This window comes from Chiloscyllium plagiosum, unplaced genomic scaffold (assembly GCF_037043375.1).
Source record: "Chiloscyllium plagiosum isolate Xiang-an unplaced genomic scaffold, Cpla_swu_hap1 HiC_scaffold_30, whole genome shotgun sequence".
NCBI classification, from domain to species: Eukaryota; Metazoa; Chordata; class Chondrichthyes; order Orectolobiformes; family Hemiscylliidae; genus Chiloscyllium; species Chiloscyllium plagiosum.
In genome coordinates, this window is record NW_028270168.1 from 8,343,931 (window position 1) to 9,368,319 (window position 1,024,389).

Consider the following 1,024,389-nt stretch of genomic DNA (forward strand, 5'->3'; position numbering starts at 1 on the left):
CCAGCAAAGTGGCTCATTTAAAACATGAGCATTCTCAAGGGTGAAACCCTCATCACTGATGCATTTCAGTTGGTGAAGACTCTTGGCTTTAGGAAAGATACCTCATTTTTCAAGTTCCACTGCAGAAATTCAGCACAACAAAGTTGGCTGGTGCTCCAGTGCTGTACTGTGGGAATGCTACTCTGCTGGAGATACTATCTTTCAGATGAGATGTCAATTCAGATCCATGGTCAGGTTAAAGCATCAAATGCTGTTTTGTCTGTCATGTAGAGATATGACTAGACTCTTCTACAACAAGCATTATTTGCTTCATTTGACCATTTATGTTCTGTTAACACTCTTTAAGTTAAGAGACAGGTTAGTGTGATGGTCTAACCATCACACTTGATAAGTTAAGAGACAGGTTTCCCATAAATTGCTAATCAGCATTGTGTTCCAATTATGCTGAAGGGCCAAAGGAATGCATTGATGTATTGGAAATTGCTGACATAACTGAACATTATTTTAACAGCAAGACACCACCTTCAAAAAAAGTGGGATCCAATAGAAATGGATAAGTTCTTTGCTTCCTTGAGCGAGCTTGTCTCCAGGAGGCAGATGCTTGTTTACTTGGTTCAATGAGTGGACAAACATTTTCTCTGCTGAAAGACAAGAAATCTTGCTACACTTCCTTGTTAACTGACCAGTGTGACAACTCCGGATTATGGGTTTTGCCCAACAAATATGAAAACAAACTCCTACTCCTGTTCGTATGTCCTATATTCCAAAATGTTAATGCTACAGTAAAGAAACTGCATTGTTCTTGTAGTAATTGTAACAAGATCAGCCCTGTGGTTCTCATTGACTATGAGTTCCCTGATTGGGGCTGTTAATCTGGTGCAATCAGGGAGTACTGGTTGACAGATAAAAGCAGGAGTGTGAGAGGTTCTGTTCACTCTGAGAGCTGGCTCTGCGGGAGCTGGGTCAGTGTCAAGGACTCTCCCCTTGTCAACAAAAGGGTGACTTGGTGACAGGATATCTGTCTCTGTGGAGCTATTTTGATTCTCACTCACCCTGCATGGTATAACACAAGGGATAAGTTTGGTTTGATTATTATTATGGATTGTTATGATAATAGCATTATCAGAACAGTAAAGGTTTTACATTACTTGCACCAAAGTTTCTTTTTTTTTTTTGCAACTGTCCAATGCTTGAGCATTAATAACCCCGATACAATTTTCACACCCAAATGTGACTTCTCACCTGAACACCTGTCTAGTTCTAGCATAAAAGATCAGAAGTAGTCACTGATTGGAGTGCCTGTCCACAACTCTCAGGGTATCTATGCAAGACCATCACACTAACCGTCTTCCAAATTGGATTCTGTGACATCAGCCTATTTGCAGAGGCAGATCTTTATGTATTCAGGAAATGCTGACAAAAATATAAGCAGAAAACTTCTGCGTTCAAATTAAACTTCTATCAAGGAAAGTCCCTGCTCTGGAAAGTTATTCACTCTACCTGTGCATTCAATTGTCCATAATCTTCAGTGACATAGACCAAGTATGATGTTATTTATAACCAGCAAGCACCATACCCTAAGCATAGGTGAATACTTTGCTGAGTGCAATTTTACAAGAACTTTTATTTAAAATGGAAGGAATTGCATTTATGTAGCAACTGTCATGAACACCTGACATTTGAAAGCATGTAACAGCTGATGAAATGATGAGTGATCATTGATGCAACCCTGAAAATGTAGCTTCCAATTTAAACTCCAACATACACAGCAGTGTGATAGTGACCAGATCACCTGGTCCATTGTGGCGCTGAATGAGGGATAAATATCAGCAGGACACCAGGATAACTCCCTACTATTTTCTGAAATCTTGGGACCTTTTACATGCAGCCAGGAAGTCAATTGGGAATTGGCTTAAAATCTCATTCAGAGACAGCTTTTGCAGTTTAGTCAAGGAGCAAGTTTTACACCTAGAACTTCATGATTTTGCAATGACCATGCTGCTAACTGAACCACAACTGGCTCTCAAAGGAATACCAGACAAACATATGCTGAGAGAGTTATGTGGTCAGGGTGAGGTGAAGAGAAGTGGAAGGGCGTTCATGCAGAATGTAAACACAGGCAGGAATCAGTTGGGTCAAATGGCCTGCTTCTTTAGATGATTAGATTCCCGACAGTGTGGAAACAGGCCCTTCAGTCCAACAAGTCCACACCAACTCTCCGAAGAGCAACCCAACCAGACCCATTTCCCTCTCACTAACGCACCGAACACTATGGGCAATTTAGCATGGCCAATCCACCCGATCTGCACATCTTTTTTGGATTGTGGGAGGAAACAGAGCATCCGGAGGAAACTCATACAGACACAGGGAGAATATGCAAACTCCACACAGACAGTCACCCGATGCTGGAATCGAACCTGAGTCCCTGACACTGTGAGGCAGCAGTGCTAACCACTGAGCCACCATGCCACCCCCTTTTTTAATTCTGTACTGTAATTCTCTGTAAGTACTAACTTTTATAATCTCACTTTAAAATTTCATATCTGAGCTAAGTTATGGGACCTTGTGGGAATTATGTTGGTGGGACATGATGGCATGACAGCATTGTCACTGGGCCAGTGATACATTGGAGTTTGTCTCCCACTACAATAGATGGCAGCATTTGATTTCTTTTAAAAATCTGGAATTAAAAGTCTAATAATAACCATGAAACCATTGTCTAATATCCTTAAAAAAACATCGAGTTCACTAATGCTCTTGAGGAAAGGAAACTCAGAATGTAGATTGTCCGACCAGAGGGGAGGCCATATTGGATTTGGCACTTGGTAACGAACCGGGACAAGTGATGGGCTTGTTAGTGGGTGAGCATTTTGGTGATGGTGACCACAATTCTGTGACTTTCACCTTGGTTATGGAGAGAGATAGGTGCATGCAACAGGGCAGGTTTTACAATTGGGGGAAGGGTAAATACAATGCTGCAAGACAGGATCTGATGAGCATAAATGGGAGCATAGGCTGTCAGGGAAGGATGTCGTTGAAATGTGGAACTTTTTCAAGGAACACATACGACGTGTCCTTGACATGTATGTACCTGTCAGGCAGGAAAGAGATTGTTGTGTGAGGGAATCTTGGTTGACAAGGGAGGTCGAATGTCTTTTAAAGAGGAAGAAGGAGGCTTACATAAGGTTGAGGAAACAAGGTTCAGACAGAGCATTGGAGGGATACAGGATAACCAGGAGGGAGCTGAAGAAAGGGATTAGGAGAGCTAAGAGAGGGCATGAAAAATCTTTGGCGGGTAGGATCAAGGATAACCCCAAGGCCTTTTATGCATATGTGAGAAACATGAGAATGACAAGAACGAGGGTAGGTCCGATCAAGGACAGTAGTGGGAGACTGTGTATTGAGTTGGAAGAGATAGGAGAGGTCTTGAATGAGTACTCTTCTTCAGTATTTACAAATGAGATGGACCGTATTGTTGAAGAGGAGAGTATGAAACAGAGCTAGAGGAAATACTTGTTAGGAAGGAAGATGTGTTGGGCATTTTGAAAAACTTGAGGATAGACAAATCCCACGGGCCTGACAGGATATATCCTAGGATTATGTGGGAAGCAAGAGAGGAAATTGCAGAACTGTTGGCAATGATCTTTTCATCTTCACTGTCAACGGGGGTGGTACCAGGGGACTGGAGAGTGGTGAATGTTGTGCCCCTGTTCAAAAAAGGGAATAGGGATAACCCCGGGAATTACAGGCCAGTTAGTCTTACTTCGGTGGTAGGTAAAGTAATGGAAAGGGTACAGAGGGATAGGATTTATGAGTATCTGGAAAGACACTGCTTGATTAGGGACAGCCAGCACGGATTTGTGAGGGGTAGGTCTTGCCTTACAAGTCTTATTGAATTCTTTGAGGAGGTGACCAAGCATGTGGATGAGGGTAGAGCAGTGGATGTAGTGTACATGGATTTTAGTAAGGCATTTGATAAGGTTCCCCATGGTAGGCTTATGCGGAAAGTCAGGAGGCATGGGATAGTGGGAAATTTGGCCAGTTGGATAGAGAACTGGCTAACCGGTCGAAGTCAGAGAGTGGTGGTAGATGGTAAATATTCAGCCTGAAGCCCAGTTACAAGTGGAGTTCCGCAGGGATCAGTTCTGGGTCCTCTGCGTTTGTAATTTTTATTAATGACTTGGATGAGGGAGTCGAAGGGTGGGTCAGTAAATTTGCAGATGATACGGAGATTGGTGGAGTTGTGGATAGTGAGGAGGGCTGTTGTCGGCTGCAAAGGGACTTAGATATGATGCAGAGCTGGGCTGAGGAGTGGCAGATGGAATTCAACCCTGTCAAGTGTGAGGTTGTCCATTTTGGAAGGACAAATAAGAATGCGGAATACAGGGTTAATGGTAGGGTTCTTAGTCAGGTGGAGGAGCAGAGGGATCTTGGGGTCTATGTTCATAGCTCTTTGAAAGTTGCCACTCAGGTGGATAAAGCTTGTAAGAAGGCCTATGGTGTATTAGCGTTCATTAGCAGAGGGATTGAATTCAAGAGTCGTGAGGTGATGTTGCAGCTGTACAGGACCTTGGTAAGGCCACATTTGGAGTACTGTGTGCAGTTCTGGTCGCCTCATTTTAGGAAAGATGTGGAAGCTTTGGAGAGGGTGCAGAGAAGATTTACCAGGATGTTGCCTGGAATGGAGAATAGGTCGTACGAGGATAGGTTGAGAGTGCTAGGTCTTTTCTCATTGGAACGGCGAAGGATGAGGGGAGACTTGATAGAGGTTTATAAGATGATCAGGGGAATAGATAGAGTAGACAGTCAGAGACTTTTCCCCCGGGTACAACAGAGTGCGACAAGGGGACATAAATTTAAGGTGAAGGGTGGAAGATATAGGGGGGATGTCAGGGGTAGGTTCTTTACCCAGAGAGTGGTGGGGGCATGGAATGCGCTGCCTGTAGGAGTGGCAGAATCAGAATCATTGGTGGCCTTTAAGTGGCAATTGGATAGGACATGGGGGGATAGGTGCTTAAGCTAGGACAAATGTTCGGCATAACATCGTGGGCCGAAGGGCCTGTTCTGAGCTGTATTGTTCTATGTTCTATGTTCTATCTATGAAATCTGTCTTCCTTACCTGGCTGTGGAAGTGCTGGTGTTGGATTGGGGTGCACAAGGTCAGAAGTCTGGGCCGGGTGCTGGCAGGTGGGACTAGGTTGTGTTGGGATATCTGATCAGCATGGACAAGTTGGACCGAAGGGTTTGTTTCTGTGCTGTACATCTCTGTGACTCTATGACTCGAAGTCAGGCGGCACCAGGCTATAGTTCAACAGCTTTATTTGAAATCACAAGCTTTCAGAGCGTTGCTCCTTCGTCAGGTGAACCGACTGGTAGGATAGGCCCAGCAGACTTAGTGGCACAATGGCATATAGGAGAAAGAGTGTTGCCCTAGGAATCCTCATCATGTCATTCGATTAAACATGGGCAGAGAAATCTCCAACTGATTACCATGTCATGGAGTCCATTGTCTGATTAGTACTTCTCTAATGTTGAATTACATTTAGAGGAAGCACTGTGGGTGACAAGGGTGCAGAATATATTCTGGTTACAGAACTTCAAAGTTTGTCCCCAAGAACGTCTCTACAGCACCACTCCTGATCAAGTTGTTTGGAGCCTAAAGGACACAGCTGTTGGTCTGTGTCTGCAGCAGGTGATGAGGGAACAAACAAGAGGGAAAAACACACTTTCCCTCATCCTCATAAATCTGCCCACTGTAGATGTATCTGCCCATGGCAGCATTGGTAAAAGTGCCCTTGTGGAGACAATGTCCTTCTTAGCAGAGTCCCATTCCTTCTCTGACTTCTTGTCTTTGCTTCAAAACAGTCCAGTTAAGATTTACCAGCAGTTGATTAAAAAGATGAAAGCACAACGTATCTACCATGAAATGACTGACTGCGATGTCGAACATCTTTGCTTTACAGCTTCCTGTGAGATAGGTTATTGTCCATGTCACCAGAATATTGCAAACTTTCAGTTTTGTGGTAAGTGTCTTATTCATGTACCTCTGCCTCCTCTCGGAGCCTCTGGAAGGGTGAGTCCCATCTTGTTTGGATTTGATCAGTTTGAAGTTGCCTGTATCACACTTCAGCTATCAAGACCAATCAGACTCACGTCTGGAATGTTATCTACATCTCAAAAGCATTTTGCTGATCACAAGAAATATGTTAAGTTTCAAATTTTGTATGTTAAACTTTGTGTATTCCACATACTGTATGTCAATACTCTTGGTGAAACATAACAGTTCTAATATCCAGCTCCTGGGCAAACCTATTAAAAGCACAGACAATAACTGGAGGAAAACATATTTGCAACAACCAAATTATTTTTGCCAGTTTGAAACAATGTGTAGTGTCCAGCCCATTAGATCTGCAAACGAGTGTGCATTTGCTATTACTTCTCATCATGAATATCACAAGCAAAGTGAATTGCAAGTCTATCAGAGCTTCCACAATCCAGTACACAAATGGCTACTTGTCAGAATTACATGCCATTTAGTTACTGTATGTGTGTAAATATACAGAAGCAAATGACAAAGATGTTCCTGATCTGACATTAACCCAATCTATTAATGATTCAGTATGAAAATGACAATAAAGAAACAGACAGGCAAGAAATTACCAGCTGTACAAGAAGTGGGCCCAGAAGCAGGAGGGGATTGCTGATTAAATAATGGTAGAAGATATCAGGAGTTCAATATGATCGTTTCTTCTTACTAAGGTAAGTTACTAATGATGAGAACCTCAGTGGGATGGCTACCCATTGCACAGCCAATAATGCCAATTAACTGCTTCATCAATTAAGAGCAACTCTGACAACTTCAAGAATTTGCTATCATTGGGTTGGGGTATTAGGGCACTGTCATCACATGGAAGGCGTCTGGGCAAATGCTGGTTGCCGACTGGTAGATTTCTGGAGGAGAGTCTTGCCAATGGACACTTTAAGGTGGCACTGCTCGCCCCTAACCTGGTTGATAACTCAAGGCAATGGCACCGCCACTGGAAATCATCTTTGAGGGCACCTCAATAAGGGGGTGTTCTTTTTTTCCTTCTTGCAACCTCAGGAATGTTCAGCTGTAATAGTGGCATTGCCAATACCGCAGTATCACTGGCCTTCAACTGAGCAGGGAACTCTGGGAGGAGAGATACCATCCCCAATTGGCCAGTGGTCCTGGTGGTGGCTTTGTTATGGGAGAGCCACTGGTAAGATGCCATCCTGCAGCCTTTGTGAGGAAATTCTGACCATGGAATGTATAGCATTTATAGCACAGAATGGAGACCTGTGACCAGTGGAGTGCCACAAGGTTCAGTGCTGGGTCCACTACTTTTTGTCATTTACATAAATGATTTGGATGTGAGCATAAGAGGTACAGTTAGTAAGTTTGCAGATGACACCAAAATTGGAGGTGTAGTGGACAGCGAAGAAGGTTGCCTCAGATTCCAACAGGATCTGGACCAGATGGGCCAATGAACTGAGAAGTGGCAGATGGAGTTTAATTCAGATAAATGCGAGGTGCTGCATTTTGGGAAAGCAAATCTTAGCAGGACTTATACACTTAATGGTAACGTCCTAGGGAGTGTTGCTGAACAAAGAGACCTTGGAGTGCAGGTTCATAGCTCCTTGAAAGTGGAGTCGCAGGTAGATAGGATAGTGAAGAAGGCGTTTGGTATGCTTTACTTTATTGGTCAGAGTATTGAGTACAGGAGTTGGGAGGTCATGTTGCGGCTGTACATAACATTGGTTAGGCCACTGTTGGAATATTACGTGCAGTTCTGGTCTCCTTCCTATCGGATAGATGTTGTGAAACTTGAAAGGGTTCAGAAAAGATGTACAAGGATGTTGCCAGGGTTGGAGGATCTGAGCTATAGGGAGAGGCTGAACAGGCTGGGGCTGTTTTCCCTGGAGCATCGGAGGTTGAGGGGTGACCTTACAGAGGTTTACAAAATCATAAGGGTCATGGATAGGACAAATAGACAAAGTCTTTTCCCTGGGGTTGGGGAACCCATATCTAGAGGGCATAGGTTTAGGGTGAGATGGGAAAGATATGAAAGAGACCTAAGGGGCAACCTTTTAATGCAGAAGGTGGTGCGTGTATGGAATGAGCTGCCAGAGGAAGTGGTGGAAGCTGGTACAATTGTAACATTTAAAAGGCATTTGGATGGGTATATGAATAGGAAAGGTTTGGAGGGATATGGGATGGGTGCTGGCAGGTGGGAGTAGATTGGGTTGGGATATCTGGTCGGCATTGACGTGTTGGACCGAAGGGTCTGTTTCCATTCTGTACATCTCTATGATTCTATGACTCGAATTCATCTTCCACTTGCTGTGGTAGTATCAACGAGGTAAAAACAACGACTGCAGATGCTGGAAACCAGATTCTGGATCAGTGGTGCTGGAAGAGCACAGCAATTCAGGCAGCATCCGAGGAGCTTCGAAATCGACGTTTCGGGCAAAAGCCCTTCATCAGGATATTCCTGATGAAGGGCTTTTGCCCGAAACGTCGATTTTGAAGCTCCTCGGATGCTGCCTGAATTGCTGTGCTCTTCCAGCACCACTGATCCAGAATCTGGTTTCCAGTATCTGCTGTCATTGTTTTTACCTCGTTGATTTTAACCCTACTGCGAATCCTCTTGCAAGGATGCCTGCCTTGAAGAAGTTTTCCTCCTCTCTCTACAAGAATCTCAGCGAGTCTCTCTCCCACTGCAACTCCCAGGTCATTTCCTCTGCCCTGAAGCTCTTCAACCATGTCCTGAAACAAACCCGCTACTACAGCCACATCTGCTTCCTCAGTGCCTGCCTCCGTAACCAACTCATCCCACACGGACTCCGGACCACCTTTAAACCAGCAGAGTTCGGACCCGAACAGGACAAACAGTACAGACTACAGATTCAAAAACACCAGCAACAGTTCTCCTTCAAGATCCTCCGCTCCACACTCGCAGCAATGCGCCGGCACCTAACCTCTCTACAGTCAGCCCTGCCTCAGCTGAGGGCCACACTCTCTCAGAATTGCAAAGGACCCACTCTGTACTACATCCTGAGGAGAATCCATACTCTCAACAAACAGTATTGCAATTCCATCTCAAACATCAAAAACTGTAAGTACAACAAACTTTTATCTACCCACCTCCATAACCAGCGCTCCTCGAACATTCCAGAAGATTCCCCTGGCCTCGGAAACACCATTAGCCATGCGGCTGATGCAGCTACCACCCCCACGCTGATTGATGATGTCACTTCTGCCCCCATCATGGCCACTCCCACAGCCACTTCCGCCCCTCACATCATCGCCGATGCCACACGCTCAGTGACGTCCGCCACCCCTACTGCCGTGTCTGCCACCACTTCCGCCCCCACCAGCACCACTCACCTGCATTCTGCTGACACGCCCTCCACAGACCCCACTGTCACTATCCCCACCCCCCAGAACCCCGAGGGGAACACTACCCCTGCTCATGACTCTACCCCCATTCACCCCACCATCACACCCACTCCAGGTACTGGCTCTGACCCCACTCCCAGCTCTACACCCACACCAGCTCCCAGCTCCCAGCCCTGCCGAGTTTTCACCATCCCTCCAGACCTCCCCCTCACTGAGGACGAACGATCAGTCCTCAGCAAAGGACTCACCTTCATCCCCCTCCGTCCAGCATCAATGAATTTAATACACGCCGTGACATCGAACAATTCTTCCGTTGCCTCCGCCTCCGAGCTTACTTTCACAATCAGGATACCCGCCCATCTTCCGAGGACCCCTTCGCCCACCTCCAACACACTGCATCCACCTGGACACCCCGCGCTGGCCTATTATCTGCCCTCGACCTCTTCATTTCCAACTGCCGCCAGGACATTAACTGCCTCAACCTGTCGACCCCCCTCCCCCACTCCAACCTCTCACCCTCACAACGCGCAGCCCTCCAATCCCTCTGCTCCAATCCTGACCTCACCATCAAGCCAGCAGACAAAGGGGGTGCAGTGGTAGTCTGGCGCACTGACCTCTACATCGCTGAAGCCAAACGCCAACTCGAGGACACCTCTTCCTACCGCCCCCTTGACCATGACCCCACCCCCCATCACCAAACCATCATCTCCCAGACCATATAGAACCTCATCACCTCAGGAGATCTCCCACCCACAGCTTCCAACCTCATAGTCCGGGAACCCCGCACTGCCCGGTTCTACCTCCTTCCCAAGATCCACAAGCCTGACCACTCTGGCCGACCCATTGTCTCAGCATGCTCCTGCCCCACTGAACTCATCTCTACCTACCTCGACACTGTCCTATCCCCCCAAGTCCAGGAACTCCCCACATAAGTTCGAGACACCACCCACGCCCTCCACCTCCTCCAAGACTTCCGTTTCCCCGGCCCCCAACGCCTCATCTAAAGAAAGCTTTTTATTCCTGATGAAGGGCTTTTGCCCGAAACGTCGATTTTGAAGCTCCTCGAATGCTGCCTGAATTGCTGTGCTCTTCCAGCACCACTGATCCAGAATGTGGTAGTATCAAGTAAAGTTCAAACTGTCTGTATTGGGCCAAAACAAAATGGTGTTCTCGTGAACTACCTGTGTCCAGAAATATCAAAGTAATTGGTAATAATATTCTTTTCTAAATAGAAAATCTTCCAAAATAACCCATTGTGTTATTCCGTTATATACTGACATTAAGTATTTAGATCATTAAGGATTTCAATTACATTGTTTACAAAAACACTTTCCAGTCAAACTAAAATCCCACCCTGTCTTTGCTTGATGTCTGTTTTTGCATTTGCCAGAGACTGCCTACAATAGTGCCTATCCTTCACTATTCAATCTTAATTAAGATAATTGTGAGTAGGAAATTAAATAGACTGATCTTTAGGAATATGCACTAGGAGCATTTGGCCCCCTCAAACCTGCTCTATGATTCAATAAAATTGTTGCTAATATAATTTTAACCTGAAATCCACATTCCCATCTACCTCCATGGCTTCACCTTTCCTATCTCTGTAGCCTGCAACTGCCGACAACCCTCTAAAATATCTCATGTTGGTGTCTTGAGCATCCCTAGTTATAACTTCTTGCCTCTTGACCTCACATTCCCCCTTTAAGATGCTCCTTGAAGCCTATGGTCTTCGACCTGACTTTCTGTCATTTGCTCTAATGTCACTTTATATGCCTTAGTGTCAAATTTTGTTTTACGACAGTCATTTGGTGCACATTAAAATTTTTGCTGATATTGAAAAGTTTTTGTATGATTCTGTTATGACCAAGAGCAAACCCTCTCACAATATATTATGAGATAGCCTAGACCCGAACCTTTTCTTATTTTAATGGCATGTGCCAGGCATTGTGTTCCGGATAAAATTCAATTGGTCAAACTACCAGTCTTGAAGCAAAACATATTTTATTCATACCCTATAGTTAAAATACAATTGAAAAAAGAAATTGGAACAACAGGTGTATTGGAAAATTGAACAGAATAATAGATTAATTAACTATTAAACAGTAACTGTTCCAATACAATAACATCCTATAAACTCACCCTTGGCCAATGCTAATTCAGTAAAACAGATTGTCACACGTGCAATTCTAGCAGCAGGAAGAGAACCCTCAGCTTTTATCATAGAATTCCTTCAGTGTGGAAACAGACCATTCAAAGTTGAAACTTTATTGCTGGAACAGCACAGCAGGTCAGGCAGCATCCAGGGAACAGGAGATTCGACGTTTCGGGCACAGGCCCTTCTTCAGGAATCTGTGCCCGAAACGTCGAATCTCCTGTTCCCTGGATGCTGCCTGACCTGCTGTGCTGTTCCAGCAATAAAGTTTCAACTTTGATCTCCAGCATCTGCAGACCTCACTTTCTCCTCCAAACAGACCATTCAGCCCAACAAGTCCACACCAACCTTCTGAAAGGCAACCTACCCAGACCCATTCCCCCTACCTATTATTCTATATTTAGCCTGGACTAATGCACCTAACCTACATCCCTGAATACTATGGGGAATTTAGCATGGCCAGTTCACCTAACCTGCATATCTTTGGACTGTGTGAGGATACTGGAGCACCCAGAGGAAACCCACATAGACATGGGGAAAATGTGCAAACTCCACACAGACAGTTGCCTGAGGCTGGAATCAAACCTAGGTCCTTGGTGCTTGGAGACAGCAGTGGTAACCACTGAGACGCCATGGAGAAAGTGAAGACTGCAGATGCTGGAAATCAGAGCTGAAAAATGTGTTGGTGGAAGAGCGCTTTTCCAGCAATACATTTTTCAGCACTGAGACGCCATGCCATAACAGAGAGATGAAAAACATCTTCCATGTCCAACTTTAAGACCCTAGCAGCAACTTCTACTGAAAAATTAAAACTAAAAGTCCTGGCTCTGACCCCACCCATTCAGGCTGCTTCTATTATTCCAACTTAAAAAAAACCGAAGGTCTCACAAGCTGTCTATTTTATTGGATTCAAATTGACAGATTGGTACCTCTGTCTTAAAACCTGCCTTCAAAAAAAACCAGGACGAAATACACCCCTTAAAGCCATAGTTTAATGACATTGCAAACCATTAGATTAGATTAGATTACTTACCGTATGGAAACAGGCCCTTCAGCCCAATAAGTCCACACCAACCCGCCGAAGCGCAACCTACCCAGACCCCATTCCTCTACATTTACCCCTTCACCTAACACTACGGGCGATTTAGCATGGCCAATTCACCTAACCTGCACATTTTTGGACTGTGAATTCTGATAAAAATCTAATTTGGAAGTGTTATATCATTTGTCCCAAATTCTAAGATTTAAAAATAATTCTGAAAGCCATATGATGAGAATTTGCGACATAACAGCAGTTACAGATTGGGGCTATTGAGATTATTCACCAGAAATGTTGCCATACGCTGCTAATAAATGACACATCATATTCCCTTAGAATTGATTCTGTGTATTTATTGTCCTTTAAACATACCAGCTCCCATGTGTATGACTTGACTAGAATGTATGCATTTATAGAACTTTTATGGATCATCCTGTCTGTGAATATTAAGACTATTTTTAAAGGTAAATTGGGGTTAATTAGCATTAATAGTCAGGTGATAAACTCTAATTTAGCACATTTTAGCATGCTGCCAGATTTCAATTAAACTGGAACATTTGATGGGACTGTGTAATTAAAGAACTTAACAACTGGGAGTGAATCACATGAGCTTTGGTTGTAATCCAGACTTATTTTCTGCAGGCAGTAAACAAAGTCAAATTGACAATGAAATCTCACAAAACCAAGTATTCCGCCTTAGTAAATCTGACTATAAATTTTAGCAAGACGGGAAATCATGTAGTTAATTGTTCTTTTAAACTTCATCTTATAAACTAACTGGTTAGTCCAGTTCTAACTGGTTCTGTCTAACAGAGACAGTTACCATTTTTTAAATAACTGTATTCAATGCTTATACAATAAACATTGCTCTAACGTACTGAAACCTCTTGGCTACAGCTGCACTAATAAATGAAAGCTCCTCTGCCTGCACTCCTAATATCAGCATCACATTCTCCTAACATGTCCTCAGGCTCTCCACTCCTAAGATTGACACCTTTGAATAGTGGTGGGATTTGATATAGATAGCACTATCTAGAATGCTATCTGCAGCAAAACTGAATGCACATGTATGGCAAGATGTAGTGAGTTGCGTTGGCGTATATGTGGACAGATAACATGATTGAAAAGCGCAGCAGGTCAGGCAGCATCCAAGGAGCAGAAGAATCGACATTTCGGGCATGAGCCCTTCTTCAGGGTTCATGCAGGGCTTCTTCTCCTCCATACCCTTCCTGAAGAAGGGCTCATGCCCAAAACGTCGATTCTCCTGCTCCTTGGATGCTGCCTGACCTGCTGCGCTTTTCCAGCAACACATTTTCAGCTCTGACCTCCAGCATCTGCAGTCCTCACTTTCTCCTAGATAACATGACTGGGCTGTACAAAGTTAAAAATCACACAACACCAGGTTACAGTCCAACAGGTTTAATTGGAAGCACACTAGCTTTCGGAGCGACGCTCCTTCATCAGGTATCACCTTATGAAGGAGTGTCGCTCCGAAAGCTAGTGTGCTTCCAATTAAACCTGTTGGACTATAACCTGGTGTTGTGTGATTTTTAACTTTGTACACCCCAGTCCAACACCGGCATCTCCGAATCATGATTGGGCTGGCTTGCAACCAGAGATACTGAGACTGTGTCAGTGGTATTCAGACTGACTCTTCAGTGCAGTACTGAGAGAGTGCTGTACTGCGTTTTCTCATGAGATATTCTCAAGGTGGAATACTTGGAAACCTTATCTTCCCATTGAGGTAGCTGCACAACATCACGCAGTGCAAATTTAAAGAAACACTGGAAGGTTCCGCCCTTGGACTTGTCCAAAGTTTATCCCTCAAAGAAACCAATAACATATTGGATATTGCTCATTGCTGTTTGTGGTAGCTTTCTGTGCATAAATTTTTCCATTTAACAATATACTTCAAAGGAATTTAATTGGATGCAAAGTGTTTTGGTGCATTCTGAGGTCACGGTAGGTGCCACATAAATGGCAAATCCTTTTCTTCCAAAACCATAGTTACAGTTTTTAGATTACATAGGAAATAGGAGCATGAGTTGGACTGCTGTATCATTCAACATAATCACAGCTGATCATCCAACTCAGTCCCCTGTTCCTGCTTTCTCCTCCATACCCTTTGATCCCTTTAGCCCAAGGAACTATATCTAACTCTTTCTTGAAAACATTCAAAGCTTTGGCCTCAACCACCTTCTGAGGCAGAGAATTTCAAAAGCCCACCCCTCTCTGGGTGAAGGTATTTCTCCTCATCTCAGTCCTAAATGGACTACCCCATATCCTGAAACTGTGACCCAAGTTCTAGTTTATTTTACCTTCATATTCTTTGTTTGGCTTTCTCTGTACCTATCCTGCCAAATCTCTTAATTTTTTCAACTTAATCCCACCTCTAAATAATGTACATTTAATGAAACACAAATCAATTTTTAAAAACAGTTTGCTAACCCAAATAAAGACAGAGGGACACCAAACAAAGGACACTAAAAGAAAAAAAGGATTATTCACTTTATACCATTTTTCCCAAAATTATACAGATTTTACAGCAAGCAGAGAGCCATTAGACTTAACTGGTCTTTATCAGTGTTTAGAATCTTCCCACTTTAATCTCTTGCCCCCCTCCCCCCACCTCCAGCACCTGAAACCTCGTTTGTTTCTTCTATCCTGATGTATTTGTCAAGTCTCCGCTCAAACATAAAATACTGCCTCTTTGCATCAACCTTGCCATTTTTTAAAAAATCATTCGTGGGATATGGGTATTGCTAACTAAATATTACCCATCCCTAGTTGCACTTGAGAAGGTGGTGGTGAGCTGCCTTCTTGGACTGCCACAGTCCCCGTGCTGTAGGTTGACCCACAATGCCCTTCGGGGGGAGTTCCAGGATTTGGCATTCTCTGTGATACAGAGTTCCATGTTCTCACCAAAATTGGGGTAAGTGTAATTCTGACTTTGCAAGTAGTATTTTAAAGTTCGAAAGATAAAGAAAATGAAAAATCTTCCATTTACCTCACACACACACACACACATCTCTTTAATGCCTCAGTTAAGCCTGTCTCCTCTACACTTACAGTACATTGCATAATCTAACTAATCACTGAGTGAAAAAGCTTTTATCTCATATTTCCTTTGCTTCTTTTGAAAATCATTTTAAATCCATGCCTTCTCATTCTTGTTTCTTTTACAAGTAGAAAATGTTTCTCCAAATCCACTCTATCTGTCTCATTCATGATTTTGAAATCATCTATCAGATCTCCTCTTTGCCTTAAGCACAGAAGAAACACAGCAAGTCTGGCAGAACTGTTGAGAGAGAAACAGAGTGAATGTTTCAAGTCTAATTTGACCCTTCTTCAGAACCCTTTTGCCTTCCTCTTTACAAGGGAAAGAGTCCCAACTACTTCAATCTAGCCTCATACCTGAGGCTTATCATCACTAAAACCAATCTTGTATATCACTTCTGGACTCTCTCCAATGGGTTCATGTCCTTCCAATACTTTGGCACCCAGAACAGTACACAATAATTCAGCTGAGATCTAACAGTTGCCTTATATAAGTTCTACATCACCTCATTGTCACTCACTCACACGCACACATGCACACACTTATGCACAAATGCTCCCGTTGATTTTGCATTGTTTTATAACAAGTTCATCAGTGCTAGACCTCTTGTTACTTAAGTAAATCCAAACTGTCCAACACTTCAATACTTTTTCTTCATCTTCTCATGACTGAAGGCTCTAGTGCAAGATCATGCATGGACTTCCACAGAATTGGAAGGTCACATTGCCGTTATTTGTAATCGGGAGAAATTCTACAGCTGCACCATCTCTGTCCTTGCTCTGGCCACACTGGATGTTGCGAGTCTGTTATTGATGGCCCTTGATGTGTGCTGAATTTTGGCACTCACATCCATGTGGCCTAGTCAGCTGCAGTCGCTTTCACAGGCAAAGTGGTCTGGAATGAAGAAGGTTGCAATACTCTTTTTACAGATTGTCCTTGTAATGTTTGTATGAACCCTCTCTGCCCTGAGAGAGTTCCCCATCTGTTTCTGGATTCTGTAGCCATCCACATGGATGACAGGGCCTCCCATATTAAGTGCATCATACCATTAAAGTCTCACTTTTATTCTAGTGCTGAAGTGCTGACATGTTTAAAATGGTCAGTTCATTAAAGGTCACAACTGGTTAATTTACAGGTCTAAAGACATTATTATGAAATAGTAACTGACACTGACATTTTGGTAGATCTTATAGATTTCAAGCCGCAGAATGAAATAACTGTCTTTCTAAGATCAATATGACTGAATTTGAAATGGGTGATCTAAAATGTGACAAAACTCCTATTTTGAGTGCTCATTTTAGCATAGACCCTTTAGGCAAAGGGTTAAGTTGAAATAAAACATTCATTTGGCTTTTGCGGTTGTTTTTGGTCTTAAGCAAATCAAATGGAACAACTCCAGCCATTTGTTAAGATAAAGTCCCATTCTTTAGGTTTTTTTTGTGTTTCTTTACTCCCGCGATGGATAGATTTGGCCTTTAATAACAAAACCTAATGGCTACTGGCCAGGATTTTATTTCAATTCAGTCAGGAGTCTATTTGTCTGAAGAAGGTTTTGTTACATTTTAAAAGATCTTTCCAGCACACCATGACTACAACTGGGCACAGATAAGACCAAGATGAAACCAAGTCTTATCTGACCACAACTTGCTCACAGCTACAAGATGAAAATAAACTCCATGCAAACAAAGGGTCTAACATTCCACCTTCTTTTCATGTATACTTAGCTCTACCGTAAGCAATGTCAACGATCATGAGCAAATAGGTTGGAACGTGGTCAGAAAATGCAAACACAACAATGAAATTATTTATCTCATTAAATGGTAAGATTTGTAATTCCACTCCAATGGGTTAGCAGGAAGGTAATAGAATTTGTGGGATCCATTAGCAACCATCAATACATTTCAATTCAAAGATCAAAGTTTCCCTCATTGCACTCTGAACAACATCTGATATAAACTGTTTGAAGTTCTACTGTTAATCCTATGCCATGTGTATCTACATCAGTATGAGTTTCCTTATCTGTCAGAGGTTAGACACTTGTAAACACAGACTGTTTAGTACAGGTAGTCAGCAGTCAAAATATAAGAGAACTACATTGCATGCAATGTTCTGCTGTCACTGATGATGGATGATGCATTTCCTTTCAATGGTATTTTCTGCTTTGATTGTTTAACGAGTGAATATTTTTATTTTCTGTTCACTACTTTTATCAAAATGCCATTCAAGCCAAATTATGGCAAGCTTTATTCTTGTAAATTAATCAAGGGAACAATCAAAAGGTCATTATGAAGTAAAGGGAAACTTTGGTAAATCATTATTTTAAAACCAGTAAAGGACTTAAATGATGAACAGCAATTAGGATCATTATAAACATCTGAACATTGGAAAGAAATGTTTGAAATTTTATTTTAGTTAAACCTGATAACATTACCTTCATCCATATTTCTGCAAGCTTAATTTTTGTAAGTTTGAAAAAAGTAATAGCATGTGAATTAGGCTACCCTCAACTGGACAACAGGTATATTTACTGCCTTCTTTGTTTACAGTGATAAGGGGCAGAATTGTGAGCTCAAATTCAATTGGGACAAGTTGTGAAATTAAATTTAAAAAAATACTTTTTTTTGGTCTGGCACTAGGGAAGAAATAATATGAGAATGTTTTTATTCTTGTAAAAACTCAACTGCTTCAATACATTAATAGAGTCATGGATGTAAAACACAGAAACAGATCCTTTGATCCAACTCATACATGCCAAACAGATATCATACTGTCATAGTGTCGTACAGCACGGAAACAGACTCTTCGGTCCAACCAGTCGGTGTCAAACTAGTCCCACCTGCCTGCTTCTGGCCCATATCCTTTCAAATCTTTCCTATTCATATATGTATGCAGATGCCTTTTAAATGTTGTAGTTGTACCAGCCTCCACCACTTCCTCTGGCAGTTCATTCCATACACGCATCAACCTCTGCATGAAAATGTTGGCCCTCATGTCTTCTTTAAATCTTTTCCCTCTCACCTTAAACCTATGCTCTATGGACTCCCCTATCGGGGAAAAAGACCTTGACTATTCACTTTATCTATGCTCCCCATGATTTTATAAACCTCTTTAAAGTCACCCTTCAGCCTCCGACACTCCAGGCAAAATAGCCCCAGCCTATTCATCCTCTTCCTAATCCTCAAACACGCAACTTTGGCAACAGCCTTGTAAATCTTTTATGAACCCTTTCAAGTTTCACCACATCCTCACTATGGCAAGGAGACCAGAATTGCACACAATATTCCAAAAATGGCATAACCAATGCAGTGTACAACTGCAACATGACCTCCCAACTCCTATACTCAATGTACAGACCAATAAAGGAAAGCATACCAAACGCCTTCCTTACTATCCTGTCTACCTGCAACTCAACTTTCAAGGAACTATGAAATTTACTTGCTGCAACAGAATTAGCCAACTTTATAGAGTCTAGATTGCATTTGATGCTAGTCTTACCAATGTGTTACTCTTCTTAAATTACAATAGTGCCCACATTTCAAAGTACTTTATTGGTTTTGAGAGGGATTGGGGCAGCTTAAGGCTATGAAAGATCTATATAAATTCAATTCATTCAATCTAAATATAGCTAAATCCTAGCATCTATGAAGTGAATTAGCTGACCAATCAATTGTAAAACAATAGTTGTGAGGCAAGAATCAACTGAACATAATAACTAGGAATGGACAACATTGGTGGCCTTGCCAGTGATACATATATTCTGAAAGTGAGTACAAAAATACAGTTCTAAAGCAAAATGAACAAACACAGTGTCTCCTCCATGATGGACAAATGATCCAACAGATGTTCTACCTCTCTCTCTCACTCTATCTCACATGCACACACACATACACAAAGTAACAGAACTTGAATTAAGATGTAGTTGGTGTATGTACACATACTGTAAATACAGTTAGTCTCAAATTAGTGTTAATGCCAAAAAAAGGGTTCAGCTCCTGAGTGTGGGGTTCAGTCACTCTTAGTTCCTGCAGCAGGTCCTGCTGCACCACATAGCTTCATTACTAGCTCTGTCACGTTTTTGCTTTGGTTGACCCGGGGCTTTCTCATGTCCTCCTGCAGGAGGCCGGGATCCCATGTATCTCCATCCCTGCTCCAAATGGAGTCGTGGCATTGAAAGATGAAGCAAGACCCTGTAGGTGGACTCAGAGACAGGACCCCATCAGTCGATGTCCAGTGTCAGCGGAGGCTGTGGGACCCGTGCAGCATGACTGACTCCAGCTCGGAGCTAGTGGATGCGAAAGCAGGGGCACCAATGGTGGAAGAAAAGGAACAGATTGTCAGGACCCTGAGGACAATGTCGAATAGTGAGGGAGCAGAGAGGGTGAAGGCCACAGAGAGGGAATGTTGAACTTTTGAAGTTGCTTCAGTTTCAGTAACATCAATTTAATATCAACTTATTCGGTATTTTACTATTTATACAATTCATTCAGTGATTTATTCTGCAATCCAAGATGGTGCCAGAATGTGGCAAAGTTATCCAGTTTTCACTGTACAAGTGACAATATCAAATAAATCTTATTAAATCTAAAACTGCAAAAAACATTACTCAGATAGAGTTTATGTGGCAAGCTCTCAATCAACTGATTGTTGTTTATGGACTAGGAGAAAGTGATGACTGCAGATGCTGGAGATCTGAGTCAAAAGTGTGGCGTTAGAAAAGCACAGCCAGTCAGCTGCTGGGCATAAGCTCCTCATTGGGAATTCCTGATGAAGGGCTTATGCCCAAAACGTCGACTCTCCTACTTCTCAGATGCTGCCTGACTGGCTGTGCTTTTCCAGTGCCACACTTTTGACTCTAATTGTTGTATACACCTACATCATTCTAATTCTAATAAAATACAACTTCAATGTCTCTGTAAAGAATCATTAGATGCTTATGCCTATATGTTAAATATAAACTTCATTATTGTACAGGAGTCAGCCTTCAATCACAAATTGTTACAGAGGCATTTCATTTTGATGATATGTGGCGTGATTATTTCATAATCTTGTAATTGTGTAAGTGAAAGGGTTAAGATCCAGAAGGTATAAATTTAAGTGAATTGGCAGATGAAACAATGAGGCAGGAGAATATCACACAGCAGGATTGCTGGGACTTGGAATGTGCCACCTCTGAGCAGGGCGAGGCAAATTCAATTGTAGCATTTGAGTGGGGAGGAAAAGGAAGAACGTGCAAGTAGTGAAGAGGGCTGGAGAGCGGCAGCAAGTAAATATCTCCATCAGAGAGCCAGTTCAGATATGTAGGGTTGAATGGCCTCCCTCTGTGCTATAACCATTCTGTGATTTAAAAAAAAGTTAGTATCTTCCCCTCATAAAAGCAACTTTACCATCTTCTCTTTGTCTTATCTATCTTTTTAATAGTATTTATTTATTTATTATCATACATAATCTCCACTGCAGGCCTACCACAGCCGGGAGACCCCATTCTAGGCACCACCTCTGCTAGAGCCAATAACTTGCTGAACATCTCTCTGTCTAATGTAAGCTGATTTGGAGATGCCAGTGTTGGACTGGGTGTACAAAGTTAAAAATCACACAACACCAGGTTATAGTCCAACAGGTTTAATTGGAAGCACACTAGCTTTTGGAACACCGCTCCTTCATCAGGTGGTTGTGAATATAAGCTGAACGGCCTAATTCCAGTATTGTCTGCCCTGCCTCAATATGCATGCATCAAAATCAGAAGGCCCCAGTCTTCATGACATTTTGAACAGATTAACACTTTCGCATCTACAAATGCAGGACTCATTCATGGCTCAGTCGACATTGGGGTTTATGGATTTACAGTACTGTCCTCAATGGTTAATTAAACTGTATTGGTACTTATCACTCTTACATAAGTTTTAAGATTGTCCTCTTTTATTTGTTCCTGCATTAATGTTGTGCTCAGTTAAGGTGAAATGGTGGCTTGGTTCAATAAGAAGCCTATAGGTCTGCCAAAGATTTTTGATTATTAATGCACCCAGACCCCCGGTCAAGTGATAAAGGCTCCAGCACTCAAAAAAGAGCTTTCCACTTGTGAAAGCTCACCATCTAAGGTAAATCCTAATCAAAGTAATGGACAAGAATGGTGTCTGACCTCACTTTTCTAAGAATACATGAATGATATTATTGCAGCTGCCATGTCATCACTATCTTAAGAAGGAACTATTTTTCCACAATGAAGAATATAATCATTGGCTATGTGTTGTGTATCTATAAACTGCCCACAATAGCATCAATGATTCTAAAATTCACATGATTTAACGGACAGTGTACATTAGAATAACATTTCATGGCATCAAATACAGCTCAGCAAGATGAATGGAAGTTGTGCATATGGTGATTTTGAAAGATCACTTATGAATGTATGAGGTTACAGTGAACATGAATTATTTGGTTCAAGAATAGCTCATTACATAATAAGGCAGCAAAACCAGAGTATTTGAAAAAGTTAATAAGCCTTAATTAGCAAATTAGCCCATTCGATTTGGAAATCCACAATCTATAATACAAGATCCATCTCAAAGCAGATAAAACTAAAAAAGAACAGGATTTGAGATAAGTTGAAGGAAAATGATGGGTGTAAGAACTTAGGAATAGTTGTGAAAGGAAAGATTTTGAAAGGTGTTATACAACAGTTTCTTCTACATAAATGTCTCAACATTACAATATAATGATATCTCATCTGGAGTTTTGTGTACAGTTCTGGTTACCACGTTGCAGAAAGGATGTGAATGCACTGGTGAGGGTACAGAAGCTGTTTACAAGAATGGTTCTAGTTAATGAGACACGTTAATTATGAAGAAAAACTGGAGAGGTTGGGACTGTTTCCCTTGGAGAGGAGGAGATTTGATACAAGTTTTTAAAATCATGAGGGAACTGGATAGAGTAGATAGGGAAAAACTGGGTCTACTAATTAAAGAATTGAATATAAGATTTAAAGCAACTTGGAAAAAGAAGCATATGTGATTTTTTTTTCTCACGCAGCGAGTAATTAGGCTCTGGAATGCACTGTATGAAAGCATGGTGGGGGCAGATTCAATGAATCATTCAAGAGGAGCATTGGGTGATTGTCTGAATGGAAACAATGTTCAGGAAGATGGGAAAAGGTGGGAGATCGCTTTAATGTTTTAGGGAACATGATAGGCCAAATGGCCTCTTTCCACACCATAACAATTCTATGATTCTTTAAAATCCTGTTTAAGATAGTTTAGCTTATTGTACATGTTCTTAGCAAATTCTAAATCACAGTGACTTTTTTTCATTTCAAGAAGAAAGATGGAACCTGATGACAAAGGAAAATATCTTCTAGCCTATCATGCTGATTTTCTCCAATGTAACCCTGCATATAATTTGCCTTGCTTTGGCCTCTCAACTTCTTAAAACTACCTGAAAGAGACGATTAAGCATTGGTACATCATCCAAAATCTTACAGTCTATATGTTTTACCAAGTTGAAAGGCAAAGATGTTACATGGTTAATTAAAAATAATAAGTGCAAAATCAATAGTAATAAAATGCCTTCAGGTATAAGCTAGACACACAAAACTCACATTCTTTCTAATCACATTATACAAAGGTAAAATAAAAGGTTTAATTTGCATTATAAGGGATACACCTTTTTGCTTGACTTCCACAAGAGCACAAAACATTAACACTTAAATAACAATAAAAAATGGATGACAAGAATACTTACATATAGTTAAATTCATTTTCATGTTGTTGTGTTTACAATAATACATCGAATTTGGATGTAGATATTCTTTATCACACTGCAGATTAAACAGGTTATTGTATTCATACTACATGTTCTCTCACATTAATAAGGTCTCTTTATGTACAGCCTAATTTGCCTCTTAATTAAAATTGCTTTTATTCAAATCAAACCAGTGTAAATGACATGAAACACTTTAGTTATGTATGTCTCAAGGCTTACATTCCTTTCCCGTATTATGAGGTGTTGTAGTACTTAGTAAAAACACTTCATTGCTGAGCACTGTGGCATTTCTATTTTGTATTTTGGATAGTCCTGTTGTGCAAAAATAGCAACCAGTTATACTGACAGTTCTTCACTCATGTGAAATGGTTTTAACTTTGTAATGGCATTAAACCAGTAGCATTAATCAGAGTGAACTAGTCAAGCAAATAGTGTTTAAATATTCTGACTAGCTTTTCTTCACTTCAAACTGTAAAGTTTTCATTTTGCATTCTATTGGAGACCATGAGACAATTGTTAAATTTGCTCTTGAGTGATATTAGAAATTTGACTCCAATTTAGACATTGTTGAGAACAAATATATTACATTCTGTAGATCTTAACTTTCACTGGCCAGAAATTGAGGCAGATCCAGCAGTATAACTTGGATCTGGTGGATCCTATTGTTCAAAATCCACATGGCTCTCAAACCAGTGTCCATAATGCCACCAGTACATCTAAGGTCAGTTTTGTGTTTACTTATGTCCTCTGAACAAGACTGACACCATTAATTACTACCCACCCTTTGAGAAAGCTTCATGATATCTTTACAGGGACCTCATGTATTTTTTTGCAAAAGCAACAAACTCTTCAAAAAATGTTCTGTTCAGAGGATTAAATTTTGTAGTCTAATTCCCCAAGAATTTCCCAAAATCTTCCTTGACAATGCCTGTAGAAGTGGTTTGAAATCATATGAAATCAGGCTTCCAAAAAGGGAGAGGCACGTTTTCAGTAAACGTATGAGTAATTAATTAGTACTTGTGTTTAATTAAATGTAATACGTGTTTCTAAACACTATACAACCTCTTGTGGCACTGAGTATGGAAGCAGTTTAATAGATAATGTATGTGTCCCTATTAATAGAAAAGCTACATGCAGGGAGAAAGAGTGTACAGTGTTCAGTATTCAGCTACAACAGACCTGTTCCTGGGAAGAGAGGGAAGTAGACTCGGCTGGGGAGGAAAAATGCAGCTAAAATCCTTAGTTCGCAGAACATATTCACTGCAGAAGAATGTGTTTGCTTGAATAACCATTCATGATTGTACTGACAGTCTTCATGACCTCAAACTGTATCAATCAAGATTAGACATGAATCTACATTGAACCATTTAGACAGGCCATGTTGGATAACAACAGCAAAAAAATTGCGCCTTCAAATTTCATACAACACCAGTCACATCTAAGACAAAGATTCACCAAATACCATAAACATAATGCTTCAAATAATTAAGGCTATGTCAAATCAGCAGGAGCTTGCAGAAGTCATTAAAATATTTGTACCTAAGTTAGTTGCCCAAGATTATTCTACTATCAGTCTCAGTAATATATGAACTGTAATATCAACCAGATTTCAACGTTTGATGAGTATTGTGCAATGAAACAATTTCTTCATTTTGATTGTAGTTTCACTTTCAAGCAACAAGCTCATCACAACATCCCTGTGCAGTAGACACAAACCAATGGGAAGATTGAAACAACTAATTCAACTTAAGGAAAGTAAAGGAAAATATTTGGATTTGTATAGTACTTTTTTACAATGTCAGTTTGTCACAGAAATGTTCTTTTGGCTAATGCGTGCAGCTGACCATTCAATTATTTTTAATAAAGATGATAATTACTGACTTGGAGACAAGGACAATCTCCACCTCTCTTCTTTGAGTAGTGCTATGGGATTTTCCAGACCCACACAAGGAAGAAGGTGATGCTTCATCTGAAGAATGACACTAGATCTGAAAGATCATCATCAGTGTCATCCTCTTTCAGTTTTGGAGTGAAGTCTTAATCTGAATTATGCATTCATGTTTCTAGAGTGGGGATTGAATTAATTAACTTTTGACTCAAAAGTGGGTGCATCACCCATTGAACCAATCTATCCTATACTACACCCTGTTGCAAAAGGGTTCTTATGATGCAACGGTAGTGTGCCTATCTCTAAGCTGGAAGGTCTGTGTTCAAATCCTCCTTGTTCTGGTGGTGTATCATAGCATGTCTAACATATCTTGTAGTGCAGTGCTGGTGTCCCAGTTTCTAGTCCAAGAGGGTCTATGTTCAAGTCCCATCTACTCCAAATGTGTTCTGAACAAATTGATTAAAAATATTGAGCTCAATTGCAAGGCAGAAGATCTTTTGGTTCAACTATCAATGCTTCACTGAGAATGGATCCATGTCATTTTCTAAAACTGAAAGCACTTCCAAGCTACATACTACAAGCCAGAGGGAGTTTGGACTGAGCCAACCCTAGAAGATATCAGTTCCTGAAATAGGGAGGAGGCACAGCAGAGTCTCTTGGCTTAATTGAAAAGAACCGGTGCAGAAACAGCGATGCTTGATTGAACATTTTTTTAACTGATTTGCAAGATGTTAAATTACAGAGAAAAATGGGTTAGAAAAAAGGGCTTTCCTGCTTTACAAAAAGGTTCCATGACATGGAACCCAATCGTGTTGAGACAGATACTGTAGCAAAGGCACAAGGCATACAATGAGAGCTCCAGGATTACCTGCAGCAGCCTGAGTTAAACGTACTAGCCTAACCGAGTACATGACAGATTCACCATCCTCAGTCCATGAGGTAACTCAATCAATTTGTCACAAACAAAAACAGAAATTGCTGGAAAAGCTCAGCAGGTCTGGCAGCATCTGTGGAAAGAAATCAAAGTTAACTTTTCAGGTTGAGTGGCCTTTCCTCAGAACTCAATCAATTTATCATCCAGGTTTCCCATCAGCATCTTCATAAAATGAGATTATCAACTCATCTCCGCTACTTGCTGTAATACTTGAGTAAGAAAATAAAAAGGATAAATGTTTCTCTCGTAAGTGTTGTTTTTTCATCAATAGATCCATTTTGGAAGATGAAATAAAAATTGGATAATCTTTTCTCTTTCCACAGTACCATTTGAACCACTCTTGGTGATGTGTGGTAATTCCAACTCACAGGTGTGAAGTGATCCTTCTTAACAAATTGCTGGAAAAACAGAACCCAAAGAACACACATTTCCATGATGAGGCGTGTTTGATGTTTTTTAATCCTTTAATCACTGCGAAATTCTTCACATCAAAAAAAAACACAAAGAGAGGGGGAAAGATAACTGAACCACTTTATGATAAAAACTGTGATTATCATTTCTTTTCAGTCCTGCTTTCCAGTTTCAGTCACATGAGAGCTGACGGAATCCTCCTTTGCGATAATCTCACTGAATGCTTTTTCCTACAACATTTTTGCATGTGTTCTCCCACTTATAATGAGAGGGAGGTTAGTCCCCAAATCCGTTGTTGACAGGGAATATGTACAAATAGGTGTGCCTATGTCTGTGTGTGTGGAAGTTTTCTCTAAGTCATCCCCAAAGTCTTGCAGAAATCAGCTGAAGAGGAGTCCTCCAGGAAGACAGCAGGGTTGAGCTGTAACCGAGATCACAGTACATAATTACAGCCAGTACACTTAACCCCGGTGGCCACACATGTCTAAAACCAGAACACATCCTTAGCTCTGTCGTGGTTCTGAAGACCTGACAAGAAAGAGAGATGGAGGGAAAAGAAAGGTTGAAAGGAAACCAGGTAAAGAAATGAACTGCACCACCAAAGGAAGCTAACAGCCCAGGAATCCCAATTATCAAAGAACAATACAGCACAAGAACAGACCCTTAGACCTACCAAGCTGCATGGACACACAACGCCTTTCTAAACTGAACACTTTCTTTCACTATGCTATTGGTATCTCTCTATTCCCTGTCTGTTCATGTCCTTGTCAAGATGCCTCTTAAACGTTACTATTGTATCTGTGTCTACCACCTCCTCTAGCAGCACATTCCAGGCTCAATGTAAAAGACTTGTCACTCACATCTCCTTTAAATTTTCCCCCTCTCACCTTAAACTTACATCTGTTATTAATTGACATTTGTACCCTGGGAAAAGAGTCTCACTATCCATTCTTCTCATAAATTTGTAAATCTCTATCAGGTCACCCCTCAGCTGCCAATGTCCAAGTGAAAACAAACCAAGTTTGTCCAATCTCTGATCATAACTAATACCCTCCAAACCAGACAACATCCTGATAACCATTTCTGTTCCCTCATCAAAGCCGCCTTATCCTTCTGGTAGTGTGGCGCTCAGAACTGAATGCAATATTCCAAATATGGTCTAACTATAGTTCTGCACAGATGCAACATAACTTGCCAATTTTTATACTCTATGCTCTGACTGATGAAGCCAAGCCATTGTACTAATGAATGGCTTCACCAAATAATGTATACCCTGTAGCTGCTCACTGTAAAGAACTCTAACTCTGTTCAGAGGCTCTGCTCTCTCTCTTGAAGATGGACGCTCACATACAATCAATCAAACCTTTACGAAACAATTTATGAAACACAATCAAAAGTAGACACCAGGGGAGAGGGTGACACAACTGATCAGAAATTAAAAGTCATAAAGTTGCCAAATTTGGATGTGGAATGTGGAACAACAGTGTCAAAAATTGCCTCCCAAAATACTTTAAAACTGAAACCACATGTTAATCGAAAAGTGAAAGTGAAGTGTTTAGTTTTGAAATGTGAGCCACAGTAAAGGTTAATTAATGTTAAGAACATGGATCAGAGCAGACAAGAAGTGGTGAATTGATTTTTTATATCTATTTTTAATAAACAAGTATTTCAAGTACAATCTACAAGAGATCTTCATCCAACAAGGGATTGAAAGTTGGAGTAAATGGCACAACACTGCAGGATGCAATTATTGGGTTGTGATCTTAGATATTTTTAATTAACTTCTTCAGATGGGTTATGATATACCTCTGAAACAGGTGGGATTTGAATCAAGGCATTCAGTCTCGAAGGCAGGGACACTGCGCTGAGAGTGCAGTTATTGCCCTGGTTCACTCATATTTCCACATTGACAGAGTGGGCACCCCTCTCCGTTTAACATTGGACAAGAGGCTTACCTGCTTCCACGTTTAAGTTTAAAGTTTGTGTCACTTCGGCGGTGGGGAAGACCCCTGTCCATGGGGAGCTTGTCTCTTGGCCGGAAATGGCTGGCTGCAGTCGGCTAGAGCGTAGTGTTGGCACCAGCAGGGAGCTGTAGCGGGGGTCCAGGTTGGGGTTGACTGGGTAGAGTTCACGGATAGTCCTGGGGTGATGGTACGCTGCACCCTGTGGGCTGAGGGAGGCACCCAGCGGGTAGTGCCAATGCTCCGGTGGCTGGGCTAGGTGAGGGTGTAGGGGACCCGGGTAAGGCTCTGTGGGACTGAAATGGAGCTCAGCGGGGGGTGAGTCAATGCTGCTGCTGCTGCTGCTGCTACTCGCTGCTGGGGCTGGACAAGGGGCTGGCACCTGGTAATTACTGTCCCAAAAAGATGCCGGGAAATTGCGCTGAGTCAGAGAAGTGCCCTCTGGAAAAAGATAAAAAGAAAGCAAGGCTCAAGTTACTGACTGATACACAACTGAAAGCTTCCATTCTGAAGAAGGATCATTGGACTTGAAACCTTAACTCTGCTTTCTCTCCATAGATGCTGCTAAACCTGCTGAATTTCTCTAACAATTTTTGATTTTGTTTTAGAACCTTCACACCCTTTTTAGACCAAAACCTCTGGATATTTTTTCCCAATCAATCTGTTCAGCGATGTCATTATACACCTCAGGAACAGGTGATTCTTGAACCAGGACACCTGGATCAGAGGGAGGGACATTACCATTATGCCACAACACCCCCCATTACAGCTGTATTAAAATAGGGGAACTGGTCTTCACGTTGACACAAAATTACTGCAATTGGTTTACAAAACAAACAACTCGTTTGTAAAGCACGTGTAGCAAGTTGTTCACTACTCATTACCATTCCCCAGATTGCTGGACAGCAATAGATTGTTAGCATTGTAAACATAGATAGAATACCCCTTCCCATGGCTCACAACTCCCCTCGACCTGTCTGAAAGACCGTGCCAAGATAGAAAGTGCTGCAAAAATTTAGCAGGTCTGGCAGCATCTGTGGAAAGAAAAACAGAGTTAACTTTTTGAGTAACTCAACACCCAATTCTGAAGAAGGGTCTCTTGACTCAAAGTGTTAACTCAGTTTTCTCTCCAATCGTCAAGATTAGAGTGGTGCTGAAAAAGCACAGCAGGTCAGACAGGAGCTCTTTACCATGAATCTCCACAGATGCTGCCAAATTTGTTGAGTTTCTCCAGCAATTTCTGATGCTGTTTCAGATGTCCAGCATCCAGAGTTTATGAGAACTTAGAATCCCTACAGTGTGGAATCAGGAGTTCTTGGTTTTATTAAAGAAGGTGCAGTTGTCATAGAGTCTTGCAGCATGGAATCAGGCCCTTTGGCCAAACTTGTCCATGATGGGCAGGTTTCCCAAACTGACCTAGTCTCATTTTCCTGCATTTGGCTCATGCCATAGAGTCATAGAGATGTACAGTATGGAAACAGACCCTTCAGTCCAACTCGCCCATGCGACCAGATATCCCAACACAATATTTTCCCATTTGCTAGCACCTGGCCTATATCCCTCCAAACCCTTCCTATTCATATACCCATCCAGGTGCTTTTTAAATGTTGTAATTGTACCAGCCTCCACCACTTCCTTTGGCAGCTCATTCCATACACGCACCATCTTTTGCATGAAAAAGAACAGGTCTGGCAGCATTTACAGAGGCATACAGCATGGAAACAGACCCTTCAATCCAAGTAGTCCATGCCGACCATGTTCCCAAACTAAACTAGTCCCACCTGCCTGCTTTTGGCCCATGTCCCCCCCAAACCTTTTTTATTCATGTACTAATCCAAATGTCTTTGAAATTTTTTTACTTCCTCTGAAAGTTCATTCTACACACAAACCACTCTTTCTGTAAAAACGTTGCCCCTCATGTCTTTTATAAATATTTCCCCTCTCACCTTAAAAGTATGCCCTCTGATCTTGAAATCCCTCACCTTATCTATGCCTCTCATGATTTTATAAATCTCTATAAGGTCACCCCTCAACCTCCTATGATCCAGTGAAAAAAGCCTATCCAGCCTCTCCTCATAACTCAACCCCTTCTTTCCTGGCAACATCCTGGTAAATCTTTTATGCAATTTAATAATATCCTTCCTATAGCAAGACAACCAGAACTGCACACAATACTCCAGGAAGCCTCACATGACATCCTAACTCTATACTCAAAGGTCTGCGAATGAAGGCAAGTGTGCTAAATGCCTTTTGTCTGTATGTGATGCAAATTTCAAAAAATTATGTACCAGATGCCCTAGGTCTCTCTGTTCTACACACTACCCAGGTCCCCACCATGAACTGTATAAGTCTTGTCTTTGAAGAGAAAAAGCAAATTTTCGAGTCCAGTCACCCTTAGTGTTGAAAATACCTGAGAAAGTGTGACCTTTATGTAATGATGGGATGGGGGTGTTGAATGAATAGAGTACATAGAGAATGTTCAAAGAGGGAGAGAGAAAAGGAACAGATCATTGAGTATATTTAAAACGGAGATAGATAGGTTCTTGAGTATCAAGGAGATCAAGGATTATGGGGAGAAAGTGGGAGAATGGGATTGAGAAACCTATCATTGAATGGCGGAGCTGACTTGATGGGCTATGGCCTGATTTCTGCTCCTTTGTTTTATGGTCTTATGGTCTAAACCTTTCCTTTCCATATACCCATCCAGATGCCTTTTAAATGTTGTAATCGGAGACAGAAATATTGGCCAGGGAACATGGTGCTGGGTTGAAGGGGCATGCAACTGGGAGCACAGGTTCATTTTTATGGATGGAGTGTGTGTGTTCCACAGAGAGGTTGCCAGTCTGTCTTTCATCCCCCCACTGTCATATAATCACTACAATGTGGAAGCAGGCCATTTGGTCCATCAAGTCCATAATGACCTTCCAATGAACATCCCACTCTGACCCACCCCCCTAACCTGCATCTTTGGACTGTTGGAGAGGAAACCATCATCACCCACACAGACAGGGGGAGAATGTGCACCTTCCACACAGGCAATTGTCTGAAGACTGGGATTGAACCCAGGTCCCTGGCACTTGTGAAGTAGCAATGCTGACCACTGGTCCACTATGCTGCCCAGGGAGATCACATTGTGAGCAGTGAATACAGTAGAATAGATTGAGTGAAGTGCAGGTAAATCACTGTTTTACCTGGAAGGTGTGCCTGGGGCCTTGGATAGTGAAGAAGGCGGAAATAAAGGGGCAAGTTTTTCATGCTTTGTGATTGCATGGGAAGATGCCATAAGGTGTGGGAGAGGTGTTTGGAATGGGGGAGGAGAGGACCAGGGGTCCCTATCAAATGCTGGGGCAAATTACTGCAGATACTAAAAACAACAAATGCTGGAGATCACAGTGGGTCAGGCAGCATCCATGGAGAGAGAGCAAGCTAACGTTTCCAGTCAAAGTTAAAAATCACACAACACCAGGTTATAATGCAACCTGGTTTGTTTTTGAAAGTACTAGCTTTCGGGAGCACTGATCCTTCATCAGGTAGCTGATTTCAGCTCTAGAAGACTTGGCTGTTTTCGATCCCTGTCGAATGCTGTCTACTATTAATGAAAGCGAGAATGGTTTTTTTTCCGTATTGACGCTGGTATTTTGTCAGGACGTGGGGAAAATTGGGCAGCGGTCAGGAGTGAAACGCGGGTGAAAAACAAAACACACAAAAGAAACGTTCGGCCCATCGCGTGTGTTCTGACTCCTTGAGAAGACCGTGTTCAGCGATTTGAGGGAAGGCTGTGCCGTGTTTAGCAGCAGCCCGGAGGGGGGTGGGGGGAGAGGGCGTGTTAGATCAGTAGAAGCTTCTCTGGACTACAATACTGTAATTACGCGCGGCGCTGTGCGGGTGATGAGCCGCGAGTTTTGTGGCCACTGTTGGAATTTGAAATGTAAAATAAGAGCATTGACCAGTGCACCGTTTAAAATAGGTCCTGTCCACGACCATCCTATTCTTAGTCAGAATTCAGAAGCCATCACAAGGTCAAATCTCAGTCTATTAACATTAAAGCATTTTTGGAAACTCATGTTCTATTTTGAGGGCTGTACGTTGGAGATGTGTAACCCATTAAAGAGACTGATCTATAGACTCTGCTATCTGCTGACATTAATTACAGTCCGCTCCCTATTAACGACACACCAGGAAATGCAATAACGTGAGGAGAGGCAGAAGGGGAAGGAGAGAGTGTGCTGTGTAGTTTTCACTATAACTTCATCATGATTTCCCCCTAACCCCAACGCAGTCATTGATTCGAAAATTTGACCCCATTCCCGTTTCTGTGTCACATTTTACTCATTTTGGATCGGTTAGGGTGACGGCTGTTAATGAGGGAGGATGCCACACTCTCCTGTAAAATATTTATATCTGAAATACTTTTCTGAAGTTTAGTTCGAAACCCGTTGGACCATTCAGCGTGAGCCGGACTTTCCTGGCGCTATTCTGGAAGAATTTGTGAGAGATCCATTTTTAGCACTGGGAATCTGCGTGAATTCGCCCATTTTGGGATATTTTATTGGAGGAACTCAGCAGGTTTTTAAATAAAAGCAAATTACTTGGATGCTGGAATCTGAAACCAGGTTTTTAGATTAGATTAGATTCCCTACAGTGTGGAAACAGGCCCTTCAGCCCAAACAGCCCTCCGAAGAATAACCCACCCAGACCCATTCCCCTCTGAATGATGTACCTAACACTATGGACAATTTAGCACGGCCAATTCATCTGACCTGCACATCTTTGGACTGCAGACACATGGGAGACACAGAGAGAATGTGCAAACTCCGCACAAACAGCCACCCGAGGCTGGAATTGAACCTGGGTCCCAGGTGCTGTGAGGTAGCAGTGCTAAGCACCGAGCCACCGTGAAGATGACCTTCTGAAGAAGGTTTAGATGCATACCAGGGTTGGAGGATTTGAGCAACAGGGAGTTACTGTATAGGCTGGGGCTGTTTTCTCTAGAAGGTTGGAGGCTGAGGGATGATCTTATAGAGGTTTATAAAATCATGAGAGGCGTGGATAGGATAAATGGGGGTCTTTTCCCTGGGGTGGGGGAGTCCAGAACTAGAGGGCATAGGTTTAGGGCGAGAGGGGAAATAGTTAAAAGGGACTTAAGGGGCAACTTTTTCAAGCAGAGGGTGGTGCCTGTATGGAATGAGTTGCTGGAGGAAGTGGTGGAGGCTGTTACGATTACAACGTTTAAAAGGCACCTGGATAGATATATGAATAGGAAGGGGTTGGAGGGATATGGGCTAAATGCTGGCAAATGGGACTAGATTAATTTAGAATATCTGGTCCATGGACAAGTTGGACGGAAGGGTCGAGAGTGTGGTGCTGGAAAAGCACAGCAGGCCAGGCAGCATCGGAGCAGCAGGAGAATCGACGTTTTGGAAAATTCCTGATGAAGGGCTTTTGCCCAAAACGTCGATTTTCCTGCGGATGCTGCCAGACCTGCTGTGCTTTTCCAGCACCACTCTAATCTGGACTCTGACCTCCAGCATCTGCAGTCCTCACTTTCGCCGAGTTGGACTAAAGGATCTGTTTCCGTGCTGTATATCTCTATGGCTCTCCGACTGGAAACATTAACTCTTGTTTCTCTCTCCACAGATGCTGCCTGACCTGCTGGGTTTCTCCAGCACTTTCTGTTTTTGTTTTAGATTGCCACATCTACAGTTTTTGTTTTGCCTGTTACATTCATAATCAGTTAACGTTTTGTGTTGTGTTGGGCTGTTCGGGAAAGGAGTACAGTACCCAGTCAGCCTCACCCTTGCACAGTCTAACCGGCAACATGGTTTTATGGCGGGCATTTCCGGTTATCAGATGTAGGTCAAGACATATCTTCACTTTGCCCCATTTATTGCTCAGGTAGTCGAAAGTGAGGACTGCAGATGCTGGAGATCAGAGTCGGGAGTCTGGTGCTGGGAAAGCACAGCTGGTCAGGCAGCATCCGAGGAGCAAGAGAATCGATGTTTCGAGTATAAACCGTTCATCAGGAATGAGGCAGAGCTTAAGCCTGAAACGTGGATTCCCCTGCTCCTCGGATGCTGCCTGACCTGCTGTGCTTTTCCAGCGCCACACTCCCGACTCCTGATGAAGGGCTTTTGCCCGAATCGTCGATTTTACTGCTCCTCAGATGCCGCCCGAATAGCTGTGCTCGTCCAGCACCACTCTAATCCAGAATCATTTATTACTCAACCAACATCTTTCAAGGCGTTGTTTATCATGCTACTGTCTGTGGGATCTTACTGTGTACCCTGTGACTGCAGCCGTTTCCTGCATCACAATAGTTCCTACACCTTTAAAACTGTTTCTGGTACGAGCAAAGAAGCTGGAGATCTGATTTTTTTAAAAACAAGACCCAGAAATTGCTGGAGAAACTCAGCAGAACAGGCAACATCTGAGAAGCAGTTCACGTTTAGAGTGCGGGAGCTCTTCTCAGGAACTTGGAAGGGGGCATGAGTGGATTTGAAACGTTAACTGTGTGTTCTCTCTCCGCTGCTGCCGCCTAACCTGATGAGCTTCTCCAGCACTCTCGGTTTTTAATGTTTAAAAATATTTCTTTGGTTGCGAAGTGCTTTGTGGAGGTCCTGAGGCGCTATATAAAGGTAAGTCCCTTTCTTTAAAACTCCTTTAGCACGTTCTGTGGTTTGATTTTGTTCCTATTCGTTTGAGATAATAATTTAGCTTCTTATTAGGGGCTGAGTTATACATATAACCATCAGGCGTGAATTGGCAGGTGGGTGTAACAAGTTCCTGGTAAACATTTATCATGTTCATTAAACCAAGAAACAGGAATTTGTTTTTTTCCCAATATGGGTCGATGGGCTGTCTGCAATCCCTATTCCTGGAGAGAAAGAGAAAGTAGTGAGGGAGTGTTGGGCGGCGAGGGAGTGGGAGAGGCGGGTGATGACTGTGCTGTGTTTTTAAAAAATAATTAGCCAAGCATTTTTTTTTAATCCAACCTCTTTTCCAAGCAACCTGTTCAGAGATGTTATTACACACCTTTGGAACAGGTGGGCCTTGAACGCGGGCCTCCCGGTCCAAAGGTAAGGACACTAGGTGGCCATGTTCCCAACCCCAATGCAGTCGTTGATTCGAAAATGTGACCCCCCTCCCCATTTCTGACATATTTCACTCATTTCGATTTGGTTGGGGTGACGGCTGTTAATGACGGAGAATTCTACAGTCTCCTGTAAAATATTTATATCTGAAGTACTTTTCTGAAGTTTTGGTTGAGTCCTGTTCTGAGGGCCCTGAGCAGAACATTGCTGGGACCAGGGACCTGAAAGAGAGAACTCCGTAGGTTGGGAACCTGAAACTGTGAAAGCGCGGGAGAAATTCAGAAGGTTTCACAGATTTCTCTGGACTGGGCGAGAACTGCAAACTGGACCCTCAAGAAACAGCTGATCACACAGAGAGCAAATTCCCGACAGCATCAGACAGTTCCTTGAAAGTGGAGTCGCTGGTGGACTGGGTAGACATTTGGTACGCTTGTCTTTATTGGTCAGAGCATTGAGTTGGTTTGTCATGTTGCAACTGTACAGGACATTGGTGAGGCCACTTTTGGGATACTGCTTTCAATTCTGGTCTCCCTGCTATAGGAAAGATAGTGTTTGAGGCTGAGGGATGACCTTATAGAAGTTTATAAAATCATGAGGAATATGATAGAGGAAATAGTCAGGGTATTTTCCCCAGGGTAGGGGAGACCACACAGTTTTAAGGTGAGAGCGGAAAGATTTAAAAGGGATCTGAGGGTCAACTTTTTTCACACAGAGGGTAGTATATGTATGGAATGAGCTGCCAGAGGAAGTGGTGGAGGCTGGTGGAAATGCAACATTTAAAAGGCATCTGGATGGGTATATGATTGGAAGGGTTTATGGGCGAAATGCTGGCAAATGGGACTAGGTTAATTCAGGACACCTGGCGAGTCGTATGAGTCTATACACAAACTGTATAATAGCACAGTTCAAAAAGATTGTTTTAAAAACAATATTTGATGCATTTGGAAAAAAAACACAAGGGAAGGAGGAGGCACGCGCCTCAGAAATGCTGTGTTCACTGTGCTCGATTACCTGATGACCCTGCAGTGCTTTTCCTGGGTTTGTAACTCCTGCTCTCAGGGCTGTAGTTGCTCAGTGCTCTGGTAAAGTGCTCATCCACCGTGCTGCTGATATCCCCGTTAAAATAGGTGAAGAGAACACATTTGGAGTTGATGTACTCGGCCTCAGGTCTATCCTTGTCCAGGAGGGAATCCTCTTTGCCGGGGGCCGAGGGGCGGCCAGTGCTGCTGGTTCCACCTTCCATCGCCACTCCCTGAACTCGCGGGTAAACAGAGAGAGTCTGCACGGAGGAGATTGCGGGTCGTTAGAATGGTCAGGGAGGCTGGGAGATCTTTTAAATTTCAAAAATATAATCTATTCATTAAAATCTTTATATATATATATATAAAGATTTTTAATACATATAAAAATTTATATTATATATATAAAAAACTCCCTTTATTCATTAAAATCTTTATATATAAACATTTTATATATATGTAAAGATTTATATTATATATAATGAATTTCCCTTAATTCATTAAAATCTTTATATATGCTGCTGTGCAGGACCGAACTGCGTGTGTGACAATGTATTATATATATATTTTTTAATTTCCAAAATATACTTTATTCATTAAAATCTTTATATATATATATAAAGATTTATATTACATATAAGCTCCTATTCATTATTAAAGATTTATATTATATATAAACTCTCATATATAAAGATTTTAATGAATAAAGTATTTTTTATATTTTTATTATATATATAAAGATTTATATATATATATGAAGATTTATATTATATATAAACTCCCATATATAAAGATTTTAATGAATAAATTACTGCAGATGCTGGAATCTGTACTGAAAACTACAAATGCTGGAGATCACAGCGGGTCAGACAGCATCCATGGAGAGAGAGCAAGCTAATATTTCGATCTCCAGCATTTGTCGTTTTCAAATGTTTGTTCACTTAATATGCTGCTGTGCAGGACCGAACTGCGTGTGTGACAATGTATTATATATTTTTTAAATTTCAAAAATATACTTTATTCATTAAAATCTTTATATATATAAACTCCCTCTATTCATTAATAGAGAAAGATTTATATTATATTCCCCGTCACCAACACCCCACCAGCAATCTCTACCCCTCAGCACCTCCCACCCCCAAAACCCTTCACAATCACATCGTTTTTTTTCAGGAAAAGGGATGAACTTTCATTCCCAGTTATCCTGGCTGAAACAGGCACAGCCGCTCGCAACCTGAGTTTGATGGTAAACGGATTGCTCCCGGACTGCAGGGACACCGAGAGCTGAGAGATATGAGTGAGAAACAGAAACAGAAATTGCTGGAAAAGCTCAGCAGGTCTGGCAGCAGCTGTGGAGAGAAAACAGAGATAGCGTTTCGAGATCCGAGGAAGGGTCATAGATGCTGCCAGACCTGCTGATCTTTTCCAGCAATTTCTGTTTCTGATTTATCCAGCATCCGCAGATCTTTCGGTGAGTGAGGCCGGTGATGGTTATACCTTACTTACCTGCGATAGGAAAGTGCTTCACATCTCACTCTGCATCACACAGAACCCGTCCTTTTCTGTTGTTGCCCTCTCCCCGGGCTCTTACAGAGTGGAAAGAATTCCCTGTCGGATTTGGGAAATTCTTTCCGATTCCCTTACCCAGATTCCCGTTTTAAACAGCGACGTGTCGGTGGTGACATAATTCGATTCCAGTAATAACACCCCACCCCCGGCTTTTCACCGCCTCTGCTCCCATTGCCCGACAGCGCATCCCCAACGGGGGGTGGGTAGGTGGGGATCTGACTGTACCACATTAGGAGGTGGGGGTGTGAGTGTCTTTTACACAGGGAGAGGGAGAGAGAGAGAGAGAGAGAGAGTGGTGCGGGTTTTGGATTTGTTTGAGACAGAGAGAAGGGAGGTTGCTGGATTTGAATGTTTTACAGAGGCAGAGGTGCATCGGGATGTCAGTCCCTTACACGGAGACGTGCCACATGTGTTACCACAGTACATTGGCATTACGTGGAGGTGCCAGTGTTGGACTGGGGGGGACAAAATCAGAAGTCACGTGACACCAGGGTATAGTCCAACAGGTTCAATCTGAAAGCTTGTGATTTTAAATAAACCTGTTAGACAATAACTGGTGTTGTGTGACTTCTAGCAATGGCATTACAATAGCATTATAACTCTGGGATTGCAATAGATTTTGGCATTACAGCCCTGGGATTACAATAGCCCTTGGCATTACAACTCTGGGATTACAATAGCCCTTGGCATTACAACTCTGGGATTACAATAGCCCTTGGCATTACAACTCTGGGATTACAATTGCCCTTGGCATTACAACTCTGGGATTTACAATAGCCCTTGGCATTACAACTCTGGGATTACAATAGCCCTTGGCATTACAGCTCTGGGATTACAATAGCCCTTGGCATTACAACTCTGGGATTACAATTGCCCTTGGCATTACAACTCTGGGATTACAATTGCCCTTGGCATTACAACTCTGGGATTACAATTGCCCTTGGCATTACAACTCTGGGATTTACAATAGCCCTTGGCATTACAACTCTGGGATTACAATAGCCCTTGGCATTACAACTCTGGGATTACAATTGCCCTTGGCATTACAACTCTGGGATTTACAATAGCCCTTGGCATTACAGCTCTGGGATTACAATTGCCCTTGGCATACAACTCCTGGATTAAAATTGCCTTTACCATTTCAGTTCTGGGATTACAATAGCCCTTGCACATCACAGACACACTCCTCCTTTAACAGCAAACACGTTGATTTTGTTTAAATAAGAATTTGAACAGATAATTAAAGAAAACATTTCGCAAAGCGGCTCAGGCTCCAACTCCCTGCTCTGTCCTAATCCGGGGGGAAACATTAAGCAAAACAGCAGGTTCAACCAGAAAGTTAAAGCCAGAGGCATCAGGAAGGGAAACTTTCGGAAACGATTTCAGGGATGATGGAGACAGACCCTTGCCGGCTGTGTTTTCTGCTCAGGGTCTCCCCGGAGGTATCTCTCTGAGCTCCTGTTGAGGGCATTTCCCCAAAGCAGCTGCTTTACCCGGGGGTGGGGGGGGTAACCACCCCCGGGGGCTTCAACTCAGCAAAAGAATCGTCAGGAGAGAATCGTGAGGTCTGCAGATGCTGGAGATCAGAGCTGAAAATGTGTTGCTGGAAAAGCGCAGCAGGTCAGGCAGCATCCAGGGAACAGGAGACGACGTTTCGGGCATGAGCCCTTCTTCAGGGAATCGGCAGCTCCAACACCGCCCCTCCCCTGAGTTTAAAGGGACAGCTCTCCCCCCCCCCCACACCCTTACCGCCACCACCAAGGAAATCTCCAATTTAAATCCGTTCCTTAGTAAGGACAGACCTTCGCCAAAGGGGAGAGCCGATTGGAAATATCACGTCCCTTGGAACCGCTGTTCACTCGGTTTGCCTCAGCAACCCCTCCCCCCTCAGCAACACCCCCTCCCCAGCAACACCCCAGCACCATTCTCCCGTCACTAACACCCCCCCAGCAACACCCCAGCACCATTCCCCCGTCACCAACACCCCCCAGCAACACCCCAGCACCAATTCGCCCCTCAGCAATCCCCCCCAGCATCACCCCAGCACCATTCCCCCCTCACCAACACCCCCCCGCAACACCCCAGCACCAATTCCCCCCCTCAGCAACACCCCCTCCCCAGCAACACCCCAGCACCATTCCCCCCGCACCACCCCCCGCAGCATTTCCCCCCTCAGCAACACGCCCTCCCCAGCAACACCCCCAGCACCACTCCCCGCTCAGCAACACCCCTCCCCAGCAACACCCCCAGCACCACTCCCCCCTCAGCAACACCCCCTCCCCAGCATCACTCCCCCCTCAGCAACACCCCCTCCCCAGCAACACCTCCAGCACCACTCCCGCCTCAGCAACACTCCCTCCCCCAGCACCACCCCAGCACCATTTCCCCCCTCAGCAACACCCCCTCCCCCAGCACCACCCCAGCACCATTTCCCCCCTCAGCAACACCCCCTCCCCCAGCACCACCCCAGCATCATTCCCCCCAGCATCATCCCTCTCAGCACTACCCCCCCCCCCCCGTCAGTACCATCTCCCCCACTGAGCAGAAAGCACAATCTCAAACAGAAACTGCTGGAGAAACGCAGCAGCTCTGGAAGCTTCTGTTGAGAGAGACAGAGACATAAGAGAGGTAACGTTTCGAATCCAGTGTGATCCTTCCTCAGGACAATCTGCTCCAATTCGACCCGACTGGCCATTCAAAATTTCCGTCCAGAGGCTGTCTGCAATGTTACAGAGAGCAGGTAACGCTTTCCCTGTGAGAAATGATCGATCTCAGTTCCCAGTCCTACCTGTGCTGCATACGCTGGGGTGCTTGTGAAATAAGGGCGATGCGCTCCATACGTGTGGTACATAATATCCAGACAGCTCATGGTGAGAACAGGAGGTCATGTACTGGACAGACTCCAGGTTCAGACAGCTGAGAGCTCCATGCTGTCACTCGCTGGTCCCCCCAACCCAGCCCCCACACTGCTAGTCAACTCAGAGAAACCCCAGGGTGTGTGTGAGTGAGTGACAGCCACTAAGTGTACTGGAAACAGCAGCGTGTGTTCCTGCAGCCGAGACTTTAAACCCCTCCCAGGGTCCCGGCTAACCCCAGCAGCTCCCGAACCAATCGCCTGCAGCAGAAACAGAGACCCATGCAAATGAGAGAGACTTTCATTGACAGGAATTTGGAAAAGTTGGATGTGGGAGGACCTTACTAAACAGTCCCCTCGGATAGACACAGACACTGCATCGAAAATGATCAACAATTTTATGAAAAAATTCTGTGAAAGAATTCTGAACGAAACAACAATAAACATGTCCCCGAATTTTTTTTTAAAGTTGCAAATTAATAAACTAATCCTGAGGAATATTTGCAATTTCGGCTTTCCAGGACTCATGCCCCATAAATAGTTGTGGGATTTTAATGCTTGCTTTTAACGCGTTTGTGGAAATAAAGCATGAGATTGTCCCCTGAACGCCTGACTTGCTGAAAGTAGGGAGTGGGGAATATTGCCCACATAAAAAAAGTTACTGCGCTTTCTTCGCCCACAACCTTGTGAGTTTGTTGCTGTTTCTGCCGCAAGTCAACATTTTCACAATCAGGGTGGGGAGATTTAATAAAAAGAACTGTTCTCCCGGTTTATTCTAATTTAAAATTCATTGTTTCATGAATGAGCCGGGAGCACAAACTGGTGACTTTTTTTTGTTAATTCCAGTTAGTTTCAGTCGAAACAGCCACTGACATGAATCGATTTCCAGGCTTTTGTTGTAATACATCTGGCCTGATTTGTTAAAATCATGAGGAATTCTCCCTGGCATTAACAGCAGTTAATGCAGTTATCCCCATTATGAAAGCTGCAGGATTTAAGGACTTGTGCACAAAAGTCAAAACTGGCAATCCAGGGCAACTCTGAACTGTTAGTATTCCACCTCTTGAACTAGAATGTTCTCAACTTCTTAAGTTGCCTTAAAAGAACCATCCTCTTTCCCCAACCCCTCCACTCTAATGCAGTTATCCACATTGTCAATATTTATCCCTCAATCAACATCAGACACACATTGAAACATTACCACACCGTTCTCACATTAGTATGGATGGGAGCTTGCTGTGTGCAAATCAACTGCTACGTCTCCTAAATGGAATCAGTGATACAAAATGACCAAAATGGTCTTGTATTGCAGAAGTGGAAGGTCTCAGTTCAAGTTCCAGCTGTCCCTAAGGTGGGTAGATATTGGATGTAGGTTTGCTCGCTGAGCTGGAAGGTTAATTTCCAGACGTTTCATTACCCTACTAGGGTAACTACTTCAGTGGGCCTCAGGCGAAGCAATGCTGAAAATTCCTGCTTTCTATTTACATGTTTGGGTTTCTTTGGGTTGGTGATGGCAGTTTGTTGTTGTTTTCCTCCTCTTTAGTGAATTTTATGCCATTATTGATGGTCTTGAAGGTTTCCTCTAACTTGTTTCATTTAGTGATGACAAAGGTGTCATCCACGTAGCGGACTCAGAGTTTGGGTTGGATGGTCGGCAGAGTTGTTTGCTCAAGTCACTGCATTACTGCCTCTGCAAATAAGCCTGATATCGGACATCCCAATGTGTTCCGTTGGTTTGTCTGTAGGTTTTATTGTTGAAGGTGAAGTGGGTGGTAAGGCAGATGTTCACTAGCTTGACGATATTCTCCTTGTTGATGAAGTTAGTGGTGTTTGGTGTATGTGTCTTTGGGTCTTCTAATAGTGTAGTCAGTGTTTCCTTGGCCAGGTTGATGTTGATTGAAGTGAACATGGCTGTTACATCAAAGAAGACCATTATTTCATCCTCTTTTAATTTAGTGTCTTTGATGGTCTTCAGGAATTCTTGTAGGCATTCCAGCCGGAACTCTATCAACAAACAAATCGAGTTAGACCCATCTACCACCCCCTGAGAAAAGGAACAGGAAGTGACTTCACCGCAGGAAATAAAATCACTGCAGGAAATGACATCACCAACCCAAAGAAACCCAAACATATAAATAGAAAGCAGGAATTTTCAGTATTGCTTCACCTGAGGCTAACTGAAGATGTTACCTAGTAGGGTAACAAAATGTCTGGAAATACACCTTGCAGCTCAACGAGCAAACCTACATCCAAAACTTCAACCTGAGCTATTAATCTTCTCAAAACGCGTATGTAGATATTCTCTGACCAACTTGTCCAGAAACATTATTACGCATATTCGAAGTGGTAAGACTTGAAAGTTGGCCTCCTGGTTAAGAGGTAGTGGCACTACCACTGTGGCACAAATGTCCCTTCTTGGATCTTTATTGCAGCCTGTAGGCAATTGGTTAGCTTAGTTGGCTGGATGGCTAGTTTGCAATACAGGATGATGCCAACAGCATAGGTTCAATTCCTACATTGACTGTGGCTCACCCTCTCCCTTGCCTGGGGCATGGTGACCCTCAGGTTAAGCTAACTATTAGTTGCACCAATCTAATGAGGCAGCAGCCCTGTAGGATGAGTGACTTTACCTTTATTGTAACAGATCCAATCAGACTCATTAAAGTTTATGATAATATCACAAAATTACTTCTTTGGCCATAAAGTACTTTGGTGTGTCCTGTGAGTCTTGATGCTATCTAAATGCAGATCTTTATCATAATATTTTCAAGGAATTAAAATGACCATTGAAATGTTTTTATTTTGTGTAAAACTTATGAAGCAAACCTTAGACATAGATAATCACATTTGAAAAAACAAAGTTGACCATTTTCAAATTAACCAATACTTTGCATCAAGAAAGTAGTCAGGGAGTGTACTACTGCAAAAAACATTGAAATATTAATGAAGTGGAAGTGCCGTGGTGGACTGGGGTAAACAAGGGCAGAAGTCAGACAACACCAGGTTATCGTCCAACAGATTCATTTGAAATCACAAGCTTTTGGAGCATTGCCCCTTCATCGGTGAGGTGGATTTCACCTGATGAAGGGGCAACACTCTGAAAGCTAGTGATTTCAAATAAACCTGTTGGACCATAACCAGTTGTTGCCTGATGTCTAACCTTATTGAAAGTAAAGCATTTGAAGGAAAAACAGTCTCAAGTAAAAGAACCAACCATGATTTAGATACAAACTCCATTATAATTATGCATGCAAATAATAATGTAAAAATGGCTGAGAATTGCATCATTTAACTTTAAACCAAAATTGCAATCAGATGACTTAAAAAGAATAACATTGACCCACAGAAGTAGCATTTCATCAAAAAGTCACGTTAAAATAAATTGCACTTTTCTTCAAAATGATTCTACTATTGCTGGCAATTCATGCAACATTTGATCCAATAACACAAACAACTAAATAACATTGAACTTCGGGCAATATTTATTATTATAGCACTAGAATGGTAAAATTGAAAATAAAGTCACGCTAGAGATTTATATCAGTTGACATACTGTTCTTGAGCAGACTGAGAAAGGATGAGAATCGGTTCTATTATTGCAGAAAGAAAATCACTATATGTTTTTAACATTTTTAGTCTGACAAGTTGACAAGCTTAGAACTTGCTGATTGTGTTTTAAGTTATCAGGGAGATTAATGCAAACAAAAAAATCCTCTTCCACCAGTGAGTGGAAGTGAGAAATAGGAGTGAGAAATAGCCAAGATTTGTTCGGTGCAATCTCAACCTTGTGCTACTTTTCATTTAAGATTCAATGACAAGGACATCTTTTCAGCTATATTCATCAGATTATTAATAAAGGTAGGTCATTTTTAACATCTAAATTTTGCCCTCAAAATAACAGATTAAAACTCAGTTTATGGTTCATATTTTACTTAAGAAGAAAAAGGAAACATATTACGGACACACCCAACATTATTTCTTACAACATCATTGTATTTAAACACTGTTGAAATCTAAACACGTTTCACTGTTGCCTGCCATGATTCAACCATAACCAATTTCTCAGGACTTCAAAGCTAAGAATTCCTGAGTATAACATAAAACTGTGTATCATATGTACCTTTTTAAATAATTTAGCTACCTGCCCTGCTACCTTCTATCCTGCTGTCTGTAGATATGTACACAAAGATCCTTGCTATCTTTAGTACTTTCTAGGATTTTACCATTTGTAATATAAACTCTTTTCTTCTGAGCACTCCCCATTACCCCAGAATTTTCTATGTTGATTTCAATATGTCACTGCAGTGCCTACTGGCTAGTCTGTTTATATCATGCTCCAGTTTATGGCTATCCTCTTTAATACACACATTACCAATTTTTGTGTTTTATGCAAACATCTTGAATATATTTCAAATCTTTAATATACACCACAAACAGCAAGGGCCCCAGCCTTGAGCCCTGTGGAACACCAATAGAAACAGACTTCTACATACTATCATTTCCTGCTTCCTACCTCTCAGAAAACTTTGGATCCAAGCTGCTGCCTTGCTTTGGATCCCATGGGTTCCTACCTCTTTGACCTGTTCACTATGCGGGCAGAGCAAAAACCTTTCTAAATTCTACAAAGGCCGTATCATATGTATTACCCTTATCAACACTCCTGGATACCTCCTTGGGTAATTTGATCATATTTGTCAAATCCATTCTGACGATGGCTAATTAATCTACGTGTCTTCAAGTGCAGATATGTATATCCATCAGAATGTTTTCTAAAAACTTCCCCACTCCAAGTCAGGTGGATTGGCCTGTAAGTTATTGATCTATTACTTCATCTCTTTTTTATAATGGGACAAGAATATCTGCTCAAGAAAGTTTGTAAGGATAAGCAATTATAGACGAGTCAGTTTAACTTCAGTGGTCTGGTAGATTTTGGAGTCAATTAATCAAGATAGAGTTAGCAGTCATATGGAGAAAGGTGGGTTGATTAGGAAAAGTCAGAATGGATTTCTAGTGGGGAAATTTATTAACTTATTTGAGTTTTTTGAAGAGGTTACAAAAAGACTCGATGGAGATAATACCATTGATGTGAACTATGTGGACACTCAGAAGGCATTTGATACATTGCCAAGCAACAGACGTGTGAGAAAAGTCACAGGTCATGGCATAAAAAGGTCAGTAGCAACATGGATCCAAAATTGGCTGAGGGATAGGAAGCAGAGATTAATACTTAATGGATTTTTCCAGGAAGCAAGAAGGCTTATAATGGAGGTCCCCACAGGTGAATATTAGGGCTCTTGCTTTTCCTGAATATATTCATATTAGATTACCTACTGTGTGGAAACAGGCTCTTTGGCCCAACAACTCCACACTGACCCTCTGAAGAGTAACCCACCCAGACCCGTTTCCCTCTGACTAATGCACCTAACACTATGAGCAATTTAACATGGCCAATTCACCTGAACTGCACATCTTTGGACTGTGGGAGGGAACCCATGCAGACACAGGGAGAAGATTCAAACTCCAAACAGGGCAGTCAGCCATGGCTGGAATCGAACCTGGGACCCTGGTGCTGTGAGGCAGCAATGCTAACCACTGTATTCTATGGCAGTGGTAAGGAGGGGATAATTTCAACATTTGCAGATGACTCAAAGCTTGGAAGAATTGTGAACGGTAAGGAGGACAGTGCAGAGTTCCATCGACAATTTGGGAGATTGGGTGGACAGGTGGCAGATGAGTTTCAATGCAGAGAAGTATGAGGTAATGCATTTTGAAGAACATTGGAAAACAACATAAAATAGGGCATTCAATTCTAAAGGGATGCCGGAACAGAGGGATCTAGGTGTATATGTGAATAGATCATTGAAGGCAGCTGGATAGGTGGAGAGAGCAATAATGATCCAGCACCCTTGACTTCATTAATAGGGGCATAGAGGAAAAGAGCAAGAGGGTGATCTTGTACTTGTATAAGACACCTGTTAAGCCCCAGTCAGTGTATTGTGTACAGATTTGGGCACCACGTTATTAGAAAGATGTGAACAAATTGGAGAGAGGGGAGAAGCAATTTATAGGAATGATTCCAGGAATGAGTAACTTCATTTATGAGGATAGATCAAAGAAGTTGTGACTGCTGAATTGGAGAGAAGAAGTCTGTGAGGAGATTTGATAAAGGTTTTTGAAAATTATGAACAGGCTGAATAGGGTAGAAGATTGGCAGAGGTGATGCTCATTTGAACAGGCAGTGCAGCCAAATGGCCTCTTTCAGTGCCCAAAGATTTCTGTGATTCTGTGACAATGCTAACAGTGTTCCAGTCCTGTGGCACTTTATCTGTGGCCAGAGAGGATATGATAATTACTGCCACAACCCCAATATCCTCTCCGTTGCTTCCTCAACAGGCTGGGATACAACGCATTCAGGCCTGTGGATTTATCCACTTCTAAGGCTGCTAAACACAGCAGTACCTTCTCTCTCTCTCTCTCTCTCTCTCTCTCTCTCTCCCCCTCTCTCCCTATTGATTTCTTCTAATGTTTCACAGTTCTGCACCTTGATGTCTGTACCTGTGTTGCCCTTTTCTGTTGTGAAAATTGATGTAAAGGATTTTTTGAGGACTATGCTCATATTTTCCTGATTAACACATAGATTATCTCTATGGTCACTAATGTTCCTTTCTCTTTTCCTAGTTATTCTCTTGCTCATTAGATAAAGAAAAAAAATCATTTGGGTTTCCTTTATTATATTCGCCAATGCACTTGCTTAGTTTTCCAAATTTCCCTTTTAAGTTGTCATAGAGTCATAGAGATGTACAGCATGGAAACAGACCCTTCGGTCCAACTCGTCCATGCCAACCAGATATCCCAACTCAATCAAGTCCCATTTGCCAGGACTTGGTCCATATCTCTCTAAACCCTTCCTATTCATATACCCATTCAGATGCCTTTTAAATGTTGCAATTGTACCAACCTCCACCACTTCCTCCGACAGCTCATTCCATACGCTCACCACACTCTGCGTGAAAACGTTGCCCCTTAGGTCCCTTTAATATCTTACCCCTCTTACTCTAAAACTATGCCCCCTACTTCTGGACTCTCCAACCCCAGGGAAATGACTTTGTCTATTTATCATATTCATGCTCCTCATGATTTTATAAGCCTTTATAAGGCCACCCCTCAGCCTTCGATGTTCAAGGGAAAACAGCCCGAGCCTATTCAACCTCTCCCTATAGCTCAAATTCTCCAACTCTGGCAACATCTTTGTACATCTTTTCTGAACCCTTTCAAGTTACACAACATCCTCCTGATAGGAAGGAGACCAGAATTGCATGCAATATTCCAAAAGTGGCCTAACCAATGTCCTGTACAGCCGCAACATGACCTCCCAACTCCTGTACTCAATACACTGACCAATAAAGGAAAGCATACCAAACGCCTTCTTCACTATCCTATCTACCTGCGACTCCACTTTCAAGGAGTGATGAACCTGCACTCCAAGGTCTCTTTGTTCAGCAACACTCCCTAGGACCTTACCATTAAGTGTATAAGTCCTGCTAAGATTTTCTTTCCCAAAATGCAGCACCTCGCATTTATCTGAATTAAACTCCATCTCCCACTTCTCAGCCCATTGGCCCATCTGATCAACATCCCGCTGTAATCTGAGGTAACCCTCTTCGCTGTCCACGACACCACCAATTCTGGTATCATCTGCAAACTTACTAACTATATCTCCTATGATCATATCCAAATCATTTATATAAATAATGAAAAGTAGTGGACCCAGCACCGATCCTTGTGGCACTCCACAGGTCACAGGCCTCCAGTCTGAAAAACAACCCTCCACCACCGCCCTCTGTCTTCTACATTTGAGGCAGTTCTGTATCCAAATGGCTGGTTCTCCCTGTATTCTGTGAGATCTAATCTTGCTAATCAGTCTCCCATGGGGAACCTTGTTGAATGCTTTACTGAAGTCCATATAGATCACATCCACTGCCCTGCCGTCATCAATCCTCTTTGTTACTTCTTCAAAAAACTCAATCAAGTTCATGAGACATAATTTCCCACGCACAAAGCCATGTTGTCTATCCCTAATCAGTCCTTGCTTTTCCAAATACATGTAAATCCTGTCCCTCAGGATTCCCTCCGACATCTTGCCCACCTCTGACCTCAGGCTCACTGGTCTATAGTTCCCTGGCTTGTCCTTACCACCTTTTTAAAATAATGGTACCACGTTAGCCAACCTCCAGTCTTCTGGCACCTCACCTGGGACAATCGATGATACAAATATCTCAGCAAGGGGCCCAGCAATCACTTTCCTAGCTTCCCACAGAGTTGTAGGGTACACCTGATCAGGTCTTGGGGATCTATCCACCTTTATGCATTTCAAGATTTCTAGCACTTCCTCCTTTGTAATATGGACATTTTTCAAGATGTCACCAGCTTTTTCCCCTCATTTCTACACCTTCCATGTCGTTCTCCACAGTAAACACTGATGCAAAATACTCGTATAGTATCCCCCCCTCATCTCCTGTGGCTCCATACAGAGGCCACCTTGCTGAACTTTGAGGGGCCCTATTCTTTCCCTAGTTACCCTTTTGCCCTTAATGTATTTTTAAAAACCCTTTGGATTCTCCTTTATCCTATTTGCCAAAGCTATCTCATGTCTCCTTTTGCCTTCCTGATTTCCCTCTTAAGTATACTCCTACTGCCTTTGTACTCATCTAAGGATCCATTCAATCTTTCCTGTCTATAACTGACATATGCTTCCTTCCTTTTCTTAACCAAACCTTCAATTTCTTTAGTCATCCAGCATTCCCTATACCTACCAGCCTTCCTTTTCACCCTAATAAGAATACATTGTCTCTTGAATCTTGTTATCTCATTTCTGAAGGCTTCCAATTTTCCAGCCATCTCTTTACCTGTGAACATCAGCACCCAATCAGCCTTTGAAAGCTCTTGCCCAATACCATCAAAATTAGCCTTCCTCCAGTTTAGAACTTCAACTGCTAGGTCTGGTCTATCTTTTTGCATCACTATTTTAAGAGTAATAGAATTATGGTCGTTGGCCCCAAAGTGCTTCCCACTGACACCTCAGTCACCTGCCCTGCCTTATTTCCCAAGAGTAGGTCAAGTTTTGCACCTTCTTTAGTAGGTACATCCACATACTGAATCAGAAAATTTTCTTGTACGCACTTAACAAATTCCTCTCATCTAAACCCTTAACACTATGTCAGTTCCAGTTTATTTTTGGAAAGTTAAAATCCTCTACCATAACAACCCTATTATTCTCACAGATGGCTGAAATCTCCTTATAAATTTGTTTCTCAATTTCCCTCTGACTATTGGGGGGTCTATAATACAATCCCAATAAGGTGATCATCCCTTTCTTATTTCTCAGTTCCACCCAAATAACTTCCCTGGATGTATTTCTGGGAATATCCTCCCTGAGCACAGCTGTAATGCTATCCCTTATCAAAAACGCCACTTCCCCATCTCTCTTGCCTCCCTTTCTAACCTTCCTGTAGCATTTGTATTCTGGAACAATAAGCTGCCAGTCCTGTCCATCCCTGAGCCACATTTCAGTAATTGTGATAATATCCCAGGCCCATATTCCTAACCATGTCCTCAGTTCATCTACCTTCCCTGTTAGGCCTTTTGCATTGAAATAAATGCAGCTTCCTGCACTTTTTAACTTCCTCTGGGGTCTCTGCATATTGAATCCTCAGAATCTATCATAAGCTTCTCTAGTCTTTATGTGTTGTGATATCCAGGATTCTCCAGTCTTGACTCCATCCTTTGTCTTTACAGGAACACATTTGCCCCAGTCATGCTAATCCCTCCTTGAATGCCTCACTACTCTGGCAGTTTTATCTGTAAGTGGTTGTGCCAAATCTATTGCTCTACAGTTCTTTCGCTTAACTTCTTTGGTTCACTCCCTTGACTTCCATCTAATAAGGTTTCCTTTGGGATCCTTCTTAAAACTCAAGTCTTTTGGCACCTGGTTCTAACAACATTCTTGGCACTGTATGGTCTTTGAATGCAATGTATGATACAATCTGTACCAAATAGTAATATGGTGCAAATATTCTCCCTGAGCACCATTCCTAGTGAATTAAAAACAAGTCTTAAATTCCAAATCAGCAGAAATCTATCAGGTATGTTTATAAATTTATTAGCACGTCAGAAATAGTCTTCCCAAAGGAATGAACTTGAAGGAAAATCTTGACCACCAAGTGTCTGAAAGCAATTTGTAGCCAATTAAATACTTTTTGAAGTGTGATTACTGTTGCGATGTTGGAAACCCCACAGCTAATTTGCACATTGAAACCTCCCCCCCGCCCCCTTGAACAGCATTGTGGCAATGTATAAAGAATCTACATTTTGTGTTATTAATTGAGGAATTAATATTGCTAAAGACTGGTCTTCTTGAAAACATTCCTTGGGATCCTTCATATCCATTACCAACAGCTTCCTCAGTATCTGCACTGGAAGACCCAATTTTCGTGCTTAAGCCCTGGCCTATAGAATGGCTCTTATGTCAAGAACATTGTGATTCAGAGGGAAGTGTTCTGCCAACTGATGGCAGAGTCACAGGTTGGCCGCTTCATATTCATTTAGATATACACCAAACAATTTAAACAGTTTGAATTCAGCATGGTCAGTTAGATCAGAGGTAATTTTACAAGTGAAACATATGCTAGGTTTTACTGTTATTCATTTATATGACATTATACTATATTGGATGGGAAAAGGCTTATGACAGTTGGAAAGGAAAAATCTGCTCTGAAGATAAAGGCTATTCTTTTAAATTTATGTTTTTGATCATTGTGGACCATTCTGAATGTATCTGTTTTCACAGCAATGTAGTATTGGGTAGACATCTGCTGTCTGGTATGGATTTGTGTGATATGAGACTTATTTTCTCTATAGTGTTGAGTGAGTGTCAAACCCTTTTCATGTTCCAGCAGACAGCTAATATTTAGCTTCATGGTGGTCTCCACACTTACTTAGTGATTATTGCTTCTTCTAGCTAAGTGTTTCCATTTAATGTTCATCCTTCTCTGTGTGCCTCATTCTCTGGACAAGAGAGGCCAGACTAGTAACCTGCTCCCAGTCTGGCATTGTGTAAGCCAAGGTTCAATAGCTAGCACCCTCACCTCCTCAGTCAGAAGGTTAGGAATGCAAGTTAGGAATAGAGTACAACAGTCTAAGGGAGGTTGAACCTCCAGTGCGGCACTTAGGGAACATTCCATTCTCTTTTTTGAAGGAGTGCAGCACTGTCAATGGTGCTGTCTTTCAGCAGAAGTATTAAACAGAGGCTCTTTCAGGTGATTGGAAAAGATCCAACACAGCATTTTTAAAAATAGTAGAGTGACCCAAAGAGTCTCGGCCAATAATTATCCCACGACAGCATCATAAAACAGACTATCTGGTTCTTATTACATTTCTGTTTGTGGGATCTTACTGTTTGCAAATTGGTTGCTTTAGTTCCCAGAAGAAAGCGAGGACTGCAGATGCTGGAGATCAGAGCTGAAAATGTGTTGCTGGAAAAGCACAGCAGGTCAGGCAGCATCCAAGGAGCAGGGGAATTGACGTTTTGGGCCTGAGCCCTTCTTCTACGCTCATGCCCGAAACGTCGATTCTCCTGCTCCTTGGATGCTGCCTGACCTGCTGCGCTTTTCCAGCAACACATTTTCTGCTTTACTTCCCAGCTTACATGTTATGAGAACTTCAAAATACTTTGTTGGATTTAAAATATCTGGCTGTTATGAAAACTACTGTTCTAATCTGAATATTCCTTTCATTTTAGATTCTATATTAAACTGATACATGATATTGTGGGTCTATCTGTTATTCAGGACACATGAAGAAGGGCTCATGCCCGAAACGTCGATTCTCCTGCTCCTTGGATGCTGCCTGACCTGCTGCGCTTTTCCAGCAGCACATTTTCAGCTCTGATCTCCAGCATCTGCAGTCCTCACTTTCTCCTAGAAGATTTTAACCTACTGTGAATCCTCTTACAAGGATGCCTTCCTTGAAGAAACTCTCTTCCTCCCTCTACAAGGATTTCAGTGAGTCCCTCTCTCACTGCACCCCCCCAGGTCATCTCCTCTGCACAGAAGCTCTTCAGCCACATTCTCAAACAGACTCGCTACCACAGCCACATCTCCTTCCTCAGCACCTGTCTATGGAACCGACGGACCGCGCATGGACTCCGGACTACGTTCAGACCAACAAAATTTGGACCCAACCAGGACAACCAGTACCTACAACAAATCTAAAGCCTCCAGTAACAGACCTCCCTCCGGATCCTCCGCTCCACGCTTGCAGCCATGCGCCGCTACCTATATTCCCTGCAATTAGCCCTACCCCAGCTCAGGACAACACTCTCACAGACTTGCAAAGGACCTCTACATTCCTGAAGAAGGGCTCATGCCCGAAACGTCGATTCTCTTGCTCCTTGGATGCTGCCTGACCAGCAACACATTTTCAGTTCAGGACACATGAACCAAGGTAAGAGAGCTGGCAACATTTATGATACACATGTTGTTTATTTCAAATGATCCATCCACAAAAACCACAGACAGAAGAATATTGAGTGAATGTATTATGCATTGAGCTGCCAATGTTACCAGCACTGATAGGTTTGAATAGTCATTTGGACTAGCCAATGGCTGTGAGACAGGCATCCTGTGACCTTTATTCAAGTTTACCAGTTGGCTGGATGAGAGTTCAAGAGTTGGATGGCTGATGAATCATTGGCTACTGGTCAGGGTGGTCTGGTTAAAAATGAAGTTACAGAATTTTAGAGTTCAATGCAAGTGCAGATCAAACCTGTATCCATTGAGTAACTTTCTTAACCATGAACAGAAAAAGTAGAATTCCAAATGTTAATTCCAGAAATGTCCACTGGAATTGAAAGAACAAAGCTGTTTAGATAAGGGCACATAGATATTGCTAAAACTGGCAGTCTGACAATGGAAACTATGCCTTGGAGCCTGTTACAATAACTTTAATGATGTGTAATATGTTGAAATTCCCAAGTTCCTGTGTATGCAGGGAAGCTATTCAGCATCTAAATCCAGGGTTGTCAAAGAGAATGCAAGAGAGCCAACAGTTAATTTTCACCTCTTAAATGTGGACATCTTGTTTGCACAGATAATTAATCTTCAGACCAATGTGATGGATTAACAATAATACCACCTTCCCAAATAAGATTATTAGAATGTTCCCTCTTGCTTAGGAAGGCATGGCAAGATATTAAAGCAAAAACAGCTGCAATTTTGAGGCTGTGAGTAGCTGTGAATAGCACTGCATTTTGACCGGGTGAAGACATTATATTTTGGGTTATGGGGTTTGACCTGCTGCCACCAGCATTGCCAGAAACCACGTGGCCATCTCTTTATTCTGTTTGTAGTTATTCTATTCTATTTGAGATTATAGCCGTATTGCACTGCTGCACTACCATGCAGAGTCATGATCTCTTTTTTATGACTATTCAGTGTGAACATGAATATTAAAAACACCTCAGTCAGCTTGGGAAGAAATAAAAAGAAAATCTGGTTATGCACCTCATTGATACCCCCTGCTGCTTTGTTCACAGCTAAATTCCTTGAGTTGGAGCTGCTGGTGTTGGACTGGGGTGTACAAAGTTAAAAATCACACAACACCAGGTTATAGTCCAACAGGTTTAATTGGAAGCACTAGCTTTCGGAGTGCCGCTCCTTAATCAGGTGGTTAGGGAGCGGAGCTCCGAAAGCTAGTGCTTCCAATTAAACCTGTTGGACTATAATCTGATGTTGTGTGATTTTTAACTGAATTCATTGAGGATTGCTTTCTATCTTGGAATCATGTCTCAAGGAGGATAGATTGAAAAAAAAATCTTCCATCCATTCAAAAAGACAATTCTTGATGCGTTTGTCCTTTATAGTTATATTCATGATGCTATGGACCAGATCAAACCTCCTCAAACCTTTTCAAAAGATAATCTAGATAGTAACATTTTCTTATTTTCAAGGTAAATGTAAGGTATGGCGTTCCAGATGCAATTCTATTGGAGAAACTATCAAATTTAAAACAAAACACACTTTATTCATCCACTATAATTAGAATACAACAAAAGAAGGAAGAAATTGGAATAACTTGACTCTATTGGAAAATCTCTATACAGCACCTACTACTAATTAACTGTTCCAATATAGTAACATTCCCACAATCACACCTTTGGCAAAAAGGCAAATTCAGAAAACAGATTGTCTCACATGTAAGTCCAATAGCAGGCAGAGAACCCCTGGCTATTGGCTGTAACTGAGAGCGGCAAAAAATAGCATCCACTTCTTCAAGGCCCCAACAGCAACTCCAGTCGCCGAGGAGGAAAAACATCAAGCGCAAACTCAGAGAGAGTGAAGAGCTGGGAGAGATTTACTGCAGCTTCTAACCGTGCTGAGTTCCCAGCAAATACTGCTGAAAGCTAAAACTAAAAATTCTAGTTTTATAGTGGGTGCTTAACCACACCCATTCAGGCTGCTTCTATTGTTACAACTTTTAAAAGGAATATCCGAGTCTTCACAAGTTGTTTATTGTCTCATAGACTGCTTGTCACTTGTCCCTCAATCTCTTTCTCTAAAATAAACCAGGTCAAAGCCACGGTAACCTTACAATAGCCATCAGACACTCACACATTACAGCTCTGGAAGAACTTTTGAAGCAGTGTCTCTGTTGTAATGTAGAAAATGTAACAGCCAATTTGTACACAACAAGCTCTCACAGATACCAAATGATAATGAATGGCTAAAATTTGTGTCTCTGATGTCGGTTGAAGGATGATATTAACAAAGACACCTGGGATAATTAATCCTTTTTTACAATAGTATCATGAGATCTTTTGCATTTACCCAAGTGGCGAACTGGAGCCTGGGGTTTAATATTTTTAAATTCAGCAGTGTAGCATGCCTTCACCATTGTATTGGTGTTCCAGCCTTAATATTTACACCCAGATCCCACAGCGGGACTTGTACCTTGAACCTTGTAACACAAAACTGACAGTGCTATCACTGGATCATGTCACGGAGCTCTGTGTGATATTAAACACCACTTTCAAGTCAGTTACAATGGGATACTGAAAAATAACCTTTACTTTGGTATTTCAATGTGTTCATCTTTTAAAATGCAATATGTTCAGCTGGGTTTTGGAGAAGTTAAAGTCATACCACTAATTATTATGATACAATTGTACTTCAGGAAGGAGATCGCTGAGGATTCCAGACTGTCCATGTAAGGTATTGGTCAGGTTTTCTATTCATTCACAGGATGTGGGCAGCACCAGCTTGGCCAGCAATTATTGACCATTGCTAATTGCCCAGAGGAGGGTTAAGAGTTGACCAAATGGCTATCACTTCATTCCATTTCTGTTACAATTTGCATTTGGAGGCACATGTCGGCCAGACTAGGTAAGGACAGCAGATGTCCATCCCTTAATGACATTAGTGAACCAGATGTGCTTTTTGGATAACCAGCAAAGGTTTTATGACCATCATTAGACTCTCAATTCCAGACTTTTATCGTATTCAGTTCTACCAGCTACCCTGACAGGATTCAAGCCAAGGTCCCCAGAACATTGCCTGGATTAACAGTCCAGCAATATTGCCACTAGGCAATCATCTCCCCCTTCAACAATCGTGTATCTGTTCAATTGCTTAGCCTTTCTTCAGTACTTATTCAAACCCTTGACTGACTTTGAAAAGCTTCTTGTCTCCATCATAAAGTGTATCTATTTGCATAACAAACATAATGGAAGCATACAGAAGGTGTAGTCTTCATGTTTAACTCCACCTGAAACTGAAGAGCTTGGAACAACTTGGGGGCCCATTCATCTTAATCCGACCTCTCTAACTGATGTTGAAAGGCAAAAACCTTAAATTGAATCATTCAGACTTCTTCACCACCATAACATCCACCATTGGGAATTACAAGGGCAGCAGTTTCCTGGGAACACCATCACCAAGTTCCCCTCAAAATCACTCATCATCTTGACTCAGGACTACACCACCATTCCTCCACAATTGCTGGGTCAAAATCCTGGAACTCCCTTCCAAACAGCTCTGTGGGGCATATCTATATCCCAAGAACTGTAGCAGCTCAACACCACCTTCTTAAGAGCAATTAGGATGAGCAAGAAATGCTCACCTAGTGAGAAAGTCCCATGTCCCATGAATGAATAATATAAATAAGACCAGCAGTTTGCAGGACCTTTCGTTCTTCTTGTAGCCAAGTTCAACTAATCCCCACAAACCAAAACTAAACAACTTATCACAACCCTTTCACTCAGCTTACACCCAACACAGTATTATGTCCAGAAAGTTGGATGCACCACATACTCCCATAGTACCGTGAGATCAAAATGCACATAACTTCTTAAAAGGCACACAAAGATGATCTTTTTTGACAATTCAAATGAGAATAAATATCAATTTGCATTGGTGATTCATTCCACACAATGAACATCTTGTCTTATTTAATTCTTTCAAATCTAAAATCTGTTCTCCAGTGTGTATAACATTATATGACAGTGTACATCTTGTTGAAGGACGGAGTCGACTTAATTGGCTAAATGGCCTACATCTGCTTTGACATATTAAGCCCTATGGACAAAAAGCCCTATTTGTTTCCCACTTACTGGAGCAGTCCATAACAGTAAAACCTTGTGGTTGTGTTACAGTGAGAAAGCTACAAGGAATACAGTTTTGCTCTTTGACCTCCGGTGTTAATCTTGCCGTCTTCTGCTGACCCTTTTCCAGTGGGATAATAAGGGAAAATAAGGCCAAGTCTGCAACGTCTTTAGAGACCCTTGCTGATGCTGCAGATGTCAGGAAATGTGAAAACTTCTTTTGTTTTCACCTGAACTCCAGTTTCTCCCTGCTTCTCCTGATTGCATTAATTATGCCAAAGTTTAGCTCCAGAAGGAGCAGCCATTTCTTTCCTGTCAGCCACATCAGTCAACTTTGTCGAGCTGTTTTACCATGAAAGGCATCATAGCTACATTCGATTATACTCCACCGAATACCCATATTCAGAACTCTGAAATAGGAGGACAGCATTCAGCTGCTTAAGCCTGCTCCAACATTCAGTTAGATTCATGGCTGATCTATCTCCTAACTCCAATCACCCACCTTGCTTCAGTTTTCTTCAATACCCTCAGTTGCCTAATAAAAACCTATTTAGCTCAGTTTCGAAATCTTCAGGTGATGCCTCAAAAGCTTCATGAGGAAAATATTTCTGGATTTCCACTTCCCTTTTGTCTGAGGTAGTCTTTCCTGACACCACCAATAAAGGGCCTGGTTTGATGTTAAAAGCCTGCCAGTTCTGAACACCAAATGAGACATTTTTCTCTCTCTTTGTTTACTATTCCAAGCCCTTTAAATCATTTTCAAAATCTCAATTAGACCACTCAGGGGAATACAAGCCTAGCACATGAAAACTGACTTCATAACTTAAACTCTTGAGCCCTGGCATCATCCGTCAACAGCAGTCACTGACTAGAGATCAGGAACAGAAATTCTGCTTGATTTTCTCCACCGTCTTAATCAAGGATTCTAAGACCAGTTGTAACATTTATTCCAATGAGATCAACCAAGTTAGCACCAGTGATGGTTCCAGGAATTTGAATGGAACATAGGAATATAAAAACAGAAGAACATACAGAATGGGATAAGGAGTAGGCCATCTGGCCCCATGAGCCTACTCCACCATTCAATAAGGTCAAGACTGATCTCTTAATGGACTCAGCTACACTTACTTGCTGCCTGCTCACCATAATCCTTAGCAGTAGGCTATTCAGTCCAATGAGCATACTACATCATTCCAGTAGATTGTGGCTGATCATGTACCTCAATGCCACTCTTCCACATTATCCCCATTTCCCTTCATGCCATGTGTATCTAGAAATCTACTGACTTGTGTCAGGAACATGCTCATTGATTGAGTTTCCACAACCCTTTCAGATAGAGAACTACAAAGGTTCACCACGTTCAAAATGAAGAAATTTCTCCTCATCTCAGTCTTGAATGGCCTATCCTTTGTTTTGTGACAATTCCCGAGCTGTAGACTCACCAGCCAGCAGAAACATCCCATCTATAATCACCCTGCCATGTACCATGTAAGAATTTTGGAAGTTACAGCAATGTTGACTCTCATTTTTCAAAATGTTGAAGAATACAGACCCAGTTTCATCAATCTCTCCTCATAAGACAAATTGTCCATCCTCTCGGTTATTTTGGTGAACTTCTGTTGCGCTTTCTCTATGGCACGTATATGGGGCAGCACAGTGGCTCAGTGGTTAGTACTGCTGCCTCACAGTGCCAAAGACTCAGGTTCAATTCCACCCTTAGGCGGCTATCTGTGTGGAGTTTGCACGTTCTGCCCGTGTCTGTGTGGGCTTCCTCCGGGTGCTCCGGTTTCCTCCCACACTCCAAACGTGTGCAGGTTAGGTGAATTGGCCACACTAAGTTACCCATAGTGTTAGGTGCACTAGTCAGAGGAAATTGGGTCTGGATGGATTACTCTTCAGAGGATCAGGTCGACTTGATGGGCCGAAGGGCCTGTTTCCACACTGTAGGGAATCTAATCTAATCATATCCTTCCTTAGATAAGGAGACTAAAACTGTATACAATATTCCATGAGTGATATTACCAGGGCTATGGGAAGTGTATAATTTGCTTATACCTGAAACATTGACTCTCTTGCTCCTCGGATGCTGCCTGACCTAATGTGTGTTTCCAGCGCCACATTTTTCAACTTTGATCTCCAGCATCTGCAGTCCTTACTTTCTCCTTTACCTTTAATCAGGCGAGCTTTAAAATAGAGAACCAAACAAAGTAGCTAAGGAGCAAATGTGCAAGGTAGTAACATGGTGTATTCGTATACAATGGAAAGCTTGTTGCTCAGCTTAAGTTTAGTTTGCATTTTACACAATTGGAGAAGGGGCTTATGCAATGCAAAAGTCCTGGCGAATATAATGCCACATATTTTAGTTGCATGTCCCATTTCCAAAAACTTATAATAAAAACATAAAATTCCTTTTGAGGCAAGTTGTTAAATGTGGTTTATCAGTTCAACATTTTCTTCCCACTCTGTTTAAAAGTGAAAGCGTTTGTAAACTGGTTTCCTACTGTGAGGTATGTTTTGAACTATGTTAATGGTGCTTGGAATTGATGTTATTAATAATTAAATACCTCATATAAAGTGCACTAATTCTTGTAATTGTACAACAAAATGTTAGTAAGAAAAACAGTCCCTTAATCCCAAGGACTGATCATTTGTATGTTTGCTAATATTATGAGAAAAGTATTCAGAGAACTCTTCTAGTAGTTCAAATGATAATGAAAATGTTTATCAGAGCTGAAAATTTTTCAATTAATTCTGAGTCTGTACTAATTTCATTGAAGTGGCATAATGGATGATCCAGTTCACTACAATGCCCTGCAAACTGGAGCAGGACAGAGGAAGATCAGCCAGCGATCTCAGTCACTATTCAGACTCTTGCCAAAACGTGTGGCTATGTGGATCTTGGCTGAAAACACACTTGCACTTTGGCTGTAATGCCAGCCCTCCCCCTATGCCCTCCCATATAATTCAATAACTTGCCAAAACTCAGGGTGTAGAACGCTTGGTCCACATCAAATCAGTGCACAGCATTTCTGGGAGGGAGGTGAAAGGAATAAAAAAGGGAATTAGCTGGCAACAAAGTAAAATCAAAGAATGTTTAAAATAAAATGAGAGAACTGCTAAACTATTATTTTTAATTCGCCCATACTTTTATAACATGCCACTGCAAGATGTTTCATCAGGTGTACGTACAAAATGGCGAATAATTAATTCTTTCTATGAATATTTGAATTAACTTTGCAGAAGCTGACAAATGTCAGGTTGAAATTATGCAGTTAATGCTTGGTGTGTAATGTTTGCCCAACCTACTGGATCAGAAGTTCCCAGAGTTAATCTAATCTGACTAGATGGCTGGAGTGGAGTTCACTATGTTAAAGAGTTTGAGGTTTAAAGAGTCTGGCTGTGAATTTCCTTGGATTTTCTAGTGTCATTTGGCACATGGGTGATGGAGACCGAGAGTAATATGGGTATATTAACTATAGTCAGTAGAGAACATGATTGGATATTTGGGAGCACACATACCAATGTGAAACATTGAAACATTAATTGCATGATAAAGAAACATCGAGAGGCAGATTCCTATTCGCTGCTCTAGCAATTGGTATCCAGTTAAAGCTTTATCATGTATGTTTCCTATGTGGCATGAGTAAAATAGCTAGGAAGAGGCTGTTGGTATGCCCTGAAGGGGATTAACTGGCTCTGGACAGATGTGCCATCTTCAACCTTTCCCAGATTGTTGTCCAAGAAATTTGCCAAGTTTTCCATTGCACAACCCATCCCCAAAGACTGATAAAAGTCACCCTGGGTCAGTTGCTTCTATACGCTACACTAGAATACTGAATCGTAGAATCATTACAGTGTGGAAGCAGTCCATTCAGCCCACACCACCCCTCCAAAGAGCATCCCACCTAGACCCACCCCCCCTACCCTATCCCTGAAACCCTGCATTTAGCAAGGCCAATCGCCACCTAGCATACACATCTTTGGACTGTGGGAGGAAGCCGGAGCACCTAGAAGAAACCCACAGAGACATGGGGAGAATGTGCAAACTCCACACAGACAGCTGCCCAAGGGTGGAATCGAATCCAGGTCCCTGTGAGGCAGCAGTGCTTACTACTGAGCCATTATACTGTCCAATGAGAACATGATTTTAAAAACTCAGGGTACATTATTCCAACACAACAAGACTACATCGGCAGCTGCTGGGACAGAATGCAATTGCTGCCATGATTGTCACCATAAACACATGTTGATAAATTTAAGGATTTGAAAGACAACTGCTGACAGTCAATCAGGCTGGTGGAACTTTCACAGAGATGCAGCAACAACAGTTGTAATGACAGTTAACACATAAATGCTTCAACCCACAACTAGTAACTGCAACAGCTGGCTCAAATCATTTGTCTTTGCTGTGTCATTAATTTTTCGTAAGGACAGATAACTCAAAGTGACCAAACTAGGAAACAATTTCGGGTGGTGACTTTTTGCAAAGTGGGAATTCAATCTGAAGCAGAGCAAAACATATTCAGGTTAAAAATAAACCAATAAACTATACCGATGGGTTGAAAATAAGTAAGGCAGGTTCATAAAACTAGAGTTCAAGATAACAGCTTCTAATTGTTCGCTGTCATCTTGCTAGCAATATAACATCTTCACGAGGACAAATATCCCGTAATTCATAAACATAGCAAATTTACTATTTCATTCAACATGTCAACATAGATGAATTACCTCAAATTAATTAAAATTTGGTGCATTTGAGCTGAGTGTAGAGTGGTTTCAGATTGGTTAGCAGAAGTGATTTGTACAGCTCTGTAACTGTTACACATAATAACAGAATGTAGAAGCAGGAGAAGGCCAATCAGCCCTTTGAGCCAGCTCTGCTATCTAATATGATGCAGATTGCAATATTGATTTCCAATTCCAGAAGTCGTTGTTAAGCATGGACTCCAAGCATGGTGCAGAATTTATAAACAATTGACAGGATTATTTCCATGCAGCTAATTTTGCCATCTGTAACGGTACCTTAGATGCATTGCCTGAATTGCTCAGTTATAGGGTCATAGTATCAGACAGCATGAAAACAGGGTTCAGAAAAGACTTACAAGGATGTTGCCAGGGTTGAAAGATTTGAGCTATAGGGAGAGGTTGAATAGACTGGGGCTGTTTTCCCTGGAGAGCCGGAGGCTGAGGGGTGACCTTATAGAGGTTTATAAAATCATGAGGGGCATGGATAGGATAAATAGACAAAGTCTCTTCCCTGGTGTCGGGGAGTCCAGAACTAGAGGGCATAGGTTTAGGGTGAGTGGGGAAAGATATAAAAGAGACCTAGGGGGCAACTTTTTCACGCAGAGTGTGGTATGTGTATGGAGGCTAGTTCATTTGCAACATTTAAGACGCATTTGAATGGGTATATGCCTAGGAAGGGTTTGAAGTATGGGCCGGGTGCTGGCAGGTGGGACTAGATTGGGTTGGGATATCTGGTCGGCATGGATAAGTTGGGTCTGTTTCCATGCTGTACATCTCTATGACTCTAAGATATAAATGGTGAATTCTCTGATCATGACACACTCCCCACTGCCCTCCTAAAAGAGGAAGAAAATATAAAGCTGTGGTTGCTGTTGACTCGATGTCTGCAGCGAAAGCATTTGGTAAAACAGGCTTGAAAAAGATAAATATCAGTGGTATTCTCCTGCCGACAAAAATATGTTCAGCACAACCTCATTATATACAATGACTGTCTTATGTCAGAAAGAAAACTTCAAAAGACATTGATGGACTGGACCCTGTATTTCCAGGGTGGAAAACTATTTCCTCTGCCAGGTCCTGTTTTATCAACTCTTAAATGGTCAAGGTTCCAGGGGAGGACAAAGAAAGTCCGTCAAAGACACTCAAAAACTCTCCTTGTGCCAGTTGAGCATTGACATTGCTGACAGGGAATAGCTTGGTACCAATTGTTCACAATGGCCCCAATCTGTCCCTTAGGCTATCATGTGTTGCTGGAAAAGTGCAGCAGGTCAGGCAGCTACAAAGGAGCAGGAGAATCGATGTTTCGGGCATAAGCCCTTCTTCATATGCCCGAAACGTCGATTCTCCTGCTCCTTGGATGCTGCCTGACCTGCTGCGCTTTTCCAGCAACACATTTTTCAGCTCTGATCTCCAGCATCTGCAGTCCTCACTTTCTCCTTAGGCTATCATGCTTTGAATCACAATATCTTAATGATGAGGCAGGGCGGTGGCAGAGAAAGAAAGAGAAGGAAGCAAATCCTGAACTCTGGAATGGGACATTCTGTCCATGCACACAACAATATTTGGGCCAAGAATCTACCTGTTCAGTCGCAGCAAAACCCACAACAGAAACTCACAACAAAACCAGAAATTGCTGGAGAAACTCAGCAGGTCGAGCAGCATCTGTGGAGAGAAAGCAGAGTTAATGTTTTGGGTCTACTGACCCTTCTTCAGAACAGAACTGAATCGTTGAATTTCTCCAGCTATTTCTGATTTTGTTTCAGATTTCCAGCATTTGCAGTTCTTTATTTTATTTCAGCAGAACCTCATAGCATCTTCCACAAGTTGGAGGGCAGCCAACCAAGACAATTATAAAAACAGGATCCAAAATGAAACATTGTTTTTGTACAAATATCTACAATTACTTCTAGAGTAGCTTGGAAAATTCAATTCAAAATAAAGGGAATTTATTTAGGAAATAAACTGCAATGTTATGAAAAGTGCGACTGAAATTCTCAAGAACAATTGCTGCTGTTTGTTAGTTAAACTGGGTATTTAATTGTAATTTTTACAAATTGGTTTGCGATATTACTAGAAATAGTGAACAAAGTAATTATTCCACATAGTTTGCAATCAGATTTTGTTGGGAATTAGAAAAGAGTTGTGAGACATGTTGTTAAAGTTTGTATAGATTTAAGATTGAGAGAAACTTTGGATAAGTGCAGCATCTTGCTACAGTCGTAAAGTTATATAAACACTGTGGCTACAAGAACAGGTCAGACAATTCTGAGTAACTGATCTCCTGTCCTCTTGACTACATTGAGGAGAATAATAAAGATATTCAAAAGAATAATAGCAAGTTGTTGGAGTGGGTAGTTAAGTGGAATGTTCAATGATGTTCAATGTTGAGAAGTGTTTAGTTGGAAGACGATGGAGAAAAATATAAAATAATGGGTACTACTTTAAAGGGTATGCAGGAGCAGAGAGATTAGCATGTACACATACGTAAGTCATTGATGGTGGCAGAATATGTGGAGAGAACAGTTAATGAAGTGTAATATATCCTAGGCTTTATGAAGAAGGGCGTATAGTACAAGAGCAAGGAGGTTATGCTGAGCTTGCATAAATACTAGTTAGGCCTCAGCTGGAGTATTGTGTCCAGGTTTTCATGTCACATTTCAGGAGGGATGAGTGCAGAAGATGTTTACAAGAATGGTTCTATGGATCAGTTATGAGATATTTTGGATGCACTCCTGAGACCATTGGATGATTATTTAAATAGCAATAATATGCAGGATTTCCAGGCAATGGCAGAAAAATGGCACAAATACACATTCGGAGACCCAGAGAAGAAACAATGAGACAAATGACCTTTTTCTGCATCATAACAGTTTTCTGATTCTGTGTGACTCCTCAAGGCCATGCATCATCTAAAAAGCACAAATCAGAAGTGTGCTAGAATACTTCTCACTTGCCTGGATGAGTGCAGCTTCAAACATACTCAAGAACCATCCAGGACAAAGCAGCCCAATTGATTAGTTCCACCAGCTTCAACATTCACTCTCACCACCAATGAAGCACCTTGGCATCAGTATGCACCATCTACAAGATTCACTGCACAAAGACTCCTTCAGCAATACCTTCCAAACCCATGACGTCTACCATCTAGAAGGTCAGAGGTGGGAGATGTAGACGTTAACGTGACTTGGAAGTATAGGGCTGATCCTACACAGTTTCTGGGTCACGATCTTGGATTTCCCTCCCTTACAGCATTGTGGATCATATTGAGCAAGCTCATGATGCTGTCAGCAATCCACAGTTTCCTGTATGTGTGTAAATCAAGCCAGGTTAGGTGGGGTCAAATGTTGCTTGGAACGCAGCAAGTGACAGGTACGAGTGAGATAGTATCTAGTCTGTCTGCTACTGCACAGCACAGCACAGAGCCCAACGTGCTGATAACCTCCACACCTACTCATTAAAACTCATGCTTGATAATGTAAACATTTTAAGTTTATGAGGCATAACCAGTTTTGGGAAAGCTGAACATGGACACCTGAGCAGTGCCCAGGCTTAGTGGTACCAAGGACAGTTGAGTAATATTATATCCTTGTTTCATTCTGCTGCTAAAGAATGTTTACAGAATCTGCTGAGTTAAGGAAAAGATCAATTTTATTTAAGAAGCAACTTATCATGGTTTCATCTTGCCACGAGGCTGGAGAGATAGCAAGATCATGTGACCTTCCAACTTCATCTGTGGGAGAGTATACTGTATCCCAATAGCATTAACACTCAGTCAGAGCTATTTCCTCATACAGCAAACTGATTGTCGTGGGTCTTTCCTATACTGTGACTCAAGATCCTGAAGCACAGTATTCATTTGCCTTGAAGAAAAGGCAGAAAGGTCATGGTTCAGCCAATGTTCTCTAAAAGTTGTTAGCATTGAGTTAGGAGAGTACTGGGGATGATCACACCCAACAGAGGAACTAGCATTATTGAGAGGCGTATTACATTCAGACTACTTAAGAACTGCTTTTAAATGGCCTTATATGAGGATTGCACAAGATTAAAAGCCCCTGGCCCAAAATGCAACATGGAATCATGACAAAATTGCTGGAGGTTACAATATATTTACTCACTGACAGTATGTCAGGAAATTGCTCATGTTTATTAGAGAATTTCTCATCCAGCAAGACACTTTTACAAGACAAACTCATTATTTTATGGACTGTTTTAGTACTAAAAGTTCCCATGTTTGAATTCCCGGTCTGCATGGAATTAGCTGATGTAAGGCAGGATAATAGTTGGGTAGCTAATTGGTCCCTGGACTGGAGAGGATTAAATATCTGCTGGATTAGTGGTGCTGTTCATTATTCAGTTACCATTGCGGGAAAGAGTGTTTTGAGGACATCATTTGACAGTAGGATCGAGTTCAGTTGGTACGTGTTGCAGGCTTACACAGACTGATAACACTAAATACCTAGACTCAAACATAATAACTGGCCACTTGTGTAAGATTCTGTGGGTGTTCAGACACTCTTGGGAATACTGCAGAAAAAGAAATGTTTCACACAAGACAGGAGAAATGAAAACTGAAAAGAAATAACTTGTGCTGTGGTTACTGACCATAATTTAAAGATTCACAAAAATGCAATAGACAGTCAGAGTGCAATAAATTTTGAATAACTGGATACTGTACAACTATTTCTAAGCAATATTTAAAGGATGAGTTCATAATGGGCAATAGTCATGCAGTTATCCTGCAGAAAAAATACAAATTACGTGACGAACGGAAGTGATCTGAAAATTTTTAAACTTCAGATCAAGTTGAACAAAATACTTTTTTTCCCAGGATTTGATTGCAATAGCAGTTTATCAGTAAGTACTTAACTCAGACTGACGCTATCAAAATTCATTCATGGTATGTGAACATCATTGGCTGGGTCAGCGTTTGTTGTCCATCCTAGTTAATTCCAGAGGTGAAAGTCTTGTCTTTTGAAGAGAAATTGAACAGTTTAGATCTACAATTGCGAGCATTCAGGAGGATGAGAGGAGGGCTAATTGAGGTATACAAAATGCTGAAGGTGATTGACAAATTAAATGTATATCTGAAGTTTTTTCTTGTGGTTACAGTTTTAGGCTAAGGACTGGTAGATTTATACCAGAAATGAAGAGGAATTACCTCACTCAAAGGGTCATGAATCTGAGGAACTCACTACCCCAGAGTATGGTGGAAGCCAGAACACTGAATAAATTTAAGGAGAAGAGAGTTAGATTTTTCACGAGTAATGAGTTAAAGGGTTATGGCGAGTGGGCAGGAAAAGGGAGTTGAGGCTGAGATGAGAGCAACCATGATTGCATTAAATTGCTGAGCAGGCCAGAGGGACTGACTTGCCCACTCCTTCTCCTGGTTATTATGTTCTAGTTGCCTTTGGAAAGGTGATGGTGAGCTGCCTTCTTGATCTGCTGTAGTCTGTTTGGTGTAAGTAGGCTAACAATACCGTTAGGGAAGAAATCCGAGGATTTTCACCCAACTAAGTATATTTCCAAGTCAGGCTGGTGAGTGGTTTGGAGGGGAACTTGAAAATGTATGTGCTGCCTTTGTCCTTCTAGATGGTAGGGTCAGGGATTTTGAAGGTGCTATAGAATTTCTGTAGTGCATCTTGCAGATTGTACACACTGCTGCTACTGAGTGTCGATGGTGGATGGAATAAGGTTTGTGGCTGTGAAGCCAATCAAACATGTTGCTTTGTCCCGGATGGTATCAAGTTTCTTGAGTGTTGTTGGAGGCAATTAGGGAGTATTCCATCACAGCCTGACTTATACTTTGTAGATAGTGGTCAGGCTTTGGGGAGTCAGGAGGTGAGTTACTTGCTGCAGTGCTCCTAGTTGCTGACCCAGCACTGTGTTTATATGGCAAGTCTGGTTCAGATTTTAGTCAATGGTCACCTCCTAGTTGTCAATAGTGGGGCATCTAGCACTCGGAATGCCACTGAATGTCAAGGAGCCATGGTTAGATTGTTTCTTATTGGAGATGGTCATTGCCTAGCTCTAGTATGGGATGAATGCCACTTGTCACTTGTCAGCCCAAACCTGGATATTGTACATATTTTGCTGCATTTGAACATGGACTGCTTCAGTAGCTGAGGAATCACAAATGGTCCTGAGCATTGCTGAATCAGCAGCAAACGTCCCCACTTCTGATTTTATGATGGAAGGGAGGCCATTAATGAAGCAGCTGAAAATGTTTGGGCCGAAGTCATTAGCTTGAGGAAATCCTACAAAGATGCGCTGGAGTTGAGATGACTGACGTCAACAGGAGCTGAGTGGCCCTGGCGGAACCCAAACTGGGCGTCTCTAAGCAGGTTATTGCTGAGCAGGTGTCATTTGATAACAGTGTTGATGACACCTCCCATCACTTTACTGATGATTGAGAGTAGACTGATGTGACGATAATTTGCTAGATTGGATTTTCTCTGTTTTTTCTGTAAGGACGCACCTGAACATTTTTCCCCATTGTTGGCTAGATACCAATGTTGTACCTGTATTGAAAGAGCATGGCTAGGTGTGTGGTTAGCTCTGAAGCAGAAGTATTCAGTACTTTTGACAGAATGTTGTCAGGGCCCGTAACCTTTGCAGTATCGAGTGCCTCCTGCCATTTCTTTTTTATCATGTGGAGTGAATTGAATTCGCTGAGGACTGGCACCTGTGATTCTAGGGACCTCTGCAAGAGGCCAGGATGGATAATCCACTTGGCACTTCTGGTTGAAATTGTTGCAAATGTTTCAGCCTTATCGAATGCACTGATGCTCTCGGCTCCCTGATCATCAAGGATGGGGTTATATGAGGAGTTTCCTCCTCCAGTAGATTGCTTAATTATCTTCCACCATTCATGACTTGATGTGGCAGGACTGCAGAGCTTCGACCTGGTCGATTGGATGTGAGAACACTTAGGTCACTCAATAGCTTACCACTTATACTGTTTGGCATGCAAGTAGTCCTGCTCAGTAACTTCACCAGGTTGATATCTCTTTGCATGCCTCCTGAACTCTTGATTCAACCAGGATTTTTCATTCTACATCCTTGCCCCCCTCAGTGCTCCTTCCAATTGGTGTCTAACACAGAAAAGCATGGAGGCGGATAAAGCAAAGAGGTGGGTGATATTTGGTATTTCGCAGCATGTTTCTTTGCCCTTGTCTGACCTGATGATGTGAGACTCATGGGGTTAAGAGTTAATGTCATGGACTTCCAGGGCAACTCCCTCCTGACTGTACACCACTGTGCTGTCACCTCTGTTGAATCAATTCTGCTGATGGGACAGGACATACTCAGGGTTGGTGATAGCGTTGTCCTGGACATTGTGTGTAAAGTATAATACTGTGACTGTATCACATTGTTGCTTGAATAGTTGCTGAGATGGCTCGATCAATTCTGGTCCTAATCCCCAGGCATTGCTAAGAAGGATTTTCAAGGGTAAAGGACTGAGTTTTTCAATTTCCATCACCTCAGTCTGTCCTTTATTGAAGTTTTCTTGTGGTGTGATTCAACTGAATGGCTTGCTACGCCATTTCAAAGGGCATCTAAGAGTCATTTGCATTCTTTTAGATTGGATTCACTAATGTAAGCTAGACCAGAAGAGGACAGTAGAATTCCTTTCTTAAAAGATATTAGTGAACCAGATGGATTTTTATAACAACTGATTCATGGATTTCAGTCAGCTTTCAATTCTACATTTGTATTGATTCCAAATGTTGTCGTCTGCTGTGGTGGGATTCAAACCCTGCTCCCCATAAGAATACATGGAACTCTCGGTTACTGGTCCAACACCAATAGTAACTCTGCCATCAACAATACAAACTTATTCTTTACTTAATCATTTTTCGCATTTTAAAAATATTTAATTGAGTTAAATTTTTCAAAACAGAATTCTGATAAGTGTAGATCAATAAGAAGTCCAGTCCCAATTCTCAATGGATATTATGGATGGAATGTAGCTACCTAATGCTCAAACATAGTGTATCAGTCATGATTTACGTAAATCTTGTGATGAAGTATGAGTGCCTTTATCGTTGGGTCAGAAATCCAGTGAAGGTGCAGTGTGTCATAACATGTCTGAACTATTTGACTAAAAAAAAGTTCAAAGCTCCTGAAGTGCTATGGTAGTGTCCCTACCTATGGTTCGGAAGATCTTAGTTCAAATCCAACTATGAATAAGAATTTGTCCAAAAATACTTCTTAGGGTTGTTTGTTCATTCTTCTTGGTAGGTGAGTCTTGGGAAAAGCCAAATAAATGTTTTGGTGAACTCATTCATCAAATTGAGCTTCAATTTTAAAGAATTACACATCAGTGTAGACTCAGAATAAATGTGCATTATTGAAGGACAGAAAGAACTGACAATAAAATAGACATCTTAATAGAAAATCACAAATTGTGAACCTCAGCCAATAATTCTCTCAAAACTAAGTAATACATCAAAAGTTGACTACAGGGGTATAAGTTGGCAGGTGATGCTAAGGCACTAGATGGGCACCCATTTCCATTGAATGCTTTCTGACATGTACTATTGAATAGATATCTTCATTCTATCATGTTTGCATCTTTGGTCTCATCGAAAGATCACTCCCAAAGGTGGACAACTAATACTCTGCCGCTTGTAATGAGCAGAATCAGATAAGATATTTGGATTGTGGAGTGTATTTTTTGATGTATACATACAATTTAAAGGCTAGGATATGTGCCAGTATCATAACCTTGAGAATCTTTTAATTAACATTGTTGGGGTTAGCATACACTATTCTTGCTTGGTATTTAGAATGCAGTTGACCGATTTCAAAATGGAACAAGCAATGTGTGGAGTCAGAGGAGATAGGGGAAGCACTAAATAAATATTTTTTGACAATGTTCACTATAGAAAATGAAAATATTGGCGAGGAAGATACAGAGATACTTGCATCTAGACTAGAAGAGATTAAGGTTCACAAAAAGAGGTATTAGAAATACTGCAGAGTGTGAAAATAGACAAATCCCCTGGGCCAGATGGGATCTATCCTAGGATCCTCTGGGAAGCAAAGGAAGAGATTGCCGAGCCTTTGGCATTGATCTTCAAATCATCATTGTCTACAGGAATAGTGCCTGAGGACTGGAGGATAGCAAATGTGGTTCCCTTGTTCAAAAAGAGTAGTAGAGACAACCCTGGTAATTACAGACCAGTGAGTCTCACTTCAGTTGTTGGTAAAGTGTTGGAAAAAGTTATAAGAGATAGGATTTATAACCTTCTAGAAAAGAATAATCTGATCAGGGACAGTCAGCACGGTTTTGTGAAGGGTAGGCCATGCCTAACGAATCTTATTGACTTTTTTGACAAAGTGACCAAACACGTAAATGAGAGTAAACCGATTGATGTGGTGTATATGGATTTCAGCAAGGCGTTCGATAAGGTTCCCCACAGTAGGCTATTATACAAAATGCGGAGGAATGGGATTGTGGGAGACATAGCAGTTTGGATCAGTAATTGGCTTGCTGAAAGAAAACAGAGGGTTGTAGTTGATGGAACATGTTTATCTTGGTGTCCAGTTACTAGCGGCGTACCGCAAGGGTCGGTGTTGGGTCCACTACTGTTTGTCATATTTATAAATGACCTGGATGAGGGCTTAGAAGGGTGGGTTAGTAAATTTCCGGACGACACTAAGGTCGGTGGAGTTGTGGATAGTGACGAAGGATGTAGTAGGTTGCAGAGAGACATAGGTAGGATGCAGAGCTGGGCTGAGAGGTGGCAAATGGAGTTTAATGTGGACAAGTGTGAGGTGGTACACTTTGGATGGAGTAATCGGAATGCAAAGTACTGGGCTAATGGTAAGATTCTTGGGAGTGCAGATGAGCAGAGAGGTCTCAGTGTCCATGTACACAGATCCCTGAAAGTTGCCACCCAGATTGACAGGGTTGTTAAGAAGGTATACTGTGTTTTGGCCTTTATTAATAGAGGGACTGAGTTCCGGAACCAGGAGGTTATGCTGCAGCTGTGCAAAGCTCTAGTACAGCCACACTTGGAGTATTGTATACAGTTCTGGTCACCACATTATAAGAAGGATGTGGAAGCTTTGGAAAGGTGCAGAGGAGATTTACTAGAATATTGCCCGCTATGGAAGGAATGTCTTATGAGGAAAGACTGAGGGCCTTGAGGCTGTTCTCGTTAGAGAGAAGAACGTTGAGAGGTGACTTAATAGAGACATACAAGATAATCAGATGGTTAGATAGCGTGGACAGGGAGAGCCTTTTTCCAAGTATGGGAACGGCAAACACGAGGGGACACAACTTTAAAGTGAGGGGAGATAGGTATAAGACAGATGTCAGAGGTAGTTTCTTTACTCAGAGAAAAGTAAGGGTATGGAATGCTTTGCCTGCAACGGTAGTCGATTCGCCAAGTTTAAGTGCATTTAAGTCGTCATTGGACAAGCATATGGACGTACATGGAATAGTGTAGTTGGGATGGGCTTCAGATTAGTGTGACAGGGCGGTGCAACATCGAGGGCCGAAGGGCCTGTACTGCACTGTAATGTTCTATGTTCTATGTTTAAAGCTGGTATCACCAATGAAATGAACCCTTACTTTATATATTAAAATTTGTGGGATGCAGAGAGGATCTAAGTTAATATTTCATTGAAGGACTATAATTAGAGTGATAAACTAATACATGACTGAACAGCAGTACCTAGAAGGATATTTACAGTTGCAATATGTGTTTTGAAACAGTTTTTCAAGTATCCAGTTCTGGCTTGTTAAGTGTGTGGCATACTAGAAACCAGATATATGACCTGGGGCAAAACATTTGGCTTTGGGTAACAATACAACCACTTTGTGCCAGCACAAATCACTGGGGTGAGTTTGGCCTCTGTTATGGTTTGAAATCAAGGTTTTTTTTCAAGAAAACAGAACGACTGCAGGAACAGTTTTCTCTTTCTTGCAGAAAGCTGAGAGCTGAACTGTTTTATTATCCAGTCATCTAACAACAGAAATAAGGCACAATGATAGAAGCATCTGAAAGCTAGTCTTATTGCAACACAAAGGAGCAAAACATTTTTAACAAAAGTCAATGTAAAGTGATGCACACAATTTAAAAATTTAATTGCCTCATTAAAGATAAATCACTGAATAAATACAGGCATGGAACACAAAAGCATTTGATAATGAACTTTCAACATGAACACTGATTCAGTCTCAACTGGAGTATTGTGACCAATTCTGGCACTACATTTTATGAAAAATGTGAAGGCTTTTGAGAAGATACAGAGAACAAATATGAGCAGTTTTCTGGGGGATTTTGTAATGTGGATAGATTGAAGAAACTTGGGTTGTTCTTAGTAAACAGCAGTTTGAGAGGAGGTTAGATAGAAATGTCTAAAGTCAAGTGGGTTCTGGTTGGAGTCATTAGACAGACATTGTTCCCATTGGTCGAAGTGTCAAGAGTCAGAGGACACACATTTATGGAGATTGCTGATAACAAAAACATCATGAGTGACATAGTGAGTAGTTAAGATCAGGAATGCACAGGCACTGCCTGAATGACTGGTGGAAGCAGATTCAATTTCAGGTTTCAGAAGGAATTTGGATAAACACCTAAAGGGGAAAATATATGCAAGACTATTTGGAGAGAGTTTTGCTGTGGAACTAGGTTAATTGCAAACAGCCATCACAGATTAGTTTGTGTTGTAACTATTCTAGGATATTTTGTTTTAACAAGAATGACAAATTATTAATACCATCTCATGTAAACACATCTAGGTTCCCTGGCAGTTCAGTCAATATAGAATGTGTAAGGGTATAGAGGAAGGCAGATAAGAACGTTCTCAGTTTTAGTCCTTGAGTAAGCTGATACTGACCAGGAGAATGAAGGAGATGCTGCAGTTGGTTTGAGTGTGAGTGAGTGTTGGAGATTGGGATGTTTGATGAATAACCAATCCTGATTGCCAGCCAATGGCCCATGTTAGAAGATGTGATGCTGTTAACATTTGAGCGTAAGACAATGAGATATAAGAGCAAAATCTGTTCTACCATTCAATGAGATCATTGTTAATTTGATAATCCTCAACTCCACTTTCCTGCCTTATGCTTATAAAAAACTGATTTCCTCACTGATTTTGGGTGAGGGTTAAATCAGTGCTTGCTATAAACCCCTCAAGTGCAAATAACTCACCTATATTCATTATTTAACCACACAACAGAAGAGTGTAAATTTGATGAGGTGACACAAAGAGGTACTGATTCAAGTGGAACTATAGCAGGTATATAAATTGCATTTTCAAGCGAGTCAATTAAATGATCTGTTTTTTAGTTTGTCTCTGGGGACTGTGCACATACCAATACAAAGTATTCAAATGGAATCTTCAAGTATCATGGGGGAAAAGGATTTGAGATAATTGGATCAAATCATAATTCTCTCATTTTATACTTCTGATGTAAATTCCACTTATGATGGAAATCTGATCAACCTGCCATGACTACTACACAAATTTCCATAACCAACAGCATGTCATTATAGTTCGGAAAGCTGGTATTGGTAATTTCCCTTATAAACATCATGATAGAAATTCAGAATAAAAATAGTTAACTAATTAACCAAAAATATAAAATTTCTTATGTAAAACATCATAAAATGTAATGTCAAATGTTGTTTAAAACAAATTCATAATTCATTTGGAACCCCAAACTTGTATGTATTTGAATATGTATCATTTATTGAGACGTAATAGCAATTAAGCTCTGACTGGCCTGACCCCTGTGCATCTTTAACAAAGTTTGTGTTGGAAAAGACATAGATTTTACTGGGCATCAGAATAGTCCATGATGCACAGAATGATAGAATGGTCCTGACCTTATAAAACCAGCTATCCTTCATTGCTGTTTCATAGGAGTGCTGCTAATAAATAGCATAGAGAGAAAGAAAATCAAAGAGATGTACAACATGGAAACAGACCCTTCAGTCCAACTCATCCATGCTGACCAGATATCCTAACCTAATCTAGTCCCATTTGCCAGCTCTTGGCCCAAACCCCTCTAAACCCTTCCTATTCACATACCCATCCAGATGCCTTTAAATGCTGCAATTTTACTAGACTCCATCACTTCCTCTGGCAGCTCATTCCATACATGCATCACCCTCTGTGTGAAAAAATTGCCCCTTAGGTCCCTTTTATAACTTTTCCCTCTCACCTTAAACCTATGCCCTCTAGTTCTGGACTCCCCCACCCCAGGGAAGAGACTTTGTCTATTTAAACTATCCATGCCCCTCATATCTCTATATTAAAAGTGTTATTGTGTTGAGTGTGCATATACTTTTTAATCAACCATAGTTTCCGTCTGATAATCTCATCAGGCCTCATAAGTCCTAGCATCAATTTTATTTTGAGAGCAGTTATTTCTGTATTTTGATATCTGACCTCGAGAATAGATTCACCATTATTTTCCATCTGGGTGACTCAACAGTAAGTAGTGCAATGTGCCCTCTGAACTTCATCTCTTAACTGTCTTATCATTAGTTGGATGGAGCTTGCTGTTTTTAAAAACCAGCAGAGGGCAACTAAAAAAGCCATGGTAGTGGGGAGAAGATGAAATATGAGAGTAAACTAGCTAATAATATAAAAGAAGGTTGCAAGAGTTTTTCAAATATATAAAGGGTAACAGAAAACCAAGAGTGGTCATTGAACCACTGGAAAATGAGGCTGGAGAAATTGTAATGGCGAACAAAGAAATGGCAGAGGAACTGAACAGGTACTTTGTGTTCTTCACAGTAGAAGACACCAGCAGGATACCAGAACTTCATGAGAGTCAGAGGGCAGAAATGAGTATAGTAGCCAACAGTAAAGAGAAGACGATGAGGAAGCTAGAAGTTCTGAAGTTGGATAAATCGCCCAGACCAGATGGACTACACCCCAGAGATTGAAGGAGATTGTAGAAACAATGGTGGCAATCTTTCAGGAATTATTGGAGTCGGGGAGGATCCTAGCAGCCTGGAAAATGACTAATGTAACACCCTTGAGCCCACTTGACTGTCCATTATCCTTCCCATCTATCTGCTTCACCCTCCTCTCCAACCTAGCACCTTCTCTCCCACCTTCATCTACCTTTTGCATTCTCAGTTGCCTTCCCCTAGCCCCACCCCCCCCCTCCTAAATATTTGTCAGCCCTCCCCCCGGCCCACAAGCCTCATTCCTGATGAAGGGCTTATGCCTGAAACATCCATTCTTCTGCTCCTCGGATGCTGCCTGACCTGCTGTTCTTTTCCAGCACCATACTCTCGACTCTGATCTCCAGCATCAGCAGTCCTCACTTTCTCCTAATGTAACACCCTGGTCCAAAAGGGTAGGGAGGCACAAGACAGAAAATTATAGATCGGTTAACCTACCCTCAGTAATTGATTAGATTAGATTAGATTCCCTACAGTGTGGAAACAGGCCCTTCAGTCGAACCAGCCCACATCGACCCTCCGAAGAGTAACCCACCCAGACCCATTTCCCTCTGACTAATTGACCTAACACTATGGGCAATTTAACATGGCCAATCCACCTGACCTGCACATCTTTTTGGACTGTGGGAGGAAACCGAAGCACCCGGAGGAAGCCCACGCAGACATGGGGAGAATGTGCAAACTGCACAATTGGTAAGATTTCAGAGCCCATTATTGAGGATGAGATTGCAGAATACTTGAAAGTGCAAGGTAAAACAGGCTGAGTCAGCAAGGCTTTGTCAAGGGGAGGTCATGCCTGCCAAATCTGTTAGAATTCTTTGAAGAGATAATGAGCAAGTTAGACAAAGGGGAGTCAATGGATGTGATCTATTTGGATTTCCAGAAGGCCTTCTACAAGGGGCCACACAGAAGGCTGATAAATAAGATAAGAGCCCATGGTGTTAGGGATAAGGTTCTGGCATAGATCAAGGATTGGCTGACTGGCAGAAGGCAGAAGGCAGAGAATAGGGAAAAATGGGTCTTTTCCATGGTGGCAGGTGGTGACTAGTGGAGTTTCACAGAAGTCAGTGTTGGGACCACAACTGTTCAAGTTATGCATTAATGATGTGGATGAAGGAACTGAGGGCATTGCTGTGGTGTTTGCAGATGACACAAAAATTGGTGAGGGACAGGTCGTATTGACGAAGTGGGGAGGTGCAGAAGGACTTGAACAAGTTACGAGAGTGTGAATCGTGGATAGAGTGGATGTGGAGAAGATATTTCCACTAGTACAAGAGGCTGTGACCTGAAGGCACAGCCTCAGAGTAAAGGGGACTGTGATGAGGAGGACTTTCTTCAATCAGAGGGTGGTGACTCTGTGGAACTTTGCTGGAGAAGGCAGTGAAGGCCAAGTTATTGAGTGTCTTTAAGACAGAGATAGATAGGTTCTTGATTAGTAAGGGGATCAAGAGTTACAGGGAGAAGGCAGGAGAATAAGGTTTGGAAATATAACAATCATGATTGAATGTGGAGCCTAATTCTGGTTCTATATCTTGTGGATTTATTTTCTCATGAAGGAAATTAAGAATGAGATTGCAAATACTTGGAAATATGAGATAAAACAGGCTGAGTCAGTGAGCTGAAATTGTTCCCAACAAAGTACTATAAATAGCATTGCAAACAACCTTCAAGGTTTTTTAAAAAATAAATTAAAACATAAGTCTTGTGCCTAAATTAGGTCATTTATCATTCACTCAAATCAAAACACAAGCTTTGGGTCTGGAATGCACCATTTATATGTCAATGGATTTGAAATGAAACCAGAACATTTTTCCGGATTAAACCATATCCAGAACTTGTTGGACTACAAGACCAGGTTTCAGATTAATGACAGCAATTATAAGATGGCATTGACCAAGATGAATTAACCTATCAAAGATACATGGTCTCTTAAGAGCGGTCGGTGCAGAGCACCAATAACTTGCAGGAATGTAGCAGCCTTAACAAATTAAGTTATCACAAGTCACTTTATGGAGCATTCCAATGCAAAGTTTGATGCTGAACCATAGCAAGTGATGTTCAGAAAATTGGCTGACGGCTCGTTTGAAGAGGAATGTTCTAAAGGAGAGAAAAGAGACAAAGGCAGCGATGCTTGAATAGGGAAATTGAGGAGCTCAGGAGTGAATTAGGTGAAGATAAACCAGCAATTAAAATTGTCTGTAGAAAATGATTCAGCATTATTATTTTTCCAATTTTAGATACCCCCACTGAACATTGTATGAAGTCTTTATGTGCAACAGCCAATAGGAATTTGCGATGTTACAACAATAACAAGACTGCAAAAAAACTTCATGAATGGGAAGGGTTCAGAGGGGCCAAGTGCTGGCAAATGGGACTAGATTAGGTCCGGATATCTGGTCGGCATGGACGCGTTGGACCAAAGGGTCTGTTTCCGAGCTGTACATCTCTATGACTCTATAACTCTATGTAAAATAGTTCAGAATGCCCTGAGGTTGCAACAGATGCTATACAGAGGCTTTGTGGTAATACTAGTAGACCAGTGGTTCTGAGTGACAGGCAGATATGCTTGGATCCTTTGTTCAAATCCCACCATGGTAGCCAGTGGCATTTAAATTCAATTAATGAATCTGGAATATGAAGCTAAGCTCAATGATGGTGATCATGAGAATGGTCATTGTTTCCTATCAAATTCCATGTGGTTCACTAATGTTCATTCGGGAAGGGAATCTGCTGTTCTTACCTAGTCTGATCTACATCTGACTCCAATGAAAAGCAAAGGAATTGTGGACGCTGTAAATAAGAAACAAAAACAGAGGTTGCTGGAAAAGCTCAGCAGGTCTGGCAGCATCTGTGAAGAAAAATCAGAGTTAATGTTTCAGATCCGGTGACCCTTCCAGTTCTGAGGAAGGATCACCTGACCCAAAACGTTAACTCTGATTTCTCTTCACGGATGCTGCCAGACTTGCTGAGCTTTTCCAGCAATTTGTGTTTTTGTTTCTGACTCCAATGAGGTTTCCTCAATTGCTCTTTGAAAATGGCCAAAGAAACCACTCAGTTCAAAGGCAATAAGGATGGGCAACAAATACTGGTCTTGACAATGTCTCCTATTTTCAATGAAAGAATTAAGAAAATAGAGATGTAAATTTTTCCTTTGTTTCATTTTGTTTCACCTTGTCTCAGCTCCAACATTGTCACAGCAGCAAGGAAAATCTATTACATTGTTGACAAAATGTTTTATTGTAATCCTTTTAAATGGATTTGCACGTACAAACCCACCAACACTCTCAAACAAAAGCTAACAAACTTAAAAGACCCAGTACAACCCATGGACAAAACCAATGTCATCTATAAAATTCCTTGCAAGGACTGCCACAAACACTACGTAGGACAAACAGGAAGAAAGTTAGCCAACAGGATACACAAACACCAGCTAGACACGAAAAGACACGAACCTCCCTCCCTCCCTCGTAGCCCTACACACAGATAAAAAAAGCCACCTTTCCGACTGGGACAACACATCTATCCTGGGACAGGCTAAGCAAAGGCATGCCAGAGAATTCCTAGAGGCCTGGCACTCCAACCACAACGCCATAAGCAAACACATAGACCTAGAAGCCATCTATCAACCCTTCAGAAAATGAACAGGAAATGACATCACCACAAACCCCAGGAACCCCATCCAGGAGAAAGATACAAATAGAAAGCAGGAGACAACAGTTAAAAATCACACAACACCAGGTTATAGTCCAACAGGTTTAATCGGAAGCACACTAGCTTTCGGAGCGAGGCTCCTTCATCAGGTGATAGACGATCACCTGATGAAGGAGCGTCACTCTGAAAGCTAGTGTGCTTCCAATTAAACCTGTTGGACTATAACTTGGTGTTGTGTGATTTTTAACTTTGTACACCCCAGTCCAACAACGGCATCTCCAAATCAGGAGACAACAGCTTCGCTTCACTTGGAGGTCGCCACTGACGATGTTACCTAGCCAGGTAACGAAACATCTGGATATCAAACCTACAGCTCAGTGAGCAAACCTACACTCTAAGCCTCAACCTGAGCTACAAACCTTCACAAACCTTGCATTTGCACATATGTTCATCTATGCCCACGTTGGAGAGATAAACTGATTAATTGAAATAATTCATGTTAAACCTCAGTATAAGAACATGACAGTTAGATTAGTAATTCAGATTTGTGTACAATATGCCATGCGCCTTTCACTTTAGCAACATAGGAATACTTTCAAGGCTTATTGTATTGTGAAAGGTCATACACAGTAGCTTTGGAGTCTTCAGTGCATCCACATTTTCCATATCTGTCACTAACAGCTATGCTTGTTTCTCTATGTTGCATTGTAGTTCAGTGGCAAGTAGCATCCAGAAGAACATTTATTTTATTTACCAGGTATGTCCAAGTTTCAAACTCAGATTTCAATAAGGTCTTGAGGTAGTTATAGGATAAGTTTGTGCAAATGTTTCACATGTTCACATTGAATGCCTTTCTCTGCAATTTTAATGTAAGTATTATCAGTTTAAAATAAATGTAGAAGTTAAGATACATCAGTACTGCTCTGCATTCTATTGTAAACCCTTTTCTGGAATATGGAAGCAAAATATTCACTATTGACAGTAATTTAATGATAATTTGGGTACTTAAATGAGAAAGTATCATTTTTCTTTTATTGGTAAATCGAGTTTGACTGTTTCTTCGTAACCCTGATGAAAGTTACATTTCATGATTAATTGCAGAAACATTATGAACATCGATCATTTTGATTGACAGACTTAAAAATCCATTTTAAAGCCACAAAAGCTATGTCCTGGCAAAAAAAGGCAAGTATCTCCCCAAATGTAATAAGAGTTTGAGATGGCTGCAAGATAAATTTGTGTGAGTGTTTGACACATTCGTGTGGAATGCCTTGCTCTGTTATTTTAATGCAAGCATCATCTGTTTAAAATAAATGGGTTAGCACCGAGTTAATACTGTTGTTAAAATAGTGCAGGAAGAAATTTTATACCAATGTTAAATGATTCTACACAATTATCCCATGGTGTAACTTCAAGGCCTGTGAATATTTACAGACTATTTTCATGTCCTGACAGGATTTAATTTTTTTTTTGTTTTTTTTTAATGTTTGCCAATCAACACAACACTTGGTTCCAATTTTCTTGAAGTTGTTCTATGAATCATTTCAACACCTTAGCTGTTTGAAACATTTAGAATTGTTAGAACTTCTCCACTTGCATGTAATACCATAAAACCATAGAATTGGTAACAGAGGTCGGCCATTCTGCCCCTCAACCCTGGCTGATCTCACATTCCTCATGTTTTAGTAATCTTTTCTATAGGCTTGATATCACCACATGGCTTTCATGTTCAAATCCCAAGATAAAATCTGCATTTCCATTAAGCTGTTTTTATGGACAGTTACGAGAAAGTGAGGACTGCAAATGCTGGGGATCAGAGTCAAAAGTGTGGTGCTGGAAAAGCACAGCAGGTCAGGCAGTATCTGAGGAGCAGGAGAATCGATGTTTTGGGCATAAGCAGGTCTGGCAGATGTTATCATAATCTTAAGGGCTTATGCCCAAAACGTCAACTCTCCTGCTCCTTGGATGCTGCCTGACCTACTGTGCTTTTCCAGCACCACACTCTCGACTTTTATTGACAGTTGCCAGTCTGAATTTTTGCCTTTAATGACTTATGAGCCTCTCCCCCAAATTTCCTCAACTCATTCACAGGACTGGAACAGAGCCAATCAGAGTGTAACTCGTGCATCTTAATGTGCAGCTCACTCTTCAATCTATGTTGCCCATATTTGAAAATGATGAAAATTGATGGCTTCAGAGCAATTAAGGATACTCAATGCATTAATAACGTGTAGAAACTGTGAACAGATATAACAGAACTAATTTTATACCATGTTTGTTATTGAATGCACCACTGATATGTTCAAACAATCCTTCATATGACAACTTGCAAGACAGGTATTTCTTCTACCATCCCTCAAGGAAAACATTCCCATCTCATTGATTTATATTGAGAGGGGGCCTCAGTATGTTCCCTGGGCTGGAATTGCTTGTTTGAAGTAAAAGTTGAAAACGTCTGGAAGGTTTTAATCATGATAACAATGCAGCTTGGAAGGTGAGTGTACAAGAGAATAGTTTGAACACAACTACACTATTTCCTAAAAGATTATGATAACATCTGCCAGACCTGCTGAGTTTCTCCAGCAATTTCTGTTTTGTTGGTTTCCAATCTCATGTACTGTTCTGCTGCAACATCATTAACTTGAAATGTTAACTCTGGTTCTCTCTGCACAGATGCTGCCAGACCTGCTGAATTTCTCCAGCATTCTCTGCTTTTATTTTGGATTTCCAGCATCTGCAGTATTATATCTTCAAATCTTTTTCAGACCTGGTTGATCTCACTAACTTGATTGAACTTTTTGAAGAAGTGACAAAGAAGATGGACGAAAGCAGAGCAGTGGACATTGTCTACATGGACTTTGGCAAGGCTTTGGACAAGACTCCATATGGTGAGCAAGGTTAGATTACATGTAATCCAGGAACAGCTAGCCATTTGGATACAGAATTGGCTTGAAGGCAGGAGACAGAAGGTGGTGATAGAGTGTTGTTTTTTGGACTGGAGTCCTGTGATGAGTGGTCTGGTGCAAGAATCGGTGCTGGGTCCACCTCTCTTCATAATTTATAATAAATGATTCGGATGTGAATATAGGAGGTGTGATGAGTAAGTTTGCAGATGACACCAAAATTGGAGGGGTAGTGGACAGCGAAGAAAGTTATCTCAGCGTACAATGGGACCTTGATCAGATGAGCTAATGGGCCAGGGAATGGCAGATGGAATTTAATTTAGATAAATGCGAGGTGCTACATTTTAGAAAGGCAAATCAGGGCAGGACGTATACACTCAAAGGTAGGGCCCTGGGGAGTGTTGATGAACAAAGAGGCCTTGGAGTGTAGGTTCATACTTCCTTAAAAGTGGAGTTGCAGGCAGACACGATAGTGAAGACAACACTTGGTTCACTTGATAAACACCGAAAGAACAGTGGATGCTGTAAATCGAAAACAGAAACAAAAAGCGCTGGAAAGGCTCAGCAGGTCTGGCTGTATTTGTGGAGAGAAATCAGAGTTAACATTTTGGACTCAGTGACCCTTCCTCATAACAGGGTTTATTGGTCTTATTGTCTTTATTGGTCTGTGCGTTGAGTATGAGTAGCCAAGTCATATCTGGACAGATCATTGGTTAGGCCACTTTTGGAATACTGCATTCAATTCTGGTCTCCCTGTTATAGGAAGGATCTCATTAAAGTCGAAAGGTTTCAGAAAAGATTTAGAAGGATGTTTCCAGAGTTGGGCGGTTTGAGCTACAGGGAGAGGCTGAATAGGCTGGAGCTGTTTTCCCTGGAATGTCGGAGGCTGAGGGGTGACCTTTTAGAGGTGTATAAAATCATGAGGGTCATGCATAGGGTGAACAACCAAGGTCCTTTCCCCAGAGTGTCCAAAATTAGAAGGCATAGGTTTAAGGTGAGAGAAGAAAGACTTATAATGGACCTTAAGAGCAATTTTTTCATGTAGAGGGTTGTGGAGCGAGCTGCCGGAGGAGGTGGTGGAGGCTGGTACAATTACAACATTTAAAAGACATCTGGATGGGTATATGAATAGGAAGGGTTTAGAGGGTTATGGGCAAAATGTTGGCAAATGAGACTAGATTAATCTCAGATCTGGTCAGCATGTTACTTGGATCGAAGGGTCCATGCTGTATAGATGTATGACTCTCTGATTCTATGATTTGGGATGGTGTTATAGTAGCCAATTAGGCAGACAGTCATTCACAAAAGAGACGCAAGCAACTCCTCTGGACTATGTACCTTCACTGTGTCTTCATGGTGGGATATTCAAATGTCTTCTTGCATGGCCACCCTCATGTATCCATTTCTCGGACATGCAGTTGGGATTGGGTTCTGTGGAATTTTTCCCAGGTGCTCACTCCTGGCACTCTATTACTTATCATCTCTACCAGTATGTAGCACTGGAGAGGGGTTATTCAAGGTATTTCACTGACACCAATCCTCTTTTGTCATTCCTTTATCTTGGACCTATCTAGTAATTAGTGGTCAAGAATATACCACCAAATGATACTTACAGCAGAAGCCCTGTTCTTAGGTAACAAGAGGCTTTATTATATAATAGCAATAAATACAACAACGTTAGATCGGGCATTGTTATTCGGTAGAGGTAATGGTGTAGTGATAATTTCATTGGTCTAGTTAGCCAGAGAACCAGACTAATTCAATGGAGACATAAGTTTAAATACCACTACAGTAGGGATTTCGACTTAAATTCGATTGATGAAGTCGAATTGAAAGCTAGTCACTGTGAAACTATCAGGGAAGAAGATCTACTGGTCTTTATCCATCCCCTACACATGACTCCAGACCCAAAGCAATATGGTTGATTCTTTCTTGTTCTGTGAAATGGCTGAGCGGCTACTCAGTTCAAGGGTATTCTGGGATGGACAACAAAGGAGTTGGTACAGTCACGTGCACCCCTCTGGGAAACTAGAGTAGAACTCCTTCACTCCACCCACAGAATCCGCGATATCAATAGAATGTGTGGAACCAATATAACGTGAACATTAACCTTTTCAGAACCATTTATCAGTTCAATGTTTTGAGCGAGTTAAAATTGTCCTATGTACAGGTCCCAAAATCCAACTTGCAAGGATCCCACAGACAATTCCTAGAGAGTCAAACTATCACTTAAAGTAAAACTGACAATGCAAAAGTTGTACTTTAGTACCTAGGATGAGTAAGTCTAATAAACATAAACTCCACACAGGACATTACCAATATAAATATAAGACATGCTATTTTGCAGTTACATTTTTGCCTGTGAAAGGATGTAACACCTCACACAGAGAGATACAGTACCTTAACCTTCAAGCAATTTCAAACTAAGACTTCAGCACCAATTTTCCACTTGACAATGGTATCCCAGGATTTTGCAATGAATCTCCTGCTATGAAAAAAATTCTCCTTGGTGTCAACACTTGGAAAGCATTAGTAATGTTTATATATCTTCACGAGTAGGAGAGAAAAAACAGCTCAGAATGAGTGAGAATACTAAAGGGCTCCATGGAACCATGTTGATGCAACAGCTCGGATGTGCACGTAGGGTCAAGATGAGTTCATCCAGTGTTCAAGCCAAAAGCAAATGATAAACATTAACATGAACTGCTTCAGGCAGACTTAGATTGTTTTGTAAATGTGTACTGTCATATATTGGGCTGATAATTTATGATGGTTTAAATGTCGTATTCATCAGCGTTGCCTCCATAGATGGGTGTCATCATTTACTGTTTGCGTGAATGAGGTCACCGTCCATTTATAACTTGAGGCTTGCTGCCAGCCTGTCAGCATCTGCCTCTGATGTGACAGCACCATTGGTGTTTTAAATCACCTAGTCATGTGCTTGCATCCTGGTGACCTGGGGCCCAGGCGTAAACTTAGAAACTTATCCTGTAATTCTAGTCGAGAGGCATTGGTGGGACAGCTGAAGAGAAATCACAAGGACATGATGTAAGTCTGTGCTGTGAATATGTTTGACAGCAGTTAGACAATTTGGCAGCCCATGTTATCGCCTTTTGATTTATTGCAACAATCACATCTTGATCTAAGAATGCCTAGTTTAACACCAAGCATTCCATAATTCAAAAATAGATTTAAAGAAATGAAACATGTAAATAATACAATAGTGGAAACTATACAACACGCAAATTAAATTTCATTCTGATGTAGTCCAAGTGATAGATCAACTGCTTTCCCTTTTGAATTCCTGAATCACCTTCCATCTAAACAGAACTTTCAATCATCAGCCTAACATTTCTTTCTTGAGAAAAGCTTGTCTTTTAAAAGTGTTTTTATGAAATCAATCCATGCTCTAACATTGCAAGTCAATGACTACAATGATAGATTGCCAATTCACTTTGAATTCTAAGCTCCATACTCCAGGTATCAGGAAACACACCTATCATTGTACAAAATGGAATGATTTGTTTTCGACAGGCTTGTAAACAGAGGAATGTGCAATGTTATGGTCTGCATATTTCTCTATTGAAAGTGTGTTACCTCTGACACTGAATTGCACATCTTTACAACAAAACAGACAAAACGTAACTTTTCAGGTGGTGCATGGGATTCAACCTTTGTTGGGGTCAGAGACCAGAGTTTGGAGGTGTAGGGAGAAAGGGCCTTTCTGTTGACTGTTCAGATAGATTTAGTTGCAAGGTTAGTTTAAATACAAATGGGCTCTGCTATCTGTTGAAACACTGCCCTCTGGGATCTAACACGCAATGTAAATGTGTCCTGGTTCACTGACTGATGCTATCATTCTGCTGATTACATCCACCAGTATAAATGCTTGAAGTCTTGCAAAACTGACACATTACAAACATTCATTGTGAAAGTGATGTCAAGTCCATTGCAGCAAATTCCTGGCAAAACTCTCAGTTTGAAGCACTTACAGATAATCAAAAAAAACTACCTGATACAGTGTTATCTTGAACATAAATGTGATTATATAACAATGAACGTGAAAGTGGAAGTTATTGGCAACTTCTGATAACTATCCAAGCACCAGTCAATGCGAGGATAAACCATTGGTGTGCAATTGCCTTGTACACAAGAACCTGAGAAATAGGAGCAGGAGTAGATTGTTCAGCCGAGTGAGTCTGCTTTGTCATTTAGCACCATCAAGGCTGATCTTGGGCTTTACCCCCACCTTCCCTGTCCTCTCCCCATCTCAGTGATTTTGTGGAGGGAACAAAAGTCAACTTACCCCAACTGTAAATGTATTCAGCAATGGAATATCCACAGCCCTCTGAGATAGAGACTTTCAACCCTTTGACTTTTCCTCATATCAACCCTAACTGATTGGCCCCCTCATCCTAAGACTGTATCCCTTTGTTTTAGACTCCACAGTGAGTAGAATAACCTCTGAGTGTTTACTTCCTCACCTCTGAGTGTCTACCCTATCGTGCCCTACAGAATCTTCTATGTCTCAATGACATCATCTCTCATTCTTCTAAATTTCAGAGAATGTACTGAATCTCAATATCAACTTTTCATCCCAAAGACCAATTTAGTGAACCTTCCCTGGGGCCACCTCCAATGCATGCATATCATTTCATCAATGTGGAGACCAAAAATGCACACAGTAATCCACGTGTTGTGTTCAAAATCCAGTACAGTTTTAGCAAGATTTCTTTATTTCTGTATTCTACTCTACTTGTGACAAAGTCCAACATGTAATTTGGCTTCCTAATTACTTGCTACACCTGCATTCTGACTTTTCACATTCCTTCTACATGCATGACCCAAAACATTTTGAACAAAAATATAAATTGCTGATGGATCTCAGCAGGTCTGGCAGCATCTGTTGAGAGAGAAACAGTTAACATTTCTGGTCCAGTGACCCTTCTTCAAAACAAAGGGTCTGTGCTGGAGTAGGATAACTGAATCCAAAATGTTAACTCTGCCTTCTGTCCACAGATGTTGTCAGACCTGCTGAGGTTCAACAGCAAGTTCTGTTTTCATTTTGGATTTCCAACATCTGCATTCTTTGTTTTATTTTGACTCTTTGAACATGCTGCACAACTTCTCAAAAGTATTGTTTTTGTATTCTTTTGAACAAAGTGAATTACTTCACACTTCCTTACATTATAATCCATTTATATATCTTTGCAACCTCTTTATGTCCTCTCCACAGCTTACCTTTCAATCATGAGCTAATTTAAATAAATTACTCTCTGTCTCTTCATTCAGGTCATTAATGTAGATTGTAAGTAGCTGAGGACCCAGCATTGATTCTTATGACACACTGCTATTCCAATCTGCCAACCTAATAATATCCCATTTCGGCCTATCCTTGCCTATGTAGGCTATCCATTAACCAGTCCGCTATTCTTGCTAATATATTACTCCCAACTCCACAAGCCCATATCTTGGACTGTTAAACTTTTATGTGGCAGATTATTGAATGCCTCTTGGACATTCAGGTATAGTACGTCTATTGTTCTCCTATTTTCTGATGTGCTAGAATTGCATAATAGTATACAAGTCTCAAGTTAAACTAAGTCCAAATATATTGCATGATGCAGACTATAGATGGGTCAGGAAATGCAACAGCATCTCTGCAGAGGTGCACTAATGGCATAAGTAACAACTCCATTAAAAATGTGGAATTTGTCTTATAATACATAAGAAATAGAAGGAGGCCTTAGAACCCCTCAAGCCTGCTCTGTCATTGAAAAGGATAATAGGAACAGGAGGAAGCCATTTAGCCATTCAGCCTGACCCACCATTCTAGATCAGGGTTGACTACCCCCCTCCCCCGCCCTAATATTCTAGATCAGGGTTGACCATCTTGTCAATACCATTTTCCTATCCTATCTCCAAATCACTTAATATTATTGGTTTCTAGAAGCCTATAGGTTTCTAAAACAAAGTCAATAATTACTGGAGACACTCAATAGCATCTGTGGAGAGAAAGCCAAGTTAATGTTTCAAGTCAACATTTTCTTTGTTGTTCTCAAACTATTGATTTCTGTCTTGAACCTGTTCAGTATTTGAGTTTTCACGATTGAATTTTTATTTGGTCACAGAATGCGTGTACCACTGGCGAGGCCAGCATTTGTTTCCCAGAGGTCAGTTAAGAGTTAACCACATTGCTGTAGGCCAGACCAGGCAAGGATGGCAGTTTCCTTCCCAAAAGGCAGACAGCAAAGACATTGACCTCTGAACAAAGCCTAGAAGATGATAAAGATGTTCTTACATGAGTTGAATGCCTTCCTGGTGAACATCATCTCAAAGCAACATCGATTTTCCTGCTCTTCGGATGCTGCCTGCCTTCCGTGCCTTTCCAGCACCACACTACAATCTACCAAGGAGAGTCCCAGCTGCCCTCACCTACAGCTAGAAAGCCAAGATAGAGGAGTTGGTGGCCCCGTTGAGTCAGGAAGTCTTAAAAACATAAAGAAAGATAAGATGGCGAGGAAATAAGGATTCTGAGGAGCTACCAGCTGATGATAAGCAAGTGAAAGAAAAGGAGGTTGTCATCACAGAACACAGAAGAAAAAGCATGATAAAGAAAAAGAATAGAACAAGAAAAAAAAAGGAGAAATTGAAGAAGCCTGAAGTCAAATACATTGGTGATGTACTAACAGCAAAAGTGAAAACATTATCCTGGATTACTAATCCAATGATAATACCACTATGCTGTGCAATGGTAATGGGACACACAACAAGAAGCAGCTTTCACCAGAATCAAAACATAAGATCAACAACTTGACATGTCTGGAATTCATCAACCCAGCAGAGGCAGTGCATTTTCAGGACAAACATCTTGCACTGATCAAGTACTCACCATGGAATGACACTCCCCAGGGAAGGATCATTACCCTAGGAATGAAACCAACAACAGCAATTTGCACACATCTCTTTAAAACACCCTGAATGCCTTAGAGACATTGAAAGAAAAATGTGCAGAAACTGATGGGAGTGGGACAGGCTAGAAGTATTACAGTTCTGTTACCAAATAATATTTTTTCTTTGTCGATCACACATATTGGGAACTTCAGTAACTTGAAACTGCAAATGAGAGTGTTGCTTTTTTCTTGCTTTTATTCATGAAAAGGTGTATATTTGGAGACATGCATTTGTATAGATGAACATACTGATACTGTCTTGTAATCTCTACCTCTCCTGCACTATGTTGTTATTTTAGCAGCCAATACACATGTTATTTGTGACAAAATCAGTCCCGAAGTGTACTTCAATGTGCTTTTTTGGAGCACGGATTTCTCCCACAATGGAAATTTGAACCTTCAAAAGTGTGATATTGATTGCCAGAGTGACCTATGTCTGAATACAGTAGCTGAATACTAGTGGACAATCCCTTTAGCCCAGTGGGATTAACATTGTGCATTATACAGGGCTATAAATGTTTAGACTTTAGCAAAACAGATAACCTGTTAAAAAACAATCAGATGACAGATACCTCTGGTTAGTTTTACTGCAGGTGACTACAGTAGCCATTAAAATTTTGTGTTATTCATGCAATAAGACTCTTTTGACATAACTTCCCTTTTAGGCATATTAGCATCAGAATGCTTTTGACTGACTCGATCCTGACAGAACACATGTTTTCTCAGATGCTCCCATGTATTTTTAGATATCAACTTCATCTTGGATAGGATCATTTTACTGTGCATGGACATTTGTTGCTTTGACAGGTCTGAGTTGATGTTGACAGGGATTCACTGTCGTTAAGCTCTGAAAACATTTGGCTGCAGCTGCAGACAAATCCATGTCTGACAGAAGTGACTTCTCAAAGAGTGCTGCTTTGCCCAGTTCACTGAGCAGCAGCTCTGTAAGAACCTTGGGGCTCAGTGTTCACTTCGCAATCCCCAGACCCATTGCCAGAAGGAAAAGTGGGAGATGTCCCAACACTTAGAGTCATAGAGTCATAGAGATGTACAGCATGGAAACAGACCCTTCTGTCCAACTTGTCCATGTCTATCAGATATCCCAACCTAATCTAGTCCCATTTGCCAGCACCCGGCCCATATCCCTACAAAACCTTCCTATTCATATACCCATCCAGATGTCTTTTAAATGTTGTAATTGTACCAGCCTCCACCACTTCCTCTGGCAGCTCATTCCATACATGCATCACACTCTGCGTGGAAAAGTTGCCCCTTAAGTCCCTTTTATACCTTTCCCTTCTCACCCCAAACCTATGCGCTCCAGTTCTGGACTCCCTCACCCCAAGGAAAAGACCTTGTCTATTTATCCTATCCATGCCCCTCATGATTTTATAAATCTTTATGAGGTCATCCTCAGCGTTCAATGCTCCAAGGAAAACAGCCCCAGCCTATTTTGCCTCTCCTATAGCTCAAATCCTCCAACCGTGGCAACATCCTTGTAAATCTTTTCTGAACCCTTTCATGTTTCACAACATCTTTCTGGTAGGATAGAGACTAGAACTGCATGTCATATTCCAAAAATGGCCTAACCAATGTCCTGTACAGCTGCAACACGACCTCCCAACACCTATACTCAATGCTCTGACCAATAAAGGAAAGTATACCAAACGCCTTCTTCACTATCCTATCTACCTGCGACTCCATTTTCAAAGAGCTATGAACCTGCACTCCAAGGTCTCTTTGTTCAGCAACACTCCTTAGGACCTTGCCATTAAGTGTCTAAGTCTTACAAAGATTTGCTTTCCCAAAATGCAGCACCTTGCATTTATCTAAATTAAACTCCATCTGCCACTCCCATTGGCCCATCTGGTCCAGATCCCGTTGTAATCTGAGGCAACCTTCTTTGCTGTCCACCACACCTCCAATTTTGGTGTCATCTGCAAACTTACTAACTATATCTCCTATGATCATATCCAAATCATTTATATAAATGGTGAAAAGTAGTGGACCCAGCACCAGTCCTTGCCAGTGCCAAGGAGACAAATAAGTAACCACATTCAGGAGCATTGCTCAATTAATGTTGCTGAGCTCCTGAGAAAGAAGTGCCAAAAAAAACCTCCTGCACTGATCCACCTACTGGATGCTTCTGCAGTTCAATGTGGTACCTTGAGCTAACCAAGTAATTCTCAGTATAAGGCTCCAGAAAGGACACTGTGTGCTCAGGGACATATACCCAGCTCAGGGTCTGTACCAAGTTGTTTATTTGTTCTTTTAGCACTCACTCTGAACCTGCCTCAATGCTCGTAGCATCCTCACATTCCCTTGCCTCATCTCTTTGCGCTTTGACCCTGAAGCCAGAGACACCAGGCTCATGTATTCCTTTCGGACTTGCCATTAGTGCAGACACAAAGCCTGGAAGATTGCCCTGGTTATCAGCAGGCGTCAGCCCAGTCAAGGGGGGGATGGCCTGCGCTCAGCAGGATCCGGAACAGTTAGTGAAGTATAGCTTCTAATACCATTCCAGGGGCTTGGTCAGCCAATCACACAGGTCATCCACTTATCTCCATCTCATCTACCATCCCCGTGGCCCCAAACCCAGCCCCTTATTTGTCTCTCAGCCCATGTCTCCTCCACATTCCTGATGTAGGGCTTATGCCCGAAATGTTGACTCTCCTGCTCCTCCAATGCTGCCTGACCTGCTGTGCTTTCCCAGCGCCACACCTTTCAACTCTGACTCTCCAGCATCTGCAGTCCTCACTTTCTCCTTGGGTCAGTCAGAGTCAAAGTAATCTTGACAGAAGGGATGAGGAGCTGATTGTCTTGACTCTTTCTGCCCTATTGTGGGCTGTTAACTTCCTGTAATGAGAGAATTATTAAGGGAGAGGGAAGTGTGAGGCACATCCATTACTGCTGGTGCAGGTGGGATGATTTTCCACGTAGGCAGAAGTGGGTACTGCAGATGCTGGAGGTTAGAGTCAAGTTTAGAGTGCTACTGGAAAAGCACAGCAGGTCAGGATGCTGCCTGACCTGCTGTGCTTTTTCAGCACCACTATAATCTTGACTCTGGTATTCCAAGCGAGTGAGTGGGCAGCACAGAGGGTACATAGGATTAGTGGTGTTTGTAGGGTGAAAGTGAATGAGGGAAGATGTCACAAGGAAGAGTGAGAGTGGTACAGCATGAGCCTTGCTGGGAGATAGGTACAGTAATAGAGATAGAGTGAGTTGTGAGGTATTAGAGAGAAGGTGGTGGCACTTACATTGGGAGAGTGAGGAGGGAGGTCATTGACTTTCTTCCTATAGGGTTGGCATTCCTCCAGACATCTGAGACTGCTTTAGCCAGGGTGGTACCCTCAGACCAGGCTGTGATCTGGTGTCTTAGTCTCCACTGTTGGTCCTGGTAATTCAGGAGGCCTTGCCTTTGCAACAGCCCATCCCAGCAGGAACTCCAAGATTCCATCCACAAAGTGAGTTGCCGATTTCCCCGTGTTTTCTATGTCCGGGTCAAATGTCATGAATTGAAAGGATAGCTCCAGCCAGACTAAGCGCCAGGACGTGCACTACCCCCCATTAAAGGTGGCACAGGTGTCAGGATTGCCTGCGAATTCAGGGATTGCCACTGAGTGGTGAGGTGCTCGAGGAGTAACGCGTAAGGAAATAGAGCCAAAATCAGATATAATGGACGTCATAGGGGAGGGGATTTAGATAAATATGGTGAGAAAACCCACTAAACATCATGGCAGGAACCCCCATCCCTGCAAAAATCAAACCGTGACACAATTTGAACTTAGCCAAAAAGAAAATAAGATTCAACTCACTGCCTCAAACCGACTTTCAGAACCTGCAAGGGAATTTTCAGGCATTTCAATTGCCTGAGCAACCCATTCCATGAACATTGCTGTCAGAAAGAGACATGAGTGAAATGAATGGCCTCAAAGTCTTCCATTGAGATGCCTCAAACAACTTTCGTGTACATGGATCATGTATATTTTGGAGTTAGGCTGAGGTAGTCCTCAGCGGTAACCCAAGCTATCTTTAGAAATCAAAAATGAGGCTGTCAAAATTGCCTTTGCATGATTGCACTTGAGAGCCAGAACAGAGACACCTCAATAACTGAACAGCAAGGGTCGCTCCTATTGATTTTCAAACACTAAATGCTGGAGCTCATGTCTTACCCAGGGGCTGGACTTCATTCCTTAAAAATAATTTGCATTATTAGGCTAAGCTTTCAAAACAGAAAAGAAAATTCTTTATTTTAGTTCTGTTCCATGATCCATAAATCTCTGAGCTATGCGGTGAGGCTGAATAGGCTGGGGCTGTTTTCCCTGGAGCATCGAAGGCTGAGGGGTGACCTGACAGAGGTTTATAAAATCATGAGGGGCACAGATAGGGGAAAAAGACAAGGTCTTTTCCCTAGGGTGGGTGAGTCCAAAATTAGAGGCCATAGGTTTAGGGTGAGAGGGGAAAGATATAAAGGGACCTAAGGGGCAACCTTTTCATGCAGAGGGTGGTACATGTATGAAATGAGCAGCCAGAGGAAGTTTAAAAGGCATCTGGAATGGTATATGAATAGGAAGGGTTTAGAGGGATATGGGTCAAATGTTGGCAAATGGGACGAGATTAATTTAGGATAGCTGGTCAGAATGGACGAGTTGAACAGAAGGGTCTGTATCTGTGCTGTACATCCTTATGATTCTATGACAGTCAACATCATTTCAATGTTAACCAGCAGGTGGAGCAATATGGTGTGATGGGGCCTTGCTACAAGGCTGCAATAAATAAAACAAAGTAAATGGTCATTCACTTTGCAGAATGGTACTATTAAAATACTCCATGTACGATAGTAGCATGATAATACTGGAGAAATTAATTTGCAGGTTGGCACATTGGTGTCATTGCCAGGATAGTAAATGTACTAGAAAAATGCTCAGTGAAAAACAGATACAAAGATAAAAGATGGATGTTTTGCAGCTCATTGTTTGAGCTTGCAGCAGGTGAACACATACATTGAGTTTAACATCTTGAATTAAGGATAAATGTGCATGTACAGAACTGCCTTTACATATTACAGAACAATAAAGTAACCAAAATTCCATTATCAAAGAGAAACACTTGGTGGTGTTTAATCTGACAGTCACCACAGCTCAGACGAAGGGAGAGGTTGAGAAGGCAGGAGTATACCTTCAGGTCCAAACTGTTTGCATTATGGCAAATTGAAAATCCAGCAGCCCAGCCAACTGAGCTAACTAACTCCCATGTTGCATCACTATTATGTAACATTGATGTCTCAGCTTTTTCATCCTAGTCTGCACCTGAAAACTCATTTTTTTAAAAATGCATCAATACAGAATAAAGTCGTTATTAAAACATTAGGGATGTATCAACTTTTAATAATATAGCAACTTTAACTTTGAAAAATGTCCCAAGGCATTTCCCAAGAGTATTATCAGAGAATGTTTGACACCAAGCCACTGAAGTTGATGTTAGGACAGCTGCAATCAGTCCAAAGAACATTTTCAAGGAACGTAGACAGACCATGAATTGGTGAGACCAGTTAAGAGATTTAAAGATTTAAGAAAAGAACACCAAAGACTACGGTTTGTGTAGTTGATGCCGCTGTGCCAATAATGGAATAATTACAATTTAGACTGCTCAAGATGCCAGATTGGCAGAATACAAATATCTTGGGGGGTAATGAGACTAGAGGAAGGTACAGGTTGAGAGAAGGGCAAGTCTATGGAGAGATTTGAAAACAAGGATTTTATTTACCACATGTAAGCAAATATGGAAATCTTTCCATGTTGATAATGTTAGGAGAAAGTGAGGACAGCAGATACTGGCTAGGCAGAGTCACAAAGTGTGATGCTGGAAAAGCGCAGCCGGTCAGGCAGCATCCAGGGAGCAGGAGAGTCGACGTTTTGGGCATTAGCCTTTCAGCAGGAATGCCAAAGAACAGTATTGCAAAAGAATGCTGAATGATGATATTGTGGTGGTAAGGATAGCTGAACGTTGTGTATGAGGACTTCCTGTACCTCTTCAAATAGTAACGTGGGATTTTTCACCAACTGAACTGATAGGACCTGAGTTAATAGCTCATTCAAAAAAGAAAAGAGGTGTAATAATAAAATAGTGTTAGCCAAGAATCATTTGTTTTTGGAATAAGACCGTGGTGTAATACATACACTATAACCTTGATTTTGAGTTTCACAAACTAAGACAATGCTTACTGGTGACCAGTACAATGACTCCAACCGAACAAAAAGCACAAAGATATAAAAGTTTGATAGATTATTTGCATGTGGAAAATATACAGAGGCAGGTAGGCTTCAAGTTGTAACATTAGATAATCCAGAAATGCTTAAGGGTTTGCAGCTGTTTCAAATGTAGATGCCTGTTATTGTCAGCTGAACGTTTTCTTGCATTGTTTTATTAATCGAAAGAAATCTAAACACCCAATGAACAACATTACTTAGAAGTCAACCTGCAAACCCTCCAGAAAACTTGCTAACAACTTGCAAAAACAAAATGAGACAAAGAAACTGCCAACTCCAAAAATAATGGAACTGAAAACTAGCTGTACAGAAGCCTTCATAATAAAAACCACTGTGAAAATGCAGGGAATTAAACTATTATACAGTATGAAAGTAATTGTACTAATGATTCAGTATTGCACCCTATAATTCAATTACATGTTCTGTAAAAGCACTTTCATATGTAGCGTTTGGAGTTATTCACAATGGGAATGCAGTGGGATATGCACATATTATGACTGAAGCTGCAGTTAAACTAAATAGTCCATTAATTGTGGCATAGGGAATAGAAACCTAAAGTGCACAAGTATGTGATGTTTCACTTGGAGAGAAGAAATATATCAAGAATGAAATGAAGTCTGATACCAGCTGCTTCATCGACGATCTTCCCTCCGTCAGAACTGGGAATCATTGTTGATGATTGCACAATGTTCAGCAGCATTCATGACTCCTCAGACACTGAAGCAGCCTGCGTCCAAATGCAACAAGGTCTGGAGAATATCCAGGCTCGGGACAATAAATGGCAAATAACATTCACATCATGCAAATGCCAGGCAAAGACCATCTCCAATAAGAGACAACCTAACCACTGATCCTTGACATTCAGTGGTATTACCATCATTGAATCACCCACTGTCAATATCTTGGGAGTTACCAACTGGATCCACCATTTAAATACAGTGGCTACAAGAGCAGGTCAGAAGCTAGGAATATAGGAGCAAGTCATTCACCTTCTGACTCCCAAAGCCTTTCCACCATCTACAAGGCACAAATCAGGAAGGTGATGGAATACTCCCCACTTGCCTGCATGAGTGCAGCTCCAACAAGAAGCTACCAGGATAAAGCTCTCTGTTTGATTGGCTCCACATTCGCAAGCATCCATTCCCTTCACCACCAGCACTCAGAAGAAGGAGTGTGTACCATCTATAAGATGCACTGCAGAAATTCACCAAAGATCCTTTGCACCCTTCCAAACCAAGGTCCGCTTCCATCTAGAATGACAAGAGCAGGTAATACACAGGAACACCACGCCCTGTGGGTTTCCCCCCAAGCCATTCACCATCCTGATTTCAAGTATATCACTGTTCCTTCACTGTTGCTGTGTCAAAATCCCCGAGGGAATTCCCTACCTGAAGGCATTATGGGGTCAAACTACAGCAAGTGAACTGCAGCAGTTCAAGGAGACAGCTCTTCTCAAGGGCAACAGCCAGTGATATCCATGTCTCACAAGTGAAAAAGAAAGTCAAATTCTTGGATGGGATGGTGGGGGTAGTGCATCTACAGTATATGCATCTGGCATCTTTGGTACGCTGGTACATTTCCCAGCAGCTTGAAGAGCATTGTGCTTCTAGCAAGCGTAAGTCATCAAAGTTTGCAGCAGTTTTAAAGTAGAAACATACTTTAACTATTGAAATAATAAACTGGTGCTAAAACAAGCAGTAACATCTGGACCATCAGAAGGCAGCTAAGAAAATGTGATGCTAAAAGCCTGCAACAATGCAATTACAATCACAAACACAGCTACAGTATGCTGTCTGTGATGAGTCTCCCTTTCCTCTACCTTTCAACAACCTGTCATTTCTGGCCTATTTGCCATCTGGATGCCATTCTGCCTTCATGCCAGTGTTCCAGTGCACATTTTCCACATGTACAATGTCTACCAAACATTGGGAAACCCAGCTTTACTCAGATGGTGCTCCTATAGATCCTGTTTCGAAATGAGAGGACATTTCCCAGTTACCAAAAACCAAGACCTGAATGCTACGTTTTATTTTTGGCAGAATAGCAGGTGCATTGTTTTTTTTCAGAGGGCTTTTCATCGTGAGGCCTAGCGAGTTTTTTCACCACATCTTACCAAACTCATTTCTTCCCAAACTAATTATCTCACTCCTACAGTGCCACCCTTGCTGATTCTAGGCTCATCTAACCACATGCCGTTCCACAACCCAGTGAACTTCCCAGAATTGACATGCTCCCTGGTTTTGGCCCTTTTTAAAAGATCTTCATCATTTCACCTGTGTCAGTGCCAGCATCTTCACTCTGATATCTCATCCTCATGCTATCTCTGCTCCTGCACCAACCTGCCCCAAGTCTCAGGTTCTACACTCTCCTTATTGTTTGCGGCATCTTCCCTCAGTCGCTATTATCTACCAAATCCCCTGCATGTACCAGTAACCCTATGTGTCTTTTATGCTGCTGACTTACTCGCTTGGGGTACCACCCCACCTGTCACCAACAGTAGCAGGTCTGTCTTCCACTTTCATCCCCCTTAAGAATTCCTTCATTACAGGAAGTAATCTGCCCACAATAGGGCAGAAAGAGTCAAGACCTGCTGTGCGTTACCCAACATTCAGTTCCTCACTCCTTCAGTGAGGACTTCCTGACTTTGACTGACCTGAGTGATTGGCCAGCCATTTCCAAGCCCCCGGACTTGAATTGGAGACTATGCTTCACTAACTGTGCTGGGACCTGGTCAGCGAAGGCTATCCCCTTTTCTTGACTGAGACCTGCAGACAACCAATACTGGCTTCCCAGCTTTGTGTCTGCACTGAAGGTCATGGCAACACACCTGTTGTGTGAGTTTCATATCTCTGACAAAGAGCAACACTGCAGGGCAAGGCCGAGATGCTATGAGCTTCGAGGTTGACTCAGAGTGAGTGAGTGCTATGACAATGAACGAAGAGCCCAGAGCTGCAGTCTGGTTCAGTTCATGAGCTGGTGTGTGTCCCTGGGTGTACAATGTCCTTGCTGCTGTATTACAATGAGAGTTACTGATGCAGCCTGATGCGCAGCGTTGAATTGCAGAAGCATCCTGGAAGTGGATTGGAGACTTTCTATGAGGGTTCATACAGATTGGCAGATGCCAAATGCCAATTTCCTGGGAGATGAGGTGTGTGTGGCCAGTGCTTATTGTTGTCTAGTTCCTCCTTAAAACATATTAGATAACTCTGGCCAGAATATAATGAATGAATTTGTCCAAGAGTCCCACAATATCGAAGTGGTCAAATCATTACAAACTCAAGCCGTACCAAAGCAAAACAGCCTCAATTCTATGAGAAACAAGTTATAATATCCTTTAATACTAAGCATACTCTCTCTAATCCTATTTGGCTCCTTAAGCTTACAATACTTCCTGAGTCTCTTGTAGATTTGTGCACCCTCTCTCTCTCTCTTTCTGTCTCTCTCTCTTTCTGTCTCTATGAAACTGCAAAGCTTTCTCTGTCCCTCTTTGTCTCTGGATGTACCCCAAGGCTTGGTACATTGGCAAGACCAAGCAAACACTACGACAACGGATGAATGGGCACTGCACAACAATCACCAGGCAGGTGTGTTCCCTCCAGGTTGGAGAACACTTCAGCGGTCCAGGATATTTGGCCTCGGACCTTCGAATGACCATCCTCCAAGGTGAACTTCAGGACAGACAACAACACAAAGTGGCCGAGCAGAGTTTGGTACCCATGGGGATGGTCTCAACCTGGACCTCGGGTTCATGTCATACTACAGGTGACCCCACTGCACTATACACTCACTGTCACACACACAAGCGCGTGCGCACACACACACAGACACACACACACACAATCTCACACTCATGCAGACCCTGTCTCATATACAAGCTCTCTCTAATATGCACAAACATACACTCCACCACACTCACACCCACACATGCACCCTCTCACAGGCTTAGACCCCATCACTCACACAAACACACACATTACCAAGCTTGCACACACGCAAACACATGCTCTCTCATGTGCACTCACACTCATGCTGACATGCACACACTCACATGCACACACTTACTCTGTCTCTCCTGCATGCACGCACACACATATAAGTTTATGGTGTGAATTTGTATTTGCAGAATTATATTTGCAGATACATTCTATTTTGCTCAAAAATGCAGAAGCTGCAGGAGTCAGTCCATATAATATTTTGTAAATTCCACTTTGGAAATTGAACCAGTCTGACTCAAGATTGGGATACAGACAGACTCTAACCTCACATTTTAAAGCATTGTCTGAGCTGAGATGTCACCTTTTGTGCTAAAACCTTAAGTTAACTTGAGAATGTGACTTAAAAGGAATTATGGGATTTACATATTAAAGAACTGAAACCAGCAAACCATTCTAAAAGATGAAAAATTAAACAATCTAAGTTTGTTCAATATATGTCAGCTGCATGAGATTGTAATCTTTTACAATAAATTCTGTGCCTCATTGTCGTCCCGTTCCCCTCCCCCCCAAGACAAAGCAAAATGCTCAGAGACACAGTATGGTTTTACCTCCTTAATCTTTATTCCAGACCCCAGAGGGAGAGAGAACAATCATCCATGTGCACAGAGACAAGAGTTCACAGTCTTCTCTGGAATAGCAGTTTCTCAATGAATTATATAGGCATTTTACAGGGAGGAGCATCCAGTTAAGGCAACATACATATTAATTGGGTGACCGTTACAATCAACGAGTATCAATAGCAGAGACCAAGCCCTTTACTGTTATACAATGAATGTTCTGAACCTTGGTAACTGGATTCATACAATGGATACTTTTTCCCTTGTTAGCTGACCTTGCATACTGAATGCTACCAATATTGTTAAATGGCTCGATAAAAGGAGTGCTTTTCCACCTTGTTAACCCATCACCCTTGCCTCTAGCACCCCATTGTTAACTGTAAGTGCGTATCTGATCTGTGTCATGCTCAGCTGAACCTCTCGTTTCACAAAACTCAGAACTTAACTCTTGCCCTGCCTTCGTAAACCCTACACACATTCTCATTATGATCCTGCTTTAAACCACCTGATGAAGAAGCAGCACTTCAAAAGCTAATGCTTCTAAATAAACCTGTTGGATTATAACCTGGTGTCGTGTGAGTTTTACCTTTGTCTCTGGACGGTCACCGGGTCTCTGCCTTTGACCATGCTGGTCTCCTCAGAAGGTCCAAGAGGCTGCAAGACAGAATGGTCTCCAGGTGAACCCCATTTTCATGCCTTTTTGGATGGTTTTCTCGAACATTCTATAGTTTTGTCCAATCAGGGAGACTCATCAATAGTTTGAAACAGTGTCAATGATTTGATGGAATGCTCCTGTTTGTTTCTTTGTGTAGTGGGACCTGGCGCCTTTCTGTCTGGGCTTTGTTTGGGATTTGGGATATATCTGTCCAGGAAAACCGATGCCTTTTACATTATGCTAATGTCATTAAAACATAGCTGCGGTGTTGCAGCATATCTGGTGTCTAGGTTTTGTGACTTCGGAGTTTTACTTAGTCAATATACCCAGAATCCCTTGCCGTTTGACCAAATTAGTGATCTATCTGTATTTTAGCAGCCAGGAGGCTGCTACACCATTCAGCAAGTGGGGAGCTGAAGTCTCACTCTGTCTTCCATGTTGAGAATTCTTCACGGTTAGTTTGTTTGTCATGTTGATAAGGTAGTATGTTGACTATAAATAAGGTGCGTTGTACCTTTCAGAAAGCGTTTAACCAGCTATAAACTCATTAATTGGCAGCACACTGTTGCCTATTAGGAAACTTGCCTCAATACTCGGCAAATGAAATAAGGTACAGCAAGCTGCTTTCAGTACAAGATAGGCCTTGATACAAATAGCCCACGTCATTCAGGCCCTTCCAAGCGTCTGTCAGTGTCCTTCCTCCCTTCAAGGTTGCTGGGTCAAAATCCTGGAACTCCCTCCCTAGTCTGGCTGCCCCTACAGAAAAGGGACTGCAGTATTTTAAGAAGGCAGCTCACCACCATCTTCACAAGGGGCAACTAGGGAGGGGCAATAAATGCAGCCCAGTTAGTGACTCCCACATCCCACAAATGAATGAATAAGATAAGTTTCCACCCCAAGTATCAATTCTCTTTTGTTAAAGAAGCTGAGCATCTCAATTCACAAATTCCGTGAAATACAAGACTGCCTTTTATTTCAAGGTTACTAAATAAAATGATTACTGTTCAAAATTTCAAGATACCAAATGGTCTAAAGGTTGAAGTCTTAGCCTCAAGACCTTCTAATTATGCATGTTTCAGTCACAGTTACATGGTGGCTCAGTGGTTAGCACTGCTGCCTCACAGTGACTTGGATTCGATTCCAGCCTTGGGTGACTGTCTGTGTGGAATAGAATCCCTACAGTGTGGAAACAGGCCCTTCAGACCAACAAGTCCATACCGCCCCTCCGAAGAGTATCCCACCCAAACCAATTCACTCTAAATTTACCCCTAACTAACACACCCCTGAACACTATGGACAATTTAGCATGGTCAATTCACCTAACCTGCATATCTTTGGATCGTGGGAGGAAATCCATGCAGACATTGGGAGAATGTGCAAACTCCACACAGTCACTCAAGGTTGGAATTGAACCCAGTGACCTGGTGCTGTTAGGCGGCAGTGTTAACCACTGAGCCAGTGTGTTGCTCCCAAGTTGCACATTCTCCCCGTGTCTGTGTGGATTTCCTCCAGGTGCTCCGGTTTTCTCCTACGATCCAAAGATATGCAGGCTTGGTGAATTGGCCATGCTAAATTGCCTGTAGTGTCCAGGAATGTGTGAGTTAGGTGCATTAGTCGGGGATAAATGTAGAGTAATAGGGTAGGGGAATAGGTTTTGGTGTTCGGAGGGTCGGTATGGACTTGTTGGGCCAAATCACTTGTTTCCACAGTGTAGGGGTTCTATGGTGTTCATAAACACAAATACATTTAATGTAGAATGATCATGTCAGTTACTAAAGCAAAGTTGTGAGTAGAATGGTTTTATTATGCTTTGTCTCAATATTAGATAAGCCTTAAAAGATGCCTACCTCACACAAAAGATGACATGTATCTGTTCAACCAGAACAGCAGCTTGTTCGAGCTTAAATTTAAGCCCTCACTGTGTACACTTGTGGCCCCGGTTTAGCAACTTTTCTGCACAGGTTGCGTTTGTGTTGCACTGCATAATCTAAGGTGTTTATTCCTCCGCTCATTCTCAACAGCATTCTTTTTCAAACTGGACCCTTGACCTCACTGATCTCAGGTGTCAACTAAAAGCTCATAGATAAGGAACTTAAAGCATGCTTCTACAACCAGCTTCCTGAAGTAACATGGTTCACAGCCCAGCTAGAAAAGACAGTCTGCAGGCAGTATCAAATTACTCTGCATTTGTACACAGGAGGAAGTCCCAGCACTGACACTTATTCCAGCCCTTCAAGCCTTAAAACACCCATTAATTCCAAGCTCTGCTGTCTCATACAAACAACATCCCTAAAAATTGACAAAATAAATCCTATAACAGCAGACTAGATGTCCAGGTAACTCATTCCTTGTTCTCAAGTAAAAGTCTAAAAGGTATTTATTTTTCTGGTAGCTCAATCACGCAGTGAGTCTGTGAATGAGAAAGTTAATTCAACTGTACATTGTAACGAATAAAGTCAGATCTTTCTTTTAAAATTTAAAGACAAGACGTGATAGAAACAGAATGGAATAAGTGTATATATTTATAAGGCATCTGAACGGGTACACGATCAGAAAAGGTTTAGAGGGATATGGGCCAAATGCTGGCAAATGGGACTAGATTAATCTAGGATACCAGTCAGCATGGCTGAGATGGACTGAAGGGTCTGTTTCTGTACTGTACAGCTCTTGCCTCTATAACCTCTGGGTTTGGAATGTACCAGTCTATAATACTCAGTCATAGGCAGTTCTGTGCCTTGGAAAACTACGCTAGAACACAGATACTTTAACCCCAAATATTTACTTTCTTCACAATATTCGTAAAACTCTTTAAAGTTCATATTGAACATTTAGTAAAGTGCAACACATTACAATTCTCATCTGATGGCTAATCTCCGATATTTCTGGTACTATCCAAGGCCCTTATCCATAGTATACCAAGGTGCTAGAAACTCTGCCTCCATATTTCTTTTCTAACATGCTAACCAGAATTATTTGTAATGGTCATGGTTTAATCAAGGTTTGATGTAAGTTTGCATTACTTCATTATTTTTCAAATTTATTCCTTCACAAATAAGGATAAAATAATTTAAGTTATGACAATATATCGTGAATAAAGTATGTATTCTTCATGCTTGAACTGCGTCTAAACCAAAACTGATAATCAACTTTAAAAAAGGACATGATGCACAAAATACACCGGCTCACTGGAAAATGTTTATTGCATAGTTTCTGAGCCTTAGATAACAATTGCATTGAATTGAATTGAGTTTATTGTCACATGTATCGAGGCACAGTGAAAAGCTTTGCCTTGCGAGCAATACAGGTAGATCACATAGTTAAGTAGTATAGATAGTAAATAATAGGTAAACAGTGGCAAAAACAAAAACAGAGGTACAGGCGAATGTTAAGAGTTTGTGAGTCCATTCGGTATTCTAACAACAGAGGAGTAGAAACTATTGTGAAACTGGCTGGTGCGTGTGTTCAGGTTTCTATACCTTCTCCCCAGTGGTAGAGATTGCCAGGGTGGGATAGATCTTTAAGAACATTGGCGACCTTTCCTTGACAGCGGGCCTGGTAAAATAAGAGTAAGCAATAAATTGCTGCATTTCAGAGTTGTGGGTATGTCTTGAGGGTTTTGAAAGCCTCCACTTTAGCTGTTCCCAATCTCATTCCATGTTCCCGTGTGGAATGTTATGTCTGGACACCTCCACTAAAGGCAGGAGTTTAATTAATATAGGATTGAGCCTCTGATGTAACTATGACTTTGGTAGTCAGGTGATGGACGCTCTGTTAGAAAGTGGGAACTGGAGCAGCTAAGAGGTGTCAGCTGCAAACTTATCAGAGAATCCCTACAGTGTGGAAGCAGACCTTTCAGCCCATCAAGTCCACACCAGCCCACCGAAGAACATCCCAACCAAACTCAGCCCCCTACATTTCCCAGGGCTATTCCACCTAGTCTGCACATTCCTAGACACTATGGGCAATTCAGCATGACTAATCCACCTAACCTGCACACCTTAGGAATGTGGGAGGAAACCAGAGCACCCCCGCACAGATATGGGGAGAATGTGCAAACTCCACACTGACAGTTCTTTGAGGCTGGAATTGAACCCAGGTCCCTAGCACTGTATGGCAGTACCACTAAGCCACCATTATCATGAAGTTTCCTCAGATACACCATTTGAAATAATACCTGGAGGTCAGGCCCGAGTCTATTTGAACAGTGGAACCCAAAATAAAACCCTCCAAGTACGGGCGGCATAGGTAGACATCTGGATCTAATAGCTCGTCAGGCAGCAGATTTTAAAGCGATGTCAGCTCTGGCCTTTGGCCTGGGATTGAACACAAAGCAAAAATCAAATTATGTACAACACCAACTGAATTCATGAATGTACAAGTGTATTTATTTGTCAGAGACCAAGGTCCTTTGGGACCATTTCAATAGTTCTCATAAAGTTTGCAAATACACGTGTGTGTGAATTAAGACTAGTGACTTTTAATTAGGAGCCTGTGTGCTATAGAGACCAAGAAATAGGAAAAAAAGTCATAAGGGATTCTCATCTGACATATTGTAACATATATTCTGACGTCATGAACATTATTCAGCAATGTAAGTTAGGATGGGAATACCCTGAACTGCTTGAAGTTCCAAACTGGCAACTAATTGGAGTACTCTTCAGGTGGTTCAGGATATAGTTACAGAGCCCACAACATCATTTGACAGTGGGGAAATATCCCAAATCAACATTTGTTCCTGAACCATCACCACAGGTTGTTTGAAAGGAAGAAATCATTCTTTGATAAAAACTTGTTAGTGAAATCATCTCCTCTTCCATAAAAGTAATACAATGGCCCAGTGGTATTATTGCTATGCTATTAGTCCAATGATTCAACTCCTCTTGTGACAAACGGTAGATTCAATTAAAAAAATTCTTGAATTAAGAGTCTAATGGTAACTATAAAACTGTTATAATTATCAGAGAAAGAAAACCCGTCTGGCTCAATAAGGTCCTTGAGGGAAGGAAATCTGCTGTCCTTACCTGCATTGACCTACACGTGACTCCAGGCCTGCAACAATTATGGTTGACTTTCAATTGCTCTCTGGATAGTTAAGGATATACAAGAACTGTTGGCCAGGCCAGCGATACCCACATCCCATGAATTTAAAAAAGGAAAATGTCATTTACCCCCTACTCCTGTCTTTGTGAGTTGTTCATTTATAACAACACCCGCTTCTGTTGTAGGGACATAGACCACCATTCCTTTCCCACCAGAGCAGAAAGTGAGTAATAATTGCACAAGGTTTGCTAGCAGCTTCAGCAGCCTGAGGAAACAATGAGGATTGGACCCAATATTTGTGCAAACTAGCAATATTTTTTAATGATTAAATGACAGATGGATCAGCAGGAAATTCATTAGTGCCTTCTTCCATTTGGTCTCAGTTCCACTTGATTTGACAATATCCGTCATGACACATTCCAGCTATTAACATGTAGCTGTCATAACGTGGACGACAACAATGCAATGTGTTGATCAGAATTTTACACAGAGGTTTTTGTCAGATCAATGACTTGTTCAAGATGCAACATCTGCCTCATCTTCCCTTAAAAGTGGCTGCTCAGTCAGTTGCCTAGTACCAAGTGTGTTCCAAGGAGCAGTAACCACTGCTGAGATTCCAAACAGCCCTCGAAGAATGATCTAGACAGGTAAGTCTGGGGTTTTTGCAGTGACAGGGGTTGGACATGGACATGGACTATATTTTGGGAGGGGATCTCTGATTGGCATGGGACCTCCGATAAAGATGGAGTCCTAAAATCCTCACAGCCTCCAGAATGGCCGCGCTGAAGATGAAAGGATTTGGAGGAGCCATTATGGACACTCTTCCTAGTAATTGACTCATGCATTTGATATTGAAGGTTGAGGCAGGACCTGGTCCAGGGAAGAGTACAATGGATGGACAGATTTTTCTGGATAATTTGCATTCATGAAGCTAAAATCATCAATAGAAGGAGTTCCACAGACTAAATTTGAAAGGATGCATTGGAAATCTGAAATTGCAACAGAAATTTTACAAATGCACTGCTGGGAAGATCACATTTGAAAGTAAGGATATGTTGACACTTTGGATGTAACCTTCGACCAGGGGTACCTTTTGACGTACAGCACGAAACAGACCTTTCAGTCCAACTCATCCATGCCAACCAGATACCCTAACTTAATCAAGTCCCATTTGCCAGCACGTTGCCCATATCCCTCTAAACTCTTCCTATTCAGACACCCATCAACTTGCCTTTTAAATGTTATAATTGCACCACTTCCTCTTGCAGCTCATTCCATACATGCGCCACCCTCTGCTGCCCCGTAGGCTCCTTTTAAATCTTTCCGCTCTCACCCTAAACCTATGCCCTTAAGTTCTGGATTTCCCACACCCCAGGGAAAAGACCTTGTCTGTTTACCTGATCCATGTTCCTCATGATTTTATGAACCTCTGTAAGGTAACCCCTCAGCCTCGTTATCACATTTGAAAATATTTCACCTTATTCTTGTTCTGTGTTGATTACTCCCGTACACAAAATCTTCCTAACCCATTAGTAGAATGACATATTTTAGTTAACCAATATGTTTTTATATAAGCATACAAAGTAAAATCTGCTAAATGGCGAATAGGGAAATGTAATCCATTTGCGAGTTATGGTAGAAGTTTAACTATTGATAAAATGCAATACTTCTTGACCATTGGTATTCAGTAGATAACAATGGGAAATGAATATCTTGTAATCCTTTAAGAAACATCACTAAAGAATCCTCAAGGGGGATCTGTGTTGAACAGACAACTCAAACAACAATATGTTGAAAGGGTGAAATTTGATTCACCGTTTTGGGCAGGGCAAAAGTCTTCAATAGAACTGACACTGAACTGATCTTGTTAGATTTGGATTTTCTATCACCAACTCACTCAGGAATTTCCACTTAAAACAGAACTTCAGATGCGAAAGCAAAGAGCCCAAAATCTCCTGCAAGGTTTTGAAATAAGTGGGGAGTTATGTGGTTTTTCACACAAAGAATCATGTATGAACTTAATTCCACTCCAACACCAGTCACATATCTACCAAATCAATAGAATGTATCTCTAGTGTGCTTCATTCCATTTATGATAATTTGCTTCTAATTTTCAGCTACAGGAGGTGCAGAGTGGCTCAGTGGTTAGCCCTGCTGCCTCACAGCACCAGGGACCCAAGTTCAACTGTCTGTGTGGAGTTTGCACATTCTCCCCGTGTCTGCGTGGGTTTCCTCCAGGTGCTCTGATTTTCTCCCACAATCCAAAGATATGCAGGTCAGGTGAACTGGCCATGCTAAATTGCTCATAGTGTTAGGTGCATTAGTCAGGGTTAAATTTAGGGGAATGGTTCTGGGTGGGTTACTCTTTGGATGGTCGGTATGGACTTGTTGGGCCGAAGGGCCTGTATCCATACTGTAGGGAATCTACTCTAATCTAATCACTGGCTAGCAGCAATGTGAAAAGGAGTGACAAAGGGACAAGTCTATCCCTGTCAATCCCTGGCCTCTGTTGGTAAGTTTTGTGCTTCCACTGGCTCCTCAATCCCCCAGTTAATGTTTCAGAGAAACGTAAAGGAGGTTTGAACCCTTAGCATGAAGCATACTGGTCCACTGGCATATGGACATCCCTGAAGCTCATGAACCAAATTCCCAGCAAAGAGACAGTATCTGCACTGTGCTGTGCAACCCTCAGGAGAATTAAAGGTTAAAACTAAAGGGAAAGTAAAGGCAGATTGATACCTCAGGTGGCTGTGGTTTTGCTTATCTCCATCCCCCACTCCATCCCAGATGGTAACATTGAAAGACAAGCCAGGACCCATCAGTTGACTTGGAGCCAGGACCCATCAGTCGAGGTCCAGCTTTGGAGGTGGCTGTGGGACCAGGGCAACGTGACCATCTCCAGCTCAGAGATGGTGGACACAGAAACAACTGCACTAAGGGCGGCAGAAAAAAGCATGTTGCCAGGGATGATGTGGAATGGTGGTGACTGGAGGAGACGAGAGGGTGAAGTCTACGCAGAGAGAAAGATGACCTTTTGAAGCTGTTTCAGTTTTAGTAAAAACAATTTAATATTAATTTATTCTGTATTTTACCATTTATACATTTTATTCAATAGTTTATTTTGTAATCCAAGATGGTGCCAGAATGTGGCGACATTATACACTTTTCACTATACCTGGGTACAATTGACAATATTAAATAAATCTAAATAAATCAAACTATTTCGTCTTTCTGCCAATTCTACATTCAGGCTCAAGTAAAGCTCTACATTTCTTTGAACCGAACCAGGGAGATTGAGAGGGTTCCCAGATGTTAAGTTAAAGCAGTTTCCCTGTATTTTTTTTATCCAGGCTTACACCAGTTCTAATGAACATGGAGGTACAACCAAAGTGTAAACTCCCAAGGCAGGTAGCTGCCAGAGCTCCCCCTGTCAACGACTAGAGAAAGCAAGTTTCCTGCCTTTTGCATCTGTTGAGACCAGCCATAAATTTGGCCTAAAGGTTTCATAGCAACAGGAGCCAATGTCATTATTCTGGTGTTTTGGAGATTTACGTTAGTCCAACTGAAGGGTTGTATTGCATTTCCTGTGCGTTTCTCTATGTTTTTCTTCTTCTATCACAAGCTGTTAAACAAATACAATCTTTGCACTATTGCATTTTTTAAAACATGCAGTGCTTAACTTGCAGAACTAGTTTGAACTTTAGTTTATATAGCATCTATACAGTTAGGAGATATTTTATTAATATGCATGTTCCTCACTTTCCTCAAACTACAATTTTATTTTTACAGTGATTTCTGCTTGTTTTATGATCCTGCATATAAATCATAACATGTCTGACTCAAGTGCTCCCAAGAAAATATGGTGAAAAACAGGGAGATTCTGTGCATAATTTCTGTCTACCATCAGTAATTTTTCAGCTTAGGGCTTTGCAAATATTAAACTTCAGAAACAAACTACATGTTTTGAGACTGAGCTTGGAGCATCTGTATTCAAATGATTAAAAGTGACTTTTTATTGTTACATTTATTTAATATTTGTGATTAGAGTTGTTCAGTTATTGTTTCCAAAGTACTTGGCTAGACTGTTACAGAGCATTCATTTTGATTTATGGATGTGAGTTTGGAATATAAGAAACAGAACACTGTTTTGTGCAGGTACATTTTATCAACTCAAGCAAGCAAACTACTTTCTGTTTGTCAGGTGTGCGAAAACTACCTGTCAAAGCAATTGCGAGTACCTTTTCACAGATCGACAATTCTGTAAAGGTGGTTCATTTCTTTAAAAAAGACAAGCTGGGATGTAGAGGAGTATTGTAGAGTGGAAAAAATGGATAACCAAGGATAAATCAGGATCTTGATTCTCCCTCTTCTCCCCCATTAAATCATTGATATAACTTCAGTCTGTTTCAACTCCACGAGTTAGCTTTGTACGTGACATCGTGGCCCCACTGCAGTGTGCAAACACAGTGCTAGGAACCAGTTAAATCAAATGCTTTAACCGACTGTGGTTATTCTAGGGAGGTACCAAGATAAGTCAATTATCTCATCGACTATGGAATGACTGGAGTCCATATATGTATAAAGAACTGGAACATTGAGGGCTCCAACACAATTTCAATAATAATACCAACCATTTCCAGAGGACATTAGCGCCTCAAAACATTAACATACAATTTTCAAAACCTGCATATTTTGTAGACGGTTTATAACTTTAAAGTTATGTTTTTTTTATCACACTGACTTTTTTTTACCCTTTTCATGCATTTAATTCCAAAACAATTAAAATGTTTACATAACTGGTCAGATTAAGACCACACTGGTTTCTAATCATTTGTTACTGAATTTGCTCATGAAAGGATTTTGTGCTCAAGTGTTAGTAGCTTATATTGTATGGATGATTTGGATGTGCCGGTGTTGGACTGGGGTGGACAAAGTTAAAAATCACACAACACAGGGTTATAGTCCAACAGGTTTATTTGGAAGTGCCGCTTTCGGTGTGCTGCTCCTTTAGGTTATGCACAACCACTTAATGAAGGAGGGAGGCTCCGAAAACTAGTGCTTCCACATAAACCTGTTGGACTACAACCTGGTGTGTTGTATGGAGGTAGAGTCTTTTATAAAGCAGCTTGGTAGAGCATGCATGTTCAACTCTGTGCAGAACTGCATGACAGAAAGTGTGTAGATTGAACAATGAATGGTGAATACTTGAGTAATTAAGAATGATTTTATAGCTAGTAGATAATATGATCTTTCCTGTGATACTTAAACATCTCACTGACAGGCTTCTGTGATTTTGGTGTTCTGTTTTTTATCTTGCTCATCCAGATGATGCTCATGTGCTGAGGAATAGGATATTTTCATGTCACTTAATGAGACTAGAGCAGTCTTACTGCAACTATACCAGGTGCTGGGTGAGACCACATTTGGAGTAGTGAGGACAGTTTTGGTTCCTTTATTTAAGGAAAGATATCATTTCACTGGGGGCAGGTCAGAGAAGGTTCACGAGGATTGTCTCTGGTATGAAGGGATTGTCTTAACAAGTAAAGGTTAAACAAGTTGGGACTCTACTCACTTGAGTTTAGAGGAATGAGAGGAGATCTCATTTTCAAAATATCAGATTCTTAAGGAACTTGACGAGTTAAATGCTGAGAGATTGTTTCCCTTCATAGGGTAGTCTAGGACCAGAGAGCGTTGTCGCAGAATGAAGGGGCACCAATTTAAGACAGAGATGATGAGGAATTTCTTCTCTCAGAGGGTTGTGAGTCTTTGGTAATCCTTGGTACAGAGACCTGTGGGAGCAGAGTCCCTGTGTATATTTAAAGCCCATTAAGAATCCTGTATGTTTCAATAAGATCACCTCTCAGTCTTCTAAACCCCAGGGAGTAGAGTCCCAACGTGTTTAACCTTTGCCCATAAAACAATCCCTCCATTCCAGGGACCATCTTCATGAACCTTCTCTGAACTGCCCCCAAGGAAACGATATCTTTCCTTAAATAAAGGGACCAAAATTGCTTATCACCCTACAGGTGTATCCTTCCTGATTAGCAACTGTGTGCTAGCTTTCTGTGTTTTGTGCATAAATAGATCCCTTGCCATGTGCTCGTGAGATTCTCATCCCATTTTTAAAAGCATGGATGGATATTTGGATGTTTTCCTCAACATCGTTAATCTCATTATTCTGCTCTGGCCATGTTTTACCAATGGATGTTCCATTGCCCATGATGTTCAGGGGCTGGTAAGGTTCCACCCACAGGTATTAATTAAATATCTTTTCATAATTTACCCAATGTACACAGAAGGTGGTGCATATATGGAATGAGCTGCCAGAGGAAGTGGTGGAGGCTTGTACAATTGCAACATTTAAAAGGCATCTGGACGGAATATGAATAGGAAGGGTTTAGAGGTTATGGACCAAATGCTGACAAATGGGACTAGATTAATTTAGAATATCTGGTCGGCATGGATGAGTTGGACCGAAGGGCCGCACATCTCTCTGACTCTATGACTCTAATCTGCTAATTTTTAGATTGTAGTGAGAGTCCTGCTTCCAGAAGTTACTTGGGGATGGTACTGCACCCAGTCCACTTATTTTTGCAATATATCATCTGCATAATTCAAGTTCTAAAAATGCAATAGAAGATATAAAACCTAAAAAACCACTAAACAAGAAAACCAAAGAACTGCGGATGCTTGAAATGAAAGATACCACACTAAACACTCACAAGAATCCCACCATGACTTTGATGCAAGAGTCCCATTGACAAAATTATAAATGTAATCATGATTCGCAGTGAAGTATCTGTCCAGTCAACCGCATCTTCTCTCTTTTCAACCAAACACTTTTCCAAAATCAGCATAACCAAGCAAAAGGTCATTGCCTGTGGTAACAAGAGTTCAAGTGGGGCTATGACCTCAAACTTTGGGATTGCAAGATGTAAACAATAAAGACTAAGTTCAGACCAAGTTGCAAAAATCCTGCCCCTGCTCTAACAGAGCTGAAAATGTGATGCTGGAAAAGCGCAGCAGGTCAGGCAGCATCCAACGAGCAGGAGAATCGATGTTTCGGGCATGAGCCCTTCTTCATGAGAATCAAAACGTCGATTCTCCTGCTCCTTGGATGCTGCCTGACCTGCTGCGCTTTTCCAGCAAAACATTTTCAGCTCTGATCTCCAGCATCTGCAGTCCTCACTTTCTCCTGCTCTAACAGACCCTCACTCTCACCGTTCTCACTAAGGGCTCGTGACAATTTTCAAACCTCAAAATTGGATCATAGTGGGCAAACATTTACAAGACACTGCACCACAAACTTCATTGAAAGGGTAGACATCAAAGAGTATCTTCAAGAAGGAGGGAGAGATAGAAGTGTGGTGAGATCAAGCAATGGGAATTTCAAAGATTTGGAACCTCGGCAGCTAAAGGGGCAGCATGGTGGCTCAGTGGTTAGCACTGCTGCCTCACGGCGCCAGGGACCTGGATTCAATTCCCACCTCGGGCAGTTGTCTGTGTGCAGTTTGCACATTCTCCTCGTGTCTGCATGGGTTTCCTCAGGGTGCTCCGGTTTCCTCCCACAGTCCAAAGATGTGCAAGTTAGGTGAATTGGCCATTCTAAATTCTTAGGTATTAGGTGCATTAGTAAGGGGAATGGGTCTGGTGGGTTGCTCTTTGGAGGGTTGGTGTGGACTTGTTGGGCCGAAGGGCCTGTTTCCACACTGTAGGGAATCTAATCTAATCTAAAACAAGATCACAAACAATTGGAACAATTAAAATGAAAAATGCATGAAACAGCGCTTTGTGGAACTTTAATACAATAGAGCAGCAAGTCAGATTTTGTTCAGTCTTTGCACTGTTACATTATTGTTGCTTTAATCTCGTGTTTATAGTCCTGTCTTGAATTAAGACATCCTCTGTACTTATTTTTTTTTCTTAATTCAAAAACAGTAGGTTTTATTATGATAGCTATGTTTGTGAATTCAAATTTTCTCCCAATGCTGTTGGTTGTGGCTTTCACAAAACACCCTGTTGTTTGTTCTCCAATAGAGGTCAAAATCAAGACCCAGGATGTTCTACTCTTAGGTTTTGGCACATTTCCCATAGATTTGTAATGTCATGGTGATTTAATGGAACATTTTTATTGGAAGGCTTGTCTAGGGGATTTGAGTGCTGACCATTGCTTTTTCTGGTTTAATCTGCAGAAAAAGTCAACTCCATTAAAAAAAATTGAAGAATTTTGGTGGGTGTGACAAAACATTTAATTTGACTTTGTGTAACTCTCTGAAATGGAACACCTAGTACTCTCATGTCAAGATTTATTTTGCAGAGCCAGCTAAGTACAATTCCCCACAGATGTCATGAATGTTGGCCCCTGAACAACACAACATGGCTCAGCTTCAGAAAACAGTGCATTTTTGGCATGTACACACAATAGCTGCCATATTAAACTTTGCAAAACATTGACGGATCAAATCTTTGCCTTAGTAGACATGTTATTTGAAGTGAGAGGACATTAACTTCCAGTAATATCTGCTCTGGTGCTGTTAAAGTATATAAATATGTTTTCTTCTCGATGTTGTACTTTTCATTCAACTGTTTCATTCCTTTATGTAGTCAGGATGAAAGGATGCAGCAGATTAATCATTGATTTGATCTGTGGCTTCCCAGGATTCATGGACAAACAAGAGTGTGTAACTGTAAAGGAGAAGACAGTAGTGTTTTGAAGATGTGAGTGTAGTGTACCTTTAAGAGAGTTAAAAGCTAGCAGTGACAGCACCAAGTGTTCTCAATTAAGACACAAAGTAATGTGTGGTCCAGCTACTGGGGTAGCTAGGGTAGCTGGTTGCCTGGAGACAAAACAGATTCAAATTAAGCCAATCAGTTTAAATTAAACCCTGAAAAATACCAAATTCCAATCAAAAATTTAATATATTGACAATCTTAAAAGCCAAATACACAATTCGATGTTTTGGAGGTATAAGACTGGGGAAAATTGAATGGTTGGGAGGAGAGCTGCCATGCCAATAACATGTAGAGACTGCCCGAAAAATAGCTCTCTCTAAAAGGTACCTTTATCAATCCGTGTCCTGTGAAGCATAATCCCTAAGAAGAAGAGACAGGAAGATCCAAATGGAAGATTTGACAGTTGGCTGGTTTTGAAACTTTGAATTTTTGGTAAACCTTAATTGGGGGGGTTTCATCGGCCGTAAAATATAAAAGGGGAAGATAAAAAATAGGTTAGAGGAAGGAGTTCTAAATAGTTGTTAGTTAATTATTCTCTGTTATATTTTAAGAAATAAAGTTGTTACTTTTACTCTAACTCATTCTTGGCCTCTTGAATTTTCACAGATTACTGCACGGGATAAATCTTTTCTGTGTTGCTGGTTTAAATTAAGCAGGTGGGTTTACCTTGTGTCAGAACAGTAGAATACATGAAGTTCTAGAGGTCATTATTGGAGAGTGAACCAGAAGCAAGTTGTATTGTGTACTTTTCTATTTGACTTCTTGCAGTGTGTATGAGGTTTCTGTGTATATGGGGAAAGGAAGGCAAGATCACTAGACAAAACACTAATAATTTGATCAGCCATATAATAAAATAGACAGCATTTAAATCAGCAAATTGCATTTTGTGCTAGAGGAAAAAGAAGCTTCTTCCATCAAGGCAGAAGTTCTGAATCTATCGCGATCTCTGATGCAGGAAGAGGACACTTTGCCCATTTTGACTTAACAACACTTTGCGAGAGTAATCCAAACCCAATATCACTGCTGTCTATCCAAGCCAAATGATGACAGAAGAATCAAGACTCCAAACTTTTCCTTGATGGACAGTTCATTCACAGGATGCAGCTTTACAAATCTCTGTCTCCTGAAAACTATCCCCAATGTCCCCGCAGATTCCATTTTGTATTCCGTTTCAGTATGTTATGCTGAAACTCTGGTGTAGTTGGGCCTTGAACACAGACCTCGGGTCCAGAAGTACAGATGCTACAACAGTCTAAGAATTTTAAAAATAAAGAAGATTAGTGAACCCACAGCAGAAGGGAATAGAAAACAAGAGCACAAAAGGTGCAAAATTATTTTTTAATGAAGCTGTTTGGACAGGTTAGGACACAACTCAAGAGTTGATGGAGTGTGAGCATGGATTTTCTGGCCTAGACATGGAAAGTCCACCACTATGCCACTAGACTCTCTTTTCAGATGTGATCCCAGCCTAGTTCTAAAAAATCCATCACTTCTCTATCTTTAACCACATAATTAACAACTATTTCCACTTCCCCTGCTATAGCTGTATATATTCATCGGTCTCAATGATTTACCTATTCTTCCTTAAATAAAGTATCTTCCTGTGACAAAGAATTTCCATTTTTATCTATTTAATCTGCACCTTCATTAACTCTAGAAGTTCACCGTCTGATGATATGACATCAGATCCTCACATATACAACAATATAGGGCTCATCACAGCAACACAAAGCAAAATACTTCAAATATGGAAATCTGGAATAAAAACAGAAAATATGCAGCAGATCAGGCATCATCTGTGGACAAAGAAGTAAAATGAACGGTCAATTGAACTACTTGTTTACATTAGGACAGGTTGATAGTGAGGAGGCTATAGAGCAACTTGATGAAAAACCCATCACAGCATACATCATCATGACAATCTGGGAATATATTCCAACTTGAACAGAAATGACTATGAGGCAGAGGCAGAAGGTATTTGTTTTCAAATAAAAGTGCAAGACTATACAAGTGAATCCAATTCTTCCATTGGTTATTTTGAACTTAACACCTTTATAAGGCTATGGGTGGAGTGTATTTAAACAGGATTGGGTTTCAGTGGAACAGTGTGAAGGTCACCATGTAACCTGTTGTCATCAGGTTGAGTCTTGGTCTATTTTAGTTTACCTGGATCAGGTTTGACTATAGCAGTGAGGCAGCCTCAGAGAGTTTAAAATGGCAGAACAAATTCAATTATTTATTAAATAATGCTTTAAATACATTTATATTTTACGTTATATAATTATTATAATTGTTAAAATGGCAGAACAACTTTAACTATTTATTAAAGAATGTTTTAAATGCATTTATATTTTAATTGCTAAATTAACCAGTCTACCATGGCAACAAAAGGCAAGGAATGTTTCTCCTTCAAAACGCTAAATAGAAAACAACTAAAGATACATTTGAAGCAGTTTGACATCAGTAAGAAGGAGCAAACAGAAGTATACTGGTGTGAGAATGCACACTGTGAAATCTACAGTCTCACAACGAGTTAACAAAACCCATTTTTGTGCAGCTGCAGATTTCTGTCATTCAGTCACTTTACAGAAACAAGGTCTCACAAGCCACAGATACCATGTGGAGTATAACTTGCAGACCAGATCAGTCTAAACACAGGACTTTGGCAGACGAGGCAACCTCACCATGTCACACTTCTCCAGTGCCCATTGAGTTATGTGATACCTAGACCAGGTGTTTGTCAATCTCTAAAGAGGCTTGGATTTGTTTCCAGTATTACTTATGCACTTAGTGCATTCCTGGGTCTTAAAAATCAGCACACTTCCCTCCTTTGACTGATGTATTCAGACATCAGTGTAAAAGTAAGTCCTGCAGTTATTGGCAGGTGTTAGTTGGGTTTTCATGATGAACATTCAATGGTCGGTAAACAGAACACATTCTCGCAATTCCTAAAACTGTGCAGATCCTTGGTCTTAAAATAGTTTTACCAGAACTTGACATGTCTGTGGTTGTCAAAAATTATAACTATATGAGTTCAATATAATGCAATGCATATACCCTTCCCTCATAGCTTCAATAAAATAACAACTGGTTAAACTAGCCATGCAATGTTGTGAGTAAAGAAAAGTGGAAGCATAGATGTATAGGTCAGGCAGCATTGAGAAAGTAAATGTGAGTTAATGGGTTATTACATCATGGACTGTGACAAATGAATGAACAAGCACTAACTGCAGTTTAGACTCAGACCCACCAAATAATTCTCATTCATCTTCTAAGTTGCCAATGATTATTTTCTCATTTTATTTCATGATCTTTTGTGTCCAATTTTAGCACAGAATGACCTCGTCTTTAAAAGTAGCTTTGTTTTTCTTTACGATTGGAAATCCTTACGCTTGTTCCCCAAGAGTAAACTTTGATTCCGTATCATCAGGGATATATACAGGAGAAGCTTGTCAATGTCTACTTGGAATGAGCAAGTGATCACCTATTGCATTGCTCATGATCTCTGGCACAACAAGGAGAAAATTTGATTGTACTGGTTTACATCTGGCCAAACAAAATGTGTAACAAGGATTAACAGTGGCAAATGAGAAAGTCTGTGTCTAATCATGAATTTTCATTGCAAATAAATACCTTTGATGTTGCTGTTTGTTGCATATTCCCAATGGATAACTTATCCATACCAATGCAAAATACTCCTTGCTCTAACATGACGTCTCTTTCTTGAAATCAAAGTGTGATATTGTCTGTAACATAAAATGAGGGTTAAACCTGACTGTGTAATATGCTAAAGAGATATGAACATAGAACATAGAACAGTACAGCACAGTACAGTCCCATTGGCCCACGATGTTGTGCCAAACATTTATCTTAATCTAAGACCAACCTAATCTACACACCCCTCAATTTACTGCCATCCATGGACCTGTCCAGCAGTCGCTTAAATGTCTCTAATGTCTCTAACTCTACTATCACTGCTGGCAGTGCATTCCACACACACCTACCACTCTCTGTGTAAAGAACCTACCTCTGACATCTCCCCTATACCTTCCTCCAATCACCTTAAAATTATGACCTCTTGTGACAGCCATTTTTGCCCTGGGAAAAGTCTCTGGCTATCTACTCTATCAATGCCTTTCATCACCTTGTACACCTCTACCAAATCACCTCTCTTCCTTCTCTCCTGTGTGAAAAACCCTAGCTTACTCAACCACTCTTCATAAGACAAACCCTCCAATCCAGGCAACATCCTGATAAATCTCCTCTGCACTCTGTCTAATGCATCTATATCCATCCTATAATGAGATGACCAGAACTGGACACAATATTCCAAGTGTGGTCTCACCAGGGACATGTAGAGCTGCAGCAAAACGTTGCGGCTCTTAAACTCAATTCCCTGTTAATGAAAGCCAAAACACCATACGCTTTCTTAACAACCAGATCAACTTGGATGGCAACTTTGAGGGAGCTATGTACGTGGAACCCAAGATCCTGCTGTTCCTCCACACTGCTAAGAATCCTGTCTTTAACCCTGTATTCAGCATTCAAATTAGATCTTCCAAAATGAATCACTTCACATTTATGCAGATTGAACTCCATCTAACACTTCTCAGCCCAGCTATGCATCCTGTCAATGTCTTGTTGTAGCCTGCAACAGCCCTCGACAATATCTACAACACCATCCTCTTTGGAGACATTGGCAAAATTATGAACCTGCACTTCCATCCAAAACCATTAATAAAAACTACAAAGAGCAGAGGCCCAAGAACAGATCCCTGCGGGACACCACTGGTCACCAACTTCCAGGAGGAATACTTTCCATTCACTACCACTCACTGTCTTCTTTCAGCCAGTCACATCTGTATCCAGACAGCCAAATGTCCCTGTATCCCATTCCTCCTAACTTTTTGAAGGAGCCTACCAAGGGGAACCTTATCAAATGCGTTACTGAAATCCATATACACCGCATCCACTGCTCAACCTTTGTTAACTTGTCACATCCTCAAAGAACTCAATAAGTCTTGTGAGGCATTACCTGCCCCTCACAAAGCCATACTGACTATCTTTAATCAAACTATATTTTTGCAAATAGTCATAAATCCTATCTCTCAGAATCCTTTGCTCTACCTTGCCTACCACTGACATTAAGACGGACTGGTCTGAAATTCCCAGGGATTTCCCTATTCCTTTTCTTGAACAGAAGAACAACATTCACCTTCCTCCAATCATCTGGTACTACTCTTATGGAGAGTGAAGATGCAAAGATCATCACCAGAGGCACAGCAATCTCATTCCTCACTTCCTGTAGTAACCTTGGATATATCTGGTCTGGCCCTGGGGATTTATCTATCTTGATGCTTCCCAGAATTTCCAGCACATCCACTTTCTTAATATCAATCTGTTCAAGCCTATTAACCTGATCCGCGGTGTTCTCACTATCATAAAGGTTCCTCCCTCTCGTGAATACTGAAGCAAATAATCATTTAGGGCCTCCCCTACCTCTTCAGACTACAGTCACAAGTTCTCTCTACTATCCCTGATCGGCCCTACCCTCCCTCTGATCATTCTCTTATTCTTCACGTAAGTGTCGAATGCCTTTGGGTTTTCCCTAATCCTTCCTGCCAAGGCTTTTTTGTGCCTCCTCCTAGCTGTCCTCAGTCCATTTTTGAGTTTTTTTGAGTTACACTGCAATCCTCTAAAGCTGTGCCAGATCCTTGCTTCCTCAACCTTAAGTAAGCTTCCTTCTTCGTTTTGATGAGAAGCTCCTCTGCTCTTGTCATCCAAGGCTCCTTCACCTTACTATTCCTTGCCTGTCTCAATGGGACAGAATTATCCAACATTCACAACAAGTGCTCCTTAAATACTGTTATGCATTTCCCATAGAACAATTGTTCCCAATTTATACTCCACAGCTCCTGTCTAATAGCAGTATAATTTCCCCTCCCCTAATTAAATACCTTCCCATGTTGTCTGCTCCTATCCCTTGCCATCACTATGGTAAAGGTGAATCACTGTCACTGAAATGCGATCCCACCGAGTGATCTGACATCTGGCCTGGCTCATTGCCTAGCACCAAATCCAATATGGCCTCTCCCTAGTCAGCCTATCTAGATATTGAGTCAGGAATCCTTCCTGGACACACCTGACAAAATCAGCTCCATCCAGACCATCTGCATTAAGGAGGTTCCAATCAATTTTGGGGAGGTTAAAGTCACCCATAACAACAATTCTGATACAGCTTCACCTTTCCAAGATCTGCTGTTGAATCTGTTCTTCCACCTCTCTGCTGCTGTTGGGGTGGGGTGGTGGTGGGGGGTCTATAGAAAACACCCAATAAAGTGACTTCTCCTTTCCTGTTACTGTCTTCCATCCACACTGACTCAGTAAACAAACCCTCATCAACAACCTCCCTTTCTGCAGCTGTGATGCACTCTCTCATTAACAATGCTACTCCCCCTCTTCTTTTACACCTCCTCCCTGTTCTTTTTAACATCCAGCAACCATTCCTGCTCCTAGTAAATCTCCCACCCAGGACATCAGTGCCCCTCCAGTTTAATTGCAATCCGTATTTCATGTACAGATTCCACTATCCCCAGAAAATACCCCAATGATCTACGTATCTGAAGCCATCCTTCCTGCATATGATGTACACTACAATGGGAATAGATGCCATGTAACATGATGGTTCTCGCTCATACCCCAAAATGAAGATACAGTAAGGAGTAATCACTGTTAGTAATTTAAAAAAAAATTAAGTTGCAATAGTCCTTACCTCAGCAAATTCTGTCACTATTCCTCAGCAAAACAATGAGACCAAGAATATATCTGCATTGTGGTTATTAGCGCAGTCTGCCAACTAATGTTTATGTCAGTAATAAACTCACCAGGCAACAATAAAAGATGTTTTGTACACTCCCAAACCTTTTGACTGGCAGATGTAGTGCTCTAATGATGCATTACTACAGGGCAATAAATGCAATTCGTATTTCATGTACAGATCCCACTTTCCCCAGAAAGTACCCCAATGATCTACGTATCTGAAGCCCTCCTTCCTACATATGATGTACACTACAATGGGAGTAGATGCCATGTAACATGATGGTTCTCTCTCATACCCCCAAAATGAAGATACAGTTCTTTAAGACGTTAGATAGTGGGATACAGTACTTTAAGACTTTACTTAAGACACAAAATCTGCTCTGAAATAATGACAAGCCTCAAAACTCACAACATTTCTTGTAAATTAGAACATGTTTGTGAAGAAAGGTTACATGTGAAATTGAGAATTCACAAGACAGTCACTTGCCCAGACTGCATGGCAATGAGAAAGATTCACGAAAGGAACCTCAGAACCGGACCTCAATTAAACCTGGTGAAAACTTGTTACTTTTAACTGGGACACAAAAATCATAACGTTATAACAAATAAACTATCAATGAAACGAAAGATTTTTCATTGCAATCTTTACATCTTTGAGACAAAGCAGCTGTCACCAATCAAGATTTGGATTTTCAGGTTTGATGCATTTGAAACACTAGACGTTTAGCTCAAATATTTATTCTGCCTTCAGGTAGATATTACTGAAGGTCTGATAACTCATGCAGAGTTGTCAGCGTGCAATAGTTATGTAACTCAGAAGCAGCGGACATCAATGCAGGATGCACTTGTAGCGGAGTTATGCGTGCATATGTATTTGCAATTTGTTTCTGCAAGAAAGCAAACAAAAGTATCCATTATCCTCCTCATTTTCAAAAAGAATCATTATTTTAACCATTTGATGGTATAAGAGAGGGACAAAAATATATCCAAATACCAAATAAAAGTTTTGAAGATGAATAATGCTGGACTCAAAACAGCAATTGTTTGTCCTGCACAGATGAAGCCAGACCTGCTGAGTTTCTCCAGCACTTTCTGTTTTTATCACTTGACACAATTAGCCCCCAGGTTTATTGCTTAAATAATTGGTCAGATTCACTCCAGGTCACTCTTACTCTTAAAAGAGTAGAATTATGCTTATGAATTTATATTGTGGTTGCAGGAGCATATCAGAGTGTTGGAATCCTGAAGAGTCTGACTCCTCTAAGCCTGTCCACCACCTGAAAGGCACAAGTCAGGGGTGTGATAGACTTTTCTCCATTTGCCTGGATTCATGCCATATCAACACTCGAAAGTCTAAGTATGAACCTGGCCAAAGCAGCCTACTTGATTGGCACCATGCCTACAAACATCCTTCCTTCTACACCTATGCTCAGTAACAGCAGTGTGTACTATATACAAGAGACACAGCAGAAATTTACCAAAGCTCCTTGAACAGCATCTTCCAAACTCACAACCACTTCCATGTCGATGGAAAAAGGCAACAGATATGCAGGAATAACATTTCCTGCAAGTTTCTATTCAAGTCACCATCGTGACTTGGAAATATATTGCTACTCCTTCAGTGTAAAATCCTGGCGCTTGCTCCCTAACAGCATTGTGGGTCGAATCACACCAAATCAGATCAAAAAGGCAGCTCACCATCACTTTCTCAAGGGAAATTAGGGATAGACAATAAATGCAGACCCAGACAGTAATAACCACAGCCCAAAAAGGAATAAGAAAATGATTTACTAGACACAAATATTTTGGCCCAGATTTTGAGGTCTCTGGATTGTCAAGATCCTCTGATAAAGTTTCTGACTCAGAGTTAGCATTGGCAAGTTCAGACATTTCTGATTTAACTGATTAATTACCCAGGAAATGTTAGATGGAAAACTCCTAGTCTAACTCCTGGCTAACTATACAATGGACTGAGTCTGACTTCACCCTAACCATTGAATTTTGCTATGACACCCGACTCTCCCTGACATATTGACTCCCCACTGACCACTTATACCTCCTGCTGACTCCTGACAGTCCTATTGACTTGATCTGGTTTGTCCCAACCTCACAACCCTGATTGGATCCAACAACCCACTTCATCCAGTCTGCACCCTATCTGATTTCCATTTTATCGAGCTGCATTGTCTGCCCTTATTCACATTCCTCATTCATCTTACTGTTATGACAATAGATCAGAATTCTGAAGTATTATTTTTAACTTTTAATTCCAAAATGAGTTTTTTAAATGAGGGCTGTTACAGACAAAATAGACTGTACATGTACATTCAGTGTTGTCTGTCCAAGGCCTCTGTAAGACCCATGGAATGTTGCCCCTATAAAGTGCTATGGAAACTTTAAACACAGAGAACTATAACAGGAAGAGATAGCCAGGGGCTTGGCTACCTTGTCCCTCTCATCAGAAAGCCATGTCTGGCAGGCCAGCAATATACAACAAAAACTGACTGCAACCATGGTTTATGTGTGCCAGTGAAGAAGATGTACCAGTGAACTGAGTCATTTGTGTACTCCAGCCTAGGTCTGAATGCTTGGGTACTGGGAAGGTTCTACACTAGTCAACTCTGCACTGTAGGTAAAATTTATCTTTCATTCTGAGTGGTAGAAGCCAGCAAACTACCAAGTCAGTCAGATGGAAACAGGACAAAAAGAGCTCTCATTCAGACTGCTGCCAGACAATCACTGTCAAAATGACTGCAACTAACTACAAAATTATGAACCCCAAAATCAACTGTTCACTATCTACCTAGAGCGACTGATCCAAATATTTTTTAACTTTTACCTGCTTTCAGAGTTACTTCATATTCCTAATCTGCATTTTTTTTTTGCCCTTAGTAATTAAACAAAACTCACTTTTATTCACTTAAGAAAACCTGGTTAAATTATCTCCTATTGAGCCATAATTTGACAACAGTGAGGATGAAGGGCGGGATGCCAAATTAAGATTCAGAACCAAAATTATTCCCTGAGCTATGTGCAAATTGGCAGAGGGGAAATCAGGCGAGAGAGATGAATGCATAGTTCAAGGACTGGGGTGGGAGAAATGGGTTCTAATCTATGGGGCTTTGACAGCAGCAGTGGAGTAAGTGAGATTTGTACCCAAGGAAAATCTCCCCTGAACTGCGCTGGGGATTAGTGTTCTTGCCAATTCATAACTAGGGAAGTAGAGAGTGTTTTAAATTGAATAGTATGGGCAAGAGTTCAAATTTGGGATGGTGAACTAGGGACGATGAGGTAAAGCAAAGATTGGCATCAAGATCAAATAGGTAAGTATTAATAAAGAAACTCATGAACAGATGATGACAGGGAGAGAGAGAGAGAAAAAAAATAATCTAAGAATCAATCAACAGGTGGGACCAGAATTTACAAAAAGACTAAAAGCGATAAAACTGAAGGTTCTGTGTCTGGATACACACAGCATTCAAAACAAAATAGATGAACTGAGAGGGTAAATAGAAATCAATACGTACAATTCAGTAGTTATTACAGATAGCTGCAGGATGGCATGAAAAAGATCCATTTACACCTATTCCCTGTTTCTTTTTAGCCAGCTGATTTTCTATACATGCAATGAGCTTCTACTTTCATCATAACCTTTGATATGGCACTTCATCAAATATCTTCCAGAAATCTAAGTACAATGCAACTGGTTTCCCTTTATCCACTTGCTCAAAAAACCCCACTGGGTTGGACAAACGTGATTTCTGTTTCACAAAGCCATGTTGCTTGATAACCATGAACTTAACTATGTGGCCCGTTATAACTTCTTTAACAATAGCTTTTAACATTTTCCCTATGACAGATGTTAAGCTAACTAGTCTGTAGTTTCAGGTTTCTGCCCCGCCAGTTTTATTTAGAAATTAAGCAAATTGTCCAAATGGTGAAAGATTGCAGAGGTCTGAGATGCAGTGAGATCAAAGTGTCCTAGTACATACATCACAAAAGGTACTACAAGTATCTTGGAAGGCTAATCAGATGTTACCATTTATTTGTAGGGAGGTTATACTTCAGTTATCCTGGTCACCGATGAGCCCAAGACTGGCGTACTGTCCATATGTTGTTCACCTTATGTAAGGATAGATGTTAATGATTTGGAGGTAGTTTGGGGAAGGTTTATCAGACTAATACCAAAGGACATTTGCTCCAAAGAATTTCCTTGTTGCATATGACAATACTGCATCGCAGGGCACAATCCATAGTCACCAGCTACTCTCATCTCTTTTCTATAGCCTTTGGCATCCAGTATTTGTAAACCCGCTCATGATCGTCACTGCACCCCTCCAATGCACCCATAAGGCATGCTAGCTTGGCCACCCAGACTCTAAAAGGATATGCAGTGGACACTAATGTTAAAATACCTCAAGGTAACTACAGTAGACATAGTCCATTTGAACCAGGAGAAAAAAGAAATTGTAATAAAGTGAGTTTGCCATATTAAACACATTATGCTGGAACGGACAGTCATTCAGCAGCTTAAATGTCAGCAGCACTGTGGGAGCAGCAACAAGATAAAAGCAACATTCCAGAGAAAAAAAACTTCAGAGCAGGTAAGAGGTGCAGGAGGAAACTTTTGATCCCACCTGGCGTTATTACAGGAAAAGTTAGAACCCAGACTAAATCTGGCTTGATAGATTCTATTTTGATTCTTTTTGGTTTTACAAAAGTGATATTTCACTGAAAGAAAAACATACAATGCTACAGATTCATTGTTAACAATAAAAGAGAAATTTATTACACAAATAAAGTTGAGATAGAAAACAATAAACTGAATTATTTACATACAAATTGTATTTAAAGATTTTGAAATGCGCAGTAAAAATATAGTTCTATTTATCCCTATGAGAATGTGTATAGGGTATAAGTAGGCAGGGAAAGAGTTAAGTTCTGAATTTTCTGAAACAAGAGGTGAGCATGATTAGATAAGAACTTGCAGTTAACAATGGGTGCTTGATGCAAGGGTAATAGGTTAACAAGGTGGAAAGCATTCATTATATAGAGCCGTTTAACAATTTTGGAAGCATTCAGTATGTAAGGTCAGTTAACAAGGGGAAAAATATTCGTTATGTGAAGCCAATTAACAAGGTTAAGACATTCATTGTTTAATTGTAAAAGGCTTAGTCTCTACTAATTGTTGATTGTAACGGTCACCCAATCAATATGTATGTTGCCTTATCTGGATGGTCCTCCCTGTAAAATGACTAAATAATTCATTAAGAAAATGCTGTTCGAGAAAAGGCCAAGAACTCATGTCTCTGTGCATATGGGCAATCGTTGTCTCTCCTTCCCAGAATAAAGATGAAGGTAGTAAAACTATACAGTGTCCTTGAGTGCTTTGTTTCGACTGTGGGGAAACAGGATAACACCGACAGTATTCCATTAGAGTACTGGAGCATCAGAGAGAATTATCTTCTCGATCTCACTTAGGGTCAGACTTAATTGTGGCTTCAATTCCCAGTCATGAGAATCTAATAGCATCTTCCTTGATTCATCATATAACTGACCTTGGAGTTTCTCAGCCTTTCAAATAACCCTTCAAGTTTTTTAACCAAACATTTCTGGTCTAGAATTAAACTAAACTCCTCACACTGAGGTTACCACTTTCTTAACAGTAATAAGCTACCTGTCTTTCTCAGGAGCAATTGTTTCACACATCTCATAGAATAACAATTGAATAGGTTGACAACTTATTGTTACATGTATTTTTGCAAAAAAAAAGTCAAAAGTTTTATATGTCGTCATTTCATGGTACCTAAATTAATGACAGAAGTCATAAGTAAGAAGAAAATAAGTACAAGTTATTAATTCAATTAATGACTCCTAAACAGGAAAACTGGGCTGTATTTGCCAGGCAGGGCTGGGCTGAGACTGTTTGCTGTGGCAAGATGAGACTGGGACAAGAGTGCTACCCCAGTCCAAGACCATCTCTTGAACAAGGCTTATGTAATGCTGCCTAAGCAGAAGCTATGAAGTTTTCTTTCAACCAATGGGCGTTTTTTCTGAGCCCCAAAACTGTTTCAGAGTCTTCTATTGAAAGCCTAATACACTATTCACTTACTATTCACTTTGTTCAATTTGATAATGTCACAGATTTTGGGTACTGAATCAGGCTGTCTTGCTTGAGATCCTGTCAAAGTCTCCAAGTGTATTACTTGGGTCTGTACATCTTAAATAATAAAGACTAAATATTCAATGCAACTTATACCTATTTCTATCACACAATAAACTACCTTTTGTTATACAGGACAAGTGCCTCTTCTTGTCAAGTCTCATCAATGGACTATCTTCAATCATTGATAGTTAGACAGGCCCTTAGACTCATGATAGAAAGGGGGATGGTGGCAACACCATATTTGAGCCCCCCAAAGCATGATATGACAGGTATGATTGTAAAGTATGGAGCATAAAATTAGTATGAACATGTTCTTTGAAAGCTATCCATTATTGCTGTTGATACTTCAGCAGCTATGATAGGGTTGTGGTGTACATCCACTGCAATGCCTATAATTGCTATAACATTAAACTACATCAAAAGACGTGTGATCTACAGCCACAATCATGTGAAATAACAAATGAAAACACTATAGCCATGAAAGGATCATGGGCAACACAGCCAGATGATCAAGGCCAAGGGCACAATAAGCTTCCCTCATGATTGATGGGGCAGTCCTATCCAGACAAAAGATTGCAATGAAAAGGCTGAGAACCCAATAAAGTACAAATCTTTTACAAATTACACTTGAAAGAATGTGGCGCCTGAAGATGAGATTGTACCTGTTTCTGGAGCCAGAGAAACCATCAAAGAAGAGATAGAATCAGATGTGACCACAATACCTGGCAACTCTTAGTAACAAAAAAAAGGAAAAATACATCTGATAATTGATTTAAATACTGCTGGTGTACAGTTTCAGGGGAACTACTTTTTTTTTTCTTATGAATGACCTAAAGTTTGATTCTCTTCATTTGGCACTGCCAATATTTAAATTCTATGTTGACAACTGCAAATTTTTCATTTATGATGTATATTTACACTTATTAAGAAATATACAATGTAAATACAAGACATACTATAGCCATGCAAATGTGTAGTAATGTGTAATTTCTGTCTCCTCTCTTTATTTGCAACGTTTGTCTGCAGTGGGCGATTCCCTTCCAACTCAAATTGTGCAAATTGCTTCATTGTGATCAATTAGTCCATATCAATTTGGGTGAAACTGTGAGCTTTTATACAGGACAAAATTCCACTGGTCTCCTTTGAATTGGATCCAGAATCTTTTATCTGTAACTGAGAACTGATAGGCCTAGTTTTAATGTCACTTGAAAATTGGCACTTTTGACAATGCAGCACTTCTTCAATACTATAGTAAAATCAGGTCTTCCACACACAAGTCAATGAAAATTAATAGGCATTATTAAACATAATCATAATTATTAAACATAACTATTCACGAGAGATTGTAAAAGAGAATATGCTTAGCAAACCTACAAACTAAGTTCAGTTCCATGTGATCTGACGTCACTACATAGCTCCTTACATACATGTATTCTAGAAGTAAGGTTATTGTTAACCCTATACTTCACTGAAATGACAACCTTAAAGGATAGCAGCGTAATAAAGTTATCAAAGTTTTGCAAGTTCAATTTCCATGTCTACATTTGTTTTCTGTGGATAAAGTTTTAAAAAATTCTCTCCTGGAAAATTGGTTGTTCATGTGATTAACTGCCGTTTTAACAAAGACATTCTACATACAAAAAATCAGATTGTTTACACAGGTATTAATGAAACATCAATTATATATGCTAAATTTATTAATGTGTTATACATCAGGAACAAATAAAACAGACTCAAAGCAAAATGCATCCACAGCATAGATCTCGGAAGATCATAAATAGGCAATAATCTTCATTAAAGAGAAGACCTGCTTTCACAGCAATATAATGGTCATAGAAGTAAATGCTAGTTGATTTCTAATAGTACCGTTGGATTATTAACGGGAAGTTGAAAGATTTCTCATTGTTGATTCTGGTGGACCCTGATGTTGATGTTTTAAATGGCTACTTTGCATCAATTTCCGCTATGGAAGTTGCTCACCAATAAATGTTGCTCTGGCAGTTGACTGTGGCAATGCATTTGTCAAAATGATTGAGATATAATCCCTAATAAAATAAATAAGATCTAGAGTACTGCTCATGATGACATATTACCTAAGGATTCAGAAAGAAATGGATGTTGCTGTAAGCAATGCCAGTATTCACATATTTAATTGCTTGTCAGGACCTTGGTTGTTTCCAGATATCCAGGTCAATACTTTTCTCTCAATCAACATCATTAAATAGAGTATCATAACTTGATCATATGATTATCTGTGGAACTTCTGTTGTGTGCAAGTTGCTGCTATGTTTCCTATGTGTCAAGGTGACTACACTTCACTGTCTTTGGTATTCTCAGCTCATGAAAACCAATATTTAGATGCAGTTTTTTTGTATTTCCTACATACTGGTTGGAGTTCAAATGTTCAACAAGACAAAAAGTCAGAATTCAGGAATTATATAAACCCATTTGATTAACTTCAGTTTAAATTTTTGTTGCTAGAAGGAATAATTAAAGATGGGTTCATATGTGTGAAATTCTTCAAAAGGCTTCTAGAAGAGTTCATATCTTGCCATCATAGTTGTTTTGAGAAGGTTTCAAAAGTTGATAGATAAGGGTCTATGAGGCTGGATATCTCTGCAACCAAATTAGATGGAGATAATGGTTTCACCAGTGTTGATCTGTTCATTTCTGATTGTAAACAATTTAGATCAAAAATTAATTATCATTGCAAGTTGAGACAAATTGACTATTCGTATTAAGAATGTTAATGTTTTAGAATGTTATGGGTTGTCTCAGCTGCTGTGATGGAACTTTGAAGGAGTTTCTGGAGCAGTTTATTGGAAATGGATTAGCCTGCAGCCTCCTCTGTGAGATGAATACTCCTAACAAAGAGATTTCTTTTCTTCAGCTTTTGTAGTTCCAAAGCAGGGAGAAACCTCAGGGAGGAGCTGTGTAAATGATGAGTTAATACAGTGTGGTGTATGTGTTCATGTTACTGATTGCCTCTTCAAAAACGTTTTCAGAAAATACTACACAAACTGTTTCTGTAATAAACTGTACCTATTAAAAATGGAGGGCAGAGCTTGTTTTGGATAAGGAAGTGATCTTTTAGTTGATAGGTTAGAGAATAGAATGGAACAAAGACAAACTATATATTAGTTTAGAGCATATTTCTGTATGTAATGATGTTTCTATTGACATAAGCACTTAAGTTTCCACCTCATGAGAGGGCAACAGGAGGGATGCAATGGGTTGTATTCCTCTACAGGGGACCCTTTGGCAGCACCCAATACCCAGGCAGGGCAGGAGGACTGGCTGGCCTGCTTGGAGCACAGCCATCAGGGAAAAAATGAGACAAAATGAGAAGTCACACGACACCAGGTTATAGTCCAACCTGCTGCTCCGAAAGCTTGTGATTTCAAATAAACCTGTTGGACTATAACCTGGTGTCATGTGACTTGTGATTTTGTCCTGTTAGCTAGCAAATCTTCGAACCACATGTTATCATCTACACCAAGAATTTTTAATGTACACAGTATTCTTTGATGTGGCACCTTATAAAATGCCCTTTATAAATGTACGTACAAACATTCACAAGCTTCCCTTGATGAACAACACATTTTCAAATAACTCCAATGAGCTTGATTAAGCATGCTTTCTTTTCTCAAAATCACGTTGACACTGTCTGATTTGCTTAACTTTTTAATAGTGCCCTGCTATAAATTCTTTAAATTTAACATCTTCCCTTTCACCGATGTCAAGCTCATTGGCGTTATATCTTTCCTTTTAAAAAAAAGCAGTGACGTTCACTATTTTTAATTCTAATGGATCCCTCCCTGAATCTGGGGAATTTGGAAAATTAAAACCATGATATCAACTATCTTACTGGTTGTTTCTTTAATGACTCTTTGATAATTGATCATTGATAATTACTCCAAGGGAGGATGGATGTGCTTTAAGTGAAAGGAAAGGACGTTCCTTTATGTTGGGTTTTTTACAACTTTAGAAGATCCCAAAGCAATGGAGAAGTGATGACCTAGTGGTATTATTGTTAAACCACTAATCCAAAGACCTGAGTAATGTTCTCGGGGCCCAGATTTGACTCTCATAACAGCAGATGGTGAAATTTGAATTCAATTTTTAAAAATCTGGAATTAAGAGACATTTTCGACTGTTGGAAAGACCCATCCAGTTCACTAAAGTCCTTTTGGGAAGGAAACTGCCATTCTTATCTGGTCTGGCTAACATGTGACTCCAGACCGACAGCAAGGCAGTTGACTCTGAGCTCCCCTTTGGGCAATTTGGGTTGGGCAATAAATGCTGGCATGGCCAGTGACCATTCCTGATGAAGGGCTTATTCCCAAAACGTCGACTCTCCTGCTCCTCAGAAGTTGCCTGACCTGTTGTGCTTTTCCAGCGCCACACACTTTGACTCTGATCGCCAGCATCTGCAATTCTTCCTCATCCTGTCATTGAATTTTAAAAACATTTACTGGACTACTTTGAAAATTTTGTTATGTCAGAAAGATGTTGCTCAATTTGAGTATGGTAACTCTTTCAAGCAACAAGAAGACAGATGACTAGATTTTCTTGTTTAATGACATTCAACAAAGGATAAATAATGCCCAGAACATGAAGGGACATCTCTGTTCATTGCTTTGTTGCTGTATGATGGAATGGAACAAAGACAATGCAGGTGATAGCCTTTTGCTTGCCATCATTGTTATATTTTGTTCACACTCATATTTATTGAGCAGTGCCTTTTAGTGAATACAATTTGAAAAGGTTATATTAAATTATAGATATCAAATACTGTAACAAATCATAGATGAAAATAGACAAGAATTTATGGTTATTATTTAGCAACAGCTACGCTTCAACAATTTCCACGATAATGAGGTTGCAACAAAAGCCTTTACTGAGACTAATGGGAACGAAGGTCAATAAGGAATTTAATGGCATTTCTCTATTGCCCATTATTAAAGTGATAAAAGTTCATAAGCTGTTGATCAATGTTTTCCTTATAATATGTTACTAAATCACATGTTAGAAAAATAGTGTTAGCGTGTAATTAACAGATGAATCTGTGATTCCAAGAGGAATAACAAACAGCAGGAGTTCTATTCAACGCAGCAGATTTTGCTTTATTTTCCAGTTGCATAATCGTTCCTCAAATTAAAATACAGAGCAATTTCACAGCAGGCGAATGGTTTGAAAGCATTCTGTACTCTAATTTAGCCAAAATGTCATTCACCCCCCACTACCCACCTGCCCCCAAAATATTTATCCTGGAATTCATTGATTCACTACCCTGCATGTCTGACTTACTGTTGTAAAGATTGCCAGGAGGATGAGCGAGAATTTACAATGACAAAGCCATGAGCAGCTCAGAATCCTTGCGTGACAGGAATGTATACCAGGTTGAATGAAGGAAGGGTTCTATATAAAGCTAGATCAATAGCTCTGTTTAATTACTGATCTCTTACCTTACCCTAAACCTGACCCAATCCACTACCCAGATAAATACCCATATTTAACTACTGGCCCCTTAACTAACCCTTACCCTGACTGAACCCACTACATAAATAAATACCTATGTTTAATTACTGATCACTTAACTAACCCTTAGCCTAACCCAATCCATTACGTAAATAAGTAACCATGTTTAATTCCTGATCACTTAGCCAACCCTAACCCTAACCCAAACCACTACACAGATAAATAACCATGTTTAATTATTAATCCCTTTACTAACCCTAACCCTAACCCAATCCACTACCTAAATAAATACCCGTATTTAACTACTGATCCCTTAACTAACCTTTACCTTAACCCAATCCACTATTAGATAAATGCCTATGTTTCATTCCTGATCACCTAACTAATTCTAACCCAAACCCAAACCACTGTACAGATAAATAAACATGTTTAATTCTTAATCCCTTAACTAAACTTAATCCTAACCCAAACCACTACACAGATAAATCACCATGTTTAATCATTAATTCCTTTACTAACCCTAATGCTAACCCAATACACATATTGAATTACTGATTCCTTAACTAACCATAATCTTAACCTAATCTACTACCCAGATAAATAACCACATTTAATTATTAATCCCTTAACTACCCCAATCCAGTACCCAGGTAAATAACCATGTTTATTTACTGATCCCTTTACTATTCCACTAACAGTTTTGAAAAGATTCCTCAAGGCAGTGGACTTGAGAGAAAAGATATCTATTCCCTCTCAATTACTGTCAGGCATGGCTCAGCACTCTCCTTTCTGAGTTGAGACAATGAGAATACATTGAGAATAATTCCACAGACTGGAATTATCCAAAGAATTCATTTATCTAAGGTTTGGGGCTAAGTGTGTTTGATGGTGATGAACATGCCACAACCACTGTGAGAAAACTCAATCTATTGTCTTCCAATCAGTTCATTAATTGGCATCCCAGATCAACAGAAGCTTCCAGCCGGTCAGAGCCTGATACCTCCCTGAAGGTGTCAGTCAAGATCTACTCAATGGGGATCCAATGGCAAGAAGGTATTGTTGCTGGGTGGGGTCATAGGGAGAGAGAAGTAAGGTGGATCCATGGGCAAAATGGAGACTTTAAGAGATCATCACTCCGTTGCACTTTATCCATGCTCCTGATTACTCCAAGATGAGGGCAATTGGATGCCTCCCCGCCAATGCAGTGAGGAAATTAGCCATCTTTCTTGCCCGCTGGGAAGGCAGGTGAATGGGGAGGTGACTATTTTGAGGCTCTTAAGTGGTCATTAGGTGACTACTTAATGGTCTTAATTTGTGTTGGGTCAAGAATATTGACCATGAAACCTATTGCCCAGAGCCTACTTAATGAGTTGATGAGAAAGAAGCGAATGTCTCTCCAGGGTCAAAACATCTGATTCTTCCCCATTCTTTCTACCTCTCCCAATACCTCAAGAAATGGGAAAATCACATCCATTTCCTCTTCTGTCAGGTTGATATAAGGAATCCCATACATGATTTTTGAAAGGAGAACAGGAGGTTTAATCCTTTCTTCCCTGCTAATATTCATCCACTAATGGAGATCATCCAATCATTATCTAATTGCTGTGTGTGGGATCTTACTGTTAAAAATTAGCTGCTGCATTTCCTACATTTCCAATAGTGACTGTGCCTCAGAAGTACTTCACTATTTGTAGCACACTTTAGAACAGCTTGAGAATGTCTTTTCACTCTTTGACAGGACATGGACATCACTGGTTAGGCAAACAGTTGCTGCAGGCAATAATGATGAACTGACATCTTGAACCAGTGCAGTCTCAGACTAGGAACACACATACTGTTGTTAATGAGAGAGGTACTGAGATTTCAAACCAACAACGCTCAAGGAACAGGTAAGGTTGTCTGTGGCTTTAGGGAAACTTGCAGTCCATGTTGAGTGCTACAGCGGGCGCACAGAGAGGGGAGCCGGAAGGTAAGTGGAGACCAGTTTAAATTAACATTTTTCTTTTCGCAGTCTGTGTTTTTTTTCAACTAGGAGCGGGAACCCGGAAGTCGTCAACAGAGGCTTCTGGGAAGGTAAGAAGTTTGAGTGGAAAAGGAACCCGAGACACTACACGTGTAGTGTCTCCCACCCTCACTCCTCCTCTAACCTAAAAAAAGCACTCAGTCGGCTGAACAGGTAAGCTACTCAGTGTTCTTGTTTTGGAGACTAAGTGTAGAGTTATGGCAGCGCAGGCAGTGGAATGTTCCTCCTGCAGGATGTTTGAGGTAGGGGTGACCACCGATGCTCCTGCCGACTTCACCTGCAGGAAGTGCAACCAGCTCCAGCTCCTCACAGACCGCGTTAGGGAACTGGAGCTGGAGTTGGATGAACTGAGGGTTATTCAAGAGGCTGAGAGGGTGATAGATAAAAGCTACAGGGACATAGTTACGTCAGAGAACAGAGGTAGCTGGGTAACAGTTAGAGGTGGGAAGGGGAGGAAGCAGGCAGTGCAGGGATCCCCTGTGGTCGTTCCCCTCAACAATAAGTATACCGCTTTGAATACTGTTGGGGGGACGGCCTAGTAGGGGTAAGCTGCAGTGACCAGGTCTCTGGCACGAGGTTCGGCTCTGAGGCCCAGAAGGGAAAGGGGGAGAGGAGGAGAGCGCTAGTTATAGGAGACTCTATAGTTAGTGGGACGGACAGGCGGTTCTGTGGACATGGGCAAGACTCTCGGATGGTTTGTTGCCTCCCGGGTGCCAGGGTCCAAGACGTCTCGGACCGTGTCTTCAGAATCCTTAAGGGGGAGGGTGTGCAGCCAGAAGTCGTGGTGCACATTGGCACCAACGACATAGGTAGGAAGAGGGTTGGGGAGGTCATTCAGGAGCTCAGGGAGTTAGGCTGGAAGCTAAAAGCTAGGACGGACAGAGTCGTCATCTCTGGGTTGTTGCCGGTGCCACGTGACAGTGAGGCAAGGAATAGGGAGAGAGTGCACTTGAACACAGGGCTGCAAGGATGGTGTAGGAGGGAGGGCTTCAGGTATTTGGACAATTGGACTGCATTCTGGGGAAGGTGGGACCTGTACAAGCAGGATGGGTTGCACCTGAACCAGAAGGGCACCAATATCCTGGGAGGTAGGTTTGCTAGCACTCTTCGGGGGGGTTTAAACTAATTTGGCAGGGGGATGGGATCCGGACTTGTAGTCCAGCAAGTAGGTTAGCTGTTTTTCAGGATGTCCAAGAATGTAGGGAGGCTGTGGAGAAGGTAGCACTGACAGGGAATACTTGTGGACACAGAGATGGGCTCAAGTGTGTATACTTCAACGCAAGGAGTATCAGAAATAAGGTGGGTGAACTTAAGGCGTGGATTGGTACTTGGGACTACGATGTTGTGGCCATCACAGAAACGTGGATAGAAGAGGGACAGGAATGGTTGTTGGAGGTTCCTGGTTACAGATGTTTCAGTAAGATTAGGGGGGGTGGTAAAAAAGGAGGAGGGGTGGCGTTGCTAAATAGAAATGGTATAACAGCTGCAGAAAGGCAGTTCGAGGGGGATCTGCCTTTGGAGGTAGTATGGGCTGAAGTCAGAAATAGGAAAGGAGCAGTCACCTTGTTGGGTGTTTACTATAGGCCCCCAATAGCAGTAGAGATGTGGAGAAACAGATTGGGAAACAGATTTTGGAAAGGTGCAGAAGCCACAGGATAGTAGTCATGGGCGATTTCAACTTCCCAAATATTGATTGGAAGCTCTTTAGATCAAGTAAATTGGACGGGGCGGTGTTTGTGCAGTGTGTCCAGGAAGCTTTTCTAACTCAGTATGTAGATTGTCTGACCAGAGGGGAGGGCATATTGGATTTGGTACTTGGTAACGAACCAGGACAAGTGATGGGCTTGTTGGTGGGTGAGCATTTTGGTGATGGTGACCACAATTTTGTGACTTTCACCTTGGTTATGGAGAGAGATAGGTGCATGCAACAGGGCAGGTTTTACAATTGGGGGAAGGGTAAATATGATGCTGCAAGACAGGATCTGAGGAGCATAAATTGGGAGCATAGGCTGTCAGGGAAGGATATCGTTGAAATGTGGAACTTTTTCAAGGGACAGATACAACGTGTCCTTGATATGTATGTACCTGTCAGGCAGGAAAGAGGTGGTCGTGTGAGGGAACCTTGGTTGACGAGGGAGATTGAATGTTTTGTAAGGAGGAAGAAGGAGGCTTACATAAGGTTGAGGAAACAAGGTTCAGACAGAGCGTTGGACGGATACAGGATAGCCAGGAGGGAGCTGAAGAAAGGGATTAGGAGAGCTAAGATAGGGCATGAAAAATCTCTGGTGGGTAGGATCAAGGATAACCCCAAGGCCTTTTATGCGTATGTGAGAAACATGAGAATGACGAGAACGATGGTAGATCCGATCAAGGACAGTAATGGGAGACTGTGTATTGAGTCAGAAGAGATAGGAGAGGTCTTGAATGAGTACTTTTCTTCAGTATTTACAAATGAGAGGGACAGTATTGTTGAAGAGGAGAGTATGAAATGGACTGGTAAGCTAGAGGAGATACTTGTTAGGAAGGAAGATGTGTTGAGCATTTTGAAAAACTTGAGGATAGACAAGTCCCCCAGGCCTGACGGGATATATCCTAGGATTATGTGGGAAGCAAGAGAGGAAATTGCAGAACCGTTGGCAATGATCTTTTCATCTTCACTGTCAATGGGGGTGGTGCCAGGGGACTGGAGAGTGGCGAATGTTGTGCCCCTGTTCAAAAAAGGGAAAAGGGAGAACCCCGGGAATTACAGGCCAGTTAGTCTTTCTTCAGTGGTAGGCAAAGTAATGGAAAGGGTACTGAGGGATAGGATTTATGAGTATCTGGAAAGACACTACTTGATTAGGGACAGCCAGCACGGATTTGTGAGGGGTAGGTCTAGCCTTACAAGTCTTATTGAATTCTTTGAGGAGGTGACCAAGCATGTGGATGAGGGTAGAGCAGTGGATGTAGTGTACATGGATTTTAGTAAGGCATTTGATAAGGTTCCCCATGGGAGGCTTATGCGGAAAGTCAGGAGACATGGGATAGTGGGAAGTTTGGCCAGTTGGATAGAGAACTGGCTAACCGGTCGAAGTCAGAGAGTGGTGGTCGATGGTAAATATTCAGCCTGGAGCCCAGTTACAAGTGGAGTTCCGCAGGGATCAGTTCTGGGTCCTCTGCTGTTTGTAATGTTTATTAATGACTTGGAAGAGGGAGTCGAAGGGTGGGTCAGTAAATTTGCAGACGATATGAAGATTGGTGGAGTTGTGGATAGTGAGGAGGGCTGTTGTCAGCTGCAAAGGGACTTAGATATGATGCAGAGCTAGGCTGAGGAGTGGCAGATGGAGTTCAACCCTATCAAGTGTGAGGTTGTCCATTTTGGAAGGACAAATAAGAATGCAGAATACAGGGTTAACGGTGGTGTTCTTAGTAAGGTGGAGGAGCAGAGGGACATTGGGGTCTATGTTCATGGATCTTTGAAAGTTGCCACTCAGGTGGATAGAGCTTGTAAGAAGGCCTATGGTGTATTAGCGTTCATTCGCAGAGGGATTGAATTCAAGAGTCGTGAGGTGATGTTGCAGCTGTACAGGATCTTGGTAAGGCCACATTTGGAGTACTGTGTGCAGTTCTGGTCGCCTCATTTTAGGAAAGATGTGGAAGCTTTGGATAGGGTACAGAAGAGATTTACCAGGATGTTGCCTGGAATGGAGAATAGGTCGTGCGAGGATAGGTTGAGAGTGCTCGGCCTTTTCTCATTAGAACGGCGAAGGATGAGGGGTGACTTGATAGAGGTGTATAAGATGATCAGGGGAATAGATAGAGTAGACAGTCAGAGACTTTTTCCCCGGGTACAACAGAGTGTTATAAGGGGACATAAATTTAAGGTGAAGGGTGGAAGGTATAGGGGAGATGTCAGGGGTGGGTTCTTTACCCAGAGAGTGGTGGGGGCATGGAATGCGCTGCCTGTGGGAGTGGCAGAGTCAGAATCATTGGTGACCTTTAAGCGGCAATTGGATAGGTACATGGATGGGTGCTTAAGCTAGGACAAATGTTCGGCACAACATCGTGGGCCGAAGGGCCTGTTCTGTGCTGTATTGTTCTATATTCTATGTTCTATGTTCTATGTTGGCTGGTGCTGTATATATGTGAGTCTTTATTTCGTTTGAATTTTTAAATATCTTTCCCAAGCAGTTAAACAAGATTGTAGTTTTCCACTCTCATCCTCCAGTCTCTCAATCTAACAAAACTCATTTATTACAAAGAATTTCCTTTAAACTGGAAGGAAACCTATTCTTTCTGCAAACAATTCAGTGTGTTGATGTGCATCCTCCAACCATGCTAAGTGCTTTTGTGGTTTCTTGTAATAGATGTGAACAGATAACATGGTACTATTATGGAATGGAGATCTATAGAATTGATTCAATATTTTCAGAATGCTTCACCAGGCATTAAATACTTGATTTTGTCAAGATAGAGTAGACTACAAAAACTGTAAATGTTTTGTCAATGACATATTCTGTGTATTCAGTTGCATGCATGAAGGTAGCATTACTGCACAGCACTGCTGCCCAAAAGATACTTAGGATGACAATGGAATAAATGTAAAGACTCCATAGCCCCACTAGACTATAGGTCTGCTCTCTATTAGAGAAGGTCAGAAGTCACATAACACCAGGTTATAGTCCAACAGGTTTATTTGAAATCACAAGCTTTTGGAGCACTGCTCTTTCATCAGGTGAAGAGAGCCCCGAAAGCTTGAGATTTCAAATAAACCTGTTGAATTATAACATGGTGTCTTGTGACTTCTGACCTTTTCTACCCCAGTCCAACAACGGCACCTTCATATCATTGCTCTCTTAAAAAGGGAGAGCGCTGGTGGTGAGTTTAACCTGATGGCTACCACACCTTAGATGAGTGGACAGGTCAGGAAGGAGAGTCCGTACAGGAATTGCTGTTACCTGAGTCTACACTGCAAACCAGCCATCCAGCAACTGAGCTAACGAAAGCAGGCTGAAAGTTAAGCAATCGGTGACATAATGCATTACTTCAATACTATGAATAAAGGTTAGGTGACATCAATGAGCAATTCCAATATAAATAATGTGGAGGTGCTGGTGTTGGACTGGGGTGGACAAAGTTAAAAATCATACAACATCAGGCTATAGTCCAACAAGTTTATTTGGAATTACTAGCTTTCAGAGCACTGCTTCCTCTTCAGGTAATGAGTGGGGCAGGATCATAAGACACAGAATTTATAACAAAAGATCACAGTGTCATGCAATTAGAGCGATATATTGAACGAACCTAGATTGCTGTTAATGTTGTGTTCTGTTAGTAGATCATCAACCAAATACATTAACCCTGTTTCTCTCCATAGATACTGCCTGACTGTTGGGTATTTCTAACATTTTCTGTTATTATTTCAGATTTCCAGCATTTGCAATATTTTGCTTTGGACTTTCCTCAGTTTACACAATTTGCACTATTGTCAAAACCGCACCGGAAATGTTTTCAGAGGGATCCGTTAACAAAGAATTTTGCCACCACTTGTCTGGAGCTCCTTTGTAGGTTTTCAGTGTTTAAACATAAAAATAACAAGCAGCAAAGGCGTAAATCTTTCAACAAGGTAAAGGTTAGTTTATTACAAAAGTACTGCCACAGTTATTCAAGTAAAAGTGATTAGGTTGTTAGTTTAAAATATACTTATGCAACAATTAAAAGTAGGTATAGATAAAAGGTACTTATAAATATGAAACTATAATCAATCTCTGATCAGACCTGCACCTTTTCTTAAGATTTCGCTTTCCGAAGTGAAGGGGTTGAAACCTGAAATGAGATGCAATAGCTTTGGTGGCTTCCATGGTTGAAAAGTTAGTGTTTTCCAGTGTAGGTGAACTGAGGAAGTCAGCTGGATTTGAGAAAAAAAGGAAATGTTTCTTGTCCCCCACTAGTTCTGTGTGGACTGTTCGGCAAAACAGCAGTTGATTTTTGTTTGGCTTCCTCCTTCTGGTCCCTTTAGCCAAGATTCCTCTCCCAAATGGTATCTGTTAGAATCCATCTTTGAGTTTACGAACAAAATGACTTTCACAAACAGTCTTTATCACCAACAAAACAAAATGGCTGCCATGTTAACTTCAAATGAGCCATGGTTTCTCCAGGATAAGAAATTCAGTGAGTTTTGAGAAGATTTGTAGCTCAGATTGAAGTTCTGGATGTAGGTTTGCTTGTTGAGCTGGAAGGTTCATTTTCAGACGTTTCGTCACCATACTATGTAACATCATCAGTGAGCCTCCGGGTGAAGCACTGGTGGTGTAGCCCGCTTTCTATCTTGGAACTACAGAAGCAATCATCCCCACATCCACAAACAAAGCTGCATCAGAACATTAGTTCAACAAGCCAACATACACTGAAGCACAGACGAACTACACAGAGCAGAGAAAAATCACCTAAACAGTGTATTAAAAAAGAATGTACCCAATAAACACAGTCCACCGATTTCTCAGCAACAAACCCAAACAAGCAGACAAAACACGTCCAGAAACCCTAGCCACTCTCCCCTACATCAAAGACATCTCCGAAATGACTGCTAATCTACTCAGACCCCTTGGCGTCATGGTAGCCCACAAACCCACCAACACACTAAAACAGCAGCTAATGAACTTGAAATACCCTATACAAACAACAAGCAAAACTAATGTCATTTACAAAATACTGTGCAAGAACTGTAACAAACACTACCTTGGACAAATAGGCAGAAAACTAGCCACCAGGATACGTGAACTTCAACAAGCCACAAAAAGACATAACTCATTTTCACTTGTATCCTTATATATGGATGAGGAAGGACACCACTTCGACTGGGGCAATAGATCCATCCTAGGACAAGCCAAGAAGAGAGAATGCATGAGAATTCCTAAAAGCATGCCATTCCAACCCGAACTCTATCATCAAAAAAATTGACTTGGATCCCATTTACCACCCCTGAGATAAAGAGCAGGAAGTGACATCATCATAGGAAATACTGTCACCATAGGAAATGACAAACCCAAATATATGACTAAAAAGTGGACTACACCACCAGTGCTTCATTCAGAGGCTCACTGAAAATATTACCTCATATGGTGATGAAACATCTGAAAATGAACCTTCCAGTTCAGTGAGCAAACCTACATCCATAAGAAGTTCAATATGCTTTCTGTTTATCATTCTCAAAGAAGCTTTTTGAACTCTCACACTTTGTGAAGGACCAATTTTGATGTTTGATAGTTAATTGAATTCCACCTGGCTCATTTCCTGTATCTTTAGGGCAGGTGCTGGCCCAGTGGTTTTACCACCACTCTATCAATTCAACAACCTAGGTAACATCTGGGGACCTGGGCTTGAATCCTGCCACAGCAGATGGTAGGATTAGAATTCAATTAAAAAATTTGGAATTAAGAGTCCATTTGGCTGACTAATGTCCTTTCGGGAAGGAAACTGCCATCCGCATCTGGTCTGGTCTACATGTGACTCCAGATCCACAGCAATGTGGTTGACTCTTAACTGCCCTCTGGGCGATTAGGGATGGGCAATAAATGCTGACCTAACCAGCAACACCCTCATCCTGAGAATGAATAATGAATAATGTTGCTTAGATTAACAGATTTTGAACTACACAAATGTAACAAACAGTTGATTGCTGTGAATTCCATCTTTAAATGATGTTTATAACTTAAGTTAGATGCTTGCATTGCAAGTTACAGATATTTTCTCTTAGAAGTCTGCAGTATTAGGATTATATCATTATGACATTATCATATAAAGATCTCTGACTAAGAACTGAATTTCAGGCACAATCCATATTTTATATTCTCTGTACCATTGCATTTCATGACAATAGATTACAAAGAACACCATTAACACAAACAATATTATTTTCCAACTCTATGGTGCATGTCACACTCGTATTTTAATTGCCTATTTGTCAATGAAATTTCCTGTCATCATCTGTAGATGTTAAAAACACTAACTGAATCTTTTAACCAAACTAAATGTTATTTTCCGAATCAACCTGCTCAATGATATTACCACACAACTCTTGAACCAATGTCTCTCAGCCCAGAGGTAGGAACACTACCATGGGGCAGAACAAGAGCAGTAAGGCACGCATTGCCCGACGTTAGTAACACATGAAAATTAATCAAATTAATTTGCAATTTAAAGTAAATCAGAAATTCCAGTTGCATAACTGAGGTAATAGTGCCCTCTAGTGTTAAAAAGTGATTTTTAAAAAATAAGCCAAAGAAACATCTTTATCAACTTTGTGGAATCCTTGAACAAAAACTGCTGCTGGTTCCTCCAAAGTTGTAATGGATGTAATCCAAGATGTTTCATATTATGTAGATGAGATTTGAAAGTCTGAAAACCTATTTGGCATGAAATGATAATCTGATAAGCTTGTTCTTATCATCATTGGTTCATTAACCATATTGGATTGCACATGATCGAAACATTTGCATTCTCAGAACACATACAGCTCATTAAGAAGGCACCATTTTGATAATTATATCTGCCTATTACAGGCAAGAATACTATATACGATCATCTCTGAAATTCATGATTTTTCAATTCATTTCCTCTTGAACTTTCTACTTGCGACACTGGATATTATTTTTAAAGGAAACTATTGAGACACATTGTGTCCTTTGGAGCAGGTTAGACTTGCCAATAGAACTCCTAGTCCTAAGGTAGTAACACTACCACAATAGCCCACCTGTGACTCTAGATTTTTGCTTTTATTCTCCTAATCATCCAAAAACGATGATCCAGCCCTTGCTGGTGACTGTGGAATGGATGGATTTTGAGAGAAGCTTAAGGCTCTAATTTAGGATGGGATGGGCACAAGGTATGTGAGAAGGGGGATTTCCACATGTCATTCTGGCTTCAGTGGGGAGACAGTGGATTGCGATTGCCACCTTGACTATGCAGGAGAAAGTGAGGAATGCAGATGTTGGAGATCAGAGTCAAAAAGCGTGGTGCTGGAAAACCACAGCCGGCCAGGCAGCATCTGAAGAGCAGGAGAATTGATGTTTCGATGACTCTGATGACTCTACGATGACTGATGAAGAGCTTATGCTCAAAACGTTGACTGTTCTTCTCCTTGGAGGCTGCCTGGCCAACTGTGCTTTTCCAGCACCACACTCTTCAACCTTGACTATGGAGTAGGCCAGAGGCTGCAGGGTGAGAGGACATTAGATGTTCAATCAAAGGGTTGTTTGGAAGTATGAGAAGCCACAGAGCTGGTGGGGATGACAGATACAGCAACAACAAAGTGTACACGAAGGTGTAGGGGGTTGGTTTTAGAGTATGAATCTTTCAGGCAGAGTGTAGAACTCGCTCTCAGGTTTGAGACCCGAATACCTTCCACCTTCCACCAAATCTCAATTGCGTACCAGGATGAAGGGCTTATGCCCAAAATGTCAATTCTCCTGATCCTCAGATGCTGCCTGATCTGTTATACTTTTCCAACACCACACTCTCAACTCTGATTTCCAGCATCTGCAGTCCTCACTTTCTCCCAGATGCAAATTTAAACTGATGATCTCTGTAAAGAGATGTGAGTTGGGGAACTCATTGTTCACTGATCTTTTGTAGTACAAAAGCAAGCAGCCTCTGTTTATGCACAAGAACAAATACAGCTTCTGTGTTGTCCTTCCTTAACCTTTGCAGTTATTCAACAAAAGTTACCATTATCAATTGTTTGAACACTTTGCACCAACCACATTTAAGAACAACAACACCTTTTGTTGTGATGGCTGTTTGGGAAACCTAACTGACATGGAGGCCTAACATCATGTGATGGAAGCAAATTTAGTTTCAGAGAGTTCCTTCTGCTGGAATTTGGAGTTTCCCTTAAAATAGAATTACTTTAGCATTCCATATTTAATAATCCCTGTTTAGCATGGGGATACAGTAGTAAATAGTCTCCCACACACAAAAAAAGGTTTATCTAGGGTGCCACACTACCCTATTAGGAAAGTAATGCTTTGAAAAATAAGAAGATTTGTTCTTGGAAAGAGTGAAAAGCTTTCACATGGAGATGGGTTAGGGATCAGTGGTCAACTTGTGATCATGAGCAGCTGCCCGTGGTCATTGTCTGAGAGGGGTTGACACAGGAAAGATGGCCAACCACCCCAAAGTAAGGTCTAGCAACAGGGATCAATATGGAGTGGGAAAGAGGCTGGATTCAGGGCAAAGAGCCACCCTTACATCAGCCTGAAAGAAGAACAATAACTGTTGACACCAAAGACTGCACAACATCAGGCCAGAGGTTGGACGCTCTCCATTGCAAAACCACCATCCCTGTTTCCCCATTCCAAAACCACCATCTCTCCTCCCCTATTCCAAACCCACCATCTCTCCTCCCCTATTCCAAAACCATCACCCCATCTCCCCATTCCAAACCCACCACCCCTACTCCCCCATTCCAAACCCACCACCCCTACTCCCCCATTCCAAACCCACCACCCCTACTCCCCCATTCCAAAACCACCACCCCTACTCTCCCATTCGACAGGATGGTTTTGCAATCATGAAATGTTCTCATCTGTTACCATCTTATACTTGTTTTGTCCAATTAACTAATGTGTCGTCTAAACTGCTGCTTCTCAACAAACTCAATCTACCTTCAGGAACTTGCTATAAATTAGTGACTGCCTCTCCATGGTCACTATATTCGAGAAACCTCTTCAAAATCTATACTTCATGTTCCTTAAGGTAAGAGGGGCACAATGAGTTTTACCATGATCATTATTAGTTTGAGAGGCATTCAAACACAGACCCTTCTACCCTAATCATCATCTGGCCTTCATCATAAGACTGCAAGATGCAGGAGGAGAGATAGGCCATTTGGTCTATCGAGTCTTGTCTGTCCATTCAATGAGATCATGGCTGACCTGGTAATCTTCGATTCCACCATTCCTGCCATTTCCTCATAACACTTGATTCCCTTACTGATTAAAAGTCTGCCTATCTCGGCCTTGAGAATTACTTAACAACTCAGCCTCGACAGCCCTCTGCAATAAATAAATCCATAGATTCACTATAAATGCTGTTGGATGCGAATCTTATCAGATCGAGTGGATCGTTGGAGAGACAGATAGAAGCGATGAGGAATTTGCAACAGCAAAGTATGTGATGGATGGCAGTTATAGGAAGGGGGGAAAGTCTCAGATACAGTCACATAGATGGGTTAACTCCAGGAAAGGTAAGAGAGGTAGGCAGCTAGTGCAGGAGTCTTTTGTGGATATACCCATTTCAAACAGGTACGCTGTTTTGGAAAATGTAAGGGGTAATGGATTCTCAGGGGAATGTAGCACGAACAGCCAAGTTTCTGGTGTTGAGACTGGCTCTAATGCAACGAGGGGTACATCGGCTTCCAAGAGATCAATTGTGTTAGGGGATTCTGTAGTCAGAGGTACAGACAGACATTTCTGTGGCCAGCAGAGAAAAAGCAGAATGGTGTGTTGTTTCCCTAGTGCCAGGATCAAGGATGTCTCAGAGAGGGTGCAGAATGTTCTCACGGAGGAAAGGATCCAGCAGGAGGTCATTGTCCACATTGGAACCAATCATACAGGAAGGGTAAAGGTTGAGATTCTGAAGGGAGATTACAGAGAGTTAGGCAGGAATTTAAAAAGGAGGTCCTCAAGGGTAGTAATATCTGGATTACTCCCAGTGCTACGAGCTAGTAGGGCAGGAATAGGAGGATAGAGCAGATGAATGCATGGCTGAGGAGCTGGTGTATGGGAGAAGGATTCACATCTTTGGACCATTGGAATCTCTTTTGGGGTAGAAGTGACCTGTACAAGAAGGACGGATTGCACCTAAATTGGAAGGAGACTAATATACTGGCAGGGAAATTTGCTAGAACTGCTTGGGAGGATTTAAACTAGTAAGGTGGGGGGGGGGGTGGGACCCAGGGAGATAGTGAGGAAAGAGATCGATCTGAGATGGGCACAGCTGAGAACAGAAGTGAGTCAAACAGTCAGGGCAGGCAGGGACAAGGTAGGACTAATAAATTAAACTGCACTTATTTCAATGCAAGGGGCCTAACAGGGAAGGCAGATGAACTCAGGGCATGGTTAGCAACATGGGACTGGGATATCATAGCAATTATGGAAACATGGCTCAGGGATGGGCAGGACTGGCAGCTTAATGTTCCAGGATACAAATGCTACAGGAAGGATAGAAAGGGAGGGAAGAGAGGAGGGGGAGTGGTATTTTTGTAAAGGGATAGCATTACAGCGGTGCTGAGGGAGGATATTCCTGGAAATACATCCAGGGACGTTATTTGGGTGGAACTGAGAAATAAGAAAGGGATGATCACCTTATTGGGTTTGTACTATAGACCCCCAATAGTCAGAGGGAAATTGAGAAACAAACTTGTAAGGAGATCTCAGCCATCTGTAAGAATAATAGGGTCGTTATGGTCAGGGATTTTAACTTTCCAAACATCGACTGGGACTGCCATAGTGTTAAAGGTTTAGATGGAGAGGAATTTCTTAAGTGTGTACAAGACAATTTTCTGATTCAGTATGTGGATGTACCTACCAGAGAAGGTGCAAAACTTGACATACTCTTGGAAAATAAGGCAGGGCAGGTGACTGAGGTGTCAGTGGGGGAGCACTTTGGGGCCAGCAACCATAATTCTATTTGTTTTAAAATAGTGATAGAAAAGGATAGACCAGATCTAAAAGTTGAAATTCGAAATTGGAGAAAGGCCAATTTTGATGGTATTAGGCAAGAACTTTCGAAAGCTGCTTGGAGGCAGATGTTCACAGGCAAAGGGACAGCTGGAAAATGGGAAGCCTTCAGAAATGAGGTAACAAGAATCCAGAGAAAGTATACTCCTATCAGAGTGAAAGGGAAGGCTGGTAAGTGTAGGGAATGCTGGATGACTAAAGAAATTGAGGGTTTGGTTAAGAAAAAGAAGGAAGCATATGTCAGGTATAGACAGGATAGATCGAGTGAATCCTTAGAAGAGAATAAAGAAAGTAGGAGTATACTTAAGAGGGAAATCAGGAGGTCAAAAAGGGGACATGAGATAGCGTTGGCAAATAGAATTAAGGCGAATCCAAAGGGTATTTACAAATATATTAAGGATAAAAGGGTAACTAGGGGGAGAATAGGGCCCCTCAAAGATCAGCAAGGCGGCTTTTGTGTGGAGCCACAGAAAATGGGGGAGATACAAAATGAATATTTTGCATCAGTATTTACTGTGGAAAAGGATATGGAAGATATAGACTGTAGGGAAATAGATGGTGACATCCTGCAAATGTCCAGATTACAGAGGAGGAAGTGCTGCATGTCTTGAAACGGTTAAAGGTGGATAAATCTCCAGGACCTAATCAGGTGTACCCAAGAACTCTGTGGGAAGCTAGAGAAGTGATTACTGGGCCTCTTGCTGAGATATTTCTATCATCGATAGTCACAGGTGAGGTGCCGGAAGACTGGAGGTTGACAAACGTGGTGCCACTGTTTAAGAAGGGCGGTAAAGACAAGCCAGGGAACTATAGACCAGTCAGCCTGATGTCGGTGGTGGCCAAGTTGTTGGATGGAATCCTGAGGGACAGGATGTACATGTATTTGGAAAGGCAAGGACTGATTCGGGATAGTCAACATGGCTTTGTGCGTGGGAAATCATGTCTCACAAACTTGATTGAGTTTTTTGAAGAAGTAACAAAGAAGATTGATGAGGGCAGAGCAGTAGATGTAATCTATATGAACTTCAGTAAGGCGTTCGACAAGGTTCCTCATGGGAGACTGATTAGCAAGGTTAGATCTCATGGAATACAGGGAGAACTAGCCATTTGAATACAGAACTGGCTCAAAGGTAGAAGACAGAGGGTGGTGGTGGAGGGTTGTTTTTCAGACCGGAGGCCTGTGACCAGTGGAGTGCCACAAGGATCGGTGCTGGGCTCTCTACTTTTTGACATTTACATATATGATTTGGATGCGAGCATAAGAGGTACAGTTAGTAAGTTTGCAGATTGGAGGTGTAGTGGACAGCGAAAGGGTTACCTCAGATCACAACAGAATCTAGACCAGATGGGTCAATGGGCTGAGAAGTGGCAGATGGAGTTTAATTCAGATAAATGTGAGGTGCTACATTTTGGGAAAGCAAATCTTAGCAGAACTTATACACTTAATGGTAAGGTCCTAGGGAGTGTTGCTGAACAAAGAGACCTTGGAGTACAGGTTCATAGCTCCTTGAAAGTGGAGTCGCAGGTAGATAGGATAGTGAAGAAGGTGTTTGATATGCTTTCCTTTATTGATCAGAGTATTGAGTACAGGAGTTGGGAGATCATGTTGCGGCTGTACAGGACATTGGTCATGTCACTGTTGGAATATTGCATGCAATTCTGGTCTCCTTCCTATCAGAAAGATGTTGTGAAACTTGAAAGGGTTCAGAAAAGATTTACAAGGATGTTGCCAGAGTTGGAGGATCTGAGCTACAGGGAGAGGCTGAACAGGCTGGGGCTGTTTTCCCTGGAGCGTCGGAGGCTGAGGGGTGAACTTATAGAGTTCGAAATTATGAGGGGCATGGATAGGATAAACAGACAAAGTCTTTCCCCTGGGGTGGGGGAGTCCAGAACTAGAGGGCATAGGTTTAGGGTGAGGGGGGGAAGATATAAAAGAGACCTAAGGGGCAACTTTTTCACGCAGAGGGTGGTACATATATGGAATGAGCTGCCAGAGGATGTGGTGGAGGCTGGTACAATTGCAACATTTAAGAGACATTTGTGTGGATATAATAGGAAGGGTTTGGAGGGATATGGGCCAGGTGCTGGAAGGTGGGACTAGATTGGGTTGGAATATCTGGTCGGCATGGATGGGTTGGACCGAAGGGTCTGTTTCCATGCTGTACATCTCTATCACTCTGTTACTCTATGACTCTACTCTCTGGGAGAAATAATTTCTCCTCACCCCTGTCTTGACTGGGTGACTCCTTCCTCTGTGACCCTCTGCTCCCAAATCCTCCCACAATTTTTGCATCAATCCCTCAGAGATATTCATATTTCAATATGTACACAAAGCTAAATGGGGACAAAATGCTACAGTAAACTCCATTACAATATCCAGTTTACTGCAGTCAGCGCTTAAAACATATTCTCCAATCTGAACAATTTGCAGAATCAGATTTTGGATGTAAATAGGGTATTAGACATCATCCACCTGGATTAATGAATGAATGAATAAGACCCATGGGTTGAATGAACCTTTTGCCTCAACATGGTGTGCAGCTTTGATTGGGCTCACAAGCAGACAAAGTGACTATAATTGTGGAACATGATTGCAGATGAGAATATACCACAAGGTGTTCCCCTTAACTTTGTAATCATTAAAATCCACGCCAAAGCAAGCCGTAGGCAGCATGTTGGCTCAGTTGGTAACACTGCTGCTTCACAGTGCCAGAGATCCAGGCTCGATTCCAGCCTCGGTGACAGTCTATGTGGAGTTTGTACATTCTCCATGTGTCTGTATGGGTTTCCTCTGGGTGCTGCAAGGATGTGCAGGCTAGGTGGATTAGCCATGGGAAATGCAGGGTTATGGGGACAGGGTAGTGGGGGTGAGTCTGGGTGAGATGGTCTTCAAAGTGGCATGTACACTCGATGGACCGAATGGCCTTTTCCCACACTATAGGGATTCATGATTACAATCGCGATCATAAGTGTAGAAAGATGTGTGAAATCTCTGGCCGATGTTTCTCAGAGATGAGGAATGCCTTGCCACAATAGCATGGATCCTCCCTGGGATATATGAAGACTCTGCTTAATTCTGACATGGTCACCATTAACCCAATCCTGCAGCTAAAGCAAATGTCAGTTAGACAGTTTGGGGTTCAAAATGTATCACAGAAAGTGAGGACTGCAGATGCTGGAGAGTCAGAGTCAAAACGTGTGGCGCTGGAAAAGCACAGCAGGTCAGGCAGCATTCAAGGAGCAGGATAATTGATATTTTGGGCATAGGCCCTTCACCAGGAATATGCATATGTTTACAGAGGTGAGATTCCTTTTATAAAGCAGTGTCACCCGTGCCATCTATGTGTTTTTGGAAGGTTTTCTTTTTCCCTGCCCACCCATTATATCTGGGTGAAGTCTCGGGTTCCTTGGCTGAGATGGAGGGGCCCTGTCCATGTGATGGAGCCTCTTCACCTCAAAAATGTGAGTAGGCCACCCTGGTGTCATTTGAGGCTAGACGCTCCAGACATGTTAAATGGTTGCTGCCCAGATACTGGCCCATCTTCCTCAGCTGAGCTTCCACAGGCTTAGGGAAGAGCCAAGGATCTCCAGAGTGTCCTGAGAGGAGACTTCTGGAGAGTCTGTATGTGGTTCCTCCCTGACCTGAGTGCTTACTGGCCCACCTGGACCAGAGTCCAAGTACATCATACACATGTCAATTCAATGTTTATTATGTGCCCCAATGGCTAAAATGATACACATCTGCATGCATTTCTGACAGCTCCTGAGCATTCTGCTGGACATGGCTGCCCACAGTGGCTATTATTCTGAGTGTGGACATGCATGCTGCCTGTTAGCATGTTATTGATAACATTAATGGACTCCTCCAAGCTTCTACCAGTTTAGAGTGTCTCTGTCTACATGCTCTGGTGTCTGTCTGCACATTTGTCTGAAGTTATTAATAGTTTACACCATTGCGTCATCTCCATGTCTGGAACTCAGCAGGTGCCTGATCTCTGCCAGTCCTCTGAATCCCAGTGACCTGGGCCATTTCCTCTTTGACCAGCTGCAGAGATCACATCTATGATGTGCTCTCCAGATGGTGGTCTGAGTCGCATACAGATAAAGTTCCCACCGAGGTCTCCAAGCTGATGGACAGTGGAAGGCTCTTAACTGCTCCAGTTAGGAATGGGCAATAAATGCTATCCTCACCAGTGACATGAATGAATAAAAAAGAAATAGTGTTGTGAGATCAGATTTGGCTCTTTTTTTTTAAAATGAGCCAAAACTCAAGTTCCTTTCCTTTCATGTTCGATATTTTTGGTGATTTCAATATTCATCAAGGTGAAGATGTTGATGTTGGGAAACGTTAGATTTCCCAACGTTGACAACCAATCATTAAGCAGCTCAAAGTTAAAAGCGACAGATGCAAAGTGAACTTTTACATATTCCTGAATAACATCTTTACCTCAATCTCAAACTCAACTAATTGCATCCATGTCATAGGTTGTTATTCCCTCCTTCAGGCCAAGTGAAATTGCTAATAATCCCACATAAAAATCCGATTGGATTTTTATGTGGGATTATTAGCAATTTCACTTGGCCTGAAGGAGGGAATAACAACCTATGACATGGATGCAATCCGATTGGATTTTTATGAATTTAGAAGATGTTGAGAATTATTTCTGAATAGAGTGGATACAAAACATTTACAACATCCAACAGAATTGGATTTTGTGATAGGCTCGATATGAAACTTTCACTTTGATGATCTGGATGTAAATGTCAAAGGATGTCTGTCAGTATTGTGGGATCATGTTCAAATAATGAATGAGACCAGTGAATGGTGAAAGTAGCCTCTTTATTGAGCATCCACAGTTGTACAGTTTGAGGCTGCAATGGAATCTAAAGCACAGTGTTTACAGTAGCCCTTTTATACAACGTTCTTACACACATTAACATTTTAGCATTATAGCATTACATCGTTGCATCTATTGTACACAAACGTTTGCATGACATCTGTCCTGGGGAAGTAGGAGATGATTTAAACGTTTGCTAAATGCTGCTTGTTACTCCTGATGGGATTAGAGTATCTGTCAAGTCTGCTTGCATTGTTAAGAAGTGTTAATCCTTTTGTCTTTTAAGTTAGTGATATTAGTAAAAACATTAGACCTATAGGATCTGAATAAGTTAAAAATTATATGTGTACTCAATAAAAGTATAGAGGATATTACATTGATCTACGACAGCTTGGTGGTGAGATTTTATTTACTATTATCGGCTTTGACAGTTCTTTACTCTTGCAGTTTCACAGAAGTGGGTTTTGATCATAACTTTCTTAAAAGGGATAGCAGACCTATTTAGTACATATTTAAAAGGTCTATACTAGTTGAGGAAACTGTTTGATATTCTGCTAATTAATATTATAAACTTTCCATAGTTTCAGGTGAGTCATGGAGACATGGTGATGGGGATGGCATTGTTTGGAATAGGTTACAGTATTAACCCTTAGTCAGAGGTAGCCTTTGTTACAGAAGCTGCTTGCAACATTGGGCCAATAAAGATTGAAAGGTGTAAAACATCACTGGCGCTGTGAGGCAACAGTGCTAACCACTGAGCTACTGTGCTGCTAACTGAATATTTATTTACTATTACTGGATTTGATAGTTCTTTACTCATGCAGTTTCACAGAAGTGCTGTTTTGATCATATGTCTTTTAAAGGGGATAGCAGCACTATTTAGTACATATTTAAAAGGTAGATACTAGTTAAGGAAACTGTTTGATATTCTGCAACCTATTCATGTTTTGAGTGATGGTTGCTAAGGGCTAATTAATATTATAATATTTCAGTTAGCTTACTGGCAGATATTTACATAAAAGCAAGGAACAGCAGATTTGGAAATCTGAAATAAAATGAAGTGGTGTAGAAATTTATCGGCTCTGACAGCATCTGTCGAGAGAAAATAACAGAGGGTAGAGTATGTAGCCTGTGGCGAGATGTGGGGCACAATTGGGCAACAGGGACAGGGAGGACAATCTTGATGTTGGGATTAATTTGCGCTATCTTCCATGTTTTTGAACAGCAGCATGGCAAGATTCTTCTCAGGCAATGGTGACCTGCCAATTAATGGTTATTTTTGATTGTTAAATGCCTTGCAAACAGATCAATTCACTGCATGGATTGTCAGGCTATCTTACCAAACTTGCCAAATGGAACAAATGGTAAACTGAACAAAGCAAAAGGCAATGAAAGTGCTAACTATAGTGAAGGAGTGATATCGATTTTAACAAATAGATGTTAATGGTAGCATAATATAAGTCAGCTCTGCTGACAGCAAATCCATGCGAACATGACACGGGGCGGGGGGGAAGGGAGTATGGAGACATAATGTGGATATGTTCCACAAAGTGATCACCACAGTGTAGAGGAGAGCACATTTTGAGCAGTGAATGCAGTAGACTAGTTTGAAAGAAGTCCAAGTAAAACATTGCCTCAGCGGAAGGTGTATCTGGGGCTTTGCACGATGAGGAGGATGGAGGTTAAAAAGGCAAATGTTAAACCTTCCTTGATTACATGGGATGTTAACACAAATTTAGTGCAATGATCTTAGGAGTGACAGAGGAGCAGACTAGGGTGAAACAGAGGGAACATGTGACATTTAGATTATTTATTTCTTTAGTCAGCAGCTTTATCTTTGCAAGTCATGGCTTTGTTGCCACATGCTAGGAGGAATACATTCTTTTTTCCTGCAAGAAAAATAGAATAGAGAAATGAAAGCAGATGTGAAATCGAAACTGGCGTTTCCTTGATGACAATGATACTGGTTTTCAGACTGGAGGCCTGTGACCAGCAGTGTTCCACATGGATTGGTGCTGGGTCCACTTTTGTTTCTTATTCATATGAATGATTTAGATGCAAATGTAGAAGGCATGGTTAGTAAATTTGTGGATGACATCAGAATTGGTGGTCAGTGAAGAAGGTGATCTAACATTACAAAGGGATCTTGATCAATTGGGTCAATGGACTGAAGAGTGGCAGATGGACTTTAATTTGGATAAGTGCAAAGTATTGCATTTTGTTAAAACAAAAAGAAGGGATCTATAGAATCTTACATGAATTCATGCAGTTTTTAAGCAAAAGAAGCTGGGTGTTTCAAGATGCCTTCAACATAGCCAAAGAGGTTCTCACACAGGGTCCCAATGCCTGATTCGATGGGACATCCTGGTGTGTTGGCTTTGTGTATCTTCGGAAGGTAGCTTCAGTTGTGCCACTACTGATTTCTTACAGGAAGTCAGCACTCACGGACCAGTCAAACTGGAAACATTCCTCATCACAATGGACGTTTCAGCACTCTACGCCAGCATCCCCCACAATGACAGCATTGCGGCAACAGCCTCAGTACTCAACACCAACAACTGCCAATCTCTGAGCACCCATCCTACAACTTATCCTCGACTGCAACACTTTCACCTTTGACAACCAGTTCTTCATCCAGACACACAGAGCAGCCATGGGGACGAAATTTGCACCCTAATTTGCCAACATTTTCATGGACAGGTTCAAATAAGACTTCTCCTCATGCAGGACCTCCAATCAACACTATACACCAGGTATAGTGACGACATTTTCTTCCTCTGGACCCATGACGAGGAGTCACTGAAACAACTACACATTGATATCAATGAGTTTTATCCCAACATCAAACTCACCATAGTACTCTGTACTATCTGTCTCATTCTTGGACAAATGCATCTCCATCAAGGATGGAACCTCAACACCGCACTCTGCCACAAACCCACGGATAACCTCACAATACTGCACTTCTTCAGCTTCCACCCAAAACATATTAAAACAGCCATCTCAATGGACAACCCTACACAGACACAGGATCTATTCAGATGAGGAGGAACATCATGGGCACTTGAAAGTACTCAAGATTGTCCTCATAAGAATGGGGTACGATGCTCAATTCATCGACCACCAGTTCCGATGTGTATAGCAAGAAACCATAATGACCTCCTCGGGAGACAGACAAGAGCTGCAACCGACAGGGTACCCTTCATTGTCCAGTATGTCCCAGGAGCTGAGAAACTACACCATCTTCTTTACAGTCTGCAACACATTACCAATGAGGATGAGCACCTCGCCAAGACCTTCCCCACGCCTCCACTTCTCACTTTTAAATAACCATCAAACCTCAAACAGATCATTGCTCATAGCAAACTGCACGGCTTTCAGGACAATACCATACAACTTATCACGGTAGACGCTGCAAGACATGTCAGAGTGTCGACATGGATACCACCATTACACGTGGGGTCACTTCCCACCATGTACGTGGCAGGTACTCATGTGACTTAGCCAATGTTGTCTATCTCATACCCTGCAGGCAAGGATGCCGCGAGGCATGGTACATTGGTGAGACTGAGCAGAGACTACGCCAACAGATGAATGGGCACCGCACAACAATTAACAGACAGGAATGTTCCCTCCCAGTCGGAGAGCACTTCAGCGGTCTGGGACATTCAACCTTAACGCTTCAGGTGACCATCCTCCAAGGTATACTTCGGGACAGACAACAATGCAAAGTGGCCGAGCAGAAGCTGATAGCCAAGTTTGGTTCCCATGGGGAGGGCCTCAACCAGGACCCTGAGTTCATGTCACACTACAGGCGACTCCACTGCACTACACACAGACACAGACACACACAAAGTCCTACAGACCCATACACTCACGCAGACCTCTCTCATACGCTCACACATACACTCCCACACTCACACCCTCTGACAGACATATACCCTTTTACTCTCACACTCACGCATACACATACGTACACTCTCTCGCAGACACTCATATTCCATCCCCCACACACATACACCTACATACACATGCACACATATAAGTTTGTGGGGTGAATTTGTATTTGTAGAATTACATTTTATTTTGCTCAAAAACTGCTTGAATCATGAACTGCAAAAACGGTAAGATTCTGTAAATCCCTGTTTTAGATTTGAATCAGTGTGAACATTGAGGCACTAACAGCCTGACACAGGGCACCTCACATCTTCAATGCATTATCTGGGCTGGCATGGCACCTATTGTTAAAGTTCACTTGGAAATGTAACTTTAAGAAAGTTCTGGAATTTACATATGAAAGAACTGAAACCAACATGCCCATTCTAAAAGATGAGAGAATTTTTCAATATATAGTTTCAGTTACATCACACTGTAAATGTCTGCTATAAAGTCTGTGTCTTACGATCTTATACTCCACAACCACCTGATGAAGGAGTAGTGCTCAGAAAACTAGTGCTTCCAAATAAACCTATTGGATTATAACCTGGTGTTGTGTGATTTTTAAAGTTAAAAGTAGAATGGTGCTGTAGAACAGAGAGACCTAGGGGTTCAGGTGCAAAATTCTTTGAAGTTTGCATCACATATAAATAGGAGAAAGTGAGGACTGCAGAAGCTGGAGAGTTAGAGTCAAAATGTATGGCACTGGAAAAGCACAGCTGGTCAGGCAGTATCCAAGAAGCAAGAGAGTTGATGTTTCGGGTATAAGCCCTTCATCAGGAATGTGGAGGGGGGAGCTGGCAGAGAGATAAATAGGAGGGTGGGGATGGGGGTTGTGGGAAGGTACCTAGGAAGGCGATAGAGAGATGGAGGTGTGAGGTGATGGTGTGAGGTTGGAGGGGAGGGTGGAGCAGATAGGTGGGACAGAAGATGCACAGGTAGGGCAGTTCAAGATGGCGGTGCCAAGTTGGAAGGTTGGGTCTGGGATGAAATGGGATGAGGGGAGATGAGGAAATTGGTGTAGTCAACATTGATGCCATGTTGTTGTAAGGTCCCAAGGTGGAAGATGAGGTGTTCTTCCTCCAGGCGCCGGATGGCCCGCTGCTTAGAGGAAGTACACCTCATCTTCCACCTTGGGACTTACCAACCACACAGCATCAACATTGATTCTTGATGAGGGGCTTATGCCTGAAACATTGATTCTCCTGCTCCTCAGAAAATGCTTGACCTGCTGTGATTTTCCAGTGCCACATCACATATATAAAGAGTGGTTAGGAAGGCATTTAGTATGCTTGCCTTCAATGCTCAGACCATTGAGTATAGGAGCTGGGATATTAGTTAAGGTTGTACAGGATGGTGTTGGGGCCCCTTTTGGAGTTCTGCATGCAGTTCTGGTCACCCTGCTACATGAAGATTATTTTTAAACTGAGGGAATGTTGTCAGGAATGGAGGGTTTGAGTTATGGGTACAGGGTGGATAGGCTGGGACTTTTTTTCACTAGAGCTGAGGGTTGACTTATTAGAGGGTTCTCAAATCATGAGGGGTGTAGATAAGGTGAATAGTAGGTGTCTTTTCCCTAGGGTGGGGATTTCAAGACTAGGTGCATATATTTAAGGTGAGAGGAGAAAGATTTTAAAAAGAGATGAGGGACTTTTTTTTTAACACAGAGAGTGGTTAGTGTGTGAAATGAATTTCCAGAGGAAGTGGTGGATGTGGATACAGTTACAACACTTAAAAGACATTTAAATTAGTATATAAATAAGCTATATTTACAGGGATATGCGCCAAGTGCTGGTAGGTATGACTAGTTTAGGATATTCAGTTAGTGTGGACTGGTTGAACCAATGAGTCTGTTTCCGTGTGGTATAACTCTATCATCAGGACAGAAATGGTAACTGTTTTCTTAACTTTTTGAAGCTTAAAGGAAAGATTGTAGTCAAAGTCTTTCAGCCCTAGCCTCTAGCCTCCAGTCCCTTGGCATTCTGTGTCGGAGCCCTCAAGCTGACGAGGAATATACTTTGGAATTTTATTAAGGCACCTCAGTGTGGAACATGGTGCATGGAGAGCAGTTTAATTCTGCTGCACTCTCTATAATAGCCAAGATGAAATGTTTTGCCCTCAGGCTGGGTGATAACATGGAATATACATTGTAAATATCAAAAGCATTACAATTGTATTAAGGCATCTCAGAGCAGAACGTGTTGAATGGAAACAAGTCTCAATGCACTTTCTAAAATCTTCAAGTCAAAATGAAAATGCATTTTGTAATGCACATCAACAAGTTTTGAAGAAAGTGCGTTTTTCAGCAAAAAGATTTGAAGCTTAGAATTTGAGTTAGAGGATCAGTTATGATCATGAACATTGACAGAGTATGCACCATGGTCCAAATGACCTCCTCCTGCTACAGTCAGCACAGAACTGTGGATGCTGGAAACCTGAAACAAAAACAAAAAGTGCTGGAGCAAAACAATAGATCTTTTGGAGAAAAAAAACGAGTTCACGTTTTGAGTCCAGGGACCCTTCATTAGAACTAATGGTTCACTAATGTCCTTTAGGGAAGGAAATTGCCTCCTTACCTGGTCTGGTCTACATGTGACTCCAGACCCACAGCAACGTGGTTGACTCTTAACTGCCCTTTGGGCAATTAGGGATGGGCAATAAATGCTGGGCCCAGCCAGTGGCAACCTCATCCTGTGAATGTATTAAAAAATGCTGAAAAGAGTTGGTGACGTGTAGAATTCAGACTGATGATGGCAAGTAGTTGGTGGGGAGAATCATGGAGGTGGTGCCTATTCCTAATTTCTATGTTTATTTACCAGGATAGGATGATTCAAAACTTTAATACCTCACAAACTGTATAAATAAATTAAAGAATCCCCTTTATAGAGAAATATGCACTGAGTTTTAATGTCAGTCCCAAAAGATGCAAAATAACTTATTTTATCCAGTATCATTCCTATAATTACTGTTCCATGTGTGCAGCAAACCAACAAGGGTAGAATTCATTTCATTCCACCTCCGTCAAAAATACTGTACAACTGATATTATCAACCATCAGTAACAGCAGAAACTTTATTCAGGAAATAATTACTTTCTAGAACTTACAGTTCAAGAATCAATAGAAGAAAGATTTTTTTGTTTTATTTATACATAAAAATATTTAATGTATAGAAAATAATAAGAAATTTAATTTAATTTTCAATATATTGAGCAAAACCGGGAACATAAGAATATTATTCAGCTGGTCATACAGAATATGAGTGCTGCTGAATAAAGACATGTTTTGTCAAATTCTTTCATCTTGCACACACCTGGGCAATTCACAAGAAATACAAAATCAACGGGGAAATCAACATTTATACTGTATGAAAGGAGAGTGTTGTGATTGGCTGGCAAGTGGACTCTAACAGCTCGACATATTGCCATGAGGAATGCACCAATGGGAGAGCTGGTGGCATTGTGGCATTCTTACTGGACTGTTAATCCGGAGACGTAGGTAATGTTCTGGTAACCCAGGTTTGAAACTTACCACAGCAGGGGATGGAATTTGAATTGAATAAAAATCTGCAATTAAACATCTAGAGATAACCATGAATCTGCTGTCAATTGTCAGTAAAAACCTATCTGGTTCACCAACATTGGTTAATGAAAGAAAATTGCCATCCTTACCTGGTATGGCCTATTTGTGACTTCAAACCCATTGCGATGTGGTTGACTTTTAACTGGCCCTGGTCAATTTGAGTTAGGCAATAAATACTGGCCTAGCCAGTGATGCTCTCATTTTGTGACTGGAAAAATAAATTAATGATGATTGACAGTTAAGTGTCAGGACTTGTTTAAATTTTAAACCAGGCTGGTTGACTCTGATTGGTCAGGGCATCGCCCTGAGAAATGAAACAGAGAATTGATATCATGCATTTTGTTGAGATGCAACATGGGCCTGATGCATCATTCCTGATGAAGGGCCCCAGCCTGAAACATCGATTTTCCTGCTTCTCAGATGCTGCTTGACCAATATACTCTCAACTCTGATCTCCAGCATCTACAGACCTCACTGGTCCCTGTGTATTAACGTAAACCATTTCCAGATCATGTGTGTGCACCACACTCTGAGCCCTACTGCCAATCCTAAATTTGTTTTCAGCATAATTCTTTGCACCTTCAGGAATATCCAGCAAATGTTGTCCAGTGTAGAATACCACCTAATGTTGGACAGTGTTTTGCAACTCATATTTTGAATTCAATATGTGTCTTCTTCAGAAAATGAATGAAAAGTAATATTTCCAACTGATTATGTTGATTACATTTTTAACTTCATATAATGTTTTCATGTCTGAAGTAGTTTTTCTACTTTCTGTCACCTATAGAGAAAAAAATTCTCCTGTGAATGTGCCCATTATTGGAATAGCTGCCAGGTCTCATAATTGGGAATCCCTGCAAACAGCAAGTTAAGTCACCTTTTCCTGTACTAGATCTTATTTCAAAATAAATGCAACAATCAAATTATTTCTTATACAACATCACAAGCATTCACTGCAGACAGAGATAAAAAACAAACCTTTTTAGTTTAAATATCACTGTCAGCAAACCCTTCAAGTTTATCAACCACAATTTGCACAATTTTGGCGTACAGCTGGTCTCAAACCTTATTGATTGGTAACAAAGCCATAATGATCGGCAACACAGAGGTGATGAGTTTTCAATATTGTTCATTATGAAAACAAATTTAATAATGTGGGTCATTTAGTTAGCTGCAGCAGTTCAGGCAGTGCCAAGGGCTTTCTAGTGGTCACTGCTGGGACTGCAAGTTATTCCAAGGTGAAGGTGCCGATGGCTCCCAGACACAAGTACAGAGGAACCTCAATTATCTGGCATTCAATTATCTGGATATTGGATTACCCGGAAAGATTGCAAGGTCCCGATGCTCGGCTAAACTATGTTATCCGGCATTCGATTAACTGGAATTCAATTAACTGAATGAAATACTGTCAATGAAATACAGGTTCCTTTTTAATTCAAAAACCTTGGCTTGGGAGGTCTCAGCCAGCTTCAGGAGGGAGACAATGCTGAGAAGAGATGCATTTTGTAAGTCTAGGGGAGAAGATCTTGGGTTACTGTCCCCAGTGCACAAAGGGCACCCCTTTAAGATAATGCCTTCTCTTCCTTTCCACACTACCAATTTTATAAAACAGGCAGCCCCCTCCCATCCATTTACCCATTTCAACCCTGTGTTATTTTATAGGTGTCAACTGAGCAAGTATAGGGCACCTCAGGTGTGGTTGGTGAGTTGGGACCTGCCCTGTCTTACATGTAACCCCCTTCTGCCCCCATTGAAAACACAATGAAAACACAGCCCCTCATCTTTACACTGAGCACTTGAGATGGAAATGTGTTGCTGGAAAAGCGCAGCAGGTCAGGCAGCATCTAGGGAACAGGAGAATCGACGTTTCGGGCATTAGCCCTTCTTCAGGAATGGTAGCACTTGAGCACTTGAGCACTTGACTCCCTTCTGGACTCAACATTGAAATGAATACTTTAGCTTCTGTCTCTATTTCATTTCATGCCATTTGCTGGTTCAGTTTCTATTTTTCACCAATTTTATCTCTTCATTTTGCACTCAGGAGGCTGCTACCTGGTCGTTCAAACCTCGTCTGGACTCAACTGTTGTTTCCTCACTTTACCTATTTGCACTCTAACATTCTTTAACCAGCAAATCATTTGCCAAAATCTTTCCTGCGCTCCATCCTATTGGAGACCTTCCTTCCTGATTGCTCTCTCCCTTCCCTCTCAACTGCTCAGCACCCAAGCTTTCCTCAGGTTTTGTTCAAGTGTCGTTGAGCTAAAATTTTAACTGCTTTTCTTCTCGAGTACTGCCTGACCCGTTGAGTATTTCCAGCACTTTCTACTTTAAAATTAAGTTATTTTTGCAGTCTATTTAAAACAAAACTGAGAAACATACCCTTGAATTGCCAGATATAAAATATTGCTTTATCAACAGCAAAGAAGACAGTCCCCTTCATGAAAATGAATAAGTTTTGAATGGGAAGTTCTCAGTGATTTTGCAGGGCCACATAGCAGTGGTTCATCAGGGCAAGAATCAGTGACGGGAAGCACAGTTCACTTCTTTGGGCTCAACCTCCCATTTCTTTTCAGAACAAAACAGGATCTACTTGATGATAGAGTCACCAATTCTTTGCAGCCCCACTTATATCTTCACCACACTTTGCCTGAAATAAGTTCTCACAAAGTACATTTGTCACTTGTCAGTGGTTGCATTTGGTTCATCTCATACTTGTGAACTGCATTGCATTATTTCAGATGGCCCAACTACAGTTACAGAGCAGGAGACACCTCAAGAAAATTCACCCTTATGTCCCCTGTTTTAGTATCATATTCAAATTTGCACATATTTCTGCCAGACTGATCATTAGAAAATAGAAGCAAACCTAGAACAGCACTCCATGCATTATTGAGGAGCAGGAAAATCGACGTTTCAGGCATAAGCCCTTCTTCAGGAAGGATTCCTGAAGAAGGGCTTATGCCCGAAACGTCAATTCTCCTGCTCCTTGGATGCTGCCTGACCTGCTGCGCTTTTCCAGCAACACATTTTTCAGCTCTGATCTCCAGCATCTGCAGTCCTCACTTTCTCCTCATCCATGCATTATTACCCACTTATATCCATTTGAAGAAACTGTCCTAATCTCTTAACCTCCTCTCTAATCTGTTTTTAATCTAATTTATTCTCAACCACCTAACTCTATATTCCTTAATCTTCCCTTGCCCTTTTGTTGAACTAACATTCCATCATGCTGTGGCGGGATTTGAACCCAGGTCCTCAGAACATAACCTGGGCCTTGGTATATTAGGAGGTCATGGCTCAGTGGTATTATTGTGGGAACATTAATTCAGAGACCCAGGTAATGTTCCTGGGACCTGTGTTGGAATCCCACCACAGCAAATAATGGAATTTAAGGTCAATAAAAATCTGGAATTAAGTCAAATGGTAACCATGAATTCATTGTTGGGGAAGAAACCATTTAATTCATTAATGTCCTTTATCGGAAGTCTCTACCTGGGTGTGGCCTGTATGTGACTCCAGATGTACAAAAAGGTGGTTGACTCGGTCTCTCTCTCTCACGGTTGGTGAATCAAAGACTAGAGGGCATCAGTTTAAGTTTAGAGAGAAAGAATAAAAGGGAATCTGAAGGGCAACTTTTTTACAAAGAGGGTGGTATGCATATGGAATGAACTGCCAGCGGAAGTGGTTGAGGCGGATACATTAACAACAATTAAAGGGCATTTGGACAAATGCATGAATAGGAAAGGCTTAGAAGGATATGGGTCCAAGTGCAGGGAAGTGGGGTTAGCAGTTGTTGTAAATAATAAAATGAATTGGCTTTACACAGTGGGGCCAGTGGTGCCACTGATAACGCATCTGATTGCAAATCAGAGATTCTAACTTTGACTCCTAATTTAGGATGGCACAGTGGCTCAGTGATTCACACTGATGCCTTCTAGTGTCAGGGATCTGCGTACGATTCCAGTCTTGAGTGACTATTTGTATGGAGTTCTCACATTCTCCCTGTGTCTGCGCGGGTTTCCATCAGGTGCTCTGGTTGCTTCCCACAGTCCAAGGACGTGCAAGTTCTTTAGATTGACCATGTCAAATTATCCATAGCATCCAGGGATGTGCAGGTTCGATGGATTAGCCATGGGAATTACAGGGATGGGTGGGATGTTCTTTGGAGGGTCAGTACAGACTTGATGGGTTGAATAGCCTCTTCCTGCACAGTAGGGATTCTATTATAGGTCAGCTGTGAACATGATATGTAACAGCCCTCCTAGCCATACGATAAGACTGCGTATTCAGGGTTTTCTTTCAGTATGTTCCAGCAGTCAGCCAGTTTAAACAATTCCCTATTTATCTGGAGTTTAAATAGAACAGTCTGCTTGTAAATTGCAAAATCCATGAAGTTTCTGTCTTGTGCTGTTCACTTATTTCCATTCAAAAAATGAATAATGACCTAATATTACCAAATGCATTACATCGTGGTATCATTTACAGTACTTCATGGCTTTTTCGGATTTACAGTAGCTGCATGTGACAATGTGTTCCTGTTTTGTTGGTCAATGAGGTCAAAGATTCAAATTTCCCACATGTTGGATACACTGAAAATGAAAATGAAATCTTACAAGGAGTGATAGTATTTTGTTTATACCCCATCCAAATGATTATAGATTCTGACAGGGACTGAGTGTTTGGAATAAAAGTCAGAGATAGAAAATATAATGGCAATTTCACAATACCAAGCGTGAATGCCTGTTACTGGATGTCAGTAATTATATATCATGCTCACACTACTTGTGGTGTGTATCACAAGAATTCCAGTTACCACTCCAAATATGCCAAAACTTGCTGTACTTTTATCAGTCAGAACAGACAGGAATTTTCATTATTTCTCAAATTATTATAATACTTCAGTCTTTTTGTAAATTTGCTTGTGTTCCCCAATTTTACCTTATTTGTTTATGGGTTGTGAGCATTGCTGACAATGCCAGAATTTATCTTCCACCCATAATTACCCAGGGGAAAACGGCGGTGAGCAGCATTGTGGTTATGTGCTGTTAGGAATGGAGCTCCTGTGATAGTGAAGGATATTCCCAAATCAGGATGGTGTGTGACTTGGAGCCGGACGGTTCAAATCTGTGTCTGTTACCTTAGTCGTTCTAGAGATTGTATGTTTGGAAAGTGTTGTTGCCGAGTAGCTGGGGTGTATCTTGTAGCATCTGCCATTCCTGTGAACTAGGTGCAGCGGATATGAAAGCTTAAGGTGCTGTTTGGGTGTCAATCAACTGAGTTGTTTTGACCTGGAAGACGTTAGGTTTATCGGGATGAGTGATTTTAGATTTTTATTTTCCCAGGCAGGTGTAGATATTCCATTAGACTCCTGACTGTCTCACGTGGATGATAGACAGATTTGGGGAATCACGAAGTGAGGTGCTCTAAATTCCCAAGTTCCGACCTGCTCTTGAAAAACCTCAGTATTTTTATCATTCAGGTTTCAGTTCACCAGTAACCTGAAGTGATGTTGATGATGGGGGACTGACAGACTCCATTGAATGGTGATCCAACTCCATTGAAACTCAGGGTGAGGTGATTGCATTTTCTATTGTTGGAGATGTGTATTGCCTGGCTGAAGTGTTACATGACACACATTCGTCCAAGCCTAAATCCTGTCCAGGTCTTGCTATATGCAAGTAGTAACTGCATTAGTATGAGGAGTTGCAAATTCCAGTGGATACTATGCAGCCTTTTCTCTGAAGAGCAATTCAAAGCCTTTGGTTGGGTTTGGCATCAAATAAAATCAATGAAGTATTTGATTCCAAAAAGTTTGAATATGGCACTTTTTAATTCAAGGAGGAGAAAGTGAGAACAACAGTTGTTGGAGATCAGAGTCGAGAGTGTGGCACTGAAAAAGCACAGCAGGTCAGGCAACATCCGAGGAGCAGGAGAATTGATGTTTCGAGCATAAGCCTTTAATCAAGAATGATGAAGAGTTTATGCTCAAACGTTGACTCTCCTGCTCCTCGGATGCTGCCTGACCATCTTGTGCTTTTCCAGCACCACGCTTTTTGATTTTTTTAATTCAATCTGAGCTAGGATTTAACAGCAATTGTACTATTTTGTGGAGAATGATTTTAATAGTTGGCCTTTCCGGTGAGCTGTATAGGATGTGCTAAGGTTGTTTTGACATACAAGGTTACTAATCCAGTGGCATTGCCACAAAACCAACACCTCTTCACTCTGTCCCATAGGTTTTCATGCTTCTTCTCCAGTTAACTTTTATGTTACATGCGTGCATGATCGTCATTGAAAGTGGGTCACCTGGTTTAGGAGGAAGAGAGAGATGAAAGGGATTATTTACAGAAACGGCAAGATTTAGAACTCTGTTCTGTTATCGTACTTAACATCAAGAAAAATAAACATTTGAAGATTCATGTTCTGTCTTAACTTCAATTTCTTGATATCAATCTCACAGCAAGAGGATGTTTCAGTCAGCCAAGTTTGACATTTAACCAACTCTTGCTGGCAGTAACATGTGAACAGGTAATATTTAAATCAACAATATTTGTTTCCTGAATGATGAGAAGTCACATTGTTTTGAATAACTGTGTTAGCATAAACATTGTTCATGCTACTACTTTGATTCATATCAAGTTTCATTCTAAGTATTAATATATTCTGATTGACACAGGGCATTGAAAATTTATGAAACACACTGGACTGTAAAACATATATAAATACATGTATTTACAGTTTTAAACAAGTCTTTTGATTGGAATAAAGTTGTGTTTTCACATTAAAAACATTTTCTCTGTATCAGTTAATTGAAGAATAAAATGTGTGACTTCCCTTCAACAAGAAATTGCCTCCTGAATTTCCTAAACAATTAAAAAGATCAATGGTGGGAACACTTCTGTCATGCTTAAATTAACTGTATCTTGAGATGAAACATCCATTTCCTCTATTTTTCAGTCAGTAAGCAAAAAACCTTATGATTGACAGTTAGGCAAGTATTTAAAAAGTCTGCATTTCCTTGATTCTGTCATTCGAGGTTTTAGTTGACTGGAGTCTAGTCTCAATAGATCTCTGGTAAAAAGACATCTACAGGTGAGAAATATAGTCAGTTTCAATTATACTATCTCTGAACAGGTTGGTTAGAAAATATTTACAAGGACCCAAATTTAAATTTGTTTGTTTTCTAAACTTTGAATTAAATAATATGTTAACCTTTTAATGTAGAATGAAGTTTGTGATTTTAGTAGTTACTGTGGCATTAGCAAATGCTCTCAGCCTCTCTATTGAAGATTTGGAATGGATTGCCTGGAAAAAGAAGTTTGGTAAGTTATTTTTCTTGCTTTTTATTTGTTCACTTGGTTATGTAAGTGTTGCTATAAATCCACTAAGCCTGTTTCATTTTCTATACAAATGTCTAGTGGGTTGAAGTTTAAGTTGTATTGTGGAAACGCTGCCAGATTATAAAACCTTTTTAATCTTCGTAATATTGTTTTCACATAAAACATTGTTGGTGTTTTCCAACTTCCAACTTAAGGGCAGTTTAAGAGTGTAGTAAAGTTTGGATTTCAGTCAGTCTGGCAAACCATTTAGAGATGGCAAAAAGATACATCAAGAGAAAATTTCCACAAGTAATATTCCCCACCCCTCACCCCCTCTCCCTGAGGTGCCAGGCAATGTCGATGATCAACAAGAAAGAATCTAACTACATATTCTGACATTCAATGGTATTATTATCATCAAATACCCTATCATGAACATAGTGGAGCTCACCATTAAAACCTAACTGAACCAGCTACATAAATACTGTACCTGCAAGAGCAAATTAAAACTGATTAAACCGAATTAAAACTTGGACATGTTACCATGATTGCTCCACAGTTCACCACAATCAACTTGCAGGGATTACCACTGACCAGAAATCGAACAGGATTTTCCATACCAATACTATGACTCTAAGAGCAAGTCAGAGGCTGGAACACCATGGTGATTAGAAAAGGGATCAAGGTTATGGCTAGAAGGCAGATTGAGAAACATATCAGCCATGGCTGAGAGGTGGACCAGACTCAATGGGCTGAATGGCCAAATTCAGATCCTTTACCTTACGGTCTCATGGCAACTTACTGCCCTACTCTCCAAAGCCTGTCCATTATCTGCAAGGCACTGGCCAGAAGTGTCATGGTATATTCCCCAATTACCCCTGCCCCAACAACACTCAAGAGGCTTGAAATCAACTAGGACTAAGGGATCACTTGATTCGCACCAAGGCACTCCTTTATTGAGTTTTCATTTATTATCACGTTTATCTAGAATGATGCATCGAAAAGTGTTTTATCACCATATTATGGCACCATTTTGCGTTACAAAAAGAATAAGAAGAGATTACACCAATAGAGTTCATCTTCTGCACAAAGGTTCTTCAAACTCAGCTCCATGGCTTCTGCAAGCTGTCCAGGGTCTCACGGAGTCTTGCTCCGGGTGCAATAATGACAACCCCTCCAAGAGTCTAGGCTTAATGGCCTACAACAGCCAGGAGTCAGCACTCTGGGTATCACACCTCCGCAGCGATGTGTACCACGTGTACCCGCTCTGTGCACTGCATTCCCTGCAGCCGAAGACTCACTGACATCCTTCCAGCTCCCTCATGACATCATGAAGAAAAGAAAAAAGAGAGAGATGAGAAAGGACAGAGGGATGCAGGCAGCCTGGAGCAGATGGGCTCAGGAACCCAAACACTGCCTACTGTGCCTGCACTGCCATCTTATGTTAATAACGCGTTCTCTCCAGTGCTAGCACCTGGCAGCTGTATATGTACTCCCAAACTCTTGTTCAGCAGCACCATCCAACCCACAGCCAATACAATCTAGACAGACAAGGACAGCAGATGCCAGGGGACACTACCACCTCTAAGCCATCCTGAGTTGGAACCCTGCTGTCATCCTTCATTTCTGAAAACCCTAGGACTCCCTTCAATATGCTGATCTCAAATGGACTGCAACTATTCAAGCAATCAGCTCACTACCACCATGACAAGGGAACTTAAGAATGGGCAATAAATACTGGCCGTGTCACAATTCCCACATCTTGTGACTTAATAAAAAATGTATTCGGAATTCTTCTTTAGAGAAAAACGGGATATGTAATCAGAGGGTGAATCAGGAAGGTGTTAATCGGGGTCAGTGGGTCAACAGGAGGTGATCACGGGGTCTGCTGATCCTGGGCATTGAGGTGGGAGATGGGGAGCACATCCGATATCTGAGTGGAGAGGATATGCTGATGGACTTGGGAATGATGGACTTGTGGTAGGGTGGAAAGGTGCAAGATCTGAGCCTGATCGGTTCGAGGGAAGGTTGGAAGACTTGTGGAAGGAAGTTTTAAGGGAGCATGGATCGGAAAGGATCCTCAGGTCGGCATCTGGATCCAGTAGTCTGGTGTAAAGGCTTGTGATTCCATCAAATCCTCACCATGCTGATGCAGCTGGAATGCTTGATGGACAGGAATGTGGAAGATAGAAGTTCACTTTCAAAAGCAGTATGATAACAAGTTAAGCAGCCTCATTACCATATCGAAAATATCAATCCCTTGCTTGGATTGGGTTGATTGACTTCTAGACTTGGTTAAAATTGGAAATGGCTGGATTGGATGGGAATTTATGTTGGCAAGTGTCTGCTCAACCCTACTCAGCCAAAACCTCCTTCTTTGCATAGGTTAAAATGTTGGTTAGTGTGGATTTCAAAAATAATTTCTACCATAAAGTCAAGTAGTTCTCAATGACAATTGGTCCAATACTTGGTGGCTCAGTGGTTAGCACTGTTGCTTCACAGCACCACAAACCTCGGTTCAAATCCACCCTCAGAGTGACTGTCTGTATAAAGTTTGCAAATTTTCCCCAAATCTGTGTGGGTTACTTCCGTGTACTCCAGTTTCATCCCACAGCCCCAAAACGTGCAGGTTAGGCAGATTGGTCAAAGCAAATTGCCCATGTCATTTGGGCTTGATACTGTGAGGAGCTCCAATATGCTGTGTATTGAAGTGTTTTGGTTTGAGGACTTTGTCACAAATGGAGATAGATTAAAGTTCAGCTGGACACAAGACAATTTGTAAGCTGTAATATAAGCTGCATTGCTTAGCTGAGGCTCAGAATTTACAGAAGTCTTTGCGACTGTTTCAGACATTGCTGCAGCATAACTGCAGTCCAACCTGCGCAGTTGGTGTTTCTTATAAAACAACACAACGGAGGACATCTCAATTGTGTAAAAGTGTAACGTGGATAACAGGGAATGAGCAGCCCCTGGCGAGAGGTTTATACAAAAGCTGCTGTAATAAAAGCAAAGCACTGAGGATGCTGGAAAGCTGAAATAAGGCAGAATGTGCTAGAGAAACTCAGCAGGTCAGGCAGCATTTGTGAAGTCAGAAACAGTGTTAATTTTCTGAGTCCGGTATGACTCTTCTTCAGAATCGAAAGGTGTTGGAAAAGATGGTTTTAATGCTGTTGAACAGGAAGGGAGGAGGAACAATAAAATCATAAAGTACTGGAATAGCTTAGTAGGCCTGTGAAAAGAGAAACAGAGTTAATGTTTCGTGTTAAACATGACTCTTCTTCTGGACTTGAAATTTTAGTTCTGTTTTTCTCTCCACAACTGCTGCCAAACCTGCTGAGCTTCTCCAGCACTTTATGGTTTTATTAGTATTGTGGTTTTATTAAGGGAGGAGTAGAAAGGAGAACAAATAGCAAGGGTGCCCGGGGGAAAGGCAAAGACAGTGATAATGGTGGAATAGGAGAGATAGGGATGTGAAATCAGAGTGAAATAAGTCTGTTGTGCTGAGAGTAAAGCCAGCAAGACTGAAATAAAACACAGCTGGGGAATGTAACTGGAGTCCTGCCTCGGGCAACTGACTGTGTGGAGTTTGCACACTCTCCCCGTGTCTGCGTGGGTTTTCTCCGGGTGCTCCGGTTTCCTCCCACAGTCCAAAGATGTGCAGGTTAGGTAAATTGGCCATCCTAAATTGTCCCATAGTGTTAGGTGCATTAATCAGGGTAAAAACAATGACTCCAGATGCTGGAAACCAGATTCTGGATTAGTGGTGCTGGAAAAGCACAGCAGTTCAGGCAGCATCCGAGGAGCAGTAAAATTGACGTTTCGGGCAAAAGCCCTTCATTAGGAATACAGGCAGAGAGCCTGAAGGGTGGAGAGATAAATGAGAGGAGGATGGGGGTGGGGAGAAAGTAGCACAGAGTACAATAGGTGAGTTGGGGAGGGGATGAAGTTGATAGGTCAGGGAGGAAGAGCTTCAGGGCAGAGGAAATGACCACCCTTCAGGCACTCTGCCTGTACACCACTAATCCAGAATCTGGTTTCCAGCATCTGCAGTCCTCATTTTTGCCTAGTTGATTTTAACCCTACTGCGAATCCTCTTGCAAGGATGCCTGCCTTGAAGAAGTTTTTCTCCTCTCTCTAAAAGGATCCCAGGGAGTCCATCTCCCACTGCAACTCCCAGGTCATTTCCTCTGTCCTGAAGCTCTTCCTCTCTGACCTATCACCTTCATCTCCTCCCCTACTCACCTATTGAACTCTGTGCTACTTTCTCCCCACTCCCACTCTCCTCTCATTTATCTCTCCACCCTTCAGGCACTCTACCTGTATTCCTGATGAAGGGCTTTTGCCCGAAACGTCGATTTTACTGTTCCTTGGATACTGCCTGAACTGCTGTGCTTTTCCAGCACCACTAATCCAGCATTAGTCAGGGGTAAATGTAGGGGAATGGGTCTGGGTGAGTTACTCTTCGGAGGGTCGGTGTGGACTTGTTGGGTCGAAGGGCCTGTTTCCACACTGTAAGTAATCTAATACAGAGATCACACTCCGAAGTTGGGGAACTCAATATTGGGTCCGAGAGACTGTAAAGACTCTAAACAGAAAGTAAGATGGCATCCTTCAAGCTTGCATTGAGTGTCATTATAACGTTGCAGTACGCCAAAGGCAGAAATGTGAGCATGGGATCAATTGCTGCTAATCTGTTGTAAACTAGTCACCAACTACTCAGTGAAATTCAGTTTAGGAAGATGTCTTGAATATCAGAATCAAAAAAAGGAAGCCTAATCTGTTGCAAAAAGATTTATAGGGAATCACAGGATTCAATATGCAGAAATCAGTCAAATTGAAAGTGAGGCATCCCATATGTACAATTAAGCTCCATGGTAATTCATGTAGCAATTATAGATGTGGCATGTTATTCTTTCAGCTTTTTTTAAATTTGTGAGATTTCAGAAATGTCAGGGTTTTTTTTCTTTTTTGTCAGTCCGATTTATTTCACAGTCAATATAACTCATGACAATATGTCAGTATCACTTAAACAGACTTCCTTATTTTATAAACATTACATTATAGCGTGTCCAATAGAATAAAGATCACCATCTTAACTTGGATCACATGAAGCATGACAAACAATGAATACCCCAAAGCTAGCCCAGGAATGTATATATCTATGAATGTAACAATTGTATAAAAAAGCCAGCTGTAATAAATATCTTTCAATGTGATTATTACCTTGCCAAGTTTCTTCTGTCTTGAGGAATAAAATAAGCATTGGTGGATCAGGTAAAATATCTTGCTGGAGGCAAAGCCCACTTCATGTCTTTTCTTTCCTTCTCTCTCTCTCTCTCTCTCTCTCTAATCTACCTTCTCTCTTTCCTCTTCCAGAGTATGACTGAATTCATCCTCCTGAATTCACCATCTTTTTAAGGTCTACTGTAATTTATTTCACCATAAATCCATAAATATCACAGGTTAGGGAGATTGATTGTCTAGTTTACTTGGGTCCCTGATGCCCTGGTTCCCTTTTTTCACCACTACAGGCTCACATCTCTGGCAACTTGTCGGTGAGATTGTGCTAAGCTGAAGGGTACAAGGGCAAATCCAAAGGCAGATGTTGTTTGTTACCCATTATGGAAAAATCTGCCCAATTGATTCCTTTCCTTCAGATTTTTATATTATCAATTGTTCTCAATTAATAAAAATATAACCTTTTATGTTGCAATGAAGACTGTTATTCTGTTTTGCTTTAGGGATATTGATGGGTTACGTATTTGAATTTATTACACTTTCTACAATATATCCATACATGTCTTGTATATATTGAATTTTAAATGTATTTGATGCATTAAAAAAAAAGTTAATTGACCATGGATCATTCTTCTAAATCGATTCAAAGTAACTCGCTTAATTTCACTCAGGAATTGAGAAAGTGAAGTGACTACTTTAATCTTTTCCCTTAATTCAAGGTAAATTGTACTCTTCCCTCAAAGAGGTAGACTATCGTAAGGAGATCTGGCTGACTAACTGGAAGACTGTTATAGTGCACAATATGCTGGCAGACCAGGGGTTGTATAATTATCGACTGGGAATGAACGCTTTTGCTGATCTGGTAATTCATTGTTTACTACTTTCTTTGGAGGTGCATCTACAATGCAGCTTTTGTATCGTGCAAAGTGGTTTCTGTTTTCACATGATGCCACAGTTGCTTTACAAACTTGGAGTTGGAGCTTGATTTAGATTCACAGAGACAGGTGGGTAGAATCTCTCATATTTTAACACTGCATTCACTGTGCACCAGCAAAGCAGATTTTAAAAAGTGTCATGGGATTTTCTTTAATGGCCCTGTTGATTTTAAAGTTACCTGGAGTGAGACCACTATCATTTCCAATTATTTAAAATGTAATGGGTGGGAGAGAAACTTGGCAAGGATATCAGCTCTCCCTTTGCTGCAGAATTCAAGTTCCAACCATGGGATGTCATCTGGCTAGTGACAGGAACCTACTGCAGATGCTGGAAATCTGAAACAGACACAGAGAATGCTGGAGGAACTCAGTAAGTCTGACAGCATCTGTGGAGAGAAAGCTGAGTGAATGCTTCAGGTCTGGTATAACTTGAATGCACCAGCATCAAGGATCTTGTGCAGTCCCAGCAGCAGGCAATATATCCATCTGTAGTTGGAGGGAGAGTACAACTGGTGGGATGCCAAAAAGCATGGTGCATTGGTAATGAGGCAAGTTTGGGAAGATAACATGAGAAAACTTGTTTTAGCTTGTGGACAGAAACCCTTCATGAAACTCAGCAAGATTGATGCTTAACTAAGTTTTGGCAATATTTAGCCCATGCAGTCCCTCACTGCACCAGATGGCCTCGATATACATCTTCCATGATTGTCATTAGCTAGTCAGAGAGTAATCAGATTTACTGACAGTAGACTTTAGACATTACTTTTGCTATAAATCTATCATGGCGTTGTCCAAAATGAATAACATTCTCATTTACTCATGACCACAAGTCTTTGTATCTCACTCATTTTAAGGAACCTGGTCAGTGTTACTAGTCAAGCTATTACTCCACAGTTCTTTATTCACTCAAGGGTGCGTGTGCATCATTGGCTGGGCCAGCATTTATTGCCCACCTTAGGTTGTCCTTGAGAAGATGGTGGTGAGCTGCCTTTTTGAACCACTACTGTATGCTGTAGGTCGACCCACAATACCTTTAGGGAAGGAATTCCAGGATTTGGACTCAGCAATGCTGAAGGAACAGCAAAATGTTTCTAAATCAGAATGGTGAGTAGCTTGGAGGGGAACTTGCAGGGGTGGTATTCCCATGTATCTGCTGCCCTTCTCCTTCTAGGTGAAAGTGCTTGTGAGTTTGGAAGCCTCTGAGGAGCCTTGGTGAACTTCTAACCTAATAATATTAACAGTTTTAATGATGTTTCTTTTGCAGAAAAATGAAGAATATAAAAAATTGGTGCTTGGCAACTGCTTGAGAAACACAAATTCCACAAAGCATGCCACATTCCATTCTCTGTCCTTCAATAATGTTGATCTTCCAGACAGAGTGGATTGGAGAGATAAAGGCTATGTCACTCCTGTGAAAAACCAAGAGAGTTGTGGTTCGTGCTGGGCGTTCAGTGCAGTAAGTCTGAATTGTGCAGTCTTACTTCACGATAAGGATTATGTTTAATCAGAATAAAACATTACATTCCGGTATTTTGAACATTAGATAAGCAAATCTTTGATTAAGTTGAAATATGTAACTTTATGATTGAACTCTGAGGTTGTAATATCAATATTGACTGAGCTTGAACATATAAAAGATCCTTCCATACTTTAGTGTTAGAAGACATAAATTCTGCAGCTTGGTAAGATATTGAGGTATCTTCAATACATGAACAAGTAATTTTGTACAATTCAACCAGGTTTAATATACTAACCTCCCCATACCTTTACTGTTTTAATGGGTTTTCTTAATTAAAATCACCATAGTCCCAGTGGGCTTCACTGTCATTAAAGAGAGATGACTGGTGATGGTTTTAAGCTGAGGGTCATCACAACTCAGATGATGGGAGAGATTAAGAAGGAGGGACTTTCATGGTAATCTCAGCTGAGGCGGGGGGGGGGGGGGGGGGGGGGGGGGATTGAATTGGTGCTGTTGGTATCACACTGCATTGTAAACCAACTGAGATAACCAACCACTTCAGCAATTTGTAATACTTAGATTGAAATACATGTTTCCTTTTCATTTTTTAAAATATGTTTTGCCTGTATGTAATTGTGTGCTTATTTTTAATCACAGACTGGATCTTTGGAAGGACAGCACTTTAGAAATACTGGTAACTTAGTTTCTCTGAGTGAACAGCAGCTTGTTGACTGCTCCGGTGGTTATGGAAATCATGGCTGTGACGGTGGACTCATGAATAATGCATTTCGTTACATAATAACCAATGGAGGAATCGACACTGAAGAATCGTATCCATACACAGCAGAGGTTAAGAGAATCTTGACAGAGTATTCCATATTGAATCACGACTTCAATTCACATAGGAACAACCGCCTTTACACATTTAACACAAAATCCTACATTTCCCTTAATCAAATGAAAGCATAACAGATATTAACACAAAAGCATGCATATGATTTGATCTTTTACCTGTAATTTTTGATTCCATGTCTGCACAAAGACTAGATGCATTAACTAGCTTGATATTGGATTGAAGTGCGATTAAACACCTGAAAAATAATTGATCCTTGAACTCAAGTGGATCTTTAATGGACTTTTTAAATCAGCATATTGGAATTAAAACAGTTACAATGAGACAACCACGCTACATAACCCAATATATTCAAAGGATTATTTTTTCTTGAAGGCAGTGCAAAAGTATGTCTTTTTTTCTGTGAATTGCAAGAGCTTTGCTCCCTGGTCATTAGAGTTCCAGCTGATATCCATCATAGGAACGTAGGAGTTCCCAAGGTCCATCAAGTTCATCTTCAACTATTCCAGTAGTTGATTATGCAATGATAATAGTGATATTGACTAATCATAGCCATTAATCTCTTCCATGGTACTGTTAGGGTCATAACTGTAAATCTCAGCATCCCTGGATTATAAAGGGTTATCTTTATCCTAAACTGCTGACTATGGATGAATGAACTTTGCTACAACTTGCCATTCAACTAGTTCATAACTATCCTGCATTTTATTCTCACATCCAGCTTTATGACTGAAAGTGAGAAGCTCCTGACCCAAGTCCCAGTCCATGATATTTTAGCTGTGGAAGGAATATTCATGATACCATCCAAAAGGTTGATTCTCCCAAGCTTTTGCCCATTGTTCCCTGAGAGAATGCATGCACTGAGTTACCATTCAAATCTTTGTTATGTTGCTTTTTGTGATTTTTCATCTCTTTTACCTTGCAAGTTATTTTAATTTGTTCTTGCTGTGTACATGAGGCTGGAGAGATTCCAGTTATTGGCCTCTCTAGTTGCAATATTGTAAAGTTCCACTCATCTGAGGAAGCCCTTGCAGTGTAAGTTCTCCTAGAGTGGTGCTATGGAGGCTATAATTGGGTATGCATGTATATGGATGCATGTTTAATCAGAAATAATAGATATTTAGGTAAATGTGTTACTTTTATTACCACAAAGGAGATGTTGGAACACAGAACAAAATTTCAAAATTCGCCAAAAACACCAACTTTGGAGATTTGGCAAATACTGAGAATGGTAATAATTAATTTAAAGAGAACGCAGGCTAGCAGAATATGGACAAAAATGGCAAATCAAATTTAATATAGAGAGAAATATGGGCGGCACGGTGGCACAGTGGTTAGCACTGCTGTCTCACAGCACCAGAGACCCAGGTTCAATTCCTGCCTCAGGCGACTGACTGTTTGCACATTCTCCCTGGGTTTGCTCTGGTTTCCTCCCACAGTCCAAAGATGTGCAGGTTAGGTGAATTGGCCATGCTAAATTGCCTGTAGTGTTAGGTGAAGGGGTAAATGTAGGGGAATGGGTGAGTTGCGCTTCAGTGAGTCGGTGTGGACTTGTTGGGCCGAAGGGCCTGTTTCCACACTGTAAGTAATCTAAAAAAAAATGAGGTGTTGCATTTTGGCAAAATAGATAGGGAGAGGGAATTGAGGTTAAATGATATTTTAAGAAGGAGTTATACAGACCCAGCTAGGAGTTGAGGTGCATGAATCTTTGAAGGTGGCAAGACATATTTAGAAAATTGCTAACAAAACAAACAGGGTCTTGACCTTCACAAATGAAGACACTGAGTGAAACCGGAGAGAGGCAATAACCAGAGCATTTTGTCCAGCTTTGGTCACCCCACTTCAGGAAGGATGAGAGGGTAGGATGTGGATTTTCCAGAAAGATTTCAAGGATTTGAGATTTTAGTGAGATAATTAGGTAGGAAGAGATTGGGTTATTCTTGGGGTAAAAGAAACTGAAAGGAGATTTGATCGACATGCACAAGATTAAGGCAGATGCAGGTAGAGTAAAAAAGGAAAAGCTGTTCCCATTAGTAGATGTTGCAAGAACAGGGGGACACTGATTTAGGGTTTGTGAAAAAGAACTATTTTTATATAGCAAGTAGTGACAAAGGTGGTATAAGTAAAGACTAATTTCAAAAGAAAAGATGTGCACCTGAGGGAAATAAATGTGCAGGGGGATTGCTGTGGAGAGCTGTAAAAGTAAAACTATAAAATTGTAAAAGGGACTTAGTGAGCTGGTATTATGGCAATGTGGCTCTAAGAAAATCAACCACATAATCATAAGTGATTTCTGCCTAAAGGGGTAATTCAAATCTAAATATCAAACTAATTCCCAGCAATATGCTTCATTCAAAAAGTTCAGAGCTGAAGATGGTAAGTTGAATAATTAGTGAGTGGAGTTCATCTCAGTGAGTGGCTATGAATATTAACAGACCCATTATTTATTTTACTTTTATCGATACCAACAAATATATTACATTCTGAGCAGTCTTTTCTCTGTATAAAACTGTGGCTAAATGCAGTCTGTGCAAAGAGAGGTCACTAGCTGTTTTGCAATATTACCTTACATCTTGAAAAGGAGGAATGAACAGGATTACTTGGAGAATTGGCACTAAGTACATTTTTCATTTGGAAAGCTGGCACAGTGAGAATGGGACGAATGGCCTCCTTTGTGCTGTAACAATTCTGAAATTTAATTAACAGACCTAGTCATTTTTGTATCCCACCCAGTACCTTTCTGCATCCCACCAAATCTATTCAGTGGTTTGAAATGCTGGAAATGGCTAGTGTGGCAAGTGCCATGTCATAAGCAATAATGCCTACATTTTAAATTTGCACACCCAATGGAAACAACAGAAAAACTACAGACGTGGCGAAACTGTTTTTGAACATGAAAGTGTTCACTTCTGATAAGGTATATAACACATGGCATTCAGCACATTAAGCTCTGCTGCTTTTGTTCTACTTTTTCAGGAAGGATTATGCAGCTTTAATCCAGAAACTATTGGTGCTGTATGCAATGGGTACATTGATCTACCCAAGGGAAGTGAGGCTTATTTGCAAATGGCAGTGGCAGACAATGGACCAATCTCCGTTGCCATTGATGCAGGTCATCTATCATTCCAATTATATTCCTCAGGTAGGCATTTGGATGGAATAAGTTGCCTTTTGGATAATTCTTTGCCCATTTACATTATGCAGTTTTATGATTTAACATCCATGGCACAGATTCTTGTTCCAGTGATTCATGTGATGAATTTGGATGCAGAAAGCAATCCACACATCAGATATACCAAATCTGTATATTTTGAGCTATACAAGGTATATAGATGCAATTTATAGTCACTTCTGTTGTGCAAAACCGAATCCCTGCTCAATGAGATGGAGTGAGCTATTAAAAAGGCACATAAGCTAGATGACAAAAGATCAGGTTGAGCATAGAAGAAGAAGTCATGTAAGAAATGTACTGTCATAATCATGGGTGAGCTTAATCTATGTGGAGTCCACAATTTAGCTTTCTCAGATTAACAGGGGAGGCAGGCGTGTTAGATGTTGACTAATTTCCCACTCCCACTTACAAGAAAGCTCTCCATTTCACCCTCCAATCATCTTGCTAAGGGGTGACCGATGATCTTCTTGAGCTATCGCAGGTCACAACAGTGGTGTTCTGGGAAGAGCCAGCATATTCTGGCTCCTAAAGCCCATTGGTCAAGCCTGTTCCTCATGCAATCCAACAGTGAGGAGGTATAGGGAGAGGGGTTCAGGGGAGTCAGAGGCAAGGGCAGGAAGCTGGCTTTCAGAGGCCACTACTTTGCACCCCCTCCATACATGACTCTGGTGGCCCCCAGATTCAGGCAAATGGAAATACCCCCATAACCTGGCAGGCAGGTTGCCCCAGTTATCCCGTCTGGAAACCATATATTTTTCCAACTTGCCAGGAAGGCAAGTAATTGGGGAGGTGTTGAACTGAAGACAATAAGTGCCTGCAAATTGACCAAGGATGTTACCAAGACTGGAATATTTTAGTTATAAGGAGAGGTTGGATAGACTGGGACATTTTTTTCCCTGGAGTGTAGGAAGCTAAGGGGTGACCTTATAGAGAATTAGATTTAGAATTCGAAGTCTAAAACTAGAGAAGTCTAAAACTTAAAACTAGGTTTAGGGTGAGAGGGAAAACATTTAAAAGTGACCTGAGGGTCAACTTTATCACACAGAGGATGAAGCGTGTATGGAATGAGTTGCCAGAGGAAGTGTTACAGATGAGTACTTTTACAACATTTAAAAGACATTTGGACAGGTACATGCATAGCAAACATTTAGAGGGATGTGGGCTAAATGCAGGCAACTGGGACTAGTTCACTTTAAGAAACAGGATTGGCATGAATGCATTGGGTCGAAGGGCTTGTTTCCATGCTGTGTGAGTCTGTAACTCTTTATTTTGTGTGGATCAAAATATTACAGATCACATTTCATAATATGGAATACTTGTCGAATAAGATGTCTTTGTTACCTCTGATTCTCCCTTTATCAGGGAATTTGTAAGTGTACAAATCTTTTGTAGCCTGTTCCTGGAAAAACATTGGTAACTTTGTTCCTTTTTGAATGCAGGTGTCTATGATGAGCCCTTGTGTAGTAGTGAAGAGCTTAATCATGGTGTTCTAGTTATTGGATATGGAACATTACATGGAAATGACTATTGGCTGGTTAAGAACAGGTAAAGGTATAAACTACTGCCTTGCAAACACCACACATAATCCAGGCCTTGGTTAGTTCAGTGAGCTGGATTGCAATAATAAGTGTTGCTAACAGCACGGGTTCAATCCCTGCACTGGCTGAGAAGGACTCACTGCCTCAAACTCTCGTCTTGCCTTAGGTGTGGTGACCAGGTTAAACTTCAACCAGTTGTTTCTTCTCAAATGAGGGTGTGGTCATCTGGGACTGATGATACTTTTTGATTATATAATCCATAAAACTGACTTAACCCTGCTGAACATTTCCTGGTATTGTCTCAGTTTTCACGGAACACTGGCTTGTTTGTTTTCCCTTATTCTTTCATGGGATCAGGGCATCGCTGGCAAGACCAGCATTTGTTGCCCATGACTAATTAACCTTGAACTGTGTGATTTGCTCATCCATTTTCATGTGGCTATTAAGAGTCAATTATGTTGCTGTGGATTTGAAGTCACATGTGGGCAAGACCAGTGAGGGCAGCACAGCAGATTTTCTTCTCTGAATAACATCAGTGACCCAGATGTTATTTTTATTTCTCAACAATGGGCAATTGTCCCATGGTCACCATTAGTGAGACTAGCTTTCTTTTCCAAATTTAATAATTACACTTAAATTCCACCAAATTACATTTGCCAACAATTGTGTTTCATAACCAAGAAAAGAGACCATCTGTATTGACTGTTTATGTTTGCAGCATAAAGTAGTTAACTAATGATTAATGGGATTTATCACCTTGGTGTCATTTTCCACTCCTCTTACAATGAGCTCATAACAAGAGATCAGTTTGCTAACCACTGAACTCTTTCCCTTCTGAAAGCCCAATATAGTTCTGTTTAGCCGCAGATGGTTAGAATTTATTGTTTGAAACTATTTCCAAAAGATCAGCAACTTTTCTTCTTTCGGTTCTTTTTCCTCTTCCATGCTCAGCTATAGTTTTACTTTCTGCTTTGACAACATACACAGCTCACTGTGTCTTTCATTGAGCATATTGTGATTGACAAGGATGTCTTTGTAGCAATCATGACAATACCGTCAAGCAGCTTTACTTGGTGTTCTTAGATATGATCAAATTTCATTCCCATATTGTTTCTTTATTTTGAAATACTTATCCTTAGGGATAAAAGAGCAGGGAAATCTCAGTAAAAGCAGGAATTAATTTATCAAAATATTTGATCCTTGTCTGTCATTCCACATTCCCTTGGCATTTTTCTTCCCAAGCTCTGGCTTCTGAGTTAAGGACATTCAGGCCGGGTGCTCCAGTTTCCTCCCACCAAACAAAGATGTGCAGGTTAGGTGAATTGGCCAAGCTAAATTGCCCATAGTGTTTGGGAATGCGTAAGTTAAGTGAATTAGTCCGGGTCAAATATAGGATAATTGCCTCACAGCACCAGGGACCCAGGTTCGGTTCCAGCCTCGGGTGACTCTCTGTGTGGAGTTTGCACATTCTCCCCGTGTCTGCGTGGGTTTTCTCCGGGTGCTCCGGTTTCCTCCCACAGTCACAAAGATGTACAGATCAGGTGAATTGGCCAGGCTAAATTGCTAAATTGTCTGTGGGATATGGGTCTGGGTGGGTTACTCTTTGGAGGGTCAGTGTGGACTTGTTGGGCTGAAGGGCCTGTTTCCACACTATAGAGAATCTAATCAGATCTTCAGGGCTGCATGACTGACATGGTAGAGGGCATCCTCAGAGCTGTTTTAGCTGCCTCTCTGCAGCTACAGCGGACAGAATTTGTTGGTCTGTATCTTTACCTCTATAAAAGGGTATTTATTGCAGCAGCCAACAGTAATCCTAGACCGTTTCAGATTCAGTCAAGGAGGCCTTATTTCACTGGCACCTGATAGGATGGTTTCCTTTGGGTCCTTAGTCAACTTGTGTGCCTTTAACTTGAGATAGCTGACCAGCCCGTAAGGTGGTAGCTGGGGTTTACAGTCTAGGGGTTGGGCAGTAGTTAAAAAGCTGCCTTTCAAAGTCACACTCTGGCTTCACACAATGAGTATTCATATCATAGTCCCTGTGCCAATGAACCTTCCTGCAGAATACTTAATTCAGCTTTCTGCTACACCAGATTTTCCAGGGAGCAGAAAGTTAGATGCAGTATTTTTGCAGTGTTTTGGTATTATTTCTCAATTGGGTATTGGAGAGTGAAGTTAAACATGAATCAACACAAGGATGTCATCTACAGTGCCTGTAAGAGTAATACATGAATATTTAAAGGAAAAACATGTAATATGTAGTGATGTAGTTTAATATGCGATCTCCTACATGACATGATATTATGCACTTCAACAAATGAATGTTCATGCAAACATATACTGTTATGGAAACAAACTTCACTGAGTTAGGATCCAATGCAAAGGCAGCTTTAACATGCTTCAATTTCCACAAACGTATGAATGCCATTAAAATTCTAAAACATTTTCAGCTACCTCTGTTAAATTCCACATTCCAATAAAATCAAAATACTGCAGATGCTGGAGATCTGAAATAAAAACAGAACGTACTGGAGCAATTCCATACGTCTGGCAGCATCTGTGCAGAAAGAAACAGATTTTTAAGTTTGATATGATGCTTCATTGAAATTGTAATATTGTTAAGTGTAATTTGAAGATATATTTGCACAAAAACTTAAGAACAGAAGAAATAGGAGCTGGAATCTGCCGTCTGGCTAAGGTTTTAACATTTTGGAATATTCATATTTCATCATTTTCTTTTTGTTAGCTGGGGTACAGACTGGGGTGATGAAGGATTTATTTACATGTCAAGGAACAAGAACAATCAATGTGGAATTGCGTCTGCTGCCAGCTTTCCTGTGGTTTAGTCTAAGTAAGTTTGCCTTGGTCAATTTATTTCAAAAGGGAACATGGTGACTTTATGAAGTGACCAGTGATGGCACCTGGAGGTTGTGGTGGGAAGGGTAGAATGGGTAGAAATTGGTGGATGATCTTCAGGTCTAAAATGCTGACAGATTCAGCAGTGGATGGCCAAAGTAAATTGGTGCAGGTTTTGAATTACTGCTAAATTTATCATGTCCATTTTTGGGTAATGTTGCCAGATGCACAAAGCCAAGGATTCTTCACAGTAGGGGAGCAAGTTCTAGGATGTTGACCTGCAAGATAAGAACGAAGGAATGGCAATATAGTTCTAGATCATGGTATGTGGCTTGGGAAAGAGTCTGAAGGCAGTAATGTTCTCATGCAGCAGCTACCTTTGTCCTTCCAGCTGGAGGTGGTGGGTGTTGTCGGAGGAGCCTTGGCATGTGGCTGCAGTGCAACCTATAGATGGTACATACTGCTGGCACAGTGTTTCAATGATAGAGTGAATGAACTTTTAAAATGGCAGATGAGCTGCCAATCTAATGGAATCCTTTGCCTTGGATGTTTAACACAGTTGAAGAAATCCTTTTGGAAAATGTGTTTTCTGATGAGTTCAGCAGGGGTCAAACAGAACAGAAGTATTCAGTTTCAAGAAAAATCCTCCTGTGGAGCTAGGAGGAGCAGCAACCACACTCCCCCAACCTCTCCCATGGGATCTGAACTCCACCATTGGTAATCCCAATGGTTGTAGGAGTCAAAGTCAGGCTACTGCTCTTCTTGCAAGAAGATTAACACCTCCTTACTTCAATGCAAAAACTGCCAATAAATATCCTTCCTTCCCCTGGTTCTAAGCCAAGGCAAGCGAATGGTAAAAATAAGGACAGAACAAACCAAAACAGAGCATTTAATAAATAATTTACTTCTCCAAACATCAATAGATAATGATTGGGACTGAGGTTACATCCTATCAGTCACTGACATGAAGAGCTGGTATACTTTTCACTTTTATAAAAAAACAATTCACTCCAATGTAGGCGGTGCAGAAAGTTTATTTTAGACAGAGAAATGATTTCCTGTCCATAACTGTGGGTTCATGGCAGACACATGTTTGTGGTCATGAATTTGCAACTTAATATTTGTGCATTATTATTACAGTTATAAAAAAAACCCTTTACCTTTACAATGTTCACTTCATAAGCTTCGGACGTCCTTGCACCCTCACAGTTGATGAAGTACTTTTGAATTACAGACAGGTTGTAAAGTAGAAAGTGTCACAATTTGTACACAGCAAACTTCCACAAATAGCATGGTGATAATGAGCAGATAATTTGAATTTATCACATTAGTTGAGCATGAAACATAGGCCAAGACACTAGTAACACTAATTAAAGCAACAAAGGATAAAAATAAACACGTACATTTGCTCATTGGGCTAGACCATTTTTGCCCATTTAATTTCCTGTTGCTGCTTTGTTGTACCAACCTTAAACTTCTCTGCTTTTCTTCATAGATTTTGAAATTCTCCGTAATTCCAAAATGGTGCCATGGTGGATACTGAAGGATGCTAATATAAAATATTATATCATATAGCATATTTTTGAACCCCAATCACTTTTAATAAATTGTATAATGCATTATAAGCCACTGCTGGATACATTTAGTTTTGCTAGTTTAGTTTCTCATAGGCAATGAAACCTTATTGTTTATGCATGTACTGAGCCATAGTATTTTGAGGGTTTTTTTGAACAAGATTTGTACATTGGAGATGTTCATACACATTTTATGACATTATACTTCAGTCCATTATACTCTCCAAGATATTCTGGAAAGATAACTGGATTTGTCTGGTTCTGCTATTGATGTATGTTGCAATAAATATGTCATTTTTAACTTCAATATTTGCTGCTTCTCATTAGCTCTGAACTATTTGTGCGTACGTGCAGCATGCCACGATGATGAAATTGAACATAAGAGCCCTTGAGAGGGTGGGGGTTCTCAGTTTTCTTAAAGTGCTGCAGCCTTTGCAGTCGATCTACAACATTATTAGGAAGCAAATTCCAGGGTTTTGACTATTTTCTTTATTTATTTATGGGAAGAAGGCCATCTTTGGTATATTTGCCTGGGTATCAGACTCATGACAGTGGCAAGGAAAGGGACTAGTGTTGGGTGAGGGATATTGAAGGGGAAACAGGAGAAAGAGAATGGGTGGAGGATATGATGAAGGGCTGGGAAGGAGAATGAGTAAGGGACATGGAGAGAAGGGCAGAGGACAAGGAGGGGGGAATGATGGAGACAGTGGAGGAAAGGCATGAGGTAGAGTGAGAGGGGCAGGGAGGATAGAGAAGGGGGTGAGAAAGACTGAAAAAGGAGAGGTTGAGAAGGTGGTGGGAGTTGAAGTAGGGGATTTGTGGGAAAGTATACGTGGATTTTGGAGTTGGGAACAGTAGGGGTGGTAGGGTTGGTGCAGTCGGGGAAGTCAGTGATACAGGGGTTGGGGAATGTGTGCTTTGGGGTATTCAGCAGCTTTAGTTTTAAATACACTTTAATAGAAGAAGTCTTTTCCAATCCAGCTACCTATGCACATAACCTCCCACCTTGTTCTTGCGATTAAAAGTCTTCAGCAGGCCAAGCAAGTTCAAGGTGATCAAGTTAGAGATGGAATAGTCAATGTTGCAGGAATTTATGGAAGATCCTGGACAGTTGATCTTTTCTCTGTGCTGAGGTTCGTACACACACTATACACGTAGCGACATCTTTGGGTCACAATGCTTAATGGAGCTGAATATCTCAATGTTTGCTGCTAAATCAACTAGAAGTCTCATCATTTTCTGCTTGAATTCTGAACTGTTGCAGCTGTAAGGGACCATATCGCTTTTTGGACACTAAACTTTGAAAAATGGAATTTAGATACTGTGATGTGACTAAAATATGCCCTGCAGCTTGAAGATCAAGTAGAAGTGTGTGCATACAGCCTTTGATACACAAGACTATGTTTTTATTTTTAAAAATGATATACAGTTGCATCAGGAATCATTGAATTAAGGAAAGACTACCTTGCGACAGCTTTTAGGTTGGTTCAGCAACAGAACTGGGACTGCAATGCAGCCAGCGATATTGAGAACCCAGTAAACAAGAAAAATCTCTCTCGCTCATCTCTGTAAGTGAAATGAGAAAATAAATCAAGAGATCCAAAAGAAAGATGTTTGATACAAGAGAAGAACTAGTCAACCCAATCAGTTACTGAATCAAAAGTCCCCTATCACTCTGCAGACAATATCATGTCCTCATTACTAAAATCAAATGAACTGTGAGAAATAACTCTCCACCTTCTGGTCTACAATTGCTTTCTCTACCTATATTCCCTGACCATTAATATTTCTGTCACACCATCCAATTTTATTTGTGAATGAATGTATGGAAATGAAACTCTGGTGGGGCAGGGTTTAATCACATAATAGTAAATTAGCAATCCTTTTATTTGCCACTTTGTAAAGATTAAACTTGTTTAAAAAAGAATGGATTTTCATGTTAACGATGAAACCTGGTGCAAATTATGTTTTTGTTTTATTTGCTGTTGGGACATGGGCATTGCTGGTTGGTCAACATTTATCGCCTATCCCTAGTTACTACCTTCTTGAACAGCTGCAGTCCACCTGCTGTAGGTAGACCCACAATGCCTTTAGGAGGGGAATTCCAGGATTTTGACCCAGTGACAGTGAAGGAACGGTGATATATTTCCATGATTTGGAGGTGTCAGTGTTGGACTGGGGTGGACAATGTTAAAAACCACACAACACCAGCAAACTACTATAAATTCTGTGTCCTCTGATTCTGCCCCACTAACTATCTGATGAAGGAGTAGTGCTCCGAAAGCTTGTACTTCCAAACAAAACCTGTTGGACTATAACCTGGTATTGTGTGGTATATTTCCAAGTCAGGGTGGTGGGTGGCTTGGAAGGAAACTTGCAGCTGGTGGTGTTACCTTGTATTGCTTCCCTTGTCCTTCTAGATGGGAGTGATTGTGGGATTGGAAGGTGCCATCTAAGGATGTTATTACTGCAAGTGAATGTCACTTGTGGATGTGGTGCAAACAAAGCATTCGTCCTGAATGTAGACAGTCAGGCAAATTGATCATCTTGGTAACTTAATGCAGTTTTTAGACATTTATGATGACTCGAGAAATAGTGCAGCTCCATTATGAGTGTAACACAGTGAATTTAAAAGTATGTTCATTTTTCAGAAAATAATGTTGCTATATAAGAAGGCTTACTATCAATCACCCTTTTGTCTGCCTCACCTTATTCCTCCTTCTCTCTTTCTCCCTCTCTTGGTGCTCCATGACCACCCCTTGCTCATTCCTTTTCCCACCCAATACCACTTTTTTCCTGAGATGCTATCAGTTCTGAGAAAGGGTCACTGAACTCAAAAGTTAATTTGGTTTTCTTTCCACAGATGCTGCCAGACCTAATGAGCTTCTCCAGCAATTTCTGTTTTTTGTTTCAGATTTCCAGCATCTGCAGTTCTTTGTTTCATTTTCTCTTGATTTTTGCACACATTTATACTTGAATAGAACTTCAAAGCCCTCAAGCCTGTTTCACTACTCAAGAAATCGTGGCTGACCTAACTCCACATAATAGCCTCTTCCCACATTCCTTTCTTCGACTTAAAATTTAAAATTGACTTAGCAATAATTTATATGGAACAGAATTCCAAACCTCGAGCACATTTTGAATGCAATGTTAATCTAATTCTTCAACAAGCTGCATCTAATAATCTTAAACTCCTCAATCAACAGAAATCTCTACCTGCCCTTCTTGCAAACTTAGATTACTCACCCCTAAATTTCACCAATTATAACCGTGGATTATGTAATTCACCTTGTAATCTATTTCATGGTAGACCAACTCTGCACGTTCCCCTGCTCCACCTCCTCATCCCCACTGCCACCACACACCTCCCGTCCAACCCCCACAAGGCCACTGTGTCCTTCCTGATGCCTGGTACACAGGACTGCTCATCGTATTCCAAGCGTGATATGAGCATGGATTTGTAAAGCTGCAGCACAACTTCTGTCCCCTTTTAGACCTAGAAGTAAAGGTTGAGCATTCATTCACCTTTTTGATTACTTTCTGACCCATTCCAATACATTTTAATCATCTATCTGCATTGATCCCCAAGTCACACTGGACCTCCGTGGTATCAAATTTTCCACCATTTCAACAGTATACTGTTTAACCTTCTTAAGTGGATGACCTTACACTTGCTGAGTAAAATCACTTGCTAGTTTTGCCCAGTCCATAAATCAATGAATATCTCTTTGTAACCATATACATCTATGATCAATGCTTATGCTACTTATCTTTCAGCCATGAATAAACTTGGATATGTCACAATCCCAACTTCATTAGCTCAGTCTCTCTTCTGCCAATTGCAGCCTCTCTCTCTGGATATCTTGCTCATTTAACTCCTGCTCCACTTTCCTGAGTGTTCCTTGCTCCCTCAGCTCTGATAACACATTTCTACCGATTTCATGGTCATTGACCTCCTCCTTCCCACTCCACCTGAACCACTGATGTTCAGGGACCAGCTCTGCTTGTAACCTCTTGTAGATTGCTCTCAATTTGACCAGCATGGAGCAGGAAGCTAATGACAAATCATTACTGAGGTCCCATTGTTGGTAGATTCTTTGCTTGATTTCAGTCTATTGTTATGAAGTTGAAGGCGTGTACTTTGCCTTTAAGAAAGTGAATGCTGTTTGCACTGAGCTTACAAGCACCTGTCATATGATTAGCTAGCTGTCTCAGAGTGTACTGGAAAATTGAAAATATGTAACATTTGGCTGTGAAATAGATACCTGAGTAGGTTGGTGTTTTGACAACAATATGAATTCAAACAATCAGTTTAAATTAAGCCCCAGGATACTAAACCCAATCGAATTTGAATTTATTACCTTGCCAACATCGAACCAATGAGAAATTCTGATTTTGGGGGATAAGAAAAAGCAAGCAGTTTGAACGTCAGACAGAGTAACTGCCATTGACAGAATAACTGCCATTGAAGCACTCTCTATCAAATGTACCTTTTCATATAAACATACTTGCAGTAAAAGAAAGAAGGCGGCCCAGGGAGATCTTCAGTCAGAAGAAGACAGACACCGATGACAATAGCGCTGTCTGGTTTTGAAATTGAGTTGAATTAATTTTAATAAGTGTTTTATTGGAACAGAATATTGTTATAGAGTTGGAGACAGATAATAAGTAATTAAGAGAAAGAGGTGCTTAGAGTTGTGAATAATTGTTGTTTAATATTCGCTTTTAGAGTTAAGGAATAAACTGATATTATTTTCTTTAAATATTAGAATTTAAGAGTCCCCTGCTACTCATACTTTAACAGATTACAAGACAAGGTGAGTTTTTCTGTGTGTTTGGTTTAATTACCAGAAGGGTTCAATGCCGTGTCGTACCAGAATCCTGCTCCCTCCCCTTAAAAACCATTTGAAACCCTAGTTTCTCAGCCTGCTTTAGGAACTATTCTGATAAAAAAGTCAATAAGTTGAAAATTACTCAGACAGGATCTAAAGGAGAATGCTGGAAGTCTGAAATAAAAGCAGAAAGTTCTGGAGCTACTTAGCAGCTCTGGCAGCATCTGTGGAGAGAGAGAGAGAACAAGAGCCAGTGTGGAACCACTCCCCAGCACTGGGGTACTTTCAGGGAAGAGAGAGAGAGTCAGTGTGGAACCACTCCCCAGCACTGGGGTACTTTCAGGGAGAGAGAGAGTCAGTGTGGAACCACTCCCCAGCACTGGGGTACATTCAGGGAGAGAGAGAGTCAGTGTGGAACCTCTCCCCAGCACTGGGGTACTTTCAGGGAAGAGAGAGAGAGTCAGTGTGGAACCTCTCCCCAGCACTGGGGTACTTTCAGGGAAGAGAGAGAGAGTCAGTGTGGAACCACTCCCCAGCACTGGGGTACTTTCAGGGAGAGAGAGAGTCAGTGTGGAACCACTCCCCAGCACTGGGGTACATTCAGGGAGAGAGAGAGTCAGTGTGGAACCTCTCCCCAGCACTGGGGTACTTTCAGGGAAGAGAGAGAGAGTCAGTGTGGAACCTCTCCCCAGCACTGGGGTACTTTCAGGGAAGAGAGAGAGAGTCAGTGTGGAACCACTCCCCAGCACTGGGGTACTTTCAGGGAGAGAGAGAGTCAGTGTGGAACCACTCCCCAGCACTGGGGTACATTCAGGGAGAGAGAGAGTCAGTGTGGAACCTCTCCCCAGCACTGGGGTACGTTCAGGGAGAGAGGGAGAGTCAGTGTGGAACCATTCCCCAGCACTGGGGTACTTTCAGGGAAGAGAGAGTCAGTGTGGAACCTCTCCCCAGCACTGGGGTACTTTCAGGGAGAGAGAGAGTCAGTGTGGAACCTCTCCCCAGCACTGGGGTACTTTCAGGGAAGAGAGAGAGTCAGTGTGGAACCTCTCCCCAGCACTGGGGTACTTTCAGGGAGAGAGAGAGTTAGTGTGGAACCACTCCCCAGCACTGGGGTACCTTCAGGGAAGAGAGAGAGTTAGTGTGGAACCACTCCCCAGCACTGGGGTACTTTCAGGGAAGAGAGAGAGTCAGTGTGGAACCTCTCCCCAGCACTGGGATACGTTCAGGGAGAGAGGGAGAGTTAGTGTGGAACCTCTCCCCAGCACTGGGGTACGTTCAGGGAGAGAGGGAGAGTCAGTGTGGAACCACTCCCCAGCACTGGGGTACCTTCAGGGAAGAGAGAGAGTCAGTGTGGAACCACTCCCCAGCACTGGGGTACCTTCAGGGAAGAGAGAGAGTTAATGTGGAACCAATCCCCAGCATTGGGGTACGTTCAGGGAAGAGAGAGAGAGTCAGTGTGGAACCTCTCCCCAGCACTGGGGTACTTTCAGGGAAGAGAGAGAGAGTCAGTGTGGAACCTCTCCCCAGCACTGGGGTACGTTCAGGGAAGAGAGAGAGAGTCAGTGTGGAACCTCTCCCCAGCACTGGGGTACTTTCAGGGAGAGAGGGAGAGTCAGTGTGGAACCTCTCCCCAGCACTGGGGTACTTTCAGGGAGAGTCAGTGTGGAATCTCTCCCCAGCACTGGGGTACTTTCAGGGAGAGAGGGAGAGTCAGTGTGGAACCTCTCCCCAGCACTGGGGTACTTTCAGGGAGAGAGGGAGAGTCAGTGTGGAACCTCTCCCCAGCACTGGGATACGTTCAGGGAGAGAGGGAGAGTCAGTGTGGAACCTCTCCCCAGCACTGGGATACGTTCAGGGAGATAGGGAGAGTCAGTGTGGAACCTCTCCCTAGCACTGGGCTGTTGCAGGGAAAGGCAGGAAGAGAGAAACAGAGTCCACCTCTGGAAAAGTTCAAAAACAAAAGGGGGGATGGTTCGGGCTAAAAGGAGATAATAATAGGGCATGTGGAGAAAGCAATGGATCTAGAGAACAGCAGAATCGTTACCGACAGGTACCGTTTGAACAAAAAACTGGGAATGAAAGAAATATTTGGATCCATGGATGGTGAGAAATAGGCAGATAAAGGGGCAGGAATGGCATGTCATGTACTCATGTGTGATGGGAAAATTACTTAGGGGGAGGTGACAAGGAAGTTGATCAGAGTATTGCAGAGATAACTGCCTGTTCACAATACTGAATGATAATGGACTAACAAGGTTTTGCTGGAGAAGCACATAATCCTTTGAATGTAGAAGAAGGTGAGGACAAGGGAAATCCTATCATGGTTCTGGGAGAGCAAGGGGAACGGGTGAGAATGAATGCTGTCCCATGGGAATCCTGGATAAATCAGAATACTTGTTTCTCTATTTTCTCTACATTGAGCTCAAGGGTTGCAGAGCTGGAGATTTTCCCGATTCATTCATCCAGTGTTGCATTCTGACACTCTCACAGCAGGTATAGTATTCAATGTATTTCCAGCACAGACACATGGCCATTTAGCCCAACTGATCCATTCTGGTGCTTACACTCCACTTCTTTCCACCTCTCCTCAGCTAACTCCTGTATGTAAGATTGTAAATTGTAAATTTACAATCTTACATTGTAAATTTCTCCATATTCTCCTCTGAGTCAGGCACAAAAAACACTTTATTCTGTCAATGTCCATGTCCAACATCAGCTATCCTGTACCTCTTCGTAGTGAGGTTGACTCTTCCATCTCGGCCACCCCAGCCCCACACAATGCTCCCTTCCCATCCTATGCAAGAACAAGAGATGCAACCTCTGCCATTTTTATCTCTCCCTTCTCTCTATTCACAATTCCAAATGCAGTCAATTCTGCTACAACACGTGCTTTCTCAATGTGAATTGGCTATAACGCGACTGAAGTATTTCGACCATTGTTTGTAGAATGTGAACTTTCCTTACCTGTGTTGGCTATGACAAGATTTCAATCCCATTGGTTTAAATGGCACAGCTATTACGCTATTTTCTTATAATGCAGGATCACAAGGTAATGGAACTATCGCCTTATATCAAAACAGACTATAGCCCTTCCTTTCCAATTTCTTTTCATGCATTAGTGAGTACACAAGTTTCTGGTATAAGCTATCTGATTGATGTATGTTTAACATCATTTATTTTAAGGTTGAGTTTTCTATGTGAGGGAAGTTAATAATTAATTTGTAAGTATTTCCATAGCCATGGTGACTTATTTTACAGCAGCATGTGAGACTCCCTTTGACAGCATTAATTGGTTTTTGTTTACCAAATAATGTTTAATGATTTTAGAATCACATTTATTGTCATGTATACTCAAGTACAGCAGTACAGACATACAGTGAAAAGTTTGCAATCTCACTGCTCACGGTGCCAACTTAGATACAAATCTTAGATACAAAATAGAGAAATAAAGAAAACAAGGTTACATTACCTGACAGTGACTCATGGCTTAAGTTAGAAAATAAGAAATAAGTTAAAAGAATAAACATTACAGTCAGATAAACAGATTACAGATGAACATTACATTGTAGTAAATCAGCACAGGGGACTTCCATGTGTGGTCTGACTTGCCTTGCATGTCGTTGACCACCACCGGTAAAATAATCCCACTCCGCTCCAGCCCACAGCCCACTCCGCTCCAGCCCACAACCCACTCCGCTCCAGCCCACAACCCACTCCGCTCCAGCCCACAACCCTCTCCGCTCCAGCCCACAGCCCACTCTGATCCAGCCCACAGCCCACTCCGCTCAAGCCCACAGCCCACTCCGCTCCAGCCCACTCCACTCCAGACCACAATCCTCTCCGCTCCAGCCCACAACCATCTCCGCTCCAGCCCACAGCCCACTCTACTCCAGCCCAAAGCCCACTCCGCTCCAGACCACAACTCACTCCGCTCCAGCCCACAGCCCACTCCGCTCCAGCCCACAGCCCACTCCGGACCAGCCCACAACCCACTCTGCTCGAGCCCACAACCCTCTCCGCTCCAGCCCACAGCCCACTCCGCTCCAGCCCACAGCCCACTCCGCTGCAGCCCACAGCCCACTCCGCTCCAGCCCACAACCCATTCCGCTCCAGCCCACAGCCCACTCCGCTCCAGCCCACAACCCACTCCGCTCCACCCCACAACCCACTCCGCTCCAGCGCACAGCCCACTCCGCTCCAGCCCACAGCCCACTCCGCTCCACCCCACAACCCACTCCGCTCCAGCCCACAACCCATTCCGCTCCACCCCACAACCCACTCCGCTCCAGCCCACAGCCCTCTCCGCTCCACCCCACAACACACTCCTCTCCAGCGCACAACCCACTCCGCTCCAGCCCAAAACCCACTCCACCCCAGCCGACAACTCACTCCGCTCCATCCCACAGCCCACTCCGCTCCAGAACACAACCCACTCCGCTCCAGCCCACAGCCCACAGCCCACTCCGCTCCAGCGCACAGCCCACTCCGCTCCAGCCCACAGCCCACTCCGCTCCAGCCCACAGCCCACAGCCCACTCCGCTCCAGCCCACAGCCCACTCCGCTCCAGCCCACAGCCCACTCCGCTCCAGCCCACAAACCACTCCGCTCCAGCCCACAGCCCACAGCCCACTCCGCTCCAGAACACAACCCACTCCGCTCCAGCCCACAAACCACTCCGCTCCAGCCCACAGCCCACTCCGCTCCAGAACACAACCCACTCCGCTCCAGCCCACAAACCACTCCGCTCCAGCCCACACACAAAGCCCACTCTGCTCCAGCCCACACCCACAGCCCACTCCGCTCCAACCCACAACCCACTCCGCTCCAGCCAACAACCCACTCTGCTCCAGCCCACAGCCCAAAGCCCACTCTGCTCCAGCCCACAGCCCACTCCGCTCCAGCCCACAGCCCACTCCGCTCCAGCCCACAACCCACTCCGCTTCAGCCAACAACCCACTCTGCTCCAGCCCACAGCCCACTCCGCTCCAGCCCACTCCGCTCCAGCCCACAGCCCACTCTGGTCCAGCTCACAGCCCACTCCGCTCCAGCCCACAACCCACTCCGCTCCAGCCAACAACCCACTCTGCTCCAGCCCACAGCCCAAAGCCCACTCTGCTCCAGCCCACAGCCCACTCCGCTCCAGCCCACAGCCCACTCCGCTCCAGCCCACAACCCACTCCGCTTCAGCCAACAACCCACTCTGCTCCAGCCCACAGCCCACTCCGCTCCAGCCCACTCCGCTCCAGCCCACAGCCCACTCTGGTCCAGCTCACAGCCCACTCCGCTCCAGCCCACAGCCCACTCCGCTCCAGCCCACAGCCCACTCCGCTCCAGCCCACAGCCCACTCCGCTCCAGCCCACAGCCCACTCCGCTCCAGCCCACAGCCCTCTCCGCTCCAGCCACAACCCACTCTGCTCCAGCCCACAGCCCTCTCCGCTCCACCCACAGCCCACTCCGCTCTACCCCACAACTCACTCCGCTCCAGCGCACAGCCCACTCCGCTCCAGCCCACAGCCCACTCCGCTCCAGCCCACAGCCCACACCGCTCCAGCCCACAGCCCACTCCGCTCCAGCGCACAGCCCACTCCGCTCCAGCCCACAGCCCACTCCGCTCCAGCCCACAGCCCACACCGCTCCAGCCCACAGCCCTCTCCGCTCCAGCCAACAGCCCTCTCCGCTCCAGCCACAACCCACTCTGCTCCAGCCCACAGCCCTCTCCACTCCAGCCCACAACTCACTCCGCTCCAGCGCACAGCCCACTCCGCTCCAGCCCACAGCCCACTCCGCTCCAGCCCACAGCCCACTCCGCTCCAGCCCACAGCCCACTCCGCTCCAGCCCACAGCCCACTCCGCTCCAGCCCACAACCCACACCGCTCCAGCCCACAGCCCACTCCGCTCCCGCCCACAACCCACTCTGCTCCAGCCCACAGCCCACACCGCTCCAGCCCACAACCCACTCCGCTCCAGCGCACAGCCCACTCCGCTCCCGCCCACAACCCACTCTGCTCCAGCCCACAGCCCACTCCGCTCTACCCCACAACTCACTCCGCTCCAGCGCACAGCCCACTCCGCTCCAGCCCACAGCCCACTCCGCTCCAGCGCACAACCCACACCGCTCCAGCCCACAGCCCACTCCGCTCCCGCCCACAACCCACTCTGCTCCAGCCCACAGCCCACACCGCTCCAGCCCACAACCCACTCCGCTCCAGCGCACAACCCACACCGCTCCAGCCCACAGCCCACTCCGCTCCAGCCCACAGCCCACTCTGCTCCAGCCCACAGCCCACTCTGCTCCAGCGCACAACCCACACCGCTCCAGCCCACAGCCCACTCTGCTCCAGCCCACAGCCCACTCTGCTCCAGCGCACAACCCACACCGCTCCAGCCCACAGCCCACTCCGCTCCCGCCCACAACCCACTCTGCTCCAGCCCACAGCCCACACCGCTCCAGCCCACAGCCCTCTCCACTCCAGCCCACAACCTACACCGCTCCAGCCCACAGCCCACTCCGCTCCAGCGCACAACCCACACCGCTCCAGCCCACAGCCCACTCCGCTCCAGCCCACAACCCACTCCGCTCCAGCCCATAGCACACTCTGCTCCAGCCCACAACCCACTCCGCTCCAGCCCACAACCCACTCCGCTCCACCCCACAACCCACTCCGCTCCAACCCACAACCCACACCGCTCCCGCCCATGGCCCACTCCGCTCCAGCCCACAGCCCACTCCGCTCCAGCCCACAACCCACTCCGCTCCAGCCCACAGCCCACTACGCTCCAGCGCACAACCCACTCCGCTCCAGCCCACAGCCCACTCCGCTCCAGCCCACAGCCCACTCCGCTCCAGCCCACAACCCACTCCGCTCCAGCCCACAGCCCACTCCGCTCCAGCCCACAACCCACTCCGCTCCAGCCCACTCCGCTCCAGCGCACAACCCACTCCGCTCCAGCGCACAGCCCACTCCGCTCCAGCCCACAGCCCACTCTGCTCCAGCCCATGGCCCACTCCACTCTAGCCCACAACCCACTCCGCTCCTGCCCATGGCCCACTCCGCTCCAGCCCATGGCCCATTCTGCTCCTGTCCACAGCCCACTCCGCTCCGCTCTATGCCTCCAACCCACTCCCCTCCACTCCTGCTCTTATCCACTCTGAGGTAAGTTTTCTTTTTATTAAAAGTAACTTTAGAATCTTAGGAATAAAAGAGAAAGAGAATAAAAAAGTAGATGTATGATGTTTCCTTCTCCAGCATTACCATTTATCAATGTTGACTATCATGCTTTAAGTTTGCTCGAATGTTTTACACTGAGTGCTCTGCAAAGTTTAAGGGAAATACCCATGATTTAGAGGGAGATAGTTCTTTCTGGTTAATTTGTTTTGGGGTGGTTCTGTGAAGTCTTTGGACAGAGATGGTTGCATAGAACAGTGCTTCTGTAAAGGTGAGAATATAGTAAAACTAGACTTTCATTAAATAGGGAGTTATTGATAATCCCAAGTCAGAAGTGTTGGAATAAAACCCTGAACAGGTTATTTGAATTTGAATGATTTAAGTTCACATGTATGATAACTCCACAAAGAAGACCACAGAAGGGCAACAGATTTCTTTCCCAAATGGATGTTAGTGAACCAGATGGATGACAATAATTGTCTTTAGGCTAACTTTTGATCCTAGAATTTTATTGAATTAAAAGTTCACCATTTGCCATGATGGGATTCAAACCTAACTCCACAGAACATTAGCCGAGGGCTCTGCATTACTATTCCACACACAGGAAGCTCCAACAAACAACAATGGAACAATTGTAACAATGTTGTCACTTTAAGAAATTTATTTTGTCCTTGTTTTTTTTGAAGAGAGCTTGTACAGCAGAAGCACCAAGATGTTTCTAAGAAAGTTAATGATTTTTGAGGCCTTGATGCTTTTTTAAAATTGGAACAATTGAAGTCACATGGCCAGCTCAGATACAGATTTCCACTTGTTGTTTTAGTTTTCAGTTTAATTTTAAGCAGAAGCTGTTTGGGGTCTCAAAAGAGTTGGAAGCTTCAGTGAATGTCTCCTGGCTGCTACTTGATGTTGTTTCCTCCTAAATTAGAGAACTGCATGTAATAATCTGTGTCTGAATTGGCCTTTTTGTCAAGGGGTGTTTATGGGATGTTATTATATTCGAACAGTTAATATTATTATTATTCGGTTAAGTTTTCCAATGGTTAAGTTATTCTTGTTTTTGTTTGTATTTTAATTGTAGTGTTTTAAAAATTCTGTTTTGCTTAATGCTGAGTAGTTTGACCAGTCACATCACATCTGGAACATGGGACTTCACATCTAACTTTAAAATAAGAAAGAGTTAGAATCTAGGCTACCATTTTAAAATATATTGAGGGTCCATAACACAATGATGAGATAATCTGATGGCAGTGTTGCTGATTGAGGGATAAACAGTGGCCAGGATACCAAAAAGAACTCTTTTTTTCAGTTTGTGATCTTTCCACATTACCTTTTTAAAAACTCATTTATGGGTTAAGGGAGTCGCTGGCTAGGCCAGCATATATTGCCCATCCCTAATTGCCCAGAGGGCAGTTAAAAGTCAACAGTTGACAGCCCTTTTGCAGTGGTTCCAGAGTCACATGTCAGCCAGATTGTGTAAGGATGGCAGATTTCCTTCTCTAAAGGACTTCAGTGAGCCAGATGGGTTTTTATGAAAATTGAGAGTTGCTTCATGCTCATCACTAGACTCTTAATTCCAGATCTGTATTGATTTCAAGCTTCATTGATTCAAACCTCGGTCCCCAAACCATTAACTGGGTCTCTGATCAATAGTCTACCAATAATACCACATGGCCATTGTCTTCCCACAAAAATACCTTAACATTAAGTCCTAAACAAATCCATCAATAGAGCTCTCCCTCGCAATGGAATGAAAGACTGGACACTGTGCTAAACTCTCCAGACTGGGATATACGTACACCGAACAGAGCGCTGGTCTGGATAGATAGAATAAGTGTGCACATCAAAACTTGTCAAGATTTTTGAGTTAGCTGCATGAACACATGTAAAAACATTTTGTTTTGACCAAGTGTCAAACTTCTACATAGTTGGAAAAGCACAGCAGGTCAGGCAGCATCCAAGACCTCATTCCTGATGAAGGGCATATTCTCAAAACATCGATTCTCCTGCTCCTTGGATGCTGCCTGACCTGCTGTGCTTTTCCAGCAACACACTCTCGACTCTGATCTCCAGCATCTGCAGTCCTCACTTTCTTCTTCTACAGAGTTGGCAATCTACACTAAACAAAAGAATTTTGAAAGTTGTTTTGTCCAACTAAATGATTTATTGCTTTGGAAAGGTAAAGTACAGCTATGGGAACTTTGCCAGCAATATACGGATGAATAAAATTATGGTAGCTCCTAGCAGTGCAAAGAGTGCAACAACTATACAGCTAATTAAACCTATGGTCACCACGAGTTCCTCCACATCAACAGTGTTGTTTACATGAAACTTATGGGCACATAAGCACCTACAACCCATTATTAGAACAGAAATGACAAGTGCCAAGTGAACTCCCAAGAGTAGAAAGACATCACGCTCTAGATGGTTTTGTCGGTGGGATTGTACTGGGTCTGGTGTGGGATCTTTTTTTTGAATCTCTGCAAAACAAAACAGAAAAAGTAGGTAATATTTTAAAATGAAGCCTCCAAAGATAACGCATGTGGATTGAACTGCCAGAGAAAGTGGCAGTGCAGGTTCAGTTCTAATGTTTAAAAGCATTTGGATAAGTTCATGAATAGGAAAGGTTTGGAGGGATAGTTGCAAAATGCACACAGGCAAGACTAGTTTAGTTTGGGATTAAGGTCAACATGGAGAGTTTGGACAGAAGGGTCTGTTTCCATGCTGTATGACTCTATGATTCTACAACACCACAGTGTTACCAGACCATGGGGCAAGTCTCTCATCAGAGAGAGATGACTGGCGTAGTCTTAATCTGAAGGTCACCACGCTCCAGGCAAGGGCAGAGGTTGAGAAGGAGAGTTTTTCTTTGAAACTGAAAGAACTGCAGATGCTGTAGATCGTAAACAAAAACAGAAATTGCTGGTAAAGCTCAGCAGGTCTGGCAGTATCTGGGGAGAGAAATCAGAATTAATGTTTTGGGTTCAGTTCTGAGGAAGGATAAATGGACCTGAAACATTAACTCTGATTTTACTTCACAGTCAGTGCCAGACTTGCTAAGCTTTTCCAGCAATTTCTGTTTTTATTCTTCATGGTAGCCTTGGCCAGTGTGGGAACTGAACCTACTCTGTCAGTGTCTATGTACAAGAAAATGTAAGGTACTTTGTACAGTAATAAATCTGCAATTCCAAGTTTGTCACATGCAGCTGATGTAGCTCTCTAGGATTGGGTGGGGGATTTTAGTGTGAATGACTTCATGTTCAAAACATTACCAAACATTGGAAGAATTGCTGATCACCTATTGTAAGATGGACAAGCAAACAATGCAAATATTTTACTTGTAACAAAATTCCACAAAAAGCAATGATATTAATGACTACACTTTTCAACAGTGTTGATTGAAAGACTTGGTTAATTGAGAGACTGCCCTTTTCTGCTTTAGTTCAAATAAACTCTTAATGTCCTGCGTGGCTGAACAATTATTCAGTTGAAAAGAAAAATACTTTGGCACTTCAAAAACAAAAAAACTGACTTTAGACTGAATGTAGAAAGAAAATGAGCTCCCCACCTTAAGCTTTTTAAATGAAATTTTTTGAATGTTTCTTGACTGTGGCAGCATTTCAATTCTGGCAGCATCCTTTCAAGAAGGGGGGTCTTATGCTTCAAATTAAGGGCATGAGTGAGATACTCCTGGAGTACTGTGTACAGCACTGGTCAATTCTTTTTAAGAACTGAAACAGGTGACATTGAACAGACTGGGGCCTCTTATCTCTGGGAAAAAGAATAGTAAGAGGAGAGCCAAGAATGGGAATCTGTCAGTCACATGGAGTGGTTGAAGTAGAAAGGATGGATTCCTGGGAGGAATCATGAGGAAGAAGATAACAGCGAGGGATAGAGAGAGGAAGAGGGCAACAAATAATGAGACTCTGGTATTGAGCAATTGGACCAAGCAACTGGTTTCTGTAGATTTTTTTGCTGTCCATTTCCTGTTATACCTGTTTGACAGTAACACCAGTAGTAGCAACAATACACTGAGTATAAATTGCAATCAGAATGCTGGACGTGGGTTGTTCATTTCTGGTTTGTACATTCAATCAAGAATCAGCCTTTGTTTTTAAAACAGCAGAACATTTTTCTAACTATTCAGTCACATGGGACTTTTAATGTTTTCTTGAAAAAAGGCAAAAAAGGGAAACGGTTCAGACAAAGTATATCTATCACACTTTCACTGGAACTGGGAGGGTTGTTTTATGAGGAAAGGTTGGACAGGCTAGGTTTGCACCCAATGGTGTTCAGAACAGTAAGAGATGACTTGGACTGAAGCCTATAAGACCATGTGCGGTTCTGAGAAGGGGGAATGTGGTGAGGATGTTTCCTCTTTGGAAGAATCTAGAATCAGGAGTCATTGTTTAAAAATTAGGGATTCCCATTTATACAGAGTTGAAGTGAATTCTTTTTATATCAGAGGGTCATAAGTCTTCAAAAACTTTTCAAAAAGACAGTGGAAGCAGAGACCTTGACTATTTCTAAGGCAGAGGTAGATAGTTTCTTGCTAGGCAATGTGGATTTGAGGTTACAATCATACCAGCCATGGTCATATTAAGTGGCGGAACATGTTTCAGATGCTGAATGGCCAACTCTTGCTGTTTATTCTGATGTATCCCAGAAAATGTTTTTCTGCATTTTTCTAATACTTCAATATTCTGTTTGTAGCACGCAGTTTGGAGCTACCCATAGTACTCAGTATGCAGATCCATGGGGTCAATTTAAATTTAACTTTGCCTTTCTGCTTTTGTATTTTCATCAGTTAATAAACTACTAGACAAGTGAGCAAGTGACCACAAACTCAAGTGCTGTTTGAGTTCTTATAAAACAATCTTATGTTAACCAACAGATTTCGCACTCGTGCCCATGTTCAAATTGAACAAAATGATGTTTTTGTCCAATCCTGTTTCAGAGTTAATTTAAATTTAAATTTTAAATATTATCTATAAATTAAAGTTTGAAATTGGAGTAAGGCCAATTTGGACGGTATTAGGCAGGAACTTTCAAAAATTGGTTGGGGGAGGGTATTCGCGGGTAAAGGGACACTTGGGAAATGGGAGGCCTTTAAAAATTAGATAACAAGAGTTCAGGCACACTATGTTCCTGTTAGGGTAAAGGGCAAGGCTGGTAGATGCACGGAATACTGGATAACCAGAGAAATTGAGGATCTGATCAAAAAAAAGGAGGCAAATATTAGGTATAGACAGGTGGGATTGAGTGAATCCCCAGAGGAGTACAAGGGCAGTAGGAGTATACTTTAAGAGGGAAATTGAGTAGGCAAAAAGGGAACATGAGATGGCTTTGGCAAATAGGGTTAATGAGAATCCAAAGAGATTCTTTAAATACATTAAGAATAATTATGGAAAGAATACGGCCCCTTCAGGCTGCCTATATGTGAGATCACAATAAATTTGTGAAATACTAAATGAATATTTTGCGAAAGGAGTTACCATGGAGAAGAATATGGGAACTAAGGAACTTCGGGGAGTTAAATAGTGATAGCTCGAAAAGTTTCCATATTACAGAAGAAGAGGTGCTAGAGGTTTTAAAAATGCATAAAGGTGGATAAATCCACAAAAGCTGATCGGGTGTATTCCAGAACTTTGTGGGAAGCTAGGGAAGAGATTGCTGTGTCTCTTGCTGAGATGTTTATATCATCAATAGCCATGATTGAGGCGTCAGAAGACTGGAGGGTGGCTAATGTAATGCCATTATTTAAGAAAGTTGGTAAGGAAAAGTCAGGGAACAATACAGCAGTGAGCCAGATGTCAGTGGTAGGTAAGTTGCTGGAAGGGATTCTGAGGGACAGGATTTAAACACATTTGGAAAGGCAAGGACTGATTAGGGATAGGACTGCTTTTTGTTATTTATATCAATGATTTGGGTGTGAACATAGGAGGTATGGTTAGTAAGTTTCTGGATTAGTGGTGCTGGAAGAGCACAGCAGTTCAGGCAGCATCTGAGGACAGGCAAAATCCGAGGACAGGCAAAATCGACATTTCGGGCAAAAGCCCTTCATCAGGAATAAAGGCAGAGAGCCTGAAGCGTGGAGAGATAAGCTAGAGGAGGGTGGGGGTGGGGAGAGAGTACAATAGGTCAGTGGGGGAGGAGATGAAGGTGATAGGTCAGGGAGGAGAGGGTGGAGTGGATATGTGGAAAAGGAGCTAGGCAGGTCGGACAAGTCCAGACAAGTCAAGGAGACAGTCCACGCCCCCCTACGACCCACCCTCCCATCCTGGCACTTTCCCCTGCCACCGCAGGAACTGTAAAACCTGTGCCCACACCTCCTCCCTCACCTCTATCCAAGGCCCTAAAGGAGCCTTCCACATCCATCAAAGTTTTACCTGCACATCCACTAATATCATTTATTGTATCCGTTGCTCCCGATGCGGTCTCCTCTACATCGGGGAGACTGGGCGCCTCCTAGCAGAGCGCTTCAGGGAACATCTCCGAGACACCCGCACCAATCAACCAAACCGCCCCGTGGCCCAACATTTCAACTCCCCCTCCCACTCTGCCGAGGATATGGAGGTGCTGGGCCTCCTCCACCGCCGCTCCCTCACCACCAGACGCCTGGAGGAAGAACGCCTCATCTTCCGCCTCGGAACACTTCAACCCCAGGGCATCAATGTGGACTTCAACAGCTTCCTCATTTCCCCTTCCCCCACCTCACCCTAGTTTCTAACCTCCAGCTCAACACTGTCTCCTTGACTTGTCCGGACTTGTCCGATCTGCCTAGCTCCTTTTCCACCTATCCACTCCACCCTCTCCTCCATGACCTATCACCTTCATCTCCTCCCCCATTGACCTATTGTACTCTATGCTACTCTCTCCCCACCCCCACCCTCCTCTAGCTTATCTCTCCACGCTTCAGGCTCTCTGCCTTTATTCCTGATGAAGGGCTTTTGCCCGAAACGTCGACTTTGCCTGTCCTCGGATTTTGCCTGTCCTCGGATGCTGCCTGAACTGCTGTGCTCTTCCAGCACCACTAAATCCAGAATCTGGTTTCCAGCATCTGCAGTCATTGTTTTTACCTGGTTAGTAAGTTTGCAGATCAGACCAAAATTGGTGTAGTGGGCAGTGAAGAAAGTTATCTCAGGATACAACAGGACCCTGATCAGATGGGCCAATGGACTGAGGAGTGGCAGATGGAGTTTAATTGAGATAAATGTGACAAGTGGAACTTTAGTAAGGCAAACCAGGACAGGAAGTATACAGTTAATGGCAGGGTCCTGGGGAGTGTTGCTGAACAAAGAGACCTAGAGGTGCAGGTGTATATTTCCTTGGAAGTGTAGTTGCAGGATAATGAAGAAGGTGTTGGGCACATTTGGTTTAATTGGTCAGTGCATTGAGTATAGGAGGTGGGAGGTCATGTTGTGGCTGTACAGGACATTGGTGAGGTTACATTTGTTCAATTCTGGTCTCTCTACAGGAAAGACTTTGTTAAACTTCAATGGGTCAGAAATGATTTACAATGATGTTGCCAGGTTTGGAGAGATTGAGCTACAGGGAGAAGCTGAATAGATGGGGCTTTCTTCACTAGAGCATCAGAGGCTGAGGGGTGCCGTTATAGAAGTTTATAAAATCACAAGGGGCATAGATAGGATGAATACTCAAGGCATTTTCCCTGGGGTGGGGGGAGTCTAGAGGGCATTGGTTTAGGGTTAGAGGGGAAAAATTTTAAAGGGATCTGATAAGCAACTATTTTACACAGAAGGTGGTGCGTGTATGGAATGAGCTGCCAGAGGAAGTGGTGGAGGCTGGTACAGTTACAACATTTAAAGGGCATCTGAATGGGTATATGAATCGGAAGAGTTTAGAGGGATATGGGCCAAATGATGGCAAATGGGACTAGATTAGTTTAGGATATCTGGTCGGTGCAGATGGGTTGGGCTGAAGGGTTGTTTCTGTGCTGTATAACTCAATGACTATTTACCTGTAGGATATTCCTAACCAGCTTTTCATGTCTAACGGCCAACTATCACATACTTCATTCTCTGGCTTGGATTCTGAGACATTTGCAACATAATTATCTTCTCCAAACCACTGAATAGAAAATATCAATGTTGCTCTTGGTCATCAACTTGCTCAGAGATGCTTCCATAGAGGGCTACGGAGATAAGGCTGGGGAAATAGGATGAGCTGGATAGCTCTTTTTGGAGCGATGTCCGGACACGATAGGCTGAATGACTTCTCGCGGTTCTGTAAAATTTGCAGGTTCTATGTTATTACACGGCTCTTGAACACAAGCTTCATAGTTCAGAGGTAGGGACACTACCACTGTGCTACAATAGCAACATCCAGGAGATCAGCTCATGGTTAACATATGCTGCCCCTCATTATATCCACTTGTGGAAACTTAATGCAGTGCCTTTATCACAAACGTAGCCAAGTTTGCTCAAGTCTGCTAACGTGATCTGACAATGACAACCAGAGTCTGCAAGTTAATGTTGATGTTCGTGCCCAAGATTACCTTCCTTTGTTGTGATATTTTCTTCTTTGACAGAAATATCATTCTGTTCTCCCAGGCTGATGACTTCACTGACCTAAAACACAAAAAATATTTGTATTTAATCCAAATCATCCATTTCCCAAAGAGATGATGGGGTGGAAGCTATATAAATTTGTGCTTTTGTTGCAGAATAAATATTGTGGGGATACATTAAGACTTAGTATCAGAGATGGGTGAGTTGTCAATTTTGATCTCATAAATTTACAAGATGGACTATATTGTTGAGTGCAACATCTGAATGCACGTGTGTGCTTCCACCACGCAGAACTCTATGGAGGGACCGATAAATTTGTAGAAGCTACTCTGGTATATCTTGCAGCTCTCAAAAATACCAAACTCAATAACTTTCATTTTGTTGTCTCGTTCTTCCTCAAATAAGTTAGATAACTGTGACAAGATGGTTAGGAATGACTTTGTCCAGGTGTCCTACATTACCAAAGTGGTCAAATCACTAAAAGCACAAGCCAGTACCAACGCAAAACAGTCCCAACCTTATTAGGAAACGAGTTGTAATAGCTTTTACTACAACACAATACAATCTCTAATCCTATTTTGTCCCTTAAGCTGACAATACTTCCCGAGTCTCTTGTAAATTCGCACAGCTGCACTCTCTCTCTTTCTCTATGGGATTGTGAAGTTGCTTTCTCTCTCTCTCTCTAGACAGTAAGGGGATCCCTGCGTTTGACCATGCTGGTCTCCTCAGAAGGTCCAAGAGAGAATGGTCTGCAGATGAATACTCTTTTATATATTTGGATGGTTTCCAGGAACCCTCTATAGTTCTGCCAATCAAGGAGATCCACTTAACAGTTAAAAAAAAACAATCATTTGATTGGCTTGCAACTGTTTGTTTCTTTGTGTAGCAGTGTCTTTCTGTCCCTTTTGTTGAGTGGATAATTGATTGAGGATATGTCTATCCAGGATAACTGATGCCTTTTACATTATGCTAATATCACTAGCACCTGGTTTCTATGTTTGCACCATATCTGGTATCTATGTTTTGTGACTTCACAGTTTTACGTGGTCAACATACCCACCATCCCTTGCTGTTCGGCCAAGTTAGTAAACCATGTTTTAGCAGCTGCTAAATACTCCACTTAATATTTTCCCAATCTTTACTTTAGTAGGAAGCGCATTGCATTTGTGCTCCAATATGTTATGTTGGAAAGAAGTAAGAATTGGGTCCAGAGGAGATTCACCAGGATGTTGCCTCGATTGGAACATTTTAATGAGGAAGAAAGGCTGGGTAGGTTTGGGTTATTTTCTTTCGAGCAGTGAAGGCTGAGGTTGGGGGTAGGGGGGAAAGGTGGGGAGGGGTGACCTGACAGATGTGTATAAAATTATGAGGGGTTTGGACAGGGTAAATAGAAAGCATTATTTGAAATTTCCCATTATTTGAAAGTTCAGTTATAAGGATGGCATTATTTTAAGATGAAGGGCAAAAGGTTTAGAGGAGACTTGAAGAAAGGCATTTTCATCCAGAGGGTTTTGGGAATCTGGAATGTACAGCCGAGGAAGATAGTATTTTTATGATCTTTACAATCTTTACAAAGTATGTGAAAGAGCATCTGAAATGTCATAACATTCAAGGCTATGGGCTAACTGCTGGAAAGTGGAATTAACGTAGACTTGATGGGCCAAAAGGCCACTTTGGTGCTGTGTGAATCCATGAGGTGGGGAAGGTCATTGTTTTCTATTAAATAAATTCTAGTTTCAGTTTCCAGGGAGCAAGGTCAGAATGTCACCAAAGGGAAGAAAATGCCAATATGCCCTGAGTCACACTGTTTGACATCCGTTCCACTCACTCACCACCTTCCACATAAAGCAAGCTAACTATCCTCTTCAGAGCTTGTCCAATCTGCAACTATGTGAAACCTTTGGCATGATATTCCCAGACCTGGTTGAAGATCCATGGGGTGGAATACTTATGTTGAGTGTTCACTGCTAGAGAGAAATACAAGAAGCAACTTTCACACAGTAAGCTTTCACAAACAACGCTGACAAGGTAGTCAGTTTTAGTGATGCTCATTAAGGAAAGAGATTGGCTGTATATTGCGGAAGTATCCATGTCTGTTCCTCTTTAAAGTGTGCAAGGAATCTTTGCATCAATTTGAAAGTTCACAGCAGGGCTGTAAGTTAACATTACATCAAAATTATGCAGCACCCCTCACCAACACACTGAAATGTCATCCCATGTTGCTCCTGGGTGCACTCAACCGCGACCTTTTCTTCGGCTTCTCTGCCAAAGGCCACCCTAATCTGACCCACCATAATCTGACCCACTGCAGGTTGAGGCAGGCCATTCCTGATGAAGGGTCTTATCCGAAATGTCGATTCTCCTGTTCCTCAGCTGCTGCCTGACCTGCTGTGCTTTTTCAGCACTACACTCTTGACTCTGAGGCAGGTCCCTAATCCAACCCAGCAGGAACAGGTTCGAGTCCAGTTTTGTTGGTACAAATCTGATTCACACCGTACATCCAGCAAACCGAGCCATTTGTTCCCACCTCCCTTCCCATGCCCCACTCCCCAACCCACCATCACTGCCACCACCCAGGAATTGGAGTTGCTGTGGCAAGGTGCACTTCTGCATTTATTGTCTTGACGGGAGCAACGGACCATCTGGTAAAGGTCCAAATACTTTCCAATGCATAGCTGACCTGGAATCTATTTCAGTCTTACTGCCTACTTTTTTTAATTTCAAAAATATACTTTATTTATAAAATTATTTGGATCTCTTTACAACTGGTCATGCCATTCTTGTGCACATATTACATTTCTTTACATACAGACATCAAAATTTATTTTTCCTATATACAAGTCTGTACATTTACTATCCAGCTCTTCTGGTGAGGCATCAGTGGAGCCCAAATAACTGCGCGGGCCCCCTGTTCTTCTTAGGCGGGCAGATGTTACATGGTGGTCTTTCCCCACCGTGCCTTGGCGGCAGCTGCCCCAAGCTTCAGCGCATCCCTCAACACGTAGTCCTGGACCTTGGAGTGTGCCAGTCTGCAACACTCAGTTGGGGTCAACTCCTTCAGCTGGAAGATCACCAGGTTTCGGACCGCCCAGAGAGCGTCCTTCACCTTACTACTTACTATTAGCATAGGGTTGGAAAGGTTTGCAGGCTGATACTAACCTGTTTTGGCTACATAATGATTGCACCTATGTCTGCCAAACAGCTCCTTGAAGTAACAGTGAGTACACCTCAAAAACATTGAATTCCCCCTAATGTACCTTGGATATCTTGAGTTTGTGACAGCAGCTATGCATATGCAAATTTCTTTGCTATTACGCTTTTAAATCATTGGATTAGGACATGAGCTCAACACCTGCAAGATAAGAACATTACCATAGATCCAAGACAACTGGAAGAGAAACTATATAATAAAGGAGACAGATTAGCAACTCAAATGGCTCTTTTGATGCGACACTGAATGAATATAATTAGTGTGTACAGAAAAACAGCAGTAGGTCATTTAGAACCTTAAACTTGTTCTATTTGTAATGCAATTCATTATTAGCTCACCAGGAATGAATATTAGAATGAGACCACCGCTGGTGCTAGGTAAATTTACCTTGATGTGATCTGATAATTGGAACAGTGTTTCAAAGGCCAATTATGGTGGCCTAATTGGTGCATGGATGGAGGTGAATAAAGATTTGTATCGGTCATGTATTTTTAAATAGGATGCACTGACAAGAGTTTGTATATGAGACCACTTTCATCTGCCTGTCTCAATTTCACACTAAGATGTCTATAATTGTCAATTCTGTCATTGCAGGAGTTACTTATAACCCTAGCTTTAATTCTGTACAGTTTTAGGATTCTGCTAGAGCTTATCAGAACTACTCAACTAATCCATCTTTCAATCTCACTTCTAACTCGACACCACCCATCATACATCTCTCGCTGTTCAACCTATCCGCAATAATTGCAGGTTCAATGCAGGAACCATCATTGGAAATAGACATGGCTTAGAATTCTCTTGGTATATAAACTGGTTTATAAACTGAAAAATCATGAACTTATACTGGGAGGCCTTAGACAGTACTGATCTCAGATGGGTAGGTAAAAACAAGGACTGCAGATGCTGGAAACCAGATTCTAGATTAGAGTGGTGCTGGAAAAGCACAGCAGGTCAGGCAGCATCTGAGGAGCAGGAAAATCGACGTTTCGGGCAAAAGCCCTTCCTGATGAAGGGCTTTTGCCCAAAACGTTGATTTTCCTGCTCTTCAATGCTGCCTGAACTGCTGTGCTTTTCCAGCACCACTCTGATCTCAGATGGAGTATTAATACTCACATTGTGAAAATTAGGGTAAAACTTTACAGATTGAATAGCTGGAAGATAATATAAAGCCCAGGAACGTAAAATATTGGACGCCACTTCGGCATAGCAGCCCAAGAGCTCTGAGTAGCAATTATGGAAACCAATGTAATCTACTTCTCTCATCTTCCAAGTGAATTAAGGAAGTTCTCAATCGAGGGCACTTGAGCTTCATCGGTTGTACAATGATACAGAGTGTCTCACAGAATGTGAAATCTGTGCTGTTTGATTTCAAATATACACATAACATGTAAACAAAAGCAAAACTCACAAATTAGCATCTACCAACCTCCAAAAGGATCAATTATTTTTCTCCCACTTGTGAGTTGGAGCAGCATGATGATAAGTGCTATGGTCTCTATGCGAAGAAAGTGAGGACTGCAGATGCTGGAGATCAGAGCTGAAAATGTGTTGCTGGAAAAGCGCAGCAGGTCAAGCAGCATCCAAGGAACAGGAGAATCAATGTTTCGGGCATAAGCCCAAGGTTTCGGGGATTCCTGAAGAAGGGCTTATGCCCGAAACGTCGATTGTCCTGTTCCTTGGATGCTGCCTGACCTGCTGCAACACATTTTCAGCTCTGGTCTCTATGCCCCAACTCCATCCCTGGCTAAAAGGTCTGTTTGGGAAGGACAACTACCCTGTAGACATTTAATAGCTAATTGCTAGAGGCAGGATTTCCACCATTCATAAGTGCCACCTTAGAAAGCTGAGACAATCAGTGCCAGTAGCGCCAGTGGGAGCACTGGTCATTGCTGGTAATGCATTTGGATACCATATAGTTGATTTGCCATAGATCAAACCAGTGCAACCCTTTGGAGGCTGGCAGAGTCTAGGTTCACTAGCGTCCTTTAGGGAAGGAGATCTGCTGTCTTTACCTACTCTAGCCTACATGTGACTCTAGATCTACAGCAAGATAGGATTGGCTCTTAACTGCCCTCTGGGTATTTTTAGATGGGCAATAAAAGCTGGCCCAGTCAGCAGTACTCATCCCATGAATGAATGAAAAAATGAGTGCCATCAGTTCTGATAGCAGAACCTCCTCCAGAACCATTACCACAACTTCCACATGTCCAGTCTTCAGACTCTTGTATTTCCTGGGTGAGAGACCTCTCTCACTAACCTTGGGCTACATTCTACCCTTGATCTTTTTTATTCAAAACAAAAATCTTCCTGCTTTAGCAATGGCATTGCCTCTTATATGAAGAAAATCAAGGTTAATCACAATTGATGCTGTAACTACACCATTTATGGGGAATCAGCAGGAAAATGGATGTGAAAAGTGTTGGATCAGCCATGGATCCTATTGAATGGTGGAGCAGGCCCTAGGGGCTGAATGGCCTACTCCTGTTCCTCTTTCTTGTGATCCTAAAAATAAGACACAGCAGTTTGATGAATACAGGCAAATAAACAAAATGTAATTTATTGACAAGCCAACCTTGTTTAACTGGAATGCAAAAAAAGAATAATGACATTGAGGACAAAATGCAATGACAAATTGTATGCTGAATATTTGGGAAGGAGAGCATTATTTTAAAAATGAGGTGGAAAACAACTAACATGATCAGGAGATACAATAGCTAATTATTAATATTATTTATGATAGGTTAAAATTAGACTTATATTTTTCTGTGAGAATTGCTGCATGAGATCAACTAGTTATTATTTATTGATTTGTTTCACTTAACACAGAAGGGCAATGATTGAGGAACAATTATCTTCGTCCCAGCAGTGGCCTCATTACTTATTATAAAGGAACACAGAGATATAACAGTTATAAATGCAGAAAAAAATGTCAATTTCTTTCAATTTGCACAAGAGTTGTATTTTCATTTGATCTCAAAATATATTCAATCAAGAAAGCCCAGTTAAGTTTCATGTTTCATTTGCACTGAATCCTGTAAAGTCTACCAATAGGTGCATGAAAGAATAAATGCAAAAATGGTAATTATTTTAAATCTATTCATTCGATATTTTTCCATCCTAGAATTCCTGAGATAAATCCATTTAATATTTCAGTGAAACATCATGTATAAAAAGAGGCATTGCTGCAGTTTGAGGATCTGATAAGCCTGAAGCAGAAAATGGTATGTGCAAAAGAGATGTCACATGTGTGCAATGCATGAGATTCTTTGAAGTTGGAGATGAAGGATGTTGTGAAGCAAAGGGAGCTTTATCACAGAATTACAGGAATCCTGCTGCAAGGAAGGAGGCTATTCAAGCCATCATGCCTGCACACCACTCAAATGAACTACCTCTACGTTTTCCACTATATTCTTGCACATTGTTTGGGCAGAAACCATCATCCAATACCCTCCTGAATGCCTCAGTTGAACCTGTCTCCACCATACTTCCAGGCAATGCATTCCACACACAAACTGCTCACTGAGCTAAAAGAGTTTTTATCTTATCGCCAATGCTTCTTTTGCATGTAAAAATCACTTTAAATCTGTGCCTCTTTTTGATCTTTTTAGAAGTGGGAACAGTTTCTCCCTATCCTCTCTATTAGCACACTCACGATTTTGAAAACTTCTAATAGATATTAAAACTTCCTTCTCTCCAAGGAGAACCATCCCAACCTTTCAATCTATCGTCATTAACAGAAGCTCCTGTGGAACCAGTCTTGTAAGGCACTTCTGCACTCTCTCTCCAATGTGTTCACATCTTTCCAATGTGTTCACATTTCTCCTATATGACACCCAGGACTGTACACAATACTTCAACTGAGCTCTCACAAGTGTCTTATGCAAGTTCAATATCATCTCCTTGCTCTTCTACTCTATGCCCATATTAATAAAGCAGAGAACATTGTATGCTTTACTTACTGAACTCTCCACTTGTCCTTCCACCTTCAATGATCTGTGCACATATAGAACAGGTCCATGTACTCTGCATCCTGTTTTAGAATTGCATGCCTCATTTATATTGTCTTTCCACATTCTTCCGACCAAGTACATCACCTCATACATCTCTGCACTGAAACTTACCAATCACTTATATGCCCACTCCACCAACTTGTTTACGGACTTTTCAAAGTCAACACTGTTCTTCTTACAGTTCGCAAGTCTTCCAAGTTTCGTGTTATCTGCACACTTTGAAATTGTCCCCTGCACATCGAGATCTAGGTGATTCATATATATCAGGAAAATGAAGGATCCCAATACTGACCCTCGCAAACTCCACTGCAATCCCTCCTCCAGCCCTAACAGAACAGAGTCTTATGTGTTAATAAAGACACAAAGTGCTGGAAATATTCTGCAGGCCTGGGAGCATCTGTGGAGAGAGAAACCCTACTGAAGAAGAGACATACCAGACTTGAAATGTGAACTGTTTCTCAGTCCATGAATTCTGCCAGAACTGCTGAGTTCCTCCAGCACTTTCTATTTTTAATATCGAGATCTAACGATAGCAGTTATTTTGTTTTACTTATAGAACATAGAACAGTGCAGCGCAGTACAGGCCCTTTGGCCCTTGATGTTGTGGCGACCTGTGAAACTAATCTGAAGCCCATCCCACCTACACTATTCCATTTTCATCCACACGTCAATCCAATGACCATTTAAATGCCCTTAAAGTTGGCGAGTCTATTACGGTTGTCGGCAGCGTGTTCCACATCCCTACTACTCTCTGAGTAAAGAAACTACCTCTGACATCTGTCCTATGTCTATCACCCCTCAATTTAAAGCTATGCCCTCTCATGCTAGCCATCATCATCTGAAGAAAAAGGCTTTCACTGTCCACCCTATCTAAACCTCTGATTATCTTATATGTTTCAATTAAGTCACCTCACAACCTTCTTCTCTCCAACGAAAGCAGCCTCAAATTCCTCAGCCTTTCCTCGTAAGACCTTCCCTCCATACCAGGCAACATCCTAGTAAATCTCCTCTGAACCCTTTCCAAATCTTCTACATCTTTTCATAATGAGGTGACCAAAACTGTATGCAATACTTTGAGTGCGGCCGCACCAGAGTTTTGTACAGCTGCAGCATGACTTCATGGTTTTGAAACTCAATCCCTCTACTAATAAAAGCTAACACACTGTAAGCCTTCTGATGAAGGGCTTTTGCCCAAAACGTTGATTCTCCTGCTCCTTGGATGCTGCCTGACTGCTGTGTTTCTCCAGCACCACACTCTTGACTCTGATCTCCAGCATCTGCAATCCTCACTTTCTCCTTCTTAACAACCCTATCAAACTGGGTGGCAACTTTCAGGGATCTATGTACAGGGACACCAAGATCCCTCTGCACATCCACAGTACCAAGAATCCTACTATTTGCCCAGTACTCTGCATTCCTGGTACTCCTTCCAAAGTGAATGACCTCACATTTTTCTGCATTAAACTCCATTTACCATCTCTCAGCCCAGGTCTGCAGCTTAGCTATGTCCCTCTGTAAACTACAACATCCTTTGGCACTATCCACGACTCTACCGACCTTAGTGTCGTCCGCAAATTTACTAACCGAACCTTCTATGCCCTCATCCAGGTCATTTATAAAAATGACAAATAGCAATGGACCCAAAACAGATCCTTGTGGTATCCCACTAGTAATTAAACTCAAGGATGAACATTTCCCATCAACCACCACCCTCTGTCTTCTTTCAACTAGCCAATTTCTGATCCAAACCGCTAAATCACCCTTAATCCCATGCCTCCATATTTTGTGCAATAGTCTACCATGGGGAACCTTATCAAACGCCTTACTGAAATCTATATACACTACATCAACTGCTTTACTCTCATTCACTTGTTTGGGCACCTTCTCAAAGTATTCAGTAAGGTTTGTGAGGCATGACCTACCCTTCTCAAAACCGTGTTGACTATCCCCAATCAACTTATTCCTTTCTCAATGAGTATAAATTCTATCTCATATAACCTTTTCCAACACTTTACCCATAACCGAAGTAAGGCTCACTGGTCTATAATTTATTATCCACCTTCAATGTCAAACATTATCTGTGAATGCTTGATATTGAAGATGCATTCCAAATGTGGTAAGTGTTCAAGGTTCCACAAAACAAAGACGCAGATCAGAAAGCAAAGTTTTCACAAAAATTTTTGAATTAAATTTGATGACATTAAATTGAGACACAGTGTTCATAAACAGGAAAAAGATAATCATGAAAAAGATATTTTAAAAAAACTTCAAAGTATAAGAAAAAAATTGCACCTTACAACAGCTGGGTAAACCAGCAGATGCTGTCATTGTAGATCTGAAACACCCTGAGGACTTTGACTATCTGCTCAGCTTGTTTGATCCTCCAGACAGGGACAACAGTATCCAGAGGGAATTGTGAATCTCTCTCTCAATTAGTACGGCAATGGAAAAAGATGAAAGAATATTCAAGATGAAACCTCAGACTGACACTTACTAGTGACTGACTCCTTGGTCTGTGATCCCACTTAAAACAAGAAAGTGTCTTTACCTGTGGTTTGCTTCTGTACTGCACTGTCTATTTTGATTGTAGTTTTACTGTTCAAGTTGAGGGGATGCCAGAATTGAACACTTTTTTCATTCTTTGGATGAGTGACCAACTCCCAATTAGATATTTTTCCAATTTCCTTTTGGAATTATCAAACTTGTTTCACCTGCTGTCTCTATCCATTCCTCAGTTGGATTTTTGTTAACACTAAACCTCAGTTTAAATTGGAATTTGAAACCTGAATCACTGTGTCACTGATGTTGATAACTAAATTTATTCAGCAAATAACTGGATCATTGCTCTTCTCATAATCATTACCTTTTCAAAGGGAATAAATTGAAAGTAGCTCCACAGAACACAGAGTCTAAAACTTGGTGTGATCTATTAGCATCTCTGCTCCACATATCCTCCCTTACACATTTATACATATATCACACACATTCTATCACAGAAAATATTACTTTCTAATTTTTAATTGACTTTTTTAAATGTAAGTATCATTTAAAATATTGTTTTGAAGTATATAGAAATCTATCAATCTCTGCCTTGAATGTACTCAAAGACGGAGCCTCCATATCCCTCTGGGACAGAGAAATCCTAAGACTGACCAACCTCTGAATGAACAAATCAGTACTAAATGACCGACCCCTTAAACTGAAACAGTCTGATTTAGAATCCCCAAGCCAGGGGGAGGTAGCCCTCCTACGTCTGAGCTGTTAAGCTCTGAAATAATTCTGTATGCTTGAGTGGGATCACCTCTCACTGAGAATGGAGAGAACAAAGCCCCATGCTGCCTGAATTGCTGTGCTCTTCCAGCACCACTGATCCAGAATCTGGTTTCCAGCATCTGCAGTCATTGTTTTTACCTTTTCATCATAGGACATTATCCCAGGAATTACTTCAGTGAACGTCTGTTCACTCTGTCTACCGCTAATCAGACCATTGATATTTTCATCTAAATCATATATATATATATATTGCAAACAACAAAGATTCCAGCACTGATCCTTGCAGTCCACCACTAGTCACAGACTTATAGTCAGAAAGCACCGCTCCACAATTAATTCTCTGTTTTCTATGACCAAGCCAATTTTGTGTTGAACTTACAATTTACTGTGGATCCCATGTGACTTAATCTTCTGGACTCGGCCTACCATGAGGTACATTGTCAAATGCTTTAGTTAAGTCCATGTAGGCCATGTCCAATGCCCTACTCTCATCAATCAGCTTCATCACTTCCTCAAAAAACGTTTTAAAAATTTGGGGGACAAGATCTTTGCTGCACAAAGCTATGCTGGCCATTCCTACTAAGTTCATTATTTTCCAAATGCAAGTAAATCCTATCCCTAAGTAATTTCTCCAATAATTTTGTGACCACTCATCAGCCTATAATTTTCTAGAATAATATCCCAGTTACCCTTCTTAAACAAAAGAACATCATTGGCTACTCTCCAGTCATCCAGCACCTTGCTTATGGCGAAAGAGAATCCACAGATCTCTGTCAAGACCTCAGCAATCTCCTCTCTTCCCTCCCCCATTATCCTGGGATAGATCCCATGGGGTGTTACCTATCTTAATGTTTTTCAAGACACGCAAAACCTCCTCCTTCTTAATATTGACATGCTTTAGAATATCAACATATCCCTCTTACCATCATCAACATCCTTCTCTCTGGTGAATACCAATGCAAAGTACTCATTAAGGACTTCACATACTTCCACTGGCTCCAGGCATATTTTCCCTCTTTTGTCCTTGACTGGACCTACCTTTTCCCTAGCTACCCTCTTGCTCTTAATATATGTATAACCTGCAAACTCCTACTTGCCAAGAACATTTCATGGTCCCTTCTACCCCTCCTAATTCCTTGTTTAATTTCTTTCCTGTTTCCTAAACCATACATATGCTTCCCTTTGCTTTTCTTTTTGACTAAACTTTAAATATTTCTTGTCATCAAGGGCTCCCGAAACTTGCCATCATTCTATGATAGCAAATTTGAGCTTGTATCACTTTTCACTGACCTTGGATTTCCTCCATAACTAAAGAATGTCCACAGCCCATACATTCCAAACCAACATTCCTGAGAGTCTGGTCACCCTGCTATAGGAAGGATTTTATTAGACTGGAGAGGGTGCAGAAAAGATTTACTCGGATATTACTGAGACTGGATAAGCTGGGGCATTCTTCACTGGGGTGTGGAAGGTTGACGGTTAACCTGATAGAGATTTATAAAATCATGAGGAGGAATGGATAAGGTCAATAGCAAAGATCTTTTCTCTAAGGTGGGGGAGTTCAAAACTAGGGGGCATATTTTTAAAGTGAGAGAAGAAAGATTTATAAGGGGCCTGAGCAACAACTTTTTCACACAGAGGGTGGTTTGTGTGTGGAATGAACTGCCAGAGGAAGTGACAGACGCAGGTACAGTTACAACATTTAAAAAAGATTTGGACAGGTACATGAATAGGAAAGGTTCAGAGGGATATGGGCCAAATACAGAAAAATGGGACTTATTTTAGTTTGGGAACTTTGGTCAGCATAGACAAGTTAGACGGAAGGGTCTGATTCCTTGTTGTATGATTCTATGACTCTGGGAGGTTGGCCTTATTCTCCATGGGTTACATAATTTCTTATTGAACATATAAACAAAGACAGCAGCAGGCTATTTGGTCCCATGTGAATGTATTTAATAAGATCATGGTGGTTATGATTTGATGTTTGTTCTCTTGAATGTGCCAGTTTATGTAATCACGCTCTGTATGCAGCCATGTGGTATAGCTACTGAAGCATCTTGAGGCTGGAGCATCAATGGTGAACCGGGGTGTGTGCATGCGTGCGTGTGTCTGTATATATATTAGTGTGCAGTAATCCAACAATGTTTCTTGTCCAGTCTTTAGATTTATCAAATATAATTTCCCACCTTACAATGGAGGGATAAACTCTCAACATTTAGTGATGCCAGTCCAATGCCATTACCATGCTGTCACTTGATCCACATTAGCAAAGAGAATATCACCCCAACTGCAATCAAGTAACTCTTGGTTTCCATGACACAATACCTCACAATATGATGCATTTACCCAAAAATCAAATAATTTTTCCTTCGCAAGGGAAATGGTGCAAAAACACCAATAGTTTCACTTGTTCTTAAATTTGAGTGCTGGTTTAACACAGGTGAGCCAGTGAAGGAATATTCTCAACTATGGAATGGGTGGATTAGTTGACCCAATAGCTAGTTTGCAATTCAGAGTAATACTAACAACTCGGGTTCAATTGCCACACTGACTGAGATTACCATGAAGGTCCAACATTTTTCCCTTGCCTGAAGAGTGCTGACCCATCAGGGTTAAACCCCGGCCAATTGTCTGTCTTTAATGGAAGAGCACCCCTGCAGTCTGGGCAACTTTATCTTCTTTATTCTCAATTAGAAACACTTACAGGAATTTCAACTTCTTGTTTAACCTCTGTGTTGACTGCTGCACCATCCTTTGCTGGACATGTTTGTAACGTTTCTCCCAGCAACTCGTCCTTTATGATTATCTGACACAAAAACAGTAAAGTAAAGAATTGTTAAATAGAAGAAAAATGTCAGATCTTGTGGTGCGTTTCATTCCCTCTCTTACCTTGTAGCATGATCCACGAATGATAGCTTTAGAGCAATCACATATCCGCCATGCAGAATGGAGAGCCTGGCTATAAGTGATCAAGATTAATTTCATATAACCTCTGATTTTCTGGAAGTATAGCATAGAACATAGGTGTAGGAGTAGGCCATTTGGCCCTTCAATATGATCATGGCTGATCAGGCAATCTTAGTATCCCATTCCCGTTTTCTCTCCATATCCAATGGTCCCTTTAGCTACAAGGGCCACGTCCAACTGCCTCTTGAATATATCCAACAAACTGGCCCCAACAGCTTCCTGTGGGAAAGAATTCCACAGGTTCACAACTCTGAGTGAAGAAATTCTTCCTCATCTCAGTCCTGAATGGCGTACCCCTTATTCTTGACTGCTTCTAATCCTGCTATAATCAGGAAGCACTGATGCAGTTTCAGTCATAAGTTCAGTTCCAGAGGTAGCACGGTGGCTATTGGTGTGAGGGACCTGCGTTCAATTCCATGCTTGGGTGACTGTGTGTGTAGAGTTTGCGCATTCTCCCCGTGACTGCTTGGGTTTCCTCTGGTGCTCTGGTTTCCCCCCACAGTCACAAAGATGTGCAGGTTAGGTGGATTGGACATGCTGTATTGTCCAGGGATGTATAGGCTAGGTGGCTTAGTTATGGGAATTGTAGGGTCAAAGCAATGGGGTGGATCTTGGTGGGATGCTCTTCAGAGAGTCGGTGTGGACTTGATCGGCTGAATGACCTGCTTCCACATTGTAAGGATTCTGTGTTTGCTTGGGTTGATTCTCCTTTTTAAGTCGACTGTGTGCTGCTTAAACAGACTCTGCCAAGTTAATAAATGACTTGCTTTCAGTCATGTCTTAGCTGCTACTTCACCCCAAGCTCCTTGGTGGAAATGAACCCTGTCTATTTACTAGTTGGCCTGTGGTAAGATACCAATCACCTTGGAGTTGACGATGAAATCTGTTGTTCCTATACTTGATTGCACAATGCTAGACATTAGAAGATCAGATCAGACATGTCACCCTGACTTATATAGACTATACTGTTGTTTCATTGCTGCTGCTAGATCATGGTCTTGGATCTCTGCTCAGATTGGCATTGTGGCTGCAATAGTTCAGGAAGGAGTCTCGGCATCACCTTCTCAGAAACAGTTAGGGCTAAACAATGAATGTTGGCCAAGCCAGGGATGCCCACATCCCATGAATAACTCATCCTGGCCTGTCCCCTCCATGACACAAAGCTGGGTGGATAGATGATCTATGAGGAAGGTAAAGAGAAGCTTTAGTTGAGCTTGTGGACAAATGCATGTAGACACAGTATAATGTGGGTAACCATGAGATTATCTACTTTGGTAGTAAAAACAGGAAGGCTGATTATTACCTGAATCTGATTGAGAAAGACAGAAGTTGAACAAAACCTGAGTGCCCTTGTGCATCAACCGCTGAAAGTAAGCCTTCAGATGCAACAGCTGGTAAAGAAGGCAAATGGTACGTTGGCTTCCCAGTGACAGGATTGGAGTATAGGGGCAGGGATGTCTTGCTGCAAATGTGCAGGGCCTTGGAGAGACCACACCTGGAGTACTCTGTGCATTTTTGGTCTCCAAGAGGCCTGGCAATGGAGGGAATGCAACACAGGTTTACCAGACTGATTCCTGGGATGTCAGGACTGATGTATGAAGAGAGATTGGATCGGTTAGATCTGTATTCAATGTACGTTTGAAGAATAAGGAGTGATCTCATAGAAAACTATAAAATGCTGTAAACGTCAGATGTTCCTGATGGTGGGAGAGTCCAACCAAGCTTCATAGTTTAAGGATACAGGGTAGGCCATTTAAAATTGAGATGAGGAGAAAATTCTCCACCCAGAGAGTGGTGAGCCTGTGGAATTCTCTGTCACCGAAAGTGTTGAGACCAAAACTCTGAATGCTTCAAGGAGGAGTTGGATATAGGTCCCAGGGCCAAAGAGATCAAAAGGTATGAGGAGAAAATTGGAACGATGGTGGGGGGAGGAGTGGTTTTGGTGTGGTTGAAATTCCAAAATATGCACATTGGGACATTGTTCACCTAATCCTCCATATCAGCCCACCCATCCACTTCCCTCTCCCTGGCATTGCTCCATTACTATGATTCATTTCTTTGTCGTGGAATGGCTGGAATTCTATTTATACAAAAGCGGCATTAAATCATGTAAGGATTTGTTACTCTTGAAACCTAAAACTGTAAATTACAAAGGCAGCTGCTGCGAAGAGTAATTAGCAGAAATTATTTGATTTTCTTGCCTCATGAAGTATTTTCCAGATGCTAATTTCCTCTCATAAATGAGACATCATGGACTGGTAACATTAAAGGGGGGAAAGGAAGCTCAGGAGGAAGAAGTAATCTCAGAACATCTTGAGGAATAACATCTCATCTTCAGACTTGGCACTTTATAGTCTTCTGGACTTAACATTAAGTTCAACAGACTGCGAACCAACTCCCATCCCTTCCCTTTTGTTTAGCTTTACTTGTTCCATTCTCTGTTACCATACCTTCTCTCCCTTCCCCCCACCCGAGTGGGTCTGTCTGCTCTTCCGAGTTGGGCAGTTAGACACACCATTGTTCTGCCATTCTCACATTCTCATCACTTAATCCAAAATATCAACATCCTTTGTTCCCCAGCACTCCAAACGCCACCACCCCCAAACCCCACCCTTCTTCTCGCAACTATAAGTACTGCCCCCTCCACACTTCACTTCAGCTCTGATGAACAGTCATGTCGACTTGAAACGTCTTTCTCCATGGATGCTGTCTGACCCGCTGTGATCTCCAGCATTTGTTGTTTTCCGGATTAGCCTCATTCGATTTCAATTTGGTTTGACTCAGCAAGTGCAAAGATTTTTCAGAATCCAATCAACCCTAGCTACTTCAGAAAGCTGATCTTATTTATGTGTTATAACTGCATTTCCCCTACCAAATTCCGTAGATGCCATGGAATTACGAAAATGAACTAACAGCCTTAAAAGCTGCCTGCGAGAAATAAGTTTGACTTCAGTTTACAAAATTTGCTAAGCACACCAGGAGATTTTGTTCAACCGATACAAATCTAACATGGTTGAACTCTTATTCAACTTGCTTATCTCAAGGGAAAACTTACAACAGCCAAGTAACAAAAAATTTAATTGAAAAGCATTGAGTTTAAAATTAAGTCTTAAGTAGATGTATACAAATGCCTGTAAATTTGCATATATTAACCTCTTTGACAAGAATTCTTCGCTGCATCTAGCTAGCACCCTGTGGTGTCTATGGCAGTCCTTTCTTCTCAGATTCACAGAATCCCTATTGTGTGGAAGCAGGCCATTTGGCCCATTGAGTCCACAACGATCCTCCAATGAGCATCCCACCCATTTCCCATGGCCAATCCAAATAACCTACACAACCCTGGACACTATGGCCATTTCCCATGATTAATACACCAAACCTGCACATCTTTGGACTGTGGGAGGAAACCAGTGCACCCGGAGGAAATCCACACAGACACGGGAAGAATGTGCAAACTCCACACAGACAATCACCTGAGGCTGGAATTGAACCTGGGTTCCTGGTGCTGTGAGGTATCAGTGCTAACCACTGAGCCACAGTGCTGCCCCACTCTTAATCATTGAAAATCGACAATATGGTAATTCTTTACATTGTCACTTAATAGGGAAACCGTCTTTGTCTTCTCTTGGAGAACAATAAGGGAGCACAGTATGGTGAGTAATCAATTTCTTTATTGCATAGGCATTCTGTCAAGGTCTCTAGAACTACTTTTTATGCACCAAAGTTAAATAAGATAACCACTGCGAGGGAGTGCTGGTTAGGATGAAGTCACCACCAGAATAATATTCCCATTAGTCTATTCAAAACAGGAGTTAAAAAGTGTGGCACTGGAAAATCACAATAGGTCAGGCAGCATCTGAGGAGCATGAAAATTGATGATTCGAGCATAAGCTCTTCATCAAGAATGTCGACTCTCCTGCTCCTGGGGTGCTACCTGAGCTGCTGTGCTTTTCCAGCGCCACTTTTTTTTGACTCTGACTATCCAACATCAGCAGTCCTCACTTTCTCCTATTCAAACAAGGTATCAACAAACTGCAACAACACTAATTTGTTACTGGGCTGCTTCATATACTGAGATCCCACAGGTTGCGAAAGATCTTTGGCAGTCTGATAGATGTCATGGGCTCCATCTCCAGATTGACCCAGGTGCAAGCAAAACAGCAAAGGAGAGGCAAGGGGCCCAAACCAATATCCTCAACAGTCTCACACACACTGCTCATGTTGATGTCAGTATTAAGAGATCCACGTTGTGCCCCATCTTTTGGTAAGCTGGGTGACTGAAGGTCAGAAAACCTAAAAAAGGAGAAGAGCCAAATATTTAGGAGTAATCCTTGGTTAAAAGAAAAGGGTTGAATCTTCTCACTTCAAATACGTACAACTCAGTATCCTCCCACAATTTCAAGAAGAGTTGTGGCTCAAATAATTCTAATCCAGAATTGAACAGGGAGATGGATCCTACAAAAACTTGGCACACCCTAAATATGAGTACCACAGTTATGCATTCTAACATAATGTCAATATCATCAAATGGGAATACTACCATCGACAAAGTCCCTTTCCAAGTCACACATCATCCTGACTTGGAAATATTTCAATGTTCCTTCACAGTTAGTGAGTCATAATGCTGGAAGCCCCCACCCCCTTCCTTCCAGCACTGTGAGTACATGTAAAATACATGGACTGCAGAGCTTCAAAACAGCTGCTGAACATCACCTTCTCAAGATCAAATCAATAAACTCTGCTGGTTAGCTGATTGTTAATATGGAGGAGAAAGTGAGGACTGCAGATGCTGGAGATCAGAGTAAAAAAAGTGTGGTGCTGGAAAAACACAGCAGGTCAGGTAGCATCCAAGGAGCAGAAGAATCGACGTTTCAGGCATAAGCCCTTCTTCTCTCACTGAGATCCTTGTAGAGGGAGGAGGAGAGCTTCTTCAAGGTAGGCATCCTTGCAAGTGGATTCGCAGTAGGTTAAGATCAACTAGGAGAAAGTGAGGACTGCAGATGTTGGAGACCAGAGTTGAAAAGTGTGGTGCTGGAAAAACACAGCAGGCCAGGCCAGAGTTCTCCTGCTCCTCGGATGCTGCCTGGCCTGCTGCGCTTTTCCAGCACCACACTTTTCAACTCTGGTCTCCAGCATCTGCAGTCCTCACTTTCTCCTAGTTGATCTTAACCTACTGCGAATCCACTTGCAAGGATGCCTACCTTGAAGAAGCACTCCTCCTCCCTCTACAAGGATCTCAGTGAGAGAAGAAGGGCTTATGCCTGAAACGTCGATTCTTCTGCTCCTTGGATGCTGCCTGGCCTGCTGTGTTTTTCCAGCACCACACTTTTCAACTCTGATTATCAATGTGCCCCACATTCCCGCCTCAGGCGACTGACTGTGTGGATTTGCACGTTCTCCCCGTGTCTGCGTGGGTTTCCTCCCACAGTCCAAAGATGTACAGGTCAGGTGAATTGGCCATGCTAAATTGCCCGTAGTGTTAGGTAAGGGGTAAATGTAGGGGTATGGGTGGGTTGCGCTTCGGCGGGGCGGTGTGGACTTGTTGGGTCGAAGGGCCTGTTTCCATACTGTAATGTAATCTAATCTAATTCAAAGGGATAGGAATGCTAGACATTGAATTGTTTGGGAAAAAGATCTAAAGACCTTGGAGTCATAACACTGTGCTCTCAAATTCCACTTCAGAGACCTGAGCACGAAATCTAATTTGGAACTTCACTTCAGTACTCAGTGTACTGCACTGTCAGAGGTACTGTCATCCAGGTGTGACATCAATCATATTGATGTTGGTGCATCGATGTGGACTTGTTGGGTCGAAGGGCCTGTTTCCACACAGTAGGGATTCTAATTCTAATAAAATTCAAATGCCACATCAGCGTGGAAGTAAGATATTCCGCATCAATATTTGAAGAACGGGAGTTCATTGAATGGTCGGGCCAAAACTATCCTACAACTGTGTGCCCAATTTAGAAGTGGAATCCAAAACTGAGAGTTTAAAGACAACCACAAAGCAATTGACAATGTATTGCCCAGACTGCTCTCAAGGGGTCTCCTTGAAGATAAAGTATGAATGCATGGCCGCTGTGCAGCTGTCAAAAGAAATTTAAATATAGCTCATCTTGCAACAAATATATTGGTCATAAATGCACTTGAGGAGGCGCTTGTTCAGCACAGGAGAGAAAAGAAATAGAAAGATATGCTGATGATGTGAGATAAAATGGGATGAAGCTCCTATGGAACATAACAAGCTGGGCAAGTTGACCATAAGTCCATCAGATGTCAGAGTTAAAGCAGGCCATTCAGCCCATTGAGTCTCCTGCCACCATTCAATGTGATTACGGGTGATCTGAATAAACGTCAACTCCACTTTTCTGCCTTTTCCCTATAACTGAATACGGGAATCACTTATTGATTAAAAATCTGTCTATCTCAGCCTTGAATAAACAACACTCTACAGCCTGTCTGTACCGTAAATTCAATCTAGCTAATAAGAAATATCTGGTCATATATTTAATTGCTCTTTGTAGGATGTGGCCACATTCAGATTGACTGGTACACCTTATATGACACCTAGATTCATTGAAAAGTATTTCACTGCTCCAAAAGCACTTGTGACCTCATGGGAAATATATAAATGCACATTATTTCCTTCCTAGTTTGATAGTTTTCATGTATAAATCACAAATGGTTGTGCAACTTTGAACCTCCCTGCCTCACAAGACAATAGGGATGGAATCATGGAATATTTTTAAGACAAAGGACAATGGTGGATATCTCTTGCTAGGCAGGGGAAGTGATAGTTATACGGGTGGATGGGAATGTGGAATTCAAAACACAAAAAGATCATCCATGATCTTAGCAAATAGTGCCAGAGGCTCAAAATGAATGAAGTAATCTGCCTCTGCTCCTATTTTGTATGCGAGTAGCATTTTCACTGATAATTGCACTTTCATCCCTCGGATTTAGGTTTGAATTTGATCGGGATGTACAAGATGAAAGTTTCCGTGCCACTTATTAATCCCCACATAAAATCTTTTTGGTCAGAGTTGACCCATTTCTTCCTGAGCACAGATGTGCTCTTTAAGATCTATCTATAGTTCAGGGTAATTGTCAATCTCAACCAGAGAGCTCGAAATAGAGAAAAATAATAGAATCACACTTCCTGAAAGGAGTTAGGCACTTCAAAAGCCGAAGCCAAACCATATTGTTGGAGCAGTTGGAGTTTTACTCTGAAGTTGGCTGTTCTATATTTGATCTGAACGTACTTGATCCTGACACTGAATGGTAAATGGTAAAAATAGAAATGTTCCATTCTTCCAGACTGATATCCTTTACCTTGATGAGCATGAAATCAATTTGCATTATTTTGCACTCTTTCTTTCCTGGATTCCCTTCACCCATTGAAATAACTGGTCAATCTGAGGCAAATACGCCCTCTTCACTCCAGTTAAAATAGATCTCCCATCAGGACCCTCCATTGATTTGGCTCCTTTACTGAAATGAACAAATTGCACTGAGTTTGCTCGTTAATTCCTCAAATAGCAAGGTTATAAGGAAGAGGAGCAGGAGTAGGCTAATCAGCCCATCAAGCCTGCTCCATCATTCACTAAGATCGTGGTTGCTCTGATTGTAATTTTCACCCCATTTTGCTGCCTCCCCTCATCATCCTCAATTCCTTGAAGATCAAAAATCTGTTGAGCTCAGGCTTGAGTGCATGCAATGACTCAGCATCCACAGCTGTCTATGGAAGAGAATTCTAATGATACTCGGGAAAAGAAATGTCTCCTGGCCTAAACCGAACGGATGGGTAATTTTACACAACTTTAATGAGAGTTCAGCCATTGCCGTGCAGAGTAAAGTAGCCCCACTTCCATGTACCAAAGCTATTGTAGTCTGTGCAGCCATAATCTTGTTCTGCCTGGGTTTCTGCCTCAGCCCGTTGTATTTGCTGTTGCTAAGTCCCTGTGGGTAGTCGGGCCCAGGATGCTAAGCCATGAAATATAAAGGCTGCAAAGTGACACAAAGAGAGCATTTGCCTGAGATAATGTAGAAAGAGGACCAGCAGAAATTCTCTTGATGATGAGATAATTTACAACAAATGTATTAAATAGCATAAATGGCAATGCAATCAAGTTGGGAGAAAGTGAGGACTGCAGAGGCTGGAGATCACAGTCGAAGAGCGTAGTGTTGGAAAGGCACAGCTGGTCAGGCAGCATCCAAGGAGCAGGAGAGGTTTGGCATAAGCTCGTCATCAGTTGACTAACTGAGAAGATGATGGAGTATTAAATTGGACAAATAACTTTTTTTGGAATTACGTACAATGCACAGTGTGGGCAGAGGTCGTTTAGCACATTATGGCCCCTTCTGGTAATATGCTCCATTCAACATTTATTACATTAAAGGCAACAGCTACCAACAGGAAGTGATGCCACATCATGTGACAATGTGGAGCAGGATTTACTGCACAGGTGTTATGCAGGGATCTCCCCACTCTTTACATCATTCAGTAAACAGTTCTGCTTATCAAGATGTGCTCCATGCCCATTTCCAATCATATTTACAATGTATTTTTAGCTTTCTTTTCCCTTTAAAAGCATCAATGCTGTGTACCTCAAATACTCACTCTGGTACAAGTGGGGACAGGAGCTAAATCAGAGTCTAATAACCTGGGCCCAGGGTTGTAGGATTCAGCTTTCAGTATGGGGACAAAGAGTGAGGGCTCACAGCGCATTGAGCAGGGACTTGTGACAGGAGAAGCAAGGGTGACCATGACTTCTGTCCCTGGCAACAAGTTCCACATCCTAACAATTCTTTGGGTGAAAGAGGTTTCTCTTGCATTCCCTGTTGAATTTATCAGTGAGCATTTTATATTTATGGTCCTTAAATCAATAAACTGGGAAAAAGAAACTTATAATGAGGCCGGATTTGGTGATGATGTAGGGAGCTATCATTTCCAGGAGATGTCCATGTGCCATGAGTTGCTAGTCAAAGTACAAATGATGTAATTTGGTGTAGCCATTAATTTTGCCCACATTAAGACTCCGCAGACATCAACTGAATGAACCACCAGACTGTCTATTTTTGCTGATGTTATTTGTGAAAGGAACTCTGCCAAGGACACAGTTAAAGTTCCTGGTTAAATGGAGCCCATGAAATAGATAGAAAATTGTTCTGTCTACTGCAATATCCAATCTGCTTATTGTGTTCCAGTGCTCTAACCCTGGGCTTCTTTCAGATGATGGTGATGGAGAGGAGGTCAGACAATTATATATTTCTCTGAATAAATAGCGAAGCAATGATAGAGACAGAGAAAAAAGCTTTAGCCAAGTTTGCAATCACTGGCTTCCCAAAAAGTGCCTTTAAATAAGTTAGTGAAAAGCACAAAGAATCTTAAAGCAGCAATTTAATTTTAGAATCGTAGTATCCCTACAGTGTGGAAACAGGCCATTTGGCCCAACAAGTCCACTTCGACCCTCCTTTAAGCATTAAGAATGCCTGCAGAACAAGAGAAACTGGCATTATAATGGGCCAAGCATTCTTTTAACTTCTTTTAGCACACTAAGTTAGTGAAACAATGAATGTTACAGATGGGAATCCTACAGGGGTCTCAGTGAAGTTAGTGATTGTGAGATTTCTGGCAGAATTGGGTGAGAGGGCCAACGATGCCCATCTTGACATTGGGAGGAAGCTGATGCATTTGCCAAGGAGCACGGTGATTTTCTCGAGAGGCAGTAGTGAGTTGCCAATTAAAAGGAAATACACTGCAACTCACCTCATTAATATTCCGCTGATAGAGCAACTACATGAAGTCTGGGTCTGCAAACTTCAGCTCCATTTCATTTGCAAACATTTCTTTGACCAAATACAATGCATTCAGAGTGATTGCGCTGACGTATCAAATGCTGGTCAAAGGTGATTTGCACCATGCCATTTGTACTTGCAAATCAAACATTGCTACTAACCTCCACATCACTGAGGTGACAAAGGCATGAAAAGAGGTGAATGTTGGTTGAAAAGGTCCCATCACATGTAGAACTTGCAGGGGTGCTGTAGGACAAGGGAAAACTGCTTAATTTTTATGTGATGATGGTCTGTACTGAACGCAGATGACAGGTTTGTTAGGGGATTGGGTCCAGGTTGGAAGTGGGGTTAGAGCACAGCAGGCATGCCCTGTATTGGTCACTCGGCTGATATGGCATACTCGCCAAGCAGGTGAATATGGTGTGACTTGGGACCATGGTGGAGCAAAAAATAAGTGTGCTGAACATCCAGTTCCACAGCTTAGAACTCTCCAGTCCAATCCAGACAATGTGTCTCATGCCATCCTAACTCACTCTGCTCTGCACAGGAACCAGGTGACATGATAGATGCTGAGGAGTTGGGGGAATGAGAGAAGTCATCTGAGCAGGAGGAGGAAGAAGCTCTCCTTGTCCATGATAGAGCTCAGTAGTACCAGGCACTTCTAGCCAGACAAGACCTGATTGACATTCAGTTCCAGTTGGTGAGAACTAGGAGACCATCATGGACTGTAGAATAGTTGTTGGTCATGATGCCAGCATTTTGTTTGCATTCCAAAGGTGAACTGCAGTCTATAATGGTTTTGTTTGTGTTCACTTTAGGTGGTTGCCAATAAAAGGTCATATTTAGAATGGTTTGATTACTTGCCTGTGTGTGAGGTTCCCTGAGTGGACATCAATTGCGTATGGGTCTCCTGCGGAGCCACAGGCAGCATTGACCTGGAGAGGCTGTTTAGACAGGAAGCAAGTCAGGGCAGGTAAAGTGTGTGCATGTGTGGTTAAACAATGACAAGGGTGAGAGAATTGGGCGGTACATAACAGGGAGTGTCAGACATGCTGGCTATGTGCAGTGAGCAGTGAGTGGCAATGCTGGATTGCCAACGATTTGTCCAGGTGCACACTGGCCTTTTGAAAATGATGTGTAACAAGCGCTGGTCTTTTGGTGAATATCCAGTGAGTGCCAAGTGTATACAGACAGAGTCAGATGTGAGAGTTGCTATAAGGTTGGGCCAGGTAGTAAATAAGGTACTTTTGATACGATGTGGTAAACAATATTGCTGGGCCTTGTGGTGTGAATCCTTCCAAAAAAAACGCACACTTAGCCAAAAGAGCTTAAAAGCCTCTATAGCTTAAATTCTGTGTTACATTTCACTGCAGTTGGCATCGGGTATTTTCACTGGCAACAGTGTTACAATAGCTGCCATTTTATAATCATTGTGCATCACCATGAGCATTGACAATCTGGCCACTGCTATTCCATTCGTTTTATAATATCTCCTGAATGTCTTCACCTTCCCATCTGTCATTTTCTCTCAATCCTGAAATTTATAATATCAAAATAAAAGGGTTTAACCCTTTAAGCCTTGCCTGGGTATTGTTGACTGAGGAAGTATTTATATTCACTGTCAGCCAGTTTCTGAGACTGGCAGCAACTCTGGGAGATTATGCAGATGAAGAAAATCTCAAAGTCACTGTGTGTGACTCCACACTCCTCTGCTGGATGCATTGTTGAGGTGCCTTGGAGTGTAATACTGAAGAAAGCAGTAAATTCATGAAATCTCAACTTTTAAGCTGCTAGTTTAATGTAAAAACATCATTGGATGAGATGTAACAGGGGCTACAATAGCATACTGCCTTCAGAATTATAACCAAACATCCTTACTGGCCTTGAAAAGCAATTTATGTATTTGCAAAATATTAAATTTCTCCATTATGATAAACTCCAAAGGTTTACTGTAATAATATTTTTAATATTGTTGATTTAGCTTTCATATAAAGCCAAACATAATAGTTTATTTCGTTAACTGAATTTTCTTCACTTCTAGGCTAAATTAAGTACTTCAGGCTTTGTTTTTTGGTCAGTGAGCGTATGTCGATATGATTGGCTGCTTACCCTATGTACTGATATCGCTACTGTTATGTGCCTGGAGATACCCTTGACTTGGTTTAGCATTAAACTGTCATTGGGAAAGTGAAACTCTGCAACCAGAGGGATTGCTCAATCTTTGTGCAGAGCTTCCTTTGTCCTTATATTTCTACAAAGTTTCAGCTGAGATTATTTGGTCAATATATTTAAAGTGAAGTTGCAACAGATGATCATATTTTTAAAAATATTGTATATCCTTTAATTAACCATTATTATTAGGATTGCCTCAACCTCTCTCTAAAGCCTGTAGTTGGACTGATTTTTTTTTCCCCTGAAATCTTGGCACGATGCAATGAATTTGAGTTGTGCAATCTGGCTATGCAAGGCTTATTTAATTTCTCAGGATGTGTTACATTCAGTCAGTTGTACTGGTGGGATATCATTCTTTGCCTTCCAAAACTTCATGCTTCAGAGCTTTTATTTAAGTAATTTTGAAAAACAACAGGACAAATTTTAAACAGCTTTAGGGAGTTAAAATTGATGTTATTTTTAAAACAGAAAAGGAAGAGAGTTGTGTGTGAATGAACTCAAGAGCAAGATAACAATGTGGATGCTCTGAAAATCTGTCCACTGCAGCATTTTTTATGTTCATTAAAATCCAGAGAGTACTAAAACAGAAAAGGAGGCCTAAGGTCAGAAAGGAAGAAATGGGCAAGAGAAACTAGATTCCTTAAAAAAAACCTGTTCAGAGATAAAAAATCTAACAGGACTAGACAGGATAAATGCAAGAAGGATGTTCCCAATAACTGAGGAGCCCAGAATCAGGGGTCACAGTTTGAAGATATGGGTCAGCCATTAAGGACTGAGGTAAAGGGAAACTTGTTCACCCAAAGAGTGGTGAGCCTGTGACGATGTCACAGCAAGTGGTTAAAGCCAAAACATTGAATGTTTTCAAGAAGGTGTTAGAGGACTTATACACTTAATGGTAAGGTTCTAGGGAGTGTTGCTGAACAAAAAGACCTTGAAGTGCAGGTTCATAGCTCCTTGAAAGTGGAGTCACAGGTAGATAGGATAGTGAAGAAGGTGTTTGGTATGCTTTCCTTTATTGGTCAGAGTATTGAGTACAGGAGTTGGGAGGTCATGTTGTGGCTGTACAGGACATTGGTTAGGCCACTGTTGGAATATTGTGTGCAATTCTGGTCTCCTTCCTATTGGAAAGATGTTGTGAAACTTGAAAGGGTTCAGAAAAGATTTATAAGGATGTTGTCAAGGTTGCAGGATTTGAACAGGCTGGGGCTGAACAGGCTGGGGCTGTTTTCCCTGGAGTGTCGGAGGTTGAGCGGTGACCTTACAGAGGTTTACAAAATTATGAGGAGTATGGAAAGGGTAAATAGGCAAAGTCTTTTCCCTAGGGTTGGGGAGCCTTGAACTAGAGGGCATAGGATTAGGGTGAGATTGGAAAGATATAAAAGAGACCTATGGGGCAACTTTTTCACAAAGAGAGTGGTACGTGTATGGAATGAGCTGCTAGAGGAAGTGGTGGAGGCTGGTACAATTGCAACATTTAAGAGGCATTTGGATGGGTATATGAATAGGAAGAGTTTGGAGGGATATGGGCTGGGTGCTGGCAGATGGGACTAGATTGGGTTGGGATATCTGGTCAGCGTGAAGGGTTGGACCGAAGGATCTGTTTCCATGCTGTACATCTCTATGACTCTATATAATTCTTAGAGCTAAAGGGATCAAAGGGTATGAGAAGAAGGTGAGTTGGGTAATAAGCCATGATCATATTAGATGGGAGAGTAGGCCCAAAGGGCCAAATGGCCTACCCCGATGCTATTTATGCTATTGGCCACCCCTGCAATAGGAGCAAGTTGAATTCAGGCCTCCTAAACCAAAAGTAGGAACAATACCATTGTAGCACAAAGGCCTGTCTGGTTGGGACAAATTGGTAGACATTACTTCCCAATGTAAAGGAATAGCAGATGAGGAATTTGATCCATTGACCACTTGTATGGTCAGAAAGTACATATGTGCATTTATTTGTATAAATATCATTTTCATTTTCAAAAGAGTTAAATGGTAAAGCCAACCTCATTATTGGAATTTGGTAAAGGTCACTGAGTTCTGATTATGAAATGTTTTAATTTCTTAGACCTATGAGGCAGGGAGAATGTCAGAGAGAAGTGTTTAAAACAACTGATTCCTGGTGAGACAGTATTTAGCTTCTCAAGATCCACTCTTGTGGAAGTGGGTGGAAGCTAATGGTAGAGGGAAGAGTGGGTAGGGAGCTAATAACAGGATGATGGACAATGTACCAAGTAGGAGAAAGTGAGGACTGCAGATGCTGGAGATCAGAGCTGAAAATGTGTTGCTGGAAAAGCGCAGCAGGTCAGACAGCACCCAAGGAGCAGGAGAATCGACGTTTCTGGCATAAGCCCTTCTTCAGGAATGAGGAAAGTGTGCCAAGCAGGCTAATGTAAAAGGTAGGGAGGAGGGACTTGGGGGAGGGGTGTTGGAAATGCGATAGGTCGAAGGAGGTTAAGGTGAGGGTGATACAGTGAGGGTGAAAGGCCGGAGTGGGGGTGGGGGCGGAGAGGTCAGGAAGATGACTGCAGGTTAGGAAGGTGGTGCTGTGTTCGAGGGTTGGGACTGAGACAGGGTGGGGGGAGGGGAAATGAGGAAACTAGAGAAATCTGAGTTCATCCCTTATGGTTGGAGGGTTCCTAGGCGGAAGATGAGGCGCTCTTCCTCCAGGCGTCATGTTGCTATGGTCTGGCAATGTAGGAGTCCAAGGACCTGCATGTCCTTGGTGGAGTGGGAGGAGGAGTTGAAGTGTTGAGCCACGGGGTGGTTGGGTTGGTTGGTCCGGGTGTCCCAGAGGTGTTCTCTGAAACGTTCCGCAAGTAGGCGGCCTGTCTCCCCAATATAGAGGAGGCCACATCGGGTGCAGCGGATGCAGTAAATGATGTGTGCGGAGGTGCAGGTGAATTTGTGGCGGACCAAGTAGGCAAGAAAGTTAGTGATGGTAGAGAAGGGAATTTTTCATACGAAGGTAAAATGGTAAGGAACATATTTGGAATGATGGGGCAGGGGTAACATGATGGGGAAAACCACTCAAGTCCACATTTTTTTGCAATCTTCCATCTCATTGCAAGTCAGATCACCACTAAAAGGTAAATCAGGACAAAGCCAAAACAGCAAAATAATTAAAGCAGTGATGCAGAGCAGGAAGAAATACACTGGAGCACAACAGGAAATTGACATCACACAAACATCAGATAGAGCAAATGGGCAAGGTAAGGATCCAATCTCTTTGAATCACAAAACTCACATCATCTTGGTAGTCTTCTTCCAAATCTGTTTCTAAGTCCACAATGTCTACAATGTCGAAAACTACTTGTTTAGTACTTTTGACAGGTGGCTCAGTTGGTATGACAGATAGATCTGTTTGTATAACTGTTAGACCAGTCTCTGAGAGAGGTTCTTCATCATTTTCTGGTGTTTCTTCTTCTTCTGGTACCTTATAACAATAAGAAAATGTGGGGAGAAAAAATGATTCCAGCTGCTAAATTAAAGGGCAGAGATCAAACCATGATTATGCCTGTCTGGTTTTAAGATCTGGCTTTTCAATATAATATATATGTACCCAATATATAAATATATATTTTAATAATATTGCTTTGACCTGCTATGTCACATATATTCATGGCAATCATAAACATCAGTGAGATTAGAGGGTAGCAGCCATATGGAAGTCTGAGGTAAGTTTCCCTCCAAGTCACAAACCATTCTGAATGAATCATCATTCCTTCACTGTGACTGAGACAAAATCCTGGAATGCTCCCCGCCTCCGAGCTGAGCTCACGACTCAAGGGCAATTTGGGATGTGAAATACACACAGACACTGTGAAGTGCTGATTGAGGAAGGAATAATGACCAGGAAAATTGGAGAATTTCCTGTTCTACAAATGGAGCCACAAAATCTTTAACATTCACTGTTAATATCCCGGATCTTGAGGACTGCAATTCCAACATTACAGGACTCACAATTCTACGTTGTTCATCTGGTTAGAATCAATACTAAAATATTGAAATGGGGTTTATTCCAGAAACTTCTTTCTCAGCTGGCCCAATATTGCACACTAGTAGGCTATATAAATATTTGGGATCTTGGTTTCATTGTTTTTCCAAGGTCAAACGAAAAATATCAGGACCAGCTTTCTGGAGCTTAAGTAGTCCATCATTGACTTGTGCTCAAACTGTGTCAATATTGACACCCAATTACATAATTTCAGATCCATTTTGTGGCAGCATTTAGCCAGATTGAGCTTCTGGAAATTATTGCTGTGTAGAATGAATAACACAGTCTATGTTATTGATGAAACTTAGAAAACGACATTGCTTAATGCAAGAATTAATGATTCTTCAAATCTGAAAATGCAGCATCAACCAGACCATTTTGAACTTTACCACAACTCAATAACAAATTTGATGTAAATCCGGGCTTAAGATGTTCCATTGTTACTTTATCAGGCTCCACCAAATTCAATTCTATTGATTGATCAGTCTCCTTGGCCACTTACTGCTCACCTCATAGTTAGCTGTTAATTTCCATGATTGGACTTTGTCAAGCTAATCTACAGCTTTGGAATCACTGATTAACTGAAGGAACCAAATCATCATTTTAAGTGACTATCTTTATTGGCTTTACAGCTGGAGCAGTTAATAGAGACTTTATTGTAAAGATTTTCTCAGTTACCAATGATTTCTATTTGCACATTTCCATTCAGAGGTATTGCAAGACTAAAAGAATGAACTGATTGTAGAAATATCACAGACAGAACTGCAAAATGGTTTCAGTTGCATTACTTCTGTGAATATTAAAAGGGCATTTCTTTAGTAAAAGAAGTTGAGCTACTGGATGTGAAACTCATTATAGTCACAGATGGCTGGAACCTGCTCTCTCTTTGGAGAGAGAGATAGAGAGAGAAAAAGAGAGAGAGAGAGAAAGAGAGTGCTTGTACTAGTAGTAAGATTAATGAGAAGGTCACCTTGCCTCAGTTGTATATTGAGATTGATAAGGCAAGGACGTCATGTTGACCTCAGCCAGAATGGGAATTGGACATGCACTGTTGGTGTCATGTTATCACAAACCAGCCATCCATCCACCTGAGCTAACCAAACCCCTGATGTCTTTGTCCTGGACGACTGCTGGAATTGGGCCAGGTGAGACTCCCTCCTTCTTCCCCTGATCAACTCAATGTTGTGGCCCCAGTGCTCCCACTTTGAGAAGGAGGCAGGTGGCCTGGGCCAACAGGAATAGAGCAATTGCTCTCAAGACTATTGTCTTGGGTAGAAGCAAAATATTGCAGATGCGGAAACCTGAAACAAAGTGCTGGAGAAACTCAGCAGGTTTGGCAACATCTGTGCAGAGAGCCACCAAGTTAATGTTTCATGTGCTATATGTCTCTTCTTCTGAACTTTGAAGAAGAGTCAATTCGCACCTTAACAGAATTATGGGCTTACCTACAGCACATGGACGGTTCAAACAGGCAGCTCATCACCACCTTCTCAAGGGCAACTAGGGAGGGAGCAATAAACGTTAGCCCAGCCAGTGACACCCACATTGCACATAGAAACATAGAAGATAGGAGCAGAACGAGGCCATTCACTGCCATTTATCACGGTCACGGCTGATCGTCCGACTCAATTGGCCTAATCCTACTTTCTCCCCATAACCTTTGATCCCGTTCCCCCCAAGTACTCTATCCAGCCGCCCCTTTTGGCATCAACTACTTCCGGTGGTAATGAATTCCACTCTTTGGATCTCTGTCCTAAATGGTCTAGCCCAAATCCTCACTAGTGAATAAAAGTAATATGGGATTTAGTTCTTACTCTCTCCCTTTAGTTTTTTTTTCACATAAGCATTGTCCTTATCAGGCTTTGATTGTTAATGTTTCAGTAGCCACATGGTTGCTTTCCCGGTAGTGGAAATTATAAAGTTTTAGCATCATGTTGTCTTTTTACCGTGTCACTTCACGTACAGACCACACGGGTGGTGCGGGGAAAAGAAATAATCACTACTGCTTGATCCCCCTTTGAGTGCAGTGGCAGTGTGGGGGAAATTAAGAGAGAAAAACAAATAAATTGGAGATTCAAGAGGTCTCCTTAGCATATGGTCTGGCTTTGATCTGACTGGTCACAGCCCATATACAGTGCATAAGTAAATAAAGGGTGATTTGGTGACAGAAAAGCAGCCTCTGTGCAGTTAGTTCAAGTATACTTTACTCAAGTGATTATAACTAAACTAAATCTATCATAAATGAAGAGAAAGGTCATATGGAGACTTGACACGTTAACTCTTTCTCTCTACACATGATGTGGAGGTGTCAGTGTTGGACTGGGGTGGACAAAGTTTTAAAAAATGACACAACACGAGGTTATAATGGTGTCCTCTGATTTTTAACTCTCTCTACCCTGATGCCGCCAGTGCTGCAGAGTTGTTCCAGCATGCGCTTATTGGCGGGATCTTGCTGTGCGCAAACTGTTTGCAGTGTTCTTTCCCCACACCCAAGTGGCCGCAGTTGCTGTGTAACAGCCTTGAAAGCGACTTCTACTGAAATCGGTGAAACTGTCGGATGGATGCAAATGAAATTCGTGTCACAATCGTTCCTTTTCAACACTCTCCCCAACCAAGAAAAAAATCGACTTGACACTTACTTCAAACTGAATTTCAATTGACTGTTTAGCAGGCAGCAAGGCAGTGAAGGGCTGGTGGAGTTTGAACTCGGGAGAGCTAATGGAATCCAGGCTCTTGGGAGTGACCCAGTTTCCGGAGGGAGGGTATAGTGGATCCAAGAAAGAGCTCTTGGGAATAGCATCATCCGTGGGCTCAGTGACAAACAAGTCGTGGTACAGCACATTCAGTGAGAACGCTGTCGTTACCGCAACCAAAACTCCACACCAGAACGACATTGGTGATGGTTAATCTCAGCTCAGAAGCCGGCCATGGTCCTCTTTCACCACCCCACACACACACACACACACTTTTGGTGTTGTGTTGAAAGATGTTTCGATCTGAGCGACAGCCCCTTTCTGGAGAGTCACAGAATTATCACCGTTCTAGAATCCCGGAACAAAAAGCTAAAGAACTTGGTGTGGAACTTCCCGAGATCAGCTGTTTCGGAAGATTCCCCACTGGGCTCAGCGCCAAACCTGCTACCTTTTCGTTTCATCTTCCTCTTCATGAGTGCAAAGGCCTCCCAAATTTCCACCAGTGGCTGGTGTATATTTCCAATTTGCTGCAGAAACAATAATCTCGTGGGGAGTCAGTCCTTTGAAAATGGACACAACGCATTTAGGAGTTTACCCTCTTTAAGTATCTCAGAGATCAATTTAAGATCAAATAACATGATTTATACAAGGATTTTCACCTTCTCTGCGGCTGTAACATTGTACTGTATTCTTTGCTCTGTTGTCTTACCGTTATGCATTTTGAATGGTATGATCTGCTTGTATTGCACACAACAAAACTTTTCACTGTACCTTTTTTAAAATTAATTTGTGGGACTTGGGCATCACTGGCTGGCTAGCATTGATAGCCCATCTCTACTTGCCCTTAAGAAAGTGGTGGTGAGCTGCCTTTGCGAATCTCTGCAGTCCACTTGCTGCTAGTTGGCCCACAATGCCGATAGGGAGGTAATTCCAGGACCTTGACCCAACCACTGTGAAGGAATGGCAGTTTATTTCCAAGTCAGGGTAGTGAGTGGCTTGGAGGGGAACTTGCAGATGGTGGTGTTCCCAAGTACCTGCTGCCCTTGTCCTTCTAGATGGAAGTGCTCATGGGTTTGGAAGGTGCTGTCTAAGGATCTTTGGTGAATTTCTGCAGTGCGTCTTGTAGATCGTACACACTGCTGCTATTGAGTGCCAGTGGTGGAGGGATTGGATGTTTGTGGTGCCAATCAAGCGAGTTGCTTTGTCATGGATAGTGTCAAGCTTCTTGAGTGTTATTGGAGCTGCACCCATCCCCATTCAGAGTACATCTGACAATAATAAATCAAATCAAATTATTGCACGCTCTTTAGACTCACAATTGGAAATCAGGCAATTAACACAAGCAAACTGAATCAATGACTACAGAATTTTGAGTTTCTGTTGGGGCTTTTGTGCCACAGTGGTAGTGTCCCAACCTCTGAACCAGGAAACAGGGTCGCACAGTGGCTCAGTGGTTAGCACTGCTGCTTCACCACGCCAGGAACCTGGGTTTGATTCCAGCCTCGGGTGACTGTCTTTGTGGAGTTTGCACATTCTCCCCGTGTCTGCATGGGTTCCCTCCGGGTGCTCCGGTTTCCTCCCACAGTCCAAAGATGTGCAGTTTAGGTGGATTGACCATGCTAAAAATTGCCCATAGTGTTAGGTGCATTAGTCAGGGGAAATGTAGAATAATATGGCAATGGGTCTGGGTGGGATACTCTTCAGAGAGTCAGTGTGGACTTGCTGGGTTGAAGGGCCTGTTTTCACACTGTAGGAATTCTACATTCTAGGAAACCTGGGTTCAAATCCCACCTGCTCCAGAGGTGTTTAATAACATCTCTGAACTGATTGGTTTGGAAAATATCTGTTGAGTTTCTGTTTTACCTTACAGTTTGGGATCATTTTGTTTAAGATAAATGCCAATGAATTCCATTGTTGTTGTGGTGCTATTCAAATGTTTTGGGAGGAAAAGGAGATGTAGACTATTTTCTAAATGTAGAAAGGCTTCAGAAATCTGAAGCACAAAGAGACTTCGGAGTCTTAGCTCAGTGTTCTTTTCAGGTTTACATTTAGTTGGCACTTAGGAAGGTAAATGTAATGTTAGCATTCACTTTAAGAGGGCTGATAGGTAAGAGCAGAGCTGTACTGCTGAAGCTGTATAAGGCTCTGGTCAGACTGTATTAAGAATATTGTGAGCAGATTTGGGTCCCATATCTAAGAAAACATGTGATGGTGTTGGAAGGAGTCCAGAGGAGGTTTACAAGGATAACCCTGGGGATGAAGGGCTTGTCATATGAGGAATGGTTGAGGGTTGAAGCTTTGTTCTAGATGGAGTTTAGAAGGGTAAGGGTGATCTGCTTGAAGCGTACAGAATACTGAGAGGCCTGGATAGTGTGGACATGAAGAAGATGCTTCAACCAGTAGGAGAGATTAGGACCTGAGGGCACCTGAAGGGTTGACTCTGAGATGATGAGGAATTTCTTCAGCAAGAGATTGGTGACTGTATTGAACTAATTGCCACAGGGTTGTGTGGAGACCAAGTCATTGAGTGTAATTAAGACAGAGATAGATAGGTTCTTGACTGGAAAAGGGATGAAGGGTTACAGGGAGAAGGCAGGAGAATGGACTTGAGGAACATATAAACCACGACCAAATGGCAGAGTAGACTTGATGGGCCGAATGGCCGAATTCTGCTCCTACATCTTATGCTTTTATGGAATTAAATGAGGAATGCAATCTTGGCTAGAGATGAGAAAGATAAAGTTAAGAAGTTGCTAGTAGATGTGGTGCACAGGCCCCTAACATACCTATGCAGTAAGATAAAGTACAGAGAGAGCAATAACAGGTTTAATAGAAAGATATGGCAGTAATCATGGGGTACTTTTACTTGCATAGATTGGGAAAATCAGATGAGCGAAGGAGTCTAGTTAAATTCTTAGAATGTTTTTCAGATAGTTTCTTAGAACAGCAACCAGAGAGCAGATTACAGTACAATTAGGCATACTATCGTGCAACAAGATAGGAATAATGCTGTCATAGTGAAGATGGCCCTAAGTAGCAACAGCCGTAATGTGATTGAATTTTGTATTCAGTTTGACAGAGAAAAGAGTGGTTCCAAGACTAATATTTTAAATTTAAATAAGAGAATTATGAGCGCATGAAAATACAGCTAGTTAAAATGAACTGGCAAGTTAGTTAAGGTTTAGGCCAAAAGATGTATGGCAGCAGATACTTCAGGGGATACTTTGGAATGCACATGATTGATACATTGTAATGAAAAAGAAAATGAGTCCAAGAGGGAGGACCCATCATCGGTGGTTTACTAAAAAGGTTATGGCTAGTATCAAACCTACAGGAAAAGCATGTATTATGGACTATACCAAACCCCCTCAAAATATATGAAGAAGATATCTTGACCCTAACTTTTCCTTACGTGTAAGACCTTATGTGCCAAATACTTAACTTTAAGCAAAACCTACTTTATTTTTACACTGCAGTCGAAGTACAGACAAAATAAAAAGAAAAGAATTAGTTTAATGGTTAATTCTTTACAAATTCATTACGAACTTCAGATGAAACCATTCAATCCCAGGAATCAAAGTATTTCCCTCTTTGTCAATGGTATGGGAAACTCCCCAATAACCTTTGTTTTCACATCCTGTGGGGCCATTTGCAAAGTCAAGCCTGCCTCCCAAAGTCAATTGAAAAATTCCCATAGATGTTCCAAATGTTACTTCCATGTTTGACTAAAAATCACCAGATCATTGATGAACACCACACAATTAGGTAATCCCAAAGTTATGAATTTATCTTTGAAATGTGATCGGTGTATTTTTTCATACCAAATGGTATGACTTTAAACTGGTACGGTATATTCGGTATCACAAAAGCAGAAATTTCCTTCGTTCTTTGGAAAAAGGCACCTGTCAGTATCCTCTGGGTAAGTCCAATTTAGAAACATAAGTCCTTTGCCCCAGCTTCTCAACACAGTTTTTCAAATGTAGAATAGGATATGAATCAGATCTTGTAACAGCATTGACTTTGTGATAGTTGACACATCATCATTGGGTACCATTCGGTTTTGACATCATTACCATGGGTGAGCTCTATTTGCTGCAAATCACATTGATTATATAGTCTTTGAGCATTCATCCAATCTCTTCTTGAAGCTGCACCAACTTTGCAGGAGTAAGTCCGTAAGGATGTTACTTATTTGGAACAGCATTTCCTGTATCTACATCATGTGTAATTAGATTAGTTCTTCCCAGTTTATTCCCACGTTATTTCCCCATGTGACTGTGTTATGAATCAGATCAAACCACTCCAAAATATGTTAAGAAGATAGTCCAGATCCTAACATTTTCTGATTTTAAAAGAAAGTGTAAAGTGTTGTGTGATAAGTAGAGTCATAGAGATGTACAGCATGGAAACAGACTCTTCGGTCCAACCTGTCCACACCGACCAGATATCCCAACCCAAACTAGTCCCACTTGCCAGCATCCGGCCCAGATCCCTCCAAACCCTTCCTATTCATGTACCCATCCAAATGCATCCTAAATGTTGCAATTGTACCTGCCTCCATCACTTCCTCTGGCAGCTCATTCCATACACGTACCACCCTCTACGTGAAAAGGTTGCCCCTTAGGTCTCTTTTATATCTTTCCCCTGTCACCCTAAACCTATGACCTCTAGTTCTGGACTCCCCATCCCAGGGAAAAGACTTTGTCTATTTATCCTACCCATGCCCCTCATAATTTTGTAAACCTCGATAAGGTCACCCCTCAGCCTCCGACGCTTCAGGGAAAACAGCCCCAGCCTGTTCAACCTCTCCCTGTAGCTCAGATCCTCCAAACCTGGCAACATCCTTGCAAATCTTTTCTGAACCCTTTCACAACATCTTTCCAATAGGAAGGAGACCAGAATTGCGTGCAATATTCCAACAGTGGCCTAACCAATGTCCTGTACAGCTGCAACATGACCTCCCAACTCCTGTACTCAGTACTCTGACCAATAAAGGAATGCATTCCAAATGCCTTCTTCACTATCCTATCTACCTGCGACTCCACTTTCAAGGAGCTATGAACCTGCACTCCAAGGCCTCTTTGTTCAGCAACACTCCCTAGGACCTCACCATTAAGTGTATAGGTCCTGCTAAGATTTGCTTTCCCAAAATGCAGCACCTCACATTTATCTGAATTAAACTCCATCTGCCACATCTCAGCCCATTGGCCCATCTGGTCCAGATCCTGTTGTAATCTGAGGTAACCCTCTTCGCTGTCCACTACACCTCCAATTTTGGTGTCATCTGCAAACTTACTAACTGTACCTCTTATGTTCACATCCAACTCATTTATGTAAATGACAAAAAGTAGAGGACCCAGCACCGATCCTTGTGGCACTCCACTGATCACAGGCCTCCAGTCTGAAAAACAACCCTCCACCACTACCCTCTGTCATCTACCTTTGAGCCAGTTCTGTATCCAAATGGCTAGTTCTCCCTTTATTCCATGAGATCTAACCTTGCTAATCAGTCTCCCATGGGGAACCTTGTCAAACGCCTTACTGAAGTCCATGTAGATCACATCTACTGCTCTGCCCTCATCAATCTTCTTTGTTACTTTTTCAAAAAACTCAATCAAGTTTGTGAGACATGATTTCCCACGCACAAAGCCATGTTGACTATCCCTAATCAGTCCTTGCCTTTCCAAATACATGTACATCCTGTCCCTCAGGATTCCCTCCAACAACTTGCCCACCACCGAGGTCAGGCTCTCCGGTCTATAGTTTCCTGGCTTGTCTTCACCACCCTTCTTAAACCATGGCACCATGTTAGCCAACCTCCAGTCTTCTGGCGCCTCACCTGTGACTATTGATGATACAAATATCTCAGCAAGAGGCCCAGTAATCACTTCTCTAGCTTCCCACAGAGTCCTCAGATACACCTGATCAGGTCCTGGGGATTTATCCACCTTTAACCATTTCAAGACATCCAGCACTTCCTCCTCTATAATCTGGACATTTTGCAAGATGTCACCATCTATTTCCCTACAGTCTATATCTTCCATATCCTTTTCCACAGCAAATACTGATGCAAAATATAAAATACAGACAAAAAAAATTGCCTTAACTGTAACTCTATCAAAATGCCTAACAAAATAATAGATATATAAACTACTAATTAACTGTTCTAATATAGTAACAGCCTATAAACACACCCTTGACAAAGGCAAATTGTCTCACATGCAATTCTAACAGCAGGAAGAGATTCCCAGCTTTTAGCTAGAGCAGAGAGAGGAATCAGAGCTTCCACAGGCAGCTGCAAGACCCCAGCAAATGCAGAAAGCTAAAGCTAAATATTTTTGTTTTGTGGAAGCTTGCCCCCACCCATTCAGGCTGCTTCTGTTGTTACAACTTTTAAAAAAGGCCTTATAACATGTTTACCTCTTTGGCTTTGGAGCAAAAATGCTCATTGTCTCTTTTTTCAACAAAAGAACCAGGACAAAATACACATCTTAAAGTCATAGTATCATCATGTATGTAATTGCACAATATAGATGACATGTCAGAACATTGGGTAGAATATAAAAGAAGTAACAAATGACAAAAATATTAATGGAGGAATTGACGACCAAAGAAAGCTAGCTAGATATATAAAACAGGTAAGAGTTTCTGTAGATATTTAAAAATTAAAAAGAGATGAAGTGAACCTTGGCCTAAGAAAGTGAACCTGGAAGTTAATAAGAGAAAACAAGTACCTGGTAGATAAATTGAGTAGGTATTTCTATTGTTCTTTGCTCTAGAAGATACCATGATCATCTTAGAAATAGCTGTAATTCTGGAAATAGAACAAAGAGAGGTACTATGTTGTGAAGAGGATACAAGAAGGCTATAATGGGATGAAGATAGATTGTGTATGATAGGAAAAAAATCAGACAAATAGGGTATAATATGGGGAAAAATGAGAATGCTTTTTATGGTGGAAAGAATCAACTAGATACATATTATTAAAATTACAAGAGATTGCAAAGCTTTTGGTGCTGGGTGTGCTAACGTGTGAATTGTAAAAGCAAAGTATGCAAATACAGCAAGTAATCAGGAAGGCAAATAGAATGTTATTATGATGTGGAGGTGCCAGTGTTGGACTGGGGTGGACAAAGTTAGAAATCACACAGCACCATGTTATAGTCCAACAGGTTTATTTCACAGGTATGCTCCACAACCACCTGATGAAGGAGCAGCGCTCCGAAAGCAAGTGCTCCCAAGTAAACCTATTGGACTATAACCTAGAGTTGTGTGGTTTTTAAGAAGGAGAAAGTGAGTTCTGCAGATGCTGGAGATCAGAGTTTTTAAGAATGTTATTATTTATTGTGAGGAGTTGAATACAAAAGCACAGAGGTTATATTTCCATCATACACTGTATTAGGGAGATTTCATCTGGCGTACTGTGTATAGTGTCAGTTACCTTATTTAAGGAAGGATGGAAATACATTGGAAGAGTTCAGGGACTTTTAACCACAGCAGTACTTGGAATGGCCTATTTGTCTTACGAGGGAAAGAAGGACAGTCTGTTCATTTGTGTTCACTGGGATTTAGAGAAGTAAGAGGTGAATTGTTTGAAACACACAAAATCCTGAGCAGCTTTGACAGAGTGGATATGAAAAGGATGTTTCTTCTTGCAGGAGAAGCTAAAATCTGGCGTCACTGTTTATAAGGAAGGAGTTGGCCATTTCAGAGCGAGATGAAGAGAAAACTTTTTTTCACAGAGGGTGATGAGTCTTTTGAAACCCTTTCTCAAAACAATGAAAGCAGAGTCCTTGAATATTTTAAAGGCAGAGAGATCCTAAATAAAGTCATAGGAGTTGAAAGTCTTTCTGGAGGAGTTGGGAATGTGAACAGATCAGCCATGACTTAATTGACTGGGAGAACAGGCCAGGGCCTAGTGACCTACCTGAACCATTGGGATGTTTTTATTATGTGTTTTTAACATGAAAATGAGCAGACTGGATAACTGGTATAGAGTCACAGAGTCATAGAGATATACAGCACGGAAACAGACCCTTCGGTCCAACCCGTCCATGCCGACCAGATATCCCAACCCAATCTCGTCCCACCTGCCTGCACCCAGCCCATATCCCTCTAAACCCTTCCTATTCATATACCCATCCAGATGCCTTTTAAATGTTGCAATTGTACCAGCCTCCACCACTTCCTCTGGCAGCTTATTCCATACATGCACTACCCTCTGCAGGAAAAAATTGCCCCCCCTCACGCAGGTCTCTTATATCTTTCCCTTCTCACTCTACACGTATGCCCTCTTGTTCTGGACTCTCCCACCCCAGATAGATTTTGTTTATTATCCTATCCATGCCCCTTATGATTTTATTAACCTCTATAAGGTCACCTCTCAGCCCCCAATGCTCCAGGGAAAATAGCCCCAGCTTATTCAGCCCCTCCCTATACCCTGGCAACATCCTTGTAAATCTTTTCTGAATCCTTTCAAGTTTCACAATATCCTCCCGATAGGAAGATCAGAATTGCGCGCAATATTCCAAATTTTTGGCTTGAGTTTTCCTTAATTCTAACTGACCTTCCATCATTAATACAACTTGATGAACTTCTGCCCAATTCTCATCCGCCTGTATATGTGATGGTCTATTCATTTTTTTTAAAAAAGAGAGTAACATTGTGGGATACTCTGAGAGGGAGCTGGAGTTGAACTTGCTCACTAGGGGTCAGCAATCACTGCAACAGGAATCCACATAGTCCGCTGGAAGCCGCGGGGAACCAACAACAAACATTTCCAATGACAATTTACAGGCTCCTCGTTTTGTCTTAACAGAGAACAAAGATCGCAGGGCGAGTCGCTTTTGTTTTATTAAATTCGGAACCGTAGCCAGCCGCGCGAAAACAAAAATCCCCTCCACCAAAACAAAAGCCAAGCGGAGAAACCCAGTGAAAGAAAGACTGATGAGGGCGGCGGTTGGGAAACAATGTAATTAGGGGCGAAGGATATAGACGGGATGAAAATGCAAATAAAATGTCAAACATAAAACAGAAGCGGATTCAAAATGTGGGGCTGGGAAATGAGACAAACTGGATGGGGCAACTTAAATGGTTTGGGTGTGAGTTGGACAGTGAATGTCTGAGTGACTGGGAGGGAGAATGAAATAGAGGAGCTGCTGAGGGGGGAATATAAAATCAGACACCCACCCCATGGAAAGAATTGATGATAATATTACTCCCACCACACCCAGAGCCACGTGGTTTGATCTTTTGACTGCAGAACCTGTGTTCTGTGTTTGAACAAGCGGGTGCCCAGTTAAAAGGAGCAGGGAAAGGATATTATGCACAGCCCAGCGGCTGCAGACTGAACCTCTTGTCTTCATTCTGTTGGAGGAAGGGCTATGGACTCGCTCAATTTCAGCAACACCCGTGTTTAGATTTCCAGCATCACAGATCCGCTGTCGGAGAGAGAGAGAATGGACAGTAACATCTGAAGGTGTGGCAGACCGTAAGAGGCAAAGTCTAAACATCAGGACTATGAGAAGGAAATGAGAAGCGGACTAGAAAGGGACCCCTCCAGGTCTGCCTAGGGTCCCCCTCCCCAGAATCTCTGACCTTGCCGTTGTGTGAATGGTGCACGGAGTATGCTGACCAGCAGCAGGAGGTGCTTGGTGTGAGTCAGTTTCAACTCAGCCTTTACCTCCTCCAGTGTTAAACCCATTCCAGGTTGATCCTTCCTGCTGCCACTGACTTCGAGCTCGGTACCATGGGGAGATGCAATGGGCGCTGCACGTTAATCGTACTCTGCAGTTTACAGCTGGTAAGTTGGGTTTAAAAAAGGATCTATTTTTGTACAGTGATTGTGTGGTTTTGGGAATAAACGCGGGTTGTTGTTGTCTGCTATTGTCCCCCAGGGAGGAATACAGTTAAACCCGTGGACATGAGATTCAAGCTGTGTCCACTTTGCTGTGTATTTGTGCTGAGGTTCAGGATCTCTTCTCGAAAAGGACCTGGATTATTTTCCAGTCTGTGAAAATCTCTTTTTATGATCAATAATAGCGGTGAGAATAATTTGATATGGTCAATGTACCTATTTTTTAAAAAAAGTATGGTACTCCAGTTCTCAACGAAACCATTCCGTCTGTCAATTTCAAAGTGACAGTGACATGGCATTGTAGGATAATAGTTTTACACACTTACACACTTTACAATACGGTTCAGTGCTGCACAGGATAACGAGCTGCTTTATTTTTTTTAAGTCCATGCTACTCTGGTTACCCTCCAGCAGTTGCCTGTTGGGTCTGCCGCGAGACTTGTCAGATTATTGAAGGCTTTATGAAATGTTTCCGTGACGAGGGGGTTAAGTCTGTGCTGTAAAGCGGGTGGCATTATTACAGTCTGGCACTGCCATTCATACTTCCGATCAACTGTGAATTTTGTGCGTTTGTGATGTTTGAAATGTGCAAGTACAGGAACCAATCTCTTGTCTCAAGATAGACCAGATTGGGGTAGGTGAGATGTAATCAATTATTCCTGTTGATGCGAAAATGTTGAGACGGGTGGACGTGCAGCCCGAAATGGTTACAGGTTGTCAGACTGCACTTTTAAAATTCTGAATGTCTCCCTAATTAAAACTGGGAGGCAAATGTTTCATCAAGAAAACTCCACTGTGTTCAAAATGTGCTCTCTGTCTTCTCTCATTCACACACACACACAGTACTAATCACCAATTATAACAAATTAACAATGATTTAATCTTAACTAATAGGACAAGGGTATTACCGCATGTCGTCTTTATAATAATAAACCATTAGATCTTATTGGATTCACCAAGACATCTAGACCATGGCAAATCATTCAGGTACTGTCAAAAACTTTGGTCTCTGAGTCAGTGTCCCCATGAAAAGGCTGTTTCAGCCTGGATAAGGGAGACCTACATAATACTCTGCATTGAGATTAGTGCTATGGAAGAATGCTAGGTTCAATTCCCATTTTCTAGGGATGCTGATGAAGATACCTGTATTCATACAAGCAAATCGCGTGTCTGGCCAGTTCCACGATTGTGTGGAAGCAGCTCAGCATTTAAAGCTGAAAACTAAAGTCAAACCCTACAAGCCTTTGACCTAACCACTGTGATGTATGGCGTAGACTCAGGGATTTACTATAGGCACCACTCAAAGCTCTGCAATTCTACCAAATGCACCATTATAAGAAAATGTGTTGACATGGTGATATCACCAGCAATATGCTTGGGCACTTCTAGTGCAGTGGTAGTGTCGGTATTTCTGGGCTAGAAGAGCCAGATTCAAGTCCCACTTGCTTTAGACTGTGTCATGACCAGTCTGAAGAGATTGATTGATTCAAAAATATCCAAAAGTGATATGGACTGTGGGCTCCTCAGCATGGAGACCTTCTTTCAGAAATATCACCATGAGTGGGCAGGCTATGCTTCCTGCCTAGCTGATTACAGAATTCTCCAGTGAAAAATGTTTGGACCTTTCTTTCTGGGCATACGATTTCAAGGTGGTCAGTACAAATAATACTGGATGGAACAACTGTGGCCGACCATTCTCCATCTTGGGGGAACACTGCAATCAACTGGAGGCGAGCACTGATATTTGGTTCAGCACATTTCGAGAGTCATTTTAGACCAAACCCTCAACATCTGAGGCAGCTAGATGAAGGTTAAATATCAGTGCCACAATTATACTGATGTTGCCCAGAAGTTGTGAACTACCAGGCAATGTCTGTGCCAATCTCACAACAAACTCTTCAATCATGAGAGGATCCGCAAGATGATGCAATCGTTTCTAATCTAAAGCAATGAGGAATCTACCAGTCTCTCTTTCATGGTGACAGAATATGATTCCAATCAGGTGTTGGCTAGGATGAAGTTGGCTTTCTATTCCAAGAGTGCTTTTCCCAAAGACATGTCCTTAGCTCATTGTCTGCTGTTGCTTAGTTCTGGGCCTGTAATTATTTTCCTCCCTTTGGTAGGTTTTTGTCTGTGGTTTACATTGCCTTTCACTCTTGGAGATAGACCACAAGTCTATCTCAGCCAGTGTGGGAATTGAACCCATGCCTTTGGTGATTGTGAATCTGAACCACACAATAGCCATCCAGCCAACTGAGCTGGCCAGCATCTCCTCCCTGCCTCGCCCGCTCCTTTTCTGTTTTTTAAGGTGGTTAAAGGTTTGGGAAATCTAGCTGGAATTTATTGTCGCTTGAGGTGAGTATGGATTTGACTACAAAATATTTTAAAAATGCAGCCAAGCTTGGGATGTGACTTCTATTTGGAGTTATTGCAGAAGCTTATATTCATCATGAACCAATTGCAGGAGATTCAGGCCAGATGCACTGTATGATATTGCAGTGCTTGGACATGTGAAAGAACATTTGAGTTACAACTTGAGTACAAAAATGTCTGATTCAGAATAAGGGGAAAATTGAGTAAGGATTGATTTGAAAGCACTCTCACTCATGCTGGAGAAACTCAACAGATATGGCAACATCTGTAGAGAGAAAGAAAGATTCACTATCATGAGTCCAATATGATCTTTCAGTGGAGAATTCGAAAGAGGATTCATTCTAGTCTCAACATTAACTCTGTTTGTCTTTCAGCAGGTGTTGATGGACCTGCTGGGTTTCTCTCACACTTTGTACTTCAAATCTCCAGCAGCCCCAATATCCTTTTTTTCTTTGTTCCTATTTTCCCCTCCTTCATAAATTCTGCTGCTCATGTGTAGATCCTTTTTAGCAATGCTACATTCCTCCATCAGTGCTGACTTTCACAGGTTCCTCCATCATTCAGGTTATTTTGTTTTGGGTCTTGTTTATGGATCTGTCCATCAATTCTGACCCCAATATCTACAGTCCTGGCTCCACTTCAAGTGTTGCTTCTCTTGAGACCAATCTGGAACTCTCCTACCAATTTGTGCTTTTGCTTTTTTGCTTTTTTGTCATTTTGTTTGTTGGACATGGATTCTGCAAGTTATAAACCAAGGTGGGGTGATAGAAGTTAGATACAGATCCACCATGAAGTACCTAAATGGTGGAACAGGTTTAAGAGGCTGAATGGCCTCCTGTGCATCCCTTTCCTTCATTGCATTGTTGTTGAATAGTGTCTTCAATCAACCCCTATTGGAAATTCAAGAAGTTGCATTTGCAACAAAACATTTGAACAATGCAGAAGAGTTCTTGTGTAGAATGCTTGCCTTCCTCTGTCTCAGTCACTCATCCAGATAATCTGTATTATGACATGAATGCCCATCCATGTCTATTGAACAAAATGTTGAAATGTTTGAGAATGTTATAACATGTGATGTCTCCAATGCTGTGTGGCTGAGGGAAGTGATGAAATAAAGCTGTTCCACAAATAGATTCTTCAATTACATAATAGTGGCTTTGTTGAACTATTTGCATGTGTGCAGGTATGCGTAAAATCTATTTTTAAGTAATTTGTCTTTGCACAGTGCCCATAGTGATTCTGTGCCAATGCATGTCTTTTTCCACATAAATGTAGAAGATCCATTTGAAGTCTGCAAGTTGGTTCTTAAATTATCCACATTAAATATAATTTGAGAATTATAACTGAGCTCAGTCATCCAATTTGGAGGGGTCTTTGTGCATTGGGACATCAGTAAACCATTCCTTCCAACTTACTTGCCTGTCATCAAAGTTTCACAGTAAGGCTTTTACTCAATTTTTTTTTGCTGTATTTTAGTTGTGAGCTTTGCCTGTTTGCTTGTTTATGGTTGGTTTGGCTTTCCCTGACTGACTTCAGGAGCTCTTGGATCTAAGTCCAGTCCAGCATATAGATGTGAAATCCTTAGGTGATTGATCAGTGCTGTAGTGTCAGATTGGCAAACAAAAAAATGTTGAATCAAAATAATGTTTAGGTGAACCTACAATTTAAAACAAAAAATCCCAATGATACATTTTGAAATAACTTCACAGAGCCTGGTATCCTTTCACCAAGTCACCTTTCATTTACATCTGCGCAGTACTTGACACTTGTCCGGCTTCCTCAGAGTGAGCAGAACCTCCAACACTGCTGTTTAAATCTGTCAGCCAGGGCTCCATGATTGGGCTGTTAACCTGGTCAAATGAGGGAGCTCATTCTGAGGTCCCACCTGGCTGACCTCATTACAATCACAAAACATGTTTGTTTAGGAGTTGAGGAACAGAATTAAACCATTCAGTATCTCAAACCTACTCTGCCATTTTAATGAGATCATGGCTGACCTATGGCCTAACTCCATATAAAATCTTTGGTCCATATCCCTTTTGCTTCACAAAACAATGATCTATCTCAGTTTTTAAATCTACCAACTGATCATCTGTCATTTATGGAAGAGAATTCCAAATATCTAACAACCCTTTGTGTATAAAAGTGCTTCCTAACATCTCTCCTGAACAATGTGGCATTAATTCTCAGACTATGCCCCTGGTTCTGGAATCCCCAACCAGTGTAAAAAGTTTATCTTCATCCACTCTTTCTTTTTCTTTGAAGGCTTTAATCTGATCACCGCTTAACCTTCCAAATGCCAGAGAAAACTAGGGCTAATTTATGTCAGCTGTCCTCACAACTTCTGAAGTTCAGGCATCATTCTTGTAAACCTATATTGTACTCCCTCCAAGACCAGTATATCCTATCTAATGTGTGGTTCATAGATGTGCTCACAGTACTCCAAAAATTTGAAGTTCTGCATAGCTGACACATAAAGTCTAAATCCTTATACTTAAGTGCTTTAGTTATACATGCCAATATTCCATTAGTTTTCTTGATTACATGAGGCGAGGGATGAAGTAGACAATTTGCTTATTTATCTCTTCGCTGTTTTGTGGAATCTTGTGTGAAAAGTAACAAGTGACTGCACTTTAATAAGTAATTCATTTTGGCTGTAAAATCTGGCTCGTACTGCAACCTCAGAATGTAGAACTTTCTGAACCATAATGATATTTTCTTTGGCAGAAAAATCAAGTGAAACACAGAAAAATATAATCCTGCCTTTTCTTTTCTTTTGATTTCTTTTCTGCAGGAGGATTCTTCATGCCTCCAGCAAGATTAATTTTTTTTTTAGACTTTGACTTCATTTTTGTAATCGCATAAAGAAACTAGCATTCACTATATCCATATGTAACAGTCATTTGAAGCATATCCTCCAACTTCGTACATCAAGTGTTTCTGATGTTGTAAAATATTATGTATCTTGTCATGTCTTTAGAGACTTAAACTGATGGGTCCAATTAAGAATACTTGAATAGATTCAGAAAGATTGGAAGTTGTTGTAAATTAGCGTCGTGGTTGTAACCATCAAGGTTGGACAATGTTAGGGTGGGGAAATTCTGTGTACTCTTTTCACATATCTCTATTCATCTCTTCCATCCCCATTACATCAGGAAAATGTAATTTAAAAATATGAGCAGGGCAATGGGATTAGAGTAATTTGTTCTGCTGTGGAGAAACCACTGTTGTGAACCGCCTTCTCTTAATCGAGTCTTTATAGGTTCTGAAATTCAACACCCAGAATGTAAAACGTGTGATAATGATTTGGCTGTTTGTTTATACTCACCAAGTGACTGTGTCCATTCATTGCTTCACTTTAATCTGTTTCTATGCATGTGTTGAAGATATTGTTTACCATCTGTGACGCTCTAAGGCGAGGTCATTGACGACTATTTGGCTTTTTGAGCCCTGGTCCATCATTCAGTAGTAGACAGTAGGTGCAGGAGTAGGCCATTCTGCCCTTCGAGCCAGCACCACCATTCATTATAATCATGGCTGATCATCCTCAATCAGTATCCTGTTCCTGCCTTATCCCCATAACCCTTGATTCCACTATCCTTAGGGTGAGAGGAGAAAGATATAAAAGAGACCGAAGGGGCAACCTTTTCACACAGAGGGTGGTACGTGTATGGAATGAGCTGCCAGAGGATTTGGTGGAGGCTGGTACAATGGCAACATTTAATCAGCATTTGGATGGGTATATGAATAGGAAGGGTTTGGAGGGATATGGGTCGAGTGCTGGCAGGTCCGACTAGATTGGGTTGGGATATTTGGTCGGCATGGATGTGTTGGACCGAAGGGTCTGTTTCCATGCTGTACATCTCTATGACTCTCTGACTCTACTGTTGAATAGGAAAATGAATCTAATTTCTTCTTTCTTTTGTTGTATTTTAACTATAGTGTATGAATAAAGCATATTTTGCTTCAAATCTGGAAGTTTGACCAATTAAATTGCATCCAGAATGCAACGCCTGGCTCTTGCCTTTGAAATAAGAAAATGTTAGGGTCTAGGCTATACTCTTAATATGTATTGAGGGGGTTTGGTCTGGTCCATAACAGGAGATGTATTTTGATGTAGGGGGTAGGGTCATCTATAATTGTGTGATAGCCAATTTCTAGATGAGCAAACTGAAATCTTTTTCAACACATGAAGGCTCAGACAGATTATGCTCACAAAGCCAATTATTATCTGTGAATCCTCTGACCTGCAGGACCTTTTGATATGCATTTTCAGGCTTGACACTATCTCTACTCAACGGCTGCCAAAAGTTAGCTTCTTGACACTGTCTTCAATTTGTTTTTTATATGCCTTTGACTTTCTAACTGAGTGTTACCTTTAACCACACTTGGAACCTGATGTAGATTATAATGAGTGTAGAGTGAGAAGGTGAATCTCTTCAGAATTGCAACTGAGACTGATGAACAATGAACTATGCATTTTTGATGTTGCTTTGTATTACATTGAAATCAGTAGTGTCTTGATTGGCACTTACAGGGGTGCAGATGCTAATAGACAGAGAGACCCATTGGCATTCAATTAGCCAAAACAGGTTTGCTTTCTGTTGCTGCCATGGCAATACTTCAGAGTTAGATTTTTACATTAAATTGAAATAACAATACCTGAATATTTTAAGTTAAAAATCACACAACACCAGGTTATAGTCCAACAGGTTTAATTGGAAGCACACTAGCTTTCGGATGAAGGAGCATCACCTGATGAAGGAGCGTCACTCCGAAAGCTAGTGTGCTTCCAATTAAACCTGTTGGACGATAACTTGGTGTTGTGTGATTTTTAACTTTGTACACCCCAGTCCAACACCGGCATCTCCAAATCATGAATATTTTAAGTTGACCTTGATTGTTATAAAAGCAGGGTTCACCTGATGCCTCTCTTAATAATGATAATCTGCCATTCTTACCCAGTCTGGCTGTCACATGACTCCAGTCCCATAACATGTTTGGTTCTTTAACTACTCACTGACATGGCCTAGCATGTATTAAAGGGCAGTTTGAGGTGGGCAGCAAATACTGATCTTCCCAAAGGTGTTCTCATCCCACAAATAGTAGGAGAAACCCACAATTCACCAGGAAAGAACCACCCTCAACATGCGGGATTGTTGCTGATGATTTCAGTTTTGCTTTTCCTGTCTCGGGCAGCCTTCTCAGACCCAAAATCAGTTTGAACACTGAATTTGATTGAGGAAGAGGAGAAGGACAACGTACACCAAAAAGCATGGCTGTTTCTTTTTAATCGATGAATCCACAACATCTCCCTCTGAGAAGCATCCAGTTGTCTTCAGGGCACTTACTCTGGTGCTGGTGAGCTCTGGTAGCTTGGTCTACACACTCTTTAATTTGTTCATGGGAAATGGGAATTGTTGACTAGGCCAGATTTTGCTTTATTGCCTAGTGGCCATTTGAGAGCCTGGAATCACATGTGGACCAGACCAGGTAAGGATGGCAGATTTCCTTGCCTAAAGTACATTAATAAACCTGATAGGTTTTCATGACTGTTTTTGAGATCAGAAATCATATGGCACCAGGTTATAGTCCAACAGGTTCATTTGAAATCACAAGCTTTCAGAATACTTCTCCTTCATCAGGAGCAGTGCTCCAAAAGCTTGTGATTTCAAATTAACCTGTTGGACTTTACCTGGTGTCATATGACGTTTGACCTTGTCCACCCCAGTCCAACACCAATACCTTCACAACATGACTGTTGTTATGATTACAATTACTTTGACATTAGGTTGGCTTTTATTTCAGATTTTTTTTAATTCACCTGGTGATGGGTCTGTGGAGAGATTCAACTGCATGTTCACAGAACTCCAGTCTGAGGCTCTGGATTATTAACCCAGTGATATTCCTGCCATTTGTTAGCTTTGGAATAGAAAGTGATTTTTGATTTCCAACTTCTAAATTTATCTTACACCCATTTATTATTTAATCTCCTTTCATCACGGCAAACAATTTGCCTGGATTGATTTTGTAATTGCACTTTTTCAAAACTTCAATTACATCGCCCCAAGTCTCCACTTCAGCAAGTGCTGTGGGTATTTGATTTTGTTCAGATCCCTCTCTAATCGTGAAGGGTTATTACATTGTCGACAAATCCCTGATTTCCAGATGAAGGATTTCTGCTTATTCCACTCCAATTGAGTCAGAACACACTCTTTGGTCAGACCTGACCTGAAGGCAGTGTTCAAACTACTTGATTGAATTTTTGAGTTCAATTTCTCAATTACCTTTTATGACTTTTTTTTTTAAAAAAAGAAAAATCAGCACTAAATTACCACGTTGTCAAGTTCAAATATTTTGCTTTTTAATTCTATTCACTTTCCGACTGAAATGATAGCAGTTGACAGCCTGGGTTTATATACCAAACAAGGGGCAATTTGCATTGCTGAATTGAATGAACATCAAACAAAATAGATACATCAATCCATTAAGAGGGCAGGACAGAAAGTCACCTAGACTTTTTCCTTCCCTGATTGTGATTAAAAGTGCCATCAATAAGTGGGGCCAAGAGAATAGTGAAGTTTTAAGACTCTTTAGTAGCCTCTTGAGTGCAATATTAGCTTAGTCCCGATAGATTTCCAGGCATTTCAAATCCTGTAGTTGCTGGGAATGCAAGAATACTGTTTTGATAAAATAACAGTGATAAATTGGCTTGCAGTTGTCGCCATCCCTCGGTCAATAGACCAATCCAGAGATGGATTTGTGTTTTCCACTTCTTTTTCTCCCTTCAGCAGGAAGGAAGAAAGCAAATATTCCTAAATCTCCTGTGTATGTTGCTCAAGGTGAGACCAAGAATAAAACCAAAAAATGACATGGTTAAAAATCACACAACACCAGGTTATAGTCCAACAGATTTATTTGGAAGCACTAACTTTCAGAGCACTGCTCTTTCCTCAGGCGCTTTAATTTTGTCCACCCCAGTCCAACACCGGCACCTCCAGTAGTCTTTCCTGTTTCTTTTCCCAGCACATACTAGTTTTCAGCACAAAGGCAACTGTGAAAAGTAACCCTCTACCTGTGAATAGAAACTTTATTTTGTATGTGAAGTGACTGAAGTAGCAGATTGTTTAGTTGCATTAATTTATACTTTTGAAGCTTTCATATAGACCAAAACCAATGTAGCTTTCCACTGTGCGTTTGGAACTTTCTGGTTGGTGGACGGCCGGCATGCTGACAAACTGTTTGTGTATTTCAGTAAATTGCAAATGCTGTTTTTATTGAAATGTGAAATTCATACTGAAATAACAGGCTTTCTTAGTGAAATATAAACCAAACAGTTCTGAACTCTGCTGAGGTGAAATTAACAAAACTAAGGTGCTGTTCCTGACGGTGGATTGGAATTGACTGTCACTCCTACTCAGGATAGGAACCATCACGTGCCCAATTTCGATGTAAATCTTGGGGACACAGGATCAGATCTTGCAAACAATGGGCACTATCTTATAGGCCATAACCTATTTCCATTTGGACCCATCCATTCCCTCCGTGACCCAAAACATGTCAATTGGTGTCTGTCCCATTGCTGTTCAAGTCCTGAACCACCATTCTCCTTCCAACTCATCCCAACTCATCATTGCCACTACTGGTTACCTAGCTTCTCCTACTTTCCTCCCTTGTGACATCGAGTTAGACAAACAAAACCTTTGTCATTTTTGTCATCTCCAAACAGACCCCACCACCAAGGATATATTTCCCTCCCCTCCCTTATCAGCATTCTGGAAAGATCACTCCCTCCGCGACTCCCTTGTCAGGTCCACACCCCCTCCACTCCCAGCACCTTCCCCTGCAACCGCAAGAAATGCAAAACTTGCGCCCAGACCTCCCCCCCTCACTTCCCTCCAAGGACCCAAGGGATCCTTCCATCTCACCTGCAACTCCACACACATCATTTACTGCATCCGCTGCAGCCGATGTGGCCTCCCCTACTTTGGGGAGACAGGCCGCCTACTTGCGAAACATTTCAGAGAACACCTCTGGGACACCTGCACCAACCAACCCAACCGCTCCGTGGCTGAACACTCTAACTCCCCCTCCCACTCCACCAAGGACATGCAGGTCCTTGGCTTCCTCCATCGCCAGACCATGGCAACATGACGCCTGGAGGAAGAGCACCTCATCTTCCGCCTAGGAACCCTCCAACCACAAGGGATGAATGCAGATTTCTCCAGCTTCCTCATTTCCCCTCCCCCCACCTTATCTCAGTCCCAACCCTCGGACTCAGCACCGCCTTCTTGACCTGCAATCTTCTTCCCGACCTCTCCACCCCCACCCCCTCTCCGGCCTATCACCCTCACCTTAACCTCCTTCCACCTATCGCATTCCCAACGCCCCTCCCCCAAGTCCCTCCTCCCTACCTTTTATCTTAACCTGCTTGGCACACCCTCCTCATTACTGAAGAAAGGCTAATGCCCAAAACGTCAATTCTCCTGGTCCTTGGATGCTGCCTGACCTGCTGCGCTTTTCCAGTAACACATTTTTCAGCTCTGATCTCCAGCATCTGCAGTCCTCACTTTCTCCAAACAAAACCTCCAGTCAGATCCATAGATTAAAGAATCTTGCCTGGTGAACACACCTTTATTTGTGCCTTCAGGAGATGTGAGTGCCCAAGTATTGCCCAGTTAATTTGAAACCTCCTTTCAAGATTTTGAAATGCTCTCCGTTGTGTGTTCCTCATATGCAGATGGATGGAGAATAAGTATCTGCTATTGGATGGTAAATGATGGATCCACCACTGGTTGCCAAGTTTATCCCAAGGGATGTCATCCTGACATCACGAAAATGAACTTTGGTTTCAATCCTGGTTTCCTGAACTGAGACCCCATCCAATTCTGTTCTGGCTTTCAGTCCCTGTCCCCTTTTGCAGCATCTCCATCCGGCTCCTGTCATGCTTGGCCACCACTGCCCACTTCACCTAGGCCTTTGGATAGTAATGGCAGTTATGTGCTCACATAATGCCAATGGTATTTCATCTGAATACATAACGGACTCTTCCAACTTGAGATGAAGGTCTTTGTCACCTGCCATGTAAAATGTTTAGAGTTAGTCAGGGCAGTGAAGGACTGGATATGTCCCCACCTCCTCTTTTAATTACTACCTGCTCTGAAATCAAGACCAATGTACCAGCCCTCAAAACCAGGGAAGAACAGAACACTCAAATTGAGGCATGCAGTTTGTTTAGTGTTTAAAAACAACAAATCAGTAAGTTAAGAATATGAAGTATTTTGTCACAATGAATTAAAAATGCACTGATATACATTTTAAGGATGGAGTGAATTCACAAAGATATCCGGGATAAATGGGAATTTTTAATCATTAATTAACTACTTTGCATAAAGTTTTGCGTGAAAAGAGGGGCAAAAATATTCTGTTGAGAAATGCCTTCAGTTCATATTTTTGTTGTCCATTTGTGACTGTTGGTTGCTTAGCATAACAGAAGTAGACATAGCTTTGTCTATTCAAAGTGTGTAAACAATACAATGATAACTGAGTGAAGACTGCAATGTTTATCCTGAATACAAGACTATGAAAGTTCATGAACAATACTCCCACATAATGATCATTCTGGAAAGAGTCAAACCAGGGAACAGTTACAACAGTGACCCCTTGAAGTCTAATGCACGTCTTTGAGTTAGCTTTAGAATTCTGTGTGCAGCCTGTTGTTAATTCCAGTGAGTGATGATTGTCAAATGTACATTTATATTTTTCAATGACTAGTGTTTTATAAGTATGGAAGTATAAGCTGTGACTCATTGGGTAGCATTCATCTCTGCAATAGACGTTTGTGGATTCATTCGTACTACAGAATTTGAGCTCAAAGCTCTGGGCTGAAACTTCAATGTTGGTGCTGTCTTACAAATGAGGCATTAAAGCAACATAATGTCTGCCTGAATGCAGGTGGATGTAAAAAATCCAGTAGTTTGATTACAAAGAAAAATAGAGAAATTCTCCTTGGTGCCAATAATTATTCTTCAGTTGATGTTACAAAAAGAGATTACCAGTCAATATCAACCGCTGTTTGAGGGAGCTTAGAACATAGAACATAGAACAATACAGCACAGAACAGGCCTTTCGGCCCACGATGTTGTGCCGAACATTTGTCCTAGCTTAAGCACCCATCCATGTATCTATCCAATTGCCGCTTAAAGGTCACCAAAGATTCTGACTCGACCACTCCTTGTTATGAGCAAATTGGCTGCAGCACGTCCTACATCGTAACAGTGACTACACTTCTTCAAAAGTTTTCGGTTGACTCAAAGCACTTTGGCATGTCCTGAGGTGGTGAAAGGCCGTGTGTAAATGCAGTTTATTTTCAAATGAATGCTGCCTCTTTCCTGGCAACACGTATTTCATAACTCTGCCTGAAGCTACAAGTATTCTGTCACTTAAATTGAGATTATCTGTCTGTCTGTCTATCTGTGTCTACTGGGCAAACTGTAGAATTGAAGCATTTGTTGTGAAGAACTAGCAGACAATTTCTGTGCTTCTCTTGGATCTATCCTAATGCCTGCAGATAGCACCCGCCAGAAATCAAAGCAGTTACTTCTGGTCGATTTCTTGTTTTATTCGGTGTCCTGTATAACTACACTTGAATTACCATAGTAACTTCACAGTCCCTTTTTACTCTGGTTTGTCTGATACCAGTCAGAGCATTGGGTGGCAGCACCATGGTAGGCAGTGTAGAATTTCAAGATGATGTATTGAAATAGTTGAGACTGTTATGCTGAGATTTGATGCCTTGTTTTGTCTTTGAGACACCATAGAAAATGCCAGGCTTATACACTGAGCAGCTGCTGAGAAACAAGCGCAAACCAGTGTTCCTCTACGCCAGCTGGATAAATTTCACTGAAACCCTACTGTTAATTGAATCCAAGCTTTACAGTGAAGAACAAAACTAGATTCTTTTTTTCCCTCCTCTAGTAGATTTATTCATCAGATGCAGCTTTGCAAATCTTTGCCTGCTAACTACCCACCCAGTGTCCCAGCTGACTCCCTCTCTATTCTTTTGCATTTGTCAAATCAACTAATTAACTACTTAATTCGCTGGGTTGGTTTTTCCTGCTTTTTCTGCTCTGTGTGTATCTGGGCAATTTTCCACTTTGTCAGGGCAGATGGCAGGTTTGTAGCTGCACTGGAACAGCTTGGCTAGGGGCGTGGCAAGTTGTGGAGCACAAGTCTTCAGTACTATTGTCAGAGCCCAGGACCTATTGCAATCTTCAATATCCTCAGTCGTTTTTTGACATCATGTGGAATGGAGTGAATTGGCTGAACACTGGTACCTGTAACACAGGGGACCACTGGAAGAGGCAGAGGTGGATGGTCCACTTGCTACTTCTGGCTGAAGATTGTTGAGAATGCTTCTGCCTTATTTGTTACATTCACGTACTGGACTCTCCCAACATTGAGGATGGAGCTATTTGTGGAGCCTCTTCCCTCTGTTAGTTGTTTCCAATTATCCATCACTATTCATGATGGAATGTGATGGAACTGCAGATTGGGCCTGTTGGTTGTGTAATTGCTGCCTATCACTTGCTGCCTATCACTTGCTGCTTATGCTGTTTTATATCAATGTATGTAGTCCTGTAGGGGTTCACCAAGTTACTAACTCCATTTTGCAGCAGGTATGCTCTCCTACACTCTTCTTCCTTACATTTGGACATTGAAAAATAATGCTTTGCTCACACAACCCTTAGTTAGACTGTGTTCATTAGATTAGATTCCCTACAGTATGGAAACAGGCCCTTCGGCCCAACAAGTCCACACCGACCCTCTGAAGAGTAACTCACCCAGACCCATTCCCTCTGACTAATGCACCTAACACTATAGGCAATTTACCATGGCCAATTCACCTGGCCTGCACGTCTTTGGTGAGTGGGAGGAAACCGGAGCGCCTGGAGGAAACCCCGTAGACACAAGGAGAACATGCAAACTGCACACAAACTGTTGCCAGAGGCAGGCATCTAACCCGGGTCCCTGGCGGTGTGAGGCAGCAGTACTAACCACTGAGCCACCGTGCCACCCATGTTATGTGATTCACTAATATGATGATTGAGCTTTAATAATCACCATTGTAACATTTGCCAGAGACTCCATGTGCTTCACATGACACTTGTGTAATCCACTATATCAATTACTTTCATCTCATTGTGGTTTTGACTCTTGTCCTTTCCAACATTTTTGGGTGGAGAGTCATCATATTTCAGTTCAGTTAGACCCATAACACCATAAGATGTAGGAGTGGAAGTAAGGCACATCGAGTCCACTCCGCCATTTAATCATAGCTGATGGGCATTTCAATTCTAGTTACACAGCAGAGATTTGAACATTTTTAATGACAACAAAGCTAAGGAAACCCCTTCACCCCCCGCCCTTTTCCACCTTCCACAGGGACAAAGGAGCTCTGAAAGCTTGTGACTCCATATAAACCTGTTGGACTATAACCTGGTGTCATATGACTTCTGACTTTGTCCACATCAGTCCAACACTGCCACCTTCACATTATGACCATAGGGATAATCAGATACACTTTGGATGGTTGCTTTGGAGAGCAGAAAAGCACATTAAAAAAAACTCCAAACTATGAAATGTAAATGTGTGATATGTGAAACTTCCCATATAGGGAAAATAGAAAAGGAAATGAGGGCAGTTTCATGTTTGACTGGATAGATGAGTTTCCTCATTGTTTGATTAAAATTTTGATATTAGTTTAGATTACTTACAGTGTGGAAACAGGCCCTTTGGCCCAACAAGTCCACACCGACCCTCTGAAGAGCGGCCCACCCAGACCCATTCCCCTACATTTACTCCTTCACCTAATACTACGGGCAATTTAGCATGGCCAATTCACCTAACCTGCACATCTTTGGACTGTGGGAGGAAACCAGAGCACCCAGAGGAAACCCACGCAGACACGGGGAGAATGTGCAAACTCCACACACAGCTGTCCGAGGTGGGAATTGAACCCAGGTCTCTGGCACTGTGAGGCAGCAGTGCTAACCACTGTTCAGAAGTTTCATTAATTCCACTTTTGTTAACCAGTATGGTCAAACTAATTGCGGTCCTTTTCAAGGAATGGGTTTTAAAAAGGAAAGAGAATTTCCATTCATGAAGGTCCCAGGTATTAAAATCAGATTGCATTCAAAAGGATATTTGTCAATATTTTATCATTATGGTGACAAATATGTATTGAAAAACTTAAGGTTCATTAAAATGCAGCCAAAGTGCTCAATGGATTCTGCAGCTAACTGTCTAGTGAAGAGGTATCTGTCTTCAGGAGATAGCACTTACCTCCACTTTAGAAGGTATAGTGAAGGTTTCGAGATACACAACCAAAAAAAAATTTCACAGGTATCACAAAGAGACCGCCACTGATCAACTAGAATTTGAACTGTCAATGATTGATTTTAAATATTATATCTAACTGTATTCACACTGAGCTGTGCACTCCTCTCTTAACCAATAAACTGGTTGCTGCAGGTGGCCTACGGAAGGATTAGGGATGCTGTCTTCTAGTTTCCTTCAGGTTTGAGTGTGAGTTTTGAGAAGATTTGTAGCTCAAGTTGAGGTTATGGATGTAGGGTTGCTCACTGAGCTGGAAGGTTCATTTCCAGACGCTTCGTCACCCTACTAGGTCACATCTTCAGTGGGCCTCAGGCGAAGTACTGCTGATAACTCCTGCTTACTATTTATATGTTTGGGTTTCTTTCAGTTGGTGATGTCATTTCTTGTGGTGAAGTCACTTGTTGTTCTTTTTCTCGGGGGTGGTAGATAGGGTCTGACTCGATGTGTTTGTTGATAGAGTTCTGGTTGGAATGCCATGCTTCTAGGAATTCTCATGCATGTCTTTGTTTGGCTTGACCTAGGATTAATGTGTTGTCCCAGTCGAAGTGGTGTCCTTTCTCATCCGTATGTTATGATACTAGTGAGAGAGGATCATGTCTTTCTGTGGCTAGTTGGTGTTCGTGTATCCTAGTGGCTAGTTTTCTGTCTGTTTGTCCAATGTAGTGTTTTTTACAATTCTCGCATGGTATTTTGAGTGTGACCTTGGATGAAACTGTCAGACGGGTTTAGGCAGTGCATTCTATTGCTCATTTATGCATCTTTGCATCAAGGTGCCACCCATCACATCTTTCTGCTGGAAAGAATGCATTCAATTAACATCAGCAACAACTCACATTCTGTACAAAGGATGCTGGGACAGAAAGGGAATATGGTACCATCACTGCTTAAACTTAGGCTGTCTGAGCATGGCTTGACAAAAAGGGTGAAGATGTGTGTGTGTGTGTGTGTATACACACGTACGTACAAGCTGGTCATATTTGATATTTCCTGGTAGCAGTGTTCTACTAACTAAATTGACAGCTGAGCGGCAATGTAATTTCAGATTATTTCAATGGCAATGCTGATGAAGCAATCATGCATGCTAAAAATTATAGAGTAAGGGCTAAGGGAAATTATTTATCCTGTCCAGTTTCAATCTAGTAAAGATAGGTTCACTGCATTCTATTAGTTTCAAACTAAGGACAAGAAAGATTGCATTTGTAATGCTTTCAAAAATAGTTTGAACATGTGGACCATGAGAAATAATATCTACCTTATTAGAAATGTTGTGTATTTCTTATTTACCTTGATAGACACAAGTGGGAAGTGAACTGAGGTATAGAATCTGCATATGAACAATAAGTAGCAATAAAAAAGGATTAGGATCAGTCTTAGTTGGCCAGAGTGCCTGTTCTTGTATTGTATTTCCTTTTCTATTTGTTGAATGATGGAGCCCAATAAAAATGGAAAAGTATTACAGAGACACTGCTTTGTATCGACAGACTGATGGTTAGCATTAGTTTCTTCTTGATAATGCTTTTTTATTGTTGAATAGCTTCATTTGCATGCCGTTTTCACTTTTTATTTTGCTTGTGGTGCTTTGGTTGTAGTGCTAAATAATTTTTTCCATAATTTCTTCCTGTGTTGGCCAAATAAATGTCAAGTTATTGGCTGCAAGTTTATCCAGCCAAAGAGCTTCATTTAAGAACCAGCGCTGATTCTGGTTTAATAAGTTGAATGAATTTTTGTGTTGGAGTTTCTCTGACATTGTCCTTTAATGCAGGAAACTTTATATAAAATTTAAATTGTTGTAGGCCATTTGTTGGGAATCCAATCCTTAGTACCATCAGATCCTGTGATCGTGGTTCTCCTTTTGTAAGCTGTTTGCTTTTGTTTCGAACAACCTGTCAAACTGAAGTAGCCTCTGCTCCCTATAATTTTAATGCCTGCTTCTGCCAGTTTCCTTTACACTTTTTCACAAGAACAGAGAAGTCCGTCGGTTTTTTTGTACCGTGGAGTCATATTTCAGAGAAGGTGAATGCTAGGCTGCCAGAACTTGTTTCACTCGTGGTTCTGAACATTTCATCTGAGGTATGTTCCACAGATTTTATTTGTCTGGATTTAAACCCAAACCTACAAACAGTTACTGAATAATATCTGAACATTCTGCGCAAACTATTTCCTTTCTGATGTGGTGCCAAAACCTTTTTAAGCAATTGGATTCAGTGTCCATTGTTCTGAATTGGGGACCCAGAAAATTAAGACTTTTCATGTGCACTGACTATTGTTGTCCTTTTTAGTTGTGGAAGTCATGGGTTTGGAAGGTGCTGTCAAGTTAACATTATGTTTGCATGTTTGAGGTATTTGTTCTGTTTGTAATAGGGATGACTTGGAAATTGTCCACCACACATGAATCAAGCAGGTAATACATTGGCGCAATAAACATATATTTTGATTGCATGTTTTAATATTCTGTATATTGTACTGATCTACTGAGTAACTGGATGAGAGATTGGGAATATTGATCAGAGATCGTTGACGTGAGGCCCATTTTTGCACAAATAAAGAGTTCAAAGTTTGTGCGAAAATTTGTAGCTCGGGTGCTCGTTGTTGTGGTTCTGTTCACCGAGCTGGAAGTTTTTGTTGCAAACGTTTCGTCCCCTGGCTAGGCGACATCATCAGTGCTTGGGAGCCTCCTGCGAAGCGCTTCTTTGATGTTTCCTCCGGTGTTTATAGTGGTCTGTCCCTGCCGCTTCCGGTTGTCAGTTTCAGCTGTCCGCTGTAGTGGTTGGTATATTGGGTCCAGGTCGATGTGTTTGTTGATGGAGTTTGTGGATGAATGCCATGCCTCTAGGAATTCCCTGGCTGTTCTCTGTCTGGCTTGCCCTATGATAGTAGTGTTGTCCCAGTCGAATTCATGTTGCTTGTTGTCTGCGTGTGTGGCTACTAAGGATAGCTGGTCGTGTCGTTTCATGGCTAGTTGATGTTCATGTGTGCGGATTGTTAGCTGTCTTCCTGTTTGTCCTATATAGTGTTTTGTGCAGTCCTTGTTGGAGTTGTTGGAGAAGGAAATCAATCCAAGAGTTGATTCCATTGGTAGCACTCTTCTTTCTGAGTTAGAAAATTGAGTTCAATTTCAAGGAATGGGATTTGAAAACACAGTCCAGGCTGACAGTGCAGCAGCCTCACAGTACTGCACTGACAGGCACCAGCTTCCAAATGAAACATTGAAAGTAGTCACAGAGATGGTAAAATGTGCCGTATAAAGTAATGCATTTAAATGTTTCCATTGTTTCAGATTTTCTTTGCTCAGCAGCTTTGCCTTTGTCTTATGGGAGCATTCAGTATTCTGTTTTAGTTTTAAATTTGAATATTTTAAGGAGTTTATTGCTAGAATGTTCATCATTGCTGTTCATTTCTCATACAATCTATTGCTGAAAATGATTCCTACTTGCATTCTTGCGTACCCTGGATCATCTGAAAAGCATGAAGATGATTACTCTCTTGTAGAAGCACCACAAGTGAAATATTACATTAAAATAAGTTAACTCCACTCAAATGAAGTCTGCGCAGTTATTAGTGGAGTGCAATGTATTGGAAACTTTGTGTGTTTTGTTAACATATTATGTCACATTTTAGCATTGTTTAAAAAATTAGCAGCATTAAATCAAATGGCCTTTGATGACCTTGGAATGTTCATTTTGGAAAAGTTAATTATGACTGCAGTGGAATGGAGTCCAGGCAGGACTGACAGTAAAACTGACAGAACATTCCTTTTTATATCATACTTACTAGGTTCTTCGGTTAGTAATATTTTATTTTATGGTTGTAAATTTTCATCTCTTAAATGAACCACATAATTTATGTCTGCCGAGTAATTAATGACTTATTTGTATTGCCTTTTTGAAATGAATATCTTAATTATAGCACTTACCATAACAAATAATTCATTCCATCTAGTGCTGTACTTTCCCTTCAGATGCACTTGAGTTATGCAAGTTTACTACTGTCTAATGAAAGATTTGACAATGTATTGAATTTATTTTCAATGGAGAACAAAGCAAAAGTACTGTTGATGGAGGGAACTAGTGTTATGCATCACATTCACATCACCTCAGAAATAAGGTTTTGAAAGTGGATAGCTGCTTTCAAGATGGATAGTGGTACCTGCATCATGAAACAATGGAATCCCTTCAAGATATGATGAACTGAACATAAAGAACAGCAAAGAATTGTGGATTTAAAAACCAGAGCAAAATTATGCTTCTGAGTATTTACTCTTCACCAATCCAAGGCAATTTCATTTCCTTTTTTTTTTACACGGCTGCCCACAACAACATGGCTTCCCACAGTTGAGTTAATTTTCCAATTATCTTTTTATGGTACACTTTGTTTTTACTATAAGGCTTTGCATTCAACCATTTCTTTTATATGCTCACAGTGCTCGGATCTTCAAACTAAAGGAAAGCAATGCCTGAAGGATTTGCCAGGATCACTGCTACATTTGCTACATCCCAACCCTAGTCCAGCAGTCAGATTTATTGTTTATCTTATGATCTACATGTACTTTTCTTTAACTCAAGCTAACCCCTGATGAAATGGGCCTCCTGTTACAATGGCATTTAGTTAAGTTAAACAAGTCTTCATTATTGAAGATTCTGTGTAATATAAATATCACATTGCTGAATGCATTGACTTAATAAGCCTGTTGTGTTTAATCTTAATGGGCTGAGGACTAGATGGCTGTGACTAAATATGTTTCATGACAACTTGAAGCATGTTTCTGTCAGATTGAAACAGCCAAAGGCCTTGGTGTAGATGCTTGCTTCTTTGGGATAGATGGATTCCTTTGTTATACACTGTGAAGTGTGGTAATGTGAAATTACTCTCCTGACTACATATTAGGTTAAGGACTGCTTGAAGGGAAAACCTCTTAAGTGTCAGAATTTGCAAAATGAACAGCTGCAAGTGACTCGTTCATCTTTATAACAGTCTAGTTGGTTTTTATTTCAGGAAATAGTGTATTTTATTGAATTACCTCCACAATCTATTAAATGCACAGGATCTCTCTGTTTGCAGTGCTGCAGTGGGGTTGTGATATTATTTTTGTAACTTAAACTAAAAAAAATATGCATACTCACTCTTTTATGTGGTTGTTATGTAGTTTTACAAGGTATCATTGCAGAGTCATGCAGCTCCAAAAGAGGCCATTCTGCCCATCATGCCTGTACTGGCTCCTTTAATAGGGCTATCCCATTCATCCCACTCCCTACTCTTACTCTTGTAGCTCTGAAAGGTTTAATGTCTTTTGCCTGTATTATAGTAATTGTTTTTGTCGGCTGTGCATTTCAGATCATCATAACTCACCACAAAGTAATGGTTATTCAACTCTCTGTGTCTTTTTATTTTATAAAAACTCTTCATGACACCAAATCTTCCTTTTTGACCTTCTCTGCTCTAAGGAGGACAACCCAAGCTTCCCCCATCTCTACATAATTGAAGTTTGTCTTCCCTGACACCATGCTGGTAAATCTCAGGGCACACCTCCTCAGTGCATGGGCCATGAGGTCCACATTGAGGATTCCCTCTTGTTGTAATCCTAAGGATATGTCATCACTTTGCCAGATACAAGCCAAAAGGTAACTTTCTTTGTTTGGCTATGAATAAATGCATGTTTTACTTGTCATTTTATTAAAGATGTGAACCTGCTTGACATGAATACAAATATTTCTGAAAATAGCTCTGGAAAATATAGTGCAGGGAGAAAGGTGGGTTGATTGGACAGCTCAGCTAAAGAGCTAGTAGGGGCACAGTGGGCTAATGGACTCCAGTGGCATTACATTCTGATTCTGTAGCCAACACGTGTGTAACAAAGGTGGGCATGTGTACATTGTCGATCTGGGTAACTGTGTACGTTGTCGATCTGGGTAGCTGTGTACATTGTCAATCTGGGTAGCTGTGTACATTGTCGATCTGGGTAGCTGTGTACATTGTCGATCTGGGTAGCTGTGTACATTGTCAATCTGGGTAGCTGTATACATTGTCGATCTGGGTAGCTATTTTGGTGATTACATTAAGAATGAAGCCATCCCTCTTCAAAATGAGCTCATTGTTGGTGTATTAATGGTCAATAAAGTTAAATTTAAGTTAGAAGTCTGGATGCATGTGAATACAGCAATACGTCCTAATTGAAGGGAAGGACGCGGATGGTAACGGTTTGGCTTCGGAGATCATCTAGCCCACCTTGTCATGGGGATTTCTTGATGCGTCTCAATTATCCCATTGGTGTCTGTGCCTTCTTGAAATTCATTGTCGGCAAAATTGAGTGTTTGGCTTTTCTCTTGGGTACAACATGAGACAACAAAATCTCTAATTTTGCTAGGTTGTAGTTCCAAGTAAATCCAGTTGACTCAGACAATATAGAGGCATTTCTGGTAGCTGCCTTAAATGAGTGGTACAACTTTCATTTTATGAGACAGGTACCTTGCCTGTTTGAGTCATGAATTTTGCTCTGAAATTGGTTTAAAAACTCAACAGAGCATGCACCGTGCAATCTATTTTCCAGGCAAGTAGCTGCTCTGAAATTACAGAGTGCATTGAAGGGTATCAAGGAAGATGACAGAGATAAGAAAGGGGAGAAAATAATTCCTTTCTTTAAAAACAGTGACAATTTACGAGAATAAGGTGCCCTAATTTGCCATATACTCCCATCCACCAGACTCCCCTCTCCCTGACTGCAGTCCATGGTTAATTGCACTTTCTCTTCCCACTGTTGAATATCAAAAGGTTGCCCATGGTGGTACACAAATGTCTGTTGACAAAAGTGGATACCCAGTCAAAACAGGGTATGTGAAGAGGGATGTTTAAAAGCTTGTTGAAAAGATTGTATTTTGACAGAGAAATAATGGAAGAACTGAGGGCATGGGCAAGTGGTGGAAGAGGAAGGAGGTAAGGGCTAAAAGGGAATCTGAGTAGGCGATCAACAGAAGTGATGGGTTTGTGTCAGAAACAACAATGACAGTGTTGGAATCTCAAGCATTTGCTACTGGATTGAAAAGGTGTCCGACGAGGTGTTGCACAACACAACGTGGTGCACCTTGAAGAAGGCAGTTGTGAAATTCCTGGTGTCATTCTCTCCCGCACTTCACTGACTTGTGTTCTTCTCTTCACACCACCATCATTATTCAGTCATCATATGAAGACTTCAACAGAGGTGGCAGCTGTGGCTCAGTGGGTAGTTTCTTCTGAACCATCAGGTGATGGGTTTAAGCCTCACTTGAAAGGTTTGAGTGTGTTATTTTGGTTGCCACTCCCGTTGTAGTACTGAGAGAGTGCTACACATTTGTTTCAGTTGAGATGTTGAGCTTGCGATCCATCTCCTGCCATGTTGGACATGCTGGGTTTTGGAGCATTGTTGAAAGATCAGGAACATTCCCCATTGTCTCCTATTTAACCATATTAAAAATGGGTCATCTGTTTATAGAATGTTGGGATATGTACATTGGCTGTCATATCTTCTCCCCAACACCGAAATAAAAAAGCTACAAATTTCAAAACTATTTAATTAGCTGCAGTCGGTTCTGGGGCATCCTGGGATGGTGCAGATTGCTGTATCAATGTCAAAAACTAAAGTTGCCATACACCCAGAGGACCACTGTTTCAAAGAAAGAAACAACTGGCAGTGGTTTAACCTGAGGGTCACCACATCTAAGGCGAGGTGAAAGGTTGATAAGGTGGAACTTTCACAGTAATGTCAGCCACTGCCAGAATTCAACCCACACTATTGGTGTCATTGCAAATCAGTTGTCCAACCAACTGAGCTAACCAGCCCCCAAAGTTGCCATAGTCGCAGAGAACCTTAGGGGCTGCTCTCTCCATTCGAGGGAGGCCTCTGGTTGTGAGTTTAACCTACGGATGGCCATGCCTCGGGTGAGGACCAAGGTTGAGAAAGCAAGACCTCCTTGATGACTTTTACCCAGTGATTGCACCCACCCCGCATCAAAAACTAGCCATCCGAGTGACACACTATTTGGTGGAACAGAATTATTGAAATGAAATGCGCTATCATCCAAAATAAAAATCTTGAGCTAAGATTGCACTCTTTGATGGTCTTCTGATTGGACAATGATTAGAGTAGATTTCCTACAGTATAGAAATAGGCTCTTCAGCCCAACAAGTTCACACCGACCCTCCGAAGAATAACCACCTAGACCTTACCCTATATTTATACCTGACGAATGCACCGAACACTGGGTAATTTAGTATGGCCAATTCACCTGACCTGCACATCTTTGGACCATCAGAGGAAACCGGCGCACCTGGAGGAAACCCACGCAGGCACTGGGGGCATGTGCAAACCAAGGCGGGAATCAAACCTGGGTCCCTGGCACTGTGAGGCAGCAGTGCTAACCACTGAGCCATCGGCCCACCCAATGGAATGGTCTATTTCAGCATCTGGAATCTGGGAATTATTTATAGCCACCAGCGTTTTCCAATCAATGTGACATCTTTAGGGTGGATTTGGAAAAGTGGGAGTGACTGCCTTTTCCTTTAAAAATGCATGGGGAGCACTCTAACTCTGGACATGTCCTCTATCGCTTGCATTTTCACTCTCCTGGTCATTCAGAACTGAGATAGTTAATTGTACAAAGGTGGCATGTGTTTTTTTTTGAAAGGCTATTTGGGTGTTTTTTTCACTAGTAAACAGGCAAGAGTGGAGCAAAAGTATAGTATCTGTTTCTTTCTGAAGTCCGCACTCAGCCATGTTTTGCTATACTTCTGAAGTTTTGACTTGCCAATTATATTAAAAAAAATAAAATTGGCAAAAAGTTTTTTTTAATAATGTGGTTTATTTTTGCACCTGACTGATAACCGATTTGACGCTGGAAATAACATTTTCACACTGACTGCAGCGAAGTGAATCATGAGGGAGAGAAGCCAGCTGGAAAAATAACTAAGAGGAAGAGCAGTGTGATGGAAAATATAATGAATTTGTCTCATCCTGCTTTTTTCTCTTTTTGTTTTTAGAAGGTCAACAACCCCATTTTTGAAACTAAATGGTTCAAAGCTTTGGAACCACAGGGATGTAGCATCTTAAACTGAGGCAGTGTGTTCACTGTTTAACAATACCAAATCCCCAGATAACAGTCAGATCAAGGCTTCAATTCCTACATTTTTGGCGGGATTTCTGTCTCATTTACTTGCTTCTAAAGGCCATCACAACAGCAGATTTCTCTCTCTCTTTCATGAGTATGTTCCAGTTGCCAATTTTATCCCGAATTTGTTTTCACTTATTCATTTAACCGGCTAGATCTGTGCTGAACTTAGAAAATAAATGTTTATTTTAACCCCTGACTTTTATCAACCCTGGTTCATGACCCATATATTTAGCTTGGTCTTTAACTACCTAACAGATTTATTAAACAGCTTTTCTAAACAAAAGTAAATAGTAGCAGCAATGAAGCATGTTTCACAGTGGCAGTTCAAACTAGCGGGTTTATGGTCATGTAATGACAATGATTATTAGATTAGCAATACAGAGGCTGATTGTTTTAAACCTTGCCGCAGAAAATTGCCAAACTGTATTCAATAATTTAAGCAAGAACAGAAAAAGAAAACAAACATAGCGCACATTTCATAATCTTGGTGCATCTCAAAGTGTTTTGCAGTTGTCAAAGTAATTTTTGATTTGCAGTTACCTATTTTTACTCTTATATGTGGTGTGGACATAACCTGCATTTACTGTCCATCCTTAACTGGGGGTGAAATGGCCAAGTAAGCCACTAAAGAGTCAGCTGCATTGTTGTAGACTTGGAGTCACATGTAAGTCAGACTGGGTAAGAATAGCAGGTTTCCGTATTGAGGAACTAGACGAGTTTTTCTAGAACAGTTAATGGCCAAGAAACCAGCATGGATTAGTGGTGCTGGAAGAGCACAGCAGTTCAGGCAGCATCCAAGGAGCTTCGAAATCAATGTTTCGGGCAAAAGCCCTTCATCAGGAATAAAGGCAGTGAGCCTGGAGCGTGGAGAGATAAGCTAGAGGAGGGTGGGGGTGGGGAGAGAGTAGCATAGAGTACAATGGGTGAGTGGGTGGGGGGGGGGGATGAAGGTGATAGGTCAGGGAGGAGAGGGTGGAGTGGATAGGAAATGACTTGGGAGTTGCAGTGGGAGAGGGACTCCCTGAGATTCCCAGCATGGTCTTTTTAAAAAGGTAAAAACATTGACTGCAGATGCTGGAAACCAGATTCTGGATTAGTGGTGCTGGAAGAGCACAGCAGTTCAGGCAGCATCCAAGGAGCAGTAAAATCAACGTTTCAGCCAAAAGCCCTTCATCAGGAGTAAAGCAGTATAGTCTGCAAGACATTGGTTAGGCCACTTTTGGAATGCTATATTTAATTCTAGTTTTCCTTCAAAAGAAGAGATGTTGTTAAACTTGAAGGGATGCAGAAAATATTTACAAGTATGTTGCTGGGGTTGGAGGGTTTGAGCTATAGGGAGAGTCTGAATAGGCTGGGTCTGTTTTCCTCGGAGGGTCAGAGTATGACAGGTGAAAATATAGAAGTTTACAAAATCATGAGGGGCAAGAAGAGGATGATAAACCAAGCTCTTTTTCCCAGGATAGAGGGGTCCAAATGTAGAGGGCATAGATTTAAGGTGAGAAGAGAAAAATGTAAAAGGGACTTAAGGGGCAACTTTTTCACGCAGAGGGTGGTATGTGTATGGAATGAGCTGCCAGAGGAAGTGGTGGAGGCTGGTACAATTATAATATTTACAAGGCATCTGGATGTGTATATGCATAGGAAGGGTTTAGAGGGATATGTTATGGCAAATAGAAGTAGATTAGTTGGGATATTTGGTTGGCGCTGACTAATTGACCCAAAGGATCTGTTTCTGTGCTGTACAGTTCTGACTGTTTATTAATTGACTTTAAATTCCATCATCTGCCATATAAAAGTTGAACCAATGTTCTGGAACATTGGGTTTTGGGTGACCAACCCAGGGACATTACAATATGCCACCAATGTACACATTTAATGCTGGCCCATATTTAGGAGGTAATTTGCACACAGCAGTGTTCTGGAAGTAATAATGTGAGAATGGCCAGAGAATCTGCTTGATTTGTTTGCATTGGCTTGGACATGGGGTGAGTTGGGAGAGGAAATTTGCACTGGTCTTCTTTGCAGTAGTGTCATGGGAGCTTCTTGTTGGCTATGGTGCCTCAGAATCCAGGATGGCATCTGTCAGACTGGATGAGTTCTCCAATGAGTGAGAAGTGTGTTGTTGAGGAGAAACTAAGATTCACAACTCCAGGTCAGTTCCCTTCTTCCTGTGATGCCACCATGGCATCTCTTGGTCAAGTCGGTGAACCAGAAAGTGGCTTGTGCCCTGATGGATCAGGAGATGTCATGTTGAGCAGTCAGTGTCTACTTCCACTGAGTCTGTATTAATCCTTCCTCACTTCAGGAAGACCCAGAGCATGACCTATATACTTGTAAATCCTGAATGTAGGTTTACTCGCTGAGCTGCAAGGTTCATTTCCAGATGTTTCATTACCCTACTAGGTAACACCTTCGGTGGCCTCCGGGTGAAGCACTGCTAGATTAGATTATTTTAGCTTAGATTAGATTCCCTACAGTGTGGAAACAGGCCCTTCGGCCCAACAAGTCCACACCAACCCTCCGAAGAGCAGCCCACCCAGACCCATTCCCCTACATTTACCCCTGACTAATGCACCTAAAACTATGGGCAATTTAACATGGCCAATTCACCTAACCTGCAAATCTTTGGACTGTGGGAGGAAACCGGAGCACCTGGAGGAAATCCACGCAGACATGTGCAAACTCCACACAGACAGTTGCCTGAGACAGGAATTAAACCAAAGTCCCTGGCACTGTGAGGCAGCAGTGCTAACCACTGAGCCACCATGCTGCCCCTTTCGTCTGCCTACCCCTTTCATCTGGAAGAAGTGGGAGGATTGGAAGGAGAAATTGTTGAGGGTGAGGACCAGTTTAGCCAAAAGAAAGTGAGTGTCAGTGGAAGGGTACTGATGGGGACATCAGGAGAGGAAGAAACAGAGGGCTTGGAGGTCCTGGTCATGGCGGATGGAGGTGTATAAGGACTGGATGTCCATCGTGAAAATGAGGTATTGGGGCCCAGGGAAGTGAAAGTCTTGGAGGAAGTGGGGGCCCTGGGTTGTATCGCAAACTTTTCTGGGGAGTTCCTGGACCGGAGGGAATAGGACAGTATCAAGGTGTGTGGAGATGAGCTTGGTGAAGCATGAGCAGGCTGAGATGATGGGTCAGCTGGGGAACCAGTCCACATTCAGGACTCTGTCAGGATCTTACCAAGATATCAGCTTTTCTGCCCGAGTCTGTGGAGTGGTGCTAGAACCTATGAACTACTGACATAGAGGAAAGAACCATATTGACTGAGCCACAGCTTGCGTGTGTGATTATTTTAACATGCCAGGTTATTATAACTCAGTTGGTTCATAAATGCCGTTCATAATGGGAACATACCACTCAGGGGTTCTGGCCTCCTCAAACTCAACATTATGTCAAAGAACAATATGACATTGCCCCAAATAAATAATGACTTTGCCAATGTTTCAAAGCAGAGGCTGGTGTGTGTATGGAATGAGCTGCCAGAGGAAGTGGTGGAGGTTGGTACAATTGCAACATTTAAAAGGCATCTGGATGCGTATATGGACCAAATGTTGACAAATGGGACTAGATTAATTTAGGATATCTGGTCAGCGTGGATGAGTTGGACTGAAGGGTCTGTCTCTGTGCTGTACATCTCCATTGTTCTGAAAGCCAAAAGGTTTAACAAGGAAACTTTGGAATAGCTCTGACCATTGATTGATATAATATATAAATATCTGTCTGTTCTAGTCTGGTAGTTCTTGTTTGACTGTTGTAGTCACTTGTAGTTTGAATTATTAGTCAGTTCTACAATCTATAGCCATGTAACATAGACTTGGTCACTGTCTTTAGAGGCAATTAATGCTGTCTCTAACGTGTATAGTTCACTAGTTTAAGCTAATGTAATGTGTCGGCTTCTCTATGATGTAATAAACCACTTCTTGTTACTCAAGTACATGTGTCTTCTGCCAAAGATCTCCTTGTAGTTAACCCTTCAACATTCAATACTTGGACAGCTTGTACCCTGGGCGAATACAATAAAAAGGGCTAGTGGCAACAAATCTACCCAAAATAGATCCAAGCAGAGTCCAGTGGTGACTGTAGGCACCTCTTACAATGTTTAACATCCTTGAGGGCAATGCCCTTGAACTATTAAACCAATTTACACAGACACAGACACACACACACACACAGACACACCTGTCCCCAGTCCAAATTCGCTGGTGTATAGCGAGCTTGGATGAACTTCGGAACCTTTTCCTACAGTAAGTACAGCTGAATAGTGTTTTTTGAGTGTGAATTTGTGGGTGTGTATTGAGGCTGGAGGAAAGCTTACACCGCTTTCCACAGGTGACTTCCTCCTTGTCCCATGATAATCCACGCAATGATTGTGCTGCCATAGAGCCCTACACTTTATCTCTGCCTTCCTGAATATTAGCAAGTGAAGTGACCAGGTGTATCTATGAAGCTTGCCTCTGTCATGATGGCAAAACATGACAACACTTGCTTTCTTTTCCACCACCACCACCACCAATACAATGTCCGAAAAGCAAGCAACCTTAAACAGATGCTTTGAGAAGCAGTAATGTTACTATCAAATGGGGATGGTTGATTAGACACTCTCATACTAACATTGCACACATTCATAACCACATGCTTAATAAAGCTCCATATTGAAGGAAATAGGTTTCAATTGAGGTATATTTTAAGTTCTGAGAAAATGTTCTTTACCTTTTTGGCAGTGTACAACCTATGCAGCAAGGTTGAAGTCTCAGACAGTGCGACTGAATAACTAAGCTGCTGAACACATTCAGAAAATGGGCCAGGCAACATTTCTGCAAATATTGAATTCAGTAACAGCTGTCAGTCAAATGCATTAAAGCAAATCATACAAAATGCTTGCATTTCAATTGAATAACTTGTCCTTAACTTTGGATGTTCCTGTTCAGGCAAAGGAATAATTATGACAACTATTTCAAAATGAAATTGAACATTTTCTTCTGTGTTCATATAGAATTAGAATTTGTAGGGCATTTTGTCAAAATGGTCATTCATTTATGACCCACACAAATCTCCTCTTACTTTTATCAGCATAATCTCCTATTCCTTTCATTCGTATTTAACAAATGTGCAGGTGCTGGTGTTGGACTGGGGTGGACAAAGTTAAAAATTACATGACTATAAACTGGTACTTAACAGGTTCATTTAAGGGACTCTCTAGTGATTCAGGTCAACTGTATTCCTATGTGAGACCAAGTTCCATATTTTAACCACTCCCTGAATAAAGCACATTCTCTCAAGTTCAGTATTTATCTAACTTTAATACTCTTTCGCATGTTGTTTAGCCTTTATCTAACACCTCAAAGCAATGTTTTGACCCAGCAAGGAGGGGATTAGTCTCCTTTTTAACATCCTCTTGGATAGTTACAACAATATTGTTTAGTACAGTTAACTCACTTCAATTTATAAAAAAGAGTTTTTACTGCCTGCGGCCTTGTTTTATGTATTCTTGAGTGTAACGCTGTTGCTTTTTCAGGCTGAATACTCTGCAGTCAACATTTCAACTCCAGTATGTGAATTTATCGTGCAGGTGTGAATTAAACAAGCGATGCAAGTTTTTTGTTGCTAACTTAATTGTCTGGTTTCACTCTCTTAGGAAGTGCAGACGGATTTTGTATATTGCACCCTTCCTCCATAAAGCATTCTTCAATCTGTCGTCAGGTGATAACAGCAGCAGGCACTTTGGGGAATTGCAAATCACTTTAGTCCATGCAACATGATGGGCTTTGCATATCGATAGTCCCTGTTTACTGTTATTATAACAATGAAAGCATCATTTCTGGGTATATAATGTTGAATTCTTTTGTTGTTGAGTTATAAACCCTTGGTGCATCATGACTGGATTTAACCTGGCATTCTTTAATTCTAATTTCATTTGTATTTTTGTCACTGATGATTTGATCCTTGTTACACCTGATGATGATGTCTCCAAGCATTTGGTTCTGGAATGCTCTATATAGTTCCTGATTCCTAAATAGTCATTGCTCTTCATTGTTTGACTGTCTCCTAATTCCATGCCTCCAGCTGAAGTAATTAATTTTGAACACCGTGTCCTTTGCAGTTAGAGTGAGAAGTGAAATCTTTTGAAGTTCAATCTGTACTAACATTGTCCAGTGAATATTTCATCAGAAAATTCAAATGCAAGATCTTCTGATGTACACCATTACACACAATCTTTACAGGGAAGGTTACAGCAAATGGCGATAGTCCAAAGATGTTCAAAAACATGAAAAACCATTAACAGGATTAAAAATGCTCCTTGATGTTCACAGGTGTCCAGTAATTATGGAGTCAGAGATGAGATACAAGCAATTTCCTTGAGCAACTGTCAATGTAAGTGAAGCCAATCTATTTAATGAATTGGACTTGTTGTCACCCCATTAAACTGTTAGAATAAAGGATTATCATTCCTCCAGATGATATGGGCAATACCAACTTGACCAACATTTAATACCTTGAGAAGGTGGTGCAGGTGAGCCAGCAGTTCATGTGATCGAGCTGAGGCCAGAGTTAGGGAGTACCTGGAGTTTGACCCAGTGAGGGTGAAGGAAAGGTGACTATATTTCAAAGTCAGGATGATGTTGTGATCTTACAAATGGAAGCCTTCCCATGTATCTCCTGCCCTTGTCTTTTGGGATGGTAGAGGTCACTTGTTTGAGAGATGCTGTTGATGGAGAAGGCTTGGTGACTTGGTGTCATGCATCTTGTAGATGGTACACAGCACTGTACTGGTGGTGAAGGGAGTTAATGTTCAGGGTAGTGATTGGGATGTGAAATGTGGGCTGCTTTGTTCTCACTGTTGCTGAATGACTTGAACATTCTTGGAGCTGCATTTATCCAGGCAAATGAGAAGTATTCCATCACACTTCTGACTCCAACCTTGTTGGACAGTCATCATAAAGATTCCTTGTTGTGACTTAATTTGTCTATAAGGCATTTTAAATAAGCTGAAAACTACAACAGTATTGAAAGCACTACACTAGTATACTTCTTGTGATTGAACAGTAAAGAACGGATAATGAATCTCTTGAACAAACCCATTGGTTTTCTCTGTTCAGTTTTTGGTGAAAAGGGTCTCGCTAACTGTGTATCATTGGAAGATGGGTCTGAGAAAGTAAATATGCCTTTAATCCATTCTGATCCATTCTGAACTGTGTTGCTTTTTCTTTCTTACAGATTTTACATTTTCATTTATGTCTAGGCTGGCTTCCAAAGGTTCATTCTCTGGAATCTTGTTCATCTAAATTTCTATGTGCACCCCTACTTCCTTTATCACTCTTCCAACTGAACTCGGCTCCTGGTCCAGGAAAGCCTATTTTGTTAATTTTTCATTTTCCTTCATTTTTACAATTGTTCCAGGTCTCCACTTCCTCCCTAACTTTGTAACCCCTTCTGGCTCTACATATACAGTCATAGAGATGAACAACATGGAAACAGACCCTTCAGTCCAACTCATACATGCTGACCAGATATCCTAAATTAATCTAGTCCCATATCCCTCTAAACCCTTCCTATTCATATACCTACCCAGATGCCTATTAAATATTGTCATTGTACCAGCTTCCTCCACTTCCCCAGCAACTTATTCTGTACATGCACCACCCTTTGCGCAAAAAAGTTGCCCATTAGGTCCCTTTTAAATCTTTCCCCTCTCACCCCAAACCTTTAGTTCTGGACTTGCCCCAACTGAGGGAAAAGACCTTGTCTCTTTACCCTATTCATGCCCCTCATGATTTTATAAACCTCTATAAGGTCAGCCCTCAGCCTCTGATGCTCCAGGGAAAGCAGCGTGGGTCTATTCAGCCTTTCCCTATAGCTCAAACCCTCCAACCCTGGCAACATCCTTGTAAATCGTTTCTGAACCATTTCAAGTTTCACAACAGCCTTCCAAAGCAGGGGGACTAGAATTGCACACAATATTCCAAAAGTGGCCTAATCAATGTCCTGTACAGCTGCAACATGACCTCCCAACTCCTGTACTCAATACTCTGACCAGTAAAGGAAAACAAGCCTTCTTCACTACCCTATCTACCTGCAACACCACTTTTGAGGAGCTATAAACCTATACTCCAAGGTCTCTTTGTTCAGCAACACTCCCCAAAACCTTACCATTAAGTGTATAAGTCCTGCCCTGATTTCCCTTTCCAAAATGCAGCACCTCACATTTATCTAAACTAAACTCCATCTGCCAGTCAGCAGCCCATTGGCCCATCTGATCAAGATCCTGTTGTATTCTGAGATAACCACCTTCACTGTTCAGTGCACCTCCAAATTTGGTGTCATCTGCAAGCTCATTAATCATACCTCTTGTATTCACATCATATTGTATCTCTACCTTCTTCCACTTATGGGGTTGTGTCAACTTTAATCATGTTGACAATCTTTAAACACCTTGGTCCCATGCTCCGGAAATCCTCCTCTGTCCCTTGTTTTTGGTAATTTCTTTTGGCTTACATTATGTCTGATTTTATCATCCTGTGCAAAGCCCCGGGAACATTTTTCTATTTTAAAAAGGTAAACTTTTTAATTCAACATGATATGTTTACATTTGTGTCTATGGTATGAATGGATCCTCCTCAAAATGGGTAGACACCCATTTCTTTGGGAGAGTGGGCGGGGTGGGGGAGGAACAATTGAGAAAGGTGGACAATTTTCTGTTTGTCAACTGAGCTACTATTGGTGTATCCCACATTTGAGCAATTGTGGCCATTTTCTAATGATGCGTGCCTATTGCAGGAAATTAACTCATGTACCATTTGCAAAGCAGTCCACCATTAGTGGTGAGATCAATATTTATCCATGTTTATTAGCCAAGGTTGTTTGGAAGCATTTGGTCTTTGTGATGAGTGAATCTATTCCTCAATTTATATCACTTGTTACCTGCAAACGGTCTTAATTAGTCTGTAGTAGTACTTGGACTCGAGTCTGTGTGTGATTAATATTGAGACGGTATCTCCTTCGAGATGAGCAGCTCTTCAATTGAGCAAATTGGAAGCTATTCCAACTGGAATGAGTTTCTGAGAGTTGGGATGGAATAGCATAGCTGTTGGCTTTTCCATGAATGAGCCAGGAGCCTGAGGAATTCTACCATCAACAAAAAGAATGCTGACCTCCCCTTTTATTTAAAGAAAGTATTATGCATACTTGTTTCCAAATCCTGTATAGTGTTGCACCTCTGATATCTCTCCAAGATTTCTGCATTTTTCCTCATTTTTGATTTTCATTTCCCTGTTGTTGGCTTTTGCGTCTTTAGTAGCTGAGACTGTAACCTCCTGTAATTCTACCCCAGAACACTCTCCACCTCTCTTTTTAAGGTAGACTTCTTGCAACACATTACAACTTCAGTCCTAATCTCTCCTGATTTTGTCTGATGACCTGTTAGTGATGTGTGTTGATATCTTTACTATAGTAAAGGTACTAACTGCAGTTGTATTTGATTAAATTCTAATGACGCTTTAAGTTCCGAATCATTAAGAAATCCATGAGGAAGATCGCACCTTTACAATGCTCTATGTTGGAAAGTGTTCTGAATGTACCAAGTATGGATTTCATGCGTAGAAGGCAAGATTTGGCAACATTCCACAAGAAACTGAACTGCGGCAAGTGTAATTAAAACATGGATCCTTTTTAATCTACTTCCTCTGTTGGTATAAGTATATATGGTAGCTCCATGTGGACAATATACACACAGTTATCAAAACACTGAAACATGTTTCGTTACTTCCTATCCACCCACCCGTCGAAACCACTGATTATCAGAATTAAGTTTCCATTTTATCATTCCATAGTTTGCAATTTGTCACAATGATGAGAATTTTCAGTGTGAATGATTATTTGTCCGGTTTATTTTGATGCATTCTGCAGTCGGATCCAAGCTAAGTTGGTTCTTTAGAGAATTCCATGGCTTTGTGGAACTACAGATGTCCTTGGTACCTTGGATAACCAGTAGGTGCAATGATAATACAATTTTGAAATAGAACCAGATATCCTATCCCAAGATGGTCCATTGCTAAATTATTTAGCATTTATTTTGGAAAAGAAAGGTTAGGTTTCCACGATTTTGATCATCACCTGGGATATTGCATTTTTGACATAGTACAATATAAATGCAGGTGATGGTCACAGAAGTTCAGAATGATGTGATGATTCAAATTTACTCACATCTCTAGGCAATGTCAAAATCTGAAACATGAAGATAATCATTTGGAATAATTGAGTTTAGATTCCCATTTTTTTAAGCGCTACTGGCCCTAGTAAATTAATATACCCACGAGAACCTCACTTAACGTTCAAGAAAATCAATGCCTTCAATGCTTAAGTTCACTGTTGCCATGGAAACAGAGGCCTTGGCCAGATGACTGTTTGAGGAACATTGAAATGAAATGCTAATGGGCGACAGTGGAACAAAAGCAAAATACCATGTGGACATCTGAAAACAGGAAATGCTGTGAACATTCAGCAGGTCTGTCAGTATCAAGTGAGTGGAGTGGAGCAAACAATTTCAATCGATGACCTGCTATCAAAGTCAAAAAATGTGGCGCTGGAAAAGCACAGCTGGTCAGGCAGCATCTGAAGAGCGGGAGAGTTGACTTTTCGAGCATAAGCTCTTTATCAGGAATGTGGGGGAGGACCAAGGGAGCTGATAAATAAATGGCAGAGGGATGGGACTGGGGGGAAGGTAGCTGGGATTGGGAAAGGTGAATGAAGGTGGGGGTGAAGGTGAGAGGTCTTGGAGCAGATAGGTGGGAAAAAAGATGGACAGGTAGGATAGTTTAAGAAGGCGGTGCCTGGTTGGAGGGTTAGATCTGGGATAAGGTGGAGGGAGAGGAGATGAGGAAACTGGTGAAATCAACATTGATCCTGTGTGGTTGGAGGGTTCCAAGGTGGAAGATGAGGCGTTCTTGCTCCAGGTATCGAGTGACTAGAATCTGGCGGTGGAGGAGGCCCAGGATCTGCATGTCCTTGGCAGAAGGGAGGGGGAGTTGAAGTGTTCGGCCACAGGGCAGTGTCCCAGAGATGTTCCCTGAAACATTCCATAAGTTGGCATCCTGTCTCCCCAATGTAGAGGAGATCACATCGAGAGCAACGGACACAGTAGGTGACATGTGTGGAAGTTCAGGAAAATCTCTGCCGAAAGTGGAAGAATCCTTTGGAGCCTTAGATGGAGGCGAGGGGGGAGGTGTAGTTGCAGGTTTTACACTTCGTGCTGTGGTTAGGTTTTCTGTGTGTCTGAAGTTGATTATTAACTTGTAAGTATTTCTGTAGCTATGGTGATTTCTTCTAAAACTTGCTTTTGAAGCTTGGCTTTAGAATGAAGGTGTTTTTTGCAGTACTAATAGAATTTTATTTCTTTAGCTTCTATAGCACGCTGGGTTCCAAAACAGTGGGGCTTCGGTTTGTTAGTGTTCTGGAGCTTGCTTTCTTTTGTTGTAAGTTGAAGACAAACAACGGGCATTGCCAAGTGAAAGATTTGTAGTTTGACTTTTGACTTAGGATAGCTGTATAGAAAAGTGCTCCTGAGAAAGGAGAAATACATAATGAACTAGGTTATCTTGGTGAGGAGTTAATATGAGCCCCACACCAGAGATGTTGGGATAAACCCTGAAAAGCTGACTGCGTTTTAGTGGGTGTTTGATAACTCCAAGAAGAATCTATCTCCGTTCCAGTCTAACCTTTTAAAATCACAAATAATCTAAGCCTACTGCGATATTATATGATGGATACTGGGGTGGGTATTATATGATTGATGCTGGGGTGGGTATTATATGCATGGATGCTGGGGTGGGTATTATATGCATGGATGCTGGGGTGGGTATTATATGATGGATGCTGGGGTGGGTATTATATGCATGGATGCTGGGGTGGGTATTATATGATGGATGCTGGGGTGGGTATTATATGCATGGATGCTGGGGTGGGTATTATATGATGGATGCTGGGGTGGGTATTATATGCATGGATGCTGGGGTGGGTATTATATGCATGGATGCTGGGTTGGGTATTATATGCATGGATGCTGGGGTGGGTATTATATGCATGGATGCTGGGGTGGGTATTATATGATGGATGTTTTAGGTACTAGACTCATGTTGTTCTTTTTAATTGGAGCAGGCAGATGGGACTAGTTTAGTTTGGGATTATGTTCGGCATGGACTGGTTGGACCAAAGGATCTGTTTCCTTGCTCTATGACTCAAGAATGTTTTCGGATTAATGGAATTTTATTCTTCGTGTGTTAAAATTCTTTAGAATTTGTATTCTAACTGGTTAGTTTGGATTATGCTATTTTCTCCTAATTTATTTTGTTATAAATTTCCACTTTGATTGTTTCCGTGAGGGACTACTTTGTGAGATCATATTTTTATTTGTTTTGGTGTTATCTATCCAGGCTTGTGTCTGGCAATAACATCAGCTGGGAACATAACCCCTTCTTATAGCAATCAGTGGAAGATCCTCCATCTGAGTGTGTACATTAGAAATGCACAGCCACTTAGCAATGTTTCAAACTCATGCATTGCATACATGATCTGAGCACGGTTGGAAGTCTGCATTAGTTTATGCTTTTGCTTCTTGAAATGCCCAGCTTGTTCCACGTTGCCTTTGTGAGCTAAACTTAGTCTGGCACAAAGAGAAATCTCATTTGTATAACACTCTCTTGGCGCTTCATAACTGTCTCTCTGAAAACCTGCAATGCACTTCACTTTTCAGGTGCAATTCAAGAGGTACTTTGCACAAAACAAGATCCCACCGAGAACAATCAGAGAAATGTGCATCCAGTCCATTCAGTGAGGGAAGAATGTTGGACCACCCTTTTTGGGAATGCTGTACAGAATAAAATAATCCCTGCAGTCCCTGTAATTTCTTTCCCACTATGTAGCAGGGCTTCTGGAAGGGAGGTTGCTGTATCAGCACAGTGGTTGTCGTGTATGAAACCTCCCAAGTGACTGTACCAAGAAGGTTTCTTTTTAAGCAGTGTTCAGCTGAAATGTATTTCTCCAGTCAGTGAGTAAACACTGTTGCATGGGGAGCCACTATCTGCAATCACCTACTGTTCATCTAAAAAACAACAAATTCCATTCACTCGCCAAAAACGCTAATTCTCAAGCTTCTCAAGCTGAACCTCCCTGTCTTTGCAACCATGATGTTTGGTCAGAATAGAGGGAGGGGAAGAAGTCACTGATCGCAGACCGTTCAGTTGCTCATGCCAATCCTGCATATTTCCACCATCCTCTGCAGTTTAGCTTGGGGGCTAGTTAGCTCTGTTGGTTGTACAGTTGGTTTGCAATGCAGAGATACGAACAACATGGGTGTAATTCTTGCACTAGCTGAGGTTACCACAATGGACTCTCCTTCTCAACGTCTGGGTGGCATGGTTAGCACTGTTGTCTCACAGCGCCGGGGACCAGGGTTTGATTCCAGCCTCGACCGACTGTCTGTGTGGAGTTTGCATGTTCTCCCCCTGTCTGCTTGTGTTTCCAACAGATGCTCCGGTTTCCTTCCACAGTCCAAAGATGTGCATGTGAGGTGGGTTATTAGGAAATGGGTAAGAGGCTGTGTCCGAGTGGGATGCTCTTCAGAGGGCTGGCATAGACTCGATGGGCCAATGGCCTTGTTCCATACTGTAGGGATTCTATGATTCTCTCCCATCGCCTGAGATGTGATGACCCTCATGTGAAGCCACCAACTCTAATGAGAAAGTATCCCTATTTTAAATTAAACTTCCTTGAACTAACTTCACAGAGGACGGTATCCTTCACCAAGTCACCCTTTATGTACACCCAAACAAAGCTTGACTTTAGAACTGCCTCATTCAGAGTCCAGTACCTGAGTGTCAGTGTCTCTGAACCTTGCCCATTTTATATGTCAACCAGGGCTTCCTGATAAACAGCCCCAATTAGGGAACTCCTATTCTATTGCATCCAGTTGGCTGACCTCGTTACAATTAATACATTTCTCACTGTCATTGAATTGGCTGCTTGTGTTCAGAAAACTGGAAATTTTGACACTTGAATCATTCTGGTCGTTCTGTGTGCTTGTAAATTTATGTACACTATGCAGTTGACTGAGATCTTAATGAGCTCATTTCAAATGGAAGTTCAGGCACTGGTTTCGAAGTTGCTGCTAACATTTGAAAATTGGCCTCGTGAGATGAATATAGATTTTTTTTTCAGCACCAAGTCCTAATTTATTGTGACACCCAATCCCCTGGATTCTGTTATTGTAATGTAAAATTTCCTTGATGCTGATAAAAGTGCTGACACTAATTTTTGACCCTGTACCGTTCTCTCAAATCCAGACAGGTCTTTACACATTCAGTTCAGATTTATTTCCTCCCCACCTACACTCCAGTGACTGTGTTAATTTCTGACAAGGTACCATATAAATGCTGAACTCTGGATACTTTAATTATCAGGATTATAAACAGGGAAATCGATTTAGTAGGTGGAATGAGGTGTATATCCCAGATTTACCATCGCAATATCTCATTAATCTGCCCAGTTGCCCAAAAGTGATATGTTTCTCCATACTCGCTCTGAACTAAATGATCTTTGGGAGGAGCTGATCCATAGGGGCGTATGATATTTTGGGATGATCATTTATAGGTTAGCAGCTGAACTTCTTCATCTACCAAGGGACCAAAATTGTTTAGATTGCACTTCTCTTCAATAAGACATTGTAATAAAAGCCTTTTTAAAAAGCTATTGTAATCCTCATTCTGCACGACGTTCTTACTACACGCCTTTAGATGCCACTAGCTTCAGTTCTCACAATGAGCATTCCTGACGAAGGGCATATTCCCGAAACGTTGACTCTCCTGCTCCTCGGATGCTGTCTGACCTGCTGTGCTTTTCCAGCACCACACGTTTTGATTCTGACTCTCCAGCATCTGCAGTCCTCACTTCCTCCTGCATAATTATTAACACTTGAGTGGATCAATGCCAAAGCAGAGCACCAGGATCTGTTAATGAGAGAAATGTGAGTAAAGAGTTAACCATGCCATTTGCTCTATGAACTGCTCCTGAGCAGTTCTGAAAAGAGGTATTGGTCAGTGCATTGAATATAGGAGTTGGGAAGTTATGTTGCGGATGTATAAGTAATTGGTTAGGCCACTGTTGGAATACTGTGCGCAATTGTGGTCTCACTGCAATAGGGAGGATGTTGTGAAACTTGAAAGGGTTCAGAAAAGATTTACAAGAATGTTGGCAGGTTTGGAGGATTTGAGCTACAGGGAGAGGCTGAAAAAACTGGGGCTATTTTCCCCGGAGCGTTGGAGGCTGAGGGGTGACCTTATAGAGGTTCATAAAATCATGAGGGGCATGGATAGGGTAGACAAGGTCTTTTCCTTGAGATGGAGGAGTCCAGAACTAGAAGACATAGGTTTAGGGTGAGAGGGGAAAGATATAAAAGAGACCTAAGGGGCAACTTTTTTATGCAGAAGGTGGTTCATGTATGGAATGAGCTGCCAAAGGAAGTGGTGGAGGCTGGTACAATTACAGCATTTAAAAGGCACCCGGTTGGGTCTATGAACAGGAAGGATATGGAGTGAAATGGGCCAAGTGCTGGCCAATGGGACTGGATTAGGTTAGGATATCTGGTTGGCATAGATGAGTTGGACCGAATGGTCTGTTTCCAGGCTGTACATCTCGGTGACTCTATGTAATAGTAATGGCAGCCCACATGGAACGGGAATATGACTCTGTCCAGCTCCAGAAGATGTCCTCTGTTCCAATCATTTGCATGTAGCTATATTTAACAAAGCCTGTCAATGCTCCTCTAAATATATTATATGTGGAACAATGACAGCACTGATTAAAATGACCAGACATCATTGTAGTTCCAAGAACAAAAGTTTAGGAATAAAAAAAGGAAGACTGGACCGACTGGGCTTGTATTCGCTGGAATTTAGAAGAATAAGGAGGGATCTCATAGAAACGTATAAAATCTTGATGGGACTGGACGGGCTTGATGCAGGAAGAATGCTCCTGATGTTGGGAAAGTCCAGAACTAGGGGTCACAGTCTAAGATTAAGGGGTAAATCACTCAGGGCTGAGATGAGGAAGAATTTCTTCACTCAGATTTGTGAAATTTCCTGGAATTCTGTCCCATTGGAAGCTGTTGGGGCCACTTCATTAGGTATATTCAAGAGGAAGCTGGACATAGCCCTTGTAGCTAAATAAATCAAAGGGGTATGGGGAGAGGGTGCAAATGGGATACTGAGATGGCATGATCAACCATGATAGCATTGAATGGTGGTACAGGCTTGAAGGGCCGAATGGCCGAGTCCTGCACCTATTTCGATGTTTCTATGCTAAGAAGGAATTTGTCGTTCTACAATTCTTCACTCCATAATGAGTCATTTTTGGTGTGTATTGACTCCTGTGCTCGCAAACAAATTAACAAGGTATATTCATGTAATTAGATGCATGTAAGACTGTGTTGCACTTCAAGCTCCATATCTCATTCAGAGAAACATTACATTGTCTCAGTATAGAAAACAACTGTGGTTATAAGAACAGAATTACCCCAGCGAAATGTGGGATTGCACATAGAGTCATAGAGTCATAGAGATGTATAGCATGGAAATAGACCCTTCAGTCCAACCCGTCCATGCCGACCAGATATCCCAACCCAATCTAGTCCCACCTGCCAGCACCTGGCCCATATCCTTCCAAACCCTTCCTATTCATATACCCATCCAAATGCCTCTTAAATGTTGCAATCGTACCAGCCTCCACCACATCCTCTGGCAGCTCATTCCACACACGTACCACCCTCTGTGTGAAAATGTTGCCCCTTAGGTCTCTTTTATATCTTTCCCTTCTCACCCTAAACCTATGCCCTCTAGTTCTGGACTCCCCGACCCCAGGGAAAAGACTTTGTCTATTTATCCTATCCATGCCCCTCATAATTCATTTTGTTTTTGTTTAAAAGGCTTCTCTTTCGCTTTTTGTGTTTGTTCTTTGCTCTATATATTGGAAATCAGGAAAGCAATAGAATGAGTGTCATCACCATTTGCCAAGTCTTCGCCAGGATCACAATGTATTCTTGTTGTCTGTTTGTGCGGAGGTCATTGGATTTGGCTTTGCATCAATAACTTGTTTATTGAAGAAAATTCCTGACTCTGTTCAGAGATCAGTCTGCAGCTTCTAAATGGCATTTGCACAAACATGTTAACGAAATGAAATGACTTGGCCAGGATTTTTTTTCAACTTGAATAGAGAATTCGATCATGCTTCATTTACTGTGACAATTCCAGTGTGTACTTTTTGTTTAGTTAAAATATACAAGTGGTAGCATGTTAAATAATCCACACCTGAAAAGTGTGATAGCAAAGCTCTGTTAAATATAATCCACATTCTGAAATTTGCCCCTGGAATGAACTTTGGAACAGGAATCTCCCTCCACTCTAGTTTTCCTATTTGTTCTTTTATATCCACTGTGTGCCATTTCAGTTCGTGGTTCAATTGTGAGAGTGTCTTCCCTTTTGTTTTGTTTTGCCCCCCTGGTTCGGTTGTATAAATGCAATTGAGGGATTCTTCTTCTATTCTTGCAGATTTTACCAAGTTTTGGCTTCCCAGGAAGAGGTTCCCACCATCTTTGTTGGGATGCCACCACCCGATACCTTTTCCACCCTTGCCCCCCCCCCCCCACTGCATTCAACATTCCAAAGGAACCATTTCCTCTCTTGTACATTTCTCCTGACAATTCCACCTTTCCCATGGCAAGGGGGTGAGCTGAGAAGAAACCAAGCAGTGAATCTAACACTTGCTGGACCTCAGCTGGAGCTTTGTGTGCCATTATTGGTACCACACCATACCTGGTCCGCACTTTGGAAAACCAGATCACAATGGTGTGTTTCTCCTCCCAGCTTACAGGCAGAGGTGTATGAAGTAGGTATACAAAATCATGAGGGGCATTGACAGGATGACTACATACAGTCTTTTCCCCAGGGATGGGGAATTGAAAACTAGAGGGCCTGGGTTTAAGGTGAGAGGGGAAAGATTTAAAAAAGACCTGGGGGATGTGGGGTGGGGGGGGGGGGCAACTTCTTCTCACAGAGAGTGGTCTGCAGATGAAATGGGCTGCCAGAAAAAGTGGTTGAGGCAGGTACAATAGCAATCTTTAAGAACATTTGGAGAGGTACATGGATGGGAAGGAGTTAGAGGGATATGGACCAAATGCAGGCAATTGGAACTTACGGAGTGCCCAGCATGGACTAGTTTGGGCCAAAAGGCCTGTTTCCATGCTATATGACATTATGACTATAAGCTGAAATGAGAGAATCTTCACAGAAAGAAGTACAGTGTTGGTCTGAGGAAGCAGAAGAGATTCTCCAGGACTGTTGGAATCGATGACGTGGACCATATTCAAGAATTCAGTGGGTAACCTCGACAAGTACACCATGACCGTCACATACTGCATTAGCAAGTGCATTAGAACTGTGTGCTAAAGAAATCAATCCAGGTGTTCCTCAGCTGAAAACCTTGGATGAACTGAGAAATCCACTACCTACCGAAGACCAAACATGCAGCATTAAAGTCGGAAGACCCAGAACAATACAGAAAATCCAGATATGTTCTCCACAAAGCCAAGAGGCAGTACCAGACCAAGTTAGAGGCCCAAACCAATTATACAGACTCCTGCCATCTATGGCAAGGCCTACACAACATAACAGAATACAAAATGAGGCAGAGCAAGATATCGGACACAGACACATCCCTCCCTTAATATTTTCTATACTCTATTTAAGCACAATGCTAGTGTTGTGGTTTCACCTGCCCCGACAGCCCAGATGCACCTGTTCCCTCCATCGTCACTGCTAACATCAGATCGGTCTTCCTGCCAACATTGTAAAAGACCCCTCCCACCCCAACAATGCTCTCCTACAACCTCTTCCATCAGGCAGAAGATCGAACAAACGCACCAACAGGTTCAAGAACAGCTTTTTCCCTGCCGTTATTAAACTGCTGAATGGACCTCTCTAACTTCAAGTAATGTTAATCTTGCTTTGTGCATCTCTTATGCAGCTGTAACTTTGTATGCCCTGTTCTGTCAAACCCCCTATGATCTTCATGTCATTGTTTGCTATGATCTGTCTGTACTACTCGCAATATAAAGCTTTTCATTGTACTTGGATACATATGACAATAAATCAAATCAAGCATAAAGGACAAAAGGGTAACTAGGGAGAGAATAGGGCTCCTCAAAGATCAGCAAGGCAGCCTTTGTGTGGAACCGCGGGAGATACAAAATGAGTATTTTGCTTCAGTGTTTACTGGGGAAAAGGACACGGAAGGTATAGAATGTCAGGAAATAGATGGTGACATCTTGAAAAAATGACCATATTCCAGAGGAGGAAATGCTGGATGTCATGAAATGCATAAGAGTGGATAAATCCCCAGGACCTGATCAGGTGAACCCTAGAACTTTGTGGGAAGCGAGGGAAGTGATTCCTGGGCCCCTTACTGAGATTTGTATCATAGATAGTCATAGGTGAAGTGCTGGAAGACTGGACGTTGGCTAACCACTATCTTGTACTTACCACTATTTAAGAAAGTGGTAAGTACAAGATAGGGAAATATAGACCAGTGAGCCTGATGTTAGTGGTGGCAAGTTGCTGGAGGAAATTATGAGGGATAGGATGTACATGTATTTGGAAAGGCAAAGACCGATTAGGAATAGTCAACATGGCTTTGTGCGTGGGAAATCATGTCTCACAAACCTGATTGAGTTTTTTGAAGAAGTGACGAAGGGGATTGATGAGGGCAGAGCGGTAGATGTGAGCTACATGGACTTCAGTAAGGTGTTTGACTCGGTTCCCCATGGGAGATTAGTTAGCAAGGTTAGATCTCATGGAATACAGGGAGAAGTAGCCATTTGGATACAGAACTGGCTCAAAGATAGAAGACAGAGGGTGGTGGTGGAAGGTTGTTTTTCAGACTGGAGGCCTGTGACCAGTGGAGTGCCATAAGGATTGGTGCTGGGTCCACTACTTTTCTTCATTTATGTAAATAATTTGGGTGTGAACATAAGAGGTATAGTTAGCAAGTTTGCAGGTAACACCAAAATTGAAGGTGTAATGGACAGCGAAGAAGGTTACCTCAGATTACAACGGGATCTTGATCAAATGGGCCAATGGGCTAAGGAGTGGCAGATGGAGTTTAATTTAGATAATTGTGAAGTGTTGCATTTAGGGAAAGCAAATCAGAGCAGGACTTAGCCACTCAATGGTGAGGTCTAAGGGAGTGTTGCTGCACAGAGTGACTTTGGAGTGCAGGTTCATAGCTCCTTGAAAGTAGAGTCACAGGTAGATAGGATAGTGAAGAAGGCATTTGGTATGTTTTCCTTTATTGGTCAGAGTATTGAGATAGAAGTTGGGAGGTCATGTTGCGGCTGTACAGGACATTGGTTAGGCAACTTTTGGAATATTGTGTGCAATTCCAGTCTCCCTCCTATCAGAAGGATGTTGTGAAACTTGGAAGGGTTCAGAAAAGATTTACAAGGGTGTTGCCAAGGTGGGAGGAGTGGACCTATAGGGAGAGGTTGAATAGGCTGGGGCTGTTTTCAATGGACCATTGGAGGCTGAGGGGTGACCTTATAGAGGTTTATAAAATCATGAGAGGCATGGTTAGGATAAACAGACAAATTCTTTCCTCTGGGGTGGGGGAGTCCAGAACTCGAGAGCATAGGTTTAGGGTGAGAGGGGAAAAATATAAAAGAGACACTGAGTGTGGTACGTGCGTGGAATGAGATGAAAGTGGAAGTGGTGGAAGCTAGTACAATTGCAACATTTAAAAGTCACCTGGATGAGTATATGAATAGGAAAGGTTTGGAGGGATATGGGCTAGATAATGGCAAGTGGGACTAGATTAGTATGGGATATCTGGTCAGCATGGACAAGTTGGACCAAAGGGTCTGTTTCCGTGCTGTACATCTCCATGACTCTAAATCAGATCATTGTTGGAACAATGTGAATGCATTGGAGAGAGTGCAGAAGCGATTTCCAGGAATGGTTCCAGGGATGAGAAACTTCAGGATTAGGATCGATTAAAGATGTTGGGACTGTTCTCCCTGGAGAGAAGAAAGCTGAGAGGAGATCTGATAGGTGTTTTCAAAATCATGAGTGGGCTGGATAGAGAAGATTAGGAGACACTGTTCCTGCTTGTACAAGAAAGAAACAAGATGTGCAAAAGATGAAAGGTGATATGAGAAACAAACTTTTTCACCCAACAAGTGGTTAGGTTTTTGAATGCACAATTGGGAAATGTGATGGAAGGATATTGAATTGAGGCATTCAAGAGGACATTGGATGCTTATTTGGATTGAAATCGTGTGCAGGGATCTGCGGAAAAGGCAGGAGATAAGCACTGGGTATTAGAACCAGTGATGGGCTGAATGGTCTCCTTCTGTGTTGTGACATTCATTTTTCTTTTAAAGATGTGGCTCAGATTTGTTGTCGCTTTGATAAATATGTATAACATCAGATGCACAAATACATTTTACAGTCAGCCTGGGGAAAAGGCAGAAGTGTCTTCATAAAATTGGGCTGTCAAGCTAATAAAGGAATTTGGTTTCTATTAGACGGGCTTGAATCACAGAAGATTTGAACCAACTGCTTGTCAACAGAGGGCAGGTCACTACTGGGATGGGATACCTCTTTCATTGGAAACTCTGCACAAGAATATGAAAAAAATTACCAGCGAGGTGCAATAAATCATAAATCGCATGAAGTTTGTGCAGATTAATCAATAACATTGATTCTGTAGACAGGGTTTTTCAAACCTCCATTAATAGCTTACAGTATGTTGCCAGGTTCCGATTACTTGTAAATTAACCATCTTGTCATTCATTTTTCTTTTGTTTTGGGATAAAATTATAATGCGATCCCCAGTGGGCTTCAGATCAATTAATTATCCTGCTTCCTCTGCTGAATTAGTGGTGGGATAAAGTTTCAATAAATATAGTTCATAGTTAGACTGTACTTGGTGCAAGTATAACAGAATCCTAAATTAACATGTTTGCACAGACTGTATACTATTTCAACAAGTTAGACAGAAAGCTTATGTTGGAATACCAGTATAATTTATGCTAAGGTGATTTCAACCTCTCTGCCCTTGCCTGAGGCGTGGTGACTCTCAGGTTAAAGACTTAAGACTTCAGTGTTTTTACTTTTAAGTATCGTAATGTGAGAAAAATAATGGATAAAACTGCCTGAAGGGCAAAATTCAAAAGTCCATTGAATTGGAGTTGCAACCAAACTTTAAATTCTTGTCTTTCCCTGTGGATCCAGCATTCTCATGAGACAGAATTTAATTCCTCCTTAAATTATAATTGCCTCTCAATCTTTTTCAAAAATTAATCTGACCTTCACAAATACTCTCTCACCAGTTTGGCATAATCTTTCACCATGAACCCAAGTGATATTTCAGACATTTTCTGGCTTCACCTGGAGGATAGTATTTACTCTTTTGTATTTTCTAGCTTTTGGACATTTCAACGTAATACTGAGGGAGGGCTGCAGTGCTAGAAGTGCAGATTTCAGACCCTATGTTAAATTGAGGATTTGCCCATCCCCTTGCGGTGCATGTACAAGATCCCATTGCATGATTTTGAAAAAGTGGAGCTTGCCTGATGTCTGACCAATATTCATCCCTCAGTCAACATCTCCTCAAAAAAAGATGATTTAGTCATTTGTCACATTGCTGTTTTGTGGAGTTTGCTCCATGCAAATTGACAGAATTTACTGCAACAATGATAACACTTTAAAAGTTCTTTGATGGTTGTCTGATGGTCATGAAAGGTGCTATGTAAAATGCAAGTCTGTCTTCTCCTTTTAACCCTGCGCTTTTCTGATCAGGCCCTTATGAATTCTTAGAATGACCAGCAGTCCAGGCTAACATCCGAGCATTTGCGGCTTGACAATGTTTTTCCTTCTGGGAGAAAGTGAAGTCTGCAGAGTGTGGCACTGGAAAAGCACAGCAGGTCAGACAGCATCCGAGGAGCAGGAGAATTGACGTTTCTGACATTAGCCATTCGTCAGGAATCTGGTGATGGGCTTATGCCTGAAACATCAATTCTCCTGCTCCTCGGATGCTGCCAGATCTGCCAACACCTTTCCTTCTGTCATCTAACAGATTCCAATGTTTCTGGGATGATACTACACATGAACCCCGTTAGTAATCAGAGGCTTCACAATTTGACGTGCAGATGTAAAATGGGGAGTGCAGAGTGATTACTACCTATTCTACAAACTGTGTGATTTTATTTATTAATTTAAGATAATCCACAGTTCCAGTTTTCTATCTGGGTTTCATGTTGTGAAATTGCTCCTTTTAAGTGCAACATCTCTTCCTCCTTACCCTTCTTCAACCTCAGTCTGGCTTTAGCTTTTATTGATGCTCATTTGTCCTTTCTCATGAGATGCTAAGGTTCGTTAGGAGTTAAAATGGTTCATAATGATTGTAAAAGACTCGCATCTGTGAACTTGCCGCTCGCTGTTGAAACAGGAGTAATGAAAGCTGAAGTGCATTTTCAGAAAAATATGGGCCATGATTTTCTTTCACAAACTTGAAACATGAGGTGTGTCATAAATTGACACAGGATTTGGCAGATCTTGCAGAAACTAATTTTGCCTGGCTTTAAAAAAATATGAATAAGTTACTTTCTGCTGATTAGATAATATTACTTCAGCTGCTGTATGAACTCTGGTTCTGAAGAGTCTGACTAGATTGAAAATATTGACTCTGCTTCACTCTGCACAGATGCCACCAAATTTTGTCCAGTATATCTGGGTTATCGTTTCCTTGATGGTCAAACTGCTGACTATCAAACTGGAATTTTGAGATTGTCTCTGTTAGTGATTCATGATATATTCCACTAAGGCATCAGATTTTTTTTCCTCCTCTTCACCTTCAATTCAAAGCAAATCTCTTTGAATTCATAGAATCCCTACAATGTTAAAGGAGGCCATTTGGCCCAGTGAGTCCATGCTGACCTCCTGAAGAGCATCCCACCCAGACTTAGTTCTTACCTGATCCCCAGAACTCTGCATTTCCCATGGCTAGTCCACCTAACCTACACATCCCGGGGCATTACAGAGCAACTACCTGTGGCCAATTCACCAATCTGCAAATCTTTGGACTGTGGGAAGAAACCAGAGTATCTGGAACAAACCCACACAAACTCCCAGGCTAGAATCAAACCCGAATCCCTGGCAAAGCGTGATAGTAGTGTTAACCACTGAGCCACTATGTCGCCCCGTTGCTCTTTTTACCCTCAGTTAAAGATCGGTTTTCTCATTTTTCCACAGACAGTACTCGTCAGAGTGAGGGCCTGGGCCGAGGCTGAACACTGTGCTGGAGCGATTTGCTGAAACTCATTTTTCAAATCACTGGCCCTGGTCAGTGCTTTGTATTCATGGAATTCCCTCGTGCCACTTGAGCTGATAAAATGAATAGAAAATAGACCAAAGATATAAGGTCCAGAGAGAGATAGAGGATGCTGATGTTAGTGTCCAGTCTGGTCTGAAAGGATGCTTCAGACCCAATGGAATGAGTGAACAGGTGATGGATATAATAATTCAGATTAATTGAGTGTAACTTTAATAATAGAAATAAAGAAGTGTAATTTAGTTATGCAAATATAGGGAGCTAGTAATCAGTGTTAGTGAGTTTTATGAAGTTGGTAAACTGCTTTAAAGCTCACTTTTTTAATAAAAGTGAATTTCGACTCTGTGTTCAAAAGCATTTATCTCCCAGTGTGTAACAGTGGGAGCAGAGGATGATGGAGTCAAAATGTAAGTTTTTTGTTAACCTACGGCCAATGGAAGAATGAAGTTACAATATGCATCTGGGCTATTTCTTTACCAAAGAGGAAATGAGATAAGGCTTTAAGAGTTTTGTCACCATGTAGAAGCAAGATAAACAGTATTTTCAGAATTAGAGCTTGATGATTTGGACAGATTCTTAGCTTTCATGGATAAAATTGATTAAAAAGATGATTTATTATTTGCTTATGAGGCATTAGCTGGGCTTTGACACATTTAGAAAGACTGAGGGTAGTACCAAGAAAGATTACATAATGGAATTCTGTAGATTGTATGCAAGACTGGGGAATTTCCAGTGACATTTAAGCAATCAGTGCTGGCCTTTAAATTATTGAACTGTTCCAAATTCTCAAATATGGACAGACTTCTAGTTTTGACTGGAGTTAAACTTGTGGATGAACTTGCACTTCCAGAATAAGTGTTGGAAGCACAAAAATCCCAGGGAAGTATTTACTTTCAGTAGTGCAAAAAGGGCAATTGGTGATATGACAGAAATGCAGGACACAATGTTAACAAATTGGCAAGACTGTCTTGTTAAAGGTCATAGGTGACAATATGAAAGGACAACTGTAAGAGAAATGCTATTGCTAATTTTGAGAAGCAAAGAGAATTTGGGATATATGATAAGAGGATGAACTGCAGAAATGCTCAAGAGGTAGTGAAATAACTCCAGGAGTCCAGTATCCCATCACTAAGTCACCCTTTATTTACATATGCATGACCAGCTAGCTCAGAGTCAATCCCTGGAGTGAGGAGAATCCTGTTTATATCTGGGGTCCCCGATTGGCCCAGGTTAGCAGCCCCAATCAGGGAACTCCTATTCAATGAGATCCACCTGGCCAACCTCATTCCAATCCCTACAGGTAGTCAATTTATATTTGTGGTATCATTCATGGGAACATAGGAATAAAAGTAGCCCATTCAATGAGATTATGGTTGATCTGTGGCCTAAATCCATATGCCTGCATTTGGCGCATGTGCCTTCATACCTTTTGCTGAACAACAAAAAAGAATTATCTTTCGATCTAAAACTAACAATTGATCTCACATACACTGTTTGTGGAAGAGAGTTCCAAACCCTCTTGTGTGTAGAAGTACTTCCCAACATCTCTCCTGAACGGTCTGACCCTAATTCTCAGACTATGCCCCCCAGTTCTAGAATCCCCAACCATAGAGTCATAGAGTCATAGAGATGTACAGCATGGAAACAGACCCTTCGGTCCAACCCATCCATGCCGACCAGATATTCCAACCCAATCTAGTCCCACCAGCCAGCACCCGGCCCATATCCCTCCAAACACTTCCTATTCATATACCCATCCAAATGCCTATTAAATGTTGCAATTGTACCAGCCTCCACCACATCCTCTGGCAGCTCATTCCATACACGTACCAGCCTCAGCGTGAAAAAGTTGCCCCTTAGGTCTCTTTTATATCTTTCCCTTCTCACCCTAAACCTATGCTCTCTAGTTCTGGACTCCCCAACCGCAGGGAAAAGACTTTGTCTATTTATCCTATCCATGCCCCTCATAATTTTGTAAATCTCTATAAGGTCATCCCTCAGCCTCCGGCACTGTAGGGGAAACAGCCCCAGCCTGTTCAGCCTCTCCCTATAGCTCAAATCCTCCAACCCTGGCAACATCCTTGTAAATCTTTTCTGAACCCTTTCAAGTTTCACAACATCTTTCTGAGAGGAAGGAGACTAGAATTGCATGCAATATTCCAACAGTGGCCTAACCAATGTCCTGTACAACCGCAACATGACCTCCCAACTCCTGTACTCAATAGTCTGACCAATAATGGAATGCATACCAAACGCCTTCTTCACTATCCTATCTACCTGTGACTCCACTTTCAAGGAGCTATGAACCTGCACTCCAAGGCCTCTTTGTTCAGCAACACTCCCTAGGACCTTAACATTAAGTATATAGGTCCTGCTAAGATTTGCTTTCCCAAAATGCAGCACCTCACATTTATCTTAATTAAACTCCATCTGCCACTTCTCAGCCCATTGGCCCATCTGGTCCAGATCCTGTTGTAATCTGAGGTAACCCTCTTCGCTGTCCACTACACCTCCAATTTTGGTGTCATCTGCAAACTTACTAACTGTACCTCTTATGCTCGCATCCAAGTCATTTATGTAAATGACAAAAAGTAGAGGACCCAGCACCGATCCTTGTGGCACTCTACTGGTCACAGGCCTCCAGTCTGAAAAACAACCCTCCACCACCACCCTTTGTCTTCTACCTTTGAGCCAGTTCTGTATCCAAATGGCTAGTTCTCCCTGTATTCCATGAGATCTAACCTTGCAAATCAGTCTCCCACGGGGAACCTTGTCGAATGCCTTACTGAAGTCCATATAGATCACATCTACTGCTCTGCCCTCATCAATCTTCTTTGTTACTTCTTCAAAAAACTCAATCAAGTTTGTGAGACATGATTTCCCACGCACAAAGATGTGTTGACTATCCCTAATCAGTCCTTGCCTTTCCAAATACATGTACATCCTGTCCCTCAGGATTACCTCCAACAACTTGCCCACCACTGAGGTCAGGCTCTCCGGTCTATAGTTCCCTGGCTTGTCTTTACCGCCCTTCTTAAACAGTGGCACCACGTTTGTCAACCTCCAGTTTTCCGGCACCTCACCTGTGACTATCGATGATATAAATATCTCAGCAAGAGACCCAGCAATCACTTCTCTAGCTTCCCACAGAATTCTCAGGTACACATGATCAGGTCCTGGGGATTTATCCATCTTTAACCGTTTCAAGACATCCAGCATTTCCTCCTCTGTAATCTGGACATTTTGCAAGATGTCACCATCTATTTCCCTACAGTCTATATCTTCCATGTCCTTTTCCACAGTAAATACTGATGCAAAATATTCATTTAGTATCTCCCCCATTTTCTGTGGCTCCACACAAAGTCCGCCTTGCTGATCTTTTGAGGGGCCCTATTCTCTCCCTAGTTACCCTTTTGTCCTTAATATATTTGTAAAAACCCTTTGGATTCTCCTTAATTCTATTTGCCAAAGCTATCTCATGTCCCCGTTTTGCCCTCCTAATTTCCCTCCTACTTCCTTTGTACTCTTCTAAGGATTCACTCGATCTCTCCTGTCTATACCTGACATATGCTTCCTTCTTTTCCTTAACCAAATCCTCAATTTCTTTAGTCATCCAGCATTTCCTATACCTACCAGCCTTCCCTTTCACTCTGACAGGAATATACTTTCTCTGGATTCTTGTTATCTCATTTCTGAAGGCTTCCCACTTTCCAGCCGTCCCTTTACCTGCAAACATCTGTTTCCAATCAGCTTTCGAAAGTTCTTGCCTAATACCGTCAAAATTGGCCTTTCTCCAATTTAGAATTTCAACTTTTCGATCTGGTCTATCCTTTTCCATCACTATTTTAAAACAAATAGAATTATGATCACTGGCCCCAAAGTGCTCCCCCACTGACACCTCAGTCACCTGCCCTGCCTTATTTCCAGTTTGTCTTTATCTGGTCTGTCTTGTCCTGTTACTATCTTGAAGACTTTGATCAGATCACCCTTTAACCGTCTAAGTTCTAGAAAAAAAAGGCCTAATTTGTATAATCTCTCCTAATAATTTAACTTCTGAAGTCCAGGTATCATTCTTGTAAACCTTTGTTGTACTGTCCCTGAGGTCAATAAATTCCTCCTGAACGAGCGGTGCCCAGATCTGCACATATTACTCCCATGGGGTTTAACCAGGGTTTTGTATAACAGCAGCATAACTTCTGTATCCTTGTTTTCCAGTCCTTTACTTATAAAGGAGAGCATTCCAGTGTTTTGATTATTTTCTGTGCCAGTTTTAAACATTCATTCACTTGAATCCTCAAGTCTCTTTGATCATCCATTGGATTTAACGTCGTACCATCTTGAAACTACCCTGCTCTAACCTTTCAGGGTCCAAAATAGATAACCTCACACTTATTTACATTGAATTCCATCTGCCATAGTTTTGCCCATTCACTGAGTCTATCAATATCCCTTAGTAATTTAATGCTATCATTTACACTGTCATAATGTGACTTTTGAATCTGTCAGCAGGTGGAATTGACTGGCTAAAACAATACCGAGACAATGATTTTTGGAATTCTTAAATTCCTAAACTTTGTCCCAGTTCAGATTTGAGAATGATAACATACTGAAGTTTTTGAAAAGATTGATCACACATTGCAAAATACTCGGAATCAATAATATTATTCACAAATGTAGTGACTCAGAAATACTGTTGTTATTAAGTGGACCATCAATGAAAAAGAAACTGGATATGGCAAGCGACAAGCTAATTTGTTTGGAAAATCTGTGAATCAGGACATTATTGTATTCCTTTAATAAAACACAACCTCCCTGCCAAAGAAATTACAGAAGTGTTTTTGACATGTAGAGGGAGAAATTTAGAAGATAGAAGTTGAATGTGTTACAATTATGTGGGCAATTTGCTCATCTATCCTCCAAAAGGTTAAAAATGGTAGTAAAGAATGCTGGAATAAGAAACTGGGAGGATGATAAACTCATCGAAACACTGATGGACACTGTCACAACCGATAGCTAGTTTTCCCTGAGCAGAGGATTTCAACAAGGTTGTGGCTATGGATTCAACATTTTGGGATCAAGACAAAATCATTTTTTATTTTGTAGATTGGGCAACCAGATTCTGTCAGTTGACAATAGTATAGAATAAAATAGGAAAACAATTGTGGATAAAGTAATGGAAAAGTTGATAAGACCAGAAACAAACTTGAACCATCAGCAAGATGTCTCACTAATAATGAGGTACGGGATATAGCTAATGACTAATGCAGAATTTGAATATCAACATATTAGTTATGAATACAGCATCAACAAGTACCTTTCACAGTGGGGTAGTAAAAGGAACCATTCAGTACTTGACAAAATTATCATAATTTTAACAGAGCAGCCAAGCTGAAAATTATCATCTGCATTAGTGTAAGTTGTCCATGCTTAGAATTTATTGCAAATGGTTAGAGGATATAATCCATATCAGTTAGCTTTTGGAAGCAATCCTGGATATTTTCCCTATCAATGTTTTCAGAGATTTTAAAACACACCTCTGAAGCAGCTGAGTCTTGAACCTAGCTCTCATAGGTCAGAGGTAGGGACATTACCACTTTGCCACAATAGTCTCATCCTGGAGTGAATCCTAAAGTTCCAGCAGTAATAACTGATCAGTCCCAGTTTGGGAAAGCAATTCAATTAGCTCCACATTTTTGGAGATTTGAATGCACTGCATGAAGGCAGAAAGACTTTAATTAAAGCTGAAATCTCAAAGAATTCAGTGAAACCTTAAGTCAGATATGACCAACAGAAACCAGTTTCAATCAGGGTGATACAGTTTATAATAACAGAGTGCAGCGTAAAGAACAGAAAGGCCTGATGAAGTTTATTGGTCAAGACAGGAAGATAATAATTGTACAAAATGAGAACCAGACTCTACCAGTACATTCTTCAAAGATGCTTGATATGGATTCCAAATTTTCAGATTTTTGAAGGAGTTGTAGAACACACATGGATCCAGGTACCTCTTGTACCCAAATGTTGCACAGCTACCACACATTCAGCTACCATAACTGACAGTTATGGACAGATCAGTTGTGAGATCCCAAAGGTGATGGATATATTAAAAATTAATTTGTGTAAGTTACTTGCATTAATATGAGGACCTAATAATCAGTGCGGTGTGAGTTTTATGAAGTGTGCATAACTCTCCCTAAAAGAATGGGCTTGGACTCTGTACAATAACATTTATCTCCATTGCTTATAACAGCTTGCCAGCAGTGCAACAGCCTTGCCAGAATTTCATCTGTACAACCAATTGGAATATTAAATTTATTCTATGCAGCTTTCTTAAGGGTTTGACTTCCAGCATTTTTCTCACTGAGACCATAAGACCATGAGTTCAGTCAGTAGTGCAGTTTGGGTGTGTGATTTGGTGCAGTATTGAGAGAGTGCTGCATTGCAAAAGGTGATACTCTTTGGGTGAAATAAACTGTGATTGAGCCATTGAAAGCTGATCTGTTAGAAGACCTGGGAGTTCTTGTGTCCTGACCTTCATTGTCCTCTTTGAACCCTACCATTAAAAAAAATCCATTCTCATCACGCATCCCACCACTGATTTTGGGATCCAACTATGTGCACAATGTTGCTGTTTGACAGTGTTTGATATACTCCAGGTAACCTAATACAATATGCCTGAAATGTTTTGAAATGTTTGAAACAGAAGGTGCTAGTATTCTATCCAGTTTGGTCGCCCTAACATCTCACCAGCTGCTGATACAGATGTTTGTCTAAAAAAAAGTACAGTTGCTGTGCTTAAGTAGCCAAGAGATTTGAAAGGCTGAGGTGCCATTCTGGGATTTAGTTAATGATTGCAAACAGGCTTGACCTTCACTTATGCTCTAAAATTCATCATCATTTGCAGTTTTGCTGCCATCTCTGAAGATCCATCAGGTTAATTTTTAAATCAAAAGTTATTTCTCATCTTATTGTGATAAGACCTCAGAATAAACTCTTTGCTAACTGGATGCTATTTTAAAATTGTCTGTATTTTTAATTTCAAATTCCATTTTTCTCTTGTGCCCTGTCTACCAATTAGATTAGATTACTTACAGAGTGGAAACAGGCCCTTTGGCCCAACAAGTCCACACCAACCCATCGAAGCGCGGCCCATTCAGACCCATTCCCCTACATTTACCCCTGCACCTAACACTACGGGCAATTTAGCATGGCCAATTCACCTAACCTGCACATCTTTGGACTGTGGGAGAAAACCGGAGGAAACCCACGCAGACACTGGGAGAATGTGCAGTCTCCTGAGGCAGGAATTGAACCCAGGTCTCTGGCGCTGTGAGGCAGCAGTCCTAGCCACTGTGCCACCTGAAATTGTTTTCAACATTTTCATATCTTTCTGTCCCAGCCCCAGGTCCTGTTCTGCTAATAGGTGCTTCAAACTGCACCTTCCTTTCAAAGAGCTGTTTGGGTTAAAAAGAAAATTAGAAGAGGTTATGATATTTGCTCCATCTACTTTTATAAAAGACACCACAGTCCCAAATTACGTCATTTGCTGTAAAGCAGTTGGGGCATCTTGATATCATGAAGTGTACTTTATCAATGCATAATCTTTTTCCTTATTTCCATACCGGTATGATTCTTTTCATTACAATTTAAGAAAGGAACACAACTCAACATCTCTCTTTCCAACACCATCCTCAAACACTGCACATTTCCACCCTAACTGTCCCCACCCAAATCTTCATTGTACAAGTGAGAAAATACATACATACTTATAACTGAAGCATCATCAAGTGTTCAACATTATTAAGATGTTCTGAGGACAGGTCACTCGACCCAAGATGTTAACTGATTTCGCTCCACAGATGCTGCCTGACCTGCTGAGTTTTTCCAGCAATTTCTGTTTTTGTTATTAAGATATAAGCTGTGTTATGGGAAAACTGACATTCAACAAATACAGATACTTTTTCAGGCCTGTGTGCCCATTTGAACCTTGGGAAGTTGTTATAAAAACTTAGAAGTACCTCATTCAGTGAGTTATAGCAACATTTCCCAGTGATTTTTAGAGCAAGACAAATTATAAGTGGAAGCTGTTGCCAACATAAAGACTATAGGTGCTGAATGGCATGGGCTTTGGCAAGATGAGCAGACAAATTGGATCAGTTGTCTGGCTTAAAGTCAAGATCATCTTAACACAACATTTACCCCTGTCCCAACCTTCATCTTGTGAGATCCTTGGCAAGGGAGTGAGACGTTTTCAGTTGATCTTTTTATTAGAATCCCTACAGTGTGGAAACAGGCCAGTTGGCCCATCAAGTCTGTACATCATCCCACCCAGAACCCTCCCCCCGACAAATAACCATGCATTTCCCAAGGCTAACCCATCCAGCCTGCATATCCCTGGGCACTATGGGCAATTTTCCATGGCCAATCCGCCTAGCCTGCATACTTTTGGGCTGTGGGAGGAAACTGGAGCACCCAGAGGGACCCACACAGACACGGGGAGAATGTGTAAACTCTGCACGGACAATTGCCTGAGGGTGGAATTGAACTCAGGTCCCTAGCGCTGTGAGGCAGCAGTGCTAGCCACTGAGCCACTATGCTGCCCATAGCTAAAACATGAGCTGATGAAAAGCACAAGGGAGAAAAATAAGAGAAAAGAGAGAGAGAGATTTGCTGGTTAACAGCCCAACTTACCCAGGTTGTGATCTTGCACAACTTGCTAAATAAACTAGCCATCGGCAAAACCCGACATGGAAAGCAGAGTGGAATTAACCAGCTGCTGCTTTCAGGAGATCGGCATGTGCCACAGACAAAGAACAAAGAAAATTTACAGCCCAGGAACAGGCCCTTCGACCCTCCAAGCCTGAGCCAGTCCAAATCCACTGTCTATACCTGTCGCTCAATTCCTAAACATCTGTATCTCTCTGCTCCCCACCTACTCATGCATCTGTCCACACGTACCTTAAATGAATCTACCGTACCTGCCTCTACAACCTCTGCTGACAATGCGTTCCAGGCACCTACCACCCTCTGTGTAAACTTGCAGTGTGTATCCAACTCACTTTTCACCTCTCACCTTGAAAGCATAACCCCTTGTTATTGAATCCTTCACCCTGGGAAAAAACTGATCTCTATCCACCCTGTGTATACCCTTCATGATTTTGTCGTCCTTAATCAGGTCCCCCCTCAATCATCTTTTTTCTAATGAAAACAATCCTGACCTACTCAACCTCTATTCATAGCTAGCACCTTCCATACCAGGCAACGTTGTAGTAAACCTCCTCTGCACCCTCTCCAAACATCCACATCCTTTTGGTAATGTGGTACCACAGAGCAAGACAGGGCCAGCACCTGGTCCAGGCTTTCCATCAACCTGCGTCTAAAAGACAGGCAAATGGGGGAATTTTTTTTGTATTGCTATAAATTCTTTAACTTTTGCCATCACTTTGAATAGCGGAGCTTGATTTCCAATGCGCAACCTTAATGAGGTAAAACAACCAGTTCAGTGATTTCTATTTGACTGCATTCTTGGAATGTCTCAGCAGTGCATCCACTGGATTAGATTAGAATCCCTAAGTGTAACTTCAGGATTTCCACATGTAACTGTACTTGTACAGACTCTTGAACCTGCTGTCAGTTTGGGAAGTAATGACCATAAATACTGTCATTTTTGCTGTTATAACTACAAAATCTGGGTCAATATCTGTTTGCATTGTTTTAAGAAACTCTGATCCATGTGAATTATGTAATAAACACCAGCTCCAGTTCAGCTCCAAGCCATTCACAACTTTTCAGTTCACATTTTTACAAGGGATTCAGTATTTAAAATGACTACCCAATCATTCATCCAGTAGAGAATTCCAGAAATACTGCTTTGTGGAGTACATTGTGGTCAGGAAGGCAGGAACCATGTTTGATGCCTCGGGTAGATTCACATGAACATATGAATTCAACTCATGAATAGGCTATTCAGCCCCTCAAGCCTGCTCCATCATTCAATAAGGCTGACCTGATTGTAACCTCACATCTGCAATTCTGCCTAAACCCTTTCCTTAACAACCCCTACCCATCTCTGCCTTAAAACTACTCAAAGTCTCCACAGCCAACACCGTTTTTCAGGAAGATTGCTGCAAAAACTTTTAATTCTCTGAGAAAAAAGATTCTTTGTACCCGTTATAAATGAGTGGCCCCTGACTTTTAAACAGTGATCCCCTGGTTCTATCTACTTCCACATGAGGAAACATCTTCTTCACATCTACCCCATCAAAACCTCATCTTGCATGTTGGAATCAACTCACCTCTTAGTCTTTGAAACTCACAGCAGAGACAAGCCTACCCTGTCTAAATGCTCCTTTAAAAACCACCATCTCGTTTTAAGTATTAGTCCAGTAAACCTTCTCTGTATGTTCTTTCTTAAATGTAGAAACCAGTGTTATCCACAGTGCTCCATTTGTATTCTCTCTAGTGCCGTTTATAACCGAAGTAGAAAGTAGGGAGGTTGTATTCCATTCCCCTTGTGATAAAGAATAACATTCCACTGAGTTTTCTAATTACTTGTTGTACCTCTTCCTCTGTGATTTGTATATGAGAACACCACATCTCTCTCTGAGCTCGTCTCAGAATTCTGCAGTTCATCACCATTTAGATAATTTGCTTTGTTTTAATTCTTCCAACCAAAATTGGCCATTTCACATTTGGCTACATTTGTGCTCTATTTGGTACATTTTTGCCCAATTGAGTTTATTAATAACTAGCCTATTGTATAGTAGCCCTTTTTTACAACTTATTTTCCTACTGATCTTTGCATCATCAGGAAATTTGGCAAGGGTCAAAGCCATAGTAAATTGTAAACAGTTAAGGTACCAGCACTATGGTATATCCACTCATTACATCTTGAAACCAGAAAAAGATCCATTAACCTCTGCTTCCTGTCAGACAGCCAATCTCCTCTCCATGTCAATATGTTACCCCTTACTTTTATTTTCCGCTATAACCTTTGATGTGGCACCTTATCAAGTGCCTTCTGGAAATCTAATCAACCAGTTTGCTTTCATCCACAGCACAGTTTACTTCCTCAAAGAACTGCAGTAGATTTGTGAAACATGATTTCCTTTTCAGAAAGCTGTGTTCAATCTGATTTACCCTGAACTCAGCCAAGTGCCTTTCTGTAACGTTTTTAATAATAGATCTACTGCCACCAATCCTTCTTATCAAAGTTACTGATACCAAGTGAGGAAGGATATCCACAAGATGTCCTTGGCAGAAGATCGGGTAGGCCTTGCTAAACCAGAGTAATAATAGTACCGTACTTAACAATTGGTTACATTCCATCTAATATGCAGAATTGCCTCTCGTGAGATAGCAGGCTAGAACTAAAAATTAGTACACTTGACTGTCAGTTACGAAGAACTAAGCGCTGAACTGGTACATGAAGCAATTAGCTACTCCTAGGAGGGATCCTTTATATTCTAAAGAGTGGCACTTATCTTGTGATATTGGTTAACCCTTTGTGGGATTTATTGTGTTGCATAACACTTCATTCTTAGATTGCTGGGGGTGTGTAACGTGTCCACAAACAGCAATAAGTTCAACCCAATTCATAACTTGCAAATCTGTGATCCTCTGGTTTCGTTATGTAGCCAAGAGCAGGAAAGGTTTTAGAGCTAAGGTAGCTGGTTGGAGTTAAGATCAGCCATCATTAATTGAACAGCAGAACATGCTAGAGGGGCCGAATGGCCCAAATCCTGTTCCTATGTTCCAAAATACACAAAGGAGATTGGCATTTAATCACTACAATCACAAAAACAGTGATTTTTTTTTAATGAGGTTTTAGAATAATAAAGGTTGAACTCATACTGCTGCATAAATTGAATCGGGAATTCAGTCTGCCCAGAGATGGAGAGCAAATTGGTCATTAATATTTTGTTTTGGAAGCAGCTATTTGTTACAGGTGATTTGAGCCTGAGGGGGTAACAGGAGTGCAGCTGCCATCTTCTTTAATGTCACTTACTTCAGGATTTCCAGTCATTTCAAGGACAACTAGGTTATTAGAAAAGAGGAAGGGGTAGAAATCTGAGCATGAAGAAAGACCAGAGTATGATTGCCTGAAGGCTTCATTGATTTGTTTTCTTATACCTTGCAAATGGCCCCCTTCTGCCGACCTGTAGTCTCCACACCTTGAGGCTCCTGCACCATGGACATCGCTGTGCAGTCCAATGTTATTACAACACTGACTTTGAAATGGATGTGATATTTATCATGTACGTGATTTAAGATAAAATAGCATGCGCACAGCCAAATTTCCAGTGCAATGTGATTCATTTACGTGTCTCCTTGGCAACAAGACAGATAGTGTGTAGTGTATGCAATTCATCTCATCCATTCTGATTTGTCTTCAGTGGCCAAGTATATATGAAGAGCTATAACCTGTTTGAAGTGTTTGGAAAGATTAATGAAGATTTTGCTGTAAAAGTCTTGTTGCTATGCAGTCAAACGGACAGTTGAGAGAGATTTGCTACAATCTGTGATACGGCAGATGGGCAAGGAATATATTTGATTTGTTATGTTTGTTTGTGCTCCAAGGTATAAATTCTTGTGTGGAGCAGTTTAAGGGTTTTTTTAAAATACATTGTTCAAATGTTGTTTGACTATATAATACAAGATAACAACCATAGCAGGAAACATAATTGTCCAAAATATATAGGAATTTTCTTTACCTTTTTAAGAAAGGTATTTGCGACTTGCCATTGCAGAGAATAATGGATATCAGAGAGTGAGTGTAGAAGATGATTTTCATCAAGAGGTTCAGATGACTTTGATATGATAAAGAATGAGGTTTCAATGATTTGTAACAACTGAAATTCCTGATGAAAGATTACAGCTCTGAAATTGCTTCTCTCTCTCTTCTTCTCCCCGTCTGCCTCTCCTCCTCTCTGTCTCTAGTCTTGCTTTCATTCCTATAATGCTAACGTTTGATCAAATATACTCACCACAAACCATTTGTAAATCGGAAATGATGCGGATAAATTCTAAATGGCTCTGTTACTAAGCATCTGTGGCAAACACTGGTATTTATATGGTGTCTGTTGGGGTGAAATGTTTGTTGAAAATGTATTGACTTTGGGCTCAGTGGACAGTGCCATTACCTCTGAATCAGGAGGTTGTGTGGCCTAAACTCCACTTGAGAAACCTGGCTATCAAATTTAGATTGACACTCCAATGCAGGAGTCAAGTAATGTTGTTTCATTTTATCTTTTGAATGAGACACGACTTCTGTTTCTACTCTTTCTGGTGAGAAATGTTTCTGTGGTGTACAAGGGCAGTGGCATGAGGTGAATTGTTTCTTCAGAGATTGGCACAGATGTGAGGAGTCCAATGTCCTCCTTCTTTGCTGTAACTATCCCATGATTCTAACAAATAGTAGTCTTGTTTTTAAAGCACCAGTTAATTTAGTAATGACCACATCACTCTTTGTGGGACTTATGGGCTGGTGTGTAACCCCATATTGTAGCAAAAAATACTGATCACAAAAAGGACTTCCTAGTGGGAAACAGCTTCAGGAGTTCCTGAGGTTATGCTATATAGACGCACATTTGTTTATTACTTGGATAAAACCCTGTAAGCAACAGATGTCAAGTGATCAAAATGAGAAATGAACCATACTGATAGTCAGGGAGGTAAAAGATAAAATCACCATAGCCTTACTGGACTATAAGAGAGAGACAACTGATGGTGGTTTAACCTAAGAGTTACCACATTTCAGGAAAGAGGAATGGTTGACCAGAAGAGTCCTTCATGGTAACTTCTGCCAGTGTGGGAACTGAATATATATTATTGGCATCACACTGCATCACAAACTGGCCATTCAGTCAACTGAGTAACCAAGTCATAAGTAAGGTAAGCAACCTTGTCATTAATATTTGTGCCAAGCCAGAATACATCAGTAAGGAAGATGCTTTGTAATTAGTGATGACACCTTAAAGACGTCAATTGTATCATCACTTTGACAGCTGTGCTGAGCATAGGTCGCTGGGTGGTTCATATCATTTTTAGAGAAAGGCAGTGGGAGAGCAACAATGTCCCTGGACTATTAATCCAGAAGCTTGGGTCAACATTTTAGGGCAAGGATTTGAATCCCATAAGAAGAAGACCATAAGAAATATGAACAGGCGTAGACCATTCAGCCCCTTGAGCCTGTTGTGCTGTTAAAGAGGACCATGAACCCACTTCTCACACATCCAATCTCTTGATCCTCTCCCTGTAACCCTTGGTACCCCTACTGAGCCAGAATCTATCTATCTTGGCCTTAAAAACACCTAAGATTCTGCCTCCCAGCTCCCTATGGCAATGAGTTCAAAGGTTCACAACCCTCCTGAGAGAATAAATTCCTCATTATCTAATCTTAAATTGACACTCCTTAATTCTATGTCCTGTAATCTTAGACTTTCCCATGAAGAGAAACATCCTCTCAGCATTTACTCTGTCAAACCCCTTAAGAATCCTGTATGTTTCAATGAGATCATCTTTCATTCATGTAAATTCTAATGAGTAAAGTCCCAATCTGTTTAACTTGTAAATGTAAGACAACCCCCTCCACACCAGGGATCATCATGGTGATCCTTTCTGAACTGCTTTCAATTAAATGATATATTTTCTTTAAAAAGGGGATCAAAACTGCTCACAGTGCTCCAGATGTGGTCTCACCAACACCTTGTTCAGTTGCAGTAAGGCTTACCTATTCTTACCCTCCAATCCCCTGGGCCGCACAGTGGCACAGTGGTTAGCACTGCTGCCTCACAGCGCCAGAGACGCGGGTTCAATTCCTGCCTCAGGCGACTGACTGTATGGAGTTTGCACGTTCTCCCCGTGTCTGCGTGGGTTTCCTCCGGTTTCCTCCCACAGTCCAAAGATTTGCAGGTCAGGTGAATTGGCCATGCTAAATTGCCTGTAGTGTTAGGTGAAGGGGTAAATATAGGGGTATGGGTGGGTTGCGCTTCGGCGGGTCGGTGTGGACTTGTTGGGCCGAAGGGCCTGTTTCCACACTGTAAGTAATCTTAAAAAAAAGGCCAACATTCTATTAACCTCCCTGATGGCTGTAATTGAAAAGCGAGTCTAATGGTCATGATTTGGAGGTGCCAGTCTTGGACTGGGGTGTACAAAGTTAAAAATCACACTACACCAGGTTATAGTCCAACAGGTTTAATTGGAAACACACCTGATGAAGGAGCGGTGCTCTGAAAGCTAGTGAGTCTAATGGTGACCATGATTGTCGTAGAAGTTCACAAATGCTCTTTTTAGGGAATGAAATATGGCATCTTTATCTGGTCTGCCTTAAATGTGACTCCGGCACAGTGGTTAGCACTGCTGCCTCACAGCGCCAGAGACCTGGGTTCAATTCCAGCCTCAGGCGACTGTCTGCGTGGGTTTCCTCCGTTTTCTTCCCACAATCCAAAAATGTGCAGGTTCAGTGAATTGGCCATGCTAAATTGCCTGTGGTATTAGGTGAAGGGGTAAATGTAGGGGAATGGATCTGGGTGGGTTGCGCTTCGGCGGGTTGGTGTGGACTTGTTGGGCTGAAAGGCCTATTTCCACACTGTAAGTAATCTAATCTAATCAAACCCATAACTATGTGGTTGACTCTGAGCAGCATCTCAGCAACTAGGATTGGTTGTGCCACTTTGGAATATTGTGTGCAATTCTGGTCACCCTGCTAAGGGAAGGATGTTGTGAAACTTGAAAGGGTTCAGAAAGGATTTACAAGGATGTGAGCTATAGGGAGAGGCTGAATAGGCTGGGGCTGTTTTTCCTGGAACGTCAGGAAGCTGAGGGGTGACCTTTAAGAGGTTTATAAAATCATGAGGGTCATGGATAGGGAGAATAGTCAATGAATTTTCCCTGGGGTGGGGAGTCCAAAACTAGAGGGCATAAGTTTAAGGTGAGAGGGGAAAGGTTTAAAAGGGACCTAAGGGGTACATTTTTCACACAGAGGGTGGTACATGTATGGAATGAGCTACCAGAGGAAATGGTAGAGGCAGGTACAATGACAACATTTAAAGGGTATCTGGATGGGTATATGACCAGGAAGGGTTTAGAGAGGTTTGGGCCAAGTGCTGGCAAATGGGACTAGATTAATTTAGGATATCTGGTTGATATGGACAAGTTGGTCTGAGGGGTCTGTTTCCATGTTGTACGTCTCTATGATTCTATGACTCTAATGGACATGAAATGCTGGCCTAGCCAGTGATACTACATCCCACAAATAAATTTTAAAAGATAATACACTGGTTGCAGCTTCAAATACTTGGTCAAATGCAGAAAGATTCCTTTGGAATCCAAAAGTTATCATTCAGTCGGAAAGTTCTTTGGTTGTAAACCCACAGTAACGTGTACAAGCAATTAAGATCTTTAAGCTAAAAACTGTGTAATACTCAGATATATTCTCCATTCTAGCCAAATGGCCTGTGTTGGTGTCTGTGCCTTTGGGTCTTATTACTTTTAGTAAGCTTGGCTAATGGCAGCCAGTATAGAGAACGATTATTGTGCTGTAATGCCCCAGTTTGTAAGAACTGTGCATGATATGGGAATGCTGCTAAAGCTGAGTCTTTCAGAAATTGTTTAGTTACTCTTTGACAATTAGGTGTTCCAAGACCTTGTCCCAGTGCTCTGTTATCTTCTAATAACTCCTTCAGTCTTCTATCTGTGAAAGCTCCTCCATTGGGTGGTGTCACCATCTCCATTCTCTGCATTCAGATTTTTTTTATAAGGAGAAGCTTTTCATACAAAGTTATGAATGTAATGAGCTGTTTCACTATTATGCAGGCTGATGGAATCTACTCATTTTTGAATCAGTCTCTGAGTTAAAATATAAGTGGGATCCAGAATTGTTTTCCTCACTTTCTGTGTCCTCTGTTACAATTGAAAAATCTATTTCAGTTTCACTTCTGAATTGACTTGAAATTAACAGTGAAATCTCAATTTTAAAGACAACAAAAAGATTCCAGGTTTTTGAAACTCATTGCATCCATCTTGACACCGTTTTGATGAAGGAATTTGGGCATTTGTGTATCGCACCTTTTTTGTCATGCTGCAAAACCATTTTATTGCAATTGTACAGGTTATAGGTGCTTCCAGAACTCTTCTTTGCCAGTTCCTCCAGCCTTCAGCTTCCCAGCTCCAATTCCACTCCAGATTTCTTTATACTTATTAAAGGATGGCCAGCGTTGTGAAGTAGAAAGCAGCCAAATTTTACATGGCAAGTTCCCAAAAACAGTAATGAGATCATGACAAGGTAATCTAATGTTGCTTGACAGGCTCATATAGACCAGGGCTCCATCAAGAACTTCCCTCATGATTGTGCTCGATGAACTTTAGTGGTTTCAGGAAGACAGCTGGGGTTTCCGTTTGACATCCTGTTTCATGTTGGACAGTAAAGTGCTCCCTCAGTCCAATGTCTTAAGTGGAACATCAAACCACAACGGAGGGTAGGATTACAACGCACTGATTCAAGGCTGGTACACACTAATGCCAGTTAACCAGTAGAGCATGGCGTGGATTATTACGAGAGAAAGAGGAAATGTCTCTAAACTTCCAGCAAATAAATCATGGAACCATTCTGAATGGTAGGAAGAAAGAGGCTTTCTACCTTGGAACAAGGACATCTGCAGTCAGAGATATTTGATGAATTGTGAGAAGGGAAAGCAATTTTTTGATTACATTGCACAGATGTTCCAACTCAAATAAAACATGAATGTAGCTCATTCTTCTCAGACACTGAAATGATTCCCCTATTGGTTACCCATCTTGAAGACGAAAGCTGCCTGAGCGTAAAAGAGATCTTAACAAAAAGTCTGCCTGTGTAGATTTAGTAATGTCAGCATCAATAAAGGATTAATTAACAGTTCAAATAGTGTCCATTAATTTACATTTAAAGATTTTTTTTCAGACTGTGCAAGTTATGTGGTTCAAGGCTCTTGTCTCCCTTGATGGATATGGGGTCCTGCTTCAGAGAAGGTACCCTGAGGCAGCAATTTGAAATTATACTTTTACAAACAAAATCCTGAGCCTTTTGAGAAACCGGTAGATGAATTCACTGCCTTGATTTTTTTCCTTCCCACCATGGCAGCCACCACCACCTCCCTTCCCAACACAACCTCCTATCCACCTCATCTTTCTTTTATTCAGTCTGACTTCAGGAAGTGCCTAAACTGATAGACGGATAGGAATGTCTGCCAGCAGGGATTCTTTGTTTTGCTTTAAAAGAGGGTGTGGAAGAAAGGGTGATGGTATCTCTGAACCACAAATGAATACATTTGGCAAATTATCAACAGATCTACCCATTAAAAAAAAACAAAGGTGTTTCTTTACATGGTGCTTGGGGAAGTGGAGGTTTTGAACTGATTAAATTCAGCTCCATACGTCTGGAAGGTGTCATCAGTACTATTTGAAGGAGAAAGTTTGCACTATTTAAATTGTTAATAGAATGTGGTTTGCGTGTCTTTGGGTACATATATTATGGTTGGTTTGAAATGTGAGTAGTCCTTGTGCATTTTTCTGTTTGCTATTCCTTTTCCGTTCTTTCTCTTTTTTTCTTTTGTTTTTCTCTCTTGCTGTTCCTCTTTGAGGAGGGAATTGGAGAAAGATTCTGAAGGTAATGCTTTCCATGATGTTATGGTTTGTCAGTTTCCCTTTGTTTCTGTGTATCATTTCTGGTGAGTGCTGGTTATAGTTAATCCTGCATGCAGATTAGATAAGGCTGTTGATTCTGATATACCTGTGCACTGGTAACTGCTCTTGCCATGTTGTGGCGATGCTGGTGTTGGACTTGGGTGGAAAAGTTTAAAAATCACACAACACCAGGTTATAGTGAAACTGGTTTAATTGGACGAAGTTAAAAATCACACAACACTAGGTTATAGTCCAACACGTTTACTTGGAAGCACTAGCTTTCGGAGTGCTCCTCCATCAGGTGGTTGTGGAGAAACCACCTGATGAAGAAACAGTGCTCCGAAAGCTAGTGCTTCCAAATAAACCTGTTGGACTATAACCTAGTGTTGTGTGATTTTTAGCTACTGCTCTTGCATAAGAGGCACTGGATATTTATTCAAGTGCAGCCCCTGGTAGGTACCTCAAATAGTTACACTAATATTTAATGCTTGTGTTCTTAGGCTGAGAACACAGTAGGTTTGGAATAATAATCCAGAGAGCAAAATTCAAATCCCACATGACAATTTGAGAATTTGAAATCTGAAAATAAACACTGTGAAGCGTTTTGGACTATTTTAAAAACTCACAGGGGGATATTTGTGCCCTTGCCCAATCTGTTTTATATGTCGCTCCAATCTCACACAAATGTGATTGATTGAATCTTGACTGCTATTCCCTTAAGTATAACTAATGGTTGACAATAAATGCCAGTGATTCCCATTTTGCAAGCGTGAGTTTGAAAATAATGTTATTTTGTCCAGAGTCTCCAAGTGCATTCATCAAGTGCAAACAGCAAATATGTATGCAATACACCTCTATGTGCACCATTTGAAGACCTATATATTCACAAAAAAGAGCTTAATTTGTGTAAGGGGGTTGGACAGCTTAATGGTTTGTCATGGAGAGTGACACCAATAGCATGAGTTCAATTCCTGCACTGGCTGAGGTTACTGTACAAGTCTCTCCCCTTACCTGAAGTGTGGTGACTCACAGATTAAACCACCACCAGTCATATGTTTGTAATGAGAGAGCAGCCCTATAGTCCAGTAGGACTGTGGTGACTTCAGTCAGTAAGTATGTTACAGTTTCTTGAAGTCGTGGATTTGTTCGCCGAGTTGGTGTGTTTTTCTGCAAATGTTTCATTGCCTTGCTAGGTGACATCATCAATACGTCTTTAATATGGTGTTGGTGGTCTGTCCCACCAGGCATTTATATGTCTCTGTTTGTTGGTATTTCTGGTTCTGTATCTGAGTGGTTTGTATATGGGGTCCAGTTCAATCTGTCTATTGATTGAGTTTTGGTTGGAGTGCCAAGCTTCAAAGAATTCTCTGGCATGTCTGTGTTGCTTGTTGCTAGGATGATTACATTGTCCTAGTTGAATTTGTGTCCTTCATTGTCTGTATGGTTGGAAGTGAGAGTGCTGGTTATGTCTGGCAGTGGCGAGCTGATGTTTGTGCACTCCTATGGTCAGTTTTCTTCCAGTTTGTCCTATGTAGTGTTTCTCACAGTCTTGCAGGGTATTCTGTAGATAATGTTCATCCTATTGGATGTGGGTACCAGGTCTTTAAGCTTTGTGAATTGCTGGTGAAAGGTGTTTACTGGTTTGTGGGCTACTAAGATTCCCAGGGGTCTCACTTGTCGGGTAGTTGTCTCTGATATGTCATTGATGTATGGTATGGTCGCTATTGTGTCTGGTCATTTTTTTTTTCATTCACTCAGGGGTGTGGGAGTCACTGGCCAGGCCATTTATTGCCCCTTGCTAGTTGCCTTTGAGAAGGTGGTGGTGAACTGCATTATCTAACCACATCAGTCTATTGCTGTAGGTATACAATAGAGTGATAGAGATGTACAGCATGGAAACAGACCCTTCAGTCCAACTCATCCATGCCGACCAGATATCCCAACTTAATCTAGTCCCACCTGCCAGCCCATATCCCTGTCAACCCTTCCTATTCATATACCCATCCAAATGCCTTTTAAATGCTGTAATTGTACCAGCCTCCACCACTTCCTCTGGCAGCTCATTCCATACATACACCACCCTCTGCGTGAAAAAGTTACCCCTTCAGTCTCTTTTTAATTTTTTCTCTCTACCTCTCTACTATGCCTTCGAGTTCTGGACTGCCCAACCCCTGTACAAAGATGTTGCCTATTTATCTTATCTATGCCCCTCATGATTTTATAAACCTCTAAAAAATCACCCCTCAGCCTCTGATGCTCCAGGGAAAAGAGCCCCAGCCTATTCAGCCTCTAACAGCTCATACCCTCTAACAGCTCATACCCTCCAACCTGGCAACATCCTTGCAAATCTTTTCTGAACCCTTTCAAGTTTCACAACATCTTTCCTATTGAAGGGAGACAATAATTGCACTTAATATCCTAAAAAATATACAAAATTTAAATGTTTTAAAGGATAAAATTGTACTTCTCATGATAGGTACTTATGAATGCCCAGTGAGCAGTGGTCTGTCTTAAAGAGGAGGTGGAAAGCAATAAAAGGAGCTGATAACCTATCGAGGTTTACAAGGCTATGAAGTTCTTTGCCTGGGATCAGGAAGTTGTAAAAAGGTAAAAACAATGACTGCAGATGCTGGAAACCAGATTCTGGATTAGTGGTGCTGGAAGAGCACAGCAATTCAGGCAGCATCCGAGGACAGGCAAAATCGACGTTTCGGGCAAAAGCCCTTCATCAGGAATTGCATTTTCTTTCTATGGCTCAAGGACACAGGCAGAACAAGGCTCATTGCTGCCACTTTGATGATGAGAAGCCAAAGCAATTGGCACATTTCATTGATCACAACCAATTTCTTCCTGCACAAATAATTCAGCACCAGATCATGATGTCTATTCCCCCACTGAGCTGGGTATCCTGGAGCTGATTGGTTGTTTTTACTATAAAAACAACAGACAAGTGATGCATACTTGTGGAGAGAGAAACTAGTGAGAGCATTTTGTTGACCATATTTCACCAACTGGTTTTGATCACGTTCACTTTCACCTATTACCTTTCAAAACATTAAAACATTTTGGATAAAATTGTACTTTTCATAAGTGCATTTGAATACCCTGTGGGCTTTTGTTCTTTTTAAAGTGGGGGTAGAAAGAGAGGGAAAAGCCAATGGTGATCTGTCTAGGTTTATCATTTAAGGAGAAAGTGAGGGCTGCAGATGCTGGAGATCAGAGGTGAAAATGTGTTGCTGGAAAAGCGCAGCAGGTCAGGCAGCATCCAAGGAACAGGAGAATCGACGTTTCGGGCATAAGCCCTTCTATCATTTAAGGAGGCATTATTAGATTAATATAGGTGCACTGGACATGGTATATCGGTGTCATTAACACTTGATTTTCTTTGTTTTTTGCTTAGCCTATAAACACATTTGGAAGGTTATACAACTAAAGCGGGGAGAAAAATGCAATATTATAGTGGTGGTGTGTAATTGCTTCATCTGCATTTGATCATATTTTTGGGTTGATTTGAATAGAGTGGCAATCATCCTTCTTTGTTTAAAAGTAATATACAATTGCCTCTTTAAACAAAAACAAAGGAAAGTGGATATACCTGGTGATCCTGCATTATACCCCCATCCTTTGGTAATCACAAAACATAATGTCATGCAATTCGTTCTTTGGAGGAATGTAAGTCTGGAGAAACTCCATATTTGAGGAGTCCCACAGAATCTTTTACAAAGAAGATGCATTCTCTGTTTAACATTTCCTCCTGAAGGAACATGCTTTCACAGTGCATCTTGTACAATCCTGTAATATTGACCGATTAACTTCTGGAGTAAGAGCTTGAAACTTCATACTTCTGCTTCAGTAGCAAAATAAAAAGGAGTGCTACCAAATGAACTGAGGCAATTCAGCCTCCAGCTTAATGACTGTAAAGAACTAACCTCTTGCATATTTAATGGCTGTTTATCTCTTGGAGGACAGGATTTCTATAAACAAATAATTTAACAAGACTTCAGTGAATACAGTTTAGCTGCTGGTCATGATCATTGACTGATCAGAAGAGCAGATGAATAAGGAGGCCATCTTTGACCTATGTCTGACTGCAATCTGTACTATACTAAAGTTCTACTGTACAAACAAAATACAGTCACTGAGCCTGATGGAACTATGGTTCATGATCTTAAAATTGGACTTCGTCTATGAATCCAAGCATTAAAAGGTAACTTGATATGTCAGTAGTTTTTCATTTAAAGTTTAGAAACCCCCAACCAGTGCTGTAAAATTGAGAATTTGAGTGTTTCGTGTTGTATAAGATTTTGAACACATGTGATCTCTTGGTAATCAATCTCTTGTTGCTATTGTAACCTTAGTGAGCATGAACATTTATTAACTTTGGAGTCGCAGCTTGAAAGTAAGATTAGTTGGTGTGGACAAATCTCAAAATATTTTGAGTTAGCTTTACTCCATCGATGGTGCACTAACATTGAATATGGTGGAATAGCAGGAAAATCAAGAGGTGTTAAATTTCTATCATCAATTTAACTGCAAAACAGCATTAGGGCCAAATGGCTCCTTGCTTTCCCTATGACTGTGAATCCACAGCGATAACCAGTAACCTGGCAGAGTAGGTGCTTTATAGAGACAGGTGAAAACTTGTGGCAATTGTGTGTTCAGCCTTTCATAGACTTACTTTGGTACAGAGCACAAAGCATATGCCTCTGAAATGTCCCAGGGTATTGCTGATAAACTGGGAGACCAGAACAAAGAAAGCAGCATAATTAATGAGCTTAGAATCTCCGTCTGGCATGTCCTTATTGTCAATGTGTTCGGAATCAGGATGCTAATTATTAGTGTAAAGCTACCTTGGTCATTAAATCATTCTACACAGGCTAATATAACACACAACTTGAATATTCCATTCCCTGTTGACAATATTCAATATTTACGCTGTCCTGTGAACCCAATATCTGTTATATCTTTGTCCACGTCTTCTTTTGGGCTGTTTCTCTCTCTGATGTTTCTTCTAAAGCTGTAGGTACAGTTTGTTCTTTCCCCGTGGCAGACTGGACAAAGAGAATTTCTCATGTGGCAGATACTGAAAGCAGAGACCACTCTGTAAAACTAATCAGCAGAAAGTCTGTTTGCACAATACATTCATAAAAATGAGTGAAAAACATCACAGCGAGAAATGATTTGCATGCAGAAGTAATGGGGACATCTGGTGAAATATTTAGCTCCCATTTTGATTTGACAAACCAGAACGCTTTTATAGTTAGTTGAAATGATTCCAGCATTCACTTAACTGCCATTTTGGTTTGTCTAATACATTGCACCAGTTGTATGACACTTTGATCTTTTACTTATAACATTTGTGTCCGATGTATCCTGCCCCACTATTTACCTGACAAAGGAGCAGCGCTTTGAAAGCTTGTATTTCAAATAAACCTGTTAGACTATAACCTGGTGTTGTGTGATTTTTAACTTTGAAAATATGGACACAAAGTGCATAATCTCTTGAAGTTCTTTCTATTTTTCCTGACTTCTGCTAGCTGTAGTGTACTCTCTTCCCACACCCACTCTACCACCAACAACACCACTTACAAACAGGCCATTGACTGTCCTAAAAATGCAATGGGTTCCTCAGCTCTGACCACTTCTGTTTTGAGCTGACCCAAATAGTTGGTTTAGTGGTTGATCTGGTGAGGTCAACCAGTTACACCTCATACAGTACCAGTTCCCTGATTGGGACTGTTAATCTGGTCCAATTGGGGAGTCTGAGCTAACATTAAAGGGTGAATATAAGGGGTATTAGGCCCCCTGAATGCCTGACTCAGTGAGAGGCAGTTCTGTTATCAAAGGCTATGCAATTGTGAATAAAGGGTGACAGGATTCCAGCCTCTGAAGTATTATATTTTATGCTTCAGATACGTAACAATGATGCACCAGCTTCTGTGTATAACAGGACTTCTATTCAGCAATTCAAAATGTCTGCTCTCTTGTGCTTATAGCAGCTTGCCTACAGTTTATTTCTTTTACCAAATAACTATGTCTATGTTTAATTAGTCATACATAGTGAACAATTAACAGATGCTGAACCTTGCGTGTTTTTGGCTGAGTGTGAGTTGTGGCGAGTTATTTTGGGGATTCTCACTGGGAGGCCCAACGAGCTTTCTCATGGTATCTTGCCAAACATTAACTTTCTACACAATTCTATAATGTCTCTAACGTCCAATTTCTGCCCCATCTTATCACATGCCATTTCTAGAACAACTCTTCACTCAATGGATAGCTGATAGATGACCAGCCTCCAATACATCTTTCAACCAATTAACAGAACTAACTGGATCAGCATCAATATAATTTCTGTCATGTTCTTCCTCATGCAAGAAAGTTCTGAAAAGCAGTTTTGATGTTCCCTGAAAGAGGCTTTTTGTTTGGTCTAATCTCCTCCTTCCAGTGTCACTCTCAACTATGCACCACGACTTCTCACTAGGTCTCCTCAACTAAAAGTAAGATGGGGTGTTGATTGCGAAAAGACATTTATTCTGTCTGGTACGTTCCTACAAACTTCTGATCTCCAAAATTTATGCAATAATTGCATAGCTTGAACTAAGTAAAACAGAGGGGTCTCTCTGTGCTGTGCTACAAATGCTTTGTGATAGATCTAGATTTCCTCCTTTTTCTCTCTTGTGGTTTTTCATTAGAAGGTAATCCTCAGATCTGCCCATGGCTGACGCTGCATTGATTGATCAGTCTGTTGCTTGGAGGGCAGATTAGTTCATTTCTCTGCTCAGGCACAAAGTTAGTTGTGAAGGTTTTGATGGATCGGTGCATGACCTTTTTGTCTGTTCCATCAGCCTCACCTTCTGGGAGCAAGAAAAGAATCTGTCCTCACCATGGAAACCTCAGAAGAGCTTTTTGGGAATGTTAACCAGAGCCAGTCATGTTGCAATTATCACACTTCCTGTTATCCCTGCATTTAACCTGGCTCAGTGATTGCAAAGATAAAGCTGTCAAACATTAACCCAATTTCCTAAGCATGCATTTTTGCCAGGTAGCCTGGTAGACTTTGAGAAGTGCGCAGCACTGCCGCACTCTGCAGTTTGAGAGGGAGAAGACGGAATCAGATATGATGGTATTACAATTGAGTAAAGACATAAGGGAGGAGCTGGCCAGAGTTGATTGGAAGAGGGGCCTAGCAGAGAAGATGGTGAAGCAGCAGTGACAGGGGTTTCTGGGGGTAATTTGGGAGACAGAGCAGAAATTCATTCCAAGGATGAAGAAACATATGAAGGGGAAGACAAGGCAACCATAGGACAAGGTTGTCAGGGGCAGCATAAAAGCAAATCAAAAAGCAGACAGTGTGGTGGAGATTAATGGAAAACCGGAGGATCAGGAAGCCTTTAAAAACCAATGGATGATAACTAAAACAATAACAATAAGGGAGAAGATGAATCACAACAGTAAGCTATGTAGTAATATAAAAGAAGATTACAAGAGTTTTCTTTTGATATCTAAAAGGTAAGAAGGCAAGAGTGGATATTGGACCACCGGAGAATGAGACTAGAGAAGTTGTAATGGGGGACAAAGAAATGGTGCCAGAACAGAATCAGTACTTTGCATCAGTTTTCTCAGTGGGAGATGCCAGCAATATACAGAACTTTAAGAGAGTCAGGGGCAGAGGAGAGTGTAGTGACTATCACTGAGGAAAAGGTGACAGGGATGATGAAAGGTCTGAAGGTGGACCAGATGGACTACATGCCAGAGTTCTGAAGGAGGTAGCTGAGGAGATTGTAGAGGCATTGGTGGTGATCTTTTCAGAATCACTGGTATCAGAGAGGGCCCCAAAGGACTTCAAGATGGCTAATGTAGCACCCTTGTTTAAGAAGAGAAGGAGGCAGATGACAGGAAACTGTAGGTCAGTTAGCCTGACCTTAATCATTGGTGAGATTTTGGAGTCCATTATTAAGGATGAGATTGCGGGATACTTGGAAGTGCATGGTAACATAGGACTGAGTCAGCACAGCTTTATCAAGTGGAGGTCATGTCTGACACATTTGTTAAAAATTCTTTGAGGAGATGATGAGCAAGTTAGACAAAGGAGAGCCAGTGGACATGATCTATTTGGATTTCCAAGGTGCTGCACAGGAGGCTGCTAAATATGAGCCCATAGTGTTAGGGCCAAGGTACTGGCATGGATAGGGGATTGGCTGACTGCAGAAGGCAGAGAAAAGGGATCTTTCTCAGGATGGCAGCCGGTGACTCGTGGAGTTTCACGGGGGTCAGTGTAGGCACCATAACCATTTACATTAATGATCTTGACGAAGGAACTCAGGGCATTGTTACTAAGTTTGCAGATGATATAAAAATAGGTGGAGGGACATGTCATGTTGAGGAAGTGGGGAGACTGTAGAATGACTTGGTCAGGTTAGGAGAGTGGGCAAAGAACTGGCTGCTGGAATTCAATGTGAGAAAGTGTGAGGTTATGCATTTTAGTCAGAAGAACAGATGTGTAATCTATTTTCTAAATGGGGGATGGCTTCGGAAATGTGAAGCACAAAGGGACTTGTGAGTCCAAGTTCAGGAATCTCTTAAGATTAACATGCAGGTTCAGTTGGTGGTCAGGAAACCAAATGCAATGTTAGCATTCATTTCAAGAGGGCTGGAGTGCCAGAGCATAATGCATTACTGAGGCTGTGTAAGGCTCTGCTCAGGATTCATTTGGAATATTGTGTGCACTTTTGGGCACTGTAACTAAGGAAGGAAGTGTTGGCATTAGACACGTTCCAGAGGAGACTTACAAGAATGATCCTGGGGATGAAAGGCTTGTCATAATCAAAGCAGTTGAAGACTCTAGGTCTACACTTGATGGATTTTAGAAGGATAAGGGGGGATCTGATTGAAACTTACAGAAAACTGAGAGGCTGGGAGGGAGTAGATGTGGAGAAGATATTTCCACATGTAGGAGAGATTAGGACCTGAGGGTACAGCCTCCAGAATGAAGGGATGGCTTTTTTAGAAATGAAATGAGGAACTTCAGCCAGAGGTGGTTAATCATTGGAGCTCATTGCTGCAGAGGGTTGTGTAGGCCAAGTCACTGACTGTATCTTTAAGACTGGGATAGATAGGTTCTTAATCATTACGGAGAGAAGGCAGGGGAGGGGAATGGGGTTGAGAAACACATCAGCTGTGATCCAATGGTTGAGCAGGCTCAATGGGCCAAATACTATTCCACTGTTTCCTACTCCTATATCTTATGGTGTCTTACACTGACACCATATTGGAAGTACAGCAGTTCCTAGCCTCATTATAAAGATCATCCCTACTTTGTTTCTATTATGTAGAATACAAAATGCTGTTCATCTCGGAGTCAAACCTCTTGTTAGAAAAATCTGTAGCCCCTGTCACCTTGTCATCTTAAAATGAAAGGTTGTAGCTTGAAATCAGTTAGCATCTCTTGTATGGAAACATGACTCAGGCTACAAAATAAGCGAGTTGCAAATCAGCTGGAAAACAAAAAAATGTGTTTACTTGTTATTTTGTATTGACAGACTAGTTTTAAATTGGTAATTATTTAATTCATCACCAGCTGAAATAGGGATGATAGCAAAATCAGCCACTTGTTTTCCAGGGAAATGGATGAAAAAGCAGGACAGAGTACATTAATAATGTAAGGACAGGCTGGGACATGAAAACTAATTGTACCTGGCAGGATTTGTAATATATGCAGGAGTAGTTCACTGTTTTATTGTACTCTAACCAAAGCAAAGTATTGCTCGCTGAGAATGATGGAAAATGACGACTACTCATAATGAAAACTGAAACAAAGACATGTTCCCTGTTCCAGAAATTATAAATTAATGGGAGGGGGAGGAGTGCTCCCTCATTTTTAGCTATTTTTGTGACCATTGTGAAATGGATTTTCTAACCTGACTCTTTCCACAGCCATCGACTATTCCATGGTTTGTTTTGATCGAGTCAGATTTTTAAAAAAACTATAATTCAGGTAATATAGAAAGATGGGGTGATGGGGGAGTAATTCTTCCACACTGGTTAGATCTCAGACAGAGCAATGCGTCCAATTTTGGATCCCATCGTTTGAGAAGGATTGCAGAGCCAGCTCAGAGAGGCGGATTCCCAGAACGGAACCAACGATGGCGAGACTTCACTTCTGTAGGGAGACTGGAGAGACCAGGATTGTCCTCCTTAAAGCAAAGAAAATTAAGACTAAGATGTTGAAAGTTTTGGAGAATTTTGTGTCAGTGTAGCGAAGGAGAAACTGTTCTGAAAATAAAAAATGCTGGAAATCACAGCGGGTTAGGCAGCATCCATAGAGAGAGAGAGAGAGTAAGCTCGCGTTTCAAATTTAGGCTGAGCTTCTCCAGAAACTTTTGTCTTTGATGTTGATGTTGAATTATAGTTTGCTTTCCCTTGGTGTGATTGATAAGTCTCCCAATCAGAGGCTGCCGTGATGTGGTCAGTCCTGGGACCTTACTCAGTCAAGCACCAAATGATCCCATTGCAATTGAATCTTGCTCTGACCAATTTCCCTCATTCATCGTCCACGCTTTTCACAAGTGGTTAACTTGTTGTTTGCATCAGACCTAAATAGGTCTTATTGTCTTTGTGCTGTCACATTTATTCTACTAAAAACAAAAACTTTACTAGATTACAGAATGATACAGCACCAAGGAGGCCATTTGATTGTTCAAGGCAGTCTGGCTATTTTGGAAAAGTTATTTGTTAGTTCCACACTTGCCCCGTTATAGAGTCATAGAGATGTACAGCACAAAACAGACCCTTCGGTCCAACTTATCCATGCCAATCAAATACCCTAAATTAATCTAGTCCCATTTGCCAACACTTGGCTCATATCTCTATTCATATACCCATCCAGATTCCTCTTAAATGTTGTAATTGTACCAGCCTCCACCAATTCCTCTGCATGCACCACCCTTTCCATAAGAAAAGTTGCCCCTTAGCTCCCTTTTAAATCTTGTCCCTCTCACCTTAAACCTATGCCCTCTAGTTCTGACTCCCCAACCCATTGACCTTGTCTATCACGCTGCAAAAATAAATTTCCAAGTATATATTCCATTTTCCTTTGAAGGTTACAGTTAGGAAATATTTATCCTGTTCCCTTTTTAGCAGTTTATTGGAAAGGACCTGTTTTTCAGCCATTTTAATCAATTTGACATCTAGATGAGTGTTCATCCAGGAGATTTTATTGTCAGTGCTGTTGAACTGCAGCTAAACAGAAGCTGCTGTGAACTCTATCCAAGAAACATAACCAATGCATTGACACCATTTATTAATTAAATATATAAAGATATACCATCTCGTTGTGGGAAAGTATTAATTTACATTCAAATCTCTTCCAGAAGCTCAGTGAATTCTTTGAGGGTGTTGGAAAGGTATTAACCTCTTGATTGACAGCAAGAGGTGTTGGTCTGCCTGCTGTTCATGAATTATCTTTGCCAAAGGGTGTCTCATTTCTAATTTCCAGTTCAGACTTGGTTATAATCTGCTTGCAGTGTCAGTTTCTCTCTCTGGCTGTTCCAGGCACCAAGGTTCATTCAGTCATCATAACCTGAGGCACAAAAGATGTCAGTTTTGAAACTAAAGAAGCCCTTGTTTTTAGAAGGTTTGGTCAGCAGACTAAGTAATGTGAGAAAAAGAAATAATTCAGACAAACACAAGTAAAATAGTTAACAGTTAATGAAAACATTTGTTTGGTATAAGAAAGATCAATAACTAATGATTTGACTGACACATCCCAAGAGCACAATTATGTTGAAAAATCATTGATGTCTATCTTTTAACACAAGGATGCAGACAGATATGGAATTTTGGAGTAGAATTGTGCTCAGAAGTTGCCAGTTCCTTTTTGTTTTTATGAATCTGCATTTGAAGGAAAGTTCAATGTGTATTATTTGATTTGTAATAGAGAGGGAACAGGGACTTTGAAGGTGATGAGAATATATTGAGGTAGAATCACCTTGCTGCTTGTCCGTGATATCTTGGTTGGACATAAGATGGGCAGAAATGTTGCCAAGTGTGAGAAAATGAACTTGCATTTTGAAATTTGATTCCTTGTGTGCAATAGCGTTAAGCTCATATTATTTATATAGTGAGTGTAAAATGTGCAACCACAAGGAATTGTAATGGGAAGTAGCAGAGAGACAGGGGAAACCAGATGAATCTGGGAGAAAGGGGTATGTTATAATGCTGGTGGGTGTTGTGTAGGCCTGCTAACTCTCAATGTTGCTACTCATGATGAAACATGCTGCTGCTATTCTCTCATTGTTGGAAACTACAGGGCCTGCTCAGTCTAGTGAGAGGGAAGAAAGCCACTTTCTAGTTTAACCAGAAAGGTCTCCTGTAGTTACAAAGATATAGCTGAGTACGGAAATGTTTGGTCTCATTCCTTCAGATCCGAAGCAGTTTTGCCCACAGGTCCATATGAAGACATCATTGTAGCTGATGGTTATGACACTCCACAGTATTAGCCTTTTCAGCACAAATTGGAAGAGATTGAAAACCATGGGAGGAGGCACCATATAAAGCACCAGCACCAGTATAGACTAGGTAGTTAAGTAGTCTGTCTGTTTCGTATCTTCTATGTAATTGTAGATTATCTCCTATGATTCAAATTCCAATATTGTGGAAGATGCTTTATATCTAACATTGCCTGAAGGACTGAAGCTTTGTAGAATTGTGGACAATGGATTTACTTCAAGTTTTGTGTAAACACCTGGAAAGTTTCCTTTTAAAAGAGATCTTGGAAAGTTCACTGCGGATATTAGAGAAAGTAAAAATCACACAACACCAGGTAGTAGTCTAGGACTACAAGCTGGGTGTTGTGTGATTTTTAACTTTGTCCATGCCAGTCCACTTTCAAATCATGACATTAGAGAATTTTATTTTTAAATGAGACCTCCTATAAATCAATGATGATTTCTGCAAATTGCATTATTTTTATTAAAGCAGATACTTATTCAATAACAAACAAACTATTCTGTTTATTAAGAAAGTCAGTTGATAGATCATCTTGCTAAAAACCTGATAAGGATAAGGTATTTCATGCAAAGCCTTTGAACACCCTTTGGCAAAAGTAAGTACGGAATCGGAGAATGGAAAGTGGGCCACTTCCACTTCTGAGAATCACTTGCCACATGTTGTGGTGGGCAATACTGCTCTGGATCTGGCTCATCAGCCACACATGGACCCGCAATATCCATAGACAGGGACACGGAATTTCCGTGTGGACAATCATACACATTAGCTGGTGATTGCTGCTGACTTAATTGATTATTTTTTGATGACCAGATAAAAGTATCATAGAATCATAGAAATGTGCAGCATGGAAACCAGCTCTTTGGTCTAACTCATCCATGCCGACCAGATATTGTAAATTAATTTAATACCAATTGGTAGCATTTGGCCCATATCCCTCCAAACCCTTCCTATTCATGTACCATCCAGATGCCTTTTAAATGCTGTAATTGCACCAGCCTCCACCACTTCCTCTAGCAGCTCATTCCATGCACGCACCATCCTCTGCATGAAAATGTTGCCCCTTAGGTCCATTTAAATCTTTCCCCTCTCACCTTAAACCTATGGCTTCAAGATTTGGACTCCCCTACCCTGGGGAAAAGATCATAACTATTCATCCTATCTATGCCCCTCATGATTTTATAAACCTCTATAAGGTCACCCCTCAGCCTCCAACGCTCCAGGGAAAACAGCCCTAGCCTATTCAACCTCTCCCTGTAGCTCAAACCCTCCAACCCTGGAAACATACTTTGTAAATCTTTTCTGAACCCTTTCAAGTTTCATAACATCTTTCCAATAGCCGGGAGACCAGAATTGAATGCAGTATTCCAAAAGTGGCCGAACTAATGTCCTGTACAGCCGCAATATGACTTTTCAATTCAATGCTCTGACCAATAAAGGCATGTGTACTAACCGCCATCTTCACTACCCTGTCTACCTGCGATTCCACCTTCAAGGAACAATGAACCTGCACCCAAGGTCTCTTTGTCTGGCAACCCTCCCTAGGATCTTCTATCTCAGGGAGTGGTAGGGTTAGAATAACAGTGCTGTCTTCCAACCTTAGTTGTAACACCCGTTATCAATCCAATATTGGTAGGCACAGAGTTTTGTTTGCCTGTAAACTGCTTCTGTGTTTGCAATGAAAGGGCTTATAGTACTTTTACTCACATATGTTTGAAAATACCAGTCTAGATGATCATTTATGACTGCAGATTGAGTGACTGGGCAAATTGATTGTGTGCAGTAAACAATCGCTGAATCCTTTTTAAAATGTGAACAGATGGCTACTTGTGAAAACATCCAGTTTAAGTGAAACATTCATCAAAAGAAGTGGTTCAACTCTGGATGCATTTTAACATTATTAAATTGTAAATCCCAGCAGATTATACTGCTCATTCAATGGGGAGTGCACTGGAGCACAATAGCGGGACCTACAAAACTGTGCCCTGAGTAAGGTCAGTCACTTTTAGAGGGAGGAAGTAAGGAAGTCCCCAAATGATATTTATTTGTTTAGTCTGCTGCCTGCAGCAAGGAAAGTAACAATCAACCTCCCTGGGGTAAGAATTGAGTATATTGACATTTGACTTAATGGTCGAAATCGTGCCAGTGCCATGCATGGAGAAAATTAGGATGAATGTTAATGGATCTCTGAACAGTCTGATGTGGAACAGTCTGTTGGTGAGTGTGTTTCAGTTGCAAGCTCCCTCAGCTTCATCACCTCTCCATTTATTCACACCAAAAAAAGCATTTCTTAAGATCATGCAATTTTAAAAAAAGTGAAGTGTTAACCATCCCTTCACAAACCAATTGGCTTTTATGTTTTTCTTCCATTTGGACCAAGCAGTTGGAGAAATCAATATAGTCTAATCAAATGCCTGAATACATTCTAAATTGTCACACAAACTGCCAGAGACTCTGAAAGTAATAGTATGAAACTCAACCAGTTAAATGAGAGTTTTAGTCTATTACATGAATATCAATAAATGTAAAGAAAGGCCTCTTGCCTCCCTGTTAAGTTTTTTTCCCCAGTTTTGTATTTATTCAGATATAATCTGATTCAGCAAAGGTCGGTAGCTTTATTATTGGATCTGGGTTACTGAAGCAGAGTTATTAGCCATTTTCAAATCCTGTACAGGCTGGTAATGAAGCCAATCAAATCATTGATGGATCAAAGAATGCACTCACAGAGTGGGCCTTTTGATGAGGAGAGAAAGACAGTAAACAAAAAAAACCAAAGAACTGCAGATACTGCAAATCAGCAACAGGAGCAGAAAAATGGTAGTTGCCTGTGGAACTTCACACATAGAGTCAGAAGTCACATGACACCAGATTATAGTCCAACAGGTTTATTTGAAATCACAAGCTTTCGGAGCGCTGCTTCAAGGAGCAATTAGACTCTGACCTGATGTGGTGTGACTTTTGACCTTGTCTACCCCAATCCAATACTGGCACCTCCACCTCACAGAGTCACACTAGCACACAGGAAACCTCCTTGTATTAGAGGATTGGATAGGTTGGACAGGAAATATTCAATGTTGAATGTTGAAAATATGCTGCTCTTACCTTTTTCAGGATGACAGGTCCTTTTGATTTAAAGATTAAGACTTCTCACAGTTGTCATTCACAAACCAGCTAATTACCTGGTTACACCTGGATCTGTGATTTAGTTCCTTAAAAGGACAAACCAACTCAATCCTAGATGGTGTTCAAAATCTCTCAGCACTTGGATGATGAACGTGAATTGTGTTTTAATGAACAAATGGAGGCCGATTCATGGAAGACCTAACTTCGGGGGGGCAGAGGAAACAAGATTTTGTTTTGAATACACTCTCCAAAGGTCCCTGACCCAACTGAGCCATTGAAAGACATCAGAGGTAAATTTGGGTAAATTGCCCTCCTTTGTTCAGTGGTGGGGGTGACCTTTGTTCAACTGATAATCGTTAGTTCTCATTCTGTACAGTACAGTGCCCATGAAGTTATTGGGATGAAACTCAAGTGGGGACAGGGAAAGAGTGAGCACGGAGCTGGGTGAAGTTGGAGCAGGGAAGGAGAGGAAATGATAGTAATCAATTTAGTTCAAGAACAATTAGTGATAGAGCCTTTTTTAAAAAGTGGGTGTACATTTTGACTTCTAAGCTGCTGTTTGACTAATGTAGAAGTTCTGATGGCTTTTACTTTTAAAAATGAACTGAACATATGTGCGGAAGTGATTGCTTTCTGAAATTTGAAAGTACAATTTAATACATTACAATGCAGATGCACCCAAACAGGATGCGGAAGCATGTAAATGAGATAGTTATGAACAGCATGGAAAATGGAATATATGGATATAGCTTTCCTTCATTACCCACCCTACATTATCTCATTCAAGCCTAGAGACTTATCATAAAGTCTAGATCATACATGAGCACAGAATGGGAGTGTTGCATATTAATTTTTAAATTATACCCTATATCTGCTTCCCCTGGTGGACATAGAAGGTGCAATTACACTTTCTTCAAAGAAGAATTAAACAAATTTTCTTGATGTTTGGACAATATTTCTCTGTCAACCAACATCACTAAAACAAATAATCTCTCCACTAATGTATTTACGGGACCTCTGTCTCTATAGTTTCAGATCACTTCTCACATTATAACAGCAGACACAGCTTCCAATAAAAATTAATTGGTTGTCAAGCAAGTTGGATCATCCCATGATGGGGAAAAAGGCAACATCAGTGCATTTTTACCTTTGTCTTTTTATCATTTTTTTTTTGCATGCTCCAGCCTGCACCTATCAGCTTGTGGCTTACATCTTGTGTAAGTCTGTGCAGTGTGCATGTATGGAATCTGCTGTCAGAAAAAGTGGTAGAGTTACAACAATTAAAAGATATTTGGACAGGTACACGGAAAGGAAGGGTTTAGAGGGATATGGGCCAAATGCAGGCAAATGGGACTAGTTCAGTTTGGGATAGTGGTTGGCTTGGATGAGTTAGACTGAAGGGTCTGTTTCCATGCCATATAACTCTGTGAATGGAATGCTTGTCATTGCGACATCTAGAACGAATATGTGTAATTGCAACAAAGGGAAGAATATCCCATGAACAAATGCACAGTCTACTATGAAAGAAAGATGATGTCCCTGGAACATCCTAAACCAGTGTTTAGCAAGGTTCTGGTGTAGTAGACAAGTCACACACAACAACCTTCTACCAACAGCCACAAAACATTGAACTGATAATCCATTTTAGCTGCTATGGTTAAGTATCACTATCGACCAAGGTATTTTCCCTGCTGATCATTGAAAGGTGCTGTGCGATCCTGTACATCTACCTGAGGACAGACAGGGTCTCATTAGAAGGTGGTTCCTCCCACAGTATAGCAGTACACCAATACTGTACTGATGTGGGAAGGAGGTGGCAGAGTGCTGATGTCACTGCACCAAGAATATGGAACCTCAAGCAGCAGTTGTGGGGACATGCATTTGAATGCCACTGTGGTGGACGGTGATGCTGAATTCAATAAAAATCTGGAATAAAAAGGTCTTTTCTTTTCTTTGGCAGTCCCTCACGGTTGAAGACTTTGCGGGGGAGTAGGTTCTATGGTGGCTGAATAGTCTAATCTTAGAGCTGCAGACACTACCACCAGAGGGGCAGGTGGTGTTTGGAAAATTGGGAGGATGGGAAGCTCTGGGATTCTGCATGTTCCTTCAATGCAGTGATGTTCAAAGAGATTGGTGCCTTTGCAGATGATTCATCTCTAGTTTAGGCTTTTTTAGAGCGAGTGATTCCCATCTGTTGGTGGGAATGTTGCAATTGTTTAGGGAGGGTTTCAGGGTTTCCTCTGCCCTCTCAGTGATCATTTATCATTGCAGAACTGGAGTAGAGCACTCATTCACAAAGTCTTGCTTCAGGCGTGTGAACAATGTGGCCCACCCATTGCAGTTGGCCATGTGTGACCAGTGACTCAACATTGGGGACATTGCCTGAAGAGGACCCGCTCAATCCTGTCAGTGGATTTGCAGGATGTTTTGAAGGTGGCTCAAAGGTGATCTTGTATCTACTGTCAATGTTCATTAAAAAAAAAACCATCTGAAGAAGGGTCACTGGACCTGAAATAATAACTCTGCTTTCTCCCCACAGATGCTGCCAAACCTGTTGAGCTTTTCCAGCAATTTCTGATTTTGTTTTTAAAAGAAAATCTGTTTCACTCATGTCCTTTAGTAAGGATAGAAATCTGCCTTCCTTATCTGGTCTGATTAAGTGTGACTCTTAACTATCCTCTGGACAATTAGGGATGGACAATAAATACTGGCTTAGTCAGAGACTCCCATATCCCATGACCAAATTTTTAAAAAAAGGCGATGCTGATATGTGCCCGTTTGTGTTATGATCCTGTAATGTACTGATTTAAGCTTGTGTGAATGTCTTGCTGAGAAAGTGAGAAAACTCGCAATGGGAGGGGATACAAAGCTGAATTGTCATAGCACGATAAGGCAAAAGATAAGGATTTGACTTTCTGTCCATTAGCTTCAATTTTCACCCCAAAAGTTTAATACGTAACACCATCAAGACATTAAACTGATTACTAAAACTGGCCTTGACTCTAATAAAACAAACAACTGAACAAGTTGAGTTAAGGATAAAGAAAGTGCTCATAGAGGCATAGGGTCGTACAGCATGGAAGCAGACCCTTCGGTCCAACCCGTCCATGCCAAACATAATCTCAAACAAAACTAGTCGCACCTGCCTGCTCCTGACCCATCTCCCCCCTATTCGTACTCATCCAATGACTTTTAAATATTGTAACTGTACCCACATCCACCACTTCCTCGGGAAGTTCTTTCCACACACGAACCACTCTCTGTGTAAAAAAAAAAATTTGCTCCTCATGTCTTTTTTAAATCTCTCTCCTCTTACCTTATAAATGTGCTCCATGTTTGCACCATGCAGATAATTCAGAGAGATGACAGTTGTTACTAGCATTTACAAGTTTATTGCCTTCCTATTAACGGTGACTAGACTCCTGCTTTGAGTTCATGTTTGCTGGCATAATCACTTGGAATTATGTACTAAAAATAAATTGTTATTTAGCTTTGAGTAAAAATTCAATCCAAATGGTAATAAAGCTTGGAAACGCTACACGAGTACAGGGTGCCCTTTTATTGGTACAATATAAACAATCCTGTTATATTACTATGTTCCAGCTTTAATTTGAGTGACAGTCCTTTAAGGCAGAATAAGGTAATGGTTCTACGTTCAGAAACAATACAACTCACTTAAAGTGATCAGCAATATCTGTCAGTGGTAGCTGTGTTCACATTTCTCTCAGCGTTTTGCTACCTGACCTCCTGTTGCAGGTCTGGCAGTGCCATTTATAAACATTTCTCAACAGTTGTAGAGGACTTAACCACCTCCAAAGAGGAGCATATGCAGAAGATTGCTTTTTAAAACATTCATTCAAGGGGTTTCACCGACTGGGCCAGTGGTTATTGCCAATCCTTAGTTGCCCTTGAAGGTGGTGGTGAGGTGGCTGCAGTTTATTCAGTATAGGTACGACCCAGTGGGTGTGCCAGTCGAGTGGACTGCTTTGTCTTGGATAGTGTTAAGCTCCTTGAGTATTAGTGGAGCTGCATCCATCCAGGCAAGTGGGGAGCATTCCATCGTATTCCTGACATGTACCTTGTAATTGGTGGATAGGCTTTGGGAAGTTGGGAAATGAGTTAGCCACTGAAGTATTCCTCGTCACTGATATACTGTTTGAGCCACTGTATTTACATGGCGAACCTAGTTCAGTTTCTGGTCAATGGTAACATCAGGATGGCGATTTTACAGGTGCCTGTTTAGTTATTCTGCATGTAGTTCCACTTATAGTAGGTTAATTTTATTGGTCTTTAAGCAAATGTTTATGTTTTCATATCTGACCTGTCCTATGGTTAAGAAAGCAAAAATCCAAGTTTTTCTGAAGTTTCTTGCGAGGCCTGAACAAATAACACCTAGAATCATACAATGGTTATAGCACAAAATGAGACCATTCTGGGTGGCGTACCTATACTGGCTACCCGCAAGGTCAACATCGAAGTCAAGAGTGTGGTGCTGGAAAAGCACAGCAGGTCAGGCAGCGTCCAAGGAGCAGGAGAATCCTGATGAAGGGTTTATGCCCGAAAGCGTCGATTCTTTTCATGCTCCTTGGATGCTGCCTGACCTGCTGTGCTTTTCCAGCACCGTACTCTCAACTCTGATCTCCAGTATCTGTAGTCCTCACTTTCTCTTTCTACAAGATCAACTTGTCTAGTGCCTCTATCCCACTCTTTCTTTTTTTTCTGTAACCTGGCATTTTTAAAAATATTTATCTATTCATCCCATTCTCATTTTTAGAAGGTGAGATCATGAGTTATTGTGAACTGATGTCCCCAACTTTAACCTGTGTTTGGTATTGTATGTTTGAGTTGCATTGTAGCATTGTTGGTGGACCATGTAATCACAGTGAGTGAAAAATAATAGCCCATTTCTTGATTATGAATATTAACACACCACATCCGGAGTTGTTCTGGTATTTGACTGATGCCTTGTGCTTGCACACCAATTTGGAGGAGCATTTAAATAGATAGTTGTATTCTGTTGTTGCCAGCATGGACACTGTTCTGTACTGTCTGTGAAGTAAAACTTGCATTTTGTTTTAGCAGAGAAAAGCTAAGCTATCCTACCAGCCAAAGGAGGAGCAGGAAATCCTTTCCACCCACTTTCCACATCCCAGTTGCAAAGAACTTGCTGTTTGTGTGGGACAGGTATTGTAGAGTAGATTCCTAACAACATGTGCAAGATCCTGCTCTTGTCAGCTTTAAAATTTGTAAAATTCTTTTCCGCTACAATGAATCATAGAATCTCTACAGTGTGGAAACGGACCCTTCAGCCCAACAAGTCCACACCGACCCTCTGAAGAGTAACTCACCCAGACCCATTCCCCTATTCTATTATCCTATATATACCCCTGACTAATGCACCTAACCTACGCATCGCTGAAAATTATGGGCAATTTAGCATGGCCAATTCACCTAACTTGTAGATTCCTGAAACACTTACTGAAAATAACACACTACGGGGCTCAGTGCTCTTGTTATTATAAAAGGCTTTGTATAACTTGATTATCTCTGGTGTTGGGAGATGTAACAAAATTCATGCATAAAAATTCCCCCAAGGTAAAGACTTGAAAGAAAAGACTTACATTTTACTCCTAACTTGCTGACAAATGTTTTTTGTGCTCTGTTTACCAATGTGTATTTTTTTTTGATTTGGAAGGGAAAGTAGGGGCTGTTGTAAGTTTACGTTGTGATACTATTCACAGAACTTGGTTAGCCAGGTTGTCGTATATATGCCAACGTCCGCTTTTTCAGTCATAACATGCTGTACTCTGATCAATAATCAGCCTGAATTTTTATTTCTGAAATGCATGCTGTCTTTACCAGTACGTTACTTCATGATGGGTGCAAGCAGGCAATGCATGCTGTGTTGTGAGGATGTGTGAAAGTTTAAGGTACACCCACTTTGCATCAATGCTGATGTCATTTCAAAATGGCAGCCACCAGTGGTTCACTTAGAGTCATAGAGATGTACAGCATGGAAACAGACCCTTTGGTCCAACCTGTCCGTGCCGACAAGATATCCAAACCCAATCTAGTCCCACCTACCAGCACCTGGCCCATATCCCTCCAAACCCTTCCTATTCATATACCCATCCAAATGCCTCTTAAATGTTGCAATTGTACCAGCATCCACCACATCCTCTGGCAGCTCATTCTATACACGTACCACCCTCTACATGAAAAGGTTGCCCCTTAGGGCTCTTTTATATCTTTCCACTCTCATCCTAAACCTATACCCTCTAGTTCGGGACTCCCCGACCCCGGGAAAAGACTTTATCTATTTATCCTATCCATGCCCCTCATAATTTTGTAAACCTCTATAAGGCCACCCATCAGCCTCTGACGCTCCAGGGAAAACAGCCCCAGCCTGTTCAGCCTCTCCCTATAGCTCAAATCCTCCAACCCTGGCAACATCCTTGTAAATCTTTTCTGAACACTTTCAAGTTTCACAACATCTTTCCGATAGGAAGGAGACCAGAATTGCACACAATATTCCAAGAGTGGCCTAACCAATGTCCTGTACAGCCGCAACATGACCTCCCAACTCCTATACTCAACACACTGACCAATAAAGGAAAGCATACCAAACGCCTTCTTCACTATCCTATCTACCTGTGATTCCACTTTCAAGGAGCTGCACTCCAAGGTCTCTTTATTCAGCAACACTCCCTAGGACCTTACCATTAAGTGTATAAATCCTGCTAAGATTTGCTTTCCCAAAATGCAGCACCTCACATTTATCTGAATTAAACTCCATCTGCCACTTCTCAGCCCATTGGCCCACCTGGTCCAGATCCTGTTGTAATCTGAGGTAACCCTCTTCGCTGTCCACTACATCTCCAATTTTGGTGCAAACTTACTAACTGTACCTCTTATGCTTGCATCCAAATCATTTATGTAAATGACAAAAAGTAGAGGACCCAGCACCGATCCTTGTGGCACTCCACTGGTCACAGGCCTCCAGTCTGAAAAACAACCCTCCACCACCACCCTCTGTCTTCTACCTTTGAGCCAGTTCTGTATCCAAATGACTAGTTCTCCCTGTATTCCATGAGATCTAACCTTGCTAATCAGTCTCCCATGGGAACCTTGTCGAACGCCTTACTGAAGTCCATATAGATCACATCTACTGCTCTGCCCTCATCAATCGTCTTTGTTACTTCATCAAAAAACTCAATAAAGTTTGTGAGACACAATTTCCCACGCACAAAGACGTGTTGACTATCCCTAATCAGTCCTTGCCTTTCCAAATACATGTATATCCTGTCCCTCAGAACTCCCTCCAACAACTTGCCCATCACTGAGGTAAGGCTCACCGGTCTATAGTTCCCTGGCTTATCTTTACTGCCCTGCCTAAAGAGTGGCACCACGTTTGCCAACCTCCGGTCTTCCGGCACCTCACCTGAGACTATCGATGATACAAATATCTCACCAAGAGGCCCAGCAATCACTTCTCTATCTTCCCACAGAGTTCTTGGGTACACCTGATCAGGTCCTGGGGATTTATCCACCTTTAACATTTCAAGACATCCAGCACTTCCTCCTCTGTAATCTGGACATTTTGCAAGATGTCACCATCTATTTCCGACTGTCTATATCTTCCATATCCTTTTCCACAGTAAATACTGATGCAAAATATTCATTTAGTATCTCCCCCATTTTCTGTGGTTTCACACAAAGGCCGCCTTGCTGATCTTTGAGGGGCCCTATTCTCTCCCTAGTTACCCTTTGTCCTTAATATATTTGAAAAATCTCAAAAGATTCTCCTTAATTCTCTTTGCCAATGCTATCTCATGTCCCCGTTTTGCCCGCCTGATTTTCCTCTTAAGTATACTCCTAATTCCTTTATACTCTTCTGGAGATTCACTCGATCTATCCTGTCTATACCTGACATATGCTTCCTTCTTTTTCTTAACCAAACTCTCAATTTCTTTAGTCATCCAGCATTCCCTATACCTACCAGCCTTCCCTTTCATTCTGACAGGAATATACTTTCTCTGGATTCTTGTTATCTCATTTCTGAAGGCTTGCCATTTTCCAGCCGTCCCTTTACCTGCGAACATCTGCCTCCAATCAGCTTTCAAAAGTTCTTGCCTAATACCATCAAAATTGGCTTTTCTCCAATTTAGAACTTCAACTTTTAGATCTAATCTACCCTTTTCCATCACTATTTTAAAATGAATAGAATTACGGTCGCTGGCCCCAAAATGCTCGCCCATTGACACCTCAGTCACCTGCCCTGCCTTATTTCCCAAGAGTAGGTCAAGTTTTGCACCTTCTCTAGTAGGTACATCCACATACTGAAACAGAAAATTGCCTTGTACACACTTAACAAATTCCTGTCCATCTAAACCTTTAACACTATGGCAGTCCCAGTCGATTTTGGAAAGTTAAAATCCCCTACCATAACTACACTATTATTCTTACGGATAGCTGAGATCACCTTACAAGTTTGTTTCTCAATATCCCTCTGACTATTGGGGGGTCTATAATACAAGCCCAATAAGGTGGTCATCCCTTTCTTATTTCTCAGTTCCACCCAAATAACTTCCTGAGAATGAACACCCAAATGAATTTCTGAGAATATCCTCCCTCAGCACAGCTGTAATGCTATCCCTTATCAAAAATGCCACTCCCCCTCCTCGCTTCCCTCCCTTTCTATCCTTCTTGTAGCATTTGTATATTGGAACATTAAGCTGCCAGTCTGCCCATCCTTGAGCCATGTTTCTGTAATTGCTATGATATCCAGTCCCATGTTCCTAACCATGCCCTGGGTTCATCTGACTTCCCTGTTAGGCCCCTTGCATTGAAATAAATGCAGTTTAATTTATTAGTCCTACCTTGACCCTGCCTGCCCTGACTGTTTGACTCACTTCTGTTCTCAGCTGTACCCGTCTCAGACCGATCTCTTTCCTCACTATCTCCCTGGGTCCCACCCCCCCTCTCCCCCACCACCACCTTTCTAGTTTAAATCCTCCCAAGCAGTTCTAGCAAATTTCCCTGCCAGTACATTAGTCCCCTTTCAATTTAGGTGCAATCCGTCCTTCTTGTACAGGGTCACTTCTACCCCAAAAGAGATTCCAATGATCCAAAAATGTGAATCCTTCTCCCACACACCAGCTCCTCAGCCATGCATTCATCTGCTCTATCCTCCTATTCATGTCTTCACTAGCTCGTAGCATTGGGAGTAATCCAGATATTACTACCCTTGAGGACCTCCTTTTTAAATTCCTGCCTAACTCTCTGTAATCTCCCTTCAGAATCTCAACCTTTTCCCTTCCTATGTCGTTGGTTCCAACGTGGACAATGACCTCTTGCTGGCCCCTCTCCCCCGTGAGAACATTCTGCACCGTCTCTGAGACATCCTTGATCCTGGCACCAGGGAAACAACACACCATTCTGCTTTTTCTCTGCTGGCCACAGAAAAGTCTGTTTGTACCTTGGACTACAGAATCCCCTAACACAATTGATCTCTTGGAAGCCGACGTACCCCTCGTTGCATTAGAGCCAGTCTCAACACCAGAAACTTGGCTGTTTGTGCTATGTTCCCCTGAGAATCCATCACTCCCTACATTTTCCAAAACAGCATACCTGTTTGAAATGGGTATATCCACAAAAGACTCCTGCACTAGCTGCCTACCTCTCTTCCCCTTCCCGGAGTTAACCCATCTATGTGACTGTATCTGAGACTTTCCCCCCTTCCTATACTGTTGCTGTTGCAAATTGCTCATCGTTTCTATCTGTCTCTCCAACCGATCCACTTGATCTGATAAGATTCGCATCCAACAGCATTTATGGCAGATATAATCCGCAGTAACCCTTAAACTCTCTTTAAACTCCCACATCTGACAAGAAGTACATATCACTGCAAAGGCCATTTTTGCTCCTTCACAGAAAATAACACCGTCTTATTCCTCTACAAACACTACCCCAGGTTAGATTAATAGCTATGGCTTATATTTTAAGTTTAATCAAGAGTCTTATCTCCAAAAACATATAATCAAGAAAGAACCCACTGTACTCACTAATATAGCCTTTCTCTTGGACAGACTTAAAACAACAATTAACCTCTTTTCATCTTGGAGTACAAATTGACCCCTGACCCCGAAGGAACTTTGCAAGACCTTCATCGTTCAACTTATGTACTGACATCTCTGGTAGCCTTTTAATCTCAACGGTAATAAATCTCATGGTTATATATTGAGCACCACTTGCTCAGCCGCATGTCCTTTAGAAGGTGCCATGGTAGTATATTTGTATTAGCTCTTGTGTATATTTTTAACCTGTACTTTCGTGTGTCATTCTGCTTTTTCGTGGGCACATGTCTGATAGCTTTTTACTGTTGATGTGGTGGGTGAGGTGAACACCACAGAAAGCCTGGTCACCTTCTGAAATTTCACTTTCACTTGGTTGACCCTGGACTTCATTCTACTCCCATAAAAGTCTAACAGGGGTAAACAGGGAAAAATGCGGGAAGGATGACCTTTCTGTCCAGGAAGTCCAGTATCAGGAGGTCACAGTCTAAGGATTCAGAGTAGGTCATTTGGGACTGAAGTAAGGAGAAATGTCTTCACCCAGAGAGTTGTGAGCTTGTGGAATTCTCTGCTACAGAAAACAGTTGAGGTCAAAATACTGAATGTTTTCAAGATGGAGTTAGATGTAGATCTTGAGACTAAATTGATCAAAGAGCTTTGGGAGAAATTGGGAAAAGGGTTCTGAGTTTGATGATCAGCCTTGATCCATGCCAACCAGATGTCCTAGCCTAATCTCGTTCCATTTGCCAGCACTTGGCTCATATCCCTCTGAACCCTTCCTGTTCATATACCCATCCAGATTACTTTTAAATGCTGTAATTGTACCACCTTTCACCACAGCCTCTGGCAGTTTTATGAGGGCCAACATTATCCCTGTGCCTAAGAAGGCTCATGCAGTTTGTCTCAATGATTACCGCCCAGTGGCCCTAACTTCAGTGGTCATTAAGTGCTTTGAAAGGCAGTTCATGGCATTTATCAATTCCAGCCTCCCCACTACACTTGACCCACTCCAGTTTGCTATCGGACCAATAGATCCATGTCAGGTGCCATATCATTTGCTCTTCACTCCTCCCGAGAACATCTTTACACCAAGAACAGCTACGTAAGAATCCTACTCATTAACTACTGTTCAGCGTTCAACACTATTATCCCGCTGAGGCTGATTACCAAACTTAGTGATCTCAGACTAAGCCCCACTCTCTGCAATTGGATCCTTTGTGGCCTGTGGGTCAGGAAACTATCAGTGAAGATTGGGGACAATATTTTATCCTCACTAACACTCAACACTGGAGCCCCCCCAGGGGTGCGTACTCAGCCTCCTACTGTACTCACTGCATACCCGTGATTGCGTCGCCAAATACCAGACTAATGCCATTTACAAGTTTGCTGATGACACCACTGTAGTCAGTCGAATCTCAGATGACGATGATACAGACGGAAGGTGGAAGACCTGGAAAGATGGTGCACTGAGAACAACCTAGCTCTCAATACTAGCAAAACCAAGGAACTCATTATTGACTTTCAGCGGGATGTTACTCATAACCCCCCTGCACATTAATGGCACAGAGGTGGAACAAGTGAAGAGTGTCAAGTGCTGGGAGTGATCATCCACAACAAACTTTCTTGGACTCTTCATGTGGACGCACTGGTTACAAAGGTCCAACAACGTCTCTTCTTCCTCAGGCAGCTGAGAAAGTTTGACATGACGGCAAAAACTCTTGCCAACTTTTATAGGTGCATCATCGAGAGCATTCTGTCTGGATGTATCACTACCTGGTATGGCAACTGTACCATTCAAGATCGGAGACAGTCACAGAGAGTGGTGAACTCGGCCTGGACAATCATAAAGGCCAACCTCCCATCTATAGAATCCATCTACCAGATCCGCTGTCAAGGAAAGACCGCCAGCATTCTCAAAGATCCATCCCGCCCTGACAATGCTTTTCTACAACCTCTACCATCGGGGAGAAGGTACAGAAGCCTGAACACATGCACCAGTCAGTTTCGAAACTGTTTCTACCCTACTGTTAGAATACTGAATGGATTCACAAACTCTTAACATTCACCTGTCCTTGTGTTTTTGTTTTAGTTGCTGTTTACCTATTATTTACACATCTATGTTATTTAACTCTGTAATCTGCCTGCATTGCTCGCAAGACAAAGCTTTTCACTGTGCCTCGGTACACGTGACAATAAATGCAATTCAACTCAGTTCAATTCAGCTCATTCCATAAATGCACCACCCTCTGCATGAAAAGGTTGCCCCTTAGGGCCCTTTTAAATCTTTCCCCTCTCACTCTGAACCTATACCCTCTAATTCTGGACTCCCCCACCCCAGGGAAGAGACTTTGTCTATTTATCCTATCCATGCCCTTCATGACTTTATAAACCCTCAATAAGGTCACCCCTCAGCCTCTGACACTCCAGGAAAAACAGCCCCAACCTGTTTAGCCTCTCCCAATAGCTCAAATCCTCCAAAAGGAATTACAAAATCCACTAATCTCTGGACACAGGTGAGGCTGGTCAGTGTAGAAGACTCTTTTATAGAGTTTTGAAACTTGCATTTTTCTTCTGGATACCTTTTTGGAGCTTCATGGTGTGGATCATTTAACTAACTATTAAAATCTCAATAGCAGGCTTTTTTTTTAAAGAAAAGCATGATCTTCTAACTTTGATTTTAAACAGAAGGCAAGTATTTTCTCTTCTGGCTAGTCTGCGCCTTACCTACAGATCTGTACTTACAGGAACAAATGTTGTTGATTGCCTGAATGCTTTAATGTCTAGGGCCATTAACCAGTTGACCTTCAGTCATGTTTCTAAATATTCACCTTCAGGATGTTGGACTCTTTTAAGGAAAGAGCCACTGCAGTTAACCATGATGTGCATTTAGTGTCGTTTAACTGATGAGTTATGTTATCCTGCAAAACAGAAGAAACTAGTACATGCATAACATGGTATTGAAAGATCCATCAGATGTTCATTAAAATTACTAAAGTGTAAAGTATTACATTCATTGATACCTCAAATTTCTGGGCTAACATTAAATGATTGCAAAGAGTAGCATACTTCCATCAATGGGTAATGAAGTGGATGTTTTCTCTTGTAAGGCAATCTTCAATGAGAGATAATTGTTTTGGGCTAAGGGGTGCCAGATTTGAAACAAATAAGAAGGAATTATTTCTCTCAAAGAGTTATGACTGTGGAATTCACCATTCCAGAGTGAGGAGGAGATAGACAAATTATTAATGAGTTGAAGGATTATAGAGAGCAGGCAGGCAAGTAGGGTTGAGGCTGAGATGAGATTAGTTGTGATCATATTAAGTGGTGAAGCAGACTCGAGAGGCTGAATTGCCACTTCCTGTTAAAGTTCTTATGTTCTTCTTTCCTTTTGAAGATTAGTGATTGTTGCTATGACAACCAAAATTGATGTAGAGGAAACGGTCTATTGCTTTGATATGACTTGTGAGCAACATCCCTCTAATGTTTTCACTCCACTCTTGCTTCTTTCAATATCCTTGAATGCATCTCATCTGATTCTGGTTCTTATCACCTATTAATTCCTGAAAACTTATCCAATACCCCTTTTATCAATTTTAAAAGCTTTTTATGGTTCTGAGTCTCCTCCTCTGTCACTGAGCAAGGTAGTATCGTCCTAAGAGATAAAGACAGAGATGTAAAGTATTAATTTAACATCTGAGCCATACTTCTTGTGTCTAAGTGTAAATCTCTCTTTTGGTCCCTAATTGGGTCTAACCTGTCACGACTTTTTTTTTACTGCAAAGTTGTTTTATATGAGTTGCTGGTATTTTTTCATAATTCCTCCTTTGCTTCTCATATTTGCTTTTTCACTTCCCTTCTGAACATTTCATATTCAGCTTGCTTCTCAGCTGAATTTAATAGCTGACACCTGCCATAAGCACACTTTTTAAATTTTTATTTTTTTAACAAAGTTTCTCACCTTGCAGATTGTAGCTGTGCAGACAATAGTTAGGGGAGAGAAACAGAACTGTTATTCTGTTTGTTGTTGTATAACTACATCTTTTATAAGGTGGTTGAATAAAGGCATTTTAAAAATACCAGTCAGTTGACAGATTCTGATAAAATTTTAACACTTTGGGTAACTCAGCATTCCTGAGGAGAGATCCGAGCTTAGACCAGTCATGGACATCTCATGTTTCAAAGTGTTTAGTCCTAATAACCATATAGATCCTGCTGCTTTAAACAATGCCACAAGTCCATCTGAAACCTAATCATAAAGCCACTTAAAAAAGACAAATGAAAAATGATCACAAACCACCAGCCGCAGAAATCAATTATTGGTTCATGTCCTCTTCCTTCCAATCAGATTGTGGTTTGAATTGATGTGTCCTGTTCACGTTGTGCCCCCCTCCAGTAATTGTATTTAACTCTCCTGTGAAACAAAACCCACCATCAATACTCTAGACATTTAACAAAGTGCCTCCACACTTCTCTGGAAGGTTTGCTTTATCGACCCGATACAGAAGAACTGTTTTGTGTGGAATGCCCAAATGTTACACTAAGCCTTGCATTTGAGTAAACAGCATGCAAGTCTTGCTGAAAACAATACTTGTTGTGTTTAAGCTTTTTATCTTGTCATCAGGACAATTTGCAAGAATATCATTTTAAGGGGGAAACAACATTTATACTTCCAGGAGTGATTGATTGCCAAGTTGGGCTTAAATTACTGTTCTTGAAAATTGTCTGAGTGCAAGACAAAAAACTTCAACAAAATGTCTTTCTTTCATTAGTACTTGAGTTCTCCACCCACAAGCAACTATTTAAATATAATGTCTAAGATAACAGTAAGATCTAATGTGTACTTATTCTTCATTTCAATCTATCCCTGACCCACACTCTCCCTGTCTGTGATCTTCTACACCAATTCTAGCCACTTGTTCTCTGCAAATATGATTGCTCCATCATTGGAGGCTGTGCCTGAGTCCCTAAACTCTGAAATTTGCTCACTTCACCCTCCCCCTTGCTCTTCCCCCTTTTTGGATACTCATTGGTACTTCATCCCCATGTGATTGAGAATTTGGTCAGCTTACATGCTGTGCATCATTCTTTTTAATATTAATCCTCTAAAGCATGTTGAGATGTTTTTAGTAAAGGTGTTATCCAATGCCAGAGCAAACGTAGAAGCACTCTTAACAAGAAATCCCATCCATCAGGATGTAAGGGACTGTTCATAGGAGGCACGAACGGTGATGTGTACGAATTGTTCAGTTGTTTCTAAGTTGTGTATCAGAATGTTTTAGTAACAGTAATGCACATTTACTCTTAAGGAGTAAGTCAGGACTGCAGCTGCTGGAGATCAAAGTTGAGAGTGTTTTGCTGGAAGAATTGACGTTTCAGGCATAAACCCTTCATCAGGAAAGGCCTTCATTCCTGATGGAGGGTTTATGCCCGAAATGTCAATTCTCCTGCTCCTCGGATGCTGCCTGACCTGCTGTGCTTTTCCAGCACCACACTCTCAATCCTGCATTTACTCTTAAGTATAGCCTGAACTATAGCCAATGATTTTGCAGGATCTCTACAACGTAACTAGCTCTTCAGAACAATGTAATAAACCTAATGCTATTCATTACACTTCAGCCTGTCTTCTGTTCGAGACTATATGGATGCAGCCCATTCTGGAAATGACTCCTGATATTAATAATCTAGGATCATTGATTATAAATTCATACAGTACAGAAGGAGTTCATTGTCCCTGTACATATCTCTCAAAGATGTCCCTTATGTTTCCCTTTCAAGGCATTATCAAACTGCCTTTTGGAAAGTCATTGAACTTGGTTTAACCATCGTTTCTGGTAGAGTATCCCAGATCAGCATAACTTGTTGCACAAAAATAATGATCTGCCTGTCAAAGAATTCTATTGGACTCGAAATGTTCACTCTGTTCCCTGCTGAGTTTCCCAAACACTTTCTGTTTTTAATTAAATGAATTCTCATCTTGCCTTTAGCATTTTAGGAGGATATTGTGTGAAGAATGAGATGTATGACCTCCTCTCAATCAATGACTTTGGTTTGAACATTACTTCATGTGGATGAACAAAAGTTATATTTTCATGTCCGTTCTGAGACAACTTTAGAACAAACCCAACCAGGTACACATTTCAAAAAACTTAGAAACTGGGAGATTTGAATAATGCATCTGGTACAAGAGTGAGAGCATCAGTTTGGGTATTATCATATTTTTTAAAAGTGCTAAAATTGGATTCTGAAACACAAATTCAAGGTCAGTCAACAACTGAGAAAACACTAAGTTTTGATCTAATTCACTATCCCCACCACCCCTTCTGTATGCTCTCGTAACCAATTGTACCCAAAGACTCTTTTTCCCATGGATGCTTGATATTTGTGCATTTTTATTTATGTCGAATTAAGAACACAAGAAATTGGTGCAGGAGTCAGCCATTCTGCCCCTCAGTTATTGCAACATCTGCTGCATCATTCACTACACTTGTGCCTGGTCTTCACTTTCCCCACCCAATCCTCATGAATTCTCGTGAGGGATGCATTTTCAGAGCTTCTAATCTGGGGGCCTTCTCAGAATCTTTTCTACTTTGCATTGAAATCCCACAGCCCATTCTTCAAAACTTCCAATGAACATTTGGTACGCATGCCTTTACTGGTCAGTGCACTGAGTATAAGAGTTGAGATTTCATGTTGCTGCTGTGAAGAGCTTTGGTTAGGCCACTTTTGGAATACTGTGTGCAATTCTGGTTTCCCATCAATAGGGAGAGGCTGAATAGGCTGGGGCTGTTTTCCCTGGAGTGTCATTGGCTGAGAAGTGACGTTATAGAGGTTTTTAAAATCATGAGAGATATGGATAGGGGAAATAAACAAAGTCTTTTGCCCAGGGTGGGGGAGTCCAAAACTAGAGGGTATAGGTTAAGGTAAGAGGGGAAAGATATAAAAGGGATGTAAGGCACATCTTTTCCACGCAGCGGGTGGTACGTGTATGGAATGACCTGCCAGAGCAAGTGATGGAGGCTGGTACAATTACAACAGTTAAAAGGATGGGTATATGAATAGGAAGGGCTTAGAGGGATACGAGCTAAATACTGACAAATTGGACTAGGTTAATTTAGCATAACTGGTTGGCATGGATGAGTTGGATCAAGGGGTCTGTCTAGCTCTATGACTTTATGAATGTATAATAATGGCGAGCTTTATTGTCACTCTACATGACAATATCTTCCCAAACCACCACCATCACCTCCCCCACCATGCCCTGTCCAGTGAAATTTTGTTCCCATGGCCCCCTTTAAGGCCTTTATAGCAATGAGACCCAAACTATGGAGAGATGTGGTCCGAGCAGAGGTCTGTGTATTGCAAAGACAATCCCTATTTCTCCACTCCAAACCCTTTACAATAAAGGCAAACATCCAATTTGCTTTTATTTGCTGTGCCTGCAAGTTAACTCATAATGAATTGCCCACACGGCGATTTACTCATTGGCAGGAATAGCAAATGAGAGTATGTTTTTGGGAAGGTGTTGAGAGTATCCTCGAGACTTGCCGTCAGGAAAAACATGGAAGCCAGGTGAAAGCAGCAAAAGGAGCGCGCCGCTACACCAATTCCCTACTCACCCATTTCCATGAACACCTTCTGCCACAAGTGTAACTGAGCCTGCAGTAGCCCTGTCGCTCTGTACTGCCATATTACCGACTCACCGTGAGAGTGGGAGAGAGTCATCCTTGCCCACAAGCAACCACGATGATGATGCTCCCTCCTTAGTGTTGAACAACAGAATGACATTGCTACCTCTGTTATTGGGGTGAAAAAGAAAAGAGAAACTAAAGTTGCTGACAATTGCCTTATGCAGCAAGGTGGTCTGTACTGGGAGTTACCTGTACAAAACTTGCAATTCACAACGGTCCTGGTTTCTTAGTCACTGATTTAAACTTTAGACAATAAGAAGCCCTTTTTGAGTTAACTTATGAGACCAATCTGTACAATTTCTCAAATCAGAATTATAAGTGCTGAGAGCAGGTATTTAAATGACAAGAACTCAAAGTAAAAGCCTGTTTAAAACTTGCTTGTATAATAATTGCCTAAAATAAACATCAGCCTGGCTTGGAACAGGATGAGTGTACTCTTGTAATTTGAATTGTCTTTAAAAATACCATCACTGATTTTACTATCAAAGATTTTGTAAAATAGGCAAATGCAATCAGCTGCAAAGTTAATTATATTTCTTCCCAGCAATTGGGTGATATCATTGGCGAGGGAGCTTTTGGAAGGTAATCTGGATTTTCTTTTCTTTTAGCCCTTTATGATAGTTCAGTTCCTCGGGAAATGGATAATCTCAGGAGTTGTTGTTACGGGAGATGTGGTGGTGGATCCAAAAAGGTAGTAGTTGGTGGTAAAACACGTAGAGTTTAAGTGGGAGACGAGAAGGGGCTAGTGCAGGATGTCAATTAGATTCAGAAACTGTCTCCAGAATGTGTCCCAACAAACCCTGTTGGCTTTGCCTGTGTCCACATGGTTATGGTGTATCTTGTTGATGGGTACTCAGTGCCTGTTTGAAAGGACTGGTATCAGAAATGGGTTTGTCAATACCACTCCTCTGCCATGACCCCTCCATTCTGACCCCCATTTTGCCACTCACTGGTGTCCAGGATCTAATTATGATCCCTTCTGGGATCTTTGGTGCATTACTGACAGCCACCAGGATTACTGGTGGTGCTGTTAGCACCAGAGCTGCTGACCTCTGGCCAGCTGGTTTTGGAGTAGAATTGGATTTTGGATTTAGGCTTTTGAGCTCTTCAATCTCAACATGACCCCAACGCTATCAAGATTCTCTCCAGATAAATCTCATTCTCATCAATTTCCTCTGCACTTTCTTCAAGACTTTGACATTTTGTCTAAGTTGTGATTCCTAGAACTGAACACTTGAGCTGAAACTGGTGATTTATAAAAGGTTAACATGATTCCTCCTCAAATTCCCCACTAGTTTATTCTGTTCTGACCTCAGTGATCACACTCCAAAATGTCCACTTGGGAAAAAAAAAGCTCTGATTTAAATAACTGTATATGGGTGGCACGGTGGCACAGTGGTTAGCACTGCTGCTTCACAGCGCCAGAGACCTGGGTTCAATTCCCGCCTCAGATGACTCTCTGTGTGGAGTTTGCACATTCTCCCTGTGTCTGTGTGGGTTTCCTTCGGGTGTTCCGGTTTCCTCCCACAATTAAAAAAAAAAGGGCAGGTTAGGTGAATTGGCCATGCTAAATTGCCCGTAGTATTAGGTGTAGGGGAATGGGTCTGGGTGGGTTGCGCTTCGGCGGGTCAGTTGGGCCGAAGGGCCTGTTTCCACACTAAGTAATCTAATCTAACTTCAAAAGATTTAGCACCTGAATTTCACCATCAGGACGTCCCAGAACTTTTCCAGCCAATGAATTGTTTTTTGAAGTAGAATCGCTTCTGTGATATGGAAATGTGGGAAATATGGGAGCCAGTTTTCCTAAAGCAAGGTGCCCACAAATAGCATCAATGGAATGATCGGACGCTGTTGGAGGTGTGGACAAAGGATTGAATATTGGCCAAAGATGGCAGGGAAAATGCTTACGTCCTCTTTCTAACACTGGCCATGGAATCCTCTCCATCCTAAGGAAGGTTAATAAATGGTTTGACATAGAATCCCATCAGGGTGTCTGACAAATGATCCTAACCATTACCATAAAATCTGTTACAAAGTGTTAACTTTTTCAACGATTTCAGACATTTCAGTATTTTGACTTAGAAGCTCTGCTGATTTTAGGCAAGATCAACCTTCTTACTTTCTCTTTCTCTCACTCTTTCTTTCTCTCTTTCTTTCTCTCTGTCTCTCCATATCTCTTTCTTTCTTTCTTTCTCTCCGTCTCTCCATATCTCTTTCTTGGATGCTGCTTTAAACCTTCTGAGTACTTGTCCTATCGGTTCTGTCTGGCTCAATGTTAAATTTGTTTGATAATGCCCCCCTGAAATGCATTTGGATATTTCACCATACTGGAGCCATTAAGGCTGTGGCGATGCACCTGTGATGTGCACTGTTACTCAGCTTGTGAATGTTTAAAATTTGACCTTTCTAAGGTCTGCAACAACAGCTCTCAACTTCAAGGGTTCAAACTCTTCACTTAATTTCTCTGACCCAGCACTGAGTTTTACAATTACCATGTTGTTATTTTGTTTATTAGTAACTTACCTATAGCAATCAAATGGGCAATTAACTTACAAATGCAGCAACTTTATAAGAGACACAGGAAGATTACTTGCGAGTTGTAATTTCGCAATTGTCTGTCACCTTTTTTGCCAATCTCACAATTGGAGGTGTCAAAGTTATTGGCTGGCTTGTACATTAGTGACATTAGGAATCATTAAGATTCATTAATTTTTTTTCAGAAAACTTGTGCCAAAGTAAATGCAAATTTGTTGATTTGTTACAATTCATTCCAGAGGATTTGGTAGTGTACTGACAGTGTCTCCAGCCCAGATTCAAGTCCCACCTGCTCCAGAAGTGTGTTTTGACATCTCTGAACAGGTCGATAAAAAAAATATCTACAGGTCACCCCATTTAGCAGGCTAATCAAGTTAGTATGGTAATGCTTACAATTGTAATAAAAGAAAGATACTGGAGGTCTTAAATAAAAAGAGAGAGCGCAAGAGAAACTTTGCTGCTCTGATAGCATCTGAGGAGATAGAAACAGCGTTAACATCGTAAGGCCAATAATACTCTTTGGACCTCAATGTCTGTAATTGTGTGTGAACTATGTTTTTGAGCTTATAATGGCATTGAAAATTGTGCACATAGATATGGGATTTGCATTTGGTTCTACAGTCTGCAAAGTGCAACCTGATATAATACATGAAGGTCAGTTTTGAACTGAAGATGAGGTTTTGAGAAAGGAAGAAAATCAAGGTGGGGGAAATATTTCCTTTCCTTGCTGTCTCATAAAATGATTTATAAAATGCCCGATTTACCATTTTATTCCAGCTCGCATACAGGCTGCCACTGCAGCAGTCCCTCAAGTTATGACCTCAGCCAAAGAATCTTCAACTGCTTTATCAATGATCTTCTCTGCATTGTAAGACCATAAGTAGGACTTTATGCTGGTCACTGTGTAACATACAGCAAGACCTGGCCAACATTCCGGCTTGGGCTACTCAGTGACAAGTAGCAATTGTAAATGTCACCAATAGCCATCTCCAACAAGAGAGACAGTCCAGCCACTTCATTTATGACATTCAATAGCATCACCCTTGCTGAATTTCCCTGCATGAACACACTGAGGAGGAAGGGGTTACCACTGATCAGAAACTTAACCAGGCACACACATACTGTGGCTGCAAGAGTTGGTCAAAAGCCACTTGCCTCTAGACTCCCCAGAGCCTTTTCATAATCTATTAGGTGTGGCTGGCCATGGAATGGAATATTGTCACTTGCTTTTGAGACAAATAGATAATGTTGTCTTAGATGGTGTTGAGCTTCTTGAATGTTAACATCCATCCCACCCAACATCATTCCTTTTATTACTGCTGCAGAGTAGCCACAGTCTGTACCACCTATACATTGTACTGCAACAATAAGCCCTGTCACATGAGCATAAAAATTGCTCATGTGGGGCTATTTGAAGAAGAGACAGGGATGATAATGATCCCACTCAACTGAACATTGCTGATTATCTGGGCTTTTGCTGTGTGAGAATTCCTGAAAAAATTTGGACCTCAATCAGCCTGGGATCTGTGACCTTGAAGGTTTTCCACCAGGGATGGGATGGGTGTCTGGGATGCTCAGGGATTCCAGGTCATTTCGTAGGTGTACTACAGCACCCAGTTTGAGGTCTGTTCGTGCGGCCTCCTTCCTCCCCATGACTTTGTCTTATTTCCTTTGAGATCATTGCCCCCAGGGATATGGCAGCCCCATTTAAAGTTCCATTCGATGTTCAGAGTTGCAGCAATAACTAATATTTATGAAGGTTGGAGCAGCACATTTGAGGCTGCAATAGTTATGCAAACGAGGGACTGTAATTTTTAAAGAGAAAATATTAAATTGCACATTGAAGAGAACAAAATTCCTCGGTAGGCATTTCTCTGCTCCATAATCACTCCTTGGACTATCATGAATATGCAAATGAGCAGATACCAGCCACAGTGAATAATAGCTATTGTAAATTCGTTGGTTCCTCGGTACTCTGAAGGGAAAGGCAAGTATGAAGCAGCTATTCATTGAAAAGGTGTTCAATGGCCATCTCATCATACTGAGGCTTTAATGAAGTTTCTTTCCTGGTCTAAGCAGATGGCATTTAGATCAATGCAAAGTCTTAGAAGGCCACTCTCTCCCGATGACTGTCTGTTTTAGCTAGCTGTTGGAGAACTGCAATTGTAAACCTTCATTTGTAGCAGAGGAACCTACTTTCGAAACAGACTGTGTGCCATGGAATCACCCACTGATGGGACATCATGGTAGCCACTTTATTGCTAACATTGCTGGTTGTGTTTTGGTGGAATGTGCACTTGTATTATGCCAGTAATATACACATTGAGCAAATTGCCAAATATTCCCGTCAGATGATGGAAGAGTGGTTTCAGAACCATGTCCATTGAGATCAGACTTTGCCCATAACACTGCACACAAATTTACTGCAAATCATGGAAGGAGTGGTTATGGAGAGAGATAGGTGCGTGCAACAGGGTAGGTTTTACAATTGGGGGAAGGGTAATTACGATGCTGTAAGACAGGATCTGAGGAGCATAAGTTGGGAGCATAGGCTGTCGGGGAAGGATGTCGTGGAAATGTGGAACTTTTTCAAGGAACAGATACGACGTGTCCTTGATATGTATGCACCGGTCAGGCAGGAAACAAATGGTCATGTGAGGGAACCTTGGTTGACGAGGGAGGTTGAATGTCTTGTAAAGAGGAAGAAGGAGGCTTACATAAGGTTGAGGAAACAGGGTTCAGACAGAGCAGTGGAGGGATACAGGATAGCCAGAAGGGACCTGAAGAAAGGGATTAGGAGAGCCAAAAGAGGGCATGAAAAATCTCTGGCGGATAGGATCAAGGATAACCCAAAGGCATTTTATGCGTATGTGAGAAACATGAGAATGACGAGAACGAGGGTACGTCCAATCAAGGACAGTAGTGGGAGACTGTGTATTGAGTCGGAAGAGATAGGAGAGGTCTTGAATGAGTACTTTTCTTCAGTATTTACGAATGAGAGGAACCGTATTGTTGAAGAGGAGAGTGTGAAACGGACTGGTAAGCTAGAGGAGATACATGTTAGGAAGGAAGATGTGTTGGACATTTTGAACAACTTGAGGATAGACAAGTCCCCCGGGCCTGATGGGATATATCCTAGGATTATGTGGGAAGCAAGAGAGGAAATTGCAGTACCGTTGGCAATGATCTTTTCATCTTCACTGTCAACGGGGGTGGTACCAGGGGACTGGAGAGTGGCGAATGTTGTGCCCCTGTTCAAAAAAGGGAATAGGGATAACCCCGGGAATTACAGGCCAGTTAGTCTTACTTCGGTGGTAGGTAAAGTAATGGAAAGGGTACTGAGGGATAGGATTTATGAGTATCTGGAAAGGCACTGCTTGATTAGGGACAGCCAGCACGGATATGTGAAGGGTAGGTCTTGCCTTACAAGTCTGATTGAATTCTTTGAGGAGGTGACCAAGCATGTGGATGAGGGTAGAGCAGTGGATGTAGTATACATGGATTTTAGTAAGGCATTTGATAAGGTTCCCCATGGTAGGCTTATGCGGAAAGTCAGGAGGCATGGGATAGAGGGAAATTTGGCCGATTGGATAGAAAACTGGCTAACCGGTCGAAGTCAGAGAGTGGAGGTAGATGGTAAATATTCAGCCTGGAGTCGAGTTACAAGTGGAATTCCGCAGGGATCAGTTCTGGGTCCTCTGCTGTTCGTAATTTTTATTAATGACTTGGATGAGGGAGTCGAAGGGTGGGTCAGTAAATTTGCAGATGAAACGAAGATTGGTGGAGTTGTGGATAGTGAGGAGGGCTCTTGTCGGCTGCAAAGGGACTTGGATATGATGCAGAGCTGGGCTGAGGAGTGGCAGATGGAGTTCAACCCTGTCAAGTGTGAGGTTGTCCATTTTGGAAAGACAAATAAGAATGCGGAATACAGGGTTAACGGTAGGGTTCTTAGTGAGGTGGAGGAACAGAGGGATCTTGGGGTCTATGTTTATAGGTCTTTGAAAGTTGCCACTCAGGTGGATAGAGCTTGTAAGAAGGCCTATGGTGTATTAGCATTCATTAGCAGAGGGATTGAATTCAAGAGTCGTGAAGTGATGTTGCAACTGTACAGGACTTTGGTTAGACCACATTTGGAGTACTGTGTGCAGTTCTGGTCGCCTCACTTTAGGAAAGATGTGGAAGCTTTGGAGAGGGTGCAGAGAAGATTTACCAGGATGTTGCCTGGAATGGAGAATAGGTCGTACAAGGATAGGTTGAGAGTGCTCGGCCTTTTCTCATTGGAACGGCGAAGGATGAGGGGTGACTTGATAGAGGTTTATAAGATGATCAGAGGAATAGATAGAGTAGACAGTCAGAAACTTTTTCCCCGGGTACAACAGAGTGTTACAAGGGGACATAAATTTAAGGTGAAGGGTGGAAGGTATAGGGGAGATGTCAGGGGTGGGTTCTTTACCCAGAGAGTGGTGGGGGCATGGAATGCGCTGCCTGTGGGAGTAGTAGAGTCAGAATCTTTGGTGACCTTTAAGCGGCAATTGGATAGGTACATGGATGGGTGCTTAAGCTAGGACAAATGTTCGGCACAACATCGTGGGCCGAAGGGCCTGTTCTGTGCTGTATTGTTCTATGTTCTATGTTCTATGTTCTATGAGTGAACAGTGCCCTCTGGGGAAACATTGGTCATGAATGAGAAGCACGTGCTGCTTGGTCAGTTGTTGTTTTGCACATTTCAGATGATAAGTAACATGTTTAAAGTCACAAGCTGGAACATTTGAAATAACTGCCTGAAATGCTAATGATTCAGGATCAGATACATCACAACAATGAGTCACGCATTTGATTTAATCACTTGTTGTAATTGACTCTAAGTTAAATATTAGAATAAATATGATTGGAGTCACCTTTGGCAAATAAGGGGAGAAAGATGCATGTTTTGAAAAGAATAGTTGGCTGATTTTGAAAGAATGTAGAGTTGAAAGGTAGCAGAAGGTAGGTTAGTTCATGGAGGTGATGGTGGAGGTGAGTTTTGGTCCAATATATGAGACCAAGTTGCACTGGAGAGGTGGGCTCGAAGCAGCATTATGGCGGCAGAGGAGGTGGGTTAGGGCCAGTGCAGTACCTGGTGGCATCAGTGGCACCTGCATTGGCAAGGTCCAGCAAGGAATCGTAGTGGTGAGAGCATAGGTGAAGGCAAGGTGGTGCTGAAGATTGGCAACTTCCATTCCAGCAGCAGCAATGTGGCAATGGAGACTCGTGTCTAACCACCAGGCCCACAGCCTATAGCAGAGCACTTCCCAAAAAGGACTGTAAAGTTGAACACATTTTCTTTTTATTTCTTTATTGTCCTGCCTTTATATTCTATGTTTTGGTTTCTTTTTCTATGTTTTAAGATGGCGGCGGGGAGTGGCGACACTATACAACACTTCTTTCACTCTATTTTGTAACAAAATATTTGTGACAATAAATCAAATCAAACCAAATTAAATGTGTGGGTGCACATGGTTCAATGCCAGAATTAGACACAATTTATATTTACGGTTTAGACTGTTGAAGCTAAAGTATAATTTCTAAATTGTGAGCATTACCAAATTAGGAGAAATAGTTAGAGCTCAGGATAATGGTAGCATTACAGGTCGACATGAGTACAATTACAGTGGACATATAATTGACAAATGATTGCAAAAGTGATGTGTGAGGCATTACATTTTGATAATAAAATAAAGAGGTCCCCTATAATCAGGAAGCAATTTATATGGGATAGGAGAGTAAAGGGGCTGAGAGTCCAAAATACAAAATAGTGACGCAGATTAATAAGGCCATGCAAATGGAACACTGAGTTTATTTCCAATCAATAAAGTTGAAAATGAGAAAAATCAAGTCAAACTTGCATCGCATGTTGGTTACAATAAAGGCAATTAGCTCGATTAAAATATTGCTGGCTTAATACAGGCACACAGTCCTCCACAAAAAGAAAAAAAAAATCAGCAATGCTGTCAGTAAAATGAACACCTTCATCTCCTTTCAAAGACAGAAGGATCTAAAGCTGTACGGAGATATCAAAATCCAGTCAGACATTTTTTTTTGTGTATCTCCTGAATTTAAAATCACCCACTGACATTTCTGCATTTAGAACAAAAGGATTACTACAATAACTTTGAAAGAGAAGAAACTTTTAAACATTGGATAACTCACGACCATTGGAAATATTCTTTCATTACTGTATTGTTTCAGGATGAATGAGAAGCAGTGGGCTTCTTTCTGAAGACCCTTTCATGGCTGTTCTAAAGGTTCTGGGCATTGATGGTCTTTATTCTTGTTATAATGAAGAAACAAGGCCTTCTAATCATTGTACCTCATGCCCACACTCTCTAAATGCTGGTTGCACCCATAGTCCATGCCCCCCCCCCCCTCCACACTCAGTTTATGACCCTCCATCACCAACTCCATGGTCCTTTATCATTCATTCATGTTTGAGATCACAGAAATCCACTAACCTGTTTCAACAGCTGAGCCTCAGAAAACATGGTCTGGATCTTTGTGCATTTGACTTGGTTTATTTATACAAGATTGGGGTTTCAAGTGCTGACTGATGGTTCTTTAAAATCTGAGTGATCAACACTTTTATGGCCCTGTAATAAAAGGACATTTTTAAAACATAGTGCATAGTTATGAATGAAGGAATTTTTTCTAAACGTTTTGTTTTGCCAAGTCTGTTGTCACTATTGGTATTGGTTCCATACAATGTATAGTGGGCCAGTGGGCATAGAGGTACCATAGTTTGACACAGGAAGCCTGAGGATTATGGGGTGGATGATAGAACACAGAGTCATTAGAGTCATACAGCTCTATAGCACGGAAACAGCTTCAGCCCAACTCATCCACGCTGACCAGATATCCTAATCTAGTCCCATTTGCCAGCACTTGGCCCATATCTCTCTTAACCCTTCCTATTCATATACCCATCCAGATACCTTTTAAATGTTGTAATTGTACCAACATCCATCACTTCCTCTGACAGCTCATTCCGTACACACATCACCCTCAGCTTGAAAGATGTTACCCCTTGGGTCTCTTTTAAATCTTTCCCCTCCCACCCTAAACCTGCGCCCGCTAGTGTTGGATTCTTCTACCCTGGGAAAAAGACCTGGACTGTTCACCCTACTTATGCCCCTCATGATTTTATAAGCCTCTACAAAATCACCCCTCAACCTCCGACAGCCTGACATAGGCAGTATGAGGAGGTTTTATTGAATTTGCCTTTCAAAAAGGTTTGTTTGTGCAGAAATTAATTCCTACCTCTGCAATGAGTGACAGCTCTTTAAAAAGCTCGCCCAATACCTGGAAAATTGCAGAAGACTTAGCATGTGCTAGTCTTCCCTGTGGGACTGACCAGGTTGAGACTGGAAGGTGGGGGCTTGGAACTCAAAGCCTTTTAACAGGACCTAATGGACTCCAGGAAGCTTGGGAATGAGATAAGGAATCTTAGAGTCAGGACCTTTCGAAAAGAGCCCCCCTGTCATACCAAAGGTCCAAGCCTTTGTTTTGGTTATAAGAGCATGTGTGTAAGAAAATAAACTGGGTGGTGTTGTTGGAGATGGGATACCGATGATGGAATGCTTGCCATTCAAGTTGACAATCCTCGGACTGTACCCTGTTGTACAGCTTATGTATTTCGAGGTGACATCAACTGTTCCTTGTCCCCTGTACTAGTTTATTTCAGCACCGAGTAATAAACATTATAACTTCATAACCCAATTGTTACTAACAGCTGACAACTGCCAGTCTCTCCCTGCTTCATCATTCAATACTATCATCCAACTCAGTCCCCTGTTCCTACTTTCCCCCTGTACCCTTTGATCCCTTTAGCCCTAAGAACTACATCTAACTCTTTCTTGAAAACATTCAATATTTTGGCCCCAACCACTTTATGTGGCAGAGAATTCCACAGGCTCATCATTCTCTGGATGACGACATTTAACCTCCGCTCAGTCCTACATGGTGTACTCCATTATCTTCGACTGTGATCCATTGTTCTGGACTCTCTGGTCATTGGGATCATCTGTCCTGAATTGACCCTGTCTAGTCCTGTTAGAATTTTGTGTGATCCAACCCCTTTCGCATCAACCCCATTTTTCTAAACTCCAGGGAATATAGTCTGAACTGATCCGGTTTCCTTTCATGTGTTAGTCCTGCCATCCCAGAAATGAGTCTGTAAAGTGAACCTGATTTGTATTGTGTTGACAGTTTCATGCTTAACAAGAGACTCAGGTGAGACAGCCTTTTCCTTTGTGAAAGTGCTTTTTTATATATATTTATTTTCTTCTGGGGATGTAGGTATTGCTGGCTAGACCTGGGGTTTATTGTCTATCCTCTATTCCTTGTGAAAATGGTACTGACTCCCATCGTGAACTGCTGCAGTTTCTGGGTATGATTTGAGCTGTTGAGGGCAGGGATGTATTTTAAATAAACTATTTTCTGTCAATTTTAATTTGTTCTTTTTAAATACACTGCACATTGTTGCAATACTGGAGAATCTCGAAGTTTTGGAACATCACTGCTCAGTCATGAAGAAATCCAGTTTTTGAGTGCTTATGAACATTGCAGCATCCGAACTGGGAGTTTGTTAATGAGCAGTCATCCTGTTATCATATTGGAGCTGCCAAACTAACAAAAAGTTTAGCTTTACACTGACTGGTTTTCTTCACACACACTTACATTCACACGCACACGGCACACACATAAGTTTTCTTCACACGCACTCACTCACACACAAACTCAATCACACTCTCGCACCTTCTCTCACATGCACACAGAGACTTTATTTTTCAACACACAGGTTTCAACACACAGGTTTTCTTCCCACACATGTACAAAAACTGGTTTTCTCTCTCTCTGTTACATACATTACACACACATTACACACACAGGGACTAGTTTTCTTCTCTCTCTCTCTCTCTCTCTCTCTCACACACACACACACACACAGTCTCTCTCTCTCTCTCTCACTCACTCATTCTCTCTGTTTCTCACACATGCACACAGACACAGACACTCTTACAGACAGGCTGAATCTCCCACATCCTGTCTCCCCCTCTCTCTCTCTCTCGCGCACACACACACACTCTCTCTTATACTCTCACACACACACACACACTCGCTCACACCCTCTCACGCACACGCTCGCTCTCACATACACACTCTCTCACTCTCATACAATCACTCACTTACTCACACACATACACTCTCTCACACATACTCACTTTCTCGCATACACAAACTCACTCTCACACGCACACACACGCTTACTCCCACATTGTGTCTCTCTTTCACACACACACACTCTCCCGCTCTGTCACACTCTCTCTCACACATACACACACACTTTCTCATACACATACAGAGCCACACACTCTCATACTCACTCTTGCACACACATGGTCACCCTCTCATTCTGTCTCGCGCACACATACGGACTGGTTTTCTTCCCTCATACAATCCCTCCCTTTTATTATTCTTGTCTGCAGAGGGGCTTTCACCTCAGAAAATCAAAGCCCTGAGCAAAACAGCTGAATCCAAACGCCTTTTTCTGAGTTACATATTATCCTAATTATTATGCGTCTCGCCAGATATTCTACAGGGAATGCAACGTCGACCGATCCAGTGCCTGAACAATTTCCATAGTAACTAAATGACATCTAACATTCAGCACAATGACGGCCAGCGCTGAGGCATCCCGGATCTCTGCAGGCCCTGATTTGTTGATTACAGAAATATGTTATGGTGAAAATGAAACAGATGAATAAAAGCTAGTGAATAAAACATGAGCTTGTTTATTGCAGCAGGGGGGCTGCTACCAGCAGTGAAATGGACTCCGTTTTGAATAGGTTTGCTGGTTTGTGCAAGTAATTCAAAGACATGGGTTGTCAACAGAACCCTGTTTTATGCTTTGTAGTGAAGGATAATTACTCAGTGTTCTTGCACTCCATGCATGTACCTAGGTCTATTTATTGCCAGTACTGCCATGGCATAGCACAGAAGGTATTAAAACAACAATAACTTATATTTCTATGTATTGCTTCAATGTGATCAAGATTTTCCCAATAAGTTTCAAATGAACATTAACAGACCAATTTTGGTACAGAGGCACACAAGGACATAGAATCATGGAGATGTACAGCATGGAAACAGACTCTTCAGTCCAACTTGTCCATGCCAACCAGATGTCCCAACCCAATCTAGTTCCATTTGCCACCACTTGGTCCATATCCTTCTAACCCCTTCTATTCATATACCCATCCAGATGTTTTTTAAATGTTGTAAATATACCAGCCTTCACCACTTCCTCTGGCAACTCATTCCATACACTCACCATCCTCTGCATGAAAAAGTTTCCCTTTAGGTCCCTTTCAAACTTTCCCCTCTCACCCTAAACCTATGCCCTTTAGTTCTGGACTCCCCCACTCCAGGGAAAAGACCTTGCCCCTCATGATTTTATAAACCTCTATAAAGTTATCCCTCAGCCTCTGACACACCAAGGAAAACAGCCCCAGCCCCAGGCTTTGAAGAACATCTTAAAAGAGGTAGATTAATTTATGGAAGGAATTTCTGAGGTAAGTAACCAAGTGTACAGTGATTCCTGTGGGGGAAATGGTGCTTAGAAACAAGGAAGTAGACAAGAAGATTTAATGGTGTACCAATTGTAAAGGCATATCTCTTGTCCTTTCTATCATGTAAGGTCTGAAAGAGTTAATATAAAGAATGCCTGAAGCACTCTGTTATGATGGTCTCGTATGGATTTAGTAGGAAAACAGCTTAAGATCTCAAAGGTGTGAAACATAAAATTTAAGTCCTCTTCATAGTCTCTGTAACAACATCATTACCATTGGTGTTTATCTACTTTATGGCTGATTCGATTAGATTCCCTACCGTGTGGAAACAGGCCCTTCGGCCGAACAAGTCAACAACCGACCCTCCAAAGAGTAACCCACCCAAACCCATTTCCCTCTGACTAATGCACCTAACACTATGGGCAATTTAACATGGCCAGTTCACCTGACCTGCACATCTTTGGATTGTGGGAGGAAACCAGAGCACCCAGAGGAAACCCACGTAGACACGGGGAGAATGTGCAAACTCCACGCAGACAGTCACTCGAGGCCAGAATTGAACCTGGGACCCTGGTGCTGTGAGGCCTGACATGCACTAAACTACATCTTGCTTAAGACAAGGGTGTGTGATCGTTAAACTAGCCAGTAGTTTTCTCCTCCAGCACCAAACAAGCTCTATAAACCCTTACCCTAAAAGAGAATGGTGGTAGCAAAAATGGTGAGCCATTATGCTAAGTATGCCATGCAACATGGTGATCAGCAGTCAGGGTGGTGCGTACAATATTTCTGTTGTAATCTTTGTGAGCAGTTTAAGCCAGAGAGAAATAGAAACATTTCTCAAACAGGAACATTTGTGCGGCTGTGGAATGCACTTGTGGAGTCAGTGATGAAGTTGAGACCATTTCAACTTTGAAGAATGATTAGGTGATAAAAGGGAGTGCATGGAATGAGAGCAGGATTACAATTATTCTTCGTGGGCCAGATAGTCATCAAGTTTAAAGGATGTATTGTCTGTTTCCATGCTGTCAGTGGTAAGGTTCCACATGAACCCCTTCCCAGGCCTCTTCGTCCAACCTGATCAGTATGTCCTTCCATTCTTGTATCTTGTCTTTGTCTCACTTTTCCTTAAATGAATAAAATGAAGACTGGTGCCTAAGGGTGCCATATACATTATGTATTAATTTATGTGCTTTATCCCATTCTTATCACCAATTCACTGTATTTCTAGACTTTGCTGAGCCCTGTCCTACACAGCAGTTAGCCCATATTGTTGTAATCTGGTCTGTCCCCACCAAGGAGTCATCACTAAGTCACATGTTTGCGCAAAATGCATTTGCTCAAGACACACACAGATCTTTTAAATGATTGCAAATGTCTGGCTGTGTGCGGGAAAAGAAGTGACCGTGCACTAAAATTGTGAGCCCAATCAAATAAAAAAACTTTGTATGAATGTTGGTTATCACCCTTCTGCTTTTTAATGCTGAACAGCAATTGGTATGTACTCTATTCTTAGAAAATTCCTGCACCACGTCTTCTGACCCTGCCCTCTTTATGGCAATGTGATCCATGAAATTATCAGACTCCCGTGTTGAATTCGACTGGGACAACACTACTATTATAGGACAAGCCAAACTGAGAACAGCCAGGGAATTCCTAGAGGCATGGCACTCATCCACAGAGGTAAAAACAATGACTGCAGATGCTGGAAACCTTTTATTCCCGATGAAGGGCTTTTGCCCGAAACGTCGATTTTGCCTGTCCTCGGATGCTGCCTGAATTGCTGTGCTCTTCCAGCTCCACTCATCCACAGATTCAATCAATAAGCACATTGACCTTGACCCAATATACCGGCCACTGCAGCGGACAGCTGGAACTGACAACTGGAAGCAGCAGAGACAAACCACTACAAATGCCGGAGGAAAGATCACAGAAGCGCTTCACAGGAGGCTCCCAAGCACTGAGCATGTCACCTAGACAGGGGACGAAACGTCTGCAACACAAATTCCCAGCTCGGCGAACAGAACCACAACAACGAGCACCCAAGCTACAAATCTTCTCACAAACTTTGAACATGTCCTTCATTCATTCCGAACACTGAACATTAAACTATTCAGATGTAAGGCCATCACAAATATTAGCACTTTCTTGCTAAATTTAAAGAAATCAGTTGGGCAAGCATGGCACTCTATTGAAGTGTACAGCCATCTTCATCACTAATAGAGCAAACTACAAGCAGTGGGTATACCTTAAGTCCACAAAGTGTCCCCTGTATTCCAGATGCCCAGACTACAGCTAGTTACATGCTATGAGAGATGAACTAAAATATCTCACAGTCTACAGATATTTATATTTATTTGGAAATAGCTCAGCAAATTGATATTTTATGATGACTTTAGAGTCCACTATGTACACTGAATGAGTCTAGCAGATAAATGATTAAAGTAGAGTAATACCAGGTGGGGAAACAATACCACTGCAAAGAAATTGCCTTTGTGTCCCACAGAGGTTTGATTGTTAATAAACTGACTGTAAAATATTGAGTTTGGTGTAGAACCCAGGAGACAAGCTATGAATGCAACAAAACTCAGTGGGGCCTGTATTGAAATAACACAGTTGCCACTGAAATGCCATTGATGTCTCCTTCCTCTGTGGATCAGTCCAGGGTAAAGTGACTCAACAGTAGCATGTTGCTGGCACATCGTCTGCACTTGGTGACTAAATTATCTGCTGCCCTTTCTGGATATAAATAGCAACCTTTTATGAAGAGCACGTGCTCCCAGCTTATGTGGAAAGGCTGTTTCCTCTTACAGGAGAATCCAGAACTAGGAGGTCTGTTGTCTGTAAAATAAGGTTGCCCATTTACTACAGAAATGTGGTGACATTCTTCCTCAGAGGAGCTTAGATGACAGGAGCAGGAGAAGGCCATTCAATCCCCCCTACCCTCCCCACCGCCCCTCAGCCTGCTGCACCATTTAATGTGGTCATGGCTGATCATCAAGCTCAATACCTGAATCCGTTTTGTCAGAAGAGCTACATTTACCTCCTTTGTGAAAATACGTAGTGGTTTCGCTTCAGCCACCCTCTGTGGCAGTGAATTCCACAGGCTCTCCAATCCCCGGGTGAAGAATTTTCTCTTCCTCTCAGTCCTAAAAGATTTATCCCTTATCCATAAACCATGACCCCTGGCTCAGGACTCCTCCATCATCAGGAACATCCTTTCTGTATATAAGCTGTCTAGTCATTTTAAGAATTTTACAGATGTCTGAGATTCCCCCCTCCCCTCATTTTTCTAAACACCAGTGAATATAATCCTAATGGACTCAATCTCTCCTCGCACCTTGTCATCCCAGGAATCAATTGTTGAGAGTCGTTGGAACGCCCTTCTTGAAAAGATGTTGAAAACAGTACTTTGGAATATTTTAAAGGAAGAGGTGGATAGATTCTTGGTACAGAAGACAAAAAACCTTATTGGACTAGACCAGGTTGCTGGTTTGAGGTTACAATTGAATTAGCCTGTGATCTTATTGAAGGGTGGTGCAGAGTTGAGAGGCTTACTGCCGTGTTCCTGCTCCTTGCTCATACGTTTGTAAACTGCGTGCTGGATCAGTCCATGGTGGCCCTTTGTCCTAAACTCCCTTTCAGTGCGGTTTACAGCTGGCCCAAAAGGTAGCCCCCTATGTGAACAAGGCCAGAACTACATATAAAGTAAAAACGCTTGCTACAATTCAACACTGGACACCAACATATTTCCCCTTCTGTTATGATCCTTTCTGCAGTTAGCACTGAGCAAGGCAGATCACTGAGTGAGACCTGTCTTGGTGGATCCTAACTGTGTTAAAAGTCCACAATTTAAAAAAAACACAAAGAATGAAAGGTTCATTAAACAAGGAAAAAGAAGATGAACTATATCACAATAGACAAAAAAAAGGGAGGTTGGAGAGATTTAATTGCAGACATGAGAAAAGGATTCAAACTCATATTATCCCTTTTACCTCAGCACAATCCCTACAATGATGTAAAAGCTCAGTGAAGATTCCCCTTATTTTAACAGTGAGGCTCCTCGCTCACACTTAGACTGGTCAAGCTTCAGCCAGTTTCCCATCAGCAAATGTCTGTGCAGTTATTAATATCTCTCCCTGAGATATCTCTCACAAGTTGTAACCAAAGTTTTATTACTTTTAATCTTTAAAATAAATCGACGTGTTCCCTCAGTTCAGCCATCCAGCTGCCTTACCTCCATTCCATTTACCACACCCACACTCTCAGACCTTTTGGATTGTTCTGTCATTCTTTGTATCACTGGCCTCCTGTTGCTAGACAATAATACAACTTTGTTTTTTAAATGGACTGAGTTGTTAACTTCTCAGTTCTTCAAATTAAAGCTGTAAAACCTCATTAAAAGCCATGTAGGCAAAACAGATCTCCAGACACCTCTTTACTATAGATCCAAGCTCACAAGTGAAAAGCAAAAACAACTATGTCTCCCCCTCAACGCACAAACTGCAAAATATAATTCAAACGTGAATATTAAGAACAAATATTGATCTTAATAAATCCCTGGATTGTCATAATATGTTGGAGAAGGCATTGGCACTGTGGTAATGCCTCTAGATGAGTAAATCAAAGGTCTAGGCTAACATTCTGGAAGTATGGGTGCTCGTGAAATTTAAACTCAGTTTTAAAATCTGGAATTGAAAACTACTATCATGAATGGTGACCAGGAAATGATTACTGATTATTGTAAAAGCCCATCTGGTTCGCTAATGTCCTGTTAGAGAAGGAAATCTGTCATCGTTACCTGGCCTCCGTGTGACTCAACAAGATGATTGAATCTTAACTGTCCTGTGAATTGGCTGAGTGAAAAGTCCAGTTCATTGGGCAGGTAGGAATAGATGACATAGAAACATGCCCATCCCATCGAAGAATAAAAATAAAAGATTGCGGGCTCCCTCCCATCGCATTCTTTTTGCAAGAACTCATTTGGAAGATCTTGGAGTGTTCAGTGGTCGAAGCAATTGTTTTTGCTTCCCCCATGATGGATGCCTGAATAGACATGGCATGTAGGAACCTGAACAGATTATTTTAATTTTCACAGGTTCTTCTCTGGTACTGTGGTTCAAAGGTCAATTGGCAAGTTGGACGAAGCATCTGTTGGTGGTTGTAACTGACTGGAATCAAACTTGGGATCATGTTGATCTGAAGAACTCGAGTTCCAAATTATAGCAACAGGCAAAAAGAAATGTTGGAACAGCAGGATTCTCTCTTTCCTTCCTGTTATTCCCCTCTATCAATACTGCAACATTCATTAATCCAGAAAGGAAGTAAAATGTTTGGTATGGTGGCGCAGTGATTAGCTCTGCTGCCTCACAACACCAGAAACCTGGGTTTGATTCCACCCTCGGGTGGCAGTCTATGTGGAGTGTGCATGTTCTCCACATGTCTGTGTGGGTTTTCTCCAGGTGCTCCAGTTTCCTCCCGCAGTCCAAAGACATGCAGGTTAGGTGGATTAGCCATAGCAAATGCAAAGTTACAGGGATCGGGTGGGATGTTCTTCGGAGGGTTGTTGTGGACTCAATGGGCTGAATGACCTGTGTCCGGACTGTAGGGATTCTATGATTCATTTTGTATTGAGAAACTGCAAAGAACAGCAAAATTAAAAAAAAAAGGCATTCATGAATGTGAATGGTGCAAATAATGCCTTCCCTTGGTCACTTATGACGTTGGTATGGAGTGATGTAGAGGCAATGCAGTTTGTATGGTGAAGATAGTCCCACAAGAAAGTTAAGTGAACGAAATGAATCATAGAATGTCTACAATGTGGAAACAGGCCATTTGGCCCAACAAGTCCCCACCGACCATTCGAAGAGTATTCCACCCAGACTCATTCCCTTACCATATTACTCTACATTTTCCCTGACTAATGCATCTAACCTACACATCCCTGAATTCTATGAGCAATTTAGCATGGCCAATTCACCTAACGTGCACATCTTTGGACTGTGGGAGGAAACCCATGTAGATATAGGGAGAATGTGCAAATTCCACGCAGACAGTTGCCCAAGATTGGAATCAAACCCGGGTCCCTGGCGCTATGAGACAGCAGTGCTAACTACTGAGCCACCGTGCTGATTTTATAAGGATATGATATTCTTACAAAACGTTATCAACTCCATCATGAATAGCCACAATTGTACTTTGTAATCCAGCAGGAAAGTCAGCTGCACAGCCACCTTGAGCCCAGTCAATACCAATGTCTAAGATAGTGTTATAATGCATTTAATCGCTCTGCAATGATCTTCTGATACTTGCTCTCTGTAAGAACTCAGTTTCAGTCTTTGTGCTGCCAGAGTAAACAAAAGAATAAGGTTAGAGAGCACATCTCAGAACACTATTAGTAAGAATTAAGTTGTTCCAGTGACAGTGAGTAAAGCCCACATCCCACAAATGAATAAAAACAAACTCAAAGAAAATAAAAATGAAAACCCTCTCATGGCTTTGAACTCTGTTAACCTGAGGCGAGAAGGCAGTACTGTGACCTTTTGAAATGGGCAAATGGGGATGAGGATATGGTTTTCCCATTTCTGAAGTACTCGGTTATTGTATTGATTCCACTTCCTTGCATTTTGATTGCAGTGTTGGCTGTTTGAATGTATTCAGGTGACTCTTTATCTCACAGAATGTGTTCTGAGAACGTCTGAGTGGAAATTAAAACTTCTGGATTTTCAAATTCTGGGAACAAACCCAACTGAGCACATAAAACTCAACACATGCGTTCATTAGAACTCTCCCTGATGTGCTTTTATATTTGCGAACACGCACATATGCACAGACACTGTTTATAAAAAAATAAGAGAGAGCACTTATTGTGTATGAGAAGGAGTGATGAGGAAATACCTTGCAGTGATGGAGCTATTTCCACTTGAGTGGAGAAGGTAATAAGGAGATTTAATAGGGGGCTTCAGAATAATGACAGGTTTGGATAGGGTGAATAGGGAAAGACAATTCTGTCTGGTCGGGGAGTCAGTGACGAGTACCATTAATCTAAAAATGTCATTAAGAGAGGTGAGGGGAGAGGTTGAGAAATATTTCTTCCTGCAGATGGCTTTTCGAGCACAGAGTATTTTGCCACTGGGCATAGTTAAATCAGAAACCATTGCAAGTTTCCCGTGAAAGGAGGTTACTGTTTGAAAGCAATGGGATTATTTTTATTTTAATGTGCATCATGATTTTGAGACAGTTGGGCTTAACGAGGACTATGGGCTTGGGAGCAAGGGTTCATCTTGGGCTTCTCCAGTGAATTGGTGTCTGGTTTATGGTTCCAAAGCTGTGTTTCACCAACAGATCCAATGCCAGCAACTTCACACACAGCAAGATCTCACAAATGGCATTATGATAGATGATAAATTATTTTCCTTTTGATTGTAGGAGGATTGTAGTAATATATTCCATTCATACATTCATTTTTCCATTAGGCAAAAAGAAAAAGTTCTTGGCCTATTCCTAAGGAGCTCCTGAGTCTGGATCCAATGAGAAAATACAGGAGCAAGGGCTTTGATAGGTTTTCCAACGTTTATGTTCTCTTTTACTGCACTTCTCCTCAATGGTGACTATATTTAAATAAAGAGTCTTTAGCAGAATAATATATTCCAAGATGCTTCACAGGAGTGTTAGCAAACTAATTTTAAGCCATACATGGAAATATTGGGACAAGTGCATTAAAGGAGGTGTGAAAGACAAAGCGACTCAGGAGGGAATTTCGGAATTTAGGCACTAGGCAACTGAATGTCTGAATAATTGAAATCAGGGAATCCAACAGTAACCCTCCCTCATTCTGAGTAAGTCCATATGCCAGATTAGTGGTGAATCTATGGAACTCATTGCTGCAGAGGGCTGTGGAGGCCAAGACATTGAGTGTATTTAAGATAGAGACAGGTTCTTGATTATTAAGGGGATCAAAGGTTACGGGCAGAAGACAGGAGAATGGGGTTGAGAAACAAATCAGCCATGATCAAATGGGCTGAATGATCTAATATCTCATCTAAGATATAAGAACAGAAGTAGAACTTTCAGCCCACCTAGCCTATTTCATCATCCAATATGATCATGACTAAGCTAATCCTCTCAACTCCACTTTCCTGCTTTGCCAATAACCCATGATCCCTTAAAATAGGCAACATTGTGGTTCAATGTTTACGCTTTTGGTTTGAGTTATAGGTTTTATGGCCATGAGGATTATCATTTTTGTCATAGTTATTGTGATAAATTGAAACGTTAAGTTGTTCTGAATATGCTATTGGAAGCATTTTTTATTATGAGGATCAATAACTGAAAACATTTGCAAAACATTACACTTCTTCAGTTGAAATTTGTTTTTAAAAGGAAGCGAATCGTAAAAATTATTTGTTTTTAAAACAATAATTCAGCTCAGTCCATTGATCTCTTTTCTATTTACATTTCATTCAATACATGTATTTTATTCAATACATATGTAACTTATGCCTTCACACACTTGGAATTTGCTGAGCTAGAGATGCTTTATTTCTGTTTTCCATGGTCTCCCGATAGTTTGGATTTTGGGCAGTTTGTTTTCGAAATGGTTCTTTATGTAAAATAATTTGCAGACCCCTCTTTCAGGGCTGAAACAGCTGAAGGCAAAATTGCTGTGAAATGATGACAATCTGAGTTACTCGGGAGGCCAAACATTGGGGCGTAATTTTAATGTGAAAGGCTGAATGATTAGAGGGGATTTGAGGAAAATATATTTTCTGCCAGAGAGTGGTGGGGTCTGGAATGCACTGCCTGAGAGGGTAATTGGAACAGGAAATGTCACAACCTTCAAAAAAGTACTTGGTTGAGCACGTGAAGTGTCACAACATTTGAGGCTGTGGCTCAAGTGTGGGAAAATGGGACTAGTGTGAATTTAGGAGAAAGTGAGGACTGCAGATGCTGGAGATTAGAGTCGAGAGTGTGGTGCTGGAAAAGCACAGCAGGTCAGGCAGCATCCGAGGAGCAGGAGAATCGACGTTTCGGGCATAAGCCCTTCATCAGGAAACTAAGGAAGGAGATGTGGCTATGGTAGTGAGTCTGCTTGAGGATGTGGCTGAAGAGCTTCAGGGCAGAGGAGAGGACTTGGGGGGCGAGGGCAGGTACAGTGAGAGAGGGAGTCACTGAGATCTTTGTAGAAAAAGGAGAATTTTTTCAAGGTAGGCATCCTTGGAAAAGGCTTCGCAGTAAGGTTGAAATCAACTAGGAGAAAGTGAAGACTGCAGATGCTGGAGATCAGAGTCGAGAGAGTGGTGCTGGAAAAGCACAGCAGGTCAGGCAGCACCCGTGGATCAGGAGAATCAATGTTTCGGGCATAAGCTCTTCATCAGGATTTAGAGTAGTTAAGCTGGTACAAACTTGATGGGCAGAAGAGCCTCATCTGTACTATAAGATTGGACAATCCCAGAGAGCTCTGAGGGCTGTAGAGTTGGGTGAGCTTACAGAGGTGGCGCTGTGTTACACCGTAGCATGTGATCTGATGGAAGCAAGGTCTTTGGCTCCATCTCACTGAGTCCTCTTGCAGCCTGACACTCCGAAGGAAATATATAAACTTTTGCTTCTGGATTGCTTAGCTTGACATGCAGATGCCTGTGATTGTAATATGTGTAGATACCAGGGGCTGTGGTAAACGCCTCATAATTTCTATATTACCCGCGTCTTGTTCTTATATTAGGGAATGTCAGGTATGAAAATCCAGCTCAGGTAAAATGCTCATCACAGCATCCTCAGGAGATAGTAAAGGCAGAACAAATCTGGATTAACAGCACTGGCCATTTATAAAGAAATGGCATCCAGATATCACACCAAATGGTTAAAGGACCATGGAGAGAATTGAAAATTGCGACTAGAATTTTAAAATCAAGACATTGCTAGACAATTGATACATCTGAGGGCATTGCTTCATCATGCAGGACAGGGTGAAATGAGAACTTCTTAGTGTTACATTGCATAGATAGAAACACCACTGCCACCCACTATGGAGATTTCATTTGTTTTCATTTCCTTTCTTTCAGTGTTGGCAAAAGTTTGAGGTGGAGACATTGGGAGCAGCTTTTGCTAGTTCTGTTTCCTCGCATATGCTTGCAGGTTTCGGTTCTCAAATCCTGTACATCTAGTTAAAATCAGTCAACCATTGAATATGCTGCTTGCTCATGATTGCACATGTAGACAACTACTTTTAACTGCAGTTTGTGTAGATTGCAAAAACATATGTCCTATAATTAACCTGCATCCCAATTTGCAGGAAATGGTTCAACAGTACCCCAAAATACAAGTCATTCCCCATATCCTGCTGGTGTACAGTAGCTTTTCATTCTGTATAAATAGTCTTATCTATAGGAGCACTGCTAAGCCACACTGTGTTGTTTTCTTACACTGCATTGATTATGTAAATTGCCAAAAAGGGTGCCTAGAACACCTGTTATGTTTGTAAAATCAATTAGGCATAAACATTTTGGATTATCCAAAAAGCAGAAATCATTTTGTTTTGCTGTTGTGCCTTGGGAAATCACCTTCTTTCTCCTTAAAACTATTGCTTCATATCCATTTGGCATTGTGGTGAACTAATGGGACACTGTGTAAACAATGTAGTTACTATTTGCCTGAGTGTAAGGTCAGGAGCTCTTACCTTCATGTGCTCACCTGCAGAATGTTGTGTCCCAGCATGGTATCAATCTACCTACTTCTTGACCGTCGCATCCACGTGGGGGTCTAGGGCAGATTATCGGTTACCGTCATTCCGAGGAACTTGATGCTCCCAACCCTCTGCACCTCAGCTCCGTTGATGTAGATAGGGGCTGTGTTCTCCTTCTTTCTTCCTGTAGTCAATGATCAGTTCATTCATTTTGCTGACATTGAGCGAGAGGTTATTCTCATTACATCACATCACCAAGTCCTCGACCTCCTCCTGGTATTCTGATTTATAGTTGTTTGATATCCATCTTACCACAGTGTTGTCATCAGTAAACTTGTAGATAGTGTTCATAAGGAAATTCTACACAGTCATGGGTGTACAGAGAGTACAATAAGCGGCTGAGGACGTATCCTTGCAGGACACCAGTTTCGAGGATTATCGCAGAGGAGGTGCAGTTGTCTATCTTCACTGATTGCTGTCTATTGGTCAGGAAGCTGAGGATCCAGTGGAAAGGGTGGAGTTGAGATCCAGTTCTCAGAGTTTTGACATTAGTCTGTTAGGGATTGTGGTGTTAGGAGCCTGGTGTAGGCGTCTTTGTTATCCAGATGTTCCAGGAATGAGTGCAGGGATAGGGAAATGGGGCCTGCTGTGGACTTGTTACATTGGTAGGTAAACTGAGGGGAATTGAGGCAGGCTGGGAGACAAGAGTTGATGTGGGCCATGACCAGCCTCTCGAAGCACTTCATGATTATAGAGGTCAGGGCCTTCATAAGTACAGGGCTAATCTGATTAATAGTGAACCCCATTGCATGTTCACACAGCTCTGATCTCCCATGGTGACAGTGAGCCAACCTTTAAGCTGTTTCCCAACACACCAAGAGCTCTGTGTCATTACCCAACATCAGTTGGGATGTCAAGACCAGCCAATCTTTAACTCTGGGCAGTCATAAAAATGAGAGACTGCAGACTGGAGATCAGAGTCGAAAAGTGTGGCGCTGGAAAAGCACAGCTGGAATGTCCTGATGAAGGGCTTATGCCCGAAACGTCGACTCTCCTGCTCCTCGGATGCTACCAGTCATAATGATGACTCATCTTATTGAGGTTTTCCACATTACCACAGTGTGCCAGATACCAGGGAAAACCCTGCTTTACTGAAAGAACAATGCAGGTGCTGTAAATCTGAAATAAACACTGCAAATGCTGGAGAAACTCCACAGGTCTGGCAGCGTCTGTGAAGAGAGAAACAGAGTTAATCTCTTGAGATGCGTGTGATTCTTCTTCAGAACTGGACTCAATGTTTACTTTGTTTGTCTCTCCATTCTGAAACCCTACTTCTGACCAACCTTCTCTCCGTCCCTCAAATATCGTTCAGTTCAACCTAGAATAAGAGATGCTTTGTCAGTCAAAAGTCTAGAACTCCCTTCCCTAACAGCACTGTATGTGTAACTACACTCAAGAACTGCATTGGTTCAAGATAATGACTTGCCATCACCTCCTATTGGTATTTAGAAATAAACAGTGATCCTGGTAAAGTAAAATTGCCTATTTCAGTTTGACAATCACCTTGCAAAACCTTGGATATCAAGACCACTTCCTTTTTAAAGCTCTCCAATCACATCTTGTATACATAGAGAAACAAATGGCCAAATGAAACAAAAGTGTTATCAAGGCAAAACACACTGGGAAGGAGGAAGGCAGCTGAGAGGTGATGAGGTAGTGAAGATGCTATACCAATTTGCAAATATTCCCTTTCTAAAAAGGTCAGTACTAAGGTGTCCATAAGCATCACTGACCATGACGTGATATGGACTTGGGGGTAGGATAGCTTAGGATCTGAATGAAACTTTTAGAATACTGAGAGGCTTGAATAGAGTGGACATAGAGAAAATACTTCCTCTTGTAGGAGAGACAAGGACCCAAGGGCACAGCCTCCGAGTGAAGGGATGACCCTTTAGAACTGAGATGGGGCAGAATTTATTCAGCCAGAGGATGGTGAATCTGTGGAATTCATTGCTGCAGAGGGCTGTGGAGGTCAAGTTATTGAGTTTAAGACAGAGATAGATAGGTTCTTGATTGGCAAGGGGATCAAGGATTATGGGGAAGAAGGCAGGAGAATGGAGTTGAGAAACACATCTGCCACAATCGAATAGTGGAACAATGGCCTACTTCTATGTCTTATGGTCTAATGGTCTTGAAGGAGCGAGACTGGTGACATCCGGTGCTCCTCAAAGTCTCCATAGTAATGTCTATCATATAAATGTATCCTGTGACCAGTTGCTCATATGCAACAAACTTTGCCATATTAATTGCAAGAGGTTCTTCCAGTTAGACCAGGAAGTGGTTTTCCTCTACCATAGTAGACTGAGCAGGCCGTGTAGCTTCCCACACCTTAAAGAGGATGATGGCAACAGTTCATACAGAGTGGGGAGCTGACATGCCCATACAACAGTGCACCTTTAGACTAAACCAAAAACTGAAGGAACTCTGGATGGCAGCAGCTGTGAAGAGAGAAAGCAGAGTTAATGTTTCAGGTAGAGTGACCCTTCTTCCATTTTAGTACACCCTCAGATTAAATTGTTTTCGCAATGTAAATACGACCTCACTATATAAAATATCCGATTTATTGTAAAGATGTTGAATGTTCAAATAATATCACATAGAGTAATAGAGTCATGCAGCATGGAAACAGACCTCTCAGTCCAACCAGTCCATGCCGAACATAATCCTAAACTAAACTAGTCCCACCTGCCTGCTCCTGGCCCATATCCCTCCAAACCTTTCCTACTTATGTACCTATCCAAATGTCTTTTAACTTTGTAATTGTACTCGCTTCCACCACTTCCTCAGGAAATTCATTATATTTTCCCACTTACTTTCTGATCACATAATTCTTGATTATTTAAACTTATCTCTCTGCTCCCTCCCACAGTTTTCTAAGAAGCCTAAACATAGTTCTATATCGTGAATAACACCTCTCTTTTGTTACATACATTTTACACCCCAAAATCTTCCTCAAAGTCTGGCAAGAAGTATAATCCAATCTTTTTTTCAGAAGGAAGATTGAACGACTTGTTACACTGGGACACTCTGAGATAGTGAAAGTAAGGAAGGTGATGGCCAAGTGGTATTATTGCTGGACTGTTAATGCAGAGACCCAGATAATGTTCTGGGGACCTGAATTTGAATCCTGCCACAGCAAGTGGCGGAATTTGAATTCAATAAATATCTGGAATAAAGAATCTAGTGATGACCATGTGTTGATTGTCAGAAAAAAACACCTGGCTCACTAATGCCCTTTATGGAAGGAAACGGCCATCCTTACCTGGTCTGGCCCAGGTGTGTCTCCAGACCCACAGCAATGTGGTTGACTCTTAACTGCCCTCTGAGCAATTAGAGATGGGCAATAAATGCTGGCTGAGCCAGAGACGCCCTCATCCTGTGAATAAATAAAGAAAAAATATTTACTTAGCGCTGTATAGTCTTTGAGATACCTTTTGTAGTGTAGCCACTGATGAAATTGCATCTAACTCATGCTTCTGAAGATATGAGAAGCTGCAATAAAATAATCAATCAGGTGATTTGTTTCAGGTATTGGCTGAGGGATAGATGTTGGCCAAGGCAAAGGAAGAGTTTGTCAATCAATGCCATGGAATCATTTACATCCACCTCAAGGGGCTGATGGATCATCGCTTACCATTTCACCTTAAAGGCACCTTTGATGCCTTTGGCAAATTAATTGTAAAATACTTTGAGGTGTGCTGAGATCATGAATGGCATGACGCAAGGACAAGTCTAGCTTTCTTTTATTTGTAACTTAGTGGCTCTCTGTGTATTTCAGTGACACTCCTTCAGTGTTCATTGATCTGTGAAACCTAATCCAGTGTACAACCACAGAGTGCTTTCCATCCCAATGAGCGTCAATACCAGGGCCCTATTTACCAAACCTTCTGACAGTGGTTTAGTGCAACAGTGGTACTTGCACCTTTTTATCTTTTTAGTTATTAGTCCTCCTTTGATTCTCAATAGGTGGTTGGAAAGAGGTCATAAACCATTTTGATACAAACCAGCCATTCACAGAAACAAAAAAATTTGAAGGTACAAATTTGGTGCGGGGATTGTCGGTGGCGGGGGTGGGGGGGGATGAGTATAAATGTCATTGGCCTGCCTAATTTGTGAAAACTTATCTCTGAATTTACCAGGCTGAGAGGGAAAAAGATTCTGATCATCAACTGTGAATCTAATGGGGGTCTCAAAGTGACAAGGGACAGTATATGGGAAAGCTAGGATTTAAGTGGTGGTCACTAGCTGACATGGTGAATAATATTTAAAAGGTTGGGCGAGGCAAATGTTTGTCTGGGAGTTTCACACCTTGAGATTTAGAGACCCCAGTATATATCAGCTGTTGTATGACCACAAGCAGTTACAGAACCTTTCCCTTTAACCCCTTAAAATTTGAATTCAAGAAAAATAATGTGGTGATATTGAAAGAGTCATTAGACAGTTATTAGGCTAATTAAGGACAAAGGGTGAATCACTTGGAATAGTTTTGATTTCCCAGTCTCACTCAGGTCTCAGCACTGTGCTGCCCACATATTTGTGACTAATTGATGCTCTCGCTTAACTTCACACAGGATGCAAAACGTAAATTGTAATACACCTTTAAGTTATGACTACTCAAATAGGTCAATCTAGACAGCCTTGGGTGTAATTAAATTTAATATTCTGTGTTTATTTGAATTTTGTTTGGTTTTCAGTCATTTGCTCTCCAGAATAAGGTGGATGGTTTTGCAATGATTATACAAATAAAAAGCAACATGGATAACATCAGCAATATTGTCTAATTCGTTACATTTCAGCATTTGCTCCAATATTATTTTCTCAGGTTAATAGCCTTACTACAGATGGCAAGAGTGCATGTTTTCCTTTTCATTGTATCTTCCATTCTGTCACAAGTTTCCCCCCCCCCCCACCTCCTTGCCCTGGGTTTTGCAGATTGGCTCATATTGTAAGGGACCACATCTGTATTTGTTTGGACTGCAATTTGAAATGGAAGTTGAGCTGTTGTAATGCTGAAATACTCAGAGAGTTTTGCAACTTGGGAAAAGTCAAGTAGTAAACACTTTGCAACAGCACAATAATTGGTGCACTTTTCCCATTGAGTCAAGACTCTGAGTTAGAACCTTCTGAGATGGATGGTTCAAATTCCATTGCGGAAACTTCCTGAAATCCTATCAGTGCGATCCTGAGCGAGTGCTGCACTGTCAGGAGGGGCCATGAGCTGTAAAATCGAGGCCCTGTCTGCTGTTTTGGGTGCAATGCAAAACAAAGAAGTTACACTGAGCTGTGCTGAAGGGGAACAGGGGAGTTCTCTGCAACGTAATGATGAACATCATTTACCCCTCATCCAAACATCACTTTTTAAGTTGGAAAAACCGTATGATCCTGTGATGGTCTCATTGTTTGCAGGAACAGTTCACTGTGAATTTGGAGCCACATCCCTACTTCACAATTCTGATAGTGCAAAGCGAATTAATTGTAAAATATTTTAGGCTGTGCTGAGATCATGAAAGGCACGATTAAAGGACAAGTCTAGCTTTCTTTTAGTTGTAATTTAGAGGCTCTCTGTGTATATCAGTGACAATCCTTCAGTCTTCATTGATCCGTGGAAGGCAATCCAGTATAGAACCACAGAGTGCTTTCCATTCCAATAAGCATCAAAGCCAGGGCCCCATTTACCAAAGCCAACATTGTCTAGCCATTTGTTAATTTACTCACTCGCTCCTGTTGTTGTTTCCAATCACTTGGACTGCAACACTGTGGTCCTGGATTATTCTGTGGAGCTACCTAACAATTAACAGCATGAGAACAGACCATTCAGCCTAATTGGCGAATGATCATGTTTATGCTCTGTATGAGCCTCCTCTCACTCCTCATTATCCTCACCCTAACGTCATCACTCACTACTCTCACTCCTCATCATCTTCACCCTAACGGCATCACCCCCCCACTCTCACTCCTCCTCATCTTCACCGTAACGGCACCGCCCCCCCACTCTCACTCCTCCTCATCTTCACCGTAACGGCATCGCCCCCCCACTCTCACTCCTCCTCATCTTCACCGTAACGGCATCGCCCCCCCACTCTCACTCCTCCTCATCTTCACCCTAACGGCATCGGCCACCTCTCTCACTCCTCATCATCTTCATCCTAACGGCATCACTCACCACTCTCACTCTTCGTCATCTTCACCCTAATGGCCTCGCCCCCCCCCCACCCCCCCACTCTTACTCCTCCTCATCTTCACCCTAACGGCATCGCCCACGACGCTCACTCTTCCTCATCTTCACCCTAATGGCATCGCCACCCCCACTCTTACTCCTCCTCATCTTCACCCTAACGGCATCACCCCCCACTCTCACTCCTCCTCATCCTCACCCTAACAGCATCGCCCACGACGCTCACTCGTCATCATCTTCACCCTAAGGGCATCACCCACCACTCTCCTCTCAGCCCTCCTCACCTTCACCTGAAAACATTATCTGTCACTCTCCTTTCACTCCTCTTCACCTTCAACTTAGTGGCATCACCCACCACTGTCCTCTCATCCTTCCTCATCAACACCTGAACAAAATTATCTGCCATTCTCCTCTGACTCTTCTTTATCTTCATCCTAACAACATCGTGTACCACTCTCCTCTCACTGCTGTTTATCTTTGTCCTAATAGTATCACAGATCACTCTGCTTTCACCCTCTTCATCTCCACTCTTAACAGCATCTTCCACCACTCCCTGTCACTCGATCTTTACCCTAACAGTAATGCCCACCACTCACCCCTTTCTCCCTCGTGTTTATCTAGCTTTTCCTAAAATGCATCTATTCTCATCAACTCAACCACTCTAAAGAAGCTTTTGAATTCCCTTCTGGATTTAATATGAACGATCATTTGGCCACTAATCTCCCCTGAACAGTGGAAATAGCATTTTGCCATTTATCCCATCGAACCCTTTCACAAACGAGAGGGTGGTAATGGGGGAGGAGGAAAACGGAACATTTCAAGCTAATGGCCTGGTAAACTAATCCAGGCAAATTAGTTGCATGTCTTAAGGTAATGTGTCAGAAATCTAACCTGCCTCTTCTGTTATCCCAACCAGATAATTTTGCAAATGCACACAATACACAATAAGCTTCACTATTGTTCTGTGAGCTGAAAATGTGTTGCTGGAAAAGCGCAGCAGATCAGGCAGCATCCAAGGAGCAGGAGAATCGACGTTTCGGGCATGAGCCCTTGTTCTGTGAGAGCTGCTTAGAAGCTGATATATTCTGACCAATTTAATAAGCACAAATTCTCTATCCATTTCTACCCATCAACAAATTGATGGACTGTGCTGTAACCTAACTAACTGTATTGTTATAGGATGAGGCCATTTAGCCCTTTGAGCCTATGGTGTTATTCAGTTAGATTATGGCTGATTTGTGTCTTAATTCCATGTACCCACTTAACCCATAACTTATCCATAACCACTTAAAATCCGAACCAAACAAAAATCTACCAAGCTTGAGAGTTATATTTGTCAACCTGACCCAGCATGCTGTTTGGGGTGGGGGATAAGGTGAAGGAAGAGTTTCCAGATTTGCAAAATCTTTTGTGAAGAAATGTGTCTTGACACTGCCTGAACAACCTGGCTCTGGTGTTAATCTTCAACCACCTTTGGTTTGGATTCCCTACACAACAGTAAATTCCCCACCCAGTCCACGACATCCTATCTTTGCTGTAAATACCTTGATTAGATCACCCCTTTGACATTCAAGAGTATACAAGTCTGGTCTACACAACCTATTCTCAATAATTTCACCCTTCTGGCCTCAGTATCCTTCTAATGAATCTGTGTTACACCCCACTCAGGGCCAATATCAGATCTTAAACTGCATGGAGTACTTTAGCTGGGCTCGATGTAAGGTTCTGTAGAGCTGTCTTGATCTTGGTAGGAGCCTTTTCCATGCATTTACAAAGTTAAAAATTACACAACACCAGGTTATAGTCTAACAGGTTTATTTGGAAGCACTAGCTTTCGGAGCGCCGCTCCTTCATCAGATGGTTGTGGAGTATAAGATCGTAGGACACAGATCGTAATATTGTAAGATTCTGACACATTTTCCATGGACTGGCCTGTGGGGTTTGTGGAGAAGATTTTAAGTTATCTGCTAATGGCTTCCTGTCTCCACTTTGTATGCAATTTAAAACAAATTTAACAGTGATCACTAAAGGTTATAGCATCCAAGCGCGGAGTTTGGTTATTCTATCCAAAATCAGTGATGGACAGTAGCACAGCATTGCTTCAGGCTTCAGCCCTACACAAAGTGGGAGCCTGCCTGGCTCAGAGAGGGTTATGCTCACTGGTGGACTATCGTGTTGTCAAGAGGATGGAGTCGAGTCTCAGCTAATGCATTAACTGGTTGAATATTGGTAACTGAAAAGAGAAGTGAGAGCTGGTCAAACTTTGAACACTGTCAATCTTGACAGCACTCCATCAACTCCTGCGGTCACGTTTACCAACCTCATGCCAACTGCCTACCACCCTGGGTCAGGATGATCATTGACCTTGGTATATACATGTGCTGGCTGAATAGAATTACACCAGTTTCACAGAAAGTAAAGCAACAAGAAGAAATGCACGTTTAATTGTATAACGACTTTTTTAATGCCAAAAAGACTTTTATAGCGGACCCTAGAATTTTCTTATAATAGTGGCACAGTGGTTAGCACTGCTGCCTCACAGCACCAGGCTCCAAGGTTCAAATCTAACCTCAGGCGACTATCTGTGTTGAGTTTGCATATTCTCTCTGTGTCTGCTAGTGTTTCCTCCAGGTGCTGCAATTTCTTCCCACATTCCAAAGATGTGCAAATTAGGTGGATTAGCCATGGGAAGTGTGGGATTACGGGATTAGGGTAGGGGGTTTGGATGTTCTTCAGAGGGTCAGTGTGGACTTGGGGCGGTTGGTGGGGGGGTGCTAATAGCTTGCTTTCATTCTGCAGGGATTCTATGATATGTGAGAGAGAAGATGGCATACTACAGAAACAAGATTATGAACCCTTGTCCTATTTTGCAATGAATTCTGGTTTGCTCAACTAGAAGTGATTGTGTTTGGAATATAAATAATGCCTCTTACTCTGCTGATGAAATGCACAATTCTGCTCAAATGCATATTTTTTTTCAATGTGTTTCTATCTTCCCCAAGAATTGACCTAAATGGGCATCTCACATTTCAGGGAATATGTTAAAGCTCAATAAAATGTAGAAAACAGCAGAAGATCAAATCAGCCAATTCTTTCAGGCTGTCCTTTATTAAGTTTGTCAATTTCTAAGGCATAATCTCACTTATTGGGTTGAACATCTTTTACAGCCAATTAACCCTCCCTTACCACGACTCCCCTCTGCACCCACCTCACTTCCTGACCCTGACTTCTGCACAGCCCCCAGACTCTCACATTTGTTTTGTGGTTGGAGCAAAAGCATTACAGTATGATTATGATATCATCAATATACCTCAATTGAGCTCAAATAACCTTCAGCCAATTAGTTTCTAACCGTAATCTCCAGGGTGATTGGATTTACTAAAGAGCCTTGTATTTCAGTCCTAATGCTTGCGTATTCAATACTTCTGATAAGGCAATATGATCTTGTGACATACAAATTATTGACTGCTGTTGTGATTATGTTCCCACCGTTGCTAAAGTCAGTCACCACTTGCATTATCTTTAATTCCAACTGACTTGCGGTGCCTTTTCATATCCATGGTACTTGAACAGTGAAGTAACATTGCACAATTAATTTCCTGCCCAGCTAAGTGTGAATGAATTCCTGGCATTCCGTCAACTATAGTTTCCTTCCCTTGTTTTTATTTGGCAAATAATTCACATTCACGCATTCAGAGGAGATCATCTGGAGATTAGTTGAAGGCGGATCCCTCTGCATGTGGCCTGTGAAATAGTAAAGGGTACAGGGCAAGCTGTGCAGTAAAATAGATTGCAAACATCTTACAATGTCAACCAGAGGGCCAACTGAGGACTGGCAGAACTCCAGACTCAGACACCTGAACATTTAAAGACAGGTGTACAACTTGACAAACCTGTTTTTTTTTTATGAAAAGAATATAGTTTTATGAACAGGGTTATTTAGAAAAGCACAGGGATTACATTAAATCTATGGGCGTCATTGATTAGGTCACCATTCGTATATTACTTTTACTTTCAGATTTCTTAATTCAAGAAGGATGTCTATCTTGTGCCAGAAGTTTGTTGAAAGATCATCTTAATTTTGAACAATAATGTATTTTTGCACCTCACTGCAATTCTCTGACTCTTCATGGATAAACCTGAACATCAAAAGGCAGTCAGTTAATTCACTTGGGCGCATTATAACCAGACATCAGTCCTGTTCTTTTTTAATTAAACCAACACCAAATTCCCCCATGTCACTAATTAAAAGATAATTCACAGGCACTACCCATCGGGGGCAGTGCAGCAATAACTAAAGGGGAGAGAAGGAAGGAGGGAGGACATTGAATTGCAATGGAGTTGGAGGCAGTAGTAACTCTACCCCTCCACATTGCCCACCTCTCTCTCTCTAAAGGCTTCAAGAGTCTCAATGGACACCATATGCTCCCTCTCTAAGGACATCTAAGCAGTAGAGAGGCTGGCAGTCAGGAGGTACGACATGGTCCCACAGTCTACTGCCTTGACCTACTGGATGCTACTTTGGCTATGCCCATGAGGAGGTTCTCCGGCCTGATGTCAGTCCTGTGTTTATTAACTAAGTAAAAGAACAATTAACACCCACTGATGGACATCAGTCCTGTTCTCATTTGCTCTTCATATTTTTCACTGACATCAGTAGAAACTGCTGATTGATATTCTTTTCCGAAACAGTCACCATTTGTAGACCCTCACTTCGGCTTCACCTGGGGTCCACTAATTTGACAAAGACTTTTGGGAGGGGAGCTAGAACCTCTCCTGATCCGTGAGGTCCACCTCTGTGCAATGAACTGTTGAAGGAGTTTTCAGCTACAAAGTCTTTGTTGAAATTCACACATTTTGGTGATTTTTCATGCTCGGCATATCAAGAATGGAGTTGTGTTTCATCATTCGTCATCAGTGTTATTAATTCCTATTTTGGACATAGGATAGATGCAGGATATATTTCCTTATGACTGTCCGGGACGTAAATCTTCAATGACAACCTTTAAGTCTCCTTTGGTTTGCAAATATTGTTTTTCTAGTGACTGCATGCTGTCTTTGTCTAAATAGTCATGACTTGGAGATGCCGGTATTGGACTGGGGTGTACAAAGTTAAAAATCACATAACACCAGGTTATAGTTCAACATGTTTAATTGGAAACACTAGCTTTCGGAGCACTGCTCCTTCAGCAGGTGAAGCAGCACTCCGAAAGCAAGTGCTTCCAATTAAACCTGTTGGACTATAACCTGGTGTTGTGTGATTTTTAACTTTGTCTGAATAGTGTGACAATTGTAATACTACCTGGTCTTGAAGCATGAGCAGTTTTGTGTTATAAACATACATCATAGATAGAGAAACGATGGTCAAAACCCAATTCAAGTCACCCAGTGGGAGGGAGAATCCTGCTGTTGGTGGGGCTGATTTCAAGGTGAAAGGACAATGTGTGAAGCTATTACTTCTTTACAGGTGTGAACCTGCAATCACTTGCCACATTAGTTCTCTATCCACTTCAAACTCTGACCTCTCTGTCCTCAGTCTTCTTTTATATTATGTCTTGCAGCAGATATTGACACATCTTTAAGAGACGTGCTCATAACTGGACACCAAATCAGGGCAATTGACCTAATTTTATAAAGTTATCGGATTCCATCCTCTTGCAGCATAAGAAGCGCACTGTTACACACACACATTGTTTAGTTTGAACCCAAACACACAGGTGCCTTGATTGTAATGTTCACATGCAAATACCAGGAGCTGAAATAAAAGGTCATTGAATTCTTTAGTGGCAGGTCATCCAAATCTCATCCATGGAGAGATGTGGGAAGCTTGTGACTCCTCTTACTGAGATATTTGTATCAATGATATTCACAGGTGAAGTGCCGGAAGACTGGAGGTTGGCTAACGTGGTGCCACTGTTTAAGAAAGGTGATAAGGACAAGCCAGGGAACTATAGACCAGTGAGCCTGACGTCGGTGGTGGGCAAGTTGTTGGAGGGAATCCTAAGGGACAGGATGTACATGTATTTGAAAAGGCAAGGACTGATTAGAGATAGTCAACATGGCTTTTTGTGTGGAAATCATGTCTCACAAACTTGATTGAGTTTTTTGAAGAAGTAACAAAGAGGATTGATGAGGGCAGAGCGATAGATGTGATCTATATGGATTTCAGTTAGGCGTTCGACAAGGTTCCCCATGGGAGACTGATTAGCAAGGTTGGATCTCATGGAATACAGGGAGAACTAGCCATTTGGATACAGACCTGGCTCAAAGGTAGAAGACAGTGGGTGGTGGTGGAGGGTTGTTTTTCAGACTGGAGGCCTGTGACCAGTGGAGTGCCACAAGGATCAGTACTGGGCACACTACTTTTCATCATTTATATAAAGGATTTGGATGTGAGCACAAGAGGTATAGAGATATAGTTAGTAAGTTTGCAGATGACACCAAAATTGGAAGTGTAGTGGACAGCGAAAAAGGTTACCTTAGATTACAACGGGATCTTGATCAGATGGGCAATGGGCTGAGGAGTGGCAGATGGAGTTTAATTTAGATAAATGTGAGGTGCTGCATTTTGGGAAAGCAAATCTTAGCAGGACTTATACACTTAATGGTAAGGTCCTAGGGAGTGTTGCTGAACAAAGAGGCCTTGGAGTGCAGGTTCATAGCTCTTTGAAAGTGGAGTCGCAGGTAGGTAGGATAGTGAAGAAGGCATTTGGTATGCTTTCCTTTATTGGTCAGAGTATTGAGTACAGGAGTTGGGAGGTCATGTTACGGCTGTACAGGACATCGGTTAGGTCACTGTTGGAATATTGCATGCAGTTCTGGTCTCCTTCTTATCAGAAAGATGTTGTGAAACTTGAAAGGGTTATAAAATCATGAGGGGCATGGATAGGACAAATAGACAAAGACTTTTCCTTGGGGTGGGATAGTCCAGAACTAGATAGCATAGGTTTAGGGTGAGAGGGGAAAGATATAAAAGTGACCTAAGGGGCAACATTTTCACTCAGACGGTGGTATGTGTATGGAATGAGCTGCCAGAGGAAGTGGTGGAGGCTGATACAATTACAACATTTAAAAGGCATCTGGATGGGTATATGAATTGGAAGGGTTTGGAAGGATATAGGCCAGATTCTGGCAGGTGGGACTAGATTGGGTTGGGATAGCTGGTCGGCATGGACGAGTTGGACCGAAGGGTCTGTTTCCGTGCTGTACATCTTTATAAGATGACAGGTGCTTTCCCAATATGACAGTATGATAAATATATTCAATGTATCAGACCAACGCTTGTAAGTTCCAGGGAAATGGAGAAACATTTCATCAACATGAAAACAAGATATTGCAGATGCTGGAAATCTAAATTAAAAATCCTCAAATGCTCGGTAGGTCAGGCAGCATCTGTCCAGAGAAATAAAGCTAACATTTGGAATTGAGAACATTTTACCAGTTCCTGTTGAAACAGCATTTCATCTTTTGATTGGACACTTTGCAAACTTTGATATTCAACATTGATTCATGCAGTTTCAGATTGTAAGCAGCCCCACAATTCCTGGCTAAACCTTATGCTTTTCATTTAATCCCTCTTGCCTTCAGCTTTCTGAAAGAAGTCCCCTTTGTTTTGTCTTTTCCGCTTCTTGCCCCCTTGCATTTTCTTATTTCTGTACTTGTTCAAAAAGTGCATAAACCCTTGGATAATGTCTTGCATGTAGAGAGGTTTCAGCCAAGCTAAGCACAATATAGGAGAATCTAGAGCCAGGGGTCACTGTTTAAAAATCTGGGTCACTAATTTAAAATACAGATGAGACAGATTTGTTTCTCTCTGAGGTTCATGCATCTTTGGAATTCCTGAAAAGCAGAGACTTTTTAAAGACAGAGGGTTTTTAGATGCTCATTCATGGGTGTCACTGGCTACGCCAGCATTTATTGCCCAGAGGACAGTTAAGAGTCAACCACATTGTTGTGGGTCTGGAGTCACATGGAGGACAGACCAGGTAAAAATGGCATTTTATGTCCCTAAAGGGTATTTGTGAACGAGATGGGTTTTTCCAACAATCAACTCATGGCCATTATTAATTCAAGATTTTGTTTTTATTGAATTCAAATTCCACCATCTATTGTGGCAGGATTTGAACCCAGGTCCCCAGGACATTACCTGAGTTTCTAGATTAACAATCCATTGATAATGCCACTCGGCTATTTCCTCCCGTAAATAGATTGTTTGTTAAGCAGGAGAGAATGGTTATTGGGAGGGGAGCAGTTAGGTGATGGTGTAGATCTGAGGTTACAAGCAGCTCAGTCACGATCCTCTGAATGGCAGAACAGTCCTGAGGGGCCGATTGGCCTACTCCTTCTATCATTTCTCATCATCAGAATAAATAAATGGAATCTTTTCTATCCTGCATCAATCCATAAAGAAGCAATTTCTGGAGACAATATTGACTCAGACAAGATCCTAGTTTCTGGCGCAGTAATAGTATTGATTCATTATTTAGGGAAGGCAAAAAAAATGAAGAAAGTACCAACGTTAGGTGTTACTCAGATATTGCTGAAACTTTATTGCTGGAACAGCACAGCAGGTCAGGCAGCATCTAGGGAACAGAAGATTCGACGTTTCGGGCACATGCCCTTCTTCAGGAATCAGATATTACAGACCATCGATGGAAATGTGTTGCTGGAAAAGCGCAGCAGGTCAGGCAGCATCTAGGGAACAGGAGAATCGACGTTTCGGGCATAAGCCCTTCTTCAGGAATGAGGAAAGTTGGTCCAGCAGGCTAAGATAAAAGATAGGGAGGAGGGACTTGGGGGAGGGGCGTCGGAAATGTGATAGGTGGAAAGAGGTCAAGGTGAGGGTGATAGGTCAGACTGGAGTGGGGGCGGAGAGGTCGGGAAGAAGATTGCAGGTTAGGAAGGCGGTGCTGAATTTGATGGATTTGACTGAGACAGGCTGGGGGGAGGGGAAATGAGGAAACTGGTGAAATCCGAGTTCAAACAGACCATCAACTAGTTGGGATTTTTTTTCAATGTGCTGATGGGTGACCTGATTGAGATCTTCAGGGTTGCCATTACCATAGAACCCCTCCAAGTCCATTTGGCCCAATGAGTCCGCAACCAGACCCAGCCCCCTTACCATATTCCGTAGCCCCACATTTTCCATGGCTAGCCTACCCCGCCTAGCTTACACATCCCTGAATACGATAGACAGTTTCAGCATGGCCAATCCACCTAACCTGCACAGCTTTGGACCATGCTATGACACAGAATTGACAGCAGATGAATAGGCCATTCAGCCCAACAGATTCACGCTGGGCTTTATGGAACTCCATCGGAGTTCCCTCTCAATCAAAGTGTATTCCTCCAGATTTTTCTCCCTCATCTGGCTTTCCCTCCAGTATTATTTTCCTCAAGTATTCCAACTTGCACAGAATAAAGATGGTGACAAGTAGTGTCATTAGGATGGTGAGGGAGATTCCTTTGAGTTGGGTTGTTCACGTCACCACAAACTGTGGTTGAAGCAGAGACAATGAGTGAAAAGGAATTTATAGGAAGGATGTGGAGGCACTGGAATGGGTGCAGAGGGGGTTTACCAGGATGTTGCCTGGTATGGTAGAAAGATCGTATGAGGAAAGGCTGAGGCACTTGGGGTTGTTTTCATTGGAGAAAAGAAGGTTTAGGGGTGACTTGATAGAGGTGTATAAGATGATTAGGGGTTTAGATAGGGTCGACAGTGAGAATCGTTTTCCACGTATGGAGTCAGCTATTACAAGGGGGCATAGCTTTAAATTAAGGGGGGTAGGTATAGGACAGATGTTAGGGGTAGGTTCTTTACTCAGCGAGTCGTGAGTTCATGTAATGCCCTGCCAGTAGCAGTGGTGGACTCTCCCTCATTATGGGCATTTAAGTGGGCATTGGATAGGCATATGGAGGATAGTGGGCTAGTGTAGGTTAGGTGGGCTTGGATCGGCGCAACATCGAGGGCCGAAGGGCCTGTACTGCGCTGTCTTCTTCTATGTTCTACGTTCTATGTTCTATGAGGCGACTCCTTGCATTCTTGTCATGTGGAACGTTCTGGATAACAGGAGATTCTTCTAGTATGACTTCTCTTTGTATTGGGCAATGACATAATTTTTGAAGTCCACTCTGTTGTTAGTCAGTGACGGGGACACTTCTAGAATAACTGCACCACAGAAAATTCTTACTTTCTGGACACAGTACACTCGAGACGAAATGACAGCAGAATAACAGAAATAGAAGCACCTCAGCACATTTTTCTACATGAGATGCTTTTTGTCCTGATTCTTTACTTGTTTTGTGACATGACCAAAGAAATAGAAACACATTTTTCCTAACACCCTCAGAATCATATTTGTTGCCTTAATTCTGTGCATGGTAGAGGAATTGAGGCAGATAGTTCTTTCAGTACCTTGCAAGGTATCAGAGAATTCAGATATACCCAGTCCTCTGCACTGACCTTGCTTTCCCTCCAGAAAAGGGAATTCTCACATTGCACAAAGATATGGGTTTCAAGATTTCTGCAGCATTCTCCATTCAATAGTCTGGTTAAAGTAAAAAGCTGTTAGGGAGGAACAAGAGGACATTTGTGAAAGTTTGGTAACATATAAAGAAAGATCAATAATGAGGAGTGAGGTGCTGTGAAAGATTTTAGCTCCTGTGTTGCTGTCATAATCTAAAACAGTTTCTGGCAAACATTTTTCATATGTTATGCTTGAGTCAAGACAAGTTAATTGGCAAATAGTCTTGATATGTTGTACTTCTCCTCAATTAGGGCATTAGCCTGTTCAGCAGCTGTAATCTTCATACCAGAGCTCATTCAATCACATAGAAACGATGGATGCAGAAGGTAATGTTTGAATGGATCTCTGCCAAAAATCAAAGGTATTTTGACTTTGAGAAAGCTTGAGGTGGTTTTGTCAGAAATTTTCTGACAACTTACAACAGTTTTGTTTCATCACATCCCCAAATAAAAGCAAAGTACTGCAGATATTGGAAATCTGAAACCAAAGGAAAATGCTCGAGAAACGCAGCAGGTCTGGCAGCATCTGTGGGGAGAGAAACAGAGTTAACATTTCAAGTTATAGAGTCATAGAGATGTACAGCACAGAAACAGACACTTCAGTCCAACTCATCCATGCTGACCAGATATCCTAAATTAACCTAGTCACATTTGCCAGTGTTTAATCCAAATTCCTTTAAACCCTTCCTATTCATATACCCATCCAGATGCCTTTTAAATGTAATTATACCAACCTCCACCACTTCTCTGGCAGCTCATTCCATGCACACACCACCCTCTGTGTGAAAATGTTGCCCCTTAGGTCCCTTTTAAATCTTTCTCCTCTCACCTTAAACCTATGCCCTCTAGTTCTGGACACCCCCCACCCTGGTTAGTTTGGAATGACACTTCTTGTTGTTAAGAAGAGTCATGCTGGACTTGAAACTTTATCCATATTTCTACCTCCACAGATGCTGCCAGATCTGCTGAGTTTCTCCAGCATTCAATGTGTTTATTTCATAATACGTCAAATTATAACTTTGAAGTTTTCACCAGTTTGTAATGATTAAGGTGAAATTTGAAGAATGTTTTTAAAGATTGCTTTGTTTTTTGAAAATTATCTGTATCCCTCCCTCACTTTCCAAATGCTGGATGTTCTATAGTCAAAGGTGTAGTGCAGTGGCCATGGTAGAATTGAGGAAGACCCTTATGACCCATAGACCATAAGACATAGGAGCAGAAATTAGGCCATTCAGCCCATCAAGTCTGCTCCGCCATTCAATCATGGCTGATAAGTTTATCAACCCCATTCTCACGCTTCTCCCCATAATCTTTAATCCCCTTGGCAATCAATAACTCATCTGTCTCTGTTTTAATCATACCTCAAAGACGTGGCCTCTTCACAGATTCACTGCTCTCTGGCTGAAGAAGTTCCTCCTTACCTCAGTTCTAAAAGGAATCCTTTTACTCCCAGGCTATTTTGGATGTTACAATCACCTGGAGCCTATTTACCACTGTGCCAGAAATTAACATGCTTCTGCATGTGAAATCTTTGGAAAGGGCACTGGAGGAGTTTACTAGAAGGATCCCACAAGGATGAGGACGGTATATACCTGATTAAAATGGAGGTAGCCAGACCCAGGGTTCTTCAGCCTCTAAGGATGAATACCAAGAGGTGATTGGACAAAAATGTTTAAAATTTTGAAGGAGTTTAGATAGAATAAACTGATTTGGACCTCTGAAGGATCAATGACCAGAGTGCACAAGTAGAAGATGATTGGCAAGACAGCCTGAAATGGCTGGAAGAAAACCTTTTTTAATGCATGTATAGACAGGATGCACTATCTTTTGATGTTCAAAAGATCAATACATAAAGAAGAAAAGAATTGCTTCCATGCAGGGAGTACACAGAACAATGGGATTGATTGAAATGAAGGGATCAGAGCAGACTTGAAGGGCTGAATGCCTATAGTTCTGCTGTGCATTTTCTATACACGTTGTTGGGATGATCACATGTTGCTGTCCTGCTTTGCCAACCTTCACTGAATGCTGGGGCCACCCATCAGGAACTGTGGTCTGGGTAAAGGAAATGGCACTCCGGAGGATTGGCACAGCCATACACTCCCGGCTACTGGCTCACGTGAGAACCAAGAATGTCAAAGGTTTACTTGGGCAGTTCTCACATAATCACAGCACAGAAGGAGTCTATTCAACCCATCATGGTCTGCACTGGCTCTCTGGGTGTACAGTGCACCATGGAGCCATCTCCCAATCTAAAGCTTGTGACTCTGGGCATTTTTCCTCATTATCCAATTCCCTCTTTATTGCCTCAGTTGAACCTGCCTCTACCCGTCTCAGGTGGTTTGTTCTTGGTAAGAAAGGGGTTAACAGTTACTGGGAGAAGGTAGAAATGTACAGCGCAGATTACAATCAGATCAATCATGTTCTTACTTAAATGAGGCCAGATGATCTATTCCTGCTCCTAACTCGTATCATTTTATAATGAGTCAAATAAGCAGTCACATGCAGCTTCCCTGTAGGCCCTACACATCTTCGCAGGAACCGGGAACTGAACACAATATATTCCAACTGAGGCTGAGCCTGGGTTTTGAATGAGTTTATAACACAATCACATTGCTCTTGTACACATTGACAGGGGGACTAGGGCTTCTGAACCGGAGCTCTTCCAATCCGTCCACTTTTCTTTCTTTCGTTTTCTTTTTCTCTTTTCTTTCTCTTTGTTATCTTTACCTCTTGTTGAAGAGCTCAGTAGCAGTGGTGGCAAGTGAGCCCAGTATGAACTTGTGGCAGCAACATTGGAGGTGAGCTTGGGTTCCTGCTGGTATCTGCATCCAGTGCAGATTCATGGAGGGAGTGGCGGAGGTGAGTCTGGGCCCAGTACATCTGTTGGCTGCATCAGAAATGACTGCGTCAGCTAGGTGGGCCCGAATCAGACTCACAGTCGGGCTTGGGCCAGTGTGGTACCTGGCAGCATCGATGGTGTCTGTGTTAACGAGGTCCAGCAAGGACTCATGGTGGAGACAGTAAGGACGGCAGATGCTGGAAACCAGAGTCAATAAATGTGGAGAGCTGGAGACGCACAACAGGTCAGGCAGCATTGGAAGAGCAGGAAAGTTAACATCTTGGGCCGGGACTCTTCACCAGGACCCTTCATGAGTACTGGCCTGAAACACTGACATTCCTGCTCCTCTGATGCTGTCTGACCTGCTGTGCCTGTCCAGCTCCACAACCATTGACCTGAGGTAGCCAAGGTGTCAGTGGGGGCAAGATGGTGCCAAAGAGTGGCTACTTTTGTTCCAGCAGGTGGCGGTGTGGAGAAGGGGTTCCTGCCTGGCCACTTGGCCAATGGCCCATGGTGGTTGACAGAACGCTTAACAATAAGGGATGAAAAGTTGAACACTTTAATTTTCTGCTGTTACATCCTATGTTTTGGTTTATCTTAAGATGGCGCGAGAGAGTAGCGACATTATACAACACTTTCCACTATATTTTGTAACAAAATACACATGACAATAAATAAATCAAATCAAATCAAATCAAACCTGCTGTACTTGACCCATGAAAGTCAGAGCCATGACCTAAATTCTTGCTCCTTGTGAATTCTGTGGACCGCTGTCTTAGACAATGGAATCAAAATCCTGGGAGGGAACATAACCTGGTTACCAAGAGAAAAGCTTGCAATGAACCAAGCCAAGAAATTCACAATTCTGTCCAGTGATACACCAGCAAATGCGACACAGACTGAGAAACTGACAGGACTCAAAGGAAAAAGAAATTCACCATGCATTTACAAATAGTTTCATTGGGTCACCAGTTTGTCCTCATGAGATAATTATTTGTCCTTTCATAATAGTGACAATTAAACTGCTCTTACTCAAAAGCATAGTCATGCTCATATCATAAATCATACTTCTGAATGACTTAAGGTGATTCATAATAAATTCATAAGTCACTTTTTCTTTCTCCCTTGTGATTATAGGAGTTGTACCAGCTCTGCCGTGAGTTATGTAAGCTCTCTCAACCACTTAATGAATCAATAGCTTTCACTTGGTCCTTTCTTGTCCTGACTACAGACAAAAATAACAAATCTTCTCTTCTCCTTTGTCTCTCTCTCCATCTATAAGTACCCAAGTCTAATGTAAGTAAGTGTATATGTACATACCTATTCTATATATTTTAATAAAAGTGAGACATGTTTGTTCTTATAGATATCAGGACAAACTCGAGAATTTCAAGTGATCACCAGAATTCATACTGCAGAATGGAAGGATGCTGATTGGTTTGGCATCTCTGAATTTTTTGAAAATTAACATCTTCTCCCCCTGTGGTTCCATCCACGATCACCATCTCTCAGTATATTGTATCCTAGCAACGGGACAGGCCCACCCTAGGTCATACACATTTGTATGCCCGTACACAGTCTTCTTTTAATTTTGAATCCATACAATGCAGAAAGAGGCCATTCAGCCCCAATGAGATCTAATGGACCCTAAGAAAAGCATCCCACCCAGACTCTCACCGCTATCCTATCCCTGCAACCCTGGGTTTCCCATGGCTAATCCACCTAGCCTGCACATCCCTGCACATTATAGACAATTTAGCATGGCTAATCCAACTAAACTGCACATCTTTGGACTGTGATAGAAAACCAGAGCACCTGGAGGAAACTCATCCAGACACTGGGAGAATGTGTAAACCCCACACAGTCACCCAAGACTGGAATGTGTGCCAGGAACTCCAGTTTGATTACATGAGTTTGCACGTTCTCCCCATGACTGTGGGTTTCCTCTGAGTGCTCCGGTTTCCTCCCCCAGTCCAAAGGTGTGCAGTTTAGTTGGATTGGCCATGCTAAATTACCCTGTAGTGTCCAGGAATGTGCAAGCTAGGTGGGCTAGCCATGGGAAATGCAGGGTTGCAGGGATAAAGTAGGGGACTGAGTCTGAATGGGATGCTGTTTGGAGGTTTGGTGCACTCTTGATGGACTGAATGGCCTCTTTCTGTACTGTAGGAATTCCATGACACTGTCAGGACAGAGTTTGTCAATGTAGTCCTCAACTTTCTCTCTCGACCCCAAGTTTCACATGGCATTAGGTCAAAAGTGGGCAAGGAAATCTGTCCTCAGCTTAAGGGTAATTATAAAGGTAAGGTTGCTATAGTCTTACCAGAAACAAATAAGGCTGCTGTCCAATTGTAGAGATATTACTGGTGCTGGTTTAACCGGAGGGTCACTGTGTCTCAGGCAAGGGGAGAGGTTGAGAAGGAGGGTCCTTCCTGGTAACCTTAGCTGGTGCAGGACTTGAACCCATGCTGTAATAATCAATTCACACGACAGGCCAGCCATCCAGCCAACTGAGCGAACCAACTTGCAAGGGTAATTCTAGAGGGATGAAGGTAGACTTATCCAAAACGAGCTTGAGAACTAGCCTGAAGGGAAGGTCAGTGGATAAGCACTGCTGGACATTTAAACAGGTATTTCACAGCGCTTGGCAGAATGATATTCCAGTCAAAAAGAAGGATTTGATGAGAAGAACAAGCCATTGAGCAAAGATGGCTAAGGAGGGGATCCAGTCAAAACAAAGATATACAAGGTGACAAACAAAATAGTGGATGTCAGAGGATTGAGATTTTTTTTCCCAAACCAGCAGCTGATGACTGAAAAGCTAATAAATAGAGAGCAAATTGGCAAGAAATGTCAAAAAAAGCACAAGCTGCTGTGGTATACAAAAAGAAAATAGCTAATGTGAGTGTGCGACCCTTGGAGGATGTGACTGGTGTGTTATTAACAGGAAAATGGCCGATAATTTAAACCAGTATTTTGAATACGTTTTTACATTGGAGGACACTGTAAGTATTCCAAAATGATCAGATAAGGTGCCAATGAGATGAAATATCCTGTAACAGTCTCTATCATGAGGGGCAAAGTATTTGACTAACAAATGGGACTGAAGACAGACAAGTCACCAGAATCTGTTGGCCTGCATCCAAGGCTTCTAAAGGAATTGGCTGCAGAGGGTGTGAAAGCACTGGTTGAAATATTCTAGAACTCACTTTTGGAATACAGTGTGCAAATCTCGTCTCCCTGCTATAGGAAAAATGTTGTTAAACTTGAAAGGGATCAGAAAAGATTTACAAGGACGTTGCCAGGCTTAGAGGGTTTGAGCGATAGTGAGAGGCTGAATAGACTGAGGCTGTTTTCCCTGGAGTATCGGAGGTTGAGAGATGATGTTATAGAGATTTATAAAATCATGAGGGGCTTATATAAGGATGAATAGACAAGGTCCTTTCCCCAGGGTGGGGGAGTCCAAAACTAGAGGGTATTGGTTTAAGGTGAAAGGGGAAAGATTTAAAATGGACTTAAGAGTTAACTTTTTCACACAGAGGATGGTGTGCGTACTAAATTAGAATTCCTACAGTGTGGAAACAGGCCCTTCAGCCCAACAAGTCCACAGCAACCCTGCAGAGAGTAACCCACCCAAACCCATTCCCCTACCCTCTATTTACCCCGACTAATGCGTCTAATCTACACATCCCTGAACATTATGAACAATTTAGCATGGCCAATTCACCTGACCTGCACATCTTTGGACTGTGGGAGGAAACCAGAGCACCCAGAGGAAACCTACACAGACACAGGGAGAACATGCAAACTCCACACAGACAGTCGCCTGAGGCTGGAATCAAACCTGTGTCCCTGGCGCTATGAGGCAGCAGTGCTAACCACTGAGCCACCGTGCTGCTGCTGATGCAATAATAGGTGGAAAATAAGAAGTGAGGATGATACAAAGTGAATGGATAAAAATGACAAATGGAACACAATGTGGGAAAATGTAAGGAAAATGTATTATCCAGGGTTAGTCCAGTGGAGTTGGTCCTCTTCAATTACAACATTTAAAAGACATTTGGATGGGTATATGATTAGGAAGGGTCTGGAGGGATATGGACCAAGTGTTAACAAATGGGACTAGATTAATTTGGGATATCTGTTCGGCATGGACAAGTTGGACCAAAGGGTCTGTTTCTGTGCAGTATATCATGTCCTCAGCACAATATACCCTTGCACCTATTCTTTGTATCATCAGTAAATTTGGATCTATTATACTGTGGTTCCATCTTGCAAGTCATTCATATGGATGGTAAATACACAAGGACCTAGGACTGATCCTTGTGGCACTCCACTAGTTACATATTTCCCAACCAAAAAAAGACTTGCTCATCCCGACTCTGTCTTCTGTGCATTATCCAATCCTCAATCCATGCTAGTACATTATCCCAAATACTGTGAGCTCCTACATTTTACAATATCCTTTTACTAAATGCCTTCTGGAAATCTGAACACACAACATTTACCAGTTATCCTTTATGAACTCTGCTCATTATATGTTTGTTATATCGCAAATCTATCAACCATGATTTCCCTTTCATAAAACCACATTGGTTCTGTTTGAGTCGGTTGTGTTTTACTAAATATCTTAAAGACAGATGTTACGCAAACTGGCCTACAGTTTCCTGCTTTCTATCTTCCTCTCTTCTTGAACATGGACATCACATTAATGGTTTAAAATCCACTGGAATCCTCCTATATCCAAGAGTGATAGAGATGTCCAGCACAGAAACAGATCCTTTGGTCCAACTCATCCCATATCCCTCTCAATCCTTCCTATTCATATACCCATTCAGTTGTCTTTTAAATATTGTAATTGTACCAGCCTCCATTCTCCCCATGTCTCTGTGTCTTACCACCCGTCATTCCAAAGACACCTTGTCAGTCATTGGATATCCACCAATAGACTGGCATCAGTGGTGCCCACTCTATCTTGCACCCAGATGAACACAGGCATTCCGAAGGTATCCTGTGTGTCCAAGAACTGTGTTTCTGAAGGTGCCCGTGTCTGCGTGGATTTCTTCCAGGTGCTCTGGTTTCCTCCCACAATCCAAAGATATGCAGGTTGGGTGAATTGGCCATGCTAAATTGCCCATAGTATTCAGGGATGCCTGTGTTCTTCCAGGTACACCAGTGATGCCAGTCTTTTGGTGGATATCCAATGAGTGACAAGTTGTTTTTGGAATGAGGAGTGGTAGGATGAGTCTAGCATCACATGAGAGGGGCAGGGCAGGATTAATGAGGCGAGTTTGGTAAGATACAGCGAGTGATCCCACTTGGCCTCATGGAGAGAAACTCTCTGCGAAACTCAACAAAATTAATACTTAGCCAAAAGAAATATCAGGTTCAGCCCATTGTATCTTCCTTAAGGCTTGCAAATGACAATATAATGTATCAGATGTCTGTTATACATCGTGGAGCCATTTCTACCACAGTTTGATTTGGATAATAATCCTTGTTGCATTTGTAGGAGATGACAGGCCAGTAACTATGAGCATTTCTGTTCCCTTCAGTCAGCTTACTGTGTGGAGAGAGAAAGAGACAGTGAGACAGTGCAAAAATACATCAGCAAAGTCCAAAAATATGTTTTAAAAGGAGCAATTCAATAAATCTGAAGCTTTCTCCAGATGGTTGTCAAGGAATGGAAGTGAAATGACAACCTTTGGATATTAACTGTTGACCAATTACCCTGGTCAAATAGAAAAAAGAATTGGGTGAGCTTAAAAAAAACCCACTGGCCCATAAGGAACATCTGATTTATGGGCCTAAAGATCAGTGTTGAATGGTAAAATGGATTGAAGTGTCATTTCTGCACTGTATTTGGGATTAGACTATTAAATGAGTTGTTAGGTTTCATACAGGTGTTGCAAAGCCGGCCACGAGTCAATAGATAGTTAGTGCTTACGCTGTGGACTCTCGCGATGAAGCCAGTAATTGGTTATTATTTATCTAAAAGTTATATCCTAAATGAGTCAAACAGAACATTTCAACAAAGTTTACTTGTTAGTTTGTATTCTTACTGACTTCAGAGACCAGACCAGGAAAATGCCTGCGTCTATGGGCCTTGCATGATGAAATGACTGTGCTTGGTTGTGATTCCTCCTCATTGACACCAGCTTGGTCGGACTCACACAGGAACTAGACACAGTGTTCGAGGAACCAAGGGGCATTGATGGCCATGGCCCACAGGACACCTAGTAGCCATGTCCCAACAGGATGGGCCACATCAATATACTGCATTGAAGAGAAAGCTAAATAAACATGACAGCAAAAGGGTCACAATGATGCTGATAGGGTTAGATTAAGAGGAGTGGGATTTGGTTCAGAGGAGGATAACCACCAGCAATAGACTATTTGAGGTGAATAGTCTGTTTCTCTCCTGTACGTTGAATGTAATCATACCCTAGAAGCATGGAATACACCCAAATGTTTGGATTACATGACCCCAGACCACTTCAGGAATTACTCATGCTGCTAAGCAGCCAAGTTCCAACTTTCAGCTCCAGGAGGTACAGTTGCGAATGTTCTTACATAGAATATACAACACAGAAACAGTCCATGTGGCCCAACCAGTCCAGGCCAGTATTCATGTTCCACTCTACCTTATTCCTCTTCTCCTAACTTTATCAGCATCGTTAAATAATTTCTTCCAAGTTTTTATTTAGATTTCCCCGAATGTGTTTTTTTAGTTATAAATCCATGCTGAAGACATGAGGTAATTGTGGAGGCAGCACCAAGTTTGAAAAGAACAGTTTTATTCAGTCATAGTTACAGAGCTTTAACAACTTGAGTTCCAGACTCGGAAACAATTCTTGGCTGATAGGTCAATGTGGTACAGAAGAGGCATTAGACTGTAGATAGTGCCTTGTGTCATGATTGAGATGGGATTAAACTGAGATCTTCTGTGATCACATGAATGTGGACCTGACATTATTTAAATGTGTTTGCAAGCTCTCTAGGCTTATTTATCAATGTTTTCAAGAGGACAGGATATAGCAGTAATATTAGGTAAAAACAATGACTGCAGATGCTGGAAACCAGATTCTGGATTAGTGGTGCTGGAAGAGCACAGCAGTTCAGGCAGCAACCAAGGAGCTTCGAAATCGACGTTTCGGGCAAAAGCCCTTCATCAGGAATAAAGGCAGTGAGCCTGAAGCGTGAAGAGATAAGCTAGGGGAGGGTGGGGGTGGGAAGAGAGTAGCATAGAGTACAATGGGTGAGTGGGGGAGGAGATGAAGGTGATAGGTCAGGGAGGAGAGAGTGGAGTGGATAGGTGGAAAAGGAGCTAGGCAGGTCGGACAAGTCCGGACAAGTCATGGGGACAGTGCTGAGCTGGAAGTTTGAAACTAGGATGAGGTGGGGGAAGGGGAAATGAGGAAGCTGTTGAAGTCCACATTGATGCCCTGGGGTTGAAGTGTTCCGAGGCGGAAGATGAGGCGTTCTTCCTCCAGGCATCTGGTGGTGAGGGAGCGGCGGTGAAGGAGGCCCAGGACCTCCATGTCCTCGGCAGAGTGGGAGGGGGAGTTGAAATGTTGGGCCACGGGGCGGTGTGGTTGATTGGTGCGGGTGTCTCGGAGATGTTCCCTAAAGCGCTCTGCTAGGAGACGCCCAGTCTCCCCAATGTAGAGGAGACCGCATCGGGAGCAACGTATACAATAAATGATATTAGTGGATGTGCAAGTAAAACTTTGATGGATGTGGAAGGCTCCTTTAGGGCCTTGGATAGAGGTGAGGGAGGAGGTGTGGGCGCAGGTTTTACAGTTCCTGCGGTGGCAGGGGAAAGTGCCAGGATGGGAGGGTGGGTTGTAGGGGGGCGTGGACCTGACCAGGTAGTCACGGAGGGAACGGTCTTTGCGGAAGGCGGAAAGGGGTGGGGAGGGAAATATATCCCTGGTGGTGGGGTCTGTTTGGAGGTGGCGGAAATGTCGGCGGATGATTTGGTTTATGCGAAGGTTGGTAGGGTGGAAGGTGAGCACCAGGGGCGTTCTGTCCTTGTTACGGTTGGAGGGGTGGGGTCTGAGGGCGGAGGTGCGGGATGTAGACGAGATGCGTTGGAGGGCATCTTTAACCACGTGGGAAGGCAAATTACGGTCTCTAAAGAAGGAGGCCATCTGGTGTGTTCTGTGATGGAACTGGTCCTCCTTGGGGCAGATACGGCGGAGGCGGAGGAATTGGGAATACGGGATGACATTTTTGCAAGAGGTAGGGTGGGAAGAGGTGTAATCCAGGTAGCTGTGGGAGTCGGTGGGTTTATAAAAAATGTCAGTGTCAAGTCGGTCATCATTAATGGAGATGGAGAGGTCCAGGAAGGGGAGGGAGGTGTCAGAGATGGTCCAGGTAAATTTAAGATCAGGGTGGAATGTGTTGGTGAAGTTGATGAATTGTTCAACCTCCTCGCGGGAGCACGAGGTGGCGCCAATGCAGTCATCAATGTAGCTGAGGAAGAGGTGGGGAGTGGTGCCGTTGTAATTACGGAAGATCAACTGCTCTACGTAGCCAACAAAGAGACAGGCATAGCTGGGGCCCATACGTGTACCCATGGCTACCCCTTTGGTCAGGAGGAAATGGGAGGATTCAAAGGAGAAATTGTTAAGGGTGAGGACCAGTTCAGCCAAACGAATGAGAGTGTCGGTGGAAGGGTATTGTTGGGGACGTCTGGAGAGGAAAAAACGGAGGGCTTGGAGGCCCTGGTCATGGCGGATGGAGGTGTAGAGGGATTGGATATCCATGGTGAAGATGAGGCGTTGGGGGCCGGGGAAACGGAAGTCTTGGAGGAGGTGGAGGGCGTGGGTTGTGTCACGAACGTATGTGGGGAGTTCCTGGACTAGGGGGGATAGGACAGTGTCGAGGTAGGTAGTGATGAGTTTAGTGGGGCAGGAGCATGCTGAGACAATGGGTTGGCCAGGGTGGTCAGGCTTGTGGATCTTGGGAAGGAGGTAGAACCGGGCAGTGCGGGGTTCCCGGACGATGAGGTTGGAAGCTGTGGGTGGGAGATCTCCTGAGGTGATGAGGTTCTGTATGGTCTGGGAGATGATGGTTTGGTGATGGGGGTTGGGGTCATGGTCGAGGGGGCAGTAGGAAGAGGTGTCCTCGAGTTGACGTTTGGCTTCAGCGGTGTAGAGATCAGTGCGCCAGACTACCACTGTGCCCCTTTATCCGCTGACTTGATGGTGAGGTTGGGATTGGAGCAGGGGGATTGGAGGGCTGCGCGTTGTGAGGGTGAGAGGTTGGAGTGGGGGAGGGAGGTAGACAGGTTGAGGCGGTTAATGTCCCGGCGGCAGTTGGAAATGAAGAGGTCGAGGGCAGGTAATAGGCCAGCGTGGGGTGTCCAGGTGGATGCAGTGTGTTGGAGGTGGGCGAAGGGGTCCTCGGAAGGTGGGCGGGAATCCTGATTGTGAAAGTAAGCTTGGAGGCGGAGGCGACGGAAGAATTGTTCGACGTCACGGCGTGTATTAAATTCATTGATGCGTGGACGGAGGGGGATGAAGGTGAGTCCTTTGCTGAGGACTGATCGTTCGTCCTCAGTGAGGGGGAGGTCTGGGGGGATGGTGAAAACTCGGCAGGCCTGGGAGCTGGGATCTGTTGTGGGTGTAGAGCTGGGAGTGGGGGCCGAACCTGTAACTGGTGGGTGTGATGGTGGGGGGAATGGGGGTGGAGTCATGAGCAGGGGTAGTGTTCCCCTCGGGGTTCTGGGGGGTGGGGATAGTGACAGTGGGGTCTGTGGGGGGCGTGTCAGCAGAATGCAGGTGAGTGGCGCTGGTGGGGGCGGAAGTGGTGGTGACCATGGCACTAGGGGTGGCGGAAGTCACAGAGCATGTGGCTTCAGCGATGATGTGAAGGGCGGAAGTGATGTCACGTGTGATGCATGAGGAATTGTGAGGGGTGGAAGTGGTTGTGGGAGTGGCCATGATGGGGGTGGAAGTGACATCATCAATCAGCGTGGGGGTGGCAGCTGCATCAGCCGCATGGCTAATAGCGTCTGAGAACATTCCGAGGCCAGGGGAATCTTCTGGAATGTTTGAGGAGCGCTGGTTATGGAGGTGGGTAGATAAAAGTTTGTTGTACTTACAGTTTTTGATGTTTGAGATGGAATTGAAATACTGTTTGTTGAGAGTATGGATTCTCCTCAGGATGTAGTACAGAGTGGGTCCTTTGCAATTCTGAGAGAGTGTGGCCCTCAGCTGAGGCAGGGATGACTGTAGAGAGGTTAGGTGCCGGCGCATTGCTGCAAGCGTGGAGCGGAGGATCTTGAAGGAGAACTGTTGCTGGTGTTTTTGAATCAATTACTGGACAAGTAATTTGCTAACATTCCAGAGACATTAATTCAAATTCACTGTGACAGGTGAGGAAATTGAAACTCAAATAATTCATAAATCTGACATAAAATGATCATCTCAGTAATGATGATGAAACTACTAGATTGTCCTTTTAAGAAAACATTTGGTTCAGTTGAGAAAAGTAAGTTTGCCATTTTTATCCACTCTCACTTACACAACTTGAGCAATACAGTTTGCTCTTAATTATTCTCTGAAATGGCACAGCAAACCATTCTATGTGTTACTACCTTCCAGGCAAGGCAAGCAATTAAACCTATGTCCTCTAGTTTCAGACTCCCTCACCCTAGGAAAAAGACCTTGTCTATTTATCCTATCCATGTCCCTCATGAGTTTATAAACCTCTATAATGTCACCTCTCAGCCTCTGATGCTCCAAGGAGAACAGCCCCAGCCCTATTTAGCCTCTCCCTATAACTCCATCATTACGCTCTTAATTACATTTTTTTTAAAGATTGAATTCAAATCCTACCCCAATTTCAGCAATACAAATCTTGCAAAGAATGTAAATAATTGTTTGGTCGTACATTACTTAAGTGTATTGCTGAAAAAAGACATGTTTTGTTGAAGTTTTTCATCTTGCTCTCATCAGGACAATTCACAAGAATACCAATTCAATGGGAAAACCAACATTTGTAGTGTATGACAGCAGAATGCTGTTTGGTTGACAAGTGGACTCTAATGGGTAGACTCATTGACAAAGAAAAGGCAGGTATCTCATAGTTCAAGCACTAGGTGAAGCTCACTGTCTCACGCTGCTGCTCTGCAGTAGCTACACCACCTGTATTTACTTGCAGAATGATTTCATCCATGTGAAATTATTTTTGAGTTGCAGAGGGTAGTGTAAAGATATTTTATAAATTCAACTTCAATGGTTTCTCTCAATTGGAATAACTCCAGAACTGCAGGAACCTTGCATATCTATGGCAGCTTTAGAACAGCAAACATTAGATTAGATTACATTAGATTAGATTACATTACAGTGTGGAAACAGGCCCTTCGGCCCAACAAGTCCACACCGACCCGCCGAAGCGCAACCCACCAATACCCCTACAATTGACCCTTACCTAACACTATGGGCAATTTAGCAAGGCCAATTCACCTGATCTGCACATCTTTGGATTGTGGGAGGAAACCGGAGCACCCGGAGGAAACCCACACAGACACGTGGGAGAACGTGCAAACTCCACACATTCAGTCGCCTGAGGCAGGAATTGACCCGGGTCTCTGGCGCTGCGAGGCAGCAGTGCTAACCACTGTCCCAAGTTGCTTCAGGGGAAGGACAAATGCTGAGCTATAGTGATTGTGGTCAGGAAAGATGGCAGAATGCTTGCCTACATAAGGATTTTAAACAGTTTTGTTTTGAAGTACAGTATAGTGAAGATATGAGGTACAGAGTTCATTATCAGGAGGTTCAGGATGAAAAAATGCAGATGATTGCAGAGGTAAAAGTAAAGCTGTTGCAGGAATTTGATGATGAAGATCTTGAATTCAATGCACTAAGAGACAAGGAGCCAATGTTTGATTATTTGGGACAGGGCTGATGGATCACAATTCAAGATATAAGCATCTGGCTTAAGATAAGTTGGAGGATATAGAACAGGAAGACAGCAAAGAAAACATTGGGTCCATGGGATTTGCCTTGATTTTTCTTTCATTCATTCTTGGGTGAGGGTGTCACTAGCTAGGCAGCATTTATTGCCCATCCCTAATTGCCCAGAGGGCAGTTTAGAGTCAAGCACGTTGCTATGGTTCTGGAGTCAGACTGGGAATCAGACCAGAAAAAGATGGCAGTTTTCTTCTCTAAAGGGCATTTGGGAACCAGATGGGTTATTTTTTTTCCTGATAATCAATAATGGTTTCATGGTAATCATTATAGTCATAGACTCATAGAGATGTACAATACAGAAACAGACCTCTCAGTCCAACTCGTCCATACCGGCCAGATATCCTAAACTCATCTAGTCCCATTTGCCAGCATTTGGTCCATATCCCTCTAAACCCTTCCTATTCATGTCCCCATCCAAATGCTTCTTAAATGTTGTCATTGTACCAGCCTCCACCATTTCCTCTGGCAGCTCATTCCATGCACGCACTACCCTCTGTGTGAAAAGGTTGTGCCTTAGGTTCATTTTAAATCTTTCCTTTCTCACCTTAAACCTATGTCCTCTAGTTTCAGACTCCCCCACCCTAGGAAAAAGACCTTGTCTATTTATCCTATCCATGTCCCTCATGAGTTTATAAACCTCTATAATGTCACCTCTCAGCCTCTGATGCTCCAGGGAGAACAGCCCCAGCCCTATTCAGCCTCTCCCTATAACTCCATCATTACACTCTTAATTACAGTTTTTTTAAAGATTGAATTCAAATCCAACCCCAATTGAATTCAAATTTCACCATCAGCCATGATGGGATTTGAACCCAACTCCCCAGAACATTACATTACCTGAATGTCTACATTAATCGTCCAACATTAGACACACGAGATCATCATCTCCTCCTGAGAGAAAGTGAAGAGTGCAGATGCTGAAGGGATCAGAGTCGAAATGTGTGGCACTGGAACAGCACAGCTGGTCAGACAGCATCTGAGGAGCAGGAGAGTTAACGCTTTGGGCATAAGCCCTTCATCAGGATTGTGGGGTTGGGGAAGGGGGTTGAGAGATAAAGAGGAGGGTGGAGGTGGAGGTGGGAGGAAGACACCTGGGAAAGCGATAGGTAGGGGGATGATGGTGATAGGTTGGAGGGGAGGGTGAAGTGGATAGGTGGGAAGGAAAATGGCATTTTTGATGTTATAAGAGTTTCGGGCTGGACATATGTTGCAGTTCACACTCTCCTCCCTGAAGGTGCTGCTGAAAGCCTGCCTTTTTCAACCAGCTTTCCCTCACCTCCTCAATTCATGCTTCAATGTCAAATCCTGTTACCGTTGTACTGCATTCAATGAGCTATATAAATGCAAGATGTTGTAGTGTCAGTGTCAATCTCCATCAGATCTGGAGTAATGCAGACTTGATGGGGATTAAAGCTGTTGTTTCATTGCCTTAGCAATGCACAGAAAAAGAAAACAATGGAGCAGTTAAGAGTTTGATGGTTCCATTTCTCTCAAGAGGCATTGCCGTCAGTGTTTTTCAGCACAGCTGATTTGTGTGAATGTTTTTGGCAGCTTTGTGCTGTGGATTTCAGCTCAGCAGGAGCTGGGTCAGATTGCAAAAACTCATTTGAATTAGAACTCTGGTAACTGTCAGACAGCTTATTCATCCCAGTTATGTTCCCAAGTTGGAGATGAAAACTTTTCCTTTTTCGCTTCCTTCATTTTTATTCATTTAGTCTCAAATGGAATGTGGGCATCACTGTCAAGGACATGCTCATTGCTCATCCCTCGGTCATTTCAAAGGACAGTTTGGAGTCAGCCACAATGTCATGGGTCTGGAGTTACATGTAGGCCAGACTAGTCAGGAATTGCAGATTTCCTTCATGGAGTCATTGTCATACCACATGTTAGCAGACCCTTCAGACCAACTCGTCCACATCAACCATGTTCCCAACTAAACTAGTTCACTGTTCTGCATTTGGCCCATATCCCTCCAAACCTTTCCTATTCATGAACTTATCCAAATGTCTTTTAAATGTTGTAACTGTATCTGCATCCACCACTTTCTCTGACAGTTCATTCTACACACCAACCGCCCTCTGTGTCAAAACAGTTTCCCCTCATGTCCTTTTGAAAACTTTTTCCTCTCACCTTAAAAATGTGCCTCCCTAGTTTTGAATTCCCCTACTCTGGTGAAAAGACCCCTGCTATTCACCTTATCAATGCCCCTCATGATTTTATAAACTTCAATAAGATCACACTGCAATCTCCTATTGCTTAAAAGGATATTATTGAACCAGATGGGTTTTGTTTTGTGACTATCTACAAAGGTTAGCATGAAATTCTAATTCCAGACTTTTATTGAATTTAAATTCCACCAGCTGCTGTGGTGGTGGGATTTGAATCTATGTCTCGACAGGATTATGCTGGATCTTTGAATTCATTGCCTCCCCTGTTACTTTGAATCTGTCCAATTTATGGAATTTTGAAAATACCCAGAGGAGTCCTCAGGGCAGTATCACTGGCTACCCATCACTTGGCTTTCTGGCATAAGTTTCATGCACAATGTTGGTTACAGAATTCCTCTTGTCAGCTCTTAGATAAGGGAAGCAGTGGGTACTACTGGAATCTCCCCAACATAACAGTAAAAGGACAAATCAGATTGAAACAAAGTCAACAGAAAGCTCACCTCTAAGTCCTCTGAAAATGTTTGTGAGGACTTTTGATTAGACATGATTGTGTCAAATAGTATTCAGCGAGAGCGAGAGAGAGCGAGAGCGAGAGAGAGCGAGAGAGCACTTCCATTATGTGTGAGAGAGGAAGGCTTGACTATATTTCAAATTTAAAATTCCATCTTGGTCATTGTTTATATAAAGCCAAATGAAAATTAGACAATAATCCAAGTGCTATATCGTCTTTACTTGGTAATCTTCAGTGGATGTAAATTTGGGCATCTCCAAGTGTTGATAATTCAAAATTTAGCCACATAGATAATAATCAATGAACTATGTATACCTTTCAATTTTATGCAAGAATCATTTGTGTGTTTTTTTTAAATTTTTTTTGTTTCCTTTTCAGCATGGAATCGGACCCTTCAGTCCAACTATTCCATGCCAACCACGTTCTCAAACTAAACTCTCCCACTTGCCTGCATTTAGCCCATATCCTTCTAAACCTTTCCTATTCATGTAATTATCGAAATGTCTTTTAAATATTGGAACTGTACCTGCATCCACCACTTCCTCTGGTAGTTCATTCTACACATGAACCAGTCTCTGTTCTAAAATGTTGCTCTTTATGTCCTTTTTAAAACTTTCTCCTCTCACCTTAACAATACATCCCCAAGTTTTGAACTCCCCCACCTGAGAGAAAAGACCCTGGCTATTCACCTTATCAAAGCCTCTTCAAGGTTAGAGTGGTGTTGGAAAAGCACAGCAGTTCAGGCAGCATCCAAGGAGCAGGATAATCGACGTTTCGGGCAAAAGCCCTTCATCAGGCTTTTGCCTGAAACGTCGATTTTCCTGCTCCTCGGATGCTGCCTGAACTGCTGTGCTTTTCCAGCACCACTCTAATCTGGAATCTGGTTTCCAGCATCTGCAGCCCTTGTTTTTACAAAGCCTCTTCAAGTTCACCCATCAACCTCCTACGGTCCAGTGAAAAAAGTCCTAGCCTGTCCAGCCTATTTTTTATATCTTAAACCTTCCATTCCTGGCAACATCCTGGTAAATCTTTTCTGAACCCTCTCCAATTTAAGAAAATCATTACAATAGCACGGTGGACAGAACAGGTCTCACCAGCATCCTGTGCAACCTCAACATGACGTCCCAACTCCTCTACTCAAAGGTGTGAGCAATGAAGGCAAGCAAGCTAAACACCTTCTTAACCAGCCTGTGACACAAATTTCAAAGAGCTATGAATCTGAACCTCTAGGTCTCTGTCTACAACACTATCCAGACCCTGACCATTAATTGTAGAAGTCCTACCCTTGTTTGTTCCTGCTACTACACCAAACTTTACGCTGTATTATCACTGTTAATTATATTCAAAGGCTTCATCTTAGTCATTGTTTCTCTAAATCCAAATCAAAATTAGTCACATTTTCTGTAGACAATAAACAATTCAAATTCTACATCATTATTTGATGATCTTCTGGAACTGGATGTACATTTGGGGGTCTGTAAGGGTTGGTTGCTCAGAATGCAGCCACATAGATAACAATCAATGCACTCAATTTGCAAATCCTTTTCATTCAATTTATGTTTGTAAATGTTTGCCAACTTTTTTGGAAAAGGTTGTGTAATCTTTTCTTCTGTTTTTAATGGGCATGTGCGAATGATCCTGTGTTTTCCTTGCAAAGTTCTCCCGATCGCCTCCCGTTATCTCTTGGCTGTTTTTATGTTGAGGCCTCCAGTCGCAGTTTCTCTGTTTTTCACAGAGTAAGTGCAGAGATGGGTCCGAAAGAGGGGGCAAGTGGGGTTCACACACTAAGGATTATGTTCCTTAGCCTGTTGCATGTTCACGTCCTGAAAAATCTCCAAACATTAGTAATATGTGGCTTTTTCCCCTCCCTGCTGGGATCTTCTAGGTGCCATCATCTGGTTAGCACATCACTCTCTGCAGCTCACCCTCTGTTCATCACCACCGTCCACCCACAGATGTATTCTAGATGTTTGAATTCACTCCAGACCAACAGTGAAGCAGCTTTTTTTTTGACTGCAGGCTCATTTAATCACATAGTACTAAAGAGGCCCTTTGGCCCATCAAGGCTGTATCACCAACAAGTACCATTTGCTACTACCTAACTTCCTGCGGGCTTTTTCATATTATCCTTGCACTTCCAGTTTGGCATGAGTTGACAGAATAATCTGGGGAATTGGCAATCAGTTGGCTGCCTTATCAAGAGAAAACAATAAGAGCAGTATATAAGAAGAATCAGAGCACTGTAGCAGAGTGCCTTGGTCAAGGATAAGCCTCCCAACTAGAAGGGGCCAGCTTTATTCTGGGTTTAGTCATGCTGTCAATGCATACCATCCTATTGGCAGTAACAGTGCTCTACAGATGTCCTTCACAGTTGCACACATACACCCAAAAATAACAATTGTACAAAATAAAATTTGACATGGTTGCTTGGATTTTGTCTTTAAACAGGCAACAAATTGAAGTGGGAAGTTTCAGAGAAGAGTGCTGGAGAAACATGTCTTGTTTAAAATGGAGCTTTATGTAGATGGCGCTGTTAAACTGACAGATGTGAAAGTAAAATGAAATATGTCGAAACATAATTCGGGCAGCAGTGGTCCATCTAATCTGCACTCTGAGAATTTAAAGGAGAACATTTTGTTGTTTAGATTAAAAACTGATGGAAAATGCCACACTGCCAGAGGATAGTCAGTCAGGACAGATGGGATAATATACAACAAGGAATAACCAACGCTATTCGGTGAAGAGTTTGAATAGGTTGTCTGCAGAATCACGGAGATAGCTTGATGGAGCCAGAGGTGAAGTTGCAAGAGAATCTGAAGAATTGGAAGAAAATGTTGCCATCCAGTAATATCACACTTCAACTTTAAATGTTTTCTCTATTCCAATCACGTTTTGTGATGTCATGGATTAAACTAACGTCTCTGCTTTGCATTTAGTTTTCACATGAAACTGCATTCAGTATGGATTAGATATCGCCTAAAATAATTCCTTTGTTGTCCTCCTACCTCTGTTTGAAGAAGGAAGTTGGTGTTATGCAACATAACATTTTTAACATCTCACATTTCTCATTCTCGTGTTAGTCCAAAGAAGTGCAGATATTTTCTGCTAAAATATGGGCTTTTTTTGTCACAGCAAGTAAGGGCAGCACGCTGGCACAGTGGTTAGCACTGCTGCCTCACAGCGCCAGGGAACAGGTTCAGTTCCAGGCTCGGGTGACTGTCTGCGTGGAGATTGCACGTTCTCCCCATGTCTGCACGGGTTTCCACCGGGTGCCCCGGTTTCCTCCCACAGACTAAAAGGTGTGCAGGTCAGGTGAATTGGCCATGCTAAATTGACAATAGTGTCAGATGCATTAGTCAGGGGGAAAATGTAGGGAAATGAGTCTGGGTGGTTTATCCTTCGGAGGGTCTGTGTGGACTTGTTGAGCCAAAGGACCAGTTTCCACTACGTAGGGAATCGGACTGTCCACCGATTTCTCAGCGACAAACCCAACAAGCAGACAAAACACGTCCAGAAACCCGAGCCACTCTCTCCTACATCAAATACATCCCGGAAAAAACTGCCAGACTACTTAGACCCCTTGGCATCATGGTAACCCACAAACCCACCGACACACTAAAACAGCAGCTTGAACTGAATGAAACTGAAAGATCCTATACAGACAACAAGCAAAACTAATGTCATTTACAAAATACCGTGCAAGAACTCTAACAAACACTACATTGGACAAACAGGCAAGAAAACTAGCCACTAGGATAGATGAATATCAATTAGCCATAAAAAGATATGACCCACTCTCACTAGAATCCTTACGTACAGATGAGGAAGGACACCACTTCAACTGGGACAACACATCCATCCTAGGACAAGCCAAACAGAGACATGCACGATAATTCCGAGAAGCATGGCATTCCAATCGGAACTCTATCAACAAACACATTGACTTGGATTTATCACACCCTGATAAAAAAAATGAGATCACCAAAGGAAATGATGTCACCACAGGAAATGGCATCACCAACCGAAGCAAACCCAAACATATAAATAAAAATCGGGCTACACCACCAGTGCTTCATCTGTAGGCTCACTGGAAATCAGAGTTGAGTGTGTGTTGCTGGAAAAGCACAGCAAGTCAGGCAGCATCTGAGGAGCAGGAAAATCGGAATTTTCGGCAGGAGCCCTTCATCAGGAATGAGGCAGGGAACCTTGGGGTTGAGAGATAAATGGGAGGAGGGGTGGGGCTGTAGAGAAGGTAGCTGGAAATGCAGTAGGTGGATGGAGGTGGGGGAAAAGGTCATAGGTCGGAGGGGAGATTGGAGCAGATGGGTGGGAAGGAAGATTGACAAGTGTGGCAGGTCATGAGAGTGGTGCTGAGCTGGAAGGTTAGGAAATTGGTGAAGTCCACTGCGATAAGTGGATGGAGGTGGAGGTAAGGTTAAGGGTTGATGGTAACTCTCAGCTACCTTCTCCCCAGCCCCACACCCCTCCCATTTATCTCTCCATCCCCGAGGCTCCCAGCCTCATTCCTGATGAAGGGCTCTGGCCCGAACTGTTGATTTTCCTGCTCCTCGGATGCTGCCTAACCAGCTGTGCTTTTCCAGGACCATACCTTCACTGACGATATTAGTTGTCAGAAAACAAACCTTCCAGCTCAGCGATCAAACCTACATTCAGAATTTATCTCATAACCAACAATTAGCTGAAATAAATTATCTGATTCTTTATCTCACTGCTGCTTGTTGCACCTTTCTGTATGAAGAAATAGCTTGAAGGTGACTCAGTGGTTAGCACTGCTGCCTCACAACACTAGGGATCTGGGTTCGGTTCCAGTCTCAGATGACTGTCTGTGTGGAGTTTGCATACTTTCCCTGTGGCTGCGTAAGCCTCCTCTCACAGTCCAAATATGTGCAGGGTAGGTGGATTGGCCATAGGAAATGCAGGGATAGTCTTCGGAAGGTTCATGTGGACTTGATGTGCTGAATAGCCTGCATCCACACACAGGAGGGGTTCTGCATTTTCTTATGTTTCTTGGTGACTCAAAAGTTACTTCACTGACTGTAAAGTCCATCAGAGATTGTGAAGGAAGCTTTCAAAATTATATTTCTTTCTACCTCGCTATTCCACAATTAGATGTCCTTGAGATTTACAGTGGGCTTTGTGTAGAATATAGAGCCCACATTCAATATGTATCTTAGAGGCTGTTTGATATCTGGTCAAGATACACAAATAAGTTCCAATGTTAGGCAACACAGTAGTTTTATAGATGAGAGAAGGTAATTACAAAATACATACATGATTAAGTGAGTCAACAAGTCTGTGGTCAATGATGTTCAATGTAGGGTTCTGTGTGGTCACACATCAAATTTTATTTTCTTTCCAAATACAAAAACTTAGATGTCTAGATGCACAAATTACTTAAAGTGAATCCACAACATTTTCACACAGGGGGTGGTGCATGTGTGGAACGAGCTGCCAGAGGAAGTGGTGGAGGCTAGTACAATTACAACATTTAAAAGGCATTTGAGTGGGTACATAAACAGGAAGGGTTTAGTGGGATATGGGCCAAGTGCTTGCAAATGGGACTCGATTAATGTAGGATATCTGGTCGGCATGGAAGAGTTGGACTGAAGGGTCTGTTTCCATGCTGCACATCTCTAGGACTCTGTACTAAAAGTAATCATAATGTCTAATGAAATACTCGCTGTTTTCTCGAAAGAGGTGGAAAACAAAGTACAGGAAATTGTACAGGTCGTTCTTCTGTAATGAGATGGTTATGTTCTTGTGCAACCCCGTGTTATAGAAAATGCACTTTAGAAATTGCATTACAGCCAATAAATGTTTTAAAAGTTTGTACTTGAGAAACAGTGTCCCCAATTCGTCAATTGTCAATTGCGAATTCATGTTAATGAAGTACGCGTTATAGCAGAATTACCTGGACCAAAATTGTTCAGAATTTTGTTCATGCTTCATGTGTGAACAATGCAGAAAAATGCAGGATTACTGTAGTTTTGAGCACGATACTGCAAATTGGCTTTAAAGGAGACACAATACAGGTTTACCAGAAGGATGCCAGGGCATAGAGTTAAATTATGAGAATAGACATCATTAAAATGCCATTGTTTAATTGAGTTTGGAAAGCTGAGGCATGGATGAAATCAAATGTTTAAAATGATAGTCTATGTTTATCTACTCTATCAAATCTGTCTATGTCCTATGGTAAAGGATTTCAGAACAAAAGTACATTGGCTTAAAGATAAAGCTGAGTCATTCAGGAATGAAATCAGAAAGATTATTACACTTCCATGAATCTAGAATTTACCCTTTAAAAGGCTGTAGACACTGTACCTATTGCAAAGTTCAAGTTTGATGTTGATAGACCTTTAATTAAGCATTTCAAGTAAGATGGGTCAAAAAATGAACAAATGGAACTGGAACACAGATCAAACACAATCTCGTAAGACCATTAGACATAGGGACAGAAGTCAGCCATTCGGCCCATCAAATCTGCTTCACCATTCAGTGAAATCGCCGTTGATCTAATGATCCTCACCTACTCATTCTTAACATTTCCCCATAATCCGTGGTTCTCTGACTGATTATAAATCTGTCTTTCTCAGCCTTGAATGTACATAATATCTGAGTCTCGACAGCCCTCTGTGGTAAAGAGTTACACAGAATCAGTACCCTCTGAGAGACGTGATTCCCCTCATCTGTGTCTTAAACATTATGCCCTCTGGTCCAAGACTCTTCAATTGAATGATATAACTGATTAGAGGGACTGAATGGCATATGCTATGTACATATTTGGAAATACCCTCAACCAAATTAGTCAGAAATTATGCAAGAATCTCATGTGTACAATGAATGGATAATGTGGAATAATCAATCAATTAATGCTGTGTGATACTGTTTAATCTCAACCTTGAGAATTATGCATTTGCAGACTGATTACGAATAATGTTAGAGAAGAGCAAAGCCTATTCTTCCTAAAATAAAGTTGATATCCTCCTACTTATTGTCTCAAAATAATATATCATTTAACTCACATCTTGCACTACCCACCCAATCTTCATGGGAGCATGGGACTTTCTACCATACACTCCAGATTCATGTCCTTCCAAACACCTCCATAGCTAATTACATACTATCTGCTGGACATAGACATGAGGAGCCATGTTGAGTGTTTAATAAAATGAATTTCTAACAATCTAGTAGATGTTTTAGTCCTGCACAATTGCTAGGTTAAAAAGCCTACCTTCCTTTAATGTTTTCAGAATAACAAGTAATGGTTAATGGTGAAATGGAAAATACAGGGCTCCATAAGACAGAGCATATAAGAAACTGCTGAGAGGTTATACTTCAAAATTATAAAAGGGAAAAGCATCATTAGAAAAGGGAAAAACATTATCTGAAAAGACCATGTGAAATCTTGCACTGTCCTGTAACTGAAGACTGATGATCACTAAAATCCTGCTGAGAGGTCACACAGGAGAACAAGGTCACACAGGAGAACAATGGGTAGCGAGCAGTGATTACAAAATAGTCATCTCTTTCTTCAATGTTTGAAATCACATACAACGATCGTTTTAGTTAAGTAGAAATGCTTCATGTGCAGATTTGAAAATCTGTCTCAGAGCAGTAATAGCTGGGACAAGACGATTAGAATGTGTGAATTGTTCCCCAATCATTCATTAATTCAGGTGAAGGGCACTTAGCTTTTTTGCAGGATTGCCTTTTCAAATTGGGTTGATAATTGGGAGTAGACATCATGTACACAACGGGCATTAATTGATTTCATTTTGACAGGCTCTCTGAGACTACATGATCTGGAACAGCATTTCACACAAGCTGAAGTAGATAAAGAAATATTACTGGATGATTTTCTTTGTTTGAGTTGAGAGACTAGGTGAAGAGCCAAGACCCACAGTGTAATAGAACTCAAAGGGGTAAAGAACAGCAGATAAAATGAGAAACCATAACTGAGTGAAATCTCAACGGAATATGAGATGTCGATAGAGGGAGAGAGGAGAGAAAGCAAGGAAATGGATTTGGCAACTATGGTGTGCCTGAAATGGTTTAAGCAGGCCTTAATGATTGTGTAGTGGGATTGTCTCATGCAATCCAAATTACCTTATTATTTACTTTTCATCAGGATTTACTAATCCATCACCAGACATTTGTATTTCCACAATATCTATTTTATATTCGACAAACACCCCTGCGTTGCTAGGTGAAATTCTTCATCCAACTGTGAGTGGATCACTTAAGGCAGACAATCTGGCCTAGGGTGAACAGGGCTTGGTGGTCACAGTGTCACAGCATCACTCCTTCCCCTGTTCCCCTGAATCATGGATTTAACTCTTGGGTTTGAATGGCCTACTCCTTCTATTTCTCCTGTTTTTGCGCAGTTTGCAGTCTGTACAAGATTATGCGTTATACAGCCAACTTTGTTTTAACCTTCACCTTATGAACTGGCACTTAATTATGTACCTGAAATACCACCATGAGGTTTGCTATATTATTCAGTACAATTATGATAGTTTTAAAATATTTATTTATCTCAGTGTGAATATACTGGTTGTTCAATTGAATGGCCACACCAAATATTGACAATTGGTTCAATTTTGAGGCAATCTTTCCTCAAATGCTGTGATTCCACAATGTTTGAGTAGTCGGTTAAGGTGCAAGTGAGAAGACTTTCTGCCTCTAAGTTTTATTTAAGGCAAAGTTGCATCATTATTTAAGTGATCTATGCTGTAAATAAAGTGCAACAGTGATGTGTATGCCCCCTGCAATATGTTTCTATTACTTAGTGTGTGTTTTTATATTGATTTTCCAGAATATTTGATCAACTGCTTCACTCCTGGTCCCAGTGAATAAAATGTTTACTGTATTTTGTGTACAAGGTAAAACATTGGATATACAAACTTACACTAAAACCACACCTAAGACTGCTACTCCGATCCCACCTTGTCATGAGTTGATGGGCTGAAGGGCCTTTTCCATGCTGTTCCAATCTATGACTCTATGATGTGACAAAGCAACTTCTCAACAAAGGGGAGAATGTAAGGCCCAGCAAGACAAAAGGAGTATGATTCATTTCCATAACTCATGGGAAAGCTGCTCACATAGCAACCGACTTAACAGCATGACAGTGACATTTTGAACCTGGCTCCATACGGGTTTCACAGAACTGGTCATATTGCACAGGCAAATCAGCAGACAATGGATTGTGTGAGCAGCAGGTCAATTGAGCTTTTGATTTAGGTATAATCTGTGAGTCAAACAGGTCTGCTTGTCAAATTATCTGCCTTCAAAGTTCATTTGCTTTTTAAAAAAATGTAACCACAAGTGTTTGGATATTGACCTTTTCTTTCCATCCATGCAAAAAGACTTCATTCTGCAAATTTACTGCCAGCGTGAGAATATTGAAGTGAAAGGATTTTTAGTCCCATGTCTCAATTTTAGTTCCACTGTCTACATGAAAAGATAAAAAAGTATTTGGGTTGAAACAGATTTTTTAAGCTCAATTGCATTGACTTTCACATGGATTTCAAAGGTGCAGAATTCAACCAAATGTTATTGATAGTGTGGATCAGTAACCGCAGTGCACAGATTATAATTAATTGGCCATAAAGTTAGGGAAGGTGAAGGGAATTCTGTTTTACACTGACTGACTGACTTACTGGAACGTGGAATACACTGCCCGAAAGGGTGGTGAAAATCTATTTATTTCTGAGTTTCAAGGGAATTGGATTACCTTAAATATGCAGTGCTGTATGAATTGGTCAATTATTTTAAAGGGCTAGAGCATTTTAATGGGCTCAATGGCCAGTGCTGTATAATTCCACACTGCGTTCACTTCTCCTAGTTTTTCTCCATTCCTAACTGGATGGTGTTCACAGCTTGGATCCTGAAATAACAGCACCTAGGCCAGTATCCTGTCACCAAGTCGTCCTTTATTTACATGTGTACAGTACACTGGCTGTGGCCAGCCAGCTTGGAACTGAATTGTCAGTCCCTGAACCAAGGAGATTCTAAATCCCTTGTTTATATCTTTTTTCTTTATGGAATTGAGAATGCAGTGTTCAATGTGTTGGAAGAAAACAGAAATGCGGCTTTCTAAAGGAAACTGGGTAAGCACATGAGTGGGAATAATATGCAAGGCCACAAGAAAATGGTAGTGGGTGGAATACCTGAACCAGCACAAACATTAGAGGTCAAATGCATAGCCTCCTCCGCTAATGTAACAATTCTTTATAACCCTGTGATTTAGTAAGGAAGGGCAAATAGTTTTTATCATTAGTTGACAATGATTGCGTTGAGAAAGAGGATTGGAGGAGCTTCAAGAGCATCCAATTCACAATTCATTGTTGAAGTATCTGCACAGAGGTCAGTGTCCCTTCACCAAGTCACCCTTTACTAGTGGCCGGCCAGCCAGCTCAGAGTCAGTCTCTTGAACTTAGGAGATTCTAAATCCCTTGTTAATATTGGTCAGCCAGGGCTTTCCTAATTGATCCAGCTTAACAACCCCAATCAAGGATATCATGGTCAACGAGATCCACCTGGTTCCAATTACTCCAGATCCTGATCCAGCGGCGTCATCCACCCTGTGGTCTCCTTCCAATATTCAGATATGAAGTGAGAAGGAGACGTTTGGTTTCAGTGGCTGTCACAGCCAAGGTTGATAAGGAAACACAGTGCAATGACTCCGCTATCAACCACTCACCCTCTTTCACAAATACAGAAAGGGTAATTGTTCCCCATGTCTATTAGAACTTAGAATCCCTACAGTGTGGAAACAAATCCTTTAACCCAACAAGTCCACACCGATCCTCTGAAGAGTAACCCACCCAAGACCCCTACCTTATTATCCTATATTTACCCCTGACTAATGCACCTAACCTACACATCCCTGAACACTATGGGCAATTTAGCACGGCCAGTTCACCTGACCTGCACATGTTTGGATTGTGGAAGGAAACCAGAGCACCCAGAGGAAACCCACACAGACACGGGGAGAATGTGCAAACTCCATACAGGCAGTCTGCTCAATGTTGGAATTGAACCTGGGTCCATGGTGCTGTGAGGCAGCAGTGCTAACCACTGGGCCACCGTACCATCCCGCTACTGAGTGTCTCTGATGGAAGGAGTGGATGCTTGTGATGTAGTGTCAATCAAGCTGCCTGCTTTATCCTGGATGGTATCAAGCTTCTTGAGTGTTCTTGGAGCTGCACCCATCCAGGCACGTAGATAATAGACAGGCTTTGGGGAGTCAGGAGGTAAGTTACTCACCGCAGTATTCCAAGCCTCTGACTTGCTCTGTAGTCACTGTAGTTATTTGGTGGGGCAGCTTAGTTTCTGGTGGAATATAGATCCTTGATGAATCTGCTGAAGATGGTTGGCCTAAGGACACTACCCTGAGGAACTCTGCAAAATGCCCTGGAACTGAGAAGACTGATCTCCAACAACCATAGCCATCTTCCCATGACTCCAACCAGTGAAGAGTTTGCCCCCTGATACCCATTGATTCCAGTTTTTCTGGAGCTCCTTGATGCCACACTTGGTCAAATGCAGCCTTGATGCCAAGGGCTGTCCCTCTCCCCTCCCCTCTGGAATTCAGCTCTTTTGTCCATGTTTGAACCAAGGCTGTAATGAGGTCAGGAGCTTGGTGGCCCTGGCGGAACCTGAACTGGGTGTCACTGAGCAGGTGCTGCTTGATAGTACTGTTGATGACACCTTCTATCACTTCACTGAGATTGATGTGGTGTTAATTCGCCGGGTTTGATTTGTTGTAATTTTTGTATACAGTACTTACCTGGGTAATTTTCCACTATGTTGGTAGATGCTAGTGTTGCAACTGCACTGGAACAAGTTGCAGAGTGTAAGTCTTCAATACTGTTGCCAGAATGTGTCAGGGCACATAGCCTTTGCAGTATCCAGTTCCTCCAGTTGTTTCTTGATGGAGTGGATAAATGGAGTGAAGCATTTACTGTCAAATTGGTAACTGTAATGCTGGAGATCACTGTGGGAGGCTGAGAGGGATAATCAACTTGGTACTTTTGGTTTAAGATTGTTTCTAATACTTCAGCCTTATCGTTTGCACCAATGTGTCAGTGTCTTCCATCATTGAGGATGAAGATATTGTGGAGCCTCCTCCTTCAACAAGTTTATTGATTGTCCACCACAATTCACAACTGAATGTGGCAGGACTGCAGAGCTTAGATTTGATCTGTTGGTTGTGGGATCATTTAGCCATGTCTTTCACTTGTTGCTTACGCTATTTGGATGCAAGTAATCCTGTTTCATAACTTCACCAGGTTGACATCTCATTTTAAGGTACGCCTGATATAGATCCTGGCCATCCCTTCTACAAATATCATACATACAATTAGGGTGGAAATGACAAACCTTCAATCGTAGTCTTCCATTTCCCTTTGCACACTCCTTGACTATCCAATTGTATCTTCCGGTTTCCTCGCTCTTTCCGCATATGCTGACTGATCCTCCAATCAGAATTTCCTTCTTCCCACTCATTGCTGTTGGTTTTGATGCTGAACTCCCAGCTGCCTTAAAGAGATCTGGTCCTCTTCTGCAGCTTGGTGACCTTTGAACTGGGAGAGATCTGAGCGTAAAAGGAGGAGTGGGGAAAGGAGGAAGCAGTGGGAGTTTCACTTGACAGACGCGATAAGAAAATAATGATGAGGGTGAGCTTTGCCTCTGACTAATCCTGGGAATGTTTAGACTGAGCCATTGAAATGGGAATTGGACACCTCAGTGCTGGCAATGGGCAGGGTACTGAATCCAGTTCTCATGATGACCAGAAGCTGGGCAATCAGATTGGAACTGGATCACCTAGGCACAGAAACTCTTTGTTTCCTGCCTAATAACTGGATTGGGCACTTGGATTCGACTGTTCCCATGAAGACATCCCAAATTTGAAGGTCAAAGGTGAGAAATCTGAAGATAGGAATGAGAGGTGGAACCTGCACTTGGCTTAGAAGAAGTCTCCTCAAAGAGACCATTCAGGAGCTGGATTTGTGATTCATCCACTTGAGACAACAATGACACTGTGAAGCTTAATCCTAACTGTAAACCTGACACCATAATCCTGACAATTTAATCCAGTCCCAAACTACTAATCCCAACATAATCAAAATGGTGGCAGTAGCAGGCAAGGCAGCACTCTGGAGCTCCAGACCCTGTCTGCTCCTCAGCACCAGGCCTGCCACATCGTTTTTTCTCCTTTTTTTCTTTTCTTTTTCATCTTAATTTTTTCTTCTTTTCGGCGGTGATGGTGAAAGAAGGCGGCATTGCCAGCGGTGAGAGTGGGAGCAGACAGCCAGGGGGCGAGATTAAACCCTTGCAGAACATAGAACATTATAGCGCAGTACAGGCCCTTCAGCCCTCAATATTGCACTGACCTATGGAACCAATCTGAAGCCTATCTAACTTACAGTATTCCATTTACATCCATATGCCTATCCAATGACCATTTAAATGCTCTTAAAGTTGGTGAGTCTACTACTGTTGCTGGCAGTGCATTCCACTCTCCTACTACTCTCTGAGTAAAGGAACTATCTCTGACATCTACCCTATACCTATCACCCCTCAATTTCAAGCTATGTCCCCTCATGCTAGCCATCACCATTCCAGGAAAAAGGCTCTCACTGTCCACCTGATCTAACCCTCTATCTTATATGTCTCAATTAAGTCACCTCTCAACCTTCTTCTCTGTAATGAAAACAGCCTCAAGTCCTTCGACCTTTCCTCATAAGACCTTCCCTCCATACCAGGCAACATCCTGGTAAATTTCCTCTGAACTCTTTCCAAAGCTTCCACATCCTTCCTATAATGCAGTGACCAGAACTGTACGCAACCAAGTGTAGCTGCACCAGCGTTTTTTACAGCTGCAGCATGACCTTGTGGTTCTGAAACTCAATCCCTCTACCAATAAAAGCTAACACCCCATATGCCTCCTTAACAACCCTATCAACCTGGGTGGCGACTTTCAGGGATCTATGTTTTAACGCGAATCACATCACACTTTTCCACACTAAACTCCATTTTCCACCTTTCAGCCCAGCTCTGTAGCTCATCTGTCCCTCTGTAGCCTGCAACATCCTTCAGCAATATCCACAACTCCACTGACCTTAGAGTAATCCGCAAATTTACTAACACATCCTTCTACGCCCTCATCTAGGTCATTTATGAAAATGACAAACAGCAGTGGCACCATAACAGATCCTTGTGGTACACCACTAGTGACTGAACTACTGGATGAACATTTCCCATCAACCACCACCCCCTGTCTTCTTTCAGCTAGCCAATTTCTGATCCAAACTGCTAAATTACCCTCAATCCCATGCCTCCATATTACATGAGGACTTTGCGTCCAGTGTAGCCAGGCATTTATGGACTGTGATGTTGAATGTTAATTGTGTTTCTTTGTTTTTCTATATTTTTTATTAAGAAGGACTGTAATGTTTAACTTTTTAACTTTGTTTTCCTATTCTTTCTGCTTTGTATCAATGCTCTGTGCTGAGATACCATTGTACCTAAGATGGTGCTGTCAGTGGCAACTTGTAAACTTGTCACTGTACACCTGTGAATACATGTGGCGAGAAATCTAATTCAATTCAAATGCAACATTTAACCCTACCCCAACCAAGAACCCAAATAAATAACTAGGCTTCAGCGATGGAATGATAGATAAAGATTTACTGATTCATTTCTGCAGACGCCGATATCCAGATTTATATGTGCAATATTGGCATTGCAATCTTTCTCACAATTTCATTTAATATTCTTCATTTCTTTTATGTAACAGTTTTTAAAATGTGCATATTAACATGACTATTCCAAAAGTGTGAACCAATAAATAATATTGAAGAACATAATTAATCTGGACCACTCTATGAAAATGATCTTTTATTGTGTGAATTGTACATAAAATCATCTAATCACTGCTACGCGAACACACAGTATTACATTACGTGAGCCATATTTCACATCATAAGGTGGATTTCTTGCAGTAACAGATCCTGTGTAGAACAACAAAAATGTGCAATCACTCTCATAAAGTTCTAATTTTTAATGTAAGGTATATGTTTAATTATATATGAAGAATTTTATTCATGCTAATACACAATTTTCATTTACAAACATTAATTGTGGGGCTGGGTGGAGATAGATGGCTGAAGGTTTGCTGAGGGTACTCTTCCCCAGTGTTGCTTTCTAGCACAGTACTTCAGGATGAGGATCTAATATATATGTGTTCCACACAACAACAGCATGCCTCTTCAAACAATCAGAATGAGGCGTGCAATGTCTAAACAGGAAGCATGAATTATAATATTTAATTCAATGGAAAAATCATGTACAGAATATAAAATGAAGCGAGGAAAGGCAACATATGAACAAAAATCAACAGTATGCCATTTGGCCCTTCGAGTCTGCTCTTCCATTCATTGAGATCATGGCTGATCTGATTTTGAGCTCAACTCCACATCACTGCACATCCCCTAATAATCTATCATCCCCTTGATCAACAAGAATCTATCTGCCTCTGCCTTAAAACTACTTAAAGGTTCTGAAACCACTGCCTTTTGAGCAAGGGAATTCCAAAGACCGACCAGCCTCTCAGAGTAAACTATTACCACATCTCTGTCTTAAACGGGTGACACCATTTTGTTCAACTATGACCCCTAGCCCTAGATTCTCCCACAGGAAGAAACATCAAAGGCAAGATGATATGAGGGAAAAGATTCAAAGTAAGTTGACAAAATTTGTGTTTATCTTTCAAAACAGTAATTAAAATGCAAAGATTGAGAACCTACATTTATATAAAATTATTTTCAGTGCCAGAGAGATTATTTGATAGTAGTTAAGATTTAATACACCATTACAAATCCATTTACATCCAATTATACCAACCCATTTTTTTGTAATGTGGTTAGTGGTTGGAAACCACAATGTCAAATTCTTCATGTGTTTGAATGCAGTCTCTGGGCAAGGTGCATCTTTTATTTTTGAAGAGCAAAGCAAACCCGGGGGGCGGGGCAACTTCCTGCTATTTGCATGAAATTGCTTCCGTGTGGTCACCAGATGTTGCTATTCTCTTATTCCATGCCTGTGTGCATTGTTAGCTTCACTATTCGAATGCTACATTTCGGGATATTGTTGTGACCATACAAGCACTATGTATGTGCTATGATGGAATGGAAGGAAGTGGACTACAAGACCAAGGTAGGAATGGTCCTTATTGTGGTGATTGGAACGAGATCAGCCAGTTGGACCTCTTAGAATATGAGCTCCCTGATTGGGGCTGTTAATCTGGTCCAATCAGGGAGCTCTGGCTGATATAAAAGGGTGAATGTCAGGGATATTGATATTATATTTAACCTGTCTAGTCCTGTTGGAATTTCAAGTGGATCTCTCCTCAATCTAAACTTCAATGCATATATTCCTAAACGATCCAGTCTTTCTTTGTATGTCAGTCCTGCCTCTAGGAATCTTTCTGGTAAACCTCCACTGCGCTCCCTCCATAGCTATAACATCCTCCTTTAGATAAGGTGACCAGGACTGCACACAGTAGTCCAGCTGTGGTCTCACCAAGGCCTTGTACAATTGCGCTAAGACATCCCTGCTCCTGTGGAGAAAGTGAGGACTGCAGATGCTGGAGATCAGAGTTGAAGAGTGTGGTGCAGGAAGAGCACAGCAGGTCAGGCAGCATCCAAGGAGCAGGAGAATCGATGTTTCAGGCATAAGCTCTTCACCAAGAATGAGGAATTCCTGATGATGAGCTTATGCTCGAAACGTCAATTCTCCTGCTCCTCGGATGCTGCCTGACCTGCTGTGCTCTTCCAGCACCACACTTTTCAACTCTGATCTCCAGCATCTGCAGTCCTCACTCTCTCCTCATTATTTGAACAGTTTGAGTTATATTTTGAAGCTATCTTCATCCATTCCCACAAGCTAGTTAATTGTATTTGAATCGACTCCCTCCTCAATTATTAAATGATATTAACTTCTGAAAAACACTCTCAGTCTAGACGATAGCAGTTCTCAAATAACTTGAAATAATAAGAATGAGAGTGATCTCCCCAGTCAAAGTGATTCTGCTGAGTGAAATTAAGGTTCTGCAGTAGACTGTGCTGGCTGACAGGTTAGGATGAGATAGCAACAGCAAGTTTCCCTTTACTGTTTCGACATTTTAGGGGTCATTATTTCAAGGCAGTTTCTGAATGTTTGAATTCTATACCCACAGAGAGGCTGTGGATTTCTGTTTATTACTTATGTTCACAACTGAGCTGTAGAGAGTTTTTGGAAACTAAAGGAATCGAGAAAATCAGGGTGAGCCAGAAGGTGAAGTCTTTGATTTGTTAAATTACTCTTGCTCCTGTTTCCAATGTTTTTTAAGTATTGAATGTCACCTATAATATAGGAAAGATGTGGATGCTTTGGAGAGGGTTCAGAGGAGGTTTACCAGGATGCTGCCTGGACTGGAGGGCTTATCTTATGAAGAGAGGTTGACTGAGTTCAGACTTTTTTCTTTGGAGAAGAGGAGGAGGAGAGGGGACCTAATTGAGGTATACAAGATAATGAGAGGCATAAATAGAGTCGATAGTCGGAGACTATTTCCCAGGGCAGAAATGACTAACACGAGGGGTCATAGTTTTAAGCTGGTTGGAGGAAAGTATAGAGGGGATGTCAGAGGCGGGTTCTTTTCACAGAGTTGTGAGAGCATGGAATGCATTGCCAGCAGCTATTGTGGAAGCACGGTCATTGGGACATTCAAGAGACTATTGGACATGCATATGGTCACAGAAATTTGAGGGTGCATACATGAGGATCAGTGGTCGGCACAACATCGTGGGCTGAAGAGCCTGTTCTGTGCTGTACTGTTCTATGTTCTATGTTCTATATTGGCCTTTAAGATATTATTTAAAAACTGCCTCTTCACCCATTCTTTTGGTCAGCTGTCCTGGTAACATCTTATGTAGCTTGGTGTCAAAGCCTGTTTAATATCACTCCTCCCTTGGGTGTTAGACTACATTAAACAGGGTATATAAATGCACATTGTTGTTTTTGTGGAGGAATGGACCACTGAGGAGAGTCTGGCCTGCTTATGTTTGTGAGCTCCTGAGGAGGAAGAAGATGGTGTATCGAGCATTTATTTGGAAGAGAAATATAATGGCTCTAACCTCAGGGGAAACAAGCGAAGAAAGCATATTGTTTATCCCTGATCCTATTGTCATTGATAAAATTGCTGATGATAAAATAGTGGCACAGTGGCTCAGTGGTTTGTGCTACTGCCTCACAGTGCCAGGTTCAATTCCAGCCTTGGCTAACTATGTGAAATTTGCACATTCTCCCTATGTATGTATGGGTTTCCTCCCATCGTTCAAAGATGTGCAGGTTAGATGCATTGGCCAGGCTAAATTTCCCATTGTTTCCAGAGATATGCAAGCTAGGTGGGTTAGCCATGAGAAATGTAAGGGGGGAAGTGGGTCTGGGTGGGGTGCTCTTTGGAAGGTTGCTTTAGACTTGATAGACTGATTGGCCTGCTTCCACACAGTAGGGACTCTGAGTGTGGTCAGTGAGGCAAAGTCGTTCTTGATCTTACAAGCCAATGGCTAGCGACAAAGGCTGACCTTGAAGGCCTCCTGCTCATCAGTATCTCTTTCCCTCCCCCATCATCTCAAATTTCCCCATTGGACACAACCTGACAGGCCATGGCTAAGCTGCACCATTTACCTGGTTATTCAAACTCTCACACGTATCTCTTTGTGAACAGCTGCAGTCCCAGCAGTGCCCAGCACTCCCAGTGGCGCTGCTGGTCATTTGTTTGGTTTGCAGCTCTTGACATCCTGACATCTGGGTGTGAAAGCCACAACCTTGAGTAGTAAACTGCTCGTTGAGGGCAAATTCTGATTTCGGTGTCTTGGCCAACAGAGGAAAGCTTGCTCCAAATTTTGACCTGGAGTGGAAGATCCACCAAATCCACGAAAACCTATGACAATGGTGTCAAGACCAAATGTCAAAATATTGAATAGAAGGAGACCATTTCACCAGTTGTTTATATGGTAGAAATATCCCCGAGGTGATGACATTTGACATTCATGGATTGAATTGAACCAATATACGCAGACGTAATTCACTTCCCATTGTAAAGCCACATTGTGTGAAACTCTGGAATTTTTCAAGTTTTTCTGGGAATCCTAATTTCCAACCTTGACCATTTATATGTGAAGCTGGGAAAATAAAGTGAGCTGCTTGAAAAGAAAAAAAATGCAAATTTTCTTGAATTTGGGATCTACAAATTATCCATTTCTGTCTTTATTATATTCCATGACAGAATCTTTATTAACATTTTTTCTTTTAAAAACACAAACTAGTGGTCTCAGTTATAGGAAATAGTGCGTTTGTTTTCACTTTTTTTTTGCAAATATCTCAGTTTCTTCTCTGGTGAGATTGACCTTTACTGAGTATCTTGATTAGATTAATGTTCTACAAGTCTAATGTGTTACATTCACTTTGATTTGATCTCTCTTTGAGCAGGCTAGAGTATCAGCTCCCAAGATTGGAAGGTTCCGAACAACCTCTTTCACTGACTGTATTCAATTAGTTTGCTTTGATAGCAGTATATGTGCTCCATTTTATCAATAGCAAGAGGATCGGGGATATGCAGTGTGAATTCCTCTCTTATTCCTCCTGACGTAACATCCCATATTTTCCTCTTCACTCCCTACACCCTCAATGTGTTCGAATCAATGCTTGGTCCACCATCCCCTACTGTGACTCCTTGTTCAGCACCTTGCAATCATAAACATTCCTTACTGTCTTCACTGGACCAGCCCTCCACAACATCAACATTTAAAAATTGTGTTGCTAAATCAGGGGGAGCCAATGGCCAAGTGGTATTGTCGCTGAACTGTTAATCCAGAGACCTAGGGAATGTTCTGGGGGCTTGGGTTTGAATCTTGTGATGACAAATGGTGGAATTTGAATTCAATTTTTTTTTAAATCTGGAATTAAGAGTCTATTGATGACTATGAATCAATTGGTGGAAAACCCCACCTGGTTCACTAACTTCCTTTTGGGAAGGAAGCTGCCATCTTTGTCTGGTCTGCATATGACTCTAGACCCACAGCAATGTAGTTGACCTTTAACTGCCCCCGGGCAATTAGGGATGGGTAAGAAATGCTTCCTAACCAGCGACACCCTACAGCTCAAATACAGTGAATATTTGTGGGCTGTTTATCTAAGGAAAGTTACTCTGGTGTTGGAAATAGTCTGAAGGAGGTTCACTAGGCTGATACTAGGTGTAGAGGGGCTGTCTTAGGCGCAGAGGTTGAGTAGATTGGGCCTGTAATCCTTGGAATTTAGTAGAATGAGAGGCAACCTTAGTAAGATTTACAAAATTCTTGGAGGAGTTGACAAGATAGATGCAGAGTTTGATTCCCCTCATGGGATAATCTAGGACCAGAGGACATAGACTCAATGTAAGAGGTCACCCATTTAAAACAGAGATGAGGAGGAATTTATTCTTTCAGAGGGTATTGAATCTGTGGAATTCTTTACCACAGAGGGCTGTCGAGGCCGGATCATTAAGTATATTCAAGGATGCGATAGACAGGTTTTTAATCAGGCAGGGAATCACGAGTGATGGGGAAAAGACAAGAAAGTGGAGTTGAGATTATCAGATCAAGCATGATCTCATTGAAGAGTGGAACAGACATGATAGGCTGAATGGCCTCCTTCTGTACTTCTGGTCTTGTGGTCCTTAATGTTGTAAAGTATCAAAGGGAGGATTGATATCAAAAAGGATTTTAACACTGAGCTACTCCTGACCAAAAAACAGGGTAAAGAGCTGTCTTTTAAGTAACATCTTAAAGAACAAGAGAGGGGACCTTAACAAAAACATAAAAACATGGGAGACAAGAGCAGGAATAATTTAGTAAAATTAATGACTTCACCTTCTGGTGTATTCCCGTTTATCTCAAATCCCTCTAAGCAAAACTTATTGACCGCAATTGTTAATATTTTTAACAAATGGGGAGCTGCAGCCCCTGTGGAGTAGAGAATTCCAAAGCTTCACAAACCATGTGAAGACATATCTCCTCCTTTCAGTCCCGCATGACTGATCACTGACCTTGAGGTGATAGCTCCTTCTAAACTGGCCATTCAGGGGAATCAGGCAGTTCAATGAGATTACCTCTCATTCTTCAAAATTCTAGGGAATGAAAACCATTCTACTCAATCTCCCCTCATAGAACAGCCTTCCCACCTCAGGAAAAGAAGTGGAGAGTTTTTCTGGGAGACAATACTAGAGATTACAGCCTTTGCTGTAATCCAGTCTAAGGCACGGCTGCTAGTAATTAATTTGGAAATGCACATGAAGCCAGAGAGATTAGAGTAATGTCAGGTGGGAGAAAGTCATGAGATAGGAAAAAAAAGCGAGTGATTTGATGGATCTATTCCTATCAATCTTACAGGTTTTACAAATTGAACTGGACATTACCAAATCTCTGCTCCCTGATCAATTGTCTCTTTTATTCTTCGACTGAGGCAGGATGCTGCAGTGTGGCTTTGGCCATATACTCAGATGTTATAATTCTGTCACATTTCTAAAATAGTAATTATTCAAACTGTGATTTTGTGCAATTGACAAGTCCAAGGTCAAACCTAGTATCCCAAAGTGAGATGGTTTCTCCTCCTGACGCAAGGATTCTGGATGTTATTTCCTGAATCTTTCACAGAGTACATTGTGTCTTTGGGTGCAATTGTGAGAGTCAAAAATGGTTAGTAACACTGACTGGAAACTGTGTATGAATGCTGCTGGAGAGTAAAGGAAGTTACACATTCTTTCAGTGGATAGCTACTGAACGTGTGCAAAATGACAATGGTGTAGCGCTGTCAGATCACAATGCCCTAGTTTCAAAGACTCCAGATGGGATCCCCTGTCATATTATCCTCTGTATATAATGAAGCCTGTTGGTGTTCACCCATTAGAGTGTCGAAAACACATCACTACAGTGGATGGGATAGGAGTGGGTGCAACCAATAAGACATAGGAATAGAATTAGGCCATTTGGCCCATCAAGTCTGCTTTGGAATTCGATCATAGCTGATAGGTTTCTCGCCCCATTCTCCTGCCTTCTCCCTGTAGCCCTTGATCCCCTTACTAATCAAGAACCTATCTATCTCTGTCTTAAATATACCCAATGACTTGGCCTCCACAACCCTCTGCAGCAATAAATTTCATGGATTCACCACCCTTCAGCTGAAGATGTTCCTCCTCATCTCAGTTCTAAAGGGTCTTCCCTTCACTCTGTGTCTGTGCCCTTGGCTCCTAGTGTTTCCTATCCCAATGACCTAGAAGCTGAATGGCAACATTGCCAATACTATCTTTATTGAGCAGGGCACTGGAATGCCGCAGGTACCTGTAGGAATCCATCCCAGCAGACAATTTATGTTCCTATAGCGACTGTATTGTTGTAATAATATTAAAGACGTTTCACAGGAGTATAATCAATCATTTGATTCTGAACCATGAGGAAAAATCAGAACTGGTGACCAAAAGCTTTGTCAGAGAGATACATTTTCAGAAGGGAAGAGGAAGAGATGGAGGAGTTTATGGAAGGAATTCCACAGCTTGGGAGTCCAGGGAGCTGAACGGAAAGCTGCCAGTGGGGGGCTGTGATGGCAAGAGAGAGAAACCTGGGAAAAAGAGCAGCCAAGAACTGGGGAATGTAGCCTTGTGTTTCTTTGTGAGCTCCCTGCAGCATTTTCTGAAGGTTAATTGGGTAACAGTTAAAGCAAACGAAAAGCGCGCCCATGAATCAAATTGCAGCCTGTATCACGGAATTGTCAAAATGCAGAGTGTCCTACCTGGTGAGTATTTGATGCCAGTGGGATGTCTGGAGTAGAACAGCTATTTATGTAGCACTTAAAGAAAAGGAGAGAGTTTCTGCAAATGGCCTACGTATTCTTACAAAATGTCAAGGATCTTTCCTGCTGATTTTTACTGTGGCTGATGAACTCGTGTCTCAATGTTCCTCTGTAATGAAAGGATTTTAACAAGCTGCTCTGCTACCTGTGAAAAATTACATCCACCAAGACTGAACACTTCCTACCACTGCCTTCATTTTATCCTCATTTAGTTACTGTGCCTTCAGCTCATGCTGCTAACACACTATCTGCAGGCTCTAAAAAGCCAACTCCGTTGTCACCAATGATAGCTGCTTGGTTTTACCTCCCGATTTCTCCTGAAATCTGTCAAGTTAAATCTTGTTTCCAGAATTGAGCACCTGTAGGTATGGAATCCTATCTTAGCTACAGTCAGGTAGATGATTGACTGCTAGGAATAGTAGGAGGGTTAGCTAGGTAGTGCAGGAGTCTCCTATGGCTGTTCCCATCTCAAACAGGTATGCTGGTTTGGATACAGTAGGGTGGGATGGCCTCCCAGGGGAGCATAGCGCTGACAGCCAGGTTTCTGGTACCGGGACTGGCTCTGTTGTAAGGAGGGGTCTATCAGGTTCCAAATGGTTGATTGTGATAGGGGACTGTCTAGGCTGGGGCACTGATAGATGTCACTGTAGCCATCAGGATGTGTTGCCTCCTTGGTACCAGGGTTAAGGATGTCTTGGAGAGGGTGCAGAATATTCTGAAAGGGGAGAGTGACTAGCAGGAGGTCATTGTACATGCTGGTGCCAACAGCATAGATAGAGAAAGGAATGAGGTTCTGCAGAGAAAATGTAGAAAACTGGACAGGAGGTTAAAAGTAGGTCCTCAAGGAGAGTAATATCTGGACTACTTCCAGTACCACATGCTGGTTAGAGTAGGCATTGATGTTAGTGCAGATGAATCTGTATATCTGTGCTTTTAATTTATGTTGCCAAAAAAAACGGACCTTCCCACTTCCCAACCAGTCCTTTACCTGTGAATAACCTCCCCAACCAACTTTTGAAAGTTCCTGTCTAATACTGTACGCATGGGCCTTACTCCAACTGAGAACTTTAGCTTTTTGATCAGTCCTATCCTTTTCCACTATTTTAAAACTGATACAATTGTGATCATTGGCCCTGAAGTGCTCCCTCATTAATACCTCGGTCACTTGCCCTGCCTTATTTCGCAGGAGAAAGTTAAGGTTTACACTTCCTCTAGTAGGTACATCCACAGATTGAATAGGGATGTTTGCTTGTACACGCTTAACAAATTCCTTCCCCTCCAAGCCCTTCACACTATGACGGTCCCAGTCTATTGGAAAATTAAAATCCCCTTGATCAGATGGGCCAATGGGCCAAGGAGTGGCAGATGGAGATTAATTTAGATAAATGCAAGGTGCTGCATTTTAGTAAGACAAACCAGGGCAGGACGTATACGGTTAATGGTTGGGTCCTGGGGAGTGTTGCTGAATAAAAGGACCGAGCAGTGCAGGTAAATAGTTCCTTGAAAGTGGAGTCACAGATTTGACAGGATGGTGAAGAAGACATTTGGCATGCTTGCCTTCATTGGTCAGTGCATTAAGTAAAGGAGTCAAAAAGTGTGGTGCTGGAAAAGCACAGCCGATCCGACAGCATCCGAGGAGTAGGAGAGTCAACATTTCGAGCATATGCTCTTCATCTGCATTGACTAGAGGAGTTAGGAAGTCATTTGGCAGCTGCCCAGGACATTGACTAGGCCATTTTTGGAATACTGCAATCAAATCTTGTAGCCCTTCGAGAGGAAAGTTAAACTTGAGAGGATGCAGAAATTATTTACGAGGATTTGAGCCATAGGGAGAGGCTGGATGGACTGGAGCTTTTTTCCCTGGAGTGTCTCTGGAGGGATGACCTTATAGAGGTTCATAAAATCATGAGGGGCATGAACAGGGTAAAGAGACAAGGTCTTTTCCCCAGGCAGGGGAGTCCAAAAGTAGAGGGCGTATGTTTAAGGTGAGAGGGGAAAGATTTCAAAAGGACCTGAGGGGTAACCTTTACACACAAAGGGTGGTGTATACATGGAATGAGCTGCCAGAGGAAGTGGTGGAGGTGATTACAATTGCAAGATTTAAAAGGCATCCGGATGGGGTTCATGTATAGGAAGGGTTTAGAGGAATATGGGCCAAGTGCTGGCAAATTGGACCAGATCAGATTGGGATTTCTGATAGGCATGGACAGGTTGGATCAAATGGTCTGTTTCCATGCTGTATGACTCTGTGACTGTACGTGTTCAAGCACAGAACCTCTGTTAACGCCTCATTGCAGTCCTACTTTGTCAGAGGTTCCAATGTTCAGATACATTGTGGCCCCTGCCAGAGTGTATATAGGCATTCATTGAACATTGAAGATCACATGCCATTATTCAAAGGGCTTTTGCAAACTTCCATAACTATTCTTATCTGCAAAAACCACCAAATACAGAGCAATGTTTGCTTTTAAGTTGCTGTTTGTGAAGTCTTTCTGAACAGCTGCTGTGTTTGCCTACATATTGGTTGCAGCTCAAAGCAATTTATTGTATTTGAAGTGCTTTGAGAGGTTTCTGAAAGATGTTATTAAGGTGCTAGATATTTCTACCAGTGATCCAGTGCAGCTGATTTTACTCCATAAAGCAAACAGCCTAGCTGAGCCTGGCACACATTAAAGACTATGCATTAATTCATCTGCTCACACTGCCTTCCCTGGATCCACCAGAAATTGCAGCTGGTTCTAAGAGTCATTAATGCAAGTAAGTTTAGACATGAAAATTGATTGCTTGGGTTTCTGGCTGGTCTTTAAGCTCTGCAAATCAGAAGAGAATTGAAGGGAAAATATTGCCTCCAGTGTTTTTGCTCAAAGAATATGGCTATCCTATCGTAGCCTCATTCAACATTCAGAAGCTCAAGGGAAAAGATTGCAGGGTTAACGCTTAAAATTTTAACCCTCAACTTTATCAGCCAATCAAGTTGTTAAGAGAATTGCAGAGATATCATTATAGCCTACATCGACTAGTTTATCTGCTGGAAAATATTGGAATTCAGAATTTGTTGTATACACTGTTAGAGGCAAGGTAAGAGGAATGTAATAGCTTCCTGTTGTCCCATTACTCCGTAGAGTGTAGCATTTACTTAAATGTTTTACCTAGTTACTAAGATGGCCAGTTGCAAAGTATCGATGTTAGGTTTATTGGAATAAATGAACCATCAAACAGATTTGTTGAAACATCAAAACTATTGATTTATTCTAAAAGCTGACTCACTTGACAAAGATCCAAAACTGATTATCACTTTGTTTGAAATGTGAAAGTACAAATATTTAGCCTTCTGTATGACCCAAAACACACGGACCTCTACACAAGCCAATTAAAGGAAAAATAAAGATTGTTTCTCTGCTAGAATTAATCATGGAAACAAAATGCTTTGACCAAATACTTGTTAGTTCTTGGAAAATAAGACCATGAGACATATGAGCATAAGTAGGCCATTCAACCCATAGAGTTTGTTCTGCCATTCAATGAGACCATGGCTGATTTGATAATCCTCAACTCCACTTTCCTGCCTTTTCCTCATAATCCTTGATTCCTTTACTGATTAAAAATCAATCTATCTCAGCCATGAATATACTTAATGACCCAGTCTTGATAGCCCTCTGTGGTAAAGAATTCCACAGATTCACAATCATCTGAGAGAGAAAAACGTTCCTCTTGATCTCTGTCTTAAATGTACAACCTCTTACTCTGAGATTATGCCCTCTGGACATAGACTCAAATTAAAATAAGATTTAAAAATTAATAAGATTAATATTAAAAATAAAATTAGAAGTTGTGAAGTCTTCCAGATTGTTTTTAGTCTGGTGTCCTTGTGCATACAGACAACCCAATACGCACAGAGAGTTGTCACTAGTGTCTCTCCTGATGCAGTTTGTTCAGGAGATATTGATGGGAAGTTTTGTCGACACTTTTCAGGGAGAATTGCTAAGTTCTTCAGTTTTCATACAAATTCTCTTGACTTTTCTCAAGGGGTCAGAAAAGGCTAAGCAGAGATTTGTATCTTGTCAAAGGGTACACTACAATTGAATTCCAAATATCAAGATAGCCACCGCTCCTGATAGCCATAAACACACACATGTGACTTCCAACTGAAGACATCCAGTAAATGTAAATTTAAGAAGTGTGTCCTGGTAACCATTTAAAAAAAACAGGTCCAACAATCTATTCCATACTCCAAATGAACCATTAGTAATAATCTTTTAGCCAGGAATCTTCAAAAAATATGAATAATAGAAATTGTCATAATGATATCCAGCAATGCAAGACCAGGAGGAGGCTGTTCAGCCCCTCAGATCTACTTATTCATTCAAGTAGATCATAGTTGATCTGCATCTAATGCCAAGGAAGATTACTAGTGGAGTTACCTAAGTACCCTTGCTTTTCCTGACAAAGATTAGTGATCCAGACCTTGGTGCATAGTGGACAACTTCACAGTCTGCAGATGACACAAAACTTGGAAGCATTGCAAACTTTGGGGAGCACAGAATAGAACTCCAAAAGGACATTTGTGGAATGGAGAGTTAGGTGACAGATGGACTACAATGTGGGGAAGTGTCGGGTGATGCATACAGTTTCCTGTGCTTTATTAATTGGGGCACTGAGGGAACAGAGAGGTTTTGCTGAAATTCTATGAGACACTATAAGACCTCAGCTAAAGTATCGTATTCAGTTCTGGGGGCCATAGAACGTAAATGCATTGGAGAGTGTGCAGAAGTGGTATATGGGAGTGGTTTCAATTCTGAGGATAGACTGAAGAAATTGGGACTGGTTACTTTTGAGAAGACTAAGAAGAGATTTGATAGAAGTTTTCAAAATCAGAACTCAAAATTGGACTGAGGAGAGTTGGGGGGTGGGGCAAGAAAAAGCCTTGGCGAGAAGGATTAGGGAAAACTGAAAAGCATGAGGAATAAGAGAATGATCAGAGAGAGGGTAGGACCAATCGGGGATCATGGAGGGAACTTGTGCCTGTAGTCTGAAGAGGTAGGGGAGGCCCTAAATGAGTTTTTTGCTTCAATATTCGTGAGAGAGAGGGACCTTTTGGATAGTGAGAACACCGCGGACCAGGTTAATAGGCTTCAACAGATTGATATTAAGGAGGTGGATGTGCTGGAAATTCTGAGAAGGATCAAGGTAGATAAATCCCCAGGGCCAGACCAGATATATCCAACGTTACTACGGGAAGCGAGGAATGGGATTGTTGCACCTCTGGCGATGATCTTTGCATCCTCACTCTCCATGGGCATAGTACCAGCTGATTGGAAGGAGGCGAATGTTGTTCCTCTGTTCAAGAAAGGGAATTGGGAAATCCCTGGGAATTACAGATCAGTCAGTCTATGTATATAGTAAGAACGGTACTGGAAAGGATTCTGAGAGATAGGATTTAGGACTATTTAGAAAAACTTAGTTTGATTAAATATAGTCAGCATGGCTTTGTGAGGGGCATGTCATGTCTCACAAGATTAATAAATTCTTTGAGGAAATGACGAGACAAGTTGACAAAGGTTGAGCAATCGATGGGGCATATATAGATTTCAGTGAGGCATTTGATGAGGTTCCCCACGGTAGGTTCATTCAGAGCGTTAGGAGATACAGGATACAGGGAAATTTGGCTGTCTGGATACAGAATTGGCTGGCCCATAGAAGACAATGAGAGATAGTGAATGGAAAGTATTCTGCCTGGTGACCAGTGACCAGTGGTGTCCCACAGGGATCTGTTCTTGGGCCTCTGCTGTTTGTAGTTTTTATAAATGACTTGGGTGGAAGGATGAAGTGGAAGGATGGGTTAGTAAGTATGCCGATAACACACAGGTTGGTGGTGTTGTAGGTAGTGTTGATAGGCTAAAACATGACATTGACAGGATGCAGAGCTGGGCTGAGAAGTGGTAGTCGGAATTCAACCTGAATAATTGCGAAGTGATTCATTTTGGAAGGTTGAATTTGAATGCTATATACAAGGTTAAAGACAGGATCCATGGTGGTGTGGAGGAACAGCAGGATCTTGGGGTCCACGTACATAGATCCCTCAAAGTTGCCACCCAAGTTGATCAGGTTGTTAAGAAGGCGTATGGTGTTTTGGCTTTCATTAACAGGGAGATTGAGTTTAGGTTTTTTTGTAGCTCAAAGTCTGTGAGAAGATTTGTAGCTCGGGTGCTCGTTGTTGTGGTTCTGTTCGCCGAGCTGGGAATTTGTGTTGCAGACGTTTCGTCTCCTGTCTAGGTGACATGCTCAGTGCTTGGGAGCCTCCTGTGAAGCGCTTCTGTGATTTTCCTCCGGCATTTGTAGTGGTTTGTCTCTGCTGCTTCCGGTTGTCAGTTCCAGCTGTCCGCTGCAGTGGCCGGTATATTGGGTCCAGGTTGATGTGTTTGTTGATAGAATCGGTGGATGAGTGCCATGCCTCTAGGAATTCCCTGGCTGTTCTCTGTTTGGCTTGTCCTATAATAGTATTGTCCCAGTCGGATTCATGTTGCTTGTCATCTGAGTGTGTGGCTACTAAGGATAGCTGGTTGTGTCGTTTCGTGGCTAGTTGGTGTTCATGGATACGGATTGTTAGCTGTTTGCCTGTTTGTCCTATGCAGTGTTTTATGCAGTCCTTGCATTTTTTTGTAGCTCTATAAAACCCTGGTTAGACTACACTTGAGAATATTGTGTCCTGTTTTGTCTCATCATAGGAAGGATGTAGATGCTTTAGAGGATGCAGTGGAGATTTACCAGGATGCTGCCTGGATTGGAGGGCTTGTCTTATGAAGAGAGGTTGAGTGAGCTCAGGCTTTTCACACTGGAGAGAAGAAGGAAGGGAGGTGACTAAATAAAGGTGTAGAAGCTCATGAGAGGCAGCCAGAGACTTTTCCCCAGGGCAGAAATGGCTGTCATGATGATTCATAATTTTAAGGTGATTGGAGGAAGGTATAGGGGAGATGTCAGAGGTAGGGTGTTTACGCAGAGAATGCTGGGTGTGTGGAATGCACTGCCAGCAGTGGTAGTAGAATCAGAGACATTAGGGATATTTAAGCGACTGCTGGACAAGGATAGATGGCAATAAATTGAGGAATGTGTCGGTTAGGTTGATCTATGATTAAGATAAACGCTTGGCACAACATCATGGGCCAAACGACTGATACTGTGCTGAACTGTTCTATGTCCTGTGTTCAATGTTCTATGTTCTATAAGTGGCCTAGACAAAGTAAATATGGAGAAACTAACCACAGTAACAAGAAGAATGTGAATGAGAGGAAGCAGGTTTAAAATAATTTACAAAAGAAGCAAGTGCAATGTGAGAAAGTATTTTTTTAATGCCGTGAATAGATAAGGTCTGAAATGCAGTGCCTGGAAATATAGTGGAAACAGGTTCGATCAGGAAGGCAATAAATGATTATTTGCAAAGAAACAATGTGCAGGGTTATGGGCAAATGGGAGAAGAATTGCACTAAGTTATAAAGCTCAGTTGGAGAGCCAGCATAGACACAGTGATGATGTGAGGTGCTGTTTGTGACCTTGAGTAACTTGGCTTAACATGCACTGCCAAGAACATGGAAAGAGATGCAAGTCATTCAGCCTCTCAGGTTGGGTCAGGACTGATTTTTAAAACAATATAAATAATGAAAGTAGTTCAAATGTAGATATTTATAGACCCTTTTCTCTCTTGCCTATTTCTGAACATGAATTTTATTTGCTGTTTTTAAATCATTGCATGCTATCAATAGTCTATTCTTGTAGAACAGAGTGTTGTAAGGATTAAATATGATCCTAGTAATCTGCTTTACAGATTTACACATCTTTCTGCAGTGATTGTACGAAGGTCAGCCTCCTCAGAGAATATGAGTTCCCTGATTGGGACTGTTAACCTGACAATCAGGGAGCCCTGGCTGATAGATACAAACAGGAGGCAGAAGTGAGTACTGCAGATGCTGGAGGTTAGAGTCAAGATTAGAGTGGTGCTGGAAAAGCACAGCAGGTCAGACAACATCCGAGGAGCAGGAAAATTGATGTTTCAGGCAAAAGCTTCCTGATGAAGGGCTTTTGCCCGAAATGTTGATTTTCCTGCTCCTCAGATGCTGCCAGGCCTGCTGTGCTTTTCCAGCACCACTCTAATCTCGACTGAGATATAAACAAGAGTGTCAGATATCCTGTTCATTCTGAGAGCAGGCACTGAAGGAGCTGGATCAGTGTCAGTGACTCTCCACATGTAAATAAAAGGTATGTTAGTGATGGTTTACCAGGCTGTGTGGAGTTATTTCAACATTGAAGAGCTTCAAGGATATGTTTTACCCTTGCACTTGACAGTCATAGAGTCATACAGACGTATAGCACAGTGAAGGACTCTTCAGTCCAACTCGTCCATGCTGACCAAATATCCTAAATAAATCAAGTCCCATTTGCCAGCATTTGGCCCATATCCCTCTAAAGCCTTCCTAATTGTATACCCACCCAGATGCCACTTAAATGTTGTTATTATACAAACTTGCAACACTTCCTCTGGCAGCTCATTCCATATATGCTCCACCCTCTGTGTGAAAAGTTTGGCCTATAGGACCCTTTTAAATCTTTCCCCTCTCACCTTTAACCCATGCACTTGAGTTCTGAACTCCCCCACCCCAAGGAAAAGTTGATTTACCCTATCCCTAGTTCTAGGCTCCCTGACCCTAGGGAAAAGACTTTGCCTATTTACCCTATCCATGCCCCTCATGATTTTATAAACCTTTGTAAGGTCACCCCTCAGCCTCCGACTCTCCAGGGTAAACAGTCCCAGCCTGCTCAACCTCTCCCTATAGCTCAAACTCTCCAACCCTGGCAACATCCTTGTAAATCTTTTGTGAACCTCTCAAGTTTCACAACATCCTCCTTATAGCAGGGAGACCAGAATTACATGCAGTATTCCAAAAGTGGCCTAACCCCATCACCAGAGATATATTTCCCTCCCCGCCCCTATCAGTATTCCGCAGAGACAATTCCCTCCGTGACTCCCTCGTTAGGTTCATGTTCCCCCCACCAACCCATCCTCCATTCCCGGAACCTTCCCCTGCCACTGCAAGAGGGTGTAAAACCTGCACCATACCTCCCCTCTCACCTCCGTCCAAGACACCAAAGGGTCTTTATACATGCAACAGAGATTTTTGTGCACTTCCAATTGTGTCATCTACTGTATCCGTTGCTCTTGATGTGGTCCCCTCTACATTAAGAAGACAAGATACCAACTCGCGGAACGTTTCAGGGAATACCTCTGGGACACACACACCAAGAACCTCACCGCCCTGTGGCTGACCACTTCAATTCTCCCTCCCACTCCACCAAGGTCATGCAGGTCCTGGCCTCCTCTACTGCCAAATCCAAGCCACCTGACTCCTGAAGGAAGAACATCTCAGCTTCCAAGGAAAACAGCAAGGAGTGATCCGATCTAATACTGCAGAGAAGAGCAACCGTTGTTGGAAATGCATTGATCCAAATGGAGCGAGAAAAGAGTAGTGGTTTTACACGTTCTCAGGGTGCTCGCCAGCACAAGATGGTGGAAGACTCTGCAGTAGGAGTCTGATATGATCTACCCATGAAAAGGCGGTGCATGTGACTGCCAATCAAGACTGCAATTATATCCAGAAACATGGAAAATAGGAGCAGGGGTAGGCCATTCAACATCATGGCTGATCATTCAACTCGGAGTCTTGTTCCCAATTTCCCCTCATGTGCTTAGATCCCTTTAGCTCAAAGAAATTACATTGAACTCCTTCTTGAAAACATTCAATCGTTTGGCCTCAATAACTTTCAGTAGCAGAGGATTCCACAGGCTCAGCTCCCCACTCTCTGGGTGAAGACATTTCTCCTCATTTCAGTCCTAAATGGCTGATCTGTATCCTTAGACGGTGAGCCCTAGTCCTGGACTCCCTGATCATCATGAACATCCTTCCCATGTTTACCCTGTATAGTCCTGTTAGAATATTATAGGTTTCTAGGGATTTTCCTTCATTCTTCTGAACACCAATTAGTACAGTCCTGAATATCCAGTTTCCTGTCGTCCATCATCTTGACATCTCTGAAACAATCTGTTAGAACATTCTTCCTCAGATAAGGAGCCAAAAACTGTAGACAATATTCCTTGTGTGGTCTCACCAAGGTGCCGTCCAATTGCAGCAAGACATCCCTGTTCCTGCACTCAAATCCTCTCATTATGAACACAAACGAACCATTTGCCTTCTTCACTGCCTGCTGTACTTGAATGTTTGATTTCAGTGACTGTGTACAGGGACATCAGATCTCACTCCACTTTCCCAGTGTATCATCATTCAGACAATCATCTGCCTTCCTTTTCTTTAACAAGGCATTTTACAAGCCACTGGATTAAGTTGTCAATGTTGCTCTGCTGAATTTATATTGGCTTGTCTCAATCTTGCTTTTCGTTAACTAATTGGGCAAGGAATTACCTCTAAAATGCTGTCCATAATAATAAAATATTGTCATACTTTTAAAATAAAAATTTGGTACACTCCAGATGGGAATACAGCATTCTTGCCTGTTCACTATTATTTGCATATAATGACAATAACTAGCTGCTAAGTTTTGACCACCCTCATTAACTTTTTTATTTTCCATTGCTATTTATCACATTGGGGATAGCACTCACTAATCTCAAAGCTTCTCTGATATAATGTGAGCATTTACACAAATTCTTGATTCCTGTCATGTTTTGGCCTGTATATGTGATGAATGAACATTTTCTGGAATCCCAGCTTCAAAGGAGACAGAATCCTTCAGCCAGAATGCAAAATGCAGAGCAGTTGTTCACAGTGATGTTGCTGTTGGTTTTAAAATCTAATTCTATATTGGATTCCACAGATCCCGAAAGTCAATTCAAAATGAAATCATTGTTCCTTCTTCCCAATATTTTTGCATACAACAATATTTGAGATTGCAACATGGAAGCAACAATTGGACCATGTTGCCGTTTCTCCTCCATGTCAGTTTTGTTGGTTGTTTCTGGTCACTGAAGTACACCTTGTACCACACTGAAGACATTACCCTCCTCTCTTTCCTTAAAGCAGCTACCTGCACCTTCAAAAGTGCTAAGTAGGGGGTAAGCTGTGAATCATCAGATTGCAAACAGTGACAGCTCATGATTATGGAGCTCTTCTAACTCCTCCTTCAGAGGAGTGCTATCGAACCATCCTTGACACCTGACTACATGAGAGATTTAGATGGGCTGATCAAACAGGTAGGTTTTAAGGAGGGTCTTCAAGGGAAGATGGAAAAGTTAAAGAATTGAAGAGATGTAGGGAGGGTCATTGGAGAGATTAGACTCTCACTTGTTAAAAGGCATGACTTCTCATGGTTGATCAATTGGAAACATGAATGCAGAAGCAGCCAGCCAAGGCCAAGCACAGATATCACTGAAAATTGTAGAGCTGAAGAAATTTACAGAGCGAGACTGGAGGTTGGCCACCAAGGGGTTAAAAACTGAGATAGAGAATTTTGAAATGGCAAATAGTCAGGGGTAAACAAACCTGTGACAAAGGGGCACCTGCTGGAGTTGACCAGCCAACGTGTGACTGAGAACAACACCAATAGCACAAAGTTTGATTCCCATTCCAGCTGAGGTTGACCTAGGGCAGATCCTTCCAGAGAATAACAGCATAAGCTATGGTTCAGAGAGCCACCAAAAATTGAGGTTGCTACCTGAGGAGAAGTCAGTGATGAGTTACTGAGCTCATGGTGAGCTGTTCAACTTGTCCTTTGTTATGTCAGTTGCAAGTAATTGGATTGTTATAAAAGCAAATAAAGGAAGGCAAATAGACCATATTAATATCAATATTAATGGACATCATTGCAAATCCAAGGACCACTATACTTCTCTCAGGAACAAAAAATCTGCATCATTAAAATTGCTTCAAGTAATTAAACCCACCATAAATATTCTTGCAGCTTATTCTTGCCATCCCCACAAGCATTAACTTCAATAAGCTCTGAGCTTGCTTTAATCAAAGTTAATTATTAAATCTGGTGACTCGTTAAGTTGCATTCACTCTCCAGATTTTGCAAATAGAAGAGTGCCACGTTCCCTCTATCAAAGCTCCTTTGCATCCCATTTATCCTTTTGATCAAATGATCTGGGAATTTTCTTGTGTAGGGTTTGGTTTATGGTACTAGAATTGATCAAAAGAATGCTTCACTTTAAAATAGCCTTGAAAATTCTCACCATTCCCTGAGCTCCTTCTCATGACATTTTTTTGTTTTTCTTTTGATCTACTTTGTTCAGTTTCACTTTTTAAATATAATTTAATACGTTTTGGCAGAAACATCATGACTACGGCAAATCTCCTTTGCATACCTGTTTCAAAGGGAAATGCTCTTGGATATTTGGGAAATGCCACATCGTTGAAAATCCTGCACTCTTTGGGAGATAGTGCAAGTAAATAAAGCCAGGCACGCTATCCAAATAATCCTGTTTAGAAGTTACAATTCTTATCCCTACATCCCAGTATGTGTGCAGCTTCCTTTTAAAGGTCTTTTTGCATCTAGCTTAAGTAAATATTTCCAAACATTGATCAGTTGTTCTATTGAATTGAATTGACTGATTGATTGCTACTTGTATTTTACAGTGAATAATACAGTGAAAAGCTTCAACTATTGCCACAATCCAGCACCATCGCTATTGTTTTTATACCTTTCCATGATCTGCCTGCACACCTGTTCCTCTATCTCCCTCTTGAGAGAAGGACAGAACTAACAGCTCAATGTTCCACGGTTTAGATGTTTCAGGCGTGATAGAGAGATGTAAAAGGGGAGGCGGGTGTTGCATTACTGATTAAGGAGAATGTCATAACTATACTAAAAGAGGACATTTTGGAGGGCTCATCCAGCGAGACCATGTTTGTAGAACTCAGGAATAAGAAAGATGCAATCACTATAATGAAATAATACTATAGGCCTCCCAATAGCCAGTGGGAGATAGAGGAACAGGTGTGTAGGCAGATTATGGAAAGGTATAAAAACAATAGGATTGTCATAGTGGGTGATTTTAACTTTCCCAATATTAATTGGGATTCCCTTAGTGCCAGGGGCTTAGATTGGGCAGAATTTGTTAGGTGTATCCAGGAAGGCTTCTTGAGACAATATGTAGATAGTCCAATGAGAGAGGGGGCCTTACTAGACCCTTGTATTGGGGAGTGAGCCTAGCTGCATGATCAGGGTTTCAGACGGAAATATTTTGGGAATAGTGATCATAATTTGTAAATTTTAAGATAATTGTGCATTAGGAGTTAACTGGTCCTCAAGGGGAAGGCAAATTACAACAGCATTAGGTCGGAACTAGAGAAATTATATTCTCAGCAGCTGTTCGAGGGTAAATGCACATGGGACATGTGGGAGTTTTTAAAAGCAAGTTGATGAGACGTCAGGACCAGCATGTTCCTGTGAGGATGAAAATTAAGGATGTCAAGATTCAGGAACATGAATGACGAGAGATATTGAAGGATTAGTCAAAATAAAAGGAAGTAGATGTATGATGAAATCAGACTAAACCCTGGAGAAATATACAGGAAGCAGGAAGAATGAGGGTTAAAAGGTGCCATGAAATGTCATTGGAAGGTAGGATTAAGGAGAATCCCTCAGCATTTTATATAGATATTAGGAGCAACAAAGTAGCTAGAAAAACATGGTAGTTTATTCAGGGACAAAGAGAATTTATGCATGGACCCAGTGGAAGTGGTTGAGATCCTTAATGAGTACTTCACATCACATCACATCACAAGGAGAAGAACATGGATCATGGTAAGTTTAAGGAGGGGAATGTTGATATTTTGGGGTATGTCGATATTAAGAAGGAGGAAGTCATGGAGTCATAGAGATGTACAGCACTGAAACAGACCCTTCGGTCTAACCCGTCCATGCCGACCAGATATCCCAGCCCAATATAGTCCCACCTGCCAGCATCCAACGCATATCCCTCCAAACCCTTCCTATTCATATACCCATCCAGATGCCTTTTAAATGTTGCAATTGTACCAGCCTCCACCACTTCCTCTGGCAGCTCACTCCATACACGTACCAGCCTCTGCGTGAAAACGTTGCCCCTTAGGTCTCTTTTATATCTTTCCTCTCACCCGAAACCTATACCCTCTAGTTCTGGACTCCCCCACCCCAGGGAAAAGACTTTGTCTATTTATCCTATCCATGCCCCTCATGATTTTATAAACCTCTATAAGGTCACCCATCAGCATCCGACGGTCCAGGGAAAACAGCCCCAGCCTGTTCAGCCTCTCCCTGTAGCTCAAATCCTCCTGGCAACATCCTTGTAAATCTTTTCTGAACCTTTCAAGTTTCACACGTTTTCAGGTGTTTTGAAAAGCATTAAGGCAGATAAGTCCCAGGGTCTAATGGGATCTAACCCAGGAGACTGAGGGAGGCAAGAGAGAACATTGCTGGACCTTAGAAGAGGTCTGAGTATCTTGTTTAGCGAGGTCCCAGAAGACCGGAGAATAGATAGTGTTGTGCCTTTGTTTAAGAAGGGAAACAGGGATAATCCAGGAAACTATAGGCCAGTGAGCATTACGACAGTGGTAGGGAAATTACTGGAGAAAATTCTTACCTCGCATTTGGAAAATACTGAATTTATTAGGGATAATCAGCATGACCTTGTGAAGGGAGATCTTGTCTCACACATTTGATTGAGTTTTTCGAGGAAGTGACCAAGATGATTGATGAGAGTAGGAAAGTGGATGTTGTCTATGTGGACTTTACTAAAGCATTTGACAAGGTCACTCATGGTAGGCTGGTCCAGAAGATTAAGTCACATGCAATCCATGGTGAGTTGGGAAGTTGGATACAAAATTGGCTTGGTCAGAGCAGACAGAGAGTAGTTGTGGAAGCGTGTTTTTCTGACTGGAGGTCTGTGATCAGTGGTGTTCTGTAAGGATCAGGGATGGCACCTCTGTTATTTGTAACATACATATATAAATGAGTTTGATGACAATGTAGGTGGTCTGATTAATAAGTTTGCAGATGACATAACAATTGGTGGAGTTGTGGATAGTTGAGGAAGATACAGCAGGATATTGATTAGAACAAGGAACAAAGAACATTATAGCACAGGAACAGACCGAAACGTCGATTTTCCTGCTCCTCGGATGCTGCCTGACCTGCTGTGCTTTTCTAGCACCACTCTAATCTAAACTCTGGTTTCCAGCATCTGCAGTCCTCACTTTTGCCTACAGGAACAGGCCTTTTGGCCCTCCAAGCCTGCACCGATCCAGATCCTCTATCTAAGCTTGCCACCTATTTTCTAAGGATCTGTTTCGCTCTGCTCCCTGCCCTTTCATGTATCTGTCTAGATACGTCTTAAAAAATGCTATTGTTCTCGTCCCTACCACCTCTGCTGGCAACATGTTCCAGATACCCACTATCCTCTGCATGAAGAACTTTCCATGCATATCACCCCTAAACTTTTTCCCTCTCACTTTGAACTTGTGATCCCTAGTAATTGAGACGCCCACTATGGGGGAAAAGTTTCTTGCTAATCACCCTGCCGACAGCTCTCATGATTTTGTAGGCCTCAATCAGGTTCCCCTCAACTTCCTTCTTTCCAATGAAAATAATCCTAATCTGCTCAACCTCTCCTCATAGCTAGCACCCTCCAAACCAGGCAACATCCTGGTGAACCTCCTCTGCATCCTCTCCAAAGCATCCACATTCTTTTGGTAATGTGGTGACCAGAACTGTACGCAGTATTCCAAATGTGGCCAAACCAATGTCTTATCCAATTGTAACACGACCTGCAACTCTTGTAGGTAATACCCCGTCCGATGAAGAAAAGCATGCCATATGCCTTCTGGACCACTCTAATGATCTGCATTGCCATCTTCAGGAAAAAATGGAACTGAACACCCAGATCTATCTGTACATCAATTTTCCCCAGTACTTTTCCATTTATTAGGTAAAAACAATGACTGCAGATGCTGGAAACCAGATTCTGGATTAGTGGTGCTGGAAGAGCACAGCATGCCTGAACTGCTGTGCTCTTCCAGCACCCTTTTCCATTTATTGTATAGTTTGCTCTTGAATTGGATCTTCCAAAATACATCACCTCGCTTTTGGCTGGATTGAACTCCATCTTCCATTTCTCTGCCAATCTATCTATATTCTGCTGTATTCTCTGACAGTCCCCTTCACAATTTGCTACTCCACCAGTCTTAGTGTCCAACTAATCACCAAGATTAGTTGGAAAGTTGGGTGGATAAATAGTACATTAATGTGAGTTGCTGCCCTTTGGGATGTCAAAAGCAATACTTGGTAGTGTGGATGAGCAGAGGGATCTTGGTGTCCATGTACACAGATCTTTGAAAGTTGCCACCCAGGTAAATAGTGCGGTGAAGAAGGCATATGGCGTACTGGCTTTTATTGGTAGAGGAATTGAGTTCCGGAGTCCTGAGGTCATGTTGCAGTTGTATAAGACTCTGGTGCGGCCGCATCTGGAGTATTGTGTGCAGTTTTGGTCGCCATACTATAGGAAGGATGTGGAGGCACTGGAACGGGTGCAGAGGAGGTTTACCAGGATGTTGCCTGGTATGGTAGGAAGATCGTATGCGGAAAGGCTGAGGCACTTGGGGTTGTTTTCATTGGAGAAAAGAAGGTTTAGGGGTGACTTGATAGAGGTGTACAAGATGATTAGGGGTTTAGATAGGGTCGACAGTGAGAATCTTTTTCCACGTATGGAGTCAGCTATTACAAAGGGGTATAGCTTTAAATTAAGGGGGGGTAGGTATAGGACAGATGTTAGGGGTAGGTTCTTTACTCAGCGAGTCGTGTGTTCATGGAATGCCCTGCCAGTAGCAGTGGTGGACTCTCCCTCATTATGGGCATTTAAGCGGGCATTGGATAGGCATATGGAGGATAGTGGGCTAGTGTAGGTTAGGTGGGCTTGGATCAGCGCAACATCGAGGGCCGAAGGGCCTGTACTGTGCTGTATTCTTCTATGTTCTATGTTCTATGAAAGTATACAGTTAATAGCAGGACCCTTAGGAGCATTGATGCACAGAGGGATCTTGGGGTGCAAGTCCATAAATCCCTGAAAGTGGCAACACTAGTGAATAAAGTGGTAAAGAAGGTGAATGGCATGCTAGCCTTAATTGGTCAGGGCATTGAGTATAAGAGTTGGTACATCATGTTATAACTGTCTAAAGCTTTAGTTAGGCCACATTTAGAGTATTGTGTGCATTTCTTGTCCCCAAATTATAGAAAGGCTTTGGAGAGGGTGTAGCTGTAAGGAGAGGTGAGAGAAACATGAGTGTCGGAGGCTGAGGGGTGCCCTCATAGAAGGATATAAAATTATGAGGGGCATGGGTAGGATGGATAATCGGAGACTTTTTCCCAGGGTGAAAATGTCAAATACTAGGGGGCATAGGTTTCAGCTGAGTGAGAAATGTTTAAATGAGATGAGTGAGGTACTTTTTTTACACAGAAGTGTGATGAGTGCCTGGAAGGTGCAGCCAGAGGAGGGTGTAGAAGCAGATATGTTCGGAACATTTAAGAGGCATTTAGATAGATACATGACCAGGCAGGGAATAGAAGGATATAGACCATCTGCAGGCAGAAAGAGATTAGTTTAGAATAACATCATTGTTGGCACAGACCTGATGGACTGAAGGGTCTGTTCCTGTGCTGTGCTCTATGTTCTATAGGTGATAGAACTCTGTGGTATATGGGTGGCATGGTGGCTCAGTGGTTAGCACTGCTAGCATTAGGGACCTGGGTTCAATCCCAGCCTCAGGCAACTGTCTGTGTGGAGTTTGCACATTCTCCCTGTAACTGTGTGGGTTTCCTCTGGGTGCTCTGGTTTCCTCCCATAGTCCAAAGATGTGCAGGCCAGGTGCATTGACCATGCTAAGTTGCCATAATTTTCAGTGATATATACAGGTTAGGTGCATTCATCAGAGGTAATGCAGAGTAATAGGCTAGGGGAATGCGTCTGGGTGGGATATTCTTCAGAGGGGCGGTATGAACTTGTTGGGCCAAATGACCTGTTTCCACATTGTTGGGCTTCTATATTTTCTCTCTTATAGATAAGTATATTAGAATAGCAAGAATACATTACAAGCGAATCCTGAATTCTTTCCAGCCTTCAACAAGCAGGAGTTCCAGCAATCTTAAGCACTGTATTTCTTCTGTGACTGATGGCGTAAATAACCAATTGCATCTGGCGTGAGATTAATATCAAATTCCAATCACTGCTGGAGAATCCTGGAGGGAAAAATAGCTTTGAGCAAATTCAGGTCAAGTAACTTGCTCCAATGTGCTCACTTATTTCATAGTGAAGTTAAATCTAGCATAAACTACTTGGGTTTCCGATTCTGTCTTCTCACCATACAGTGAGCACAGAGATTCAGTCAGGTAGGCATATGTGTACTCTGCTCAGCCTGATTATTGCACAAACCAATTACGGGGAAGAAGACAACATATTTGCTCAATTCGGCTGTAAATTGATAAGCTCATTCCTGAGTCTGCCAATATATCATCTCTTAGCTCTTGGCTAATACGTAAGGCAGTGTTTAATTTCACTGCTACTAACTTGATTTAATCTTCTATTTGTATTTTTTGAGATGTAATACAATAATGTGCCAAATTTGGCAGGGTTATGAATTACATCAACCTACAACTTTCAATTTAGTTCAGGCATACAAATTGAAAACAAAGGTTGCAATTTCCATTCCCTGGAGGTGGTGCAAAATGATAAATAAGTTGGCACATTGGCACTGCAGAGATACCTACTCCCTTTTCACCACCTCACCAATTAAGGAGAGGGCAAAAAGCACCACTGATGACTTTCATAGGTGCTTCATTACTGAAATATTACGTGGTCGGTTAATGGCCTCTTAATGGTCTCAACTCTGCACCTCCCTAATTCACGACCTCCTCAACGGGGACTAAAATACATGCTTATCCCACTGGAAATGACCTGCTCAATGAATTGCAAGGGGCCTCTATTTTCTCCAATTGGAGGAATGAGGGATGCGGTCAGACATGGCTGGGGCTCTGAAGGACAGACAAATGACTTTGTCTCTGATCCTCTGCCTCTGTAAACACAGTAGTCCATCACGCAGCCTCTCATCCTTTGACACCATCTATGCTTTACACTGCCTCAGGAAAAACAACAAACAGAATGAAAAACCCCTCCCGCCCCAGTTATACTTCCTTTTACCCTCTTCCATCAGGCAGAAGATGTAAAAGTTTGTATACACATAGGAACAGATTCAAGAACAGTTTCTTCCCTGCTGTTATCAGACTTTTGAATGGACCCCTTTAATATTAATGTTGACTTTTCTCTCTGCACCTCCTCAGCATCTCTAACACTGTATTCTGCACTCTGCTGAACTCTGGTGCACTTGCACAGTACGATCGACCTGTAAAGCACGTAAGGCAACACTTTTCGCTGTACCTCACTCCACCTGACAGTAATAAATCAAATCCAAACAAATGATCCTTAATATCTATAAAGCCATTTCCCCCTCATCTCACCCGTCAACTTTGTTGAAGAAAGGGTTGATCTCAGCCAAAAGGTTAAAAAAGCAAATCCATACCATTATCCTGTGACAGGTAAAGCAGGGATAACATTTCAGGTGTTGGCTATTTTTTGGAATGAGTTTTTCATCAAAACATTCCTTACTTGATTTATTTTTTAACTTAATTCCGGGACTGTATCTGTTGCTGGTTGGACAACATTCAACGTCCATTGTGAATTGGTCCGATAGAGTATTGATGGGCCATGCTCTCAATTCACTTCCATCTTCTCACCATTTGGTACAACTGAATGACTCCCTAAGTGACCTTATGGGGGTACTTCAGAGTTAACCATATTGACTGAAAATTGATGCAGGTTAGTCTGGATAAAGATCGCGAGGTATTCTTCTCTGGAATGCATTAGTGATTGAGTTAGGAAGGTTTCATAACTGCTTTTACCATCAATTGCTTGGATTTATGTTTTTTTTGTCTCATTTCCAGTTTTTGCTTTGGCTCTCTAATATGGCAGACAGGAAATTAGATATTTGAACAATTATTTTGGCAGCTTCAAGGGACCTACATGGAAGAGGAATTTGTTAAGTGTGTACAAGAAAATTTTCTGATTCAGTATGTGGATGTACCGACTAGAGAAGGTGCAAACCTCGACCTACTCTTGGGAAGTAAGGCAGGGCAGGTGACTGAGGTATCAGTGGGGAAGCATTTTGGGGCCAATGACTATAGTTCTATTAGTTTTAAAATAGTGATCTAAAAGGATAGACCAGATCTAAAAGTTGAAATTCTAAATTGGAGGAAGGCTAATTTTGATGGTATTAGGCAAAAACTTTCTAAACCTGATTGGGGGTAGATGTTCACAGGTAAAGGGACGGCTGGAAAATGGGAAGCCTTCAGAAATGAGATAACGAGAATCCAGAGAAAGTATATTCCTGTCAGGATGAAAGAAAAGGCTGGTAGGTATAGGGAATGCTGGATGACTAAAGAAATTAAGGGTTTGGTTAAGAAAAAGAAAGAAGCATAAGTCAGATATAGACATGATAGTTCGAGTGAATCCTTAAAAGAGTATAAAGGCAGTAGGAGTATACTTAAGAGGGAAATCAGGAGGGCAAAAAGGGGACATGAGATAGCTTTGTCAAATAGAATTAAGGAGAATCCAAAGGGTTTTGACAAATATATTAAGAATAAAAAGGTAACTGGACAAGGCAGCCTCAAAGATCAGCAAGGCAGCCTTTGTGTGAAGCTGCAGGAGATGGGGGAGATACTAAACTAGTATTTTGCATCAGTGTTTACTGTGAAAAAAGACATGGAAGATATAGACTGTAGGGAAATAGATGGTGACACCTTGCAAAATGTCCAGATTACAGAGGAGGAAGTGCTGGATGTCTTGAAACGCATAAAAGTGGATAAATCCCCAGGACCTGATCAGGTGTACCCTAGAACTCTGTGGGAAGAAGGGCGGTAAAGACAAGCCAGGGAACTATAGACCGGTGAGCCTGACCTCGGTGGTGGGCAAGTTGTAGGAGGGAATCCTGAGTGACAGGATGTACATGTATTTGGAAAAGCAAGGACTGATTAGGGATAGACAACATGGCTTTGTGCACGGGAAATCATGTCTCACAAACTTGAGTGACTTTTTTCAAGAAGTAACAAAGAGGATTGATGAGGGTAGAGCGGTAGATGTGATCTATATGGACTTCAGTAAGGCATTCGACAAGTTTCCCCATGGGAGACTGATTAGCAAGGTTGGATCTCATGGAATGCAGGGACAACTAGCCATTTGGATACAGAACTGGCTCAAAGGTAGAAGACAGAGGGTGGTGGTGGAGGGTTGTTTTTCAGACTGGAGGCCTGTGACTAGTGGAGTGCCACAAGGATCTGTGATGGGTCCTCTACTTTTTGTCATTTACATAAATGATTTGGATGCGAGCATAAGAGGTACAGTTAGTAAGTTTGCAGATGACACCAAAACATTGGAGATGTAGTGGACAGCGAAGAAGGTTACCTCAGATTACAACAGGATCTTGACCACTTAGGCCAATGGGCTGAGAAGTGGCAGATGGAGTTTAATTCAGATAAATATGAGGTGCTGCATTTTGGGAAAGCAAATCTTAGCAGGACTTATACACTTAATGGTAAGGTCCTAGGGAGTGTTGCTGAACAAAGAGACCTTGGAGTGCAGGTTCATAGCTCCTTGAAAGTGGAGTCGCAGGTAGATAGGATAGTGAAGAAGGCATTTGGTATGCTTTCCTTTATTGGTCAGAGTATTGAGTACAGGAGTGGGGAGATCATGTTGAGGCTGTACAGGACATTGGGTTGGCCACTATTGAAATATTTGCGTGCAATTCTGGTCTCCTTCCTATTGGAAGGATGTTGTGAAACTTGAAAGGGTTCAGAAAAGATTTACTAGATGTTGCCAGGGTTGGAGGATTTGAGCTATAGGGAGAGCAAGAACAGGCTGGGGCTGGTTTCCCTGGAGCATCAGAGGCTGAGGGGTGATCTTATAGGGGTTTACAAAATTATGAGGGGATTGGATAGGGTAAATCGGCAAAGTCTTTTCCCTGGGGTTGGGGAGACCAGAACTAGAAGGCATAGGTTTAGGGTGAGAGGGGAAAGATATAAAAGAGACCTAAGGGGCAACTGTTTCATGCAGAGGGTGGTACGTGTATGGAATGAGCTGCCAGAGGAGGTGGTGGAGGCTGGTACAATTGCAACATTTAAGAGGCATTTGGATGGGTATATGAATAGGAAGGGTTTGGAGGGATATGGGTTGGGTGCTAGCAGGTGGGACTAGATTGGGTTGGAATATCTGGTCGGCATGGACGGGTTGGTCCGAAGTGTCTGTTTGCATGCTGTACATCTCTATGACTCTATGACTCTAAGCTAGAGAAGTGATTGTTGGGCCTCTTGCTAAGATATTTGTGTCATCGATAGTCACAGGTGAGGTGCCGGAAGACTGGAGGTTGGCTAACGTGGTGCCACTGTTTAAAAAGGGTGGTAAGGACAAGCCAGGGAATGAGAGACCAGTGAGCCTGACCTCAGTGGTGGGCAAGTTGTTGGAGGGAATCCTGAGGGACAGGATGTACATGTATTTGGAAAGACAAGGTCTGATTAGGGATAGTCAACGTGGCTGTGTGCGTGGGAAATCATGTCTCACAAACTTGATTGTGTTTTTTGAAGAAGTAACAAAGAGGATTGATGAGGGCAGAGCAGTAGATGTGATCTATATGGACTTCACTAAGGCATGGGAGACTGATTAGCAAGGTTAGATCTCATGGAATACAGGGAGAACTAGCCATTTGGATACAGAACTGGCTCAAAGGTAGAAGACAGAGGGTGGTGGTGGAGGGTTGTTTTTCAGACTGGAGACCTGTGACCAGTGGAGTGCCACAAGGATCGGTGCTGGGTCCTCTACTTTTTGTCATTTACATAAATGATTTGGATGCGAGCATAAGAGGTACAGTTAGTAGGTTTGCAGGTGACACCAAAATTGGAGGTGTAGTGGACAGCGAAGAGGGTTACCTCAGATTACAACAGGTTCTTGACCAGATGGGCAATGGGCTGAGAAGTGGCAGACAGAGTTTAATTCAGATAAATGCATTTGGATGGGTATATGAATAGGAAGGGTTTGGAGGGATATAGGCCAGCTGTTGGCAGTTGGGACTAGATTGAGTTAGGATATCTGGTCAGCATGGATGAGTTGGTCCGAAGGGTCTGTTTCCGTGCTGTGCATCTCTATGACTGTATCTCAAATTATTCACTCTGTATTGCGATAGTAGTAGTCTATTTTTCCACTGAAGCATTGTGTGTTACGCAATTGTGTTCGATCTTTATACATTTTGAATAGAGATTGCGAAACATGATCTTAAATAGTCAAGGAGATATTGTGAGCAAATCTTCCATTTATTGACAGATAAAAGGACCCCGGCTGAATAAATAGAGAGAGAGAGGGAAAGAGGATGACATTTGACATTCATCCCAAACAGTTAATCCAATGAATTAAGTCATTATCTGAGAAACATTTTTTAAAAATTGATTGAACTGATCACTGTCATAATATCTGAGGACAATTCTATGAAGGTCAGCATCGAATTATCTTGTGCCTGCAATGGATGATCAATAATTGACCAGTGATAAATATTGCATGAAATAACCAACAGGAAAGTACTTCCCATCTCCTTTGCACACACCTGCCTTTAACATAAACACGGCTGCTGCAGAAAATTGCCAGGTATTTCATAATGCATTTTGAAAGGCCGCTGAATGTCCCTCCAAGCTTGTCTCCGGCCTCCAGTAATTGAAGATGGATCCCATAGTAACTGCTGCAAGCAACCTGGTGTCTTGGCGTCTGAAGAAAGATAAAGGGATTTTCTTTAAAAGTTGTTATCTGCTGCTAACACCAGGAACAGATGGTTTGTGTCACTGATATTTGGAGCGGCACGGTGGCTCAGTGGTTAGCACTGCTGCCTTACAGTACCAGAGACCTGGGTTCGATTCCCGCCTCGGGTGACTGTCTGTGTGGAGTTTGTACATTCTCCCCGTGTCTGTGTGGGGGTTGCTCTAGTTTCCTCTCATAATCCAAAAATGAGCAGGTTAGGTGAATTGGCCATGCTAAATTCCCCATAATGTTAGGTGCATTAGTCAGAGGGAAATGGATCTGGGTGGGTTACTCTTGGGAGGACCGTTGTGGACTTGTTGGCCCAAATGGTCTGTTTCTATGCTGTAGATAATCTTATCATTAGATGATTAATATTATCCAGCACAGACTCTCGGCAGCGGCAATGTTGGTAGACGCAAGATGGCGTTGAACAATGGCGACTCTATTCCAGCAGCTGCCGTGGCACCAGACCAATGCGTCATGCTGGTGATGGTGTCAGCATCGTGGTGGAAGAGTCAAAAAGTGTGGCGCTGGAAAAGCACAGCAGGTCAGGCAACATCCGAGGAGCAGGAGAGTCAACATTTCAGGCATAAACCCTTCATGAACAAAATAACGTTGTTTGTTGTGATGGGAATTGAATATTAAAGTAGGGAGGTCATGCATCACTTATATACTGCACTAGTGAAACCATATCTGAAGTACTGTGGGAAGTGGATTTATAGCAGCCTCCTAGCTGCTAAAACACAGATTGCTAACTTGGCCAAACAACAAAGAATGATGGGTACATAGGCCAAGTAAAACGCTGAAGTCACAAAATCCACAAGCTGGATACGGTGCAAACACAATCAGGTAAAAGGCATCAATTATCTTGGACAGACATATCCCCTGCAAGTTATCCACCAAACCACAGATGGCCCAGACAGAAAGGCACTGGGCCCTGCTACACAAAGAAACAGACAGTAGCTTGCCATCCAGATGAGTGACAATGTTTCAAACGATTAGGTGCATCTCCCTGGTTGGTCAGAACTGTAGAAAGTTCAGAAAACCATCCTGGAAGGTATAAAAGCAGCGTTCACCTGCAGACCGCTCTCTTGAGTGCAGGCCTTCTGAAGAGACCAGCATGACAAGAGGCAGAGACCAACTGACCACCTGGAGAGAGAGAGAGAGAGAGAGAGGAAGAGACAAAGCAACTCTGCAGACCCACAGATAGAGAGAGAGAGTGAGAGAGCCTTGGGAAGTATTGTCAACGTCAAGGACCTAATGAATAGGAGAAGAGATACGATTGTTTTCTATTAAAGGTTATTGCAATTTGTTTCCTCAGAGACTGTTTGCATTGGTATCAGTTTGTGTTCATGGTGGTTTAGCTTCAGTATTTGGGGATACCTGGGAAAATACATTCATGACATTCTAGTTAGAGTTGTCTAACTTGTTTAAGGAGGAACTAGAAAACAGTCTCATTATTAAAAGAAGATGTAGTGTGTTGGATACCCTTCACAGAAGACTTACTGAACTCATACAAGGAAAGTGTGGGTTATGTTATGAGGAAAGTTTGGACAGGCCAATCTTGTATCCACTAGAGTACAGAAGAGTAAGAAAGGACTTAATTGAAACATATCAGATCCCAAAGTATGAGGGATATTTCCATTGATGGGAGAATCTCTAGGAACAGGATCACTGATTAAAAATAAGGGATCATGTTTATGACAGAGATCAGGAGAATTTTTGTTCTTACAGATGATCTTTGGAACTCTCCTTAAAAAGGTGGTTGGAGCAGAGTCTTTGAAAATTCTTAAGGCAGAGATGGGTAGATTTGCACCAGCATCTAATATCTGCAGTTTTATTTATTTTATCCCTATTATTGTAACTTGCTTTGAGATTAATCTTCTGATGACTAATAGATTTTCCAGCTCCATTATTTTAGAGTTTTACTATGAAATATATTTGGTCAATTTATTGAAATGCCCACACTTACTTCCTTGTTTTTGACTCGTACATTAGTGAACATTTACGACCCTTAAGCCACAGTTCTCATGGTTCTGAGAGAAATAGTTACATCGATGATGGCTCTCAACATTGATCACAAAATGGTGTGATAGTTTTGTTTTGCTTGGTGCTGGGGAATAGATTACCATTTATTCACTGGCTATAACGTTTGACACAATGGTCTAACATCTGTTCTGTACACTTTGTTTTTATCTTCCCAAGCCTGATGGCTTGACCAGGACTATTTCTGTAGTCTTGAGACAAATACAAACTGACAGTTTGAGAGGCTGCCAAACAAGCATGCTTCATGCTACTCGCAATTTGCTGAGAACAATACAGGCCCAATTACCTTTCCCCTCCAAAGTTTCACACCTTCAATGCCCACTGTCCTTATTTTACCTGCCCCTAGAGAGGATAGGGAATGTTAAACATTTCCAATAAGAATAACTGCATTGTGAATCATGGTTGGCAAATTCAATCCTTATTATTTCAGAAGGAGGCCATTCAGACCATCCTGTGTACTACCCTTGGAGCAATTCCACTGCTACATTCTTTCTATTGCAAGCTGTCTTCTGCTATTTCAAATATTTAGCCAGTTTTCCTTCAGAATTAGAATTAGAATTAACCTTACTGTCACACGTACTCAAATCAATGTACTCAGAAAAGTTTACAAGTAGCCACTTACATCGCCATCTTAGGTACAAAGGTACCTGGGTACAGATTCTTTGTACAAATTCTTTAGGGAAAAACAAAATTAGAAAGATAAAGAAATAAAATGTCCAGCATTACAGATTGTAGGAATAAATTACAACATTTGAAAGGCATCTGTATGGATATATTGGATAGGAAGGATATGGGTCAAATGCTGGCAAATGGGACTAACTTAGGATAATAAATAAATTTAGATTAATCGGGTGGCACGGTGGCTCAGTGGTTGGGCACTGCTGCCTCACGGTCCCAGGTTTGATTCCAGCCTTGGGCAAGTGTCTGTGTGGAGTTTTTACATTCTCCCCGTGTCTGTGTGGGTTTCCTCTGTGTGCTCCGGTTTCCTCCCACAGTCCGAAGATGTGCAGGTCAGGTGAATTAGCCATGCTAAATTGCCTGTAGTGCTAGGTGCATTAGTCAGAGGGAAATGGGTCTGTGTGGGTTACTCTTTGGATGGTTGGTGTGGATTGGGCCAAAAGACCTGTTTCCACACTGTAAGGAATCTAATCTAATTTAGGATATTGGGTCAGCATGGCTGAATCGGACTGAAGGGTCTGTTTCCGTGCTGTAAAACTCTCTGGCTATATGTCTCTACTGAGCTGCCTAACCCAGGATAGTGGACTACATCCTCTGATCTGGATGCATTGAGTGTACAATATCTGCTGTGATAATCTTCCAGAAACTGAGCTCCCACCTGCAAAAATGGTCTGTTTCTGTGCTGTACATCTCTATGACTCTAAATAAAAAGCTCAGAGTAACGGTTCTCCCAATCCAGACCGCGCTGACACCTAGCCTCCAGTCTGCACCTTGAGGCCAGGACACCATTCTGGAACCATTTTGAGAAGTGAAGTCCACACTGAGGCCACCATGAACAGTGGTCAGTCTGAGAACTGCCACGCCATGTTTAAAACATAGAGATGTCTTTGCCTCAACCATTTCATATTGTGAAGCCTTCCATACACTGTCTATCAGCTACATAAAGAATTTTATTTTTCCTGGGGACTTTCCTTAATTGTTCTGTGACCATTTTAAGGTGATGATGACATGTCACTGATAGTCCACACAGTTTGAGATGACAATTGCATGACATGATGCTTTTGAAGGATTTTATTAAGTGAGGTTAACACGGCACTACAGTGCTGTTCCCCTCACCTCCCTGCAATAGCTTCAAAAATGGCTGCCTTTTAAATAAATGTTAATTTGGCATCTTCGACTGAATTTCCAGTTGCTAGGATTTTCCTTTGCTTTCAGCAAGCTATTTAAGTGTCAGCTTTGGAAATAAATTTGTCGATGTCACAAAATTAGAAAAACTTAGCTGTGAAATACCTTTTCTCACAGAATCGTAAAGCATGTGTGACAGTTTTATTGTCTCTGACCGGGCTGGTGTAATCATAGAATCTGTTCATCTTCAACGTGTTGGTACTGATCTCACATTTTATCTGCTGTTTCACCGAATGCTAAAACAAGATTGGATTGAGATTTGAGTTGCTGCCAGTAAGATAATGGCTGCACCTATGTATTCTGGTCAAATTATAGCTTTGGGGCTTTTAAAGATAATGTTAGTTCTCTCCTCGGATGTCTGAAAATGTGATTCCTGCGGACTTAGATTGTAAAATGCAACAGTGAGCCCCTTAGACAGGCTGGTTCACAGAGAGCCTAATGCGCCACTCAAGCCCCTCTCCATTTAACCCTATCAGCATATCCTTTGAATACATCCTGCCACATACAGTTTTCTAGCTTCTCTGTAAATACATCTGTTCATCTCATGCTATTCACCTCCATGACTGTTTGTGATGGTCAGTTCGACATTTAGAATCATACAGTGCGGCAAAGGCCCTTTGGCCCATTGAGTCTGTACTGACACGTGAGAAACACCTGACCCTCAACCTAATGCCATTTACCAGCACTTGGTCCACAGCCTATGAATATTATGATGTAAAAAGTACCCTATCCAGGTACTTGCCTCTACCACCCTTCCAGGCAGTGTATTCCAGACCATCACCACCCTCTGGGTAAAAACATTTTGTCCTTACATCCCCCTAAACCTCCTGCCTCAGCTTGAATCTATGACCCTCATGATTAAGAAAGCAAATGTAATGTTGTCATTTATTTCAAGAAGGTTGGAATGTAAAAGCAGCGATGTGCTTCTGAGACTTTACAAGGCTCTAGTTAGGCCCCATTTAGAATACTGTGTCCAATTTTGGGCCCCACACCTCAGGAAGGACATACTGGCACTGGAACGTGTCCAGCAGAGATTCATACGGATGATCCCTGGAATAATAGGCCTAACATACGATGAACAGCTGAGGATCCTGAGATTGTTTTCATTAGAGTCTAGAAGATTAAGGGGAGATCTAATAGAAACTTACAAGATAATGCATGGCTTAGAAAGGGTGGATGCTGGGAAGTTGTTTCTGTTAGGCGGGGAGGCTAGGACCCATGGGCATAGCCTTAGAATTAGAGGGGGTCAATTTAGAATGGAAATGAGGAGACATTTCTTCAGCCAGAGAGTGGTGAGTCTGTGGAATTCATTGTCACTGAGTGCAGTGGAGGCCGGGATGTTAAATGTCTTCAAGGCAGAGATTGATAAATTCTTGATCGCGCAAGGAATTAAGGACTATTGGGAAAGTGTGGGTAAGTGCAGTTGAAATGCCCATCAGCCATGATTAAATGGTGGAGTGCATCCAAGGAGCAGGAAAATCAATGTTTCAGGCAAAAGCCGGTCATCAAAAGCCCTTCCTGATGAAGGGCTTTTGCCTGAAACATTGATTTTCCTGCTCCTTGAATGCTGCCTGACCAGCTGTGCTTTCCCAGCACCACTCTAATCTTGACTCTGATCTCCAGCATCTGCAGTCCTCACTTTCACCTAAATGGTGGAGTGGACTCAATGGGCTGAATGGCCTTATTTCCACTCCTATGTCTTATGGTCATGACTGACCCATGACTACTCAAGGGAGCAGCTGCTCCTTATGCACTCTGTCTATGCCCCTCCTATGTCAATCTTTTTTATCACACTTTGGTTGAAGATGATGCTTTTTTTGAATTTGCTTATTTGTGACTATCCTATATTTATAGTCTTTGAGAGTGCACCTCTACAAACTGTTATTTAATTGCCTCTACCTTGTCAAATCTTTTCATTATCTCGAAGACCTCTATCAGGTGGTTCCCCCTTCCTAACCATTCACAATCCATGTCAAAGACCTGAGTGTGGGGGAGGAATTGCAGTACTTTGTGGGAATGCGAGTTTTGAAGAGGGCACAAAGAGGCTTCAAAGCTGAGGGAGTGTGCTAGAGCATGATGATGGAATGCAGTGTAAATAAGGGTGAGGTTATCCACTTTGGTAAGAGGAACAAAGATGCAGAATTGTTCTCAAATGGAGAGTGATGTCCAAAAGGACCATGGTACTACTGTGCACAAATCACTGAAAGCTAGGCTGTAGGTGCAACAAGTGATTCAAAAGACAAATGTTATGTTAGCCTTTATATCAGGGGAATTTGTGTAAACAAGCAAAGAATTCTTGGTACATTTGTATAAAACACTGGTGAAACTAGACTTGGTGTGTTATGTGCAGTTCTGCTTCCCTTAGATGGACTTGTTATGGAGGGAGTGCAGTGGAGGTTCATCAAACTGACTCCTGGATAGTGGGACAGTCATATGAGGAGAGATTGAGCAGACTGGGCCTGAATTCATTTGAAGAATGAGAGACAATCTCAAGGAAATTTGCAAAATTGCTAAAGGGATAGAAGAAGAGAGGATGCTTCGCCAGCGGTGGAGTCCAGGAGCATGGGACACAGTCTCAAAATAGAAGACAAACTATTTAGGGCTGAGATGAAGGAGGAAATCTTTCACTCAGAGGGTGGCGAAGCTTTTGAATTCTCTATCCCAAAGAGCTATGCAACTTTAGTAAATTCAAGACAAGTATCTCAGTGCTTATGACATTAAAGAGTCTGGGGATAGCATGCAAATAAAATGATAAGGTATGTAATGCAATATGATCTGGAATGGCCAAACAGGCTCAAACAGCCAAATAGTCTCTTTTTGCTCCTTTGTTCCTACATTCCTTTAGCCTCCTTTTTGAGAGAAAAGAGCCCAACATCTTCAATATTACACATAAGTAAATCCTCACATTATTCTGACATTAGTCTTATGAATCCATTTTCCAATATCTTCAATGTCTTCATTTTCTTTTTATAATGTGGAGCCAATACTGCTTGCAGTGCTGCAGGAGTTATCTATTCAAGGTCACACTAGGCATGATGATATTCCAAATTTTAAAATAAGTAGCCTCTTTTTAAAATGGACTTTGAAGGCTTCTATGTTGGCTGGCGAAAGGTTATATGAATGTTGTAACTGGATAAGTGGTGCTGGAAAAGCACAGCAGTTCAGGCAGCATCTGAGGAGCTGTGCTTTTCCAGCACCACTAATCCAGAATCTGGTTTCCAGGATCTGCAATCATTGTTTTTACCTGAATGTTGTAACTGCAAAGCTAATCAAGCCCCTGGAAATGTCTCACATGGATTCGAGGGACAAGCCTCGAAAATAACACATTTCTGTCGATTGTACCATATTCAAGGCTTACTCTAAAATACAAGGATAATAAGCTCCTCGACTTTGACAACAGATTTGCCCAGGCCTTAAAGGAGATTTTATCCAGACTGGTTATCAAAGATAAAGTGCAAAAGACTCCTACTGGTCATAATACTCATGGTAAAAGAATATTGCCACCAATCCTCTTTCCTTTAACTCTGTTTAAGGGTTTTTTGGTTTACAATGACCAAGGATCAATGACTAATGTGTCGTGCCTTAAGCAGATGTAGCTTATTGCATGATAGCACTTAGGTACATCTTGCACTAGTTTGGTTGATATGGTTTTAGTGACAGTGAACTGTGAGTACAGAGTCTTCACTCCACAAGGTGCAAAACTGTTCTAACTTATTATCAAATTGTGTGGAGTCTCCAAAGTTAACCCTTTCAGAACCATGACCTTAAGATATCTACCATCTTTTGCATAGTAATGGCTTCTTCATTGAATCATAGAATCCCTACAGTGTGTAACTAGGCCCTTTGGTCCAACAAGTCCACACCAACCCTCCGAAGAGTAACCCACCAAGATCCATTCCCCAAACCTATTGCTCTATATTTACCCCTGACTAATGCACCTAATCCCTGAACACTAAGGGCAATTTAGCATGGCCAATTTACCTAACCTGCACAACTTTGGATTGTGAGGGGAAACCAGAGCACCGGGAAGAAACCCACGCAGACACAGGGAGATTGTGCAAACTCCACACGGTTAGCCAAGGCTGGAATCGAACCCGGGTCCCTGGCGCTGCAAGGCAGCAGTGCTCACTACTGGGGGCCACCGTGCTGCCCTGTGACCAAAACTCTTGTGTTATTGTGAAAAATTATTGATTTCCTTCCAATATGTAGCAATGGCCATTCATTAGGTGATTGATTTGTGTTGGTTTTGAAGCCCATTTTATACAGAAAACCCTGGCAGTTCGCACAGCAGTGTCACCAAAGTCACAACCACAGAAACAAGGCTGTGACATGCTTTCCAAACTTCAAAGCTTGCGACCATTCAAAATACTTCTTGAAAATGTTTGGAAAACTCTTGAGTTCACCGGCCAAAAAATTGGACCACCAGCCAGACGTATAGTCAAAGCAGCCAACACACCATGCTGCACTTCGTACCAGCTTGACAAATTGAGAGCTCAGCTGTCAGATATTGAACCTCAACCTTCACAGTGCAAAAGCTCTCTCCCTCCCTGGAAACTTAGAAACAAGTGAATTTTTAAATCAAATTTTAATATTTGATAGAAGCATGTTTCCTTCTCTTGTTTTATCTTTTTTAGGTGTCTATTGTGTTTTTGATGTAATGATGGACCTTTGAATGCCTGTGAATCAGTAATACTTGCTTAAACCTATAGAGGAGAAAGTGAAGTCTGCAGATGCTGGAGATCAGAGCTGAAAATGTGTTGCTGGAAAAGCGCAGCAGGTCAGGCAGCATCCAGGGAACAGGAGAATCGACGTTTCGGGCATAAGCCCTTCTTCAGGAATGAGGAAAGTTTGTTCAGCAGGCTAAGACAAAAGGTAGGGAGGAGGGACTTGGGGGAGGGGCATCGGAAATGTGATAGGTGGAAAGAGGTTAAGGTGAGGGTGATAGGTCAGACTGGGGTGGGGGCGGAGAGGTCAGGAAGAAGATTGCAGGTTAGGAAGGCGGTGCTGAATTCGATGGATTAGACTGAGACAAGGTGGGGGGAGGGGAAATGAGGAAACTGGTGAAATCCGAGTTCATCCCTTGTGGTTGGAGAGTTCCTAGGCGGAAGAAGAGGCGCTCTTCCTCCAACCGTCGTGTTGTTGTGGTCTGGCGATGGAGGAGTCCAAAGACCTGCATATCCTTGGTGGAGTGGGAGGGGGAGTTGAAGTGTTGAGCTATAGGGTGTTTGGGTTGGTTGGTCCGGCTGTCCCAGAGGTGTTCTCTGAAATGCTCCGCAAGTAGGCGGCCTGTCTCCCCAATATAGAGGAGGCCACATCGGGTGCAGAGGATGCAATAGATGATGTGTGTGAAGGTGCAGGTGAATCTGTGGTGGATATGGAAGTTTCCTTTAGGGCTTTGGAGGGAGGTGAGGGGGGAGGTGTGGGCGCAAGTCTTGCACCTCCTGCGGTTGCAGGGGAAGGTGCCGGGAGTGGAGGTTGGGTTGGTAGGGGGTGTGGATCTGACGAGGGAGTCACAGAGGGAGTGGTCTTTACGGAATGCTGATAGGGGAGGGGAGGGAAATATATTCTTGGTGGTGGGGTCCGTTTGGAGGTGGCAGAAATGATGGCGGATGATGCACTGTAAATGGAGATTGGTGGGGTGGTAGGTGAGGACCAGTGGGGTTCTGTCCTGGTGGCGGTTGGAGGGGCGGGGCTCAAGGGCGGAGGAGCCGGAAGTGGAAGAGATGCGGTGGAGGGCATCGTCGACCACGTTGGGGGGGAAATTGCGGTCCTTGAAGAAGGAGGCCATCTGGATTGTACGTTTTTGGAACTGGTCCTCCTGGGAGCAGATGCGGCGGAGACAAAGGAATTGGGAGAATGGGATGGCGTTTTTACAGGGGGCAGAGTGGGAGGAGATGTAGTCCAGGTAGCTGTGGGAGTCGGTCGGTTTGTAGTAGATGTCCATGTTGATTCGGTCGCCTGAGATAGAAATAGAAAGGTCGAGGAAGGGGAGGGAGGAATCTGAGACTGTCCAGGTGAATTTGAGGTCGGGGTGGAAGTTGTTGGTGAAGTGGATGAACTGTTCAACCTCCTCGTGGGAGCACGAGGCGGAGCCGATACAGTCATCGATGTAGCAGAGGAAAAGGTGGGGGGTGGGGCCGGTGTAGTTGCGGAAGGTGGACTGTTCCACATATCCTACGAAGAGGCAGGCATAGCTGTGGCCCATGCGGGTGCCCATGGCTACTCCTTTCGTTTGGAGGAAGTGGGAGGATTGGAAAGAGAAGTTGTTCAGGGTGAGGACCAGTTCAGTCAGTCGAAGGAGGGTGTCAGTGGAAGGGTACTGGTCGGTACGGCGGGAAAGGAAGAAGCGGAGGGCTTTGAGTCCTTCGTGATGGGGGATGGAGGTGTACAGGGACTGGATGTCCATGGTGAAAATAAGGCGCTGGGGATCGGGGAAGCGAAAATCATGGAGCAGGTGGAGGGCATGGGTGGTGTCCTGAACGTAGGTGGGGAGTTCTTGGACTAAGGGGGACAGGACGGTGTCAAGGTAGGCGGAGATGAGTTCGGTGGGGCAGGAGCAGGCGGAGACAATGGGTCGGCCGGGGCAGTCAGGTTTGTGGATTTTGGGCAGGAGGTAGAAACGGGCGGTTCGGGGTTGTGGGACTATGAGGTTGGAGGCGGTGGATGGGAGGTCCCCTGAGGTGATGAGGTTATGGACGGTCTGGGAGATGATGGTTTGGTGGTGGAGGGTGGGGTCATGGTCAAGGGGGCAGTAGGAGGAGGTGTCTGCAAGCTGGCGTTTGTCCTCAGCGGTGTAAACGTCGATGCGCCAAACTACTACCGTGCCTCCCTTGTCTGCTGGTTTGATAGTGAGGTTGGGGTTGCAACGGAAGGAGTGGAGGGCTGCACGTTCCGAGGGTGAGAAGTTGGAGTGGGTGAGAGGGGTGGGGGAGTTCAGGTGGCGGTTAATATCGCGGCGGCAGTTGGCTAAGAAGAGGTCGAGGGCAGGTAGGAGGCCAGCACGGGGTGTCCAGGTGGATGGGGTGTGTTGGAGGCGTGAGAAGGGGGCGTCAGAGGGTGGGCGAGAATCCTGGTTGAAGAAGTAGGCGCGGAGACGAAGGCAGCGGAAGAATTGTTCGATGTCACGCCGTGTGTTGAATTCATTAATCCGAGAGCGTAGGGGAATGAAGGTGAAGCCTCTGCTGAGGACTGATCTTTCATATTCAGAGAGGGGTAGGTCTGGAGGGATGGTGAAAACCCGGCAGGGCAGGGAGCTAGGACCTGGGACCTGGTGTGGGGCTGGAGCTGGGTGTTGGGCTGGGTGTGGGGGCGCATCCCAGCCCTGCCAGGACAGAACCCCACTGGTCCTCACCTACCACTCCACCAATCTTCTTGTACAGCGCATCATCCGCCGTCATTTCCGCCACCTCCAAACGGACCCCACCACCAAGGATATGTTTCCCTCCCCTCCTCTATCAGCATTCCGTAAAGACCACTCCCTCCGTGACTCCCTCGTCAGATCCACACCCCCCACCAACCCAACCTCCACTCCCAGCACCTTCCCCTGCAACCGCAGGAGGTGCAAGACTTGCGCCCACACCTCCCCCCTCACCTCCCTCCAAGGCCCCAAAGGAAACTTCCATATCCGCCACAGATTCACCTGCACACACATCAACTATTGCATCCTCTGCACCCGATGTGGCCTCCTCTATATTGGGGAGACAGGCCGTCTACTTGCGGAGCATTTCAGAGAACACCTCTGGGACAGCCGGACCAACCAACCCAACCACCCTGTGGCTCAACACTTCAACTCCCCCTCCCACTCCACCAAGGATATGCAGGTCTTTGGACTCCTCCATCGCCAGACCACAACAACACGACGGTTGGAGGAAGAGCGCCTCATCTTCCGCCTAGGAACCCTCCAACCACAAGGGATGAACTCGGATTTCACCAGTTTCCTCATTTCCCCTCCCCCCACCTTGTCTCAGTCTAATCCATCGAATTCAGCACCGCCTTCCTAACCTGCAATCTTCTTCCTGACCTCTCCGCCCCCACCCCAGTCTGACCTATCACCCTCACCTTGACCTCTTTCCACCTATCACATTTCCGACGCCCCTCCCCCAAGTCCCTCCTCCCTACCTTTTATCTTAGCCTGCTGGACAAACTTTCCTCATTCCTGAAGAAGGGCTTATGCCCGAAACATCGATTCTCCTGTTCCCTGGATGCTGCCTGACCTGCTGCGCTTCTCCAGCAACACATTTTCAGATTAAACCTATACAACTCTACTGCTGGTGACTTATTAATTGACTGTACACTGACAGGTGTTCAAAGTTTGAGAGAAGATTTGTAGCTCGGGTGCTCTTTGTTGTGGTTCTGTTCGCCGAGCTGGGAATTTGTGTTGCAGACATTTCGTCCCTTGTCTAGGTGACATCCTCAGTGCTTGGGAGCCTCCTGTGAAGCGCTTCTGTGATCTTTCCTCCGGCATTTGTTATGGTTTGAATCTGCTACTTCCGGTTGTCAGTTCCAGCTGTCCGTTTCAGTGGCCGGTATATTGTATCCAGATCGATGTGCTTATGTAGTGTATCCTATGTAGTGTTTTGTGCAGTCCTTGCATGGGATTTTGTACATTACGTTGGTTTTGCTCAGGCTGGGTATCGGGTCCTTCGTTCTGGTGAGTTGTTGTCTGAGGGTGGCTGTTAGTTTGTGTGCTGTTATGAGTCCTAGTAGTCGCAGTAGTCTGGCTGTCAGTTCGGAAATGTTCTTGATGTATGGTAGTGTGGCTAGTCCTTTGAGTTGCGGCATGTCCTCGTTCCGTTGTCTTTCCCTTAGGCATCTGTTGATGAAATTATGAGGATATCGATTTTTGCGAATACCTTGTATAGGTGTTCTTCTTCCTCTTTTTGCAGTTCTGGTGTGCTGCAGCGTGTTGTGGCCCTTTTGAATAGTGTCTTGATGCAACGTCTTTTGTGTGTGAGACCACTAGGACTCATAACAGCACACAAACCAACAGCCACCCTCAGACAACAACTCACCAGAACGAAGGACCCGATACCCAGCATGAGCAAAACCAATATAGTGTACAAAATCCCATGCAAGGACTGCGTAAAACACTACATAGGACAAACAGGAAGACAGCTAATGATCCGCATCCATGAACACCAACTAGCCACGAAATGACACGACCAGCTATCCTTAGTAGCCACACACGCAGATGACAAGCAACATGAATTCAACTGGGACAATACTACTATTATAGGACAAGGAGAAAGTGAGGGCTGCAGATGCTGGAGATCAGAGCTGAAAATGTGTTGCTGGAAAAGCGCAGCAGGTCAGGCAGCATCCAAGGAACAGGAGAATTGACATTTCGGGCATAAGCCCTTCTTCAGGACAAGCCAAACAGAGAACAGCCAGGGAATTCCTAGAGGCATGGCACTCATCCACAGATTCAATCAATAAGCACATCGATCTGGACCCAATATACTGGTCAGTACAACGGACAGCTGGAACTGACAACCGGAAGCAGCAGGGACAGGCCACTATAAATGCCGGAGGAAAGATCTCAGAAGCGCTTCACAGGAGGCTCCCAAGCATTGAGCATGTCACCTAGACAGGGGACGAAACGTCTGCAACACAAATTCCCAGCTCAGCAAACAGCACCACAACAACTGACAGGTATTTTGAGAACATCAATCTTTTCAAACTAAACCATACTGATTATAGACAGAAGGGAAGATGTGTTGGGGATTTCAGTCTCGCTGTCTCCCCTGTTCTTCATCACTGCGTGTCTACTTTTCAATTCTATTCCTTTGGAAATTGCCATTGCTTAATTTGCTATTTATGGTTTTATTAACCTGAGTTGGTACTTTTAGTGTTCTCTGCATCAGTGCTCCATGGTCCTGATCCTGCCCCCCGCCCGTTAGACTCTTATTATATAAACAGTATGTGGCCTCCTTATTCATTCCATTAAAATGCACTGCCTCTCACACTTATCTCCATTCAAATTCGCTTAGCAGGTGGTAAGATTGCCATTAGAATTTAAATTAAGGTTGAACTCAATGAGCTAAGTTCAAGTCAAAGATTCAGATTGCAGAAATGATGCTTAAGTCAAAAAAGCAATGTTGTTTAAATCAGTTAACCTCATGCGTGCAATTCTATTTAGTTAACTGTAAGTGGATATAGCAGATTGCGGTAAACAAGTATTCTCAAAGGCCATTGTATAAAGTCGAGATGGTGTAACAAGATAACTTTAGAATTGAAACCCTCAAATGCTTTAAAGTCTACTGCATTTTAACGATAACGTTTTAGAATAATTATGTTGCCTTTAATGATATAAAGTATCCCAAGGTGCTTCGCAAGAAATATGATCAAACATAATTTGACATCAAACTGCTAAAGGAAATATTGGGGCAAGTGATCAGCAGATAGCTGAAAAATGTTGATTTTAAGGAGCATTTAAAGGAAGGAGAGAGGCAAATAGGTTTTGAGAGAAACATGAAGTTTTGGGCCGGGCAGCTGAAAACAGGCAGGTAATGATGAAATGGGTGTGCCTGAGGGAGCAAAATTGGACAAGTGTAGTGCTCTTGGCGGACGGAAGGGCTTAGAGAGGGTTAGAGAGATGGTGAGAGTTGAGGCCAAGGATAGATTTGAAAAGAAGGAAGAGAGTTTTAAAATTAGAATGCTACCAGACCTGGGAGAAAAAGCAGATCAGAGAGCATAAAATAAACAGAAGTTGCTGGAAAAGCTTAGCAGATATGGCAGCGTCTGTGAGGAGGAATCAGAGTTAACATTTCAGGTCTGGTGATCCTTCCTCAGATCTCATGGTAGCTCGGAAAATGTCGGTTTATATGCAGCAAATTTGAGGGGGGGGAAGCAAATGATAATTGGGGATAGAGCCCAAAGAGAGAGAAGAACAGTTGGACAATCAAAGAAGTCGATAACGATATGGCTAAGAGGGTGGATAGCTGTTAATGGAGACTATCAGCAGCTAACAATAGATACTGTGTAATGGCAGACTATGTGATAATAAGGGCTGTTGTATGAGATAGAGGGCTAAGACATTGGGGAGTTCAGGCCATAGAATTATTGAACTTGATGTCGAGTCCTGAGAGCTGCAGGGTCCTCCAGCAGAAAATGAGGTGCTGTTCTTCCAGCTTGTGCTGAGCTTCACTGGAGCACTGCAGCAGGCTGAGACAGAGACGTTGGGCTGGGAACAGGGTGGAGTGTTAAAGTGGCAGGGAACTGGAAGCTCAGGGTCTTTTTTGTGGGCAGAATGTGGATGTTGTGCAAAGCGGTCACTCAGCTCACGCTTCATTTCCCCAATGTAGAGGAGATCACATTGTGAGCAGTAAATGCAGTAGACCAGATTGTGTGAAGTGCAGGTAAAATGCTGCTTCACCTGGAAGGTATATTTGGACCCTTGGACACTGAGGGGGGGGGGGGGGGGGGGGGAGATGAATGGGCAGGTGTAACACCTTCAGCGGTTGCAGGGGTAGGTGCCATCAGGGCGTGGGGAGGGTGTTGGGAGTGAAGGAAGAGTGGACCAAGGTGTCCCAGAGAGAATGGTCCCTGTGGAAGGTGGACAAACTGAGGAAGTCTGGGGGTGGCCTCTCACTGAAGGTGGTGGAAATGGCAGCTGATGATTCCCCCGCCCTCATCCAGGTCTGACCCATCTCCCACAGTTCCACCCTCACCGCCACTCTTCCCTCCCTCAACAGAGATAGGGCCCCCCTTGTCTTCACCTATCACCCCACCAACATTGACATTCAGAGGACCATCAGTCACCATTTCCACCACCTCCAGTGAGAGGCCAACCCGAGATACATATTTCCCTCCCCTCCTTGGCTGCCTTCTGAAAGGACCTTTCCCTCTGGGAGACCCTGGTCCACTCTTCCTTCACTCTCAACACAACCTCACAGCATCTTTCCCTATGACTGCTGTAACACCTGCCCATTTACCTCCCCCCTCCTCAGTATCCAAGGGTCCAAATATACCTTCCCACGTTCTGCCCACAAAAAAGACCTTGAGCTTCCAGTTGCCTGCCACTGTAACACACTACCCTGTTCGCTGGCCAACATCTCTGTCTCAGGCTTGCTGCAGTGTTCCAGTAAAGCTCAACATAAACTGGAAGAACAACACCTCATTTTCCACTTGAGGACCCTTTAGCGCTCTCGACTCAATATCGAGTTCAATAATTTTAGGGCCTGAACTCCCCGATGTCTTAGCGTCCTACCCCACACACCAAGCCTTGTTATCACACAGACTGTCACTCCCTATTGTTTGTGTTTAACAGTCCCCATTAACATTTATTCACCCTCCCAGCCAGATTGTTATCTACTCCTTGTCTGTACAACTGTTCCTCTCTCTTGTTGGGCTCTATCCCCGCCTATCACTTACTCTTTACCCCCTGCCCCACGCTAACCTCTGCATATAAACCGGCATTTTCATCAATTGTAAGGGTCACCAGACCTGAAACGTTAATGCTGATTTCACTTCAAGATGCTGCTAGACCTGCTGAGCTTTTCCTGCAACTTCAGTTTTTGTTTCTGATTTACAGCATCCCCTGTTCTTTCAGTTTTTAGATCAGAGATGTCAAGTGAAAGGGATATGGTGCAAATTCACGTATGCGCCGCAGTGTTCTGGTGAATTCATAAAACAAAATATCCTATAAAGTGGCCATGGCAATATGTTGGTAATATTGTGAAACTCTTGTGAAGGAATTCAATCACCATCCCTGGCATTGCGGAGTTGGGCATCATCTGCTGGTCATGCTCCACATTAAAAACTGTATACCTTGCTCTTGTACAGACACATTAACCCAGTCTTTGCTCATTGTGAATATGCTCCAAGTATGCTAAGGCATGATGATATGCCACCCTTAGTGTTTTCTATATTATTCTACTGAGGTATTCATCATCATCATTGGTGGTCCCTCGCAGATGAGGATAACTCTCATCCACTCCTATGGTGTGTCTGTAAGTATCAGTACAGATGGGTGTGACTCCCATAGGCTGTGTCACACTTGGGGCAGGTGATGGTCACAGGAAGAGGTAGGTTGGACATTGGTGTGGCAGCGCGCTCCTGTCCCTGTTTTTGCCTGGCTTTAGCTTTGTCTGACGGCAACACACTGGATATCAAAATGTTCAAAGCAAACCCACAGCTTTTTCATCAAAGCAAAGGATCTCAACTCGATTTGATTCTTCCCCCTTCCCCTCTATTTCAAAACATTCCAACACAAATTAAAGTATCCACGTGGGTGTTGGGAAAAACCAAAGGTTAAAATCTCCATAACATTTGCATAACTAATAAAATAACCCACCGTTATTGATGTCAAACATGGTGCTGGCTGTTGCAATCCAAAATTCCAGAATTATTACTAACCATTTCATTATATATGTGATTGGGAATTTTTTTTTGCTTTTGCCGTGGAGCAATTAAGATATCCAGCAATGCGGCGTAATGAGGTAGTTCTATTTATATTCGTTTAGGTGGGTGTCTGTTGTATTATTATCTCCTACAGTGTGTTTTTAATAAGACTCCACTCTATATTTTTCTTAGAAATCCATAATTTCTGCAATAATGAATAAATCCAATTGTTCCATCAAGGCATAGATTATAAACTGAAATAGTCTGTTGCTGTCTTGTATTACTGGAAAATCAATCGGAATGATTGTATTTTTTGTATTAGCGATTGCTTCGCTTATTTTTCATACTTTTACAAAGAGTATTTGCTGTCTTTGGGCAAGACAATAGCGCAAGTTTTTTCACTGGATTTATAGTCTGAAGGAGTCAAGAGTGTGCTGCTGGAAAAGCACAGCAGGTCAGGCAGCATCCGAGGAGCAGGAAAATCAACATTTCAGGCCAGAGCTATTCATCAGGAAACTTTCTCCTTCTGGTCGAAAGACTCAGGGGACACTGGTTCAATCCTACCATACATGGTGAAATTTGAATTCAATTACCAGATCGGAAAATCAGAGCTGGTCTCATGGTGACTGTGGAATTGTTGTTTTTAGGGATTGAAATCTGCCACCCTTACCTGGTCTGGCCTTCATGTGACTGAGTTGAATCTTAACTACCCCCTGAAGTCACCCCTAAACAGATTTACCTGTATCAAACTACTTCAAGGTCGGATAAATAATTTGAAACCATATAATGTAGAGTATTCACAAGGGCAGTAGGAATGCGTAATGATGCTGACATAACCAGCACATCCCATTTAAAAAAAAGTGAAGTCCCACCAGCTCCCTTTACTCATTAGCATTTTCTCACACACCAATGTAGTGTATCACTGGTCAGTAACTATAGGGGTTTGCTAAACCCTCCTGAATTGCTCTGAAATCTCCAGGAGAGAACATTCTTTTTTCAGATTTTTAAAAATCTTTTCATTGACTAACTGTTAAAAACAAATGCTAGAGATAATAAGGAGTCTGTACAATGCGTTGGATGGTTGGAATAGAGAGATCATCCAGGATTAACTCATATTGCAACCAATGTCCCCTCTAATTTTAGACGTTGGACCCCTAAGTTATGAGTATAGTAAATTTAAACCAGAATGGAGGTCAGACATTGGACAATGATGAAGTGTGCAAGAATTCCTCAACATGCAGTTATACCAGGAACCCAATAACATTCACACTCTCACTTGTATTATGAGTATCATCATCTGGTGGCAACCCATAAGACCATAAGACATCGGAGCAGAAATTAGGCCATTCAGCCCATTGAGTCTGCTTTGCCATTCAATCATGGCTGATAAGTTTCTCAACCCCATTCTCCCACTTTCTCCCTGTAATCCTTGATCCCCTTGACAGTCAAGGACCTACCTGTCTCCGTTTTAAATGTACTCAATGAGCTGACCTCCACAGCCTTTGTGCAATGAATTCCAAAGATTCTCCACTCTCTGGCTGAAGAGATTTCTCCTTGTCTCCATTCTAGAAGGTCTTCCCTTTACTCTAAGGCTATGCCGTCAGGTCCTAGTCTCTTCTACCAGTGGCCCTGAGTTTAAATGACAAGTTATGAAACTGATTTTAACTAGTTTGTGAATTTGCTGCCTTGCATCAGAAAATGCTCAGAATTATAATTTAATAAAGAAACAGCAACTGGTCACCGATGCCCAGCAGGGGAAGGGGATGTGGCAGCCTATGGAGTGGCTTATATATGACCCCAGGTCTGCTATATGTTTTTCTTTATTCACTCATCAGACGTGGGCATTGCTAGCTGGGCCTGCATTTATTGCCTGTCTCTAGTTGCCCTTCAGAAGGTGGTGATGAGCTGTCTTCTTAAACCACTGCAGTCCATGCACTGGAAATAGACCCACAATGTTGTTAGGGGAGGGAGTTCCAGGATTTTGACCCAGCGACACTGAAGGAATGGTGATATATTTCCAAGTCAGGATGGTGAATTGATTGGAGAGGAATTTTCAGGTGGTAGCGTTTCTGCATGTTTGCTGTCCTTATTTTTCCAGGTGGGAGTGGTCATGGGTTTGGAAGGTACTGTCCAAGGAGCTTTGATCAGCTTCGGCAGTGCATCTTGTAAATAGTACACATTGCTGTCGCTGAGTATTGGCAGTGGAGGGAGTGGATGTTTGTGGATGGGCTGCATCTCAAGCAGACTGCTTTGTCCTGGATGGTGTCTAACTTCCTGAGTGTTGTTGGAGCTGCACCCATCCAGGCAGGCGAGGAATATTCCATCACACACCTGACTGGTGTCTTTTTTAGATGGTGGATGGGCTTTGTGAAGTCAGGAGTCCTGCATCCTGAGTCAGTTACTCACTACAGGATGTCCCATATAATGAGAACGAGCCACAACAGTCCACAAACGTCTCTCTCTGAACTAGAGAGAGAACTGGTTCTGTTACGTGAGGGACTCCATTTAGGCCTGGGGCCAGTGAGAAGGCAAGCTGACTTGATCTGTGTTGTAGGATCGTTCATGGCTGTCAGACAAACTGGGAATGAATAGAGACACCCCAGCCTTACCCGAGACACCAAGATACCAAGGACAAAGAAAGGAACTGAATAAAGTATTGGGGAAATGGGGGGTGGGTGATGGTTTGAGAGGGTTCCCGTATTAAAACCAAACCAACCTGAGCCAATGCATAAATCCTTCTGGCTTGCTCTTATGGAATAAAAATAGGACACAGGAAGGCTTTTTGGTTCATCCTGGGCCACCCAGATAGCATCGCAGCATTGAATTATTAATTAAATAGTTCTAGACATTAGGTTTATCAAGAGATCCATTCAATGTAAAGTTCATTCTTCACTTCAACAAAACTTTTCCTCCAAATCTAGTTTTCCCCTCCAGGTAGTTAAAATTTAAGATGTGTCTTATCTTTACTGTTGTATGATCCTAGTCACTTTAGGTTAAGTTCTCTTTATCCCACTTTCAGAAACTGAAGCCCCCATAAGGGATCATGCATGTATTCACTATTTAGCTTTTTTAAATCAACTGATGCAGTTGGTCTTTTGACGACATGCTATGCATTCATTAGATGTGATTCTCTCTGTTACAGTCTCTCCCCAAGACACATAGATGCAAGAGACAAGCTAACTCACTGCGTTTTTCTCACTAAGCTCTAAGAAAATCTCTGGCCTTTTTCTGGCACTGTCTACTTGAACTGCTAAACTAGCTTAAGACTACTTTCCAGCTCTGATGGTCTGGAGACAGCCAAACCAAACTGCCTTTCTCCTTGTATGGATCATTTTCCTCTTAACCAATGCATTTGCGGCCCCTCTCCATCTATCTCTTTCTAGTTGTAAAAGTTCAATTTATTAAACACTTAAACAATTATTTTACTAGCTAGCTTATCTAGTCTTTCAGCTTAAATCATGTGATGTCTTTGAAATTCTGTTTTGATCCACTGCTAAAAGATAAGTTTCTAACTTTTAAACATGACACAAATCACCTTCACAAAATTAAAAATCAAAATCCCATTTGCTTTCACTTTAAAATCCAAACTCCCAAGTAATAATCGTGTATTTTACACTGTCCTCACACTATTAAATTTGTAGTGTTATTCTAAATTCACAATGTTTACTTTGCTAATTTTCTTAAATGACTCCATTCTCTTCTTAGTCTGCACTATGTCAGTGTTGAACAGAATAAAAATCCAAAGAAAAATATTGTGGATGTTGGAAATCTGGAATAAAATCAGAAAGTGCTGGAAATGCTCGAGAAAAATCAGGAAGCATCTGGAAATAAAGTGACATGAATATTGACCAGGAATAAAAATAACAGTCAGATTGCCACCCTACTCTTATTGTGTTTCGTTCTTACTGAGTCCTGCATTCCTAGCTGATACTTCTGATTCTGGCTCAGTCAGAAGGGCTGCATGTTTCTGAAGTTGAACAGTTCCCTCCTACAGCAGGATAGCAGTGTCAAACCATGCCCCCTTTTGCATTCAGACACTTTGACAGCTATTGTAAAAGTGTAAATATACAAAGTAAGTGTTAGGGTGGCAGTTGGTTAAGGACTGAGGGTGCCAGGGTGGTGGGGAGGGGGTAAGGTGCACGTTATGTAGGATGTGGGGGTAGAGTGCCAGGTAAGTGATGGAGTGTTTAAGGAGGTCACGTCAAGGGTTGGGGTGCCTGGTCCAGTCGAGGAAGCAGTGTTAGATTCAGCAGTGGAGGAAGAGTGTAATCATACTGATTAGAGTCAGAAGAATATGGAGTTCTTAGAGAATTACAGGGCTGCCAAAAATTGCGGAATTTGGAAGGAGTGAGCTGCTGGATGTTTTTGAACATTGAGTGAAAACCTTGAAATTCAAGGCACTGACTGACTGGGTTCTGCTGCAAGTCCTAGACAAACAGTTATAGAGTCATACAATGTAGTAGAGGCCCTTCAGCCCATTGAGCCTGCACTGACTAAGGAAATAATGCCATCACCTATCTAGACTGACCCCACTTTCCTGCACCAGGCCTATTGCCTTGAATGTTATGACATTTCAAGTGCTCATCCAAATACTTTTTAAAGGTTGTGGATGTTTCTTGCCTCAACCACCCTCTCAGACAGGGCATTCCTGATTCCCAACACACTTTGGGTAAAAAGGATTTTCCTCAACTTCCTTCCTTTCACCATAAAATAATTCCCCTCTCATTAATGACCCTTCAACCTAAGGAAACAACAGCATCATACCCACTCTGTCCATGCCCCTCTTAATCTTATGCATCTCAATCAGGTGCCTTCTCAGTCTTCATTGCTCTTAACAAAAACAACAACCCGCACTTACCCAACCTTTCTTGATAGCTAAACTGCTATAACCCAGGCAACATCCTGGTGAATCTGCTCTATACTGCCTCCAGTGGGCTGGCCGCTGTACTCCAGCTGTGGCCTAATCAAAATATCGTACAGCTCCAACATAACCTCTCTACACTTAATATCTGCACCATGACTGATTAAGAATGCTCCATGTGCCTTCTTAACCATCTTATTAATCAGATCTGAAACCTTTTGGGATCTGTGAACAAGCATCCCAAGATGCCTGTGTTTCTCTGAGCTTCCCAGTGTCTTGCTATGCATTGAGTGCTCCCTTGGCTTGTTTCTTTCAAAGTGCATCACCTCACATGTTTCAGGGTTAAATTCTATCTTCCACTGATCTGCCTATCTGACCAAGCCATCCATATCATCCAGTAACCTCCAGTAATCTTCTTCCTCACTATTAACCACTCAATTAACCTTCTTGTAATCCCCTACTTGTCTTCTGCCCCACATTCTCTTGTATATTGTTATTTATATCATGAACAATTTCAGTGATAGACTTGGTGCAGGTCAGAATATAGGCATTAGTTTTTCATGAATATGAGTTTAAAAAAGGTGGAAGCTGGGAAACCGGTCAGGAAGTTGTTGGAATGGTGGTAACAACAGCACTGCTTTTCCAGTCATTCCTTTTAACTTGGTCATATGGTGCCCAATATCAATCTCTTGGCTTTCCTCCAAATTCCATCAGACTTATATATCTCCCTTGTGTTTCAGAACGGTAAGGTCACCATCCTTTCAGACTGGACTGACTCAGTAAATTACGGACTGAATCTGACAAATTAGCTGGTCGTGTTAAAATGCAGTAATTAGAAGCTTTCACTGAGCTTGTTGTGTATTCTGTTGCGAAGCCATAGAGCAACTAGGTGATTCTGAAACTTGAAGAGTTAACTTGTGAAGCAAAGTTGTATAATCCTGTTTGGTCTGCCTTGGAATTTCGAACATCGAGAGTGTGAAAATAATCAGGGTGCTAGGATTTGACGTGGTCTAGACAGAGAAGTTCCTTTTGTGGGTGAATCCAGTAGATGGGACAGCACCTCTGTGACATTCAGAAACAATTCTTCACACAGAAGTTGGTAAATATCTAGAGCACACTCTCACCCAAAAATTATAAGTTTTACAGAGTATATAGATCTTATGTTAGGTAAGAGTTTTCAAGGCACATGAATCAAAGGCAACTCAGTGGGGTTGTGGTACAGTTCAGCTCAGGTCTCATGCAGAATTGTTCCAAGGGCCTTTATTCAGCTCATACAACACAATACTGAATGAGTCCTCAGGTGCACTTCAGAGTACTTCACAATTTCAATGGGAGTACTGAGCATAGTGAGCTGCTAACAACTCCTACATGAATTCTACCTTTGCTCTTTACTTTCCCTGCAAGCTACCATTAAATCACAGCACATCAAAGGTGCATAAAAGTGACATCAGAACAGCAACATAGAGCTCGCATAATGCATTAACCCTTCCCAATCATGTCTACTCTTTCTGTTGTTGTGCTCATGTTGCCCTTTTAAGCCCCATGCTGATATAGTCATCATTAACCATTTCAATTATTTTGTTCATTGATCAGATTATCAAAGACATCGATCAGTGAATTTTACCAGCTCCTGTGCCTAAGATGATATCTGCACTTTAAACCTGCACTTTATACCACCCACCTCACACTTGGCAGAAGTTCATAGAATCCCTAGAGTGTGGCAACAGGCCCTTCGGCACAGCCAGTCCACACTGACCCTCTGAAGAGTATCCCACCCAGATCCATTCCTCTATCCTATATTTATCCCTGACTAATGCACCTAACCTACACATCCCTGAACATTATGGGCAATTTCCCATGGCCAATCCACCATTACCTATACATCCCTGAACACCATGGGCAATTTAGCACATCTTTGGATTGTGGGAGGAAACCCACACAGCCATGGGTAGAATGTGCAAACTCTACACAGACAGTTGCCTGGGGCTGGAATTGAAGCCAGGTCCCTGGCGCTGTGAGGCAGCAGTGCTAACCACTGTGCCGACCCAGCACTTTACGACCATGCCAACCCAGGTTGTTTTCATTCATTGTGCTGGGGTGTGTAGGTAGAGTTAACTCTTGTTCCCACTTTAGCCAGTTTGGCATGTGGAGTTGGAATGGAAATGGTAGCCCCATTAAAGTCCACCAGTGAGCTGCATTGTGTGGTCAGCCAACAAGGCCATGGAATACTATATTTGCATCAGCATTGTATTGGTAAGTGCCAACACTAATGGAATGTGGGAAGATTAGTTTATCTTATTTTGTGAGCCCACGTAGAATTTTGTGCCATTGAGATGAAAAGATTAGATCAATTTATCAAAGCTAAGTTTCATTCTGAGCTCTGGTTTTGATTTCCGGATGTATAGAGCTGGAATTACAGGACATTGATTGACTTGGTTCAGACAAACTTCTCATAATAACCCCAGGGGCATCAGTATAACTACACCAATAAGCAAGTCCAGGGCATTGTAAATGGCTGTCCAGGACATAAATTACAGATCTCACAAATATATTCTGTAAATAATTTAGTCCATAAGATGTTTGTCAGTCTTCTGCCTGAAGGCAGGTTTGATCCACAAGGCTGTGAACTCTATCACATGGAGGGTACACAGGTGGATCCTGAATTTACCCCAGACTGAATAGGGATCGAACTCTGATGTGGCTCCAATCTGATCCAACTTAACCAACCACATACCCTCCCCTGGAGTCAGAGTCAGAGTCAGAGTCAGAGTCAAACATGTTGGACAAACACAGCAGCTCTGGCAACATCTGTGGTGAGAGAAACAGAGTTAATGTTTCAAATCCAGTGAACCTTCTTCAGACCCCATCTTACCAGACTCAAAACATTAATTCTGTTTTTCTCTCTCTAAATGCTGTCAGACCTGCTGAGTTTCTCCAACAACTTCTGCTCCTGTTCCAGGTTTCCAGCAGTCACAAGGTTGTGCTGTGGCAAAAAACCCTTTTACATACATGTTGCAGTTATGGACAGGGAGGATAGAGGCTCCAACTTTCTTCCAGTAGGTGACTGACCATAATTAGTGTGGGTTGGATAGCTCAGTTGTCTAATCAGCTGATTTGCAATATGGAGTGAGGCTAACAGCATAGGTCCATTTCCCCAACTAGCTAAGGTCAGGCCTTCTCATTACTAATCGCCTGAGGTGTGGTGACCCTCAGATTAAATTCCCCACCAATCAGTTCTCTTTCCTATTGAGAGAGCTGCCTTATAGTTCTCTGAGGCTATTGAGGAGAGGTGGTGGTGTAGTGGTATTGCCACTGGGCTAGCAATCCAGACCTAACAGGTTGATGCTATAGAAACACGGGTTCAAATCCACGTGGCAGGTGGTAAAATTTGCATTCAATAATTAAATAAGAACTCTGGGATTGAGAGTCCAGTGATGCCAATCCCATCTGGTTCACTAACATCCTTTAGGGAAGCAAATTTGCCATTCTTACCTGGTCTGGTCTCTACATGAACTCTCGACCCACAGCAATGTGATTGACTCCCAACTGCTCCCTGGGCAGTCTGGACAATAAATACTGGCTTAACTAGTAACATCCACATTCTATGAACAAATAAACAAGATCAATAAAAAGCTGATCTATCACTATAATACTATCAATTGTTGTTTAAAAAAGCCCATTGGTAAACTAATGTCCTTTTAGAGAAAGAAATTTGTCATCCTTAACTGGTTTGGCCTACATGTGACTCCACACCCACAGCAATCTGGCTCACTCTTAACTACACTCTGGGCAATTAGGGATTAGCAATAAATGCCAGTCTAACTAGAGATTATGAGAAAAAACTAATTCATTGTGTGTGGGTGGGAATTATACAAGTTGATGCCTGGCAATGATAAGTACTCAAAAATGTGCTGCTGGAAAAGCGCAGCAGGTCAGGCAGCGTCAAAGGAGAAGGAGAATCGACGTTTCGGGCATAAGCCCTTCTTCAGGAATGAGGAGGGTGTGCCAAGCAGGCTAAGATGAAAGGTAGGGAGGAGGGACTTGGGGGAGGGGCGGTGGGAATGCGATAAGTGGAAGGAGGTTAAGGTGAGGGTGATAGGCCGGAGAGGGGGTGGGGGCGGAGAGGTTGGGAAGAAGATTGCAGGTCAAGAAGGCGGTGCTGAACAATTCTTCCGCCGCCTTCGCCTCCATGCCTACTTCTCCAACCAGGACTCCCGCCCACCCTCTGATGATCCCTTCTCCCACCTCCAACACACCCCATCCACCTGTACACCCCGTGCTGGCCTCTTACCCGCCCTCAATCTCTTCCCTCTACAATGATAAGTTCTCACCTTCTTTGGTCATCCAATCTTGGCATGGAGTGTGAACCCAGAGCTGCTGGTGCAGAGGCAAAGTGTTACGCACTGCTACACAAGCCCTCCTCAACCCAAAAAAAAAAGAGTTCTTGCTCAGGTATTCTGGAGAAACATCTTTATCCAGTCATTGGTGAGATTAGGGATTAACTAGCACAAGGAGTGGAGAGCTAGATGAGGAAATTGTTGATAAAGTGAGATGAACTAAGGTGGAAGGAGCTAGAGCATAATAGGTCAGTTTGACTGAATATTATGTTCCTCAGCTAGACATTCTATATAATTTTGTTGACAGACTCATCTGTGAAACCTCTGCATTCACCCAAATTAAAGATAAATCGGAATTTCATGTGTTGTAGCATTGATGGCAGCACCTTTGTATTGGCCCTGCACCCTTGGATGACCATTTGATATATTTGAGGAAATGGTTGGCTGAAAGAAGAAGCAGTTTAATGTCTGGGTTGGTTTTCAGTACCTTTGATGTCAATGTTGTGATATGGATGGAGGAAATCTGTCACTGGGATTGTTGCAAAAGAAAACAGTGTGAAATGCAGTTACACTATCCTTCCATCTGATAAATATTTGTGGAGGATGTACTCTGTAGACTGTCTGACCTTATCACTGCTGGCTCACACACTGATATCAAAACATTGGTTGGAGACATGGTCAACTGGATCAGTAGCACTAGCCTATCCCATGGTGATTCTATTATGTTTTGACAGCTACGTCCTAGCTCTGAGAGATAGGAACATTGTGAAACTATTAGAATAAACAAGTTGGACTAATTGCTGATGAAAATTGGGAATTGCTCACATGTATCTTAAAGGGAAGCATTGAATCTCAAGTGTCTTAAACTGAGTGCCTGCTGTAGTTTCTTAAGTACCAGAACATTATATGTTATCTTCCAAATTTTCATAACACTTCACCCAACTTCTATCATTGACAACCATGCCTCAAGCAGTCTAGGCTCTAAACTCTAAAAATTTCCTTTCTAACCTTCTCCACCTCCCTCTCCTCCATTTCGTCTTTTACCTTTTTGACCAAGTGTTCAGTCAACTGTGCTAATATCTTCATTCAAATGTGGCTCAGTGTCAAATGGTGTTTAATAATGCTTCTGTGGTTTAATGATGGTTTTACCATGTTGAAGGTATTATAATAAATGGAAGCTGTTGTTGTTTATTGGTCTGCAACAGAAAGCCTTTGGAGAGAGACTGTGATGTTTGTCTTTTTAACTTTGCTTCACGTGTTTTTCTAACCTATGGTCATACTGTGTGTAGCTGGAATGTAACCCTTTTCCTTCATTTCTCTATTCTGTAACTAAGGTTTGTATTTAGGTACTCTGTACCTAAGATGGCTCTGAGTGGCAACTTATAAACTTTTCTCTGTCCTCATTTGAGTACATGTGACAACAAACCTAATTCAATTCAATTAATTTATTCATTGTGGACCCTTTTTCAATGTTCTAAATGAGAAACAATATACTGTTAGATCAAAGTCTTCACCTTCACCACATGGACTGCAGAATAAATACCACTATCAATGGTTGTAATACCCATATGCTGAACATTAGTCAGCAAAATTCAGGCAAACAATAAGTAGCCATGGGCATCTGTTGGGTTTTCACCTCACTGCTGCATTTATGCCAATGCAATGATGATATGCCAGCTTCTAGTTCTAAAAAGGAGCTTCTTTACAGTGCTTTTAAAATGCCCACAGCAAAGCTTGCATCTTACTTTTAGTTTCCATTCCTCTAACCACAGCCACATAGTTGACTTGATTTGATTTGATTCACTATTGTCACATGTATCAAGATACAATGAAAAGTATTGTATTGCCTGCTAACCAGACAAATCATACTTTGCATAAGTACATCAGGTAATACAACAGGGTACAAAATATTGGGTTACCGCTACAGAGAAGATAACAGAGTAATTAAACACCAAACAATTGGACACTTGAATATTCAATCACGGTCACGTTTTATTTCTGGGTTGGGTGAAAGGGGAAATGAGGAAACCTTTTTGGGAAATGACCTTGGGTAATTCCTTCTTGAGAAACTTAATGGCACTGAAGCCTCTCCGAACTATGTCCAAAATGTACCTCAGACATAACCCCAAATTGTATCTGTCTAATGATTAATGTGACAGCTCCCACATCCTTGGGGAGCTAGTTTGTGGCATTAATATTCAAAGTCATTATCCAGTTCCCATTGGATACATGAAGACAGACTTCAGCTCACAGCATCAGTTGGACCCAGCTGTGAAACTGTTTCGTATCATTTGATGCTGCTATAGAATTAAACACATCCAGTCGCTGAAGGATTTGAGGTGACCTACTGTTTGCCAGTGATTTTGTGGATTCAATGAACTGTGACTTTGTTTAGGTGCTGTAGAAAAAACAGGCATCAACTAGATAGGACAGATGTCGGAGAAACACTGGGGTGTGGCATCAAGAACAATTAATCCAGGATTTGAGTAGAAACATTGATGGTTATAAGGTAACAGTGGATTGAAAGTGAGAGCTCACTGATCGTATCTGCACTTTCAGGAACTCTATTTCATCAATAGCTTTCTTGGCAGACTGAAGCTATAATTGCAGTGGCATTAAATTAAACTAATTCACCTTAGCTTATTGATTTATTATTTAATAAATGGCTGTATAAAGCTGGTGGATAGGAATATGAATGTGCAGAAGTATCATTCTCAATCTGCCTTTCTTGTGCACTCTATTATCAGGATTCATTGGATTTTCAGCCAGTCTTATCCTCCTTTGCTGATAAATTGAGATTCTCCTCTAATGACTCTTGCACACCCCACCTTTTTCTCTCACCCCTATCAGGACTTCCTGTCCAGCTCTGGCACAGTGGCTGCAGTGACACATCAAGTGACCATATCTCAGGGCTGTCATCATCTTCAATCTCACAGAAAATAACTCATTGCAAAGCTCAGAGTGAAATGTCTCTCATTCACTTCTAGCTGAAGATAATCTCTCACCTCAATTTTTAAATTCTCTTGGAGGATGTGGGCATCACTGGTGGGACCAGGATTTATTGCCCGTCCCTAGTTGCCCTTGAGAAGGTGGTGCGTGCTACCTTCTTGAACCGCTGCAGTCCATAGGTAGACCATAGTGCCATTAGGGAGGGCATTCCAGGATTTTGACCCAGCAACAGTGAAGGAATGGTAATATATTTTCCAAGCAGGAAAATCAACGTTTTGGGCAAAAGCCCTTCATCAGGAATAGAGGCAGGAAGCCTCCAGGGTAAAGAGGTAAATGGGGGGGAGCTGGGGAGAGGGTATGACCCTGGGGGTTGCAGTGAGAGAGAGAGACTCACTGAGATTCTTGTGGAGAGAGCAGGTGGAACTAGATTGGGTTGGGATATCTGGATGGCATGGACAAGTTGGACCGAAGGGTCTGTTTCTATCTGTACATTTCGATGACTCTATAACAAAACATTGCTCCAGGCTAACTTAATACTTATGGCTTATATTTTTAAGTTTAATCAAGAGACACATCTCAACAAAAGTTTAGATCAGACTGGTGCTGGAAAAGCACAACAGGTAGGCAGCATCCGAGGAGCAGGAAAATCGACATTTCGGACAAAAGCCATTCACCAGGAATCTGATTTTGCCTAATTGATTTTAACCTTACTGCGAATCCTCTTGCAGGGATGCCTACCTTGAAGAAGTTTTCCTCCTCTCTCCACAAGAATCTCAATGAGTCTCTCTCTCACTGCAACCCCCAGATCATACCTTCTCCCCAGCCCACCTCCCCGCCCCCACTCATTTATCTCTCCACCCTGGAGGCTTCCTGCCTCTATTCTTGATGAAGGGCTTTTGTCTGAAACATCGATTTTTCTGCTTCTCGGATGCTGCCTGACCTGCTGTGCTTTTCCAGCACCACACTGACCTAGACTCTGGTTTCCAGTATCTGCAGTCCTCACTTTTGCCTCATATATTTTCCAAGTCAGGATGGAGAGTGGCTTAGAGAAGAACACGTGGTGTTTCCATGTATCTGCTGCCCTTGTCTTTCTAGATGGAAGTGGTCGTGCATTCGGAAGGTGCTGTATAAGGATCTTGGGCAAATGTCTGTAATGCTTCTTGTAGATGATACACACTGCTGCTACTGAGCACTGACGGTGGAGGGAGTGAATGCTTGTGGATATGATTGTGATTAGCAATCTGATTGCCACGTTTGAATAAAGCGAGAACTTAAGTGCTTTAAAATGGGAAAAGTCGTTCAAACTACTTAATCTTTGTGAAAACCCCAATCCCTTCTTAGCATCGCTCCCAATCTTTTCTGTCTCTGTACCTGTAGAATAAATCAAAAGTGATTGTTAGGAGAGGGATTGCGTAAAAGGCTCTGGTATCCATTTCAGAACTCCAAAATATTCATTGTGCAAGTAATTGTTTGACATAGTCAAAATAAAAACTTAATTATTCCAATATTACTCACCACTCGTATTTATATGAGGGATTTTGTTCCACATTCAGTCCTTGATCTCACAGTGATATAGCACAGCTTTACTCCATGCTGCCCATTGAGGGGGTGGATTTTATCAGACCCTTGGAGGTGAGACTGGAGGTAATGGTAGTGGTGGGTGAGGAAAATTGTGAAAGTGGAAAGCTAACCTTTTCCCCAAGGCAGGCCCTGTGTACTGATAGTAACTCATCCAACAGCAGCGACAAACCAGCTGAGGTTGTTCATGAAGGAGTTGGTAAGTAGAATTATTATGTGCACAGATCATTGAAGGTGGTAGGACTGGAGGACAGCGCATTCAACAAAGCATATAATATTCTCAGCTTTATTAATAGGGCCATAGGTTTTCTGATGAAGAGTTTTTGCCCGAAACGTCGATTTTCCTCCTCCTTGGATGCTGTCTGAACCGCTGTGCTTTTCCAGCACCATGCTAATCTAGAACCATACAGTACAGGTGTAAAGAGATAACACTGAACTTGTACAAGCCACTTATTTAACCTCAGCTTAAGTATTGTGTACAGTTGTGTTCACCACATTATAGTCATGATGTGAAGGTGCCAGTTTTGGACTGGGCTGGTCAAAGCCAGAAGTCACATGACACCAGGTAACAGTCCAACAGGTTTATTTGAAACCATAAGCTTTCAGAGCACTGCTCCTACGTCATGATGAAAAGCCTGTGATTTCAAATAAACCTGTTGGACTATAACCTGGTATCGTATGACTTCTGACTTTGACCACTTTCTAGGGAAGATGTGAATGCATTGGAGAGAGTGCAATAACGATTTGCAAGAATGCTTCCAGGAATGAGAAATTTCAGGATCGATTAAAGAATGTGAGAGTGTTCTCCCTGGAGGTTGAGAAGAGATTTGATTGAGGTTTTTGAAATCGTGAGCAGACTGCACAGAGTGGACAAGGAGAAACTGTCAGAGCAAGTGGGCATAGATTTAAAGTGACGTGCTCGTGAAGCAAGGGTAATAAGAGTAAAAGATGTCTTCACACAGCAAGTAGTTAGAGTGTGAAATGCACTGCCTGAAATACCTTAGATTAGATTAGATTACCTACAGTGTGGAAACAGACCATTCGGTCCAACAAGTCCACACAGACTCTCCGAACAGTAATCCACCCAGACCCATTCCTCTACCTTACATTTACCCCTGACTGATGCACCTAACACTATGGGCAATTTAGCATGGCCAATTCACCTGACCTGCACATCTTTGGATTGTGGGAGGAAACCAGAGCACCTGGAGGAAACCAACGCAGACACAGGGAGAATGTGCAAACTCCACACGACAGCCACCCAAGGTGGGAATCAAACCCAGGTCTCTGGCGCTGTGAGGCAGCAGTGCTAACCACTGGGCATGTTCAATTGAGGCATTGGAGAGGGCATTGAATGGTTCTTTGGAAAGAAATGGTGTGTAGGGATATGGGGAAAAGGTAGGAGATTGGCACTAGGGATAGAACTGGTGCAGGCATGGTGGACTGAAGAGCCTCCTTCTGTGCTGTAACAATTCAATGACTCTGTAAATCCATTAATTGGCATTTTCCAGGAGCAGTGGGCTTTCCTCGCTCCTTGTGGGATCCCCACTGCTTCTGTAGCTTGCCAACCCCAATGAAGTGAGTGTATTGGAGACTGGAGTGCAATGAAAATAAGTTACAACCTGCACATTAGAGGTTCAAATTGAACAAGCTGTCAGCTATTTCCAAGCAGAGCCTTACCCTCATAAGATTATCTCCCAGATTCTGACACAACAGATAGCGCTGGAGATGAGGAGGTATCTTACATGATGCCACCTTGCCCCATTCTCCTCAGCAGCACTTGATCTCACTGCAGACATGCTGAAGGCTAACGGACTTAAAATATGCAGCAACCTTCATGACTCACCGGCCTGCCGTCCCAGATTGGGCAGCTGATCCCGTCATTGTGTATCTCCTGAGAGGCTGTATTGGCAATTTCGATGATTCTCACGATCTGAGAATGGTCTCCCACTGTCCCTAGAGAATCTGAATCGGCCATTGTGTCAATTCTCTTTGCTCAAGCTCTCCAATTAGGTACACTCCCCAATACTCTTTCTTCAGACCACAGCAAATTTCCCATTTCAAGCATTCATCCAATTCCCTTTTGAAACTTCTTATTATTGAACCTTCCTCCAGTATCCTTTCAAACAGACTAGAAAAGAACTCCCCAAATTGGGGAGGTGGGGGGAGCTCCAACTGGGGCAAGGAGCTAAAAACATGGCGGGGTTGTGAGCTCAGATGCAGTAATGGTCTTCTGTTCCTCCACTGCTCAGTGAGCTGATAGGACAGGCTTCAAAACTCAAAATGGGGTAAATGTGGAAAAACACCCGGGAAGCACGGGACCCTCAAAGGAAAAGCAGATTCAGTCCCTCCAACATCAGTGACAACATTTATTTATGAGATTTTATTTCCCCAGAAGTTTCAAAATTAAGAAACGGATGTTGAAAGGCTACAGATGAGCCTGAAGAGGTGTCAGCTTGAAAAGGGTTAGGCCATTCAGCCCGCCGAGCCTGTTCCACCATTCAATATGAACATGACTGATCTTATCTCAGCCTCGACTCCACTCTCCTGCCCAGTCCTCATAGTCCTTCAACCAGTTATTAATAAAAATTGATCTCCACCTTACATTTACTCAGTGTCCCAGTATCCACCATACCCTGTGTTAGTGCAGATTTATGAACATTGGAGAGAAACAATTTCTCCTCATTCATGTTTTAGATCTGACAACCTTTATCCTGAAACTGTCACCTCTTATTCTAGATTGGCCCACATTTGGAAACATCTGCTCTAGGCCTACTTTGTCAATCTCCTTTAGTATATTCCTGATGAAGGACTTATGCCTGAAATGTCGATTCTCCTGCTCCTCAGATACTGCCTGACCTGCTGTGTTTTACCAGCACCAAACACTCGACACTTTAGTATGTTGTATACCTCAATTAGATCTCCTCTCATTCTTCTAAACTGCAGAGAGCATCAGACAAAATATCAAAGTTTTTGAAGTTTGAAGTTAAGGGTCACGATTTGTGAAGGGACTTCCTGAGAACATTAGCTCACAAGAGGATGGAAAACTCCTTCCATAGCATTTACATGCCTAGCAATGAAAGGCCTTCTGTGTATGAAATCACTTTGCACTCTGGTTGAGAAAGGGTTTATGATATTTGGGCACTTTTTGCAATTAGAATGGCAAATGGAAGAGAATGATAATTGGTTGTAATTAGATGTAATATTGTCACGTTTCCATAGTGTGTTTGACTGTGATCCAGCCGAATAAACACTGATCAGTTAGTTAATTGTTAATGAGGACAGGTCTATGGATTTAATTTGTATTCCATCTTTGTTCAGTATCTAAAAGGAGTTGTAAATAAAATATGATTATGTTGCACAGTCCTTTTGATTATTTTAGATTTTGCAATTATAAATCTAAATTTGAGTTGTACAGGAATCTTTCTCGCGGTAAACATCGATCACTTTCTGATTCAATAGCAGTGTTTTAAATCTCTTTCCGCAGGCATTTAGCGTAATGGTCAACTCAGCTTTTTAGATTTACATTTTTCTGCAGCTCATTCTGAGAGGGTTTTGCAAATGACCCTCTGCAGAAAGGTAACTGCTGAGAATGTTATTTTAGTGCAACATTGAAGCCTTTTAGTATGAGGCCTGTGGAGTTTGATCACAGTGCTACAGACAGTTCCAGTAGGCCAGGTACAGATCAAAGCACAGGCTCGCAAGCTCACATTGCAATGCACTTACTGTGTACTGTCCGTTTACAAGAAAATAAAAGCTAGGAACAGGAGTGGCAATTCAACCCAGGGAGCCTGCCCTATCATTTAATACCATCATGGCTGATCTCATCATTCCTGCCCACTCTCCATGACCCTTTAACCCGTTACTAATTAAAAATCTGTCTATCTCCTCCTCATCATCCAGTTTTACTGAGATTGCACACACCACTACTTTAAATAAAAGAAAATATCTAATATCCTTTGATTTGATATAAATTGATGCTTGATTATGATCGCTGATGTAATGTTATCAGTTACATGATTAACAGCGTTTGTAACATCCCTGTAATCATAGAAAATAACCATTACGTCTCCACTAAAATTGTTAATCAATTAACTGAAATAACTACAAATCTTTTGGAAGCTATGTGAAATCCAAGGCCCAGGTGATGCTTTGGGCCTCTTGACCAACCCAATTAGGTCTAAGGCCCACTCATTCCCTAAATTTACTTAATCTTTTGCCCATGAGCAATGTGGGGTTCTCAGGACATAGAAACAGAACCAGACAAAGCACAATACAATGGTTGTTTTATACAGACATGGGATGTGATAGTCTGGTGATGTTACCACTAGATAATTAATCCATAGACCCAGGTAATGTTCTGGGACTGGGATTTGAATCCAACCATGGCACATGGTGCAATTTAAATTCAATTAAAACAAATCTCTGGAATTCACAGCCTAACGAAACTTTTGCTGATTATTGGGGAATTTTTGTTTCAATAATGACCTTTAGGGAAGGAAATCTGCTATCTTTACCTGGTCTGGCCTACAGATCCACAGCAATGTGTTTGCCCTTCTGGGCTATTAGGGATGGACAATAAACACTGGCTTGGCCAGTAACACCCACATTGCTTTAATTAAGCAATTAGCTCCATGCTTTCTCTTGCATCTTACAACTCTAGTGACAGGCCGCAAGTGTAGCTGTATCTGGCAGCTACAAGTGACTGATGTATGAACATTGATCTTTCAAAAGAGAGCAACACTACAAACATTGAGTATAGCCAGCGTTGTACAAAATATCCGTATCAACATCCACGTGAAGGCATATTTTGCCTTGTGGGTTTTATGCAGGGGCTGACCAAAACTAGAGACCCTGGATATAAAGTGGTCAACTATCAATAAATCCAATGGAGAATTCAGCAGAACCCAGGAAAGAGAAGTCATTGTCACAAAGATATATCTGTGTGTATGTGTGTGCCTCTCTCTTTGTAAGGGACAATTAAATGAGTACTTGAGGAAGATAGGGATGCAAGATTAGGGAAGAGTGAGATGAGTTTAGCGCATAAGCATTTGGACCAATTGTGATGAATTAACTTCTCCAGTACTGTACATTCTGTGTGATGTTAACAAAACTAAAATATGACACTTAAGGTAAAAATATCAGTGAAAATAAATACAGGATGAATAGAATATAGTTATAGACAGAAACTCCGAGAACCAGGAAGTGCATCACTGACAATATCTTGATATCTGGGGTCGAAGTCTACTGAAATTATACAATTCACTGGCCAGGACATATTTAATTTCAAGTACTGTGTGTAATCCTGGTTGTTCTGAAAGATTGAGACTATGGGCAATAGAAAGAAAGTAGAGAAATATAAAATGTTAAAAGTTTGCATTTGATAAATTCAGATTGTTACTTTAAAATAAGTGAGGGTGCATAAGAACAACAGAATGAATTTTATGAGAGAAGAAAGTAAATTTAAATCAAATGGTAGAAGAAGTATTATCAGGCAAAGGAATGTCTGGAATGAACTGCATAGCAATGGCACAGGGACATGATTTATAAAGTGTTCCCATGGAGGTGGTTCCTAGACTGACAACAGTTAGACTAAAGAGCTAGCTCCACTGGCTGAGGGAGGTTTTGATTTCTCCTACATTTCAGGTGTTTCTTCACTTAGCTGGAGTAAGCACTAAAGAAGATGCCAGTGAGGAGCATGGGTAGTCATTTCAGTTTTGGGGATTGATCTTAACCCAGATAGAAAAAAAATGAAAGTTTCCTGACTGTGACAGCTGAGGAGCTCCTAAGATAAGCTTGCAGTGGGTCCAACTCAGATTCTAATGGGCAGAAATGTAATTGCTTGGTTGTACCAAATGAAGTCGAAGCTTTTTGTCATGCGCTCATCAGGACTGGGATGCGAGAAACCAAAGTTAGAAAGTGAACACCGATTTGTACAGCATGAGAGGGAGATGCTGATTGCTTGGACTATGGTCAACATGGAGATGCAGTAAAATCTATTAACTGTCAATCTTAACTGATCAAAAAATAAATCTGTCCAGAACTTGGGTGTTCACCTGATCAAGCTACTAGGATTTCTGACATGGCAAATGGACTGATACAGTCAAGGATTATTTTGTGATGTGGGTCTGAGAGAAAGTGGAGGCCTCGACACGGCACAAAGTTCATGTATAATTTGACCGAAATCTATCTGATATAGATGATGATTAAAAATCTAGTACTGACATCCCTCCATTACCGAGTATCAAAGTTAAGGAAAACTTACAAATATTACCATTAATGAGGCATTATTATCTATACTGATGTTAAAAACTGATTCCTAAATGTATGTAGATGAATGCTTACGACAGTGTGAAAGTTAGTTGTAAAAGTAGATAGAAGTTGTATTCAGCTGTTCAAAGTTTTATTATCATAATTGAATTTGGAGTGTGAAATAAAGTTGACCTTTGATACAGATACATGCAAAGAAAAAACAACCTGATCTATATTAGGACTTTGATTGTTAAATACATCCTGTTTCTTTGAGTGTGACGAAGCTTCTTTGCTCAGGTCCTTTTTATATGTCTGTGCGGATTGAGTTAATCATTGGATTCCAGTTCCTAGCTATTAAGGCACTAGAAATTAAATATATTATCAACAATTTCTGCCCCATATAACATCAGTGATCTCTGCTGAAATATAAACACAAGGACAGAATTTGGCCATTTGGCCCTTTGAGACTGTTCTGCTATTTGAATATATTTTCAAGTAAAGTCCTGCTGTGGTTAGAAAGAACAAAACAGAGGTAGTGAAATTACCTCATGAAAAGAGCCAGCACAGACTCAATGGGCCAAATGGCCTTATTGGGACCTGTACTTTACAATAATTCTATCTCAACTTAATCTCTCCAACTTGGTTCTGCATCAGTGAATATCTTTGCACAACAAAAACCTCAATAGCTTTTTGGGGGAGCAGGTTCTAAATTTCCACTGCTCATTGGGATGAAATAATGCTTCCTGACATCATTATGTATCCTGAATACTCTCGCTCTAATTTGCAGATGATTGTATATCCTTTTTTATAAACTCCTTCACCCACAGGAATAGTTTTTCCCTTCACTTTCAAACAACCCTTTAAAGTCATTCAATTATCTTCGGTGTTTTTGTGTAGACTTTGATTGAAAGCATCGTTGGATTTGGTTGTGACTGCTAGCATGATACTATAGCCTCATACTATTCACTTTGTATGCTATTTCCTGGCCAGTTTTTTGGGAAGGGAAATGGTATTAGTCCCAGTAGTGAGATTGCAGTTCGATGTGTAACTATTTCATTCTTGACCATGACTGATGGAGCATGAAGCAGAGTATGGGGAAACAGCCTGGCACCCAGCAAGACTCATAACCTCAGGAGGTGAGGAAGAGAAGGGAAGGTTGGCAAATTGCTTTGCTTTGATCGCTACACTGCAGGAGTTTCGGCTGGGCTGCCTGCAGAATCAGGAGATGTTGTAAATTGATGTCTGCAATTATATCTTAACCTGTGCGTCAAACTAAAAGCTCTTTGTTCTCAATGATGTTTACTATAGCAGTCTTATTGGTGGCAATACTTGTGCATTGGTTTACTGAGTCTTTGGTTATTTTGAGGGTTGGTTAGCTCAGTCGCCTGAAAGGCTGGTATCCAATGCTAACAGCCTGTGATCAGTTCCTAGACTGGCCCGGGTTACCTCCTTTTCAACCCCTTCCCGCACCTAAGACGTGGTGACCCTCAGGCTAAACCACCACCAGTCCTAATGAGAGACTGGTCCTCTCAGACTATGGCAACTTTATCGGCATTCAGCAAAGAGAGATCCCAGTGTTGGCCTGGCACAAGTTTAGTTTTAGCAATTTGTACTCTAAACTGTATTTTTAAAACAATAATGAATAAAATATCATGACAAAATATTGGCTTGAAGATCACAGAAAGTGTCATAAAATTCAACATCTTCTCTGATACAGCATCTTTGGTGCCTCAATACTCCATAATATACATTCCATGTCAGACATACTGCCTGAGGACGAAGCATTTCAAATTGAAACTTGCAGAGACTTGTTGTGATCTCCAGTGTTTGTTGTTTTCAGTAATTCAGTTTTCCTTGTGCAAGCTCAGTTTGGCCAATGCAAGGTTAAGGTTTATCCAGCCCTGAGGGTGTGCACTCCCTGAGATGTGCCATGTGTTGTCCCTGTTCACTTTTGGGTAGGTGCTGATGACAAAGAACATGTGATCTGAATCCCTGTTGTGAGATTGCACATAAGGAAGGTTAAGCCTTGAAACTTGCAACACAATCTCTCATCATTCTCCTGTCTCCATCATAAACACAACTTGACACCAACAGGAGGATCTATTTATTAAGAGTGCGCACTATTAAAAGGAAGACAATCTGCGACATTGCTAGTTACAAGACAGTGAAGGTGCCATTTCCGTTGGGTGGGAGATGTAGTGTCGGAAGCAACAACCAAGAGGTGCTACTCCTGGTGTGAATTCCAGTCAGTGCTAAGATATTTGAACTCTGCAGAGGTTGCAGAACATTTGGCCTCAGTTCTCTTGGGCTATAGGAAAGGAAACACACGCGTTTACACACACTTTTCACCCCCTCGGCATTTCCCAAAGCATCAACCACTTTTGCTGTATAGTCACTGTCATAACCTAGTAGAAGAGCAGCCAGCATGTACACAGTAAGATCCCACAAGGAGACGAATGCCCAGGTGATCTGTTTTTTGAGGCATTGATTGATGGCGTAATTGTTGGTCAGCACATCGAGAGGACACCCTACTCTACTTTGACCAGTGATATGTGGGATTTTGTACATTCAGGGGAGATATTTAAGGCACATAAAATGATGCAGCACTCAGAAAGTACCACATTGAATCAGGAGCAGGAAAGAGTCAGCAAGGATTCCTGCACCTAGAGTCATAGAGCCATGCAGCATGGGAACAGACCCTTTGGTCCAACTCATCCATGCTGACCCGATGTCCTCAATTAATCTTGTCCTATTTGCCAGCACTTGGCCCATATCCTTCTAACCCCTTCCTTTTCATATACCCATCCGAATGCCTTTTAAATGTTGCAATTGTACCAGCTTCCACCACTTCCTCTGGCAGGTCATTCTATTCACGCACCACCCTCTGTGTGAAAAAGTTGCCCCTCAGTCCCTTTTAAATCTTTCCCATCTCACCTTAAATCTATGCCTTTTAGTTCTGAACTCCTCTACCCTAGGAAAAAGACTTTGTCTATTAACCCTATCCATGCCCCTCATGATTTTGTAAACCTCTATAAGGTGATCCCTCAGACTCTGATGCTCCAGGGAAAACAGCCCTAGCCTGTTCAACCTCTCCCTATAGCTCAAACCCTCCAACCATAGCAACATCCTTGCAAATCTTTTCTGAGCCCTTTCAACTTTAACATCTTTCCTACAGGAGGGAGACCAGAATTGAATGCAGTAATACCCAAGTGGCCTAGCTAGTTATCTGCAACATGACCTCCCTACTCCTATACTCAATGCACTGACCAATAAAGGCAAGCATACCAAATGCCACCTTCACCACCCTGTCTACCTTCCAAGGAACCACCATTGTTCAGCCAGAAGAGTAGGCTAGGACAGTGCAGTGAAGGTATCATACCCTTGGTTGCAAACCCATCAGAGTATTGAGTAGCCTTCTTCAGGATAACTGAGAGATGTAGATGTGTACATACCCTAGTATAGTGGCTTCAGAGAGGAAGGAAACAAACTGCATGAGGCAAAATAATCATGAAAGAACAACACACAGCTTGCTATTGCTATAGGGTAAAACAATTAATTGCTTAAGACAGAAAACGAGAGAGTTGTGGTTCAAAGTGGGAAAAGACGAAAAGAGGAATGCATGAAACGAAACGCTGGAAATAAATGAATGCACTGCACAGGAAGTATGGATGTGAGTTTTAGTGTGATACATTAAACTATTCAGCTAGTATTTCTGCACACAGGAAGCCATTCCCTAGGGAGCTGCACTGTCTGAATAATGAATGGGCACACAGGGGCTTTGTAGTGTTGCTGTACATCATCCAAGAAAGCGTTATGGAAGCAGCTTTTTCTTTTACAAAGGACTGTATGGACTGTTCATTGCAGAAACAAATGAGCCATAATTAAGAATAAATAGCAAAGATCAATCTTGCACTGCACTCTCAGGCCTGAAGTTGAGGTGTAGCCCTGCTTTTCTTGTTAAATTGAGATGCCTCGATCAAGGACCAACCCTCCACTCGATAGGAAATATCTGAAAAATTGGTTATTTAAAGAAACAGTTAAGAATACTCATAATCTTGGAACTAGAAACCTGTAGTTTTAAGAAGAGAAATACTACTTTTTAAAACTGGGCTATTGAAGTAAACCCACCCCGGGGTTATAGGAGCTGTGTTTATTTTTAAACAGCATCTGTCTGTGTTCTAACTTGTATCAAGGCCCATTCACCCATCACCCTAATGCTTACTGGCTTAAAATGGCTTCTCAACTGGTGACATGTTGACTTTGAAGTTTAAAACATCCTTGTTTTTCATTCCATCCATGGCTTCTTCATTCTGTGCAGCTCGTACCACCCCCAAAACAGTTTTCCCCCTTCACTCAACCACCATCCAGTCACAATCTCTGGAAGTTTCTGTAGTCCAACAATATTTTTCCCTCTGGCTCTCATCTCTCCAAACCTCCAGTTCTGGGCTCTTGTATATCTATGATCATTGCCTTGAGCTCTTCAGTCCTCCCGCTAACCCTCTGCATGTTTTTACTTTTTTGATTTACAATACTCCTTAAAGCCTACTAAATGTTTGGTCTTCTTGTCTGGTTCAGTGTCAAATTGTGTTTTCTTTCACTCCTGTGAAGTGGTGGAGGATGTTTTACTCTGTTAGTCACAGGATTATAAAACTAGCGCTGCACAGGAGAAGGTTATTCAACCCATCTTCTCTGCATTGGCTTTTCTAAGGAGCAATTCATATACTATCCCTCTTCTACCCTCTCTCCACAGGATTGCATTCCCCATCTTTAGATGGTTGGACTGTTTAAAAAATGTAGAAAAAGCTTATGGCACAGAGGGAAGTCAGGGCGAAAGTGAGGGCTGCAGATGCTGGAGATTAGAGTCGAGTGTGGTGCTGGAAAAGCACAGCAAATCAGGCAGCATCCAAGGAGCAGGTCGATGTTTGAGGCAAAAGCCCTTCATCAGGAATGAGAACAGAGGGAGGTCACTCTGCCCATCATCTGCACAACAGCTGAGAAACAAACTACCGAGCCCAATCCCATTCTCCTGTACTCAGTCCATATCCCTGCAGGTTTCAGGACTTCATGTGCAGACCTAGAAATGGTTTGAAGCTTTCATGCCTTGGTCACACTTTCAGGCAGTGAGTTCCACTCACAGCTCCAGGAAGGTGTCATATAAATGCAAGTTGTGGTTGTGGAGGTAGAATGCTGCATTTTTTGAGGGATTGAAGTACAGGGAGTCCCAGCTCTCGCTAGCTGGTTTGATATTAATGCCAGCTTTGATCTGAACCAGTAGGAGAAACATTTCAATGTCAGGTTTGACATCCATCTACTGATGAGAAGAAAGTTAGGACTGCAGATGCTGGAGATCAGAGTCAAAAAGTGTGGTGCTGGAAAAGCAGAGCAGGTCGGGCAGCATCCGAGGAGTCGACGTTTCAGGCATAAGCCTGACACGACCTGATCTGCTATTCTTTTCCAGCACCACACTTCTCAACATCCATCTACTGATGTGCTGCAAGGTCCACTATTAGGTCTGTGTATATGTTACGTTGAAGAATGATGGAACAAGTGTCTGTGGTTGTGATTTCCTCACTCAATGTGCTCATAATTTCAGTCAGTCCCATTGTGTATAGTTACCAAGCCAAGCACAGCCACTTCATTACAGGAAATAGATGGAAAGATTATAGTAAAGCGATCATATTGTAATAAACAAGCTTTCATGTTTTTAGAATTAATTCGAAGGTTGAGGGCATTTCTGGCTGGGTTGCCCTTGAGGAGGTGGGGGTGAGCTGTGTTATTGAACTGCGGTGGCCCATGTGTTGCAGCTTGACCAACAATGTGCTTAGAGAGGGAACTCCAGGATTTTGACCCAGCGATATGGAAGGAACAGTGATATATTTCTGAGTCAAGATGGTTTGTGGCTTGGAGCAAAATTTGTAAGTCATGGAGTTCCCATGTACCTGCCACCCTTGTCCTTCCAGATGGGAGTGATTTTTTGCAATGCACCTTATAGATGGTACACACTGCTGCTGCTGCTGAGCATCAGTGGCTGTTTGAGGAAATGATGTCACTCAAGTGGGCTGCTTTGTCCTGGATGGTGTCAACCTTCCTGAGTGCTGTTGGAGCTGCATCCGGTCAACTGGGGGATATTCTCTTGACTGGTGCCTTGGAGACAGTGTACAGGCTTTGGGGAATCAGCAGGAGGGTTACTCGCTGCAGGACTCTCAGCCTCTGACCTGCTGTTGTGGCCACAGTATTTGTATGGACAGTCCAATTCATTCTAATCGGTGGTAACCCCACAATTGCAATTGGAATGCCATTGGATACAGTCAGAGTCATACAGCACAGAAATATAACCTTCAGTCTAATTCATCTGTGCCAACTAGATATCCTAAACCGATCTAGTCCCATTTGCCAGCATTTGGCCCACATCCCTCTAAACTCTTCTTATTCACATACTTATCCAGACACTTTTTAAATCTTGTAATTATTGAAGGTGGTGATGATTGTACTGTCCCCTGTTTGAGCTGAATATTGTGGCAAACATTCCCACTTCTCACCTTATAGTGGAGGAGAAGTCATGGAGGAAGCAGCTGAAGATTATTGGGGCTAGGACACCTGCTGTGTGAAAGCTGATAATCCTGCCAAAATAGCAGTCTCGTTTTTCTTGCTTGGAAACAAAAATGCCAGAACTGAAAGTTAGCTCTGTTATATCCACAAGCTGGGGAAGCTCTGTATGAAATTTCATAGACCACTGTTTCTGTTCAGGATCACAGGAGCTGTGGCATAAGGTTGGAAAGGCTCCTATGTCTCTCTCCAACATTTGTTCATACATTGTTGGCACCTTTCACAGCACATAATTTTCTCAGTACTTCGCACAAGTGTTATCAAATGAAATTTGACACACCACCTGCAAGTTACCCTCCAAGCTGTATTCCATCCTGACTTGGAAATACATCACTGTTCCTTCAGTGTCTCTGGGTCAAAATCCTGGAATTCTCCGCAAAAGGGAATTGTGGGTCAACCGATAGGACATGGATTGCAGTGATTCAAAAATGCAGCCTACCCCCCATCTTTGTAAGGGGGCAACTAGAGACTGGAAGTACACATTGGCCCAGTCTGTGGTACCCCATCAAATGAATGAATTAAAGAAAAAAGAGATTTGGGAGGAGCTTAAGGAGCTAAGGGTGCAGGATCTAGAATTGGAATATCGCAGAGATGTCCGGGTTGAAGCCAAACTGAGGGAAGTTGTTGAATGGCCAGCGATTTTTGATCTTTCCTAGTTGCCTTGGGAAATGGGAAATGGGTAGTGACCCTTTCTGAATGACTGTAACCTGTGAGGTTGCCCCCACAATGCTGTTCTCTGAAGAGTTCCAGGATACTGACCCAGCGATGATGAACCAATGGTGGGTAATACATCAAAAAAAAACTTTGAAAGCTGTGTGAGATGTTCAGGGGTAAATTCATTCCCAAGTAGATTCTTTCTCAGTCCTTCCACACCTTAGAGATTACAGGTGTGGAAGGTGATAGTGCCAAGAGACCTTGCTGAGTGGTTGAAGATAATATTCAGGGCAGCCACCATGCATGTAGGGAGGAGGAGTGGATGTTCTTGACTGACTGGATTAAGAATTTGTGGTAAGGCCTATAGAGGGAGACAGACTGCAAGGAGAAATGACCACATTTGTAGTTCTTCATATGGAAAAGTGTGGTGTAGCAGTAATGTTATTGGATTGGTAATCTCGGACCTTAGGATAACGTTCTGGGAGCATTAATACCGTGGGAGACTATGGACTTTGAATTAAAATCAAAAATCTAATGGTGACCATGTAACCAATGTCAATTGTTACTAAAAGAAATCAGGTTCACTGATGTCTTTTAGGGAACTATTGGACGTGCAGTAAAGCCCATGAAAAATTATACTTTGTTGAAAGAGATCTCTCTGAGTTTTTAGGCATTCCATTCTCAGAGTTACAGATTAGCAGGTTCACCAACCCTAAAAAAGGGTTGAGTTTCAATTTTTTCCATTATGATAAATTCCACATATTTTTAAGTTTGCCTAATATCTTAGCTTCGACCAAAATTCTCACCTGTGTTACAAGTATTTATTTCACTCTTTATTTGTAAAATATTTTAAAAATATTTTTTAAAGTGGAAGGATTCAATGGTTTTTACTTCCGGTCCATGACAATATCACAATGTGATTGGTTGCTTGATGACATCACTGTTGCTGGGCTCTGAAAAATTTCCTTGATGGCACTACATTGATTCCTGATGAAGGGCTTTTGCCCAAAGTGTCGATCCTCGGATGCTGCCTGACCTACTGTGCTTTTCTAGTGCCACTCTAATCTTGAAACCACATTGATGCCTCACAAGATATGCCCACCACCAGCATTGGGGATCTAGGTGGGCAGCTTGCTTGGATGCCACTAGCAACTTCCCATGCTAAACCACTAACAACCTTTTATTATCCTAAACTTTAAAAGTTATCCTAAACTCCAAAAATTAGCGCACAAAGCATTTTCTTTTCAAAATTAACTTGGTCTGTTTTCTCACTGCTTAATTTTTAACTGGACCATTAGATCATTTCAAGCTGATATTCCTTCTGTCACTCACATGCTTCTCTCCTCTAGAATCATGCAGTAGGTAAGAGAACCTTCAGCTCATTAACTCTGTAATGTCACAAATACAATGCTACCTACACAAGTCGTGCATTGCCACACCAGGCTCACTGCTTTGAATATTCTGACATCGAAGTACTTTGTGATGGTTGTGCTGTCCTACTTTCAGGCGTTGCATTCTTGACCCCCACAACCCGGAACAGATGTTTCTCAAATCTCCTGTAAAACTACTGCCTTTCACTTTAAAAGTGTGCCCCCATTGAGTAAGGGGAACAACTGCTTTCTAACCACCCTGTCCATCCCCCTCACCACCTCTGCCAGCTTTTTTTCCCCTTACCCCATCCTTTGTATATTCTGCTATTTTGCAGTGATATCTAGCATCTGCTCAGAGCCAGATTTAAACAATCTGCAGCCAGTTAGGAGAATGAAACTTGTGTGAATGAACCGACATAGTAGCTTTGGTGATGTGATTGCAGACAGATATCGCAGTATATCAGGTTAGCTCAGGCTGCTGATTTCTCAATCATTCCATCTGTATCACAGATGGGCCAACGGCACCTGGATACAGTGATTCCAAAAAGAAGAAGCGTTATTATTAAATCCACACTCAACATCAATTCATCACCCAACTCATTAGTAAGGGTATAAATTCTCCAATTTTAAAAATTGATCGGATTAATTAGTTGTATCAATATTTCTGTGCAGATGTTATACTTGCCTCAGTGATTAAATTAGAGTTTCTGATGCTAGATTAACATCCTCATCTATCATTTATGTTGAAAAAAAATGAAAGAAACATACATTTATCAAATGCTCCTCATGATTTCAGAATGTCCTAAAGTGCTTTACAGCTAATGAGACACTTTTTGACATGTAGTTTCTGTTTTAGTGTAGGAAATGCAACCGTCAATTTGTACACAACAAACTCCCACAAACTGTAGTGTGATAATGACTAAAAATTTGTTTTTCTTAAACATGTATTGATTCAGAAGAGGAAGTGTCACCCTGCTCTTTAATACAAGATAGTCCATGCCTTGATTCATTGTCTAATTGGAAAGATGGCACCTCCAATTCCCTCTGCTTTTCCCTGGAGTGTCAGTCTGCACTTTGATTGCAGCACCCCGTGAATCAGAGGCTGGGGGTGCCATCTCCATTAAAACTGAGCCTAAACAAGCGGACAATCGGGGGTTGACATTCAGCAAATGGAAATGCCTTCGAAGAAGTAGAACTCTCTTAATCCTTTATGTTGACCCACATTGCCAGTTCAAAGCCTTGAGTAGGCCATGAGTAAGACTCCACAGTCTGAGTGGATCAGCGCTAGAGAGGGCAGGATCCTTACTCACTGAACTGTTGCTCCTGTCTTTTACTGTTTTGAAAGGCCAAAACCTTCATTCTGATCAGTTTTTTGAACAGCCATTATCCACATCTAAGTTGATTGATGTGCGATATACACTGGACAGTGTGAGCTGTTTCCAGAACAATTAGCATCTTATTTCCAATGGCTTCGACGGTACATCTTTGAAAAGAGGTGAACATTCCTTGTCTATGGAGTCCTGACAGTTCCAGTAAAGATCAAGCTCCCAGTGCTGTTGATTTCACAGCATATGGCGCCGATGTCCACACTCACCAAGGCAAAATACTGTGGATGCTCGAATTACAGACAGAAAACCCTATACATACACAGCAGGCTTATGGAGAGGGAAAACAGAGGTAACATTTCAGACCAGTGACCTATGGCCAGGACTTGGAGAAAGCTTAAGATTTGTTGGGTTTTAATCTGGCAGAGAGGCAGGGAAAGGTGTGGTATGAACTAATGGGAGAATTTACAACAAGCTGGAAGGTGAGAGGGAACAGAAACAAAAACAAACCAAAAACACGAATGGGACAAATTTAGGAGCAATATCAAACTGGAGGAGGTGAAGTATTTGGAATCAACCTGTTTGGACACATTTTGAGATATTTCCAGTGCAGATGGAACTTGAACTCCTGCATTCTGACCCAGAGGTAGGGACTCTACCATCGAGCCAAGAGTGTGGTACTGGAGAAGCACAGCAGGTCAGGCAACATCCGCGGAGCAGGAGAATCGACATTTTGAGGATAAACCCTTCTTATGAGAGATAAAGGGGCTGTGAGATAAATGGGAGGAGGGTGGGGTTGGTGCGAAGGTAGCTGACAATACGATAGCTAGATGTAGGTGAGGGAGAAGGTGATAGATCAGAGAGGAAGGTGGAGCGGATAGATGGGAAAGGTGATGGACAGGTCAGGAGGGCAATGACAAGTTGGAGGCTTGTGACTGGGATAATGTGGGGGAGGGAGAATGAGGAAACTGTTGAAATCCCACGTGGTTGCAGGGTCCCAAGGCGGAATATGAGGCATTCTTCCTCCAGGTGTCAGGTGGTTAGGGTTTGGTGATGGAGGAGGCCCAGGACCTGCATGTCATTGACGGAGTGGGAGGGGGAATTGAACTGTGGGGTTGATGGGTGCAGGTGTCTCAGAGATGTTCTCTGAAATGATCCGCAAGAAGGTGTCCTGTCTCCCCGATGTAGAGGAGACCACATCGGGTGCAACAGGTACATTAGATGAATTTGGTGGCAGGGGAAGATGCGGGGAGTGGGGTTAGGGCTGGTGGGGGACGTGGATCTGACAAGGGAGTCACAGAGGGAATGGTCTCTCTGGAATGCTGAAGGGGTGGGAAGGGAAATATGTCTCTGGTCGTGGGGTCCATTTGTAGGTGGCGGTAGTGACGGAGGATGATATGATGTATGTGGAGGTCAGTAGGTTGGAAGGTGAGGACCAGGGGGTGTTCTGTTCTTGTTGCATTGGGAGAGTGGGGTTCAAGGGCGGTGATGCGTGAAGTGAAGGAGATGCATTGGAGGGCATCATCAACCACGTGGGAAGGGAAATTGCGATCTTGGAAGAAGGAGGCCATCTGGGACAGAGCCCCTCCTGGTCCTCACCTTGCATTAAATAGAGTCTTGTTTCAGCATTACTATGGACTGAAGGGGTGATGTCAGGAAGCAGTATTTGTACATGACAATGGTTCTGATAGATTTAATGTTGAAGCTGTATTAGGGTCCACCCAATCTGATGGTGTCACATAGTGTGTGGGTCGGGAACAGCAGTCCTGGGACACAGGCCCTGATAGAGACCAATGTGTCATCCTAGCTCCTGATAGTCTTTGTTGTTATGTGTAACAAGTCAATGTAATTTGTGCTTATCATGCAAAAATCTGCATTTTCTCCTTTTTTCATTAAGACTTAACAGTGATCTATCTTTTACCTCTGCTAATTAGATAGTCCTTTTGATCCAATACAGAAATGAGGATTGATAGAACTCTATCCCAATGAGAACCCAGCAGTGGTTGATACTGTAACATGTAACATGGTGATCAGTGGTGGGATTGTTGCAGAAATACCTCAAGGTAACAATGAGGCAAAACAAAAATCAATTCAACACAGAAGGAAATATTTTGGCAGAAAAGTAAGTTTTCCACTTTCAGAAGATTTGCACTTTAAGAAGAAGACTCACAGTCAGTAGCAGCAGCAGCATAGCACCATCAACACTGCAGAAGAAAACTTTCACCTCAGAGTTGGTAAGAATCATAGGAGCCCCTACAGTATGGAAACAGGCCATTCAGCCCATCAAGTCCACAACAACCCTCTGTAGAGCAACCCACCCAGATTGCCCCCATCCCTGTAACCCTGCATTTCCCATGGGTAACCCACCTAACTTACATTTCGCTGAACACTATGGGGAATTTAGCATGGCCAATCGACCCTAATCTGCATATCTTTGGACTGTGGGAGGAAATGGGAGCACCTGGAGGAAACCCACCCAGACACGGAGAAAGTGCAAACTCCCCACAAACAGTCACCCGAGGGTGGAATTGAACTCAGACCCCTGGTGCTGTGAGGGAGCAGCACTAACCACTGTGAGTAGAAGCAGTGAGAGAGCCTCTACAGAAGTGTTGCCTTTTAGGATTGTCGAAAAGTATATCTCCACAGAAAATGGATTTAATGTCGGGCAAAGCATTTTTGCACAAAAACGGAACACTTGCCTGTTGGAAATTCAAATACAATGTATTGCCTTTGTTCATTCGACCTAATATCTCCTGATGTGACTCAGTGTGAAAACTAGTTTGATCATGTTCCTGTTTTACGATCATTTTACAGAGTAGAAGGTGCTACATAAATGTAAGTTGTTGCTGTGTAGTAAAGAAGTTGCAAGCCCAGTCTCTTCATAGAAAGCCACTCAGATCATAGTAGCTTAACAACAGGCCATTCAGCCCCTCGAGCCTGTTCCACCATTCAATGAGATTATGGTTGATCTGTGGCCTAACTCCAGATACTTGCCTTTGGCCCATATCGTGGAACACATTGACATAACAAAAAAGTATCTATCTGAGATTTCAAATTAACCACTGATGAGGCACCCACTGTCATTTGTGGAAGAGAGTTACAAACCTCTATCATACTTTATGTGTAGAAGTATTTCCTAACATGGCTCTTGAATAGTCTGGCCCTAATTCTAAGACTAAGACCCCAGTTCGAGAATCCTCAACAAGTGGAAATCATTTATCTTTATCTACCCTGTCTGTTCCTGTAAACATCTTGAAGACTTTGATCAGATTGTCCCTTAACCTTCTAATTTCTGGAGAACTGAAACTGAGAAAGGGTTTGGAAGAATATGGGCCGAGTACTGGCAGGTGGGACTAGATTGGGTTGGGATGTCTGGTCGGCATGGATGGGTTGGACTGAAGGGTCTGTTTCCATGCTGTACATCTCTATGACTCTATGACCTGAAAGCAGATTCTGATTCCTAGCCTGTTGTTGTGCAACTCCCTTACCTTCAAGATCTCCCCTTCCTCCACTTGCAGTGACCTTTGATATCACAATGCCCTGAACCCAAGGCAGGCACTGGATAGCATTTCATATATGATCTTGTGAGCTGCAAAATGAGCAAATTTTACGAAGAGACAACTGCCATAAAATAACAAAAGAAAAGCAAAAAGTCATGTGCAGTGCTACCAATTTAGCAGAAATTTACAAGCAGTTTTGTTTCACTGCACAACAAAACCTGCTGTGGAGGAAGATATTTGAAGATGAATACAGAACTAATAAATAGAAGGGAGGAAGCAATAAGTCTTTGAATATATCACCAGATGCTCAATGAATTGGTGCAGCAAGTGTGTATTTGTTGTGTCAGATCACGATGAATTTTAAATGTCATCAGGTCTTGGTGCTATTGACAAGTTCAGTCTGCAGGCAATGATGGATTGAATGATGAACTAACTCTTCAAATGGCATTTTGAAGCGTTCTATTTGCAATTTGTAATGCTGCATTCCCACTTCATTCCATTTGTTAGATTTGAATTAATCATCAAACACGCTTCTCTGCAGTCAGCTTAAATCCACACAAAAGAAAGACTACTTTACTTTTGACCTGAAAGACTCATTCGTGTCTTCACTGTAAAATTTTTACGTCTTTCTGTTTTCTCACCCATTGGCATCATCTTCATTGGCATTTCAAGATTACTAAATTGAACAATATTTAAACAGGACTGTGACAAATTCCCATCTATTGTTTTGACAAAGAATGAAGTGTTTACGGCTTTGTTGAAGGGACAGACAAAAGAGCTGAATCCGAACATATCATAGAACAAGACAGCACAAAATGCCATTTGGCCCACTCTGTTTCTACTAGCTCTTGAAAAGAGGAATTGGATTAGTCCCTTATGCCCTTGTCTTTCCGCATAGTCCGAAAGAATTATTCTTTTTCAGCCTTCCTTCCACTATCATTTTGAGCAATAAATTCCAGATTGCAACAACTACATTTAAAACAAATTCCACACATTCCTTTCTTTTCTTTGACAATCATGTTTAAGCTGCTGACAGCCACTTGTAGAAACAATTTCTTTATTCTGACTGATTCATTATTAGCCTCATACAGCATAACCTTAATACATCAGCACAACAAAATTTTGTTAAAATTGCCAGTCAGAGTGAACAATATGTACACAATCAGTAGATAATGTTATGGACTAAGCCAGACCACTCAAAACATTCTTAAGCAGGCAGCCCAAATCACAACTTTGCAATTTGTTTCGGTACGTGTACAGTGAAAATTACCCAGAGTAAGTTAGCGAGGTTGACTACCAGGTTTTTCAGCAGACAAAAATTTATTCACAAAATTACACAATGAAGCACAAAGAACAGAATAAAGAACCCCTCTAGAACTCAGCCTATCCAAACTAGACTTAATTATGCTGCTCCGAATATACACAACAGTTCAATAAGCAAACTCCCTTTAAAAATCAGTATAAATGGAATACATGCTTACAGGTTGAAGTTGAAGGGCAGGAAGAGAGAGTGAGAGTCTCCACACAGGTCCCTGTTGAACGCCTCACCAGTCCAGACTGAACGAAACTGCTTAACTCAACTAGAGAGCTGACCTTTCTTTATACAGGTCACTTCTAAAATATGATCACTTTGGCCTGAAGTCTCATCTGTTTACAAATAAACAAAAGGCCTCTCAAAATCCTTTTCATCTCTGTACCAAACCAGACTGGTCAGACCCCAGCCCGGTTTATTACCCCTCTGAAACAAATCAAGGACAATAAATCCGTGAGCCAAGGAATAGCTTTTAAAAAAAAAAGGGGACTAACTTTGTGACACCTCCCCCATTAAAAAAAGAACAATCAATACCAAAAGATGTCTTCATTTTTAACACTTCAAAACCTGGTTAGTAGTCTAAACACACATATACACTATACTAACGATAAACATGCAAATATGACAATTCCATGGAAATTCAGGTCGCAGTACACTCACCACTGACCGCCTCCGTATCTCATTCAAGTCTCAATAACTGATGGGCAATCACATTTTCATGACCTTCCACATGTACGATTGTCAAATGGAATGGCTGCAACAACAAGTTCCATCTCAACAGGCTGGCATTTTTGTCCTTAGGTTTTTCCACAAATGTCAAAGGGTTATGATCAGTGTATACGATTGTCTCAGATGCATTGCTGGTAATATAAACATTGAAATGTTGTCATGCCAACACCAAGCTCAAAGTCTCTTTCTCCACCATTGAATGTTTCTGCTGATGAACATTCAACTTCCTGGAAAAATACCTGATGGGTCTTTCTATTCCCTCATCATCCTCCTGCAGAAGCACCGCACCAACACCCACATCACTGGCATCAATAGCCACCTTCAAAGGCTTCGTATAATTTAGTGTGGCCAATACTGGGGCAGTGGTTAACACAGGTTTTAGGCTGTCAAATGCCTTTTGACGGTCTGCTGTCCAATGAAACTTCTTGCCCTTTTTTAACAATTCGGTAAGTGGAGTAGCCACACTGCAAGAGTTCGTGCACACTTTCGGTAAAATCCACCCAACCCCAGGAACCATAGTACTGCTTTTTCCATTGACGGTGTGGGAAATTCCCCAATTACTTTTGTTTTTGCATCCCATGGGGCCATTTGTCCATGTCCAATAACATGGTCCAGGAAGGTAACTTAGGCTTTGACAATTTTAGCTCAGTTTACCACCAAGCCTGCATTCCGAAATCACAGGTCATCAACATACACCACACAGTTGGGTAACCCGGCAACGACCTTATTTGTCAGTCTCTGAAATGTGGCTGGAGCATTTTTCATACCAAATGGCATGACTTTGAACTAACATAGTCCAGTTGGCGTTACAAAAGCTGAAATTGCCTTTGCTCTCTCTGACAAAGGCACCTGCCAGTAGCCTCTGAGCAAGTCCAACTTAAAAATGTAAGTTATTTGTCTCATCTTTTCGACACAGTCCTCCAACCGCGAATGTGGATATGCATCAGTTTTTGTAACGGTGTTGACTTTGCAGTAGTCCACACATAACCTTTGGGTACCAGCTGGCTTTGGCATCATGACTATGGGGGAGCTCCAGTCACTGCAACTCACTGATTGTGCCATCTTGGAGCATGCATTCTATCTCCTTCTGAATCTGTGCCAACTTTAGAGGGTTATGCCTTTAAGGACGTTGCTTAATCGGAACAGCATCTCCTATACCTACATCATGTGCAATTAGGTTAGTGATTCCCAGTTTATTTCTGCATATCTCCCCATGTGATAGTAATAACTCTTTTAGGTCATTTCGATTTTCTTGTGGAAGGTAACTCAATAATTTATCCCAATTTTTGACAACTTCCTCATTGTCCAATTTGATTTGAGGAATGTCCAATTCAGAATCTCTGAACTTGGTTCTTCCTTCTGTGCTGTAACCATTAACACCTTCTCCTCTTGCTTTCCTTCCCTCTCAAAATACCTTTTGAGCATATTCACATGACACGCTCTGTGAGATTTCTTCCTGTCTGGAGTCCTTATCAAGTAGCTCATCTCACTCAATTTCCTCTCGATTTGATAAGGTCCACTAAATCTGGTTTTTAAAGGCTCACCTGTGACTGGAAGTAACACGAGTACCTTATCCCCAATCGCAAAATTGCGCATTTGTGATTTCTTATCTGCTTCCTGTTTCATTGTATGCTGGGGTACTTTTAAATGCTGTCGAGCCAACTCTCCAGCTCTATTTAATTGTTCTCTAAAATTTGACACATAGTCGAAATGGGTGGTCTCTGAACTCTGCCTTATTAATTTCCTCTTAATCAATCATAATGGTCCTTTTATTTAATGCCTAAACGTTGATTGAAATGGACTGAATTTGGTCGATTCATTCGGAGCATTTCTGATCGCAAAAAGTACTAACAAAACTCCCTTATCCCAATCATCTGGATAATCCTGACCATAAGCCCTCAACATGGTCTTTTGTGTTTGATGCCATCTCTCTTGCGCTCCCTGCGATTCTGGATGGTACACAGTCGATTTGAATTGCTTTATTCCCAAGTTATCCATAACCTCCTTGAATAGTTTGGACATGAAACCTGATCCTTGATCTGACAGGATCTCTATTGGTAATCCGCATCTAGTAAAAAATTTAAGTAGTTCTTCTACAACCCTTTTAGTTGTGATGTTGCGTAATGGGATTGCCTCTGGAAATTTAGTCGATACATCCATTATTGTTAATAAATACTTATTCCCATTTTTTGTTTGAGGTAGGGACCTATGCAATCAATCAAGACTCTTGTGAAAGGTTCCTCAAATGTTGGAATAGGTATTAAAGGTGCAGGTTTTATTACTGCCTGTGGTTTTCCAATTAGCTGACATGTATGACACATCTGGCAAAATTCAACTACATCTTTGTGTATTCCAGGCCAGTAAAAATGTTTTTGTATTTTAGCCTGTGTTTTCCTCACCCCTAAATGACCTCCAAGTGGTAGCTCATGCGCTACTTGTAGCACCTCCTTTCTATACCATACTGGCAAAACAATTTGATGAATCTCTGCCCATTTCTCATCTGTTTGAATGTGTGATGGTATCCATTTCCTCATTAAGACACTATTTGTTAAGTATTAACAAACAGGAATGCATTCAGTTACTTTCTCTGTAAATTCCTTTTGATATAACTGTTTTAAGTTCTCATCTTTCCGCTGTAATTCAATCAGCTTAGTACATCTAAAGATACTTGCATGTTTACATAGTTGTTCCTGCTCTGTCCCACACATTGATCAAGGAAAGTCTCAGATAAAGCTATGTCAGCTTCCTTAACTGTGCCTTTTGATCTCTCCTGCTTCAGCTTGTGTCCCTGTGATCTTGTGATCACACAAATCAGGGAAAATTCCTGGATAAAGATTCTCCATGTCTTCAGTTGACTGTATCTCCACTGGCTTTTCAACTAGACTAGGCAGCATGTCTACTGATGAATCAGCTATGTCATTTGCAAGGACAAATTGTATTCTTGGAGCTGAGAGTTTATCCAGTACTCCATTCAGAAATTCTCCACTCTTCCCTGGACTCTCTAACCTCACTTTATATAATTGAGCACTTTTTGTCTCACCATGAATTCCTGTTACCAGTACCTTTTCTGGCAATAGTCCCTCAGGAGTACATATCTCCTCACCCTTCAGCTTTACAAACTGAGAGGATCCTGTGTCCCTTAATATTGGAATCTCCTTACCTACTGCTCCTAGCCTATGTGAATAAACTTTACCCTTGCATGTATTGTTTTTAAGCAAATATGGCACATCTCCCTTAATCAACCTCTGATCATCTTGTGTACTCTGAGGCAGTTGTCTAACTTCCCTTATGTTTTTTGTTACTAGTCCAACAAAACTTCCAGGCTTGTCTATTTTTCCTACATCTGGCTTTCTCCTAGTCCACCAACACTGTGATTTCATGTGGCCCACTTTAGTACAATGAAAACACTGGAGCTTTTTAACTTCTTTGTCCCCCTCAAGGACTTCTTTTTTAGCGTGTTGTAAATTATCCTTGTGATCTCCACTGAGATCTATCTTTGCCTTTCCACGTGAGGGTTTCTCTTTGCCCCAATTTCTATCCCTCATGGACTCAAATTGATTCTGAAAGCCAAACCATGTTTTATGGACCAGCTCATAACCATCAGCCACTTTAGCTGCTAACCTTGCTATTTTAACTCTCTGCTCTTCCACATGGGTTTGCACTACTTCCTCACCGAGTCTACAGTCTTTATCTCCAGCCTTTTAAGGTGACTTCCCTTTTTCAGTGTCAGTATTTGAAGTTCAAAAGCTCTCCCTTTTTCCCTCTCTTCTGCTTCTAATTATAACTCAAACTGTTTCATTTCTGCTGGCCTTTCCTTATCTCTCGCCTCTAACTCAAGCTGCTTCATTTGCAACTGAATCCTTGCCATCGCTATAGATTCTGATGGTTTCTCCAGCAAGTTTAAATGCTGAGCAACTGCTGTAATTATCTCTCCTTTTCTCACAGAAGCAGGCAGCTCCAACCCCAGCTTCTCTGCTAATTCCTGCAGCTTGGTCTTATTCACTTTCTGCAAAATTTCCAAAGTCACTGCATCCACATCCACATCCACATAACTTTTGGCCATTCCTATCCCAAACTTTGTCTACCCAACCAAACCAACACCCAAAATAAAGGTACTAGCACCTACCATTCACTGATTAAAATCCCAAAAAGAGCCCCCAATCTGTTATGGACTAGGCCAGACCACTCAAAACCTTCTTAAGCAGGCAGCTCAGATCATAACTGTGCTATTTGTTTCAGTAAGTATGCAATGGAAATTACCCGAAGTAAGTTAGCAAGATTGACTACCAGGTTTTGAAACAGACAAAAATTTATTCACAAATTTACACAATGAAATGCAAAGAACAGAATAAAGAACCCCTACAGGACTCAGATTTAATTATGCTGTTCTGAATATACACAACAGTCCCAATAAGCAAGCTCCATTTAAAGACCAGTATAAATGGAACACATGCTTACAGGTTGAAGTTAAAGGGCAGAAAGAGAGACAGAGACAGAGAAAGCGTTTCCATGCAGCTCACTGTTGAACCCCTCACCAGTGCAGACTGAACTAAGCTGCTCAGCTCAGCTCGAGAGCTGACCACTCCCCTTTCTTTATACAGGTCTCTACTAAAACGTAACTTTGGTCTGAAGCCTTATCTGTTTACTTATGAACAAAAGCCCTCTCAAAATCCTTTTCATCTCTGTACCAAACCAGACTGATTGGAGCCCGGCCTGATTTATTACTCCTCTGAAAAAAAATCAAGGACAGAATATCCTTGCGCCAAGGAACAGCTTTTAGCAAAAAATGGGACTAACTTTGTGACAATAATAATCTATTACTGGTGCCATGGAAAAGACAGGGGATTGGGGAACTGGAACACACATAGTATCAGATTGGCGAAGATTGTTAAAATGGTTACTTTGAGTTCAAGACCCACTCCAAAGTTATGAACATTGAGTTTTGGTTGATACTCCTGTGTAGTACTGAGGGAGTGCTGCACAGCCAGAAAGTGAGCTGTTACCTCAAAGCCTCATCTTCCCACTTAGGCAGATGCTTTTTTTTGAAGAAACACAGGAGTCTTTTCTTGTGCCCTATCCCATGCTTATTCCTCCAGCACAATCACAAAAACACATTGTCTGGTCCTTATCATACATCTATTTGTGCGAGGATTGATCCTTAGATTACAGAACTAATTACTTCACAGCACTTCCAGCCATCTTAAAGCTTTGAAAGTTGTCATATAAATGAAAGTCTTATCTGTTTCCAAAGCAGAAAATGAGAATGCCCTTGTGTCCTCAGAATATTCTAAATCTCAGCAGAAACAACAGTGTATTGTCACTTCTTTCGGACAAAACACAGTGACAAATTTACTTGCCGCAAGTCCCTATAATCAGCACATGACAAAAATATTTATTGAGCTGTTTTTGGGGTTATTATTTAATGCAGAATGTTGGCCAGGACATTAGGATGCCTAGTTCTGTCCCCTCCACATTTCAGTTAAACTCTGATGAGGAATCATGTCGACTGGAAACGTACGCTTGCTCTCTTTCCATGGATGCTGCCTGACTCGCTGTGATCTCCAGCATTTGTTGTTTGCGGTACAGATTCCAGCATCTGCAGTAATTTGTTCCTGTATTAGGATGCTTACTTTCCTTTAACTAAAACTATAGGGTCATTTCAAATTTAAAATCAGGATTTGGTTTCATGTCTTGTCCCTACCTTTGAGCTTGGAGGCCTGGGTTCAAGTCCCACTTGCTCCAGAGGTGTCACAATGTGCCTGAGCAGGTTGGATAAAGTTATTTATCAGTTCAGTTGACCCGTTGGTCTCATTGGCTAGTTTTGCTGATTTTTCTTCGAGGATCTGGAATGGAAATGAAACTAGCACCTTCTGCAGGTTTTCCTGTCTCCTGCTGTCAAGATGGAGACACTCTCCCTCTTCAAAGGCTATGAGAATGTTAACCCCCCTGCCCTTTCACAGTCTGAAACAGAATCCATGATCCCTTGCTCAATTTTTAAAAATAAATAAATCTTCATAAATCTTCCCATTGTCATCTCAGTTTAAATTATGAATGTCCCAGTATTGCCACAAACATTAAATTCTTCCAATTAACTGCTTCTGTTTAACTCCATCCTCAATTTTTTTTTAAATGTCACAATAATTATTGTGAATAATTACTGTGCTCTGTAACAGTACTGTTCCCTCAGTGTAAATACAGGTTCTGCTCCTTGCTCTGTTTTCCTGCTTTCCTCCTGAGTGCTCCGGTTTCCTCCCACAGTCTAAAGATGTGCAAGTTAGAGTGGATTGGCCAGGCTGAATTGCCCGTAGTGTCCAGGGATGTGCAGAGTAGGCAGGTTAGCAATGGGAAATGTAGGGTTACAGGGATGGAGTTGGGGAGTTGGTCTGGGTGGGATGCTCTTTGGAGAGTCAGCGTGGACTCGATGGGTTGTAGATTCTTTGATTTGTATGTGATTTCAATTCATTGTGCAAGGGACTTTTCAGTGGCTGAATGGAATGTCCCCAAAAGTTGGAATACTTATAATCCTGCTCAAACATTACATGTCAGTGATTAATGCCGCTAACTTATAACAGCGATCTTTGATAGAGAACAGGCTTTAAATAGTTCATAGGATGTCTGAGATGGAGTGAAAAAGAGAATAGGTATTAACTGCGTAATTCAGAAGAGTGATGTTGGACTTGAAATGTTAATTCAATTTCTCACTGCCCAGACGCTGCCAGACCTGCTGACAGTTTCCAGAACTTGTTGGGATTTTTAAAAAATACTGATTTCTGGCATCGGCAGTGTTTTGCTTTTGTCCCTGCTTCTGATGTTGACATCTCAATGAACACACCGACAAGAAAGCTTTAAATTGATGCAATTCAGTAGATTCATAAATGAAGGAGCAGATCTCGAGAGTGGTGGGTGGTATCACAATGGGATAGCCAGCTAGCTTCAGGACAGAACGCTGCAGGTGGCAGTAAATGGCAGATATTTGGAGTGACAAAAGATGGGAAGTGAGGTCCCAGAAAGATCACTGCTGGTACCACTAGTGTTCATGATTTAAATTATATTTACATGAAAATGTTGGAGCTTGGATTCAAAACATAACTTCCACATTTGAGGATCACACCAAATTCGAGGTGGTAGTCAACATTACAGGGAAGCATTTGATAAAAAGAACCATTGGAAAATGCATTTTTCATGTATTATTAAGAGAAATAAGGAGGTCACATAGTACTTTGAAATTAGAAGTCTAACTGGAAACAGAGGAACTGGGACAAAGGAATCGAGAAATAGTTACAGAAATTATTAAAAGTAAAGACACTGGTTAATGAGGCAAAACAAACCAAGCACTTGGATTGTTTTTAGAGCAATAATATTGAGAAATAAAAGAGTTATGCTAAACTTGTATCAGATTTGACTAGACCACATTTTAAAGTGGCCTGACCACACTGTAAAATAAAGGATGTAGGAGCACTGAAGCAGGTGCAAAACTGTTTACAAAGTGGACACTAAAAATGCAAAGGTTACACAGGAAAGGATGCAGAGACTATACTTCTGTTCTCCTGCAAACAGAAAAATGATGGGGTGAGCTAACAGATAACTTTAACAGTTGAAAAGGTTTTGACAGAGTACAGATAAAAAGAGTGGGAGAGAGAAGAAACAGCAGCCATGAGTGCAAGATACTGCTGGAAATCTGAAATAAAAACAGAAAATGCTGGAGAAACTCAGCAGGTCTGGCAGCATCTGTGGAGAGAAACAGAGTTAATAGCTTGAGTCTATATGGTTTCTTTGGGACCAAAATATGTCAGAGCAGAAGGAGGCCATTCAGCCCATCAAGCTGAAAAAAACTCTCTAATCTTTCTGGAGGCAATCAGCTCTCCTCAGGAATGCTGTGCCCTGGAGCTGATGAATCATTCAATGAGATCAGGGGTGATCTGATAATCCTCAACTCCACTCTCCTGCCTTTTCCCCAAAATGTCTGTCTCAGTCTTGAGTATAATTAATGCCCCAGACCCAAGAACCCTCTGTGGTAAAGAATTCCACAGATTGATTATCCTCTGAGAGAAAATACGCCTTCTTATCTCTGTCTTAAATAACAAACCCTTAATCTGAGATGATGCCTCTGGTCTCAAGCTCTCCCACAATTGAAAACAACCTCTCCCCATCCACCCTATCAAACCCTCAAGACTCTCAAATGTTTAACTAAGATCTCCTTCCATTGTTCTAACTTCCAATGAGTATAGACCCAACTTACTCAACCTCTCCCCACAAGGACAATCACCCCACACCCAGACTCGCTCCAGTGAACCTTCTCTGGACTGCTTCTAATGTCAGTTTCCACTTGTCACCAAGAAATCAAACAGGGAATTCTGACGAAACCTCTGGTGAGAACATGGAACTTGTAGCCTCGTGGTGTAGTCGAGAAGGAGAGACCTGTCCCCATTAAATAAATGCACAGCATTCCTGAGGAGAGCTGATTGCCTCCAGAAAGATTAGAGAGTTTAAGGTTACGTGGGCATATGAGAAAGAATGGGAGGAGACCCAAGGGAAATGTAAACGCTAGGAAGAGCTAGTTGGGTTAAGCGATCTGTCTCTCTATGTACTGTGTAATTCTCCGTAATCAGTTAAGTACTGCATCATCTTTCCTAATCCTGGTCGACTTCTTGCAACATTTGAAGCTGCATTATAGCAAATTTACCACAATATGTTCCTTCTAAAGTATGGCTTCATCAGCTACAGGGCACAGCATTCCTGAGGAGAGCCTCCAGAAAGATTAAAGTTTTATTTTAATTGGTGCATGTTACTTGATTAAAATATATTAGTTTAATTTAGCAAAGAAAGAGGTTGTGGCTTTTAATCAGAACAATTGTCAGAGTTTGAGAGGAACACAACAAATGGGAAAATGGAAAGGTCATTAGCCACTGAAAGGGTTCAAGAGTTAATGCTTTTTTACATTAGATTTTCATGTGCGCTAATGTCAAAAGATTTGTCCAACTGAGAGCATTAAATATACATTGTGCTCGTGGTATCCTTGGCACTAGCAGGTGGCAGAGAAATTATTTCAGAGCCTGAGCACAGCATTTATTTAATGAGGACAGGTCTCTCCTTCTCAGTCACTAGGCAGACTGTTCAAGTGATAAATGCCCTCGTTTGTGGTACTCAACAAAGCTCCAACGCGTAGTACAGTGACGATAATGAACGGGGAGACACATCCATCATCTGTTACTGCGTTAGAGAAGACAAATACCCCCACTATGATCAGTCACTTCAGAGGGGAAATAGCCAACACAACAATTGCCCCCTGATAGGAAACAATCGCATCATATCCCAGCACCATTTGTATTATCTTCAAAAGCAATACAAATAGGAGTGGGATTAGATTCTTTTTATTACTGTATTCAGCAACAAAAACAGGGTGTCTGGTGCTCCTCTTTGTCAGGAAATGAAATTTCCAATAACACACGGGAAGAGGCAAGTCAGTTAGGAAGGAGGGAAGCAGGAATGTAGTTAATCTAGTGTTGCATTGCACGGACAAGGAGTCAAATGGTCTGTGTCATCTGACCCTCTGTTTGAGTGTGACCGAGTCTCTGGTAAAGGGCGAACCCGCAGTTATATGGCTATTTGTAGCATGCTCAAGACATCCCAGAGTGATTCATTGAAGATGTCATTTTTGAAGTGTACAACAAGATCCCATAAGAATCTTAAAATCCCTACAGTGTGGAAGCAGGCTATTCAGCCCATTGAGTCCATACTGACCTCTGAAAAACATCCCACCCAGACCCACCCTCCTACCCTGTCCCTGTAAGCCTCCTTTCCCCACGGCTAACCCATCTCACCTGCCCATCCCTGGGCACTAGAGGCAATTTAGCACAGTCAATCCACCCTAACCCGCACATCTTTGATTATGGTATACATTATGACACACCGACACCTACATGGTAAGTTGGACCTTCAATCTGGACCTTCTGACCCACAGGTAGGGACAATACCACTGCCCCTCATGTCACATGAGCTTGTATTATGGTGTGGACAGTGTATTATTCACTAACCTTTAATCAACCTGCCCAGCCATGTTTTTCACAGAAACAAAAACACAGAAAACACTATGGGTGCTGGCCATCAGAAACAAAAACTGAAACACGCGAGGTCTGACAGCATCTGTGGAGAGAAATTAGAACTAGCATTTTAGTCCAGTGACCCTTTTTCAGAAGGGTTTTTGCACAGCTTTGGAAGAGGTGGGACTTGAATATCTATTGACCTCAGTTTGTGTTGTTAATTCATATATCTTATTTTAGATAATATGCCTAGATAAATAGAGAGCTATTAATTTTACCTCATGCAAGATTTTCCCCTTTGACCTAATATGCTGCTCTTTTTATGTTTATACAATTTGTCCCTTCCTGTCCCACTCTGGGTATTGTTACCTAAGAAACTACCCTGCAATTGTGTCATCCTTTTGGTTTGTATGTATATCACCCCTCCAGAACCTTCTCCTCCTTGTCTATAAATATTATGGTTGCAAGAGCAGGTCAGAGACTTGGAATTCTGCAGTGAATAACTCACCACATGCCTCACCAAAGCCTGTAAGGCACAAGTCAGACATGTGGTGGAAAACTTCTGACTTTCCTCAATAGGTGCAGCTCTGACAACACACAACAAGATTCACAGCATCCAGGACAAAGCTGTCAGCTTGAGTAACACCCCATCCAACACTTACTCACTTCACCACCATGAGTGGCAACAGTGTGTAACATTTACAAAATGCACTGTGGTCGCTCATCAAAGCTCCTCCAACAGCATCTTCCAAACCTTCATCGTATCTCTAAGGACAAAAGTAGCAGGTACATGAGAACAGCACCTACTACAGGTTCCCCTCCAAGCCTGACTTGGAAACAGATCGCCATTCCTTCAGTGTTGCTGGATCAAGACCTTGAAACTCCCTTGCTAACAACACTGTGGATGTCACAACATCCTAGGGATGGCTGTGCTTCAAGAAGCCAGCTCACACCATCTTTCCCAGGCCAATTGAGGATGGACAAGAAAAACTGGCCTTGACAGTAATGCCCACACCCTGTGAATAAATTCAATAAAGGATAGAGTGAATAGAGATATCTCGTGATTCAAGTAATTCTTGAATGCCAGGTAGACCACCAGCATTTCAAGTTTTGTATATCGCTGCCATATTCCTGAAGATTTCTTCAAGAGTCCTCCTGCCCCTATATTTCCACAATTGATCAACCCTTACATCCATGTTTTTGGATCTCTGCCTTCCCATCACTGCTGGAAGCAGCATGAACTTTCCATTACCTGATTGGACATTTCTTGACCCCAGTGGAACATGCAATGTTGGCTCTTTTACTGGAGTACAGGAAGTTAAAAGAGAGATGTTGGTGGATATTTTTAAAAATTGGAAAAGATTTTCATAGAATGTCTCAAGAAAGATTATTTCTTCCATTTCATAATAATGATGAAGGACACTCAAAAACTAAGAAATATTAAGAGAAAACAATACATAGTGGTAACAGTTTAAAAAAGACGATCTTTGGCGAAGAGGACTGGGTAGACTGCAATAGATGCATTTAATAATCCCAAATTCTGTTTTGTTGACAAAAGTCTGTCTGACTCCTCAGAACCAGGTTCTAATACTTCAGCTCAGTTTTGATTCAGGAGTTCAGAAAGAGTACAACAACAAGTGGGGTTTTGGAGCAAGGGATTGGTGAATGGTTTGATGAATACAAGAGGCAGGGGTAGTTCCAGAACTACTGTGGGAAATATGGTATTTGTTTTGGCTGGTTCGGTCAAAGATTCAGCATAGCCTCATCAGCTCATTACTGATGAAGAGCTTTTGTCCGAAACGTCGATTCTCCTGCTCCTCAGATGCTGCCTGACCGGCTGTGCTTTTCCAGCACCACAGTTTCAACTCTAGCCTCAGTGTTGCAAGGTTCTACTTGGTACTGTAAGTATATATCTTTACCCAAGGTCATTGAGGAGCTTATTAGGAAATTTTAAAGTAAATTGTTTGCTTCCTTAGGAGGTGGAGACACCGATATGGGTTTTGCTCTCTCATAGTGTCAAAGATCATTTGCATCCATATTAATAGGCAAGGTCTCATTATGGGTTGTAACACCACTGCAATTAGGATCCAGCACACTGCTTATAAAAGAAACTGCACCTTGGTACTTTATCTGCAAAGTGACTTGACTTTCTAATCCGGGTTGGCACAGTCCCCATTAAACGCCACCAAGTGTTTTTAGCGAGTTTGAAAATGCTGCACGACAGGGTTTCTCAATTATTCTGTTTATAAAGGCCAGCTGTCCCCAGCTGGCAGATTCCCAAAATATCCTGATGAATCTTCTCTCTGCCAAAGCGATGGACGACATATTCTGGGGGGGGTGGGTGGAGTGGGATGTTCATATTGCAGTACGGAAACCTTTGCTCTTTTACACTCAAGCCTTCTTTTGCAACAATCCACTCATTAAAATGAAGCACATTTGACAATATAAAGAATGTTCAAAACAACAACTGCATCAATGCAAAGTCTGCTCGGAGCAGTACATTGTTTCACTGGAATAAGCCAGGTTTATATTGATTATTCAAGGAGGCAACATTTCGAGGATTCAAGCAAAACTGTAAGCTGGGAGTGCACAGCAGGTCAGTCCATATCACATGGAGAGAGGTTCAAGTTTCAAATGAGACGTTCAAAGACCAAAAAAGTCAATTTGGCTGGTGTAGGTTGACATGATCCAACGATATTTCTCACTTTACTTTGTCTTCTTCAATTTTCTGTTCAAATTCCTCCCTTGAGTTTCTCCTTTATCCTTCTTGCAGCTGTAATTGTTCCATGAGTATATCCTTGTGTTGCTGCCTCCATTCCTTCATGCCTCCTATTTGATTTTGTTGTGTCTGTGAGCCTTGAGGCAACCTTTTATTGCTGCCAGCACAGACTTTTAAAACAGAATTGCATAAAATATAAGCTATTAGAAGCCACAAGACAAAACCAAACACTTGGCAAATTGCTGGATGTGGGATGTATAATTTCAATATGTAATAAACAAAATATATGAGTTGAATTTATGCATTAAGCCATAAGGTATTGAGATTAAGTAGACCTAACTCTTAATTAGCACAGTTTTAAAAATGTTTCTACGGTGCATTTGCAAATAAAATAATCTTTAAATCAAACTTCAAGGTGATAGGATGGAGACACCTTTTTCAGCTTTTGATTCTCAGAATTAAAAATGACTTCTAATAGCAAAACCAGAAAAGCTATCAGCTCAATGATATTAGAAGCAATAATGGTCACAACAATAAAACCTACTCGAACCAAAAGCAAAATTAATAAGCATCTTGTAGCACAATGTATTTATATCACTCAGACAGGTTTAGTTAGAACGCAATGATGTTTTTCATTAAAATAATCATTTGAATCATTTATCCCCAGAATGAAAACACAGCTCTATTAATTTTCTTAAATTTTATTTAGGTACATAATGCAATCCAACTGGAAAATGTTGGGATATAAATGTGATCTGACCCAAGAGATCCAAGTCCCAAGTCCAACCTGCCCTGAATGTGTGTCATAAGACGTCAGGACAGGTTGATTAAAAATAATTACATTGACGCTTATCATGGGTTTAGAGCATTCTGGTGGTGCAGTGGTAGTGCCCCTACTTCTGAGCACAGAGGCCTGGGTTCAAGAGCTGCACAGGTGTGCAGTAACATTTCTGAACAAATTGAAGCGATGTTTGAAGGTCCCCAGCCCATGCAGTTAATGCTGTTCAGGTTCAGGTGACATGAGGGTCGAAGCTCCCAAATCCACCATCAAGTCACTTCGATCTAGAAGGACAAATGCAGCAGATACATGAGAACAACACCCCTTGCAAAGTTCCCTTCCAAGCAACTCCCCATCCTGACTCGGAAATATGTCACTGTTGCTTCAGTGTGGCTGGGTCAAAATTCTAGAATGCCTTCTTAATGGTATTGAGTATCTACTTGGGGCATGTGGACTGCAATGATTCAAGAATGCAGCTCACCATCACCTTCTCAAGGGGCAATTAGGGTCGGGCAATAAATGCTGACCCAGTCAGCAACCCCACACCCATTCGTGAATAGGAGAACAGGATCTGAATTTGCTGGAATTGGGAACTGGGTTATGAGTTAAATTTCTCCCTCCTCTTCATTTAGCACCAACTATTTGGACACCATAGGTAGCTGAGGGTGCCGGTTAACAATGGATGTGCCCAGGGCAATATGGTATCTGGAATTGTAATGAAGAGTGGAGTAAAATCAATCTCCTTTTCCAAAGAGGTTTAAAGATATAGAGAAGAGGGAGCAAAGGAAATAGGGCAAATTTAAATCAACTTAAACATAGCTAAAGGAAATGTGATTGAAATGTTGGATTTTGGGAAAACCAGGAGACAAAAGATTTTAGCTCTTCAAATGTTCAAATTTAAATAATCAGTAGTAACAATTAGCTACATGCAGTAATGAGACTGGATTGTTTCAGTTATTTATGTGCCGGAGTCAGTGATGCAATGATGGCGTAATGAAATGAGTAAGCCAGAACCCCAGGTTAATGTTCCAGGTACATGAGTTCAGATCCCACCATCACAGAATTGTCAAATTTGACTTCAATTTTAAAAAATGAAATAAAGAAGAATCTAATCCAATGGCAGTTCACTCAGGTCCATTAAGGAAGGAAATCCTTACCTGGCCCGGTTTACATGTGACTCCAGATTCATGACAATTTGATTGATTGTAAACTGCCCACATGCACTTAGGGATGGATAATACATGCTGTCCTGTCCATCACGCCTACCTCTCCCAAATGAGTTAAAAACATATTTCTTTGTTTCGAATGTGTTGTGGCCCCTCAGAGATACAAGCTGTTCTGTTAGTTGCTCTGTACCTGGTGATATAGCAATCCTAGCTTTCTGCGGCAAATTTATTTCTTCTGCACAGCTGAAATCCAGCAATTTGCTGACACTTACTGAAAGGTGGAAGTTGACATTGTGTTTTTGCGGGGCTAAGGGCAGAAATCTTGGAATTTGTGCCAATTGGTAACTCATGCCATGTACCCTACAGGATTGTTGTAACTTTTCTCGTCCACACTTTTGGCAGCATATACCATGAACTCACTCTCGTTGTCTAAGAAAATTCTGGACAATTTTATCCTCTTCGGTTGACATTCAGTGGAAGCCCTTGTATCTGCTGAGGGCACTGGGTAGGGTATTAATCCTGGCTGCGATCGCTACTGTCCTATCCAATGCCAGAAGCTAGCTAAAGCCCATAAAATGTGCTGTTTACAAAATTAACTGCACTCAGTTTGTAACTGTGTCTTGAAAGAGCCTAGATACCCCATGAGAATCTTCAATGGTCCATTGTTTTAGCCCCTGATAATTGACTGAAGACAGGACCAATATATCACCATTTAATTACAGAAATGGGGCATTGACATTATAAATCCAGAAACCTCTCGAGAGCCTCTGCTGAGTGAGATGTACGTGCTGCCTTATGTAAATACCTGATTCCATGGGACTACCCAGTAATTAGTGAAAGGGCCCAAAATCCCAGTGTATAAAACAGACAAAACACAAGCAGCTTCCAGTGATTAACAGGACCAAGGCTGAGCGAAACGGTGAGATACAGTGTCTAATTAGAACCAGCACACGATGTAAAGTTTGTATTTATTTTTTTGAAAGATTGATATGACAGCTATGGAAATCATTTCAAATAACAAGTGGTAACACTTCAAAGAAAATAAGCATTGGGACTGAATAAGTGGCTCTGGGACACAACTGTACAAGCATTTGAGTTAAAACGTTTCCCTGAAGTTCCTCTGGCTCATGTAAAATAAATGAGTTGACCAATCTGATAGATACTGCACAGTGTTTTAGATAGATGAATTTACTTTTCATTCACTCATATTTGCAAGTCGCCCACCAAAAATTGCTCATTAAAACGTTCAGTTCTATCAAGAGCTGTCTGTTCCAGGCTTCATTACTGAAACGAAGGGAGAACGACTGTCCTTCAAGTACACATGGTGAGTGTGGAACAAAAACACACTCAAGAAAGTGAAGTCAGTAGAGATTATGGGGAAACTCTCCAAAAATGATAGTCATACCCAACAAGAGGACAGATGGATTCACCTGCTGGAGGTCAGGTTCTTCAGGAGTTCCTCAGGCAAGCATCCTCCATCTAACTCTCTTTAGTTACTTCATTAATGCCCTCATTAGCAGATAATGGTAAATCATCATTGTCCTACCAGACCATAGGGCTGCTCTCTCACTACAGAGAGGTGGTAGTTTAACTTGAGAGTCACCAAGCCTCAGGTGAGGGAACCAGTTAAGAAGGAGAGTTCTTCCTGGTAAGCTCAGCCAGTGTGGGAATTGAAACCATACTGTCAATGGCACTCTGACCAACCAAGCGAACTAACTGAACTCCTCTCTCATCAATTAGTAATGTTCAAATACACATTCAGGTTAGTGTGGCAGTAACTAGCTCCCTTTATTTTCAAGCGCTCCAGAGTATTTTATTAAGCAATGGCCGTGTAAGCCAAGAAAGAGCCACTGGTGTGTAGATACCGTAATGTGCTCATTCCCAGATAAAGTATCATCAGGTGGTCAGTTAAACATCTGCACGTACCCTGCCCACAATCTGCCTTTCTCCTCCCCTACCTTCCCCACTCAAACTTCCCCTACCAAACACCCCACCGTCCACACTCTCCCTTTGTTTCAATGGCACTGATACATTGTATGTTGATCAGGAGGGGAATCAACTCCACACAAACAGCCACCCAAGGCTGGAATCGAACTTGGATCCTGGGTGCTGTGAGGCAGCAGTGCTAACCACTGAGCCACCGTGCTCCCTTATTGAATGGCAGAGTGGGCTTGAGGAACTGAATGGCCTACTCATGTTTCTATTTCTTATGGATTTATGATTTTTGCCTCATTTTTTCTTTTAAGACAGTAAGATCCTGAGGGATCTACACAGGATGCACATGGAAAGGTTGTTTCCTCTTGTTGGGGGTTCTTGAACAACGGGGAACTGTTTAAAAATAACGGGTTTAACCATTTAAGGCAGAGATGAGAATATTTTTTCTCAGAGGGTCATGAGTTTTTTGAACTCTCTTCCTCAAAAAGATGGTGGAAGCAAAGCCTTTGAACATTTTTAAGGCAGTGATAGAGAGATCCTTGATCAGCAAAGAGGTGAAAGGTTACCAGGGGTAGCCAGGACTGTGAGTAAACTCTTCAGCAATGATCTTACTGAATGATAAGGTAGACCTGAAGGGCTAAATGGCCTTCCAGGTGAAGTTTTTTTAAATGCAGTCATTGAAGTACAATCATTCTGAGATTATAGGTCCAGAGTTTCCTTGAAGCATATCCTGCCAAATCATCAAAATTGAACTGATACCTTTTTAAACCTCATTCATGGGAGGTGAGTCTCATTGGCTGGGCCAGCATTTATTGTCTATCCCTGATTGCCACTCGAATTAATTTGTGAGGGCCATTTCCAATGGAAGTGTAAGAGTCATTGGCGTTACGTAGTTCTGGAATCAGAACCTGGTAAAGAAGATAGATATCCTCTCCAGAAGGGTATTAGTGAACTGGATGGAATTTGATGAAAACCGACAATTGTTCGGGCTGGCTTTTAATTCCAGGTGCTATTGATTCAAAGTTCACTACCTGCCACCATGGGATTACGAACCAACACCGCACAGGCCAGGAGCCTGAATCTCCAGATTATCAATCCCAGTGACAATACCACTGAGCCACTGCCTTCCCCCAGTGTACTGTGCTTGAATTTAACCCTGTAAGTGGGCCACTAGGAGGTGCAACATGGTATTTGGAATGCTGATAAATCATTCCCACTTCCGGAACTGGCTACTGTGAAGAACCCTATATGTCTGTGCAGGGGCTGGGAAAATTAGAGAATCGCTGTTCTTAAGACTAGAAAAATGTTTTTCACTGGACTCATTGCGAAGTGACTGTAGTACGGGATGGGGGTTGCCTTTGTTTGGTTATTATTTCAGAAATTTGGACCGTATGAGCAGTCTGAGCGTAACTGTTGCTGCAGCAACTAATATTTGAGTGTAATCATTTTAAGTCATGAAACATGAAGATTCTATCTGGTGGTGCGGTCGATAACTAATATGACTTGCTCATAAAACTGCCTTCATTCAGAGTTATTTTTTCATTTCCATTCTAATACTGCAATGTAGCACCATGGACTGCTGCAGTGTCTCAGGTACTGTCTTCCAGATGAGACATTTAGCTGAGCTTCCAGTTGACCTCACAGGTGAATGCGAAAGATTCTATTGGGACAGGTACACGAATAGGAAAGATTTAGAGGGATATGGGCCAAATACAGGCCAATCAAACTAGTTCAGTTTAGGATATCTAGCCTGCATGGACAAGTTGCAGCGAATTGTCTGTATCCATGGTGCACAATGCTATGACTCTGTAACAGTTACTCCCTAAACCAATCTCTATTGACCAACATCGTATTGGGATCTTGCTACTCACAGATTGGTCATTACATCTCCTTACATAACAATGGTGACTGCCATTCGATATAAATCCATTCACCATGAAGTTCTCTGGACCATGCTGAACTTACAAAGGATTTTCTATACGTGCACGACCTAGCTTATATAATGAGAGTGCCATTTATGTTCTGTACATGAATGAATTCCTCGAGGACTTTCAACAGCTCTCAAAACTGAATCCATGCAAATTCAAATAAGCCTGTTAATTGTAGCATAACTTGTCAGGAAAGCGTTTCATTATTTTCAGGGTTTCAAAAGATTTTGTTTCAGTCATGGTTTATGCATCCATCACTTCCTGACAGAAACGCACCAGGAATTATGCCACAACAATAAAAATTTGACATTTAATCCATCCGTAAAAACATTTCAATACCCTGTTATTTCTTAACAGCGACTTCAAGGTTTCTATCATCCCATTAACTGAAGAACGTTTGGCCCCATGCTATTTAGCAAGCTTCTCAGTATTGAATTTATTCGATATGGAGACAGGAACTGACCAAGGATCCCTGCAAACTGGTGATGTGGATGCCCAGGTTAATAAATGCAGACAAATAATTGGGTTTACACCAGTGCAGTGGCACAAGAAGCAGCAATTAGACAAATGGTTTTATCTTGTAATTGTTTGTTGAACAGCTGGATTAATAATTAATTTGCATCTTTGGCTTCGAGATATATTGGTTGTCCAGCCAAGCTCTGGTCTATCACTCATTGCTGAGCCATGTTAATCAGAGGTTTTTGTAAGAATTGTAAACCCTACCTCATTTAAAATGGCAACTTCTGACAGCTTTCCCACACAACATATGCCTTCAGATATGTGCTGTGAAATATGCTACAGTTCTGTAGAGACATCACTGTTGAAATAAGTCCTTTAGAAGTGTACTGTGCTTGTAAATGGCAAACACTAATGGATTTCTAGAAAAGATTAGGGATCGAGTGGTCTGAATAATGAGTCCTGGGAGTCCAGTTGTTCCTGATTCATTGCTTTCCTTATGCTTTTTAAAGAAGGAATCAGCAATGTACAGATGATGGAGAACACATGATGGATGACTGCGCAACAACAAATGACTGAGAAATGTTATTGAATGATTTGCTGAAATTCATCTTTTTTAATACAAATACTGCTCATCCTGCATTTCTGCAAGATACTGCTGATATCTTGCTACTCTTTAAGCAGCACTTTACAGTTTAAGGGAGGTGGTGGAGTAGTGGTAATGTCATTGGGCTCATAATCAAAAAGCCCCACGTTAATGTTTCAGGGGCAAAGACTCAGATCTCATCATGGCAAATTCTGCAATTTAAATTAGTTGAAAATCTCTGACCTATCACTTCCATCCCCATCCCCATTCACCTATTGTACTCTATGCTACTTTCTCCCCACCCCCATCCCCCTCTCATTTATCTCTCCATTCTGCAGACACCCTGCCTGTACTCCTGATGAAGGGCTTTTGCCCAAAACGTCAATTTTCCTGCTCCTCGGATGCTGCCTGAACTGCTGTGCTTTTCCAGCACCACTCTAATCTAGACTCTGGTTTCCAGCATCTGCAATTCTTGTTTTTACCTATCAGGCAGGGAGGTAGCTGTCAAGACAGGGAGCCATGGTTTACTAAAGAAGTTGAAGCTCTTGTCAAGAGGAAGAAGAAGGCGTATGTGAGGATGAGGCATGAAGGCTCAGTTCGGGGGCTTGAGAGTTATAAGTTAGCCAGAAAAGATCTAAAGAGACAGCTAAGAAGAGCCAAGAGGGAATATGAGAAGTTGTTGGTGGACAGGATCAAGGAAAACCCTAAGGCCGCCTTTAGGTATATCAGGAATAACTAGAGCCAATCAAAGATAGTGATGGAAAGTTGTGTGTGGAATCTGAGGACATAGGGGAAGTGCTTAATGAATACTTTTCATCAGTATTCACATTGGAAAAGGGCAATGTTAGTGAGAATGCGGAGATACAGGCTACAAGATTAGATGGGATTGAGGTTGACAAAGAGGAGGTTTAAACAATTTTGGAAGATTTGAAACTAGATAAGACCCCAGAGAAGCCAGGGAGGAGATTGCAGTGCATTTGGCTTCGACCTTTATGTCAGCATTGTTGACAGGAGTAACGCCAGAAGACGGAGGATAGCAAATGTTGTTCCCTTGTTCAAGAAGGGGAGTCGGGACAGCCCTGGTAATTATACGCCAGTGAGCCTTACTTCGGTTGTGAGTAAGGTGTTGGAAAATGTTATAAGAGATAGGATTTATAATCATCTGGAAAGGAATAATTTGATTAGGGATAGTCAACACAGTTTTGTGAAGGGTAGGTCATGCCTCATGAACTTTCTTGAGTTCGTCGAGAAGGTGACAAAACAGGTGGATGAAGATAAGGTGGTTGATGTGGAGTATATGGACTTCAGTAAGGTGTTTGATAAGGTTCTATATGTAGGCTATTGCACAAAATACAAGTTTCGGGACTGAAGGTGATTTAATGGTTTGGATCAGAAATTGGCTAACTGAAAGAAGACAGAGGGTGATGGTTGATGGAAAATGTTCACCTTAGAGCTCAGTTATCAGTGGTATGCCACAAGCATCTGTTTTGCGGCCACCGCTGTTTGTCATTTTTATAAATGATCTGGAGATGGGCATAGAAGGATGGTTAGTAAATTTGCAGATGACACTAAGGTAGGCAGAATTGTGGATAGTGCCGAAGGATGTTGTGGGTTACAGAGGGACATAGATAAGATGCAGAGCTGGGCTGAGAAGTGGCAAATGGAGTTTAATGTTGAAAAGTGTGAGGTAGTTCACTTCAGAATCAGTAACAGGAATGCAGAGTCCTGGGCTAAAATTCTTGGCAGTGTAGATGAACAGAGAGATCTCAGTGTCCAGGTGCATAAATCCCTGAAAGTTGATAAGGTTGTTAAGAAGGCATATGTGTTTCGGAGCCATAAGGTCAGGTATCAGCTGTACAAGACACTGGTAAGGCTGATCCTGAAGTATTGCGTGCAGTTCTGGTCACCGCATTATAGGAAGCATGTGGAAGCTTTGGAGAAGGTTCAGAGGAGATTTACTAGGATGTTGCCTGGTATGGAGGGAAGGTCTTCCAAGGAAAGGCTGAGGGAACTGAGGCTTTTTTCTTTAGAGAGAAGAAGGTTGAGAGGTGGCCTAATTGCAACTTATAAGATACTCGGGTTAGATAAGCTGGACAGTGAGAGCCTTTTGCCTCAGATGGTGAAGGCTAACATGTGGGGACATAGCTTTAAATTGAGGGGTGATAGATTTAGGACAGATATCAGGGGTAGTTTCTTCACTCAGAATAGTAGGGGCGTGGAATTGCCTGCCTACAGCTGTAGTAGACTCGCTGACGTTAAGGGCATTTAAATGGGCTTTGGACATACATATGGATAATAATGGAATGGTGTAGGTTAGATGGGCATCAGATTAATTTCACAGGTCGGCACAACATTGAGGTCTGAAGGACCTGTACTGCGCAGTAACATTCATGTTCTCTCTCTCTCTCTCTGTCCCTCTCTCTATCTCTCTCTATGGACTATAGTCAGTGTTGTAATGTCGGAAAACACAGTTACCAACATGTAAACAGCAACGTAATAGTGACTAGCTAATCAGCTTCAGTAATCTGTGATGAAGGATAAATATTGGCCAGGACATCGAGAAGAAATTCCCTTCTCTTCCAAGTATTGTCAAGAGATCTTTCAAACCCATTTTAAAATGCGGGTCTTGGTTCTTGCAATGGGATGTTAACTCAGATTTCTGCTCAGCTTTCTCAGCTAAGTCCTGACCTTCCCCCTACCTGACTCTGAGGTGAGAGTGATATAATTGGATATGTAAAGGGAGGAACAAATGAAATTGCTGAGCATTACTCACCTGAGCAACATAAAAGAAGTGCCAGGGCACCCAGGTCAGTTTAGATGATATGTTTAAGACTCTCAAGTAAGATTTCAACTCCAGCGTTCTAAGTTAGAAGCAGGAATGTTACTATCTGAGCCATGACTGAAGAACTGAAAAACCCATTGGGCTGTTTCCCACATGATTTGCAGGTCTCAATCTTTTTCAGTTGGATCATAACAACATGATGAAAGCTCAAAAGGTGAGTGGCATATTTTCATTATGAGGGAAAATAGCTAATCATTAAGCTTCACTTTATGATTTCAACTGATTATATTTCTGGAAAGCATCTCTGTACAATAAGCAAGCCTATTTAAGAGGTATAGCTACAGCTGGTGCAAGAAGACCATAGATTATGCCTTTGGTTCAGTTACAGGTTTAATGGTAAAATGTCACACGGGTTATAGTCCAACAGGTTTATTTGGAAGTACTATAACCTGGTATTATGTGATTCTTAAGTTTGTCCACCCCAGTTCAACACCGGCTCCTCCACATCATCTCTAATGAGAGCAGTGCTGTGATGACTTTACTTTTAGTTTTTTTCTCGTTGAAAAGAAATTATAAGTTGTAATAATTGAGAGTTAGGTCTATTTTAATATTTTTGGTACTGATCATTAAACTTAATACAAGCATTTTGTTATATATTTGCAGTTGTGCATCCTACCAGACACAATTGGCAATTTGCCAAGTTGTGGTGTAACAATAACAAATTTTAAATTCTCAGTAGTTTATACTTAGATCATTCTGTTTGAAAAGACTCTTCCCTGCAAAAGGTTTTGACCTATGGCTTAGACAGTAAATTTTGATTGGCTTTTCAAATAGACATTGAATCCCTATAGTGTGGAAACAGGCCCTTTAGCCCAACAAGTCCATACCAGTCCTCTGAAGAGTAACCCACCCAGACCCATTCCCTACATTTACCCTAGATTAATGCATTAATCTACACACCCCTGAACACTATGGGGCAACTTAGCTCAGCTAGTTCACCTAACATGCACATCTTTGGATTGTGGGAGGAAACCAGAGCACCTGGAGGAAACCCACACATGGGAAGAATGTGCAAACTCTGCACAGACGTTGCCCAAGGCAGGGATCGAACTCAGGTCCCTGGAGCTATGAGGCAGCAGTGCAAACCACTGAGCCACCATGTTTGTGTGGACACAGCATGATAGTCTGTAATATTTCAGTCTGAAATTCAGGCTGAACAAAGGTTACTGTCGAGTTTTTCCCAAAAGCTAAGTGAATCTTTCTGCTTCCTTTCTCCAGTCCTGGGTATTGGGTTCAATTGTAGTACTGTTATTGACCTAACTAACTGAGCAGAATGGTGAACACAGATCTTGACTTAGACAGTGGTCAGCACCTGGTCTCCAGCTTTCTCAAGACAAAGTCTCAAAAGTCCAAAGGGAAACATGTAAATCAAGTAGTTCTCATCATGCATTTTCACAAGGTGGCTGTGGTCCCTTGCCAAAGGAAGCATGAAAATGCTAAAGTGGGTACTGGGTTTATGTGGAATGCTAAAACAAGCATAGGCCAAATAGAAGAGTCGGCCTGGCCTGTTCTGTGAATTTTATCAGGTTGTGAAAGATGCTACAATACATGACATCTTCAAGGACTTCAAAGCTAAAAAGAATCCTGATATTATTTTTTATTAATTTATTTGCTGTGGATGTTCCTGGCTAGGCAGGATTTATTGCCCATCCCAAGGAACCCCTGAGAGGATGGGGATGAGCTGCCTTCTTGAACTGCTGCAGTCCATGTGCTGTAGGTAGACTCACAATGCCCTTTGAGAGGGAATTCCAGGATACTGAGCCAGCAACACTGAAGGAATGGCGATATATTTCCTAATCAGGATGGTGAGTAGTTTGTAGGGGATCTTGCAGGTGTTGGTGTTCCCAGGTGTCTGCTGCCCTTCTCCTTCTAGACAAAAGTGCTTGTGGGTTTGGAGATATGGTTGAAGGAACCTCGGTGAATTTCTGCAGTGCATTTGTAGGTGGCACACATTGTTGCTACTGTGCATCAAGTTGAATATTGAAGATGGGGATGTGAAGTCAATCAAGCAGCTACTTTGTCCTGGATGGTATCAAGGTTTTTGAGTTTTGTTGGAGCTGCACCCATCCAGGCAAATGGAGGGAATACAATCTTTCCCATGACAACACCTTGACCAATCAGAGTACCTGACAGATCTGAGAACCAGGACTGACTGTTAACTGTTCTCACTGAATCTCCATGCCAATTGATGGCCCAATCATCTTCTCTCGCTGCATAAATTGGTGTCCTTTATTTCCTGTGCCCTACTCGAAATGAGTGTCAGACAAAAAGTTTCTACTTCTTGTTTGATTTTAGCAATGTTTAAGTTCTGTACTATTAAACAAGTATTTATCTAGTTTTTTCTGATGTACCATGTTAAAAGGAGTGAGATTTGGCACAACATAAATTGTTCTGTACCCAATACTCTATCACTGCCATTGCAGGACAGAAACCTTTAGTACATAATGTCACAGTTTGCAGAGACAGTGAATTTAAAAATGACAGAGTCTTATAACGCAAACGTAAATTGCTGGAAAAGCTTAACAGGTCTGGCAGCATCTGTGAAGAGAAGTCAGAGTTAACGTTTCGGGTCCAGTGACCCTTCCTCAGCTAGCTGTTACGATAGTTGGAGCTGTGCAACTGATTTTCTGGCAACTGTGGTTCAGCACACTCCCAGAACGTTTGGCTTCTTAAAAGAAAATGTGTTAAATATTTTCTGATATTTTGAAGCCCAGTACAAGGTAGTCATTAAAATCTTAATGCAACTCAGCACAGTCCAGTCCCAATCATTAGGTATCTAATCCCAGGTAATTCTTTGTCAATCCTTCAGTAATTTTCTTGTCCTGATGCTAAACATTGAGTGAGGATTTGTACCCCTAGAATTTAACTTTTCTTCCTTGAATAGATTCTGATCAACAGTGGGTTCACCGTGATGGGAACACACTGTTTCCTAAGGGATTGGGAGAGAAAGAGGACTCCCAGAAAAAAGGAAAGGATGGCTTTGATGGGGCTGTATCCGAGAAATGTTGTGAGGGTGTGAAAGGTGCTACAGTACTTGCACTTTTGTTGTCAAGTAGGTATGTCACCATGGAAAGGATGTGGTCACTCGGGCTTTAACAGCTGATAACCTGGAGTTCTGAATCCATCACTTTGTCCTTACACAGCATCTGCAGCTAAAGTGAGTATCAGTACATGCTTTGACTCGTACAATGGTCCCATCACTGATTGAGAATCAAAAGGTGTGGTGCTGGAAAAGTACAGCAAGTCAGGCAGCATCCAAGGAGCAGGAGAGTCGACGTTTCGGTCATAAGCCCTTCAGCAGGAATGCCCGAAAAGCCGACCCTCCTGCTCCTTGGATGCTGCCTGACCTGCTGCACTTTTCCAGCGCCACACTTTTTGACTCTGATCTCCAGCATCTGCAGTCCTCACTTTCTCCATCACTGAATGAGATGAGCAAGCCTGATAATATTTGGCTGGACAGGCACCTCAATCACAGCCAGACATCCTCAACGTGGTGCCAAGTGAAAAGAAGACTAACAGCCACTTGGACTAGAATAGACTAAGAGAGGACAGCCAGCATAGATTTATTAAAGACAAATTGTATTTGATTAATCTTGATGAGATTTCTACTGAGGTAGTAGTGAGGACAGATGAAAGTGGTGTATTTGATGTTGTTGATCTGACCTTTTCAAAGACCTTTGATAAGATGTCCCATATTAAACTTGGGAACAAAGTTGAAACCCACAAGATAAAAGACACAGCAACAGCATTGGCTGAGGAACAGCAAGCACTGAGTTATGGTGACTGGCTGTTTTTTTTGAACAGGAGGATGTGATCGAGTGAAGTTGAGAGTCTGTCATGTTAAGGCAGGGAATAAGCTGCAGCTAATTTCCTCAAGGCCGGAGTAATTTGACAGAGATGTGTGAGATAATAAAGTGATCAGAGACAACAAACAAAAGGACACTGTTTTCAAAATTTGATGAGATTGATAAGCAAAGGGCATTGATGTCACACAAAAAAGGCAGAAGTGACTCGAGGAAAATCTGTTATTTCTGCTCCCGGGGTGTGGGTTTGCAGTGCACTGTCTGTTATTTCTGCTCCCGGGGTGTAGGTTTGCAGTGCACTGTCTGTTATTTCTGCTCTCAGGGGTGTAGGTTTGCAGTGCACTGTCTGTTATTTCTGCTCTCAGGGGTGTAGGTTTGCAGTGCACTGTCTGTTATTTCTGCTGCCAGGGGTGTGGGTTTGCAGTGCACTGTCTGTTATTTCTGCTCCCAGGGGTGTGGGTTTGCAGTGCACTGTCTGTTATTTCTGCTCCCGGGGGTGTGGGTTTGCAGTGCACTGTCTGTTATTTCTGCTCCCGGGGGTGTGGGTTTGCAGTGCACTGTCTGTTATTTCTGCTCCCGGGGGTGTGGGTTTGCAGTGCACTGTCTGTTATTTCTGCTCCCGGGGGTGTGGGTTTGCAGTGCACTGTCTGTTATTTCTGCTCCCGGGGGTGTGGGTTTGCAGTGCACTGTCTGTTATTTCTGCTCCCGGGGGTGTGGGTTTGCAGTGCACTGTCTGTTATTTCTGCTCCCGGGGGTGTGGGTTTGCAGTGCACTGTCTGTTATTTCTGCTCCCGGGGGTGTGGGTTTGCAGTGCACTGTCTGTTATTTCTGCTCCCGGGGGTGTGGGTTTGCAGTGCACTGTCTGTTATTTCTGCTCCCGGGGGTGTGGGTTTGCAGTGCACTGTCTGTTATTTCTGCTCCCGGGGGTGTGGGTTTGCAGTGCACTGTCTGTTATTTCTGCTCCCGGGGGTGTGGGTTTGCAGTGCACTGTCTGTTATTTCTGCTCCCGGGGGTGTGGGTTTGCAGTGCACTGTCTGTTATTTCTGCTCCCGGGGGTGTGGGTTTGCAGTGCACTGTCTGTTATTTCTGCTCCCGGGGGTGTGGGTTTGCAGTGCACTGTCTGTTATTTCTGCTCCCGGGGGTGTGGGTTTGCAGTGCACTGTCTGTTATTTCTGCTCCCAGGGGTGTGGGTTTGCAGTGCACTGTCTGTTATTTCTGCTCCCGGGGGTGTGGGTTTGCAGTGCACTGTCTGTTATTTCTGCTCCCGGGGGTGTGGGTTTGCAGTGCACTGTCTGTTATTTCTGCTCCCGGGGGTGTGGGTTTGCAGTGCACTGTCTGTTATTTCTGCTCCCGGGGGTGTGGGTTTGCAGTGCACTGTCTGTTATTTCTGCTCCCAGGGGTGTGGGTTTGCAGTGCACTGTCTGTTATTTCTGCTCCCGGGGGTGTGGGTTTGCAGTGCACTGTCTGTTATTTCTGCTCCCGGGGGTGTGGGTTTGCAGTGCACTGTCTGTTATTTCTGCTCCCGGGGGTGTGGGTTTGCAGTGCACTGTCTGTTATTTCTGCTCCCAGGGGTGTGGGTTTGCAGTGCACTGTCTGTTATTTCTGCTCCCGGGGGTGTGGGTTTGCAGTGCACTGTCTGTTATTTCTGCTCCCGGGGGTGTGGGTTTGCAGTGCACTGTCTGTTATTTCTGCTCCCAGGGGTGTGGGTTTGCAGTGCACTGTCTGTTATTTCTGCTCCCGGGGGTGTGGGTTTGCAGTGCACTGTCTGTTATTTCTGCTCCCGGGGGTGTGGGTTTGCAGTGCACTGTCTGTTATTTCTGTTCCTCCGCTACATTGATGACTATATTGGTGTCACCTCGTGTACCCACGAGGATGTTGAACTACACCAACATCTTTCAACCCAACCTCAAATTCACCTGGACCATCTCGACACCTCCCTACCCTTCCTGGACCTCTCCATCTCCATGTCCGATGACTGACTAACCACGGACATGTACTACAAGCCCACCAACTCCGACAGCTACCTAGAGTACACCTCCTCCCACCCTATCTCCTGTAAACACGCCATCCCTTATTCCCAATTCCTCATCCTTTGCCGGATCTGTTCCCAGGATGATCAATTCCACATCAAAGAGTCCCAGATGGCCTCCTTCTTCCACGATCGCAACTTCCCTTCCCATGTGGTTGACGATGCCCTCCAGTGCATCTCCTCCACTTCACGCACCACCGCCCTTGAATCCCACCCCTCCCCAACGCAACAAGGACAGAACCCCCCTGGTTCTCACCTTCCACCCCACCAGCCTCCTCATACAATGCATCATCCACCGCCACTTCCGCCATCGACAAACAGACCCCACCACCGAAGATGTATTTTCCTCCCCACCCCTATAAGCTTTCCAGAGAGGCCATTCCCTCCACGACCCCCTCGTCAGGTCCACACACCCCCACCAGCCTAGACCCCACTCCTGGCACCTTTCCCTGCCACCGCAGGAAGTGCAAAACCTGGGCCACACCACTCTCCTCACCTCAGAAGCATGACTACTTGAGTAGGTCATTTAGCTCCTTGTTTCATCATTCAACTGGATCGCAATTGATCTGCATCTCAACATCATCATCCCTCCTTTGCTCCATAGCTGTGATACCTTAGCTCAAAAAAACTTGACATCGCCATCCAAATTCAACATGTTAATTGACCTGGCATGCGCCCCTTGGAACAGGACTGTGATGTGGCAGATGGCAAGTTCCAGGTTAGACCATAAGACATAGGAGCAGAAATTAGGCCATTCAGCCCATCGAGTCTGCTCTGCTATTTAATCATGGCTGATTAATTTCTTAATCCCATTCTCTCACATTCTCCCTATAATGCTTGATTACCTTGATACTCAAGAACCTATCTATCTCAGTCTTAAATATACACAATGACCTGGCCTCCACAGCCTTCTCTGGCAGTGAATTCCATAGATTCCCCACTCTCTGACTGAAGACATTTCTCCTTATCTCCGTTCTAAAAGGTCTTCCCTTTCCCGAAGGCTGTGCCCTTGGGTCCTAGTCTCTCCTACCAATGGAAACACCTTCCCAACATCCATTCTGTCCAGGCCATTCAGTATTCTGTACATTTCAATTAGATACCCCTAATTCTTCTAAACTCCGTTGAGTATAAACCCAGAGTCCTAAAACTTTCCTCATATGTTAAGCTTTTCATTCCTGGGACCATTCTCATGAACCTCCTCTGGACATGCTCTAGGGCCAGTACATCCTTCCTGAGATATGGGGCCCAAAACTGCGCACAATACACCAAATGTGTTTTGACCAAAGCCTTATAACCTCAGAAGTACATCCCTGTTTTTATATTCAATTCCTCTCAAAATAAGTGCCATCATTGCATTTGCCTTCCTAAACTTAGTAACTTGGGAGAAAATAGGCCACCTCAAAGATCAGCAAGGCGGCCTTTGTGTGGAGCTGCAAGAGATGAGGAGACACTGTGAGTATTTTGCATCAGTGTTTACTGTGGAAAGGGACATGGAAGATATAGAATATAGGGAAATAGATGGTGATATCTTGAAAAATGTCCTTATTACAAAGGAGGAAGTGCTGGATGTCTTGAAACACATAAAGTGGATAAATTCCCAAAACCTGATCAGGTGTACCCTAGAACTTTGTGGAAAGCTGGGGAAGTGATCGCTGGGCCCCTTGCTGAGATTTGTATCATTGATAGTCACAGGTGAAGTGCTGGAAGCCTGGGGGTTGGTTGATGTGGTGCCACTATTTAAGAAAGGTGGTAAAGACAAGCCAGAGAACTACCAACCAGTCAGCCTGGCATCAGTGGTGGGCAAGTTGTTGGAAGGAGTCTTGAGGAACAGGATGTACATGTATTTGGAAATGAAAGGACTGAATAGGAATAGTCAACATGACTTTGTGCATGGGATATCATGTCTCACAAACTTGATTTTTTTTGAAGAAGTAACAAAGGGGATTGATGAGGGTAGAGTGGTAGATGTGATCTATATGGACTTCAGTAAGGCGTTCGACAAGGTTCTCCATAGGAGACTGGTTAGCAAGGTTAGATCTCATGGAATACAGGGAGAACTAGCCATGCAGATGCAGAACTGGTTCAAAGGTAGAAGACAGAGGGTGGTGGTGGAGTGTTGTTTTTCAGACTGGAGGCCTGTGACCAGTGGAGTTCCACACAAATTGGTGCTGGGTCCACTACTTTTCGTCATTTACATAAATGATTTGGATGTGAGCATATGAAGTATACTTAGTAGGTTTGCAGATGGCACCAAAATTGGAGGTGTAGAGGACAGCGAAGAAGGGTTACCTCAGATTACAACGGGATCTTGACCAGATGGGCCAATGGACTGAAAAGTGGCAGATGGAGATTAATTTAGATAAATGCGAGGTGCTGCATTTTGGGAAAACAAATCTTAGCAGGACTTATACACTTAATGGTAAGGTCCTAGGGAGTGTTGCTGAACAAAGAGGCCTTGGAGTGCAGGTTCATAGCTCTTTGAAAGCAGAGTCATGGGATAATGAAGAAGGCATTTGGTATGCTTTCCTTTATTGGTCAGAGCATTGAGTATAGGAGTTGGGAGGTCATGTTGCAGCTGTACAGGACATTGGTTAGGCCACTGTTGGAAAATTGTATGCAGTTCTGGTCTCCTTCCTGCTGGAAGGATGTTGTGAAATCTGGAAAGGCGCAGAAAATATTAACAAGTATGTTGCCAGGGTTGGAGGATTTGGGCTATAGGAAGAGGCTGAACAGGCTGGGGCTGTTTTCCTGGAGCATTGGAGGCTGAGGGATGACATTATAGAGGTTTATAAAATCATGAGGGTCTTGGATAGGATAAATAGACAAAGTCTTTTCCCTGGGGTCGGGGAGTCCAGAACTAGAGGACGTAGGTTTAGGGTGAGGGGGAAAGATATAAAGGAGGCCTAAGGGGCAACTTTATCACGCAGAGGGTGGTACGTGTATGGAATGAGCTACCAGAGGAAGTGGAGGAGGCTGGTACAATTGCAATATTTAAAAGGCATTTGGATGGGTATTTGAATAGGAAGGGTTTGGAGGGATATGGGCTGGATCCTGGCAAGTGGGACTAGATTAGGTTGGGATATCTGGTCGGCATGGACAAGTTGGACTGAAGGGTCTATTTCTGTGCTTTGTATCTCAATGACTCTATGACTCTAAACCTGCAGTTTACTTTGAGAGAACCCTGGACTAGAACTCCCAAGTCTCTTCGCACTTCAGATTTCTGAATTTTCTCCCCATTTAGAAAATAGTCCATGCCTCTACTCTTCCTACCAAAGTGCATGTCTTCACAATTTCCCACGTTATACTCCATCTGCCACTTCTTTGCCCACTCTCCAAACCTTTCTGCAGTCTCCCCCACTCCTCAATGTTACCTATTACTGCCTATCTTTGTATCATCTTCAAACTTCGATAGAAAGCCCTCAGTTCTTTCATCTGGATTGTTAATGTGCAAAGTGAAAAGTTGTGGTCCCAACACTGAGCCTTGCGGAACACTACCTGTCACTGACTGCCAGCCTGAGAAGGGCCCTTTTATCCCCACTCTCTGCTTTCTGCCAGACAGCCAAGCTTATATCCATGCTCGCACCTTGCCTCTGACACCACGGACCCTTATCTTGCTCAGCAGCATCCTGTATGGCACCTTGTTAAACACCTTCTTGAAGTCCAAGTCGCTAACATCCATTGGCCCTCCATGTTCTAATATGCTCATTACTTAGAGTCATAGAGATATACAGCACTGAAACAGACCCTTTGGTCCAACCCGTCCATGCTGATCAGATATCATAACCTAATCTAATCCAATTTGCCATCACATGGCCCGTATCGCTCCAAACCCTTCCTACTCATATACCCATCCAGATGACTTTTAAATGTTGTCATTGTGCCAGCCTCCACCACTTCCTCTCGCAGCTCATTCTGTACACGTACCACCCTCTGTGTGAAAAAGTTGCCGCTTAGATCCCTTTCATATCTTTCCCCTCTCACTCTAAACCTATGCCCTCTAGTTCTGGACTCCCTGACCCCAGGGAAAAGACTTTGTCTGTTTATCCTATCCATGACTCTCATGATTTTATAAACCTCTGTAAGGCCACCCCTAAGCCTCTGATGCTCCAGGGAACACGGCCCCAGCCTATTCAGCCTCTCCCTGTAGCTCAAATCCTCTAACATCCTTGCAAATCTTTTCTGAACCCTTCCAAGTTTCACAACACCCTTCCGATAGAAGGAGACCAGAATTGCTTGCAATATTCTAAAAGTGGCCTAACCAATGTCTTGTACAGCTGTAACATGACCGCCCAACTCCTATACTCAATGCTCTGACCAATAAAGGAAAGCATACCAAATGCCTTCTTCACTATCCTATCTACCTGCAACTGGAACTGTGAACCTGCACTCCAAGGTCTCTTTGTTCAGCAACACTCTCTAGGCCCTTACCATTAAGTGTATAAGTCCTGCTCAGATTTGGTTTTCCAAAATGCAGCATCTTGCATTTCTTAAATTAAACTCCATCTGTCACTTCTCAGCCCAATGGCCCATCTGATCAAGATCCTGTTGTAATCTGAGTTAACCTTCTTCGCTGTCCACTATACCTCCAATTTTGGTGTCTCCTGCAAACTTACTAATTATACCTTTTATGCTCCCATCCAAATCACTTATATAAATGATGAAAATTAGTGGACCCAGCACCGATCCTTGTGGCACTCCACTGGTCACAGACCTCCAGTCTGAAAAACAACCCTCCACCACCACCCTCAGAGCCAGTTCTGCTTCTGAATGGCTAGTTCTTCCTGTATTCCATGAGTTCTAATCTTGCTAACCAGTCTCCCATGGAGAACCTTGTCGAACGCCTTACTGAAGTCCATATCGCTCATGCCCACCACTCTGCCCTCATCAATCCTCTTTGTTACTTCCTCAAATAACTCTATCAAGTTCCTCAAAGAATTCTAGCAGATTTGTCAGGCATGACCTCGCTTGATGAAACCATGCTGACTTGGCGTTTTGCCAACAGAATTATTGGGGAGTGGCTGATTATCTCTCACATTAATTAGTGAATAAAATTAAAAATCACACAACACCAGGTTATAGTCCAACAGGTCTATTTAGAAGCACTAGCTTTTGGAGCGCCGCTTTTCCAAAACCATCTGATGAAGGGGCACTGCTCAGAAAGCTATGTTTCCAAACAAACCTGTTGGACTATAACCTGATGTTGTGATCTTTAGCTTTGTACACCCCAGTCCAACACTGGCATCTCCCAATCCTTCGTCAGATATTAATGATGAAGACTGGGAAAATTTGTATGCGTACACAGCAAGCAACTTAGAAACACAGATATATGAAATCCAGTCCAACCAGTTGGATAATGCATTAACCATTAATCCAACGTTGTATTTGTTATGACAGGAATGTACATGCACATGGGAATATAATGGCCTCCTGGTATTATCACTCGCCTCTTAATCCAGAAGCCCAGGTGATGTTCTTTCAAATCCTGCCATGGCCGATGGTGGAATTTGAACTCAATAAAAATCTGGAATTAATAATCTGAAATAACTGCACAGAAGCCAGTATGTCGTCACTAAGTCAGCCTTTATTTGTATGTACACAATATGTGGGCTCTGACCATCTAGCCCAGAGCAAGTCCGTGGAATGAGGACTGAGACTCCTGTTTGTATCCATCAGCCAAGGCTCCCTGTTTGGAGCTGTTAACCTGAGCCAATCAAGGATCTCATAGTTAATGAGACCCACCTGGCCCTCGTTCCAATCACTACAGAATCTAATGATGAGCATGGAAAGGTTAAGGGAAAACCCACGAATATCATTTGGGAAGGAAGCTGCCATCCTAACCTTGGCTAGCCTAGGGGTGACTCTTAACTGCCATATTGGGCGCTAACTGCTGGCCTGGCCAATGATGCCTACCTGCCGTGAATGAGTAAAATAGAGGGAAAATCCTTCTATTTGTAGCAAATCCAGAGATGCTCAAGTGACTCTGTGCAGTTCTGCACTCCCATCCATAGAACAAGACCTTACGGATCATGAGGATCTCAGCTTTTCATTCCTAGATTTTATTAGGCTTGTCAGTTATTGTTTCCCAAGTTGCACTGATGCTGCTTTGACCTCAATTTACTTCAGTAGAAAAGAGAATCAGAGAGTACTGCTGATTCCCCATCACCTGCTTTGTTCAATGGCTGAAGGCCAATTTCATTCCAAAATGTAATGAATGCATTGTATGGTCTTTTAGGTAGCAGAGAGGAAGCAAAAAACCCTCGGGATCATTTAGCTAACCATGAGATGTGGCAAGGCAGACTATACAGATAGATGCAGTATGATCATCCACATCATCTTCATAATTCTGATCCTTAACTCCTGATGTATTTGCAAGGGGTTAAAAAAATTCCTGAACGACAATTTAGATTATTTGGGTTTAGGTAGCAATTAACAGAAACGCAATGAGAAAGCGATATGAGTGAAACGGTGTATCTCAGTGGCTGTCTATCAAATCCAATGACAGGCTGCGATGCCAACTAATTAAAACAACTTAATTAATCAGTACAAATTACATCAACTGGGCCCTTGCTGCCCTGAAAATTAATGCAGTGCTCACTCCAATAGATCCTTCCATTCATACGAAAAGCTTATTATTCACAGGAGCAGAGCACAAAATACCGAATAGATATGTACTTAGATGTATACCAGATATATGCAATTGCATGCGGCATCCCTAACAATGGAAGTTTCTCATATTTTTTTGAAGTGTGAAGCAGCTGTTGACATCCCACCGCACTGGCAGCATAACCCATTGGATGTCCCACCAATCAGCTCACTGAGAGGCCTCAACGTTGGTATGCCAGGCGCTGAGGAGCTGCCTGCCATTCAAAAGCCAGTAGCTCTGTGTCCTGAAGACCCTGGATCAAGGCTATCTCCTCAGGGGATTCTAACAATGAGAGAGTGAAATAATACCACAGAGGTTGGTCTCCCGTCAACAAGTCTCCTATTACTTACACGTGGAGAGTCCTTGACACTGATCCAGCTCTCTCAGAGCCAGCTCTCAGACTGAACAGGATGTCTGACATTTCTGTTTATATCTGTCAGCCAGGGCTCCCTAACTGCTGCTGTTAATCTGGTCCAATCAGGGAACTCATATTCTATGAGATTCACCTGGCTGACCTCATTACAATCATTACATTTTTACCTAGTTTGGGATGGATACTGTAGTGAATATGGGCCAGGCAGTTTAGAGGCATTAGCAGAAGGCTAGCTTTCAAACATCATGACTTTGCCCCCCTCCATGCCTCTATATTCTCCCGAATTAGTCCTTATCCCACATACTTCATCACCCCTCACATACCTCATACACACCTTCATGCCTTTGGTTCCCCCTTCATGTTCCTTCATTTCCCTCATGTAACCTTCCATACTCTGGCATATTCCTCCTGTTCCCTCCATGCTCCCTGATATTCCTCCTGTTCCCTCCATGCTCCCTGATATTCCGCATGTTCTCTCCTCGGTCCCTGATATTCACTATGCTGCTTCCACGACTCACTAAGTATCAATTCTGGGCAGATTTCAGGAGCTCTGTCTTTGAAATAGACATGAAAGAACAAATAAGCTTTTATAGCTGTCATTCAAACAAAGCTCACAGTGAAAAGGTGATCCAAAACAAAGATTCCTCAGGTGGTCAGTCTTTTAGAAAAACAAACCAAGATCTATTTCACTTACTTATCAAATATAGGTAATCCTTTAATAATCTCTTCAACCTGTCAATTGAAATTAGAACATTTCCTTGTGAGTAATTTTGGTACTTCTGAAACTCAGCCAAGCATTAATGTAGATTCGGATATTTGAACTATTAAGTCTGGGTCCTGCCATTTTTATATGTTTGCTGATTCAGCGAAAATCTAGATCACTCCCATTTTCCTGTCTCTGATGTTTATATGACTCTGTGTGGCATTTAATAGAGGTGACAGGAGTATCAAACATTGGCTGGAGTGCCAGTGAGAGCCTCTCTCACCTCTTTCAGGAATGCCTCACAATCAGGCACGTAAATAGACACCAGTGGACCTTTTTCCTGATCGCAGATTCTGTCCCAAAGAACTATGGATAATCAAAGGCTGACATTTATTGAAGTTATTAATTGCTCAGCAGTGCCATTGCAGAGACAGTGATAGCTGCCAGTACTGCACCAACCTGAGGTCCAAGATCGCCAAGTGACCTTTTCCATAGGTGACACATGATGAGGTGGAAGAGATCATGGAGGAAGGTGGGGAAATGGGGATTGACAGCAAGAGCTGTGGAATGGTTCTCTACAGGTTCCTATATCCCAATGTCAGATTCCTTGATTAGATACGAAATGCCTCTGAACAAGGCACCCCCCATCTACATTCCCCATCTCAATTAGTGGTGGTGAATTGAGTCCATTAATTGTCCACTTGACAGCCTCAATCAGTGACAGAGTGGGAAGCATATTGAAGAATGTTTCCACACCATATTTAATTGCTTCAGAGGCAATTAAATGGCTAAATCACCACCCACCATGCTCCTGCCCAATTGAATACCCACTATCACAAAGCATGTCTCTAGGGAGGGAGTAAAGTGCCACCCTTGCTGTGTGCAAATTGGCAGCTGTGTTCTTTTCACAGCAGTGATGACATGTTTGTATAAAAGTACTGAAGGCTGTGAAGTGTTTGCAACATACTGAGGTTCTGTGTAAATTTTAATTATTCGTTTCCAGCAATTCAATCTTCAGTTTGCCTAAAATAACTGCTGTCCATACCTTGTTAGACACTAATTGATCAGGGGTATTTGTAAGTCAATCTCAGTGGACTGGAGGATGGCAAATGTAGCCTGACTCTTTAACCTAAAGGAGGTAGAGAAAAATAATATAGGAACTACATGGCAGTGAGCTGAGCCTGAAAAACAGGGAAAATACCAATGAGAAAACATTCAATTAATGAAAGGGAAACTCTTATTGGACAAACCTGCTGGGGTTTTTTGAGCTTGAGACATTAGAGTCAGGGACAAGTAGGGGTAGTGGAGTCAGAGGTTACGGTGGGTGACAGTGAGCGAGGGAAGATATTGCAGGCAATAAAGAGAGTGGTGGAGCATGAGTCTCGATAGCAGGTTGGTACAGTGGCAGAGATGGAGTGAGTGTGAGGTGTCTGATAGAAGATGGTGACATTTACACTGGCAGAGTGAGGGAGCTGTGATGTGGATGAGCCAGTGTTGGACTGGAGTGGACAAAGTTAAAAATCACACAACACCAGGTTGTAAACCAACAGGTTTGTTTGACAGTACAAACTTTTGCAGTGTTGCTCCTTTGTCAGGTAACTAGTGGGCCAGGATCGTAGGAGACAGAGTGGGGAAGGTCATTGATCTTCATCCTAAAGGGATGGACATTCTGCTAGACAGCTGAGAGTGCACTGAGCTGTGGGGCCACCTTGGCTGTGGCTAGGCAGGATCTGATGATGTGGTCTCCACTGCTGGTCCTGAAGAAAGAGGAATTTCGCATCTTTTCACCACTCTGTCCAGCAGGATCTCCAGGACCCTGCCTAGCAATATGGGCCCCTATAGCACTTTTCACATCCTCAGGCCATTGTATATCCTTCACAACCAATTAATTCATTCTGAAGTGTGGTCAATGTTGTTATTGAAGCAAATATGATAAATTTGCACAAAGCAAGTCCTGCCAAGTGACCGGTGTACAATGTTGACTTTAATGAAGAGTGACACTTTAGGAGTCATACACAGGGCTTGTTACTACAGTAGAAGTGTCACCTTTTGGCTGTACACAGGATGACAGCTGGATAATAATGCAGTGAGGTTCAATACTAGTCAGTAATAAAACTCCTTGTTTCTTTCTTACTCTCTGTGCCTCTCTTCCATTCATTCTTTCTTCTCTCAAGAATCCTGAACTGATTTCAATAAATTGTATGTCATGCATTAAAACAGTGAAGCTTTACAAAGAAACCTTTTGACAATAATTGAACTTGAGAGTTGCTGTTCCAGTTTTTAATGGGGCCTTTATATTTTCCAGCCAAATTTATCAAACATTTGTTGAATGTTGAAATGTATTTATGAAAGTTGCTAATCGTATAATGGATTTCAACAATAAAAGAATCATATTTTAACTAAGAGTCTCTCTTGAAAGCTAATGAGAAACAATTCTATAGAGTATCATTTGGCTGTGAAAAGGAAGAAATTTGATTTATTAGATAAAACACCAGCCTAAGCTGCCTTTTCAAGAGCACTTGAAATTTTTAATGAAAATATTGGTCTTCTTTGTAGTGAAGGCACCAAACTGTGACCTCCCAAAATGATTCTCTACTCAATCCTTGTAATGCAGGAATAAAAAGGTACTTATTTGAGCTAAGCAAATCCTTGCATTGTTAACCCATGTGCAGTTAGCTTGCAGCCTTTAGACTAAGTAGGATTTTATACAATTATTGTGCAGTGGAGAGATTGTAAGCTTTTGTTTTAACTTCCCTCATCTCTCAGTGTTATTTCTCCTTCTCTGACTGTGCTGGTTCATGCTAGGCACTCTTTGAAAGCATCAACTTCTACCCATCATTACTTCTCCCAAATACCTATTGTTATTGATGTCCAAATTCATAAAGCTTTCTCCCATTTATATCTATGCCATCAGTGCCCTGTCAGAACCTATCAATTTCTAAATCACCAAATATCTGGTACACAGGCAAGTCCTGTTGCAACTCAGGGAGGCATCAATCTTTTACTAAATGTCCAGACTTTAAAATGTTCCACCTGATGTTTACTTGCAAGGTCACCAGCCTGCAATCCTGCCCTGGCTTTTTCTCACTCCATGAGATCATAAGACATAGGAGCAGAAATTAGGCCATTCAGCCCATTGAGTCTGCTCCACCATTCAATCATGGCTGATAAGTTTCTCAACCCCATTCTGCTACTTTGTCCCCATCACCTTTGCTCCCCTTGATAATCAAGAACTTACCTATCTCAGGGTTAAATATTCTCAATGACCTGGCCTCCACAGCCTTTGTGGCAGTGAATTCCACAGATTCCCCAATCTCTGGCTGAAGAGGTTCCTCCTCATCTCCGTTCTAAAAGATCTTCCCTTTACTCCAAGGCGGTGCCCTCAGGTCCTAGTCTTTCCTATCAATGGAAACATCTTCCCTACATTCACTCTGTTCTGGCCATTCAGTATTCTGTAAATTTCAATCAGATCCTTTTAAACTTCATTGAGTATAGTCCCAGACTCCCCAAACATTCCTCAAATGTTAACCCTTTCATTCCTGAGACCATTCTCGTGAACCTCCTACAGACCCGCTGCAGGATCATTACATCTTTGGTGAGGTATGGGGCCCAAAATTACTCATACCTGCATTCTTCTGGACTTTGCAAAGGAGTGAACTGAAAGGAAACTTGCTTTATCATTGCAAAAGGAGGCGGTTTGGCTTCACAAGGAGGATGTTCGATCTGCAGGCTGAGTTCCCAGGGAATCCATCCAAACAAACAAGGTCATTGGATTCCTTTGTTTCCATCATCAAATTCACCAAATTTAACACACTTCTGTCACGTAAGTGTAACCCTAGTTAGGAACATCGAGTGAGCAGTGTTGTTCTGAAAGCGATGGAAGGAGGGTCCTTTCCACTCTATAGCTCACAACATAAATTTAATTGTTTTGCCTGGTTTCTGATATGGCTATTTGAATGCTTTCTCTGTGTTTGACTTAAAAACTTAAAGATCCATCAACTAGGTTTTTTTTTTACAAAGTGCTGTTGATTTAGAGTCATAGAGTTGTATTGCACGAAAACAGACCTTTGGTCCAACTCATCCATGCCAACCGGATATCCTAAATTAATCTAGTTAAAATCACACAACACCAGGTTATTGTCCAACAGGTTTATTTCGAAGCACGCTTTTGGAGCACCGCTCCTTTAGGTTGTCCACAAACACCTGATGAAGGAGCGACGCTCCGAAAACAAGTGCTTCCAAGTAAACCTGTTGGACAATAACCTGGTGTTGTGTGATTTTTAACTGTGTCTACCCCAGTCCAACACCAGCACCTCCGAATCATAAATTAATCTAGTCCCATTTGCCAGCATTTGGCCCATATCCCTCTAAACCCTTCCTATTCATATACCCACCCAGATGCCTTTTAAATGTTGTAATTGTACCAGCTGCTACCACTTCCTCTGGTAGCTCATTCCATACATACACCCTCTGTGTGAAAAAGTTGCCCCTTAAGTCCCTTTTAAATCTTTCCCCTCTTACCTTAAACCTGTGGCCTTTAGTTTTGGACTCCCCCATCCCAGGGAAAAAGACTTTGTCTGTTCACCCTATCGATGGCCCCTCATGATTTTTTAAACCTCTATAACATCACCCCTCAGCCTCCGACGCTCCAGGGAAAACAGCCCCAATCTATTCAACCTCTTCCTAAAGCTCAAGCCCTCCAACCCTGCCAACATCCTTGTAAATCTTTTCTCAACCCTTTCTGTTAACACACTCAGTTTGTAACATGAAATATTAATCACCTCTTTAAATGACCCAAAACTCTCACGCAAGCACGCAGGTATACACCTAGTGAAGAAAACATTCTCCCTGTGAAGATTTATTTGGGAAATAAAAACACTTTCAGCTAATAAGTCTCAGTTTGTGAAGGCAAGAATGGATACGGGGTGGGATATTCAGCTAGCTGTCAGTTCTGGTGTTCTGCAAGTGTAGGTGAGTGCCCCACATATGCACAATTGTGTTAGGAGTCTTTGCAGATGCAACTTGCTCAGGAATCACAATATTGAGGAGTTTTTCAGTCGCTCTCCAAGTATATGATCATGTTTCCTAATGAATTCACACAAAGGTGTTTCTGAACCAAGTCACATGAGCTGAGCAGCTTGTTCTGGAACAAGCAGAACTGTCTTAACAACTATTTATAAGAGCTATTTGTTCAAGCAACCAAGACCAGTTATTATCTGCAACATAGAATGTACAACACAGAAAGAAGACCATGCTGATGTTTCTGTTCCATGCTCCCGCTCTGTCAACTAACACTATCAGCATCATTTTATTTTCCTTATTCCCTCATGCATATCTAACTTCCCATTGAATACATTCCTCGTGGAAGCAAATTTCACTTTTTATCTGTCACTGAGTGATCTGTTCTTATTATCTCTTCCCTTTCCTCAATTCTATGGAAAAAACAGTCAGAAATATTTATATTCTATTAAGTTTTCTTTTACATTTCTGTGCAATATTGACATTAATGTCAATAGATCAACTTTAAATTTTTGTTGTCCAAGTAAGTAAAAACTACTTTGCAAGTGAAGCTGCTCAGCTCACATCCTGGCCAATGTTTATCCTTCAACTGACATCACAAAAAACAAATTGTCTTGCTGCTGTTTTTGGGAGTTTGCAATGGGGTTTGAGACATCCTCAAATTGTGACAGGTGTTAGGAAAATGCAAGTCTTTCTGTATAATCTTGCTTTTTCACCATATTTAGCAGGCAGCATAATGCTGCATTTGTCAATCTTTCTGCTTAAAGCCATCAGTGATGACCTCTGTGGCTGTGACCACAGTGTGCCACACTTCCTCAGCCTCCTTCCTTGCCATTGTGTCCATCATGGAAGTCATGATCCAAGCCTATGTAACAGTCCTTATGTTCTACTCCTATTATCTGAATGCTGCTGGTCAATGTTCATTCTCTTTGGTTGGATTTTCCTTAGAATCCTTTCTTGCCCTTTCCAGTTCTCCACTGTCCAAATCCCAACTTTCAGCATATTCATAAGCAAGCATTTAACTTGTGTGGATGTTGATATTAGCTCATGGCTAATTGAATACTTCCTACATTTGACAAAGGGATAGATTTAAGACAATTGTTTTTGGATTCCTGCAAAAACCATCCATAGTTGCTACTCATCTCCATCTTTGTCAGTCTGAACCAGGCTGGTCATAATCTCCAAAATTCAACTACCAACATCCTGTCCTATGATAATCTACCAGCCCATTACTTATTGACCAACACATCTTCCAATGAAACAATTGAGTGATCTCACCCCTAACTATCGTGCTCTTCAAAGTATGCTCCCTAGTTTTGAAATCCCCACCCTGGAGAAAAGACCTTTGCTATTCACCTTAGCTATACCCCTCATGGTTTTATAAACTTCTATTGTGTTACCCCTCAACCTCCTACACTCCAGTGAGAAAGATCGCAGCCTATCCAGCCTCTTTTTTAAAACTCAAACTCTCCAGTCCAAGAAATATCCTGATAAATCTTTTCTGAACCTTCCCCAATTTAATAATATGCTTCCTGTAACAGGGTAACCAGAACAGTACACCGTACTCCAGAATAGGCCTTACCAATATCCTGTACCACCTCACTGGTTAAAATAATTGGAAGGTTCTCATTAAGAACAGCTGGACATTGTTTTCCTTCACCTTTACTGTTTTCACTTGCAGTTGCTGACTCGAAGCTCAGGGGTCAGTTCCATGTGGACATGAATATGCACATATCGGCATTTGAGAGCATAGAAATTAAACATTGTGAGAAATGTAGTTAGTAGAAAGTGAGGACCGCAGATGCTGGAGATCAGAATCAAGAGTGTGGTGCTGGAAAAGCTCAGCAGGTCGGGCAGCATCTGAGGAACAGGAGAATCCACGTTTTGGGCAAAGCCCTTCATCAGGAAGGGCTGATGATATTCCTGATGAAGGGTTTATGCCTGAAACATCGATTCTCCTGCTCCTCGGATGCTGCCTGACCTGCTGTGCTTTTCTAGCACCACAACTCTCAAGAAACATAGTTAGTAAGGAGTATCTTTCTGCTCACTTGCAATATTTTTTTGTGCTGGTATTTACGGAGTGGATCAGATTAATAAAATCCCATAGACAAATAATCATATCAGTATATTACATCACACTTACATCGATGCATCAGCTTAAAGGGATTAGAACAGAAAATCAATGCAAAGCCACTCTATCGGCTTTCTACTGTAGGATTCTAATTGCCAATAATTTAGTGATGTGTAATTTCTCATAAATATTTCAACAGTTTGTACATTGCCCCAAGTTGAAGCATGAATTTTAGGCCAATGGGTTTGTGTAAAAGCCTTTAACCATGCAAGGGATAATATTTCAGCAAGCGTTACCATACTGAGGCTCTGGGAAGCACTATAAAGTGAGATTAATTGGACAGCTCCTTAAAGAGCTGCCACAGGCATGATGGGCCAAGTGGCCTTTTTTGGGCTATCTGATTCTAATTGCTTTGAACTGCTGTGAGTGTGATTATGCTGGATAGCTCAGCCTCCATTCTGTGCATAGCAAGGATGCTCACACAGCAATATGCTGAATGAGCAAGAAATTGTTTCTGGTAGTGCTGACTGAGGGGGAAGACATTGATCATGGCATCAGAAGACCTGAATTGTTGTATTATTACCTTCAACTGCTAAAATGGGAAGGCGCTGCACTTACACTCAATAAATGAGTCAAGTGAAAACACTTCTGTCAATGCATTATTCCCTGTGTATCACACGAGAACATCAGCCGAGATAATGTGCCTAACTTCTAAAGTACAACTTGATCTTGTACCCTTCAACTCAGGGGAACAAGTTGTCCAAACTGAGCCAGTTAAAACAGGTCTATTCCTTTTTATTATATATAAAAGGAGCTCACAATTTAAGAAATGTTCTCTTAGATGTCCTAGTATTTTGCTTGAGTTAGCACCATACTGTCCTGTCATGACCTGAACTCACATAGTCAGACCTTCCAACATATAACAGACCCGTTGTTGTTTCTCCACACCTCACAGTCTTCCATGCCTCATGTGGCATCTCATTTTCCATGTCAGCTGGAAATTACTTGGGTCAAGAATGTTTGGGCTGGTTTCCTGTTGTCCTCTTCATGTGTGCCGCAAGGAAGGACAAGCCTAGACGCTAAAGGACCTTCCATCGGTGAGTGAGCATTTATACAGTCGTAGCGTCATACAGCATGGACCCTTCAGTCCAACCAGTCCATGCTGACCATGTTCCCAAATTAAACTAGTCCCACTTGCCTGCACTTGGCCCATATCTCTCCAAACTTTTCCAATTCATGTACTTATCTAAATGTCTTTTAAATATTATAACTGTATCCGCACCCACCACTTCCTCTGGAAGTTCATTCCACACATGAACCACTCTCTGTGTAAAAAGGTAGCCCCTCATGTCTTTGTTAAATCTTTCTCCTCTCACCTTAAAAATGTGCTCCCTAGTCTTGATACCCCCACCCGAGGGAAAATATGCTGTTCACCTTCTCTATATCTTTCATGATTTTATAATCCTCTATAAGGTCACCCCTCCATCTCCAACGCGCCAGTAAAAAAACTCCTAGCCTATACAGCCTATTTTGATCATTCAAATTCTCCATTTCCCTGGCAACATCCTGGTCAATATTTTCTGAACCCTCTCCAATATCCTTCCTGTAACAGGGTGACCAGAACTGCACACAGTACTCCAGAAGAAGCCTCCCCAACATCCTGTACAACCTCAATAGGATGTCCCAACTCCTATACTCAAAGATCTGAGCAAAGGCCACTGTGCTAAATGCCTTCTTAAAGTTTAACCTTTCACAAGTTTCCAACTCTTCTGCCCCTAAAGATTCACAGTCGTAGCGTCATACAGCATGGACCCTTCAGTCCAACCAGTCCATCCTGACCATGTTCCCAAATTAAACTAGTCCCACTTGCCTGCACTTGGCCCATATCTCTCCAAACTTTTCCAATTCATGTACTTATCTAAATGTCTTTTAAATATTATAACTGTATCCGCATCCACCACTTCCTCTGGAAGTTCATTCCACACATGAACAAGTCCCACTTGCCTGCACTTGGCCCATATCTCTCCAAACTGTTGGCCATGCCTTGTAACCCTGAGCATGGACCCCTGAGTTGAGCCTGGGTCAGCTCCCAATAGGATGCAGTTGATCCTGAGCTATGTACTCTGCTGTCATGTTCCCAGCAGAAGCCACGAAATAAAGAGAAGGAGTGCTCGCCAACGATCTAATCCCGTGCTTCAGGTTCAATTGTAGCTCATATTTCTCCACCTTGAGTAAGGTTAGGCATCTCAACAAAGTCCAGTTCAAATGCCAGTGAGTTTTGCTGAGGTCAGAATAGGCTACTCCAGTAAATATGTGCACTCTAGGTTAGGGAATCATGACCTACTTCTGGAATGTGGAGAGTGTTCTTTTCACATTTAACAAGATTAGATTAGATTAGATTCCCTACAGTGTGGAAACAGGTCCTTCAGCTCAACAAGTCCACACTAACCCTCTGAAGAATAACCCACCCAGAAGACCCATTCCCCACATTCACCCCCAACTAATGCACCTAGCACTCTGGGCAATTTAGCATGGCCAATTCACCTGACCTCACATCTTTGGACAAGTAAACAATGAGTGATGCCTGAGTTGGATGAAGAGATGAAATGTAGTATATTGAAGCTTGCTGCATGTACAGGTAAAAAGGAAGCTGTGGGAAGCATACTGAGGGGCTGCAAAGTGATATAAACAGGTTTAAGTGAGTCAGCCACAAAGTGACAGATGGATTATGACGTAGCAAGTTGTTCACCTTGCTTGTTAGAATGGACCAGAAAAGCTGAATACTTTTGAAAAGGATTGAAACTGTAGATCTAGTTGTTCAAAGAGACTTGAGTGTGCTCACACAAATAATGCAAAAAGTCAGCACGCAGATTCCACAGGCAAGCGATGCATTGGTCTCCATTTGAGGTTGGGGAATAGGAATAATGAAGTTTACTAAATTGGCAAGACCACATCGGGAATATCAGGTGCAGTTTTGGTCTCCATATTTAAGGAAGGAGGCAGCACTGGGAATATTCACTAGATTGACACTTGAAATGAGAGGGTTCTGCTGTGGTAAAAGCCTTTATAAATTAGGCTGATATCCTCTGAAATTTAGAAGAACAAGAGACGCTTTCACTGAGATGGCCAAGATTTTGATGGGGTTTAAGAGAATGGACACTGAGAGTTCAGGCATCTAAAACATGGGGCACAGTTTTAGAATGAGGGGCCACTCATTCACGACTGAGGTGAAGCAAAATTACTTCAGTCAAAGGCTGGGATTTTGTGGAATTCTCAACCCAGTAAGGGGTAGGTGCTCCATTGTTGAATATATTTAAGACTTGAACATAGAAAGATTTATAGTCTCTGAGGAAATCAAGTGGAGTTGCCAAAGATCAACAAGGATGGTATTATTAAATGATGGAGCATGTTGACTGGCTGAACAATCTACCCCTGCTCCCATTTCTTGCATTCTTAAGTTCTATTTATGGCTCATCATTCAGGTCTCAAGTACCAATGGTCTTCTATATGTTGGCTCTATCAAATCTTTTTCAAACTCTGCAAGAGATTAATCAGGCCACGCCTTAATCTTCTTTTTTGGTTGGCAAGCATTGGACAGCCAGCCCACTGGATATTTCTCAATGGTCGTGGCTTCCGATTACTGACAATACAACCTTCAGTTCCACCTCATCCCTCTGTTGCTATGGAAGGTAATGGGTGGGGTCACATGATGTGTGCACAACGTTGCCCCCATTGTGAAGCATGCAAGCGAGCTGATTGATATTCCCATTAAAAACGGTTGCTAACTCAATTACAAAACACGTCACGTTCATTCATCACACAGAAGGCTCAAGATGTGCTGAAAGCTGACCTGAGAGCCACTGGAGACGTTCCTGTGAAAACCTTTCCTGAAGAAATGAGAAAAGCTCCCTTGAGTGCTGAAGACATATGGACAGAGAAAATGGAAATGACCAGATGAGGCAACACTGCTCACTGGAGTATTATCAAAAACTGAACCTCTTTACACTCATCTCCTCAATACTGAATAATTAACAAATTAGCCAACAAAGGCAGTGAAGTGATTACATTTAAGAGACACCACGCACATAATTGTCTTTCTATGAAATCATTTTTGCTGAATGAATACATTTTGCCAAAAGTGCAGAATATTATGGGATACATTTTAAGGTTGGTTTCTGATGGCTTCTCTTTTCATTAAACTGCCATCAGATCACCTGTTTGAAAAATTAAACAGCGATTAATAAGCACTGCGCACAAGGGGTAGTGCAACAACAGAACCAGGGAAGGATGAGAAGAGAGGGAGGAAACTAAATTAAAATAGCATTGAAAGGGAAAATAATTCAGAAATACGCTAAAGTTCCTCAGACAGCACCTTCCAAACTCACGACCACGTCCATCTAGAAGGACAAGGGCAGCAGATACATGGGAACACCACCACCTTTAAGTTCACCTCCAAGCCACTCACCATCCTGACTTAGAAGTATGTTGGCGTTCTTTCACTGTCACTGGGTAAAAATCCTGGAATTTCCTCTCCAATGGTATTGTGGGTCAACCCACAGCAGGTGGACTTCAGCGGTTCAAAAAGGCAGCTCACTATCACCTTCTGAAGGGCAACTAGGGATGGGAAATACACCCCACAAAATGAATACACAAAAATAACTTCAGCCCCCATGATGCCCACCTCTCTGGTTTCTGATCATTTGATATGGATGCTAAATTGTATTCAAGAATATTCCTGTGCCTTTTGACCAATGAAGCTTTAATTAACATTAATATTCAAAATGAAAAGACCAAACTCAGGTTTGTATAGCTAGATAAACTATTTCCACTTCTAGAACTAGGGACATTGCCTGAGAATGAGGGCCAGACTGTTCAGGAGAGTTGTTAGGAAACACTTTTACACACAAAGGCTGATAGATATTTGTAACTCTCTTCCAGAAATGGCAGTGAATGCTAGATCAGTTGTTAATTTTAAATCTGAAATAAATAACTTTTGTTAAGTAAAGGTATTAAAGGATATGTACAAATGCAAGTATATAGAGTTAGACCACAGGTAAGTCGCGATCACATTGAAAGATGGAATAGGTTCAAGGGGCTGAATAGCCTTCTCCTGTTCCTATGTTCCTAATTCTTTCGATCCAAATGTTTGCCAGTGCGACTCGGGAGGCATTAAACTAGTAAGGAGGGGAATGGGAACCAAAGAGAAAAGGGATCAGTCTGAGGCAGGTCCAGTAGGGAAGAGGAGCAAATCAAATAGTCAAGGTAAGTAAGAGCAAGGCAGTAGAGAATTCTTGACTGTACCCGCCTCAGACTGATCCCTTTTCTCAATATCTCTTTGGTCCCCGCTCCCCTCTTTACCAGTTTAAAGCCTTCAGAGTAGCACAAGCAAATCTCCCCATCAAAATAGAATAGAATAGAATATAATAGAATAGAATGAAGTAAGACAGATGAATTTAACTGCATTTATTTTAATGCAAGAGGCCTGACAGGTAAGGCCAATGAACTCTGGACATGGTTGGGAATTTGGGACATGATTATCATAGCTACTACAGAGACATGTATCAGGGATGGGCAGGACTGGCATCTTAATGTTCCAAGATTTGGATGCTACAGGAATGTTAGAAAGGGGAACAAGAGAGGAAGGGGAGTGGCATTTTCGGTTAACGCTTACATTATAGCTGTACTTTGGAGGATATTCCTGGGAGAACACCCAATGAGGTTAAATGGGTAGAACTGAGAACTAAGAAAGGGATGATCACCTCATTGGGATTGTACTACAGACCCCCTAGTAGACAGTGGGAAATTGAGAAGCAAGTATGTAAGGAGATCTCAGATATCAGTAAAAATAATAGCGTTGGAATGGATTTTAAATTTCCAAACATAGTCTCAGATTGTCATGGCGTGAAGGGCTTGGATGGGGAGGAATTTAAGTGTATACAAGCAAATTTACTTATTCAATATGTGGATGTACTTACTTGGGAATGTGCAAAACTCAATCTTCTCTTGAGAAATAAGGCAAGACAGGTGATTGAGTGTGAATGGGGGAGTACTTTGGGGCCTGTGGATAAATCCCTGGGACCTGATCAGATATATCTCAGACCTTTGTGTGAGGCTAGGGAAGAGATTGCTGAGTGCTTTGCTGAGATATTTGTATCATCAATCGCCACGGGTGAGGTACCAGATGACCGGAGGTTGGCTAATGTGGAGCAATTGTTTAAGAAAGGTGGTTGGAAAAGCCAGGGAACTATAGACCAGTGAGCCTGACATCAATGGTGTTAGCGAGTTTTGAAAAGATTTGTAGCTCACGTTGAGGTTCTAGATGTAGGTTTTATTGCTGAGCTGGAAGGTTCGTTTTCAGAAGTTTCATCACCATACTATTTAACATCATCAGTGAGCCTCCGGATAACGCACTGGTGGCATGGCCTACTTTCTATTTGTTGTGTTTAGGTTTCCTTGGGTTGGTGCTGTCATTTCCTGTGGTGATGTCATTTTCTGTTCTTTTTCCTCAAAAAAAGACATGACCCACTCTCACTCGTATCCTTACATACAGATGAGGAAGGACACCACTTAGACTGGGGCAATATGTCCATCCTAGGACAAGTCAAAAGAGACATGCACAAGAATTCCTAGAAGCCTGATATTCCAAGCGGAACTCTATCAATAAATACATTGACTTGAATCCCATTTACCAGCCCCGAGAAAAAGAACAAGAAATGGCATCATGATTAGATTAGATTACTTACAGTGTGGAAACAGGCCCTTCGGCCCAACAAGTCCACACCGCCCCGCCGAAGCGCAACCCACCCATACCCCTACATTTACCCCTTACCTAACACTACGGGCAATTTAGCATGGCCAATTCACCTGACCTGCACATCTTTGGACTGTGGGAGGAAACTGGAGCACCCGGAGGAAACCCACGCAGACACGGGGAGAACGTGCAAACTCCACACAGTCAGTCGCCGGAGGCGGGAATTGAACCCGGGTCTCTGGCGCTGTGAGGCAGCAGTGCTAACCACTGTGCCACTGTGCCGCATCAGTTATTGAAAAGTGTGGTGCTGGAAAAGGCAGCATCCAAGGAGCAGGAGGATCGACATTTTAGGCATAAGCCCTTCTTCAGGAATGGAGAAGAAGGGCTTATGCCCGTAACGTCAATCTCAGATTAGAACAGGACAGTAGCTGTACAGGACATTGGTTTGGCCACCTTTAGAATATTGCATTCAATTCAGGTTTCCCTGCTACAGGAAAGATGTTATGAAATTTGAAAGGGCACAGAAAAGATTTTCAAGCATGTTGCCAGGATTGGACAATTTGAGGTATGAGGGAGGCTGAATAGAGTCATAGAGATGTACAGCACAGAAACAGACCCTTTGGGAATAGGCTAGGACTATACTCCCTGGAGCATCAGATTCTGAGGGATGACCTTATAGAGGCTTATAAAATATTGAGGTGTGTTGATAGGGTGAATAGCCAAGGTCTTTTACCCAGGGTAGGAAAGTCCAAAACTAGAGGGTACAGGTTTAAGGTAAGAGGGGAAAGATTTAAAAAGGATCTAAGGGGCAACTTTTTCACACAGAGAGTGATGGGTGTATGGGATGAGCTGCTAAAGGAGGTGGTAGAGACTGATACATTTGCAACATTTAAAAGGCATCTGGGTGGGTATATGAATAGGAAGGGTTCAGAGGGATATAGGCTGAAAGCTGGTAAAATGGAACTAGATCAGTTTAGGATATCTGGTCAGCATGGACGAGTTGAACTGAAGGGTCTGTTTCTGTCCATCTCTATGGCTCTCAAAGAAAACTTCCTGTGGAATAGTGCTGGCTCCTTATGATCTCCTTGAGTCAGGAACATAAATCGAAGATCATTCATGTTAAATTCGAGGCTTTAGAAAAATCAGCTGAAAGTAAGACCTGTGATCTTTGTCGCGATAAAGATGGGCAAGGAGGATTTTGACATAGCATCTGCTCAGTGTTTCTCTGTGGGCATATTTCCCACTTCTACTGCCTCCAGATGGGACATATTATGCTGAGTAATGCATTAGAAAATACTGTTGGAGTGAAGTACTTTGTGAATTAATGTGTACCACCTGGGACTCATTCCAGTCCACAAAAACCTGTCCACTGAGAAGCCTGCACTCACTTAGACAGAAGGTCAGTCTGAAGTGTTGGTGTTTACAAGTGAAATTATTCAGACTCTGTTTATTTTCTATCAGTTTCAAGTCCTCCCATTGTGCGAAGCCTGTTTCCTCTCGACTTGTAAAAGCTGGGTGTGCATTTCCTCATACTGGCCAGATTTTCATCGAGGGAAGGGATGGCCCATTTATCACATGAAGTATGAAGCAGATAACTAACAGGAACAAAAACAGAAGTTATTGGAGAAACTCATCAGGTCTGGCAGCACCTGTGGAGAGAGAAACAGAGTTAACATTTCTTGACCAGTGACCCTTCTTCAGAAATGGGATGATTATCTGTTCCTATTTTGCGCACTCAGTGCTTAAAGTAGGTTTGTACACAACAGCTCCAATAACGTCAATCTTGCAGCCTCCTGGAAAGTACAGTTTGGAGAAGGTATTACTGGAGTGCAGTATAAACAAAGCTGTTAAACGAGTGTCTCTAAATGACATACTCCAACCGACCTGGGATATTTTCCAGAGTAACAGCACATTCATAAATGTTCACACACCATCCCCACAAATCTCTTTCCAGGAAATAGGATAATGAAATCGGAGAATGCTGCAGATGCTGGAAATCTAAAACAAAAGCAGAAAATGCTGGAGAAACCGAGCAGCTGTGGCAGTGTCTATGGAAAACGAAACAGAATTAATGTACCATGGCACTGGCACAATTCAGAATAATTGTATGGCCCAGGATTCTGAATGTAGACACGATGATTGTTACTTACAATTGGCATAAATTTCATTTATTCCTTTTGTAAGAAGCATTACTTTTCAATTCAACCTTTTTTCAGTTGATTGGTTTAATATTGATGTGTTCCTTGTCCTTTAACTTGCGCTTAGATTTATGTAGGTTTTGTACAAAGTACGGATCATGCATTCTTAAACAAAAATGTCGTGGCAATTGGACACTGATGAACGTGTTTTAAGTATCTATTCGCAAATTTCTGCCTTGCCTGGAGAATTAATGGTGCAATCAATGTGGTTTCACTCAGTGCTATCCACTTGCGTTCAGAATGAAACTATCAAAACTGCAGATTTAAAGATGCTGCATTTATCTGAGGGATCCTGATGGGGTGGTGAACCTTCATTTATCTGCTCCAACCTTCTCACTCAATTGAGGACCAAACGACGAGCAGTTCCGAAATCTCGGGAGGCCAACCATGAGAGTTGGTGCTGCTGGGATAGTTGGGAGATCGAGACAATGCACACTTGGAGAGAGGTAAATTAATAAAGCTGCTGGTGTTCAGGTAGTCTAAGCTGTTGGAGCTACTACTCATGATGAAGGTCACTACCACCATCTCCTTGAAGGGGACAAAGTGACATGGTCTGGTTGGTCCAATGAGGGAGGAGCACCCTACTCACTAGTCTAACTAGAAGACCCTCTTGTGGTTAACAAGGTATGCTTTTTTGCATGTTAGAATCACACAGTGCAGAAGAGACCCTTTGGCCCATCATGACTGTAACAGCAAAACTACACTAAATCTACACTAACACCACTTTCCAGCCTTGGATGTTAGTTACAGGTTATAAAGATAGGACACACATTGTTACAGAAACTTTGAGAGAAGATAGATTTTGGGTCTTACCCTCCTTCAAGATCCTGTGTTGTTCTGTCCATCATTAGAGGGGGTGGTGCTTATAGTACTGCTCAGGGTTAACCCTTTCAGACCTGAATGCAACCCCTGAACATGCAGACAGGCCACTCGAATTGAGGGGTCTTTTTGGGTCTGCTGTCCCTTTTTCTGTTAGCCTCTTCACGCCATGGAGTCTTCAGCATCCATTATCCTGTCTGACTGCCATGTGGATACCATCCAATGGGCAGCTGGCCCAGGGCACGGTAACTTCCTCAGTAGTAGGGATGTGCCAGGGAGCCATCTCAGTGTGGTTCCTTGCTATTTTTCTGGACCGTTGGCCCAGCAAACCAGGACCAGGAGAATTGTGTTCAGAATTTCCACTGTCTCTGGAGAAAATGGTGAGCCTAACAAGATGGAGCAGAGTATGAGCAAGGGATTAAGGGCATGAATGTAACCCTGGAGCGTACTTACCGGAAGATCATCGTCAAGACATTCATTGGGCAGTCACAGTGAAAAATGTTTTGTACAGTGTTGGAGGATATTGAGCAACTAGGATGAGATTTAAATACATACTTGCAAAAGAACATTTTTGCAGATTTATAGGGAAAGGGCAAATGGATGGGAGCAATGGGATAGCTCTTACAAAGTACTGGGTCAGGTACAGGCTCCACACTTGGGCAATGAAATCGATGAATGGCTTGATTAGGGAAAAGATAGGAATTCGCACATAAAAATCCAATGGTCGCTACAAGCAAAAAGCTGGGGATCCTCCATTACTGATCATCAAAATCCAGTGCATTTTTATAGCTTTGATATGGAGGTGCTGGAGTTGGATTGGGGTGGACAAGGTCAAAAATCAAACAATACCAGGTTATAGTCCAACAGGTCTATTTGGAAATACTAGTTTTCAGAGCACTGCTCCTTCCTCAAGATCCTGATTTATTTCAAGTCATATATCTATGTCTTAATCTGACACCTGGTTTGATTTTTTTGTCAAAATCTCCAGAAAAGAAGTAATAAAACCGGACCTCAGCTTAAAACAGAGACAGATTAAAGTGGGATCTCAAACCATTGTCTAACCTGAGATATCACCTCTTGTACATTGATAAAACCTTTAATCATCGAGGGACAAAGACTTGAAATAAATCTGGATTTTGCATTTTAATCAGTATTCTACCTCTTAATTAATTAAAGGATTCAACAAAGGCATCTAGTTTTAAAGTTGTTAACTTTTTGCTTATAAATACTGTGTCTTCTACACCATGCCTGAGAAAGGAGCAGAGATACAAAAGGCTTACAATTTCAAATAAATCTGTTGGGCTATAACCTGGTGTTATTCGATTTCTGATTTTTTTCATAGTTAAGATTAGTTGATGGAGTCTGTTTGTACTTGTCCTCCTTTGTATTTGGTGATTTTACCCATCATTAACTGGTGTTTCAAACAATGCTAAGTGATTTATAATCAGATGTACTCAGATTCTCAATGAAATGATTCTCTTTAATGTTTGTTTGCAGTTCCAGAAAAGTCATGGGTGTAGAGCAAGCAATTTGTCTTGACATCTCTGCACATTTTGTTTTGTATTTTATTTCCAGAGCAAGTATTTGTGTGGCACCTCGTTTGATAGAAACAGAAAATGTTGGAAATACTGAACAGAGCTGGCAGCATCTGTGAAGCGAGACAGAAAACCTTTCCTTCAGAACTGAAAGGTTAATTCTGTTTCTCTCTGCAGATATCGTCAGACCTGCTGAGCATTTCTGGCATTTCTTGTTTTGATTTTAGATATCCAGCATCCACCATATCTTGCTTCTGTTGTAGTGGACTGGAGAGTTCTGACTAGCAAAACAGAGTCATTGCTCGTTCAAAGTAGCACAATCAATCAAAAAAAAGCAATCAATTCCTACTCCTGACAAAGGTACCATTTAATTCCCAACCAAAACACTAATATGTATTAGCTAAAAACTCCAAACTGCAAACACTTCAGGCACACTTAAGTCAGCTATAGACTCACAATTGTACACAACATCTTTATGTTTAGCAGTGTTTTGAAGCATTTCAAAAAAAAAACAGCCACTTGTTGTATCAGCAAACAAAACATCCAGTTTATGTCTATATTACAGCAGGATTTCAGCGGGGACCGCTGTTCCCAAAGTATTTCTTTCAGTGACACTGTTTGAGGATGACTATTAACCAAGACACTGGAAGAACTCCCTTATCTCTGTTGAAAGGTGCAATTGATCTTTGATGTTTTGCTGGAAAAGAAAGTGAGATTTCCTTTTCAATAACGCCTTGTGTGACCTCAGGCTTTTACAGACTGCTGCATAGCCAATCAAGCTAATTAGCACATTGTGATGCCAAAAGTGTCGCTCTCATGGTGTTCAACAAGATCCCACAAACAAGAACATGACAATGATCAAACAATCTGTTTTACTGATGCTTCTTGAAGGATAGGTTTTTACTGGGACATCAAGGACAATTTCCCTGTTTGTAGAAATAATCAGTAGTTATATGACACCAGGTTATAGTGCAACAGGTTTATTAGAAATCACAAGCTTTTGGAGCATTGCTCCTTCGTCAGGTGAAGTGGACTTCATTCAACAAAGAGGTAACACTCTGAAAACTAGTGATTCCAAATAAACCTGTGGACTATAATCTGATGTTGTGTGACTGCTGACTTTGTCCACCTCAGTCTAACACTGGCACTTCCATATCTTAGAAATAATGCTATGAGATGAAACTTTGATCGATGTGGAAGGCTCCTTTGGGACCTTGGATGGAGGTGAGGGGGGAGGTGTGCGCGCAGGTTTAGCAATTCCTGTGGTGGCAGGGGAGGTGCCAGGACGAGAGGGAGGATTGTTGAGGGGGCGTGGACCTGACCAGATAGTCACAGAGGGAACGGTCTTTGCGGAAAGCGGATAGGGGTGGGGAGGGAAATATATCCCTGGTGGTGGGGTCCATTTGTAGGTGGTGGAAATGTCAGTGGATGATGCAGTTTATGCGAAGGTGGGTGGGGTGGAAGGTGAGGACTGGCGGGTTCTATCCTTGTTGTGGTTGGAGGAGTGGGCTTGGAGGGCGGAGGTGCAGGATGTGGATGAAATGCGTTGGAGGTCATCTTCAACCACGTGGGAAGGGAAATTACGTTCTTTAAAGAAGAAGGCCATTTGGTGTGTTCTGTGGTGGAACTGGTCCTCCTGGGAGCAGATACGGCGGAGGTGGAGGAATTGGGAGTACAGGATAGTATTTTTGCAGGAGGTAGGGACTGTGGAGGGGGCTGTAAGTCCTGACTGCCTGCCCTTGTTGGATGTATCTACACCACATGGACTGTAGTGGTTCCAGAAAGCAAACACCATCACCTTCTCAAGGGTGACAAGGGAAGGGTAATCAATGTGATACTGACAACCTGTGGGTAAATAATTTTTACTGCTCAGTAATTTTGGAAGCATCTGAGGAGAGAGAAGCAGAGATATCAGCTTTCAGTCAAGTGTGACTCTTCCTCAAAACTGGTTGCTGCACAGTAACCTCTGTTGAATGATATAAGACAGGACCAATTCAAGCGATGATATGACATGGTCTCCTGAAACATATTACCGAAGTGTAAAGATAAAGCACAGTCAATTGTGTGAGGCAGTGACTGTTGACTGACACTTAGGTGCTAAAATCTGTGTAAGCCAGTGACTTTGGGGAAAAGCGACAAGTAGAATAGCAAAACTGAAAGCTACACATCCGGCAAACAATATCCTGCAAACTGTGTAGAATGTTGTTCCAAAATACCTTGCTCATCGATGGGAAAATTCCACTGTCTGTGACCACTCTCTCACTGACCATACCTTCACATGTCCAGGTATTATACACTGGATTTCCTCACTACCTGACTCTTCACCTCCCTTTCTTCCCTGGAAATCCATTTTTGAATTAAGCCCTTGGTAAACCCATTCAGAATGTGCTTCTTAGGCTTGATGACCATGTCTACATAATATGATTCTAATACCAGCAAAAACTTGCATCTACATAACACCTTTAATTAACATGTTTACTTGAGATTTACTTAATCCAGTTTAAGTCAAAGTTGCTCTGATTTTCACAAACACACACATACACACACACATACATAGACACAAATACATAGACACTCACACATACACACATAGAGACACACACAGACGTACGGAAACATGCACACATTCCTTCTCTCACACATTCTTTCTCTCACACACACACAGTCACATACACATACTAACTTATGTGCACGCTCTCACACATCATTCACATTTACATGAATAAATTACAAGGTAGGAGGGCACATTAAGCAATTTAGCATCCAGTTCAATCAAAGGAATATATGACCCTTAGCGGTTGGCTTTTGGACTGAATTGTTAAGTTCTTTCTTTCTGAGGTTCTTTACACATGTGATGCAACTGCAAACACCAACTTCTGTGAACAACCAAATTTATTAAACACGGTGCAGTACAAGCTTTATGGAGGAACCTTTAGCACACACCGAGCAGGGCTTCCGGGATCATGGCAAAAACTCTCTCCTAACAAAGGAAACAGACCTTCCTTTATACAAAATCTTTACATCACAGTTAGTAATGCCTACAAGACTATCCCCAACCTCACAGTCACATGTCATTCAAGACACAATTCAGTGACTACTTCATCCTCAGAAACAATGTAAAGCAAGTCATCCCTTAATGGTCAAATCATTGCAAATCATTTTTTGTTACTGTAAAGGAGTAGTCAAACTCCAACTGTAATGCTCTTATTGATTTCTGAATTGAGATGACACTGTAAATGGCTTCTGAATAATGACTTTGAATGCCAAGAGATGGGAATGTGATTTCCTTACAATCTACCTGTAAGTCAAAGGCATCCCACCCTAGCCTCATGACATCCAATTTCCTAAAGGTGAGCAGAGCAAATTAAATCTTTAATATCTCAAAATTTGACTTTTTTCAGCATCAAAGCAGTTTGAAAGTGCAACTTTGTAATATATTGGTTTTTCTGAAGACAGGAATTACTGAATTACTTTTCTAAATTTCCGCCTATGTCACCGAAATGGTCAAAATCAGCAGACTGGGTTCAAAACCTGAAAGTTGGATTTGGGGGAAGAGAGGGAGAAAGAGAGTCTTGCTTTTTTGACCTGTTCTGCAGAGAAAACAGTTGCTTAATCAAACAAATGTACTAGTTGGCTTGTCATATTACTATATTCCTCCAGTTGACCAATACCCCAATATGGCCATGGCTAGCACATTTAGTTTGAATAACGTTATGTGCTCATCTTCTCCAGTTTGATCAATCCTTATCAGAGCATCATTGGGAAATGTTCCTTTAGAATGGATTTATTTGGAATGGTTACAAATGACAGTTTTGTCTGCTTCCTCCATCCATGAAAAAAAATCAGTCACAAGCTTTGTTTCAGTTATTTGCTGCTGTCCCATTTACTCCATCTGTCAATATTTCTTTGACAGTTTCATGAATTACCACATTGTGAGGGTGCTGTCATTTCCTTTACCAAATAAATTAGTCTTTGAAGAGTTAACTATGCCCAGAATCGTCAATTGTACATTTCAATCCCACTCATCACGCATCTTGAAACGAACTGTCCAAATCAGCCTGGAGAGAATCTGGTGCCAGGGAATTACTGATCTCTGCACCTCATCTTTTACCACCCATAGGGTGTAGGGGAGAGGGTAAATGGAACAATGTTGGAATAATCTTTAACTTGACAGCATTTACTCTGCAGATCCACAGCAACAGGAGACCTCATGGTTCAGAGGCTGTTATAGTGGGATTTTTAAAAGCAGATGTGAGAATAGTCATTTGCATTACAAAATAATTTGGAAATCAAATTAGGATTAGCAATTTGATTCCCTTGTTTTTTTTCGTTCACATGTTCCTACTCTAGGATACTATCCAAACACCTCCCCTCCCCTCTCTGCCTCACCACCATCCTTCTTGGTACCTCCGCTGCTCCTGTTGTCAGGCAATGCCCAACATCCAGGATGAAAGGAGTTGCAGTTTCCACCAATTAAATGATTGGAGGGTTATTGTCCCCAAACCTCTGCCCTGCACCTAAAAGGTATTCTTGCCCCACTCACTCTCTCAGGCTGAGATGGTTTATATCGAACAGTGGCATTCCATTTAACTCTGAGCTGAACATCCAATCTCCTATTCTCCACATCAGAAAGGCCATCAACTTCCACCTCTGTATCCCTGTCCTGCCTCAATCAGAGGTCTGTTGCTGACTCCACATCCATGCTTTTCATCGGACAATATAGACTTTCCAGCACAGAGACAGGCCATCTGGTACTACCAGTCCAGATTGACCTTTATGCTCCACTTTATCTTCAACTCATCCTCCTTTGCCTATCTATCAATATGTAGCCCCATTCCTCTCTTCTTCATACACTAATTGAACTCCTCCTTAACTACATTCCTGCTATTTACTTTCTTCAGGACTGTCCTTTATTGATGACACTGATTTTTACTCTTTCCCAAAAGTGAAAACACTCTCTTGTGTTTACTTTATCAAACCTTTTTTCATTTTAAAGAACATGAATACAGTGCCCCTCAGCCTTCTGTTTTGTTAAAGATCCCAGCTGTTCCTCTGTTCCTGATAGAAATGTGTTGGCAGTCTGGTATCATCTGCTTGAATCTTCTTAGCACCCTTACCAAAGCCTGAAAATCCTTTCTTTAGTACGACAACTAAAATATTGGTTCTCAAAGGGTTAGAATTGAAGATTGCATTAGGCTCCACTCAATCTGATAATGTCGCACATTCTTAGTAGGAGAATTAAAGAGTCAATCCAATGGACACATTTGCGATACCTCTGATACCTGATGACTTTGTCACAACACCCAAGTAATCAATGTAACTTTTATCTTCTGTATCATACAATAATCTCCATCCTGTTGTTAGGTCAAGTGCCTCTTCTCGTTCATACTGGTTAATAGTTTCTCCTGTACCACAGCTAGTTAGATAGGCTCTTAGACCTAGCATCCAGAAGCAGAGCTCCACCCCAAAGACAAGCCACCGCTGGTTGCTACCACAACAAGTGAGACACAGTTCTCCAATGTGATCAAACAAAAGTTCAACGTAATTTCTGCACTTTTCATTTCTGTCCTTACAGATATTAATCTCAGGACTTAGTTTGTTTTTGTTATGGTCTTATCAACCTGTTGCACTACTTTTAATGATTTGTGTATCTACTGCTGACTGCTCCTCTGCCTCCAGTTTCTTATTTTCTCTGCAACATGTCCTCATTCATCTTAATAAAATTAAGTAGCTTTCGCTTACCTGTGTCGCAGAATTTCCCAATTGGGTCCCATTCAGCAAAGCAATTGATGTCATAATTTGTTGCAGTCTTCCATGATGTCATCTATTCATCCAAATTTGGTGTGAACCTTTTTTAAACTGCACATTCACAGGCTGTAGGCTGTGCTGGCTAGGCCAACATTTGATGGCCGTCTCTGAGCACTTTTAAGAAAGTGGTGCCTTCTTGAACCACTGCAGTCCATGAGATATAGGAACAGCTGTTAGGGAGAGACCTCCAGTATTGCTTGGATGCACTGATATTGAAGGAATAATGATGTGGCTCCAAGTCAGGATGGTATGTGGCATGGAGAGGAATTTACAAGAAGTAAATGTACAGGACATTGGTTAGGACATTATTGGAATATTGAGTGCAATTCTGGTCTCCTTCTTATCGGAAAGATGTTGTGAAACTTGAAAGGGTTCAGAAAAGATTTACAAGGATGTTGCCAGGGCTGGAGGATCTGAGCTACAGGGAGATGCTGAACAGGCTGGGACTGTTTTTCCTGGAGCGTCGGAGGCTGAGGAGTGACCTTATAGAGGTTTACAAAATTATGAGGGGCATGGATAGGATAAATAGACAAAGTCTTTTCCCTGGGGTCGGGGAGTCCAGAACCAGAGGGCATAGGTTTAGGATGAGAGGGGAAAGATATAAAAGAGACCTAAGGGGCAACTTTTTCATGCAGAGGGTGATACGTGTATGGAATGAGCTGCCAGAGGATGTGGTGGACGCTGGTACAATTGCAACATTTAAAAGGCATTTGGATGGGTGTATGAATAGGAAGGGTTTGGAGGGATATGGGCCGGGTGCTGGCAGGTGGGACTCGATTGGGTTGGGATATCTGGTTGGCATGGACAGGTTGGACCGAAGGGTCTGTTTCCGTGCTGTACATCTCTATGACTCTATGACTAAGTGTCTGCTCTTTTTGTTCTTCTGGGTGGTGAAGATCATTGGATTGGGAGTCTGGCAGGATCTGTGGAGAGAGAAACAGAATTCACATTTTGAGTCCATTATGAATCTCCTTTGGAACCAATTGTCTTAATTTTCTGTTTCCCTGCCTTGCTAACTATTCATTTCTCTCCCCTCACATTGCATGCACTGATCATGTTTTCTTCTAGCTCCAGACTCAACAATTCTAACATTCTCCTAGCTGTCTCCTACTTTTTTGTCTTTCTAAGTGTCATGGGGATACACTGTTGCCCACTGCAAATCTCGCTCGCTTGTCTTCCCTTTGATTGCTGGGTCCACCACTTCCTCGAATTTGAATTCTCATTTTTATATTCAGTTCCTCTACAGCATCGTTATCTTGTCAAACATGGAACAACCAACAAACAACGTGACACAGGTTTAGACCAAGATCTAATTAATCACCAAATAAAAATGAAATGACTGAATATGAAATAGGCCAGAGCAGTGAAGGAGGAGCAGTAAAACATATTAAAGTAAAGCCGCAGGGTTCTATGATAGAAATTTTGTGAAGCTCAGTTAATGTGGCAGTGGTATTAGAAAGCTGAGAAATGAAATAATAATGCTTCAATCGTGTAAAAAGGCAAAAAGCATCAGTCTGGAAATTATAGGCTTGTTAGCCTGCCACCTACAATAGAGAAGAACATTGAAGTCAATTATTTCTTTAAGAAAGAAAACTTTCTAACACACTGGATGACAATGAAAGTTCTAAATCCAAGTGAATGTGGCTATTTGTACCTAATTGATCCACTGGGTTTCTCTGGGGGCGGAAGCAATGAGAATGGATGAAGAGAATAAAATTGGTGCGGTATGCCTTGATGTCAAGAAGCTTTTGATTAGATAACTCACCAGAGCCATGTGAGAGAGGTATTGGAGAGGTTGTTGCAAACTGAATAATGAGCCAATGTGCTAATGGTTCCCACTGAACAGTTCAGTGAGCAAGCTTCACCAGTGATGATCCTGGAATTGTATATTCTGTTTTAATTCACTTGTTGGACATGGGCATTTCTGGCATTTATTGCCTGCCCCTAGATGCCTTTGAGAAGATGGTGAGTCAAAAAGTGTGGCATTGGAAAAGCACAGCAGGTCAGGAGAGGAACAGGAGGAGAATCGAAGTTTCAGGCATTGTGCCTTCATCGGGACTGTCGACTCTCCTCCTCGGATGCTGCCTGACCTGCTGTGCTTTTCCAACACCACACTTTTTGCCTTTGATTCTTCAGCATCTGAAGTCCTCGCTCTCTCTCTTTCTTTGAGAAGATGATGGTGAGCTGCCTTTTTGAACTGTTGCAGTTATGTGCTGTAGGTAGACCCACAATGCCATTCGGAGAGGGAATTCCAGGATTTTGACCCAACAATGATATATTTCCAAGTCAAGGCTTGGAGAGGATATTGCAGAGGATGGCATTCCCATCTATCTGCTGCCCCTGCCCTTCCAGATGGAAATGGTCATGAGTTTGCTTTCTAAGAAGTTTTAGTGAATTCCTACAGTGCATCTTGTAGATAGTACACACTGCTGCTACTGAGTGTCAGTGGTAGAAGGAACGGCATGTTTGTGGATGTGGTGCCACTCAAGTGGGCTGCTTTGTCTTAGTTGTGTCAAGCTTCTCATGTATTGTTGGAGCTGCACTCAGTCCGGTTGAGTGGGAGTATTCTATCACACTGCTCCTCTTACTTATATTTGTCACTGAACTCGAAACCTTTTTCTGGCCAGCTACATGAGAAAGAGAAATGTGTGTGCACAAATGTTTATGAATGATGGTTTTTCATTTTAGAGGTGTATGTCATAAGATATGAGATTTGAATATTGAAGATAAAACATACAGAGATGAAAATCCACGGGGAAATTGGACATTTCACTTTGTTTGCACAAAATGCAATATTCTTGTCTGCAAAGCTTTGAAGAAGAATTGTTTCAGCAAACACATCAACAAGTGGAGGAAGCAATTGGATACATTTGTTAAAAAAAATTGAAAGCTTTCTTGAGAGATTGGACAGGAGAGGGCAATCTACCAAGAAGAGGGGAGGCTGGCTCAATGGATTGCCACTTTGCTGTTTCAGGGCACTCATAAAATGAAAGGCTGAACGAATCTGTGCTTTCATTATACTTACTCAAACATAATGCAACTTGCCTTGGTGGAACTTCCAATAAAAGGAAAAGAAAGAAATATATGCATTTCTGTAGTGCTTTTCCAGATCGGCAGGTATTTCAAAATGCTTGAGTCCAACAGAGTGCTTTTGAAGCATAGACATTGTCATGATGCAGGAAGCAGGTCAGCCTATTCACACGCAGGTAGTCTGTTTATTTTGATGTGATTGAGAACTCCTCAGTTCTCCTTTAAAATAGTGCCAAGGAATCTATTGCTACCACCTAAGCAGTCCAATATGCAGTATTGTGAAACTTGAAAGGGTTCAAAATTGATTTACAAGAATCTTGCCAGGGTTGGAGGATTTGAGGTAGGGAAACGTTGAATAGGCTGGGGCTGTGGATAGGATAAATAGATAAATTATCTTCCCTGGGGTGGGGAAGTCCAGAACTAGAGGGCATATGTTTAGGGTGAGAGGGGAAAGATATAAAAGAGACCTGAGGGGCAATTTTTCCACGCAGAGGGTGGTATGTGTATGGAATGAGCTGCCAGAGGAAGTGGTGGAGGCTGGTACAATTGTAACATTTAAAATGCATCTGGATGGGTATATGATTAGGAAGGTTTAAGAGGGATATGGGCCAGGTGCTGGCAGGTGTGTCTAAATTGGTTTGGGATATCGATCGGCATGGATAAGTTGGACTGAAGGGTCTGTTTCCGTGCTGTACATCTCTATGACTCTAAATAGTACAATATTTGAAGGATAGCTCCCCTGAGAGATGAGCATTGCTCCAATACTGCACTGTAGTGGAGTGTTTGTCTTGATGTTCTGTTCAAAGTCTGCACTGGGACTGAAACTGGAAGTATTTGGGTCAGAGGTGAGTTTGTTACCCATGGAGCTACTGCTGGGAAAGTGCGAAAGAAAGATATTTAGGATCCTTGACTAGAAGCTTGGTGGAAGTTTTTTTTATCCATTCATGGGAATATTTTTTGATTTGATTTATTATTGTCACATGTACCTAGGTACAGTGAAAAGTTTTGTTTTACATGCAGTGCAGGCTGATCATACCATACGTTAGGGTAATAGAACAAAGTGAGGAAATCAATGTTACTCTGTTAAGCTGCAGAGAAGGTGTACAAAGAGTGAGATCAATATTAAATTTAAAATTTGAGAGGTCTATTTGGAGTCTAATATCAGTAAAGAAGAAGCTGTTCTTGAATCTATTGGGATGTGTGTTTAAGCATGATGGAAGAGGTTGGAAGAGAGTATAATCAGGGTGGGAGGGGTCTTTGATTATATTAGCTGCCTTCCCAAGGCAGCAGGAAGTATACATTAGATTAGATTCCCTACAGTGTGGAAACAGGCCCTTCGGCCCAACCAGTCCACACTGACCCTCCGAAGAGCAACCCACCTAGACCCATTTCCCTCTGACTAATGCATCAAACACTATGGGCAATTTAGCATGGCCAATTCACCTGACCAGCACCTCTTTGGATTGCGGGAGGAAACTGGAGCACCCGGAGCAAAACCCACGCAGACACGGGGTGAACGTGTAAATTCCACACAGACATCGCCCGAGGCTGGAATCAAACCTGGGACCCTGGTGCTGTTTGGCAGCAGTGCCAACCACCGAGCCACCATGTCATTGACATGGAGTCAATGGATGGAAGGATGAATTACGTAATGGACTGGGCTGTGTTCACAACTCTCTGAAGTTTCTTACAGTCCTGAGCAGAATAATCGCTATTTCAATCCGTGATGCATCCGGATAGGATACTTTCCATAGTCCTTCGATAAAAATTGATATGAGTCTGTTGATGGCATTGACTGGATCAGCATTTGTTGACCATCCCAAGTTACCCTGGAAAAGTTGGGGTGAGCTGCCATCTTGAGCTATTGTAGGTACACCCACAACACTGTTATGGAGGCAGTTCCAGGGTTGGAACAGCAATATATTTTCCTGTCAGGATGTTGTGTGGCTTGAAGGAGAACTTGAAGATGGTGGTATTCCCATTCTTCTCGTACCTCTGTCCTTCTGGAATGTAGAGATCGAAGGTTTAGAAGGTGCTGTCTAAAGAGCCTTGGTGAATTGTTTTTGTACCTTTCTTAAGAAGCATCTTCAAGTGGATCACAGACATGCAGAAGTATAGATAGTATATATGGAATGTAGGACTTTGACAATGAAGGCACAGCAGGTGACATGGTAGAGCAAAGTAACTTGGGAATACTCAAATGGCCAGAATTAAGGAAGTGCAGAGTTTCTGGAGGCCTAGAGGAGGTGTGAGAGATAGAGGCATATCCATGGAGGGATTTGAATATGCGTATGAGAATTTTTAATTTGGAATCGTTGCTGGATAGGAAGCCAGTATAGATCAGTACAAGCATGATGGGTTGAAGGGAGTTGGTGCAACTAATGATGCAGCAGAACTTTGGATAAGCTCCAATTTGAGGAGACCTTTTCTTCATTAGGTCCCCTTGCCAATAAAGGAAGAAGGCAATTATTCTGCTTGGCAGATGTATCTCTGTGGTCAAACATGGTTTGAAATGAAGATCAAATAAGCATTGCCAGTATTTTTGCTGCATCTAAACCACTTGTTCTCCACATAACCTTTTGCAGTAAAAGCCTTGAAGGACATCTCCATAATTAGTATTTTTATTTCAGCGACAAACAGGAAGAGAAGGTACGTTCTTAAGATGTTACTACAGTCAGGTACATAAACAATGAGGCGCAAGGAGACTGCAATTAAGCTGAACTGTTTGCTCAAAGAATTACAAATTAGTGTACCATGGAGCAAACTAATTAGGCGGTAATGAAGGAGTAAGTGTGTACTGCTACAGTGAAGGTTTTAGTTGGGTATAATCAGCACCAATTAGTGAAGGAATCTCCTTGCAAAATGCCATAATTTTACCCTGAAATTGGCAACCCAAGAGAAGCTCTTTATTCAGACAGACGCAGCACAGCAATTTACATGGATAACAGCAAAAAAAAAAGATAGTTTAAAAAAAGCAAACTGATTACCAGGTCCGGCTATGTATTTCATTAACGTTCAGAATGTGACCTTTTCTTTAATAGCTCAATTGGATGTCTCTCATTTAACATTTAAAGCAACAGTGCTATTATTGTCAAGGTCACTTTTGGTAAAAGCATTACATATCCTAATGACTGTTAGTGTGAGAATAAAAAAGAATTTCTTCAAGGATTTGAGTCCATTACCCGAGGGGACAGCACTTCTGCAGCGAAGGTGCATCGCTAAATCAAAACACTTCAGCTCCTTCACATGTGGTGAAAAACCCAAAACACTGTTTCAGAGAAGCAGGAAAGAATTCACTTTGGTGTCCTGGCCAATATTTATTTCTCAACCAACACTCTTAAAAATAGTGTTGTCTCAAATCTGCACGGTTATGCAGTTCCTCTGAAGCTCCCTCTATGCCAGTGAGATTAACTTCCATTTTCCGGACTCTCACAAAACAGCATTGGAGGGCATATTGCTTGCTGCGTTGCTGTTTGGGGGCCTTACTGAGGGAAAAGTAACTGCTATCCTTCCTACATAACAGCAGTTATCTGCAGAAACAAAGTGTACATCATTGTCTGTGGAGCACTTTGAGACATCCTCGTTGTTAATAGTGCTATAAAAGGCAAGGTCTTTCTTTCTATTCCCATTTCATTCTTCTCATGAAGCCTCTGTTTACCGTAAATGAAGTGAAAGCTCTGATTACTGCAGGAGCTCCTGTTAGAAATACAGTCAGTTCTGCTATAACATGTGTTTCCTCAACACAAATTTGTTTTAATGCAGTTGAAGAATTTAGACTGTTGTTTGTAGAATGTGAACATTTCTTACCTGTATTGGCCCCATTGGCTTAAATGGCTCTGCTATTGAGCAATTTTCTTATAACATGAGATCTCGCAGAGCGGAACTATCATGTCATATCAGAACTGACTTGTCTATAATTGACAGCATATAATTTGGGTCCAGCCAAATTAAATCAATGTTTAAAAAATGACTTGTTCATTGCAGTATTTACAATCAAACAAAAGAAGACCTACTCTCTGATCCCTCTTCAATGCTAAGTCTTCATTGAGTATCTTGGTTTTAGATTTGGACTGGGGCTCTTTCTCTTCCTGATATTGTTTTCCTCACAATTTTCTTTTTAGTGCCAAGTCTGGGTCTCCTCTCTCTGAATCTGAAGCTAGTTATCTCAGAGCTAGTCTCTTTTGACAACAATAAATAACCTGCTCCCTGTTTTTTAGCTTGTATTCCACCAGACTCACTCACTTTTTCCCTCAGTACAGTCTTGGTCTAAACATGGACAAAACAGCAGAACTCCAGAGGTGAGGCAAGGTCAGGTTTGACCAAGTGCAGCATCAAGGAGCCAGAGGAAACTGGAGTAAACAGGAAGCACAGGCTAAACTCTCTTCTGGTTGAGAGTCATACCTGTCATAAAGGGAAATAATTTTGTTTGTTGGAAATAAATCATTTTACTTTCAGCACATCTCGGCAGGAGTTCCTCAGCGTAGTGTCCTAGGCCCAACCTTTTCAGCTACTTCATCAGTGACTTTCCTCCACCATTATGTTGGAAGTCGCAGGTTACTGATGAGTGTACAATGTCTAGCACTATTCACAACTCCTCAAATATGAAGCAGTCCATGACTATATGCAGAAACACATGGATAATATTCAGACTGTGACTGCACAATTTTGCCAAAAAGGTTCCAGGCAATGGCCAACTCCAATAAGAGAAACTCCAACCATTATCCCTTGACATACAATAGTGTAACCATCCTAAAATCAACCCCTATTGCCATCATATGATTAATACTGAGCAGAAACTCACCTGGACAAGCCATGTCAATATTGTGGCTACACAGCTGAACAGAGTCTGCGAGTTTTGCAGTGAATACCCCAACTCCTGATTCACTAAAATATTTCCACTACCAACTAAGCATAGCCATGAATGTGATAGAGTGTCCTACACTTGTCTGGATGAGTTACAGTAATTCCAATAACATTCAAAAAGTTTGACCCTATCCTGGGCAAATCAGCCCACTTTGTCAGTACCCCATTCACTACATTAACTATTCACTCATTCCACACAATGGCAAAAGTGTGCACCATCTATGAGGTGCACTGCAGCAACTCATCAAGGCTCCTTCATCAGGACCTTCCAAACCCATGACTTGTACCATCTAGAAGGCAAAAAAGCAGCAAGTGCAAAGGAACACCACTACCTGCAAGTTTCTCTTCAAGTCGCATAACATCCCATCTTGCAACTATATCACCATTCCCTGAGTGTCACTGAGTCAAAATTCTGGAGGTAACATCCTCACAACATTGTGCGTGTACCCATACCTGATTGAGCTTAGTCATTGAAATTAGTGGCTCACCACTTCCTTCTCAAGGATAATAAATGCTTGCCTCATCCACAAGAAACTTTTTTTAAGTTCTGCAGATTTACATTCCAACATGATCTCAGTATTGGCTACGTTGTGTAAAACCACCCAAAATGCTGCATCGTTAACTAATAAACATCAGGTTGGTTTAGAATCTCTCCAACATTGTGAGAATTTCAGTATTGTGGAAATGAGTAGTTCATATGTCCTTTATTCTGTTAAGCTCTCAGTACTACAAGTGAAATCAGCACTTATACATATGTTGTCAAGTGCTTACATTAACAAGAAATAATTGTGTTGATTTACTTTCAGATAAAGAGCATGTTGTGTATTGTGTGGGTCGATATAACAGTAACCTTTTAATACAAAGCAGGAGTTGCCATTTCCATTTAGAATCAATACTGAATTGTTTCCATTGGCGACAAACATTTATCTGACAAGGAGTCCCGGAGACATTGATGGCTTGTGGTTTGTCTTGCAGGAGAAGTTGTAGAACTAAACTTAATGTGTTTTTATCGATGAGAAGGACCCAAGGTTCTACATATTTTAATCGCAGACGTTTCAAGTTGGCCTATCTAAGTGACCATTCCAAAGAAGCATCTCAGCAAAAGCAAAATTTAAGTATCAACACAAACTTGAGATTATTTTCTACAGAACATCAAGGGAACTGAAGGAGTGGGGTATCCCATTTACCAGCGCAACACTTGGTTGTTTGTGTTTTGAATGTAGGGATTTAGAAATAATCCTGGGGTGTCTGTTGGCTTATTTGCAATTTGCAGTTGATACCATAGTGCAGGTTCAATGTCTCTGCCAGCCGAGGCCCTACCTTCTCACTCTTGCCTGAGATATAGTCAACGCTGCCCACCACCAGTCACCTCCTAGGACTATGATGACTTTACGATTGACAAGTGTCTTTATTTTCAATTTCTTTTATGTTGTTTTACAAATAGACTTTAGATATTCGTTACTTATTGTGCATAATCAATATATTTGTATATAAAGAGCAGTTTGAATCCACAAAGGAAGTCAGGTAAACCTCAGGAGGTTATGATTTTGTTGCCTTTTGTGATCCCTGTTGTTTTTTTCAGAATATACTGGGACGTGACAGTTGAATGACAGGGTCTGGTTTATGACTTTGTGTGACAAGGTACCTTGATTTACATTTCTTAAAGATACAAAAGTGGCTTTTGAAAATTGAATTGAAGGCTCCAATGAAGTTAGGGAGAAGGAAATAAGTCTTAGTTACAGGTTAAGGGAGGTTTAATTTCCCAGGGACTGAAGGTAAGAATCATGTGGCAGGATTTAGGATTTTAATAATTTTACGCTAATGAGCAAATTAAAACCAACATGGATAAAGTATTGATCAAACGTAAAAAAATTATTAAAACATTGCTGATGCTGAAAATATGAAGCAAAAATGAAATTGCAGGAGAAACTCTGCAGGTCTGGCAACATCTGTGCAGGTTAGCGTTTTGAATCCAGTGACCCTTCATCAGTCATTGAACTTGAAACATTAACTCTATTTCTCTCTCCACAGATGTTGCTAGACCTGCTGAGTTTCTCCAGCAAATTCTGCTTTTACTTATGAAAGGTGGTTGACCTGAAACATTAACACTCTTTCTCTCCAGATGGTAGATGACCTGCTAAAGTTTTCTCACAATTTTGTTCTTGTTACAAAGAAGGCTTCTCTCTGTACTGCAGTTGTTGTGTGATGCTAATCTATGTTCTTATCCTCATTTGTGCCCACAATACTGATGTCATTCATAATTGCAAAACCGTGAATGATGTACTTCCCTTGATTACCATTATGGAGGAGGAAACTAGGATAAGATATCTTGCAATGGTTTAATGTAATACATCATGGACTGTCTGGCCCCTGGCTCAATAATCTAGATCCTGTTGGTGACTAAGATTTTTTCAGCATTCCAAAAGACAGACTTTCTTTTGCATTTTTAACTCCAAGCTTGTTGGAAAACATTAGCACCACTTAATTAACTGCAAGATACTTGCTTGGAATTAAATTAGATCACATAGAAACATGACATATCACACATTTCCTGTTTATTTTTGCTGTTTTACATTTTCAGGAAAGAAGTGGCAGAGATAGCATTTCAGGCAGAGGTGTTAAAATGGAGTGTCTAATTCAGTAGGTAATATGACACCATATAAAAATAGCAGATGTCAGAGGAGAGGTACAAGTATGCAGAGAAATTCAGTAACTAAACAGAAATAGAACTTAGCCTTTCATGTACCAACCTGATAAAGAACAGCCAATTGATCAAGAGCGTGCAGAACATAAAGCGTTTTATAGAAAGGGACCTTAGTTCTGTGGTTGACTGTTCAGTGGTTGATTACACATTAAAATGGTTGGCAAGACCCAAGACAATAAAAGGAAAAGATGAGTTATAGAGACCCTTCAGTCCAACTCGTCTATCTGACCAGATACTCTAAATTAATCTGGTCCCATTTGCCAGCACTTGGCCCATATCCCTCTAAACCCTTCCTATTCATGTACCCATCCAGATTTTAAATGTTGTAATGATACCAGCCTCCTCCACTTCCTCTGGCAGCTTGAACCCTTTTGATGAAGCTTTCTGAGCCTTTCCTCACAGTCAGGGAAGTAAAACCTGCTGTTATATTCTTATTGTCCTTCTCTGAGTGTTTTCCACTGACCACATCTTCAAATGGATCAGCAGCTACAGCTGGGTTTTGTGCCTAACGTGTAATCTCACAAATATTTTACGGGTTGTTATATATTTCACACACTAATGTAGGGTTACATGGAACATTTGCTATTGTAACAAGATGTTTGGTCCAATTGGTCTGTGGCAGTGTTTGTTCTCGACATGGACCTTCACCGAACCTTATCTTCTGATTTCTTTCCCTCTTATGTATTTATCCAACTTTCTCTTCAATGTATCTTTGCTATTTATCTCAACCAATCCTTGTGCTAGTAGTTCCACATTCTCATCACTCTCTCAGCAAACAATTTCTCCTGGATTCCCTTTTGCAATTCATTAATGACTGTCTTATATTTATGTCCCTCAGTTGTGATCTCCTCCACACAAGGAAATACCTTTCGACCTAACTTATCAAACTCTTGCATTACCTTCAATATTTCTATCATAACATCCCTCAACTTCTCAAAACTCCTTCTAAGAGGAGTATCCTCAGTTCCAGTGTCGTATTTGGAGTACTGTTTTGCCTTTCCTCCAGTCCCTCTATGTAGTAGACAAATATTCTGACCAATGTTCTATGTGAGTTTAATATGATTCTTCTGCTTTTGTATTCTAATTCTCCAGAAAGGATCCTTGTTGTTTTGTGCATATTTGAAGGCCTTATTAACACCCATCACCCCTTTCTGTGATTTATGTACCCATCCTCCCTTTGCTAATCTACTCCATTAGAGTTCTTATTTTCCAAGGAGTAATTACCTCTTTTTATAAAATCAAATGGCACCATTTTTCATTGTCTACATAGACAGTTATTAGTCACCTATTTTATAGCTATATGCGGGTAGTCATGGTTTTCCTTCACTTGATCATGTGATAATGTCACCTTCCCAGAAGGTAGTGAAATAACTCCACAGAGGGCGGTATCCCGTTATTTACACAGGCAGAGTACACGACACCAACCCAGCAAGCACAGAGCAGGCTCCTAGAGAGGACAGAACCTCTGACACTCCTGTTTATTTTTTTTAATTTTTTTATTTTTTCTTTTTTTTCTTTTTCTCTCCTTTTTTTTCTTTTCTTTTTGTCTTTCCTTTAAAGTTAAAGTTCCCCACTACAACTACCCTGTTACTTTTGTTCCTATCCAGAATCATTTAGATTTAGATTAGATTAGATTAAAGTGTGGAAACAGGCCCTTCGGCCCAACAAGTCCACACCGAACCGCCGAAGCGAAACCCCACCCATACCTCTACATTTACCCCTTACCTAACACTACGGGCAATTTAGCATGGCCAATTCACCTGACCCTGCACATCATTGGACTGTGGGAGGAAACTGGAGCACCCGGAGGAAACCCACGCAGACACGGGGGGAATGTGCAAACTCCACACAGTCAGTCGCCTGAGGCGGGAATTGAACCCGGGTCTCTGGCGCTGTGAGGCAGCAGTGCTAACCACTGTGCCACCGTGCCGCCCACGACACTCCTGTTTATATCTGTCAGCCAGGACTCCCTGATTGGACCAGGTTAACAGCCCCAATCAGGGAATTCATATTCTGAGGCTGACCGCATTCCAATCACTAGAGTAGACTGACAGGGAGCTCCCCTAATGCCTTTACACACTGTGATCCAGTCAGCTAGAGCTTACCCATCCTTTGATTTAATTTTGATTTGATTTATTGTTGAAACATCTTCCTAAGTACAGTAAAAAGCTTTGTTTTGTGAGCAGTACAGGCAGATCATACCAAACAAGGACATACAGATCATAGGGTGTTTAGACAGAGCAAGGCACACAAGGTTATGGCTGCACAGGAGATGCACAAAAGCAAGAACAACATTAGATTTGAAATTAGAGCTATCCAGTTACCCATCTTGTCCTTTCTCACCCCTGCTTCCCTTTCCGACAATGTCTGTCAATCTTCCTGCGAGATATCTGTCTCTCTTTATTATCTGTTCCAATGATACAGCAAAGAATTTCACTTTTTGCTCTTTGATGTTGCTCACTAAATCCCATTTTGTCTCCAGCTACTTCCATCACTTTCTGTCTGTGTCAGAAAATGTAAAATTCCTGTTATGTGACCACATCACAAACATATTCCGATTATCAGTAATCTGTCTGCTTGCTGCCCATGTCTCTATAGCATGCAACATATTACATCTTCCTCAGTATTAAGCAGAAGCTCCACATTGGTGTGATCACCAAATTTCGGAATTTGTGCTTCCAATTACTGATATTATGATTGTCCTCTTACATCATGAATAGTGGCAAGGACTCATCAAAACACAACTGATTCCAGGATTTAGCTCATGGACATCAAACAGCTTTTACAGGGCATGCAGTCCTGTGTTCTGCACCCAGAGTTATTTCTGTGAATTTTAAGCAGCAAATGATACATTATTAATCAATGACCCTCCTTGCAAATGATGCTCCACTTGCTGCTAACAATGTTGTGTACATTTCCTGAGTAGACCAGGAATATGGCTTAGTAGTTAATGATAATAATTGTTATTAATTACAGAACACTTCATAATCAGTGGATTTTAGTGTAAGAAAGATTTTTGAGACAAGGGTAGCATCTTAAATCAGAATCGATAAACTTGTCAGCGAGTTGAAATCTCAGCAGTGTAGACACAAAACCTCAGTCAAGGAATGGATTTCAAAGATAGTGGATAAAAAATGAAAGAACTGCGGGTGCTGGAAATCTGAGACAAAAACAGAAATTGCTGGAGAATCTCAGCAGGTCTGGTAGCATCTGTGGAGAGAAATCAGAGTTAGTGTTTTGGGTCCAGTGAACCTTCCTCAGAAAAAGGACAAGTTCTTGTTGATGCAATAAAACACTCTTCACAGAATCGATCACCAAAGGTGGAGATACCTGAGGATGATCAAGAGCTGATTAGATTAGATTAGATTACTTACAGTGTGGAAACAGGCCCTTCGGCCCAACAAGTCCACACGGACCCGCCGGAGCGCACCCACCCAGAACCAGTCCCCTACATTTACCCCTTCTCCAATCACTACGGGCAGTTAGTATGACCAATTCACCTGACCTGCACATTTTTGGACTGTGGGAGGAAACCGGAGAACCCGGAGGAAACCCACGCAGACACGGGGAGAATGTGCAAACTCCACACAGTCAGTCGCCTGAGGCAGAAATTGAACCCGGGTCTCTGGCACTGTGAGGGTGATGTCTGCAGAAGACTGTGAGTTTCCAAACAGATGATCACAGATAACTCTAACACCAACAACCTTGCAGGTCTCAGCACTAGTCACAACACCATGACATTGGCTGCCAAAGTCACTATGACCTGTTCTGAGGAAGGATCACTGGACCCAGTCACAGAGTAGCTAAAACCAACAGTGTAGGTGTATTTAAAGTAAAGCTAAATAAGTACCTGTTTGAAAAAGAAATTGAAGGAAAGGTTGATGAGGAGGTTTGTGAAGTATTAATGCTGGTAGAAACCAGTTGGGCCAAATGGCTTCCTAATTCTTTGTCTGTAGAATGTATAAGCTGATACCAACAAGACACAAAGTCTATGTGACATTAAATGTAAAGCATTGAATCCTGCTGTGGCCACTTACCCATGTGAAGATTCAGACAGAGAAAAAGATTCAGAGCAAAGGACAATAAAAATGACTCTGTTTTTAGCTCAGTTACCTCAAAGAAAGACAAAACATGCCATTAATTTATCTTTTTACATTTATTCTTAGCTTTGACAATAAAGTCCAATCAACAACTGAACTGATTCCCTTTTCTTGATTCATCTTACATCTGTCATTTTTGTGTTCTCCTGGCTAACTTGACAGGCCTGATGTATGGAACATTCACTTTTATTTGTGGCTTATATTCCTAATTTCTGAGTCTTTGTGGACATGAATAACTCAGATACATTTCAGAGAAGGCTGGCTAAGTCACGGGGGAGGTCATGCAGTAGATATCCTCCCAGCCAGAAGGTCCCACTCCATGACCTGAGGGCCAGAGAAGGTTCAAAGCACAAATCTTTCCAATGTGCCCAGTGGTGGACGGTAAGAGTGGAAGAGTGTCCTGATCAGTGTATTCACGACAGAATGGTAGTCATCAGTGTGACAGGCTGCTAAATCATTCCAGGAAAGCTGAGCTGGGGGGACAATGTGAGCATATGTATTAGTCTGCCCCATGAGCCACTAGATGTCAGAAGGGGGAAAGGAATAGAAAGTGAAAATGCAGGGAATGAGTGCAAGAAGGCTCATCTGTTGTATTCCCACGTCACCTGTTTCTGTGGTGCAGAATTCAATGTAATTTCTTGACATGTAGTGCATGATGGATGCCCAGAATAGAACACAATTAAATTCCCTGACCCTGTCTTGATCTACACAGGAACTAAGAAGGAAGAGAACCCGCAGGAATCCTCTGAGAGCCATTGTACTCAATCATTACCCAGGTACCTGTAAACTGCTCAAAACTCTTGGGAACAAGTATCAGGAGGAGGAAAAAATGGGCCTTGAGTCCTTTGCATATGGAGGATAAATAATTAATGTTTCAAACGATGTCGTGCTAGTAATATTTTAAGTTGTTGCTATTTTATTGATTCAGTGCAGATTTATTGCCAATATGCACCAAACAGCTGAGAGGATTTGTTACCATGTGAAAAACAAGACTCCAAATGGCTCAATGAGTTGCTTTTAACTCAATGAGGTGTGTATATCATGTTCTATTTCCCAAGGCTCATTACAGTTTAGAAGGGCTACATTTCTACTTCATGGCTGCATCTCGTCCTTGTTGCAAGGCCAGTCGATGTTATTCACTGAAGGCTCAACCCCTGAAAACAGGTGCAGCAAATCAATCTGTGTTCATTCAGGAATGGACATTTCAACTCCTGTTAATGAGGACAAGTTACACTACAAGCAGCACAAGTATTCCCAAAGTCAATGGACTCATTCAGTTTTTTTTTGTAAAGCTATCAGCAGCTGCTATTATGAATTTAATACCATTTGGCCATTTACTTAAACATTTTGACTCGTGAAGAAAGAAGACTGGAGACCTTTCCACTGAGACCTCAGCTAATGGGCATTTCAAAGCTGAGGAACGTCCCCTCATCTCTGTTTACTTGCTTCCACAGTGTCTGCTGAATTGTCTGCCAGAGATCCTTGCACAGTGCCAAGTGCATGTTCCCGCTAAGAGGCTTCTCTTGTACTGAGCAATAACTTTGAAGTATTTTACCATGCAAATAATCAAGATCCAAAATAGCTGTTATGAAACATCCTTAAGTAATCATATTTCAACAATGTTGAGGATGAAAGGAATATTCTACTAAGTTGAGACAACGAGAGATGAATGAATACAGATGGCAGAGTCAATAAGAAGGCCATTAACATGCTAAGGATTGAAATGGCATTGAGAAACAGCATAACTAAAGCTGCAACTGTTTCCCAAGGTCATCTGAACCTTGAGATGTGTTACCAGTTTAGAATATATTACAGAGTGCATTATTGTAATATTTCTGAATATGATAGCTATCACTACAATTTGTATTTTCCTGTTGGATTAGTTGATGGTGATGGAACCTTTGGAATTAGCAATAGTCAGAGAAGCAATACTGCCCTACAGAGTAGCACAACAGTGATGCTGTAATTATTTTACAGGAATAAAGGTAAGGTTTCCATTGTCTTATCAGACCAGAGGGTACTGTCCATGAGAAATAGATAACTGAGGGTCACAGGTGAGGGGAGAGGTTGAGAAGCAGCGTCCATCATGGTAATCTTAGCTGGTGTGGGAACTGAGCTCACGCTGTTGACTTTATGTTGCATCATAAACTGAGCATCCAGCCAACTGAGCTAACTGACCTTGTATGAGCAATCCTGCCAATTTCTCATTCTCTCATGCAGTGATGCAGATGAGTTCTGTATTTGGGGTGAGCCTGTGGAATTCACTACTGCAGAGAGCCTTCACGGCCAAAGGATTTTATGATTTCAAAAGGGAGTTGAATATAACATTGCAGCTAAAAGCTTTCAAAGGAGAAAAGCAAGAGCAGACAATTGACTTGGATGATCGGCCATGATCGTATTGAGTGGTAGACCATGCTCGAATGACCTGTTCCTGCTCCTATGTTCTATGTTTCTCTGTTTGTTGCAAGGAAATATTTACGAGCAAAGAACTGTGTTCATGAAAAAGTAGAAAGATCAGGTTGTGCCAGCCGGAGCATGTGACCACAGAGAATTTCCATGTGATGAGCCCAGCTGAGTCTAAATATCTCTTGGTATTTCGAATGAGGGTTATGTGATGCAACCTCATTGTATCAGACAGTTCGTAACTGACATCATGAATAAGCTCCGCCCATCAGGATACAGCTTGTTCTGCTGCAACGCGCGTTTCGCCAATGCAAATTGGCTGTTATGTGATTGACAAATACAGGACACTGTTTCTAAAATGCAATTGCATCACCAACACTTTAAGCGCTTTTTTATTATGCAATTTTTGTGTAGCGTGGGTTCGCACAAGAATGCAACGATCACATAATAGCAGAACTACCTGTATAAAGCACTGTTCCTGAGAGGAGCTAACTAGTGTTACAAATGTGTGTTTGCAGTGAGCAGTTCAGTTCTAGTCCATGTTGTGACATAGTACTTATTCTTCAGTGCAGCCTGTGATCTGACAAGTCTTTCGTGTAACTAGCTATTAAGTAATATGCCATAAACCTCTTCTGTTTTATGAAGACTGAGTTTCTCTTCTGCCAAAAACTTTGTGCATGGGCATTCTTGCCACCCAGTATTTGTAACTTACAGTGAGAGCAATTAGATGAATTAGTGACAGTGAGCTTACCCAAGCCATCTCAGTTCCAGTGGACAAGACCTTGCTGGCAGAGTTGGATTTGAAAATACACCAAATTCTTCCTCACATGCGTCTATATACAAGAATTATAGAAATGATTTTGAGTCTGTGTTCAAAAAGTCAGATTTGAGAACATTTTTGAAGACAAGTGAGCTGGAAAGGGGAAGACATTTAACCACATCGGGCACTGGAATCTCAGAAGTCTGTCATTGTTGTTATATTGAGAGGAGTTCACAATACAGAGTAAACCAGGCTGGATGGATGAGGAATGTGATCCAGAACAGAAGTCACCAGCAGTTGGTGGGTAACACCTTGGGTGAATGCCAGAGACTAGGATACAAGGGGTTAATAATGGGGTCTTGCAGATCAGATTGATTTTAAATCGAAGCTCTGAGTGTAACATTGCTGCGCTGTTTTACTTTGAACTGTGTGAATTTTCTTTGGCCACAGAATGAATCATGGAGCAGTTCTAATGACGACGTTGTGTCTGAGGGTGATACAAGTTAAATTCCTATCCTGGCATGTCTGATCTGACTGGTTCAAACCCCAAAAGAAGCCATGTACTTGGAATATTAGAGGGAAAGGAAAGAGGGAAGTTACTCAGATGATTTCCTTCCCTTTTCATTCTGAGAGCTGTGTTTCCAGAGCATATTATTGCTAACAGACATACAGGAGGGCAGAACTGCGACACGCAGTGTGTTATTGTTGTAACTTGCTTTACGTTGATTCTGTAATGTCGTGTATTATCTGAAACATGCATTTCCATTATTTTTCAGGCAGCTACTTTGGAGAGACAGATCTTTGATTTCCTGGGCTATCAATGGGTTCCTATCCTGGCCAACTTTTTGTACATTATGGCAATCATCCTGGGTATCTTTGGAACCATCCAATACAGACCCAAATACTTAGTTATGGTAAGTGCGTCATTTGGCTTGTAACTGTTATAGAGTCATAGAAATGTGCAGCACGGAAACAGACCTTTCGGTCCAACCTGTCCATGCTGACTGGATATCCCAACCCAATCTAGTCCCACCTGCCAGCACCCGGCCCATATCCCTCCAAACCCTTCCTATTCATATACCCATCCAGGTGCCTTTTAAATGCTGCAATTGTACCAGCCCTCTTCACTTCCTCCAGGTGAAAACAAGGACTGCAGATGCTGGAAACCAGAGTCTAGATTAGAGTGGTGCTGGAAAAGCACAGCAGGTCAGGCAGCAACCAAGGAGCAGGAAAACCGACGTTTCAGGCAAAGATGAAGGGCACCACTCTAATCTAGACCCCACTACTTCCTCTGACAGCTCATTCCAAACACATACTACCCTCTGCATGAAATAGTTGCCCCTTAGGTCCCTTTTATATCTTTCCCCTCTCACCCTAAACCTTTGCCCTCTAGTTCTGGACTCCCCGACCCCAGGGAAAAGATTTTATCTATTTATCCTATCCATGCCCCTCATGATTTTATAAATCTCTATAAGGTTACCCCTCAGCCTCCGATGCTCCAGGAAAAACAGCCCATCCTATTAATCTCTCTGTTTAGCTTAAATCCTCCAAGCCTGGCAACATCTTTGTAAATCTTTTATGAACCCTTTCAAGTTTCACAATATCCTTCCGATAGGAAGGAGATCAGAATTGCATACAATATTCCAACAGTGGCCTAACTAATGTCCTGCATAGCTGCAGCATGACCTTCCAACTTTTGTACTCAATACTCTGACCAATAAAGGAAAGCATACCAAATGCCTTCTTCACTATCCTATCTACCTGCAACTCCACTTTCAAGGAGCTATGAACCTGCAATCCAAGGTCTCTTTGTTCAGCCACACTCCCCAGGACCTTACCATTAAGTGTATAAGTCTTGCTCTGATCTGCCTTTCCAAAATGCAGCACCTCACATTTATCTAAATTAAACTCCATCTGCCACTTCTCAGCCCATTGGCCCATCTGGTCCAGATCCTGTTGTAATCTGAGGTAATCTTTTTCACTCCACTACACCTCCAATTTTGGTGTCATCTGCAAAAATACTAACTTTACCTCCTATGTTCACATCCAAATCATTTATATAAATGACAAAAAGTAGTGGACCCAGCACCGATCCTTGTGACACTCCGCTGGTCACAGGCCTCCAGTCTGAAAAACAACCCTCCACCACCACCCTCTTCTACCTTCAAGCCAGTTCTGTATCCAAATAGCTAGTTCTCCCTGTATTCCATGAACTCTAACCTTGCTAACCAGTTTCCCACGGGGAACCTTGTTGAATGCCTTGCTGAATTCCATACAGATTACGTCCACCACTCTGCCCTCATCAATCCTCTTTATTACTTCTTCAAAAAACTCAATCAAGTTTGTGACACATGATTTCCCATGCACAAAACCATGCTGACTATCCCTAATCAGTCCTTGCCTTTCCAAATATATGTACATCCTGTCCCTCAGGATTCCCTCCAACAACTTGCCCACCACCGACATCAGGCTGACCGGTCTATAGTTCCCTTGCTTGTCCTTACCACCTTTCTTAAACCGTGGCACCACGTTAGCCAACCTCCAGTTTTCTGGCACCTCACCTGTGACTATCGATGATTCAAATATCTCAGCAAGAGACCCAGCAATCACTTCTCTAGCATCCCACATAGTTCTAGGGTACCCCTGATCAGGTCCTGGGGATTTATCTACTTGTATGAGTTTCAAGACATCCAGCACTCTGTAATATGGACCTTTTTCAAGATGCACCATCTATATCCATACATTCTATGTTTTCCATGTGCTTCTCTACAGTAAACACTGATGCAAAATACTCGTTTAGTATCTCCCCCATCTCCTGCGGCTCCACACAAAGGTTGCCTTGCTGATCTTTGAGGGGCCCTATTCTCTCCCTAGTTACCCTTTTGTCCTTAATGTATTTACAAAAATGCTTTGGATTCTCCTTAACCTTATTTGCCAAAGCTCTCTCATGTCCCCTTTTTGCCCTCCTGATTTCCCTCTTACGTATACTCCTACTGCCTTTATACTCTTCTAAGGATTCACTTGATCTCTCCTGTCCATACCTCATATATGCTTCCTTCTTTTTCTTAACCAAACCCTCAATTTCTCTAGTCATCTCGCATTCCCTACACCTACCAGCCTTTCCTTTCACCCTAACAGGAATATACTTTCTCTGAATTCTCGCTATCTCACTTCTGAAGGCTTCCCATTTTCCAGCCATCTCTTTAACTGCAAACATCTGCTCCCAATCAGCTTTTCAAAGTTCTTGACTAATACCGTCAAAATTAGCCCTCCTCTAATTTAGAAACTCAGTTGTAAGATTTGATCTATCCTTTTCCATCACTATTTTAAAACAAATAGAATTATGGTCGCTGGCCCCAAAGTGCTCCCCCACTGACACCTAAGTCACCTGCCCTGCCTTATTTCCCAAGAATAGGTCACATTTTGCACCTTCGCTAGTAGGTACATCCACATACTGAATCAGAACATTTTCTTGTACACACTTAACAAATTCCTGTCCATCTAAACCCTTAACACAATGGCAGTTCCAGTCTATGTTTGGAAAGTTAAAATCCCCTATCATAACCACCCTATTATTCTTACAGATCGCTGAAATCTCCTTACAAATTTGTTTCTCAATTTCCCTCTGACTATTGGGGGGTCTATAATACAATCCCAATCAGGTGAGCAACCCTTTCTTATTTCTCAGTTCCATCCAAATAATTTCCTTGGATGTATTCCCAGGATGATTTCCCAGTTAAAATTTCGAAACCCACTGAGTTTCTCCAGCAATTTCTGTGTTTGTGTGAGAGATTTAGGAAGTTTCCTGTGCCAATAAATTAAAAACACCAGCATGAAAGAAAACCAGAAAAAATAGTCGAGGTTGGGGTAAGAACGTAAAAATGCCAGCATGATGTTAATGCACTCTTGCATTAAAGTTCAACAGCTCTTGAGTGTTCGACTTGCTAATATGGTTTGTTCGGGTCATCACCGTGGTAACAAGCATCTCAGGAAGTCACTCACTGTTCGATGTGAATTCTGCACAGAGCAAGGCCCGTTTGTTTTCCCAATCCAATGCAGCAAATCTAAATGTATAAATACCAGTGTGTATTTTTCATTCATTCAGAGTTGGCTTTTCTGCAAGTTACTGTATGAAATATCTCCATACTGAAGTGGATCCTTTAACTAAATTGCTAATTTAACAGAGCTGCCAACTATTTGTTGGTGCCAGAACCTTATTTTGTTAGAATATAAACCAGTGTATTTGAAAAGTCTTAAAAGGTTTGCTTTGAAATGGAAGTCCATGTGCTCAGATACTGCCCCCAAGGGCTCTGCATTGGAGGACTGAATAGTTGTATAGTGCCTCAGGGATACATTACACTCAGCACCTTCAGCAGTGACCCACCGGATACTCGCTGTTTAATGTGGCTGTTTTCAGGCCACCTGCCTATGGGATAATGCTGGGATTTAATATTGCTGTCTCTATGGTTCTTACTATCAAAGCAATGAAATGAAGGGCATCTTATTGGGCAATGGAGCAGTTGAAAAGACTGTAATTAACTGTATAGTTTCAATTCTAGTGGAACAAGCAGTCCTTTGAAGCAAAAGCAATATCACTGACAATCTCAAATAAAAACAGAAATTACCAGAACTACTCAGCACCCTTGGAAGATCAGATTGCATGGGGGAGAAACCAAGTGAATGTTTCAAGTCAGTGACAAAAAAATTATCCTACTTCAATGTTAACTCTGACTCTGATTTTATACATTCACATCATATTCTTGAAGGAAGCTGCTCCAAGGGTTTTAGTGATTTCAGTTTCGTAGGTTTTCCCTCTCCCAGTGACAACCGAAACCGGGGGCCAAGTCAGGGGATCACCTGGCATTCGGCAGCAGTAATGTCAGTAAATGGGTAGGCAATAGTAGTATCCTTACCCAGTAACTTTTCAATATGAATTATTCCATGGGATGTGGGTTTGGTGGCAAGGCCAACATTCATTTTCTGTCCCTAATTGCCCTTGATCTGAGAACTTTACTCGACCATTTCAGAGCACTACTTCAGAGTGGCATGGTGGCTCAATGGTTAGCACTGCTACCTCACTGTACTAGGGACCTGGGTTCAATCCCAGCCTCGGGTGACTGTCTGTGTGGAGTTTGCGCGTTGTCTGTGTGGCGTTTGCTCTGGTTTTCACCCCCTGTGCAAGTTAGGTGGATTGGCCATGCTGAATTACCCATAGTGTCAAGGGACGTACAGACCAGGTGGAATAACCATGGAAAATACAGCATTACAGGGATGGGGTGGGATTCTGTTCAGAGGGTCAATGTGGGCTGGATGCCTGCCTCCACACTGTAGGGATTCTATTACATTTAATATAATGTGAGCATGCGATGCCAACTACTATCAGAATGGAGAACTGCCACCATCCCTATTTCTGGCAAAGTGTACAGTGTCTTCTTTTGCTGACGTGGTAGAGGGAAATGATTAGATAGTCTCATAAGAAGAGGCTCCTGTCTTAAACAAGATGCAGGTTATTGCATGACGGCAATCTTCCACTTACACCAACACAGACAGACATCCTGAAAACTGAAATAAAGCTCAATAATTATATTAACACAAGAATTGTTTTTAAACATGTATAGAACTTATTATTGTGGAATTTGGCATTTCACAGATATGGAATTAGTTTATCAGGACCAATCATTCTGAAATTAGTGATTCATTTGGATGTCAATTACATTACACTTGATATACTAAGATGTTCTTACATGTTCTTAAGGGTTCTTACATGAAGAATAATAGTGTAGAATAGAATATTCTCACCAGCTGCTGATTGCAAAGGAGTTAGCAGTACACCCAGGGAGGAGAGTAAACTCACTAACAACAGCTTCTGGATTTCCATGTCATTCTGTGCATGTATGGACTCCATTGATGTTGGAGCAGAAAAAGGCCATTCAGCCCATCGAGTCTACTCTGCTGTACGATGAGATCGCAGGTGATTTGATAATCCTCAACTCCAGTTTTCTGCCTTTTCTCCATAACCCTTGATTCTGAACCTATTGTCATTGCCAGCACAAAATCCAAGCCTCAGATTTCATAGATGGAAATGTGTTGCTGGAGAAGCGCAGCAGGTCAGGCAGCATCTAGGGAACAGGAGAATCGACGTTTCGGGCAATGCCCTGAAGAAGGGCTAATGCCCGAAACGTCGATTCTCTCTGTTCCCTAGATGCTGCCTGACCTGCTGCGCTTCTCCAGCAACACATTTCCATCTCTGATCTCCAGCATCTGCAGACCTCATTTTCTCTTCAGATTTCATAGAACAGTACAGGCCCTTTGGCCCTCGAAGTTGTGCTGGCTTTCTATCCTACTTTAAGATCAAACTACTCTGCATACTCTTCATTTTACTATCATCCATGTGCCTATCCAAGAGTCGCTTAAATGCCCTTAATGTCTCTGACTCTACTACCACTGCTGGCAGTGCATTCCACACACACCCACCACTCTCTATGTAAAGAACCTACCTCCTACATCTCCCCTCAACCTTCCTCCAATCACCTTAAAATTATGCCCTCACATGATAGCCATTTCTGTCCTGGTAAAAAAAGTCTCTGACTAATCACTCTATTGACCCCTTTCCACAGAGAGAGCTTGACCTGCTAAGAGTTTTAATTGATCCTGTAGTTTGTATTGCCTTATTCTTGGGAAGAAACCAACTTGTACATATATTCTATTCTTCAATATAGAGTCCATTGAGAGAAGGATAAGAACTTGCAAACAGTGTAAGCCTCAATAAAAAAAAATATGAGTAACCTAATAACAGTAACAAAAACAGGAATTGCGAGAAAAACTCAGCAGGTCTGGCAACATCTGTGGAGAGAAAGTAGCGTTAACGTTATGGGTCCAGTGACCCTTCTTCTTAAGTTCTACTTTTGTTTCTGATTCCCAGGATCCGCTGTTCTTTCAGTCCTTTAATATAATAACAGTGCTGAACCACAGCAGTAACAGAGGCTTGAATTCTAGAGATGGCTATCTACATGCAAGAGTCAATGAGTGGCTCAGTAAGCCCCAGCAACAGTGGAGAAATTGATAACAGCTTAACTCCAATAATGATCTGTTAAGTGGATGGCAGAATTGAGATGAGCAGGTTGCTCAGTCTCAGCTGTGGCTCAATTGGTAGCAACATAGTTCTGTAATTAAGAGGTTCTGGGTTGTCGTCCCATTTTAGGTCTTAAGCACAAAAATCAAAGGTTGACATGACAGTGCAGTATTGAGACTGTCAGAATTGTAACCTTTTTTGAAAAAGGTATTAAACGGAGATCCTGTCGCCCCATGAGATGGATGTAAAAAAGTCCAATGCAATATTTTGTAGGAGTGGAATTACCCCTGGTGTCCTGCTCAATATTTATCCCTCAATCACTTACACAAAAAACAGATGACTCAATCAGTATCGCGTTTCAGTTTTGGGCTCTTTCTGTACACAAATTGACTGCCACAATTCTTGTGTTGAAAATTTGGCTAGGCTACAAAATTATCTCAATAGATATCAAGGGCTTTGAACTATATAATGGGACTTAAAGGAGCTGTTATAATGGCAAGTCTTTCATTTCTCTGTAGTATTTTGGAGGAATGTTATTGAATCATATTTTTGTTCAGTAAGATGTTTTTGATTTTATTTCATCAAGACTTTTTGTAATTTATCATCAATAACGGTGACTGAAAACATCATGTTATTGAATCTGTACTTTTCAGTGGCTCTGCTCATTTACTGGCCCTTGGGAAAATTGGATGGGAGATACTTTCAAATTAATCATTCGCTGATGCAACTAATGCACTAAAGCTATTCAGGTGCCACAGTGGCCCAGTGGTTAGCTCTGCTGCCTCATAGCAGCAGGGTCCCAGGATCAATTCCAGCCTCGGATGACTGTCTGTGTAAAGTTTGACATTCTCCCTATATCTGTGTGGGCTTGCTCTGGTTTCCTCCCCCAATCCAAAGATGTGCAGGTCAGATGGCTTGGCCATGCCCATGGTGTTAGGTCAATTAGTCAGAGGGAAGTGGGTCACCCTTCAGAGGGTTGGTTGGACCAAAGGGCCTGCTTCCACACTGTAGGGAATCTAATTTATTCCTTTGGCATCACACACACACCAAGGTTTGAGTTTGGGCGATGGAGTAAAACCAGTCATCCCAAAAATGAGGAGAAACGCAGAACTGGTTGTCAACTGTCAATCAATTCATTCAGAGCCAAGATCGACCCTCTCAGGATTGTGCAGGATAGACACAACAATGACTGGGGCAAAAATAAAATTTAAATGAATAAAAATGAAAGGTGGAAATTGAGTTCAGAATTGTTAAAATGTACAAGCGTAAGAAAATTAAGTTATTGTTGAGGCTTATGCCAAGTGGATGAATGCCATTGCTCCTAGTTCTGCCTTTTAAATAACACTGGGGTCAGATATTGAGTCAATCTATTCAAAGGATATCTTTAATGCACTCAGAAGCCTGCTGCCTTATTCTTCTGAATAGAACCCTGTGTTTACTTCCTTAGAAATGTCACTGCAGCCTTGGCTGCTGATGATGAGAAAACTCTGCTGGCTTGAACACAATCAAACACTTGTTCAAGGTCAATCGAAAAGCTTCTAAAAATAAACTAAGAATAGAGAAGACTGTTGTGACCATCACACCTTCGCAGACGAGTTGTATGTCAGAATGAAAACTTCACTTGTTTCTTCCTGTCCCAGAAAGCAGCCAACTTGCCGTGTGCTTCGTGTATTTAATAGGAGAGGCTTAGAACAGGCGAAAGGGTGAAATGCTGCCAGTGTCAGATTGAACATCCATTTACAAACTGCCCATTATAGTCACTGTCCATTCTACACCCTGCCCATTATAGGCACTGTCCATTCTACACCCTGCCCATTATGGGCAATGTCCATTCTCCACCCTGCTCATTATAGGCACTGTCCATTCTACACCCTGCCCATTATAGGCACTGTCCATTTACAAACTGCCCAGTATCATCACTGCCCATTCTCCACACAGCCCATTATAGTCACTGTCCATTCTACACCCTGCCCATTACAGTCACTGTCCATTCTACACCCTGCCCAATATAGTCACTGTCCATTCTACACCCTGCCCATTACAGTCATTGTCCATTTGCAAACTGCCCATTATAGGCACTGACCATTCTACATACTGCCCATTACAGGCACTGCCCATTCTACACCTTGCCCACTTTAGAAACTGTCCATTCTACACCCGGCTCATTATAGTCACTGTCCATTCTATACCTTGCCCATTACAATCACTGACCATTCTACACACAGCCTATTATAGTCACTGTCCATTCTCTACCCTGCCCACTATAGTCACTGTCCATTCTACACCCTGCTCATTATAAGCACTGTCTATTCTTCATACTGCCCATTATAGACACTGTCAATTCTACACCCTACCCATTATGGGCACTGTCCATTCTCCATCCTGCCCATTATAGTCACTGTCCATTCTACACCATTCCCATTATCGTCACTGTCCATTCTCCACACAGCCCATTACAGTCACTGTCCGTTCTACACCCTGCCCATTATAGTCACTGTCCATTCTACACCCTGCCCATTATAGTCACTGTCCATTCTACACCCTGCCCATTATAGTCACTTTCCATTCCACGCCCTGACCATTATAGTCACTGTCCATTCTACACACAGCCTATTACAGTCACTGTGCTTGGATGCTGCCTGACCTGCTGTTCTTTTCCAGCAACACATTTTCAGCTCAGATCTCCAGCATCTGCAGTCCTCACTTTCTCCATTACAGTCACTGTCCATTCTACACCCTGCCCATTATAGTCATTGTCCATTCTGCACACAGCCCATTATAGTCACTGTCAATTCTACACACTGCCCATTATAATCACTGTCCATGCTCCACTCTGCCCATTATAGTCACTATCCATTTCACGCCCTAACCATTATAGTCACTGTCAATTCTACACACTGCCCATTATAGTCACTGTTCATTCTCCACACAGCCCATTATAGTCACTGTCAATTCTACACTTTGCCCATTATAGTCACTGTCCATTCTACACCCTGCCCATTATGGGCACTGTCCATGCTCCACCCTGCCCATCATAGTCACTGTCCATTCTACACCTTGCCCATTATAGTCAATGTCCATTCTACACCTTGCCCATTATAATCACTGTCCATGCTCCACTCTGCCCATTATAGTCACTATCCATTTCACGCCCTAACCATTACAGTCACTGTCCATTCTACACACAGCCCATTATAGCCATTGTCCATTCTGCACACAGCCCATTATAGTCACTGTCAATTCTACACCTTGCCCATTATAGTCACTGTCCATTCTCCACCCTGCCCATTATAGTCACTGTCCATTCTACACCATGCCCATTATAGTCACTTTCCATTCCACGCCCTGACCATCATAGTCACTGTCCATTCTACACCCTTCCCATTATAGTCACTGCCCATTATAGTCACTGTCCAATCTACACCCTTCCCATTATTTTCACTGTCCATTCTACACCCTGCCCATCATAGTCACTGTCCATTCTACACCCTTCCCATTATAGTCACTGCCCATTATAGTCACTGTCCAATCTACACCCTTCCCATTATTTTCCCTGTCCATTCTACACCCTGCCCATTGTAGTCACTGTCCATTCTACACCTTGCCCATTACAGTCACTGTCCATTCTAAACCTTGCCCATTATAGTCACTGTCCATTCTACACCCTTCCCATTATAGTCACTGCCCATTATAGTCACTGTCCAATCTACACCCTTCCCATTATTTTCACTGTCCATTCTACACCCTGCCCATTGTAGTCACTGTCCATTCTACACCTTGCCCATTATAGTCACTGTCCAATCTACACCCTGCCCATTATAGTCACTGTCCAATCTACACCCTGCCCATTATAGTCACTGTCCATTCTACACCTTGCCCATTATAGTCACTGAACATTCTACACACTGCCCAGTATAGTCACTGTTCATTCACCACACAGCCCATTATAGTCACTGTCCATTTTACACACTGCCCATTATAGTCACTGTCCATTTTACACACTGCCCATTATAGTCACTGTCCATTTACAAACTGCCAAATATAGTCACTGCCCATTCTCCACACAGCCCATTATAGGCACTGAGCATTCTACACCCAGCCCATTATAGTCACTGTCCATTCTACACACTGCCCATTACAGTCACTGTCCATTTATAAACTGCCCATTATAGGCACTGACCATTCTACACCCTGCTCATTATAGTCACTGTCCATTCTACACCCTGTCCATTACAGTCACTGTCCATTCATCACCCTGCCCATTACAGTCACTGTCCATTCTACACCCTGCCCATTATAGTCATTGTCCATTCTGCACCTTGCCCATTTTAGTCACTATCCATTCTACACCCTGTCCATTACAGTCACTGTCCATTCATCACCCTGCCCATTATAGTCACTGTCCATTCTGCACATTGCCCATTATAGTCACTGTCCATTCTACACCCTGCCCATTATAGGCACTGTCCATTCTACACCCTGCTCATTATAGTCACTGTCCATTCTACACCCTGTCCATTACAGTCACTGTCCATTCATCACCCTGCCCATTACAGTCACTGTCCATTCTACACCCTGCCCATTATAGTCATTGTCCATTCTGAACCTTGCCCATTTTAGTCACTGTCCATTCTACACCCTGTCCATTACAGTCACTGTCCATTCTCCACCCTGCCCATTATAGTCACTGTCCATTCTGCACCTTGCCCATTATAGTCACTGTCCATTCTACACCCTGTCCATTACAGTCACTGTCCATTCATCACCCTGCCCATTATAGTCACTGTCCATTCTGCACCTTGCCCATGATAGTCACTGTCCATTCTACACCCTGTCCATTACAGTCACTGTCCATTCTCCACCCTGCCCATTATAGTCACTGTCCATTCTACACCGTGCCCATTATAGACACTGTCCATTCTACACCCTGTCCATTACAGTCACTGTCCATTCTCCACCCTGTCCATTACAGTCACTGTCCATTCTCCACCCTGCCCATTATTGTCACTGTCCATTCTTCACCCTGTCCATTACAGTCACTGTCCATTCTACACCCTGTCCATTACTGTCACTGTCCATTCTCCACACAGCCCATTATAGTCACTGTCCGTTCTACACCCTGTCCATTACAGTCACTGTCCATTCTCCACCCTGCCCATTATAGTCACTGTCCATTCTACACCTTGTCCATTACAGTTACTGTCCATTCTGCACCCTGCCCTTTACAGTCACTGTCCATTCTCCACCCTGCCCATTACAGCCACTGTCCGTTCTACACCCTGCCCATTATAGTCGCTGTCCATTCTACACCCTGTCCATTACAGTCACTGTCCATTCTCCACCCTGCCCATTATAGTCACTGTCCATTCTACACCCTGCCCATTATAGTCACTGTACATTCTGCACCTTGCCCATTACAATCACTGTCCATTCTACACCCTGTCCATTACTGTCACTGTCCATTCTCCACACAGCCCATTATAGTCACTGTCCGTTCTACACCCTGTCCATTACAGTCACTGTCCATTCTACACCTTGCCCATTATAGTCACTGTCCATTCTCCACCTTGCCCATTATAGTCACTGTCCATTCTGCATCCTGCCCATTACAGTCACTGACCACTCTACACCCTGTCCATTACAGTCATTGTCCATTCTACACCCTGTCCATTACAGTCACTGTCCATTCTACACCCTGCCCTTTACAGTCACTGTCCATTCTACACCCTGCCCATTATAATCACTATCCATTCTACACTTTGCCCATTATAGTCACTGTCCATTCTACACCCTGTCCATTACAGTCACTGTCCATTCTCCACCCTGCCCATTATAGTCACTGTCCATTCTACACCCTGCCCTTTATAGTCACTGTCCATTCTGCACCTTGCCCATTACAATCACTGTCCATTCTACACCCTGTCCATTACTGTCACTGTCCATTCTCCACACAGCCCATTATAGTCACTGTCCGTTCTACACCCTGTCCATTACAGTCACTGTCCATTCTCCACCCTGCCCATTAGAGTCACTGTCCATTCTACACCCTGTCCATTACAGTCACTGTCCATTCATCACCCTGCCCATTACAGTCACTGTCCATTCTACACCCTGCCCATTATAGTCATTGTCCATTCTGCACCTTGCCAATTTTAGTCACTGTCCATTCTACACCCTGTCCATTACAGTCACTGTCCATTCATCACCCTGCCCATTATAGTCACTGTCCATTCTGCACCTTGCCCATTATAGTCACTGTCCATTCTACACCCTGTCCATTATAGGCACTGTCCATTCTACACCCTGCTCATTATAGTCACGGTCCATTCTACACCCTGTCCAGTACAGTCACTGTCCATTCATCACCCTGCCCATTACAGTCACTGTCCATTCTACACCCTGCCCATTATAGTCATTGTCCATTCTGCACCTTGCCCATTTTAGTCACTGTCCATTCTACACCCTGTCCATTACAGTCACTGTCCATTCATCACCCTGCCCATTATAGTCACTGTCCATTCTGCACCTTGCCCATTATAGTCACTGTCCATTCTACACCCTGTCCATTACAGTCACTGTCCATTCATCACCCTGCCCATTATAGTCACTGTCTATTCTACACCCTGTCCATTACAGTCACTGTCCATTCTCCACCCTGCCCATTATAGTCACTGTCCATTCTACACCGTGCCCATTATAGACACTGTCCATTCTACACCCTGTCCATTACAGTCACTGTCCATTCTACACCCTGTCCATTACAGTCACTGTCCATTCTCCACCCTGCCCATTATAGTCACTGTCCATTCTTCACCCTGTCCATTATAGTCACTGTCCATTCTTCACCCTGTCCATTATAGTCACTGTCCATTCTCCACCCTGCCCATTATAGTCACTGTCCATTCTACACCCTGTCCATTACAGTCACTGTCCATTCATCACCCTGCCCATTACAATCACTGTCCATTCTACACCCTGTCCATTACAGTCACTGTCCATTATCCACCCTGCCCATTATAGTCACTGTCCATTCTACACCCTGCCCATTATAGTCACTGTCCATTCTGCACCTTGCCCATTATAGTCACTGTCCATTCTACACCCTGTCCATTACAGTCACTGTCCATTCATCACCCTGCCCATTATAGTCACTGTCCATTCTACACCCTGTCCATTACAGTCACTGTCCATTCTCCACCCTGCCCAATATTGTCACTGTCCATTCTACACCCTGCCCATTACAGTCACTGTCCGTTCTACACCCTGCCCATTATAGTCACTGTCCATTCTCCACCCTGCCCATTACAGTCACTGTCCATTCTCCACCCTGCCCATTATAGTCACTGTCCATTCTACACCCTGCCCATTATAGTCACTGTTCATTCTGCACCTTGCCCATTACAATCACTGTCCATTCTACACCCTGTCCATTACTGTCACTGTCCATTCTCCACACAGCCCATTATAGTCACTGTCCGTTCTACACCCTGTCCATTACAGTCACTGTCCATTCTCCACCCTGCCCATTATATTCACTGTCCATTCTACACCTTGTCCATTACAGTTACTGTCCATTCTGCACCCTGCCCTTTACAGTCACTGTCCATTCTCCACCCTGCCCATTACAGTCACTGTCCGTTCTACACCCTGCCCATTATAGTCACTGTCCATTCGACACCCTGTCCATTACAGTCACTGTCCATTCTCCACCGTGCCCATTATAGTCACTGTCCATTCTACACCCTGCCCATTATAGTCACTGTCCATTCTGCACCTTGCCCATTACAATCACTGTCCATTCTACACCCTGTCCATTACTGTCACTGTCCATTCTCCACACAGCCCATTATAGTCACTGTCCGTTCTACACCCTGTCCATTACAGTCACTGTCCATTCTACACCCTGCCCATTATAGTCACTGTCCATTCTCCACCCTGCCCATTACAGTCACTGTCCATTCTCCACCCTGCCCATTATAGTCACTGTCCATTCTACACCCTGCCCATTATAGTCACTGTTCATTCAGCACCTTGCCCATTACAATCACTGTCCATTCTACACCTTGCCCATTACAATCACTGTCCATTCTACACCCTGTCCATTACTGTCACTGTCCATTCTCCACACAGCCCATTATAGTCACTGTCTGTTCTACACCCTGTCCATTACACTCACTGTCCATTCTACACCTTGCCCATTATAGTCACTGTACATTCTGCACCCTGCCCTTTACAGTCACTGTCCGTTCTACACCCTGCCCATTATAGTCACTGTCCATTCTACACCCTGTCCATTACAGTCACTGTCCATTCTCCACCCTGCCCATTATAGTCACTGTCCATTCTACACCTTGTCCATTACAGTTACTGTCCATTCTGCACCCTGCCCTTTACAGTCACTGTCCATTCTCCACCCTGCCCATTACAGTCACTGTCCGTTCTACACCCTGCCCATTATAGTCACTGTCCATTCTACACCCTGCCCATTGTAGTCACTGTCCATTCTACACCTTGCCCATTATAGTCACTGTCCAATCTACACCCTGCCCATTATAGTCACTGTCCATTCTACACCCTGCCCATTGTAGTCACTGTCCATTCTACACCTTGCCCATTATAGTCACTGTCCAATCTACACCCTGCCCATTATAGTCACTGTCCAATCTACACCCTTCCCATTCTTTTCACTGTCCATTCTACACCCTGCCCATCATAGTCACTGTCCATTTTACACCCTTCCCATTATAGTCACTGCCCATTATAGTCACTGTCCAATCTACACCCTTCCCATTATTTTCCCTGTCCATTCTACACCCTGCCCATTGTAGTCACTGTCCATTCTACACCTTGCCCATTACAGTCACTGTCCATTCTACACCTTGCCCATTATAGTCACTGTCCATTCTACACCCTTCCCATTATAGTCACTGCCCATTATAGTCACTGTCCAATCTACACCCTTCCCATTATTTTCACTGTCCATTCTACACCCTGCCCATTGTAGTCACTGTCCATTCTACACCTTGCCCATTATAGTCACTGTCCAATCTACACCCTGCCCATTATAGTCACTGTCCAATCTACACCCTGCCCATTATAGTCACTGTCCATTCTACACCTTGCCCATTATAGTCACTGAACATTCTACACACTGCCCAGTATAGTCACTGTTCATTCACCACACAGCCCATTATAGTCACTGTCCATTTTACACACTGCCCATTATAGTCACTGTCCATTTTACACACTGCCCATTATAGTCACTGTCCATTTACAAACTGCCAAATATAGTCACTGCCCATTCTCCACACAGCCCATTATAGGCACTGAGCATTCTACACCCAGCCCATTATAGTCACTGTCCATTCTACACACTGCCCATTACAGTCACTGTCCATTTATAAACTGCCCATTATAGGCACTGACCATTCTACACCCTGCTCATTATAGTCACTGTCCATTCTACACCCTGTCCATTACAGTCACTGTCCATTCATCACCCTGCCCATTACAGTCACTGTCCATTCTACACCCTGCCCATTATAGTCATTGTCCATTCTGCACCTTGCCCATTTTAGTCACTATCCATTCTACACCCTGTCCATTACAGTCACTGTCCATTCATCACCCTGCCCATTATAGTCACTGTCCATTCTGCACATTGCCCATTATAGTCACTGTCCATTCTACACCCTGCCCATTATAGGCACTGTCCATTCTACACCCTGCTCATTATAGTCACTGTCCATTCTACACCCTGTCCATTACAGTCACTGTCCATTCATCACCCTGCCCATTACAGTCACTGTCCATTCTACACCCTGCCCATTATAGTCATTGTCCATTCTGAACCTTGCCCATTTTAGTCACTGTCCATTCTACACCCTGTCCATTACAGTCACTGTCCATTCTCCACCCTGCCCATTATAGTCACTGTCCATTCTGCACCTTGCCCATTATAGTCACTGTCCATTCTACACCCTGTCCATTACAGTCACTGTCCATTCATCACCCTGCCCATTATAGTCACTGTCCATTCTGCACCTTGCCCATTATAGTCACTGTCCATTCTACACCCTGTCCATTACAGTCACTGTCCATTCTCCACCCTGCCCAGAATAGTCACTGTCCATTCTACACCGTGCCCATTATAGACACTGTCCATTCTACACCCTGTCCATTACAGTCACTGTCCATTCTCCACCCTGTCCATTACAGTCACTGTCCATTCTCCACCCTGCCCATTATTGTCACTGTCCATTCTTCACCCTGTCCATTACAGTCACTGTCCATTCTACACCCTGTCCATTACTGTCACTGTCCATTCTCCACACAGCCCATTATAGTCACTGTCCGTTCTACACCCTGTCCATTACAGTCACTGTCCATTCTCCACCCTGCCCATTATAGACACTGTCCATTCTACACCTTGTCCATTACAGTTACTGTCCATTCTGCACCCTGCCCTTTACAGTCACTGTCCGTTCTACACCCTGCCCATTATAGTCACTGTCCATTCTACACCCTGTCCATTACAGTCACTGTCCATTCTCCACCCTGCCCATTATAGTCACTGTCCATTCTACACCCTGCCCATTATAGTCACTGTACATTCTGCACCTTGCCCATTACAATCACTGTCCATTCTACACCCTGTCCATTACTGTCACTGTCCATTCTCCACACAGCCCATTATAGTCACTGTCCGTTCTACACCCTGTCCATTACAGTCACTGTCCATTCTACACCTTGCCCATTATAGTCACTGTCCATTCTCCACCTTGCCCATTATAGTCACTGTCCATTCTGCATCCTGCCCATTACAGTCACTGACCACTCTACACCCTGTCCATTACAGTCACTGTCCATTCTACACCCTGTCCATTACAGTCACTGTCCATTCTACACCCTGCCCTTTACAGTCACTGTCCATTCTACACCCTGCCCATTATAATCACTATCCATTCTACACTTTGCCCATTATAGTCACTGTCCATTCTACACCCTGTCCATTACAGTCACTGTCCATTCTCCACCCTGCCCATTATAGTCACTGTCCATTCTACACCCTGCCCTTTATAGTCACTGTCCATTCTGCACCTTGCCCATTACAATCACTGTCCATTCTACACCCTGTCCATTACAGTCACTGTCCATTCATCACCCTGCCCATTACAGTCACTGTCCATTCTACACCCTGCCCATTATAGTCATTGTCCATTCTGCACCTTGCCCATTTTAGTCACTGTCCATTCTACACCCTGTCCATTACAGTCACTGTCCATTCATCACCCTGCCCATTATAATCACTGTCCATTCTGCACCTTGCCCATTATAGTCACTGTCCATTCTACACCCTGTCCATTATAGGCACTGTCCATTCTACACCCTGCTCATTATAGTCACGGTCCATTCTACACCCTGTCCATTACAGTCACTGTCCATTCATCACCCTGCCCATTACAGTCACTGTCCATTCTACACCCTGCCCATTATAGTCATTGTCCATTCTGCACCTTGCCCATTTTAGTCACTGTCCATTCTACACCCTGTCCATTACAGTCACTGTCCATTCATCACCCTGCCCATTATAGTCACTGTCCATTCTGCACCTTGCCCATTATAGTCACTGTCCATTCTACACCCTGTCCATTACAGTCACTGTCCATTCATCACCCTGCCCATTATAGTCACTGTCTATTCTACACCCTGTCCATTACAGTCACTGTCCATTCTCCACCCTGCCCATTATAGTCACTGTCCATTCTACACCGTGCCCATTATAGACACTGTCCATTCTACACCCTGTCCATTACAGTCACTGTCCATTCTCCACCCTGTCCATTACAGTCACTGTCCATTCTCCACCCTGCCCATTATAGTCACTGTCCATTCTTCACCCTGTCCATTATAGTCACTGTCCATTCTTCACCCTGTCCATTATAGTCACTGTCCATTCTCCACCCTGCCCATTATAGTCACTGTCCATTCTACACCCTGTCCATTACAGTCACTGTCCATTCATCACCCTGCCCATTACAATCACTGTCCATTCTACACCCTGTCCATTACAGTCACTGTCCATTCTCCACCCTGCCCATTATAGTCACTGTCCATTCTACACCCTGCCCATTATAGTCACTGTCCATTCTGCACCTTGCCCATTATAGTCACTGTCCATTCTACACCCTGTCCATTACAGTCACTGTCCATTCATCACCCTGCCCATTATAGTCACTGTCCATTCTACACCCTGTCCATTACAGTCACTGTCCATTCTCCACCCTGCCCATTATTGTCACTGTCCATTCTACACCCTGCCCATTACAGTCACTGTCCGTTCTACACCCTGCCCATTATATTCACTGTCCATTCTCCACCCTGCCCATTACAGTCACTGTCCATTCTCCACCCTGCCCATTATAGTCACTGTCCATTCTACACCCTGCCCATTATAGTCACTGTTCATTCTGCACCTTGCCCATTACAATCACTGTCCATTCTACACCCTGTCCATTACTGTCACTGTCCATTCTCCACTCAGCCCATTATAGTCACTGTCCGTTCTACACCCTGTCCATTACAGTCACTGTCCATTCTGCACCCTGCCCATTATAGTCACTGTCCATTCTACACCTTGTCCATTACAGTTACTGTCCATTCTGCACCCTGCCCTTTACAGTCACTGTCCATTCTCCACCCTGCCCATTACAGTCACTATCCGTTCTACACCCTGCCCATTATAGTCACTGTCCATTCTACACCCTGTCCATTACAGTCACTGTCCATTCTCCACCGTGCCCATTATAGTCACTGTCCATTCTACACCCTGCCCATTATAGTCACTGTCCATTCTGCACCTTGCCCATTACAATCACTGTCCATTCTACACCCTGTCCATTACTGTCACTGTCCATTCTCCACACAGCCCATTATAGTCACTGTCCGTTCTACACACTGTCCATTACAGTCACTGTCCATTCTACACCCTGCCCATTATAGTCACTGTCCATTCTCCACCCTGCCCATTACAGTCACTGTCCATTCTCCACCCTGCCCATTATAGTCACTGTCCATTCTACACCCTGCCCATTATAGTCACTGTTCATTCTGCACCTTGCCCATTACAATCACTGTCCATTCTACACCTTGCCCATTACAATCACTGTCCATTCTACACCCTGTCCATTACTGTCACTGTCCATTCTCCACACAGCCCATTATAGTCACTGTCTGTTCTACACCCTGTCCATTACAGTCACTGTCCATTCTACACCTTGCCCATTATAGTCACTGTCCATTCTGCACCCTGCCCTTTACAGTCACTGTCCATTCTCCACCCTGCCCATTACAGTCACTGTCCGTTCTACACCCTGCCCATTATAGTCACTGTCCATTCTACACCCTGTCCATTACAGTCACTGTCCATTCTCCACCCTGCCCATTATAGTCACTGTCCATTCTACACCTTGTCCATTACAGTTACTGTCCATTCTGCACCCTGCCCTTTGCAGTCACTGTCCATTCTCCACCCTGCCCATTACAGTCACTGTCCGTTCTACACCCTGCCCATTATAGTCACTGTCCATTCTACACCCTGCCCATTGTAGTCACTGTCCATTCTACACCTTGCCCATTATAGTCACTGTCCATTCTACACCTTGCCCATTACAATCACTGTCCATTCTACACCCTGTCCATTACTGTCACTGTCCATTCTCCACACAGCCCATTATAGTCACTGTCTGTTCTACACCCTGTCCATTACAGTCACTGTCCATTCTACACCTTGCCCATTATAGTCACTGTCCATTCTGCACCCTGCCCTTTACAGTCACTGTCCATTCTCCACCCTGCCCATTACAGTCACTGTCCGTTCTACACCCTGCCCATTATAGTCACTGTCCATTCTACACCCTGTCCATTACAGTCACTGTCCATTCTCCACCCTGCCCATTATAGTCACTGTCCAATCTACACCCTGCCCATTATAGTCACTGTCCAATCTACACCCTGCCCATTTTAGTCACTGTCCATTCTACACCCTGTCCATTACAGTCACTGTCCATTCTCCACCCTGCCGATTATAGTCACTGTCCATTCTCCACCCTGCCCATTATAGTCACTGTCCATTCTGCACCTTGCCCATTATAGTCACTGTCCATTCTACACCCTGTCCATTACAGTCACTGTCCATTCATCACCCTGCCCATTATAGTCACTGACCATTCTGCACCTTGCCCATTATAGTCACTGTCCATTCTACACCCTGTCCATTACAGTCACTGTCCATTCTCCACCCTGCCCATTATAGTCACTGTCCATTCTACACCGTGCCCAATATAGACACTGTCCATTCTACACCCTGTCCATTACAGTCACTGTCCATTCTCCACCCTGTCCATTACAGTCACTGTCCATTCTCCACCCTGCCCATTATTGTCACTGTCCATTCTTCACCCTGTCCATTACAGTCACTGTCCATTCTACACCCTGTCCATTACTGTCACTGTCCATTCTCCACACAGCCCATTATAGTCACTGTCCGTTCTACACCCTGTCCATTACAGTCACTGTCCATTCTCCACCCTGCCCATTATAGGCACTGTCCATTCTACACCCTGCTCATTATTGTCACTGTCCATTCTACACCCTGTCCATTACAGTCACTGTCCATTCATCACCCTGCCCATTACAGTCACTGTCCATTCTACACCCTGCCCATTATAGTCATTGTCCATTCTGCACCTTGCCCATTTTAGTCACTGTCCATTCTACACCCTGTCCATTACAGTCACTGTCCATTCTCCACCCTGCCCATTATAGTCACTGTCCATTCTGCACCTTGCCCATTATAGTCACTGTCCATTCTACACCCTGTCCATTACAGTCACTGTCCATTCATCACCCTGCCCATTGTAGTCACTGTCCATTCTACACCTTGCCCATTATAGTCACTGTCCAATCTACACCCTGCCCATTATAGTCACTGTCCAATCTACACCCTGCCCATTATAGTCACTGTCCATTCTACACCTTGCCCATTATAGTCACTGAACATTCTACACACTGCCCAGTATAGTCACTGTTCATTCACCACACAGCCCATTATAGTCACTGTCCATTTTACACACTGCCCATTATAGTCACTGTCCATTTACAAACTGCCAAATATAGTCACTGCCCATTCTCCACAAAGCCCATTATAGGCACTGAGCATTCTACACCCAGCCCATTATAGTCACTGTCCATTCTACACACTGCCCATTACAGTCACTGTCCATTTATAAACTGCCCATTATAGGCACTGACCATTCTACACCCTGCCCATTATAGTCACTGTACATTCTGCACCTTGCCCATTACAATCACTGTCCATTCTACACCCTGTCCATTACTGTCACTGTCCATTCTCCACACAGCCCATTATAGTCACTGTCCGTTCTACACCCTGTCCATTACAGTCACTGTCCATTCTACACCTTGCCCATTATAGTCACTGTCCATTCTCCACCTTGCCCATTATAGTCACTGTCCATTCTACACCCTGTCCATTACAGTCACTGTCCATTCATCACCCTGCCCTTTACAGTCACTGTCCATTCTACACCCTGCCCATTATAATCACTATCCATTCTACACTTTGCCCATTATAGTCACTGTCCATTCTACACCCTGTCCATTACAGTCACTGTTCATTCTCCACCCTGCCCATGATAGTCACTGTCCATTCTACACACTGCCCATTATAGTCACTGTCCATTCTGCACCTTGCCCATTACAATCACTGTCCATTCTACACCCTGTCCATTCTCCATACAGCCCATTATAGTCACTGTCCGTTCTACACCCTGTCCATTACAGTCACTGTCCATTCTCCACCCTGCCCATTATAGTCACTGTCCATTCTACACCCTGTCCATTACAGTCACTGTCCATTCATCACCCTGCCCATTACCGTCACTGTCCATTCTACACCCTGCCCATTATAGTCATTGTCCATTCTGCACCTTGCCCATTTTAGTCACTGTCCATTCTACACCCTGTCCATTACAGTCACTGTCCATTCATCACCCTGCCCATTTTAGTCACTGTCCATTCTGCACCTTGCCCATTATAGTCACTGTCCATTCTACACCCTGTCCATTATAGGCACTGTCCATTCTACACCCTGCTCATTATAGTCACTGTCCATTCTACACCCTGCCCATTATAATCACTATGCATTCTACACTTTGCCCATTATAGTCACTGTCCATTCTACAACCTGTCCATTACAGTCACTGTCCATTCTCCACCCTGCCCATTATAGTCACTGTCCATTCTACACCCTGCCCATTATAGTCACTGTGCATTCTGCACCTTGCCCATTACAATCACTGTCGATTCTACACCCTGTCCATTACTGTCACTGTCCATTCTCCACACAGCCCATTATAGTCACTGTCCGTTCTACACCCTGTCCATTACAGTCACTGTCCATTCTCCACCCTGCCCATTATAGTCACTGTCCATTCTACACCCTGTCCATTACAGTCACTGTCCATTTATCACCCTGCCCATTACAGTCACTGTCCATTCTACACCCTGCCCATTATAGTCATTGTCCATTCTGCACCTTGCCCATTTTAGTCACTGTCCATTCTACACCCTGTCCATTACAGTCACTGTCCATTCATCACCCTGCCCATTATAGTCACTGTCCATTCTGCACCTTGCCCATTATAGTCACTGTCCATTCTACACCCTGTCCATTATAGGCACTGTCCATTCTACACCCTGCTCATTATTGTCACTGTCCATTCTACACCCTGTCCATTACAGTCACTGTCCATTCATCACCCTGCCCATTACAGTCACTGTCCATTCTACACCCTGCCCATTATAGTCATTGTCCATTCTGCACCTTGCCCATTTTAGTCACTGTCCATTCTACACCCTGTCCATTACAGTCACTGTCCATTCATCACCCTGCCCATTATAGTCACTGTCCATTCTGCACCTTGCCCATTATAGTCACTGTCCATTCTACACCCTGTCCATTACAGTCACTGTCCATTCATCACCCTGCCCATTATAGTCACTGTCTATTCTACACCCTGTCCATTACAGTCACTGTCCATTCTCCACCCTGCCCATTATAGTCACTGTCCATTCTACACCGTGCCCATTATAGACACTGTCCATTCTACACCCTGTCCATTACAGTCACTGTCCATTCTCCACCCTGCCCATTATAGTCACTGTCCATTCTTCACCCTGTCCATTATAGTCACTGTCCATTCTTCACCCTGTCCATTATAGTCACTGTCCATTCTCCACCCTGCCCATTATAGTCACTGTCCATTCTACACCCTGTCCATTACAGTCACTGTCCATTCATCACCCTGCCCATTATAGTCACTGTCCATTCTACACCCTGTCCATTACAGTCACTGTCCATTCTCCACCCTGTCCATTATAGTCACTGTCCATTCTACACCCTGCCCATTATAGTCACTGTCCATTCTGCACCTTGCCCATTATAGTCACTGTCCATTCTACACCCTGTCCATTACAGTCACTGTCCATTCATCACCCTGCCCATTATAGTCACTGTCCATTCTACACCCTGTCCATTACAGTCACTGTCCATTCTCCACCCTGCCCATTATTGTCACTGTCCATTCTACACCCTGCCCATTACAGTCACTGTCCGTTCTACACCCTGCCCATTCTAGTCACTGTCCATTCTACACCTTGCCCATTATAGTCACTGTCCATTCTCCATCTTGCCCATTATAGTCGCTGTCCATTCTGCATCCTGCCCATTACAGTCACTGACCACTCTACACCCTGTCCATTACAGTCACTGTCCATTCTACACCCTGTCCATTACTGTCACTGTCCATTCTCCACACAGCCCATTATAGTCACTGTCCGTTCTACACCCTGTCCATTACAGTCACTGTCCATTCTCCACTTTGCCCATTATAGTCACTGTCCATTCTACACCCTGTCCATTACAGTCACTGTCCATTCTCCACCCTGCCCATTATAGTCACTGTCCATTCTACACCCTGCCCATTATAGTCACTGTCCATTCTGCACCTTGCCCATTACAATCACTGTCCATTCTACACCCTGTCCATTACTGTCACTGTCCATTCTCCACACAGCCCATTATAGTCACTGTCCGTTCTACACCCTGTCCATTACAGTCACTGTCCATTCTCCACCCTGCCCATTATAGTCACTATCCATTCTACACCCTGTCCATTACAGTCACTGTCCATTCTCCACCCTGCCCATTATAGTCACTGTCCATTCTACACCTTGTCCATTACAGTTACTGTCCATTCTACACCTTGCCCATTCTAGTCACTGTCCATTCTACACCCTGCCCTTTACAGTCACTGTCCATTCTACACCCTGCCCATTATAATCACTATCCATTCTACACTTTGCCCATTCTAGTCACTGTCCATTCTCCACCTTGCCCATTATAGTCACTGTCCATTCTGCATCCTGCCCATTACAGTCACTGTCCACTCTACACCCTGTCCATTACAGTCACTGTCCGTTCTACACCCTGTCCATTATAGTCACTGTCCATTCTACACCTTGCCCTTTACAGTCACTGTCCATTCTACACCTTGTCCATTACAGTTACTGTCCATTCTACACCTTGCCCATTCTAGTCACTGTCCATTCTCCACCTTGCCCATTATAGTCACTGTCCATTCTGCATCCTGCCCATTACAGTCACTGTCCACTCTACACCCTGTCCATTACAGTCACTGTCCGTTCTACACCCTGTCCATTACAGTTACTGTCCATTCTACACCCTGCCCTTTCCAGTCACTGTCCATTCTACACCCTGTCCATTATAGTCACTGTCCATTCTACACCCTGTCCATTACAGTCACTGTCCATTCTCCACCCTGTCCATTACAGTCACTGTCCATTCTACACCCTGCCCATTATAACCACTATCCATTCTCCACCCTGCCCATTATAATCATTATCCATTCTACACTCTGCCCTTTACAGTCACTCTCCATTCTTCACCCTGTCCATTACAGTCACTGTCCATTCTACACCCTGCCCATTATAATCATTATCCATTCTACACCCTGTCCATTACAGTCACTGTCCATTCTCCACCCTGCCCTTTACAGTCACTATCCATTCTCCACCCTGTCCATTACAGTCACTGTCCATTCTACACCCTGCCCTTTACAGTCACTATTCATTCTCCACCCTGTCCATTACAGTCACTGTCCATTCTACACCCTGCCCTTTACAGTCACTATCCATTCTCCACCCTGTCCATTACAGTCACTGTCCATTCTACACCCTGCCCTTTACAGTCACTATCCTTTCTGCACCCTGTCCATTACAGTCACTGTCCATTCTACACCCTGCCCATTATAATCACTATCCATTCTTCGCCCTGTCCATTACAGTCACTATCCATTCTACACCCTGTCCATTACAGTCACTGTCCATTCTACACCCTGTCCATTACAGTCACTGTCCATTCTACACCCTGCCCTTTACAGTCACTGTCCATTCTTCACCCTATCCAGTCTAGACACTGCCTAGTTTAGAACCCTACCCATTCTATACCGTGTCCATTCTATGCTGTGCCCATTCTACCCCATGCCCATTATAAATACTGCCTGTTCTACCCCATACCTCTTATACACACTACCCATTCTACACCCTGCTCAGTTTTCGTTTCTGCTGCTTTCCATGGAAGGGTAATTGGTCAGGGTTATGTAACAACAAGGTTACTATCGTGTGCTTGTGCTCATTTACACCCCACTTGCAATCCTTGATGTTTTAGGCCATGGAGGCTGAGTAATTGGTAAGTTCTGCAGAAGGAAATGGTTAATGGGTGCTGCTGAACAATTGTATTCACAAATTAACTTAGACAAATTCATTGTGAAGACTCAAAAAAATATTAAAAATAACTACAAACTGCTGTTACAATCAAGTGTGATTCAGAATGATTCCTATTTTAAGTTACTGTGTTACTGGCTGAAACACAAGTCACATTAACATTGAATTACACATGAACAGGCACAATTTGTGGTAATCACACAAAGTATAACAGCTCAGTGGTGGTGTCCTAGCGACAGAAATAGAGAAGGTATCCTGGAGGAGTAACAATAATTTATGTCTGCAAAGTGAATCAGGGTTCAGCTAAATGAGTAAGGAGAGCTTTGACGTCAAGAACCTGACTAAAGGTGATGGCAATCTCAGCCGCTGTCGAGGTATCAGAAGGTGGCTTTTTGTTCCTTTCTGAGATTTATTGGCTTGAAACACAAATACCTCAGTAATAACCGAATTTCATTTAGCGTGAAGAAAATTGATGTGCATAAGGGAGAAAGGCAAAGAAAGGTGTGCTGATTGACTGAGATGGACAAATTAGGGTTGGAGGGAGGATTGTGTGGAGAATAAACACCAGATCATCAATCTGGCTGTGAATCCTGTTTCTACACCATCATTTCCATGTAATGTCACTCGTTTCTACAAGAGGGAAAGAACAGCGGAAATCTACCAGAAAGGGTCAGGCAGAGATTGATCAGGTTTTTAACTCAGGCCTGACCAGACAGAAAAAATACCACATATGATGGAAAGAAGACAATGCATTTAACAAAATTTTCCGTTCAACAACAACTCGCACTTGATGTTGATGTATTCAGTCATTCCCAAAGTTCTTCACCGTCAAACAAATTTTGTCAATATAGGAATTTTTTTTTACACGAGCTTCAGACATTGCAGCAGTTTTTGCCCATTCCTAACTGCTTCTTGACCCAAATGGTTTGCAAGGACCCTTACAAAGAGCAGTTACGAGTCAACCACACTGTTGTGGGTTTGGAGTTACTGGTAAGGATGACAGATTTACTTCCCTCAAGGACGTTCGTGAACCAGATGGGTTATTATGACAATTTTTTGCAAATTACGACAAATGACAGTGGTTACTTGTTTACAATTAGACTAGCTTTCACTAATCCCAATTTTTTTAAAAATTGACTTCAAATTTCACCATCTGCTGTGGTGGGACTCATGCTCCTGTCATTGGACCATTAGCCCGAGGTTCTGAATTACTAGCCCAATGGCAATACCATGATGCCACTGCCTTCCCAGAGCAGGAGTAGGCCATTCTGCCCTTCAAGCCTCCTGCACCATTCAATAAGATCATGGACAATCTAGGCATGTCTACCCACTCTCCCATTGCCATGACTCCCTCGTCTCTCAAACATCTGTCTAACTCAGCCTTGAATAAGTTCAATGGCCCAGCCTCCACTGCTTTTTGGATAGTTGAACAAAGGCTTGGCCAAAGAGATAAGTTTTAAGGAGTATCTTAAAGGAAGAAAAAGAGGTGGAAAGTTGTAATGTGGGAATTCCAGGTCGAACCCAATGGTGGAATTGAAATCGGTGATGAACAACTAGGGAAACATACTGATCTCCTGTTGTCATCCTGTCGGAGATTGCAGAGATGGAGAGGGATAAGATCAAGGATGAGTTTGAAAACAAGGTTAAAAAGTGTAAGATGAAGCTGGGCTCAACTAGGATTGAAACAATGGCCGTATGTTTGGAATGAAGCACAATAATCCAGTCCCAGAAAAAGTATCTCGGGTACCAAGTATAGACCAGATCCGTAAAATCGTTCCCTTCCAAAAGTGATGCTAAACAGACAGTTGATTTGTCATTATGGTTGCAAATAATCTGTTGCACAAGGAACAAAGAGCTGACCAAGGCATCAACTGAAGCCCATTGCTTTAATGAGCTCAAGGTCTCTGTCCTGGAGTAAACCATGTTCTGTCGATCTGTGAAACAGTCACTTATTGTGTTCTGGCAGTTGTTAAAATGTAAGCTCTTATTGAGTAGTTAATGCCTGTTGGCGCAGACAGTTGGATAGAATAAACAAAATCAGAAATTACTGGGAAATCTCAGCGAGATTGGCGTCATCTGTGCTGAGAAAGCTGAGTTAACATTTTGGGTCCAATGATCCTTCTTCAGAAGCAAATGATTACATTTCCTGTGGAGAATAGAAGTAACATTCCAGGCAGAGTAATAATTCAGTAAATAAAAGGAAGGGAGGGAAGGAACTAAAGAAAACCAAGGAAGTAGCACTGAGCAATTTGTTGCAGATGAGTGTCAACAAGATCATAAGTCCTGACAGATTTCTAGGGTCTTAAAAGAAGATGGTAATGATACAATTCAGGTGTTGGTTTTAATTTTTCAAAATTTCTTGGATTTGGGGAAGTTTCCATTAGATTGGAAGACAGTGAATGTTACTCCTTCATTCAAAAAGGGAAATAGAAAACAGGGACATACAGGCCAGTTGGTTTAACATCTGTCATAGAAAGATTAGATTAGATTAGATTAGATTACAGTGTGGAAACAGGCCCTTCGGCCCAACAAGTCCACACCGACCCGCCGAAACGAAACCCACCCATACCCCTACATTTACCCCTTACCTAACACTACGGGCAATTTAGTATGGCCAATTCACCTAACCCTGCACATCTTATGTTTGAAGTAACTAGCAGAGATGTTAGAGCAGGGTACCTAGAAAATTCAAGGTAATAATGCAGAGTCAACATAGTTTTGTGAAATGGAATTCGTGTTTATCTAATTTATTAGGGTGATTAGAAGAAGGAACAGGTACAGTGGATGAAGGAGCATTGGTAGATGTACAGTGCACAGATTTCCAGATGACATTTGATAAGATGCCACATCAAAAATTATTGCTGAAAATTAAGTCTTATTGTGTTGTGAGGAACATATTAGCATGAATAGAAGTTGAGAGAGTAGTGCTGGGAAAACACAGCAGGTCAGATAGTAGCTGAGCAACAGGAGAATCAACATTTCAGGCATTAGCCCTTCATCAGGATGGGGTTTATTATGTGCCCTTCCTGATGAAGGGTTTTTGCCCAAAACGTCGATTCTCCTGTTCCTCAGATGCTGCCTGACCTGCTGTGCTTTTCCAGCACCACACTCTCAAATCAGATCTCCAGCATCTGCACTTTCTCCTAGCATGAATAGAAGACTGACTAGCTAACAGGAAGCAATGAGAAGGCATAAATGGGTAATTTTCTAGTTGGCAAGGTGTAATGATTGGTGTGCTCCATGGATCAGAGCTGAGGGAATAACTGTTTGTAATTTGTATCAATGACTTGGATGAAGGGACTGGTGATGTGCTTGCTAAGTTTCCTGATGACACAAAAATAGATAGAAAGTTAATTTATAGTGAGGACATAAGGAGTCTACAAAGGGATGTAGATTGGTTCAGTGAGTGAGTAAATAAGTGCCAAATGGAGTAAAGTATTAAATTGTACATTTTAGCAGTATTTTTTAAAAAGAAGTATATTATCTAAATGGTGAGAGACTGCAGAGCAGTGAGATGCAGAGGGATCTGGGTGTCATAGTGCATGAATCAGAACTAGCCAGTATGCAGGTATGGCAAGTAATTAGTTGAAACTTTATTGCTGGAACAGCACAGCAGGTCAGGCAGCATCCAGGGAACAGGAGATTCGACGTTTCGGGCACAGGCCCTTCTTCTCTCATTCCTGAAGAAGGGCCTGTGCCCGAAACGTCGAATCTCCTGTTCCCTGGATGCTGCCTGACCTGCTGTGCTGTTCCAGCAATAAAGTTTCAACTTTGATCTCCAGCATCTGCAGACCTCACTTTCTCCTGGCAAGTAATTAGGAAAGTTAATAGGATGTTATTATTTATTTCTAGAGGAATTGAATACAAAGCTAGGAAGGCCCTGCTTCAGTTATACAGAGCATTGGTGAGACCCCGTCTGGAGTTATTGTGCATTGTTGGACTCCTTTTTTAAAGGAAGGATGTGAATGAATTCAGAGAAGGTTTGCTAAACTAATACCTGGAATGAGTGGGTTATCTCAGGAGGAAGGGTTGGACTAACTAGAGTTATATCCACGGGAGTTCAGAAACGAAAATGGCGACTTTATTGAAACATTTAACATCCTGGACAAGGTGGATATGGAAAGGAAGAATACCTGTGGGATCATCAAAATCCAGGAGTCACTGTATTTCTTCTTTAAAAACGATCAGAGACGAGGAGACTATTATTTTTCTCACAGAGAAATGCTAAGCTTTGTAATTTTCTTCCTCAATAGACAGTGGAAGCGTAGGCTTTGATAATTTTTCAGGCAGATAGATTCTTGGCAAGCAAGGAATTTAAAGATTATCAGGATAAAGGCGAAGGTGGAGTAATTAGATCAGCCATGATGTTATTGAGTGGTGAAGCAGGCTTGAGGGACTGAATGGATTACTCCTGTTCCTAACACTTATATCCATATGAAATAAGTCAGGCTATTCATTCTAACATTTTTCCTGAAATAGGCAGGAAAAATCTTCATGAACATAAACCAATATCTCCATTCTCTATTGTATTGTGTAAGTTCAGTTCAGGTTTAACAGTTAACTCTTCGTCACAGTAAGCCATTCACTGGCAGCTCTTCACCCTTTCTATCACTTTATAAGGCAATATCTTTAAACTACGAGATCACTTTGTTCAGGCTTAACTGCCATTTGAATTTACTTAGAAGTGAAACTATATTTGGAATCAAAAGCGAACTATTTCATTTATTTTCTGTACTGAAGTGGATTTTGCAGCATTGAATAGTCTGAAATTCTTTAAGTTTCTAATAAAAAGACACAAAGGTACATATTTAACTGGTGTGTCCGAAGCTGTACATGCGTGTATCAGCTGAATAGATACAAAATGACAAAATGCTTCTGTAAAAATAGGACCAGGTCCTACTCTCAAGGTGCAAATGAAGACCAGTTTTGAAAACTGACGTCCAGCATCCCAAGAATGTCAGGTAAATGTCTGACCCAACATGGGGTTTGATCAGTGTGCAGACAGTCAACTAGAACAAGCCAAAACAACTTAACTGAGGCTTACAGACGTCCCTTTGGGACATTAGAAATGCCCTGAGCTGACTCAGCAATGACTCATCCAATATCTTGAGCTGATATTTCTTTTGGTTTTGTAGGTTCTTTCTCTTCCTCCTAGCGTACTGTGCTAAATGTAAATGCAGATAATTACAAAAGAATGAGGGTAGAATGACTGGAGTGGATGCGGAAAGGGGTTTAGCAGGAAAGACATTGATGAACAATGGCACATGTGTAAAAAAGTATTTCATGATTCACAGACAAGATCTATACCAGTGTGGAGAAAGAATTCTAGGGTTCTTAACCATAGTTAACCAAGGAACTTAAGGATAGTATCAATTGATGAAAAAAAGCATACAATGTGGCAAAGATTAGTTGTAAGCGAGAGAAAATTGGGAATGTTTTAAACCAAAGGATAATCAAAAAATGAGAAAATCCAGATTGAGGATAACCTCGCAAATAATAGTAAAATGGACAGTAAGAATGTCTTTAAATATATAAAAAGGAAGAAAGAGCCAAAGTAAACATAGGCCACTTACAGAATGAAGCTGTGGAAATAACAACAGCAGAGTTGAATAAAGACACTATTCTTCAGGGTAGAAGACACTAATAACATTCCAAAAATACAAAATAATCAAGAGATAAAATGAGGGAACGAAGAGATAAACACAATAACTATCATTTGAGGGAAAAAGAAGGAAAATTACTGGAACTAATGGCCAATAGATCCATAGATCTGATGAGTTGCATCCTGGGATATTAAAGGAATGGTTACAGAAATAGGGCTTGCACTATTAGTAATCTTCCAAGAAGACTTTTTTTTATTCAATCATGAGATGTGGACCTCACTGGCTGGCCAGCATTTATTGCCCATTCCTAGTTGCCGTTGAGAAGGTGGTGTTAGCTGACTACTTGAGCCGTTGCAGTCCATGTGCCTTTAGGGAGGATATTACAGGATTTTGTCCCAGCGACAGTGAAGGAATGGTGATATATTTCCAAGTCAGGATGGGTGAGTGGCTTAGAAGGGAACTTGCAGAGGGTGGTGTTCCCACGTACCTGGTGCGCTTGTCCTTCTAGATGGAAATGGTCATGTGTTTGGAAGATGCCGTCTGAGGATCTTTAGTGAGTTTCTGCAGTGCATCTTGTAGTTAGTACACGTTGCTTCTACTGAGCATTGGTGATGGAGGGAGTGGATGCTTAAGGACGTGGTGTGAGCCAAGCAGTTGCTTTGTCCTGGATGGGATCAACCTTTTCCAGTTTTGTTGGAGCTGCACTCATTCAGGAACATGGGGGGCATACCATCACACTCTTGACTTACACTTTGTACATGGTGGATTGGGTTTGGGGAGTCAGGAGGTGAGTTGGTCATTGCAGGAGTCTTAACTTCGGAGCTGCTGTTGTAACTACACTGTTTATGTGGTGAGTGCAGTTGAGTTTCTAGTCAATGATAACCCCCAGGGTGTTGATATTTGGGGATTCACTGATGGTAACACCGTTGAATGTCAAGGGATGGTGGTTAAATTGTCTTCTTTTGGCGATGGTCATTGCTTGGCATTTGTGTAGCAAGAATGTTTCCACAAGCAGGGGAGACTAGGACCCAAGGGTACAGCCTCAAAATGAAGGGATGACTGAAATGAGGGTCAGTCAGAGGAGGATGAATCTGTGGAATTGATTGCCACAGAAGGAGGCCAAGTCATTGAGTATATTTAAGACAGAGATAGATAGGTTTTTGATTAGTAAAGGGGATCAGAGATTGCAGGAAGAAGGCAAGAGAATGGGGTTGAGAAACGTATCAACCATGTTCAAATGGCAGAGCAGATTTGATGGGCTGAATGGCCTAATTCTGCTTCTATATCTTATGGTCTTATGGATCAGAGTTGGGAGAGAAATATTTAGAGCTAGTGATTCAGCCATGGCTCTTTTTGTCCTTCATGGCTCAATCTCAGCTCCACTTCTGGACACCATGTTGCGTGTTCAATGAGTGCAGTGTTGTTTGGATGTTGTCTTTGTTAGAACAGATTGGAAGATGGCTGCCTGCAGTGAGTGCACTCATGGCACAGCCCACATGGGTATGGCAAGTCAGGAAGCACGTTCAAGCAGTCTTGCATTTCTAACCAAACACCAACCGCTGTCTGCTGGGAGGATCAATAAACCTGCAGAGGATTCTGTCGTGAAACAAGCACAATCCAATTTATACCCCATGGGTTAGTCAGATGTATTTCTACTGACAGTGAAGCCAATTGCTTGATGATGGTATTCCATTTATTGAATAATGGAAGGCAAAGGTTGCATGGATCCATAGCTAATTCACACACTCAGGTTACCACATATTATTTACAGAGCCAGTCATGAAGACCATACTGGTCACGGTGGGGGATTAATATTTCCAAAGATTCTCCTTTCAAAGATCATCTTTAACTTGACTATTTCTTGTCCAAAACTTTCTGATGCACACAAACCTTCTCTGTGCATCCATGATCATTGGGAGTATGCTCAAAGTTCATCTTAGCTTCATCTTTGAGATAACCACATTCAGCAAGACAAAAATATTCCTTCTGCCTCAGCTCAGCCTGGTCTGAAAGTTGTCAGTGTTAAGGAGTTAAATCTGGATCCAACATGCTTTCACAGTCAAGATTATTCCCTATTAGTGTCAGGGGTGGTGTAATGGTGTGATGGCTCAGAAAAATGCATTGCCCTGCAAAATACGGAGCCATAAGAACTGGCCACATTTATTTGGCTTGGTTGTACTCAGTTAGTTGACGCCAGTCGGATTTACCATAGACGTTGCTCAGAATGTTTAAGCTGCTTTGGACTAGGGGAAGGGAAAGCCCAAGTAGGTTCTACAATTCTAATCAGTATTTCACAACACTCTATATCATAGAAACCCTACTGAATTGTGTGACAATACCATGGCTTTAAGAATTGCATATTATCCTGGAATTTTTTTATGAAGAGAAGTTGAGACAGAGGTATAGAGTGGTCCACTCGAGGCCAATAAAGTAAACAGCTTGCAAGCCTTTGGGTTTTTTTAAGAGTTGGAACAATAGAAGCAGCTTGAATGGGTGGTGTCAAACTCCCACAGAACCAGGATATTTAGTTTTACTTTTCTGCAGTTGCTAAGGTCTTGAAGCTGGGTGTGGAAGCTATTATTCCTTTCTCTGCTACAGCTAAAAGCTGGGGTTCTCTTCCTGATGCTAGATTTGCATGTGAGACAATCTGTTTTACTGAATTTGCCTTTGCCAAGTGTGTGCTTATGGAATGATGCTATATTGGAACAGTTACTGTTTAATAGTTAAATAATCTACCATTCTGTTAATTTTTTTGATAGAGCTATCCACAACATGACACTTGGCACTGTCATTGAGTCATACAGTTCTACAGCATGGAGACAGGCCCTTTGGCCCAAACTGGTCCATGGTGACCAAAATGTACCTCCATACTAACCCCATTTCGCTGCACTTGGCCCATATCCTTCTAAACCTTTCCTATCCCTGTATTTGTCTAAATGTCTTTTAAATGTTGTTAATGTATGTGCCTCAACCACTTTCGCTGACAGCTCATTCCATATGCGTACCACCCTCTGCGTAAATAAGTTGACCCTCCAGTTCCCTTTTATTCCTTCCCCTCGATTCCCCAACACTCAGATGCATTCACCCTCCCATGCTTCTCATGATCTTATACACTTCTATAAGATCCATCCGTCAATCTCCTATGCTTGAAAGAAAAAAAGTCCTAGCTTGTCCAACCCCTCCCTATAACTCAGGTCATTGAGTCCTGGCAACATCCTTGTGAATTTCTTCTGCACTCTTTCTAGTTTAATAACATCTTTCCTATAGCAAGGTAACCAAAACTGAACACAATACTCCAAATGCAGCCTCACCAATGTCTTGTACAATTGCAACATAGCTTCTATACTCAATGTCCTGACTGATGAAAGCCAGTGTACCAAAAACCTTCTTCACTGCCCTGTCTACCTGGGACTCCACTTTCAGAGAACCGTGCACCTGAACATCAAGGTCCCTCTCTTCCACTATACTCCTTAAGGCCCTACTGTTCACCATAAAATCCTACCTTGATTTGACTTTCCAAGATACAAGGTCTCACACTTATCTATATTAACTCCATTTGCCATTTCTCTACCCACCTCCCCAGCTCATCAAGGTCCTGCTGCAATTTCCAATAACCTTCCTCACTGTCCGCGATACCACCTATTTTAGTGTCATCTGCAAACTTACTCATCATGCCTTCTACGTTCTCTTCCAAATCATTGATAACAAACAGTAATAGGTACAGCACCAACCTCTGAGGCATTACACTAGTCACAGGCCTCCAGTCCAACAAGTATCCTTCCACCATTGCCCTCTGCTTCCTACCCTCAAGCCAATTTGCTAGCTCCCCCCGGATTCCAAGCGAGCTAACCTTCCATGTCAAACCTTACCAAAGACCTTACTGAAATCCATATAGACTATGTCTACAATCCTGGTCACTTCATCTAAGAACTCTAACAAATTTGTGAGGCATGATCTCCCATGCACAAAGCCTGCTGACTATTTCTAATCAAACCCTGTCTTTCCAAATGCATGAATATCTTATCCCTCAGAATCTTCTCAAGTACCTTACCTACTACAGATGTTAGGCTTACATCTATAGTTCCCAGATTTTTCTTTGCACCCTTTCTTGAATAAGGTCACAACATTCTCTAACCTCCAGTCTACTGGGACCTCAACCATGGTAAACAATTATACAAAAATATCAGCCAGGACCCCTGCAATTTCTACTCTAGCTTCTTGCAGTGTACTTGCATATATCTGGTCAGGAACAGGAGATTTATCCACCTTCATACATTGCCTTTAAAATAAGAAAAGTTAGAATCTAGGCTATCTCCATGACATGTTTTGAGGGGGTTTGGTCTAATCCATTAAAACTGAGTGTGCAGAGGCATAGGTAAAACTGTGACATCTCAATGGAAAATCATCAGTGGGCACAAAGTGGGCAATTTAAACTGTATATACAAATACCTGGAATCAGATGAACATTTATCAGAGGCTAGGATCAGTCTGCTTGTTAAACTGGTATTGCAAATTATCTTGTTGGTTTTCCAGTGAGCATATCGAGATTACAATAATACTTGCCCCATTATCCACCATCACCACCAAGGTCTTCAGGAGCAGATAGGAAACAGAACCAGTGGGTGTGAGCTGTCACTTGGTACCCATGTTCCAGGGACTGTGGTGTTTTGCTGAAAGGTTCAAGGAGCTGATGGCAAATAAATTGAGTAAGAAAGGCTCTTTGCGTTGCACAGCACCGGAGAGTCAGGTGAAAGCCTAAACTAATCACTTAGTGTTGGGAACTTTAGGTAGATTAATTTGTTTGAATTCTCCTGATAGAACTCATGTGGGTTTGTCATGCATACAGTTGTAGAGTTACATCTTGTCCCATTCTATACTGGAGTGTTAATGGAGCAGGAGTGCAGTGTTTAGAAGTAATCACCTCTTCAGTCAGTGATGTGAATCTATTCAGATTTTAATTGCATTTCTGAACTTCTAAATGAGACATTTTACACAAAACTTCATAATTGATCCTGCAGCAGCTTATTTGACATAATCTTATCTGGTGCAGACTGAGATTGTGAAATCACCCTGAACAATATTGGCAAATGAACACATTAGCAAGAAAATAAAATACCGCAGATGGTGCAGATCTAAAATAAATATAGAAAGCACTCGTAATGCACAGCAATTAAGGCAACATCTGTGGAGAGAGAAACTGATTTGATTTTAATTCTAGGACTGACCTTTCATTGACATGTGTGGTTGAAATGCTTTTGTCTGCTACCTTAACCCATCCGTTAAACTTTAACACGCTGAATATTAATGGCATGGAGCAAGTTCAATTTCTGACATGGTTGAGGCTTGTCTTCATTTGCAAAATCTAAAAACAGACAAAAGTAAGACTTCAAAGTTGCAGGAGTTATGTAATGTTTGTAGTTTTTGAAGCTAAGTTTATCTCGTTCCAGTGCCCTCAATATTAATCTATGCTATTCTCAGGAACAGGGTAAGATGGGTCCCAAGTCTACCTCATACAGATCAGGAATCAAACCTGTGCTGTTGGCACAATTCTAAATAATGCAGCAGCTGTCAAGCCAGAAGTTACATGACACCAGGTTATAGTCCAACAGGTTAATTAGAAATCACAAGTTTCAGAGTGCTGCTCCTACATCATCTGCCTTCTGACTTTGTCCACCCCAGTCCAACACCGGCACCTCCACATCATAGCTATCAAGCCAACTGAGCCAATGGAATGCCAACATTTACTTTATTGCTATAAATTCAAAGAATGACACAAAATAAAAGGAAACATCTTGGTCCTTCATACCTGTGCTGGCTGGTTAGCGAAACTTTCAATTGCATTATCCATTAATTCCTTCAAATGACAAATGGAGCAGACAGCATTTTCATTTTAAGGCTTTCATTAAGTAATTTGCATTCCACACACCACTATAGTTATTTAGTCATTGTTCCTGCACTCCCTCACACTAGGCTGCTTTCAGCACTGGCACAAGACTATTGGAATAGACTGTTGAACCTCTCAAGTTTCTTCTGAGCTCAATTCAATCACGGCTGATCTGTAATTGTACCTATCTGTCTCGGAGTCCCAGCCTCACTTCACATCCATGCCTGAACAAAAGGCTATCAAGCTCAATTATGAGATAGGACTGTTACAGATGGAGTACGTGGGAGAGATGGGTGCAGTTATCCTCCACTCCCCACCCCTATCCACTTTCCGTAAAGACCGTTCCCTCGGCGACTACCTGGTTAGGCGCACACCCTCTAACAGTGCACCCTCCCCTCCCGGCACCTTCCCCTGCTACCACAGGAATTGCAAAGCCTGCGCCCACACCTTCCCCCTCACCTCCATCCAAGGCTCCAAAGGAGCCTTCCTCATCCATCAGAGTTTTACCAGCACTTCCACACGTCAGTTACCGTATCCGTTGCTCCCAATGCAGTCTCCTCTACATTGGGGAGACAGGATGCCTACTCGCAGAGCGCTTCAGAGAACATCTCCAGGACACCCGCACCAATCAACCCCACCACCCCGTGGCCCAACATTTCAACTCCCCCTCCCACTCTGCCGAGGACATGCAGGTCCTGGGCCTCCTCCATCACCACTCCCTAACCGCCCGAAGTCTGGAGGAAGAACACTACCTTCCGCCTTGGGATCCTCCAACCCCATAGCATCAATGTGAATTTCACCAGCTTCCTCATTTCCCGTCCCCCCACCTTACCCCAGTTCCAACCTTCTAGCTCAGCACCATCATCTCCTCTGCACTGAAGATCTTCAACCGTATCCTGAAACAGACCTGTTACCACAACCACATCCGCTTTCTCAGTGCTTGCCTCTGCAGCCAACTGATCCCACATGCACTCCAGACCACAGCACAGTTTGGATCATTTCCCCTTACACCACCTTATCCCAGTTCCAATCTTCCAGCTCAGCACCATCCTCATGACCTGTCCCATCTGTCAATCTTCCCTCCCACCTATCCGCTCCACCCCCTCTCCGTCTATCACCATCACCCCCACCTCCATCCACTTACTGTACTCTCAACTACCTTCTCCCAGCCCCACCCCCTCCCATTTATCTCTCCATCCCCGAGTCTCCCAGCCTCATTCCTGATGAAGGACGTTTGCCCGAAATGTCGATTTCCTGCTCCTCGGCTGCTGCCTGATCTGCTGCGTTTTTCTAGCACCACTCTAATCTTGACTCTAGTCTCCAGCATCTGCAGTACCCACTTTTGCCTTCATGAAGTTATCCTTTACACTGTATGGAGTAAAGTTGTCTACTGCAGCAGGAATGTCACATCAGGAAATCTCCAGCAATTGCAGATCAGTCTCCAGGACCCTGCTGTTGACAAGCTGGGAGAAAAGTCAGAGGAACGTTAAAATATTATTTTTGTTTTTTGTCATTTTTTTGAACATTTCCCTCTGCCAGGTATAAAAATGGTGAAGTTGGAAGAAAAAATGCTGCCATTCAAGCATGGGTAATGAGTCTTTTTGTTTTCTGATTGGTCAATAAAGGCAGTGTGTCACCAGGATGGATATATTACCATCTAATGGCTGGAGAATGGGCAAGTCATGGGATGAAACCTCCAGGAATAGGTTTAATCATAGTTGGCAACCTTTTTGGTCTTTTAAAGCGTAGGACCTAGAAACAAGAGAAGTCTTGCTTTGCCAATGGATAAATCATGGTTGACCTGGTTGTGGTCTTATCTTCTCTTCTTCTGCATTCCTTCCCCAATGCCACATTCCAACCCCCATCCCCCACCAATCATAACCACGACTGCCATTTTTAGTAAAAATCTATCAAACTCAGCCTTCAACAAACTCAAGGACTCAGCCTCTACTGTTTTCAGAGAAAGAGAATTCCACAGACCACCAAGCTTCTGAAAGTAAAAATAATTCTGCTTCTCTCCATCTTAAAAGAGAGACGTCATATTCCTAAACTCTGCTCCCCAGTTGCCAGCTTCCCCCATAAAAGGAAACATTCTCCAATTAAGTCTGCTCACAATCTTATATGTTTCGATAAGATCTCCTTGCACTTTTTGAACTCTAATGGGTATAGGCCAACTCTATCCATCTCTTTGCCATTAGATAAGCCATTCATCCCAGAATGAGTCAAGTGAACTTCCTCTGAATTGCTTCTAATGCAATTCTCTGCGTATGGAGACCACGTGTGTTTGCATAGTCCAGACGTGGTCTCACCAATACCATATACAGCTGCAGTAAGACTTCCTGTTTTTAGATTCCATTGCCATAACACCACAGGAAGTAGGAACAGGAGCCAATTGGTCCCACGAGTCTGCTCCATCATTCAACAGGATCATGGCTGATCTGAAGACGTTCCTCACATTCACTTTCCTGCCCTTTCCCTGCAATCCTTGATTCCCAGAATGATCAAGAATCTGTCTCAGCCTTAAATATACACAAGGACTCTGTCCCCACAGCTCCCTGTAGCAAGGAGTTCCAAAGATCACAACTCTCTGAGTGAAGAAGTTCCTCCACATCTCAGTCTTAAATTGGCACTCCTTTATTCTGAGGCTCTGCCCTTGGGGTCCTCAGGTCTCCCATGAGGGGAAACATCCTCTAGGCATTGATCCTGTTAAACACATTTGAACCCTTTATGTTTGAATGTGATCACCTCTAGTCAGTAGGATCCCAATCTTTTGAGCCTTTTTGAAATAATTGCACAGAGGCCGGTATCCCATCACCAAGTCCCCCTTCATTTAGTTGTGCACAGTAGACTGACTGTGGCCAGCCAGCTCAGAGTCAGTCCCCTGAACTGAGAAGATTCTAAATCTCCCAGTTGTTTTTATTTTCCTTTTCTTTTTTTTTAAGTTGTAAAAATAAGTGTGTAAATCCTTATTTATGTACCACCACCCGGAAGAAAGGAAACACCCCAGTGGCCAGTGACAAGCAGTGCCCTTCTCAGAGGGCAATGCTGTGTGATCAAATAGTGAAGGGGAGGGCAGGGATCAAATTAAAATAGAGTTGGAGGGAGAAATGATGCACTCCCACTCCCTGCGGCGCCCACCTCTCCCTGAACAACTCCAGGGTATTGGTCGACACCGTGTGCTCCTTCTCCAAGGACACCCGGGCTCTTCTCCTGGTTGTATTTTTTTTTTTCTTTTTTTTTTACAGTGATGGATCTCCTGTTTATTTTTTTCTTTTTTTTTAATTTTAACCCCCACACTACCACCTAAGTGCGGTAGTGCTTATTTTATCCCCAGAACCCATGGTGTGTGTGTGTGCAGGTGTGAGACACAGTGAAAGACACAAAGTGCACCAATCTTTATTCAATTTCCACCACCAGGAAGATAGGAAAACACCTGGGTGGCCAGTGACAAACACTGCCCTTCACATCAAGGGACAGTGCTGTGTGATCAAAACAGTGAAGGGGAGGGTAGGGACTAAATCAAACTAGAGTTGGAGGGAGAAATAATGCACTCCACTCCCTGCAGCGCCCACCTCTCCCTGAACAACTCCAGGGTATTGGTGGACACCGCGTGCTCCTTCTCCAAGGACACCCGGGCTCTTCTCCTGGTTGTTTTTTTTTGTAAATTTAACCCCCACACTACCACCTAAGTGCGGTAGTGCTTATTTTTTCCCCAGCACCCATGGTGTGTGTGTGCAGGTGTGAGACACAGTGAAAGACACAAAGTGCACGAATCTTTATTCAAATTCCACCACCAGGAAGATAGGAAAACACCTGGGTGGCCAGTGACAAACACTGCCCTTCACATCAAAGGGCAGTGCTGTGTGATCAAAACAGTGAAGGGGAGGGTAGGGACTAAATCAAACTAGAGTTGGAGGGAGAAATAATGCACTCCACTCCCTGCGGCGCCCACCTCTCCCTGAACAACTCCAGGGTGTTGGTCGACACCGTGTGCTTCTTCTCCAAGGACACCCGGGCTCTTCTCCTGGTTGTATTTTTTTTTTGTGGATTTTAAAGTCCTCCCCAGGGGCCGGTGGAATTACGGCAGCAGGAGGTCCCACTGTAGCCCCTGGGGGTTTGGACAGGCTCAGGTCGCGGTGCGGGACATGCAGGAGGCACCATAGGCTCATCCCCTGGAGAGGGGCAGCGCCGCCAGCACCTCTTCCCCAGAAAGGCAGGGAGAAGTTTATGGGCCTTCCCCTCCCTGCCCGTTTTGGTGGTCATGGGGCTTGAGGTCCCACCCCCAGCTTATCCCAGAATATTTTTTTTTTCCTTTTTAAAATTTAACCCCCACACTACCACCTAAGTGCGGTAGTGCTTATTTTATCCCCAGCACCCATGGTGTGTGTGTGCAGGTGTGAGACGCAGTGAAATACACAAAGTGCACGAATCTTTATTCAAATTCCACCACCAGGAAGATAGGAAAACACCCGGGTGGCCAGTGACAAACACTGCCCTTCACATCAAGGGACAGTGCTGTGTGATCAAAACAGTGAAGGGGAGGGTAGGGACTAAATCAAACTAGAGTTGGAGGGAGAAATAATGCACTCCACTCCCTGCGGCGCCCACCTCTCCCTGAACAACTCCAGGGTATTGGTCGACACCGTGTGCTCCTTCTCCAAGGACACCCGGGCTCTTCTCCTGGTTGTATTTTTTTTTCTTTTTTTTTTTACAGTGATGGATCTCCTGTTTATTTTTTTCTTTTTTTTTAATTTTAACCCCCACACTACCACCTAAGTGCGGTAGTGCTTATTTTATCCCCAGAACCCATGGTGTGTGTGTGTGCAGGTGTGAGACACAGTGAAAGACACAAAGTGCACCAATCTTTATTCAATTTCCACCACCAGGAAGATAGGAAAACACCTGGGTGGCCAGTGACAAACACTGCCCTTCACATCAAGGGACAGTGCTGTGTGATCAAAACAGTGAAGGGGAGGGTAGGGACTAAATCAAACTAGAGTTGGAGGGAGAAATAATGCACTCCACTCCCTGCGGCGCCCACCTCTCCCTGAACAACTCCAGGGTGTTGGTCGACACCGTGTGCTCCTTCTCCAAGGACACCCGGGCTCTTCTCCTGGTTGTTTTTTTTTACTTTTTTTTTTCTTTTTTTTTAAATTTCCACCACCAGGAAGATAGGAAAACACCCGAGTGGCCAGTGACAAGCACTGCCCTTCACATCAAAGGGCAGTGACACTTCCCTTTTTTTAATTCTTTTTTTTTTTCTTTATCTTTTTTTTCCCCAGCACCCATGGTGTGTGTGTGCAGCTGTGAGACACAGTGAAAGACACAAAGTGCACCAATCTTTATTCAATTTCCACCACCAGGAAGATAGGAAAACACCCGGGTGGCCAGTGACAAACACTGCCCTTCACATCAAAGGGCAGTGCTGTGTGATCAAAACAGTGAAGGGGAGGGTAGGGACTAAATCAAAATAGAATTGGAGGGAGAAATGATGCACTCCACTCCCTGCGGCGCCCACCTCTCCCTGAACAACTCCAGGGTGTTGGTCGACACCGTGTGCTCCTTCTCCAAGGACACCCGGGCTCTTCTCCTGGTTGTATTGGTCAGCCAAGGCTTTCCTGATTGGCCAAGGTTAACAACCCCAATCAAGGATTTCCTAATCAGCAAGATCCAGTTAGTTCCAACCACTACACTTTTCTCATAAAACAATCCCTCCATACCCTCAGATAGAGGAAAAGATCAACTATCAAAATGTGTGCATGTAAATCCTTTAGAAAGAACTCCGCTTACTCCTCTTTGTTCAGTCTATGACTTTGTTTTCAGGCATTTTGGATAGTTACATGTTAAGTGTTGAAATTCTTCAGTCACTAAGACAATATTGTTTTTCCCCTACAAGAACATGTTGATTGTATTACTGCCGTGTTTATTCTCTCTTATCCAGCTAAGATCAGTTATGTTGAACTGTGCTCAGTCACAGGAAGTATTTCTTTACACAGGGATTCACAAACAACTCAAACAGATTGTCAGGGGAGTGGCTGAAAACAAGGCCCTGAACTGATTTAGGAAGCTGCTAAATCCTTGAATTGGAGCTGAACATATTATTATTTCCAAACGATTACCTTGTGTGTCAAGGTTGTCTCTATTGCAAAACTATTGAATGTGGGTTACTATTTCAAAAATATAGAACACACCTTTACTTGCATGATGCCTTTCATGTCTCCAGGATATCCCAAAGTCTTTTACTCCAATGAAGTTCTGTTGAACTGCAGTCCTTACTTTGATGAAATTGTGGACAGTATGTTTCCACCAATAGCAATCTGATAATAAACACATCATCACTTTTTCAGATAATGTTTATAGGATAAATATTTCTCAGGACTCTAAGGGGAACACCCCTGATCTTTCTTAAATCATGCAGAGACAGGTTTTTAAAACTTTATTCATGGGACAGGAGCATCGCTGTCTGGGACAGAATTTATTGCCTGTCCCTAGTTGCCCCCCTTGAGGAGGTGGGGGTAAGCTGCCTTCTTGAACTGCTGCAGTCCATGTGCTGTAGGTCGACCCACAATGTCCTTAGGGAGGGCATTCCAGGATTTTGAACCAGCGGCAATGAAGCAAAGTTGACATATTTCCAAGTCAGGATGGTGAGTCCCTTGGAGGGGGGTGGTGTTCCCAAGTGTCGGCTGCCCTTGTTCTTCTAGATTCAAATGGTCATGGGTTTGGAAGGTGCTGTCTCAGGATCTTTGGTGAATTTCTGCAGTGCATCTTGTAGATGGTACGTACTGCTGCTACTGACCATTGGTGGTGGAGGGACTGGATGTTTGTGGATGCGGTGCCAATGAAGTGGGTTGCTTTGTCCTGGATGGTGTCAAGTTTCTTGAGTATTGTTGGAGCTGCACTCATCCAGGCAAGTGGGGAGCATTTCAACATACTCCTGATTTATGCCTTGAACATGGTGGACAGTCTTTGGAGAGGCAGAAGGTGAGTTAGTCGCAGCAGAATTCCGAGCTTCTGACCTTTTCTTGTAGTCACTTTGTTTATGTGGCAAATCCGATTCAACTCCTGGTTAGTGGGAACGCCCAGGATGTTGATAGTGGACAATTCAGTGATGGTAACACCTTTGAATCTCAAGATATGGTGGCTAAATTTTATCGATTATAGATGTTATTGGAGATGGTCATTGCCTGGAATTTGTGTGGCATGATTATTACTTGCCACTTGTCAGGCCAAGCCTGAATATTGTCCATATCTTGTTGCATTTGCACATAGACTGATTCAGTATCTGAGGATTTGGGAATGGTGCTGAACATTGTGCAATCATCTGACCTTATGATGGAGGGAAGGTTATTAATGAAGTTGCTGAAGATGGTTAGGTCTCGGACACTACCCTATGAATATTCTGCAGAAATGTCTTGAAGCTGACCTCCAACATCCATAAACATATTCAAACATGCCAGATATAACATGACCCATTGTAGAGTTTGCCCCTGATACCCATTCATTTCAATTTTGTTCAGGTCTCTTGATGCCTCTTGATGTCTCTTGATCAAATGCAGCCTTGATGTCAAGGGCTCTTAACTCCCCTCGGGATTTCAGCTCTTTTGTCCATGTTTGAACCAAGGCTGTAATGAGGTCAGGAGCTGAGTGGCCCTGGTGGAACCCAAACTGGGGGTCACTGAGCAGGTTATTGCTGAGCAGGTGCTGCTTAACAACACTGTTGGTGACACCTTCCATCACTTCACTGATGATCGATAGTAGACTGATGGAGCGGTAATTGGACGGGTTGGATTTGTCCTGTTTTTTTTGAGTACAGGACATACCTAAGCAATTGCTATACTGGAACAGCTTGGCTAAGGGAGCTGCAAGCTCTAGAGCACATAACTTCAGCACAGTTACTGTAATATTGTCACCCTGTGTCTTCAGCATTTCTTTACGTCACAGAAAGTCAAAGCAAATTGCCTGAAGTGATGCTGGGATCCAGTGGAGGAAGCTGCGAGGGATCATCTCCTCAGCACATCTGTGTGAAGATTGCTGTGAGTGCTGCAGCTTTATCTGTTGTCGTGATGTGTTAGGTTCATCCATCATTGAGGATGAGGATATGTGTGGAGCCTCTGCCTCCGGTGAATTGCTTAAACATCCACTACCATTCACAACTGGATGTGGCAGGACTGCAGAGCTTAGGTTTAATTCATTGGTTGTGGCATCACTTAACTCTGTCTATCACTTGCTGCTTATGCTGTTTAGCATCCATGTAGTCCTGTTTGGTGGCATCACCAGGTTGGCACCTTATCTTCAGGTGAGCCTGGTGCTGCTCCTGGCATGCCCTCCTGCACTCTCCATTGAACCAGGATTGATCCCCTGGCTTGATGATAATGTTTAAGTGGGGAATATGCTGGGCCATGAGGTTACAGATTGTGCTGGAGTACAGTTCTGCTGCTGTTGATGACCCACAGCACCTCATGGATGCCCAATCTTGAGTTGCTAGATCTTTTCAAAATCTGTCCCATTTAGCATGGCGATAGTGCCACACAACACAATGGAGAGTATTCTCAATATGAGTAGGGTCTTTGTCTCCACAAGGACTGTGAGGTGGTCATTCTTACTGATAGTGTCATGGACAGAAGCACCTGCAGCTGCAGCTTGGTAAGCATGATGTCAAGTATGTTTTTCCCTCTTGTTGCTTCACTCACCACCTGCTGCAGACCCAGTCCAGCAGCTATGTCCTTTAGGACCCGACCAGCTCACTTAGTAGTACTGCTGCCAAGCCACTCTTGGTAGTGGACATTAAAATCTCCCATCCGGAGTACCCTTGTCACTCAAGTGCTGTCTCCAAGTATTATTCAACATGTAGGAGTACTGATTCATCAGCTGAGGTATGATGGTACGTGGTTTCCTCACCCATGTTTAACCTGAAGGCATGAGACCTCATGGAGTCCAGAATCAATGTTGAGGACTCCCAGGTTGAATTCCTCCCGACTGTATCTCACTGTGCCACCACCTCAGGTAGGGCTGTCCTGTCGGTGGGTTAGGACCCAGAGATGGTGATGGTGGTGTCTGGGGCATTGTCTGTAAGGTATGATTCCATGAGTATAACTATGCCAGGGTGTTGTTTAAGTACTCTGTGAGGCAGCTCTCCCAATTTTGACACTAATCCCCCAGACGTTAGTAAGGAGGACTCTGCAGGGTCAGTATACCTGTTTCTGTCATTATCTTTTCCAATGCCTAGGTCGATGCCAAGTGAACCATCTACTGTCATTTCTTTGAGACTTTGTTGCGATTGATACAACTGAGTGGCTTGCTCAGCGATTTCATAGAACACTTGAAAGTCAACCCCGTTGCTGTGGGTCTGAAGTCACATGTAGGCCAGACCAGGTGAAGATGGCACATTTCCTTCCCTGAGAGTAGATGGGTTTTTCCTGAAAATCAGCAGTGGTTTTGTGGTCATCATAAGACTCTTAATCTCACATTCCATCTGCTGTTGTGGAGTTTGATGCCGAGTGCCAAGAACATTGGCTGAGTTTCTGGTTAATAGTCGAGTGATAATGCCGAATGGTCATCACTTCCTCTGGTGTATTGATAGTGACACTGGATTAGTAATCCAGAGCCCAAGTAGATGTTCAAACCCCAAACTACAGACAGGAGGTGGAAAAATGATGCACTGAGAACAACCTAGCTCTCAATGCTGGCAAAACTCATTATTGACTTTCGACAGGATGTAACTCATTCCCCCCACACATTAACAGCACTGAGGTGTAATGAGTGGAGAGTGTCAAGCTCCTGGGAGTGGTCTTCCACAGCAAGATTTCTTGGACTCTTCATGCGGATGCACTGGTTACAAAGGCCCAACAATGTCTCTTCTTCCTCAGGCAGCTGAGGAAATTTGGCACGATGGTGAATACTCTTGCCAACTTTTATAGGTGCACCATCAAGAGCATTCTGTCTCTATGTATCACTACCTGGTATGGCAACTGTACCATTCAAGATCGGAGACAGTTACAGAGAGTGGTGAACTCGACCCGGACAATCACAAAGGCCAACCTCCCATCTATAGACTCCATCTATCAGGCGCGCTGTCAAGGATAGGTCGTCAGCATTCTCAAAGGTCCATTCTACCCTGGCAATGCGTTTCTACAACCTCTACCATCAGGGAGAAGGTACAGAACTCTGAACACACACATGCACGCCGGTTTCGAAACACTTTCTACCCTACTGTTGTTAGGATACTGAATGGACTTACAAACTCTTAGCATTCGTCTGTACCTGTGCTTTTGTTTTTGCTGCTGTTTACCTGGTGTTGAAGGGTTGTTTTTCAGACTGGAGGCCTGTGACCAGCAGAGTGCCACAAGGATCTGTGCTGGGTCCTCTACTTTTTGTCATTTACATAAATGATTTGGATACGAGCATAAGAGGTATAGTTAGTAAGTTTGCAGATGACACCAAAATTGGTGGTGTAGTAGATAGCGAAGAAGGTTACCTCAGATTACAACAGGATCTGGACCAGATGGGCCAATGGGCCGAGAAGTGGCAGATGGAGTTTAATTCAGATAAATGCAAGGTGCTGCATTTTGGGAAAGCAAATCTTAGCAGGACTTATACACTTAATGGTAAGGTCCGAGAGAGTGTTGCTGAACAAAGAGACCTTGGAATGCAGGTTTGTAACTCCTTGAAACTGGAGTCGCAGGTAGGTAGGATAGTGAAGGCAGCGTTTGGTATGCTTTCCTTTATTGGTCAGAGTATTAAGTACAAGAGTTGGGAGGTCATGTTGCGGCTGTACAGGACATTGGTTAGGCCACTGTTGGAATATTGTATGCAATTCTGGTTTCCTTCCTATCAGAAAGATGTGAAACTTGAAAGGGTTCAGAAAAGATTTACAAGGATGTTGGCAGGGTTAAAGGATTTGAGCTATAGGGAGAGGCTGAACAGGCTGGGGCTGTTTTCCCTGGAGCGTCGGAGGCTGAGGGGCGACCTTATAGAGGTTTACAAAATTATGAGGGGCATGGATAGGATAAATAGGCAAAGTCTTTTCCCGGGGCCGGGGAGTCCAGAACTAGAGGGCATAGGTTTAGGGTGAGAGGGGAAAGATATAAAAGAGACATAAGGGGCAACTTTTTCACTCAGAGGGTGGTACATGTCTGGAATGAGCTGCCAGAGGAAGTGGTGGAGGCTGGTACATTTAAGAGGTATTTGGATGGGTATGTGAATAGGAAGGATTTGGAGGGATATGGGCCGGGTGCTGGCAGGTGGGACTAGATTGGGTTGGGATATCTGGTCGGCATGGACGGGTTGGACCGAAGGGTCTGTTTCCATGCTGTACATCTCTATGACTCTATGAGTCTATTACTTATCTATGCTACTTAACTCTGCCTGTATTGCTCACAATAAAAAGCTTTTCACTGTGCCTCGGTACACATGACAATAAATTCAATTCAATTCAATTCAATTCATTGTGGCAGCTGGTGGAACCTAAATTCATTGAATGAAATTTAGAATTGAAAGCTCTTCTCAATAATAATAACAATTATTCATTGTTGTAAAAGTTCTTTTGGTTCTTTAATATCCCCCAAAGAAGGAAATCTGCCATCCTTACCCATTCTGGCCTGTGTATGACTCCAGAACAATGTGATTGACTCCAGGGCCAGTCCTCTGAAAGGGCTGAGTAAGCCTCTCAGTTGAAGGGCAATTAGGGATGGGCATGAAATGCTGACCTTATCGGTGATGCTCATATCTCATGGAAGTACAAACCAGCCTCCAGTGGTTTATATCCTGTGAAAGGGCAGATAGTAGGGTGGAGAACACAGGTTAAAACTTCACATGAGAAGCTGTCACCTCACAGTGGTCCATGGGGAGATTCAGCCCAGATTTGATGCTCAGACCCGAAAGCAGATCTTGAACCTATAACCTTCTGAGGTCAACATTGAACACATAGCTGAGAGTGAACCAAGCAAGAGTAGTCCCACTCAACTAGTAATGGAGGAGAGATAGCAGAATAGGATCATGAAGTTAACCATGTCAACCAGCAGTTTCAAGACTAGCTTCCTCCCTGTCAATAATAGACTGATGAATGGACTCTCCAGCTTCAAATAATGCTGCTCTTGCCTTGTACATGTCATATGCAGTGTAACCTGTAACGCCTGACTCTGTCCAAGATTTTTACATTTTATCATCCGTACGTCCTCGCTTACTAAGATCTGCCTGTACTGCTCGCAAACAAAGCTTTTCACTATACTTAGGTACGTGTGACAATAAATCAAATCAATCGATCAATCAATCAATCAACGTTTTTGGAAGCCTTGCCATGGTTGTATAAACAGAATTGAATAATCTGGGAAACAAGAATCAAGTTTGAAATTAACCCACAAGACAAAACATTCAAAGCCCAAAAAGTATATGTTTGATGAAGTGAAATAGTTAAATTGGATTCAATGAATATAACAAAGAGTATCTCTTTGTATGTGTGAGACAGGAAGTGGGGTATGCATGCACTAATTATTATTTCATACTAATGTCCATCTAAGATGACTCACTTCATTTCTTACATTGTTTTAATGTTATTAAGTTCTTTAAATTGTTTAATTTACATATCAATATTGGGCAACCTGAAAATCTGCAATTTGAAATGGAAACATTTTACTAAATGTTGTCAGACAGTTTGATATTGTGTAGTAAAGTGCACACATTAGTATGCCAGCAAATGTCTGAATTTTTTAAAAGTGGAATACTTACAGAGGCCTCAAATATGAAATGAGTACAGTAACTGCTAGATATATTCACGTCTGAAGCATCTATAGAGTGAGAAACTGAGTTAATGTTTTGAGTCAATGACCATTCTGGGAAAAATCTCATTGACCTGAAATATTAACTTAGTTTCTTTATCCACATCTGTTATCTGGCCATCTAAATACTTGCCTGAAGTAATGGTGGAAAAAAACTCTATTGGAAATAATGTGCTTCTCTTCTGCCTCCTTGTTTATCTCTGATTTCTTTCACCTTAACATCGGCAGCTTTGATTTCATTCAACTGGGTTCTAAGCTCAGACATTCCTAATCCTCTCTGCCTCTCATCAAAGAGTCATACAGTACAGAAACAGATCCTTCGGTCCAACCAGTCCATGCTGACCATAAGCCCAAACAAAACTAGTTCCACCTGCCTGCTCCTGGCCCAAACCTTTCCTAGTCATGTACTTATCCAAATGTCTTTTAAATGTTGTAATTGTACCAGCATCCACCACTTTCTCTGAAAGTTCATTGCACATACAAACCACCCTTGGTGTAAAAGATTTGCCCCTTATGTCTTTCTTTGAATCTCTGCTCTCACCTTAAAAATGTGCCCCTAGTCTTGAAATCCTTTAAGAAAGTTATTAAGGTCTGTCTTTTTGGCCAAATTGAATCATGAGTTGAATATTTACTAAAAAAATACCAGGTACTCTGATTCTGTTCCCTTCTCACCTCATTGATTGGATCAAAGTGAATCTGTATCTCTTGTTGATGCTTTGTTTCTAGAATGACCAAGTACTGATCCCTGCAGATATTGTTTGAGAGTCAACTCCTGTAAAGAGATTGTGATGGGCTGATTGACAAGTTGGTAGCACTGGCAGCTGTGATGCTGCCAATGGATCATCTTCTTAACATTTTGGGATTTTTTTCTACTCTTTAATGATTTTTTTTATTCTGCCTTTTTTTTGTATTTTGTTTTGCTTGATGATTGTCAAACACATTTAACTTCAGACCGGCTGAGACTGTGGTTGATTTGTTTAATAATCTTTGGAATGAAATGAAGTGTAGTTTTCTTTCAGTGAATGTTGTTCCTGTGAAGCAACTTGAGCCATTTTACTGCATCAAAGGTGATAGATGAAGGCAAGGTGTTGTGTAATGGCATTGTAAACACAGTTCTGAGGAATGTGTCTCGATTTTAACAAGAATACCTGAGGTTTTGCTTATAAATATATTTATAATGTATTACAAATATTAAGCAAGGGAGTTTTAAGTCCCATGACTAAAGGCAATGCCGTCTAATCATTATTTTAAGCAGTATTTGGATGAGATCCTAAAAAGTGGCATCACAGTCTTATTCTCCAATAGTTAAGAATTATTACTGTTTGAAGGCAATTTCACAAAAGCACCATATCCACAAATATCTACTCCCTCCACCACTGATGCTCAGTAGCAGCAATGTGTATTATCTACAGAACTTCACTGAAGGTCTTTTGACAGCACCTTCCAAACCCACCACCACTTCCAACTAGAAGGACAAGGACAGCATATATGCAGGACCACTGCCACCTGCAAGTTCCCCTCCAAGCCACTCACCATCCTGACTTGGAAATATATTGCTGTTCTTTCACTGTCGCTGGGTCAACATCCTGCAATTTTCTCTCTAAGGACATTGTGAGTCTAACTCCAGCATATGGACTGCTGCGGTTCAAGAAGGCAGCTCACCACCACCTTCTCAAGGGCAACTAGGGATGGGCAATAAATGCTGTTCCAGCCAGTAACACTCACATCTCACAAGTGAATTAAGAAAATGAAAATACAAAACTGGTCAATCAACAATCCAATAGAAAGTGATGTTCATAGTTTGCCAAGCTTACCTCCTCCTTGCCTTATAGATTCCAAACCTGTTGAAAATTCTTGGTAGCACTTCAATTAATAAGCTCCATCATTCAGCTAGAGGAAAAACCTTTCTGAAACTATTTCTCAAGGATCAGCTTTCTTAATGGAATCTATCTCTAAATCCATTAAGAACTCAGGAAAATTTCCACAGAAACATATCCCTACAGCTGCACTCAACCACCTTCAGCTTATTGCTCAAAAATGTTGGCACTATTCTGAACCACAAGCTAGATTTTCAACGAAACATAGAATCCCTCCAGTGTGGAAACAGCCCTTCGGCCCATCAAGTCCACATTGACCCTCTGAAGAGTAACCCACCCAGACCCATTCCCTACGCTTACCCTTGATTAATGCACCTAACCTACACAGCCCTGAACACAATGGGCAATTTAGCACAGCCAATTCACCTAAGCTGCACATCTTTGGATTGTAGGAGGGAACCGGAGCACCCAGAGGATACCCACGCAGGCACGGGGAGAATGTGCAAACTCCACACAGACAATCACCCGAGCTGGAATCAAGCCTGGGTTCCTGGTGCTGTGAGGCAGCAGTGCTTGCCACTGAGCCACCGCTTCTTAATTAATTCACAGGATGGAGTATAACTGGCTAGGCCAGCATTTATTATCCATCCCTTACTGCCCAAAGGGCATTTAAGAGTCAAATAGGGAGTGATGGCCTAGTGGCATTATAACTGGACTGTTAATTCAGAGACCCAGATAATGTTCTGGGACCTAGGTTTGAATCCTGCCATGGCAGATGGTAGAGTTTGAATTCATTAAATATTTAGAATTAAGAGTCTAATGATAACATGATTGTCTGATTGTCAGAAAAACCCCTCTAGTTCACTAATGTCCTTTAGGGAAGGAAGCTGCCACCCTTACTTGTTCTAATCTACGTGTGACTCCAGCAGTTGACTCTTAACTGCCGTCAGGGCAGTTAGAGATGGGCAATAAATGCTGGCCCAGCCAGTGATGCTCTCAGCTTGTGAATGAATAGAAAAAAACATTGCTGTTGGTCTGGAGTCATAAGTAGGCAGTCCAGGTAAGGATGGTAGATTTCCTTCCCGAGAGGGCATTAGTAAGTCAGATTTTTTTTATCTCCTGGTAAATGGATAATTGTTGTATAGTCATCTTTAGAATCTTAGTTCCAGATTTGTATGAACTCAAATTTCACCATTGACCTTGGACAGGATTCAAATCTGGTTTCCCAAGGCACTGACTGCATCTCTGGAATTATCATCTAGTGATAAGACCAATAGGCCATCACCTCCCCCTGGACTGCCTGAGCAATATCATACCTGGATACTTTAACATATGTCAATGTCAACCTCAGTGCGAGCATGTTTTCGCCAAGAGCAATATAAACATCCATCGGGACCAATATAATTGCAAAATCAGTTCAAGGTACATGTTCTCGATGCGTGGATGTCAAAGAAACCTTTTGAAGCAGTTACACCTCAAATACAAGGAAATCAATGCACATTTTTATGTGTGAATTCTTACTGTGATAATATTTTTGAAAATTTGCATACCAAAGGTTTTTGCTCTATTAAGCCATTTTGCAGTGTGAGGTTGACCAGTCCCACTGAGTTTCATTGAATAGTTTAAGAGCTTTGAGCTTTCTGTTGGAGAATCCAAGATACCATACTAGCTAGTTATAGTAAAGCACATCAAGCAGTAATAGCAGGAGTTAAACAGCCTTATTTCATGATCTACATTTCATTCTCCGCTATTGAGTAAAATGAAAATGCATTTTAGATATGAATAAGTTATTAAGTAAAGTGACAATTACAGCAGCAGTCAATCCTGTCTCATGGAGGTCTAAAATTACTAGAAGCTGTCAATGCTGGGTCCACATAAGTTATTAAATAATGCAAACTATGCTGTCTCTGACCAATAGCTGCTATGAAATATCATGCATGCATTTCAAATACATATTGTAGGGATTTCTTCAGTCCTATAAGATTGCAAAGAGAGTGTTTACAATAGAAAAGAATCCCTAATGTGTGGAAGCAGTACATCAGCCCATCTAGCCCATGCTAACCCTCCAAAAAGCATCCCTATAACCTGTATTTCCTATGGCCAATCCACCTAACCTGCACATCTTTTGATTGTGGGAGGAAACCAGAAAAGGAAACCCACACAGGTACAGGGTGAATGTACAAATTCTACACAGACAGTTGCCCGAGGCCGAAATGAAACCCGGGTCCCTGGTACTGTGAGGTAACATTGCTAACCACTGTGTCACCCACTGAGCCTATGAATTTCAATCAGCAATTAACTCAGAGCATTTCAAAATACCATTTTGCAGTTAACTTATGGCACACAGTAATGTGTCTGCGTATGGTCCCTCTCAATTGATATTATCGCTTGGTCATTCATGACAGACTGACTGTCCTGAAGATATATTTCATAAACCACTATATTTCCATTCTAATCTGGATTTATATCACGTTGTCATGACACTCCAGGTTAACTTGAGACAAATCTAAATTCGCAGCATTTATACAAAGCAGTCTGATATCTACATTAACATGCTGCAGCAACTCACATCTCTCTTCAAAAATCCATTGGATTTCACAGTAAGATGTCCCCAGTCCTTCACTAGTGAAACAACCTGAACCTGGTTCAAAAGCTTTGTAACTATTCCATGTCAGAGTTAAAAGTTGTTTCCATGCTATACAGTTTCCTTCTCTTTGTATCACACTGTATGATGTCAAGATGCATTTTTCAATCAACGTTTCTAATATACTCGGCAAAAAATCTCGAATGCACTGTGTATAATTTGTTGGATCACTCAGAATTAACTGTTCCTGCCTCTGTAACCTCCTTCAACCCTTTGTAACAGTGACATTCATTTATACAGTGCCTTGTAATGTGGTAAACGTTCCAAGCACTTCAGTAGAATGTTAGCAAACAAAAGTTAATTCTCAGCCACATTCGAACATGTGGGCAAAGTCTTCATCACAAATATGGGTTTAAAAAAGTGTCTTTCAAGAGAGAAAAGTGATATTGAGATGTGTGGAGATTTAGGGAGGGAATTCCAGAGCTTGGCAATTATTGAATGTGCAGTTGTTGTTGACAGAGCGATTAAAATCAGGGCAAAGGTCACAACTGGAAGTAGAGCAGATATCTCAAAATACAAGCTGCGTAGATGGGGGGAGGAGAGATCAGGGATTTGAAAGCAAGAATGCGAATTTTGAAATGGTGGGAGATGGTGACGTAGTAATAATGGGCCAGTAATTCAAAAGCCCAGAGTACCTTGCACCTCTGGCTTCAACCCTGATCATGGAACCTGGTAGAGTTTAAATTCAGTAAATAAACTGGGAGTATAGAATTAGTGTCTGTGATAGTGACCCTGAAACTATCATCAATTGTTATAAAAATGCATCTGATTCACTAATGTCCCTTAAGAAAAGAAATCTGCCAACCTTACCTGGTCTGGCCTACCTGTGTCTCCTGACCCACAACAATGTGGCTGGCTCATGAATGAGTTGAACTGAAGGGTCTGTCTCTGGGCTGTACAACTCTATGAATCTATGACTTCATAACTCTTAACTGCCCCTTAAATGGCCTAGTTCAATGGCAATTAAAGATGGGTAACAAATGCTGGCCAATACTATGACGCTCACATCCCTCTTAAGAAATTTCGAAAAAGTTAAGCTATTGCTCAAATAAGAACCATTTGAAGTTAACGAGCACTGTAGGTGCTGGAAATAACAGCATTTCATATGAGTTTGGCTTTTCGACAAGCTAAGGTTTGTGAAGGTGGAATATAGCAAATGGATCAACCAGTTGAAATTTTACAAGAATGTGCCTGTGCAATGTTTTCACCATGAGGAATGGGACAATACTATTGCAGTGTCTCAGAGGGGATATCATTTCATCTTCTGTAATCCCTGGTGCTAAATGCAATACTCAATAAGCAGCCAGGTCTCACTTTGCTAATATCTGTCAACTTGCATCTGAAACTTTTGTGACTATTCTAATCCTTTCACAGCAGTTGGAACAATCAAGTAATCTCCTCTGTTCATCATTCCAATTGACCTGAAATACATGTCACACGTAGAAAGAAAGGATGACGTACAATTATATAATGGTTTTCACAACTTCATAAGATCCAAAATGATTTAGAACCAACAAAGTACTTTGGAAGTCTAGTCTCTGGTATAACACAGGAAACCCAGCAGCCAGTGTGTGCATAGCAAGCCCCTACAAATAGCTATGTGATCTGATGGCCAGGGAAGTTTTGGGTTCGTTGAGGCACTATTGGCCAGGACACTTGAGGATAACTCCCCTTTACTTCTTTCAGACTGTGACATGGAATCTTTTATGTGTAACTGAGAGGGTAGCTGGATAATATACAGTCTAATATCTCATCTGAAGGAGTGGGTTTGACTGTGCAGCACTCCCTCGGTCTTGTCATTGGGAGCATCAGCGCACGTCATGTGATTTGGTCTCTGGTGTAGCCTTGTAACTCAAGACTGGGGAAGTGTAACCAGCTGAGTTCCAGCTAACAATGTAAAGAAACATATTGCATTGTACAGAAAAAAAAAGAAATTAATCAGTTATATTGTGAACAGAACTTTCCATGTCTAAAGTGTTTTTTTTGTTTCCTTTGTCTTATACAGTATGCAGGATGGCTGGTGCTGTGGGTGGCCTGGAACACATTCATCATTTGCTTCTATCTAGAGGTTGGGCAGTTGTCACGGGTAATTATCTTCCTTATGATCCAAAGAGATGCTTCTTACAATGTACTTAATCAAAGGATGCAACCCATAGCTCATTTATGAGCTTCCTTCTTGTCTGGCTTTCTAAATATAGAGATGAAATGCTTTTGAATTCACATCAAAATGCTGTTAGCCTTACAGTTTTGCATAACTTTGATTCTCTACTTTGAACAGAGGAAATTATTTGAGACAAAGTTAGTTTTCTGGAACCATACTTCAGGCTGGGGATGGGTCAAAATATCTCAGTGGTAGAGGACTTTGTATTGACTTTGGTGGAGGTTGCCAGAGGTTAACTGTGAAGAAGGGGCCATTCGCAAACTTGGCTTTTGTGGAGGTGAATGTGAGAATGAGGAACTGGGACTGGGGGCAGTGAGGAAGTGTGATGTCCTGGAGAATACTGTTGCTGGGTCAAAGTCTGTGAATTCTCAACCTGACAGGACTACAGGAGCACCTTCACCAACCACACATTCACCACCACCTTCTCAAAGGCAACAAGAGAGAGATGTGCAATAAATCACAGCCTTGCTGATCGGGCCTTCATGCAAGGAATGGGGGAAATAAAGATGGAAGGTAACAGGCTGGCCAACAGAAGAGGTGAGGGTGGAGAAGCCAGTTCAGGGTTCAACAAAATGTCTAACTTAAGTTCTGCTGGGCTCAAGTTGAGTTAGCAGGTCAGTGGTTTAGAAAAGTTTGCAACAAGCGAGGTTAGAAAGTATGGATGAGAACTGTGCAACATTGTCAGTGTTGATCTGAAAGACGTTAAGAATTGTCCAGGCCTTGACAATGGTCAAGTAATAATGTCATAGAATAATAAGCCAGAAGTTGCCAAGGTGCCAGATTTTGATATCATGTTTGTAAGTGTGGAAGCGATCACACCTTCGCAGCCTTTATATGTCACACAGCACGAAGGCGAACAGAACAGGATTACCAGGAACCATCATAGTAATATAATAACTTGCTGTCTCCATTTGCTGTTTTTTAACTCTCCAGTTGTATTCCTGCTGCATCAATGAAATAGCCCTCATCAAAATCCCATAGTCACTGAGTCACAAGCCCTCCTCCACCGTATCTCGTTCAGCCACGGTCTGTCAACGACAAAACAGATCCTGCCTCACTGCAGCAGGGAATGGGAGAAAATGGACACCAAGATCACTTGATTTTAGATCAGCAAGAACTTGCATTTAAATAGTGTCTTTAACATGTGGTGAAAATTTGGTGCTCCCATGGTCTCTATCCCCCTCTGTAAAATGGAACCTCATCCTCTCAGCAAAGGCAATATATATCCAACCGGGCTCTTCTGCTTCAGTGAAAGAGATTGAGAGAATATTACTGAGGGAGGAGGACATCACAACGACAAGTACTTGTCTGTATATGATGCCATTAAATGCCATAAGCTGTTCCTTCACAATATTAACAAACAAATGAGCCATTTAGGAGGGATTAGCATAGATGACCACACACTTGGACAAAGAATTTGGCTTTAAAGGTACACTTCAAGCTTGGGCTTTTCAGGGTTAATGTCAGGAAGTTGTAATTCACACATTATAAGGAGAGCTGGGACCTATTTTACTGCAACATAGGAGGTTGAGGTGTGAACTGATAAGGTTTATAAAATCATAAGGATGTTGGGTAAGGTGAACAGCAGGTGTCTTTTCCCTTGGGTACAAGATTTCAAGACTAGGAGGTTTTTTTTGACAGTGAGAGGAGAAAGATTTAAAAAAGACATGAGGGGCATTTCAATTTTTGCACAGAAAGTGGTTTGCATGTGGAAGAAAATTCCAGAGGAAGTGTTGGATGTGGGTACAGTTACAACGTTTAAAAGACGAATAAGGAATGTTTGGAGAGATATGGACCATGTGCAGGCAGGTGGGACTAGTTTAGCATGGACTGGTTAGACCGAAGGATCTGTTTCCGTGCTGTATGACTCTATGACTCAAAGGCAAACAGAAATCTAGAACTCTGCTTCATAAAGTTCTTGAAGTTGGAGTTGCATTGAGAAACATCATAACTGAGATTGGTAGGTTTTTGTTAGATAAGATTGTTATGGGTAGGTGATCATTAGTGGTATTGTCACTGCGCCAATAGCCTAGAGACCCAGGTAATGTTCTGGGGACCTGGGTTTGAATCCCACCACCACGGATGATTGAATTGTGAATTCAGTAAAAATCTAAAGTTAAAGATTTAATGAAACCATTGTTATAAAATCCCATGTGATTCACTCATGCCCTTTCGGGAAGAAAACCTACCATCCTTATCTGGTCAGGCCTATATGTGACTCCAGACCCATTGTTTTGTAATTACTCTAAACCCCTCTTCAGTAAATAAACAAGCCCAACAAGTCCACACCGACCCTCCGAAGAGTAACCCACCCAGACCCATTTCCGTCTGACTAATGCAACTGACACTATGGGCAATTTAGCATGGCCAAATCACCTGACCTGCACATCTTTTGGAATGTGGGAGGAAACTAGAGCACCCAGAGGAAACCCATGCAGACACGGGGAGAATGTGCAAACTCCACACAGACAGTCGCCCGAGGCTAGAATTGAACCGGGTCCCTGGCGCTGTGAGGCGGCAGTGCTAACCACTGAGCCACCGTGCTGCCCCTTTTTGAAAAGCTGGCAGAAATGCTGACTCTGCCAAAGATGCCCACAGAAGGGCTTATGCCCGAAACGTCGATTCTCCTGTTCCCTGGATGCTGCCTGACCTGCTGCGCTTTTCCAGCAACACATTTTCAGCTCTGATCTCCAGCATCTGCAGACCTCACTTTCTCCACATCCCATTAATCACTATTTTAATAAAAAAACAACAAGGAGAGTTAGACATAAAGTGAAGACACAGAGGCTAAATGGCACTCTCCTGAATCTGATCATTGTTACCTCTGTAACTGATACTGCCTTTGTACGGTCACGATGTGATAAACCTGGTATTAAGCTGATTTCTGTTCGAGTAAAACCAGCTGAGGAACTTCCTGGCCTGGTTGGTTATTTGCCAGACATCGCCCCGAGGAGAATTCAGTGGAAGTACAACATGGGGAATTGTGGAACAGGTGAGTGGCTTGTGAACCCATTGTGCCACAAAACACCCAATGCACGTGGCACTGGGTGAAGAGTGCAATCTGCAGGCAGTATACTGCTCTCGCAGCAGATTGTTGCTTACAATGATGCTGCATCAATGTCATCATGGTTTACTGTGTTCAAGTGAGTGTGGTACTCACTGTAATCTATCACCTTGCTGCTTTTGTACAGCTTGACATGACAGGTCCGCTAGATCAAACTGTTACTTACTGTGGTATCTGTATTCACTAGAGAGATGTTGACCTGAAGGATTTGAGTCTTCATCTCAAACTGGTGTCCACTCCCTGTCAGCAGTGGCACTAATTCAGTCGAAGCAGCAGTTATCCAATGCACTTTTGACGTGCAACTTGCTCACATTGAAATGGCAGCTCAGAAAGAGGCCATTCAGCCCAACAGCCCAAAAGCCTCCTCCTACATTGCTACAAGCATATTCCTTGAAAGAAAAACAGAGAGTGCGGGAGAAACTCAACAGCTCTGACAGCATCGGTGGAGAGGGAGACAGAGTTAACATTTTGAATCCAGTGATCTTTCTTCAGAACAGAAAGCAGCTGAGAAATGGTGGTATTCACGCTGACAATGAGAGGTCGGGTCGGGATGGTGGTGGGTGGGAAATGAGTGAGTTCAATAGATGGAGACAATGCTGATAAAACCAGAATCAAACAAAGGGTTCACTGATGATAGACAGAGAGGCAGATAAATGCTGAACAGGTGCTAATGGGAAGTGTGATGAGATGAAAATGGGTTGGCTGTGCTGGGAACAACCCATATGAAACAGGAGCTACAGGTTTGAGTAATGAACATGGAAGGGAGTGTTCACACTCTGAAATTGTTAAACTCAATGTTGAGTCATGAAGGCTGTCAGATACTTAAGAAGAAGATGAGGGAGTACTACAGCAAGTCCATGTCAGAGATATTTGCCAGGGAATACGGTGGTGTGTTAAAGTGGCTAGTATCTGAAAACTATGAGGACAGAACGCAGGCCCACAAAGCAGTCACTCAGTCAGAGATTCATCTCTGAGTGTGGAGGAGACCACATTGTGAGCAGCGAATAAAGTAGACTAGATTGAGTGAAGTGCAGGTAAATCGCTAGAAGGTGTGTATGGGAAGGTGCCATGGATGGTTAGGGATTTAAGAGTGAAGAAGGAGTGAGCCAAAATGTCCTGAAGGAAATGGTCCCTGCAGAAGGCTGACAAGGGAGGCAAGAGGAACCTGTGTCTAGTGGCAGTATCCCCCTGGAGATGGTGGGAATGGCAGCTAATGATCCTTTGGATGTGGTTGCTGGTGGGATGGTATTTGAGGACCAGGAGATCCTATTGGTGTTGTGGGAGGGAAGAGAAGGGATGAGGGCAGAAGTCTGGGAATGCGACAGACACTGGGCTGAGGTTCTGGGGAATCCTCGGTTGATGTGAAAAGTGGACATTTATGAGGTCTCCCTGTACATGACGGAAATGGAGAAACTGGGAGACTGGAATAAAGTCTTTACAGGAAGGAGGGTATGAGGATATATAGTCCAGGTAACTGTGGGACTGGATGGGCTGTGGTGGATATTGGTGCAAATGGACACAGAGATGTTGAGGAAGGGATGGGAGGAGTCAGAGATGGACCAGGTGAAGGTAAAGGCAGGAGAAAAATGGATGCAAAATTGATTAACTTTTCCAATTCTGAAAGGAGAGAGAAGCAGCATGATGTACCGGAGAAAGAGTTATGGGGAGGGACTCAAGTAGGATTGGAACAAGGCATGTTGCATGTTCCCCACAAAGAGACAGGTATAACTGGGCTGCTTGGCCACAGCTTTGATCGGAAGAAAGTGAGAGGAGTTAAAGGAGAAGTTGTTCAAAGTGAAGATGAGCTCGTCCAGATGGAGGAGGTTGGTGGTGGATGGGGCCGGTTCAAGCCTTTATTCCAGGAAGAAACATCCTGATGGGGGATGGACACATAAAGAGATTGCACGTCCAAGGTCAAGGGGAGAGGGCTGGAGCCCGCAAACCAGAAATTCTGAAACTGACATAAAGCATCAGAAGAATCACGGTTGTAAGTGGGAAAGGACTGGACAAGGAAAGAAAAGATCAAGTCAAGGTTGGAAGAAATAAGCTCGGAGGGGAAGGAGCAGGCAGAAACATCGGGCCTGCCCAGAGTGTCCAGTTTGTAGAAATTATTAACAGGGTAGAAGTGAGATGTACTGTCAGCCATAATCATGTTGACTTCTCCACTTCATGATGCTGCCTGGCCTGTTGTGTTCTTCCAGCCTCCGGTTTGTCTACCTTAGGTTCCAGCATCTGCAGTTTTTCTTGTCTCTAAATGATCATGATGAATGATGCAGCAGGTTTGAAGGACTGAATAGCCTCCCCCGCTCCTACCTTGTACATTTCTATTTTTCTGTAGTTCCCTAACCCTGCAGATCCCTCTTCAACAGGATATTATATACCCCATCACACAATCGCCCCATGGTGCTCTGTGCCAGTGCCAGTTTCAAAACTAAATAAACCCATTTGAATTTGTGTCAACTTAACTTATTTGAACAAGGCTGTACAATGAGAGGTATCCCAAATGGTGTCTGTGCGTGAAATCCAGCTAAACTTGCAAACTGCACAACCTTCATCAAGCTGGACGTGAACAGCTGTGTCTGGCAACTGAGCACAATCCACCTTCCAAACACCCTCTGGACATTATTGTTTTAATCATCTGCCTTCAGGAGTTATGTCTGTTTCCAACATTTTCCAACAGATGATGCCGAACATACTGGGAAGTATGGACCATGTCATATGCCATAAGGGTGACATTCTCATCCACCGGGTCCACTCAAGCGCAACGTAGCAATAGCTGGAGAGTTTTGAAAAAGTTGCAAGTTGCTACTGCAAGTCTGAATTGGGCTATGTTGTCCAGGAAACAGGAATGATGATGACTGAGGAATATTACAGACTCCATCAACCTATAGGAATTGTCGACCAGCTGGGAACATTCTTTCCCTCGTCCACCAATTCAATGTTCCTCTACTCATTGAACCAATGATCAAGTAGGGTGTTGGACTGAGCATCAATAGCAATTATTTGAGGAAATTAAGGACATGCTAATTTCATCTGAATTCCTTATGCACTGTGATTGTGAACTTCCAATGATGACTGCAGCTGGTGCATCATATACAGGACTGGGAGCAGTTCTATTCGAGATCTTTGGAGTTTTGATAAATGAGAAATGACCACATTGAAGCATATAGGATTTATAAGGAACTTGCCAGGACAAATCCTGAGAAGATGTTTCTCCCTCATGGGAGAGTCTAGGATCAGAGGGCATCATCTCAAAACAAAGAGGGGCTGATTTAAGACTGAGACAAAGAGGAATTTGGTATCTCAGTAGATTGAGAGTCTTTGGAACTCCTTGCCCCAGACAGCTGTGGGTCAGATTTCTTGAGGACATTTAAGGCTGAGACAGATAGATTCTTGATCAGTCGGGGAATCAAGGGTTACAGGGAAAGGGCAGGAAAGATGATGTAAGGAATGTTAGATCAGTTATGATCCTACTGAATGGCAGAGCAGGGTCAAGGGGTCAAATGGCCGCCTCCTGTTCCTGCTTCTTATGGTCTTATGGAATGATCAGGCAGCCAATCTGTTACATTTCAAGAGTACTCACTGACCCACAACAACAATAGGGATGAGAAATGACTATCGAAACAAATAAGATTCTTGGGGGACTTGCCAGGCTACATGGAGAAAGATCGTTTCCATTTGTGGGACATTCTAGGAACAAAGAGCTCGGGCGGCACAGTGGCACAGTGGTTAGCACTGCTGCCTCACAGCGCCAGAGACCCGTGTTCAATTCCCGCCTCAGGTGACTCTCTGTGTGGAGTTTGCACATTCTCCCCGTGTCTGCGTGGTTTCCACCCACAATCCAAAAATATGCAGGTTAGGTGAATTAACCATGCTAAATTGCCCGTAATGTTAGGTGAAGGGGTAAATGTAGGAGTATGGGTCTGGGTGGTATACGCTTCAGCGGGTCGGTATGGACTTGTTGGGCCGAAGGGCCTGTTTCCACACTGTAAGTAATCTAATCTAAACAATATTTCTCCATAGAGGAAGAAGTACTGGCAACAACTTGTGAGAACTTCTCTAAATATACCTTGGATCTATCGGTTTGGATTGAACAGAAAGGAAATCACAAAGATGTCAATCAGTATCCAGAGATTTTGATTGCAGCTGATGCGGGATGACATGATTGTGGAATTGAAAGGGAATCAGATTACAGTGGAGACTGGATCAAGGATATCCATCATTTGCCGGCGAAGGAAGTTGAAAAGCTTTATCCAAGAAGCTGAGACTTTGGTCACGCACTGTTTACCAACCGCAGTAGGGAAGAAAAAGTGTTATACCCGAAACATTGACTTCTCCACCTCCTGATGCTGCCTGGCTTGCTGTGTTCCCCCAGCCTCCTTGTTGTCGACCTTGGAATCCAGCATCTGCAGTTTTTGTGTCTCTAAGAGTAGGGAGGTTACAGGTACAGAATGAAACGTATTTGTGTGATGAAGATCGCCACATCCCGCCTTGATGGCTGACCAGAGAATGTCCACAGTAACGCTACCCTGTGGCAGCACTTTGAACATCATCACATCAGAACTACAAATGATTGTTTGGAACATGATGAGAAGCCTGCTCTGGTGAATGTAAACGATCCCATGGCACTAGTTTAAAGAAGGGCAGGTTGTTATCCTTAAGACCAAAAGGCATGGAGTAGAAATAGGCCATTCAGCCCATTGAGGCTGTGCTACCGTTGAATGAAATCCTGGCTGATCGGATAATCCGCGGCTCCACTTTCCTGTCTTAATAAGCCTTGATCCCTTTACTGATTAAAAGATCCATCCATCTCAGTCTTGAATATAGTGAACAACCCCATCTCAACAGCCCTCTGCAGTGAAGAGATCTACCACCCTCTGAGAGACAAAATTCCTCCTCATCTCTGTCTTAAGTAGGGCCACCCCTTACTCTGAGATGAAGCTCTTTGTTCCTAGATAAAAGCAAATTACTGCGGATGCTGGAACCTGAAACCAAAAGAGAAAATGCTGGAAAATCTCAGCAGGTCTGGCAGCATCTGTAAGAAGAGGAAAGAGCTGACGTTTCGAGTCTAACTGACCCTTTGTCAAAGCTGGTGCAGTGCTCTTTGTTCTTAGAGTGCCCCACAAATGGAAACGATCTTTCTGCATGTAGCCTGGCAAGTCCCCCAAGAATCTTATTTGTTTCAATAGTCATTTCTCATCCCTATAGTCCTGACCAAAACTCATTCCCCAATCAATATTATTAGAAATAGAGCAGCTTGTTATTATCAAGTTGCTGTTTGTAGGAGCTTGCTGTGTACAAATTGGCAGCAGTGTCTCCTACATTACACTGCACTGGAAAAGCACCTCATTGGCAGTGAAAGCACTCTGAGGTGTCCAATGTTGATGAAGGATGCTGTAAATACAAGTTTTCCTTTTTTCTGCAGAAGCTCCAAGGACAGATGGCAGGGTCAGGCTTTTGAGTGAAGTTTATTTTTATTCATTCATGGAATGTGAGCCTCATTGTCCATCGTTAGTTGCACTTGAGAAGGTGGGAGTGAGCTGCCTTCTTGAACCACTGCAGTCCATGTGCTGTACATGGATCAACAATTCCCTTCGGGAGAGACTTTGGGTGGTGTTCCCATGCATCTAGATGGATATGGTTGTGGGTTTGGAAGGTGCTGTCTAAGGAGCTTTGGTGAATTTCTGCAGTGCATCTTCTAGATGGTACACGTTGCTGCTACTGAGTGCTGGAGGGAGTGAACGTGTGAACTTGTGGTGCCAATCGAGCGGGTTGCCTTGTCTTGGATGGTGTTGAGTTTCTTGAGTGTTGGAGCTGCACCCATCCAGATAAGTGGGGAGCATTCCATCACACTCCTAACTTGTGTCTTGTTGATGCTGGACAGCCTTTGAGGTGTCAGGAGGTGAATTACTCACTACAGTATTCCAAGCCTCTGACCTGTTCTTGTAGCTATTATATTTAAATGTCTAGCGCAGTTGAGTTTCTGGTCAATGGTAATTGTGTTAGTGTAGGATTCAGCAATAGATTGAAAGTCAAGGAGTGATGGTTGCATTGTCTCTTGTTGGAGATAGTCATTGCCTGTCAGTTGTGTGACATGAATGTTACTTGTCAGCTGAAGTCTGGATATTGTCCAGATCTTGTTGCATTTAAACATGGACTGTTTCAGTATCTGAGGAGTCATAAATGGTGCTGAACATTGTGCAATGATTGGTGGACATCTCCATTTCTGACCTTATGATGGAGGGAAGGTCATTGATAAAGCAGCTGAAGATGGTTGAGCCTACGACACTTAGCATGTGTGTGACTGCTTCCAGAGCAGAGGAAATCTGTCTATACTCAGCATTAAGCTGCTGGTATGCAGTTTAAAAATAAGGTTGACGAGATTGGTTTAGCCATTAGAAAAGAGCAAGATAACCTTTCTACCTAAAATGTAAAAAAAAAGCTCAATATGTAACAAAGTGCACACCATGCAATTGAAGATTTTACACAGGCCTCATATGGCACCAGAGAGGCTAGCTAAGTTCAAGAGGGGACCGTCTCCAGGGTGTCCCAAATGCAAAATTAGTATCGGCCTTCTTACACACTGCTACTGGTCATGTTACAATATCCGGAGATTCTCGACTGCTATAGTAAGGAAATCCTGGGAATTGAAGTCAAAGTGGTCCCAGTATTTCTTCTGGAGTTGCCAAATTTGCCCTCTCTGGGGGAACACGGGAAGAGACTGTGTAACCTTCTTATCCGCTGTGTGAGGAAGAACATTTTAATGAATTGGACTTTGGAAAAAGCCCCAGGTCTTATGGGGTGGTGCAGGCTGGTGATGGAGCATCTCCCCCAAGACTACCTCACAAATATGGTGCACCACAAAATGGAGCAGTTTTATAAGACGTGGCAGCCCTTCCTAAATTATGTTGATGCAGACTTTTATTAATATTATTGATTATTAATTAGGACCGTGATATAGCCGTGGGAATCAGTTTGGGCACCAATGGGGCCCTGGGAGGGGGAAGCTGGGGGAAACAAAAATACAGGTACAGTGATTGGTGACCGGGGTGGGAGCTTTAGTGGAGGTGTGGTGAGTGAAATAGAGTGAAGTAATGTGAGATAATTTAATTTAATTTAAGCTAATTTGAATTCAGCTTAAGTTAAATTTTATTTAATTTGATTGTAGTTTAGTTTAGGTTAAGTAGTTATGCTTATTCAGGTAGAATAGTAGATAGTTTATCTTTAATAGTATTGTGATATGATATTGTGACACGACCTCTTTCTTTTTGTATTTTGGTATTGTTTTTTATCCTGTATATAGTTGTAAAAGATTTGAATTTTTTTTTTAAGTATTTATTTTTAAAAAGCTTTGTACCTAAAAAGCTGCTTTTCATTAAGCAATCTCACATGCAACAGTTTTCCTGACCCCAACCTTCCATTTGAAGACATAAGAAAACAAGAAATAGAAGCAGAATTGCTTTTATATTGCCCTACCCTTTAGTAAGGTCATGGCTGATCTGATTATGGCCTTAAATCCATTTTCCTAGCTGTTCTGTGAAATTCAAATTCTTCAGCTTCCATTATTCCCTAGTGCAACAAATTCCAAAGATTCATAATCCTATGAGCAAAGACATTCCAATTCAGTTCCACCTTAAATGAATGACCTCGATATCCTTAAACTATACACCTCTGTAATTCTAGATCCCCATATAGAATCATAGAGATGTACAGCACGGAAACAGACCTTTCAGTCCATCTCGTCCATGCCTACCAGATATCCTAACCCAATCTAGTCCCACCTGCTAGCATTCGGCCCATATCCCTTCAAACCCTTCCTATTCATATATCCATTAAGATACCTTTTAAAGTTGCAATTGTACTAGCCTCCACCACATGGTGAACTTCACCATGTCATCAAATATCATCTCAGCATTTACGCTGTCAAACTCTATCAGAATTCTCCATGTTTCATAAGGTTGTGAACTCCAGTCAATGTAGGCCCAACCCATTTACCCTTTCTCCACAAAACATCCCGAGAATCAGTCAAGTGAACTTTCTCAAAACTGTTTATAATGCAAGAATATTGCTTTTTTAATAAGGACACCAACATTGTACGCAAGTGCCCTGCACAATTGTAGCAAGACCTCCCTTATTTATATTCTATCCCCCAGCAATGAAGGCCTGTAGTGATTGCAACAAGGTCAGCCAGGTGGACCTCATAGAATATGAGTTCCCTGATTAGGGCTGTAAATGTTTGGTCCAGTTAGACAGTCTTGGCTGACAGCTAAAATGGTCAGACATTCTGGCACTCTGTGAGCTGGCTCTGACAGAGCTGAACCAGAGTAAAGGACTCTCCACGTGTAAATAAAGAGTGACTTGGTGATGGGTTACCAGCCTCTGTGAGGTTATTTCAAGGCCAATGTTCAATTTGCTTTCTTAATTACCTGAAGTACTGGCATGCTAACTTCTTGTGTTTCATGTGCAGTGACAACACATTTCTCTGAACTTCAGCACTCTGCATCTCCCCACATTTGAGCAATATTTTGCTTTTCTGATCTTTGTACCAAAGTGCCTAGCCTCGCGGTTTCCTGCACTATGCCTGATCTTACCTGACTATATTCCAAATTTATACTGACTCATGAACCCTTCTTTGTATCTTCAGCAAATTTCACTTGATCTCTTCGTCTCAGTATTGTTATGGAGTGTAAATACTCAAACACTTGTAAATATCTTTCTCTGTGGCACTCCACCAGTTTGTTTGCTCAGCTGTATTTGGCTCATCTATCAAAATTGCCTGTTTCCTGTTAGTGAGCTGATCCTCACATATGTTAACATGCCCCCAAGACCACGGAACCTTTATCTTCTGCAATGACCTTTACTGTGGCACAATATTGAATGTCTTTTGGAAATCCAAAAACACCATGCCAGCTGTTTCCCATTGTCTGCTTATTTGTTCCATCCTCAAAAACTAAATAATTTGTCAACCACGATTTTTCGACCAAAAACCACGCTAACAATGCTTGACTGTAATATGATTTTCTAAATATCCCACCACCATGTCCTTAATAATCGATTCCAACATTTTCCGAATGACAGATATTGGGCTAACTGACATAGAGTTTCCTGCTTTCTATCTCCAGAGACCTATTATCTTGGAATAGCATATTTGCTTAGCCAAATTAGTCTAGAAACCTTTGCAATCTAATTATGGTACAGAGGCCTGCACTCAAGAATTATAAAGTTAAAAGCTATCAAAGTAACACTGATAAATTGAGGAGAGTGAAAGGTTACCAGAGGTCATTGGAGGATAAGGACATAAATTATGCAGAGAACAACATAAGTAGGAGTCATTTATGCCAAATGCATTTAAAAGTTTGGGAACATTATTGGGATGGAAGGACATAAGGGAAAACAAGAACAGAAATAAATTGCTTTGAGATACACACGGCATGCAAGTGATGTACTTTCAAACTTTTGCAGTACGAGACAAAAATTTGTGATAGAGCAGTTCACTGTTGAGTGAAGAGATGTATAAGGAAGATGACATTAGTTAAACATGTGTGTATTTGCCTTAGCTACATTAGATGATCCTGAGGGGTTTTCTTATTGAACATTGAAGGATTTGGTATGCTTTTCAATAGATTTCTCTAGAGTCATAGAGTTGGACAGCATAGAAATAGACCCTTCCGTCCAACTTGTTGATACTGGTCAGATATCCTAAATTAATCTAGTCCCACCTGCCAGCATTTAGTCCATATCCCTTATCCAGGTGCTTTTTATATGCTGTAATTGTACCAGCCTCCACCACTTCCTCTGGCAGCTCATTCCATACACACACCACCCTCTGTGAAAAATTGCTGCTTAGGTCCCTTTTAAATCTTTCCCCTCTCACCCTAAACCTAGGCCCTCCAGTTTTAGACTCCCCATGCCAGGGAAAAGACCTTGTCTATTTACTCTATCTATGCCCCTCATGTTTTTATAAACCTCTACAAAGTTATCCCTTGTAAATGCAACCACTCAGTTTTTCAGCTGGTTTTTAACATGTTGACATGGACAAATGAGTAAACCACTGATAGCACCACATCATCCAGTCAACTTACTATTGGAATGTAGACAGAAGGCTCTCTCCCTGTAAGTCAGGGTACCTTCATTGTGCCTTATTGGTAGCAGTTTCATCTGAATTAGAAAGTTGTGGATTTAGATGTGAATTGGGAGCCCAGTGCATTACGTTGCTGAGGGAAGGGTAACATCATTGGAGGAATCGCTTTTAGATAAGACATTAAAGGAAAATCCCATCTGCTTTCAAATGCCCACATACTATCCCGTGTATTATATAGAACAGCGAGGGAGCCTTGTTCAATGTTTATTCCTCAGCTGACACCTAAAATAGATTGTTTGATCATCATCACATTGCTGTTGCTGGTATCTTGGCAGCTGCCTTCCCACATTGTGATGGTAACTCCACTTCAAATGTACCTCACTGGTTGTAAAGTGCACTGGGAAATCCGACAATTCTGAAAGACAATGTGGAAATGTGAGCCACTCAGCTTTCAGCAATGCAAGTAGGTGAAGAAATGATTGCAACGTAACTATAGCTGCAGTTTGCAAATGTTTGGCTCATACCTTTGTTCCTTCAATGTCCCAGCGGATCCCAGGCTTTCATCCATTGAACAGATACTGACTCCACCCACCCTGGGCACTATTGCAGCCATTGTCCAATTGCTGTTAGAATCTAGTGCGCATCAAGTGGAGGTGAGGGATGGATCTCTAGGTGGACAGTGTACAGACTGTTTCTATGGCTGCCAGTACCAGTGCCCCCTGACCAACAGTGGCCCCCTCCCTTGACTGGACTGAGGACTAGCTCCCACCCATTTTCCAAGATGGCCAATATTATTGAGTGAACATGCAAAGTGATGCATGTTCAGAAAGATGCACATACTGTAAGTGTTACATTGATGTCTCGGCGTCTCCTGTACAGAAAGATATCCCACTTCCTGGGCAGATCCCTAATACCAATGACCTGTCTGTGTGTCTGTGCTAAAAAGCACATCAATACGGCAGAACTGACAGCCTTTAGATTCTATGCTCAAACATGTTTCAACAGCATGATTTGGAGGAGCCGGAGTTGGACAGGGGTGGACAAAGTTAAAAATCACACAACACCAGGTTCTAGTCCACCAGGTTTATTTGGAAGCACTAGCTTTCGGAGCAGTGCTCCTTCATCAGTTGGTTGGACTATAACCTGGTGTTCCGTGATTTTTAACTTTTCACACAGTATGACAGGGAAAGGTATGGACATTGCGAGCATGAAGGGAGGTGCTAAGTAAGTGAGAGCTAAGACAGCAGCCCTGAGATGTAGCCTGGCGCACTCCATGAACAGAGTAAAACTGAAAGAACTGCGGATGCTATAAATTAGAAATAAAAACAGAAATTGCTGGAAAAGCTCAGCAGGCCTGGCAGCATCTGTGGAGAGAAAGCAGAGTTAACATTTTGCATCTGTCACTGCTCACAAAGTGTCCTCACAGCAGCCTTACAATACCCAGTGTTGGTGGGCTCTGCACTGCAGCTCTCTGCTTCCTACATGTGGATCAGAGATGACAAGGATCCAATATTGGCGAACGTTGGGCATCAGTATTCGTGGATGAGAGGTGTGGGTGGTTGGTCGCAGTGGATCATTCTTGGAGATGTTTCATGCCAACATAGACACTGTGCTAGTGGGGAGCTGCAGTTACCAGATACCTGCTCTGGATCCAAGGTGAGAATCTTCAGTGTTGAACTTGCTTGGTGTATGTGAGAAGATAGGAAGCTGCATTTTAGTGAGATGAAATGTACAGTCAATAAGGTGTTCAAAAAGCAATAATTTGTATTAACCAGCACCTCACTGCCACCCACTGGAGACAGTCACTTCAATGGCTGGCAGATGCATAAAACATACAGTGAATTACTCCGATCGTCTCTCACAATTCTATAGAAATTTTACCAGAGCCCACAGCATTCCGGCCCCAATAAGATTCTGCTCCACTTCCCTGTCTGCATTCATCACCGTTGACTCCATTGTCAATCTCAGCCTTGAATAACTTCAAATACCACTGCCTTTTGAGGATGTAACTCTGAAGATGGACAAGGGAAATCCAGTGAATGTAGTGTACCTGGACTTTTAGAAAGCCTTTGATAAAGTCCCACATAGGAGGTTAGTGAACAAAATTAGGGTGCATGGTATTGGGGGCAAAGTATTGACTTGGATTGAAAATTGGCTCCCTTTCGGAATGGCAGGCAGTGACCAGTGGGGTACTGCAGGGATCAGTGCTGGGACCGCAGCTTTTTGCAATATATATTAATGATATAGAAAATGGTATTAATTAGCATTAGCAAATTTGCTGATGATACAAAGCTGGGTGGCAGGGTGAAATTTGATGAGGATGTTAGGAGTTTACAGGGTGACCTGGACAGGTTAGGTGAGTGGACAGATGCATGGCAGATGCAGTTTAATGTGGATAAATGTATGGCTATCCACTTTGGTGGCAAGAATAGGAAGGCAGATTATTACCTAAATGGTGTCAAGTTAGGTAAAGGGGCAGTACAAAGAGATCTGGGTGTTCTTGTACACCAGTCAATGAAGGCAAGCATGCAGGTACAGCAGGTAGTGAAGAAGGCTAATAGCATGCTGGCCTTCATAACAAAAGGGATTGAGTATAGAAGCAAAGAGGTTCTTCTGCAGCTGTACAGGGCCCTGGTGAGACCACACCTGGAATATTGTGTGCAGTTCTGGTCTCCAAATTTGAGGAAAGACATTCTGGCTATTGAGGGAGTGCAGCGTAGGTTCATGAGGTTGATTCCCGGAATGGTGGGACTATCTTATGTTGAAAGATTGGAGCGACTGGGCTTGTATACCCTTGAGTTTAGAAGACTGAGAGGGGATCTGATTTAGATGTATAAGTGTATTAAAGGATTGGACACTCTGGAGGCAGAAAACATGTTTCCGCTGATGGGTAAGTACCGAACCAGAGGACACAGTTTAAAAATAAGGGGTAGGCCATTTAGGACAGAGATGAGGAGAAACTTCTTCACCCAGAGAGTGGTGGCTGTGTGGAATGCTTTGCCCCAGAAGGCAGTGGAGGCCCAGTCTCTGGATTCGTTTAAGAAAGAGTTGAATAGAGCTCTCAAGGATAGTGGAATCAAGGGTTATGGAGATAAGGGAGGAACAGGATACTGATTGAGGATGCTCAGCCATGATCATAATGAATGGTGGTGCAGGCTCAAAGGGCAGAATGGCCTACTCCTGCACCTATTGTCTATTGTCTATTCTGGGGAAGAGAATTCCACAGACTAGCTAGCATCTGAGAGAAAAAAAGTCACTCTCTTCAGCTCTGTCTTAAAGGGTGACAATTTATTCTCAAACTATGTCCACTAGATTTAGTATCTAAACGTCCCCCCAGAAGAAACACTCTCCAGGTTCCTGCCCTGCCTGGTCTCTTTATGTTTCAATAAGATCACATCTCATTCTTTTTAACTCCAATGGACGTCGACCCAACCTGTTCAACTTGTCCTCATAAGAAAAGCCCTTTATCCCAGGAATGATTCAAGAGAACCTTCTCCTAATGAAATTGCTTTCTTCATATAAGGAGATGAAAAGTGCTAGCATACTTTTCCTGGAATGTTTGAATATCCAGTGAGCTGTTCCCAGCTCCTCGGGATCCTCTCCAATAGTCTCAGACTCTACTTTGGACAGTTCCAGAGTACTTGTCTTAGTCATAGAAAATGTTAATCAGAAAATCATTAGTCTAACTCCTGAGGAACCACAAAGCCCTCAGTCACTCACACTGACCATTCCGCTCCCATGCACCACTCCCTCCCTCCACTGCAATCCCTCCTTGAGCCCCCAACAAAACTCCCAAACCCTTCGATTACCCACCAACATTGCATGCGTTTCCCTAACCAGATCTGGCCCCATTACCCAATTAACCTGTCAATCCTAACCCAACCCAACATAACCCCAGGCCTGGCTTCTATTCACAACCATCCACCCACCTCTCAACCTGGTCTGACTGCCCCCTGACTTTCTTTTTGACATCTTCACAGTTATCTTCCTCAAACCTTCTATTCTTGTATCACCAAATGTCTCTGTCTCATCTCTCATGTTGTTGACCCATTCCTTAAGTATGTCATTCCAGCTGTTGGCAGTTTGATGTAGGAAGTTGGAAAACCTAGCCTCCCTCCAGTCCAAAGCAGACACTGTGTGATTGAGGATTCTCTCTAATGGATACACTGGTGTGTTTTTGATGGATATTAAAGTACAGCTTTCACGAAGCCAAAGACAATCTGACACAATCTAGTTGGCCCTGTCATTTTACTCAGGAGGTTTTTACTTAACCCACTGTCTTCGTTTCTGGCCCATTATCAATTTTAATCTGACTTTACTCCTATGAATCAACACAGGACATTGCACTATATTACAAGCACTTTATAAATGCAACTTGCTAGTTGGCTGGCAACTCATTCCCAAACGCAACAACATTGTACCCTGCACTATATGAGGTCTCATTATCAGAAAAGCCTGACTCTCGCCAATCTTCTAGTGCATCACATCAGTGAAAATGGCATAACAATGAGGGCTTTGCAAATCCACAAACTCTGCTCCCTCGTCAACAAATCTTCATGGCAAATGTTTGAGTCTGAACCAGGCAGGTGCCAGTCGTAGAGTTGATTTTGATCCTTTGAGGAATTTCCCAACCACCTTCCTCCAGCACCAGGGCCAGTCACCTCCACCTTTATGACATTGCCTAACTGTTCCCCTCCCAGTTCCCACCATGTGCAGGAGGATGACAATGTAAATAACCCAGATACAGAATTGCAATGAATGTCTTTACGCACTCATAGATCACTGAGAGGGTTAAAAAGACTCACCGTTTGCCGTTACAGTCGCAACATTAAACTGAATTCAGACCTTAATTGCTGAAACATATTTGAACTTATCGAAAGTCTGATCCCAAGAGGACCATACCTTAAGGTTTGCCATTAATGGAAAGTTTTTGATTAAAGTGCTATTGTCATTCCTCTGGGGAAGCTGTGCAGGTCACTCATTATAATAATGGCTTGGTATAGCTCAAAACTGCTTCAAATGGAAATAGCACAACAGAGGACAATTATCCTTTTGATATTGTGATTCAGAAGACTTTAAAGTTTTGATAAGGCCATGTTTTATTTACTTCTAAACCAGAAATGCGGTGCTAACAGCTTTATCACCTCAACAGCACTGTTAAAGGTCCCAAGGTACTTCACAGAAGCAGCAACTGCATGAAGTCCAAGTTTCACAAACAGCCATAACCAATCTAAAAGCAGCTTGTTAATTGTACCGTAGGTTTTACATGATAAAGAGACATTGGAACAACTTGATCAAAGAGGCAGGTTTTAAGGAACAACTTAAAGGAGGGGAGTAAGCTGGGTCTAAGTTTAGTGAGGATATTCCAGAGCTCAGAATAGAGATGACTAAAGGCACAGCCACCAATGGTAAGGCAAGAGTAACCACATTCTCACATGGGACCAGAGTTAGAGGAAGATGGACACCTCAGGGGGTTGTAGAACTGGTGCCAGTTACAGGGGGGCGGTGCATTAGAATTATGGGAGAGGTGACAGAGTGCTCCATTCCCAGGCGGAGAGTCAGTCTGACCCGACTGACTTGTCAAAGCCTACCCCCACAGTGAGAACAAGCTGGAGCTCGGCTAAGTGAGATCAAGAGAAGGCTTCTGACCCTAAGTGGACAGGAAGTCCTTTTCCTGAGAGCAGTTGACAAATCCAGTCGGTGCATGATTAGGAGCACTGGAGACAGGTAGGTCTCAGATGATCAGGAAAGGGAGACTTGAGAGAGCCCAAACTGGGAGAGACGAGAGTGGAGTCTGGATCATGGAGGGCAGATGGTGAAAATACCAACATCTGAGAGGGGAGGGGGCACCTTTTCGAAAGCCACTTTCACACTCTGACCCATCTGCTATTTCTCAGTGTTCATAGTGAGGCCCTTTATCGCCTGATCTTTCATGACTGGCTTTTCCAGAAACACAGACTATACAATCTCAAAAAGGAACTCCATCTCGTTGCTGTTTTACGATGGGAAGATTTTCATTCCACAGTCAGTCACAAGGTAAGTTTAAATGTTCCATATCAACATGAGTGAATGTTAGTGACTGAGCAGGATGGTGAGTTGGCAAGTGTTAGACCTCAGCTGGAGTCTTATGGACACCACGTTATAGGGAAGATATGAATTCATTGGAGAGAGTAAGGAAGCGATTTATGAGAATGGTTCCAGGAATGAGAAACTTCAGTGATGAGGATAGATTGAAAAAGTTGGAATTATACTCCTGAGTGAGAAGAAGGCTGAGAGGAAATTTCATAGAGGTTTTCAAAATTATGAGTAAGCTGGGGAGAAGTTGTTTCCACTAGTAAATGAAACAATAGTGAGTGGACTAGGAGAAATTGAGGACTGCAGAAGCTAGAAATCAGAGTCGAGAGTGTGGTGCTGGAAAGGCACAACGGGTCAGACAGCATCTGAGGAGCAGGAGAATCGACATTTCAGATATAAGCCCTTCATCAGGAAGGGCTCCTGCTCCTCAGATTCTGCCTGACCTGCTGTGCTTTTCCAGCACCACACTGTCGAATAATGAAAGGGCGTGCATTTAAAATGATGTGCAATTGAAGGGAGGTGATATGAGCAAAAATGTTTTCACCGAGTGAGTAGTGAGGGGACAATGTCCTGACTGGAACTGTGATGGAGGAAGGTTCAGTTGAAGCATTCAAAAGGGACGTTGGCTGGTTATTTGGAATGCAGAGCAGGTACCCAGATTATCAGCTCCTCCTCCCATCCTTCCTTTCATTGAGGTCATCTTTTTAACTTATCTTGTTGTTGTGGACCATTTACTCAAGCCTGCTGGGCACTTGTGTAGACAAGAAGATATACAGTGCTGTGCTGTTGACTCAGGGAAACTGTACAAGGAGAGCTGAACATGGGACCCCAATGGCATCATTCTCCTGAGCTATTATCTTTGTTGAACTCAGGTCCTAGTTGCTAAATTGGTTTTTCTTTCAAAGGAAGAGAGAAAGGTGGTTTACATCCTTGTTGTGGAGATTCACAATGCCATGCCTGTTAACTGTAAAACGTTCTTAGAGACACCATTTCGTACAACAGAAACATGATTTCTTGTTATACACCGCTGTATATAAGCAGTCAATAATCACTGAATGGAGAATTACTGCAATAAATGGGAGCAGTAAAAATCATTAACCCAAAGCCAACCCATTTCTGCAAAATGGGAATAGTACCTATTAAAGGCAGCACAATGTTATCATGGATTAGAGAGCTTCTTATAAAATGTAGTCAGTAGAATAAACTTTACAGTAAGTACTCTCTTCTCCCTTCATCAGCTGTTGTTTGACATAACCAAAGGTAATAGCAATAAAGACTCATAAAATGTGGGGCTGTTAATCTGATAGCAGGCTAATTCTCCTGGTTCAGGGTGTCTATGCTTGTAATGTCCAGGAAAAGTTCAACTATCTTCTGGACTCAGTGTGCTGAATTTATTCACCCAAGGTCTAGTCTGAATTTGGCTGCTTAAAATGCATTAATTCTGATATCTCTAAGAATTCAACTTCATAGTTGCACCATTCATTCCCAATATTGGGCATCATTGGCAAGGCTGGCAATTTTTGACTGCCCCTAGTTACTGCTTGATAAAGTGATGATGGTTCACCTTCCTGAATCACAGCAATTCCTGCAATGCTATTAGGTGGGTAACTGCAGTAACAATAGGGAATGGCAATACTGTATACAGTACTGTCACTGTATATACAGAAGGGTATTAATGCATTGGAAGTAGCTCAGAGAAGGTTTATAAGATTAGTACCTGGAGAGAGCGGGTTGCCTTATAGGAAAAGGAGAGACAGATTAGGCCCTGTATCCTCTGGAGTTTAGAAAATCAGAGGTGATTGAATTAAAACATGTAAGATCCTGAGGTGACTTGGCCAGGTAGCTGTGATATCCTTTTATGGAAGATTCTAGAACTAGAGTCATAGTTTAAAAATAAGGTGTTCCTCCATTTAAGACAGATGTGAGGGGAAAAATACATCTCCGAGGGTTGTCTTTGGAATTCTATTCCCGAAAAGGCAATGGATAAAGAATCTTTACATTTTTTTTAAGACAGAGGTAGATAAATTCTTGGTGACCAAGGGAATGAAAGATTCTCAGGGATATGCAGAAATGGAGAGTCAACTTTCAAACCAGATTCAATATGATCTTATTGAATGGCAGAGCAGACTGAAAGGACTAACTTGGCTACTCAGCGTGCATTGTTTATATGTTTGTCTGTTCGACATTCCATGTCACCCCTGAAGGATGCTGCTGTTACTTTACTCCTTGTTCGTGAAGCTTGCGGGTTTGGAAGGTGCTGCTCAAGATGCTTGGAGTTATTGCAATGCATATGGTGAATGAGACACACCTGCAATTACACTTGGGCAATGGAGGGTGTGAGTGGACCAGGTGGACCAGGTTATACTGGTGGACCAGGAACCAATTAACCAGACTGCTTTATCCAGGGTGGGGCAGGTTTTTGGACATTATTGAAGTAGCATGCATCCAGGGAAAGTGGTGACTATTCTATTACACCTATCACCTGTGCCTTTCAGGTGGTGGAGATGTTTTGGGAAGCTGAGCCAGTTCGGGAATAGAATCATGGAATGGTTACAGAACAAAAGAGGTCATTTGGCCCATCAACTCTGTGCTAACTGCCTGCAAGAGCAGTTCATGTCTCCTTGAACTTTCCACGTGATGCTGCAAATGATTAGTTTCAGACGTTTTGCCTGAAACATTGATTTTCCTGCTCCTTGGATGCTGCCTGACCTGCTGTGCTTTTCCAGCACTATTTTAATCTTAACTCTGATTTCCAGCATCTGCAGTACCCACTTTCGCCTAGTTTCAGATGCTGCCTATTTCTCTTTTGAAAACCACTTTCTCTTCCCACCCTTTCAGACAACATACACCGAATCCTAATCTCTCACTACATGAGAAACAATTGCATGTTACCTTTGGTTCTTTTGCTAATCTTCCTACATTTGTTTTCCTCTGGGTCTCAATCCCTCTGCATGGGAGCAATTTCCTTCGATCTACTTTGTCTGGAACCCTTGTGATTATTGGCAAACAGATGTGAACAAGGTGGGAGACAGGCAGCAGAGTTTTGAATAAGTTTTAGTTTATGACTGAGAGAAGGAAAGCACTGGGGTAGTCAAAGGAGCCAAAGAGCATGAACAAGGGTTTACATCAGAAAATAGTTACAGGAAATAACCATTTAAGGGTGGCACAGTGGCTCAGTGGTTAGCACTGCCGCCTTACAGCACCAGGGATCCGGGTTTGATTTTAGCCTCAGGTGACTGTCTGTGTGGAGTTTGCACATTCTCCCCGTGTCTGCGTGGGTTTCTTCACACAGTCCAAAGATGTGCAGGTGAGGTGGGCTAGCCATGGGAAATGCAGGGTTACAGAAATGGGGTGGGTCTCGTTGGGGTGCTTTTCAGATGGTCAGTGTAAACTCAATGGGCAGACTGGCTTGCTTCCACACCGTAGGGATTCTATGATTGTCCTCAATAATATCATATCTGATCTATGACCTAATACCTCTGTTGGGATTTTCCTGATGCGCTTTGAGAAAACAAAAATCTATTAATCTCGGTTTTAAAATTAACAATTGTTCTAATATCAATTGTTGTTTTTGCTGGAGGATTCCAAACTTCACCTAGTCTTTACTTGAGAAAACATTTGCAAATTCCACTCCTGAATGATCTGGCCCAGATTGTTATACTGCACGCCTTGAATCCCCCCATTGAGCAAAAATAGCTTCTCATAATCTACTCGATCTATTTCTCTTACTATCTTGAAAACTATGATAAGATCACTTCTCAATCTTCTACATTCCAGGGATACAATGTAGTTTATTTAATCTCGCTTCATGACTTAGCCTTTGAGTCCAACGATCATTCTGAAAAAAGTCTATGTTGCACTGTGTCGAAGATAGATTTATCTTTCATAAGGTTTCAGAATAAGGGGTCACCCATTTATGACAGGGATGAGGAAAAATTTATTCTCTCAGAGAGTGGTTTATCTGTGGAATTCTTTATTGCATAGAACTGTCAAGGCTGACTCATTAAGTTTATTCAAGGCTGAGATGGACAGATTTTTGATCAATAAAGGACTCAAGAGGTGTAGTGATAAGGCAGGAAAATATAGTTGAAGATTATCAGATCAACCGTGATCTCATTGAATGGCAGAGCCAACTCAATGGGCCAAATAGCCTACTTTAGCTGATATGTTTCAAGGTGTGATTCCCAGCTAGCTCACAGTATTCCAGGTATGGTCTAATCAAAAGACTTTACACAGCTGGTGCTTTATTCCTATCCCTCGTCATGTAATGTTGACTGAGCCTATGATCTTATGGTCTGATACAACATGAAAGTGCAAATCATACAAACCCTATCGTACAAAGAACAAAAAAATTATAGCACAGGAACAGGCCCTTCAGCCCTCCAAGCCTGCGCCGATCCAGATCCTCCATCTAAATCTGTTGCCTATTTCCAAGAATCTGTATCCCTCTGCTCCCTGCCCATTCATCTATCTGTCTAGATACAGCTTAAATGACGCTATCGTGCCCGCCTCTACCACCCCCGCTGGCAACACATTCCAGACACCCACCACCCTCTGCATAAAGAATTTTTCACACATATCTCCCTTAAACTTTTCCCCCCTCACTCTGAACCCGTGACCTCCAATAACTGAGTCCCCCACTCTGGGGAAAAAGCTTTTTGCTATCACCCTGTCTGTACCTCTGATGATTTTGTAGACCTCACTCAGGTTCCCCCTCAACCTCGGTATTTTTAATGAAAATAATCCTAATCTACTCAACCTTTCTTCATAGCTAGTGCCCTCCACACCAGGCAACATCCGGGTGAACCTCCTCTGTGCCCTCTCCAAAACATCCACGTCCTTCTGGTAATGTGGCGACCAGAACTGTATGCAGTATTCCAAATGTGGGCTGACCGAAAGTTCTATACAGCTATAACATGACCTGCCAATTCCTGTACTCAATACCCCATCCAATGAAGGAAAGCATGCTTTATGCCTTCTTGGCCACTCTATTGACCTGTGTTGCCACCTTCAGGGTAAAATAGACCTGAATGCCCAGCTGTCTTTGTACATCAGTTTGCCCCAGGGTTTTTCCATTTACCGTGTAATTCGCCCGAGAATTGGATCTTCCAAAATGCATCACCTTGCACTTGCTTAGATTGAACTCCATTTGCCATTTCTCCACCAACCTCTCCAACCTCTCTATATTCTGCTGCATTTCTGACAGGCCCCTTCACTCTCTGCTACTCCACCATTCACAATGTCATCTGCAAACTTGTGCAATAGTGTGGAAGCAGGCTACACCAATCGCCCAAAGAGCGCCCCACTCAAACCAGCCCCTCCCCTACCTCTGTAACCCTGCACACCCCCATAGCTAACCCACCTAGCCTGCACATCCCTGGATACTATGGGCAGTTTAGCATGGCCAATCCACCAAGCCTGCATATCTTTAAACTGTGGGAGGAAACTGGAGCAAAGCCAAACAGACACAGAGAGAATGTGTAAACTCCACATAGTCACCGGAGGCTGGAATCGAACCCGAGTTCCTGGCACTGTGAGGCAACAGTGCTAACCACTGAGCCATCACACCAAGATGCTTTTGAAGATGCATTCTCTAATTGCTGTTAACTCAACATTGTGCATCCTGACTTGTGTTGATTTTTTAAAAAATTTATTCGTGGGATGTGGGTCCCATTGTCTAGGTCAACATTTATTGCCCATCCCTAATTGCCCAGAGAGCAGTTAAAGGTCATAGAAACATAGAAACAGGAAAAGGCTATTCAGCCCCTTGAGTCAGTTCCACTCTTCAATGAGATCACAGCTGTATTGTGGCCAAGCTCCATCTTCCTGTCCATATGCCTTAATGCCTTTGCTTAACAAAATATTATCCATCTCAGATTTAAAATTAACAACTGATATTGCATCAGCTCCTGTTTTAGAAGAGAGTTCCAAACCTCTCCCACCCTTTGAGTATAGAAGTGCTTTCTAACATCTCTCCTGAACAGTCTGACCCTAATTCTCAGACTATACCCCTCATTCTCAAATCCCCAACCAGTGGAAATAGTTTATCTATCCTGTCTTTTCCTGCTAGTACCTTGAAGACTTTGATCAGATCACACTTAACCTTTTAAGTTACAGGGAAAACCGACCTCATTTGTATAATGTCTCCTCACAACATAACCCCTGGAATCCAGGTATCATTCTAATAAACCTATCTTGTACTCCCTCCAAAGCCAATATATCCTTCACAGGATGTGGTGCCCAGATCTGCTCACAGTACTGCGTGGGGTCAAACTATGGGAACTTAAGCATAAAGTCAGCATCCTTGTATTTCAGTCTTTGAGATAATCCATGCTAAATTGCCCATGGTGTTCAGGGATGTGTAGGTTAGTTGTATTAGTCAGGGGAAATGTAGAATAATAGGGTAGGTGAATAGGTTGGGGGGGGGTATATTCTTCAGAGGGTTGGTGTGTACTTGTTGGGTCAAATGGCCTGTTTCCACACTATAGGGATTCTATGATTGAATGATTCTATGATTTCTTCCTGCAGATGGTACCAGAACTGCTGAGTTTCTCCAGCAATTTCTGTTTCGGTTTCAGATCTCCAGCATCTGCAGTTATTTGTTTATTACACACTATAAAGGCCAGCATTGCATAAGTCTCAATGTAGGAGCAAATTACTGTAGTTGCTGGAGTCTGTACTGTAAACAAAAATGCCAGAAATCACAGCAGATCAGGCAGCATCCATGGAGAGAGAGCAAGCTAACATTTTGCGTCTAGATTATGCTTCATCGGAGTATTCCATTGTCCTATTAGATTCAAACTGAATCAACCACATCGCTGCAGGTCTGGAGTCACATGTAAGCTAGACCAGTTAAGGATGGCACATTTCCTTGCCTAAAGGGCCTTAGTGAAACAGAGGGTTATTGTGACAATTGATGGTGGTTGGATGGTCACCATTAGGCCAGACTTATATTCAAAATTTTTTTAAAATTCAGATTTTACCAGTACCAAGGTGAGATTGGAACCTTTGTGCCCAGAGCATTAGCTTGGTCCCCTTGTGCCCAGAGCATTAGCTTGGTCCCCTTGTGCCCAGAGCATTAGCTTAGTCCCCTTGTGCCCAGAGCATTAGCTTGGTCCCCTTGTGCCCAGAGCATTAGTTTAATCCCCATGTGCCCAGAGCATTAGCTTGGTCCCCTAGTGCCCAGCGCATTAGCTTGGTCCCCTAGTACCCAGAGCATTAGCTTGGTCCCCTAGTGCCCAGAGCATTAGCTTGGTCCCCTAGTGCCCAGCGCATTAGTTTGGTCCCCATGTGCCCAGAGCATTAGCTTGGTCCCCTAGTGCCCAGAGCATTAGCTTGGTCCCCTTGTGCCCAGAGCATTAGCTTGGTCTTCTGGATTATCAAACCAGCAACATGACAGAAGCACTGAGGAGTAACGATGCAGAAGGAGGCTATTTGGCCTATCGTGCCTGCACCTGCTATCCCCGCTATCCAACCACCTCCCTAAAATGATTGACATTATCAATAAAATCTTACAAATAGTTCTATTGGTGCGTGTATGATAAATAATGCAGATTCTGAACACAGCAGCATGGTGATTGCAGCTTTGATGTACAATAATATTATTGTGTTTCGGGATTGGTGTTCCCCACCCCCACTCTAACCCATTTCCTGTCATTCGATTCGGTGTTCCTCCCTCACACAATGGTGTTCAGTGGTAACATCCTTTCTCGTTCTCAGTGAAGGCACTTTTGATTTTCACCCTTCGCTGGAGGATAATGCCCTTGGGCAGGGGGAAGGTATCAGCTTTGTTTTCTGATTTATTCACAACGAGGACTTTGCTGCAATATTGGGCTGGCTCAGCAGCATTCTGATTGGTTATCCACTGGCGTGAAAGAGACTGATGGTCCAAATGGTGGCCTGAGATAAACTCATTAACATTTATAAACAATCAAATGAGAACATGTGAGAGGGTCCAGCTTCTGAATTATTTATGTATTCAGAAACCGCAATTAAGAGAATCTATTAATCATCAAAAATATGATTTGCCAGTCACCTGTCACCTCTTCCATTGCAATTACACAGACTTTTATCTTTGCATTGCAAGCCACATCGATGGACAACAGGCTAGTGTGCAACAGAAGCAGTAGGAGTCTCCTCTAATTGCATCTTGTTGTGGTAACATTTCATGACATTGGGAATCTCATTATATTCAGCATTGGCTAATTACAGTACTGACTTCACTTCGCACAGTACTGCACTGGCTGTAAAACCCTTTGAATGTCCTGAAGTAATGGAAGACTTTACCGAAATGCAAGTTCTTGCTTTTTTTAATTGAGTTGCCTCGAGAATATTTGTGACAAGGGAGATAGACATGGAAAAATCTGAGACGGAGGAGGCAGTGATGCTTTGGTACATTTGCAGCAAAAATGAATTCTGAGTGAAACCAGCGATTCAGATATTTCAGTCACCCCGCGCTCCCCAACACTGTTCCTCACACAGCTCCAACCTAATCTAATCAAACCGCTTGAAACAGCAGTAACTCAGGGTTAGATTAGATTACTTATAGTGTGGAAACAGGTCCTTCGGCCCAACAAGTCCACACTGACCCACCGAAGCACAATCCACCCAGACCCATTCCCCTGTATCTAACACTACGGGCAATTTAACATGGCCAATTCACCTAACCTGCACATTTTTGGACTGTGGGAGGAAACTGGAGCACCCAGAGGAAACCCACGCAGACACTGGGAGAATGTGCAAACTCCACACAGACAGTCGCCTGAGGTGGGAATTAAACCTGGGTCTGGTGCTGTGAGGCAGCAGTGCTAACCACTGTGCCGCCATGCGAAAGGATGTTAGGGAAATGCAATGGATGAGAATGGATCAAGATGGTAATGGGCTCAGAGAGGTCAGAATTTATACAAAATTGAAAAAGCAGAGTGGAACGGTGGCTCAATGGTTAGCACTGCTGCCTCACAGTGCCAGGGGCCCCAGGTTCAATTCCCACCTTGGGTGACTGTTTGTGTGGAGTTTGCAAATTCTCCCTGTGTCTGTGTGGGTTTCCTCTGGGTGCTCTGGTTTCCTCCCACAGTCCAAAGATGTGCACATTAGTTGAATTGGCCATGCTAAATTTATCATAGTCAGGGGTAAATATAGGGTAGGGGAATGGGTCTGGGTGGGTTACTCTTCAGAGGGTCAGTGTGGACTTGTTGGGCTGAAGGGCCTGTTTCCATATTGTAGGGAATCTAATCAAACACTTTTTAACATAAAATGGTCTCTCTCAATAAGGTGACCAAATTTGAGGCGACTTGGTGCTCACTTGGACATTGAAATTACACAAACCTATTTCAGCAAGGTGAAGGTGGCCATTCCATTAGTTACACTCCATTTGAAGATGGATCTCAGATGTGGAAGCAAAATGTCCAATCCATTGTACCAATACTTCCCAAGTCAACGATGACTTGAGAAACAAACACCTTGCAATTTTTAATCTCTGTATGAAACTTGCAAAGTTGTTGGAAGTCCTTGAGTTCAAAATTTGTTTTGGGGAGTGACATAAGACAGGTGCTATTGGTACAGCCTGTCCTACTCCCCACCCTTTATTCCATCCTGTTGCAGTCAGTGATATCAAACAAGAAGCATGAATCATCATATGGCCCCCTTGAGTCTATTCCTGCCATTCAGTGAGATCAATGAGTGTGGCACAGTGGCTCAGTGGTTAGCACTGCTGCCTCACAGTGCCTGGGTTTGATTCCAGCCTTGGGTGACTGTCTGTGTGGAGTTTGAATGTTCTCCCCAGTCTGTGCGGGTTTCCTCCAGGTGCTACGATTTCCTCCCACAGTCCAAAGATGTGCAGGTGAGGTGGATTGGCTATGCTAAATTGTTTGTAGGGTCTAGGGATGTGAGCACTAAGTGAATTAGCAATGGGAAATGCAGGGTTGTGGAGATAGGGCTGGGTCTGATGGGATGCTCTTTGCAGCGTTGGTGCAGGGATGGGCTGAATGCCCTCTGTCTGCACTGTAGGGATCCTGTGTTCTGATTACTATACATTTCCACCTTTTAGTCCCTTGCTTATTAACAATCTCTGCCTTTAAGGACTCTGCTTCCACCACCTACTGAGGGAGTTTCAAAGACTCATGATTTTCCATGCAAAAATATTGTCATTATCTTTCTTAAATGGGTGACCACTTATTTCGAAAAAATGACCCCCAGGTCTAGATAATTGATTATTAGAGGTTGTGTCGAACACATAGCTGATCCCATTCTAATTAAATTTCTGCTCCCCACTCTGTTGTTCAGTTCATTGATGTGAAACTGTTATTCTCATCTAATGTGTTGTCGTCCCATTCTGTACCGCAGAGATTCAAGGTTATTGTGTCTTTCTTAATCACAACTGAGTGCTAAATTGTCAGAACGGAGGAAAAGAAAATAATTACATGGAAAAGAGCAAGAAGCAGCCAGCAAACATTCCTCTTCTTTTTTCAGACTTGTGGAAGGATCAAGAAGCAAACACTACAGCTTTTGTTTTCTTTTGAAAGATTAGTCAGTACAAAATTTGTTTTCAGATCAAAAGCTGATCCTTGTCTTGAGAACCTGGTTTTCAAGATGTAACTGCAGTTCTGACAGTGAAGTCTGTGAATCTTATTTTACAACTTCGAAGAAAAGGAACATGTGCACTCTGTTAAAGTGGAAGAAGTGGCTTGAACTCTTAGGGCTGATTGTAGGACAGCTGCCTACTGTAAGAGTAATTCATAGTACAGGTTAAATGACCTCATCAAACAGGAAGGACATTTGTACTTGATTGATTTTCAATCAAAATACAATTAAATACTGGGTGAACATGATATTTTAAAATGTCTTTGTGGAGTCCTTAAAACCAATTGAAGTTAACTCTTGTGCTTGTGTACACAAGTTAGCTTTATGCTCATCTTCACCATGAAACCTTGAGGGGGGGGGGGGGTCGGTACTGAGCAGAGGGCTGTCTTGTCTTGACCCAGGGTCTCTCGTTTCTGGACTACACCAAAGTTCAAGGGTAATCCTGGGAATACCCGCTGCCAGACTGTCAATATTCCCCTGTCATTTGGAGAACAGCACACGGTGTTCCATCTGAGTTCAACCATTCCAATACACTCCTGACTTTTCTGGATATCCTTCCTTCTGTAACCTTGAGATCATCCAAAGCTCTGCTGCCTGTGTTTTGGCTTTCATTCCCCTAACACCCCTCTGCTTGCCAACGTTCATGGGCTCCCAGTAAAATAATGTCTTGATATTTTTGAATCCTTAGCAAATTTTCAAATCTCTCCATGGCCTTTCCTCACCCAATTCCTGTAATTTCCTCCGGCTCCACATCCCTCTATCAGCACATCTCTAATTTAAATCTCTCATCCATCCCTGGTTTTTAATCTCTCTACCATCAGTAATCTTGCAGTTGCCTAGGCCCCACCCTAAACCCGAAACCTCTCAGCTGGTTCTTTTCCTGAGAGAAAGTCCTTTTCCTTTCCGGTCTTTTCCAATGGGGGTAATCCCTCAGTTTTGTATCAATCCAACAGGATACAATCCATAGACTGTAATGCAGAATGCAGAAAGCAGGAAATCTTCCATTTCTATTCTATAAATTATGGAGACCTGCATTTTGCAATACCTTGTATGTTAAAGAGCTGTAATTGTACAATTCTTTTATTATTTTGAGCTTTATTTTGATTTGAATGATTATCTATAAGCATGTTGTGAATGATGATTCCTTTTTCATTTGTAATGCCATCACCAACTTCCTTTCTTCCCCACCTCCCTTCCTCTGTTACTTCTTCTCTTCCTTATTTTCTCTCTCTCTTCCATTCTCTTGTTCTCTCTCTTTCTTTCTCTCTGTCTCTCACTAAGCTTTTGAATAGCACCTTTATGGAGTTCACTATTGTATTGAGTGGATATTGATTCTGTGAAATGCTTTTACAGTTAAAGGCATAATATAAACATTAGTTATTGTTATTCTGAGGAAGATGAGGAAACCAAAATAAAACAATGGAACTTCCAGGTTTTTTTCTGTTAACTCACCTAGTTCACGCAAATATCAACTGAGCCTGTAGTGGGGACAATATACACTTCACAGTTAATGGTATGTGCTAATTTAAGCAGTGTCTGTGGGCCTTACGTACATGAATAAGTATATTGTGTGAGGACACTGTTACCCTTGGGAGTGAATCCTCCGATAGATGGATATCATTGCTTGTGCATGAGGAACTCCACTCTGCAGTAAGTGAAAAATTACTGGGCAGCAGAGAAAGCCATAAAATGGAACTGAAGTTTCTAAATCCATCAACTCTTTTACAGAAGCAACACAGGGTGCCTTTGATAAACTAGTTCCTAAATTTATGCCTTCAAACCATGCTGGTATCGGCAGAGTTTCAGTCAACAACTTTTGACTTTTCTGCTCTTTGCTCCAGGAGAGAGTTGCAGGAGGTTGGAGACAATGTCCACATCCTGGTTAAAAGACATGTTCGACCGACAGATCGCATGCATCTGCTAGAGACAAGACACATGGTCCAATCACTCCCGTTAATGGATGTCATTATTATATCCACACAGCCATGCTCCGAGCAGCTACTGTGCTGACTCTCAAAGTGCAATGAAGACAAATGAGAACCCTGCTGCAGATTGTGCTCAGACAGCAATTTAGGTGAGAGGTCAAGAGGTGCTGTGCATAGGACGCAGCAAGGTTAAAAACAGTGGGAGAATGGGGTAGGGAAATTCACAGCGAGTCATCAATAATGCCAGCTTTATTTGTGTGAAAATTCGCATTTTTAATACTATATTTAATGACCAGCAGATAATATCATCTCAATGTGTGTCGGAGTGAATGCTTTCTCATGGAAGCTAGCTTTGTGATTTAGGAAAAGTAGCTTATTAATAGAGGTGGGGAAAGATTTGTCACCTTTATACCAGTTTGATAAATGGAATGCAGATTTGATGCAGGGTCCTCTGACTGTTAATCACAATAGTCACCAAGAAGGTTCAGGCGGTAGGAGAGGAGGTTGTGAAGAGTCGATGAGTAGCTTTACATGCATATTTCACTTCCATGTGGAATGCTTCACACTGACTTTGGAATTCCAGCTATTGATTAATACATCCTTGACCCAACTGTCTTCTCCAACTAACCATCCATCTCCACGTTGCCTCTCCTGTCACTGGACATCTACCATTCCTACATTCTTTGCCCTGAAAACTCTTTGTTCAACTCCCTCTGACTCACAGCACCAAAGTGAGTCCACTCAAAGGTATTCCATGGATAACAGTCGTCGCCATGGTGACTGTTTACATGGTGCATTGTTCTAACCCATCTTTCTCTGTGATTCAGTACAATTGACCTGCTGTTGTTTCTCCTCAAACAGTTAAGCAATTCCGATTTGAAGATTATTATTTATCTCCACCACAACAATGCCTGCCAAACATTGAGTGAGGAATTCTGTTCTGAAGTTTGCTTTACTGGGAGATGAAAATTCAAAATTATAAAAAAAACATTGCGACATACATGTGATCAGTTAGTGGAACAGAAACCATGCAACGTGCACTGGAGCCCGGAGAAGGGCAGGCAGTCTTCCTTTCTCCTACCTCCCTCTGCTCCCAATCCCATAAATTTACTTGAGCAGGAACCTGCTCAAAACATCTTGGCAGGTTTGAATTGCAGGAAAGCTGAGATGCAAAGTTCTTGAGACAAAGATTGCTGCATGTACAATGTATTATTGTGCATGTTATTCAGTACACCATCGTGCCATGTTCCCAATATGTAACAACCAGACAGGGGAAGCAATTGGGAAAGGCCAGCGATCCATGCATGCTCCTTTTCCATGGTGAAAGTTTTGGACATTGCATTGCCACTGGTTTTGGATTTCATTTGCCAAGTCCAACCTTGACCCAACCATCTGCAGTTCAAACCATCTTTTCTTTCATTCTTTGTTGATGTGGGCATCACTGGCTGGCTCACTATGTATTGCCCATACCTAATTGCCATGGAAAAGGTGATGGTGACTTGCCTTCTTGAATCACCACTGTTCCTCAGTGGTGTTTGGGAAGGGACGTTCAGGATTTTCACCCAATGACAGTGAAGGAACAGCAATACACAGTACTTCCAACTCAGGATGGTGAGTGGCTTGCAGTGGAATGTGCAGAGGGTTGTGTTCCCATGAATATACTGCCCTTGTCCTTCGAGATGGAAGTGGTCGTGGGTTTGGAAGATGCTGTGTAAGGACATTTGGTGAATTTCTGCAGTGAATCTTATAGATGGTACACACTGCTGCTACTGAGCATCAGTGGTGGAGGGGGTGGGTACTTGTGTACGTGGCACCAATCTCATGGGCTGTTTTGTCCTGGATAGTGTCAAGCTTCTTGAGTGTTGTTGGAGCTGCACCCATCCAGGCAAGTGGGGAGCATTCCATCACACTCCTGACTTGTGTCTTGTAGATGACGGACAGGTTTTGGGGAATGGTCATAGAAATGTATTTAGCCATAATTTGCAACCTTGTGGCCTGGCATATTCTCTACTCAACCATTACCATCAAGCCAGGGGATCAATGCTGGTTTAATTAATTGTTTCCATGCTGTATGACTGTATGGTATTCCAAGAGTGGCATTAGGCATATCTACGAATGAGGAGTCACGGTGGGGACTCAAGACTCAGGACTATTTGCATGTCATCCAGCAGAAGCAGCACACCAAAGAGAGGCCTCAGCTATCCTACAACCAACAGGTCAGCTGTGACCTCTCCAGAGTCGAGAGTGTGGTGCTGGAATAGCACAGCAAGTCAGGCAGCATCCAAGGAGCAGGAGAATCAATGTTTTGGGCATAAGCCCTTCATCAGAATTCTCCTGCTTCTCATGCTGCTGATCTGCTGTGCCTTTCCAGCACCACCGTCTCGACTCTGATCTCCAGCATCTGCAGTCCTCACTTTCCCCTGAGCTCTGCAGTGCTGCCCCATGAATGGCGTTAGCAAAGAATCATGCTGTCGCATGACTTGCCTGTAAGACAGCTCTCCCAATCTTATCAGCTATTAGGAGGACCTTACAGCGTGGACAAGGTTGTGTTTGTCCATCAGTGTGCTCCAGTAGATTAGGTCTTACCTCTTACTTTCTTGCTGTCTCACTGTTGGTGCTGACTGGATCTGTCGAGATTCATGGAATGGAGTCGACTTAGATCAAATAGAATCGATGAGACTGTCGTTTAAAGTGAGTCATTTCACAGCTGGATTGTGGCTGTTCAGAATACAAGAAAGGTATTCTTTGGATCAGGCAAGTGCAGAGTGGAGATGGGATTGTGGAAGGAGTGGAAAGGATGGTCAATGAGAAGATAAAGACAGAACAAGGTGGACAAGCAGGACCACTTCAAATGTAAAGTCACCATCGACCTAACAGACCATAAACCGGGAAGGATTCTCCTTCTCAACCTCTCCTTATGCCTAAGGCACGGTAATCCTCAGCTTAAGCCACCACCAGTCACCTCTCTCAGGGAGAGGTTGAGAGAAGGTGAGGCCTTCATGATAACCTCAACCACTGTTGGAATTGAACCCATGCTGTTGGCATTTCCCTCTAGCGCAAATCAGCCATGCAGACAACTGAGCTGAGCAACCCCGACTTAAACTGGAAAGGACATAAACATGGGAGAATCAGAGAGACAGAGACAGAGGGTAGAATGGTTGAGCACAGGAAGAATTGAGCTGGACACTCTCTTAGCCTGGCCACTGATAATGATACATTCTGTATAACTACCTGAGGGGCAGCCCCAAGGCTGTGTAAAATATTCTATCTCAGAGATGCTCATACGAATACTAAACACATGATTATGGTTGAAGCTTCCTTTCAGATGTAACAACATTGATATTCATTTGACTGCTTCTCTGAGACGTGCGGTACAACCAAAATGATCTATCATTTGGCAAATCTTTCGCAGGTCTGGAAGTTCTCTTTGTGCACCTGGTTTGTTGTTATATAAACACACATGGAGTATGAGTTGATGGATTTGCAACTTAAAGGAGAAACTTGCTGTTATTTGATGTATCAGTATTTCTCAGTGAACAGCAGGGTTATTGTTAATTCAGAGTGCAGTGTCTCCAAGTTTCACGCCAGACACTGGGACACCCAACCACAGGCTGACATCTCAGAGCAGTGTGAACAGATATCCTGTACTAATGAGAGATGCCAGCCTTCAGATATGATGCTAAACCGAGATCCTGCTTGCTGTTGAGGTGAACGTAAAGTGTGATTGTTCATCTCCAATAAGCACATCTTACTGTCCTCACTGCACTAATCGTGAGCAAACATTTATTAGTTGGTTACTGTTGGTTGTACGCACATTCATGTGTTTTACCAACTAATAGTAACTTCAACCCTGAGCTGCTGCATCACTGCCTGGTTCGGGAATTGCACCGTCTCGGATCGTAAGACCCTCCAACGGATAGTGAGGACAGCTGAGAGGATCATTGGGGTCTCTCTCCCCTTCATTACAGACATTTACACCACACGCTGCATCCGAAAGGCTAAGAGCATTGTAGAAGACCCCACACACCCCTCACTCAAACCCTGCTCCCTCCTGCCATTTGGCAGAAGATACCAAAGCATTTGGTGTCTCATGGCCAGACTGTGTTAACAGTTTCTTCCCCCATGTCATCAGGCTCCTTAACACAGTATGATCAGACTCTATTCCATCTGAAACTCTTTGCACGATTTCGAATTGCTGCTGGAACAATTTTTTATTAATTATCATTCTTTTTTACACTGTAATTTGTACACCACTGTGCCTATTGTCTTAACCTGTCAGGAATTACTGTGCTGTCTTGCGTGTTTTTCACTTCTTATGCACTTTATGCCACCCTGCGTGTGATCATGTAGTTTGTGCTGACCATGTAGCACCTTGATCCTGGAGGAGGCTGTCTCGTTTTTATTCTATCAGTTGTATATGGTGGAAATGACAAATAAAGGTATTCTTGACTTGATTTAACGCTCAAATTCGCTCACACCATTGGCAATCTAGAGGGTGCAAAAGGTGCTATTTAAATGCAGGGTTCTTTTTCTCTCTGCAGTTTCCTGCCCTACATTCTCTGTAATGTGACCCATAATCAAGAAACTGCCGAGATGCCTCTTTTGTTAATAATCAGCTCTGGGCTTGGGTGAGTGGATCAAATTTGTGGCTTCTTGCTATTTTCAAATATTGATTTCTCCGGCGTTTGAACTTAATCAGGTTTGAGATGAAGGCTTTCGTGCAACAGGGTGAGAAATTGAACCTGATTTTCTTTGTAAACTCAAAGAAAGTAAGATGTGCATTTAAATAGCACCTTACTAAACCTCTGGAGTCCCAGATCACTCCACAGCTCATTAGCTACTTTTGAAGTGTCGCTGTGCAGGAAGTGCCGCAGTAGATTTGCATACAGCGAGATCCAACTGACTCATATTCTATACATGAATACATTATTACTCATTGATTGGCAAATCAAGGTTGTCCAAGTAATTTAGAAAGTTTTGCAGCACTTCTTTGAATAGGACCATGGGGATCTCAGATGGCCTCCCAAGAGAGCAGTTAGGACCTTGATTTGACATGCCTTCCTTAAGACAGCTGCTTCCGACAGGAGTCTGCAGTCATGCCAGCCTGGATTGAGTGCTAAAATCACTGGTGGGGGTGGTGAGGCAAGTTCTGTAAGACTGCCAGTCAGGATACTTGCCTTACAATCTTGATGCAGATGTACTGTATGGAAATCAGAATGGGTTCAAAATTGCTGCCCTTCAAAATTTTGGTTAAACTCTGAGTTCTACAGTGGATACTTCAACATCAGAAATTAGGGTTTTGAGGAAGGGTCACATGACCTGAAATGTTAATTCTGCTTTCTCTCCACAGTGCTGCCAGACCTGCTGAGTTTTTCCAGTAATTTCTGTTTCTGATTTACAGCATCTGCAGTTCTATCAGGCTTTATCATGATTCTGAACTGCTTTTAAACCTGAGGGAAATTGGCTTAAAAAGATTGAACAGAAATAATGCCATATCCAGGCATCAAGTATGGGTCACCTTGACCATTCTACTTTCACGGAGTATATAATTATTTAGAAACATTCAATGGATTGGCAAAGTGCATTTTTAGGCCTGCTTTAAGAGCAATACAGTCAGAAGTCACACAACACTAGGTTCTAGTCCAACAGGTTTATCTGAAATCGCAAGCTTTCAGAATAATGACAAAGTGCTCCAATAGCTTGTGATTTCAATTAAACCTGTTGCATTATCAGCTGATGCCATGTGACTTCTGACTTTGTCCACTCCAGTCCAACACTGGCACCTCCAAATCTTAAGATGGAAGCAAAGGAATTGCTTTGAGATTCACAGTTTGTTGGCCAAATGTGAGAAGTCAGCTTTGATACTATTCCCCAGTGGGACAGTAAAGTAACCGTAGGATTGCTGTCTTATTAGGGAGAGACATGACTGGTGGTGGTTAAACTTGCGGATCACCAATTCCAGGCAAGGGTAGAGGATGAGAAGGAGGGATGTACGTGGTAACCTCAGTCAGTGTGGGAATTGAACCCATCACTTTCCTCTCAAACCAACAGTCCAGCCAACAGAGCTAACCAACCCTGAATGATGCCACCTCACTGTTATGCAGAGGGCTGGAGATTTGTTGCTGCTGGTGATTAAGAGCTGGGAGAGGTGGGGAGCTCCAACAGGAATTTCTGCTGCTTTAGGTTCATGCTGTTTCACTGAGAGGTAACGGTGCTACACACTCAGCCCCCACTGCCATTTCCAAAAGCTTCAGATCCCCAGAACCTACCGGGAGCATCATCACAGCAGGGAACCCCATCTTCTCATAATCACAGAAGGTGTGTCGTGTAAACCTTGTTCGTGTGTGCTGTTCCATAAACAGGACTTGCCCTTCACCCAATCTTTGAACACTGTTCTCCTGTTAACAGTTCAAGTCAACAATTACACTCTAATACAGCATCGGTTCAGGCCATTCAGCTCAATTGGTCTATACCAGGGTATATGATCCACATGAGCTCCCTCCCAATCACCTTCATTTCCTGTCATCAATGCATCCTTCTGTTGCTTTCTCTCTCATATGTTTATCTAGCTTTTCCTGAAATCCATTATTCAGGTGCCAGTCTCTAACCTGTTAAGATTTCAGACTTTATGCAGCAGGTGACTTTACAGTAACTTGTCTGTCTCTCTCTAAGTAGCTTTGGTGTCAGAGCTGATGTCCTTTTGTTTACTCTGTTGTCCTGCATCCTCCATCTCACCTTTGAATGTTCTCACTCTTTGAGCCCATTCCTCAGTGTGGCAACAATGCTTCTGTCCTTTAACTGCCACCTGCCCTTCTCAGTCTCATCTGGAATCCTGATCCTTACACAGGGCTTATTTTTCAACAGCTTGCTTTTATGTAGGTCTTTTCAATATTGTGAACCCTCCCCCTGCCCCAAGCACTTGACAAGAACATCACCAAAATGTGACTCACAGCAACTTAAGGAGCTTTCGGTCAAGGGATGGTTGGTCAACGAGGAGCTGAAGGACAGGGGAGGAGTGTAAGACAGGAATTCCAGAGCTGATGACCCAAGCTGCTGGATGAACAGCCATTAACAATGGGATAAGGAAACCAGAGATGTGCAGGAGTCCACAATTGGAATATTCGGGCACATATTGAATGTGTGTCATAGTTTGGAAAAAGAAAACAGAAGGATTCAGTAAGGCGTTCGACAAGGTTCCCCATGGGAGACTGATTAGCAAGGTTAGATCTCATGGAACACAGGGGGAACTAGCCATTTGGATACAGAACTGGCTTAAAGGTAAAAGACAGAGGGTAGTGGTGGAGGGTTTGTTTTTCAGACTGGAGGCCTGTGACCAGTGTAGTGCCACAACGATCGGTGCTGGGTCCACTATTTTTCATCATTTATAGAAATGATTTGGATGGGTGCATAAGAGGTATAATTAGTAAGTTTGCAGTTGACACCAAAATTGGAGGTGTAGTGGACAGCGAAGAAGGTTACCTCAGATTACAACAGGATCTTGATCAGATGGGCCAATGGGCTGAAGAATAACAGATGGAGTTTAATTTAGATAAATGTGAGGTGCTCCATTTTGGGAAAGCAAATCAGAGAAGGACTTATACACTTAATGGTAAGGTCCTAGAGAGTGTTGCTGAACAAAGAGACCTTGGAGTGCAGGTTCATAGCTCGTTGAAAGTGGAGTCGCAGGTAGATAGGATAGTGAAGAAGGTGTTTGGTATGCTTTCCTTTATTGGTCAGAGTATTGAGTACAGGAGTTGGGAGATCATGTTGCAGCTGTACAGGACATTGGTTAGGCCACTGTTGGAATATTGTGTGAAATTCTGGTCTCCTTCCTATCAGAAAGATGTTGTGCAACTTGAAAGGGTTCAGAAAAGATTTATAAGGATGTTGCCAGCGTTGGAGGATTTGAGCTACAAGGAGAGGTTGAATAGGCTGGAGGTGTTTTCCCTGGAGCGTCGGAGGCTGAGGAGTGACCTTATAGAGGTTTATAAGATCATGAGGGGCATGGATAGGATAAATAGAAAAGTCTTTTTCCTGGGTGGGGGAGTCCAGAACTAGAGGGCATAGGTTTAGGGTGGGAGGGGAAAGATATAAAAGAGACCTTAGGGGCAACTCTTTCACTCAGAGGGTGGTACGTATATGGAATGGGCTACCAGAGGAAGTGGTGGAGGCTGGTACAATTGCAACATTTAAGAGGCATTTGGATGGGTATACCATTAGGAAGGTTTGGAGGGATATGGGCCGGATGCTGGCAAGTGGGACTAGATTGGGTTGGGATATCTGGTCGGCGTGGACGAGTTGGACCGAAGGGTTTGTTTTCATGCTGTACCTCTCTAAGATTGCACAAATTGAGATGTACCAAACTTTTGGTGGATCAAGCAGTCAGAAGAGTAAATGAAGACGATGTTTCTTGGCTTTGATTGGATGACGATGTCCGTCATCTGTTGGTGAATCACTCTTACAAAATTGTAGTAGTAATTCCAACATCCCCGCAAATTCAAACTCTCTGAGAAAGCAACTTCTGTCAATATATGACTCCATATTCTTGGTTCAAATGCAGAATAATGTGGAATTTCTGCAATAATAGGATATTGCCAACAGATATTGATGTCTGTATATTGTAAGGAAAGATATAGATCTTTATGTGAGTAGTGTGTGTGAATCTGTGTGTTGTGTGTGTACATGTATGCAGCACATACACTAGAAAGGAAGATGTTAACTGAGAAATTTTTATTCAATATTTTGTATGCTATGATGTGTTTTTTTAATTGTTTTTTTGCCAGCCTTTTTTACTTTAAGTTGCTTTTCTTCAACTGTTCTGCAATTGTTAATCATTCAATAGCAATCTCCTTGTCTTTCAAGTTCACATCATGCTTTATTTTCCCAGTCTTTGGGTTTTCTAGCTGGTGCTTTGTAGTTCAGCTCCACTGGTTTCAGAAAAGGGCAGCTGACCTCATTAGTATCTTGGCTGTGCCTCACTCCCCATCGCTTCCCTTTGTTTCTTCAGCTTTGTTGCTGCTGTTTCCACATTGCTCTCTCTCCCTGTTTGTTTTCTTGTTGCCTTTCTCCACCTCCATTACCACGGCTTTTCAAGAGCTGGACTAATCCATGCGACTCTTCATATGTTCCTTTTTATTTACAAATTTTATTAGTTTTCCTTGGACGTTAAGGGAAAGCCGAGAAATTATTGTGCCTGAAATTAACAGACTGATAATTAACATCTTTGCATGGAATGCCTTGGACCCAGGCACTAACTCATTTCATACAAACAACTAATTGTCTTCATTACTGTAGGATGTGAAGGATTGCTTGGATCCATATTAAGAACTTGTCCATTAACTCATATCTCTAGGCTGTGAAAGCGGATGGAGATTACTGATTAAGATTGACTGTGGAGACAATAAGGGACGGGTTAAAAATTAAACGCAATAAATAAAAGGAACTCTGAGACAGCAGGAAGTTCAGGAGAATTCGCTCTGCCTCACTATATCATTCCAAAAATCACTGATGTCCAAAATGCTCCTGATAGACACGAGGGTGTCTGTAAAAACAGTGCCCCTTAATATTCATCAGTACTTTAATAAAACCTGAGTCCCAGTGTTCTATCTCAGCCAATCCTTCAATTTCCAGCATTATTAGATTATCTGACCTTTCGAAGGCAAAGCCTTGCAGGCATTCTAGAAATGTGACGGGCGTCACAGTAACCTTTTACAGCGCCTAAACATTAAGGAGTGTGGCTGTCACTGCAGCACTTTACTCAGACAGGAGATGCAGAATCGACTGCAAGATGTCTCAAAATTATCATCCTGAACACGCACATTTCAGGCAACTAACCACTAATTAACTAACCAACTAACCACCTACCACTTTCTGAATTTTAACAGAAAAATGCATGGAATCTTGAATCAGCATCAACACACTGTTTCAAAATATTATCTTTTCAGTCATCATGAGCCAAAGATTCTTCTCAGGTGTATTCACAGAGTCTTTACCACACAAAATGATGCTGTTTGGCCCATTGAATCCATGTTGACTCGATGTCGAGCAACCCAAAATCACAGGACAGGAGGAGGCAATTCAGTCTGTTGTGCTAATCTATTCTAATCTATTCCCTGGTGCCAATCTCCGGCCTTTTCACCAGTTTAACCAAAACGTCATCCAAAACCCACTTGAATCCAGTCAGTTCTATCTTCCCCATTTACCTCACCTTGCCAGTTTACGTGCCCCCTCTGTTTTCCTTTTGAAATGATTGCTCATTTTTGCCCTCACTAACTGTTGGGCGGTGAGTATCAGGTAATCTTTATTTTGATCTGCACGCAAAATATTTAGCTCCACATTAACTCGTGTAATATTTATTTGGTTTCCAAGAAGTCCAATTTTTTTTCCATTGTGACTCCTCATTGTTGGGACAATAGCCACTGGTGGGAGGAAAGGGCACAGTGGTGTTTTCACTGGACTGTTAATCCAGAGACCCAGGCAAAGTGCTTTGAGAGGTTAGTAATGATCCACATCAACTCCAGCCTCCCAGACTGCTTTGATCCTCACCTATTACCACAACATCTCCCTGGCCCTACGCTTATCCCTGGAACAACGACAGATTCCTGTTTATTGACCTTAGCTCTGCCCTCAACACCATAATTCCAACCAAACTCCGAGAACTAGGACTCTGCTCCCCGCTCTGCAACTGGTTCCCCGACTCCCTGACCCACAGACCTCAAGTAGTAAAGAGAGACAACAACGCCTCCTCCATGATAATCCTCAAATTCAATGCCCCGCAAGACTGTGTACTCACCTCCTTTTCCACTCAGCACTATGTGGCCAAATTCAGCTGTAACTCCATGTTCAAATTTGCCGATGACACAACTGTCATGGGCCGGATCTCCAACAGTGATGAGACAGAGTACAGGAAAGAGATAGATAGCTTAGTGGCATGGTGTAAGGACAGCAATCTGTCCTTCAATGTCAGGAAAATGAAGGAGCTAGTCATCGGCTTCAGGAGGCAGAGTGGAGGGCATGCCCCTGTCTGTATGAATGGGGCTGAGGGGGAGACGGTCAAGAGCTTCAAGTTCCTCAGAGTGACAATCAGCAACAATCAGTCCTGGTCCATCCACATCGAGCTACGGTCAAGAAAGCCCACCAATGCCACTACTTCCTCCGAAGGCTAAGGAAATTCAGCATGTCCACAATGGTGCATGCCATATTTCATAGATGTGTCATAGCAAGAAGCCTATCCAGATGCATCACAGCTTGGTATGGCAACTACTTTGCCCAAGACAGCAAGAAGTGAGTTGAACACAGCCCAGTCCATCATGAAAAGCAATCTTCCTTCCATTGACTCCGTCTATGTTTCCCACTGCCTCAGGAAAGCAACCAACATCATTAAAGACCCCTCCCACCCTGGTTACACTCTCTTACGACCTCTTCCATTGTGCAGAAGGTACAAAAATTTGAAAACCCGTACTGACAGATTTAAGAACAGCTTCTTCCAAGCTGGTGTCAGACTAATGAACAGACCTCTCGTGTATTAGGGTTGACCTTTCTCTGCACTTTCTCTGTAGCTGTAACACAATATCTGCATTCTGTTCTATTACCCTGATGTATTTATGAAAGGTATGATGTGTTTGGTTAACACACAAAACAATACTTTTCACTGTAACTCGATACATGTGACAATAATAAATCAAATCAAATCAATATTCTGGGGGCCCCTGGTTTGAATTCCACAACAGCAGGTGGTAGAATTTGAATTCAATAAAAATCTGGAATTAAGAATCAAAGGATAACCATGTGTCAAATGTCAGGAAAACCCATCTGGTCCACTCATCTCCTTTAGGGAAGGAAACTACCTGGTCCAGCCTACATGTGACTGACAGCACGGTGGCTCAGTGGTTAGCACTGCTGCCTCACGTCAGCAGGGATCTGGGTTCGATTCTAGCCTTGGGCCACTGTCTGTGTGGAATTTGCACATTCTCTCCGTGTCATATGGGCTTTGTCCAGGTGCTCTGGTTTCCTCCCACAATTCAAAGATGTTAGGTGCATTGGCCATGCTAAATTACCCATGGTGTTCAGGGATGTAGTAGGTGCATTAGTCAGGGGAAATGTAGGGAAATGGGTCTGGGTGGCATACTCTTCAGAGGGTAGGTGTGGACTTGTTGGGCTGACTGGCCTGTTTCCACACTATAATAATTCTATAAGTGTTGACTCTTAATTGGCCTGTGGATAATGAAGGATGGGAATGAATGCTAGCCTGGCCAGGAATGCCCTCATCCCATGAATGGATGAAAATTTAGCATTAGTTATTACTCCTCCTGTCAATGCCAACTTTAGGACTGAGATGGATAGATTTTTCTTTGGAATGTTGATATGAAGCAGAGACAGATAAGTCGAGTTGAGGAACATATCAGCTATGGTCTACATCAATGGAATAGCATGTTTATTGGGTGTTTAAAGGCCCACTGCTAAGCCATCGAAAGACTTTTGGGTCTTTTCTTCCTTCTGCCTGTTCCGATGATAGCCATTGGAAGATGGGCACACTCATCTCACACAGCACTGATCCCAGAGACATTCCTACATCAATCTCACAAGCATTCCCTGATAGTATTCCCCATCTGAAATGAAGAGTCCTCCACAGGGGCTGGGCTGAGGGAAAAGGGGCTGCAGCTGTGAAATACACTTGGAGCCCAGGCTGGTTACGGGCTGTGTATGTCCAGGGCCTACTTGAATTTCATGATGGACAGAACCTTTTACCCATTCTTAGCAAAATCTGCATACTAATACCACACCCGTATCACCACAGTGTCTACTGTTACTCTAGTGGAAGCAGCAGTGGATATGATGCAGTGTCACAATCCAACTACTAACATTTGATGTCAGCTCGGTCCCAGGATGAGCAGTAAGCGACTGGCAGATGGAAGATCTGGTGACAGGACAAGGTTCTAGCCACTCCTTCCTCTGGACCAACTGAAACCTGGTGGTAAGGATGCTGAGCAGTCATGAGTACAGCTTCTGGGCTTGGTCACCTGAGAGGATAGTATCTGCAGAGCAGTGAAGGGTCACTGGAGAAGCAATGTCAATATGTATGTGTACTTTGTGTGTGTTTGTGTCGATGTGAGTATGCCCATACATGTCTATGTGTGTGTGTGTGCATCTGTGTGTGTGGCCATGTGAGTATGCGCATACATGTCTGTGTGTGTGTATGTGCATGTCCATGTGAGTGCGCATGTCTGTGTGTGTGCGTGTCCATGTGAGTGTGCGTGTGAATGTCTGTGTGTGTGTGTGTGTGTGCGCGCGTGCATGTCTGTGTATGTGTCTGTATCAATGTATGCTTGTGTTTATACATTTTAGAGATGTGTGTGTATGCTTCGTGTGAATACAATCAGAAGAAGCTGTATCTGCTTAATGCCATCTAGTGGTCCGGAGTGGATTGAAAACATTTCCATCAAATGCGACGAACAGATTTGCAATGAGATTTTTTAACAGCTGTAAAAGCACCTCAGTGGAGCCCTGACATCATTAGCATTGATCCTTAGCAGTGTTTAAAAAGAGTAAACGAGAAGAGAATGTAAGTGAAGAATATATGATTGAATGTCTCCAAACTCTGGTTTTAAACTCTTGGAGACTGTGACAGTCAGGAGTGTTTGAAGGAGGGAAAGGGATAAACAATTTCTGTGTCCCTGGGATAGAGTGAAAGCTGGGAAAATTCAGGAGGAGACTCCAGGGATTTTTTGGGAGCTTGATAAAGACAGTGGCGCAATGATCACAGTGGAGTGAATAAAAGGAGATTAAAGGATGTTTCTGACAGAGAGCAGCTCCGAGCTTTTTGACTGGATTTTGTGTCCATTGTGATAGATGCTTGTTTTGACAGGGCTGCATTTACCTTCATGACTACCCTGATCTGAGCTAGTTCAGTATCACTCGGGAGCTGTGCTGTTTACTTGGATGTGTCTCTGACCTGCCAACTTCAGATTCAGTGGTTGCATACAAGACATTGCCTGTGTCAATCTGGCTCAGGTTCCTGGTTTGAGAGGGCTGGAAGGCTACATTATCAATCTTACACTGAAGAGTCATTCCACCAACAATGAATTAATCATCTTACAAAAGGGCACGACTTCCTTCTAACGTGTCACACCTGGAAGCCAGCCTGTCAGTCGGTTCCGTTCTTGTGATTTGTACAATCTTGGCTGGAATGGGAAAGACATTCTGAATGAGTTTGATGGGAGAGCGAGGCCGGGCGCTAGTGATGGTTCTTTTACCTCTATTTGAAAATCTCCTCTCTCTCAGTCAGCAGGAGGGATCCTGTATGAAATGGCTTTCGGCAAGAAACTGGAAGACAGAATTATCATTACAGTGACACTGAGCAGCAATTAACTCCGAGCCGACAAAAATTAATAGTGCAGGCAAGGGGAAAGTATCAGGAGAGGGCAGAAGTGGTTTCCAGGGATGAGGAATTTCAGCGATGAGGATAAATTGTGAAGTTGGGACGGTCCTCCTCAAAGAGATGAAGGCTGAGAGGCGATCTGATTGAGGTTTTCGAAATCCTCAGCGGGCTGATCGGAATAGGGAGGGAGAAGATGATCCCAAATATAAAAAGAAGAGTGAAAGGGTCTGAATTTAATGTGATGAGCAAAAGAAGGAACAGTGAAGTGAGGAAAAGCTTTTCATTCGGGATGTTGTTAGGGTATAGACTGCACCGACTGGGAAGTGGTAGTTTGCCTGAGTTATTTATTGGATGATTATTTGGATAACAATAATGTGCAAGGGAATGGAGGGAAAAAGCAGGAGGTTGGCACGAGGTAATGTTGCTCATTTAACGAACCTGTACAGACACAGTGATCCAAATGGTCTCCCTCTGCATCGTGACACTCTGTAATTTTGGGGCTTCTTACTAAATGCAGGGGCATGGGGGCATTGCTGGCAGGGGGTAACCGGAACTTTGTTCTGTAGTTGGCTGTCTTTGAATGCCTGATACCAACACTGGCTGCCCTGTACTACCCACACAGTAAAGGAAGGAGACCATCTCATGAATCAGTGCCAAACATATGTCGGGTCCTCATGTAGCAGTAGGGTGAAGTGATCAGAGGGTCACTCTCCTACACCCTGTGCAGGGTGCTTTGCCTCTGTTTTTTGTTGGCTTTGTAATACAAAGACAAGAGGCTTCAACCATACAAAGGTATCTTGAGATTTTGGTTAATGTGGACGGCACGGTGGCACAGTGGTTAGCACTGCTGCCTCACAGCGCCAGAGACCCGGGTTCAATTCCTGCCTCAGGCAACTGTGTGGAGTTTGCACATTCTCCCCATGTCTGCGTGGGTTTCCTCCGGGTGCTCCGGTTTCCTCCCACAGTCCAAAGATGTGCAGGTCAGGTGAATTGGCCATGTTAAATTGCCCGTAATGTTAGGTAAGGGGTAAATGTAGGGGCATGGGTATATTGCGCTTCGGCGGGTCAGTGTGGACTTGTTGGGCCGAAGGGCCTGTTTCCACGCTGTAATGTAATCTAATCTAATCTAATCTAATCCACTTTCTCTGCAGAGATGCTGCCAGACCTGCTGAGTTTCTCCAGCAATTTCTGTTTCTGAGATTTTGGTGCCTAGCTGGGACCCAGCCCAACCGGACATGGTCCCTCAGGACGGCTTCATATCTTTGGGCTATCTGCTTCTCTTTTGGTTACCATAAGAAGACTCCAATAAGATGTAGAGATCAGGTTTACATTCAATCAAGCCACACACTCACACTTGAGTTCAGGGTGATCTCACAAAGAGCTTGGTTCAAGGGATGGAAGAAATAGGAGTAGGAGCCAGTGAGTTACAACAGATGGTGTGCACATAGTCCATGTCAGTGAACACGTGGACAGCAACTAAAGATAGGATCAGGATCAGCTGTGATGCCCTCCATAGCGAATCAGTCTAAGGCACTTACAATTCAAACTAATTTATAGCTTTGGAGGAGGTGCAGGACTCTGGATCAGACTGCTGAGAGAACCCTATGAAAAACACTTGATCAATAATTCTCTGTCTGCAAAAGTTTATCCCGTTGAGCATCTGACACACACTAAAACCCATGTAAAACCCGAGCAACTGAGACATCTATTTGCAGACTTGCCTAGTTTGCTCAGACCAGCTGCAGATCCTTTCCCAGTTGAAACACAGTTTGACAGGCAATGGTCAAATCAAGAGAAATTCTGCAACTGTCCTGCATGGATCAGTATTGAGTTTCCCACTAGTTTCTCAGATAAGCATGTGGCCTCTTTTGGTCAGTGACTGGAAAGGTTACCCAAAGCTATGTGCAGCATCACCCACCTGGTCCACTGAGAAGAAGGGGAATAAAATGTGTCCTGTATTGACAGCTACTACTTACATTGCTTGATCTGAGTTAGGATACAGTACTTCATGCTGTGGTGTTCCTAAATACACTATACACCATGTTTCCTGTTGATAAGTGCCGCAAGTTTACGATGTGAAGTAAACCCTCTTTTGTGCTGAATGGGTAACTGAATAAAAGTACCAGGATTGGCCATTCTGGCTGGTGAAATTCAACAGCCCAAAGATACTGCAGACTTGAATAAAAATAAAATACTGTGGTTGCTGGAAAATGTGAAGCAAACAGAGTTTCCTGGAGACAGTTCTGAAGAAGGGTCACTGGACTCAAAGTGTTAACGCTGTGCCTCTCTCAGCAGATGCTACCAGCCTGTTGAGTTCCTCCAGCATTCTCTGGGTTTGTTGTGATACTGAAGACTGGTCTGGTTCACACAATGCATCACCAGGCTCACAATCTAGGGTTGTGTACTCATAATTTCAGACTATAGCTGTATTATCCAAGTGTCATTTTAACTCTGAGGATTTCTCCGCAGGAAAAGTAGTCAGCAAATAGATAATAGACCTGAATCATAATGACTGGAATTGTGTGACACTGAGCTGTCCAGGACACACTCTTTTAAAATTAAGATTTATTCTCATGTGTATTCAAGTGCAGGGATACAGGAGTACAGCAAAAAGTATACAAAGTCACCATTTCCAGCGTCATCTTTGGTTCAAAGGTGCCTAGGTACAAAATCTTAGGTATAAATTAGAAAAGTAAAGAAAGAAAGTTAAGACTTCACCATTCCAGTCCATCTGAAGCAGAGAAAGAGAGAAAATAAATAAAAGCAGACAAGTCCATACTGGGCTTTCCCTCAATGAGAATGTTTGTCATGGAGGAGGTCTTGGCTGTGCAGTGGGCGGTGTTCCTGCTTCTGAGATAGAGGTTCAGGGTTCAAGTCCCAGACAGATGACAAAGGGAGGTGCATTCGCATCATATACAGAAAAGTTGATTGCCGATGTGTAAATCCTACCAACACATGCCAATGGCAGATGGTAAAAATGGGAGCTTCCTGGTCAGCCATATGTGCCAGAAAGAATGTTAGAACATTAATGATCACTATCCACAGTTCCAGGTTACATTGTATACGTGAATGTATGCATCACAGCAATTCAGACTCCCTGAGTGAACAATGGAACACACCATCAGCATCACAGCATTTGTACCAAGAAGTCATTTAATAGCTTGCTTTACTACGGCTGCATATCTGCAAATTGGTGCAAGTTTTGACATAAAACTGATTTACAAATTTAGTTGAAAATGTGTTGCTGGAAAAGCGCAGCAGGTCAGGCAGCATCCAAGGAACAGGAGAATCGACGTTTCGGGCATAAGCCCTTCTTCAGGAATCCTGAAGAAGGGCTTATGCCCGAAACATGGATTCTCCTGCTCCTTGGATGCTGCCTGACCTGCTGTGCTTTTCCAGCAACACATTTTCAGCTCTGATCTCCAGCATCTGCAGTCCTCACTTTCTCCTTACAAATTTAGCTGCAAAGTATAGCATTCATTACACCAATTAACACAGAAATAACCCGCCAACTCAAACTTCAAACAGTTTTTGTGATTTTTGAGTAGATTTGTAGCTCAGGTTGATGATAAGTCTGTAAGTTATCTCACTGAGCTTGGGTTTGTTTTCAGATGTTTCATCACCATACTGGGTAACATCATCAGTGAGAGTCTCTGGTGAGGCACTGGTGGTATGTCTCACCTCTCTATTTATAGGTCTCCGTTTCTTAAGGTGGGTGATGTTATTTCCATTTTTTAAGGGAAGGTAGATAGGATCTAAATCGATATGCTTATTCATGGAGTTCTGGTTAAAATGCCATGCCTCTAAGTTTGTTGGTAGGTTTGTGGGCTACCATGATACCAAGGTGTCTGAGGTAGCCTGGAAGTCATTTCTGATATGTCTTTGATGTAAGGTAATGTGGCTATAGCTTTTGATTGCGTTGTGTCTGCTTGTTCAGGTTTGTTTCTGAGGGATCGACGGGTTGTGTTTATTGAGCACCCTTTTTTTTTAAAAACGTTGTATAGATATTTTCCTTCTGCTTTTTGTGGTTCTTGGGTGCTGCAGTGTGATGTAGCTCATTGAAATAACGTCTTAATGCAGCTCTGTTTATGGGTGCTTGGGCGATTGCTATCCCATTCCTAGACATGACAGTTGAACATACAGATAACAGTCATAGAGATGTACAGCACAGAAACAGATCCTTCGGTCCACTTGCTCATGCCGATCAGATAATCTAAATTAATATGGTCCCATCTGGCCCATATCCCTCGAAACCCTTCCTATTCATATACCCAGCCAGATGTCTTTTAAATGTTGCAATTGTACCAGCCTCCACCACTTCCGCTGGCAGCTCATTCCATACACGCACCACCTTTCGCGGGATAAGTTGCTCCTTCGGTCCCTTTTAAATCTTGCCCGTTTCACCCTAAACCTATGCCCTCTAGTTCTGAACTCCCCGACCCCAGGGAAGAGACTTTGCCTATTCATCCTATACATGCCCCTCATGATTTTGTAAACCTCTATAAGGTCACCCCTCAGCCTCCGATGCTCCAGGGAAAACAGCCCCAGCCTGTTCAGCCTCTCCCTGTAGCTCAAACCCTCCAACATCCTTGTAAATCTTTTCCGAACCCTTTCAAGTTTCACAATATCTTTCCGATAGGAGGGAGACCAGAATTGCATGCAATATTCCAAAAGTGGCCTAACCAATGTCCTGTACAGCCACAACATGACCTCCCAACTCCTGTACTCAATACTTTGACCAATAAAGGAAAGCATACCAGACGCCTTCTTCACTATCCTATCCACCTGGGACTCCACTTTCAAGGAGCTATGAACCTGCAATCCAAGGTCTCTTTGTTCAGCAACACTCCCTAGGACCTTACCATTAAGTGTATAAGTCCTGCTAAGATTTGCCTTTCCAAAATGCAGCACCTCGCATTTATCTGAATTAAACTCCATTTGCCACTCCTCAGCCCATTGGCCCATCTGGTCAAGATCCCATTGTAATCTGAGGTAAACTTCTTCGCTGTCTACTACACCTCCAATTTTGGTGTCATCTGAGAACTTACTAACCTTAACCCTTATGCTCACATCCAAATCATTTATATAAATGATGAAAAGCAGTGGACCCAGCACCGATCCTTGTAGCACACCACTGGTCACAGGCCTCCAGTCTGAAAAGCAATCCTCCACCACCACCCTCTGTCTTCTATCTTTGAGCCAGTTCTGCATCGAAATGGCTAGTTCCCCCAGTATTCCATGTGATCTTACTGTGCTAACCAGTCTCCCATGAGGAAACCTGTTGAACGCCTTACTGAAGTCCATATAGATCATGTCTACCGCTCTGCCCTCATCAATCCTCTTTATTAGTTCTTCAAAAAAACTCAAACATGGATAGGATAAATAGACAAAGTTGTTTCCCTGGGGTGGGGTGTCCAGAATTAGAGGGCATAAGTTTAAGATGAGAGGGGAAAGATTTAATAGGTCCTAAGGGGCAACGTTTTCACATGAATGGTGATGCATGTATGTAATGAGCTGTCAGAGGAAGTGGTGGAGGCTGGTACAATTGCAACATTTAAAAGGCATCTAGATGAGGAAGGGTTTAGAGGGATATGGGCCAAGTGCTGGCAAATGGGACTGGATTAGGTTAGGATATCTGGTTAGTATGGACAAGTTGGACTAAAGGGTCTGCTGTACATCTCTATGACTCTATGACTCTGTTCAATGGGGACTTTTATCTGCTGAAATTTGCTTTTCGATCACCTCAGTGGATGAGTAGGCAACTTGACCAATCAGGTTTTCTGTCTAAGCCTTTGTAGAAGTTTTAGTTAAGGATTGATATGTCATTGTGGATTATCGCATCATCCCAGTAACATGGGACTTGTGTTACTTAAAGAAGCTGGGATTTTACTTCTTTGAGGGGAGATGGTTAAGGGGAGATTTAACAGGGGTGCTGCAAATGATGGGCCCAGTGTACCTGTGCTATCCCATTGAAAGAACACCCCAGCTTGTCCCATTCCTCATCTTGCCTGATATTCCTGCATGTTTTTTATTCTGTTTTGAAATATCCAATTACCTTTTGAAAGTTATTATGAATCTCCATATGCCCACCCTTTAAAACAGTTCATTTCCAATTATTACATAGCACTTTGTTCAAAAACAAAAGTCATTTTCTGTTCCATCGACTTGAGTTTCTTTGAAATCTGGCCGCTTGCCTCTCTGCAATGGAAACAGTTCTTTATTTCTGAAGACCCCTCCCAGTTTTGAGTGTCTCTGTTGAAGGACCCTTTAACTACCTTTCCTTTAAATACAACAATCTGTTCAGGCTTTTTTTGATTTCTTTATGATGGGAACAGTATCTTTTCTCAGGCACAACGCTATCAACCAAAATGAAAGTTGACAGCCCGATCTTGTCTCGGAGAATAACCCATACAATTTTCCCCAGCGTCACACAGGTTTATCGGTCCCTTCCGTGGGAAGTTCGGCAAACCCACAGCGGAGCAGTTGTCACCTTTATGTTAATTCACTCCCTTTCAGACATGGGACAAGGTACCTGCAGGGAGTGCCCGTTATACAGAGCCCCCAGCGCTGAGCTGTGTTGGTGGTGTCCTCAGGTCTTGTGGAGATGACAGCAACTCACTCTCACTTGGTCCAAACTCTACTGCCCTTATTCTAACTTGCATCATGTCCCCATCACCCATCATTCAGCGCTCTACATGGATCACAGGAACGGCAGATGCTCAATTTTCAAATTTCCAACACTTTTTCCAAGTTCCTTTAGCACCTATGCCCCTCCCTATCTCTGTAACCTCGTCCAGCACTTATGCCTCTCCCTATCTCTGTAACTCACACCTCACCCCCTACACCACTCCCTATCTCTGTAACACACCCCTCACCCCCTACACTACTCTCTATCTCTGTAACACACCCATCACCCCCTACATCCCTCCCTGTCTCTGTAACCTCGTCCAGCTCCTAGACCCTCCCTATCTCTGTAACTCACCGCTCACCCCCTTACACTCCTCCCTATCTCCATAACACACCCCTTACCCCCATATCCCTCTCTATCTCTGTAACCTCGTCCAGCTCCTACACTCCTCCCTATCTCTGTAACTATACCCCTCACTCCTACATCCCTCTCTATCTCTGTAACTCACCCCTCACCCTCTATACCACTCCCTATCACTGTAATTCAACACTCACCCCCTACATCCCTCCCTATCTCTGTAACCTCATTCAGCTCCTAGACCCTCCCTATCTCTGTAACTCACCCCTCAACCCCTACACCACTCCCTATCTCTGTAACTCACTCCTCACCCCCTACACCACTCCCTAACTCTGTAACTCACCCCTCACCCCCTACATCCCTCCCTATCTCTATAACCACGTCCAGCTCCTAGACCCTCCCTATCTCTGTAACTCACCGCTCACCCCCTTACACCCCTTCCTATCTCCGTAACACACCCCTTATCCCCATATCCCTCTCTATCTCTGTAACCTCGTCCAGCTCCTACACTTCTCCCCATTTCTGTAACTTACCCCTCACTCCTACATCCCTCCCTATTTCTGTAACTTACCCCTCACCCCTACACCTCTCCCTATCTCTGTAACTCACCCCTCACTTCCTATCTCTGTAACTCACCCCTCACCCTCTACACCCCTCCCTATCTCTGTAACCTCCTCCAGCCCCTACACTCTCTCTATCTCTGTAACCTCGTCCAGCTCCTACATTCTTCCCTATCTCAGTAGCACACCCCTCACCCTTACACCCCTCCCTATCTCTGTAACTTACCCCTCACCCCTACACCCCTCCTATCACTGTAACTCACTCCTCACCTTCTACACCCCTCCCTATTTCTGTAACTTACCCCTCACCCCTACACCCCTCCCTATCTCTGTAACTCACCCCTCACTTCCTGTCTCTGTAACTCACCCCTCACCCTCTACACCCCTCCCTATCTCTGTAACCTCCTCTAGCCCCTACACCCTCCCTATCTCTGTAACCTCGTCCAGCTCCTACACTCCTCCCTATCTCTGTAACTTACCCCTCACCCTCTACACCCCTCCCTATCTCTGTAACCTCCTCCAGCCCTACACTCTCTCTATCTCTGTAACCTCGTCCAGCTCCTACATCCCTCCCTATCTCAGTAGCACACCCCTCACCTTTACACTCCTCCCTATCTCTGTAACTTACCCCTCACCCTCTACACCCCTCCCTATCTCTGTAACCTCCTCCAGCCCTACACTCTCTCTATCTCTGTAACCTCGTCCAGCTCCTACATCCCTCCCTATCTCAGTAGCACACCCTCACCTTTACACCCCTCCCTATCTCTGTAACTCACCCCTCACCCCTACACCCCTCCCTATCTCTGTAACTCACTCCTCACCTTCTACACCCCTCCCTATTTCTGTAACTTACCCCTCACCCCTACACCCCTCCCTATCTCTGTAACACACCCCTCACGTCCTGTCTCTGTAACTCACCCCTCACCCTCTACACCCCTCCCTATCTCTGTAACCTCCTCCAGCCCCTACACCCTCCCTATCTCTGTAACCTCCTCCAGCCCTACACTCTCTCTATCTCTGTAACCTCGTCCAGCTCCTACATCCCTCCCTATCTCAGTAGCACACCCCTCACCTTTACACTCCTCCCTATCTCTGTAACTTACCCCTCACCCTCTACACCCCTCCCTATCTCTGTAACCTCCTCCAGCCCTACACTCTCTCTATCTCTGTAACCTCGTCCAGCTCCTACATCCCTCCCTATCTCAGTAGCACACCCCTCACCTTTACACCCCTCCCTATCTCTGTAACTCACCCCTCACCCCTACACCCCTCCCTATCTCTGTAACTCACTCCTCACCTTCTACACCCCTCCCTATTTCTGTAACTTACCCCTCACCCCTACACCCCTCCCTATCTCTGTAACACACCCCTCACGTCCTGTCTCTGTAACTCACCCCTCACCCTCTACACCCCTCCCTATCTCTGTAACCTCCTCCAGCCCCTACACCCTCCCTATCTCTGTAACCTCGTCCAGCTCCTACACTCCTCCCTATCTCAGTAACTTACCCCTCACTCCTACATCCCTCCCTATCTCTGTAACTTACCCCTCACCTCTACACCTCTCCCTATCTCTGTAACTCACCCCTCACTTCCTATCTCTGTAACTCACCCCTCACCCTCTACATCCCCTCCCTATCTCTGTAACCCCCTCCAGCCCCTACACCCCTCCCTATCTCTGTAACCTCCTCCAGACCCTACACCCCTCCCTATCTCTGTAACTTACCCCTCACCCCCTACACCCCTCCCTATCTCTGTAACCTCCTCCAGACCCTACACCCCTCCCTATCTCTGTAACTTACCCCTCACCCCCTACACCCCTCCCTATCTCTGTAACCTCCTCCAGACCCTACAACTATCCATGATAATCTGCCTGTCTCTGACATAGGCCTCCTGATCGCTGATTCTAATTATTTCACGTCGGGGAGAGAGTGGGACTAGCTGGGTAACTCTTTCAGGAGATGGTACAGATGTGATAGGCCAAATGGCCTCCTCTGTGCTTTCTAATTTGATTAAGTTGCTGCTCTTTGGCCAACTTTTTTTGGCTGTCTGTCAGGGTTTTTTTTTTTGTTTGGTGTCAATTTCTGTCTGACAGAGTTTCTGTCCTGGCAAACACTGACATTAAAGGTCCTGCATGGTTTGATTTGATTTAATTTAGTTCACTATTGCCACATGTAGCCAAACACAGTGAAAAGTTTTGTTTTGCATGCAGTACAGCCAGATCATAACATGCAAGGACGTGGAGATCATAAAGTGATGGAACAGAGCAAGGAATACAAAGTTACAGCTGCAAAGAAGGAGCAGAAAAAGCAAGATCAGGATTAGATTTGAAATGAGAGAGGCCCATTCAGCAGTCTAATAACAGCAGGGAAGAAGCTGTTCTTCAACCTGTTGGCATGTGTGTTTAAGCTTTTGGATCATCTGCCTGACAGAAGAGGTTGGAAGAGATTATAACTGGATGGGTCCTTAATGATGTTGGCTACCTTGCCGTGGCAATGAGAAGTATCCCTTTAGCGCTAAGAATTATATCTAACTCCTTCTTGAAAATGTTCAATATTTTGGCCTCAACTGCTTTCTGTGGAAGCGAATTCCACAGGCTCTCCACTCTCTGGGTGAAGACATTTCTCTTCATCCCACTGTCCAATAGCCTTCTCCGTATCCTTAAACCGGGACTCAGAGACAGTAAGGACTGCAGATGCTGGAAGCAAGAGTCAATAGATATGAAGCTGGAAAAGCACATCAGGTCAGATAGCATCCAAGGAGCAGGAAAGTCGACGTTTCAACCCAAAAGACTGACTTCCCTGCATTTCGGATACTGTCTGACCTGCCTGTCCTTTTCCAGCTTCATAGCTATTGACTCCTTAAACTGAGACACCTGGTTCTGGATCCCCTAGTCCTCAGGAACATCTTTCCTATGTTTATCTTGTCTATTCCTGTTAGAATTTATAGAATGACCTGGATGAAGGAACTGAGGCCATTGTTGCTAGGTTTGCAGATGACGCAAAGGTAGGTGGAGGGACAGGTAGTGTGGAAGACGTGGAGTGACTCCAGAAGGACGTGGACAGACTGGGAGAGTGGGCAAACAAGTGGCAGATAGAGTACAATGTGGGAAAGTGTGAGGTTAGGCACTTTGATGGGAAGAATAGAGATGTATTTTCTAAATGGGGAAAGGTTTCAGAAATCTGAAGCACAAAGGGACTTGGGACTCAAAATTCAGGATCCTTTTAAGGTTAACGTGTAGGTTTGGTCGGCAATTAGGAAGGCAGATGTAATGATAGCATCTATTTCCAGAGGGCTGGAATACAAGAGCAGAGATGTACTGCTGAGGGCTATCTAAGGCTCTGGTCAGACTGCTTTTGGAATATTGTGAACAGTTTTGGGCCATGTATCTAAGGAAGGATGTGCTGTTCTTTGAGGAGGTCCAGAGGAGGTTTAAAGGAATGATCCTGGGGATGAAACTCTTGTCATATGAGAAGGACCATGGGCCATATAAGGTGGAGTTTAGAAGGAAGAGGAGGGATCTGATTGAAGCTTACAGGATACTGAGAGGCCTAGAGAGAGAGTGGATGTAGTGAAGATATTTCAATAATAGGAGAGACTTGCCCTGAGGGGACAGTCTCAGAGTGAAGGGACGACCCTTTAGAACTGTGATGAGGAGGGGTTTCTTCAGCCAGAGGGTGGTGAATCTGTGGAACTCATTGCTGCAGAGAGCTGTGGAAACCAAGTCATTAAGTGTATTTAAGACGCAGATTGATTGGTTCTTGTTTGGTAAGGGGAGCAAGGGTGAAGGGGAGAAGGCAGGAGAATGAAGTTGAGAAACATATCAGCCATGATTGAATGGCAGAGCAGACTTGAGGGGTTCCATGACCCAATTGTGTTCGATACCTGATGGTCTGTTAGCTTCCATGAGCTTCCCCTCACTCATTTAAAGAAATCAGTTTGGAAATGTATAAGCAGCACACAATGCATGAAGTGTTGGCTTTAACAATTTGCTGAAGACTTAAACCAATTACTCTGTGAAGGAAGAGTTTAGTGGCACTATCCCCAGCATTCTGTCTAGGGGTGGATGTTTTCAGAGAGGAGATGGAGACGATAAACCTAGGAACTGGATGGCAAAGGGGGCCAGAGATTCATCTTTCAAGTCTGGAATGGATTTACCTGTTGATCATTACCTATTCATCATTACCTATTCATCATTACCTGTTGATCATTACTTGTTGATAATTACCGAATGGTCATTAGTGCTGTCCAATATCATAGTCCCGAGCCCAGTATTTGGCAATTTCGAGGTACCAGGGCGAGCTGTCCTGGAGGTGGCTCGAAGGTGCGTCACAGCAGACCAAGTGCCGTGAGGGGCGTATGGGTGGGCTACCATTGAGTGGCCGGAAGGTGGGAGGGATGGGAAGCTTGCTTGGTTGGGGTCTGTATTCTATGCACTGTTTCTTATCTAATAGAACTGTCTTGTATGTATTTGTTACTGTTATGTTTGTGGTGGGTGAAAGTGGGATTTGATGTTTGTCCTCATTTCCCTGAAAACTGGTTGTAAGGTGGGGTTTGGGGCCTGGTTTTGCCACCCCTTTCTCCTGTAAACTGCTGTTTTTCGAATACGGCTGCTCACGTTAACTGTTTGTTTGCACTTTGCCAATAATTTTTTTTATTAACTAGTACAATCTCACTCAGAAACCCAGGTGGACAATTGACAATGAAATGGAAGAGTTGAAAAGTGTGGTGCTGGAAAAGCGCAGCAGGCCAGGCAGCATCCGAGGAGCAGGGGAATCGACATTTCGGGCATAAGCCCTTCTTTCTGAAGAAGGGCTTATGCCCGAAACGTCGATTCTCCTGCTCCTCGGATGCTGCCTGGCCTGCTGTGTTTTTCCAGCACCACACTTTTCAACTCTGGCCTCCAGCATCTGCAGTCCTCACTTTCTCCCAATGAAATGGAAGACATTAGAATGAAAAACTTACTTCTCATGAGATACTGTTTGAGTGGAAAAAATAGATTCATTTTGCTTGTTTATTATAAGTTAAACTGGTAAGTTCTATTTTTAAACGAAACTTGATTCCCTGACCCTTTTTTCTTCTTTAACTATTTCAGAAGAAGATCTTAGGGAAGATAATACGGTCTAAATGATACTGAAATGTAGAGACAAAAGTTCTTGTTTACTGCCTGCTTCCTACTGGGTTACTAGCCAATAGTTAATATGGTACCATTTGCGTCAGTACTTTAGCAAGAACAATTGGCTCGATTTGATGCTCTTAATTAGCACTTGTTGACTTGCGGATGTCAGATGGCATCAGGAGCTGACTGACTGGAGTATCTCTCTCCCCCTGACATCATTGTGACCTCTACACATTATGCAGGAAGCTGCCACACTGTCTACCCAGGCTCTCACACAAAGCTTCACCCTGGTGAACACATCAGCACAACCAGTACCTGCCCATCTTTGTCCCTCTTTGTTCATCCTTCATTCTTTTTCACTCTCTTTCCTTCAATCCCTCTTTATTTTTGTTTACTTTCTTGCTCTCTTTAATCCTCAACATCTCTTTTTTTTTCTCTTTGTCTTTCTCTCCCCCTTTAAATCTCTCTTCCGTTCTTACTGTCTTTTCCCCACCTGGTCAATTCAACCTGACAATGCTTCCTGCCTAAGGGAGAATGACCATGGGACAGTCCATTGGGGCCTGTGAGAGTAACCATGGAAACACACCCCAACGTGAGTTGGAAAAGCAGGAGATTTGGAGGTGACCGAGTGTGGGGATGATCTTAACTCTCTCAGGTTGGAGTACTTTCGAGTAGAGAGTTTAAACACAGGTAACACTTCTCAATCTAGCACCACTGCCTTTCCAGGAGTTGCTGGAGAAGCTCAGCAGGTCTGGCAGCATCTGTGGATATGATCAGTTCTGAGGAAGGCGGAAGTGGGTACTGCAGATGCTGGAGGTTAGGGTCAAGATTAGAGCGGTGCTGGAAAAGTACAGCAGGCCTGGCAGCATCCGAGGAACAGGAAAATCGACATTTCAGACAAAAGCCCTTCATCAGGGCTCCTGCCTGAAACGTCGATTTTCCTGCTCATTAGATGCTGCCTGACCGGCTGTGCTTTTCCAGCACCACTCTAATCTCAGTTCTGAGGAAGGGTCACTCGATCCAAAACGAGATAAATCTGAGTTAACGTTTTAGGTCGAATGACCCTTTGACTGATCATCTCCACAGATGCCGCCAGACCTGCTGAGCTTTTCCTGCAATTTCTGTTTTGGTTTCTGATTTCCAGCATCCACAGTTCTTTCAGCTTCGATCGCTGCCTTCCCAGTGACTTCTTTCATAGGACCCCAGTGACGACAGTTCAAGCCAGCTAAATAACAGGGCAGGACTAATGATGGACCCGTCCTTGACTAAAAGCATGAGAGAGTTACTGACAGCAAAATGACTTGCTCAATTCAAATACATTGCAGAAAATATAATCAGAAGTGAAAATTAAAGCTGCCTACACACACACAGACACACTCATATATAGAGCAAATAGATTTACGTCTTCTCTGGAATTCATTGAAAAGATTGATTGACAATGAGTTGTGCTTAGCTGGGTTAGCTCAGTGGTTGGGAACGGGCAGATAGGTGCTGTCGATTTGATTCATGATTCAGTTCAGTCAATGTATGTTGGCAATGCTCAGAACTAATTAACTGTAACAAAAGAAATTTATTTCTAAACTCTGGTCATCACTACAGTGAAGGCAAATTTGATTTATTCCAATGTCAAGTGCCTGTAACGAAAATTCAATCTGTTTGCCAGTCAGTAACGTTCTCTCTGTAATCGCTATTGCGATAGCTTATCTTTTTCTCAAAAAAAACTCAAAAATGCTCTGCTTTTTGTGAAAAATCCAGTCTGTGTTTCAACGTTTATTATCTATTTCCACGATAATATCTAAACAATAAGAGCTATTTGGGAATGACTAAGAGACATTAATCTACTCAAAGGAATTTACATGATGTTATAAATCATGACAAGTAAATGTTGATTAGTTAGCGACTGTCATTCTAATGCAGGATTACATTAATGCTTTAAAATCATTCCAGTGCATTTGTTACATATAAAATATATACATACAATATATAATGTTCCTTTTTTATGAGGTGGTTTTACTGTTTGAGTCATTTGTCACTGTCAGCTGCATTTACTGCTATGTTCCCTCTGCAATTCTGAGATTCCAATGGCAACTCCGGTACACAAACATGTAAGCATGTCAAAAAGGAACAGGATCAGCTACCAGTCCCTGAATCTCGCTCTGCCGTTTGAATAAGATCTGCAGGCGGCACTGTCAGCAACTTGCTGCTCTAGCCTCACAGCGCCAGGGACCTGGGTTCAATTCCAGCCTCCAGGTGACTGTCTGTGTGGGTCTTCCACATTCTCCCCGTATCTGTGTGGGTTTCCTGTGGGAGCTCTAGTTTCCTCCTACAGCCCAAAGATGTGCAGGTTAAGGTGGATTGGCCATGCCTAAAATGTCCAGGATTGTGCAGGGTAGCTGGATTGTGTTAGGGAAATGCAGGGTTTTAGGGTGGGTCTGGGTGGGATGCTCCTCAATGGGTTGAATGCCCTGCTGCCACACCGTAGGGACTCTGTGATCTGATTGTGTTTTGAATTCCATATTCCCATTGACACTCAATATGTTTTAATTTCCTTGTTTTACAAGAGTCCATCTTGTACGGTGGCACAGTGGTTAGCACTGCTGCCTCACAGCACCAGAGACCTGGGTTCAATTCCCGACTCAGGCGACTGACTGTGTGGAGTTTGCACATTCTCCCTGTGTCTGCGTAGGTTTCCTCCAAGTGCTCCGGTTTCCTCCCACAGTCCAAAGATGTGCAGGTCAGGTAAACTGGCCATGCTAAATTGTCCATAGTGTTAGGTAAAGGGATAAATGTAGGGGAATGGGTGGGTTGCATTTCAGCGGGTCGGTGTGGGCTTGTTGGGCCGAAGGGCCTGTTTCCACACTGTAAGCAATCTAATCTAATCTAACCTCTGCCTTAAACATGTTCAATGAGCTGGCCACCACTGCATTCTGAGGCAGAGGTTCAAAATCACACTCAGAGGAAAAAAAATTATTCTCATCTGTGCCCTAACAGGATGACCCTTAATTTTCAATCTGTGGTTTCTAGTCTTGGATTCACCCACAAAAGGAAATGTCCTTTCCATGTCCACCTTGTTAGACTATTGTCTTTTAGTACAAGCCAGGATCAAATACAAGTCATCCCTGATTCCTCAAAACTCCAGTGGAAACAAACCCAACCTCTCCAACTTACCTTCATAAGCCAACCCATCCATTCAAGATGTCAATCTCATGAACCTCCTCTGAATCACCATCAATGTATTTACATTCTTCTTTAAATAATGAGACCAAAACTGAGTGTTCAAGATCTCACCAATGCTCTGCATAGCACACCTACTTTCATGTTCAATATCTCTCATAAGGCACAATGATAGTTGTTCTCTGTTTAAGTCATACTTCTTAAAATCTTCCAAGTGCACAACTTCACATTTTCCCAAGTTATACTCCATCTTCCCTGAGCCTTCTGCACTCAATCTCAAGTTCAACAACTGTAGGGCTCGAGGCATCCTTTCCCATGTCCTTAACCCAGCCCCCCCACACTAGGCCTTGTTATCACATAGTCTGCTATTACATACAACCCATTGTTAGCCACTTGTTGTCCCCATTGGTAGCTATTCATCTTCCTCGGCTGATCATTATCCACACTTTTGTCTATCCAACTGTTCTTCTTTCTCCTTAGTCTCTACCTCCACCTTTCATTTACTCCTTACCCCCTCCCCACTCTTTCTTCTGCATAAACACCAGCTTTTTCCGAGCTACCATCGGTTCTGAGGAAGGGTCACTGGATCTGAAATATTAACTCTGCTTTCCACTGATGCTGCCAGACCTGCTAAATTTCTCCAGCAGTTTCTGTTTTTGTTTCTGATTTCCAACAGATTTTTTTTGGTTTCCATTCACTCCGGTGGGTCTCTGGATAGAATCCTCTTGCATATCATTCTCTGCACACTTCACCCCCTGCGTGAAAAAATCGCCCTTTAGGTTCCTTTTAAATCTTTACCCTCTCACCTTAAATCTGTGCCTTCTGACTTTGGACTCCCCACCTGGTGAAAAGATCCCATCTATTCATCCTCATGCATTTTATAAACTGCCGTAAGAACTCCCCCTCCCCCAGCCTCCAATGTTTCAGGGAAAATAGCCCCAGTCTATTCAGCCTCTCCTTATAGCTCAAACCCTCCAACCCTGCCAACATCCTTGTAAGTCTTTTCTGAACCCCTTCAAGTTTCACAAGTATTTCCAATAGCAGGGTGACCAGAATTACACACAGTAGTCCAAAAGTGGCCAAACCAATATCTGTACAACTGCAACACGACCTCCCAACTCCTATACTCAATGCTCTGACCAATAAAGGAAAGCAGCCTAAATGCCTTCTTCACTTTCCTGCACATTCACCAATGTCATTTATTGTATCCGTTGCTCCTGATGCAGTCTCCTCGACATTGGGGAGACTGGACGCCTCCTAACAGAGCACTTCAGGGAACATCTCTGGGACACCTGCACCAATCAACCCCACCGCCCTGTGGCCCAACATTTCAACTCCCCCTCCCACTCTGCTGAGGACATGCAGGTCCTAGGCCTCCTCCACAGTCACTCCCTCACCACCCAAAGCTGGAGGAAGAACGCCTCACCTTCCGCATGGGAACACTTCAACCCCAGGGCACCAATGTGGATTTCACCAGTTTCCTCATTTCCCCTCCCCCCACCTTACCCCAGTTCCAACCTTCCAGCTCAACATCGCCCTCATGACCTGTCCTACCTGCCAATCTCCCTTCCCACCTATTCGCTCCACCCTCCCCTCTGACCGATCACCTCCATCCCCACCCCTATTCACCTATTGTACTCTTTGCTACCTTCCCCCACCCTGCTCTCTGACCTATCACCTCCATCCCCATCCCTATTCACCTATTGTACTCTTTGCTACCTTCTCCCAAGCCCCCCCCCCACCCCACCTCCACCATTTATCTCTCCACTCTGGAGGCTCCCTGCCTCTATTCCTGATGAAGGGCTTTTGCCCAAAACATCAATTTTCCTGCTCCTCGGATGCTGCCTGACCTGCTGTATTTTTCCAGCACCACTCTGATCTAAACTCCGGTTTCCAGCATCTGCAGTCCTCACTTTTGCCTTCTTCACTTCTTCTACCTGAGACTCCACTTTCAAGGAGCTATGAACCTGCACTCCAAGGTCTCTTTGTTCAGCATCACTCCCCAGGACCTTATCATTAAATGTATAAGTCCTGTCCTGATTTGCCTTTCCAAAATACAGCACCTCACATTTATCTAAATTAAACTCCACCTGCCACTCCTCAGCCCATTGGCCCATCTGATCAAGATCCCGTTGTACTCTGAGGTAACCTTCTTCACTGTCCACTACACCCCCGATTTGAGCAGAGAATGCACAGTAAATACTGATTGTTAATTGTTTTATGTACAGATATAGCAATGCAGTCACTGACCCAACCAGTCAGCATACTGTCAACGCAACCAAGTATCATACCACTCTCTATAAATAGTTGCTCGTAGCCTTGACCCCTCCACAAAGATGACCCGTTATCAGAGATGACGAAGGCACTGCACTGTATCCCAGGAAAGTTTTCAGGTGGCAACCAAAGAGCAATTGCAATTAAAAGCAAATTCTAGCCAGGTGTAAATCATTTTCTTTGATATCTGTTTTGTTTCATTGTGACAGCATAGCGAGGATTCCACCAATTTCTGTAAGGAAAGGTTTGTAGCATCACTGGGATAGTCTGGAATTTAGAAGCCACAATATACAGCTCCATCTAATCTACACCCCAGAGCTGTATATAGCAAGAGAGGGTGTGAATAGGAGAAGAGATAAATGGTGATTTAGTTAAGGGACTAGCATAGTGCATGCAAAACATTAACTTTGTTTCTGTCTGCTACAGATACTGCCAGACATGCTGAGTTTCTCCAGCATTTTCTGTTCGTACTTAACAAACCAATGACTGTGAGTGCCGATCCCCAGGACACTACTTTATTGTAATGAAATTCAATCGATTGATTAATGTGTAAGCTGGAACTAGAAGATAACCAAGAAATGGGAAGATTGTTGTAAAAATCCAACTAGAATCATGAATGTTCTTCAGAGTAGGGATCTACACCACTGCTTTTGTCCCTAGCCAGTTGACATTTTAAAAGTCACATTTTAGATTAGATTGGAAATTACTGTCAATGAAAGTTGTGAGTATTTGAGCTGTTTGTTCCAACGCACGGTACCATCCCAACCACTGAACAGTCACGTAGACTTGCATCATCAGTGGGAAATTGCCTGACAGATCCACGCATTACTCCTGTCTCTCACAAGGTGGTTGATTTTTAATGGCCTTGGGGTGTTCAATGGGCAAAATTCTGCCTTGCTTTCGTCACACACATCCGAGGAATGTGAGATGAAATGAAAGGCTCCAACCTGTTTGATTTCACAGTGCAATGAACCATTAAATTAACCCATTAAACCCTGCAGCTGACAACAGCTCTGTTAAAACATATCCCCCGAGGTTTCATCCCTTAACCTCCAACTGTCCCATCCAATCAAATGACCTTGTCTCAGCACTAATGTTTTTATAATTGATACACATGAATATTTTTTAAAAACCACGATTTTTAACGACCCCTATAATATAGAAGTTGCTTGCGTATATATCGAGGAGATTTATCTTTAATTCCTGGAAAGTTCAGGAGAATCCTGGAAGGTTGATAGTCCTAATGAAAACTCTGGTTATGGCCAATTTTTATTTTTGTGCAATCATGACTAATGACTTTGACCCAGTGAGATAAATACTGATGATCCCTGTTTGCAGATGTTCTTTGGTGTGTTTCTAAGAGTAAAGAGACCAAAGGGAAATATTTAAGAATACTAATGTTGTTAAGAGAAGATTAATGCAGTGGTAGAAAATGTGTCCCTGACCTTGTAGGATCTTGAAGGTGACACAGAAAGATAAGCATTATCAATTTAAGCAGCTCACTTTAAACTGGTCTACCAAAGAGGGGGAGGAGAAGCTGATTTTACATTGTGAATTTAATCTTATTATCCAGAAACCTCCCAAAACTGAGAATGTAACCAGTTTTCTGTACTCTGAACCCTAACCCTCAACCTTTTCCAGTCAGTATCCACAATGGTTGTCCTATTTTTACACCAATCTTTTTTTCATTTGAGACTTCCTGGCAAACATCACTGTTAGATTTGCATCAGCATCTTATTTGTATTGAGAGAATTTCAAGTAAAAGAATTGAGGCCTGCATTGCAAGGTGATACCAAGCCTCTGCTTGACTGAGATCGTCAGATGATGTAGGACGTAGCTTGGGTGGGAGCTCAGTGCCAGCAGTCTCAGACAGTGGAGCCTTGGACAAGTCAACTCAACCTTATCCGAGCCAACCTGTTTAGGAGAAAAGTCAGCTAATACTGACTCATGAAAGAGGCACTCTGTCTCATCAAAACAGCAGCTGACAGCTCAACTAATCTTTTACATCGGAGATTGATAGGTATTATTTAGCTAGGATGATAAATGGATGTGGAGCCAAGGCAGAAGATAGTTCAGATACATTTCAGTTGCAGCCCACTGAATGGAAGAACAATTTTGAGGGGCTGAATGGCCTGTTCCTGAAATCATATTGATTGTCCTGTAGCCACTTCACCCAACCTTCCTTTTCCTTTGGGATAAGTATGTAGCCAATGTACTACATATCCAGGTCAATCAGACCATTGATCAACAGGAAAGAGTAAGTCAAGCTGGGAAGAGTTGGCTCAAAGCATTAGGTTTTAAGGAGGAAACAGAGTTAAAGAGAAATAGAGCAGAATTGGAGGGACAATTCCAAAGCTGAGGCTTCGGTTGGCCGAAGATACAGCCATCAGTGCAGATCGGAGAGGAGGCACAAGAGGCCGGTATCAGATTCAGACCAGAGCGACAATGATCTTGGCAAATAGAGGAGCAGCAGGCTTGAGGGGCTGAATGACTGACTGCTCCTAAGTTGAATGTTCCTACTGAAGGAGTTTGGAGATCTCCTGGAGTTCAGGGGTAGAGGAAATCACAGAGACCGGGGCAGGTTGGGTGAGAAAGTGGATTGGAATTTTAAAATGGAGCTTTTGCTAGGCTGGATGGTGAATACCAGGACTTGGTAAGGGTCAGGGTATGTACAGCAAAATGACATCCACTACAATCATGCCAGATTTTTAAAGTCGGTATGGCAAAGTGACTTTGGATTAATCAAGCTGAAATTCATCTGCAAAGCCCTCGTCACTCTGTCTGGGTTCACTTTACCATTGGACGGAATGGTCGAACAGCAATTAAATGTAGATAAGCAGAGATTATTAATCCCTTTTCATTCAATCAACTTTTTAGATTAGATTACTTACAGTGTGGAAACAGGCCCTTCGGCCCAACCAGTCCACACCGACCTGCTGAAGCGCAACCCACCCATTCCCCTACATTTACCCCTTTACCTAACACTACAGGCAATTCAGCATGGCCAGTTCACCTGACCTGCACATCTTTGGACTGTGGGAGGAAACCGGAGCACCCGGAGGAAACCCACGCAGACACGAGGATAATGTGCAAACTCCACACAGTCAGTCGCCTGAGTCAGGAATTGAACCCAGGTCTCTGGCGCTGTGAGGCAGCAGTGCTAACCACTGTGCCACCGTGTCGCCCACTCTTCCAGCATCCATCTCCAGATGGTTTCAAATTTTTAGCTGGCTTCCAAACTCTTCAATTATTCTGTTTCATTTCACACTGAAGCTCTGACACATCAAAGCCTGAAATATTTAAACTAAGAATATACTGTTTTCTGTATCAAGTACAAAATGAACTTATTTGTCTTCTCAAAACTTTGAACCTTAGTCAGTTCACCTTGCTAACTCCTAGGATATAACCTTAATCAAACAAAGGAACTTCACTGGGCCGATGCTGAGATGATGTTACCGAGGGGTTGGGAGTCTACATCTAGAGGGGAGTCACAATCTCAGAATAAAGGAGAGGCTATTTAGGACAAGGATAAACAGGAATATAATCAGTCAAGGGAAAATTTTGAATCCTTGATCCTCACAGGGTATGGAGCTTGAGTCATCGAGTGCTCTTGACTGAAAGATCCAGACAGTCTGTTACGTCTTTGCTAATGAACTCCAAGAGCTATCTAGTTCATCCCAATGCTCAGCTCTTTCCTAAAGCATCTTTGGAGCGACATGGAGGCTTAGTGGTTAGCACTTCTGCCTCACAGCACCATGGACCTGGCTTCAATTCCAGCCTTGGACGACTGTCTGTGTGGATTTTGCATATTCTCCCTGTGTATGTGTGGGTTTCCTCCCAAAGCCCAAAGATGTGCAGGTTAGGGTGGATTGGCCATGTTATAGTGTCCAGGGATCAGTGGGCTAGCCATGAGAAATGCAGGGTTATGAAGATGGAGTGGGTCTGGGTGGGATGCTCTTTAGTGGGTTAGTATGGACTCAGTGGGCTGAATGATCTGCTTCCATGCTGTTGGGAGAGTTATTTTTCTTTTAAAAGTCATTATCTAAACTATTCCTTCACCCTTTATGTCAGTTTATTCCAGCTTGCTGCTTTAAAAAAATGGCCCTGACCCCATATCTATATGGATCAGTGGTGCTGGAAGAGCACAGCAATTCAGGCAGCATCCGACGAGCAGCAAAATCGACGTTTCGGGCAAAAGCCCTTCATCAGGAATAAAGGCAGAGAGCCTGAAGCGTGGAGAGATAAGCTAGAGGAGGGTGGGGGTGGGGAGAAAGTAGCATAGAGTACAATAGGTGAGTGGGGGAGGAGATGAAGGTGATAGGTCAGGGAGGAGAGGGTGGAGTGGATAGGTGGAAAAGGAGCTAGGCAGGTCGGACAAGTCCAGACAGGTCAAGGGGACAGTGCGGGCTGGAAGTTTGAAACTAGGATGAGGTGGGGGAAGGCGAAATGAGGAAGCTGTTGAAGTCCACATTGATGCCCTTGGGTTGAAGTGTTCCGAGGCGGAAGATGAGGTGTTCTTCCTCCAGGCGTCTGGTGGTGAGGGAGCGGCGGTGAAGGAGGCCCAGGACCTCCATGTCCTCGGCAGAGTGGGAGGGGGAGTTGAAATGTTGGGCCACGGGGCGGTTTGGTTGATTGGTGCGAGTGTCTCGGAGATGTTCCCTAAAGCGCTCTGCTAGGAGGCGCCCAGTCTCCCCAATGTAGAGGAGACCGCATCGGGAGCAACGGATACAATAAATGATATTAGTGGATGTGCAGGTAAAATTTTGATGGATATGGAAAGCCTTGGATAGAGGTGAGGGAGGAGGTGTGGGCACAGGTTTTACAGTTCCTGCGGTGGCAGGGGAAAGTGCCAGGATGGGAGGGTGGGTCGTAGGGGGGTGTGGACCTGACCAGGTAGTCACAGAGGGAATGGTCTTTGCGGAAGGCGGAAATGGGTGGGGAGGGAAATATATCCCTGGTGGTGGGGTCTTTTGGGTTTCCGGGAACCCCGCACTGCCCGGTTCTACCTCCTTCCCAAGATCCACAAGCCTGACCACCCTGGCCGACCCATTGTCTCAGTATGCTCCTGCCCCACTGAACTGCATTGGCGCCACCTCGTGCTCCCGCGAGGAGGTTGAGCAATTCATCAACTTCACCAACACATTCCACCCTGACCTTAAATTTACCTGGACCATCTCTGACACCTCCTTCCCCTTCCTAGACCACTCCATCTCCATTAGTGATGACCGACTTGACACTGACATTTTTTACAAACCCACCGACTCCCACAGCTACCTGGATTACACCTCTTCCCACCCTATCTCTTGCAAAAATGCCATCCCGTATTCCCAATTCCTCCGCCTCCGCCGTATCTGCTCCCAGGAGGATCAGTTCCACCATAGAACACACCAGATTGCCTCCTTCTTTAGAGACCGCAATTTCCCTTCCCACGTGGTTAAAGATGCCCTCCAATGCATCTCGTCCACATCCCGCACCTCCGCCCTCAGACCCCACCCCTCCAACCGTAACATGGACAGAACGCCCCTGGTCCTCACCTTCCACCCTACAAACCTCCGCATAAACCAAATCATCCGCCGACATTTCCACCACCTCCAAAAAGACACCACCACCAGGGATATATTTCCCTCCCCACCCGTTTACGCCTTCCGCAAAGACCGTTCCCTCCGTGACTACCTGGTCAGATCCACGCCCCCCTACGACCCACCCTCCCATCCTGGCACTTTCCCCTGCCACCGCAGGAACTGTAAAACCTGTGCCCACACCTCCTCCCTCACCTCTATCCAAGGCCCTAAAGGAGCCTTCCACATCCATCAAAGTTTTACCTGCACATCCACTAATATCATTTATTGTATCCGTTGCTCCCAATGCGGTCTCCTCTACATTGGGGAGACTGGGCGCCTCCTAGCAGAGCGCTTTAGGGAACATCTCCGAGACACTCGCACCAATCAACCAAACCGCCCCATGGCCCAACATTTCAACTCCCCCTCCCACTCTGCCGAGGACATGGAGGTCCTGGGCCTCCTTCACCGCCGCTCCCTCACCACCAGACACCTGGAGGAAGAACGCCTCATCTTCTGCCTAGGAACACTTCAACCCAAGGGCATCAATGTGGACTTCAACAGCTTCCTCATTTCCCCTTCCCCCACCTCATCCTAGTTTCAAACTTCCAGCCCGCACTGTCCCCTTGACCTGTCCGGACTTGTCCGACCTGCCTAGCTCCTTTTCCACCTATCCACTCCACCCTCTCCTCCCTGACCTATCACCTTCATCTCCTCCCCCACTCACCTATTGTACTCTATGCTACTTTCTCCCCACCCCCACCCTCCTCTAGCTTATCTCTCCACGCTTCAGGCTCTCTGCCTTTATTCCTGATGAAGAACTTTTGCCCGAAACGTCGATTTTGCTGCTCGTCGGATGCTGCCTGAATTGCTGTGCTCTTCCAGCACCACTGATCCAGAATCTGGTTTCCAGCATCATTGTTTTTACCCATATCTATTTGGTCTACATGGGCTTTAGCAAGACCTTTGACAAGGGACTGTGTGGTAGATTATTGAATAAGGTTAAATCTCATAGGATCCAGAGAACTAGCCAATTGAATATAAAATTGGTTGGAAGGCAGAGGGTAGTGGTAGTGGGTTATTTTTAAAACTGGAGGCTTGTGACCAGCAGTGTGGCAGAGGGATCAGTGCTGGGTCCACTGTTATCCATTATTTATATACAAGATTTTGATGAGAATTTAGGAGGCATGGTTAGTAAGTTTGCGGATGGCACCAAGATTGGAGGGATAGTGGACATTGAAGAACGTTATCTAGGAGTGCAGCGAGATACTGATCAACTAGGCCAGTGGGCTGAGGACTGGCAGATAGAGGTTAGTTTAGATATATGTGAGGTGTTGCATTTTAGTGCGTCAAACCAGGGCAGGACTTTTACAGTCAATGGTAGGGCCCTGGGGAGTGTTGTCGAACAAAGGAATCTAAGGGATACAGGTTCATAGCTCCTTGAAAGGGGAGTCACAGGTAGACAGGGTGGTGAAGAAGGCTTTCAGAATGCTTGCTTTCATCGGTCAGAACATTGAGTATAAGAGTTGGGATTTATGTTGCAGCTGTACAAGACGTTGGTGAGGCCATATTTAGAGTATTGCATGCAGTTCTGGTCACCCTACTATGGAAAGGATATTATTAAACTAGAAACAGGGCAGAAAAGACTAGGACATTACCTGGGCTACAAGGTTTGAGTGATATAGATGGACTGGGACTAGGAACATAGGAAACTGAGAGGTGACCATATGGAGCTATGTTAAATCATGAGAGACATTGGTAAGGTATATAGCCAACTGCTCTTCTCTGTGGTAGGGGAGTCTACAGCTAGAGGGCATGGGTTTAAGGTGAGAGAGGAGAGATTCAAAAGGGTCCAGAGGTGAGATTTTTTCACACAGAGGGTGGAGAGTTTCTGGACTGGGCTGCTGGTGGAGTTGAGTAGAATTTCATCATTTAAGAGCGTTTGGACAGGTATGGGATAGCTATGGAGGGATAATGGAGCAACTGGAGACAAATGGGGCTAGTTTAATTGTGAAAACTGGGCAGCATGCTGTAAACCTCTATAATTCTATCTGATCTTTCTATCAAAGTATAAACATACCAAAAAGGAGCAAGAGTTGGTCAATTCAGTCCCTTGAGCCTTCTCCATCATTCAATATGGTAACATCTGATTTTATATCCAATGGTCTTAATGTGTTATATCATTGCCCACGTATTTCTCAATATTAAATTTCATCTGCCATAGGTCAGCCCATTTTGAGAGTCTGTCTATGTCTTCCTGATCCTAGAATCCCCTCCTCATGGTGCATTGTGTCCTAAGCTTTGAATCATCTTCAAACTTTGGAACTATCCAGTGTTCCTTTCAGTGCGAGACATTACAACGAAAGGAGCAACGATCCCAATACTGACACCTGGGGGTAAAATAAGGAATTGCACAAGTCAATCGAAGTCCTGCTGCAGAGGACAAAGTCGTTGTCACACTCTCTGTCCTGCAATAAGACCTGAACTGTGTATCAGCTGCAGATCGAGAACTGGAGAAATTTCACCAGCAAAGACTCGACCACATCGTCCCAATTCACTGGGAGGACTGGCATTGAAGCCGCCTTTACAAATATTCAGGTGAAAGCATGTCAAGAACATCACCCCAGCCAAGTCAGTTTTCTCAACTATACAATGGCCCGTGATCCAGGAAAGACAAAGAAAGTGCTACCAAGGCCCTCTGGAGCTCTCCTTAAAGCACGGCAGTGTTAACACTAACAACAGAGCGGAACTTTCTATCTGTTATTCAAGATGGTGACAACCCATCCATCGAGCTGCCTCATGCTTTGAGTCCAAACTCCTTAATGGTGAGGCAGAGTGATAACTCACTCTGAGAGAAGGAAACTGGGGCCGGCCCTGTAACTGGATACCATGGCCTCCTGGGATTCACTGCGCTGGTTACTCAAAGACCTGCAGGATGAGAACCAGCAAAGTTCAGTCGCACGGGAAAGCAGAAAAGAAACTCGTGACCCTGAGTTGATGTTATTCTGGAGCTGAGCGACAGTCAATAATGATGAGCTCCCTCCTGCCTGATAAATAACCATTTACTACCACTCTCTGCTTTTCTTTTTCTTTCTGTTAGGCAGTCTCATAACGGCACTGACATGACCCTTTAATCCAAATGACTGTTGTGCCTTGAGGAGAAATATGGAAGCAGGTGGAATCACTTCCACCAGAATTCACTGTGTCTGATGCAGTGAATAATTAAAGTGAAGCATAAAGACAAGGCAAGGGTCTCTCTTTAACTCAACAGCATCACTCTTGCAGCTATTGCTAACACAGTGATACTGTGAGCAAATCACACTAATTGCCTTACAAAAATGTACAGAGTACAGGAGTTTATGGAACCAGTTTACCCTGGGGTGAAATTCAGTGAGAAAAAGCATGTCTGTGTGTTTGGTTGCAATGTTAATGACACTTTTATTGTGCTTACGTCTCAGTTACAGGCTTGTGATGACTGTTTTGTTAAGGTTTAGGTGAGTCGGTAATACCTGGATGAATTTCCGCATGCTGCTTCTTTTTTTCTTGCTGAATGTATTAGCATGAGCTTGCTGCCTGCATGCTCCATTATCACAGAAGTACAGGCACTGTTCCAATAGGATTAAAGAAGCTTTTCTCCCTCCCTTATGTGAGACGTGGGTGACAGCAGCAGCTTGTGTCTGTGCTGGGTAGATAGTGCAGCAGTTGACTGTATCAAAGGGTACTTTATGCTGTCCAGATTCACCATTAATGCAAGTTAATAGTCTTCCAGCAACAGTAAAGATTAAGGCACACAGCGTGCATTGCGATTACTTAATGTACTGTATAGCATCCAAAATAAAGCTGTTTTTGGTCACAAATACACAATTACTTTCTTATTCCCCTTGAATGTGAGAGAATTTATATTCATTAAATGCCAGGACAGAGGGAGCACTCACCCTTGCTGCTGTTAATGCATACACATTATTTAGATGGCATGTCCTGCTGCTGAATCTGAATTTGTTCCTGAGTGCCAATTGTGTTCCAATGTTTCTCCACCCAAAGATGTTGACTCTGTGTCATTTTGCCAAATGTCCACTCCTGGCACCTTCTGGGATTTGCCACCTAAGCCAGTGTGTGTTGTACAGAGTAAAGGTGGTTTGAGCTGGTTTGGTGTCATCTTCCCTCCTTTGTCTTTGCTTTATCTGAAGCCCATCTGGTGATTAATGGGAGAGGACACACCATCATGGAGTAGCTACCAGAAGAGACACTTAGCTAGCAGGAAGGGGTCGTTCATGATAGCATAAGCACAGCTACATTTGTTCGGGTATAATGACTAGGACGTTACTGAGCTGGTACAGACCCATCTGCTGATGAGAGTACTTAGAGGGCCAGAGTTGAAAGACTGGAGATCGGAAACTGGGATGATGAGATTCCACAATGTGGAGGTGCCAGTGTTGGAATGGGGTAGTCAAAGTTTAAAAATCACACAACACCAGGTTATGCTCCAACAGGTTTGTTTGGAAGTACTAGCTTTCAGAGTGCTGCTCCTTCATCAGGTAAACTAGCTACCTCCGAAAGCAAGTAAAAACAAATAAACTCGTTGGACTATAACCTGGCATTGTGTGAGATTCCATAAGTCAGCTGAGGGAGTCTTTCTATCGAGCAGTATCAAATTGACTGCAGTGGGGGACATAGATGATCAGTGAGAGAGACGCCGAGTGGAATAGGCTGTGGGTGACAAAGTATCGGAGTATTACAGGTTGTGGGCTATGTCACAGCAGGAATCAATACGTACTCAGCACAGTCCAAGCATCAACTCAGGACATGGTAAATGAAAAGAAAAATTTGCACCATTCACAACCTCAGGATGGTCCAAAATGTGAACAGCCAATGAAAGAATGTTAAGGTCAATTCATTTTTGTAACATAACGCAGCAGAAGTTTCAAGATTATCGTTGTGTGGTGCAATGTTCACCTTTTTAAAAAGCATCAGAATAATGACTAGATCAACTGCTTTGTGTGATAATAATTAAGAGATAACTGTTAGCTAGGACATGTTGTTGGAGTGGTGTAACTCCCCTGCTTTCTACAGAAAAGTGCCACAGTACAGGATCTTTCACATCTACCTGAGAAGGCAGAGAGGATCTTAATTTAAGATTCCATCTGAAAGCCAGCATCTCCCAGTGTGCAGCCCTCCCTCAGTGTCAGCCTGGTGGTCTCAGAGTGTGGCTCAGAGCCACCGACTCTGGATGACAAACCTGAGCAGGATGAGAAAGGGGCTTCAGCAGACAAAGCGATTGCTCAGCCTTTCAGCTCCACTGCCAATTTGGGGTTGATGCAGCGTGAAAATTACAAGAACTGGTACCTCAGACAAACGGAAAGGATTCTGATTCGGAAGAGTGGAAAAAAAGTCAAGCAGAGAACCGAGAAACACTTAATTTAAATAATATACACCACACCGGAGTTAAGGTGGAAAAACAAAGCCATGCTTAAACAGCAAAGATAGAAAATAAGATGTGGAAGCAATTTCCTGTTATCAACACTCAGATTAAAGTCTGGTGACAAGAAATCAGTTGTATAGCTTGTCAACTTGCCACCTACAATCTTCGAGTCTAAGTTCAGTTTTTTTTAGCCATGAGGGATTAGTCCGTAGGCAGCAGTGGGAAGGGATGCTGGATAGGAAAGATTCCTCAAGCAAAATCATGATATTCTGAGTTACAGTGATCACTGTCTTGGAATCTCACACCAACTAGCAGTATCAGGTTGTCGATAATAATGATGCCCCCAGTGAATTATCCAGCCACAAATTGGTCCCATGCAGCTGAAACATGAATCCCCTTCTGTCATTTTATCATGTCTGTCATGCCACTATTCGAGCAGTATGACTTCTGTCAACAAAACACACATTCAACCAGTTTCCAGAAATCCTGAGCATCAGTCGCCTCCAGTTTTAATTCTCTATGTCTGCAGAACAAGTATTTTATGGGGAAATGCTAAGAGTATTGCTTCACTTAATTCTGAAGCAATACCTCATGCAGCTCTTTGACTGTGTATATAAGCCCTTCCTGAAGAAGGGCTTATGCCTGAAATGTCGATTCTCCTGTTCCCTGGATGCTGCCTGACCTGCTGCGCTGTTCCAGCAACACATTTTCAGCTGTGTATATGAGACATCCATACAGGTTTTTATCTTGCAACATTTTTGAGGTGAGTTTGAAAGAGAGCTGTGGAGATAGTGAGGACTGTCAGATGCTGAAGATCAGAGTTGAGAGTGTGTTGCTGGAAAAGCACAGCAGGCCAGGCAGCATCTGAGGAGCAGGAGAATCAACGTTTCTGACCAGAGCCCTTCATCAGGAATGCGAAGGGCTCTGGCCTGAAACGTCAATTCTCCTGCTCCTCGGATGCTGCCTGACCTGCTGCGCTTTTCCAGCAACACACTATCAACTCTGAAAGAGAGCTGTACCTAGCCAAGGAGCTTAAGCCTCTGACCAAGCAATGACCAGGCCAGGGCAGCTTATTGTGCTTAGATTGACTGCGGCCTAGAGATATTGAGTCCTACCCCACCACCACCACCACCACCATCACCACCACACCCCCAATCCCCCCAGCACCTTGTCATTTCTCAGTTGGCACTGAAGCTGTGACCATATCCTGGGAGAGTCAATTTAGTTGTTTCTGCTGAGCAAAGAGGGGCTTTGGGGCCAGTATTCCTTGAGTTGAGGGTGGTGTGTAAAGATCTGGAGGTCTCTTCAACCCCAGACTTCTCAGAGCAAAGGAAACAGCAGGACTTTGAGAAGTATCTGCCGAGAGACAGTATCTCCTCATCTCCTCAGGTTTAGACAGCTCCTATAACTTGTTGGAGAAAACCCTGATGCATTGGGAGATGTAGCTACATTGCTTCCGTTGTTTGTATCTGTGCTGGGGAAGGGCCATGAAGATCTTAGCCCCTGTTTGTGGACATTTTTATTCTATTTGGCTGTAAATGTCAGCACTGTTTTACAGGGCCACTGTTCTGTGTCATGTTGCTGGTGTAGTTGATTGTATTTTGGTTATGTGCAGGAATGATACCTGCAGAGAACATTAAATATGTACAAGCATGGGTCTATAAGCCCGGAATGGGTTTTATTGATTGTGTACGATCAAAGACACAAGTGGGATTGGTCATGTCACACGCAGACTGAAGGACAAGGAGTTTGATTCCTCGGCTACATTCAGTTGAGACATTCACCACCATTACCACCAGCTCAATCCCTCCAACAGGCCTCCATACCCCCCAAAGAAAATACCAGAAATCCTGCTCACGACAGGCCAGTGATTTTTAATCAGAGTGGTTGAGATCAACCTTGATCCATGGTCTCCTCTTTATCATGACCAGCCACACTCAGTGGCTTGACTCAGCAGCACGTGTCGCTTCAGGTGCCACTTCAGAGACAGAGCATATATGCTCGGCTGACACACCAGCACCTGAACTGAGGCAGTACTGCACTGTCAGAGGTGCTATCTTTCAAAGTGAGCTGTTAAACCCAGGTTGGGTCTTCCCACATGAATGTGGGAGTGTGCTATTTGAAGAAGAAAAGGAGAGTTCTACCAGTTCCCTGGCCAATGTTCATCCTGCAACTCAGTGTTGTTCTTGGGTTCTTGCTGTGTACAGACCGATTTCCCCCTAAGATCTGTGTCTACCCTTCAAAACTACGTCATTGCTTGGGAAGTACTCCAGAGCCTCGTCAAATACTGTGTAGCCTATCATATAACTGTGAGCCTTTCTCCCCTTCACTTATTTAATGTACAATTTGAAAAAAAAACACATTGCTGAGAAAGTGGGGGTGTGGGTATAATTACAATGCTTACAAAGCATTTGGATAAGTACACAAATAGGAAAGGTTTGTGGAGATATGGGCCAGGAGCACAGGTGGAACTAGTTTAGTTTGGGATTATGGTCAACATGGACAGGTTAGACCAAAGGGCTTACTTCCATGCTGTATCACTCTATGGCACTAATTCAACACAGCTTCATTTGGAGGCTCACTGATGATGTTACCTAGTATGGTGACGAAACATCTGAAAACAAATCTTCCATCTCAGTGAGCAAACTTACATCTAGAACCTCAACCTGAGCTGCAAATCTTCTCAAAGCTCATCAGCACAGAAACTTACAGAATACTAGATACGCACGGCACCGCCCCTATCATTGCGGCAGTAGTTCTTTTGAAAGAAATAACCAGGAATCTCTCCCTTTTTGCACTTCCCTAAAGCTCTACCACTTCTTTTCCCTTTTTCTTGCTGGGCACAAATTGAAGACCATTTGCTCTTTTCACACCTAGAATTCAATTGGTGTGTATTGACATTACCTGGCCTTAAGTTCGATCAACTTTGCCAAAACTTTGTAGGCTACCTTTGTGGATAGATTTATACAATCACAGAACTGTTATGGTTTGGAAAGAAGCCCTTCAGCCCATCATGTCTGCACCAGTTCTATCGCCTGCCATTTCCCGATAAGCTATTTCCAATTGTCCAATAATTGTCCAATGGGGGCGGCACGGTGGCACAGTGGTTAGCACTGCTGCCTCACAGCACAGGGACCCAGGTTCAATTCCTGCCTTGGGCATCTGTCTGTGTGGAGTTTGCACATTCTCCCAGTGTCTGTGTGGGTTTCCTCCCACAGTCCAAAGATGTGCAGGTTATGTGAATTGGCCATGCTAAATTGCCTGTAGTGTTAGGTGAAGGGGTAAAAGTAGGGGAATGGGTCTGGGTGTGTTGCTCTTCGGAGGGTCGGTGTGGACTTGTTGGGCCGAAGGGCCTGTTTCCACACTGTAAGTAATCTAATCTAATCATACCCTCTTGAATGCTTCAGTTGAACTTGTCACTGCTACATTTCAAGACATTCCTAACTCTAACTACTCACTGTGTGAAAAATTACCCTTGTTTCACTTGCACATCACTTTAAATCAATGCCCCTCACGGTCCTTTTTTATCTTTCATAAACAGTGACAGCTTCTCTCCCCAGCCTGTTCGTGATTTTGAAAACTTCTACCAGATCTCCACTCAGCCTTCTTCTCTCCAAGGAGAGCAGTCCCATCTTCTTCAGTCTATCCTCATTACTGAAGTTTCTCATCCCTGGAACCATGCTTGTAAATCAATTAATAACAAGCCATGCAAATACAGAAGCTAGAAAAAGTACAAAATGTACCCAGTCTCAGGAAGATCAATCGAGTTCCCCAGACTTGTGTTTTGTGTATAACTCGGTGAAATGATTCTTATCATAATGTATTTGAGGGTCAAAAAATATGAAATGAAATCCCAGGGAGGCTTGTCAACGAGTGCTGCTAAAATGAGCTAATTTTTTGGAAGCAAGGAATAGCATTTTTCATCATTAGCAAAGCCAACTTAATTGCAGCTGTCTCACGATCTTAAATAAGTAGGGCTCTCTGTGTTCCTCCATCGTTGCTTTCCATCAACTCCGAAAGTTCAAACTTGTCTTCAGCTAGTCCCAACCGCTGCGATTCCATCGTTCTCATTTTTTTTACTGCTTTTCTACCTTTATGGTGCCCTAGACTGAACACTTCACCAGCAATTATAAACAAATACATATTCAACACCTAATGACTAACAACATAGATGGACATTAACATGGTCAAAAATGTCACAAACGTTATCAAGTAGAATTTGACGCTGAGCCATTTGGGAATATTTAGCACAGTGAAGTTTTGATCAAAAAGTCAGGTTTTAAAGGGAATATTAAAGGTGTAGAGAGAGGCGAGGAGCATTAGGAAAAAATCCCAATGCCTGAAGGGGGTATAAGAGTGCAGTTCCTCACTTCCTGAGCAGGTGTTAAATTCAGTCAATGGTCCTCACAACTGGAGTGCTTCTTGCACCTTTCACTTCTGCATGATGTGATTTGTTATTAATCTATTCACAAAGGCTGCACAGAGAGCATTGTCAACGTTGATTGAGCAGCTGACAGAGAAAGGTGCAGAACCACAAGCATTTCTGACAAGTCCCCTGATAGCTTTCTTCTGTTGCTCTGTGGACTGTCGGAAAGTTCAAGGCCATAAAGTGTTTAAGCTACAACATTATTAGCTGTTTCAAAGCACATTTTTGTATAAAAATTCAAAACTCGAGTTCTTTTACCTCAAACTGGCTCTCTTTTGGGTTTTGCTTTGCCTTAAGGTCCTTGTATTATGAGGACATTTGATAGAGTCATTGCATTGTACAGCATGAAAACAGACTCCTCGATCCATCTCAAATGCGCTGACCAGATATCCTAAACTAATCTCGTACCATTTGCCAGCACTTGGCCCATATCCCTCCAAACCCTTCCTATTCACATACCCATCCAGATGCCTTTTAAATGTTGCAATTGTACCAGCCTCCACCACTTCCTCTGGCAGTTCATTCCATATACGAACTACCCTCAGCATGAAAAAGCACCCCCTTAGGTCCCTTTTAAATCTTTCCCCTCTCACCTTAACCCCTCTAGTTTTGGACTCCCATTCCCTGGGGAAAAAGACCTAGACTATTCACCCTATCCATGCCCCACATGATTTTATGAACCTCTATAAGGATACCCTTCAACTATAGGGCAACCAACCCTAGCCTCTTCAGCACCCCCCGCCCCTCCCCCCCCCCCCCCCCCCCCCATAGCTGAAACCCTCCAATCCTGGCAACGTCCTTGGAAATCGTTTCTGAACCCTTTCAAGTTTAACAACATCTTTCCAATAGAGTGGGGACCAGAATTGAATGCAGTATTCTAAAAGTGGCCTCACTACTGTTCCATACAGCCTCAACATGACATCCCAACTCATATACTCAATACTCTAACCAACGGAGGGAAGTGTGCCAAATGCCTTCTTCACTTTCCTGTCTACCTGCGACTCCGCTTTCAAGGAACAATAGACCTGCACCCCAAGGTCTCTTTATTTGGCAACTGACCCCAGGGTCCTACCATTAAGTGTATAAGTTCTGCCCTGATTTGCTTTACCAAAATGCAACTCCCCAGATTTATCTAAATTCCATTTGCCACCCCTTGGCCCACTGGTCCATCTGATCAAGGTCTCATCATCCTCTGAATAACCTTCTTCACTGACCACTACACCACCAATTGTGGTGTCATCTACAAACTTACGAACCATTTACATCCAAATCATTTAGGTAAATGACAAAAAGCAGTGGACCCAGCACCGAACATTGTGGCACACCAGTCTAAAGACCAGGCTTCCAGTCTGAAGACCAACCTCTACCACCACCCTCTGTCTCATACCTTCAACCAAATTTTGTGTCCAATTGGCTATCTCCCTGGATCCCATGTGATCTAACCTTGCTAACTAGTCTACCTTGTCGAATGCCTTACTGACGTCCATATAGACACTGTCTACCCACTCTGCCTTCATTGATCTTCTTTGTCAACTCTTCAAAAGACTCAGTCGAGTTAGTGAGACATTTCCCATGCACAAAGCTGTGTTGACTATCCCTAATCAGTCCTTGTCTTTCCAAATACATTTAAATCCTGTTCCTCAGAATCCCCTCCTGATTTTGCAATATGATTGTCTCTTTGCAAATGGAATGGTCAAGGGAAATATCATGTGGCGGGAGGTGGGGTGGGGGGGTTGGGGTGGTGCAGTCTAAATCAGGGTGAGATATAGAAACAGGAGAAGACAGTTCAGCCCTTCAAGTCTGCTCGACCATTTGGTCTTGGCTGATCCTCCAGCTAAGTCCCCTATTCTGCTTTCTCCCCAGCTTTTGATCCCTATAGCCCTCAGGACAATCTCAATCTTCTTCTTGAAACGATTCAATGTTTTATCATCAAATACTTTGTGTGGCAATGAATTCCACAGGCTCTCAGGGTATAGAATTTCTCCTCATCTCAGTCCTGAATGGCCCAACTTGTAACCTTAAATGATGAGTCCTGCTTCTGATTGGGAACATTGGGCATCACCATTATTCAGTGTCAGTCATTTTGAGAACAATAAAATAGGAACAGGAATAGGATGCTCATCCCCCTCTGAACTAGCTCTGCCTTTCAGCAAGACCATGGCTAACCTTGGATCTCACACTTTCCCTCCCAGCCTCTCCCTGTATCCATCAATTCCCTTAGATCTCAAATTCTCATGTCTTCCGTACAATCAACAATCCATGGACCCCTTGAGTAGAGAATTCCAAATCTTCACAACCCTCTGAATGAAGATATTTAGAACATAGAACAATACAGCACAGAACAACACGATGTTGTGCTGACCTGTGAACTAATCTAAGCCCATCCCCCTACACCATCCCATCATCATCCATGTGCCTATCCAAGGACTGTTTAAATGCCTCTAATGTGGCTGAGTTAATTACATTGGCAGGGAGAGCATTCCACGCCCTTACCACTCTCTGAGTAAAGAACCTGCCTCTGACATCTGTCTTAAATCTATCAGCCCTCAATTTGTAGTTATGCCCCCTCATACAAACTGACATCATCATCCTAGAGAAAAGACTTTCACTATCCACCCTGTCTAATCCTCTGATCATCTTGTATGCCTCTATTAAATCCCCTCTTAGCCTTTTTCTCTCCAATGAGAACAGACACAAGTTTTTCAGCCTTTCCTCATAAGACCTTCCCTCCAGACCAGGCAACATCCTGCTAAATCTCCTCTGTACCTTTTCCAATACTTCCACATCCTTCCTGTTTAGGGGCGATCAGAACAGTATGCAATACTCCAAGTGCGGCCGCACTAGCATTTTGTATAGTTGCAGCATGACATCACAGCTCTGGAACTCAATCCCACTCCCAATAAAATCACAGCACTTAACAGCACTGTCAACCTGGGTGGCAACTTTCAGGGATCTATGTACATGGACTCCAAGATTCCTCTGCACATCTACACTACTAAGAATCTTTCCATTGACGCAGTATTCTGCCTTCCTGTTATTCTGCCCAAAGTGAATCACCTCACATTTATCTGCATTGAACTCCATTTGCAACCGTCTGCCCAGTTCTGCAGTTTATCGAAGTCCCCCTGCAACCTGCAACATTCTTCCACACTGTCCACTACTCCACTGACTTTAGTGTCATCTGCAAACCTACTAACCTTACCTCAATCTAACTAATCTTACTCAATCTTACTAACCTTATCTCTCCGTATCTCAATCCCAAATCCTGAGAAAGGACAGATTCAAAACATTTGGGTGTTTCAAAAGTAAAGGTTGCCAATTTCATTTCAATTGAAGAATCACAATTAAAAATAGTCGAAATCAAACGTTGACATTTTACTCAAGCTCCAGACCCAAGCTTGGTCCAGGCTCAGGAAGGATGAGGAAAGCAGAAGCTCAGTTCAGGTGTTTTTATTTTGCTGAAAAGTCTGCAGCTAGGATTGCTGAAGCATGTGGGAAAGAAAAAAGAACACAATTATTTCAGAAGTCTTTGATCAGTCAGCTTAGATTTTCAAAATACACTGATATTCACAGATGAGGATGTTCAGTTGCTGTGGTAACAGTATCTTGACTGTATTGTGCTCTAAGCCCAGACCACCCTAATTTTGCAACTGCTCTTGGATTGGTTTATTACATCCACTCAAATAATTTGTCAGATTTTGCTTACAGCTAAAATATTACTGTAGGCCACTTCATGGACTCGTAGGCACAGCCTTAGAATTTGAGGGGGTCAATTTAGAACAGAAATGAGGAGACATTTCTTCAGCCAGAGTGGTAAGCCTGTGGAATTCACTGCCATGGAGTGCAGTGGAGGCCAGGACATTAAATGTCTTCAAGGCAGAGATTGATAAATTCTTAATCTCGCAAGGAATTAAGGGCTACGGGAAGAGTACGGGGTAAGTGGTATTGAAATGCCCATCAGCCATGATTGAATGGCGGAGTGGACTTGATGGGCCAAATGGCCTTACTTCCACTCCTATTTCTTATGGTCTTATTACAGAGTAATATTACTGTTGATACCACATAAAGTACACAGCATACAAATTGGCCCTTCAGCTTATGTGTTCAAAGCAGCATTCACCTCTGTTAGCACTCTGTCTCAAATTTAATCAGTATAATCGTCTACACCTTTCACCCTCATCCACTTATCCAACATCCTTTTCAATCCTGATCAAACAGTCACTTAATTGTACAGAATCTGAACATGGCTGGTAAGAGGGACATGTTGCCAAAGAGTTTTGTCTTGTACTCTGGTTCGCACAGTTATGGGAAGGATCGTATTAAACCGAAGAGGGTTCCGAAGATATTTATCAGAATGTTGCCAGGTGTGGAAGATTTGAGTTATAAAGAAAGGCTGATTAGGCTGGGACTTTTTCCACTGAGAGTAGGAGGTTCAAAGCAGTTTATAAAATAATGAGGAGAAGAGAGAGGATTCATGGTAGTTGTCTTTGCTCTAGGGTGGGGGATTTCAAGACTGGGGGATCATTTTTAAGGTGAGAAAAAGAGATTTAAAAAAGACATGAGGGGCACATTTTTTACATAGAGGGTGGTTTGCAGGGGAATGAACTTCCAGCGGAGGCAGTGGATGTGTGATATTTACAACGTTTAAAAGACATTTGGATAAGTACACGAATAGGAGAGGTTTAGAGGGAAATGGGCCAAACACAGGCAGGTGGGACTAGTTTAGTTTGGGAACATGGTTGGCATGGACTGTTTGGGCCAAGGATCTGTTTCTGTGCTGTATGCCTCTATAACTGAAGACAGGACAAATGTAAGCATGTCAAATTTAAAATGAACTGCAGGAATATGGCATCCATTGCAGTAATCATGGTAGTAACTGCAGGTCTTGTGGCACAGTAGGTAGTATTCCCAGCTCTGGGTTCGTGTCCCACATCGGTCTTGTTGGTCATGGAACATCTGTTCATTTTGTGACAAAACCATGTGACCATCCTGGAGTCATAGTCTGTAAATCATCCTGGAGTCATAGTCTGTAAATCTTTCCTATTCATCTGAAGGCTGGCTATAAGAGCAGGAGAAGCCACTAATCAGTCATCTTGCAGAAAGCAACATCAGACCACTGCAGTACTTTGTCCATTAACTTGGACCAAACTAATGGAAGATGGCAGGCCAAACCTCAAGAAGGCAAATGGAAGGAAAGACAGAAGTGGCAGCATAAATTATTGTCATAATTGAAATTGGCATTCTTGCTTTTGCCCTGATGAAAGACTTCAGCAACATATCCCTCTTCTATTTGCCTCAGTTATTCTTTATGATGGCAAATTCCCAAACTGACATTCCCAGGCCACAGAAACACTGTCATCATAAGACCAGGTCAGAAGCAAGGGATACTGCAGTGAGTAACTCATCTCCTCACTCCCCAAAGCTGTCCACCATCTACAAGGTACAAGTTAGGAGTGTGATGGAATATTACCCACTTGCTTGGATGAGTGCAGGTTCAACAATACTCACAAAGATTGATGCCATCTGGGACAAAATGACCCAATTAATTGGCACAATATCCACAATCATCAACTTCCACTACCATGGACTCTCTGTAGCAGCAACGTGTATTATCTACAAGATGTACTGCAGAAATTCACCAAAGATCCTCAGACAGCACCTTCCAAACTCACAACCATTTCCATTCAGAAGGGCAAGGGGCAGCAGTTACATGGGAACACCACCCTCTGCAAGTTCCCCTCCAAATCACTCACCATCCTGACTTGGGAAGTATATCGTCATTCCTTCAGTGTTGCTGGGTCAGAAGTCTGGAACTCCCTCCCTGGGTCAGCCCACAGCATATGGACTATAGCAGCTCAAGAAGGCAGCAAGAATTGGCCATGCTAAATTGCCCATAGTGTTCAGAGATCTGTAGGTTAGGTGCATTGGTCAGGGAAAATGGAGAGTAATAGGGTGGGAGAATGGGTTGGGGGGGGATATACATCGGAGGGTAGTGTGGACTTGTTGGGCCAAATGGCCTGTTTCCACACTGTAAGGATTCTATGATTTTATGATTTCTTCCTGCAGATGGTACCAGACCTGCTGAGTTTCTCCAGCAATTTCTGTTTCTGTTTCAGATCTGCAGTTGTTGTTTTATTACACACTATAGCAGGCTGGAGGGGCTGAATGGCCTGTTCCTGTTCCTACTTCCTAGGGTTGGACAAAGAAATTTAAAGGAAATGCTTGGAAAGGAATGGAAACCAAATAATGTTCAAGTTTCTTCAAAGCAGAGCGTTAATGAATACAATGTATTGATGTTCAGCAAAGGCAAGACCCTCCCTGGGTTAGCCCACAGCAGCTGGACTGCAGCAGTTCAAGAAGGCAGCTCACCTCCACCTTCTCAAGGGCAACTAGAGACAGGCAATAAATGCTGGTCCAACCAGTGATGCCCATGTCTCATGAGCGAATAAAACATCTCTTGCAGCACAGATGTTGCTCCTTAATTCCAGTCTGGATTTATTAATGACTTTCTTATATTTAAGACCACTAGGTCTGGATTCCCACAAATGGAAACATCTCTGCAGTTTTCCTATATCTCAGAATATTATATTAAATCCCCCTTCTGCTTTCTGCCTTCTAGGGAGAAGCACACGGGCTTGTTCTATCTTTTCTGGTTAGTCGATCCTCTCAGTTCTGGTACAATCTTTGTGAATTATATTCTATGCTTTCTCAAACACTTTAGTACCAGAACTTCAAGTGTGCAACAACCGAGGTTCAATCGGTGTGTCTTACAGAACAGCCTCATGCTGGAGTGCTAATTGGGCTGGGTTGTAAAATGCTCATTAACTCAAAGCTGACTTTTTCCCAGGGCAGAAATGGCTATCACAGGGGGCATAATTTTAAGGTGATTGGAGGAAGTTTAGGGGAAATGTCAGAGGTTGGTTCTTTACACAGAGAGTGGTGGGTGTATGGAATGCACTGCTAGCCACGGTAGTAGAGTCAGATACATTGGGGACATTTAAGCAACTCGTGGATAGGCACATGGATGATAGTAAAATGAAGGATATGTAGGTTAGTTTGATCTTAGTGTAGGATAAAAGGTGAGCACAACATTGAGGGTCAGGATTTTGTATCCTGACCCCACATCCACTGTTCAGTCTTCTGCCAGCTCTCCTGAATGTTGAACTGCTGTTTACCCATGTAAAGCAGGAGTTTGGCATATCTTTCCAAAAACTGTTTCCTTATATCTCCTAATTGCCTTTACTGTGCTGCACTGTTCTATGTTCTATGCTGTGTTCTGTATGGATGGCTTCAATTTGGATCAAGATGTGATTTCTCAGGAGAGTGAAGAACATTCCACGCAGAGAGGGAGACACAGAGTAACAGAGGGTGAGCATTAAAGTGGTGGAGGGTGTGGATTTTTAAAGTTCTGATGAAGAGTCACTGGACTCAAATGTTAATTCTATTTTCTGTCTGTGTGGAGTTTGCACATTCTCCCCGTGTCTGTGTGGGTTTCCTTCATATGCTCTGATTTCCTCCCACAGTCCAGAAATGTGAAGGTTGGGTGAATTGGCCATGCTAAATTGCCCATGGTGTTCAGGGATGTGTAGGTTAGTTGCATTATTCAGGGGAAATGTAGAATAATAGGGTAGGTGAATGGGTTGGGGGGGTATATTCTTCAGAGGGTTGGGGTGTACTTGTTGGGTCAAATGGCCTGTTTCCACACTATAGGGATTCTATGATTGAATGATTCTATGATTTCTTCCTGCAGATGGTACCAGAACTGCTGAGTTTCTCCAGCAATTTCTGTTTCTGTTTCAGATCTCCAGCATCTGCAGTTGTTTGTTTATTACACACTATAGCAGGCTGGAGGGGCTGAATGGCCCATTCCTGTTCCTATTTCCTAGGGTTGGAAAAATAAATTTAAAGGAAATACTTGGTAAGGAATGGAAATCAAATAATGTTCAAGTTTCTTCAAAGCAGAGCATCAATGAGTATAATGTATTGATGTTCAGCAAAGGCAAGAACAGAGATAATTAAACACCGGGGAGAAACTAAAGGAGTTGCTTTCTTAGACAAAAATGGAAATAAATAACTGTAACAATGTGTGAAGGAAGAAATCAAATGGTTAAGAGACTTCAAAATAAAAAATAATGATTGGAAATGTGAATGAGAGAAAAGTGAAGTGGGATGATGAATTAGTTGTTATGACTGGAATGTCTGAGAATCTCAACTTAGCTATTTATTTCTGATGTACCATCTCCTTTGGTACCTTGATAGATTTTTTTACCCTGACCCCACATCCACTGTTCAGTCTTCTGCCAGCTCTCCTGAATGTTGAACTGCTGTTTACTCATGTAAAGCAGGAGTTTGGCATGTCTTTCCAAAAACTGTTCCTTTATATCTCTTAATTCAATATAGACACTGGTTTGCTCTTTCTCCTTCCTAATCCACCCCCGTTACTGAGCAAGATCAGGCCTTTCCCCACCTCCAAATGATCAAATCCTCCCTAACAATCAAATAACAAACACTGTCCACCAGGAGGCAGTGCCATAGTAACAAAAAGAAAATAAAAATGCAGGGAATCAAGGGAGGGAAATAAGTCAAAATAATGTGCGAGGGGGAGATAATGCATCACCGACCTTATGGTGCCAGAAGGATGTTTGTGAACACTGCCTGCTCCCTCTCCAAGGATATCCAGGCATGAGCAGAGCTGCAGAACAGAGGCAGGCATTCACAGTTTTATACAGTATTTCCTAATTAATCGGTTCAGAGATATTATTGCACACCTTTGGAGCAGGTGGGTCTTGAAACCAGATCTCCTGTCCCAGATGTAGGGACATTACCACTACACCACAAGTATTCAGAGTCGAACAAATGACCAATGGATGTCATCTGTTTCCTATTATATTTTGGACGTGACCTTAAATGGACTGTCTTTTACAAAATTGTCACTGAAATGGCTGTCTCATATTGGCGTTCAATAAAGTCAACTTGCCTTAGTCCTGGTCTCTCAGTAACTTTAGACAATAGACAATAGACAATAGGTGCAGGAGTAGGCCATTCTGCCCTTCGTGCCTGCAGGGTCAGGCGAAGGGAGAGGTTGAGAAGGTGAGTCCTTCATGGTCATCTCAGCTGTTTTAGGAACCGAACCCTCGCTGTTGGCATGATTCTGTACCAGAAACCAGCCATCCCCAGGTATCCATCTCCTGATATAAGCAGAGACTCAATGACAGTAGTTTTAACCAAACAGACTCACTGACAGACTAACTGGATTGGGTGCAACACCAAGTTTACAATCCATTGAAACCAGTGATGAATATCAGCCAGCAAACTGACATCCAAAAGGTGGTGAATATTTATTAGTTGGGAATGTGGTCAACTGAAGATCCACTCTATCCCACTGCTCTTCCGACTGGAGAGTTAGGTTAAATTTGCGCTGGAAATATGTTACTTTGTTAGCGATGTTATGAGAGTTACAAAGGGGAAAAGAACAGCTTACAATTTGCAGATGACCTGACCATTTATTGATTTTTTTTTACATAATTGCATTTAAACTGTTTGCTGGGGAACACAATGATGTACAACAGCGGCTAAACAGTGACTGGCTATTGTCTCAGCCTTGCTAATGCCGAAGTGGTCCAGTTGCAGTGTTAAAAGTCTTAGGACATTACAGGTAATATTGAGATATTAAAGTCAAGATACCAGGACATCTGTAACAATTGCTAATACCAAGATGCCAACTGATATTTTATATTGAAGGAAGCAGGCAGGGTCCTGCTACAATGCTGCTCTTTTATCGATTTATTCCGTCAGCATTTAAAACCAGCCTTCCACTCAGCTGCGTTAGACCTTTGAAATTAATTTCCAAGTTATGTAAGGACAACATTACGCTGCATTGATTTCTTTTCTTTATTATTCAGTTGCTTCTAATGCACGTATAATTGCCTCTCACATGATAACAGCAAATCTTGATCAATAGCAAAGTGGTACTGAAATCTATTTGTCAGTCAAATTAAACTTTTCTTTCTCTTGTCAGAGCACTCACTGTTTTGTTGGAGAGATGTGTTTATGTTCTCTGTTTCTCTGTGACGTTTTATCCTTTATGAAGACAGTTGGCAAGTTGTTATTTTATTCATTACTTTGCAGTCTTGGGGATGGCAGTGCACTATTTCAGAAACCAGAAACCCTTCTGAAGAAGGGCTTATGCCCCAAACGTCGATTCTCCTGCTCCTTGGATGCTGCCTGACCTGCTGCGCTTTTCCAGCAACACATTTTTCAGCTCTGATCTCCAGCATCTGCAGTCCTCACTTTCTCCTAACCCTTCATCATCTGACTGCTTTCTCTTATTTCTGCTCTCAGTGTGTAGCTCTGTGGTTGTATGCTGGCTCTGTAATGAAAGTTATTGTTTATACTGTCTTGGCTTCAGTGACTGTAGTCCTTGTACGAGCTGTAAGAGTGACCCCGATCTTCCAGTTATTGGCCATTTTGCTTTTGTGCTAGTTCTCCTGCTAAAAGGTCTGCTGCAGAGTTTCAGTGAAACTCACTACAGAAGGAATAGCACCTCACTGTCTGCTTCGGTGCTTTATAGCCTCAGGACTCAACTTTGAACTCAACAGCTCCTGACCATGAACTCTATCCTGCAGTTTTATTCCACCTCCATTCTGCACATGCCCTCCCCCTGCCCTGTGTCTTGCGTTCATGGGTTTCCTGTCAGCAAAGTCAAACTATCTTTGACTACTCGCACCTACCCATAACACCTATGGTGCATCTAGACTGAAAACATCAAATGCTGAAGATCATGGTGGATCAGGCAACATCCAGGGAGACAGGGCAAGCTAATGTTTCGAATCTAGATGACTCTTCATCATCACTCACAAAATTTCTGATGAAGAGTCATCTAGCCCCAAAATGTTAGCTTGCTCCCTCTCCCTGAATGTTGCCTGACCTGCTGTTGTTTTCAGTTCAAATTCCAGCATCTGCAGCAATTTGCTCCTCCTATGTTGCATGCGTCTTTGGACACTAACTCTGTTTCTCTGTCTGCAGATGCTGCCAGACCTGCTGAGTTTCTCCAACTCGTTCTGTTTTTTCTTTACATTACAACAGTACTGCTGGCAGCTATAACAGTAACAGCAGTGTGTTGTATCAGCAGTGACAGGAGTACGATCAACAGTGATGACACTAAGGTTTCTGATGGATGTGGATTTTTCTTATTGTGATGCCTTGCAGACACCACAGGGTTAAAGAAACCCTTAGGTCTTTTTTTTTCTCCAGGAACAGCTCGACAAGCTGAATCCCTACTTATTTTTCTGTGTTCCACACATTTGTTACTCATAGCAAACATTTTCTTTCTCCGCTTCTTTCACTGGCAATCGTTAAAATGGTTCGATGATTCTGTGAATGTTATAGTTCTTCTTTTTCCTGCTTAGATTTCATTTCCAAATGTGACCCTGGCCTGTACCTCAGGCCGACACCTTTGAGAATTTTTTTTTCAGTCAAGATTTATTTATATGAAAAAAAATTACAGAAACAACCGTTTAAAACAAATTCTGACAGAAAAGTGCAAAGTAATTACTCTTTTTTTTTTTCCTCTCATATTTTATCAGGAAAATGCTTTCAAGCATCAATTACGGAACATTGGGTCATTCAGTGAATGTGCTCCACCATTTTGGTAACCATGGTAGCATTTCTTTAAGTCCAACACTCTGTCCACTCTCCATTATCTCAGATGCACTGCCTCCCTTAAGTAGTTAACTCAGTAGCATCAGTGTGTACTATCTTCAAGATGCACTGCATAAATTCACCACAGATCTTTCGACAGCATTGTTCAAACCCATGCCCACTTCCACTAGCTGCCAATTGTCCAGTTTTCTTGAACTCCTCAGGAATTAAAGGTTAATCTCTGGGACGTTGCTGTAAATGACATGGAGGAGAAAATCACTGGAGGGTTAAGAAAAATACCTTCAAAAAATATGTTTCCTTCTGTTTATTGGCTATAAAATTGTTGAACATTGAGATAAAGGCCGTTTAACGAACTACAAAGAATCAGTAAAGATTTATTTTCCACTTAGCATCAACAAGCAAGGTACCTGTGGAAGGTCATCTCTCATGATTAAAATCAGGACGATGGAAGCTGGGTTTGCAACATTAAGGTCATATGATGAAACCTCCAGAAACATGTCCAACCAGAGCTGGCAATCCTTACTTATGGTCAACTTTTGTTTTATTTTTCATGGGATGAGGGCATCAATGGCTAGGTCAGCATTTATTGCCCATCCCTAGTTGCCCAGAGGGCAGTTAAGAGTCAACCACGTTGCTGTGGGTCTGGAGTCACATATAGGCCAGACCAGGAAAAGAGTGCAATTTCCTTCCCTAAAGGACATTAGTGAACAGATGGGCTTTTTTTTCCTGCCCCGGCCCCCCCCAACAATCAACAATAGTTTTCATTAGACTCTTAACTCCAGATTTTTATTGAATTGAACTTCTGCTTCCAGGTATGGTAGGACTTGAGCCTGAATCCACAGAACATGAGTCTTGGATAAACTGTCTAAGTGATCTCACTGCTAGGTCATTGCCACCCCCCCATAGGTTTGTACTAAATATGAAAGATGAGCAGACATGCTCAGAGCCCATTTTGTACTCAACTCATTGCCATACTGAGGTAGCATGACTTAAAGTTGCAACATTTGGTGTTTACGTTTAATGTGGAGCAGGTGATATCTGTCACAACTGTTATTCTTTGCTCTGGGACAGGACTGAATGGACAGAATGTTCTTTCTACATTACAAACAGTTTATACCCTATGGTAGGAATACCAGGCTCCAGGGTTGGTTATACCATCCATCAATGTACCATTGTTTATAATAATGTCTCTTCCAGTCTCTTAACTGGACATTTGGTAGTTATCTTACACCATTGTTTGTGATTAACTCACTTCCTGTCTTTTAATGCCAGAGGTTTGGTTACCTCAGGAGACAGTGAGGTCTGTAGATGCTGGAGATCAGAATTGATAGTGTGTTGCTGGAAAAGCACAGCAGGTCAGGCAGCATCCAAGGAGCAGGAAAATCGACATCAGGAATGTCTCTTGATGAAGGGCTCTGGCCCGAAATGTCGATTTTCCTGCTCCTCGGATGCTGCCTGACCTGCTGTGCTTCTCCAATAACACACTCTCAACTCTTGGTTACCTCACCCTTGTGCAAGGTTAGAATTATCTCCTTCACACCTGTTTCACTCACGTTTGTCCTGAAGTTTGGATTTTCATATTGTCCATGGTTTTGGGGTGTTTGAACCTTTGCACTTTGGGAAAGTCATGTCCTTCACTGGGATCAGATGGGTGGGCTATTGACAACAACAGAGTGTGAGAAAAATGGTTAAACTGATATAACAACTCCTCGAAAAGAACTTATAAATGTAGCTACCGGTAACTTTGTTCTAAGCAGTTTAAAGTGCACAAATATTCAAACATAAGTTTATTAAGACTTTCAAAACTTACAGAAGTGCTGCCCCATCAGGTAATATACCCTGCTGGAGGCAAAACCATAACAATCTCCAGATGCAATACATAATCTGTGCAGTTTAGATTTTATCGTATGTATGTGCTTTTCTAAAACAAAAGAATAGCAATTTAATAGCATTAATCAGTTATGTCTGAGCAATGGCCAACCAATTAAATTGTTAGGTTTATTTCCGTCTTACATTTGTTCAAAAACTATTCTAAGTACAAAGTTACTTCACACAAGCTCGTCAAATCAGAGTCATGAGACACGCATGACACCTTTTTTATAAATGCATTCTTTGGATGTGTGCACTGTGAGCAATGTAACTCCTATCCCCTTTGAGAAGATGATGGTGCCTTCTCTTGAACTCCAACAGTTTGTGGTAGTGAGGGTCCTCACTTGGAACCATTGGATTTTGTGTTCCAGAGACTGACATTGCTTTATACACAATACAACCATTTGACTCTCAGTGGGATGGTATTCACCGAGTTAGAAATCACAATATTGGTGTGTGTTGTTTGAAACGACCTGAAGTAATTTGGAATCCAGGCCTGACAATTCCTACAGGCTATTAAACCAGGTAAGTAAAATACTTCAATCACTCTTGGTAATGGTTTTCTTAGTGTTAGTTTGAATTCCTTATCGATTTTAGACCTTGCACACTTGTGAAAAGTAGTGTGCAAATGAAGCAGGGGTGGTTTCTTATATTCTGTGGGAAAGCTGATTGGACTGTACAAACGTTTTCGTGATTTATTTGACAAGATCCATTCCTCGCAGCATATACCTACTTGTAATGTATGGTTTTTGTGTCCTGTGTTATAATGAGATTCTCAAAACATGGGCCAATATGCTGAGGAAACATCATTCAACAGCAATTTACTGTAATATATTTGTAGCTGTTCCTGCCAGCCCTCTGGGAACTAATTAGCATTCTTTCCAAATTAACTGAAGGTTACACTGAGACAGATTCCAAACCAAGATAAGTCATCTCTGCCCCATCCACCCCATCTGCCCACATCCCCTCCCTCCCCTCGCCCACCCACATCCCCTCCCTCTCACCTGCCCACATCCCCTCCCCCTCACCCGCCCACATCTCCTAACCCTCACCTGCCCACATCCCCTCACCCACCCACATCCCCTCACCCACCCACATCCCCTCCCCTTCACCCGTCCACATCCCCTCCCCCTCACCTGCCCACATCCCCTCACCCACCCACATCCCCTCCCACTCTCTCACCCACCCACATCCCTTCCCCCTCACCCGCCCACATCCCCTCTCACCCTCTCACCCACCCACATCCCCTCCCTCTTGTTTTAAAAAAAAATTCTCAAGGTCAGGTTCGTAGGAGAGTAGTCTGACACAGAACAAACGACCAAGAGGCGAGACTGCTAGAATATGGGCATTTTATTCCCCGCAGTGTCGCACAACGGGTCTGGTTTATGCTCACTCTACATGTTACAAAAACTGGGAGCCGGCAGTTCTCGTAGAGCGGTTGCCAACAACCCACGCTCGGCGGTTAAACGTAACCCCGGAGCAGACTCACCGAACTGGAGACTTTTCCAGCTTTTTATTCTTTTCCAGATATAAACATTCATGTGAACAGCAGAGCAAGGCTAAAAAACACATTCCATTCTGGTTACATACAGATAAGAAGATTCACACGGGACTAAGCAACACCTCCATTCCGGTTAGATTCACACATGTATTGGGACATAATTTTTAACCGTTTCACCACATTCCACTGCTTGGAATTTTACACCACATTCCACTGCTTGGCCCAATACATGTGTTACATTATGCAATTCGTTTCAGTTAATTTCAGTTCAGTCAATTCAGTGTAGTTCAATTCAGCTCAGTTCAGGTCTGTTCAGTTCAATTCAATTGTGTTCAATTCAGTTCCGTCCATTTCAATTCAATTTAGCTCAGTTCCATTTTGTTCCGTTCAATTTGATTCACTTCAGTTCCACTCAGTTCAGTTCAGTTCAATCCCATTCAATTCTGTTAACTCCGCTTCAGCCTTTTGGACATGCCCACATCCTCCGCTGTACCCCAGGCAAGGGGTTCTTCGGCAGGACTGGGATCCTTTCTCAAACAAACTGCCACGTACATGCCCACATCCATGCCATCCCGGGACGGTCGGGACCTCCACAGTTTGTTCTTCTGGTTTCTTAGTCGTTTTCCAAAACATTGTTCTGTATCAAAATCTCTCCTCAATTGCGATTGACCCTGCTCGACTACGCCAAATGTTTTAAAAAAAAAATTCTCAAGGTCAGGTTCGTAGGAGAGTAGTCTGACACAGAACAAACGACCAAGAGGCGAGACTGCTAGAATATGGGCATTTTATTCCCCGCAGTGTCGCACAACGGGTCTGGTTTATGCTCACTCTACATGTTACAAAAACTGGGAGCCGGCAGTTCTCGTAGAGCGGTTGCCAACAACCCACGCTCGGCGGTTAAACGTAACCCCGGAGCAGACTCACCGAACTGGAGACTTTTCCAGCTTTTTATTCTTTTCCAGATATAAACATTCATGTGAACAGCAGAGCAAGGCTAAAAAACACATTCCATTCTGGTTACATACAGATAAGAAGATTCACACGGGACTAAGCAACACCTCCATTCCGGTTAGATTCACACATGTATTGGGACATAATTTTTAACCGTTTCACCACATTCCACTGCTTGGAATTTTACACCACACCTCTCACCCATCCACGTCCCGTCCCCCACCCGTCCACATCCTCTCCCCCTCACCCGCCCACATCCCCTCCTTCCCCTCACATCCGCCCACATTCCCTCCCTCCTTCCCTCCCCAGTTGCTACTTCCCCTGCTTTTATTGTTTACAAAACGTATTGGACTTGCCAGGTTAGTGATTGTATGAAAACAAGTCACATGTTAAACATTAGAAATAGGACATGGATGGGACCACTCAGGCCATTGAACCTGCTCTGGTGGCCACTGTGATCATGGCAGATCTTCGGCTTCAATTCGACTTTCCCTCCAACTCCCCATATTCCCTGATTCCCTCAGACTGAAAAGCTGACTATCCTAGTTTTAAATGTGTTCAATGTTGGAGCATCCACAAATTCTGGGGTAAAAAGTTCCAAAGAGTCACAAGGTTTATGTAAAGAGAGTTTCCCTCATCTCGCTCCTGAGTGATGGGTTCCTCCTGCTAGGACAACGCTCCTGTATTCTAGATTCTCCAAAATGAATCTTTCTGGAATAATCAGTAACAAGCGCACATTTAGGAATGATCTTACTCAAAGAAAAATACCTGTGCAAAATGCAACCTTATTTACTTAACCTGCATGACTCCTGTGTCTACATTTAGGAATGAATGCTGTGTGGATTTCAACCAATCTTAAATTTGAAAGTTTAGCACTGTGTAAATATAGACACTTTTATAGCAGTCAATGATTGAAGACAGGGCAGGATTTATAGTAATCATTCTAACTTAAAGTAATCAGAGTCTAGTTTACATTCAATTTCAACAATCCATGAACTTTTGTAAAACAGAACTCTTGGTGAAACCACAGCAGAGTCTCCCAATGGAAATTAGATTATTTCTTCCAAATGAACAGCAGTGACTGGGGGATATTGACAAGGTTTGTGTGTGTAAAATCAACCCTAGTCCTTTAGTGTTGTGGAGTCCTAGTATAATGGGACAGAGACATTGTCCAATCATTTCCCCTTCAGGGACAAAGTGAGGACAGCAGATTCTGCAGAGTCAAGAGTCGATAAAAGTAGTGCTGGGAAAGCACAGCAGGTCAGGCAGCACCCGAGGAGCAGGGGAGTCAATGTTTTGGGCATAAGCCCTTCATCAGGAATGTGGATTGGGCAAGGGGGTCAGAGGGAAATAACAGGGTGGGGATGGGGCTTGGGGGGGAAGGTAGCTTGGAAACTGATAGGTGGATGCAGATGGGGCGTAATTGTGTTAGGTCAGTGGGGAGGGTGAAGCAGGTAGGTGAGAAGGAAGGTGGATAGGTAGATCAGGTCAAGACGGCGGTGCCGAGTTGAAGGGTTGAATCTGGGATGAGGTGGGGGGGAGAGGAGATTGGGAAACAACCATATTGCATCAACATCAACTTCACCAATTTCCAAATCACCCCTCCCTCCACTTCAATACACTTCCAGCCCTCCAACTCGGCACCACCCTCTTGAACTGTCTTACCTGTCCATCTTCCTTCCCACCCATCCACACCATCCTCCGCTCCGACCTATCACCATCACCACCCTATCTCCATCTACCTATCGCCTTCCTAGCCACCTTATTCCCAGCTCCACCCCCTATTTATTTCTCATTCCCCTTCCCCCTCCACATTCCTGATGAAGGGCTTATGTGTCGATTCTCCTGCTCCTCAGATGCTGCCTGTCCTGCTGTGCTTTTCCAGCGCCACACATTTCCATTTTGTCCTGGGTTCAGGCTTTCCTTGTTATTTAACTCCTCCTGTAATACAACAGCATCACCACCAGGGGCCACCAGAACCTGCTACACCAACAGGAAACTCAGGCATGTACCATTGGTGGATGGGCAGGGATTGGAAATGTCAGGAAATTAATCCATTTCAAACACACTATATCAACACTTTTTTTTATAAATAACATGGAAAGATTGTTACTGTCGAAGTGCTCACACACTGACATTGCAACCCAGATTTCTTGGACTAAAGCATTTTTACCTTTTCATGCAGTTGACCAGCCATGATTATATTGTTGTTACAGCAGGTATGAAGGGCCAAAAAGCCTATTGATCCTTTTTGGTAAAGTTTCTAGTTGTCACATCGGCAGGTGAAATTCCTCCTGTGAGTTATTTTAGTAAGAAAGAGTGGCATTAATCCAAACCTTTTAATTATTGTTGGGAATGATTATATACCACTTAGTGCACCCACACTCACCCTAGTGGTTAACAAGCTTTGTTACATTTTGTTTTGCAGGACAGAGACTTTGTCATGACCTTCAACACCTCACTGCATCGCTCATGGTGGATGCAGAATGGACCCGGCTGTGTGGCAACCCAAGTGACTTCTGCTGATCAGGCTCCTGAAGACCATCACGTTATCACAGTGTCAGGCTGTCTCCTTGACTACCAATACATTGAAGTCACCAGCAGTTCCTTACAGATCCTCCTTGCAGTTAAGTGTTTACCTTTGCTTTCCCTCGCAAAGAACATTGAGGCAAGAGATGTTTCCAGGCATGGCCACACCAATGCAGGGAGGTGATGGCCTAGTGGTATTATCGCTGCGCTATTAATCTAGATAACATCAGGGGACCTGGTTCAATTCCCACCCTGGTTGATGATGGAATTTTAATTCAAGAAATATCTGCAATTAATGATGACCATGAGTCATTTGTCAGAAAAACCTACCTGGTTCACTAATGCCATTTGGGGAAGAAAACTGCCATCTTTACCTGGTGTGGACTACATGTGACTCCAGACCCACTGCAATATGATTGACTCTTGAGAATAAATGCTGACCTTGCAAGTGATACCCTCATTCTGTGAATGAAAAAGCAAAGCAATCTTAGCTTTCTGTTTCTCAACTGAGAGGCGAAGGAGAAAGCCCAGGGATTATTGCACAGGAGACTAACAAGGTTATGGAGAGCAGGACAGACTGTATGACAAACTGGTGATTAGGCAAAGCCAACCTTAAGTTTTTGAAAGACTGACCGGCATCAGGAATTATCATATTTAAGAAGCAATAACAGAAATTGCTGGAAAAGCTCAGCAGGTTCGGCAGCATTGGTGGAGAGAAATCAGAGTTAACGTTTCGGGTGGAATAAAAGACGCTGCAGGACCTGCTGAGCTTTTCCAGCAAGTTCTGTTATTGCTTCTTAAATATGATAATTCCTGATGCCGGTCAGTCTTTCAGGTCCTGCAGCGTCTTTTATTCCACCCGAAACGTTAACTCTGATTTCTCTCCACCAATGCTGCCGAACCTGCTGAGCTTTTCCAGCAATTTCTGTATTTATTTCTGATTTACAGTATCTGCAGTTCTTCTGGTTTTCATCATATTTGAGATCTTGGGGAAGTGAGGGGAACAGGATTTAATGTGAGCAGCTTTGACAGGGTTGTCACAGGATCATACCAAAAAACCTGTATCTCATTCCCACTGAAAAAAAGGACAATTTATCTCCATTTCTGGCAGCAGAGCAGCATAGGTAGGGATAAAAATATAAGGATTTTGTAATCAGTCCTTCTAGCTGGGACTGTAGAGAAGGGAGAAACTAAAATATCTTGAATGTATGCATTTTAAAATGAACAATTGGAGCTATGAAGACCATTTTCGTTTTTAATGTAAAGGTCATCAGCTCAAGAAACCAACAGAACTTTAATCCACTTAAACATTAATCCTATAAGAAATAATTTGTGTTTAATTTAAACTTCAGTGCTTAACGGCCACAGGGATGAAATTATCTCTAATTTTGTGTGATGCGAGATTGTGGTAACAGTGCATTGTAATGCATTAAGCAGAGGAAGATTGAGGGGTGATCTGATAGAGGACAGTAAGATTATAAGGGTCACAGGCAAGGTGAGCAGAAAGCCGAGTTCCCCTTAATCAAAGGGTTAATAACATGGGGGTATGATTACAAAATGAAAGGCAAGAGGTTTAGAGGGGATTGGAGGGAAAGGTGGTGGAAATCCGGAATGGAATGCCTAGGAGGGGAGTGAGGTGGGATACCTCACAACCTTTAAAAACTATTTGGATGAACAACTTGAAATGTCGTAACATTTGGGCCAAGCGTGGGAAAGCAGGGCTAGAATAGATTGTACTGTAGTTTTGGTTGTACAGACTTGATGGGCCAAAGTGCCTGTTCTGTACTGGACGACTCTATGATGCTAGCTGCTAACAACTCACTTTGTGGTTTGAACGACTGGTTATAAAGGCTTAAAACTTTCTCAAATTGATCCACAAATTTTAGGAACAAGTTAAACTAATGACTAGCATTAGGTTGTCAATTAGATGCAGAGTATCATTGATCATCTATATATAATATAGATCATCTATGTATATAGATGATCTATATTATATATATAAATGTGTGTATAAATTATATATGTATAAAAATGAAAAGCATTTATGCTATGAATCAACTTGTTTGATGTGGTAGGTACTTGACATATGTGAAAGTTTACTTACAAGTTTGAAATCAGAAGAGGAAACATATTTCACAAAGTTACCAAGGATTGAAATTACGCAATGGTGATATAGACATCAATCAATACACCAAGCCCACAACGCAAAGGAAAATCTGACATTTTGAGGACCAACATTTATTGTCCATCCCTAATTCCCCTTAAAGTGATTGACTTGCTAGGACATTTCTGAGGACTTTAAGAGTGAACCACATACCTGTGGGTCTGGAGTCACGTATTGGCCAAACCAACTAAAGACAATGGATTTCCTTCCTAAAAGAAGATGAATGTATCAGATGTGTCTGTTTACATAACTGTGTGGTAGTTCTATGATTATTATTAATGAATCCAGGATTTTATTTCAGATTTATTAATTGCATTTACATTCCCCCCAGCTGCTGTGGTGAGAACTGGATGCCAATCTCAAGAGCATCCCTGTTTCTGGATTATAAATCAAGTAACATTAGCACTATGCTATTGTTCACAATAGTGTGAATTTAAACAGTCAATCTGTTCATTTTTATACAAATATTTGAGCATATATTATGATTTAAGAACAATTACTCAGAAAATCTATTGCAATCTGTTACTAATTGAGCTTCTATTAACTAGTGAAAGTGTCGATACGCGATAATTTCTTTGACATTAGCAGAAGTTATGAGGAAGCTCCTGGATCCATGACACCATTTTCCACCTCTGTCTATCCACTGCCTCAGTACAAATATTGACCTTGAAAGAGAAGCCATGCCAATTAGAGTATAAGATGTGTGACCCAAATGGAAATGAAAAATGGAAAGGGCAATCTCTTTCTCTATCCGAGTACCAATTGTAAATAAAACGCTCAAACGGCAAGGGAATAAAACAAAAGTTTGATTTGCAATTTCACTTGCTCACCCTCTCAGGAACCTATGGAGTCTTAATGTGACCTTGTGTGTATCAATTTGCCACAGATTCCATTCCTATTTATATCTGATGGGAATACAGCTATAAGAGATCTTACAGGATAAGTTATTGTGCCTATTTTGAAACTGGAAGGGAATAAAGTTCTTGCGTAACAGTCAGGTCTTCAGTACAGGGGGGTCAGTACCTAGCAGACACGGATTTATAATAATTGGCCCAGAAAGGTCAAGGGGAGTTGTGAAGAATTTTCTTGTGCTGCTAGTTATTATGCTCTGAGACACAATACCTGAAATGGTGATGGAAGCAAATTGAAAGAAGGCTTTCAAATCAGAATCTGAGCTTTATTTTAAAGAAAGTGCAGACTTTTGGATAATCAAGAGATTAATTGAATAGTTCTTCCAGAGAGCTGACAGACATAATGGGCCTGATGGCCTTTTTCTGCATTATATGATTCCATGAGTGGGACAGAATAAAGGAAACATATCTCACTGTCCAACCTTTTGCCTTTATGTACCATTTAGAGATGTACAGAGTGACCCCCGTGTCACAAGGCTGGTCCCTTTCCTCAAAGTTATTGTGTCCTTGATTCTTTTCAGAGGGGTCATAAAACAGCCCAGGCTCCGAAACGGCTGAGTTGGTGCAGAGACAAATGGTTTATTGGGGCCCTTTTTGTTTAACCCTAAACAGGTGATACCTCAGGCCAAAGGCTTTCATGATTTTGAAATAACTTGTACAATGAAAGGGAATGGCCAGTCCTGGCAGCTGAGGGTTTTTTGGTTCAGCTGCAGCAGGGGATGTGTGAAGCAAGCTGCTGGACTTCTGTCTCTCTTTGCAAACTCTGAGCCTGGGTTTGATTTTACCTTCTGTGCTAAGGGGTGTGTGTGTGTTGGGACTATTGCACATATTTTTGGAACAGCGTTATTAAGTGGGGTTTGGATAGGATAAGTTATGTGGTATTCTGTTTTCTGTTCTTTGTGTTTCATTCCGTAATGTTATAAATAAATCCTGTTTGTTTAAAACTTGGCAGTCGACCCAACTAATCTACACCGGGAATATCCCCTCGGCACCCAGCTAAACAAACAGGTCTGGGCTACTTGCTTAAAAATGTTTTGAGGGGTCTGGCCTAGTCCATAACCTGTGTCTGCGGGTCTGGTTTCTGCTGTTTCAGTTATCCACAGTTTATGTACCATTGTTCTGCTGTTTCAGTTACCGTAGCCAGAACATAATATAGGGAATGTTCTGGAAACAGGGTCCAGGAGGCTGCCAGGAAGGTATGTTTCCCATTGAAACGAATGGGTTCACACCTATCCGCGGTCCCGGGCTTCCCCAGTCAGTCCTGGAGCACATCCCCCATGAGTATGGGGGGACAACTGTATTACAAACCCTTGTGGGTCACGTACAAATTACCATTAATTTCAGTTTATCTCCAGTTGTTGACATCAACAAATGTTGAGCTAATGATTTAGATTTAACTATGAGGTAACGGAAACAGACACAAGCTATTTCAAATGTTCCTGTCCCCAGAGAAGACCAGGTAACCAGGGCTGACACACAGGTTAGAGGACACAATCACTTGTATTCACAGCTGGAAAACTGATAAAAACTGGCCAAAACCTTCAAGAAATGTTAAACATCAGTAAAACAAAAATCCATAACATGTAAAAGCAAGTAGCTACACTAAAAATGCAAAGGGACCCAAAGAGGTACAAATGTGATTGGTCAAATGAGTTCCTTTCTGTATCATTCTATAAGGACAAAGTGAGGACTGCAGATGCTGGGGATTAGAGACGAGAGAGTGGTGCTGGAAAAGTACAGCAGGTCAGGCAGCATCCGAGGAGCAGGAAAATCAACATTTCAGGCAAGAATCCTTCATCAGAAATCTAATGAAGGGCTGTTGCCCGAAATGTCGATTCTCCTGCTCCTCAGATCCTGCCTGACCTGCTGTACTTTTCCAGCACCACACTCATTTTGTAAGGAGTTAATTTCTTCACTCTTAGTCTAAATTTTAAGTGTTAAAGTAATAAGTTTTTTTTGCACTGTCGAGTCCAGTGGCATTCATTTTTGGAAAATGGCCATTTTGGGAACTTGATTGGTGCAGCATCCAGTATTTCAGAATCTACTGAGGCAGGGGGTTTGGGGATAAGGAGAGAGGCTAGCTGTTCTCCATATTGACAAAGGGGAAATGAAAAGTGGTGTCTATAGCCTATGCGAGCAGGGTGAGGGACTCCTATTTGTGGTTTTCTGTTGTGTAAGACTGTGTAAAATCAGCCCTGAATAGACTAGTAGCCAGACAACTGGCAGTCAGAAGGTTATGTAGTACTGGTTGCCTAATTTCACTGTGACAGCCATAGTTTAGTCATTGTGTCTCACCTTAGAGTTGGAAGGTTGTGCCCTTTTGTCCCATACTGGAGACTTGAGAACAAAATCCAGGCAGATTGAGGGAGTGCTACTCTCCCAGCAGTGCTGTAATTTAAGAATCAAACATTAAACCCATGCCCTGTTTGCCTTGGATGGGTGTAAAACATCCTGCAGCATTTTTCAAAGTAAGTGGTTCTGCTTGGTTTCTTCACCAATAATTATCCCTTAGCCAACGTCGCTAAAATCGATTTAAATGCTCAATATCTTGTTGTGGTTTGTGGAAGTCTAGTGTGTGCCAGTTGTGCAAGACAGTTGGTTCACTCAATTGGCTGGACGGCTGGTTTGTGATGTAGTGAGATGCCAACAGTGTGGGTTCAGTGGGTGGCACGGTGGCACAGTGGTTAGCACTGCTGCCTCACAGCACCAGAGACCCGGGTTCAATTCCCACAGCAGCTAAGGTTACCATGAAGGATTCTCATTCCCAATCTTTGCCCCTCACCTAAGGCATTCTGATCCTCTGGTTAAGCCGCTGCCATCTTTCTGTCTAATTAGAGAGCAACTCAACAGTCCTGTAAGACTATGGTGACTTTACTTTTTACACCAGCAAACTTCTAAAATAGTACACCATTAATTACTTTAATGCAGTTGGAGAAATGTTGAGAGCATGTGCTGCATATATGAGGGTCTTGGCCTAATCAGCAGACTTTAAAAGTATCAACGTGCTCAGTTGCTCACAAAACTATTGGCCTGATTAAAGCACTTAGACTTGCAACAGCCTTTCATCCCAGAGGTCCCCTCCCTCATTGGCCTGCTCCCTCTCCTTTTTGATTGCTGCTTCCTTCGGTCCATTCCTGGTCACCTCCTCACAATCAGCTCGGACCAGCTGGACACTGACATCCCCCTTCATTGTTGAGCTGCATAAGGATGTTTAATATCCAATTTTCTCTTGGACCAAGGGATCACTCCCTTGGAAACCACTAATCCTGAGGACGCAATGGCAGAACATCTGAGGACATTTAGGTTCAGTACGATGTTAACCTCATTTGCCTACCACCCCACTGCATAACAGTCCAACCCGCTGGGCTGTCTTAAAAGATTCAGGAAGGACTATGGTGCTGTTTTGTTGAGTTTTTTTATTGATTTCTCATATCAAACTACAGGATACAAGTGGTGTGAATTGGATGTCAAAGCAACGCTAAGAATTTAATACTTCAATGACCGTTTTGTATAACTTCAGTTAAGGATGTTATTGAACTGGAAAGATGCGGAAGAAATTTACAAGGATGTTGCCAGGATTCAAGGGACTGAGTTATAAGGAGAGATTGGACAAAATAGGTCTTTTTTCTTTAGAGCTTAAGAGACTGAGAGGGGATCTCTTAGAAAAGTGTATGAGAGTGTGACATGATTTGGAGATGCCGGTGTTGGACTGGGGGATACAAAGTTAAAAATCACACAACACCAGGTTATAATCCAACAGGTTTAATTGGAAGCACAATAGCTTTCAGAGCGCCGCTCCTTCATCAGGTGATAGTGGAGGGCTCGATCGTAACACAGAATTTATAGCAAAAATTTACAGTGTGATGTAACTGAAATTATACATTGAAAAATACCTTGATTGTTTGTTGAGTCTTTCATCTGTTTGAATACTGTGATAGTTTCACTTCTTTCATGTGTAAATCACAAAACCCTTTTTTAAAAAAAGTTGCATTCTCAGGTTAGCTGTAACAATGAGTATTAGCTAGACAATATGTTGAAGGTGTTAGCCCTCTGTGTTCTCTGTCTATGCCATTATGTTTAGATTTATTCTAATCTGAGACTCTGAGCTCAAAAACTGCATGAATTCATGTAAAACTCTGTTATCTCACTTTTCAGATTAGAATAAATCTAAACATAATGGCATAGGCAGAGAGCACAGGGGGCTAACACCTTCAACATATTGTTTAGCTAACACTCATTGTTACAGCTAACCTGAGAACGCAACTTTTAAAAAAAAGGTTTATGTGATCTACACATGAAAGAAGTGAAACTATCATGGTATTCGAACAGATGAAAGACTCAACAGACAATCAAGGTATTTTTCAATGTATAATTTCAGTTACATCACACTGTAAATTTTTGCTATAAATTCTGTGCCTTAGAATTGAGCCCTCCACTACCACCTGATGAAGGAGCGACGCTCCGAAAGCTAGTGTGCTTCCAATTAAACCTGTTGGACTATAACCTGGTGTTGTGTGATTCTTAACTTTGAGATCATGACAGACATGGATATGGTGAATGCCACTCAGTTTTTTTTCCCAGGATTGGGGAATTGAGGACTAGAGGGCATCAGTTTAAGGTTAGAGGGGAAAAAATAAAAGGGAACCTGAGGGACAACTTTTTTTACACAGAAGGTGGTATGTATATGGAATGAGCTGCCAGCGGAAGGTGTTGAGGTGAGTACATTAACAACATTTCAAAGGCATTTGGACAAATACATGGATAGGAAAGGATCTTTTCCAGTGCCACTCTAATCCAGAATCTGGTTTCCAGCATCTGCAGTCATTGTTTTTCCCTTACAAGGATATGGGCCTAGTACAGTGAAATGGGGTTAGTGTGGATGGACGTTTTGGTTGGCATGGACCAGTTTGGGCTGAAGGGCCTGTTTCCGTGCTGTAGGACTCTATGACTCTTTGTTGCCTTGTACCTACTCAGATCTAAGAACTCAGTGATGCCAACAGTGCCAAGTATCTTTTGTCAGAAAAGCATCAACAGAATTGGACAAGCAATCAGGATGGAGGAGTGAGAAAAGCATAAAAGCAGACCATAATTGTCATTTTGTTTTGTTTAAAAGCAGCATAAATTTCACTGAAAGGAAAATTGGCTGTTGTTCCTGACGGCTGCAGTCAGAATGCTTCAACTAAGAATTAGGTTGTGAATTCATCAAACTGTATCATAAACGGTGAAAAGTTCAATAGAGGGGAAATAGCAGCTCTGTGAAATCATTATTCATATGGGAATAAATCATCCTCTCTGAAAATGGAACTTATTTAGATGCATCTATAATTGAGATTTATATACCATACATACTCATGTCCAAGTTGAATTTTCTAGACTATTTTTAAAGTTAAATTTATGGGGTTGACTATTACATGGATACTACTTTTGAGGGGCTGAAATTCATGCAGACCAAATTATGGTAATTCCATAAACGCTACAGGGGAATTGAGTTCAGCTTGGCTGCACACAAAGAGACTCTGACCTGATGTGTCCGAAACTTTTGTGGCAAATTCTTCTATTTCCCTCTATTTTCTCTTGTCCACCATTGTTTGTTTTTCAAACTAACATTTTAAGCTTTTGTTTCTGTAAGTAAAATAGTTCAGACATTTAACTCTCATATAGTCTCACCGATCATTGTAGATGTGAGAAATCGTCAACAGCTACTTGGTAATTGTAGCGAACTAAATGCATATAGGTCAATCTTATATAGGAAATGATGGTGCGATCAACTTTGTATCACACTAATTATGGCACCCGTTCGATAATGAACTTAAGAAATCTATAGCCTAATGTTGGTGTGAATTATACATCAAAACACATAATAGCATGAAAAACAAAATCATTCCTTCATTGTAACATTTATGTACAGGCATGAGTTGCCAGAATTGGACTGGGATGGACAAAGTTAAAAATTACACAACAGCAGGTTATAGTCCAACAGCTTTATTTGGAAGCACTAGCTTTCAGAGCTCACTACCTGATGAAGGAGCAGCACTCCAAAAGCTTGTACTTCCAAATAAACCTGTTGGACCCCAACCTGGTGTTGTGTGATTTTTAACTTTATGTCCAGGTTAAAACCTTGACTCACAAATGATCACGAAGAACTAGGGTAGACTTTTATATGAGATATATGGAAAGTTCCAGACTTTTTGGCAAAAAATAGGGGTCAATGTTAACATGAGATCGATTTTTACTCAAGTATATACAGTTCTCCTATTTCACAATGTCTATCCCTCTCTCCCCTCTTGCCCCCTCCGCCTCCCCAACTCTCCCCTTTCGTTCCTTGCTGAAAATACAGGCTCATGCTGGGTTTGTAGGTCTTAGTCTTGCAGCTGTCTCCCAGGATAGTTCCAGCATTAGTTGACTCCTTTGTTTGTCACCCTGTGTTAGTTGCAAACTTGCCTCTGGCTCACAAGTGGTGGTGTTGTCACTAGACGAGTAATCTAGAGCTGAAAAGTGTGGCGCTGGAAAAGCACAGCAGCTCAGGGAGCAACCAAGGAGCAAGAGAGTCAACATTTTGGGCATAAGCCCTTCATCAGGATCCGAGTAATCCAGAGCCCCAAACTACTGTCTGGGGACATGGTTCAAATCCCACCATGATAGACAATCAGGTTTGAACTTAATTAGAAAATCTAGGATCAAAAATCCATTTGAATAGTGACCAGCACTGTGGTTAAAAACCCATCTGGTTCATTATTGTCTTTTAAGGAAGGAAATCTGTCATCCTCATGTGGCCTGGCATTTTTGTAGCTCCAGACCCACAGCAATGTGGTTTACACTGAACTGCTTTGTGAGCAATAGATGTTGACCAAGCCAGTAATGTCCACAATCCCATGAATTGGTGAAACAAGTCATAAAGGTTTGGTCTCTCCATATGCTAAAGGAAATAGTTACCTTAGAGAGTCCCATACAGGTTCACTTGACTATATTGACTGGGATGAGGGATTTTTCTAGGGAGAGGGATTGACTTGAATACTTCTTCAAGCTTAGAAGATGAGAGGTCATCTCTTGAAAACATGGAAATTTCTTAAGGGGCCTGACAAGGTGGATGCTGGGAGGATGATTCATCAGGCTAGGGAGTCTAAACTCTGGGACCCCAGCCTGTGAATCAAAGTTCTGGTGTTAAGGACTGTGAAATGAAAAATTATATTCACTCAAAGGGTTATGAATCTTTAGAATTTCAATGCTACAGAGTTGTGATTGCTTAGTCATTCAACTTATTCAGTATCGAGATCGATGGATTTGTGGTGGCTCAAAGAGTTAAAGAAAATGGACAAAGGGCAGGAAAGGGGAGATCCAGTCAAAGATCTACAATGATCTCCTCACCACCTTCTCAAGAGCAACTAAGGACATGCAATAAAGTACTGGCCAGCCAGTGATGCTCACGTCCCAGGATTGGATGAAAAAAATTGTTTGAAGGGTGAAGAAAGCTTGAGAGACCAAAAGGTCTACTTCCAGGTTTATTTCAGGCTTAGTTTAATAATCAGGGATCACCCATTTCAAATGGAACTGAGAAGGAGTTTAGTTTTTGGCTCTCACCAATGAGACGTGGTGGCTGAGTGGTTGCAACTATTCAACGCTGGGTTAGATACATTTTTCTTCAGCAACTAAATCAAGGGTTATGCTATTAGAACTAGAATAAATGAGTTTTGACTCTAGTTCGCTTAATCAACGTGTCTATTTTTGATCTCCAACCACAGCTTCTCTATCAGATCCAGCTGACAGTGTCTTACTGATGCAGGCTATTCACTCCCTTTCCTCATTTAGACTGACACAACAAACATCAACTGACTCATCTCCTTACTCAATCGTTTCCATCTGACTTATTTAATAATTTCAAAAGATTTTAGAAAGCCCTAGATTGGCAGTGGGGAAAGATTCTAATCATCGGTACCCACTCTTGGGTGATCCCTTGGCTCTTTCGTATTTAACTGAATATTGTTATCATGTCCACTTCCATCAGTCCAGGATGGTTTTTTCTTCTCTCAATGCATTCATTAAATAAGGATATCACTGGCAAGGTAGCATTTATTGCCCATCCCTAATTGTCCAGAGGCCAGTTAAGAGACAGCCACATTGCTGTGAGTCTGGAGTCACATGTAGGCCAGACTGGGTAAGGATGGCAGTTTCCTTCCCTGAAGGAGATTAGTGAACTAGGTGGGTTTTTCCGACAATCGACAATGGATTCATGGTAATCATCAGATTCTTAATTCCAGATATTTGTTGAATTCAAATTCCACCATCTCATGCTTTCAGAAAAATAACTAAAGAGTGGAATGTTGTTTCAAGATGTAATTCCATGTGCCTGCGATAAGCATCATAGGTCATTTCAATAGAATTGCTGTTAAGAGTTCCATTGATCTCATAGAGTCATAGTGTTTGACAGCATGGAAAGAGGCCCTTCTGCCCATTGTGCTTGTGGCAGCCACCAAGTGCCTATCTACTCCAGGCCCATTTTCCAGCACTTGACCTATAAGCTTACATTCTGGATCAGTGGTGCTGGAAGAGCACAGAAATTCAGGCAGCATCCGACGAGCAGCAAAATCGACATTTCGGGCAAAAGCCCTTCATCAGGAATAAAGGCAGAGAGCCTGAAGCGTGGAGAGATAAGCTAGAGGAGGGTGGGGGTGGGGAGAAAGTAGCATAGAGTACAATAGGTGAGTGGGGGAGGAGATGAAGGTGATAGGTCAGGGAGGAGAGGGTGGAGTGGATAGGTGGAAAAGGAGCTAGGCAGGTCGGACAAGTCCGGACAGGTCAAGGGGACAGTGCGGCCTGGAAGTTTGAAACTAGGATGAGGTGGGGGAAGGGGAAATGAGGAAGCTGTTGAAGTCCACATTGATGCCCTGGGGTTGAAGTATTCCGAGGCAGAAGATGAGGCGTTCTTCCTCCAGGCGTCTGGTGGTGAGAGAGCGGCGGTGAAGGAGGCCCAGGACCTCCATGTCCTCGGCAGAGTGGGAGGGGGAGTTGAAATGTTGGGCCACGGGGCGGTTTGGTTGAATGGTGCGAGTGTCTCATAGATGTTCCCTAAAGCGCTCTGCTAGGAGGTGCCCAGTCTCCCCAATATAGAGGAGACCGCATCGGGAGCAACGGATACAATAAATGATATTAGTGAATGTGCAGGTAAAACTTTGATGGATGTGGAAGGCTCCTTTAGGGCCTTGGATAGAGGCGAGGGAGGAGGTCTGGGCACAGGTTTTACAGTTCCTGCGGTGGCAGGGGAAAGTGCCAGGATGAGAGGGTAGGTCGTAGGGGGGCGTGGACCTGACCAGGTAGTCACAGAGGGAACGTTCTTTGCGGAAGGCGGAAAGGGGTGGGGAGGGAAATATATCCCTGGTGGTGGGGTCTTTTTGGAGGTGGTGGAAATGTCGGTGGATGATTTGGTTTATGCGAAGGTTGGTAGGGTGGAAGGTGAGCACCAGGGGCGTTCTGGATTTGGTTTATGCAGAGGTTTGTAGGGTGGAAGGTTACCTATAAGCTTACATGCTATGGCACCTCCAAATGATCATCTAAGTACTTCTTAGATGTTCTGACAACTTCTGCCTCTACCACCCTTTCAGACAGTGAGTTCTAGCTACCAGTAAGCCTGTAAGGGAAAGAATTCTTCCTTAAATCCCCTCTAAAACTCTTGCCCATTACTTTAACGCTACGCCCCCTGAAAGGTTTCTTTGTCTTCACCCTGCCAATGACCTTCATAGTTTTGTACACCTCAATCAGGCCACACCACAGCTTTCTCTAATCCAAGAAAATAAAACACTCTGTTTAGTCTGTTTGAGGGTGGTGAGTATTGACCTGGGCAGTTAGGAGGTCACACATGCACATGGGCTGGGTCCCTGACCCATAGCAGAAAACTCTTCCCTTTCGGGATTATCATGAGCTGGGCATGCACATTCATTGTGTATATAAATGTTCAGTTATAGATTAATGATTGTTCAACTGCATAAGAACCAAGCAGGTATGAGTTTAAATCTCACTATGTCAAGTTTAAATAACCTGATCATTTTTGACAATGAATATATAAAAATTTCACTGGATGACGAACACACCTTTGGAAGAAGGCAGTGATGTTGTGATAATATCACTGGTCTGGTAATCCACAAGCCTAGGCTAATGTTCGAGAGAAATGGATTCAAATCCAACCATGACGGATGGTGAAACTTGAATTCATCAATAAACTCGCCCAATAGTGGCCTTGTGACCACTATAGGTTGTTGTAAGAATCCATCTGATTCGCTAATGTTCTTCAGGGAAGACAATCTGCCATCCTTACCTGTTCTGGCCTACATGTGACTCCAGAACAACAATGTGACTGACTTTTAACACACCTCTGTGTAATGCCTAAACAGTGACGCCCTTATTCCATGAATGGAAATATCTGTCACTCCTATATGATACAGCTTGCATTGACTAGCCCTTGCTAAATGGTTTATTATTAAATCACCCAGGTAGAGCAATGGGTATGTAACTGATCTAACAATCTAAAGGACTGAAAGCTGCTTTCTCCATGGCAATGTCTCCATCAATTAGAGTGCACTTGCAAACCAATCAGTACCCTTTTCTCCTGTGGTATAGAGTGTTGTGATTCTTCGAAATTTTGCATTCTTGTGTTTGTCCTGTTGAGTGCAAGTCAAAAGTCTTCAGCAACATGTCCCTGTTTAGTGAGATCTAACATTGCAAGAATTTTTTTTATTGTTGTAACATTAATTGCTCTTTCAACTATGAGCTGTCAATAAATGCTTCTTTGTCAGTGGCATACAGATGTAAACTGCATCATACGCGAAGCAAAGTTGAAAAGGTAAATACAATGTCTTTATGATTTTGCTGATTTGGGGTTAAAACTGTGTCTATTATATGGAAACAGACAAGCATCTTTACTTGATAATGAAGCCACATATATAGGATTTCCATTTGCCTGATAAGAGTGTTTACTCTCTTCTGTTAGAAACCAATCCCAGTGATGTAGTGAATCTGATCTAGGTACAATTTGACTGAACTAAGTGTGAATGTTAATGCTAGGGTTTAACATACTAAAGTCAAGCAACCAATCAGTACAGACACCAGTGGGCGTTCTCCCAAATGGTCAGTCAAAGGCATCTCCATTAGGGCATTGGTTTTCAGGGATTTGCAGGAGGTGTTTAATCTGAAGAAGATGGTTCAAAGCGAAAGCTTACCATTCACTGAACATCACCACTTTCTGCTTTGGATAGCCGGTCTGTAACCTTGGCTGATTTGACCATGTCTCCCCTCCTGACTGAGCAGTGGAGGGCCAAGCAACATTCCAAATGTTGGAATTATGTTGTTTACAAATGCATAGATTTCATGCTGAAAGTGTGTGTTTGTGTGTGTATGAATTTTTTGTGCATGTAGAACCAATCCTGGGAAACCCTGGCACCATCCCATTTATCCAACACATTGTACATTAAAGTAGAATTCAATGGTGTGTTTTATTCATGTACTGAATGTGGGCACCTTTTCCTGTTGCCCATTCCTAAGTGCCCTCATGAAGGTGATGTTGAGTGACTTTGTGACAGGCCTCACAATTATGCCCCTCAGAAGTGGGAAACACAGGCCTGACACAAGTTATGGATTATCCCCTTCAATAACCGACTGTGCTCTTTCCTGGCTTTCCCCAATGCTGTCCTATAGGACTGGTACCACGGAATGAAACAGAAATCTTCCTCAGAACCAGCAACTGTCAAACAGGGGTCAGCTGCTAAGACTGCTCTGTCACTTGCCTGCAAATATCAAGCTTTAAGTTCCTTGCCCTTTATTTCTGTCTATCTCTGCTTAGTTTTTTGCCACTCCAATCTTGGTATGGGCAGCACGGTGGCTCAGTATTTAGCATTGCTGCCTTACAGTATCAGGGACCCGGTTCGATTCCAGTCTTGGATGACTGTCTATGTGGAGTTTGCACATTCCCCCCGTGTCTGCATGGGTTTCCTCCAGGCGCTCCGGTTTCCTCCCACAGTCCAACGATATGCAAGTTAGGGTGGATTGGCCATGCTCAATTGCCCATATTGTCCATGGGCGTGCAGGCAAGGTGGACCAGCCATGACAAATGTAGGTTAGGGGGATGGGTCTGGGTGGAATGCTGTTTGGAGGGTCTTTGTGTACTGAATGGCCTCTTTCTATACTGTAGAGATTCTATTAAAAAGGCAGATGTGCAGTTGAGATATTTTCACCATCTTACAACAAATGGTCACCCATTGTGATATTAGTTGTCTCTGCAGCTCCACGTCAGGTTTTCAGGCAATTTTCTGCTTCTGTTGCTCTTTTTCCTGAAGCAATCTGAGAGAGAGAACAGGGGAAATTTGAAAGGAACAGCATAATAACTTTGATTCCAGTCAGTTTAGAACCTGCCAGTTTCCAGTCTAAACTTCACCAAAGCCAGAAGTTGTTGGCCTTGATGTCAGAAATTGCTGAAAATGAATACTGACCACGGCCGAAGAGGGCAGTCTGCAACAACTACAACTCTCCAAAAAAGAGTCAAAAAGTTCACGAGTAAGAAAAGGAAAGATTTATAATTAGTTTGAAATCCATGACCTTCTGAGTTATTGTTGTCAGCAGTGAGTTTGATATCTCAAGCTGATTGTTAAAGACAACTGGTGGTCTCACACCATCATTGACTGTTCTCATGTGATGGAAAGCAGTCATTTTAAGACTTTGTCTTGTAATATATTTAAAGAATTATAATTAATGCTTGAAGCTGAATATCAGAGGATTTCTGAGTGTGTTAGATAAAAGGTGGTTAAAGCAAGGGATTTTCAAATAAAGGTCAAGCTATGTGTACACAAATGTGTGCGTATCCAAATGAGTGTGTACAAATGGGTGCATGTACAAATGTGTGTGTTAAAAATGAGAGTGTGTGAGCAGTGCATGTGTGTAGCATATGTTAGCATATACATGTTACAAATGTGTGCATTGTAAAATTTCAAGCCGTGAGTGTGGTGCTGGGAAGACACAGTGGGTCAGGCAGCATCCGAGAAGCAGGAGAATTGATGTTTCAGGCATAAGCCCTTCATCAGGAATGCTCATTCATGATGAAGGGCTTATGCCCGTAACATCGATTCTCCTGCTCCTCAGATGCTGCCTGACCCGTTGTGTCTTTCCAGCACCATGCTCTCAACTCTAATCTCCAGCATCTGCAGTCCTCACTTACTCTATGCAAAATTGCATGTGTATGTACAAATGAATATTTGCATACATTTTAGATTAGATTTCTTACAGTATGGAAACAGGCCCTTCGGCCTAACAAGTCCACGCCAACCCTCTGAAGAGTAACCCACCCAGACCCATTCCCTCTGACTAATGCACCTAACACTATGGGCAATTTAGCATGGCCAATTCACCTAACCTGCACATTTTTGGATTGTGGGAGGAAACTGGAGCACCCGGAGGAAACCCACGCAGACACAGGGAGAATGTGCAAACTCCACACAGACAGTCGCCCAAGGGGGAATTGAACCCAGGTCCCTGGTGCTGTAAGGCAGCAGTGCTAACCACTGTGCCACCGTGCCTTCCCAAATATATGAACAAGTACTTATACGTTTGCATAAATGATTGCATGTAAAAAATGAGTGTGGGTGTAAATGTGTGCACACGTGTTTGTACAAATGTGGGTGTGCCTATATGCACATGTTATCATCCCTTCTTTCTGAGGGTCCTTTATTCAACGATCAATCCACCTTCACCCAAAATGTGCTCAGCTTTTTCCATTGCGTTAGTAATTTTACCATTTCAATTGCACTTCCTTTCATTTGTTCACTGAAGTAAACTTCTTGGGTTTTATACTTGTAAAGGCTTTGAATATCAAAGAAACAGTGGCAAATTTCCATAAAACTCTGCTTTAGCTGTCAGTTACACTGGTTATGGAGATAGTGACTGGAATGATACCGAGAATAAAAATCTCTAAGTAAGAAGAGATATTTGAAAATTATTGCTTTTTAACCATAATAAAGAAATTAAGGGAAAAAACAAATAGACATTTTGAGGTAGATAGTTGTGGAAAACCACTGCTTGAGACTTTTGCTTAATATGCATTTTGATATTTGAAGGGCAAAACAGTGAAAGATTGCTTCTATTCATCGGTAATTGGTTAAAGAGGAGGTTTAGAATTTTGACTTAGAATAGTCACAGGAATTATAACTTTTATTCCACACAAAGACCAGTTTGAAGTTGAAATATTTTACCATAACTAATGATTGAAGTAGAGTCTGGAATAGTGTTGCACCAATAAACACGAGGAAATGCAAGTGTTAAATCACAGACAGGCTGCTGAACTAAAGCAAAATACTGCGGTTGCTGCTAATATGAAATAAACACAGAGAATGGTAGAGAAACTCAGCAGGTCTGGCAGCATCTGTGGGGAGAAAGCTGAGTTAACGTTTCCAGTCCGGATAGCAGCTAGGATCAACTGGAACTCATGTTGAAGATGGGGATTGAGGTCTGGGGTGGTGGAGGAATAGTGGGTTGGTGGCGGAAGGTTGAGCAGATAGATGGAGACGGTCCAGAGAGAAAGAGGAATATGGAAGGGGCAGGCAGATGAGGGGATTGGTGATAATAGGCCAGGAAAGAAGAGAAATTGAATCGGTGATAATGGGAGTTGAGAGTAAGGGTGAATGGGTAGGCTGTGCTGAAAGCAACCCATGTTATAGAGTCATGCAACATAGAAATAGGCCACTTGGCCCATCATGTCTATGCCAACCAACAAATACCAAGCTACACTAATCCCATTTCCCTGCACTTGGTCCATAGCCTACTGTGCCCAGGAGTTTTATATGCTCATCCAGATGCTTCTTCAATGTTGCAAGAGGACCTGCCTCCATCACCCCCTCAGGTAGCTCCCTACGCATTTAGAGTCATAGAGTCATAGAGATGTACAGCATGGAAACAGACCCTTTGGTCCAACCTGTCCATGCCAACCAGATATCCCAACCATCCCATATCCCTCCAAATCCTTCCTATTCATATACCCATCCAAATGCCTCTTAAATGTTGCAATTGTACCAGCCTCCACCACTTTCTCTGGCAGCTTATTCCATACCCATTCCACCCTCTGTGTAAAAAAGGTGCCCCATAGGTCTCTTTTATATCTTGCGCCTCTCACCCTAAACCTATGCCCTCCAGTTCCAGACTCCCCAATCCCAGGGAAAAGACTTTGCCTATTTACCTTATCCATGCCCCTTGTGATTTTATAAACCTCTATAAGGTCACCCCTCCGACGCTCCAGGGAAAACAGCCCCAGCCTGTTCAGCCTCTCCATATAGCTCAAATCCTCCAACACTGGCAACATCCTTGTAAATCTTTTCTGGACCCTTTCAAATTTCACAATATCTTTCTGATAGGAAGAAGACCAGAATTGCACGCAATATTTCAACAGTGGCCTAACCAATGTCTTGTACAGCCACAACATGACCTCCCAACTCCTGTACTCAATACGCTGACTATTAAAGGAAAGCATACCTTTTTCACTATCCTATCTACCTGCGGCTCAAGAAGCTATGAACCTGCACTCCAAGGTCTCTTTGTTCAGCAACACTCCCTAGGACCTTACCATAAAGCGTATAAGTCCTGCTAAGATTTACTTTCCCAAAATGCAGCACCTCGCATTTATCTGAATTAAACTCCATCTGCCACTTCTCAGCCCATTGGCCCATTTGGTCAAGATCCTGTTGTAATCTGAGGTAAACCTCTTCGCTGTCCACTACACCTCCAATTTGGTGTCATCTGAAAACTTACTAACTGTACGTCTTATGCTTGCATCCAAATCATTTATGTAAATGACAAAAAGTAGAGGACCCAGCACCGATCCTTGTGGCACTCCACTGGTCACAGGCCTCCAGTCTGAAAAACAACCCTCCACCACCACCCTTTGTCTTCTCCCTTTGAGCCAGTTCTGTATCCAAATGGCTAGTTCCCCCTGTATTCCATGAGATCTAACCTTGCTAATCGGTCTCCCATGGGGACCCTTGTCGAACGCCTTACTGAAGTCCATATAGATCACATCTACCGCTCTGCCCTCATCAATCCTTTTTGTTACTTCTTCAAAAAACTCAATCAAGTTTGTGAGACATGATTTCCCACGCACAAAGCCATGTTGACTATCCCTAATCAGTCCTTGCTTTTCCAAATGCATGTACATCCTGTCCCTCAGGATTCCCTCCAACAACTTGCCCACCACCGACATCAGGCTCACTGTTCTATAGTTCCTTGGCTTGCCCTTTCCATGTTTCTTAAACAGTGGCACCACATTTACCAACCTCCAGTCTTCCGGCACCTCACCTGTGACTATTGATGATACAAATATCTCAGCAAGAGGCCCAGCAATCACTTCTCTAGCATCCCACAGAGTTCTAGGGTACACCTGATCAGATCCTGGGGATTTATCCACCTTTACCCGTTTCAAGACATCCAGGACTTCCTCCTCTGTAATATGGACATTCTGCAAGGTGTCACCGTCTATTTCCCTACAGTCTATATCTTCCATATCCTTTTCCACAGTAAATATGGAAGCAAAATACACATTTAGTATCTCCCCCATTTTCTATGGCTCCACACAAAGGCCGCCTTGCTGATCTTTTGAGGGGCCCTATTCTCTCCCTAGTTACCCTTTTGTCCTTAATGTATTTGTAAAAACTCTTTGGATTCTCCTTAATTCTTCTATCATCCTTTGGGGAAAAATAATTTTCTCAAATCTCCTCTGATCCCAAATTAGCTGTGCTGAAAACAACACATGTACTGACTGGACCAGGGTATGGGTCAAGGACGGAATCAGGCTCTACATTTAGGCGGCACGGTGGCACAGTGGTTAGCACTGCTGCCTCACAGCACCAGAGACCCGGGTTCAATTCCCGCCTCAGGCGACTGACTGTGTGGAGTTTGCACATTCTCCCCGTGTCTGCGTGGGTTTCCTCCGGGTGCTCCGGTTTCCTCCCACAGTCCAAAGATGTGCAGGTCAGGTGAATTGGCCATGCTAAATTGCCCTTAGTGTTAGGTAAGGGGTATATGTAAGGGTATGGGTGGGTTGCGCTTCGGCGGGTCGGTGTGGACGTGTTGGGCCGAAGGGCCTGTTTCCATACTGTAATGCAATCTAATCAATCTAATTTATTGAACTAGATGTTGTGTCCTAGAGAAGCCCTGTTTCCCTCTCCACAGATGCTGCCAGACCTGCTGAGCTTCTCCAGCAATCTCCGTGTTTCTTATTGATTTGTTGAAAGCCGATTGGGTACGACAGGTTTAATCATGCCTGTAAGTAGAGGATGAGACAAAGCAACAGAGAGAGAGCAGGACAGGCCCAATCCCTGTCCTTTTGCTCCAGCCCACACAGATTGGGCCAAATCAGTGACAGAAACATCTCTGTAGCTTCAAGAGGAAAGGGAGATGCAATTCAAATGAAGGAGAAGGGAAAATGGCAGGGAAGTGGAATTCAAGTTCCACCTTTGGTGAAGTTACCTCATGATCCTACACCTCTGCTCCTTTCCCATTGTCCTGCACTTCTTCACCTGGACACATTTTTATTCAATACTCTTTTTAAAGTTTCTATTGAATCTCTGCCCATTCAGCTGATGCATTCCAGAGCTCACTGTTAGAAAAGTATGTCACCAATTCTGGTTCTTCTGTCAATAACTTGTCATCTGTCTCCTGAATTTTATTCACTCATCAGATGTGGGTGTCACTGACTGGGCAATAATTTATTGCCTATTGATCTTGAGAAGGTGGGGCTGAGCCGCCATCTTGGACCACTGCAGTCCATGTGCTGTAGGTAGACCCACAATACCCTTTGGGAGGTAATTTTAGGATTTTTCAGCAACACTGAACGAGCAGCAATACATTTCAAAGTCATGATGTTGAGAGGCTTGGAGGGGAACTTGCAGATAGTGGTGTTGTACCCATGTATCTGTTGTCCTTGTCCTACATGGGAGTAGTCGTGAGTTTGGAAGGTGCTATCTGAGGATCTTTGGTGAATTTCTGCATCTTGTAGGTGGTACACACTGCTGCTACTGAGCCCGGTGGTGGAGGGAGTGGATGTTTGTGGATGTGGTGCCAGCCAAGTGGGCTGCTTTGTTCTGGATGGTGTCAAGCTTCTTGAGTGTTGTTAGAGCTGCAAATGGAGAGTATTCCATCGTACTCCTGCCTTGTGCCCTGTAGATGGTGGGCAGACTCTGGGAAGTCAGGAGATGAGGTACTCACTGCAGAATTCCTAGCCAGAGTAATTATACAGTGTGTCCAGTTTTGTTCCTTGTCAATGTTTCTGGGAACCCCTCAGGATGTCGATAGTGGGTGCTTCAGTGATGGTAATGCCTTTGAATTTCAAGAGGTGAAGGTTAGATTCTTTCTTGTCATTAGCCTTGCATTTGTGTGGCACGAATGTCATGTTGCTGAACACAGTTGTTCCTCAATGTCTCAAATAAATACATTTGTGACTTGAACACCTTTATCAAATATCTAATACACATTCAAATGCTCTTATTTTATGATGTAGGAAAGACAGCATTTGCATACTGTGAGGAACCACATATCGCAATGAAATTGTTATATATTTACCCATGTTTTGTTATATATTAGAACTGGATACAATCACAAAATCACAGTATAGTTATAGTTCAAAGGTTCTGAAGGAGGCCATTTGGTCTATTTTTTAAGGTACATGTGGGGAAATTTCATATCTGCACCCAGTGAAACACATTGCGTGAGTTAAAGCTAGTGGGAATAGACCTGAGGCAGTTTAAATAGGGTCTCCAATTTACAAGCAGCCTGCAAGAATGAAATAGATAGAGTTCTGATTTCTTCAGTCTTGAAGTATAATTATTCAAACAGCACAAACACATGTTAACATGCTAGGGTTTTAGGCGTTGGCTGAGGAATAAATATTAGTTAGGATACTGGGGAAAACACCCCACACCTCTTTAACATTGTGTCCTATGGGATCTGCTCTATCCACTTGAGGTCTCACCAGAAAGATGACATCTCCAACAGGATCTCTTCTGTTCTGCACTGCAGTCTCAAAGTTTGGAGCCTTGTGATGAGACTTGAACCCACAAGCTACAATTGTTAGCCACTGAGGCACAGCTGTGCACTAGATCTTTAGCATTTGCCTCATGAGGCAAACAAGAGAGTCCTATAGTGTTCCTGACAACACAGGAGAAGCAGCTGCCATGTCAGTTTATATCTTACATTCTGGTCTGGGCCTTGAACCAATAACCTACACGTCTCAGTGACTAGAGTGCACAAACTGAGCCAAGTGTTGTGTGTCACCTGAGGCGATGAGATGCTTGCTCAGGTGATGGAGACACAACTGAGAGAATCCTCGGCTGTTGTTCCCCTGACAGTCTAACACCTTCTATGTGAATTCAGCACAATAAAGCTGTTGATGGGCTAGTGTCATCCCATGCATATGACTACAAGAATTAGCGGTGAATATATTAAACAACAGATACATTGGCTTCTACTCTGCTACAAAAACAAGAGAATTGTATTTCCTAGTGCACAGAAAGAGATTGCTAACACAAAGAAAGGGTGGGTTATCTCTTATTCAGGGTATTTAGAAGATCCATTGTTCAGCTTCAAGTCTTTTAGTTTATTAAACATGCCACAGACTAACATTAAGGAGCATCCCATTTTATTTTGTGATGGGAAAGACATTTATCTGCAACAATAAGCCTTTGTGATGTGCTTCCGGTCTTTAGATAAGGTTTTGGAGGCCTGTGGCCAGCGGTGTGCCACAAGGATCGGTGCCGAGTCCACTATTTTTCATCATTTATATAAACGATTTGGATGGGAGCATAGGAGGTATAGTTAGTAAGGTTGCAGATGACATCAAAATTGGGGGTGTAGTGGACAGTGAAGAAGGTTACCTCAGAGTACAACAGGATCTGGATCAGATGGGCCAATGGGCTGAGAGGTGGCAGATGGAGTTTAATTTAGATAAATGTGAGGTGCTGCATTTTGGAAAAGCAAATCAGAGCAGAACTTTTACACTTAATGGTAAGGTCCTGGGGAATGTTGCTGAACAAAGAGACCTTGGAGTGCAGGTTCATAGCTCCTTGAAAGTAAAGTCTCAGATAGATAGCATAGTGAAGAAGGCATTTGGTATGCTTTCCTTTATTGGTCAGAGTTTTCAGTACAGGAGTTGAGGGGTCATATTGAGGCTGTACAGGACATTGGTTAGGCCACTGTTGGAATATCGTGTGCAATTCTGGTCTCTTCCTATCGGAAAGATGTTGTAAAAGTTGAAAGGGTTCAGAAAAGATTTACAAAGATGTTGCCAGGGTTGGAGGATTTGAGCTATAGGAAGAGGTTGACTAGGCTGGGGCTGTTTTCCCTGGAGCGTCAGAGGCTGAGGGGTGACCTTATAGAGGTTCATAAAATCATGAGAAGCATTGATAGGATAAATGGGCAAGGTCTTTTCCCTGGGGTGGAGTGTCCAGAACTAGAGGGCATAGACTGAGGCTGAGAGGGGAAAGATATAAAAGGGAGCTAAGGGGCAACTTTTTGCGTGTATGGGATGAGCTACCAGAGGAAGTGGTGGAGGTTGGTACAACTATAGCATTTAAAAGGTATCTGGATGGGTATATAAATAGGAAGGGTTTAGAGGGATATGGGCCAAGTGCTGGCAAATGGGAATAGATTAGGTTAGGATTTCTGGTCAGCATGGACAAGTTGGACAGAAGGATCTGTTTTCGTGCTGTACATCTCTATGACTCTATGACTCCAAATAACTGTTGAGAAAACATCATTTGACTGATCTAAAAAGCACTGTACTGTATAATTCTCCCTGTGAATGTAGTCCTGTTGCTTTGCATTGGTTCATTTTTAAATTTACCCCCTCAGGGGATCAGCTCTGTTTGATTGCCTGTTGGTGAACATATCTCTTGGCTAGACCACGATTAGGGGCCACCACATAAGAAACAGGAGAAGGATCCGGGCATTTGTGCCCATTCGATAAGATCATGGCTGATCTCAGTGAGGTTTTAACTTCACTTTCTGGCTACCCCCAAAGCCCTTGACACCATCATTGACGCCAGGCATCAGTCCAGCTCAGTCTTGAATATATTCAAGAGAATTCCAAAGATTAACAATCCCCTCCATGTCATTTCAATTCATGGTCCTATACCTTAAATGGGAGGTCCTTATTTTTAATGGTGCTCCTAATTCTTGAATATTACCTGAGAAAAACCATTCCCACTGCATCTAACCTGTGAAGAGCCCCTCAAACATTTATGTGTCAATGGGAACCATCTTTCATTCAGTCGAACTCCAATGAGTATAGACCCTACTCACATGACCTTTCCTCATAAAATATATTCTGTCATTGCTGAGAATTAGCCTAGTGAACCTTCTCTGAACCCTTTCCAATGGAAGCATGTCCTCCCTGAGGTGAGGAGATCAGAACAGTATGTGTGACTCCAGCTTGGCCTCACCACTAGCAAAAGCCATAAATTGCTGGAAAAGCTCAGCAGGTCTGGCAGCATCTGTGGAGGGAAATCAGAGTTAACATTTTGGTTGAGTGACCCGTCCTCAGAATTGACCCCTGAGGACAGGTCACTCGACCTGAAACGTTAACTCTGATTTCTCTTCACAGATGCTGCCCGACTTGCTGAGGTCTCCCCACAATTTCTGTTTTTGTTTCTTCAGTTCTTTCGGTTTTTATTTGGTCTCGCCAAAATCTTGTACTGTTGTAGTAAGGCCTCCCTACTTTTATATCCCATTGTCCTTGCAATAAAGGCCAGCATTCTATTTGCTTTCCTGATTACTTGCTACACTTATCATCAGTTCCTTACTGCTCATGTGAAAATGCTCATGTAAGTCGTTAGTCATTGAACCACTCATTGCTCTTATTGGGAAGTTCACTTGTAAGCAGGCCGCTGGCTGGGAGACCCTGGTGGGGCACCACATGGTCAAATAGCGCAACGTAATTCTCAGCCTGGGCTTGCTTATGAAGTATGATTGCTGAGGTACCGATTTGGAAAGGAGCTGGGATCTATACCTCAGCTTTGTGTCACTCCCTTCAAGGAGGGGCGAGAAATCGACATTGGGGCAAATAATAAACCCTGCCTTTTTGTTTGTTCTCTTGCAGCTCTGTGGCTTTGTCTACGCTTGTTACGTCAGCAAAGTCTTTATGGAAGAGGAAGACAGCTGTAAGTGACTGACGTTCTTATTCAGGATGATGCTTCACCTTTGGTAACACTGCAGGGAGAACCATAGGGTGGGGTGGGTTGGTGGGATGGGGGGGGGGTGGTATTTTAAACCTGATTCTCGGCTCGGGAAATGTGTGAAATGCCAGTTTTCCCACCGCCACAAACCCCCTCCCCAAATGCTACGGCTGTCCACCGATCTCATTGAAAAGTATTATCAGGTAGAGTTGGAATGCTCCAATCCAATTGGTATGTCAGTCCGTGGGTCAAGTTAAAATTGCTTCTCCCAAAGTTTTATACATGAGCCAAACTCTAAGACACCAATCCTCTTGGGAATAATCACAGGAAGAAGTAACAAAACAGTTGAGTCATTGAAGGTGCTGTATAAATGCAGATTGTTGTCTCTGGGGACAGTTTTTCAGAGTCTGTCCATAGGATCTGACATTTTCATACAGTAATTCCAGTCATTTCAACTGAAATGTTTCCACAGGGTAGAAACATAGAAATATTGGGCGCAAGAGCATTGTTTGTTACCCTGAGTAAAACTACCTCAGGCTTAGCTGGAGGTAACGAGATTGAAGTCGCTTTCAACTAGAGATGTTGATGCACTGGTGATTGTTGTTCAAAATTCAGTCCATTTTGTGCCTACAGATCGGAGAGTTGCAAATGGAATCCTGCTGTTACAAAAATGGGGAACTGCAGACCTATTGCCCAAGGGAAAAGACCAGAAACTATAAGACCATAAGAAGTAGGAACTCGGCCAGGCAATTTGGACCCTTGAGGCTGTTCCACCATTCAATAGGTTCACAGCTGGTCTGACATTCCTCATGTCAGATTTCCTTCCCTTTCCCTGTAACACACGATTTCCCCGACTGATCAAAAATCAATCTATTTCAGCCTTAAGTATATACAAAGTTAAAAATCACACAACACCAGGTTAGATACCAACGGGTTATAGTCCAACAGCAGCGCTCCAAAAGCTAGTGCTTCCAAATAAACCTGTTGGATTATAACCTGGTGTTGTGTGATTTTTAAATTTGTCCCCCCCCTCTCCCGGTCCAACACCGGCTCCTCCACATCATAAATATATACAAGCACTCTACCCCCTCAGCTCTCTGTGACAAGGAGTTCCAAAGAAATTTTTCCTCATCTCAGTCTTAAATTAGTGTCCCTCTGTTCTGGGACTATAAAAATCTGATATGTTTCAATGGGATCACCTCCCATTCTTCTGAACTCCAATGAGTAGAGTCCCAACCTGTTTAATCTTTGCTGTTAAGATAGTTCCGGGTGATCCTTCTCTGAACTGCCTCCAATGCAATAACGCCTTTTCTTGAATAAGGAGACTAAAACTGTTCACAGTCTTCTTTGTGTGGACTGACCAGCATCTTGTTGCAGTAAGATTTCCCTACACTTCATTCTGTTAGCCTTCCTGCTTACCTGCTGCATCTGACAAAGCATGTTCATTCCTGAGCATTTAGGAAATAATTGTCTGGTTAGACAATGTGGATTTTTAAAGGGGAACTCTTGGCTGACAGACCTGATAGAGATTTTTTGAGGACATTACAACGGAGTTAATAAGGGGAAACAACATATATGATGCATCTGAAATGTCATAAACCATAGAATGTAGGAGCAGAAATAGGCCATTCAGCCCATCGAGTCTGCTCCATCATCCAGTGAGATCGTGGCTGATCTGATCATCCTCAAATCCACTTTCCAGCCTTTTCCCCATAATCCTTGAATCCCTTCCTGATTAAAAATCTGTCTCTCTCAGACTTTACTTTCCAATGGGATAAAGAATTCCACATATTTTCCATCCTCCGCAGTTGCTCCTTACCTCCACCTGTATGGATCCTGCATCAGCTGATGCATGACTCCTTCTTGCTGATGGATTAGTTTCATCTTGTACTAACAAAGTCACCCCACCACCTCTCCCTTCCTGCCTGCCCTTTTGAAAGGTTACAAATTCCTGAATGTTTAGTTCCCACCTTTGATCTCCTTGTAACCATGTCTCTGTAATGAATCTAGGATCATACCCAGTAACATCTATATGTGCCGATAATTTGTTTATTTCATTGTGAATATTATGCATATTATTAATTTGACCTTTTTATTTTCTGTTTCCTCTTTGTCCATATTTACTGCTTTTTTTTCAGACTTTCATACTCTGTCCGTTCCTGTCCCATTCTGGGTATTATGGTCAAACACACTACCCTTTTACTTTGCAAGCTTTCCATTCCCCCCAGTCTTGAGCCCTCCCCCTCTAATTAGTTTAACTCCCTCTTTACAGCCCTAGCTATTCAGTTCACCAGGACACATTTCAAACACCTTTGATAAAGTCCCATAAAAGAGTTTAGGAGGAGGATGCAACAGACCTCCAGGTGATTTAGACAGGCTGTTGTGTGGGCAAGAACAGGCAGATACAGTCATACAACACAGACACAAACCCTTCGGTCTCACCAGTCCATGCTAACCATAATCCCAAACTAAACTCATCCCAGCTACCTGTGCTTGACCCATATCCCTCCAAAATCTCTTATTAATGAACTTATCCAAATGTCTTTTAAACATTGTAACTGTACCTGCATCCACCACTTCCGCTGGAAGATCATTCCAAACACGAACCACTTGCTGTGTAAACAAAAAATTGTATCCCATGCCTTTTTAAAAATCTTTCTCCTCTCACCTTAAAAATATGTCCCCCAATCTTGAAATTCCCCACCTAAGGGAAAAGACACCTGCCATTCACCTCATCTATATCCTTCCTGAAGAAGGGCTCATGCCCGAAACGTCAATTCTCCTACTCCTTGGATGCTGCCTGACCTGCTGCGCTTTTCCAGCAACACATTTTCATCTATATCACTCATGATTTTATAAACCTCTATAAGGTCACCTCTCAACCTCCAGTGTTCCAGTGAAAGGAGTCGCAGCCTATCCAGCTTTCCTTTATAATTCAAACCCTCCTTCCTCGCAACATCCTGGTAAATCTACAGCTTAATAATATCCTTCCTATAACAGAGAACTGGACACATTTACCATCCCCTGAGAAAAAGAACAGGAAATGACATCACCACAGGAAATTACATCACCGACCCATGGAAACTCAAACATATAAATAGAAAGCAGGAAACATCAGAAGTGCTTCATCTAGAGACTCACTGAAGATGTTACCTAGTATGGTGATGAAACATCTGAAAATGAACATAGAACATAGTACAGCACAGAACAGGCCCTTTGGCCCATGATGTTGTGCCGAGGTCTTATCCTAATGTAAAATATAATAACTTAACCTACACACCCCTCAACTCACTGCTATCCATGTGTATGTCCAGCAGTCGCTTAATGTCCCTAATGACTTTGCTTCCACCACCACCCTGGCAACGCATTCTCTGCATAAAGAACATACCTCTGATGTCTCCTCTATACCTTTCTCTTAATATCTTAAAACTATGACCCCTCGTACCAGTCAATCCTGCCCTGGGAAGAATCTCTGGCTATTGACTCTATCTATTCCTCTCATTATCTTGTACATCTCGATCAGGTTTCCTCTCTTCCTCCTTCTCTCCAGAGAGAAACGTCCGAGCTCTTTCAACCTTTCTTCATAAGGCAAGCCCTCCAGTCCAGGCAGCATCCTGGTAAACCTTCTTTGCACCCTCCCCAAAGCCTCTGTATTTTTCCAATAGTAGGGCGACCAGAACTGAACACAATATTCCAAGTGTGATCTCACCAGGAGCGTGTAGAACTGTAGCAAAACCTCATGGCTCTTAAACGTGATCCCCCTGTTAATGAAAGCCAAAATGCCATATGCTTTCTTAACAACCTTATCCACTTGGGTAGCAATTTTGAGGGATCTATGTACTTGCACACCCAGATCCCTCTGTTCCTCCACACTACCAAGAATCCTGTCTTTAATCCTATATTCAGCATTCGAGTTCAACCTTCCAAAATGCATCATTTCGCATTTATCCAGGTTGAACACCATCTGCCATTTCTCAGCCCAGCTCTGCATCCTGTCTATGTCATGCTGCAGCCTGCAGTAGCCCTCTATACTATCGATGCCACCTCCAACCTTTGTGTCATCTGCAAATTTACTAACCCACCCCTCAACCTCCTCGTCCAAGTCATTTATAAAAACTGTGAAGAGCAGAGGCCCAAGAACAGAGCCCTTCCAGCTCAGTGAGCAAGCCTACATCCAGGACCTAAGTGCCTTTTATGTACATCATAAAGAGTGACATAAGGAGTGACATGCTGGGAGCTAGCAGGGTGGCACAATGGTAAAGTGGTTAGCATTGCTGCCTCACAGCGACAGGGACCTGGGTTCAATTCCCACCTTGGGTGACTGTGTGGAGTTTGCACATTCTCTGCGTGATTTTCCTCCCACAATCCAAAGATGTGTAGGTCAGGTGAATTTCCCACGTTAAATTGCCCTAGTGTTAGGTACATTAGTTAGGGGAATGGGTCTGGGTGGGTTACTCTTCGGAGGGCCAGCATGCAATTGTTGGGCTGAAGGGCCTGTTTCCATACTGTAGGGAATCTAATCTAATGTATGTGTAACAGGTAATTTGGAAGACAAATGTTGAATCTTTGGAATTCTCTACCCAGAGGGCTGTAGAAGCTCTGTCATTAAATGATTCAAGACAGAAATTGATAGACATATAGTCACTCATAACTTCAAGCCAAATGGGGATAGTTAAGGAAGATGGTTTTGAAGCAACTGATGGACCAGCTCCTAGAATGGTGAAGCAGGCCTGAGCAGCTGCTAAGGTGTAGTTCTCACTGAAATCCAGTAAGTGTCCTCGGCCAGCTCAGGAAGAGTACTCCCCTGCCATCTGAAACCACGTCTTTCTGCCCTTCCTTACCACAGGCCTCCTTCCCTGTCAGCCAACTGTCTTTGCTCAAACATTTGGCCTGGATCTTGTTGTTCTTTAGACCTTCTATGGATGTGCTTCTACAAAGTAAAGTTCTAAGTTTGCATGTACCCACAGTGATAACAGAGTTCATTTAATTCAGGAGTGTAATTTACAATAGTCTCACTTGACAACTGCTTCCTTTCATGAAATGCAGCTTTCAATGTAATCGCATTCTTAGTCATGGTATAGTATGAGTCCAGAATTTCATTTATTGCAAATTAGTCCATTGTGCTCCCGAGCAGGCAACATTAGATTATAACCACCTTGAAACCATCTTGGTAAAGAAAGCATTTACTTTATCCTCATAAAGAGTGACATGCTGGAAGCTAGCATGTATTTGCAACATACTATAATCATTTTCAGCCAAAGGTATAACCTTCATTCATAATTACATCAGGCCCTCTTTGTTAGATTGATTCCCCCATTATCACCAAATATGCCTCCACTTTTCTCAATTGTTTACCTAATTGAAAGGTGGTCCTGTTTGGATCTACAAAATACTTGTAGGAATAGGCAAGACAAATAAGGGTAAAATGTTGCCCTTTAATCAGGGGTCTAGAAGCAAGTGATGTAATTTAAAAATAAGAAGGTTTTCATTTGGAACTGAGATGAGGAGGAACTGAGGTATAGATGAGTCTTAATCGCATTGACAAATTATAGCAGATCAGGTGAGGGGCTGAATGATTTGAGTTCCACACGGGACAGTTGGTATTGTTATGTAGCCACTTTCCTCATAGTGAGATCCTACACACGACTTTGCATGAACAATATTTGCTTTCACTGGTGATGCTTGAAGGATGAATGTTGCCCAAGATTCCATGAGAACTTCCTGCTTTGTGGTTTGGAACAAAGAGCCCTTAAGATGTTAAGGGTTAATGTGAGGCCATAGCTGTTTAATTGACACCTTGTATCCTCACAAAGTATTGAAATTTGTATCTCATCTGGAATTCCTAGGGAACAGATGTTTCACAAACTTGCTTTAGCATCAGATGCTGCTTCTTGAGATGCTAAGAAAAAAAGGCAGAGGGACAGAGGGGATTGGGCTTTTGCCCAAAACTTCGATTTTCCTGCTTCTTGGATGCTGCCTGACCTGCTGTGCTTTTCCAGCACCACTCTAATGTTGACTCTAATCTCCAACATCTGCAGTCCTTGCTTTTGCTGAGGGATAGAGAGAGCAAGCCTTCCAGTTCTGTTTTTATGAACTCAACATTCTTCTCCCTGATTTAATCAAACAAAGCTGCTGCCTGAAATATAGTTCCTTTGTGTATTTCCATGTCTGGTTCCATTTTTTTGAACTAGGATAATGTACAATAGGTGAAACTTCCAATAGGTGAAACTTCCAGAAAGTAAATCCAACAGGAGATGTCATGTTGATGACATGTTAATTTCAGTTCAGTTTGGGCCTTGTTTATTGATGGCTTTATGAGCTTGGCTCAACTTGATCAGGTGACCAATGTAACTAACTTAAGCTAGTGCTTCGCCTTTTATAAAAAACCATGATCGATCCCAAATATTACAGGAAACCAAAAACTGATTGTCCATTTTTACCACTAGGATCCCAAGGCCCAATTCTTCCGTCCACCTCTGTATCCCACAATTTATAGAGATTCCTTATTGAAGTTCTTAAGAGTTCTTATCACCAAGACAAGCAAACTGACCTTCCTGCCTTGCCCCCACTGCTTTCCTGCCTCTAGTCTATTTTGGAAAAGCATTTGTAAGCTGCAATACCACTGTCTCCTGTCACTTTCACTGAAAGACCTGCACAGGTGTCACACCTTTAATGGAGTGAACCACCCCAAGTTGCTTCACAGGAATGTCAGGGTTTGACACTGAGCTGCATAAGGAGGCGTTATGACTGGTGACCAAAAGCTTTGTCAAAGAGGTTGGTTTTCATGCGAATGTTAAAGGAGGAGAGCAAAAGGGAGAGGCTTCTAGGGAATAGGATCCTGGTTACTGCAACAATAAGATGTTGGAATGATGTATTGCTGCAAAACAATGTACTTGCTCTTTGAAAGGGCAGGCATTTTCACGGAAGGGTCCAAATGATCGTCTGTGCTCAGTTATTCTTTGTTTCTGTAATATTCTGCTACACAACTTGGATAAAGGGATTGGAAAAGAGGAGGGATGTATCGCAAGAGTGATCAGGCTAATATTCTGGATCAGTGGTGCTGGAAGAGCACAGCAATTCAGGCAGCATCCGAAGACAGGCAAAATCAGGCTAATATGCCTTTTCAACCCCTCCCTCGTGTTTCAGCTCTCTCCATTCTGTGCTGGTAGCTAAAGCTAGGCTGGAGACTTGACGTCCACTGATTAACCAGCTGGATAACACTGCTGCTTCTGACAGCTGGTAACACAGAAACGTGGGAGGAAGTCAAGCACAGGTTACTGACTTGTGTTTTGATCAAAGAATTGAACCTGCCGAGGAGGAGATGAAAGCAAGTGATGGAGGAACAAAAAAAACAGTAAACTAGTGGTGCACCAAATCTTTGTTAGCTCTTTGTACAATTTTAAATAATTGTGATACGGTTATACCTACAAACCTGTGCTGATCATGAATGATTATGAACAGTGTCATATATGAATAATAGTATAATTTCACATCAAAAGTCACATGATACCAGGTTATAATCCTAGTTAAAAATCTCACAACACCAGGTTATAGTCCAACAGGTTTAATTGGAAGCACACTAGCTTTTGGAACAACGCTCCTTCATCAGGTGGTAGTGGAGGGCTCAATCCTAACACACAGAATTTATAGCAAAAATTTACAATGTGATGTTAATGAAATTATACATAGAAAAATTGATTGTCTGTTAAGCCTTTCATCTGTTAGAATACAGTGAATAGTTTCACTTCTTTCATGTGTAAATCACAAAACTTTTGTTTAAAAAAGTTGCATTCTCGGCTTAGCTGTTAACAATGGTGATAGCTAGACAATATGTTGAAGGTGTTAGCCTCCTGTGTTCTCTGTCTATGACCTGATGTTTAGATTGATTCTAATCTAAAAAGTGAGATAATGGAATTTGACATAAATTCATGCAGTTTTTGAGCTCAGAGTTCTACATGAATGCATGCAGTTTTTGAGCAAAGTACAATGTAGCCCTACAAGTACAAATTCATCCCACAAAATATATGTGTGCATGTGGGTCTTTGGCTGTCTGTGTGTGTCTGTCTGTCTGGGTTGGGGGTTGTGAGTGTGAGAAAGTGTATGTGTGTATGTAGTGAGTGCAGAGTGTCTTAAATCTGTGAGGGGGTGCATGTGTGAGTGTGGGAGTGTGTGTGTCTGTAAGGGTGTGTGTGGGTGTCTGTGTGCGTGTCTGTGTGTATGTGTGTCTGTGTGTATGTGTGTATAGGAGTGCCTGTGTGTGTGTGTAGGAGTATCTGTGTGTGTGTAGTGCAATGGTGGTCACCTTTAATGTGACATGAACCCAAGGTCCCGGTTGAGACCCTCCCTATGGGTCCCAAACTTAGCTATCAGCCTCAGCTCAGCCACCTTTCTCTGCTGCCTGTCCCGAAGTCCACCTTGGAGGATGGTCACCCGAAGGTCCAAGGCTGAATGTTCTGGACCATTGAAGTGTTCCCCAACTGGGTTATAATCCAACAGGTGTATTTGAAATCACAAGCTTTCAGAGCAAGCTTTTTCACTATCCTATCTACCTGTGACTCTACTTTCAAGGAGCTATGAACCTCCACTCCAAGGTCTCATTGTTCAGCAACACTCCCTAGGACTTTACCTTTAAGTGTACAAATCCTTTGCTTTCCCAAAATGCTGCACCTCACATTTATCTGAATTAAATTACATCTGCCACTTCCCAGCCCATTGGCCCATCTGAGGCAATCTTCTTCGCTGTCCACTACACCACCAATTTTGGTGTCATCTGCAAACTTACTAACTATACCTCTTATGCTCGCATCCAAATCATTTATATAAATGACATCAATTCCAGATTGAATCTCGGCTGTGATGCTTACCCTACATTAGGAAGGTTGGCACTTAATGTCCAGGTCTACTCAAAGAGTACAGCCACTAATTGAAGTTCTCCTCAACTTCACCCAGTGTAATTGAGGATAAAACAGTCGGGAGCATATCAAAGAGTGCAGTGCCTTGTTTCAAGATTCCTGACAGATTATTTGCAAATGATTGTCAGAACATTTCCTAGTAGCTGAACTTAGACTGGTGGGATCTGCATTGATGTTGTGACAAAGCTGCTCCTTTAACAGGGTTATGCTGTCCTTAGCTTTTTTATAGAGGGGTCATAAAAGCAGCAATTCTGAAAAATCGAGGTTTGTAGGGTTTTAGGGCCAGTCTGATCATAGCTAACGGATTCTGCCTCAGGTAAAAGAACATAGAACATAGAACATTACAGCACGGTTCCGGCCTTTTGGCAAGCAGTCAGTCAGTTTTGAGACTGCTGATCCACGAAACAGTTCCATGGAAGAAGGTGTTCCATGCTGAATCTCTCTACCATCTCTCTCTCTCCTGTAAGTCCCTTCATGTGATTTTACCATTTTTGCCAAGGGGTGTTTATGGGGATTGTTGCAAGTTTTTTAACAGCATCATTAAGTTGGGATTATCTGTTGGGTTTTCGAATAGCTTAAGTTATTCTACATTCTGTTTTCTTTTTGTTTTTCATTTGGTAATCTTGTAAATAAATTCTGTTTTGTTTAAAGCTAAATGGTTTGACCACCTGCATCCCTCCTGGAATATCCACATGCACCTGCTTAAAACAACTAGCAAAGTTAGGGTCTGGGTTACTTTCTTGGAATGTTTTCAGGGGTCTGGCCTGGTCCATAACAATGTCAAATAAAAATATATTATTGTCCTCTAATGTTGGTCCTCCACTCTCATCATAGTCTCTCTTCTCTCAGGTGGTCAACCTGTCATTGTTTTACACTGGCTGTTTTACTCCTCACTTTTATTACTGGCCTATCCTGACTCGATAACCACCAATCCTGCAAGGTGTTAGGTCACTGTTAGGTCACTTGTCTTGTAGGTATGCTTGTGTGCATTTATACATTTGTTTTTATGATCTGAAATGATGTAAATCCTGGTCAACTCAGATCTCAATGGGACACCTGACTTTATAGATGACATTTTTATTTCTACAGTCATTTACTATAGTGCTTAGTCACTGACTGTATTCACACGAGGCTGCCGATGTTCTTTCAGAAAAGAAGACATATTTACTATCTACATACATATAGTACAGTTTGAAAAGATCATAACATAAACAGCAAAACAAAGTTTCAACATGTTTCCCAGCAATGTTCTTTATGGATACTCAATACCAGGAAAATACCTGAACTCTTTAATATCTTACTTAACTGACACTTCCCAGGTTTCATTATCTAGAAACTTCTTTCCAGTTCTGACAGCTGGAAAATTTCCACACAAATCTCAAAGCCGTGCTCTTTGTGAATTAAGAACCCTACTGCTGCTGCGTACAACAGTTCTCCTGAACCGAAAAATTTAAATCTTTTGAACTGAATTCAAATTGTTAGCGGCCCCTCATCTATATTCTCTGCTTATTGTAATAGTTCAACTTTGTAAACACTTCAGCCATTAACAAAATGGGTATTAGACTAAGCACCAAACTGGAGTCATAATAGCACCAGTCCTGTGCTTCCTTCAAAGGTTCTGGCTGGTGCTTCTCAAAAGGACATTGGTGAACTATATGGGGCTTTTTTCTACAATCTGTCAGTTTCTTTGTCACCCTGTCGATGCCTGCATTTTATTTCCAGATTTTAAAATTCTGAATTTGAAATTCTCGAACTGCCATGGTGGTATTTCAGTTTACTGGATTTGTTATTTAATAATATAATAGTTATTTTAATATTTAATGACTGGGAGAATTTAATATTTCAAATGCTGACAAGAAATAGGTGTTGAAAATGTGATGCTGGAAAAGCGCAGCAGGTCAGGCAGCATCCAAGGAACAGGAGAATCGACGTTTCTTATGCCCGAAATGTCGATTCTCCTGCTCCTTGGAAGGTGCCTGGCCTGCTGCACTTTTCCAGCAACACATTTTCAGCTCTGATCTCCAGCATCCGCAGCCCTCACTTTCTCCTCGAAGAAATAGGTGTTACACATTTATATCTCCTCCATCGATTCCTGACTTCAACACTATTGGTTCAGGCCTTTGCATCAGTCAAGGTGTTTGAAAAATAGAACAGGGCTGACTGCCTTACTGCTAGCCCTACACCTTATGGTCTGTGGTCTGTTTGAACTCAGCACTATGTTTAAATGGCCTTTTGTGTTTGGGGTCCTTTGCCTGTGATTCACAACCTGGTGACAAAAGTTAGAATCCATTGGAAACATGAAGCAGGGCTTTTTCTCTGGGTCCTGGCCCCAGAGAATCAAGGGTGCACACTTTCACAATATATTTCAATCCCTTTTCCCTTTCACAAATGCAATTATTTCACTAATACACTGTTAGGAGGCAGAAGCTGTTCTGTCTGACTGTTAAAAATGAGTCCCATCTACACACAAATAAATGTTAATGAATATCTGTAAAGACTACAGATGGTGCAGGTACATGCCAGATCCATAGTAGATTAGCTGTCGACTTGGAGTTACTTACAGACATAAGAACGCGAAGCAGTTTTTTTTTGCAGTGAGATACAACTGCTGCCTTCTGTGAACTAGAAGGTTTTGAACATGCTTCAAACAGAAACATTAAACTTCCAGCTGAACTGCCTTTAAACGCGCCTGCTCTTCCTAGTTATGAATATTCCACTTGAATAATTAATATGTTCTGCTTGTTCGGGTGAACATGAAAGATATCATGCCCCAGTTTGAGGAAGGAAAGAGTGTTCTCTCACTGTCCCGGCTAACATCTGTCTCACAGCCTGCCTCACTAAACAGGACAAGTCTGTTTTTCTTTTCATTGCTATTTGTGAGATCTTGCTGTGCAGCAGTTAGGTGTCATCCTTGCCCATGCAACAACAGGGCAGGATGTTGAAAATTAATTAATTGTCTAAAATTAGGGACATTCACAAAGGTATCCATCTAAAATGAACTGTACTTTCTCTCTCTGTCTCTCTCTTTCTCTTTACCATTCTGCCTTCTATCTCTCTTGAAAATCTCGTGAATCTCTTTGACTCATTGGTCTGTGATTTATTCCCAACCCACAGCACCTCCCTGCTCCCCAACCATCAATAGCTGAAGTAGCTCCTGTTGTACTAAAATAATGGTATCTAACAACAGAGGCACTGCGTACAAATAGCCATGATTTGGAGATGTCGGTGTTGGACTGGGGTGGACAAAGTTAAAAATCACACAACACCAGGTTATAGTCCAACAGGTTTAATTGGAAGCGCTAGCTTTCGGAGCGACGCTCCTTCATCAGGTGATAGTCAGGTGTGTGAGTCTGTGTGCATGTCTCTATTTGTGTGTCTGTGTAGGTGTGTCGTTTGTATGTATGTGAGTCTGTGTGCATGTATCTGGCTGTGTGTGTGTGTGTGTCGATGTATATGTGTGTGTGTGCATTTAGTGTATTTGTGTGTAGGTAAGAATCAATCCATGGTGTGATTTAAATAGGATCTTTCATGGAGCTTTGGTGAGAATCAGCACAATTACTTGGTAAAAGACGAAATCCACGATAGGCTGATAGCACCATTTCAAATTTAAATATTAAAGTTTACAGAGTCAGGGAAAGAATGAAACAGGTTGGACAGTTCTATCAAAGAGCTAGCACAGGCAGGGTAGACTGAATGGCCTTCTTCTGTACTGTTTTGTTCTATGATGTGATGTCAAATTTCCAATTTCTTTCTTGACTTTCCCTATCTTGTAATCCCCTCCACTCCTATGACTGTCTGAGATCTCCGTTCACTTAATTCTAACTTGCATCTCTTCAGTTTAATTGCTCGAGCATCAATGCCAGATCCTTCAGCTATTGGGCCTAAAACTCTGGAATGCTTTCTGTTTCTGTGACTTTATTGAAACTACCTGAAAGATGGCAAACCCAGTCAGGGCCTCATGGTTAAAGTCACATGACTGGGGCTGGTAGGATGCACATTGATAGAGATTTCATTGCAATCTGAAATATTCCCCTTTCACACAAAAGACAAAAAAAAGTTGCATGCACATTATCATGTACTTTTTAAGTTAGCCAAGGTATCCACTGTAATTATTCTCATCCATGAGCAGTTTGTTATTCATGTCCATCTCTGCATTTATGTTGAAGTCTTTTGTTCATGTCAGTCTCTTAATGGTACCTTGTGTGTGTTGTCATGGGCTGCTGGGATGGGTAATGTTCTTTCTCCAGAAAGAGCCATTCCCACATCATTGGTTGTTACCTCTTGTTTCTCCATTTCCATCGTTGGGCTGCTGTGGACCTCTGCATCTGATCGTTGTTCTATCGACTGTGCAGGAATGGAATTCACATCTTTCTGACCAGCAGCCCCCTATTTGAGGGATAGCTTCTCCAGCTGTCAGTTCCTGTGGTCACTGTGGTATATCTGGTCACTCACCTCCTCAGGACCCAGTGGAGCAGCGGTAATGTCACGGGCTTGTATTCCAGAGCCCTATGTTATTGCTCTGGGAAGATGGGTTTGAATCCCACCATTGACAGTTGATTAAATTTGAATTCAATCAAAATCCAGAATGAAAAGCTATGCCAATGGTGACCAATTCTTTTTAAACGTATCTCGTTCACTAATATCTCTTAGGGTGAACATCTGCCATTCTTACCTGGTCTGGCCTACATGTGACTCCAGACCCATAGCAATGTGGTTGGCTTGTGACTTCCTCCTGGAAAATCAGGGATAGGCAATAAACCCTGGTCTAGCCAGTGACGCTTGCTTCCCATAAACCGATACAAATCAATTTCTGCTCTTTATAGTCAAGGTGACAACCACTCTAAGTAGGTCCCAAAGTTCTTACTTGGACTGACGGCTCTTGGGAGTGTTGAATGTTTGTACCCTGGCTGGTGCTTCAATACTCAACTCTGTCAATGGTTTGGCAGTCTTGTGCAAGTGAAATTTGACTTTCTGCTGTTTCGCCTTGATTTTGTTAACCATGCCTGTTACAACTTCCTGACTTCAGTTGGAAAAGTAGAGAGGGTGCACCAAGCCATTAGACTCTGTACTGGGCTACTCTCCATGACTTCAGTAGACATGTTTCTCCACTTGAGGATTGCCTTGTATACATCTGTGTGGGATTTGCTCAATTTCTTTATGAATTACTTGGCAATTGATATTGCTGACCCAGCCTTCCTGTTGCCTGGGGATAGTGTTGAGATGTTGCGCGGTGAATCTTTTATGAAATGGCTGTATTTCTCACAGACAAACTGAGGGCCATTGTCTCTCATGACAATGTAGGAAATGGCAGAATGGCTGAAGTGTGCTTTTAGCCATTTAGTAATCTCAGCATTAACCATTGAGGTCAACTCTCAGAAGTCAGAAATAATTGTCTATCATAACAAGATAAACAGTTCCTGTGGGTTTGAGAAGGTCAGTTCCCAGCTTCATCCATGGTCTATCTGGGACGTTGTCAGCAGCTCTCTCACTTGCTCACCTAGGTACTCATCACAGGTTCTGCACTAGCTGATGTCCTTGATGTTGCTCATGTTTGGCTAGGAGACCTCATCTCTTGCCTTCCTCAGATTTGACTCACTTGAGTGGCTTGCATGGATACACATCGATTCACCTTCTCCATCAAATCTTTAGGAGTAATGACTCTATTTCCTTTGTACAATATTCCATGTTGGGATGTCAGTTCATCTCTAACATGCTCTAACAGCAGCAGGTGTCAGGGTAGGGGGGTTGCAGATGGATGACAGCCTTGTGGTATTATGGCTGGACTGTTAATACAAGGAACAAGAAAATACTCTGGGGACCCAGGTTCAAATCCCACCATGGCAGGTGGTGACTGTGAATCCATTGTTGATTGTTGGAAAAATCCCCAATGGTTCACTACTGTCCTTTAGTGAAGGAACTCTGTTATCCTTACCTGGTCTGGCCTGCACGTGGCTTCAGTCCCACAGCAATGTAATTCACTCTTAACTGCACTCTGGGCTATGAGGAATGGCATTAAATGCTAGCCCGGCCAGTGACAACCTCATCATTACTTCCTGCAAAACCCAGAGAGTTACATTTAATGGGGCTGTTCACTTGATTTGAGCAAGCTGCTTGTTGGGTGGATTCAATGCCTCTGCTGGATTGATACATACTCTCAGCTTTCCAGGTTGGTTCACTGATAACATGTAGCTAATCCATTTCTGTCGGAGTTGTCACTTTCTTGATTACTCCCTTCTTTTCCAACTCTTCTACCTTGTATGTCAGGCTGGCCTGGATGGCAGCTGCTGAGCTGATCTCCCACTGTGTCTACTTCAAGATAATATTCTCCAGGAAGACATCCGAACTCTGAAAACTATCACTGTACTTCCCTGGGTCCTGTTCCATGTTCAATGAGATAATGTGCCAGGACGCATTGCAGACCCAAAAAGCATTGCCAGTTCAAATGTTACTCTAGCTCTGGATGAAGTGAGTGTCTTTTGCTTGCCATACGTTTGGAATGTATATTTATATTTAAGGACTGTGTGATTGAAGTGAAAAATATGGAACTGTTTGTACGTTTTCTGAATTAAAAAGGGTTTGCTATGTAATTTAATCAAATTTAACATATGCTATAAACCACCTGCCATTTACGGGAGAACAATCACGTGACCTTGGGAAAAAGGTAAGCAAAGGTATTAAGAAGATAACATTTATGGCCCTTAGTTACTGCCAAATCTGGTTTTGTAAAAACTCTGGGTCTTCTATGTTCACTGTTGTCTGGAAACCCTTTCTGGATTTGCTTTTCTGTCTAATACACCTATGTACCGGTAAGGAAGGCATCTCCGAAGCCTATTCTCAGCAGAGGTTTCTGGGAAGATGATAACGTTTCCAAAATACCAGTATTTCGGACCACTTTCCTGACACTCAGATCCACGTTAATTGCAATCAGAGCTGAACACCTTCTCAGTCTGTAGTTGCCACTGGAATAGCCCAGCAGGTCAGGCAGCATCCGAGGAGCAGGAGAGTCAACGTTTTCAGGCATAAGCCCTTCATCAGGAATGTGGAGGGAGAAGGGGGCTGAGAGATCAGTAGGAGGGTGGGGGGTGGGGCTGGGAGGAAGGTAGCTGGGAAGGTGATAGGTGGATGTGGGTGGGGGTTATAGTGATATGTCAGTGGGGAGGGTGTAGGCTATCAGCAGCAAACCTGGTGGACCATGAGAGGTAATCACCTTCCATCCTTTAGTTTCAGACCTCTGACTTTGCGGGTGATTTTCCCTTCTGCTTTTTCTTTAAAAAACATGATCTCTTTTTTTCCGTTGTGTGAATGTGACAGTGTTTGGAATTAAAGGGACATAGTTCCAATTCCATACTATGACTCAGGTGTTAACTGGTGTTTGCCATTTGATCTTAAAGTAAGTTCTGTTTATAATAAACAAATTATTTAAAGTCCATTAAAGAACCCTGGTTGAAGTTTCTTTTACTCTAGTTAGTAGTGCAAAAAAGAAATAAATGATGAACAATTTCGGTGATTAAATCAACACATTTATACTGCTGTTGGCATTGATGGAGTAGTGGGGCTTAATTATCAGCAGATCCCTCCCATCACGTCCACAACCTGAGCTCCAGAGCATTACCTTTGGCTCATAGAGTAATCTATCCTCTTAGCACTAGTATACATTCAAAGCTAATCTCAGCCATGGTAACCACGAAGCTATCAACGATTGCCGTAACAAGATCCACGAATGCTCTGTGGAGAAGGAAGTCTGATGCCTTTCCCTGGTCTGACCGACATGTGACTCCAGTCAGGCATATGCCCTTCATCAGGAATGTAGGGGGAGAAGGGGGTTGAGAGATCAATAGGAGGGTGGGGCTGGGGCTGGGAGGAAGGTAGCTGGGAAGGTGATAGGTGGATGTGGTTGGGGGAGGGGGGGGTAATAGCTGCCCTCTGAAATAGCCTGAGCTCATTTCAAGACTAGTTAGGGATCAGCAAAAAATGCCTGCTTTACTAATGGTGAGAACACATTCCATGTAACAGTAAAACAAAAGAAACTGGGAGGGGTGGGGGATTAAAATCTTCCTTTGTGTTTCAGGATCAAGCGTGTCTTGTAACATTATTATGAAATGCGTTAAGATGTTTTATGGCAAGGGTGCTATGTAAATGCAAGTTGCAACACAAACCTCTCGGGAAGATGAGCAACTCAGGAGAACAGAGTGCAGACCAACAAGACGATAGTGTCAATCAGACCAGAGAAAAACAGCCAGTGCCAATTTACAAAGCCCTGTCTGACTCCCACTGAGAGTCAACACCCCAGGCACTTTGCACTGGTTGGATAGTTCCTGAATGAAATAGATAGGAATTGTAAAGTATCCAAATGATTCACTGTCAGCGACCCTGAATGTGACAAGATCCTGGCAGCACTTACACCCAGTTCTCTTCTCCAGACACTCGTGCTGATTAAGCAGCCATGAGACTCTCTGGCATGCAGACAAACTGAATGTGTGGAAACTGTGAGCCGAACACCACATGGTGCATGCACTTCACGCAGCTGGGAAGCCAAAATATTTTAAAAATATACAATAAAGCCAAAACATATCGAGTACTCAAGGTTTGGAACTCCAACAAAAATATGCAAGGTCTTTTTTTAATTAACAGAACGAAAAGTCAGAAAGCACAAAAGGTGGGCCATTCATCACCCTTAACAATTTCTCCATCGAATCCTCCCACTTCCTCCAGACCAAAGGGGTAGCCATGGGAACCCATATGGGCCCCAGCTAAGCCTGTCTCTTTGATGACTACGTAGAACAGTTGATCTTCTGTAATTACACCGGCACCACTCCCCACCTCTTCCTCCGCTACATTGATGACTGCATTGGCGCCACCTCGTGCTCCCATGAGGAGGTTGAGCAATTCATCAACTTCACCAACACATTCCACCCTGACCTTAAATTTACCTGGACCATCTGACACCTCCCTCCCCTTCCTGGACCTCTCCATTAATGATGACCAACTTGACACTGACATTTTTTACAAACTTACCAACTCCCACAGCTACCTGGATTACACCTCTTCCCACCCGATCTCCTGCAAAAATGTTATCCCGTATTCACAATTCCTCCGCCTCTGCCGTATCTGCTCCCAGGAGGATCAGTTCCACCACAGATCACACCAGATGGCCTCCTTCTTTAGAGACCGCAATTTCCCTTCCCGCGTGGTTAAAGATGCCCTCCAATGCATCTCATTCACATCCCGCCCCTCTGCCCTCAGACCCCACCTCTCCAACCGTAACAAGGACAGAATCTCCCTGGTGCTCACCTTCCATCCTACCAACCTTCGCATAACCCAAATCATCCGCCGACATTTCCGCCACCTCCAAACGGACCCCACCACCAGGGATATATTTCCCTCCCCACCCCATTCCACCTTCCGCAAAGACCGTTCCCTCTGTGACTACCTGGTCAGATCCACGCCCCCCAACAACCCACCCTCCCATCCTGGCAACTTCCTCTGCCACCACAGGAATTGCAAAACCTGCGCCCATACCTCCTCCCTCACCTCTATCCAAGGCCCTAAAGGAGCCTTCCACATCCATCAAAGTTTTACCTGCACATCCACCAATATCATTTATTGTATCCGTTGCTCCCGATGCGGTCTCCTCGACATTGGGGAGACTAGACATCTCCTAACAGAACACTTTCGGGAACATCTCTGGGACACCCGCACCAATCAACCACACCGCCCTGTGGCCCAACATTTCAACTCCCCCTCCCACTCTGCCGAGGACATGGAGGTCCTGGACCTTCTTCACTGCTACTCCCTCACCACCTGATGCCTGGAGGAAGTACACCTCATCTTCCGCCTCGGAATACTTCAACCCCAGGGCATCAATGTGGACTTCACCAGTTTCCTCATTTCCCCTTCCCCCACCTCAACCCAGCTCCAACCTTCCAGCTCAGCACTGTCCCCATGACTTGTCCTACCTGCCTATCTCCCTTTCCGCCTATCCACTCCACCCTCCTCTCTGACCTATCACCTTCATCCCCTCCCCCATTCACCCATTGTACTCTTTGCTACCTTCTCCCACCCTCCTCCCCGACCTATCATCTCCATCCCGATTCCCACTCACCTATTGTACTCTAAGCTACTTTCTCCCCACCCCCACCCTCCTCTCATTTATCTCTCCACCCTTCAGGCACTCTGCCTGTATTCCTGATGAAGGGCTTTTGCCCGAAACATCGATTTTCCTGCTCTTCGGATGCTGCCTGACCTGCTGTGCTTTTCCAGCACCACTCTAATCCATTCAGCCATCATGCCTGTTCTGGCTCCTTTCCAATTAGCCACACTCTACTGTTTTTCCCCCAGAAACCTGCTAACATGCCTCCTTCAAATTTATATCCAATTTCCTTGTGAAGATTAGTATTCAATATGTTTAATAGACAATAGGTGCAGGAGTAGGCCATTCGGCCCTTCAAGCCAGCATCACCATTCATTACGATCATGGCCGATCATCCACAATCAGTATCCTGTTCCTGCTTTATCCTGACCAGCCTTGCAGGCAAGTGCATTCCATTATGTGACAATACAGAGTGTAAAAAATATTCCTCCTCATTTCTCCCTGTACGGACAAATTTGGAACTAGGAGTGAACAATTCGACCCCTCCAACCTTCACTGTCATTTTACATGGTCATGGCTAACCTAATTCTAATTTCAAATCCACATTCCTGCCCCTGATAACCTTCCACCCTTTTGCTTCACAAAAATCTCTGCTTTTAAAATATTAAAGGACTCTGCTTCCAGCATCCTTTCGGGAAAGTGAAGATATCATAGTTTTACTCCCTCATTCGAGAGGTGACTGGTGGTGGTTTAATCTGAGGGGTTGGATTGAGAAGGACAGCCCTCCTTGGTAATCTGAATCGGTGCAGGAATTGATCCCACATTGCTTGCATCACTCTGCATCGCAAACCAGCCATCCAGCCAAATGAGCTAGCCGAGAATTCCAGAAGCACGGGAGCTCTTTCCTGATGAAGAGTTTATGCTTGAAGTGTTGACTGTCCTACTCCTTGGATGCTGCCTGACTGGCCGTTCTTTTCCAGCACCACACTCTTTGACTCTGATCTCTAGCATCTGCAATCCTCAACTTGCTCCATAGAGCTGAAGATCCTCTGAGAGAAAAACATTTGCCACATCTCTGTTTTGAATGGATGATTTTTAAACAGCAACACCTACTTCTGTGTTCACGCATAAGAGGAAACATATTTTTCATATCCAGTCTGTCAACATCCTGCAGGATCTGTTATAGAGTCAGAGAGTCATAGAGATGTACAGCATAGAAACAGACCCTTCGGTCCAACCTGTCCATGCCGACCAGATATCCCAACCCAATCTAGTCCCACCTGCCAGCACCTGCAATCAAGTTACTGCTTACTCTTTGAAACCTCAGCCATACAAGCCATCCACCCTTTCCTCATTTCAGGTATCAGTTGAGCAAACCATCTCTGAACTGCCTCCAATGCATTTCCATCCTTCCACAAACAAGGAGATCCTGTACTCTGTGTAGTACTCTAGATGTGGTCTCAAATTATGGCCTAATTGAAGCATAATGTCCCTACTTTTGTATTCCATTTCCCTCAAGATAAATGACAACATTCTATTAGTGTGGTGATTGGAACCAGGTGGATCTCTTTGACTATGCGATCCCTGATTAGGGTTGTTAACCTCAGCTAATCAGGAAAGCCCTGGCTGACCAATATAAACAGGGGATTAAAAAAAAATTAACAGAGGAGAAAAAAAAAGAAAAGAAAAAAAAACAAAAAAAAATAAAATGTAAAAAGAAAATAAGAAAATGTAAAAAGAAAATAATAAAATGTAAAAGAAAATAAGAAAAAAATATATAAACAGGGGATTAATACACACTGCCACTATTTGGCAGTAGTGTGGGGGTTTATAAAAGATATATATGTTTGTATATGAGGTATGGGCCCTGGATGTAGCTTTGTTCGCTGAGCTGGAAGGTTCATTTCCAGGCATTTCATCACCCTACTAGATAACATCTTCAGTGGGCCTCCAGGTGAAGCAGTGCTGATAATTCCTGCTTTCTATTTGTATGTTTGGGTTTCTTTGTGTTCGTGATGTCATCTCCTGTGGTGATGTTATTTCCTGCTGTTTTTTTCAGGGGGATTTAGATGGGGTCTAACTCAATGTGTTTGTTGATAGAGTTCCGGTTGGAATGCCATGCTTCTAGGAATTCTTGTGCGTGTCTCTGTTTGGCTTGTCCTAGGGTGGATGTATTGTCCCAGTTGAAATGATGTCCTTGCTCTTCTGTATGTAAGGATACTAGTGAGAGAGGGTCATGTTGTTTTGTGGCTAGTTGATGTTCATCTATCCTGGTGGCTAGTTTTCTGCCTGTTTGTCCAATGTAGTGTTTGTTACAGTTCTTGAACAGTGTTTTGTAAATGACATTGGTTTTGCTTGTTGTCTATATAGGGTCTTTCAAGTTAATTAGCTGCTGTTTTAGTCTGTTGGGTTGGTACCGAATTAGACCCATCTAACACCCCCTGAGAAAAAGGCCAGGAAATGGCATCACCACAGAAGATGATATCACAACTCAAAGAAACCCAAACATATAAATAGAAAGCAGGAATTGTCAGCAGTGCTTTGCCCGGAGGCCCACTGAAGATGTGACCTAGTAGGGTGACTAAACGTCTGGAAATGAACCTTCCAACTCAGCGAGCAAACCTATATCCAGAACCTCAAACTCAGCTACAAATCTTCTCAAAACTTGGTAAGGGCCTTCTTAAAAAGGGAATAAAAAATATGTGTCGGGATTTCAAATCTCCTCAGCTTAGGGGACTGACTCTGAGCTGGCTGGGCTACAGTCAGTGTACTGTGCACAGATCAATAAAGGGTGAGTTGGTGATGGGATACCGGACTCTATGCAGTTATTTCAATTAGCTTTTGCAATTACTTACTGTACCTTTTGTTATTCATGTTAACTCCATTGACACTGATCACCATCCCTGCTACCTGTGCAATAAAGAATTCCTGATCCTCTCCATAAAAACCCATCGTAAGTTTGGAGACCTCTACCAAAGTTTTGTCTAACCTTCTGTGCTACAAGGAACATCAGCTCCTCTAAATAATTGGGAGGTTGTCATTCTTGATGACATTCTGGTAAATATTTGACATCTTTGCTAAAGCTGAAAAAGAAATTGTAAGACCTGCGCAGTCTGTAAAAAGATCTATTAGATCAGGCTGCTTGAATGTTGCTGAAAAGAGAGATGCAGTGAATGTCCATTATCATGACATTTAATATAAGGCAAACTCATTTATAAATCAAAGGTCTCAAGGCCTTCAAATTCTCAACAAAATGAATTCCTGCAGATATTGAACAACTTTAAGTATGATTTTGTTATAGATATATCCTAAATATTTTAAATAAAACCTTAGTCATAAATTATATTTTAAGTATTGAAATAAATTGATATCTTTAAATATGATACATTTCTCTTTTATGTTTCTTTGCTTCCGCTTGGGATCATCAATCTTGGGTCCAGCTAGAACACTGTCTTGTTTTGCCGACACCCAAAGTCCACATTGTAATGGATTTTCACTGTATGCCAAAATGTTTCACTTTGCGCTGACCATCGGGATGAGTGCAAGAAAGCCAAATTCTAAATGATTAGAGGACCTATGTTGTTGGCATCTCAAATGCTGCACTTGCAGGAATTCTGTAATTTAGATCTTGTTCCATAAAATCCCTACAATGTGAAAACAGGTTGTTTGTCCCAACAAGACAATGCCAACCCTCCGGAGAGTATTCCACCCAGACTGACCACACCCCTTCCCCAACCCTATATCCCTGCATTTCCTGTGGCTAATCCACGCATTCGATGCTATGGGCAATTTATCTTGGCCAGTCTACCTAACCTGCGCATCTTTGGATTGTGGGAGGAAATTGGAACACCCGAAAGGAGCCCACGCAAACTCAGGGAGAATGTGCAAACTCCACACAGACAGTCGCCCGAGGGTGGGATTGAACCCAGGTCCCTGGCACTGTCAGGAAGCAATGCCAACTCCTGAGCCACCATGCTGCCCAGTATCTCTGTATCAGGTATAGTCACAATCACTTGTTTGTACAGAGGTAGAATACTTTTAAGAAAAGAGACAGGTTCCAAGGTTGTGTTGCACATTCCAGTGTTAATCAAGATCAAGATTCATTGAAGATCATATCACTCCTATTTCTCCCCCGAGGGGAGAATACAATTTCTTGGCATCCACACCATTGCTCCTATTCAGCCTTGTCCATGCACTCTCATTTTGATGGAACATTTGGTGCCACATTCCAAAATATTGCTGCATTTTCCTCAAACAATACTGCTAGTCTTTAAAGAGCTGCAGGAGGTATTGAACCTTGGAAGTTCTCATTGCTAATGATCTGATATCTCCTGTTCAGGGGTGGGGAGTGTGGGGGTGGAGGTATTTGTTGCTCATCTTGGGAGAATCAAATCAAAACCTTAGCCCAGGGTCCCACCATTGACTTCCATGTTTCATTCACCCCTATTTATGTAAAGAAGGGACTTTCATCTCTTCAGTCAAAAAATTTCAAAGCCCTTTTATAAGCAATAGCTAAAGTGTGATTATGTAATTACATTATCAGCAGCCATTTTGTGCACATAAGATCCCACAAACTGCAAAAGATTGCCAAATGAATTTGTTTATGAAACAAGGCATAAAATTGAAGCTTGTTGTGTTGTACTCATCAGGACTAACGTGAAAAAAGCCAAGGTTGGAAGGGAACAGCAATTTATACAGTATGAGAAGAGGGTGCTAATTGGTTGGCATGCTGACGCTGCTAACGGTCACTGGATTGGTAATAAAAAGAGATCTGAGCAAATTATTTAAAGAATCATATCATGGCAGTTTGAGAATTTGAACTCAGTTGAAGTAATCTGGAAATTAAAAGCTGTCATCAGTGACGAAAAAGGACCAATTAGTTGTCAGTTTGTTGTAAAAGTCCAAATGGTTGGTTCACGTCTTTTATTTGTTCTTGGTTTGATTTGATTTGATTTATTAGTGTTGAATGTACCTAGTTCAGTGCAAAGTTCTGTTTTACATGCAGAACAGGCAGATCATATCATGCAAAGTGCATGAGGGTAATAGAACAGAGCCAGGAATACAATATTACTGCTTCAGAGGAGGTGCACCAATAGTGGGATCAATATTAAATTTAAGATTTGAGAGGTCCATTCAGGAGTCTAATAACAGTGGGGAAGAAGCTGTTCTTGAATCTGTTAGTGCGTGTTTTAAGCTTTTGTATCTTCTGCTTAATGGATGAGGTTGGGAGGGATTATAACCGGAGGTGGGAGGGGTCTTTGATTATATTGACTGTCTTTCTAAGGCAGTGAGGAGTTTAGATGGAGTCAATGGATGGAAGGTTGGTTTGTGTGATGGACTGGGCTGTGTTTATGACTCTCTGTAGTTTCTTTTGGTCTTGGGAAAAGCAGTTGCCATACCACGCTGTGATCCATGTGGGTAGGATGCTTTCAACAGTGTATCTGTAAAATATGGTAACTGTTTTCATGGACATGCTGAATGTCCTTAGCCTCCTGAGGAAGTAGACAAGTGGTTGTGCTTTCTTGACTGTAGTGTCAGTGTGAGTGGACCAGGACATATTGTTGGTGATCATCACTCCTTGGAACTTTAGACAGAAGGGTATCTTCAGGCACGTGTAGTCTGGCCTATATATGACTCCAAACCTACACTTAGACAGTTGACTCATAGATGCTCTGTGAAATGGCCTAGCAAGCCCAGTCAGTTGTATCAAAAGACTACAACTCTGGGGTTCAAGAGGAAAGCTTGCTGCTGTTTCTCAGGGCTGCCAACAATGGACAATAACTGACAGCAATTTCCAGTGCTCTCTTCAACAACTGTGTGTGCTGAAGAAAACACCGAGAGGGCTTGCATTTATGCTGCACCGTTCATGGATTCAGGATGCCTCAAAGTGCTTGAAAATGAAATGCTTTTTGAAAAGTACCGTTGTAATGTTGGACAAGACGACAGTTGATTTGTGGGCAAAGTCAAAATTCACATGATACCAGGTCATAGTCCAACAGATTTATTTAAAACTACAAGCTTTTGGAACACTGCTCCTTCCTCAGTGAGAGAGAATACATTGGACACTGAACTTGTAGTAAAAGATGAAAGGGTTGTCCAACAGATGCAAAAGCATTGAACAAACCTAGGTGGCTAATAAACCTTTAATCAGTTAGAATGGAGATGCAGGTTTCGATTGATTGATATGTAAATCCCAGAATTTCTTTTAAGTCACTGCCCCAAAATAACTTCAGATTGTGGACAGTAAGCTCCAACAGCAAGGACATGATGCTCAGATCATGTTGGGTAAAGAAGGGTTTGGTTTGGGGCTGGGGGTTTTGGCATCAGATGGCATCTGCACCTCAATTGGAAATAGTTAAAAAATTGAAATTTATAGAATGTAACTGAAAGATAATAAGGTGAGCATCGCTCATTACAGTTAATTATTCACACTGAAACATAGTCATTGTTTCTCTTTTGTTTTCAGTTGATTTCATTGGAGGATTTGATTCCTATGGCTACCAAGCCCCACAAAAGACCTCTCACCTACAGTTGCAGCCTCTGTACACGTAAGTACTTCACTCTCTGCTGAAGGTAACGTTGCACATCTCCCCACAAATTCAATCCAAGCTGCTGTCTTACTTTCCTCCCTAGCACTTCATTCCAGCACTTAGACCTTCCTTTGATATTCCAGGGATTGTTGTCCAGGGATAATGTTCCATACTTTATCCTTAATGTCTTTGATTTTATTACTTGTTTCAGTGTGCTAGCAACTGCTAATTGCCATTCTCAGGGAAAAGCCAGAGATCAGAGAGCTGTGTGGAGCTTTGAATCTTGTAATCACAAGCGTAGGCGGAGAGCTGGGTTCGGAGATGTCATTCCTCTGCTTGCTGGCTAAACTGAGCAGAGTGTTGAGAATCTGCATCCACAGACTTAATGTCACGAGCTCTCACCCTTGCCTCCACACCCCTCCTTGGAGAGAGTGCGGGGTGATTTATGGATGGAACGAGGAACTTCAGTGACGAGGATTGATTGAAGAAATTGGGACTCTTGGAAAGAAGAAGACTGATAGGGAATTTGATCAAGGTTTTCAAAATCATGTGCTGGTTAGAGTGGAGAAGGAGAAATTGTTTATGCTATAATGAAAGGTATAGATTTAAAATGATATTGAAGTGAAGATAATGTGAGAAGGAAGTTTTCTCACCCAGCGAGTAGTTAGGGTCTGAAATGCACTGCATGGAAATCTGATGGAGGCAGGTTCAATTGAGATATTCAAGAGGGGCATTGGAAGGTTATTTGAATAGAAATGGAGATCACGAATAGGCAGGAAATTGGCACTAGGGGATAGAATTGGTGTAGGCATGATGAACCAAATGGACTCCTCTATGCTGTAACAATTCATTGATTCTGTGATATCCCCGGGGCGATCTGATGAGGAAGGCATCCTGTAGTGCTGAGGAAAATCCATCATCAATCCTCACCCAGTGCCCAGGCTGTCAGAGTAGGTCACATGGTGGCAATGATTTGTTCCAGGGAACCGGACTGGCCCTCCCATGAGGTGGGGGTAGTGGTGGCGTTGTTGGGGGGTGGTGCGGGGGGGGGGGGGGGGTGCGGTGTTGGTGGTTGGCCAATGGCCAATGTGGCCAACTCACCGTGCGATCTCAGAGAGTGAAATGGCCCCAGGCAACCTGCAAGAAAGATTGCAGGAGCATTAAAAATAGTGACACAGCATCTAAACCTTCCTATTCTCAATGAAGATATACATGCAGCTCCAAAACAGACCATTTTCCCCAAATGGTACATTCTGGCCTTTTGGCTCATCTCCAGCTTCCTCCTTTCTCTATATAAAAGCAAATTACTGCGGATGCTGGAATCTGAAACCAAAAGGGAGAAATCGGGAGGTATTTATACGAGGCTGAGAAAAGGTGAGTCATGGCTCCAGAAGTAAAGGTAGCAATAAAGAGGTGATAGTGACAGTGCATAGAGAGATTATAGGGAGATTAGGAGCTGTGAATGACCAAGGCTGGAGCCAGTGCTATGTGACTCACCTTCTCTCAGCCTAGTATAAATACCTCCCTATTTCTCCCTTTTTTTAGCTTTGACAAAGGGTCAATTAGACTCGAAACATCGGCTCTTTTCTCTCCTTACAGATGCTGCCAGACCTGCTGAGACTTTGCAGCATTTTCTCGTCCTTTCTCTAAGTCATCTGACCTGAGCAGCCGAATCTTATTTTCCATCATGTACTTATCTAACTTCCCCTTTAGTTCATTCCCTGCTCTTTCCAAAGGCATCCTGCAAATTCAAGTATTCATCCTTAGAACTTCTACAATGCAGAAAGAGGCCATTTGGCTCATCGAATCTACACTGAACTTCCAAAGAACATCCCACTTACATACTATCCCCACAATTCTGCATCTCCCATGATTTTACCGTCCAGCCTGCACATCCCAAGACACTACGGTGTCTTGGGATTAGCATAGCCAATCCACCAAATCTGCATACCTATGGACTGTGGGAGGAAACCCATAGAGACACAGGGACAATGTGCAAACTCCACACAGACAGTCGCCCGAGGGTGGAATCAAACTCAGTGCTAACCACTCTGCCACTGTACTACTCCTACCCCAACTCTCTATTAATGAGGTAAATTGGGATGCAGAGAGTGGGATCTTGACTGACAATTGGGGTGATGGCCTGTGGAGCTAGAATCCTGCTGGGGGCAGGTTATTCAGGCAATGGGAGAGAGAACGGAGAGATGCTCAGGTACTAAACATAACAGAGTCCAGTGACTTCTGGATTAGTGATCAGGGATGCGCAGGCTAGGTGGATCAGCCATGGAGCCTATTCAGAGGGCCAGTGCAGACTCGATGGGCCTAATGGTGTCTATCAGCACCATAAGGATTCTAGGACACCTTTCAGTTCGAACGTTCCAGATCATAACTTGCTGCACTTAAAAACAAATTCTCATCTGTTCCTATCGACTTTTGCCAATTATATTAAATCTCTCTCCTCTGATTACCAACCCTCTCATCAGTAGAAGCAGGGGTATCTCCCAGTCTATTCCATCAAAATCTCTCAGAACTTTGAATAAATGAGTTAAATCCACCCTGCCCACCCCGTTATCCTGTTTCACTGTAAGAACAATCCTCGCTTCCCATCTTCTATGAATTCGATCATTGTGTTCTGTTACAGTGTACAACAAGCTCTATTAACTGTGAGTCTGGCTCACAGTTCACCTGGACTGACACACGCTGCCCAACCACTGGTTACAGTTACTACTTATTAATAAATATTGCAACCATTGAATACTTATTGAATCCTTCTCCACTGTTTAACATACTTAAAATTCAGTTCACATATTTAATCCTTTTGAGTTATTGAAAGGCCCTTTCCACTTGTAAGATCTGCAAGGCTTTTCTTACATATTTGCAAAAATAAGACAATTTTGCTGCATTTTTCAAACAGGATATTGCAAAGCTTGTGAATCTTTGACATAAATTTCAGTGAACAGAAACTTTGTGCCAGATTGTGAAATAAATTTAAGAAATGCATAATGTTTTAAAGAATGGAAACAGAGTAGGCATATACATCAACATTTGTGCATAAATTACCATATTTTAACTAAAGCTGGAATAATACATATCATTTCAAGCAAACAGTAACATGAAATTATGTCTTGAATATGAAGTGAGTTGGATTTTTCTTGTATCTCAAGCTATGTGCACCCCCTCTCTCTCTTTTGCCCAATCTAGCATTCATTTCTTTCCTCGTATGAACCCCGCTTCTTATTTCTCCATCTCTTTCTCTTTTCCTTCATCTCTCTTTAATACTCTCAGTTGAATGGCTCTTGGTTTTATAAATGAGAGTGCACAGCATACACTGAGGTAATACAAAACTAAGCTGATCACTTGGCAGCCATTGGTAGCTGCAGAAGAGGGAAGAACATTACCTCCTCACCACATTCTCCTTATCTTCTGATCACTGGTGGCTCTGGCCAGAGTTCCCTAAGCTCGTTCTGAAGGTGTCCGAAAGCTGTTAAGGGGGGCTCTCCCTCCAGCTTTCACTGCAGTGTGCTGAAAGCTGGAGTAATGCTTATCCCAAGTGCCATGCCATGTCAATGAACACTCCATACTAAAGGGGGATGAAGTATCAGCGAGAGTTTCCACCTGTAGGTTGGGGGAGGTGGAGGCGAATGTTGTAAATATTAATTAGTCAACAACAAATCAAATAAAAGATTCAGGAGAAACATCTTGAGCTGGAGGGTGGTGAGAATCTGGAACAGAGTGGTTGAAGCATTTAAGGAGAACCTGGATAAGAACATCTGCAAGAAAGAGATAGAAGGAAACGTGACAAATTAGTGCTCATCAGAGCATCATTTTGATGGGCTGAATGGCCTGTTATTGAGCTGTAATGTCAGAGTCATTGATGTGGCACACCAACAAGATGAGGTTAATTTTCAGATCTCACTGAATTTACCCTCTCTATCAGGGCCAGGTCAAAATTGTTAGTCACCCAGACATGCCTTAAGGCTAATGCCCCCAAGCCTACACGATACACTTTACCAGATGACTACAGGAAAGCACTCTATATTCCCACGCCCACTGAAATCTGTTAAACAATGGGTGAGTGTTACCCACAGCCTGCCCTCAGCTCTTGTTTCAGTTGCTACCCCTTCCCCAATTATGCTGTTTCTATCACCACAGTCCCTCTCCAGCTCACTAGATTCTCTGGCTACACTCCCACCCTTCTTGTGACACTTGGACCCACCTCACAAGATCACCCAGGAGCTTTGTGAACGCTTCAACTTAGAGTCATAGAGTCATAGAAATATACAGCATGGAAACAGACCCTTCAGTCCAACTCATCCATGCCGACCAGATATCCTAAATTAATCTAGTCCCATTGCCAGCACTTGGCCCATATCCCTCTAAACCCTTCCCCTTCATATACCCAGCCAGATACCTTTTAAATGTTGTAATTGTACCAGCCTCCACCACTTCCTCTGGCAGCTCATCCCATACACACACCTCCCATTGCAGGAGTTTGGTGCTCAAATTTGATAGCTGAATTCTACATTGGGAAGAATAAATATTCTATATTTATAAATGAATAGCATTTTACAAGAAAATAGAGAATATTGTGATTCTGGTTGTCCGTTCACATTGTTTTCATAAGGTATCATATATACAGTAAAAAGTTGCCTTTTTTCAGGGCACCATAGGGCTGCTGTCTCATTAGAGAGAGAGAGAGAGAGAGAGAAACAAAAGGTGGTGGTTTAACCTGAGGCTCACCACACCTCAAGCGACGGGGAGAGGTTGAGAAGGAGAGTCCTTCATGATAACCTCAGCCGGTGTGGGAATCGGACCCATACTCATGGCATCTCACAAACCAGCCATCTAGTTAAACTGAGTAAATGTGAAGAAATGTATAATATACCTCACTTAACATGATATGTATCTCCCCGCAACAAAGTTGATCAAACTTTCAAATATAACTTGTTGCATTTTCAGTTTGGTAAATACAAAAAAAAATTCCTTAAGATCTGTTTCCTTTGTGCAATTTCAATTTCTCTCAGCAAAGTGGAAGGTCCAGCTACTTTTTCTCACCTCACAGAGGGACAAATTGTAAGTTTTGGTCAACCTTTGCTTGGAAGCATTTCATTGACGATTGGTCACAGAAACAGGAAGGGTCAAGATGATGCAGAGAGCGAACGTCAAGCTGGGGGCACATGATCTCAGCTTTTCATCAAACACAACATTCAAAGTGTCTTGTGGTGATGCACACTTCACAATAGCTCTGATTCACCAATCTGAAACACTCACACCTTTGGAATTCCCATGTTTTAAGGTCTCCTGCAGATTCAAGCAGTGTTCCATAATCTGCTCTGATTTGCTGTTTTGCAAACTGTGAATATCAGAGAGGAAGCCAAACACAGCACTAATTTGATACATCTGTGTGAATTTTTCTTCCACTGATTATATCTCTGCTTGATGGATTGCCAAATAAAAATTCATGTCGAATTTTCCCTGGAAATTCTGAATAAGCTCATGGTATGGCTGCTGCTGGGGTGATGATCCCCAGTTGGATCCACTTCCAGCTGGGAAACCCCCCAAATGGGTTAGGATCCTGAAGGGGGAGAGGTGAAGGGGCCTCTCTTCTGAATTTAATCCCCCTCTTGGTTGCTCACAATAAGGTGAAATAAAAAGGATCGCTTTCCTCGTGGATACCTTTCCCAATGCAAATGTGTTTATATTTTAAAACAGTTAGCTGACAGTCTTATGTCCTGCTAACATTTTGACTTTGATTTCATTGTTTGACTTGGCTTCCAGTATTCAGAGCAAGTAAAGACCTTTCTTTACCTGTGTGTCTAATGGCTGCCTGTACTTACACATCAACCTATTGACGCATGCAGAGTCAAGAGGTGTGGCACTGAAAAAGCTCAGCTGATCAGGCAACATCTGAGGAGCAGGAGAGTCAGCATTTTGCTCAAAGCATCGACTCTTCTGCTCCTCGGATGCTGCCTGATCAGCTGTGCTTTTTCAGTGCCACATTTTTTGACTCTGATCTCCAGCATCTGCAGTCCTCACTTTCTCCTGTTAACACATGTAGACAAGAGTTTGCAGTTTATTTTAAATCCCTTTTTTTATTATCCTGGATTTGTAAAGTACAAAAGTGTTTGCAGTTTGGGATATTATCTGCACGAACTGGCTTCCTGCGGATCTCAGTAGCCACATGGGATCCCTGTCCTGTTTGATTTGAATTGCATCTCTGCCTTTAAAGGTTTGCTATTTGAAGTTCCTTGGCACCCTCAGTGGGACATTCCAGGGTTCCTCTCAGAGCTTTGCCAGACACTGACTGATTTTACATCAGTTATCTTTGTCTTTATGTTTTCTTTCAAAAGAAAACTCTTTATAATTGAAAGTTTGATATGTCAGTTTTTGACATACATGAAAAGATTCATCCATGAGCTGCTTCCTCTTTCTCTTACATTGGGCCAGATCTGGTTCAAAGAATGCCAAAATCTCCACATCCACAGAAAGCTCACCCGTGTGTTCATTCAAGACCTTTGTCTTTCCTGCAGTATCTAAGAAACATCCTGGATTCTGTCACTTGTTTAAAAGCATCATGTATGTCAAATTCCATCCTCTAAAGTTGCTTTTAATTCAGCTAAGTCTCAAAGAGGATGTCATACCAGACAACAAGAGAAGCCACAAACCTGAAACCAAGAGCTTCTGCACTGGCTCATGAGATATTGTTTGACATTCCTTTGTGGATAAAGTAATCAGAGATTTCAATTAGTGCAACATTGATCTCATGCATCTGATAGTGAAGAGGTTTGGTCAGAGAGTCATACAACACAGAGATGGACCCTTCGGTCCAACTCATCCGTGCTGACCATCATCCTAAACTAAACTAGACCCATCTCCCTGCACTCCCTCCAAATCTTTCCTTTTCATGGACTTATCCAAATGTCTTTTAAACATTGTAACTGTACCCACATCCATCACTTCCTCTGGAGGTTCATTCTACATATGGACCACTCCATTAAAAAGCTGCCCCTCATGTCTTTTTTAAAACTTTCTACTCTCACCTTAAGAATATGCCCCTAGTCTTAAAATCTCCCATCCTAAGGAAAAGACACCCGCCATTCCCCCTATATATATACTCCTCACGATTTTAAAAACCTCTATAAGGTCATCTCTCAAGCTTCTACACTCCAGTGAAAAAAGTCCCAGCCCTTTCCAGCCTCTCCTTATAACTCAAACCCTCCATTCTTGGCAACATCCTGGTAAATAATTTCTGAAACTCCCAAGCTTAATAACATCCTTCCTAAAACCGGTTTCTGTTGAATTTGATAGGAAGTAACTGAAAGGGTTAACTGATACCATAACAAGCAAGGATGGCCTGGTGGTACTATTGCTCAACTGTTAATCCAGAGACCCAGTTAATCTCTGGGGACCCAGGTTTGAATCCTGGATTTGGATTTTGGAATTTAATTCAATAAAAATCTTGATTTAAGAACTTAATGATAACCGTGAAACTATTGTCAAATGTCAGCAAAACCCCATCCGGTTCACTACTGTCCCTCAGGGAAGAAAATCTGCCATCCTGACCTATTCTGGCCTACACGTGACTCCAGACCCACAGCAACATGGTTGACTTTCTAGCCAGTTAGGGATGGACAATAAATGCTGGCCTAGTCGGTGTTGCCCTCATTCCCTTCAATGAATTTTTAAAAAAGATCAGCTCCACTCCTGGGAGGTATAAGTTACTGAACCTGGTGGGGCTAACCATTCTGTGCGAGAAAGGACCAGTTGTAATCTGCAGGACCAGTTGCCAGTGTCAAAATGAATGTTGTAACGATTGACTTGCTCTCAGGTCTCACAAGAGGCTATCAAGTAGCTGAGATGTAATGTGACTAGTTGTTAAATCCTACGTAATGAGCCTATTCTGTTTATCAAGACAGCAGCTATCTTCTGCCAATGACTTGGTGTCAGCATCCTTCCCCATTTGGTATCAGTAACTTACACTCATACTGATGAGAAGGATTGATGGCAGTGAATTTACCCGAGGCATCTCAGATGATTCTGCGAAATACAACCATGAAATTTGGCATGGCATGGTGGCTCAGTGGTTAACACTGCTGCCTCACAGCACCAAGGACCCCCCGGTTCGATTCCTGCCTTGGGCGACTGTCTATGTGGAGTTTGCACGTTCTCTCTGTGCTTGTGTGGGTTTCCTCCTGCAATCCAAAGATGTGAATTGGCCAGGCTAAATTGCCTATAGGGTAGGGGAATGAGTCCAGGTGGGTCACTTTTTGGAGGGTCAGTGTGGACTTGTTGGGCCGACGGGCCTGTTTCCATGCTATAGGGAATCTAAACATGTGCCATTTTTGACAGAGGGGTGAACTTCACCCAAAATACCAGTTTGAAGGCATTAATGCAACTTTTCTCTGTTTAATTTGCTCAGTGGCTTCACTATAAGATTAAGCACATGGTCATTAGAACTTCCCAATAATGTATTAAAGCTGAGAAATCCACATGACCATGTTGTACTCGTTGAAAGAAAGCCATGGCCTGCAAATGACACTCAGCAGCATCAGTGGAAGCCAAATTCAAACTGCAAGGAGCAAGCAAAGTTTGTAAATTATTATCCCAAATTCTTCATTGGACGCCATTATTTTATCACATTCGTATTGTTCCTATTATCATAGCCTTGACTACCAACGTTTTCATTTGGAAATAGCATCTTTTCTAAGTGGTAAGGGGTTTCTCAATGAACGCGAGTTGTCTCTGTCAGTGATACAAATTCAAAGAAATCTTCCATTCTCCTTTCAGATTCCCAATGATCAGTGTTTGCAGTTATCTCCGTAAATGATTATGGTCACGATCATTTATACAATGTGGTCTACATTGGGTGTACAATCTACAGTGACTGAAAAGTACTTGGCAACACGAGAGATCTTATGATATTTTCCTCAGGGTTGGATAAGAGCTGAACCAGTCCATTCTGTGTCTCATTCCCATGTGTTTTGTCTGTTTCGTTTATAAAGATGATCATGCACAACAGGGAAGAACAAAGGTAGATATTTGACAAAATTCACAAAGTTCCCATGAGCAGGACCCTGCAGTTTTTCTTTATTCCAGGAAAGGTCAGCTTCCACGTTTGAAGAACTCTCACTAAAACAATCAGTTGCTCCAGGATTTATTCCCAATTCGTCACTCATTGTTTAATGAGGCACAATTTTTTTTTCATCAACCCCTGTTTTGGACTTCAATCACCATTCAAGTTTTTTCCATTTTTGAAAATTCTCCAGATGTTCTCAGATCCCTGTCAGTCACTGTTAGTACGACATGCATATTTTCCACTCTTTTGAACTTTTATCAAAAAAAAAGTGATAACAAAAATCACACTACTTCAGCTATTTTCTAATCATCCTGCTCAGAGTTGTGGGACTATGAACCCAGCCTCCTGGTTTAGAGATAGGGACACAATCACTACACCAGAGGAGATCCTTCATGGTACCGCTAAACAAATGGTAACAGAGATAAAACACAATGTCCTTTACTGTGGAAGACTGAAGCCACTGATGATACATTTCTTTTTCATTAGCAAGTTTCTTATTTTAATGACTCATCGAAAATGTTCTCTGGTTCTGATCTCTGGACTGGTGAACTCCTGGGCATGTACTGAACCACACTTCACCAAAGTCTCTCCCACCAGACCAGCACATTTCAGCCAAGTGGCACGGTCACCATTGTCCACACTGCACTGGTGACAAGCTCATGCCCTTTCAAATCTTGATCCTGGTGGAGTTCTTTCTTTGGCTCATCTTCCAGATTCGAATGTTCCTCAAGCTCTCCTTCCACCTGTGAGAGAATTGGCTGAGCTGATGTTTCAAACTCAGTGTGGATTCATCCATTGAGCCATGGTTTATTTCCTCTTAATGATGTTGTGAGCAAATTGACTTCAGAAAGGATTCCTCTTGCTATACTGGTTCATTTCTCCTTTTCAGCCTCCCTTTTACAATAAAATATCCCAGAAAACTTCCTTCCATCTCTTGTTGTCATGATGCCATGTGACTTTAAGTGCTCCCTGGATTTTCTCTGACCAGAAGAGCTTACTGTCCTCTCTCATCACCCTTCCTTCTGCCAGCCTCTACTTTTCATTGCCCTGCCTGCTCTGCCTTTTATGAATTTTCAGATCTCCAAAGACTCTGCGTTGACTTGGAGCAGGAGATTGCAAAGTTCTCCCACAGCCAGATGGCAGACTCCATTAAAGGGTGGCACAGTGGATCAATGCTTAGCACTGCTGCCTCACAGTGCCAGGGACCCAAGTTCGATTCCACCCTTGGGTGACTGTCTATGTGGAGTTTGCACGTTCTCCCAGTGTCTGCATGGATTTCCTTTGGGTGCTCCAGTTGCCTCCCAGAGCCCAAAGATGTGCAGGTTAGGTGGATTGGCAACACTAAGTTGCCCACAATGTCCAGGAATGTGCAGGCTAGCTGGGTTAATCATGGGGAAGGCAGAGTCATAGGGCTAGGGTAGGTCTGGGTGGGATGCTCTTCTGAGCAGCGGTGTGAACTCGATGGGCTGAATGGCCTGCTTCCGCACTGTGGGGGATTCTATGATTCTAAAGATTGGGGCAGCTGTAATGAGCTCAGACTCACTCACTATCAGAACCAACGGCATGATGGATGAAACATGGGCATGAACAACAACAGAGGACAGGTCAGGGCAATTCACAGACAAGAAGGGGGGAGGGCGGATTGGAAGGAACGCTGAAGATGATCATTGAGCAAAGAAAGTGCCGGAAAATGGGCCTCAGAGCGGCCGCGAGCAGCTGAGTCACAGTATCAACATTGCGACAGGAGCACAAGGAGCGGTAACGACATGAACAAATCATGGCATTGCGGGAGAAGGAAAATAAACACGTGCAGGTAGAGGGAACTGGTTGGGAAGCTGTCACCAAGGTGGATGTGGAACTAGGGAAGAACTGCCTAATTGCCTGCTTCAGAAAATTTCAGATGGACTGATCTGAAACCAGGTAGCACCCCTATAATGATCAAATAATCAAGCGACCATCAGAGATTAATTAACTCGGTGGGTCACTTCATTTATAATGATCAAACACATTACAAGATATGAAACAAACAGTTCGGCAAACCAAACCGGAAATTGCTGGAAAAACTCAGCAGGTCTGGCAGCATCTATGGAGAAAGAGAAAGCAGACACAACATTTCGGGTCCGGTGACCCTTCTTCTCAATGGTCACTGAGGAAAAGTCACTGGACCCGAAACGTTAACTCTGTGTGCTCTCCACAGATGCTGCCAGAAACTTGTTTTTGTTTCTGATTTCTAGCATCTGCGGTTATTTGATTTTTTGTTAGTTCAGCAAACCTCAGGGATGTATGAGTTAGGTGCATTAGCCAGGGGAAATGTAGAGTAATAGGGTTGGGGAATGGGTCTGGGTGGGTTACTCTTCAGAGGGTCAGTGTGGATTGTTGGGCCAAAAGGCCTGTTTCCACCCTGTCAGAGTTCTAATTTAAAAAAAACCCAACCTCGTGTCCAGAATGTAAACAGGCGTAGAATCGCAACACAGTGTGCACAGTGTACACAAAGGCCTCAAAGTTGGACCCTCCTTAAGGGAAAGTACATTCAACAACTCTTGCCCTGAGCCCTCAAGGAAGTGGCTCAATATAATTTTAATATTCCAGACACCAACATTTCACCACAACTGGCTCTACACCACCTCCTCCTCCACCCCCATTCTAGCCCTCCCTACACAAGTGCCTAGTTCACTGATTGGTTACATTAGCTCCCCTAGTCCCCAAATCCCCTCCATTCCAGCTTATTGAATGTCCAGGTTTTACAACACGTTAAAAACATTAGATCTATTTGAAAAAGCAATTTTTTTTAATAACCTCCAGCACTTTTAATGCAAATTGCTGCATCTCAAAGTGATTAGGATGAACAATTTGTCATCCTATTATCTGCAGAAAAGTGTGTTCCCTGGATTGGAAACTGGATAACAAGTTCAACAGAGAGAGTATGAGCTGAGAGCTCTGATTAGTTTTGCAAAGAGAGCAGGAGAGTGAAATTTGCAATTCCACCAATTATATTTTAATTAATATTTTCAATGTTATTTACTTACACATTATTTTACAGATAAGAGGTGAATTTATCACATAGCTCAGATTCTTTGAAAGTACCATGTAATTAATTTGTAACTTGCAGAGTACTTAAAGTCCTCGCCAAACAGAGTGTTAAATCATTGAGTAGAATTCATTTAAATCTGCAGAACTCGTGTCCTTTTTGATGCCCAATTGTCTCCTTTATTCTTCTTGACGAACCAGTATTAGGCCTGAAAACCTACAGAGAAACAGTGTCCCTTTGAGCGGAGAGATTCCCTACTGGCTGCGACATTTGTGGAGTGACTGTTCTCCATAGAACACAAAAAGTTAAAGGGTTATTTAATTGAAGTGTTCCAAATCTTGAATGGCTTTGATTGAGTAACTGAGGAATGGTGATAAGCAAAGTGATTTAGATTGAAGATAATTGGCAATAAGTGGGATTGTAGTTTTAAAAATGTACACTGTGTAGTGATTGTAATGAGGTCAGCTGGGCGGAGCTCGTAGAATATGGGTTCCCTGATTGGCTCTGTTAATCTGGTCCAAACCGGGGTCCCTAGTTGACAGAGATTAGATTAGATTAGATTACTTACAGTGTGGAAACAGGCCCTTCGGCCCAACAAGTCCACACTGCCCCGCCGAAGCGCAACCCACCCATACCCCTACATCTACCCCTTACCTAACACTACGGGCAATTTAGCATGGCCAATTCACCTGACCTGCACATCTTTGGACTGTGGGAGGAAACCGGAGCACCCGGAGGAAACCCACGCAGACACAGGGAGAATGTGCAAACTCCACACAGTCAGTCGCCTGAGGCAGGGAATTGAACCTGGGTCTCTGGCGCTGTGAGGCAGCAGTGCTAACCGCAGTGCCACCGTGCCGCCCACAATCAGGAGTGTCAGAGGTTCTGATCACTCTGAGCTCTAGCTCTGAGGGAGCTGGTTCACTGTCAAGGGCTCTCCATGTGTAAGTAAAGGGTGACATGCTGACAGGATACCAGTCTCTGTGGAGGTAAAGCAAACATGGAGGGCGGCAGGTGAATGGGTAAGAAGGGAAGATGTGGGAGGGTTGAGTGGCAGGTTGGGAGATGGGTTGTTGGTGAGTACGGAAGGTCAGGTTTGAGTAGATGTTTGTGGGATAGGTTGGGATGCAAGGGAGAGTTAAATCTGGACAGGGATCAAGTTTACTGGAGTCATGGAAATGAGTCAGGGCAATGTTGCAGATAGAAGTGGAGGGGTGTAGATGGTGAGTTCATCTCAGATGTACAGTCACCTTCAAGTTGGAACTGGTTTTAATCCATCTAACCTTTCCTTGGTAATTATCCAGGTAAGAAAAGCAGAGAATTCTCTAAAGTCCCTGATTGCAACTCAGTGCTGGAGTCTTCTCTACAAGCCACTAGACACTGGCACATCAGAAATGTAGACTTCCTGGGAAATGTCTGCCATTGTCACTACCCATTGAAATTCTGAAGGGTCCCTACATGTATTTTGCAAGGCTAGGAGCGTATATCTTTGAACACATTTCTAGTACATAAAAATAATAACTGTGAATAAGAGCCACATGGTCAATGTATTAGCTCTCAGAGGGGAACAAAAATAAACAGGAGTGTCAGAGGTTCTGTTCACTCTGAGAGCTTGCTCTGAGGGAACTGGATCAGTGTGAAGGACGCTCCATGTGTAAGTAAAGGAGGACTTGCTGACAAGATACCAGCCTCTGTGGGGTTACTTCACACTGTGTCATTGTGTATGAAAAATAAATTATACACAGCTGCAGGTAATTTGGGGAAAAATATAAGCAAAAGAAAATGTACACGTTGAGTCATTATGATCCGGTCTTGTCAACTCTCTCGCCCAAGTAGGTCCCTTGGGGTGCCTGGTACACACCGTTTTCCCTTCAAAGACATACCTCCGCCTGGGCGAGACATCCAAGGACTATGTCCAAGTTCTCCAAGTGCTCTTTGTTGGTCTTCTCTGTTATTAGCATGTCGTCTGGATAAATGGCGAGCTGGGGTAGACCTTGTAAAATGTGCTCCTTCGTTCACAGAAGCATTGCACAGGCTAACAATACCTCTGATGGCAGTCTCTTATATTGGTATAAACCCTTATGGGCATTAATTGTAGCATTCTTCTGGGAATCCTCATCTAACTGCATTTGCAAGTATGCATGGTTCATGGCCAACGTTGTGAAGGAGAGCGCCCCTGCCAGCTTTGTGAGGGATTGGTTATTTCTCCCACTGTTTGTATAAAATCCCCACAAAGGCAGACCAACCCATTGGGCTTCACAATTGGTACAACCAGTGCTGCCTATTCTATAAACTGCACTGGTTTGATGATTCCTGCACTTTCCAGCCTCCTGATTACTGCCTTTACTTTTGATTAGATTAGATTACTTACAGTGTGGAAACAGGCCCTTCGGCCCAACAAGTCCACACCGACCCGCCGAAGCGTAACCCACCCATACCCCTACATTTACCCCTTACCTAACACTACGGGCAATTTAGCATGGTCAATTCACCTGACGTGCACATCTTTGGATTGTGGGAGGAAACCGGAGGACCCGGAGGAAACCCACGCAACACGGGGAGAATGTGCAAACTCCACACAGTTAGTCACCTGAGGCGGGAACTGAACCCGGGTCTCTGGCGCTGTGAGGCAGCAGTGCTAACCACTGTGCCACCGTACCGCCCACTAATTTGCTCGTAAGGCAAATGGCACTGGCCAGGTCTTGCAGAATGGTGAAATTGTTTCCTCGTGGCCTTGGCCCTTTTGATAGTCCCAAGACTTTCCTGAAGAACTTTAAGGTATTTGATTAGGACTTCACTCAGGCAGCCATAGAGTCAAACCGGCATAGAGATGTACAGCACGGAAGCAGACTCTTCGTTGCAACTCATCCATGCTGACCATATTTCCTAAACTAATTTTGCCAGCATTTAGCCCATATCCCTTTAAATCCTTCCTATTCATATACCCATCCAGATGCCTTTTAAAAGTTGTAATTGCACCAGCCTCCACCACTTCCTCTGGCTACTCATTTCTTACAGGCAGCACCCTCTGCATGAAAAGGTTGCCCCTAAGGTCTCTTTTATATCTTTCCTCTCTCACCCTAAACCTATGCCCTCTAGTTCTGGACTCCCCGACCCCAGGAAAAAGACTTTGCCTAGTTATCCTATCCATGCCCCTCATGATTTTATAAACCTCTATAAAGTCACTCCTCAGCCTCCGACGCTCCAGGGAAAACAGCCCCAGCCTGTTCAGCCTCTCCCTGTAGCTCAAACCCTCCAACCCTGGTAACATCCTTGTAAATCTTTTCTGAACCCTTTCAAGTTTCACAACATCTTTCCGATAGGAAGGAGACCAGAATACTGAATTAATTAACTGACTTTTTCAGCTCTTTGCTATTAGCAGCGAAAATTATTCTTGGTGATCAGACAGTGTCTGATATTAGGGAGACCAGAATTGCACACAATATTCCTAAAGTGGCCTAATTAATGTCCTGTACAGCTGCAACGTGACCTTTCAACTCTTATGCTCAATGCACTGACCAATAAAGGAAAGCATACCAAATGCCTTCTTCACTATCCTATCTAACTGTGACTCCACTTTCAACGAACTATGAACCTGCACTCCAAGGTCTCTTTGTTCAGCAACACTCCCCAGGACGGCACGGTGGCTCAGTGGTTAGCATTGTTGCCTCACAGCACCAGGGGCTCGGGTTCGAGTCCCACCTTGGGTGACTGTCTGTGTGGAGTTTGCACGTTCTCACTGTGTCTGTGGGGGTTTCCTCCGGGTGCTCCGGTTTCCTCCCACAATCCAAAGATGTGCAGGTCAGGTGGATTGGTGATGCTAAATTGCCCATAGTGTTAGGTGCATTAGTCAGAGGAAAATATAGGGTTGGTGGAACGAGTCTGGGTGGGTTACTCTTTGGTGTGGACTTGTTGGTCTGAAGGGCCTGTTTCCATACTGTAGGGAATCTAATCTAATTATTAAGTGTATAAGTCCTGTTCTAATTTGCCTTTCCAAAATGCAGCACCTCACATTGATCTAAATTAAACTTCATTTGTGACTCCTCGACCCATTGGCCCATCTGATCAAGGTCCCATTGTACTCTCAGATAACCTTCTTTGCTGTCCACTACACCTCCAATTTTAGGGTCATCTGCAAACTTACTAACTATACCTCCTATGTTCACATCCAAATCATTTATATAAATGACGAAAAGCAATGAACCCAGCACTGATCGTTGTGGCACACCACTGGTCACAGGCCTCCAGTCTGAAAAGCAACCCTCCACCACTAACCTGTGTCTTCTACTTTTGAGCCAGTTCTTTATCCAAATGGCTAGTTCTTCGATTTGGTATATATATTTGATCTAACCTTGCTAACCAGTCTACCATGCAGAACCTTGTCGAATGCCTGACTGAAGTTCATATAAATCATGTCCACCACTCTACCTGACCCAGAGTCCCTCTGTTCAGGATCTGTCCTGAGTGTGACAATGCAATTGCCTTCACTTAAATCGTATTCCCCAAGCTCAGTCAGACTGGCGAAGGTATCCACTTCCATCAGAATACCCTGTAACTCAAATGCCTCACTTGCCACTCTTTCCAATGATAAAGCCAGCTGTTGTGTCTGTTTGAATTCCAGTTGGGTTTCAGCTACTAGGCACTTTCACTGGGTTACAACATTAATATCACATACCATATAGTCTTTCAGCATCTAATTAATGGTTAGACCAAAGTCACAAGGTTCTGCCACTTGTCTTAACCTAGTCAAAAATCCCAATACTGACTGCCCTTTTCAAATTGTGTCAAAATGATAGAGACTCAGAATTAGAGGACATTTGGGATTATAATATTCTTAAATAAATCCATCAACTCTTGGAAGATTTTAGTATCTGATACCTCAGGAAATATTAGACTCCTTATAACCCAAAAAGCTACAGGTCCACAAGCCAACAGGGGAATTACTCGTCACTTTTCATCCGCCCCAGTGTCTTTTGCCTAGAAAGAAAATCATGCATTCTTTCCACATACTGAGTCAAATCTTTAACAGCAGAATCAAAGGAATCAAACTTCCCAAACAATGGCATGATGCCAGAAATGATTACCCTAACACAAAGATAAGCACATTTCTTCAGGAGTGTGCTTTCCCCTCTCACCACTGAAGGCTGTCACAAGTCACCCTTTATTTACACTTGGAGAGTTCTTGACAATGATTCAGCCCCTTCAGAGCCAGCCGTCAGAGTGTTAGAATGTCTGACACTCCTGTTTTTATCTGTCAGCCAGGACTCCCTGATTGGACCAGATTAACAGCCCCAAGCAGGAAACTTGGGCGTAGTCCTTGGATGTTTCTCCCAGGTGGACGGATGCCTTAGAAGGCAAAAAAATGTGACCTACTTAGGCTAGAGAGTTGACAAGACCGGATCATAATGACTCCGGGTGCTCCGGTTTCCTCCCACAGTCCAAAGATATGCAGGGTCAGGTGAATTGGCCATGCTAAATTGCCCGTAGTGTTAGGTAAAGGGTAAATGTAGGGGTATGGGTGGGTTGCGCTTCAGCGGGTCGGTGTGGACTTGTTGGGCCGAAGGGCCTGTTTCCACACTGTAATGTAATCTAATCTAATCTAATGACTCAACGTATACATTTTCTTTTGCTTATATTTTTCCCCAAATTACCTGCAGCTGTGTATAATTTATTTTTCATACACAATGACACAGTGTGAAGTAACCCTATAGAGGCTGGTATCTTGTCAGCAAGTCCTCCTTTACTTACACATAGAGAGTCCTTCACACTGATCCAGTTCCCTCAGAGCAAGCTCTCAGAGTAAACAGAACCTCTGATACTCCTTCAGAATTTCAATGGGCAGTGACAATGCAGACATTTCCCAGGAAGTCCAAATTTCTGATGTGCAATTAACCAGTGTCTAGTGGCTTGTAGAGAAGACTCCAGCACTGAGTTGCAATCAGGGACTTTAGAGAATTCTCTGCTTTTCTTACCTGGATAATTACCAAGGAAAGGTTAGATGGATTAAAACCAGTTCCAACTCGAAGGTGACTGTACATCTGAGATGAACTCACCATCTACACCCCTCCACTTCTATCTGCAACGTTGCCCTGACTCATTTCCATGACTCCAGTAAACTTGATGCCTGTCCAGATTTAACTACCCTTCCATCCCAACCTATTCCCAAACATCCACTCAAACCTTACCTTCCGTACTCATCAACAACCCATCTCCCCTCCTGCCACTCCACCCTCCCACTTGCAACCATACACTTACTCAATAATTCACCTACCATCTTACCTTCTCACCCATTCATCTGCCGCCCTACACGTTTGCCTTAGCTCCACAGAGGTTGGCATCCTGTCAGCAAGTCACCCTTTACTTACATGTGTCGAGCCCTTGATACTGATCCAGCTCCCTCAGAGCCAGATCTCAGAGTGAACAGAATCTCTGACACTGCTGAAAATGTGTTGCTGGAAAAGTGCAGCAGCTCAGGCAGCATCCAAGGAGCAGGAGAATCGACGTTTCGGGCATGAGCCCTTCTTCAGGAATCTCTGACACTCTTGTTTATTTTTGTCAGCCAGGGCTCCCTGATTGGACCAGATTAACAGCCCCAATCAGGGAACTCATATACAATGAGGACCACCCGGCTAACCTTATTGCAATCACTACAAAACCTCCTTCAGTAGTTTCCCTCCAAAGAGAGTGTGATCCTCTCAGACTATGGTGATTTGACCTAACTAAGCCATGTCTAAACACCAACATTAGATTGCTGAGGCAAAAGGGATCTGTCTCTCACTGTAATGAGATAACAAGGAATGGCGAGGCTGTTGTTTTTCTGCCACATTCCCTTTGCTAGCTTCAATAAGAGAAGTGAATTTTGCTTCTATGCTTTTTAATGTTGTGTCTCTCTTTTGTCTCTATTAAAGATTTCAAAAACATACTTGTGCAGCAGATCATTCAATCCATACCTCTGCCTGCTCTTTGCAAATTCTATCCAATTCCTTTTTTCTCCCTATTTTATTCCCTTCAAGTATTTAACCAAATCCCTTTCATTGATGAACTTTAACAAGGAAGGCACTCAGTTTTCCACTGAGAGGAATTAAACTAGTCAGCAGGCTATGGATGCTAAATAAATCTAAGTTGTTGTTGAACTGACACAGTCACACAGCTCCAGTTAATTTGGTGTTTTCAGTTATTGGAGTAACTGGTTAGTATTGATGTTTGTTGGAGGGTAAAGACTGTAGATGTGAACTCCAGTGAGGATTAATCAGCCTGCCCACTAACAACCAGACAAGATTTCAGAGGATTTTGATCAGAATTCAGCAAAGGCCTCTTGAAAAGAGGAGAACAGTTAATCCTGGGGATATCTTTAGCTGCACTCATTGCCACCAACCCCATCCCATCCCTGCCCCATGAGAGGGTACCAACCCACTGTCTGGGTTATCAGTATCACTGAACTCATCTACTCTCTCCACCACCACTAACCCCACCAACAGGTCACAAATCTCACAATTTGAGTCTTTCCTTAAACCACCACAATAACAAGTCAGACCATGGCTAACCAAGAAATCAATTTCACTGCAATTGTCCATGTTAAAAGACACAAGTGACAAGTAATTCTTAAAACCTGGTTTGTGAGGAACCATTTTCACATTGGTAATTGTGGTTTAGTCTTTGTTTAAATATTCACAAGCCAGAGGCTGGTTACGTTTGATAGGGTAGAAACAGAGAAGAACTTTCCACTTGTCAGCGTACCGTGAATAAGGGGCCATTGATACAAGGTCATAAATTCATCCGACATTCCAGGCAAATCTTCTTTATTCAGAGAGTGGTTGGAACATGTGACTGACTGTCAGAGGGAGTGGTGGAGCCAGGCAGCACCGATTCACGAGGGAAAGCAGAATAAATCTAAGAGCGAGAAAGGAATGGAAGGTCTTGATGATAGGCTGATATGTTACGGGTTTGGAAACGGGACTTTTCTTTAAACGATATCATTTTATTCTTATTATTAAACTGTTCAAAATGATGCCAGATCATGGCGACAAATGAAAGCTTTTCATAGAATCATCATTGAATCCCTAGCATATGGAAGGAAGCCATTTGGCCCATCAATGTCCACATTGACCCCCCCAAAGACCCATCCCCGCTCCCTATCCCTATAACCCTACATTTCCCATGGCTAGCCCACCCAGCCTGCACCTACCTGAATGCAATAGGCAATTAGCATTTCCAATCTACCCTAACCTGCACATCTTTGGACTGTGGGAGGAAATTGGAGCACTCTAATGAAACCCACACAGACATGTATTTACTCTGTGTAACTGTACTCTCACTGTAAAATACGCATGACAATAAAAAAAATCTTTCATCATTCAAAATTATTCATTCATCCATTCATTAAGGCTTGAGTGAAATATAAACTGGAGGAGGGGACAGTGGGGCTGAATGGCCTGTCCCTGTGCTGTACATCAAATGAAATTCAGGTGAGCAAGTATTGGGATTCCATTTCCATGGGTTCATAAATAAAACATTCAAAACCAGGAAATGAAGTCTTCAGTGAGTGCGGCTACTCCTGTCTTTCTGATCCATTATTAGAGTCATAGAGAAGTACAGCATGGAAACAAACCCTTCGATCCAACTTGTCCATGCCGACCAGATATCCTGACCTAATCTAGTCCCATTTGCCAGCACTTGGCTCTACCCCTCTAAACACTTCATATTCATATACCCATCCAGATGCCTTTTAAGTGTTATAATTGTACCAACCTCCACCACTTCCTCTGGCAACTTATTCCACATATGCATCACCGTCTGTGTGAAAAAGTTGCCCTTTTAAATCTTTCACCCCTCACCCTAAACCTATGCCCTCTAGTTTTGGACTACTCCATCCCAGGGAAAAGACTTTGTCTATTTACCCTATCCATGCCCCTCATGACTTTATAAACCTCTATAAGGTCACCCCTCAGCCTCCGACACTCCAGGGAAAACACCCCCAGCCTGTTCAGCCTCTCCCTGTAGCTCAAAACCTCCAAATTCCTTGTAAGTCTTTTCTGAGCCCTTTCAAGTTTCACAACACACTTCCTATAGGAAGGAGACCAGAATACTGAATTAATTAACTGACTTTTTCAGCTCTTTGCTAGTAGCAGCGAGAATTATTCTCGGTGATCAGACAGTATTGTCTCCTGTTTTTTTGAAAACATAATAGACTGCATTCGCCAATCCAGAGTCAAGAAAAATATGTTTCTGTTCATTACAATCAAATGGACAGAGATGTAAGAAGCCATGTATATTTTTAAAGTTGATTAAATATTCTGAGTCATTCTCTGTGCAGGTCTCTGGTTGTCATTCATGTTATGCCTTGTGACATTGTTTTTATTGTACAGTTTATTAAAGTGAAACATTAAATCACAACTTCCTCACCAGGCTGCTTAAGCAGTTACTGTCATCACAGTCACTTACTCCACATGCTTTACTTCCTCCTTGTCAGTGACATAACGGGGTAACGATCCCTTAAAACCTTTCCATATGTCAATGACTTTGCAATGTCGAAGCTGCCTGCAGAGTTTTATGACATTCTTAAACAAACAGAGACATGCCAAACAGATTCTTTTTCTCAAAGAAAGCTTTTCTTTAAAGATTTAGAAGGTATGGAAGCAGATTACCTATCTCGTACATATATCTCAGATATATACATATATCAAAGGAAATAAAGTGGGTGATCATTCTAGAATGTTCAGAGCAGATGAACTGAATGATTTACAGTGTCGCTAAATACTTGTCATTCTCTTGCAGGATTCCATCCAGGAACACAGGTAGGTAAATCGCACATGTCCATTCAAAACTTTCCTCTTTCTCTGAAGGCTGGGTTACAGTGAAGCTGTTCAGTGGATCCATCAATAAGCAAAGGGCTTCATGTCACCTCCTTGTATCTTTCATATAATTTGATAGCAAGCATTTGTCTACAAGTGTTTCCATTTCCAGAAGTAAATAGTACATCAAAAAGATTGGCTTGTTTGGTGAGTTTCTCTCCCCTCGCAGAGTTCTTTCAAAGTTCTTGTATTTTCAGAATGGCAGAAAGCTTTGCGATCAAATACCATAGTTCAGTCCTTGATTCTGGGCTTCGGTGGCACAGTTCAAAACTGTACTGATAAAGTTCCAAATTGATGCTAACAGCCCATAAAGTGGGCAGTGGAGAGGGTGTAGCTTTATCGTCACATGTACTCACAGGAAAAAGTTCACAATTCACCACCTACGGCACTATTTTAGGAACAAAGGAACCCAGAGTACAAATTCTTAGAAAAAACATCAGATGTTATTGAAGTGAGAAGTCCAGAATAACTGACCTACCAAAGTACAAAATCATAGCAATAAATTAGAAAAATAAAGAGATAAAAAATTCTGAATAACAGTCCTTCCACAATGAGATCACAAACAACAAGAAATTTAAAAAGAGAATTTAAGACAAAGTCCATTTCACCACTCTGGGCTCAGGTACCTGACCCCTCCCCCCACCACCCAGTATCCCAGTTCAGACCCACAACAATGCTGACTGAAACACCCGCAAGGCAACTGAAGCTGCCTAAAGGAATCGCAGACTGGAGCAGACCACTGAGGAGATGCTGCAGATCACTCGAGGAAAGCGTGCACCATTGGATTCCGGGACCAGGGCCCACCATTTATTACATTCATCGTCATTGACTGTCTCTCAGTTCGAGATGATGTCTATTCAGGGTTGTGGGTTTCTGCTGTGGGTGATCATATAACCAAACAGCAGACCCTCAACATAGATAACTTTAGGCACATATAGGCTAGGGGGTCCCATGAGCTAATGGAATCCAGATGCTTCCTTTGCCTTCTCTGCTGCCACTCCGCCTTATCATGAAGATGTTTTTTAATGCATTCATGGGAAAGAGGCATCACAGACTCAACCAGTATTAATTACCCATCCCTAGTTGCCGTTGAGAAGATGGGGGTGAGCTGCCTTCTTGACCCACTGCAGTCCATGTGGTGTAGCTACCACCAAAATGCCATTAGGGAGAAAGTTCCAGGATTTTGACCCAGTGACACAAAGCATGATACAGCCTAATGGGCATAATGTCATCATTCTTCGATAGCAGACAAATGCAAGAAAAATATTGAGAACAGCAGCAAAAAAAACTTTTAACAATGAAACAAGAAGTGCAGATGTTGGAAATCTGAAACAAAAACAAGAATTTCTGGAGAAACTCAGCTGGTCTGGCAGCATCTGTGGAGAGAAAGCAGAGTCAATAATTCGAGTCCAGTGACCCTTCTTCAGTTGCTGCCAGACCTGCTGAATTCCTTCAGCAACTCCAGCATCTGAAGATGGATCACTGAACTCGAATCATTAACTCTGCTTTCTCTCCACAGATGCTGCCAGACTAGCTGAGTTTCTCCAGCAATTCCTGTTTTTGTTTCAGATTTCCGATATCTGCACTTTTTGTTTCATTTTTAAAGTTTTTTTTGTTGCTGTTCTCAATATCTTTCTTGCATTTGTCTGATATCTTCCACAAGGCCTTGAGAATGACTGAGTCAAATGCTATGGTTACATTTCTGAATACAGTTAAGATTTGTTTGGTAGAAAAACAGAAATTGTTGGAGAAACTCAGCAAGTCTGGCAGCACTGTGGAGAGAAAACAGAGTTAATGACTCAAGTCCAGTGACCCTTCTTCAGATGCTGCCAGACCTGCTGAGTTTCTCCAACAATTTCTGTTTTTCGACCAAAAAAAATCTTTATTGTATTCAGAAATGTAACCTTTGCATTTGACTCAGTAATTCACAAGGCTTTGTGGATTACACTCCAGAGATATGGGAGGCCAAGAAATCTCATCACAATCCTGCAATTGCTTCGCAATGGTGTGATTACACTCATCTTGAGTGGGAGATCTGAAACAGATGCCTTCAAAGTCCAAGTCAAGCCATTCTGTGATGGCTTCCATATTACTTACAATCTCCCTAACTGCCATTATTCACTTCACCAAAGATCAGCTGCCCTCTGCTGTGAGTATTAATGCGGTCTAAATGTCCAAAAGTGCATATTTTTCAGCCTTCGCTGAAAACAAAGCCGGGGGGGGGGGGGGCGGGCGCGTCTGTGCTGCCCTCACAGGCAGTCAGCTTTCCAAGGTTTTTTTAAATCTACTTGTTCAGAGATAATGGGACATGAATCTGGGTCTCCTGGCTCAGAGGGATGGATTCTACCACTGCACCACAAGACCCCTTTAAAGGAGGACTGAAACTGAAAGGTTCTGCTTAATTCTCCCAAAACACAGGGATCTTTGAATTTCCAATCTAATGCTGTCCCTACTGAGCTATTTCAGCCTGCCAGTCCTTGCCTCTGTCATGGGTTGACCTGGAAGGGAAGACAGGGAATCCTTTGCAGGAAAATCTGAAGCTCAGAACGAGTCAGTGTTGTCTCTTACCAGAGGAAGAACATTTAGAAAATCAGAATTTTTCTGTAAAATACATCTCTGAATTCTCATTAAGCTGCAGGTAACAAGTCAAATCACTTAAGAATCAAGTGGATTTGTTATTACAGTCAAAAGTATATCAAGTGAATTAACTTCTGCTTTCTGTTAGTACTCGTATTAACTAAGCAGGTGTTAATGATTTGATCTAAGCAATTACTAGCATGTGACTTACAGAGAAAATGTAGTGAAATTTTGCTAAATTATGTATTGAGCTTCTTGATCTATATGCTCAAAACCATGTGGAAGTTATCAGTTTGACTTCATATGATGGTGTGAAATAGATAAAAGCAAGTCAGCACCCATTTTACAACCCTCCCCATTTTTCTTTCTGTTTACACTGCCCCGATTTCCTTTGACTGCAGATGTATACCCAAAAATAATCATGAAATAGCTGGAAAGATTCAGCAGTTAAGTCTGCAATTCAGACAAGAATAGATCTGGACCCAAAATGTCAACCCTTCAGTAACCCCTGCGGAGACTGACACTTTGCTGTCTGTCTGTCTACAGCTTTATATGCTCTGGTTTCTGAGCTCCAGTATTTGCACATTGATGCCTTTTACAGTATCCTTAACTTAATTCAGTAGATTTCAAATAACATATACAATTGTGTCTGAGTCTCCATGTCAAGTGTATGTGACCATTTGCTCTCTTTGTGATTTTCCCAGGGTCCTCTGTTAATGTCCTTAACGCGTGTACAGTGTGTATATTAATACCATAGAGTGTGCTTTACAAGTGTGGTAATGACCACTAATATAGGAACATATGACCAGGACTAGGCCTCTCAATCCATTCAGCCCTCTCCACCATCTAATATGTTCATAGCTGACTGAGCACGTCAATGCATTTTACCCAAACTGTTCCCATAAACCTTTATGCATAATTAGAAGTCTACCAATATCCACCTTAACCATACTTAAAGATAGTGTGCATTATTTGTGCTGATTCCCGTTACTGTGTATATTATTTGTAGATTTTCATTTCCATTAATGTATCCATTACATGTGTTAATAATCATTAGTGTTTATGTGCAATGCACAAGTCTTAATTTCTAGTTGTGCATTCATAACATATGGACAGTTCTGTGACCAGCTTGTTTAAATAATAGTCTGAATATATGTCTGTATGTAAATGAAAGTCTGCATATGAGTACAATACTGTGTATGTGTGTGTTGTATATGAGTGTGTGTATATTTGTGTTTCTATTTCTGTGTCTGTGTGTGCATGTGTGTGTGTTTGTATATCAGTGTGTGCTTGTATGTGACTATGTTTGTATGTTAGTGTGTGTGCATATTAATGTGTGTATGTGAGTGTATCTGTATACAAGTGTGTATATATGACTGTGATTGAATTAATCTGTGTGTATACATGAGCGTGTGTTTGGATATGAGTGCTTGTGTGTATATGAGTGTGTTTCTATGTAGTATGAGTTGGAGATGCCGGTGTTGGACTGGGGTGGACAAAGTTAAAAATCACACAATACGAGGTAATAGTCCAACAGGTTTATTTGGGAGCACGAGCTTTCGGAGCACTGCTCCTTCGTCAGGTGGCTGTGGAGCAGGACCAAACAACACAGAATTTATTGCAATTTATAGCACTGTAAGCTTTTGCTATAAATTCTGTGTCTTATGGTCCTGGTCCTGTGCAGAAAGGTGACTTTTTTTTCATAATTTCCTTTGAACATTTTATTTATTTGCTTTTAAAGAATTGGCGATAGGAAGGGGAAGGCTTTTTAAACAAGCAAAATTGAAACCTCCAGAAATATACCCCAACTTGAGCGGGCAACACCTGTCACTTGGTGACCCTGTCAGGGACCCAGAGTGAGGTCTGAGGGTATGTTTCGGAGGTAAACTGACCACTTTAATTTCAGGGTCTAATTCACTGTGATTTCTTTTCATTCCCAGGGCAGAATAAACAGGGGACGTCCTGGTCTTAACGAGGCAGGAGCAGAGAGCGTGAGCCACTGGGAGAGTCTGCGCCAACTGTCAGAAGCAGACACTGTTCGGGGGATTTTGTTAAACAACGAGAATGCTCCAAGAGGCAGATGGAAAGAGATGGAGAGAGAGGGAGAGAGAGAGAGAGAGAGAGAAGCAGCAGAAGGATTTGTGGGGGAATCAGACAACAAAAGTTCAGCTGTAACGGTTGTAAATTTCATAGATACTTCACTGAAACCAGAGAATTTGCTATTTTATAGAGTTAGATAGAAAGTACACTGGCACCCTCTGATGTTCAATGTTCATAATGACTGGCTGTATTCACAAAGCAGTTCTTCCTTTGCGAGATCTCCCTTTGAAATGCAAGTGGCTGAGTGAGACCTGCTTCCATGGAGATGAGTGAGTGGAGGGATGCAGTGTGGGATGGTATGGAGGAGGAGAGTGGTGTAGCAGGGGGTGGGAATTGCAGAGTTTATTCACTCCACGGCCTTTCCAATCCTGGAGGTTTGATGGGAACGTCTCTAGTTGGGAAGAGCCACTTGAGATCTCAGCCACCTTGGTGAAAGACCATGAGTGGCCCAACTGAAAACCCCAAATGCCGGAGATCACAGCAGGTCAGGCAGCATCCACGGAGAGAGAGCAAGCTCACGTCTCCAGTCGAGATGACACTTCATCAGAGGGGAATGTGAAACCCCACAGTTGTTAGCAGAGGCACCATTAGTCGAGGTTAACAGAGTGAGCCCACTGACATAGACTGGAGAAGCACATCAATCCTACTCAGCTCCTAGAGAAGGGAGACTGCCTGTGAGGGTCCTCCAGTGCTGGAAAAAAACAGGTTTGTTCTGTCGGTTGTTTGATTTCCTGGATGCTGGTGATTGTGAGCTGCACTTTGTGTTAATATTTAGAAAGACAGCGTTGATTCAATTGTAGAACAACCCACATGATTAAGTTGAGCTGTGGACCCAGTCAGTGAATGGGAATCCAACAGTCACATGAAGATGCAGTGAATACCTGGGGGTTGCTTGCCAATATTGGTCTTGAAAGACCTTAATATGGTTGAATATGGGTGCTATGTGACTGTGTGGGTGTGTGGTGTTCGAGGAATAAATGCATGGTATATATTCAGGCTTTAGGTTGGATCAGATCAAACAGATAAAAGCCTCCACAAGATGGAATTGCTGATAACTGGCTTTAGTCTGAAACATTTTCATTCCTGTTAAACTTTGTACTGACTGAACCGAGACCACATCATGCAAATTTATTCCCATCGCTAAATTGTGTATGTCCTATTGGTGCTGCCGAATGGTTCCTGAGAGTTTGCATATCAATATAATCTGGCCCTGCTTCAGAGTAATTATGGCACAATGGTGATATTACAGAAAACGTAACCCAGTGCTCCTGAGACATGAGCTCAAATCCCACCTGGTGGAGTCTAAAATGAAAAGCTTGTCTCAGTATAGGGCTAACTGGTTTGCTAATGAGCTGATATCTTTATGGTTGGTGGTGTAATGTGATTAGTGGTGATGTCAACATTGGCGCTACTATACAGTTTGAGATGAATTTTTGATCAGTGGTGTCAGTGCCCCATTCCTTGTTTTTTGCTGAAATTTGTTGTTATTGGACTCTTTTCCACAAACAAAAACATGTTGGTGCCTCTCAAAAAAACCCACAAAACTAGCATCAAGCGGAAAAAGTAACCTTCAGAACAAGATAGGGTTCTGGATTGAGGTGGACCTCAGGCTCGGTGAGCATACTGTCTTGGTCACCACTGCCACTATCTAAAACAGAAGGTTTCACATTCAAAGCCAATTACTCTTGCTGGCCTTTCTCATCTGAGGTAAAAAGGCTTGGATGCTGCCTGAACTGCTGTGCTTTTTCCAGCACCACTCTAATCCAGAATCTGGTTTCCAGCATCTGCAGTCATTGTTTTTACCTATTTATATTCTAATTGGCAGCTCGGGCACCATTTATTCTGAATCCCACAACTTGTTCAATGCTCATCTCTCGTTTCATTTTGGAGAGGGGTGGCATTCGAAATGATTGCAGACAGTGGCAGGTGGGAGAGTGACCAAACTAATTTTGTTGCCTTTTGTGTGGTGTGTTTGTTTGAGGTTTGTCTGCCCAGTGGGGGATTGGTTGGTGGGTAGGTTTGCAATCTCGGTATTTTGGCTGCGCTCTGTATCCAGTTCTTTGGGCCACTTGGTCTTTGTGCTGTTTGACATTTCTAGACTATTGAGGTGAGGGTGGGAGAGGGTTGCTATTGGCCATGGTTTGGTCATTTAGGAGCCGATCTGTTTACTATATCAGTTTCTAAGCAGTTTGGAAATCCAGTATCTGGTTGTTTACTGAATGTATTTCTCTGTTTTAGTGGAAGAGCGATATGACCCCTGTTGGTGTGGAGAGGTTCATGCATTGACCTTTAGCTAGCTTTGATAAACCAGAGTTTTAATGCTGATCAAATTGAAGCTGCTCTCTTTCCCCCCTTCCACCTACTTCCCAAATGGAAGCGAAGCTGGTTAATGAAAGAAACAAAAAGACGGATCTTGATCCTCCTTTGTATTGAGGCAATATTTGGCTGAACTGGGGACCAACTGTTCAGCACCTGTAGCCACTGCCCTCCTGGCTTGCTAAATTCAAGATACTCTTTCTCAAAAAAAAGAGAGAGCTTTTTGTCCTTTTAATGGTTACACACACCAATTTGGAGTTCAGAAGAATGGGAGGTTATCTCATTAGAATTCTTCAAGGGCTTAACAAGGTCCTGAGAGAATGTTTCACCTTGTGGAAGAGTCTGGGAACAGAGGGCACAGTCTCAGAATTAAGGGGCACCAATTTAAGATTGAGATGAGGAGTAATTTCTTCTCTTGGAGTCTCTGAAACGTCTTGCCACAGGGGACTGTGGGGGCAGACTCCCCCCTGTGTATATTTTAAGGTTAAGGTGGATAGATTCTTGATCAATCATGGAATCAAGGGATTCAGGGAAAGTGGACCTGAGAAGTGTTGGATCAGCCATGATCCTGTTGAATGGTGAAGCAAGTTCAGAGAGGCTGAACAGCCTATTCCTTTTCTTATTTGTTATGGCCGAATTTGCAGGGTGCTTTATCCAGATCTTCTGGGGTTTAGTCTGCACCCACCCCAGCTGAGGGGATCGAAGTGAGCAACATTTCTGGGGCAACACTTCCCTCAAAACCAAACTGGGGACACCCCGAGTTCTGGAATCCCCTATGCGGAGCTGGGCCAGGTTTTCCCTTGGAATAGCCCTGAGTGAGCTCAATAATGTCAATCTTCAGAAAGGCCTGAACCATCCTCAGAGCTGGGATGGTTGGGGTGTGGGGGGGAGGCCGGTGCTCAGATTGGGGTACATTAGAAGGGGATCACTCAGAGGGCAGTGGTTTCAGCACCTCGACCATTCTGAGATCTGTTATGTGAATACAGCCGCTGGTCCGGACGCCTTAAAACATTTTTTGAGAACCTACTGAATGTGTATCACAGCTTTTCTGCCACACATTATCTTTGAAAATGTTCCTGTACAAGATTATCATTCTGAATTTTGTAAAAGCAGGTGAAAAATAAAGAAAAAGGCTGCTGCCAGGTTTAATAGTAGACTGTGTGCTGATTTGAGGGAGTATTTCCATGTACTCCTTCCCTGTCTTTGAAAGTTGCTCACACAAAAGGCCTGCATTCCCAAACATCCACCGCCTCAGCCCATCTAAGAACGCAGCAATACTTTGGCAGAGTTGTGACTGTTGAAGTGGAGGGGACATGGCAGCCGATGTACACAGCAGCACACCCGCCACCCAAACACAAACACAGCAGTGGGACTATGAGCAGATTGTCTGTTTTAGTGATATTTAGTGATGAATATTGGACAGAACATCGGGAAGACATCCATCGTTCTCATCTCCAATACAGATGGCAGGTGGGAACTTGCTTTAATGTTTCATTTGAGAACTGGCAGCACTGCATCAGTGCAGTGCCCCATCAGTGCAGTGTCCCATCAGTGCAGTGCCCCATCAGTGCAGTGTCCCATCAGTGCAGTGTCCCATCAGTGCAGTGCTCCATCTATGCAGTGTCCCATCAGTGCAGTGTCACATCAGTGCACTGTCCCATCAGTGCAGTGTCCCATCAGTGCAGTGCCCCATCAGTGCAGTGTCCCATCAGTGCAGTGTCACATCAGTGCACTGTCCCATCAGTGCAGTGTCCCATCAGTGCAGTGCTCTATCAGTGCAGTGCCCCATCAGTGCAGTGCCCCATCAGTGCAGTGTCCCATCAGTGCAGTGTCACATCAGTGCACTGTCCCATCAGTGCAGTGTCCCATCAGTGCAGTGCTCTATCAGTGCAGTGCCTCATAAGTGCAGTGTCCCATCAGTGCAGTTCCCCATCAGTGCAATGTCCCATCAGTGCAGTGTCCCATCAGTGCAGTGCCCCATTAGTGCAGTGTCCCATCAGTGCAGTGTCCCATCAGCGCAGTGCCTCATCAGCGCAGTGTCCCATCAGTGCAGTGTCCCATCAGTGCAGTGCCTCATCAGCGCAGTGTCCCATCAGTGCAGTACCCCATCAGTGCAGTGTCCCATCAGTGCAGTACCCCACCAGTGCAGTGTCCCATCAGTGCAGTACCCAATCAGTGCAGTACCCCATCAGTGCAGTGTCCCATCAGTGCAATGTCCCATCAGTGCGGTGTCCCATCAGTGCAGTGTCCCATCAGTGCAGTGTCCCATCAGTGCAGTGTCCCATCAGTGCAGTGCCCCATCAGTGCAGTGTCCCATCAGTGCAGTGCCTCATCAGCGCAGTGTCCCATCAGTGCAGTACCCAATCAGTGCAGTACCCCATCAGTGCAGTGTCCCATCAGTGCAATGTCCCATCAGTGCGGTGTCCCATCAGTGCAGTGTACCATCAGTGCAGTGCCTCATCAGCGCAGTGTCCCATCAGTGCAGTACCCCATCAGTGCAGTGTCCCATCAGTGCAGTACCCCACCAGTGCAGTGTCCCATCAGAGCAGTACCCAATCAGTGCAGTACCCCATCAGTGCAGGACCCCATCAGTGCAGTGTACCATCAGTGCAATGTCCCATCAGTGCGGTGTCCCATCAGTGCAGTGTCCCATCAGTGCAGTGTCCCATCAGTGCAGTGCCCCATCAGTGCAGTGTCCCATCAGTGCAGTGTCCCATCAGTGCAGTACCCCATCAGTGCAGTGTCCCATCAGTGCAGTTCCCCATCAGTGCAGTGCCCCATCAGTGCAGTTCCCATCAGTGCAGTGTCCCATCAGTGCAGTACCCCATCAGTGCGGTGTCCCATCAGTGCAGTGCCTCATCAGTGCAGTGTCCCATCAGTGCAGTGCCCCATCAGTGCAGTACCCCATCAGTGCAGTGCCCCATCAGTGCAGTGTCCCATCAGTGCAGTTCCCCATCAGTGCAGTGCCCGATCAGTGCAGTTCACCATCGGTGCAGTGTCCCATCAGTGCAGTACCCCATCAGTGCAATGTCCCATCAGTGTGGTGTCCATCAGTGCAGTGCCCCATCAGTGCAGTGTCCCATCAGTGCAGTGCCCCATCAGTGCAGTGTCCCATCAGTGCAGTACCCCATCAGTGCAGTTCCCCATCAGTGCGGTGCCCCATCAGTGCAGTTCCCCATCAGTGCAGTGTCGCATCAGTGCAATGTCCCATCAGTGCGGTGTCCCATCAGTGCAGTGCTCCATTAGTGCAGTGTCCCATCAGTGCAGTGTCCCATCAGTGCAGTACCCCATCAGTGCAGTTCCCCATCAGTGCAGTTCCCCATCAGTGCAGTGCCCCATCAGTGCAGTGTCCCATCAGTGCAGTGTCCCATCAGTGCGGTGTCCCATCAGTGCAGTGCCCCATCAGTGCAGTGCTCCATCAGTGCACTGTCCCATCAGTGCAGTGTCCCATCAGTGCAGATCCCCATCAGTGCAGTGCCCCATCAGTGCAGTGCTCCATCAGTGCAGTACCCCATCAGTGCAGTGCCCCATCAGTGCAGTTCCCTAACAGTGCAGTGTCCCATCAGTGCAATGTCCCATCAGTGCGGTGTCCCATCAGTGCAGTACCCCATCAGTGCAGTGCCCCATCAGTGCAGTGCCCCATCAGCGCAGTGTCCTATCAGTGCAGATCCCCATCAGTGCAGTACCCCATCAGTGCAGTACCCCATCAGTGCAGTGCCCCATCAGCGCAGTGTCCTATCAGTGCAGTTCCCCAACAGTGCAGTGCCCCATCAGTGCAGTTCCCTAACAGTGCAGTGTCCCATCAGTGCAATGTCCCATCAGTGCGGTGTCCCATCAGTGCAGTGCCCCATCAGTGCAGATCCCCATCAGTGCAGTGCCCCATCAGTGCAGTGCTCCATCAGTGCGGTGTCCCATCAGTGCAGTGCCCCATCAGTGCAGATCCCCATCAGTGCAGTGCCCCATCAGTGCAGTGCTCCATCAGTGCGGTGTCCCATCAGTGCAGTGTCCCATCAGTGCAGTGCCCCATCCGAGCAGTGCCCCATCAGTGCAGGGCCCCATCAGAGCAGTGTCACATCAGTGCAGTGTCCCATCAGTGCAGTGTCCCATCAGTGCAATTCCCCATCAGTGCAGTACCCCATCAGTGCAGTACCCCATCAGTACAGTGCCCCATCAGTGCAGTGTCCCATCAGTGCAGTGCCCCATCAGTGCAGTTCCCCATCAGTGCAATGTCCCGTCAGTGCGGTGTCCCATCAGTGCAGTGTCCCATCAGTGCAGCGCCCCATCCGAGCAGTGCCCCATCAGTGCAGGGCCCCATCCGTGCAGTGTCCCATCAGTGCAGTACCCCATCAGTGTAGTGTCCCATCAGTGCAGTGCCCCATCAGTGCAGTGTCCCATCAGTGCAGTACTTCATCAGTGCAGTGTCCCATCAGTGCAGTGTCCCATCAGTGCAGTGGCCCATCAGTGCAGTGTCCCATCAGTGCAGTACCCCATCTGTGCAGTTCCTCATCAGTGCAGTGTCCCATCAGTGCAGTTCCCCATTCGAGCAGTGCCCCATCAGTGCAGTGCCCCATTAGTGCGGTGTCCCATCAGTGCAGTTCCCCATCAAGGCAGTGTCCCATCAGTGCAGTGCTCCATCAGTGCAGTGCTTCATCAGTGCAGTGTCACATCAGTGCAGTGTCCCATCAGTGCAGTGCCCCATCAGTGCAGTGCCCCATCAGTGCAGATCCCATCAGTGTAGTTCACCATCAGTGCATTGTCACAGCAGTGCTGTACTCCATCAGTGCAGTGCTCCGTCAGTGCAGAGTCCCATCACTGCAGTGTCCCATCAGTACAGTGCCCCAACAGTGCAGTGCTCCATCAGTGCAGTGCCCCAACATTGCAATGTCCCATCAGTACAATGCCCCAACAGTGCAGTGCTCCATCAGTGCAGTGCCCCAACATTGCAGTGTCCCATCGGTGCAGTGCTCCATCAGTGCAGTGCTCCATCACTACAGTGCCCCTTCAGTGCAATGTCCCATCGGTGCAGTGTCCCATCAGTGCAGAGTTCGATCAGTGCAATACTCCATCAGTGCAGTGCTCCATTAGTGCAGTGTCACATCAGTGCATTGTCCCATCAGTGCATTGTCCCATCAGTGCAGTGTCACATTTGTGCAGTGTCCCATCAGTGCAGTGCCCCATCAGTGCAGTTCACCATCAGTGCATTGTCACAGCAGTGCAGTGCCCCATCCGATCAGTGCCCCATCAGGGCAGTGCCCCATCAGTGCAATGCTCCATCAGTGCAGTGTCACATCTGTGCAGTGCCCCATCAGTGCAGTGCTCCATCAGTGCAGTGCGCCATCAGTGCAGTGCGCCATCAGTGCAGTGTCCCATCAGTGCAGTGCTCTATCAATGCAGTTCCCCATCAGTGCTGTTATCCATCAGTGCAATACTCCATCAGTGCAGTACCCTAAGAGTGCAGTGCTCCATCAGTGTAGTGCTCCATCAATGCAGTGCCCCATCAGTGCTGTGTAACATTACTGCAGTGCCCCATCAGTGCAGTGCTCCATCAGTGCAGTGCGCCATCAGTGCAGTGCGCCATCAGTGCAGTGGCCCATCAGTGCAGTGTCCCATTAGTTCAGTGCCCCATCAGTGCAGTGCCCCATCAATGCTGTACCCCATTAGTGCAGTGCCCCATTAGTGCAGTGTCCCATCAGTGCAGTCCCCCTAAAGTGCAGCGTCCCATCAGTGCAGTGCCCCATTAGGGAGTGCAGTCCCCCTTAAGTGCAGTGTCCCATCAGTGCAGTATCCCATCAGTGCAGTGTCCCATCAGTGCAGTGTCCCATCAGTGCTGTGCCCCATCAGTGCAGTGCTTCATCAGTGCAATGTCCCGTCAGTGCAGTACTTCATCAGTGCAGTGTCCCATCAGTGCAGTATCCCATCAGTGCTGTGTCCCATCAGTGCAGTACTTCATCAGTACAGTGTCCCATTAGTGCAGTGTCCCATCAGTGCAGTGTCCCTTCAGTGCAGTACTTCATCAGTACAGTGTCCCATTAGTGCAGTGTCCCATCAGTGCAGTGCCCCATTAGTGCAGTGCCCCATCAGTGCAGTTCCCCATCAGTGCAGTGCCCCATCAGTGCAGTGCTGTACTCCATCAGTGCAGTGCTCTGTCAATGCAGTGCCCCTGCAGTGCCCCAACAGTGCAGAGTCCCATCAGTGCAGTGTCCCATCAGTGAAGAGGCCCATCACTGCAGTGTCCCATCAGTACAGTGCCCCAACAGTGCAGTGCTCCATCAGTGCAGTGCCCCAACATTGCAGTGTCCCATCAGTGCAGTGCTCCAACAGTGCAGTACTCCATCACTACAGTGCCCCTTCAGTGCAGTATCCCATCGGTGCAGTGTCCCATCAGTGCAGAGTTCTATCAGTGCAATACTCCATCAGTGCAGTGTCCCATTAGTGCAGTGTCACATCAGTGCAGTGTCCCATCAGTGCAGTGCCCCATCAGTGCAGTGTTCTATCAGTGCAATAGTCCATCAGTGCAGTGCCCCATCAGTGGAGTACCCCATCAGTGCAGTGCTCCATCAGCGCAGAGTTCCATCAGTGCAGTGCGCCATCAATGCAGTGTCCCATCAGTACAGTGTCCCATCAGTACAATGCCCCAACAGTGCAGTGCTCCATCAGAGCTAGGCCCCAACATTGCAGTGTCCCATTAGTGCAGTGCCCCATCAGTGCAGTTCACCATCAATGCGGTGTCACAGCAGTGCAGTGCCGCATCAGTGCAGTACCCCATCAGTGCAGTATCCCATCAGTGCAGTACCCCATCAGTGCAGCTCCCCATCAGTGCGGTGTCCCATCAGTGCAGTTCCCCATCAGTGCAGTGTCCCATCAGTGCAGTTCCCCATCAGTGCAGTACCCCATCAGTGCAGTATCCCATCAGTGCGGTGTCCCATCAGTGCAGTGCCCCATCAGTGCAGTGCTCCATCAGTGCACTGTCCCATCAGTGCAGTGTCCCATCAGTGCAGATCCCCATCAGTGCAGTGCCCCATCAGTGCAGTGCTCCATCAGTGCAGTACCCCATCAGTGCAGTGCCCCATCAGTGCAGTTCCCTAACAGTGCAGTGTCCCATCAGTGCAATGTCCCATCAGTGCGGTGTCCCATCAGTGCAGTACCCCATCAGTGCAGTGCCCCATCAGTGCAGTGACCCATCAGCACAGTGTCCTATCAGTGCAGATCCCCATCAGTGCAGTACCCCATCAGTGCAGTACCCCATCAGTGCAGTGCCCCATCAGCGCAGTGTCCTATCAGTGCAGTTGCCCAACAGTGCAGTGCCCCATCAGTGCAGTTCCCTAACAGTGCAGTGTCCCATCAGTGCAATGTCCCATCAGTGCGGTGTCCCATCAGTGCAGTGCCCCATCAGTGCAGATCCCCATCAGTGCAGTGCCCCATCAGTGCAGTGCTCCATCAGTGCGGTGTCCCATCAGTGCAGTGCCCCATCAGTGCAGATCCCCATCAGTGCAGTGCCCCATCAGTGCAGTGCTCCATCAGTGCGGTGTCCCATCAGTGCAGTGTCCCATCAGTGCAGTGCCCCATCCGAGCAGTGCCCCATCAGTGCAGGGCCCCATCAGAGCAGTGTCACATCAGTGCAGTGTCCCATCAGTGCAGTGTCCCATCAGTGCAATTCCCCATCAGTGCAGTACCCCATCAGTGCAGTACCCCATCAGTACAGTGCCCCATCAGTGCAGTGTCCCATCAGTGCAGTGCCCCATCAGTGCAGTTCCCCATCAGTGCAATGTCCCGTCAGTGCGGTGTCCCATCAGTGCAGTGTCCCATCAGTGCAGTACCCCATCAGTGTAGTGTCCCATCAGTGCAGTGCCCCATCAGTGCAGTGTCCCATCAGTGCAGTACTTCATCAGTGCAGTGTCCCATCAGTGCAGTGTCCCATCAGTGCAGTGGCCCATCAGTGCAGTGTCCCATCAGTGCAGTACCCCATCTGTGCAGTTCCTCATCAGTGCAGTGTCCCATCAGTGCAGTTCCCCATTCGAGCAGTGCCCCATCAGTGCAGTGCCCCATTAGTGCGGTGTCCCATCAGTGCAGTTCCCCATCAAGGCAGTGTCCCATCAGTGCAGTGCTCCATCAGTGCAGTGCTTCATCAGTGCAGTGTCACATCAGTGCAGTGTCCCATCAGTGCAGTGCCCCATCAGTGCAGTGCCCCATCAGTGCAGATCCCATCAGTGTAGTTCACCATCAGTGCATTGTCACAGCAGTGCTGTACTCCATCAGTGCAGTGCTCCGTCAGTGCAGAGTCCCATCACTGCAGTGTCCCCTCAGTACAGTGCCCCAACAGTGCAGTGCTCCATCAGTGCAGTGCCCCAACATTGCAATGTCCCATCAGTACAATGCCCCAACAGTGCAGTGCTCCATCAGTGCAGTGCCCCAACATTGCAGTGTCCCATCGGTGCAGTGCTCCATCAGTGCAGTGCTCCATCACTACAGTGCCCCTTCAGTGCAATGTCCCATCGGTGCAGTGTCCCATCAGTGCAGAGTTCGATCAGTGCAATACTCCATCAGTGCAGTGCTCCATTAGTGCAGTGTCACATCAGTGCATTGTCCCATCAGTGCATTGTCCCATCAGTGCAGTGTCACATTTGTGCAGTGTCCCATCAGTGCAGTGCCCCATCAGTGCAGTTCACCATCAGTGCATTGTCACAGCAGTGCAGTGCCCCATCCGATCAGTGCCCCATCAGGGCAGTGCCCCATCAGTGCAATGCTCCATCAGTGCAGTGTCACATCTGTGCAGTGCCCCATCAGTGCAGTGCTCCATCAGTGCAGTGCGCCATCAGTGCAGTGCGCCATCAGTGCAGTGTCCCATCAGTGCAGTGCTCTATCAATGCAGTGTCCCATGAGTGCAGTGTCACATCAGTGCAGTGTCCCATCAGTGCAGTTCCCCATCAGTGCAGTTCCCCATCAGTGCTGTTATCCATCAGTGCAATACTCCATCAGTGCAGTACCCTAAGAGTGCAGTGCTCCATCAGTGTAGTGCTCCATCAATGCAGTGCCCCATCAGTGCTGTGTAACATTACTGCAGTGCCCCATCAGTGCAGTGCTCCATCAGTGCAGTGCGCCATCAGTGCAGTGCGCCATCAGTGCAGTGGCCCATCAGTGCAGTGTCCCATTAGTTCAGTGCCCCATCAGTGCAGTGCCCCATCAATGCTGTACCCCATTAGTGCAGTGCCCCATTAGTGCAGTGTCCCATCAGTGCAGTCCCCCTAAAGTGCAGCGTCCCATCAGTGCAGTGCCCCATTAGGGAGTGCAGTCCCCCTTAAGTGCAGTGTCCCATCAGTGCAGTATCCCATCAGTGCAGTGTCCCATCAGTGCAGTGTCCCATCAGTGCTGTGCCCCATCAGTGCAGTGCTTCATCAGTGCAATGTCCCGTCAGTGCAGTACTTCATCAGTGCAGTGTCCCATCAGTGCAGTATCCCATCAGTGCTGTGTCCCATCAGTGCAGTACTTCATCAGTACAGTATCCCATTAGTGCAGTGTCCCATCAGTGCAGTGTCCCTTCAGTGCAGTACTTCATCAGTACAGTGTCCCATTAGTGCAGTGTCCCATCAGTGCAGTGCCCCATTAGTGCAGTGCCCCATCAGTGCAGTTCCCCATCAGTGCAGTGCCCCATCAGTGCAGTGCTGTACTCCATCAGTGCAGTGCTCTGTCAATGCAGTGCCCCTGCAGTGCCCCAACAGTGCAGAGTCCCATCAGTGCAGTGTCCCATCAGTGAAGAGGCCCATCACTGCAGTGTCCCATCAGTACAGTGCCCCAACAGTGCAGTGCTCCATCAGTGCAGTGCCCCAACATTGCAGTGTCCCATCAGTGCAGTGCTCCAACAGTGCAGTACTCCATCACTACAGTGCCCCTTCAGTGCAGTATCCCATCGGTGCAGTGTCCCATCAGTGCAGAGTTCTATCAGTGCAATACTCCATCAGTGCAGTGTCCCATTAGTGCAGTGTCACATCAGTGCAGTGTCCCATCAGTGCAGTGCCCCATCAGTGCAGTGTTCTATCAGTGCAATAGTCCATCAGTGCAGTGCCCCATCAGTGGAGTACCCCATCAGTGCAGTGCTCCATCAGCGCAGAGTTCCATCAGTGCAGTGCGCCATCAATGCAGTGTCCCATCAGTACAGTGTCCCATCAGTACAATGCCCCAACAGTGCAGTGCTCCATCAGAGCTAGGCCCCAACATTGCAGTGTCCCATTAGTGCAGTGCCCCATCAGTGCAGTTCACCATCAATGCGGTGTCACAGCAGTGCAGTGCCGCATCAGTGCAGTACCCCATCAGTGCAGTATCCCATCAGTGCAGTACCCCATCAGTGCAGCTCCCCATCAGTGCGGTGTCCCATCAGTGCAGTTCCCCATCAGTGCAGTGTCCCATCAGTGCAGTTCCCCATCAGTGCAGTGTCCCATCAGTGCAGTGCCCCATCCGATCAGTGCCCCATCAGGGCAGTGCCCCATCAGTGCAATGCTCCATCAGTGCAGTGCGCCATCAGTGCAGTGCGCCATCAGTGCAGTGTCCCATCAGTGCAGTGCTCTATCAGTGCAGTGTCCCATGAGTGCAGTGTCACATCAGTGCAGTGTCCCATCAGTGCAGTTCCCCATCAGTGCAGTGCCCCATCAGTGCAGTGTCCAATCAGTGCAGTACCCCATCAGTGCAGTATCCCATCAGTGCAGTGTCCCATCAGTGCAGTACCCCATCAGTGCAGTATCCCATCAGTGCAGTACCCCATCAGTGCAGTGTCCCATCAGTGCAGTGTCCCATCAGTGCTGTGCCCCATCCGATCAGTGCCCCATTAGGGCAGTGCCCCATCAGTCCAGTGCCCCATCAGTGCAGTGTCACATTAGTGCAGTGTCCCATCAGTGCAGTGCCCCATCAGTGCAGTTCACCATCAGTGCATTGTCACAGCAGTGCAGTGCCGCATCAGTGCAGTGCCCCATCAGTGCAGTGCTCCATCAGTGCATTGCTCCATCAGTGCAGTACGCCATCAGTGCAGTGCGCCATCAGTGCAGTGTCCCATGAGTGCAGTGTCACATCAGTGCAGTGCCCCATCAGTGCAGTGTCCCATCAGTGCAGTTCCCCATCAGTGCAGTGCCCCATCAGTGCAGTGTCCCATCAGTGCAGTACCCCATCAGTGCAGTACCCCATCAGTGCAGTGTCCCATCAGTGCAGTACCCCATCAGTGCAGTACCCCATCAGTGCAGTGTCCCATCAGTGCAGTACCCCATCAGTGCAGTATCCCATCAGTGCAGTATGCCATCAGTGCAGTTCCCCATCAGTGCGGTGTCCCATCAGTGCAGTTCCCCATCAGTGCGGTAACCAATCAGTGCAGTTCCCCATCAGTGCAGTGCTTCATCAGTGCAGTGTCCCTTCAGTGCAGTACTTCATGAGTGCAGTGCCCCATTAGTGCAGTGCCCCATCACTGCAGTGCCCCATTAATGCTGTGCCCCATTAGTGCAGTGCCCGATTAGTGCAGTGTCCCATCAGTGCAGTCCCCCTAAGTGCAGTGTCCCATCACTGCAGTTCCCCATTAGGGAGTGCAGTCCCCCTTAAGTGCAGTGTCCCATCAGTGCAGTATCCCATCAGTGCTGTGTCCCATCAGTGCAGTGTCCCATCAGTGCAGTGCCCCATCAGTGCAGTGCTTCATCAGTGCAGTGTCCCTTCAGTGCAGTACTTCATCAGTGCAGTGTCCCATCAGTGCAGTGTCCCATCAGTGCAGTGCCCCATTCGTGCAGTGCCCCATCAGTACATTTCCCCATCAGTGCAGTTCCCCATCAGTGCAGTGCCCCATCAGTGCAGTGCTGTACTCCATCAGTGCAGTGCTCCATCAGTGCAGTGCCCCTGCAGTGCCCCAACAGTGCAGTCCCATCAGTGCAGTGTCCCATCAGTGAAGAGTCCCATCACTGCAGTGTCCCATCAGTACAGTGCCCCAACAGTGCAGTGCTCCATCAGTGAAGTGCCCCAAAATTGCAATGTCCCATCAGTACAGTGCCCCATCAGTGCACTGCTCCATCAGTGCAGTGCCCCAACATTGCAGTGTCCCATCCGTACACTGCCCCAACAGTGCAGTGCTCCATCACTGCAGTGTCCCAACATTGCAGTGTCCCATCAGTGCAGTGTCCCATCAGTGCAGTGCTCCATCACTACAGTGCCCCTTCAGTGCAGTGTCCCATCAGTGCGGAGTTCTATCAGTGCCATTCTCCATCAGTGCAGTGCTCCATTAGTGCAGTGTCCAATCAGTGCAGTGTCCCATCAGTGCAGTGTCCCATCAGTGCAGTGCCCCATCAGTGCAGTGTTCTATCAGTGCAATACTCCATCAGTGCAGTGCTCCATCAGTGCAGTGCCCCATCAGCGCAGAGTCCCATCATTGCAGTGCTCCATCAGTGCAGTGTTCCATCAGTGCAGTGTCCCATCAGTGCAGTGCTCCGTCAGTGCAGTGCCCCTGCAGTGCCCCAACAGTGCAGAGTCCCATCACTGCAGTGTCCCATCAGTACAGTGCCCCAACAGTGCAGTGCTCCATCAGTGCAGTGCCCCAACACTGCAGTGTCCCATCAGTACAGTGCCCCATCAGTGCAGTGCCCCATCAGTGCAGTGCCCCATCAGTGCAGTGCTCCATCCGTGCAGTGTCACATCAGTGCAGTGTCCCATTCGTGCAGTGTCCTATCAGTGCAGTGCCCCATCAGTGCAGTTCACCATCAGTGCATTGTCACAGCAGTGCAGTGCCGCATCAGTGCAGTACCCCATCAGTGCAGTGTCCCATCAGTGCAGTCGCATCAGTGCAGTTCCCCATCAGTGCAATGTCCCATCAGTGCAGTGCCCCATCCGTGCAGTGCCCCATCAGTGCTGTGTCCCATCAGTGCAGTGCCCCATCAGTGCAGTGTCCCATCAGAGCAGTGCCCCATCAGTGCAGTGCCCCATCAGTGCAGTGCCCCAGTGGTACAGTGTCCCATCAGTGCAGTTCCCCATCAGTGCAGTGCCCCATCAGTGCAGTACCCTAAGAGTGCAGTGCTCCATCAGTGCAGTGCTCCATCAGTGCAGTGCCCCATCAGTGCTGTGTCCCATTACTGCAGTGCCCCATCAGTGCAGTGCTCCATCATGCAGTGCTCCATCAGTGCAGTGCGCCATCAGTGCAGTGCGCCATCTGTGCAGTGCCCCATCAGTGCAGTGGCCCATCAGTGCAGTGTCCCATTAGTGCAGTGCCCCATCAGTGCAGTGCTCCATCAATGCTGTGCCCCATTAGTGCAGTGCCCCATTAGTGCAGTGCCCCATTAGTGCAGTGTCCCATCAGTGCAGTCCCACTTAAGTGCAGTGTCCCATCAGTGCAGTCCTCCTTAAGTGCAGTGTCCCATCAGTGCAGTGTCCTTCAGTGCAGTACTTCATCAATGCTGTGCCCCATTAGTGCAGTGCCCCATTAGTGCAGTGCCCCATTAGTGCAGTGTCCCATCAGTGCAGTCCCCCTTAAGTGCAGTGACCCAACAGTGCAGTGCCCCATCAGTGCAGTACCCCAGCAGTGCAGTGCTCCATCAGTGCAGTGCCCCATCCGTGCAGTGCCCCATCAGTGCTGTGTCCCATCAGTGCAGTGTCCCATCAGTGCAGTGTCCCTTCAGTGCAGTACTTCATCAATACTGTGCCCCATTAGTGCAGTGCCCCATTAGTGCAGTGCCCCATTAGTGCAGTGTCCCATCAGTGCAGTCCTCCTTAAGTGCAGTGTCCCTTCAGTGCAGTACTTCATCAATGCTGTGCCCCATTAGTGCAGTGCCCCATTAGTGCAGTGCCCCATTAGTGCAGTGTCCCATCAGTGCAGTCCCCCTTAAGTGCAGTGACCCAACAGTGCAGTGCCCCATCAGTGCAGTACCCCAGCAGTGCAGTGCTCCATCAGTGCAGTGCGCCATCAGTGCAGTGCTCCATCAATGCTGTCCCCATTAGTGCAGTGTCCCCTCAGTGCATTCCCCCTTAAGTGCAGTGTCCCCTCAGTGCAGTATCCCATCAGTGCAGTATCCCTTCTGTGCAGTGCCCCATCAATGCTGTGCCCCATTAGTGCAGTGCCACATTAGTGCAGTGTCCCATTAGTGCAGTCCCCCTTATGTGCAGTGTCCCATCAGTGCAGTGCCACATTAGGGAGTGCAGTCCCCCTTAAGTGCATTGTCCCATCAGTGCAGTGTCCCATTAGTGCAGTGCTCCACCAGAGTAGTGCCCCATCAGTGCAGTGCTGTACTCCATCAGTGAAGTGCTCCATCAGTGCAGTGCCCCTGCAGTGCCCCAACAGTGCAGTGTCCCATCAGTGCAGAGTCCCATCACTGCAGTGTCCCATCTGTACAGTGCCCCAACAGTGCACTGCTCCATCAGTGCAGTGCCCCAAAATTGCAGTGTCCCATCAGTACAGTGCCCCAACAGTGCAGTGCTCCATCAGTGCAGTGCCCCAACATTGCAGTGTCCCATCACTACAGTGCCCCTTCAGTGCAGTGTCCCATCGGTGCAGTGTCCCATCAGTGCAGAGTTCTATCAGTGCAAGACTCCATCAGTGCAGTGCTCCAGAAGTGCAGTGTCACATCAGTGCAGTGTCCCATCAGTGCAGTGCCCCATCAGTGCAGTGTTCCATCAGTGCAATACTCCATCAGTGCAGTGCTCCATCAGTGCAGTGCCCCATCAGTGCAGAGTCCCATCATTGCAGTGTTCCATCAGTGCAGTGTTCCATCAGTGCAGTGCGCCGTCAATGCAGTGTCCCATCAGTGCAGTGCTCCATCAGTGCAGTGCCCCATCAGCGCAGAGTCCCATCATTGCAGTGTTCCATCAGTGCAGTGTTCCATCAGTGCAGTGCGCCGTCAATGCAGTGTCCCATCAGTGCAGTGTCCCATCAGTGCAGTGTCCCATCAGTGCAGTGCCCCATCAGTGCAGTGTCCCATCAGTACAGTGCCCCAACAGTGCAGTGCTCCATCAGTGCAGTGCCCCAACATTGCAGTGTCCCATCAGTACAGTGCCCCAACAGTGCAGTGCTCCATCAGTGCAGTGCCCCAACATTGCAGTGTCCCATCAGTACAGTGCCTCATCAGTGCAGTGCTCCATTGGTGCAGTGCTCCATCACTACAGTACCCCTTCAGTGCAGTGTCCCATCAGTGCAGTGCTCAATTAGTGCAGTGCTCCATAGGTGCAGTGCCCCCTCAATGCAGTGTCCCATCACTGCTGTTCCCCATCACTGCAGTGTTCTATCAGTGCAATACTCCATCAGTGCAGTGCTCTATCAGTGCCGCGTCCCGTCAGTGCATTGTCCAATAAGTACAGTGTCCCATCAGTGCAGTGCCCCATCAGTGCAGTCCCCCTTAAGTGCAGTGTCCCATCAGTGCAGTGCCACATTAGGGAGTGCAGTCCCCCTTAAGTGCAGTGTCCCATCAGTGCAGTATCCCATCAGTGCAGTGGCCCATCAGTGCAGTGCTCCATCAGTGCAGTGCTTCATCAGTGCAGTGTCCCTTCAGTGCAGTACTTCATCAGTGCAGTGTCCCATCAGTGCAGTGCCCATCAGTGTAGTGTCCCATTAGTGCAGTATCCCATTAGTGCAGTGTCACATAAGTGCAGTACTCTATCAGTGCAGTGTCACATCAGTGCAGTGCCCCATCATTGCAGTGTCCAATCAGTGCAGGGTCACATCAGTGCAGTGCTCTATCAGTGCAGTGTCCCATCAGTGCAGTGTCACATCAGTGCAGTGTCCCATCGGTGCAGTGCCCCATCAGTGCAGTGCCCCATCAGTGCAGTGTCCCATAAGTGCAGTATCCCATCAGTGCCGTACGCCATCAATGCAGTGTCCCATCAGTGCAGTGCTCTATCAGTGCAGTGTCCCATCAGTGCAGTGCCCCATCAGTGCAGTGCTCTATCAGTGCAGTGTCCCATAAGTGCAGTATCCCATCAGTGCCGTGCGCCATCAATGCAGTGTCCCATCAGTGCAGTGTCCCTAAAGTGCAATGTCTCAACAAAGCAGTGTCCCATCGGTGCAGTGTCATATCAAAGCATTGTCACTTCAGTGCAGTGCCCCATCAATGCAGTATCCCATCAGTGCAGTGTCACATAAGTGGTGTCCCATCAGTGCAGTGCCACATCAGTGCAGTGCCCCATCAGTGCAGTGTCACATCAGTGCTGTGTCCCATCAGTGCAGTGCCCCATCAGTGCAGTGTCCTACCAGTGCAGTGCTCTATTATTGCAGTGTCCCATCAGTGCAGTGCCCCATCTGTGCAGTGAACCCACTAGTGCAGTGTCACATCAGTGCAGTGTCCCATCAGTGCAGTATCCCATCAGTGCAGTGTCCCATTAGTGCAGTATCCCATCAGTGCAGTGCACCATCAGTGCAGTGCTCTACCAGAGCAGTGTCCCATCAGTGCAGTGTCCCATCAGTGCATTGTCCCATCAGTGCAGTGCACCATCAATGCATTGTCCCATCACTGCTGTGCCCCAACAGTGCAGTGCTCCATCACTGCATTCTCCCATCAGTGCAGGGACCCATCAGTGCAGTGTCCCATCAATGCAATGTCCCATCAGTGCAGTGTCCCATCAGTGCCGTGCCCCATCAGTGCAGTGCTCTATCAGTGCAGTGTCCCATCTGTGCAGTGTCCCACCAGTGCAGTGTCACATCAGTGAGGTGTCCCATCTGTGCAGTGCGCCATCAGTGCAGTGTCCCATCTGTGCAGTGGCCCATCAGTGCAGGGTCACATCAGTGCAGTGCCCCATCAGTGCAGTTTACCATCAGCGCATTGTCCCATCAGTGCATTGTCCCATCAGTGCAGTGCACCATCAGTGCATTGTCCCATCAGTGCAGTGCATTGTCCCACCAGTGTAGTGCTCCACCAGAGCAGTGCCCCATCAGTGCAGGGTCCCATCAGTGCAGTGCCCCATCAGTGCAGTGCTCCATCATTGCAGTGTCCCATCAGTACAGTGCCCCATCAGTCCACTGCTCCATCAGTGCAGTGCTCCATCACTACAGTGCCCCTTCAGTGCAGTGTCCCATCGGTGCAGTGTCCCATCAGTGCAGAGTTCTATCAGTGCAATACTCCATCAGTGCAGTGCTCTATCAGTGCCGCGTCCCGTCAGTGCATTGTCCAATAAGTACAGTGTCCCATCGGTGCAGTGTCCCATCGGTGCAGTGTCCCATCAGTGCAGAGTTCTATCAGTGCAAGACTCCATCAGTGCAGTGCTCCAGAAGTGCAGTGTCACATCAGTGCAGTGTCCCATCAGTGCAGTGCCCCATCAGTGCAGTGTTCTATCAGTGCAATACTCCATCAGTGCAGTGCTCCATCAGTGCAGTGCCCCATCAGCGCAGAGTCCCATCATTGCAGTGTTCCATCAGTGCAGTGTTCCATCAGTGCAGTGCGCCGTCAATGCAGTGTCCCATCAGTGCAGTGCTCCATCAGTGCAGTGCCCCATCAGCGCAGAGTCCCATCATTGCAGTGTTCCATCAGTGCAGTGTTCCATCAGTGCAGTGCGCCGTCAATGCAGTGTCCCATCAGTGCAGTGTCCCATCAGTGCAGTGTCCCATCAGTGCAGTGCCCCATCAGTACAGTGCCCCAACAGTGCAGTGCTCCATCAGTGCAGTGCCCCAACATTGCAGTGTCCCATCAGTACAGTGCCCCAACAGTGCAGTGCTCCATCAGTGCAGTGCCCCAACATTGCAGTGTCCCATCAGTACAGTGCCTCATCAGTGCAGTGCTCCATTGGTGCAGTGCTCCATCACTACAGTACCCCTTCAGTGCAATGTCCCATCAGTGCAGTGCTCAATTAGTGCAGTGCTCCATAGGTGCAGTGCCCCCTCAATGCAGTGTCCCATCACTGCTGTTCCCCATCACTGCAGTGTTCTATCAGTGCAATACTCTATCAGTGCCGAGTCCCGTCAGTGCATTGTCCAATAAGTACAGTGTCCCATCAGTGCAGTGCCCCATCAGTGCAGTCCCCCTTAAGTGCAGTGTCCCATCAGTGCAGTGCCACATTAGGGAGTGCAGTCCCCCTTAAGTGCAGTGTCCCATCAGTGCAGTATCCCATCAGTGCAGTGGCCCATCAGTGCAGTGCTCCATCAGTGCAGTGCTTCATCAGTGCAGTGTCCCTTCAGTGCAGTACTTCATCAGTGCAGTGTCCCATCAGTGCAGTGCCCATCAGTGTAGTGTCCCATTAGTGCAGTATCCCATTAGTGCAGTGTCACATAAGTGCAGTACTCTATCAGTGCAGTGTCACATCAGTGCAGTGCCCCATCATTGCAGTGTCCAATCAGTGCAGGGTCACATCAGTGCAGTGCTCTATCAGTGCAGTGTCCCATCAGTGCAGTGTCACATCAGTGCAGTGTCCCATCAGTGCAGTGCCCCATCAGTGCAGTGCTCTATCAGTGCAGTGTCCCATAAGTGCAGTATCCCATCAGTGCCGTACGCCATCAATGCAGTGTCCCATCAGTGCAGTGCTCTATCAGTGCAGTGTCCCATCAGTGCAGTGCCCCATCAGTGCAGTGCTCTATCAGTGCAGTGTCCCATAAGTGCAGTATCCCATCAGTGCCGTGCGCCATCAATGCAGTGTCCCATCAGTGCAGTGTCCCTAAAGTGCAATGTCTCAACAAAGCAGTGTCCCATCGGTGCAGTGTCATATCAAAGCATTGTCACTTCAGTGCAGTGCCCCATCAATGCAGTATCCCATCAGTGCAGTGTCACATAAGTGGTGTCCCATCAGTGCAGTGCCACATCAGTGCAGTGCCCCATCAGTGCAGTGTCACATCAGTGCTGTGTCCCATCAGTGCAGTGCCCCATCAGTGCAGTGTCCTACCAGTGCAGTGCTCTATTATTGCAGTGTCCCATCAGTGCAGTGCCCCATCTGTGCAGTGAACCCACTAGTGCAGTGTCCCATCAGTGCAGTGTCCCATCAGTGCAGTGTCCCATCAGTGCAGTATCCCATCAGTGCAGTGTCCCATTAGTGCAGTATCCCATCAGTGCAGTGCACCATCAGTGCAGTGCTCTACCAGAGCAGTGTCCCATCAGTGCAGTGTCCCATCAGTGCATTGTCCCATCAGTGCAGTGCACCATCAATGCATTGTCCCATCACTGCTGTGCCCCAACAGTGCAGTGCTCCATCACTGCATTCTCCCATCAGTGCAGGGACCCATCAGTGCAGTGTCCCATCAATGCAATGTCCCATCAGTGCAGTGTCCCATCAGTGCCGTGCCCCATCAGTGCAGTGCTCTATCAGTGCAGTGTCCCATCTGTGCAGTGTCCCACCAGTGCAGTGTCACATCAGTGAGGTGTCCCATCTGTGCAGTGCGCCATCAGTGCAGTGTCCCATCTGTGCAGTGGCCCATCAGTGCAGGGTCACATCAGTGCAGTGCCCCATCAGTGCAGTTTACCATCAGCGCATTGTCCCATCAGTGCATTGTCCCATCAGTGCAGTGCACCATCAGTGCATTGTCCCATCAGTGCAGTGCATTGTCCCACCAGTGTAGTGCTCCACCAGAGCAGTGCCCCATCAGTGCAGGGTCCCATCAGTGCAGTGCCCCATCAGTGCAGTGTCCCATCAGTACAGTGCCCCATCAGTGCACTGCTCCAACAGTGCAGTGCTCCATCACGACAGTGCCCCTTCAGTGCAGTGTCCCATCAGTGCAGTGCTCAATTAGTGCAGTGCTCCATAGGTGCAGTGCCCCCTCAATGCAGTGTCCCATCACTGCTGTTCCCCATCACTGCAGTGTTCTATCAGTGCAATACTCCATCAGTGCAGTGCTCTATCAGTGCCGCGTCCCGTCAGTGCATTGTCCAATAAGTACAGTGTCCCATCAGTGCAGTGCCCCATCAGTGCAGTCCCCCTTAAGTGCAGTGTCCCATCAGTGCAGTGCCACATTAGGGAGTGCAGTCCCCCTTAAGTGCAGTGTCCCATCAGTGCAGTATCCCATCAGTGCAGTGGCCCATCAGTGCAGTGCTCCATCAGTGCAGTGCTTCATCAGTGCAGTGTCCCTTCAGTGCAGTACTTCATCAGTGCAGTGTCCCATCAGTGCAGTGCCCATCAGTGTAGTGTCCCATTAGTGCAGTATCCCATCAGTGCAGTGCACCATCAGTGCAGTGCTCTACCAGAGCAGTGTCCCATCAGTGCAGTGTCCCATCAGTGCATTGTCCCATCAGTGCAGTGCACCATCAATGCATTGTCCCATCACTGCTGTGCCCCAACAGTGCAGTGCTCCATCACTGCATTCTCCCATCAGTGCAGGGACCCATCAATGCAGTGTCCCATCAATGCAATGTCCCATCAGTGCAGTGTCCCATCAGTGCCGTGCCCCATCAGTGCAGTGCTCTATCAGTGCAGTGTCCCATCTGTGCAGTGTCCCACCAGTGCAGTGTCACATCAGTGAGGTGTCCCATCTGTGCAGTGCGCCATCAGTGCAGTGTCCCATCTGTGCAGTGGCCCATCAGTGCAGGGTCACATCAGTGCAGTGCCCCATCAGTGCAGTTTACCATCAGCGCATTGTCCCATCAGTGCATTGTCCCATCAGTGCAGTGCACCATCAGTGCATTGTCCCATCAGTGCAGTGCATTGTCCCACCAGTGTAGTGCTCCACCAGAGCAGTGCCCCATCAGTGCAGGGTCCCATCAGTGCAGTGCCCCATCAGTGCAGTGCTCCATCATTGCAGTGTCCCATCAGTACAGTGCCCCATCAGTCCACTGCTCCATCAGTGCAGTGCTCCATCACTACAGTGCCCCTTCAGTGCAGTGTCCCATCGGTGCAGTGTCCCATCAGTGCAGAGTTCTATCAGTGCAATACTCCATCAGTGCAGTGCTCTATCAGTGCCGCGTCCCGTCAGTGCATTGTCCAATAAGTACAGTGTCCCATCGGTGCAGTGTCCCATCGGTGCAGTGTCCCATCAGTGCAGAGTTCTATCAGTGCAAGACTCCATCAGTGCAGTGCTCCAGAAGTGCAGTGTCACATCAGTGCAGTGTCCCATCAGTGCAGTGCCCCATCAGTGCAGTGTTCTATCAGTGCAATACTCCATCAGTGCAGTGCTCCATCAGTGCAGTGCCCCATCAGCGCAGAGTCCCATCATTGCAGTGTTCCATCAGTGCAGTGTTCCATCAGTGCAGTGCGCCGTCAATGCAGTGTCCCATCAGTGCAGTGCTCCATCAGTGCAGTGCCCCATCAGCGCAGAGTCCCATCATTGCAGTGTTCCATCAGTGCAGTGTTCCATCAGTGCAGTGCGCCGTCAATGCAGTGTCCCATCAGTGCAGTGTCCCATCAGTGCAGTGTCCCATCAGTGCAGTGCCCCATCAGTGCAGTGTCCCATCAGTACAGTGCCCCAACAGTGCAGTGCTCCATCAGTGCAGTGCCCCAACATTGCAGTGTCCCATCAGTACAGTGCCCCAACAGTGCAGTGCTCCATCAGTGCAGTGCCCCAACATTGCAGTGTCCCATCAGTACAGTGCCTCATCAGTGCAGTGCTCCATTGGTGCAGTGCTCCATCACTACAGTACCCCTTCAGTGCAATGTCCCATCAGTGCAGTGCTCAATTAGTGCAGTGCTCCATAGGTGCAGTGCCCCCTCAATGCAGTGTCCCATCACTGCTGTTCCCCATCACTGCAGTGTTCTATCAGTGCAATACTCCATCAGTGCAGTGCTCTATCAGTGCCGAGTCCCGTCAGTGCATTGTCCAATAAGTACAGTGTCCCATCAGTGCAGTGCCCCATCAGTGCAGTCCCCCTTAAGTGCAGTGTCCCATCAGTGCAGTGCCACATTAGGGAGTGCAGTCCCCCTTAAGTGCAGTGTCCCATCAGTGCAGTATCCCATCAGTGCAGTGGCCCATCAGTGCAGTGCTCCATCAGTGCAGTGCTTCATCAGTGCAGTGTCCCTTCAGTGCAGTACTTCATCAGTGCAGTGTCCCATCAGTGCAGTGCCCATCAGTGTAGTGTCCCATTAGTGCAGTATCCCATTAGTGCAGTGTCACATAAGTGCAGTACTCTATCAGTGCAGTGACACATCAGTGCAGTGCCCCATCATTGCAGTGTCCAATCAGTGCAGGGTCACATCAGTGCAGTGCTCTATCAGTGCAGTGTCCCATCAGTGCAGTGTCACATCAGTGCAGTGTCCCATCGGTGCAGTGCCCCATCAGTGCAGTGCTCTATCAGTGCAGTGTCCCATAAGTGCAGTATCCCATCAGTGCCGTACGCCATCAATGCAGTGTCCCATCAGTGCAGTGCTCTATCAGTGCAGTGTCCCATCAGTGCAGTGCCCCATCAGTGCAGTGCTCTATCAGTGCAGTGTCCCATAAGTGCAGTATCCCATCAGTGCCGTGCGCCATCAATGCAGTGTCCCATCAGTGCAGTGTCCCTAAAGTGCAATGTCTCAACAAAGCAGTGTCCCATCGGTGCAGTGTCATATCAAAGCATTGTCACTTCAGTGCAGTGCCCCATCAATGCAGTATCCCATCAGTGCAGTGTCACATAAGTGGTGTCCCATCAGTGCAGTGCCACATCAGTGCAGTGCCCCATCAGTGCAGTGTCACATCAGTGCTGTGTCCCATCAGTGCAGTGCCCCATCAGTGCAGTGTCCTACCAGTGCAGTGCTCTATTATTGCAGTGTCCCATCAGTGCAGTGCCCCATCTGTGCAGTGAACCCACTAGTGCAGTGTCACATCAGTGCAGTGTCCCATCAGTGCAGTGTCCCATCAGTGCAGTATCCCATCAGTGCAGTGTCCCATTAGTGCAGTATCCCATCAGTGCAGTGCACCATCAGTGCAGTGCTCTACCAGAGCAGTGTCCCATCAGTGCAGTGTCCCATCAGTGCATTGTCCCATCAGTGCAGTGCACCATCAATGCATTGTCCCATCACTGCTGTGCCCCAACAGTGCAGTGCTCCATCACTGCATTCTCCCATCAGTGCAGGGACCCATCAGTGCAGTGACCCATCAATGCAATGTCCCATCAGTGCAGTGTCCCATCAGTGCCGTGCCCCATCAGTGCAGTGTCACATCAGTGAGGTGTCCCATCTGTGCAGTGTCCCACCAGTGCAGTGTCACATCAGTGAGGTGTCCCATCTGTGCAGTGCGCCATCAGTGCAGTGTCCCATCTGTGCAGTGGCCCATCAGTGCAGGGTCACATCAGTGCAGTGCCCCATCAGTGCAGTTTACCATCAGCGCATTGTCCCATCAGTGCAGTGCACCATCAGTGCATTGTCCCATCAGTGCAGTGCATTGTCCCACCAGTGTAGTGCTCCACCAGAGCAGTGCCCCATCAGTGCAGGGTCCCATCAGTGCAGTGCCCCATCAGTGCAGTGCTCCATCATTGCAGTGTCCCATCAGTACAGTGCCCCATCAGTGCACTGCTCCAACAGTGCAGTGCTCCATCACGACAGTGCCCCTTCAGTGCAGTGTCCCATCGGTGCAGTGTCCCATCAGTGCAGAGTTCTATCAGTGCAATACTCCATCAGTGCAGTGCTCCATTAGTGCAGTGTCACATCAGTGCAGTGTCCCATCAGTGCAGTGACCCATCAGTGCAGTGCCCCATCAGTGCAGTGTTCTATCAGTGCAATACTCCATCAGTGCAGTGCTCCATCAGTGCAGTGCCCCATCAGCGCAGAGACCCATCATTGCAGTGCTCCATCAGTGCAGTGTTCCATCAGTGCAGTGCGCCATCAGTGCAGTGTCCCATCAGTGCAGTGTCTCATCAGTGCAGTGCCCCATCAGTGCAGTGTCCCATCAGTACAGTGCCCCAACAGTGCAGTGCTCCATCAGTGCAGTGCCCAACATTGCAGTGTCCCATCAGTACAGTGCCCCAACAGTGCAGTGCTCCATCAGTGCAGTGCCCCAACATTGCAGTGTCCCATCAGTACAGTGTTCTATCAGTGCAATACTCCAGCAGTGCAGTGCTCCATTAGTGCAGTGTCCCATCAGTGCAGTGCCCCATCAGTGCAGTGTTCTATCAGTGCAATACTCCATCAGTGCATTGCCCCATCAGTGCAGAGTCCCATCATTGCAGTGCTCCATAGGTGCAGTGCCCCATCAATGCAGTGTCCCATCACTGCTGTGCCCCATCAGTGCAGTGTTCTATCAGTGCAATACTCCATCAGTGCAGTGCTCCATCAGTGCAGTGCCCCATCAGCGCAGAGTCCCATCATTGCAGTGTTCCATCAGTGCAGTGTTCCATCAGTGCAGTGCGCCGTCAATGCAGTGTCCCATCAGTGCAGTGTCCCATCAGTGCAGTGCCCCATCAGTGCAGTGTCCCATCAGTACAGTGCCCCAACAGTGCAGTGCTCCATCAGTGCAGTGCCCCAACATTGCAGTGTCCCATCAGTACAGTGCCCCAACAGTGCAGTGCTCCATCAGTGCAGTGCCCCAACATTGCAGTGTCCCATCAGTACAGTGCCTCATCAGTGCAGTGCTCCATCGGTGCAGTGCTCCATCACTACAGTACCCCTTCAGTGCAGTGACCCATCAGTGCAGTGCTCAATTAGTGCAGTGCTCCATAGGTGCAGTGCCCCCTCAATGCAGTGCCCCATCAGTGCAGTGTTCTATCAGTGCAATACTCCATCAGTGCATTGCCCCATCAGTGCAGAGTCCCATCAATGCAGTGCTCCATAGGTGCAGTGCCCCCTCAATGCAGTGTCCCATCACTGCTGTTCCCCATCACTGTAGTGTTCTATCAGTGCAATACTCCATCAGTGCAGTGCTCTATCAGTGCCGCGTCCCGTCAGTGCATTGTCCAATAAGTACAGTGTCCCATCAGTGCAGTGCCCCATCAGTGCAGTCCCCCTTAAGTGCAGTGTCCCATCAGTGCAGTGCCACATTAGGGAGTGCAGTCCCCCTTAAGTGCAGTGGCCCATCAGTGCAGTGGCCCATCAGTGCAGTGGCCCATCAGTGCAGTGCTCCATCAGTGTAGTGTCCCATTAGTGCAGTATCCCATTAGTGCAGTGTCACATAAGTGCAGTACTCTATCAGTGCAGTGTCACATCAGTGCAGTGCCCCATCATTGCAGTGTCCAATCAGTGCAGGGTCACATCAGTGCAGTGCTCTATCAGTGCAGTGTCCCATCAGTGCAGTGTCACATCAGTGCAGTGTCCCATCGGTGCAGTGCCCCATCAGTGCAGTGCTCTATCAGTGCAGTGTCCCATAAGTGCAGTATCCCATCAGTGCCGTACGCCATCAATGCAGTGTCCCATCAGTGCAGTGCTCTATCGGTGCAGTGTCCCATCAGTGCAGTGCCCCATCAGTGCAGTGCTCTATCAGTGCAGTGTCCCATAAGTGCAGTATCCCATCAGTGCCGTGCGCCATCAATGCAGTGTCCCATCAGTGCAGTGTCCCTAAAGTGCAATGTCTCAACAAAGCAGTGTCCCATCGGTGCAGTGTCATATCAAAGCATTGTCACTTCAGTGCAGTGCCCCATCAATGCAGTATCCCATCAGTGCAGTGTCACATAAGTGGTGTCCCATCAGTGCAGTGCCACATCAGTGCAGTGCCCCATCAATGCAGTGTCACATCAGTGCTGTGTCCCATCAGTGCAGTGCCCCATCAGTGCAGTGTCCTACCAGTGCAGTGCTCTATTATTGCAGTGTCCCATCAGTGCAGTGCCCCATCTGTGCAGTGAACCCACTAGTGCAGTGTCACATCAGTGCAGTGTCCCATCAGTGCAGTGTCCCATCAGTGCAGTATCCCATCAGTGCAGTGTCCCATTAGTGCAGTATCCCATCAGTGCAGTGCACCATCAGTGCAGTGCTCTACCAGAGCAGTGTCCCATCAGTGCAGTGTCCCATCAGTGCATTGTCCCATCAGTGCAGTGCACCATCAATGCATTGTCCCATCACTGCTGTGCCCCAACAGTGCAGTGCTCCATCACTGCATTCTCCCATCAGTGCAGGGACCCATCAGTGCAGTGTCCCATCAATGCAATGTCCCATCAGTGCAGTGTCCCATCAGTGCCGTGCCCCATCAGTGCAGTGCTCTATCAGTGCAGTGTCCCATCTGTGCAGTGTCCCACCAGTGCAGTGTCACATCAGTGAGGTGTCCCATCTGTGCAGTGCGCCATCAGTGCAGTGTCCCATCTGTGCAGTGGCCCATCAGTGCAGGGTCACATCAGTGCAGTGCCCCATCAGTGCAGTTTACCATCAGTGCATTGTCCCATCAGTGCATTGTCCCATCAGTGCAGTGCACCATCAGTGCATTGTCCCATCAGTGCAGTGCATTGTCCCACCAGTGTAGTGCTCGACCAGAGCAGTGCCCCATCAGTGCAGGGTCCCATCAGTGCAGTGCCCCATCAGTGCAGTGCTCCATCATTGCAGTGTCCCATCAGTACAGTGCCCCATCAGTGCACTGCTCCATCAGTGCAGTGCTCCATCACTACAGTGCCCCTTCAGTGCAGTGTCCCATCGGTGCAGTGTCCCATCAGTGCAGAGTTCTATCAGTGCAATACTCCATCAGTGCAGTGCTCCATTAGTGCAGTGTCACATCAGTGCAGTGTCCCATCAGTGCAGTGACCCATCAGTGCAGTGCCCCATCAGTGCAGTGTTCTATCAGTGCAATACTCCATCAGTGCAGTGCTCCATCAGTGCAGTGCCCCATCAGCGCAGAGACCCATCATTGCAGTGCTCCATCAATGCAGTGTTCCATCAGTGAAGTGCGCCATCAGTGCAGTGTCCCATCAGTGCAGTGCCCCAACATTGCAGTGTCCCATCAGTACAGTGCCCCAACAGTGCAGTGCTCCATCAGTGCAGTGCCCCAACATTGCAGTGTCCCATCAGTACAGTGTTCTATCAGTGCAATACTCCATCAGTGCAGTGCCCCATCAGTGCAGAGTCCCATCATTGCAGTGCTCCATAGGTGCAGTGCCCCATCAATGCAGTGTCCCATCACTGCTGTGCCCCATCAGTGCAGTGTTCTATCAGTGCAATACTCCATCAGTGCAGTGCTCTATCAGTGACGTGCCCCATCAGTGCAGTGCACTATCGGTGCTGCGTCCCATCAGTGCATTGTCCAATAAGTAGTGTCCCATCAGTGCAGTGCCCCATCAGTGCAGTGCTTCATCAGTGCAGTGTCCCTTCAGTGCAGTACTTCATCAGTGCAGTGTCCCATCAGTGCAGTGTCCCATCAGTGCAGTGCCCCATTCGTGCAGTGCCCCATCAGTACATTTCCCCATCAGTGCAGTTCCCCATCAGTGCAGTGCCCCATCAGTGCAGTGCTGTACTCCATCAGTGCAGTGCTCCATCAGTGCAGTGCACCTGCAGTGCCCCAACAGTGCAGTCCCATCAGTGCAGTGTCCCATCAGTGAAGAGTCCCATCACTGCAGTGTCCCATCAGTACAGTGCCCCAACAGTGCAGTGCTCCATCAGTGAAGTGCCCCAAAATTGCAATGTCCCATCAGTACAGTGCCCCATCAGTGCACTGCTCCATCAGTGCAGTGCCCCAACATTGCAGTGTCCCATCCGTACACTGCCCCAACAGTGCAGTGCTCCATCACTGCAGTGCCCCAACATTGCAGTGTCCCATCAGTGCAGTGTCCCATCAGTGCAGTGCTCCATCACTACAGTGCCCCTTCAGTGCAGTGTCCCATCGGTGCAGTGTCCCATCAGTGCGGAGTTCTATCAGTGCCATTCTCCATCAGTGCAGTGCTCCATTAGTGCAGTGTCCCATCAGTGCAGTGTCCCATCAGTGCAGTGTCCCATCAGTGCAGTGCCCCATCAGTGCAGTGTTCTATCAGTGCAATACTCCATCAGTGCAGTGCTCCATCAGTGCAGTGCCCCATCAGCGCAGAGTCCCATCATTGCAGTGCTCCATCAGTGCAGTGTTCCATCAGTGCAGTGTCCCATCAGTGCAGTGTTCCATCAGTGCAGTGTTCCATCAGTGCAGTGCCCCAACAGTGCAATGCTCCATCAGTGCAGTACCCCAACACTGCAGTGTCCCATCAGTACAGTCCATCAGTGCAGTGCCCCATCAGTGCAGTGCCCCATCAGTGCAGTGCTCCATCCGTGCAGTGTCACATCAGTGCAGTGTCCCATTTGTGCAGTGTCCTATCAGTGCAGTGCCCCATCAGTGCAGTTCACCATCAGTGCATTGTCACAGCAGTGCAGTGCCGCATCAGTGCAGTACCCCATCAGTGCAGTGTCCCATCAGTGCAGTCGCATCAGTGCAGTTCCCCATCAGTGCAATGTCCCATCAGTGCAGTGCCCCATCCGTGCAGTGCCCCATCAGTGCTGTGTCCCATCAGTGCAGTGCCCCATCAGTGCAGTGTCCCATCACAGCAGTGCCCCATCAGTGCAGTGCCCCATCAGTGCAGTGCCCCAGTGGTACAGTGTCCCATCAGTGCAGTTCCCCATCAGTGCAGTGCCCCATCAGTGCAGTACCCTAAGAGTGCAGTGCTCCATCAGTGCAGTGCTCCATCAGTGCAGTGCCCCATCAGTGCTGTGTCCCATTACTGCAGTGCCCCATCAGTGCAGTGCTCCATCATGCAGTGCTCCATCAGTGCAGTGCGCCATCAGTGCAGTGCGCCATCTGTGCAGTGCCCCATCAGTGCAGTGGCCCATCAGTGCAGTGTCCCATTAGTGCAGTGCCCCATCAGTGCAGTGCTCCATCAATGCTGTGCCCCATTAGTGCAGTGCCACATTAGTGCAGTGCCCCATTAGTGCAGTGTCCCTTCAGTGCAGTCCCACTTAAGTGCAGTGTCCCATCAGTGCAGTCCTCCTTAAGTGCAGTGTCCCATCAGTGCAGTGTCCTTCAGTGCAGTACTTCATCAATGCTGTGCCCCATTAGTGCAGTGCCCCATTAGTGCAGTGCCCCATTAGTGCAGTGTCCCATCAGTGCAGTCCCCCTTAAGTGCAGTGACCCAACAGTGCAGTGCCCCATCAGTGCAGTACCCCAGCAGTGCAGTGCTCCATCAGTGCAGTGCCCCATCCGTGCAGTGCCCCATCAGTGCTGTGTCCCATCAGTGCAGTGTCCCATCAGTGCAGTGTCCCTTCAGTGCAGTACTTCATCAATACTGTGCCCCATTAGTGCAGTGCCCCATTAGTGCAGTGCCCCATTAGTGCAGTGTCCCATCAGTGCAGTGCCCCTTAAGTGCAGTGTCCCATCAGTGCAGTCCCCCTTAAATGCAGTGTCCCATCAGTGCAGTCCTCCTTAAGTGCAGTGTCCCTTCAGTGCAGTACTTCATCAATGCTGTGCCCCATTAGTGCAGTGCCCCATTAGTGCAGTGCCCCATTAGTGCAGTGTCCCATCAGTGCAGTCCCCCTTAAGTGCAGTGACCCAACAGTGCAGTGCCCCATCAGTGCAGTACCCCAGCAGTGCAGTGCTCCATCTGTGCAGTGCTCCAACAGTGCAGTGCGCCATCAGTGCAGTGCGCCATCAGTGCAGTGCCCCATCAGTGCAGTGGCCCATCAGTGCAGTGTCCCATCAGTGCATTCCCCCTTAAGTGCAGTGTCCCCTCAGTGCAGTATCCCATCAGTGCAGTATCCCTTCTGTGCAGTGCCCCATCAATGCTGTGCCCCATTAGTGCAGTGCCACATTAGTGCAGTGTCCCATTAGTGCAGACCCCCTTAAGTGCAGTGTCCCATTAGTGCAGTGCCCCATCAGTGCAGTGCCCCATCAGTGCAGTGCTCCACCAGAGTAGTGCCCCATCAGTGCAGTGCTGTACTCCATCAGTGAAGTGCTCCGTCAGTGCAGTGCCCCTGCAGTGCCCCAACAGTGCAGTGTCCGATCAGTGCAGAGTCCCATCACTGCAGTGTCCCATCTGTACAGTGCCCCAACAGTGCAGTGCTCCATCAGTGCAGTGCCCCAAAATTGCAGTGTCCCATCAGTACAGTGCCCCAACAGTGCAGTGCTCCATCAGTGCAGTGCCCCAACATTGCAGTGTCCCATCACTACAGTGCCCCTTCAGTGCAGTGTCCCATCGGTGCAGTGTCCCATCAGTGCAGAGTTCTATCAGTGCAAGACTCCATCAGTGCAGTGCTCCAGAAGTGCAGTGTCACATCAGTGCAGTGTCCCATCAGTGCAGTGCCCCATCAGTGCAGTGTTCTATCAGTGCAATACTCTATCAGTGCAGTGCTCCATCAGTGCAGTGCCCCATCAGCGCAGAGTCCCATCATTGCAGTGTTCCATCAGTGCAGTGTTCCATCAGTGCAGTGCGCCGTCAATGCAGTGTCCCATCAGTGCAGTGCTCCATCAGTGCAGTGCCCCATCAGCGCAGAGTCCCATCATTGCAGTGTTCCATCAGTGCAGTGTTCCATCAGTGCAGTGCGCCGTCAATGCAGTGTCCCATCAGTGCAGTGTCCCATCAGTGCAGTGTCCCATCAGTGCAGTGCCCCATCAGTGCAGTGTCCCATCAGTACAGTGCCCCAACAGTGCAGTGCTCCATCAGTGCAGTGCCACAACATTGCAGTGTCCCATCAGTACAGTGCGCCAACAGTGCAGTGCTCCATCAGTGCAGTGCCCCAACATTGCAGTGTCCCATCAGTACAGTGCCTCATCAGTGCAGTGCTCCATTGGTGCAGTGCTCCATCACTACAGTACCCCTTCAGTGCAGTGTCCCATCAGTGCAGTGCTCAATTAGTGCAGTGCTCCATAGGTGCAGTGCCCCCTCAATGCAGTGTCCCATCACTGCTGTTCCCCATCACTGCAGTGTTCTATCAGTGCAATACTCCATCAGTGCAGTCCTCTATCAGTGCCGCGTCCCGTCAGTGCTTTGTCCAATAAGTACAGTGTCCCATCAGTGCAGTGCCCCATCAGTGCAGTCCCCCTTAAGTGCAGTGTCCCATCAGTGCAGTGCCACATTAGGGAGTGCAGTCCCCCTTAAGTGCAGTGTCCCATCAGTGCAGTATCCCATCAGTGCAGTGGCCCATCAGTGCAGTGCTCCATCAGTGCAGTGCTTCATCAGTGCAGTGTCCCTTCAGTGCAGTACTTCATCAGTGCAGTGTCCCATCAGTGCAGTGCCCATCAGTGTAGTGTCCCATTAGTGCAGTATCCCATTAGTGCAGTGTCACATAAGTGCAGTACTCTATCAGTGCAGTGTCACATCAGTGCAGTGCCCCATCATTGCAGTGTCCAATCAGTGCAGGGTCACATCAGTGCAGTGCTCTATCAGTGCAGTGTCCCATCAGTGCAGTGTCACATCAGTGCAGTGTCCCATCGGTGCAGTGCCCCATCAGTGCAGTGCTCTATCAGTGCAGTGTCCCATAAGTGCAGTATCCCATCAGTGCCGTACGCCATCAATGCAGTGTCCCATCAGTGCAGTGCTCTATCAGTGCAGTGTCCCATCAGTGCAGTGCCCCATCAGTGCAGTGCTCTATCAGTGCAGTGTCCCATAAGTGCAGTATCCCATCAGTGCCGTGCGCCATCAATGCAGTGTCCCATCAGTGCAGTGTCCCTAAAGTGCAATGTCTCAACAAAGCAGTGTCCCATCGGTGCAGTGTCATATCAAAGCATTGTCACTTCAGTGCAGTGCCCCATCAATGCAGTATCCCATCAGTGCGGTGTCACATAAGTGGTGTCCCATCAGTGCAGTGCCACATCAGTGCAGTGCCCCATCAGTGCAGTGTCACATCAGTGCTGTGTCCCATCAGTGTAGTGCCCCATCAGTGCAGTGTCCTACCAGTGCAGTGCTCTATTATTGCAGTGTCCCATCAGTGCAGTGCCCCATCTGTGCAGTGAACCCACTAGTGCAGTGTCACATCAGTGCAGTGTCCCATCAGTGCAGTGTCCCATCAGTGCAGTATCCCATCAGTGCAGTGTCCCATTAGTGCAGTATCCCATCAGTGCAGTGCACCATCAGTGCAGTGCTCTACCAGAGCAGTGTCCCATCAGTGCAGTGTCCCATCAGTGCATTGTCCCATCAGTGCAGTGCACCATCAATGCATTGTCCCATCACTGCTGTGCCCCAACAGTGCAGTGCTCCATCACTGCATTCTCCCATCAGTGCAGGGACCCATCAGTGCAGTGTCCCATCAATGCAATGTCCCATCAGTGCAGTGTCCCATCAGTGCCGTGCCCCATCAGTGCAGTGCTCTATCAGTGCAGTGTCCCATCTGTGCAGTGTCCCACCAGTGCAGTGTCACATCAGTGAGGTGTCCCATCTGTGCAGTGCGCCATCAGTGCAGTGTCCCATCTGTGCAGTGGCCCATCAGTGCAGGGTCACATCAGTGCAGTGCCCCATCAGTGCAGTTTACCATCAGTGCATTGTCCCATCAGTGCATTGTCCCATCAGTGCAGTGCACCATCAGTGCATTGTCCCATCAGTGCAGTGCATTGTCCCACCAGTGTAGTGCTCGACCAGAGCAGTGCCCCATCAGTGCAGGGTCCCATCAGTGCAGTGCCCCATCAGTGCAGTGCTCCATCATTGCAGTGTCCCATCAGTACAGTGCCCCATCAGTGCACTGCTCCATCAGTGCAGTGCTCCATCACTACAGTGCCCCTTCAGTGCAGTGTCCCATCGGTGCAGTGTCCCATCAGTGCAGAGTTCTATCAGTGCAATACTCCATCAGTGCAGTGCTCCATTAGTGCAGTGTCACATCAGTGCAGTGTCCCATCAGTGCAGTGACCCATCAGTGCAGTGCCCCATCAGTGCAGTGTTCTATCAGTGCAATACTCCATCAGTGCAGTGCTCCATCAGTGCAGTGCCCCATCAGCGCAGAGACCCATCATTGCAGTGCTCCATCAGTGCAGTGTCTCATCAGTGCAGTGCCCCATCAGTGCAGTGTCCCATCAGTACAGTGCCCCAACAGTGCAGTGCTCCATCAGTGCAGTGCCCCAACATTGCAGTGTCCCATCAGTACAGTGCCCCAACAGTGCAGTGCTCCATCAGTGCAGTGCCCCAACATTGCAGTGTCCCATCAGTACAGTGTTCTATCAGTGCAATACTCCAGCAGTGCAGTGCTCCATTAGTGCAGTGTCCCATCAGTGCAGTGCCCCATCAGTGCAGTGTTCTATCAGTGCAATACTCCATCAGTGCATTGCCCCATCAGTGCAGAGTCCCATCATTGCAGTGCTCCATAGGTGCAGTGCCCCATCAATGCAGTGTCCCATCACTGCTGTGCCCCATCAGTGCAGTGTTCTATCAGTGCAATACTCCATCAGTGCAGTGCTCCATCAGTGCAGTGCCCCATCAGCGCAGAGTCCCATCATTGCAGTGTTCCATCAGTGCAGTGTTCCATCAGTGCAGTGCGCCGTCAATGCAGTGTCCCATCAGTGCAGTGTCCCATCAGTGCAGTGCCCCATCAGTGCAGTGTCCCATCAGTACAGTGCCCCAACAGTGCAGTGCTCCATCAGTGCAGTGCCCCAACATTGCAGTGTCCCATCAGTACAGTGCCCCAACAGTGCAGTGTCCCATCAGTACAGTGCCCCAACAGTGCAGTGCTCCATCAGTGCAGTGCCCCATCAGTACAGTGCCCCATCAGTGCACTGCTCCATCAGTGCAGTGCTCCATCACTACAGTGCCCCTTCAGTGCAGTGTCCCATCGGTGCAGTGTCCCATCAGTGCAGAGTTCTATCAGTGCAATACTCCATCAGTGCAGTGCTCCATTAGTGCAGTGTCACATCAGTGCAGTGTCCCATCAGTGCAGTGACCCATCAGTGCAGTGCCCCATCAGTGCAGTGTTCTATCAGTGCAATACTCCATCAGTGCAGTGCTCCATCAGTGCAGTGCCCCATCAGCGCAGAGTCCCATCATTGCAGTGTTCCATCAGTGCAGTGTTCCATCAGTGCAGTGCGCCGTCAATGCAGTGTCCCATCAGTGCAGTGTCCCATCAGTGCAGTGCCCCATCAGTGCAGTGTCCCATCAGTACAGTGCCCCAACAGTGCAGTGCTCCATCAGTGCAGTGCCCCAACATTGCAGTGTCCCATCAGTACAGTGCCCCAACAGTGCAGTGTCCCATCAGTACAGTGCCTCATCAGTGCAGTGCTCCATCGGTGCAGTGCTCCATCACTACAGTACCCCTTCAGTGCAGTGACCCATCAGTGCAGTGCTCAATTAGTGCAGTGCTCCATAGGTGCAGTGCCCCCTCAATGCAGTGCCCCATCAGTGCAGTGTTCTATCAGTGCAATACTCCATCAGTGCATTGCCCCATAAGTGCAGAGTCCCATCAATGCAGTGCTCCATAGGTGCAGTGCCCCCTCAATGCAGTGTCCCATCACTGCTGTTCCCCATCACTGCAGTGTTCTATCAGTGCAATACTCCATCAGTGCAGTGCTCTATCAGTGCCGCGTCCCGTCAGTGCATTGTCCAATAAGTACAGTGTCCCATCAGTGCAGTGCCCCATCAGTGCAGTCCCCCTTAAGTGCAGTGTCCCATCAGTGCAGTGCCACATTAGGGAGTGCAGTCCCCCTTAAGTGCAGTGTCCCATCAGTGCAGTATCCCATCAGTGCAGTGGCCCATCAGTGCAGTGCTCCATCAGTGCAGTGCTTCATCAGTGCAGTGTCCCTTCAGTGCAGTACTTCATCAGTGCAGTGTCCCATCAGTGCAGTGCCCATCAGTGTAGTGTCCCATTAGTGCAGTATCCCATTAGTGCAGTGTCACATAAGTGCAGTACTCTATCAGTGCAGTGTCACATCAGTGCAGTGCCCCATCATTGCAGTGTCCAATCAGTGCAGGGTCACATCAGTGCAGTGCTCTATCAGTGCAGTGTCCCATCAGTGCAGTGTCACATCAGTGCAGTGTCCCATCGGTGCAGTGCCCCATCAGTGCAGTGCTCTATCAGTGCAGTGTCCCATAAGTGCAGTATCCCATCAGTGCCGTACGCCATCAATGCAGTGTCCCATCAGTGCAGTGCTCTATCAGTGCAGTGTCCCATCAGTGCAGTGCCCCATCAGTGCAGTGCTCTATCAGTGCAGTGTCCCATAAGTGCAGTATCCCATCAGTGCCGTGCGCCATCAATGCAGTGTCCCATCAGTGCAGTGCCCCTAAAGTGCAATGTCTCAACAAAGCAGTGTCCCATCGGTGCAGTGTCATATCAAAGCATTGTCACTTCAGTGCAGTGCCCCATCAATGCAGTATCCCATCAGTGCAGTGTCACATCAGTGCTGTGTCCCATCAGTGCAGTGCCCCATCAGTGCAGTGTCCTACCAGTGCAGTGCTCTATTATTGCAGTGTCCCATCAGTGCAGTGCCCCATCTGTGCAGTGAACCCACTAGTGCAGTGTCACATCAGTGCAGTGTCCCATCAGTGCAGTGTCCCATCAGTGCAGTATCCCATCAGTGCAGTGTCCCAGTAGTGCAGTATCCCATCAGTGCAGTGCACCATCAGTGCAGTGCTCTACCAGAGCAGTGTCCCATCAGTGCAGTGTCCCATCAGTGCATTGTCCCATCAGTGCAGTGCACCATCAATGCATTGTCCCATCACTGCTGTGCCCCAACAGTGCAGTGCTCCATCACTGCATTCTCCCATCAGTGCAGGGACCCATCAGTGCAGTGTCCCATCAATGCAATGTCCCATCAGTGCAGTGTCCCATCAGTGCCGTGCCCCATCAGTGCAGTGCTCTATCAGTGCAGTGTCCCATCTGTGCAGTGTCCCACCAGTGCAGTGTCACATCAGTGAGGTGTCCCATCTGTGCAGTGCGCCATCAGTGCAGTGTCCCATCTGTGCAGTGGCCCATCAGTGCAGGGTCACATCAGTGCAGTGCCCCATCAGTGCAGTTTACCATCAGTGCATTGTCCCATCAGTGCATTGTCCCATCAGTGCAGTGCACCATCAGTGCATTGTCCCATCAGTGCAGTGCATTGTCCCACCAGTGTAGTGCTCGACCAGAGCAGTGCCCCATCAGTGCAGGGTCCCATCAGTGCAGTGCCCCATCAGTGCAGTGCTCCATCATTGCAGTGTCCCATCAGTACAGTGCCCCATCAGTGCACTGCTCCATCAGTGCAGTGCTCCATCACTACAGTGCCCCTTCAGTGCAGTGTCCCATCGGTGCAGTGTCCCATCAGTGCAGAGTTCTATCAGTGCAATACTCCATCAGTGCAGTGCTCCATTAGTGCAGTGTCACATCAGTGCAGTGTCCCATCAGTGCAGTGACCCATCAGTGCAGTGCCCCATCAGTGCAGTGTTCTATCAGTGCAATACTCCATCAGTGCAGTGCTCCATCAGTGCAGTGCCCCATCAGCGCAGAGACCCATCATTGCAGTGCTCCATCAGTGCAGTGCGCCATCAGTGCAGTGTCCCATCAGTGCAGTGTCTCATCAGTGCAGTGCCCCATCAGTGCAGTGTCCCATCAGTACAGTGCCCCAACAGTGCAGTGCTCCATCAGTGCTGTGCCCCAACATTGCAGTGTCCCATCAGTACAGTGCCCCAACAGTGCAGTGCTCCATCAGTGCAGTGCCCCAACATTGCAGTGTCCCATCAGTACAGTGTTCTATCAGTGCAATACTCCAGCAGTGCAGTGCTCCATTAGTGCAGTGTCCCATCAGTGCAGTGCGCCATCAGTGCAGTGCCCCATCAATGCTGTGCCCCATTAGTGCAGTGTCCCATCAGTGCAGTTTCCTTAAGTGCAGTGTCCCAACAGTGCAGTGTCGCATCAGTGCAGTTCCCCTTAAGTGCAGTGTCCCATCAGTGCAGTGTCCCATCAGTGCAGTATCCCATCAGTGCAGTGCCCCATCATTGCAGTGTCCAATCAGTGCAGTGTCACATCAGTGCAGTGTCCCATCAATGCAGTGTCCCATCAGCGCAGTGTCACATCAGTGCAGTGTCCCATCAATGCAGTGTCCCATCAGCGCAGTGTCACATCAATGCAGTGCTCCATCAGTGCAGTGTTCCATCAGTGCAGTGCTCTATCATTGCAGTGTCACATCAGTGCAGTGCCCCATCAGTGCAGTGTCACATCAGTGCACTGTCCCATCAGTGCAGTGTCACATCAGTGCAGTGTCCCATTACAGCAGTGCCCCATCATTGCAGTGTCCAATCAGTGCAGTGTCACATCAGTGCAGTGTCCCATCAATGCAGTTTCACATCAGTGCAGTGCCCCATCAGTGCAGTGTCACATCAGTGCAGTGTCCCATCAGTGCAGTGTCACATCAGTGCAGTGCCCTATCAGTGCAGTGTCACATCAGTGCAGTGTCCCATCAGTGCAGTGTCACATCAGTGCAGTGTCCCATCAATGCAGTGTCACATCAGTGCAGTGCCCCATCAGTGCAGTGCCCCATCTGTGCAGTGCCCCATCAGTGCAGTGCCCCATCAGTGTAGTGTCCCATTACTGCACTGCCCCATCATTGCAGTGTCCAATCAGTGCAGTGTCACATCAGTGCAGTGTCCCATCAATGCAGTGTCACATCAGTGCAGTGCCCCATCAGTGCAGTGTCACATCAGTGCAGTGCCCCATCAGTGCAGTGTCCCATCAGTGCAGTGACCCATCAGTGCAGTGTCCTATCAGTGCAGTGCTCTATCAGTGCAGTGTCCCATCAGTGCTGTGTCCCATAAGTGCAGTGTCACATCAGTGCAGTGCCCCATCAATGCAGTGTCCCATCAGTGCAGTGCCCCATCAGTGCAGTGTCCCATTTGTGCAGTGGCACATCAGTGCAATGTCCCATCAGTGCAGTGCTCCATCAGTGCAGTGTCCCATCACTGCAGTGCCCCATCAGTGCAGTGTTCCATCAGTGCAGTGCTCTATCAGTGCAGTTTCCCATCAGTGCATTGTCCCATCAGTGCAGTGACCCATCAGTGCAGTGTCCCATCAGTGCAGTGCCCCATCAGTGCAGTGTTCTATCAGTGCAATACTCCATCAGTGCATTGCCCCATCAGTGCAGAGTCCCATCATTGCAGTGCTCCATAGGTGCAGTGCCCCATCAATGCAGTGTCCCATCACTGCTGTGCCCCATCAGTGCAGTGTTCTATCAGTGCAATACTCCATCAGTGCAGTGCTCTATCAGTGACGTGCCCCATCAGTGCAGTGCACTATCAGTGCCGCGTCCCATCAGTGCATTGTCCAATAAGTAGTGTCCCATCAGTGCAGTGCCCCATCAGTGCAGTCCCCCTTAAGTGCAGTGTCCCATCAGTGCAGTGCCACATTAGGGAGTGCAGTCCCCTTTAAGTGCAGTGTCCCATCAGTGCAGTATCCCATCAGTGCAGTGGCCCATCAGTGCAGTGCTCCATCAGTGCAGTGCTTCATCAGTGCAGTGTCCCTTCAGTGCAGTACTTCATCAGTGCAGTGTCCCATCAGTGCAGTGCCCATCAATGTAGTGTCCCATTAGTGCAGTGCCCCATCAGTGCAGAGTCACATAAGTGCAGTGCTCTATCAGTGCAGTGTCACAACAGTGCACTGTCCCATCAACGCAGTGTCCCATCAGTGCAGTGTCACATCGGTGCAGTGTCACATCAAAGCAGTGTCACAACAGTGCAGTGCTCCATCTGTGCAGTGCCCCATCAGTGCAGTGCCCCATCAGTGCAGTGCCCAATCAGTGCAGTGCTCCAACAGTGCAGTGCTCCATCAGTGCAGTGCGCCATCAGTGCAGTGCCCCATCAATGCTGTGCCCCATTAGTGCAGTGTCCCATCAGTGCAGTTTCCTTAAGTGCAGTGTCCCATCAGTGCAGTGTCGCATCAGTGCAGTTCCCCTTAAGTGCAGTGTCCCATCAGTGCAGTGTCCCATCAGTGCAGTGTCCCATCAGTGCAGTATCCCATCAGTGCAGTGCCCCATCATTGCAGTGTCCAATCAGTGCAGTGTCACATCAGTGCAGTGTCCCATCAATGCAGTGTCCCATCAGCGCAGTGTCACATCAGTGCAGTGTCCCATCAATGCAGTGTCCCATCAGCGCAGTGTCACATCAATGCAGTGCTCCATCAGTGCAGTGTTCCATCAGTGCAGTGCTCTATCATTGCAGTGTCACATCAGTGCAGTGCCCCATCAGTGCAGTGTCACATCAGTGCACTGTCCCATCAGTGCAGTGTCACATCAGTGCAGTGTCCCATTACAGCAGTGCCCCATCATTGCAGTGTCCAATCAGTGCAGTGTCACATCAGTGCAGTGTCCCATCAATGCAGTTTCACATCAGTGCAGTGCCCCATCAGTGCAGTGTCACATCAGTGCAGTGTCCCATCAGTGCAGTGTCACATCAGTGCAGTGCCCTATCAGTGCAGTGTCACATCAGTGCAGTGTCCCATCAGTGCAGTGTCACATCAGTGCAGTGTCCCATCAATGCAGTGTCACATCAGTGCAGTGCCCCATCAGTGCAGTGCCCCATCTGTGCAGTGCCCCATCAGTGCAGTGCCCCATCAGTGTAGTGTCCCATTACTGCACTGCCCCATCATTGCAGTGTCCAATCAGTGCAGTGTCACATCAGTGCAGTGTCCCATCAATGCAGTGTCACATCAGTGCAGTGCCCCATCAGTGCAGTGTCACATCAGTGCAGTGCCCCATCAGTGCAGTGTCCCATCAGTGCAGTGACCCATCAGTGCAGTGTCCTATCAGTGCAGTGCTCTATCAGTGCAGTGTCCCATCAGTGCTGTGTCCCATAAGTGCAGTGTCACATCAGTGCAGTGCCCCATCAATGCAGTGTCCCATCAGTGCAGTGCCCCATCAGTGCAGTGTCCCATTTGTGCAGTGGCACATCAGTGCAATGTCCCATCAGTGCAGTGCTCCATCAGTGCAGTGTCCCATCACTGCAGTGCCCCATCAGTGCAGTGTTCCATCAGTGCAGTGCTCTATCAGTGCAGTTTCCCATCAGTGCATTGTCCCATCAGTGCAGTGACCCATCAGTGCAGTGTCCCATCAGTGCAGTGCCCCATCAATGCAGAGTCCCATCACTGCTGTGCCCCATCAGTGCAGGGACCCCTCAGTGCAGTGTCCCATCAGTGCCGTGCCCCATCAGTGCAGTGCTCTATTAGTGCAGGGTCCCTTCAGTGCAGTGTCCCATTAGTGCTGTGCCCCATCAGTGCAGTGCTCTATTAGTGCACGGTCCCTTCGGTGCAGTGTCCCATTAGTGCTGTGCCCCATCAGTGTAGTTCCCCTTAAGTGCAGTGTCCCATCAGTGCAGTTCCCCCTACGTGCAGTGCTCCATCAGTGCAGTGTCACATCAGTGCAATGTCCCATTAGTGCTGTGCCCCATCAGTGCAGTGCTCCATCAGTGCAGTTCCCCATCAGTGCAGTACCCTAAGAGTGCAGTGCTCCATCAGTGCAGTGCCCCATCAGTGCAGTGCGCCATCAGTGCAGTGGCCAATCAGTGCAGTGCCCCATTAATGCAGTGCCCCATCAGTGCAGTGCCCCATCAATGCTGTGCCCCATTAGTGCAGTGTCCCATCAGTGCAGTTCCCCTTAAGTGCAGTGTCCCATCAGTGCAGTGCCCCATAAGTGCATTGTCTCATCAGTGCAGTGCCCCATCAATGCAGTGTCACATCAGTGCAGTGCCCCATCAGTGCAGTGTCACATCAGTGCAGTGCCCCATCAGTGCAGTGTCACATCAGTGCAGTGTCCCATCAGTGTAGTGTCACATCAGAGCAGTGTCCCATCAGTGCAGTGCTCTATCAGTGCAGTGTCCCATCAGTGCAGTGCCCCATCTGTGCAGTGTCCCACCTTTGCAGTGTCCCATCAGTGCAGTGTCCCATCAGTTCAGTGCCCCATCAGTGCAATGTCCCATTTGTGCAATGGCACATCAGTGCAATGGCCCATCAGTGCAGTGCTCCATCAGTGCAGTTTCCCATCAGTGCAGTACCCCATCAGTGCAATGTTCCATCAGTGCAGTGCTCTATCAGTGCAGTTTCCCATCAGTGCATTGTCCCATCAGTGCAGTGTCCCATCAGTGCAGTGTCCCATCAGTGCAGTGCCCCATCAATGCAGTGTCCCATCACTGCTGTGCCCCATCAGTGCAGTGCTCCATCACTGCAGGGTCCCATCATTGCAGTGTCCCATTAGTGCAGTGTCACATAAGTGCAGTACTCTATCAGTGCAGTGTCACATCAGTGCAGTGCCCCATCAGTGCAGTGTCACATCAGTGCAGTGCCCCATCATTGCAGTGTCCAATCAGTGCAGTGTCACAGCCGTGCAGTGTCCCATCAGTGAGGTGTCCCATCATTGCAGTGTCCCATTAGTGCAGTGTCCCATCAGTGTAGTGCTCTATCAGTGCAGTGTCCCATCAGTGCAGTGCCCCATCAGCGCAGTGTCCCACCAGTGCAGTGTCACATCAGTGAGGTGTCCCATCAGTGCCGTGCGCCATCAATGCAGTGTCCCATCAGTGCAGTGCCCCATCAGTGCAGTTTCCCATCAGTGCATTGTCCCATCAGTGCATTGTCCCATCAGTGCAGTGCACCATCCGTGCATTGTCCCATCAGTGCAGTGCATTGTCCCACCAGTGTAGTGCTCCACCAGAGCAGTGCCCCATCAGTGCAGGGTCCCATCAGTGCAATGCCCCATCAACGCAGTGTCCCATCACTGCTGTGCCCCATCAGTGCAGTGCTCCAACATTGCATTGTCCCATCAGTGCAGGGACCCATCAGTGCAGTGCCCCATCATTGCAGTGTCCAATCAATGCAGTGTCACACCAGTGCAGTGTCCCATCAGTGTAGTGCTCTATCAGTGCAGTGTCCCATCAGTGCAGTGCCCCATCAGTGCACTGCTCTATCAGTGCAGTGTCCCATAAGTGCAGTATCCCATCAGTGCCGTGCGCCATCAATACAGTGTCCCATCAGTGCAGTGCTCCACCAGAGCAGTACTTCATCAGCGCAGTGTCCCATCAGTGCAGTGCCCATCAGTGTAGTGTCCCATTAGTGCAGTGCCCCATCAGTGCAGTGTCACATAAGTGCAGTGCTCTATCAGTGCAGTGTCACAACAGTGCACTGTCCCATCAACGCAGTGTCCCATCAGTGCAGTGTCACATCGGTGCAGTGTCACATCAAAGCAGTGTCACAACAGTGCAGTGCTCCATCTGTGCAGTGCCCCATCAGTGCAGTGCCCCATCAGTGCAGTGCCCCATCAGTGCAGTGCTCCATCAGTGCAGTGCTCCATCAGTGCAGTGCGCTATCAGTGCAGTGCCCCATCAATGCTGTGCCCCATTAGTGCAGTGTCCCATCAGTGCAGTTTCCTTAAGTGCAGTGTCCCATCAGTGCAGTGTCGCATCAGTGCAGTTCCCCTTAAGTGCAGTGTCCCATCAGTGCAGTGCCCCATCATTGCAGTGTCCAATCAGTGCAGTGTCCCATCAGTGCCGTGCCCCATCAGTGCAGTGCTCTATTAGTGCAGGGTCCCTTCAGTGCAGTGTCCCATTAGTGCTGTGCCCCATCAGTGCAGTGCTCTATTAGTGCAGGGTCCCTTCGGTGTAGTGTCCCATTAGTGCTGTGCCCCATCAGTGTAGTTCCCCTTAAGTGCAGTGTCCCATCAGTGCAGTTCCCCTTAAGTGCAGTGTCCCATCAGTGCAGTTCCCCTTAAGTGCAGTGTCCCATCAGTGCAGTGCCCCATAAGTGCATTGTCTCATCAGTGCAGTGCCCCATCAATGCAGTGTCACATCAGTGCAGTGCCCCATCAGTGCAGTGCTCTATCAGTGCAGTGTCCCAGCAATGCAGTGTTACATCAGTGCAGTGTCACATCAGTGCAGTGCCACATTAGGGAGTGCAGTCCCCCTTAAGTGCAGTATCCCATCAGTGCAGTGCTTCATCAGTGCAGTGTCCCTTCAGTGCAGTACTTCATCAGTGCAGTGTCCCATCAGTGCAGTGCCCATCAGTGTAGTGTCCCATTAGTGCAGTGTCCCATTAGTGCAGTGTCACATAAGTGCAGTACTCTATCAGTGCAGTGTCACATCAGTGCAGTGCCCCATCAGTGCAGTGCCCCATCATTGCAGTGTCCAATCAGTGCAGTGTCACAGCCGTGCAGTGTCCCATCAGCGCAGTGCTCTATCAGTGCAGTGTCCCAGCAATTCAGTGTCACATCAGTGCAGTGTCCCATCAGTGTAGTGCTCTATCAGTGCAGTGTCCCATCAGTGCAGTGCCCCATCAGCGCAGTGCTCTATCAGTGCAGTGTCCCATAAGTGCAGTGTCACATCAGTGCAGTGTCCCATCAGTGTAGTGCTCTATCAGTGCAGTATCCCATCAGTGCCGTGCGCCATCAATGCAGTGTCCCATCAGTGCAGTGCTCTATCAGTGCAGTGTCCCATCAGTGCAGGGTCACATCAGTGCAGTGCCACATCAGTGCAGTTTCCCATCAGTGCATTGTCCCATCAGTGCATTGTCCCATCAGTGCAGTGCACCATCAGTGCATTGTCCCATCAGTGCAGTGCATTGTCCCACCAGTGTAGTGCTCCACCAGAGCAGTGCCCTATCAGTGCAGGGTCCCATCAGTGCAATGCCCCATCAACGCAGTGTCCCATCACTGCTGTGCCCCATCAGTGCAGTGCTCCAACATTGCATTGTCCCATCAGTGCAGGGACCCATCAGTGCAGTGCCCCATCATTGCAGTGTCCAATCAATGCAGTGTCACACCAGTGCAGTGTCCCATCAGTGTAGTGCTCTATCAGTGCAGTGTCCCATCAGTGCAGTGCCCCATCAGTGCAGTGCCCCATCAGTGCACTGCTCTATCAGTGCAGTGTCCCATAAGTGCAGTATCCCATCAGTGCCGTGCGCCATCAATACAGTGTCCCATCAGTGCAGTGCTCCACCAGAGCAGTGCCCCATCAGTGTAGGGTCCTATCAGTGCAGTGCCCCATCAACGCAGTGCTCTATCAGTGCAGTGTCCCATCAATGCAGTGTCACATCAGTGCAGTGTCCCATCAGTGTAGTGCTCTATCAGTGCAGTGTCCCATCAGTGCAGTGCCCCATCGGTGCAGTGCTCTATCAGTGCAGTGTCCCATAAGTGCAGTATCCCATCAGTGCCGTGCGCCATCAATGCAGTGTCCCATCAGTGCAGCGCTCCACCAGAGTAGTGCCCCATCAGTGCAGTGCTGTACTCCGTCAGTGCAGTGCCCCTGCAGTGCCCCAACAGTGCAGAGTCCCATCAGTGCAGTGTCCCATCACTGCAGTGTCCCATCTGTACAGTGCCCCAACAGTGCAGTGCTCCATCAGTGCAGTGCCCCAAAATTGCAGTGTCCCATCAGTACAGTGCTCCATCAGTGCAGTGCCCCAACATTGCAGTGTCCCATCAGTACAGTGCCCCATCAGTGCACTGCTCCATCAGTGCAATGCACCATCACTACAGTGCCCCTTCAGTGCAGTGTCCCATCGGTGCAGTGTCCCATCAGTGCAGAGTTCTATCAGTGCAATACTCCATCAGTGCAGTGTCCCATTAGTGCAGTGTCACATCAGTGCAGTGTCCCATCAGTGCAGTGCCCCATCAGTGCAGTGTTCTATGAGTGCAATACTCCATCAGTGCAGTGCTCCATCAGTGCAGTGCCCCATCAGTGCAGAGTCCCATCATTGCAGTGCTCCATCAGTGCAGTGTTCCATCAGTGCAGTGCGCCATCAATGCAGAGCTCCATCAGTGCAGTGCCCCAACATTGCAGTGTCCCATCAGTACAGTGCCCCAACAGTGCAGTGCCCATCAGTGTAGTGTCCCATTAGTGCAGTGTCCCATTAGTGCAGTGTCACATAAGTGCAGTACTCTATCAGTGCAGTGTCCCATCAGTGCAGTGTCCCATCAGTGCAGTGTCCAATCAGTGCAGTGTCCCATCAGTACAGTGCCCCAACAGTGCAGTGCTCCATCAGTGCAGTGCCCCAACATTGCAGTGTCCCATCAGTGCAGTGCCCCAACATTGCAGTGTCCCATCAGTACAGTGCCTCATCAGTGCAGTGCTCCATCGGTGCAGTGCTCCATCACTACAGTGCCCCTTCAGTGCAGTGTCCCATCGGTGCAGTGTCCCATCAGTGCAGTGTTCTATCAGTGCAATTCTCCATCAGTGCAGTGCTCCATTAGTGCATTGCCACATCAGTGCAGAGTCCCATCATTGCAGTGCTCCATCAGTGCATTGCCCCATCAGTGCAGTGTCCAATCAGTGCAGTGTCCCATCACTACAGAGCCCCTTCAGTGCAGTGTCCCATCGGTGCAGTGTCCCATCAGTGCAGTGTTCTATCAGTGCAATACTCCATCAGTGCAGTGCTCTATCAGTGCCATGCCCCATCAGTGCAGAGCACTATCAGTGCAGCGTCCCTTCAGTGCATTGTCCCATCAGTACAGTGTCCCATCAGTGCAGTGCCCCATCAGTGCAGTGCCCCATCAGTGCAGTCCCCCTTAAGTGCAGTGTCCCATCAGTGCAGTGCCACATTAGGGAGTGCAGTCCCCCTTAAGTGCAGTGTCCCATCAGTGCAGTGCTTCATCAGTGCAGTGTCCCTTCAGTGCAGTACTTCATCAGTGCAGTGTCCCATTAGTGCAGTGCCAATCAGTGTAGTGTCCCATTAGTGCAGTGTCCCATTAGTGCAGTGTCACATAAGTGCAGTACTCTATCAGTGCAGTGCCCCATCATTGCAGTGTCCCATCAGTGCAGTGCCCCAACATTGCAGTGTCCCATCAGTACAGTGCCTCATCAGTGCAGTGCTCCATCGGTGCAGTGCTACATCACTACAGTGCCCCATCAGTGCAGTACCCTATCAGTGCAGTGTCCCATCTGTGCAGTGTCCCACCAGTGCAGTGTCACATCAGTGAGGTGTCCCATCAGTGCAGTGCCCCATCAGTGCAGTGCTCCATCAGTGCAGTCGCATCAGTGCAGTTGCCCATCAGTGCAGTTCCCCATCAGTGCAATGTCCCATCAGTGCAGTGCCCCATCAGTGCAGTACCCTAAACGTGCAGTGCTCCATCACTGCAGTGCTCCATCAGTGCAGTGCTCCATCAGTGCAGTGCTCTATCAGAGCAGTGTCCCATCAGTGCAGTGTCCCATCAATGCAGTGCCCCATCAATGCAGTGTCCCATCACTGCTGTGCCCCATCAGTGCAGTGCTCCATCACTGCAGTGTCCCATTAGTGCAGTGTCACACCAGTGCAGTGTCCCATCAGTGCCGTGCCCCATTAGTGCAGTGTCCCATCAGTACAGTTTCCCTTAAGTGCAGTGTCCCATCAGTGCAGTGTCCCATCAGTGCAGTTCCCCTTAAGTGCAGTGTCCCATCAGTGCAGTGTCCCATCAGTGCAGTATCCCATCAGTGCAGTGCCACATCAGTGCAGTGTCCCATTACTGCAGTGCCCCATCATTGCAGTGTCCAATCAGTGCAGTGTCACATCAGTGCAGTGTCCCATCAATGCAGTGTCACATCAGTGCAGTGCCCCATCAGTGCAGTGCCCCATCAGTGCAGTGTCACATCAGTGCAGTGCCCCATCAGTGCAGTGTCACATCAGTGCAGTGTCCCATCAGTGCAGTGTCACATCAGTGCAGTGCCCGATCAGTGCAGTGTCACATCAGTGCAGTGTCCCATTACTGCAGTGCCCCATCATTGCAGTGTCACATCAGTGCAGTGTCCCATTACTGCAGTGCCCCATCATTGCAGTGTCCCATCAGTGCAGTGTCACATCAGTGCAGTGTCCCATCAAAGCAGTGTCACATCAGTGCAGTGCCCCATCAGTGCAGTGTCACATCAGTGCAGTGCCCTATCAGTGCAGTCTCACATCAGTGCAGTGTCCCATCAGTGCAGTGTCACATCAGTGCAGTGTCCCATCAGTGCAGTGTCAAATCAGTAGAGTGCCCATCAATGCAGTGCCCCATCATTGCAGTGTCCAATCAGTGCAGTGTCACATCGGTGCAGTGTCCCATCAATGCAGTGTCACATCAGTGCAGTGCCCCATCAGTGCAGTGTCACATCAGTGCAGTGCCCCATCAGTGTAGTGTCCCATTACTGCAGTGCCCCATCATTGCAGTGTCCAATCAGTGCAGTGTCACATCAGTGCAGTGTCCCATCAATGCAGTGTCACATCAGTGCAGTGTCACATCAGTGCAGTGCCCCATCATTGCAGTGTCCAATCAGTGCAGTGTCACATCAGTGCAGTGTCCCATCAGTGTATTGCCCCATCAGTGCAGAGTCCCATCATTGCAGTGCTCCATCAGTGCATTGCCCCATCAATGCAGTGTCCCATCACTGCTGTGCCCCATCAGTGCAGTGTTCTATCAGTGCAATACTCCATCAGTGCAGTGCTCTATCAGTGCCATGCCCCATCAGTGCAGAGCACTATCAGTGCAGCGTCCCTTCAGTGCATTGTCCCATCAGTACAGTGTCCCATCAGTGCAGTGCCCCATCAGTGCAGTGCCCCATCAGTGCAGTCCCCCTTAAGTGCAGTGTCCCATCAGTGCAGTGCCACATTAGGGATTGCAGTCCCCCTTAAGTGCAGTGTCCCATCAGTGCAGTGCTTCATCAGTGCAGTGTCCCTTCAGTGCAGTACTTCATCAGTGCAGTGTCCCATCAGTGCAGTGCCAATCAGTGTAGTGTCCCATTAGTGCAGTGTCCCATTAGTGCAGTGTCACATAAGTGCAGTACTCTATCAGTGCAGTGCCCCATCATTGCAGTGTCCCATCAGTGCAGTGCCCCAACATTGCAGTGTCCCATCAGTACAGTGCCTCATCAGTGCAGTGCTCCATCGGTGCAGTGCTCCATCACTACAGTGCCCCATCAGTGCAGTACCCTATCAGTGCAGTGTCCCATCTGTGCAGTGTCCCACCAGTGCAGTGTCACATCAGTGAGGTGTCCCATCAGTGCAGTGCCCCATCAGTGCAGTGCTCCATCAGTGCAGTCGCATCAGTGCAGTTGCACATCAGTGCAGTTCCCCATCAGTGCAATGTCCCATCAGTGCAGTGTCCCATCAGTGCAGTACCCTAAAAGTGCAGTGCTCCATCAGTGCAGTGCTCCATCAGTGCAGTGCTCCATCAGTGCAGTGCTCTATCAGAGCAGTGTCCCATCAGTGCAGTGTCCCATCAGTGCAGTACCCCATCAATGCAGTGCTCTATCAGAGCAGTGTCCCATCAGTGCAGTGTCCCATCAGTGCAGTACCCCATCAATGCAGTGTCCCATCACTGCTGTGCCCCATCAGTGCAGTGCTCCATCACTGCAGTGTCCCATTAGTGCAGGGACCCCTCAGTGCAGTTTCCCTTAAGTGCAGTGTCCCATCAGTGCAGTGTCCCATCAGTGCAGTTCCCCTTAAGTGCAGTGTCCCATCAGTGCAGTGTCCCATCAGTGCAGTATCCCATCAGTGCAGTGCCACATCAGTGCAGTGTCCCATTACTGCAGTGCCCCATCTTTGCAGTGTCCAATCAGTGCAGTGTCACATCAGTGCAGTGTCCCATCAATGCAGTGTCACATCAGTGCAGTGCCCCATCAGTGCAGTGTCACATCAGTGCAGTGTCACATCAGTGCAGTGCCCCATCAGTGCAGTGTCACATCAGTGCAGTGCCCCATCAGTGCAGTGTCACATCAGTGCAGTGCCCCATCAATGCAGTGTCACATCAGTGCAGTGTCCCATCAGTGCAGTCTCACATCAGTGCAGTGCCCTATCAGTGCAGTGTCACATCATTGCAGTGTCCCATTACTGCAGTGCCCCATCATTGCAGTGTCACATCAGTGCAGTGTCCCATTACTGCAGTGCCCCATCATTGCAGTGTCCCATCAGTGCAGTGTCACATCAGTGCAGTGTCCCATCAAAGCAGTGTCACATCAGTGCAGTGCCCCATCAGTGCAGTGTCACATCAGTGCAGTGCCCTATCAGTGCAGTCTCACATCAGTGCAGTGTCCCATCAGTGCAGTGTCACATCAGTGCAGTGTCCCATCAGTGCAGTGTCAAATCAGTAGAGTGCCCATCAATGCAGTGCCCCATCATTGCAGTGTCCAATCAGTGCAGTGTCACATCAGTGCAGTGTCCCATCAATGCAGTGTCACATCAGTGCAGTGCCCCATCAGTGCAGTGTCACATCAGTGCAGTGCCCCATCAGTGTAGTGTCCCATTACTGCAGTGCCCCATCATTGCAGTGTCCAATCAGTGCAGTGTCACATCAGTGCAGTGCCCCATCAGTGCAGTGTCACATCAGTGCAGTGCCCCATCAATGCAGTGTCACATCAGTGCAGTGTCCCATCAGTGCAGTGTCACATCAGTGCAGTGCCCGATCAGTGCAGTGTCACATCAGTGCAGTGTCCCATTACTGCAGTGCCCCATCATTGCAGTGTCACATCAGTGCAGTGTCCCATTACTGCAGTGCCCCATCATTGCAGTGTCCCATCAGTGCAGTGTCACATCAGTGCAGTGTCCCATCAAAGCAGTGTCACATCAGTGCAGTGCCCCATCAGTGCAGTGTCACATCAGTGCAGTGCCCTATCAGTGCAGTCTCACATCAGTGCAGTGTCCCATCAGTGCAGTGTCACATCAGTGCAGTGTCCCATCAGTGCAGTGTCAAATCAGTAGAGTGCCCATCAATGCAGTGCCCCATCATTGCAGTGTCCAATCAGTGCAGTGTCACATCAGTGCAGTGTCCCATCAATGCAGTGTCACATCAGTGCAGTGCCCCATCAGTGCAGTGTCACATCAGTGCAGTGCCCCATCAGTGTAGTGTCCCATTACTGCAGTGCCCCATCATTGCAGTGTCCAATCAGTGCAGTGTCACATCAGTGCAGTGCCCCATCAGTGCAGTGTCACATCAGTGCAGTGTCACATCAGTGCAGTGCCCCATCATTGCAGTGTCCAATCAGTGCAGTGTCACATCAGTGCAGTGTCCCATCAGTGTATTGCCCCATCAGTGCAGAGTCCCATCATTGCAGTGCTCCATCAGTGCATTGCCCCATCAATGCAGTGTCCCATCACTGCTGTGCCCCATCAGTGCAGTGTTCTATCAGTGCAATACTCCATCAGTGCAGTGCTCTATCAGTGCCATGCCCCATCAGTGCAGAGCACTATCAGTGCAGCGTCCCTTCAGTGCATTGTCCCATCAGTACAGTGTCCCATCAGTGCAGTGCCCCATCAGTGCAGTGCCCCATCAGTGCAGTCCCCCTTAAGTGCAGTGTCCCATCAGTGCAGTGCCACATTAGGGATTGCAGTCCCCCTTAAGTGCAGTGTCCCATTAGTGCAGTGTCACATAAGTGCAGTACTCTATCAGTGCAGTGCCCCATCATTGCAGTGTCCCATCAGTGCAGTGCCCCAACATTGCAGTGTCCCATCAGTACAGTGCCTCATCAGTGCAGTGCTCCATCGGTGCAGTGCTCCATCACTACAGTGCCCCATCAGTGCAGTACCCTATCAGTGCAGTGTCCCATCTGTGCAGTGTCCCACCAGTGCAGTGTCACATCAGTGAGGTGTCCCATCAGTGCAGTGCCCCATCAGTGCAGTGCTCCATCAGTGCAGTCGCATCAGTGCAGTTGCACATCAGTGCAGTTCCCCATCAGTGCAATGTCCCATCAGTGCAGTGCCCCATCAGTGCAGTACCCTAAAAGTGCAGTGCTCCATCAGTGCAGTGCTCCATCAGTGCAGTGCTCCATCAGTGCAGTGCTCTATCAGAGCAGTGTCCCATCAGTGCAGTGTCCCATCAGTGCAGTGCCCCATCAATGCAGTGTCCCATCACTGCTGTGCCCCATCAGTGCAGTGCTCCATCACTGCAGTGTCCCATTAGTGCAGGGACCCCTCAGTGCAGTGTCCCATCAGTGCCGTGCCCCATTAGTGCAGTGTCCCATCAGTACAGTTTCCCTTAAGTGCAGTGTCCCATCAGTGCAGTGTCCCATCAGTGCAGTTCCCCTTAAGTGCAGTGTCCCATCAGTGCAGTGTCCCATCAGTGCAGTATCCCATCAGTGCAGTGCCACATCAGTGCAGTGTCCCATTACTGCAGTGCCCCATCATTGCAGTGTCCAATCAGTGCAGTGTCACATCAGTGCAGTGTCCCATCAATGCAGTGTCACATCAGTGCAGTGCCCCATCAGTGCAGTGCCCCATCAGTGTAGTGTCACATCAGTGCAGTGCCCCATCAGTGCAGTGTCACATCAGTGCAGTGCCCCATCAGTGCAGTGTCACATCAGTGCAGTGCCCCATCAATGCAGTGTCACATCAGTGCAGTGTCCCATCAGTGCAGTGTCACATCAGTGCAGTGCCCTATCAGTGCAGTGTCACATCAGTGCAGTGTCCCATTACTGCAGTGCCCCATCATTGCAGTGTCACATCAGTGCAGTGTCCCATTACTGCAGTGCCCCATCATTGCAGTGTCCCATCAGTGCAGTGTCACATCAGTGCAGTGTCCCATCAAAGCAGTGTCACATCAGTGCAGTGCCCCATCAGTGCAGTGTCACATCAGTGCAGTGCCCTATCAGTGCAGTCTCACATCAGTGCAGTGTCCCATCAGTGCAGTGTCACATCAGTGCAGTGTCCCATCAGTGCAGTGTCAAATCAGTAGAGTGCCCATCAATGCAGTGCCCCATCATTGCAGTGTCCAATCAGTGCAGTGTCACATCAGTGCAGTGTCCCATCAATGCAGTGTCACATCAGTGCAGTGCCCCATCAGTGCAGTGTCACATCAGTGCAGTGCCCCATCAGTGTAGTGTCCCATTACTGCAGTGCCCCATCATTGCAGTGTCCAATCAGTGCAGTGTCACATCAGTGCAGTGTCCCATCAATGCAGTGTCACATCAGTGCAGTGTCACATCAGTGCAGTGCCCCATCATTGCAGTGTCCAATCAGTGCAGTGTCACATCAGTGCAGTGTCCCATCAGTGCATTGCCCCATCAGTGCAGAGTCCCATCATTGCAGTGCTCCATCAGTGCATTGCCCCATCAATGCAGTGTCCCATCACTGCTGTGCCCCATCAGTGCATTGTTCTATCAGTGCAATACTCCATCAGTGCAGTGCTCTATCAGTGCCATGCCCCATCAGTGCAGAGCACTATCAGTGCAGCGTCCCTTCAGTGCATTGTCCCATCAGTACAGTGTCCCATCAGTGCAGTGCCCCATCAGTGCAGTGCCCCATCAGTGCAGTCCCCCTTAAGTGCAGTGTCCCATCAGTGCAGTGCCACATTAGGGAGTGCAGTCCCCCTTAAGTGCAGTGTCCCATCAGTGCAGTGCTTCATCAGTGCAGTGTCCCTTCAGTGCAGTACTTCATCAGTGCAGTGTCCCATCAGTGCAGTGCCAATCAGTGTAGTGTCCCATTAGTGCAGTGTCCCATTAGTGCAGTGTCACATAAGTGCAGTACTCTATCAGTGCAGTGCCCCATCATTGCAGTGTCCCATCAGTGCAGTGCCCCAACATTGCAGTGTCCCATCAGTACAGTGCCTCATCAGTGCAGTGCTCCATCGGTGCAGTGGTCCATCACTACAGTGCCCCATCAGTGCAGTACCCTATCAGTGCAGTGTCCCATCTGTGCAGTGTCCCACCAGTGCAGTGTCACATCAGTGAGGTGTCCCATCTGTGCAGTGCGCCATCAGTGCAGTGTCCCATCTGTGCAGTGGCCCATCAGTGCAGGGTCACATCAGTGCAGTGCCCCATCAGTGCAGTTTACCATCAGTGCATTGTCCCATCAGTGCATTGTCCCATCAGTGCAGTGCACCATCAGTGCATTGTCCCATCAGTGCAGTGCATTGTCCCACCAGTGTAGTGCTCCACCAGAGCAGTGCCCCATCAGTGCAGGGTCCCATCAGTGCAGTGCCCCATCAGTGCAGTGCTCCATCATTGCAGTGTCCCATCAGTACAGTGCCCCATCAGTGCACTGCTCCATCAGTGCAGTGCTCCATCACTACAGTGCCCCTTCAGTGCAGTGTCCCATCGGTGCAGTGTCCCATCAGTGCAGAGTTCTATCAGTGCAATACTCCATCAGTGCAGTGCTCCATTAGTGCAGTGTCACATCAGTGCAGTGTCCCATCAGTGCAGTGACCCATCAGTGCAGTGCCCCATCAGTGCAGTGCCCCATCAGTGCAGTGTCACATCAGTGCAGTGCCCCATCAGTGCAGTGTCACATCAGTGCAGTGCCCCATCAATGCAGTGTCACATCAGTGCAGTGTCCCATCAGTGCAGTGTCACATCAGTGCAGTGCCACATTAGGGATTGCAGTCCCCCTTAAGTGCAGTGTCCCATTAGTGCAGTGTCACATAAGTGCAGTACTCTATCAGTGCAGTGCCCCATCATTGCAGTGTCCCATCAGTGCAGTGCCCCAACATTGCAGTGTCCCATCAGTACAGTGCCTCATCAGTGCAGTGCTCCATCAGTGCAGTGCTCCATCACTACAGTGCCCCATCAGTGCAGTACCCTATCAGTGCAGTGTCCCATCTGTGCAGTGTCCCACCAGTGCAGTGTCACATCAGTGAGGTGTCCCATCAGTGCAGTGCCCCATCAGTGCAGTGCTCCATCAGTGCAGTCGCATCAGTGCAGTTGCACATCAGTGCAGTTCCCCATCAGTGCAATGTCCCATCAGTGCAGTGCCCCATCAGTGCAGTACCCTAAAAGTGCAGTGCTCCATCAGTGCAGTGCTCCATCAGTGCAGTGCTCCATCAGTGCAGTGCTCTATCAGAGCAGTGTCCCATCAGTGCAGTGTCTCATCAGTGCAGTGCCCCATCAATGCAGTGTCCCATCACTGCTGTGCCCCATCAGTGCAGTGCTCCATCACTGCAGTGTCCCATTAGTGCAGGGACCCCTCAGTGCAGTGTCCCATCAGTGCCGTGCCCCATTAGTGCAGTGTCCCATCAGTACAGTTTCCCTTAAGTGCAGTGTCCCATCAGTGCAGTGTCCCATCAGTGCAGTTCCCCTTAAGTGCAGTGTCCCATCAGTGCAGTGTCCCATCAGTGCAGTATCCCATCAGTGCAGTGCCACATCAGTGCAGTGTCCCATTACTGCAGTGCCCCATCATTGCAGTGTCCAATCAGTGCAGTGTCACATCAGTGCAGTGTCCCATCAATGCAGTGTCACATCAGTGCAGTGCCCCATCAGTGCAGTGCCCCATCAGTGTAGTGTCACATCAGTGCAGTGCCCCATCAGTGCAGTGTCACATCAGTGCAGTGCCCCATCAGTGCAGTGTCACATCAGTGCAGTGCCCCATCAATGCAGTGTCACATCAGTGCAGTGTCCCATCAGTGCAGTGTCACATCAGTGCAGTGTCCTATCAGTGCAGTGTCACATCAGTGCAGTGTCCCATTACTGCAGTGCCCCATCATTGCAGTGTCACATCAGTGCAGTGTCCCATTACTGCAGTGCCCCATCATTGCAGTGTCCCATCAGTGCAGTGTCACATCAGTGCAGTGTCCCATCAAAGCAGTGTCACATCAGTGCAGTGCCCCATCAGTGCAGTGTCACATCAGTGCAGTGCCCTATCAGTGCAGTCTCACATCAGTGCAGTGTCCCATCAGTGCAGTGTCACATCAGTGCAGTGTCCCATCAGTGCAGTGTCAAATCAGTAGAGTGCCCATCAATGCAGTGCCCCATCATTGCAGTGTCCAATCAGTGCAGTGTCACATCAGTGCAGTGTCCCATCAATGCAGTGTCACATCAGTGCAGTGCCCCATCAGTGCAGTGTCACATCAGTGCAGTGCCCCATCAGTGTAGTGTCCCATTACTGCAGTGCCCCATCATTGCAGTGTCCAATCAGTGCAGTGTCACATCAGTGCAGTGTCCCATCAATGCAGTGTCACATCAGTGCAGTGTCACATCAGTGCAGTGCCCCATCATTGCAGTGTCCAATCAGTGCAGTGTCACATCAGTGCAGTGTCCCATCAGTGCATTGCCCCATCAGTGCAGAGTCCCATCATTGCAGTGCTCCATCAGTGCATTGCCCCATCAATGCAGTGTCCCATCACTGCTGTGCCCCATCAGTGCATTGTTCTATCAGTGCAATACTCCATCAGTGCAGTGCTCTATCAGTGCCATGCCCCATCAGTGCAGAGCACTATCAGTGCAGCGTCCCTTCAGTGCATTGTCCCATCAGTACAGTGTCCCATCAGTGCAGTGCCCCATCAGTGCAGTGCCCCATCAGTGCAGTCCCCCTTAAGTGCAGTGTCCCATCAGTGCAGTGCCACATTAGGGAGTGCAGTCCCCCTTAAGTGCAGTGTCCCATCAGTGCAGTGCTTCATCAGTGCAGTGTCCCTTCAGTGCAGTACTTCATCAGTGCAGTGTCCCATCAGTGCAGTGCCAATCAGTGTAGTGTCCCATTAGTGCAGTGTCCCATTAGTGCAGTGTCACATAAGTGCAGTACTCTATCAGTGCAGTGCCCCATCATTGCAGTGTCCCATCAGTGCAGTGCCCCAACATTGCAGTGTCCCATCAGTACAGTGCCTCATCAGTGCAGTGCTCCATCGGTGCAGTGGTCCATCACTACAGTGCCCCATCAGTGCAGTACCCTATCAGTGCAGTGTCCCATCTGTGCAGTGTCCCACCAGTGCAGTGTCACATCAGTGAGGTGTCCCATCTGTGCAGTGCGCCATCAGTGCAGTGTCCCATCTGTGCAGTGGCCCATCAGTGCAGGGTCACATCAGTGCAGTGCCCCATCAGTGCAGTTTACCATCAGTGCATTGTCCCATCAGTGCATTGTCCCATCAGTGCAGTGCACCATCAGTGCATTGTCCCATCAGTGCAGTGCATTGTCCCACCAGTGTAGTGCTCCACCAGAGCAGTGCCCCATCAGTGCAGGGTCCCATCAGTGCAGTGCCCCATCAGTGCAGTGCTCCATCATTGCAGTGTCCCATCAGTACAGTGCCCCATCAGTGCACTGCTCCATCAGTGCAGTGCTCCATCACTACAGTGCCCCTTCAGTGCAGTGTCCCATCGGTGCAGTGTCCCATCAGTGCAGAGTTCTATCAGTGCAATACTCCATCAGTGCAGTGCTCCATTAGTGCAGTGTCACATCAGTGCAGTGTCCCATCAGTGCAGTGACCCATCAGTGCAGTGCCCCATCAGTGCAGTGCCCCATCAGTGCAGTGTCACATCAGTGCAGTGCCCCATCAGTGCAGTGTCACATCAGTGCAGTGCCCCATCAATGCAGTGTCACATCAGTGCAGTGTCCCATCAGTGCAGTGTCACATCAGTGCAGTGCCACATTAGGGATTGCAGTCCCCCTTAAGTGCAGTGTCCCATTAGTGCAGTGTCACATAAGTGCAGTACTCTATCAGTGCAGTGCCCCATCATTGCAGTGTCCCATCAGTGCAGTGCCCCAACATTGCAGTGTCCCATCAGTACAGTGCCTCATCAGTGCAGTGCTCCATCAGTGCAGTGCTCCATCACTACAGTGCCCCATCAGTGCAGTACCCTATCAGTGCAGTGTCCCATCTGTGCAGTGTCCCACCAGTGCAGTGTCACATCAGTGAGGTGTCCCATCAGTGCAGTGCCCCATCAGTGCAGTGCTCCATCAGTGCAGTCGCATCAGTGCAGTTGCACATCAGTGCAGTTCCCCATCAGTGCAATGTCCCATCAGTGCAGTGCCCCATCAGTGCAGTACCCTAAAAGTGCAGTGCTCCATCAGTGCAGTGCTCCATCAGTGCAGTGCTCCATCAGTGCAGTGCTCTATCAGAGCAGTGTCCCATCAGTGCAGTGTCCCATCAGTGCAGTGCCCCATCAATGCAGTGTCCCATCACTGCTGTGCCCCATCAGTGCAGTGCTCCATCACTGCAGTGTCCCATTAGTGCAGGGACCCCTCAGTGCAGTGTCCCATCAGTGCCGTGCCCCATTAGTGCAGTGTCCCATCAGTACAGTTTCCCTTAAGTGCAGTGTCCCATCAGTGCAGTGTCCCATCAGTGCAGTTCCCCTTAAGTGCAGTGTCCCATCAGTGCAGTGTCCCATCAGTGCAGTATCCCATCAGTGCAGTGCCACATCAGTGCAGTGTCCCATTACTGCAGTGCCCCATCATTGCAGTGTCCAATCAGTGCAGTGTCACATCAGTGCAGTGTCCCATCAATGCAGTGTCACATCAGTGCAGTGCCCCATCAGTGCAGTGCCCCATCAGTGTAGTGTCACATCAGTGCAGTGCCCCATCAGTGCAGTGTCACATCAGTGCAGTGCCCCATCAGTGCAGTGTCACATCAGTGCAGTGCCCCATCAATGCAGTGTCACATCAGTGCAGTGTCCCATCAGTGCAGTGTCACATCAGTGCAGTGCCCTATCAGTGCAGTGTCACATCAGTGCAGTGTCCCATTACTGCAGTGCCCCATCATTGCAGTGTCACATCAGTGCAGTGTCCCATTACTGCAGTGCCCCATCATTGCAGTGTCCCATCAGTGCAGTGTCACATCAGTGCAGTGTCCCATCAAAGCAGTGTCACATCAGTGCAGTGCCCCATCAGTGCAGTGTCACATCAGTGCAGTGCCCTATCAGTGCAGTCTCACATCAGTGCAGTGTCCCATCAGTGCAGTGTCACATCAGTGCAGTGTCCCATCAGTGCAGTGTCAAATCAGTAGAGTGCCCATCAATGCAGTGCCCCATCATTGCAGTGTCCAATCAGTGCAGTGTCACATCAGTGCAGTGTCCCATCAATGCAGTGTCACATCAGTGCAGTGCCCCATCAGTGCAGTGTCACATCAGTGCAGTGCCCCATCAGTGTAGTGTCCCATTACTGCAGTGCCCCATCATTGCAGTGTCCAATCAGTGCAGTGTCACATCAGTGCAGTGTCCCATCAATGCAGTGTCACATCAGTGCAGTGTCACATCAGTGCAGTGCCCCATCATTGCAGTGTCCAATCAGTGCAGTGTCACATCAGTGCAGTGTCCCATCAGTGCATTGCCCCATCAGTGCAGAGTCCCATCATTGCAGTGCTCCATCAGTGCATTGCCCCATCAATGCAGTGTCCCATCACTGCTGTGCCCCATCAGTGCATTGTTCTATCAGTGCAATACTCCATCAGTGCAGTGCTCTATCAGTGCCATGCCCCATCAGTGCAGAGCACTATCAGTGCAGCGTCCCTTCAGTGCATTGTCCCATCAGTACAGTGTCCCATCAGTGCAGTGCCCCATCAGTGCAGTGCCCCATCAGTGCAGTCCCCCTTAAGTGCAGTGTCCCATCAGTGCAGTGCCACATTAGGGAGTGCAGTCCCCCTTAAGTGCAGTGTCCCATCAGTGCAGTGCTTCATCAGTGCAGTGTCCCTTCAGTGCAGTACTTCATCAGTGCAGTGTCCCATCAGTGCAGTGCCAATCAGTGTAGTGTCCCATTAGTGCAGTGTCCCATTAGTGCAGTGTCACATAAGTGCAGTACTCTATCAGTGCAGTGCCCCATCATTGCAGTGTCCCATCAGTGCAGTGCCCCAACATTGCAGTGTCCCATCAGTACAGTGCCTCATCAGTGCAGTGCTCCATCGGTGCAGTGCTCCATCACTACAGTGCCCCATCAGTGCAGTACCCTATCAGTGCAGTGTCCCATCTGTGCAGTGTCCCACCAGTGCAGTGTCACATCAGTGAGGTGTCCCATCTGTGCAGTGCGCCATCAGTGCAGTGTCCCATCTGTGCAGTGGCCCATCAGTGCAGGGTCACATCAGTGCAGTGCCCCATCAGTGCAGTTTACCATCAGTGCATTGTCCCATCAGTGCATTGTCCCATCAGTGCAGTGCACCATCAGTGCATTGTCCCATCAGTGCAGTGCATTGTCCCACCAGTGTAGTGCTCCACCAGAGCAGTGCCCCATCAGTGCAGGGTCCCATCAGTGCAGTGCCCCATCAGTGCAGTGCTCCATCATTGCAGTGTCCCATCAGTACAGTGCCCCATCAGTGCACTGCTCCATCAGTGCAGTGCTCCATCACTACAGTGCCCCTTCAGTGCAGTGTCCCATCGGTGCAGTGTCCCATCAGTGCAGAGTTCTATCAGTGCAATACTCCATCAGTGCAGTGCTCCATTAGTGCAGTGTCACATCAGTGCAGTGTCCCATCAGTGCAGTGACCCATCAGTGCAGTGCCCCATCAGTGCAGTGCCCCATCAGTGCAGTGTCACATCAGTGCAGTGCCCCATCAGTGCAGTGTCACATCAGTGCAGTGCCCCATCAATGCAGTGTCACATCAGTGCAGTGTCCCATCAGTGCAGTGTCACATCAGTGCAGTGCCCTATCAGTGCAGTGTCACATCAGTGCAGTGTCCCATTACTGCAGTGCCCCATCATTGCAGTGTCACATCAGTGCAGTGTCCCATTACTGCAGTGTCCAATCAGTGCAGTGTCACATCAGTGCAGTGTCCCATCAATGCAGTGTCACATCAGTGCAGTGCCCCATCAGTGCAGTGTCACATCAGTGCAGTGCCCCATCAGTGTAGTGTCCCATTACTGCAGTGCCCCATCATTGCAGTGTCCAATCAGTGCAGTGTCACATCAGTGCAGTGCCCCATCAGTGCAGTGTCACATCAGTGCAGTGCCCCATCAATGCAGTGTCACATCAGTGCAGTGTCCCATCAGTGCAGTGTCACATCAGTGCAGTGCCCGATCAGTGCAGTGTCACATCAGTGCAGTGTCCCATTACTGCAGTGCCCCATCATTGCAGTGTCACATCAGTGCAGTGTCCCATTACTGCAGTGCCCCATCATTGCAGTGTCCCATCAGTGCAGTGTCACATCAGTGCAGTGTCCCATCAAAGCAGTGTCACATCAGTGCAGTGTCACATCAGTGCAGTGCCCTATCAGTGCAGTCTCACATCAGTGCAGTGTCCCATCAGTGCAGTGTCACATCAGTGCAGTGTCCCATCAGTGCAGTGTCAAATCAGTAGAGTGCCCATCAATGCAGTGCCCCATCATTGCAGTGTCCAATCAGTGCAGTGTCACATCAGTGCAGTGTCCCATCAATGCAGTGTCACATCAGTGCAGTGCCCCATCAGTGCAGTGTCACATCAGTGCAGTGCCCCATCAGTGTAGTGTCCCATTACTGCAGTGCCCCATCATTGCAGTGTCCAATCAGTGCAGTGTCACATCAGTGCAGTGTCCCATCAATGCAGTGTCACATCAGTGCAGTGTCACATCAGTGCAGTGCCCCATCATTGCAGTGTGCAATCAGTGCAGTGTCACATCAGTGCAGTGTCCCATCAGTGTATTGCCCCATCAGTGCAGAGTCCCATCATTGCAGTGCTCCATCAGTGCATTGCCCCATCAATGCAATGTCCAATCACTGCTGTGCCCCATCAGTGCAGTGTTCTATCAGTGCAATACTCCATCAGTGCAGTGCTCTATAAGTGCCATGCCCCATCAGTGCAGAGCACTATCAGTGCAGCGTCCCTTCAGTGCATTGTCCCATCAGTACAGTGTCCCATCAGTGCAGTGCCCCATCAGTGCAGTGCCCCATCAGTGCAGTCCCCCTTAAGTGCAGTGTCCCATCAGTGCAGTGCCACATTAGGGATTGCAGTCCCCCTTAAGTGCAGTGTCCCATTAGTGCAGTGTCACATAAGTGCAGTACTCTATCAGTGCAGTGCCCCATCATTGCAGTGTCCCATCAGTGCAGTGCCCCAACATTGCAGTGTCCCATCAGTACAGTGCCTCATCAGTGCAGTGCTCCATCGGTGCAGTGCTCCATCACTACAGTGCCCCATCAGTGCAGTACCCTATCAGTGCAGTGTCCCATCTGTGCAGTGTCCCACCAGTGCAGTGTCACATCAGTGAGGTGTCCCATCAGTGCAGTGCCCCATCAGTGCAGTGCTCCATCAGTGCAGTCGCATCAGTGCAGTTGCACATCAGTGCAGTTCCCCATCAGTGCAATGTCCCATCAGTGCAGTGCTCCATCAGTGCAGTACCCTAAAAGTGCAGTGCTCCATCAGTGCAGTGCTCCATCAGTGCAGTGCTCTATCAGAGCAGTGTCCCATCAGTGCAGTGTCCCATCAGTGCAGTGCCCCATCAATGCAGTGTCCCATCACTGCTGTGCCCCATCAGTGCAGTGCTCCATCACTGCAGTGTCCCATTAGTGCAGGGACCCCTCAGTGCAGTGTCCCATCAGTGCCGTGCCCCATTAGTGCAGTGTCCCATCAGTACAGTTTCCCTTAAGTGCAGTGTCCCATCAGTGCAGTGTCCCATCAGTGCAGTTCCCCTTAAATGCAGTGTCCCATCAGTGCAGTGCTTCATCAGTGCAGTGTCCCTTCAGTGCAGTACTTCATCAGTGCAGTGTCCCATCAGTGCAGTGCCAATCAGTGTAGTGTCCCATTAGTGCAGTGTCCCATTAGTGCAGTGTCACATAAGTGCAGTACTCTATCAGTGCAGTGCCCCATCATTGCAGTGTCCCATCAGTGCAGTGCCCCAACATTGCAGTGTCCCATCAGTACAGTGCCTCATCAGTGCAGTGCTCCATCGGTGCAGTGGTCCATCACTACAGTGCCCCATCAGTGCAGTACCCTATCAGTGCAGTGTCCCATCTGTGCAGTGTCCCACCAGTGCAGTGTCACATCAGTGAGGTGTCCCATCTGTGCAGTGCGCCATCAGTGCAGTGTCCCATCTGTGCAGTGGCCCATCAGTGCAGGGTCACATCAGTGCAGTGCCCCATCAGTGCAGTTTACCATCAGTGCATTGTCCCATCAGTGCATTGTCCCATCAGTGCAGTGCACCATCAGTGCATTGTCCCATCAGTGCAGTGCATTGTCCCACCAGTGTAGTGCTCCACCAGAGCAGTGCCCCATCAGTGCAGGGTCCCATCAGTGCAGTGCCCCATCAGTGCAGTGCTCCATCATTGCAGTGTCCCATCAGTACAGTGCCCCATCAGTGCACTGCTCCATCAGTGCAGTGCTCCATCACTACAGTGCCCCTTCAGTGCAGTGTCCCATCGGTGCAGTGTCCCATCAGTGCAGAGTTCTATCAGTGCAATACTCCATCAGTGCAGTGCTCCATTAGTGCAGTGTCACATCAGTGCAGTGTCCCATCAGTGCAGTGACCCATCAGTGCAGTGCCCCATCAGTGCAGTGCCCCATCAGTGCAGTGTCACATCAGTGCAGTGCCCCATCAGTGCAGTGTCACATCAGTGCAGTGCCCCATCAATGCAGTGTCACATCAGTGCAGTGTCCCATCAGTGCAGTGTCACATCAGTGCAGTGCCACATTAGGGATTGCAGTCCCCCTTAAGTGCAGTGTCCCATTAGTGCAGTGTCACATAAGTGCAGTACTCTATCAGTGCAGTGCCCCATCATTGCAGTGTCCCATCAGTGCAGTGCCCCAACATTGCAGTGTCCCATCAGTACAGTGCCTCATCAGTGCAGTGCTCCATCAGTGCAGTGCTCCATCACTACAGTGCCCCATCAGTGCAGTACCCTATCAGTGCAGTGTCCCATCTGTGCAGTGTCCCACCAGTGCAGTGTCACATCAGTGAGGTGTCCCATCAGTGCAGTGCCCCATCAGTGCAGTGCTCCATCAGTGCAGTCGCATCAGTGCAGTTGCACATCAGTGCAGTTCCCCATCAGTGCAATGTCCCATCAGTGCAGTGCCCCATCAGTGCAGTACCCTAAAAGTGCAGTGCTCCATCAGTGCAGTGCTCCATCAGTGCAGTGCTCCATCAGTGCAGTGCTCTATCAGAGCAGTGTCCCATCAGTGCAGTGTCCCATCAGTGCAGTGCCCCATCAATGCAGTGTCCCATCACTGCTGTGCCCCATCAGTGCAGTGCTCCATCACTGCAGTGTCCCATTAGTGCAGGGACCCCTCAGTGCAGTGTCCCATCAGTGCCGTGCCCCATTAGTGCAGTGTCCCATCAGTACAGTTTCCCTTAAGTGCAGTGTCCCATCAGTGCAGTGTCCCATCAGTGCAGTTCCCCTTAAGTGCAGTGTCCCATCAGTGCAGTGTCCCATCAGTGCAGTATCCCATCAGTGCAGTGCCACATCAGTGCAGTGTCCCATTACTGCAGTGCCCCATCATTGCAGTGTCCAATCAGTGCAGTGTCACATCAGTGCAGTGTCCCATCAATGCAGTGTCACATCAGTGCAGTGCCCCATCAGTGCAGTGCCCCATCAGTGTAGTGTCACATCAGTGCAGTGCCCCATCAGTGCAGTGTCACATCAGTGCAGTGCCCCATCAGTGCAGTGTCACATCAGTGCAGTGCCCCATCAATGCAGTGTCACATCAGTGCAGTGTCCCATCAGTGCAGTGTCACATCAGTGCAGTGCCCTATCAGTGCAGTGTCACATCAGTGCAGTGTCCCATTACTGCAGTGCCCCATCATTGCAGTGTCACATCAGTGCAGTGTCCCATTACTGCAGTGCCCCATCATTGCAGTGTCCCATCAGTGCAGTGTCACATCAGTGCAGTGTCCCATCAAAGCAGTGTCACATCAGTGCAGTGCCCCATCAGTGCAGTGTCACATCAGTGCAGTGCCCTATCAGTGCAGTCTCACATCAGTGCAGTGTCCCATCAGTGCAGTGTCACATCAGTGCAGTGTCCCATCAGTGCAGTGTCAAATCAGTAGAGTGCCCATCAATGCAGTGCCCCATCATTGCAGTGTCCAATCAGTGCAGTGTCACATCAGTGCAGTGTCCCATCAATGCAGTGTCACATCAGTGCAGTGCCCCATCAGTGCAGTGTCACATCAGTGCAGTGCCCCATCAGTGTAGTGTCCCATTACTGCAGTGCCCCATCATTGCAGTGTCCAATCAGTGCAGTGTCACATCAGTGCAGTGTCCCATCAATGCAGTGTCACATCAGTGCAGTGTCACATCAGTGCAGTGCCCCATCATTGCAGTGTCCAATCAGTGCAGTGTCACATCAGTGCAGTGTCCCATCAGTGCATTGCCCCATCAGTGCAGAGTCCCATCATTGCAGTGCTCCATCAGTGCATTGCCCCATCAATGCAGTGTCCCATCACTGCTGTGCCCCATCAGTGCATTGTTCTATCAGTGCAATACTCCATCAGTGCAGTGCTCTATCAGTGCCATGCCCCATCAGTGCAGAGCACTATCAGTGCAGCGTCCCTTCAGTGCATTGTCCCATCAGTACAGTGTCCCATCAGTGCAGTGCCCCATCAGTGCAGTGCCCCATCAGTGCAGTCCCCCTTAAGTGCAGTGTCCCATCAGTGCAGTGCCACATTAGGGAGTGCAGTCCCCCTTAAGTGCAGTGTCCCATCAGTGCAGTGCTTCATCAGTGCAGTGTCCCTTCAGTGCAGTACTTCATCAGTGCAGTGTCCCATCAGTGCAGTGCCAATCAGTGTAGTGTCCCATTAGTGCAGTGTCCCATTAGTGCAGTGTCACATAAGTGCAGTACTCTATCAGTGCAGTGCCCCATCATTGCAGTGTCCCATCAGTGCAGTGCCCCAACATTGCAGTGTCCCATCAGTACAGTGCCTCATCAGTGCAGTGCTCCATCGGTGCAGTGGTCCATCACTACAGTGCCCCATCAGTGCAGTACCCTATCAGTGCAGTGTCCCATCTGTGCAGTGTCCCACCAGTGCAGTGTCACATCAGTGAGGTGTCCCATCTGTGCAGTGCGCCATCAGTGCAGTGTCCCATCTGTGCAGTGGCCCATCAGTGCAGGGTCACATCAGTGCAGTGCCCCATCAGTGCAGTTTACCATCAGTGCATTGTCCCATCAGTGCATTGTCCCATCAGTGCAGTGCACCATCAGTGCATTGTCCCATCAGTGCAGTGCATTGTCCCACCAGTGTAGTGCTCCACCAGAGCAGTGCCCCATCAGTGCAGGGTCCCATCAGTGCAGTGCCCCATCAGTGCAGTGCTCCATCATTGCAGTGTCCCATCAGTACAGTGCCCCATCAGTGCACTGCTCCATCAGTGCAGTGCTCCATCACTACAGTGCCCCTTCAGTGCAGTGTCCCATCGGTGCAGTGTCCCATCAGTGCAGAGTTCTATCAGTGCAATACTCCATCAGTGCAGTGCTCCATTAGTGCAGTGTCACATCAGTGCAGTGTCCCATCAGTGCAGTGACCCATCAGTGCAGTGCCCCATCAGTGCAGTGCCCCATCAGTGCAGTGTCACATCAGTGCAGTGCCCCATCAGTGCAGTGTCACATCAGTGCAGTGCCCCATCAATGCAGTGTCACATCAGTGCAGTGTCCCATCAGTGCAGTGTCACATCAGTGCAGTGCCACATTAGGGATTGCAGTCCCCCTTAAGTGCAGTGTCCCATTAGTGCAGTGTCACATAAGTGCAGTACTCTATCAGTGCAGTGCCCCATCATTGCAGTGTCCCATCAGTGCAGTGCCCCAACATTGCAGTGTCCCATCAGTACAGTGCCTCATCAGTGCAGTGCTCCATCAGTGCAGTGCTCCATCACTACAGTGCCCCATCAGTGCAGTACCCTATCAGTGCAGTGTCCCATCTGTGCAGTGTCCCACCAGTGCAGTGTCACATCAGTGAGGTGTCCCATCAGTGCAGTGCCCCATCAGTGCAGTGCTCCATCAGTGCAGTCGCATCAGTGCAGTTGCACATCAGTGCAGTTCCCCATCAGTGCAATGTCCCATCAGTGCAGTGCCCCATCAGTGCAGTACCCTAAAAGTGCAGTGCTCCATCAGTGCAGTGCTCCATCAGTGCAGTGCTCCATCAGTGCAGTGCTCTATCAGAGCAGTGTCCCATCAGTGCAGTGTCCCATCAGTGCAGTGCCCCATCAATGCAGTGTCCCATCACTGCTGTGCCCCATCAGTGCAGTGCTCCATCACTGCAGTGTCCCATTAGTGCAGGGACCCCTCAGTGCAGTGTCCCATCAGTGCCGTGCCCCATTAGTGCAGTGTCCCATCAGTACAGTTTCCCTTAAGTGCAGTGTCCCATCAGTGCAGTGTCCCATCAGTGCAGTTCCCCTTAAGTGCAGTGTCCCATCAGTGCAGTGTCCCATCAGTGCAGTATCCCATCAGTGCAGTGCCACATCAGTGCAGTGTCCCATTACTGCAGTGCCCCATCATTGCAGTGTCCAATCAGTGCAGTGTCACATCAGTGCAGTGTCCCATCAATGCAGTGTCACATCAGTGCAGTGCCCCATCAGTGCAGTGCCCCATCAGTGTAGTGTCACATCAGTGCAGTGCCCCATCAGTGCAGTGTCCCATCAGTGCAGTGTCACATCAGTGCAGTGCCCCATCAATGCAGTGTCACATCAGTGCAGTGTCCCATCAGTGCAGTGTCACATCAGTGCAGTGCCCTATCAGTGCAGTGTCACATCAGTGCAGTGTCCCATTACTGCAGTGCCCCATCATTGCAGTGTCACATCAGTGCAGTGTCCCATTACTGCAGTGCCCCATCATTGCAGTGTCCCATCAGTGCAGTGTCACATCAGTGCAGTGTCCCATCAAAGCAGTGTCACATCAGTGCAGTGCCCCATCAGTGCAGTGTCACATCAGTGCAGTGCCCTATCAGTGCAGTCTCACATCAGTGCAGTGTCCCATCAGTGCAGTGTCACATCAGTGCAGTGTCCCATCAGTGCAGTGTCAAATCAGTAGAGTGCCCATCAATGCAGTGCCCCATCATTGCAGTGTCCAATCAGTGCAGTGTCACATCAGTGCAGTGTCCCATCAATGCAGTGTCACATCAGTGCAGTGCCCCATCAGTGCAGTGTCACATCAGTGCAGTGCCCCATCAGTGTAGTGTCCCATTACTGCAGTGCCCCATCATTGCAGTGTCCAATCAGTGCAGTGTCACATCAGTGCAGTGTCCCATCAATGCAGTGTCACATCAGTGCAGTGTCACATCAGTGCAGTGCCCCATCATTGCAGTGTCCAATCAGTGCAGTGTCACATCAGTGCAGTGTCCCATCAGTGCATTGCCCCATCAGTGCAGAGTCCCATCATTGCAGTGCTCCATCAGTGCATTGCCCCATCAATGCAGTGTCCCATCACTGCTGTGCCCCATCAGTGCATTGTTCTATCAGTGCAATACTCCATCAGTGCAGTGCTCTATCAGTGCCATGCCCCATCAGTGCAGAGCACTATCAGTGCAGCGTCCCTTCAGTGCATTGTCCCATCAGTACAGTGTCCCATCAGTGCAGTGCCCCATCAGTGCAGTGCCCCATCAGTGCAGTCCCCCTTAAGTGCAGTGTCCCATCAGTGCAGTGCCACATTAGGGAGTGCAGTCCCCCTTAAGTGCAGTGTCCCATCAGTGCAGTGCTTCATCAGTGCAGTGTCCCTTCAGTGCAGTACTTCATCAGTGCAGTGTCCCATCAGTGCAGTGCCAATCAGTGTAGTGTCCCATTAGTGCAGTGTCCCATTAGTGCAGTGTCACATAAGTGCAGTACTCTATCAGTGCAGTGCCCCATCATTGCAGTGTCCCATCAGTGCAGTGCCCCAACATTGCAGTGTCCCATCAGTACAGTGCCTCATCAGTGCAGTGCTCCATCGGTGCAGTGGTCCATCACTACAGTGCCCCATCAGTGCAGTACCCTATCAGTGCAGTGTCCCATCTGTGCAGTGTCCCACCAGTGCAGTGTCACATCAGTGAGGTGTCCCATCTGTGCAGTGCGCCATCAGTGCAGTGTCCCATCTGTGCAGTGGCCCATCAGTGCAGGGTCACATCAGTGCAGTGCCCCATCAGTGCAGTTTACCATCAGTGCATTGTCCCATCAGTGCATTGTCCCATCAGTGCAGTGCACCATCAGTGCATTGTCCCATCAGTGCAGTGCATTGTCCCACCAGTGTAGTGCTCCACCAGAGCAGTGCCCCATCAGTGCAGGGTCCCATCAGTGCAGTGCCCCATCAGTGCAGTGCTCCATCATTGCAGTGTCCCATCAGTACAGTGCCCCATCAGTGCACTGCTCCATCAGTGCAGTGCTCCATCACTACAGTGCCCCTTCAGTGCAGTGTCCCATCGGTGCAGTGTCCCATCAGTGCAGAGTTCTATCAGTGCAATACTCCATCAGTGCAGTGCTCCATTAGTGCAGTGTCACATCAGTGCAGTGTCCCATCAGTGCAGTGACCCATCAGTGCAGTGCCCCATCAGTGCAGTGCCCCATCAGTGCAGTGTCACATCAGTGCAGTGCCCCATCAGTGCAGTGTCACATCAGTGCAGTGCCCCATCAATGCAGTGTCACATCAGTGCAGTGTCCCATCAGTGCAGTGTCACATCAGTGCAGTGCCACATTAGGGATTGCAGTCCCCCTTAAGTGCAGTGTCCCATTAGTGCAGTGTCACATAAGTGCAGTACTCTATCAGTGCAGTGCCCCATCATTGCAGTGTCCCATCAGTGCAGTGCCCCAACATTGCAGTGTCCCATCAGTACAGTGCCTCATCAGTGCAGTGCTCCATCAGTGCAGTGCTCCATCACTACAGTGCCCCATCAGTGCAGTACCCTATCAGTGCAGTGTCCCATCTGTGCAGTGTCCCACCAGTGCAGTGTCACATCAGTGAGGTGTCCCATCAGTGCAGTGCCCCATCAGTGCAGTGCTCCATCAGTGCAGTCGCATCAGTGCAGTTGCACATCAGTGCAGTTCCCCATCAGTGCAATGTCCCATCAGTGCAGTGCCCCATCAGTGCAGTACCCTAAAAGTGCAGTGCTCCATCAGTGCAGTGCTCCATCAGTGCAGTGCTCCATCAGTGCAGTGCTCTATCAGAGCAGTGTCCCATCAGTGCAGTGTCCCATCAGTGCAGTGCCCCATCAATGCAGTGTCCCATCACTGCTGTGCCCCATCAGTGCAGTGCTCCATCACTGCAGTGTCCCATTAGTGCAGGGACCCCTCAGTGCAGTGTCCCATCAGTGCCGTGCCCCATTAGTGCAGTGTCCCATCAGTACAGTTTCCCTTAAGTGCAGTGTCCCATCAGTGCAGTGTCCCATCAGTGCAGTTCCCCTTAAGTGCAGTGTCCCATCAGTGCAGTGTCCCATCAGTGCAGTATCCCATCAGTGCAGTGCCACATCAGTGCAGTGTCCCATTACTGCAGTGCCCCATCATTGCAGTGTCCAATCAGTGCAGTGTCACATCAGTGCAGTGTCCCATCAATGCAGTGTCACATCAGTGCAGTGCCCCATCAGTGCAGTGCCCCATCAGTGTAGTGTCACATCAGTGCAGTGCCCCATCAGTGCAGTGTCACATCAGTGCAGTGCCCCATCAGTGCAGTGTCACATCAGTGCAGTGCCCCATCAATGCAGTGTCACATCAGTGCAGTGTCCCATCAGTGCAGTGTCACATCAGTGCAGTGCCCTATCAGTGCAGTGTCACATCAGTGCAGTGTCCCATTACTGCAGTGCCCCATCATTGCAGTGTCACATCAGTGCAGTGTCCCATTACTGCAGTGCCCCATCATTGCAGTGTCCCATCAGTGCAGTGTCACATCAGTGCAGTGTCCCATCAAAGCAGTGTCACATCAGTGCAGTGCCCCATCAGTGCAGTGTCACATCAGTGCAGTGCCCTATCAGTGCAGTCTCACATCAGTGCAGTGTCCCATCAGTGCAGTGTCACATCAGTGCAGTGTCCCATCAGTGCAGTGTCAAATCAGTAGAGTGCCCATCAATGCAGTGCCCCATCATTGCAGTGTCCAATCAGTGCAGTGTCACATCAGTGCAGTGTCCCATCAATGCAGTGTCACATCAGTGCAGTGCCCCATCAGTGCAGTGTCACATCAGTGCAGTGCCCCATCAGTGTAGTGTCCCATTACTGCAGTGCCCCATCATTGCAGTGTCCAATCAGTGCAGTGTCACATCAGTGCAGTGTCCCATCAATGCAGTGTCACATCAGTGCAGTGTCACATCAGTGCAGTGCCCCATCATTGCAGTGTCCAATCAGTGCAGTGTCACATCAGTGCAGTGTCCCATCAGTGCATTGCCCCATCAGTGCAGAGTCCCATCATTGCAGTGCTCCATCAGTGCATTGCCCCATCAATGCAGTGTCCCATCACTGCTGTGCCCCATCAGTGCATTGTTCTATCAGTGCAATACTCCATCAGTGCAGTGCTCTATCAGTGCCATGCCCCATCAGTGCAGAGCACTATCAGTGCAGCGTCCCTTCAGTGCATTGTCCCATCAGTACAGTGTCCCATCAGTGCAGTGCCCCATCAGTGCAGTGCCCCATCAGTGCAGTCCCCCTTAAGTGCAGTGTCCCATCAGTGCAGTGCCACATTAGGGAGTGCAGTCCCCCTTAAGTGCAGTGTCCCATCAGTGCAGTGCTTCATCAGTGCAGTGTCCCTTCAGTGCAGTACTTCATCAGTGCAGTGTCCCATCAGTGCAGTGCCAATCAGTGTAGTGTCCCATTAGTGCAGTGTCCCATTAGTGCAGTGTCACATAAGTGCAGTACTCTATCAGTGCAGTGCCCCATCATTGCAGTGTCCCATCAGTGCAGTGCCCCAACATTGCAGTGTCCCATCAGTACAGTGCCTCATCAGTGCAGTGCTCCATCGGTGCAGTGCTCCATCACTACAGTGCCCCATCAGTGCAGTACCCTATCAGTGCAGTGTCCCATCTGTGCAGTGTCCCACCAGTGCAGTGTCACATCAGTGAGGTGTCCCATCTGTGCAGTGCGCCATCAGTGCAGTGTCCCATCTGTGCAGTGGCCCATCAGTGCAGGGTCACATCAGTGCAGTGCCCCATCAGTGCAGTTTACCATCAGTGCATTGTCCCATCAGTGCATTGTCCCATCAGTGCAGTGCACCATCAGTGCATTGTCCCATCAGTGCAGTGCATTGTCCCACCAGTGTAGTGCTCCACCAGAGCAGTGCCCCATCAGTGCAGGGTCCCATCAGTGCAGTGCCCCATCAGTGCAGTGCTCCATCATTGCAGTGTCCCATCAGTACAGTGCCCCATCAGTGCACTGCTCCATCAGTGCAGTGCTCCATCACTACAGTGCCCCTTCAGTGCAGTGTCCCATCGGTGCAGTGTCCCATCAGTGCAGAGTTCTATCAGTGCAATACTCCATCAGTGCAGTGCTCCATTAGTGCAGTGTCACATCAGTGCAGTGTCCCATCAGTGCAGTGACCCATCAGTGCAGTGCCCCATCAGTGCAGTGCCCCATCAGTGCAGTGTCACATCAGTGCAGTGCCCCATCAGTGCAGTGTCACATCAGTGCAGTGCCCCATCAATGCAGTGTCACATCAGTGCAGTGTCCCATCAGTGCAGTGTCACATCAGTGCAGTGCCCTATCAGTGCAGTGTCACATCAGTGCAGTGTCCCATTACTGCAGTGCCCCATCATTGCAGTGTCACATCAGTGCAGTGTCCCATTACTGCAGTGTCCAATCAGTGCAGTGTCACATCAGTGCAGTGTCCCATCAATGCAGTGTCACATCAGTGCAGTGCCCCATCAGTGCAGTGTCACATCAGTGCAGTGCCCCATCAGTGTAGTGTCCCATTACTGCAGTGCCCCATCATTGCAGTGTCCAATCAGTGCAGTGTCACATCAGTGCAGTGCCCCATCAGTGCAGTGTCACATCAGTGCAGTGCCCCATCAATGCAGTGTCACATCAGTGCAGTGTCCCATCAGTGCAGTGTCACATCAGTGCAGTGCCCGATCAGTGCAGTGTCACATCAGTGCAGTGTCCCATTACTGCAGTGCCCCATCATTGCAGTGTCACATCAGTGCAGTGTCCCATTACTGCAGTGCCCCATCATTGCAGTGTCCCATCAGTGCAGTGTCACATCAGTGCAGTGTCCCATCAAAGCAGTGTCACATCAGTGCAGTGTCACATCAGTGCAGTGCCCTATCAGTGCAGTCTCACATCAGTGCAGTGTCCCATCAGTGCAGTGTCACATCAGTGCAGTGTCCCATCAGTGCAGTGTCAAATCAGTAGAGTGCCCATCAATGCAGTGCCCCATCATTGCAGTGTCCAATCAGTGCAGTGTCACATCAGTGCAGTGTCCCATCAATGCAGTGTCACATCAGTGCAGTGCCCCATCAGTGCAGTGTCACATCAGTGCAGTGCCCCATCAGTGTAGTGTCCCATTACTGCAGTGCCCCATCATTGCAGTGTCCAATCAGTGCAGTGTCACATCAGTGCAGTGTCCCATCAATGCAGTGTCACATCAGTGCAGTGTCACATCAGTGCAGTGCCCCATCATTGCAGTGTGCAATCAGTGCAGTGTCACATCAGTGCAGTGTCCCATCAGTGTATTGCCCCATCAGTGCAGAGTCCCATCATTGCAGTGCTCCATCAGTGCATTGCCCCATCAATGCAATGTCCAATCACTGCTGTGCCCCATCAGTGCAGTGTTCTATCAGTGCAATACTCCATCAGTGCAGTGCTCTATAAGTGCCATGCCCCATCAGTGCAGAGCACTATCAGTGCAGCGTCCCTTCAGTGCATTGTCCCATCAGTACAGTGTCCCATCAGTGCAGTGCCCCATCAGTGCAGTGCCCCATCAGTGCAGTCCCCCTTAAGTGCAGTGTCCCATCAGTGCAGTGCCACATTAGGGATTGCAGTCCCCCTTAAGTGCAGTGTCCCATTAGTGCAGTGTCACATAAGTGCAGTACTCTATCAGTGCAGTGCCCCATCATTGCAGTGTCCCATCAGTGCAGTGCCCCAACATTGCAGTGTCCCATCAGTACAGTGCCTCATCAGTGCAGTGCTCCATCGGTGCAGTGCTCCATCACTACAGTGCCCCATCAGTGCAGTACCCTATCAGTGCAGTGTCCCATCTGTGCAGTGTCCCACCAGTGCAGTGTCACATCAGTGAGGTGTCCCATCAGTGCAGTGCCCCATCAGTGCAGTGCTCCATCAGTGCAGTCGCATCAGTGCAGTTGCACATCAGTGCAGTTCCCCATCAGTGCAATGTCCCATCAGTGCAGTGCCCCATCAGTGCAGTACCCTAAAAGTGCAGTGCTCCATCAGTGCAGTGCTCCATCAGTGCAGTGCTCTATCAGAGCAGTGTCCCATCAGTGCAGTGTCCCATCAGTGCAGTGCCCCATCAATGCAGTGTCCCATCACTGCTGTGCCCCATCAGTGCAGTGCTCCATCACTGCAGTGTCCCATTAGTGCAGGGACCCCTCAGTGCAGTGTCCCATCAGTGCCGTGCCCCATTAGTGCAGTGTCCCATCAGTACAGTTTCCCTTAAGTGCAGTGTCCCATCAGTGCAGTGTCCCATCAGTGCAGTTCCCCTTAAATGCAGTGTCCCATCAGTGCAGTGTCCCATCAGTGCAGTATCCCATCAGTGCAGTGCCACATCAGTGCAGTGTCCCATTACTGCAGTGCCCCATCATTGCAGTGTCCAATCAGTGCATTGTCACATCAGTGCAGTGTCCCATCAATGCAGTGTCACATCAGTGCAGTGCCCCATCAGTGCAGTGCCCCATCAGTGTAGTGTCACATCAGTGCAGTGCCCCATCAGTGCAGTGTCACATCAGTGCAGTGCCCCATCAGTGCAGTGTCACATCAGTGCAGTGCCCCATCAATGCAGTGTCACATCAGTGCAGTGTCCCATCAGTGCAGTGTCACATCAGTGCAGTGCCCTATCAGTGCAGTGTCACATCAGTGCAGTGTCCCATTACTGCAGTGCCCCATCATTGCAGTGTCCCATCAGTGCAGTGTCACATCAGTGCAGTGTCCCATCAAAGCAGTGTCACATCAGTGCAGTGCCCCATCAGTGCAGTGTCACATCAGTGCAGTGCCCTATCAGTGCAGTCTCACATCAGTGCAGTGTCCCATCAGTGCAGTGTCACATCAGTGCAGTGTCCCATCAGTGCAGTGTCAAATCAGTAGAGTGCCCATCAATGCAGTGCCCCATCATTGCAGTGTCCAATCAGTGCAGTGTCACATCAGTGCAGTGTCCCATCAATGCAGTGTCACATCAGTGCAGTGCCCCATCAGTGCAGTGTCACATCAGTGCAGTGCCCCATCAGTGTAGTGTCCCATTACTGCAGTGCCCCATCATTGCAGTGTCCAATCAGTGCAGTGTCACATCAGTGCAGTGTCCCATCAATGCAGTGTCACATCAGTGCAGTGTCACATCAGTGCAGTGCCCCATCATTGCAGTGTCCAATCAGTGCAGTGTCACATCAGTGCAGTGTCCCATCAGTGCATTGCCCCATCAGTGCAGAGTCCCATCATTGCAGTGCTCCATCAGTGCATTGCCCCATCAATGCAGTGTCCCATCACTGCTGTGCCCCATCAGTGCATTGTTCTATCAGTGCAATACTCCATCAGTGCAGTGCTCTATCAGTGCCATGCCCCATCAGTGCAGAGCACTATCAGTGCAGCGTCCCTTCAGTGCATTGTCCCATCAGTACAGTGTCCCATCAGTGCAGTGCCCCATCAGTGCAGTGCCCCATCAGTGCAGTCCCCCTTAAGTGCAGTGTCCCATCAGTGCAGTGCTTCATCAGTGCAGTGTCCCTTCAGTGCAGTACTTCATCAGTGCAGTGTCCCATCAGTGCAGTGCCAATCAGTGTAGTGTCCCATTAGTGCAGTGTCCCATTAGTGCAGTGTCACATAAGTGCAGTACTCTATCAGTGCAGTGCCCCATCATTGCAGTGTCCCATCAGTGCAGTGCCCCAACATTGCAGTGTCCCATCAGTACAGTGCCTCATCAGTGCAGTGCTCCATCGGTGCAGTGCTCCATCACTACAGTGCCCCATCAGTGCAGTACCCTATCAGTGCAGTGTCCCATCTGTGCAGTGTCCCACCAGTGCAGTGTCACATCAGTGAGGTGTCCCATCAGTGCAGTGCCCCATCAGTGCAGTGCTCCATCAGTGCAGTCGCATCAGTGCAGTGGACCATCAGTGCAGTGCCCCATCAATGCAGTGTCCCATCACTGCTGTGCCCCATCAGTGCAGTGCACCATCAGTGCAGGGACCCCTCAGTGCAGTGTCCCATCAGTGCCGTGCCCCATCAGTGCAGTGCTCTATCAGTGCAGGGTCCCTTCAGTGCAGTGTCCCATTAGTGCTGTGTCACATTAGAGCATTGTCTCATCAGTACAGTGTCCCATCAGTGCAGTGCCCCATCAGTGCAGTGCCCCATCCGTGCAGTGCCCCATCCGTGCAGTGCCCCATCAGTACAATGTCCCATCAGTGCAGTTTCCCATCTGTGCAGTGTCCCATCAGAGCAGTGTCCCATCAGTGCAATGTCCCATCAGTGCAGTGTCCCATCAGTGCAGTGTCCCATTAGTGCAGCGTCACATAAGTGCAGTGCTCTATCAGTGCAGTGTCACAACAGTGCACTGTCCCATCAATGCAGTGTCCCATCAGTGCAGTGTCCCATCAGAGCAGTGCCCCATCAGTGTAGTGTCCCATTAGTGCAGTGCCCCATCAGTGCAGTGTCACATAAGTGCAGTGCTCTATCAGTGCAGTGTCACAACAGTGCACTGTCCCATCAATGCAGTGTCCCATCAGTGCAGTGTCACATCGGTGCAGTGTCACATCAAAGCAGTGTCACAACAGTGCAGTGCTCCATCTGTGCAGTGCCCCATCAGTGCAGTGCCCCATCAGTGCAGTGCTCCATCAGTGCAGTGCCCCATCAGTGCAGTGCCCCATCAATGCTGTGCCCCATTAGTGCAGTGTCCCATCAGTGCAGTTTCCCTTAAGTGCAGTGTCCCATCAGTGCAGTGTCCCATCAGTGCAGTTCCCCTAAAGTGCAGTGTCCCATCAGTGCAGTGTCCCATCAGTGCAGTATCCCATCAGTGCAGTGCCCCATCATTGCAGTGTCCAATCAGTGCAGTGTCACATCAGTGCAGTGTCCCATCAATGCAGTGTCACATCAGTGCAGTGTCACATCAATGCAGTGCTCCATCAGTGCAGTGTTCCATCAGTGCAGTGCTCTATCATTGCAGTGTCACATCAGTGCAGTGCCCCATCAGTGCATTGTCACCTCAGTGCACTGTCCCATCAGTGCAGTGTCACATCAGTGCAGTGTCACATCAGTGCAGTGTCCCATTACTGCGATGCCCCATCATTGCAGTGTCCAATCAGTGCAGTGTCACATCAGTGCAGTGTCCCATCAATGCAGTGTCACATCAGTGCAGTGCCCCATCAGTGAAGTGCCCCATCAGTGCAGTGTCACATCAGTGCAGTGCCCCATCAGTGCAGTGTCACATCAGTGCAGTGCCCCATCAGTGCAGTGTCACATCAGTGCAGTGCCCCATCAGTGCAGTGTCCCATCAGTGCAGTGTCACATCAGTGCAGTGCCCCATCAGTGCAGTGTCACATCAGTGCAGTGTCCCATTACTGCAGTGTCCCATTACTGCAGTATCCCATCAAAGCAGTGTCCCATCAATGCAGTGTCCCATCAGTGCAGTGTCCCATCAGAGCAGTGCCCCATCAGTGTAGTGTCCCATTAGTGCAGTGCCCCATCAGTGCAGTGCCCCATCAGTGCAGTGTCACATAAGTGCAGTGCACTATCAGTGCAGTGTCACAACAGTGCACTGTCCCATCAATGCAGTGTCCCATCAGTGCAGTGTCACATCGGTGCAGTGTCACATCAAAGCAGTGTCACAACAGTGCAGTGCTCCATCTGTGCAGTGCCCCATCAGCGCAGTGCCCCATCAGTGCAGTGCTCCATCAGTGCAGTGCCCCATCAGTGCAGTGCCCCATCAGTGCAGTGTCCCATCAGTGCACTATCCCATCAGTGCAGTGCCCCATCATTGCAGTGTCCAATCAGTGCAGTGTCACATCAGTGCAGTGTCCCATCAATGCAGTGTCATATCAGTGCAGTGCCCCATCATTGCAGTGTCCAATCAGTGCAGTGTCACATCAGTGCAGTGTCCCATCAATGCAGTGTCACATCAGTGCAGTGCCCCATCAGTGCAGTGTCACATCAGTGCACTGTCCCATCAGTGCAGTGTCACATCAGTGCAGTGTCACATCAGTGCAGTGTCCCATTACTGCAGTGCCCCATCATTGCAGTGTCCAATCAGTGCAGTGTCACATCAGTGCAGTGTCCCATCAATGCAGTGTCACATCAGTGCAGTGCCCCATCAGTGCAGTGCCCCATCAGTGCAGTGTCACATCAGTGCAGTGCCCCATCAGTGCAGTGTCACATCAGTGCAGTGTCCCATCAGTGCAGTGTCTCATCAGTGCAGTGCACCATCAGTGCAGTGTCACATCAGTGCAGTGTCCCATTACTGCAGTGCCCCATCATTGCAGTGTCACATTAGTGCAGTGTCCCATTACTGCAGTGCCCCATCATTGCAGTGTCACATCAGTGCAGTGTCCCATTACTGCAGTGCCCCATCATTGCAGTGTCCCATCAGTGCAGTGTCACATCAATGCAGTGTCCCATCAAAGCAGTGTCACATCAGTGCAGTGCCCCATCAGTGCAGTGTCACATCAGTGCAGTGCCCTATCAGTGCAGTCTCACATCAGTGCAGTGTCCCATCAGTGCAGTGTCACATCAGTGCAGTGTCCCATCAGTGCAGTGTCAAATCAGTAGAGTGCCCATCAATGCAGTGTCCCATCATTGCAGTGTCCAATCAGTGCAGTGTCACATCAGTGCAGTGTCCCATCAATGCAGTGTCACATCAGTGCAGTGCCCCATCAGTGCAGTGTCACATCAGTGCAGTGCCCCATCAGTGTAGTGTCCCATTACTGCAGTGCCCCATCATTGCAGTGTCCAATCAGTGCAGTGTCACATCAGTGCAGTGTCCCATCAATGCAGTGTCACATCAGTGCAGTGCCCCATCAGTGCAGTGTCACATCAGTGCAGTGCCCCATCAGTGCAGTGTCCCATCAGTGCAGTGTCACATCAGTGCAGTGACACATCAGTGCAGTGCCCCATCAGTGCAGTGTCACATCAGTGCAGTGCCCCATCAGTGCAGTGTCACATCAGTGCAGTGCCCCATCAGTGTAGTGTCCCATTACTGCAGTGCCCCATCATTGCAGTGTCCAATCAGTGCAGTGACACGTTAGTGCAGTGCCCCATCAGTGCAGTGTCACATCAGTGCAGTGTCCCATCAATGCACTGTCACATCAGTGCAGTGACCCATCAGTGCAGTGTCCCATCAGTGCAGTGCCCCATCAGTGCAGTGCCCCATCAGTGCAGTGTCACATCAGTGCAGTGCCCCATCAGTGCAGTGTCACATCAGTGCAGTGTCCCACCAGTGCAGTGTCACAACAGTGCTGTGTCACACCAGTGCAGTGCCCCATCAGTGCAGTGTCAAATCTGTGCAGTGGCCCATCAGTGCAGTGTCCCATCAGTGCAGTGTCCCATCAGTGCAGTGTCACATAAGTGCAGTGACACATCAGTGCAGTGCCCCATCAGTGCAGTGTCCTATCAGTGCAGTGCCCCATCAGTGCAGTGCTCTATCAGTGCAGTGTCCCATCAGTGCAGTGCCCCATCTGTGCAGTGTCCCACTAGTGCAGTGTCACATCAGTGCAGTGACACAAGAGTGCAGTGTCACATCAGTGCAGTGCCCCATCAGTGCAGAGTCCCATCTGTGCAGTGCCCCATCAGTGCAGTGCCCCATCAGTGCAGTGCTCCATCAGTGCAGTCGCATCAGTGCAGTAGCCCATCAGTGCAGTTCCCCATCAGTGCAATGTCCCATCAGTGCAGTGCCCCATCAGTGCAGTACCCTAAGAGTGCAGTGCTCCATCAGTGCAGTGCTTCATCAGTGCAGTACACCATCAGTGCAGGGACCCCTCAGTGCAGTGTCCCATCAGTGCCGTGCCCCATCAGTGCAGTGCTCTATCAGTGCAGGGTCCCTTCAGTGCAGTGTCCCATTAGTGCTGTGTCACATTAGAGCATTGTCCCATCAGTACAGTGTCCCATCAGTGCAGTGCCCCATCAGTGCAGTGCCCCATCCGTGCAGTGCCCCATCCGTGCAGTGCCCCATCAGTACAATGTCCCATCAGTGCAGTTTCCCATCTGTGCAGTGTCCCACCAGAGCAGTGCCCCATCAGTGCAATGTCCCATCAGTGCAATGTCCCATCAATGCAGTGTACCATCAGTGCAGTGTCCCATTAGTGCAGTGTCACATAAGTGCAGTGCTCTATCAGTGCAGTGTCACAACAGTGCACTGTCCCATCAATGCAGTGTCCCATCAGTGCAGTGTCCCATCAGAGCAGTGCCCCATCAGTGTAGTGTCCCATTAGTGCAGTGCCCCATCAGTGCAGTGTCACATAAGTGCAGTGCTCTATTAGTGCAGTGTCACAACAGTGCACTGTCCCATCAATGCAGTGTCCCATCAGTGCAGTGTCACATCAGTGCAGTGTCCCATCAATGCAGTGTCACATCAGTGCAGTGCCCCATCAGTGCAGTGTCACATCAGTGCAGTGCCCCATCAGTGTAGTGTCCCATTACTGCAGTGCCCCATCATTGCAGTGTCCAATCAGTGCAGTGTCACATCAGTGCAGTGTCCCATCAATGCAGTGTCACATCAGTGCAGTGCCCCATCAGTGCAGTGTCACATCAGTGCAGTGCCCCATCAGTGCAGTGTCCCATCAGTGCAGTGTCCCATCAGTGCAGTGACACATCAGTGCAGTGCCCCATCAGTGCAGTGTCACATCAGTGCAGTGCCCCATCAGTGCAGTGTCACATCAGTGCAGTGCCCCATCAGTGTAGTGTCCCATTACTGCAGTGCCCCATCATTGCAGTGTCCAATCAGTGCAGTGACACGTTAGTGCAGTGCCCCATCAGTGCAGTGTCACATCAGTGCAGTGTCCCATCAATGCACTGTCACATCAGTGCAGTGACCCATCAGTGCAGTGTCACATCAGTGCAGTGCCCCATCAGTGCAATGTCCCATCAGTGCAGTGTCCCATCAGTGCAGTGCCCCATCAGTGCAGTGCCCCATCAGTGCAGTGTCACATCAGTGCAGTGCCCCATCAGTGCAGTGTCACATCAGTGCAGTGCCCCATCAGTGTAGTGTCCCATTACTGCAGTGCCCCATCATTGCAGTGTCCAATCAGTGCAGTGACACGTCAGTGCAGTGCCCCATCAGTGCAGTGTCACATCAGTGCAGTGCCCCATCAGTGCAGTGTCACATCAGTGCAGTGTCCCACCAGTGCAGTGTCACAACAGTGCTGTGTCACACCAGTGCAGTGCCCCATCAGTGCAGTGTCAAATCTGTGCAGTGGCCCATCAGTGCAGTGTCCCATCAGTGCAGTGTCCCATCAGTGCAGTGTCACATAAGTGCAGTGACACATCAGTGCAGTGCCCCATCAGTGCAGTGTCCCATCAGTGCAGTGCCCCATCAGTGCAGTGCTCTATCAGTGCAGTGTCCCATCAGTGCAGTGCCCCATCTGTGCAGTGTCCCACTAGTGCAGTGTCACATCAGTGCAGTGACACAAGAGTGCAGTGTCACATCAGTGCAGTGCCCCATCAGTGCAGAGTCCCATCTGTGCTGTGCCCCATCAGTGCAGTGCTCCATCAGTGCAGTCGCATCAGTGCAGTTGCCCATCAGTGCAGTTCCCCATCAGTGCAATGTCCCATCAGTGCAGTGCCCCATCAGTGCAGTACCCTAAGAGTGCAGTGCTCCATCAGTGCAGTGCTCCATCAGTGCACTGCACCATCAGTGCAGGGACCCCTCAGTGCAGTGTCCCATCAGTGCCGTGCCCCATCAGTGCAGTGCTCTATCAGTGCAGGGTCCCTTCAGTGCAGTGTCCCATTAGTGCTGTGTCACATTAGAGCATTGTCCCATCAGTACAGTGTCCCATCAGTGCAGTGCCCCATCAGTGCAGTGCCCCATCCGTGCAGTGCCCCATCCGTGCAGTGCCCCATCAGTACAATGTCCCATCAGTGCAGTTTCCCATCTGTGCAGTGTCCCACCAGAGCAGTGCCCCATCAGTGCAATGTCCCATCAGTGCAATGTCCCATCAGTGCAGTGTCCCATCAGTGCAGTGTCCCATTAGTGCAGTGTCACATAAGTGCAGTGCTCTATCAGTGCAGTGTCACAACAGTGCACTGTCCCATCAATGCAGTGTCCCATCAGTGCAGTGTCCCATCAGAGCAGTGCCCCATCAGTGTAGTGTCCCATTAGTGCAGTGCCCCATCAGTGCAGTGTCACATAAGTGCAGTGCTCTATTAGTGCAGTGTCACAACAGTGCACTGTCCCATCAATGCAGTGTCCCATCAGTGCAGTGTCACATCGGTGCAGTGTCACATCAAAGCAGTGTCACAACAGTGCAGTGCTCCATCTGTGCAGTGCCCCATCAGTGCAGTGCCCCATCAGTGCAGTGCTCCATCAGTGCAGTGCCCCATCAGTGCAGTGCCCCATCAATGCTGTGCCCCATTAGTGCAGTGTCCCATCAGTGCAGTTTCCCTTAAGTGCAGTGTCCCATCAGTGCAGTGTCCCATCAGTGCAGTTCCCCTTAAGTGCAGTGTCCCATCAGTGCAGTGTCCCATCAGTGCAGTATCCCATCAGTGCAGTGCCCCATCATTGCAGTGTCCAATCAGTGCAGTGTCACATCAGTGCAGTGTACCATCAATGCAGTGTCACATCAGTGCAGTGTCACATCAATGCAGTGCTCCATCAGTGCAGTGTTCCATCAGTGCAGTGCTCTATCATTGCAGTGCTCTATCATTGCAGTGTCACATCAGTGCAGTGCCCCATCAGTGCAGTGTCACATCAGTGCACTGTCCCATCAGTGCAGTGTCACATCAGTGCAGTGTCACATCAGTGCAGTGTCCCATTACTGCAGTGCCTCATCATTGCAGTGTCCAATCAGTGCAGTGTCACATCAGTGCAGTGTCCCATCAATGCAGTGTCACATCAGTGCATTGCCCCATCAGTGCAGTGTCACATCAGTGCAGTGTCCCATCAATGCAGTGTCACATCAGTGCAGTGCCCTATCAGTGCAGTGTCACATCAGTGCAGTGTCCCATCAGTGCAGTGTCCCATCAGTGCAGTGTCACATCAGTGCAGTGCCCCATCAGTGCAGTGCCCCATCATTGCAGTGTCCAATCAGTGCAGTGTCACATCAGTGCAGTGTCCCATCAATGCAGTGTCACATCAGTGCAGTGCCCCATCAGTGCAGTGCCCCATCTGTGCAGTGCCCCATCAGTGCAGTGCCCCATCAGTGTAGTGTCCCATTACCGCAGTGCCGCATCATTGATGTGTCCAATCAGTGCAGTGTCTCTTCAGTACAGTGTCCCATCAATGCAGTGTCACATCAGTGCAGTGCCCCATCAGTGCAGTGTCACATCAGTGCAGTGTCCCATCAATGCAGTGTCACATCAGTGCAGTGCCCTATCAGTGCAGTGTCACATCAGTGCAGTGTCCCATCAGTGCAGTGTCACATCAGTGCAGTGTCCCATCAGTGCAGTGTCACATCAGTGCAGTGCCCCATCAGTGCAGTGCCCCATCATTGCAGTGTCCAATCAGTGCAGTGTCACATCAGTGCAGTGTCCCATCAATGCAGTGTCACATCAGTGCAGTGCCCCATCAGTGCAGTGTCCCATCAGTGCAGTGACCCATCAGTGCAGTGTCCTATCAGTGCAGTGCTCTATCAGTGCAGTGTCCCATCAGTGCTGTGTCCCATCAGTGCAGTGTCACATCAGTGCAGTGGCCCATCAGTGCAGTGTCCCATCAGTGCAGTGCCCCATCAGTGCAGTATCCCATTTGTGCAGTGGCACATCAGTGCAATGTCCCATCAGTGCAGTGCTCCATCTGTGCAGTGTCCCATCACTGCAGTGCCCCATAAGTGCATTGTCTCATCAGTGCAGTGCCCCATCAGTGCAGTGTCACATCAGTGCAGTGTCCCATCAGTGTAGTGTCACATCAGTGCAATGTCCCATCAGTGCAGTGCCCCATCAGAGCAGTGTACCATCAGTGCAGTGCTCTATCAGTGCAGTGTCCCATCAGTGCAGTGCCCCATCTGTGCAGTGCCCCATCTGTGCAGTGTCCCACCAGTGCAGTGTCCCATCAGTGCAGTGTCCCATCAGTTCAGTGCCCCATCAGTGCAATGTCCCATTTGTGCAATGGCACATCAGTGCAATGGCCCATCAGTGCAGTGCTCCATCAGTGCAGTTTCCCATCAGTGCAGTACCCCATCAGTGCAATGTTCCATCAGTGCAGTGCTCTATCAGTGCAGTTTCCCATCAGTGCATTGTCCCATCAGTGCAGTGTCCCATCAGTGCAGTGTCCCATCAGTGCAGTGCCCCATCAATGCAGTGTCCCATCACTGCTGTGCCCCATCAGTGCAGTGCTCCATCACTGCAGGGTCCCATCAGTGCAGGGACCCATCAGTGCAGTGCCCCATCATTGCAGTGTCCAATCAGTGCAGTGTCACATCAGTGCAGTGTCCCATCAGTGCAGTGCTCTATCAGTGCAGTGTCCCAGCAATGCAGTGTTACATCAGTGCAGTGTCCCATCAGTGCAGTGCCACATTAGGGAGTGCAGTCCCCCTTAAGTGCAGTGTCCCATCAGTGCAGTGCTTCATCAGTGCAGTGTCCCTTCAGTGCAGTACTTCATCAGTGCAGTGTCCCATCAGTGCAGTGCCCATCAGTGTACTGTCCCATTAGTGCAGTGTCCCATTAGTGCAGTGTCACATAAGTGCAGTACTCTATCAGTGCAGTGTCACATCAGTGCAGTGCCCCATCAGTGCAGTGTCACATCAGTGCAGTGCCCCATCATTGCAGTGTCCAATCAGTGCAGTGTCACAGCAGTGCAGTGTCCCATCAGTGCAGTGCTCTATCAGTGCAGTGTCCCAGCAATGCAGTGTCACATCAGTGCAGTGTCCCATCAGTGTAGTGCTCTATCAGTGCAGTGTCCCATCAGTGCAGTGCCCCATCAGCGCAGTGCTCTATCAGTGCAGTGTCCCATAAGTGCAGTATCCCATCAGTGCCGTGCGCCATCAATGCAGTGTCCCATCAGTGCAGTGCTCTATCAGTGCAGTGTCCCATCAGTGCAGGGTCACATCAGTGCAGTGCCCCATCAGTGCAGTTTCCCATCAGTGCATTGTCCCATCAGTGCATTGTCCCATCAGTGCAGTGCACCATCAGTGCATTGTCCCATCAGTGCAGTGCATTGTCCCACCAGTGTAGTGCTCCACCAGAGCAGTGCCCCATCAGTGCAGGGTCCCATAAGTGCAATGCCCCATCAACGCAGTGCTCTATCAGTGCAGTGTCCCATAAGTGCAGTATCCCATCAGTGCCGTGCGCCATCAATGCAGTGTCCCATCAGTGCAGTGCTCCACCAGAGCAGTGGCCCATCAGTGCAGTGTCCCATCAGTGTAGTGCTCTATCAGTGCATTGTCCCATCAGTGCAGTGCCCCATCAATGCAGTGTCACATCAGTGCAGTGTCACATCAATGCAGTGCCCCATCAGTGCAGTGTTCCATCAGTGCAGTGCTCTATCATTGCAGTGTCACATCAGTGCAGTGCCCCATCAGTGCAGTGTCACATCAGTGCACTGTCCCATCAGTGCAGTGTCACATCAGTGCAGTGTCACATCAGTGCAGTGTCCCATTACTGCAGTGCCCCATCATTGCAGTGTCCAATCAGTGCAGTGTCACATCAGTGCAGTGTCCCATCAATGCAGTGTCACATCAGTGCATTGCCCCATCAGTGCAGTGTCACATCAGTGCAGTGTCCCATCAATGCAGTGTCACATCAGTGCAGTGCCCTATCAGTGCAGTGTCACATCAGTGCAGTGTCCCATCAGTGCAGTGTCACATCAGTGCAGTGTCCCATCAGTGCAGTGTCACATCAGTGCAGTGCCCCATCAGTGCAGTGCCCCATCATTGCAGTGTCCAATCAGTGCAGTGTCACATCAGTGCAGTGTCCCATCAATGCAGTGTCACATCAGTGCAGTGCCCCATCAGTGCAGTGCCCCATCTGTGCAGTGCCCCATCAGTGCAGTGCCCCATCAGTGTAGTGTCCCATTACTGCAGTGCCCCATCATTGCAGTGTCCAATCAGTGCAGTGTCTCATCAGTGCAGTGTCCCATCAATGCAGTGTCACATCAGTGCAGTGCCCCATCAGTGCAGTGTCACATCAGTGCAGTGCCCCATCAGTGCAGTGTCCCATCAGTGCAGTGACCCATCAGTGCAGTGTCCTATCAGTGCAGTGCTCTATCTGTGCAGTGTCCCATCAGTGCTGTGTCCCATAAGTGCAGTATCCCATCAGTGCCGTGCGCCATCAATGCAGTGTCCCATCAGTGCAGTGCTCTATCAGTGCAGTGTCCCATCAGTGCAGGGTCACATCAGTGCAGTGCCCCATCAGTGCAGTTTCCCATCAGTGCATTGTCCCATCAGTGCATTGTCCCATCAGTGCAGTGCACCATCAGTGCATTGTCCCATCAGTGCAGTGCATTGTCCCACCAGTGTAGTGCTCCACCAGAGCAGTGCCCCATCAGTGCAGGGTCCCATAAGTGCAATGCCCCATCAACGCAGTGCTCTATCAGTGCAGTGTCCCATAAGTGCAGTATCCCATCAGTGCCGTGCGCCATCAATGCAGTGTCCCATCAGTGCAGTGCTCCACCAGAGCAGTGGCCCATCAGTGCAGTGTCCCATCAGTGTAGTGCTCTATCAGTGCATTGTCCCATCAGTGCAGTGCCCCATCAATGCAGTGTCACATCAGTGCAGTGTCACATCAATGCAGTGCCCCATCAGTGCAGTGTTCCATCAGTGCAGTGCTCTATCATTGCAGTGTCACATCAGTGCAGTGCCCCATCAGTGCAGTGTCACATCAGTGCACTGTCCCATCAGTGCAGTGTCACATCAGTGCAGTGTCACATCAGTGCAGTGTCCCATTACTGCAGTGCCCCATCATTGCAGTGTCCAATCAGTGCAGTGTCACATCAGTGCAGTGTCCCATCAATGCAGTGTCACATCAGTGCATTGCCCCATCAGTGCAGTGTCACATCAGTGCAGTGTCCCATCAATGCAGTGTCACATCAGTGCAGTGCCCTATCAGTGCAGTGTCACATCAGTGCAGTGTCCCATCAGTGCAGTGTCACATCAGTGCAGTGTCCCATCAGTGCAGTGTCACATCAGTGCAGTGCCCCATCAGTGCAGTGCCCCATCATTGCAGTGTCCAATCAGTGCAGTGTCACATCAGTGCAGTGTCCCATCAATGCAGTGTCACATCAGTGCAGTGCCCCATCAGTGCAGTGCCCCATCTGTGCAGTGCCCCATCAGTGCAGTGCCCCATCAGTGTAGTGTCCCATTACTGCAGTGCCCCATCATTGCAGTGTCCAATCAGTGCAGTGTCTCATCAGTGCAGTGTCCCATCAATGCAGTGTCACATCAGTGCAGTGCCCCATCAGTGCAGTGTCACATCAGTGCAGTGCCCCATCAGTGCAGTGTCCCATCAGTGCAGTGACCCATCAGTGCAGTGTCCTATCAGTGCAGTGCTCTATCTGTGCAGTGTCCCATCAGTGCTGTGTCCCATCAGTGCAGTGTCACATCAGTGCAGTGGCCCATCAGTGCAGTGTCCCATCAGTGCAGTGCCCCATCAGTGCAGTGTCCCATTTGTGCAGTGGCACATCAGTGCAATGGCCCATCAGTGCAGTGCTCCATCAGTGCAGTGTCCCATCACTGCAGTGCCCCATAAGTGCATTGTCTCATCAGTGCAGTGCCCCATCAATGCAGTGTCACATCAGTGCAGTGCCCCATCAGTGCAGTGTCACATCAGTGCAGTGCCCCATCAGTGCAGTGTCACATCAGTGCAGTGTCCCATCAGTGTAGTGTCACATCAGTGCAGTGTCCCATCAGTGCAGTGCCCCATCAGAGCAGTGTACCATCAGTGCAGTGCTCTATCAGTGCAGTGTCCCATCAGTGCAGTGCCCCATCAGTGCAGTGTCCCATCAGTTCAGTGCCCCATCAGTGCAATGTCCCATTTGTGCAATGGCACATCAGTGCAATGGCCCATCAGTGCAGTGCTCCATCAGTGCAGTTTCCCATCAGTGCAGTACCCCATCAGTGCAATGTTCCATCAGTGCAGTGCTCTATCAGTGCAGTTTCCCATCAGTGCATTGTCCCATCAGTGCAGTGTCCCATCAGTGCAGTGTCCCATCAGTGCAGTGCCCCATCAATGCAGTGTCCCATCACTGCTGTGCCCCATCAGTGCAGTGCTCCATCACTGCAGGGTCCCATCAGTGCAGGGACCCATCAGTGCAGTGCCCCATCATTGCAGTGTCCAATCAGTGCAGTGTCACATCAGTGCAGTGTCCCATCAGTGCAGTGCTCTATCAGTGCAGTGTCCCAGCAATGCGGTGTTACATCAGTGCAGTGTCCCATCAGTGCAGTGCCACATTAGGGAGTGCAGTCCCCCTTAAGTGCAGTGTCCCATCAGTGCAGTGCTTCATCAGTGCAGTGTCCCTTCAGTGCAGTACTTCATCAGTGCAGTGTCCCATCAGTGCAGTGCCCATCAGTGTAGTGTCCCATTAGTGCAGTGTCCCATTAGTGCAGTGTCACATAAGTGCAGTACTCTATCAGTGCAGTGTCACATCAGTGCAGTGCCCCATCAGTGCAGTGTCACATCAGTGCAGTGCCCCATCATTGCAGTGTCCAATCAGTGCAGTGTCACATCAGTGCAGTGTCCCATCAGTGCAGTGTCACATCAGTGCAGTGCCCCATCAGTGCAGTGCCCCATCATTGCAGTGTCCAATCAGTGCAGTGTCACATCAGTGCAGTGTCCCATCAATGCAGTGTCACATCAGTGCAGTGCCCCATCAGTGCAGTGCCCCATCTGTGCAGTGCCCCATCAGTGCAGTGCCCCATCAGTGTAGTGTCCCATTACCGCAGTGCCGCATCATTGCAGTGTCCAATCAGTGCAGTGTCTCTTCAGTACAGTGTCCCATCAATGCAGTGTCACATCAGTGCAGTGCCCCATCAGTGCAGTGTCACATCAGTGCAGTGCCCCATCAGTGCAGTGTCCCATCAGTGCAGTGACCCATCAGTGCAGTGTCCTATCAGTGCAGTGCTCTATCAGTGCAGTGTCCCATCAGTGCTGTGTCCCATCAGTGCAGTGTCCTATCAGTGCAGTGCTCTATCAGTGCAGTGTCCCATCAGTGCTGTGTCCCATCAGTGCAGTGTCACATCAGTGCAGTGGCCCATCAGTGCAGTGTCCCATCAGTGCAGTGCCCCATCAGTGCAGTATCCCATTTGTGCAGTGGCACATCAGTGCAATGTCCCATCAGTGCAGTGCTCCATCAGTGCAGTGTCCCATCACTGCAGTGCCCCATAAGTGCATTGTCTCATCAGTGCAGTGCCCCATCAGTGCAGTGTCACATCAGTGCAGTGTCCCATCAGTGTAGTGTCACATCAGTGCAGTGTCCCATCAGTGCAGTGCCCCATCAGAGCAGTGTACCATCAGTGCAGTGCTCTATCAGTGCAGTGTCCCATCAGTGCAGTGCCCCATCTGTGCAGTGCCCCATCTGTGCAGTGTCCCACCAGTGCAGTGTCCCATCAGTGCAGTGTCCCATCAGTTCAGTGCCCCATCAGTGCAATGTCCCATTTGTGCAATGGCACATCAGTGCAATGGCCCATCAGTGCAGTGCTCCATCAGTGCAGTTTCCCATCAGTGCAGTACCCCATCAGTGCAATGTTCCATCAGTGCAGTGCTCTATCAGTGCAGTTTCCCATCAGTGCATTGTCCCATCAGTGCAGTGTCCCATCAGTGCAGTGCCCCATCAATGCAGTGTCCCATCACTGCTGTGCCCCATCAGTGCAGTGCTCCATCACTGCAGGGTCCCATCAGTGCAGGGACCCATCAGTGCAGTGCCCCATCATTGCAGTGTCCAATCAGTGCAGTGTCACATCAGTGCAGTGTCCCATCAGTGCAGTGCTCTATCAGTGCAGTGTCCCAGCAATGCAGTGTTACATCAGTGCAGTGTCCCATCAGTGCAGTGCCACATTAGGGAGTGCAGTCCCCCTTAAGTGCAGTGTCCCATCAGTGCAGTGCTTCATCAGTGCAGTGTCCCTTCAGTGCAGTACTTCATCAGTGCAGTGTCCCATCAGTGCAGTGCCCATCAGTGTAGTGTCCCATTAGTGCAGTGTCCCATTAGTGCAGTGTCACATAAGTGCAGTACTCTATCAGTGCAGTGTCACATCAGTGCAGTGCCCCATCAGTGCAGTGTCACATCAGTGCAGTGCCCCATCATTGCAGTGTCCAATCAGTGCAGTGTCACAGCAGTGCAGTGTCCCATCAATGCAGTGCTCTATCAGTGCAGTGTCCCAGCAATGCAGTGTCACATCAGTTCAGTGTCCCATCAGTGTAGTGCTCTATCAGTGCAGTGTCCCATCAGTGCAGTGCCCCATCAGCGCAGTGCTCTATCAGTGCAGTGTCCCATAAGTGCAGTATCCCATCAGTGCCGTGCGCCATCAATGCAGTGTCCCATCAGTGCAGTGCTCTATCAGTGCAGTGTCCCATTAGTGCAGGGTCACATCAGTGCAGTGCCCCATCAGTGCAGTGCCCCATCAGTGCAGTTTCCCATCAGTGCATTGTCCCATCAGTGCATTGTCCCATCAGTGCAGTGCACCATCAGTGCATTGTCCCATCAGTGCAGTGCATTGTCCCACCAGTGTAGTGCTCCACCAGAGCAGTGCCCCATCAGTGCAGGGTCCCATAAGTGCAATGCCCCATCAACGCAGTGCTCTATCAGTGCAGTGTCCCATAAGTGCAGTATCCCATCAGTGCCGTGCGCCATCAATGCAGTGTCCCATCAGTGCAGTGCTCCACCAGAGCAGTGGCCCATCAGTGCAGTGTCCCATCAGTGTAGTGCTCTATCAGTGCATTGTCCCATCAGTGCAGTGCCCCATCAATGCAGTGTCACATCAGTGCAGTGTCACATCAATGCAGTGCCCCATCAGTGCAGTGTTCCATCAGTGCAGTGCTCTATCATTGCAGTGTCACATCAGTGCAGTGCCCCATCAGTGCAGTGTCACATCAGTGCACTGTCCCATCAGTGCAGTGTCACATCAGTGCAGTGTCACATCAGTGCAGTGTCCCATTACTGCAGTGCCCCATCATTGCAGTGTCCAATCAGTGCAGTGTCACATCAGTGCAGTGTCCCATCAATGCAGTGTCACATCAGTGCATTGCCCCATCAGTGCAGTGTCACATCAGTGCAGTGTCCCATCAATGCAGTGTCACATCAGTGCAGTGCCCTATCAGTGCAGTGTCACATCAGTGCAGTGTCCCATCAGTGCAGTGTCACATCAGTGCAGTGTCCCATCAGTGCAGTGTCACATCAGTGCAGCGCCCCATCAGTGCAGTGCCCCATCATTGCAGTGTCCAATCAGTGCAGTGTCACATCAGTGCAGTGTCCCATCAATGCAGTGTCACATCAGTGCAGTGCCCCATCAGTGCAGTGCCCCATCTGTGCAGTGCCCCATCAGTGCAGTGCTCTATCAGTGCAGTGTCCCATCAGTGCAGGGTCACATCAGTGCAGTGCCCCATCAGTGCAGTTTCCCATCAGTGCATTGTCCCATCAGTGCATTGTCCCATCAGTGCAGTGCACCATCAGTGCAGTGCTCTATCAGTGCAGTGTCCCATCAGTGCAGTGCTCTATCAGTGCAGTGTCCCATCAGTGCAGTGCTCTATCAGTGCAGTGTCCCATCAGTGCAGGGTCACATCAGTGCAGTGCCCCATCAGTGCAGTTTCCCATCAGTGCATTGTCCCATCAGTGCATTGTCCCATCAGTGCAGTGCACCATCAGTGCATTGTCCCATCAGTGCAGTGCATTGTCCCACCAGTGTAGTGCTCCACCAGAGCAGTGCCCCATCAGTGCAGGGTCCCATAAGTGCAATGCCCCATCAACGCAGTGCTCTATCAGTGCAGTGTCCCATAAGTGCAGTATCCCATCAGTGCCGTGCGCCATCAATGCAGTGTCCCATCAGTGCAGTGCTCCACCAGAGCAGTGGCCCATCAGTGCAGTGTCCCATCAGTGTAGTGCTCTATCAGTGCATTGTCCCATCAGTGCAGTGCCCCATCAATGCAGTGTCACATCAGTGCAGTGTCACATCAATGCAGTGCCCCATCAGTGCAGTGTTCCATCAGTGCAGTGCTCTATCATTGCAGTGTCACATCAGTGCAGTGCCCCATCAGTGCAGTGTCACATCAGTGCACTGTCTCATCAGTGCAGTGTCACATCAGTGCAGTGTCACATCAGTGCAGTGTCCCATTACTGCAGTGCCCCATCATTGCAGTGTCCAATCAGTGCAGTGTCACATCAGTGCAGTGTCCCATCAATGCAGTGTCACATCAGTGCATTGCCCCATCAGTGCAGTGTCACATCAGTGCAGTGTCCCATCAATGCAGTGTCACATCAGTGCAGTGCCCTATCAGTGCAGTGTCACATCAGTGCAGTGTCCCATCAGTGCAGTGTCACATCAGTGCAGTGTCCCATCAGTGCAGTGTCACATCAGTGCAGTGCCCCATCAGTGCAGTGCCCCATCATTGCAGTGTCCAATCAGTGCAGTGTCACATCAGTGCAGTGTCCCATCAATGCAGTGTCACATCAGTGCAGTGCCCCATCAGTGCAGTGCCCCATCTGTGCAGTGCCCCATCAGTGCAGTGCCCCATCAGTGTAGTGTCCCATTACTGCAGTGCCCCATCATTGCAGTGTCCAATCAGTGCAGTGTCTCATCAGTGCAGTGTCCCATCAATGCAGTGTCACATCAGTGCAGTGCCCCATCAGTGCAGTGTCACATCAGTGCAGTGCCCCATCAGTGCAGTGTCCCATCAGTGCAGTGACCCATCAGTGCAGTGTCCTATCAGTGCAGTGCTCTATCTGTGCAGTGTCCCATCAGTGCTGTGTCCCATCAGTGCAGTGTCACATCAGTGCAGTGGCCCATCAGTGCAGTGTCCCATCAGTGCAGTGCCCCATCAGTGCAGTGTCCCATTTGTGCAGTGGCACATCAGTGCAATGGCCCATCAGTGCAGTGCTCCATCAGTGCAGTGTCCCATCACTGCAGTGCCCCATAAGTGCATTGTCTCATCAGTGCAGTGCCCCATCAATGCAGTGTCACATCAGTGCAGTGCCCCATCAGTGCAGTGTCACATCAGTGCAGTGCCCCATCAGTGCAGTGTCACATCAGTGCAGTGTCCCATCAGTGTAGTGTCACATCAGTGCAGTGTCCCATCAGTGCAGTGCCCCATCAGAGCAGTGTACCATCAGTGCAGTGCTCTATCAGTGCAGTGTCCCATCAGTGCAGTGCCCCATCAGTGCAGTGTCCCATCAGTTCAGTGCCCCATCAGTGCAATGTCCCATTTGTGCAATGGCACATCAGTGCAATGGCCCATCAGTGCAGTGCTCCATCAGTGCAGTTTCCCATCAGTGCAGTACCCCATCAGTGCAATGTTCCATCAGTGCAGTGCTCTATCAGTGCAGTTTCCCATCAGTGCATTGTCCCATCAGTGCAGTGTCCCATCAGTGCAGTGTCCCATCAGTGCAGTGCCCCATCAATGCAGTGTCCCATCACTGCTGTGCCCCATCAGTGCAGTGCTCCATCACTGCAGGGTCCCATCAGTGCAGGGACCCATCAGTGCAGTGCCCCATCATTGCAGTGTCCAATCAGTGCAGTGTCACATCAGTGCAGTGTCCCATCAGTGCAGTGCTCTATCAGTGCAGTGTCCCAGCAATGCGGTGTTACATCAGTGCAGTGTCCCATCAGTGCAGTGCCACATTAGGGAGTGCAGTCCCCCTTAAGTGCAGTGTCCCATCAGTGCAGTGCTTCATCAGTGCAGTGTCCCTTCAGTGCAGTACTTCATCAGTGCAGTGTCCCATCAGTGCAGTGCCCATCAGTGTAGTGTCCCATTAGTGCAGTGTCCCATTAGTGCAGTGTCACATAAGTGCAGTACTCTATCAGTGCAGTGTCACATCAGTGCAGTGCCCCATCAGTGCAGTGTCACATCAGTGCAGTGCCCCATCATTGCAGTGTCCAATCAGTGCAGTGTCACAGCAGTGCAGTGTCCCATCAGTGTAGTGCTCTATCAGTGCAGTGTCCCATCAGTGCAGTGCCCCATCAGTGCAGTGCTCTATCAGTGCAGTGTCCCATAAGTGCAGTATCCCATCAGTGCCGTGCGCCATCAATGCAGTGTCCCATCAGTGCAGTGCTCCACCAGAGCAGTGGCCCATCAGTGCAGTGTCCCATCAGTGTAGTGCTCTATCAGTGCATTGTCCCATCAGTGCAGTGCCCCATCAGTGTACTGCTCTATCAGTGCAGTGTCCCATAAGTGCAGTATCCCATCAGTGCCGTGCGCCATCAATGCAGTGTCCCATCAGTGCAGTGCTCCACCAGAGCAGTGCCCCATCAGTGCAGGGTCCCATCAGTGCAGTGCCCCATCAACGCAGTGCTCTATCAGTGCAGTGTCCCATCAATGCAGTGTCACATCAGTGCAGTGTCCCATCAGTGTAGTGCTCTATCAGTGCAGTGTCCCATCAGTGCAGTGCCCCATCGGTGCAGTGCTCTATCAGTGCAGTGTCCCATAAGTGCAGTGTCCCATCAGTGCCGTGCGCCATCAATGCAGTGTCCCATCAGTGCAGTGCTCCACCAGAGTAGTGCCCCATCAGTGCAGTGCTGTACTCCATCAGTGAAGTGCTCCGTCAGTGCAGTGCCCCTGCAGTGCAGAGTCCCATCAGTGCAGTGTCCCATCACTGCAGTGTCCCATCTGTACAGTGCCCCAACAGTGCAGTGCTCCATCAGTGCAGTGCCCCAAAATTGCAGTGTCCCATCAGTACAGTGCTCCATCAGTGCAGTGCCCCAACATTGCAGTGTCCCATCAGTACAGTGCCCCATCAGTGCACTGCTCCATCAGTGCAGTGCACCATCACTACAGTGCCCCTTCAGTGCAGTGTCCCATCGGTGCAGTGTCCCATCAGTGCAGAGTTCTATCAGTGCAATACTCCATCAGTGCAGTGTCCCATTAATGCAGTGTCACATCAGTGCAGTGTCCCATCAGTGCAGTGCCCCATCAGTGCAGTGTTCTATGAGTGCAATACTCCATCAGTGCAGTGTCCCATCAGTGCAGTGCCCCATCAGTGCAGTGTTCTATGAGTGCAATACTCCATCAGTGCAGTGTCCCATCAGTGCAGTGCCCCATCAGCGCAGTGCTCTATCAGTGCAGTGTCCCATAAGTGCAGTATCCCATCAGTGCCGTGCGCCATCAATGCAGTGTCCCATCAGTGCAGTGCTCTATCAGTGCAGTGTCCCATCAGTGCAGGATCACATCAGTGCAGTGCCCCATCAGTGCAGTTTCCCATCAGTGCATTGTCCCATCAGTGCATTGTCCCATCAGTGCAGTGCACCATTAGTGCATTGTCCCATCAGTGCAGTGCATTGTCCCACCAGTGTAGTGCTCCACCAGAGCAGTGCCCCATCAGTGCAGGGTCCCATCAGTGCAATGCCCCATCAACGCAGTGTCCCATCACTGCTGTGCCCCATCAGTGCAGTGCTCCATCATTGCATTGTCCCATCAGTGCAGGGACCCATCAGTGCAGTGCCCCATCATTGCAGTGTCCAATCAATGCAGTGTCACACCAGTGCAGTGTCCCATCAGTGTAGTGCTCTATCAGTGCAGTGTCCCATCAGTGCAGTGCCCCATCAGTGCAGTGCTCTATCAGTGCAGTGTCCCATAAGTGCAGTATCCCATCAGTGCCGTGCGCCATCAATGCAGTGTCCCATCAGTGCAGTGCTCCACCAGAGCAGTGCCCCATCAGTGCAGTGTCACATCAGTGCAGTGTCCCATCAGTGTAGTGCTCTATCAGTGCAGTGTCCCATCAGTGCAGTGCCCCATCAGTGCAGTGCTCTATCAGTGCAGTGTCCCATAAGTGCAGTATCCCATCAGTGCCATGCGCCATCAATGCAGTGTCCCATCAGTGCAGTGCTGTACTCCATCAGTGAAGTGCTCAGTCAGTGCAGTGCCCCTGCAGTGCCCCAACAGTGCAGAGTCCCATCAGTGCAGTGTCCCATCACTGCAGTGTCCCATCTGTACAGTGCCCCAACAGTGCAGTGCTCCATCAGTGCAGTGCCCCAAAATTGCAGTGTCCCATCAGTACAGTGCTCCATCAGTGCAGTGCTCCATCAGTGCAGTGCCCCAAAATTGCAGTGTCCCATCAGTGCACTGCTCCATCAGTGCAGTGCACCATCACTACAGTGCCCCTTCAGTGCAGTGTCCCATCGGTGCAGTGTCCCATCAGTGCAGAGTTCTATCAGTGCAATACTCCATCAGTGCAGTGTCCCATTAGTGCAGTGTCACATCAGTGCAGTGTCCCATCAGTGCAGTGCCCCATCAGTGCAGTGTTCTATGAGTGCAATACTCCATCAGTGCAGTGCTCCATCAGTGCAGTGCCCCATCAGCGCAGAGTCCCATCATTGCAGTGCTCCATCAGTGCAGTGTTCCATCAGTGCAGTGCGCCATCAATGCAGAGCTCCATCAGTGCAGTGCCCCAACATTGCAGTGTCCCATCAGTACAGTGCCCCAACAGTGCAGTGCCCATCAGTGTAGTGTCCCATTAGTGCAGTGTCCCATTAGTGCAGTGTCACATAAGTGCAGTACTCTATCAGTGCAGTGTCCCATCAGTGCAGTGTCCCATCAGTGCAGTGTCCAATCAGTGCAGTGTCCCATCAGTACAGTGCCTCATCAGTGCAGTGCTCCATCGGTGCAGTGCTCCATCACTACAGTGCCCCATCAGTGCAGTACCCTATCAGTGCAGTGCCCCATCTGTGCAGTGTCCCACCAGTGCAGTGTCACATCAGTGAGGTGTCCCATCAGTGCAGTACGCCATCAGTGCAGTGTCCCATCAGTGCAGTGCCCCATCAGTGCAGTGTTCTATCAGTGCAATACTCCATCAGTGCATTGCCCCATCAGTGCAGAGTCCCATCATTGCAGTGCTCCATCAGTGCATTGCCCCATCAATGCAGTGTCCCATCACTGCTGTGCCCCATCAGTGCAGTGTTCTATCAGTGCAATACTCCATCAGTGCAGTGCTCTATCAGTGCCATGCCCCATCAGTGCAGAGCACTATCAGTGCAGCGTCCCTTCAGTGCATTGTCCCATCAGTACAGTGTCCCATCAGTGCAGTGCCCCATCAGTGCAGTGCCCCATCAGTGCAGTCCCCCTTAAGTGCAGTGTCCCATCAGTGCAGTGCCACATTAGGGAGTGCAGTCCCCCTTAAGTGCAGTGTCCCATCAGTGCAGTGCTTCATCAGTGCAGTGTCCCTTCAGTGCAGTACTTCATCAGTGCAGTGTCCCATCAGTGCAGTGCCAATCAGTGTAGTGTCCCATTAGTGCAGTGTCCCATTAGTGCAGTGTCACATAAGTGCAGTACTCTATCAGTGCAGTGTCACATCAGTGCAGTGCCCCATCATTGCAGTGTCCAATCAGTGCAGTGTCACATCAGTGCAGTGTCCCATCAGTGCAGTGCTCTATCAGTGCAGTGTCCCATCAATGCAGTGTCACATCAGTGCAGTGTCCCATCAGTGTAGTGCTCTATCAGTGCAGCGTCCCATCAGTGCAGTGCCCCATCAGTGCAGTGCTCTATCAGTGCAGTGTCCCATAAGTGCAGTATCCCATCAGTGCCGTGCGCCATCAATGCAGTGTCCCATCAGTGCAGTGCTCTATCAGTGCATTGTCCCATCAGTGCAGTGTCACATTAGTGCATTGTCCCATCAGTACAGTGTCCCATGAGTGCAAGGCCCTATCAGTGCAGTGCCCCATCAGTGCAGTGCTCTATCAGTGCAGTGTCCCATAAGCGCAGTATCCCATCAGTGCCGTGCGCCATCAATGCAGTGTCCCATCAGTGCAGTGCCCCATCAGTGCAGTGTCCCATCAGTGCAATGTCTCAACAAAGCAGTGTCCCATCGGTGCAGTGTCATATCAAAGCATTGTCACATCAGTGCAGTGTCACATCAAATCAGTGTTCCATCAGTGCAGTGCCCCATCTGTGCAGTGTCACATCAGTGCTGTGTCCCATCTGTGCAGTGCCCCATCAGTGCAGTGTCCGACCAGTGCAGTGCTCTATCATTGCAGTGTCCCATCAGTGCAGTGCCCCATCTGTGCAGTGAACCCACTAGTGCAGTGTCACATCAGTGCAGTGTCCCATCAGTGCAGTGCCCCATCGGTGCAGTTTCCCATCAGTGCATTGTCCCATCAGTCCAGTATCCCATCAGTGCAGTTTCCCATCAGTGCATTGTCCCATCAGTGCAGTATCCCATCAGTGCATTGTCCCATCAGTGCAGTGCCCCATCAGTGCAGTGCTCTACCAGAGCAGTGTCCCATCAGTGCAGTGTCCCATCAGTGCAGTGCCCCATCAATGCAGTGTCCCATCACTGCTGTGCCCCATCAGTGCAGTGCTCCATCACTGCATTCTCCCATCAGTGCAGGGACCCATTAGTGCAATGTCCCGACAATGCAATGTCCCATCAGTGCAGTGTCCCATCAGTGCCGTGCCCCATCAGTGCAGTACCCTATCAGTGCAGTGTCCCATCTGTGCAGTGTCCCACCAGTGCAGTGTCACATCAGTGAGGAGTCCCATCAGTGCAGTGCGCCATCAGTGCAGTGTCCCATCTGTGCAGTGGCCCATCAGTGCAGGGTCACATCAGTGCAGTGCCCCATCAGTGCGGTTTCCCATCAGTGCATTGTCCCATCAGTGCATTGTCTCATCAGTGCAGTGCACCATCAGTGCATTGTCCCATCAGTGCAGTGCATTGTCCCACCAGTGTAGTGCTCCACCAGAGCAGTGTCCCATCAGTGCAGGGTCCCATCAGTGCAGTGCCCCATCAATGCAGTGTCCCATCACTGCTGTGCCCCATCAGTGCAGTGCTCCATCATTGCATTGTCCCATCAGTGCAGGGACCCATCAGTGCAGTGTCCCATCAGTACCGTGCCCCATCAGTGCAGTGCTCTATCAGTGCAAAGTCCCTTCAGTGCAGTTTCCCATTAGTGCAGTGTCACATTAGTGCATTGTCCCATCAGTACAGTGTCCCATGAGTGCAAAGCCCTATCAGTGCAGTGCCCCATCAGTGCAGTACCCCATCAGTGCAGTGCTCCATCCGTGCAGTGCCCCATCAGTGCTGTGTCCTATCAGTGCAGCGCCCCATCAGTGCAGTGTCCCATCGAGCAGTGCACCATCAGTGCAGTGTCCCATCAGTGCAGTGTCCCATCAGTGCAGTGCCCCATCAGTGTAGTGTCCCATTAGTGCAGTGTCCCATTAGTGCAGTGTCACATAAGTGCAGTGCTCCATCAGTGCAATGCCCCATCAGTGCAGTGGAGAAAGTGAGGTCTGCAGACGCTGGAGATCAAAGCTGAAACTTTATTGCTGGAACAGCACAGCAGGTCAGGCAGCATCCAGGGAACAGAAGATTCGACGTTTCGGGCACATGCCCTTCTTCAGGAATGAGCAGAGAGTGTTCAGCAGGAGAAGATAAAAGGTAGGGAGGAGGGACTTGGAGGAGGGGCGTTGGAAATGTGATAGGTGGAAAGAGGTCAAGGTGAAGGTGATAGGTCGGAGTAGGGTGGAGGCGGAGAGGTCAAGAAGAAGACTGCAGGTCAGGAAGGCGGTGCCGGGCTGGAGGGATTCGGCTGAGACAAGGTGGGGGGAGGGGGGATGAAGAAATTGGTGAAGTCCAAGTTCATCCCCTGTGGTTGGAGGGTTCCCAGTCGGAAGATAAGACGCTCCTCCTCCGACCGTCGCGTTGTTGTGGTTTGGCGGTGGATGAGTCCAATGACCTGCATATCCTCGGTGGAGTGGGAGGGGGAGTTGAAATGCTGTGCTACAGGGTGATTGGGTTGGTTCGTCCGGGTGGCCCAGAGGTGCTCTCTGAATCGCTCCGCAAGTAGGCGGCCTGTCTCCCCAATATAGAGGAGGCCACACCGGCTGCAGCGGATGCAGTAGATAATGTGGGTGGAGGTGCAGGTGAATCTGTGGCGGATATGGAAGTTTCCTTTGGGGCCTTGGAGAGAAGTGAGGGGGGAGGTGTGGGCGCAAGTGTTGCACCTCCTGCGGTTGCAAGGAAAGGTGCCGGGAGTGGAGGTTGGGTTGGTGGGGGGTATGGATCTGACAAGGGAGTCGCGGAGGGAGTGGTCTCTACGGAATGCTGATAGAGGAGGGGAGGGAAATATATCCTTGGTGGTGGGGTCCGTTTGGAGGTGGCGGAAGTGACGGCGGGTGATGCGCTGTACATGGAGATTGGTGGGGTGGTAGGTGAGGACCAGTGGGGTTCTGTCCTGGTGGCGGTTGGAGGGGCGGGGCTCAAGGGCGGAGGAGCGGGAAGTGGAGGAGATGCGGTAGAGGGCATCGTCGATCACGTCGGGGGGGAAATTGCGGTCCTTGAAGAAGGAGGCCGTCTGTGTTGTGCGTATTTTGAACTGGTCCTCCTGGGAGCAGATGCGGCGGAGACGAAGGAATTGGGAGAATGGGATGGCGTTTTTACAGGGGGCGGGATGGGAGGAGGTGTAGTCCAGGTAGCTGTGGGAGTCGGTCGGTTTGTAGTAGATGTCCGTGTTGATTCGGTCGTCTGAGATAGAAACAGAAAGGTCTAAGAAGGGGAGGGAGGAGTCCGAGACTGTCCAGGTGAATTTGAGGTCGGGGTGGAAGGTGTTAGTGTAGTGGATGAACTGTTCAACCTCCTCGTGGGAGCACGAGGTAGCGCCGATACAGTCATCAATGTAGCGGAGGAAAAGATGGGGGGTGGGGCCAGTGTAGTTGCGGAAGATGGATTGTTCCACATACCCTACGAAGAGGCAGGCATAGCTGGGGCCCATGCGGGTGCCCATGGCTACTCCTTTTGTTTGGAGAAAGTGGGAGGATTGGAAAGAAAAGTTGTTCAGGGTGAGGACCAGTTCAGTCATTCGAAGGAGGGTGTCGGTGGAAGGGTACTGGGTGGTACGGCGGGAAAGGAAGAAGCGGAGTGCTTTGAGTCCTTCGTGATGGGGGATGGAGGTGTACAGGGACTGGATGTCCATGGTGAAGATGAGGCGTTGGGGACCGGGGAAGCGGAAATCCTGGAGGAGGTGGAGGGCGTGGGTGGTGTCCCGGACGTAGGTGGGGAGTTCTTGGACTAATGGGGACAGGACGGAGTCAAGGTATGCGGAGACGAGTTCGGTTGGGCAGGAGCAGGCTGAGACGATGGGTCGTCCGGGGCAGTCAGGTTTGTGGATTTTGGGCAGGAGGTAGAAACGGGCGGTTTGGGGTTGTGGTACTATGAGGTTGGAGGCGGTGCAGTGCCCCATCAGTGCAGTGTCACATCAGTGCAGTGCCCCATCAGTGCAGTGTTCCATCAGTGCAGTGCTCTATCAGATTAGATTTAGATTAGATTAGATTACAGTCTGGAAACAGGCCCTTCGGCCCAACAAGTCCACACCAACCCGCCGAAGCGAAACCCACCCATACCCATACATTTACCCCTTACCTAACACTACGGGCAATTTAGTATGGCCAATTCGCCTGACCCTGCACATCTTTGGACTGTGGGAGGAAACCGGAGCACCCGGAGGAAACTCACGCAGACACGGGGAGAACGTGCAAACTCCACACAGTCAGTCGCCTGAGGCGGGAATTGAACCCGGGTCTCAGGCGCTGTGAGGCAGCAGTGCTAACCACTGTGCCACCGTGCCGTCCCATCAGTGCAGTGCCCCTATCAGTGCAGTGTCCCATCAGTGCATTGTCCCATCAGTGCAGTGTTCCATCAGTGTAGTGCTCTATCAGAGCAGTGTCCCATCAGTGCAGTGTCCCATCAGTGCAGTGCCCATCAATTCAGTGTCCCATCACTGCTGTGCCCCATCAGTGCAGTGCTCCATCACTGCAGTGTCCCATCAGTGCAGTGTCCCATCAGTGCTGTGCCCCATCAGTGCAGTGTCACATCAGTGCAGGGTCCCTTCAGTGCAGTGTCCCATTAGTGTTGTGTCACATTAGTGCATTGTCCCATCAGTACAGTGTCCCATCAGTGCAATGTCCTATCAGTGCAGTGCCCCATCAGAGCAGTACCCCATCAGTGCAGTGCCCCATCCATGCAGTGCCCCATCAGTGCTGTTTCCCATCAGTGCAGTGCCCCATCAGTGCAGTGCCCCATCTGTGCAGTGTCACATCAGTGCAGTGTCACATCAATGCAGTGTCACATCAGTGCAGTGTCACATCAGTGCAGTGCCCCATCAGTGCAGTGTCCCATCTGTGCAGTGCCCCATCAATGCAGTGCCCCATCAGTGCAGTGCTCCATCAGTGCAGTGTCCCATCAGTGCAGTTCCCCATCAGTGCAATGTCCCATCAGTGCAGTGCCCCATCAGTGCAGTACCCTAAGAGTGCAGTGCTCCATCAGTGCAGTGCTTCATCAGTGCAGTGCTCTATCAGAGCAGTGTCCCATCAGTGCAGTGTCCCATCAGTGCAGTGCCCCATCAATGCAGTGTCCCATCACTGCTGTGCCCCATCAGTGCAGTGCTCCATCACTGCAGTGTCCCATTAGTGCAGGGACCCCTCAGTGCAGTGTCCCATCAGTGCCGTGCCCCATTAGTGCAGTGTCCCATCAGTACAGTTTCCCTTAAGTGCAGTGTCCCATCGGTGCAGTGTCCCATCAGTGCAGTTCCCCTTAAGTGCAGTGTCCCATCAGTGCAGTGTCCCATCAGTGCAGTGTCCCATCAGTGCAGTGTCCCATCAGTGCAGTGTCCCATCAATGCAGTGTCCCATCAGTGCAGTATCGCATTAGTGCAGTACCACATCAGTGCAGTGTCCCATTACTGCAGTGCCCATTCATTGCAGTGTCCAATCAGTGCAGTGTCACATCAGTGCAGTGTCCCATCAATGCAGTGTCACATCAGTGCAGTGCCCCATCAGTGCAGTGCCCCATTAGTGCAGTGTCACATCGGTGCAGTGCCCCATCAGTGCAGTGTCACATCAGTGCAGTGTCCCATCATTGCAGGGTCACATCAGTGCAGTGCCCCATCAGTGCAGTGTCACATCAGTGCAGTGTCCCATCAGTGCAGTGTCACATCAGTGCAGTGCCCCATCAGTGCAGTGTCACATCAGTGCATTGTCCCATTACTGCAGTGCCCCATCATTGCAGTGTCACATCAGAGCAGTGTCCCATTACTGCAGTGCCCCATCATTGCAGTGTCCCATCAGTGCAGTGTCACATCAGTGCAGTGCCCCATCAATGCAGTGTCACATCAGTGCAGTGCCCCATCAGTGCAGTGTCACATCAGTGCAGTGCCCTATCAGTGCAGTGTCACATCAGTGCAGTGTAACATCAGTGCAGTGTCCCATCAGTGCAGTGTCAAATCAGTAGAGTGCCCCATCAATGCAGTGCCCCATCATTGCAGTGTCCAATCAGTGCAGTGTCACATCAGTGCAGTGTCCCATCAATGCAGTGTCACATCAGTGCAGTGCCCCATCAGTGCAGTGTCACATCAGTGCAGTGCCCCATCAGTGCAGTGCCCCATCAGTGTAGTGTCCCATTACTGCAGTGCCCCATCATTGCAGTATCCAATCAGTGCAGTGTCACATCAGTGCAGTGTCCCATCAATGCAGTGTCACATCAGTGCAGTGCCCCATCAGTGCAGTGTCACATCAGTGCAGTGCCCCATCAGTGCAGTGTCACATCAGTGCAGTGCCCCATCAGTGCAGTGTCACATCAGTGCAGTGCCCCATCAGTGCAGTGTCACATCAGTGCTGTGTCACACCAGTGCAGTGCCCCATCAGTGCAGTGTCCCATCTGTGCAGTGGCCCATCAGTACAGTGTCCCATCAGTGCAGAGTCACATAAGTGCAGTGACATATCAGTGCAGTGCCCCATCAGTGCAGTGTCCTATCAGTGCAGTGCCCCATCAGTGCAGTGCCCCATCAGTGCAGTGTCCTATCAATGCAGTGCCGCATCAGTGCAGTGACACGTCAGTGCAGTGCCCCATCAGTGCAGTGTCACATCAGTGCAGTGCCCCATCAGTGCAGTGTCACATCAGTGCAGTGTCCCATCAGTGCAGTATCCCATCAGTGCAGTGCCCCATCTGTGCAGTGTCCCACCAGTGCAGTGTCACATCAGTGCTGTGTCACACCAGTGCAGTGCCCCATCAGTGCAGTGTCCCATCTGTGCAGTGGCCCATCAGTACAGTGTCCCATCAGTGCAGAGTCACATAAGTGCAGTGACACATCAGTGCAGTGCCCCATCAGTGCAGTGTCCTATCAGTGCAGTGCCCAATCAGTGCAGTGCTCTATCAGTGCAGTGTCCCATCAGTGCAGTGCCCCATCTGTGCAGTGTCCCACCAGTGCAGTGTCACATCAGTGCAGTGTCACAAGAGTGAAGTGTCACATCAGTGCAGTGCCCCATCAGTGCAGTTTCCCATCTGTGCAGTGCTCCATCAGTGCAGTGCCCCATCAGTGCAGTGCTCCATCAGTGCAGTCGCATCAGTGCAGTTGCCCATCAATGCAGTTCCCCATCAGTGCAATGTCCCATCAGTGCAGTGCCCCATCAGTGCAGTACCCTAAGAGTGCAGTGCTCCATCAGTGCAGTGCTCCATCAGTGCAGTGCCCCATCAGTGCAGTACCCTAAGAGTGCAGTGCTCCATCAGTGCAGTGCTCCATCAGTGCAGTGCCCCATCAATGCAGTGTCCCATCACCTCTGTGCCCCATCAGTGCAGTGCTCCATCAGTGCAGGGACCCCTCAGTGCAGTGTCCCATCAGTGCCGTGCCCCATCAGTGCAGTGCTCTATCAGTGCAGGGTCCCTTCAGTGCAGTGTCCCATTAGTGCTGTGTCACATTAGAGCATTGTCCCATCAGTACAGTGTCCCATCAGTGCAGTGCCCCATCAGTGCAGTGCCCCATCCGTGCAGTGCCCCATCCGTGCAGTGCCCCATCAGTACAGTGTCCAATCAGTGCAGTTTCCCATCTGTGCAGTGTCCCATCAGAGCAGTGCCCCATCAGTGCAATGTCCCATCAGTGCAATGTCCCATCAGTGCAGTGTCCCTTCAGTGCAGTGTCCCATTAGTGCAGTGTCCCATTAGTGCAGTGTCCCATTAGTGCAGTGTCACATACGTGCAGTGTCCCATTAGTGCAGTGTCCCATCTGTGCAGTGTCACATAAGTGCAGTGCTCTATCAGTGCAGTGTCACAACAGTGCACTGTCCCATCAGTGCAGTGTCCCATCAGTGCAGTGTCCCATCAGAGCAGTGCCCCATCAGTGTAGTGTACCATTAGTGCAGTGCCCCATCAGTGCAGTGTCACATAAGTGCAGTGCTCTAACAGTGCAGTGTCACAACAGTGCACTGTCCCATCAATGCAGTGTCCCATCAGTGCAGTGTCACATCGGTGCAGTGTCACATCAAAGCAGTGTCACATCAGTGCAGTGCTCCATCTGTGCAGTGCCCCATCAGTGCAGTGCCCCATCAGTGCAGTGCTCCATCAGTGCAGTGCCCCATCAGTGCAGTACTCCATCAGTGCAGTGCGCCATCAGTGCAGTGCCCCATAAATGCTGTGCCCCATTAGTGCAGTGTCCCATCAGTGCAGTTTCCCTTAAGTGCAGAGTCCCATCAGTGCAGTGTCCCATCAGTGCAGTGTCCCATCAGTGCAGTGTCCCATCAGTGCAGTGCCACATCAGTGCAGTGTCCCATTACTGCAGTGCCCCATCTTTGCAGTGTCCAATCAGTGCAGTGTCACATCAGTGCAGTGTCCCATCAATGCAGTGTCACATCAGTGCAGTGTCACATCAGTGCAGTGCCCCATCAGTGCAGTGTCACATCAGTGCAGTGTCCCATCATTGCAGTGTCACATCAGTGCAGTGCCCCATCAGTGCAGTGTCACATCAGTGCAGTGTCCCATCAGTGCAGTGTCGCATCAGTGCAGTGCCCCATCAGTGCAGTGTCACATCAGTGCAGTGTCCCATTACTGCAGTGTCCCATCAGTGCAGTGTCACATCAGTGCAGTGCCCCATCAGTGCAGTGTCACATCAGTGCAGTGTCCCATTACTGCAGTACCCCATCATTGCAGTGTCACATCAGTGCAGTGTCACATCAGTGCAGTGTCCCATCAGTGCAGTGTCACATCAGTGCAGTGTCCCATCAGTGCAGTGCCCCATCAGTGCAGTGCCCCATCATTGCAGTGTCCAATCAGTGCAGTGTCACATCAGTGCAGTGTCCCATCAATGCAGTGTCACATCAGTGCAGTGCCCAATCAGTGCAGTGTCCCATCTGTGCAGTGCCCCATCAGTGCAGTGCCCCATCAGTGTAGTGTCCCATTACTGCAGTGCCCCATCATTGCAGTGTCACATCAGTGCAGTGTCACATCAGTGCAGTGTCCCATCAGTGCAGTGTCACATCAGTGCAGTGTCCTATCAGTGCAGTGCTCTATCAGTGCAGTGTCCCATCAGTGCTGTGTCTCATCAGTGCAGTGTCACATCAGTGCAGTGCCCCATCAGTGCAGTGTCCCATCAGTGCAGTGCCCCATCAGTGCAGTGTCCCATTTGTGCAGTGCCATATCAGTGTAATGTCCCATCAGTGCAGTGCTCCATCAGTGCAGTGTCCCATCAGTGCAGTGCCCCATCAGTGCAGTGTTCCATCAGTGCAGTGCTCTATCAGTGCAGTTTCCCATCAGTGCATTGTCCCATCAGTGCAGTGTCCCATCAGTGCAGTGTCCCATCAGTGCAGTGCTCTATCAGAGCAGTGTCCCATCAGTGCAGTGTCCCATCAGTGCAGTGCCCCATCAATGCAGTGTCCCATCACTGCTGTGCCCCATCAGTGCAGTGCTCCATCACTGCAGTGTCCCATTAGTGCAGGGACCCCTCAGTGCCGTGCCCCATCAGTGCAGTGCTCCATCACTGCAGTGTCCCATTAGTGCAGGGACCCCTCAGTGCCGTGCCCCATCAGTGCAGTGCTCTATTAGTGCAGGGTCCCTTCAGTGCAGTGTCCCATTAGTGCTGTGCCCCATCAGTGCAGTGCTCTATTAGTGCAGGGTCCCTTCAGTGCAGTGTCCCATTAGTGCTGTGCCCCATCAGTGCAGTGCTCTATTAGTGCAGGGTCCCTTCAGTGCAGTGTCCCATTAGTGCTGTGCCCCATCAGTGCATGGCTCCATCAGTGCAGTGTCACATCAGTGCAGTGTCCCATTAGTGCTGTGCCCCATCAGTGCAGTGCTCCATCAGTGCAGTTCCCCATCAGTGCAGTACCCTAAGAGTGCAGTGGCCCATCAGTGCAGTGTTCCATTAGTGCAGTGCCCCATCAGTGCAGTGCCCCATCAATGCTGTGCCCCATTAGTGCAGTGTCCCATCAGTGTAGTTCCCCTTAAGTGCAGTGTCCCATCAGTGCAGTTCTCTATCAGTGCAGTGTCACATCAGTGCACTGTCCCATCAATGCAGTGTCCCATCAGTGCAGTGTCCCATCAGTGCAGTGCCCCATCAGTGTAGTGTCCCATTAGTGCAGTGCCCCATCATTGCAGAGTCACATAAGTGCAGTGCTCTATCAGTGCAGTGTCATATCAAAGCAGTGTCCCATGAGGGTAGTGTCACATCAGTGCAGTGTCCCATCAGTGCAGTGTCCCATCAGTGCAGTGCTCCATCAGTGCAGTGCTCCATCAGTGCAGTGTCCCATCAGTGCAGTGTCCCATCAGTGCAGTGCCCCATCAGTGCAGTGTTCCATCAGTGCAGTGCTCTATCAGTGCAGTGTCCCATCAGAGCAGTGTCCCATCAGTGCAGTGTCCCATCAGTGCAGTGACCATCAGTGCAGTGTCCCATCAATGCAGTGTCCCATCACTGCTGTGCCCCATCAGTGCAGTGCTCCATCACTGCAGTGTCCCATCAGTGCAGTGTCCCATCAGTGCTGTGCCCCATCAGTGCCGCGTCACATCAGTGCGGGGTCCCTTCAGTGCAGTGTCCCATTAGTGTTGTGTCACATTAGTGCATTGTCCCATCAGTACAGTGTCCCATCAGTGCAATGTCCTATCAGTGCAGTGCCCCATCAGAGCAGTACCCCATCAGTGCAGTGCCCCATCCATGCAGTGCCCCATCAGTGCTGTTTCCCATCAGTGCAGTGCCCCATCAGTGCAGTGTCCCATCAGTGCAGTGTCACATCAATGCAGTGTCACATCAGTGCAGTGTCACATCAGTGCAGTGCCCCATTCAGTGCAGTGTCCCATCTGTGCAGTGCCCCATCAGTGCAGTGCCCCATCAGTGCAGTGCTCCATCAGTGCAGTCGCATTAGTGCAGTTGCCCATCAGTGCAGTTCCCCATCAGTGCAATGTCCCATCAGTGCAGTGCCCCATCAGTGCAGTAACCTAAGAGTGCAGTGCTCCATCAGTGCAGTGCCTCATCAGTGCAGTGCTCTATCAGAGCAGTGTCCCATCAGTGCAGTGTCCCATCAGTGCAGTGCCCCATCAATGCAGTGTCCCATCAGTGCAGTGTCACATCGGTGCAGTGTAACATCAAAGCAGTGTCACATCAGTGCAGTGCTCCATCTGTGCAGTGCCCCATCAGTGCAGTGCCCCATCAGTGCAGTGCCCCATCAGTGCAGTGCTCCATCAGTGCAGTGCCCCATCAGTGCAGTACTCCATCAGTGCAGTGCGCCATCAGTGCAGTGCCCCATCAATGCTGTGCCCCATTAGTGCAGTGTCTCATCAGTGCAGTTTCCCTTAAGTGCAGAGTCCCATCAGTGCAGTGTCCCATCAGTGCAGTTCCCCATCAGTGCAATGTCCCATCAGTGCAGTGCCCCATCAGTGCAGTACCCTAAGAGTGCAGTGCTCCATCAGTGCAGTGCTTCATCAGTGCAGTGCTCTATCAGAGCAGTGTCCCATCAGTGCAGTGTCCCATCAGTGCAGTGCCCCATCAATGCAGTGTCCCATCAGTGCAGTGTCACATCGGTGCAGTGTCACATCAAAGCAGTGTCACATCAGTGCAGTGCTCCATCTGTGCAGTGCCCCATCAGTGCAGTGCCCCATCTGTGCAGTGCCCCATCAGTGCAGTGCTCCATCAGTGCAGTGCCCCATCAGTGCAGTACTCCATCAGTGCAGTGCGCCATCAGTGCAGTGCCCCATCAATGCTGTGCCCCATTAGTGCAGTGTCCCATCAGTGCAGTTTCCCTTAAGTGCAGAGTCCCATCAGTGCAGTGTCCCATCAGTGCAGTGTCACATCAGTGCAGTGTCCCATCAATGCAGTGTCACATCGGTGCAGTGTCACATCAGTGCAGTGCCCCATCAGTGCAGTGTCACATCAGTGCAGTGTCCCATCATTGCAGTGTCACATCAGTGCAGTGCCCCATCAGTGCAGTGTCCCATCAGTGCAGTGTCCCATCAGTGCAGTGTCACATCAGTGCAGTGCCCCATCAGTGCAGTGTCACATCAATGCAGTGTCCCATTACTGCAGTGTCCCATCAGTGCAGTGTCACATCAGTGCAGTGCCCCATCAGTGCAGTGTCACATCAGTGCAGTGTCCCATTACTGCAGTGCCCCATCATTGCAGTGTCACATCAGTGCAGTGTCCCATCAGTGCAGTGTCACATCAGTGCAGTGTCCCATCAGTGCTGTGTCACATCAGTGCAGTGTCACATCAGTGCAGTGTCCCATCAGTGCAGTGCCCCATCAGTGCAGTGCCCCATCAGTGCAGTGCCCCATCATTGCAGTGTCCAATCAGTGCAGTGTCACATCAGTGCAGTGTCCCATCAATGCAGTGTCACATCAGTGCAGTGCCAAATCAGTGCAGTGTCCCATCTGTGCAGTGCCCCATCAGTGCAGTGCCCCATCAGTGTAGTCTCCCATTACTGCAGTGCCCCATCATTGCAGTGTCCAATCAGTGCAGTGTCACATCAGTGCAGTGTCCCATCAATGCAGTGTCACATCAGTGCAGTGCCCCATCAGTGCAGTGTCACATCAGTGCAGTGCCCCATCAGTGCAGTGCCCCATCAGTGCAGTGTCCCATCAGTGCAGTGACCCATCAGTGCAGTGTCCTATCAGTGCAGTGCTCTATCAGTGCAGTGTCCCATCAGTGCTGTGTCTCATCAGTGCAGTGTCACATCAGTGCAGTGCCCCATCAGTGCAGTGTCCCATCAGTGCAGTGCCCCATCAGTGCAGTGTCCCATTTGTGCAGTGCCACATCAGTGTAATGTCCCATCAGTGCAGTGCTCCATCAGTGCAGTGTCCCATCAGTGCAGTGCCCCATCAGTGCAGTGTTCCATCAGTGCAGTGCTCTATCAGTGCAGTTTCCCATCAGTGCATTGTCCAATCAGTGCAGTGTCCCATCAGTGCAGTGTCCCATCAGTGCAGTGCTCTATCAGAGCAGTGTCCCATCAGTGCAGTGTCCCATCAGTGCAGTGCCCCATCAATGCAGTGTCCCATCACTGCTGTGCCCCATCAGTGCAGTGCTCCATCACTGCAGTGTCCCATTAGTGCAGGGACCCCTCAGTGCCGTGCCCCATCAGTGCAGTGCTCCATCACTGCAGTGTCCCATTAGTGCAGGGACCCCTCAGTGCCGTGCCCCATCAGTGCAGTGCTCTATTAGTGCAGGGTCCCTTCAGTGCAGTGTCCCATTAGTGCTGTGCCCCATCAGTGCAGTGCTCTATTAGTGCAGGGTCCCTTCAGTGCAGTGTCCCATTAGTGCTGTGCCCCATCAGTGCAGTGCTCTATTAGTGCAGGGTCCCTTCAGTGCAGTGTCCCATTAGTGCTGTGCTCCATCAGTGCAGTGCTCTATTAGGGCAGGGTCCCTTCAGTGCAGTGTCCCATTAGTGCTGTGCCCCATCAGTGCAGTGCTCCATCAGTGCAGTGTCACATCAGTGCAGTGTCCCATTAGTGCTGTGCCCCATCAGTGCAGTGCTCCATCAGTGCAGTTCCCCATCAGTGCAGTACCCTAAGAGTGCAGTGCCCCATCAGTGCAGTGCCCCATCAATGCTGTGCCCCATTAGTGCAGTGTCCCATCAGTGTAGTTCCCCTTAAGTGCAGTGTCCCATCAGTGCAGTTCTCTATCAGTGCAGTGTCACATCAGTGCACTGTCCCATCAATGCAGTGTCCCATCAGTGCAGTGTCCCATCAGTGCAGTGCCCCATCAGTGTAGTGTCCCGTTAGTGCAGTGCCCCATCATTGCAGAGTCACATAAGTGCAGTGCTCTATCAGTGCAGTGTCATATCAAAGCAGTGTCCCATGAGGGTAGTGTCACATCAGTGCAGTGTCCCATCTGTGCAGTGGCCCATCAGTGCAGTGTCCCATCAGTGCAGTGCTCCATCAGTGCAGTGCTCCATCAGTGCAGTGTCCCATCAGTGCAGTGTCCCATCAGTGCAGTGCCCCATCAGTGCAGTGTTCCATCAGTGCAGTGCTCTATCAGTGCAGTGTCCCATCAGAGCAGTGTCCCATCAGAGCAGTGTCCCATCAGTGCAGTGCCCATCAGTGCAGTGTCCCATCAATGCAGTGTCCCATCACTGCTGTGCCCCATCAGTGCAGTGCTCCATCACTGCAGTGTCCCATCAGTGCAGTGTCCCATCAGTGCTGTGCCCCATCAGTGCAGTGTCACATCAGTGCAGGGTCCCTTCAGTTCAGTGTCCCATTAGTGTTGTGTCACATTAGTGCATTGTCCCATCAGTACAGTGTCCCATCAGTGCAATGTCCTATCAGTGCAGTGCCCCATCAGAGCAGTACCCCATCAGTGCAGTGCCCCATCCATGCAGTGCCCCATCAGTGCTGTTTCCCATCAGTGCAGTGCCCCATCAGTGCAGTGCCCCATCTGTGCAGTGTCACATCAATGCAGTGTCACATCAGTGCAGTGTCACATCAGTGCAGTGCCCCATCAGTGCAGTGTCCCATCTGTGCAGTGCCCCATCAGTGCAGTGCCCCATCAGTGCAGTGCTCCATCAGTGCAGTCGCATCAGTGCAGTTGCCCATCAGTGCAGTTCCCCATCAGTGCAATGTCCCATCAGTGCAGTGCCCCATCAGTGCAGTGTCCCATCAGTGCATTGCTCCATCAGTGCAGTGCTTCATCAGTGCAGTGCTCTATCAGAGCAGTGTCCCATCAGTGCAGTGTCCCATCAGTGCAGTGCCCCATCAATGCAGTGTCCCATCACTGCTGTGCCCCATCAGTGCAGTGCTCCATCACTGCAGTGTCCCATTAGTGCAGGGACCCCTCGGTGCAGTGTCCCATCAGTGCCGTGCCCCATTAGTGCAGTGTCCCATCAGTACAGTTTCCCTTAAGTGCAGTGTCCCATCAGTGCAATGTCCCACCAGTGCAGTTCCCCTTAAGTGCAGTGTCCCATCAGTGCAGTGTCCCATCAGTGCAGTGTCCCATCAGTGCAGTTCCCCTTAAGTGCAGTGTCCCATCAGTGCAGTGTCCCATCAGTGCAGTATCGCATTAGTGCAGTGCCACATCAGTGCAGTGTCCCATTACTGCAGTGCCCATTCATTGCAGTGTCCAATCAGTGCAGTGTCACATCAGTGCAGTGTCCCATCAATGCAGTGTCACATCAGTGCAGTGTCACATCAATGCAGTGTCACATCAGTGCAGTGTCACATCAGTGCAGTGCCCCATTCAGTGCAGTGTCCCATCTGTGCAGTGCCCCATCAGTGCAGTGCTCCATCAGTGCAGTCGCATCAGTGCAGTTGCCCATCAGTGCAGTTCCCCATCAGTGCAATGTCCCATCAGTGCAGTGCCCCATCAGTGCAGTACCCTAAGAGTGCAGTGCTCCATCAGTGCAGTGCTTCATCAGTGCAGTGCTCTATCAGAGCAGTGTCCCATCAGTGCAGTGTCCCATCAGTGCAGTGCCCCATCAATGCAGTGTCCCATCAGTGCAGTGTCACATCGGTGCAGTGTAACATCAAAGCAGTGTCACATCAGTGCAGTGCTCCATCAGTGCAGTGCCCCATCAGTGCAGTGCCCCATCAGTGCAGTGCCCCATCAGTGCAGTGCTCCATCAGTGCAGTGCCCCATCAGTGCAGTACTCCATCAGTGCAGTGCGCCATCAGTGCAGTGCCCCATCAATGCTGTGCCCCATCAGTGCAGTGTCCCATCAGTGCAGTTTCCCTTAAGAGCAGAGTCCCATCAGTGCAGTTCCCCATCAGTGCAATGTCCCATCAGTGCAGTGCCCCATCAGTGCAGTACCCTAAGAGTGCAGTGCTCCATCAGTGCAGTGCTTCATCAGTGCAGTGCTCTATCAGAGCAGTGTCCCATCAGTGCAGTGTCCCATCAGTGCAGTGCCCCATCAATGCAGTGTCCCATCAGTGCAGTGTCACATCGGTGCAGTGTCACATCAAAGCAGTGTCACATCAGTGCAGTGCCCCATCTGTGCAGTGCCCCATCAGTGCAGTGCCCCATCAGTGCAGTGTCCCATCAGTGCAGTGCCCCATCAGTGCAGTGTCCCATTTGTGCAGTGCCACATCAGTGTAATGTCCCATCAGTGCAGTGCTCCATCAGTGCAGTGTCCCATCAGTGCAGTGCCCCATCAGTGCAGTGTTCCATCAGTGCAGTGCTCTATCAGTGCAGTTTCCCATCAGTGCATTGTCCCATCAGTGCAGTGTCCCATCAGTGCAGTGCTCTATCAGAGCAGTGTCCCATCAGTGCAGTGTCCCATCAGTGCAGTGCCCCATCAATGCAGTGTCCCATCACTGCTGTGCCCCATCAGTGCAGTGCTCCATCACTGCAGTGTCCCATTAGTGCAGGGACCCCTCAGTGCCGTGCCCCATCAGTGCAGTGCTCCATCACTGCAGTGTCCCATTAGTGCAGGGACCCCTCAGTGCCGTGCCCCATCAGTGCAGTGCTCTATTAGTGCAGGGTCCCTTCAGTGCAGTGTCCCATTAGTGCTGTGCCCCATCAGTGCAGTGCTCTATTAGTGCAGGGTCCCTTCAGTGCAGTGTCCCATTAGTGCTGTGCCCCATCAGTGCAGTGCTCTATTAGTGCAGGGTCCCTTCAGTGCAGTGTCCCATTAGTGCTGTGCTCCATCATTGCAGTGCTCTATTAGTGCAGGGTCCCTTCAGTGCAGTGTCCCATTAGTGCTGTGCCCCATCAGTGCAGTGCTCCATCAGTGCAGTGTCACATCAGTGCAGTGTCCCATTAGTGCTGTGCCCCATCAGTGCAGTGCTCCATCAGTGCAGTTCCCCATCAGTGCAGTACCCTAAGAGTGCAGTGGCCCATCAGTGCAGTGTTCCATTAGTGCAGTGCCCCATCAGTGCAGTGCCCCATCAATGCTGTGCCCCATTAGTGCAGTGTCCCATCAGTGTAGTTCCCCTTAAGTGCAGTGTCCCATCAGTGCAGTTCTCTATCAGTGCAGTGTCACATCAGTGCACTGTCCCATCAATGCAGTGTCCCATCAGTGCAGTGTCCCATCAGTGCAGTGCCCCATCAGTGTAGTGTCCCATTAGTGCAGTGCCCCATCATTGCAGAGTCACATAAGTGCAGTGCTCTATCAGTGCAGTGTCATATCAAAGCAGTGTCCCATGAGGGTAGTGTCACATCAGTGCAGTGTCCCATCTGTGCAGTGGCCCATCAGTGCAGTGTCCCATCAGTGCAGTGCTCCATCAGTGCAGTGCTCCATCAGTGCAGTGTCCCATCAGTGCAGTGCCCCATCAGTGCAGTGTTCCATCAGTGCAGTGCTCTATCAGTGCAGTGTCCCATCAGAGCAGTGTCCCATCAGAGCAGTGTCCCATCAGTGCAGTGCCCATCAGTGCAGTGTCCCATCAATGCAGTGTCCCATCACTGCTGTGCCCCATCAGTGCAGTGCTCCATCACTGCAGTGTCCCATCAGTGCAGTGTCCCATCAGTGCTGTGCCCCATCAGTGCAGTGTCACATCAGTGCAGGGTCCCTTCAGTGCAGTGTCCCATTAGTGTTGGGTCACATTAGTGCATTGTCCCATCAGTACAGTGTCCCATCAGTGCAATGTCCTATCAGTGCAGTGCCCCATCAGAGCAGTACCCCATCAGTGCAGTGCCCCATCCATGCAGTGCCCCATCAGTGCTGTTTCCCATCAGTGCAGTGCCCCATCAGTGCAGTGCCCCATCTGTGCAGTGTCACATCAATGCAGTGTCACATCAGTGCAGTGTCACATCAGTGCAGTGCCCCATCAGTGCAGTGTCCCATCTGTGCAGTGCCCCATCAGTGCAGTGCCCCATCAGTGCAGTGCTCCATCAGTGCAGTCGCATCAGTGCAGTTGCCCATCAGTGCAGTTCCCCATCAGTGCAATGTCCCATCAGTGCAGTGCCCCATCAGTGCAGTACCCTAAGAGTGCATTGCTCCATCAGTGCAGTGCTTCATCAGTGCAGTGCTCTATCAGAGCAGTGTCCCATCAGTGCAGTGTCCCATCAGTGCAGTGCCCCATCAATGCAGTGTCCCATCACTGCTGTGCCCCATCAGTGCAGTGCTCCATCACTGCAGTGTCCCATTAGTGCAGGGACCCCTCGGTGCAGTGTCCCATCAGTGCCGTGCCCCATTAGTGCAGTGTCCCATCAGTACAGTTTCCCTTAAGTGCAGTGTCCCATCAGTGCAGTGTCCCATCAGTGCAGTTCCCCTTAAGTGCAGTGTCCCATCAGTGCAGTGTCCCATCAGTGCAGTGTCCCATCAGTGCAGTTCCCCTTAAGTGCAGTGTCCCATCAGTGCAGTGTCCCATCAGTGCAGTATCGCATTAGTGCAGTGCCACATCAGTGCAGTGTCCCATTACTGCAGTGCCCATTCATTGCAGTGTCCAATCAGTGCAGTGTCACATCAGTGCAGTGTCCCATCAATGCAGTGTCACATCAGTGCAGTGTCACATCAATGCAGTGTCACATCAGTGCAGTGTCACATCAGTGCAGTGCCCCATTCAGTGCAGTGTCCCATCTGTGCAGTGCCCATCAGTGCAGTGCCCCATCAGTGCAGTGCTCCATCAGTGCAGTCGCATCAGTGCAGTTGCCCATCAGTGCAGTTCCCCATCAGTGCAATGTCCCATCAGTGCAGTGCCCCATCAGTGCAGTACCCTAAGAGTGCAGTGCTCCATCAGTGCAGTGCTTCATCAGTGCAGTGCTCTATCAGAGCAGTGTCCCATCAGTGCAGTGTCCCATCAGTGCAGTGCCCCATCAATGCAGTGTCCCATCAGTGCAGTGTCACATCGGTGCAGTGTAACATCAAAGCAGTGTCACATCAGTGCAGTGCTCCATCTGTGCAGTGCCCCATCAGTGCAGTGCCCCATCAGTGCAGTGCCCCATCAGTGCAGTGCTCCATCAGTGCAGTGCCCCATCAGTGCAGTACTCCATCAGTGCAGTGCGCCATCAGTGCAGTGCCCCATCAATGCTGTGCCCCATTAGTGCAGTGTCCCATCAGTGCAGTTTCCCTTAAGTGCAGAGTCCCATCAGTGCAGTGTCCCATCAGTGCAGTGTCACATCAGTGCAGTGTCCCATCAATGCAGTGTCACATCGGTGCAGTGTCACATCAGTGCAGTGCCCCATCAGTGCAGTGTCACATCAGTGCAGTGTCCCATCATTGCAGTGTCACATCAGTGCAGTGCCCCATCAGTGCAGTGTCCCATCAGTGCAGTGTCCCATCAGTGCAGTGTCACATCAGTGCAGTGCCCCATCAGTGCAGTGTCACATCAATGCAGTGTCCCATTACTGCAGTGTCCCATCAGTGCAGTGTCACATCAGTGCAGTGCCCCATCAGTGCAGTGTCACATCAGTGCAGTGTCCCATTACTGCAGTGCCCCATCATTGCAGTGTCACATCAGTGCAGTGTCCCATCAGTGCAGTGTCACATCAGTGCAGTGTCCCATCAGTGCAGTGTCACATCAGTGCAGTGTCCCATCAGTGCAGTGCCCCATCAGTGCAGTGCCCCATCAGTGCAGTGCCCTATCATTGCAGTGTCCAATCAGTGCAGTGTCACATCAGTGCAGTGTCCCATCAAAGCAGTGTCACATCAGTGCAGTGCCCCATCAGTGCAGTGTCCCATCTGTGCAGTGCCCCATCAGTGCAGTGCCCCATCAGTGTAGTGTCCCATTACTGCAGTGCCCCATCATTGCAGTGTCCAATCAGTGCAGTGTCACATCAGTGCAGTGTCCCATCAATGCAGTGTCACATCAGTGCAGTGCCCCATCAGTACAGTGTCACATCATTGCAGTGCCCCATCAGTGCAGTGCCCCATCAGTGCAGTGTCCCATCAGTGCAGTGACCCATCAGTGCAGTGTCCTATCAGTGCAGTGCTCTATCAGTGCAGTGTCCCATCAGTGCTGTGTCTCATCAGTGCAGTGTCACATCAGTGCAGTGCCCCATCAGTGCAGTGTCCCATCAGTGCAGTGCCCCATCAGTGCAGTGTCCCATTTGTGCAGTGCCACATCAGTGTAATGTCCCATCAGTGCAGTGCTCCATCAGTGCAGTGTCCCATCAGTGCAGTGCCCCATCAGTGCAGTGTTCCATCAGTGCAGTGCTCTATCAGTGCAGTTTCCCATCAGTGCATTGTCCCATCAGTGCAGTGTCCCATCAGTGCAGTGTCCCATCAGTGCAGTGCTCTATCAGAGCAGTGTCCCATCAGTGCAGTGTCCCATCAGTGCAGTGCCCCATCAATGCAGTGTCCCATCACTGCTGTGCCCCATCAGTGCAGTGCTCCATCACTGCAGTGTCCCATTAGTGCAGGGACCCCTCAGTGCCGTGCCCCATCAGTGCAGTGCTCTATTAGTGCAGGGTCCCATTAGTGCAGGGACCCCTCAGTGCCGTGCCCCATCAGTGCAGTGCTCTATTAGTGCAGGGTCCCTTCAGTGCAGTGTCCCATTAGTGCTGTGCCCCATCAGTGCAGTGCTCTATTAGTGCAGGGTCCCTTCAGTGCAGTGTCCCATTAGTGCTGTGCTCCATCAGTGCAGTGCTCTATTAGTGCAGGGTCCCTTCAGTGCAGTGTCCCATTAGTGCTGTGCCCCATCAGTGCAGTGCTCCATCAGTGCAGTGTCACATCAGTGCAGTGTCCCATTAGTGCTGTGCCCCATCAGTGCAGTGCTCCATCAGTGCAGTTCCCCATCAGTGCAGTACCCTAAGAGTGCAGTGGCCCATCAGTGCAGTGTTCCATTAGTGCAGTGCCCCATCAGTGCAGTGCCCCATCAATGCTGTGCCCCATTAGTGCAGTGTCCCATCAGTGTAGTTCCCCTTAAGTGCAGTGTCCCATCAGTGCAGTTCTCTATCAGTGCAGTGTCACATCAGTGCACTGTCCCATCAATGCAGTGTCCCATCAGTGCAGTGTCCCATCAGTGCAGTGCCCCATCAGTGTAGTGTCCCATTAGTGCAGTGCCCCATCATTGCAGAGTCACATAAGTGCAGTGCTCTATCAGTGCAGTGTCCCATGAGGGTAGTGTCACATCAGTGCAGTGTCCCATCTGTGCAGTGGCCCATCAGTGCAGTGTCCCATCAGTGCAGTGCTCCATCAGTGCAGTGCTCCATCAGTGCAGTGTCCCATCAGTGCAGTGTCCCATCAGTGCAGTGCCCCATCAGTGCAGTGTTCCATCAGTGCAGTGCTCTATCAGTGCAGTGTCCCATCAGAGCAGTGTCCCATCAGAGCAGTGTCCCATCAGTGCAGTGCCCATCAGTGCAGTGTCCCATCAATGCAGTGTCCCATCACTGCTGTGCCCCATCAGTGCAGTGCTCCATCACTGCAGTGTCCCATCAGTGCAGTGTCCCATCAGTGCTGTGCCCCATCAGTGCAGTGTCACATCAGTGCAGGGTCCCTTCAGTGCAGTGTCCCATTAGTGTTGTGTCACATTAGTGCATTGTCCCATCAGTACAGTGTCCCATCAGTGCAATGTCCTATCAGTGCAGTGCCCCATCAGAGCAGTACCCCATCAGTGCAGTGCCCCATCCATGCAGTGCCCTATCAGTGCTGTTTCCCATCAGTGCAGTGCCCCATCAATGCAGTGCCCCATCTGTGCAGTGTCACATCAATGCAGTGTCAAATCAGTGCAGTGTCACATCAGTGCAGTGCCCCATCAGTGCAGTGTCCCATCTGTGCAGTGCCCCATCAGTGCAGTGCCCCATCAGTGCAGTGCTCCATCAGTGCAGTCGCATCAGTGCAGTTGCCCATCAGTGCAGTTCCCCATCAGTGCAATGTCCCATCAGTGCAGTGCCCCATCAGTGCAGTACCCTAAGAGTGCATTGCTCCATCAGTGCAGTGCTTCATCAGTGCAGTGCTCTATCAGAGCAGTGTCCCATCAGTGCAGTGCCCCATCAATGCAGTGTCCCATCACTGCTGTGCCCCATCAGTGCAGTGCTCCATCACTGCAGTGTCCCATTAGTGCAGGGACCCCTCGGTGCAGTGTCCCATCAGTGCCGTGCCCCATTAGTGCAGTGTCCCATCAGTACAGTTTCCCTTAAGTGCAGTGTCCCATCAGTGCAGTGTCCCATCAGTGCAGTTCCCCTTAAGTGCAGTGTCCCATCAGTGCAGTGTCCCATCAGTGCAGTGTCCCATCAGTGCAGTTCCCCTTAAGTGCAGTGTCCCATCAGTGCAGTGTCCCATCAGTGCAGTATCGCATTAGTGCAGTGCCACATCAGTGCAGTGTCCCATTACTGCAGTGCCCATTCATTGCAGTGTCCAATCAGTGCAGTGTCACATCAGTGAAGTGTCCCATCAATGCAGTGTCACATCAGTGCAGTGCCCCATCAGTGCAATGCCCCATCAGTGCAGTGTCACATCGGTGCAGTGCCCCATCAGTGCAGTGTCACATCAGTGCAGTGTCCCATCATTGCAGTGTCACATCAGTGCAGTGCCCCATCAGTGCAGTGTCACATTAGTGCAGTGTCCCATCAGTGCAGTGTCACATCAGTGCAGTGCCCCATCAGTGCAGTGTCACATCAGTGCAGTGTCCCATTACTGCAGTGCTCCATCATTGCAGTGTCACATCAGTGCAGTGTCCCATTACTGCAGTGCCCCATCATTGCAGTGTCCCATCAGTGCAGTGTCACATCAGTGCAGTGTCCCATCAATGCAGTGTCACATCAGTGCAGTGCCCCATCAGTGCAGTGTCACATCAGTGCAGTGTCCCATCAGTGCAGTGTCACATCAGTGCAGTGTCCCATTAGTGTTGTGTCACATTAGTGCATTTTCCCATCAGTACAGTGTCCCATCAGTGCAATGTCCTATCAGTGCAGTGCCCCATCAGAGCAGTACCCCATCAGTGCAGTGCCCCATCCATGCAGTGCCCCATCAGTGCAGTGCCCCATCAGTGCAGTGTCCCATCTGTGCAGTGTCACATCAATGCAGTGTCACATCAGTGCAGTGCCCCATCAGTGCAGTGTCCCATCTGTGCAGTGCCCCATCAGTGCAGTGCCCCATCAGTGCAGTGCTCCATCAGTGCAGTCGCATCAGTGCAGTTGCCCATCAGTGCAGTTCCCCATCAGTGCAATGTCCCATCAGTGCAGTGCCCCATCAGTGCAGTACCCTAAGAGTGCATTGCTCCATCAGTGCAGTGCTTCATCAGTGCAGTGCTCTATCAGAGCAGTGTCCCATCAGTGCAGTGTCCCATCAGTGCAGTGCCCAATCAATGCAGTGTCCCATCACTGCTGTGCCCCATCAGTGCAGTGCTCCATCACTGCAGTGTCCCATTAGTGCAGGGACCCCTCGGTGCAGTGTCCCATCAGTGCCGTGCCCCATTAGTGCAGTGTCCCATCAGTACAGTTTCCCTTAAGTGCAGTGTCCCATCAGTGCAGTGTCCCATCAGTGCAGTTCCCCTTAAGTGCAGTGTCCCATCAGTGCAGTGTCCCATCAGTGCAGTATCGCATTAGTGCAGTGCCACATCAGTGCAGTGTCCCATTACTGCAGTGCCCATTCATTGCAGTGTCCAATCAGTGCAGTGTCACATCAGTGCAGTGTCCCATCAATGCAGTGTCACATCAGTGCAGTGTCACATCAATGCAGTGTCACATCAGTGCAGTGTCACATCAGTGCAGTGCCCCATTCAGTGCAGTGTCCCATCTGTGCAGTGCCCATCAGTGCAGTGCCCCATCAGTGCAGTGCTCCATCAGTGCAGTCGCATCAGTGCAGTTGCCCATCAGTGCAGTTCCCCATCAGTGCAATGTCCCATCAGTGCAGTGCCCCATCAGTGCAGTACCCTAAGAGTGCAGTGCTCCATCAGTGCAGTGCTTCATCAGTGCAGTGCTCTATCAGAGCAGTGTCCCATCAGTGCAGTGTCCCATCAGTGCAGTGCCCCATCAATGCAGTGTCCCATCAGTGCAGTGTCACATCGGTGCAGTGTAACATCAAAGCAGTGTCACATCAGTGCAGTGCTCCATCTGTGCAGTGCCCCATCAGTGCAGTGCCCCATCAGTGCAGTGCCCCATCAGTGCAGTGCTCCATCAGTGCAGTGCCCCATCAGTGCAGTACTCCATCAGTGCAGTGCGCCATCAGTGCAGTGCCCCATCAATGCTGTGCCCCATTAGTGCAGTGTCCCATCAGTGCAGTTTCCCTTAAGTGCAGAGTCCCATCAGTGCAGTGTCCCATCAGTGCAGTGTCACATCAGTGCAGTGTCCCATCAATGCAGTGTCACATCGGTGCAGTGTCACATCAGTGCAGTGTCCCATCATTGCAGTGTCACATCAGTGCAGTGCCCCATCAGTGCAGTGTCCCATCAGTGCAGTGTCCCATCAGTGCAGTGTCACATCAGTGCAGTGCCCCATCAGTGCAGTGTCACATCAATGCAGTGTCCCATTACTGCAGTGTCCCATCAGTGCAGTGTCACATCAGTGCAGTGCCCCATCAGTGCAGTGTCACATCAGTGCAGTGTCCCATTACTGCAGTGCCCCATCATTGCAGTGTCACATCAGTGCAGTGTCCCATCAGTGCAGTGTCACATCAGTGCAGTGTCCCATCAGTGCAGTGTCACATCAGTGCAGTGTCCCATCAGTGCAGTGCCCCATCAGTGCAGTGCCCCATCAGTGCAGTGCCCTATCATTGCAGTGTCCAATCAGTGCAGTGTCACATCAGTGCAGTGTCCCATCAAAGCAGTGTCACATCAGTGCAGTGCCCCATCAGTGCAGTGTCCCATCTGTGCAGTGCCCCATCAGTGCAGTGCCCCATCAGTGTAGTGTCCCATTACTGCAGTGCCCCATCATTGCAGTGTCCAATCAGTGCAGTGTCACATCAGTGCAGTGTCCCATCAATGCAGTGTCACATCAGTGCAGTGCCCCATCAGTACAGTGTCACATCATTGCAGTGCCCCATCAGTGCAGTGCCCCATCAGTGCAGTGTCCCATCAGTGCAGTGACCCATCAGTGCAGTGTCCTATCAGTGCAGTGCTCTATCAGTGCAGTGTCCCATCAGTGCTGTGTCTCATCAGTGCAGTGTCACATCAGTGCAGTGCCCCATCAGTGCAGTGTCCCATCAGTGCAGTGCCCCATCAGTGCAGTGTCCCATTTGTGCAGTGCCACATCAGTGTAATGTCCCATCAGTGCAGTGCTCCATCAGTGCAGTGTCCCATCAGTGCAGTGCCCCATCAGTGCAGTGTTCCATCAGTGCAGTGCTCTATCAGTGCAGTTTCCCATCAGTGCATTGTCCCATCAGTGCAGTGTCCCATCAGTGCAGTGTCCCATCAGTGCAGTGCTCTATCAGAGCAGTGTCCCATCAGTGCAGTGTCCCATCAGTGCAGTGCCCCATCAATGCAGTGTCCCATCACTGCTGTGCCCCATCAGTGCAGTGCTCCATCACTGCAGTGTCCCATTAGTGCAGGGACCCCTCAGTGCCGTGCCCCATCAGTGCAGTGCTCTATTAGTGCAGGGTCCCATTAGTGCAGGGACCCCTCAGTGCCGTGCCCCATCAGTGCAGTGCTCTATTAGTGCAGGGTCCCTTCAGTGCAGTGTCCCATTAGTGCTGTGCCCCATCAGTGCAGTGCTCTATTAGTGCAGGGTCCCTTCAGTGCAGTGTCCCATTAGTGCTGTGCTCCATCAGTGCAGTGCTCTATTAGTGCAGGGTCCCTTCAGTGCAGTGTCCCATTAGTGCTGTGCCCCATCAGTGCAGTGCTCCATCAGTGCAGTGTCACATCAGTGCAGTGTCCCATTAGTGCTGTGCCCCATCAGTGCAGTGCTCCATCAGTGCAGTTCCCCATCAGTGCAGTACCCTAAGAGTGCAGTGGCCCATCAGTGCAGTGTTCCATTAGTGCAGTGCCCCATCAGTGCAGTGCCCCATCAATGCTGTGCCCCATTAGTGCAGTGTCCCATCAGTGTAGTTCCCCTTAAGTGCAGTGTCCCATCAGTGCAGTTCTCTATCAGTGCAGTGTCACATCAGTGCACTGTCCCATCAATGCAGTGTCCCATCAGTGCAGTGTCCCATCAGTGCAGTGCCCCATCAGTGTAGTGTCCCATTAGTGCAGTGCCCCATCATTGCAGAGTCACATAAGTGCAGTGCTCTATCAGTGCAGTGTCCCATGAGGGTAGTGTCACATCAGTGCAGTGTCCCATCTGTGCAGTGGCCCATCAGTGCAGTGTCCCATCAGTGCAGTGCTCCATCAGTGCAGTGCTCCATCAGTGCAGTGTCCCATCAGTGCAGTGTCCCATCAGTGCAGTGCCCCATCAGTGCAGTGTTCCATCAGTGCAGTGCTCTATCAGTGCAGTGTCCCATCAGAGCAGTGTCCCATCAGAGCAGTGTCCCATCAGTGCAGTGCCCATCAGTGCAGTGTCCCATCAATGCAGTGTCCCATCACTGCTGTGCCCCATCAGTGCAGTGCTCCATCACTGCAGTGTCCCATCAGTGCAGTGTCCCATCAGTGCTGTGCCCCATCAGTGCAGTGTCACATCAGTGCAGGGTCCCTTCAGTGCAGTGTCCCATTAGTGTTGTGTCACATTAGTGCATTGTCCCATCAGTACAGTGTCCCATCAGTGCAATGTCCTATCAGTGCAGTGCCCCATCAGAGCAGTACCCCATCAGTGCAGTGCCCCATCCATGCAGTGCCCTATCAGTGCTGTTTCCCATCAGTGCAGTGCCCCATCAATGCAGTGCCCCATCTGTGCAGTGTCACATCAATGCAGTGTCAAATCAGTGCAGTGTCACATCAGTGCAGTGCCCCATCAGTGCAGTGTCCCATCTGTGCAGTGCCCCATCAGTGCAGTGCCCCATCAGTGCAGTGCTCCATCAGTGCAGTCGCATCAGTGCAGTTGCCCATCAGTGCAGTTCCCCATCAGTGCAATGTCCCATCAGTGCAGTGCCCCATCAGTGCAGTACCCTAAGAGTGCATTGCTCCATCAGTGCAGTGCTTCATCAGTGCAGTGCTCTATCAGAGCAGTGTCCCATCAGTGCAGTGTCCCATCAGTGCAGTGCCCCATCAATGCAGTGTCCCATCACTGCTGTGCCCCATCAGTGCAGTGCTCCATCACTGCAGTGTCCCATTAGTGCAGGGACCCCTCGGTGCAGTGTCCCATCAGTGCCGTGCCCCATTAGTGCAGTGTCCCATCAGTACAGTTTCCCTTAAGTGCAGTGTCCCATCAGTGCAGTGTCCCATCAGTGCAGTTCCCCTTAAGTGCAGTGTCCCATCAGTGCAGTGTCCCATCAGTGCAGTGTCCCATCAGTGCAGTTCCCCTTAAGTGCAGTGTCCCATCAGTGCAGTGTCCCATCAGTGCAGTATCGCATTAGTGCAGTGCCACATCAGTGCAGTGTCCCATTACTGCAGTGCCCATTCATTGCAGTGTCCAATCAGTGCAGTGTCACATCAGTGAAGTGTCCCATCAATGCAGTGTCACATCAGTGCAGTGCCCCATCAGTGCAATGCCCCATCAGTGCAGTGTCACATCGGTGCAGTGCCCCATCAGTGCAGTGTCACATCAGTGCAGTGTCCCATCATTGCAGTGTCACATCAGTGCAGTGCCCCATCAGTGCAGTGTCACATCAGTGCAGTGTCCCATCAGTGCAGTGTCACATCAGTGCAGTGCCCCATCAGTGCAGTGTCACATCAGTGCAGTGTCCCATTACTGCAGTGCTCCATCATTGCAGTGTCACATCAGTGCAGTGTCCCATTACTGCAGTGCCCCATCATTGCAGTGTCCCATCAGTGCAGTGTCACATCAGTGCAGTGTCCCATCAATGCAGTGTCACATCAGTGCAGTGCCCCATCAGTGCAGTGTCACATCAGTGCAGTGTCCCATCAGTGCAGTGTCACATCAGTGCAGTGTCCCATTAGTGTTGTGTCACATTAGTGCATTTTCCCATCAGTACAGTGTCCCATCAGTGCAATGTCCTATCAGTGCAGTGCCCCATCAGAGCAGTACCCCATCAGTGCAGTGCCCCATCCATGCAGTGCCCCATCAGTGCAGTGCCCCATCAGTGCAGTGTCCCATCTGTGCAGTGTCACATCAATGCAGTGTCACATCAGTGCAGTGCCCCATCAGTGCAGTGTCCCATCTGTGCAGTGCCCCATCAGTGCAGTGCCCCATCAGTGCAGTGCTCCATCAGTGCAGTCGCATCAGTGCAGTTGCCCATCAGTGCAGTTCCCCATCAGTGCAATGTCCCATCAGTGCAGTGCCCCATCAGTGCAGTACCCTAAGAGTGCATTGCTCCATCAGTGCAGTGCTTCATCAGTGCAGTGCTCTATCAGAGCAGTGTCCCATCAGTGCAGTGTCCCATCAGTGCAGTGCCCAATCAATGCAGTGTCCCATCACTGCTGTGCCCCATCAGTGCAGTGCTCCATCACTGCAGTGTCCCATTAGTGCAGGGACCCCTCAGTGCAGTGTCCCATCAGTGCCGTGCCCCATTAGTGCAGTGTCCCATCAGTACAGTTTCCCTTAAGTGCAGTGTCCCATCAGTGCAGTGTCCCATCAGTGCAGTTCCCCTTAAGTGCAGTGTCCCATCAGTGCAGTGTCCCATCAGTGCAGTGTCCCATCAGTGCAGTTCCCCTTAAGTGCAGTGTCCCATCAGTGCAGTGTCCCATCAGTGCAGTATCGCATTAGTGCAGTGCCACATCAGTGCAGTGTCCCATTACTGGAGTGCCCATTCATTGCAGTGTCCAATCAGTGCAGTGTCACATCAGTGCAGTGTCCCATCAATGCAGTGTCACATCGGTGCAGTGCCCCATCAGTGCAGTGTCACATCAGTGCAGTGTCCCATCACTGCAGTGTCACATCAGTGCAGTGCCCCATCAGTGCAGTGTCACATCAGTGCAGTGTCCCATCAGTGCAGTGTCACATCAGTGCAGTGCCCCATCAGTGCAGTGTCACATCAGTGCAGTGTCCCATTACTGCAGTGCCCCATCATTGCAGTGTCACATCAGTGCAGTGTCCCATTACTGCAGTGCCCCATCATTACAGTGTCCCATCAGTGCAGTGTCACATCAGTGCAGTGTCCCATCAATGCAGTGTCACATCAGTGCAGTGCCCCATCAGTGCAGTGTCACATCAGTGCAGTGCTCCATCAGTGCAGTGTCCCATCAGTGCAGTGTCAAATCAGTAGAGTGCCCCATCAATGCAGTGCCCCATCATTGCAGTGTCCAATCAGTGCAGTGTCACATCAGTGCAGTGTCCCATCAATGCAGTGTCGCATCAGTGCAGTGCCCCATCAGTGCAGTGTCACATCAGTGCAGTGCCCCATCAGTGCAGTGCACCATCAGTGTAGTGTCCCATTACTGCAGTGCCCCATCATTGCAGTATCCAATCAGTGCAATGTCACATCAGTGCAGTGTCCCATCAATGCAGTGTCACATCAGTGCAGTGCCCCATCAGTGCAGTGTCACATCAGTGCAGTGCCGCATCAGTGCAGTGACACGTCAGTGCAGTGCCCCATCAGTGCAGTGTCACATCAGTGCAGTGCCCCATCAGTGCAGTGTCACATCAGTGCAGTGTCCCATCAGTGCAGTGTCCCATCAGTGCAGTGCCCCATCTGTGCAGTGTCCCACCAGTGCAGTGTCACATCAGTGCTGTGTCACACCAGTGCAGTGCCCCATCAGTGCAATGCCCCATCAGTGCAGTGTCACATCGGTGCAGTGCCCCATCAGTGCAGTGTCACATCAGTGCAGTGTCCCATCATTGCAGTGTCACATCAGTGCAGTGCCCCATCAGTGCAGTGTCACATCAGTGCAGTGTCCCATCAGTGCAGTGTCACATCAGTGAAGTGTCCCATCAATGCAGTGTCACATCAGTGCAGTGCCCCATCAGTGCAATGCCCCATCAGTGCAGTGTCACATCGGTGCAGTGCCCCATCAGTGCAGTGTCACATCAGTGCAGTGTCCCATCATTGCAGTGTCACATCAGTGCAGTGCCCCATCAGTGCAGTGTCACATCAGTGCAGTGTCCCATCAGTGCAGTGTCACATCAGTGCAGTGCCCCATCATTGCAGTGTCACATCAGTGCAGTGCCCCATCAGTGCAGTGTCACATCAGTGCAGTGTCCCATCAGTGCAGTGTCACATCAGTGAAGTGTCCCATCTGTGCAGTGTCCCACCAGTGCAGTGTCACATCAGTGCAGTGTCACAAGAGTGCAGTGTCACATCAGTGCAGTGCCCCATCAGTGCAGTGTCACATCAGTGCAGTGTCCCATCATTGCAGTGTCACATCAGTGCAGTGCCCCATCAGTGCAGTGTCACATCAGTGCAGTGTCCCATCAGTGCAGTGTCACATCAGTGCAGTGCCCCATCAGTGCAGTGTCACATCAGTGCAGTGTCCCATTACTGCAGTGCTCCATCATTGCAGTGTCACATCAGTGCAGTGTCCCATTACTGCAGTGCCCCATCATTGCAGTGTCCCATCAGTGCAGTGTCACATCAGTGCAGTGTCCCATCAATGCAGTGTCACATCAGTGCAGTGCCCCATCAGTGCAGTGTCACATCAGTGCAGTGTCCCATCAGTGCAGTGTCACATCAGTGCAGTGTCCCATTAGTGTTGTGTCACATTAGTGCATTTTCCCATCAGTACAGTGTCCCATCAGTGCAATGTCCTATCAGTGCAGTGCCCCATCAGAGCAGTACCCCATCAGTGCAGTGCCCCATCCATGCAGTGCCCCATCAGTGCAGTGCCCCATCAGTGCAGTGTCCCATCTGTGCAGTGTCACATCAATGCAGTGTCACATCAGTGCAGTGCCCCATCAGTGCAGTGTCCCATCTGTGCAGTGCCCCATCAGTGCAGTGCCCCATCAGTGCAGTGCTCCATCAGTGCAGTCGCATCAGTGCAGTTGCCCATCAGTGCAGTTCCCCATCAGTGCAATGTCCCATCAGTGCAGTGCCCCATCAGTGCAGTACCCTAAGAGTGCATTGCTCCATCAGTGCAGTGCTTCATCAGTGCAGTGCTCTATCAGAGCAGTGTCCCATCAGTGCAGTGTCCCATCAGTGCAGTGCCCAATCAATGCAGTGTCCCATCACTGCTGTGCCCCATCAGTGCAGTGCTCCATCACTGCAGTGTCCCATTAGTGCAGGGACCCCTCGGTGCAGTGTCCCATCAGTGCCGTGCCCCATTAGTGCAGTGTCCCATCAGTACAGTTTCCCTTAAGTGCAGTGTCCCATCAGTGCAGTGTCCCATCAGTGCAGTTCCCCTTAAGTGCAGTGTCCCATCAGTGCAGTGTCCCATCAGTGCAGTGTCCCATCAGTGCAGTTCCCCTTAAGTGCAGTGTCCCATCAGTGCAGTGTCCCATCAGTGCAGTATCGCATTAGTGCAGTGCCACATCAGTGCAGTGTCCCATTACTGGAGTGCCCATTCATTGCAGTGTCCAATCAGTGCAGTGTCACATCAGTGCAGTGTCCCATCAATGCAGTGTCACATCAGTGCAGTGCCCCATCAGTGCAGTGCCCCATCAGTGCAGTGTCACATCGGTGCAGTGCCCCATCAGTGCAGTGTCACATCAGTGCAGTGTCCCATCATTGCAGTGTCACATCAGTGCAGTGCCCCATCAGTGCAGTGTCACATCATTGCAGTGTCACATCAGTGCAGTGCCCCATCAGTGCAGTGTCACATCAGTGCTGTGTCCCATCAGTGCAGTGTCACATCAGTGAAGTGTCCCATCAATGCAGTGTCACATCAGTGCAGTGCCCCATCAGTGCAATGCCCCATCAGTGCAGTGTCACATCGGTGCAGTGCCCCATCAGTGCAGTGTCACATCAGTGCAGTGTCCCATCATTGCAGTGTCACATCAGAGCAGTGCCCCATCAGTGCAGTGTCCCATCATTGCAGTGTCACATCAGTGCAGTGCCCCATCAGTGCAGTGTCACATCAGTGCTGTGTCCCATCAGTGCAGTGTCACATCAGTGCAGTGCCCCATCAGTGCAGTGTCACATCAGTGCAGTGTCCCATTACTGCAGTGCCCCATCATTGCAGTGTCACATCAGTGCAGTGTCCCATTACTGCAGTGCCCCATCATTGCAGTGTCCCATCAGTGCAGTGTCACATCAGTGCAGTGTCCCATCAATGCAGTGTCACATCAGTGCAGTGCCCCATCAGTGCAGTGCCCCATCAGTGCAGTGTCACATCGGTGCAGTGCCCCATCAGTGCAGTGTCACATCAGTGCAGTGTCCCATCACTGCAGTGTCACATCAGTGCAGTGCCCCATCAGTGCAGTGTCACATCAGTGCAGTGTCCCATCAGTGCAGTGTCACATCAGTGCAGTGCCCCATCAGTGCAGTGTCACATCAGTGCAGTGTCCCATTACTGCAGTGCCCCATCATTGCAGTGTCACATCAGTGCAGTGTCCCATTACTGCAGTGCCCCATCATTACAGTGTCCCATCAGTGCAGTGTCACATCAGTGCAGTGTCCCATCAATGCAGTGTCACATCAGTGCAGTGCCCCATCAGTGCAGTGTCACATCAGTGCAGTGCTCCATCAGTGCAGTGTCCCATCAGTGCAGTGTCAATTCAGTAGAGTGCCCCATCAATGCAGTGCCCCATCATTGCAGTGTCCAATCAGTGCAGTGTCACATCAGTGCAGTGTCCCATCAATGCAGTGTCGCATCAGTGCAGTGCCCCATCAGTGCAGTGTCACATCAGTGCAGTGCCCCATCAGTGCAGTGCACCATCAGTGTAGTGTCCCATTACTGCAGTGCCCCATCATTGCAGTATCCAATCAGTGCAATGTCACATCAGTGCAGTGTCCCATCAATGCAGTGTCACATCAGTGCAGTGCCCCATCAGTGCAGTGTCACATCAGTGCAGTGCCGCATCAGTGCAGTGACACGTCAGTGCAGTGCCCCATCAGTGCAGTGTCACATCAGTGCAGTGCCCCATCAGTGCAGTGTCACATCAGTGCAGTGTCCCATCAGTGCAGTGTCCCATCAGTGCAGTGCCCCATCTGTGCAGTGTCCCACCAGTGCAGTGTCACATCAGTGCTGTGTCACACCAGTGCAGTGCCCCATCAGTGCAGTGTCCCATCTGTGCAGTGGCCCATCAGTGCAGTGTCCCATCAGTGCAGTGTCACATAAGTGCAGTGACACATCAGTGCAGTGCCCCATCAGTGCAGTGTCCCATCAGTGCAGTGCCCCATCAGTGCAGTGCACTATCAGTGCAGTGTCCCATCAGTGCAGTGCCCCATCTGTGCAGTGTCCCACCAGTGCAGTGTCACATCAGTGCAGTGTCACAAGAGTGCAGTGTCACATCAGTGCAGTGCCCCATCAGTGCAGTGCCCCATCAGTGCAGTGCTCCATCAGTGCAGTCGCATCAGTGCAGTTGCCCATCAGTGCAGTTCCCCATCAGTGCAGTGTCACATCAGTGCAGTGTCACAAGAGTGCAGTGTCACATCAGTGCAGTGCCCCATCAGTGCAGTGCCCCATCAGTGCAGTGCTCCATCAGTGCAGTCGCATCAGTGCAGTTGCCCATCAGTGCAGTTCCCCATCAGTGCAATGTCCCATCAGTGCAGTGCCCCATCAGTGCAGTGCCCCATCAGTGCAGTGCTCCATCAGTGCAGTGCTCCATCAGTGCAGTGCACCATCAGTGCAGTGCCCCATCAATGCAGTGTCCCATCACTGCTGTGCCCCATCAGTGCAGTGCTCCATCAGTGCAGGGACCCCTCAGTGCAGTGTCCCATCAGTGCCGTGCCCCATCAGTGCAGTGCTCTATCAGTGCAGGGTCCCTTCAGTGCAGTGTCCCATTAGTGCTGTGTCACATTAGAGCATTGTCCCATCAGTACAGTGTCCCATCAGTGCAGTGTCCCATCAGTGCAGTGCCCCATCCGTGCAGTGCCCCATCCGTGCAGTGCCCCATCAGTACAGTGTCCAATCAGTGCAGTTTCCCATCTGTGCAGTGTCCCATCAGAGCAGTGCCCCATCAGTGCAATGTCCCATCAGTGCAATGTCCCATCAGTGCAGTGTCCCATCAGTGCATTGTCCCATTAGTGCAGTGTCCCATTAGTGCAGTGTCCCATTAGTGCAGTGTCACATAAGTGCAGTGCTCTATCAGTGCAGTGTCACAACAGTGCACTGTCCCATCAATGCAGTGTCCCATCAGTGCAGTGTCACATCAGTGCAGTGCCCCATCAGTGCAGTGTCACATCAGTGCAGTGCCCTATCAGTGCAGTGTCACATCAGTGCAGTGTCCCATCAGTGCAGTGTCACATCAGTGCAGTGTCCCATCAGTGCAGTGTCAAATCAGTAGAGTGCCGCATCAATGCAGTGCCCCATCATTGCAGTGTCCAATCAGTGCAGTGTCACATCAGTGCAGTGTCCCATCAATGCAGTGTCACATCAGTGCAGTGCCCCATCAGTGCAGTGTCACATCAGTGCAGTGCCCCATCAGTGCAGTGCCCCATCAGTGTAGTGTCCCATTACTGCAGTGCCCCATCATTGCAGTATCCAATCAGTGCAGTGTCACATCAGTGCAGTGTCCCATCAATGCAGTGTCACATCAGTGCAGTGCCCCATCAGTGCAGTGTCACATCAGTGCAGTGCCGCATCAGTGCAGTGACACGTCAGTGCAGTGCCCCATCAGTGCAGTGTCCCATCAGTGCAGTGCCCCATCAGTGCAGTGTCACATCAGTGCAGTGCCCCATCAGTGCAGTGTCACATCAGTGCAGTGTCCCATTACTGCAGTGCCCCATCATTGCAGTGTCACATCAGTGCAGTGTCCCATTACTGCAGTGCCCCATCATTACAGTGTCCCATCAGTGCAGTGTCACATCAGTGCAGTGTCCCATCAATGCAGTGTCACATCAGTGCAGTGCCCCATCAGTGCAGTGTCACATCAGTGCAGTGCTCCATCAGTGCAGTGTCCCATCAGTGCAGTGTCAAATCAGTAGAGTGCCCCATCAATGCAGTGCCCCATCATTGCAGTGTCCAATCAGTGCAGTGTCACATCAGTGCAGTGTCCCATCAATGCAGTGTCGCATCAGTGCAGTGCCCCATCAGTGCAGTGTCACATCAGTGCAGTGCCCCATCAGTGCAGTGCACCATCAGTGTAGTGTCCCATTACTGCAGTGCCCCATCATTGCAGTATCCAATCAGTGCCATGTCACATCAGTGCAGTGTCCCATCAATGCAGTGTCACATCAGTGCAGTGCCCCATCAGTGCAGTGTCACATCAGTGCAGTGCCGCATCAGTGCAGTGACACGTCAGTGCAGTGCCCCATCAGTGCAGTGTCACATCAGTGCAGTGCCCCATCAGTGCAGTGTCACATCAGTGCAGTGTCCCATCAGTGCAGTGTCCCATCAGTGCAGTGCCCCATCTGTGCAGTGTCCCACCAGTGCAGTGTCACATCAGTGCTGTGTCACACCAGTGCAGTGCCCCATCAGTGCAGTGTCCCATCTGTGCAGTGGCCCATCAGTGCAGTGTCCCATCAGTGCAGTGTCACATAAGTGCAGTGACACATCAGTGCAGTGCCCCATCAGTGCAGTGTCCCATCAGTGCAGTGCCCCATCAGTGCAGTGCACTATCAGTGCAGTGTCCCATCAGTGCAGTGCCCCATCTGTGCAGTGTCCCACCAGTGCAGTGTCACATCAGTGCAGTGTCACAAGAGTGCAGTGTCACATCAGTGCAGTGCCCCATCAGTGCAGTGCCCCATCAGTGCAGTGCTCCATCAGTGCAGTCGCATCAGTGCAGTTGCCCATCAGTGCAGTTCCCCATCAGTGCAGTGTCACATCAGTGCAGTGTCACAAGAGTGCAGTGTCACATCAGTGCAGTGCCCCATCAGTGCAGTGCCCCATCAGTGCAGTGCTCCATCAGTGCAGTCGCATCAGTGCAGTTGCCCATCAGTGCAGTTCCCCATCAGTGCAATGTCCCATCAGTGCAGTGCCCCATCAGTGCAGTGCCCCATCAGTGCAGTGCTCCATCAGTGCAGTGCTCCATCAGTGCAGTGCACCATCAGTGCAGTGCCCCATCAATGCAGTGTCCCATCACTGCTGTGCCCCATCAGTGCAGTGCTCCATCAGTGCAGGGACCCCTCAGTGCAGTGTCCCATCAGTGCCGTGCCCCATCAGTGCAGTGCTCTATCAGTGCAGGGTCCCTTCAGTGCAGTGTCCCATTAGTGCTGTGTCACATTAGAGCATTGTCCCATCAGTACAGTGTCCCATCAGTGCAGTGTCCCATCAGTGCAGTGCCCCATCCGTGCAGTGCCCCATCCGTGCAGTGCCCCATCAGTACAGTGTCCAATCAGTGCAGTTTCCCATCTGTGCAGTGTCCCATCAGAGCAGTGCCCCATCAGTGCAATGTCCCATCAGTGCAATGTCCCATCAGTGCAGTGTCCCATCAGTGCATTGTCCCATTAGTGCAGTGTCCCATTAGTGCAGTGTCCCATTAGTGCAGTGTCACATAAGTGCAGTGCTCTATCAGTGCAGTGTCACAACAGTGCACTGTCCCATCAATGCAGTGTCCCATCAGTGCAGTGTCACATCAGTGCAGTGCCCCATCAGTGCAGTGTCACATCAGTGCAGTGCCCTATCAGTGCAGTGTCACATCAGTGCAGTGTCCCATCAGTGCAGTGTCACATCAGTGCAGTGTCCCATCAGTGCAGTGTCAAATCAGTAGAGTGCCGCATCAATGCAGTGCCCCATCATTGCAGTGTCCAATCAGTGCAGTGTCACATCAGTGCAGTGTCCCATCAATGCAGTGTCACATCAGTGCAGTGCCCCATCAGTGCAGTGTCACATCAGTGCAGTGCCCCATCAGTGCAGTGCCCCATCAGTGTAGTGTCCCATTACTGCAGTGCCCCATCATTGCAGTATCCAATCAGTGCAGTGTCACATCAGTGCAGTGTCCCATCAATGCAGTGTCACATCAGTGCAGTGCCCCATCAGTGCAGTGTCACATCAGTGCAGTGCCGCATCAGTGCAGTGACACGTCAGTGCAGTGCCCCATCAGTGCAGTGTCCCATCAGTGCAGTGCCCCATCAGTGCAGTGTCACATCAGTGCAGTGCCCCATCAGTGCAGTGTCACATCAGTGCAGTGTCCCATTACTGCAGTGCCCCATCATTGCAGTGTCACATCAGTGCAGTGTCCCATTACTGCAGTGCCCCATCATTACAGTGTCCCATCAGTGCAGTGTCACATCAGTGCAGTGTCCCATCAATGCAGTGTCACATCAGTGCAGTGCCCCATCAGTGCAGTGTCACATCAGTGCAGTGCTCCATCAGTGCAGTGTCCCATCAGTGCAGTGTCAAATCAGTAGAGTGCCCCATCAATGCAGTGCCCCATCATTGCAGTGTCCAATCAGTGCAGTGTCACATCAGTGCAGTGTCCCATCAATGCAGTGTCGCATCAGTGCAGTGCCCCATCAGTGCAGTGTCACATCAGTGCAGTGCCCCATCAGTGCAGTGCACCATCAGTGTAGTGTCCCATTACTGCAGTGCCCCATCATTGCAGTATCCAATCAGTGCCATGTCACATCAGTGCAGTGTCCCATCAATGCAGTGTCACATCAGTGCAGTGCCCCATCAGTGCAGTGTCACATCAGTGCAGTGCCGCATCAGTGCAGTGACACGTCAGTGCAGTGCCCCATCAGTGCAGTGTCACATCAGTGCAGTGCCCCATCAGTGCAGTGTCACATCAGTGCAGTGTCCCATCAGTGCAGTGTCCCATCAGTGCAGTGCCCCATCTGTGCAGTGTCCCACCAGTGCAGTGTCACATCAGTGCTGTGTCACACCAGTGCAGTGCCCCATCAGTGCAGTGTCCCATCTGTGCAGTGGCCCATCAGTGCAGTGTCCCATCAGTGCAGTGTCACATAAGTGCAGTGACACATCAGTGCAGTGCCCCATCAGTGCAGTGTCCCATCAGTGCAGTGCCCCATCAGTGCAGTGCACTATCAGTGCAGTGTCCCATCAGTGCAGTGCCCCATCTGTGCAGTGTCCCACCAGTGCAGTGTCACATCAGTGCAGTGTCACAAGAGTGCAGTGTCACATCAGTGCAGTGCCCCATCAGTGCAGTGCCCCATCAGTGCAGTGCTCCATCAGTGCAGTCGCATCAGTGCAGTTGCCCATCAGTGCAGTTCCCCATCAGTGCAGTGTCACATCAGTGCAGTGTCACAAGAGTGCAGTGTCACATCCGTGCAGTGCCCCATCAGTGCAGTGCCCCATCAGTGCAGTGCTCCATCAGTGCAGTCGCATCAGTGCAGTTGCCCATCAGTGCAGTTCCCCATCAGTGCAATGTCCCATCAGTGCAGTGCCCCATCAGTGCAGTGCCCCATCAGTGCAGTGCTCCATCAGTGCAGTGCTCCATCAGTGCAGTGCACCATCAGTGCAGTGCCCCATCAATGCAGTGTCCCATCACTGCTGTGCCCCATCAGTGCAGTGCTCCATCAGTGCAGGGACCCCTCAGTGCAGTGTCCCATCAGTGCCGTGCCCCATCAGTGCAGTGCTCTATCAGTGCAGGGTCCCTTCAGTGCAGTGTCCCATTAGTGCTGTGTCACATTAGAGCATTGTCCCATCAGTACAGTGTCCCATCAGTGCAGTGTCCCATCAGTGCAGTGCCCCATCCGTGCAGTGCCCCATCCGTGCAGTGCCCCATCAGTACAGTGTCCAATCAGTGCAGTTTCCCATCTGTGCAGTGTCCCATCAGAGCAGTGCCCCATCAGTGCAATGTCCCATCAGTGCAATGTCCCATCAGTGCAGTGTCCCATCAGTGCAGTGTCCCATTAGTGCAGTGTCACATAAGTGCAGTGCTCTATCAGTGCAGTGTCACAACAGTGCACTGTCCCATCAATGCAGTGTCCCATCAGTGCAGTGTCACATCAGTGCAGTGCCCCATCAGTGCAGTGTCACATCAGTGCAGTGCCCTATCAGTGCAGTGTCACATCAGTGCAGTGTCCCATCAGTGCAGTGTCACATCAGTGCAGTGTCCCATCAGTGCAGTGTCAAATCAGTAGAGTGCCGCATCAATGCAGTGCCCCATCATTGCAGTGTCCAATCAGTGCAGTGTCACATCAGTGCAGTGTCCCATCAATGCAGTGTCACATCAGTGCAGTGCCCCATCAGTGCAGTGTCACATCAGTGCAGTGCCCCATTACTGCAGTGTCCCATCAGTGCAGTGTCACATCAGTGCAGTGTCCCATCAATGCAGTGTTACATCAGTGCAGTGCCCCATCAGTGCAGTGTCCCATCTGTGCAGTGCCCCATCAGTGCAGTGCCCCATCAGTGTAGTGTCCCATTACTGCAGTGCCCCATCATTGCAGTGTCCAATCAGTGCAGTGTCACATCAGTGCAGTGTCCCATCAATGCAGTGTCACATCAGTGCAGTGCCCCATCAGTGCAGTGTCACATCAGTGCAGTGTCCCATCAGTGCAGTGTCAAATCAGTAGAGTGCCGCATCAATGCAGTGCCCCATCATTGCAGTGTCCAATCAGTGCAGTGTCACATCAGTGCAGTGTCCCATCAATGCAGTGTCACATCAGTGCAGTGCCCCATCAGTGCAGTGTCACATCAGTGCAGTGCCCCATCAGTGCAGTGCCCCATCAGTGTAGTGTCCCATTACTGCAGTGCCCCATCATTGCAGTATCCAATCAGTGCAGTGTCACATCAGTGCAGTGTCCCATCAATGCAGTGTCACATCAGTGCAGTGCCCCATCAGTGCAGTGTCACATCAGTGCAGTGCCGCATCAGTGCAGTGACACGTCAGTGCAGTGCCCCATCAGTGCAGTGTCCCATCAGTGCAGTGCCCCATCAGTGCAGTGTCACATCAGTGCAGTGTCCCATCAGTGCAGTGTCCCATCAGTGCAGTGCCCCATCTGTGCAGTGTCCCACCAGTGCAGTGTCACATCAGTGCTGTGTCACACCAGTGCAGTGCCCCATCAGTGCAGTGTCCCATACTGTGCAGTGGCCCATCAGTGCAGTGTCCCATCAGTGCAGTGTCACATCGGTGCAGTGTCACATCAAAGCAGTGTCACATCAGTGCAGTGCTCCATCTGTGCAGTGCCCCATCAGTGCAGTGCCCCAGCAGTGCAGTGCCCCATCAGTGCAGTGACCCATCAGTGCAGTGCCCCATCAGTGCAGTGCTCCATCAGTGCAGTGCGCCATCAGTGCAGTGCCCCAGCAATGCTGTGCCCCATTAGTGCAGTGTCCCATCAGTGCAGTTTCCCATAAGTGCAGAGTCCCATCAGTGCAGTGTCCAATCAGTGCAGTGTCCCATCAGTGCAGTGTCCCATCAGTGCAGTATCCCATCAGTGCAGTGCCACATCAGTGCAGTGTCCCATTACTGCAGTGCCCCATCATTGCAGTGTCCAATCAGTGCAGTGTCACATCAGTGCAGTGTCCCATCAATGCAGTGTCACATCAGTGCAGTGTCACATCAGTGCAGTGCCCCATCAGTGCAGTGTCACATCAGTGCAGTGTCCCATCAGTGCAGTGTCACAACAGTGCAGTGCCCCATCAGTGCAGTGTCACATCAGTGCAGTGTCCCATTACTGCAGTGTCCCATCAGTGCAGTGTCACATCAGTGCAGTGTCCCATTACTGCAGTGTCCCATCAGTGCAGTGTCACATCAGTGCAGTGTCCCATCAATGCAGTGTTACATCAGTGCAGTGCCCCATCAGTGCAGTGTCCCATCTGTGCAGTGCCCCATCAGTGCAGTGCCCCATCAGTGTAGTGTCCCATTACTGCAGTGCCCCATCATTGCAGTGTCCAATCAGTGCAGTGTCACATCAGTGCAGTGTCCCATCAATGCAGTGTCACATCAGTGCAGTGCCCCATCAGTGCAGTGTCACATCAGTGCAGTGCCCCATCAGTGCAGTGCCCCATCAGTGCAGTGTCCCATCAGTGCAGTGACCCATCAGTGCAGTGTCCTATCAGTGCAGTGCTCTATCAGTGCAGTGTCCCATCAGTGCTGAGTCCCATCAGTGCAGTGTCACATCAGTGCAATGCCCCATCAGTGCAGTGTCCCATCAGTGCAGTGCCCCATCAGTGCAGTGTCCCATTTGTGCAGTGCCACATCAGTGTAATGTCCCATCAGTGCAGTGCTCCATCAGTGCAGTGTCCCATCAGTGGAGTGCCCCATCAGTGCAGTGTTCCATCAGTGCAGTGCTCTATCAGTGCAGTTTCCCAACAGTGCATTGTCCCATCAGTGCAGTGTCCCATCAGTGCAGTGTCCCATCAGTGCAGTGCTCTATCAGAGCAGTGTCCCATCAGTGCAGTGTCCCATCAGTGCAGTTCCCCATCAATGCAGTGTCCCATCACTGCTGTGCCCCATCAGTGCAGTGCTCTATCAGTGCAGTGTCCCATTAGTGCAGGGACCCCTCAGTGCCGTGCCCCATCAGTGCAGTGCTCTATTAGTGCAGGGTCCCATTAGTGCAGGGACCCCTCAGTGCCGTGCCCCATCAGTGCAGTGCTCTATTAGTGCAGGGTCCCTTCAGTGCAGTGTCCCATTAGTGCTGTGCCCCATCAGTGCAGTGCTCTATTAGTGCAGGGTCCCTTCAGTGCAGTGTCCCATTAGTGCTGTGCCCCATCAGTGCAGTGCTCTATTAGTGCAGGGTCCCTTCAGTGCAGTGTCCCATTAGTGCTGTGCCCCATCAGTGCAGTGCTCCATCAGTGCAGTGTCACATCAGTGCAGTGTCCCATTAGTGCTGTGCCCCATCAGTGCAGTGCTCCATCAGTGCAGTTCCCCATCAGTGCAGTACCCTAAGAGTGCAGTGGCCCATCAGTGCAGTGTTCCATTAGTGCAGTGCCCCATCAGTGCAGTGCCCCATCAATGCTGTGCCCCATTAGTGCAGTGTCCCATCAGTGTAGTTCCCCTTAAGTGCAGTGTCCCATCAGTGCAGTTCTCTATCAGTGCAGTGTCACATCAGTGCACTGTCCCATCAATGCAGTGTCCCATCAGTGCAGTGTCCCATCAGTGCAGTGCCCCATCAGTGTAGTGTCCCATTAGTGCAGTGCCCCATCATTGCAGAGTCACATAAGTGCAGTGCTCTATCAGTGCAGTGTCATATCAAAGCAGTGTCCCATGAGGGCAGTGTCACATCAGTGCAGTGTCCCATCAGTGCAGTGCACCATCAGTGCTGTGCCCCAACAGTGCAGTGCTCCATCAGTGCAGTGTCCCATCAGTGCAGTGCCCCATCAGTGCAGTGTCACATCAGTGCAGTGTCGCATCAGTGCAGTGTCCCATCAGTGTACTGCCCCATCAGTGCATTGTCCCATCATTGCAGTGTTCCATCAGTGCAGTGCCCCATCAGTGCAGTGTGCCATCAGTGCAGTGTCCCATCAGTGCTGTGCCCCAACAGTGCAGTGCTCCATCAGTGCAGTGCCCCATCAGTGCAGTGCCCCATCAGTGCAGTGCCCCATCAGTGCAGTGTCACATCAGTGCAGTGTCCCATCAGTGCAGTGTCCCATCAGTGTACTGCCCCATCAGTGCATTGTCCCATCATTGCAGTGTTCCATCAGTGCAGTGCCACATCAGTGCAGTGTCCCATCAGTGCAGTGTCCCATCAGTGCAGTGCCCCATCAGTGTAGTGTCCCATTAGTGCAGTGCCCCATCATTGCAGAGTCACATAAGTGCAGTTCCCCATCAGTGCAGTGTCCCATCGGTGCAGTGTCCCACCAGTGCAGTATCCCATCCGTGCAGTGCACCATCAGTGCAGTGTCCCATCCGTGCAGTGCACCATCAGTGCAGTACCACGTCAGTGCAGTGCTCCATCAGTTCAGTGTCCCACCAGTGCTGTGTCCCATCAGTGCAGTGCTCTATCAGTGCAGTGTCCCACCAGTGCAGTGTCCCACCAGTGCAGTGTCCCACCAGTGCAGTGTCCCATCAGTGCAGTGCCCCATCAGTGCATTGTCCCATCTGTGCAGTGGCCCATCAGTGCAGTTCTCTATCAGTGCAGTGTCCCACCAGTGCAGTGTCACATCAGTGCAGTGTCCCATCAGTGCAAGGTCCCATCATTGCAGTGTCCCATCTGTGCAGTGGCCCATCAGTGCTGTGTCCCATCACTGCAGTGCTCTATCAGTGCAGTGTCCCACCAGTGCTGTGTCCCATCAATGCAGTGCTCCATCAGTGCAGTGTCCCATCAGTGCAGTGCCCCATCAGTGCAGTGTTCCATCAGTACGGTGCTCTATCAGTGCAGTTTCCCATCAGTGCAGTGTCCCATCAGTGCAGTGCACCATCAGTGCAGTGTCCCATCAATGCAGTGTCCCATCACTGCTGTGCCCCATCACTGCAGTGCTCCATCACTGCAGTGACCCATCAGTGCAGTGCCCCATCAGTGCAGTGACCCATCAGTGCAGTGTCACATCGGTGCAGTGTCACATCAAAGCAGTGTCACATCAGTGCAGTGCTCCATCAGTGCAGTGACCCATCAGTACAGTGCCCCATCAGTGCAGTGCCCCATCAATGCAGAGCCCCATCAGTGCAGTGTCCCATCACTGCATTGTCCCATCAGTGCAGTGCACCATCAGTGCAGTGACTCATCAATACAGTGTCCCATCACTGATGTGCCCCATCAGTGCAGTGCTCCATCACTGCAGTGTCCCATCAGTGCAGGCACCCATCAGTGCAGTGCCCCATCAGTGCAGTGACCCATCAGTGCAGTGTCACATCGGTGCAGTGTCACACCAAAGCAGTGTCACATCAGTGCAGTGCTCCATCAGTGCAGAGACCCATCAGTGCAGTGTCCCATCAGTGCAGTGCCCCATCAGTGCAGTGACCCATCAGTGCAGTGTCACATCGGTGCAGTGTCACTTCAAAGCAGTGTCACATCAGTGCAGTGCTCCATCAGTGCAGAGCCCCATCAGTGCAGAGCCCCATCAGTGCAGTTTCCCATCAGTCCAGTGCCCCATCAGTGCAGAGCCCCATCAGTGCAGTGCTCCATCAGTGCAGTTTCCCATCAGTCCAGTGCCCCATCGGTGCAGAGCCCCATCAGTGCAGAGCCCCATCAGTGCAGTGCCCCATCAATGCAGAGCCCCATCAGTGCAGTGCCCCATCAGTGCAGAGCCCCATCAGTGCAGAGCCCCATTAGTGCTGTTTTCTATCAGTGCAATACTCCATCAGTGCAGTGCCCCATCAGTGCAGTGCCCCATCAGTGCAGTGCCCCATCAGTGCAGTGTCCCATCTGTGCAATGCTCCATCAGTGCAGTGTCCCATCAGTACAGTGCCCCATCAGTGCAGTGTCCCATCAGTGCAGTGCTCCATCAGTGCAGTGCCCCATCAGTGCAGTGTCCCATCAGTGCAGTGCACCATCAGTGCAGTGACTCATCAGTGCTGTCCTCTATCAGTGCAGTGTTCATTCAGTGCAGTGCCCCATCAGTGCTCTGCCCCATCAGTGCAGTCCTCCATCAGTGCAGTGTCCCATTACTGCAGTGCCCCATCATTGCAGTATCCAATCAGTGCCATGTCACATCAGTGCAGTGTCCCATCAATGCAGTGTCACATCAGTGCAGTGCCCCATCAGTGCAGTGTCACATCAGTGCAGTGCCGCATCAGTGCAGTGACACGTCAGTGCAGTGCCCCATCAGTGCAGTGTCACATCAGTGCAGTGCCCCATCAGTGCAGTGTCACATCAGTGCAGTGTCCCATCAGTGCAGTGTCCCATCAGTGCAGTGCCCCATCTGTGCAGTGTCCCACCAGTGCAGTGTCACATCAGTGCTGTGTCACACCAGTGCAGTGCCCCATCAGTGCAGTGTCCCATCTGTGCAGTGGCCCATCAGTGCAGTGTCCCATCAGTGCAGTGTCACATAAGTGCAGTGACACATCAGTGCAGTGCCCCATCAGTGCAGTGTCCCATCAGTGCAGTGCCCCATCAGTGCAGTGCACTATCAGTGCAGTGTCCCATCAGTGCAGTGCCCCATCTGTGCAGTGTCCCACCAGTGCAGTGTCACATCAGTGCAGTGTCACAAGAGTGCAGTGTCACATCAGTGCAGTGCCCCATCAGTGCAGTGCCCCATCAGTGCAGTGCTCCATCAGTGCAGTCGCATCAGTGCAGTTGCCCATCAGTGCAGTTCCCCATCAGTGCAGTGTCACATCAGTGCAGTGTCACAAGAGTGCAGTGTCACATCAGTGCAGTGCCCCATCAGTGCAGTGCCCCATCAGTGCAGTGCTCCATCAGTGCAGTCGCATCAGTGCAGTTGCCCATCAGTGCAGTTCCCCATCAGTGCAATGTCCCATCAGTGCAGTGCCCCATCAGTGCAGTGCCCCATCAGTGCAGTGCTCCATCAGTGCAGTGCTCCATCAGTGCAGTGCACCATCAGTGCAGTGCCCCATCAATGCAGTGTCCCATCACTGCTGTGCCCCATCAGTGCAGTGCTCCATCAGTGCAGGGACCCCTCAGTGCAGTGTCCCATCAGTGCCGTGCCCCATCAGTGCAGTGCTCTATCAGTGCAGGGTCCCTTCAGTGCAGTGTCCCATTAGTGCTGTGTCACATTAGAGCATTGTCCCATCAGTACAGTGTCCCATCAGTGCAGTGTCCCATCAGTGCAGTGCCCCATCCGTGCAGTGCCCCATCCGTGCAGTGCCCCATCAGTACAGTGTCCAATCAGTGCAGTTTCCCATCTGTGCAGTGTCCCATCAGAGCAGTGCCCCATCAGTGCAATGTCCCATCAGTGCAATGTCCCATCAGTGCAGTGTCCCATCAGTGCATTGTCCCATTAGTGCAGTGTCCCATTAGTGCAGTGTCCCATTAGTGCAGTGTCACATAAGTGCAGTGCTCTATCAGTGCAGTGTCACAACAGTGCACTGTCCCATCAATGCAGTGTCCCATCAGTGCAGTGTCACATCAGTGCAGTGCCCCATCAGTGCAGTGTCACATCAGTGCAGTGCCCTATCAGTGCAGTGTCACATCAGTGCAGTGTCCCATCAGTGCAGTGTCACATCAGTGCAGTGTCCCATCAGTGCAGTGTCAAATCAGTAGAGTGCCGCATCAATGCAGTGCCCCATCATTGCAGTGTCCAATCAGTGCAGTGTCACATCAGTGCAGTGTCCCATCAATGCAGTGTCACATCAGTGCAGTGCCCCATCAGTGCAGTGTCACATCAGTGCAGTGCCCCATCAGTGCAGTGCCCCATCAGTGTAGTGTCCCATTACTGCAGTGCCCCATCATTGCAGTATCCAATCAGTGCAGTGTCACATCAGTGCAGTGTCCCATCAATGCAGTGTCACATCAGTGCAGTGCCCCATCAGTGCAGTGTCACATCAGTGCAGTGCCGCATCAGTGCAGTGACACGTCAGTGCAGTGCCCCATCAGTGCAGTGTCCCATCAGTGCAGTGCCCCATCAGTGCAGTGTCACATCAGTGCAGTGCCCCATCAGTGCAGTGTCACATCAGTGCAGTGTCCCATTACTGCAGTGCCCCATCATTGCAGTGTCACATCAGTGCAGTGTCCCATTACTGCAGTGCCCCATCATTACAGTGTCCCATCAGTGCAGTGTCACATCAGTGCAGTGTCCCATCAATGCAGTGTCACATCAGTGCAGTGCCCCATCAGTGCAGTGTCACATCAGTGCAGTGCTCCATCAGTGCAGTGTCCCATCAGTGCAGTGTCAAATCAGTAGAGTGCCCCATCAATGCAGTGCCCCATCATTGCAGTGTCCAATCAGTGCAGTGTCACATCAGTGCAGTGTCCCATCAATGCAGTGTCGCATCAGTGCAGTGCCCCATCAGTGCAGTGTCACATCAGTGCAGTGCCCCATCAGTGCAGTGCACCATCAGTGTAGTGTCCCATTACTGCAGTGCCCCATCATTGCAGTATCCAATCAGTGCCATGTCACATCAGTGCAGTGTCCCATCAATGCAGTGTCACATCAGTGCAGTGCCCCATCAGTGCAGTGTCACATCAGTGCAGTGCCGCATCAGTGCAGTGACACGTCAGTGCAGTGCCCCATCAGTGCAGTGTCACATCAGTGCAGTGCCCCATCAGTGCAGTGTCACATCAGTGCAGTGTCCCATCAGTGCAGTGTCCCATCAGTGCAGTGCCCCATCTGTGCAGTGTCCCACCAGTGCAGTGTCACATCAGTGCTGTGTCACACCAGTGCAGTGCCCCATCAGTGCAGTGTCCCATCTGTGCAGTGGCCCATCAGTGCAGTGTCCCATCAGTGCAGTGTCACATAAGTGCAGTGACACATCAGTGCAGTGCCCCATCAGTGCAGTGTCCCATCAGTGCAGTGCCCCATCAGTGCAGTGCACTATCAGTGCAGTGTCCCATCAGTGCAGTGCCCCATCTGTGCAGTGTCCCACCAGTGCAGTGTCACATCAGTGCAGTGTCACAAGAGTGCAGTGTCACATCAGTGCAGTGCCCCATCAGTGCAGTGCCCCATCAGTGCAGTGCTCCATCAGTGCAGTCGCATCAGTGCAGTTGCCCATCAGTGCAGTTCCCCATCAGTGCAGTGTCACATCAGTGCAGTGTCACAAGAGTGCAGTGTCACATCCGTGCAGTGCCCCATCAGTGCAGTGCCCCATCAGTGCAGTGCTCCATCAGTGCAGTCGCATCAGTGCAGTTGCCCATCAGTGCAGTTCCCCATCAGTGCAATGTCCCATCAGTGCAGTGCCCCATCAGTGCAGTGCCCCATCAGTGCAGTGCTCCATCAGTGCAGTGCTCCATCAGTGCAGTGCACCATCAGTGCAGTGCCCCATCAATGCAGTGTCCCATCACTGCTGTGCCCCATCAGTGCAGTGCTCCATCAGTGCAGGGACCCCTCAGTGCAGTGTCCCATCAGTGCCGTGCCCCATCAGTGCAGTGCTCTATCAGTGCAGGGTCCCTTCAGTGCAGTGTCCCATTAGTGCTGTGTCACATTAGAGCATTGTCCCATCAGTACAGTGTCCCATCAGTGCAGTGTCCCATCAGTGCAGTGCCCCATCCGTGCAGTGCCCCATCCGTGCAGTGCCCCATCAGTACAGTGTCCAATCAGTGCAGTTTCCCATCTGTGCAGTGTCCCATCAGAGCAGTGCCCCATCAGTGCAATGTCCCATCAGTGCAATGTCCCATCAGTGCAGTGTCCCATCAGTGCAGTGTCCCATTAGTGCAGTGTCACATAAGTGCAGTGCTCTATCAGTGCAGTGTCACAACAGTGCACTGTCCCATCAATGCAGTGTCCCATCAGTGCAGTGTCACATCAGTGCAGTGCCCCATCAGTGCAGTGTCACATCAGTGCAGTGCCCTATCAGTGCAGTGTCACATCAGTGCAGTGTCCCATCAGTGCAGTGTCACATCAGTGCAGTGTCCCATCAGTGCAGTGTCAAATCAGTAGAGTGCCGCATCAATGCAGTGCCCCATCATTGCAGTGTCCAATCAGTGCAGTGTCACATCAGTGCAGTGTCCCATCAATGCAGTGTCACATCAGTGCAGTGCCCCATCAGTGCAGTGTCACATCAGTGCAGTGCCCCATTACTGCAGTGTCCCATCAGTGCAGTGTCACATCAGTGCAGTGTCCCATCAATGCAGTGTTACATCAGTGCAGTGCCCCATCAGTGCAGTGTCCCATCTGTGCAGTGCCCCATCAGTGCAGTGCCCCATCAGTGTAGTGTCCCATTACTGCAGTGCCCCATCATTGCAGTGTCCAATCAGTGCAGTGTCACATCAGTGCAGTGTCCCATCAATGCAGTGTCACATCAGTGCAGTGCCCCATCAGTGCAGTGTCACATCAGTGCAGTGTCCCATCAGTGCAGTGTCAAATCAGTAGAGTGCCGCATCAATGCAGTGCCCCATCATTGCAGTGTCCAATCAGTGCAGTGTCACATCAGTGCAGTGTCCCATCAATGCAGTGTCACATCAGTGCAGTGCCCCATCAGTGCAGTGTCACATCAGTGCAGTGCCCCATCAGTGCAGTGCCCCATCAGTGTAGTGTCCCATTACTGCAGTGCCCCATCATTGCAGTATCCAATCAGTGCAGTGTCACATCAGTGCAGTGTCCCATCAATGCAGTGTCACATCAGTGCAGTGCCCCATCAGTGCAGTGTCACATCAGTGCAGTGCCGCATCAGTGCAGTGACACGTCAGTGCAGTGCCCCATCAGTGCAGTGTCCCATCAGTGCAGTGCCCCATCAGTGCAGTGTCACATCAGTGCAGTGTCCCATCAGTGCAGTGTCCCATCAGTGCAGTGCCCCATCTGTGCAGTGTCCCACCAGTGCAGTGTCACATCAGTGCTGTGTCACACCAGTGCAGTGCCCCATCAGTGCAGTGTCCCATACTGTGCAGTGGCCCATCAGTGCAGTGTCCCATCAGTGCAGTGTCACATCGGTGCAGTGTCACATCAAAGCAGTGTCACATCAGTGCAGTGCTCCATCTGTGCAGTGCCCCATCAGTGCAGTGCCCCAGCAGTGCAGTGCCCCATCAGTGCAGTGACCCATCAGTGCAGTGCCCCATCAGTGCAGTGCTCCATCAGTGCAGTGCGCCATCAGTGCAGTGCCCCAGCAATGCTGTGCCCCATTAGTGCAGTGTCCCATCAGTGCAGTTTCCCATAAGTGCAGAGTCCCATCAGTGCAGTGTCCAATCAGTGCAGTGTCCCATCAGTGCAGTGTCCCATCAGTGCAGTATCCCATCAGTGCAGTGCCACATCAGTGCAGTGTCCCATTACTGCAGTGCCCCATCATTGCAGTGTCCAATCAGTGCAGTGTCACATCAGTGCAGTGTCCCATCAATGCAGTGTCACATCAGTGCAGTGTCACATCAGTGCAGTGCCCCATCAGTGCAGTGTCACATCAGTGCAGTGTCCCATCAGTGCAGTGTCACAACAGTGCAGTGCCCCATCAGTGCAGTGTCACATCAGTGCAGTGTCCCATTACTGCAGTGTCCCATCAGTGCAGTGTCACATCAGTGCAGTGTCCCATTACTGCAGTGTCCCATCAGTGCAGTGTCACATCAGTGCAGTGTCCCATCAATGCAGTGTTACATCAGTGCAGTGCCCCATCAGTGCAGTGTCCCATCTGTGCAGTGCCCCATCAGTGCAGTGCCCCATCAGTGTAGTGTCCCATTACTGCAGTGCCCCATCATTGCAGTGTCCAATCAGTGCAGTGTCACATCAGTGCAGTGTCCCATCAATGCAGTGTCACATCAGTGCAGTGCCCCATCAGTGCAGTGTCACATCAGTGCAGTGCCCCATCAGTGCAGTGCCCCATCAGTGCAGTGTCCCATCAGTGCAGTGACCCATCAGTGCAGTGTCCTATCAGTGCAGTGCTCTATCAGTGCAGTGTCCCATCAGTGCTGAGTCCCATCAGTGCAGTGTCACATCAGTGCAATGCCCCATCAGTGCAGTGTCCCATCAGTGCAGTGCCCCATCAGTGCAGTGTCCCATTTGTGCAGTGCCACATCAGTGTAATGTCCCATCAGTGCAGTGCTCCATCAGTGCAGTGTCCCATCAGTGGAGTGCCCCATCAGTGCAGTGTTCCATCAGTGCAGTGCTCTATCAGTGCAGTTTCCCAACAGTGCATTGTCCCATCAGTGCAGTGTCCCATCAGTGCAGTGTCCCATCAGTGCAGTGCTCTATCAGAGCAGTGTCCCATCAGTGCAGTGTCCCATCAGTGCAGTTCCCCATCAATGCAGTGTCCCATCACTGCTGTGCCCCATCAGTGCAGTGCTCTATCAGTGCAGTGTCCCATTAGTGCAGGGACCCCTCAGTGCCGTGCCCCATCAGTGCAGTGCTCTATTAGTGCAGGGTCCCATTAGTGCAGGGACCCCTCAGTGCCGTGCCCCATCAGTGCAGTGCTCTATTAGTGCAGGGTCCCTTCAGTGCAGTGTCCCATTAGTGCTGTGCCCCATCAGTGCAGTGCTCTATTAGTGCAGGGTCCCTTCAGTGCAGTGTCCCATTAGTGCTGTGCCCCATCAGTGCAGTGCTCTATTAGTGCAGGGTCCCTTCAGTGCAGTGTCCCATTAGTGCTGTGCCCCATCAGTGCAGTGCTCCATCAGTGCAGTGTCACATCAGTGCAGTGTCCCATTAGTGCTGTGCCCCATCAGTGCAGTGCTCCATCAGTGCAGTTCCCCATCAGTGCAGTACCCTAAGAGTGCAGTGGCCCATCAGTGCAGTGTTCCATTAGTGCAGTGCCCCATCAGTGCAGTGCCCCATCAATGCTGTGCCCCATTAGTGCAGTGTCCCATCAGTGTAGTTCCCCTTAAGTGCAGTGTCCCATCAGTGCAGTTCTCTATCAGTGCAGTGTCACATCAGTGCACTGTCCCATCAATGCAGTGTCCCATCAGTGCAGTGTCCCATCAGTGCAGTGCCCCATCAGTGTAGTGTCCCATTAGTGCAGTGCCCCATCATTGCAGAGTCACATAAGTGCAGTGCTCTATCAGTGCAGTGTCATATCAAAGCAGTGTCCCATGAGGGCAGTGTCACATCAGTGCAGTGTCCCATCAGTGCAGTGCACCATCAGTGCTGTGCCCCAACAGTGCAGTGCTCCATCAGTGCAGTGTCCCATCAGTGCAGTGCCCCATCAGTGCAGTGTCACATCAGTGCAGTGTCGCATCAGTGCAGTGTCCCATCAGTGTACTGCCCCATCAGTGCATTGTCCCATCATTGCAGTGTTCCATCAGTGCAGTGCCCCATCAGTGCAGTGTGCCATCAGTGCAGTGTCCCATCAGTGCTGTGCCCCAACAGTGCAGTGCTCCATCAGTGCAGTGCCCCATCAGTGCAGTGCCCCATCAGTGCAGTGCCCCATCAGTGCAGTGTCACATCAGTGCAGTGTCCCATCAGTGCAGTGTCCCATCAGTGTACTGCCCCATCAGTGCATTGTCCCATCATTGCAGTGTTCCATCAGTGCAGTGCCACATCAGTGCAGTGTCCCATCAGTGCAGTGCCCCATCAGTGTAGTGTCCCATTAGTGCAGTGCCCCATCATTGCAGAGTCACATAAGTGCAGTTCCCCATCAGTGCAGTGTCCCATCGGTGCAGTGTCCCACCAGTGCAGTATCCCATCCGTGCAGTGCACCATCAGTGCAGTGTCCCATCCGTGCAGTGCACCATCAGTGCAGTACCACGTCAGTGCAGTGCTCCATCAGTTCAGTGTCCCACCAGTGCTGTGTCCCATCAGTGCAGTGCTCTATCAGTGCAGTGTCCCACCAGTGCAGTGTCCCACCAGTGCAGTGTCCCACCAGTGCAGTGTCCCATCAGTGCAGTGCCCCATCAGTGCATTGTCCCATCTGTGCAGTGGCCCATCAGTGCAGTTCTCTATCAGTGCAGTGTCCCACCAGTGCAGTGTCACATCAGTGCAGTGTCCCATCAGTGCAAGGTCCCATCATTGCAGTGTCCCATCTGTGCAGTGGCCCATCAGTGCTGTGTCCCATCACTGCAGTGCTCTATCAGTGCAGTGTCCCACCAGTGCTGTGTCCCATCAATGCAGTGCTCCATCAGTGCAGTGTCCCATCAGTGCAGTGCCCCATCAGTGCAGTGTTCCATCAGTACGGTGCTCTATCAGTGCAGTTTCCCATCAGTGCAGTGTCCCATCAGTGCAGTGCACCATCAGTGCAGTGTCCCATCAATGCAGTGTCCCATCACTGCTGTGCCCCATCACTGCAGTGCTCCATCACTGCAGTGACCCATCAGTGCAGTGCCCCATCAGTGCAGTGACCCATCAGTGCAGTGTCACATCGGTGCAGTGTCACATCAAAGCAGTGTCACATCAGTGCAGTGCTCCATCAGTGCAGTGACCCATCAGTACAGTGCCCCATCAGTGCAGTGCCCCATCAATGCAGAGCCCCATCAGTGCAGTGTCCCATCACTGCATTGTCCCATCAGTGCAGTGCACCATCAGTGCAGTGACTCATCAATACAGTGTCCCATCACTGATGTGCCCCATCAGTGCAGTGCTCCATCACTGCAGTGTCCCATCAGTGCAGGCACCCATCAGTGCAGTGCCCCATCAGTGCAGTGACCCATCAGTGCAGTGTCACATCGGTGCAGTGTCACACCAAAGCAGTGTCACATCAGTGCAGTGCTCCATCAGTGCAGAGACCCATCAGTGCAGTGTCCCATCAGTGCAGTGCCCCATCAGTGCAGTGACCCATCAGTGCAGTGTCACATCGGTGCAGTGTCACTTCAAAGCAGTGTCACATCAGTGCAGTGCTCCATCAGTGCAGAGCCCCATCAGTGCAGAGCCCCATCAGTGCAGTTTCCCATCAGTCCAGTGCCCCATCAGTGCAGAGCCCCATCAGTGCAGTGCTCCATCAGTGCAGTTTCCCATCAGTCCAGTGCCCCATCGGTGCAGAGCCCCATCAGTGCAGAGCCCCATCAGTGCAGTGCCCCATCAATGCAGAGCCCCATCAGTGCAGTGCCCCATCAGTGCAGAGCCCCATCAGTGCAGAGCCCCATTAGTGCTGTTTTCTATCAGTGCAATACTCCATCAGTGCAGTGCCCCATCAGTGCAGTGCCCCATCAGTGCAGTGCCCCATCAGTGCAGTGTCCCATCTGTGCAATGCTCCATCAGTGCAGTGTCCCATCAGTACAGTGCCCCATCAGTGCAGTGTCCCATCAGTGCAGTGCTCCATCAGTGCAGTGCCCCATCAGTGCAGTGTCCCATCAGTGCAGTGCACCATCAGTGCAGTGACTCATCAGTGCTGTCCTCTATCAGTGCAGTGTTCATTCAGTGCAGTGCCCCATCAGTGCTCTGCCCCATCAGTGCAGTCCTCCATCAGTGCAGTGTCCCATTACTGCAGTGCCCCATCATTGCAGTATCCAATCAGTGCCATGTCACATCAGTGCAGTGTCCCATCAATGCAGTGTCACATCAGTGCAGTGCCCCATCAGTGCAGTGTCACATCAGTGCAGTGCCGCATCAGTGCAGTGACACGTCAGTGCAGTGCCCCATCAGTGCAGTGTCACATCAGTGCAGTGCCCCATCAGTGCAGTGTCACATCAGTGCAGTGTCCCATCAGTGCAGTGTCCCATCAGTGCAGTGCCCCATCTGTGCAGTGTCCCACCAGTGCAGTGTCACATCAGTGCTGTGTCACACCAGTGCAGTGCCCCATCAGTGCAGTGTCCCATCTGTGCAGTGGCCCATCAGTGCAGTGTCCCATCAGTGCAGTGTCACATAAGTGCAGTGACACATCAGTGCAGTGCCCCATCAGTGCAGTGTCCCATCAGTGCAGTGCCCCATCAGTGCAGTGCACTATCAGTGCAGTGTCCCATCAGTGCAGTGCCCCATCTGTGCAGTGTCCCACCAGTGCAGTGTCACATCAGTGCAGTGTCACAAGAGTGCAGTGTCACATCAGTGCAGTGCCCCATCAGTGCAGTGCCCCATCAGTGCAGTGCTCCATCAGTGCAGTCGCATCAGTGCAGTTGCCCATCAGTGCAGTTCCCCATCAGTGCAGTGTCACATCAGTGCAGTGTCACAAGAGTGCAGTGTCACATCAGTGCAGTGCCCCATCAGTGCAGTGCCCCATCAGTGCAGTGCTCCATCAGTGCAGTCGCATCAGTGCAGTTGCCCATCAGTGCAGTTCCCCATCAGTGCAATGTCCCATCAGTGCAGTGCCCCATCAGTGCAGTGCCCCATCAGTGCAGTGCTCCATCAGTGCAGTGCTCCATCAGTGCAGTGCACCATCAGTGCAGTGCCCCATCAATGCAGTGTCCCATCACTGCTGTGCCCCATCAGTGCAGTGCTCCATCAGTGCAGGGACCCCTCAGTGCAGTGTCCCATCAGTGCCGTGCCCCATCAGTGCAGTGCTCTATCAGTGCAGGGTCCCTTCAGTGCAGTGTCCCATTAGTGCTGTGTCACATTAGAGCATTGTCCCATCAGTACAGTGTCCCATCAGTGCAGTGTCCCATCAGTGCAGTGCCCCATCCGTGCAGTGCCCCATCCGTGCAGTGCCCCATCAGTACAGTGTCCAATCAGTGCAGTTTCCCATCTGTGCAGTGTCCCATCAGAGCAGTGCCCCATCAGTGCAATGTCCCATCAGTGCAATGTCCCATCAGTGCAGTGTCCCATCAGTGCATTGTCCCATTAGTGCAGTGTCCCATTAGTGCAGTGTCCCATTAGTGCAGTGTCACATAAGTGCAGTGCTCTATCAGTGCAGTGTCACAACAGTGCACTGTCCCATCAATGCAGTGTCCCATCAGTGCAGTGTCACATCAGTGCAGTGCCCCATCAGTGCAGTGTCACATCAGTGCAGTGCCCTATCAGTGCAGTGTCACATCAGTGCAGTGTCCCATCAGTGCAGTGTCACATCAGTGCAGTGTCCCATCAGTGCAGTGTCAAATCAGTAGAGTGCCGCATCAATGCAGTGCCCCATCATTGCAGTGTCCAATCAGTGCAGTGTCACATCAGTGCAGTGTCCCATCAATGCAGTGTCACATCAGTGCAGTGCCCCATCAGTGCAGTGTCACATCAGTGCAGTGCCCCATCAGTGCAGTGCCCCATCAGTGTAGTGTCCCATTACTGCAGTGCCCCATCATTGCAGTATCCAATCAGTGCAGTGTCACATCAGTGCAGTGTCCCATCAATGCAGTGTCACATCAGTGCAGTGCCCCATCAGTGCAGTGTCACATCAGTGCAGTGCCGCATCAGTGCAGTGACACGTCAGTGCAGTGCCCCATCAGTGCAGTGTCCCATCAGTGCAGTGCCCCATCAGTGCAGTGTCACATCAGTGCAGTGCCCCATCAGTGCAGTGTCACATCAGTGCAGTGTCCCATTACTGCAGTGCCCCATCATTGCAGTGTCACATCAGTGCAGTGTCCCATTACTGCAGTGCCCCATCATTACAGTGTCCCATCAGTGCAGTGTCACATCAGTGCAGTGTCCCATCAATGCAGTGTCACATCAGTGCAGTGCCCCATCAGTGCAGTGTCACATCAGTGCAGTGCTCCATCAGTGCAGTGTCCCATCAGTGCAGTGTCAAATCAGTAGAGTGCCCCATCAATGCAGTGCCCCATCATTGCAGTGTCCAATCAGTGCAGTGTCACATCAGTGCAGTGTCCCATCAATGCAGTGTCGCATCAGTGCAGTGCCCCATCAGTGCAGTGTCACATCAGTGCAGTGCCCCATCAGTGCAGTGCACCATCAGTGTAGTGTCCCATTACTGCAGTGCCCCATCATTGCAGTATCCAATCAGTGCCATGTCACATCAGTGCAGTGTCCCATCAATGCAGTGTCACATCAGTGCAGTGCCCCATCAGTGCAGTGTCACATCAGTGCAGTGCCGCATCAGTGCAGTGACACGTCAGTGCAGTGCCCCATCAGTGCAGTGTCACATCAGTGCAGTGCCCCATCAGTGCAGTGTCACATCAGTGCAGTGTCCCATCAGTGCAGTGTCCCATCAGTGCAGTGCCCCATCTGTGCAGTGTCCCACCAGTGCAGTGTCACATCAGTGCTGTGTCACACCAGTGCAGTGCCCCATCAGTGCAGTGTCCCATCTGTGCAGTGGCCCATCAGTGCAGTGTCCCATCAGTGCAGTGTCACATAAGTGCAGTGACACATCAGTGCAGTGCCCCATCAGTGCAGTGTCCCATCAGTGCAGTGCCCCATCAGTGCAGTGCACTATCAGTGCAGTGTCCCATCAGTGCAGTGCCCCATCTGTGCAGTGTCCCACCAGTGCAGTGTCACATCAGTGCAGTGTCACAAGAGTGCAGTGTCACATCAGTGCAGTGCCCCATCAGTGCAGTGCCCCATCAGTGCAGTGCTCCATCAGTGCAGTCGCATCAGTGCAGTTGCCCATCAGTGCAGTTCCCCATCAGTGCAGTGTCACATCAGTGCAGTGTCACAAGAGTGCAGTGTCACATCCGTGCAGTGCCCCATCAGTGCAGTGCCCCATCAGTGCAGTGCTCCATCAGTGCAGTCGCATCAGTGCAGTTGCCCATCAGTGCAGTTCCCCATCAGTGCAATGTCCCATCAGTGCAGTGCCCCATCAGTGCAGTGCCCCATCAGTGCAGTGCTCCATCAGTGCAGTGCTCCATCAGTGCAGTGCACCATCAGTGCAGTGCCCCATCAATGCAGTGTCCCATCACTGCTGTGCCCCATCAGTGCAGTGCTCCATCAGTGCAGGGACCCCTCAGTGCAGTGTCCCATCAGTGCCGTGCCCCATCAGTGCAGTGCTCTATCAGTGCAGGGTCCCTTCAGTGCAGTGTCCCATTAGTGCTGTGTCACATTAGAGCATTGTCCCATCAGTACAGTGTCCCATCAGTGCAGTGTCCCATCAGTGCAGTGCCCCATCCGTGCAGTGCCCCATCCGTGCAGTGCCCCATCAGTACAGTGTCCAATCAGTGCAGTTTCCCATCTGTGCAGTGTCCCATCAGAGCAGTGCCCCATCAGTGCAATGTCCCATCAGTGCAATGTCCCATCAGTGCAGTGTCCCATCAGTGCAGTGTCCCATTAGTGCAGTGTCACATAAGTGCAGTGCTCTATCAGTGCAGTGTCACAACAGTGCACTGTCCCATCAATGCAGTGTCCCATCAGTGCAGTGTCACATCAGTGCAGTGCCCCATCAGTGCAGTGTCACATCAGTGCAGTGCCCTATCAGTGCAGTGTCACATCAGTGCAGTGTCCCATCAGTGCAGTGTCACATCAGTGCAGTGTCCCATCAGTGCAGTGTCAAATCAGTAGAGTGCCGCATCAATGCAGTGCCCCATCATTGCAGTGTCCAATCAGTGCAGTGTCACATCAGTGCAGTGTCCCATCAATGCAGTGTCACATCAGTGCAGTGCCCCATCAGTGCAGTGTCACATCAGTGCAGTGCCCCATTACTGCAGTGTCCCATCAGTGCAGTGTCACATCAGTGCAGTGTCCCATCAATGCAGTGTTACATCAGTGCAGTGCCCCATCAGTGCAGTGTCCCATCTGTGCAGTGCCCCATCAGTGCAGTGCCCCATCAGTGTAGTGTCCCATTACTGCAGTGCCCCATCATTGCAGTGTCCAATCAGTGCAGTGTCACATCAGTGCAGTGTCCCATCAATGCAGTGTCACATCAGTGCAGTGCCCCATCAGTGCAGTGTCACATCAGTGCAGTGTCCCATCAGTGCAGTGTCAAATCAGTAGAGTGCCGCATCAATGCAGTGCCCCATCATTGCAGTGTCCAATCAGTGCAGTGTCACATCAGTGCAGTGTCCCATCAATGCAGTGTCACATCAGTGCAGTGCCCCATCAGTGCAGTGTCACATCAGTGCAGTGCCCCATCAGTGCAGTGCCCCATCAGTGTAGTGTCCCATTACTGCAGTGCCCCATCATTGCAGTATCCAATCAGTGCAGTGTCACATCAGTGCAGTGTCCCATCAATGCAGTGTCACATCAGTGCAGTGCCCCATCAGTGCAGTGTCACATCAGTGCAGTGCCGCATCAGTGCAGTGACACGTCAGTGCAGTGCCCCATCAGTGCAGTGTCCCATCAGTGCAGTGCCCCATCAGTGCAGTGTCACATCAGTGCAGTGTCCCATCAGTGCAGTGTCCCATCAGTGCAGTGCCCCATCTGTGCAGTGTCCCACCAGTGCAGTGTCACATCAGTGCTGTGTCACACCAGTGCAGTGCCCCATCAGTGCAGTGTCCCATACTGTGCAGTGGCCCATCAGTGCAGTGTCCCATCAGTGCAGTGTCACATCGGTGCAGTGTCACATCAAAGCAGTGTCACATCAGTGCAGTGCTCCATCTGTGCAGTGCCCCATCAGTGCAGTGCCCCAGCAGTGCAGTGCCCCATCAGTGCAGTGACCCATCAGTGCAGTGCCCCATCAGTGCAGTGCTCCATCAGTGCAGTGCGCCATCAGTGCAGTGCCCCAGCAATGCTGTGCCCCATTAGTGCAGTGTCCCATCAGTGCAGTTTCCCATAAGTGCAGAGTCCCATCAGTGCAGTGTCCAATCAGTGCAGTGTCCCATCAGTGCAGTGTCCCATCAGTGCAGTATCCCATCAGTGCAGTGCCACATCAGTGCAGTGTCCCATTACTGCAGTGCCCCATCATTGCAGTGTCCAATCAGTGCAGTGTCACATCAGTGCAGTGTCCCATCAATGCAGTGTCACATCAGTGCAGTGTCACATCAGTGCAGTGCCCCATCAGTGCAGTGTCACATCAGTGCAGTGTCCCATCAGTGCAGTGTCACAACAGTGCAGTGCCCCATCAGTGCAGTGTCACATCAGTGCAGTGTCCCATTACTGCAGTGTCCCATCAGTGCAGTGTCACATCAGTGCAGTGTCCCATTACTGCAGTGTCCCATCAGTGCAGTGTCACATCAGTGCAGTGTCCCATCAATGCAGTGTTACATCAGTGCAGTGCCCCATCAGTGCAGTGTCCCATCTGTGCAGTGCCCCATCAGTGCAGTGCCCCATCAGTGTAGTGTCCCATTACTGCAGTGCCCCATCATTGCAGTGTCCAATCAGTGCAGTGTCACATCAGTGCAGTGTCCCATCAATGCAGTGTCACATCAGTGCAGTGCCCCATCAGTGCAGTGTCACATCAGTGCAGTGCCCCATCAGTGCAGTGCCCCATCAGTGCAGTGTCCCATCAGTGCAGTGACCCATCAGTGCAGTGTCCTATCAGTGCAGTGCTCTATCAGTGCAGTGTCCCATCAGTGCTGAGTCCCATCAGTGCAGTGTCACATCAGTGCAATGCCCCATCAGTGCAGTGTCCCATCAGTGCAGTGCCCCATCAGTGCAGTGTCCCATTTGTGCAGTGCCACATCAGTGTAATGTCCCATCAGTGCAGTGCTCCATCAGTGCAGTGTCCCATCAGTGGAGTGCCCCATCAGTGCAGTGTTCCATCAGTGCAGTGCTCTATCAGTGCAGTTTCCCAACAGTGCATTGTCCCATCAGTGCAGTGTCCCATCAGTGCAGTGTCCCATCAGTGCAGTGCTCTATCAGAGCAGTGTCCCATCAGTGCAGTGTCCCATCAGTGCAGTTCCCCATCAATGCAGTGTCCCATCACTGCTGTGCCCCATCAGTGCAGTGCTCTATCAGTGCAGTGTCCCATTAGTGCAGGGACCCCTCAGTGCCGTGCCCCATCAGTGCAGTGCTCTATTAGTGCAGGGTCCCATTAGTGCAGGGACCCCTCAGTGCCGTGCCCCATCAGTGCAGTGCTCTATTAGTGCAGGGTCCCTTCAGTGCAGTGTCCCATTAGTGCTGTGCCCCATCAGTGCAGTGCTCTATTAGTGCAGGGTCCCTTCAGTGCAGTGTCCCATTAGTGCTGTGCCCCATCAGTGCAGTGCTCTATTAGTGCAGGGTCCCTTCAGTGCAGTGTCCCATTAGTGCTGTGCCCCATCAGTGCAGTGCTCCATCAGTGCAGTGTCACATCAGTGCAGTGTCCCATTAGTGCTGTGCCCCATCAGTGCAGTGCTCCATCAGTGCAGTTCCCCATCAGTGCAGTACCCTAAGAGTGCAGTGGCCCATCAGTGCAGTGTTCCATTAGTGCAGTGCCCCATCAGTGCAGTGCCCCATCAATGCTGTGCCCCATTAGTGCAGTGTCCCATCAGTGTAGTTCCCCTTAAGTGCAGTGTCCCATCAGTGCAGTTCTCTATCAGTGCAGTGTCACATCAGTGCACTGTCCCATCAATGCAGTGTCCCATCAGTGCAGTGTCCCATCAGTGCAGTGCCCCATCAGTGTAGTGTCCCATTAGTGCAGTGCCCCATCATTGCAGAGTCACATAAGTGCAGTGCTCTATCAGTGCAGTGTCATATCAAAGCAGTGTCCCATGAGGGCAGTGTCACATCAGTGCAGTGTCCCATCAGTGCAGTGCACCATCAGTGCTGTGCCCCAACAGTGCAGTGCTCCATCAGTGCAGTGTCCCATCAGTGCAGTGCCCCATCAGTGCAGTGTCACATCAGTGCAGTGTCGCATCAGTGCAGTGTCCCATCAGTGTACTGCCCCATCAGTGCATTGTCCCATCATTGCAGTGTTCCATCAGTGCAGTGCCCCATCAGTGCAGTGTGCCATCAGTGCAGTGTCCCATCAGTGCTGTGCCCCAACAGTGCAGTGCTCCATCAGTGCAGTGCCCCATCAGTGCAGTGCCCCATCAGTGCAGTGTCACATCAGTGCAGTGTCCCATCAGTGCAGTGTCCCATCAGTGTACTGCCCCATCAGTGCATTGTCCCATCATTGCAGTGTTCCATCAGTGCAGTGCCACATCAGTGCAGTGTCCCATCAGTGCAGTGTCCCATCAGTGCAGTGCCCCATCAGTGTAGTGTCCCATTAGTGCAGTGCCCCATCATTGCAGAGTCACATAAGTGCAGTTCCCCATCAGTGCAGTGTCCCATCGGTGCAGTGTCCCACCAGTGCAGTATCCCATCCGTGCAGTGCACCATCAGTGCAGTGTCCCATCCGTGCAGTGCACCATCAGTGCAGTACCACGTCAGTGCAGTGCTCCATCAGTTCAGTGTCCCACCAGTGCTGTGTCCCATCAGTGCAGTGCTCTATCAGTGCAGTGTCCCACCAGTGCAGTGTCCCACCAGTGCAGTGTCCCACCAGTGCAGTGTCCCATCAGTGCAGTGCCCCATCAGTGCATTGTCCCATCTGTGCAGTGGCCCATCAGTGCAGTTCTCTATCAGTGCAGTGTCCCACCAGTGCAGTGTCACATCAGTGCAGTGTCCCATCAGTGCAAGGTCCCATCATTGCAGTGTCCCATCTGTGCAGTGGCCCATCAGTGCTGTGTCCCATCACTGCAGTGCTCTATCAGTGCAGTGTCCCACCAGTGCTGTGTCCCATCAATGCAGTGCTCCATCAGTGCAGTGTCCCATCAGTGCAGTGCCCCATCAGTGCAGTGTTCCATCAGTACGGTGCTCTATCAGTGCAGTTTCCCATCAGTGCAGTGTCCCATCAGTGCAGTGCACCATCAGTGCAGTGTCCCATCAATGCAGTGTCCCATCACTGCTGTGCCCCATCACTGCAGTGCTCCATCACTGCAGTGACCCATCAGTGCAGTGCCCCATCAGTGCAGTGACCCATCAGTGCAGTGTCACATCGGTGCAGTGTCACATCAAAGCAGTGTCACATCAGTGCAGTGCTCCATCAGTGCAGTGACCCATCAGTACAGTGCCCCATCAGTGCAGTGCCCCATCAATGCAGAGCCCCATCAGTGCAGTGTCCCATCACTGCATTGTCCCATCAGTGCAGTGCACCATCAGTGCAGTGACTCATCAATACAGTGTCCCATCACTGATGTGCCCCATCAGTGCAGTGCTCCATCACTGCAGTGTCCCATCAGTGCAGGCACCCATCAGTGCAGTGCCCCATCAGTGCAGTGACCCATCAGTGCAGTGTCACATCGGTGCAGTGTCACACCAAAGCAGTGTCACATCAGTGCAGTGCTCCATCAGTGCAGAGACCCATCAGTGCAGTGTCCCATCAGTGCAGTGCCCCATCAGTGCAGTGACCCATCAGTGCAGTGTCACATCGGTGCAGTGTCACTTCAAAGCAGTGTCACATCAGTGCAGTGCTCCATCAGTGCAGAGCCCCATCAGTGCAGAGCCCCATCAGTACAGTGCTCCATCAGTGCAGTTTCCCATCAGTCCAGTGCCCCATCAGTGCAGAGCCCCATCAGTGCAGTGCTCCATCAGTGCAGTTTCCCATCAGTCCAGTGCCCCATCGGTGCAGAGCCCCATCAGTGCAGAGCCCCATCAGTGCAGTGCCCCATCAATGCAGAGCCCCATCAGTGCAGTGCCCCATCAGTGCAGAGCCCCATCAGTGCAGAGCCCCATTAGTGCTGTTTTCTATCAGTGCAATACTCCATCAGTGCAGTGCCCCATCAGTGCAGTGCCCCATCAGTGCAGTGCCCCATCAGTGCAGTGTCCCATCTGTGCAATGCTCCATCAGTGCAGTGTCCCATCAGTACAGTGCCCCATCAGTGCAGTGTCCCATCAGTGCAGTGCTCCATCAGTGCAGTGCCCCATCAGTGCAGTGTCCCATCAGTGCAGTGCACCATCAGTGCAGTGACTCATCAGTGCTGTCCTCTATCAGTGCAGTGTTCATTCAGTGCAGTGCCCCATCAGTGCTCTGCCCCATCAGTGCAGTCCTCCATCAGTGCAGTGTCCCATCAATGCAGTGCTCCATCAGTGCAGTACCCCATCAGTGCAGCATACCATCGATGCAGTGTCCCATCAGTGCAGCACACCATCGATGCAGTACCCTATCAGTGCAGCACACCATCGATGCAGTGCCCATAGTGCAGCACTCCATCAGTGCTGTCGCTGGGAGCACCAGCATTGAATTCTCAAGTGGAGTGGCTCTTGAACATACAAACATTCTGATTCAGGCGAGATTTGCATTCAATAAGCAGCAGCTGACACAAAAGCATTCTTTTTCAACTCTAGCTCTTTGGTTCTGTCATGAGATGTCCAGTTCTATCCTTGGATTGTTTTCTATTCAGTGCTGTACATTTGTGACATCACTGACAGATGAATATTTGTGAAACATAATAGTTTTGTACCATCTGGTGTACCAACTGTTAATAGTCTGCATCAGTGCTCCTAATGTGTTCTTACGACTTAGGCAAAATACCTCATAAATAATAATCAGAAAATGCCGAAGTAAATGTCAAATTAAAAAATCTTCATCGGGAAAAGCAGCTGTTGATGTAAGTTGGCTATCGTTAACCTTTGCAATCATTGTCCTTGGCCAAGCAAAATTTCAATTTTCACACTGTTAACTAACTCAGCAGATGCTTGAATATTTAAAAGTGGTGTGAGCACAGTATTGTACAAAATAATTATTCCCAAACTGTTTCTGCCCAACTATTTATGGAGTAACTGTCCTTTAATTAAGAGCTGGTAAGCTGTCGGTCTGTCTGCCCATAGAAAGGGCCTCTTTTATGTCGAAGCTGTTAAAAGTATTGTCCCATTGGGAATATAGACCAGGAGAGATCCCGATTTAATTCCTGATGTCTGCTACATTATTAAATAACAGTTAAGGTGCTGCAATTGAAGCGAAAGCTAAGTTAGGAAAAAGAGTTGCATTTATGTAGCACCTATCATGACTTGAGGATATTTCAGCACACTCCATGGTCAATGAAGTGTTTTTTTTTAAAGGCAGGAAGAAAACAGGGGAATCAAATGACACACACCAAGCTCTCCTTAGCAGTAATACGATAATGATTGAATAATCTGTTTCATATTTTGCTGTTAATTAAGTGATGAATATTGGCCAGAACATCAGGTTACGAATGAGTTCCATTTTTTCCACTGTTCATAAGTCGAACGTATGTAAGTTGGAACAATTACGGGCTAATCAGTCCGCCCATTCATTAGGATGAAACATCGTACTTAACTCGAATTTTTAAAAATGACCTTGGCGTTTGGGTACAAAAAAACAGAAGTTGCTAGAAAAGCTCAGCAGGTCTGGCAGCACCTGTGAAGAGAAATCAGAGTTAATGTTTCAGGTCCAATGACCCTTCCTCAGAACTTCCTGACAGACCTGCTGAGCTTTTCCTGCAACTTCTGTTTTTGTTTCTGATTTGCAGCATCTACAGTTCTTTCGGTGTTTGGGGAGTTTGATGATGTTCCTTTGAAGTCTCTGTGCCTGTTTTACCATGTCAAATGAGTTGTATAAATGTAATTAATTGTTGGAGAAAAATAGAAAATAGGAGCAGGAGTAGGCCATTCAGCCCTTTGAGCCTGCTCCACCATTCAATATGATCATGGCTGATCATCCAACTCAATAGCTTGTTCCTGCTTCTCCCCCATATCCTTTGATCCCTTTAGCCCCAAGTGATATATCCAAATCCTTCGTGAAATCATACAAGTCAGCCTCAACCCCTTCCTGTGGTAGCAGGTTCCACGGGCTCACCACTCTCTCGTGAAGAAGGTTTTCTTCGTCTTGGTCCCCATACCCTTCGTCTGTGACCCCTGGTTCTGGATTCCCCCATCATTGAGCAGATAGATCGGATAGTGAAGAAGGCATTTGGTATGTTTTCCTTTATTGGTCAGAGCATTGAGTACAGGAGTTGGGAGGTCATGTTGCGGCTCTGCAGTGCATTGGTTAGGCCACTGTTGGAATACTGTGTGCGAGTCTGGTCTCCTTCTTGAAACTTCAGAAACGATTTGCAAATATGTTGCCAGGTTTGGAGGATTTGAACGATAGGGAGAGGCCGAATAGGCTGGGGTTGTTTTCCCTGAAGCGCTGGACGCTGAGGGATGATCTTAAAGAGGTTTATAGAATCATGAGGGTCTTTTCCCTGGGGTCAGGGAGTCCAGAACTAGAGGTCATAGGTTTAGGCTGAGAGGGGAAAGATATAAAAGAGACCTAAGGGGCAACTTTTTCACACAGAGGGTGGTACGTATGTGGAATGAGCTGCCCGAGGAAGTGGTGGAGGCTGGTACAACTGCAACATTTAAAAGGCATCTGGATGGGTATATGAATAGGAGGGATATGGGCCAAGAGCTGGCAAATGGGACTAGAGATATCTCATCAGAATAGACGAGTAGGACTGAAGGATCTGTTTCCTTGCTGTACATCTCTATTACCCTGAGAACTTCCTTCCTGCATCTACTGTCAAGACCTGTCAGAATTTTATAGGTTTCTATGAGATTCCCCCTATATTCTTCGGAGCTCCTGTGAAAGTAATCCCAACTGATTTGACCTCTCCACATGCAACAGTACCGTCATCCCAGGAATTGTTGTGAACTAAACTTGCAGGTTTAAACGTGTTGTCCTGTCTACATGCCAAGGTCTCAGTTGTCACGGAATTGAGAAATTTGAAAGAGAAGCTGTAGTGTGTGTTTCTAAAGGTAGTCTGTTAGGACCTGTTGGTGTATGAGTCAATGTTATTGGAAGCTTCATGTTCTGCCTTGCAGGAAGATCGAAATTGCTTCCATTGGCACAGTTTAGTAACTGGCTGTGGGGTTAGCTGATATTCTGATGTTCTGCACTATTGTTTTCCAAGAAAATTTATGAAGAACCAGCCAAGTGGCTTCCTTCTGTGCTTAGCCATTCTGTGATTAGACAAATTAAATTAGACTGACAACAAGGGAAACTGCACACAGCCTCCAAGGAGCCCAGGACCTGATCAGTTTATAGGAACTGCTGACATGTTGAGGAGCAGTTAGGCATCCCTCCCTTCAATCCTGTTGATCCAGTTTATAAGTACCTGGCTGTTCTTTACCTTTATTCCACTTAACCTTCTTCATATCCCTTCAAAACCTAACTTACTTTGATGTGAATTTAAGGGCTGTATCTTACATTGCTGTCCCCAACAACCACAAGACTGGATGTAAAATAAAATCCATGTAATCTGTAAACAGAGCAGTGCAGCAATCCTTCAGCTCACAAGAATCATTGAGTCCTCCCTGTTTCCACTTAATGTGTACGGTGTTATGATAATGATAAACATAGATTTTAAATATTCAACTTCCATTATCCGATTTTAACACCTGAGACCTTTGTGGCCTAAGGTGATTTTTATAAGGGACAAAGGCTGCCCTAAAACAGCTTCTGTGATTACCCAAATACAGATTGAGAAACCCTTGCAGAATTCACTAAAGTCACTGCACTGAAATTACCACTCCCTCCAAAGATTGTGAAATCAGATTACTCGCATGATAAGATCACATACTGGGAGATTCTACTGGGAAAACCAATGAAGGAAGACTCAGAATATACAAATGGATGCTATTTCAGCAGCTGCTTTTGAGCAGCAAATCAGAGAATCAGAATTCATAAGAATAAATCTGGAGGTTTCATTGCCTCTCTTTCCCTGTTACTAACAACTTCTGAATTCAGTAACTGGCGTACAGCAACCTGAGAAGACGACCATTCACTGAGAAAGCTAGAACTGTTCAAATATCTCGACTGCTGAGGAACAAGACAACAGTTGGAGACTCAACTTTCACTCTTGCAACTCAAGGATTCTAAAAATGTTAAACAGTCACTTGTTTTCATCTTCCTATTTGTAGACACCCTCCCTGTTCATTCAAACCTTATTACCTGTGTTTGTCTATATATTTTATGTCTCATTTTATTACTTTTTCTTGGGGTAAGTAGACGATAAAATGCCTTTTTCTTTAATGCAAGAGAACCTTGGAATTGGTTCGTTAATTTTGATTTCTCGTTGACTAGGATTTATTTTGTGTCATATCTGCATGCTGAAAAGGAAATAAAAATATCTATGTTTGACTGAGAGTAGGTTAAATAGCCCTTTCTCTCCTTACCTGGTCGTAACAAATTTGGAGGTTCAGTCCATGAAATGCTCCCAAGTAAAGAACAGAGTCAGGAAATAAAATTACATGGATTTTATTTTATTTTATTTTATTTTTTGTTCATCCAAAAAATTGTTCCTTTTAAAAAAGCAAAACAAAACTACAATAAGGTTTCCTTGAGTCTCTAAGACTAAAAGCATTGAGATGTCCCTGGTTATATTAACGCTTTTGAAAAACAGGATAAAATAACTGAGGAAAATTAAAAACCTTATCCTTTAAATAATTAAACGAGGTAGCTAAGCCCTTAAAAGTTGACTTCACGCCTAAAAGCCAGAGAAAAGCAGAACAAAAATTACAAACAGAGTGCCAAATTGGCTGGAGTTAATAAAGATAATGCTCGACAGATTATTTGAACTTGGAATGGGAGAAATTAGAATTCGCAAAGAAAAAGATGGGGAAAACATATCGAGGAACAGAATGGAGAGATAGAGAAAGGCAAGAAAGAAAAGGAAAATTCCAAGAAAATTAAGAATGAGGGGATTTCCAACAAAAAAAAGCAAAAGAGAAAAGGAATGTGGTTTTGGAAAAGCTTGAGCTGGGAAAATAGATTGAAAGCAGCACTGCTGAGAGAACTACACCCAACTCAATGGCTGAACAATCTGGGTTTGTCCATTGAATCCCCACATTTAATGAGGAAGAGATGGAAACCTTATTTATCTCTTTTTGAAGGGTTCAGCACAGCTGTTCAAGTGGCCAACCCAGCAACGACTGATTGGCAAAGATCACAAAGTTTCCTTTTCTTTGAGTAGAGTGCCACTGATCATGAATCAACCAAAAGGACAATTTTTTCTGTCTATCAGCTCAAACCAACCCTTCAGATGCAAAACATTGCATATCCTAACCAAATGTCCTGACCAGACAGAATCCAAAATATGAAGAAGGGTCACTGGACCCAAAACTTTGACTCTGCTTCTCTCTTCACAGATGCTGCCAGAACTGCTGAGTTTCTCCAGCAATTTCTGTTTTTGTATCCAGAATATGAATCACTTTTGCCCAGGCATTTAAAGTTAAGACATCCGAAAATAACCGTGGTGAAATGATTCACATCGATGAGTTCAGGAGCTCCATCCTCTTTCCAATCTGGATGTACGTTGAGAAACAGTTGGTGGCTGGTCCCAGACCAGTAGTGGTTCTGGCTGATGTCTATGAGTCACACACAGACCCAGAGACTTAGGGAGGCTGGAGTCTGGAAATTATCACAGATCAGGGATAGATAAGGACAAGGCAAGGTACCTTTGTTTCACCCATAAGACAAGTTGGAGAGAAAAAGGAGAGAGAAAACAGAAGTAGATTGAATTATTAAGAGAAGAGATCTAGTTGTGAGACAGGACAAAACCTGACCCCCACCAAGAGATTCCACCACCAGGAAACCAGGTCACGTGAAGACAAGTTGTTAGTTCCCGAGTTCTACAGAAACTCAAGGTGCAAGACATGTGTCTCTGACACTAAAGATGGGTCAGTGTCTGCTCAGGTATGACTGCTGACTCGGATAGATATCAGGAGTTTGGGTCAAAAAAAATGATGACCCCAGACTGTTCTAAACAACCAAAGCTAGCTTTCTCCAAGAACGGAGTGGTCAGTGATTTGCTTCAGGAAACTAAAAGATTTTCCACCGAGAAGCAAGTTAACATCCACTCTGCAGACAAGGGGTCCCTGAGGAGTATGTAGATGGGCTATATTGTGTGTGTGTCTGAGTGCATGTGTGTGTGTGGGTGTGTGGGTGTAGATGTGTGTGAGTGTGTGTGTGTGTATGTGTGTGTCTGTGTGTATGTATGTGTGTCTGTGTGTGTGAATGTGTCTGTGTGTGTGAGTGAGTGGTTGTGTGTGTGTCTGTGTGTATGTATGTGTGTGTGAGTGAGTGGTTGTGTGTGTGTGTGTGTATGTATGTGTGTGTCTGTGTGTGTGAGTGTGTGTGTGAGTGTTTGTGTGTGTGCCTGTGTGTATGTGTGTGTGTGAGCGACTGTGTGTCTGTTTAAGTGTGATTGTGTGTGTGTGTGTGAATGAGTGTGTGTGGGTGGGTGTAGATGTGTGTGTAGGTGTGTGTGTGAGTGAGTGTGTGTGTGTGTGTGTGAGTGTGTGAGTGAGTGTGTGTGTGTATGTGTGTGTGTCTGTGTGTGTGTGTGTATGTATGTGTCTGTGTGTATGAGTGAGTGTTTGTGTGTGTGTGTCTGTGTGTGTGAGCGACTGTGCGTCTGTTTAAGTGTGATTGTGTGTGTATACAGATATGCTTAATACTATTTGCTTTTTCTCAGGATTGTAGCTAATAAAATTCCTTTTTCTTTCACTCAAGTAAACCTTGGAATTAGCTCCTTCTTTCAATTAGCAACTAAGTTCTGGTTAAGGTATGATAGCAGCAACCTAAACAGATTAAAATCTTTTTGGAACTGACCAATAGAGGGTTAGAAAGAGGAAACCTGATTCCATTCCCTAGTTGATCAGAACAGACTTAGTTTCAAATAATCTTTCTTTTAAAAAAAAGCCCTGTTACAGGATTGGTGCCTGTGCAATAAATAGAACATGCAACACACCCAACATCATTATCCATTGGTCTGCAAACCTCTTTAAACCCTGGATAGAAATTTCAATAAACCGTTCTAGATTAATAGAGATATCCAGCATGGAAATAGACCCTTCGGTCCAAATCATCCATGCCAACCAGGTATCCTAAATTAATCTAGTCCCACGTCGATTCAGTCTTTTTTTACATCTGATTCCCTGATGGTGCCATCTGTAAACGGTAGACATGGTTTGGAGATGCTGGTGTTGGACTGGGATGGAAAAAGTTAAAAATCACACAACACCAGGTTATATTCCAACAGGTTTATTTGAAAGCACTAGCTTTCGGAACGCTGCGTCTTCATCAGATGGGTTGTGGAGCAGAATCATAAGACTTAGAATTTATAACAACAGGATTGCAGCATCATGGAATGTAATATTAAACACATTTAACTTCAGTCTTTCGTCTTTTAGAGTGATCATGTTAGTTTCGGTTTCCTTCATATGTAAATCCCAGAACTTTTTTAAAGTTACATTCTCAAGATAGCTTTAACAATAGGTGCCATCTCAGCTCAGATAATGGATTGAAGGTGTGAAGTCTGTCTGTCTCCTAATGTTGTCAGACTGATTCGATTTCTAAAGTGGGATTTACAGAATCCATTCAAACAAACAGAATGGTGTGTTGTTCCCTGGTGCCTGGATCAAGGATGTCTCAGAGAGGGTGCAGAATGTTCTCACGGGAGATAGGGGCCAGCAAGAGGTCATTGTCCACATTGGAACCAACAACATAGGAAGGGAAAAGGTTGAGACTCTGAAGGGAGATTACAGAGAGTTAGGCAGGAATTTAAAAAGGAGGTCCTCAAGGGTAGTAATATCTGGATTATTCCCGGTGCTACGAGCTAGCGAGGGCAGGAATAGGAGGATAGAGCAGATGAATGTATGACTCAGGAACTGGTGTATGGGAGAAGGATTCACATTTTTGGTTCATTGGAATCTCTTTTGGGGTAGAAGTGACCTGTACAAGAAGGATGGATTGCACCTACATTGGAAGGGGACTAATATACTGGCAGGGAAATTTGCTAGAGCTGCTTGGGAGGATTTAAACTAGTAAGGTGTAGGGGTGGAACTCAGGGAGACAGTGAGGAAAGAAATCAATCTGAGTCTGGTACAGTTGAGAACAGAAGTAAGTCAAACAGTCAGGGCAGGCAGGGACAAGGTAGGACTAATAAATTAAACTGCATTTATTTCAATACAAGGGGCCGAACAGGGAAGGCAGATAAACTCAGGGCATGGTTAGGAACATGGGACTGAGATATCATAGCAATTACAGAAACATGGCTCAGGGATGGGCAGGACTGGCAGCTTAATGTTCCAGGATACAAATGATACAGGAAGGATAGAAAGGGAGGCAAGAGAGGAAGGTGAGTGGCATTTTATATAAGGGATAGCATTATAGCTGTGCTGAGGGAAGATACTCTAAGAAATTCATCCAGGGAAGTTATTTGAGTGGAACTGAGAAATAAGAAAGGGATGATCACCTTATTGGGATTGTATTATAGACCCCCTAATAGTCAGAGGGAAATTGAGAAACAAACTTGTAAGGAGATCTCAGCGATCTGTAAGAATAATAGGGTCGTTATGGTCAGGGATTTTAACTTTCCAAACATCGACTGGGACTGCCATAGTGTTAAAGGTTTAGATGGAGAGGAATTTGGTAAGTGTGTACAAGACAATTTTCTGATTCAGTATGTGGATGCACCTACTAGAGAAGGTGCAAAACTTGACCTACTCTTGGGAAATAAGGCAGGGCAGGTGACTGAGGTGTCAGTGGGAGAGCACTTTGGGGCCAGCGACCATAATTCTACAAGTTGAAGTTCTAAATTGGAGGAAGGCCAATTTTGACGGTATTAAGCAAGAACTTTTGAAAGCTGATTGGGGGCAGATGTTCACAGGTAAAGGGACAGCTAGAAAATGGGAAGGCTTCAGAAATGAGATAACAAGAATCCAGAGAAAGTATATTCCTGTTTGGGTGAAAGGGAAGGCTGGTAGGCATAGGGAATGCTGGATGACTAAAGAAATTGAGGGTTTGGTTAAGAAAAAGAAGGAAGCATATGTCAGTATAGACAGGATAGATCGAGTGAATCCTTAGAAGAGTACAAAGGCAGTAGGAGTATACTTAAGAGGGAAATCAGGAGGGCAAAATGAGATAGCTTTGGCAAATAGAATTAAGGAGAATCCAAAGGGTTTTTACAAATATATTAAGGACAAAAGGAGAACTAGGGAGAGAATATGGCCCCTCAAAGATCAGCAAGGCAGCCTTTGTGTGGAGCCGCAGAAAATGGGGCAGATACTAAATGAATATTTTGCATCAGCATTTACTGTGGAAAAGGATATGGAAGATATAGACTGTAGGGAAATAGATGGTGACATCTTGCAAAATGTCCAGATTACAGAGGAAGAAGTGCTGGATGTCTTGAAACAAGTAAAGGTGGATAAATCCCCAGGACCTGATCAGGTGTACCCTAGAACTCTGTGGGAAGTTAGAGTAGTGATTGCTGGGCCTCTTGCTGAGATATTTGTATCATCGATAGTCACAGGTGAGATGCCGGAAGACTGGAGGTTGGCAAACGTGGTGCCACTGTTTAAGAAGGGTGGTAAGGACAAGCCAGGGAACTATAGACCGGTGAGCCTGACCTCTGTGGTGGGCAAGTTGTTGGAGGGAATCCCGAGGGACAGGGTGTACATGTATTTGGAAAGGCAAGGACTGATTAGGAATAGTCAACATGGCTTTGTGCGTGGGAAATCATGTCTCACAAACTTGATTGAGTTTTTTGAAGAAGTAACAAAGAGGATTGATGAGAGCAGAGCGGTAGATGTGATCTATATGGACTTCAGTAAGGCGTTCGACAAGGTTCCCCATGGGAGACGGGTTAGCAAGGTTAGATCTCATGGAATACAGGGAGAACTAGCCATTTGGATACAGAACTGGCTCAAAGGTAGAAGACAGAGGGTGATGGTGGAGGGTTGTTTTTCAGACTGGAGGCCTGTGACCATTGGAGTGCCACAAGGATCAGTGCTGGGTCCTCTATTTTTTGTCATTTACATAAACGATTTGGATGCGAGCATAAGAGGTACAGTTAGTAAGTTTGCAGATGACACCAAAATTGGAGGTGTAGTGGACAGCAAAGAAGGTTACCTCAGATTACAACAGGATCTTGACCAGATGGGCCAATGGGCTGAGATGTGGCAGATGGAGTTTAAATCAGATAAATGCGAGGTGCTGCATTTTGGGAAGGCCAATCTTAACAGGACTTATACACTTAATGGTAAGGTCCTAGGGAGTGCTGCTGAACAAAGAGACCTTGGAGTGCAGGTTCATAGCTCCTTGAAAGTGGAGTTGCAGGTAGATAGGATAGTGAAGAAGGCGTTTGGTATACTTTCTTTTATTGGTCAGAGTATTGAGTACAGGAGTTGGGAGGTCATGTTGCGACTGTACAGGACATTGGTTAGGCCACAGTTGGAATATTGCGAGCAACTCTGGTCTCCTTTCTATTGGAAAGATGTTGTGAAATTTGAAAGGGTTCAGAAAAGATTTACAAGAATGTTGCCAGGGCTGGAGGATTTGAGCTATAGAGAGAGGCTGAACAGGCTGGGGCTGGAGCATCGGAGGTTGAGGGATGACCTTATAGAGGTTTACAAAATTATGAGGGCATGGATAGGATAAATAGACAAAGTCTTTTCCCTGGGGTCGGTGAGTCCAGAACTAGAGGGCATAGGTTTAGGGTGAGAGGGGAAAGATATAAAAGAGACCTAAGGGGCAACTTTTTCACTCAGAGGGTGGTATGTGTATGGAATGAGCTGCCAGAGGATGTAGTGGAGGCTGGTGCAATTGCAACATTTAAAAGGCATTTGGATGGGTATATGAATAGGAAGGGTTTGGAGGGATATGGGCCGGGTGCTGGCAGGTGGGACTAGATAGGGTTGGGATATCTGGTCGGCATGGATGGGTTGGACCAAAGGGTCTGTTTCCATGCTGTACATCTCTGTGACTCTATAACCACCAAACCACAAACAGATCATTGTTCGCAGCAAATTGCCTGGCCTTCAGGACAATTCCATCCAACCCTGTCATGGCAGATGCTGCAAGACTGTTCTCTATCCCTTGCAGACAGAGCTGCTAACTTGGATTCAAGATATTTTCATCACATGATTTCCAAGGTCCCAACATTGTCAAAGAGCCTTTTGTTCTGGGAACAAAAGGGAGGGAAATCTGCCATCCTTTCCCACTCTGGCCTAAATGTGACTTCAGACCCACTGGAATGTTGCAGATTTTTAACTGCCCTCTAAAATGCTGGCCTTGCTAGTGACTCTCATATTGAATGAAAAAAAACAAATTGCAGCACCTTTTTCAGTACCATACCAAACTGTTGGAAGTGTATAAAAGTCAACATTTTCTTTTGCAATGCCTCTATTATTTCTGCCTGTGTTTCCTCTTTCCGGGACAATAAATCTTCAATTCCTGATCATTCCAATCCTGAAGTATTAGCAACAATAACCTGCAGGATATTTTGAAAAAGAAACCCTCTTCCACCACTCTGCTGTGTCCACAGGGAATGTGAATGTGTCACAGGGTAGGCGTTACTCTGTGGGTAACACTTCGTAAAGTTTCAGAGTTGACAGCTGATCATGCACTTTTGAAACATTAAGAAGTTTTCATTTTGAGCTAACATGAATTTCACTTGTGGTTTTGTTGATGGAATATTGCCAGCTGTGGTTTTTATGCTGCTATGCAATGAAGTTGCTTCACATTGTTCAGCATTCCTGCTTTAAAAACAAGGGGCCAAAGATTTGCTGCTAAATTCCCTTTTGATTTTGAGGTTTCTTTCCATGAGACTTGGATCAGACAGTCTTTGTTGTGGGTCTGAGCACATCAGAAATGTAATTCAGAGCAAAAGTCCACTTTCCACATTCGCTCAGATGTTTTACATCAGTTTCACAACATTTTTTCTTTTGCAGTAGGCGGTCTGCCGAATGGGCAAAAAAAACATGTCTTGGAGTGTTCCTGTATGTCATTGTCAACCAATACCATCCCCAGCAATGCCTCACATCGCAGGGCAAATAGGCCTTTATCTGTGTTGTATATACTGTTAATCAACCTGCTCCTACAATTTATAATCCACCTCTGAAGCAGGTAAGACATGAACCTTCTGGTCTAGAGGTAGGGACACTGCCACTGCACCTCTCTGTGCCAAATCATTGTTTCATTCTGAGATCAGCCACAAATTGAATGATAGAACAGCTCATGGACCTGAACAATCTCCTTCTGTTCCATGCCTATTGTCATTGGTATCTTTAACTGAGAGAAGGTGCTGACTATCAAACATAACATCTCGAAATATTAACACAAAGACATTGGTGGCTGGAGATTTTATTGAATCTCACAGACCGTTGCATTTAAGGATTGCAATTGATGTCAGGCTTGTGGCACTCTCTCAAAGCCCTCCATGGTCACAAGTTTAATTTCCTGATTAATTGTGGTAACTGGTACAGCAAATCCATCCTGTCATGGGTTTAATAGGAAGCATCTGAATCTGAGGGCTCTGCTCTTGCCTGGAATTGCAATCAGGGAACTGATGAACCATAAACATGGTGGATTCCATCAGAGGCCTCCTGACACTAGCACCACCATGTCCTGTGGTTGCATTAAGCTGCTGTTTGCATTGAATCATATCCTTGGAGGTCAAGGTCCCTGAGCTGGCTGACAGTGGAAAACATGCACGAGAAACCTATCACACCCAAGAGGCAGGTACGATGTTTCAAACAAACACAGACAATGCTGGAGAAACTCAGCAGGTCTAACAGCATCTGTGGAGAAAGAAAAACAGTGTTAATGTTTCGAGTTCAGTATGACTCTTCAATTCTGAAGAAGGGTTATACATGACTCGAAACCAGGTTATAGTCCAATAGGTTTATTTGGAAGTACAAGCTTTCGGAGCGCTGCTCCTTCATCAGGGAGCTAGTGGAGCAGGATCATTAGGGCACAGAATTTACAGTAAAAGATCAAAGTGTCATACAACTGATGCAAAGTACTGCACAAATCTAGATTGCTGTTAAGTCTTAAATCCCAGAACTTCTTTCAAGTCACATTCCCGAGATAACTTCCAATACCGGCACCTCCACATCATGACTCGAAACGTTTTTCTCCCTCTGTGGGTAAGATGTTTCCTCTGGGAATTGAATCTGAAATGGGGGTAGAGTGGCAGCATCTAAAAATAAGGGGGATTCCACTTAAGATTGAGCTGAGGAGAGTGTTTTTGTTACTCAAAGGGTTGTGAACCTCGGGGGTTCTCTCTCACAGAGGGTCAGGGAAGCTCAATCTTTGAGTAGGTTGAAGGTGGTGTTTGATAGATTTGGACTACCCCGGCATACAGGGTTAAGGAGATGGGAGCGATAAAAGCAATTGAAATGTTTGGCCCTTGTTCTGAATAGTAGGGTGGCCTTGATGGACTGACTGGCTTAATCCTGTTTCTAGAAATACTCTGCAAGAGGCATTGCAGGATAATGGAGTAGGAGGGATCACATAGAGTCATAGAGATGTAGAGCAAATGTAACAGATCCTTCAGTCCAACTCGTCCATGCCGACCAGATACCCAAACTTAATCTCGTCCCATTTACCAGCACTTGGCCCATATCCCTGTGAACCCTTCCCATTCATATACCCATCCAGATGCCTTTTAAATGTTGTAATTGTATCACCCTCCGCCATGTCCTCTAGTAACTCATTCCACACATGCACCAGTCTAACCCATCTACCCGACTATATCTGTGTTTTTTCTCCCTCTCTGAAGCTGACATCCATCACATCCCCTCGCTCCTGTACACTCCTCATTGCCTGTAACTGCCACTCCAGCCTCTCCCTGTGACCCGATAAGATTTGTAACCGAACACACTTCCTGCATACACCACGCACCAACACAGGAACAGAAGTGGGTGTAGGCCACTCTTCCCCAATCTGCCATGCAATGAGCTAGCAGAAGGACCTCCAAGGCTGGCGCAGGTGACTCAAATCATGAGATCACACTTTTCACAAGCAACTCTCTTTTCAAACTAGCCAGAGGGTGTCAAGTGACACGTTGAAATCTCCTGACATAGAAGAAATTTTACAAAGCGTGTCTGAATTGCTGGAGGTTTGCTTCTGGATTGATGAGACTGTGTTGACTCATACTACCTGGAAAATAATACAGAGATCAATTGGTGAGTCAGACAGCATCTTCAGAAGTCACACGACACCAAGTTCTGGTCCAACAGGTTTATTTGAAATCATTAGCTTTTGGAGCACTTTGAGATTTTAAATAAACCTGTTAGACTATAACCTGGTGTCATGTGACTTCTGACATTGCCCACCCCAGTCCAACACTGGCACCTCCACATCAACACAGCACCTACGCAGTGATTAGCCTGGTTTCCGTTTCACCGAGAGTCCCACATTCCAGTTTCAGTTCCTCTTCAGCCCCAGCCTCTGGGAGTTCACCATTCAATGGCGTCACTCATCAGCTCGACAAGTTGGCTTCGGCAATTCATGCTGACGAGTGGGTGGAATAGCTTCCTCTTCTCCGGTTGCTTCCTTTCTGCTGAAAAAGAGGTCAAGGTGGAGAAAGTCAAGGCACGCATTTCAGTCACACTTTACACAGCCTTAGGGTGTTGTCTTGTTGGAATGGAGGATTGGAAGAGGAATACGTGGGGTTCAGAGTGCGTCATCACACCTCTCAGGCATGTCTCGAAGCCAAGAGAATTACAATGAAAATTGAGCAAGCAAAACAGAAGATTGAAAGGTGATCTGACCAAGGCGTTTAAAGATATTGATAAAGGGTTTGACAGGGTCATTGCAGGGAAACTGTTACTCGATAAAATCAAGCGATGATATACGAAGGAGATGTGCAAGGGAAGTTTTTCATACAGAGAGTGGTAGGAGCCTGGAACACACTGCCAGTAGAGGTGGTTGAAGAAGCACATTGGTAACATTTAAGAGGCATCTGGATGGTTACAGGAAGGGAAGAGAGGGAATGCAGACTGAATAAGGGCAGAAGGTTTGTTTTTAGTTTAGAGTCATAGAGATGTACAGCATCGAAACAGACCCTTCGGTCCAACTTGTCCATGCCAGCCAGACATCCGAACCTAATCTAGTCCCATTTACCAGCACTCGGCCCATATCCCTCCAAACTCTTCCTATTCATATACCCATCCAGATGTCTTTTAAATGTTGCAATTGTATCAGCCTTCACCATTTCCTCTGGCAGCTCATTCCATTCACATACCACCCTCTGTGTGAAAAAGTTGCCCCTTAGGTCTCTTTTATATCTTTCCCCTCTCACGCTAAACCTATGCCCTCTAGTTCTGAGCTCCCCCACTCGAGGGAAAAGACTTTTCCGAGGGAAAAGATAATTTACCCTATCCATGCCCCTCATAATTTTGTAAACCTCTATAAGGTCACCCCTCAGCCTCTGATGCTCCAGGGAAAACAGCCCCAGCCTGTTCAGCCTCTCCCTGTAGCTCAAACCTTCCAACCCTGGCAACATCCTTGTAAATATTTTCTGAACCCATTCAAGTTTCACAACATCTTTCCGATAGGAAGGAGACCAGAATTGCACGCAATATTCCAACAGTGTCCTAACCAATGTCCTGTACAGCCGCAACATGACCTCCCAACTCCTGTACTCAATACTCTGACCAATAAAGGAAAGCATACCAAACACCTTCTTCACTATCCTATCTACATGCGACTCCACTTTCAAGGAGCTATGAACCTGCACTCCAAGGTCTCTTTGTTTAGCAACACTCCCTAGAACCTTATCATTAAGTGGAAAAGTCCTGCTAAGATTTGCATTTTAGTTCAGGCATGATAATTGGCACAGGCTTGGAGGGCCAAAGGGCCTGCACTTCTCTTTTGTTCTTTCGTGAAGTCAACAAGTAAATCCCTCACACAAAGGATGGGAGGAATATGAACTTGGCCCATTTCATCCCATCTCACCAACAGCACTCCCCAATGTCCTTCCCAACAAAAACTGTGGAGGCTGGAGGACAATAGGAAATTGAAGACTGAGTTTGCAAACTATTCATTCCAACATGTCGTTGAGGGGATATCTTTATAGACAATATGTGGAGCTGAGGAAGGTAAGTGTTGGGGTGCATGATCTAATGTAATGGCTGAGGAGGATCAAGGGGCTGAAAGGCCCACCCCTATTTGTATTTTTTCCTGTTTTCCTCATGATATTTTTGGATAGAGGATACAGCCACCAATCGTCATTGCTCTGACCTGGTCCATGGGCCAATTCAGTTGACAGTGGCAGAGGGTCAAAGACTATTCAGTCTTACTGAGATACAATTCTTGTCTTAATCAGATGGCGTTTCTTCTTTAATTGCAATTAGGTACAAGTTACTTCAGTTAGATAGCTATTGTTATTAAAACTCTCACGAGGCCTTCTTGTGGCACAGTGGTAATGTCCCTGCTCCTGGACCAAGAGGCCTGGGTTCAAGTCCCACCTGCTCCAGAGATGCAGAATAACATCTCATAATAAAAGCAGGTTGATTTGAAAAATAGATTAAAGTAAATAAAAATGAGACTCCCTAGCTCTCCCTCACCTGTTGTGGTCAGCATTGCACTTAACGAACTTTGTATATAATATCAACTGGAACACACAGTGATTACTTTGGCACTGGTTCCTCGGTGGGAATATACAATGGGTGGTTTTGTGCTTGGCAAAAAAGCGTTCAGTTGTGTGTAAGAGCACTTCTGCACGTTAAAAATAAGATTGATGGGGAAAGGGTTCTTGTGGTGCAGTGCTAGGGTTCACAGATACCTCATAACACATTTGAACAGATTGACTAGAAAACGTACAAGAAAGATGAACAGGGGAACATGAATGACATATCGAAATGCAAATACATGTACATCCTGTCCCTCAGGATTCCCTCGACAAGGACTGATTAGGGATAGTCAACATGGCTTTGTGTGTGGGAAATCATGTCTCACAAACTTGATTGAGTTTTTTGAAGAAGTAACTGATTAGCAAAGTTAGATCTCATGGAATACAGGGAAAACTAACCATTTGGATACAGAACTGGCTCAAAGGTAGAAGACAGAGGGTGATGGTGGAGGGTTGTTTTTCAGACTGGAGTCCTATGACCAGTGGAGTGCCACAAGGATTGGTGCTGGGTCCTCTTTTTGTCATTTACATAAATGATTTGGATGCGAGCATAAGAGGTACAGTCAGTAAGTTTGCAGATGACACCAAAATTGGAGGTGTAGTGTACAGCGAAGAGAGTTACCTCAGATTACAACAGGATCTGGACCAGATGGGCCAATGGGCTGAGAAGTGGCAGATGGAGTTTAATTCCGATAAATGCAAGGTGCTGCATTTTGGGAAAACAAATCTTAGCAGGACTTATACACTTAATGGTAAGGTCCTACGGAGTGTTGCTGAACAAGGAGACCTTGGAGTGCAGGTTCATAGCTCCTTGAAAGTGGAGTTGCAGGTAGATAGGATAGTGAAGAAGGCGTTTGGTATGCTTTCTTTTATTGATCAGACTATTGAGTACAGGAGTTGGGAGGTCATGTTGTCACTATACAGGACATTGGTAAGGCCACAGTTGGAATATTACGTGCAATTTTGGTCTCCTTCCTATTGGAAAGATGTTGTGAAACTTGAATGGGTTCAGAAAAGATTTATAAGGATGTTGCCAGGGTTGGAGAACTTGAGCTACAGGGAGAGGCTGAATAGACTGGGGCTGTTTTCCCTGGAGCGTCGGAAGCTGAGCGGTGACCTTATAGAGGTTTACAAAATTATAAGGGCATGGATAGGATAAATAGATAAAGTCTTTTCCCTGGGGTCTGGGAGTCCAGAACTAGAGGGCTTGGGTTTAGGGTGAGAGGGGAAAGATATAAAAGAGACCTAAGGGGCAACCTTTTCACATAGAGGGTGGTACGTGTATGGAATGAGCTGCCAGAGGAAGTGATGGAGGCTGGTACAGTTGCAACATTTAAAAGGCATTTATTATAGAATATAGAATATAGAATATAGAATATAGAATATAGAAGAATACAGCACAGTACAGGCCCTTTGGCCCTCGATGTTGCGCCGATCCAAGCCCACCTAACCTATACTAACCCACTATCCTCCATATACCTATCCAATGCCCGCTTAAATGCCCATAAAGAGGGAGAGTCCACCACTGCTACTGGCAGGGCATTCCATGAACTTACGACTCGCTGAGTGAAGAACCTACCCCTAACTTCAGTCCTATATCTACCCCCCCTTAATTTAAAGCTATGCCCCCTTGTAATACCCGACTCCATACGCGGGAAAAGGTTCACACTGTCAACCCTATCTAACCCCCTAATCATCTTGTACACCTCTATCAAGTCACCCCTAAACCTTCTTTTCTCTAATGAAAACAGCCCCAAGTGTCTCAGTCTTTCCTCATACGATCTTCCTTCCATACCAGGCAACATCCTGGTAAACCTCCTCTGCACCCGTTCCAGTGCCTCCACATCCTTCCTATAGTATGGCGACCAAAACTGCACACAATATTCCAGATGCGGCCGCACCAGAGTCTTATACAACTGCATCATGACCTCAGGACTCCGGAACTCAATTCCTCTACCAATAAAAGCCAGTACGCCATATGCCTTCCTCACCGCACTATTTACCTGGGTGGCAACTTTCAGAGATCTGTGTACATGGACACCAAGATCCCTCTGCTCATCCACACTACCAAGTATCCGACCATTAGCCCAGTACCCCATCTTTTTGTTATTCTTCCCAAAGTGAATCACCTCACACTTAGCTACATTGAATTCCATTTGCCACCTTTCTGCCCATCTCTGCAGCTTCTCTATATCCTGCTGTAACCTGCCACATCCTTCCTCACTGTCAACAACTCCTCCGACTTTCGTATCATCCGCAAACTTGCTCACCCAACCTTCTAACCCCTCTTCCAGGTCATTTATAAAAATGACAAACAGCAATGGTCCCAAAACAGATCCTTGCGGAACACCGCTAGTGACGGCACTCCATGAAGAAACTTTGCCATCAACTACTACCCTCTGTCTTCTTCCATCCAGCCAATTCCTAATCCAAACCTCCAACTCACCCTCAATGCCATATCTCCGTATTTTCTGCAGTAGCCTACCATGGGGAACCTTATCAAACGCCTTACTAAAATCCATATATACCACATCTACCGCTTTCCCCTCCTCAACCTCCTTCGTCACCTTTTCAAAGAATTCAATAAGGTTTGTGAGGCACGACCTGCCCTTCACAAAACCATGCTGACTATCCTTGATCACATTATTCCTATCCAGATGTGCATAAATCCTATCCCTTACAATTCTCTCTAAGACTTTGCCCACAACAGAAGTGAGACTCACCGGCCTATAGTTACTAGGGTTATCCCTACTCCCCTTTTTGAACAAGGGAACCACATTTGCTATCCTCCAGTCTTCTGGCACTATTCCTGTAGACAAAGAGGACATAAAAATCAAGGCCAATGGCTCTGCAATCTCCTCCCTTGCTTCCCAGAGAATCCTAGGATAAATGCCATCAGGCCCAGGGGACTTATCTATTTTCACCTTTTCCAGGATTTCCAACACCTCTTCTCTACATACCTCAAAGCCATCCATTCTACTTATTTGTGACTCAGTATTCACATCGACGACAATGCCCTGTTCCTGAGTAAATACTGAAGAAAAGTATTCATTCAGTGTCTCCCCAATCTCTTCCGCCTCCACACGCAACTTCCCACTACTATCCTTGACTGGACCTATTCCTACCCTAGTCATTCTTTTATTCCTAACATACCTATAGAAAGCCTTAGGGTTTTCCCTAATCCTACCGACTAAGGACCTTTCATGTCCCCTCCTTGCTGCTCTTAGCTCTTTCTTCAGGTCCTTCCTGGCTACCCTATAACTCTCAATCGCCCCAATTGAACCTTCACGTCTCATCTTGAGATAGGCCGCCCTCTTCCATTTAACAAGGGATTCCAATTCCTTATAAAACCACGGCTCCCTCGCACGACCCTTTCCTCCCTGCCTGACAGGTACATAATTATCAAGGACACTCAATAGTTGCTCCTTGAACAAGCTCCACATATCATTTACACTCTTGCCTTGGAGTCTACTTTTCCAAGCCACACATCCTAAGTCATGCCTCACCGCATCATAATTTCCCTGACCCCAGCTATAACTCTTGCCCTGTAGTACACACTTATCCCTCTCCATCACGAGAGTAAAAATCACCCAATTATGGTCACTATCCCCAAAGTGCTCACCTACCTCTAATTCTAACACCTGGCCTGGTTCGTTACCCAGAACCAAATCCAGTATGGCCTCACCTCTTGTTGGCCTGTCTACATATTGTGTCAGGAAACTCTCCTGCACATATTGAACAAACACTGACCCATCTAACGAACTTGAGCTATAGCTTTCCCAATCAATATCATGAAAGTTAAAGTCCCCCATAACAACCACAAAGTCCCCCATAACAACCACAAATGGATGGGTATATGAATAGGAAGGGTTTGGAGGGATATGGGCTGGGTGCTGGTAGGTGGGACTAGATTGGGTTGGGATATCTGGTCGGCATGGATGGGTTGGACTGAAGGGTCTGTTTCCATGCTGTACATCTCTATGACTCTATGACTCTATTCTCCCAATTTCCTCACCCAAGATTGGATGACATCATCAAAGTGGATGGAGCTTCATGCAATTTCCAGCATTAACCCTTTCAGATCCATTAGTCACCCAACATTCCCAAGCATTAACAGCACTAGGTGAACAACTCCTAGAGTGTGATGGGAGTAAAAGCTGTCCTCTCATCCACAAGGTTATCTTCAATGTGTTCGTTCAGACTTGACCATGGAGCAAGGCACCTGCTTCAACAGGGTTCATTCTGAGTGAGCTGGCAGTGTTTTGAGAAGCGTACAAAAACGCAGTGACCTTGATTAGGAGGTTTCCCATCCACAGGAGACTCATAACAAAGATCCACATCAACATTTTCACCTGGGGCAGCAAGAGGAACAGTAGATGGTTTTGCACAACTTCATGGAGGGGTGTTGTCATAGCCTTGCAGCTCTGAGCAGCCATTTCCTGGCTGTAAGACTGGTCCATGAGGAAGTGATAAAAATCAAGGACCCCCATCCGGAATTAGAGGGGTGCAGAGTTCTCAAAGGACAGAAAGTGTCCATTGAGCAGGAAGAAGTTACAGAATTGGCTAACGGGTAAGGCCATGGAGGGGATTTGTAAAACATGAATAGGAATTTTAAAATTGAGGCATTTCCAGATTAGACATTGAGAGTCGGGCAGTGGCTGGAAGGGACATGGTGCATGTCGGGATACGTGCAGAGGTTTAGATAAATTCAACTTTACAAAACAGGAAAGCAGCCAGGAGAGCCGTGGAATAGTCTGAAATGTTTTGGAGCTGCATGTGAGCTGAGGCAGAGGGAGTGAAGGAGATAAAGATGGAGGAAGACCGCTGTTCTTTGATGAGGCAGTGGGTTCATTCACCACATCCCACCCTACACAAACCAGAATGTCCCAGCTCCTGCCTCATTGTGCTTTAGCCAGAAACAGGAAGATTCATTAGTAATCGGTGGCATTACTCATTCAGAGAAATGTAACCTATCTTGACCTTCAGTCTGGAATGGAGACTATCAGACAAGCGTTTAGCATCTGGCCATTCTCACTTATTGGTGTGACATCCTTGAACAGCATAACCTACTCCCCGGTCTCTGATCACAGCAAAGTCATCCCTGATGGGAGACAGTAAAGGACAGACGTATATCAGAAAGGATGAGGGTAGACAGAATAGCTGTGGAGAAAGATTACTGAAGCATTAAGTAGTCTGGAAAGCAATATTTAAGGGGTCATTTCACTGGAGAATAAGAAATATTGAACAATAATGATCGCTACCTCAAAATTCACAAGGACATGATCAAAAGACAGAATTAGAAATCCTTGAAATTAAATTTTAAAGAGAAATGGTGGAGGGATGGAGAGACCTGGGGCTTACATTTGCAAATCTTTGGAGATGACAGGATCAGGATAGTTGTTAAAGGGCATTTGGGGTTCTGTCTTCATGTTTAAAAGTATTAAAGAGCAAGGAAGCAATGTTAAACTTCTACAAAGCTTGGCTGAGACCCAACTAGAAATTGCAGCCATTTTAGGAAGATATACTCGAGAAAAATGTTGTTTTATCAGGTTCAAAAGGAGTTAATGTTCCTGTTCCATTGGCTCCGCCCATTCTGCTGATGTTACACAACCTGTGATTGGTGACAAGACGTTTGATTCGAGATTTCGGAGGGAGCAAATATGTCTGCACCAACTCCCTACGGTCCAAGTTATTATAGTTGATTGAGTATGGCTGTCTTGCAAACCAAGACCACTACCATCTAGAAACACAAGAGCAGCAGGTACATGGGAATACCACAAGTTCCCCTCCAAGCCACTCAGCATCCTGAATTGGAAATATATCACCATTTCTTCACTGTCACTGGGTCAAAATCCAGGAAATCCCTCCCTAAGAACATTGTGGGTCAACCTACAGCACATTGGGGACATTGAAGTGACTACTGGACAAGCACATGGACGGCAGTAAATTAAGGGGTGTGTAGGTTAGGTTGATCTTTGATTAAGATAAATGCTCAGTGCAACATTGTGGGCCAAAGGGCCTGTACTGTGTTGTACTGCTCTATGTTCAATGCACTGCAGCAGTTTAAGAAGGAGGTTCACCACCACCTTTTCAAGGGCAACTAGGGACAGGCAATAAATGCTGGCCCAGCCAGTGATCCCGCCTCCCCTGAGTGTATTTAAATAACCCTTGTTGTTATCTAAGAGCACAGCCTCTTATGTATATACACTCCCACTGATCACCAGATGGGCCCAAGGTAAAGCAATGGCAAAGGAGGAATTGATTGCAATGAATTACCTCAAAAAAGCCCTTACCCTCTACCACAGAGGTGGCAGCTACCAGGAGTGATCATCTGGGGAAAGACCACAGATTAGATTAGATTAGATTAGATTACTTACAGTGTGGAAACAGGCCCTTCGGTCCAACAAGTCCAATGCGAAGGCTTTCGTGAGGGAGCAGAGAGGATTTCCTAAAATGATATCAGGGATGAAAAATTGGTTAGCTGGAGACGCTAGAAAAATTTGTGCTCTCCTTACATCAGAGAAAATTGAGGGAAGGTTTGAGAATGGTGCCGAAAATCATGAGTGGTTTCAAGGAGAAGGAATTAAGGAGAAATGGATTCCTGTGATGGAAAGGTCAGAGGTGAAGTTCTGAAGTAATTGGTAAAAGAACTCAGTGCAACATGAAGAAAATAAACATTCCAAAAATGAGTTGTTCTGATTCAGAATGTCCTCCCTGAAACTGTATTGGGCAATAAGTTAGAGCAGTTCTGAAGAAGGCTTGAAATACTAACTCTAATTTCTCTCCACAGACATTGCCAGACCTACTGAGTTTCTACAGCAATTCCTCTCTTTTATTTGTTTCAGATCTCCAGCATCTGCTGTTCCTTGTTTTATTTCAGATGTAGGAGAAGCTGTCTACTTGTACCTGGTAGATGTTTTTTAATTAACCTACCCGGATATGTTACAACACCCTTCCAAAGCACGTGGGACTTGACCTGAACATATGTCTTCTGGGCCAGAGGAAGGGACGCAACACAAGCCCCCTCAGAGACAAGCTTGCAGACTTGAATTCAATCCAGGGTCTATTTGGATGAGTTGGAGGGCACTGAAAGAGAGCGGGGTGAAAAAGTAAGTGTCAGTATTCAACCAGAGATAGTCTAACAATAATTGAACAGTGAGGTAATCCTGTCTGTTCAGCATCAAAACATAAAGTTGGATCTATTTTCAGAACAGAGAATCTTTAATAATAACTTGCGCTGCCCTTCCCTAAAATGAAATGCAGCAATATTCCTCCCTTAATGCTGCTTTTATTGCCTCTCCTCATCCTAACTCTGCAAGGTGACTTCCTGGTCACCCTCCTGTCTGAGTGCAGGCCACTGGCTTTGTGTGGGAGCTCCGCCTTTACAAGGATGATGTACAGCAGACCAATGGGAGCAGCTCTTTGTAGAACATTTGGCCAAATCCACCAACCTGCTCCATCCACCCCCTCCAATCCCAACCACCCCTGCATGGGAAGGGATGTGTCAGTGAATGAGGGGTTTGTTAGTGTTGGAATGACTGACTTTCTCAGGCACACACTCACACCTTCTCAATGTCACTGGGACCAGTTCCATGTTATTTGAATGATTGCACTCCCTACTCTCACAGGTCACTCGCCCCTTCATGGTTTATACTAATGCTTACATAAATCATTGATGATGAATTATTTAGAATTGAGTATAGGACGTTTGATCAGTGTGGCATCCTCACTATCTCCTTGATCAGTGAGTCTGCAGATGATATAAAAATTGATGCAATGGTAAACAGTGAGAGGATAGCCATAGATTACATGGGGTACGGATGGACTGGTCAGTAAGGATGGTAAATGGAATTCAGTTTGAGTGAGTGTGAGATGATAGACTTGGGCAGGACAAACAAGGCGAGGCAGTATATGATGCTCGGTAGGATCCTGGGGAGCACCGGGGATCAGAGCAAACTTGGTGTTCATGTACACCTGTCCCTGAAGGTCGCAGAACACGTATATCAAGTGGTAAAGCAGGCCAAATGGGGAAAGTGCCTTAATTAGTTGAGAAGTACAGTTTAAGATCAGGGAGGTTGTGCTGGTATAGTATGAAACATTGGTTAGACCACAGCCCGAGTATAGTTGGCAGTTCTGGAATCTACATTATGCGAGGGCACTGGAGAGGGTGCAGAGGGAGATTCACCAGGATATCGTCTCTACTGGAGGATATCAATAATGAAGATAGATTGGACAGACTGGAGTCGTTTCCTATTGAGCAGAGGAGATTGAGGGGAGCATAATAGAAACATACAAGATTATGAGGGGCATAAACAGGGTAGGTCAAAAGAAACTGTCCCCTTAATGAAGGGATCAATGACTGGATTTAAGATGAGGACCAGAAGGCGTACAGCAGATGTGAGGAAATCTTTTTCACCCAGAGAGTGGTGGGAATCTGGAACTCTCTGTATGTAAAAGTAGTGGAAGCAGAATCCCTGATAACATTGAAGAAGTATTCAGGAGTGCACTTGTGATGCAAGGGCATATGAGGCGAGGGGCCAAGTGGATTAGAATAGTGAGGGGTCTGACTGAAACAGATACGATGCGTTGAAGGGCCTTTTCCTGTCCTGTTTCCATGACAATGACTCATGCACCTCACCACCCCATCTCACCGGTCTCTCCCCAACCATCCTCACTTACACCAGGAGTCATGATGGGTTTGAAGATTTGGGAAGGGGTTACAGTGGGTCAGCATTCAGGAAGCTGGGTGATTCAAGGGTCATGGAGTCATACAGCACAGAAACAGACCCTTCGGTCCAACCAGTCCATGCCGATTGAATTTCCCAAACTTGGAACCATACCTGCATCCATCATTTCCTCTGACGGTTCATTAACCTACAAACCACCCTCTGTGTGAAAAACTTACCCCTCAGGTCCCTTCTAAATCTTTCTCCTCCCAACTTAAAATTATGGCCTCTAGCTTTGAACTGCCCATTCTAGGGAAAAGACTTCACTATTCAATGCCCCTCTTGATTTTATGAATCTCTAAAGGGTCACCCCTCAACCTCCTACATTCTAGTGAAAAAGTCCCAGCCTATCCAGCCTCCCCTTATAACTCAAACTCTCCAATCCCAGCAACATCCTGGTAAATCTCTGAGCCCTCTCCAGCTTGGTAATACCCTTCCTGTAACAGGGCGACCAGAACTGGACATGGAACTCCAGACGAGGCCTCAGCAACATCCTAGACAACTGCAACGTGACATCTCAACTCCTGTACTCAATGATCTTAGTGCTGCGGTTGTACAAGTGGCCTATATGTGGGCTAGACCAGATAAAGACAGCAGATTTCTGTGCATCAATGTGCATTAGTAACCCTGAAGTGTTTTACAACAGCTTGCAAGTTTCTGGTTTATTTTATTGCTTAACGGAGTTTAATTTGCACCAACTGCAGTGGGGGGGGTTTGAACCCATTTCCCCAGAGCATGATCCCTGGGCTTCTGGTATCAAGACATCACCACAGCCTCAGTGGCTCCTTTATAATAAACTAAAACTTTATTTTTATAGCAATTTTCACAATGATCAGATATCTGAACATAATTTATCAACGAAGAGGAGCATTTTAAGTTGTCATTATGTTTGTGTGATCGGGGACAATGCAGCCAAGCTGCAATCTAATAACGACATAGAAACAGAAAATAAGAGTAGGAGTAGGTCATTCGGCCCGTCAATGACATCACCTCCCCGTCCCACGACTACCATGCACACTCCAGTTACAGTCTCCACCCCCACTCCCAGCTCCAGTCTTACACCAGGTCCTAGCTCCCAGCCCTGCCGTGTTTTCACCATCCCCCCAAACTCCCCCTCACTGGGAATGAACGATCAGTCCTCAGCAAGGCCTTACCTTCGTCTCTCTCCGCTCCCAACAAATTCAATGTGTAATGTGACATCAAACACTTCTTCTGTCGCCTCCGCCTCCGAGCTTACTTTTGCAACCAAGACTCCCGCCCACTCTCCGAGGACCTCTTCGCCCGTCTCCAACACACCCCATCCACCTGGACACCCCCTGCCAGTCTGTTACCCACCCTCAATCTCTTTATTTCCAACTGCCAGGACATTGACCACCTCAACCTGTCTACTCCCCCCCCCCCTCCACTCCAACCTCTCACCCTCACAACACGCAGCCCTCTACTCCCTCTGCTCCAATCCCAACCTCACCATCAAACCCATAGACAAAGGGGGTGCAGTGGTAGTGTGACGCATTAACCTCAACACCGCTGAAGCCAGGCGCCAACTCGAAGACACCTCCTCCTACTACCCCCTCGACTGCGACCTCACCTCCCATCACCAAACCACCATCTCCCAGACTATCCACAACCTCATCACATCTGGGGATCTCCCACCCAAAGCTTCCAACCTCATTTCACCGCCCGATTCTACCTCCTACCCAAGATCAACAAGCCTGACTACCCCGGCCAACCCATTGTCTCAGCCTGCTCCTGCCCCACCAAACTCATCTCCACAACCTCAGATAGAATACTGTCCTATCCCCCCTAGTCCAGGAACTCCCCACATTTGTTTGGGACACCACCCACAGCCCCCACCTCCTCCAAGACTTTGTTTTCCTGGCCCCCAATGCCTCATCTTCACCATGGACATTCAATCCCTCTACACCTCCATCCGCCATGTCCAGGGCGTCCAAGCCCTCTGTTTCTTCCTCTTCGGACGTCCCCACCAGTACCCTTTCACTGACATTCTTATTCATTTGGCTAAACTGGTCCTCACCATCAATAATTTCTCCTTTGAATCCTTCCACTTCCTCCAGACAAAAGGAGTAGCCATCAGCATCCGCATGGGCCCCAGCTATGCCTGTCTCTTTGTCATTTATGTGGAACAGTCCATCTTCTTCAGTTACAACAGTACCACTCCCCACCTCTTCCTCTGCTATTTTGATGACTATATTAGGGCCACCTCCTGCTCCCATGAGGAGGTTGAACAGCTCATCAACTTCACCAACACATTCCACCCTGACCTGGGCCATTTTAGACACCTCCCTCCCCTTCCTGGACCTCTCCATCTCTATCAACGGTGACCAACTCAACACTGACATTTTCTACAAACCCACTGACTCCCACAGCTACCTGGATTACACCTCCTCCTACCCTGCCTCCTGTAAAAATGTTATCCCTTATTCCCAATTCCTCTGCCTCTGCTGCATCTGCTCCCAGTTCCACCATAGAACACACCAGATGGCCTCCTTCTTCAAAGACTGCAATTTCCCCTCCCACGTAATTGATGATGCCCTCCAGAGAATCTCAATCACTTCCCGCACCTCCACCCTCGACAAAGACAGAAATCTCCCGGTCTTCACCATCCACCCCACCAACCTCTGTATACATCGCATTATCTTCCACCAGTTCCGCCACCTCCAAACGGACCCCACCACCAGAGATATATTTCCTTCCCCACCCCTATTGGCTTTCCGTAAAGACCATTCCCTCCCTGACCCCCTCGTTATGTCCATGCCCCCACCCCCACCAAACCACCCTCCCCTCCCGGCACCTTCCCCTGCCACTGCAGGAATTGCAAATCCTGTGCCCATTGCTAACCCCTCACCTCCGTCCAAGGCCTCAAAGGAGCCTTCCACATCCATCAAAGTTTTACCTGCACATCCACCAATGTCATTTACTGTATCGGTTGCTCCCGATGCGGTCTCCTCTACATTGGGGAGACTGGTCACCTACTCACAGAGCGCTTCAGAGAACATCTCCGGGACACCCGCACCAATCAACCACACCGCCCTGTGGGTGAACACTTCAACTCCCCCTCCCACTCTGCCGAGGACATGCAGGTCCTGGGCTGCCTCCACCACCACTCCCTCACCACCCGACGCCTGGAGGAAGAACACCTCATCTTCTGCCTCCGGACACTCCAACCCCAGGACATCAATGTGGACTTCACCAGTTTCCTCATTTCCCCTCCCCCCACCTTTCCCCAGTTCCAAACTTCCAGCTCAGCACTGTCCTCATGACCTGTCCCACCTGTCAATCTTCCTTCCCCCCTATCCACTTCACCCTCCCTCTCTGACCTATCACCTTTACCCCCACCTCCATCCATCTATCGCACTCTCAGCTACCATCCCCCCCCAGCCCACCCTCCTCCCAGTTACCTCGTCATCCCCTCGGCTCACAGCCTCATTCCTGATTAAGGGCTTTTGCCCAAAATGTTGATACTCCTGCTCCTCGGATGCTGCCTGACCTGCTGTGCTTTTCCAGCACCACACTCTCGACCCCAGTATCTGCAGTCCTCATTTTCACCCATTCGGCCCCTCAATCCGGCTCCAGCCTTTAATATGATCACGGCTGATCACCTGACTCTGTCCCCAGTTCTGCTTTCTCCCCACGCCTTTGATGCCCTGATCCCTAAGAACTAGATCTGACTCTTCCTTGAAAGCTCTCAATGTTTTGCCCTCAACTTTTTCTGTGGTGGAGAATTCCAGTCTCTGGGTGAAGAAATCTCTCCTCATTTCAGAGCATCTTCCCCTTAGTATTCTTACACCATGTTAATTGAGGGATAAATAGTGGTCTGGACATTCCTACTGCATCATAATAACGTAATGAGATCTGTTACTTCCACGTGGAAATGCTCATGGGGCTTTAGTTTGAACTTCTCTTTGTAGACACCACCCCTCCACCAGGGCAGCATTCCCTCGGTCTTCAACCTGTTTTGAAATGGGACTCTGTAGACATGAAAGTGAGAATGTTATTAATTGAGTCATTAAATAACTCACAAAGGAAATATATTATTGGCCACATTTGATGTGAGCAGATTATTCTCAACAAATTAAGTCCCAGCAACCTGCATGTTTTGCTACATAAATGAAATTGTTGTTGAGGAGCAGGATGTTATTGATAAAAGATGACAATGAGCCACATAAGGAGATGCAGAGACAAACAAACAAACAAGCTGCATTCAAATAGATAGGGTTTAAGGAGTGACATATGGGAGAGAAAAGGAGTTTAAAGCAGGAATTACAAAGCTTAACGCAGGAGCAAATTATGGCAGATGCTGGAATCTATAGTGAAAACAACAAAATGCTGGAGATCACAGTGGGTCAGACAGCATCCGTGGAGAGAGAGCAAGCTAATGTTTCGAGTCTAGATGACTCTTCTAGACACATTTCACTTCAGGTCGGAAGAAGAGTTATCTCGACACGAGCCTTGAGTTTTCTCTCTCTCCGTGGATGCTGCCTGACCTGCTGTGACCTCCAGCATTTTTTTTTGTTTTCATCACAAAGCTTAAAGCTGCAGTAACTGGAGGCACACTCAGCAATGGAGGAGACATGAACATTAGAAATGCAGAGGAGACCAGGATTGGAGGAGCGCTGATCGGTTAGAGGGTTGTGGGGTTAGAGTAGATTAGGGAGAGAGGGAGGTGTGTGGTTTAAAAGCAAAGATGCGATTTTAAAATGGAAGTGTTGTCAGGACAGGAACCAATGCCGGCCATCTTTCAACCCAGCCACTGCCTGTGGACAGACAACTCATTGATACTGAGGTATTACAGCTCAGTCTAACTGTGACAATACCATTTGTTCAATAGCAATCAGTGAACAGGAAGCATCCCAGAAGGTTCCCTGCCCATGACACCTCACCAGCCCCCCCCCCCACCCCCCACACACATCTAAAGATGCTGTGAGCAATCGTGTTGGAGATCAGTAAACTCCACCCAGAGCTGATCTAGGACCTCAGGATTACCTCATCTCCTCCCGCATTCTGAGCATGTATTGACACACTCCATTGCCAGGAAACTCTGCTCTGAAATCTGTCATGAAAACAAACAAAGTATTTTTCAGGAAACATTAGAGTTATCAGCACTTTTGGATAATATCTGACCACAGGCTAAAGTTCACAGTGCCCCTGGCTCACAGCCCTGACATTATTCTTGGCTGGTTCCTGTCACATTAAGCCGGTAAGATGTTTCTTATCAGGAAGGCCAGCTCATCCTGCAAATACGATGGTGAAATAAACAGACCAGTCCAGTTCTTCTCTGATATGTCAACAGCAATATGAATCACTCTTCAAAACCCTCAGTTCTGCGCAATAAACCATTCTGATGCAATAGTGGAAAATTTCTCCATCCCTTTCAGGAATATGGGGAGAGTGGAGTCAATCACCCTATCTGTAGTCTGATGGTCAAACTGAATATCACATCATCTCCTCCTGCAGTGGCTTAGTCAGCTTCCCTCTAGCTGGGCTATTAACTGGGGAAGGGAAAGGAAATCCATCAAGGACTTGCTTTTATTTAGCACCTTTCACAACATCAGGATGTCCCAGCATGCTTCAGAGCCAATGACAAACTTGTCGTCACTGCTGCGATGTAGCGACTATCGACTTGAGCACAGGAAGCTCCCACCATGTTTTCATGATGTTGACAGGGGGATAAATAACAGCCAGGACTCTAAGGAGCCCTCCCCTGCCCTTCTCTGAAACCTGTCATCCAGCAGTTTGTCTGAACGGTTGTCCAATCGGTTAATGAGTTGGGGCTTGTGGGATCTTGCAGTTTGTTATTTGATTGCTACGTCCACACAGTAATGACCACACTCCAGTACAACTCATCAGCTGTGAAAATGTTTGCAAATGAAATGCAAATTCTATTGATGAATGGTTACAGATAAAATGTATGTTTTCACAATTTTTTACGAGCCTTGAGTTTTCTCTCTCTCAGTGGATGCTGCCTGACCTGCTGTGACCTCCAGCATTTTTTTTCGTTTTCATTACAAAGCTTAAAGCTGCAGTAACTGGAGGCACACTCAGCAATGGAGGAGACATGAACATTAGAAATGCAGAGGACATTGATATCACTGGTTAGGCCAGCATTAAACAGTACAGACTTCAGATTCAAAAACACCACCAGCAACGGTTCTCCTTCAAGATCCTTCACTCCACACTCACAGCAGCACCGTCCTCATGACCTGTCCTACCTGCCTAACTTCCTTTCCATCTATCCACTCCACCCTCCTCTCTGACCTATCACCGTCATCCCCACCCCCATTCACCCATTGTACTCTTTGCTACCTACCCCCACCCTCCTCTCTGAGCTATCACCTCCATCCCCACCCTCACTCACCTATTGTACTCTATGCTACTTTCTCCCCACCCCCCTCTCATTTATCTCTCCACTCTGCAGGCACCCTGGCTCTATTCCTGATGAAGGGCTTTTGCCCGAAACATCGATTTTTTTCCTGCTCCTCAGATGCTGCCTGACCTGCTGTGCTTTTCCAGCACCACTCTAATCTAGGCCAGTATTAAATGTCCATCCCTAATTTGTCCAGAAGACATTTGGGAGTCAACCACTTTGCTGTGGGTCTGGAGTCACATGTGGGCCAGACCAGCAGATTTCCTTCCCTGAAGAATGTCGGTGAACCATTGAATTTTTTTCCCCCTATCATTCAGAAAAGTTTCATGGTCATCATCAGACCCCCAATCCCAGATTTGTTTTGAATTTAACCTCAACTGTAGTGGGGATTGAACCTGGGTCCCCAGAACATTAGGTGAGTTTCCTCAATGAGTAGATCCACAAGGCCATCGCCTCCCCTAATGGAAGCCCATTGCCATGTCATTTCTTACCCACAATGCCCATGACTTGAACTCAAACCGAGGTTGCTGCTGTCACAACACAGAGGACTAATCACCATATGATCACAGGGTGCTACCTGGGCTGGTAAACCCTAAATAAGAAGGTGGAGGGTCTGATTGTGTTGCAGCAGATACTTAGACCACATTGCACCGGTGTTTTTGTGGTTGCTGACTGGCCTACTCATCTCCCCAGAAAGTGTGAGGAAGTGTGGGCGACACGGTGGCACAGTGGTTAACACTGCTGCCTCACAGCGCCTGAGACCCGGGTTCAATTCCCGCCTCAGGCGACTGACTGTGTGGAGTTTGCACGTTCTCCCCGTGTCTGCGTGGGTTTCCTCCGGGTGCTCCGGTTTCCTCCCACAGTCCAAAAGATGTGCAGGGTCAGGTGAATTGGCCATGCTAAATTGCCCGTAGTGTTAGGTAAGGGGTAAATGTAGGGGTATGGGTGGGTTTCGCTTCGGCGGGTCGGTGTGGACTTGTTGGGCCGAAGGGCCTGTTTCTACACTGTAATCTAATCTAATCTAATCTAATCTAATCTAATCTAAATCCCTAATAGCATCATGGGTCTACCTACAGCAGGTGGACGGCTGTGTTTGAAGAAGGCAGCTCACCACCACCTTCTCAAAGGGCAACTAGGGATGGGCAACAAATGCTGGCCCAATTAACGATGCTCACATCTTACAGATGAATTCCAAAAAAGTATATTACCTGCCATTAAAGAATAAAAGAGATGCCCAGGAACGTGCCTGAAACAACCTCCAACAGATGTAAATAACCCCAATTTCAACATCAGTTTTGCCTGAGGCTGATGACTCAATCTCCTGCCTTTTGGCAATTCTCAAACCCATCATTGTTAACGTAGCCTTCAGCTACCTCAGTGTTAGAAATTCCCCTTAGCAAAATCTCAATTTCCCTCACCTCCTTAAAGATAAGATGTTGTTCAAGTCTTAGCTCTTTAAAGAGATTTCCTGGACATCAATATACTCTTAAATACAGATTTTTTTTAAAAATCCGATTTAAATTCCACCAGCTATCTTGGCTAGATTCGAACAGAGATCCCGAAAACATTACCTACATCACAGAATTAATAGCCTGGTGATAGTGCCATTATGTCATCGGCTCTCCAAGATCATTCCACCAATCAGGAAGGACGGAACAGTCTGCAACTCTTTTCTGTCAAATAGGAAGATCGTGGGTGGCTTGCTTGAGGTCACCGAGATATGAAAGGGTTTGTTCGAAAGAAGGTTTCTATGGTGGGTGAGGGAGAGCTTCCATTGTAGGAGAATGACTCATAAAACCAATACGGAATTCAGAGGAATGCTGTTGACCCACGAAACAATTAGAAACTGTCTCTGACTACCATTTTGAACAGGGTGAAAGTGAGGACTGCAGGTGCTGGAGATCAGAGTTGAGATTAGAGTGGTGCTGGAAAAGCACAGCAGGTCAGGCAGCATCCGAGGAGCAGGAAAATCGACGTTTCAGGCAAAAGCCATTCATCAGGAACAGTTAGAACCAGTAACATGTAGATGCATTTAAGAAAAATGAGATAAACTAATGAGGGAGACAAGAGGATATGGTCATGCTGAGGGGGTGAAATGAAGATTAGGTGGTGGTCTGTGGGGAACTTAATTACCAACAGACTATTTTGCTGGATGGGTCAATGTCATAGTATACTATCGGCCTGACATGATGGGCTTGACCTGTCTGACCTGCAGGGTATTCCATCATTCCTTAATCAGCTTTCCCTGAGCCCAGGATCTGTTAACAGAGTTGTGATGAGCTTTGTCTTAATTTTACGTTTCTTTTATTATTCTGTATGACTGCTGTCATTGATGTCGGCGCTGTGGTGGGGTGACTTCTTGTACTTCTCACGTAGAAGTACATGTGACAATAAATTTCCATTCTAAGTCATGAACTGCTCTTTTTGATCTGATTGTGCACTCTAGGAGGTTTTATCTGCAGTGGATATGGTCCTGTCTCAGACCCAGGAGGCCTAGGTTCACTCCAGGAATCAATAATCAATGAAGGTGTGTTGATAATATAGTAAGACAATAGAAAGAAATTGGAGCCTCTGCAAGTATTATTCCAACTCCAGGCTACAACTTGCTTGCAGAAATATCTGCTGCCCACATCCTATAAATTCCTTCTGTTTTAAAAAAAAACATGTTTTGGTTGATTTTATGCATGAACAGCTGACATCACTCATCAAGTACCTGGAAGAGCTGACTTGGTCTGATTAATTCTCAAAACAGTTTGTATCAGAGGTCAGGAGAAAGGCAGATGTTCCTCTTTAAGCAGTATAGAGAGAGAGAGAGAAAAAGAGAAAGAGAGAGAGTGAAGAGTGATACTTGTGGGAAGAGTACAAGAATTTGAGGCTCAGATAGAAGCAGAAGATGAAACCGGGTGATTTGGAAAAGGCTGGATTTGGAAGAGCACAGGGATTTTTGGAGCTTTAAGGGGCTGTGGCTGGTTCGAGAGATAGGGAGTGGGGGCCTGTAAAGATTTGATAGGAAAGAAGAGAACATTAAAATGGAGGGCCAGGAGCCAATATAGATCTGTGAGTATGGGTGATTGGACAGTGTTCCTTAATTATTAAGCAGCCATGTTGGATGAAATGGGGTTAGCAGAGTGAACCAGCTCAGCCAGTGGAATGGTTATCCCTGAGGGGAAGAAGAGGTTTTCAGCTATCGATGAACTCAGACAGTCATGGAGACAGGCAATTATTAAGGAGGTGGACATAAAGTCAAAGAGGACATCATGATGGTAAAGGCTCAGGCTCTGTCCCAGACAATGGGCAAGGGAAGAAACCAGACACACTCCGAATGGGGAGATTTAATCAGTGATTGGGAGGGCGAGGGCGGAAGCTCAGTGTGCACAGCTGTTTTCAAAAAGTGGTTCTGTGCTATTTATTGCAGATGAGTCATACAGCCAAGCATATATTAAAAAAAAGCCATCCTACAGGGATGTAGCTATCTCCAGAGAAACCAAACAGGTGTTTGAGATTTCTCAATGTGCCCTCACACAGCTACGGACCAATCCCCTGGTACACACAGGAAGATTCAATGGGGATTAACTACTTAGGAAGGATATATTGGCCGTGGAGGGAGTACAATGCATGTCTGTTATGAGGAGAAATTATACACATTAAGCCTGTTTTCTCCAGAATTTAATAGGTTAAGAGGTGATCCGAAAAAGACAGGACAGATAGATAAACTATTTTGATTCATTGAGGATTTATAATCTGTGAATTAGGGCCAGACAGTTCAAGGGAGATGTTAGGAAACACTGATATACACAAAGGGTGGGAGGTGTTTGGATCTCTCTTCCACAAATGGCAGCGAATGTGGGATCAGTTGTAATTTTAGGTATATTTTTGTTAAGGAGAATGTGAGGACAGCAGATGCTGGAGATCAGAGTCGAAGAGTGTGGTGCTGGAAAAGCACAGCCGGTCAGGCAGCATCCAAGGAGCAGGAGCGTCGATGTGAAGGGCTTATACCCGAAACATCAATTCTCTATATTTTTGTTAAGCAAATGTATTAAGGATACGGGCTAAAGGCAGGTCTATGGAGTTAGGCCACAGATCAGCCATGATCTCATTGATGAGTGGAACAGATTCAATGGGATGAATGACCTACTCCTGTTCCTACTCTCCTATGTACATTCCCCTCCTGAGCTTTAATGGAGTCTCCCTTGAAATGAAATCAGGGCCTCAATCATGACTTTTACCGCTTGACATTGACCTTGAAGGATAATGGAGACATCACATTGAACTCAAACTTGCAGACCTTCAAAGCTACACCAAGCAATGCCCAACAAAGTGCAGTCTAATTCCGTGCTCCCATCACACACCCAGATTTCCAGGATTACAGCAGCTCCTTCAATGATCTCCTTCTTTCACACTTTACTCAAGCTCATTATTCTGCACTCAGCGATATATCAAGTGCCATTGTTGAGATATCATTGAGCAGTTAGTATGTTTAATAAAGTGTTACTCAGTTGAAGTGGATTCCATTACAAACTCAGCAGATTGTGTTACCTTTGACCCCAGCTGATTCTTTTGGCTCTCAATCTGGAGGGTTTTGAATTTGGTGAATGTTTGAATTTGAGAAACGTTAGAGTCCATCTTCTCAAGTTCTTTACCCACAGCTTTACAACTTCCACCTTGCGCAGGAAAAGACAGCAAGTCCCCGAATCCCCCTCAGCTGGAACAGGCAACAAACCCTACCTTGTTTGCACCAATCAGATCCACGTTAGCCACTCAGAGTAACTGCACCACCCACTCACACACCATCCTGAGTCTCCTCCTTATCCGTTTTGGTTCTGTTCGCCGAGCTAGGAATTTGTGTTGCAGACGTTTCGTCCCCTGTCTAGGTGACATCCTCAGTGCTTGGGAGCCTCCAGTGAAGCGCTTCTGTGATGTTTCCTCCGGCATTTATAGTGGTTTGTCTCTGCCGCTTCCGGTTGTCAGTTCCAGCTGTCCGCTGCAGTGGCCGGTATATTGGGTCCAGATCGATGTGCTTATTGATTGAATCTGTGGATGAGTGCCATGCCTCTAGGAATTCCCTGGCTGTTCTCTGTTTGGCTTGTCCTATAATAGGAGTGTTGTCCCAGTCGAATTCATGTTGCTTGTCATCTGTGTGTGTGGCTACTAAGGATAGCTGGACGTGTCGTTTCGTGGCTAGTTGGTGTTTTTTTTGTAGGGCAGCTGGTCCAGGGACAGTCCCCTTCAAGGAGGAGAGTCCTTGCACGTGCACACTCACTCACACTGATCCAACTCTCAAAAGGGAAAACACCTGAGTGGGCAGTGACAAGCTGTGCCCTTAACATTGCTGTTTATTTTTTTTTTATTCACACTCTCACACTGATCCACCTCCACTGAGACACTCCTGCTCTTTTTTTTTCTCCCCCCACACTACCGCCTAACTGCGGTAGTGCTTTTTTTTCCCCCAGCACCCATGGTGTGTGTGTGCAGGTGTGAGACCCAGTGAGAGACACAAGGTGTACGAATCTTTATTCAATTTCCACCACCAGGAAGAAAGGAAAACACCCGAGTGGCCAATGACAAGCAGAGCGCTTCACATCAAAGGGCAATGCTGTGTGATCAAACAGTGAAGGGGAGGGTAGGGACAGCTAGTTGGTGTTCATGGATGCGGATCATTAGCTGTCTTCCTGTTTGTCCTATGTAGTGTTTTGTACAGTCCTTGCATGGGATTTTGTACACTACATTGGTTTTGCTCATGCTTGATGTACAGCATAGAAACAGACCCTTCGATCCAACTTTTCCATGCCGACCAGATATCCCAACCCAATCTAGTCCCACCTGCCTGCACCTGGCCCATATCCCTCCAAACCCTTCCTATTCATGTACCCATCCAAATGCCGATTAAATGTTGCAATTGTACCAGCCTCCACCACATCCTCTTGCAGCTCATTCCATACACGTACCACCCTCTGCGTAAAAAAGTTGCCCCTTAGGTCTCTTTTAAATATTTTATATCTTTCCCCTCTCACCCTAAACCTATGTCCTCTAGCTCTGGACTTCCCAACCCCAGGGAAAATACTTGTCTATTTATCCTATCCATGCCCCTCATGATTTTATAAACCTCTATAAGGTCACCCCTCAGCCGCTGACGTTCGAGGAAAAACAGCCCCAGCCTGTTCAGCCTCTCCCTATAGCTCAAATCCTCCAACCTCTGGCAACATCCTTGTAAATCTAGGAGACAGTGAGGTCTGCAGATGCTAGAGATCAGAATTGCGAGTGTGTTGCTGGAAAAGCACAGCAGGTCAGGCAGCACCCTAGGAGCAGGAGAATTGACATTTTGGGCCAGAGCCCTTCATCAGGAATGTATTCCTGATTAGATTAGATTACTTGACTCTAAACTCTGGGACTTTCTTATAGTCCCTGTCCACTTTACCTCACATTCCCATCCCAAAAAGATGTTCCTTAAACTCCAGAAACGTTAGAGTGGAAACAGGCCCTTCGGCCCAACAAGTCCACGCCGACCCACCGAAGCACAACCCACCCAGACCCATTCCCCTACACCTAACACTACAGTCAGTTCAGCATGGCCAATTCCCCTAACCTGCACATCTTTGGACTGTGGGAGGAAACCGGAGCACCCGGAGGAAACCCACGCAGACACGGAGAGAATGTGCAAACTCCACACAGTCAGTCGCCTGAGGCGGGAATTGAACCCGGGTCTCTGGCGCTGTGAGGCAGCAGTGCTAACCACTGTGCCACTGTGCCGCCCATCAGATGAAGGGCTCTGGCTCAAAATGTCAACTTTCCTGCTCCTTGGTTGCTGCCTGACCTGTTGTGCTTTTGCAGCAACACACTCTCAACATCCTTATAAATCTTTTCTGAACCCTTTCAAGTTTCACAACATCTTTCCGATAGGAATCGAACTCAGGTCCCTGGCGCTGTAAGGCAGCAGTGCTAAAAGGTGAACGAGACAGTGCAGCGACTTCTCCACCTCTTGATGCTGCTTGGTTTGTTGTGTTCTTCCAGCCTCCTGCCTGCCTACCAATGGAGGCCAAGTCTTGATGACCTTTACCCCTCAGGGTCACTGAGGATTACCTGCTCCGCCACCCTTGCTGGCTTGTATATAATACTCCCTTTAGTAACCTCTGAACAGCAGCAATCGAGCAACTTTAACCTAGCACAAACAGCTCAAGGTGCTTAAGACACACAAAGTGTGGTAAAAGTTTGGAACAGGAGCAGGTGCAGGATCAGTGGTTAATTTTAAATCTGAGGTAGATACATTTTTTGTTAAGCACAGATGTTAAGAAATCCGGGCCAAAGGCAGGTATATGGAGTTAGGCCACACATGATCTCACTGAACAGAGAAACAGACCCAAGGGGCTGAATGGCCTACTTCTGTTGCTATGGTTCAAAGGAAGTGTAAGTGTGCAAGATTCTGAGCCACTCAAGGCATCATTCCAGCTGGTAACCAAATGTTAGTCAAAAGCCTGGAGTTTAAGGAACATCTCTTTGGAATGGGAGTGTGAGGTAAAGTGGACAGGGATTATAAGAAAGTCCCAGAGTTTAGAGTCAAGGTAAAGGCACAACCAGCATTGGCAGAATAATTAATACAGGGACGAACAAGGGGTCAGAATTAGAGGAGGCGCAGAGATTGCAGACATTATAGGCCCAGAGGAGTTTACACACCTGGGAGGGGTGAAGCTACAGAGTAAATTGAAAGTAAGGATGTGATTTTAAAGTTCAGGTTTTGATGGACTAGGAGCAAATGTAGGGGAGTCAGCAAGTCATAGAGAGCTGATGAGTGAATAACATTTGGTGCAAGTTAGGACACAGGGTAACACTGTTGAGGAGGAGTTATAGTTTATAGAGACTGCAAGGTGGGAAGCCACTCAGGAGAATTAGAAATAAACTGCTGCTAAAGAAAACATGCATTATTCTAAATTGACTCAAGATCGAAGGTGGACAGTTTGTCCCACAGGAGCATTTATTAAATGCCTCTCTGTAGTTTAATGTAAATTCTAACTTGTTTAAAATAAATGGGGTTATGTTTGTTTTTGAATCCCTGAGAGAAATGTGGTGTAGCTCATTGATGGCAGTTTTCAAGCTTAATAAATAATGGCTTTATACTGAGACTTCTCCAGGAGGGATGAAGATTCCGCAAATTCTGTTTATAGTGAGCATTGTTGGGTTATAGTCTTCCACTGACACTGTACATTTCATCACCCAATACCTGGGATTCTTCCCCCTCGAACAAAGACCCAACACGTCAGACACCTTTTACAAATAAAGATGAAATGTCTGTTCATCTGGTAATTGTGATATGGGCGTCCTGGTGTTGGACTGGGATTGACAAAGTCAGAAGTCACATGATACCAGGTTATAGTCCAACAGGTTTATTTGAAATCACAAGCTTTCTGAGCGCTGCTCCTTTGTCAGGTGATCTGAAGAGGCAGCGCTCCAAGAACTTGTGATTTCAAATAAACCTGTTGGACTGTAACTTGGTGTCTTATGACTTCTGACATCTATTAATTGGCAAATCGGTTACTGGGGAGACAATGGCCTAGTGGTATTACCGCTGGAGTGTTAACCCAGAGACCCAGATAATGTTCTGGGGACTTGGGTTTGAAACCCACCATGGCAGATGGTGGAGTTTAAATTCAATTAAAAAAAAATCAGGAATTCAGTGTCTAATGATGACCATGAAACCACTGTCAATTGTTGCAAAAACTCATCTGGATCACTAATGTCTTTCAGGGAAGGAAGCTGCCATCCTTTCCCAGTCTGGCCTACATGTGACTCCAGACCCACAGCATTCTGGTTGACTCTTAACTGCCCTCTGGGTAATTAGGGATGGGCCATAAATGCTGGTCTAGCCAGCAACACCCTCATCCTGGGTATGAATGGGAAAAAGCACCACCAAGGTACTGAGCTGATTTCTGGTGGGAGCGATACCTTTGGTAATCGTTAGAGAAGTTGACATGTAACCAATCCCCACAAAGGTTATGGAGAGATGGCTTTAACTTCATCACAGAGATATCCCGTGGTCTTACCTATACCAAGTCCCTGCCGACACTATACCACACAGACTTTAACTGAAATAAAAGTGAAGGACTGCTGTTGCTGGAGATTCAAAAACATGCTGGAGGACTCAACCAATCCTGATGAAGGGCTTATGCTCAAAACATCAACTGTCCTGCTCCTCAGATGCTGCCTGACCTGCTGCGCTTTTCCAGCGCCACACATCTTGACTCTGACTCTCCAGCATCTGCAGTCCTCACTTTCTCCGACCGGTCTGACAGCTACAGAAACCAAGTTAGCGTTTCCAGCCCAAGGGCTTTTCTTCGGAACCAACCTGAGCCATATTTTCCAAAACAGGATGCAACAAATTTCCATCATAAATCCTGACTTCAGCTGATGAGTAATTTGGTTTGGTACTCACATTGTTTTATGTAAGTCGTGTTCTGAGATACCGTATTATTACTTGCTGAGGGAAAGGGACAAGTGGCACCAGTCAAGGAAGATGGAGATCAAAAAGGACAAGGAGTTGGTGGAATTGACGGAATACAAGATGATCCAGTTGTGGGATGCAAGAGTCCAAGATTCACTGAGGAAATATCACTTTGGAACCTCATTGTAATATGAGTCAGAGTTGTGGAAGGAGTTTTAAAACGTTTTCTCCCCACTGCGTCTCCCAATGTCACTCTGAACGTTCTGACTCTACTCTTAGACTCCTCAACCATTCGAAACAGATTCTCTGTACCTGTACCCTGAGTATTGTTACAACTTGTAGTTGAAACCTTGTCTTCCACCTTCCATTGAAATCTTATGATTGTTCTTCAAGGTGAGTGCAGCCCTACAAAGGCCAGTTGTACTCTGCCCCTAGTTGTCACACATCAATCTTCTTGAGACTATCTTGTATTTAATATACACCCATAACACTGCAAAATGACCCAAGTTCTCTTGTAATGCGGTGTTAGTGGCCCACCTCAGAGCCAGGAGGCCTAGATTCAAGTTTCATCTTCCCCAGAGGTGTGCAATGACCTCTTTGGACAGGTTGATGTAAATCAAAATCAAGGAGTCAGACAAAATTCAATGTGGAAGAACAACCATTTCAGTGAGCGAGTGGGGTGGGATTTGGAGGAAGCAGGGAAGGGGGGGAAGCTACTGATATTGAAAGCAACAAACGCTGGAGATCACAGCGGGTCAGGCAGCATCCACGGAGAGAGAGAGCCAGCTAACGTCTCCAGTGTAGATGACTCTTCAACCTGGCATTAATGGGATCAAATCCAGACAAAGAAGTTGGGAGAGAACAAGAGGGGAGGAGAAACGGGGGAATTCTTCTGGACCCATATATCGTCAATAGTATTCTTGCTCCATGATGTAACTCCTCCAGCGAGCTGTGATTGGAAAGTCCCCTAGCTGATGTAACTGGTTCAAGGCCCTGGGCATTTATCACCAGTACCTTACCTTCACAACCTGTTCAACCGCATTCATCAAATAACCTCCCCAGCCTTTAACTATCGAGAGGTCGATGAGAGGGCAGGTGGCTGTGGGGAACGTGCAAGATTTTCGGGTCTGATTAACGCTGGAAACTCTCCGTCTCTACAGAATGAGGATAGGGCTCAGAGCCCAGGTTGGTACCCTCCTGTTCCACCCAGGGGTAAGGTTAGAGTCAAAGAAAATAGGAGCAGGAATAGGCAATTCAGCCCTTTGTGCTGTTCAGTAAAATCAGAGCTGATATCCAACTCAGTCCGCTGTCCCTGCTTTCTCCCCTTTGATCCCTTTAGCTATCAGAACTATATCTAATTCCTTCCTGCAAAACATTCAAGGTTTTGACCTCAACTGCCTTCCGTGACAGAGAATTCCACAGCCTCACCACTCTCTGGGTGAAGACATTTCTCCTCATCTCAGTCCTAAATACCAATGGCATACCTACACCAGGCACTGGCTTCTTTGGAATATGGACAAAATCCCCCACGGCCCACATTTCCTGTTCCAAATCAAATCAACATCTCCTCTATTTTACCTTTGACACTCCACCTGTTGAACATAATGAAAGCACAGTGGCTCAGTGGTTAGCACTGCTGCCTCACAGTGCCAGGGACCCGGGTTTGATTCCATCCTCGGGCAACTGTCTGTGGGAAGTTTGCACGTTCACCCCATATCTGCATGGGTTTGCACTGGTTTCCTCCCACAGTCCAAATATGTGCAGGTGAGGTGAATTAGCCATGTTATAGTGCTCAGGGATGTGTAGGTTAGTTGCATTAGTCAGGGTGAATATAGGGGAATGGGTTCTGGGTAGGTTACACTTTGGAGGGTCAGTGTGGACTTGTTGGGCCTCTTTCCACACTGTAGGAAACCTATGATTAGATTAGATTACTTACAGTGTGGAAACAGGCCCTTCGGCCCAACAAGTCCACACCGACCCGCCGAAGTGCAACCCATCCAGACCCATTCCCCTACACCTAACACTACGGGCAATTTAGCATGGCCAATTCACCTAACCTGCACATTTTTGGACTGTGGGAGGAAACCGGAGCACCTGGAAGAAACCCAGGCAGACACGGGGAGAATGTGCAAACTCCACACAGTCAATCGCTGGAGGTGGGAATTGATAAGAACAATTTAGTCCCTTGATCCTCCCTCGACATTTACTATCGTAATGGCTGACCTCATTTCAGCCTCAACTCCATTTTCTTGCCCGCTCTCCATTGCTCTTCAAATCATTAATAATTAATCTGTTTATCTCCTCCTTAAATTTACTCAGTGTTCCAATATACGCCACAAAATCCCCCATGGCCCACCTTTCCTGTTCTAAATCAAATCAACATCTCTCTATCTTATCTTTGACACTCCACCCATTGAACATAATGACAGCACAGTGGCTCAGTGGTTAGCACTGCTGCCTCACAGCACCAGGGACCCAAGTTCAATTCCAGCCTCAGGCAACTGTCTGCATGGAGTTTGCACATTCTCCCCGTGTCTGCGTGGGTTTCCTCTGGGTGCTCCGGTTTCCTCCCACAGTCCAAAGGTGTGCGGGTCAGGTGAATTGGCCATGCTGAATTGCCCGTAGTGTTAGGTGCATTAGTAGGGAGTAGGTGAGTGGCTCTGGTTGGGTTACTGTTCGGAGGGTTGGTGTGGACTGGTTGGGCCAAAGGGCCTGTTTCTGCACTGTAGGGAATCTAGTCTAATCTAATCTAATCCTCTGGGGGAGTGAATTCCACAGACTCATGACCCTTTGGAGAGAAGTAATTCCTCCTTAACTCAGTTTTCAATCTGTCCCCCATTATCCTAAATCCTTAACCCCTTCAATATTAGCCTCAGTAGTGCCTGCTGCTCTACGGTACCTCACCCCTGCTCCAAGTCGTCCCAATGTTGTTGTTTGAATGTGATCAATCAATATTTCCTTTACTGATCTCATCATCAATTTGCCTGTTCTCTCATGCTGGTGGAATCCTGCACCTTGACCTTTTCCATTTGTAACTCCAAGGTCATTGGGGCCCACAGCACAGAAAAAGGCCCTTCAGCCCATCATGGTGGTCAAGAACAATCACCTAACTATTTTCATCCCATTGCCTTGTATGCCTTGGCATCATAAGTGCACATCTAAATACTTCAGAACTGTCAAGAAGTTTCTGTCTCTACCACACACACACCCCTCCCCCCCCCTCGCCCATAGACAGTGAGCGCCAGATTCCATCCAAGCTCTGGATGGAAAACAAAGTTCCTCTCATCCCCTCTAAACCTCTTGCTCCAGCTTGAGTCTATATCCTCTGGCTCCGCCAATGGGGAAAGTGTCTTTCACTTTACCTTGCTCCTCCCTCCGCAATTATATATCTCTCAGTCATGTCTGCCCTCAGTCACCTCTGCTCTGAGTAAAATAACCACAGTCTGTCTAATTGTTCTTCACAACTAAAACTTTCGGTAAACCTCCCTCTGTACCCTCTGCAGTGCTCCACATCCTTCCTGTGACGGTGGATTCCTGAACTGCACACAATACTCTAGTTTTCGTCTAACCAGTGTTTTATTCACTTCCAGCATAAGGGAGCTTCAAGAATGAAAATTCCAACTCAATCTCCAAACATGCAAGAAGACACTCAACTACCTTCTGAAATGACCCCTAGAGGGGCGTTCAGTTTAAAGGGCAGTTAGGGTCAGGCTATAGATGCTGACCCAGCCAGAGACACCCATATTCCATGAAGGAAAAACTTAAATATGCTCAACAATGGAAGGAATCACTGTGTTCAGCAGTTGATGAAATAATATTGCGTGCAATTCTGGTCTCCTTCCTATCGGAAGGATGTTGTGAAACTTGAAATGGTTCAGAAAATATTTACAAGGATGGTGCCTGGGTTGGAGCTATAGGGAGAGGCTGAATAGGCTGGGGCTGTTTTCCCTGGAGCGTCAGAGGCTGAGGAGTGACCTTATAGAGG

The 1,024,389-nt window shown here is 44.4% G+C and overlaps 4 protein-coding genes across 9 annotated transcripts; 2 read left to right on the forward strand and 2 right to left on the reverse strand.

Moving 5' to 3' along the window:
- Positions 1–26,688: 26,688 nt before the first annotated feature.
- Positions 26,689–41,304, reverse strand: LOC122563493 (transcription cofactor vestigial-like protein 2). Of its 3 annotated transcripts, none has more exons than XM_043717284.2 (4): positions 41,087–41,304; positions 36,722–36,989; positions 28,614–29,060; positions 26,689–27,079 (listed from the first exon to the last, which is right to left on the reverse strand). In XM_043717284.2, the coding sequence occupies exons 1-4, from the start codon at positions 41,165–41,167 to the stop codon at positions 27,039–27,041; spliced, it is 837 nt and encodes a 278-aa protein (XP_043573219.1). In that variant the 5' UTR covers positions 41,168–41,304; the 3' UTR covers positions 26,689–27,038. The 3 variants fall into 3 exon arrangements, with proteins under 3 accessions (XP_043573219.1, XP_043573218.1, XP_043573221.1); XM_043717283.2 differs by having other exon boundaries at positions 26,689–27,186; XM_043717286.2 differs by lacking the exon at positions 41,087–41,304 and adding an exon at positions 38,236–39,943 and having other exon boundaries at positions 26,689–27,186.
- Positions 41,305–167,849: 126,545 nt separating this feature from the next.
- ctsl.1 (cathepsin L.1) lies at positions 167,850–186,049 on the forward strand. Its single transcript, XM_043717288.2, has 9 exons — positions 167,850–167,899; positions 168,032–168,129; positions 174,084–174,226; positions 175,564–175,755; positions 176,416–176,607; positions 179,588–179,753; positions 181,223–181,328; positions 184,065–184,169; positions 185,670–186,049. The coding sequence occupies exons 2-8, from the start codon at positions 168,033–168,035 to the stop codon at positions 184,162–184,164; spliced, it is 996 nt and encodes a 331-aa protein (XP_043573223.2). The 5' UTR covers positions 167,850–167,899; position 168,032; the 3' UTR covers positions 184,165–184,169; positions 185,670–186,049.
- A 13,714-nt stretch (positions 186,050–199,763) lies between these two features.
- LOC122563375 (uncharacterized) lies at positions 199,764–238,686 on the reverse strand. Of its 2 annotated transcripts, XM_043717115.2 has the most exons (5): positions 238,341–238,686; positions 234,952–235,140; positions 219,475–219,576; positions 206,264–206,336; positions 199,764–200,225 (listed from the first exon to the last, which is right to left on the reverse strand). In XM_043717115.2, exons 1-5 carry the CDS (start codon positions 238,593–238,595, stop codon positions 199,936–199,938), a joined length of 909 nt encoding a protein of 302 aa, XP_043573050.1. In that variant the 5' UTR covers positions 238,596–238,686; the 3' UTR covers positions 199,764–199,935. The 2 variants fall into 2 exon arrangements, with proteins under 2 accessions (XP_043573050.1, XP_087832835.1); XM_087976709.1 differs by lacking the exon at positions 219,475–219,576.
- Positions 230,490–822,233, forward strand: LOC122563496 (sodium/potassium-transporting ATPase subunit beta-1-interacting protein 1). Of its 3 annotated transcripts, none has more exons than XM_087976711.1 (8): positions 230,490–230,508; positions 586,155–586,292; positions 643,064–643,144; positions 741,242–741,439; positions 766,529–766,589; positions 792,073–792,154; positions 814,015–814,034; positions 818,609–822,233. In XM_087976711.1, the coding sequence occupies exons 2-8, from the start codon at positions 586,233–586,235 to the stop codon at positions 818,638–818,640; spliced, it is 534 nt and encodes a 177-aa protein (XP_087832837.1). In that variant the 5' UTR covers positions 230,490–230,508; positions 586,155–586,232; the 3' UTR covers positions 818,641–822,233. The 3 variants fall into 3 exon arrangements, with proteins under 3 accessions (XP_087832837.1, XP_043573226.1, XP_043573225.1); XM_043717290.2 differs by lacking the exon at positions 230,490–230,508 and adding an exon at positions 247,648–248,196; XM_043717291.2 differs by lacking the exons at positions 230,490–230,508; positions 643,064–643,144 and adding an exon at positions 247,595–248,196.
- The last annotated feature ends 202,156 nt before the right edge of the window (positions 822,234–1,024,389 follow it).

Excerpts from the sequence above, each read along its gene's own strand:
- LOC122563493 (XM_043717283.2), bottom strand. The coding sequence starts at position 41,167 with ATGAGCTGTCTGGATATTATGTACCACACGTATGGAGCGCATCGCCCT. Across the intron at positions 36,990-41,086 it reads CCCCAGCGTATGCAGCACAG|ACTCTCTCTGTTTACCCGCG; the intron begins GTAGGACTGGGA and ends TCCTCCGTGCAG. Across the intron at positions 29,061-36,721 it reads AAGCACTGCAGGGTCATCAG|AGGGCACTTCTCTGACTCAG; the intron begins GTAATCGAGCAC and ends ATCTTTTTCCAG.
- ctsl.1 (XM_043717288.2), top strand. The coding sequence starts at position 168,033 with ATGAAGTTTGTGATTTTAGTAGTTACTGTGGCATTAGCAAATGCTCTC. Across the intron at positions 176,608-179,587 it reads CGTATCCATACACAGCAGAG|GAAGGATTATGCAGCTTTAA; the intron begins GTTAAGAGAATC and ends CTACTTTTTCAG. Across the intron at positions 181,329-184,064 it reads TATTGGCTGGTTAAGAACAG|CTGGGGTACAGACTGGGGTG; the intron begins GTAAAGGTATAA and ends TCTTTTTGTTAG.
- LOC122563375 (XM_043717115.2), bottom strand. The coding sequence starts at position 238,595 with ATGTCGTTCTGGTGTGGAGTTTTGGTTGCGGTAACGACAGCGTTCTCA. Across the intron at positions 235,141-238,340 it reads CAATTGAAATTCAGTTTGAA|GTACCAGAAGAAGAAGAAAC; the intron begins GTAAGTGTCAAG and ends TATTGTTATAAG. Across the intron at positions 206,337-219,474 it reads AACAAGAAGTTGAAATTCCT|GTCAGTGAAGTCATCAGCCT; the intron begins GTAAGTGTTTCT and ends TTTGTGTTTTAG.
- LOC122563496 (XM_043717290.2), top strand. The coding sequence starts at position 248,143 with ATGGGGAGATGCAATGGGCGCTGCACGTTAATCGTACTCTGCAGTTTA. Across the intron at positions 248,197-586,154 it reads TACTCTGCAGTTTACAGCTG|GCAGCTACTTTGGAGAGACA; the intron begins GTAAGTTGGGTT and ends ATTATTTTTCAG. Across the intron at positions 766,590-792,072 it reads TATGGAAGAGGAAGACAGCT|TTGATTTCATTGGAGGATTT; the intron begins GTAAGTGACTGA and ends TTTTGTTTTCAG.